The sequence below is a fragment of the Bos indicus genome, chromosome X, assembly GCF_029378745.1.
Source record: "Bos indicus isolate NIAB-ARS_2022 breed Sahiwal x Tharparkar chromosome X, NIAB-ARS_B.indTharparkar_mat_pri_1.0, whole genome shotgun sequence".
In the NCBI taxonomy this organism is placed as follows: Eukaryota; Metazoa; Chordata; class Mammalia; order Artiodactyla; family Bovidae; genus Bos; species Bos indicus.
The window spans coordinates 122,456,775-123,610,207 of record NC_091789.1 but is presented as its reverse complement, the minus strand read 5'-3'; the positions used below and the strand labels follow the sequence as shown (position 1 = coordinate 123,610,207).

Genomic DNA, 1,153,433 nt, shown 5'->3' with positions numbered 1-1,153,433 from the left:
TACTGCTGTCAATATCACATTCCATGAGGTCAAACCATAATTTGAGAATTGCTAAGTGGTGTCACTAAGTCTGAGTTTTTAATTCCTAGCAGAAATCATCTGGTCAGCTGCACTAGAGCCAGGTGTTCATCTCTTGTACCCATCAGCTGTGACTAGGGGTCTGGCTTATAGGGCATTCATTGTGTGGGTGGCAGTTCTCAGAGAAGAGGGCTGTAGGCTCACCAGAGACTGAATACAGTTCTAATTTCAGAGCTATTTTGGAATCTTTTACCTTTAAATTTGAGAATTTCTAAATGGTAATTGGAGTGAGAAAATCTTCAGATGACTGCTCATGAGCAATCCTTGACTGAGAAAAGGAAGACTTTTCCTTGATTACCAGCTAACCTCTGCATTTCATCATTAGCAAGGCTGGATGGTTTAGGTAACTTGAGTAAGGGCTCTTATTGGAGTGCAGGCAGTCCTGGTGCAAAGCCCTGAGCCTTTGGAGGTTTTCTCTTTCATAGACTGAAAATAAAAGCTGTTCTGTAGACACATTTTAATGACTTTGTTTCTGGAACAGAGTGTAGGTGCTGAACTATGTTAGTTTTCCTGCTTTCCCACTTCTGGAAAAGATTTTCTGTAATTTACATATAAATGACCAAGTATAATAGCCCAATTAAATTAAGGATAAAACAAGAGCCATCTAATGGAAAGAGAACATAGTTTTCCTGCAAAACCAAGGCTAAAGATGGTTACTCTAGCTGAATAAAAATTTAACCATGAGCTTTTTGGCAAACAGGGTAAAGAAGAAAATGTAATTAAACAGCTCATGATATATATAAAGATAAAAAAAGCATACTAGTCAGTTACAGAATATTTTTCTTAGCATTAAAGTTCAAAGTTTATTTACAGTTACTTATAAGAAAAAGAGAATGACAGTATTTAAAAAGCATCAGATGGCAGACACTTTTGCTATCATGGTCCGTAAAATTATTCTAGACTTTGTCCACTGCCCAATTCCAAAGCTTCAGATTGTTTGTTAAATCAGCATTCCACTCCCAGTTACCAAAACTAATAAACCTTGTATTTGTTTCCTGTTGCTGCTATAACTGAATGCCACAAACTTTGTGGCCCCAAACAGCATGTGTTTATCATCTTACAGGTCTTGAAATCCTAAATCCAAAAATAGGTCTCACTGGGATACAATCAAGTTATCAGAAGGCTGAGTTATTTGTGCAGGCTGTGAGGTGGGGGAAAATCTGTTTCCTTTTCTTTTATGGTTTTGAGAGTCTGCCTGGCTGAAAAATCAGCCTTGAGCTCCATATTCTGCTATCTTTAGTGGATCTTTACTGCTCCCTTTTCCCTTTTTTTTCGGACCCTTGCTATTACATTGGGGTGTCCTGGTGGTGCTAGTGGTTAAAAAACAAACAAACAAACACCCTCCTGCAGTGCAGGAGATGGGGAGATATGGGTTCAATTCCTGGGTTGGGCAGATTCGCTGGAGAAGACAATGGCTGCCCACTCCAGTATTCTTGCCTGGAGAATCCCATGGACAGAGGAGCCTGGTGGGCTATACAGTCCATGGTGTCACAAAAGATTTGGACATGACAGAAGCAACTCAGCATGTTTGCACTGCTATTAAACTGGACCCTCCTTCATAATCCAAGATAATATCCCTACATTAAGTTCAACTGTTTGGTAGTCTTAATTCCATCCGCAAACAATTCCCATTTGTCATGTTCAGCTCAGGTGAGTTCAGTTGATCAGTCATGTCCACTTCTTTGTTGACCCCATGGACTGCAGCATGCCAGGCTTCCCTGTCCTTCACCATCTCCCAGAGCTTCCTCAAACTCATGTACATTGAGTTGATGATGCCACCCAACCATCTCATCCTCTGTCATCCCCTCTCCTCCTGCCTTCAATCTTTCCCAGCATCAGGGTCTTTTCCAGTGAGTCAGTTATTTGCATCAGGTGGCCAAAGTATTGGACCTTCAGCATCAGTCCTTCCAATGAATATGCAGGATTGATCTCCTTTAGAATTGACTGGTTTGATTTCCTTGCAGTCCATGGGACTCACAAGAGTCTTCTCCCACACCACAGTTCAAAAGAATCAATTCTTCAGTGCTCAGCTTTCTTTATAATCCAACTCTCACATCCATACATGACTACTGTAAAAACCATAGCCTAAACTAGACAGACCTTTGTTGGCAAAGTAATGTCTCTGCTTTTTAATATGCTGTCTATGTTTGTCATAACTTTTCTTCCAAGGAGTAAGCATCTTTTAATTTCATGGGTGCAGTCATGATCTGCAGTGATTATGAAGCCCAAGAAAATAAAGTCTGTCATTGTTTGCATTTTTTCCCCATCTATTTGCCATGAATTGATGGGACTGGATGCCATGCTCTTCTTTTCTTGAATGTTGAGTTTTAAGCTAACTTTTTTACTCTCCTCTTTCACTTTCATCAAGAGGCTCTTTAGTTCCTCTTCATTTTCTGCCATTACCGTGGTATCATCTGCATATCAGAGGTTGTTGATATTTCTCCTGGCAATCTTGATTCCAGCCTGTGCTTCATCCAGCCTGGCATTTCGAAAGATGTACTCTGCATTTAAGTTAAATAAGTATAGTGACAATACACAGCCTTGATGTACTCCTTTCCCAATTTTTAACCAGTCCATTATTCCATGTCCATTTCTAACTGTTGCTTCTTCACCTGCATACATATTTCTCAGGAGGCAGGTCAGGTGGTCTGGTATTCCCATCTTCTGAAGAATTTTCCACAGTTTGTTGTGATCCACACAGTCAAAGGCTTTAGGATAGTCAGTAAAACAGAAGTAGATATTTTTCTGGAATTCTCTTGCTTTTTTGTGATCCAACAGATGTTGGCAATTTGATCTCTGGTTCCTCTGCCTTTTTTAAATCAAGCTAGAACATCTGGAAATTCACAGTTCACATACTGTTGAAGCCTGGCTTGGAGAATTTGGGACATTACTGTGCTGGCTTGTGAGATGAGTGCAACTGTGAGGTAGTTTGAACGTTCTTTGGCATTCCTCTTCTTTGGGATTGGAATGAAAACTGACCTTTTCCAGTCCCGTGGCCACTACTGAGTTCCAAATTTGCCGGCAAATTGAGCGCAGCACTTTCACAGCATCATCTTTTAGGATTTGAAACAACTCAGCTGGAATTCCATCAACTCCTTTAGCTTTGTTCATAGTGATGCTGAGGCAAACTAGACTTTGCACTCCAGGATGTCTGGCTCTAGGTGACTGATCACACCATCGTGGTTATCTGGGTCATGAAGATCTTTTTTGTACAGTTCTTCTGTGTATTCTTGCCACCTCTTCTTAATATCTTCTGCTTCTGCTAGCTCCATACTGTTTCTGTCCTTTACATTTTTTATGTAAACTAAGATATTCACAGGTTTCAGGGATTAGACCTGGGCTCATCTCTTTTATTGAGGTATTCACTGTTCTGCATATAATAAAGACCACTTATGATACTAAGCCTGATAAAATCTGTGAGCTTCCTACTCATTTCTGGTTGTGTAAGGTATTTTTGTTAGTATTAGTTAATAGAATCTAAGTATACAGCTTGTTTATAGTTTTACATAATATAAGAATTAACAGATTTTAGAGAAATGGATATTTACTTCTGGCCACTGTTTTGACTTGTAAATTTGTTATCTGTATTTGCCTTCTCTTATCTGATCACTTAAGACAAGATGGGAAATTTTAATTTAGAACCACTTAATCTATTTTAGAGGCTTCTAAGGTGGCGGAAGTGATTAAGATTCCGCCTGCCAATGCAGGAGATACAGGAGACTTGTATTGTCGAGAAGATCCCCTGGAGGAGGGCATGGCAAATCACTTAGTTTACCTCATCTATCTAGTCTCTGTCTGTTCTTCTGCTCTTTCTTTCTTATGAATGGAAACCAGTGTGTATGTATGTTTGTGCATGTGTGCTCAGTCGTGTCTGACTCTTTGTAACCCTATGGACTGCAGCCCGCCAGCCTCCTTTGTCCATGTGATTCTCCAGGCAAGAATACAGGAGTGGGTTACCATTTCCTTCTCCAAGGAAATCAGTAGTCTTTTAGTGAAAAGAATGAACAGCTACAAACTTATTGCAAGAATATTGACTTTTATACTACATAGTAAATGTTTCAGGTACCTTTCACAGTACAAGGAATAAGTTGTAGAGTGCCAATAAGCTTGCAAATAAATTTGCTAATCAATAGCTGCTAGGATTTATTCACTTTCACTCAGCAGCTATTGAGTATTTAATGATGGAGATGCAGTAGTGAGGCTTGGCTCATATGGTATCATGTGAAAATCAGCTTTTTGGGAGGAAACTAATATGAACCTTATTACCAAATATGCTCCTGAAATGATACAAGTTCGTAATAATGGATATTTTGCTTGAATCTTTTATCGACACAAAAATGTATTGTAAACTTGAAATGATAAAAATTTCATTTCTTCTTCTTTAAAAAATTTTTCTCCCCATTTCAGCAACTTTATTATAAAATGCCTCACACCCATAAGAGGCAAAAAAAAAAAAATAGTGCTAATCATGCTGGCAACAAATCCTGATATACCATGTAGTACATGTGAGGCCTACTTTATAGCTATAAAACTGAGACAATGAGAAACTTATCTAAACTCACACAGCTCAATAGTCTGGCAGTATGGCTTTGGATATTGTACTGGTAAACTCTGACTAAACTAGCTTTTTTACTTGATCAATAGTCAGTCAACTTACAACTGTGCTTTAGCAAAATTATAGTCTATTGGTATAAGAATGTACATACTGACATTTTGGGTGCATTCTAAATGCTAGATAAAATATTTTATGTTAATGCATTTAATATATATTTAATACTCTAGTTATTATTTTCTGATAAAAATTGATGTCAGGAGTCTGTGGGTATTAAGCTTTGTAAGTACTTTGATGTTCAGATATTATTTTGGTTTCATTAATGATTGATACTTTGGGTAGATCTTGAACTATGGGTACAAAGTCACTGATATTGCAGTGTTCTGTAGTCCTTCGCCAGTCTTCTGAGAACCAATACTAATGATAAGATATCTGACTCTTGTTCCATCACAGACTTTATTTTCCTCACTTGGCTCTTTTGAAAAGTTGCTCAGTATTCTTGATATTTTTTAGATATAAAAAACTTGTCTTGCAATTTTGAATTCCTCCTTAGTGTTTTCTTTTATTCTCCATCAAGCCAATCATTTGTTTGCAAGTTGTTGCTTTTCTTTATTGGGGAGTTTTAATGTTATTTTTCAAATGATTTTCTCTCCTGTGTTGCCTCTGTTGTTTGTTTCCCACAAAGTAACTATAGGATAAGGGATAGACCTCCTTTATTTATTTCCCGTGTCTCTTTACTTGCCTTTTCATATCTGTTGTCTTTTTTGCTTAAAGTTATAGAAACTTCTCAAAATTGTCAATCACATCACCCACTTGTCTTAGTCCACTCTATTATCCAATCTTCTTATTAAATTTTTTATTTTGTCAGTTGTACTCAAGGAAATGAATGCTGAAGGTGAGCTGAGATTCCAATAAATAATTTCAGTTGTTCAGAAACTAGAGGTAAAGGTATGTGAGAAAGTTGCAAGTTCTATTCGTCCCTGATTTTGAGAACATGTCTCTTCCATTTCTGGCTTTATGGGTTTACTTATACAACTTGCTGCTATATAAAAATCATTGGAACATAGTAATAAGACTGTAAATGCCCTTATTATAGGGTTTAAAAACTTAAAACTGATCCACCTGCAATATATGGAAGACCCTAAGTTACAAAGTAGAATGAAAATGTCAGATATATTGGTAAAATTAAAACAAAATATGAGTAAAATAATTGATTAGGGAATTTCCTGACGATCCAGAGGATGAGACTCTGGGCTTCTGTTGCAGGGGGATCCACGTTCAGGGAACAAAGATCCCAGTGATGCCTGGTGAACCGCCCCCCAACCCCCCAAAAATAATTGATTGGAAAGAAAAAAGAAGTTGTAGGTTCTGGGAGTACAATAAATTTTCACTGTTAATACAGTTTAAAGATACAAGGTGGGAGAAGTGGATGACAGAGGATGCAATGGTTGGATGGCATCACCCACTCAATGGATATGAGTTTGAGTAAACTCTGGGAGTTGATGATGGACAGGAAGGCCTGGGGTGCTGCAGTTCATGGGGTCGCGAAGAGCCGGACACGACTGAGTGACTGAACTGAACTGAAAGATACTGGTTATATTTTCAAACCAAGAAAAAAACCTCAACCATTGAGATAATAATTGATTTTTAAAAGAAGTGCTTATTTCTGAAGTGTGGGCAAAAGAGAGTGGGGGGAGAAACCTTTTCCCCTTTTATTTTAAATGTTTTTTTTTTAATAGGATATTTCTCTGATTTGCAGGTGAAACCATCAGAACTATTAACTTTGTAAAAAAAAAAAATCAGAAAAAATAGATCTCAAAGTTAATATATTTTGGTTTCACCTAACATCAATAGAAAAATTTCAGTTATTTGGCATAATTTCCTTAATTGATATTTTTCCTAGAAATTAAATTGGAAAGTAAATATTTTATTTAGTTTACTATGATTAATTAATTAAAAAATACTTGCAATTTTCCTTTCTGTTAAGGCCAAGTTGGGGTTTAAGCCTGGAGTTTGGCACATGATTTATTCAGAAACCATTTGAGTTGATCTCTCTATTTGGCAACGCCTTTAAATCTGAAGAATCTTTCCAGAAAGGAATTTGCCCATTCCCTATAGAAACTTAAAGGGAAAAGAGAAAGGATCCCTGTATCACATCATTGCCGGTTAAGTCTTCTATGAGAATCTGTTGCCTTGGAATTTGTGGGAAAAAAAAGAGAAAAAGAAACAGTCTTCTAAGATACTAACATTAGATGGCATATGAGATTGGAATTGGTTTCTAAGTGCATGAAAAGAGACTTAAACGAGAAAACTTAAATTGCATTGTTATTTCCCTTAATTTTTCTTCTGTCTACACAGCAGAAAAATTTGGTGTCTGTGTCCTTAAGTCTCCTGAACTTAGCACCAACCCAAACCTGTGAGAGTGTGTTCAACCTTGGATATCCTGTTAACATGACTTGACTTCTGAACTGGACTTTAATTTATTTAACTGTTGCTAATTTTGAGTGGTGCCATTGAAAATTGTCACAGTTTCAGTAGAAATTAATTACTTATAGTGAGTAACAACAGTGGAATCATGGTTTCTTGCAAACAAAGTTAAAAAAAAAACAAACGTGGGTTTATATGCCAGTCAGGACAGAGAGCCCTCTTTTAGGCACTATTTAACAAGTATCAACTAGTTTTATACCACAAAAGCAAAATTTTTAGGTGAAAATAAACAATACATTAATAACTAATAAAATTAAATTTAACTTTGCCATGTTTTACTGTTAGTATCTTTATGAGTTATCATGCAAAGTCCTGATGCAAATAGGATTAGTATAAAATAATTTAAATATTTAGTAGTTATTTTTGAGGAAATGTGTATTAAAGGGAAAAGCTTTTTTGCTTTTCAGTGTATTTTATCACCCTATTTAGACATTTAATTCTTTTTGCTTTGTTGCCTGTGTTACAAACTTTTTTTTGGTCTTAATTTCTGCTTTTCTTCAAGCCTTCCTAAATATTACCATTATCAAAGTCAAAGTCACTCAGTCATGTCCTGACTCTTTGCAACCCCATGGACTGTAGCCCAGAGGGCTCCTTTGTCCATGGGGATTCTCCAGTCAAGGATACTGGAGTAGGTAGCCTTTCCCTTCTCCAGGGGATCATCCCAACCCAGGGATCGAACCCAGGTCTCCCACATTGCAGGTGGATTCTTTACCAAATGAGCCACCATCTTTTTTAAAAAATAGCCTTTTTGTGAGTCTCCCTTGTCCAGCATCTGAAACTCTGATGATTGCAGTTTAGGGCTCTCTACGAAATGGCAACAGATAACTTTTCATTTCCACATCTTATATTACTAAATTCATGAATGTTTGAAGTATAATCCACTTACACAAATTCACCCTGTAAAATTTCACTTGGTTTTTATTGACAGAATTCCCCATAAATAGCATGACGATTTCCATCTCCACCTACTGAAATAAATACTGCTCAGCCTTTCATGCTTTTTTGTGAGACTTTCCAAGATGATTTCAGGTTTAAAGAATTTCCTTCATCTAATTCCTAAAGTACTTTGGGTTGCTGCTGCTGCTGCTAAGTCGCTTCAGTCGTGTCCGACTCTGTGCGACCCCATAGACGGCAGCCCACCAGGCTCCGCCATCCCTGGGATTCTCCAGGCAAGAACACTGGAGTGGGTTGCCATTTCCTTCTCCAACGCATGAAGTGAAGAGTGAAAGGGAAGTTGCTCAGTCATGTCTGACTCTTCAGGACCCCATGGACTGCAGCCTACCAGGCTCCTCCGTCCATGGGGTTTTCCAGGCAAGAGTACTGGAGTGGGGTGCCATTGCCTTCTCCGTACTTTGGGTTAGCTTATATATAAAACCCAGTTATAAACTATGACTCTACATAACCCCAACCGTGTACAGAATAACATTAAAAAAAAAAAAAAACTGCATCCACTGAATTTAAAGTATGTGTATATATAGATAGATAGATATGCTAGATTTCATAATGACATCTAGAAACCTCCGCAGAAATCCCAAGATCTACCCAAAGTTCGACATTCATGTCAGCCATAAAAATTCTCTCTCTGGCTTCCCCTCATCTGCATCTTTTTCTCCTTGACTAGATGGTAACAGCTAACCTTTATCCTTCATTTTATCACATCATGACGTTCTTTATTCTTGCTAGACCTGGTCATTGGGATTTCTGCTGCTTCCCACTTCCTAGAGAACTCAAATTCCATGCCTTGTCCTCAACCCAGGGGTTCCCCACAGAGAGAAATTCAAGAAACCTCCAGGTAATAGTAGTTCTTCCCTCATTCTGACTGATTTTTGTTGTGAGATATCCATGTGGAGACTTTCTAGTAAATAACAATTTCTACCACTGTCTTCTCTATATCGTTTTCAATAAGTATTTTATAAATTGGTAATAGTTCACGTTTCATCTACCTTTCAAGACTGAAAAAATTGAGGACAGGGAGAACTTTTATTACTCTTTTCTAAACCTCTAGCAATTCCCCACTATATTTATTTCATGAATGAAAAAAATATCTCAGTTATACATCATTTAGGAGAAATAACCACATAATGAGGTCAGCTTCAGTCACAAACTTACAATACAGATTGTCATTGACTCTTACCACCCGTCCTCAAAACTTTTATTCCTTTTGCATGAGGTGGTTAAGAAGGTCTAGAGAAAATTCCTTTCCTAAATGTGCATATCTTCCCTGCTCCTAAATATACATAGAAGTGGCTTAATCAAATAAAATAATTTATTTGCATGTTGTATAATAGATTATGGTATTGAAAATGGATAATCAAATCTCTTAATACTGCTATTTGTTATAAGCTACTTAAATGCATATATTATATGAGTAACATGTTCCTATAACACAGAGTCAGACACGACTGAGCGACTGATCTGATTTGATAAGGCATCAGTTCAGTTCAGTTCAGTCGCTCAGTCGTATCCGACACTTTGTGACCCCATGGACTGTAGCCCGCCGGGCTCCTCTGTCCATGGGATTCTCCAGGCAAGAATACTGGAGTGGGTTGCCATTTCCTTCTCCAGGGGATCTTCCCGACCCAGGGATTGAACCCAGGTCTCCCGCATTGCAGGCAGACGCTTTAACCTCTGAGCCACCAGGGAAGTCCCCTATAAGACATAAATATATGTATTTTAGAAATTACATTGATGTTTTAACATTATGTAAGTTTTATGCATATATTATATTTTTACTTCTGTATATACTTGGGCATTCTTATCAAAAAGAATTAGTTACTATCTTTCACTATACAGTTGATCCCATTGGCAACTTATTAAATGATAATTGTAATGTTGAATCTAAAATTATATCAATGATCTTTTCATACTCTGCTACAACAAAACCCATCAGTCTAAAAAAGTTACATCTCTGTGTTTCTTTGTTTATATTTAAATCATTATGAAGAAAGTTAAAATACAAATTAATGAATTAAAAAATCTTAAATGTATGTGTATATGTATATATTGTATGTGTATATGTATATATTTATATGTGTACATATATACACAGGTTTCCTTTCTCTTTGTAATAAAACAAACCTATAGTTATGTTTTTTCTATACAAAGTCCCATTGAAGATGTGCAGTATCATGCTTTACTAGCTTGCTATCATGACAAGCATCATCATAATCATAACATTGATAATAATAAGTAGTGTTTACTATGGTATTATTTTATACCAAACACTAAGTGATTTATAAAAATTAACTCATTTAATAATCATAAAAAATATGAAGTGAATTGAACACAGGTAAGCTCAAAGTCGAGTTCCCATGTGGCTCAGTGGGTAAAGAATCCCCTGCAGTGCAGGAGATGCAGGAGACACAGATTCGATCCCTGGGTCGGGGAGAACCCCTGGAGGATGGCATGGCAACTCACTCCAGTATTCTTGCTTGGAGAATCCCATGGACAGAGGAACCTGGCGGGCTATAGTCCATGGGGTCGCAAAGAGTCAGACACAACTGAAGCTACTGATCACACACACACAATCTGAAAGACACACTGGTTATTCAGTGGGTGAGGCAGTGAAAATAGCTTGAAAATTGGTCTGAATTTCCAGATAAAAGCTTCCAGAATTCTTACTTGGAGCAGTGTATCTATTAATAACATTTTGTGTGGCGCTTGGAACTACTGTTATTCGGCATAGACGAAGTTCTCACAGTGGGTGCTTATTTGAGTTTCAAGCATCAGAGTCTGTCCATGTCACTCAATGGGGAGTTGTGAATCTGACAGAGCATAGCTTTATAACTGGCACAATACAATCATCATTACCATAATCTTGATGTTACAAATGAAATTTAAATATCTATATAAATAGGTTACTTTTTGGATTTCTATATTCTTTGGTAAGTTACACCCCTTTGCTGTAGTTTCCTTGTTTATGAAATTGAGAATATTTGTTATTAATAAATACATAAGAATATGTGTAGCTCTACAATTCTACAAATGGGTGATTGCTCTTAATTAACATTTAATCATCAAACTCAGTGTGTTATTCTTTTGCATTAAATCCAGAAGATCTATACAAAAGTTACTAAGTCGTGACTCTTAGTGATCCATGTACTGTAGCCTGCCAGGCTCCTCTGTCCATGAAATTCTCCAGGCAAGAGTACTGGAGTCGGTTGCCAATTCCTTCTGCAGGGGATCTTCCTGACCCAGGGCTCAAACCCGGGTCTCCTGCATCGCAGGCAGATTCTTTACCATCTGACCATACAGGGAAGAGCATATAGAAAGAGGAAAATAAATATTAATATATAATAGTATATATTATATAAATATCAATATATCATATGTTTACATAAGTATATGTACATTATATATGATAGAGAGATAACTAATATTTTCCATAATATTTCAACATATATGTATACTTTCCAATCATACTTAATATTAGGCTGTTAATTAAAATCATGTATTGTAGGGTATTAAAGTTATTTCTAAGAAATGCAATAATTAAACAAATAGGGACTTTTATAGTATGTTTTCTTATGATTCTGTTTTGATTTGCTTTGAAGTATCCGTTCCTTCTTTGAAGTTTTTTTTCTTATATTGAGTTTTAGAGCGTGTCTCTCCCATTACAGTTTTCTTCCATAGTCTGAGACAATCACATTTGATTTTTACTGAAGTGTAATGTTTCAGTAGATCTTTAAAAATTCATTACAAAATACTGTTTTCTGTATATTATAATTATCCTCATTAATCTGTGATTTGAAAGTACTGTATATACTTGTATTTCTGCAAGTTTGTGGATCATATTATCTAGACAAGGATGAGGAAAAAAGGCTTCTAGTTAAATGAATATTTAGAAAGTCTCATAGAATTATTAATGTTTGCTGGGGATCTTCATCTCAGTGAGCTTCCAAATATATTACTTATGAAAAACATAAAGTATGTAAAATTTAAACAATTTTTTATGCCAGAAGATTTACCAGAGAACAGAACAAAATAAATTGCTGTATGATTCAGAAAAAAATTTTTAATTACTATAATTTGTACCTTTTTGAGATGATGGATGTTTACTAAACTTTATGTTGTATATAAATCAAATTATTGTGCTGTATACCTTAAACTTTTACAGTGCTCTGTATAAATATCTCAATAAAATTGTAATAAAAATAAAATGTAAAGTATCACAGTTTTTTTCTCTATATATAAATCATATGGAAGAAAAACTACCAAATGTTTAAAAATGATTTTCCTACAGTTGAGATGGGAGTGGAATGATAGATTCAGAATGGATTATTTTTGTATCTTATATACTTCTAATATAGAATATTTTGAATAAATTTGCACTTCTGTAATAACTACCAAAATGTATAATTATATTAAGAATATCTACAATTCATATACTAATATAGCACACATTGCATGCTATAGGTAAAAACAGTTGGAAATAGATAAAATGCTAGTAATTTCCCCAGCTAGCAGAATACTTTTAGGAAAATTAATATATTATGTTTAAAATATTTATATAGCCAATCTATTTAGATGAAGAATTTGATTTAAACCGATTAATAAAAAATGATGGCTTAGAATCTTTTGCTCTACATTTTTTATTCATTTCATGAATATCTGCCTGCTATAAAGCAAAAGACAAAGACAAAAAAGTCACACTATACTTTCAAGCTTACAGTCTAATCAGTATACAGTGCACATCTAATAGATCCACTGCAAAATTACATTAATTTTTATTTTGTTTGATAATCAGTGTTAGAGTTGTTGAAAGTAAAATTTGGAAAGAACCTAAAATGGAAAAGTTCACAGAGTGAGATGAATGTTATTTTTCCCTTGTTACAAATGTCATCCTTCATTCTAAAAATAGACTTGATACTTTGAGGAAAGTGTCATCCTGTTTCTCCCCATTAAGTATAATATTAGCTGCAGATTTTTTGTAGATATTCTTTATCATGTTGAGGAAGTGCCTGTCTATTCCAAATTTGCTCAGAGTTTTTAAACATGAAAGATAGTTGAATTTTGTCAAATGCTCTCTTTGTATCAACTCATTATGATCATGTGGTATTTAGCCTTTTTATGTGGTGGACTACATTGGTTTTCAAATATTGAATCAGTATTGCATACCTGGAATAAATCCCACTTCTTCATGGTATACTATTCTCTTTATTCTTTGTTGGGTTTGATTTTTAGTATTTCACTGAAGCTTTGGACATATATATTATGAGAGATATTGATGTATAATTTTTATTTATTTTAATGTCTATCTGGTTTGATGGAGGACAGAGGAGTTGAACACCAGTTAGCAAATGAACAACTGTCTGGTTTTGATATTAAGTTACCATTGGCCTCACAGAATGAGTTAGGAAGTGCTCCCTTTGTTTATGATACAGATTGGAGAATTGATACCATTTTTTTTTCCTTAAATGTTTGCTTTAGAATTCACTGGTGAAACATCAGAACCTTGTGCTTTTGTATAGAAAAGTCATTAATACTTATTCAGTTTTTAATAGGTATAGACTAGTTCAGATTATCTATCTATCCTTGTGTGAGCTTTGATGGTATATGTCTTTCAAGGAATTGATCCATTTCATAAAATTTATCAGATCTCAGGGCATCTAGTTGTTTATCATATTCCTTTATTACTATTTCATATCTGTGGGATTAGTAATTATGAACCCTGTTCCATTTTTGACACTGGTAATTTGTCTTCTCTTGATTTTTCTTGGTTAACTTGGTGAGTAGTTTATCAATTTCATTGATGTTTTCAAAGAAGTATCTTCTGGTATTGATTTTTTTTCCTTCTTCCAGTTTCATTGATTTCTGCTCTAAATTTTACTATTTCCTTTGTTCTACTTTCAGTTTCAATTACTGAAACCACTCCAGTATTCTTGCTTGGAGAATCCCCATGGATAGAGGAATCTGGCGGGCTACAGTCCACGGGGTCACAAAGAGTTGGACACAACTGAATGACTAAGCCCATATCTTACTAATTTTCTGCCTGCTTGATCTATTAATTATTGAAATGCAACCTTCAACTTTAATAGTGGGTTTATCTATTTCTCCTCCCAGCTCTGTTAGTTTTATGTTCTATATTAATTTTGACACTCTTGTTTGGTATATACACATTTAGGATTGCTATGACTTCTTGGGGAGAAGGCAGTGGCACCCCACTCCAGTACTCTTGCCTGGAAAATCCTATGGATGGAGGAGCCTGGTGGGCTGCAGTCCATGGGGTCGCACAGAGTCGGACACGACTGAGCGACTTCACTTTCACTTTTCACTTTCATGCATTGGAGAAGGAAATGGCTACCCACTCCAGTATTCTTGCCTGGAGAATCCCAGGGACAGAGGAGCCTAGTGGGCTGCTGTCTATGGGGTTGCACAGAGTTGGACATGACTAAAGTGACTTAGCAGCATGACTTCTTGGAGAATTTATTCTTTTATAATTATGTGGTGTCCTTCTTCATACCTGATAATTTTCTGTTCTGAAGTCTATTTTGCCTCAAATTTATTTTTTGTCTTCATATTTAAGGTGGGTTTATTGTAGATTACATATTTTTTTATCTACTTAGATAGTTTCTCTCTTCTAATTGGTACACTTAGATAATTCTTTTAAGTAGTTATGATATAGTTGGATTGATATCTATCATGTTGTAATTATTTTCCATTTATTGCATTTTTGCTTTGGGAAGTAAAGATGAAAGCCCCTAGGTATATTACTCATTGGAATATACATTAATGGCTCCAGGGAAGATGTACACAGTTCTCTCTAGGGGTTTCATTGGGCTTCTAATTTTCTTTTCTCAGAAACCCCCAAACATGCAAAAACATGAAAATACTTCAATGGCATAACTTCCTTATAGTTTTAGCCAATCTGTATCATTTCTGGAATCTTTAAACTTAAGAGGATTTGATTTAACCTCCCTTTTCCCCCCTATATGGACATTTTTAGTATATTAAACACTGTATTTAACTTCATTCAGAAATTTAACCAAACCTTTCAGGAAAATGGTGAATTTCTCTAAAACATTGTCACCAAACAATATTTATCTGAAATGATTAATGATATTCTTTTTACCTACCACTCACACTTATAATTTGTAAAATACAGTCTTTTATGTTTGGAGTTTAAAGGATTTCCATAAAATGTTTTGATGTATATTAGTAACAGATTTTTGTTTTCATGGAAGTTTTCTCTGGTTATAATAAAAACTGGTTCATTTCCGTTCACAAATTTGCATGCTCAACAAAGGCCGTCAATCTCTTTCTCCATAAATATGTGTCCAAACTTTGCTGTTGAATTCTCAAAATAAAAGTATAACTTGTGGAGGGAAACCTGTATCAACTCCATCTAGGTTTATTTTGTATACCTGTGTTTTTAAATTCTTCTCTACTCTCGTGACTACCAGGAAAATTTGGAGTATTGTATTTTAACTAGGCTAATATTATCAGTTTTACCAACTCTGCTGCTGCTGCTGCTGCTGTTGCTAAGTCACTTCAGTAGTGTCCGACTCTGCGACCCCATAGACAGCAACCCACCAGGCTCCCCGATTCCTGGGATTCTCCAGGGGCAAGAACACTGTTCTTGTTCTCCAGGCAAGAACGCTAGAGTGGGTTGCCAATTCCTTCTCCAATGCATGAAAGTGAAAAGTGAAAGTGAAGACATTCAGTTGTGTCCGACTCTTAGTGACCCCGTGGACTGCAGCCTACCAGGCTCCTCTGTCTATGGCATTTTCCAGGCAAGAGTACTGGAGTGGGGTGCCATTGCCTTTTCCGTCTACCAACTCTACATCAACCAAAAAGAAATGTGTTATTTAAAACAAATAAATAAACACCCCTGATCATCTTTTCACTCTGTGAAGTCTGAGGATGTATTCATGAGGAAAGACAATTTGGAATGCTATTATTTGAGCACAATTCTCTTGGCTCTCTGACCTGAAAAGAAGCTTTGCTCTTCAAAACTCAAGATCACCTCCTTCAAGGGATTTTCTTCTTTTGATGTGAGAATCACTGACACCCTTTGCATTTCCCAACCCAGTCTGAACATATATCCCTTAGTTGTTATGATTTCAAACAAAAAAACCTCATTTGATGTTAGTAATATATGGAATCTTTAGATCTGTTTCACTCCTCTTATTTTATAGGCCAATAAATATTTATTAAATTCTGCCTGCATATACAGAAAATGGAGCAGTGATATATATATATATACACACACACACACACACACACACACATACACATAAATACACTAAGGCTTTAAATACAGCATCACAGTGACAGGAGAGAAAAGGATTTTAAAAAGGCTTTAGAAATTATCATCACTGCTCAGTTCAGTGCTATTTTTTAAAAGCATTTAAAAAAGGAAGAAATGATTTTCATTTTTAAGTGAAAATGATTTAAAAACTGTACTACACTTGCCTTTGTAAAACTGCCTGATCCTGGATATTCTTAGATGAGTGAGGTTGCTGCTTAAGTGTGCTTATGTGTAACCCTAATTCATCACCATCCAGTGGTTAATAGATTTAGTGTGGCTACATTAAACAAACAAACAAACAAACAAAACACTTGCACTCTTTTATTTAAATCAGAATACTGTTTTGTTTTTGTTGTGTTGGCAATGGAAAATATAGTTTAATTTTGATAAATGTTGCAGAATTTATTGAGAAAAGGTATCTGATGGTATTCAAAATGTCTTCCTCACAGCAATGTCTGATGATATCAAAGTTACTTACTGATGCTCAGTCTCATGACACAGTCATACACCAACAGTTTCCTAAAGGTGATACAGAATGCTAATGGGTGATTATTTTTTTGACAAAGGAAATGCAAATGGATTCTGAATTGAATGAATGTCATCTAGTTATAAAATAGATGATGGATATTTGAAATGAAGTAGAAGTACCTTAGCAGAAGAATTTGATGAATCATTAATATTTCCACTATGGAACAATTTCATATTTTAGTTTAGTTGTTGTTCATTCGCTAAGTGTCTGACTTCGCACAGTGGCACATACTACCAAATCATCTTTTGCTCGTGTGGTTAAAAGTCATTTTTCTGGATCCTATTATACAGAGTGTAGTAAGCCAGAAAGAAGAACACCAGTACAGTATAATAACACATATATATGGAATTTAGAAAGATGGTAATGATAACCCTGTATGTGAGACAGCAAAAGACACAGATGTATAGAACAGTCTTTTGGACTCTGTGGGAGAGGGTGAGGGTGGGATGATTTGGGAGAATGGCATTGAAACATGTACAATATCATATGTGAAACGAATTGCCAGTCTAGGTTCGATGCAGGATACAGGGTGCTCGGGGCTGGTGCACTGGGATGACCCTGAAGGATGGGATGGGGAGGGACATGGGAGGAGGGTTCAGGATGGGGAACACATGTACACCCATGTTGGATTCATGTCAATGTATGGCAAAACCAATACAATATTGTCAAGTAATTAGCTTCCATTAAAATAAATAAATTTATATTAAAAAGTCATTTTCAGGAAAATATTTTACTTTATAAATAAGTTACTTTTTCTTGAAAATAATTGAGTCACATAGCAGTATCTTCAGTATGGTTAATAGTCCAGGTGAAAAGAAAATAGGCACAGATTTTGGGAGCAGAAAAACATGAATTTTGCATATATCTATACTTGAGTTGAAGCATAGGGTTTGTAGGTCCCACATGCTGTGCCCTTTTCTGTTAGAATTCTTCTTTCGCCCAAGTCCCCCTCTATTTTACTCATCTTTAAATTTTAGTTCAAATACCACTTCCACAGGGAAGCATTCCCAGACTCTCAGATAAGGTCAGGGCCTAAACTATATTTACTTCTACCTGCTACAGTCCGTGGGGTCGCAGAGTCGGACATGACTGAGCGACTTCACTTTCACTTTCACGTTCAATGACTAATTCCGAGAAGGCAATGACAACCCACTCCAGTGTTCTTGCCTGGAGAATCCCAGGGATGGGGGAGCCTGGTGGGCTGCCGACTATGGGGTCGCACAGAGTCGGACATGACTGAGGTGACTTAGCAGCAGCCGCAGCAGCAGCAGCAGTACTTGTCACATATAGAATTAAAGATTAATTATTTAAGACTGTTTATTATCAGTAGAAAGAAAGCTCTCCATAGGTACGGACTTTGAGGGTATTGTTCACAGTTGTATCCCTTTGGTCAAGATCAGTACTTTGAACACATTTCCCTTTGATTTAATGTGGAAGTGAATTATTCAAGATAATTTTAAGCCCTGGGATAGGGTGAATGGTAATAATATTACTCAAGAAAAGTAAAGTCAAGTCAAGAGGAAGAGCATGTTTGGAGAGGACTAACAACAGCAATAAAGATAGTAAGTTTTCCTATAATGAGATTTTGCTTTCTATATTAGACTGTAATAGACACTGCATATGTTCTTTCTAATCTGTGCAATAATTCAATATTGCTCTCATTTTAACCATTAGGGAAGATAAGGCTCTTAGAGGTTCAGAAACCCGCCCAAAATCTCACAGTGAGAAAGTATATATCAGGATTTGGATTTTGATTCTAGATTTTATGCTGACTCCATTTTGCTATATTAGAATAAGATGCTAAGATAGATACATGATAGATACCATTTATATACAATTAACATAGTAATACACTAATATGTATATGTATAAATTATATGTATGTTCATATGTGTAGGTATATGTTGCATATGAGAAGTTAAATTTATATATGGATATTTAACAGGTAGTTGGAATTTTGAAACAAGGTTGTCAAGTCATTTTGAAGTTTGAAATAGGAAATTGATTCCCATATCATGTTCTTATGTATAAAATAAGCCTGAATGTATATAAAAAACTTATCTTGCTAAAATTTAATTTTATTAGATTTATAATAGCTATAAGAAAATATGTGAAAGAAATTACAACCCTAACCTGAATTTTTATTTGTAAGTAAGTTTGGAAAGAATAAAAATCTTTAGTAAAAGACTATGGTTATATTATTACTCAGAATGTTTCCATTAAAAAGTTCTTATGCTTATTCACTTTATATTAAAAGTAAACTTTTCATATTATTTATGTTTTATGCATCTCATCAGATTCTTTTTGTGTGACAGATAACTTAAAGCCTTTAAAAATAACTGTTTATAAGATGCCAATTCTGATAGTGTGGGTTTCTTTCTCTTTTAATGGGAGGTCCTAATGAGCAATGTAATGATCCAGGAAGATGAGAAAAAAAAACTTAATAATTGAAAAGTGACTGTATGGATAGTTCTGTAGAAGTATATTAAAATCACAAATCATTGAATATTTTGGAGGTGATTATTTTACATTAGAATGGAGAAAATGAATGTACCAGAAGGGAACTTGGGCAATGATTTTGTCTATCCTTGTAAAATCTTGAACAGCAGCTCTAGAATGTAGGCTTTGACCAGTCTATGCTGAATAGTTCCATTTTTGAATTACATATAATTTTATGTTGTACCTCATTGACTCATGCTATATAGTGTGTTACCTTTGAAAGATATTTCCATTTCGGTGTGAGCACAGCTTATGTCTTCAAATGGACAACAAACGTCTCCTGTAGGACCTGAAAGCATTTTCTACAAATATTTATATCTGTACAGTGCCTAATGATAAGCTGAATACAGAACAAAAAAAATAATTCTTAGGCAGTTTGTTAAGGACAGCTACTCTAGTCACACAGAAGGATGGGGATATTTGTTCCTATCAAACAACTCCGGGAAAATCTGATGAAATAGCATAATCTAGGTGACATTCTGGTTAAGCCATATGACTTCAGTTTCTTTACTTATAAAATAGTTATAATTATTTGGCAAAACTAATACAATTATGTAAAGTTTAAAAATAAAATAAAATTAAAAAAATTAAAAAATAAAATAGTTATAATTAAACAATTTACCAGTTGTGTGTTAAGAGAGCATGAGTTTTAGATACTTTTGTGAGCAATTGGAAAATTGTTACTATTATAATTTTTCCTAATACTATAACATGATATATACCAAACAGAATTAGATAATACTACTTTGCATTTCTATATCCAGAAAACTGCAGAGGAGAAAAATAAATAGGAGGGTAATTTGAATGAGATAATTCTCAGTGATCCAGATTCTTCAAAAAAATTGTAGTGTTTTTACATTTTTTGATATGCTGAACAAATATCTTGGAATCCCAGTGAGATGACAGCAAATACCTATGCCCTGTGCTGGGTACACAAAGATGAGTGAGGTAAACATGGTCCCTAGGCTTACAGAACTTAGAGAATGGACATAGGCAAACAGAAAATACAGCACGAATACCAGGAAATATAGAGAGTGATATATATTTTGAAAAAAATCAAATCTTCATTATATAGCCATCTACCATTGAATACTTTTAGCTAATCTCAAGTCTCATTGCGAAGTCCTTTTATTTCCCAAACAACTTTTAATAATTCCACCAACTTTAGATCTTATTACTTGAAATGATTTCCTTCAGAATCTCACTATGTTAATTTCAAACTTTTAACTTCAACATTTGAGACTTCATGTCTTCATCTATTTAATAGGGATAAAAATATCACTATCACCTATACCAGTGTTGTTATTCAAGCAGTTGGAACTATAAAACGCTATGCAAAGACTGGGTGTTATTAACTCCAGCTAACCAAACAAGGTTAATATGATAATGTTTTCAATGTTGCTGCTGCTAGCAAAACATGCTTTAGTTCAGCAAGAGATATTCTCCATATATGTTGTGAAAATATTCAGATCATGTCCTTTTCATTAATTGAAATTAATAACAAAGAGACTGATTTTGTTTTATGGTGAGTTAGGGAAAATGTAGGTAATACAGTGTAACTGTAAGTCCTAATGTTCCACAACCCAAGAGAATTCCCTTTGCAGCCTGTCCCTGGGACTAATGAGGTTACCTAAGATGAGTAAATTAATACTAGTGTTTTTTAAATGTCTATAATATACCAAGAAGTTTTGTAAATACTTTACATATCTAAGTTATCATGTTTTCCTAGCAACACTAGAAGTAAATTGCCACTGTCGTCTTTATTTGATTGATGAGGTAACTCAGCTAATGAAAGGTGGAGACAAATTTTGACCCCAGCAGTGTTACCCAGGGCCTGTGCTCTTTGCCGCTATACCCTGCCACTCAGTTTTTCTTCCTCATCTATAAAAGCTTTTGACTCTAAGTCTGTGGGGATTAAACTAGACAGTGGGTGATGAATAAATAAATAGCAATTCAACAGCACCCTGTAAGCACTCATCAGTATGATTAGAGTGATATATTCCATATATCTTTTGGTCAGGATATTCATTTTTTAACTTAAGTAGTGATATTAAAACTAGCCTAAATTCTGAACAGTGCAAAAGAAAAAGATAATATGGATGGATTTTCATTTCAAGTAGTTAATAAAAAAGCTAAGTGAAATCAGTTATTTATTAGTAGAATTGAAAACAGAGAAATATCAATAACCTCAGATATGCAGATGACACCACCCTTATGGCAGAAAGTGAAGAGGAGCTAAAAAGCCTCTTGATGAACGTGAAAGAGGAGCGTGAAAAAGTTGGCTTAAAGCTCAACATTCAGAAAAGTAAGATCATGGCATCTGGTACCATCACTTCATGGGAAATAGATGGGGAAACAGTGGAAACAGTATCAGACTTTATTTTTTTGGGCTCCAAAATCACTGCAGATGGTGATTGCAGCCATGAAATTAAGACGCTTACTCCTTGGAAGGAAAGTTATGACCAACCTAGACAGCATATTCAAAAGCACAGACATTACTTTGCCAACAAAGGTCCGTCTAGTAAAGGCTATGGTTTTTCCAGTGGTCATGTATGGATGTGAGAGTTGGACTGTGAAGAAGGCTGAGCACCGAAGAATTGATGCTTTTGAACTGTGGTGTTGGAGAAGACTCTTCAGAGTCCCTTGGACTGCAAGGAGATCCAACCAGTCCATTCTAAAGACGATCACTCCTGGGTGTTCATTGGAAGGACTGATGCTAAATCAGAAACTCCAGTACTTTGGCCACCTCATGCGAAGAGTTGACTCATTGGAAAAGACTCTGATGCTGGGAGGGATTGGGGGCAGGAGGAGAAGGGGATGACGGAGGATGAGATGGCTGCATGGCATCGCTGACTTGATGGACGTGAGTTTGAGTGAACTCCGGGAGTTGGTGATGGACAGGGAGGCCTGGCGTGCTGCGATTCATGGGGTCACAAAGAGTCGGACATGACTGAACGACTGAATTGAATTGAACTGAACTGAAGTACAACTTTATAGGATTTCTGATGGGCTGATCGTCAGTGTGGAGACTACACTTCTTGCCCAGTAACATTCCCTGTTAAATTAGATGATGTTTCCAATTGTCGTCAGACAAGAACATAAAATCTAACCTAACCTAACCCAGAATATAAAATCTTGAATAGCCGCAGAGACCAGCTGCATATGGAGTATACACCTTGACCCTCGAGAGCAAATAGCTCCAAGAAATCCTTTCTCATCTTTCTTGGAGAGCTCACTTTTTGCTGAGCTACTGCCTTTTTATGATCAGGGCTTATGTCACCATTCAAGAAGGTATAAACTAGTGATGTATGAATGTGCATTTAAAGCGAATGGTAACAAGCTCTGTATTAGCCAGGGCCACATACCTGTTTGGGTTTGACATAATCAGGAACCCAATCTGGAGATCGAGACCACCTCCAGCCTAGGACAGCCCTTCCTTCTCAAGTTCTCACAGTCTGTAAATGAATGGAAATGTGTGGAAAGATCTGGAGAGTTCACTATGGTGACTGTTCTTCAGTCGGCTTGTGGTGGAGATTGAGCCATCTGAATTTCAACCAAATTATCAGAGATTTCCCATGTAGCTGAGCAGCAGACGATGTTTGGGATAGCAAGGTTTTGAAGATCAGATCATCTAGCTGAATGTTTTTAGATCTGCAAGGGATTTTAAGGATCGATCTTGTCTGATACTGAGAGCCAAATCACGATATTTTTAATATGTGGTGTTCTGTGTTTTCAGCTGTCATTAATATTTCAGGTATCTTTTATTAATTGTGATCCAGATTTGGAATAATTTTTCTTTACGTGGTTCCTCAGGTCCACCGACCACATTCATTATCATTGTTTGAAGCATAGAGCAGAGTCAGTAGAGTTTAGGATTTGTTTGCTTATTTTTCCTGCTGAAAAACTCCTTTTCTTGAGTCCTTTCTGATAAACACCATTATTATTGAATGATAGTACTTCAGTGTTGAAGTATGAGGCCAAGGTCATAACCCCATCAGAATGTACTTTAACTTGAACAAGACTGTCTTCACTGCCTGAGGAAGGATGCATTATTAGTGACATGTGCTTTGTTTCTTGATACAGAAAAGATGATGTAAAAGGTGTGTTTCTACTGTATCTTTAAAATAAACTCAGCTTCATGTGAACCAGCTTTCTTTAATGACAATGTGCCAAGGAAAATTGTTAACTCATCTACCATCTTTAAAAAAAAAATTTCAATGTAAATCATAATTTTGAAAATTTTCTTTTGGTTTATCTTGAAATCAAGTTAAATTCTTCATCTGTGATATGACATGTGATTTGTAATAATTTGAGGTCCACAATATTTTACGTTTTGAATTTTTATTTCAGTGCAGACCTGATGCCTACATAAAATTTACTGAGACCGAGTAACTCTTTGATTTCAATAATTGTGGGCTGTAATGATGGTTTAAGTACAGCGATTCTCAGTAGGGGTGAAAAGGAGACATAACCAAAGTTATCTCTGGAGATATTTTCAAAGGTTAAGACAGTACTTGTCATTCAAGCCCTCAGCAGCCTACATTTCTCATACACTGTGTCTGAGTTGGAAATCTCTGCCTATGTGTTTCCAGGTGGTTATGTGATAATAGTTACTTTAGCTAATAGTTTCCTAAACATTGTGATATGATGTACATAACTTAAAATTTACCATTTTTGCTCATTTAAAGTGTACAGTTCTGTGACCTAAAGTGCACTCATAATGTGAAAGCATCACCATACTCCATCTCTGGAACTTAACTATTTTTTAAGATATAGTTTTTCACTTCGGTTTTTCTTTTCTAGAGTTTCTTACTCATGTTTAATTAAATGTATACATATTTTAAATTTATGAGATTGCTTTTTAAATGTAAGAGTTGAATTCCATCTGTCTGAGGGCACTGAAAAAATTTGACTTTCAAAAATATGATTCCTGTTTTTCTGCTGTTGTTCCTTGAGACTTCCTTTTTATAGGAGTATTTTCTTTAAACATATTGACAGTCAACTTGACAAGCTGTCACTTACGGCAAATGGCACTTTTTCCAATGAGTAATTTCCATCTTTCAACAAACAGTATTAGTCACTATATCTTATTATAGTGCATATCTCCTTTTAATACTGATAATGTAAAATACTTTAATAATTCTTAGCAAAAAAAAATCATAGTGAATCAGAAGTTATAAGAATATTTTCTCAGAAAGGAACGCATTCTTTTTTCTTGATAATGGCAGTGACCATGCCATTTAAATAAATTTAAATTTAAACAAAATGAGTAAATTTTCACCTAAAATGGAGGCTACGAGTAAAACTGTGGGAATTTGCAGTAACAGACTCTGTACCCCCCCATGCAAATTAAGCTTTTTAAGATTTTATAGAGTAAAGAGATGAAAGTATTTGTTACTTTGTTGGAACAACTCTTTCAATGAGTTGTAAGCCTGGTCACATCCTCTTCTAACACTGAAGTTGATGTAGGCCCTGGAAAGACAAGGACAGGGTGCTATGAAAGTAAAAACACGGGTATTTAACCTTTTTGCAAGGTTTCCAGGGAATTGGCAACCCACTCCTATACTCTTGCCTGGAAAATCCCATGGACGGAGGAGCATGGTAGACTACAGTCCATGGGGTCGCAAAGGGTCAGACACGACTGAGCGACTTCACTTCACTCAATTCATACTTTATCACTGCAGAAGGAAATAGCAACCCACTCCAGTATTCTTGCCTGGAGAATCACATGGACAGAGGAGCCTGGCAGGCCATAGTCCATGGGGTCGCAGAGAGTCAGACATGACTAAAGTGAATGAGCACCAGGGAATTGATTATCAAGGATCAAGGAACCTTCTCTAAACTTTAGAACAGAGACCTGATGCTGAATGTTGTTCAGTCGCCCAGTCGTGTCCAAGTTTTTGCGACCCCATGGACTGCAGCACACCAGGCCTCTCTATCCCTCACCATCTCCCAAAATTTGCCCAAGTTCATGTCCATTGCATCAGTGATGCCATCCAGGCATCTTATCCTCTGATGCCCTCTTCTCCTTCTGCCTTCAATCTTTCCCAGCATCAGGGACTTTTCCAATGAGTCGGCTGTTTACATCAGATGACCAAAAATACTGGAGCTTCAGCTTCAGCATCAGTGCTTCCAGTGAATAATCAGGGTTGATCTCCCTTAATATTGACTGGTTTGATCTCCTTGCTGTGCAAGGGACTGTCAGGAGTCTTCTCCAGCATCACAGTTCAAAGGCATCAATTTTTGGTGCTCTGCCATCATTACGGTCCAACTCTGACAACCATACATGACCATTGGGAAGACCATAGGCTTGACTATACGGACCTTTGTCAGCAGAGTAATGTCTCTGCTATTCAACACACTGTCTAGGTTTGTCATCGCTTTCCTGCCAAGAAGCACATGTCTTCTGATTTCATGGCTGCAGTCACCGTCCACAGTGATTTTAGAGTTCAATAAGAGGAAATCTGTCACTACTTCCATCTTTTCCCACTCTTATTTGCCATCAAGTAATGGGACTGGGTTTTCCCGGTAGCTCAGATGATGCTGAATAGAAATTTGCTAAGGATGACACATTCCTGGTAAAGGGAAAGCCTAATCAAAAGCCCTGAGTCAAGGAAGGCAACAGAAGGGAAGTTACTAGGGCTGAAGTCTAGCTCAGGAAGGAGAAATTGGTCTGTATGTAGATTGTAGATCACACGAAACGCTGTAGAAGGCTTTAAACTTTCTGGTTCTCTAAGTGCCATGGGAAGCCCCTGTAATATTTTAGGCAGAAAATTAACATTTAAAATGTTTGTTTTTAGGAAAATAATTTTGCTACTAAATGGTGACTGTGAGGTGAGAATGTTTACAGGGAAGAAGTGAAGCCATTCTTACTGATGTCCAAGAATACTTATTTTGTCTCTTGGTCTACATGAGATGAAAGTAACTACGGGAGCACCACATGGCACGTGTGCTCGATAACTGAGGGAGTGGTGCGCTTGCCTGTGGGGACATGAACAAGACTTGAACAGCTGTTAATGTCTGTTGCCCTTAGGAAATTTATTTCATCAAGCATACAGTGTTTCAACCCTTATTAACTTATTTCACAAGGCATTATATATCTGACTGTGATCCCTTCCCTCAGTGCTACTTTGCTCTTTGCATGTGTGTGGGACACCCAACTGCTCTCTGTAGTCATTGTTTATAAAAGCACTATTAAAAACATTTCTCATATCTCTGAACTTGTCTCTTCAGTAAAATTATTATATTCTTGTCAAAGTATTGACTTTGGAATCAAACTTATGTGTAAATTCTGAATCTGCCACTTACCAGCATTTGAACTTGAGTAAGTTATTTATTCTTTCTGAATTTCAGTTTCCTCATCTAGAAATAGAGATAATAACATGTGCCTTGTAAAGCTGTTACTTATATAATGCCACCTATACAAAAGATTTAGGCTAGTGACTGACACATAGTAAGCATTAATAAAGGAAAGATACACAAATATTACAAATAAAAATGGATACTGTAGCTGACAAATTTGGTTAAAGTCTGCAATGCAAATTAAAATTTTAAACTGTATCTCAATGACCATATGAATATATTAGGGGCAAGGATACCTATTAGATTTTCAGACTCAAGAAAATGTGTTAGGCTTAAATATAGTTCTCTTTGCTTAATTAACTTTATGTATCTGCATGTATAATTATTTAAATTTGCCTTATTATATTACTGACTTGCCAAACAATAAATTGTGTTATCCAGACTTAAAATGTGAAAAGAAAAAATTATTTCATTCTAATGGCTGATCTTTTTGGAAAAGCAGTGCATAATACCAGAAAATTCTCCAGCCTTCTTTTCTTTTGTCCACCCAATAGCTTTGTCATTTCTTTTTGAATCAGTCTTTTCATAGAACTGTTTTTCTGATAAATCTCAACAGCACCACCAGCACCTATTTTTTAAAATGCAAATCACTCTTATATGAGATTAAAGTATAGTACTCTGTTAAGCTCTAAAACCAGCTGTTTTTTCTACACAGTTTTTAAATAACAAAAATTCAGCTAATAAATTTAAAGATCAAAATGGGCTTTATTAAATGAGTCATGAATCAGGCAGCATCTCATCTAGCGGATAGAAATGAGCTTTGTTGAGCTGTAGAAAAGGAAAGATTTTTAAAGATGGAAAGGAGGCAGAAAAAAGAAATTATGAACAAAGAATTCATTGGTTCAAGCAAGGTCACCCTCCTAAATGGAATGGAGGGAGTCTGTAGGGTAGATTATCTCACTAGTGCTGACCAAGTAATTCCAGGTTAAGTGGTTAAAGGTTACATTCCTGGTGGAGGTTGAAGCTTCAGGTTAGTTGGATATTAAGTCTTGCTTTGGTGACGTGGGCTTAGCACAAGTAACTCTATTTTGGGCCTTCTGTCACTCTCTCTCTCTCTTTTGAACACAATTGAGGGTTGCTGCATTGTGTCATTTGACCTATATTGCTCCTTCAAATCTTCTTAGGTTGCCCAGTGGATGACAGTTTAAATAATGTGGGTGTACAGTGGAATTGCTCCTAATATAGAAGTAAAAGTATTGTCTTTCAGACATCAATCAAGCTAAAAAGTACTATAAATGTCTATAAAAGCTGTTTTTTTTTTTTTTTTTTTTTGCAGTGTAGCATGGGGGAAAAAAAAAACAGTCCTACTAGACTTGCAGCTTTTATATTTTATATTTTTGGATATTGTGGTTTCCAGGCTAAGATTTAGGCATTCTTCCTTCACAGCTTACATACAAAGAGAGATAGCTAAATGGTGACCAGATCACTTGATTTATTAATTTCTGACAGTCATCCAGTACCTACCAGAATACAAGACTCTCTGTTTACCATAGCTGGATGGAGCGTCAACTCCTCTGCCTGGGCCTGAAATAAGGCTTTCTGCTGTCTGCCCATTAATTGATGGCAGATGGACTAGCAGTGGCTGATGATAAAGCACAAACATAGGCAGCTCTTATCCTTAGTAGCTTCATTTTTGGAAAAAAAAAAAAGCAAAACAAAACACAAAACCAGAGGCACTACCTTGTATGTGTTGGAGGTATAGGGATCCCTTGGCCTAGTTTTTACTTTGAGAGAAACTGACCAATCCAGAACTAAATTCTAGCTCCTCATGTGTCAAATTCTGATCAGTAAGAATAGGGATGCTGCCTTCTTGAGAGAGGGAGCTAAGAAGATGGAAGTGGAGGTGGAGCAACATGCCTTGCTTGAGGGTGGGACTGTGACTAGAATGTCAGGGAAGGAGCAGGAAGTTTCCTTGCTACACAACTAAGGGTTATCCGAATTCATCTAGGAACAGGCATAAGAACTTGAGCAGCAGAACTCTAGTTTCTGAAGTCCGTGAAATTGAGATGGATGGTAAAGATTAAATGTGAATACCTGCAGTTGTTTAATTTGATTGTACCATCATTTGTCATGGTATTTGAGAGAAATAACCATAATATTAGATGGTAGATATGAATTTCAAGATTTTCTGTTAAAATGAAAAAAAAAAAGGTGATTCTTACAATAAGGCCTTTCTAAGATAGTTCAAGTTTAAACCAAAATATTTCTAACATAACTGTAAAGTATGTGCCCTGTCTGGTGGGAACCACCTTCCCTCTTTCCTTTTTCTTTCTTCCTGTCCCACCCCAGCCTTTTCCCCTATTTTTTTTTCCCTAAAAACCACCTCCCTGTGGTCAGCTAGTTCAAAGAAACCACCTGCCCTAGGAACAAGCTAATATTAGATTCAAACTGCAGAGAAGCAGGTTGGAGTAAAAAGGAAGTGGGGGCTTTCAAGTTAAGTAAGAGCATTATCCTGCCTACTCTTGGCAGAGTGTTCTGCCAACAGCATATTTGGCTTCACATTGTGGTTTTAATTCTTTTCGTGTAATCCTTTGGTTGATTCTATAAAGTCAAAAATAAAGAAGTGCTGTTGGCACTGTCGAAGAGAGATAACTGATTTGCATGGAACCTGTGGGTATTTCAACCAGTAACTCGTGTATCAAATTGAGCTCAACTAATGTGTTAACAGTTTTCCTAAGGTAAGAAACTTGATTTGGAGTGAACAAGTCCTTATACTTGTGAGATTGTATTTTATAATCCTGTTAATTGATTTTCTGTGAAGAAAACTTGCTTTGGATTGTAATGTAATGGTTAGTGACTATGAAGAAATGAGGATTTGCTTTTTTTCCCCGCCATACTCACTTTTCCTCTGTTTCCGTGGTTCATGTGGTCAAGAAGGTAACATTAAGTGTAACAGCACTTTTGTTAAGAGAGTGGTATAGCCCAAGATATGTATAGTTTCAAAAAAGGAAACCAGTCTTGATCTACTATGTTTAAAGTAGCTTTAAAAAAAATTACTGTAATCATGATTAAAGATTCATTATTTTAAATGTGCCTAGACTTGCAAATATGGTCTATTTCCATCTTAACATTTCACTGGCTATAAATTGTGTTCAAATTTAAGTAGTACTAATACAGTCTGAAATCCCTAAATCATCAGTGAAGGCATTTAACCTTCATTCCTTTATACTTTTCCAATTTTTACATTTATATGTATTTCCTTGCATTCTTATATACGTTCATTTGACCCTACCTAAAATGTGGCCACTAAAATTTTTATATCCTGTTTTCTGCTTCGCACAATACTGTATAAGTGACAAATAGTCTGTACGTTTTAAATTTATAAGCAAAACTGTAAAACCTTACATATGGTATGGTGTCTGTTTGCAAGATGAGGGGCCCAACCAGCATTCTAGCATTGCAACAGAAGGAAAGCCTTCTCAGAAGTCAGCTGAGATTGGAAATGACTGTGTTGTTACCTGCAGAGGTAATCTGTTGAGTAACTTATATGCCCTTGTAACCTCAGTTTCTTGAACAAGTAGTTTGAAACCAGGTTGTCAAATTTCTTTCTACCCTGGTAGAATGCAGAGGATCAAAGCCAATAATGTAATTACACATTACAAAAAGCTAGTGCCAAATTTCCAGAGCAAATGGGCATAAGCCTCCAATCGTGACATACTGAGTACTTATCCTTTGGACAGTGCAGTCATTCAATAGGAAATGCATGTGTACATCCCTTCTTAAAAAGAAGCAAAATAAGAATCTTCCATCCCCATCATAGCAGATATACTTGGCAATGCAGAAAGTAAAGAACTCACAAAGGAGTTTTTTTTTTTTTTTTTTTGCTGGAATGTAAAATATTTGCCACTATTTCAATTACAAAACACGTCTTCCTTTGCCAGGTATGTCTCACTTGATTCAATTCAGAAATGGCTCATCTTTTTTATATTCCTTGAAGTATTTTAAAAAATAAATAGTTTGGCCAGGAATTGGTCGTTTCAAACCACTGTGGCCCTGCGTTCCCTATCAGTTGGAAACCCAGAGAAGACAGTTATCAAAGAATTAAAGTCCTTTCCTGAATGACTAAATTGGTACTATCTACCACTTATACAAAAAAAATTATATTCTTTATTAACCCTGAAATCTGCACTTAGTTTATTCTACATATTTTTCTAGAATTTAAATTCATGACATTTGAAAAATGCAAATTATAATTAAACATTGAGAGTGCTACTTGTGGTTATTATATATTTCTTAAGTGTTCCATGGTAAATATGACCTATACACCTATTAAATTAAATGGTTGAGAGTAAATTTGCTTTTACTTTCCATAGAAACATTTGGATTACCCCAGGAGTAAAAATAACAGATTGATAACATAATATTTATTTTCAACTTTCACTTTGATTTATATGCCATCCAAATGCCAGTGAATAAAAATCATACTAGATTGTTAGAATTCATGAAATGATGTTTGAGGCAGAGATATTGAACAATATCCTGCAAACTGAGAAGGAACTTTGAGACAGAAGAATGAAGCAGGTACCTCCATGAAATGAATTAGGAAGTTTGTTGTGGGTAAATTATATATAGTTGGGATTGGGCAGATGATCCAGAGGCATTCTAAGCTGCACTTTGCAACTTGGAAAGGGGTACAGGGGGACTTAAAGGGGCCAAAGATGAAAATAGAATAATGCCAAGTGAGAAGCAGGTTAGCCCCATTGGGAACTGGTGTTTTTTCCTCCCCCAAGAGGGCTCATGACCCTTAACCATCTACATCAGCAAAAGGCATTCTTCCTGTTTTCATATCAGATGAAGGCATGGGTAAAAGTTGATAGGGAACTTGCCTGACTTAGACACATTCCTAGTGTATGTGCCAAAGCTTGGTCATACAGAAAGGGAGGCAGGTCAGGACTGTGAGTCCGAGATGGAGCTGACAAAATGGAGTCAGTGCAGTTCAGCCACACAAATGATGCACATAAGATTTGTGCATTTGATTTTATGTGAAGTTGCCATTAAAAAAGCATGAATGTTGAAATAGTAATATGCATGCTGACGTGTTTAAGGGTGAAGAGTACCAATGTCTGCAACGTCACTGAAAATGAAATGTAGTGATGGGATGGATAAAGAGATGAATAGATGAATATATATGTCCTGTAGTTCACCCCAACACATCTTTATCCACGGTTTCACTCTCCTGGGTTTCAATTATCCAAGGTCAACTTCAGTATAAGAATATTAAATGGAAACTGCCAGAAGGAATTCATAAGTTTTATACTGCATGCCATTCTGAGTAGCCTGATGAAATCTCATGTTAGCCCTCTCTTTTCTACCTGGTATGCAAACCATCCCTTTGTTAAGCATACCCCACTCCTTTGTCAATTAGTAGCTGAATTGGTTACAGAACCAACCGTCTTGGTATCATAGTGCTTGTGTTCAAGTCACCATTATTATCCTTAATAGTGGCCCCAGAGCACCAGAGTAGTGATGCTGCAATTTGGATATGCCAAAGGGAAGTTGTGAAGGGCATGCTTTAAGTGAAAAGTTGCAATTCCTCTGCTTATGGAAAGGAAAAAAGTGTACACAGAGGTTACTAAAATCTATAGGAAGAAGAAATCTTCTATCCATGAAATTGTGAAGAAAGGAAAAGAAATTAATGCTAGTTTTGCTGTTGGTCTTCATCCTGCAAAAGTTATGGCCACAGTGTGTGATAATGACTTAAGAAGAAAAAAGCATTAAATGTATACCATAAGATATTTTGAGAGAGACCACTTCTACATAGTTTTTATTACAGTATATTCTTATAATTGTTTTATTTCATTATTAGTTATTATTGTTAATCTCTTTCTGTGCCTAATTTATAAATTAAACTTTATCATAGGTATGTTGTCATTTAGTTGCTAATTTCGTATATGACTCTTTAGTGATCCATGGACTATAGCCCGCCATGCTCCTCTGTCCATGGGATTTCCCAGGCAACAATACTGGAGTGGGTAGCCATTCCTTTCTCTAATCATAGGTATGTGCATATAGTTAAAACCATAGTATATATAGGATTTGGTACTACCTGTGATTTCAGGTATCCACTGGGAGTCTTAGAGCATGTCTCCCTTGAATAAGGGGAACTACTGCATATGTGATAAAACAAGAATAATAAAATGTTGATTGTACAGCATAGATTGTTGTTATATGGGTGTTTGCTGTAAAAATTATTCTGATTTTTCCATATGTTCAAAAATGTCCATAGTATAATTTGAGGAAAAAGCTTATAGCATGCTTCAGTAAAATTCTGTAAAGACTATTAAAATAAGTATGCTTCATCAAAGTTCCTTACATTCACAAAGGATATTGCAGTTTTTTTTTTTTTAATGTTTTCGGTCTGGAAAGCATATAATAATCATGTTTTTAATTGAGTAGGAAAAGTATATCTTTTGTTGTTCAAAATTTAAGATAGTGTTGCTGCTGCTGCTGTTGCTGCTGCTGCTGCTGTTGTTGCTGCTGCTGCTGCTGCTGCTGCTGCTAAGTTGCTTCAGTTGTGTCTGACTCTGTGTGACCAGACCAGGCTCCGCCACCCCTGGGATTCTCCAGGCAAGAACACTGGAGTGGGTTGCCATTTCCTTCTCCAATGCATGACAGTGAAAAGTGAAAGTGAAGTCACTCAGTCCTGTCCGACTCTTTGCGACCCCATGAACTGCAGCCTACCAGGCTCCTCCGTCCATGGGATTTTCCAGGCAAGAGTACTGGAGTGGGGTGCCATTGCCTTCTCCGTTAAGATAGTGTGCATTATGTTGCAATTTAAAGATGCTTTGTTCTTTAGTTCTGCTATTAATGGAGCCGTTGCCTTCTGCTTGTTACTAAACTTTACACATCCTGGGTAAATTTGATCATATTTTTTATTAGAATGCTAAAAAGAACCAGTTTTATCTTTATTTTTTTTTTTTTCGGTTTTATCTTTAAATTCATAAGGAAATTTCCCTTTGAATTCAGGAGATGATTAATCAGTGGAAAGGTCTTGTTAGTAAAATCTAGATTTACCTTTATCATTTGAACATAGAATCAATAGTTGGCTTAAACTTCTAAGTAGTTCTAGCTAGTAGAACCTTAGGCAGGGTAGTTTAAAGAGCTTTCAAAGTAGTCTAACAAGTGGAATTAACACTTGGCACTATGGTTCTTGTCATTGGTCTTTGGGGGTGGAGTCTCTAGTTGAACATCGTGTCTTCTTATGACAACTTATATGTGCAAGACTTCAATTCGTAGTTCCATCACTACAAATAACAACAAAAGAACAATAGCAACAACAAAACATAACTGTTTTCTTTAAAATTTTGGTAAATGTAGTTAGACTGCATGTTGTTGTACTTAGTCGCTCAGTCATGTCTGACTCTTTGTGACCCCATGAACTGTAGCCTGCCAGGCTCCTCTCTCCATGGGATTCTCCAGGCAACAATACTGGAGTGGGTTGCCATATCCTCCTCCAGGGGAGACTGCATGTTGGAATTGATCCTATTTGCTATGCCAACAGTTGAAAAGAAATCTGTTGAACATTGTTTGTTTTAAATGTTAGAACTCCATTTTAATAATAATTTTTTAAAAAGATTACATGTATTAATAGCTGAAATGTTAATAGCCATCAATGTAGAGAATCCATAAAGAAAACAATTCAGTACCTCTTACAACTCATTTGAACATCACTAATTACTCTCCTGATTAACACATATAATATAGAATATATTTGAACACAAGAACATGTAAACCATATTTTTATTCTATCTATGAATACTGAATGATGTATGGAATTGTGGGACTCATGAAGTTTTCCCAGAGGTACCTAGAGGCCCCAGGCTACTAGAGTGACAAAGAAAATTTTGGTGCTTTGCCTATAGAGGGACTTTTTCTAAACAATTACAAAGAATTCATGACCAAATATGCATCCTGGAAAATGAAAGAGATACTCTAAATTTATAAAGGTTCATATGGCTCTCTCATGAAACACCTTCTGGGAGGAGATGCTATAAATGTTGGGAATGCAACAGTTTGAACAAGAAAAACATGAAAATACAAGTGGAAAAGTAAATTTCATTTATACTATTGGAGTATCTAAATGAGAGAAATAGATTACTTTTAATTTCAAAGAAGCAAAGGTATATGAAGTTTCTTCCAGGTCATTTCATTTTTTTAATTTCCTTTATAATGATATTAGGTAGACTTTTGTTTATCACACCAAATGTTGCTACAGATTACTTTGACTGTTTTGACATTTAGTAGGCAACCTGTTGGCAGATTTGTCTTTTCACTGCGTATAGTATATTATGGAAAAATTAACATGATCAATGTGAACAAGAAAGATAGTTTGCAGGTCTATCAAATACATGAATTTTGGTTGCATTTCTAAGGGTTATTACAAGGTTTTAAAATTTCCATATGACTTAATAGCTGGGAGGACATATTAATATTTAAATATTAATTTTAATACCAAAGATAAAGCAGATTAATATATTTGAATGAATATTTTAAATTCCCTAATGAGAAGATAATTATATAAATTTAGTATATATTTATAATTTGTTAGGCTAAATCATTCATGGTATGTGACAGTACTATCTACCTGATTCATCTCTTTTTGTCAAATGTTTCTATATTAGTTCTTGCAGTCTATTATCAGTATGTATTACTTTATAGAATTGGGATGGTGAGAGAATGGAGAATCATTTTTTAGTGAGAATTTATAATGTGAAAATTTCTGATAGTTAAAATTACCATAGAAAATGTGAATCTCCTGCTTCAGAATTGTTTTTTGGATATGCAACTCCATACAGTAATTATGAAGCCTGTGAAGATTTTAAAACCACCAAGCTAAACTAAAGAACCAAAGAAATGTCTGTATTGCAGATCTTTGGATATTCAAACTCTTTGCTTTTCAAATAACTAGCAAATAGTGGTAGATGACAGATGGACCCATGATTCTGTAGCTTAGCTGTTCAGTAGGTAGCCATTAGCTACCTGGAGCTATTTAAATTTAATTATAAATAAAATAGAAAATGTGTTTCATCTGTCACATATGCCACGTTCAAGTGCTTAGTAACCCCATGTGCTTAGTGGCTAGTATATTGAACAACACAAAAATTTGCTTCTGTAATTACAGAAAGTTCTGTTGAACACCATTGTTCTTAAGTTAAGGAAAATAAAGTTATTCTCCCAGGATTTGCTCCATTTTGTTGAGATAAATTTCTGAAAACAACACATGCTTTTGAGAGTTTATAGAAGCTTTCTGGGATCTAAGTTATCTGTGGGAATAATCAGTGTTATATTTTAGATATTGTTTTTTTCTAAAAATATTCAGTTAATATGTAAAGACAAGTGCTCATGAATAAGAATTACTGGTGCAGATACTGCACATTCTTTGTCATTAAAATGATGTGGTCAGTGCAAGGAGAAAACCGCTGTTTAGTCTCATGTGAATCACTTGTGTTTTTTTTACCCTTAAATTACTCTGTAAATTTTGGTTTACAGCCTTGGTTATAACAGCTCATCTCAAAGCCTGCAAGCAAATGGCTAAGTAGCATTGATGGATCTCATTTTCAAGTCATAGTTACAGTTCTCAAATGAGTACTCAGTATTCCCAGGCATCCTGTTCAATTTCCCTTTCCTATTCTCCAGAATGATTTTATACCTTCTCCTCTCTCTTCAAACCTTCCTACCACAATAGTTCCTGCTTCCCACATGACTGAATTTATTTCTTACTCTTTGAGAAAATAGTTAACATACTCCAGTTCCTACATTCATCCACCTATAGAATCTTCTAACTCATCTGGTACCAAATGTACATTCTTGACCTGCTATGCTGTGTTACTGTGGTTGACAGTACACCTGCGTGGATGTCATTTATTCTCAACTTATTCATGCATTTTCTCCTGAAATTATACTTCTTTTCCTTCAGTATTAATTTCTGTGTATCTACAAATAGGTTCTGGTGTCCTCTAACTTTAAAAACATCAAAACAAAAATAAACTATTTTATCCTCTTTTTCAGATTTGCCTTATTTTTCTACTGTGCTTAACACACACACACACACACACACACACACACACACACACACACACACACACACACACACACACACACACACATACACCCCTACCTTATTAACTGTTTTAAAAGTAACATTTGTGAAATGGAGTACAGGATGCTGGATAATGAGCTATGTTTCAGTAACAGAGCAAAGGAAAATTGAAATAGTGCAGTTCATTACACATAGGTCCTGCAGGAAGTACATGGCACCCCCAAGGGGCCACATTGGGAGGACAAAGCAGGGTACAGACAGAGATCAGCAGACAAGACATAGGGCACAATACCTTTATTAGTGTCTATGGGTAGAGTGCTTTGGGGTTCCCAGGCTGGGACCCAGTTGGTCGATGTACACTAGAAGAGTGGAGTAAGCCCCAGGAGGCCTACCGAAGGGTACATAAGGAATACAGATGCTGGGGGGACAGGGGAGACTGTTGATCACAAGGGCTGTTGGGTACTTAAAATCAGGAACTTAATTTGCTTGTGCGTGTGCAGTCTGCTTGCTAGGGTATGCTCTTGCATGAGGGGCTGCTGTCAGTTGAAGGTAGAGCTCACTGCTTGATCAAACAGAATGAATGCTGGGGCAGCAATACCATGAAGTAGCTTAGCTCAACTCTTGACACAGAGATACACTAATTCAAAATCTTGAAGGAGCTATTTATAGTTTATGTTGTAATTATTTAAATAATATTTTCTCTTCAATTCAGTTCATTAGGCCTACCTTCTTCACAAAGGCTGGTTTTCTTCTTTTATTTTTTCTATGTTAAGGCCACGTGACCATTACATTGCCAAATCAATGGCCATGTCTCTTTTCTTCCTGTACTTTATCCCTAGGTGGAATTTGTCACAGTTGACCAATTGATCCTTCTGGAAAAACTCTTTTCTTTTGTCATGAACTACATAAACTTTTCCTAGGTTTCCCCTTCTCAATCTCCTTTTCTCATCATTTCTCCACCTCCAAATTTTGACATGTGGGTCCTGTCTTCCTAATTTTTCTAGGATAACTTATCCAATCTAATGGCTTTAAAAGCCAATTATATGCAAATAGCCCTCAGTATTGTCTATATTTCTAGTGTCTCTCTTGATCATGAAATGTGTTTTTCAAACAGCCTACTTGACCCACCCATTTGGGTGTAGAGCAGAGATGAATCTCAAGTTTAACAGAATCCAAATAGACCTCTTGATTTTCTCAAGCAGACCTCCCCAAATAAATACCAAGCAAATAAACCTGCCCAATCTGTTCCTTTTCCAAATTGCCCTACTCAATGTGGCACCATTATGACCTAATGCCTAATGTCAAATTCTAAGTGCTCTTATCAAGTTCATATATAATCTGTGACTCTTGTCACCTCTATGCATATCTGCTATAGCTCCACTTCTCTGTTTTCTTCATCATCACTGTTTTATATCTCCCATTGTTTCTTACCTAGATTATCACAGATATTTTTAATCTTTTTGCTTTTGTCACTCTATAAGTAAATCTCCCTTCTACAGATGAAATAGTCATTTAGTAGAACAAGTATTATTACTCTAATGACTTCCCATCGCCCGAAGACAGAGATCTGAATTCTGTAACCCATCTTCCAATTTTCATGGCCCAGCCCTTGCCTGACTCTTTATGTCACACTGTTTGTTTTTCTCCTGCTCTCTAGCCTCAGGTCACGCTGTCTTTTGCCTTAGTCTTTCTGCACTAGATGTCTCCCTGCATGCAATGCCCCTTCTCAGTATGCAGTGTGTGGGCTTTCCTTTGTTTCTCAGGTGTTAGCTGAAATGACACTTTCTCAGACATGACTTTGCTGACTGAAGTAGCTACCAATTACTCTCAATCATTTGAACCTATTATTATTGTTGATGGGAGGATTTACACTCTGTAAAATCGTTCTTATATTACTTATTTACTGATTTTTCTTTGTCTTCATCTGTAAGAATAACTGCCATTATATTTCCAGCATCTAGAGTTTGTCTGTCCTAGAATTAGAACTCTTTTAATGAATGATGTTCGAAGGATGAACTCAGCGGCACTGTTCATTTTCAAATGCCGTGCGGTATCTAACTATTTGAGACTGCTAGGCCATGAAAGATCCTCATTCTGGTTGACATTTCAATGGAACCAACATTGGTGATGAGAAAATTTTATATTAGGACTTAAATGTGGCTATTCCCAGTGTCTCACCTCCCTCTTCTCTTCATCATTTGCTGCAGTCACCATGGCAGTTGCGAATTGGCGGAATCAGACTTAGGACACATCCTGCTTGACTTCCCTGAGAAATATGTGTTGAAAGGCAGCCAGACAACATGATGATAATTTAGTGGTTGTCTTTCTTCACTGAACATCAGTGAATAATGCCTTTGCACCCTGCCACCAAAAAACATACAGAACCCTTTCAAAATTTCAGCTTCGGGGATGATTTTTGACTTTGCAGATACACAGATGTTTGCTTTTAAAGCTCCTCTGGTTTACGTAGTGATTTTTATCTATTTCCAAATGCATACTAGATCATTCTTGTGGGCAATAGGAAGCATTTGTAAAATGATCCCATTATTCTAATATTGCTCTATTGTTGGAAGAGGACTTCTCATACCTTAACTTCATAAGTTTTTTTTTTTTTTTTTCCTGTGTGTTTCAGTGCAACAAAATGGAAGTAACAAATATTCTGGTTGTGCATTTTCTAGGAGTGTTCATTCATCATGTTGTATCACCGCTTCATCAAAAGCTTAGATAACAAAGATGAGGGTCAGTATTCTGTGAATGCCTTAAGTCCATACCAGGCATTTTGTCCATCTTGCCATTTATTTTCCATATACTTTATAGATTCAGTATCTGGTGGCATTTTACCTTAAGCATTGCATCAGTACTGTAGTCTTTCCCCTTCTCCTGAATTCCATGTATAAGGCATATACTAGCTTTAACTCATGTCTAAGAAATTAATTTCTAAGTTTAAGAAAATATTGAAAAATCTTGAATTTAAGTTAGAGACTTGACAATGAATTTTTTCTGCAAATGGAAATTGAGGAAGGTAGTTGCAACTAACACTAGTTGAGTTTCCAGAGAAATAAGAGCTATAAGCTGTGCTATAGCATGATTGGATATTTTGGTGACATAAGTTTTTTGAAATATATGTGTAAATAAAAGAGAGCTACTGAACATTTATTGTATCTACTTAAATTAATTGTTTAAACTTGGTTGGTATAAAATGAATTAAGCAAATGCCCTGCATCTTTTCATCATTTCTATTTTTTTTTAATTGGACCATAGTTGCTTTACAATGTTGTATTTGTTCCTGCTATACCCCAAAGTGAATCAGCTATACAAATATACATGTATATATATATTATAATATATATATTATATACATGTATATATATATATATCCCCTTATTTTTGGATTTCCTTCCAATATAGGTCCCCACAGAGCACTGAATAGAGTTCCCTGGCTATACAGTGGGTTCTGATTAGTTATCGATTCAATATTTTATGCATAGTATCAATGATACATAGTGTTTCCTTTACAGTTAATTCTAAGCAGATTTCGGAACATTGGGTACTTTCTCTTGTCCTAGAGATTGAACCTTATTTTGTTAGAAAGTTTGAAAATTGAACTCTTTCAACTCTAAAGCAGTGGGAAGTCTTTTTAAGTTAAACTAGGCAGTAAGGCTATGCTTGAAAATATTTAGAATTTAAGTACTTCTATATACAGAGTAAAGCACTTATTTTTGGTTTATTATGAATACAACTCCTAGTATGTGTAAATTATTCACTTTTAAATTATTAAAATATTTTCTCTAAATCTCATTATTAATATTAATAAACATAAAACTTTTCAACAATATTTCATTAGCTGTCATTAAAAAGAATTTAACCACACTGTTTCAAATTAGTTATAATTAGCTGATGAAGAATAAGTTATTAAATTGAACTTGGAAATGTTATTGATGCATTATATAATTAATTGAAGATGATTGAAATATAATTGAATTGTTAGTATGTAATATTATATTGCTTATCAATATAAATAATGGCCACACAATTTAAAAATATTTTTATATTTAATATAAAGTTGGATTTCTATATGTGCATATGTACTCATGTTAAATAATCTGAAAATATTTACCACTTTTCCTTTACTCAGTTCAATTCAGTCGCTCAATTGTGTCTGACTCTTTATGACCCCATGGAATGCAACACACCAGGCTTCCCTGTCCATCACCAACTCCCAGAGCTTGCTCAAACTCACGTCCATCTAGTCGGTGATACCATCCAACCATCTCATCCTCTATCCTCCCCTTTTCCTCCTGCCTTCAATCTTTCTCAGCATCAGAGGCTTTTCCAATGAGTCAGTTCTTTGCATCAGGTGGCCAAAATATTGGAGTTTCAGCTTCAGCATGAGTCTTTCCAATGAATACAGATAGATTTCCTTCAGAATTGACTGGTTTGATCTCCTTGCAGTCCAAGGGACTCTCAAGAGTCTTGTCCAACTCCACAGTTCAAAAGCATCAATTCTTCAGTGCACAGCTTTCTTTATAATCCAACACTCACATCCATACATGACTACTGGAAAAACCGTAGCTCTGACTAGGCACTAGTTTGATTCCTGGGTCAGGAAGATCCACTGGAGAAGGGATACACTACCCTCTCCAGTGTTCTTGGGCTTCACTTGAGGCTAAGCTGGTAAAGAATCCTCCTGTAACGCAGGAGACCTGGGTTCGATCCCTGGGTTGGGAAGGTCCCCTGGAGAAGGGAAAGGCTACCCACTCCAGTATTCTGGCCTGGAGAATTACATGGACTGTGTAGTCTGTGGACTCACAAAGACTTGGATGCGACTGAGCAGGTTTCACTTTCCTTAAATAGTAATTTTTACAATGTATTTTTCACATAAGTAGAGGTCAAGTCCCATTTACACGCAGTGGGTATGTAAATTGAGAAAGGTGCTGATGAAATATATGATTTTCATACTTATTTGAAACACTCATTTTAAAAAAAATCTTTTAATTATTTTATTGAAGGATAATTGCTTTACAGAACTTTGTTCTTTTCTGTCAAACCTCAACATGAATCAGCCTTAGGTATACACATATCCCCTCCCTTTTGAATCTCCCTCCCATCTCCCACCCCATCCCACCCCTCTAGATTGATACAGAGCCCCTGTTTGCATTTCCTGAGCCATACAGCAAATTCCCATTGGCTATCTATTTTACATATGGTAATGTAAGTTTCCATGTCACTCTTTCCATACATCTCACCCTCTCCTTTTCTCTCCCCATGTCCATAAAACTATTCTCTATGTCTGTTTCTCCATTTCTGCCCTGTAAATAAATTCAATACTATTTTTCTAGATTCCGTATGTATTTGTTAGAATACAATATTTATCTTTCTCTTTCTGACTCACTTTACTCTGTATAATAGGTTCTAGGTTCATCATCTCCTCGGGTTCTAGGTTCATCCATCTCATCAGAACTGACTCAAATGTGTTCCTTTTTATGGCTGAGTAATATTCCATTGTGTATATGTACCACCCCTTTTTTATCCATTCATCTGTGGATGGACATCTAGGTTGCTTCCATGTTCTAGCTATTGTAAATAGTGCTGCAATGAACAATGGGATACATGTGTCTTTTTCAATTTTGGTTTCCTCAGGGTATATGCCTAGGAGTGGGATTCCTTGGTCATATGGTGGTTTTATTCCTAGTTTTTAAAGGAATCTCCATACTGTCTTCCATAATGGCTGTATCAATTTATATTCCCACCAACAGTGCAAGAGCATTCCCTTTTCTCCACACCCTTTCCAGCATTTATTGTTTGCAGACTCTTTGATGATGGCCATTCTGACCCATGTGCGGTGATGTCTCATTGTAGTTTTGATTTGCATTTCTCTAGTAATGAGTGATGTTGAGCATCTTTTCATGTGTTTGTCTTCTTTGGAGAAATGTCTGTTTAGGTCTTTTTTCCAATTTTTGATTGGGTTGTTTATTTTTCTGGCATTGAGTTGTATGAGCTTCTTGTATATTTTGGAAATTAATCCTTTGTCAGTTGTTTCATTTGCTATTATTGAACACTCATTTTAAAATCATTGTGTTTTGGCTTTATTTGCAAATATCTGCCTTCAAGGCTCTTTTGCATCTCAGTTCTAAAGAATCTCTTATCTCTAAAACAATTTCCTCTAAATTTAATATACAAAATTTTATAATTTAAGATTACTGCTTGCTATTCTACTGAAAGGAAATGTTTGCTTTTGTGTTTTTAATAATATGAATAAATACATCTTCAAATTCAAGTGCTAGTGTTTTGAAGAAGTGACATTTTGCTTTTTCTCTGTTTCCTCTTAAACATAGTAATAAAGAACGATTAACCCAAATATAAGGCAATGCAGTGAAGAGAAAATGTATTCATAGGTCCCTTGAGAAAGAGCTGTTTAGACTTTTTAATGTTTCTAATTTTTACCACTGAGTGTCTAACTTTACAATTTTCTTGAAATTCAGCCTATTTATAATGGTAACAGGTGAAATAGAAAAAAACAATCATTAAGAAAAACAGTGGAAAAAGTAAAAGGGGAAATTCAGCCCCAAATATTAGCATATATATATATGGATTGTTTTCTTATAATGTTTAAAATATTCCATACAAACCTTGTTATTTTCAAAAATGCCAAAGTTACCTCAAATTCTAAAGTGAATACTGCTAATCTCCAAGGACGCATTATATCATGTTCATGGTATGTTTTTCTCAGTAGTTAACAACTTCTAGCATATTATGTAATTTATTTATTGAATCTATCCTCCTTTTTTGGCTTCTCTGGTAGCTCAGCTGGTAAAGAATTCACCTGAAATGCAGGAGACCCTGGTTCGATTACTGGGTCAGGAAGATCCCCTGGAGAAGGGATAGGCTATCCACTCCAGTTTTCGTGGGCTCCCCTGGTGTCTCAGATGGTAAAGAATCCGTCTGAAATACAGGAGACCTGGGTTAGGAAAATCCCCTGGAGAAAGGCATGGCAAGCCACTGCAGTATTCTTGCCTGGAGAATCCTTATGCACAGAGGAGCCTGGCGGGCTATAGTCCATGGAGGTGCAAAGAGTTGGGCATGACTGAGCAACTGAGCACAGCACATCCTCCTCTTTTAGAATATAAGCTCTTTGAAGGCAGAGATATACCTATGTGTTTTGTACTACACCTAGAATATTGCCAGATACATTTTAGTTACTGAGTAATTTTTAATAGAAGATGATCAAATAAGTGATCCAGGATCTTAACCTACAAACATAAGTGCCTTAGAATAATATACAATCTTGACCTTGAAAAAAAAGTCTCAAAACTCTCTTATTTCTTTAATGACCTTGAAGATTCATGGATAAGTTAAAAATAAAATTCCTCTTCTGCATGACAGTTTGACCTGGAAAAATGGATTACTCTGAAACCTGATAAAGATAATATTCTAGTTATACTAGAATGCAAAATTGATTATAATAAAATTAATGAATGATTGATAAATTGTTTTAGGCCTGAGAAAACTTTAAATGACTTAAGGAAAGACAGAAACTTTACAGTTCTCTGAGTGCAGTGAATTTCAAAACTGGAAGCTTTGCCACAGAACTGTTGAGATATTAACTGTTATATTGCATGAGGCTATTGACTAAGAAGACTCCCACACCTGGACAGTATGGACATTGGGTTTCTTCTGAAGAGTCAGAGAGAATACTTCATGAATGGCTATATGGAATGCTGTGAAAGTGAAAGTTGCTCAGTCGTGTCCAGCTCTTTGTGACCCCATGGACTATGCAGTCTCCAGGCCAGAATACTGGAGTGGTTAGCCATTCCCTTCTCCAGGGGATCTTCCCGACCCAGAGTTTGAACCCAGGTCCCCTGCATTGCAGGCAGATTCTTTACCAGCTGAGCCACAAGGGAAGCCCTATATGGAATGCTGTATAGACTCCTTTTCAAAACGAATGGCTAATGCTGCCTTGCTGGCCTGCTTGCTCTTGTCTTAAAATCCTCTGAATGAATCTGATGCCAAGTATGGGCGGTGGTGGTCTTCTGTTACTGAATATTTGGTAGAGCCTAAGAATCAGGCTAAGATCCACTTCAAGGATCACAGCCTTTTTGTGGCAAAGGGGCTTGCTTAACTCAATGAAGCTATGAGCCATGACTTGCAGGGCCACCCATGATGCACAGGTCATGGTGGAGAGCTCTGATAAAACCAGGTCCACTGGAGAAGGGAATGGCAGTATTCTTGGTTTAAGAACCTCATGAACAGTATGAAAATGCAAAAAGATATAACATTGGAAGATGAGCCTCCCAGGTCAGAAGTGTCCAGTATGCTACTGGGAAAGAGCAGAGGACAGCTACTCGCAGCTCCAGAAAGAATGCAGTGGCTGGGCCTAAGCAGAAACAACACACAGTTGTGGCCGTATCTGGTGGTAAAAGTAAATTCTGATGCTGTAAAGAACAATGTTGCATAGGATCCTGGAATGTTAGGACCCTGAGTCAAGGTACATTGGACGTGGTCAAACAGGAGATGACAAGAGTGAACGTGGACATCTTAGGCATCCGTGAACTAAAATGGACGGGAATGGGTGAATTTAATTCAGATGACCATTGTATCTACTACTGTGGGTTAGAATCCGTTAGGAGAAATGGAGTAGTCTTCATAGTCAACAAAAGAGTCTGTAATGCATTACTTGGGTACAGTCTCAAAAATGACAGAATGATCTTAATTTGTTTCCAAAGCAAACCTTTCAGCATCACAGTAATCCAAGTCTGTGCCCCAAGCACTAATGCTGAAGAAGCTGAAATTGACTTGTTATATGAAGTCCTTGGAGAAGGCAATGGGAACCCACTCCAGTACTCTTGCTTGGAAAATCCCATGGATGAAGGAGCCTGGTAGGCTGCAGTCCATGGGATCGCGAAGAGTTGGACACGACTTCCCTTTCACTTTTCACTTTCATGCATTGGAGAAGGAAATGGCAACCCACTGCAGTGTTCTCACCTGGAGAATCCCAGGGACAGGGGAGCCTGGTGGGCTGCCATCTATGGGGTCGCACAGAGTCGGTCACGACTGAAGCGACTTAGCAGCAGCAGCAGCATGAAGATCTATAAGACATTCTAGAACTAACACCCCCCAAAATGTCCTTTTCACTGGAATGAAATGGAATGCAAAATTCACTGGAATGCAAAAGTAGGCAGTCAAGAGATACCTGGAGTAACAGGCAAGTGCAGCCTTGGAATATAAAATGAAACAGATCAAGGCTAACAGAGTTTTGTCAAAAGAACACACTGATCATAGCAAACACCCCCTTCCCACAACACAAGAGACAATTCTACACATGGACATCACCAGATGGTCAACACCAAAATCAGATTGATTACATTCTTTGCAACTTAAGATGGAGACGCTGTATACAGTCAGCAGAAACAAGACATGGAGTTGACTGTGTCTCAGATCATGAGTTCCTTATTGCAAAATCCAGGCTTAAATTGAAGAAAGTAGAGAAAACCACTAGCCCATTCAGGTATGACCTAAATCAAATCCCTTATGACTATACAGTGGAGGTGTTGACTAGATTCAAGGAATTAGATCTGTAGACAGAGTTCCTGGACAATGACAGATGGAGGTTTGTAACACTGTACAGGAGGCAATGACCAAAATCATCCCCAAGAAAAAGAAATGCAACAAGGCAAATTGGTTGTCTGAGGAGGCTTTACAAATAGCTGAGGAAAGAAGAGAAGCAAAAGGCAGGGGAGAAAGGGAAAGATATAACCAACTGAGTGCAATGTTCCAAAGAACAGCAAGGAGAGGTAAGAAAGCCTTCTTCAGTGAACAGTGCAAAGAAATAGAGGAAAACAATAGAATGGTAAAGACTAGAGATCTCTGAAAGAAAGTTGGAGATACCAAGGGGACATTTCAGGCAAGGATGGGCTCAATAAAGGACAGAAATGGCAAGGGCCTAACAGAAGGAGAAGAGATTAAGAAGAGGTTGCAAGAAAACACAGAAGAACTCTACAGAAAAGTCTTAAAGACCCAGATAACTGTAATGATGTGGTCACTCTCCTAGATTCAGACATCCTAGAGTGTGAAGTCAAGTGGTCCTTAGGAAGCATTACTATGAAAAAAGCTAGTTGAGGTGATGGAATTCCACCTGAGACATTTCAAATCCTAAAAAATGATGCTGTTAAAGTGTTGTAGTCAATACATCAGCAAATTTGGAAAACTCAGCAGTAGCCACAGGACCAGAAAAGGTCAGTTTTCTTTCTAATCCAAAATAAGGGGAATGCCAAAAAATGTTCAAACTACTGGACAGTTATACTCATTTCACATGCTAGTAAAGTTATACTCAAAATCTTTCAACCTGGGCTTCAGCAGTACATGAACTGAGGACTTCCCGATGTACAAGCTTGGTTAGATAAGGCAGAGGAACCAGAGATCAAATTGCCAACATCCACTGGATCATAGAGAAAAAAAGGGAATTCCAGAAAAAATGTGTGTGCTTCATTGACTTCACGGAAGCCTTTGTGTAGATCACAACAATCTGTGGAAAATTCTTCAAGAGATGGGAATACCAGACTACCTTACTTGTCTTCTGAGAAAGCTGTGTGCAGGTCAAGAAACAAAAAGAAATAATGGCTTGGTTCAAAATTGGGAAAGGAATACATCAAGGTTGTATATTGTCACCCTGCTTATTTAACTTCTGTGCAGAGTACATCATGTGAGATGCTGAGCTGGATGATTCACAAGGTGGAATCAAGGATGCTGGGAGAAATATCTACCACCTCAGATATGCAGATGATACCACTCTAATGAAACAAAGTGAAGAGGAACTAAAGAGCCTCTTGAGGAGGGTGAAAGAGGAGAATTAAAAAGCTGGCTTAAAATTCAACATTCAGAAAATTAAGATCATGGCATCCGGTCCCGTCACTTCATGGTAAATAAAAGGGGGAAAAATGGAAGCAGTGACAGATTTTATTTTCTTTGGCTCCAAAATCACTGCAGATGGTGACTGCAGCCATGAAATTAAAAGATACTTGCTCTTTGGAATGAAAGCTATTACAAAACTAGACAGCATATTCAAAAGCAGAGAAATCACTTTGCCAACAAAGTTCCATATAGTCAAAGCTATGGTTTTTCCAGTAGTCATGTTCAGATGTGCGTGAAAGTGTGTGTGAAGTCGCTCAGTCATGTCTGACTCTTTGTGACCCCGTGGACTGTAGCCTACCAGGCTCCTCCATCCATGGGATTCTCCAGGCAAGAATACTGGAGTGGGTTGCCATTTCCTTCTCCAGGGGATCTTCCTGACCCAGGGGTCAAACCCAGGTCTCCCGCATTGCAGGCAGATGCTTTAACCTCTGAGCCAGAGTTGGACCATAAAGAAGACTGAGAGCTGAAGAATTGAAAATTTTGTATTGTGGTGCTGGAGAAGACTCTTGAGAGTCCCTTGGTCTGCAAAGAGATCAAACCAATCAATCCTAAAGAAATTAACCCTGAATATTGATTGGAAGAACTGATGCTGAAGCCAAATCTCCAATATTTTTTTGGCCATGTGATGCAAAGTAATGACTCATTGGAAAAGACTCTGATGCTGGGAAAGATTGAAGGCAAAAGGAAAAGGGGGCAGCAGAGGATGAAATGATTAGATGGCATCACCTACTCAATGGACATAAACAGGAGCAAACTCCAGAAGATAGTGAAAGATAGGCAAGGCTGGAGTGCTGCAATCCATGGGTTTGCAAAGAGTTGGACACAACGTAGCAACTAAACAACAACAAGATGCAGACTGGGCTTGGTCCTACATGTAGAAACAAGGATGTAGGAGAGGTTGGCATTTGTCTGTAAGTAGGTGCATCTCTCACATATTTGCACAGAATGCTTGTAATTAGTGAAATGTAGGTCACCTGCAATGATTTACTTTGAACTAATTGAGTTGCCTTGAGCAAATCCCTTAACCATTGAGACACAGCCTCTTCAACTGGAAAAAATGAGAAAGTAACAATTGGTATTCTTGATGGTTTGTGCCTTATCAAGCATTCTGTGACTTCCATTAAATTGTTCACACCGTAGTTTGATACTGTCTTACATCCCTGAAAACATTAGGCATTTGAGATTATTTCCTCTATGGAAAATAATAGTTTAGAGAACTTTCTCAGGTCCACAGACCAAATTATAAGCCACTGTTTGATTGTCATAACAGTCACCATGAATACTGAAAACAACTGTTTTCTGTGTCATTGATTACAGTGTAAGAATATAATAACTATATGTATGTGCGCATATGTATATATGTCATATTAGGGTAATGCTTTTGAAAGATAAGGAAAACTTAACTAAAATTCAGTGGCTTTAATTTTGGCTGTGTGACTTTATATGTGAAAATAGATGATACACATTTTATTCCTTTGAACTTCAGTTTCCTCCTCTTCTTAATAAAGCGTTATAAATTCTGTTTCCTTTCAGTTGCTAAAATCATAGCAACTGATGATATAGTCCTCATATCAACACATGCTGCTTTGATTATTTAGGGCAAAAAAGGAAAAAAATGGTGATTTTAATAGGTATTTGCAGTGAATTCACCCTGGAGGAGGGCATGGCGATCCACTCCAGTATTCTTGTTTGGAGAATACCATGGACACAGGAGCCTGGCGGACTACAGTTCATAGGGTTGCAAAGAGTCAGACGTGACTGAAGCAACTTAGCATGCAGACATGCAGTGAATTCACCTAGTTAAAATTTTAAGACATTTCTTTTTAGAAGTTCTGCTTCTGCATAGTGTTCTTTTAGAGTTTTTTCCCACTTTTTTTTTGGATTCTAACACTATTAATCCTAGCCTCATTGTCTCACATTGTCATTTTTGTGGCATCCTTTATAAGTAGAATGAAAAAAAGCAGACAATATGAAATATATTGAGGATTTCTAGTGCTTTTCTATTCATTTATTATCATATTTTTGGAAATATACTTATATATATGCATAAAATTAAATTATCTGGAAAGGATAAAGAACATTTTGTCTTTTGTGTTGCTGCTTATGTTGAGTACTTACTCTGAGTCCCTCTCTCACCCCAGAGAACACAGAAACTTGTGCTGTATGCCAAGTACCTACAGATGTTGTTTGTCATGATGTACAGATATGCCAAATCTAGACATAAGGTAAAATCTAGTATTTCGCTTGGGTTCTTAGGCAGTGAAACTGACTGGATTTTACTTTCACCCCTATATGAATAAGGAAAAACCGGAAAGGTAGAAAATGAACTCATTGAAGAACACGATGAGTGGTGTGTAACTGCCACTTTGAACAGTACTGGTAGTCACTCTCCCAAAGACTTTAAAAATTAGTGACACAGGCAGGAAGTCGACGGAAAGCATCTCTTCATTCCTACAGTCTTTGTAATTGTCTATATGCTGTCCTGCAGTCTGGAATAAAATCATCATTACTACCATCATACAAGTTTCTCAGGCTAAAGAGGGCATGTAACATATTTCATAGATTCAAAGATACACTTTTGCCTTCACATTTTAACATCTTTGAAATTGGGAAATATCTTACCATTTTACAATAAATTAGCAGTGCTTTTCCTGCTTAGTTGAACATGAAAGAACATTGATTCTTAACCATCAGTATGTCTTGAATTCAGATAAATTTGCTGTGTTTAAAGGCAAATTTCTATTGGGAATGACAGAGCTCAAATTCTATACTATGTCACAGGCATACTCCGTATTCAGTACTGAATTCTGTACTATGTCACAGGCATACTCACTACTCAGAATTCTACTGTTTAATTAACCCATCGTAATTGAGGTTTGACTACACATATGTGCATTTTTACTGTGGTCCTTGTCTGTAAAGCAAGTGAAGCTGTTCCACATGTATTCAAGATGCATGGGAAAGTTGCTTTAAAAGAGAAGCTTTTGTATTTAATCTATGGATACAGAAGTAACAAGAAAAGATAAATATGCTCACCAAATGCAAAGAAAATTACATCCATATAAATACCTCTTATTACCTTCTCCAGAGTTCTGCAGAAAATATGAAACTGCTTGGAATGTTCATTTTATGTGGCTCTCAAGGTACTGTTCTCATAAGGATAAAATGAGGAACAGTAAGTTATTGTGAAGTTTAATAATAAAAGCAAAGGAGACATATATTTATGAGAGCAAAAATATTGAGTAACATTTGGCCAAAAGATCTCAAAACTCATTTGAATTGATTTCTTTTAACCAGTGTAAATAAAATTAATTTATTGATCAAAGCCTATTTCTAAGTATTTTTCCCCCTGTTTTTGCTGTTCTCTTAAGAAGTGTTCCTTTCTTATGAACAGTTTAGAATGCAGTCATCACTTAGATCTGTTGGCACCTTGCAATGTCAGAAATGTTCTGTTTTTTTTTTTTTTCCCCCACAAGTTTTAGAAGATGCCATTATGTATCATTCTCAACAAATAAGATGTGGTTGGCTTACATGTTTTAGGAATGTCCAAGGAAAGAAATAACCCACTGATTATATTACAACCTGGTTGGAGAAATGGAAAATCACAGCCAGGAAGTGAAAGTGAAAGTCGCTCAGTTGTGTCCAACTCTTTGTGACTCCGTGGGTTGTATGTAGCCCACCAGGCCCCTCTGTCCATGGAATTCTCCAGGCCAGAATACTGGGGTGGGTAGCCGTTCCCTTCTCCAGGGGATCTTCCCAATCCAGGGATAGAACCCAGGTATCCTGCATTTCAGACAGATTCTTTACCAGCTGAGCCACCAAGGATGCCTACAAATACTGGGATGGATAGCCTATCCCTTCTCCATTAGATCTTCCCAACCCAGGAATCAAACTGGGGTCTCCTGCATTGCAGGCGGATTCTTTACCAACTGAGCTATCAGGGAAGCCAATCACAGCCAAGATAATGCTATCTCTGCCAGTCCCATTTGATTGTGTGGCGTGCTCTCCCTTGGCCCTTGCTCTGCCATTTGGAGGAGTGGGTCGATATCAGGACTGGGTCAGATCAACCCTACCCTTTGCTTTTTGGATATATATGCTGGTGATGATCATGGCATGGTCAAATAGTATACCAGAGATTTTTGATAAATACCTTAATTCATGAATGGATAATTGATTAAAGCATAAGTGAGAACTGATAATCTTATTTGTACAACAAGGCAACTGTTTTTATACAAAGCACTTATACAAGTCAGCAGTTTTGACTTCTTTCTTTTGTTACAAACTCTGTGTAAGATTATTACTTAGATTTGGATTAAGCTGGCTGATTTAAGTAAATTTATGAGCTAGGAGACAATTTGCAATGTTCAGACATCACCTTTAGTAACAGTTTTTGGGGGCATTTCTAGGTAATTTAGTTCTGTCTCACTCAAGTGGGTTCCACTGACCATGGAAGAGTCTCTTGCTCTGTTTTGAGCAAATATACCTGACCTAAATATCAGCACTATTTAAGAAGGGGTAGAAAGGAGTAGAACAGTTATGAACACACATTACAAATTTTAAAGTTTTCCCATTTAAAGATGAAAGCTTATTAAAATTTATTTCTGCAGTCGTAATGACATTTGAGTCCTCTCAACCTTTGAGTTATATATCACATGCTTTCTCCTCATGCTTGAGAGTGTGATTAGATTATTTGCACAGAAGTCCTTTAATCTCTACTAGATTATAAATTCCTTAAGGGAAATATCGTGCTTTATAAACCTTTAATTTGTACAGAGTAACTGCCATATCAACTTTCATGCAATAGGTCTTTATCAAATCTAATAAAATAAGAATATACTGACTTCTATTCCTGGTTGTTCCAGATACTTGAGACTGAAAAATTTGAAGGAGTATTGCTTACTCCTTGGAAGGAAAGTTATGACCAACCTAGATAGCATATTCAAAAGCAGAAACATTACTTTGCCAACAAAGGTTCAGACGTCTAGTCAAGGCTATGGTTTTTCCTGTGGTCATGTATGGATGTGAGACTTGGACTGTGAAGAAGGCTGAGCGCCCAAGAATTGATGCTTTTGAACTGTGGTGTTGGAGAAGACTCTTGAGAGTCCCTTGGACTGCAAGGAGATCTAACCAGTCCATTCTGAAGGAGATCAGCCCTGGGATTTCTTTGGAAGGAATGATGCTAAAGCTCAAACTCCAGTACTTTGGCCACCTCATGAGAAGAGTTGACTCATTGGAAAAGACTCTGATGCTGGGAGGGATTGGGGGCAAGAGGAGAAGAGGACCACAGAGGATGAGATGGCTGGATGGCATCACTGACTTGATGGATTTGAGTCTGAGTGAACTCCGGGAGTTGGTGATGGACAGGGAGGCCTGGTGTGCTGCGATTCGTGGGGTCGCAAAGAGTTGGACACGACTGAGCGACTGATCTGATCTGTTTAAAAAGGAAACGCAAATATTTTAAAAACTTAAAAATGTGTTTAAAGAATGAAATAGGAATAGAGCATGAGGAAGGGGATAGGGTGACAGATGAGGATTTCTTACACTGAGATGAAATCTAGCATGCCTAGAGCCATAATGAATTGCCTTGGGAAGTATCATCCTGCTATACACTATCAGTGTTCAATCAGTGTGGAAAAGTATGTCAGCATTATTTCCTACCTCTGTTTTAAGAGAAAACTTAAATCATCTAATTTAAGCCTGGTATACTTGCTCTTTTATTTTCTTTACCCTTGATGCTTAATTATAAAGAAATGAAGTATAATAACATAATTTATATTGTACATTTATAAAGATGTTACACATGCTGCTGCTGCTGCTAAGTCACTTCAGTCGTGTCCGACTCTGTGCGACCCCACAGACGGCAGCCCACCAGGCTTCCCCGCCCTTGGGATTCTCCAGGCAAGAACACTGGAGTGGACTGCCATTTCCTTCTCCAGTGCATGAAAGTGAAAAGTGAAAGTGAAGTCAATCAGTCCTGTCCGACTCTTAGCGACCCCATGAATTGCAGCCTCCCAGGCTCCTCTGTCCATGGGATTTTCCAAGCAAGAGTACTGGAGTGGGGTGCCGTTGCCTTCTCCGGATGTTACACATATGTAAATATATAAAAAGAATAAACACACATATATGAAATATATTTAGCAGTCTATTCCAGGTCATTTTGTTCAAACCATTTTAACAGTTTTGAACCAAGAAGATCTTGACAATACACAAGTGTCACTGCAGTCCATTTTTACTTTCTCAGAAGCAGCCCTTAATTGCTATATGTGAAATAATAAGTCAGTATATAATTCTGTGTGGTTGTCTGTCTGAATAAACTAAAAATGTTAACCATAATAAAAGATACTGGGAACTGGGCCATACAGTCTATGGGACATTTGATAGTAAACACACTGCTAATTTAGAGAATAATTAAAGAGAATCAGGGAATTCCCTTGCAGTCCAGTAGTTAAGACTCCGCACTTTTAAAGTGGGGACATGGGTTTAAGATCCCACAAATCCAGCAGCCAAAAAAAAGAAGAAAAAAAGAAAAACAGCATAATAAGATTTTATGACTTGGAAGCATCAGATGAGAGAGAAAAATTGTTTTATGTGGGTTAAGAATTAGGAATAATGGGATCAAAGCTGAAACTTCAGGGCTATGTCGAATATAGGGAAGAATTAACATTTAAATTTCCTGAAAATGGATAATTTTGTCTCCTGTAGTTTCCCCTTACCAGTTTTATCAGTTCAGTTCAATTGCTCATTTGTGTCTGACTCTTTGCAACCCATGGACTGCAGCAGGCCAGGCTTCCCTGTCCATCAGCAACTCCCAGAGCTTACTCAAACTCATGTCCATTGAGTCAGTGATGCCATCCAACCATCTCATCCTCTATTGTCCCCTTCTCTGCCTGCTTTCAATCTATCCCAGCATCAAGGTCTTTTCCAATGGGTAAGTTCTTCACATCAAGTGGCCAAAGTATGGGAGTTTCAGCTTCAGCATCAGTCCTTCCAATGAATATTCTTCCTTAAGGATTGACTGGTTTGATCTCCTTGCAGTCCAAAGGACTCTCAAGAATCTTCTCCAACACAATAGTTCAAAACCGTCACTTCTTCGGCACTCACCTTTCGTTATAGTTCAGGTCTCACATTCTTTGACTAGAAGGTGGCAAAGTAATGTCTCTGCTTTTTAATATGCTGTCTAGATTGGTCATAGCTTTTCTTGCAAGGAGTAAGCGTCTTTTAATTTCATGGCTGCAGTCACCATCTCCAGTTATTTTGGAGCCCCCCAAAATAAAGTCTGTCACTGTTTCCATCGTTCCCAATCTATTTGCCATAACGTGATGGGACTGGATGCCATGATCTTAGATTTCTGAAAGTTGAGTTTTAAGCCAGGTTTTTCACTCTCTTTTTTCACTTTCATCAAGAGTCTCTTTAGTTCCTATTCGCTTTCTGCCATAAGTGTGGTGTCATCTGCATATCTGAGGTTATTGGTATTTCTCCCAGAAAACTTGATTCCAGCTTGTGCTTCATCCATCCTGGCATTTTGCATGATGTACTCTGCATATGAGTTAAATACGCAGAGTGACAATATACAACCTAATGTTCTCCTTTCCCAATTTGGAACCAGTCTGTTGTTCCATGTCAGGTTCTAACTGTTGCTTCCTGACCTACATACAGATTTCTCAGGAGAAATCATTCTCTTGAAGAATTTTCCACAGTTTGTTGTAATCCACACAAAGTCTTTGGCATAGTCAATAAAGCAGAAGTAGATGTTTTTCTGGAATTCTCTTGCTTTTTCTATGATCCAGTGGATGTTGGCAATTTGATCTATGGTTCCTCTGCCTTTTCTAAATCCAGCTTGAACATCTGGAACTTCATGGTTCACGTACTGTTGAAGCCTGGCTTGGAGAATTTTAAGTATTACTTTGCTAGTGTGTGAGATGAGTGCAATTGTACAGTAGTTTGAACATTCTTTGTAATTCCTTTTCTTTGGGATTGGAATGAAAACTGAACTTCTCAAGTCCTGTGGCCACTGCTGAGTTATTGAACATTTGCTGGCTTATTGAGTGCAGCACTCACAACATTATCTTTAAGATTGAAATAGCTCAATTGGAATCCCATCACCTCCACTAGCTTTGTTCATAGTGGTGTTTCATAAGGCCTGCTTGACTTCATATTCCAGAATGTCTGGCTCTAGGTGAGTGATCACACCATTGTGGTTGTCTGGGTCATAAAGATATTTTTTGTATGGTTCTTTGTGTATTCTTTCCACCTCTTTTTAATATCTTCTGCTTCTGTTAGGTCCATACCATTTCTGTCCTTTATTGTGCCCATCTTCGCATGAAATATTCCCTTGATGTCTCTAATTTTCTTGAAGAGATCTCTAGTCTTTCCCATTCTATTGTTTTCCTCTATTTCTTTGCATTGATCATTGAGGAAGGCTTTCATATCTCTCAGTGCTGTTCTTTGATACTCTGCATTCAAATAAGTATATCTTTGCTTTTCTCTTTTGCCTTTAGCTTGGAGGCATCAGATCAGAGGAAAAAAAAAATTGTTCTATGTGGGTTAAGAATTAGCAATAATGGGATAAAAGCTTAAAGAAGTACATGTTTATGTCATATATAGGGAAGAATTAACATTTAGGTTTCTTGAAAATGGATAGTTTTGCCTACTGTAGTTTCCCCTTACCAGTTTTTTCAAGCATAGAAGGAAAAAAAAAAAAAAAAAAACAGGTAACAAAGACATTATAGTACATATCCAAGGATCTGATGAGATATTAGCAAAAATGACCTCTAAGTTCCTGTGATGTTCTTGATATATTATATCAATATAATGTTAAATGAGCAGTGTATGCCACTTTAGAGAGCACAGGAGTGAGTTACACACTTAAAGAAGCTAATTTAATCTTTAAATTTTCCACTTTAAATATATAAACTTCTTAAACTTTGCTTCTGCAGAATACTGAAGTTTGTGATAGATCCACATACAGAAGATTTAACTGTGTATTTTATAGCATTGATTTAGGTTTTGATAAAGGAGGAATTGCCTTTTATTCTTAACATTTGAATCTGTATTTCTTTGATATACTACCTGATATATAATTGACAGTGAAAGGATTGATAGACCAGTTTTTTTTTTTTTTTAATTAATTGCATCAAACTGAATCTGTGTTAAAAGTTCAGTTGATTGGAACTGAGGCCTTGGAAGGGGAATAGGGAGACAAAAGTATTAATAGTGTTGGTTAAGCCAGTTAAAAAATAGAATGAATGTCAATTTGAAGAATTTGAATTTGGTAGTGAGCAATATTGTGAGCTATTGATCAGGACCTAAAGTTAAAAAGTAAGATTTAATCTATCAGTAATGTACAGCATCCATTAAGAGGACAGAGATAATCATGGAAGTAATTTTCAGCTCTAAGAAACCAGTGATATTTCCCTAACTAGAGACATCATGGAGGATGAACTGATTTAATGTCATGATTTACTACACTAAAAGGAAGAGAAAGGTTGAGAACCTGGAGGATGAGAGAGAGTTCTGTCTCTTATTGAAACTTGTCCAACCCCTCAGTGTTAAGTGTTAGTGTTAGTTGCTCAGTTGTGCCCGACTCTTTGCGACCCCATGGACTGCAGCTCACCAGGCTCATCTGTCCATGAGATTTCCCAGGCAATGATACTGGAGTGGGTTGCCATTTCCTTCTCCAGGGATCTTCCTGACCCAGGAACTGAACCCAAGTCTCCTGCACTGCAGGCAGATTCTTTACTGAGTGAGCTACAAGGAAAGCCCCTCAGTAGGATGTCCTATTAAGTTAAAACTTCTCATTACTACATATACTTGATTCTATAGAATTGTCAAGCATATTAGTAGGCACAGCAATTATTTTTATAAGGTTATAATGGAAAACAAGAATGAATTCACTGGCTATATCGATGTACCAGCCTAGAAAGAATCTATTCCAAGGGACCAGTGAAATGCATCTAGGACCTTATTTTGAATTCCATAGAACTGCTGAAAGATTGATTCCTCTTCCCTGCTCCCTTGGAACTCATTGGCCTTTATGATTATTTCCTTTATGTGTTTCATGAGTTTGATTCCCCATTCACTCAAAATAGACTGTTAATCACAGCACTTGAATGCAAGTTCTACAACTGCTACATTTGGAAAAGTCAGCTTGAATCCTCCTTAGTTTTTGTTAAGATAAAACAAAGCTAACTTATGTGAATGTATTTTGTAAATACAAATCAGTTTAGTTTTTATTTTTAAATACAATGGCTGAAGCTCAGAATTTTATTATTTTTAATTATCATGGATAAATTAATTTAACTTTAGGTATTGTGAGCAGAAGATCATAATATTTAAAAATAATCAAGGATAAAGCAAAAAAAAATCAAAGATTCTTCAGGTAAGTTTTGCTAAGTTCTCTGTAATTTATGATACTTTCTTAAACCTTGTATTTGGTGTAACAAGTAATGGGACATTAATTATTTGAAAATTCTGTTTTAAAACGATTTTTATTGGAGTATAAGTTGATTTACAGTGTTGTGTTAGTTTTGGTGATGGTGGTGGTGGTTTAGTTGCTGAGTCATGTCTGACTCTTGCGACCCCATGGACTGTAGCCAGCCAGGCTCCTCTGTCCATGGGATTCTCCAGGCAAGAATACTGGAGTGGGTTGCCATTTCCTTCTCCAGGGGATCTTCCCAACCCAGGAATCAAACCCGGGTCTCCTGCACTGCAGGCAGATTATTTACCAACCGACCTGTGAGAGAAGCTCAGTGTTAGTTTTAGGTCACAGCAAAGTGGATCAGTTGTACATAATCATAATCATATATCCTCTCTTTTTTTTTTTCCTGAAGATTCTTTTCCCATACAGGTCATTAGAGTTTTGAGGAGTGTTCCCTGCGCCATACATTCTTAGTTGTATATTTTATGTATAGTAGTGTGTATATGTCAGTCCCAATCTCCTGATTTATTCCTCCCCCATTCCAATCCCCTCGTGATAAGTTTTTTTCTACATTTGTGTTTCTACTTAGGTTTTGTAAATAAGTTCATTTGTACCCATTTTTAAGATTCCACATATAAGTGTTATCATATGGTATTTGTCTTTATTTCTCTGGCTGACTTCACATAGTATGATATCCCCTAAGTCCATCCACGTTGCTGCAGATGGCATTGTTTTGTTCTTTTTGGATGGTTGGGTAACATTCCATTGTATATATGTACTGCGTCTTTTTTTATCCACTCCTCTGTTCATGAACATGTAGTTTGCTTCCATGTCCTGGCTATTGTAAATAGTGGTGCAATGAACATTGGAGTGATTGTGGAAGTTCTCTTTTGATGTTTCATCTTTGGAATCTATTTCAAAGTTTCTAAGAAAATCTCCTTTTGCTTGCCCTCTCCACACCATTTTTATGAATATGCCTCATGGTCACTGATAATGCAGTTGAAGTTTAAAATGACTTAACAATATACTTACCTTTCTAGCTTTTAGTCATTACATTATGTGTCCAGATGACAAAAAGAAATCCTTTTGAATGTAATTAAAATGTTTTATGATGTCAGTTTATACAGTTGAAACTTCTGGAATTTCTTGGATTTTTTTTTTTGTTTCCAGTTGCGTCAAAAATAATTATTTTAACTAAAAGAGTCGATTTTCCAACATGAAAAATGTCTGTATCGAGCATTTAGCATGTATGGAATTTTACTTGAAGAATATAGATAAAGTAAAAACAAACTACATGGGATTTTTATTTAAAATCTTCAAATGGAAAAAAAAACTTAATGTTGGGATAGAAGGATTTAGGATTTAGTTTTTTAAGATGAGACAAAGCAGATCATTTTTTTATCTGACTACATTTTTTAATCTTGTTTAATCAATAAATGCACAACAGGTCATTTCATTATTATTAATTATCCAATCATATTCAAAGTCTGTGATTGGCATTTTCGGCAGCTCTGTACCTCGCATTGACGTTAACACAAAAAGGTACACATTTGTGTGTATAAGGATCCCTTGATTATCAGTGGCTTTTGACTGAATATAGTTAGCTGTTTATATAAGCTGTATTCCCACCAAAGTTGTAGATAAGTTTCTGGAAATATTGGATAACTAATTATAGCATATTGGAATGTGTGTGTGTATACACATAGATGTACATATATATACTATTTTTAAGTATTATATAATGGTATATATATACACATTAAAACAGTTTCCAGATATTTTAATGCATATATTTGTCTAGTAAGTATATTGAATTTAGAAAAATTGTATTGTCTAAAATACTTCTAAATGTTGAGTGCTTATGAATAACTGATACAATGTGATACAAACAGACAACATACTAATTAAGATTTGATAAAATATGAGATATATGGTTAAGTTAATCTACAAATGGTTTGTATAAGTACAAAATAGTAGATTAGAGTTAAGATCAAATCATTCATTCATATCTGTTGTAAAAAGATTAGTCAAATTTCTAAAGATTGATTTGACTAATGAAACTGTAACAATCAGTTGAGGCTATCCTTCCCCTATGTGTACACTGTTTCATAGTAGACCTTATTTAAGCATAATTAAATTTGTTTTTGTGAAAACGTTTAGAGTAGGGCAAAACTGTGCAGTGATTTAAAGCATGATTTCTGAAACCATGCCTTATTTGACATCCTGACCCAACCATTTTTATTGAAAATTATGTATCTTCTCATTTTTTTCATTTTTCTGCATCATTTTTTTCATTTGTTATTGTAAAAATTAAAATATGAGAAAATATTGTCATAATTTATATAAACCACTTTGCAGACTTCCTGGTACCTTGGAAGCATTTGGGTTAGCCATTATTTGGAAAAGAGTACACTTATCTTTCAGAATATGCTAATTTTGGAGCACTAGATATTTGACTTTCCCATTTCAACCCAAGCAATATTTATTGAGTCCCCATTATGTTTAAAGCACTGTGCTAGATTAGGGACATAAAAATGAGTAAAACAGGGTTTCTACTGTCTATTTCTTACAATTTAGTGTACTTTTTGAAGGCAATGCCCATATATTTTGATGAGCTACAGCATTTGATGTTAGAAAAGAGCAGGGCTATGGTTAACACTTAATAAAAAGCACCGTGCTTTCTTGCTTCTATTTATCATAATGTCTTTTTCCTCCCTAAGAGTTCAATGAGTATTTATCAGTGCCAATTCTATTATCCACTTAATAGTTTTGAACACTAAGAAACAAAGAAAAATAATGAATGCTAATTAGCACTCAGAGTTTTTAACAAAGTTATGTCTGAAACTACAGGCCAAGTAAGCATGAATCAGAACTAAGATGATTAACTCATTCTGTGCTTCATTTTACCATGCGATCTTGAATATACTTCTTTATATTGATATAAATGTCTCTTTTGGCCTGTTTGTTATGTCTGCCCCTAGCCTCTGAGAAAAATTCACTGTCCCTGGCCTGAGCTGGACTCAGAGTCCACCTACCCAATCCTCAGGAAACAGAGAGGATTGGATGCCATGCAGATAGACAGCAGCAAATTGTAATCGGGATACAGAATTGAACTCTGGCGCTTACTCACTGAGTGGCTTTGGTCATGGTACTGAAGTTTAATTTCCTTATTTATAAAAGGATGCAGAAATAATCAATCTACCTGAACTATTATCAGAACTTAAGGTAGTACATGTAAAGCAGCTATAACATTTAGCACCCTTGACAATAATTTGGTGACACTCAACACACAACTAAAGGGAAGTTGGTATTGTTATCATTACTACTAATACGTATTTGAATGAAATAATTAGTGTCTAATAGGCTTTGCTAAATGAATCTTTCTTGAGTACCAGAGTGGTTTGGGTTAGGAATGAACAAAATTAAACAACACTGACAGATGGTCTACAAAATGGCCTTTAAAAAACCATCAGGCCTACTTGGGCCATATTTTGTATACCTATGGAAACAGTGACAGATTTATTTTGGGGGGGCTCCAAAATCACTGCAGATGTTAATTGCAGCCATGAAATTAAAAGACGTTTATTTCTGCTCTAATTTTTAAGATTTCTTTCCTTCTACTAACCCTAGGGTTCTTCATTTCTTCCTTTTCTAGTTGCTTTAGGTGTAGAGTTAGGTTATTTATTTGACTTTTTTCTTGTTTCTTGAGGTGTGCCTGTATTGCTATGAACTTTCCCCTTAGGACTGCTTTTACCGTGTCCCACAGGTTTTGGGTTGTTGTGTTTTCATTTTCATTCGTTTCTATGCAAATTTTGATTTCTTTTTTGATTTCTTCTGTGATTTGTTGGTTATTCAGCAGCGTGTTGTTCAGCCTCCATATGTTGGCATTTTTAATAGTTTTTTCTCCTGTAATTGAGATCTAATCTTACTGCATTGTGGTCAGAAAAAATGCTTGGAATGATTTCTATTTTTTTGAATTTACCAAGGCTAGCTTTATGGCCCAGGATGTGATCTATCCTGGAGAAGGTTCCATGTGCGCTTGAGAAAAAGGTGAAATTCATTGTTTTGGGATGAAATGACCTATAGATATCAATTAGGTCTAACTGGTCTATTGTATCATTTAAAGTTTGTGTTTCCTTGTTAATTTTCTGTTTAGTTGATCTATCCATAGGTGTAAGTGGGGTATTAAAGTCTCCCACTATTATTGTGTTATTGTTAATTTCTCCTTTCATACTTGTTAGCATTTGTCTTACGTACTGTGGTGCTCCCGTGTTGGGTGCATATATATTTATAATTGTTATATCTTCTTCTTGGATTGATCCTTTGATCATTATGTAGTGACCTTCTTTGTCTCTTTTCACAGCCTTTGTTTTAAAGTCTATTTTATCTGATATGAGTATTGCTACTCCTGCTTTCTTTTGGTCCCTATTTGCATGGAAAATCTTTTTCCAGTCCTTCACTTTTAGTCTGTATGTGTCCCCTGTTTTGAGGTGGGTCTCTTGTAGACAACATATGTAGGGGTCTTGTTTTTGTATCCATTCAGCCAGTCTTTGTCTTTTGGTTGGGGCATTCAACCCATTTACGTTTAAGGTAATTACTGATAAGTATGTTCCCGTTGCCATTTACTTTATTGTTTTGGGTTCGAGTTTATACACCGTTTTTGTGTTTCCTGTCTAGAGAATATCCTTTAGTATTTGTTGGAGAGCTGGTTTGGTGGTGCAGAATTCTCTCAGCCTTTGCTTGTCTGAAAAGCTTTTGATTTCTCCTTCATACTTGAATGAGATCCTTGCTGGGTACAATAATCTGGGCTGTAGGTTATTTTCTTTCATCATTTTAAGTATGTCTTGCCATTCCCTCCTGGCTTGAAGAGTTTCTATTGAAAGATCAGCTGTTATCCTTATGGGAATTCCCTTGTGTGTTATTTGTTGTTTTTCCCTTGCTGCTTTTAATATTTGTTCTTTGTGTTTGATCTTTGTTAATTTGATTAATATGTGTCTTGGGGTGTTTCTCCTTGGGTTTATCCTGTTTGGTACTCTCTGGGTTTCTTGGACTTGGGTGATTATTTCCTTCCCCATTTTAGGGAAGTTTTCCACTATTATCTCCTCAAGTATTTTCTCATGGTCTTTCTTTTTGTCTTCTTCTTCTGGAACCCCTATGATTCGAAAAATTAGAGCAGAAATAAATGCAAAAGAAACAAAAGAGACCATAGCAAAAATCAACAAAACCAAAAGCTGGTTCTTTGAAAGGATAAATAAAATTGACAAACCATTAGCCAGACTCATCAAGAAACAAAGGGAGAAAAATCAAATCAACAAAATTAGAAACGAAAATGGAGAGATCACAACAGACAACACAGAAATACAAAGGATCATAAGAGACTACTATCAACAATTATATGCCAATAAAATGGACAACGTGGAAGAAATGGACAAATTCTTAGAAAAGTACAACTTTCCAAAACTGGACCAGGAAGAAATAGAAAATCTTAACAGACCCATCACAAGCATGGAAATTGAAACTGTAATCAAAAATCTTCCAGCAAACAAAAGCCCCGGTCCAGACGGCTTCACAGCTGAATTCTACCAAAAATTTAGAGAAGAGCTAACACCTATCCTGCTCAAACTCTTCCAGAAAATTGCAGAGGAAGGTAAACTTCCAAACTCATTCTATGAGGCCACCATCACCCTAATACCAAAACCTGACAAAGATCCCACAAAAAAAGAAAACTACAGGCCAATATCACTGATGAACATAGATGCAAAAATCCTTAACAAAATTCTAGCAATCAGAATCCAACAACACATTAAAAAGATCATACACCATGATCAAGTGGGCTTTATCCCAGGGATGCAAGGATTCTTCAATATCCGCAAATCAATCAATGTAATACACCACATTAACAAATTGAAAAATAAAAACCATATGATTATCTCAATAGATGCAGAGAAAGCCTTTGACAAAATTCAACATCCATTTATGATAAAAACTCTCCAGAAAGCAGGAATAGAAGGAACATACCTCAACATAATAAAAGCTATATATGACAAACCCACAGCAAACATTATCCTCAATGGTGAAAAGTTGAAAGCATTTCCTCTAAAGTCAGGAACAAGACAAGGGTGCCCACTTTCACCATTACTATTCAACATAGTTTTGGAAGTTTTAGCCACAGCAATCAGAGCAGAAAAAGAAATAAAAGGAATCCAAATTGGAAAAGAAGAAGTAAAACTCTCACTATTTGCAGATGACATGATCCTCTACATAGAAAACCCTAAAGAGTCCACCAGAAAATTACTAGAAATAATCAATGACTACAGTAAAGTTGCAGGATATAAAATCAACACACAGAAATCCCTTGCATTCCTATACACTAATAATGAGAAAACAGAAAGAGAAATTAAGGAAACAATTCCATTCACCATTGCAACGGAAAGAATAAAATACTTAGGAATATATCTACCTAAAGAAACTAAAGACCTATATATAGAAAACTATAAAACACTGGTGAAAGAAATCAAAGAGGACACTAATAGATGGAGAAATATACCATGTTCATGGATTGGAAGAATCAATATAGTGAAAATGAGTATACTACCCAAAGCAATTTATAGATTCAACGCAATCCCTATCAAGCTACCAACAGTATTCTTCACAGAGCTAGAACAAATAATTTCACAATTTGTATGGAAATACAAAAAACCTCGAATAGCCAAAGCGATCTTGAGAAAGAAGAATGGAACTGGAGGAATCAACCTACCTGACTTCAGGCTCTACTACAAAGCCACAGTTATCAAGACAGTATGGTACTGGCACAAAGACAGAAATATTGATCAATGGAATAAAATAGAAAGCCCAGAGATAAATCCACGCACATATGGACACCTTATCTTCGACAAAGGAGGCAAGAATATACAATGGATTAAAGACAATCTCTTTAACAAGTGGTGCTGGGAAATCTGGTCAACCACTTGTAAAAGAATGAAACTGGACCACTTTCTAACACCATACACAAAAATAAACTCAAAATGGATTAAAGATCTAAACGTAAGACCAGAAACTATAAAACTCCTAGAGGAGAACATAGGCAAAACACTCTCCGACATACATCACAGCAGGATCCTCTATGACCCACCTCCCAGAATATTGGAAATAAAAGCAAAAATAAACAAATGGGACCTAATTAACCTTAAAAGCTTCTGCACATCAAAGGAAACTATTAGCAAGGTGAAAAGACAGCCTTCAGAATGGGAGAAAATAATAGCAAATGAAGCAACCGACAAACAACTAATCTCAAAAATATACAAGCAACTCCTACAGCTCAACTCCAGAAAAATAAACGACCCAATCAAAAAATGGGCCAAAGAACTAAATAGACATTTCTCTAAAAAAGACATACAGATGGCTAACAAACACATGAAAAGATGCTCAACATCACTCATTATCAGAGAAATGCAAATCAAAACCACTATGAGGTACCATTTCACACCAGTCAGAATGGCTGCGATCCAAAAGTCTACAAATAATAAATGCTGGAGAGGGTGTGGAGAAAAGGGAACCCTTTTACACTGTTGGTGGGAATGCAAACTAGTACAGCCACTATGGAGAACAGTGTGGAGATTCCTTAAAAAACTGGAAATAGAACTGCCTTATGATCCAGCAATCCCACTGCTGGGCATACACACTGAGAAAACCAGAAGGGAAAGAGACACGTGTACCCCAATGTTCATCGCAGCACTGTTTATAATAGCCAAGACATGGAAGCAACCTAGATGTCCATCAGCGGATGAATGGATAGGAAAGCTGTGGTACATATACACAATGGAGTATTACTCAGCCATTAAAAAGAATACATTTGAATCAGTTCTAATGAGGTGGATGAAACTGGAGCCTATTGTACAGAGTGAAGTAAGCCAGAAGGAAAAACATAAATACAGTATACTAACGCATATATATGGAATTTAGAAAGATGGTAACAATAACCTGGTGTACGAGACAGCTAAAGAGACACTGATGTATAGAACAGTCTTATGGACTCTGTGGGAGAGGGAGAGGGTGGGAAGATTTGGGAGAATGGCAATGAAACATATAAAATATCATGTAGGAAACGAGTTGCCAGTCCAGGTTCGATGCATGATGCTGGATGCTTGGGGCTGGTGCACTGGGACGGCCCAGAGGGATGGTATGGGGAGGGAGGAGGGAGGAGGGTTCGGGATGGGGAGCGCATGTATACCTGTGGAGGATTCATTTTGATATTTGGCAAAACTAATACAATTATGTAAAGTTTAAAAATAAAATAAAATTGGAAGAAAAAAAAAATAAATAAAAGACGCTTACTCCTTGGAAGAAAAGTTATGACCAACTTAGACAGTATATTAAAAGGCAGAGACATTACTTTGCCAACAAAGGTGCATCTAGTCAAAGCTATGATTTTTCCAGTGGTCACATACGGGTGTGAGACTTAAACTATAAAGAATGCTCAGCGCCAAAGAATTGATGCTTTTGAATGTGGTGTTGGAGAAGACTCTTGAGACTCCCTTGGACTGCAAGGATATCCAACCAGTCCATCCTAAAGGAAATCAGTCCTGAATATTCATTGGAAAGACTGATGCTGAAGCTGAAACTCCAATATTTTGGCCACCTGATGTGAAGAACTGACTCATTGGAAAAGACCCTGATTCTGGGAAAGATTGAAGGCAAGAGGAGAAGGGGCCAACAGAGGATGAAATGGTTGGATGGCATTATCAACTCGATGAACATGAATTTGGGTAAGGTCTGGGGGTTGATGATGGACAGGGAAGCCTGGTATGCTGCAGTCCATGGGGTTGCAGAGACATGACTGAGCGACTGAACTGAACTGATCTGATGGATGTGAGAGTTGGACCATAAAGGAGGCTGAGCACAGAAGAATTAATGCTTTTGAACTGTGTTGTTGGAGAAGACTCTTGGAAGTCCCTTGGACTGCAAGGACATCAAAGCAGCCAATCCTAAAGGAAATCAACCCTGAGTATTCATTGGAAGGACTGATGCTGAAGCTGAAACTCCAATTTTTTGGCCACCTGATGTGAAGAACTGACTTATTGTAAAAGACCCTGATGCTGGGAAACATTGAAGACAGTAGGAGAAGGGGACAACAGAGGACAAGATGGCTGCATGGCATCACCAACTCAATGGACATGAATTTGAGCAAGCTTAAGTGGAGGACAGTGAAGCCTGGCGTGCTGCAGTCCATGAGGTCGCAAAGAGTTGGACATGACTTAGCAACTGAACAATAACAATGAAAGATTACATATAACATTCTTGCACATGCAACACAGCCATTTTTATATTGTGGTGTTTAACTCTTTACAAACTTTTCAGAAATAATTCACCATGTACTATTTGAACAATGCTTTTTAGTGTGTTTATATATCTCTCTTGAGACCTTCCCTTACACATAAAATTTCAAAACTATTTCAAATATATTTCTTATATTGTTATCAGTTCAGTTCAGTTCAGTCACTCAGTCATGTCTGACTCTTTGCCACCCCATGAACTGCACGCCAGGGCTTCCTGTCCATCACCAACTCTCGGAGCTCACATAAACCCATGTCCATTGAGTTGGTGATGCCATCCAACCATCTCATCCTCTGTCGTCCCCTTCTCCTCCTGCCCTCAATCTTTCCCAGCATGAGGGTCTTTCCCAATGAGTCAGCTCTTCGCATCAGGTGGCCAAAGTATTGGAGTTTCAGCTTCAGCATCAGTCCTTCCAATGAACATCCAGGACTGATCTCCCTTAGGATGGACTGGTTGGATCTCCTTGCAGTCCAAGGGACTTTCAAGAGTCTTCTCCAACACCACAGTTCAAAAGCATCAATTCTTCGGTGCTCAGCTTTCTTTATAGTCCAAGTCTTACATCCATACATGACCACTGGAAAAACCATAGCCTTGACTAGATGGACCTTTGTTGGCAAAGTAATGTCTCTGCTTTTGAATATGCTGTCTAGGTTGGTCATAACTTTCCTTCCAAGGAATAAGTGTCTCTTAATTCATGGCTGCAATCACCATCTGCAGTGATTTTGGAGCCCCCAAAAATAAAGTCAGCCACTGTTTCCACTCTTTCCCCATCTATCTGCCACAAAGTGATGGAACTGGATGCCATGATCTTAGTTTTCTGAATGTTGTGCTTTAAGCCAACTTTTTCACTCTCCTCTTTCACTTTCATGAAGAGACTCTAGTTCTTCTTCACTTTCTGCCATAAGGTTGGTATTATCTGCATATCTGAGATTACTGATATTTCTTCCGGCAATCTTGAGTCCAGCTTGTGCTTCCTCCAGCCCAGCGTTTCTCTTGATGTAACTCTGCATGTAAGTTAAATAAGCAGGGAGACAATATACAGCCTTAACGTACTCCTTTTCCGATTTGGAACCAGTCTGTTGTTCCATGTCCAGTTCTAACTGGTGCTTCTTGACCTGCATACAGTTTTCTCAGGAGTGGTCTGGTATTTCCATCTCTTGAAGAATTTTCCACAGTTTTTTTGTGATCCACACAGTCATTGGCTTTGGTGTAGTCAATAAAGCAGAAGTAGATGGTTTTCTGGAAGTCTCTTGCTTTTTCAATGATGCAGTGTATGTTGGCAGTTTGATCTCTGGTTCCTCTGCGTTTCTAAATTCAGCTTGAACATCTGGAAATTAAGATAGATAGTTTGAATTGTAGTAGTGCTAATTGCTCAGTCATGTCCAACTCTCTGGGACCCCATGGATTATATCCCTCCTGGCTTCTCTGTCCATGGATTTCTCCAGGCAATAATACTAGAGTGAGTTTTCATTCCCTTCTCCAGGGAATCTTTTCAACCCAGGGATTGAACCCGGGTCTCCTGCACTCCAAGCAGATTCTTTACCATCTGAGCCACCAGGGGTGCAGTTAGGAATAAGAGTTTAACAGGGTAGTGTTTTGACTTCCGCTTTGAGCCCAACCTTAGTTCTAACTTAAATCTTTTGGGGCTATTTAAAATCTACTCAAAGTAATTAAACCTTTTATTCCCTTCATACATTTGAGAATAGCCTAATAGATAATGGTGATAGAGATTAAAAAATATTTTTTATTTTATTTAATAAGTATAATTATTTTACTTTAGTGCTATAAATAAAATAATTAAAAGTGAGTTTTCTCTTCCCAAATTACATTAACCTTGCATTAATTCCTGTGTATGCACAAACACATACATATTTGTAGTAGTGATATAGACAATACTGAAATTATATGCATCTGTCTTAGATCCCGGTCATAGAACTTCAGCACTATGTGTATTTTGAGCTTGTAGTTGTTTGTTGTGGTGAGCAATCTGTGCATTGTAGAATGATATCAGAGTCCCTGGCATCCACCAACTAGATGCCAGCAACACCTTCCTCCCCATTTGTGACAGCCAAAAATGTCTCCATATATTGCCAAATTTCCCCTGGGAAGTAAAATTACCACCTTCAGAGAACCATTAATCTGGACAGATGTAATTTTAATTTTTCTGAGAAAATATTAGGAACATTTCTATTCTTTTAGGCATTTGTTTCATTCAAAGCATTAACTAGATTTTTTTTACATTATATTTTTAATATAAGGTGTTACTCTTATTTTAAGACAGCATAAATTGTCTAAACCTACATGCTAACATTTTAGCCCTCAATACAATACTTTTTAGCCCTCAGAAACATAAACTGTCCAAATCTACATGCTAACATTTAGCCCTCTCCTCCTTCAGGAAAAAGGAAGAGAGTTTTGAAATGGCATACTAAAGATATATTGTTTTTCTTTTGTAAAATTTAGGAGCATCAAATATTTTATTGTGATGACTGTGTTCTATAGGAAAAAATCAGTTTTGGTGTTGATAACCTAGTTCTGTATTGGAAAATGTAAGCATTGAAATAATTTTGCTTCATATTAACTCATCTCGTGATGTTTTGTTGTCTAATACACTTGCACATTACAAATAGAGTTCTTACTGTTGATGAAGGTGTTTTGGCTTTAACACAATATCTCTAGTTTTTCTTATTTTTATCTTGTCTTCCTGGCAGTACCTTTGCATTTTTACATAATTTTCCTTTCTCTTCAATCCCTCATTTCAAAGCTTTAGGTAGCAAAATTTGTCACTCAAGAGCCAGATTCCTGGTATTAATATTTTTTTCTCCCAAAAACTACATTTGATTTTAGTTTTATACATACTGTTTTTTGGCTTCATTAGCTGCCATCAGTTTTTCATAATGTGGCATTTCTTGATCCATAGTTATGATAACTCCCTCAGTTGTTTGGATTACTTTTTCTAGCATTTTGTTCAAGAAAAATACATGGGTAATATATTTTCTAAGATGCTGTGAGTCAGAACATATATTCCTCTTCTGTAATTTCTTGCCTGGAAATACTGTTATTGAATCACAACATTTCTCTCTGAAAAACTCTGCAGGCACTGCTCAACATTATTTGACTTTCAGTGTTGCAGAGGAAAATGAGGACAGTTTGGATTTTTATTCTTTTACATGTAACTTGTTGTTTTTCTTGCCTAGATGTGTTTTTGTTTTTGTTTGTTTTTTAAATATCTGGCAAGAATCTGTCAGTTCATGGTTGCCCCTCAGAAATATTGTCTAAAAAAGATCATCTTCAAATACTTTACATTATATGTCCCGAGTAGAGGTGTATAGATTTATGAATTATTTCCATGTTCTGCTCTTTTCATATATCTATAAATGGTATCAATAATACATATAAATTAATAAATGGATATTCAGGAAGATGAAACTGAAATGAATGAAAATAGAACCTCTAATATATTTTCCTATGCTGCAAGGGATCAATCAGTAACACCTCTAGGAATGTACTTGTCCACCTTGGGAGACCACTGATCTGGGTAATGGGGAAACCTTAAACATGTATCTTTGGATCCGTTTCTTTTCTGGAAATTTTCAGTAGTGTGTTGGTACATCATTCATCAGATTAGATCAGATCATTTGCTCAGTCGTGTCCGACTCTTTGCGACCCCATGAATCGCAGCACGCCAGGCCTCCCTGTCCATCACCAACTCCCGGAGTTCACTCAGACTCACGTCCATCGAGTCAGTAATGCCATCCAGCCATCTTATCCTCTGTCGTCCCCTTCTCCTACTGCCCCCAATCCCTTCCAGCATCAGAGTCTTTTCCAATGAGTCAACTCTTCGCATGAGGTGGCCAAAGTATTGGAGTTTCAGCCTCAGCATCATTCCTTCCAAAGAAATCCCAGGGCTAATCTCCTTCAGAATGGACTGGTTAGATCTCCTTGCAGTCCAAGGGACTCTCAAGAGTCTTCTCCAACACCACAGTTCAAAAGCATCAATTCTTTGTGCATCATTCATAAACATCTGTAATTCTTAACGTTGGTTGTTTTTCTGTGCACCCCTTCTTTTGCCTTATTTCTCCTTTCTTTCATTTTTAAAATTTTAATTGTGGTAAAATATACTTAATATAATATTTATCCTCTTAACCATTTTTAAGCATACAGTTCAGTAGTGTTAGGTATATTCACATTGTTGAATCTCTTATTTCTTTACATTGTTTGCTCTCTGCTTTAGAAGCTTAAATCATTCCTACATATTACTGCTGTCTTTAACATTATTTTACAAAATTTCACAAATAATGTAGGAATTCATGTCCTGTATAAATAAAATTTTCAAAATGAGGAGATATAGCAAAATAAACACAAGAGTCACACCTTACTTTACCTTGATCCACCCACCCTACACAACCTTATATCACAATCTTACTCCTTTCATAAATTTTGAAATGTAGAGTTCTGGAAAGTTTTCTGTATATATTTGTGCATATATTTGTGCACATATGTATTTTATGTAATTCTACTCTACATACAATTTTGTATTTTTTTTTAACTGTGACTTAGAAAGAAATCTGATCTTCCCTGGTGGCTCAGTTGGTTAAGAATCCACCTGCAAAGAGGGAGACTTGGGTTTGATCCCTGGGTTGTGAAGATCCCCTGGAGGAGAGCATGGCAACCCACTCCAGTATTCTTGCCTGGAGAATTCCCATGCACAGAGGACCTTGGTGGGCTACAGTCTATGGGCTCGCAGATTCAGACACCACTAAGTGACTAAGCACAGCACAGGAAAAGGAAATCTAGGAAAAATTTTTATGAGTGTACATTTAGATATAACATCATTTAAAGAAAACTTTGACTATATTTTTCATGTGCTAAGGCACTTCAGTTGTGTCGGACTCTTTGTGATCCTATGGACTGTAGCCCACCAGTCTACGCTGATATTTTTTATACTGTTTTCAGTGTTTAAAATAATGTTCATTGATTAAAAGATTCATTCATACAGAATGGTGTAAAGTAAGAAAAAGCCATCTGAAGCTTTTGCCACATCTGCTGCCACCATTTTTCTTCCCAGGAATAACAGATCAGACTTGCCTGTCTAGTCTTCCATAAATTATCTAGGCATATGCATATATATGTCCTTATCTATTTATACAACATTCCTTTCAACAACTTACTTCTTTTTCACATAAATATATAGATTCAATCTCTGCACATATAGATTTCCTTATTTTTCTCTATGTGCTGTGTACTGTTCTATACAATGGATGTATTTTCCATTTAATGCCTGTGTTATCCATTCATTTTCTCATGCAGGGTTAGATTGTATATAAATTTTGTTGTTAAAAAGAATGCCATGGTGTACATACATTTGCATACACTTTCTCATGTTTATGCAAGTGTAGCTATGGGATAAATTTCTAGTAGCCAACTGCCTTGGGTAAAGGGTATGTACCTATTTTGTTTCTAGATATTACCAAATTACTTTTCTAAAAGATTGTGCTGGTTTATGTGGTACTGATTCACTTGTTTGGTCTTTCTTTTTGATTTTAATTTTTCCATTTTATTTTTCTTTCTGGTTTTCTTTCTCATTTTAGCCTATCAGAAAGTTCCTCTTTCATAGGGCCTAGATTTCCCCTCATTTTCTATTAAGGTAGCCAAGCAGTTTTGAATTAAACCCTGGTTTTTTCCTAAGGTTTAGGGTGAGAGTCCCTTTCTACAATTTTGTAGTAGTTTATAGTGTGTGTGTTTTCCTTCTTACTATTCCTGCATTGTACATCTTGGCTTGGTGCTTGTCACATGGCAGCTTGCTTGTCTTATGCTGTGCACCGTTCACTTGTGTAGAATGATAAGAGAATGTTAATAAAAAAGATAAGTCATTAAAACTCAGGCAAGTATTCTCACACACTTTCTCAGAATTCAAAGTCTATTAAGAAATAGAAGAACTTGTCAGGCAATTCAGTGGTTAAGACTTCACTTACAAATGCCGGAGGTTCAATCCCTGGCCGTGGAACTAAGATCCACATGCCTCACAGCCAAAAACCAAAACAGAAAGCAAAAGCAGTATGTAACAAATAAATAGGCAAAGAAGTTGTAAGCAACACTTCGATTTCCATTCATACTTAGAAGGCTTTGATTGCTTCATCATAATTCAAGTTGAGAAAGAACTTCAAAGTTATTTTTTTAAAAACTCATTTAATCGAGTTTAAATTGATTTAGTGAGACAACTGTTAGTGTATATATCAGTATATCTTTTTTATGTATTTATTACCCTGACATCAACACCTGTATTTCACTCACCATAGAGAGTTTCAGGCAGGTTCTAGGTGGATGTTCTTGTGGAAGGAGAATGAACCTTTTTCTCTCTCAGAAGCCAGGCAAGAACATGAGGGTCTGAAAAAAAGTTCCTCTGGATAAAGCAATTTACTTAATTGAACAAACTTTTTCTCCCCTCAATTTCAGTTCCTCCTTTTACCTAGCAGGGCAGATAATCCTTAGGAATTAATTTACAGTCTCTAAGGACAGCTTCAAAACTTCACAAGTCATTGAACTGGCATAACACCAGAGAGGCTTGCACTTGATTTCATTTTAAATCCTCTAGTTCTTTGCCTATAGGATTCACATTGATTTCAGGGTAACTTTCATATGGGCCTCGGTAGCAATAGCTGTCTGTCAGGAATATGAGTGCTCACACAATAAAAATAATGAAGCAATCTATGTGCTCTTAGCATTTGTGTCCTTGGGAGATTTCATTTGCCTTTATACCATGAAGTTATTTAGTAAATCCATCTATCATAAAGAGTACTGTTTGAAATACAGTTTCCTCATGATGAATGATGAAAAATAACCTGTTTTCATAATAGTTTGTTCATTTGAAAAACATTTATTTTGTGCTTTTTATTCTTGAGGCACTGCAGTAGGCATGTACTAGAAAGACATTCATAACCATGCAATTCTTTGGAATAGAGTAGGTGTTGGGGCCATATAATGGCACAGATATTAAATATTATTAAAGTAAATATTAAAGTCATTAAGGTGAGTTATCTTGCTTTTACAAACATATATGCACAAAGATCCCAATTTACAGCAAAACCAGCTATTTTATAATTAGAATTCCAAAGAAACTTGTATTATTTGTTATAACAACCAGATCCTTAACATTTCAATTGGCAAGTTGTGTTTCTCCACTTTTCTGGAAAAAGAAATGATTATGCTTTGTTTTTTGAAGTGTAAATGAATGTCTTCTCTTAGTCATTTATAAACGGAAGTTGCTACTCTAGCTCTTATTTCTTCTTCTTCCAGTTAGCTGACAGAACCAGAATTATAAAGAGGGGAGAATACCTCGAGGTGTTCAGATGCCATGTACAGCTGGGCAGAAGAGTGCCTGAGAGAGTGCCAAACTTTGGTGCTGGGAGGCCGAGCACTGTTACTCTTTGAACAATTCATATTCATTCTAATAGCCAGTGCTTGGGCTTAGTTTGGTGGCCTTTCCACAACAGTGATTTTTTTCCCTGAGCTTAGTGATATTTTCTGTTAAGTATGACTTCTTTTTGCCCTACCTATAATCCCTTTAGGCATCATAACCAAAAGTTTTATAACTATCGTTGTACTTTCCTGAGGTATATACTTTTGTGTTTTTGCAGGAACTGGCCAACTCAGAACTGTTCAGTTTTTGTCAGCTTTATTTCAGTTGCAAATTTCATATCTTGGCCTATAGATTTATTGTTGCTATGATACAGCACAACCAGCAGTGGGTAATGCTGCTGCTGCTTCTGCTAAGTCGCTTCAGTCGTGTCCAAGTCTGTGCGACCCCATAGACGGCAGCCCACCATAAACTAGGCCAAAGCAGTGATCGATGATCATCTTTTGGCCAGTTTCATGAACACTTGTGTAGTGTATGAGTTCTACCGCTCAAAGTATGTGGAGAGTCCCTACCAAAAATGAAGCTCCTATGGCACACACATCACTTTGTAGCTTCTTCCCACCCAAGGTGCTCTATCCATACATCATTGAAGACATATAAAATACGCTCTGCAGCTTGATAGCATTAGTGGCTAGAATTAATTTCTTAACTCTTATATTTCTATTTCAGTCTCACAAATGGTCAGTATTAAATCTGGCATTTAGATTTATAACTAGTTTCCTTTTCTTCTTTGCCCCTGTATCTACCTACGAAGTCACAACTCTTTAACCTGATCCCAGTGGCCTATGAGAAAGATAAGCTATTTTTTGAAAAACCTTCTACTTCAAGTAGATAAATCCTTTCTTTCTTATGCCTTAAAGATAAATTTTATTCTTATCTCTAAAAAAGAACATTCTCCCAAGCCTCTCTTTTTAAATTCTTGTCTTTCTAGGCATACTGCATGGGCAATCGATCTATTTTCGTGTTTTCAACTATGACTTTCAGAACACCTAGCTCAAACCATTCCTGATTTCCACACGCCAATTTCTAATTCACTGGTGAACATTACCAGTTGTCTGGCTAGATACTGACATGTATAATTGAGAGTGCTACTGTGTAGGCATGGACAACCTAAATCTAATAAGCAGGAGATATACAATAAATCTGTATTGAAGTGAAGAAAATGTTTTCCACTTAAAACATTATTTCAATAAAACCCTAAGGGGAAAAAAACATCTTTACTTACATCTTAATTTTTAAAGAGGGAACAATAAATAAATATTAATGAGGCAGATAGAAATTGGGTGCCCGAGGGAGAATGTCAGGCACCTTTGGTTCCTGTGGTGTGTCTGCCCTTAGTTACTGTAAGTGGCTTCCCGCATTCTTTTCTCAGCTTTTGCTAAAGGCACTAGGGCCATATGGCGTGCTCTCTGCTTGTGGAGAAACAAAAGGGAATTTCTGTACCAGAATTATCTAAAATGTAATTTCGAATGTCTTTTAGGCAAAGATTTCATGTATAAAATCTAATATGTAATTGTTAACTGTTGGCCTTTTTCGAACCCTTAGATTATTTTGGATATACTTAGAATACCGACAACTATTAGTCAAGAATCATTAGTTCCATAAGTCATTAGTTAACTGTTACTATATAGAAATATTAGGTAATGATATGTAGTCTATTATTAATATGGGGAGTTCAAATATAAAATGATATCAGATAAAGCAAGTTTATGTAAGTTCAAAAATGCAAATCCTGTTGTTGTTGCTGCTGCTGCTGCTAAATCGATTCAGTCATGTCCAACTCTGTGCAACCCCATAGACGGCAGCCCGCTAGGCTCCTCTGTCCCTGGGATTCTCCAGGCAAGAATACTGGAGTGGGTTGCCATTTCCTTCTCCAATGCATGAAAGTGAAAAGTGAAAGTGAAGTTGCTCAGTCCTGCCCGACTCTTAGCGACCCCATGGACTGGAGCCTACCAAACTCCTCCGTCCATGGGATTTTCCAGGCAAGAGTACTGGAGTGGGGTGCCATTGCCTTCTCCGGCAAATCCTGTTACTTCATATCTCTTAGTCATCCTAAGGATGTTCTGATCCTGCCATTTTCTGACTCTGTGACCTTAGGTAGACACACATGTCCCAGAGCCTCTTTTTTCCTACATGCATAATAGGGATAATAAGGTCTGCCTCACAGGAACACCATGGGGATGAGATTACGAAATATGTTTGTAAGAAGTTCTATTTATAATCAAGGGAAATAATTATTAAATCACAAAACTTCCATAATACAACATATTAAGAGTTAATCATTATGTATGAGGGAAAGAGAGATGTTTGCAGAGGCAGGCAGTCAGTCAGTTCAGTCGCTCAGTCATGTCCAACTCTTGGCGACTCCATGAACAGCAGCACACCAGGCCTCCCTGTCCATCACCAACTCCTGGAGTCCACCCAAACCCATGTCCATCAAGTCGATGATGCCATCCAGCCATCTCATCCTCTGTCGTCCCCTTCTCCTCCTACCCTCAATCTTTCCCAGCATCAGGGTCTTTTCCAATGAGTCAGCTTTTCGCGTCAGGTGGCCAAAGTATTCAGCTTCAACCTCAGTCCTTCCAGTGAATACCTAGAACTGATCTCCCTTAGGATGGACTGGTTGGATCTCCTTGCAGTCCAAGGGACTCTCAAGAATCTTTTCCAACACCACAGTTCAAAAGCATCAATTCTTCGGTGCTCAGCTTTCTTTATAGTCCAACTGTCACATCCATACATGACTACTGGAAAAACCATAGCCTTGACTAGACGGACCTTTGATGGCAAAGTAATGTCTCTGCTTTTTAATAAGCTGTCTAGGTTGGTCATAACTTTCTTTCCAAGGAGTAAGCATCTTTTAATTTCAGGGCTGCATTCACCATCTGCAGTGATTTAGGAGCCCCCCAAAATAAAGTCAGCCACTGTTTCTACTGTTTTCCCATCTATTTGCCATGAAGTGATGGGACTGGATGCCATGATCTTAGTTTTCTGAATGTTGTGCTTTAAGCCAACTTTTTCACTCTCCTCTTTCACTTTCATCAAGAAGCTCTTTAGTTCTTCTTCACTTTCTGCCATAAGGGTGGTGTCATCTGCATATCTGAGGTTATTGATATTTCTCCCAGCAATCTTGATTCCAGCTTGTGCTTCCTCCAGCCCAGCGTTTCTCATGATGTATTCTGCATATAAGTTAAATAAGCAGGGAGACAATATACAGCCTTGACGTACTCTTTTTTCGATTCGGAACCAGTCTGTTGTTCCATGTCCAGTTCTAACTGGTGCTTCTTGACCTGCATACAGTTTTCTCAGGAGGTGGTCTGGTATTCCCATCTCTTGAAGAATTTTCCACAGTTTATTGTGATCCACACAGTCAATGTCTTTGGTGTAGTCATTAAAGCAGAAGTAGATATTTTTCTGGAACTCTCTTGCTTTTTCAATGATCCAGTGGATGTTGGCAGTTTGATCTCTGGTTCCCCTGCCTTTTCTAAATTCAGCTTGAACATCTGGAAATTAAACAGTTCACGTATTGCTGAACCAAACCAGTAACAATGGTGGAAATACATGGTTTTATTTTCTTCTTTATGTGTATCTTTAGATGGATTAGTTGTTAAACTGATTAGATATCATATATATATATATATATATATATATATATATAGGCTTTTATTGACCAATTTATTGGGAAAAAAAGTTATTTTTAAACAAGGAACACATGTATACCTGTGGCGGATTCATTTTGATATTTGGCAAAACTAATACAATTATGTAAAATTTAAAAATAAAATAAAATTAAAAAAAAAAAAAACAGTAGAGCAATTGAATTTTTTCTTGTAGTAAAAGCTGTCTATCTAACCATTTATCCATCCATCCAACATACTTTGGCTTTTGTATCAAGGCTGTATGTACCATATGACCAGCCAACTAGTTAAGAATAAATGATGCAGAAAGGAGAAAGTTTAAAACAAGTCCAATCTGCCTAGATCATGCTGGATTTGAAGCTGGTGTATTTTTAGACTTATGTATCCATTTAAAAAGATTTTCAAGCCTATGTTCCTGATACTTACCAAAACCCACAGAGAAAATGTGTGTTTAAAATTAATTTTGGTATTATAGCACTTTTCTTATGCCATTAAATTTTGCTTTTTCTTAACCGAGCTTCCTGAATTTTCTTAAAGTTACATGGTTTTAGTCTCAATCTCAAGAGACTTAGAGGTGTAAATTGAGTTATTCAGGCAAAATATTGAATTTCAAGGAATTGTTACAAGCCAGCTTGCCCTTATATAGAAACTCCTTTATTTGGTGTAGGCATTTTTGTCCAATTTTTAGAAGATTTAGAACATAATACTCCAATAGCCACATACTGATTTCTTAATCCCAGCCATTCATTCATGTACTTCAGTTCCTATGATGATGTTTGTTAGGTTTATAATCTTGACTGGCCTTGCTAAGGAAGATGAAAATATTATGGCTATTAGACTGTCATAGCGGTAGCATCAGTTGTTTTTCTGTCTAGTGTTAAGTTCTTTTTAGAACAGAGAAATTTTTTTCTCAGATGTTTAGGAGTTACATATTTTCTATGTTGTAATGTATATTTGGGACTTTGAATAGACATAGTTTTTGCTTATTTGCATTAATTTTTTAAAACGTGTGTTTTCCTCCCAACATAACATTCTAAACTATGTATGCACATTTTACTCCTTTATAAGAACTAAGAAATTAGCCATATTGGTGAATCAGGCTTAGGTAGGTAATTTATTCAGCAAACATTAAATCATTCAACAATAGTGATTTTGTACCATTTATCAGTTACCATGCCAATTACAAAAGTTCTGTTTTTGTTTACTGGTATTCTAACTAATCTTACCTTCTATGTTTCACAAGTTTATAACCCCTGAATGAATCTTTAAATAAATTTAATGATCATAATAACTAAAATATCATTTTGTTTGTGTAAGTTTATGGATGTGACATAAAAAGCAATGGTACATTGAAATATAAGCCCTTAATATTCTCAAAGTTATTCCTTTTAAAAATAACATACTTATTCTGCTATATTTTATCAGAACTACTTTTATATATCTGTATGTATGTATGTGTGTGTGTGTGTATATATATATATATATATATAAATAATTTTCATCTGTTCCAGCCACCCTATTTATTTTTCAGCCACATAACACCAGTCTAAAAAAGTACATGTAAAATATTTATACATGACATACATACTCAAGTTCCTTGCGTATCCATCCCATGAAAAACAAATCAAAAAGGAAAGAGAAATACAGAATTTTCAATAGAGTTAAGCCACACTGCTTTCCCTGATTTGCAAAAATTCCTCGAGACATGGATTTAACTTATTTTCTTGTTTGAAGTGATTGATTGCCTGTTTCACAACCATCTCAGTAACTAGCAAATGCCTAATGCAGAACTCTGTTTTTCTCCCAAGGCAAAACCATCATGGGAGGCCAGGATGCTGTCCTCCTGCCCCATCTTCACCTCTAATTTATAAAGTTTTCATAATGTTCCTAGAGATTGGAAAATTCTGAGTGATTTTTCTATAGTGTTAGAATGCATGAACAGAAAAGGATAAATGTTTTTGGTGAAACAATTTCAGACTTCTCAATGAAGCAATCCACTGGAGTCAAAGGGAATGTGCTGCCATTGCCACTCAGTGTTCTCCTTTGTAATCTCTAGCAGGTAATCTATAAATCCCGATGACCTACAAGCCCGAGACAAGGGCTGCTGGTGCTCTGGCAACATGATATCATTAGCAGTAGTCAATGCACTGATGTGTTTTCTCACTAAGACATGAGTAGAGTACCAAATTATTGAGCAATACCAGCTCTCTCTCATACTGAGCTCATTAGTCTTGGGAGAATTATTTAGTCATTTAAACTTCGAAGAAAAATGTTACCAAGGATATGGCAGAATGATCAAAGAGACATAAATAGAAAGGTGTATGTATATTTGAAGCGGGAGATTAGGAAAATTGCTAAGTTTTAGCATAGAAATTAATTGCACCTATCTGTATTTGAGAATGGAATGGGGTGAATTATATTATGGCTACAAACATATACATAATAAGAAGATAAAGAACTTATGTATCATATATATAATATATCTGTGTTCTGTAGCAGTTGAAAGTTTCCATTTTTTTCAGGAAACCATAATCAATATAACCAACTTTCTCACCTCACATGTAACTGGGCACCTTTTAATTCTATCATCAAATTAGAATCTCCCCAACACAGGAATGGAACCCAGGTCTCACACATTGCAGGCAGATTCTTTACTGTGTGAGCCACCAGGGAAGCCCCATATCTTGTCTACTCTGTTCTTTACAAACTTTGTGCTGCCATCTTGTTTCACAGCCACCTGTATTTTCACCTGAATTGTTCTGATAATGTGCTGATTGGCTGCTCTTTCATTTTCCTCAGTCTGTCATTTATACTGTGTCAGGGAGATCTTCCAAAAGCTGTTATTCCTTGCTTAAAAAGTAGTTCAGAACTCTCCATCACTGACCCAATGACATCCAACATTTTTAGCATAGATATGAAACACATAATAATTACTATTATCATTTGTTAAGAACCTTATATTTCTAGGTACATGACAATTATCTCTACTTCCCCAACCGGCCATGGGAGATGGGGTATTGTTATCTCCTGTTTTATAGGAAAGGAATTTGTTACATAGAGGCACTACATCTTTCCAAGTTCCATGATCAGGTGTAAGGAACAGAACTAGAATACAAAATATGTCCTGAAACTATAGAGTGGAGACATTTTCCATTACAATATAGTTCTATTTAAATTTGATTCAGCTCACTTTTATAGTTTCATCACCTGCTGTTTTCACCTTCTTGTACATCTTATTATACATATTCAGACCTACTACCCACCATAATTTAAATGTCACACTTTTCCCATTGGTCACGCCCTTCCCCCTGTTGGTGTTTCCTTTGTGTGTATTCATGTCTCATTTAGATTACATGGACTCATCCATGATGTTTCTGTTCATACATCTTTTTCTCTCTGAACTTTCTTTAGTCCTATTGAGTTTGTCCTCCAATGCTACAAAGGTTCTAGAGCACAGGTTTCATACTCCTATTGCTGACCCTATCTCATTGTATTATAGTTATTCACTTACCTGTTTATCAGTTACCATGACTTCCTGAGAACAGAGCACCTTTCTCATACTTTCTCTTTCACAGCACAATGGATGTCCCACTGTACCAGCTCAAATGTACTTGATGAATGAGTGAATTCTCTACCCACCTCAACTCAGTGCATTTTGACAATAGCATTAAAATACACACACCACTCTGGTTTGGAAATCACTTTAGAAAACTAAATCAAGAGTATTATCATGTTACTATTTTAATAGTGTAAATTTGCTTATACTGAAGTAGTTGAGAATTGGTTATTCCTAAGATTTCTTTCCTGCCTAAATACCACAGCTTCTTATTTAAATTTTTTCTGATATAACTTGTCAGCTTTGGGTGCAAAGCACACCTTAATTCTGGCCTTGGGTAGACCAGCTATGCTTGATTAGACTTTCTGTGATTGAGTAGGTAAAACAGTCTTAGGGCTGAACTTACAGTTCTTCATTAGTTCTCTTTTATTCTGCTCTGTTGGTACTAATTCTGTCTTTGGCTCAGTGTCTTAAAAAATAATATCCAACTTGAAAATTGAATGATTCTCTATAATTTTGCTGAGCTCATTTGCCCTGATTTCTTTCCACATGTTGGCTGTCATAATTATCAGTGTTTTTATAACTCATGAATCTGGATTATAGGTGGCCTCTGCTTTATTCATCCAGGAACTATTTTGTTTGTCTATTATATGCAAATTGCTTAGGTAAGGTGAATCAAATACTTTTCCTGGTTTTGAGAAACCCACAGTCCATTCTTTGGTTTATGGTCTGACCCAGGGTACAAAGAAGATGTGAATTTTAAAGATCTCTGTGGAGAAAATTTGTATTTCTTTTATGGTTAAGCTGTGGGGCTTCCCTGGTAGCTCAGCTGGTAAAGAATCCGCCTCGAATGTGGGAGACCTGGGTTTGATCCCTGGGTTGGGAAGATCCCCTGGAGAAGGGAATGGCTACCCACCCCAGTATTCTGACCTGGAGAATTCTATGACTGTGTGGTCCATGGGGTTGCAAAGACATGACTGAGTGACTTTCACTTCACTTATGCTGTGATCAGGGCATTAAGCTTATAGTTCCACTTAAACACAAAGCTCTTGAGGCCTAGTGTAGACTTAAAGAACAGGGTACATGTTTAGAAAAGTGTAGTGGTTACAGATGTTGGTACTAGAATAAGTCCTGGCTGTGACTTCTGGCTTTTACCAAACTTGCTGTGTGACACCTGAAGTTACTCAAACACTCTGAGCTTCCTTTTCTACATAACTAAAATGTAAATAGTAATAGTATTTATCACAAAGGGACTGTTTGATTACTAAATGAGACAATGAATGTAAGCATAGAATAGTATATGGTATTTGATAAGCATTACATTTTTGCTGTTGAATTATTAAGGGTAGTTTTCAATGACTATTTGTCAATTAATTAATGAAAAAAATAAACAAATTACTGTGATGCTTTTTGTGTATATCTATTGTCTAGAATTTTTGACACCGTTATAAAGACTGAGGGCTTCCCTGGTGGCTCAGTGGTAAAGAGTCAGCCTGCCAATGCAAGGAGACAGAGGTTCAATCTTTGGGTTGGGAAGATCCACAGGAGTAGGAAAATGGCAACCTACTCCAATATTCTTTTCTGGAAAATCCCATGGAGAGAGGAGCCTAGTGGGCTACAGTCCACAGGGTCACAAAAAGTCAGGCATGACTGAGTGAGCACACACGTATACACATGAAGATTGAACTCTACTTTGAGTTTTAGTTAACGAAAACTCTATCAAATACCGGGGTATGGAAATCCTGAATTAATATTTCCTTTATTACTACTACTATTACCATTCTATAGTATTCTATTTTAATAAAATTTGTCCATTATCTCATTTCATCCTTAAAGAAGTTCCTGTGAGGGCTGGTGTTATTTTCCTTGTTTTATACCAAGGAGCTATAACAAGACTAACACACAGAGGACTAAGAGACTTGAGCTATGCCATTTGGCTTGACTTCAAGCCAAGTCCTGAAATGCAGGGGTACTTACTTCTGTGCTTTCTGTCTCTGCTCCTTAAATGTGGGCCAGTTCAAAACTGGATAATGATCAGCTCCTTTATGTAATTAAGATAATATTTGCTAAGTCACTTCAGTCGTGTCTGACTCTGTGCGACCCCATAGACGGCAGCCCACCAGACTCCCCCGTCCCTGGGATTCTCCAGGCAAGAACACTGGAGTGGGTTGCCATTTCCTTCTCCAATGCATAAAAGTGAAAAGTGAAAGGGAAGTCGCTCAGTCGTGTCTGACCCTCAGCGACCCCATGGACTGCAGCCCACCAGGCTCCTCCATCCATGGGATTTTCCAGGCAAGAGTACTGGAGTGGGCTGCCATTGCCTTCTCCGAAGATATATGCTATATCAAGATAATATTGATATAGCATATTTATTTGGAGAGGAATAAAGGGAAATGTAGATGGAGTTACTGGTCTAAGTGTGTGTATAGATGTAAAGGTAGGTAAATAAACATGTGTACTCTGCCTATACATTTGAAATGCATGTAAAATGGAACCATTTTTTTTATATTGACAGTATTTTTAAAAATTAAACCATAAATGTCAAGTTAATTTTGCATTCAAGAAAATTATGTCCCCACCTGTTAAAATTTTAAGATAAGATCTTTTGTCATCTGGCTAGTACTCATCTGTTCGTTTTCATGTGCTGCCATTTTCTCCCCTTTGCAAACTCATGGTGTGACTCAGTGGTATGAAAATATTGTGCTTAGTACTTGTTTTATGTCTCTACTTCCTTTCTTGTGATACTTGTTTGGTTAGTACTCTTCTTCCACTTATGTCAACCCAGAATTTTCCTGGGAAATACTGGGTTATTGTTCAAGACAACAAGGGAGTTGCCCTCTGTTTTGGAGCCCTTTTTGAGTTCTCTATGTTGAACTCTCCCTGGACCTTGTAATACTTTAATTGTCCTTCTACATTAAATGATATTGATCTAAGTCATTTGGCATTCCTAAGTCACAGCACAAAACCTGGAACACTTGTGAGATCAATAAATATTTGAATTGAACTTAAAAGAACTTAGATACATGCATCTTTGTTACTGAAGGAAAAGTTGAAAAGCCAGAAGGAAAATTGAGAAACTTTCAGTTGATTGTTTTCTTTCAACTCCACGTGTTCATTCAGTCAGCATATATTCAAAAACACCTATTAAGTGTCTTCTTGTCACCAGGAATTCCTCAATAAATAAAATAAAAATGTAAAATCTGGTATGTCTTGCTTAGTGATGAATGCTTTGGTGAAAGATACAATAGGAAGGCAGGATATGGAATATGGTGAGGGGCTTGCAGTTTTAAGTAGGATGGACATGGAAGACTTCACTGAGTAGGAGGTATTTGAGAAAGGGTGGAAGAAGAGAAGAGATCCAGGCATAGGGAAATCTCAGAGAAGAGCATCCCAGGCACAAGTAAAAGCAATGGTAAGGCTCTGAGGAATGAACATGCCTGTTGTGTTCAAGAAAGAGCTAGGAGATCAGAGAGGCTGGGGCACAGTGAGGGATGGAGCAGCAATGGCTATAAGGTTAGAAAAATCATGTAAATTTGTTTAGGTTAAAAAGGTGTTAACTAATATGAATAAGGTAGGAAGTGAGTGGAAGTCTCTGAAAATGACATAATGTCATCTGACTTAGTATTTTAAAATGGTAACCCTGGCTTCTATATTGAAAATGAACTGAGAGTGAGTGGTGTTTAAGGAAAGGCTGAGGAGAGAGACAGCACAAAGCATAGGGAGACCAATTATGAATCCATTAAATAGTTTAGGCAAGAAATGATAATGGCTTGGTCCAGGGCTGCAGCAGTAGTGGTCATAAGAAGTGATTGGATTATGTGTATATTTTGAAGATAAAGAGGTCAGAATTTGCTGGGAGATTTTATGTATAGTATGAAAGAAGAGAAAGAGTCAAGGAAGAATCCAGAATTCTTGGCTTGAGCTTTTGGTCCGATAGAGTTGCTATTTACTGAGATGAGAAAAGCTCAGAGGAACAGGTGTTGGGGGAGCGGTCATTGGTAACATTCTTTTGCAAAGGACCAGATAGTAAATATTTTAGGTTTCACCAGCCAAAAGATCTCTTTTGCACCTACACAACTCTGTTCTTTTAGCAAAAAGCAACCATAGGTAACAGATAAAATGAATATGGCTGTGTTCCAATAAAACTATTTATAAGAAGAAGCCCTGGACTTGATTTAGCCCACAGACTGTAGTTTTCAGATCCATATTCAAAAAGCTAAATAAATCAATTATTTCAAAGAAAAAGAGTTTATTGATTGTATTAAAAGCTAATGATTTATCACAGAAGATGAGACCTAAGAATTGACCACTAGATTATCAACTCGGTAGCCTTTAATGACCTTGACAGCTGTACTTGTCAAGGAGCATAAAAGTAAGAGCATCATTGAAAGAAATGTTTGAGTCAAGGGAGAATTGAGTAGAAGAATTAGAGATAATGATAAAGTTTTTGTAAACAAGTTTCACTTTTAAGGGGAACAATGAAATGGGGCCTTATCTGTGAGTGGGGAATGGGGTCAAAGAAGCTGTTTTTAAGTTGGGAAAATAATAGCATGGAATACCCATGGGAATGATGCTAAAAAGTGGGAGAAGTTGGTGATGCAGGAGAGAGGGAGGCTAATAGCTGGATCCATGTCCTTGAGTAGGTGGGAGGGGATTGAATCTGGAGCACAGGAAACACGTCCTATAATAGGGACACACACCAGTAACCCACAGTATTGCGCACCAGTGCAGGCGTGTGGGCAGATGTGGTGACAGGAGGCTGGGGAGCAGTTCTCTACTGATTGCTTCAGTTTTCTCAGATAAATGAGAAGCAGTGTCATCAACTGAGAATGAGAAAGGAGATCTTGCATGTTTGAGGAAGAACAAAATAAAATCAATAGTCATCAAGAAGAATTCTTGAGCATCGCTTCACCTGAACATTTAAAAATTCCAGTGCCTAAGTTGCAACCATGACTAGTTAACTCAGAAACTTGGGATGATGCTTGACTTTAGCAATTTTTAAAAATCCCCCTATATGAAGGTAAATTTAAGAAGCATTGATCCAGGAGTACAGGAGAGATAGGGTAGGATTTCTGGGTCATGCTAAGCACCAGCTTGAAGTTAGTGGTCTCAAATTTAGGATGCCGCTAGTCACAACGAATGGATATTTTTTCCCGCAGAGGAATGAATAACATGAGAGTGAGCAAGGAATGATTGGAGAGCTGGCTGTAACTGGAGTTTGAGATTTCTCAAGTGAGCACCAGAAGTGAGAGGGGCAAAGGGATTTGAGGGTTTATGTAAGAAAGTCGTTATAATGGTAACCATGGAGTTTATGCTTGATAAGAAGAGAAGAGCAGGAAGGGTGTGAAGGATGGTAAAAAGCTAGTGGGATGAATGGATTGCTGGGTCTGGTGATATCAAATAATTCTTGGAATAGGGGATACTAGATGGAGTCCTCTGGAAGCTTAGAAACTGAAGATTTGAAAGTGAAATGCTTAAATCTGAGCTCATGTCAAAATCTAGGGTAAGACCATGGGACCAAGTGGTCAAGGCAGGGTGGAAGACATGATGATCTCTGGAGTCAAAGGGCTCAGTGAATGAGTAGGTCCAAGTGGTGAGAGAATTATTTTTCAATGGATACTTGAAGTACTATAAATGATGACAAGGGTCATACTGGAGAGAGTGACAGTAAGGTGAGAGCTAAAATCTTTGGGGCATGAGGGAACATTGCTCTCACTTGGTAGCCCTTTATTCTTCTTTCACAAACACCATTTCCTCTTTAGACAGTTAACAAGGCAACAATGTGAATTTTCTTGGACTTAATTCAGGACACTTTAATGTGTAACCAGATATTAGTGGTTTCCTTTTTGCCCTATTTTATGCTGGCTATTAGTGATTCACTAGTTTCTAAGGCTAATTGTGTCATCATTGCTTTTTCTACACTTGAAGATAGAATATCCAGTCATTGTTTGGGGAGAGGCCATTTTTCTTCTAGAAAGAATATACCTCTTAGCTACAAGATCGGTCCAGCGATGGTAATAGAATTACTCTCCGTGGAGAATACATTTTGTTTTTCTCCTGCTCTCACTTTTAACATTAGATTTAATCTGAAAGCAAAATCAGCAATCCTAAAGCAAAAGAAAATAATTATGTTTCTGAAAACAGAGAGTCAGAGAAATTACCAGCATGCTGAATATGTATTTCAATCTCCTGGGTAACAAGTTGGTTGTGGTGGTGGTTTGTTTTTTTGTTTTCCCCTTGGGTATGGCAATATGTTATAGGCAAAATGCAGCATGTTGATAAAAATCCTATTAAATATTTCAAAAGTTTAAAATACCCGAAGCCCTTAATCTATACTGCATCATATGGTAAATGATTTCCAGTGATAGAGTTCTCTGTCTTTCCAGTTCAGAGCTGACTGATGGATATTTTCAGACCATCCCTGCTAGTGTGTTTGAACAATGTGACTGCTTGAGGTGTGGGGTACAAGTGTTCATCTTTCTACGTCTGAGATAGCAGAGGCTTTGAGCTGAGACCCAGTATGATTTACTGCCTCGCTCCATATCAGTCACTAAACATGCAAATTGTCTTGATTCCAACGAGAGCCATGGCAGATTCATTGAGACCAAATGGCTCCCTGTCACTTGAAGGGAGTTCTCGTCTCCCACCTCCAATTCTTTACACAGGCTATTTCATGTGAGCAAACCAATTTCTCTGTTACCTCAGTTTTCTCAGCTCTTTAAATTGCTGTTGTCTCTTCCAGCTCATCTTTACAGAATAATTTAGAGCGGACTCCCACTCCACTACGTTTGACCAGTCCTAGGCACTCATATGTATATGTTAAGTTAAAACTTCATCAGCATGCGTGAAGTTTGTTTTATTCATTCTGTGTGTGTTCAGTCATGTCCAACTCTTTGTGACCCCATGGCCTGTAGCCTGCCAGGCTCCTCTGTCCATGGGATTCTCCAGGCAAGAATACTGGCGTAGGTTGCCATTTCCTCTTCCAGGGGATCTTCCCCACCTAGGGATGGAATTTGCATCTCCCACGTCTCCTATATTGGCATGTGGATTCTTCACTGCTGAGCCACCAGGAAAGCCCTTTATTCATTAGGTGCTATAAATATATTCTCTATTGAAATAATCCTACTTATATTCACAATCTCATTTCTGATACGACTTTCCCACAGCAGAGCTTCATGAAATAGCTGAAACCTGCCACATTGCTCATGTATGTGATGATAATTGGTTTGGAGATTTGACTAAATAAAATACTCCAGAGTAAGAGCTTTCTGTTAAAAGGGAGTTTCCAATTAGGTTGACAGTACATGCATATCTGAGTCACCTGGGTAGTTTGTTTCTTTGATTCCCTACCTCCCCCCACCTTCCTCTCCCTCTCTCTCTCTTTCTTTCTTTTTTTCCCTACAAGACACATACTCCTTATTTTCAGCTCACCCCATACAGTTATCTGAAATCTGATCAAATTCCATACTTAGCCCAGTGTTACAGGTAGAAAGAGGCCTAGTGCACTTTCTCAACCATCATGCATTGTCACTCAAAGGAGAACTCCTTATTGAGAGTGATGCTAAATAATTGATAATCATAATCATGGATTTTCAATTAAAATGTATGAAAAGAATCCTAAAATGATCTAATAGTCTGCATCTTTGTTTTGTTTTTGTTTTACAGACAAGAAAATTGAAGCAGTTCTATTTAAAGTCTCCAAACCAATACTTTTTCTCCTATACCATAATGCCTCTCAAACAATTAGTTGCTGATTAGTAGCTATATGCAAGAAAGTGTATTAAGGCATTTAAAACTTTTAAAGGTATAGCTTTTCCCTCAAGGCACTTAGCATCTAGTTGGCAAATTAATAACTCTTTTTGACGTGATGTCCATATTACATGATAGTCCACATTGAGGTTCCTTTCTTTCTCCTTCCAGTTTGTCTTCCTCTTTACTTCTTAAATATGAGGAAAACGTAGAGCTGCCCTTCTTCGTGGTGGAAGGGGCCTGCCCCACAGGTGGTTTTCACAGCAGTCAGGGAAGGACTGCAGGAAAGCCTGAACCATTTCCCTTTTGTGTGTGCTCGCAACTAGTCCTGGAGTATCCTAACTCAGCCCCTAGTTTTCTCCACATCGTGATACCTCTCTCGTGGTTTCAGCCCTGGCAGTAGTGTTGTCTCCTCCTTCTTTCCACTCTTGGCTGCCTCACTCCCCCAGGCCTTCTCCCTTGACTGCTCTTGGGTTTCCACCAAGCTCCCGTCCCTGTCCGATGTGTATGTATTAAACATTTATCGAAAGCTTTTCATACATTCAGGTGTGTGATAAGAACTGAAGGACAAAGCAGATACCCCTCTAATTTGAGGGCTCTTTCTTCTCCATTTTCCTTGATTAAATCTGATGTGGGTGCTATGGGGTATCTGGTTTCTTTTTCAGTGTCATTGTTCTAAATACAACAACAGGTTTTCCTTATGGGGCTGTGTATCCATTTGCCGGTTTGATTTGCAGTTGTTTCCCAGTAGTGCTCTTTGTCAGTATATATACTTTTCTTAGGTTCCCTGCGCACAGCCTACTATAATAATTTGTTAGGTTAGAAAGCTCTGTGGGAACAAACTCAGGAGCACTAGAATAAAAACTTTGCTTCTATCTTAGAATTTCCTCTATAATGGGATAATTATAGTACCTCCCTTATGGAGTTGTTGTAAGGATTAACAGAGTCATTACACGTTAAGCACTTAACACACAGGAAACACTCAGTAAATATTCTTATTCATATGACATTCTTCAGTAAACAAAATACACCACTACAGTTTGCATTCAGTAACTTACTTTTAGGAAAGTTGCTGATCAGAGTGTGCATTCCTCTTATTTTTAACATTTTGCTTTTATGGAGCTTGAACTATATTTCAGAGTTAAGCCAAGACAAATAGAGGTACCAGTACATTAAGAGAAGAAGGAAATGGCAACCCACTCCAGTATTCTTGCCTGGAGAATCCCAGGGTCAGAGGAACCTAGTGGGTTGCCGTCTATGGGGTTGCACAGAGTCGGACACGACTGAAGCGACTTAGCAGCAGCAGCAGCAGTACATTAAATTGTGTGCCTTGGATCATAAAGTCAGTAGTGAAGTACAAAGATTTGACCACAGGGTCAGAGTTTCTGCCACTAAACCTAGATGTCATTGACTTTCCTGTTTCTTGACTTAGTTACTCTTTTTCTAAGGTTTTAAACACATCAGCATCATTCTTATTTAGAGAACAATACAGGGTACCTCATTTAGTTGTGTTTCACTTTATTGCGCTTTGCAAATATTGTGTTTTTTACAAATTGAAGGTTTTTGGCAGTCCTACATTAAGTGAGTCAATATATTGGCACTATTTTTTCCAATGGCATTTGCTCACTTTGTGTCTCTGCATCACATTTTGGTGATTCTCACATTATTTCAAACTTTTAAAATTGTAATCGTATTTGTTAGCATAATCTGTGATCAGTGAAATTGATGTTATGTTATGGAGTGCCCTGACCCATATTCATATAAGACGATGAACTTAATTGATTAAATCTTATGTTTTCTGACTGCTCCACCAAAAAGCTAGTCCTATGGCTCTCCCCTTCTCCTCATTCCTCCCTATTCCCTGAGACATAGCAGTATTGAAATTAGGCCAGTTATTAACCCTAGAGTGGTCTCTAAGTGTTCAAGTGAAAGAAAAAGCCACACATCTTTCACTTTAAATCAAAAGCCAGAAACTGGGACTTCCCTGGTAGTCCAGTGGTTAAGAGTACTTTTTTCTAATGCAGGGAATGTAGGTTCAGTCCCTGGTCAGGTTCTAAGATCCCACATGCTGTGTGGTGCAGCCAAAATCCTTTTAAAGAAAGAAGAGGCATTATTTATTTATTTTTAAAATTTATTTATTTTATTAAAAAGCAAAACACAACAACAACAACAACAAAAAATACAAAGTCAGAAACTGTTAATTTTAGGGAGAAAGACACATTGAAAGCTGAGATAGCCTGAAAGTTAGCCAACTTGTGAATGCAAAGGAGAAGTTCTTGAAGGGAATGAGCAGTGCTACTCCAGTGAACACACAGATGATGAGAAAGCAACAAAGCCTTAATGCTGATGTGGAGAAAGTTTGAGTGGCCTTGATAGAAGATCAAACCACCTCAATATTCCCTTAAGCCAGAGCTGAAGAGCAAGACCCTCACTCTCTTTAATTCTGTGAAGGCTGAGAGAGGTGAGGAAGCTTCAGAAGGAAGATTTGAAGCTAGCAGAAGTTGGTTTATGAGGTTTAAGAAAAGAAGTCATCTCATACCATAAAAGTGCAAGATGAAGCAGCCAGTGATGATGTAGAAGCTGCAGCAAGTTATCCAGAAGATCTAGCTCATATAATTAATGAAGGTGGCTACACTAAACAGTGAATTCTCAGTGTAAACAAAACTGCCCTGTATTGGAAGAAAATGCCAGCTGAGTCTTTTCATAGCTAGAGAGGAGAAGTCAATACTGGCTTCAAAGCCTCAAATGGTATGCTGTCTGTCTTGGTAGGGGTTAACGCAGCTGGTGATTTTAAGTTGATGCCAATGTTCATTATCATTTCAAAAATCCTAGGGTCCTTAAGAATTGTGCTAAATCTACTCTGGCTGTGCTCTATAAATGGAAATAACAGGAAGAATATTCCTTTTTAAATTCTACTGCTCATTCACAATACACTTGATCACTCAAGAGCTCTGATGAAGATGCACAGTGAGATGACTATTTTCATGCCTGCTAACTAACACAGTATTCATTCTGCAGCCCAATGGTCAAGTAGTTTTGAATTTCAAGTCTTATTTTTTTCAAGAAATATATTTTATATGGCTATAGCTATCATAGATAGCAGTTCCTTTAATGGATCTTGGCAGAGTAAATTGAAAATCTCAGGAAAGGATTCACCATTCTAGATACCACTAAGAACACTTGTGACTTGTGAAAAGAGGTCAAAATATCAACATTAACAGAAGTTTGGAAGAAGTTGATTCCAACCATCCTGATAACTTTGAGGGGTTCAAGATTTCAGTGGAAGAAGTAATCGCAAATGTAACAAGAAATAGAATTAAAAGTTGAGCCTGAAGATGTGACTGAATTGCTGCAATCTAGAATTTTAACAGATGAGAAGTTGCTTCTTATGACTCCATGGTTTTTTAAGTGGAATCTACTGGTGAAGATGATGAAGATTGTTGAAACAATAGTAGAGGATTTAGAGTGTTACATAAATGTAGTTGATAAAGCAGCAACAGGGATTGAGAGTATTAACTCATTTTGAAAGAGTTTCTTCTGTGGATAAAATGCTATCAAACAGCATTGCATGTGACAGAGAAGTTGTTTGTGAAAGGAAGAGTCAGTCGATGTAGCAACCTTCATTGTTGTCTTATTTTAAGAAACTGCCACCACTATCTCAGCTTTCAGCAACCTCTACCCTGATCAGTCAGCAGCCATCAGCATTAAGGCAAGACCCTCCACCAGCGAAAAGAATATTGATAAAGGCTCAGATGATGGTTAGCATTTTTAGCAGGAAAGTATTCCTTAGTTAAGTTACATACATTGTTTTTTAGACACAATATTGTGCACTTAATAGACTATAATATAGTGAAAACATAACTTTATATGAACTAGGAAATAAAATTCATGTGATTCACTTTATTGTCATATTTGCTTTATTGCGCTGGTCTGGAACCAAACCCGGAATATCTCCAAGGTGTGCCTGTGCAGTTTAATTATAGAGAATCCTGCATTCAACTGTTATTACATATAAATGTGTTTCAGTATTTTAAGTAAATTCTCCATATATGAAATAAACATGCATACTATTTTGTTTACATTAATCCTTGACTATTGCTGACTTTGGTGAAGCTTCCATCTTCCTGCCTACCTTAGAATTATTTAAATTACAAAGACAGCCAAGTGGATCTCAAACTAACATATCTCTAGTTGTCTCTCTACTGCTACATGCTCATATGGAAATTGTCTTTTCTTTTGAACATGGGCAGCAGAGTGTTCTACTCCAAGGAGACCACGAGAATTTCAGTCTTTTCCCTTCCCAAGCCCTCTTGTCATTTGTGTAAAACAATACTAAAATTATCCAAATGTTCCTCACTGCCTCTTTCTACCATCTATATTCCTTTAGCAGTGGATTTACTCTAAAGCATATCTTCCTTGGGTTCTTGTTCCTGGTAGCTTATGATTTACTAGGGCTAAACATATGCATAGTACATCATGAGAAACGCTGGGCTGGAGGAAGCACAACTGGAACCAAGATTGCCAGGAGAAATATCAATAACCTCAGATATGCAGATGACACCACGCTTATGCAGAAAGTGAAGAGGAACTAAAGAGCCTCTTGATGAAAGTGAAAGAGGAGAGTGAAAAAGTTGGCTTAAAGCTCAACATTCAGAAAACTAAGATCATGGCATCTGGCCCCATCACTTCATGGCAGATAGATGGGGAAACAGTGGCTGACTTTATTTTGGGGGGCTCCAAAATCACTGCAGATGGTGACTACAACCATGAAATTAAGAGACGTTTACTCCTTGGAAGGAAAGTTATAACCAACCTAGATAGCATATTAAAAGCAGAGACATTACTTTGCCAACAAAGGTCTGTCTAATCAAGGCCATGGTCTTTCCAGTGGTCATGTATGGATGTGAGAATTGGACTATAAAGAAAGCTGAGCGCCGAAGAATTGACGCTTTTCAATTGTGGTGTTGAGAAGACTCTTGAGAGTCCCTTGGACTGCAAGGAGATCCAACCATTCCTCCTAAAGGAGATCAGTCCTGAGTGTTCACTGAAAGGACTGATGTTGAAGCTGAAACTCCAATACTTTGGCCACCTGATCCAAAGAGCTGACTCATTTGAAAAGACCCTGATGCTGGAAAAGATTGAAGGCAAGAGGAGAAGGGGATGACAGAGGATGAGATGGTTGGATGGCATCACTGCCACAGTGGACATGAGTTTGGGTAAACTCCGGGAGTTGGTGATGGACAGGGAGGCCTGGTGTGCTGAAGTCCATGGGGTTGCAAAGAGTCGAACACAATTGAGCAACTGAACTGAACTGCACATTAACCTAGGAACCGTGTACTTCCAATCCTGTCCCAGACATATCTAGATGTTTACAATTCACACTGACCTTGAGGTTCATTTTTTGAGGGCATTTTTGTTTATTTGTTTTTGTGTTAATTGGCAGTGCATTTTATCTCCATATTATAGTATTCTGTGTAAACAAAAAATCATGATACAAAATATAGGGTTTTTTTGATATTTATCTTATCCATTGAGTAGCTTTGATAATAAAAATTTTTAATAAAAAATAAAAATATAATCCTGATTAAAGTAGCCAAATAATGTAAGGAGGGAATGAGAGTATGTTGCAAAAATCTGTGTGTAAAAATTTCAACAACAGTATAGAAACAAGTTGGAGATATCTGGAAATTAGTATGTGGAAGACACAAAAATGCATTGTCACCATCAGTATTTTATATTAACTTCTTGAAGTAGAATAATGATGAAATATTCCTCTTAGAATATTTCATGCCACTAATAGGACCAAGGACATTTGAATAGCCCAAAGTTCTAGAACAGTGCTGTCCAATCAAATTTTCTGTTCTGATAGAAATTTCCTATATTTATACTATTCCCTGGTGGCTCAGAGGTTAAAGCGTCTGCGTCCAGTGCAGGAGACATGGGTTTGATCCCTGGGTCGGGAAGATCCCCTGGAGAAGGAAATGGTAACCCAGTCCAGTATTCTTGCCTGGAGAATCCCATGGACAGAGGAGCCTGGTAGAGTACAGTCCATGGGGTCGCAAAGAGTTGGCCACGACTGAGCGACTTCACTTTCACTTTTAAGAGATTTAAGAGACTTCCAAATTACCCTTAAGATTATCACCCATGCAAGGTTTCTAGGTCACTGTGTGATCATTCTCAGGCCAGTGCCATCCTACAAAGTAACACAAGTCCTATATCTAACAACAACCAACAAAACAAAACAACTCATCAACCAAAATCAAACACAAACAAAATTTAAAAAGAAATTTTTATTATTTTTTTAAATTTAAATTTATTTATTTTAATTGGAGGCTAATTACTTTACAATATTGTATTGGTTCCGTCACACATCAACATGAATCCGCCATGGGCGTACACATGTTCCCCATCCTGAATCCCCCTCCCACCTCCCTCCCTGTGCTATTTACTAATTATTTTTGGAAAAGTGACAAAAATACTTAAGGGTTCTGTTAACTCTTTGCTCTTCTTGAAGACCTCTCACCATGCTTTGGGATTCCCTCTTCCCACTTCCCTTCCAAACACTGTCCCCAACTGAACTTTTCATATCTTACGTCCCTCCACTGCTTTGGTCCCCTTATCTCACCTCTTCTCTAGACCTTTTCAGTTCTGCCTCTGTACCCATCATCACATCCAACACATCAACAGGCCCCTGACTAAGAACAGGAAACACAAAATCCTCATCCCCAGAGAGAGGGTGGGCAGTCTGTAATTGTGCTGTAGGAATAAATATTTGCAAGGTCTAACTTTGGGTTATATATTAGAATCATTTATAGATGTCACCCTTTTTCTACCCTCTAGGCAAGATTATTTCTAATCTGAATTTCATGAAGCCTCCAGAGTTTTACAACAAGCTAATGTTTACTGAATGCTTTGAGTAGTAGCAATACCCCAAGGCAAGAATAACATCTCAAGGTCTCTTCTGCCTCTTTGATCTGATGAAAAATTGAATAATAAATATGCACACTAGATATGATGCAAACCAATGAGCAAATGAGTTTGTAAGTGAAAGCAATTATCAGAGGCAAAAACAAAAAACAGATACCCTCCATTTTCTCTGAATTGTGAGCTTACCCTTTAGACTTTAGGGTATAATCATTTGGAATTCATCCAACAAGTATTTGTTGAGATGTGACTGTGTTAGGCACTGTTTTTAAGATAATTTATATGTATTTCTAATAAACAATAGAATGTAGTCTTTGCACATATAGAACCTACAAGCTATAAGGGAGGCAGTCAGAAAACAACTAAACTCATATCATAAATATAAAATTACCTTGGATGAATGAATGGGATGAAATGATAAAATATAGCAGGATAGGGATGCTATACTAATGCATGGCTTAGAAACTAAGACCTGCAAAAAATATAGAGTAAGACATATGCATAGGCATTCTTTCACGGTTTGTAGATTTGACTTTGCAATCTATTTTTTTACATATTAAACATTGATATCTGTAAAGGACCTTTGGTAAACCATAGTCTGACCTTTTGAATAGCAGATGTAATGACTTCCATGAAACTGCTAAATGGCAGGCAAAAGTTGAGTTTGAGTGACATTTCCCTTTTTGTGTAATGAGCACTAGGAATGCAGTTGTTTGCATTTTTGAAACTTGTCCATGTATTTTATGAAAATGAATAAAAATCAATAAATGAAATGCTGACATTGATAAGGATAGTCCCATGAAAATTATACATGTTGCATTAGCCTTAGGTGCATCTACCATTAGACATAAACTAATAGATAGTGGGCTCCAGTAAAGAAAAGTATCTCCATTAAAGAAAAATAACAAAATCAAAGAGAACATACAACATGCTAGCCCTGAAACATCCTCAGAGTTGTGCCCAAAAGTTAAGATCTAATTGAGTATTTTTAAAATGTATGCTAAGTCCTGGTGACTCAGATGGTAAGGAATCCACCTGCAACGTGGGAGACCTTGCTTCGATCACTGGGTTTGGAAGATCCCCTGGAGAATGGTTAGGCTACCCACTCCAGTATTCTTGCCTGCAGAATTTCACTGTCAGAGAAGCATGACTGGCTGCAGTCCATGGTGTAGCAAAAAGCTGGACACGACTGAGCAACTTTCACTTTCACTTTGGGCTTCCAGTGGTGGCTCAGACAGTAAAGAATCTGCCTGTAGTGAGGGAATCCCAGGTTCGATCCCTGGGTTGGGAAGAAGGAAATTTCTCCAGTTCCTTCCGTGGAGAAGGAAATAGCAACCCACTCCAGTATCCTTGCCTGAAAATTTCCATGGACAGAGGAGCCTGGTGGGCTACAGTCCATGGGGTCACAAAGAGTTGGACACGACTGAGCAATTAACACACACACACATGCAATAGGAACCTGTTTCCTGTCATATATGTTCACTCAACTTGTGCACATTTTAAACTTCATTTAAAATTCATTGTGTATACATTAATTGGAGTATTTCTTATATATTATATTTATTTCCAAGGTGTTATTTCTTTCTATTTATACCTGATAAAATGGATGTTAAGTAACTTGAGCAACATAATGTAGCTAGGAAATTGCATACATAGGATTCAAATTCAGTATGATCTAGCTTCAAAGCTTATGACATTTTTGTGGTGAATGACTTAGTTTAAACAGTATGTTTATCGTGGGTTTTAGTTGAATCATCACAAAACTGTTTTCTTCCTTCATTTATGTAGGCAGGAATAAAGAATGAAATTGCAGCAGATAAGGGAGTACTTTAAATATGCTCTTTTTTCCTGCTGTTGTCAAGGATGAGAACTTTGGATTCTGTTTTCTTTTTACAACCTCATTTACTTTCCTGCACAGAAAAGGCATCAATTTATTTTTAGAAATTTAGTACATTTTTGGGGGGCTAATCCAACAGGGAGGATTATTTCTTAGGATTAAGTGTAGTCAATTGGTATTAGGAAGATAGGAAGTAAAGTGAAAAATTCTATTAAAGACTTAGTGATTTGAATTTATCAAATGAAGAGCCATTCCCATTCTTTTAATGTATTTGTACTTTGATGTATATGCAAAGTTCTGTTTCAACTTCTAGACATAATTTTTGAATTTTCACCAATACCGTAAGAAACATTAACTTATTTATATTTTAGGATTTATCTTGTAATTGTCTTAGATCCACATATTATTGAAAGAATGTCTCCTTTGTGTGTTTAATTTTGAAATAATGCCTATAGTCAATTCCCCACCATTAGGGAAAGTGCAGGTTTTGCTAGAAGTCTGAAAGTCTACATAGGAATGTTGTTTTAGATAATATTCTGGAGATTATTTGGTTTAATGTAGTAGCAAAGTCAGTTTATATAGTAGTCTTCTTTGCAGAAACATGGACCTAGAGACTTGGTGCTCCAGTGTTGTGTGGGAAAATTATACTGGCTGATTTCAGGGGAAGTTACCGTGGGAACACATTTTATTTAGTATAGTTTTGCTGCTCAAGCCAGAAAGCTGGATGCTTTGTTCTTCCTGAAGTCCCAAAAGTAAAAATTCATGAAATCTGACATCCCACCTGCTCCCTATCTGGGCTAAATGCTGTGGCAAACTTTTCTTGAGGTTGAAATATTTGAAAAGAAAATCAGTAGGTAGATACATGCAGACACACACATACATATATATTAATTTCTTTACTTGAACAATGCTGTGGAATTCTAATTACTAAATTCATATGCTGCTTCTTCCCAGGGAATATAGAATATTATTGCTATCAAGATATTATGCCATACGTATCCACACTGGCTACCTTACCTCTCAGTTCTCCTTGGTGGTTGTTTGCATTAATATAGAGAAGCACAAGTCTTACATAGAAGGGATATGTTGACAGATGGTGGTTTTTGTCTTGAAAATTTTACCAAATGTATGAATTGACTTTGTCATTTATTGGAATATGTGTGTTGAATGCCCTCTGTGTGTCCATCAGGACAAGTGGTGTAATCAAGTTCAACTGTTCTGTGTCTATTTGGCTCGGCTTAATTAAAATTCAGCCCTGCTTTTGAGCAAGCCGCAGTGGTTTGGCAGACCTTCAAAGGGCTATACTGCAGCAGACAATAAAAGTGATAAAGGCACGCAATAACAATCAATACAATGTAAATACCCCTGTTACTTATAAATCAAGTAGAAAGTGGTTCCTTGAAGCAATCTCATCTGCTTTTGGTGATAAAATTAAAATTTTTGAAACACTTTATTTCTAAGTTTGCCTGCACTCTCCTTGTCAATGGGCTGCTTCCCACCCCCTTCCCCATTTTTGGCTACTAATGAAGGAAAAGAAAATGATAGTAAGATAAATCAGCACAGTGTAAGTCCTTTTAAAAATTTTACTCTTTATTTCATTTGTTCTACATGTGGATGAAAAACTGCATGAAGGGATTTTACCTGCATGAGAAAGAGAGCCCTAATTCATGCTTCCGTTCATTCGTGATCATTGGTGGGGGGTTATATTCTTGGTGACCATCCTTTTTTATTCAGTCCACTGTTTTTGGCTGACTGCCCTGGTCCCAGATTTTCACACAAACTGCCATCTGGCATTGTCACTGTCCCCCACATATAGCTCCTTCAGGACCTCCTGCAAGCAGACTGGAGAATTTCACAGCTTGGGGGCATAGGAGTATACATAAAGTTGCAGCCACTTCAGGATGGATTTCTCACCTACAACCTATATATCTGTCATTGCTATATGTTGAGTAGGAAGAGCTGCTTGTGTACTGGGATCTGGAGACCTGGGAGGAAGACCCAGAATACCTGTGGTTAGCTGTATATCTTCAAATCTGCATTTGAAGAATGGAGGTTGAAAAAGCCAGATAGATCTCTCTTCTTCACAGGTTCATCTTGGAGCGTTAGTGTGTAAAAATTCTATGGAAAATGCTTTTAAAAATTCAAAGGAGATTATTATTACTCTTACAGCAAAAGTTATTATAGGGTTTCAAATTTATCAGTGAGTGCTATCTTTCATTTGGGCAGCATATGTAAATATCACTTCATATTGTAACAGATATAAGATAAAGAAAGTTTCACAAGCTATTAAAAATGTATACACAGAGACATGATTTTTCAGGAAGTCTGAGAGTATTTTGTTATCGTTTTCACCCCACTGAAGCACTGTCTCATCTCTTTGTAGGCTTTAGGTTTGATGTTTAACTTCTGGGTTTTATTCAAGCAGTGAGATAATTCTTATAAAATATGTTTCACCATTGTCTTAGCTTTATCACTGACTTCTACAGCTGAAAAAGAGATGTGCTGGGATAGAGCCATCACAACTGTTCATAGGATTCTGGCCAGTGGAATTGCTGGTCTCAAGGCCAGGATTTTGTGAACTGTTTCTATGGCTCCGTCTCAGTACATCTCTTATCAGCTGTAATGGAAGCCATGTGCTTTTCCATTTCTCTTCTGTCCATTACCTACTCATTGCTCTCTTAAATTACCTAAAGGTTTCATTCTTTTGTTGTTCTGTTAAGACCACAAATGGAAAAAAGTAAATTTGAAAATGTTATTTGATTATTAATGTAAGAACAACTACCTTAACACTTTGAAAGAAATTAATTGCAAATTCAAGAAGCCAGCTCAGGTGTTAATTTGCATTGAAGATGCAATATTAAGATAAGTTAATAGTCTTCATAAAAGACTTATGCCCGTAGTGATATACTAATGCATGTACAAGAGTCAATGAAATTTCTGCTGTAGGATATTTACTATGACATTTCAGTTTTGTATCAAACAATTATATGGATTCTAAATGTCTATAAGACAAAGTTGCAAGCACAACTAATATCATTTCCGTTCTTAGGTAATTTAATCAGAATCTCCATGTGAACAGAAAATATAGAATAGTGAATGTTTATTCATTCTTGAAATTTCCATCATTTCTTTGTGTAGTCAATATTTTGGGGAAAATATATGCTTGTAAAAACTGAAATTTTCATAAAATGTCATGAGTATATTGCTGAACTTTAATATTGTTATGGTAGAAAAATTATTTATAGGTAGTTATGTTAAACAATTATGACACAAAACAATGACTGTCAGATAAAAGAAGTCAAGTATGCAATATATTCGGTAAAGACTGATTTGGTAAATTTTTGTATTTTAGCAAGCATACGTCTTCTCTGATAATGTTCCTTATGTTCTGAATTATAATGTGTTAAACCTGCATTAGAGGAACTAAACAAAGGTAAAAATCTCAGAGAGTCATTTTACAAAGTCTAACACAAATAAAAACTCAAATGGATCAGCAGCCACCAAGTTCGTCCTGCTATTCTCCACTTGATCGGTTTCATTCTTGAATGGATATATCCTTAATCTGCTTTGGGCAGTGTATTGAAACTTCATTAGTCTTTGTTTCAGTCTGTCCCTTTTCTGAGCCAAATCCTCCAGCTTCCCTTTGAGATCATATCTGGAATAAGCTTATATTGTTGTATTAGATCACAAAAGTTTCTTAAAGCTAAATCAAAGATCATATCATTGGTCAGTAAAGTTTCATAGGTCTGGAGAGGAGATATCTGCATCAAATGTGAATTAATCTAAAATCCTTTGACATACTAAATAGTTCTCTGTATCTGGGAAATAGACACGTATTCGCTCTTTCTTTTCTGACCCTTATCTCAAGCTTAAGTTTCCTAGTTTTCCCCCACTCTCTTGCTCACTTTTGACTTATGTGTAAGAGTGAGGCTAAAGATATATGCCATGAAGTTGCTAGAGGAGAAATAAGATATATGTGGGATCTGAGGCCAGCTGCCCTGCCAGTGAACAGAGTTCTCAAACTTTGAAGCTCTTGATAGAGCTCATGTTTTAGAGTCTATAGTTTTAACATTTTCTGAGGAAGCTAGGTAAAAAGTAAGAGTATTTTGTGCACGCTCTCACAGATAAACACATGCATACACATATAGCGGAAGATTCCATATGCAGAGTCCACCAACTACAAAGATATAGGAGACTGAGACAGACCTTTGGACATCTCCAAGTAAAGAATTGAAATATCAGATTTGAGCACTGTTGTGTGAGTCACCCAATAATATTGATGTGTATATGTATGATGGTTTTATTTTGGACTATTTTCCTGTCAAATCTGTGGGGGCTTTTTGAATAAGGATTTTTCTTCTGTGATTCCAAACACCTGAATGTCAATCAGGTATGAAACTCATAACTCCAACTTCTCTTACAAACTGTAATTTGAAAAAGAAATGGCTGAACGAGCGTGTATGGGCATATACACCCTCACATACAAATGTTTTGATAATGAATGCTCCCTCTTAGAAATCAGAAATGCATTCATATCAACTTACATTTGACTTTAATTCTGTTGTAAATGTAACTCTTAGGTCTCCTTTTTAATTTGTTATGGGAGTCTTATTTTTTACTATTTTTATTGAAGTATAGTTGATTTTCAATATTATATTAATTTCAAATGTACAGCATAGTGATTCAGTATTTTGATAGATTATACTCCATATATCTTTGTTGCGTATCTGTTTTATGCATAGTAGTTTGTATATCTTAATCCCTTATCATTATAGGAGTCTTTTAAAGAGATGAAATACAGCCAAAATAAAAACTAGATAGATTCTGCTGTGTGTGTGTTCATGTGTTTATCTGTGACAGCATGCACAAAATACTCTTACTTTTTTACCCAGCTTCTTCATAAAATGTTAAAACTGTAAACACTAAAACATTACTATCAAGATGAGCTTCAAAAGCTTTGAGAACTCTCTGCATATCAGATAAAATATGAAATGGTATTATAAAAATGTTTCTGGATCCCATTAAGATAGTTTAAAATTATGTCAAAGAAAGATACATAGTGTGACAGGGTTATTGTTCTTCTGACCTCATTCTTTATTAAAACTTAACCTTTGATTTCGTGATAAATAAATATAAAAATCCCATAACAGTAGATTTCTATCTTATTCTTGCTCTTTCAGAAAACATAGGTTGAATTATGCCTTTAATGTTGACTGACTGGATGATTTTGAAATTGAATGTTTTTAAAGAAGATTAACTTTTAAATAGAGTTTAAAACTTGGTGGACAGTAATGGAGCTGGGAAATGAGATCAAGCTTATTTCACCCTTAAGTTAATAAATTTTCCATTTTTCTAGATTAGATAATAAGTGTATAGGAGTGAATGAAAATTGCAGTTTTATAGAAATAATATAATTGTTATTCGATTTGGTTTAATATTTCTTGAAACTTCATTTATATAATCAAATATTTATTAAATACTATTTGGCAAGCATAGCTTGAAATCTTGGGGATATTGTCAGAAATATAAAAACAGATCCTACTTTGCTCAAATTCTAGTGTGGAAATGTAGACAATATAAAGATTTACATGGGAAAATATCAAGTTTTGAGAAGTACTATGGTGAAAATAAATCAGGGAAACTATTTTAGACTAGATCATCAGGAAGTTTTCCCAAATGGACCCGAATGACTAAAAGAGCCATCAATGCCAAGATGTGGGCAAGAATGTTTGAGACAGAGGGAAAAAAAAAAAGAAAAGAAAAGAAAAACTAATGCAGAAACCTGGAGATTGGAATGAGTTTGATGGTTCAAGTACCCGAGAAAAGTCAAATGTGACTAGTACAGTAGCTATCAAAGGGTCTTGTTAATGTCCTTGACTGGAAAACTATACTTTGATTACGTAAGACCTTAACTTTGGGAGACCTTACTCTTTGTCCTATATTTGAAACTTATTTGTAAAGTTTGAAAATATTTGCAAATGAAAGTCTAAAAATGTAACTAGAAGAACTGTAAAGGCAAAGTGAAGGATTTTAAACAGTGGAAGCAATGGAGTGCTGGGATCTAGTCTGTGTTTTAGGAAAAATATTCACGCTATGGTGTGGAAAATGGTTTGGAAGAGAGAACTAATGTTCCTGGAATGACCAACAGAGGGACTGTTAGCATTGTCCAGAGGAGAAATGGTGGTGTCAAGGTCAGGCATGATGGTGGTTGTGGTAAGAACTGTGAGCAAATCCATAATAGAAGACCTTGAAGTTCAAACTGACAAGGCTTGCAGATGGATTGGTTGTGTGAGATAGTGACAGCAATAGATCAAGTATGACTTAAGTTTCAGGCCTGAGCCATTGGATTGATGCCAATAGTAATTATTGAGAAGGCAAAGACTGAAGTAGGAGATTGACAAATAATGACATGTGATTAATTTTATAAGTAAATTGTTCAATCTAAACAAACAATTCACAATGCTTTTATGAGTAGTTGTGATTGGTAGCTTTAGTGACAAATTTAGCTTGATGGATGCCATATTGACCATAAATAAATGAACTCAACTTGGGTAGTCTCATAGTTATCCTGAGATTTTTAATTGAATGCATTTTTGAAACATGAAACTTAACTATATTAAAGGAAATAATTAATGATACTAATTGATATTCTTGATTAGGTCTTCTGAATTTTTATGTTTGTGTGTAATTTGTCAATTAATTCAACAAAAATTCGTGGAGTGACTGCTTGTACCAGGTGCTGCTCTGATCACTGGGGATACACCAGAGAACAAAACAGATCAAAATTTCTGCCCTGATAGAGTTTGCATTCTAATATATTCTAGTAGAGGTGACCCAAACAATTTAAGAGAAATAATTTAAATGTATGGCCTATGGGTAAAATAAATACTCTGGACTTAAGCAGAATGATTCTTAAGTCATATGGTATAGAGACAGAAAGCAGAGATGAATTGGTCAAGTGAGGGGAAGAAGAGACTGGAGTATGGAATGGATTTTATTTTAAAATAAAATTGATATGAATGATCTTGTAGATTGAGGGAGGGAGCTCTGAGGTGGATTACCCGGTGGCTTCGTGGTAAAGTATCCTCCTGCCAATGCAGGAGACACAGGAGATGTGAGTTTGATCCCTGGGTTGGGAAGATCCCCTGGAAGAGGAAGTAACAACTCACTCCAGTACTCTTGCCTAGAGAATCCCATGGACAGAGAAGCCTGGTGGGCTACAGTCCATAGGATCTCAAAGAGTCAAACATGACTGAGTGGCTGAGCAAGCTTGCACATTCTGAGGTTAACTGCTGAAAGAGCTTTCCAGACAGAAGAAAGGTTAAATGCAAAGTCCCATCTGTGGTGGGCAGGGTGAGCTATGTGCAGTCGTTAAGAGGTTAGATAAATGTGGGAACAGGCAGGTATAGAGGGCATTATATGCATCACTGTGAGGACTTTGCTTTATATTCTGCATGAGATGAAAAGTTTTGAGCACAAGGTGACATGATTTTCCTGGCCTAAAACTAACATTCTAGATCAGAGTGGGCCATAGACTGATGCAGAGACCAATTAGTTACAAGACTATTTTAATAATTTAAGTAAGAGAAAAGATTACCTAAACTTGGATGCTCTTCCTGGAGGATAGTGAGAATTTGCTGGTTTCTAGATATATTTTGAAAGTAGAGCTAGTAGGATTTACTGATGGGTTGGGCATAGGCTATAAATGAAAGAGAAATTTCAAAGATGACCTTAAATGATTGACCTGAACAACTGAACAGATGGCATTGCCACCTTTTGGTATGCAGAAAATGACAGGAAGGGTTGGTCTGAATTGTGGGCATGGTTAGAAAGTTACTTTGGAGCTGATAAGTTTGATATGCCCATTAGACTTCCAAGTGGAGATCTCAGTGGACAATAAGATGTAAGAAATCAGAAATCAAATGAGGAGACCAGATCTCTGAGTAGCAAATATCACTGCACTTATATTTTAAGTAGTTTTGTTTATGATGTTTTGCCAAGAATTGTAATGTATAAGAAGAGGGTCTTGTTAGGTTTAAATGCATTGAGGACTGATTTCCTCAATACTTATGAGAATTTGGTTCAGAATGATTTTATTTCAATAAAGAATCTGGAAGATCAATCACAGCTTAATTACATTACTATTATTAAAGGAATGGGACTTAAGCATGTGGTAAATTTAATTAAAATATTATTCTCTTATAGGAGAACGATCATAGTAGGGAGCTCTTCTTCTTTCTTAAAATAAATTGTATGTCTTCAGCAGCACTTAACTTTACAGAATGTGGAAGACTAAACATAAGATCACTTCTATCTACGTCATGTTATTATGGGATAGAGAAAGGAAGTACATGGAGCCATGCCATGCTAGCTTGGGTTATCTTTGAAGCCTTTGATTGGGATTGTTTACTAAATGCTATAAATGGAATATAAAAACTAAATTCTGCATGTGAGTATGACCTGACATAGCTGTGAAGCCATTGAGTGCCCTCTGTTTTCCTGTCAAATGCATGGAGGCAATCACACCAGCTGTTCGGTATTTATATTAAATAGTTTGAGAATTAAAACAATTAAAATATCTTCTTTTCTCAGGTCAATAGTAGGGAAAGTGTGTAGTGGCAGAGGAGAGAGACAGAAAGCTAACTTTGGGAAATATCAATACAGCAGATGCATCCCCCCAAAGCTTCCTTTGTGTTGATATAGGTTCCCACACACTTAGCAACATCTACCAACAAAAAAAAGTCTCACTGGAAGGTGAACTCTTAACCACTGGACCGCCAGAGAAGTGGAAAGAATAGGTAGACAAAAAGGTGGGAAATTCAGAGAAATTACTTCTCTGAAGTAGGGATTGTTTGACACTGAACAAATGATGAAAGATTTCTTCTCTGAGGTTTTCACTTATAATCCTTGAACTAATATTTGTATTATCGCTGCCAAGGTTTTTTGAGTTCCTAGTTATTAGTAGAGGGATTCAGAAAGAGAGGCAAACTCCTAAATAAACTGTTCCACCACTCCCAGTCTTTGATAATTGATGGATTTGAGACTCACCATATAGAACATCTCATTGCCAAGCAAATTATTCTGCAACTATCTGTCCCCTTAATGTACCTGGAAATTGTTAGTTAGGTCTAATGTTACCCACCAGTGAGGATTATTGTCTAGATTCATTAATTCATTAGAGGTTGCAAAATGATATTTAAATTCTATTATTCCTTTTTCATAGATTAGGTAGAATACTGTCTGTAATATGTCTCATCAACTGGTTATCTTCAAAGGCAGTTTGTATGGGAAAGAATGTTTGATTCTTTCCCCTTATTTACCAGTTTTAAAAATTATGAGCTGGTTTCTTAGAATCCTACAAAGATGAACAATAATTTTTATTCAATATTGTTATGAGCTTATGGATTTAAACATTTTTTATCTGGTTAGTCCATTGCATTTGATCTTCAAATTATGCCGTCTTTTCAAGTTGGCTCCTGAGCTCTTTTAACATGATTTTAATCAATGGATGTATTGTATATACTTTTTTCGGCCGTGCTTTGTCTTTGTTGCTTTGCGTGTGCTTTATCAGTGGGGCTACCCTCTAGTTGTTACTTGTGGGGTTAATTGCCCTGTGACATGTGGGATCTTCCTGCACCAGGGATCGAACTCGTGTCCCCTCTATTGCAAGGTGGATTCTTCCACACTGGATCACCAGGGTAGCTTCTGAATTGTTTCATTATTTAATCACCGATGTCATAGGGGATATTAGGTGGTATTTCATTGTGCTTTTGATTTTTATTTCTTTGGGAATGATTTTGAACATTCTTTCATTGGCCATTTGTCTTCTTACATGGAGAAATGTGTATTAAAACCTGTTGTAAATTTTAAAATTGAGTTATTTATCTTTTCATTTGTTGAGTTGTAAAAGTGAAAAGACTCACTATTAATATAACTATGAATATGTTAAGTGAGAAAAATTAATCACCCAATGCTATCACTTTAAATGTATTTGCCAGTGACCCTGGGCTTACCTAGTATGAATATATGACATCTTTATGACACTGGAACATTTAGGTTGGGTGACTATATGTCTGAGATAGTGTGGAAGAAATTGTCCATAAGGCAAACATTTTCACAGCTTTATCTCTGAGAACATCCATCTCTGAAAAAACACATGTGAAGAAATATGTTGAAAGACATGAGCATTTGTGATGTAAGAGCAGATTACAGGATATGAATTTGTTTTGTTATAAGCAACAAGAAAATGCTTTGAAGAGGATTTTTCTTGAAATAAATTCTTGAGGAAAGTATTAGATAAAAAGATATTCCAGATTTCTTCACATAAGTGTACTCATTAGCAAGATGTCTCTAATAGTTGATGTGCTGATGAGATTTGGTCTATATTTTTGAGAGCTGAATGGAACTTTGTGTTTCCACTGTTGAGATGGAATGTGGTTCAAAATGAGACTTAGGATAGCTGATGGACATTTTGCCCCCTTTTAGGTTCGTCATTTATTTTGATATGATTTCAGAAGGAGGAAATCATCTTATTGGCATACTGTCTTATATAATTTATACAGTGTACTCAGTATGTGATAATGCAGGACTGAGTCAAGTGAGAGAATGTGAGAGTTCATTTTATTTGCAAAGGGCTTCCCTCATAGCTCAGTCGGTAAAGAATCTGCCTGCAATGCAGGAGACCTGGGTTCGATTCTTGGGTTGGGAACATCCCCTGGAGAAGGAAATGACAACCCACTTTAGTATTCTTGCCTGGAAAATCTCATGGACAGAGGGGCCTGGTAGCAGTCCATGGGGTCACAAGAGTTGGACACAACTTAGTGAATAAACCACCACCAGGTAACTACAGACATGTACAGTTATTAAACTGAAAAGGAATTGATGACAAAGCCAAGATCTTGGTTATCCCATTTACAGTTTCTTAGTCTGCTTCTGAAAAAGTTGAGTGCCTTCCAAGATCCTAATGCTCTTCCCATCCCCAATCCTCCCGCCCCAACCAGATTTCTTCCAGGCAATAGTAAATACACCTGGTATGCAAGGGAAAATATTCACTTTTAAGCCAGTTTTGAAGGAGTCTCCAAGACATTGAAAGGCGCCAGATGGTGTGCAGACCATTCTATAAAGTTTACGATTACTTTGGTTAAAGCAGCTGGTCTCTGCAGTGAAAAAGTTGTCATGGCAGAAAAATCCCCTTTTCCCTCAGTGCGGCTGGGCTTGTCCAAGGAAGGCCTTTCCCAGGCTAGTGTTCCGTCTATGTTTCATGTTTGCAAGTCTGTTGTACTTCAAGAAGGTAAACCAGTTTTGTTGAACCAAGTTCACAGAAAAACACAAATGAGCTAGCATTAATTTTTTTTTTTTTTTTCCAGCTCAGTGTGGCTTAATTGCCTTTTCCCCTCAAGTTTTGCCTCTTTGCAGTCCTTTTCTGTCTGGCATCAGAAATAACAACTGAGACTATTGAGGAAAAAAAAAATGGCATTCTTCCAAAAAAGAAAGTGAACTTCAACACAATTCCTAGATTCAAAAGGATTGCAAAGGAGAATTATTTCTGCTAGCTTTGGTCATTTGACAGCTACAATTCTCCTTCTCAAAGATGTCATCTTAAATCTCCTTCAACATACTAATGAGAATCCTGCATTTAGTTCTTTCATGTTTGTGATGAGAGAGAGAGGAAGGGGGTGAGGGGAGGAGAGAAAGAACTTTTACTCTGTTTATGTGATAAGTTTAAATGTAAATAACTGTTGTTCTTTTGCCTTTGAAAATGTTATTATTGCATCCACAGCCTATGGATTTTAAATTGACGTTCAATGTGTTTGCAAAAAATGATTTTGCAGCGAATCTATATATGTAAAATAACAGATTTTATTGTAGCTAAAAGAATATTTATCAGAATAGAATCATAAGTGTTCCTGTAAAGAATGGATCTATTTTACTTTATCAGCAACTAAAACAAAAGTTAATGAGTATGATGTGTCTTTGCTGTTCTGTGTGAAACGTGCAGTGTTCTACGCTGTTGAGATTTATGGTGTGGAAGACAAAGCAGGTGCTATTCCAAGCCTTCTTTCACAACAGAGTGTAAACTTGGGCCAGAACTTATCTGGTCAAAAAGTAAGTTAAAAGAACTTGAGGGAAATCCTTGAATTTCACACTTTTCCACACCTTCCATTCTCTAGCTCAGGAATTTAGCCAGCGTGATTAATGATCACTGCTATTTGTGAGCTTTCCAAGTCCCTACAGACATAATGAACTTGACTCTTCAGCCACGTAGAAGAAAACAGGCTGTTAGAGGTGCACACCATGACACATTCGTGATTATGAGCTCTTTGTGCTTTGAAAGAGGAGGAAAGAGGAAATGTCATCCCTGCTCATTACATAAATATACCTTAAAACATTTTCAACACCCTCTCTTGTTTCTTCTCCCACCTTTCTGCCCCCCCAATACATACACACCCACATACATGCAGAATCTCTTCTCTGCTTTTTGATTATTCCCATGAAAGCCTGAGTCTTCTTAATCTTGCCTCTTTTTTGCCTTCATATGAAGTCAGTCAATCAAGCCTACTGATTACTTTGACAAAAATATCTTTCAGATTGTTTTTCCTCTGTTATATCTTACCTGCCCCTCATGTTGGTGTTATTCTAACCCCTTAATTATTTTATGCTCCAAACCCTCTCCCTGTCGTCTGGGGTCCTGTAGCCTCATCTCCTGTGTCCTTTGTTTTAACCCCAGTTGTTTCTTTTCTTGACACTCTTCTGACTCCACATCCGGGCTTGTACATTCCCTCTCTCCTTGTCCTCTCTAGTAGGCATATGTCTTTCTCACATTTACCACTTCCATCAATATGCAATTTACAATGCATGCTCTTTCATCATCCTCCTCAGGCCAGCCTCATATAGTAATCATATTCTTTACTTTTTTTGTGGACATGAGAATCCATTCTGCTCAACTGCATGCAAGGGTTTTACTCTGTAACATCAATTATGTCTTAGACTCTTTAAAGAAAAGACAACTTCTAGCTCGTTTTAATTCTTTCTAGTGGTAATTACTCTGCTGTCTATAGCGTTGGTAGTGATGATGCCTTATCAAATATGATTCAAACCGGGTCACTTTGCAACATGAAGAAGCACTGACTGTAAATTTCCAGCAATTCCACTGATTCCCCAGTTCCTCCAGAGCACTCTTAGAAACTATATTCCTTATAACCCATTGAAAAATTTATATCGCTTGGTAGAAGAAGATTTCAGAGATAAGTCTGCTGGTTTATCCTGGTGCTATAAACCTTGTGTTGAACAAAAAAAGAGAACATTTCCCGAATCTCCCTGAGATATGATCAAGAAGTGGGGGAAAATTAATTTCCATCCCCTACCAGTGTTTGTATAAGATGCTGCTTAGTGTCTGTCCCAGTTTGTAGTGTTCTTTTGACTAGAAGAAGGATTAGGCATCACCATGGGAGAAAGGCACAGTGTGATGAAGTTAATAGGGATTTTCACTCACATCCCATGTTTTCAGCTTGAACATGACAATTCTTTCTCTCTTGTTCCCACACCAGAAGCCCAACAGGTGAATGGCAATAATATGACACCATCTTGCTTTTTTATTGCTTGCTAATTCTCTTCTACTCAATTCCAAGATCCTTGAATATAGACCCTATGTCTTATTCACCTTTGTGTGCCTACAGTTAACTATCTCTGAGCCCTGTACACAACAGGTGTTCAATAACTGTTTGCTGAACAGAATTGTCATTTTCAAAAATTAGTCTATATAATTGACTTGGATGATTTCTGTTTATTCTACAAAAAGATTTTCTATCCTGATTGCCCTTAACAAGTATCATACCATTCACAATTCAGCATGCTCTTCCATCAGACCAGAAAATGTAGATGAACACAGCTGCTCAGGTATTCCTCATTTTTTTCTTTTGAACTAATTTTAAAGACATTGATTCTCTCTCTTATGGAAAGTAATTATCCCATTTTGTGGTAGATCCCATCTTACAAGTATGTCTTCCAGTAGACTGTGATTTTTTTTTTCAAAAAGGAGACAATTTCTCAGTATTCTCAGGACTTAGCAATGTGTTTGATAGTTGCTGATTGATTCATTTTTGTATAGGTTGATCTCCGTGTGGTCTTTTCATGCTTTTTCTGTCCTCTCTTCAGATTGTGTTTAGTTTGTCTTTGGATTTGTGTCATTGTCTCTTAGCCTCCTGCAGCCTTTCACCACCTCCATCTTTCTTTCTATTGATACATTTCTCAGGTGAGACATGTGATTATCTTTATTTATCCTAGAGAGCCTTCTCCTTAAGGACAATGTCACAATATGACATAGTATGCATTACCTGATCTGGAAAATAAGGCATAACACATGTGGGAATAGTTCCATAAATTTCACTGTAAACCAAAAGTATTTTTTTTGAAAAATCACACTTAAAATAATAAGTTTTCATTTCTCCCTGGTACCCAAGATGCCCTCACTTATTAATAATAAGGAAATAAATTGATTATTTGACTATAACATCTGGAAAGAGCCTTGGGAGACTACTTGGTATTTAATTAAGGTACAGAGAAGGTAAGAAGTTACTCTATATTCACACAAGTCGTCAGTGGCCGAGTGACTATATAGCCCAAGTCTTCTGGCATAATTATAAGGCCACATATCAATCATGGTGACTCATGGCTTTATTCACATTGATCTTGTCTTTTTTTTTTTTTAATTTTATTTTATTTTTAAACTTTACATAATTGTATTAGTTTTGCCAAATATCAAAATGAATCCATCACAGGTATACATGTGCTCCCCATCCTGAACCCTCCTCCCTCCTCCCTCCCCATACCATCCCTCTGGGTCGTCCCAGTGCACTAGCCCCAAGCATCCAGTATCGTGCATCGAACCTGGACTGGCATCTCGTTTCATACATGATATTTTACATGTTTTATTGCCATTCTCCCAAATCTTCCCACCCTCTCCCTCTCCCACAGAGTCCATAAGACTGTTCCATACATCAGCGTCACTTTTGCTGTCTCGTGCACAGGGTTATTGTTATCATCTTTCTAAATTCCATATATATATGCATTAGTATACTGTATTGGTGTTTTTCCTTCTGGCTTACTTCACTCTGTATAATAGGCTCCAGTTTCATCCACCTCATTAGAACTGATTCAAATGTATTCTTTTTAATGGCTGAGTAATACTCCATTGTGTATATGTACCACAGCTTTCTTATCCATTCATCTGCTGATGGACATCTAGGTTGCTTCCATGTCCTGGCTATTATAAACAGTGCTGCGATGAACATTGGGGTATATGTGTCTCTTTCCCTTCTGGTTTCCTCAGTGTGTATGCCCAGCAGTGGGATTGCTGGATCATAAGGCAGTTCTATTTCCAGTTTTTTAAGGAATCTCCACACTGTTCTCCATAGTGGCTGTACTACTTTGCATTCCCACCAACAGTGTAAGAGGGTTCCCTTTCCTCCACACCCTCTCCAACATTTATTATTTGTAGACTTTTGGATCGCAGCCATTCTGACTGGCGTGAAATGGTACCTCATAGTGGTCTTGATTTGCATTTCTCTGATAATGAGTGATGTTGAGCATCTTTTCATGTGTTTGTTAGCCATCTGTATGTCTTCTTTGGAGAAATGTCTATTTAGTTCTTTGGCCCATTTTTTGATTGGGTCATTTATTTTTCTGGAGTTGAGCTGTAGGAGTTGCTTGTATATTTTTGAGATTAGTTGTTTGTCAGTTGCTTCATTTGCTATTATTTTCTCCCATTCTGAAGGCTGTCTTTTCACCTTGCTGATAGTTTCCTTTGATGTGCAGAAGCTTTTAAGGTTAATTAGGTCCCATTTGTTTATTTTTGCTTTTATTTCTGATATTCTGGGAGGTGTGTCATAGAGGATCCTGCTGTGATGTATGTCAGAGAGTGTTTTGCCTATGTTCTCCTCTAGGAGTTTTATAGTTTCTGGTCTTATGTTTAGATCTTTAATCCATTTTGAGTTTATTTTTGTGTATGGTGTTAGAAAGTGTTCTAGTTTCATTCTTTTACAAGTGGTTGACCAGATTTCCCAGCACCACTTGTTAAAGAGATTGTCTTTAATCCATTGTATATTCTTGCCTCCTTTGATCTTGTCTTTAATTGTGTGAATTCCACAGAAAAAAAGATGGTAGCATCTTCACAGGTTAAATGAGTGAATACTTGGTGGTATGTACATTTAAATGTGACCTTAGTAGATTTGAAATTTTTAATTTTGTTTTTAGGGAAATATATTTAAATACACATGTTTAAGAAAACCTTTAAAAGTTAATCTAAAAGGCAAAAAACTTAAGTGAATTTATGGAAATTGAGCAAAGTTATTCAAAGTAACATTAAATGCAGTTTTTTTCTGAGATCATCAAATATTAAGATAATACATTTATCAGAATTATTTTTCATATTATAAAATTGAAGCGATTTCAATTGGAATGTTCTTGAACAGTAGAATGGTTAAGACATTGTGGTACATTTATACAATCGAGAAGGATTTGGAAATTATAGACCTTCAGTTATGTGCTATAGCATGGACGAAGCTTACAAACATAATCAAAAGAAATGAGACTCAGAGGAGTACTTACTATGTGATTCTATTTATATGAAGATATAAATTTCAATCTATCAGGTTAGAAATTAAGATAGTAGTTATTACTGAAAAGAGGGAAGTCATAGTGATTGGAAGGTGTTCAGCAGGGGCTTTTGAGTTCTGGTAATATTCTGTTTCCTGACCTGGTTGGTAGTTATACAGGCATGTTCATGCTGTGATAATTCATTAAGCTGGTGATGTATGTACTTTTTTGTATCTATGTTTTTATTTAATACAAATTTTAAAAAAAATCAGGAAAATTATTGAATACCATTGGCTTTTTTATGTTTTATAATTTTAATTTAAGAGTTTTAAAAAGAGTCCTATTTCTTTCTTCAGATTCTTTTTTCTATTTTAACTGAAATACCTTGTCTTGGTAAAAGACGACTTTTGAGGTTGCAAAATTGTTCGAAACTAGATGACAGTTTTTTTTTTTTTTTTTTTTTTCTGGTGAAAGCAACATTAAAAAAAATTGCCAACTTAATCTGCCCTTGCATAACATAAAATAATTAATTGAAGCTTAAGAAATTTAACTAGTTATACTGTGTGTCTGAACACACACATACACACATTTACAGTATCATAAAGTGAAGCATTCATTGTAACGATGGTTTTGTGTATATAGTGTCCAAAGAAATGTTTTAGGCAGAGGAGGCAAAAGGGGAAAAATGGAACCTTCCTGAGAGAAAATATTAAATTAAATCCTGTTATGGGATCTTGGGGGAGAAGTGAAGGCCCCTCATTTGAGATTGTTTATGTAAAATGTTGGGTGCCTAAAACTTTCAGGCAAATAAAGCAATGAGGAAAGGAACTCCCAGCATAAAGTACTCTGTGTAACAAACTTTGGAGGTGAAAGCATAGACTTCCACATAGTACCAAGTGGATACATGAGGGTGAATTTAGAGAGAGGTGAGGATCATGTCATGAAGCCTGATACATTGATGAGTTCAGTCTGTATTTAATCAGGAACTTGTAGATCCTCAGAGATTTGAATCAGGGGAGGTTTTTCAAACTGATAAGTACCTGAAAGCAGAAAGACAAGGGAAGGTTGATATGGTTACAGTGATCAGGGTACATCTGAAAGACTTTTCCACAATAAAATTGGTGGAACTTGTGTTTTGATAGGAAGTATGAATATTGGGAAGCCACTGTGGGTGATTTCTGAAGATTTATTTTCCAGGAACTGCTACACAGTATGTCACAGACATGATGGGGAAATGCTTTTAAAGGGATTTGGGTTCTTCTAAAATTTTACTCAGTAAGTTTGAATGAGGTCCAATATACATTGTGACTATAGATTTTTATTCAGTTATACAATCTCAGTACATGTTATTTACTTAAGTTACTTGAAAATGAAAATATACTTGACAGTAAGCTGATGAGATATATGCTAATTTTATAGCATGGTAGATCAGAAATCTTATAATACATGTTAAATGGGGAAATGAAGAAAAACAAAACTGTGTATTGTGAAAGAAGACCCTGTTATATATGTAAGTTATAATTGGTTTAATAAATGCATATGATTAATGTATATTATCGTCTTTGAAAACAAAGATGCATATGTTCATTACATATTTTAACAGATTTTTTATATGATAGCAGATCTTTGAAATCAAAGTCTTTATAGAAAATGTATTAGTTTTATGTATATACTCTTGTAAGTAGTAAGTGCTAGTCGCTCAGTTGTGCGCAACTCTTTGCGACCCCATAGACTGCAGCCCACTAGGCTCCTCTGTCCATGAGATTTTCCAGGCGAGGATACTGGAGTGGGATGCCATTTCCTTCTCCAGGGTATCTTCCCAACCCAGGGATCAAACCCGGGTCTCCTGCACTGCAGGCAGATTCTTTACCAACTGAGTTACAAGGGAAGCCCTAATAAAATAGAAAAAACTGATTTGGGCTATTTTGCAAATGCTAATAATTATCCAGAGTAGGTAAAGGACTTGATGTATAAAATATACCCAATATCTTACAATAAATTTATCTGGAGAAAACTACTTTTCTTAGGCAGTGAACACATAAGGAATTTGATCTAAGTCTTACCAAAGAGAAGATTAATAGAAAATAAATTATCTTCTTAAAGGGATAAAATAATCCATGAAGCATTACTAACAAATACAGATTCAATTTTAGTGAAAATCTTTGGAAAAATTCTTAGAAATCTCATAAGGTCTATACCCAACATAAAGAGAAAAAATTCTAGTCAGCTCCAACTGTGGCTACTCCTTGCGGTTGTAATAAGTACCGAGTTTTGCTGACCTTTTAAAAATTTAAGTGAGCCAAATCATATTGTTTAATGAGTTCCACCTGACATTTTGAACTTGTTTAGAGACATAGCAAATAGGGCTATTAATAGTGTGTTGAACTGTGAATTGATATGATCCATCTGAAGTCAATTGAGTTTTTGAACTGTGTCTATTAGAATGGAGAAAAGCAACTTAAAGATTTTGAATAGCATGGACTTAAGAAATTTGGTAGACTAAACTACCTTAGAACTAATTATGTAAAAATGAAGCGTTTGCTCAAGGATCTGTTTAACAGTGCTTACTGTTGCTGTTTTATAAGGTTTTTTTTTTAAGCATTGTAGTAAAAAAATTCCCTCACATTGCCAATAATTTGGAATATTATATAACAAATGTGATAAAACACTAAAATTAAAATGTGTGTGTATCTGCATACACACATGTATATTTTATATATATACACAAACACACTGTTTCTAAAAGTACAGCTAGGGTATGGAGATCAAGATGGTGGAATTAAAGGACATGGAGCTCACCCCCTCCCACAAATATATCAAAAATACATCTATGTGTCGAACAATTCTCACAGAATACCCACTGAACCCTGTCTGAACATCTAATACAGCCAAAGCTGCAGGAAAGATCACCATGTTACAGGGTAGGACAAAAGAAGAAAAAAGTTAATTGAGATGGAACTTGTGCTCCTGGGAGGGACCTGTGAAAGAGGAAAGGTTCCCTCACCCTGGGTCACTCCTTCACCAGCTAGGATCTCAGCTGGGACAGAGAGGGAACTTCAGAAACTTGGAGTAGAGTGCAGCAGCTGGCTTGGAGAGGGCAGGACAGGTGGTCCTTGCTACTTTGCTGCATTTACCAGCCCGAGATATCTACCTGCTGTTGTGTGTGGTGCCTGGGTGCTGAAACTCTGCCTTTAGTGGACAGACTCAGGAAAAGAACTTGGTTTGACTGCCTGGAGACAGCCTGAAGGGTCTGGTGTGTGGTCTGGACTTCAGGTAGTGGTTTGTACAGAACAGAGCACAGATCTGACATAGGAGTCATACCATTTCCCCTTGCAGTGAAAGTGTGGAGTCCTAACCACCCGATGACCGGGGAAGTTCCTACTGACATGTTATGATACTCCTAGTAGATCATCTGGATAAGGCAATGGCACCCCACTCCAGTACTCTTGCCTGGAAAATACCATGGATGGAGGAGCTTGGTGAGCTGCAGTCCATGGGGTCGCTAAGAGTCGGACACGATTGAGCAACTTCACTTTCACTTTTCACTTTCATGCATTGGAGAAGGAAATGGCAACCCACTCCAGTGTTCTTGCCTGGAGAATCCCAGGGACTGGGGAGCCTGGTGGGGTGCCATCTATGGGGTCGCACAGAGTTGGACACAACTGAAGTCACTTAGCAGCAGCAGCAGTAGATCATCTTTCCTGGACCAAGAAATTCACAAGAAATAGATATCTGAACAGACCAGTCACTAGAAGTGAAATAGAATCTGTAAAAAAAAAATAAATAAATAAAAATAAAAGTAAAAGGCTCGATGGCTTTGCTGGGGAATTCTACCAAACATGCAAAGAAGAACTTATACCCATCCTTCCCAAACTCTTCCAAAGGTTGAAGAGTCTCCAAAATCATTCTGTGAAGCCACTGTTACCAAAACCAAAGAGACTACCAAAAAAATGTATAGGCCAATATCTTTGATGATAAAGAAGTAGAGTGCTGAAGAATTGATGCTTTTGAACTGTAGTGCTGGAGAGGATTCTTGAGTCCCTTGAATGTCAAGGAGATGAAATCAGTCAATCCTAAAGGAAATCAACCCTGAATACTCCCTGGAAGGACTGATGCTGAAGCTGAAGCTCCAATAATTTGGCCATCTGATGCAAACAGCTGACTCATTGGAAAAGACCCTGATGCTGGAAAAGATTGAAAGCAGGAGGAGAAGAGGACGACAGAGGATGAGATGGCTGGATGGCATCACCGACTCAATAGACATGAATTTGAGCAAACTCCGGGAGATGGTGAAGGACAGGGGAACCTGACGTGCTGCAGTCCATGGGGTTGCAAAAAGTTGGGCATGACTTGGATACTGAACAACAACAATATCTTTGATGAACATAGATGCAAAAAGTCTCAAGAAAATATTAATGAACCAAATCTAAAAACACATAGAAAGGATCATAAGCCATGATTAAATTGGATTCATCCTAGGATCAAAAGCATGGTTCACAATATACAAATCAATGTGCTACACCATATCAACAAAAGACAAAAAAGACATTATCATCTCAATAGATGCAGAAAAGCATTTGATAAAATTCAACATTCATTCATCACATATACTCTCTCCAAACTGTGTATAGAAGAAAGAACATGTCTCAACACAATAAAAGCCATTTATAACAAATCTAAAACCAACATAATACTCCACAGTGAAAAGTTTAAAGCCTTAGCACTGACTTCTGGAACAAAATAATACTTATTTTTATTCCACCCTCATCCTTCTGTTGAACTCAGTTTTGGAAGTCTTAGCCATAGAAGTAAGACAAGAAAAAGAAATAAAAGGTAAATGTTAAGAAGTAAAGCTATTATTTTACCAGCAGGAGGAGAAGGGGATGACAATGGATGAGATGATTGGATGGCATCACCAACTCGATGGACATGAATTTGAACAAGCTCCGGGGGTTGGTGATGGACAGGGAGGCCTAGCGTGCTGCAGTCCATGGGATTGCAAAGAGCCGGACATGACTGAACTGAACTGAAAGTTATTACTATATACAGAAAACATGGTACTCTACATACAAAACCCCCAAAATGCCACACAAAAACTATTAGAACTATTAGAACTGATTAACAGATTCTGCAAGGTAGCAGAATACAAGATTAACAACAACAAAAAAATCTCTTTAATTTCTTTACCCTAACATTTAAATGGGAGAAGGCAATGGCACCCCACTCCAGTACTCTTGCCTGGAAAATCCCATGGACGGAGGAGCCTGGTAGGCTGCACTCCATGGGGTCGAGAAGAGTCAGACACGACTGAGCGACTTCACTTTCACTTTTCACTTTCATGCATTGGAGGAGGAAATGGAAACCCACTCCAGTGTTCTTGCCTGGAGAATCCCAGGGACAGGGGAGCCTGGTGGGCTGCCGTCTGTGAGGTCGCACAGAGTCGGACACGACTGAAGTGACTTAGCAGTAGCAGCAGCAACATTTAAATATCAGAAAGAGAAAGAAAAAAAATCACCTTTAAAAAATCACATGAAAAAAGCTACTTAAGAATAATCCTGATAAAAGGAGGTGAGAGACAGATAGACAAATATCACATGATATCACCTATTTGTATAATCTAGGAAAATTATAAAAATTAGCTTATTTACAAAATAGAAACAGATTCACAGATATAGAAAACAAACTTATGGTTACCAAAGGGGAAAGCATTGGGAAATGAAAAGTTGCAAGCTGGGAATTAACAGATACACACTGCTGCTGCTGCTAAGTCGCTTCAGTCGTGTCCGACTCTGTGCGGCCCCACAGACGGCAGCCCACCAGGCCCTGCCGTACCTGGGATTCTCCAGGCAAGAACACTGGAGTGGGTTGCCATTTCCTCCTCCAATGCATGAAAGTGAAAAGTGAAAGTGAAGTCGCTCAGTCGTGTCCGACTCTTAGGGACCCCATGGACTTCAGCCTACCAGGCTCCTCCGTCCATGGGATTTTCCAGGCAAGAGTACTGGAGTGGGTTGCCATTGCCTTCTCCGAGATACACACTACTATATATAAAACAGACAAACAATAGTGACCTACTGTATAGCACAAGGAACTCTATTCAGTATTGTGTAATGACTTATGGGGGAAAAGAGTCTGAAAGGAATATATGTTTACAACTGAATTACTTTGCCATATACCTGCAAGTAACACAATCTTGTAAATCAAGTGGAATTTTTTTTAAGTGATGCTAAATGTGTGCTATATATATTACTATACAATGTATGAGATTGGAATTAGGTGTTTTTTTTTCTCCCATTTGAAATTTTAGTACACTAATACTGGTGAAACTGAGTATATGTTCCTTTAAGGTCTTATAAAATGAGATTTTGGTGTCATATTTTATCTGTCCTTTTAAAAATAGTAAACTTTGCATACTGAGAATTCCATGAAAGCAATTGCAGAAAGCACTTATATAGCTCCAGAGTTTTCATTATGGATACAGAGTGGTAAAAATCAATTCATTCTTGTTGCAGCAAGAAAGATGTTTGAACATTATTTTAGCAACTATTACTTTTGAAAGCAAATTTTTAGGGGAAGACAGTCTGCATTTTTCTCCGTTTGGATTTGTCCATGTTTGTGAAAAAAGACATATATTAATTAAAATGTTTTAAATATACAACTAAGATAAATATGTGAAAGCCCCAATAAAGGACCATGCTTCATCATCATTGTAATTCCCCTTGTCATTGTAAATGTACATATTTACAACAAGGTTGAAATGTATAAACACTGAATTATATGTCTTGATGTTAGAACTTTGGAAAAATCTAGCTTACTAAAATAAAATCTTGTAAATGGACTGTGATTTAACATATATATATATATATATATGTATACACACATATACTTATAAATATTTCTGTGTTAAGAAAGGGATAGAAGTCATGTTTCAGCTATAAACTCAGAGGTAATATCTTGAATATCTCTGTTCCTTTTCCCCCACATCCATCTCTAGTCATCCCCGCTATTATGTGTACCTTTGGATTAATACCTATAAGGAATATGTCAGGGCTTCCCTATCCTGTCTCTTCCAGGTGGATGTGGTCAGTGAAGAACATCAGAAAGAGTTCATTGAGAGGGAGAATATTGAGTGCAGTATATTTGTTTTTCTGATTCTCTTTCTGCAAAGTAGTTTTTGAAGTGAACTGGTGGTCAGATCCATGGTCACAGCTCCTGTCAGAAAGCCCTCTCTTCTCAACTCACCCTCCATAACGGGGTTCTGATGTCTGTTCCATATCTTTGCTTTGTTTTGACAATATCGACAATACTGTTTTATTATTTTTTAATTTAAATTGATTTATTTTAATTAGAGACTAATTACTTTACAATACTGTTTTAAAAATTAGAGTCTCCTCAGATTTCTTGGTTCAGTGATGCTGTTTGTTTCCTAGAAACAATAAAATGTCTGGAATCCACTTCTTTTTTTTTAATTTTTATTTTTTTAAATTTAAATTTATTTATTATTTATTTATTTTAATTGGAGGCTAATTAGTGCTGAAAATCTTGCAGTGAGAGTGGGACTTAATTCCAAATACACTGAGATTTTAAATTTATATCATTTATACATTTATAAAATGTCTACATCAATTTATTTTTAATCATAATAAAATACATATCAAGTAGTTGAGTGGTTTAAAGGAAAACCATTCATTTTACTGATTTTTAAAATGTTATGTGTAGGTCATTTCAAAGTTTGGAATTTGTGAGTGGGAATGGGTATGAGCTTTACTAAAGAATTACAGTCTACTTTAGGTAAATATCAGCATTTTTGAGTTGTACACTCTTTAACACTGGCAATATTTCTAGTAGGACAAACATGTAAATTGTGAAAGTACTAACTGAAGAAATATAATTATTAATAAAAGCTAAGTGTCTGTTCAGAAATGCATTTTTAGAGACAACAGTTTTGGCTATTGGTCAGGTATGAAGGTCAGTGAACTCTTTCCCCCCAAAATGAATAATAAGGCTGGGCAGTATCAATTTAGCACTTTGCAAATTGACCCAAGTCATGTAGTCATCTGAGGGGTCGTTCATAGCTTTGTAGTATAAATTAAAATTGTTTAGTAACATATAGATGAGGGGAAGTAGTGTCATATTGTGATGAAGAGCTGCATCTCTGGGCTCAGGCGGCCAGGCTCAAAGCCTGACTCTGCCACTTGATTTTGTGATCATGGGCAACTTATTTATCTCTTCAGTTTTCTCATCCGTAAGATGGATTCAATTTTAGTACCTTTCTTCATAGGGTTATTATAAGTATGTATATAATATATATTAACTACTTCGAGACGTGAACATGGTAAGCACTGAGTAAATGTTAGGTGTTCTTACTTATTTTATTTATTTATTTATTTTTACTTTATTTATTTTAATTGGACTTCACCACAATCTCTTACTTGTGAGAAGGGAGGAAAAATCCAGTTTTATAATTGTTTAGAATAGTCAACTTATGTGTCAGTGCCAATAAATGGACTTCATCATATATAGTACACATTAAAGATTAGAAGGGATGCTTCTGTCTAGTAAATGTATGTATAGCCCTTGTGCTGTTAAGAGTACATGAACACAGAGCCTGTAGGAACCAACTGACCACAGGGATGTTAAACAGTATGGCCGTGTTAGAAAACAGTGTAAGCTTCTGAAAAAGTTAAAAATACATCTCTTGTATAACCTAGCCTTTCTACTCCTGGGTGTTTACTCATGAGAAATGAAAGCATATGTCCATGCAGAGTTGTCCATGAATGAACAAAGCAGCTTTATTTTGTAATAGTGAAAAACTGGAAACAGACCTGATGTTAATGAACAGATGATTTTTTCAAATGGTGGTTATTCCGTATGTGGAATCCAAGTCAGTAATAAAAAGGAATGAACTATAGACACACTTAAATACATGGATGAACCTCAAAATGATCATGCTGAGTGAAAGAAGCCATACATAAAAAGAGTACAAGTGGTATGATTCCATTTCTGTGACATTTTTGAAAATGCAAACTAATTTATAGTGAATAACTGCAGACGAATGGCTGTTTAAAGATAGTGGAGATGGGATGGAAAGGGCGAGATTACTAAGGAGCATGAGAAAACTTTTGGATGTGATATATATGTTCATTATTTTTATTGTGCTGATGGTTTCCTGGGTGTATACATAGGCTTCAGCTCAATTCAGTCGCTCAGTAGTGTCCAACTCTTTGCGACCCCATGGATTGCAGCACACCAGGCCTTCCTGTCCATCACCAACTCCCAGAGTTTACTCAAACTCATGTCCATTGAGTTTGTGATGCCATCCAACCATCTCATCCTCTGTTGTCCCCTTCTCCTCCCACCTTCAATCTTTCCCAGCATCAGGGTCTTTTCAAATGGGTCAGCTCTTCACATCAGATGGCCGAAGTATTGGAGTTTCAGCTTCAACATCAGTCCTTCCAGTGAACACTCAGGACTGATTTCCTTGAGGATGGACTAGTTGGATCTCCTTGCAGTCCAAGGGACTCTCAAGCATCTTCTTCAACACCACAGTTCAAAAGCATCAATTCTTTGGTGCTCAGCTTTCTTTATAGTCCATTTCTCAAATCCATACATGACTACTGGAAAAACCATAACCTTGACTAGATGGAAGCATATCAAATTCTACTCATTCAATATGAACAGCCTTTATATTTGTATGGCAATTATAGCTTAAGAAATCTTTTTTAAAAATATATTTCTTCCATAAGCTAAATGGATATAAAATTTTAACATTTTCTTGAGTTGTTTTATTGCTGGTTTTTAATAGTGAGCTCAATTGGAATTTTATCTTTAAAATTTAAACTTCAGTTTAGGTTCATTGTAACCTAAGATGTCCTGCATTCTGTACAAGATTATTTATGCAAAGTAATGAATTATAAACTAACAAAAGTGATATTTTATATGACAGTATTTCAGTTGAGTGTGTTTTCTCTGTTAGGTATGGATTTCAGCAAGTTCAGTTCATGGAAATATTTGTTTCAGTGCAGCTTCAATCCCACATGTGTATCTACACTGCAGTTCTTTGGAGAGGGGAGAAGGTTATTGAAAATACTACCCTAGAATGATTATTTTACATACAGTGATTGAGTTGTAAAAATTTATTTATGTGTATATTATAGGGAGACTTGATCATTCAAAGGGAGACATGTGCATACAGTTATAAGGAGCCATTTATTTTTTTATTTGTAAGTTTTTGGATAAAATTGGTTAATAATAAGCAAACTTTGGTAGGGTATTTTAACAGAATTCTGAATATTCCATATTTGAGTCTGCCAAATACTAAAGTTATCAGGAATGTAATACTTTGTCATTATCTTAGGTCATTTATGTAAAATAGGCTCCATTTATTCCAAAATGAGAATTACTTTGAAACTTCTAATACTTAGATATTTAAATGCTATGATTATGCTGTAATGAATATTTAAATCTTTGGAGTCAGACATAGTTGCTGCTAATGCCAATCAAACCTAGGATGACCAAAGAAACCCTGCTTTCATGAATAAGTAATCTTTCTCCCCATGAGTTTTCTGAATAGTCTGAGAACTCACGTGGGAATAGGGAAAACACTATTTGAATGACATTTTATCTAAAAAAGTGAAGCAACCACAGGAGCAGATGTAGTGTATTAGAGTCTGCTTGACCTGTTCACAAGGCTTTGTGAGTTTTGAACTCGAAATAAAATGCTTTCTTTGATTCTAAACTATAGCCAACAATATCAGATTGGTGTCTGAATATATAATGTCTTTATTATTCTTAGGAATTACATATTGGTAATCAAGTATGAATTCTCAAATAATTTAGTGGTTGCTATTTTAACTTTATGATGGTAATAATGTTCTTGTACAAATAAGCTTCCTAAATTTCAAAGGTCAGTATGACATTGCAGCTTTGCCTGTGAAATTTCGTAGTAGTCATGTTCAGTTCAGTTCAGTCGCTCAGTCGTGTCTGACTCTTTGCAACCCCATGAATCGCAGCACGCCAGGCCTCCCTGTCCATCACCAATTCCCGGAGTTCACTCAGACTCACATCCATCGAGTCAGTGATGCCATCTAGCCATCTCATCCTCTGTCGTCCCCTTCTCCTCCTGCCCCCAATCCCTCCCAGCATCAGAGTCTTTTCCAATGAGTCAACTCTTCGCATGAGTAGTCATGTTACTCTATTTTAAAACATTTTCTAAATATCACAGTGAACTGTATGAAATTGTTTAAAGTTTGAACTATATTATAGAAGTATTCTACTGGTGGTAGATGTCAAGATAGTTCAGTTGTAAGGTGTATTATTAAAAGAAAATTTCTCAAGAGGATAATTAAAAGTAAGTACTAAGAAAGACCTTATATTAGACTTAAATCTCTACTAATACCAGTGGACTTGTAGTCTCTTTGGGAATATTCCTGAGGTTTCAGGATAGAGCAGTATCCATTGTTTCTGTAAGGCCTCTCAAATCCATCACCCAAAGACAGGACAAGAAATATTATCTTCAGAAAGAAGCTCATCTTGGAAACTAAAGCCTTGTGTATCAAAAGTCTTATGCCTATGGAGGGCAAAATTTCTCCAGTGTAACTCAGAAGAAAATGCAGAAAAGGGAATAACTGTTACTGCCAAAAAAAAACCCCATTTAAACAGTGATAGGAAATTTTGTGATTTGTACTTTTATTACTCCTAAACTTTGCACATCTCTAATTAAATTGTAATATTTATTACATGTCTAAGTAGTGTGCCAGAGGAAAATATATCCAAATATTTATACATATAAAACAGACCTGCATTTTTTGATCATTTTATTATTCAGTGAATAGGGGAAGTGGTCATTAGACATGTATATAACTACTAATCATACACAGTACATTACAATAAGTGCTATGCATTTATTACCATTTATTAATTCAGTAACTATAGTCTGGCTCCATTGCTGGGAAGATCAAAATGCCTAAGGTGTGATTCTTGGTCTCAAAGAGCTCACAGTGTAATGTGGAAGATAAGCACACCAGTATAGAAGAAAAAATCGATAGTAGATGGTTCACAGGGAATGTAGGCATACAGCATTGGTATCCTGGTCTCTTCGGGAACAAATATTCTTGTGGAACTTCTTTCTAGAGGCTTTCACTGTTGTATAGGGTGTGTTTGCAAAATAGAGTGCAATAGAGGGAGTGATTCAAAATGTGCCACCTTTTTCCATTATTGTTGCTCTTTCAGAGAAACCTGTATAGATATTTAGCCCAATAGGATCAAATGGGTAAAAACACCATAAATAAATTTAATATATTTCATCTTGAATTTTGTAAACATTTGGAAATCTAGAACAGCATTTAGATACTGTTCAACATAATTAAAAGTGAAATATTTTAATGTCATCATAGGTTGAATTTCTATATAAGTAAGAGGCCTTATATTTATATCCATACAGAAAATAAGCAGAATGTACATTTCAGTGATTGTCCTTTCAGTGTGCCAATGTATCATTTTGTTGAGGTTTTTGCATACCAAGTAATCAAACATTGTATGTATATGTGTTATATAATATCAGTATAGTAGCTGTAATGCATTTCAAGCTTGAAGCCAGTTGTATGGACTTAATTGTGATATTTGAAAAATCTTTTTAAACAGAATAATATATAAACATATATGCACATACATATATTATATATATATTTCCAATAGATGTCTGAAAGTTCTATATCCTAGAGTCCTATGTTATTTCACAAGAACTGACAGTGAATTGCAAGTAAGAAAAAGTATTTTATTTTATTATTTTTAAAAATTGAGGTTTTGGATTATATTTAATAGTAAATCAGTGCTTCACTTTTTTTTTTTTACTTTGAACGTTTGTATTGAATGGATATAACTCTTTCCTATAAACTTTGACCGCATGTGATTCAGTGTGAAAATGTTAGAAGCGAATTGAATAATGAAAAAAGGTATAGAATTTCTCTTAAAATGTACTAGGACATTTTAAGAGAAAAGAAAACATGGAAGAAACATTCTGAATGAGTGGTGACTCACTCCCACACATTGCATATTGCCTCCATGAATTAATTGAAGGTGGATTTGTGTATCCATAGACTCCTTCTGTAGACTAAAAATGACAGTCAAGTCTCTACTTGCTTACAGTAAATGCTTCTCTCTCAAAAACCTTTAATCATATGAATATCACCAATGCAAAAATAGGATCCAGGTGAATCAAAGAGTTATTTCTTTGATGCTTTAAGAACTAGACATTACTATAGAAACAAGGGACTTTAGTCTATAAGGTTTTAATACCTCTGCTCTATTTACCATTGCAGATAAACAGAGGTTTACAAAAGGAGTCCTAAAGGCCTTGTTTGGATTTTCTAGAGCTTCAGCACAGTCATGGTGGATGTCAAAGCGAAGGAACCTTAAGTCCATGCAGGAGAAAAAACAATAAGCCAGACTTTAAATAGAATCTCTGATTCAGGATACAGGAAGCTTGGGGCTGGTGCAGTGGGATGACCCAGAGGGATGGTATGGGGAGGGAGGTGGGAGGGGAATTCAGGCTTGGGAACATGTGTACACCTGTAGTAGATTCATGTTGATGTATGGCCAAACCAATACAATATTGTAAAGTAAAAAAAAAAAAAAAAAAAATTAAAAAAAAACCCAGAGACATCACTTTACCAATAAAGATTCATATAGTCAAAAATAAATAAATAAATAAATAGAATCTCTGTTCATTGAGGATGACCATCACCACGTCCATGTAATGGACAGTTTTGGATGTTTCCAGAATATAATATTTATAGAGGGTTTCAGTTTTCTGTGACATAATATTATTTAGAAGATCTACCCCTATCATATCATCAGTGATGGTAGGTATGTAGCTTATTTTCAAAACAATTGATATGCCTTAAAAATATATTGACTCTCCTTTCTGCTAATTATGATCCTATTGATCATTCAAGTCACTAATTTTCCTTGAGCCTCATTACATTCCATTTTCTCAATGAAAAACTGTCTATATCTATATGGACATATCATTTATTATTGTTTTGTAATAAAATAATAAAATATTCATTTGTATGATCATGGAAATAATTAAATCTGACTCAGTTCTCAGTATAATTTTCCCCTTTCACCATCTCCAATTCATGATTATCAACCCTTGCATTGAAATTTTCTGATTAAAGGAAATTTACACTGCGCTAATTTCCAAATTTCAACTCTGATTCTCTCTCTCTTTTCCTGTAGCAGCTGATCTGTGTCTTCTGTTTTGTTGCTTTATGGATCAAACCAGTTTTGTATATGGTGTCTACTAATGTTTAAGTTAATTCAATTAATCACTACTCAGTAGGCTTACATATTAATCTATTGATGCACTATTTATTCATACATTCACAAATACATTTGGAAAGCCTACCATATTCAAAGAATTCTACAGAGAACTTAGAAACAGAAATGAATATTTGGTCTTGTCATCCCAAAGACTGCAAAGTGTAGAGAGGAGAGAAGATAAGCAGGTAATTATAAAATAATGTGATTGATGCAGTAATATGCTTCTTCATTGAATGTTATGGAAAAATTGGGGAAGAATATCTTATCCTGGGGTGTTAGAAGAAGCTTCATGAGTAATCAAAAGCTGACTCTTAAAAGACAAGCAAGTGTTGACCAGGTAAGAAGAACATTCTGAGATGAAGGGACTTGAGCAGACACAGTGGGGGAAGAGCAGCATCAAGCTTGCAGGGAATTATTAAAAATTTAGTAGTGGCCATCTTAAAGCATGAGGCATTTGATGTCAAGGGAGACTTAGAGTTAGGCAAGGGTCAAATCATGGAATAACTTTTAAATCATGTTCAAGAACTTGGACTTCACCTGTGGGTGATTGTTAACCACTGAGGAGTTTTAAGCAGGATAGTGATCTGGTCAGATTTATATTTTAGTTGAATCTACTGGCTCTATGTCACAAGGATATGTGGAATTGTCCAGAGAAACAGGGATGGCCATGAATACTTGGACTCTAGGAATTATTATGTGAAAACAGAACTAGATCAAGTACAAAGGACCATATGTTGCCCCAGATCCGTGATTCAGAAAGTAGATTGCCAGGTGCTAGGGAGAGTGTGGAATGGGGGATGACTACTAATTGGTGCAGGGATTCTTTGTGTGGTAATGAAAATATTCTGGAATTTGATGATTGTGAATATACTACAGGTTGTGAATATACTAAAGAGCAGTGATTGTACATTTCACAGGAGTGAATTTTATGGTGTGTGATTTATGTCTCAATAAGCTGGCATTAAAAAAGTCCTTAGTGGTGACTGAATGGAGAGAGATGGAAATACATAAGATGACTTACAAGTTTCTTGTTTTGGTGACCAGGTTGATGCTTGTGGTACCAATATAATAAAGGCTTCCAGATAAGGGGACATTATTGGATGGGAGTGATAATGAAATTGGGGGTAGGTGATGTTGATTTCAGATATAGAGAGTTTGAGGTCTGTTTAGCATTCTCTTGTACCTAAAATGGTGGTTGGTCTACTCCATAGATATAAATTTGGTAACACTTATCCTATGATTTCAGTGGCTCCCCCAATTTTTCTGCTTCTGTGTATTCCAGAAATGCAACAGAATTTCATGCATCCCTCTTGGCATGACAATGATTTCCATTTCGGAAATAAAATATATCAGAATTTACCATGTGAAGAATTATAGTTTAAACAGGTCTGCCTGTCAGAGATGTGTTCCATAGGGAATTTCTGGCCATGCTTCCCATGTCCCTCATTGGAAATTATTGATATCAATGATGGTCAAAACCATGAGGTTAGGTACCATTGCCTAGAGTTTTATGTTAAGTGAGGAGAACATTTAATGGTCAGAAAAGGAAGTGTAGTACAAAAATAGAGAATGAAAACCAACTGGAGGAAAAATACTTAGAAGATCTTGTTTTAAAATTTTTATTTATTTACTAAATGAATAAATAAGGAAATGAGTGCAATTTCCAGGAAACTAATGAAAGAATTTTAGGAGTGATAGAATGATCAAGTATTTTATAATTAAGAAATAAGTTCAGTAAGATAAAACTGAAGCATATCCATTGGATTTGATGATTAGGGAGGGATTCAGTTCAACTCAGTTCAGTTGCTCAGTCGTGTCCGACTCTTAAAGCTGAATTTCAGGGATGACTAGGACATAGCCAGGAGGAGGGGAAGACAATGGGTGTGGACTATACTCCTAGGAAATGTGGGTGGTAAAGGAGAGAGGGATTGAGAATTTAGGAGGGTTCTGAAAGAAGTTTTAATACAACTTTTTCAATATCAAGTAATTCTCATAAATAAGAATTCCTGTGATACTATTCAGGAATCATATTTAACCAATTTTTAACTCTTCTGTGATACCAGAATTAGACTGCCACCAAGTTTCTGATCATTTCTTTTCTTAATTAATGTAATGTAGAGGTCTTTAAGGGGCCATCCATTCAAAATGTCATCCATCTATGTATTCTATTTAACCCTGTACTTGGAGGTTAAATTCATGTATCGGTCTTTTTTTTTTTTTTTTTTTGTAGAATTGACTGATAAAACCTGGGACTTTAGTGATGTCATATCTGTAAGAGACGTGTCAGAAATTGATGACATTTCCATTGTTAGTAATTCTGTGATGTTCTGTTTTATTCTTCCCATTCGATTTTCTTGGTAAATCTCTGCTTTAAATCATAGAAATAAAAGTTCCACAGGTATTTGTTATACAAGCTGTACATATTAACATTTCAAAACATTTCATTATGCACTGTTGACGCACATATTTCTATCAATACCAGCATGTCTGTCATTGAGAGCTATCCCCTTTCCCTTTCCTATTTCGTACTCTCTTCTTCTTTAATTCTTCCCTGGATCCCCCCCCCCCTTTTTTTTTTTTTCTCTATCATTCAAAAATGTAAACCAGTTTTATTCAGTGTCATCCTTGCCTGTGACTGAAAGCAGGGGGTTGTCTTTCTGTTTTGTAGAACAACACCAACAAGTTTTATTTAAACATTTCGTTTTACTTTAAGAATGGAGAATTCTAGAATGAGGATCTATTGTTCCTACTTTTTTCAGTACCTGTATACTGACTCCTTCACCCATTGCCCACGACTGTTGATTAAACTGTGCTTCTGAAATGCAAAAATCCTTTTATTATCAGTCTAGTGGCATTTGATAGATCATTATGCCTGAAATACAGGCAGAAGTAGAGATGGTTAATCAGTCATTTTTCTCCTTCTTGGCCTCCTTTCTGGAATTTCTTCCCTGCATGATGTCCTGATTCTTTCTCTGCATTCCACTGTCACATTCACCTGCTCCTTCAGTGGTCCTTTTCATGCCTCACTGCCAGTGTTTGTGTAAACAACGCAGCTGCTTTTTGTGCTATTTTTTATCCCTGTTCACTCCCACCTTGCTCAAGACACTTATTACCCCCTCTGTGTCACCAATTTTGCAATGTAGATCACTCTCTAATCTTTGCCTCCTTCTAGACCCTGTCTGCTTTCTCTGACTTTGACCTGAATACTTATCTTTCCTACTGTAACTTTAAATTTGATATGTTTAAAGCTGTATTTGATAGATAAGTAGATTTCTTGCTCAGTAGAGAGGTAGCCTCAACACATGTCATAATATGCACCAAGAAAATATCATGTCAAATACAGAATTTAATTGATCAGGTTATAGAAAAGCCTCAGCTTGATGCTCTATGGTGACCTTGATGGGTGGGTTGGGGTTGGGTGGGAAGGAGATCCAAGATGAAGAGGATATATGTGTTCGTATGACTTACTCACTTTGTTGTACAGCAGAAGCTACACAACATTGTAAAGCAACTGTACCCCAATAAATTAAAAAAATGGTTTTGAAAAAAAAAGTGAACATTGAGAAAATAAAAATTCTTTTGAAATTTTCTTATGTCATTCCAAACATTGCCGAAAATGGTTTTGATGTGCACATCAGCCACAATGATATTAAGTGCTCATCATTGTGCATTTTGAGTTATCAGAGCCATTATAGTGGTAATTAGTCTAGAAATCCCATATTGAAATTAAAAAACAAACCTCCAAATTTCTTCTTTGAAAGGCTTATGCTTAAACCTGCCATTATTCTTCTCACCTAACACCCCAAACTGCACCTCATTTGATTATTTGTTTCCTGATTGAACAGTAATGTAACACACAATCTTGTTTAAACAAGTATTACAAGACAGAGTAGATTATACTTAACCATTTATCACAAACCTTTGGGCTTTATAGGAATAGCAAACTACTGTTGATTTTAATGTGTCATATTGTCATCATTCTTCTGATTTAAAAAGCAGATGGAATTTCCAATAAACCATTCACTGCAACCCACACTTGTTAGCATGATCAATTTATCACACTTGTTTTACAAAGTTGTAAGAAAACCCCACAGAAGGGTGTTACTAAAAATTACAGCTGATGTAAGCTTTTCACATTATGCCAAAGGAAGGGCAGTTGACACTACCAAGAAATAAACTCCACTGCGGCCTCCTTAATCATTTGTCAAGATATATTATGTCCTTGTCAATATCACGGGGTAAACACTGTCATTAATCTGCAAGTGAGGAAATAAGTAACCATGTCAGTGTTTGGATGCCTGGCTGTTAATGGAAATTCATCTTACTGCATCTTTCTTCCTTTTTAATTTTATCCTATTGTTCAGTTTCCATAAAATGTGCAGTTACATTGTAATGTTTGGAAAATATATATAATGCATTATTACCATGTTGGCCATTGTGAAATTTGCTGGGTGTGCTTAGTCAGACAGTCACTGACAATGCAGTAGTTAAGCTGAGCCAGCATAGATTAGTCTAAATGAGAACTCACCAGCCATAAATTTAACAAAGTGTTCATTTTCTGAAGTGATTGCTTTATGCATCTGCAAATAGAAAATAACAGAACATTCAACTGTGTTTTTTTCCTAGAAAAATGAAAACTTGGATCTCAAAAAGCTTTCTTTAGACCCTTTAAATAGTTATTTTAATTTTAGATGCTATCGCTGATGTGTTATGCAAAAGAGGGATATTACTTACAGTGGAAATGAGATGGAATTGCATTTAAAGCTCCTATTATTTGACTTAAATTGCCACTTATGTCTTGATACCTTCCAATGGAGAATCTATCAGTTATCTAAATTAATTAGATGAATATTAAATGAATGTAGTATATGATAATGTTTTATGTCCATCAGATTTTCCTATAAAATCCAATGGCATGATATTTCTCCTTTGTAGGATTTCTAGTTAAAACCAATATATTAGCAATGTATCCTGTTTATCTATCCATAGCAAATCAGTAACAGTTACCTTCAAAGAATTAACAAATGAGAAGCATAACCATGAAAACAGTTAAACTCCAGGAGATAACATTGGCTGATTGCCCCAATATAATAAAGAATAATAAAATACTATTTATTGGGTTTATATACAACCTACCTGCAATGTGGGAGACCTAGGTTCAATCCCTGGGTTGCAAAGATCCCCTGGAGGAGGGAAAGGCTACCCACTCCAGTTTTCTGGCCTGGAGAATTCCCATGGACTGTATAGTCCATGGGGTTGCAAAGAGTTGGACATGACTGAGTGACTTTCACCTGTGTCAGATACTGTGTGTTATCTCATGTAATCCGCTGAAGAACACTGTAAGATATGTATTATCATACTGATAAATTAAATGCCCTTCCTAGGACCACTCAGCTTAGTAAGTCATAAAATGTGAACTTGAACTCAAATATGCCTGGCTTGAAAATCTCAACTGTTATGGAGTGGGTTGTACTGCTTCTCAGAGGATTTGCTCAAGGAAAATATTCTTAGATTTTATTTGGAAAAATGTCAGATATGCTATGCCTAAGTCATTAAAGCACCTTAATTAGACATGAGGTATCTGCTTTCATGAAATCCTGTATTTACTTCTTAGAATTGTGATAGGCTATTCTTTCATACCGAATATGATAGGCTGAATCACATAGTGATCAACAGCACAGATTCTGGATGCCAGATGCCTGGGTTCAGATTATGGCAGTGATGTTTTGAGCATGTGTGACTGTAGGCATGTTACTGAACTGTTCTGTGCATCGGCTTAATGACTTGTAAAATAGGCCTAGTTTCATTGGGTTATTATGAATATTAAATGTGATGATAGATGTATAGCAATTGAAACAAGGCCTACAAAATAGTAACTGCGTAGTGAACAGCAGCTGTGACTTACAATTTTAAGAAGCAGTGTCTCCAGCTCATGTATTTCTTAACATGAATGAGAATATGTATTTCACTTAACTCTGAAGTGTCCTTAATACCAGTAATTACTGTACACATTTTCTACCCATTCCTACCTTGATTCATTCCCATTCATTCTCTTTCTCTACAGCTTTGATTGCAACATAAATCAAATAGCATCCAGTTCACCTATTTACAGGCCACAACTCAGTGGTTTAATATGTTCACAGGGTTGTGCAAACCTCACCACTATGTAATCTTAGAACAATTTGGTTCTCCCTAAAAGAGATACTATGGGCTTCCCAGGTGGCACAGTGGTAATGAATCCACCTGCCAATGCAGGAAACATAAGAGATGCCGTTTTGATCCCTGGGTCAGGAATATCCCTTGGAGTAGGAAGTGGCAACCCACTCTAACATTTTGCCTGGAAGATTCCATGGACAGAGGAGTCTGGTGAGCTACAGTCCGTGGGGTCACAAAGAGTTGGACATGGCTGAGTGACTGAGCACACACAAAAGAGATACTGTACTCATTAGGAGTCACACTGTATTCCCCCCCCTCCTCTCCCTGGACAATTGGATTGTGTGACATGAAGTCTTTTGTGCCTCAATTCTTGTACCTAGCATAATGTTTCAAAGTTCTTTCATGTGTAGCATGTGTTGATTCCTTTTCTTACTGAAAAGTATTACATTGTGTGACTATACCACATTTTATCTCTTCATCAGTTACATTCATTTGGGTTATTTCCAGTTTTTGACTATTATGGGTAATGCTGCTTTGAACATTCACATGTGAGCATGAACACAGTTTCGTTTTTCTTGGGTATGTACCTATGACTGAAATCGTATCAACAGCCTGATTGTATCTTGTGAGAATGATTGTGACCTACTTAGTCTTCCACCTTCTGGCCTAGTTCATTTGTGAGTGTTTTTGCACTGTTGCCAGGATGATCTTTATGAATTTCAAATGTGATCATGTTAATCTCACATTAATTGCCTTCAGTGGCTCTTCCGTTGTTTTGGAAATAAACTATGAACAACTAAGACAAAGATTTCTGCTTTAGTGTAGAGCACATTCTACTAGATGGATCTTTAAATTATATCCTAATTTTGCATGAACATTTTACTGTTTTCTCACTGACCGTCTTCATTCTAGCATATACCTGTGCCCTTTTTCCTACCTTCAGTTTGCTAACACCTGCATGTTTTTCAAAATTCAACTGAAACATTATCTTCTATGAGAAATCTTCTGAGACACAGGTCCCTTCCCCCAATCTTTATGGCCTTCAGATTAGATATATCTTCTCAACTGACTCATAACATGTTCTTCAAGGTTAGCAGACACATGGTTCTATCCAATGTCCATAAGACATTTGGTAAGCACCAAAAGATCCTTGATATCTCATCCAATCCAAAATGTCCATGAATGTATATAATCCATGATGAATGCTTTTGGACAGGACTAAACATCAAGAACCTTTTGGATTGGATTAAATAAGATAAAATATTAAAGAACTTTTGGTGTGGACCACCAAATGTCTTATGGACATTTGGGTGAAGACTAGATGTGCTGCAAGTGTTCTTCAAACACGTGTCTTAGCCTGTACCATATTCCATTATAATAGACAATTTATTTTTTTTGCCTTTGCCATTAAATTGTGAAGACCTACAGCAGAATCTTAACTCTCTTTATAGTTTTTGTTGCCGTCACAGTCAGTTCAGTTCAGTTCAGTCGCTCAGTCATGTCCGACTCTTTGCGACCCCATGAATCACAGCACACCAGGCCTCCCTGTCCATCACCAACTCCCGGAATTCACCCAGACTCATGTCCATCGAGTCAGTGATGCCATCCAGCCATCTCATCCTCTGTCATCCCCTTCTCCTCCTGTCCCTAATCCCTCCCAGCATCAGAGTCTTTTCCAATGAGTCAACTCTTCACATGAGGTGGCCAAAGTACTGGAGTTTCAGCTTTAGCATCATTCCTTCCGAAGAAATCCCAGGGCTGATCTCCTTCAGAATGGACTGGTTGGATCTCCTTGCAGTCCAAGGGACTCTCAAGAGTCTTCTCCAACACCACAGTTCAAAAGCATCAATTCTTCAGTGCTCAGCCTTCTTCACAGTCCAACTCTCACATCGCAAGAAGGTAATAATTCCTGGAAGAAAGAATTGGAAGAATAGTGTCTCTGCATGGATATACTGAACAATTATTAAGAGTACCACCATGTATCACCCTTGAAATCAGGGCCCATTAGAATAAATTACTACTAAAATCAAATAAATATTCTATAGGTGCTTTGATAATAAAAGAACATGTTACCATCTTTGCTTCTAGGCACCATGATGTATTTTTTACTACACCATGGTACCTAGGAGTAAAGATAAATATGAAAAGACATTACATGACTTTCTAAGTTAAATTGTTGGTAAGTGATTTTGATTCATGGAATAATAATAATGTGTCATGTTTTCATCATTCCATACAGAGATGTTTGTTTTATATGACGTTTCCACATCCTTTTGAAAGGCATGGCAAATTACTCATTTCTATATTACATAGTGAAGTGTAGTGACTCAATAGATAACCAAAAGCACAATACTTGTGAAACTGCTAAATGTCTGTTGAATTTAACTCCAAACTTATTTGAAAACCACTGAAATATTAACAAACTAATTTTTAATTTTTATCTTTATCAATGTAGAGAAATGTACGAAGTGGGTAAATGAAGGCTTAGAAAGCTCTATGATCATATTTGCACCTTAGATTCCTGATTACATTTTCATCCCCTCTCATCTTATTCAGTTTAGTTTGGTCATTCAGTCATGTCTGACTCTTTGCGTTCCCATGGATTGCAGCACACCAGGCTTCCCTGTCCATCACCAACACCCAGAGCTTGCTCAAACTCATGTCCATTGACTCAGTGATGCCATCCAACTATCTGATTCTCTGTCATCCCCTTCTCCTCCTGCCTTCGATCTTCCCCAGCATCAGAGGCTTTTCCAATGAGTTAACGCTTTGCATCAGATGGCCAAAGTATTGGAACTTTAGCTTCATCATCAGTCCTTCCAATGAATATTCAGGACTGATATCCTTTACGATGGACTGGTTGAATCTCCTTGCAGTCTAAGGGACTCTCAAGAGTTTTCTCCAACACCACAGTTCAAAAGCATCAATTCTTGGGCATTCAGCTCTCATTATGGTCCAACTCTCACATCCATACATGACTGCTGGAAAAACCATAGCTTTGACTGGATGGACTTTTGTTGGCAAAGTAATGTCTCTGCTTTTTAATATGTTGTCTAGGTTCATCATGGCTTTTCTTCCAAGGAGCAAACGTCTTTTAATTTCATGGCTGCATTCACCATCTGCAGTGATTTTGGAGCCCCCCAAAATAAAGTCTGTCATTGTTTCCATTGTTTCCCCATCTATTTGCTGTGAAGTGATAGGGCCAGATGCCATGATATTCGTTTTTTGAATGTTGAGTTTTAAGCCAGCTTTTTCACTCTCCTCTTTCACTTTCATCAAGGGGCTCTTTAGTACTTCTTCACTTTTTGCCGTAAAGGTGGTATCATCTGCATATCTGAAATTATCGATATTTCTCCATGCAACCTTGATTTCAGCTTATTCTGGCGTTTTGCATGATGTACTCTGCATAAAAGTTAAATAAGCAAGGTGACAGTATACAGCCTTGACATAGTTCATTTCACTTCAGTTCAGTCGCTCAGTCATGTCTGACTCTTTGCAACCCCATGAATTGCAGCACACCAGGCCTCTCTATCCATCACCAACACCCAGAGTTCACTCAGACTCACGTCCATCAAGCCAGTGATGCCATCCAGCCATCTCATCCTCTGTCGTCCCCTTCTCCTCCTGCCCCCAATCCCTCCCAGCATGAGTATCTTCCAATGAGTCAACTCTTCGCATGAGATGGCCAAAGTACTGGAGTTTCAGCTTTAGCATCATTCCTTCCAAAGAAATTCCAGGGCTGATCTCCTTCAGAATGGACTGGTTGGATCTCCTTGTAGTCCAAGGGACTCTCAAGAGTCTTCTCCAACACCACAGTTCAAAAGCATCAATTCTTCAGTGCTCAGCCTTCTTCACAGTCCAACTCTCACATCCATACAAGACCACAGGAAAAACCATAGCCTTGACTAGATGGAACTTTGTTGGCAAAGTAATGTCTCTGCTTTTGAATGTGCTATCTAGGTTGGTCATAACTTTCCTTCCAATGAGCAAGCGTCTTTTAATTTCATGGCTGCAGTCACCATCTGCAGTGATTTTGGAGCCCCCCAAAATAAAGTCTGACACTGTTTCCACTGTTTCCCCATCTATTTTCCATGAAGCAACGGGACCGGATACCATGATCTTCGTTTTCTGAATGTTGAGCTTTAAGCCAACTTTTTCACTCTCCTCTCTCACTTTCATCGAGAGGCTTTTGAGTTTTTCTTCACTTTCTGCCATAAGGGTGGTGTCATCTGCATATCTGAGGTTATTGATATTTCTCCCAGCAATCTTGATTCTAGCTTGTGTTTCTTCCAGCCCAGCGTTTCTCATGATGTACTCTGCATATAAATTAAATAAACAGGGTGACAATATACAGCCTTGACGTACTCCTTTTCCTATTTGGAACCAGTTTGTTGTTCCATGTCCAGTTCTAACTGTTGCTTCCTGACCTGCATACAGATTTCTCAAGAGGCAGGTCAGGTGATCTGGTATTCCCATCTCTTTCAGAATTTTCCATAATTTATTGTGATCCACATAGTCAAAGGCTTTGGCATAATCAATAAAGCAGAATCAGATGTTTTTCTGGAACTCTTGCTTTTTCCATGATCCAGCGGATGTTGGCAATTTGATCTCTGGTTCCTCTGCCTTTTCTAAAACCAGCTTGAACATCTGGAAGTTCACAGTTCACGTATTGCTGAAGCCTGGCTTGGAGAATTTTGAGCATTACATTACTAGCATGTGAGATGAGTGCAATTGTGCAGTAGTTTGAGCATTCTTTGGCATTGCCTTTCTTTGGGAATGGAATGAAAACTGACCTTTTCCAGTCCTGTGGCCACTGCTGAGTTTTCCCAATTTGCTGGCATATTGAGTGTAGCACTTTCACAGCATCATCTTTCAGGATTTCAAATAGCTCAACTGAAATTCCATCACCTCCACTAGCTTTGTTCGTAGTGATGCTTTCTAAGGCCCACTTGACTTCACATTCCAGGATGTCTGGCTCTAGATGAGTGATCACACCATTGTGATTGTCTGGGTCGTGAAGATCTTTTTTGTACAGTTCTTCTGTGTATTCTTGCCACCTCTTCTTAATATCTTCTGCTTCTTTTAGGTCCATACCATTTCTGTCCTTTATTGAGCCCATCTTTGCATGAAATGTTCCCTTGGTATCTCTAATTTTCTTGAAGAGATCTCTAGTCTTTCCCATTCTGTTGTTTTCCTCTATTTCTTTGCATTGATCACTGAGGAAGGCTTTCTTATCTCTTCTTGCTATTCTTTGGAACTCTGCATTCACATGCTTATATCTTTCCTTTTCTCCTTTGCTTTTCACTTCTCTTTTTTCACAGCTATTTGTAAGGCCTCCCCAGGCAGCCATTTTGCTTTTTTGCATTTCTTTTCCATGGGGATGGTCTTGATCCCTGTCTCCTGTACAATGTCACGAACCTCATTCCATAGTTCATCAGGCACTCTATCTATCAGATCTAGGCCCTTAAATCTATTTCTCACTTCCACTGTATAATCATAAGGGGTTTGATTTAGGTCTTACCTGAATGGTCTAGTGGTTTTACGTACTTTCTTCAATTTAAGTCTGAATTTGGTAATAAGGAGTTCATGATCTGAGCCACAGTCAGCTCCTGGTCTTGGTTTTGCTGACTGTATAGAGCTTCTCCATCTTTGGCTGCAAAGAATATAATCAATCTGATTTAAGTGTTGACCATCCGATGATGTCCATGTGTAGAGTCTTCTCTTGTGTTGTTGGAAGAGGGTGTTTGCTATGACCCGTGCATTTTCTTGGCAAAACTCTATTAGTCTTTGCCCTGCTTCATTCTGTATTCCAAGGCCAAATTTGCCTGTTACTCCAGGTGTTTCTTGACTTCCTACTTTTGCATTCCAGTCCCCTCTAATGAAAAGAGATCTTTTTTGGGTGTTAGTTCTAAAAGGTCTTGTATGTCTTCATAGAACCATTCAGCTTCTTCAGCGTTACTGGTTGGGGCATAGACTTGGATTACTGTGATACTGAATGGTTTGCCTTGCAAACGAACAGCCTTGACATAACCCTGTCCCAATTTGGAACTATTCCATGTTCCATGTCTAATTCTAACCGTTGCTTCTTGGCTTGCCTACATTGTTGATAGCTCTAGTACTTTAAATAAATTGAATTAAATGATAAGTAGTATGACTAATGAAATTATTTGATTATCAGAAAACATGATAAACTTTTTCTCTGTCAAATTATAAAAGACATTAATCTTCAGTAAGATGTATTTTTCAAATCTTATTGACAGAGTACAGTACTGTGGTTTTATTTGTGTTTATGTAATTAGAGCTTACATATTTCATCATATAGCTTTTATTTTATCTGAGTTATATGATCATATATGGATATTTGATTATATTCATGATGTATTTTAGGTGAGATAAGTTATATTTAAAATGGCCTTTTATAATTTGTTTTTTTTTCTCTTTTTTTATTGACTGAAATGTTCTTTACATTTTATAACACTTTGCAATTTTCAGATGTTTCACACATGTGATTTCATATAATCTTATTGTAATCCTACTTCCCCTCCCCTCACCCACTTTCCACTATGTTTCACACATGTGATTTCATATAATCTTATTGTAATCCTACTTCCCCTCCCCTCACCCACTTTCCACTGATAATTGCTAGTTTGTTTTCCGTATCTGTGAATCTCTTTCTTTTTTTGTGTTTTTCATTAGTTTGATGTATTTTTAAATTCCATATATAAATGATATCATACAGTGTTTGTCTTTCTCTGACTTATTTTACTTAGCATAACGTCTTCCACATCCAGCAGTATTGCTGCAAATGGCAAGTTTTCATTATTTTTTATTGTTGAGTAGTAGTCCAATGTTTATATGGACCACATCTTCTTTATCCAGTCTTCTGCTGATCGATACTTAGGTTGTCTCCATACCTTGGCAGTTGTCAATAATGCTGCTATGATGTATCTTTCCAAATTAGGTTTTCATGTTTTTTTTAAAATACATACCCAGGAGTGGAGTTGTTGGTTCATAAGGTATTTCTGTTTTTAGTTTTTTTAGAAGCCTCCATACTGTTTTATCAGAGAAGGCAATGGCACCCCACTCCAGTACTCTTGCCTGGAAAATCCCATGGACGGAGGAGCCTGGTGGGCTGCAGTCCATGGGGTCACTAAGAGTCGGACCGGACTGAGCGACTTCACTTTCACTTTTCACTTTCATGCATTGAAGAAGGAAATGGCAACCCACTCCAATGTTCTTGCCTGGAGAATCCCAGGGATGGGGGAGCCTCATGGGCTGCCATCTATGGAGTCGCACAGAGTCAGACACAACTGAAGCAACTTAGCAGCATACTGTTTTATACGGTTGCTGCACCAATTTATAATCCCACCAGTAGTGTATGAGGGTATGAGGTCACATTTCATTGTGTTTTTTAATTTATTTTTTATTTGGAGGATAATTGCTTTTTAGTGTTGTGTTTCTTTCTGCCATAAAACTCAAATCAGCCATAATTATTTATATTTATATATATATATACATATATATATATATCTCCTCCTTCATGAACCTCCCTTCCCCTCTGATCCCACTCCTCTAGGTAGTGACAAAGCATCAGGCTGCTCATTGTGGCTTCGATTTACATTTCCATGATGATTAGCATTGTTTAACATCTTTTCATCTGCCTGTTGGCCATCTGCATTTCGTCTTTGGAAAAATATCTGTTCAACTCTTCTACTCATTTTTTCATTGTCTTGTTTGTATTTTTTGATGTTGAGTTGCATGAAGTGTTTTTATAGTTCATTGGTTACTAACCTCTTGTCAGTCATATCATATGCAAATATCTTCTTCTATTGAGTAGGTCATCTTTACATTTCATCAATGATCTTTACTGTTCAAGAGCTTTTAAGTTTAATTATATCCCATTTGTTTACTTTTGTTTTTATTTCCATTACTCTAGGATATGGTTCCAAAATTTATTGCTATGATTTATGTCAAAGAATGTTCTGTGTTTTCCTCTAGGAGGTTTATAGTATCTGGTCTTACATTTAGGTCTTTGCTCCATTTTATTTTCATATATGGTATTAGAGAATGTTATAATTTCATTCTTTTATGTGTAGCTATCCAGTGTTCCCAGCACCACTTATTGAAGTGGCAGTCTTTTCTCCATTGTATATCCTTGCCTCCTTTGTCATAAATTGACATCAAGTGTGTGGGTTTATTTTTCTGCTCTCTATTCTGTTCCATTGACCTTTATGTTTTTTTTTTTTTATATACCACATTAATGAATTGAAGACTAAAAATCATATGATTATCTCAATAGATTAGATCATCTTTTGATAAAGTTCCACATCCATTAATGATAAAAAATGTACTTTTGCTCATTTTCTGCAGAAAATGAGCATAGAGAGAATATACCTTACCATAGTAAAGGCTGTACTTGACAAACCCACAGCTAACATCATACTCGGTAGTGAAAAGCTGAAGGCATTTCCTCTTAAGATTAGGAACAAGACAGGGATGTCCACTGTTATCACTTTTTTTTTTCAACACAACTGTAAGAAAAGAAAAAGAAATAAAAGAAATCCAAATTGGAAGGGAAGAAGTAAATCTGTTACTGTTTGTAGATGACATGATACTCTGCATAGAAAAATCATAAAAGTGCCACCAGAAAACTACTAGAGCTTATCAATGAATTTGGTAAAATTGCAGGATATAAAATTAGTACACAGAAATATGTTGCATTTCTGTATGCTAACAACAGCCTATTAGAAAGAGAAACTAAGGAAGCAATCTCATGATCACATCCAAAAGAATAAAATGCCTAGAGATAAAGCTACCTAAGGAGGTAAAAGACTCCAGTAAACTTTAAGACACTGATGAAAGAAATTGAAGACAACACAAACAGATGGAAAGATATACTGTGTTCTTAGATCGGAAGAGTTGATATTGTTAAAGTGACGATACTACCCAAGGCATTCTATAGATTCAGTGCAATCCCAATCAAAATATTAATACCGATGGTGTTTTTCACACAAGCAGAACAAATAATTTCAAAATTTGTATGGAAACAGAGAAGACCTCAAATAGCCAAAATATTCTTAGGCAGGAAGATCAGAACTGTAGGTGTTACCCTCCTTGACTTCAGGCTATACTACAAAGCTACAGAAATGAAAATAGTATGGTACTAGCACAAAATGGCCTTCTTAATTTTTAGAAATATAAAATGAAATAATTAGTGGATGAAAGATCTTTATATGGAGCTTGTATAAAAATAATATGATGGAAAGATGAATGAGAATAGAAAGAAAACAAGATTTTATGTAGATTATTTTTTGAAGCTCCGTAATAGATACATAGATACATGGCTATTCATTATACCCCTTTCTCTGTTTTTGTATATGTTTGACTTTTTACATAGTAATGTGTTAAAATATTTTGTAATTTTTTTCTTTTTGATTTTTTTTTTTGCAAAAATGGGGCAGAATGCCTAATAGAACACTGATATTTTGAATTTTCAATTCCAAAGCAGCTAGAAAAAAACTTGAATGTAAAAGCTTCATGTGGTAATTTGGTGGTAAAGAGCTGTGGTAAAGAGAGCAGATTAAGTGTAATGGTAATTCCATTAAGATCTTGAAATAATCTTATTTGAAGAATAAAAATGTCCTTTTGGGTTTTCAGAAGAAGAGTAAAGTTTGTGAGAAAGCCAAAAATAACTTTGATATTATATTAAAGTACCTATGAAATTGAAATTGATACTTGGGTCCTTCTGACTGATAGACTGTCTTAAATTATTTCTCAATTGTGCCATCATATTGTCTCCACTTTTCATCATCTTGTAAAACTTTTTTTGCTTAGTGCTAGCTTTTTAAATGATATGTTTAAAGCTGGTAATTAATTTACTTTGGCTTTGCAAGAATAATACTTCCTGGTATTCTACTTTGAGCTCACAGAGTATTTACATGTACTTTTTAATATCCTGGTTATTAATGGCTTACTTTAAGTGAAGGACTTCCTCAGTGGCTTAGCGGTAAAAAATCCACCTGCCAATGTAGGAGACATGGATTTGATCCCTAGGTTGGGATGATCCCCTGGAGAAGGAAATAGCAACCCACTCTAATATTCTTGCCTGGGGAATACCATTGACAGAGGAGCCTGGAAGACTACAGCCCATGGGACCACAAGAGTCAGACACAACTTAGTGACTAAGCAAAAACAACAACAAATTTTGAATGAAGGTAATAGCATATTCTTAATTAAAATCAGAAAACACTAAGAAGCTTGTGAAGCTAAAGCAGAACTAATTTTTTTTTTTTTTTGATACTGGTTCCTGGATATAAGAAATCAATTAGTCATTTTCCCTTGCCAATTTTACTAACCATTTTAGAGAAGCGATTCAGCACAACCATTGCCAATTTTACTCCAAATCAAGAAATCTTTTGAGTATCCTTAAAACCTACCAAAATAACCCCTTGGCAATGTATGTCTTTAGAAGATAATTTTCTTTTTCGGGTATTATATTCACTTAATTACATAAAGAATGAATGGAGGAGAAGGCAATATCTTCTCTGAGGAAGATGGAGAAGAGTGGTTACTGTGGATCAGCTAGATTTTTAGGAAAAATGAACATTTTAATTGCCTTGTGATTTTTTTTAAATTTTATTTTATTTTTTAATGTTTTTTTTTTAATATAAATTTATTTATTTTAATTGGAGGTTAATTACTTTACAATATTGTACTGGTTTTGATTCATGTTGATGTATGGCAAAACCAATACAATATCGTCTTGTGATTTTTAATGAAACCATTTGAACACTGTCCTGATTTACAAGTAGGGTCCTTTAAGGTTGCATCAAATGTACAGAGAACTTTCTTGTTATCCTTATCAAGGATTTGACAGAATAATGTACTCTAAAAGTTTGTGGGTTTAAAAAATGAAATGCTTATTTGATGACTTTCTTGGTCATTGCTGCAAGAGGATGATATATCCAGTGAGAGCATACTGTAATACATTATGGATACATACCTATGGATCCTTTCCCAGTTTGGAACAGATTTCTCAGGAGGCAGGTCAGGTGGCCTGGTATTGACATTGCCTTAAGAATTTTCTGCAGTTGTTGTGATCCACACAAAGATTTTGGCGTAGTCAATAAAACAGAAGTAGATGTTTTTCTGAAGCTCTCTTGCTTTCTGTATGATCCAGCAGATGTTGGAAATTTGATCTCTTGTTCCTCTGCCCCTTCTAAATCTAGCTTGAACTTCTGGAAGTTCACAGTTCACGTACTGTTGAAGCCTTTCTTGGAGAATTTTGAGCATTACTTTACTAGCTTGTGAGACGAATGCAATTGTGTGGTAGACTCAACATTCTTTAGCATTGCCTTTCTTTGGAATGGAATGAAGACTGACCTTTTCCAATCCTGTGGCCACTGCTGAATTTTCTAGATTTGGTGGCATATTGAGTGCAGCACTTTCACAACATCATCTAGGATTTGAAATAGCTCCACTGGAATCCCATCACCTCCACTAGCTTTGTTCATAGAGATGTTTCCTAAGGCCCACTTGACTTTGCATTCCAGGATGTCTGGCTCTAGGTGAGTAATCACACCATCATGGTTATCTGAGTCATGAAGATTTTTTTTGTACAGTTCTTCTGTGTATTCTTGCCACCTCTTCTTAATATCTTCCACCAGGCTTATAGCAAATGTTAGTTGCTTTACATATCAAATTGATGAAGGAATAATTTCTAATTGTGTAACTTGAAGAATGCTATTTAAATTCCCTGAATGTAAATTTCTTCATAGGTATAACAGAGATGATAATACCTAACTTCAAAAATGTTATTAAGATTGATATATAACTTCTATTAGCTATATCTGTCTTTCTTTCTGTCTTCTGTAGCGTTGCAAGTGGCAGATTGTGGGTACCAAGGACATGTTAGTCCTCTCTTCTCCCATCATACCATGAACTTTTAAGGAAATGTGATTAACATCTGTCCAGGTTGTGTACTGTACAACTTCATAGAGTGACAGTCAATGAACATATAATATGCATGGCATAATGAATGAAGGGATGTGACCTGAAAAACTGAGTATAATGACTCTGCCTTTTTTCTCTATGCTGGTGATTCTGAAAATGTCAAAAGGTAAACTCTTGCATCAGAATTAGCTAGAAGTGATTTCTAAAAATGCAGATTGGTGTGTCCCTCTCCAAATCTGCATAAGCAGAATTCCTTGAGGCAGAACACATAGCATTAGTTGCTCAGTTGTCTTCGACTCTTTGCGACCCAATGGACTATATATAGTCTGCTAGGCTCCTCTGTCCTTGAAATTCTCTAGGTAAGAATACTAGAATAGGTTGCCATTTTCTTCTCCAGGGTATCTTTCCAACTCAGGGATCAAACCCACATCTCTTACATCTCCTGCATTGGCAGGCAGGTTCTTTACCACTAGAGCCACCTGAGAAGGTAGATCTTTATTTTGAATGGCTCCTCAAATAATTATTTCAATAGTTGTATTGTGATATAATGCAGAAGCCATACAATTCATCTATTTTGCCGAAGTCTTTCTTAATACCCCTGAGTCGTTGCTGTCTTGAATCCCTGGTATAGTGCCCTTGTCAAAGGGGAAAAAAAAAAAAATGTCCCCAACCTTTTCTTTCTTTGTGAATCTTCCTGGCTTCAAAGTAGCAAATGTTTGTGCATATTTTCTTGTAATTGTTTCTTCTGGAATTTTCATCATGTCCCTTTATTCTTAGGGCTTTACATCTATCTTTACTTCTACTAGCTGGCATGTGCACATGGGCACACACACACACACACACACCCACACACACACAGACCTAGAGTCAAATTAGGTTTTAAATTGGGTGTGCCACTTTTAGTCAAGATGCACTCTCTTGGTTACCTGAAAAATGAGGCTACTAAATACCTAGTTCAGGTTGTATGAGAATAAAAGTGAATGGAATGTAAGGTGCTTAGTATATCATGTTGAAGTTAGTCATGTGCAACTCTCTGTGAGCCCATGGACTATAGCCTACTGGGCTCCTCCATCCATGGAATTTTCCAGGCAAGAGTACTGAAATGGGTTGCCAATTTCCTTCTCCAAGGTGATCTTCCTGACCTGGGGATCAAACCCAGGTCTCCCGCATTGCAGGCAGACGCTGTATCGTCTGAGCCACTAGGGAAGCCTCAACAAATGAGACTAATAATACCTATTTCATCAAGCTGTTTGAGAATAAAATGGAAGTTACTTAGCATATTGTGTGGAACATGCTGAACATCTGAAAATGATAGCTATAATTAAATTAGAGTAATATGTACCCCCTTATATTCCATAAATTTACTAATTTTAATAAATTAATCTAACATTTATTGATTACTTACTAAATACAAGATATTGTGTCTGTGGTGCAGTAGGGAACATAAGTATAAATATTTCATGAGCTCTGCCCTGAAGGACCTTACCATTTATACAGTACACAAATAACCACAAATAATAAATATTTTATAGTAGAATGATAGAATAAATGCTAGTGTGGATTTGCGAACAAATTTTTATCAGACAGAAAGGGGAAAGAATTTTAATTTCAGATGGGAATGAGGTGAGATTTCATGATGGAGGTTGGTAATATTTACTCTGGGACTTCTCAGATGGTGAAAATATGATTCTGGAGAATGGGAAGCCTAGTTTTACTGGGTAATAGATACAGAATAGAGAGTTTAGGGGGATATGGCTAAAAGGCGGTTTGAATCTTGATCTTAGAGGTCTAAAATGACAACCTAAAGCCTTCAAATGACATGCTGTAAGCAGTTGAGAACTAGTAAAGATTTTTGTGATCACTCACAGTCACCTAGAGCCAGACATCCTGGAATGTGAAGTCAAGTGGGCCTTAGGAAGAATCGCTACAAATGAGTTAGTGGAGGTGATGGAATTCCAGTTGAGCTATTTCAAATCCTAAAAGATGATGCTGTGAAAGTGCTGCACTCAAAATGTCAGCAAATTTGGAAAACTCAGCAGTGGCCAGAGGACTGGAAAATGACAGTTTTCATTCCAATCCCAAAGAAAGGAAATGCCAAAGAATGCTAAAACTACAATTGCACTCATCTCACACACTAGTAAAGTAATGCTTAAAATTCTCCAAGCCAGGCTTCAGCAATATGTGAACCGTGAAATTCCTGATGTTCAAGCTGGTTTTAGAAAAGGCAGAGGAACCAGAGATCAAATTGCCAATGTCCGCTGGATCATCAAAAAAGCAAGAGAGTTCCAGAAAAACATCTATTTCTGCTTTACTGACTATGCCAAAGCCTTTGACTGTGTGGATCACAATCAACTGTGGAAAATTCTGAAAGAGATGGGAATACCAGACCACCTGACCTGCCTCTTGAGAAACCTGTATGCAGGTCAGGAAGCAACAGTTAGAACTGGACATGGAACAATAGACTGGTTCCAAATTGGAAAAGGAGTACATCAGGGCTGTATATTGTCACCATGCTTATTTAACCTATATGCAGAGTACATCATGAGAAACACTGGGCTGGATGAAGCACAAGCTGGAATCAAGATTGTTGGGAGAAATATTAATAACCTCAGATATGCAGATGACACCACCCTTATGGCAGAAAGTGTAGAAGAACTAAAGAGCTTCTTGATGAAAGTGAAAGAGGAGAGTGAAAAAGTTGGCTTAAAGTTCAACATTCAGAAAACGAAGATCATGGCATCTGGTCCCATCACTTCATGGGAAATAGATGGGGAAACAGTGGGAACAGTGGCTGACTTTATTTTCGGGGGCTCTGATATCACTGCAGATGGTGACTGCAGCCATGAAATTAAAAGACTCTTACTCCTTGGAAGGAAAGTTATGAGCAACCTAGACAGCATATTTAAAAGCAGAGACATTACTTTGCCAACAAAGGTCTGTCTAGTCAAGGCTATGGTTTTTCCAGTGGTCATGTATGGATGTGAGAGTTGGACTATAAAAAAAGCTGAGCGCCAAAGAATTGATGCCTTTGAACTGTGGTGTTGAAGAAGATTCTTGAAAGTCCCTTGGACTGCAAGGAGATCCAACCAATCCATCCTAAAGGAGATCAGTCCTGGGTATTCACTGGAAGGACTGATATTGAAGTTGATAGAAACGCCAATACTTTGGCCACCTGATGCGAAGAGCTGACTCATTTGAAAAGACCCTGATGTTGGGAAAGATTGAGGGTAGGAGGAGTAGGGGACGACAGAGGATGAGATGGGTGGATGGCATCATCGACTCAATGGACATGGGTTTGGGTAGACTCTGGCAGTTGGTGATGGATAGGGAGGCCTGGCATGCTACGGTTCATGGGGTAGCAAAGAGTTGGACACGACTGAGTGACTGAACTGAACTGAAAGATTTTTGTTACATCAGCTTATCTGTATCTTAGAAAAGTTACATTAGCAGTGTGTAGAATATTTTCCTGGTGTAAGAGTTTTTAGGTAGTTATTCAGAATATTAGCAAGATTGTGAAATAGCTGTTGAGCATGGATGTGCAAAACTATCCTTTCAAACTCCGAACATAAGAGATGTGTCAAAGTCCCTACTGGTAAAGTCTTGTGGAAAAATTACACGATGAACTAGGGCAATGCCAGTGAGAATAGAGGGAAAAAAAGCAAAGAAAGGTAGGGGGAGGGGACACACACATACTCAAGAGATAACTGAATTAACTAATGGCTATATAACATAAAAAGAAATGAAAATATCTGCAAAAATAATGTAAATTTATTCTGAATAAATCAAGCAAGGCTATGTTGAAAACTACAGCAACCCTTTATATTGTTTTCTAAAACACGTTTTGGCAAAAATGACCACATATCAAAATATTGACTCTTTTCAGTTGAAAATTTTACCTGTTTTTCTATTGATGCATGCCATCTTTTGTGTCTCAAAGTATTTTGTTTTATTTGTGCATAAATTTTTAGGTATTTATGGATTTTTATATTTTGTTTACTTATGTTGATAGAAAGGAAATTTGTTGATTTACTTTTAATATTTTTTTGTAACCGAGTTCTTTAATTAGTCCTAATTATTTTTCAGATAGTATTTCCTATTTTTTCAGACCATCCTCTTTCCAAGATTTATGTTTCTTATTTTTCTTGACTCATATCATTAACTAGAACTTCTAAAGTAATATTAAATAGTGGCCATAATATCTGTCTACTGTTTCTCAACTTATTATTTTACTATTAAACAGGATTTTTGGCAATATAATTGACATACAACATTGTGTAAGTTTAGGGAGTACAAAGTGTTAATTTCATACAGCAAAGTGATTACCATCATAACTTTAGATAACACTTCTCTTACCCTATATTTTCTGTTTTTTAGTAGTAAGTATGTTCAAAGTGTACTCTCTTTGGAACATTCTGGAATATAATAGAGTATTATTAGCTATAGTTATTGTCCTGTACATTAGATCCCAGAAATTACTCATTTTTTACTTGGAAGTATGTGCTCTTTGATCAACATCTCTCCACTGTTAAATCCCTGATAACCACCATTCTAGTTTCTGTGTCTATAAGTTCAAAATTGTAGACATAATGGCCATTTGAATTAAATTCACCCATTTCCATCCATTTTAGTTCACCGAGATGTCAGTGTTCACCCTTGCTATCTCCTGCTTAACAACATTCAATTTACCTTGATTCATGGACCTAAACTTCCAGGTTCCCATGCAGGTTCTTTAGTGCATTGGACTTTACTTTCAGCAGCAGGTGCATCCACAACTGAGCATTGTTCCCACTTTGGCCCAGTTACTCCATTCTTTCTGGAACTATTTGTAATTGCCCTCCATTTTTCCCCAGTAGCATATTGGACACCTTCTGACCTGGGGCGGGGAGCTCGTCTTCCAGCATCGCATCTTTTTGCCTTTCCATACTGTTTATAAGTTTCTCCAGTTGAGCATTCATCCTTTTAGTGCTTTTTATTGATTTCATTGGCTTTGGAATCTTTTGATTTTGGAAAATTTCCCAGTGTTTACTGGTAAAACTATTGAAGCCTGGAACTTTATTAGAGAAACTTCTTCACCAGCGCCTCCAGTTTCCATGATGTAGTTAAAAAAATCCTAGAATAAGTCCATGCAAAATGTTCAATTTTTCTCAAGAATAAAATGATCAATTTTACATTCTAATATTAAAGTACATACTATAGTTCCAATAATTTTTGTAAAGGTACTATTACTGTAAGGACAGACAGACACATTAGATACAACTATGGAACAGAATATACAAACTAAAAAGATAAATACAAATGCAGCACTTTAAAATATTTATTTCAAATAATGGCGGAAATGTTTTTCAAATGACATTTGGTGAAGTATTATCATTTTAAAACAAAGAAATTAGATACTTACTGTGTAGTATACACTAAAGTTAACATTAGGTGGATTAAAAGTATAAATATAAAATTGAAATGTTAAAACTACTGAGAAATTTTAGGTGACTATTTATGTGACTCTGGGGTGGAAAATGCTTTTAATAATATAACCGTAAAGGAGGAAGGCCATACTGGAAAAAGGCAAATGGATTTAACTAAATCATAACCTTTAAAGGTTGTTATTAAATATTTGAACTACTAATATTAAATCCAAGAATGCCAACAGTCCATGGTGAAAATTCTAAACTTTACTGTAATATATTTGTCATATTTATGTGATAGGATTTTTGTTTGTTGGTTTTAACAATTGAAAATGCAGCATTTTTTTATCTGCCTCTGATTGCTTTCTGTAGAAATTCCCCCAGCTGCCAGGCCAAATTTCTCACCCAGACTCAGGGACTTGCGTTGCCTATCCAACAGGGCATTGATGCTGCCAAGTTGGCATCAACTCTCTTATTAGCTTCAAGAAGACTTGAGACAGAAGCTGTCAGCACTTCATCTTTGGCATCTAAGTGGCTGTGAAAGATGATCACAATTTAGTCAAAAGACATAATCTTGTCCAGTTATATTTGAAGAAAATCATGTTTAAGGAATGTGTACACTTTTCCTCTCCTGTTTTTACACAGTTTTACAAACAGTATGTTTCACAAACATAAAAATGATTTTTAACTTCTGATACTATTTCCCTTTTTATTTTTAAGAAGAAATCCTGCAGAAATTTAGAGATAAAAAAACACTGATTTTCTGAAATAACAAAATATTTATGAATCAGTAGCCAATAATATTTAATTCCCCAAAGCAGAGCAATTGAAGCCATTTCCAGTCATCAATACACAAATAGACTGCAAAATGTTATAATTATCTTATGTTTAAAGACAATAGTTATTTAAAACAATTTGTTCTTACCTCTAGATTTTCTTAAGTCTCTTCATTATTGCTAGAAAATATTGTCAAGGTCCTTTTAATCATATCTTAGCATATTAAATGTTGGTATCCATATAGGTAACAATCGTTTATTTTTTAATCTTTTAGTATGTCTTGGGAATTAATGATTCCCCTATTTTTTTTACCTGCAAAAAAAAAAAAATGTGAATTCTCTTGCCTGTTTCACCAAAGTTTGGTTCAATGTGAATTCTCTTGCCTGTTTCACCAGAGTTTGGTTTAAGACATATGCATAGCAGTGGAGCCAATGGTATCATAGTGTGTCAATTTTCTGTGAGATATTAATAAGTATTTGTTGATAAATAATTTTATGGTTGAACAACTTGGGAAAAAAACTGGTAGCAATATTTAATAAATGCTGGAAGGATTGCTCAGAACTTTTAATTTGCTAAAATGTATTTTGATGCCCTAAGGAACTTTCATAGAATCCAGTATATTTGAACATGGAATTCTTTTTGCATACAGTATATATTGATACCTTTTGAGAAAGTTGCACTAAATAGAGTATAATTTGGAAACTGCTACTGCAGAGCCGTATAGGATATCCAGTAAGAAAAACTGTACATCATGTTACAAGAGCTGTTGCTATTAATTCATCTAAATGATATTTATTGAGGACATTCCCTTGAAGAACCCACGCTGAATGGCTTTGTAACTAGAAATCTGTTCTACTTCCTCTGTTCTGTGGTTTAGATTGTGTTTAATGTATATACACAAATAAATATGACCAGATCAAGCAATTCCATTCATACAAAAGACTATTTCACACACACAAAAGAGAGATTATTTCAAGTTTGATTATTTAAATTAAAGGACAGCTCACTGGTTTTTCCTCCTTTAAAGCATTGAACGTATGGTCAATAAGTAAAGTATGAATGCCTTTCAATATTTTCATATTAATATATTTTTTATTATTGCCACTTTTAAAATTTGATATGGGAGTGGTTAGTCCCTAGACAAGGATTAACATGGGAGTTTTCTATTCCTTAACTTGTTTCTAATTTTTTACAAGCTGCTTTTCTGAGTTTTCCTGTACTAAAAATATAATCATATAAAATTTATATAATTCCCTTTCTCTATTTTGGGAATCAGTTTACCTTTGAATCAGATAGTAATTACTTCATAGAAGTCACTATGTTTTTTAAATTATATCTTGCTGCTGCTAAGTCACTTCAGTCGTATCTGACTCTGTGCAATCCCATAGACAGCAGCCCACCAGGCTCTGCCATCCCTGGGATTCTCCAGGCAAGAACACTGGAGTGGGTTGCCATTTCCTTCTCCAGTGCATGAAAGTGAAAAGTGAAAGTGAAGTCATTCAGTCGTGTTCGACTCTTGTATGCAGACCCCATGGACTGCAGCCCACCAGGCTCCTCCGCCCATGGGATTTTCCAGGCAAGACTACTGTAGTGGGGTGCCATATATGTGTTCAAAGTGAAGGATATAATTTGTGTTGCAATACTTTGGCACATTGACTATAAGGAATAGGAGTGTACATGTTAACTTTGATATGATACACTTTGAGAATTGTGGGTGGAAAGGCATAGTCTTTCCAAGACAAGAATGTACATCAGTTATTAGGGTGAACTGGAAATTACAGCTCTGTCTTATTGGGATGTAACATGAGCTCAAGTGACCACTGCTCTCATTGTTCATCTATTTCCTGCATTTCTCATTAAGAAGACACAGTTGGATTGCTATTCTGTGATCCAATATGGAATATTTCTGATAAACGGCGTTTCAAGTCAAGGTATCTTAGAAAGGCAGTTGGCCTCCTAGTGTCCTGACTGCCCTTTGGCTTGTGCGCAAGTTCAGACCAGGTTCAGTCAGTGGAGGGCAACCCCTAGTTTAGCTTCTCTCCGTCCACATTCCATAACATCCAGGCATATCCTGTACTCGTGTTTAGTCATTCTGACTCTTTGTGACCCCATGGACTGTAGACCTCCAAGCTCCTCTGTCCATGGAACTCTCCGGGCAGAATACTGGAGTGAGCTGCCATTTCCTTCTCCAGGGGATCTTCCCAACCCAGGGATGGAACCCAGGTCTCCCACATGGAAGACAGATTCTTTATCATCTGAGCTACCAGGGATCCAGGCAGAGCTGCTCTGCAAAAAAAGATTTTCACATGGTGCCTTTTTTTCCCTCAGAGGGGCAATGTTTTAGATACTTGGAGACTTCGTGGCCTGTCAGGTAGACAAATTTAAAGTAGTACAGATGAAAGGTTTTCTGACAATTTATGGAAAGTAATGTTTTAATCTAGAGCTCTGCATTTGTGAGAGCATGGGACCAAGTGTAGATTTAAACCTGTTTGCTTTTATATATACTCTTCATAGATTTTGTAATTTGCTGAGTGTGTCCTCATAAATATAGTTAAATAGCTGTAATTAGAAAATGTGTTCTGGATGCACATCATAACTAAGTGGTAAACTTCATATAAGGCTATTTAAGTTTGTTACAAATAGTAATAGAACATTACAAAATGCATACATGAAATAAGCATGTATCTCTATTTAATGATTCTCAATATTGTTTTATTCCTGAACACAGTACTCATGACCCAGCACATTTCCCGTAGCGATACTTTCTGTACACACTGGGCTTCTGGAATGAGGGCCATTGGCTCCAATCTTTTTGGTTAGAGGAGTTGTGAAGGTTGAGAACATGTTGAAGCTTTTTCTGAGTGAAGTTGACTTATCTGGCATAATCAAGACAGATGGTATTTAGGCTAAAGCAAGATATCATACAAATAGATTATATACTTGAAATAAACATTTTTAAAATAAAAATGCAAGTACATTCATTTATAATCTTTTCATGTAAGGCCAAGACCTCTCCCTTAAATATCAATTTCCTTATTGAAATTTGAGTCTTTGGCAAAAACTCTATTTTTAATCTATCATCTACAATTTCCAATTTCAGTTCTTTAAAATGGAATAAAACATAAATGCAATCCTGTACTTTTTATTTGCCCCCATCTTTGAGCTGACTCATCCACACCTAATTTAACAGGAGTTGGTTTTAGTGACCTTTTGTTTTTTTTTGTGGTCAGATTATGAGGGACATTTTTAATTATTTAAAAACTTTTTTATGGAGGCATGCTTGGTATGTTAAAAGATATAAGTAATTAACATATATATAATTTTTTGTTTGGAGTTATATACACACCCATGAGACCATCACTACCATCCAAGGCCAAGCCTCTTGAAGTTTCCTCCTGCCTTCATCATCGTTCTTTTTGTGTGTGGTAAAAACACTTAACATGAGATCTACCCTTTTAGTAATGTGATCCAGCAATCCCACTTGTGGGTATTTAACCAAAATTTTAATAAGAGTCTTGAACAGATAACCTGTACTCTCATGTTCCTTGCCAAAGTATTCACAATAGCCCAGACATGGAAAAAACCTAAATGTCCTTTGACATGAATAGATAAAGACAGTGTGGTACACACATACCATGGATTGTTACACCACCTTAAAAAAGAAGAAAATTCTACTATTTACAACAGCATGGATGGACATGCAGTACATTATGCTAAGTGAAATAAGCCAGACACAGAATGACAAAAATGACAAATACTGTGCAATTTCACTTACATGTAGAGACTCTCTTCAGTCTAGCCTTTCAAAAAGTTTCAACCTGGTTTTTATAGAAACAGTCTTTTTTGTTTGCACTCACATTTCATCCCTTTGCATAATTTGTAGTTGTATAATTACATTATGTAGCAAACTAGCACAATAGTTTCTAGGACAAACACAGTAGACTGTTGTTAAGTAGACAACTCTCTAGTCTAGGAAGCATACAGTGTGTTGAGGGAACAGAGACACCCTGTGATCCAAAAAGTCAATTATAAAAATATTTTTTGATCTCAAAACCTCCTTTCAAGAGTTTATAAATCCTTCCTAGTTCCCGGGCCTTTGCTCTACATTTCTATTCACGTGCTTCCTTGATTGAGGTCAATGCCATCTGTTAAATACAGTTTTTTTAAATCAGTCAATACTATCTGTTGAATACAGTTGACTCTTGAACAACACAGGTTTGAACTGTGTAGATCCACTTACGTGCAGACTTTTTTCAATAGTAAAAATGATGGTATAACAGGATATGAATTTGACTGAATTTGTGGGTATAGGGGCACCATGGGTAGGGAGGGCTATAAGTTATACTCGGATTTTGAGCTGCCCAGAGGGTCAGTGCCTCGAACTCCTGCATTGTTCAATGGTCAAGTGTACTGTCATTATCCTGAATGAGTTGATTAACCCTTCCTATAAAACTGGAATCTGTTGATATTTTTAGTCCCCTGATGTGTCTTATTTATTAAGGAAGAGGGTCCCTTCTTGATTATCCATGAATTTATGAGCGTGGCATGGCCCAGGCAAGAGCAGGGAAGAGACTCCATTCAGTCTTATTTCTCTGCTTTTACCTCTTTTCCTCCCTAGTTTTTCAACAGTGTAATTTGCCCCATCTATCACAGAATGTTTTCAGAAGCTGCCACGCAACTTAAGCAGGATGAATTGTGAGCATCAGCTTTAGAGGGCGCTCCCAAATTCATGAACCTTATAGAAAAAAATTATTGGGTGCAGTCCAACAGACACTGCCTCAAGACCTAATCAAGAGATTGAAGTTGCCAGGTTTGGCATCCCTCAGGAGGCACCCCTTTGCAGCACCCCACATATGAACAGCTAAAGAACAAAGCCATAAATCTTCATCTGAACTGTGCATCAAGATCAACTGTTGAGCTTTGAAAATACAGAAACCTGGGTCATCTCTCACAATCACCAAATTGGAATATTCCAGAGCAGGGGCCCAGATGAAGGAATTAGTTTTTAAAACATTACGGGGGAGTATAATCTTCAGCCAAGTTTGAAAAGTCGCTGGAATAAATAGATGAAACATAGTTGTATTTTTGGAAAAGTGAGTTTCTAAATGATAAATGTTTTCCTTCTTACATATGGATGTGCCTTTTAGTTTGGAATTGCTTCTACGACGACAAATGAAGTCATTGCAGAAACTGAAAAACACACCTTCTGATGTAAATCTGTCTGGGGAAAAAAAAAAAAAGAGGTTGGCTCAGTAAATAGGTACCAGGCAGACAGCCTGTCCTCCAAGGCTCTTTGCTATTCCCTGTGAATCCAAAGGGAGGCTCTTGCTTGAATCACCTACTTCTCAAAATATTAATGTGCCTAAGGATCTCCTGGAGTGGGTGGAGGAAGTTGTTAGATAAATCTAAGTGCTGTTTCGGTAGGTCTGAGATGGGGCCTGGATCATGCATTTCTGATGAACTCCTTGGTGCTGCTACTGGTCCAAGGGATCACATTGCATAGCTAGTTTAAGCCAGGGTTTAAACAACATTAATCCACCAGTTTTCAACAGCTGCATATTCTTGGCATTCAAAAATAGGTCTGCGTTCTCTGGTATTTGTTTTCCATTTACACCTGCTAAAAATTATTTTCTACCATCCATGAATTCTTTGTATAAGAAATAAAAGGAGAAGAAAAGAAATACAAACCTTTAATCACCTTACATGGAGAGATGAAGTATGGGATATATTCATGCTAGACCATTCATGATGTCAGCTTTTTGCTTGTGAATACAAGGAATGCTGTGTAATCAAGGAGATCAGATCAATTCCACTCCTAATAGAGCTGCTGTTGCTGCTGCTGCTAAGTCACGTCAGTCGTGTCCAACTCTGTGTGACCCCATAGATGGCGGCCCACCAGGCTCCCGTCCCTGGGATTCTCCAGGCAAGAATACTGGAGTGGGTTGCCATTTCCTTCCCCAATATGTGAAAGTGAAAAGTGAAAGTGAAGTCACTCAGTCGTGTCCGACTCTTAGCAACCCCATGGACTGTAGCCTACCAGGCTCCTCTGTCCATGGGATTTCCCATCTGGAGTGCGGTGCCATTGCCTTCTCCGCCTAATAGAGCTAGCCATATCCAATACATCTGCCCTCCAGGCTCAAGTCACTAAATGCCTTGTTTTTCTCCAGGGTTATTTATTAATTGTAGATGTTGTAGATAACTGATCAGTATGGCTTTCCAAAATTGATGTACATCATGGGGATGTTTGCCTTCCTTTCAATGTATTATCGTTGGTGCAGCATTTCTAGGATGATCGGAATTTTTTTTTCTTTTATAGTGAAGTGTGAATTTTTGGACTGAATTCTAACGCTGAGTATGTGAATCCTTCTTAGAGATAACTGTGTTCCTATGTTTCCTCAAAGAGCATAAATATTTTAGTGAATGTTGTCACTGTGTTTGTCTTCATGCAGCCCAGTGAATGTCTGCACCCTTGAGTATTGAGGAAAAACTCTCTTTTTCACATATAAAAAGGCCTGTATTGCATTGAAAATTGTAAACCTTTCTCAAATCCTAATCTACTTTCTCTGCAATCCCATGAGAAATATTCACTGGGGAGAAATTACTCTCATCTTTATTGCTTCTATCTGCTCTTCTTCGTTAGCATGTAGATGCCAGCCTTCATTTATCAACATTTGCTGGGACTCTACCCATGCTAAGCAGGGTGCTCTGCCCATGGATATAGCCTTAAAGGCCTGAGCTTTCAACCCTGCCCCTAAGGGGCTTGCCATCCATTTGGTCTCAATTTACACAAGAAGCTGAGCAGAAAATTATCAAGTTAAAAGATGATAATATGTTTAGATTTTAGAATACTTTCAAGATTCATTGTCACTTTTGTTTTCATGCACATTTTGGGGGAGAAAAAGAGAAGAAAGAAACAATCTAGGTTAGCAAGTAAGAGAGTATTCTGAAGGAGGAGATGAACTGTACTGGAATAGAGGTGCTGGGAATTCTAATAACCCACACCCTGAATCCGTGCTTCTTTTCTTCCACCAACGTTTACTGAACACATACTGCTGCTGCTGCTGCTAAGTCGCTTCAGTCGTGTCCGACTCTGTGCGACCCCATAGACGGAAGCCCACCAGGCTCCCCCGTCCCTGGGATTCTCCAGGCAAGAACACTGGAGTGGGTTGCCATTTCCTTCTCCAATGCATGAAAGTAAAAAGTTAAAGTGAAGTCGCTCAGTCGTGTCTGACTCTTCGAGACCCCATGGACTGCAGCCTACCAGGCTCCTCTGTCCATGGGATTTTCCAGGCAAGAGTACGGGAGTGGGGTGCCATTGCCTAGGTTCAACCAAAAAGACCATAATTTTATGACAATGGTATGTTCCAGATACAGTATCAAAATGTTGTCTCATAAGAGGTTTCTGCAAACACTGAAATCTGTTCCTTCATTTGTAAGAACAGATAATATTTTCTTCCCTGTCCAAAGGCAGTGAGCTGAAAAGTGGTTTCTGGTTTTCTGTCTATGAAATAACCTCTGAGAAGTAAGGAGGACAGAGATGGGGAAAACTATGAGATGGAGCTTAAAATGACTTTCTCAGATAGTCTCAAAAGTGAAACCCAGCTCAACTAACACAAAATTGTAAATCAACTATACTCCAATAAAAATTAATTTAAAAAAAGTGAAACCTGATTTGCAGTTTCTCTCATTGAATATCAGGTTCACGCCCCCCCACACACACACACAACACACACAACAGATATCAGTTTTCCTTTTACCAGTTAACCAGTAACAGCTGGAACTGAAACATAGACTCACAGGGCCATTTCCTCTATAAGCAATATATATATCTATAATATATATATATGAGCAATTATACACACACACACACACACACTATGCTAGTTACACACACACTATGCTAGTTAGATGTTTCTGCTTGTTCTTACTCCATAAAAACCAAGTAGGTTTGGGGTCTAAGACCATATACAACTTGGTGTCACAACACTGCCTCTGAAACATTCCTTCCACCAGATGCTACCAGAAGACAACTAGTAGTTAATGTGCATAAGATTTTGAACCATGACTAGGCTCTGTCCTCTAATTCCCACTGGAACTTCCAAGAATGACTCTTGTCATATTGACTCTGTGGCCAACACAAAAGTGTTCAGTGACTTTGTAACTTTAGGCAAGATCTATAAACTCTTTTCTCAGATTCTCATTTATAACATAGGAATAGAACTGTTTCAGGATTTAATGAGCTCATGTACGCATAGTGCCTAGTAAATAGAGCAGTGCATTTTCAGCCCTCATTACATTTGTAATTATGACATTATTGAGTTTTATTATAGGGAAAATTTTACTGACCTGGAGAACAACAGAAGAGACATAAGACCTCTATCCTTCATTATAGAAGACACATAAAAATAGATATTTCTCTGAAGATTTTCCTACTGTTAGGTATAAAAGTTAATAAATTAGAAAATTCATAACTACTTGAGCTTTCTGTGAAAACTTAGGGAATAATATACCTTAATTGGTGTTTTGATTCCAAGCAAAAGCAAAGCAAAACAAGAAAAGAAAACCAAAAAAAAAAAAAACAAAACCTCTTAGAAATAATTTAAAACTAAAATTTGCCTTTGGATACACTTCTTACCTGGCAGAAGTAGGCAAATTGATACAGATATTTCAATGGCTGTCACATGCCTGTCCTTGTCCCTAAAGCAAGTCAATCACAGGCATGATATTAAAAGAAAGTAGAGATGGTTACCAACTACATATAAAATCCTTGTTTTAGGGAACTACAGCCCTGTTGATGATGATGCATAAAGTACTTACTCTTCTCTTCTCATTGGCTGGCATGGTGCTTTATATCGACTTTGGGTCTTTTTACCCTTGTAACCTCTTTCTCTATAAAATCAATTTCCTTTGCCCACTACTGAAAATCCATTTCCTGGATTTTGTCTTCAAACTCCATCCATTCTTTCATCTGTTCAGGGTAATGTATGTTTGTTACCAAGTGTGTAGCCAGATACACTCTTTTTTTTCAGGTCCTTAAACCCAGCAAATAATGTCTTAAAAGGACAGTACATTATGTTGCCACGTATTATTTTTTCCTAGTCCACCTGTTCTCTTGGAACTTTCTGCTCATTTAAGAATGCATCCAAAGCTTACCTATCCAGAGTTCATCCCAGTGATGCCAGAGCTCACCACTATTTTTAAATATTTCCCTCCACGTGGCATCTCTCCCTTTGAGCATAAATCACAAACTCACCCCTCGTGTTCTCTACCTCATGAAAACATGACTGTGCCAGAAAGCCAATAGCCTTCATCAGCCTGGCTAATCTATGAATCTGAATTCTCTTGAAATTCATTAAAGTAAAACTAGCTAATTGAAAATGAATGTAAAGACACCCAATGGGATCTTAAAACCTCATCTTTCAAAGTGATGTGCTTTACTCTTAATAGGGCTTTTATTTATTTAATTCCAGGCTCCCCTTGGTTTTTGTGACAGGGTTTGCAGAGGAAACAAACCCAAACGTCTTGTAAACTGTCAAACTGGATGCTCATCTCAGGGGAGCTCAGAGGGTATCACGTTTTAAGTGTTATCTTTCTGGAGCTTGGGACGTGTCTGCTGACAGACGGCTCCCCTAGCAATGCAACGCTGGATAATTGCATAAGCTGAATTAGACAAAGTATTTTATTAAAATAACAACTGGATGGAACTTTGAAAGTACTTTCTTATGTTGTTGTTGTTTTTTTTTTATTTTTTCCTGAAGATTTAGATGTTAGGTTTTGTTACAGAAGTCATTTAAAAGATATTAATAGTGACTTTTCCTATTTCAAGTAGAAAAACTCAGAAAGAACTTGTGGCTCTTTTAACATTAATATGTGGCCAATAATAGAATCTTTCAGCCAAACCATGTTATATGCAAATTAGTACCATTCTTTTGTATTTGCAGATCTTATTTCTTCATAGTAATAGAAAATGCTGCCTGGCATTGTCTTATTAATCTTCATAATGAATGCTAAGGGGCTAGGTATGCAGTGTTTGGCATTATCCACATGTAATAGAGTTTTAAAAAGTGGGGCACAGGAAATAAAATAAGTCTAGCAACTTGTTACCATTCAAAGTGGAAGTTTAGCAGTGGAAATTAACTAATGTTACTAGAAAAGCTCTTACTGTCTGTTACTTTTCATAAAGACAAAATTGCCTATGCCATATTTGACACATGGTGGTTTTCCAGTTTGGATCAGACTATGTGTATGAATGTGTCTATGTGATGAATAAAATACGCAAGTATTTGATAGATTGGGACTATTTTGCCCTCTAGAGGCAGCTCAGTGGAAGAGGCAGAAACTATCATTCAGTGTTAAGGATTGAAAGATGGTAGGCCAATCTTTGGCAGGGCAATTTGAATGGTTCAAAGGCACCACCTCATTAGACTTCAGGTCTCACCGTGGACTAGATCACAATGGGACAGGTAGAGCTCAAAGCCCTTGCTATAGCCACATACAGTGGTTAATGATAACAGCAGAAGCTCAGGTTTTAACTTGGGTACTTCAACAGCCAGGGTGTCTGGGCCTGCCACCTAGTTCAGAATTCTGTACTAGAATTCACTTTTAGTTCACTGTAAGCTCTCAAAATATGCTAACTGAATGGATAAATGAAAATATTGCCAACTAATATAAGTTCTTTTGTTAGCAGAGTGTATGATAACCAAGTGAAAATATTTTTCTTTGTTGCATTCTTTTTACATGCACATGTACATATGAAAAAACAATTTTTTTCCTTTTTTTTTTTAAAGCTAGCTTTCAACTTGCTACTTATTACATATTGGTCTATCATGTTCCTAAAATCCAATTACTCCTCTGGTGGTTTTAAAAACTTGTTCCCAAGTGGCATGCCACTTGATTTGCTGTATTATCTTTGAAGTAACATATTGATGGAAAGAGGTGTGGACAAGGGTAAAGAACAGCAGCAGAGTGTACATATTTGCTAAATGCCCTTTCTATGTCAGACCAAGTACTTAGTACCTTGATTCTCACAACAAGAATACAATGAATTGTGCCATTCTATAGATGACAAATCCAAGTCTTTAAGAAGTTAAGTAACTTACCAGGATCACATAACCACAGAACTGAGATGTGAATTTGTGTGCTCTGATGACTGACTCAGATTATCTCATGACCCAGAACTACGGATTGGCCTCAGCTTTGCTCAGTACTGTTAGATATGGAAGCTGGTGTTGCCAGATTCTCTACCTCACCACCACTTTGGAGCCAGGCAGTGATCGCATCCTAGATTTTGATTGTCATAAGATAGAAGTATGCCTGCTGGTGGTGGACAGAAGACTTACATTCATTCACAGACTTGAATGTGTTAAATGGTCACAGGCATCATCCTGTCCTATGAATTGTTGCCATTTAGAAATAAGGGAGGGGGGCGGGAAGTACCTATTCCTTTACAGTTTATAAAACCCAGTGAAGTTAAGGGATCTCAAGGGGTGTACTCAAGCACACAGTACTTTTGTGTGGCAGAGTCTGAAATGGAATCCACACGCCTTGATGCTAACTGCAGTGTAATCCCCGCCCTTCTACATGGCCTGAACTTCTTGTAGTTGTTGCTTGGCTGATGATACCTTTGAATAGAAAGTAAAAACCGGTTGGATATTTTCCAGAATATCTTTCATTTCAGATACATTCTTAATCCATCAAATAAGACATTCTACATAAAGGCACATCTCTACATGATATGTTAATGAAGAATGGCAGGGAAAAATAAAATGAAACCCTATCGGTGAAGGTTTTTCAAGCCAAACTCCAGCTGTTTGAAGAATGACAATACGATATCACACAACTGCCACTACTCCTAATTAATTGACTTTGGAGGTTTTTAGATATTCACTGACATGCCTTTTACTTATGACTAAAAACGCTCACTAACGATCTAGAGCAGTGTTACAACACAGATAGCACATTGTCAAATGCTGCCATGGCTATAAACCTCTCATTTGCTCTCGATCTGTTAGGATGAACCACTTGAGAATTACAGATGCATTTATCCCGGCACTTTCCAAACGGCAAGGACATTTGTTGCTAACAGTCTCTGATGGGAAGGAGGAATTTGGGATTAAGGTTAAAGTTAGGTAACACACTTCTGGAACTAGAGAGGGTGTTGACTAGGGAACATCTGATATTACTTGTGACCATTGAGCCTGAATCATGTTTAATGAAGATGCCTTCTTTTACATTTAACCTTTTTCAATATAAATCCAACCTTTGTCCTAAAATTTCCTTCCTTCACTTAAGTGGACATCCCGTTTTATTTTTCCTCCTCTTATCTCTTATATAATGTGCCCTGCATCTTTGTACAGATTTGTCATATTCTTCTCTTGTATGGGAACTATTTATGTATCATATTTCCCTATTTACTCCTCTGTCCATTCTCTACCCTCTTCCTTAAGAAAACTGCATTTTCCGTGAAAGAAAGGCTCATGCAAATTTTGTGTGTGTGTGTCATCAGCCTCCAGCACTTATTACTGTTATATATTAATGGATCTGTCTTCTATTAGTGTCTCATTATATGAATGAAGAAATGAATTAATGGGGAGTGAATTAAATGAATTTAAATGAATGATACAAAGTAGGCCATCCCACCTTAAATTTTTCAGTTTGAATCAAAACCAACATCCTGCTAAAATATGTTTTTTTTTTTTTTTTGTATAAAGGTGGTAGAATTATTAGCCAAATGTTTTGTTAGCATCTCATGCCAAAACTTCCACTCGTCAATGATTTATTTCAACAATAATTACCCAAAATCTCCAAGTGTAGGTATCAGATGTTGAATATTAGTGTCCTGGTGCTTGGGGAGCTTTTCCCAGGATTTTACATATGCTTCTCAATGTGATTCCAGTTTCAGCATACAGATCTTTTATTTCCTATCAAGTCACTTAGCTGATTGGTTAAGCAAATAGAGTGTTCATAGCATTTCTTGAATATTCTACACATTATCTTAACAATTCCTACTTGGCTGCTCTATTAACATTCAGGTAGAGAGGAAAATTAGGGAAGGATGCCAATCCCACATGTAAAACCAAAGTAGAAGTCATTCACAAGTATAATCTGCATCAGTCGTTTTCTCCTGTGTGGTTCAGTATTAGTGCTAAATATAATAGTACCAACTTGCATATGAAAAACAAAGAATTAGTCACCATTTTTTTTTCAAATGTAATATGCCATCAATTTCACAACATCACTATTTTATGAACCATGGAGGAAGGAAAAACTGCTGCTAAATTAAACAATGTAGGTTATTTTAAGCTATATTTTGATTTTCAGTTCAGTTCAGTTGCTCAGTCGTGTCTGACTCTTTGTGACCCATGAATCGCAGCACGCCAGGCCTCCCTGTCCATCACCAACTCCCGGAGTTCACTCAGACTCACGTCCATCGAGTCAGTGATGCCATCCAGCCATCTCATCCTCTGTTGTCCCCTTTTCCTCCTGCCCCCAATCCCTCCCAGCATCAGAGTCTTTTCCAATGAGTCAACTCTTCGCATGAGGTGGCCAAAGTACTGGAGTTTCAGCTTTAGCATCATTCCTTCCAAAGAAATCCCAGGGCTGATCTCCTTCAGAATGGACTGGTTGGATCTCCTTGCAGTCCAAGGGACTCTCAAGAGTCTTCTCCAACACCACAGTTCAAAAGCATCAATTCTTCGGCGCTCAGCCTTCTTCACAGTCCAACTCTCACATCCATACATGACCACAGGAAAAACCATAGCCTTGACTAGACGAACCTTTGTTGGCAAAGTAATGTCTCTGCTTTTGAATATGCTATCTAGGTTGGTCATAACTTTCCTTCCAAGGAGTAAGCATCTTTTAATTTCATGGCTGCAGTCACCATCTGCAGTGATTTGGGAGCCCCAAAAAAATAAAGTCTGACACTGTTTCCACGGTTTCCCCATCTATTTCCCATGAAGTGATGGGACCGGATGCCATGATCTTCGTTTTCTGAATGTTGAGCTTTAAGCCAACTTTTTCACTCTCCTCTCTCACTGTCATCAAGAGGCTTTTGAGTTCCTCTTCACTTTCTGCCATAAGGGTGGTGTCATCTGCATATCTGAGGTTATTGCTATTTCTCCTGGCAATCTTGATTCCAGCTTGTGTTTCTTCCAGTCCAGCGTTTCTCATGATGTACTCTGCGTATAAGTTAAATAAGCAGGGTGACAATATACAGCCTTGATGTACTCCTTTTCCTATTTGGAACCAGTTTGTTGTTCCATGTCCAGTTCTAACTGTTGCTTCCTGACCTGCATACAGATTTCTCAAGAGGCAGGTCAGGCGGTCTGGTATTCCCATCTCTTTCAGAGTTTTCCACTGTTTATTGTGATCCACACAGTCAAAGGCTTTGGCATAGTCAATAAAGCAGACTTTCAATTAGCTACCAACAAAACATATTCCTTATATACCCTCTAAGTTGTAATGGTAGTCTAAGAGTATGAGTACAAATCTCAGCATACAATTATAATAACAAAGGTGAAGTAAGAAGGGTGTTGGAATAGGATGGTAAAGATGAGGGGACTTGGGCTTGCTGTTGTCTATTCCACACATAATTGACCTTCAGTCTTTCAACTGCAGGACAGCAAACTGACTGAGCCTACTCCTGTGATCCTTCATTATTTCTTCTCAGCTTTGTCTCCCATATTTATCTTCATTTCTGCTATGAATGCAATGGATAGTACATACTACCATTCCCACCGCTGCCATCACTACTACTGCTATGACCAAGTCATATATATTTAGCGTTGGTATGTGCCTGGCAGTACTATGTCACATATATATAACCCACTCCAGTGTTCTTGCCTGGAGAATCCCAGGGATGGGGGAGCCTGGTGGACTGCTGTCTATGGGGTCACACAGAGTCAGACATGACTGAAGTGACTTAGCAGCATGTATATATATATTCTGATTATATATATAATCAAGATATATATTCATGCATTTACTGAAATATAGAATATATTTCATTTACAATGCTTGTACTATACAGGAAAGTGATTCAATTATACATATATATATTCAGTTATACACATAATTATATGAATATATATATATATACCTTTTCAGATTCTTTTCTGTTATAGGTTATTATAAGATGCTGAATATAGTTCATGTATATTAATCAACTTAACTGATTTACTTTAAATAGCCTTTATATTTTCCTTTAAATTTAGCTTTACAGCAAAGTTGGAAATGTAGTACATGGAATTCTCATATACTCTTCATCCATTTCCTCCAGATGTTAACATCTTACACAACTGTGTTACATTTGTTGAGATTGATAAATGAATGTTGATTACTATTAACTAAATTCTAGACTGCATTTGGATTTCATAAGTTTATTCACTCATGTCATTTATCTGTTCCAAATTCCATTCCATGACACTATGTTGAATTTAGTCATTATGTCTCTCTAAGCTCCTCTGATCAATGACAATTTCTCAGTCTTTCCTTGTTTGGCATGACTTACTCTTTTAATGAGTACTCATTGGCTATTTTATAGAATGTCCCTCAATTTGGGTTGGCCTGCTGTTCTTTCTATGATTAGACTGGGATTATGGGTAACTCATTCACTTTTTCAACCTGTAAAATGACGCTTTTATGATTCTGTTTTACAGATGAGGTGACTGGGGCAGAGAATAGTTGAGTAATTTGAGGCCAAGGGTTTGAATGCACAAAGTCTTTTTGTAAACCCTGAACTCATAAATACTAGGTTATATTGAGTCAGGATTTATAAAGCAGAATCATTATGTCCTTCTTATTGTCTCTCTAATATGTGTTGGCTTCAGATTACTGTTAATCACAGATTAGCTGTGAAACAATAATAATTGTGCTTAACATGGTGCTGCTCAGCACAGTATTTTTTATTAAGTTTCCAGACCATGTTCGCTGTTAGCACAGCAATGATTTTTTTTAATGAAGTCGGCTCTATTTTTTTAGTTGCATAAACACAATTCTGTGAACCTGAAGGGGATATGAAATCGTAGGTTTTGGTTTTTTATTTCATAGGTTTTTTTTAATTTCACTTCTCGAAGGAAATGCACTGGCACTCTGTGTCCCTTATTTTTAGGGAGAAAAAACTCTGAATTCTGCAAAGCAATCCTTATGCAGAAGAGGAAAACAGGGCTGCTCTAATAGTCCCCACAAGTTTGGGAATTGATGAAAAAGATAAGGCCAGTTTCCAAATGAACTTTAAAATTTCTAGACAGCTCTCAGAGTTAGGCTGTAGAAAAAAAAAAAAAAAAAAGTAACATTGGAGAAAATTCCAAAAATGTGAGTTGAGCAGACTGTGTCTGTACATATGCTTATGCATGTTCTTTGGAAGCTCATCCTCTAGCATTTAGCTATACCAGAATTTCTATGCCAGTAACATTAAATGGAAATCCCTTCCTCTCAAACTGGAAACGGTCTTGTAGGTTAGCATGTGTATAAAAGTGCAAATGCCTTTCTTTGAATTTAAGACTTGAGGGAAGATAAAATACCTATGATATTTGTTCATTTACTGAGGAAAATATAAGAAATTACTCCAAAATGGTGTTACCAATTTAAATTAGCTATGTTTGTTTCTAATCTCACAGAGATTGAGTCCTTGCTGTGGGCAGGGCACTTTCCTTGGTGCTATGTCCTAGGTCACATGTTGCAGTTAGTACCGAATTTTCTGCTAAAAGGCTATAATGCTTGGAAAAGTATTTTTCAAATGTAGCAAAGGGAATAGCCTCTCTGAGGAGACTATCGATGGTCTTGAGCTAAAGTATTGAAAGGCAAACTTCACAAACCACAAGAAAATGCCCACATTGGAAATCAAAAGTAGTTTGGTCAAGGATCACACAGCAGATGTCCTCATTGGGTGGGATATGGATTTGGTGAGGGTTTGTGTGTGTGTGTGTGTGCTTTCCAATTCTAAAATCTTGAGATTTTTCTAATGTTAAGTTACCTGGTTGTAATCAGAAACCTCTGTCATCATTCAAAGATGTGGAAGTCAGACTCCCTGCTGGAAGTGTTAAAAAAATATACTTTGGAAGGATCAGTAAATAGCTTGACTCAGATTTTTCAGAAGTGCCACCTTCTCGGTGGCATGTGATGTTGCATCTGGGGCTGTAATGCCTGTGGCTGTGATTAGCTAACACTTGTCCAGCAGCTCATATTTTTAGGTTTCTCTCAGTAGTGCCAAGCAGTGGAAAACATTATTTGTTGGCCTAGTTTTCTCATTGCATGTGTATAAAATGATACTGAGATTCCATGTCTGTAAATGAATGAGACTCTGTAGCTACCTGCCCTGTGTTCCCGTCATATGAAAAGGAAGGAAATATATGTCTGGATTTAAATTGGATTCTAGTCCCTTTATTAAACTTTCACGAGGCTTTCATTCTGTGTTCTCAACGGGCTATATCACATCAAGCATGTTTATTTTTCTACTGTGTAAAATCAACCGAAACTCCTTATTTCTCTCTGCTAAACCTGTTTCTCCTCCAGTCGGCTCTGTGTCCCAGAAGGCTGTTCCATTTCCTTAGTTACTCAGAGCAAAAACCTCGGAGTTTATTCTTGACTCCTCTCTCCCTCATACAGCGTGTCCAAATCAGCAAATCCTGTTAGCTTTATCTTCAAAATATCAATATGTCTAGAATCCTATCACTTCTCATATCTCTGTTACTAGCATTCCGTTCCAAGCCAGCATCTTCTCTTTCTTGAATTATTTTAAGAACTTTCTCCCTAGCCTGCGTCCAGCTTTGCCAAACTGTGTTCTGTTGTTCTCTGAAAGTAGCCTCAGTGATTTTTTAAAAATGTATGTCAAGTCATCTCTCTCAACATCTCCCTCAGATCAAAATTCAAATTCCATGCCATACATAGAAAATCTATGTCCCTTTATCCACCTGACAACATCCATTCTGCTCTTTGTTTTCTCCACACCATCCACACCACACATTTTGCCGTGTTTGAACACACCATAACTCTCCCACTCAGAGCTTTTAAAGTCACTGTTTTTTTTTTTTTTTCCTAAAATGCTTCTCTCCAAGGTATCCATCCTCAAGGTTTGCTCTCTTAACTTTCTTCATGGCCTGTCTTCCTGATTCACTCATCAGAGAGGCCCTTCTTGATTACCTCAAACCAAGGCCACAACCTCCAACTCACTCCTCACTCTGTGTCATTACTATACTTTGATTGCATATCATTTACTACCACCTAACATATTATTTTATTTTCTGCCCCTCCCCATTAGAATATAAGCTCCATGAGAGCAGAAAGGCATCTGTTTGTTTGTTTGCCTTATCACCGAAGTGTAGAATGGCACATATAGGAGATCGGTAATTACTAATTGAATGAATATAGTTTAAAGACACACTTTCATTAAATTGTACTAGGCCAAGTACATGTATAGATCAACTTTCAGTGGTATATAGAGAATGGCTTATATTTACACATATTCAAATCTGGTCTTCTAATGTATTTCATATTCCAAAACTATAAATATTTACTGCTATGAGAAGGAATGATGTCAATTATTTTACTTATATGGCATTTGAGAAACTACATGGAAATTGTACTATTTGTCAATTTTATTTTTTCTCTAGATCTAACAGGCCTTTTTTTTTTTTTTTCCTTCTGGAACTTTCTCTTCAGTGCAGTTTTAAAAATTACTACAATTTTGAAAGCATTTTTGTTTATAAAGTCTAACTAGTCTAGATCAGGGCCTATAATACTGTCTATATAATTCAGTATCTTCCAGAATGTGTTTTTCTTTGTCAAAAACTGTGGTTCATTATCATGGATGTTGTGCATGCAGATTTAGAACTGAAACTGTTAGCTGTGTTCTTATTACTTGCTTCAATCATCATTGTCAAATGCATATCAATAGAAATTGCAAAAACATTTAATGGTATTGGATTGATACTAACATTCTTTCACAATGTAGTATTGACTGTGGTGCTAAAAATAGTAATTTCATTCAATAGAAAAAAAAAATAACATGGCCTAGATGAATGAAAAAAAGATGATATGCCTATTTTGAGTAGAAAAATATATTTTCCATGTTTTTTTCACTTTTCTCAAAGCAACTGAAATTTGTAAGAAGATGATTTTTTAAAGTTATGTCCATGACTAAAATTAGAAAAATAATAAAGCTGATAATGATACATATTTTAAACTTAAAGACTCATTTTTGTGTGCACCCAATATGTAGTTTAGAAATGATTGTGCTATTAGATTGAATTTTTAACGTACTGGAAATTGGTGTTCTAATTTAGATGCATGTGTATGACTCCCATGTCTATTTTAGGATAGATTTAATCATAAAATGATTTACCTTGGGCAAATTAGAATAAACTCACTTGAGTAATTAATTTAGGTGTTTCAGGGAGTTAATTTAGATCACATAAATAAGAACCTTGTCTCAAGGAATCCTTTACTGTTCTGTATTGCTATTTGACCTAGACCTGTTTTTTTTTTCCCATCCCAGAAGAAAATCTGTTGATAAGCTATGTGTCATAGCTTATGTTTAGTATTAATGTTTAGTATAGTTTCTTTATTATATTGAGTACTGTATTAGTGTCTATAGAAACTGATGCTTCAATATTAACATGAATTCATTAGAAATGAAATTTTGAAAAAAAAAAAAAAGAAATTTTGCTCAGTCCCTAGTTAGAATATTTGATTTCATATATATTTTTCAGGCTCACAGCTGAGAATAATTAATATTATTCTAGATTTGGGCCAATTTACACTCAGTCACAGACTGACAGAGAGGGAGACATCTTGTCAGTAATATGTGTGTTATGTATCACTATATATATATAGTTATCTATAGTTGTTTCAGAGAAGGCAATGGCACCCCACTCCAGTACTCTTGCCTGGAAAATCCCATGGACAGAGGAGCCTGGTAGGCTGCAGTCCATGGGGTCGCACAGAGTCGGACACGACTGAGCGACTTCACTTTCACTTTTCACTTTCATGCATTGGAGAAGGTAATGGCAACCCACTCCAGTGTTCTTGCCTGGAGAATCCCAGGGACGGAGGAGCCTGGTGGGCTGCCGTCTCGGGGGTCACACAGAGTCAGACACGACTGAAGCAACTTAGCAGATAGTTGTTTAGAATATTAACAAGAGAGATTTGTGCATTATCATGTGCATTTTTCTGTAGCTTGCAGTAGCTGCAACCCTTCAGGTCAGTAAAATCCTAGTGCTGATTAGGTTTAAATGTCTAATATAGATGTTCATAGTACGTTCCCTTGTGTAATGCTGGGCACCTATATTAACAGAAGAGTAACTATTTATATCACCTGTTAATAGAATGCACATTGCTTCCACTAAATAATTCTTCTTTTCTTCATTTGTGGCCTGTTATCCATTATCAGACATGGGGAAACATTAATCGTCATGACAGTTTAAGCATTTTGAAGCTTAAAAATAACTCAGTACTTGTTAGGCTGGGAAGGTATTTTAAAAATTCCAAACGCATGAGTAGGAAGTTTTATTTTTGCATTAAAAAATAAATTAGATGAAATTATCACATTAACTCTTTCAGACAAGTAGGATTCATTTACCTAAATGTTCATGTTAGTATAGGAATTGTTACCCTACCAATTTGAAGATGTTAATTGAAGCTCCAAAAATTATACCCAGGGGGTAATTTCTATCCTGGCAGCTATGTGCATATTAGGACAATTAAAGTGCCAAAGGATTCTCATTTTATTTCTTTGTTATTATGTCTAAGGATATTGATGGCACATTATTGAGGTTTGTTCAGGATCCAGTGATTAAAATAAAAATGATGATCTCATCATGTTATTCACATAGCACATTTATCCATTTCTCTTTTGATTTATAACTTATTTTTACCTAATGCAGTTTAGTCAAGTCTCCTGGGCTCATGTAGTTTTTTAGTCTTTGATAATCTATACTAATGGACTGCAAGGGTAGGACTATAATCTAATGATATGGCTAACCCAGAGTCTTGGGAATGGATTATGATAGTTTGAAGCAGATCATGTTGTTTAGTGTAATTTTATGACTGGTTCACATTTATTAAGCAGATTCTTGCTGGATGGGTAGTTCAGAGTGGCTGAGATTCAAATAGAGAGTTGGAGAGTATCAAAAGAGACAGTTTCTAGGAAGAGGAGTAGAAGTCCAAAAAAATATTTAAAATAAACACTGTGAATCAACATTTGGTGTTAACTGATAATTCTCAAAACTCTATTATCTAGTTAACTTTGATACAATTGCCTGTTAGTTAATCAGGATGACTGTGTATATGACCAGGACTTGTGAGTTTTATTTATTATTGTCTTCCTGAGTGTGACTGGCTAGTAAGGATGTTCTGTTCATGAAAAATGGCAGATCTAGTAATGCTAACATACAAAAGAAATGTACACTCACACCATTCCTAGGTAAAATATCACATCTGTAATTGAAATGTCTATTTGGATGAAAGCATTATGAACTGCAGCAGTTCTATGTATGCATTTCCAAATATAGCAACCTTAAAAAATAATTTTTTTCCTTTGTGTTTCATGTTTAGTACTAGGAGAAAGTGATTTGTGCCTATTTAACATTCAAGTAAAATTAACATTTATCCTAGGGCATTCTAAGTACTACAGCCTGTCCCATTCATTAGAACATTGTGTACTTATCTGCAGAACGACTATCCTCAGAAGAGAATCTGTTGAATTTCTGCATCTTATCCAGTATCAATCACTTTGATTAGGGTCTCACTCCATGATCCAGGCAGCTTCTCTCCACAGCAGCTCCATATGTCTCCTGCAGCTGTTCCACTTTCTAGGCGGAACGTGACTCCCTTTGACTCATAGTTTGTGTCCCTGTCAAAAAGATAGTTGATAGCTCCTTTATTATTTTGATTTGCCAAGTCTCTTAGGGCTTGGGATATTACCGGTGGCGAATCCTGAATCTGATAACTGTAGAATGAAAGACACTGTGTCCATGAATGTTTTGATGTGTGGAATATTTTTACATCAGTAATGATGCTAAAGAGCTGTTTGAAGAGCAAGTATAGGGCAGAAACTTTGCTTATGAAAAAATTGCTCCAGAGAAGTTTTCATTGTGCAACTCAGTGATGAAAGGCTACCATCTTTTGTGTTTTATGTTAATGAGGGTTAGATTGCCTTTTCTCTTTTCTATGGTTGGTTTACAGTCTGCAGATTTTATATTAGAAAATATTTTTTCACGTTAGCATACTTGTGTTATTATATTATATGATGGAAAGGCAGAACAACTATTTTACATTAACTTTAGAGCCAACAGAATTTTTCTGTGTATTTTAGAATCTCTGCAATAGCCAAAATGTTAGCTGCGATATTTTCACTGTAATGAAAACATGTAGAATAAATAAAATGGGAGAAAACAGATTCAGAATACAAGAAACTTTCATTTCTATAAATGGCAACCTGATTCATTCATATCTAAAAATGCAGAGTTTTTGTGGATCTTAATGTAAAAAGATAAAGCAAACATCTTTGAAGAAAAAGTACAGTATTACCTCCTGAAGCTTGTTGAACAAACATTTTTGGGGAATGATGATAAAAGTTTTGAGCTCAAACTTTTAGGATTGCAACTGAAATTTCAAACATCTAGAAACTTGATTATCTTGTTGAAAGAAAGATGTTGGGATATCTTAAACGTAATTTGGTAAGATTTTAGTATTGAGCTTCTGTCTTTAATCAGAATATCTACCAAAAGCAAAAGACACTAGTTTATATGCCATGCATCATCTAAATGAAACCTCAGTGCACCTGTGCATGGATTTGGGAGGGTTATATGAACATTTCCTATCACCAATAGCATGTATAGTCTTTAAAAGTAACAGGGAAAACAAAAGTGTTTGACTCTTGATTTTAGTATGTTATACCCTTGAGTTTCAAATGGCTCGTTTGGTAGCAACTTTCCTTGTTTGTGGAAACCTAGAAGTGGTCTAAATATTACTTGACGATGTTTTATCTGAAAGGCAAAAACATTAGATGACTTCAATTTCCCATACAGATTTATACATTCAAGCTAATGTCTGGTTGTTGAAATGGAAGAAGGAAGAGGCAGATGAAATAATGTAGGTACAGACTTGACAGGAGGTGCAAATGAATAAGCAATTGGCCATTTGAGTTGTTAAGAACCATTGCACATTTTATTATAGCTATAATTCTTTGAGTTTGTGATGCCATATTCAGGTAGGAATACACACACATATTTTAAATAAGTATAACCATCAAAAGTAAGTCATTCTGGGATAAAGAAGATTGGTGCATGCATACAATGGAATATTACTCAGACATAAAAAAGAACAAAATAATGTCATCTATCGCAACATGGATATATTAACACATGACCCATACACTTAAAAAGTTCTCAGCCTCAATAATCCTGGGAATATTTTAGTACTGTCTTTACCCTCAGTCTCTCTTATTTTCCCGACCATTGACCTATTCAGTTGGGCACCAAATCTTATTTTTCCATCTGTTAATTTGTTCACATAATTAATTTCATTTATTCACATGTCTGTCCATTGCCATGACTTCTTAATGAGTAACATTCCACGGTGGTGTCAGATATTAGCAGTTAAGTGTCTACTGAATTAATGAGCATCAATGCTTTGAAGAATGCAAAGTAAATATTGATTAATATAGAGTAAAGGAAGGAAATTTCTAGGTGGTGGTACCAAAGAAACCTTTGTGATTGCTATGAACTAAGTCTTTACCTCTTGAGTATTAGAAATTCTGAACATGAGAGTTGGGGCATATAGGTAACTTACATGCTGATATTATTTCTACTTTAAATGGTGAAATGAATATATTGAATATATGTTCAGATTTAAAGTTTCAATCTATTCTTTTCTTTTCTATACCCAAGAGATATTATTAATGGAAATTAAATTTTCTATTTAATTATTATTAAAAGGAAGAGTCCACTCCTAGAGGCACTGAAATATGTGTATCTTATTTCCCTCTCTCTGTCATCAACTATATCTCACCTATTGCTCTAACCACTTGCTTATATTTCTAAAATGTATCTAGAATATCTATTACTTTTATTTCTAATATTTCCCTCCCTTACCCTCCATTATCTTTCTTATTTCTATAGTACCTTATACACTGCTGCTGATGTCTCTTTTTAAAACACATAATCTGTTCATATAATTACTAATGCTTGAAAATTTTTCATGATTTCCCATTAAGGAAAGTTATGACCAACCTAGACAGCATATTAAAAAACAGAGACATTACTTTGTCAACAAAGGTCCGTCTAGTCAAGGCTATGGTTTTCCTAATGGTCAGGTATGGATGTGAGAGTTGGACTATAAAGAAAGCTGAGCACTGAAGAATTGATGCTTTGGAACTGTGGTGTTGGAGAAGACTCTTGAGAGTCCCTTGGACTGCAAGGAGATCCAACCAGTCCATTCTCAAGGAGATAAGCCCTGGGTGTTCATAGGAAGGAATGATGCTAAAGCTGAAACTGCAGGACTTTGGCCACCTCATGTGAAGAGTTGACTCATTGGAAAAGACTCTGATGCTGGGAGGGATTGGGGGCAGGAGGAGAAGGGGACGACAGAGGATGAGATGGCATCACTGATGCAATGGACATGGGTTTGGGTGGACTCCAGGAGTTGGTGATGGACAGGGAGGCCTGGCGTGCTGCGGTTCATGGGGTCACAAAGAGTCGGACACGACTGAGCGACTGAACTGAACTGAGAGCATATAAGCTTCTTAAAAAGGCATTCAAAATTGTGCAGTCTGTCCCACACATACATGTTCATCATTTTCTCTGTCACTCCTCTTCATAGCCTTTCCAATCTATGTAACCCACATAATCACCAGAGTTTAGGAAGCCCAATCCTTGAATGGTATCTAGTTCAAGGAAACAGTCTGACATCCAAAGACTAAATGAAATATTTCAATATTATTTTGTCTATCTCACAATGAAACATCAAGGTGTTGGGGGGAACTAATTCTAGTTCACAGTTAACATCTTGAATATTCTTGTCTACCATTTGTGTCTCCCCAGATCTTGATTGGAAGGGCAGTCTTTTATTCTCTCTTCCATAACAATTCTTCCCACTTTCTGAAACTCAGCAGTCATTGCTTTATTTTTCTATTCCACCTGCCTCAGCATTTTAGTTGTAAATAAATTTAGCCCATTTGTTTTCTTTTGTATTTTATCTTCTTCACTCATTACTCAGGTTTTTTTTTTTTTTTTTTTGGTTGGTTGTTTTTTTTTTTTAACAATTAGAGATAAAAGCTTATAAGATGATTCAATAAACAAAGCTCTTCTCTGTCAAAGTCAGGGAAATGGGAGAAAGTTTGAAATGCTCATTTTAAAATAACTTTTGTCCTCATTGCAAGCCTATATCACAGTTACTTATTGTATGCTACTGAGAAAATGTTTCTGCTTCCTTTTTCTCCCTTTTCTTTCTATATTCAAAATACAGTGTCTTTTCAGTTTAAATGCCCCAATTCCTCAAGTCAGAATTGTCTGTCCCCTTCTCTATGCACTTTCAGATTCTTTGCCTGTTCTTCTGGTGCACTGTTTGCCTTCCTGTCTGCTTCATCTCCTAGGCAGTGAAATAAGTGCTGACTTGGACAGTGGTCTTATTTGTGTTGTCCCCAGTACTAAGTAAAGTTCCTTTGACAAAGGGGAGGTTCTTATAGGTGTTTGTCAAATTGCTTTCTTTTGAAGGACTATTATTTCAGAGGTGGGTTTTGGTAAATTCACAGGCAGTTATACTTTAGCCTGTCAATAAAAACCATGTAGTTTTGAATCAGTAACTGTATGCATTGAATGAATGAATCACTTATAAACCTTTATCACAGATTTCAGTATGAAATGTAATCATATCACTGGCATGATGCATTCAAAGTTATGATCAATGTATTTGACCAAAATAATTGTCTTTTCATATTTACAATTTTGTTGGAAGTAGTTGGACCAACATTATAAAATCATGTCTTTAATTTGATCAGCTTTACCCACTGTGTACATTTTCCTTATAAATGTGATTATAGATAAATTGCCTATTTTTTTGTATAAATGATAAATGTCTGCACGACTGTTGTTACAATGATTCTAAATTTTTTAATGTCATGTATAATGCCAAGGAGAAGGCAATGGCACCCCAATCCAGTACTCTTGCCTGGAAAATCCCACGGATGGAGGAGCCTGGTAGGCTGCAGTCCATGGGGTCGCACAGAGTTGGACACGACTGAGCGACTTCACTTTCACTTTTCACTTTCATGCATTGGAGGAAGAAATGGCAACCCACTCCAGTGTTCTTGCCTGGAGAATCCCACGGACGGGGGAGCCTAGTGGGCTGCCGTCTATGGGGTCGCACAGAGTCAGACACGACTGAAGCAACTTAGCAGCAGCAGCATAATGCCAAGATGACCATTATGTCTAGTACTGTGGGCAGGAATCCCTTAGAAGAAATAGAGTAGCCATCATGGTCAACAAAAGAGTCCAAAATGCAGTACTTAGATGCAAGCTCAAAAACGACAGAATGATCTCTGTTCGTTTCAAAGGTAAACCATTCAATATCACAGGAATCCAAGCTTATGCCCCAGCCAGTAACGCTGAAGAAGCTGAAGTTGAACGGTTCTATGAAGACCTACAAGACCTTTTAGAACTAACACCCAAAAAGATGTCCTTTTCATTATAGGGGACTGGAATGCAAAAGTAGGAAGTTAAGAAACACCTGGGGTAACAGGCAAATTTGGCCTTGGAATACGGAATGAAGCAGGGCAAAGGCTAATAGAGTTTTGCCAAGAGAACACACTGGTCATAGCAAACACCCTCTTCCAACAACACAAGTGAAGACTCTACACATGGACATCACCAGATGGTCAACACCGAAATCAGATTCATTATATTCTTTGCAGCCAAAGATGGAGAAGCTCTATACAGTCAGCAAAAACAAGACTGAGAGTTGACTGTAGCTCAGATCATGAACTCCTTATTGCCAAATACAGACTTAAATTGAAGAAAGTAGGGAAAAGCACTAGACCATTCAGGTATGACCTAAATCAAATCCCTTCTGATTATACAGTGGAAGTGAGAAATAGATTTAAGGGACTAGATCTGATAGACAGAGTGCCTGATGAACTATGCACAGAGGTTCGTGACATCATACAGGAGACAGGGATCAAGACCATCCCCATGGAAAAGAAATGCAAAAAAGCAAAATGGCTTCCTGGGGAGGCCTTACAAATAGCTGTGAAAAGAAGAGAAGTGAAAACCAAAGGAGAAAAGGAAAGATATAAGCATCTGAATGCAGAGTTCCAAAGAATGGCAAAGAGAGATAAGAAAGCCTTCCTCAGCGATCAATGCAAAGAAATAGAGAAAAACAACAGAATGCGAAAGACTAGAGATCTCTTCAAGAAAATTAGAGATACCAGGGGAACATTTCATGCAAAGATGGGCTCGATAAAGGACAGAAATGGTATGGGCCTAACAGAAGCAGAAGATATTAAGAAGAGGTGGCAAGAATACACAGAAGAGCTGTACAAAAAAGATCTTCATGACCCAGATAATCACGATGGTGTGATCACTCACCTAGAGCCAGAAATCCTGGAATGTGAAGTCAAGTGGGCCTTAAAAAGCATCACTACGAACAAAGCTAGTGGAGGTGATAGAATTCCAGTTGAGCTATTCCAAATCCTGAAAGATGATGCTGTGAAAGTGCTGCACTCAATATGCCAGCAAATTTGGAAAACTCAGCAGTGGCCACAGGACTGGAAAAGGTCAGTTTTCATTCCAATCCCAAAGAAAGGCAATGCCAAAGAATGCTCAAACTACCACACAATTGCGCTCATCTCACACGCTAGTAAAGAATGCTCAAAATTCTCCAAGCCAGGCTTCAGCAATACGTGAACCGTGAACTTCCAGATGTTCAAGCTGGTTTTAGAAAAGGCAGAGGAACCAGAGATCAGATTGCCAACATCCACTGGATCAGCGAAAAAGCAAGAGTGTTCCAGAAAAGCATCCATATCTGCCTTATTGACTATGCCAAAGCCTTTGACTGTGTGGATCACAATAAACTGTGGGAAATTCTGAAAGAGATGGGCATACCACACCAGAGAAACCTATATGCAAGTCAGGAAGCAACACTTAGAACTGAACATGAAACAGCAGACTGATTCCAAATAGGAAAAGGAATATGTCAAGGCTGTATATTGTCACCCTGCTTATTTAACTTATATGCAGAATACATCATGAGAAATGCTGGGCTGGAAGAAGCACAAGCTGGAATCAAGATTGCCAGGAGAAATATTAATAACCACAGATGTGCAGATGACACCACCCGTATGGCAGAAAGTGAAGAGGAACTAAAAAGGCTCTTGATGAAAGTGAAAGTGGAGAGTGAAAATGTTGGCTTAAAGCTCAACATTCAGAAAATGAAGATCATGGCATCTGGTCCCATCATTTCATGGGAAATAGATGGGGAAACAGTGGAAACAGTGTCAGACTTTAATTTTTTGGGCTCCAAAATCACTGCAGATGGTGACTGCAGCCGTGAAATTAAAAGACACTTACTCCTTGGAAGGAAAGTTATGACTAACCTAGATAGCATATTCAAAAGCAGAGATATTACTTTGCCAACAAAGGTCTGTCTAATCAAGGCTATGGTTTTTCCTGTGGTCATGTATGGATGTGAGACTTGGACTGTGAAGAAAGCTGAGCACTGAAGAATTGATGCTTTTTGAACTGTGGTGTTGGAGAAGACTCTTGAGAGTCCCTTGGACTGCAAGGAAATCCAACCAGTCCATTCTAAAGGAGATCAGTCCTGGATGTTGATTTGAAGGACTGATGCTAAAGCTGAAACTCCAGTACTTTGGCCACCTCATGTGAAGAGTTGACTCATTGGAAAAGACTCTGATGCTGGAAGGGATTGGGGACAGGAGGAGAAGGGAATGACAGAGGATGAGATGGTTGGATGGCATCACCGACTCAATGGACATGGGTTTGGGTGGACTCCGGGAGTTGGTGATGAACAGGGAGGCTTGGCGTTCTGTGGTTCATGGCATCGCAAAGAGTCGGACATGACTGAGTGACTGAACTGAACTGAACTGATAATGCCAAGACAACCAGCAAAACTGTTTAAACATATTTTGAAAGTACTGAATTTGAAGTTTTGGATCTAAGTTATGAAAAAATTATATTAAAATTAGTTTTTTTTAAAGTAAAATACAATACAAAAACTTAAATAAAAGTTTTATTTAAAAATATTTTTGTCCATCTACTTTAGGGATTCTAACATCTGTATTATTATTGTACAGTAATTAGGCAAGGGAAGATGAAAGTGATATAAATATATTTTTAAATATCTTGACTAGTCTCTATGGAAACTGTCCTTTTTCTTCATGTGGAGATATCTTTTTAAAAATACCTACTCCTAGATATAATGTAAAATTCCAAATTTAATTAAATTTACAAACTGATATTGTAAATATATGATAACCTAGACAGTTAAAATTTGGAGACAAACTATATGATATATTTAGACAAGCTAAAATAGAATTAGATGTATAATTTTATATTAAGGAAAAAATAAGACTTTTATCAATTCTAAACTTAGGTAATTCTGTATGAACTTTTTGTCCCTTAATAAAATTAATTAAAATTACTTTGCCAAACTTGCTTAAAGAAGTAACACATGATTAACTCTTTGGACCCAACAGCATGAGTAACAAGATGGTGACGTATGAAAAGTTAAAGTCGATTTTTTATAAGTAGGGTATACTTAACAGTATTCAACTGATGAAACAGTGGTTGTTTATGGTACTTACCTTCTGAGACAGTTTGGTAATGGCACATGTATTATTCTTTCTTGTCCTCAAATGGCCTGGGAGCTGTGGTGTATTCACTGTCCTTTTGGTTTCTTTCCCACCAATGTGAAATAGCCCATTCTACTTTGAATTTCTTCACATCTCTTCTCTTCCTAGTTGCTGTGGTTTCCTAACCTCCTGGTGGTAGCCTTCATTCCTTAAAGCTTTGTTTTTTCTATATTTTCTTTGTCATTTGGACAACTACTGCAGAACACATTTTCTAAAATATTGCCCCTTTATTCCCATCACATGAACCTATCTGTGTAAACCCAAGTCAAATAGATTTATTTACTTGTCCAGGCCTATACTTGCAAAGCTGAATATTGGCACAGAAAAATCATACAGCCATGAAACATAGTGTCAATGTATATTGTAGTCACAACCTTCATCTGTGTCTTCCATACAGTCAGCCACTGTAGGCTTCATTGGCATTCTTCTGACTTTATCAGTATTTATCAATTAAATATGCAGTGTATTTTAATGTTAAAATGTTTGATAGTGCTTACTTATCAAATTAGGGCTTCCCTGTAGGCTCAGTGGTAAAGAATCTGCCTGCCTATGCAAGAGACGCAAGTTCTATCCCTCAGTCTAGAAGATCCCCTGGAGAAGGAAATGGCAACCCATTCCAGTATTCTTGCCTGGGAAATCCCATGGACAGAGGTTCCTGGTAGGCTGCAGTCCATGGGCTCACAGAGTCAGGCACGACTTAGCAACTAAACAGCAACAAGTTATAAAATTAACTATTTTTAATAGCTATTATATAAGGTTATTTTCACTTAGGATGAAATTTAAAAGACTGGCTTATTTCAGAGTGTGTTCCATAATTTTATAACTGCTCTCCTCGTTAGTATAGTGGTGAGTATCCCCGCCTGTCATGAGGGAGACCCGGGCTTTGATTCCCTGATGCGGAAGCAGCACCCCCTTTGGGCTTCCCTGGCTCAGTGGGTAAAGAGTCTGCCTGTGTTCGATCTCTGGCTTGGGAAGATCCCCTGGAGAAGGAAATGGCAAACCACTCCATATTCTTGCCTGGAGAATTCCATGGACAGAGGAGCCTGGCGGGTTACAGACCATGGAGTCACAAAGAGTCGGACATGACTGAGTGACAAACCCTTTCAAGAATGTCAAGTCCTTATATTGTATATATGAAAAGTTTTACTAGGGTGGTTCCTTTCAAATACATATAGGTTTAAATTAGTGTCTGAAGAAAGGTAATCCATGCTTTTAATTTTATTCATTAATACAGTACTTTATTGATTGTGTTAAATACTATATTCTAGCAATAAAAATACAGTATTTAACAAACACAATAGATAAATGTTTATTTAATACCAACTGAACCATTGAGCAATAATTCTGAAAGTGCTTTACAAACTATAAAACACTGTGCCAAACTATAAAGTGCTTTTACTAATCAATTTGGAAATCATAGCACCTGGTCTAATGAGCATGCTTGTTTTAAACTGAACAGATGCAGAGTGTGATGATATACCGCATTAAAGTTATGAGTGAATGGATTTCCTTGCAATTACAAGTCATATAGTGAAGGTAGTTAAGCTGTATATACTTCTGCCAATGAAGGAACTGTATAATTTCAGGTATTTTAAATTGTATTTATAAACTAGCCTTCAGAAAATGGACATGACACATAATGTATTTTGTTGATAGTATTGTGGTCGTTTTTCAGTTGTCATTTCAAACTCAAAGCTAAACTCTATACCAGAAAATAAAAATAAACCTAATCAAATTAATCTGTCCACAAAAATTCAGCATTATGGACCCAAGTACTAGAACTTTTTCAGTTTTAAAAAAGTTTAGAGATATAATAGGAGGAATTCTGAATATGAGTGATATATGATAAAAGGAAAAAAAATTATTCCCATTCCATAGCCTATAATGTATATGTTTTGTATGCAATTCTTACATGTACATACATACGTGTCTTGTATATAATTCTTGAATTAATATATTTTCAGACAAGAGAATGGTATTGCACTAGAGTTGGCTAACAGCAGTGATATGGAACTGAATTTCAAGTGTACAAGGAAACTTCAATTTATCTCATTGGTTATAGGTAATTTGAATATTCTTTACTATAACAGTACAAATACAAAGTCAAACACAGGTATATTCTCCTAGAAAATAAGCATTTCCTGAGTGGTGTTATGAATTGACACAGAATAGCCAGGCTTGCATTCTGTTTCCTGCAAAAGCCTTCTTTCCAAGTTGTATAATTTTTCTTAACACTGAAGAGTGCTATAATGAAATTTCTTCTGGAAAATTTATGTGTAATGATAAACACAAATCATTTAAAGAATGCTACAAGATAGAATATCATTAAATAGTACTGTCTCAGACCAGGTAAATGACTGCTTCTGTGATTCGGTGATGAGATGGTGTGATTCTAGAAGATGAATATTGCAATGTAAATCAAAAGCAAGATATGTAGAGACATTTTCTTAAAGTAATAATTAGCAGTACTTGGAGGTGGGCTTAATGTGAAGAAATAATAAAAGCAATAACATTTCAAACAATAAAAATTCATGCTGATTCGATTGTATGTTGCATAAATTCTCTTTACAACCCTATTATGTTTTCCCTTGTATCAGTTTCATTTAGGATTTTTACCGTCTTTTTGTTTTGTTTCTATGAGCTTCCCCTTAACTTTTTCTTCATTTTTGTCCTTTTATTATGATTTCTTTGACTCCAGATTCTTTTGTCATGTCCATGTATTTCAAGATGGCATCCGAATGTTTTCTAAAATACTCTTTAGTTTCTGTGGAAAAAAATTCAAAAGACCTGTTCACTTTCTAAGCTTCAGGATTAGCGTGTTAATATTAATTAGGAAAATTTCTATAGGCAATTTCTTGTACTGCTCCCTGAGCCTTACTATGAAGACCCAGTATGTAGGCCCAGTGTTTGGTAGCAGCTTGTATGATTTGACTTTCTTCTCTTCTCTGTCTTCATAAGTGGAGATTGATGTATACAGCCTAAACTAGTTTCTGGTGCCTATTCAGTCTTTACCCAGTACTGCTTTTGGATGCATGTGGAGTTTATCCAAATAAAACTACAATATCCTCTAACCATACTAGAAAGAAGCAGTCTGTATTTATAGACATTTTCAGTTCAGTTCAGTTGCTCAGTCGTGTCCTACTCTGCAACCGCATGAACCGCAGCATGCCAGACATTCTACCGTAAACCTTTCTTATGGCAGTTTTGAAATGTATATAAAATAGAGAATAACAAATGAAGGCTCATACTCATAAGAAAATCTTGGTAATTACAAGCACTCTACCACTTTTTGCACTTTCTGTACAGGCTTTTTACATGTAAATATTGATCCCCAATATGCACTGTTCTAGATTCTCCTCTCTACACCCACATACACTGCTTTTCTGGAAATATGTACCAGTCTGAGCATGCTGTATGATCAACTGTCCACTTTTTCCTCCCAACTGTATTTTGATCTGTGAGTTACAATACTGAATCTGTGAAGGAAGAGAGAAACTAATATGGAAAGGCCAAAGGGAAAAAAATATGACAGATTTTGGTAGTTCTAATGAACCAGGCAGTGCCTCTCTTACCTGCGATTTCACCTTTTCTGGTGTCTGTAACTCATGGTCAACTGTGGCATAAAAATATTAAATGGAAAATTCCACAAATAAATAATTCATAATTTTTAAGTCATGTGCTGTTCCGAGTAGGGTGATGAAATTTCATGTTGTCCCACTCCATCCATTGATGCCAAGGGCATCAATCTTGCTTTTGTCTGGAGTATCCTGCCCATTAGTCACTTAACAGCACTGCCTTGGTTATCAGGTGGACTGTCATGGTATCACAGCACTTGCATTCAAGTATCCCTTCTTTTTAATTAATAATGACCCCAGAAGGAAGAGGAGTAATGCTGGCAGTTTGGTTATGCCAAAGAGAAGCCATAACGTGAAAGTTCTGGACTTAATACAGAAAAGAAAATCAAACCACATGATGAGATTTCTAAGATACACAGATGGAATGAATCTTCTGTCTGTGAAACTGTGAAGAAGGAAAAAAAAAATCCATTCGAGTTTTGCTGTCACTACCTTAAACTACAATCACTGCATAGTATATGATAACTGGTGAGTTAAGATGGAAATGTTATTAAATTTGTATGATCTTTTGAGAGAGCAAAAGAGACCAGATTCACATAACTTTCATTAGAGTTTATTCTTATGATTGTTCAATTATATTATTATTGTTGATAATTTCTTACTGTGTCTAATTTATAAATTAAACTTTTTTATAAGTATGTATAGGAAAAATATTATTTGTAAGATTCAGTACTCTCTTTGGTTTCAGGCATCCTCTAGTGGTCTTGGGAAGTATCCTCCTACTGTAAATGCCTAACTTATAGTTAGTGTAAGTAAGTATCGGTCACTCAGTCATGTCTGACCCTTTCCAACCCCACTGACTGTAGCCCGCCAGGCTCCTCTGTCCATGGAATTCTCCAGGTAAGAATACTGGTAGCCATTCCTTTCTCCAGGGGATCTTCCTGATCCAAAGATCAAACCTGGATTTCCCACATTGCAGGCAGACTCTTTACCATCTGAGCCATCAGAAGCAATGCTGTATAACACAGTAATACAGCACCTTCTTGACAATGTCATGGTAGTTTCTGACCAGAGGGCAAACTATGCATAGTTCAGAATTGTATGCAGTCAATTTAACCCAGTACATATTTTAGACAATGTAATTTCCCCCCAAATTTGATATTTTGTCCATATTGTGTTTTTAAAACCTAGTTATTTTTTTTAATGTATATATAAGTAGGATAAGATAGGATTTCAGACATTGGTAACTTTTACAGTGTAAATGCCAGTTACTTTACAGGCCCATTTCCCTGTAATGTTGAAACTCCTGCCACAATCTGGCTTCCTACAGCCTACCCTACTGATTATTGAAATCTACTCAAAGAAAAATGAATGAATGGAGAAAGCATATACTCAGCCAGCTCCATGGACAATCATTACCCTACCCGCAACAATAGGGCAGGAAAAAGGCACATTTAATCATTTTTGAAAGATAATTTTTACTGGATATAAGATTTTTGATTTATGCTTTCTTTTTCCAGCACTTTGGATGTTTTCCCAGTGCCTTCTGGTCTTCATAGTTTCTACTGAGATGTGAATTGTTAATATATTGGAGTTCCTTTGTAAGTGATGAGTCATTTTCCTCTTGCTAGTTTCCAATTTTCTTTTTGTCTTTCAGCATTTTTATTATAATGTGTTTGGGTATGGATCTCTGTGTTTTTCATACTTGGAGTTTGTTGAGCTTCCCGGATGTGTGGATTGATTTTTTTTTTTTTTTAATACCAAATTTGAGAAGTTTCAGCTACTGCTTCTTCAAATATTTTTTTCTTCTCCTTTCTTTACTTCTGATATTTCCATTACATGTAGATGTTGTGTGCTTATTGGTGTCCCAACTTTCTCTAAGGTTATTAATTTTCTCTCATTCAATTTTCTCTCTGTTCTTCTGATTGCATGCTCTCTGTTGATCTACTTAAAGTTTACTGATTCTTTATTCTGCTAGTTCAAATCTACTATTGATTCACCCTAGCAAAATTTTAATTTCATTTATTGTAAGCTTTTAACTCCACAGTTTTCATTTGGTTGTTTATATTAATTTATTTGTCTTTATTGATATCTTTAATTGATGCAACATTGTCATCATTGCTTCCTCTACATTCCAAAATATATCAGTATTGTCCTTTATTGTTTTCAACATAGTTATAATGGCTGCTCTGAGTACTATGTTAAATCTGACATTTATTCCTTTCCAAAGGCAATTACTGTTGCCCTGCTTTGTTTTCTGTTTATAGGACACATTTTTCTGCTTTTCTGTGTGTCTCATAATTTTCTTGTTGAAAATTGGACGTTTTTGATAATGTAGCAACTCTGAATAGTGACATTCCCTCCACACTCTCACATATACACACAGAAACACACACTCTGGGGATCCTTGTTGCTATTTTATTGTTTATTTGTTTTGTGATTGGCTGGACTCTTTTAATGAAGTGTATTTCCCCCATAATATGAAGCTTCTGATACCACTTCTCAAGGGTGCAGCTTCAGACATGCACATAGGCACCCTGGATTGATAGAAGTTTCAGGAAGTCTCTGTTCATCTTTCTTTTTTCCTGATCTATTAAACTGTTTGTCTTTGCTGGTTTTAGACCCAGTTTTTAGGCTCCATTAATTGTCTGCTGATTGCTCTATTGTTTTGGAGGATACCTGGTGGTATAAATCACTCCACAGTCTTATTCCATTATACTCATGCTCCTGTGCAAGACAATTTTTAGGCACATCTTTGAATTATTGGGCTTCCCAGGTGGCTCAGTGGTAAAGAATCTGCCTGCCAATGAAGGAGACACAGGTTCGATCCCTGAGTAGGGATGATCCCCTGGAGTAGGAAATGGCAACCTGCTCCAGTATTCTTGCCTGGAAAATTTCATGGAGAGAGGAGCCTGGTTGGTTACAGTCCGTGGGGTCACAAAGAGTTGGACACGACTGAGTGACTGAGCACACATGCACTTTTAATGATTCCTCATCTCAGAGGGGCTTTTGGCTGTCGCTTTCCTTGATTCTGTCTGGTAAATTAGCTATCCCATGGTCTATCTAATTTTTCCTAATTGCCTCTCACCAGACTCTCCATTTATTTCAGGAGTACCCCTAGACTTGAACTCCCACATACTCTCATATAAAGTTTGTTCTAATAGAGAATGCTGGGTCTCTCTTACTGATTGATTTTTTCAATGGGCAAAATCTTTGCTTCCAAGTTGGGAACAGGGAAGTAGACTGATTGACTGGCACACCTGCTTTACAGGCAATATGCTGGATAGGTTCTGTAGCCTCTGTCTTCTTAGCTTACCTCTGCCCTATGAATGAGATGTGGTGAGGGTGTTTGGCCCCAGCTCTGGTATTCTCAGCTTGGCCCTATGCGTGGGAGTCAAGTACAGGAAGAGAAACCCTTGTTCTCTCAGTTACATTCATCAGGAATTTAGCCACTGCAACACGGACGTTCAGCGGATGAGAAATGCTGACGTCCTGCTCCTGTTGTGAAGATACTATAGCCTTTGACTCGGGACTGGGGAGAGAGGGAGCCCTACTTTTTTGGCCACACTTGCCCATATTTGAACTTTGATCACCCTGCTGAGATGTGAAAGGTGGAGGGAAGGAGGGGATAGATGATGATTCAAATATCACAGAGTGTTCCTGCTCTTATTGATATTTAGTGGAGTTTATTGAATAAATGTTCTTTTACTTGCTATATTCTCTTAGGATAATTTGCTCTGTGCCCTTAGGACAATTTAAATAGTTGTTTTGTGTGTGTGTGTGTGTGTGTGTATTTTAACAATTTCTTACCAGTTCTAGTTGTTTCCTGAGGAATGAGACTATGCAACTCCTCATATTGCCATTCTGAAAGTAGAAGTCCTCCATGATTCATTTTCAAGCTCTTCTAGGTTCCTTGTTGCTTAAATATTTAAAACACTGAAGTGTTAAATATTTCTTTGTATGTTTCATGCTACTTGTAGGAAAAATAAAGCAAGATTTTCCAAACATCTGTGACTCAGATTAAGAAATAGTACACACTTGAAACAAAGCATCAACGTCTTGGTGAAATGAGGCAAATGTTAGCTTCTCGATCATAAGTGGATGTGGGCTTGGTTGTTTAAGTGAAACAATATTTCTCTTTTTTGTGTGTGTGAATGGATCAGAGCAATTTGCTATTGCAAACTCATAGACAATTTCTCATTGTTAAGCTAGAACACTTTCATCATTGAAGTGTTCCACCAAACAGGTTATTTCATACCAGTTAAGAGCTTAGCTAGAATTCAAGATGAATGCAAATAACAATGTTTATAATGAAGATTGTGGGATGCTAGGAACAACAACTTATATAATTTTCTCTCCTCATCCACTCTCACTCACGTGGTGCTGGAATCAGACTACTTCGTTTTGAATCCTGGATTCACCACTATGTACTGAGGACTTTGAAACTGTTACCCCAAACTTTAGTTTCCCATTTAAAGAATTGAAGTGATAATAGAGCATCCTTTAGGGTTGTTATGAGGTTTATAAGCATTGATCATTCATATAAAGTAGTAAGCAATCCCTAATGTGTAATAATAATACACATATGCATTAACAATGCCTGATGTATAAGTTTAACATAGTAGTAGAAGTAAGAAATCATAAGTCCAATTTAGTGAAATATAATCCTCTTAGCAACTTGACATAATCAATAAAAATTGAAGTCTACAAGCCTTTTTATTTAATGAAGTATAGATTGTGTAATAGAGAAGAATTTTCTAACTGTTGTTATAATCACTGGTTTCATGTTATGAGATTTTCTTAAACATTATATATTTCTGTTAATACCTTCTCTATGAGAATATACAATATTTTTCTTAAATATTAGCCTAAAACACATAAAATTATTTTATCAATGTAGGCAAACTAAATAATGAAACTGGTGGTGACAGCCTTCTCTCCAGTCAGTCATATAATTTTTAAAGAACTCAAATTGTTTTGTGTACACCCACCATGTAGTACCCAATATGAAATGAATCTTCATGCGAGGCTTTCTTCTACATGTTATTCATTCAGTAGGCTTTACCCAATCTTCTATTGTACCAGGCGCTCCATTAGGCATTTGGAAGGCCGAATTGATTTCTTCAGCTGAAACAAAGAGATAGCCATGAAAGCAAACCACTAGGATAAATTTTGATAAGTACTTTAGAGTCATATTCCAACATGTTGTAGAAACACAGAAAACAAAGACCCCTTAGGGAATCTTCAAAGAGGACAAGAAAGATCATTCATCTAATGTTGTTTATGGATGCCAATAAAGACTTTTCCTGGTATGGTGAGATGCAGGAAGGCCATTTCTGGCACAGAGAACAACAGATGAAAGCATGAAATAATTAAAGTGCTTGTGTTGTTCAAAAGATTATGAAAAGTTCAGATATTTGGAGAATCCAGTGAATGGGAAGGATAATAAGATGGGAGAGCAGGGGCAAGTAGAAGCCAGGTTGTGAAGAATTTTTATGCTGTTGAAGAGTTTGGATTGCATACTATAGGCAGAGGGAAGCCAGAGAGAATTTTAACCAGAAGGAGTGGCATGGTCATTTAGGTCTTTAGAACAGTAAGTCTGCCTGCAGTGTGAATGATTGAAGGACATAGTGCTTAAGTTTCTATTGTAATGGTCTAGGTCAGGGTAGGTCAGAGCTGGATAAAAATAACTAAATCCAAGACTGCTTTTCTGTTCTGTGCAACAGAGTTTTTCCTCCCTAATCCCCCTTCTTCCCCAGAAAATGCATTCAGTCTTGTTATGAAACTGTTAAAAGTATTAAGTTTCAACCACCCAGGTTTTTGATTTTTTTTAATTTTTTTATTTTTATTTTTATTTTTTTGCTTAGCCTGCTCAGATAAATTGCTTTAATGATGTCCATGTTTTAAGGGAAGCGTATTCTAATTTGGGAAATATATATCAGATGCCTTTGAAATTATGCATTTTAGTGCAATGAAGAAATTGAAGTACATAGTGAAATGTTTTGAAATGTTGTTACTGGTGATATTATCTACTACCTACATAATATAATGTACATTTAGCAGAAATAAAATGACTTTTGTGTCTCTTCTGCCCTAATGATGAGAGACAAATGTTAAGTATTTGGGAGCTTAATCTAAAGTGTAGGTTGTTTTAAAGTGAGCTCTTTTCTTCCAAACAAAGAAATTAAATGAGAAAGTGATGTATACATATGATAAATTGTGTTAGCCAAAAAGTTCATTTGGAATTTTCCCAAACAGACTTTTTGGCCAACTCAACCTATACTTTTATAAATGATTTCCAGTGGCTAGTCCTAATTTATTCATTTGCTATCTTCAGCTTCAGATTGTTGCAAGGTCACTAAATGGCACTAAACACATTCACCCACTATGCTTTGCTTTCTTCAAATCTTTCTTACAGAACGCCCCCCCCCCCATACACACAGACACACACCTGTACACCTGTCTCCCTGACATTTTTTTTAGAGAAACCTATGATCTTCTATCATATAATTATATCAAGACATATTTTGTTACAGTAACTAATTTTTATTTTGAACCTTTGTTCCCATACTAAGGGGAGCTTTTAAAATTGCTCTCTTTTCCTGAGCATTAACAGTGAGAGATCCAGCAGCCATTACTGGTGTTGCTATCAAGTAAACACTTGGAGTGTGTAGATTTAATGGAATGTTATTAGAGATAATAGCTCTTAACTTTGCTCAAGAACAGATCACCCCATGACCATCTGGTCCCTTGTCAGTTCATTTCTCTTATAATTCAGAAATTAGTGTTTTTGGAGTACATGCGATGTGACCTGTGCCTAGAAGCTTTGCCACATATGGGGTTTTCTTGAAATTTGCTGATTCTTCTGTTATCTTTGGGACAAGTACTTTTCATGCCTAGTGGGATAAAATACATTTATAGTCTTTATATCCTCATGTTTCCTGAAGATGGTTAGAATAAAAAAATATTTTTCATCCTGAAATGCTACTTTTAATTGTTAAAAACACTGAAATGATGTAGATTCCTTCTAAACTGAGTAGACTATTATCTGGATTATATTTTGCTTCAAGAGCCGTAATTTTATCTTTATTCTGTGAGCCTTAGAATGTTTATAATTTTCATCAAAGCAGCAGATATCAGCACTCTAATTAACACCTTCTACCATTCCTCTTCTGATACTTGAGAAGTTGGCTGTACTACAAATGAAACAGAGGCTGAGACACTAAAATGGGCCTGACACAGATGGATATCACTTGTCTTGAATGACCTTGGGTAATTACAGATTTTTGTGTATGTAATTATTCCCCTGGATCCTGCTTCCTGTCTTCCGATGCCATGTTTTTGCATGTTCATTTTTCAAACCTGAGACATCATGAGCCAAAACTACCAAGTGGTCACGTAAGTCTGGCCCTCCTAACACATTTAATATGGGATGAGAATGAGATTGATGCAAGGAAATATGACAAGTTATGCGAACACTTCAGGGTTACTAATACTTTTGCTGTACACTTGGGACACTCTGGAAAATTAGTAGTTGATAATTTCTAAAGGTAGTGGAAAGTAAGCTATAAAAAAAGTAAAAATGTTGACTCATGAAGATAATAATAGCTTAATGTTAATCAGGACTTTTACTTGTGTCTTCCTTTACTTTTCTGACTATATTTCCCCAAAATTCAGAGTCCTAGAGTTTTATAAAAAAAGATTATTATTTATCTCAGATATGATTAGAAATCAGTATCAGTTCATAAAATATACTTTGTTACATAAACAACTGAAAATGTTAGAAGTCAAATCATGAACTGGTAAAGATTTGGGATACATGAAGACTGAGAATTAACTACTAAAACTTTTCAGGGCTTGAGAACTCCTATTAGAGAATCCTAGTGAAGTCTCCATCAAGTCCTCCTTTGCATTGGTAGCATTTATATTTGGACTGCAAGGAAGAGAATCTGGCTTGGCCTCCTATCTTAATACAGGAGAGCGAATATAACAGAAGGACATTGTGTCAGTCACAAGAGTTGTTTGTTGTACATCATAGGCCCTAAGGATGGACAGAAGGGCATTTCTAGACAGTGCAATATCAGAGTTTTATGAATAATCTCTGTAGAACCTTCTAACCAAGAGAAACCTGTTCTATTTTCCTTCTAAATTCCCAGTGGAGTGCCTGATTGGCTAAGCTTAGGTCTTATCCATACCCGTGGACTGATGTGTGGAAGCAGACACTGAGGCTGACGTGACTGCCAGGATCCCAGTCATTGAGAAAAGGCACTGCTTTTCTTTGCTTGCTAATTTGTTTTTCCTGCTGCTGAGCTACATGCCTGCCCAAGTCCTTTTATCCATTCCTGAAATGGAGCAGGATACAGAAATTCTTCCCTGCTGAAACGAACACTTTGTCATTTTGTATTTTTAGGAATTTTTACACTGAAGCAAAAGATCATCCATAAAAACAAGCAAATGATGCTAATATGCTTTGTCATCTCAATTCCTCTCTTTGTTTGCTTTGTGAATCCCACTGGAATTGTTAGTTTATATCCCAGGAATCTACTTTTATTTAGGTTAAGTTAATCTAAATAATTTACCTAGAGGTATATTTGGGTTGGTATCAATGTTGGAAATGATCAGATATTTGTTCTATTTCTAAATCCGGTTCCCAGCCATGTTTAAGAGTACCTTTTCATACACCCCCAAATTCCAGTTCTGGATCTGTGCAGTACTTCATTGAAGAAACATTTATTTAGGCCAGGCTTATCTGGTGGCTCAGTGGTAAAGAATCTGCCTGGCAATACAGGAGAAGTGGGTTTGATCCCTTGGTCAGAAAGATCCCCTGGAGAAGGAAATGGCGACCTTCTCCAGTATTCTTGCCTGAAAAATCCCATGGATATAGGAGTCCATTGGGTCACACAGGAGTCGGACATGACTTAGTGACTGAGCAACAAAAACATCAAGAATGTGTCAGTCCAAATATGGTAGATTTTGTTTTTAATCATATGTGCCAACTCCTGAATCAGTAGAGGCTTACAGTGTTCTTTCCTTTGTGAGCTTGGGGCTAGTGCACTGGGACAACCCAGAGGGATGGTATGGGGAGGGAGGAGGGAGGAGGGTTCAGGATGGGGAACACATGTATACCTGTGGCGGATTCATTTTGATATTTGGCAAAACTAATACAATTATGTAAAGTTTAAAAATTAAATAAAATTAGAAAAAAAAACTAAAAAAAAAAAAAAAGAATATATAAAACCATTCCCATCTCTACAAAAAAAAAAAAAAAAAAGAAAGGAAAGAAGTGGAAGAACACTGGAACCAATTAATAGCATCTGTTGAGACTCATGAAGGGGATCGTGGGTGCAGCTCCCACACACTTGCTTGTTCTGTTGTAGACACTGTAAGGGTTAAGATGACAAGTGTAATATGGTCATCCCTTCTGAAAATTATTATTATCTTGGTATCCCAGTTACTAAGTTCCCATAGTGTTCAAGGTGAGTGGAGATGAAGACTTAGATAGGACAGATACTCAAAAGGGAAGGAAATTGAAAAGTAAAGAAAGTGAAAGCTGCTCAGTCATGTCCAACTGTGACCCCATGAACTATACAGTCCATGGAACTCTCCAGGCCAGAATACTGGAGTGGGTAGCCTTTTCCTTCTCCAAGGGATCTTCCCAACCCAGGGATCGAACCCAGGTCTCCTGCATTGCAGGCGGATTCTTTACCAGCTGATCCACAAGGGAAGGCCAAGAATACTGGTGTGGGTAGCCTGTCCTTTCTCCAGGGGATCTTCCCGACCCAGGAATCAAAGCGGGGTCTGTTGCATTGCAGGCAGACTATTTACCAACTGAGCTATCAGGGAAGCCCTGACATGGATAAGTGTAATATTTTCGTTGTTACAGCTAAAGAGATGCTATAGATACCCTAGCACTCTAGGCACATTCTTTGGTCATTTCAACACTGAAGAATGGGAGCCACATCGTTTTGTTGTTTTGCTTGCTTGAAGTACTTTTTATCCTTAGTTTGTGCTCCTCTTTTCTTTCCATTATCTTCAGTGTAGTTTTACAAGATATGAATGCTGTGTCTCACCAGCTTGGGAATCTGTTTGTTAAAGTCTTTTCTTTGCTTCCACCTAACTTCTTTTTATTTTTATTTATTTATTTACTTTACAATATTGTATTGGTTTTGCCATACATTTACATGAATCTGCCATGGGTGTACATGTGGCTCCCACTCAGTAACCAGCTACAGGATAGATAGCTAATATATTATTGACAAAAAAAGGTAGAACTATACTTGGCTCAAAGGGCTTACCTTTCCCCACTTACATGAATTGTCTAACTCCTTATTAAAGAAAAAAAATTTTTTTCTGTAGACTCTTTACAGCATTAGTTCAGGATATCAGCATTCCTTAACCATAAAAGGAAAACAGTAGTTACAGTTTTGTGATGGAGTCTCAAATTATTGACACTTTGCTGATAAATGAGTAGGGTAACATAGAGTCCTTTATTTTCAGAAATTGTTCTGACCTCCATTCCTACTGGGTCAGAGATAAACTAATTTTTCTATTATCTGATCTAAACCCATTTTAATCTGTATAATTCAAGCAGTCTCTTTAGCTTTAACTCAGTCTAATTTGAAGATAGCTTTCTATTGGAGACTCCTGTACTTCTGCCTAAAATAGCATCTGAAGTATGGAGAAGTGGCTCTTGTAACACTGTGTTGAAGACAGGAAACTAAACTCTTCCCTTTAAGCTGGTTCTGGGGGGAATTAACGGCAGAAATCCATGTACTGGGTGCTCTGCTCGTAGGGGATGAATGAAATTGGCAGTTGATAAACTTCAGAATCCAAATTCTCTCAATTGATTAAGGTCTTACTAAAATCCTTGGCTTATTTAGCTACTGTAAACCCATCCCTAAAATTGTCTACCTTGTCTTCCATCTTTCTCCAGGTTCAGGCTGTTTCTCCATTGTAAGATTACCAGACCCTTGGGCTTAGTGGCTGGCATACAAAAACTGAGGAAGGCATGGGAGGGCAAATGGATTCACCTCTGTGCCTAATCGTGTCAGCCTGCTTCATAAGCTGAGTTATAGATTCCTGTGTTTCCACGGTTTCCTTGCACAACAACTTTCTCTTAGTGTTCAAAATGGAGATAGAAAGGCCCTTACTGCTTCTCACAATGTATGGAACATACTTCTTCCTCTTGACCAAAGCATAAGGAAGGGGAAGAACAGATATGCGTCTTTCTCACCTGTATCTCTTTTCTGTCCTCTTTCCAAAAGCCTCCACTAAAAAGAAAAAAATAAAACTTATATTCTTAGTTTTCAAAAGTCTTAATCATATTACATTATCATTCAATAATAAAAATTATAAAAATTTTATTGTTTTTCTTTGTGGTATCTTTCATCTTTATCTTTTATTCACCCTCACTAAGGCTTCATTCTGTTACATTTGATTTATTGCAATAATTTTTAACATCTCTTACCTCTTTTTCTCTTCCCCCTTCAAGCTATTTTCTATTCTGTTGACAGACTTTTCTACTGATCACTCTGCTTGGATTATACCATTTTTTCCCTTTAAGTTACTCTAAAATTATATGTTTTCATACCCAATATTTTCTTTAGGTCCTATCTCTGCTGAAACCTAAGACCCCTTTCTTCTTATTATAATTTCCTTAGGACTTATATCTAGATTGATTTCTTCCTCATGGCTCCTTTGTTTTGTCATAGTATCTCTTACTAATAAGATGTCCATACATTGTCTGTTTCTTAGCCTTAGACCCACATGAGTGAAACTGACTCCCTGTATAACTGCACTGGTGCAACAGGTTTGCTAGAGAATTGAGTCTATAGATCATATCTTGAAGTGACTTTGTAGGTTTTGTACTTACCTTTGCTCATAATTCAATTGTAAGCATCTTAAACAAAGAATCATGTTTTCAGGTTTTCAGTTTTCATAATCTCTAATAGGCAGTATTGAGCCTTAAATAGTTACTTTTTAAAACAAAATTGAGTAGGAATTTTAAAGTAAAAGTATATACAAAGACACACAAAAACATGGGTTTGGATCATCAAAATATTGCCTTTTTGTGCTGTTTTTTGGATTTATTTTTTGTGTTCTTGTTAATACACATGTATTATTCTTATAATTTAAAATTGTGAATTCAGTACTGTAATTTAATTACTCTGTGATATAAACAGACTGTGCAAAGTTTTCAGAAACACCAGTAAGTCTGCAGTTAATCTTAATGCAGTATTTCTTGAGCTCATTTCCAAACATTTTAATCTGTTATTAACTTAAAATATTTGTAACATGCTGTTTCTCAACTGTGACCATGATTATTCCCTCATATTTATATTTAATCATTGAGAAGAAGCTCTCAGTTTCTCATTATTCACTTTTAAACTAAATCAACCTAACATGAATCTGATAAAATTAGAGTTGTTTAGAACAGATGGTTCATCAGAGATTTGAACCCAGGCAAGGTTTGGTAGATTCTGTAGATAATTAAGGCTTTTAGTTTCAATTAACAACCATGTTCCACTTCTCTTACAAAGTTTTAAGGATTTAGACTTAACACTGCCTTTCAATTTATATATGAGAGAATTGGTTTGGCTGATGTCTTGATTCTTTCTAGTTGTTATGTTTTGTGCTTATATAGTCAGTTTGCAAGATCCCTTAGGGAAATTTGTATACTTGAGTTAGTAGGGACTTATAAAACTTAGGTTTTTCCGTAACATCCAGACATATTTAGGTATGGAAAACACTTGGACTCTTAGACAGTGAAGGTAATGAGTAATCTTTTTTTTGTATGTCAGAAGTTCTGTAAACTATTAAATAGAAATACCTCACGAACTAAAATGAAGAAAACAAGAGAAATATACCTATTTGATTGAAGGGAGTAATTACTGTACTCAGAAATTTCTTTGGTTAAAAAAAAAAAAAAAGCAATGATCCATTCCCTATGAAAGAATACATAATTGTCCACCCTTAGAATGAGATGTTCTTTAGCTCTAAACTGATGATTTTGAAGAAAATTCCAGAAAAAAAAAATAACAAACACTTCAGCAAATGTTGAAATAATGGTATAGGTTTACCATTTTCTCATCAAATTTAGACCAGCCTTGAGAGTACTGTAAGGATAATATTTTCTCAAGGATGAAATGTTCTGGTTCAATTTCTCTATAGAAAAGGGATATAAGTGAGCCTGTTATCTTAATATTTGGATACAGAGGTCATCTTCAAAATGTGTTTTACTATTTCTAAAAAGAAGAATATAAATGCACTTATCCTTGAGTTAGGCAGTACCCAGGGCTGATTCATAGAGGAAAAATTTGAGATCTGTCTATTTCAGGGCCCTTTCTCTCTTAGTGCACCTATAATAAAAAGGTCATGGTTCCTAATATCTTTTTAAAAACTATTCTTTCTAGAGTGTACTTGAAACTGTACATCTCAAATATTAATATTTTAGCAAATATCCCTAAATATACAGTTACTAAATAATTTCATCCATTAAAACATACTGCTTTTGCTTATATAAGAAATATTTCCTTCTCAAAAGAGCCTGCTGCTAAGTCACTTCAGTTGTGTCCGACTCTGTGCGACCCCATAGACAGCAGCCCACCAGGCTCCCCTGTCCCTGGGATTCTCCAGGCAAGAACACTGGAGTGGGTTGCCATTTCCTTCTCCAGTGCATGAAAGTGAAAAGTGAAAGTGAAGTTACTCAGTCGTGTCCGACTCTTCACAACCCCACGGATTGCAGCCCACCAGCTGCAAAATCCCCTGCCCATTGGATTTTCCAGGCAAGAGTACTGGAGTGGGGTGCCATTGCCTTCTCCACTCAAAAGAGCCTAATAAGGCCAAAGAGGTTAAATCAGTTAGAATGATTAATTTAAAATCATATTGAAGTATTTAAAAGTGTTACTCTTCCTTTCCTAATTTTCAAGGGAAAATACTTTATCTTTTTTCTTATTGTTTCCAGCTCTTTCTAACTTTGTTTTAATATTTGACATTAATACGGTATATTGTATATAAGTGTTTTCCTTATCTTTTTACTCTTCTATACAATTCACCTTTATTCAAAAAATTATCTACCAAGATACCACAGGATGAAAGGTCAGAAAGATAAAAGAGAATTTCAATGTATGCCTAACTCTGAACAACTATGACCACCATCAAGGCATAAAGCCATGTGATTTCTGTCACAAATTCAGTATTTTTCCTAAGGTACACTGTACTATATTCTTAAAGCTTAAGCAACTTTGCTTTATTTCTAATTACTGGGTAGAATTTTCTACCCGGACAACTTTCCTTCTATCCCTTGTGAAATTTCAGCTTTATATTTGGAGCTCTAACCCGGATTATTTTTCTGATGGATTTTCACTTCATTCATTCATTCACAGATATTGTTATTCACCTGTAGTAGGTCATAAGCTTTATAAGTCATGGAAAATAGTAAAATCCATAGCATTATCTTTCCCTTGAAGCATGTTTTCATGGGAGAGGTCAGAAATATTTATTTAAATTACATTGTGATAAATTAGATTGTTTAAATGTATGAAAGGGAAATGAAAAGCAAAAAAGGAGAGAGACCGCTTATATCTGAGTTGTAGATTTAGAAAGACTTCATGGATAAGGTGATCCTGAAGGAATCTATGAGTATTCCTCAGCTCGTGGTGGCAGGACAGACAGGGGCACAAAGCATTCAAACAATGTGAAAAGAATTTGCAAAGATATAACGTGTTCTGAGTGTAAAATGGCTTTCTAAAACATGTTGGCTCCTGAAAGAAGTGTTGAGATAAGTGAATAAAGCAGTAAATATAGAGATGATCATGAATGGCCTTGAAGGCCACATGCAGGAATTTGGACTGTATCCTAAAATATTATGGAGAGCTATTGGAAGATTCTGAGCAGCTGCACAATTAGGTTATTCTAGTGTAAGTGTGCAGAGTTGGCTGGGTGGGAAAAAAAAAAAAAAAACGAATGGAGAAAAAGACCAATTTGAAAGCTGTTGTAATAGTCCAGTGAGAAATGATAAGAATGCCTACCAAGTGAGTGGAGATAAAATGAAGAATGCTAAGCCAGCCAGGATGTATTGAGAGGCTCAGGTAGCCACTTTGACGGCTCATGGAGACAACAGACAGTATTGGAGCAATTACAAGAGAAGACAAATCTAGGGAGGAATTAGTCCTGTTTGGTTTGAGGTGTGCTGCATTTGAAGTGCATAAGTAGAGGAGTGTTGAATAATTAGGATGAGAGGGTAGTGGTCATAAATCTGAAAGTCACTGAGGTATAGACTCTTGCTTGGGACAGTCTGAATATTCATTGGAAGGACTAACATTGAAGCTGAAACTCCACTACTTTGGCCACCTAATGCAAAGAACTGACTCATTTGAAAAGACTCTGATGCTGGGAAAGATTGAAGGTGGGAGGAGATGGGGATGACAGAGGATGAGATGGTTGGATGGCATCACCGACTCAATGGACATGAGATTGAGTGAACTTTGGGAATTGGTGATGGACAGGGAGCCCTGGCATGCTGCAGTCCATGGGGTCACAAAGAGTCAGACATGATTGAGCAACTGAACTGAATTGGGACAGTCTGAGCTTGGGAGTAGGAGGAGAGTCATGCTGTTGGGCTACAGTCCAAGGGGTGGCAAAAAGTTGGACTTGATTGAGTGACTGAGCACATACACACAGCATGTAAACAAAGAAAAATCATTGCCAGATGAAAGTCAAAGTTGTTCAGTCATGTCTGACTCTTTGCAACCCAATGGTTGCCAGATGAGATCCTGCAGAATTTCAGCATAATGAACAGCATGCAAAGAGAGAGTTTTTTCAATCATGGTTTTTAAATAGTTAAGGTGACTGAGTATACATAACTCATATTTCAACCATTTGAAAGGGGCCCCATCTCTTCATATACTTGCAGATGGAATCCTAATCACATATGGTTATAACCAGATTGGTTTGGTTACCGATTTGGTTACCCAGAGAAAAATAAGGCCATGACATAGAATTGAAGGCCAAAAAAGTCACAAAGTCAATATCTCATAGATAAGCTATTTAGAAGCACATTTTGTTCTAGGAAGATTCAAAGTGTTATTTTACTCATGATAACGATTTCCTTCTTATCAAAATTCCATGGAGAGATAATACATCATTGTTTATTTTATATTGAATATAGACCATGAAGATTAAAAATAATTCATGAATAAGGAAAATAGAAACTCTATATATGAGATCAAGGAATTAAGGTAACAATTCCTTGATCTTGTGGTCTGTTACATAAATATATGTGATTATAATTTCAAAAGCTGTGTTATTTACTCAGTAGTTTAGCAGCTCCTTCATAAAACAGTCACTTTCAGAATGCAGGAGATGTATAACAATACTTGCTAAAAGAGTAAGGATGAATATATTCCAGTGAATTTAAAATGTATTTTTATGAGCCAGACTTAAGAATTTAAAGATATACTTGCACTATTTTTACTTCCATACAAAACAGTACTGCTGCAGTATCACTCATTATTACCCAAGATCATATATGGCATACATGAAGACTGTTGCAGTGAACGGTCAGAATGAATTGGTGGTATACTCATCGGTTTTTCTGGGCCAGACTTATTTTTTCCCCTGTTGTTCAAGTGCCAGTCATAGGAGGTACATGAGTGCTCTAACCAGAGATCTACAATTTCAGGAAGAAGGAAATTGTCATCCATCCATTCAGTCAATGAATATTTATTCAGGACCAAAAATGTGCTATTCATGGGGCTCACTTTTGAGTATCACAGAAATGAATGAAGCACGTGTCCTACCATTACATGTCACTCATCCGGTAGAGGAAGACAGATAAATAAGTGTGTGAATTAAGTCATAAGGGTCATTATATTGCACTGTTTCTGTGAAGTCATTGGCCATTGCTGTAAAATATTGAATGTTTTACAAGTGTTACAATAGAAATTTATATAGGGCACAATTTTATATAAGTGGTGGTGAAAAAGTTGCTTGGAATGAGCGAAGTTTTAATATGTTTGTTAGGCAATCAGTGATAGGTGAGTGTGTGTCTGGGGGCACACACACATGTGAACATGCATATGTGTGTGCATGCATGTAGAGGGTGCATCATTCTAGAAAGATAGAATGGTGTGAGAAAGGCTAAGAGGTTTGAATCTTAGCATAAAAGTAATTATTTATGTCTAGAATGCTGCAAAGGATAAGGCCAGGATAAAACACAAATGCCTAACCATGAGGAACATTTTGTACCATATCATTAAGTGTTTTGCTGTGCTTTTGTAAGTAGAGGGCTGTTTAAAGTGCACGAAGTAAGGTGACCTACTTCTTTATTTTAGAGAGATGATTCTAGCAATAATGTGAAGGAAATCACACCATCAGCATATGAATAATAAGTTAATAATAGCCAACATTTATTGGATATGTCTGTGTGTCATACATTCTTCTCATGCTTACAACAACCCTGTAAAGTAGGTATTACCACGTGCCTTAGACTGAAATCTATGATTGATTTTTATCATAAAGCAACAATTACAGTATCATAAGATGACTATTTGAAATGGAAAATCAAAGGGCAATGAACAATCTGAGAAAAATGAGAATTTTCCATTTCTTTCCAGTTTGCATCTTTAATGCAGTTATTCATTTCATATGAAGATAACAGACAATGAGAAACAAGATGGTTCCTAGCTTTTTGGCTTAGATGTATGGTGATGTTATTCACTGAGAAAATTGGGCAAGAGGAATGCATTTGGAGAGAAGATAATAATTTAAATTGGGATATTTGATTATGTATTGCCAGAGAATATTAACTGAAGATATTTCAGAGGAAGTTGGATACATGAATCTGAAGCTTAGAATAAAGATGTGGGTTGGACACATGGATTTTACAATTATCAGAACAGAGGCAGTAGTGAAATTATCTCCAGAGGATATGATTTGAAAAGGAAGTTAAGCAAAGACATCCAGTGGCATTCATATTGGTATTTCAGTGATCAGCAGAGGAGAAAGCACCGTAAGAAAACAATGAGAAGGAATAGATGAGGTAGAAAAGGAAAAAAGAAAAAGCATGTTTTATCTAAATGTAAAGAAGGTGAATTCAAGAAGGCCATTTTTAAAAAGGCCAAATGTTCCATAGAAGTCAAGTATGATGAAAAGTCCATTGGAATCAAGTCATGAGCAATTGTACTGAGAGCATGTTTAGAAAAGATTTGCAAACAGATGAAAGGCAACTTGAGGAGACGGTGCCTAGACCAGTCAATTATGACCAATTCTTCTAAGAACTCTCATAATGAAGGAAACAGGGGTGGTGTTCAGGGTCTTTTTTTTTTTTTTTTTAGGTTTTTTATTGTGTGGCTCAGGTTTTGTTTTCTGTTGTAAATATTTAAACATATTTATACACAGTAGTGGCTTCCCTGGTGACTCAGCAGTAAAGAACCCGCCTGCAATGCAGGAGATGCAGATTTGAACCCTGGGTCAGGAATTCCAGTCCCTTGGAGAAGGAAATGGAAACCCACTCCAGTATTCTTGCCTGGGAAATCCCATGGACAGGAGCCTGGTGGGCTGCAGTCTATGGGGTAGCAAAGAGTAGGACATGGCTTAGCTACTAAAGCACCACCACCATACACAGTAGAGGAAAGGGTGTTTATACACAGTAGAATTAGCAGGGAAAAAAAGAGAGGGGAATCAGATTAAGAATAAAGAAGTGGCTTTGATCCATGAATGAGATAACGAGTTCATCCTTGCGTGAAGCAGGAAGGAGGAAGGATGGATGGAATGGTAAATTCTGATATAAATGCAGGTAAATGGCACCCCACTCCAGTGTTCTTGCCTGGAAAATCCCATGGATGGAGGAGCCTGGTAGGCTGCAGTCCATGGGGTCGCTAAGAGTCGGACATGACTGAGCGACTTCACTTTCACTTTTCACTTTCATGCATTGGAGAAGGAAATGGCAACCCACTCCAGCATTCCAGAGTCCCAGGGACGGGGGAGCCTGTTGGGCTGCCGTCTGTGGGGTCGCACAGAGTCGGACATGACTGAAGCAACTTAGCAGCAGCAGAGAGTCCATAACCTAATTTTTCATGTCAAATCACAAACAAAGACATTTAAAACTGTCACTAAAAAACTTTAACATGTGCTTACATTGCACTAAAAAAATACTGTGTTTTGTGTTTCAGTTATCATTCTTGAGAGCAATACTTTCTGGCTTGAATGCCCTGCCTAATTAGAATTTGAGTTAATCTGTATTGTCGAAGGGACCAGCATGATTTTGCTTCCTAGGAAAGGACATTAAAACGTGTTAGTTATTTCTGACCAATATGGCTCACTTTTTAAGGAAGTTGTTCATTTCTTGAATGATTGCTTATCTTTGGGCTGTTTCAGAGAATGTATGATAGTGCAGCGATCAGAAATGACACACATATTGAAAAGATTATTGCTCTGATTTTAAATTGTTTAGTTCTGATTTTGGAAACTTCATCTGCCTATGAAAAACTTCAAACTTCTGTCTTACGCTTACCATATAGGAAGTGAATCTAGTATACCATTGAGGCCTTCTACTGGTAATGATTATGTCCTGACTGGCTTGAGGAATCCAAAGAGGAGGCAGAGAATCCGGTGTGGATATCCTAAGTACAGGCTACCTGTTCATAATAAACCCTTTCAGAAGCATTCCTTTGTATGAGCTCCCATAACAGATCTTTTTATAGGACAGGCTCTGAAATGGAATTTCTGTAGTTTCACCAAACTTTAAATTCTTGATTATTATGTTATCATCAATGTGTTCATAATAGAATATTACTAAAAAACCATTAACATGAATTTATGAAAACACATTGATTTGACAATGTCACACTCATATATAACATTTTGAATATGAGTCTTCCTATGAATCCATTGTTAGAAGTAGTTAATTGAAGTTTATTTGGAAATAATGGTATAATAATCCAGCTTTGATTTTTACTACAATATTTTGACTATTCATAACGTCCCCATACATAAAGGGTAACTGCATAATCTTTTTTTTCTGGTTCAGATATTATGCAGAAAATCCAAAATAACATTTTTATTATGTTTAAAAATATGAGGACATTTACAAAGAAGCTGCTGTAGGTTTTTCTGGGTTTAACCAAGTAAAATATGTGCCCAATAAACTTTTACAGAATAAAGTATACTCTGATAAAAAGTTACTTTGGGGCAAACTGACCATATTGGAATTGTTACCTATCACTCAGCTGAAACCAAATCATTGTCTGGCTTTGGGCAACCGTGCACCCTAAATTGAAAATTTTGTAATCCATTCATGGCTTACTGCTGAAGGGCTCTAGAGTCTGTCTAGGTCAAATCAAATCCCCAAAGAACATGAGATTTTGGTCAGTTTGCTTTTACCTACACCTGGAATCCTGTTCTGTCACGTGTAAAGACTGTGGCAGATGTCATGAGTCAGTACACAGCCGTATACATGGCTGTATGAAGGTCTACATGATAATGTTTTTATCATGATGTTTCTGTGTACTTATGGGAATAAATATCTGTCTGAATTCTCAAAGCCTCAGCATCTGGGACTAAATTAAACTGAAAGAGAATGTAATATGCTCTTTATTTTTATACTGTTGAATATATATATACATATATGTGTGTGTGTGTATACTGTTTATATATATGTATATGTGTGTGTGTATACTGTTTATATATATATGTGTGTGTGTGTGTGTGTGTGTGTGTGTGTGTGTGTGTGTGACAGTTATGTGTAAAGCTATCTCTGTGCACCTAACAGTGCTAAGTCTTCTATAGATATGGATGAAAATGGCTCTCATATAATCACTGCTCTTATATTTATAAATGCTCGTATGTAATTTTCTTTGGGAAGGTTTTAGGTTTGCATTTGTTTAGTAACATGAAAATCAATGAAAAGAAACTGGAAAGTACTTAGGGTGTGGCAACATTGGGAATGATAGAAATATTATCAGAAAAGCTTGTATTGATTTCTGTATGTACTAGTGATGCACGTATTCAAATTTAACCTCATGAGAATCCCAGGGAATAGAACTCTAAAGATCAGAGTATGCACAGCCTCTTGGAAAAATAGGGCTTCCCAGGTGGCGTTAGTGATAAAGAACCTGCCTGCCAATGCAGGAATCATAAGAGACATGGGTTCTATCCCTGGGTCGGGAAGATACCTGAGGGAGGGCATGACAATCCACTCCAGTATTCTTGAATGGAGATTCCCATGGACAGAGGATCCTGGTGGGCTACAGTCCATAGGGTCACACAGAATCAGACACAACTGAATCGACTTAGCACGCACACACTTGGACAAATAGGGCTTGCATTTGCAAGCTCTGATAATAAAAGAGGCAGCCTTCCCATCTTGGTTGTACAAACTGGAAACCAATTTAGCTTGCAGTTACAAGAGATCATGATGCTGTAATAAATCCCTAAACATATTCATTAAAATGAGGGGCTGCCCAAGTTAAATATAGAAGCATGTCCTTGGAGAGTCAGAATTTGATTGTTTGGCATGATTTTAGTCAGCACTCCCTGTGTGTGCAGTGGTGGCCAATGTGGTTTGCTTGAAAGTTGACCTGCCTTGCCACCAATCAGCTGAGAGAACTTGGGAAGACCTCTTAATCTCTCCTGGTACTACAGCAACCTATGAGAAGAGAGACTTAGAGTAAGTGATTTCCAGTGTTCTTAACGTGTAATGATTTGATTAGTTTAGTACTAGGAGAAAAGTAAAGAAAACGATAACGCTGTCCTGTGGTGGGTATATATAGGGAGTGATTCAGATGGAGATTACATATAGCAAACAGCCTAAGAATTTCTTTTTCATGAAATAACTGACAAAAATTATATGAAAGTAAAGAGTTACACGGATAAAACCTTCCAAGGTAGTGCTTATGTCTTCAGAGAGCAAAAGAGACCAGACAGACTTATATTGTTGAGAAACAGGTAGCCAAGCAACTGCCTGAAAAGCCACCAAAGGGAGCCTTCTTCAAAGGGATGGGCGCATTGCTGTGATAATCCCGGGTTTAGCCTTTGACAGGCTGCATCTCAGCGCTCGCTTCTGTTTGAGCTATTATGTGCTGACTTCAGCATGGGAGCACTGAAATTGGGGCATGACTGCACATTTCATTACCAACTCTGCTCTCCCAAAACCTGGGAAAACAATACTTAAAAAAAAAAAAAAACACCTATATCTGTCAATCCTATAAAAGGGGTATATACAATAGATAATCAACTTGTCTCATCAGATTATCCATTAATAGAAGAAAATCTAGGATGAAACAGTCTTTCAATCAGTAAATCTATGATTTTTATCAATGAAATAAAACTAACTGCTAAAACATTTTAACAACCAGTGAGCTTGTTAGGCTAAGTATAACCAAACAATCATATTTTATAAAAATGACTGAACCCAGGTTCCAAAATAAAGATATCTGCTTTGGAAAACATGCAATTAAAGGCAACAAAAGAATCAAGCCTTATTCAGCCTAAGACTTTTAAATCAATATAATGTTAGTTTATAATATTCATACATGAGAATTTGTACATTTGCATTAGCTTAATGAACACCTAGGGAGTCTGAACAGTTAAGTTATATAACTAAAGTTAGTACAGATAATGAAGGTTTATTTGTGTATTGTGCAGTATTATCTGGTGTTCTGATGAAAGTCAGAGATCATATACTTTTCAACAAGCATAGATTGAGATTCCACTTAATTAAAGGCATACATTGATAAATAAGGACCCTGCCCTTGACACACATAATTTTAGTTATAAAGTAATATAATTCTATTAGAATAGACTAATAGAATTATCAGATATCAGATCAGATCAGTTGCTCAGTCGTGTCTGACTCTTTGCGACCCCATGAATCGCAGCACGCCAGGCCTCCCTGTCCATCACCAACTCCCGGAGTTCACTCAGACTCACATCCATCGAGTCAGTGATGCCATCCAGCCATCTCATCCTCTGTCATCCCCTTCTCCTCTTGCCCCCAATCCCTCCCAGCATCAGAGTCTTTTCCAATGAGTCAATTCTTCACATGAGGTGGCCAAAGTACTGGAGTTTCAGCTTTAGCATCATTCCTTCCAAAGAAATCCCAGGGCTGATCTCCTTCAGAATGGACTGGTTGGATCTCCTTGCAGTCCAAGGGACTCTCAAGAGTCTTCTCCAACACCACAGTTCAAAAGCATCAATTCTTCGGTGCTCAGCCTTCTTCACAGTCCAACTCTCACATCCATATATGACCACAGGAAAAACCATACCCTTGACTAGACGGAACTTTGTTGGCAAAGTAATGTCTCTGCTTTTGAATATGCTATCTAGGTTGGTCATAAATTTCCTTCCAAGGAGTAAGCATCTTTTAATTTCATGGCTGCAGTTACCATCTGCAGTGATTTTGGAACCCAGAAAAATAAAGTCTGACACTGTTTCCACTGTTTCCCCATCTATTTCCCATGAAGTGATGGGACCGGATGCCATGATCTTCGTTTTCTGAATGTTGAGCTTTAAGCCAACTTTTTCACTCTTGACTTTCACTTTCATCAAGAGGCTTTTTAGTTCCTCTTCACTTTCTGCGATAAGAGTGGTGTCATCTGCATATCTGAGGTTATTGATATTTCTCCCGGCAATCTTGATTCCATCTTGTGTTTCTTCTAGTCGAGCGTTTCTCAGGATGTACTCTGCATATAAGTTAAATAAACAGGGTGACCATATACAGCCTTGACAAACTCCTTTTCCTATTTGGAACCAGTCTGTTGTTCCATGTCCAGTACTAAGTGTTGCTTCCTGACCTGCATACAGATTTCTCAAGAGGCAGATTCAGAATTTTCCACAGTTTATTGTGATTCACACAGTCAAAGGCTTTGGCATAGTCAATAAAGCAGAAATAGATGCTTTTCTGGAACACTCTTGCTTTTTCCATGATGCAGCGGATGTTGGCAATTTGATCTCTGGTTCCTCTGCCTTTTCTAAAACCAGCTTGAACATCAGGAAGTTCACAGTTCACATATTGCTGAAGCCTAGCTTGGAGAATTTTGAGCATTACTTTACTAGCGTGTGAGATGAGCACAATTGTGCGGTAGTTTGAGCATTCTTTGGCATTGCCTTTCTTTGGGATTGGAATGAAAACTGACCTTTTCCAGTCCTGTGGCCACTGCTGAGTTTTCCAAATTTGCTGGCATATTGAGTGTAGCACTTTCACAGCATCATCTTTCAGGATTTGAAATAGCTCCACTGGAATTCCATCACCTCCACTAGCTTTGTTCGTAGTGATGCTTTCTAAGGCCCACTTGACTTCACATTTCAGGATGTCGGCTCTAGGTGAGTGATCACACCATCGTGATTATCTGGGTCATGAAGATCTTTTTTGTACAGTTCTTCTGTGTATTCTTGCCATCTCTTCTTAATATCTTCTGCTTCTGTTAGGTCCATACCATTTCTGTCCTTTATCGAGCCCATCTTTGCATGAAATGTTCCTTTGGTATCTCTGATTTTCTTGAAGAGATCCCTAGTCTTTCCCATTCTGTTGTTTTCCTCTATTTCTTTGCATTGATCACTGAAGAAGGCTTTCTTATCTCTTCTTGCTATTCTTTGGAACTCTGCATTCAGATGTTTATATCTTTCCTTTTCTCCTTTGCTTTTCACTTCTCTTCTTTTCACAGCTATTTGTAAGGCCTCCCCAGACAGCCATTTTGCTTTTTTGCATTTCTTTTCCATGGGGATAGTCTTGATCCCTGTCTCCTGTACAATGTCACGAACCTCATTCCATAGCTCATCAGGCACTCTATCTATCAGATCTAGGCCCTTAAATCTATTTCTCACTTCCACCGTATAATCATAAGGGATTTGATTTAGGTCATACCTAAATGGTCTAGTGGTTTTCCCTACTTTCTTCAATTTAAGTCTGAATTTGGCAATAAAGAGTTCATGGTCTGAGCCACAGTCAGCTCCTGGTCTTGTTTTTGCTGACTGTATAGAGCTTCTCCATCTTTGGCTCCAAAGAATATAATGAATCTGATTTCGGTGTTGACCATCTGGTGATGTCCATGTATAGAGTCTTCTCTTATGTTGTTGGAAGAGGGTGTTTATTATGACCAGTGCATTTTCTTGGCAAAACTCTATTAGTCTTTGCCCTGCTTCATTCCGTATTCCAAGGCCAAATTTGCCTGTTAATCCAGGTGTTTCTTGACTTCCTACACTTGCATTCCAGTCCCCTATAATGAAAAGGACATCTTTTTTGGGTGTTAGTTCTAAAAGGTCTTGTAGGTCTTCATAGAACCGTTCAACTTCAGCTTCTTCAGCATTACTGGTTGGGGCATAGACTTGGATTACTGTGATATTGAATGGTTTGCCTTGGAAACGAACAGAGATCATTCTGTCGTTTTTGAGATTGCATCCAAGTACTGCATTTCAGACTCTTTTGTTGACCATGATGGCCACTCCATTTCTTCTGAGGGATTCCTGCCTGCAGTAGTAGATAGAATGGTCATCTGAGTTAAATTCACCCATTCCAGTCCATTTCAGTTCACTGATTCCTAGAATGTCAACATTCACTCTTGCCGTCTCTTATTTGACCACTTCCAATTTGCCTTGATTCATGGACCTGACATTCCAGGTTCCTATGCAATATTGCTCTTTACAGCATTGGACCTTGCTTCTATCACCAGTCACATCCACAGCTGGGTATTCTTTTTGCTTTGGCTCCATCCCTTCACTCTTTCTGGAGTTATTTCTCCACTGATCTCCAGTTGCATATTGGACACCTACTGACCTGGGGAGTTTCTCTTTCAGTATCCTATCATTTTGCCTTTTCATACTGTTCATGGGGTTCTCAAGGCAAGAATACTGAAGTGGTTTGCCATTCCCTTCTCCAGTGGACCACATTCTGTCAGATCTCTCCACCATTACCCGCCCATCTTGGGTTGCCCCAGGGGCATGGCTTACTTTCATTGAGTTAGACAAGGCTGTGGTCCTAGTGTGATTAGATTGACTAGTTTTCTGTGAGTATGATTTCAGTGTGTTTGCCCTCTGATGCTCTCTTGCAACACATACTGTCTTACTTGGGTTTCTCTTACCTTGGGCGTGAGGTATCTCTTCACAGCTGCTCCAGCAAAGTGCAGCCATTGCTCCTTACCTTGGATGACGGGTATCTCCTCACCACTGCCCTTCCTGACCTTCAACGTGGGATAGCTCCTCTAGGCCCTCCTGCAGCCACGCAGCCACGGCTCCTTGGACGTGGAATAGAAGTTGAAAATGAAAACTATTCATAGATATACTAAGGTCTAATATTGTATTCTATAGACTTGGAGGAATTTCAGAATCAATCTAGGTAAGCCAGATGTGATTTGGTCAGTTGAGTGAAAGGGTGGAATTACAAGTGGGCAGTCAGGAATCTTGCTTGTTAAAGAGCTTATAGCAGTAGTGGTGAGGATGATGATGGTGATAATGAGAAAAAATAGAAGAAGGAAGAGAAAAGAAGAATATTAACTCATAATACTATAGAGCTTACTGTGTGCTAGATTTTTTTTCTAAAAGTTTTGCATATATAAACTGAGTTAATCTGCACAATAATCTTTTGAAACACAGTTTAAGTTCAAATGCTTTCCTTCTGAGATTCTGGGATTTTGGTACATGTAGGCAAAGGGTGCCTATGCAGCCAGCACACAATAAAAACCATAGGTGCAGAGTCTCTATTGAGTTTCCTTGTCAATTTTTATGTGTGTGCAAAAACAAGATTTTTACATCTCGTTGCTGAGGGCTTGGGGGCATCCTGTGTGAGTCTACCGAGAGAGATCTCTTGTTACCTTACACTGGGATTCCCCTTGATTTTGTCCATGTTCCCTTTCCCTTTGCTGATTTTGCTTTGTGGCCTTCCACTCTAATAAACTGTATGACTTTTTAAAAAATCAAGAGAGACGTGCGTGTATGATTATTAGTCCAGTTTTCAGTTCAGTTCAGTCACTCAGTCATGTCCAACTCTTTGCGACCCCATGGACTGCAGCATGCCAGGCTTCCCTGTTCATCACCAAATCCCAGAGCTTACTCAAATTCATGTCCATAGAGTCAGTGATGCCATCTGACCATCTCATCCTCTGTCGTCCCCTTCTCCTCCCACCTTCAATCTTTCCCAGCAGTAGGGTCTTTTCAAATGAATCAGTTATACACAACAGGTGGCCAAAGTATTGGAGTTTCAGCTTCAGCATCAGACCTTCCAATGAATATTCAGGACTTATTTCCTTTGGGATGTACTGGTTGGATCTCCTTGCAGTCCAAGGGACTCTCAAGAGTCTTCTCCAACACCACAGTTCAAAAGCATCAATTCTTTGGCACTCAGCTTTCTTTATAGTCCAACTGTCACATCCATACGTGACTACTGGAAAAACCATAGCTTTGACTAAACAGAACTTTGTTGTCAAAGTAATGTCTCTGCTTTTTAATATGCTGTCCAGGTTGGTCATAGCTTTTCTTCAAAGGGGCAAGCATATTTTAACTTCATGGATGCAGTCACCATCTGCAGTAATTTTGGAGCCCAAGAAAATAAAGTTTGTCACTGTTTTCATTGTTTTGCGATCTGTTTGCCATGAAGTGATGGGACCAGATGCCACGGTCTTAATTTTCTGAATGTTGAGTTTTTAGCCAGGTTTTTCACTCTCCTCTCTCACTTTCATCAAGAGGCTCTTTAGTTCTTCTTCGCTTTCTGCCAGAAGGGTGGTATCATTTGCATATATGAGTTTATTGATATTCCTCATGGCAACCTTGATTCCAGCTTGTGGTTCCTCCAGCCCAGCATTTCTCATGATGTACTCTGCATATACGGTAAATAAGCATGGTGACAGTATACAGCCTTGATATGCTCCTTTCCCAATTTGGAACCAGTCTGTTGTTCCATGTCCAGTTCTAACTATTGCTTCTTGATCTGCATACAGATTTCTCAGGAGGCACGTCAGGTGGTCTGATATTCCCATCTCTTTAAGAATTTTCCATAATTTTTTGTAACTGTCCAGTTTGAGTTGACTCATTGGAAAAGACTCTGATGCTGGGAGGGACTGGGGGCAGGAGGAGAAGGGGACAACAGAGGATGAGATGGCTGGATGGCATCACTGACTCAATGGACGTGAGTTTGAGTGAACTCCAGGAAATGGTGATGGACAAGGAGTCCTGGCATGCTGCGATTCATGGGGTCGCAAAGAGTCTGACATGACTGAGCGACTGAACTGAACTGAACTGAGTTTTACAGTTAGGGAAATTCAGGGACTGAGGAGCTAGCCTGTCCCTGACCACCCAGGCAATAAGTGAGTTCAGTTCAGTTCAGTCACTCAGTCGTGTCCAACTCTTTGCGACCCCATAAATCACAGCACGCCAGGCCTGCCTGTCCATCACCAACTCCTGGGGTTCACCCAGACTCACGTCCATCATGTCAGTGATGCCATCCAGCCATCTCATCCTCTGTCGTCCCCTTCTCCTCCTGCCCCCAATCCCTCCCAGCATCAGAGTCTTTTCCAATGAGTCAACTCTTCTCATGAGGTGGCCAAAGTACTGGAGTTTCATCTTTAGCATCATTCCTTCCAAATAAGTGAGTGGTTGCTGTTAAAATCGGGGTTTGCCCATGGAACATGAACATGGATGTTCCAGAGAAGGACTGAGAAGCACTGGTGGTTTATTTTACTCCAGTATCTACAGTAGCCAGATAGAAATGTGGATGATTTGATCCATAAAAGGATGGGTAGACAGTGGGGCAATCTGGAGAGGATGGATGGTAAACTTGAGAACTTACAGCCCATCTGACTGTGGCCCTCTAGCAGTGCTGTCCCCATGTTATCAAATCATCCAAGTTTGTAGTCTCAAATCTGGATTCATAAGTGAAACCTCCAGAGTATTAAGTATTTGTAAAATGAAACCTCCCAATTATTAAATTTTTGGCAGTTAATTAAATTTTTTTTAAAGATAAAATGTTAGATGTGCTCCAGAGCACCATCAATCACAGAGTTCCCATGGGAGCCACCAGGGCACCGTTCCATCCTTATACAAAGCCATTGACTGACTTTCCCAACTTTCCAGTAGTCTAAACTCGGAACAAAATAAACAGTAGTTAAAAAGCACTTTCACTCAATATTAATAGTCCTAATTGCTTAGTGGGTTGATTTCAGTGCTAAAATATTTGTTTTCAGAACAAACACAGGAGCATGAAACATAAAAGTTCAGCTACATATTTTCAGTTTGGTGCCTTAGCTCTTATGCTCCATCATTGTGAGTATCCCTGGGTTTACTCTGATTAACTTCTCATGAGCTGTAGCTGTCTCAGTCCATGTATCTTATATAAGTTTATGAAGACCACTGGAAAAAAAGAAAAGTCTAATTTCCAAAGAATAAGTTAGAAAGCCCTGTTTGAAACCCATATGACAGCATTAAATCCTTTTATCTGACAATCTTGAAGTAGAATTTAGGCTCATATTTCTGACAGTATCAAATGTCATGAACTGTTTCAAAAGAGTTGACACATATACTGGTGTTTTCTTGCTTGCTCTACTGCTTGTGTTCTTGTTTGTTGCTTCATTCCTTCCTGTTTCCCTTTTGTCCCCATCCAGTTTACTTGTATTCTCTGTTTTCTGGATTCTTAATATTATCCTTGACCTCTGATGCAATCATAACTTGATTGTTTTGGCACTAGGTGCTACTTTACAACAAAAGGATTGAAATTATAAAAACATATGGACAAGATAAAACATGTCTTTGATAGAGTGATATAAATGGTGAAGAATGTCAGCCCCATGCCTCATGGGGAATATGTAAATAAATTATGAGAAAAAGAATATCTACAGGAAATAGGATAGCAGTTTTGAAATATTTAGAAGGTCAGCAATGAAAATCTAGTGTTTAGCTTGTTTGAAAGCTTATTCTAACTTGGAAAGTGTGGAAGTTATGGGAGGTAGATTTCAGTTTAATAAATAAAGTTATCTATCTGCAAAGATACCTAAAAGTATAGTAGACACCTTAGAAAATATTTAAGAATCTCATCAGGTTCCTGAATTGCCAGCAGAAGTAATTGACCTCTAAATGTGTGCTCAGCCTCAAGAAGTCAAAAGAAAATCTGTTAGTATAAAGCAATACCATTATTTAAGATGATTCCTATGATATAGAGAGGATACCATTTTATCTAATCTAACTATAAATATCAAAACAGATTACATCATAAGTTGACATTAATAGAAACTCAAAGTTTGTTGGTATTCAGGATGGGGAACACATGTAAACCTATGGCAGATTCATTTTGATATATGACAAAACCGATACAATATTGTAAAGTTAAATAAAATAAAATTTAAAGAAATCTTATAATAAATAAAAATAAATAAATAAAAATAAAAAGAACAAATCAAAGCAGAAAAAAAAATGTTACATTCTTCTGTCATATTGAGCCTATTTTCTCAATACATTGGTAAACAAATAATTGAGCAACAAAACTGGTGCATCTAGAAAAAAGTTAAGAAAACCTCAAAATGTTTCCAGAACTAGTCCCCTCTGCCATATATTTTCACGTTATAAGTTAAAGAGATGATGATCTTATTTTTAAGTTCAAAAAGTCTCTATAGCACTTTCTCATTGCTTGAGTTTTTCATAAAGCTATGAAAATATATGCATATTATATCGGCTTTTCAGCACTCTCTACTTAGTAATAGTTTCTTCAAAATATATTGGCCTCACTGTATTAACCAATCATGATCAAAAGATGGTGATGGTTTTCTAGGAAACTCAGAAAATTTAAGATTACTCCAGAAAAAAAAAAAGTTTTTAAGTTATATGGTTAATATTGAGTCATTTCTTCTCATTCACTCTACAGATCTGGCTTCAGGTGTAATACCAAGTGACTGGGAATTAAATGTTGATATTTAAGTGATTTTTATTGCATATTTATGTGAACACTAGGCTATTGTAGAAAATTCTAATAATGGTCTTCAGAAGAAGTAGATCTTAAATAACTCCCAGTTAACACATAATGCTTTACAAATGAAATGGAAATAAATCCCCAGTTATATTTAATGCAACAAAGGGTTACAGGATATCCTTATGAAGAAATAACATAGACTACATTGTAATCTTAGTCTGTGGCCCTGAAAATTTTAGTTGCTACTGTTATTCTCTACAGACTTCACTGTAGCATGCTTCACTGTTCACCAGTTGTCAGGGAAAAATATTTGTACCCTGGAGAAAATGAGACCAGTCTTACCTGTAAGCAAATTGATATTGATGCCTTTTGTCCTAGAAATGCACCTTCATTTTATTAATGTTCTGATTTGGATCACTTTGCTTTAACTGGTTATTTTTTTCTGGTTATTTTGCCTGGGGAGGGAGCAGAGAAGAAGAGAGCAGTGGGGTAAAGTAGAAACAAAATACTGTTGGATTTAGGGCCTGTAGACATAGCTTGAATCACTGGAAAGCAGATTTTCATTTAACGTTGAAATCTTTTCCTCTCGTTTCTTCATAGTCATTATTAATTTTTCTATTTGCAAGCAGATAAATGTGAGTGTACATATACATATAAAGGGCAGCTTCTTTCTACCTTTCTGCATTCCCTGTTTTGCCTTAAGTGGACAGTGAACTGCTCTGCTGGAAAAATGAGGGAAAGCTGACATGACTGAGGTTAGCATGCGCAAAACAAATGGTTTGGCTTTGTTTTTTGAGATCTTTTTCTTACTCATTTCATCCCAGGGAGATGGAAGCCTTTGCATGGCTTAAGTTTTGAGCCTAGATGTCAACCTGACTAGAGGGTATGACAAGTACAACTGTAATGAAGTGTTCTGCAAGTGATCTCAATTCTACTGCCTTCTGGAACATTCTGGGGTGTGTGTCTCAAGCTCCTTATTTTTCTTTTTCCCCCGCAATCTGTTTAAGCTCTTTTACTGTTTAGTAGTAATGCCTATTCAGAGAAGGCAATGGCACCCCACTCCAGTACTCTTGCCTGGAAAATCCCATGGATGGAGGAGCCTGGAAGGCTGCAGTCCATGGGGTCGCTAAGAGTCGGACACAACTGAGCGACTTCACTTTGACTTTTCACTTTCATGCATAGGAGAAGGAAATAGCAACCCACTCCAGTGTTCTTGCCTGGAGAATCCCAGGGATGGGGGAGCCTGGTGGGCTGCCGTCTATGGGGTCGCACAGAGTCGGACACGACTGAAGCGACTTAGCAGCAGCAGCAGTAATGCCTATTGATCAGGGAACAAGATGGTTTGAAATATGATTTTCTTAAAGCTGGTTTGAAAGCTTAGAAGAAATAGAAGTTTTGTTTAAAACATTGTTTTGAAATCCAGAAATTTTCTTAGTATTTCTTTGCCTGTCCCTCATTACCCTAGATTATAGAAAACTGCCCACCCCAAATTAAAATCATAGGAAGAAAACAGTTCAAGTGGGAGAAGTCTTTATATACTCTTTAATAAAGCTCAAACTGAGAGGAAAACTTTTACATTTAATTAATGAGACTTCAACCCTTTAAAAGTTCGATGACTTATGAAACTTCTATACTTATATAATCTGATTCCATCTCTAGGGATGAAAAAAAGACATTTTGCTTTCATTAAAGGAAAAATGACCGAAAACGTTGACCATACATTTGCTATTAAGGATAGCTATATTTAATTCAACAGAAATCGGTTTTTTACCAAGTCTAAATGACCTGCAGCATTATAGATTTGGCTGCCGTTCTTTCAGTCAGAAACCAGGCTGTGGAAAGCCAGAACGTTCCTGTACATCCTAGTACAAAGATTGTGCTTAGGGTTTAAATAAAATGAAAAGAATAAGGTGGAAAATTAGAATATGTTGAAGGTTGAAAGATTTATCCTGTGACTTTTACATAACTCAGGAAGGAAATAACCCAATTCCTCTTCACTTTTAGTGGAAAAGCAAGTCAAAACCATAGAGGCTGAGAACTTTCTCTACAAGGATTTTCAAACGATTTATATAAAGATGTTGGGGAAATTCACAAAGACCTGGATAATGTTGGAAAAACCTCATGTTTTGAAGGCAGGACAGAGCTACCTGATACAACAATGCCATCTATCGGCTTCCAAGGAATGGCACTGACCATAGCTTGGTTTGAATGTCTGAAAAGGGAAAAGTTGAGCAGTTTGGAACTTGTGAATAGAAGCTCATTAAAGGAACATGTGCTGTTTCTCATGTGCTTTGCTCTTGAATGAGAAACTATATATGATGTGTATACTCCACACATAAAAACATAATGCATATGAATATGCTTACATCCAGTAAACAGCTCTCTCCTCTATGCTAAATGATGAGTTTTTATCATCTTATTTTTAGAGTAGCTGGGCTTTGCCTACCTAGTGACTTGCAGATGTCATAAGGGAGGATTTGCTTTTATTTTAATGGACAGCACTCTCTCTTTTTTCAGTATGTTGCTTAAGTCTTAGTTTCCTACCCCCTGCCCATTTCCATAGTTGTGATTTGTAGGCTGACTTAGAAAAAGCATAGAGGACAGGACCATCTCTTGAACCAGATCAATTTTATATTGAGATATTATAACTAAGCATGTGAAAGAGAGTTTTTGACTACTTTGAGGAAAGAATAAAATATTTGATTGTGGGTGTTTTAGTTTATTTGCCTATAAAGTTCATTAAAACTTATGTCTTTTAAAATCAGTTGTAAAAACAGGTGATAATTTTGGAAGATAGCATCTCGATTATAAAATAAACACATGCCTGATGTTTACATGATTCACAAGTATACAGGGAGTATGCATATTATTTCAAATAATATTAATATTAAGGGGCTCAGTAGTACAATAACCTAATAAACACTGAGGATACCAAATTTGTCCATCTAAAATGTAGCTAGAATTTAATGAAGTAATTAATTCTCAATACTTTTTGTTCTTGAATAATATTGAGAAAGTGCCAAAGAATAAGGTTCTTGACATGCAGTAAATTAGATGTGATTTTCCTTCATTTCCTAAACAATAAGAAAATAATTGGTGCAAGGAATTCTTGTGTTATATTTAATTTTATGTCAATAGTTGTATATGCATAATAGAATTTTTGAACGATCATTGTAGATAAAAAAATCTGCACTGAAAAACTAACATTTTTATTTAAATAATTCGCTTCTCCTCATTTTCATCAATTTGATCACTTACTTTAGCTTTTGTGGGTTCTAGGTGGCACTTCAGCTGACTCCTACTGATTAGTAATTTGGCTAATTGATTGTCAAATTGTAATTATTGCTACGTAGCATAAGTGTTTACTTGAGGGTAGTAAAGACTATCTATGTCTTTCTCATTTAAAATAGTTACACTAATAAGACTCTATTCAAACAGACACATTTATTAGCATACTGTGGCTCATTTGAAAGAATAATTGAGTTATAAAATAGGAACCTATTGTATTGTTTCTACCAGCCCAAGTAAAAACACAAAATAGCATGTTACTTCTGAAACTTGAGTCCTGTAAACTGTAGCGTGTTTATGTTGGCCATGTCGATTACTAACTGTGCTTTACATACTTAATATCTTTCCTTAAATTGACTCTTTTTTACTAAAATATATTTTTAAAGGAAGTTTATTATAAAAACTAGAGTTCCTACGAAGAGTAGGTTAACAATTTAAAAAATGGGGAAAGTCATAATATTGTTGTGTTATTTAATATAGTAAGTAAACTGTTATTACATCTAATTAATTTACCAAAAGTGAAATAACTGTTTCAGGAAGAAAAATTCAGGTATTTTTCATCAGTCAGCAATAATGGAATATTTGGCTTAATTAATGATAGTGTCGGAAAAGGCAATGGCAACCCACTCTGGTACTCTTGCCTGGAATCTCCCATGGATGGAGGAGCCTGGTGGGCTGCAGACGGGGTCGCTAAGAGTTGGACATGACTGAGCGACTTCCCTTTCACTTTTCACTTTCATGCATTGGAGAAGGAAATGGCAACCCACTCCAGTGTTCTTGCCTGGAGAATCTCAGGGACAGGGGAGCCTAGTGGGCTGCCGTCTATGGGGTCGCACAGAGTTGGACACAACAGACACGACTTAGCAGCAGCAGCAGCATAATAAAGTATGGTTCTTGGGATCAACAGGAAGTTTCTATCTTTTAGTTCTTATGTTAACTAGTAGTGAGAATCACAGCTTGCATATGTGAGTTTTCGGGAAGGTAAACATCATTCAATTCGTTTTTCCTAAGCATGTTGTAAGTGACTTTGATTCAACAAATCTTTTTCTTTTGCATTAAGAATCCATTTGAAGAACAGGTCAATTGTACTTCAAAAACAAAACAAACAAAAAGAACCTATTTGAAAAACATCTGCTCTTAACAAAAGAATCTGGATTAGTGCTCATTGCTGCTATGTTGCTTAGAAAAGTACTTTAAAATTTTATATCAAAGTGTTTAACCATCTCTTCATACTTTACAGTATAGTTTCAGTAGCATCCTCAGATGATTCCATAACCAGGTCAATCAGGTTACCTTGGCTATCAATAATTGTTGGTGGATTGAACATATGAATATTAAGAAGACATGTTCTCAGTTTGCTGGCAGAGCTAATGCAGAGTGATCATCTTCTAGAAGGGAAGATTTATTATGTCAGGCACTATGCTAAATGTGTCATATTAGGTATTTAACCTCACTGCCACCTTCCTATGTGCGTGATAAGTCACTTCAGGTGTGTCTGACTCTGCGACCCCATGGACTGTAGCCTGCCAGCCTCCTCTGTCCATGCAATTCTCTAGGCAAGAGTACTGGTGTGGGTTGCCATGCCCTCCTCCAGAGGATCTTCCTGACCCAGGGACTGAACCCTCGTCTCTTATGTCTCCTGCATTGGCAAGTGGGTTCTTTACCAAAGCTACCTTTCTATGTGGGTACTATTGTTATTCCCATTTTGTAGCTAATAGGCTGAGGGCCAGACAGGTGACGTGATTTGACTAAAGTCTCCTAGTTATGACCATTTAAAATTGTGATAGCAATGAATTCTCTGAAAATGTTTAAGTATGTATTTCATTTCTGAAAACCACAGTGAATGCCTATCCATTAACTGTGGCATTATGGTCACTGGGGGTTTTCTTAGTTGGAACTTAGTAGACAGCTTCTTGGTTTTCTTATGCATGTCTAGGTTTTTAAAAATTCTATTTCAGAGAAATGTGTATTTCTTGAGAACTTTTAGAAAATACATATAAGATAAAATAAATAAAACAATTATTAATCTCATTGCCTAGAGATAATCACTTTTAAGATTCTTTTGTGTTTATGTCTTTCTTCTTTCCCATTGGTTTTAAATTTTGGTTAAATGAGAGCACCATTTCTTTTTTATAGGTTTTTCTTTGAGGGAGCAATTTCCTTTATCTTAGTCGAGAATTTCATATTCATTCCTCTTAAAGATCCTTATTTCTTGTGGGTCATGTTATTGTTTTTTATGTGTAGTATAGACAGAGTACTTTTGCTTCCCCAAGTAGCAAATTGTATATTCAACAACATGTGATGCTATTTTGCATGCAAAGAATGTAAATGTTTTATTTTTTCACCTTCGAAGACTTATCTTTTCTCTCCCCCTAAGTTTTAGGAGGATTCTGATTTTCCCTTTCTTTCCAGGTTGTTCTTGTTAACAGGTAGAGTCACAGTAGAGAAGGCTGTTTTCACATATCAGTCACTTGATGGTAGTCTTTGCAAATCCAGAGGTTCTGTCTTCAAAGTTTTGCATTGGTACAATTCAGTAGTTTTCAAAACTGGATAAATGAATCACTAAAAGGGTTAGCATTTTAGGGAATTCCCTGGTGGTCCCGTGGTCAGGACTCCACTCTCACTGATGAGAGCGTGGGTTCAAGACCTGATTGGGGAACTAAGATCTCTCAAACTGAGCAGTGAAGTCAAAATAAGGGTGGTGGTGGTATGGTTTAGCATCTTAAAGAGCAAATTTCCAAACCTCACCTAAGCCAGAGTCTAGAAGATATTCCGGATATTTCATGATTGAGCGCTTCCTGATTGAACGTACTCCTGCCCACATTCTATCATAGGACCTGGCACACAATAGGCTTGATAAATGTATGTTTAATTTATTTATTTTGGCTGTGCTGGATCTTCTACATGACACTTCTCTAGGTGGGGCAAACAGGCTCTAGAGAGCAGCTCGTGGGCTTAGTTGTGGCAGGTGGGATCTTAGTTTTGTGATCAAGGATCAAACATAGGTCCCCTGAATTGGGAGCATGGAGTCTTAGCCTTGGACCATCAGGGGAGTCCCAATATATATGTTTTAAATTAATAGAATTTTGACAAGATTTGCCATCACTTCATGGCAAATACAAGGGGAGAACGTGGAAGCACTGACAGATCTTATTTTTAGGGGGCTCCAAAATCACTGTGAACAATGACTGTAGCCTTGAAATTAAAAGATGCTTGCTCCTTGATAGAAAAGCTATGACAAACCTAGACAGTGTATTCAAAAACAGAGACATCACTTTGCCAACCAAGGTCTCCATAGTTAAAGCTACGGTTTTCCCAGTAGTCATGTATGCATGTGAAGGTTGGATCATAAAGAAGGCTGAGCACTGAAGAATTGATGCTTTCGAACTGGGGTGCTGAAGAATATTCTTGAGGGTCCCTTGGACAGCAAGGAGACCAAACCAGTCAACCCTAAAGGAAATCAACCCTGAATGTTCCTTGGAACGACTGATGCTGAAGCTGAAGCTCCAATACTTTGGCCATCTGATACGAAGAGCTGACTCATTGGAAAAGACCCTGATGCTAGGAAAGGTTGAAGGGAAAAGGAGACTGGTACAGCAGAGGATGAGATGGTTAGATAACATCACCGATTCAATAGCCTTCAACTTGAGCAAACTCTGGGAGACAGTGAAGGATGGGGGAGCCTGCTGTGCTGCAGTCCATGGGGTTGCAAAGATTCAGACACAACTTAGCAACTGAACAACAACAACAAATGATGAGTTGGAAGCATGTAGAGCATTATTATTGGTGACCCTAATCTTTTGTACAGAAATAAATTATATAATGTTCACAGTTTTATTAAAAAAGAATGAGCCCCTTGCAAAAGAAATGGTTTTATACGGTGAGCTTTGGGTATAATTTGAATTCATGGCAATACTGCATTTGCCATATCTTTTAGTATCTTTGGAGAAGGCCACCTAGAGATAAGAATTTAAGTGGAGTGCTTTGTATTTTTGTCAGTACCTTGAGATCAGTTTTTGTTTTGCTTTTAATGGCAATACAAATAGAGCCTCAAAATCCTAGACATGGCTGATAAATGATTTAGTGATTTGGCAAGTAAATACCTCAAGAACTTCATTTGTACCACTTTGAAATATGATTGATTGATTGATTGATTGATAAATGCGGACTTTAATTCTCTTACATTTAAAGAGGTAGCAATGCTCTTTGAATGTTTAATTTCCCTTGGTAATCACTCGATGAACCTTTGTAGAATTTACTGGAAAAGTATTTGTCTGTTTGAAACTAGAATGCTAGACAGTGCTTATTAGTATACTGTTTTGTGCAGTACTATACAAAAACATAGTCCGGTAGTTGCTTTATCTAATTTTCCTTTGGTAAGTTATTTTCATAAAAGTTGGAAAAAACACCAGAAAAATTTCAATGAAACACCTGTAAATACGGCCATTTTTCTTGCACTCCAACTGCTCATATGTCTTCTGCCTAAAGGGGAATATTGGTGAAGCCAAGATAGTTGTTAAACTAGTATATGTGTATTAATGACAATATTATTTCATTATAGACAGGCCTATCATTTGTTGTTCAGTTGCTAAGTTGTGTCCAACACTTTGCGACTCCATGGACTGCAACATGGCAGGATTCCCTGTCCTTCACCATCTTCTTGAATTTGCTCAAACATGAGTCCATCGCGTCAGTGACAACATCCAACCATCTCATCTTCTGTTGTCTCCTTCTCCTCTTGCTTTCCATTTTTCCCAGCATCAGGGTCTTTTCCAGTGAATTGGCTCTTCACATCAGGTGGCCAACATATTGGACCTTCAGCTTCAGTTCCTCCAATGAATATTCAGGCTTTAGGATTGACTTGTTTGGTCTCCTTGTTGTCCAAGAGATTTTTAAGAGTCTTCTCCAGCACCACAGTTTGAAAGCATCAATTCTTCAACATTAGCTTTCTTTATGTCTAACTCTCACAACCATACTCTTAAAGAATTTAATTTCTATAGATTTTTTTTCAAATACTGGCCAAGTCCTGAAGTATAATATACCTATATTATAAGGACAGATGCCAATTATAAAAATCATTGTTTAGATGGAAACCCAGAGTACTCACGCACAGTGATCATTACTTGTACTTATACATTGACATTCTGATCAAGTTGTTTCTTAATATGCAGCTTCCAGATGCTAATATTCAATTTAAAATATTTCTTAACTGAAAACAAAGATTTCTTTGAAGAAAGTAATTGATTTGAACAAGAAAAACATGTAAGAAATGTGTGCATATACATATATTTGGAGAGTAAACATATGTATATAATACAATATGTGTTTATACAATAAATATTGCAATAAAATACATTAAGATTTTCAAGGTGCTAGGTTGTTCAGTGTTAGGTCTTTACACATGCTGAAGGGTAAGATATTTCACTAATTTCAAAAGCATACACTTTGGTTAGCTTACAGTTGTTTGAGATCATTCAAAGATTATGCGGAAAAGTATACCATGGTGAGAAAGAGTCAACTTTAATATTTATTGTGAAAAAAAATAAAGGAAAAGATGGATATGGCATATCATTCCATGTCATGATTTCCATGTCAAGGGCATCAGTGCAACAGAAATATGAAACAAGTCATTTTGGCTATAAACTTAGTTAATAAGCCCATATTTAAGTGTAGCTTTGGTTAGTTTATTCAGTCATAGCATCAGTAGTTTATAACATCTACTGAGAACTGAGAAAATATTGTAACACCCACACTTTGAGTCTTCTTTAAGTAATTTCTATCAGTATGTCCTAGGAATCAGAGAGGAATGATGATAATCCCTTGCCTGCCACAGTCCATGTTGTTCTTTTGCTGTTTTCACATCCATTTTGAGTGTTCTTTCATAAGGTATCCTAAACCCACAGGAAGATTATTAAATGGACTCATAGAACTAAAAGGAAAGCTCTCATTCTTATAGTCCAGTGAATGTAGACACATTTGAATGCCTTAAATGCACACATAAGACAAAGTCTCTTTGTCAAAAGGGCAGAGCAAGTACTGAAGCTTTTCCACCTAGGAACAAGAGGAAAAAAATCTATTCTTAAGATCATTTGTTCATGTTCCCAAAGTGTTCGAGGAGTTAAACTTTCAGCTTTTCATACATTCAATCAAATATGAATATGAATTAGTGATTTCAATGGTTAAGACTAGTCATCCCCATTTCTTCCTTGCTTGTCTATATTTTGTTGGTTATTTAGGTCAGGAACTTTTCCTTTTACATTGAAAATCATTTGGTTAAAGTTAAGCATCGTATCCCACAGCACTCAGAAGCTGATTTCAACAGTTATTGTACAGCTTAACACACACACATTTAGCTCATCTCTCACGTTTGTGTTGTACAGGTTGAATGGGTTTTGAGCTTACAATTTGTGGGAAAAGTGTCAGCAAATGCACTTTCACCAAAAGAGTAGATATGTAGCATTTTTTTCCCATCACTTTCATTATTTTTAAAACTCCCTGATGACTGTGTACCCTCTCTTACATGAAATTGCCTTTGACCTGATCAGATGTAATGGACTTAATTATGTCCTTAAACCATCTCAAACCTGATCATAGGCACAGCAAACCTGCTCGGGGTGAATGGCCTAGATTTAAATGACCTCCTTGCCTTCTAAATCCTTCTTTTGGTCATGGGCAGAGTTGATAGTCTCTTGCTCTGGGATTTAACTATGTATGGATTTACACAAATTTGTAAAATGAAAGTTGTAACCTCTATATCTGTTTTACTAGAAAAGACACCCATCTTCTGGTTAATGATAGTTTGTTACACAAACTTGAATGATCTAATGACACTTCACAGTTGTCCAGCCAGTACTTAATCAGGAGAATGAAGAGCTTATCATCTACAGATGAAGTCAAGTCTACAGTTCTTCCATCCTTCTCTTCTGTTTCCCCTATGTTCTCTTTTCTTTTTCTTGCAAACTTCTGCTCTGTTCCCTTTGAATCCAGCTACACTTCCACACTCTCCACCACCACTACCTCTCAGCTTTTTCCTGATCTTCTTTTTCTTCTGTCTTGCATCTTCCATTGCTCCCAGTGTTCCCTCCAATTTTGTGTTGTTGTAGTTTAAAGATATATTCTCCCTGGTTTTCCTATTTACCTTTGGAATGAAACTATCAATTTTAAATTATTATAATGTATCATCACTTAAAATTTTCACTACCAAGTTGCATATTGGAGTCTTACTACTCAAACTATAATCCATGGAGCAGCAACTTGGACATCACTTGTGAACTTGTTAGAAATGCCAAACCTCAGGACCTTCCCCAGACCTTGAATCAGAATCTCCCATTCAACAAGATCTCCACATCATTGGAATACACCTGAAAGTGTAAGAAACACTGTATTAGAATACATTTTCTACATAATAAAGTAGCATTTTAAAAAAAGAGTTTACAAAACAATATTAGTTATTTCTTATTTAACGGGGAAAAATTGCTAAAATGGTGTTACCTTTTTTTCCTTTTACAACTAAAGCTTTGTGAGGACAGAGTTATTCTTCTTCTTATTCTTATTAAACACTTAAGAGTGTTTAATAATATTCTTGAAACTTTAAAATACTATGGTATTAGCTATTATTCTAGGAATAATTTTTTTATTTATTAATTTACTCACTAAGTATTGAAAACATTAAGATCTGTTTTACATATACAAACTAAGGGCCCAGGTAAAAACAAAGATTCAGATATATCCCTCAACATCTGCAGATCAAATTTTATTATGTTTATGTTTGGATCATATAACAGTATATTGAGTGTTAATAATCATTATTTTAGGTAGTGATTGTGGAAAGTTTATAATTATGCAAGTTAGCACTAAATATTTCAACAATATTACAATATTACTGGGTCACAAATCTGTAATTCTCATTCTCAGAAGAGGGGACTGAAGCCAAGTTTCATAAGCTTATCAGTGGCAGAACAGGGATATAAAGCCAAGTCCATTAGATGCTAGAACTTATATTTTTAAAATTTGTGTTATACTTCCCCTCTTAGTGTTTAGTGTACAATTAGGTTCATTAGATGAAGCAGCAATTAAAAAACCTTACATCATAATAGCAGATTCTCATCTAGGAGTTTGGGATGGACATGTACACACTGCTATATTTAAATGATGTATGGAACAGTCTTATGGACTCTGTGGGAGAGGGAGAGGGTGGGAAGATTTGGGAGAATGGCATTGAAACATGTAAAATATCATGTATGAAACGAGATGCCAGTCCAGGTTCAATGCACGATACTGGATGTTTGGGGCTAGTGCACTGGGACGACCCAGATGGATGGTATGGGGAGGGAGGAGGGAGGAGGGTTCAGGATGGGGAGCACATGTATACCTGTGATGGATTCATTTTGATATTTGGCAAAACTAATACAATCATGTAAAGTTTAAAAATAAAATAAAATTTAAAAAAATAAAATAGATAACCAAAGAGGACCTACTACACAGAACCGGGAACTCTGGTTAATACTGTATAATAACCTAAATGGGGAAAGAATTTGAACAATAGATACATGTATATGTATAACTGAATCACTTTGTTATATACCTAAAATTAACACAACATCATTAATCAACATTGTTATTTTATTGTATAAAATAAAAATTAAGAAGAATAGACATCTGTGAAGTTTTCACAATGAAAGATTGGTATTCTTTCAGTTATCACAGTGATATCAGTAATTTCCCTTTATTTTAATCTTTTAACATTAGACATGTTGTTGTTGTTCAGTCCCTCAGTTGTGTCAGACCCTTTGTGACTCAACATTCAAAAACTCTTTGCGACCCCATGGATTGCAGCATGCCAGGCTTCCCATCTTCCCATCCTTTACCATCTCCCAGAGCTTGCTCAAACTCATGTCCATTGAGTCAGTGATGCCATCCAACCATCTCGTCCTCTCTTATCCCGTTCTCCTCCTACCTTCAATCTTTCCCAGCATCAGGGTCTTTTCTAATGAGTGGGCTCTTGCATCAGATGGCCAAAGTATTGGAGTTTCAGATTTAGCATCAGTCCTTCCAATGAATATTCAGGACTGATTTCCTTTAGGATGGACTGGTTTGATCTCCTTGCAGTGCAAGGGACTCTCAAGAATCTTCTCCAACACCACAGTTCAAAAGCATCAATTCTTTGGCGCTCATCTTTCTTTACAGTCCAACTCTCACATCCATACATAGCTACTGGGAAACCCATAGCTTTGACTAGACAGACCTTTGTTAGCAAAATAATGTCTCCACTTTTTAATATGCTGTCTGGGTTGGTCATAGCTCTTCTTCCAAGGAGCAAGGGTCTTTTAATTGCATGGCTGAAGTCACCATCTGCAGTGATTTTGGAGCCCAAAAAACTAAAGTCTGTCAGTGTTTCTATTGTTTGCCGGTCTATTTGCCATGAAGTGATGGGACCAGATGCCATGATCTTAGTTTTCTGAATGTTGAGTTTTAAGCCAACTTTTTCACTCTCCTCTTTCACTTTCATGAAGAGCTCTTCAGTTCCTCTTCACTTCCTTTCATAAGGGTGGTGTCATCCACATATATGAGGTTATTGATATTTCTCTTGGCAATCTGGATTCTGGCTTTTGCTTCATCCAGCCCAGCATTTCTCATGGTGTACTCTGCATATAAGTTAAATAAGCAGGGTGACAATAAACAGCCTTGTCATACTCCTTTCCCATTTTGGAACCAGTCCGTTGTTCCATGTCCGGTTCTAACTGTTGCTTCTTGACCTGCATACATGTTTCTCAGGAGGCATGTAAGGTAGTCTGGTATGCCAATTTCTTGAAGAATTTTCCACAATTTGTTGTGATCCACATAGTCAAAGGCTTTAGCATAGTCAATGAAGCAGAAGTAGGTGTTTTTTCTGGAATTCTCTTGCTTTTTGTATGAGCCAATGGATGTTGGCAATTTTATCTCTGGTTTCTCTGCCTTTTCTAAATCCAGCCTGAACATCTAGAAGTTCATGGTTCACGTGCTGTTGAAGTCTACCATGGACAATTTTGAGCATTACATTAGACTTAATCCTTCTTTAATTTCTCAAAACCTCTAAACATTTCACTAATGTATTACCATGTATTAATATATTTTAAAATAGCTTTGTAATTATTTGTGTATTAGTTTTTCTTCCTCCTAGTATGACATTAGAGTTAGTCCCTTAGTTCTTGAATTCAGCTCTCTGGATTATCATCAGGGTTTCAGCATTTATAAGATATGTGACAAAAAATCCATATTAACCTCTACTTCAGTGATCACGTCTTTAAAATGGGAATATACAAGAGCATCTATCTCACAATTTTGCTTTGAGAATTATGTTGGATGATTTATGTAAATTGCTTAACATATTTCTGTACAAAAATAAGCACTTGTATCTATTAATATTATTAGATTTTAATGACTTGAGAATAAAGATTTTATCATATACATCCTTGTATATACCAGTTCTGGTATATGATGGTTATTTTGAGGACTGAGTTTGGCTGTAAGCATCAGAAAACCTGTCAGTAGCTTAAACTGATAAAGATATATTTTTCTCATATAAAAGGAGATCCAGAAGCATGCATTTGAGTACTGATGTGCTAATACACCACTAAGATTTCAAATTTTTTCTGTCTTTCTGAAGCACCATTTTTTAGTCTGTGCATTTTATCCTCACATGTTCACAGGACTGCTGCAGTAAGCCAGATACTGTGTTCATATTCCAAAAAAATGGGAGGTTTGGTGGGCAAGGAAGGGCAAAAAAAGAAACAAAAATGTAGGGTGGGGAATGTTTGCTGTATCTATCCATGGTAAAATCTTTCCTTATATTCCTAACACAGGATTTCTGCTTGCATCTTCTTGGCAAGAAATCAAGTTATCTAGCTACCTTTAGCTGCAGGAAAGCCTAGGAAGGTAAATATTTTAGATTTGTAGCTCCTAAGTAAAGAAAAACCATGGAGAAGAAGAGGCTGAACGCCTTCAGGGTAACTGATCCAAAAGATCTACTATAATATACATTGATCATTCAGTGTACCAAAGAAAAAAGTATGTAACCCTTTAAATAAAATGCATCAAGCCTTTTTACATAAAGTAATTCCACATATTTATTTAAATATGATGATTCCCTTTATCCAGTATTTTGCCACTAAAGTGTTTGAAGTAAGGAATGCAACTTTACATCGATAATTTACTTTGGCAGCATTGTCATGGTGACAGGGGAGGGGGGAGAATTGTCCCTAGAACAGACCCTGAAAAAAACTGCTCTTAGCAAATACTTAGAGGTGTTTCTGCTGCTACAGATAATCGTAGGCATTGCCAGAAATTAAAATGTGCAAAGGATAAATACAAATCTTTCCCCTTCTCTGCAGTGTTGGAGAGATTTCTTTTTTAACCTCCATAGTCTAGTTGTTTATAGCTTCTTTCTTTGCAGTGTCTGTGACAGCTCAGTTATCACTGTTTCCATCTGTGTAACCACTCAAACTTCTGTCAATTGTAGATGTGTGATTTCAGGAAATTGTTACCTGATCTCTTTGTCTTTAACCAGTCCTCCTTGAACTCATCCATTTATAAGGCTGCTGTATGCTTCTTATCCCAGCCTCAGTTATCTTCCATGGATTTTTTTTTTTTTTAATCGTGAAGGCCCTCCACAAGCTCTGCCCACTGTAAGTTGATTCAACTCTTCTTCTCCTTTCCATGCCTTAGTATGCTCACATTCATGAAAACTCTCACCTTTTTGTCTCCACAGAAAGTCTTTCAGCTTACAGCATAAAATTTTCCTTCCCCAATAGATTGTAATCTCCTTGAGAGCCCACTCTAAATTCTTTAATCCTATAAATCCTATGTTTAGCAAAAGGTCTGTGTATTTGTGCGTGTGTGCGTGTGAGCTGCTCAGTCGTGTCTGACTCTTTGCAACCCCATGGACTGTAGCTCACCAGGTTCCTCTGTCCATGACATTCTCTAGGCAAGAATACTGGGGTTGGTTGTCATTCCCTTCTCCAGTGGATCTTCCCAACCCAGGGATCGCACCCAGGTCTCCTGCATTGTGGGCAGATTCTTTACTGTCTGAGCCACCAGGGATGTTCCCAAAATATTTGCTAGTTCATCACTGAATGAATCAACCAATCAAGAAAGACATGTGGACAAGGAACTCAATTTTAGGGGGACTGTTTCACTTTTACTCCCTTGGGTGAAAACTGAATGCTCGTGATTTGTTCAAGTGAACATCTAGTTATTCAGGGGCATCCCTGGTAGCTCAGTCGGTAAAGAATCTGCCTGCGGTGCATGGGACCCAGGTTCAATCCCTGGGTTGGAAGATCTCCTGGAGAAGGAAATGGCAAACTACTCCAGTATCCTTGCCTGGAAAACCCCATGGACAGAGGAGCCTGGTGGGCTGTAGTCCGTGGGGTTGTGAAGAGTTGGGCAGGACTGAGCGACTAACATTTTCACTTTCTTTCTAGTGATTCAAGTTAACTCTGAATGAATTTGTTTTTCATCTTAATTAAGAGTAAGTTCCTTCCATAGTCAGGTAATCATTTTCAGTGATCTGTAGCATTTCCCAAAAAGTTAAAATCTTTGTGAGTGTTTGAATCTTAAATTATTGTTTGTTCTCTCTTGGCTCAAAGATCTCACTCTTTGGAATTACAAAACCCTTTCTCTTGTTGCTGAAAGCATTTAATGTATGCAAACTTACATTGGCTTGAAAGCATTTTTAAAAATAAACTTTTTCAAATTGGAATGTTCTTACTGAATTCAAGCTTTTATGATGCTGTTTGATTTGGCATATGTTGCTTGTGATATCTGCATTGAAAACACTTTGCATTTGAGAGACTTTCCCTGCCTTATTGGGACATTTCAACTCAATTTATAGTTATCAAGAGGAAAAGAAAGAAAACATTTCCATCCAAAAGAGATTTCAGTAGAATTTAGCAGTAAGTACTTTAGAACAGCATCAACCTTGAACCTTTGCCCACTTTTTAAAAACAAAGCAACATTACAAGATTATCTCTTCCTTTTTTAAGGATCCACAGAAGGAGGGTTCTTTCTAGCCTCCTTGAAAATTTAGTAGTCTTCTAGATTTTCAAGTCTTCTAGAAAAGTATTCAATAAATTTCTTTCTCTCTTACCTTATCCAGTTACACTCCGAATAAGACTAAATTTATTTCATGATGTTACCCTTAATTCTACAGTGTTGACCATTGGTTGTATTCTCAGATCCTTCACAGAGAACCTGTGTCTATCAGGATGCATTTGGCTTCACATAATAGTCAATTCTTAGAGGTTTAGACCATGAGGATAGTTACTATTTACTTACAGGGAGTTTGAGGGGTAGATATTCCCATAGTTAAAAACACATATCATGGTTAGAGGGCCCCCTGATTTTTCACAAATGGAAGACATCTGGAAAATTAGCATGTAACTTAGTGTTACCAAGTCCCCAGAAACTCCCTTTTTGCTCTCTTGTAATCATTAACCTGCAAAGGCACCCGCTGTTTAGGCTTCTGAAAATAGGTTATTTTTTCTCCTTTTTGTACCTTTTATAAATGATACCATACACGATGTACTCCTTAGTGTCTGACTAACTCCTTAGTGTCATGTCTTTTTCAACATGATGCTTGTGAGGTTGATCCCATGTTGTTGTATGTACCTGAAGATTGTAGTCATTACTGTGTACATATATTTTCAATTTTGTAAATATATTTTCCAATCAGGGGGGAAATATAAAGTGAAATGTGTGTGCAACTAATTGTATTCAGTTGTAAATAAGGATGTAAAAACCAGGAGAGGGAGAGTATATTTATACTAGGTCACAAAAGAACATTCAGAAAAGCAAACAAGTATACCTTGGGTGTATTGTGCTGTGTGCTAAGTCACTCAGTTGTGTCCAGATCTTTCCAACCCTATGGACTGTATGTAGCCTGCCTGGGTCCTCTGTTCATGGGGATTCTCCAGGCAAGAACACTGGAGCGGTTTGCCACGCCCTCGTCCATGGATCTTCCCAACCCAGGTATTGAACCCAGGTCTCCCACATTGCAGGCGTGTTCTTTACCGTCTGAACCACCAGGGAAGCCCATTGGGTGTATTAGAGAGTTAAAAAGGATAAATCCAGGTTTTTTAAAAGTGGCCTAGCCCCCCCAACCTCTTGTAAAGAATCATGTAAGTCATTGAGGGAAAAAAAAAAGAATACTTGTCATTTCAGAAAGCATGCCTGTTCTATTTTTTTTTTTGGTAGAAAGTAACATCCACATGAAAATTAAACTTGGAGCAGATCATGGGAGATAACTGCAGCCACCTAAACCCTGTTTTTCTTTTTTCCTTCTTTTTACATTTTTTTCTATATTATTGAAGTATTTATAGCTATATTCAAATTTCTTGTATTTCAATTTTTAATATTGAATTGTTTCAGGATATCTGATCTTGTTATAAGAAACATCAAAGATTTTGATGTAATTTTTAGTCAATTTTATACCTACCAATTCCATATTGTGTAGAGGAATGAAGTGGGGCTTTCTCTTGCTTATGATCCTTTCTGGGACTGTAGGAGATATTGACTTGAAGTCGAAAATGGTGGTTCATGTTTAAATTGATTTAGCTAAAATTTTTCAAAAACGAATCCTAGTTCAGTGGTATTCTTTCAGTTTATTTCTCACTGTCAAAAGTCTCCTTCAATGTCATTTCAAGTGAAAAAGTCACATGGTGTATTGAAACATTGGCTTGAAAAAACTGTAGCTGTTTGCTTTGATGAGAAGGGAAAATAATTTCCAATATTAGATTAGACCGAAAAGAAATATAAAAGAGAGGTTTACTGGAAGATCTCTGCCTTTTATCCTTTTAAGGTTTCATGCAACTGTTATAAGACTATTCTGTTTTGTCTAAGATGTTCCTTTAAGTGACTTTCTAAGCCTCAAGGCATTTATCTGGGGCTTTGTACTCTTGGGCTATATTGTCAGAAATCTTTGTTTAAAAAAGCCTTTAGTAAAATTCTTGAACTTTGAATTTAGGCCACAATAACAATAGCAACAAAATACTTAATATTGCTGCCTTTCTTTATGTAATAATCAACTCCTCTTCTGCTCTCCTTTATGTTGGTGAGCCATTTTCCTGAATCTTTTTTAAAATGAGGTTAAAGAATAATGTGAAATAAATCTTACATGTGTGCCCTGATTTTTAAAGCAGCTTCATTTTTACTTTTGTTGGTCTAAATATAGAAATGACCTCCTCCTACGCCCCTCTCCTCAATTAGCTGCCAATGGTCTGGAACCTAACGATTTTACCTCATGTGATTCTATTTGTTTATAATCCTATATTCAACATTGTACTGAAGTCTGTTAAACATTGATAAGCTGGTTTTTATGCAGCAGGTCCTCAGAGAGCATTGCACTAAAATGCTGTAAAGACTGGATTAGGTTTAGGTATTGTAAGGTGCTTTTGAGACATTTTCCTAGTGTCTGTTCTTCCAAAGGTGCCAACTCAACTTGGCCTTGATTTAATATTGTAAAATCGCAATGCTGAGCTGACTTGGAGCTTCACATACTTTAGAATGAGTCTTTCTAGCGGTGATTTCACAAATAGTTCTTTTTTTTTTTTTAAGTCCTGCGGAATGCAGTGCACACGTGGGAGATTATTGAGTGATTGCTGTGAAACATTGAGTTCTTTGCCAACATCTCAAGTTCCTTTCATTGCTATTCTAGTTATACCTTCTTCTTATCAGTTGCCAGGATTATCAGTTATCGGTTGCCAGGATTCTAACAGCCTCATCTGATACTGTTTTTATTTAGTAAGGAGAGTTATATTGTGCTTAATTTCTTCTGAGTTGTACATAATTAAAATCATCCCGCATTGTAGAGATAACCAATATTAACATCTGTGAGTATATCTTTCCCACATATTATGCTTTCTATACATAGACATCTATTTTGAAAATTAAAGCAGTATCATGCAGATCATTTATAACTCACTTTAAACACTGTTTTTGATATATAATATCTCATACACAGATCATAATATACATGCATATTGTATGTATATTATAATAATGTATATGTAAGGTATAAATAATAATAAACATACTCCATAACCATCACCTAACTTCCAGAATGATGCTGATACTTTGAAGTACCATGTATCCCTGTGAAACAGTAGTCTTCTCTCTAATGCAAGGATAATTAGTCTTTTTTAATTATGTATTTATCATCTTCTTAATTGAAAAAAGTTCCAGCATATGTACATGTGTACACACACACACACACACATATATATATACATGTTCATGTACACTGAGTAGTTTTTGTGTGGTTTTCAACTGTATATAAATACTGTAATGCATGTAATCTTTTCTGACTCATTTGTAATTCAACATTTTCTCTGAGGTTCCTCACATGGGCAAGCACAGCTGTAGTTCCATCCTTTTGACTGCTATTTATATAACACTTTGTAGTTATGCTCTTGCTGATGGGAAGTGGCTTTATCTCAGGGTTGTTCTAATAAACCGTACTCCTGAGAAAATTATTGTTTATGTCTCCTGGTTGAACATGAGCAAGAATGTCTTCAGTGCCAGTGACTAGGAATGTAATTGATGGGTCAACTTATATGGACACAAACTTCAAGATGATACAGTATTATTTTCTAAAATGTCTCACAAAAACCCTAAAACCATTAGTGTGTAGAAGCTCACATATTTGCACACTTTTACTAACTCTTAGTATTAAAGACTTGATAAAATGCTGTCTCATTTAATTTAGATTTCTCTGATTAATAGTGATGTTGAATAACATTTTACATTTATTGCTCCAGTCTTTTGTGTGAGGTAACTATCTAATCCCTCATATTCTGTATAATGATTTTTGTCAGCTTAGGGTTGATTATTAATCTTTTCTCTGTAGGTTGTATTTTCACCTTATTGGTATATTTTAAAAATCGGAAACTCTTACTTTTCATATAGTCATATTTGTTAATCTTTTCCTTATAGTTTGTCTTTGAGTTTCATTTAAAGAATTCTTCCCTACCATGAGATCACACAAATATTCTCTAGTATTTTCTTCAATCATTAAAAATGTTCTTTACCCCTTTAAATCTATAATCCATCATGAATTCAGTCCTTTAATGGTGTGAGAGAGTGATCTGAAGTTTTTTCCAGTACGAGTAATCATTTATCTGAACACTTTATCTTGAATAATATATTCTATCCACACTGAGTTGCAATAGTAATCTGTGTCCTATGTCAAATATTTTATAATAAAGTGTGAAAGTGTTAGTCACTCTGACATGTTCAAGTCTTTGCGACTTCATGGATGGTAGCCCACCAGACTCCTCTGTCTATGAAATTATCCTGGCAAGAATACTGGAGTGGGTTGCCATTCCCTTCTCCAGGAGATCTTCCCGACCGGGTTTCCTGCATTGCAGGCAGATTCTTTACCATCTGAGACACCATGGAAGCCCATAATAAAGTCAGTTGCTATGAAAAAAACTAGTCCCCCCAAAATTCAGATACCTCATACTATGCAACTGGCTTCAGTCAATATTCAAAACCCAAGCTCCTTCCCTCTTATGTCTCCACCATCCACTAGGACATTATGTAGTCTTCTGTATCCAGTTTAAAGATGGAGAAAGAACGGATTGAAAATGCATGCCAGCTTCTGAAACTACTTGGTCAGAAAATGATCATACTGCCACTTACGTCCCTCTCGCCAAAACTACTCATGTGGCCACTCGTAAATGAAAAGGGTGCAGAAACATATTGTTTGCTGGTGGACACTTCCCAGAGGCGTTGTTTCTTTATGGAAGAATGTGATCTCTGTAGTGCTCAGTTAGCTTTGTTGTTCTTCAGTCATTCAGTTATGTCTGACTCTTTGAGACCCCATGGACTGCTGCACGCCAAGCTTCCCTGTCCTTTACTGTCTCCTGGAGTTTGTTCAGAGTCATGCTGTATCAGGTTTCTTTTTGTGCATGTTACCTATGCTGTACATTGCATTCTTATAACTTAGTTATTTCATGCTTAGTGGTTTATACCTCTTAATCCCCTTCGTCTATTTTGCTCCTCCTCACCCCACTCACCCCGGCGACCACAGGTGTGTTCTCTATGTGAGTCTGTTTCTATTATTTTCATATTTGTTCATTTGTTTTATTTTATAGATTTCACATATAAGTGATAACATACAATATTTCAATGAGCACATTTCACTAAGCATAATGTCCAACTTCACAACCCAGGTAATCACAATGGTGTGATCACTCACCTAGAACCAGACATCCTGGAATGTGAAATCAAGTGGGCCTTAGGAAGCATCACTACGAACAAAGCTAGTGGAGGTGATGGAATTCCAGTGGAGCTATTTCACATCCTAAAAGATGATGCTGTGAAAGTGTTGCACTCAATATGTCAGCAAATTTGGAAAACTCAGCAGTGGCCACGGGACTGGAAAAGGCCAGTTTTCATTCCAATCCCAAAGAAAGGCAATGCCAAAGAATGCTCAAACTATCGCATAGTTGCCCTCATCTCACATGCTAGTAAAGTAATGCTCAAAATTCTCCAAGCCAGGCTTCAACAATACACAAACCCTGAACTTCCAGATGTTCAAGCTGGATTTAGAAAAGGCAGAAGAACCAGAGATCAAATTGCCAACATCTGCTGGATCATGGAAAAAGCAAGAGAGTTCCAGAAAAAATATCTATTTCTGCTTTATTGACTACGTCAAAGCCTTTGACTGTGTGGATCACAAGAAAGCAGACCACCTGACCTGCCTCTTGAGAAACCTGTATGCAGGTCAGGAAGCAACAGTTAGAACTGGAAATGGAACAATTGACTGGTTACAAATAGGAAAAGTAGTACATCAAGTCTGTATACTGTCACCCTGCTTATTTAACTTATATGCAGAGTACATCATGAGAAACGCTGAGCTGGATGAAGCACAAGCTGGGATCAAGATTGCCAGGAGAAATATCAATAACCTCAGATATGCAGATGACACCACCCTTATGGCAGAAAGTGAAGAACTAAAGAGCCTCTTGATGAAAGTGAAAGAGGAGAGTGAAAAAGTTGGCTTAAAGTTCAACATTCAGAAAACTAAGATCATGGCATCTGGTCCCATCCTTCATGGCAAATAGATGGGGAAACAGTGGCTGGCTTTATTTTTGGGGCTCCAAAATCCCTGCAAATGGTGATTGCAGCTGTGAAATTAAAAGACACTCCTTGGAAGAAAAGCTATGACCAATCTGGAGAGCATATTAAAAAGCAGAGACATTGCTTTGTCAACAAAGGTCCGTCTAGTCAAGGCTATGGTTTTTCCAGTAGTCATGTTACGGATGTTAAGATTTGGACTATAAAGAAAGCTGACTGCCGAAGAATTGATGCTTTTGAACTGTAGTGTTGGAGGTGACTCTTGAGAGTCCCTTGAACTGCAAGGAGATCCAACCAGTCCATCCGAAAGGAGGTCAGTCCTGAGTGTTCATTGAAAGGACTGATGTTGAAGCTGAAACTCCAATACTTTGGCCACCTGATTGAAGAACTGACTCATTGGAATAGTCCCTGATGCTGGGAAAAGTTGAGGGCAGGAGGAGAAGGGGACAACAGAGGATGAGATGGTTGGATGGTATCACTGACTCAATGGACATGAGTTTGGGTAAACTCCGTCAGCTGGTGATGGACAGGGAAGCCTGGTGTGCTGCGGTTCATGGGGTTGCAAAGAGTCAGACATGACTAAGTGACTGAACTGAACTGAATGTCCAACTATGATGTTGCAAATCACAAATTTTTTTTTTCCTTTTTGTGGCTGAGTAGTATTCAGTTATGTGTGTGTATATTTATATGTTATATCACATTATATTTAAAGCTCTATATAAAGATATATATATATATATATATAATGTCTTCTTTGTCCATTCATCTATTGATGGGCACTTAGATTGTCTCCATGTCTTGACAATTATATGTAATGCTGCCATGAATACTGGGGTGCATATATCTTTTTGAATTAGTGTTTTTGGTTTCTTCTGATAATTACTGGCTGTAAAATTGCTAGATCACATGTTAGTTCTGTTGTTGAGTATTTGCGGAACCATCATACAGTTGTTCTCCATAGTGGTTGTCCCAATTTACATTCCTATCATACCAGCAGTGCATGTGGATTCCTTTTTCTCTGCAATTTTTATCTCTTGTCTTTTTAATGGTATTCATTCTGACAGGTGTGAGGTGATAGCTCACTAAGATTTTGAATTGCATTTCCCTGGTGATTATTGATGTTGAATGTCTTTTTATGTGTCTGGCCATCTTGTGACTCAGCTGGTAAAGAAACTACCTGCAATGCAGAAGACCTGGGTTCAATCCCTGGGTTGGAAAGATCCCCTGGAGAAGGGAAAGGCTACCCACTCCAGTATTCTGGCCTGGAGAATTCCATGAACTGTATAGTCCATGGGGTCACAAAGAATTGGACACAACTGAGCAACTTTCACTTCACTTCACTTCACATCTTATATTCCTCCTTTGGAAAAATGGCTATTCAGATCCTCATCCCATTTTGTTCAATTGGGTTACATTTTTTTGTTTGTACATTGAGTTGTATTAATTCCTTATCTATTTCAGATATCAACCCCTTATTGGATATATCATTTGAAAATATCTTCTCCCATTTAGGAGGTTGCCTTTTCATTTTGCTGATGGTTTGTTTCTCTGTGTAAAAGTTTTAAGCTTTGCTACGTATATACATTAAACATATCTTTTAAAATCTCTTTTATGAATATATGCATTCCTCTTCCCTTTATTTTGTTATCTTTCCTTTTGTCCTGATCAGTTTTCCATGCAGGTTTAAAATTTTATTATTCTCTTCAAGTCTTGCCTATTTTGAGGTTCTCTGTTAGTTTCTGTTTCTATTTTTGTACTTTTTAAAAATTTATACTTTGATAGAATTTGTTTAGTTCTTTCTCTGACTGTTTTATGATCTATATTTAGGTTAATTTCTCTGTAAATATTAACAAAAATTCCTCCAAGTACCTTAAGTGTTTTGTTTATTTCCAAGTATATTTAATTTTCCATTATGATTTCTTCTTTGACCCTTAATTATTTATAATGTTTTAAAATTTCTAGATGTATTTTCTAATTTTCTTTTTGTTATTTATAACTTGATTGTGTTGTGTGATGTCAGATTTTTGAAATTTGTTGAGATTCTCTTTATTGAACAGTGCATGGCAACTTTTTGTAGCTGTTTTATATGAGCTTAAAAAGTATTTAGACACATATTTGGGAATATGGTTTTTACATGTTTATGTAATCAGGCTTATTAACTGGATTGATGGGAATTTCTGTGTGTGTGTTGAAATCTACCACTAAGCTTGTAGATATGAACATTTATCCTATAATTCTTTCAGGCCCCTTTACCCTTCCCATATATGGAGACAATTTTAAGAAAGTCAAAGTTTAGAGTAGTTTAATTCACCTTGATTTGACCCTTTTGCTATGTAGTAACTTTTTTTTTGCTGCTGCTGCTGCTGCTGCTGCTGCTGCTGCTGCTGCTAAGTCGCTTCAGTCGTGTCTGACTTTGTGCGACCCCATGGATGGCAGCCCACCAGGCTCCCCCGTCCCTGGGATTCTCCAGGCAAGAACACTGGAGTGGGTTGCCATTGCCTTCTCCATTGTGTGAAAGTGGACACGACTGAAGCGACTTAGTAGTAGTAGTATGTTTTATCATCAAACTTTTGTTCCACATGTACATTCAGATATGTCTCTTTCTGTCTCTTATAAATACTATATTGCCAGGTTAAAAGCTATGTGCATCTATCTAGATAGATATCCACTCTGATCACATTTGCCATTTAACTGGAGAGTTTATTTCACTCATATTTTATATATATTTCTCATAATTACTGTAATGCAATTGATTGTTGAAAAATGATGGGGTTAAGATAGGTACCCTCCCTGTAGTCAAAAATGTAAGTATAATGTATAGTCAGCCCTCCCCATCTGCTGCTGCGGCTGCTGCTAAGTCGCTTCAGTCCTGTCCGACTCTTAGCGACCCCATGGACTACAGCCTACCAGGCTCCTCTGTCCATGGGATTTTCCAGGCAAAAGTACTGGAGTGGGTCGCCACTGCCTTCCCCATCTGCAATTCCCCATATTCAGTTTCAACCCCACTGTGGGTAGTGTAGTACTATTTTACTGTTTTTTACTATTTTTTACTGTATTTTTTTATAGTAAAAATATTTTATAGTAAAAAATATTTTACTATATTTACTGTTGAAAAAAAAATCCAAATAGAAGTGAAGTTGCACAGTTTTAGCCTTTGTTATTCAAGGGTTAACTGTACTTGAATTTACATGTAATATAGTATTTTTTGCTATTTAGTTGCTTTGTCTTTGTTCCTTATTTCCCTTTCTTTACTGTATTCTTTTGGATTGTGTGAGCTTATATTCTTGTTCTAATTTTCCTTCTTGTATTTGGAATTTATGCACTCTTTTTTATTATTTTATTGGTTACCCTTAAAATTTTACTCTGGATTATTTTAGAAGCTGAAAAGTAATCATCTAGTTTTTCCTCCCAACCAAAGTAAGAACCTTTATGATCCATCACCTTCTTTTCATTTTACCTGCTCTCTTCATCTGGTATTTTGTTCTATTTCATACACTTTAATCTTCAATTTTAAATATTACAGATATGTTTATATGATTAGATTTACTCACATATTTACCATATTTTGTGTACCATTAATAGAAAGCTTAGATTGGAATGGAGATTTTATCCAGTAGAGAGGGGAAATTATGGACATATTTGATCTGAGGAAAGACGTGATCAAAGTGATATTTTAGGGAGATGAATGCCATGCAGTCAAGAAAAGAATGCAAGGAGGAAGAGATGAGAAATAGAAGCACAAATAAAAGATATTTCAACAGTTACAGCAGTTTGAAGGAACGATCTGTGCTAGTGGGATGGTTAAGGAGAACACATAGAATTAACAACTGGTTTGATGTGAAGTGGTGATGAAAAAAAGTGATAATACGGTTTTTGAATCCAGATTATTAAATGGTTGGCAGAAATATCAGCAAGTAGGAAAGTCACAAGGAATAGCTGCTTTGAGGAGATAGAAATAGCAATGCCCATAGCATATACCGATGATGCATATGTCCTCACAGAGTTCCACATACAACAGAGTACTTGGGAGATAATTACAACAGAGGAAACAGACATTATAGACATAAATGTATACATGCAGTAAATGGAGACAGATATATGAGTCAGTGAATGTGCCCAATCAAATGAAAGTGCTTTGTGTCAGACTTGTCATAGATTCACCCCAAAGATGTTCACATTTGGAAAACCCAAGAGTCAGCACTAGATATATAGAATTTGGTAATTGAGAATTCAGTCTTGTGAAGTATCATTTGCATATGATATTGAGATAGGTATTTCCTATCTATATTATCTCATGTAATAATCTAATGATGTGGTAGAGTCTCAGTGGAGAAAAAGGTTTTGAAAAGAACAATGTGTTCAGTGGTGTCAAATGATGCAGAAGTGATAAGAGGAGAATGAAAATTAAAGAAGAAGGATTGTGTCATTAGAATGTAATTGATAAATTGGGCAGAGAATCAGTTCAGATTAAAAGAGATGGAAGCACAACTGAAAGAACTTGATATAAGAATGAATCCTGTGCAAGGGAATCCAGAAATACAAACAAGATTTAATAATTCACTGGTGAAGAGTTGCAGCAAGGCTGCAAGAAGGTGCTTTTCATTTAACATAGTCGCAGATGAGCATCCTATCTATATATAATCACCACTTAACCAATGTATTTGGAAGGAAAAACTATATGTTCAAAGTTTGAAAAAATAGGATCCAGAGGGAAAGACAGAGACGCTATTGAAAGTTACTGAATTGATAAATTCTGTGATTTAAAGCTTCCAACAATATCTATAAGGAACACTGCCTCATGAAATTGCACAAATAAAGCATAAGCTTTGGATGTTTTTTGATTTTTTGTACATGTTTTTAAATGTACAGTATGTATAGGGAAATAAGACAAGCACTGATAAAGTATTACTTAAGAAATGGCAACTTGCTATCAATAACAATTGGCATTTAGTATTTAAAAGGCCCAAGAAAGAAGAATTTGGATACAAGATAGATTTTCACTTGAAAACATGAGTATGTAGGTACATAGAAGAGATATTCTTGATACAGAATTTTATAGTTTGTCTCAGATGTGAGTAGCCTTTTTATCTTTAGCTTTCAAAACATATCTTCCCCAATCATAATGCCAAACACTCCATGCAAATCTCACATGACTATTATTTTTGTTCACTTAAATGTGTATGTATCTACTGACTTTTAAGATCCCCAAAATGCTTTTCTCCAGGTTGATTACTCTCTGTATCTCAGCATTGCAGTAGTGCCTGGAAGAGATTTCACTAGCAAGATAAAAATTTGTTGACACATGTAAATAACTTTCCAACAAGGGATAGACTCAAATATCAACAATTGCAAAATGGTCTATCATGCCTTTTTTTTTTTTTTTTGCTTTTTTTTACACTTTAATCTGAAGTCTAAATGATTGTCTTAGTAGGACATATTTGCATGTGTATTGCTTTTCTGCATAAGTACTGAATGACTAAAACGTGATTTCTATATGTTTAAAGAAATGAAGTAGCTGTGAGGTATTGAGAATAATACTAGAAATATTTATTAATCACTTACTACATGCTAAGCTGTGATCAAAACACTGTATCAGTTCAGTTCAGTCACTCAGTCATGTAGACTCTTTGCGACCCCATGGACTATAGCATTCCAGGCCTCCCTGTCCATCACCAGCTCCTGGAGTTAACTCAAACTCATATCCATTCAGTCAGTGATGCCATATAACCATCTCATCCTCTGCCATCCCCTTCTCCTCCTGTCTTAAATCTTTCCCAGATTCAGGGTCTTTTCAAATGAGTCAGTTCTTCACATCAGGTAGCCAAAGTATTGGAGTTTCAGCTTCAACATCAGTCCTTCCAATGAATATTCAGGACTGATTTGCTTAAAGATGGGCTGGTTAGATCTTGCAGTGCAAGGGACTCTCAAGAGTCTTCTCCAACACCACAGTTCAAAAGCATCACTTCTTTCGTGCTCAGCTTTCTTTATAGTCCAACTCTCACATCCATACATGACTACTGAAAAACCATAGCCTTGACTAGATGGACCTCTGTTGGCAAAGTAATGGATCTGCTTTTTAATATGCTGACTAGGTTGGTCATAATTTTCCTTCCAAGAAGTAAGCATCTTTTAATTTCATGTCTTCAGTCAAAATCTGAAGTGATTTTGGAACCCCAAAAAATAAAATCTGCCACTGTTTCTCCAACTATTTCCCATGAAGTGATGGGACTAGATGCCATGATCTCAGTTTTCTGAATACTGAGCTTTAAGCCAACGTTTTCACTGTCCTCTCTTACTTTCATCAAGAGACTCTGTAGTTCTTCTTTGCTTTCTGCCATAAAGGTTACTGATATTTCTCACAGCAATCTTGATCCCAGTTTGTGGTTCATCCAGCCCAGCATGTTTCATGATGCACTCTGCATATAAGTTAAATAAGCAGGGTGACAATATACAGCCTTGATGTACTCCTTTTCCTATTTGGAACCAGTCTGTTCCATGACAGTTCTAACTATTGCTTCTTGACATGCATACAGATTTCTCAAGAGGCAGGTCAGGTGGTCTGGTATTCCCATTCCTTTCAGAATTTTCCACAGTTTCTTGTGATCCACACAGTCAAAGGCTTTGGCATAGTCAGTAAAGCAGAAATAGATATTTTTCTGGAACTCTCTTGCTTTTTTGATGATCCATTGGATGTTGACAGTTTAACCTCTGGTTTCTCTGCCTTTTCTAAAACCAGCTTAAACATCTGAAAGTTCAGTGTTCGTGTATTGTTGAAGCCTGGCTTGGAGAATTTTGAGCATTACTTTACTAACATGTGAGATGAGGGAAACTATGCAGTAGATTGAGCATTCTTTGGCATTGCCTTTCTTTGGGATTGTAATGAAAACTGGCCTTTTCCAGTCCCGTGGCCACTACTGAGTTTTTCCAAATTTGCTGACATATTGAGTGCAGAACTTTCACAGCATCATCTTTTAGGATTTGAAATAGCTCCACTGGAATTCCATCACCTCCACTAGCTTTGTTCATAGTGGTGCTTCCTAAGGCCCACTTGATTTCACATTCCAGGATGTCTGGCTCTAGGTGTGTGATCACATCATCATGATTATCTGGGTCATGAAGATCTTTTCTGTACAGTTCTTCTGTGTATCCTTGCCACCTCTTCTTAGTGTTTTCTGCTTCTGTTAGGTGCATACCATTTCTGTCCTTTATTGTGCCCATCTTTGCATGAAATGTTCCCTTGGTATCTCTAATTTTCTTGAAGAGATTTCTAGTCTTTCCCATTCTGTTGTTTTCCTCTATTTATTTGCACTGATCACTGAGGAGGGCTTTCTTATCTCTCCTTGCTATTCAGTATCATTATATAAAACACTTGGTTCATCCTATGGAAAAGATAGCATTATTCCTATTTTAGAATGGGAAGTCGCTGTCTGACTCTCTGTGACCCCATGGACTGTAGCCTACCAAGCTCCTCTGTCCATGGGATTTTCCAGGCAATAGTACTGGAGTGGATTGTCATTTCCTTCTCCAGGGGATCTTCCTGACCCAGGGATCAAACCCGGGTCTCCCGCATTGTAGACAGACGCTTTGCCATCTGAGCCACCAGGGAAGTCAGAAAGGAGGGTGATAAAAGAGGCACAGAGAAGTTCAAATAATTTGCTTATGATAACCAAGCCAGGAAGCTCTGAAGTTGAAATTCTAAGCCATGCATGCCCACCCCACCATATACATTCTAATCAACAGACTCTATTGTGATTTTATATTAGCTGAAATCCAGAGATGCAGAAGTTTTAAGAACGGTTCCTATGCCTACCCATTTCTATTTTTAAATAAAAATAAATCTATAAATTTCCTCTCCTATGATTATATCTTAACAAAATTTTCATGTAAGCCAAGTGTTCATGTAAGCCAAGTTTATCATGTTATACTAAGTTGTAAAAATAAGTTAAACTCTAGTGTATACATATGTATATAGTTTGGAATCATATACTTATTATGCTCAAATTGTAGGTAGCATTATTTAAGAAGTTATGATTTAAGTGGAATTTTTTAAAATGGATTAGTTTTGAAGAAAACTGTAAAATTGTCACATTTTTACATATGTTGACCTAGGCTTGCAACAAGCTTGGAATCAATATTGCAGGGAGAAATATCAAAAACCTCAGATATACAGATGACACCACCCTAATGGCAGAAAGTCCCACATAATTGCACTCATCTCTCACGCTAGTATAGTGATGCTTAAAATTCTCCAAGCCAGGCTTCAGCAATACATGAACTGTGAACTTCCTTATGTTCAAGCTGGTTTTAGAAAAGGCAGAGGAACCAGAGATCAAATTGCTAACATCTTCAGGATGATTGAACAAGCAAGAGAGTTCCAGAAAAAAACATCTATTTCTGTTTTATTGACTGTGCCAAAGCCTTTAACTGTGTGTATCACAAGAAACTGTGGAAAATTCTGAAAGAGATGGGCATACCAGACCACCTGACCTGTCTCTTGAGAAACCTGTATGCAGGTCAGGAAGCAACAGTTAGAACTGGACATGGAACAACAGATTGGTTCCAAATGGGGAAAGGAGTACATCAAGCCTGCTTATTTAACTTATATGCAGAGTACATTATGAGAAATGCTGGGCTGGAGGAAGCACCAGCTGGAATCAAGATTGCCGGGAGAAATATCAGTAACGTCAGATATGCAGATAATACCACCCTTATGGCAGAAAAGTGAAGAAGAACTAAAGAGCCTCTTGATGAAAGTGAAAGTGGAGAGTGAAAATGTTGGCTTAAAGCTCAACACTCAGAAAACTAAGACCATGGCATCTAGTCCCATCACTTCATAGCAAATAGATGGGGAAACAGTGGAAACAGTGGCTGCCTTTATTTTTCTGGGCTCCAAAATCACTGCAGATGGTGATTGCAGCCATGAAATTAAAAGACGCTTGCTTCTTGGAAGAAAAGCTATGACCAACCTAGACAGCATATTAAAAAGCAGAGCCATTACATTGCCAACAAAATTCTGACTAGTCCAAGCTATGGTTTTTCCAGTAGTCATGGATGTGAGAGTTGGACCATAATGAAAGCTGAGCACCAAAGAGGTGATGCTTTTGAACTGTGGTGTTGGAGAAGATTCTTGAGAGTCCCTTGACCTGCAAGGAGATCAAACCAGTCAGTCCTAATGGCAATCAATCCTGAATATTCATTGGAAGGACTGATGCTGAAGCTGAAGCTCCAATACTTGGCCACCTGATGGGGAGAACTGACTCTTTGGAAAGACCCTGATGCTAGGAAAGATTGAAGGTGTGAGGAGAAGGGGACAAGAGAGGATGAGATGGTTGGATGGCATCACTGACTCAATGGACATGAGTTTGAGCAAGCTTCGGGAGTTGGTGATGGACAGGAAAGCCTGGCATGCTGCAGTCCACGGGGCTGCAAAGAGTCAGACAGGACTTAGTGACTGAACTGAAATGATAATAAGTTCTTGTAACTTTGATTGTACACATGTATATTATATCATTGTGTGAATGAATTTGTATTTTCTAGTTAGTTCACAATAGATTCTTTAAAGTATATAGATCAAGAGTCAATAACCGTTATGTTTAGATATTAGAAGTATGTATGTTAATCCAAAAATAAGAAAATCATTTCTATAAGAAACAACCCAATTATGAGTCCTTGAGACCATTTAAAATAGTATTTTGTATTTAACCATAAATATAAGTAAATGTATTAAATATATACTAAATACAGTAAAAGTACACGTATATATAGAAAAAATATATATATAAGATGAATAAACATATGTTTCACATATTTAAATACTAAAAGAACACTGGGAAGAGATTATGGGTACATTTATTTCATTCTATATTCTTCAAATATCCAGAGGTGAGAGCCATCTTTTCATCAAGGTCCTTTATGGACCAAAATCCTCAGAATCAACAGACCATTTTATAGTCACACTGAAAAGAGACTTAGCCAACAGTTAGGTGGATTTCCAGTTTATGGAATTGCAAGAAAGGAGCTTAGTAGTCACTACTCAGTCATGACAACAAGTAGAAAGATCAACAAATTGGGGGAAAAAACCATGACTCTTTGTAGAAACCATTAGAAGAAGTGAAGTCACAGGGTAACGACATGCTTCCAAAGTTCGACAAATAGGCAGATATAGAGAATAAGAGCTTACCCAAGTAGACACCCACGAGAAGAAACCTCCATTGGAACCAGTGCTGCAGTAGGAAAATAAACTGCAATTAACAAATTATGGGAGACTCAATGTGGGCAAATCTGAGAGTTAAAAACTCCAGCAGGGCTCTGTCTTGGGGGCTCCCAAGCTTTTGTGACTTTTACCTCTAGGATCACTACCTCATGGTGAATATCAGAGAAAACCTCCCCCTGTGATTTTGGAAAGGGGAAGGGAAAACTATTTCAAAAGATTTCTGGACATTTTGTTATTCTTTTTTTTTTCTTTTTTGTTGTCTTTTGTTTGTTTGTTTGTTTGTTATTCTTAACAAAGCCTGCCCTCAGGAGCCAAACCTGCTGAGATGTTGTCTCAGTCTTTGAGGCAAAAGGAAATACGAAACTCTAGTCCCTTCTGGCCATGCAGTTCCACCTAGGGTGGGTTAGGGAGAGCGATCTGAGGTATACTGGTGAAGTTCACAGTGCAGAAGGTCACTGAAAGACTGAAATTTGTAAGAGTATAGAATAATTCTCTTTCATGATAACACTACATCTCTCATGTAACTACTACTCTTTCAGTAGTAATAGTAACAGTAACTACTGTTACTCAAAGATAATACTACTCTTTCATTTTAACACTACACTACTAAAGGCCCATTTACCACAGTTCCTTTCATTCCCTGTATCTCAATAAAAAAAAGTGCAAGGCTTACTGAAGGGCAAAATAAAAATACACATTTTAAGGAGACTGAACAAGCATCAGAACCAGAGACAAATGACAGGGATGTTGGAATTATTAGGCCAGTCTTAAAACACACACACACACACACACACAACAATTAATATGCTAAGGACTTTAATGGAAAAGTAACTTATAAGAACAGATAGGTAATGTGAGAAGAGAGATGGAAATTCTAATAAAGAATCCAAAAAATGTGCTAACACTAAAAAATACTTTTCATGGACTTACTAGTATACTGTACACAGATGAGAAAGGAATCTTTGAGCTTGAGGATGAGACAGAAGAAACTTTCAAAGATGAAAAGTGAAGAGAAAAAAGACTGGTGGGAAAAACAGAACAATATCCAAGAACTGTGTATAACTATCAAAGGTGTAGCATACTTGTAATGCAAATATCAAAAGGAGAAGAAAGAAAAGAAATGAAGAAGTAATAACTAGGAATCTCCTTTAAATTAATTCCAGACACCAAACCAAGATGAAGAAGTTCAAACGTCAACAGGCAGGATAAATGCCAACAAAATTACACCTAGTCATATTATTTTCAAACTTCACTAAATCAAGGATGAATAAAAATCAGGAAAGAAACCAGGGGAACTGATATTTTACCTAGAGAGGAACAAATATAAGGATGAATCCATCTTTGCCTCAGAAACTTTTCAAAAAATTGAAGAGAATGAAATACTCATTCTGTGAAGCCGGCATTACCTTGATACTAAAGCCAGACAGATACATTACAAGAAAAGAAAACTACAGATCAATATCACTTGCAAACATAGATGGAAAAAGCCTCAACAAAATATTAGCAACTTTAATCCAGCAATGTTATAAAAAGGATTATACATGGTCTCCAAGTGCCATTTATCCCAGGCATGAAAGGCTAGTTCAACATTTGAAAAATTTTTAATGTAATCCATCACATCAACAAGCTGATGAAGAAAAAGCACATGATGATATTAGTGGATGAAGAAAATTGATTTCACAACATTTAACATCCATTTATGATAAAACTAGGAATAGAGAGGCAGTTCCTCAACTTGATAAAGAGTATCTACAAATAACCTACAACTAATATCAAATTTAATGATAAGAAACTGAACAATTTCCTGCTAAGATCAAGAACAAGGCAAGGATGTCCTCTCTCACTACTGTTTTTTAACACCATACTCTAAGTATTAGCTAGTGTAATAAGACACAAAAGAAATAAAAGGTATTAGGGTTAGAAAGGAAGAAACAAAATTAACTGTTCATAGATTACATGGTTGTCTATGCATAGAAAAGCCAAAAAATTCAATACAAAAATACCTCCTGAAACTAATAAGTGATAATAGCAAGGTTGCAGGATATAAGGTTAATATACTAAAGTAATTTGCTTTCCTATATACCAGCGATTGATGAGTGGAATTTGAAATTAAAAATGTATTACCATTTAAATTGGTACTGTCAAAATGAAATTCTTTGGTATAAATTTTAAAAATATGTATGAGATCTATGTGAGGCAAATACAAAATTCTGACATCAAAGAACAGTTTAATAAATTCTTGTTTATAGATAGGAAGACTCAATATTGTCAACATGTCAGTTCTTTGCAACTTTGTATTTAGATTCAGTGCAGTTCCAATAAAATTTCAGTGAGGTATTTTGTGAATATCAACAAACTGATTCCAAAATGGAATATGGAAAGTCAAATATCCAGAATAGATAACTCAGTATAGAAGGGGAAAAACAAAGTCACAGAACTGACACTACCCAACTACAGGGATTACTGTAAAGCTACAGCAATCAAGACACTGTGATATTAGAGAAAGAATAGACACATTGATCAATGGAACAGAATAGAGAGCCTAGAAATGGACTGACATTAATATAGTCCACGAATCTTTTACCAAGGAGCAAAGTCAATCCGTGGACCAAAGATGTTATAACAAATGGTGCTGTAAAAACCTCACATCTACATGCCAAAAAAAGTGAGTCTAGACACATACCTAACACTCTCCACAAAATGCACTCCAAATGGAGTATGCTGCTGCTGCTGCTAAGTCGCTTCAGTCGTGTCTGACTCTGTGCAACCCCATAGATGGCAGCCTACCAGGCTCCCCCGTCCCTGGGATTCTCAAGGCAAGAACACTGGAGTGGGTTGCCATTTCCTTCTAAATTGGAGTATAGTGTGTTAGTTGCTCATATGTGCCCGACTCTTTGCGACCCCATGGACTGCAGCCCATCAGGCTCCTCTGTCCATGAGATTTTCCAGGCAAGGACACTGGAGTGAGTTGCCATTTCCTTCTCCAGGGGATCTTTCCAACCTAGGAATCGAACCCTGGTCTCCTGCACTGCAGGCAGATTCTTTACTGACTGAGCTATATAGACCTATGTAAATCACAGAACTATAAAACTGCTTTACATGACACAAAAGAAAACCTAGAATAGCTTGTGTATATCAGTGTCTTTTTAGATACAACTCCAGAGCCTTTACTACTGGAAAAAAAAAAAAATACTGTATCTATTTGGAGAAATGACTGACTCCAGGTATAGAACAGGAAATAATCAAGATAAAACCTAGGACATAAGCCATTCCAAAAAGCAGGAAACCTGTGAAAGGGGTTCACAACAGCCAGCTGTAGAAATAAAAATTTTAAAAGATGGATATCTTCAAAGAAATTACATATATAAAATAAGTTTAAATAAATTCCTAAGAGCACTTACCCCCCCAAAAAAAATATGGGAGTCTTTGGAAAATGCAAGAGAACCAAATTATCAGTCTTTCCACTAGTAAGTAAAGATGAGAATTAAAGTAATTATTGTTTCCTTCCAGTCCAGACAATACTTTAGGGTAAGCAAATAGGCTATGAAGAATAATTCTGAGCTTGTGGCCCTCTCCCCTATCTTCAAACCCAGTAAAGTCAAATATCTCTGACCCTTCTTTCTATTATCACATGTCCCTGTGATCCTAGGTGAGAAAGGGACTCCAGTTTAAAGACTTGTTATTAGGTTGGGCCAGCCTGGATAATCCAAGGTGATGTCCCCATCTCATCTCATCTCATCTCAATTTCTTAACCTTAATCACATCTGCAAAGTCCATTTTACCATGTAAAATTGTATATTCAGAGGTTTCCAGGATTAGGATATGAACATCTGCATACCACATCCATCCATCCAGTTACTTCTAGTTTGCTACTGCTAAGTCGCTTTAGTCGTGTCTGACTCTGTGCGACCCCATAGACGGCAGCCCACCAGCTCTCCCATCCCTGGGATTCTCCAGGCAAGAATGCTGCAATGGGTTGCCATTTCCTTCTCCAATGCATGAAAGTGAGAAGTGAAAGTGAAGTCGCTCAGTCGTGTCCAACCCTCAGCGACCCCATGGACTGCAGCCTTCCGGGCTCCTCCATCCATGGGATTTTCTAGGCAAGAATACTGGAGTGGGGTGCCATTGCCTTCTCTGTACTTCCAGTTTACAATCTAATTTATAGAGACTTGATGTTTGCCAGCATAGGTGATATTTACTACTTTAAAGTACCCTGTGAACTTTGTTATACTAACATTAAAGACATAGAGGGGAAAGTGCATTACCACAGGTTATTTAACTGAAGTAACTTATCTCTATTTCTGTACAATAATTCTCTACAAAGTACTTATTCAATAAGCAAGAACTATTCATTTTTTAAATTAGGGAACTATTGTTTCTTTAAGTTTTATTAGAAATATGACCCATTGTGAAGTGGACCATCATGATTTAAACTCTTACTAGTCAGCATTAATTTACATTTTATATGTATCTTTGTTAGTATAAGAAAATTTCCATTTCTGATTAGAAAGCAATATGTGTCTTTTATAATGTGAACTGTATTAACAGATTAGATTAAATACTGTCTTCTACTTGTTAGAGTTAATTGCCATGAATATTCCACAATAAATACTCTGAACAATTAATTCACTTGGGTTAAAATGTTTTTTGACTTTTAAACTGTCCCTTGCTTGGCTGTACATTGGGTGTTTTTCTACTCCATCATGAGCCTAAAGGGAAGTCGTTGTATGTTTCTGTTACCTAAGATTCCTAAAAAAAGCATCATGAAGTATTCATTTTCCAAAGTTTGGTGATACCTATGACTTTAAGATTAGCAAAGGCAAAAACAAAGGTAGCAATTAATAACAGTAGGGAGGTTAAATGGTGTCAGGATTAAGGAATAACACAAAGTAGAATCATTGCAAGAGACTATTGGTTGCAGAGCCTCCTGGTGTTTGATATTGCTCTGACTTGACGCTTGGAGCTTTACTCTGACATTATGCTGAAGGACATGCTCAGAAAGAGCTTTCTTTTCTTACTATCTAGCCATGCCCTTGGGCTAAGCACAAGAAATTTCTAAGGGGCAATGTAAAAATAGAAGAGCAGTTAGTATTGGGAGTATATATGTACTTTCACATTTCAGATTTACAAATGCAAATGGATCAGGTCAATTGTAGAATAGAACATTTTTAGAGTGGTTTTATGTTCAGGAAACAAAAAGAAAAGAAAGATCCTCGAAAATTTAATTAGATTAGAAGGAAACTTTGTAAACAGATTAAAATAAAATTTGGTATTAAGAGATTCAGATGATACATATGAAAATATTCAACTGTAAAACATGGTTAAGATGTCTCTGTGATAAATATCATTATGACATAGTCCATAGTAAATTGTGGGCAATGTGTATTGATGTGATTTTATGGGATATCTCATTTCTTTTGGCTATGTCTTTATAGCATTACTTTTACTTATAACATGCAAATGAAGAGCAACTATATCAAGAAAGGAAGAGAAAATGTGGTACTTTTATAGTGATATTGCTATAGATTTTAAAATCATTTAAGTTTTATTTTGGAGCTGGGCTGTCTAGCATAGCAGCCACTGGCCACATGTGGTTGTTAAACACTTGAGATATGTTTAGTCTGAACTGAAATGTGCTGTCAGTGTGAAACACATGCTGAATTTCAAAAACTTAATATGAAAAAGAAGTAAAATACTATATTTTAATAATGATTGCATTTTGAAATGGTAGTATTTTTGATGTATTGCATTAAATACATATATTCTGAAAATAAATTTCAGCTATTATTTTCCCTATTTGAATGTGACCATAGGAACATTTAAAAACTGTATATGTGGCTCACATTTGTGACTTGCATAGTATTTGTGATAGACAGTATTGTTCCAGACTTTCCTAATCACTGCACTTTTGGGGGATGGAATTTTAATTTACAAGTTGGTGATAAAACTACAGAAATATAAATAAATATACTCTATGGTAAAATATTAAAATACTAAAGTTATCATTTCAAACATTTTCTTGAATTTTATTTTTCAGTCAGGATGTGGGAGAGAATTGGCCCAAAAGATATTTATAAACTGTCCACCAATCAAAAGTGAGATATGTAAAAAATACTGGAGCTCTTATGTGTTAGAGCCTGCCCTGAAGCCTATATTACTCATAAAAATCTGTCACTAATAATTAATACTTCTCACATAGATTGTAGGACATCATTTGCTACAATAGACTCCCTCTGAGAAAGTAAATTGCATAGAAAAGATTTAACATGGAATAAATGATATACTTTGCTCATTTTTTTAGAGCATGTGAAAGAAAACTTACTGTAATCACCCTATGGCCCTAAAATAGGCTGTGTATCCAACCTATATAGTCTACATCTAACATGAAGACTTGCTGAGAAGGATTGGTAAAAGAACGGCACTTGCTGGGAAAGGTTTTGTAGGTTAACCCACAGATTGGCAATTGAAATTGTTAAAGTAATGATTGAAACTGGAACATCAATGTAATTGGCAAGCCACATGTCACCGTTTTTGCTGGGGATAAAACAAATAATTCCCATTAAAAAAAAAAAAGCAGAAAGCCTATAAAGAATAAGAAAGTAATGATAAAGTAAAACTAACTGTAAACTTAAATAGGCATTTATTATAAAAATTTGGTGTGTGTGCATGTGCTCAGTCATGTCCAACTCTTTGTGACCCCGGGGACTGTAGCCTGCCAGGCTCCTCTGTCCATGGAATTTTCCAGGCAAGGATCTGGAGTGGGTTGCCATTTTTTGTTCCAGGGGATCTTCCTGACCCAGGGATGGAACCTGTGTCTCCTGCATTGAAGGTGAATTCTTTACCACTGGGCCACCTGACTGAGTGATAATTAGGCCTAACAGATATATTGTTCACAAAAAGTACATTGAGACAGGAATAGTGTACCTTGTACTATTGTATCTCCAAAACCTATCCCAGGACTCAGCATTTTGTAGAAGGAAAATAATGAACCAATTACTAGTATTATATGTGTAGATAAAATATCAACAGACAAGATTGGGAATAGAGAAGACAGAGAAAAAGATTGTGATTCTAATGCTCCTCTAAAAATGATCAGGATTTATTCTTCATGTGTTTTAGCTTTTCCAACATGAATTCCTCTACCCTTTGCTTGCCTTCTTTAACCAACCTTCTTTTAAAGTGCCTTGGGTTGAGTAGCATATTTTTATAAAATGGCCCTCTGTGCCATTTCTGAGAATCATAGGTCAAATTAGTCAGACTGCTGTTCTAACAATGATAATTAGATTCACCCCCTACCAAAATCTGCAGTTAATTGGTGGAATTTCAAGCTTTGTGGGTTTCATTTGTTATAAGCATCATACGGAGAAAATACAAAGGCTGTCCTAAGTAAATGACTTTCAAAATTGACTATTAAAGGCTTTCCTTTAGTCGGAAAGAGTCATGGCCAGCTTAATGTACGTCCTTAAATGGATTGCTTATTGTGTTCATCATTATTATATTATACATTCCCCTAACTGCATATGATAAATGTACTCTTTGTGCTGAATATTATGCTAGTCTGCATTTTGAGTTTAGGAAACACCTTAGAATGAATGTGAACAAGAGATAAACGTGAATAGATTCAGGAAATGTCTCTGTAGTCGCTTATTCACCATTTGTTATTTGGCATGAGGTTTGGGCTGTGCAATACATGGTCATCTTACTCCACAGAACAGAACAGTAGGATTTCAGAGACTTGTGATTTGTTCTGTTCTCTCTGCCATCATTTTGCTGTGGATTTACCTGGTAAGGAATGGAAAGGCAAACAGGGTTTAGATCAGCAAAATGGTACTCAGTCAGAAATACCTTTCAGAAACATATATGGGCTTCCTTTTAAATAAATTTCTAAAATATTTTTTAAAAGAGTCAGGTTAGTTAATTAGCATTAATAGAGCAAGATGACTGAGAGTTTAGATTTGGGGAGTTGCAACATAACCATTTAGTTCTCAAATATACCATGTGTGCAATATGAATAATTCTACCTATGATTTGGTGTTGGAAGAAGAATTAAAGGTAATCCATATAATTAACTTAATGGAGTGCTTGGCAATATTTAATGCTCAGTTTGTTGTTAGAGTGGCTGCTTCTAGGAACAGGTATTAATAATTTTACAATATAATGACACAGACACAGACTGTCAAGAGCAAATGGAATGGTTTGTGATTCAGTTTTTTTTTCCACATACAGCTTTGTGAGTTGAGTGCCCATTTTAGTTGAAAATATGTTTTTTGCAGAGAGATAATTTCTAGAGGTGATTAAAAGTTTGATTATAACTACTCTTGGGTTTCATAATTTAAAAACATTTTCACAAAGTCTGTGATTAATTTTTCTCATTTAAAATTTTTATTCTCAATAATGTGTTGCATTAAATATAATTAGAATTTCATAAGGTATCTTGGGAGTTACACTTTCACATATTAAGCTGTGCAGGAAAAGTTAAATTTCATAGCTGGTCAAGAACTCAGAGCAAAATGAAAAAATAAGAAGATAGTGAAGCATGGTTCATGGTCCTTAAAAGACCTTTTAATGTGGTTAGTTATTTTCTAATGAGTACGAGTCACAAATTGAATGCCCACCTATGAACAGACCCTAAATTAACAATTTAGAAATGGAAAAGTGACATAAAATTAAATGAAACTTTTATCATCACCACTTTTCTTAGGGTCATTTGTTGATTAAATTATATCCTGTGCTTGCTGCTTGTCTTACTGCATCAATCACCCATGAATTTAAATTAGAGGCATTTTGAACATATAATTAGTAAGTGATTGCTTGTATCTATTGAGTAGTAAATTTATATTTTTATAGTACCTCAGCTATAGTGTGAACCATTGACTAATTCATTTCTCACATGAAATAGGCAAATTACAAATATCTAGCAAGTTGTAATTCTGGATAATGGTTCTTTAAAGGATGAGGAACAATAGCTAAGCTGTACCTTCAGTCATGCATGGCAATATGTAATTACTATCTGTGGTTCTTCAAGATCAACTTAATCTCTAATATGTAATTCAAACACCTGTTGAACTATACCATATAATACATGGATAATTCAAATGACTCATTTCATAACATGATGCTGTTTTTTACAGACACTGTTTTTAAAGCAATTTGAAAGTTAGGTTTATTATCCTACAGTTCGGTGGTTTTGTTTTCCTCTTCCTCTTTCTTCTTCTTCTTCATCATTAGCATCATCTAAACTTACTGCTGCTGCTAAGTCACTTCAGTCGTGTCCGACTCTGTGTGACCCCATGGACGGCAGCCCACCAGGCTCCCCCGTCCCTGGGACTCTCCAGGCAAGAACACTGGAGTGGGTTGCCATTTCCTTCTCCAATTCAAAACTTACTAGATATAGACAAAATACTTTCCCACACAGTGTCCACTTTAGTAGTCTTCAACCTCTAGAAGCATTAAAATCACCTGGATGGCTTGTCAAAACACATAATTCTGGGCATCACCCCCAGATTTTCTAATTCAGTAGATATGAAACCAGCCTTTAGAAATATTCAAGTGAGGCCAATGCTGGTAGTCCAGGGACCACATTTTAAGAAATACTGCTGTAGCAAATGCCTCTCTCTCCTTATCTGTCCCCTATCTTTTAAATATACAATATCACTGTTCTTAGCCTCACTGTATCCCAATCTCTGTGGACTTCCCAAAATAGATCACTAGCCTTGATCTTTTGAGTATCAATCCAATCTAGGAACTACTATTTTTCATCTCCACTTGGAATTCCTACAGGCTTCTTAAATTTAACCTGCCCAAATTGGAACTTGTAGGTCAATGTCCACCAAGAGTTTTTCACACAGTAATCATCAGGTTTTCATGAAGAGCTTATTTGCATGTTATCTTAGTCATTTCAGGCAACTGTAACAAAATATCACAGACTGTATGGATTAAATGACAAACGTCTATTTCTCACAAATCTGGAGTCTGAGAAATCCAAAATCAAGATGCTGGGAGATTTGGTGTATACCGAATTTGGTGTATTCCTCTCTGGTCTTGAAGATGTCCTCCTCACTGTGTCCTCACATGACAGAGAAAAAGAGCAACCTCTCTGGTCTCTTCTTTGGGCACTAATTCCATCATGAGGGCCCTACCACCTGAGTTTTTCTAAATCTAATTACCTCACCCCCAATAATAAAAATAATAAAGGCCTCACCCCCCATACAATCATTTTGAAGACTCAGGCTTAAACATGTGAATTTTGAGGGACACAATCTATAGCATATGGTCTTAAATAATCTCCCCACAAATTATTTATAGTTCCAAAGGGAAAATAATAACCATTTTATAGTAAATATACATTGGAGAAATTTAACAACACCTTGAATTTGGTGATAAAAAATACCATCACCAAGGAAGGCCAGTGAACACTGTGTGCTCACAGATGAGAGGTCCTCAGCCTACAACATTGCCTCATGGCCATGTGACCATAACTCATACCCATGGCCTAGCACATAAGGCCCCTGTTTAACTTTCTGGCCTCTCTTTTGTCCTCTTCCCGCCTCCCACTTAACAAACTCACAGTGAAGAACCTGCCAGGTTCTCTCTCGCTTTAGGTTTTTTTTTTTTTTTTTAATTGTTGTTACTTCCTTTTCTTGGCTCACCCTTCCTCCTCCCTAAGCACCTTTTGTCTCTTTACTTAGCTAAAATCAACTGGTCCTTCAAGACTGAAATTATATTACCTTCTGGGAAGGCTTCACTGCTGATTCCCCTTTCATGGATAGTTTAGCATCTCTATTCTACTTATGGCCCTCATAGCACTTATTACACTGTATTGTTATAATTTCCTGCTCACTTATTTATATCTTTTATTTGACAGTGAGTTCTTGAAGGGTGGGAACTCTAATTCATCTTTGTTTCCTCCATTTCCAGGACAGTATTAGTTAAGAAATAACTTCTTAATGAGAATGTTAAATAAATGAATAGATGGGGAAATTTTTTAATGCCCTACATGAATGATTAATTCTTCATTTTTATTTTGTGGAATACCAAGTCAAGAAAAGAACAATGATATTTAATTTTATATTTGGCACTCTGTACTGGAGAGAGAGAGGTGAATCCGTCCCATGTTCTTTATCTCATTTGCAGTTCAAAACCACTACTTCTGGGGCCCTTTTCTGCTCTGCTGTCTAAGGTGGTTTACAAATATTCAGGAAAATATAGTTTACTTTCATTAAGAATCTTCTTATATGAATGTTTTAGATATATATAACTAATTTGTTACTGAATTGATTTTATTTAAATAGCAGGCATAAATGTCCATACTCATGATTTTGTGTTTGTATATTTAGGGATAATTAATAGGGGATGACTAAAATTACATGTATAATAAAATTTTATATCTAGGTTGTGGAATTAATCTTCTCTTCCATCTTTCTAACTTTTCTATAGTTAATGTAAATTAGCTTCTATAAAGAAATAACTGAGGATTTTTAATAGTCAAGTTTACTGTTAATGTGATTGTCTAAATAAAAAAAAAACATGCTTCCTATTTTTCTGTGAAGGGGAAGATTTTCAGACTAACCATAATTACATCTGTAAAGTGGATTGATTCACAATTCTGATTCAGATGTAAAGTGGCTATAGGATGAATTGATTAAAAAAATCATCAGGACAAATTTACTAACCACTCCAAGCTCTGATATATTTACTAGAGAATGATAGAGGGAGACTGCCCTTCTGAGAGCTTCTTTTATTTGCAAGCATTAAGGAAGAAACAGTGGGTTTAAAAGTACCTCAACATAATAAAAACTATATATGACAAACCCACAGCAAACATTATCCTAAATGGTGAAAAATTAAGAGCATTTCCCCTAAAATCAGGAACAAGGCAAGGGTGCCCACTCTCACCACTACTATTCAACATAGTTTTGGAAGTTTTGGCCACAGCAATCAGAGCAAAAAAAGAAATAAAAGGAATCCAGATTGGAAAAGAAGAAGTAAAACTCTGTTTGCAGATGACATGATCCTCTACATAGAAAACCCTAAAGACGCTACCAGAATATTAGTAGAGCTAATCAATGAATATAGTAAAGTTGCAGGATATAAAATTAACACACAGAAATCCCTTGCATTCCTATACACTAGCAATGAGAAAGCAGAAAGAGAAATTAAGGAAACAATTCCATTCACCACTGCAATGAAAAGAATAAAATATGTAGGAATGTATGTACCTAAAGAAACAAAAGACCTACGTATAGAAAACTATAAAACACTGGTGAAAGAAATCAAAGAGGACACCAATAGATGGAGAAATATACCATGTTCATGGATTGGAATAATCAATATAGTGAAAATGAGTATACTACCCAAAGCAATCTATAGATTCAATGCAATCCCTATCAAGCAACCAACAGTATTTTTCACTGAACTAGAACAAATAATTTCACAATTTGTATGGAAATACAAGAAACCTTGAATAGCCAAAGCAATTTTGAGAAAGAAGAATGGAAATCAAGGAATCAACCTGCCTGACTTTAGGCTATAATACATAGCTACAGTCATCAAGACAGTATGGTACTGGCACAAAGACAGAAATATAGATCAATGGAACAAAATAGAAAGCCCAGAGATAAATCCACTCACCTATGGACACCTTGTCTTTGACAAAGGAGGCAAGAATGTACAATGGAGAAAAGACAATCTCTTTAACCAGTGGTGCTGGGAAAACTGGTCAACCACTTGTAAAAGAATGAAACTAGAACACTTTCTAACACCATACACAAAAATAAACTCAAAATGGATTAAAGATCTAAATGTAAGACCAGAAACTATAAAACTCCTAGAGGAAAACAGGCAAAACACTCTCCGACATAAATCACAGCAGGATGCTCTATGACCCACCTCCAAGAGTAATGGAAATAAAAGCAAAAATAAACAAATGGGACCTAATTAAACGTAAAAGCTTTTGCACAATGAAGGAAACTGTAAGCAAAGTGAAAATACAGCCTTCACAATGGGAGAAAATAATAGCAAAAAAAGCCACTGACAATTAATCTCACAAATATACAAGCAGCTCCTGCAGCTCAATTCCAGAAAAATAAACAACCCAATCAAAAAATGGGTCAAAGAACTACACAGACATTTCTCCAAAGAAGACATACAGATGGCTAACAAACACATGAAAAGATGCTCAGCATCACTCATTATCAGAGAAATGCAAACCAAAACCACAATTAGGTACTATTTCATACCAGTCAGAATGGCTGTGATCCAAAAGTCTACAAGCAATAAATGCTGGAGAGGGTGTGGAGAAAAGGGAACCCTCTTACACTTTTGGTGGGAATGCAAACTAGTATAGCCACTATGGAGAACAGTGTGGAGATTCCTTAAAAAACTGGAAATAGAATTGCCATATGACCCAGCAATCCCAATCCTGGGCATACACACTGAGGAAACCAGAACTGAAAGAGACACGTGTACCCCAGTGTTCATCGCAGCACTGTTTACAATAGCTAGGACATGGAAGCAACCTAGATGTCCATCAGCAGATGAATGGATAAGAAAGCTGTGGTACATATACATAATGGAGTATTACTCAGCCATTAAAAAGAATACGTTTGAATCAGTTCTAATGAGGTGGATGAAACTGGAGCCTATTATACAGAGTGAAGTAAGCCAGAAAGAAAAACACCAATACAGTATACTAATACATATATATGGAGTTTAGAAAGATGGTAACGATAACCCTCTATGCGAGACAGCAAAAGAGACACAGATGTATACAATAGTCTTTTGGAGCCTGTGGGAGAAGGCGAGGTGGGATGATCTGAGAGAATAGCATTGAAACATGTATATTATCATATGTGAAACAGATCACCAGTCTGGGTTCAATGCCTGAGACAGGGTGCTCAGGGCTGGTGCACTGGGATGACCCAGAGGGATGGGATAGGGAGAGAGGTGGGAGGGGGGTTCAGGATGGGGAACACATGTAAACCCATGTGTTTACATGGGTTTCATGTCAATGTATGGCAAAAACCAGTAATTAGACTCCAAATAAAATAAATAAATGAAAAAAATAAAATAAAAGTACTACTAATCCCAAACATAGCAGTGTGCTCTTTTGATTTGTATACTTAAATGCTGATAAATCATGAGAGGGATAAGTGTTGACTCATCCATTATTATTTCATTTGGAAGGTGATCTGTAGTTGGATTCTTTTTCTAATTCTTGAATACATTTGCCCTTTATCCTTACTTGTCTATGTCAATCCAGTGGCAAAATACTGTTAATGAGTTGAGGCACTGTTACTTATCAGCTGACTAAGAAAATAGCCAAATTATTATAAATTTCATATTTGATTTAAGTATGGAGGAGATCACTGTTTATCTAGCTAAACATTCTGCAGTTTCAGAACTCCAGGCTATTTGACTCTTCATATAATTAAACACTGCCCTTCTTTTAACCATGACACTTGATAGTGACATTCAGTCAATGTTCCAGCACCATGATTCAACCTCTGGGACTCAGGTATAGTTTCCAGATACATCTGGCATTCACCATCATATATGACCTATATCAACTGTACTTTTTCCTATTCACTAGAGAAAAGCAAAAGACCCATTATCTGTACAGCATTTAGAGGAATGCACTCTTCACAGGTACTGGATGGATGTTAATTTCCTTTCCCTTTCCCACTCTGCCCCCCTTTACCTGCCTTGCTTACTTAGATTCTTAAAAAAAATATTTACTTGGCTACCAGTGTTTTAAAACACATTTTATTCTGAAAATGTCAAAGCATTAACAACACAGATTTGTTAAGTCAAATTTACCCTATCTTGGCAGTAATTAAGGATTGAGGCTGTTAGTCGTATGTACCATTCCATTGGAGTCTGTGTTGATTAAGAGCAAGAGTTTGACTGTGGTTGTATCAGCCACTGCTGAGAAGAAAGCAGTGTTCTTTATGCATATTCAGGTGCTGAGTGATATGTTAGTGCATTTCACATTACATATATTTAGTTGCCCAGTGCCAACTTGGTGCAGTAAATCTCCGTGCAAAGCTCTTGCCATTTTTCATAGGAGCAGAAAAAAATATATGGTGTTTCATTTTATTGAATAAATTTGAATTCATGAAAGGCTTTGAATTGTGCACACTCTCTAGTTCATATGCCTATATACACTGGCTAAATGAATGCACTAACCATCCTGAGCAGACTAATCAAAGAATCTTGTCTAATAATTTGGAAATATGATTTCTGTCTCTTTACCTTGCTTTAGTGTAATACTTCCCCTAAAGTCTGAGGAGGGTCATTTTGGGCTCATGTCCATTAAAATTTCTCATTTTTTTTAAAGAAAGAAGGCAAACCTAACTGGTTGTAGTTTTAACCTTTCAAACTTTAAACTGGTGATGCAGCATTGTAAGAGTTCAGGAGTGGTTCCAGCTCTCAAATTTGGTGGCCATCAGTCACCTGGAGAACTGGGTAAGAATCCCAAAGGCTTAGAAACTATTCTACTCCAGGATGGGGAATTCTGGTCCATACTAGAATTTGAGAACCACTTCTCTGGGTATTCAAACAAAAAAGGTCTATTATTTGATCAAATAGAAGCTCAGGGAGCTTGAGTTATTCAGTGTGTCCACTGTCCTTGACTCCAGTGGCTGTGATAGAGCTTCATGAACTCCCCTGGGCTTTACTGGAGGAAGAGTGTGCAAGAAGCAGCGCTCCTAGTATCTGCAGTCCCCAAATCCCTAGCTGTCTCAAAATGATACTTTCTCTAAATCTGATACCAAAGTTCATTTGAGGGTAACTTGAGCTAAACATACTTATTCCCTGAAGTTTTAGTATTTATATGTTTAAGTGCAGAAATATTTGTATGTTTAAATCTAGGGTGCTTCCGTAGGGCATCCTGGGGACTTTTCAAAATATTTGGTATATACATACTGTATTAATTTCAAATATTCAAAAAGATTGTTTTTTCAACATATCTTGGTTCCAAAAGTTTCAGATAAAGATAACGCACAGTGTGCGTGTGTCTTGATAATAAATACTGTGCACCTTCTGAAGAACTGGCTTCTTTTTGTCCCATGGACTCTGCAAATGACTTTGCTAGCCATGATTCCCTGTAAGTGCAGGGGCCAGAGAGCTCTAAGCCCAACCACTGGTCTTCCATAATTAAGAGCTCTATAATGTTATTCCACCCTGATGTTGGGAAAGATCAAAGGCAGGAGGAGAAGGGGATGACAGAGGACTAGATGGTTGCATGGCATCACCGACTCAATGGACATGAGTTTGAGCAAGCTCCTGGAGCTGGTGATGGACAGGGGATCCTGGCGTGCTGTAGTCCATGGGTTTGAAAAGAGTCAGACATGACTGAGTGACTGAACAACAATGTTATTCTACATTCATTGCTAACTCTCTCTTTTTAAATTTATCTTGATATCACCATCCATCTTATTATTACTATTATTGCTGCTATTATCATCATCAATTATAATGATTTTGCTGAATGCATTTTGTAGTCTGACTTTTTAGGATTGGTTTGAATGTGCATGAATTAATTAGTTCTTCCTAAGATCCCCCGAAGAAGGTAATGGCAACCCACTCCAGTATTGTGGCCTGGAGAATTCCATGGACAGATGAGCCTTGTGAGCTATAGTCCATGGGGTTGCAAAGAGTCAGGTAAGGACTGAGTGACTAACACTTAGCTGGATAGATAGACTGGTAATGTAGACACATTCTCTGATTACTGGTCCTGGGACATTCTCTTTTGGAAAGATTGGGCATAACTGGCATCATTGCCTCTCTCTGTACCCCCATAATAAAATACCTTTAATTCTGAAAGTAAGTTTACTGGTGTAATAATGAACATCTTATTTCCTGCTAGATCAGACACCTGGTAGATGGCAGACCAAATGTTAGCAATCTCACACTCTGCTTACCTGAGTAAGTTTCCAAGAGCATCCACCTACAAAAACCACTTAAATCCCTCCAGTCTGGAGAACCACAGACTTTTACATTGTGCTTCTTGTGTGGCTCAGATGGTAAAGAATCTGCCTGCCAATGCAGGAGATGCAGGTTTGATCCCTGGGTTGGGAAGATCCCCTTGAGAAAGGCATGGCTATCCACTCCAGTATTATTGCCTGGAGAATTCCATGGGCAGAGGAGCCTGGCAGGCTATAGTCCTTGAGGTCACAAAGAATCAGACAGGACTGAGCAACTAACACTTTTCTAATTGGAACAGTTATTTCTGCACTGAGTGGTTATACGAAAAGTGACACACCCTCAAAAGCAATGTCAGCCCCTCTGGGGAATACAAGGATCCCAAAGACAGCCCGTACTCAGTGATATCTTCGTGTCCCAGATCACTAGCTTGGAGCATGAAGAGGAAGACAAGTGACAAATCACTGAGTTCTCCCTCAGGTCTTGACTTATCAGCCTGGAATGCAAATAATTCTGATTTCATATTTTAGAAGTTATGCTTTCCTTAAAAGAGTAATATATTTTTAGAGCAGTTTTGGGTCTACTGAAAAATTGGACAGTAAATGAAGAGGGTTCTTGTAGACATCCTTTCCCTCCACCCCCGGTTTCCCCATTAACATCTTGCATTAATATGGTGAATTTATCACAATATGAACTAATGTTGATGTGTTATTTTTAAATTTTTATTGAAGAATAGTTGATTTGTAATATATATATACTTGTGTATATGTGTATATATATATATATATATTTACAAATATATTGCATTTGTATATTTGTATATTTCAATGCCCTAAAAATCCTCTATGCTTTCCTCTTCTCTCGCCCAACCCACCCCAACCTCTGGTAACCACTGATCTTTTTATTGTCTCCATAGTTTTGCCTTTTCCAGTATGTCATATAGTTGGAATAGTACAGACAAGCATTTCAGACAAGCTGTTTCTCTCTATGCATTTACATTTCCTCAGTATCTTGTCATGGCTTAATTCTGTTTATCATTAAATAATATTACATTGCAAGGATGTACCACAGAGTAGTTATACATTCACATGTTGAAGGGCATCCTGGTTGCTTCCAATTTTTAGCAGTTATGACTAAAGCTGCTACAAGTATTTGCGTGCAGGTTGTTTGTGTACATAAATTTTCATTTTGGTAAATGCTTAGGAATGTGTTTTTGAATGGTAATGTTATGTTTTTCTTTGTAAGAAAATGTCAAACTATCTTCCAAAGTGACTGTACCATTTTACATTCCCACTAGCAATGAAAAAATTTCCTGTTACTCCACATCTTCACCAGCATTTGGTGTTATTACTTTGGGGGATTTTTTTTTTAACATGCATTTATTAAGTGCTTAGTCCCTGGGATTACAATAAGAAATACTTTACTGAGACATTAAGGAAATCAGAATGTTCTGTTCAAGGAATTAGACACACCTAAAATAATTGTACTAGAGGAAAAGTATTATACTACAAAACAGAATGAGTGAGGAGTGATTAACTGTGTGCTGGGAGATTATAATACTAACAATTATATAAAACAGCAATATATTAAAGTAAAACCACAAATTTTAAATACATCTTCTACCTTCTGTGAGCTTCCCAGGTGGCTCAGTGGTAAGGAATCCACTTGCCAATACAAGAGATGCAGGAGACCTGAGTTTGATCCCTGGGTGGGGAAGAACCCCTGGAGGAGAAAATGGCAGCCCACTTCAGTATTCTTGCCTGGACAATCCCATGGACAGGAACCTGGCTGTGTACAGTCCATGGGGTTGCAAAGAATTGAACATGACTGAGAATGCATATACCTTCTTTAATGCTGGTAATTATGCAAGATGAGTGAATAAAATGGAAATTCATGTGAATTTTGAATGGATTGTGTATGTGCCTACAAATTTCAGAGGTTGATGAAATTGCAGCTTTGTTTTTTTTTTAAATTTTATTTTATTTCACTTTACAATATTGTATTGGTTTTGCCACATATCAAAATGAATCTGCCACAGGTATACATGTGTTCTAATACAATGGAGTATTACTCAGCCATTAAAAAGAATACATTTGAATTAGTTCTAATGAGGTGGATGAAACTGCAGCTTTGTTTTGCCTTTAAAATTTTTACTAAATTTGTTTTGCCTTTTCCCCCCTTTTTGTGTGTGTGTATTGCTTTTTTTTTTTCTGGAGTATGATTGCTTTACAATATTGTGTTAGTTTCTGCTGTACAACCTGTGGGGAATTAAGCCAATCTAATAGATGTGCCATGATTCACTTTTGCATGTGTGCTCTGTCACTCAGTCGTGCTCCATTACTCAGTTGTGCCCAGTCACTCTTTGTGACCCCATGGACTGCAGCCCTGCACGCTCCTCTGTCCATGAGATTTTCTAGGCAAGAATACTAGAGTGAGTTGCCATTTCCTCCTCCAGAGGATCTTTCCGGCCCAGCGATTGAACCTGCGTCTCCCGCATTAGCAGGTGAATTCTTTACCAGTGTGCCACCTGGGAAGCCATGCTTCACTTTTGACATTCAACAAATAGCAATATTATGCTCACAACACACATTTCCACTATTTAACAAATTTATACCATCATGGTTATATAACATCATTGTCCTGCTTCTTTTTTCTACCCATCTTGGATCACTCCAGAGTTCACCGTTCTCTCTTCTCTCAACAAGTCTGTGGGTGACCATGCTTGTCTTGATAGTTCACTGTGCTCCCACATTCACTTAAAGTTCCTGTGTTGGCCTCTTTTGTGTCTAGCAAGATGGTGTTCCTTTCTCTCCACTCAGGACTCAAAGAGTGGCATCAAGAAGTCAATGAGTCCTACTCTAATTCCATTTTCCAACATGAGTCTCTTAACTTAGGTTTATTTGGTAATGCTTATCTAATTCTCTGGGTCTACTGCCTATGTTTTGTTGTTGTGGAGAATTTCAAACATGCAAAAAAATAAGTAAAGAATGATGTACCGATCACACATTTCAACAGTCACCAAAATCACTAACCTGTAGCCAGTCCTGCCCTGCCCTCTCCCCTGTTCAGTTTTCCTGCTGTTGTATTATTTTGTAGCAAATCCCAGACAGTGTCATATTATTTCATATATAGATATGTCTCTTTTTAACATAAAGTGATTATCTCACCTAAAATAATACAGCCAGTTATTTTTAAAACAATTATAGAAACAATTTTCAAATTTAAATTAGGATCCAATAAAGTCCATGAATCATGATTGGTTCAACTATATTTTGTCTTTTTTAATTGATAGGTTTCCGTTCCATCTTTTTGCCCCCTTGCAGATTTTTGGTGAGGAGTCAAAGAAATCTGTCCTATAAAATTAGCTATAATCTGATTTTTTACTGAGTACATCCCTGAAATGTAGTTTAATGTGCTTCTCTGTACTCTCTATTTCCTGTAAATCAGTAGAACATTTATACAAGTTTTATTTTGACATGGCTACTATAACTTAATTTTTGCTTTGTGTTAATGCCAGTGCTTTACTAGTTCTCTCCTAACCTACCCCTACAGGGCATAACAGCATATCCATTTGTGCTAATTCTGAAATCTTTAATAAAGTTTTAGATGAATTCTGTAAAGACTTTCACAGTGTTGGACATTCAGTTAATGAGATAGCTGGACTAGAACCCTGGACTCCAGACAGTTAAATCAAATTCTCCTTCCCTCTAAGCATTCTGTTAGCTTTGTGAAAGTAAATTTTAAATTTCCTACAGCAGCAAATTGAAGAGTCCATTTGCAGAATGTTCTCTTTTGCTGTGTAACATGGTTGTAGTAAAAAAAAAAAAAATACTTTAGTACTGTCACTACATAATCATATAGCTTGGTGATTAAAGTGTCTGGGCTCTTCACTTATAAATAGGCATGATGATTAAGGTACTTCCTGTGTGATCCGGAAGAAGTTTCCAAGCCTAATTTCTCTTCCTGTCAGGTGTGCTTTCTTTCAGTAAGGACCTTTTGGAATTGTTTCGATTATTCAGTAAAGATAATGTTGAAAAGATAATGTAGAAAATGCCTAGTACAATGTGTGGGGTGTAATAGTAAATGCTCAGTAATACTGGGGACTACAGGCAAGGAAGAATTGTTAGGAGAAAACTGAGGCAGAGATAGGGAGAGGAGATTGGCCTAATATGTAGCTGGAAAGTGCTGAATATATATTTGTAACATAATCAGAACTTGTATGTGAACTGACCCTGTTCAGCAGCCCTTAATTTGTGGAAGTAGGAACCTTATTAGATCTAGGCTGTGATGAGTTGAATCTCAAGTTGATGATCACACTCATATCGTCAATGGTACACAGCCATAAAGTCTGTTAGGCTGCTCCGGACTGCTTACTGCTAACCTTGGTTTCAGCCAGACAACGATTATTTGCTTTGTTTAAAAAAATTATACACACACACATGCATACACACATATATGCATATGCATCTGGGGGGAAGGGGTTCATCGCCAAAATATATCACATAGGTTTCTTTTTTTCTCCTCTGCACAAATGTCATAATGTTGATACATATAGTATGTTTAAGGCATAATTCTTTGGGGTAAAATTTAAGTAATGGAAATAACATGTACTACCATTTGGGTAAAAATTACAAAGGTGCTTCATACAGATTTTTTTTTCCCTTTCTGAACCACACTTATCAAGTGGTACCATAGCAGAATAAAGCTTAAAGTGTTCTAAAATTTTCCTGAGATTTTCTTCTTTCTTCATTTAATTTCACCTGAGTAGGCAGTGGATATATGAAGGTGCTAAAGCTGAAACTCCAGTACTTTGGCCACCTCATGCGAAGAGTTGACTCACTGGAAAAGACTCTGATGCTGGGAGGGATTGGGGGCAGGAGGAGAAGGGGACGACAGAGGATGAGATGGCTGGATGGCATCACTGACTCAATGGACGTGAGTCTGGGTGAACTCCGGGAGTTGGTGATGGACAGGGAGGCCTGGCGTGCTGCGATTCATGGGGTTGCAAAGAGTCGGACATGACTGAGCGACTGAACTGAACTGAACTGATATGTAATTCCTTTACTCTTCCTCTTACTTGAAGCTTCCCTTAGTACATCTTCTACTGTAAAGTGAGGATATTTCAACTTTAAATATCTGTTCTATTTAATGACTGTTTACTTTTTGTTAATTAACATATCTAAAATCCTAAATTGTTTGAAAAAGAAATAATTTCTCCTCTGTAACTTCTTAAATGTCGTATGTATGATTAGCAAACGCAGCAGCTGTTGGCTTGCCAGAACTCAAAGTTAAAATGTATGATAATGTTGATGTAATTTGTGACCTTTTATAAAGTCACTTTGCCCTTTGAAATTAAGTGTGCCAGAATCGACCTAGTATATTGAATAGCTTAACCTAGTGTTTTTGTTGACTTTTAACAAGAACTCTATAAAGCAAGTGTGCAGTGTTATTTATTTTAGCTTTTGGCACTTTCAATAAAAATCACTGAAGCAGTTTTAATTTGTACATGTAACTCTTCCTTAACATTTAAATACGTATTTTCCTTCATGTGCTTCCATTCCTTATGACTTCACATTTTCAAGTGCATACACGCAAGAAGCTGAATCCATAAACTCTCAGGTTTTCCTTGAGATAACCATCCCTTCAGCCAGACATTGTTACTTCCAAAGCTGATTCAGCCCTTTTCAAAGTAATCTTTGATTTTGCAATAAGAGAACTTGTCATCCTTCAGTGCATGATGTCAGAATGACAGTAGAGATTTCACTAGGAGAAATATGTCAGTGGTTAAATCTTGCTGGTCCACAAATAACTCTCCAGTTGCTAAATTGCATTTTACCATCACCTACAAGTATTTAATAGGAGAACTGACAGTTGAAAACTGAGTAAAACTGTATCAATTTCCTGAGGTAACTGGATAATGCCAGATTAACATTTAAGGACATTAACAAGAATATAGGAGAATTAACAAAAGTTGAAATGTCATCACTTAATCTTTAATATTTTAAACATTTTAACTTACTTTGGTGTTTAAATTATTAAGGCTGTGTTGAATAATAACAATGAGAATTTTTCCATCAGCATCATGTTGGAGCCTTTTAAGCACAATGTAAAACTGAGGAGAATCATTTCTCAGTCTGGCATTGGCTCCAGTCTCAACATAGTGTAGAGGAACTCTGGAAAGGGTGTTAAGTGTTTTCCAAGTGAGCCTGATCGCCCATGTCTTGCAGACAGCTACAGAAGGGCAGGCATCAATGGTAGAGTTCTGTGGTAAGCCATTTCCCCAGAGTCCATGAGCAGGATGAGGGAGAGGAAAACGGAGACATTGGAAAATCCTGGAGTCACAGGGGAAGTCCTTTTAAACTATCTTTTAGCCTTCAGAGAATGTTTTATGGAGCATGATAATAGCTGGGAGAGAAGAATGATAGGTGGAAAGGGAAGAGGAATTGTCTGAAGACTAACTAATGAGAAAAATAATAGAAAATGGTAGAACATTAGATCAGGCATAGTAAACAGAAGAATAAAATTATATTTTTAATAGAACTCAGTAATATGCAGCTCTGTATACTTTTTTTTTTCCTGGCTTTAGCTTATGCTTTCATATTTGCTGTTCATTTATCTTGATTTCCCTGGTCGTCTTCTTATGTTACTGAATATATTTTTGTTAGCCAGTTGTATTAGTAAGCTTCTGCATAAACAATGATAACATATAACTCCCAGATCTCAGTACCTTTTAGTGGCATTGCTTTACGTCTCTCTCATGTTACATGCCATGTAGCAGCTGTGGCAATGTTCTGTGTGTCTTCATTCTTGGGTCCATGATAAAGGAGTAACCACTGTACAGAACATGGCATTTACATGGCATAGGGAAAAGAACAGTGGTGAAAACATGAAATGGATTAAAAAATCTGTGCTTGGGCATGAGTTGAAAAAATAAAATAATCTACTAAAATCATTTCTGGAATAGGTGTAGTATATAACATTCAGTTCAGTTTAGTCGCTCAGTCGTGTCCGACTCTTTGCGACCCCATGAACTGCAGCACGCCAGGTCTCCCTATCCATCACCAACTCCCAGAGTCCCCCCCAAACCCATATCCCTCGAGTCGGTGATGCCATCCAACCATCTCATCCTCTGTCCTCCCCTTCTCCTGCTCTCAATCTTTCCTAGCATCAGAGTCTTTTCCAATGAGTCAGCTCTTCGCATCAGGTGGCCAAAGTATTGGAGTTTCAGCTTCAACATCAGTCCTTCCAATGAACACCCAGGACTGATCTCCTTTAGAATGGACTGATTGGATCTCCTTGCAGTCCAAGGGACTCTCAAGAGTCTTCTCCAACACCACAGTTCAAAAGCATCAACTTTTTGGTGCTCAGCTTTCTTCACAGTCCAACTCTCACATCCATACATGACCACTGAAAAAACCATAGCCTTGAGTAGACGGACCTTTGTTGGCAAAGTAATGTCTCTGCTTTTTAATATGCTGCCTAGGTTGGTCATAACTTTCCTTCCAAGGAGTAAGTGTCTTTTAATTTCATTGCTGCAATCACCATCTGCAGTGATTTTGGAGCCCAGAAAAATAAAGTCAGCCACTGTTTCCACCGTTTCCCCATCTATTTGCCATGAAGTGATGGGAATAGATGCCATGATCTTCGTTTTCTGAATGTTGAGCTTTAAGCCAACTTTTTCACTCTCCTCTTTCATTTTCATCAAGAGGCTCTTTAGTTCTTCTTAACTTTATGCCATAAGGGTGGTGTCATCTGAATATTAACTTTCAACTAATGTATGTAAAGGGATATTATTAAGGTGGAAACTTAGTAAACAGTGGTAAGGATGCTTTAATTCATTAAATTTTTACTGAGCATCTGTGATAAGAAGACACTAGAAAGAAGCAAAGGTTAATAAGTACCTGTAGGCTACATTTAGCATGCTCTGATTTAAATAAGGAATACAGTAAAATATATAAAACCAACATACATGTGTCCATGGATAAGTGCTTTCTTCAGGAGTTAAAGAAGTGCTATTTTACCGAAAGTGTGAGTTAGATAAATTGTCAACCACCGAATTCTGGAAATTTGGGGATAGTTTCTGTGTGAGAATCTGTTAAACGATGGTAGTAGTAAAGATGATAAAGTAACACATGGCTTTTGTTGAGCATTTACTATATATCAATACTTTAAAATCTTAATGTAGTTTCACAATAAATAGTTAACATGTACAATTATTATCATTTTACAGATAAGAATATGAAGACATAGACACATATTGAGAGACTATTATTTATAAGGCTTGCTGAGCATGGGGTGATTAAGTGAAACACAGTGATTCAGTTAGCTTAAAATTGTTATGACTAATATTTATGTGTGTGTGTTTAAAACTTAGAAAAGTTTCTGTGCTTGCTTTCTTGGAATACTATGAATGTTGCCATACTGTAAGCTCAAAAGAAATCTTCCAACAGATGTAATCAAAAGCTATTTGCAACACAATCTCAATAAAACTTAGAGTAGAATCAATTGATAAGTTGCTACATTTCTTTATAAGAATTGTTGCAGAAAAATCAACATCTGGACTATTACTGATGTGAAGAAAAATTTTGGTACCCTTTACTTTCATTCTTATCATTAAAGCAAAGTTTTCATTTTTTATTGAGTCTGTCTTCACTCTGCCTACAGCCTTTACATGAGTGAGGGGTATTATTTTGAAGGGAAAAAAATGTAAGGAGACAAAGATTTCTACAAAATGCTTTGTTAATGAGCAAAATTGGGGCATTGTATCTTCTACGTGAAAAATGTAATTGTCAGGAAAAACTGTGGTACAAATAATCAGTATTCACTTATGTATTTATTAACTTAGGTCTTTTTATAGGTATTCCATTGTTGTAAAGCAGTATATGCTTTTCTATTGTGTAAGTGTTAATATTGCTATTGTTTTAAAAGGGCTATTTCTATGTTTGGAACATATAATGAATTTGAAATGTGTGTACAGAAAGACAGCAGACAGTCATTACCTACTAAATTAACAAAACTATTAGAGGATATGCTATTGCACATACTGAAACAGTAGGGTGAAGAGACGTTATTTCTAGTAGCTTCTACAGATTTTTAGTTTTGCATTAAAATAGTAATCATAATAACATTTTTAAAACCCTTGTATGACTCCTGTTTCAGCCAGAACAAGAGACCTTAAAATAATGTTTTGATTTATATATTATTGCAGTTGCCTTTGAAAGAGTCTGAATGAACAGTATTTATTTATTATTTACTTTTTCACTGCTTAGCTGTTTGTTTTATTGACATGAAGAAAGAACCATTAGATGAATATTATTTAATTTGTCAGGTTTGATTTATACCATGTGAAAATCATTAAATTATTTGGGATAATTTATCTAGTAATCTTATCTTCTTTAAAATGTAATTTTTATTGAGATAATAATTAACTGAAAAATAGACAGGGTTGTCTTATACGAAGCACTCAAAAGGACACAGCATCACTTCTGTGATAATTTTGCCACCAGCTGGAATTTCAACCTAGTTATGAGAATACATCAGACAAATCCAAATTGAGGGATATACTACAAAATAACTGACCAGGATTTTGAAAAGTTTCAAGGTCAGGAAAGGCAAGGAAAACCCTGGAACTGTCACAGGTTGGAGGAGACTAAGATATGATATCTAGTACAATGCGGGATCAGTTGGACCATACATCAGAAAAGAACCTTAGTGGTTCTAAGTGAAATTTCTGGTGAAATTTGAATAAGATCTGCACATCAGTTCATCATACTATATGAACTATGATTTTCTGGTGTTAATCATTTTTTTGTGGTTATATAAAATATGAACAATAGGGGAAGCTGGATGAATCCTCTGTTCTACAGAGGAATGCGTATGGATGTTGTAACGGTATTTAACTAAAATATTAAATATCTGGGAGAGTCCTTGTAAGCATAATTATGTCCACAAACTTAGTGTCTACTATGTAAGGCATCCTACAATGCACGTGAGAGATAAAACTGGAGAAAACTTAATCTTTACTGTTTTTTTATGAAGACATTTTAACAAGTACCAATGATGTCATTTGCTAAACTGTAAAATTATGCAATATCTGAACACAAATGTTGAAAGACAAAAATATTCCCAGTGTCTGATAGGATGATCAAAGAGAGTATTTAAATCTGAGACTCGGTTACAGAATTTAGAAGATCTATAGAAACAACATCTTATTCTAGTTTGGGGGCTTGGGGGGAACAATGGTATATTGATATGATTCTGGAGACTAATAAGTCATACTTAGAGTTCTTAGGTATGAATATAGGGAAATAAGTCTGGAATTAATCCAATTATGGCAAAATTTAATGCCATATAAAGACATTTCATTTTCATTTTAGAGTCAGTCTTAATTGATCAAAGGATTTTGATTGAGTAAGCCTCGTGATTAGTTCTGTGCCTCAGAAAGTCAATGGTGGTATGAAGTGAAAATTAGAGTGAGGCAAGATGGGTAGCCAGGAAACTAGAGAGTAGAAAGTGGTGGTCATTCCAACCCACCAAATGCATGTGCCCAACTGCCTGCTGGACTCGCAATACGTATCTCAACCTCATCCTCATGTGTTGAAAACCAAGCTCTTAATCACTGTCCCCCAGCACCAAACCATCTATCACACCACTCCTTCCCCATATTGCTTAACTGCATAATTATTTTTCCTAGGAACTCAAGACAGACACTTTGATACCTTTCTTTTCCTCTCTCTCTCACCCACCATTTGATCCCTAAGAATTCCTACTCTCTTCCTTCAAAACATATTCTCACCAACTCCACCACAAGCATCTTGGTCCATCATATTTCACCAGGATGAATGCAAGAACCCTCTGACTTCTTTCTTCTACCTGGCTCTTGCTCATTTTATTCTAAACTCAGCTGGTGAAGAGAGCCTGTTAAAACAGATAAGTGCTTCCTATTTCTTTGCTCAAAAAAAAAAAAAAAAAAAAAAAACCTCCAAAGACCTGTGATCTGACTATGAGAAAAAGCCAAAATACCAAATTGCAGAGGTCGATAAGGCCCCACAAACTCTTGATCTGGGCTGATCTCCTCCCCTCCCATTCTCCCTCTTGTTTGCTCTCTTCAGCAACATTCACCTTCTTGCTCTTCCACAAACACTTCAGGAACGTCCTTGCCTCTGGGACTTGGCCCTCACTGCTTTCTCTAGCTGAACTCCTCTTCCAAAATTTTTTTTTTATATATTTCACTCCTTCAGGCCTTGAATCAAATCACTATAATTAAGGCATTTCCAGGCCACTCTAAAATTTGAAACCAACTCCCAGCCCCATTCTCCTTCCCTCATTTTCTCTTGAACAGTTATCAACATCACACTTTCTACAGTTTTTACTTACGTAAATTTTGTTTTTTCACTCTCATACACTTATCCATTTAGAATGCAAACTCCATTAAGGCAACAAGTTTTGCTTTTTTTTTAGTCAACTAAATACTGTATTATAAATCAGTATTTGTTGAATGAATTTAATAGAAAGTATGATCTAGAATCATCCTTGCTTTCCTTATCGATGTACTCATTTAACAAAATATTTTGAACACTGTTTATGTGCTTGGACTTGGGCCTAAGATTACATTGCTTTTTAGGATCTCTAGGTTCCTGGGAACAGTCATGAGAAAAATACATTTATAGTGCAGTGTTATAAGAGGAAAGGTACAATCTGGATTTTTGCTCTCTAGTTTTAGCAATAAAATATATCCTCTAATCTTTTATTCTGCTAGAACTATTCTGTAGAAGCAGCCAAGCAAATTTGTTACCTGGTTTTGTAGAAGTGACCCATAACTAACAAGAAAAAAAATCAAGGCTGTGATCTTTAGTTCTGCTTGAAATTTTAATTATAAACTCACCTATGTTTTTTTTTTTTTCCCCAGTTTAGATGGTTTTCTATAAGGGAGGTCACAATCCCCACCAAGCAGCCAGTGCAAGGAAGTTTGGCACAATTCTTTGTGGTTCTTCAGGCTGAAGTTCTAGCAGTTTCTTCCCATAAGAAGATTCTCCTAGAGTGTGGGAGACATAGAATAAGAATACGATGGCAGTGATTGTTCTCTTTTATTGTCTTCTGAATCAATCCACAGCCCAACGAATCTGAGAAGTAACAAAATTGAGTGTTATTGGTTGTGGTCACATTCCTATTGCAACATAAGCATTTGAAATTTCTTGAGCATTTTAAGGTAGAAATTTTATGTTTTATTTGCAGGTCAGAATTATTCTGATTTAAGTAAAAATGCTCACACACAAAATTTGTATACCAGTTAGAATTTATGTCTATATTAATAAGTAAATCTTTGGTTTAGGATTCTTGGTCACTGTTTTCTAGAGGATTGAGTTTGTGCGGCTGTAAGTATATTTCGTTGCCAAGATTGGGGTGATATTACCAGAATGACCAAAACTAAGGCGAATTTCCCATTTATAAGTATAATGGTTGTACCCTCTCCACCTCAGAGAGGAGAAATGCCTGGACAGATTCATCATTGCTATGCTTTCTTGCTATAATTTTTTCTCTTCTACTTTCTGCACAAGTTCTGTAGGCCCTGTGACTTCATCAATCATAAGTTGTTTTATTATTTCAGAATCATAAGACTGTAGATCATAGTTATACTCAAAAGGCTTTCATACTGCTCTACCACATACAGAGAATATTTCTTCAAAGAGGCCAATTAGTATTTTTGATTAATCTTACCAACATAGAAAAATAGATATTAAGTGTTACTGATGTATATTACAGCTCTGATAGAAGTCTCTAGAAGTCTGTGATCACTGCCAGTGGAGCAGAACTTTCCAGGGGCAATGCAGTACTGTTTTTATATTCAGTAATGATAAGTCAGACAACAAATGGGAGGTACCTTTTAATTAATTGCCCTATGCTAGAATTTTGTGAGAGATTTTTATAATGCTATTCAGTATTTCAGTTACCACTTTGTTTTAGAGTTCGTGTCAGAGAGTGTATACCCTCCACACATATAATCTGTATATACACACATGTACAGATTGACATGAATGTATGTAAATCTGTGTGATATACGAAATATGAATAGTGTTTATAAAGTGTACATAATGGGAGAAGGCAATGGCACCCCACTCCAGTACTCTTGCCTGGAAAATCCCATGGACAGAGGAGCCTGGTGGGCTGCAGTCCATGGGGTCGCTAAGAGTCGGACACGACTGAGCGACTTCCCTTTCACTTTTCACTTTCATGCATTGGAGGAGGAAATGGCAACCCACTCCAGTGTTCTTGCCTGGAGAATCCCAGGGACGGCGGGGCCTGGTGGGCTGCCGTCTATGGGGTCGCACAGAGTCGGACACAACTGAAGCGACTTAGCAGTAGCAGCAGCAATGTATGTATAACATAGATATGCTCATACATAAATACATATACACACATATATTCTATATGTAGTATTTATGTATTCTATATAATCTCTGGAAGTTATAAGGGCTCTCAAGATTTTCCAATTATTTTGTTTTGGTGACTGTTTGGGTTTTTTGTAGAATTATGAGTTTGTGGATAACTGATCATTCCTCTATTCTCATCAGATAAGGGAGCATTTCAGTGACACACAGTCAGCAGAGCATGCATAGTGTCACATGAGCTCACTGTTGCCACCTCAGTTGTCAAGGTAAAGACATCATCTCCTTAGAAAAGACAAAATCAAATCACTTCAGATCAGTTCAGTCACTCAGTCGTGTCCAACTCTTTGTGACCCCATGGACTGCAGCACGCCAAGCATCCCTGTCCATCACCAACTCCTGGAGCTTGCTCAAACTCATGTCCATTGAGTCGGTGATGCCATCCAACCATCTCATCCTCTGTCATCCCCTTCTCCTCACACCTTCAATCTTTCCCAGCATCAGGGTCTTTTCCAGTGAGTCAGTTCTTTGCATCAAGTGGCCAAGTCACTTCTGTGTAGTTAAAATAGACTTCAGTCATTAAGCAAAAATGTTTTACTCAATATCTAAATGGTTTAAACACTGGGTTTCTCATATGGTCCCTTCAGACTCAAAGAATTGTTCTTTGTTTTTGAAGAATATTATTCTTTAAATCAATAAAAACACTTTTACTCTCTTACCAGGACACCTCCCCTTAGCAACAGAAAGCAAAAAGTTTAAACTATCATATTCCCTTTTGTCTGTATGAGTCAAAAAAAATCTTTAGGGTTACTAACCTCTTCCAGCAACCTGAGATCAGTTGTACAGTGGATAAACACGAATGGGGTTACTCCAGGCTTATGACTTTCTGAAGCATTTGTGGTGGTTTTATTTATTATAAGTTTAGATCTAATTTTCTCATGGAAAAAAAAGCAGGCTGTATAGTTCCAGGTACCTGGATAATTCCAAATTTGTTTTGATGTAATCATTTAATTTCAGATGCTTACAGCTGTCTCATTCCTATCAATCCAGCACTCTAAAATTTTTCCCTGCTTGATAATCATTTGTCTCTGTGATTTCTTTACCACAGCTTTACTTAGGATCAGAACAAAGAATCCACTTAGATTAGAAGATACCAAACTATGATGGTAATTTTATGTGATAAAATATTTTGTAGACTCCTCCCAGGATAATTTGGAATAGGAAATGGCAACCCACTGCACTAGTCTTGCCTGGGAAATCCAATGGATACAGAAGTCTTGCAGGCTACAGTCCATGAGGTCAGAAAGAGTTGGACACAATTGAGCATGCACTCATGCATGCACAGGATAATTATGATACACGGAGTTGCTGCTGCTGCTGCTGCTAAGTTGCTTCTGTCGTGTCCGACTATGTGCAACCCCATAGATGGCAGCCCACCAGGCTCGCCTACCCCTGGGATTCTCCAGGCAAGAACACTGGAGTGGGTTGCCATTTCCTTCTCCAATGCATGAAAATGAAAAGTGAAAGTGAAGTCGCTCAGTCGTGTCCGACTCTTCACGACCCCATGGACTGCAGCTTTCCAGGCTCCTCCGTCCATGGGATTTTCCAGGCAAGAGTACTGGAGTGGGGTGCCATTGCCTTCTCCGGATACATGGAGTAGCCACTGGTAAAAATGTCATAGTGAAGGATCTAATATGCTTTATTACTGTATCATATACATATGTTTAGAAAATATGAATACATGTTATGTATCTAATCCATTTGGATTTTCTGAATCCTTTCAATAATTAGGATGCTATCTCAGAGGTCTCTTTCTTGAAGCATGAGAACCACTCATTTGAAATGACTGATATCAGATGGGTGACATATGATATCCCATGACCTACCCTTTTTGACATTTGGCATACTTACTGAAGAAATGTTATACAACATGAAAATGAAAAAGACCTGCTCTTATCACCAATTGTCGCATTACCTGTTTTCTCTCTGGACTCATAGTAGACCAAGAATTTTTGAAATAGGGAAATAAATGTGACCAATGGACATAGAATCATAAGAAAATTTCAGATTTGAAAGGGATCTGGGCAACTATGTAGCACATCTTTCCTTTTTCTTTTCTTTTAAAGCAACAGTCTAAAGCATTTACGTAACTTGTTACAGTCACACTAGTTGATGGCAAAGCAAGGCCTAAACCTCGTTTATACAAACTTTGAAAGCGTTTTGATGTATAGCAAGAACTATAGCAGTATCAGGTAATTTAGGTGCAAAATTGTCCAAAAGATGGAGATGCAGGTGGGCTCAGTCGTGTCTGACTCTGTGTGACCTTATGGATTACAGCCCACCAGAATCCTCTGTTCATGGAATTTTCTAGGCAAGAATACTGGAGTGGGTTTCCTCTTCCAGGGGATCTTCTTGACCCAGGGATCGAACCTATATCTCTTGCGTCTCCTGCATTGGAAGGTGGATTCTTTACCATTGAGCCACCAGGGGGGCAGGGGTGGAGTTGTAGAGGTTTAAATTGCCACACAAGCTGGGGAGTCATTGATTATAATGTATTTTTAAACATTCTTAGAGGCAAAAGCATGTGGTAGAAGCAGAAAGGAAAGTAAATTGTGGTGGAATGAATGCTGGATTTAGGGTCAGACTTGCTCTTTTAAGTCTCATTGCTACCAACAATTCGATATGTGGCCTGTGGCATATCCCTTAAATATCTCTGACCCCGCTATTCCTTTTCTGTAAAAATAGCAATAATAATGCATTCTCTGCCTAACACTTGAAGAGAATCAAAGTTGTTATTCAAATATACATCGTTAATCTGTATATGCTGCCCAGTCGCTTCAGTCATGTCCGACTCTGTGCGACCCCATGGACTGCAGCCTACCAGGCTTCTCCGTCCATGGGATTCTCCAGGCAAGAACACTGGAGTGGGTTGCCATTTCCTTCTCCAATGCATGAAAGTGGAAAGTGAAAGTGAAGTTGCTCAGTCGTGTCTGACTCTTAGCGACCCCACGGACTGCAGCCTACTAGGCTCCTCCGTCCATGGGATTTTCCAGGCAAGAGTACTGGAGTGGGGTGCCATTGCCTTCTCCGTAATAATGAACACTGTTGAGCATCTTTTCTTGTGTTAGCCATCTGTATGTCTTCTTTGGAGAAATGTCTGTTTAGGTCTTTTGCCCACTTTTTGATTGGGTTGTTTGTTTTTCTGGTACTGACTTATATAAGCTGCTTGTATATTTTGGAAATTAATCCTTTGTCAGTTGTTTCATTTGCTATCATTTTCTCCCATTCTGAGGGTTGACAGATTGAAGTGTAAAATCACCGCATGACCTGCCCAAATGGCACATGTAATAAGTGGAAAAGCAAGGATTTGCATCCGGAGCATTCTGCTTCCAAAGCCTTGGTTATCATAATGGTACCAGGCTCCTCCCACTACCTCTAGATGCTGACCAAATCTAGGATATGAAGTAGGAGCTTCAGTACTGAAAACAAATTAAACTGTCCTATTCAGCAGCATCTCACCAACTACTCTCCTTTCTGAGTCTGCCCTGCCTGTAGGATTTGAAATCCTACCTGGCTCATTGGGCTTAAAATCAAAGTTGAGTCATCATTATTTGTCACCCCATATGAAATATGTTGCAAATTCCTGTCTGTTTCAGCTTCACAGTTTTTTTAGTCCTGCTGCTTCTGTGTGGTTTCGTCCTGGCTAATTCTTCTTGTCGTTGTTGCCAAAGCTCCAAACTGGGAGCCCTGGGTGGATCCTTCACCTCCCGGATGCAGCTGTCTTAGTTTGGATCTTCCCAGGCACAGATCATGAGAGAACACATCAAGTGCCGGAGATTATTTGAAGCATGTTCCCCAGACCCACCAGTCAGAGAATGGGGTATGAGACAGGAAAGAGAAGTCAACCAATGAAGGGTGTGCTATCATGAAAGTCATCGCTGGGGAGGGTCCTAGCAGCCATTGTGCAACATCGGTCTCAGTGTTGTTTTATCTGAGGGTCACAGGAGCTTCATTCATTTGCCAACTTCCATCAGCCATCAACTTAGGGCTATTCCTGAGGAGCCTTAATTTTTCAGTTCTTTCTGCTTATAGGATGGGTGGAAAGAGCCATTCAGGCAACCAGGCAAAGCCCTAGGTCTGACAGTTGAAAGTCAGGCCAGAGTGCACAGAAAAGATACCAGCCAGAAGATGTCTGAGACCCTGAACCCATCTGCTCCCCCAGTCTACTTACTGTTCCTGAAGTACTCCTAGCATATGACTCTGCTATAGGAAGCCACATTAGGCTGCTCATAGAACACTTTGTGGGCTTCCTGGCAGCTCAGCTGGTAAAGAATCCACCTGCAATGTGGGAGACCTGGGTTCGATTCCTAGGTTGGGAAGATCCCCTGGAAAAGGGCATAGCTACCCACTCCAGCATTCTGGCCTGGAGAATTCCATGGACTGTATAGTCCATGGGGGTCACAAAAAGTCGGACATGACTGAGTAACTTTCACTTTCACATGAATTAATTTGCTAATTCCTATCTGTTTCACTTTCACAGTATTTTTAGTTTTGCTGCTTCTGCATGGCTTTCCCCTGGCTAATTCTTTTAGTCGTTGTTGTCAAAGCTCCAAACTGGCAGCCCTGGGTAGGGCATGCTGTAGGCATTTGTGATTATATACTATCTTACTTAATATCGTAGCTTCATATCATCTACTGGCACAGTGTCCTGTGTATAATAAAAGTTTAATCAATGTTTGTGGACTCATTGTTTGAATGCATACCAACTTGTGAACTTTTCTTTGTTTGTTGTTCAATCAAAACAGAAAACAGAAAAATTCTAAATAAGGAACTCCCTGAAATAACTGGATACAAAGTAGATTTATTTCTAGCAATTAATTCATAGTATCCACTTGAATAATAGAGATCAGTTTGGTTAATTACAGTATTTAGTACTTACAAGTAACTTTCCATTATGAGGGTATGATACCTTATATTTCTTAGAGTAAAATAATATTTCATCTTTGTTTAAGTTTCCTGTTGCTGCTATAACAAATGAACACTAACTTAAACAACACCAATATATTATATTCTCATTCTGCAAGTCATGTGTCCACAAGGCACCTTGCTGGGCTAAAATAAAAATATTCCTTTTTGGAGGCTCTAGAAGAAAATATGTTTTCTTGTCTTTTCTAGCTTCTAGAGGTTGCATCTATTCCTTGACCCTCAGTACTCTTCCGTCTTAAAAGTCAGCAATGACTTTGTTAAGTCTCTTGCAGTGTTTCACCCTGACATCCCTCTTTTTCTTCCCTGTCACATTTAAAACCCTTGTTAATTACATTGGGACCACCTTGATAATCTAGGCACATCTTCAGATTATCAACTTGGATGATTAGCACCCCTAATTCCATCTATTATCTTATTAATAATTCCTCTTTGTCATGTAAGGTAACATATTCACAAGTTGAGGGGATTGGGATATAGATGTCTTTGGGAGGCCATTATTTGCTCACCACATTTGGGATGTCTCACTTTTTCCCAGTAACTCAATAAAATAATCCTATTCATTTGAATTTATCAAGTAAAATATTTAAGATGTTATCCAAAGGCCCTTGATACGAGATATTGAATTATGATTTTAATAGATGTGCTTTCATGTATCACAAAGCAATATGGATATTTCATTTTTAAAGAAAGTTCATTTAGAAAATTAGAACTTCTGTGAGTGTATGCATAATAATGTTGCTACCTGAGGTACAGCTGTTGACCTACTTTTAGCATTTCCTAGATAAACTTGTCATTTTTTTCATTATCATAGCTAATTATAAAGTAAATTACACTGACCACATTGAACAAATTAAGTCCTTTAATTTACAGTGATCCATCATAGAGCATGGCTATTATATTTGTACATGATTTCAGGAGTTCCCTGGTGGCTTAGTGGTTAGGACTCTGGACTTTCACTGTAGTTGTCCAGGTCCAAGCATGGCCAAGAAAGGAAAACAAAACAAGTGTGCCTGATTTCATTGTTGGTTAAGGGACATTAGAAGGATAGGCTCCTCATTGTTGGATGGAGACCTTACACAGTAATTCAGAAATTGAATCATAGGGTAAGCATGTAATAACTGAACACAAGGAATTATACACTATAAAACAATTAGAGAGAAAACTTGAAAGAAATCCCCTAGAAACTCTGTTTTTTTTTTTTTTTTTTTCCTTTTCAGCAGAAATAGCATTTGTTAGGTCTTGCATACTCATTTATTCCAGGGGATTTACTTTCTATCATCTCTGTGCACTTCTCCCACCAAGGCTTTACACACATGCAGTTTCTATGGTGCCCACCTGGCTCTTCATCTTCCGATCTTTGCTCATGATTCGGATATTTCTAGTTCTCTCAACCAAGAAAGGGGAGTTGGTGACTTCTTAACCCAGTTTTTTTTTCCTTTTCATTTCTTGGAATCAAAATTCTTACTAGTTAATCTGGAAAATTAATCTGTGAAAAGTAATAAGAGTTTATCTTCTACATATGTGTCTTCTACAACAATACAAAGAATGCTTATTACCAGTTGCCTTCAGAGAAGTGTGGTTGTAAAATGATTAAGCTTAGCTTTTTAACCAAAGAAACTAGAACTTAAACAGTAATATTAGTGTGTTTTTGTTTTCAAAGCAGTCATTTTGAGAAGACAAGTTCTTATTCCAGTGGCCCTGACATTAATGAAATAGACTTCACCTGTTCACCTGCTCCTGCTAAGTCGCTTCAGTCGTGCCTGACTCTGTGCGACCCCATAGGTGGCAGCCCACCAGGCTCCCCTGTCCCTGGGATTCTCCAGGCAAGAACACTGGAGTGGGTTGCCATTTCCTTCTCCAATGCATGAAGGTGAAAAGAGAAAGTGAAGTCGCTCAGTCATGTCAGACTCTTAGCAACCCCATGGACTGCAGCCTACCAGGCTCCTCTGTCCATGGGAGTTTCCAGGCAAGAGTACTGGAGTGGGGTGCCATTGCCTTCTCCGACCTGTTCACTTAGTTGGTGCCAAAAGAGTTCTTCATTTTGTAAATTCTATCCATTTTTGCAACAATGTCAAATGCTTTCTGAGATGAGGTGTGCTATAAATACATGTATGTAAAATAAAATCCACTCTTAATTGGCCATGAGTTCAAAATTTTTATTAAGTCAAAATTAACTGAAGGAAGCATTGTTTGCTTTTAGACTTGGACCCTCTATAGTGAAAGTTCTGCTATTAAGTTCATTCTTCCATGACTGGCTAAAAGCGCAATTTAACAGGAGCCCTCAGGTACATTCATTGTCTTCCTTAACTGCCTTTGTTTGAAACACTATTCATATAACAATATGCCCACCAAAAAGAAGTAGATGATTTTACTGATGCTGATTTTTGAGTTATAAACATATTGTAGAGATTTCTTATTAAATTTGGCTTAGTCATATTTCTTACAGGACTTCCCTAGTGGCTCAGTGGTAAAGAACCTGCCTGCCAATACAGGAGATGCAGGTTCAATCCCGGGGTTGGGAAGATTCCCTGGAAAAGGAAATGGCAACCCACTCAAGTATTCTTGCCTGGAAAATTCCACGGACAGAGAAGCTTAGCAGGCTACAGTCCATGGGGTCACAAAGAGTTGGAGACAACTTAGTGACTCAGCAAGCATGCACGTATTTCTCATGAGCCTTTCTTTTAAATATGAAATTGCACATTAAATATGGTAATTTCAAATATGCATGCATTTGAGTGTATTGTGTTTCTTGCAAGCAAGGATTTTGTTATATTCTACCTTGACTCTAACATGACATTAGTAGTTACTATTTAGAGAATGTATTATATTTCTAGCTCCTTCTTAGTCATTATTTTATTTTTGCTTTTATTTTTCTAACATCTGTTAGCATAATGTGATGGACACACACAAAGAATTAATTGTAAATCAATATTTGATTAACATGTACATTAATATATAGATCCTCAGTAGCATCTGAGAGTGCTCCATTTTAACCATCTTATCCCCCAATTCGTTATACTGTGAAACTAGTTCCACACTGGACATTTACAGGAATCACCGAGGTTTGAAAGCCTTATTCCTTAGTAACCAATATCTCTCATATCATCTGCAGTTATAGCCTCTAGAACATGCCCAGTTAAAAGTCATCACATTTATGGACGTTCAGTGACATGCACATCAGGCATTTATACATTTTCTTGTATGGTTTCTTCTAATCTGCTTGAGATTTACCAATCAGGACTCATTTTTACCATGATCATGCAGCATTATAATGTATTTGATATGCTGCCTTTGTTTCTGGCAGATTAGAACAGGAAATTTAACCAAATATCACATTCTAATGCAGAAGGTCAAAAATGTTCTTTACATAAAATCCCTTTACCTAAAATCATTAAGATATGGGATCTTGAAGAGTAGATTTAGGGATTAATTTTGTTATTAAGATGACAAGATTTGATTATGACCTCAAGACTTGATAGTTAAGATGGGGTGAAGGTAAAGGTCCTTGGTGTTGAGCTGAAGAGAACTGAGAAGCCAGGGTGTGAGACTGAGGACCTTGGTGTATGTTGAAACAATCAAAACGTAGATGGGAGGATGGAACAGTGACTCAGGCTCTACAGTTCTTACTAAAGGAGAGGACATGCCAGGGAGGTCCACGTGGCTCTAGCTTTCAGGGAAGGTAAGTGATGGGGTCTGATGGCATCAACTTTAAAACACCTGAGTGTATCTGAGGACGAAGAGGGCAGTTAATTTGGAAGAAAGCACCTCTATCTCCACTTTCTACTCTTTATTGTCGTAATTCATTGAAATGTTCTGAAATATTTGAACAAATCTATTCAATGGTAAGACGGAAAACCAAACAATACAGTCAACACATGAATTTCTAAATGTTGTCATGTTTGTCTAGGTGTGTCCAATACCGTTTCTGTAGATCAGTGGTGAGTAAAACTAGGATTTGTAATAAATCAGGAACAAGAACAATGCTTGTGTTACTATAAGGAATAATAGAAGGGGTGTTAATAAGTCTTAATATAGAGAATGGCTAGGTGCAGTTTTTAGTGGATTATTATTGGCAGAATCTTTTTTGATAACAGCGGAAATAGATGTGAATTCTAAGTCTTACATTTTTTATTAGTTGCATGATCTTGGTCATATTCACTTACTTCACTATGCCTCAGATTTATCTCCTAAGACATTAGTACACCAATAACACCTACCTCTCAGGATTGTAGTCAGAGTTAAATTATATGATGCACATGAAGAGTTTAGTACAGTGCCTGGTATGGTAAATGCTTAATAAAGATTACCTGTCATTGTTTTTATTATAATTATATTAAATTGCATTTTAAGAAAAAAATTTGTTTTCCTAGTAGGTTAATATTGAAGAGTTAAAAGATTTAAGTCAAGAGGGTAACACATTCAGTTATTTTTTGAAATAAAGATATGCAATATTATAATAACCCAAGTCCCATGTGCTAGAAGAAAGAGAATAAATAAAGGATTAAAAGCAGAACATTTGTGCCCTTGACTTTAATTTTTTACTTTGGCCCTGATCCTTTGGTTATTTAGCATGATCCCAAGGAATTTTTCTTCTTATTTCATTTAAAAATGCTACACTTTTAAAAAGAATTTCTGTCCCCCTCACCTCACTCCCACTTTAAAAGACTCTTAGGTATTTCTTGCAAACACTTGAACTTTGTCTAATTTAGGATGACACAGGAAAGGATACCTTGTGTCCCAAACTCAGCTCTCTCAATCACTGGAAAATAATGCTGATTGCCGACTACTTAGGGTTATTTCATTTATCAGTTTTGATCCTTATGTAGAAAATATGCATGTTTAATTTGGTAATGATGTTTACCAATATTGCAATCTGTGGTGTCAATTTTTATTGAAAAAATTTCTCTAAATGGTCCTTAAGGGAACCTCATCACACTTGGCACACATCTTTTAGAAATCTCTGTTTTTCTGTTGCTCTTTCAACTCAAAAATACCTATTTCAGAGAATGAACACCATCTTCTCCTATCTGTGTGATCTCAAGTCACTTAATCCCTTACTTCATTTTCTGATCTGTAAGAAGAGAGTAAAAATGTGGGCTTCACAGATTTATCCTTGGGATTTTACCTGGATAATGCATTTTGAAATACTTCTAGAGTGCCTACCACAGAGAAAGTGACAATATAGTCCCTTCCAAAAGTATAACTCTATTAGTTACTTAACCACTAACATTATAATTAGAAGTTAATAAAATAAGTTGTGTAGCATTGTTTAAATGATGTGAACATTCCCAGTGTTCACTGGATGAGTTATGTCGCATATCTGTAGTTTATAATTCAATTTATGTGGAAATTCTTTTCTAGCTCTCCTCTACAAGTATTCAATCTACAGCTTGTGACACAGTGTACATGATTTTGGGTAGATGATGGCTAAGTGCATTATATAAAAGATGTATTATTTACCAGGTCAAAGGTCAATGTGTTCATAATTTAATATGCCAAGGGTCAGACAGTCCAGAAATGTCTGCGAATTTCTGAAGTGACGTACATTTCTGAAATAAAACTGCCATTTTATAATGGATAGCACTTCAACTGGGTAGCCAAGCATACTTATAAGATTTACGTGGCATAGCTCATCAGTGAGTCCCTCCATAAATCTACTCTGGGACAAATTTCCAGATTCCATTTATAAGTACCTCAACATTCTTTTCTCTTTAAATAAGTCTTTCTCAAGAAAATTATCACAGTATTGCTCTCGGGACTGAATGTCCTTATGTGGTAGACTATTACATTTTCTGAAAGATTGCTTATTAATTTGGTAAATGTAATGGAGTCATTTATCTATTTTAGTTTTCTTGGATATGTTCATAGCAAAATTACTGTCATCTTTATAGTGAGGTAGAGATGAAAGTAACTTTACTGTGATAGGGACACTGCATCTCATTTTTCTTAATGAACAATATATTATTGTTGTAAAATTTGTTCATTAGCTATGGCAGTTTTATTCTGTTTTAATCCTGAAGATGGTTTTTATGTTTTATTTTATAATATTGTGTTCCATTGAAATATTTTCTTTAAAGCATTGTCAATGGATTTCTTCATTTTACTGAAACTGATAGTAAGAATATATTGATGATAATACTAATAATAGCAGCTAGCATTTTCTTAATGTGTACCATGTCTAAGTACCAAGGCATGATTTACATACCTGATTTCATATAAAAAAAAATCCTGCGAAGTCAGTAGTATCTCATTTTACAGATATCCAATATTAAGGCCAAGCTGCTGCTACTGCTGCTAAGTCGCTTCAGTAGTGTCCAACTCTGTGCGGCCCCATAGACCGCAGCCCACTAGGCTCCCCCGTCCCTGGGATTCTCCAGGAAAGAACACTGCAGTGGGTTGCCATTTCCTTCTCCAATGCATGAAAGTGAAAAGTGAAAGTGAAGTCACTCAGTCATGTCTGACTCCTAGCAACCCCATGGACTGCAGCCTACCAGGCTCCTCTGTCCATGGGATTTTCCAGGCAAGAGTACTGGAGTGGGGTGCCATTGACTTCTCTGAAGGCTAAGCTAGGAGACCAAATTTCCATTAAAAATCTTGTAATGAATGTGTTCCTTGGTTCATTTATCTATGCAACAAATTTTATGGACTGCCTGCCATGTACCAAAGGCTTCCAAGGTGGGTCAGCGGTAAAGAATCCACCTGCAAATGTAGGAGATGTGGGTTCAATTCCTGTTTCAGGAAGGTCCCCTGGAGAAGGAAATGGAAACCCACTGGAGTATTCTTGCCTGAGAAATCCCATGGAGAGAGGAGCCTGGTGGGCTGCAGTCCATGGGGTCGCAAAGAGTCGGACACGACTGAACAACTAAGCAACAACCACCACCGTGTACCAGAGGACCTTGAATAGAGCATTTAATATTATAGGTGTAACCCCTGCCTCAGAGCACTTCTAGTCCTTGAGAAAATTTAGAAGTTAGCCAAGACCTTACAAAAAAGTGTGATAAGTATTTTGCTATAGCCAGTGGAAGTTTTTAAATGAATATCAAGGAGACCTAGCCTGGAAGGAGAGGGCAAGAGTAGCCTGTGCAGGAAAGAATTAGTCAGGTCAGTGGAGGTGCTAAGTGAAACTATGGAGTGGTTCAATAAGCTAGACATGATTCAGGGAAGAAGGTCTTGTATAGTGAATTCGCTAATCCATTGTAAGAAAATTAACTCATATTCTAAGAGCAGGCATAATTATAGAAAGGCTATGTTACTGGAACCATAATCCAGGAAATAATCTTAAATTGTAATTTCACATTGTTTGACGATTATTGAAGCCAGTGTATTTTGAATAAATGTTTCTTATTTCTGGGTTAATATGACTTCCCCAATTGACCTTTCACAAATATCATTAGGCTTACCTTTCATTCAATAAATAAATGAAAATGCTAACTTTTAGCACTTTGCAGCAGCTTTCTTCTAAATGTGAAAACTTTTGTCTGACTGATGAAATGAAAAAATCCCACTTGCCTCTCTACATGCTGTAGTGGAATCCGTTGTAAAGCTTTTAGGTTCAGTTCACAAAGAGCTGTTTAATTCCTGTAGAGCACCGTATACTTGATGTGTCAGGTAGTGGTCTGCAAACATTTTTGATCATGCAATCATATTGGTCAAAATATTTTGGGGCAAGCAGTATTTATCTATTAACAAGGAATTGCTATGCATAATTATATTAATTAGGGCTTCTCTTGTAGCTCAGCTGGTAAAGAATCCGCCTGAAATGTGGGAGACCTGGGTTTTATCCCTGGGTTTGGAAGATCCGCTGGAGTAGGGCATGGCAATCCACTCCAGTATTGTTGCCTGGAGAATCCCCATGGACAGAGGAGCCTGGTGGACTATAGTCCATGGGGTTGCAAAGAGTCAGACACGACTGAGTGACTAAGAACAGCACTATATTAATATATAATGCACATTATAATTCTAAATAACATAGAAAATTAAAAAGTGAAAGTGAAAGTGAAGTCACTCAGTCATGTCTGACTCTTTGCGACCCCATGGACTGTAGCCTACCAGGCTCCTCTGTCCATGAAATTTTCCAGGCAAGAATACTGGAGTAGGTTGCCATTTCCTTCTCCAGGGGATCTTCCCAACCCAGGAATCGAACCCAGGTCTCCTGCATTGTAGGCAGATGCTTTTGCCATCTGAGCCACTGGGGAATTAAAGAGTAGGATAAAAATAAATTGAAAATGAAGTTGCAGATTTTCTTCTCATGGCCAAGTTGAGCAAGTGTTGAGTATCACCCAGAGAATGGGAACTTGATTTGCTTATCATCACACTGAGAGAGACAGAGATGAACCATCTGTTAACGTCTACCTTCAAGGAAGTAGAAAATGATAATAAGACAAGTTCACCACAACAGAATGCTATGTTTTGTGGCATTTGAAATTGGAGCCTTTATGCAGTTCGAAGTCAGACTGGTGCTTTGGGGACTAATGTAGTTGTACAGTGGGGCTAAGGAAAGGGGCAATGGGCAAGAAAAACAGAAAGGCAGATTAGTGGTGCTTTGGAGCAGGGGTGCCCACCCTCCAGGATCTAATGCCTGATGACCTGAGGTGGGGCGCATGTAGTACTAATAGAATACTGTGCACAATAAATGTAATGCATGCACTTGAATCACACCCAAGCCATCCCACCCACCCTTTGTGGAAAAATTCTCTTCCACGAAACTGGTCCCTGGTACCACAGAAGTTGGGGATTGCTGCTTTAGAGCAGGACTTCTCAAAAGTTAAAAGTACCTGAATCAGAGAGCTGAGCCGAGGCCCGGGAATCTGCATTTCTAATAAACTCCAAGGTGATGCTGCCATTGCTGGTATGCAGACCACACTTTTGAATAGCCAGGCTTTAAAGGACTTTCATGTATCAGCTGAGAAGTTTTGTATTTAGTATGGGAGGCTGTTGGTGGCTTCTGAAGGTGTTCCAACTAGGGACAACATGATCAAGTTCAACTCCAGGTAAATTCATTTAGCAATAATTTATAGATTAGAAAGGAGCAGGGTGCAACCAGAGGTCTAGAGATAAGTCTGGAGGCAATTACAATAGTACAGGGTGAGAGGTACTCGCCTTTGAAGTAGGACACTTCCAGTGGAAACAGGAAGGAGAAGATAAAATTTGAAGGACAGAGTAGAAGTAGAAGCAACCTGAGAAGAGAGATAACGAACTAACACAGGTATAATATATAAAACAAATTAAACCAAGGGTATGAACTAACACAGGTATAATATATAAAACAAATTAAATCAAGGGTTAGAGAAACTAATAAGAAATCTAACCTCTTCTGTTCATTGAGTAATTTGGAAATTTGAATTTTCATAAATTTGAATACATACACATAAATTATGTGTTGAACTAACCACAGAAAGATGTCTAGTAGAAAAGATCACAAAATAAAATCAAAATGCTGGAAGTGGACAACTGGTTGGAATGTGTTTATCTTCTCTGATCTTTATTTCTGGAAGAAAATGCTTATCCTGGCAGTACATGTCCAAACAGGTTGAATAAATTTCAATGATTGTAAATAGTGCTTTATCCATCCTGAGCAAATGTTTCCTCTTCATTGGCCTCCAGATGAAAAACATGAGTGCCCACATAAAAATCCCTGAAGTTTTTGAAGCGTTAAAGAAGCCAGTGGCGGTGACAGGGAGAAATGTATTTTCTTTGTATGCTCTGAATTTCTGTAGCTGTTTTCTGCTGTTTGGCATGTCTTTCTTTGTGACCTGACTTTAATGCTGCACACACTGTCAGTCAGAGAGACCACTGCATTCATTTCCCTTGTATGTGTTTAGGTCTGGCTTCTACTGGATGATAAGTTCCTTGACAGCCAAGGCTGTGGCTTACTCATTTTGTATCCATGGATCCCAGCACAGATGTTGCATCAACTGTTTTGAGTGAATGAGTTATCCCAGAACCTGAAACAGAAGTGAGCACAGGGAAAATTTTCTTTAAAAATGAATGAATAAGTGGGTGAGTGAAACAGCAACTGTTGACTTAGTCCTTAGAGTGGCCATTTTCCAGATTTTGTTTTCTTTATTGTGAGATAAGTACACATCTTACACAGCCCAAAGTATGCAACCAATATTTCACTCATCCATGCACACATTCTTTAAGTAGATTTTGTTTATATGGTGACTTTGAAATCAGAAGGCTAAATCTAAATTTTATTTGGGTCAAAATTAATGTGCTTTGCCTTATACTATAGTTTAAATATGTTTTCTTTACATCAGATCAATTTGCCATTTTTCACCCCGACTTTTTCATCATTGTTTCAAGCCTCCCATTTTTCTTTTTAATAAATGGTTTCTTTATACTATTATTGTTGTGTATGTGTGTTAGGAAAAACACTAACTACATTGGTGGGCATTTTGTTACTAGCCTCAGTAGTGTGATGTGGAAATCTGTATTGGTGAGCATTAACATGGTCAGACAAAGGATTTTAGCTCTCAGTTCTTTCTGCACTGGGTATGTGAAGCCTCTTACTTGTATTGACTGTGGTTAGGTCAACAGGAGACAAATATTTTAAACTCACAATTGCCCCATAGTTTTTATTGAAAGGCACCTTACATTCAGGTTGGTTTTTGTATCTGAAACCTGAAAATGTTAGTTACTCATGCTGCTGTATTGTTTTCAAACTTTCTAGGATTCTAGCACATTTTTTAAAACTTAGTTTTCTCTATTTTTTAAATGGTTGCATTTTTGGTGATCATAGATAGGAGCAGAGCCTTGGAGACCATCCAGCTGAATCCTTCTGTGGTAGGGATGGTAAAATAAAAAGTTGATTAAGTCACTTTGCAAAGGACACATAGCTGGTTATTGACAAAAATGGAGTAAAACTGAAAAATCTCCAAATCCCAAGCACTGTGATTTTCTCTTATGCTGTACTACATCATTAAAGGATTTTATCATTTCTCTGTGGCCAACAGAGAAGTTATGTTTAATGTTCAAATCTGTTTCATAGTTAATATTCGTTGGATCTGTTGGAAACCTAGATATGATCAAAGCAAAAGACAAGCACTTCTTATAAGACAGGATATGTCTTTAATTTGGATTGGAATCTCTTGAAACCCTCCCAGTTTATTGGTGTCCCCAAAGACTTACCAAATTTCTAGATTCACTGTTCTAAGGTTTGCCAGTAAGAGCAGTATTTACTCTTGCGATATTTTAGTTCTAAATTGTTTCCCTATACACTTTCTGTGTATAACAATAACGTTGGATCTTCTTGGAAATGTTATTGTTCAGTTCAGCATGAGAGTTTGTTGATCTAAATACAAATTCTGAAAATTGGTTTATGATTTGTGCTATCATACATTTTTGCACTGAAGGGCAGTCACTGGTATGTAGAATGTAACTTCTGTAGAGGCTTATAGTCTACAGTATTTCTCAGGATAATGACAGATAATGCAAGGCTAGTGCACATGGTTTTTTTTTTAATGCCTTCATTCTTGGCAGTAACAGATTGAATGAGGCAACCTTTTACACAGCCTATTTCATTCCATTCTCAAAGGAGGCTATCATGCAATATGTCATTGACTTTAATTCTACCTACTTACTGTCATAGAGTAATCTTAATGGCTTTAAGAAGCCAGGGCCTCTTAAATCTCCTTCGAATCTATGCTTCTCTCCATTTCCACTACCAACAACCTATTTCAAACCATCACAACCTGAACAGTTGCAATTGCATCCACTTTTGCCCTGTTCAGCCCATTGTTTACTCAGCATTCAAGGTCATGTATAAAAATACAAATCTGATCCATTTATTCTCTGGCCTAAAACCAGTCAGTAACTTCCCATGGCTCCCTGATTCTTACTATGTCTAGAAGACAACTGCATGATGTTTTTCTTCTCCCCTCTTCCTCCTGTCCATCTCTCCTTTCCCTCTAGTTTCCTCAGCTTCTACCATCCATGAAAGCACATGCTTTGACTTTGTCACCTCTGACATGCTTTGGCCTTTGTGTATGCTGTTTATCCTCTCTGCAAAATATTTTTTGCCCATTTATTGGCAGTGCTTCAGCAAATTATCTCCTTTTCATGCATGAATTTTCAGATTCAATGTCATTTTTCTTAGGTAAGCTTTTTCTCACTTATGAAACTAGGTTAGAACTTATTATATATGTACCTTCTAATGCTGTGCAATTCAGCTTTGTAGCAATAGTCACAGATACATTTAATTTTCAGTAATTTATTATAAATTTGTATTATAATTTTTTTTATTTTTATGCTAAGTATGGCCAAATATCCTTTATTAACCATTGCATCACAAGATACTGGCATAACTATTTTAAATATGATGGGTTTTCAGTAATATTTCTTGAGTGATTGTTTATCAAAGCTCAGTTTCCTACTAGATTTGATGAACCTGATGTTGATAAGTATGTCGTGAGAGAGTGGTCTTCAACATGGTGTTTTGAATTTTAAGGGAACCCAAAAAAGTGTATTAGTAAGGAAATATTGGACCATAAAATTGTATTTTATCATTAAAATTTTTGGTGCCTATTTTATAGTTCACGTAAAGTCTTGAGTTTATATGGACTTCCCAGGTGGCGCTAGTGGTAAGGAATCCACCTGCCAATGCAAGGAGACACACGGATCAGTCCTTGGGTCGAGAAGATTCCCTGGAGGAAGAAACAGCAACCCACTCTGGTATTCTTGCTGGGAAAATAGCACGAATAGAGGAACCTGGTGGACTACAGTCCACGGGGTCACAAAGAATCAGACACAACTGAGCGCAGCACGGCACATCACAGCACACTGAGTTTATAAGTATACAATATGGAGATAAATGCAGAGAAATGTATATTCCCTGTTCCTTTTTTCTTTCCTTTCATTGTCTTTTCTTTCTTTCTTTCCTATTTTATTTTTTAAACTATTACATGATCAAAAATTCTGGAGGCTACTGATGTAGAAGAGCTTGATTTGTTTTTTACTTAATATATGTTTACCTTCTATTTAATAAGCAGAGATGGGCACATCTTTTAAATTGCATTTTCCTTGGCCTAAAATTCTACCCTATTATTTAAAAACTGCTCCATTATAATTTGCTTAAAAAAACATTTATTTTCCTTCCCAAATGAAGGGTAGTGGAAAAAAACAGTAAGAGTTTCATATTAATGAGTCAATATTTAAAACGTGATTTTGATACCATGTTACTCTTATTATTGCTCTGTTGTCTTACCTAATCTGTGCTTTATGTGCCAGCACCTGTAAGTGGCTTCATATAGGGTAAATAAGACATTTCAAATTAAATGTCAAATTCCCCACCTCGCCTACATTATCAAGAGTAGAGTAAAATGAAATAGACCAAGAAATGAACTTACTGGCAAATGCCCAAATGGATTATTAGATGTGATGGTACGAATTTATCTAAATATCACATTTACCTCTGATTTTTTAAATTGAAATCTCAATCAAAGGGTGTTTTTTTGGCTACTTTTATATTCCTGTGGCTGTTTTATTTCTTTTTAATTTTTTAATGGATTCTGTAGGCATTGTCTTAAGCTATAGTCATTGTCTCACTATAGAGGTTATTTTATTCTCATTTTGTGATGTCATTGTTTTAAACAACAACAACAAAAATCATTTCTAATGATAATATTATAGCAGCTTTTTTTTTTTTTTTTTGCCTTTCTTCTGTAAATTAGAGTTTGGGGAACCTCCTTAAATACAATTTAAGCCAAAATCTCATGGGAAATTGGAGACAGAAAAATTCATAAGAATAAAAATAGCAATAAATTTTGAATGGCTCTCCCTTGAAAGAATAGATGGTCATTTAGTTAAAAAAGCAATTTCAAACTACCTGGTAGAATTTAATTTAATTATTCTTACCAGATTTCTAAAAGAATATTCATTGTTGCCTCCCTTAAGTTTAATGAAAATAATTACCAAATCTCTCTGTTATCTAGAAATTGAGTAAATAAACTGGTTCATTAACTTGAAAACATTATCAGGATTCCAAAGTTTCACAAATGGAATTTTACATATTTAAATGAAGCAATAAAAGGGAAGAAAATACGTGATAAAATAGTTCTATTTAATGTCTGCATGTGGTCCATGGCAAAACCGAATGTCACTTTGAAACTTTATTCCTATAATAATACTGATTAAACTATAAATGAAACTAAATTACTCCTGGAAGTCCTTCTTATGAACTTTAGGTTTCAATTTAAACCATGTTTTTCCATGTCACCTGGAGCAGCTATCTGACTATAAAATAGAAATTCTGAATGGGGAACACATGTATACCTGTGGCGGATTCATTTTGATATTTGGCAAAACTAATACAATTATGTAAAGTTTAAAAATAAAATAAAATTAGAAAAAAAAATAAAATAAAATAGAAATTCCATAATGAATGTGCTAAATTTATACCCTAATATTAGAGCAAAATTCTGCAAAGATTACATACAATTCAATAAAGATAATGCTGATTCTTACATGGAAATAAAATATTTTACATTGTGGATATTCATATTTTATGTTATCCACAATGATCTTTTTCCTTTTTCAAGTCAACTTGTTACAGAATCCATCTTTCTAAAATATTTCTAAAATTCAATTCATATAGAAGTGACTTTCCCTAGAAATACGTGCCTATCTGAAAATAGCCAGTATTTCTTGGCATTTTCTCATGCAATGCTGTACAGGACCTTCCTTATCTGACAAGAAGAAAAAACTAGACATCAACTTTTCATCTTATTATTCATCAGAAAGACACAGAGTAGATATGTTTTCCAATTTGGCAAAGGCTAGATAGGAAGTTAGGAAGTTGAGGCTGGTATTGAAGTGACTTGCAACTCTGATTTTTCTTTTTCAGTTTAGAAGTTCTACATACCTATATAATTTTGGATTATACAAATATTCCCAGTGCTGCTTGATGAATTATTTGGAAGTGTTCTTTAGTAGGAAAATGGGAAATGTGGTTAGCAAATATGCAACATATATGTAGAATAGAAGTGATTGGTATACAATGTTTATAGCAATTTAGGAAAGTAAATAGAAAAATCACTGTACGTTATGAAGAAGTAATGCATAACATTCCAACCTCCTGATAGTATTTCTTGAAAGTCAGTATGATCATATAATTACTTCTGGTATTAGAGATACATATTTTAGTTTTATTTGAACTGAGATAACCTCAGGAAAATGTTATTAATAAGAATTACCCTTTCTCCCAGCCATTGTACTACATGCTTTAAGGACACAAAACTATGGGTGATTATTAAGTCATTGGTGAGAAATTACATTTAACAAAGTATGACTATGATTTGAATTTTCTATGGATCATGGTTTACTCATTTTTACTGAATGTTGTATCCATTATACTGAAGTCATAGGGTAAAATCGAAAGAGCATGTATGCTAGAATTAAAATTCAGGTCTGTGTGGATGATGTGAACTACTCTGGATCTTAATTTTTTTCACATGTCAAATGGGTATTAGACTTTCTGCTTTCCCAGCAAGTGGTAGGAATGGTATCATGATTGTCATAAAGTCAAAAAATTTAAATCATGTACCCACAGTATCTAGAGATTTCAAAATTCTAAGTTAAAATCAATTCAGTTGCCTTTATGTGAGTATGATAAAAAAGAAACATTTCATAAGGAAAATGATGAAATCAGAGTGAAGATAAAGTCTATAGGTATAAGTGAGCACTATCAGTAATTATGGAATGCATAAATAGAGGTAAAGTTAGTGAAAATTTGGGAAATAAAGTGTTCAATCAGTAATTTATTAGGCATGCAAAATTAAGACTGTAGACATACAAAAATAATTATCTGAGAGCAAACTAAATATCACATCTATGTTTCTAAATGTCAGTACAAATGGCAAATAGAGGAAGAGGGAAAAAAACATTTATTTTGCTTTCAGCATAGCACTGAATGCTTTTGAATGTTTATTGTGTGTGTGTTTTGTGGGTAAAATAGCATCTTCTTAACTGAGAAAATATAAATTTGTGTTCAAATAGTGCTTTTCAAGTTGTTTTAAATTTCTTACCAAATTCTAAATAATGATTCGTTTTGCCAATAATTACCTCAAGATGTGTTTAATAACTCAAGGTTTTTTTCAACCATTCAACTAGTTTGACTAAATTCAGCTTAATAGCACACATGTGGTTCCTTTTACATCAAGAAAATTACTACGTTTTCCTTTTCAAAAGGTTAAGTTTGCTGTATGACTGAAATTTTTCAAGTTTAAACTCTCTTTAATACTCTATAAGTACATCTAAAGCCTAGTTACAGAATTTGTTTCTAAAGGGAATTGTGTGATCTTAAACTATATCCATGGCTTTCAGTTCAGTACTTATAGCAGTGATTCTCAATGTGTAGTTCCTGGGCCAGAAACAATAGAATAATATGGGAACTTGTTGAAGATGTAAATTCTTGTTCTCTAGGTGGTTCTCATTTCTGGCACTTTAATGTCATAAAGTAGTGAGTGATGACAGCAGTGAAGTATAACATGTGAGGCGAAGCATCTTTTTAGAGAAGATCAATGAGCCTTATGTGATTGATTAACAACAAGCCCAAGGAGTTGAGGAATCATGTTAAGGATGATGGGCATCACTGGAAAACTATTGGATAACTGTCTTTAAGATCTCACTTAAAGGATGGAGAATCAGGACCAAGTAGGGAGGCAGTGAAAAAAGAACTAGTGAATTTGACACAAGAGTATTTATTTGGCCACAGATTGAAAAGGGAAATTGTTGTGTCACACACACACATATAGTCATATTTCTTGCAGAACACGGAGGTCATGAGTTTGCTGGTAAACCGACCCATGGCAACTGGCTTGAGGTACTTTTTAATCTCAAAAGAGTCTCATATTCCAGAGTATTTAGTAATCCCCTGAATAATTATTTCAATTGCAAATTCCTGAGCCACTTCCTCAGAGATTGTGACTTAAAAAGTCCAAGGACCACACTTAAAAAAACTGTGCTAAAGGGATTTGGGGGCTCCAAAATCACTGCAAATGGTGACTACAGCCATGAAATGAAAAGACACTTAATCCTTGGGAGGAAAGTTATGACCAACCTAGACAGCATATTAAAAAGCAGAGACATTACTTTGCCAACAAAGGTCCATCTAGTCAAGGCTATGGTTTTTCTAGTAGTCATGTATGGATGTGAGAGTTGGACTATAAACAAAGCTGAGCACTGAAGAATGGATGCTTTGGAACTGTGGTGTTGGAGAAGATTCTTGAGAGTCCCTTGGAGTGCAAGGAGATCCAACCAGTCCATCCTAAAGGAGATCAGTCCTGGGTATTCATTGGAAGGACTGATGCTGAAGCTGAAACTCCAATACTTTGGCCACTTGATGCAAAGAACTGACTCATTTGAAAAGACCCTGATGCTGGGAAAGATTGAAGGCATGAGGAGAAGGGGACAAGAGAGGATGAGATGGTTGGATGGCATCACCAACTCAATGGACATGAGTATGAGTAAACTCCGAGAGTTGGTGATGGACAGGGAGGCCTGGCGTGCTGCAGTCCATGGGGTCACAAAGAATAGGACACAACTGAGCAACTGAACTGAAAGTGTTTTGGGTAGACAAAGGGTTTTACTCAAATTCCCTATGGAAATCAGTATTATGCATTGTGGTAAAAAGTAACTATTCAAAATATAAATAAGAATTATAAATATTTAAATAAAAATATTCTGAAGAAAGCTTTCTATCTTAGCTCTGTATTCCATATGTGGGGAATTCCTCTTGTCACTTTCTAGTTTCATCCACTTAATGAATGAAACGGAATCAGTACCTAAGGACTTACTATATTGTTAAGAATAATGAATAAATAGCTCTCCCTGCATCGTTTTCTAGTGTTCTGTTTTATGAAAGAACAGAAAATTCCTACCTTATGTCTACTAACTCTAAGTGAAGTCTTTCCAGATTGACTGGTTTGATTTTTGATTGATCTAATTACATTTTCCTTATTATCACTAATGGTGATTACAAGGCCATTCTTTCCTTATTATTGATAATGATGATTACAAGGCCACTCTATTCTTATAAATTTGCTCAAGCAAGGTAGCTGAGGCTATTTCAATTATTTTCAAGCTATGAGAGTAAATCGATGGCTGAGAGATATACTGCAAATTTTAAACTATAATGACATATACTCTGTTTACAAAATGGTTTCAGTGTGTGTGACAATAACCAGTAGCCACATGTCACCTAGAGCCAAAGGGGAAATATATATGTTAAGAGGAAAAATGAAATATATGAAAGATATTTTAAAATGCATGTGATTTTTAGATTAAATTGATTATATATGAAGACATAGAAATTATAGTCATATCAAATGAAAACTTCTGAACTAAAGTAAGACATAATAACCATCTTTACATGGGAAGTTGGCAAACAGTAAATGACTTTGTTTAGTATTTTACTATCATTTAAAACTCACAAAGCTTCAGAAATACATTTATAGTAAGTGTGGTTTTAATGATATAGAATATTGGATATTTTACTCTGGTAAAGTACAGGAAACAACTTCTCTGTTGAAAATGCATGTAAGAGTTGATTTATTTAAATCGTGGTGGGTTTATTTACTAAATTCAGTTGACGAAGTTCTATACTATGTATAAGGAGGCATGAAAAAATCCAGGAATCTCAGCTTATGTACCAAGACTTCATGTTCAAAATTAATACAAGTTGTCATATTGTACTTAAAATGTTCTATGATAATTAATTTTTAAAGAAAAATGGTGATCCTTTTGTCATAGTGACAAGTCACTATACTTATTTATGTTTTGAATTTGGGTTTGTTTTTTCACTGCCTTATTACAAAACACAGTATGTCATATAAAATATATATCCAAGTGCTTTGGAAAGCCTACCAAGTGAGTTATGAGTGGGATGAGCTTAATCAGTTTATTATTTCTTAAGCTTTGTAGCTACAAGTAAAAGCAAAATGCAATTCAGTAATTGAAAATGCCACATATTGTACCCTGGAGTTTTCCATGCAGAAGGAGAAATAGAAAAATTATAGCTACTAGAATTTGGAAACTATATGTGAACAGCTTATTTTAATAAGATTCCAGTGTATGTTCCATGTAGAAATGAGAACATTAAATTTTTTTCTTGCAATAGTATATTGCCTCATATAATGCTTTTCTTTACTTTATCTTCATAGTTCTAAAACTTTAGCCTGCATCAGAATTCCCTGGAAGGCTAGAGAAACCCAATTTTCTGGGCCCCAGACCTGGAATTTCTGATTCTGTAGATCCCGGGTAGCATCTGATAATTTGCTTTTCTAACCAGTCCCCAAATGATGCTGATACTGCTGGTTCAGGGACCACACTTTGGAAACCATTGTCCTGCTGCTGCTGCTGCTAAGTTGCTTCAGTCGTGTCCGACTCTGTGCGACCCCATAGACTGCAGCTCACCAGGCTCCCCCGTCCCTGGGATTCTCCAGGCAAGAATACTGGAGTGGGTTGCCATTTCCTTCTCCAACCATCATCCTAGTCTTTCACAAATAAATGTGAAACCTCGAAAAACGGCAGCTTCAAAGGGATTCCTCAACCGTTATAAATATATTTATTATGAATCATTACCTTTAATTTTTAATGGAAAATCGTGAGCTTTTATGGTAGTTACTGAAAGAACTTCTGTTACATTTGATTTTTTTTTTCCTTCTCTGGCAATTTAACTAGGTAAATGATCCATGCTTACTTAAATCTGATGATCATATCAGGGCTTGCAGAGGCACTACAGATCTTTCTTTTCTATGTGATGAATAGGCATTAGTTTGAAAATGTGCACACTTTCTGCTGCATTGCTATTGTCCCCCTCTATCAAAGTCATCAATCTTTTGGCCAGTGTATGTCTTTAGATTTCTGTCATTGACAAGCAGAAGGAGGCTGGACAGTGATTCAAATGATGTTGAGGAAGTCCAGAAAGCATTCCATTGCAGAACTGCAGAATGATTCACCATTTTCTTGAGTTTGGATTTAATGGTTTTGATAGTTCCTGAGTCATCAGTCTTTTCAGCATCTTTACTCTCTTTACAATTAAATTGAAGGCTGGCACTAGAGGAAGTAGGGCTCTGTCAAGGAGAATGCATCTCCACTTGCCTGAAAAGAGAGATGACTGTACAGCCAAATAAGCTGAATTCTGCTTCAGTGGAGATGAAGAAAAAGAGGAAATGCAGTTCTACCAATTGGAGAACATTCCAAGATGCCTGGCATATTGCTCTCTATCTGGCTAAGGGGGGCTTTCTCTTTTCTTTTGGAAAGAACAAAGTTGTTTTGCCTTAAATCACTTGTTTTACTGACTCATTATGACGATTTATTGAATGGTCATTTCAGTACATTCAGAATTAAAATAGATTTAATTCTTTCTTTTTTTAGATTTAATTCTTAACAAATGATTTTTCCTTGCTACAGTTACACTGTACTTTTCTCACACATTCTAGTGGTGTCTCCAGTTGAATATACCTTTTTTGTTGTTGTTAACTGCAAAATTTTCACCAAATGATTATATTCTTTTACAGAGCAGAAGTGGTTAATTTTTTAATTTGAAATATATTTACTTTTCTTAAATATGGCAGTCAACTGTTCACACATAAAAACACATTCGCACAAAGCACATCATTTAAAAGAATTGCATTGTTTAACTGGAAAAAAAAAAAAAACCCTCTTCCTAAAAAGTCTGTTTTATATTTTTCAGTTCAGCTCATTTCAGTCACTCAGTCATGTCCGACTCTTTGCGACCCCATGAACTGCAGTGCGCCAGGCCTCCCAGTCCATCACCAACTCCCAGGGTCTACCCAAACCCATGTCCATTGAATCAATGATGCCATCCAACCACTTCATCATCTGTTGTCCCCATCTTCTCCTGCCCTCAATTTTCCCCAGCATCAGGGTCTTTTCCAATGAGTCAGCTCTTCGCATCAGGTGGCCAAAGTATTGGAGTTTCAGCTTCAACATCAGTCCTTCCAATGAACATCCTGGACTAATTTCCTTTAGGATGGACTGGTTGGACCTCCTTGCTGTCCAAGGGACTTTCAAGAGTCTTCTCCAACACCACAGTTCAAAAGCATCAATTCTGCGGTGCTCAGCTTTCTTTATAGTCCAACTCTCACATCCATACATGATCACTGGAAAAACCATAGCCTTGACTAGATGGACCTTTATTGGCAAAATAATGTCTCTGCTTTTGAATATGCTGTCTAGGTTGGTCATACCTTTTCTTCCAAGGAGTAAGCGTCTTTTAATTTCATGGCTGCAGTCACCATCTGCAGTGATTTTGGAGCCCCCCAAATAAAGTCTGACACTGTTTCCACTGTTTCCCCATGTATTTGCCATGAAGTGATGGGACCAGATGCCATGATCTTAGTTTTCTGAATATTGAGCTTTAAGCCAACTTTTTCACTCTCCTCTTTCACTTTCATCAAGAGGCTCTTTAGTTTATATTTTTGCATGTTCTAAAATAGTTAGTGTAGTAGTCACAATAATCATCCCTCAGAGATGTCAAATCCCCAGCACTGGAACTGTCTTACCTTACATGACCAAAGAGAGTTTGCAGATATGGTTAAGTTAAATATTTGAGATGGAGAGGTTACCCTGGATTATCTAGGAGAGCCTAATATTATCACAAGAGTCCTTGTAAGAGGCATGCAAGAAAGTCTGACACGGAGTCAGAGAAGGAGCTCTGTGTAAGTAAGGCTTCAGTAATTATTGTTATTGTTTAATGCATGCCAAATTGGAAGAGAATATGTTGTGACTTTCCCCTTCTTTTTTAGCAACATCAAACCATGAATGCAATTCTTTTCTTTGCTTTCAGTATGGAGTCTTTATTGACTTCCCAGGTGCCTCAGCGGTAAAGAATCCACCTGCAATGCAGGGATGCAGCAGGAGCCTTGAGTTCAATCCCGGGTCGGGAAGATCCCCTGGAGAAGGACATGACAACCCACTCCAGTATTCTTGCCTGGGAAATCCCATTGACAGAGGAGCCTGGCACAGTCCATGGGGTCGCAAAAGAGTTGGACATGACTAAGCGAATAAACAACAACAGAGGGTCTTTATTAGACTGAGTAAGAGAAGAATGATGTTTTTATATCACTGCTGAGTAGAAGAGTGGTTCTCAAATTTTATTTTGCCCCAGAATCACATGGAACACTAGCTAAAATGAAGAGTTTCTGATTCAATTAGGTCCAGGTGGGATCCACAAATTTGCATTTCTAACACATTCTCTGGCTGAGGCTGCTAAAGATCTGGGATACTTTGACATTTTTGAGATACTTCGAGAACTAATGGACTGTGTAATCCACTCATGAGCACTTGTGGTCCAGAATAGCACTTCATCTTTGCAGGTGATGAAAAAAACATGTCTCTTTTGGGCTTTGATCAAGTGAACAACAATAAAACAATTCATATTCATTTTTGCTCACTCTCTCTTGCTCTCTTACTCTCAAAAAATGTTTCTTAAAAATCTCATTCAATAGCACATATTACAATGGGGAACTTCACATAGAACAATGATTGTCAGTGCAATCAGAACTATTGTCTTTAAGAAAGGAAATAAAGTGAGCAACAAAGGGTAATGTTTTGCATGAAGAACCTCTGAAAACCTGCAGATATATCTAAGGTTTATTTTTACATATTTTAATCCTCTTGCATCTCTTTGAGATAGGTAAGATTTAAGTATTATTTATCCGTCCTTTTCAAGAAGAAAAGATTACGTTATTTTTATTTTTTGAGGGAGCAGTGGGACCTCAATTAGGCTGTTTTCCCTTGTTTCTAAATCTTGTGCTCTTTCATCTGATCCACTTTACCTACTACAAGCCTATTTCTTTTCCTGTATTTTGCTATATTGCTTAGAATTTAAATGTTACAGTGGAGTCTTAGAATCTTGTAACTTTATATGTGCATATGTACGTGTGTGTGTGTATCAAATTGTGTGAAGCAAAATAAGGGAAGCTTAATTCATTGTGTGTGTGTGTGTGTGTGTGTGTGTGTGTGTGTGTCTGTGTTTTCATTTTGTTTCCTTCTTTGGACAAACGTTATTACTAAACACAAACCAGAAAACCCCAAAACCTTCTATATTGCATTTCCACTGTGCGAGCTGCTTAAATTCTGTGGAGTAGGTTAAGTGAAAGTCATTCAGATGTGTCCAACTCTTTGCAACCCTGTGGACTTATACAGTCCGTGGAATTCTCCAGGCCAGAATACTGGAGTCGGTAGCCTTTTCCTTCTCCAGGGGATCTTCCGAACCCAGGGATCGAACCCAGGTCTCCCTCATTGCAGATGAGTTCTTTACCAGCTGTGCCAAAAGGGAAGCCCATGAAATAGGTTACATGGTGATTAAATACATGAGCTCTGCAAGCAGATGTGCTTTCAGAGCCTTGCTTTGTCACTTGCTAACATGTGAACTAAAGGAGGTTAATTAAGATCCTTTAGTCTCAATTTCCTCACCTGTAGTGAAAACTATACTAGTCCTATACTAGGGTTCTGATGAAGATTCAGTGAAATAAAATTAAGGCTCAGCATATCTCGTGTTTAAGAAAATTATTCATTGCTTTCTCAGCTGTTTAATACTATGTTCTCACTAGTATTTGTACAGTAGCACTGTTGTGGTTTATAGAAGCTCAAAATGCATCTTTTGACTCTGAGAATATTTTACTTCAGAATCTTGGCCAAAGATATTACATATTAGGTAATATAGCTCGGTAATACATCTAGGCAATACTGTCACTGTTGCACATAGATGTGGATGTTAAGCCCCTAACTCTTCATTTTGAAAGGTACTTTCTCTACTTGTATTTTGAACACCTTGATCATTAGGCTGAAGTTCACTGATGTGGCAAACTTTAGATAGAATTCGGTAGAATCGTTCATTGACTCAAGGAATAATAATGCAATGCCGATTTTGTACCACATATTCTTTTAGGGGGATTTAGCAATGAAACAAGCAAAGAAGAAAATTCTGCCCCTATGACACTTATATTCTAGTGGATTGACTGCTCTCAGATGTACATAAAATAAATAATTGCAATTGTATTTATTTAACTAAGTCAATTTTATCCTTTTCAGATTTTTGACAAAATGTTCCTTTTTAAATTTTCATAGTGTAAAGCAGTTGCAACTGAAGAAAAATTGCATTCATTTTTTGCAATTTATCTGGACTCTTCACCATTTTTAATGTTAACTGTAAGTGATTTTTGAAAGTTAAACTCTCAAACACAGATATTGAGTTTTTAATTGATGTTATCAACATCAACCATTTTTGTCTCAGCATCCATCATCTTGCTTTAAATAGGGCTCAGATTTTCCTCCTGGAATCCACCAGGGCCTTGACTTACCTGCATCAAGTATTCCTAGATCCTTGGATTGGCCATGAACCTTCAGACTTGAACCTAAGCTGCTCAATACGGTCATTCCCCAAGCCTCATTGATTAGTTTGGAGATGAACGTATATGTGCCTTAGATTGATCAGTGAGGATTGGTGTTTACCTCCCTGATTTTGTTTGAGTGATAGGAAATCCAGCTGGATTTGAAACTGACGGGCTGTGAAACTAGAATTTCTGGTATTTATATAATGTGAGAATGAAGTCACTCAGGAAGGAAAGCAGAACTGAGCCAAGCCCAGAGACAGTGAAACTGAATCTGGCACCTTGCTTTATGCCTCTTGATTTAAACTAGACCCACCCATGGGCTTTTCCATTATGTAACATTCAGAACAGAAAATTTTGTGTTGGTTGATTTGCAGACAGGTGTATAGCACTGGTAATTCCATTCCAGAAGTGGCAGAGCTAAGGTGATTGGATTTTCTAAAATGGTGAAGAGGCCTTTGTAAAATTGCAAATGAAGCCAGCATCTTTTTTTGAATTGCACATAGTTAAAAGAAAAATCAATATATATTAAACTTTGAAAACTATTTTGCATGTTTGTATTAAATGGATTTAGGCTCTAGGTTCATGTAACTAGAAACAATTCTTTTCACTTTTGTAAGTGCCCAGAGGAGCATTCTAAAGTCATGCAAATAGTGGGACGATGCTTTGTCATTTGGGAATGGTAAAGGGAATGGCTACCCACTCAAACATTCTTGCTGGAGAATTCCATGGACAGAGGAGCCTGGCAGGCTACAGTCCATGGGATTGCAAAGTGTAGAGCACGACCGAACTACTAACACTTCCACTTTCATATATTCCAAAGATGTCCATGTCCTGATGCTCAGAACCTGTGAATATATATGACAAAAGAGACCTTGCAGGCACTATTGAATTAATGATCTTATGATGGAGACGTTATCCTGGATTATCAGAGTGGGCCTGTTGCATTTACAGGGTTATCTTATATGAGGGAGGAAAAGAGGGTCAGAGTCAGAGATGTGGTGAAAGGAGAGAGATGTCAGAGTGATGCAGAACCATGAGACAAGGAATGTGGGAAACTTCTAGAAAGTGGCAAAGGCATAAAAACGGATTCTTTTCTATAGCCTCCAAAAGGAATACAGCCCTGCCTATCTGTTGAAGACTTCTGATCTCCAGAACGGTAAAATAATAAATCTGTGCTGTTTTAAGTCGCTAGGTTTATGGTTAGTTTTTACAACAGCAGTAGGAGGCTAATACATGTTTTAAATACTAAATGTCAGTATTGTCTTCCAGTCAGAGTCACAACAAAAAGAAATCAAATCTTTCTAAAATGTGTACTGTGGAAATATCTTGTTCTGGTTTCTCCCTCTTGTAAATTATCAGTTCACCCTGATCTGGGCTAATGTACACCTCTACCATTTTCCCATTCTTCACATCTCCATATTTCTGATCCAGCCTCCCAACTCTGGATTGCCAGTGTTATTTTCTTTCAAATCTACATCTCGTTCTGTAAGTCGTTTGCCTGAGCATTTTCATGGCCTCTGAGATATCTGTGGAATAAAGTACAAGCAGGATAATGCCTTTAACAAAGCTCTCCACGATCTACTTCTTCATTATCTTTCCAAATATTCCCCTCATCACACTTTTATCTCTTCTCACACCCCATAGTCCAAACTGTCATCCCCAGTACATGGGAGACTGTTTTCTAGTTTCTGTCTCTTTGCTTAAGCTTTTCCCACTGTCTGATATGCCTTCCTCCCTTCTCCTTAACCCCATTCCCGTTTAAAAAAAAAAAAAAAATCTTTTTTACCCCTCATTTCCAGACTCAAATTGTTTTCAAGATTTTCACTCAATGAAACTTTGTTATTCTTCTAGTTAGAACTGATCATGTTTTTTAGCCTCCCATTTCAGCCTGTATATACTTTTGTTATAAAATACACACCATCACCCTGGCTTGTTCGCACATCTAGTTCCCATTTCTAGACCATGAGTGCCTAAGCAGCAGCTATGGTATTTTAATAGTCTGTGTTTCAAGCAACTAATAAATTATTTCAGAGGGTAGTGCCTAATAAAGATTTGATGAATTAATTAAATTAACCAGTGTTCATAAGAGCCCATATGATGACATTTGACTGAAAGTTGATATTTAAATTATTATTAGGTTAAGGTTTGTTTTCTGCAAAGCACCACCTAACACACCCCTGTAGAATTAAATTGAGACATTTGAATTATGTGGTCTTCATAGGGACAGTGATCCTATTCTTTTCCAAGTTTTTTGATGAACGCTATATGAAAATGATGGAGAAGACAATAACACCCCACTCCAGTACTCTTGCCTGAAAAATCCCATGGATGGAAGAGCCTGGTAGGCTGCAGTCCATGGGGTCGCCAAGAGTCGGACACGACTGAGCAACTTCACTTTCACTTTCCACTTTCACGCATTGGAGAAGGAAATGGCAACCCACTCCAGTGTTCTTGCCTGGAGAATCCCAGAGACGGGGGAGCCCGGTGGGCTGCCGTCTATGGGGTCGCTAAGAGTCGGACACGACTGAGTGACTTCACTTTCACTTTTCACTTTCACGCATTGGAGAAGGAAATGGCAACCCACTCCAGTGTTCTTGCCTGGAGAATCCCAGAGACGGGGGAGCCCGGTGGGCTGCCGTCTATGGGGTCGCACAGAGTCGGACACGACTGAAGTGACTTAGCAGCATATGAAAATGATGGGCTTCCCTGGTGGCTCAGAGGTTAAAGCCTCTGCCTGGAATGCAGGAGACCCGGGTTCTATCCCTGGGTTGGGAAGATCCCCTGCAGAAGGAAATGGCAACCCAGTCCAGTACTCTTGCCTGGAGAATCCCACGTAGGGAGGAGCCTGGTAGGCTACAATCCATGGGGTTGCAAAGAGTCGGACACGACTGAGCGACTTCACTTTCATATGAAAATGCAAATAAAATAATGTTCTCATGTCAAAACGATTTATACAGATCACTTTCTATTATTCCACTGAACTTAATGCAGAAGAAAATTTTGTTAGGCTATATAACATGTATTATGGTGTTCCCAGAAGCATGATGATTTTTATTGTTCCATGAAGGTCTCAAAAAATATTCATGGAGTTAATCGTATACTGTTAGAAATCTGTCATTTTTACCACTTTTAATGATATTTTTTAAATGATCATGTGTAATTTGTGATTTAAAAAATATATTTTTAGGTGTCAAGGCAATAAGAGCTTTTTGTCAAGTGAGTCACTATGTAAACATTTGCATTTGTCATTCATATAATTACAGACTATTTAACAGACTGGAAATATTGCCTAGAGCTAAATAGGCATGATGGTAAATTTCTAATGTGTCTGTATTCTATTTTGCTTTCTGACAAAATCACTTAATGGCATGGACTCTTAATGTGACTTTATCCCTACCTTGCTGTATGATCTTGAGGGAAATTGCTTACCTGTGTTAGGTTTCCCTTTCTTTAACTCTAAAACTGAATAATGATATTGGTAATCTCAAAGGGTTGTTGTGAATATCAAATGAAAATTCAGGTAAAGCACTTAGCACAATGACTGACTCCAAGTAAATTCTCGATAAAGATTAGTGTAATTATCATTGTTAGCCCTGGCTCCCTATTGCTTTCTTGTTTCTAATTTAATACTCTTCACTTAGGATACATTCTATGAATAATGCTGACTCCTTACTACTGTAAGTCATAAAGCATAATTAAACTATAAACCTTCTTCTCAGGGTGATTTACAATGTAACAGAGGGAGATATTACTACGTCTATGACTGATTATAAGGAAGAATATGATTAATTGCTTGAGAAGGTAAAATGGGTGTGTAAGAAAGGAGAAACGACCTTCACCAGCTGGGCTCAGATATCAAGGTGGTGGTGGCAATGAAAGGCTCTATTTTATTTTTAAAGTATTTTTAAGTATTTTAAAATGGGTCTGATTTTGACTATGGCAATAAAGAGGTTATTCCAGGCAAGGAACAGGAAATGACTAACGAAGATGGAGAATGGGGGACTTAAATAAAATAAATAGGTCTAGTTTTAGTCCAAATGGTCACCCTACTGTTAGTTTTAGCATTTTTGCCACCTGAGTCTCTTAAAAAAAACCTCACTGTTAATAGGCTTTTTCTTATCAGACTGCAGTAAACTCTTAAAATTTATTTTCAAGTTGCTATGTGGAAATGTTTGTTTTCATTCACAAAAATTTATGACACATACAAAATATAATGATGCTATAAAAATGAATGATTAGCTTATCTGCTGTTTAAAAAACTAGGTACATGCAGCAGAGTTGAAAGACCATAACAAAAATAGTGGAATGAAATAATTATACATGTGGCCTCAAATGGCTTCTTTGCAACCAAGTTGGACAGGATGCCAGGCCAGTATGATTGGTTTTGCAGAAATGAAATATTAGGATGCCAGAAAACAGTCTGACTCCATGTGTCTAATCTTTTAGTCAAGTCTGTGACAAAGGCTAGGGACTCTACAAAGTGGCCCCTACAAAAAGGGAAAAACGGAGAGAATGTAAGGAAGAGGAGGGGGAATGACAATGATATTTGTCATCCCCTTCCCTGTTCCCATTGTTGTGGTATTATGTTACCATGGTAACCTGAAAAAGAAACTCTGTCTTCAAACTGACACATTCTAATAAGGTTTAATATTATCTTTAATATATATTTGTCTTATGACTAGTAAGTATAACAATAATAATAGTTGATCAATTGATGAATATATGACAGATACTATATTAGGTATTTGGATACATGATGTACACTGCTATGTAGATTTTTTTAAAATATTCATTTCATTAGGCAAGGAATTTGTTGTTGAGACAACAAATAAATGACAGAATTTGAAGGTTATACTGGATGACAGAAAAGCATTAGCCACTATTCTACACTGTGGGGCCTAGCATGGTGCTTGGCTTATATATTGAAGAGTGAATGAATATTGTATGAAAACATTTACTGATCTTTGCAACCCTCTCCTAAGAATTGTGACAGAGTCTGAGCAGACTGAGATTTGATCCTATTTATAGGCTAACGTGATGGCTTGCCATAGCTTTATGGTTACTGGCAGAAGACGTGGAGTCAGAGACTAAGGGCCTTTTTACTCATAGCGATAGCTTTTCGCCAAACCCCAGTTCCCTCGGTGTGGCGTGATGAGGGCCCACTGACACCTGCTTGCACAGCGAGTTCCATTACAGGAGGTGAACGCTGTATTAAGAAAAAACAAATATTTTACACTGAACAGTAAGCACATGTCTGCCCATTGCTCTGAAGGGAGACACTGTTTTTATCTTTTGAGGATATTGACTATACCAATATCTTTAAAAAGATAGTCTAAAAAAAGGACCTCTGTTCACAAGCTTTACAGAAATGTGAGGAACCCATGGAGAAGGTCTCTCAACACCTTTCATTTGCATAAATGCATTCTTAGGAACATGGTCATCTACGCCCCTAATTTTCTGTCCTCATACATTTTTTTCCCTGTCTTTTTAAAATAAATATTCATTTATTTATTTGACTGTTCCAGGTCTTAGTGGCAGGATGCAGGATCTAGTTCCCTGACCAGGAATTGAACAAGAGCCTCCCTGCATTGAGAACAGAATCTTAGCCACTGGACCACCAGGGAAGTCACAGGCCTCATCCTTTTTGGCTGACATGCCAGTTTGCTTCCTTATGGGAAACTCTAGCTGCAGTACTGGCATACTGACATTGGCCAGCCTGAAACCGGGAGGAAACCCTATATTGTACCGCACACAAGGGACCGTGGCCATTTCTGATGTGGTGATCTAACCTGCCCTCTAGAGCCCTGCTCTCTGGTGTAGTGTTAAACCAATTAGGTAAGTTCCCATACACATTCCTGTCTTTGTACACAGGAAGTCAGTGCAAAGGAAGGGGTGGATCCTCTAGCTTGGGTGGAAACTAGAGCACTTTTTCCAGGAGCCTGCACTGCTTACTGCCTCCCGGCGTGTGATTGGAATCATTCTTCTTCTATAGAATTCCCTCTATTTCTTTACAATAAACTTCCATTCCTTTAAACCATCTCTTAAAGTCTCCTCCTTTGTGACTCTGAGGAATTTGAATGGCAGGATAGTACTATATTTATCTTCCTAATTTTAAAAGCATTTAATTACTAATAATTACCGTCAATGTGTTTTTTCCCCCCCTAGTGCACATTAAAAACTTTGAATCCCATTTTCTATAATAATTTAAGTCAATCTGGAGGGACAGAGAGTAGTTAATTATCTATAATTTCTCAAAATAGAAATGCTGAAATTATTGAATTGAAACAGAAATCTAGTGGAGAATAAAACTGAAAAAAAAAATAGAATTGTGTGACAAAGAGGGGTATAGTAAAATTTAAATTTCCTTAAAAGTTGAAAAAGCTGTTTATTACTATAATTGAGTTTAAAAATACTCTAGTTGAATCAGTATTCCATGGCATGTTTCCTAAAGCACTGTTTTTCCACTGAAACTTAAAGAATATTGCTTGTGAAGTATTATTACTGTAATGGGTTTAATATGCAATTGTGAGCCACAAGAAGAGAACAATTGGGAAATGTGTTTTTTTTTTTTTCCCTTTTAGCTCCTTTCAGGACCAGTTGAGTTTAGATAGTCCGTGTATTTCACTTGTCAAACAAGTCTACCTTCTTTCTAATTTCTTTACAAAACAACTTCTTTGACATGAAGACAAAGCAAAATAGACCATGTGTATATACATTTTCCAATGAGCAATCATGTAAAGGGCATGGCTTTCTGCCTGTATGTTTGCATTTATTGAAGAGGATTAAATATATTTAGCTTCCCTGCTCATTTATATAACTAATTCTAGAGTACATTAGCTGTTAAGGTAATTATTTAATATTAGGTTGACCAAAAGTTTCATTCGAATTTTTCTGTAAAATCTTTCAACTTTTTGACCAACCCAATAGTTATAAGGATTAAATAAACAAGCACTTATACAATACAATCGAAACTCAACTTTTTTTTTTTTTATTTTATTTTTAAACTTTACATAATTGTATTAGTTTTGCCAAATATCAAAATGAATCCATCACAGGTATACATGTGCTCCCCATCCTGAACCCTCCTCCCTCCTCCCTCCCCATACCATCCCTCTGGGTCGTCCCAGTGCACTAGCCCCAAGCATCCAGTATCGTGCATCGAACCTGGACTGGCATCTCGTTTCATACATGATATTTTACATGTTTCAATGCCATTCTCCCAAATCTTCCCACCCTCTCCCTCTCCTACAGAGTCCATAAGACTGTTCTATACATCACTGTCTCTTTTGCTGTCTCGTTCACAGGGTTATTGTTATCATCTTTCTAAATTCCATATATATGCTTTAGTATACTGTATTGGTGTTTTTCCTTCTGGCTTACTTCACTCTGTATAATAGGCTCCAGTTTCATCCACCTCATTAGAACTGATTCAAATGTATTCTTTTTAATGGCTGAGTAATACTCCATTGTGTATATGTACCACAGCTTTCTTATCCATTCATCTGTTGATGGGCATCTAGGTTGCTTCCATGTCCTGGCTATTATAAACAGTGCTGCAATGAACATTGGGGTACATGTGTCTCTATCCCTTCTGGTTTCCTCAGTCCTCTATGACCCACCTCCCAGAATATTGGAAATAAAAGCAAAAATAAACAAATGGGACCTAATTAACCTTAAAAGATTCTGCACATCAAAGGAAACTATTAGCAAGGTGAAAAGACAGCCCTCAGAATGGGAGAAAATAATAGCAAATGAAGCAACTGACAAACAACTAATCTCAAAAATATACAAGCAACTCCTACAGCTCAACTCCAGAAAAATAAATGAGCCAATCAAAAAATGGGCCAAAGAACTAAAGAGACATTTCTCCAAAGAAGACATACAGATGGCTAACAAACACATGAAAAGATGCTCAACATCACTCATTATCAGAGAAATGCAAATCAAAACCACTATGAGGTACCATTTCACACCAGTCAGAATGGCTGCGATCCAAAAGTCTACAAATAATAAATGCTGGAGAGGGTGTGGAGAAAAGGGAACCCTCTTACACTGTTGGTGGGAATGCAAACTAGTACAGCCACTATGGAGAACAGTGTGGAGATTCCTTAAAAAACTGGAAATAGAACTGCCTTATGATCCAGCAATCCCACTGCTAGGCATACACACTGAGGAAATCCTACTTTTGTTTTAAGAGTATGGCGCTATTGTTCCTCAGTTTCTCCATGAAATGTAGTATACAGCTGATGACCCTTTGGATCACCTTCAGAAGGCAAAAGACCCTCCTCTAAGTAATTAATGTGTCCAATAATAATCTAAAACTCTAAATGTATTTAAAGTACTGTCTTCCTGATTCCTGGGTTGGGAAGACCCCCTGGAGAAGGAAATAGCAACCCACTCCAGTATTCTTGCCTGGAGAATCCCATGGACAGAGGAGCCTGGCAGGCTGTAGTCCATGGGGTCACAAAGAGTCAGACACAACTGAGCAACAAACACTTTCATACTTTCCTTCTCCATAGCTCCTCCATTCCCTAGTGTGTCCCAGTTACAAGCTGGAAGGTGTGCATTGTTTTCTTATTTCTCTGCCATGCATTTAAAAAAAATTATTAGCCTATGGTTGATTTACAATGTTGTGTTAGTTTCAGGTGTACAGTAAAGTGAATCAGTCACGCACACACATATGTTGTTGTTGTTCAGTCGCCCAGCCATGTCTGACTCTTTGCAACCCCATGAACTGCAGCACACCAGGCCTCCCTGTCCATCAGCAACTCCTGGAGTTTACTCAAACTCATGTCCATTGAGTCAGTGATGACATCCAACCATCTCATCCTCTGATGCCCTCTTCTCCATCTGCCCTCAATCTTTCCCAGCATCAGGGACTTTTCCAATGAGTCCTCTGTTCAGATGACTAAAATACTGGAGCCTCAGCTTCAACATCAGTCCTTCCAATGAGTATTCAAGGTTGATTTCCCTTAAGATTGACTGGTTTGATCTTGTAGTCCAAGGGACCACAGTGCAAAGGCATCAATTCTTTGATGTTCTGCCTTCTTTACGGTCCAGCTCTGACAACCATGTGTGACCACTGGGAAGACCATAGGCTTGACTATATAGCCCTTTGTCAGCAGAGTAATGTCTCTGCTTTTCAACACACTAGGTTTGTCATCGCTTTCCTGCCAAGAAGCAATCGTCTTCTGATTTCACGGCTGCAGTCACCATCTGCCCAAGAAGAGGAAATCTGTCACTCCTTCCACCTTTTCCCCTTCTATTTGCCATGCAGTAACAGGTCTGGATGTCATGATCTTAGGTTTTTTTTTTTTTTTTTTTTTTTTTTTAATATTTAGTTTAAGCCAGCTCTTTCACTCTCCTCCTTCACTCTCATCAAGAGTCTCTTTCTGCCATTACAGTGGTATCATCCACATATCTGAGGTTGTTGATGTTTCTCCCGCTGATCTTGATTCTAGCTTGTAACTCATCCAGCCTGGTGTTTCTCATGATGTGCTCAGCGTATAGGTTAAACAAACAGAGTGACAGCAAACAGCCCTATGTAATCCTTTCTCCATCTTGAACCAATCAGTTTTTTCATACAGGGTTCTAACTGTTGCTTCTTGACCTGCATACAGGTTTCTCAGGAGACAGGTAAGATGGTCTGATATTCCCATCTCCTTAAGAGTTTTCCACAGTTATGATCCACACAAAGGCTTTTAGCACAGTTAATGAAACAGAGGTAGATTTTTTTCTGGAATCCCCTTGTTTTCTCTTTGTATGCATATATCCACTCTTTTTTTGTTTTTAGACTATTTTCCTATATCAGCCATTAGGCGGTATTGAGTAGAGTTCCCTGGGCTGTACAGTAGATTCCTTTAGTTATTGCCATGTGCTTTTATATATTTTTCAATGTCTTGCCAACTTGGTTTTGGATTCCTCACAGTTAGCATGCAGGAAAGGAAAAGAGGTGAGTGGAGCAGTAGATGTTTACTTCTTGGGCATTGTGGTGATGGTCCACAGACTCCTTCAGAGAGCACTTACCTGCCCCTTTGTGCCACCTTGCACCTGTGGCTTCTATCACTGGGCAAAGTAGCTCCCTTTTAGCTTATTCCAGTCTTCTCTCCAGCCTTATGGCATTCAGTAGGTCTCCTCAAGTCTTCTTGCTGAGGTCTGTAGCCTTCCCAGAAATTTCTTGTTTAAGACCTAAGATGAAACTACACCATTTCTTTATCATGCACAGCCCACCTCTTTGCCATTTATGTTCCAATAAAATTTGGAATCAGTGCAAAGTCAGCTCTCTTTAACTTGACTGTATATCACCCTAGCTGACCAGTCTGCTCAGCTGTCAGTCAGTAATGTATTCTTTTATTGTTTTCCCCCACAAATTGTAGAGTGAAGGTTTTCTCTTGATTCAGGATAAAGATGAAAATATTTCCAGCCACTCCACAGGGGACAGGACTCCAAGGCATACAGATAGGTGATTTCTTTCTTCAACTTTTTATACCTTCACTCCCTCATATAAGTGAGTAGTTAAAAGACATAGCAGATGGAATATGTTTTGTTCTTCAACTGAAACTTAAAATTTAAATCCTATTGTATAATTCTTTAGGATTTATATATTATCTCTTAAAAGCATATACTTACTGAAACAAGGCATCTGAGTTTTATAACATGCATTTGGTGCACCAAAATTTCTTTCCAGTGAACTCATTTACTAGATGAAGTGATTTTCTAATGCATAAGCATTTACCTAAGACTTTGAATTCTTATTTACAAGTAACTAGTTGCTATCATTTCCTTTGTAATGTAGTATAAAGAACTATAAGCTAGAAAACAAAAGATTGCAGTTGATCCTTGAATGACACAAGTTTGAAGTTATAATTTTTATCATAAAGAGAAATGATTAGAAAACTGTACAGAAAGTTATCTAGACAAGATAAATAATATATTAAATACATGGAATATTAACAGCAATAACTATATAAATGTAAAATACTTAGCTTCAGAAATAGTCTTCATGCTAGTCAAAAATGATGATTATATTTGGGTGCATGGTCTATATTTATATGATAGAATCTGTGAAAGGTAGCATGCTGACAAACATTTCTCCTATAAAGCACAGCTATAAGGAAATTTGAGTGCCTGAAAAATAATTTTTTCGTTTTGTTTGTTTCTAGCTCACTTTGCTATAGCGATCCTTGCTACATGAATGTCATTGATAATCAGATTTTCCATTTCAAATTTTGTATGAGTTTTTTTTTTTCCAATTGTCAACAGTGTTAATATTGACAAGTAGAAACTTAAAGGTAAATTGAACTACTAAAATGCATTAGTATTTCCTACTAATTATTTGAATTGCTAGTGATTAAACTAAGTGTTGTTTTATTTAACACAAACTCTCAGAACTCCCGCACTGCCATCTTCTAAAATAAAACTTTCTGTTCTTTAATTTATAAAGCCATTTTCCTCAATAGAAAGTGTGACAGAAAATAGAGCATTAAATAACCATTTCATTTAAGATTTTAAAAGACAGCCTTGTAGGAAAAAAAAATACAGGGAAACATACATGTATCAGAAATCTAGGAAAACTTGTTCCTTTATGGAAAGACAAGCCAATTAAACTATAGAATTCTTTTATAAAATGCAGTGTATTAAAAGATAAGCATGGGCTGGAGGTATAGGACAAGGGATTTAGTTTGATATGGTAGAATAAAACAACCCATGTCTTGATTGTGGTGTGGTTTCATGAAGCTATGCATATAGTAAATTTGTATAGAATTACATACACAAACACACGCACATACGAATCAATATATGTAAAAATTTGCAAAACCTGAATAAAGTCTATAGATTATCCTAATGTCAATTTTATCGATATTATCCTAGAGTTATATCAGATGTTGCTATTGAGGAAATTGGGTGAAAAGTACAACGGACCTTTCCATATTATTTTACAAGTTCTTTTGAATTTGTAATTATTTAAAAATAAAAAGTTAAAAAGAATAACCTCTTGAATGTTTTAAAGTTTCCTGCACTTAAGCAAAGTCACAGTTTATTTCCCTTAATAGATCTGAGTGAGGATTGCTAAAATTAAATAATAACCTGAGATATTAGTTACAACTAATATCTAATACAACTAATATTATATTAGTATCAAATATACTAAAACTCATTGAAGGAGCATTTTTTAAAAAATCACTGAACCTGAATATTATGAATCAACTATGAAAGAGAAATACTACCATACACAAATAGGAAAAAGTTTATGATTATTTAAAAAATAAGTGCTTCATTTCTTCATGAACAATTTCATTTATATTTGTGTCATTGTTAGGAAAAATCTTTCTGTTTACAGAATCCAATTTAAAAAAAAGTCTTTAGCACAAAAGAACTTCTACAACTAATTAAAAGATCATCTTTATGTTTATGGGCTATCTAAAGCAAATAAGATCTTGAGATTCAAATTTATACATTTACAAATATCTAATATGTACCTGACATGTGCCAGTCACTATTATAGATGTTGGTGGTTTAGCATTTAGTGGGGGGAAATCATGTTCTTAGGAGTTTTCTTTCTATTCTGGGGAGATGGGAATATAAATATATATATTTCAAACAAAATATTTAAAATAAAGATATTTGATCTGTAAAATTTTCTTTAAAGGCATTACTATTTAATAAATATTGGTGAAGTGAAGTGAAGTGAAAGTCACTCAGTCATGTCTGACTCTTTGCAACCCCATGGACTTATACAGTCCATGGAATTCTCCAGGCCAGAAAACTGGAGTGGGTAGCCTTTCCCTTCTCCAGGGGATCTTCCCAACCCAGGGATCAAACCCAGGTCTCCTGCATTGCAGGTGGATTCTTTACCAGCTGAGCCACAAGGGAAGCCCAAATATGGGTGAGGAATTACTTAATAATGAAATTATAGTAATAACACTTAATATTACTTCTTCAGGAACTTTCCAGTTGGTTCAGTGCTAAAGAATCTGCCTTCCAATGCAGGGAATTCTGGTTCAATCCCTGGTCGGGGAGCTAAGATCCAACATACTATGGGAAACTAAGCCTGCGTGCCATAATTAAGGCCTTATGCCACCAAAAAAAAAAAATAATAATAATAATAACAAAATAGTAGTTCTTCAAAGTGAGTTTTACTTAATTGAGTTATTTAATTTATTTTCATTTTGTTAAATAAAATTGAAGAAAAAACTCATATTAGGTCAAGTCTGAAGGTTGCCTGAAAGTTCTTGATTTCTACTTAGAAATGTAGACATCATCTTCAAGGCAAGTGTCTTATTGTAACCAAGGCTTGGTTTAGAAAAAAAATGACCTAGAATTTTTTTCCAGTTTTTTTATGTGTCTGTTTCTCTTTGGGGACCTATCTAAGGTTTTCTAGGGGGGAAAAAAAAAAGAATTAGTATGTGTGACTTCATGCTGCTGCTGCTGCTAAGTCACTTCAGTCGTGTCTGACTCTGTGTGACCCCATAGACGGCAGCCCACCAGGCTCCCCCGTCCCTGGGATTCTCCAGGCAAGAACACTGGAATGGGTTGCCATTTCCTTCTCCAGTGCAGGAAAGTGAAAAGTGAAAGTGAAGTCGCTCAGTCGTGTCCGACTCTTTGAGACCCCATGGACGGCAGCCTACCAGGCTCCTCTGCCCATAGGATTTTCCAGGCAAGAGTACTGGAGTGGGGTGCCATTGCCTTGCCCAACTCCAAACCCCGTTGTCAGCCCACATTATCATGAAAGTCAGGTCTGGTTTTGTTGAATGCATCACTACCCAGTGGTACAAATGGCCCTCTAAAATCTTTGCACTCTCCACCTATGCCGATGCCTCCTCCCTTTTCAGCAACCATTCTTAGAAAAGTGCTGATCTTTGGAATATTTCCTGTAACCTGGATTATGAGTGACTTTCTAAGTTTCAAAATGGGCAATTTGGACCATCAGTAAATGCATGATATTACTGATTTTTGACTTTGTGCTTTCATAATTTTTAGAGAGATGTTCCCGTGGAAATTCCTCAGTATGGATAGATGATTTTTCAATAACTAAAAAAAAGAAAGAAGAAAAACTGCTTCACGTGACACCATGTAAATCCTTTGGAATTTAGATGCAGGCTTAGGGCAAATAAGACAGTGTCTCAAATTCAGGTGCCCAGTGAATATTCATTTAGCTGTAGAAAAATAATAATAAAGTTTTGACCTTTATAAGCTTGAGATTCTACCCACTGTAATTACTCTGGGGATGGCATGAAGGATGACTGCTACAGCTGCTTCTAAGTCACTTCAGTCGTGTCGGACTCTGTGCGACCCCATAGATGGCAGCTCACCAAGCTCCCCTGTCCGTGGGATTCTCCAGGCAAGAACACTGGAATGGGTTGCCATTTCCTTCTCCAATGCATGAAAGTGAAAAGTGAAAGTGAAGTCGCTCAGTCGTGTCCGACTCTTCGCGACCCCATGGACTGCAGCCCACCAGGCTCCTCCGTCCATGGGACTTTCCAGGCAAGAGTACTGGAGTGGGGTGCCATGAAGGATGACTAGGAGAAGATAAAATTGGAGCCAGAGACTGATAAAGAAGTCCTCAAATATTGCAGGTCAAAAACAGAGATGAATTACATTAAACAAAGTAGCTGGAGACAGATGTAACATTCTCAGTAGCTAGTTGGATGTAGCAAATGAGAAAGAGAGTTTAGAATAGGTTATTGGAATGGTTTATTAATCTCATTATAGAAGTAGGAGATTATTAGAAGTAGGAAAATTATGATAATAATGAGGAATAAAGGAGAAGGAACAAATATATTCACTTTGGGAAGTACTGAGTTTAAGATGCCTTAAGTACATGCAAGTAGAGAAGTTCAGGAGGAAGTCAAATGTAAGGATTTGGAGTTTAGGAGTTAAATCTCAACTGTAGTTACAGATTTGGGAATAATCAAGAGTATTAGGGACTTCCCTGGTGGTCCAGTGGTTAAGACTCCGTGCTTCCAAGGAAGGGAATTCGGGTTTGATTCCTGGACTGGAAACTAAGATCCCACATGCCTTGTGGCACACTCTACTCCCCAAAAGATGATGTATTAAATGGTTGAAACTTGAACATACAGAATACGTGCTAAGTCCCTTCACCTGTGTCCAACTTTGTGACACTATGGACTATAGCCTGCAAAGCTTCTCTGTCCATGAGATTCTCTAGGCAAGAATACTGGAGTGGGTTGCCATTCCCTTCTTCAGCAGATCTTCCCAATCCAGGGATTGAACCCAGGTCTCCTGCACTGCAGGCAGGTTCTTTACCACTAGCACCACCTGGGAAGCCCATAGAAGTACATAATATGATTTAAAAAAAAAAAAAAAAAAAAGGGCTGAGGACAGAAGCCCAGGGTCAGTAAATCCTGGGAGGGGGGTCCTGTGAAATATAAGAGGGTTCCAAGTAAGTGAAGCCAGAGATAGAAAAGACGTAATGAAAAAAATAGGATAGAAGAAAGTGAAAAAAAAAAAAAAAATAAGTGTCATAGCAAAATCCATAGGAAGAGCATTTCACAGACTACCGAGTGGACAACGGTAGGAGATGATCTGATAGCCCTTACCGGTCCACTGCTTTTTCCTCATGAAATGTTAATCAGGCAAGTCAATTGAGCTGTAACCTGACAGAAGAGTAACCTGACAGAAGTGGATATTTAACACATTTCTTGTGTATAAAGCAGCTTAGACGAGTAAAATTTGTAATGAGATACTATTTTGAGTGTTAGTATTTTTTCATGTTAAAGGATTTACTTATTTTAGAACTGAGACTTCACAGACACTGCATTTGTGTAGTTTATTGTATCAAAGAATGTAAACCAGGAATTTTAATAAAAGTTAAAAAAGATTTTTTGATCTGTATTCATTAGAGGTCAAATTATTATATCAAGAAGATTTTGCTATGTACATTAAACCGAAGTACATTATAGGAATACTGTTTTCATTTTAGTCTCCCTAGAAGTAAATAATGATGTCCAAAAGATGACAGTTTATTTATCTGAGATAAAAATAGTCTAGATGGAATGCTGGCATTTCTAAAACACAGTCATGATCATGCTTCTACTCTTTTCTTTTGGCTCTTGTGGTACAATATTTTGATGTGTGACTTGGATAAAGATAGAAGGCTTGTTTATTAAATTTATGGATTATGCAAAGCAAAGTAGCAGAATGAAGATTTATAAAATACCCTCAGACTAAAAGAAAGTGCCAGTGTAACAAGCTGAAAATTAATAAGGATACACAGAGTTCTCCATGCAGGCCACAGTAATGAGCTGCACAAATGAAGAATAAAGAAGATACAGCTGGATTTGGCAAACAAGACTTTAGGGAGTTTATGCACCAGTAAGCTCAGTGTAAGTTGACACTTTGATTTGACTGTTAAGAAGGCAATGACAATTGTTGGTCACCTTAACATAAATATATTACCTGGGTCAGTATTTTCAGAGTGTGGCCAATGGCATCAAAGGGACCTAGAAGTGTACATTCCAGGACCCAGCACGCTGTTCATGGAAACTGTTCACGGAAACGTAACCTCTAATGTTGGGGCCCAGAAATCTGCAGTAAAAAAACCTTCCTAGGCAGCTCTTATGTAAATTAAATTTTATCCATTGAAATAGACTGAGGGCAATTATGATACTATTCTGTTTTCTACTGTTTTATCATTCCAACATAATTGTATTCTATTACTGCTCTTATACTTTAATAAGAGAAATGTGAAATGTGCCCTGCATTCAGGAAAAAAGCAACTATTAGGAAAAGAGGGAGCTAAATCATGTCCAAGAGTAACGTATGGAGAGAACATCTTTGCTTATATAAGAGAAGGCTCCCAGGGGCCTTCATGAATTTGTTACATAATTGAACAATATGTGAATTAGAGTTATTTATTTGGCTGTTATTCATGAATATGCAATAAATATCCATTAGCAGTTAACAAATTGTTGTGAAGATCAAATAGAAACATGGCAAAATATTTGTTATATAGTAATATAAAAATTAAGCTATATTACTAATGTCAAAAACCAAGATGCCTCTTAAAGAATAACAGAGAAAATGCACCACAGTGATGAGTGATTTTGTTTGATAAATGTTGTTATAACCACTTTTATTTTTGCAAAATATTCTCTTTTTGTGAATATTCTCTCATATGGTTAAATTACTTTTCAGCATTAATTTTAAAAAACACGGAAATTACCCATTACATCAAAGAATAAACTATACTCTAGATGATGAAAAATATTATGATCTTTCCTAAAATAGGCAGATGCAACAAATGATCATATGAAAGGAGTTGGAAGTGCATTCAGCCTAGACTTAGGAAAATTATTTCTGGATCTCAACAGACTGTCATAAAATTCAATTGCTAAATCATATGTTCCAAGTTTTACTTTTAAAATATTGCTGAAGCAAGTGCGATTGATACTTTTTCACTCCATTTCCTTTCATTAAGCATCTACTGCTTGCTCAGGACATGCATATAGCTTCTTGCTGTATTAATCTAAGTTTCTAAGCCTATGCATTAAAGAAATAACATTCTAAGTTTTAAGTTGAAGGTTTAGAATATAGAACTGAGAGTAAAATGCTTATTTAAAAGAAACCAAACTCTAACAATTGAAGAAGCAACTCTGTATTATAATAAAGAAAACATTCCCTGAAAATTGTACTGCTTTACATTGCCCAGATTTTATCATTGCAATTGTGCTCCTGGGCAGAGCCATTCAAAGGCTCATTTTGGCTAAAACTATCCACTTGAGGGTGAGGGTGGTTCTCCTACTCTGGCCTAACCCCTGCTCAATTGCATTTGGTATCTCATACTCCGACTAGGGGCTTAGCATTTTCCAGTCAGAAAAAAAATGATGCAGCAATAAATTTCAGCTCTATGGAATGATCACTCTTCCTAATAATACATTATTTGGCATCTTTGAATATATGACTTGCAAATGGTTCATCTGAAATTTTAACAGGTTATTTTTCTCAATTCAAAATCATATTGAAAAGTAGAGAGAAAACTGCCACAGTTGAACATTTGTGGGTTCACCAGTGAAGCACTACTTTTTTCCCAATAAAATAATATTTTACCGTAAATTTGTGTGTGTTAACAGTGATACTTTATAGTGCATCTGAGCAAGATATAATATCTAAAGCTATGATAATTATTCTACTGTAAAAGCAAGTAAGCTCATATTAATACTTATATATTCATACTATTAAGCTCATATTAATATTACTATGTAATATGAGAGTTTGTGCTGGATGTATCATATACTGCATGTAGATTTTTCACTCTTTATTTTACCTAGTTTACAATGTATGGCATTTGATTAAGAGGAGCATGCAAAACAAGGAAAAATAAAAATAAATCTCTTTCCATTTGATAGTTTCCATTTGTAGAATCTATAATTCAGTCTTAAATCCTGTTTCATTTCACAGTATGAATCTTCTGATATTTATAAACCTTATATCTTATCAAGTACTTTGCAAATATAATTAACCATATCTTCAACTTAATACAGTTTTCATTAAATTTTTATTTATTTATTTGTTTTATATTTTCCATTGACCTTTCTCAGAATTGAATTTTTTAATTTCTAAAATGAAATATGTTTTGGTAACTGTCTTTTTCACTATAGCTGGTTCTGTACATGTTGGATAATTTTGACTATTTTTATAGTTGTTGTAACACTTCTGTAAAAATATAACAAGTCTGTAATTTATCTTAAGACAGTTTATGTTATCCATCTTTAAGAACTGATATTCTTTATCCCCAGGCAAGATTGATTGGGGGAAGGGACAGTTAAGGAGTTTGGGATGGACATGTACACACTGCTATATTTAAAATGGATACCAAAAAATAAATAAATAAATAAAATGGATACCAACAAAGACCTACTGTATGGCACAGGGAACTCTGCTCAGTGTTATGTTGCAGCCTAGATGGGAAGGGAGTGTGGGAGAGAATGGACACAGGTATATGTATGGCTGAGTTGCTTTGCTGTGCCCCTGAAACTATCACAACATTGTTAATTGGCTTACTCAAATATAAAATAAAAGGTTTAAAAAATGTAATATAAATAATCCCTCCCAGAAAGACCTCCATTTCAGTAACACAATTTAGAAAACAGTTGTGCATATGCAAATATCATGGCACCATTGTCAAACTAGCACTTTTATTTTTCTTTCTTTATTGGACATATTTATAGGCAGTTCAACTTGCAGCAAACTATTTTCACTTAGTTACAATTTCTTTTTCATTAATTTTTATAGTTTTCTATGATACAGTGTGATTATTAAAATTCCCCTCTTTCTGCAAAAGACAATTTTGCATGGGGCACTTGTTAAAAACAGCAAAACAGTAAACTTCCTCTAACGCAGTAGGAAAGAATAACTTCAGTATAAGGTGGAGTTCCTTTATATTAAATGGAAGAAAGTAGGGGAAACCACTAGACCATAAAGTTCCAGTTCAGTACAGTTCAGTCACTCAGTCGTGTCCAACTCTTTGTGACCCCATGGACTGTAGCACACAGGACTCCCTGTCCATCACCAACTCCTGGAGGTTACTCAAACTCATGTCCGTTGAGTCGGTGATGCCTTCCAACCATCTCATCCTCTGTTGTTCCCTTCTCTTCCTGCCTTCAATCTTTCCTGACATCAGGGTCTTTTCAAATGAGTCAGTTCTTTGCATCAGGTGGCCAAAGTATTGAAGTTTCAGCTTCAGCATCAGTCCTTCCAATGAGTATTCAGGACTGATTTCCTTTAGGATGGACTGGTTGGATCTCCTTGCAGTCCAAGGAACTCTCAAGAGTCTTCTCCAACACCACAGTTCAAAAGCATCAATTGGTATGACCTAAATCAAATCCCTTATGATTATACAGTGGAAGTGACAAATAGATTTAAGGGATTAGATCTGATAGAGTGCCCGAAGAACTATGGACAAGGTTCATAATATTGTACAGGAGGCAGGGATCAAGATCATCTCCAAGGAAAAGAAATGAAAAATGGCAAAATGGTTATCTGAGGAGGCCTTACAAATAGCTGTGGATAGAAGACAAGCAAAAGGCAAAAGAGAAAAGGAAAGATATACCCATTTGAATGCAGAGTTCCAAAGAATAGCAAGGAAGAATAAGAAAGCCTTCCTTAGTGATCAATGCAAAGAGGAAAACAACACAATGGGAAAGACTAGAGATGTCTTCAAGAAAACTAGAGATACCAAGGGAACATTTCATGCAAAGATGGGCACAATAAAGGACAGAAATGGTATGGACCTAAAAGAAGCAGAAGATATTAAGAAGAGGTGGCAAGAATACACAGAAGAACTATACAAAAAAAGATCTTCATGACCCAGATAATCATGATGGTATGAACACTCACGTAGAGCCAGATATCCTGGAGTCTGAAATCAAGTGGGCCTTAGGAAGCATCACTACAAACAAAGCTCATGGAGATGATGGAATTCCAGTTGAGCTATTTCAAATCCTAAAAGATGATGCTCTGAAAGTGCTGCACTCAATGTGCCAGCAAATTTGAAAAACTCAGCAGTGGCTACAGGACTGGAAAAGGTCAGTTTTCATTCCAATCCCAAAGAAAGGCAATTTCAAAGAATGCTCAAAGTACTGCACAATTGCACTCATCTCACATGCTAGTAAAGTAATGCTCAAAATTCTCCAAGCCAGGCTTCAACAATACGTGAACTGTGAACTTCCAGATGTTCAAGCTGGATTTAGAAAAGGCAGAGGAACCAGATATCAAGTTGCCAACATCTGTTGGATCATTAAAAAAAGCCAGAGAGTTCGAAAAAAACATCTACTTCTGCTTTATTGACAATGTCAAAGCCTTTGACTTTGTGGACCACCACAAACTGGAAAATTCTTAAAGAGATGGAATACCAGACCACCTGACCTGCCTTTTGAGAAATCTATATGCAGTTCAAGAAGCAATAGTTAGAACTGGATATGGAATAACAGACTGGTTCCAAATAGGGAAAGTAGTACATCAAGGCTGTATATTGTCACCCTGCTTATTTAACTTATATGCAGAGTACATCATGAGAAACACTGGGCTGGATGAAGCACAAGCTGGGATCAAGATTTCTGGGAGAAATATCAATAACCTCAGATATGCAGATAACACCACCCTTATGGCAGAAAGCGAAGAACTAAAGAGCCTCTTGATGAAAGTGTAAGAGGAGGGTGAAAAAGCTGGCTTAATACTCAATATTCAGAAAAATAAGATCATGGCATCTGGTCCCATCACTTCATGGCAAATAGATGGGGAAACAATGGATACAGTGACAGACAATTTTCTTGGCCTCCACAACCACTGCAGATGATTTTGTGACTGCAGCCATGCAATTAAAAGGAGCTTGCTCCTTGGAAGAAAAGCTATGATAAACCTAGACATCATATTAAAAAGCAGAAATGTTATTTTGCTGACAAAGGTCCATCTAATCAAAGCTATGATTTTTCCATTCTTCATGTGTGGATGTGAGAGTTGGACCATAAAGAAAGCTGAGCGCCAAAGAATTGATGCTTTTGAACTGTGGTGTTGGAGAAAACTCTTGGGAGTCCCTTGGACTGCAAGGAGATCCAACTAGTCCATCCTAAAGAAATCAGTCCTGAATATTCATTGGAAGGACTGATGCTCCTTCCAATGTTGTATTGTATTGCTCCTTTCAGTATTGTTCAAGCTCCAATACTTTGGCAACCTGATTCAAAGAACTGACTCACTGGAAAAGACCCTGATGCTGGGAAAGATTGAAGGCAGGAGGAGAAGGGGACAACAGAGGATGAGATGGTTAGATGGCATCACCAACTCGATAGACATGAGTTTGAGCAAGCTCCGGGATTTGGTAATGGAGAGGGAAGCCTGGTGTGCTGCAATCCATGGGGTCACAAAGAGTTGGGCACGACTGAGCAACTGAACTGAACTGAATTGGGTTGGCCAAAAAGTTTGTTTGGCTTTTTCTATAACATCTTGCAAAAAACCCCAAACAAACTTTTTGGCCAACCCAATAGAAGTCACCTCTCAAAGAGACAGGTAAAGGATTTACAACTGAAAGTTTTCTAAAGTAAGCACTCTAAGAAAAGGGAGGCTGGATACCTATAATCAAGTTTTGATTGGAGCAACAGTATTTTCTTTTGGCAGTGTTGATTTTTCTAGGGAGGAATTTAAGGGATGGTGATATCATCTTTGGGATTTGGCCTTGACCTGTTAGAAATTATGCTAAACCTTGTTTGACACTCTTAAAGTGGAGGGTAGATAAAATCATCTGTGCTGAAACTTGCAGTTTTTATAGGCTAACGTTGAGGGCTAATTGAGAGGATTACTCAGAGGAATTTGACGCAAGTTCAGTCCAGTGGAGAGTCTAACCCTTTCCCTGATCTGGGGAAAATCGTCCACAGGTATTGGCTTATACTTGTGAACATAACTTTAGTAAATGCTTTAGTTTCTGATACTTACCGTTGCAATTCAAACATCTGAATTGAAGGAATAAGAATTTAGACCAGAATATTTGATTTTATTTTGTGAGATTCTCCCCAAATGTAAGCAGTTACAATGCAAGTCCAGTCATAAACATTGATGTTACTTACAGCATTCTCAACTTCATTCTTCATGATAGATGCAATGGATTCTGTCTTCAGACTGTGTGGTCTTGAAAACTGACTCTGTCTCTTACCAGGTGTATGTCTTGTGAAGTTAAGTAAGCTGTCTAAATTTAATCTTCCTCACCAGTTTGATTCTTGAGTGGAAAAGCTTCCCACTCCAGTATTCTTGGGCTTCCCTGTGGCTCAGCTGGTAAAGAATCCGCCTGCAATGAGGTTAGATCCCTGGATTTGGAAGATCCCCTGGAGAAGGGAGAGGCTACTCACTCCAGTATTCTGGCCTGGAGAATACCATGGACTGTATGGTCCATGGGTAGCAAAGAGTCGGAAAGAACTGAGCGACTTTCACTTTCATTTTTCATCTATCCAATGGATGATATAATAAATAATTGCTATTACATAAGATTACTGTTGGAGAAGACAATGGCAACCCACTCCAGTACTCTTGCCTGGAAACTCCCATGGACGGGGAGCCTGGTGGGCTGCAGTCCATGGGGTCGCAGAGGGTCAGACATGACTGAGTGACTTCACTTTCACTTTTCACGTTCATGCACTGGAGAAGGAAATGGCAACCCACTCCAGTGTTCTTGCCTGGAGAATCCCAGGGACGGGGGAGCCTCATGGGCTGCTGTCTATGGGGTCTCATAGAGTCGGACACGACTGAAGTGACTTGGCAGCAGCAGCAGCAACAGCAAGATTACTGTGAAGATTGGATGAAACAAGAGCTTGGCACTATACCTGGCAGGGAAGAAGGACTCAATAAATATTAATTTCTGTAATTTATTAGATATCATTAGTGTCAAATAAGTACAACTGGAGATAGAGGTTACCTGATCCATACATATCATTAGTTTTGAAAAATGGTGGCAATAAAAGGTTTCAAATTTTTATTTTTATTTTTCTCTCGTTTGCTCTGTATACTTGCTATTGTTAGCTCATTTTCCTTTCTATGTTATTTCCTCAATGCAAAGGAGATTTGAAAATGTGTCATATTTAAAAGTCAGACATTCATCAGTTAAATATGAATGTTGTTTTCAACAACAGGTGAAAATCTTTTTCATTCTGATTCCTATCATGAGATCCTTGAAAAAAACATATGTTTACTAACATTTGCTGTGATTGATAATTCTACCTAATATCCTCCAAAGACCTCTCTCAACTTCCAGGGTTGTATTTATTTATTTTTTGCTAACAAGAACCATGCCAAGAAATACAGATTAATCACCTGAGAGAGTAGACCTTTGAAAATGTATTACCTACATATGGACTGACTTTTTTTTAAAATTATGATTGAACAGAGTTTAAGAAAACAAATACATTTGGCAGTGTTAATCTTGGGCTCAGAGCAGCTGGGTTGCATATAGTTCCAAACTCTTTGTCAAGTGCTGTTAGATTTGTGTTTAATACCCAACTATAATGATTTTATTCCATTTTTAGATAAATAATGTTGATAGTACTTGTGTTTCCTGTGAGTAAAATATATTTGGATGTAATTTTACATGGATTACCTTCTTGTGACAAAAGTCTTATGAAATAACTAGAAAATATTTTCTCCCAGAAGGAAAAAAATAATATGTACATAAACTTTTATGTTTGTTTTATTACCAAATGGATCACTTCCTTCAAGGATACAAATATATGGCTAAAAAGATGAAATATATATATATATATATATATATATATATGAAAATTGAAAGGAATAATATATAGAAAAATAAGATTAAGTAGTGGTGAATTATATACAAAGTAGAAGCTGTAAGATCCTGTAAACTTTATTCCATTTGGCCAATATGCGTTTAACCTAATAGACACATTATAAACATTATGTTATGTTATAAAAGATAAAACTATCTTTTATAAAATTTTTCCCCCAAATTGAGATTTCATCTAAACTGGGAAAATTCCTTGTGTTCCCTACATGTCATCCAGTGGGCTGGAGATGTATTTTTATGTAGTTTTGCTTGTTTTAGGTTTTGAAAGAAGGAATGGTACTGTATGGCTAAATTTCAAAATTTTGTTCTGAAAGTAGAAGTTTTAATGTATTCTACATTTTCTAAAATTCAAGAAACAAGAGGTGGTATACACTATTTCCTGAAATAAATTTAGAATTATAGAGATTGTTCTCAAGTCGCCCAAAATAAGATAAAATTAAATGTAACTGACTGAGTTTGAAGGGTCTGCAAAAAGAAGAAATTCACTTTTCATTTTGCCAAATCCTGGTTCATGAAGATAGAATAAATGTGTCCTTCAGGGTCTAAACTCTTTGAAAACTCTGCTCTTATTCAAAAATCTAGAATTTCAATGTGTTTGTCTGCTTTCTAACTCAAAGTAGAAAAAACAATGATTTTTTTTTTTAATTTTCTTGAACTGTGTAGAGTTCCATTACATCTGGCTACTGCTTTGTTGAAAAATGCTCCTTAATATTTCAGTGGATAAATATGTTATCCTAATAGCTTTCCTTCTTGTGATTTCTAGTCTGGTTTCTCAGGAGAACCTTTCTAGCCGTACTGACCTAACATAGAATATCTTGGCAGAATGGGTGTACTTACCTAAGAAAGTATGCTTTAATCATGTTTATCTTTATTTTACCACTTTGGTTTCAATCTAGTTACCTTACATAGATTGAAAAAACATGGATATATGAAGGCAACAGTTTGTACAAGAAAGAAGAGTGAACTACTAGCAACAGTTCAGTTCACTTCAGTCGCTCAGTCGTGTCCGACTCTTCGCAATCCCATGAACTGCAGCACTCCAGGCCTCCCTGTCCATCACCAACACCCGGAGTATACCCAAACCCATGTCCATCGAGTTGGTGATGCCACCCAACATTCTCATCCTCTGTCGTCCCCTTCTCCTCCTGCCCTCAATCTTTCCCAGCATCAGAGTCTTTTCAAATGAGTCAGCTCTTCACATCAGGTGCCCAAAGTATTGGAGTTTCAGCTTCAACATCAGTCCTTCCAATGAACACCCAGGACTGATCTCCTTTAGGATGGACTGGTTGGATCTCCTTGCAGTCCAAGGGACTCTCAAGAGTCTTCTCCAACACCACAGTTCAAAAGCATCAATTCTTCGGTGCTCAGCTTTCTTTATAGTCCAACTCTCACATCCATACATGACCACTGGAAAAACCATAGCCTTGACTAGATGGACCTTTGTTGGCAAAGTAATGTCTCTGCTTTTTAATATGCTGTCTAGGTTGGTCATAACTTTCCTTCCAGGAGTAAGCGTCTTTTAATTTCATGGCTGCAATCACCATCTGCAGTGATTTTGGAGCCCAGAAAAATAAAGTCAGCCTCTGCTTCCACTGTTTCCCCATCTATTTGCCATGAAGTGATGGGACCAGGTGCCATAATCTTAGTTTTCTGAATGTTGAGCTTTAAGCCAACTTTGTCACTCTCTCCTTTCACTTTCATCAAACAACTCTTTAGTTCTTCTTCACTTTCTGCCATAAGGATGGTGTCATCCGCATATCTGAGATTATTGATATTTCTCCCGGCAGTCTTGATCCCAGCTTGTGCTTCATCCAGGCCAGCCTTTCTTATGATGTACTCTACATATAAGTTAAATGAGCTGAGTGACAATATACAGCCTTGACATACTCCTTTTCCTATTTGGAACCAGTCTGTTGTTCCATGTCCAGTTCTAACTGTTGCTTCCTGACCTGCATACAGATTTCTCAGGAGGCAGGTCAGGTGGTCTGCTATTCCATCTCTTTAAGAATTTTCCACAGTTTCTTGTGTTCCACACAGTCAAAGGCTTTGGCATAGTCAATAAAGCAGAAATAGATGTTTTTTCTGGAATTCTGTTGCTTTTTCCATGATCCAGCAGATGTTGGCAATTTGATCTCTGGTTCCTCTGCCTTTTCTAAAACCAGCTTGAACATCTAGAAGTTCATGGTTCATGTATTGCTGAAGCCTGGCTTGGAGAATTTTAAGTATTACTTTACTAGCGTGTGAGATGAGTGCAATTTTGGGGTAGTTTGAGCACTCTTTGTCATTGCCCTTCTTTGGGATTGGAATGAAAACTGACCTTTTCCAGTCCTGTTGCCACTGCTTAGATTTCCAAATTTGCTGGCATATTGAGTGTAGTACTTTCACAGCATCATCTTTCAGGATTTGAAAGAGCTTAACTGGAATTCCATCACCTCCACGAGCTTTCTTCGTAGTGATGCTTCCTAAGGCCCATTTGACTTCATATTCCAGGATATCTGGCTCTAGGTGAGTGATCACACCATCGTGATTATCTGGGTCGTGAAGATCTTTTTTTGTATAGTTCTTCTGTGTATTCTTGCCACCTCTTAATATCTTCTGCTTCTGTTAGGTCCCTACCATTTATGTCCTTTATTCAGCCCATCTCTGCATGAAATGTTCCCTTGGTGTCTCTAATTTTCTTGAAGACATCTCTAGTCTTTCCCATTCTATTATTTTCCTCTATTTCTTTGCATTGATTGCCAAGGAAGGCTTTCTTATCTTTCCTTGCTATTCTTTGGAACTCTGCATTCAAATGGGTATATTCTTCCTTTTCCCCTTTGCTTTTCGCTTCTCTTCTTTTCACAGCTATTTGTATGGACTCTTCAAATAGCCATTTTGCTTTTTGCATTTCCTTTCCTTGGGGATGGTCTTGATTCCTGTCTCCTGTACAATATCACAAACCTCCATCCATAGTTCATCAGGCACTCTGTCTATCAGATCTAGTCCCTTAAATCTATTTCTCACTTCCACTGTATATTCATAAGGGATTTGATTTAGGTCATACCTGAATGGTCTGGTGGTTTCTCCACTTTTTTCAATTTACGTCTGAATTTGGCAATAATGAGTTCATGATCTGATCCACAGTCAGCTCCCCGTCTTGTTTTTGCTGACTGCCTGCTTCTCCATCTTTGGCTGCAAAGAACATAATCAATCTGATTTTGGTGTTGACCATGTGGTGATGTCCATGTGTAGTGTCTTCTCTTGTGTTATTGGAAGAGGGTGTTTGCTGTGACCAGTGCATTCTCTTGGTAGAACTCTATTAGCCTTTGCCCAGCTTCAACCTGTACTCTAAGGCCAAATTTGCTGTTACTCCAGGTGTTTCTTGACTTCCTACTTTTGCATTCCAGTCCCCTATGATGAAAAGGACATCTTTTTGTGGTGTTAGTTCTAGAAGGTCTTGTAGGTCTTCATAGAACTGTTCAACCTCAGCTTCTTCAGCATTACTGGTCAGGGCATAGACTTGGATTACCGTGATATTGAATGGTTTGCCTTGGAAACAAACAGAGGTCATTCTGTCGTTTTTGAGATTTCATCCAAGTACTGCATTTTGGACTCTTTTGTTGACTATGATGGCTACTCCATTTCTTCTAAGGGATTCCTGCCCACAGTAGTAGATATAATGGTCATCCGAGTTAAATTCGCCCATTCCAGTCCATCTTAGTTCTCTGATTCCTAGAATGTCGATGTTCACTCTTGTCATCTCCTGTTTGACCACTTGCAGTTTGCCTTGATTCATGGACCTAACATTCCAGGTTCCTATGCAATATTGCTCTTTACAACATCGAACCTTGTTTCTATCACCAGTCACATCCACAACTGGGTGTTGTTTTTGTTTAGGCTCCATCCCTTCATTCTTTCTGGAGTTATTTCTCCACTGATCTCCAGTAGGATATTGTGTATCTACTGACCTGGGGAGTTCATCTTTCAGTGTTCTATCTTTTTGCGTTTTCATACTGTTCATGGGGTTCTCATGGCAAGAATACTGCAGTGGTTTGCCATTCCCTTCTCCAGTGGACCACACAGAATGTGGTCTACTAGCATATTGTTACAAATGAGGGGAGATGTTAATATTAAAACAAAACTTCTGATCAACACATGAGCAATGTAATTCAAAAAACAGTTAAAACAACTTAAGAATATGAAACTTGATCTAGCTGGCTATTTTCAGCTGATTTGAAGTCACATTTGTTCCCTTTGGAGATGCAGGAGAGACATTTGTCTGCCTTTCTGTGGAAATACTCTTTTAACAGTCATATTGGCTTATATCTGGTGCAAAATAAATATATATCTAACATAAGCAATGCGATATGTTATGCAAGACTAGACAGGATATGAACAGAATCATGAAAACAAGAATCATGTTAGAAATCTTGTGCCTTGATTCTGGTTTGTCAGTAGTAGAAGAAACACAGTAAACAGGCTAATGGAGAGGTCCCCAAATCCCTCATGAGATAGCATCTCTCTGAATTTGTGATGAGAATTCAAACAGACTCAGTCAGTATCAGCCACCTTTAACCTCAAAACCCAAAATGAATTGATGACAAGGAACAGAGCCTTAGGAAAGAGTACTGAGCACAAAGAGCAAGAATCTATTGACTTGCAGTCATGTTTAGGTAGTTGGAGATTTTTAAATCTTGGCTAATCTTTCTCCATTTGTACTTCCCAAAGTAGAGGAGGAGTATATTACAAGGTCCAAGCAAGTGGGGTATAAGAGGTGGAGTGAAGTGTTAACAGTAGTCACATCACCTTAGACATCCAGACGTTTTCTGGCTTACTTCCTGCTTTAAGACAAAGAAGTTATCATCATTCCTATTTTTACAATGAAAAACATTGAGGTGCAGAAGTGGTAAATAATTTAAGAAGGTTTTGTATATAGGGAAAAAATAAATGAAACTACTAGTAGATCTTGATTCTCTTATCTTTTAATCAAGAATCTTTCACAGACACCATGCTGATAGCACTGTCTAAATGTATGTTTTTTGATGCTTTTGCCATTGGCTTGATACAAGGGATTATGTGGGCAGAGGTAACCATAATATCCATGATGCCATATCTGTATTAGTCTTGTCAGCGTCTTTAAGTGTGGGTGTACATATGCATTCCCTATTATCTCCATACCCGTATTTCATTTTCTCTTTTATATCGAGTACAATTATTGTGTTTAAGGTGTATCTTTTTTTTGAATGGTGTCCTCTCAAAATGTGAATTGTTTTCTGTTTGAGAATTATCATTTCTGTAAAATACATGCTGTTAATGTTTCATTGTTTATCTTTTTTCATAAGCTCTATTATGTGTTAGAATCGTTCATAGTGATGGGTAGTTAAGGTAGAAGCCTATCTTCTAGAGTTAGGTTGTGTACTTACTAAAGACCTTACGAGAATTAGGAGCAGCTAATTTCCCAGCTCTCCAGTGTCCTTGCCAGGGAACCCTTTGGCTAGATGTTCCTGTACGGGCACAAGTTACACATCTGTGCACATTTGCAGTGAGGGCTGTGATTTTGTATCTAGAACGTTTTACCTTTCTCTTTCATGTTGATGAATATCCTGTTTACTTCCAACTCACACCATTACGAATAACACTGTACTGAATAACCTGGCATATATGTCTTATGGACCTGTGTGAAAATTTCCCTGGGATAAATGCCAATTGTAGAATTGCTGTGTCAAAGGGTATGTATATACTTAATTTGACTAAGTAATAACAGATGGCTAGGCAGATTGCTGCTACCATTTACACTACCACCAGCAGAGCGCCAAAGCTCCTATGTCACCATATCCATGTGATTTCTCTTAAATTTTATGCATTCTTGCCTTGTCTCTACAGTAATGCTGGAGGAAGAAACTATGTCTCATACTTTTAAAATGGCCCAGATTACAAGTGCTAGGAATTATTTAACTCTAGTGATTATACTTTAATCCTGCAGGGAAAAATCAGTCACCATTCAAGCTGATTCCAATCGATCAGATGTCTTTTTAGGTACACTTGGTGTTTAGTTCATGTTTTTAGAGTTAAGCAGTGTTCTGCATCAGACCTAAATTAAGCTTGTTATAGCTTGATTTGATTTTATCTCTGGTTTGTTTCTTTATTCCATCCAGCTAAACGTAATGATTTAATTTTACCCATTATTTGGTTTTGTAACTAAGATACAACAAAAATGGTGAAAATAAATATGTTGTTTCTAAATCTGTTCCGTATGAATGCCATGGATCATGAGGATTTATTGTTGCAGTCTGGGAAGTTACTATAATAGAAATGGTGAGGCTCTTCTTAAAATATCTGTTGTCCCTCTGAGCTTAGAGGTCTGATTTTATGGCAAAGAGATACTGTCATTGATCTGATAATGTTTTAGATATTTCCTAATGAAGAGATCATTCAAATGTGTATCATTTAAATGTGCTTTTAGACATTTTGTTCTGTCAATTGAATTTATTGTTCCTAATAAAATAAATGATGATTATCTGACTTCAGACAGATGCAGAAAAGTACTTATTCAGTCATGTTATATTACTAGGGTTTCCCTTGTGGATCAGCTGGTAAAGAATCTGCCTGCAATGTGGGAGACATGGCTTCGGTCCCTGGGTTGGGAAAATCCCCTGGAGAAGGAAAAGGCTAATGTTCTCAAATGACACTGACTGGTCCACTCATTCTGTTGTTGGAATTGTCTTTCTTCTAAGCCTGGATAGTAAAATTTCATTCCAGGTGTGACTTCAGAGCTGTGCTTCCTTTGGTCCTTACAATAATTCTGGGTAAATAGCAGGAACTCAGTAAATACCAACTGACTAATTAAAAAAACAAAACAGAAAAAGAAATCTTCCATTGTTAGACTCTATGTAGAAACTGTTTTTCTTCAGCTCTTGGTGGAAACCAGATATTCACTGGATCTTTTACCTTGCACTTGTATGTGCGCTTACATTTATGTCATCATTTTCCTTGTCTGGGCTTCCCTGGTGGCTAAGAGAGTAAAGAATCTGCCTGCAGTGTAGGCGACCCAGATTCGACCCTTGGGTAGGAAAGATCCCCTGGAGAAGGAAATGGTAACACACGCCAGTATTCTTGCCTGGAGAATTCCATGGACAGAGGAGCCTGGTGGGCTAAAGTCCATGATGTCACAAAGATTCAGAAAAGACTGAGTGACTAAGACTTTTCCTTGTCTAGCTGTTTATATTAGCAAAGGATATAATCTAAGAGTGGTAGATTAGTCGTGTTCCATCTTATAATAATTTATCTATCTTTGATGCTTTGCCAAATATGCACACATGGACACATGAATCCTAAAGGAAATATTCTCTCACGTTATTCTCATATATATGTGTGTGTACATATGTGTGTGTGTATGTTTGTGTGTGTGTACATATATGTGTGTGAGTGTGTGTATAAAAAACTGATTTTAGTAGCTGTTTTTAGAATACACATGGGGACAGGGCTGAGGAAAAGAAAAAAAATTGAGCAAAACAACCCATAAGTCATTTGTTTAGAGTGAGCATCTCTTCCCAAAGTATTTGTTAAATGCTATTGATATAAACCTTTCTCTGTTCTAAAGAATTGACGGCTTATGCTTGATGATGAGTGTTCTTAAAAAGATCACCATAAAATTTATCAGGCATTCTGGGGCATTTTTTGGTCCTATTAATGATTTTGTTGACAACAGGGCTGAAACAAAACATATGCTGGTCCTGTCTGCAGGAAGCATCAATAAGAATGGGTTTTAAAGTCACTATCACCATGGTGACTAGAGAGATCAGAAAGCCACTATGCTTGATGCAAAAGCATCTGAAAAGTGGCCAAGGTGGTAATGAAAACCATATAACCAGAAGGAGTAAAGCCTATATGATGCTGAAGCGGGGAGTAAAATGATTCAAAGGTGGGGAGAGTGAACAGTAGAGATGAAATTGCTAATCTATCTGAGACTTGATCTCAATATGCAACAATTGAGAGTTTCAATATGAAATTTGAGAATAAATAAATCATTACAATAGTGATGGACATTGTTGTTACCTTTCTGGTTTCTCTAATCTCTATATGTTGGCAAGCTGTGGGCTTAATCTTTCGTGCCTCGGGTCTCTCTGCTCTTCTTTATGCTGACATTCTTGTATTCTCAGAAAATTTCCATGACCTTAAATAAAATAGCTATATGCTGATGACCCCCAAAATTGATATTTTTGCTCAATTCCAGACTCAGATTTGGATATCTAACTTCCTACTCAGCATCTCTAACTGATAGTCAGTGAACATCTCTACATCTCCAAACCTGATCTCCTGATTTTCTCTAGCCCAAAATCTGTGACTTGTAATTCTTATTAGATAGGAGCTTTATCATGTTCTTGCTCAGGCCAAATACTTTGGTGTAATCTTGACTTTTCTCCTCTTTTTATACCCCACCTCTAGTCATTCAGCCTCAACATTAAAATATACCTAGAACTAGACCACTTCGAATCTCCATGACTAATCTTCATTGTTAATGTTATTTCTTGTCTCAACTAATACACTGGCCTCCCAAGTTGTCTGAAGTTCTGTGCTCCCTGTCCATGCCTTAAACTGTCTGCTGCTAAGTCTCGTCAGTCATGTCCAATTCTGTGCGACCCCATAGATGGCAGCCCACCAGGCTCCCCCGTCCCTGGGATTCTCCAGGCAAGAACACTGTAGTGGGTTGCCATTTCCTTCTCCAATGCATGAATGTGAAAAGTGAAAGTGAAGTCGTCGCTCAGTCATGTCCGATTCTTAGCGACCCCATGGACTGTAGACTACCAGCCTCCTCCGTCCATGGGATTTTCCAGGCAAGAGTACTGGAGTGGGGTGCCATTGCCTTCTCCACTTAAACTGTCTAGTCTCCATGTATTAACTAGAATGTTCCTCTTAAAGCAAAAACCAAAAGGTGTCATTGCTCTGTAGCCAATTTTCCAATGGCTTCTGTTTTACTCAGAGGAAAAGGTCAACTTCATTGAGGCATTGACATTGCCTGCTTCCCCTTCTCCCAGATCACCCCAAATTACCTCATTCACCTTAAATCTTTCCTTGCATGTCTCCTTCTCAGTGGGCATGCAGCCCTTCTCAAAAATTCAGGCAGCCCTTCTTCCTACCATCACCAAAGCACTTACAGGCCTGCTATAATTTTCTTTGGTCCCTGTCATTTATTGTTCTCAAATATACTTTGCACTTGATTTCTTTTAATGTTTATATTACATTCTTCCAACAGGAATAGAAACTCCATAAGGACAGAGGTCTTTGTCATTTTTGCTTATAGATAATTCCCAAGTACCTTGAACAGTATCTACTAGATGCTGAATAAATAATTGCAGAATGAATAGATAAAGCAAAAAGCCTGGTGACATTTGAGTAAATGAATTACTTTCTTCACACCTCAAGTTGCAGAAACTGAAGGGATTAAATAAAATGGTCTCTACATGTCAACTCAGTGCAAATGTGTGCATCTTGTATTGATCAAGATGCAGAAATGAAAAAGTTAGAAAAAGCCCCTGATACAGAATATATTTGATCATGGTTTGATATTCATTGTTTTAAAAAAATTTTTGTTAGGGACTTCCCTGGTGGTCCAGTGGTTAGGACTTGGCACTTCCACTGTTAGGACCAGGATCAATCCCTGATCAGGGGACTAAGATCCCACAAGCCATGTGACATAGCCATTTATATATAATTAATATCAGTATGTGTAACAATTTTATTTTGGTAAAATTTTAAGGGCTTACCTGTTTGGGATGCAAAATAAAGTATTGATAAATGAATTGATAGGAGATCTAGGATTTTCTTTACAATGCTCCAGAAGAAAAATAAAAGGCATAGATCAAAAAATGGGCAAATTATTGATGTGAAGTGGTAGGTACCTGGGGCTTATTATACTGTTCTCTCTAGTTTTGTGTATATTTGCATTTTTCCATAGTAAAAGTTTAAAAGGTGTGGTTTCTAAAATCCCTCCCTACTCAGAATATCTTTTATTGGAGTCAGAATTTGGTAAGTAGATCACCTAATTCACCAGTGCTAAGAGACTCATTCATGTCCCCAAGACAAATAAAGGTCTTTCTTCAGTATAGCTCATCTCGACGAGCCAGCTCACTGGAAAAGACCCTGATGCTGGGAAGGATTGAGGGCAGGAGGAGAGGGGGCCGACAGAGGATGTGATGGTTGGATGGCATCACTGACTCAATGGACAGGAATTTGAGTGAACTCCAGGAGATAGTGAAAGACAGGGAAGCCTGGCATGTTACAGTCCATGGGGTTGCAAAGAGTTGGGCACAACTGAGCAACTGAACAACAGAAGTATAACTAAAACAGAAAAGAAGACATAAAGACAGAAAATCCAATATAACCTCATTTATAAACCAAGCTTAACTTTTCAATTATAAAAAATTTTTGTTCAAAATATGAGTCTATCTAAAGAATTTTAACCAAATTTCCATTCATTTTGAATAATTAATGCAGATAAATGAGTAAATGATGTTTGCACATTTAGCAATTGTATAAGTAGGTATCCTGCATTTCTATTAGCAAAATGGAGCATATTGTTTTCTAAATAAATTCTCACTAAGTCTATTTAATAGCAATAACTATACAATTTGAGCAATAAACTAACTCTTAAACTATGTATTATATGTATCATTGCACATGTAAATACTGAAGACTGTCAAGATATTTTAAAAGAAGGATTCTTATTATTTTTCTTCTGCATGTATGTACATGGATACATAGGTCTGGATATAAATTGTGTAATACATAATGTATAGATGCATAATTGTGTAATCAAGCAATGAAGCACCATTAGCTGAATAAGTTCTGAATCATGAGTCACTGTGTTGATAAAACATAGAGGAGAAAGCGGTGAGATCATGGATGTAATTTTTTTGACAATGGTCTCATCCCATAAAACATATAGAAGCACAGCACTATAAATAAGACAGGTGAAGACAAAATATTTGGGATTTGGCACAAGAGTAAAATATTATTTTTAGTCTTTAGAAATCTAAGGAAATTGATAAGGACAAGACACAGGTAATTGATTAGTTTAACCATTATTCCATGAAGCTGCTTCCTTTTGCTATGAGAAACTATCCTGAGATGGAGCACAAAATTAGTTCCAAAAAATCAGAAATGGTGAACACCTCCTTGTGTTTTATATTGTCATTTTTGTTTCATGGTCTCAAGTTGTTTAGTTGTTGCTATTTTTTAACTTTTATTAACTTTTATTTTTGCATATAATCTCGTGAACATTTCTGAAGCTTGGTCTTGTTCATCTCTCCCTAACCCTGCCCTCGGGACCACACCAAATGCTATCTCCTGGTCCCTTTTTTCAGTCTCAAAGATGGATTAAATCCCACATTCTCACCTGAGCTCAACTAGAAATGATCACTTCTCCATTAAACACAAATTCTCTCAAGCAATACTTTCTGCTTATTTCTTTGCATTTCAAAAGCAATGGTTTTCAAACTTTTTTTTGATACCTTGACACCTCCATAAGTGTTGGCCCCTGGAGTTGTGCAGTGCTTAACCTGTACATCCTTATACAATCCCTGTAATTCAAACACAAGTCTCCTGAGCCAGCACTTATTTTTACTCCATTTCAGGGAAGAACCCCAACCTGCTTGAGGATGTCAAGGAGTAGCAAGACTCCATAGGAGATGACTAAGCAAGTACCAGATTGCCGTGTTGCAATCCCATAGGTGCTCATAGTAGAGAGTGAGATTCCATGTGTCAGAGCATGACTGTTTTAATATTCACAGTACAGCAACTAGCAGGAACATCAGCTTAGTAGCACTGGTTTCTCTACCCCAAGCACCAGAGTAATACAATATGCTGAGACAGCGACTATACGCACAGTGGATTGCGCCACCACTGAAGAAACCAGGGCCAAGGACTCAGCACTTTTGTTGCAAACAACTAACAAGGTAGCCTCCCATCCCCCAATCTGCCCAAGCCCGAGGGATCAAGCAGCCTCATGGTAGTCATGCTTTGATCACTTTCACCTAACTAATTGCATGAAGTTCACACAGGGGATGTTATGAGATGCATTTCAGCACATTCAAAAAAGAACATGGAAGGATGGGTGTTGCCCATTGACAGACTACCCTTGCCAGAAATGATGTTGATTAATTCATCCCATTTTGAGAAAGTTCTGGTTAAGAGAAATAAATTGATTTCATGACCTATTAATAGATACAACTCACTGTTTGAAAATCACTGCCTCATGTACCTAGCAAACACCTTGCCCTTCTGGTTAAATGAACCATTATTAAACACCAAATATTTGCTGAATAGTGTGTGTTCCACGCTCAATATGCAGTGTGTTATAGCAAGTGGATTATGGTCTTTTTATCAGTGGTAGTTTAAGTTCCTGTTTTGCTACTTATTTTGCCATTTTGTAGTACTTTATTTTTTATTACCTTATTTTATTCTTGTGAAGCAAACACATGATATTCTAGGTAAGGTGCCTTGTAAAATGCCTGGTGGGTGTCAGGCATTAGTCTTAAATGGTCTTATCTCTGTGGATTCGTTTGCAGTGAAAAATTACACCCAAGAAGGAACTATTGGAAAGCTACTCTAAGAAACTGCATGAAAATTGAAATTATTGACCAAACCCTTGAACTTGGAAAACATGCATCATGTATACCCAGAATTATTTTTAAACACACATACACACACAAGTTTGTAATATGCACTAGTCAGTTAATGGAATATGAAATAGATTTGAAGCTCAGTGAGGCAAAAAAAAAAACAAAAAAAACAAAAAAAACAAAACCAAAGAGCTCTGAAATTTAAAAAAAAATTAATTTGTGTAGCCTTATATCCTATATGCAGCTTTGAAAATTTGCATGATTAACATTACTTAATTTTCACTGATTTTCCAGTTAAAATCTTTAAATACAAAGTCAGTCAAGTAGTGTATTTGCTTTTCTTTGTACTGAAATGAATCTCATTTGTCTCCCCTACCATTTGAGCACACTGCAAATGTGAAATAAATATTAGTTACTTTTATAATGTAGGGTCATGCTGGATAGTACATGAAACTATTGTCCAGTGAAAGTTCTTTGGTGTGGCACCTTTTTATGTGAATATCAGTCTGGACCCATCTGGCTATAATTTTTATTTTGCAATGTTTAGCTTTACTAGTACAGTATCTTTGTTATGACTTGCAAATGATTATGCTACCTTATTTCTGTAGTCTTTGGAAAAATACAGAAGCCTAAACTTTTTTTTTTAGAATAGCTATTTTATCATATCCTGGGTAAGGTATATCCAAAGCATGACAAAATAAAACCTTTCTTTATAGTAAATCTTGTTGACAAATATTTAAAGCACCCTGTAGTTACGCTATTTGGGGATTTCTATGTAACTCAAGATGAGCAATTAAGTCCTGTTGTTCTAATCAGTAGGTCTGTGGTCTTAACTTTTAAAAACCCAGAAACATGGGTTTTTGAAGGAGTCAAAAGTTGACTTTGAAGAAGTCAACCATATATATTGACTCCTTCCTAAAGATAAAGTGAAGATCATTATGAAAATAGTGTAGGCAAAAAGTTTGCATTATTTAAAAAAAAGCAATAATGTACATCTGTATATTCACTTTAAAAACTTGGGTTATTCATCTTTATTTGGGAAGCAGTGCTGATATCAAACAAGGCAAAGGATATTGAAGAATATTAAAGAAACATGCGATTCAGCATTAGTAGTCATGCTAATGGCATCAAACTATAACATTTTAATATTACTGCCCTTTAGTCAGGTAAAATTAAAATCATTTAATGAAAAAGGTACATATTTTAGCAATCTGGGTTTTTATATGGAAGAAATATTGATTTAACACTCCATCTGTATGTCACCTCACATACTTCTAATATATCTGAGTAGACATGAAATCATTTTGAACCTATTAAAATGGACATAGGTGACAAATAGTTGATTATATGAAATGCAGTCTTTGAATCAACCTATGCCAATTTATAATTGCCTGTGTGTGATACATTTTTAATAGAAACCAGTCCTATAGCATATTAGAGTCAGAACCTGTATTAGAAATAATTTAATCCATACCCCTTGATGATTTAAAAAACTGGGAGATAAATGAAATGACAGGCCTCCCAACTAGCTTTTGAGAAAGCAAAGACTTAAATCTAGGTAAAGCATGTATTCTACTGTACAAAGAAATATCATTTAAATCATTATGTTCATTCATATGAATATTTTGCAGATATTTTCAAATACCTACATTGTGCCACACCCTGGTCTAGGTTTTTGGGATAGAAATAGAAAAGACAAGGGTCTGCACCTAGAGAGATGTAGTTTAGCAAAGAAGAGAGCTAATATTAGGAGAAAGAAGAAACATTATGATGGTAAATGTGGTATTGGTCAAGCTGAAAGTCATCGAAGGGAATTGGGATTGTGCCTAGGATCTTTGGCTTGTGGGCAGGGTGGAGGGCTCACTTGAATTGCAGCTTTTCTTAACTTGACTGTTGTCTCTCTCTTTTTTTGGTTGCACTGGGTCTTCATTGTGGTGAGTGAGCTTTCTCGGTTGTGGCAGGTGGACTTTTTCTAGTTGTGGTAGGTAGGTTTTCTCTAGTTGTGGCATGGCTTCTCTTGTTGCAGAGCATGGGCTCAAGAGCATTCAAATTTAGTAGCTGTGGCACATAGGCTTTCTAGTTGTGGTTCAGGAGCTTAGTTGCCCCACAGGATCTTAGTTCCCTGAACAGGAATTGAACCTGTGTCCCCTGCATTGGAAGGCAGATTCTTAACTACTGGGCCACCAGGGAAGCACCCTTGTTGTCTCTTAAGTGATTTTTACACTTCCAGTTTGACCTTCCTCTAGATCTGTCCTCCACATTGCTGCCTGGGTGGTCTTTCTGAAATCTGATCAGAACTCTTGCCTGCGATGAGGGTCCAGGGCTTCAAATTCATTAAGTTCAAATTCATTATCTTAGCGTGAGACCTTTCATGATCTGACTGCAGTCAGTCATTCCAGCATTGTTTTCTGTTGCTCTTCCGGAAACATCCTTGCTTCAGCAGCATAGAACTACTTACTGTTACCTATCGGCATGGATGGATGAAGTTTAGAAACATTCTAGCCTGAAGGCCACCATTAACTCAGTGAAGTGGAAGCAAAGCCATCCTTAGAAATAAGAGGGGATGTGACAGTGTTGGTGGCCTGTGGGAAAAGTAAAAGTTGCAGGGGTAGGTACAGTTGGGGTTAAAAGTTCTTTCATTTCTCTGATCCTTAATGGGAAAACTGTTTCCCCTTGAAAACATGAAAGTTTCTGAATACAATAAATTGCTTACTCCTATCTGCTACTAGGTTTCTAGAGATTAAATTATTAAATTGGGTATAAAAAGGGGATATTCATATTATTTAAAACTCATTTTGACCAGTTCAATATTAATAGAATAAAAGGAAAACCAGATAGTCTGACGGAAAATTCAAAAGAAAGGATTATTTTGATTCTTGGCAGTTTCTTTTTCTGCTTTAGTTATGTGTGAAGGAAGTTTGAAACAGCATACTTTTAAAGAAGACTCTAGTTTATTTGATGATGGTTTTAATCTTTTGTAAGTTGACAACTAAGTTAATTGAAAAGTATGTTTGAAACTCACCTGCTCAGATGGTTGACAAATAAGCACTATTGAATCTTAAAGACAATTATTTTTTTCATTTGATATATTTTGCTATTCATGTCATTCCACTGGAATTTGACACAATAATTGTCTACAATTAAAAATCTGCCTGAAGTGAAAGATATTTACATGTCGGACATATCCAAATAGCTTAAAATTGCATTTAATGTTAGTAAATTTTTGGAGACTCTTTACCTTATCTTCTAAAAGATGGTAAGTGCAGATCAAACAGAATACAGGATACAGGTGAACACAGGATAGAAATTGAATAATTAGATTATAATTTTGAATAATGTGGAATCCTTTCTGATATAGAACTTTTAAAACTTGGCTTCATTACAGTAATGATCGTACTACTCTTGGTTGCAACAGAGAGTCTAGGCACGGATGGTGGCTATGTGGAAATTGTAAATGTCAGATCTCAGTTTAATTGTGGTGGAAATATGTGGTTGCTCATTCTGAGTATTAAACAGCTGTGCAAATATTGGCAGAGGAGAACATCTAACATAATATAGCTAATACTTAGATATTCTGAGAGTCTCAATTTTTTAAGCAGGAGCTAAAACCCTATGTAGGAAAAATAAAGGTTAGCATGCGATGTATAAATCATAGTTTGTCAACCCTGGCTCCACATTAGAAACACTTAGGGAGCTTTTAAAATAAACCAACGTGGGACCCCACTGGCAGGTATTCTGCATCAGTTAGTTTGAGATGATGCCTAGGCATTAGTTTTGTTTTTATAATAATATCTGCATCTAATTCTGCTGTGTATTTCCAGTGGAGAATCACTGGTGGACACAGGTGAACATAAAGTTCCACGGACTTCAGTTATAAAAATTAAGGTAGCTAATGTATCCTATCTTATCAGAATTTTTCATTCTACAACCATCATGCAGTGTGATATAGTTAACAAAAATTAAGTTGGCTACCTGCACTTTTATGTTTGAACTGGCCAAATGAATCTTCCGAAGATAAATGAAATAAAGCCCAAACCAGACAGAAGTGTAGATCACCCTGTCTTTTGTGATTTCACATTTACTTGACTAGAACTACTAATGCTCAGTAGAACGAATCATCCTGACAGTGCATTTTTATATACCTTGTGAAGGTCTCATAAATAAGACATGGCTGAAATCATATCAGAGGAGAATTTATGTTGAAAACCCAGAATCCCTAAAGCAAGGGATTATATATTACATATATTATAGCCATTATGCCAAAAGAGTAATAGATGCACATACACACATATACATATGCCATGCTTCTTCAGCTATCTGAACTATATAACATGTATTAACAAAAGCTGCACATGTATATATATTCACTAAGTATATGTACAATAATGCAGCACTGTTATCTTAAATAATCTTCTGCCATTTTCATATAGCTCTATTACTTACCATTCTCATTTGGTATGAGAAAACTAGACCTCTTTCCAAAAGAGAATTCACTTGCAAGGGTTTATTTTTTGCCACAATTAAGAATACATGAAAGAATATGTTCCCAAACACATGCCCACAAAAATAGTACTGAGTCTGTGATCATGAGACTTAATTCAAATCTTATTTCTGTCTAAATTTTATGAGCCTTAACAATTTCATTGATAAAATTGTGATACCATTAAATGCCTCAATGAATTCTTGGGAGGATTCAAAAAGGTAAGAGCAATGAAGGCAGGGGTTATGAATGTTTGGTTCCCTGATCCTTCCTCTAGAACAATGCTCATAATAGGCACAGAGTCAGTATTTTTCAATGAATGAAGGAAACCTTAGTATACACAGTTGACTGTCCCACATCTAGTGATGCAATATTGTGCACCTGTTGGGCACCCTTGGTGTTGTGTTCTTCTGTAATGGTGTAAAGGATTGGTTCATATGTGTCTTCTTGAAAGCATTCACTAACTTTGTTTTAATTGAAAACAACAATTTTCAATTTAAATTGAAATTGTATAAATAGAATTCAATTTCAATTTAAATTGTATAAATAGAACCTAGACTATCTCAGAATATAATCAGAAAGAAAACTCAGGTAAAGAAAAAACAAGATGGTCAGGTAGTTGAAATAGAAATGGTTTTTACTATAATGTTGAAATAGATGGTGGTTATCTAATATTTGCAGGTTTTTTATCATTTGTACCCATGCTGTATACCAGCAAAAAGTGATCAATGTTACAGTCTAGAGAAGCACTTCTCAACTATTTTTTGACACTGGGAATACTCGGGGATCTTATTAAAATGGTATTCTGATTAGCGGACGAGGCTAAGAATCTTATTTTCAAAATGCACCTGACCAGTTCAGTAGTCAAGGAAGACTTTTTTCAGGACTAATGCAATAGAGGAGAGACGTTAACTCAACTGCACCGAAACAAAAGGTGAGAGAATCTTAAATGCTGGGGTAAACTAGTGGGAACGTACTGGAAGACAGAGGGGCCAGGAGACTGGAGACAGGAGCCCTATTTTTTTTGATAGTTACATTTCCAAGGGATAATTCCCAGGTCTTTGAGAAACTCATTCCTGGGTTGTAGCAGATTTCAATCTCAAAGAGACAGAGAAAGGATTTACAGTTGCAAGTTTTCTAAAGTAAATACCCTAAGAAAAAGGAGGTTAGGATCCTATAGTCAGGAAGAACCCTGTCTCAAATGTAGTCAAGTTAAGGGGAGCGCTAAGGCAGTCTTGTTCAGTGTGCCTTTCTAGTAAGCTCCCAGGTCGTATTAATGCCACTGGTCGGCAAACTGCACTCAATGGCACAGGTGTACACTGTTGCATTGATAGGTAGGAGATATTCAATATTGGTGAACAGTGTTAACTTATTTTTTAGCTTCAAGAGTAGGTATAGAAGTGTGAATTTAAAGTGGTCAATACCATTGTCCTTCTAGTTGTTGTTCAGTCACCCAGTCATGTTTGACTCTTTGCAACCCCATGGACTGCAGCATGCCAGGTCTTTCTGTCCATCACCAACTCCCAAAGTTTGCCCAAGTTCATGTCCATTGCATCAGTGATGCCATCTAGCCATCTCATGCTCTGACACCCTCTTCTCTTTCTGCCCTCAATCTTTCCCAGCCTCAGAGACTTCCAATGAGTTGGCTGTTCACCTCAGGTGACTAAAATACTGGAGTTTCAGCTTCAGCATCAGTCCTTCCAAGAGTATTCAGGGTTGATTTCCCTTATGATTGACTGGTTTGATCTCCTTGCTGTCCAAGGGACTTTCAGGAGTCTTCAGCACCACAGTTCGAAGGCATCAATTCTTTGATGCTCCACCTTCTTTACAGTCCAACTCTCACAACCATACATGACCATTGAGAAGACCACAGCTTTGACTGTACAGACCTTTGTCAGCAGAGTTAAATCTCTGCTTTTCAACACACCGTCTCGGTTTGTCATTGCTTTCCTGCCGAGAACAAATGTCTTCTAATTTCATGGCTGCAACTATTAAAAATGCCCATGAGTCTTTCTTCATGAGATGAATTTTGGAATAAGGCAGGTCCCAGGGTCCAGAACATATTTGACATTGACCTCATTTCACTAAGAGTAAAAAGTGTTAAGTGAAGTTCCAGTGGTATATCTTAATTATTTTCTCTAACCCCCTAACAAATAGGTCACATCATCCATTTTTAACAGACAAAAAAAAAAAAAAAAAAAAAAAAAACCTGTAGTCAGTTTTGGTCAGTGAAAGTGCAAATAGCACAATTCAATTCTGCAAACAGTTATTACCTGATAAAGTCAACATCGTAAATAATTAGGTAAACTAGAGCGGATATGCCAAAACTGTAGAAAATTATTAAAAATAGAATAATAAAATACTGTGGGGACTTTTTAAAACATTGAATTCTCCAAAGGACATTACTATAAACTAATTTTCCTAATTGCATAAGAATGGAGGATTTTTTGAAAAATGTGAGTCAAAAGACTTATATGGCATTTGAATCACCTGTGTGGACACTGGCTTTTATTCTGTTAAATTTGATGTGGTAATTTAAAGAGTTCTTATTAGAATAATCAGCATTCTAAAATGCAATCATTAACATATCTTATATAAAAAAACAGTGAGGTCTGAAATGCACTCAATAAACAAGCTTTAAATTGCTAAAACTAAAAGTATGTAATGATAACCCAATCCAAAGGTCAAAAAAGCATAATTAATTAAAACTGAAGAAAATAAATCAGTGAATTAATAGGATTATGAAAGCTTTGCCTTCTTTTTATCAAAAGCTAAAAAGCCAAAACTGTTATTTTTAAAAGACTAGCTTTACATGAATGGATTTTTTAATCCACTGAAAACCTAATTCAAGTTTTAGGACTCAAACAAAAAGTTCCTAACATTTTAAGTTGCACTCATTGGAGGTTCAGTCAGACCAAAACATTTAATTTGGCAGCCTCGTTTTTAACAGATAGAGCCTCGTCTTTAGTTTGCCTTGGTTAATAAAATGGATGAGTTCCAATGATTTTGGATGCAAAGTAATAATCAAGTGAATTCTATGTTCCATTGATTTTCATTGTCAAATTGTACATTTTCTTTTCCATATATCAAACATCACTCTCTGAAATGAACTCTGGAAGTTGGAAATTGAAAAAAAAGAGAGAATTAGATGCAGAACATCTCTTAGACCATCATACATCCACCACAGTTAGCATCACTCCCCCCTAATCTCCTAGTTTGCTACTTCTGGTTGCTTCCTAGATGGAACCATTTCCTGTAATAAGAGCTAATATCCTCAAAATACTTTCTATCTGCCACATGGTGTTCTAGAACCTTTACATCTGTTCATGTTCACAATTACCCAGTGAAATGGGTACCGCTGGCATTATCAATATCCATATTATTAAACTGAGGACATACTACAGCCAAGGACACATAAGTAATCAGTGTCAAAATTTTGGCTTGAACAAGGTCATCTGACTCCAGAACCTTCATTTAAAAAACTGTGTATGCTCTGTGTTTTTATAAGAAAGACAAATACTGAAAATATTTGTAAAACAAACTTTTAGTTAATGAATGTCTAATTAGTTACTAATTAGAGCAGACACCAGGAGAAGGCAATGGCACCCCACTCCAGTACTCTTGCCTGGAAAATCCTATGGACAGAGGAGCCTGGTGGGCTGCAGTCCATGGGATCGCTAAGAGTCGGACATGACTGAGCGACTTCACGTTCACTTTTCATTTTCATGCACTGGAGAAGGAAATGGCAACCCACTCCAGTGTTCTTGCCTGGAGAATCCCAGGGACGGGGAGCCTGGTGGGCTGCCATCTATGGGGTCGCACAGAGTCAGACACGACTGAAGCGATTTAGCAGCAGCAGCAGCAGCAGAGCAGATACCAGTTTTGCTGTCCTCAAAGTTGGTAGAAGGTAGACTCTTGCCAACCACTCCTGAAACCTTCCACATGCCTCCTACTCACCAGCACCCTCAACACACAAATATACAAATGTAAACACTTGAATGTGACTTTTCTAGAATCGCGGCCTTGCTTTTCTTCTTAGTTTTAACGGTCAAATATACAGCTCTGAACACTAGTTGTCTAATGTTCAAAATCTTTTAAGTCTCTTCCAATAGGCAGGTTTTCCCCTTGTATGAGAGTTCTCCAGAGAAAGGGAACCAATAGACTATATAGAGAGATATATAGATATTGATATATAATAGATTTATTATAGCATTAGGCTCATGAGGTAATGGAGGCCAGAAAGAAAGTGAAGTCGCTTAGTCATGTCAAACTCTTTGTGACCCCATGGACTGTAGCCTACCAGGCTCCTCTGTCCATGGAATTTTCCAGGCAAGAGTACTGGAGTGGGTTGCCATTTCCTTCTCCAGGGGATCTTCCCTACTCAGTGATCAAACCCGGGTTTCCCACATTGCAGGCAGATGCTTTACCATCTTAGCCACCAGGGAAGCCTAATGGAGGCCAAGAAGTCTGATGATCTGCTGTCCTCAAACTGGACAACCAGGAAAGCTGGTGTTATAATTCACTTGTAGTCTGAAAGTCTGAGAACCAGGAGGCTGCCAGTTGTAAAATTAGGTCTCTAAAGACCCAAGATCTAGGAGCTCCAAAGTCCAAGGGCAGGAAAAGATGGATCACCCAGCTCAAGAAGAGAGTAAGAAGTCTCCCTTCATCTGCCTTTTTGCACAATTTGTGTCCTCCGTGGACTAGATGATGCCCTTCTCACCTTGACCCCCATTGTTGAGAGTAGATCCTTGCTGCATGGCTTGGGGTCAGTTCCCTGACCAGAGATTGAACCTGTGCCCCCTGCAGTGGGAGTGGGGAGTCCTATCCCTTCCCTGGACCACCAGGGAAGTCCCAGGGGTTGATTTTCTTTACTCAGTCTGCTGATTGAAATGTTAATCTCTTCCAGAAGCACCCTCCCAAACATACCCAGAAATGTTTTACCAGCTGTCTGGGCATCTCTTAAGCTAGTCAAATTGACACATAAAATTTACCATCATACCTCTCTGTCATTTTCAAAGGGTTCATTTGTTGAACAAGCAGGGCTGTTTGTTCTGTTTTCCATGGTATGGCTTTTGCTGCCTGTGCTTTTGTGATATAATTTCATTTGTCCCACCACCCTTTGTATTAATTCCTGTCCTTTGTGTTATCCTGTGTTTCCTGTAAGCTCTTCTTACCTGCCCTGCTCCTGTGGTACTCAGGGCCACTCTAAATGTGGGTGACAGCTAACAGGGTTCAGCTGGAATCTCTCGTTTCTCCCGTAGGAGCTGTGAGCCCACATGTATTTGGCTTTGGGCATTGGTTCCTAAATGCCCATCCAGGGTCAAGTTCCAGAGATGACAGAGTGCTATATGGGTTCAGGGTAGAATGAAAAAAATAAGGACTACCTTTTTCTTAAAGTTAAGTTTACCCTTTTTAAAAGAGTATTATTTATTGTGAAATTTCAGCTGTCCTGTTTTACTATCATCATTTTCCCTTTATTTATACTTTTATTTGAACGAAATAAAAATCCAGTGTTGGCCTTCATTCTTTTTTATTATGCTGTTTACAAAGTTCAAAAGTTTTGGAAATACTCCTTTAGTCTAACTGTCCTACCAACAATCACAGTTTTTATTTTCATAAAATAAATTATTGCTCTGAACCAATTCTGTTTGATTAAACTTTGAAAAAATTTCTCTCTAAAATCTGTCTTAAAGAAAAGTACCTGTGATTTGTGTAAGCTTTTGTCTGTGTGTGTAAGCTTTTGAATACAACTCAAATTCTATCACAAATGTAGTTCACCACTAAAGCTGCTATTCCCCTTTATGAAAAAGGAAAAAGGCACCATTTCTTTTTTGATACAAGAAAGTTAAAAGTTCATCTCATGGAGGGAAAGGTGGCTAGGTAATCCTCCTATGGGCATTTCAGGACCTGTTCCTCAGTCAAATTGCTGCCTTAACTCTGCCTGTTCCCTTGAAAGTCCATGCCTTGCCTGTAACGCCAACATCAATTCTTAGTACAGAATCAGTTTTGCTTCTTGATGGAGGTATACTGAATTTCAGAAATTATTTTAAAAAAATATCCACTTCTACCTATCCTTTGGAAAGCAAGGAGATCAAACCAGACAATCCTAAAGGAAATCAGTCCTGAATATTCACTGGAAGGACCGATGCTGAAGCTGAAACTCCAATACTTTAGCCACCTGATGTGCAGAAGTGACTCATTGGAAAAGACCCTGATGCTGGGAAAGATTGAAGGCAGGAGGAGAAGGGGATGACAGAGGATGAGATGGTTGGATGGCATCACCGACTCAAAGGACATAAGTTTGAGCAAGCTCCGGGAGTTGTTGATGGACAGGGAAGCCTGGCATGCTGCAGTCCATGGGGTCACAAAGAGTCGGACATGACTGAGCAACTGCACTAAACTGAACCTGTCCTCTCAGCATACATATTAAATAGAGTGATCTGGGTGATTTTGTATTTGTGGAAGAATGGCAATTCAAACTTAGCTTATTACGTCTTCAGTTCTTGCAGACTGTGCTGTGCACAATCAGTCACAGCATACTGCTATTCACTGAGTATCCATGGTCGCTGGCTGACATAGCATTGAATATAATGTGGCATTGTTGCTCCAGGTCTTTTTGCCCTCGTGGTAAATGACTCAACCCATCAGAAGAAATTTATAAATGGGCATGCAGCTCACCTATTTAGACGTCATGAGATTGATTTGTTATGAAGTTACTGGTTGTAATGTCTTTGGTAGGCCTTCATTTCAAATTAAGACAGCCTCGTCTAGGGATTTCAAAGCATATCTGTATATAGAAAGTCTGTATTAAGGAAATAGGATGAAGCCAGCTGTTAAAAGTGAGGAACTGTGTGAAAGGGATTGGGATTAACTGTGTTCTACAGAGGCAGTAGATTAGGAGCTTCAGAGTATATGGAAGGTTAATATTATTTGGAAGTTTACTCTGAATTCTATGGAAAAATCAGCACTCTTATTTAGATCATGGTATCTTCATGCATTTCCAAGGTGTGTGCTCCCCATATCAACCTCCCCTTCTTTCAAGCCCATTCCCTTTACTGTGGTCCCTCTAGGTACTCTATCATTATGTCCCTTAAAAAATATACGTATATGTATATCTTTTAGACAACCAGGAATTTTTGTCAGCCTACTTCCCCTCTACGCCTTCCTAGAGTCCTTTCCACCACAAGAAACTTGTAAAAACCTCATCCCATTCTCTTCTGGATGTCTAGGCCTGCCAAAATTTCTTTCCTAGTCTGCCACATGACCACAAGCTAATCTGATGAACTGATTCTTACTCAATTGTTAATGAGCAGTGTCCCACCAATAGGCAAGGCCAGTCTTCAACCACTCAGGTTCTAATTGTAACTTAGTAGTCATCCTCCACAGGCAAGTCTGGTAACTGGAACTGAAAGTTTAGAATTTTCTGAGATAACAGTCTGATGACAGATGGGACCCTAGGAGCCCGATGACTGATACATGAGACCTTTGGTAGCAGAAGGAATCTGAAAGCCTCTAACTCACGGCAGTCTGAAATAGACATAGGCAAAGCCTTGTAAAGTCCCAGTGACATTTTTAAGAGATGTGCTGTAAATAATCGAGTATTACCAGTTCAGTCTGTTTTGTGTTTATCAGGAAAAAAAATTCTGCTGCTGCAAGGTTTTAGAAATAATGGCATCTTAAGCAAAAGGCTTGAATTTTGCTGCCCGGCTTCTTCCCTTTGGAGATGGAATGGTTGAGAAACAGGATGGGGCAATTGAGGGGGTTGAGGGGATAGCCACTTTATGCAGTGGCTTTTGTTTATTTTCTAACTGACCTGGCACAGCGTAGGCGGAGGCGATGCATGTTTCCTGACATTGGGCCAGTGATATATGGCCTGACCTTCAAAATGAGGAACATCTTCTCTGTGGGTGAGAGGAGAGCCGTGCAAATGCTTTTATCCCATATTGCTCGGCAGTTTGCAACCAGTTCCGACAAAAAGTACCCACCCCGCTGAGTTTGCTGAAGCTTGTATATTGGTTTTAGTTGGAACATTTTGGCAAATTAAGGACTGAGTGAAACCATAAAATTGATTTTATTTACAACAAAGCCTTGTGGTGTCTGTCAGTTGCCCTCGCATCTCTTTGCTTCCATCTTTGAGATAATTTCTGTAGGTGATTTATCCAACTTTGTAATGAATTTGCATCTGTCTCAGTTCAAGGATAATACCTCCCCTGGGTGTCCCTTTAATTGATACTGGGCATGGTCTGCCTTCTTTCTAGTCTTTGTTTCATGTAAGCCCGGTGGATGCCTTTCTTCCACCTCTCTCATTCAATATCGAGTCACTGGCAAGTGCTTTGTGATGAACAGATTACATGTCTGTTATCTGCTCTGAACTGTTAAGGCTTCTGTTTAAATTCCATCCTCTAACATTTCAAAGAAAGGGTGATATAGCAACATGGTTTGGGGGTTGTTTTTTTTTTAGTTTTAATTTATTTATTTTAAATTGAAGGATAATTGCTTTACAGTATTGTGTTGGTTTCTACCAAACATCAACATGAATCAGTCATAGGTATACATACGTCCCCTCCCACTTGAACATCCCTCCCACCTCCCTCCCCGTCCCACCCCTCTAGGTTGTTACAGAGCCCCAGTTTGAATTTCCTGAATCATACAGCAAATTCCCATTGGCTATCTATCATATATATGGTAATGTATGTTTCCATGTTACTCTCTCCATATATCCCACCCTCTCCCTGCAAACCATGTCCATAAGTCTGTTCTCTAGCAACACAGTTTTTATAGTGTGATGGCCAATATATGCGATACCTTTAAAAATATTTGAATATGTTTTCTTTCTGAAAGTACTATTATCATATTTGGAGCACCTTTTAGGGCACAATCACTTCTGAATAAACAGGAATTGTGGGGAAAGGAATGGCCTGTGTGTCAGAGATCTGGAGTCTAGTCCTAACTTTGCCAAGAACTTGTATATTTTACAGGAAGACACCTAACTTATTTGTGACCATAGTTCTGTACATATGAAATGAGGAGCTTTTCCTGAATTGATGGTTCTCAATCCCAGTTGCAGATTAACATCACTGGGGGAGCTTTTTGAAATATACTAATAACCAGCCCCCATCACAGACTAATTATGAAAGGAAACTCTTGAGGTGAGATTAGGGCACTGACAGGTTTCAAAAGCTCCCCTAGTTATTAGAACGTGCAGCAGGGTTAAGAACCAATGGATTACATGATTTCTAAAGCCCTTTACAGTCCTAAGATTATATGATTCTAATCTCTTCCCAAATCTTTTGTTATAGTTTTTTTCTATCTCTGGAGCTAAAAATAAAAGTATTAATTGAATTAGACAAACATGTTGAATCAGTACATATAGTCTCCACAGGAATAGGCAAAACGAAATGTGTCTTAAAAAGTATATTTTTATACTGTCATTCTTGATCTTTGTACATAAATTGGATGACAGTACAGAATGCTGGTTCTCCCTCAACCCTGGTGATTCTGATCCAGTAGATACGATGTGAATACCCAAACTCCACATTGTCAGTAAGCACTGTGAGTGTCTTTCCCACATGAATCTATTGATCTTCTGTTTAGAAAAACTGTCTTATATGCTATCATCATTTTCTAACTCTTTGCTGAATAATAAAGGTGCACAAGACATGCCTCCTTTGGTTTACTGTAAGATGACTTGAGTTTCTCACTGTTTGGTGCAGTGGCGGGTATGGATGGCACTGGAAGAAGCTGCTAAGATTGGGCATAGTACATTTTGAATGAATTTTGAGTTTTCCTTAGAACAACAAGATTACAAGTTAGAATTGTAAGGGAGCCATCTAGTGGATAAGCATACGGACATGTGGCATCTTGTCCGAAGCTCTTTGCCTTATGGGCTTTCTCAGAATATAGATTTAAATATACGTACAATTAAGTATAGATATATGCATTAAATATATATGTTTATATATTTCTATTATATAAAAATATAAATATAAAAATCCATTACATTTTAATGATATTTTGCTTGAGAAATAATAATTTCTCATTATTTTATAAATAACATTCTATATTTTATGTAGTTTAACTCCTTGTATGAAACATGGATACAGAGAAGAGTAAGATGTGATTTTTTAATGAAATAAAGCATTCTAATTGTAAGGACATAAAAATAGTCAAGTAACTAAAGCGTGGTTTTATAATCCCCACTAAATGTTCCTTGGAATTGAATGTAAGAGGAATTTTAGGACTTAAAAATAGTTTATGCAATTAGAGGATACAGACATAGTGTGAAGGATTCACAGTCTAAGATTACTCTGAAGTTTTTAAGAGTCCATAACACATGCATCGAGCTGATTTGGGCATTGCCAAAAAATACACATCATGCTGCTGCTGCTGCTGCTGCTGCTGCTAAGTCGCTTCTGTCGTGTCCGACTCTGTGCGACCCCATAGACGGAAGCCCACCAGGCTCTCCCGTCCCTGGGATTCTCCAGGCAAGAACACTGGAGTGGGTTGCCATTTCCTTCTCCAATGCATGAGAGTGAAAAGTGAAAGGGAAGCCGCTCAGTCGTGTCCGACTCTTAGCGACCCCATGGACTGCAGCCTACCAGGCTGCTCCATCCATGGGATTTTCCAGGCAAGAGTACTGGAGTGGGGTGCAATTGCCTTCTGCAATACATCATACCACTTACCAAATTGTTTATAGCCGTTAGGTATTCGTTCCTCAAACAAATATCCTCCTGGTTTTGTGCATGTTACTTTTATAATGCAGTCATGATAAGTTAAAACATTTGAGTGACAGTGTTTGTCTTTTACCCATAAAGAAAAACAAATTTATAGGAGAACAAGATGCCCAAGACCTTCATTTTTGGAAGGCTTTATATTAATTTCAGTGTATTTTCACAAGAAGCATTTTAAAAGTTTACCATTTTAAATTAAATTGAAAATAGTCTATCACAGCTTACATTGTATCAAGTTCTTATGCTGAGTCATATCTCCCTCTCCTGTAGTCAGACTCCTGGAATCTCATTTATAGCTGACTCTGCTATTCAGGTAACTTCTAGGTTTCCCTTCCCCCTTCCCCCTTCCCCCTTCCCCCTTCAGGATGCAGGCTTCCAATGCCTCCTGGACATCCCGTCCTGATATTCTTACAGCACCTTGACGTCTCCACATCAAATTAGGAAATTTTGGATGACAGCTCTTCAGTTGTACATTTCAATGAAAAGTTTCTAAAGTCGACAAGAAGAAAAGATTCCAATCCTCTTTAATCCTCTTTCTAATCCTCTTCTCACTTTTTTCCTGTTATATTCTGTTAATAAAATCTACCTGGCGTCATTCATTTGGGATACACTGCAAAGTGGGGGCTGTGATCCCCCTGCAAGGTTCCCACTCCCCCCTGGTGGACAGGTTCACTGTATAATCTTCTCCTCTGTAGCATCAGAGAGGCTGTGACTATGATGGATACACTGTTCTCGTGACTCAGTGACACTGAACAGGCAAAAGTGAAAGGGAACTTACATACATATTTGAGGTGGCAAATCCATTAATTTTGAGCTAATCAAAATAGAGATGATTTTGAGTGGGCCTGACTTAATCAGTAGAAGAGCCTTCAAATAGGTACAGGGCCCTTTGCTGAGAGAAAAGTTCTCTGCTGGAAACAAAGTTCTCCTCGATGAAATCAACAGCCAGGTTGTGAGAGGGCCACTAGGAATGAGCTTCAAGTGACCTCTAGGAGCTGGGAGAACTCCCACCAAGGGAACAGAGACCTACAACCACCATGAACCAAATGTGTTCCTTTAACCCGCTTGTCTCCTCCTCTGTCATTAAAATCTTCCAAATATTACTACAGTTTTTATTGTTGCCAACAACCACACAAGCTTGGAAGAGGACCCAAGCTCCAGATAAGAATGCATCCTAGCCATCATGTTGACAGACCCAGAGCAGGGGTCCCAGTTCAACTATGCCTGGACTTCTGAACCACAGAACTGTGTGATCATAAATTGTATGTTGTTGTAAGCCATGTAATGCTTGGTTCTTTGCTATGCAGTGATAGGGAACTAATAGATTACCTTGTGTTTTGGATCATTGGGATGACCTTCAAACTAAGCTCTCTTATCTATATCCATCAATCCTATATACAGAGTCATCTTCTAAAACAGACTAAAATGTAATCTCAATGAGGTAGTTTTGTTAAAAATTGTATCTCTAGAAGAAAACTAGAATATTGTGTGAATCTTAGAAAAATACTTATTTATCTTAGAAGAATGCTAAAACATTGTATGCAGGTTATTGACTGATGAGTGAATGAATGCATATCATCCATCCACCTTGACACACACCCAAACCATTGCTGGTCCTCCATTACATGCAGAGAGACATCCTTCTGATACAAGAAGGCTATGTATAAAGTGCTCAAGTATATGGATTCTAGAGGCAAAATTCAAACTCTAACCCTTACTCTAATATGCCCCAACTCTGATACTTTCTAGCTTTGTGACTTCTTGGAATTTGTATGACCACACTAAACCTCAGTTATCTCATTTATAAAACATAATATATGATAATGATTTGCACTGATGATGGTTTTAAAGACTAACTACGACAGTTCCTGGCCTATGCAATAGATCAGTAAGTGCTGGTTGTGGTTGTAGCATGGAAGCCCCTCTACTGTCTATATTTTTCTCCTGTCAACTGGCCATATGAAGCAAGCACCTCTATATCTCCTGCATTTGTAGCATGATGTAGAGTAGAATGCATGAATACTGGTTCATTTTCAGGCTCTGAACTGGTCATCGGACCTTGAACAAGATTTTTCATAGCCTTAGTTTGTCTGTCTGTGGAATGGGACAAGTTGTAACATATAGCACAAGAATTAGTCTTCACTCTATCTCTACACAAAGCAGTCACATTGAACTACAGCTCAAACTGGCCAATGAGACATCTACTATAAGGATGATACGATGGGTGCTTTTTCATAACATGTTGAAGAACCACAGAAAACATTCTCATTTTATTAGAAGTAGTTGTGTTGCTCTGAGTCCACGTGTTTTTGTTTTCATCTGACCAGGCTTTCTTCTTCCAGCTGGCTGCTAACTGAAAAAATCCATACTCGCTTTAGTGGAAACCTGGCTCTGTATCTTTCTATTTCCCTTACCAATTTCTCATGTATGTTTTCCTGTTATATTTAGGTAATTTACCTTTAATTCATTCTTGAAAAAAGAAGTGAAAATAAATATATAAATGTCTTCCAGGGTTGTTACTTACATAGTAAGCACTGATATGCCATATTTCTAAGTGTGTGTATAAGCATCTTACTGGTAAGAATTAATAGATGATATCAGGAAAAAATCTGATACAGGGGAACAGACAAGAAAGCAAGTTTGGAAATCCTGTCCAGTGAGTCCCATTTCTTGCCATTGAATAGATCATAGATGCAATTCATAAAAAGGTAAATACAATGATTCTTACATTACTCACTTGGTTAAAATATCCTGATGGCTGTAGCATAAGGAAGTACGTGTGCTAGGCAGTCTATGGTTTAATGAACTGATGTTGATATTGAAACTGGTACTCTCTTCCCTCCTGGAGGTATGACTGAATCTATGTGTTAGCTAGACACTTTTCCACCAGATTTCTCTTTGAAAGTTAATTGTTGAATCATCCCAGATGCCTCATTGAACATAATATTGAGCAACAAGATTTTCTGTGGTCTGTGGATGTGTTTAAGTGGCACCAAACAACCAGACACATCAATGGAAATATTAGTCAGACCATGTCTCTATCGTTCTGCAGAAAAAACGGTTGACTGAAAACTTTCTGATTTTTCAGTTGTTTGGGTCGCTGTCTAATAAACGTAAGTATATCTCTATGGAGATATACTTAACATGTCACCATGGAAGCATAATCAGGAAGTTTGATTCAAATAACACTCCCATTTGTGGATGGAGTCGCTCTTTCAAGATATTTAATACAACTTCAGTTTGCAGACTTAAAAGGAAATAACTTTTCTCTACTTCACTGAGCAGAGATACGATAGTCAATGCTGTATGTTGGGTTGGGGAGATTAACCATGCTCTGAGATCCTTAACAAAATGATGAGCACTCTTCTGGTTAGCTTAGAATAGCTGTAATTTGTGCTTGCCATCACTGACTTGCACCTAAAAGATAAGTTATAAGTATAAGCAGCAAATGTCAAGGCCACTTAGGATTTTTATCCTTGTATTCCTTCTGTTTGTTAATATTTTTTCCCATTTTGAGGTCACAACGGTGACCTCATATAGCCAACATTAGAAATAAGGACATCTGTATTGCATTGATACTGTTAAATTGGTATTCAGTAAAATAAAACCATCCTTTGCAGTAATGGGTGAGAACTCGCCTTTCACCCAGAGCCAAGTTCATTGGAAATTCATGCTCACAGCCCAAAGAAAAACAGAGTTTTTATGAGGTTTCAACAAGTAATATATCTGCATGATGGGTTGTTCCAAGAAACTGAGCAAATGAAAATGTCAGTTTGCAGAAACTGTCAAAACCAGCATAACCTAATTTAGAATTGCTGCTTATTTAATAAACTACCAATAGCCCTACCAGATAGAGTCCTGTCAGTCTTGCATAAAAAGCACTCATTCCTTTTGCACTTGTTAGTTTTATTGACACCCTAGGATCTGCTAATGGGAAAAGAGCATTAACTAATTAGATACAACATCCAATCATTAAATAGCAGCAAGCATAGTTATTATAGTGTTCTTAGCTATGAAATGCCAGGAGCCTTGATCTGGGAATTCTATGGGAATTTGACCACTATGTCAAAGTGGGAGTCCAGTTTTTATGCAGTTATAAAACTGTGTGCCTTGCTCTGTGTTTTGCACATAGCACATCCTGAAAAAATACAAAATGATAACTAATTTTATTAATGTAATGTTTGATATGTGAGTTTGAGTGGCAAATATTTTCAATATGGAACTTCTAGAAGCAGTGACAGGCACTCATTTGTGTTTGCATCAAAGGGACTCAAATACTACTACCACATAATAACCACACCTTTACCAACATCATCTCTAGTTTCATGATTTGTGGTTTTTAGTTATCGTGAAACAAATGTGTTAGACTGGAAGTGGGTAACACTGCTTCCCTAGAGTAGATACATGAAGTGGATTCTAAACCAGTAATAGAGAAACTCTGAAGGGAGTGGGGCAGGGGATGACAAGGGTATGGAGTTAGGAGGGCTGTGTGGAGAGGTATTACCAAGGAAGAAAATATTCAGGCACTTTTTAATTGCATAGTATAATTTGATTGCAAGTTTCAAAGACAGACTGAAAAAGAATGTAATCAGTTCTCTGCATGTTGGCACAATAGAAATTTATGGGGAGACTGTGGTGGAAACAATATGAGAACAGCTGAATGAATTCAGTAGCTATGATGTGGAGCCTTCCTTACTGTTGAGAATGGAAAAGAATGTGAAAGCACAGCGCAACAGATTTGGCAGCAAGCTGTGTTTTCTCAATACAGTAGATCCCTATTGCTCATGAGCATTAGAGAAAGACCTACACACCTGCTTCTGTTATTCTCATGCTGAATGGTGATTACAGAGTTTATAAATAGCCTTTCTTTCCTTTCTGCTAATGTTTCCTTATATGTGGGAGAAGGTAGATCATCTGGCTAGCTAAATATCACCTGGAATTGTTACACCCTGCAGCATGTGTTCAAGAAATTAAAGCAGATGATGTTGGTTGAAAGTTTTAGATCACACAATATTTTCAACATCTATAATCATATCCTTCAGAGTTTCTATCTGTTCTTCCCTCACCACCTATGAAAAACTATCATTTTGATCCTAGAGGCCGGTTACCTGGAGGCATTTTGACATGTTTTTGTCATCATTGGCCACCGCTAGCCCAGTCACAACTGTGTAATTTTTCTTCGTATACCATTTCTTAAGGCCATCCTTGCTTTACTCTTTACTCAATCACTTGTGAATTTGTGAGTGATCTTCTTGCCCTACATGACAGCAGCCTCTCACATGGTTCTTTATCTCCTAGTTGTCTCTATTTCTAGCCATTAGAGATCCTCAAGACCCAGTTTGGTCATCCCTTGGGCTTGGGAGGGTAGAAACGTCATTGTATAGATACCTTCAGTGGCTCACATTGGTTCACTGTGAACCTGCCGTCATGTAGAATCATCAGCCTTAGAGGGTGTACATGGGCATGTGGAATCTGGAGACCAAATGCTGTTGAGGTCAGAGGCTGATGTGATTGTCTTCAAGAGTAGAGTTTTATTAGGGCATGGCCTTGAACTTAATTTCCAAAACAAAATGTGTGTATAATCCCCTCTTTTCCTTATCAATGACCTCTTAATATCCACTGAATTAGTACTGTGTATTATGATTTAAAGAATATTTTTAAAAACCTGAATTTAAACTGATTTTCATATTTCTCTATATGTTACAAAGCATTCATTCGAAAACATGACAGCCTTTAAGATTAAGATTTATGTACTATATATGCCTAGTAATCTAGAAAAATGAAAATATTGATAGGAAAATATTTTATGGTATTTATTAAAATACTATAGTGTAACTCATTTATTGCAACCTATTTAGAATTTATCTTTTATACTCTAATCTGTGTTGAAAAAGGATAGAGTAGTTGTTTTCCTCCTCATTAGTCCAGCTTTCTTATGTGATAGAGAATTGTTATTACTAAATTACATTAGTTTTGAAACATCAAAATTTGTACATAAAGGCCTTGGATATCACACCACATTCAACTTCCAGTTTTAAATGATATTAAAAAAAAATGAGTAGTGTGCATTTGATTTCCTTTGCTGCTGAAAACACTTTTCAAAAGTTTAGTGGCTTACCCAAACTTTTTGGCACCTGAGACCAGGTTCATGGAAGATAGTTTTTCTTCAAGATAGTTTTTCTTGAACCTGGGAAGGGGAGAATGGTTTGGGGATGGTTCAAAAACATTACATTTATTGTGCATCTTACTTCTATTATTATCACATCAGCTCCACCTCAGATCATCAGGCATTTGATTCCAGTGGTTGAGGATGCCTGCTTAAAATCACATAGTTTTATTATCTTACACTTCTGGAGTTAGAAATTTGACACAGGTCTTACTGATCAAGTTATTGGCAGAACTCTAGGGAAGAATTCATTTCCTTGCCTTTTCCTGCTTCTAGACGCTGTATGTGCCTCTTTCGCCATCTTCAAAGCTAGCGGTGTTTCATCTTTCTGACCATTGTTCAGTGGCCATATCTCCCTCTCTGCCTTTATTCTTTCGTCTTCCCCCTTCACTTTAGGGAAGTTACAATTATATTAAACCATCTGGAAAATGCGGTGTATTCTTCCTATTCTGGTCAGCTGATGAGTCATATTAATTCTATCTGAAACTATAATGCCCTTTTGCCAAGTTATCCAACCAATTCACAGCTTCCTGGGGTTAAGATATGGACCACCTGGAGGCGGGCATTATTCTGCCTACCACATAGTAGTATATGGTATGTAAATATATTGTCCCCAAAATTTGCCTATTAAAACAAACACCAGTGGAAAAGAGTAAATATTTTTTAGTTTGTTATTTAGCAGTAGAATTTTTACTTATAGGATGAAAGGAAATAAGCCCAGTGATACAGTATGTACTTTGAATCCAAAGACTGAAGTCACAGAATTGCTAACATTTCCAAACTTTTCCTTACAAGCCACTAAACATTACTGATATCTCTGTGATACTGTGTTCCACAAATGAAGACACCATTTCTTTTTCTTGTTCTGTCAAGTGGAACCATTTTCAAACCCAATTCTAAAGTCCTAAATTGAGGGATTAGGAGCAGACTCTCAGTTGCTCTCATCCAGAAATCATCTGGCATTGTTGCATAGAACAGGTACCCATGAAACTTTGTATGCACTGCAACAGTGTTTTGTGTTTGGAGATTAGGACCTGTGATAATTTGGAGGGTTCCTATGAAAATAGTAACTGGTAGGGTCATAAGGTACACTGCTATATTCTTGAAGGAGCCATACTATGTGATGACATCAACTGAGGTAAGGAATTGATTTAAGGAACTCCCTTTGGGGCTGAGCTAAGTAGTTCTTAACATAAAGATACCATGATATCATGGTAAAAATAGTGGATTAGGATATAGGAGACTTAGTTTCAGTTCTGGCTCCATCTCTAATTATCTGTATCCTTTTGAACATGTTAAAAGATAATCTTTTGGCCTCATTTCCTTCATTTTTTAAAATGAGTTGAGCTGGAATTATCGCTGAAGCCCTCTATCATTCAAAGCTTCTGTGATGTTGTGTTATAATCCCAGTTTTTACACGGCCACCATATGCTTCAGAGCATCTGTGGTGGCTCATGGAAGAAAGAGTTGGACTGAAAAAAAGTAATACAGCATTAGATGTGACATCACAAAGATATTGCAACTGCGAGTATAGAAAACAGAGCTCACTGAAATGCTAAAAGCTTAAAAGAGCTCTTTGGCACATCTTCTTGATACTTTACTGTTTTCTAAGTTCAATTCCAGTGGCACTGGTAAATGTGAAGGGGTCTTAAAAGAAATAGCATAAAGACGTTTTACTATAGGTTTGCCTTATTGTGTATGGAATAGACTTGATGCTAGAAAATTGATAGCAAAGTTAAATCCTCTGTATAGGATTTTTTTTTTTCCCCAACCGACTTCTTTTATAGAATTGAAGCTGCTCTCCTGCTGCTGCTGCTAAGTCGCTTCAGTTGTGTCTGACTCTGTGCGACCCCATAGACAGCAGTCCACCAGGCTCCCCCATCCCTGGGATTCTCCAGGCAAGAACACTGGAGTGGGTTGCCATTTCCTTCTCCAATGTATGAAAGTGAAAAGTGAAAGTGAAGTCGCTTAGTCGTGTCCGACTCTTAGCGACCCCATGGACTGCAGCCCACCAGGCTCCTCCGTCCATGGGATTTTCTAGGCAAGAGTACTGGAGTGGGGTGCCATTGCCTTCTCCAGAAGCTGCTCTCCTAGGGAAAGATAAATGATCCTCCATGATGCAACAAAAATCAGAGATTGTTACAGCAGTTGAGATAGGGGGGACCACAAACAATCTCTCTGATGCCCACATTTAATTGATAGGATGTGTAGACAGTCTTCATGGTTCATTCTGGATGATGAAGCCAGTTAGTTACAGAGTCAGGATTGAAACTGGAGCTATTCTTTCCCACAAGAGCTCTGTTCAACCTTTCATACTTAAATTGCATATGATAATGTATACTATTAAGGGGGGGCTAAATATTGATACTACTCAACATCAGTCACCAGTCATCCCATCTAGGTCATCACAGAGTGCCAAGCTCTCTGTGCTATACCAATTCAATATAAGATCAGACTGTTAAAAGTATATTTAGGAGTCCAGTGATGGAATGAATAGAAACAGATATGCAACTAACTTTCAACACGTGTGATTTTAACTTAAAAAAAAAAAGAATCATGACCTTTTCCCCTTTCCTGTTGCTCTTCTCATTTTTTTCCTCATCACTTCAATGTCGTTTCTCTTCTCTACCTCTGAAGACATACTCTTTGTAAGATCTGGAGCCTCCTCTGATTCGGGCACTCACATAGGAAGTGAACTGTCTCTCTCTCCTTTCTCCAAATAATGATGTGGTTTCAGCTTTTTATGCCTATTGAGTGACACTCTTGGAAAGAGGATTGCATCTCTACCTTTTATCTCTTTCTCCTTCTTGCCTCGCTCTTCCTCACAGAGCACTGTGTAAGTTTGTGTGTATCCCTGTTATCTATTAATATCTGTTTTTCAGTATTACAGTGACTTACTGCTTAGGAGTGTAACTGTATCTGTATTGTATTCAGATGGAGAATTGTTAAGACAAATATACAGTCTCCCTGACACTGATGCTTGCAGCCAACACTGGAATAGGAAGTTGAGAGCTGCATTAAAACTTTTGCAATTGGCTGCCATAGAAACCAGTACAAGAGTGGCTTTGCAATGAAATATGACATTGCAGGGATATGTCTGGTGAATCTTTGACACAGAAAGTGAACTAAATTAGAAAGCCATTTTATATAGACCCCTGGATCCTCAAAACCTGAGTCTCAAAACACTTGAACAAAGCAACTATGTAGAAAAAGACCTTGGTGATGAGCATTCTTAAATTAATTGAAAAGATTTTCTTTAGATGTCAATAGCATTTGACGGCAGAATTACTCTATCCAGAGCATTCAGCTCACCTGAGAAGTGAGTTAAAGATTTTATTTTATGCCTTTTAAAAAGTCAGCTTCTCATCTTCCATCCCTAAATCATTTGCAAAACTGTTAAATGATGATGATTTTCGCATTTGAAATGCAATTGCATTTGCATCATATATATTGAGGAATATGTTCTTTCATTCACTACATGTATGCAGCAATAAAGTTGGTGAATGAGTTACCTGTGTATTATGATTATTGAGGTTCCTCTAACCACTGGAACTTCGGTCTTCAATAGATGAACCAAACTTGGCAATCTTCAGATATTATAAAAGAACACCTTCATGTATATTCTAACCTCCATAGAATTCTTCAAACATGCACTTCCTGTCTTAATATACAAAGTATCTCAAACATAAATTTCCTTTACTCTCTTGGTGATTCCATATCTTATTTGTGCATCTTGGATATGGTGATCTGCTAGTGCTTGAGTGGAGGTACAAGTACAGGATAAGAATGGCTTAAAGCTCTTCTTCCCTTTTTTACAAATGTGGCTCTACAAGATGCCTTGAGCAATCAGTGCCTGAAGGACAACTGAGCCAGATGCAAACAGGCAATCAGCCTCCACCTTAGACCCCACACTTAGCACACGAAATCTCTGCCAGGTACAGTAGAGATGTCTTAGGCCTCCAGGTGCCACAGTGATGAGGTACAGGTCACTCCTTCCCCACGCTGCTCTTGACACTGACCTACCTCTCATCACCATCATGCAGCCTGGCCTTTGATGAGAGAGTTCTCATAACAGCCAGTGCAGCTTCTCTGAATCATTGCCATGGATTTGTTTCCTTTTGCCTCAGTTCCCCCATCCCCTTTTTCTTTATTCTGCTTTCTGTTGCTACTCCAAATTTTCTGTAAAAAGCTGGCTTGTGTCTAGATTACCAAACCATCAGAGAATATATATCCTTTCAAGTGGAAAGTCAAATAATCACAGCATGGTGGGCACTATTTTTATAGTTTTCTATGTTTTTGGTTTATTGCTTAGGTCCACAGAGAATGCTTCATTCTTCCTAAAGAGGAAAGGTTTGCAGTTCCTCCTTCTCTCACCCAAGTTGTCCTGCAGTCTAGAGCTATTCTCCAAGTGTGAGAGTTCTGAAAATCTGGCCTTAGGCAGGGAAGAGAGTAGTGTGTATCCATATGTGTGTACATACACACTCACTGTCTTGGTCATGGTTAAATTAATTGGACATGCTGCATGCTGTTTATTTTTAACATAAGGTGAAGCACAGAAATGAACCACTATCTCAAAGATGTTGTGTGTTTTTTTTTTTTTTTTTTTACACACTGGTACATTTAAAACAGATACCGAACAAGCACCTACTAGACAGCATAGGGAACTCTTCTCAATGTTATGTGGCAGCCTGGATGGGAGGGGAGTTTGGGGACAAGTGGATACATGTATATGTATGGCTGAGCCCCTTTCCTGTTCACTTGAAATTATCACAGCATGGTTAATTGGCTATATCCCAATACAAAGTAAAAAGTTTAAAAAGATAAAAATAAAAATGCCATACACACACAAAACAATTTTGCATCAAACATGAAAGAACCAATCAACAACCAATGATGCAATCATAACTCAATTAGGCTCATATATTTTGTTTTATCTGGGGCATACAAATTAGCTTTGTAAGGTTATCAGCTCTGCCTAGATATTCACTATAACCCACATTTTCCTAAAATCATATATGACTATTTAAAATTCATCAAAATTCTCTATCACAAAGTATATTAGATATTGGGGAAAAGAACTTATAAAACAAAGCACATATATTCATTAGTTTACTTATTTTAGTCTGAATAGATGGTGAAAGAAGAAAAAAAAATCAGTAGGATCCCATTATTTCAAGGACTATTACACAAATTAAACTACAACTCACCTGGCCCTAGGGACCTGTCACACGGGTATTAAAGACACCACAGTACCACACTCTAATAATACAAAGAGAGAAATAAAGGAACAAGAGATAAATACAAAACTGGGCCAATAGTAGTGCAAGGAAAGCACATTAAAAAACCAGAAGCTTTTGGAGAACAGAAAGTAAATGTCCTTTGTATAGTAAAGATGTGCAATTTAAGATGTCCTCTTTGGGATCTAATTTAGACATCATGAAAAGGAGGGGTTATTTGGTGGCAGGAATAACATGAAGAGATTAAAAAACAGGACATGTAAGACCAAGTGTGTTTTGGTGTGGCATTTTGAGCAGTTAGTGGAACCCGCCCAGGGTTCCCAACACTCTCTACTTTGGGAAGGTACTTCTATATTGCAGATAACTTTGTGGAGAGGTAGAGGAATAAGGGTGTGTTCTGAAGAGTTGACATAGTTCTGGATGCTTCAAATTTGCTGTAAATTAATAAAAGAAAAAAGCATGCACAAAAAAATAGAAAGTTGCATGCAATTCATACCACTGATGATCTAACAGGCATTAAAAAGGTTCTTACAAATCAATAACACCAACAACTCAAGACAAAAATGGACGTATTATATGACTAAACAGTTCCTAAGAAAGGATGTCAGCTAATTTTGAAATATGTGAAAATATTCAACCTCCTTCAAACTAAATAAATCTAAAGAAACAATGTCATCCATCAGGTTAACACAGTTAAAAAATGGCAAATGTGTAGACAGTTGGATGTTCATACATTGCTGATAGGAGTTTAATCAATGCAGCCTATGTTCAGAGCAATTTATCAGTATCTATTAAGACCCAAGGGCTTCCCTGATGGCTCAGATGGTTAAGAATCTGTCTGCAATGCAGGAGACCTGCGTTTGATCCCTGGGTTGGGAAGATCCCCTGGAGGAGGGCATGGCAACCCACTCCAGTATTCTTGCCTAGGAAATCTCATGGACAGAGGAGCCCAGTGGGCTACAGTCCATGGGATCACAAAGAGTCAGACATACTGAGTAAAGTACACACACACACACACACACACACTAAGACACGGATGGCACGTACTTTTTGACTCATCAATTTTCGAATTTATCCTGAAGTTACACTCATCCATGGCTACATTTCTGTTTATGTATAAGAGAGAGACTACATTCATTATCTTTTGCATTGCATAAGATTTGGAATTACTTAAATGTAAATCAACAGATGACTGGTCAAGAAAATTGTAGTTCCTCCACACAATGGACACCATTTAGGTATAAAGGAGAAAGACATTCCTGTATACACTTACATGGAAAGATCTTGAAAATGTATTATTAAATGAGAAAAATAGAGGGTGCAAAAATGGATATAAATATGCTACTGGTTTGGGAAAAATATGCTCAGATGCATGCACACATACACACACACACACACACACGTACACACTCTGATGAGCATAGGCTATCTCTGGCCTATTTATCATTCAAATTGGTTGAGGAGGTTACCTCCAGAAGATGAGACTGGTTGGTTGGGGAGATCGGACTGGGAAGAAGACTAAGTTTTTGATTCAGACACTTTTTCATACCTTTTATATTATATATCTTATTGTATCTCTCTCTACTAAAAATAATTAGAAATCAAAGCAATTAGGGGAAGATATGAGTTCTAAGATATATTGTGTCTGGGAGCAAATGTGTACAATGAACTTGAGCTACTTTCACTGTGTTAGGAATCTGGTAATAGTGAACATGAATCAGGAGGAAGAAAAACTTTCACAGATATTTTGACATCATACTGAGATCATCTGATAGTTTCTGCCTGGTTAATATGTCTTAAATGATTATGGAGAGGATGTTGTGACCCAGGACTGCGATAATTCATTATAGTATCTCAATGATATCCCATTAGCACTGACAGTACTCTGTTACCTTTAAAATTTTTCTGCATTGGAGTCTCAGTTATTTAACCATTTTCCAGTTATTAAGCAATATATGAATCAGACTCACATTCTGTATTCAGAACAGTGATCAAAATATGTATATCTTATAGCAGTTATAGATTATAACAGTAAAAATGGGTTTCAGAGTATGAAAAGAGTGGAGAACAAGTCAAAGTCTTATTTGAATGGGGGAGAACATTTTTTCTTATAATTAGAATGCCCCAATGGCCTAATTTTCCTCATTAATACTGAGTGATATTTTTGAAAAGTATGGAAATGTATGTATAACTTAGGATTCCAAATGCAAAAACAGTGAAATAAAGAAGAGATATAAGAAATAAAGACAAAGGAATCCCCATTTATTACCCAATTTACATCAAAATGTTATTTTAATTGGTAGCATAAAATGTATCAGAAATTTTTCACATCATTTTATATACCATCTCTTTCCTTGAGGTTTTGAAGGGATTATTTTAAGGTAAAAATTTAGCAAATCACGTACAAGTGACATAACTTAGATATGTATACTTTAGTTGTACATAGAATTGCTAATCCATTTTCTTCTCAATGTATCTCTCTAACTTACTGAGGAGAATATGACATTTTTTTTTCCTTTCATTCAACTTTGTTTCGTTACCACGCTTGACACTTGCATTTACCATGCTACTTAGGGATGGAAGTCCTAAAGAGGGTTAAAAAGAAAACCACAATTGAAAAATAGATACAACAACAAAAATATACCTAAATAATGAAAGAGATTTGGTAAGCATCCTGGTAATGTTCAGTTTAATGAATTCATTTGAGAGAAGGATGGGCATCACTCAATGTTTCTCACGTTTTGGAAATAACAAGAAAGCATGAAGCCAGTAAACTATTAAACTGTGGCTTGTGGATACAATTCCAGAGAGCCAGTTTAGCAAATGGTGGAAATGCTGCTCTTTTGAGGCCTCTCATTACCTTTCAGCATTTGGAATCCAAACTAGAGAAGGATTTCTCCTCAAATAACACCAGAGGCAAATTCATCATCATTTCAGTCTCTTCTGTAATATTGTTCTCTCATTTCTTCTGCTGCATCATATCTAAAATAGTGTGATTTATTTCTCTGCATTGTATCATTAAAAAGAAGAAGCTTTCCACAAGGAAAAAGAAAGGTGTTCAGCTAAGACCAGGGGCTTCCTTTGATACTTTTAAGTAAACTCCTGTTTGGTTCAGCAGTGGTACCTTGGCTGTGGTCCAGGAGTTTAATTGGCTCTCGTTTGCCTAATCTCCTATAACAGATAATGTTATTATGAAATCTCAGGACTCTAAAATCCCCCATCAGACAGAAGAAGCCTTTTAATGAAAATCCCTCATTTTACCTGGCTTTTGCCTTGGTCTGAGCCACTTAAATCCCTTCTCACTTGTGAGAAATGCATTACTTTTCTTAACAACCATGTAAATTCTAAACCAGGAAACATTTATTTTGGATCATTTCTTTTCTGGAATGACTCAAAGTTCAAGAAAGGAAAATTGAGAAGGAAGTTAAATTAGGCTGAAATAGCAAGGATACAAAATTAAATTGGATTTTATAACCTCTGTTTTGCAGCTAGGTTGATGTTAATTTGTATCTTCAAAGACAAAGCATTTGAACATTTGCTATTTTTGAGTTTACATTGTTTTCTTCTACACTAATAAATCAATGTATATAATTCATGTGTCTGGATTCTGTATTTTGTATTCATCCATTTAGTCATTCTTACATTCCACAAATATTTTGTGGGTACCTATTATGTTTAAGGCACTGCTAATAGAATACAGGGCTTCCCTGGTGGCTCAGCAGTAAGGAATTTGCCTGTGAATACAGGAGACATGGGTTCAATCCCTGAGTCAGGAAGATCCTCTGGAGAAGGAAATGGCTACCCACTCCAGTATTCTTGCCTGGGAAATCCCATGGATAGAGGAGCCTGGCAGGCTACAGTCCGTGGGGTTGCAAAGAGTGAGACACGAATTCAAGACTAAACAACAACAACAATAGAGCAAGGAAACCAACAAACACAAAAGAAAATCCTAACTCTAATGGAGCTTAAAAAAAATGGAGCTTATGGTTTCAGTTCAGTTCAGTTCAGTCACTCAGTCGTGTCCGACTCTTTGCGACCCCATGAACCGCAGCACGCCAGGCCTCCCTGTCCATCACCAACTCCCAGAGTTCACTCAGACTCACGTCCATTGAGTCAGTGATGCCATCCAGCCATCTCATCCTCTGTCATCCCCTTCTCCTCCTGCCCCCAATCCCTCCCAGCATCAGAGTCTTTTCCAATGAGTTTAGGTAGTGATAATTGTGCGAAGAAAAATAATGTATAGAGGACAACAGTACAGTATATATGTGGAGATGGGTTAAAAAAATTTTTATATTATATTGCATATAACATACCTATATCCATATCATATATGTCTTCATGGATACAGATTTTATGTTGTATTAAGGAAGTCAAGGGCTTCCCTCATAGCTCAGTTGGTAAAGAATCCGCCTGCAATGGAGGAGACTGCAGTTCGATTCCTGGGTCAGAAAGGTCCGCTGGAGAAGGGATAGGCTACCCACTCCAGTATTCTCGGGCTTCTCTTGTGGCACGGCTGGTAAAGAATCGCCTGCAATGTGGGAGACCTGGGTTTGATCCCTGGCTTGGGAAGATCCCCTGGAGAAGGGAAAGGCTATCCATTCCAGTATTCTGGCCTGGAGATTTCCAGGGACTATACAGCAGAGTTCCAAACAATAGCAAGGAGAGATAAGAAAGCCTTCCTCAGTGATCAGTGCAAAGAAAGAGAGGAAAACAATAGAATGGGAAAGACTAGAGATCTCTTCAAGAAAATTAGAGATACCAAGGGAACATTTCATGGAAAGATGGGCTCAATAAAGGACAAAATGGTATGGACCTAACAGAAGCTGAAGATATTAGGAAGAGGTGGCAAGGATACACAGAAAAACTGTACAAAAAAGATCTTCATGACCCAGATAATCACTATGGTGTGATCACTCAAAAAGAGCCAGACATCCTGGAATGTGAAGTCAAGTGGGCCTTAGGAAGCATCACTACAACCAAGGCTAGTGGAGGTAATGGAATTCCAGTTGAGCTATTTCAAATCCTAAAAGATGATGCTGTGAAAGTGCTGCACTCAATATGCCAGCAAATTAAGAAAACTCAGCAGTGGCTACAGGACTGGAAAAGGTCAGTTTTCATTCCAATCCCAAAGAAAGGCAATGCCAAAGAATGCTCAAACTACCACACAATTGCGCTGATCTCACATAGTAGCCCATTCTAGTACTCTTGCCTGGAAGATCCCATGGACGGAGGAGCCTGGTGGGCTGCCGTCTACGGGGTCGCACAGAGTCAGACACGACTGAAGCGACTTGGCAGCAGCAGCGGCAGCAGCACACTAGCAAACTAATGCTCAAAATTCTCCAAGAAAGGCTTCAACAATATGTGAACTATGAAATTCCAGATGTTCAAGCTGGTTTTAGAAAAGGCAGAGGAACCAGAGATCAAATTGCCAACATCCGCTGGATCATCGAAAAAGCAAGAGAGTTCCAGAAAACCATTTATTTCTGCTTTATTGACTATGCCAAAGCCTTTGACTGTGTGATTCACAATAAACTGGAAAATTCTGAAAGAGATGGGAATACCAGACCACCTGACCTGCCTCTTGAGAAACCTGTATGCAGGTCAGGAAGCAACAGTTAGAACTGGACATGGAATGACAGACTGGTTCCAAATCGGGAAAGGAGTACATCAAGGCTGTATATTGTCACCCTGCTCATTTAACTTATATGCAGAGTACATCATGAGAAACGCTGAGCTGGAGGAAGCACAAGCTGGAATCAAGATTGCCGGGAGAAATATCAATAACCTCAGATATGCAGATGACACCACCCTTATGGCAGAAAGTGAAGAACTAAAGAGTCTCTTGATGAAACTCAAAGAGAAGAGTGAAAAAGTGGCTTAAAGCTCAACATTCAGAAAACTAAGATCATGGCATCCGGTCCCATCACTTCATGGGAAATAGATGAGGAAACAGTGGAAACAGTGTCAGACTTTATTTTTTGGGCTCCAAAATCACTGCAGATGGTGACTGCAGCCATGAAATAAAAAGACGCTTACTCCTTGGAAGAAAAGTTATGACGAACCTAGACAGCATATTAAAAAGCAGAGACATTACTTTGCCAACAAAGGTCTGTCTAGTCAAGGCTATGGTTTTTCCAATAGTCATGTATGGATATGAGAGTTGGACTATAAAGAAAGCTGAGTGCCGAAGAATTGATACTTGTGAACTGTGGTGTTGGAGAAGACTCTTGAGAGTCCTTTGGACTGCAAGGAGATCCAACCAGTCCATCCTAACGGAGATCAGTCCTGGGTGTTCATTGGAAGGACTGATGTTGGAGCTGAAACTCCAATATTTGGCCACCTGATGAGGAGAACTGACTCATTGGAAAAGACCCTGATGTTGGGAAAGATTGAGGGCAGGAGGAGAAGGGAAGACAGAGGATGAGATGGTTGAATGGCATCACTGACTCAATGGACATGAGTTTGAGTAAACTCCGGGAGTTGGTGATGGACAGGGAAGCCTGGCGTGCTGCATTCCATGTGGTCAAAGACTCAGACAGGACTGAGCAACTTTTACTTTCACTTTCAATGATGTGAAAGATGATACCTGTCATAGGGTAACTTTTAAGAAAGTTTAAAGAAGTGAAGAGGAGTCATGTAGCTTTATGGAGCAAAGAGAATTGCAGGCAGAACACAGCAAATGCAAAGACCTGGGATGAAAGCATGTTTTATGTTTAAGGCAGAGAGTGATAGGAGTTGAGGGAAAATTGTAGGAAATGAGATGTTAGAGTCAGGGTGGTTGTGGAACAGGTCAAATAGGTCCTTGATGACTCTGGAATGATTTGAGAATGGCTTCTTTTAAATATTATGTACGTTCTTACTCACTCAGTCATGTCCGACTCTCCGACTCTTGAGACCCCATGGACTGTAGCCCGCCAGGCTCCTCTGTCCATGGGGATTCTCCAGGCAAGAATGCTGGAGTGGATTGCCATGCCCCCCTCCAGGGGATCTTCCCAACCCATGTATCAAACCCGGGTCTTCCGCATTGCAGGTGGATTCTTTACCGTCTGAGCCACCAGGGAAGCCCAATTTATACATGTAATATGTATACAATATGTGATATGTATCAATATGGTAATTAAAGTAGAAAACCATGGCCATGGTAAAAAGACTGAAGCATAAGTAGTGTATAAGAATGTTAATATGCTTTCTGTAGTTGAGCACCAGATCTCACTTTAAGTTTCTTAGTAGCCAGGACATAAAGTGAAATAAAAAAATTCATAGGTCTGATTAAATAAGTAAATAAGTGATCAAGAATACCAATTACTTATGGAAATTTTAACAAAATTACTCAAAAATTTTTGCTGTTGCTTGTTTTCTCTGTCAGCCAAACATGCTTTTGTCTTTAATTTTTATCATTTTGGTTCTTCATATTTTATTAAACAAATTTCCACACTGATTCACCTGATATGTATTTCCATCCAGTCTTTAAAAAGCTTGTAGATTATAAAATATCATGTCATTTTAAAATTATCTAGTACCATACTGAAGTTTTCATGATTTTGATATGATACGTTTTTATTTCAGTCCTAAGAGTCAAGTTGGCAACTGTAGTATGTTTTTTAAATAGAAATCACAATAAATTATTCATGTACCAAGAAGAAATTTACTTCATTGAGTATATAGATTATCTCTGTATATTCACTCTTTTATAAGTCATGTTGCAAACTCTTACATTGGGATTAATGTGTTGTTTCTTTTAATCTAGTAAACGCGTTCTTATGTCCTGTAATATTTCAGGTTAAAATACCCTGTAGTCAACTGAGATAAACTATATTTTATAGTCCAAAATCATAATTTAAGTAATTAAAAAATAATGTGCATAATTGTCTATCAAGCATGAGAGCTTACCTGTCTGAGAAGCAACAAGAAAGTGAGCCTAACATGTCTAAGACAGTTATTAGATACCTATTGTTTATAAAATTGAATAAACCCAATTACAGGAATATAGAGAAATGTGAATTATATGAAGAGACATAAAGGATAAGAGGAAAATATTGCCCTTACAATTAAAATCAATCATGTTAAATAATAGATAAAAAATCATGATAAAAAATGGATAAAATCATGATAAAAAATGGATGAGGAAAATATTGCCCTTACGATTAAAATCAATCATATTAAATAATGAGGTAGTGAGATCTCAAAAATGTTTTGGATATTCTATTCTAATATGGATAGTGATCTAAGCAAGCAGATTATAGTCTAATGCAATATAAATAGAAACATATTGTGTAGAAAGAGTTAAGATATGAATGACAAAAGACAGGAGATAGATGAAAGCGAAAGAAGGTACAGGCAGATGCTGAAAGATAAATTGTTTATGAAAACTTGCTCAGGAAGCCCCAAATAATAGTAAGAACATAATAATAGCAGCTAATACATATGGTAGTTACTGGGCAGCAGAAACCAGTGCAAGCATTTTATGCAAACTCTGCATTCAATCAGGACCACAACCCCATTTGGTATTGTTATTATTTTCATTTTACACATGATAAAACTGGGAGCAACAAAAGGATTGATTGGGTCCTAATACTCAAAGGCATTAGAATCTATAGTGTTAAGTAATTAAAGTATTTGATAAAGTTGGAGTTTATCACACAGTGTTTGGGCGCATCATTTCATGTCACTTACAGTAGTTGAGTTCAGTCAGGAGATCAGGAAAGGGACCTTTAATCAGGGTTGAAGAATGAAACTATGAATTTGGGGTAGGAGGTCGATTACTTAGGTAACATGAAAAATGGAAGGCAAATTGGTGTAGAGAGCCTATTGATTCTATGGTACAATGGAAATCACACTTGTTTCGGAATAAGGCATCTGGGCTTATTATAGCAAGCAATTTAAAAGGATAATGAAAATTTAGTTGACCATTGAACAATGGGAAGTGGGGTATTAGGAGTACTAGTCTTCTGAATGCAGTAAAAAATTGCATGTAATTTAGAGTTGGCCTTTCATAGCCAAGGTTTCTACATCCTGGGATTCAACCAACATGGATCACATAGGGTTGTAGTATTTACTTTTTAAAAAAATCTGCATATCAATATACCCACACAGGTCAACCGTGTTTTGTTCAAGGGTCAAATGTATCACTGCAGTTAGGCTGAATATAAAAGGGTGAAACAGGGAGGTAGACCCGTTAATATTTCTCCAGAGTTTACCATGAAACCAAAGACACTGTAGAAATGAAATTCAATAACTAAGAAAACCAAAACTGAAATGAATCTGAACAAAGAATAGCTGCCTATATTGGATATATTTCCTGGGAAAAGAGGCAGGAGTCCTCTCTGAAGCCAGGAGTAAATAAAAGAAATACCACCATCTTTCAAAATCTAACCTTTTCAAGGGACAATTTCAAATTTGTGATTTATATTTGTGGATATGATATTCTACTAAGAGACATAAGAAACAATTATCACAAACATTACAAAATGGAATATACATGTACAGATATTTTAGTGCTTGTGTGTGTGAGAGAGAGAGAGAGAGCAAAGTTTTAAATGTTTTACAGCTACAGGAGAGTTATGAGATTATATTAATGGTAAAAGGAAATGTTCCAATCTTAGGTGTATGCATTTATGCAGACTACTAGTATGATGAGGCTGGGGACAAGTCAAAGCACTTGAATGGAAGGCAGAAAATCATATATAAGACAGGTGAAGTATTCCAAAGTCACCTTGAAATAAATATAAAATTGATGTTGGCAGCTCAACAGTGACAGGAGTCAAGAGATTATGCTGCTGTGAAATCACAAAAGATGCAATTGATATTTTAATCGAAAATATCATGTCTGAGGGAACAGCCTGCAACTAGGAATTGTTCTTAAAAATAAAAGTGTATCTGTTGATATATATCTTACTTGACTGCTTTTCATTTTTTTTAACCCTCATACCAAGAATAATAATAAAAGTATTATAATTTTCTAGTTCAATCTATCTTTATTGTTTTTTTCTTAAATTGGGTGTCAGGTTTTAAAAAAGAAGACCCTAATTCCCTTTGAGGTTATGTCATTATATATATTAAAAACATATTGGAGATGTTTTTATTGTTAGAACACTACAATTCTTAAGATGTGAAGTGAACCTTTTCAGTTTTCAGTAACTAAGATTTGTGTGTGTGTGTGTTAAGGAACACTCATAATGTTTGTGCCTCTGTTTTCTTCAGTTCCAGTTTTCTCAGTTTGAAGCAGAATTTTATATTCCTTGTTGTGTGGGGGTGGAAAATAAAAGTATTTTGCATTTTTTCTCCCTCTTCTTCCTGACCCATTTAATCACCTAAGTGAATCATCCCCTCCTTTCCCTCCTTTCTTCACTAGACTTTTATTAAGCTCCCACAATGTTCCAAAAACTGATTCATCGCTTTTGAAGGGGCTCACATGACTCTCTGCCTACCAACTCTCATATCAACCTGCTGAAATTTCTTGAATAATCTTTTAATTATCTTCATGCTCTCTAATCTCTTCTCCTTTAAATGGTTTCTGCATTTTACTTTACAGGCCAGCATAACTTTCCTTCAAAAATATATTATTTGATTAAATAATTAATGTATTTTCCCCCTTTTCACAAATGATTTCTGGCTGTTCACATTAAAATTGCATATGATTAAATACTAGCAACAATAATATCAAGGGCAAAAATGATGCAAATAAATCAACTAAAAAGGGACAACAATTTTGTTGTGAGTGCTTCTCTAAGTATCATTTTAAAGTTCCTAGTAGTGAATATGAAGGGCAATACCCAGCCTCCTATGGAGGATTCAGCATTTGAGAGAAAGACATGTCAGTTGCTGGTTTCACTAAATTCCACCCAACCTTTTCATTCTAAAGCCTCAGTTTTTCCATCTGTACAATGAAGATAGTGCTAAAGTTCTAGCGCTATAATAAGTAATCTGATAGCTTGGTTTCCAACACTTTAGGTACCCAACCGTAACCTCTGTTAGATGGAGGTCAGTTCCATAAGGCCTTGTTTGATTGGATGATGATGATGGTGGTGATGATGTGATAATAGTTAACATTTATTGGCAACTTTTACAGTATGCTGGATATTATGCTAAGTATTATATTTGCCTGGTTTAACACCTTTAATCCTTAAACTAACCCTGTGAGATGGCTACTTTTTCAGTTCCCTTTTTGAGACCTTGGAGAGGTAGAATATCTTCATGTGCACATGTGTAATATAAATCTGCTCTACGCTTATATATGGAGTGTGTTCTCTTCATAATGATAAATATGGGAGAATTGCTCTGTTTCCTTACCTCTCACTAGTAGAAGTTATCACTTGAATGGAATAGGAGAGTAGTAAATCCAGAAGGTACAGAGTTATACTTTTGTAACACAAGAAACAATCTAAACATACAGAAATACTGTTAAAAAAAACAGAGAGCAAAATACCTTTAAAAAATATCTGTCTTTTTAGAAGAGTAAGCGTAGTATGTTTCTGAAAGTTTTATCAATTTATCTAGTTATATTGTTAACATCAGTGTATTTGGAAATGACTTTTTTTTTTTTTTTTTTAGCAAAGTCTGACCCAGTGCATGGCATCACTTGAGTCCATGGAAAGATATGAACAGTGATAAGAAATATTAGTAAAACTGATTTCAGTTCAACAGCCTGTACATTGAGGTTGCTGCATCTATCTATTTACATCTCTCTGTTCTGTACAAAAACAGCATCTTAAACGATGCAGATAAATAATAGTGACATTTTATCTCCCTTTCTAAAGTTGAATTCCAGAAGGTAGCAAAGATCCTTTCATGCTTACATTACCATGACAATCTGAAAGAGATAAATCCCTAACGGATGGGACAAGATATGGGAGTTAGGGGATTGATGCTTAGATGCTTCTCCCAATTTATTTCTCCTATTATATGTGTTAAAAATATATACCATATGTCATGCAGCATGTCTTAATCCCATCAAAATTTCTCACACAATTCCTCAGGGGATACCTTTTTTTTGCTGCCAAGTTTTCACTGCTAGAATGCTGACTTATTATTCCTTTGTAGAGAGCTTCATGGTTTGTTTTATGATAACATGTTGCTATAACTTCTCCAGCTGTAATTTTTATAAGGAAAATTAGTCCTGAGGGAATTTATTTTGAGAGCAGTATGCTAAATGGTGACGGAGAAGGATAGAAATATTTCCAGAAAGCAATGCATCCTTCAGTTGTTTTAATAGAACAGAAATTCCTTTGACAGCACTTGTGAAAGCCTTTCTTATACTCAGCATTTAAATTCAGCCCTTGAACTGGGGTTTTCCCAGATCATTTGAGGGTCAATTTTGGAATAGTTCTTGCATCCTATGTCACTTGTCAATGATAGCACTTTACACAGAAGAGCAAATTTAGGGGGGAAATTCTCTCTTGGCAATATTAAGTACACAGGACTTACAGCAAGTGACAGAAAAACTGCATATAATTGCCCTGAGAATTTTTCTGGCATCACATTTTTGTTTAAAGAAAAGTGTATACTTATAGTTGATTCATGTTGTTGTACAGAAGAAACTAACACAAAATTATAAAGCAATTATGCTCCAATTAAAAAGTTTAAAAAAGAAAACAGAAAACAGTCAATAAAAATGAATGCTGTTAGGTAAAGAAAGACAGCTTGAACTGATTTTCAAATGAAAACAGAGAAAAGGTTAAGACTTTACCTCAAGAATTAAGATCACATTTCCTTTTTGTTCCTCTGTGGTGGTGCTTTAGTTTTAAATCCCAATAATGCCCTTGAAGTTTTAATTCATTTTACAGACCATTGTTCAGCTAACTCACATAGGTTGGGGTCCACTCTGGTGCCCTGATATTTGATGTTTACTAATCAGGCATCACTATAAGCTTTATTTGACTTAAGTAATCAAACAAAATTGGAGTTATTTCCTTTTAAAAATTAAGTTGTTCCTAACTCTCTGTACCCTGTTTCCAATCAAATACTCTAATTATAATAACACCCCCCTACAGAGAAGCTATTAACATTTATGGGCTATTTTCAGAAGAAATAATAAATATATGTGGGAACAATTCTGGAGGTGCTCTTTGGGTTTCCTTCCTATTATAAGATATAGCATAAATGGATGACAGGTTTACAAGAGGCATATTTTTATTAGACTATGCCTGTCATGGTACAGATGCCATCTTAAAGTTCTTCCATGTGGCTTAATAAAGGCAGGGATGCAAACACAGGATTTACCTGATGACATAATACCATTTGCAATATACTGATGCTAAATGCCATTTGCAATATGCAGTGGAACTGACAAATAGATTCAAGGGATTAGATCTGATAGACAGAGTGCCTAAAGAACTATGGATGGAGGTTCTTGACATAGTACAGGAGGTGGTGATCAAGACCATCCTCAAGAAAAAGAAATGCAAAAAGGCAAAACCGTTGTCTGAGGAGGCCTTACAAATCACTGAGAAAAGAAGAGAAGCTAAAGTCAAAGGAGAAAAGGCAAAATATACCCATCTGAATGCAGAGTTCCAAAGGATAGCAAGGAAAGATAAGAAAGCCATCCTCAGTGATCAATGCAAAAAAATAGAGGAAAACAATAGAATGGGAAAGACTAGAGATCTCTTCAAGAAAATTAGAGATACCAAGGGAACATTTCATGCAAAGATGGGCACAATAAAGGACAGAAACAGTATGGAGCATAAAGAAGCAAAAGATATTAAGAAGAGGTGGCAAGAATACACAGAAGAACTTTACAAAATTATCTTCATGACCCAGATAACCATGATGGTGTGATCACTCACCTAGAGCTAGACATCCTGGAATGTGAAGTCAAGTGGGCCTTAGGAAGCATCACTACGAACAAAGCTAGTGGAGGTGATGGAATTCCAGCTGAGCTATTTCAAGTGCTAAAAGATGATGCTGTTAGAAGTGTTTTACTCAATATTCCAGCACATTTGGAAAACTCAACGCTGGCCACAGGACTGGAAAAGATCAGTTTTCATTCTAATCCCTAAGAAAGGCAGTGCCAAAGAATGTTCAAACTACCACACAATTGCACTTATCTCACATGCTAGCAAAGTAATGCTTAAAATTCTCCAAGTCAGGCTTCAACAGTACATGAACCGAGAACTTCCAGATGTTCAAGATGGATTTAGAAAAGGCAGAGGAACCAGAGATCAAATTGCCAACATCCGTTGGATCATCGAAAAAGCAAGAGAGTTCCAGAATACTTCTGCATTATTGACAATGCCAAAGCCTTTGACTGTGTGGATCACAACCACCTGTGGAAAATTCTGAAAGAGATGGGAATACCAGACCACCCTACCTGCCTCCTGAGAAGTCTATATGAAAGTTAAAAGGCCACAGAACTGGACATGGAGCAATGGACTGGTTCAACATTGGGAAAGGAGTGCGTCAAGGCTGTATATTGTTACCCTGTTTATTTAACTTATATGCAGAGTGCATCATGCAAAATGCCAGGCTGGATGAAGCACAGGCTGGAATCAAGATTGCTGGGAGAAATATAAATAACCTCAGATATGCAGATGGCACCAGCCGTATGACAGAAAATGAAGAGGAACTGAAGAGCCTCTTGATGAAAGTAGATGAGGAGAGTCCCTTGGAATGCAGGGAGATCCAACCAGTCCATCCTAAAGGAAATCAGTCCTGAATATTCATTGGAAGGACTGATGATGCTGAAGCTGACTATCCCAATACCTTGGCCACCTGATGTGAAAAAGTGACTCATTGGAAAAGATCCTGATGGTGGGAAAGATTGAAGGCAGGTAGAGAAGGAGACAACAGAGGATGAGATGGTTGGATGATGTCACCGACTTGATTTTGAGCAAACTGAGTTTGAGCAAACTCCAGGAGTTGGTGATGGACAGGGAAGCCTGGAGTGCTGCAGTCCATGGGGTCAGAAAGAAACAGGACTGTGTGACTGAACTGAACTGATGGTAAATACAAAATAATTTTGCTTCTTTCCTCCTTCATCTTCCATCCCATAAAGTTTGCACATATCAGACTTCAGCTTCTTTTGTCAGACTCAAATTGGATTTCCTTTTGCTTCAGCTCTAGGCTCAGACTTCTATGCCCCTAATTTGGCATCTCTTCAAAGGGTTTATGGTGTAAGCCTTTTCTCTTTCAACAAAAAGTAGAGCTCATATCCACCTTATAGTAGTGAATTCTGTTTGAAGTTTTGTTTTTCCAAATTATACCATACTTTCAGAGTTCATTTTAAAAATTATTTCTACTGTTTCTATATTGAATAATCAGTCAATTTTGAGTGAACATGAATTGGTTTGAATGAAAAGTGTACATTAAGATTTCTCATATCCTGAGTTTATAGTCAAATTTGGGGCAGACACAGTACAAAGTACTTGATTTACTATAAGGTAAATTTTAAAGCCAGAATTATTTATATCTTAGGTGCTAATTCTTCATTTAGGTATTTAGTATATATTCATGTTGGCACAGATTTTAAGAGAGAGAGTTTGAAGTTCTTAAGACATAGTTCTTGAGACATACATTTTATTGTTTTGGGTGAGAGCTGTAATTATTGCAATAACTTTTCTTACTTTTTTTACTCTCTGTCCCAGTTCATTCCACCTGGGATTTAAATTATGGGGTAATTTAGTTTATCAAATTGTAGACGAAACAGAAACGAAAAGCATGTAGATGAAACCGACTAAAGATTTAACTGAGGTTTCAAGATTTAACTGAGGTTTCAAGAGTTAACTGAGGATAAAACTAGAATTGGGCAGACTTCAGTGTCATACATAAGAGTGAGTGAACAACATCTTAACCTAATTTACCAGAGTGTAGCTAATAAAACATTGGGAGGGTAACACGGTTACCATTCCAGCTGTGCAGTATTTAGTCCTTCATCCATTTGCTACATTCCAAGACATAGACAATCAATTAAGAATTATAACTCCTGATTTTTCAACCCATTTGCCTATTGAAAGTTCAGTTCAGTTGCTCAGTTGTGTCTGACTCTTTGCAACCCCATGAATCGCAGCACTCCAGGCCTCCCTGTCCATCACCAACTCCCGGAGTTCACTCAGACTCACGTCCATCGAGTCAGTGATGCCATCCAGCCATCTCATCCTCTGTCGTCCCCTTCTCCTGCCCCCAATCCCTCCCAGCATCAGAGTCCTTACTCCTTGGAAGAAAAGTTATGACCAACCTAAATAGCATATTCAAAAGCAGAGACAGTACTTTGCCAACAAAGGTCTGTCAGTCAAGGCTATGGTTTTTCCAGTGGTCACGTATGGATGTGAGAGTTGGACTGTGAAGAAGGCTGAGCGCCGAAGAATTGATGCTTTTGAACTGTGGTGTTGGAGAAGACTCTTGAGAGTCCCTTGGACTGCAGGGAGATCCAACCAGTCCATTCTGAAGGAGATCAGCCCTGGGATTTCTTTGGAAGGAATGATGCTAAAGCTGAAACTCCAGTACTTTGGCCACCTCATGCGAAGAGTTGACTCATTGGAAAAGTTCAGTTACCCTTTGACTTAACAAGATTGCCACTAGAAGATGATAGTCTGAAGGAAGACCCAAAAATGTACTTAAATGGATCATGTTGACTCCAAAGAGAACACCCTGCAAGAGGATATGCATGTGTGTGTATGTGCATATGGGTGTGTGTACTTGTACACACACATACATGTAAGCACAATCACAGAATTAAAAGATTTTAGGTAAGATGAAAAATATCACACTCAATGTCCCATCATTCTAGTTTATATATGTATTAATACGTATGTATGTATGTATGTATGGTATGACTATCATTCTTACTCTATGTGTGCAGCTAATTTTTGTAGTTGGAATAAAAACAATACATAGGTGGTGCTAGTGGTAAGGAACCCATCTGTCAATACAGGTAGATGTAATGAGATGCAGGTTCAATCCCTGGGTCAGGAAGATCCCCTGGAGGAGGGCATGGCAACCCACTCCAGTAGCCTTGCCTGAAGAATCCCATGGATAGAGGAGCCCAGCGGGCTACAGTCCATAGCATCATAAAGAGTCACAGGACTGAAGTGACTTAGCAGGCACATACTTAATAAATACATATTCTGATATATAAATAAATCCTTTTTCATTAAAATACCCCCACTGTTTTCCAACTCAAAATGGGCCTTCCTAAGTATGGTTTTAGTGGCTGTAATAATGCATGTCACTCCATGATCCCCCACAGTTGCCTTTGGATTGCTTCAAGACTTTAACTACAAACATCCGTGTGCAGATAGCATCTTCAGTGTCTGAATTATTTATTGGGGATAAACTTTAGGCCAAAAGATAAACCCTTCAGCCTCTTAACACATGCTTGTTTCCAACTTTCCAATAGAATTGCAAGCAATTCCATGTTCTAAGCTGAATTCTTGATCTTCCTTGGCTTCAGGCCTCCTGAACTCAGTAAATGGTATCATTATCCACCTTGTTCAAATTAAAAACTTGGTTTATAGCTTTCCCCCTCTTCCCCACCCCATTTTCTTTCCTTTTAATCCATGATTGTTTTGTTTTGTTTTTACTTCGTTGCTGTGAGTTTCCTTAGAATAAAATCCACATTTTTTGATGCCATCTAAATACTTCCCACTCCTCTGTAACTCTCTAACACTCAGCCCTTCCAAACAAGCAAAGTGTCTAATATTAAATACCTGCTGTTTCATCTGTTTGGAAGGCTCTTCTTCCTGCCTTTCCATGTCTGGTTTCTTCTTATCCTTTGGCGGTAACTTTTAGCATTCCACTTTTAGAGAGGTCTTCCCCAACTCCCTGTCTAAACTTCTCCCACTTAGCACTGTTCCTGCCTTTGGTGCCCTTTTTGCAGTGCATAACATGACTGAATAAGCATTTGTTGGTTAAATTGATCAATTTCTCTCTTTACAACTATATATAACTCCAAGAAGGTCACTCCTGTGTCTGTTTTGCTTTTCTCTATGCCCTTCTAAACGTATTGCCTGGCACAGTGGGCTATATGTGTTTAGACTGTGTTCACGTCCTGGCACTGTCACGTATTAACTGCTGTCCTTGGATACAAGGGTAAAAGGGGCATGACAATAACACCTAACATATAGGGTTTCCCAAGAATTAAATGAAATTATTCACATATAGTTATTAGCCTACTGCTTGACTCAGCAGTGGCCACAGGACTGGAAAAGGTCAGTTTTCACTCCAATCCCAAAGAAAGGCAATGTCAAAGAATGCTCAAACTACTGCACAATTGCACTCAACTCACATGCTAGTAAAGTAATGCTCAAAATTCTCCAAGCCAGGCTTCAGCAATACGTGAACTGTGAACTTCCAGATGTTCAAGCTGGTTTTAGAAAAGGCAGAGGAACCAGGGATCAAATTGCCAACATCCGCTAGATCATCGAAAAAGCAAGAGAGTTCCAGAAAAACATCTCTTTCTGCTTTATTGACTATGCCTTTTTTAAGGCATTGACTGTGTGGATCACAATAAACTGTGGAAAGTTCTTAAAGAGATGGGAATACCAGACCACCTGACCTGCCTCTTGAGAAACCTGTATGCAGGTCAGGAAGCAACAGTTAGAACTGGACTTGGAACAACAGACTGGTTCCAAATAGGAAAAGGAGTATGTCAAGGCTGTATATTGTCACCCTGCTTATTTAACTTATATGCAGAGTACATCATGAGAAACGCTGGGCTGGAGGAAGCACAAGCTGGAATCAAGATTGCCGGGAGAAATATCAGTAACCTCAGATATGCAGATGACACCATGCTGGGAAAGATTGAGCACAGGAGGAGAAAGGGACAACAGAGGATGAGATGGTTGGATGGCATCACCAACTTGATGGACATGGATTTGGGTGAACTCCGGGAGTTGGTGATGGACAGGGAGGCCTGGCATGCTGCAGTTCATGGGGTCACAAAGGGTACGACACGACTGAGCAACTGAGCTGAACTGTCACAGTATAGGCTTTCGGCATATTAGTTACTATTGTTGCTGTTCTAATGGATATTCATTAAACATTTGTTGAGTGAGTGAAAGGATGAATTTGTTTTATGATATAAGTAAGTAGATAATTATCTCCTCAATGTATGGATGCTCCATTTTTATCTCTAGTTCATTGTGGTCATTCTTTTTTCAGTTACTAATAAGCAAAACCATCACCACCACCACCATCATCATCATTAGCAGCATCATCGTGATTTTCACTTCCTTACTATTGATTATTATAGGTAGAACCTTTTCCCATCTGCATGAGTACCTAGAAAACAACTCATGTTATTGTTCCCTCCATTAATACTTTAATTGTGGAGATAACTATTTCCAAACCTATTTGATGACGTGTCCAACAGGTTCAATAGAGCAGTCAGAAATATAAACCATATTCACCTTTTTTCCCCCAGATAACTGAATTACATACAGTCCAAGTTTTATGTTAATGTAAATGAAATGTCAGGTACCAAAAGATTGAATGGCTATTAAGAGAATCTTTTGCTGGCAAGTAATTTACTATCAATTTGAAGATTTTCATTTCTCTACCAAGTGCTTAATTAAGATTAGAGGTCAGTGGCCTTTGCTCTGTTATCAGTGATCCCCAAATATTCTGCTTATATCATTTCACTATTAGTAATAAATCATATTATATTACAGTTATTTGTTTATGTGTTTGTCCTTCCCACTAAAGAATGAGCTGCTCATTGAGGGCAGAAATTATATTTTATTCTTTATGCATCTGGAAGGAGGCATTGAATATTGTACATTTGTTACTAATACTATTAGCAGTATTATTTTCCCCCAAATAAATTGATTTTACTAAACATAGACTGTGAAAGCATCAGTATCAAGCTAGTCAATACTCAGTCACCATGAGGAGGGTTAAGCAGACGTGTTTGTGTCTCAGTTGTCTTGCATATAATTCTCAGCAAGGCTGGTGAAAATATTCTCTCATGATAATGAGGGAAGAATCCAGATTACAAAGCTTGATTAATCCTAAAATATTTGGCTGCTTTGACTCTGACCTTCAGTATATCCAGACATGCTGTGCAAAGTACAGAATTGAAATAAAATAATCCCTACTCAAATCAGAGGCTTATTTTACAGGGATAAGTAAAGTTTGTGGCTTCACCTGAAGTAAGAAGGCATTAAGTCTCCTTATCACATCCTACCATCACTATCAGATGAGACATAGAAAAGACACTAGAGGAAGAGGGAATAAGAGATAGTCCAGGAAGTATTTGGTTTCTGGTAAAATTACCCTGGAATTGGCTCACCAGTTAATCCCTTTTTATTTATAATCTTATTCATTATCCTTTCCATTCATTATCTTTCCTTCCCTCTCTCTGTCCTTCCCTCCCTCTCTCCCTCCTACCCTCCCTCCCTTTCCTCTCTCCCCAACCCTTTGCCAATAAAGCAAAGTTAAAACAGTTTGCTTTTCCTTTTAAAAGTTATAGCTCTCCAAATTAAACATGTTCTCATGTACTCGAGTCTCCCAATTATGGAAGAGTAACAAAATATGCTGTTTAGATTTCAAGTTTCTTTTAAAGTAATTCATAACATATAGGTTAGGTTTACATTAGATACACATAAACACATTCTATGGGCTTCTCTGGTGGCTCAGACCATAAAGAATCTGCCTGCAATGCAGAAGACCCGGGTTCAATCCCAGGGTCAGGAAGATCCTCTGGTGAAGGGAATGGCTACCCACTCCAGTATTCTTGCTTGGAGAATTCCATGGACAGAGGAGCCCGGCATGCCATAGTCCATGGGGTTGCAAAGAGTCAGACACGACTTGAGTGACTAACACACTAGCTCTATACTATGCTCATTCTATAATGAAAATGATAAAATTTATATGATACCAATTTTTATCCTTTGCTTATGGTATCTTAGTGCTTACAGTATATTATGCTATTTTTTGTTGATGCTCTTAAGACAAATTGGCCCCAAAATGGACTATATCTAAAGTGTGCTGAATTTTCCTAAGCTTAATATGATTTTAATAGAGACAAATATAATTTCCATCTTTGAAGAAGTTCTGGGCTGGGGGCATCATCTCCCCACAGTCTCTGGAATATATATGTTAGCATTTTTGTGTCCTTGAATGTTCTGTAAGTAATGTACCTTTTCAGTAGTGAAGCACTGGGGACCTCAAGCACTGGGGACAGTTTTATGAGGCTATTCTAAGTTGTGAAGCCATCTGTGGTTGCAGACTGAAGACTGAAATTGGTAACAGTTCCATCTTTAAGTGAGCATTCTCAGAAGCAGAAGCGGGAAAGATTTAGGGTGCCTTGTTTTGGCTCCCATAGATCCTTTGTAACAGAATGGTAAAAATAGTGTGAAAATAATTTTTATTTTTTGTGGATTATACATTTATACTTTCTGAATATAAATGTATTATGTGACATTGACCTAATCATTGAAAAAATATACTTTCTTCTCAGGCAGTAGATCTCAATCATTGTATGTGTAGCTGTTTATAAAATACACACCAGTCCTGATAATCATTACACTGAAGTTTTTATTAAACTCTGTTTCTTGATCTGTCTTTCTGTAGAATATTATCAAGTTTATTGATCTTTTCAAAGAACCAGCATTTGGCTTCATTGATTTTCTCTGTTGTCGAACTCTGTTCCTACCAATTGTTTAAAGTGTATTTAATGGAGTCTAAGCTGCATAGTTTCCACTTATTCAGAAAGATTTAAATAACCATGAATTAATATGTGTCTGTTCAAAGCTCTCTAATTAGAAGTGAACTAACATGCAATTTGCTGGATGTGACATATCTGTTAATGCTAATGTGCAAAGAATATCTTCTCTCAAAATCAGTCAATCTTAGTTGGATTGGCTCCAGAGTGTTGCATTTATTTGGGGTTGTTGATATTTTTATTTTCTGCTAACTTAATTTGACACTTGTTCATTTACATTTTATAATAATCAGTGAGTGAATGAGAACCATGGAGGTAGAATACAAGTGTTATTAAGGACTTTCTGCAATATAGAAGGGGAAAGGAGTATACAGTTATGCTTATATATCAGAGAAAATTATTTGGATATACATGATAATATTATCAAATATCTAGGCAGGTGCCCTAAAATGGGAATTTCACTGCATTCATTATATACTTAGAGAGAATCTGTATCATGGAACCAGTTTTGAAAGTGTGTAGTTTGTCTCTTTTAGGAGAAAGCACACCAAGTTTTCTTGGCAATATAATCAATATCGTTACTAATAGTTATCTTTGAAAAATATGATTTATCCCCACTTCTTTGCTTTTTATTTTATTTTTTTTAATTTTCAAATTTTATTTTTTCAACTTTACAATATTGTATTTGTTTTGCATATATCAACATGAATCCGCCACAGGTATACACATGTTCCCCATCCTGAACCCTCCTCCCTCCTCCCTCCCTGTACCATCCCTCTGTGTCGTCCCAGTGCACCAGCCCCAAGCATCCAGTATCGATGCACGATACTTCTTTGCTTTTTAAAAATATAGATTTATAGGAGGGTCAGTTCATAATTGCAGTAGAAAGTTTGCATATGTTTAAGTGAATGTGAAATTAATGAATCTAGGTGACTGTTCAGACTGAAAGGCATATCTAAGGTGTTTAGAACTAAACAGCCCATTAAATAACTATCTTCTTGTTCATACTTCACATAACTAAACATCAGTTTATTTAAAAGGTCGAGCCTTAAGATAGTGATTGTGAGAGTTGGACTGTGAAGAAAGCTGAGTGCCAGAGAATTGATGCTTTTGAACTGTGGTGTTGGAGAAGACTCTTGAGAGTCCTTTGGACTGCAAGAGCCAACCAGTCCATTCTAAATGAGATCGGTCCTGTGTGTTCATTGGAAGGACTGATGCTAAAGCTGAAACTCCAATACTTTGGCCACCTCATGTGAAGAGTTGACTCATTGGAAAAGACCTTGATGCTGGGAGGGATTGGGGGCAGGAGGAGAAGGGGACGACAGAAGATGAGATGGCTGGATGGCATCACTGACTCGATGGATGTGAGTCTGAGTGAACTCCGGGAGTTGGTGATGGACAGTGAGACCTGGCGTGCTGCAATTCATGGGGTCACAAAGAGTCGGACACGACTGAGTGACTGAACTGAACTGAACTAACTTATATTAATTAATGAATACTTTGCCATTATTGTAGGATGATAACGAGCTTTTCCTTTACCATGTTTTAAATAGAACTGATTTATGTTTTTTAGCATTCATCTTTTGGTTATATTTTCTACGTATCCATTAAATGAAAATGCTCAGGAAAAGGAACATCTGGGATCTTTTTAATTTTTTTATTCTGGTGTCAATGTGTAATCTTTAAGATTTAAAATTGTTTATCAGTATGTACTAATGTAAAATGATGGATGCAAAATATTTGCATTAGCAATAAAAGTTAATTGTATTAGAAGAGATCACCAGCGATGACCTGACAGGTTGAAGAGAGGCACACGGAGTATTGTAGCACCTGAATAAGCAAGCCCTCCTCCCATCAGCAACTGCTATAATAAGAACTCATTGCATTTTGGGCTTCCCAAGTTTAATAAATGCATGACGGTTTTGAAAGTCACCAAAAAAGAACACAGATAGATATGTAAATTCAGAGTCATCAGTGTATACCTGGAAATTGAAGGAAAAAAATGTACAAAAATACATACACTGCAGAAAATCTCATCAGGACCACTACTGATTGTGGATTTGTAAGCAGATGTGGCAAGACTAGAATGAGCACTAATGTAAAAGAATGCAGTGGTACAGAAATAAGCTCATATAGCTAGGATGGTGTGAAATAGATACTCACATACACTGCATACAGGAATATAAATTGACACAATCTCTACTGAAGCAATGTGGCAAAACATACAATATTTTTTGACCCAGTAATCTTGATTTAGATATTCAATCTCCAAGACAAAATCAGAAATTCAAACAAAACATGTATAAAATGATATTGATCATAGTACTGTATATGAAAATAAAAAGTAAAATAAATTAGATATATAACAATATGCATTTATAGAATGAACATATATGTAGCCACTAACGATAACCTTTAAAAATAATATTTAAAGAATGGTTCACATTATACACTATTAATGGATAAGGCAGAAAATGAAAGCTTGCTTTTTGTAGTGCAGTTCCAATTTCCAATGGAACTTTTCCAATGGAACTTTTTTCCAATTTCCAATGGAACTTTTCTAGGTGCAAAATTCAAAACTCTTTAAATAATTTTAAAATGTGCTTTATTATAAAGATGTATAGGATTTAGGTTCAAAACTTAAAAAAAAAAAAAAGGTCAAGAATTAAGTCAAGGGACTTTCTATGATCTCTGGTCCTTTCCTTAGTAGATCTCTTGGTCTCTGCTTTTTCTAAGCTTCTCCTCGTGCCTTGTCTCCCCCGTTATTTTTCTAGGAACGTGTGTGTTCTTAGTTGCTGAGTTGTGTCAAACTCTTTGTAACCCCATGGACTGTAGCCCACCAGGCACCTCTGTTCATGGGGATTCTCCAGGCAAGATTTTTGGAGTGAGTGGCCATGCCTTCCTCCAGGGGATCTTCCCAACCCAGGGACTGAACTGAAGTCTCTCACATTGCAGACGGATTCTTTACTGTCTGAGCCACCAACTATTTATTCATAGTCGCTTATTCTGTTTTAACTTTGAATTGCATGTGATCAATGCTTCCCTGGCCTATATTTGCCATAGAGAAGAAGAATCTGATTGAACCAGTTCATTGCTTTTCTCAAGAAAGCAAGGCATGGGTTATTTGCCTACTTAGAAATTGGCAGCCCTTGGTTAAAAGGTCAGGTTCGTACTAATCAGTCATGGCTGGTCTGGTCATGAGGACACATTCACCCTCCCTCTTCAACTGCTTCCTCCAACACTGCCTGCCTTGGGTCTGCAAACTCTATAGTGTAGCCAAACCAAACTTCTTTTCAAATAAACCCCATTATTTCATGACTCACATCGTTAGCCTGCCTTTTCTCACTTCTTAGAATTGCTGTCATTGAGTTTATGATAAATCTCAAAGCCCCATCTCTTGCATGCCCCAATGAAGTCCTTATCTGACTCCCCTAGAAAAAGAACTAACACTCTCATAGTGCACTTTTCATGACTGTATTAAAGAACTTGGGCACTGTACTTCCATTATGAGAGTGACAGACTTATTGACTAAAAGGGCATGCTTTTGACATCATTCTGTGGTGCAGTTTATGAAAGGAAACTGTGAGAGATAAGTTTATTAACATTGTAATACTGAATTTAGGGGGAAAAGTACCACACACACACACACCGCACTCCACCAATCTTAGTGTTCTAACATCCTTGCACATGGAAACTCTCAAAGTATTAGTTGCGTTGTTTTTCTCGAACATGAACCTTCATTCAAATGGTAGAAGTGATTTTAAAGCAAGGATGTCATCTTTTAAAACCCAGGAATAAAAATTTTCCATTTTCTGCATGAATCAGTTTTTTTCTGTGACTGTTGCAAGTAAATGAACAGTCACTGCATAAACTCCATGCTTTGTTTCAATGGTTTCCTTTGGGTGGTTTCACCCAAAGCCATGTATAAATTAGTCAGATAGCACATGAATTTAGATTTCAACCATCTTCCTGGAAACTTTGAAACTTATATTATTTCCCAGGACCCAGAAATTGAACTGAAGCTTGGTTCCAAAACCAGGTTGTAGCAATGGACCCAGGAGTCAGTAGCTCAATTTTCTACTTCTTTGTATCACATTTTCTCTTGAAAATGATGCATGCGATATTACAAAATGGCAGGGAGGAGCCTCTGTGAAGTGTTAGATATTTGGTTCACTGGGTCCTATCAGCAGGTAGGGCCTATAGGGAGCTTGTTTATCAGGCAGAACGATCTCATTATGAGGACAGTGAAGTAGAGTTTACTTCATACCCCGAAGCCATTCAAGGCAACAATGAATGAGTGATATTCATCCTGGGCCCTGTATTGTGCTATTATGACTTATGGTAACTGGCAGCATATTAGAATAGAGATCAGGGACTATGGCTCCTCCACTGAATGAAGTTCTGAAGTTTCAGAGCTGTTGAATTATTCAGTATTTTCCAATTTATAGAATAAAAGAATACGTGATTGACTATTTCATGATACTGTATGGAAATAAAGAAAGAGAATGCACAGGCTTGATGCATTTCACAATACGTATTTATTTCTCATAATTGCATGGTACCCAGTTGGGGCTCTGTATAGGCCAGCATGGCCCTTGCTGTCAAATCCAAAGATAAGAGCTTGACTTTAAAACCTAGGGAACAATGAAAGAAAAAAAAAAATTTTAAGCACATTAATGAATGATCACTACAAGGGGTCCACAACACTGCCTTGTTTAGCTTTGAAAATATCCATGAATACCAGATTGAAAAAATAAAGTAAGGTCTGAGACAAATATTCCTTCTTGCCCTTAACGGTCCAGTGGGAACAATGTAAGCTGTTTAGCATAAAGGAAGGGAACCCTGCTTAACGTGATATGCAATAAGATTACAAAATGCTTTCTTCCAGCCCCAGCAGTGCCCAAGGTAACAGGTTCTACATAAATATTTGTGTTTTTTTTCCTTCTTTTTTTAAAATTAATTTTATTTTATTTTTAAACTTTACATAATATTTGTTGAAATAAAGAATGAATCAGTGAATGCCTCCCTCCAGAGGTGACTCACACTAAATACTGTTAAATCATTCCTGCTGCTGCTGCTGCTAAGTAGCTTCAGTCATGTCCAACTCTGTGCGAAACCATAGACGGCAACCCACCAGGCTCCCCTATCCCTGGGATTCTCCAGGCAAGAATGCTGGAGTGGGTTGCCATTTCCTTCTCCAGTGCATGAAATTGAAAAGTGAAAGGGAAGTCACTCAGTCATGTCCGACCCTCAGCAACCCCATGGACTGCAGCCTTCCAGGCTCCTCCATCCATGGGATTTTCCAGGCAAGAGTACTGGAGTGGGGTGCCATTGCCTACCCCCTCCCAATTCAAATATTTCCTTTTTGAAATATATTAAAGGAATGGGTCATGGTGTGACTACTAAGGATGTAGTTTTGAACCTTTGAGAGGTACATCAAGGAACCTGGGTTTGGTACAGCAGCCAAAGTAGGGATGTTGAGCTGGATGAACCATGAAGCAATATACGCCATGCGTTCCTCTTTTAAAGTATTTACTAGTGAACTAAATAAAAAGCGAACTGCCATTCCCTGAGAATTTAAACTTTTATGTAAATAATAATAACTAACTGTGATGAACATTATAATGAAGTAACATCTGCTGGGTCAGAAGATTCCTCTAGCTTTGAGTTTAATCAGTATTAATAAAAAGATTATGAAGATAATCTCAGTTAAGCCAGCAGTTTGATCTTTTAATTGCAAAGTAAAACTGAAACCGCGTAAATTTGCTTTGAACTTAGTAGATGTCCATTTTAACAACTGCCCAGTATACTTTTTCACATAAGTGCTTCCTCTCAAATTTATCAGCCCTTAAAAAATGTATATAAATTTATTCTCATACCCAGAGACTACACTCTCAAAGACAGGGAAAACAAAACCCAAAACAACAAAATCTGAATCAATGTAATTTCCTACTATCTAAACTTGCTTTGATAATTTAAAGAGAAGCTGGGAGCATGCCAACAAAATCTCTGGAAAGCAGACTTTAAGGTTCAAAGAAACCTTCTATACTTGATATATTTTTTTTTTTCTTTCCTAGCTCTTTAAGTCAGAGAAGGCAATGGCAACCCACTCCAGTACTCTTGCCTGGAAAATCCTATGGACGGAGGGGCCTGGTGGGCTGCAGTCCATGGGGTCGCTAGGAGTTGGACACGACTGAGCGACTTCACTTTCACTTTTCACTTTCATGCATTGGAGAAGGAAATGGCAACCCACTCCAGCGTTCTTGCCTGGAGAATCCCAGGGACGGGGAGCCTGGTGGGCTGCCATCTATGGGGTCGCACAGAGTCGGATACGACTGAAGCGACTTAGCAGCAGCAGCAGCAGCAGCTCTTTAAGTATACATGAAAAAAAAAATCCCCCATTATTTTTTCTCTGAATTTATTACCACTTTTTTCTTGCTGCAGTCTGATAGTGTTTATGAAAATACTGTGTAAATGAAGGAATTCTGCACAAATAAAAAGGAACTGCTGTTTTTACACATGAAAAACAAAGATCACGCAGCAGGTACACAGATACTTGCTTATAATACCCTGGATAAAATATAGTCTGTCAATAGATTCCCTTCATGATAGATGTATAATTGCACATATAAATGCAGATGAATATCCAGATAGTTTTGTGTAAAGCTAATCTGTGTACAGCATATTATGTATTTTCATGAGACTTCTACAGTGATAAAAATAGACTCAGCATCACTAAAAAAAAAAAAAAAAAGGCTCTAACCTTTTATAAAATTCTGACTTAGAAATTCACTTGAAGGAGCAATATACAGACTGTGTGTGTTTAATTTTCCCCACAATCTCTGCAAGAAGTTAATCAAATAGACAATTAATCTCTGTGATATTATTCATATGAAAATAAATGCATATTAAAATGCACACTAGACTTCATTCCCATTTCTCTTGAATGTTTCTCTAACTCTAGGGGTATCTAATGCCCAGCAGACTTCACAATATGAAAGAGATACACAGAAGTGCTTTTGTGGCACAAACTAGACAATGCAAGCAATGCATTCTGCTGTATAAATACCTGTGATAAATGTTAAAAATGTGCTGGAAGAAACAAATGAGTCTTCTACCCCCACCCCACCACACTTGTCATCTGCTGACTTGAACCTGCTTCTACTCCTTGTTTCCTTTAATGATGTCACAATCATCTGAGGAATCCTGGGTTGAACTTCAAAGTCACCCTTGACTACTCCTTTCCTTCATCTGTCTTGTCTGATCAGTCCCCCCATCCTGTTGATTCCACCTCTACGATGTCCCCCACTTCTTTACTTCATCTCTATTTTCCCTGGTGTACACGGCTTTTCTGGTGGCTCAGATGGTAAAGAATCTGCCTGCAATGCAGGAGACCCATGTTCCATCCCTGGAAAGATCCCCTGGAGAAGGCAGTGGCAGCCCACTCCAGTGTTCTTGCCTGGAGAATCCCATGGACAGGGAAGCCTGGCCATCTACAGTCAAAGGATTGCAAAGAATCAGACACAACTGAGCAACTATCATTCACTCACTACTATTTTAAGAGCTTTCTAAATTACCTCCCTGTTTCTAGCTGTCTCCTTCCATCTATCCTTGATAGTGCCACTGGAGTTATCTTCCTAAAATGTAGATCAAACCACTTCACTCATGGATATTTTCCACTCTCTACATTGAATAGAGCTGTGATTGTCCAAAGTGTCATCACAGAAATATCATCCAGGACTTTTCAGAAATGTGAATTCTTAGTTACCAATCAACACCTTCTGAATCAAAGCCCTAATGGTAAAGCCAAATAATGTATCTTTTCAGAGAAAGATAAATATCATATGATATCTCTTTTATGCAGAATCTAAAAAGAAATGATACAAGTACATTTGTTTAAACAACAGTAAAAGATGCACAGACTTAGAGAATGAGCTTATGGTTGCTGCAGGCGGGGAGGGGATGGGGGAAGGGATAGTTAGGGAGTATGGGATGCACATGCACACCTGCTGTATTTAAAATGATAACCAACAAGGATCTACTTATAGCACAGGGAACTCTGCTCAGTGTTATGTGGCAGCCTGGATGGGAGGGGAGTTTGGGGGAGAATGGATACATGTATATGTATGCCTGAGTCCCTTCACTGTCCACCTGAACCTATCACAACATTGTTAATTGGCTTTACCTCAATAAATAACATTTTATTTATTGTTGTTGTTAAATTTTATTTATTGTTGTTAAAAAACAACAAAAATAATAATACAAAATTTTTAAAGACAAATCATCTTTTGATAATTCCTCCTGATGATGCTGATGCACACTGAAACTGGTCATCTACGGGATTCAGTATTAAGTTCAATTTCCTTTGTCCTTTCCTGGTATCTTGTTCATCCCACTTTTATGATCTTATTTTTACCTGGTTATGCCTTTCTGCCTACACCATCCCACTGTTTTAGAACCTCACCCTTTATTATCTGAGATATCTCATTGACTTGGCATCTTCTCTTCCCAGTTATCATTTTGAATTGAGGCACAGTTAAAATTCCTTCTCCTTCTTAAATTCTTTTTGATCTTCCCCACTATATACTTCTCCTCCATTAGTTTACTTGAAAAATAGAAACCAGTTCTGGGTTGAGATGGAACAAAACCTCTGACTCTGTGTTTCCTCAGTAATGTTGCTTTTACTTGTAGCATTTCTCCATTCTGCCTTGTGTTATATGTAGTTTGTGACACGTACTTCCCTATTAAAAGATGATTTCCTCAAGGTCAACCCTAGCCTCAATAATCTTTGCTGTAGGCAAAGATTGTACACTCATGTGTACAATGAGTCACATGTAGTAGGTGGCCAGTAACAAATGTGGAAACACACTAAAACAGGATTTGGACTCTAATACATGATTTTGTGTCTTCATTGCTTCAAACAATAGCTCATTTGGAATTGCTCTAAAATTTAAGGACTTTTATTACTTGCAAGAATAAAAAATAGAAGTCTAGTCAGCTATATCCTCTAAAACAAAATGAAAGTAAATATGTGCCTTAAGCCTTGTTACTCTCTTTTAAGGATCAAATTGCAACAGACATCAAGAGCAAACTTCTGGACACAAGGGGAAAGAGAGAGGAGGGATGAGTTGGGAGATTGGGATTGACATATATACACTATTGATACTATTTATAAAATAATAACTAATGAGAACTTACTGTGTAGCACAGGACCTCTACTTAATGCTCTGTGGTAACTTAAACAGGAAGGAAGTCCAAAAAAAGGGAATATATACACATATAGCTGATTCACTTTGCTGTACAGTAGAAACTAACACAACATTGTAAAGCAACTATGCTCCAATCAAAAATTTTAAGTATTGGTTTGCAGGGTGCCTGTCCTGCCACATCTTTCCTGGTAGGTGTCTCTAAGATGGGGAAGAGATAAAATTTGATCTCTGTTTGGTTTGCTGCTCATCATGTTGATATTTAATCCAGTGTCCAACAAATGTCACAAAGGTATAAAATTCCTGAGATTGGTAACACTTTTGGACCTATTTGTATGCACATACCCTTTTTTGACTAGACGGTTTTGTGGAGATACAAAAAGTGAAATTAACCAAGTCTTTCATTGAAAATTTATATAGAAGTGAATGGATAAAATTATAATGTTGAATAAAAATAATTTTAAATAGAGCAAACTGTGTATGATGAGTTAAATCAGAGGTTCATAGTGAAAGAAGAGAGTGAAAAAGTTGGCTTAAAGCTCAACATTCAGAAAACTAAGATCATGGCATCTGGTCCCATCACTTCATGGCAAATAGATGGAAAAACAGTGGAAACAGTGGCAGACTTTATTTTTGGGGGCTCCAAAATCACTGCAGATGGTGATTGCAGTCATGAAATTAAAAGACGCTTACTCCTTGGAAGGAAAGTTATGACCAACCTAGACAGCACATTAAAAAGCAGAGACGTTACTTTGCCAACAAAGGTCCGTCTAGACAAGGCTATGGTTTTTCCAGTCATCATGTATAGATGTGAGGGTTGGACTGTGAAGAAAGCTGAGTGCCACAGAATTGATTCTTTTGAACTGTGGTATTGAAGAAGACTCTTGAGAGTCCCTTGGACTGCAAGGAGATCCAACCAGTCCATCCTAAAGGAACTCAGTCCTGAATGTTCATTGGAAAGACTGATGTTGAAGCTGGAAACTCCAGTACTTTGGCCACCTGATGCGAAGAGCTGACTCATTGGAAAAGACCCTGATGCTGGGAAAGATTGAGGGCAGGAGGAGAAGGGGACGACAGAGGATGAGATGTTTGGATGCATCACCAACTCAGTGGACACGAGTTTGAGTAAATTCCGGGAGTTAGTGATGGACAGGGAGGCCTGGCGTGCTGCAATTCATGGGGTCTCAAGGAGTCAGACACAACTGAGTGACTGAATTGAACTGAACTCAGAGTTGATACATGATAGCTGTGACAGCATTGCCATTCAGTTATCAGATGAGTGATGTTTCTGATTACACTATATTTTTGTAAATAGAGACACAGAATTTTGCAAACTATACCTTGGTGCTCAGTTTAATAAATAGTGCATAGGAGTTAAAACAATCTTAGCACATAAAGTGATATATGCACTTATTTAGATCACTTTGGGCTTCCCTTGTGGCTCAGCTGGTAAAGAATCTGCCTACAATGCAGGACACCTAGGTTTGATCCCTGAGTTTGGAAGATCCCCTGGAGAAGGGCAAGGCTACCCACTCCAGTATTCTGGCCTGGAGAATTCCATGGACTCTATAGTCCATTTTGGTTGCAAAGATTTGGACACGGCTGAGTCACTTTCACTTTCTTTAGATGGCTATTATGAAAGGAGATTATGAAACAGTTTTTGAAAAATCTTAAAATTTCGTATAAAGCCTTTAAAAATGTATTATTTGATCCAGGAATTTTTCTTCAGGAATTATTTCATGAGGAAATTATACTTTTTTTGAGAGGAAGTTTGCAGCACACTGCATATTATATTATCGCATATTTAGAACAGTCAAAAATGGGGGGAAACTTTAAGTAGTCTAACAGCCAAAGAGCTAAGTAAGTTATATGTAACACGATTATGGGCTTTTATGTAGTTATTATAAAATATTCTGTAAAACATCATGATGTAACTTTTTATGGAATTATGATCTCAGCTGAGATAAGAAACTTATTAAACCAAAGGACAGGTTATGAAACTATGAAAATATTCCTGTAATTTCCTTTTTTTTCTTTTTATCATAAGAATACAAATAGTCTTAAGAATAAATTCTTACCAACTGTGTGTTATGCAATGCATGGGGTTTTGTATATTAGTGTCTAAAATACTTGCTAGAATGTGAAGGCTAAGGCATGACAGAGGGTTAACTATGCTGCTGCTAAGTCGCTTCAGTCGTATCCGACTCTGTGCGACCCCATAGATGGCAGCCCACCAGGCTCCCCGTCCCTGGGATTCTCCAGGCAAGAACGCTGGAGTGGGTTGCCATTTCCTTCTCCAATGCATGAAAGTGAAAAGTGAAAGTGAAGTCGCTCAGTCGTGTACAACTCCTAGCGACCCCATGGACTGCAGCCCAACAGGCCCCTCCGTCCATGGGATTTTCCAGGCAAGAGTACTGGAGTGGGGTGCCATTGCCTTCTCCGGTTAACTATGCTACCTGGATCCTATTTGCCTTGGCATCCATCACCTGTCTCCTGATAAAGAGGAGACCATATCTTAGAAGAAATTTGACAACACCTGACCAAGGGCCGCTCCCACCTGGAGATGACCTAACATTTAGAGTGTAGCAGATGATAGCTTCTAGGCTTTGGAAATTGGATTCCTGATAATTGACAGAGTCTCTTGAGTTAACCTCAGTTCTTAACACCCACACAAATCTCTCCAACATATGTGAATGAGCTCTTTCAAAAGTGTTACATTGTTTGTATATACACACACACACATACACACACAGATATATATATATATATATATCTGTGTGTATATATGTATATTTTTTTAAAGATAAGAATCTGGCAATATCCCATATCAGAGAAACATAATCCAAAAAGTAGAGATGAAAATAAAACCTTGTGTGAAACAACATACACTATAAAGGTTAATTTATGACATAATTTGCTGCAATCCTTGCTGCTGACAATTTTGGGGTCATCTCTGCTTCTTTCCTGGATGGATTGAAACATTGCCAGGTTTCAATTTATGAAGTTCATATCTGGAAAGAGTAGCAGCCAGTGCAGGTAAAGAGCAGAATTCTCATTAAAATCTAGCCTCAGCCTTTCTGTTCTTTGTATGTGCATGGCTGACACCCTGTAACTATGGTCATGTCTGAAGCTTGCCTTTTCCAAGGACACTAGATGTAGAGACAAGTGATACAAATATGTCAGGTATGTGGTTTTGATCATTAGAAGTTTTAAAAAGAATATACACACACACACATTTAGGTCTGTGAGTCATTTAAAAAGTCATTATGTTTTCATTGCCTGAAAATTTTAAATGAAGGCATTATAAAAAACATTTCACAGATACCGCCACTGGACAGGAATAGCCAATTTTCAGTCTCTGATGAAAGATATGAATTGCAGAGTAAACTAACATAATGCCTCTTCTTTGATGCTTTTATTCAGTCATTCACCTACTCCTGCCAACTTTACCTCCTAAATCTTCCTCGTATCCACCCCATTTCTCCTTCTTTACTACCACTGCCCAACTTCAGACCTTCAGTAACATCACTCTCCTGGCTAAAACCTTCTACTTTACATGCCTGCCTTAAATTTCAGCCAGCACAGCACATCTGAAAATATGGGATGGTCTCCAAGAGCCTGCCATACTTTTTGCATCTCATAAAAATACCTCCACCATCTGTCCTTGCCCACTTGCCCCCATCTCTTGCTGTTTCCTTCTTTAAACTTGTTTGTACACCATAGAGCCATTTGTATTTCCTGCAAAACTCTGCTATTTCTTATTTCTGTGCCTTTGCATTCATGTAAGTGTGTTAGTTGCTCAGTCATGTCCAAGTCTTTGTGACCCCATAGACTGTAGCTTACCAGGCTCCTCTGTCCATGGGGATTCTCCAGGAAAGAATACTGGAGTGGTTTGCCATTTCCTTCTTCAGGGGATCTTCCTGACCCAGGGATCTAACCCAGATCCCCTGCTTTGCAGGCAGATTCTTTACCATCTGAGCCATAGGGAAGATCCTTTGCGTTCATGTCCACCTCCAAATTAAATATCTTTCTGCCAGTTCTTTGTATGGCTCCCTTCTGACAAACCTCTCAAATATTTTCTCTTCATGGAACATATTCCTGAGTAGCTCTGTGCATCCTTTTATCATTGCATTTCCATTGTGCTTTCAGTTTCTGTCTGTGTCTTCTGTTACACTCTGAGCTCCTTGAAAACAAGGGCTATGCCTTGTAGGTCTTGATGTCTCCAGCCCCGAGGACAGAAACTGGAATGAAAATAGTTCTTGCTCCATGGATAAATCTGTGTTAGATTGGATTTCTTAGAACAGGGCCGAAGACAAGATTTTGAGGTACACAATTGACTAAGGGAGTGCTCTTCAGGGAAAGCCTGAAAGGGAGGGAGAGAGAGAGGAAAGCAGGGCAAAAAAGGGGAGAGAGCTGAGTGAGGAGGTCACAGTTAACCTCTAAGCTTGGCCTGATCCACACACAGAGAAGCTCTGGAGCATTAACTGCCCTGTACAGTTGTTCCTACTGGAGGTAAAGGAACAACCTTTTTTTCCTTAACACTCACATCAGTCAGTTATTGGCAATAGGCAGACCCAAGGAGATGTAAATTTCCCACCAAGGTGGCTCTTGTTAATCAAGGGTAATTTTTAAGAGAAGGAGACAACTATAAACTGCTAGCAGGCAATACTCAAAGTTACTGGAGGATGGATAGATAAGTTTAATAAAGGTCATAGTGAAAGTGAAAGTCACTCAGTCGTGTCTGACTCTTTGCGACCCCACGAACTTGTATAGTCCATGGAATTCTCCATGCCAGAATACTGGAATGCATAGCCTTTCCCTTCTCCAGGGGATCTTCCCAACCCAGGGATGGAACTCAGGTCTCCCACATTGCAGACGGATTCTTTACCAGTTGAGCCACAAAGGAAGCCCTAGAATACTGGAGTGGGTAGCCTATCCCTTCTCCAGCAGATCTTCCCAACTCAGGAATCAAATAGGGGTCTCCTGCATTGCAGGCGGATTCTTTTCCAATAAAGGTGATGGGGGACCTCTATTACATTATCACAGATGCCTTAATTATTGTTTCATTATTCCAGTGTACCTATCCAAGTGGATACTTGAAGAGTAACATAATTTACCTTTTTATATGTAAAGTCTTACTTTGTCTTATTGGGATACATTACAGATAAGGTCTACGATTAGACTTTTTATTTTAAAGAATGCAAATTGCAAATTTGTTGCCATGATATATTTTGAGCCCTTATATCTATAGTAATAGTGACAATTAAAAATGCATTCGTGAATATCATTTGAGTGTATTTACATTTATCTAATCTATGGAGCCTTTGTCTATGAAATAGTACATCAATATGAATTACTTGTAAGGAAATTAGTTCTGAATCTTAATTCCATCACTGTCTTCATATAAGCTCCTACAACATTACAGGTGGTAACAAAAATAAATGAATATCGTGCTTCCTACTCTCACTCCCTCAGTGCAACTTTTTGGCTTCAGAAATTCACATTGACACTGAAGGAGTATGTGCTGTATAAGAGACATTCAACTAGAGTATTTCCATGGAATCCTCCCACCAGGGAAAGAGAATACTAATATCTAACTTTCTGACAGAGGCTTATAGAAGGGTGTTTTATTCTGAAAGGCAGAAAAACTGATTAAATGTTATTTTCCTGAAGAATTACCCAATGATAATTTAAAAATAATAAAAGTTACCTGGTAACTGACATAATGGAATTAACAGTGTCTAGAAATATAAAAATATTATTGGCTTAGAATAACTGTTTCCAAGCCAACAGAGCTTGTGTACTGAAGTAAGGAAATAGTGAACCTATCAGTAGCAATTCTTGTCATCAAGAGTTAGGTTTTATGTTACCACATATTCCTTTAAGATTTGAGACATCCCGTAGGATGAGATTTAAAAAAAATTCTTTGTGGCTATATAAGAAAAAAATGTCTTTATTCAAAGGAGATGCATACTGAAGTATTTCAGCAGTGAAATGTCATTATTTTATTTTCAAATGATTTAGGAGAAAATTGTGATACATGCAGAGTGAGAATGTGTGCAAATGTGACATGTTAACAAAGGAAAAAATAGCACTCCTCACTGATTTCATTTAGTAAAATGTTTTAATTTTTGAAAAAAAATATATGTTCATTTATTTAAATGTTTATCAAAATATTTGAAGATATCTTGAATTGTTATTTATGTTATTTTCCACCTTTCCCCCAAATGTACTAACATGTTACTAAGTTTATAGTTTACTTTTGAACATCATGTATTTATAGTTTAATGGTATTAAAACTTCCTAAGCCGTAGAACCTATGCACTATTTCCCTATTAAAATGAACATAGGTGTCTCTGATACCTAAGGGGCTGTTATTTCTTCATTTCACCTCTGCCTTTTCCTTGGCGTGTGAATCAAAGCTGTTTGAAACTTTTTTCTGCCATAGATAAAGTACTAAATAACTCAATTTTCTGTAATATTTATGGTTTTCTTTCAACATTATTCTTAGTAAGCAGATTCTGAAAGTATGTATCAATGTCTCTATCTGTCCCCCAACTCAACTCTTCTCTGTTCTCTCAATTGTATTTGTTACTAACTTTTTAGAAGTTTCTAGGCTAAATATTTTTGCTTTTAGCTTCAGGCATTCTGCTTTACCTTACAAATCTTTGGAGAGTCTGAGTAATTTCATGTCACTGTCTATACTGCTACATTAAAGGTGTTTCAGCCTTTTGCCCTGGCAGCTGTCTCCTGTGTGACAGATGGCCTCAGTTACAGGAGTGTAATTCTAGAATTATACTGTAATTCATATCATAATAAAACAAGATAATTTCATGCTTATTGCCAGAATTAACTGTTTAAAGATCCCACCTAGGATGCATTTCATGCAATGGGACAAATGTACAAAATTGTGTTGATAAGTACTGCATGTAATTGTGTAACCTTGACATCTCTGTGTACAGTTCTGTCATCCTGTTTAGTGTGGTGAGCCCACTAAGCAGCAATCATTGATAGGAATGAGGTAATGACTTGGACATTGCTGATGTCCACCAAGCTTCCAGCACATCTACTCTAGATAGTACCTTAATACAGTGTTTTATTAGGAATCTTAGACCAAAATTTGGTAATTAAAGTAACTAAATAATGGTGTGAAATTTAAATTGCCTTTATTAGGAGACAATACTATGGTGGTAGAGAAAATGAATTCTAGGGTCAGATGAGCTAGATGAGAATACCAGAAGTTTCATGTATTAGCTGGTATTGAGTCTGTTTGTTGATGTTGACATTATTTTGTTTATTTACTCAAGAATTCATTCACTGACTCATTCACTCATTCATTTAGTCAGTGTGTGTTGAGCTGGTTAGCAGGCACAGTTCTAGGCACTGAGGTTGAAGAAGTGAACTAGAGGGACCAAGTCCTTGACCTCAGGAGGCTTACATTCTACTGGGGAGACAAAGCAAGCAAAAAGTGGGTACATGACATCAGAGAACAATAAGTCCTATGAAAAAAAATATGAAAGAACAATCTGGATCAAATGACTAGGAAGGTGGTTTTGCTGGCAGGGCAGTTAGGGAGTCTTGGAGGAGGTGACATGTGGAGGAAGGTAAGGAGGAATCCATGCAAGTTGGTTGGTGTGAAAAGTTCAGTGTAGAGGGAACAATGAGTTCCAAGCCTAAATGAATATTTATGAAAGATGAATGAAACTTTGTAAGCTCAGCATGTAGTTAAGTGCTCATCAGATATTAGATAATACTTTAAGAAATTTGGCTAATTCCATAATGTGTCACCTTTGCTCTAATATACATCTTCATTTTCATTTTGATCATTTTCCCTGTCTTGAATTCTCCATTATTTTTCCTGTCCTTAGATCCTTTAGCTTGCCCTTTTGTTAATCTCAAGTGAGTTAAACCCTGCTTGCAGTACTCACACGCTCTTGCTGTTAGAGGTCCTCTTTTCTTTTTTTTTTGCCATTTTACTCAGCATTTATATACTGTGAGCTATGGCAAATTGATTATCTTTCTAGATGTGGGGCAACTTCCCTCTCTAAGCTGGAATCCACAACTTCTCTATGATCATAATAATGGTGATGGACCTGTCGTAAGGTGACCTGTTGCTGTTGTGGGGATATAGTGGGGGAGAAGTGATAAAAATGGTACCAAGATATCATTTGAAAGATGGTGCTACAAGGAAACCCAAAAAACCCAATTAGTCCCCATGCCATCAGCTCCATGTCCCACCGTGGTTTTTACTTTACTCTGCCTGATACTCCCAGAAATCAGGGCAAAGTAATGATCTGCCTCTGTCTCTGGCTGTGAAACCACTACTAAATAAACATGACCCACTTTTGTTGTCTTACTTTCTGCCTTGTTTGGCTGTATAAGACTTACTCTTCACTTTATTAGTGTGTGTCCAGAGAGAAAAAAAATCATACACTAATTTGAATACAGAGAGTGTGTGTAGAGATTGTTCAGTGCAACAGGTTATTGGAGTACTGAAGGATTGGCTAGTAAGAAAGAAAGATGTATTAGTCTACTCGGGCTGCCATAACAAAATACCATAGACTGGGTAGCCTACACAACAGAAATGTGTTACAGTTCTGGAGGCTGAGAAGTTCAAGTTCAAAGTGCTGGCTGATTTGGTTTCTGGTGAGGGCCCTCTTTCCTGATTACTAATGGCCACCTCCTTGGTGTGTGCTCACGTGACATCTCTCTATAAGTACGTAAGAGGAGAGAGACTGCAAGCTCTGGTGTCTCTTCTTATAAGAGCACCACTCTCTTCCTAAGGCTTCTGCCCTCATGACTTCATATAAAGCTAATTACTTCCCCATGGTCCCTCCTCCATGTTCCATTACATTCTCGATTAAGGCTTCAAAATACGAGTCTAAAGAGAATGCATTCAGTCCATAGCAAAAGAAAACCATAAAGAATAGGGGAATGGTTGCCGTCACCCCTAGCTGAGAGAGAGCCTCCAAGAAGAAGCTCGTGTCCTCCATTCCCAGAGTGAAATCCAGACCTCACCGGGAAAAGGCAAGGCTTAAAGTCACTGAGATGACACCCTGGTAGAACCGGTTGGAAGCCTGCCCTCTGCAGTTAGACAGAGATGCCTTGCCCTCTAAGGTATCGGGGAAAAGCTGTCCATAAGATGTCTCACCCGAGGCTCTGCTAAAAGATTATCAATCTGCTGCAATGCACACTGCAAGAATCTTCCAAGCAAGCATGCTGGAGCTAGGGAGCAAAACCCTTTCCTTTGCAGTCTCTCCAACACCCTTTACTAAGAAAACATCAGTGCCAACTAGCAAAGGAAACTATTTCACAGGTCCAGACCTATTTTCAAAAAAACAGACAAACATTTGGATTTAGAGTGGGAATGCCATAAGCCAGTAGCTGTCACACTGATTAAAGTAAGAATAAATATCATCAGAAGCAAACTAAGTGTTGAATATATTGTTTGTTAGTAGGATAAATTACTTTCCAGTGCCCTTCGGAGTTTTATCCATCACTGCACCATTTGTGCCTAGGGAAAAATTGTCCAATAGAGATGCTCAATAAATATTGTTGAATGAATAAATGAATGAATAACCTAATTGCTCCCATTGTTTTCTCTAATGTTTTTTTCTCTTTCTCTTTTTTGACTATAGCTGATGGATGCACAGATTGGTCTGTCGATATCAAGAAATACCAAGTTTTGGTGGGAGAGCCTGTTCGCATCAAATGTGCACTCTTTTATGGTTATATCAGAGCCAATTACTCCCTAGCCCAAAGTGCTGGACTCAGTTTGATGTGGTACAAAAGCTCTGGTCCTGGAGACTTTGAAGAGCCAATAGCCTTTGATGGAAGTAGAATGAGCAAGGAAGAAGACTCCATTTGGTTCCGACCAACGTTACTGCAGGACAGTGGTCTTTATGCCTGTGTTATCAGGTATGCTTTTCATCTTGTTACTGTTGAATCAATGATATCACAGGTTGCTGTCTTATATACCTAGATTTTGTGGCTCTCTCTTTAACCTCAAGGTATTGTCTCAATATTTGTGTGTGTTGCTGCTTTCTAACATTTAGAATCTAAATCATAAAACGATGGGATTGGAATTTATATTGAGACATTATTTCTGGCTTATGGAGAAAAGAGATACCATCTGGGTATCTACTTATGTTGCCAGAAATTACTAAACACTATGAAATAAAATTTATAGAGGAGGTGAAATGTTGCAAATAAAATGTAAGCAAAGACTTGCAGAAAGGATGCATAGTTTATTGCTAAATGGGTTGTAACATTCTGTTATTGCCCTTCACAGATAGTGCACAGATACCTCTGGTTCACACACATCTGCAAAGATGATTTAAGAAACATGTATGTGCACAGAAAGAGGAAAGCAGCCTTGCCTTGTTAGAAGTACAGAGACTATGTTCCAGATCATTTTGTTAACTAAAAGTGCTGTGTGTGTGCGCCTATGCGCTCAGTCGTGTCTGACTCTTTGTGACCCCATGGACTGTAGCCCACCAGGCTCCTCTGTCCATGGGATTCTCCAGGCAAGAATACTGGAGTGGGTTGTCATTTCCTTCTCCAGGGGATCTTCCCAGCCCAGAGATCAAACCCACATATCCTGGTCTCTAGCAGACATGGGAAGCCATAAAAGTGCTGAGTTAATACAAAAATATTTTGGGTCTCCCCATGCCCTTACTCCACAAAGAAACTGATCACACATCTACATATCTTTGTCTGCTTTGGGAAGAGACGTATGTGCTTTGCTTAATGATAATGCATTGAGACAGTAGCCATGTATCATATTAGCAGTGAAAAATCTTAGTTTAAGCATTAGCCCCACATGGACTCTGAATCACACCCTGCATGAATGCTTGCAGATGTCATTAGACTATAAGAACGTTGGCATAGCAGGGTATAAGCATATAGAAAGAGGCTTTAAATCGATTCCTTTGTGTCCCTATTTCAACTTACTAAGAGAAAGCCAAATCTAAAGCAGTTGATTCTCAATTTGGAGAAACTCTCAGAATCATCTAGTATCTTTTTCAATTCAAAATTCGACTTTCACTTCTGAAATTCTCATTGGCAGCTATTATTCCTCTAGCCATAAGGATTGTGTCTCCCATTCACTGTCAACCTAAAAGAATTACCTTTATGAAGAGTCATGGCTGCAGGTATATTAGGTTGTCAAAATGGGGAAAGCCACATGAAGGTTAAATATAATTTTATCTTTTAAACACTGTCAACATATAAGTTAGAGTTAAGTTTGGAAAATAAAAGTGAATGCAAATAAAGTTCTGCTTGGGAAAAATGTCGAATGAATTATATTAATAAAATAACAAAGGCATTATTCCTTTGTCAGCTTTTGTTCTTTCCCTTAAAAAAGGGAATCCAACCCTTTTATGTTTCAACTTAATTATTAATAGAAGTAGTTTTTTTAGGTACAATGATAATTAATTGCCATACTGTGTTGGCAAAGAGCCGACCCATTGGAACAGACCCTGATGCTGGGAAAGATTGAGGGCAAGAGGAGAGGGGGGCAACAGAGAATGAGATGGTTGGATGGCATCACCAACTCAGAAGAAAGTTAAAGACAGGGAAGCCTGCTGTGCTGCAGTCCGTGGGGTCACAAAGAGTCGGGCATGACTGAGTGACTGAAAAACAATATAGTTGGAGAGTACTGTTTGTACTGGCTATTCCTGCTGCTGCTGCTGCTAAGTCGCTTCAGTCATGCCCGGCTCTGTGCGACCCCATAGACGGCAGCCCACCAGGCTCCCCCGTCCCTGGGATTCTCCAGGCAAGAACACTGGAGTGGGTTGCTATTTCCTTCTCCAATGCATGAAAGTGAAAAATGAAAGTGAAGTCGCTCAGTTGTTTCTGACTCTTAGCGACCCCATGGACTGCAGCCTACCAGGGTTCTCCATCCATGGGATTTTCCAGGCAGGAGTACTGGAGTGGGGTGCCACTGCCTTCTCCGACTGGCTATTCCTACTTGACTAATAATAATTTGATTTAATTTCGCATCTGCATTTCTATAAAAAAAACATGATTTCTGATTGTTTATGCATGTGTAGAGGTGATTCTTTAAGATAGACCAATTTATGTCCTCCTTTATCTGAGATTAGAATTGAACTGAATGTTCATAGTCTAACATTCCATTCTACTATTTATTATTGATGGGAAAATAGTGATGTGTTCAGATTAGTAACCTGAATTTCTAAAGCACTGAAGTTGCAATTCTTTGATGTATTTAAGTATACATATTGGTCCAATGCTCTGAGAAATTGCACTAAAATGTCTCTGAATTTGTAGTTGCAATAATGAATGAAGGTCACAAAATTTTGAAACCATGACATTTGTCATATGTTCATGTGTCTACATTTTAATGGAAGGTGAAGTAAAAGACAAACACCTTTAAGTTTTATATGCGTCAAGTGGGATTCTAGAGGAAGCAATGAACTGCAGGAAAAGATGCTTTTGTCCCTGGAATTCAAGTGTTCCAATTGATTTGAAGCTAGTGTTCATCTGACTCCCTTTTCCAATTTGGAAAGCAGCACTCAAAATCATTATAAACAGCAGTTTAAGTAGAATGACTTGCTGTTGATGTAAAGGGAGCCCAGGGCTGTTAGTTGAATCACTGACTTTGACACATTGTTAGCTCTCAGGCCACAAAGTTGTCACCATTAGGTTTTAAATAATTCACTTACAAAGAGTTTCAGAAGTTTGAAAATGTTAGCTGCTACTGCTAGGCTCTAGTCTTTTTGATAGGTGCTCTGTGTTATTAACTTATCAATGAAATGGTTTAACAAGTGTTTTCATGTACAGCATTTATACCTAAATGGTGGTCTTGGCCGAACCTTGCGACCCCATGGACTGTAGCCTGCCAGGCTCCTCAGTCCATGGGATTCTCCAGGCAAGAATACTGGAGTGGGTTGCCATTTCCTTCTCCATTACACCTGCTGCTGCTGCTAAGTCGCTTCAGTCGTGTCCGACTCTGTGCGACCCCATAGACGGCAGCCCACCAGGCTCCCCCGTCCCTGGGATTATCCAGGCAAGAACACTGGAGTGGGTTGCCATTTCCTTCTCCAGTGCGTGCAAGTGAAAAGTGAAAGTGAAGTCGCTCAGTCGTGTCCGACTCTTAGCAACCCCATGGACTGCAGCCTACCAGGCTCCTTCATCCATGGGATTTTCCAGGCAAGAGTACTGGAGTGGGGTGCCATTGCCTTCTCCTTCCATTACACCTAAATATGTACAATTAAATGATGTTAAAAATGCAAACACTTAAAATTACTCTCAGTAGAATGAATAAGAACTTTCCTACTCCTTTCTGTAAGTAGCCATTTTGGATAGAATAATACCACATCATTCTTTGTTCTGTAGTACCTGTCTCTTTACTCAATTTTCTCCTCCTTGAATGTTTATTTTTACATGGAAAAGTGAGTGGAGGAGAGATGTGTAATAATTTCTTTCCTTTTTCTTTTGTTGCCATTTAAAGAATAAGTTTACTTTTTAAAAGAAAAACATTTTTTCTTATCCTGTTGACTCCCAGTTTTTAAATATGCCTCTTCTGAGTTATACTCTTTTAACAGTTTCATATGCATATCTGGCTGGTGCTCATGTAAGCAATTTAATGCCCCCTGAATTTTAACAGACTAAGTTGTTTGTCACTCTATTTTTCGACTAAAATTTTATTTTGTAGATTCATATTCATTTGCAAGATATTATAGTATAGGGAGGTCCCATGAATCCTTTAGCCAGTTTCCATCAGCAGTGACAGTTTGCAAAACTATAGTACAAAATCATAATCAGAATATTGATAATGCTACATTCAAGATACAGAACAATGTCATCACCTCCAGGATCCCTTCTGTTGTCCATATTTACTTCCCTACCCCAGTCCCAAATCCCTGGCAAACACTAATCTGTTCTCCATGTCTACTTTTTGTAATTCAAGAATGTTTTATAAATGGAATCATAGAGGATGTCACCTTTTGGAATTGGGTTTTTCAGTCGACATAATTCCTTTGAAATTCATCCAGGTTGTTCAACGTAGTCTGTTCTTGTTTATTGTTAAGTAATGTTACATGATATGGACATTACCCCAGTGTTTATTCACTCATTGAAGGACATCTCTGTTGTTTCCTTTTTTGGCTATTGAAATAAATCTTCTGTGAATACCCATGTACATTTTTAGTGAATATATGTTTTCATTTATCTGCAATAGATGCTCTAGAGTGAACTTGAGTTGTATGATAGTTTCATGTTTAGTCATATAAAAATTGAAAGTCACTCAGTCATGTCCGACTCTTTGCAACCCCATGGACTGTATAGTCCATGGAATTCTCCAGGCCAGAATACTGGAGTGCATAGCCTTTCTGTTCTCCAGGGGATCTTCCCAACCCAGGGATCGAACCCAGGTCTCCCACATTGCAGGTGGATTCTTTACCAGCTGAGCCACAAGGGAAGCCTGAGAATACTGGAGTGTGTAGCCTGTCCCTTCTCCAGAGGATCTTCCCAACTCAGGGTCTCCTGCATTGCTGGCAGATTCTTTGCCAACTGAGCTATCAGGGAATCCCTGTCATATAAGAAACTGCTATATTATTTTCCAGAGTAGCTGTACTATTTTATTACATTCCCACCAGCAATATGCAAGTGATCTGGTTTATCCACATGCTTGCAGCATTTGGTATTGTCACTATATTTCATTGTAACCATCAGTATATCTTGATATCTTGTGATTTTAATTTTCATCTCCCTAATGGCTAATGGTGGGATTTTGTGTGCTGATTTGCCACATCTGTGCTCATCAGTGAAATATCTGTTTATGTCTTTTGTCCATTTTATAACTGAATTATTTGTGTTCTAACCATTTAGTTTTTTTTTTTTTAATTTTATTTAACTTTACAATATTGTATTTGTTTTGCCATATATCAAAATGAATCTGCCACAGGTATACATGTGTTCCCCATCCTGAACCCTCCTCCCTCCTCCCTCCCCATACCATCCCTCTGGGTCGTCCCAGTGCTCCAGTCCCAAGCATCCAGTATCGTGCATCGAACCTGGACTGGGGAGTCGTTTCATATATGATATTATACATATTTCAATGCCATTCTCCCAAATCATCCCACCCTCTCCCGCTCCCACAGAGTCCAAAAGACTGTTCTATACATCAGTGTCTCTTTTGCTGTCTCGTATACAGGGTTATTGTTACCATCTTTCTAAATTCTATATATATGTGTTAGTATACTGTATTGGTGTTTTTCTTTCTGGCTTACTTCACTGTGTATAATAGGCTCCAGTTTCATCCACCTCATTAGAACTGATTCAAATGTATTCTTTTTAATGACTGAGTAATACTCCATTGTGTATATGGACCACTGCTTTCTTATCCATTCATCTGCTGATGGACATCTAGGTTGCTTCCATGACCTGGCTATTATAAACAGTGCTGCGATGAACATTGGGGTACATGTGTCTCTTTCCCTTCTGGTTTCCTCAGTGTGTATACCCAGCAGTGGGATTGCTGGATCATAAGGCAGTTCTATTTCCAGTTTTTTAAGGAATCTCCACACTGTTCTCCATAGTGGCTGTACTAGTTTGCATTCACACCAACAGTGTAAGAGGGTTCCCTTTTCTCCACACCCTCTCCAGCATTTATTGCTTGTAGACTTTTGGATCCCAGCCATTCTGACTGGCGTGAAATGGTACCTCATAGTGGTTTTGATTTGCATTTCTCTGATAATGAGTGATGTTGAGCATCTTTTCATGTGTTTGTTAGCCATCTGTATGTCTTCTTTGGAGAAATGTCTATTTAGTTCTTTGGCCCATTTTTTGATTGGGTCATTTATTTTTGAGAATTCTTTATATATTCTAAGTAGTAATCCTCTTTTGGATATGTGGCTTGCAAATATTTTCTGTCGATCTGTAGTTTGTCTTTTCATCCTCTTAACAGGCTTTTTTGCAGGGCAAAATTTTTATTTTTTTCCTTTTATGTATTGTGCTTTTGGTACGAAATATAGGCACTCTTTCCATAGTCTATATCCTTAAACTTTTCTTTTTAAAATTATTGGAGCTTTTACCACTAGTTTTGTAGCTTTAAATTTTACTCTCTGCTCCATCTTGAATTAATATTTATATACGGTATAATGTTTATTTTGGTCAAGGTGTAGCTTTTTGAATAGATGTCCAGTTGCTCCAGCATTATTTGTTGAAAACGTCTAGCTTCCTCCATGGAATTGCTTTTGCACGTTTATACAAAATCAGTTGGGTGGATTTGTGTGGGCAGCAGAAGATGAGATGGTTAGATAGCATAACTGGCTCAATGGATATGAATTTAAGCAAACTTCCAGAGATAGTGGAGGACAGAAGAGCCTGGTGTACTACAGTCCATGGAGTTGCAAAGAGTTGGACATGACTTAGGAACTGAACAACAACAACCAGTATCTCAATTCAGTATTATATACCTTTGATCTATGTGCCTGTTCCTTGGCTAGTACCACTCTGTCTTGGTTAGTGTGCCTATAGCTGTATAGTAGGACTAGATACCTTTCTTTTCAAGATGCTTTTAGCTGTTGTAAGGCCTGTTCCTCTCCAGATAAAATTTAGCATAAGCTTATGTATGTCTACAAAAAAAAAAAAAAACATACTGGAATAATATTGATAGGAATGGAATTAAACCTATATAGCTCAATTTGAGGAAAATTGTTGTCTTTATGTTGGAACCCACAATCTATGAGTGTAGTAGGTCTCTGCATTTATTTAGGATTTCTTCTTCATTAGCACTTTGTATTTTTCATGATACAATCCTGTACACATTTTGTGAAATTTATACATAAGTGTTTCATTTTCTTTGGTGTATTTCTAAATGATAGTGCCTTTGAATTTCATTTTTAACATGTACATTGTTAGCATTGTTAGAAGTATGATTGATTTTTTTATTGGAGTAAGGCTGCTTTACACTGCTGTGTTAGTTTCTGCTGTAAAGCAAAGTGAATCAGACAGAAGGATGATTGATTTTTCTGTGTTAATTTCTTTCTAAAAGTGTACTTTTCAAAATTACATATATATAATGTATTTTATCTAGTATCTAGTTCCTTTGTCCAAGTCTTGATTTTCTCTTTAGAGACTAATTCTTCTTTCTCATCTATCAAAAGGTACTCAGTTAAATCCATTTACTCAGTCATCCATTTCAGAAACCTCAACTGATCACCAGGTGATATGCTAATGCTAGAATTACAAAGACTCTAAAAGAAACATTTTTTACCTTCAAATCATTTGCATGAGAGAAAATAAGTGTGCAATAAATTATTATAGATACTGTGTCACAGTTTAAAATAGAATGGGGTTCTGTCAAGATAAAGCAGCTGCATTCCTCACAGTCCTCCCCCTTAAAATTGAAAAGGCAGATATAACCCAGCAAAGAAACATAGCAGGTTGTGTGAAAGGTGGTAAGAAAGATTGACTAGGGACCTCAGGACTTGAGACATAACATGACCACAGTGCTTCAGTTAACCATCCAGATAATATTGGCAGGACCGCTTTGGTCCCTGTGCTGTGGTGTTGGAGAAGACTATTGAGAATCCCTCGGACAGCAAGGAGATCAAACCAACTAATCCTAAAGAAAATCAACCATGATTACGCATTAGAAGGACTGATGCTAGAGCTGATGAAAGTGAAAGAGGAGAGTGAAAAAGTTGGCTTAAAGCTCAACATTCAGAGAACTAAGACCATGGCATCCGGTCCCATCACTTCATAGCAAATAGATGGGGAAACAGTGGAAACAGTGGCATAATTTTTGGGGGGCTCCAAAAGCACTGCAGATGGTGACTGCAGCCATGAAATTAAAAGACAATTACTCCTTGGAAGAAAGTTATGACCAACTTAGACAACATATTCAAAAGCAGAGACATTATTTTGCCAACAAAGGTCCATCTAGACAAGGCTATGGTTTTTCCAGTGGTCATGTATGATATGAGTCAGTTTCAGTTTCAGTTCAGTCACTCAGTCATGTCTGACTCTTTGCGACCCCATGAACCACAGCACGCCAGGCCTCCCTGTCCATCACCAACTCCCGGAATCCACCCAAACCCATGGCCGTTGAGTCGGTGATGCCAACCATCTTATCCTCTGTTGTCCCCTTCTCCTCCTGCCCTCAATCTTTCCCAGCATCAGGGTCTTTTCCAGTGAGTCAGCTCTTCGCATCAGGTGGCCAAAGTATTGGAGTTTCAGGTTCAACATCAGTCCTTCCAATCAACAACCAGGACTGATCTCCCCCAGGATGGACTGGTTGGATCTCTTTGCAGTCCAAGGGACTCTCAAGAGTCTTCTCCAACACCACAGTTCAAAAGCATCAATTCTTCGGTGCTCAGCTTTCTTTATAGTCCAACTCTCACATCCATACATGACCACTGGAAAAACCATACCCTTGACTAGACAGATCTTTGTTGACAAAGTAATGTCTCTGCTTTTTAATATGCTGTCTAAGTTGGTCATAACTTTCTTCCAAGGAGTAAGCGTCTTTTAATTTCATGGCTGCAATCACCATCTGCAGTGATTTTGGAGCCCAGAAAAATAAAGTCAGCCACTGTTTCCCCATCTATTTGCCATTAAGTGATGGGACCAGATGCCATGGTCTTAGTTTTCTGAATGTTGAGCTTTAATATTTTTCACTCCAACTTTTTCACTCTCCTCTTTCACTTTCATCAAGAGGCTCTTTAGTTCTTCACTTTCTGTCATAAGGGTGGTGTGTGACAGTTGGATTATAAAGAAAGCTGAGCGCCGAAGAATTGATGCTTTTGAACTGTGGTGTTGGAGAAGACTTGGACTGCAAGGAGATCCAACCAGTCCATCCTAAAGGAAATCAGTCCTGGGTATTCATTGGAAGGACTGATGTTGAAGCTGAAACTCCAATACTTTGGCCACCTGATGCAAAGAGCTGACTCATTTGAAAAGACCCTGATGCTGGGAAAGATTGAGGGCAAGAGGAGAAGGGGATGACAGAGGTTGAGATGGTTGGACGGTATCACCGACTCAATGAACATGAGTTTGAAAAAACTCTGGGAGTTTGTGGTCAGGGAGGCCTGGCATGCTGCAGTCCATGGGTCACAAAGAGTCAGACATGACTGAGCCATTGAACTGAACTGAACTGAACTGATAATCCAATAAAATTAAAAAAAAAAAAAAAACTATTGGTGACTATGTACCATGTCAGATCTATTAAATACAGATGCCAGATGATCCTTTTTTTAACTAATTTATTTATTTTAATTGGAGGCTAATTACTTTGCAATATTATGGTAGTTTTGCCATACATTGACATGAATCCTCCACCGGTGTATATATGTTCCCCATCCTGAACCCCCCTCCCACCTCCTTCCCCATCCCATCCCTCAGGGTCATCCCAGCGCACCAGCCCTGAGCACCCTGTCTCATGCATCAAGCCTGAACTGTCAATCTATGTCACATATGATAATATACATGTTTCAATGCTATTCTCTCAAATCATACCACCCTTGCCTTCTCCCACAGAATCCAAAAGTCTGTTCTTTACATCTGTGTCTCTTTTGTTGTCTCGCATATAGGGTCATCACTGCCATCTTTCTAAATTCCATATATATGTGTCAGTAAACTGTATTGGTGTTTTTCTTTCTTACTTACTTCACTCTGTATAATAGGCTCCAGTTTCATCCACCTCATTAGAACTGATTCAAATGCATTCTTATTCAAATGCATTCTTCTTAATAGCTGAGTAATATTCCATTGTGTATATGTATCACAGCTTTCTTATCCATTTGTCTGCCGATGGGCATGTAGGTTGCTTCCATGCCCTGGCTATTGTAAACAGTACTGCAATGAACATTGGTGTACACGTGTCTCTTTCAGTTCTGGTTTCCTCAGTGTGTATGCCCAGCAGTGGGATTGCTGGGTCATGATGATTCTTTTATGCAGTCAGCTTATTAATCATTGCTCCCTGTTCTTATTATTCCAGTAGCTTCACTTAATAAGTATTTAATGACTCAAAAAATAATTCCAAACATTTTCACCAGCACTAGAAGTATATTTTCAGTTTCCTAACAGTCTCCTCTTTCTGTTTTCCCAAAAGACACATTGACGTCAACATGTACCAAAATGTATTTTGATACTTACTTCAACAAAGCTGTCTCCTCCTCAGATGTTTCCTTTTTTTAATGCATAGAATCACTGTTATTCCAGCAACACTATCTAGAAAATTATCACTTATCATTCTTTACCTTGTCTTAATTGCTATCAAGATCTGTCTGATCTACCCTTAGAAATGTCTTTTGGGTTTATTCTTTGTTGTTCATGCTGATTTCTACTCTGTCCTCTTAAATGAAGACACTGTGAGTGCACTGTCCTCTTGAATGGTTTCTCTGCCTCCAGATTTTTCCTGTTCATGTTACCATTCCTCACTGCTGTGGAATTACATGTCCACAACAGAGATCTTATTAAATTTCTCTACCTAAAAGTTCTTAATGGGCCCTGATACCCAATATGAAGTCTGAAGGCTTTGTTTGACATACATGTCCCTTTATAACCCAGCTACAACTTTTCCTTCTAGACTCATCTTTGGTGTTTGTCTCTGTGGATACTTTGTGCTATGTTCTCACCATCCTGCCTGCTGTTTGCAGATTAAAGTATAAATTTACCTTACTCTTTTACTTTTTGTTCCTTCATCTGAAATCCCATTTTTTTCACTGCTATCTGAAGAATATAGAGCTATTTCTTACAGAAGATCCAGTATGTGTTCATTGTCTTTCTACTTTTATCACACTGCTCCAAAGACAATTGATTCAGTTATCTATTATGTGGGGAAAACACTTCTAAACCAAGGGGTTAAAAAGAGCAATTATTTAATTTACATATGATTCTGCAATGTGAGCTGAACTTGACTGGGTGGGTCATCTGCTGATTTTGACCATAGTCACTTGAGGCTGGAATCAACTGGATACAGGATTTGCTCTGTCCGTAATCCTCAGGGCCTCCATGTGGTCTCTCCAGCTGTCTCTCCAGCAAGATAACCAGGCATTTTATAGGGCAACTCAGAAAGTATGGAGACTTATCAAGCATCTATTTGTATCATGCTTACTAATATATCCAATTAGTCGAGTCTAGAGCTCATAGGGAAGAAAACTTTACAAGAGGTTGAGTTGCACAAGATGTGGTTTTTTGGTCGGACCACCAAAATAACAGTACAGCAGAGTCTGCCCGTTAGCCTCTAGTAATCCATGCCCTAACACATACAAAATATACTCAACTTATTTCTAAGAGCCCTGGAATCTTATTATGACCTCAAGATAAGGCTAGAAGTCCAGGATCTCATTCTTGTCTTGTTCAGTCACTCATTCATGTCCAATTCTTTGCAACCCCAAGGACTGCAACATGGTAGGCTTCCTTGTCCTTCACCATCTCCAGGAGCTTGCTCAAACTCATGTCCATCGAGTCAGTGATGCCATCCAACCATCTCATCCTCTGTCATCCCCTTCTCTCCCACCTTCAATCTTTCCCAGCATCAGGGTCTTTCCCAATGAGTCAGTTCTTCATTTCAGGTGACCAAAGTATTAAAGCTTCAGCTTCAGCATCAGTCCTTCCAATGAATACAGGGTTGATTTCCTTTAGGATTGATTGGATCTCCTTTCAGTCCAAGGGACTCTCAAGATTCTTCTCCAACACCACAGATCAAAAGCATCAGTTCTTTGGCGTTCAGCTTTCTTTATGGTCCAACTCTCACATCCATACATGACTACTGGAAAACCCATAGCTTTGACTAGATGGACCTTTGTCATTAAAGTGATCTCTGTTTTTTAATATGCTGTCTAGGTTTGTCATAACTTTTCTTCCAAGAAGCAAATGTCTTTTAATTTCATGGCTGCAATCACCATCTGCAGTGATTTTGGAGCCCAAGAAAATAAAGTCTGTCACTATTTCCATTATTTCCCCTTCTAATTGCCATGCATGAAGTGATGGGACTGGATGCCATGATCTTAAAAACTGATGCCATGAGTTTTTTGAATGTTGAGTTTTAAGCCAGCTTTTTCACTGAATCTCATTACTTATGTGTGAATGAGGTTCTTCCTGCCTAATTCCTTAAGTACAGCTGTTCAGGACTTGCTCTTCCTGAGGTCTGTGAACTCGAAAGACTTGCTATCTAACCCTTATACACCCAACATTCTGTGGTCAGACAGGAATAAGGTAACTAAACTAAATAATCCTATTTAAAATGGGTGGAAGGTGGGGAGGGAGGTGGGAGGGGGTTTGGGATGGGGGGACACACGTACACCTGTGGCTGATTCATGTCAATGTATGGCAACTACCACAATACTGTAAAGTAATTAGCCTCCAATTAAAATAAATAAACTTTAAAAAAATTAAAAAATAAAATGGGTGGAAGGTACAGAGCAGTTGCTGTCCTATAGCCATTCTGAAATCCAGCTGGGCACACATCAGTAGTATTTTGGTTAGGGCCCAGTTCTGTTAGTGGGACTGGTTCTCTGTGGTTCTTGAGTCCATCCTCTGTTTTCCATGCAATGTTAAGGGGCCCAGCAGCTTCTTTTTAACTTAAACTTTACCAAAAAAGTAGTAAGATTCCTTAAAATGCTGTGCACCTTTTATGTATTTAATTATGTAGCTGTTCCATTTAACAGAGGCCACACCCACAACATTTGGGTTTGCCAAAAAGTTCCTTTCTTTGGGGTACATTTTTCAATAAAGGTCTTCATGAAAGTGAAAAATGTCTTGCATTTCTACCTAACCCTGAATGAGCTTTTGGGCCAAACCAATATATTTAAGACTAATGTCTCTCTACTTTCAAGTCAGGATGCTGGAAGACAGTACACCAAATTCTTAGACACCCCTTTGCTCAGCTAGTCCTAGTGTATGCCTCATATAACTTCACAGCTAAGTATCTTAGGATTTTCCTCCAAGACCCTTTAAGCAACCTTTTATGGAAGATAGAGTATGCATAGCATGCCAAACTTACTATCACTCATATGATTTCCCCTCAGAATCAATGTGAGATAGTGTTTGTCACTGAGAATGTACCCACAAAATAGTTACTGAATAAAATACTTCGTGATTGGAGCTAGTGTTCTTAGAATGCCTTGTAGAAAACACTGTCATAGCCAGAATTACACCATTCACTGATTCCTATCATTTTCCATGAAAAACGTAAAACAATTATGTTTCTTATGACATCTTCTCTGAAACTAACACCAGTTATGGACTGCTTTTGGTATTCCAGTTTTATTCTCTCCCTGTAATAGACCTTCACTGTTACCAGGTGGAAGTAAACAGTACTAATAAATTAGGCCTAAAAGACCAACAAGGAGGTCCAACCAGTCCATTCTGAAAGAGATCAGCCCTGGGATTTCTTTGGAAGGAATGATGCTAAAGCTGAAACTCCAGTACTTTGGCCACCTCATGCGAAGAGTTGACTCATTGGAAAAGACTCTGATGCTGGGAGGGATTGGGGGCAGGAGAAGGGGACGACAGAGGATGAGATGGCTGGATGCCATCACTGACTCGATGGACGTGAGTTTGAGTTAACTCCGGGAGTTGGTGATGGACAGGGAGGCCTGGCGTGCTGCGATTCATGGGGTCGCAAAGAGTCTGACACGACTGAGCGACTGAACTGACTGAAAAGACCAACAAAGAATGGCTTTTAGTAGAAATAACTTATCATTCATGTTAATCTGTATGATAGTATATAATTTTAGTATGTATTACTGTTTTATGTGATTGTTGCTTAAAAATCAAGTCACTTGGGATCAAAGGATAAATAATGTTGGCATCATTTTAGAAAGTCTTCAACATTAATGCCGCAAGGAGTCTTCATTTGTTCTAGAGCAATCAAAGTGCATATAAATGTTTTGTATCCTACCCAGAGATCTTAATGATCAGATGCATATGTGTCTCAAGGACCTGAAGTAGTTTCACTTTTTGGTCTCCTAATTGTTAAACTATCTCTTTTGATTGAAGCCACAGTATACCCTTGAGAATATCACCTACAATTTATAGGTTATAAAAAATACAGTTAAGTCCTACATAAGGTAGCCCTTTAAACAATCCATATACTATTGAAAGTCTTTAAAATAAGTTTTCAAGTCTGGATGTAGTGTCTTTTATGGATGATAAACTGAAATTGCAGAGCTGCACATCAGTTATTCTTTCTGTCATCTTTTGTTGGGAACCTATGTTTCTTGCCATCATAGGCCTCAAAGAGAATTTTCAGTTTTATAATTCTAATAATACTTGGAGATCATGCTGAGCTGGTAAATCAACCTAGATCCAATACTGAAGTTTACCCTTATTTCCATGCCTGAGACATGAAGATGTTTTCTAAAGGATCAAACTATATTTCAATAGGGCAATGATAAGCCAGATTGTTGTCTGAGTGCTTTCTTTTCAGAAACAACAAATCCAGTTGTTGCAAGTAAAAGCCTAAAGCTGTGTCAATTGCCTAGTCAGTTTATGGATTTTTTAAAGCATCCTGAAAATAAATGCACACCACAGCCATTTTTTTAATACTAAGAAGATGAAATAAATTCTGCTCAAGTGATGTTGGGGTAGTTTCTTAGGTCACTGGATTAAGAAAAGTGTTGTCTTATCTTTCCAAGCCTTAGAGAAAGTTTTGAGAACTATTTCAAATCAATGGTGTCAGGTTCAGGGAAGAGAGAGAGACTTATAAATTTTCTGCAAAAAGTATCAAACCAGTATGGAATTGTGGGCTATTGAAAAAAGTAACAATAACCTAATGACTGTAGAGAAGACAATAAAGAGACTGTTCATAGAAGGGCTCATGAAGAGCTTGTAATTTGAGCAGGACTTTGAAAAATAAACACATGGCTAGGGGAAGTATAATGGAGAAAATTTTCCTTGTCAGAAAGGTCTCATGACAGCACAGATGTAGAGAACAAATATATGGACACCAAGGGTGAAAGGGGGTGGGTAGAATAAATTGGGAGATTGGGATTGATGTATATACACTATTGATATTATGTATAAAATAGATAACTAATGAGGACCAACTGGATAGCACAGGGAACTCTACACAATGCTCTGTGGTGACCTAAATGGAAAGAAAATCCAAAAAAGAGGGGATATATGTATATGAATAGTTGATTCATTTTGCTGTACAGTGGAAACTAACACAACATTGTAAAACAACTATACTCCGATAAATTAAAAAAAAAAGACTAATGTAAGAAAAATTAAACAATGACCTAGAACAAGGGTTGGCAAACTATTTTCTGTAAGGGGCCAAATGGTATACATTTTAGCATTTACAGACAATATAGTCTCTGTTGCAGATATTCTGCTCTGCTGTTGCAGCAGGAAAGAGTCACAGACAATACATAAGTGAATGAGTGTGGCTATGCTCAAAAACACTTTCCAAAGTGATGGAAGTATTTAGCCTGCAGGCTAATGTTTGCTGATCTCTGGTCTAGAAAATGGTTTGCAACCTGCATATAGTTAAGCCAAGAGTAGAAACTTCTGTTGTTATACACAAAGGCAAAAAGAAAAACATAGTCTATTTGTAACAGAGTGATTAGATCAGTTTTTTTGGAAAATGGAGTTTTGGAGTTATGATGAAAGAGAAGACTTGTAAAGATGGGTGAAACGGATGCTAAGACCTAAATGGCAGATAAGTATAAAGCAAGGATTAGAAAGATAAACCAGTTTTTTCCAGAATTATGTTGCAGCAGGTATATGAATGTTTACAGAAATGGGAATGTGGAAAACAGGCACAGAGCTTTTGCAATAATTGGGTCGTGGAGTTATGGGGACTACGGTTAGAGTGTGAATGATAGGAATAACAAGGAAAAAATGGTTCATCACAGATAGTGCTTTACTGGATGTTGCTATGGGAAACAAATAAAAGGAAAAAAAAAAAAAACAAGAGCTACATCATACTAGTTTTCCAGTATAAACCTAAACTTTTTCACTGCAAAATCTGAGGGTCTTGATAAATAAAATTTATCAAGTGTTAAACCATTATTCTAGGGAAATCTTTGGAGAAGGCAATGGCACCCCACTCCAGTACTCTTGCCTGGAAAATCCCAATGGATGGAGGAGCCTGGTAGGCTGCAGTCCATGGAGTCATGAAGAGTCGGACACAACTGAGCAACTTCACTTTCACTTTTCACTTTCATGCTTTGGAGAAGGAAATGGCAACCCACTCCAGTGTTCTTGCCTGGAGAATCCCAGGGATGGGGGAGTCTGGTGGGCTGCCATCTATGGGGTCGCACAGAGTTGGGCACAACTGAAGAGACTTATTAGTATTAGTAGGGAAGTATTAAATAGAGTTCTCTACCATTGCTCCCTGACACATCACTTGAATAAAGAGATTTGGGGTCCTTTCTAGGTTCTGTGTGAGTCTACTTACTAGTTTTTTAAAAAATTAAAATCCATACTTCGTTCAGATCTCTTTTTTTTTAATTTTTTATTTTATTTTATTTAACTTTACAATATTGTATTGGTTTTGCCAAATATCAACACGAATCCACCACAGGTATACATGTGTTCCCCATCCTGAACCCTCCTCCCTCCTCCCTCCCCGTACCATCCCTCTGGGTTGTTCCAGTTTCTTTTTTAGACCATTAGCTCCATAAGGGCAGAAATTTAACATCTTGTTCATCTTTGCATCTCCGGTTATGTATATATGAGCACTGAGATCTGAGCAAAGAAAAATGTTTTGATCAGTTGTCAGGTTTGGGAACAGGCTATTTGTATATAACAAGAATTTAGAAGTAACAGTAGTTTAAGTATGAGGAACTTTCTGCTCAAAGGTTCCAGAATCAAAATTCCAGATATAGGCAGTTTGGAGCTTACATGATGTCTACTGTCTAGGCCTCAGGTTTGTTTACGATCTCCACTCTGTCCTCCCTGGGGTATGGTCCTCATCTTTGTTTTCCAAGATGAAGCTCTATCCATCATCTCCATGTTATTATAAGCAGCAGTATGTAATGAAAGGAACAAAGAATATGGCTCTTTCTGCTTTTAAGAACAAGACACAGAGGTTATCTGCTTAACTTCTCCTTACATCTCATTGGCTAGAACTCGTTCACATAATTATTAATACATCGAATGGTAGTGGTGGCTGGGATATGTAGTTTTATTAGTAGTACCCGTAGGCCTCCTAACAATATAGAAGTCTATTACTGGGGATCTTAAATTATTTCCCTAAAAAACAAAAGCCCAAGACAGGGATTCTTGGGCAAATGGTCTACTGAGGTGTATACTCAGCATTAAACCTACAAGGGGAAAAGCCAGGAAAAGAAGAGTTTTCAAAAGTCTAGACTCATCCTGATCCCACAGGGAGCTGTGAAACATAAACTGCACCACATAATTTATCCTTCCTTGAAGCAAAGGGGCAGGGCCAGGACTTTGCAGTCATCCCTATCCAGATGGCTCTTGTCATGCTACGGTGAGTCTCTAGAAAAGGATACAGGTGTGAGCTTTGTCCAGTCAACACTCACAGCGGCTGAGGTACGGGTACAACAGCTGCTGAAGCAATTCTGAGTGGAGCACCAAAAGTATCTGCTACACTGAGGAAGAAGGGGAAACAGATATTGAGGGGAAATTAGTAGCCGATTTTGGCACAGTGAAGAAGCATCCCTTCACGTATATGTGAAACTGTGAAAGTGTTAGTCGCTCAGTCGTGTCTGACTCTTTGTGACCCCATGGACTGTAGCCCATCAGGCTCCTCTGTCCATGGGATTCTCCAGGCAAGAATACCGGAGTGGGTAACCATGCCCTTTTTCCAGGGGATCTTCCTGAACCAGGGATCGAACCCGTGTCTGTTGCATTGCAGGCAGATTCTTTACCATCTGAGCCACCAGGAAATCCCCAATTTTGTGCCTTACATGTGGTAAACATTCTGTCAATGTTTGTTAAATGAATAATGAATATTCTTTTTAAAATTTTTATTTATTTATTTTAATTGGAGGATAATTGTTTTTCCTTTACAATATTGTGATGGTTTTTGCCATACATCAACATGAATTGGCTGTAGCTATACATATGTCTCCTCCATCCTGAACCCCCTCCTGCCTCCCTTTCCACACTATCCCCTCCACATTGTCACAGAACACTGGCTTTGGGTGCCGTGCTTCATGCATTGAACTCACACTGGTCATCCATTTTACATATGGTAATGTACATGTTTCGATGCTATTCTCTCACATCATCCCATCCTCTCCTTCTCTCACTAAATCCAAAAGTCTGTTCTTTAAGTCTGTGTCTCCTTTGCTGCCCTGCACATAGGATCATTGGTACCATCTTTCTAGATTCCATTACTACTACTACTAAGTCGCTTCAGTCGTGTCAGACTCTGTGCGACCCCATGGACTGCAGCCTACCAGGCTTCTCCGTCCATGGGATTCTCCAGGCAAGAACACTGGAGTGGGTTGCCATTTCCTTCTCCAATCTAGATTCCATATATATGCACTAATATATGGTTTTTGTCTTTCTCTTTCTGACTTACTGGACTCTGTATAATAGGCTTTAGGTTCATCCACCTCATTAGAACTGACTCAAACGCATTCCTCTTTATAGCAGAGTAATATTCCATTGTGTATGTACCACAACTTCTTTACCCATTCATCTGCCTATGGACATCTAGATTGCTTCCATGTCCTAGCTATTGTGTAAATAGTGCTAGTAATTAATGTTCTTGAGCAAACTTCTATTTTTTTTATTTGTGCAGCCTTCCTTCTTATCATTTCTGAAACAATTAAGCAGTATTAATACTCTGAATACTACCATACCTACCCCCAACATATGCATATGCATCATGCCTTCAGTACTCTCCATCTGTCCAGAATCACTCAGAACCAATTATGAATTACCTCATCAACATTCCTGAAGAAGCACTGGCTGGACAAATCCTTGTTCTCATAAATACTTCTAGTTCCGGTTCCAGGAAAACTTCTCATTCTCCAGGAAAGGAATAGACAACTAGCTTACTCTAATTAGCAAACACACACATTTCATGTAGTTATCATCTCTAAAGCTTAGGTGAAGAATCAGTAAGACCTTTGTCATCAGTTACCATGGCCTCAATTTCTGCAGGTTTTACAGTAGCATTTCTGGCTTTCAGGAGGGTCTCCATTTAGTAACTGCTTCATGATATAGAATCTAATGTTATAAAATGAAAACTTAAAAATTAATTGAATAAAGACTCAACTGATTGCTCTATATCTCACAGTTACAGATCCCCATTTTCTCCTATGAATGATATAAAAGATAGTTGTATAAAAGAGTCAGGCTTATAGAGTAAATGAGTAACATTTGCAATATGGTCCAGTGGTTTCAGGAAAATGTTTTGTATTGCCCTAAAGGCCAAAAAGAAAAAAAGGAAAAGAAATGAAAACATCACTTTAAATCAATATCACATCATTAGCTATAGTTCATATTATAGAAGGCTGACTTCAGTAAGATAGTTTATTCTTTCGTGTAAAGTAAATTTAAGCTATGCAACCTTGAACTTGTATGGTAGTTTCAGGGTTTGTCAAGCCCCAGATGCAGTGCCTAGCATGTGGTTTCCATTCACAAGGTCACTCCACAGTCCTAGTGCAGCCATAGACCTGAATTTTATTTTTTATTTTTTTTAAATTTTATTTTATTTTTAAACTTTACATAATTGTATTAGTTTTGCCAAATATCAAAATGAATCCGCCACTGGTATACACACATGTAGACCTGAATTTTAAATGTTATTTAATTTGAATAGCCACATGAGGCTCTTAGCCTTTGTTTTGAAATGGTGAAATCAAATCATTATTGGCTTTTTCCTATAATATGTTTATATTATATAGTTATATTTTGCCTAGAGTCCTGTAAGGTAGATGTGTAAAGGATATTAGACCACAAAGCTGTTATTTAGAAATACTGGAAATCAAACTGGTTCCTCTGTGTAATCACTGATGCTTATAAACATTCATTTAAAAATTATAATTAGGTGATGGATGTATTATTTTAATGTTGGTAGTCATTCCACAGTATATGTATGTATCAAACCATCACATAGTTCACTTTAAATGTGTACAGTTATATTCGTTAATTACCCCTCAATAAAGTTTTTTAAAAGATTTTATAATTTACTTATTTTCTTAATATTCCAAGGAGACTTTCCTTTCTTTGCCTCAAATAAGTAAGTTTATACACAATTATTATTTCATTCATTCTGATGGCATTATATTTGAAGAATGATTACAATAATCTAGCAACAAATTTTCAATCGATCTGTCCTAGTATTGAGAGCTAGGCTGTCTTTCTCGTCTTGACATTGTAAACCAATCCACTAATGGCAAACTAGTCAATAACGTACATAAAACAGGAATAGTATTTCTGTTACTGACAAAGCTCTCAAATAGGTTGCACTGAAGTTGATATGATTGATTTGGATAAGAATTTTTGATACTGTATTCATTCTGAATTGAATGAATTTTCTAGTAGATTATGAAGTGCCTACTCTATACCAGCTATTGGACTAGCTATTGAGAGCACAGTAGTGAATTAAGCAAGACAGTTCTTCCTAGACTAGGCTGGAAGTCTATTCTAGAAAAGAGTTTTTCACACAGTAATTGCTTGTGCCCTGGTTTTTAAGAAGGAAAAGATTAGGATGCCTTAAAATTAGCTAACAAGCCAACCTAGCCTACTTGGTGTACAAGCTTACCCTCAAAGTCTGCACTCTTCTAAATGAAATACAAATAAATCCAAATTTCTGGGGTTACACAAAGAATTGCCAAGGGATGTGCCACAAAGTTATTTTGAAGGGAATTCATCTCCAGAACATCACGTTCCATATGTATTCTTGCATAAAATTGCCTGATAATTCACAGTAGCACCTCTTTCACTTTATAGAGGGAAATTGCATTATGATGTATTGGATGCAACATGGACTTAGGTGCCAAACAAGGGCATAGTAGGAAATATTAGTTTGAAAAAATCAAGGCCACTTAAGCTCAGAGATCTTCTCCTGCCTGTCTTACAGTATTGCTGATAAGTTTGAAGCTTAATCCAAGTTCATATACTCTTAATTCAGAGCAGCCAACATATAGTATATGATAATATGCATATCAGATCAGATCAGATCAGTCGCTCAGTCATGTCCGACTCTTTGTGACCCCATGAATTGCAGCACGCCAGGCCTCCCTGTCCATCACCAACTCCTGGAGTTCACCCAGACTCACGTCCATCAAGTCAGTGATGTCATCCAGCCATCTCATCCTCTGTCATCCCCTTCTCCTCTTGCCCCCAATTCCTCCCAGCATCAGAATCTTTTCCAATGAGTCCACTCTTCACATGAGGTGGCCAAAGTACTGGAGTTTCAGCTTTAGCATCATTCCTTCCAAAGAAATCCCAGGGCTGGTCTCCTTCAGAATGGACTGGTTGGATCTCCTTGCAGTCCAAGGGACTCTCAAGAGTCTTCTCCAACACCACAGTTCAAAAACATCAATTCTTCGGCTCTCAGCCTTCTTCACAGTCCAACTCTCACATCCATACATGACCACAGGAAAAACCATAGCCTTGACTAGACGAACCTTTGTTGGCAAAGTAATGTCTCTGCTTTTGAATATGCTATCTAGTATACAACATATACACAACATATAGTAGTGATACAAAAATAAAAATGAAAGTGTTAGTCTGTTAGTCACTCAGTCACGTCTGACTCTTTGCAACCCCATGGCCTGTAGCCTGCCAAGCTCCTCTGTCCATGGAATTTTCCAGACAAGAATACTGGAGTGGGTTGCCATTCCATTCTCCAGGAGATCTTCCAGGGATAGAACCCAGATCTCCAAAATTGTAGGCAGATTCTTTACCATCTGAGCCACCAGGGAAACCCCATTAGTGATACAAATTAGATGTAATTGGAATGTTTTGCAGAACTGTCATGGGCTTCCCAGGTAGCGCTAGTGGTAAAGAACCCACCTGCCAATGCAGGAGATGTAAGAGATGTGGTTTCGATCCCTGGGTTGGGAAGATCTCCTGAAGGAGGAAATGGCAACCACTCCAGTATTTGTGCCTAGGAAATCCGTTGGTCAGAGGGGCCTTGCAGCTATAGCCCATAGGATCACAAAGCGTTGGACAGGACTGAAAAGACTTAGCATGAAGCATGTAAAACTATCGTATTTTGAAGATGCATTTGATAAAACCCAAGGGTAAATTTTTTTGTCTTTTTAATATATTTGATATACATGATTGCCTCCCCAAAGGAGTTTTCCTTTTTTATTACGGACCATTTTTAAAAGCCATATTGAATTTGTTACAATATTGCTTCTTTTTTGTTTTGTTTTTTTGGCTGCAAGGGATTGAACCCACAACCCCTGCATTGGAAGACAAAGTCTTAACCAATGAACCACCACAGCAGTCCTTATGAAAAAGAATATTTTCTTTCATCAAATGATGCCATAATTTATTCCAGTTATCCTATTTGATATTTATAATATCTACTATTTCTCCCTCCTATTAACAAATAAACTTCTTTAAACTTAGAAAAAATACATGTCAACTTAAATCACTCAGGATGTTTCTCTGGTCTTTTAAGGAAATTGTGACCAAAAAAAAAAAAAAAAATGATAACTACTACCCACTGTTTCTCAGGTTATGATCTGATAAATAATTCGATTTTAATAATCACCAGAGGGGCTAATTTAAAAATAAATTCCTGGATCCTACCACACACCTGTTTAATCAGAATTTCTAGGGGGAAAGGACTGGGAACCTTATGGTTCAATGTGCATCCAGTTCTTCATTATCCACATTGTTTGGCAATTGATATTCAGATAGTGATCTTTTTAAGGGACTTATACCCCATCCAAATTCAGGGACAACAAAGTGCTTTATAAAATCATAAGAATATAGAGTCTCTTGATAGAGAACACCCAGAGCCTGACATGGCACCCAGCATGTAATAGATTGAAAGTGATTGAATACAGGTCTATATTAATACCTCCTTATAAAATATTCAGTTCAGTTCAGTTCAGTCGCTCAGTCGTGTCCTGCTCTTTGTGACCCCATGAACTGCAGCATGCCAGGCCTCCCTGTCCATCACGAACTCCCGGAGTTCACCCAAACTCATGTCCATCGAGTCGGTGATGCCACCCAGCCATCTCATCTTCTCTCATCCCCTTCTCCTCCTGCCCCCAATCCCTTCCAGCATCAGAGTCTTTTCCAATGAGTCAACTCTTCGCATGAGGTGGCCCAAGTATTGGAGTTTCAGCTTTAGCATCAGTCCTTCCAAAGAACACCTAGGACTGATCTCCTTTAGAATGGACTGGTTGGATCTCCTTGCAGTCCAAGGGACTCTCAAGATTGTAAAGTTAAAAAATAAAATAAAAAAAAATAAAAGAATAAAATAACAAACAAACAAAAAAGAGTCTTCTCCAACACCACAGTTCAAAAGCATCAATTCTTCGGCACTCAGCCTTCTTCACAGTCCAATTTTCACATCCATACATGATCACTGTAAAAACCATAGCCTTGACTAGACGGACCTTTAGACGATTTAATATAAAATTTTAAAGATGTACTCCATGGTTAACTTCTTCCAAAGACTATTTACCTTTTCATCCGAATGTAATTTACAAATGGAATCATAGGTAGTAAAGACATAGCAGGGAGCCTTCCAGATTCCACTGCTGTGATCTTCAAATGAACGAGCCCTACGGATTATTACACCTTCTGAAAAGTTCTTAATTAAGGAAGCCAGGAGTGTGCAGAGTAACAGCCTATGTGTTAACCTTGTTGACATGGCGTAGAAATCCCATATAGATATCTCATACAAAAGAATGAAAATGTTGTTTTAGTTCCTAAATGGCAATTTCCAAGTAATTGTACTTCTAATGGAAATTGCCGCCATGGATGTCTGTTCAAAGGCTTTGGTTGACAAAGGAAAGATTTGAAAATCTCAGACTTTCTTGATCTCTGGTTGTTGCTTTCATTAATTAGGTGAATATGACAGCTCTCTTTTACCCTAATAGCCCCCCTGGAGGAAATAACATTTTTGTTTGTTTAAACAGTACTTAATGACTACTCTAAAATTAGAGTTTAAAACCTTTAATTCTGGAGTGCAAAAAGCTCTATGTCCTTGACTCTGATGTTTTTCATGAATATTAATTTCTAAGCCAAGTCATGACTTAAGGTATTTGGTCATTTCAGGTTTTAATCATTTCCTTTGGGATTATTTTCCTATTAGGTAAGATTTATTTCCACTGTTCCAGACCCTTTCTCTGTTGGTCACAGAAAAATATTGGTTTCCACAGGATAGCTATCATGTTCTTTAAAACTGATTCAGTGCTGATATCTAATCATCAAATATCAGGCCATAGATATTCAGATTGTTTATCATTATTTAACTTTTAAATTATTTAAACAGTATATACACAGCCATACACAGATGCTTAAACACATATACTTTTTAAAATAAATGCAGTTCAATTGGAACATTGTTCTCTTTTGTTTGTTTGAAAGTTCAACAAGATTTATTGAACACCTACTAAGCATCAGACCTACAGTTTTGTCTGATGATATAGAGAAAGAAAAATGGATAAGAACATATTTCCTGAAGATACCACAGTCAATCAAGGAAAATGAACTCATGAGGGATTATCTGTATACTAAATGGCAAATTCTGTTCAAGATCTGGTAACAAAGTGTTACTGCAATGGGGAAGTTTCAAGGATGGATCCACAAAGTGGTGCACTGAGGCAACAGGAAATGGCTTTTTATTGATAGATAAATAGAAAGGACATTTTATATCACACAGTGGAAGTAGCACAATGCCAGCCATGATGATTTGGGAAGAGGTGCTCTGAGAAGGGAAGAACAACAGATGTATGTAGCTGGAATGAGGAGTGCACGATGGTGCGTGGGCAGATACAGAAGAACCTAGAAAGGAAGCTTGTGGGCAGATACGAGAACTGTCTGTGAATGGAATACCAGGCTCAGGAGTTTCATTTTTTTCTTAAGAGATGAAGACAGTAATCCAGGATGGCCTATATGCCATGGAGAAAGTTTTTTCTGGATATTATATCATCCAGGCAATTATTTAACTGTTCTTTGAGAGCTCAACTCGGGTCAGATGATGGCTCAGAATCAAAGCCAAGTCTTTGTCCTCAAGAATTTTATAGTATTTTGAAGAATAAAATTAATTAAGTTAGCAAATTAATGTCTAATATGAGAAAAGTTATGGGAGAGGAAAGAACAGAGTGTAATGGGTATATAGATGAGGCATGTAATTTTGAATAAAAATCAGGAAAGTCTTAATGATTTAAGTGTTGAGTTCTGTGCTGTGCTGTGCTAAGTCACTTCAGTTGTGTCCAACTCTTTGTGACCCCATGGACTATAGCGTGCCAAGTTCCTCTGTCTATGGGATTCTCCAGGCAAGAATACTGGAGTGGGTTGCTATGCCCTCCTCCAGGGGAATCTTCCCAACCCAGGGATGGAGCCCACATCTCTTATGTCTCCTGCATTCGCAAGTGGATTCTTTACTGCCAGCGCCACCTGGAAAGCCTGTTGAGTTCTGATACAGGAATAAAATTTAGATAGATGAAAAGGAGGTTTTGGAGTGCGTGGGAAAATCATATAAAGCTAGAGTCATTATACATGCCTTCTGATTGTCTAGGACTATATAGCAAAGTGCCTATACTTTGTGTTGTTGTAAGATGCAACTATGAAAGATACCAGTTCATGGAAAAGTGAAAGTGAAAGTTGTTCAGTCATGTCCGACTCTTTGCAACCCCATGGACTACACAGTCCATGGAATTCTCCAGGCCAGAATACTGGAGTGGGTAGCCTTTTCCTTCTCCAGGGGACCTTCCCAACCCAGGGATCGAACCCAGGTCTCCTGCATTCCAGGTAGATTCTTTACCAGCTGGGCCACCAGGGAAGCCCAAGAATACTGGGGTAGGTTGCATATCCCTTCTCCATTGGATCTTCCTGACCCAGGAATCAAACGAGGGTCTCCTGCATTACAGGCAGATTCTTTACCAACTGAGCTATCAGTTCATGGACTTGGTGCAAAACTAAAGAGGTAAAAACATTTTACTAAAAGATGCAGGGACCCAGTGAAGGATTTTAAGCAGATGAATGACAATATCAGATTTGAGTTTTAGGGAGGTCATTTGACAACTATGTGCAAGGAAGTTAACTGGAGGGTTTAGAGCACCACCTAACTACAGGGTTGTCTTATATTGGGCATCCTAAAAAGTAGGCCCCAAGGAAGCATTACTAGAGAAATCGAGAGAAGGAAGTCAATAAAATTTTGTTATAAAGTTAGTTACTCTTTGAACAACTGGATGTTACATCCACTGGAAGACTCAAGAAAACACAGATTTGCCCTCAAGAGTTATCACTCACAAGGGAAGGGGAAGATGGGTTATTTATCCACCAGCTCTCTATCTGTTCCTTACTGAGGGCTTCTTCTAGAAGTTTTAGCTCTCTTGCATTGCTGGCTTGTCAGTCATGGAAACTTAGCTTGGTCCCAAGTCCACACAAAAGCCCTCAGATGGAAGGTTTCAAATGTGGATAGGAAGTAGCCTTTATATGGCTACTTATATGGCTATATATTTGGTCAGGGATCTGGCATCATGGGCTAGATGGGAAGTGTTGAGGACCTTCACTCATGATAGTGAGACTCCAGAGGAGATCAGGAGAGCTACTTGGCCATCACTTTCATATGATTTGACTGTGGATTTAATGTTAGGGATGAATCAGCAAGGATGATTTCCCAGAAAGTAGATAGATACTGAAGATGTTGTAAAATGTGTTTCTTTTTTAACAACCAAAAGGTTTTACTGTATGTGTGAAACCAATATTGAAGCTTCTTTATAATTGTATCTATTTCAAAAAAAGGATTATGTTATAGCACTATACACACTGACGAGGAACAAGAAGACATGGAGTAGTTATTGATGTTCAAAAATTTAAAGGTGAAGCTTGGATGATACTCTTAATATCTCAGAGTCTCTCGTGAAAAAAAAATGAGGTAAATATCAAAGCATCTTTTTATAGGCAACAAGAAACAAAGTGCATGTAAACCTCGTACAGAATTTTTGAGGGGACATATGTATACCTGTGGCTGATTCATGTTTATGTATGGCAGAAACCAACACAATATTGTTAAGCAATTAGCCTCCAAATAAAAATAAATTTTATAAATAAAATAGAAGTCACATCAAGTATTTTAGCCCTTGGACCTAGCAAGCTGTTTGTTTTTTAATTTTTTTATTGAAGTATAGTTGATTTACAACTTTGTGTTAGTTTCATGTGTATAGCAAAGTGATTCAGTTGTGTGTGTGTGTATCTATTCTCTTTCAGATTCTTTTCTGTTATATGTCACTGCAAGATATTGGTATAGGTCCCTGTTCTATAAATAGCTTTTGTTGTTTATTTTATATATAAGAGTATGTATCTGTTAATCCCAAACTCCTAATTTATCCCTCTTGCCTATGTCCTTTTGGTAACCGTAAAATTGTTTTCTATGTCTGTGAGACTTTCTGTTTTGTAAATAAATTCATCTGTATTATTTTTTAGATTCTTCAAATAAATGATATCATATGATATTTATCTTTCTCTGACTTACTTCACTTAGTATGATAGGACCATCCATGTTGCTACAGATCAAATTGTTCATTTTCAATGAATGAGTGACTCTAGTTAAAGAAGTTACATTTCTCCCATACCTGTATTTGAATGGTTGTCATTAAGTGATGTTGTGTTGTATAGTTATAGTTGCTATGTTGTGTTTGACTCTTTTGTGACCCCATGGACTGTAGCCCACCAGGCTCCTCTGTCCATGGGATTTTCCAGGCAAGAATACTGGAGTGGGTTGCCATTTCCTTCTCCAGGGGAATCTTCCTGACCCAGGAGTTGAACCCACTTCTGCATCTCTTTACCACTGAGCCACCAGGGAAGCCTGCCTTTAAGCAATAGTGCTTTGCTAAAATATCTGTACTTAGTATAAATTTCATATACTCTTTCTTTCTCTACCAAACAAGTGTCTCTTATAACCTTTCAGTCAAATAAATTAATGACTCTACATGCATATTTTAAGAAAAATAGACTTAGAGAGATAAAAGTATATTTTCACTTCTACCCCAGTAAACTTCCTCTTTATCTGTGCTAAAAAGAAATTTCCATAGGACATATTTATGAGACATTTGATTGTAACAAAATCCTCAGGTCATTGGAACTAAGTGTTGAGTTAGATCTCCACCTCCTCCAGTATGTGTATTAATTATCTAATGGGAAATAACCTTTATTCTTGACTTTTTCGAGGAAAGCCTTGAACCACATCTGGGAGTCAGGTTAGCGTTAGATCTCTTCCTCGTTCTCTCTACTTGAGAGGGGACTTATTTTTCTGGTTTTAAAGAAAAAAATTGTGATTCCTACAGAAATATACACAGGGCCAGCACTGCTGCTTTATCAGTCGAGATGAGGTTTCTCTTCCCACTTTCTCTTTCCTTTCTGGCTTTTGAAGTTCAAGCTTATATAAGAATTAATTTAAATGAATTTATTTCACAATATATTTCAATTACTTTAGCAAGCTTCTACCAGAGTATTGGGTTACTTTCTTTTTCAAAGAATTCAAGTTGTCTTTTCCAAAATGTGTGCTTAAAATTACTTTGAAAAAGAAGATAATTGGTGTTAGAAGTTTTCTTCAAAAGAATCTAGGTGGTGGTTCGGACATTGGGTAAGGATATAGATGAAATTAAATCAGCAACGTGTTGATAATTGTTGAAACTAGGTGATGGTATATGCAAGTTATTTAGATACCTTTATTTTTGCATATATTTGAAATTTTCCATAATTTTAAAAATTAAGAACACAAAAAATTTAAATGGTTGTCACAGTCTTGTTTACATAGCTATCATTCACCTCTTTTGTGTATCAGTGCTTCCCAGGTGGTGCTAGTGGTAAAGAACCTGCCTGCTGATGCAGGAGACATGAGAGATGAGGGTTCGATCCTTGGGTTGGGAAGATCCCCTGGAGGAGGGCATGACAACCCACTCTGGTATTCTTGACTGGAGAATCCCATGGACAGAGGAGTCTGCCAAGCTACAGTCCATGGGGTCATGAAGAGTCAGACATGACTGAAGTGACTTAGCACACATGCATGCCCTGATCATCTCCCCTTTGATCACCCATAAGCACTTTCCAGTCAATGACCAGGGTATTTTCCCTAAAACTCTCTTTTACTCCTCCCCCTATTTTCTTCCTCCCTGACTCCAGTCAATGTCATTACCATCCACTCATTCATCTCTTCATCCCTCTATCCATTATTAAATTGAATAAACATTTATTGAATACCCATTATGTGGCTAACACTGGGCTAATTATTGAAGAATCTAAGACCAGCAAAAACTGGTCCTTTGTCCTTAAAGGCTTTACAGAACACAGGCCAAGAAATATCAGTATAATCAGAACCTGTTATACAGAGTGAAGTAAGTCAGAGAAAAACAAATATCGTATATTAATGCATATACATGGAATCTAGGAAAATGGTACTGATGAACCTGTTTGCAAGGCAGGAATAGAGACTCAGACCTAGGGAACAAATTTATGGACCCAGCAGGGGCAGAAAAAGGTGAGATGAATTGAGAGAGTAGCCCTGAAATATGTATACTGCTGCTGCTGCTGCTGCTGCTAACTCTCTTCAGTTGTGTCCAACTCTGTGCGACCCCAGAGATGGCAGCCCACCAGGCTCCCCCGTCCCTGGGATTCTCCAGGCAAGAACACTGGAGTGGGTTGCCATTTCCTTCTCCAATGCATGAAAGTGAAAAGTGGAAGTGAAGTCACTCAGTCGTGTCCGACTCATGGCGACCCCATGGACTGCAGCCTACCAGGCTCCTCCATCCATGGGATTTTCCAGGCAAGAGTACGGGAGTGGGTCGCCACTGCCTTCTCCAGAAATATGTATATTACTATATGTAAAATAGATAGCTAGTCGGAAGTTGCTGTATAACACAGGGAGCTCAACCTGGTGTTCTGTGACAAGCTGGAGGGGTGGGATGGAGTGGGAGGTGGGAGGGAGATTCAAGAGGGAGGGGGCATATGTATACCTAGGCTTATTCATGTTGATATATAGCAGAAACCAATACAATATTGTAAACCAATTATCTTCCAACTGAAAATGATTTTTTTTAAAAAATCACATGAAATACATGTAAAATTATAATAATAACAGCTGTTGAAGGGGAAAGGTTATGGGAGAGTATAATCAGGTCTGAGTTTGTAATGATTAAACTGATTAGACCTGCAGACTGAGACAACATAACATAACCCTCAACCAACCCATGGCAGACATGTACCTTGAGTGAGTAATAAGCTTATTATTATTATTATGTCACTATAAGATTTGGGGCTCGTTGGTAGTCCAGCCTATCCTGATGAACATACATTGTGATGTGTCATCCTCCTATGTGTTGAAGACACCAAGGTTGATGACAGAGCTTGATGGGAACAGGAAACCTTGAAACCAGGTACCTAAGCCTCTTTTGAATGTGGCTAGAAAATGAGAGCAGAGAGGGCAAAAGGTTATAGAGCCAACTGGTTTAAATTTTTAAGGAGCAAGATTTTAGATGAGAGTTGTTACTAAGTTATTACTGAAAGTCATAACAGGAAGCAAGGACATCGGCAGCAACTCTTGTCTCTGAAGTGCAGACTGTGAGGAAATGAATAGGCACCACTTGAGGTGACTCCAGGGGGATTATATTCACAGAGGAGAGCCAGATTTTATTGGGTTAATGCCTGAAAGAGAAGGGAAGGCTGTGACTTTAAGGCAGTTATGTGATTATGGAAACATTATACCAGAGAGTATAGAGACTTTGATTTATGAGATAGGTGTAGGCACTGGATATGAATGAATGAATGAAATACAGAACATTACGGAGATGCATGTCTAATAAAGGTACCTGTGTCTTTGGGGAGGGATGCTAGCAGTTTTAACATCAATTTATGAAACTGAAGATGACAAACACGGTGAACTCAATCTGTCTCTTTGAGGACAGTGACTTACTTGATTAAGATGGAGGCACACCTGGAGGCCATTGGATCTGTTTTCTTTAAATATTGGGTTGCTGGTGAACCAGATATTCAGGTCCCCAGGGTCCATTACTACTCTTCAATCTCATCTCTCACTGTCACATGTTTAATTGCTTGTGTGTGTGTGTGTGTGTGTGTGTGTGTGTGTGTGTGTGTGAGCTAAGTCAGCTCAGTCGTGTCCAACTTCTTGCGACCCTATGGACTGTACTTGGCCAGGCTCCTCAGTCCATGAGGTTCTCCAGGCAAGAATACTGGAGTGGGTTGACATTTCCTCATCCAGGGGATCTTCCTGACGGAGGGATGGAACCCATGTCTCCTGCATTGCAGGCAGATTCTTTACCACTGAGCCACCTAGGAAACCCATTTAATTGCTTACAATCCAGCTATTGGAAAATTTTTTCCTCACCATTGATAAAGTAAGGTTTATAAATACAAATATAAACCTGAACTTGTTACTCCCTATCTTAAAATTCCTTCAGTGATGCCTCAACTTTTAAGGATAACACTTAAGACCTGTTAGAGCACAAAGGCTCTTTACCACGTCTCCTATAGCTTCTGCCCTAATAAACCCCCAAGCCACTTACCCCTACATCAGCCACTCAAAACTACAATGCTTTAAGTTTCTTATTTTTTATTTAATTTTTATTGGAGTGTGGCTGCTTTGCGATTATGTTAGTTTCTGCTGTAAGCAAAGTGAATCAGCTATATGTATACATATGTGTCCACTTTTTTGGGATTTCCTTCCCATTTAGGTCACCACAGAGTACTGAATAGAGTTTTTTGAGCTATACAGTATTTTCTCATTAGTTATCTATTTTATTTTTTTTAATTTTATTTTTAAGCTTTACAATATTGTATTGGTTCTGCCATATATCAAAATGAATCCACCACAGGTATACCTGTGTTCCCCATCCTGAACCCTCCTCCCCCCTCCCTCCCCATACCATCCCTCTGGGTCGTCCCAGTGCACCAGCCCCAAGCATCCAGTATTGTGCATCAAATCTGGACTGGCGACTCGTTTCATATATGATATTATACATATTTCAATGCCATTCTCCCAAATCCTGCCACCCTCTCCCTCTCCCACAGAGTCCATAAGACTGTTCTATACGTCAGTGTCTCTTCTGCTGTCTCGTATACAGGGTTATCGTTACCATCTTTCTAAATTCCATATATATGCATTAGTATACTGTAGTGGTGTTTTTCTTTCTGGCTTACTTCACTCTGTATAATAGGCTCCAGTTTCATCCACCTCATTAAAACTGATTCAAATGTATTCTTTTTAATGGCTGAGTAATACTCCATTGTGTATATGTACCATAGCTTTCTTATCCATTCATCTGCTGATGGACATCTAGGTTGCTTCCATGTCCTGGCTATTATAAACAGTGCTGCGATGAACATTGGGGTACACGTGTCTCTTTCAGTTCTGGTTTCCTCCGTGTGTATGCCCAGCAGTGGGATTGCTGGATCATAAGGCAGTTATCTATTTTAGACATAGAGTCAAGTGTGTAGATATGTCAGTCCCAATGTCCCAGTTTCTTAGATCTCATGTTGTTGTGCTAGTATCTGTGCTGTTAAAACTATCTACAGACTTTGTGCAATCCTTTTCATTGAGGTAACACTTCTGGCTATAGTCTGACATAATGACCCTTTGTATGTGTTTTTCTAATGGCCTTTGAAATTACTCAACTATCTGTAAATTTCAGAAACACCTTTCAGATACCGGTCAATCAGCTTATTTCAGTACTTTTCCCCTGAAATTTGGGAAGGCATGATTTTATTTCTTTTGGACTTTTTCAATATTTTATTTATGATCCCTGCTAACATAATCATGGTACATACAAACAGTTTTATGGATTTAAATACAATTAGATGAAATAGGGAGAAGAAGAAAACAAATAAGGATATATGAAAAGCCATTGCAGCAGAGAAAAATCTGTAGAAAACTTCAATGAAGATTTGGAACTAAGAGCTATACACAATCTAAAAGGGAAATATCAGAGTAAAATTTGAGTCATTACGTAGAATTGAAGTAACTGGACACATGGTTGCAGATGTTTATTTTGATAAGTGGAAAGCTTTGTCATCATTTCTACATTTTCTTCATAGTTAGTAACCTTCATAAGTTCTTTGCAAGCACTTATTTCAGTAAATGTAAGATGCCAAATATTGTAAGAGACACAATCAGTATCTGTGCCAATAAATTATGACACAATGCTTTCTATCACAGCGATTGTAAAAGATGTTCCAGTTTCAGAGATGATAAAATGTGAACAAAATGTACATCTTAGAATTGATGCAATCTAGAAATTGATGAAAATAGACAAGTCACTAAATGATTAAGTATGTGGCATTAGAGAACTTCCAGAGGAAATCAAGCCAGGCCATGAGAAATTTTTTAAAAAATAATTTAAAAAAAAATCAGTAAAATGGCTTGGCCAGTATTTGTTTGACAAGGTGTTTTTGAAACCTAAACATGTTAATTATTTCCAAACACATGATAAAGGTTATTATCTTGGACTCTGTGAAGTGAGATGTTAACTTGTAGAAAACTGATAAGTTGTAAATTATTTTTGTCTGGGAGAGATGCACATGAATTCTCTTCAAAAGAAAGTATAGTTTAGTTCAGTTGCTCAGCCGTGTCCGACTCTTTGTGACCCCATGGACTGCAGCATGCCAGGCTTCCCTGTCCATCACCAACTCCCGTGATGATGGGATCCATAAAACTGTTTGTATGTACCATGATTATGTTAGCAGGGATCATAAATAAAATATTGGAAAAGTCCAAAAGAAAGCTTACTCAAATTTATGTCCTTTCTTCTTTCTTCCAAAAGAAAGCTTACTCAAATTTATGTCCTTCGAGTTGGTGATGCCATCCAACCATCTCTTCCTCTGTCATCCCCTTCTCCTCCTGCCTTCAATCTTCCCCAGCATCAGGGTCTTTTCCAATGAGTCAGTTCTTTACATCTGGTGGCCAAAGTATTGGAGCTTCAGCTTCAATATCTGTCCTTCCAATGAATATTCAGGACTGATTTCCTTTAGGATTGACTGGTTTGATCTCCTTGCTGTCCAAGGGACTCGAAAGAGTCTTCTCCAACAAAACAGTTCAAAAGCATCAAATCTTTGGTGCTCAGCTTTCTTTATGGTCCAACACTCACATCCATACATGACTACTGGAAAATCATAGCTTTGACTAGATGACATTTGTCAGTAAAGTAATGTCTCTGCTTTTCAATATGCTGTCTAGGTTTGTCATATCTTTTCTTCCAAGGAGCAAAAATCTTTTAATTTCATGGCTGCACTCACCATCTGCAGTGATTTTGGAACCCAAGAAGATAAATCTGTCACTGTTTCCATTGTTTCCCCATCTATTTGCCATTAAGTGATGGGACCGGATGCCATGATTTGTCTTCTGAATGTTAAGTTTGTTTGTTTGTTTGTTTGTTTTTTTTTTGAATGTTAAGTTTTAAACCAGCATTTTCACTCTCCTCTTTCACTTTCATCAAGAGGACCTTTAGTTCCTCTTTGGTTTCTGGCATAAGGGTGGTGTCATCTACATGTCTGAAGTTATTGATACTTCTCCCGGCAATCTTGATTCCAGTTTCTGCTTCATCCAGTCCAGCATTTCACATGATGTACTCTGCATATAAGTTAAAAATCAAGGTGACAATGTACAGTCTTGATGTACTCCTTTCCCAATTTGGAACCAGTCCACTGTTCCATGTCTGGTTCTAACTGTTGCCTCTTGACCTTCTTATAGATTTCTCAGGAGGCATGTAAGGTGGGCTGGTATTCCCAACTCTTTAAGAATTGTCCACAGTTTGTTGTGATCCACACAGTCAAAGGTTTTGGCGTAGTCAGTAAAGCAGAAGTAGATGTTTTTCTGGAACTCTCTTGCTTTTTCAATGATTGAACGGATGCTGGCAATGGTCTCTGGTTCCTCTGCCTTTTCTAAATACAGCTTGAACATCTGGAAGTTCGCAGTTCACATACTGTTAAAACCTAGCTTGGAGAATTTTGAGCATTACTTTGCTAACATGTGTAAAGAGTGCAATTGTGTGGTATTTTGAACATTCTTTGGCATTGGCTTTCTTTGAGATCAGAATGCAAACTGACCTTTTCCAGTCCTGTGGCCACTGCTGAATTTTCCAAATTTGCTGGTGTATTGAGTGTAGCACTTTAACAGCTTCATCTTTTAGGATTTGAAACAGCTCAGCTGTAATTCCATCACCGCCACTAGCTTTGTTCATAATGGTGCTTCCTAAGGCCCACTTGACTTCACATTCCAGGATGTCTGGCTCTAGGTGAGTGATCACACCATCATGGTTATCTGGGTCGTGAAGATCTTTTTTGTACAATTCTTCTGTGTATTCTTGCCAAGTCTTCTTAATATCTTCTGCCTCTGTTAGGTCCATACCATTTCTGTCCTGTTGTGCTTATCTTTATATGAAATGTACCCTTGGTATCTCTGATTTTCTTGAGGAAATCTCTGGTCTTTCCCATTCTATTGTTTTCCTCTATTTCTTTGCATTGATTACTGAGGAAGGCTTTCTTATCTCTCCTTGCTATTCTTTGGAACTCTGCATTCAGATGGATGCATCTTTCCTTTTCTCCTTTGCCTTTACCTTCTCTTCTTTTCTCAGGTGTCTGTAAGGCCTCCTCAGACAACCTTTTTGCCTTTCTTCTTCTTGGGGGTGGTTTTGATCACTGCCTCTTGTACAATGTTACAAAACTCTGTCCGTGGTTCTTCAGGCACTCTATCAGATCTAATCCCTTGAATCTATCTGTCAGTTCCATGGCATAATCGTAAGGGGTCTGATTTAGGTCATACCTGAATGGTCTAGTGGTTTCCCCTACTTTCTTCAATTTGTCTGAATTTTTCAATTAGGAATTGATGATCTGAGCCACAATCAGCTCCTGGTCTTGTTTTTGCTGACTGTATAGAGCTTCTCCTTCTTTGGCTGCAAAGAATATAATCAATATGATTTTGGTATTGACCATCTGATGATATCCATGTTTAGAGACATCTCGTGTTCTTGGAAGAGGGTATTTGCTATGACCAGTGCGTTCTCTTGGCAAAACTGTTAGGCCTTTGCCTGCTTCATTTTGTACTCCAAGGCCAAACTTTCCTGTTTCTCCAAGTATCTCTTGACTTCCTACTTTTGCATCCCAGTCCCCTATGATGAAAAGGACATCTTTTGTAGGTGTTAGTTCTAGAAGGTCTTGTAGGTCTTCATAGAGCCATCCAACTACATCTTCTTCAGCATTAGTCATTGGGGCATAGAGTTGGATTACTGTGATGTTGAATTGTTTGCCTTGAAAACAAACAGAGATCATTCTGTTGTTTTTGAGATTGTATCCAAGTACTGCATTTTGGACTCTTTTGTTGACTCTGAGAGCTACTCCATTTTTTCTAAGGGATTCTTGCCCACAGTAGTAGATACAATGGTCATCTGAATTAAATTCACCCATTCCTGTCCATTTTAGTTCACTGATTCCTAGAATGTCGATGTTCACTCTTGCCATCTCCTGTTTGACCACTTCCAATTTACCTTGATTCATGGACCTAACATTCCAGTTCCCTATGCATTATTGTTCTTTACAGCATCGGACTTGACTTCCATCCCCAATCATATCCACAACTGGGCATTGTTTTTGTTGTTTTCCTTCTTCAGAAGAAAACCAAACCCCAAAGTTGCAGTTTATCACCCTGTAGTACATTAGCCAGTTTTGTATCTAATTTTGCAATCTTATTCCAGGACTTTTTCCTTTGTCAAAGAGATATTTCACCTGCCAGTTCTTACAAATGGCAAGAAGACTTCATTCAAGACTCACAGAGTAGGGACTAGAGATTGAACATAGTACATTTGTTTTTGTTTTGCTTTGCTTTTCTGGCTGCTTGGCTTGTGAGATCTTAATTCCCTGACCAGGGATTGAACTCATGCCCCCTGCAGTGGACGCCTGGGTTTTTAACCACAGGACCACGAAGGAAGTCCCATTGGGCATTTGTAAACAGCTCTCAGCTAGTGGAAATGTACTGGACAGCATTAAGGGAAGGCTGGTCAGCATGTTAGACCACCTGTGCTAACTGGTACTTATCAAAGTTATACTCCTACTTTTCCACAGAGACTGAGGGACAGGGGTGCTGTCCTTCTTGATGATTACATTTCAGAAGGATTCCTCCCAGGTGCTTGAGAAAGATATTCCTGGCTTGTAGAAGATTTACATCTCAAAAGACAGAACAAGAAGCTACAATTGCAAGGTTTCTCAAAAGCAAGTGTTCTGAGGAAAGGAACTTGGGCAGTGGGAGGTGATCTTCAGGGAAAAAAACCCATCTGATGTTTAGTCAAGCTGAGAGAAAGGTCAAGGCCATTTTCGTCATTTTCACAGATTGTATATCCCAGTCTCTGGTATTTGTTTAGAATGAAATTTGTTATCCTCTGGTTCTCTCCAAACCTTTCACATACGTTCATGGTGTATTTGTATGAGGTTAACGTTGTTTACATTTTTGAAAATTATACTGTGACTTCTTTTCCTCCTGTGATATAGTTGATAGAACAAGCAGAAATCAGACACTGAAATCATAAAAAAAAAGAAAACAAAATAAAAACAAAAATTCTCATTAAAACACGGATTTCGAAAGGGCCAAAAAAAAATCATTTCTGGAATCTGACTAATGAGACAGCATGGGGAAGGTTAATGGAGTAAGGAGAAGAATAAATGGAAATAATTGTGTTTGGAATGTGAACATTAACATAATGGAGAGCAATGAATAAGAAGCATGACAGTGTTAAGTATTTTATGTCATTGTCCCAAGAGATGCTCATTTGAGAGTTCACGCCAAAAAAAAAAAAAAAAAAAAAAAAAAAACCATTTCAAATCCTAGGAAGTGTATGTAATAACAAAATAATGAGGGGGCTCAGAAGAATCAGAGAATAAACAATTTATTACCACCTCTTAAGTAGCTTCCAATCCCCTTCCGAAATTTTCTTTGTAAATTCAAAAGTTAACTTGAATTCGGACTCAGACATAAATGAAGCTTGCAGCATTTCTTTCTTTATTGCCATGAGAAAGATTGATCTTGATCTGTTTAAATCCTTCTAGGCATTCCTATTTATTTAAATTTATAAATGTCCTTTTCTTTGATGTTGCTCTAAGTTTGTTTTTTTCATTGTCTGAGAAAATGAACTGAAAAATCTAATTTCCATTTCCTAAATTACTATTTTTCCCCATGAAATTTCTAGGACTCTCCAGCTGATTGGAGGAAAATAGAGTATGGCAAATTGCCTTCTAGAGGAATACTTCACAATTAGAAATTGCCAAAAATATAGATCAAAGCAGTATATGACAGCTTTAAAGCTAGCTCATGGATGATGATGCATAAAGATTTTTGCTTTAACAGTGTATATCTCATAATTATTTTTACCAAGTCACAATATAAAAGACATTTTGTACATAAAATGTATTCAATAAATGAAGGTTAAATTTTAAAAACAACTACCTGCTTTCTTTCCATTCTAAATGTAATCAGTATGCATCAAGCAGTAAAGAATATGGCAGAGCTATGTATCAGATTCCTGTAATAGTGACATCTCAGGAACAGGCTTCTCAAAGATTGTTTCCAGGACTGGTATTGTCTCTGGTTCAATGACATTAGCAATATCCAATATAACTTGAGAGTCCCTTGGACTGCAAGGAGATTCAACCAGTCCTTCCTAAAGGAGATCATTCCTGGTATTCATTGGAAGGACTGATGTTGAAGCTGAAACTCCAGTACTTTGACCACCTGATGCAAAGAGCTGACTCGTTTGAGAAGACCCTGATGCTGGGAAAAATTGAGGGCAGGAGGAGAAGGGGATGACAGAGGATAAGATGGTTGGATGGCATCACCAACTCAATGGACATGGATTTGAGTAGACTCCGGCAGTTGGTGATGGATAGGGAGGACTGGCGTGCTGCGGTACATAGGGTCGCAAAGAATTGGACACAACTGAGCAACTGAACTGAATATAACTTTGTATAAAAAGGAAAGCATTCTGTTATTTTTATTAATTCAGTAATTAACCAGTAACCACATGTGACTTTTAAACTCTTAAGATGTGACTTTGTTGTTCAGTCACTCAGTCGTATCTTACTCTTTTCGACCCCATGGACTGCAGCACTCCAGGCTTCCCTATCCTTCACCATCTCCTAGAGTTTGCTCAGATTCATGTCCATCGAGTCAATGTTTCCAACCAATCATCTCATCTTCTGACGTCCCCTTCTCCTCCTGCCCTCAATCTTTTCCATCATCAAGGTCTTTTCTAATGACTTGGCTCTTCGCATCAGGTAGCCAAAGTATTGGAGCTTCAGCATCAGTCCTTCCAGTGAATATTCAGGGTTGATTTCCTTTAGGACTGACTGATTTGATCTCTTTGCTGTCCAAGGGACTCTCAGGAGTCTTCTCCAGCACCACAATTTTAAAGTTTCAATTCTTTGGTGCTCAGCCTTTTTTAATGGTCCAGTTATCACATCTGTACATCACTATTGGAAAAACCGTAGCTTTAATTATATAGACCTCTGTCAGCAAAGTAATATCTCTGCTTTTTAATATGCTGTCTAGGTTCGTCATGGTTTTTCTTCCAAGGAGCAAGCATCTCTTAATTTCATGGCTGCAGTCACCATCCACAGTGATTTTGGAGCCCAAGATCAGACTTTGGGCTGATAAAGACAGACTTTAAGGTCTGTCATTGTTTCCACTGTTTCCCCATCTTTTGCCATGAAGTGATGGGACCAGATACCATGATCTTCGTTTTTTGAATGTTGAGCTTTAATCCAGCTTTTTCACTCTCCTCTTTCACCTTCATCAAGAGGCTTTTTAGTTCCTCTTCACTTTCTGCCATTGGTGTCATCTGCATATCTGAGATTACCAGCATTTCTCCTGGCAATCTTGATTCCAGCTTGTGCTTTATCCAGCCCAGCATTTGGCATGATGTACTTTGCATATAAGTTAAATAAGCAAGGTGACAGTATACAGCCTTGACATACTCCTTTCACAATTTGGAACCAGTCCATTATTCCATGTCTTCCCTGATAGCTCAGTTGGTAAAGAATCCACCTGCATTTAGGATGGGGAACACATGTACACACATGGCGGATTCATGTTGATGTATGGCAAAACCAATACAATATTGTAAAGTAAAAAAAATAATAATAATAAAATAAAAAGACTGGAAAAAATAAAAATAAATTTATATTAAAAAATAATCCACCTGCAGTGCAGGAAAACCTGGTTCAATTCCTGGCTCAGAAAGATCCAGTGGAGGAGGGATAGGCTAACCACTCCAGTATTCTTGGGCTTCCCTTGTGGCTAAGCTGGTAAAGATTCCACCTGCAATGCAGGAGACCTGCGTTTGATCCCTGGGTTGGGAAGATCCCCTGGAGAAGGGAAAGGCTACCCACTCCAGTATTCTGGCCTGGAGAATTCCATGGCCTCTATAGTCCATGGGGTCACAAAGAGTCAGACACGACTGAGAGACTTTCACTTTCATTGTTCCATGTCTGGTTTTGGCTGTTGCTTCTTGACCTGCATATAGGTTTCTCAGGAGACAAGAAAGGTGGTCTGGTATTCCCATCTCTTTAACAATTTTCCAGTTTGTTATGACCCACACAGCCAAAGGCTTTAACATAGTCAATGAAGCAGAAATAGATGTTTTTTTTTTTCCTGAAATTCTTTCTTTTTCTAGATGTGACTAGGAAAACAAAAACTAAAATTTTTATTTTATATCATATAAATTAGTCATATATTTCTGATAGCTACTGTACTGAAAAACACAACCTTGTTTGATATAGTCTTTAATAATAAAGAAAAATGTTAAATTTTTTTGTTTAAAAAACAAAATCTTTCTTAAACCCTGCTTCACCTAGTAGCTCCCAAATTTAGTTGAGCAAGGAATTCCTCTTTTACCTCTGAAAAGAACATTGAGACTCATTTCTTTTTAAATCAACAATAAAATGTGATAAAGTATTTAGAGCCATTTACACATTATTCCTTCTTTTATTTGCTCATTCATTTGTATCTTTACTCAGCTAGCATCTCTTGAGCTAGTTGTAATGTGCAGGATTGTGATACAGTCTCATTCTCATTAAACCATCAATAGATTTAAATGTGGGTGTATAATCTTCAGTGTTCTCAACTGAAAGTGAAATTTGCTCAGTCGTGTCTGACTCTTTGTGACCTCATGGACTGTAGCCTGCTAAGCTCCTCTGTCCATGGGATTCCCCAGACAAGAATATTGGAATGGGTTGACATTCCCTTCTTCAGGGGATCTTCCTGACCCACGGATCGAACCCGAATCTCCTACATTGCAGAGAGATCCTTTACTGTCTGACTCACCAGGAAAGTTCACTGCTCTCAAAGTAACTCTCAAATTTTTAACCTGAAAGCAGGAACAGGCCTCTCATCTTTTAGTCTCCAATAGAACAGGCTCCCATGCAGGCACACACACACATGCACACACATTCATACTCACATTCTCCATCTTTTCCCACTTCCAGCAACCTGCCAGCTGATTTCTCCCATGCCCTTCTTTCTTTTCCTAATCTGTTCTCAGAAAAGTAAGAGACATTCTAAAATGTAAATCTCATTAGGACCCTCCCTAGATCAAACTCTTCTAGAGTTATCTCAGTTTCTATCAAGATAAATTCCATAATCTTGGAGCAGTTTTAAATTCCTGTAGGATGTACTGTTGTCCATGTTTATTCCTGAACCCAGAGAACTAAGCATCAGAGAAAGGTGTCTGCGTGCATGCATGCAAAGTCGCTTCAGTCATATCCTACTCTTTGTGACTCACGCACTGTAGCCTGCCAAGCTCCTCTGTCCGTGGGATTCTCCAGGCAAGAATACTGGAGTGGGTTGCCATGCCCTCCTCCAGGGGACCCAGGTATTGAAACCGCATCTCTTATGTCTCCTATATTGGCAGACAGGTTCCTTACCGCTAGTGCCACCTGGGAAGCCCCAGAAAGGTACCTTGCACACAATAAACACACAATAAATGTGAGAATTTATTGTAGGAAATGGTTCTCTGTCCAGGAAGCCTAAAGAGGTGGCACAATATAAAAACAAAAAGTGCAGCAGATGTACCAAAAAGAAAAAAAAGCAAATCCTAGAAATGTGACTAAGAACTCACCATTCCTCACAACACTAATCTAGCCTTCTAACCCTGCCTTCAGCCTACATACTTTGTAGTTTCAAAGCATGAAGTTTCTCCATTCATATCAAAACCTTTCCCTTTTCAGTTCAGTTCAGTTCAGTCACTCAGTCGTGTCCAACTGTTTGCAACCCCATGAACTGCAGCACGCCAGGCCTCCCTGTCCATCACCAACTCCCGGAGTTCACTCAAACTCACGTCCATTGAGTCGGTGATGCCATCCAGCCATCTCATCCTCTGTTGTCCCCTTTTCCTCCTGCCCCCAATCCCTCCCAGCATGAGAGTCTTTTCCAATGAGTCAACTCTTCGCATGAGGTGGCCAAAGTACTGGAGTTTGTCAGGAATGTGTCAGGAAGAATTGATATCAATACTTGAGAAACAGGTCCTATAAAGTTGATTGAAATCTTACAAGCTAATTTTATTTTACTAACAGAGACAATGTAGGATAGTTACCTCAAACTCAAATTTAGTTAAGGGTTTTTTCTTGACTCTGGGAAGTGAGTGCCATGAATTAGTGGCAAATTCCCAAAATAACCACCACTTTGATTAAGCAAAGCTGAGTTGATTACCTGATGCAGTAAAGGAGACTAACATCTTGACAGGTTCTTAATAGATTCTCAGAAGATGGAGTTTGAGGGGAAATATGTATAGATTGGGGTGGGGGTTGGATTCAAGTAGTTTAAAGCAGGTCTTTGAATGCAGAGATCAGAATGAAATTGGGAGAAATCCAAGATATAATATACAAGGATTGGTGGTTGCAGTGAATCAAGAATTTTTAATGAATAAAGAGCACTTAATCAGTGAGAGGTTTCATCCAGTTGAACAGTCCATTGTCCAATAAAGAGTTTCCCCCCCCATAATAACTTATTGTCTTTAGACAAAGCTGGTTGATCACTCTATAGTACAGATAAATGTATTTTCAGGAATTTCCTGAAGCCACCCGTGAAGCTCTTTAGTAGTTTACAGCATTATTTCCTGGGAAAGGATTTCTTGGAACAAAGAGTAAAGTCCTAACATAGGGACATTGATGATTAAACTATCTGGGTAACAACCTCTTTGAGTTTCCTGAGTTGTAAAATGGGGATACCCGTGGTAAATTTTTCTTTTAATTGTTTTGAGAACTCAATGAAGTGACATGAATAAAATCTTTAGCAGGACACCTGTCACTTAACAGATGTACAGTGACTGTAAATTATCTTTTTTAAAATAAGTATTCTTAATGTACAGTTGGTTCATTTATTCACTCATTCTAAGCCAGGAAATTAAAAGATGCTTACTCCTTGGAAGGAAAGTTGTGGCCAACCTAGATAGCATATTCAAAAGCAGAGACATTACTTTGCCAACAAAGGTCTGTCTAGTCAAGGCTATGGTTTTTCCTGTGGTCATGTATGGGTGTGAGAGTTGGACTGTGAAGAAGGCTGAGCACCGAAGAATTGATGCTTTTGAACTGTGGTGTTGGAGAAGACTCTTGAGAGTCCTTTGCACTGCAAGGTGATCCAACCAGTCCATTCTGAAGATCAGTCCTGGGTGTTCTTTGGAAGGACTGATGCTAAAGCTGAAACTCCAATACTTTGGCCCCCTCATGCGAAGAGTTGACTCATTGGAAAAGACTCTGATGCTGGGAGGGATTGGGGGCAGGAGGAGAAGGGGATGACAGAAGATGAGATGGCTGGATGGCATCACCAACTCGATGGACATGAGTTTGAGTGAACTCCGGGAGTTGGTGATGGACAGGGAGGCCTGGCGTGCTGCAATTCATGGGGTCGCAAAGAGTCGGACACGACTGAGCGACTGAACTGAACTGAACTGAAAACATCCACCATGATCCATATGATATGTCCTTTGCTGCATGTTAGAGGCACAGAGATAAAAGGACTGTGTGCTCAAATAACCTTTATACTAATAGACATGTTACCCTGTGACATGGAGCGTGCTCTGGGAAAAATATCAATGACATACCAAGGCAACCCAGTAAATTTAGAAAAGGTAGAAAAACTGTTCTAGTGAAGTTGATGTTTGACCTGAGCCTTGAAGGATGAAGGGTCAAAAGATCATTCCAGGCTAAGGGAAAAGTATGTACAAAGAGTAGGAGTTATTAATTTCCATGCTGGGCTCCAGATATGAGGGGAAAGTGTGGTTCCAGATAATTGTCCAGACAGAGCAGCAGATGAGTCAAGATAATAATGGTATAATAATACAAATCAATATATAATTACAATAATCTGTGTTTTGAATACACATAAGTTGATTCCAACCAGAGGGTCAATTTATATATATATGTATATATTAGGATAAGGAATTGGGCTTCTGCTTACATACTCTAGTGGTTATCAAATAGATTTGTACACTAAGGTCATACAGAAAAACTTTTATAATTGTCCAAGTTGTGCCTAAAACATCCTAGAAATTCTGCTTTCAATGATCTGGAATAAAGCCTTGGAATGTGTTTTTGTGTTTTCTTTGTTTAAAGCTCCCCTAGTGATTCTAATGTCTAGGCAAGGCAGAAAAACTTCCTGCAGTAAGGAGTTAAGTCTGAGACCAATAGGGAAGCCTCATATGAGTCTTTGAAGCAGTAGCCTTATGGTCCATGTGAATAATTCTGTAAACAAGGCATTGAGATGTTTGCTAGTGGAACCATCCCATGATCACTCATTGTAGGAGGTAGTTCTAGCAGCAGAGAGAGAATGAATTGAAAGAGAGTGAGTTTTCAGTCATTCCTGCTTACCTGGATCTTGGTTTTAAAGAAGAAAAGGAAAGAGGTTCTCAGATCTTCCCAGCGATATTGGAATCATAGGCTAAGGTTGAGATGGTGTACATGAGATGAGATGCACTCAAAAGAAAAGAGTAAATGTTGGATTAAACCAAGATGTTGGGATAAAAAATAGAGAGGGAGCTCAGTCAAGGAAAAATCCAAGGGTTGTAGTTATTAGGGGCAGGAGTCGCAGGTATGGGCAAGGAGATAAAGATAGCAAATTCCGAAAGGTTGAGTGAAAGGGCTTCCAAACAAGTCATGAAGACTTCCTCAGGCATTCCTTCGTTCCAGACCCAGAATCCACTGTACAGTACCTTCTCTTCTGAACATCTTTACCAATCTGCTGTCTGTTCTCCTTTGTTGATAACCCCAGTGCCCTTTAGGATGTTCTTTGTGCTCTCTGTTCCAAAATATCTCCTCTACTCTTCTAAGTGTTGTTTTTTGGCTAGAACAGATCTTAGTTTATTTTTCAATCAAGAAATGAGTTATAATAAGCATCCCAGAATCAGAGAAAATGACAGGATTCCTGAACTGTCTCTGATGAACATGAAAAAAGTCAGATGTGGTCAGCTTCATAGGTGACCTCAGGGTCAAGCAAAACATTCCACCTGACCCATTGCCAAAGGTCCTGAGGCACATTATGAAAAATGAAAATTAAAGGCAAAGAGAAAGCTAAAGCATGTGTATTTTGAGTGAGAATAATAACTAGGCAGGATCAATGATGGTGTTATCTATAGGATTAAATCATAATTCTAGGACAAATTCTCTAATCCTTCCCAAATATTTTAGGATCTTGCATCATAATTGCTGAAACCCTAACTCTGGGTTTAGGGGAAGGATTAACATGGCTGCCAGCTTTTTATTGGTGTCAAGAAAAACGCTAGAAAATATGCAAAATGACTGTCAAGAGCAATGGTGTTAACATGACAACAAAAGCAAGTTTGTATTTTTTTTTAATCCCTCAAAGGTCAAGGGACTGTTGTCTTCTAGTAATTCATCTAAGAAATTAACCACCTTTGGCTTTTAAAATCAGACATATGTAGTTCATGAATACTCTCATTTTCTTTTCTTTTGAAGAATATTGTTCATAGGTGATTATTTGTTGGAAAATAGTTTTATACATAATGGTGTGTTTAGAATAGCATCTGCTGATGCACAATAGATAAAAACTGTTGTAGCTGTGACAGCAATTTCAATCAGAAAGGAATACCTTAAAGACTTCATAAAATTCACCACAATTTATGTTTCTGAGTCCATGCTATATATTTATTGATTTGTTTCATTACCTGAGGGATCAGTACTGCATATTTAAGTAAAAGAGGACATGATTGCACATTAAATATAATATGTCTTCTGGGAAGATAGAGAAATCTTTCCATTTTAACAGCATTCATGTTTGTGTGCCTGTATATGTGTGTGTATGTGTAAATTTATTCAATAGTAAAAATACCATCTTCCACTTGCATGATATTTTAAATATTTTTTCAATACATTTCTTACATATTCTCTCTTTTTAGTCCCTCAGTAATCCTGCTCAGTAACAATAATATATGCAATACTCTTAACAAAACCTTTAACATGCGACATATTATTTGAGATAACAAGCTCAGGAAGTAAGAAATGTTATCTTAATTTAAATAATGAGACAATCAGGCTCAAACAGGATAAGACAACTAGCAACCGGCAACAGGCTATTTGAGAAAGAACTTATACTTCAAACTAAGTTTTATTAGGCTTCCCTGGTGGCTCAGCGGTAAAGAATCCACCTGCAATTGTAGGAGACATGGGTTTGATACCTGGTTTGGGAAGATCCCCTGGAAAAGGAAATAGCAACCCACTCCAGTTTTCTTGCCTGGAGAATCTCATGGGCAGAGCCTGGCAGGCAACAGTCCATGGGGTCACAAAAAAGTCAGGAACAACTTAGCAACCAAACAACAGCAATGTCTTATTAACCTAGCACTGTGGTTGATTCAGAGAAAAATTTAATAAATACTTGAATTTTAATTTGTAATTTGTATAGAGATAGCATGTGAATACTGTTAGGAATTTTGGCTTCCTTTGGAAAATGTGGGTTATTATATTCCTGGGAGAGATTTTCTCTGTAGCCAAGTATCATCAGGAAGTTATTAGTTAACTGATTTGAACCATATAAACATTTCACTAATATGGGAAAGTACCCTATAATATAGGATTAAAGAGCCAAGAGACCTGCGTGGTGTGCATTATTTGGAAAGAAGCACAATATTTTAATACAAAATTACTCCTTACAAATTTGATGTGATATTTTCCCTTTGTTTCTGTCAGTATAAGTCAGCCTATCTTTAATCATTATTGGCAGACATAAAAAATAAAAGAGTTATTGAAAAATAATACTAATGGTCTAAGTATGCATAGAGTTCAGTGTTTGTTTTATTTCTCAGAAAGATACCTATAAAACTTGTATAACCAATTGACAGGCTAAAAGAATAACCTCATGTAAATGCAGAATGCAATTACCATTCTCACAAATGTGGTACATGTTGGAAATGTCACTTCAATCAGGGCTAATCATAATATGTCAGGAATAACTGTGATACCATAAGTGATAATGTTATGCTGCTCACTTTGTCTAAATTTGGTGGCAAAATATGCAAAGGAAAATTTTCAAAGAGCCAGTAAAATATGTTCAAGATTTTTCGTACTTTTTGAAAATATTTTCAGGGAAATATTCATCATTATAGAGCAACAATTATTTTGATAACTCAATTGGTCTTATACTAATCTCTTCTTAGAATTTTTGTCATCTGTTAAGTCAGGTTAAAAAGAACAAGTATCAGCTTTTAAGTGATAAGAAAATACTTTGTTGTATTTTTCTATACACATAAATTTAAATATTAGTTTTGAAAGTGTTGCTTATTTCATTTTTCTTTTTAGCAAGTGTGCTTCTTTACTCATTATTGATAACAAGTGAAGTACTTAAAACAACAAACTAAGGAGCTCAGCATGAAGCTCCATGGGTATGTCTCCCCTTCTGCTCTTAGCACAGCATCCTAAGGGTTACCTAGATTAGAAACAATGGAGTTGTTCTTGTTCCCCAACATTCTCAATTTCTTGTTCAGTCAGACACCAAGCTTTGCACATTTTGCCAACTAAGTCTTTTCTTTTTACCCCCCATATCCTCTCTTTCATCCCTAGCACCATACCCTGATTCAAATATTTATTTTTATTTCTTTTTTGGTCTCCTATGGCAGCACACAAAATTTCACATAATTGAACATGACACACACTCTCATTTACAAAAGGATGCCCTTTTTGGATTTGGAATCATGTCATACATTTTAAACCACCTATAAGATGAGTTTATTTCCTCATGAATTCTTACATAATCACACAAACAGTTCAACATCGCTGCTTTATACACATGTGGCCTGTGTAATATGCAATTAGTTTTCTACTGTTGTCATTGTTCAGTGGTATTTTAAATTGTGAAATGTTCTGGTAAAGACCAAGCTACTCTACATTTTTTTAACCCATGCAAAATTAAAGATCATAAATATGCCTTTATATACAAACCAATCACCATAAATAAAGATTAATTTTTTTGTCAGTTTAAAAAAACAGCTGCTATTGGCTTTAACATTTTTCTATTTAGCTTTGTATGGATCAGCTCATAAATATTTGTTGATTCTCCCCCCTCTTCACATAGCATTGAAAATTCCTCCAATTTGACAGATATTTAGGTTAACTTATTAATATTATTGTCACTATTCATATTTGTCTGAACATGGAACAACAGCCTGGTTCCAAATAGGAAAAAGGAGTACATCAAGGCTGTATATTGTCACCCTGCTTATTTAAATGATATGCAGAGTACATCATGAGAAACGCTGGGCTGGAAGAAGCACAAGCTGGAATTAAGATTGCCAGGAGAAATATCAATAACCTCAGATATGCAGATGACATCACCCTTATGGTAGAAAGTGAAGAGGAACTAAAAAGCCTCTTAATGAAAGTGAAAGAGCAGAGTGAAAAAGTTGGCTTAAAGCTCAACATTCAGAAAACTAAGATCATGGCATCTGGTCCCATCACTTCATGGGAAATAGATGGGGAAACAGTGGAAATAGTGATAGACTTTATTTTGGGGGCTCCAAAATCACTGCAGATGGTGACTGCAGCCATGAAATTAAAAGACGTTTACTCCTTGGAAGGAAAGTTATGACCAACCTAGATAGCATATGGAAAAGCAGAGACATTACTTTGCCAACAAAGGGCCATCTAGTCAAGGCTATGGTTTTTCCAGTGGTCATGTATGGATGTGAGAGTTGGACTGTGAAGAAAGCTGAGCACCTCAGAATTGATGCTTTTGAACTGTGGTGTTGGAGAAGACTCTTGGGAGTCCCTTGGACTGCAAGGTGATCCAACCAGTCCATTCTAAAGGAGATCAGTCCTGGGTATTCATTGGAAGGACTGATGCTAAAGCTGAAACTCCAGTGCTTTGGCCACCTCATGCGAAGAGTTGACTCACTGGAAAAGACTCTGATGCTGGGAGGGATTGGGGGCAGGAGGAGAAGGGGACGACAGAGGATGAGATGGCTGGATGGCATCACCGACTCGATGGACATGAGTTTGGGTGAACTCTTGGAGTTGGTGGTGGACAGGGAGGCCTGGCATGCTGCAATTCATGGGGTCGCAAAGAGTCAGACACGACTGAGCGACTGAACTGAACTGATTCATATCAGTCAAGTATTTTGATATACACAATTAAAAAAAATAAAGTATGAATATATATTTCAATCACTTCCCATTTTCAGGGGACGAATGTGCATCTATTAATCGTGTTTGTACTCAGAGTACTTAGAATGGGATCTGTCCCAAAGTAAGCAGTAGGTAAACATTTTTTTTTAATTAATTAAGCTGTCAAAGATCACCCAGAAATTAATTCTGTTGGACAGATGAAATTTTTCACATCTTCATGTTGATACTCCATATTCTTCCTTGTGCAGTTATTCAAAGTTAATTGACAAGAATTGCCACTGTCCTTTTTTCATACTTGTTTTGAATTCTAAGACTATTTTGCCATCTCTATTCTTTTCACTTATGTGAAAAAATAAATATAAAATCAGTTACTGTTTAAATTGGTTGATATATTTCACAAGGGACCATTTCAGCCATTATTTTCTTGATCATTTAAAGATCCATTTGTCTACTTATTTACATGTAAGAGTATTAGTATATATTTGAAAACCTTACATATGTTTCTGTGAAGAAACACCAAAACTGTTCTTTCTCTTTTATGTTATGGAGGTTAAGATAAGAGAAAGTGACACCTGGTTTCATTCAAAGTATTTGGTTAATTCACTGACACTTGCCTTTGAACAATGGATTCTGTATCTCCTTGTCTTATTTCTGATGAATTTGTTTGTGTATAAAGGCATATTTATGACCTTAGATATAGTCAATGATGATATCTCTCTAATATAATATCTCAGTTGTATGCCTTTTTAAGGATTCTCAATTTTTATCTAAAGAAAAAGTTTCCTGTTGAGTTTGAACTTTTACCAAATAGAGGCAAAGTGTTAGCAGCCACTGTACTTTCAGTGTAGGAAAAAGATTGTATATTTTGCACATTGTTTCATTTTTATACTTGCATCTATAATCATGTTATAAATGTATTTTTAATAATACTTGAAAGATTAGTACTATTGGGAATGCATAGTTCTAAAGGGCCATAGACTTCACTATCTCATTAAATGAATGGCCTATAAAAAAGAGTTAATTATTTAATTTGTTTCAACTCTAATACTAACTTATTTGAATAATAACATAGCCACCATTTGTTATACTTTAATAATATGCTTTTTCCTATTCTCACAATGACACTGCAAATAAATGAACTATGATTATTTCCATTGCCCAGCTGAAAATTCAAGGCTCATAGCATTTATATGACTCCCCACTGTTCTATCAGGGCTAGAATCTGTACCAGCTTTGTAGAACTTAAGAACTTATGCTCTTTCTTATATAGCAATCGTTTTTAGTATTTTTCTGCTTCCATATTTCCACATAGCAACACACCCCCATTATTTTACACAAAACTTCTGCAAAAAGAAAAAGTAAAGTTATGTGTATAACCTAAACCTGTTGTCTTTTATATCCTCCTCTCAAACTCTAAAAACCCTGGATGCTCATGAAAATTATGACAGTGTACAGTAGTGGTTGAATGCTCCCTCCAGATTAGAATCTCTAATATTCAGATTTAATTTTCCTGGGTACTAGGATGTTGGTATATTTACAAGTTTCCTTGGTGATTTTAATGGATAGCTGGAGTTGAGAATGAATGCTATATATGCCATCTTCTCAAGGTTTCTCTTCCATTGTATTAAAGTGAAAAAGGCAAATTAAAATTAAAGTTGATCTATATTGTTTACTAACAATGACAGAGGTCAAATAACAAATAGTTCTTAATAATTACATTGGCACTTCATCTTTGAAATATATATCCTTAATATATCCTTTGATTTCCAGTTTTTCACCTATTTCTTTTCGGTTCATTTCATGTAACTCTGGCCTTGGGCAGTTTTCTGTTAGAGGTCATTTCTATTTTTTCTAATTCTTAAACTTTTAACTATGTAACACTATTTATTAGTTACTGTTATGTATAAAATGACTCTTTACTAAAGTGTGGCCGGGGGTAGGAGGATAACTGCTTATGGGTTGGGATTTTTTTTAGAGGGATACATTCTTTATGGATAGAAAAGGAAATGGCAATGCACTCCAGCATTCTTGCTTGGAGAATCCCATGGACAGAGGAGCCTGGTGGGCTACAGTTCATAGGGTCACAAAAAGTCAGACACGGCTGAACCACTAAACAACAACATACTTTGTGGTGATGGTTGCACAACCCTATAAATATATATACTAAAAACCATTTAATTTGCCCTTGAAATGGATGAACGATATGTTGTATGAATTATATCTAAGTGCTGTGGCTTTAAGAATGTATAAGTACATTTGGGTACATATGGGTGAAAGGATTCAAAAAGTACAGATTTCTCCTTCTCTCTCCTTCCCTGTCTCCTCCCTGTTCTGTCCATCTCTCCTCCCCGATCCCCTGCAGTTTCCTTGACTCCAGTAGCGGCATCTCTATTCTGTGTGAAGAAGACAGGTGATTATGTCCTTTCCTGAAAATCTAGGCTTCACCTCCAGGTTCTTGCTACTGAGGTTCCTATATTCTTGTTAGATGTCCACTGGACAGAGCCCAAGTCAATGGCATGTTGATGCTCTCTTCTGTGTGTTCTAACATTGTGCTTGTGTGTGAAGTCACTTCAGTCATGTGTGACTCTTTGTCACGCCATGGACTGTAGCCCACCAGGCTCCTCTGTCCATAGGATTCTCCAGCCAAGAATACTGTAGTAGGTTACCGTGCCCTTCTCCAGGGGATCTTTCCGACCCTGGGATTGAACCTGCATCTCTTACCTCTCCTGCATTGGCAGGCAGGTTCTTTACCACCAGCACCACCTGGGAAGCCTTGTTCCAACATTAAGATGACTATATAATTTATCATCCAAACTGACATACTTTTCTGAATAAAAAGGGAGGCTATTAATAATTAGGGAGAAGGCAATGGCACCCCACTCCAGTACTCTTGCCTGGAAAATCCCATGGATTGAGGAGCCTGGTAGGCTGCAGTCCATGGGGTCGCTAGGAGTCGGACATGACTGAGCAACTTCACTTTCACTTTTCACTTTCATGCATTGGAGAAGGAAATGGCAACTCACTCCAGTGTTCTTGCCTGGAGAATCCCGGGGATGGCGGAGCCTGGTGCGCTGCCATCTATGGGGTCGCACAGAGTCGGACACAACTGAAGTGACTTAGCATCAGCAGCAGCATTAATAATTAAAATGGAATAACACACAGAGAATGGGGCTGTTTTGTGGAGATGTGTCTTATTGACACCCAAGGCATAGTAAAACACTCACATGCTTGTGGCCCCAAAGTTTTTAACACAAGCTCATTTTTCCTGCTGAGGCAACTGCTTTGCCTCACTTGGATATGAGGTAAACTTCCTCTTCCACGTCTCCCAGCTGCTTAGAATACATTCCATAGATTTGGAAGGGGTCCTTGTAAGACCCCTTCAGTTGGCTGGAGACGATGGGTCATAATCGCCAACTCTTCCCCCAGGAGACAGATGACAGCTCTTTCCCAAAAGTATCTGCACCAAATCCTACCTCTGCACTTTTGTAAACCATTTATAATCTGAAAGTCATCAAAGTTTTCCAGAGTGAGGAACAGATGCTTACCAATTTCCTTTAAAAAATCTCTAGTGATTTGTAATTCACACAACTATTTCACATCTGTTGCAAGCTATTGCCTAGTTTCAACTCCAGTGTTAACATCTTGTTTCATGTATATATATACATACATACATATATTTTTTTTGTCATCACAAATGTGAGAGTTATTTTTGAGTAGAATACTAAAAGAGGTTCTTGGCTTAACTGGTTAAGTGTGGCAGAGTCTTTGAAAGCAGAAAACCAAGATTATTAGATTTATGGCTTTAGGAAAATGACTTGGTTTCTTGAAGTCAGAAATTTGTTCCCAGTCAAATGAGGGTAATAACAGTACCTTCCTCTAGGGCTATTATCATGATCATAAGCAATCACATATATAAAGTATTACTATGAGTGATAATAAGATCTGTATTAAACCATTAGTAGAACAAAAAGTGAAAAAGAGTATGGAATGTCACAAGCTATTTTTCAAGATACCATTCTAATGTCTTCAAAAGCAGGAGATGCAATTGAGAATTCCTCAGAGCACAAAATCACAAAACTACCTACATAGATTTGATAGATACACTTGTTTCATAGAGATACTCAATTAATATTGAATGAATGACACTAATTCTTTACTTTATCTTGTAGGTAACTTTACAAAGTATGGTTCAAAAAGTATATGATAGCTACAGATTTTTTGCCTGTTTATAAAAAGATATCTGAATCATATCAGTTATTCTTTTTTAAATAAACTTGACCTTCATATTCAGTTACTTGTATTAAACATATGTATAACCTGTACCATTCTGATTTCTAGCTTTATCTGTAAATACCTTTGTTTCCTTTTGTTTTTAAAGACGTACACACAAATATAAATAGTGTAAAATGTAAAATGCTAACCTCAAATGTACACTTATAAAATGGCTTTGAACATTTTACTGCAATACCTTAATAGATAACTGAGAAGATTTGCCTAAGTTTAAAAGATGTATATGTAAATACTTATATGCATTTTTAATGTTTATCAGAATACTGCCTAGGATAGTTTTTGAAGTATGAAATTCAATTGAACCTTGTCAAGTCTTAAATTTTAAGCTGACTATGGATTATTTTATCTGAAAGCATTTTCAAAGGAGATAAAAGAGCATATCTGTATAAAATGACTTTCTTATTTATAGAGGAAAACAGATTAGTATTCTCTTTAAGTGAAAATCACAGCAGTAAAGGAATATATTACTGTACTGGCTAAAAGAGATGCTTTGCTGTTCATGATCCTTGAGTTCATGGTCATTTGTTTGTGACCTTGGAAAAGTATCTTGATCTCAATTAACTGCCATTTCCTAATCTGAAAAATGGGAGTTATAATAATGATACGTGCAGTATGTATCAAAGGATTTTTTCAGTATTAGATACTAGAAACAAAGTGCTTAAAATAAAAATTATTAACAGATACTAATTGTTATAATGATTATTCATTATATTAGAATTAGTTTTTAAAAACTTTTCTTGAAATACTCCTTTCTCTGGATTCAGCTTTCTAAGAACAAAGAGACCATATCTTGATTCTGTTTTTTGACTTCAGCAATTAGCACGGTTTCTATCGTTGAAGGCTTGAATAAATGACTCATTGAGTGAATGAATAAGTTGCTGGCTGAGTTAATTATAAAGTGCATGAGAGGCATATGAACTTAATTTCTTTAGGAGATGGTTACTTTTAGTATTATACGATAAATAGCATATATATGTATATATGTATATATCTGAGCCAAATGTATTTGAACAATGAATGCTGTATTTATAATGAGTCTAAAAGTGCTAAATTATAGGTTTTGATTCATTATAGTTTCAGGAAGGCTCTGTAGATATTATTAAAAGTTTGCTTCACTGGGTTGTTAAATATTTGCTTTTAATTTCAGACAACAATTGGCTTGAAAGAGAAGCCTGTATATTAGAAATACTGCTTTTTCATACACATCTTTTGTACTATAATTCCCTGAGGGATTAGTGACAGAACTACAACTCAAAATAGTTCAAAAGAATTATCTTGATTCAGTAACTGAATATACGGACGGTAGAACTTTCACTGCCACAAGTGTAGATATAACTGAATCTACAAGTTCAATTGATGTCATCAGTACTTGGTCCCTCTTCTTCTTCCTCCTCTCTTTTCCTGTCTCTGTTTCTCCATCTCTTAAATTATTGTTTCTTCTGTATCCCCAAGTTAGCTTCATTCTAAGTCAGTCTCTATCCTTCTGATGATTGAAATGGCCCCTGATAGCCTCAGGCTTATATGATCCCTGGCGTCCCTCATTTGAGAAAGCTCTGGATTTTTGTTCGCTCTGGTTTTGATTTTGTGCATTGATCATATTCCCATGCCTGAACCTACCCAAGTGGCCAAGGAGACATATAGTACTCTGATTGGCCACTCTTGGATCATACGCTCATCCCCAAGGCCAGGGATAGGCTTGACCCACCTGAGTCACGTGGACTGAGAAATGTGATCCTTTCTCCCAAGCATATACTGATAATATTGTATCTCGCTATGATAATGACCCTTTGAGGAACATTGGACCAGTCTCCTAGTCAGCTTATCATACTGGAAGGATATAGGAAGCAGAACAGTTTAACTCATTTCCATTTTGGCCATGCACTCTTACTCAATTTACAAAGCTTTCTGAGCATCCATTCCCTCACTCTCAACTAAAGATGATATATAAGACTGTGATGAAAACTAAATGATATATTACATCAAGATGAACCTAATCTAGTACTTATAGAGTAAGATAGCAATACACTGATATAGACTCCTTCTGAACATATGTAGAGTCACCCACTTCCAGGGAATAAACCCCTAAAGTCAAAAGCATCTATGTAGCCCTGACTAACAGGTGAGGTGCTTTGCATTACCTGCTGATATCCAGTTAGGAGAGAATGAAGTGTGATAATTTATGGAGTAAAGAAATATATTGATTCTTTTGTTAAAAATATATAGTAAATGAGTCCAGATATAGATGCCCCAAATACTTCATTAGTGTATTTAAAAAAAAAATTAAAAAGACTGCATAAGAGATAAGACAGGACATGTGCTTGAGTAAAATAGACGGAAGGGTAGTATATTGGAGCTGCAAAGAGAGATTAGAATAATGATGACTAAAGGTAAAGTTAAAAGAAATGGAACTGGAAGGACAATGAAAAGCCAGTAGTGGTTTTGAGAAGAAACATTTAGTTGGAACAAAATTAGGGGGGCGCAAAAGATTATTTTGGGAGGTGGAGAATTTTCAGTGACATGAATAAGATAAACTAATGACAGGACTGGAACATAGAATATGTTAATATTCCAATAAAAATAATGAATGCATTGAGAACAGTTTTAGGAGTGAAAAGAAGCTCAAAAATTATAAACGAACTGAAAGACTTTGTACCAATGCACTATGATTGCTATGACTTTTGTTTTTGTTTTTGTTTTAAGGCGGCTTCAGGATAAACTTTCTGGTATGAGGAAGTAGTAGGGGCTTAAACTAAGAAAACTAAGATCATGCCATCTGGTCCCATCATTTCATGGCAAATAGATGGGGAAACAGTGGAAACAGTGACAGACTATTTTTTTGGGCTCCAAAATCACTGCAGATGGTGCCTGCAGCCATGAAATTAAAAGACACTTGCTCCTTGGAAGAAAAGTTATGACCAACCTAGACAGCATAGTAAAAAGCAGAGACATTACTTTGCCAACAGAGGTCCATTTAGTCAAAAATATGGTTTTTCCAATAGTCATGTATGGATGTGAGAGTTGGACTATAAAGAAAGCTAAATGCCGAAGAATTGATGCTTTTGAACTGTGGTGTTGGAAAAGACTCTTGAGAGTCCCTGGACAGCAAGGAGATCCAAACAGTCTATCCTTAAGGAAATTAGTCCTGACTATTCATTGGAAGGACTGATGCTGAAGCTGAAACTCCAATACTTTGGCTACCTGATGTGAAGAACTGACTCATTGGAAAAGACCCTAATACTGGGAAAGACTGAAGGCGGGAGGAGAAGGGGACAACAGAGGATGAGATGGTTGGATGGCATCACTGACTCAATGGACATGAGTTTAAGTAAACTCTGGGAGTTGGTCATGGAGAGGGAGGCCTGGCGTGCTGCAGTCCATGGGGTCCAGAATAAGTCCTTCATTCAGATGCATTGAATGACAACATACTATGTTTCTGGACTCTGCTGGTTATCAGAGATTAAATTGTGAATTGAAAAAAATATGACTTTTGCCCTCATTAATCTTAGATGATAGTGGGATAAACAAGTGTATATTTGAACAGATAATAATAGTGCCGCATTTCCCCTAGTTTTAATTCCATGTAGCAGTAAGAATGCAGAATGAAATGAAGATAGGTGTGATTAGAAGGAGGTCAAGGATGTCACTTTTTTCTAGGGTGAATCATTCCACAAGTACATTTGCATCTGCCTATTAATGATGCATCTGGGCAACTTTCATCACTTCAAAAGTAGGTTATGACCAACCTAGACAGAGACAGAGACAGAGATATATTAAAAAGCAGAGACATTACTTTGCCAACAAAGGTCCATCTAGTCAAGGCTATGGTTTTTCCAGTGGTCACGTATGGATGTGAGAGCTGGACTGTAAAGAAAGATGAGCACTGAAGAATTGATGCTTTGAACTGTGGTGTTGGAGAAGACTCTTGAGAGTTCCTTGAACTTCAAGGAGATCCAACCAGTCTGTCCTAAAGGAAGTCAGTCCTGGGTGTTCATTGGAAGAACTGATGTTGAAGCTGAAACTCCAATACGTTGGCCACCTGATGAGAAGAGCTGATTCATTTCAAAAGACCCTGATGCTGGGAAAGATTGAGGGCAGGAGGAGAAGGGGACGACAGAGGATGAGATGATTGGATGGCATCACTGACGCGATGGACATGGGTTTGGGTGGACTCTGGGAGTTGGTGATGGACAGGGAGGCCTAGCATGCTGTGGTTCATGGGGTCACAAAGAGTCGGGCACAACTGAGCGACTGAACTGAACCGGGCAACTTTGCCTTCACCTTCCTCAGTCCCAACAAAAATGGACATCTGCAGAGGAAAGCTTAGAGAAAGGCAGAAATATATCCCAATATGAAGATTAATTTAGTCCAATGTTCTAATTAAATATCAGTGTTTAAATTGAAAACATGGCTTAATATGTAGACTAGTATCACCTGAATCATCTAATTATGCTATCATGCAGCATAAAATAATGATGGTAACACAAAATTTCTCTTTAAGTTCAAGTAAACATCATTAAAAGAAGCACAAAGCAAGTGGACTCTGTCATGTCAAAAAAGCAGTATAACAGGACATCACAGCTGGATCACAGGTCCCAATATTAACAGAGAATGAAGTCTGCTTTTGAGGGAATAGAATTTCAAAGATTAATGTTGAAAAAGTGCCCTTAGACAGCTCAATGTCATTACTTCTGGAGGTCTCTCTCTTAAGTGCCTGATGAAGAAGGCAGTTCCTAAACCATCTGCCAACAAGTGTTAATTACCTGGGTAATCAAAACAATATACATGTTGATTTCCCCTCTGTATTTGTCATTTAAAATGAAAATAGCTTTAACTTTTGCTGGCTGTTAAAAGATAATACAAGTTCATTGGGAAAATACAGAAAATAAATAGCCAAATGATTAATAATGGAAATGGATTTCAGGTAATTTTTGTTTTTGTCTACTTATTTTCCATATTTTGTTCCCATGAGTCTAACAGGGAGAAGCTGAGATGCAATGAGAGGAGACCAAATGGCTCATGGGAAATGGTGGTGGGACAAAGAAGTTATACAAAGTAAATGATTCCATTTTTTTACTGTACACTAGGAATCCCCCTTATCTTGGGTCTAAGATGAATATTTTTCTTTGCTCCCAAAGACCCATTCTAAAATGGGAGCTACACTCTACTCTTGTGCTTATTAACTGTTATTCCATAGAATCAATGACATAGAAACTCAAGAATCAAATACCTCATTGATTGTATTAAATGCCTAATTTTCTGAAGATATGAAGTAGCATTATCTGATAGATATACAGTGAAAAGCATTCCATGATGAATTTCAGGAGAATGAAACACACCATAAAGTATGAGCCAACCTCATGGTATTATATGAGAAAATATTGATTTTGTTTGGCTTTTAACATCAGAAAATCCATATTTGTATATGTGTCTCTGTGTGTATAATAATCATTTAGTTAAGGGCTTAAACTTTCCCAACAAACATACATGAGAAACCCTTTTTAATTAAGCTTCCATTCTTGCCCTTCATTAGTCTCTCTCTAACACACACACATGCAGGTAGGAGAGCAAGAGAGGAAATTCTGCATTAGGGACACTTCAAAAGTAGGTTAATGCAAATGAACAAGATGCCAAATGCAGTATGAAAATTGACATTTATTAGCATACTTTGCATGAATTGCAAATTTTTCAAAGCTTTGCTATACATATGAAAATATTCCATTTTATGCCCATGTTTTCATTATTCAGTAACATGTATTACTTTTTGTTGTTCCCAAATGTAAGTTGTAAATCTGCTCAAAAAGTTTCACTGATGTGGAATTTCACTTAGTCTTTTATGATTGACCTGATCATTTCATTTCAGCCAGAAGAGTAATTCAATGGAAATGAGTAAGAATAAATAGAAATAGAAGGTCATATATCTTTGAAATTAAAAAATAATAAAATTAATTATTCATTTTTACTGGCTTATTTTTGGCCACACTCAAGTCCATATTTTCAGCTCTGGAGTTAAATCTTATCCCCATAAATATGAAATATATTTTATGTGCACAGAAAAGGAAAAATTTAAAGCCCCATTCTCCTATTTACTCATCTAGGTATTCCTTTTACATAGACATCTGCCTTGATTCATTTTCCCTTTTTAAAAAGTATTTATAGGAAATTCCCTAGCGGTCCAGTGATTAGGACTCCATTCTTTCACTGCCGTCACTTGGGTTCAATCGCTGGTCGGGGAGCTAAGATCCTGGAAGCTTCACAGCATGGCCAAAAAAAAAAAAAACAGTATTTATAATTTCCATGTATTTTATGTAGACAAGTAAAACACAAATCCATTTCTACTGTAAAAAAAAAATATTTCTGCAAATCCATTTCTAATGTGTAAAAAAAATAAAATGAATTTAAAAAATAAAATACACATAGAATGTTATTAGTTTCCCTTTGCCAGTAATCATCTCTGTTCTCTAACATCTCCAGAACACAAGTCAGATTCTTTTTTTACTGAAAGTGTATGAATTATTTTGCAGATCATCTTTGTTTTGCTATGTCAATGCATATAAGTTTACCTCATTTGTTTTAAGTCATGAGGAATATTTCACAGTTAGAGCACACAAAAATTTTATTAAGTCATTTCCTGCTGGTAGATATTTAGGATTGTCCAAATGTTATACCATTACAAATAATACTTGAGTTATAATCTATGATTATGCTTGACTGTGTACAGATAATCAAGTATTTCTCTAGGTAGATACTAGGAAGTGGAACAGATAGTCATAGGGTACAAGCATCTTTTATATTAATAAATACTGCAAAATTGCCCTCTAAAAGTCAGTATCAATTTACTTTCCCACCAGCAGGTTGTAAGAGTTCATAGGCCCCTATCATTTAGAAGCAATGAAAAGAAAAAATACTATTGACGTTTTGTTTTAATATGCATTTCTGTGATTTCTGGTGAGTTCAGGTTTCCATATACTTAGCTGGCTCTTTTTCTCTTCTTTGAAATGCCTCTTTATAGCCTTGTTCTTTTAAATCCTTTGTATATTTTAGACATTGCAGATACTTTCTTAGAGTGTGTTGTTTTATCTTTTTTACTTTGCTTAGGTTGTTAACAATTTTTTAATTTTATAAGTGTTTAATTTATAATCAATCTTATTTTTCATGGTCTCCATCCACCCTCATTGTTGTGTGTTATTTAACAAAACTTTCCAGCCTTATCAATCCCAATATCAGTATCTAAACTCTGGTACATGTATACCTTTAAAAAAAAGCATTTTAATGTATAATTCAACTATGATTTATTATTGCGTGAATGGTGTACAGTAGAAACTGATGTATCTATGAATATGTGTCTGTCATAATGTATGAGAATTTCTTTGAAACATTAATTAATGTTAGGAATCAGAGTCCAAAAACTATGGAATATTAACTCAATTATGTGGATAATTGTTGTTGTTGTGTCACTAAATCCTGTCCAACTCTTTAAGACCTCATGGACTCCAGGCTCCTCTGTCCTCCACTAACTCCTGGAGTTTGCTCAGATTCGTGTCCATTGAGTCGGTGATACAATCCTCTGCTGCCTCCTTCTCCTTCTGCCCTCAGTCTTTTCCAGCATCAGGGTCTTTTCCAGTGAGTCAGCTCTTCAAATCAGATGGCTGAAGTATTGGAGCTTCAGCAACATCTTTCCAATGAATATTCAGGGTTGATTTCCTTTAGAATTAACTGGTTTGATCTCCTTGCAGTCCAAGGAATTCTCAAGAGTCTTCTCCAGCACCACAGTTCAGAAGTATCAATTCTTCAGAGTTCTTCTTTATGGTCCAACTCTTACATCCATATATAACTACTGGAAAAACAATAACTTTGACTATACAGACCTTTGTTGACAAAGTGATGGGTCTGCTTTTTAATATCCTGTCTAAATTTGTCATAGTTTTCCTTCCAAGGAGCAAGCGTCTTTTTATTTCATGGCTGCAGTCACCATTTCAGTGATTTTGGAGCCAAGAAAATAAAATGTGCCACTGCTTCCACTTTTCCACTTCTATGTGCTGTGCAGTGATGGAACTGAATGCCATGATCTTAGTTTTTTGAATGTTGAGTATCAAGCCAGCTTTTTCACTCTCCTTTTTCACCCTCATCAAGGGGCTCTTTAGTTTCTCTTCACTTTTTGCCATTAGACTGGTATAATCTGTATCTCTGAGGTTGTTGATATTTCTCCCAGCAATCTCGATTCCAGCTTTTGATTCATCCAGCCTGGCATAGCATTATGTACTTTGCATATAAGTTAAATAAGTAGGGTGACAATATACAGTCTTGTTGTACTCCTTTCCCAGTTTTAAACCAATCAGTTGTCCCATGTCCAGTTCTAACTGTTGCTTCTTGACCTGCATACAGGTTTCTCAGAGGCAGATTAGGTGGTCTGGTATTCCCATCTCTTTCAGAATTTTCCAATTTGTTGTGATCCACAAAGTCAAAGAATTTAGTATAGTCAATGAAGCAGAAGGAGATGTTTTTCTGAAACTCCATGGATAATTAGCAACTTTTGTATTTCTTTTCTCTGTGCTTTTAATGTTTCCTCTAAAATAAGAATGCTACTTCCTGGCTATTTAGGTTATCATCAAAATATATTCCTTCTTGTTTACTGAAGACAATTTAGTTATTCCATTTAAACCCCAAAAGGCTCCAGTGAAGAACAGATTCATTTCTTCTCTCTTCTGTAGGTGTCAGGATCCTTATCCAGTGTAGTAAGTATTAAAGTAACATCTACCTCTTTCCCTTATAAGGACCCTGGTGATTAGATTAGATCTACTTAGACAATTCTGGCTCATCTCATGATTCTTAATTTTATCACATTGGCAAAGTCCATTTTGCCATGTAAGGTAATATATTCACAAGTTCTGGAGATTCATATGTGGACATTTTTGGGGAACCCCTGCTCTGTTCTCTACAGTGCTCATCAATGTTCAACTCATTTGTAGGAATTTGTGGATGGGGAAGGGAGACAGTAATAGAGTTGCAGGAATTGGGAGGATGTTTAAGGTGCCTTCAGCTGAGCTTGAGTCTGTGCTCTCAGGGGCACAGGGCACTTTCACTTAAAAAGGTATGTGGCTAAGCAGGCAACATAAAAGATACCTTTAGCATCATTCCTCAATAGACAGGTTGAAGGAGTTAAGATAGGAAATTGCATGTTAAAATTAAATGAGTCATATTTCATAAAACAGAACAATGTGTGAGCAAAGTAAGCATTATAAATTGATGTAGAAATACATATAGATATAGTATATATATTGAATATGTACTATATAGTAAATAAAACTCAAAAAATGTTCACAAGGAAAGGAGTTTTAAGTACACAGTTGATTTGCAAATGTCATATATTCTTTTGACCAAAACAGCTGATAAGTTTTGTGAATTACTTTCCTTGGGATATATTAAACGCCCACTATTGACTGTCAGGAGAAAATATACCTTGCCAGGTTTTTCCACTGGTGGAGATGATTATGTATGTGTTATTCACTGTCAAATTTTTATGAGAATACCAAGTTAAAATCAAAAGTGAAATGTACATAGTAGAAAATGGCAGTATTAATTGGTCTATCTCATATTACTTATTGAACACTTACAATGTACCAGATTCTACAATTATGAGTTACAGTCCTTTTGCTTGAGGTTTTTGAAGTATAATAAGGTGAATTCTTCTGGATATGTAGATAATTATAATATAAAGTGGATTACATGGTAGCCTAAATAACATGTAAACAAAGAGCTGTAAAAGATTATGAAGGAGAGTAATTACAATGTAAAGATGTCTTAGAGTAAGTACTGTTTGAAATGAGTTTTTACTACAAAGGTGAAAAAGAGACAGGGACACTCCAGGCAAGGAATTAATGTTACCTAAGTTAGATAGAATATAAAGGATGTAAAATCAAAAGCTTTGGCAGAGATAGAGTCTGTTGCACCTATGATCACAGTGGGAGCAAGAATGGAAAGGTTCAGGGTAGCTTTTAGATCATATTCCAATTGTGAGGGTGTTGTACTTAATTCCGTAGGAGGTAATGAATTTTGAAGAGGGAGATGTGTCATCCAGCCTCCTTTTGAGAAAAATTGATTTGGCTGTCATGCATTAGATGAATGGAGGTAAGATCAGAGGGAGGGATAATAGTTAACAGCTCATTACCAAATGACTTAAGTGAGAGATAGTGGCAGCTTTGACTAGAATAGTGGGAAAGAACTGGAAACGAGGGGATGGATGGGAGAGACATTGTATAAAGCAGAATCCATATGATTTAGCAACTGATTTAGGAGGAAAAGGGAGGGGCCCATAATGACTGGTTGGTTGCCTGCTTGGATGACTAGGATAATGTGGTATCAGAAGCTGTTTAGTCATTCAGTTTTGTCCAACTCTTTGGGACCCTTTGAACTGTAGCCCACCAGGCTCCTAGGTCCATGGGATTTTCCAGGCAAGAATACTGGAGTGGGTTGCCATTTCCTCCTCCAGGGGATCTTCCAGACCCAGGGACTGAACCTGAGTCTTCTGTGTCTCCTTCATTGCAGGCATACTCTTCACTCACTGAGCCATTGCAAAAGGCCGAAAATGGGGCATATGATATATTCTGGTCTGTAACTGACTGGATATAAAATACTACAAGAAATTTGAGAATGACCATTTCAAACAAGTATTTGAAAATGAGGTTGGATGTTCAAGTGAGAGTTACAGACAAGAGATTTAGGAGTTTTAGTCTAAAATAATCTCAGGATGGCGGAGAAGGGACTTTGTAGCTCAGTTAGTCCTAGGAGCTCTTCTCACGTGCCTTTTCCCCATATCTGCCAAATGGCTGTCTATCCTATATTCAAACTTGGGGTCCATGACATCCTAAAACAGCATTTCTGTTTCCACCATTCAGTTAGAAATTCCTTCTTTACTGTGAGCTCTTCAAAGTCCCTTCTTTTTGAGCCAAGTTTTGTATCCTGAGACCCTACACTGGAGCCATTGCAGCTCTTCATTCAGTCTCACAAAAGTTCTTCTGCTATTTGAAGAAAGCTGTAACATCCCTGTTAAGGCTACTTTTCCAGTAAAGCAGGGCATGTGAATGATGCTCAGAGACAATGTAATATCTTTATGCCTTCTTTGGCTGTGATCCTTGCTAATTTTCCAAGATATCAATAAACTTAGGGAAAGCAGAAAACATAATTTGACTGGGTTCCAAACTCAATAAGTCTAACATTTAAAACTGAATTTTAAAAACCCCTAATGGGACACAAGGTGAAGGGGGAGGAAGGATGTAGAGGTGGGAGAAATGGAGAGAGTAAAATGGAAACACATACACTACTATATGTAAACTAGATAGTCAATGGGAATCTGCTGTATGACTCAGGGAACTCAAACTGGGGCTCTGTAACAACCTAGAGGGTTGGGATGGGATGGGAGGTAGGAGGGAGGTTCAAGAAGAAGGAGACATACATATACCTATGGCTGATTCATGTTGATGTATGGTAGAAACCAGAAATATTGTAAAGCAATTATCCTTCAGTTAAAAATAAATAAATAAATCCCTAATGGGAATCATTAGGGTTTCCCTATAGACAGATTCCTAGGGACACATGTATGCTTCTATTACATCTCCCACTACTTACATTCCTGTATTCTTATACTTCTTATATTCCTGTGAGAAGGAATATAAGGCTTCCCTGATAGCTCAGTTGGTAAAGAATCCACCTGCAATACAGGAGACCCTAGTTTGATTCCTGGGTTGGGAAGATCTGCAGGAGAAAGGGATAGACTGACTACCCACTCCAGTATTCTTGGGCTTCTCTTGTAGCTCAGCTGGTAAAGCATCTGCCTGCAATGCAGGAGACCTGGGTATGATCCCTGGGTTGGGAAGATCCCTTGGAGAAGGGAAAGGCTACGTACCCACTCCAGTATTCTGGCCTAGATAATTCCATGGACTATACAGTCCATGGGGTTGCAAAGATTCTGACACGACTGAGTGACTCATTCATTTATTCTTATACTTCTTATATTCCTATATAAGCTAAACAGTTCTAGTTCTCACAGTGATTCATATGAAGTAGTTTCCAATAACATCACTCTTCTTTGGTCTAACTACCATGGAGAAGACTAAGACTAGCCCCTCCCTCCATCTAAATATTGTTAATTAAAAAGAAATATTCGGGGAGGGAGGAGGGTTCAGGATGGGGAACACGTGGATACCTGTGGCGGATTCATGTTGATACATGGCAAAACCAATACAATATTGTAAAGTTAAAAAATAAAATAAAGGAAAAAAGATAAAAAAAGAAAAAGAAATATGTTGTTGAAATCAGTTTGGTTACATCCCCCAGCTGGCTTATAGTCAGCATGCTGCCACTGGTGCCTGTTCATCTCTGCAGCTGGCTGTGTAACCAAGTGGAGGCTCTTCCCTTAACTGATGATGCATTTTGCTTTGTTGTAGCTAATGTTGCTCTAACAGACATGATCCTTTAGACCCTAAATTGATCATATTTATCAGGTTTGCCTTTCGCAATGTGAAATGGTAAACAATGTATGTTTATTATAGAATCCTTTTACCTAGCGGAGTTCTTCCAGTTTGATAGTAAGTTGTCAAAGTCTGGGAGGGAATTTGGTGGTCGGGGCGGGGCGGGAGAGGGGCGCTGGGTTGGGGGGATGTCATTAAAGTAGTATAGATATAAAATGTGCTTTGTAACATGGTATTGACTGGAAACGTATATGGCCACAAGCGTTGATTCCTGAAAAAATTGCCCAGTCAGTAACATGTTAAAATAAGATGATACTGCTCTTTTAATCTGAATTTATTCTCATATAAAATAATACTATGTTTAGTTAAGAGCCTGAGCTCATAAATCAGCAGACCTGAGTTCAAATCCTGTTCTGTCATTTTCCATTTATTTCTCCTCTAAATCTATTTTCTTAAGTGTGAAAGGAGGATATGAATTTCTTCTTTCTAGGATATTGTGAAGGTTGAGGAGATGATGTGAATAAAATACTTAGAACCTTGTTTGGTACATAATAAGTGCTTATTATTTTTCTCTGCAAGTTTGATTATAGTAAAACAAAAATCAGTTTATGCTATTTACATTAAATTTCATATTGAAATAAAAGGTATAATACTTGGGTAGAAACATGTAACATATATGGTGAGCATCAGTTTTGTTTTTGACTTTTCCTAAAAGTAGATTTTGATTTGCTCTATCTTCTTCCTATGCTTTATATAAGCAGCAAAACATTCATTTTAAGGATGAGCAAGGCTAAGGATACAGTCTATAAATATGTGGCCTTGATGTCTTTACATCTGTGCTTTTACCAAAGCTGACCTAGCATCATCTGTGACCTTCGAGAACCTTCCTATTTATAAAGAGTATTCCATTACCCATTTGTCATGGCTAACCCTGAGTAAAGAACGACGTTGGGCAGATGGTGGGTACTCCCCTAATCCACTGACTGCCGACTGCCTCCCCTCTACCACTGTGTATGTTTCATTTCTGTCCTCTCATCAGCTGTATTTAATGTTATATTTAACCTACCCCTTGATATTTAAATTTTATTTAATATATTTTATTTATCTTTTAGAAGTTCTAGGAGTTGCCTTATTTCAAATTGATTAGGTAATTTTTATACAGATATAGATATTAGGTAATTTTTATACAGATATATATATAAGTATATATCCACCTATAGGCTTTATGCTTATCTTTCATTTCTTCGTTTTAAAATTGCTGGCTGGTAACTTTAAATCTGTAGTGTTTCACTACAGAGAGTAGAGAGAGAGCTGCTCTTTATTCTTTCTAATGAATAGAATAGAAAGGCTCTTTATTCCCTTTTGTGCTTAGTTGGTTTTTGTTTGTTCATGTTTTCAATGAGCTGATCATTTTCCTTGGAATATTATTTGTTGGGGGGGGGGATTCTTTGAGGCCTAGTATGAAGGGGAACTCTTCTGGAAAGGATTTCCATTTGCCTTCACAAGTGCCTAAAGTGTGATCCTGATCCCCCTGGGATCACTGTAAATTAAATGAAATTCATGGCTTGAGGTTTGGGGGGAACTATGTAAGTCATATAAATGTGTGCTATAAATCTACCTTAAGGATGTGTAACAGGTTGGAGAGGGTCAAGCTTAGTTATGTTTCATCATTTTTTTAAATGATGTAGCCCTTAGCTTTACTGGATGGAGGTTTTCTCCAGTTTGAGATTTGACCAAATCCCCTATCCCTATGCTTTCAGGCCTGTGCCACCGTTAAACCGATCCTATGGTGACTGAACTTCGTAGGTTTAGTAAAAGCCCTCAGGAAAATGTCTTCAGTGGGTCACTTAATTCTTTGAGCTCAGGTTTTACTTAGATTTGGCCTACAAATCTATTTCATTTTGAGAAAAAAAAATCAGTATTTTTCCTCATTTTCAGTGGAAGGATTGGTTCAGATGACCTAGTTTGTCATATTACTAGAAACAGAACTTACCCACTGTTTACTTATATAGGAATTTTCTCAACCAAATTGTATATTTAAAATTTCGGATTTCTTGGACATAATTCTTATTCTCTGACCTTCCTTCTCTACTGTCATCTTTACTTCTAATCTCCATTTTAGCTTAATTTTACCATTGGGACAATTTCTATCAACCTTAAGCACCTTGAAATAGTTACTCTCATTAACATGATAGGGATTTTACCAAAAAATGGATGTGAGAGTTGGACTATAAAGAAAGCTGAGCACTGAAGAATTGATGCTTTTAAACTGTGGTGTTGGAGAAGACTCTTTTTTTTAAACCATTTATCATTTATTTATTATTATTATTATTTTTTACTTTACAATATTGTATTGGTTTTGCCATACATGAAGAGTCCCTTGGACTGCAAGGAGATCCAACCAGTCCATCCTAAAGGAAATCGGTCCTGAATATTCATTGGAAGGACTGAGGCTGAAGCTGAAACTCCAATACTTTGGCCACCTGATGCAAAGAACTGACTCTTTGGAAAAGACCCTGATGCTGGGAAAGATTGAAGGCGGGAGGTAAAGGGGACGACAATGGTTGAGATGGTTGGATGACATCACTGACTCAATGGACATGAGTTTGAGTAAACTCCCAGAGTTGGTGATGGGCAGGGAAGCCTGGCGTGCTACAGTCCATGGGGTCACAAAGAGTTGGACACAACTGAGCAACTGAACTGAACTTACAAAAAAATACGATCTAAAAAAAAACCTTCTGGATGATTTGGTTGTGTGATTTAAGAATGACTGCATGACTTTGAAGAAAGAGTCAGGACTTGGAAAACTGGGTGAAATAAAATGATGTAGTGAGAAACTCATAGGTAGAAAGAGAGCACTATTGAGATGATTGACCATACTATTTAGATTGTCAGGGAATTAAATGAAGCCAGGGAGGTGTTACGGAATATAAACTGATTAAAAGAGGTAAGACAGGAAGGAATGATGGAGGAAGTAAAAGCACAGGAGCCCATGTTAATCTTGGAGAATTCTAACCTGTATTCAAATTTTTATAAACTCAATAAATGAATATATAACTGTTGACCACATAAATTAGGGCTATTAGGTAGTCTTTTCTTAGAACTAATTATCAGATATTATCCATAGTAAGGGATTTTTTTACCCCAAAAGAATATACTTGGTCATTTACTCATGTAACTAATACCTTGAGATGGTAGAAAAATAGAAAGTTTCTAAAATAGAAAGTGAAGTCAAACAGAGAAAGAAAAATATCATATGATATCATTTATATGGAAATTCTAAACTTAAAAAATGATGAAAATGGACTTATTTACAAAACAGAAATAGACTCACAGAGAATGAACTTTATAGTTACCAGGGGGGAGGATAGGGGAAGGGTAGTTAGGGAGTTTCGGAGAAGGCAATGGCACCCCACTCCAGTACTCTTGCCTGGAAAATCCCATGGACGGAGGGGCCTGGTAGGCTGCAGTCCATGGGGTCGCTAGGAGTCGGACACGACGGAGCAGCTTCACTTTCACTTTTCACTTTCATGCATTGGAGAAGGAAATGGCAACCCACTCCAGTGTTCTTGCCTGGAGAATCCCAGGGACGGGGGAGCCTGGTGGGCTGCCATCTATGGGGTCGCACAGAGTTGGACACGACCGAAGCGACTTAGAAGCAGCAGCAGCAGTTAGGGAGTTTGGGATTGACATGTACACACTGCAGTATTTTAAATGGATAACCAACAAGGATCTACTGTATGGCACATGGAACTCTGCTCAATATTCTGTAACAATCTAATTGGGAATATAACTTGAAAAAGAATAGATATATGTATATGTTAAAAGAAACAAAACAAGAAAGTAAGACATCTGATATTTTATGATTCTTTTTTCATCTGGAGATAATAGAAAGAATTGGAGAAAATCTGAGAATCTGAAAGTCTCACTGTGTTATTTTCCTACCAGATTTTATTCCCCTGCTATGCTTTCTCATTTGTAACAGTTTAATGTACTACAGTTGAAAGGAGAGTATAATATGTGATTATATTGTGGAGTATAATACATGAAAAAACATATATAGATAATACTTTATCTCTAAATTTTGAAGTGCTTAAATGTTTAAATTTGCTTGACTAAGCAACTTATTGAGCTGTTTCTGTCTCTGGCGCTATGCTGTTTTGCATGTATTTTCCTCTTGAATCCTCAGAAAATCCTAAGAGCTAGAAATTTCTATTGCTATTTTATAAGTGGAAATAAGACTCATAGAAAATTAGTAACATGTAACTTTATTGTTCATGAGATTCTTCCACTTATATTTAGTTTCATGTACATTTTAACTGTGATCCTCATATCAATCCTATGAGTTAGGTCAGATATTATTACTTACTTTATACAAGAGGACAAAAAGACTCAAAGGAGTGAGACTTGCCGAACCAAGCAGCACACTGATATAGATGGGCGCTCAGTCTCAGTGCTTCTAATTAACAATGTATTAACTGTGCCATGGTGCCAACACTTCTTTGACAGATAAGTGATGATGATGATAACTTTAATGATTGTACAGAGCTTGGGATTTAGAAAACCATTACTGATCAACAGTAACTTCATTTAATAATTTGTATATCTTATGTCTAATGCTATGAGAAGAACCCAAGGGAGTTGCACAATGTGTGAAGAATTCTAAGAAGACTGTAAGAAGTAGACAATATAATCATAAATAACAATCTATATCCCAACAATTTATTTAGCTTTGTCAGATATATGTTTTAAAAAGTATTCTTTGTTATGTGCTCCAATGATTACAACCAGGAAATATTTGTAACATAAAACTATCACTCCAAGATAATTTTTTATTTCTTTTCAGATGTCAAAAATATCATGTTTGTAAATGTAGATATGATGATCAAAATCAAAAGGAGTGTTCAAGATAATACCATTAAGCTAATTGGCTAGAATTGGTTTTGCTTTGTTTATTTTAGATTCTTACTGCAGGTATGTCATGGAGTCACAGAATCAGTGGGAAAAAACCATATCTGTTAGCTATTAATAATTCTGACATTAAAAGGTCATATCAATGTATTTCAACTCTGGAATTTTAAAAATGTTTATAGTATAATACATTAAAGAGTTTGAATGTGCTTAGTCGCTCAGTCTTGTCAGACTCTTTGGGACCCCATGGACTGTAGCCCACTGGGCTCCTTTGTCCATGGGGATTCTCCAGGCAAGAATACTGAAGTAGATTGCCATGCCCTCCTCCAGGGGCTCTTCCCAAGCCAAGGATCGAACCCAGGTCTCCCACGTTGCAGGCAGGTGCTTTAAATTTGAGCCACCAGGGAAGCCCAAGAATACTGGAGTGGGTAGCCTATTCCTCCATGGGATCTTCCCAACCCCAAAATCAAACCAGGGCCTCCTGCATTGCAGGCAGATTCTATACCAGCTGAGCTACCTGGGAAGCCCTAATAAATGTTAGAGATTGGACTTAAAGCCCATGAACCTTACCTTAGCGCTATACTGTAAACCCTTAAATACTCCCAACAGGAGATAAGTGTTTCCACAATTTAAGGTCGGGTAAATTGGCCAACTGCATGTCTTGGTATCATGCTAAAACTGCAAATTTTTAGAGTCACTTAAATGTTTCTTGGCCATATAAGTCTTGGGTTACAGATGGAGTAGTCAGGAAATAATTATAGGAGTGAAAATTAAGATAAAGCTTAAAAAAATTAAGATAAAGCTCAGATTAATTATAGCTCACATATTTCACCCTTTTATATTTTTGCTTCCTTTTGGGGCATAAATACAAATTTAATATTTTTAACATTTCTGTCAAAACATTTCATAATGCTCATTTTTATTTTTACATTAATTTTCATTGGGGTAGAGTTGCTTTATAATATTTTGTTAGTTTATACTGTACTAACTGAATTCATTAACTGATTCACTAAGTGAATCAGCTATAAGTATACATATATCCCCTCTTTTTTGAATTTTCTTCCCATTTATGTCACCACAGAGCAATGAGTAGAGTTCCCTGAACTATACAACAGATTCTCATTAGTTATCTATTTTATACATAGTATCAATAGTGTATATATTTCAATCTCCCAATTCATCCCACTGCCCCCTTTTATCTATACAGTTGTTCTCTATGTCTGTGTCTCCATTATGGTTTTGCAAATAAGATCATTTATACCATTTTTCTAGATTCCACATATATGCATTAATATATATTTATCTCTGACCTACTTCACAGTCTCTAGGTCCATCCACACCTCTACAAATGACCCAATTTCATTCCTTTTTATGACTAATATCCCATTGTATGTATGTACTACATCTTCTTTATCCATTCCTCTGTTGATAGACATTTAGGTTGATTCTGTGGCATGGCTACTGTAAATGGTGCTGCAATATTGTAAATAGTGCCCCTGCTTCATGACTTCTTACATCCCATTGGCCCAAGCAAGTCACATGGTAGACTCAGACTCAGTGGAGGTTACATGTCAAAGTATATGGGTACAGGCAGGAGTGAAGAACTGGGACTATTAAGAACTGGACATGCTTTACTAATTGAATCTAATAAAGTATATAACCTTCTGATTCTCTAATTAGAACTGAATCCTAAAAGACACACACATACACACACACTGTTCATTTTCTGCTTATCTTGTGCTTTTTGCTAATATGATTCATTAGCTAAAATATTCATTTCTGTAGAGTCTGAGGAAAAGAATAGCAGACTTTAAAATAGAAATATCACATAGTATGGACTGTGTACTCAGGATACAAGACAAATATCTACATGTTTATCAAGTAAAATTTGTGTGTATGGACGTTTACAAGCATACCTTGCAAGAAAAGCACATTTAAAAAATAAAAATAAAAATGAGCTGATCATTCTAAAAAACATTCCAGTTGCCTGTTATAATGAAATTGTGCTAAGTGTCACTCTTAAAGCAATGGAAATGGTATTTGCATATCAGTTTAATTGCTTTGGATTAAACATTGAAAGATGAGAGCCAAGAGAGCTTATTAAGCTGAAATGAGGGCAAGTGATAAAAAAGTGATATTATGTCAACACTACGTCTGGATGTCTTTTACTATTTCCAGTTTAAAACCTAATTTGCAGCGTTTCTTAAAATTATCACTGAATGCCATAGAGTCTTGAAATATAATATCAAAAATTAGAAAGTTAATGCATGAATTGTGCTTGATCAATACAATTTGAAAGCTAAGCTTGAGTTTTCTCTAGTTTATTTATATTTATTTGTTCTTAATGTACTAGACTGTAAGCATTTGAAAGAGATTGTCTCATTTATAGCTGCCTTTAGGGATTTTCAGAGAAGGCAATGGCATCTCACTCCAGTACTCTTGCCTGGAAAATCCCATGGATGGATGAGCCTGGTAGGCCACAGTCCATGGGGTCGCCAAAAGTCGGACACGACTAAGCGACTTCACTTTCACTTTCATGCATTGGAGAAGGAAATGGCAACCCACTCCAGTGTTCTCGCCTGAAGAACCCCAGGGACGGGGGAGCCTGGTGGGCTGCCATCTACGGGGTCACACAGAGTCAGACACGACTGAAGCAACTTAGCAGCAGCAGCTTAGGGCTTTTGGTCTATCTGGTTATAGGTGGTCAGTAAATATTTGTAAATGAATGAATGCGAAGTATGACATCCCCATCATAGTTACAGCTGTGAAGCATTTTAGGTGAAGGGTTGGGCACTGCTGGTTTCCACTGGTGCCTGCAGCTGTACCCACAGGCTCTCTTTCGCTCTGAAACAGTGTGTGTTCTCTGGCCAGCTCCCTCTTTGTATAAGGGAACCATCAGTCATTAAAGTCCTCATCCATCTACACTGAAGCAGGCTATGTGGAGTGGGGCATGTGTTAGACAACTTAATTTGCAATTTATAGGGTCTCCTGTAGCGATGTTTGGTTTGGGGCTTAGATAAGCAACTACCATTTGTTGGCTGTGTCCACAGCATCAGAAAATGATGTCACAGCATTTGATAAATCAACAATAATGCCGATCTCATTCATTTGCATTGGAGAATTAGTACCACTTCCAGGTGGCCCCCATTCCTCATCAGAGTGATTTCACATTTGCCAGATAGCCTATCTTGTTATATCATCTAAAACATATCCTCTGAATTTGTGAGAATAACTCCTCCATTTCAATCATTCTGGATAATTTACTTATGGAATATCTAAGGGTTAGTATTAGTTGTTCAGTTGTGTCTGACTCTTTGCAATGCCGTGGACTACCGGACTCCTCTGTCCATGGGATTCTCCAGGCAAGAATACTGGAGTGGGTTGTGATTCCCTTCTCCAGGGTATCTTCCCAACCCATGGATTGAACCTGGGTTTCCTGCATTGCAGGCAGATTCTTTACCACCTGAGCCACTGGGGAAGCCACGAGGTTCCCCTAAAGCCCCTGAAAATGAAGCATTTTATATGCCACAACTGTTGTATTGTTGTTGTTTTAAATTTTTATTCATGGCAAAAAAAAGCACACAAAACATTACATTTGCCATCTTAATCATTTTTAAGAATACAGTTCAGCAATATTAGGTATATTCACACAATTTCTGTAACATTTTCATCTTGCAAAACTGAAAGTCTACTCACTAAACCACTCCCCATTTTTCCCACCATATCTAAGTTCTATCATCCCAAACATAGCATTCCAATCTAATAACACTCCATCAGACTGTTATCACATGACAAAAACATGGAAACAAAGACAGGAGAACATTATCTTATTTGCATACATTGGTATATGCCTGGAATTTAAAACTTCTAATAAATGAGGTGGTTTGAAATAAAAAGGAGTATCTTACTGATCAGTCATCTTCTTGCTCCTTAGTAGCCTTGGAATTTTATAAAAAGAAACTTTTATGTTATGTATGTCAGAATGACCTAGGACTGAACTGTGAATTCAGGAATTTTTTGGTTCAAAGTGAAGAAAACAAACAAGAGCTGTATTTAATTTTCTTATTTCTCATCATTATATTAACCTCTGCTTAAAGTTAAATTACTTTTAAATAGAAATAATACTCATTTAGTATTCTTTTAATGTTTTAAAGACACTTGTGACATTAAACACAGAGTTAGAGAATATGTTTATAATTATATAAATAGTAAAATTTTAACCATTTAAGTAAAAACACTAATATTCTATAAATATAAATGCAAAAATCATAAAATCTATGTTTGAAACAATTAATATGGCACACTGGAAGCACCAGTAGTTAAGTACTGCCAAAACCACAGATGTGAATGGAGAAGTGGTGAGAGATGGGGAAGAGATACAGGACAAATCCAGGTTAAAAAAAGATTAGCCAAACAATATAGTCTGAATTTGATTCTACAGAATAAGCAGATAGAGGAAGTATATTAAGCAAAAGAGTGTGACATGGTCAGAAATGTCACAGATGAAAATATTTTATCATTAATTCATTTGCTAGTCCCAGGACTTAATGAGGGTGGGTGATTGTTCAGCTATTAAGAAGGAATCCTGAGAATTTCTCTAGGAATCCTTCAGAGTTAGAGTGGAAGGAGTTTGAGATGAGAAGGGTATGCAGATAGATTTTGTATTTTTTAAATTATTTTAAATTACTTGGTGATTAATTCAGTTACTTGGTGAATTATTCTAACACCAAATAGTAAAGACTATAATACCATCAACAAAAAGATGAATGTCACCATATTTGGACATGTTAAATGAAAGATGGTTACCAGTCATCTAAGGGAATGCTTCAAATAGCAAATATCATTACAATAAAATTAAGTCTTTCAACAAAAGTAACTATTTACAAAATATTTTTTCTGATATTTTCAAATATTTCATTCTTTTCCAGCAAACTTCAATTCCAGAAAATCAGGAAGATGACATTTTTGAGTGATATAAATCTTTACATTCACATATAAGATATTTTAAAAGTATTTTCCACATGAATGCATTTACTCAAGTTTTTTGGAGGGAGGACGTTTGAACTAGTCATTTAATTTCTTACATTGGTATCCTAAAATATATTGTTTAGGAGCTATAGAGATTTTTTTTTTTAAATTAGCTAGCATGTGTATTAAGAGATATCTTCATATTAAAATTATTCATTCTTACCCCGTTGTCATTTCCTTCAACAGCTCATCTAAACTTACCATTTTTTATTCACCCATCCCTTATAAGTCAAGAAACTTTTACCCTTTCTCTCTTGTGATCATTATCTTATCTGATAGGGACAAAATAATTGAGACAGAATAGAGGAGCAAGATGAATGGCAGATAGCAGGTGCATTTGTATATTATGAAGTGTTTGCAAAATAATAAGCACCACATGAATAATGCATTTGAAGAATATTGTCTGGCAAATGATATTGGGTCATATATCCAAATCGTCCTTCAATTACTGAAGAATGAAGTACAAATGCCTAATGCATCCAGTTTGATCAGACAGAGAAAGAATTCACCATGTGGTGCATCTACTTAGAGTAAAAATGCCACGGTTTTTTAAGACAGGACTAAAATCTTTGTATTTATATCGACAATTTGAAAATGTAAGCAGTATGTAATAATAAATATGTCTTGTGTTGTTCTTAAAAAGATTCTGAAGTAATGCAAGTCAGGACTTTGGAGGGGTTGGTGTGCTCTCCGTTTGACCTTTTGACTGGCTTGCTGTCTGCTCACCAGGTGGCTGTGGCTGAGCTGCTGGGGCCACTACTGTTGCCACAGCCACTGGGTGCTGCAAGATTCTGAACTGTACAGGCCGAGGCTGTGGGTGCAGCTGCAAGGTGGAGGCGAGCTGAACTCTGTGCTGAGGGAGGCTTGGCCGGGGGCCTCTCTGGGCAGAGCCCACCTGAGACAACACAACTGCCTGGGGCTGCAGAACCATGGCTTGCTGAGCAGATAAGGCCATTTGACTGCCTGAACCTTCTACAGGATCCTGTGGCACTGACTGTGGAGGATGTGAAGTTGTGGGCTGTTGAAGTTGTGGCTGTGGCATCAGCTGGTAGAGCCACTGCTGTGTCGGCTGCTGCAGCTGCTCCTGGGCCTGCTGGGGGTTCAAAATGAGTGAGCCTGGTGAAAGCTGGAGTAGAGTGAAGGGCATGAGACTGGGAGTATTTTTAACAAGTTGAACACCTCCTTGAGAAGAAACTGGTAGTGCGGTAGTCTGCACATTTGGTGGCTGAGCTCCTGCAGGCAGGGGGCCGGGCTTGATCCCTGTGGGCTGGCTATCTGGCTTGATCCTTGTTGGCAGGAGGCCGGGTGTGATCCCTGTGGGCTGGCTGTCCGGCTGGATCCCTGTGGGCAGGGTGCCTGGCTGGATTCCTGTGGGCAGGGTGTCTGGCTGGATCCCTGGGGATAGGACCCTGGGGCTGATCCCTGTGGGCAGAGTGTCTGGCTTGATCCCTGCAGGCAAGGGGCCAGGTGAGATCCCTGTAGGCAGGGGGCTGGGCAAGATCCCTGTGAGCAGGGTGTTCGGCTGGATCCCTGTAGACAGAAGCACAGGCTTGATCCCCATGGGCAGGAGCTTGGGCTTGATCTCCCTGGGCAGGAGCCTGGACTTGATCCCTGTGGTCAAGGGGCCGAGCTTGATCCCTGTGGTCAGGGGGTCGAGCTTGATTCCTGTGGGGAGGTGGCCAGGCTTGATCTCCATCGGCAGAGGGCTGGGCTTGATCCCTATGGGCTGGAGGCAAGGCTTGATCCCTGCTGGTTGGTGTTCAAGCTTGGTCCCTGTGGGCAGGGGGCGAGGCTTGATCTCTCTGAGCTGGGGGCCAGGCCTGATCTCTGTTGGTTGGTGGTCAGGCTTCATCCCTGTGGGCAGGGTTCCAGGCCTGATCCCTATGGGCAGGGGGCCAGGCTTGATCCCTATGGGCTGGGGGCCAGGCTTGATCCCTATGGGCTGGGGGCCAGGCCTGATCTTGGTTGGTTGGTGGTCAGGCTTCATCCCTGTGGGCAGGGTTCCAGGCTTGATCCCTATGGGCTGGGGGCCAGGCTTGATCCTTATGGGCTGGGTGCCAGGCCCAATCTCTGTTGGTTCGTGGTCAGGCTTCATCCCTGTGGGCAGAGTTCCAGGCTTGATCCGTATGAGCTGGGGGCCAGGCCTGATCCCTATGGGCTGCGGGCCAGGCCTAATCCCTATGGGCTGCGGGCCAGGCTTGATCCCTATGGGCCGGGGACCAGGCTTGATCCCTATGGGCCCGGTGCCAGGCTTGATCCCTATGGGCTGGGTGCCAGGCCCGATCTCTGTTGGTTGGTGGTCGGGCTTCATCCCTGTGGGCAGGGTTCCAGGCTTGATCCCTATGGTCAGGGGTCCAGGCTTGATCCCTTCAGGCTGGGGGCTAGGCCTGATCCGTATGGGCTGGAGGCCAGACTTGATCCCTGTTGTTTGGTAATCAAGCTTCATCCCTGTGGGCAGGGGGCCAGGCTTGATCCCTATGGGCTGGGGGCCAGGCCTGATCCCTGTTGGTTGGTAGTCAAGCTTCATCCCTGTGGGCAGGGTTCCAGGCTTGATCTCTATAGGCTGGGGGCCAGGCTTGATCCCTACAGGCTGGGGGCCAGGCCTGATCCGTATGGGCTGGAGGCCAGACTTGATCGCTGTGGTTTGGTAGTCAAGCTTCATCCCTGTGGGCAGGGTTCCAGGCTTGATCCCTATGGTCAGGGGGCCAGGCTTGAGCCCTATGGGCTGGGGATCAGGCCTGATCCCTATGGGCTGGAGGCCAGACTTGATCCCTGTTGTTTGGTAATCAAGCTTCATCCCTGTGGGCAGGGGGCCAGGCTTGATCCCTATGGGCTGGGGGCCAAGCTTGATCCCTGTTGGTTGGTAATCAAGCTTCATCCCTGTGGGCAGGGGGCCAGGCTTGATCTCTATGGGCTGGGGGCCAGGCTTCATCCCTGTGGGTTGGGGGCCAGGCCTGACCTCTATGGGCTGGGGGCCAGGCTTGACCCCTGTTGGTTGGTGGTCAAGCTTCATCCCTGTGGGCAGGGGACCAAGATTGATACCTGTGGGCAAGAGTCTGGACTTGTTGCCTATGGGCAGGGGATCCAGCTTGATCCCTGTGGGCAGGGGTCTAGGCTTGATCCTTCTGGGCTGGAGGCCAGTCTTGATCGTTATGGGCTGGAGACCAGGCTTGATCCTTATGGGCTGGGGGCCAGGCTTGATCCCTATGGGCTGAGGGCCAGACTTGATCCCTGTTGTTTGGTAGTCAAGCTTAATCCCTCTAGGCAGGAGTTCAGGCTTCATCCCTGTGGGCAGGGGGCCAGGCTTCATCCCTGTGGGCAGGGGGCCAGGCTTCATCCCTGTGGGCAGGGGGCCAGGCTTCATCCCTGTGGGCTGGGAGTCAGGCTGGATCCCTATGGGCAGGGGGCCAGGCTTGACCCCTGTTGGTTGGTGGTCAAGCTTCATCCCTGTGGCCAGGGGACCAAGACTGATACCTGTGGGCAGGAGGCTAAGCTTGATCCCTCTAGGAAAGGGGCCTACCGTGATTCCTGCAGGAGCTGTAGTAGAGTCCTGCACTGGCTTAGAGCTGCTCCCTAAGGCCAGGCCTCCTCCACCAGGCTGCACCTCTTTGGTGATATTCAGACCAGAGGATGTGGCTGACGCTTCAGTCCTTTGTGATGAGCCCACAGTGGACAGGGCCATGGCAGGAAATGAGCTAACTTGACTCACCTCCATAGAAGATTCCTGGGAAAGACTTGGTAGCTTAGGAGCAGAGGCAGGAGATGGAAATTTATGAGAGCTGCTTGCCTGCTGAGAAGTGAAACTGTCACCCCAGGAGCTCTTTCCTGGGTTCAAGGGAAGTCTGATGGGTGAAGGTGGATGTTTGGCTCCCTTGCCCAACACTGAAGACTGAACCGACCCGTTCTTAGGCTGTTCTGGTTCTTTCCCTGGAAAAGGCTGCCTGAAACTAGCTGAGTCATCAGAAGACTGAACTGACCCAATCTTAGGCTGTTCTAGTTCTTTCCCTGGAGGAGGTTGCCTAAGATCAGCTGAGTCACCAGAAGACTGAACCGACCCAGTCATAGGCTGTTCTAGTTCTTTCCCTGGAGAAGGTGGCCAGACATCAGCCAAGTAACCAGAGCTGTATGACATCTGCACTGGATATTGGGTGCTCTTCTGGGATGATTCCTCAGATGGACTGACCATCCTCACATCATCAGTCTCTGGCCCAGACAGGAAATTACAGGGATGGTCATCTGTGAAGGAATGGTAGGGAGACATCTGTCTCTCATATACGACTTTTCTTTTTTTTTTATGGGGCATGCTTTTTCCAGAGATAAGTGGATCATTAAGTGGATGCATGAGCATCTGCTTTGTTGCCGGGGAATGACTGCTGTCTTCATATCCAAATATAGAATCTTCTCCTACTTCATAAGTTGGCCAGACTGTTGGTTGTAAGTCATCATATTTGAAAGACTTAGTATGTTTCTCCACATCCACTTCAGAAGGCACAGCCAAATCACAGGGTCTCTGTTTCCACGTATCTACACACTTGCCTGCTTTCAAAGTTTTGAGGTCATACTGCTTATCTGTTTTACTTTCTTGACTTTTTGCTAAAGAAGGCAGGGCTGTTAGCTCAGGAGGAAGTGGGCTGGGAGGAAAATCCTGCTGCCGATTCAGAGAGGCTGTAGAAAATCTCTTCAAATTCCTTTTCATGGGACGAGTGTTCAGTTTTTGTTTGTTATAGAGCAGTCTGTTTTCAGTGCAAGCTACTGATACAAAAGGGTCTAAACACAGTGGTTCAGCTGTAGCTAAGATCAGTTGGCTCTCAAGCAAAAGTTTGTCCTCCTGAGTCCAGTTGTGGTGATCGCTGGCTATGGCCTCTACATCGCAGGCTAACGTCTGCATGGTGGGACGTAAGAGAATATGTCTGCTTTGGTAACTCGGAGGCTCCCCTTCACTGAACTGCCTGTAGTTCCGTATTTCCGCTATGACACACCCCTCATGAAAAACGTTAACCAGAGACTTCTCTAGGAGATTCATCAGAACAGGAGGTAATTCTTGAGCATCTAAGTATTCGAGCAATTCCCCTTCTTCATAAGGCAGTTGAATGCTCTCTGTAAATGATTCATTTTCCCCCTTGAGCATCAGCGAATAGCCCCGCTTTCCTGGGTACAGGTTAACCACCAAACAGGGCAACGATTCTCTCCTAAGGAGCTTCTCTAATAGGTTCACGTTGCTTCTTAATTCCTCCGCAACCTCAGGCTCTTTTTCACTTTCTTCTACATAAATGTCATAAAGTTTTTCATGGAGAGACATCTCCCCACTCGAGTTTTTTCTTTTCGGAGGTCTTTGTTGGGCACTTTCAATGACAGACTCTGCAAGATCCAAAGCTCTTTCTAGAGATTGTTCCATTGTAGTACAAGAGGGGGGCCGAAAGGAAGAGAAAATGGACGTGTCCTGACAAACAGGGTAAAAATCGTCTTTAATATCAATGTGTAGATCTGAAAACCACCCCTCCCGAACTTCACAGTGGGACCACCAGCCTAACTTTAGTACGCCAAGAAACTTGCCTCCACGGAAGTGTTACACAAAATTCTTGTGAGTTTCTGAAAATATTTCTATCTATAGGGGTTATGGCCTTTGTGCTAGGCCTGGCCTCACCTTTCCGTCATCTCCTCAGGCGCAGCCGGAAGTCCTTGATGTCAGGGACACAGGGACTTCCGGCGCTGACGTGCTCCTCAACAGCCTCTGCATTCGGCCCGCCTCCGTGGCGGCAGTGGGCTGGCTATTGAACTGCACTTCCGGTTCTCCTGCCTGTACTTCCGAGGCGAGTTGGGCCAGACTTCCCTATCCAGTCTGTGCGGCTTTTCAGTTCAGTTCAGTCGCTCAGTCGTGTCCGACTCTTTGCGACCCCTTGAATCGCAGCACGCCAGGCTTCCGTGTCCATCACCAACTCCTGGAGTTTACTCAAACTCATGTCCCTCGAGTCGGTGATGCCATCCAGCCATCACATCCTCTGTCGTCCCCTTCTCCTCCTGTCCCCAATCCCTCCCAGCATCAGAGTCTTTTCCAGTGAGTCAACTCTGCGCATGAGGTGGCCAAAGTATTGGAGTTTTAGCTTTAGCATCAGTCCTTCCATGAACACTCAGGACTGATCTCCTTTAGAATGGACTAGTTGGCTTTTTAAGGTGATAGCAAAAAAACTTTTTTTTTTAAGGAACTGAGGCAGTGTTATTCCTTTTTTAATGTGTAAAGTCATAGCTTTTATTTCAGCAAACTTATCTAGAATTATTTTCTTAGAATCTTTCTTCTGTTTCTTTGATTTGCTTTTTTCCCCTTTAAGGATTTCAGTTATAAGTACACTGGATAATCTCTTCCTGCCTTTTCTATCTTGTTCTTTCTAAAACTTTTTGTTTTATTTCCTTCTTTCTTTTCTATCCTTTAGATCTTTTAGGGTATCCTTGATGACCCTTTGTTAATTGTGGTTATACCTCTTCTCCCTAGGGAACTCCATATTGCTGCCATGACAAATTGCCATGAACTTGGTGGTTCATGCCATGAACACCCCTGTTTTGTTTGTTTGTTTCCTCATAGTTCTGCAAGTCAGAACACAGAGCAGTCTCAGTTTAGGGTCTTATAAGTCCAAAATCAAATTTTCCTGTGCTAGGCTCTTAACTGGAGGATCTGGGGAGGAAACCACTTACCTGTAAGCTCATTCAAGTAGTTGGCCACATTCAGATTTTTGTGGTTATAGGATTATGATTAAATTCCTTTTTTTTTTTTTTTCTGATTTCTGTCAGGATCCACTCCCAGCTCCTAAAAGTTGATCACATTCTTTGCAAGTGCCTTCCTCCATCCTCAAGCCAGTGATGACATGTTGAATCCTTTTTATGCTTCATGCACCTTTGACTTCCTCTTCTACCACCATCTGGAGAAAATTCTATGCTTTTAAGGGCCCATGTGTATAATCCAGGGTAATACTCCCTATTTTAAGTCATAGTGCCATATAATATACTATAATCACAGGAGTGTTAACTCATTATTTTCACATGTTCTGAGAATTCAAGTAGACCATCTTTCACTGGCCATTTTAGAAATTCTGCCTGTCATAGGTACTTTGTAATTCAATCTTTATTTATTCTGTTTCTACTAAGTTTGATTAGCTCCTGTTTCATAATTCATGTTGTTCTTTTGTCTTTAAAGTTTAAAAAAAAGTTTATGATTTCAATTCTGCAATGCTTATTTAAATATACGATTCCTGTTGGAGTGTCAAGTTAAAATTTTCCTCAGTTTTGTGCAAATGTGAATGTGTATGTTTGCATATGTGTTCTGCAGTGGTTTTATCTGCTGAATTAATTCTCATTGTTTACTTTTTTTTGTTCCTCCTGAACCAGGACTAGAAGATACTTTGAAGTGGGTAGGTTAGGGGATTGCATGGCTTATTTTGATTTCATATTTTAAGGTCACCTTTTTTTTCCTGTCATTATGACATATTGATTTTATTATTATTAACGTTGGTTGTTGTGGTGGTATTTTTCAACAAATTGTACATTTTTTATAAGTCTGATTTCTTCTGATTCTTAGTCACAGCCTTCATTCATTCATTAGAGTCCTTTATCTTCAGTCAGTTCCTTTTTTCCCCTCAGTCTTTGAAGGACATGTTTCCTCTTAAAGGTACCTCACTCTTCCTAAGAAGGGATGACCACCTCTGGTGCTATACTTTTTCTGTACTCCTTTCTTCTGATTTCCCAGTAACCAGCACTCTAATATACCTGGTCTCAAATCATATCTCAGTATTTCCCATCTCAGAGTTTGACCTCAGAAGTCTCCTACAAATTGATAAAAATAAGACCATTAATCCAGTAGAAAAAAAAATCAAGATGACAGTTCACAAAATAAGGGATACAAATGCTATTTAAGTATATGAAAAATATTCAACCTCAACAATTAATAAAATTGCAAGTTAAGACAAAAATAAATAAAAGACCATGTTTTAACCTATTAGATTACCAGAGATGAAAGCAATTCATAGCTTACCATGTTAGTTAATGGTATGAGAAAACTGGCACTCTCAAACATTGTTGTTGAGGGTGTTAATTGGTCCAATTCCTGTGGATAACAAAGAACCTAGTAACAGGATTTGCCCTGAGGATTGGCTTCAGGGTGTCTGGGGCTCATCAGTGGGGATTTTTTCACCATTGGCATGTACTTATTAAAAATTGACTTTTCAATTTTTTAAAAAAAGTGCAGCATTTACCCTATTACTTTGTATACCACTAACACATAACTGTGATCCATCAGTGGGGCAGCAATATTTCATCCTGAATATCACTCAACAACATGATAGTACTCAAGAGGAAATGAATAACAAGGACAAAAGCCCAGGGAAATTCTGTATTTAAGGGAAAATGAGAGAATGAACCAAGATACAAAAGGAAAACCAGGAAAATAATAAAAACTCAAGATAAATGGACATAAATAAAATTAAATTGTAATATGCTCCAGCCAGATAACAGTTGAAAGTCAGGTTACTGATAATCCTACTAACAGTATTTTCTGAGAAATATTGGTGAGAAAAATCAGACGATGGTAGGAAAAGAGATGAGCCTGGGTTGAGAAAGTGAGGAGAGTAGTTAACACTCCCACTGAAAGATTTTTATTGGTGAAGGGAAAGAGGTAAGTCATAGGTAGATATAGAGGACACACACAGGCACATGAATATACAATATCTCTCTGTAAAATCTCTCAGTATTGCACCAGTGGATCAAGTAAATATTACATGCATAATGATATTATCAATAATACTATTTTGGAATTTGGGGAAAGGATGTAAGCCCTCTTGTAGACTTTTATTCAACAAATGACAAACTAACATACCCAGAGCCACAATTCAAAGTAATAATTTGTTTATCTTGTGTGCTTTATACATTATTGACATGAAGTGAAATGAAGTTGCTCAGTTGTGTCTGACTCTTTGCAACCCCATGGACTGTAGCCTACCAGGCTCCTGCATCCATGGGATTTTCCAGGCAAGAATCCTGGAGTAGGTTGCCATTTGCTTTATACTTTATTGACATGATAAATGGTAAATAAAAACACCAGTAACTGCACAGTCAAATTATGCCACGATACTTTGTACAATTTGGACTCCAAATAAATCCATGTTAGTAAAGAATACAAGAAGCCAGAACTAATGTAATAACTTTTTAAATTAGTCACCAAGGTGGTCAATTACCATCGTATTTAATAGACTAGTGAACAGAAGGGTTTTGAGAGTGGGAATGATTACAATGCTGTTGCATAGATTGTAGCTTTGAGAAAGCACTCAAGGAAAAGATATTTGGTTAATCATTATGATACTCTTCATGTATGTATGAGAAATTATTTGGGAAAACCCTGCATCCTGATAAGGCTAAATATAACGTGGATGAATTCTTCCCTTCCATAAGAGTTCTCTCTCCCTTTGTTTTCTTGCTATTATCATAATGGACTTTTAAGGAAAGAAACTGATTTTGTGATTGGAAATCATGTATACAGTAGAGCTATTTTCAGTACTTTGTAATAGTTGTTTCATGCACGAAGAACATGAGAAATAATCTGAAAGTATTGATAGAAATGTATTGTGACAGCAGACTGTTACACGGTCTCTTTTGTAATTATTCCATCTCTCCTCTGGCTTGGGATAAATGTTTTTCATATACCCATACTGTTGAATACTGAATTTCAAAATGTCTGTTCTAAGTTAACATCCACAAATATTCAACTATCCAGTTCTAGAATCTCCTTGGTGACTCATCCATCTCAAACCAGGAGAGCACAGCTAATAAGAAGCCCTCATTCATGGTATTTTCTTCCTTCCTTCCTTTCTTTCTCTCCCTGATGCTACATCTAGGGTTGTCTTCACATCAACGGCAGTTCTTTCTGGCAATGATATGAGATGAGTTTAACTGAATTTCCAAATATATGAGACTTCACTCCTGGAAAGGGTGTTCTGTTTATATTGAGCCTTTCTATAAAAATGAAAAGTTGAATCTGAAGAACAGCAATGGTAGATGGTTATATATGCAGTAGGATAAGGAGATTAAATATAAAGAACTATATGATTTATCTCTTTTATGAAGTGCTGCTGAAAAAGAGATTAAGCTTTTAAAAGTGGTGACCTTGATATAAATTCCCTGTTTAACCAGTGGTGAGAATACTATGAATAATGAAGGGGATGTGGAACACCGCCAGGCCTATGCGTGAAGATTCAGAGATGCAGTAGGTTGACAATCTAAAAGGTTAAACCTTCAGAGCAGAAAATGGTAACAGCAATAAGACATACTATGTAATGGTTTGCTCATTACAAAGTGTTTTTATATCAGGATGTTGTTCACTTCTCACAACAACTCTATGAGTTTAAGTATCCTCACAATTTTATCATCAGTTAACTGAAGTTCAGGGAAGGACAAGTTATTTATCCATGATCACAACAGCTTGTTAGTGGATTTCTTTGCCCTCGCAAATGTCCTCTTCTTTAGTATTCATTATCACATTTTGATAAAGATGCAACCCACTTATATTTTGTTTTTAACACTTTTAATCATATCTCTAATATCACTCCATGACATTGCATTCTGCCAACCTGAGTGTATTTTATTCCTACCTTCTTTGTTGACAAGAATCCATAGTACAGTTGTCACAGTCTAACCATGTTTATATTTATAAGGAAATATAAATCATGAGCTCATTTTCTTTTCCCTGAAAATGGCCTATTTTCACCAAGTAAAGTTATTAGATTTCTGATATTTAAACCATTTGTTCTTTTAGGGAATTGTAGGTGATTCAGATTAATGGCTCTTCTTTCAGGTCAGAAAAATGTAAAAATTGCAGTTGACTGGAATTGATACTAAAATTGCCTTAAAAGTATTGAAAAGAAACCAACTGTGAAATGTGCATAAATTATACAGAGTAAAAAAGTCTCTTCTCAAAAACATCTAATTCTGCTTTTAAATTAAATTAACTCACAGTTTAATTCTCTCCCCCGCCCCTTTGTTTTAGATACACAAAGGAAAGGCTTTCCTCATAGATAGGAAAATGCAAAAGCACCCTTATTTATTAAATGGGCCATGTTTAGAGATGTTATATGTAATATTTGCAAATATGTAATTTGTTTACCTCTTTATTTTACCTCCTGGGTGACTTTTAGCAATTTATGTGTAATGTAGATTAAACAGTCATATATTTGTTTCCTAAACTACTATATTAGCCAAGATCTAGTCAGTTAAAGCAAGTTCATTCTAAGCAGTTCAGTAGGGATAATTTAATGTGGGAAATGGGTTATAAATATGTGAGAAGTGCTAAAATGGTGGGACATAGGCAATCCAGGGATTAGCAACCACCCCTATATATGAAGGGAAGAAGAGAGGAAGGAATCGGTGTTATCAGACCCAGAAGCTGAAACAACACATCCTTTCTTGAAAAAAATCCAACCTGAAAGTCAGTTGTCATGAGAGCCTGGGACATGGGGAACGTATTTATGGGACAAAGTGGTAAACAAGATGAATAAGACTCCCTTTCTTGTGGAAGAGAAAATAAAAATAAAGTCAGGAAAAATATAAATTAGTGATCATTGATAGGATAAATATAATACAGAGTGGTATACTAAAGAATTATAAGCCTTTATTGTTTTCATGGATTATTTTTGTATTAATTTGGTTTTATTCAATATTGCATTGAGGTAATATTTACCTTAATTTTTGAGTTTTTGGCACCCCTCACTTGCATCACAGGCTTCCCTGGTGGCTCAGTGGTAAAGAATCTGAAGAGACACAGGTTTGATCCATGAGTGGGAAAGGTCCCCTGGAGAAGGAAATGCCAACCCATCCAGTATTCTTGCCTGGAGAATCCCATGGAAAGAGGAGCCTGGAGGGCTACAGTCCGTGGGGTTGCAAAGAGTCAGATATGACTTAGTGACTAAACAGCAAAAACACTGACATCACACTAGTTCCATTGGGACAAAACTAACATTTCAAGGGATTTCTAGTTATTTTGCTTGAGCAACTAGATAAATGTTGTGTCTGTCAGTGATAGAGGGGAGACTACTGCTGCTGCTGCTAAGTCACTTCAGTCGTGTCCGACTCTGTGCGACCCCATACACGGCAGTCTACCAGGCTCCCCCGTCCCTGGGATTCTTCAGGCAAGAACACTGGAGCAGGTTGCCATTTCCTTCTCCAATGCATGAAAGTGAAAAGTGAAAGTGAAGTCGCTCAGTCGCATCCGACTCTTAGCAACCCCATGGACTGCAGCCTACCAGGCTCCTCCGTCCATGGGATTTTCCAGGCAAGAGTACTGGAGTGGGGTGCCATTGCCTTCTCCGAGAGGGGGGGGGGGGGACTAGGGTAAGAATAGATTTGAGGGTAGAAGTAAGGATTTATTTATGAGTCATATTAGATCTAAACTAATTTTTTGATTTCAGTTAAGTATGATAAACAACTAGGCATATAAATCTAAATTTCAGATAGAGGTCAGAGCTTTAACCTCTGAGCCACCAGGGAAGCCCAGAGATATGCATATAGGAGACAAAAACATAGAGGTGGTATCTGAAGTGAAAGGGATAAATGAGATTACGTCGAGGGAGATTAAATGAGATAATACATATAAAGATTTTTTTTTAAATAGTAGCTTTGTCGAGATGTAATTCATATATTATATTTTTCCCATACAAAGTATAAAATTTAAATTTTTATTGGGGTAAAATGCACTTAACATAAAATTTACCATTTTGACCATTGTTAGTTGTACAATTTAGTGACATTAATTACATTCATACTGTTGCTCAATCATCACCACTATTTCTAGATATTTTTCATCATCCCAAATAGAAACTCTGTACCCATTAAACAGTAATCCCCCATCCCTTCCTCTCTCCCCAGCCTTATCTCTAGCAGTTTGCCTATCCTGTGTACATTATGTAAGTGGAGTCATAGGATATTTGTCCTTTTGTGTCTTGACTTATTTCACTTAACATAATGTTTTCAAGCTTCATCCATGTTGTAACATGTATCAGAATTTCATTCTTTTACAGTCCAAATATCCTGTTGTATGTCTATACCATGCTTTGCTTATTCCTTCATCTTTTGGTGGACATTTACACTTCTGGGCTATCATGAATAATGCTGTTATGAACATTATTGTACAAGTATCTGTTTATGTTTCTGTTTTCAGTTCTTTTAGGTATATGACTAGGAGTGAAATTGCTGGATCGTATGGTAATTCTGTGTTTAACTTTTTGAAGAACTGCCAAGCTGGTTTTCCACAGCAGCTGCACCATTTTCCATTCCCACAAGCAATGCACAAGAGTTCCAACTTCTCCATATCTTCGCCAAACTTGTTTTCCTTTTTCTTTAAAAAAAAAAAAAAAGATATCTTAATGGGTGTGAATTAGTATTTCATAAAGTTTTTTGCCCTAGCATTTTCTCTCAGTAGAGTATAAGTGCCATAGGACCAAGCACTTGTTTATTCACTGCTTTATCCCCAGTTGGGCCAAGCACATAGTCTTCATTCAGTAAATATTGACTGACTGAATGAATTTGAAATGTTCAATGAATGATATTTAATTAGCTCCTGTAGCAAATGATAGTTAATATATTCATTCCTGTATTATGTGAGTGTCTCCTACTGGGCTTAATAGTTTTGTTTTGTTTCTATGAATTGGCCTGCCTTTGCTATGAAAAGTTTAAGAGGCAATATGCCAAAATTTACTTAGAATGAAACTATCTCAAACCATAACAAGAGAAAAGGAAGTAAAAGACTTGAGACATTAGAAAGTGACGAAAAAGCAAGCAAGACCTCACTTGTTATCTTCAAATTGGAGCTGTGAACAGGTAAATTCAGGGAGGTCCCTGCAATCCCTTCTTCAGAAAGTAATTGTAGTTCCATATCCATTTCCCCCAAGCTTTTCTTGAGTGAGGAGTAGTTTTCCCAGATACAGATACACTGTCTGTCTTCTTTGTGTATGCAGAAGTTGAGCCACTTTTAAATATGTTACGTTCCAAGTCACTCTTTACATGAAACTCTTGACTGTGCATTTTGGTAAACATTGTATCTTCAAAATAACACCAGTCTCCAGAGTCTGGAAATATGCACCTCTTGTCAATTTTATGGAATAGATTCAGTTTTTGTGTTTTACATGTAGTTAAATATATGATATAAATGCCCATTATAATTTAGTTTATCTACCATTTTCACAGTTAATTTTGCTTATCACTTGTATTTTTATCTTGAAGTCAAGGAAAGCCAAGCTATTGTTAGGAAATTTTGACCCGGAAAGTGAAAATAAATAAAGCATATGACCATTATTATATTCATAAAATACTTAGAGAAGTATTAGTAGGAAAAAAATCACTGATTATAGCAACTATTTGGTAACATTGTCCAGATTTGGTTTACATACAGTAGGGGGAAGGGAGAAGGCAATGGCACCCCATTCCAGTACTCCTGCCTGGAAAATCCCATGGACGGGGGAGCCTGGTAGGCTGCAGTCCATGGGGTCGCTAAGAGTCGGATGCGACTGAGCGACTTCACTTTCACTTTTCACTTTCATGCATTGAAGGAGGAAATGGCAACCCGCTCCAGTGTTCTTGCCTGGAGAATCCCAGGGACGGGGGAGCCTGGTGGGCTGCCATCTATGGGGTCTCACAGAGTCGGACACGACTGAAGCGACTTAGCAGCAGCAGCAGGGGGAAAGTATGGCTTTAAATTTCAAAACATTAGGCTAACTCTGAAAAATCTATTTGTACATGGGTAAAATTTCAGCAGACTCTGGTAGTTCTCTGTCTTCTTTAAAGATCAGTATAGATTTTGTTTTACTCTATTGAAATTTTCCCTGGAATTTTCATCATAAAATGAGGGGTGGGTTGCAGGATTAGCCGAGTGTGTGAATCCTAAATCACCTCTTTTCCACAGCAGTCTCGGAGCAAGATTTAATAGTACAAGAGTTATTAGAGTCACTTTAGAAAAACCTCCCTGTGTGATGGTTGGAGAGAAAAAAAGTGATTTGCAACTGACCCAAATGTGGCTCAAACATTTATGCTCCCCTTCTCTCATCTTTCCCTTATCTTTCAAATCAAGAAGTCTACTATGCTAAAAAGGTCTGTTGTAGGCATGGTGGGAGGAGATTAACCAGGTTAGGGTTCATTGCTAGGAAATCTTTACAGCTGTGTTGCAGTTTTTGCCTGGCTTGCAAGAGACATTTTCTTGGCACATCCACATTCTTGACATGTGCTATGTCAAAGAAGCATACAGAGAAAGGAAGTAAAAAGTATTGGGTTGGCAAAAAGTTCAATCACGTTTTTCTGTACCAGCTTATTCAAAAACCCAAATGAACTTTTTGGCCAGCCCAAAAGTATGGTGGGATATAGGTGAGGATTGTTTAGAGGGCTTAAGCAAAAAGCAGTGTAAATCAGATCTTTGTAGCCATGAACTAATAGTTCATTCATTCATTTAACAAATGTTTATTCAGAGTGCCTATTATATGCCTGGCACTGTACAAGACACTCAGGGATATCATTAGGTTTCTTAAGTCCTTATTCTAAATCAGCCATCACTGAACAAATTCCTATAATGTATTATTCTCCATATGTCAGGAGAAACTGGACTGTTTAGAAAAGTAGAAGAGTTTAAGAGATTTTTTTTTGAAAAGTCCCTGAATCATTTAAAACTTAAGCATAGAATAACCACAGGACTCAACATTTCTACTCCTAGATACACACACAAAAGTATTACAAGAAGTATGTAATGCATGTGTGCTAAGTTGAGTCCAACTCTTTGTGACCCCATGGACTGTAGCCCATCAGTGCATGGACTTTTCTAGGCAGGAATACTGGAGTGGGTTACCATGCCGTCCTCCAGGGAAACCTTTACCACCCAGGGATGGAATCTGAGTCTCTTGTGTTTTCTGCATTGGCAGGCAGATTCTTTACCACTGCACCACCTGGGAATCCCAAGACACATGCAAACAAATACTTGTAGATGAATGTTCATAGCAGCACTATTTTTAATAATCAAAATATGGAAGCAGGAAACTAAATATATCCATCCAATAGGCTATTGTTCAGACAAAAAGAAAAGGAATGAGTTACAAATACATATCACAATGTGAATGAACCTTGAACACATGATGCTAAGTGAAAAAGAAAAAGTCTCAGACACAAAAGTCCACATGTTATATGATTTCTTTTCTATGAAATATTCCAACTAAGCAAATCCATAAGGACAAAAATCTGATTAGTGGCTGTCGGGAGCTACGGGGCTGGAGAAATGGAGAGTGATTGCTAATGGGTCTGAGTTTCATTTTGGAGTGATGATAATGTCTTGGAACAAGATAGAGGTGATGGCCGCACAACATTATGAATGTGCTAAACGATGCTTCACTGTGCACTTGCAAATGGTTAATATTATGTTGTGTGAATTTTGAAAAAATATATGCCTTTAAGAATTCAGCCAGCATAGAGCTAACTCTCTTAATTTACCTATTACAAGAAGAATATCTATTAACAGAGGAGGCAGCAAAATAAGGGAAAACAGGTAATTATAAATTGTGATTGTTATGAAGAAAATAAACAGAGACAATCTGGATAGTGATAGAGAGGTCAGTCATAGCTTCTCTGAAGAAATTTGAAATTTACATGACCCTGAGCATACTTCCTGAGCCTCAGTTTCCTTTGGTGACATGTTTTGTATGTGTGTGTGTCTGTTTTAAATCTGTCTCTTTTTCTTCAGAAGAGGTCTAGAGGGAGACCTCAGGGTCTATAGTAATGAAGTTTCAAAGTTCTCCTGCCCCAGTAATAACTCAGGGGGAGAAATACTAGACTAGAATTTCATACAAGTCCTCTTCACATCTAGTATTCCAGGAATACCAGGCTAGAAAGATTAAAATGATAAGATTATGTTATTTGCTTTCCATCAAAAAAGAGGGAGATAATTGTTTTAAATGTATAGTTAGCAGAAGATTGTAGATGAAGTTCAACTTACCAGTTGCATTTAGGAAAAAGAATTTCAAACAAGAAGGTACTAAGCTGGTACTTTTAAGTGAAGTGAAGTCACTCAGTCGTGTCCGACTCTTTGCAACCCCATGGACAGTAGCCAACCAGGCTCCTCCGTCCATGGGATTTTCCAGGCGAGAATACTGGAGTGGGTTGCCATTTCCTTCTCCAGGGGATCTTCCCGACCCAGGGATCAAACCTGGGTCTCCCACATTGTAGGCAGACCCTTTATCATCTGAGCCACCAGGGAAGTCGCTTAAGCTGGTACTTTTAGGTCTTATCAATTGCTCCATGTTCTTATTCTTGTCCTTTTACAAGAGCTGATTTCAATCACAATTAAATCAATAGGTCCTCCAGAGCTCTTCTGAAAAGAAAACCTAATGCAAACAAATTTCACATTTTTCGTAAGTCACTGTAAGCATAGGGTGTGCTGAGAAAGATGAGATAGAGGGGCCACATGCATAGCTTCAGGCATCACTGTAAGGACTGATAAAAAGAAATACAGATAGAAAAATTATAAGGCTTTAAGATTAGAAATGAATTATCAATGTATATTTAAGCCTTAACAAACTGTAAGATGTTCCTGCCACAGTCTAACGCTGACGTTTTTGATTCCCAACATCCGTTTTCACAATAAGTGGTTAAACACTACAGTCGAATCTATAGTTTAAGAAGCCACCTTTGAAACAGTTGAGCTCTGCTCCATTCTGTAGTAACTGAACTTTCAGATTTTCCACACCTCTGTGCTGTTTTTCAGTCCCCAAACGTTTGTAGTGCTTCAAAAATACTCTCTGCTTTTGTTTTTACAAAAAAAAAAAAAAAAAATTATGTACCAAAGATTATGACTTGAAAAAGAAGAATGTTAAACCATATAAAACATAGAAGCCTAAAACAACTTAATCCTTTAAAAATATCGATCAAATCCCCATCTCTTTCAGCACTTCATAAAGTGGGAAGAGATTTCTGAACATTATGGAAATATTATTATTTCCCCTAGGGACCAGGAAATTAACATAATATACAGGTCAAGTGTTCAGTGACGCCTCCATAGAGGACATATTTAACAATCGTGTTGCTGGTAATTCTGTTGGAGTGGAGAGAGACACTGAATACCATACATTATCATGCATAGGGGGTGTGATTATAGAATAATTGAATCTGTGCTACCATTAGGTATGGAATAACATGACTTTTATTATACTCTATAGCTAATCAGGTAATATACAAAATTTCTCTTCCCACATATGTTTTTCTTTCTTACCTCCTGCCTGCACTACCCAGATTTTCACACCTCGATCTGTAGCTGTGTAATACTGTCATCCTTTGAAAGATAAATTTAAAAATCTCTGGTCTCTTCCTTGCACGCCAATTCAGACTCTTGCTATTTCAAAGTAGCACACTGCTAAGGAGCCTGTGGAGAAATTTAGTACATTGTACTGACTTCCAGTGACTGTACTTACAGAAAGTATTTTAATTCTATTTTCTGTGTCATAGATTTACTTCTTGATTATGTCCAGAAATGTTTGTTAATCCCTAGTACTTGCTCTGTATTTAGGCTAGCTTTCTTTTTCCCTTATAAACACCACCCTAAGTCAGTCCTATCCAAAGCTGTTCCTTTTACAAGTATGTATATACATGTAGAAAGTGTATAGTAGAAAGAGTTGATGAAACCATGATATTTATTTAATTCCTGCTGCTTGCACCCTTTTATTCCTTTTTAGATGTTTGAGAGTTTTAAGGACCTAACTTTTCAAAGAAACTCAAGTTAAAGCACCTTCTGCCTTTCTCCCATAGGCATCTATTCTAGAATGTAAAATAATATAAAATCGGGGCTAAAAGTAGGTAGTTTTCTTTTGTTTTAAACAGTGTATATATAGTTTATGTGCGCTAACCCAGCACTACTTATCTTCAGTAGTGTACAGAAGAGACCAATGAATTAGAAGTTAGGAGATATGAGTTCCAATCCCATTTCTGCCACCAGTTAGTAGAACTTGGACGAATCATTGACTTACTTGAAGTTTTGGGTTCCTTTGCTGTAACCTCAGGAGGTTGAAAGAAATAACTCTATCTGTGTTGTTTGTACAGTACGTTTTGTGCACTTGTGTATCCTGCAGGGTTGCCCTTGCTAGAACAAAGTAGGTTTTAAAAACATTTCACATTAATATTTCTTCACTGGAAATGATGAATATTAACTCTCAATTATGAACAACCATTTTGTCCACATACATGTAATATCCTGTCTCTCTACCCATTTGACAAACATTGGAACCAGCAGTCATGATTTAATTTTTGCCTACATTGCAGCTCATCTGATAAAACAATAGAAGCTGAGTTGATATGTGCTCATGATTTTTACTGTAAATCCTGGCTGAGCACTCTTTTCCCATTTACCCCCTTCCACCATATCTCCCTGAGTACAGTGACCCACAGTGCCATAGCAGTCATACTGCAGATTTAATGATGACGGATGGGACTCTTTACTTTGAGAGTGTGTCACTCCCCTCAGGGGGTCATATGTTTATTAATGTGTCACAAGTTGCTTGCTTCCTGTTAGCTCTTCTCAGTAAATAGGACTGTAGCATTCATTGGATGCTGCTTTATTTTTAGCTTTTAAAACCACCTGCTGATGAACAGAAACAGTAAACAAGTATTAAAACATCGCAAGTAATTTGAAAATAGTGCTATCCTGGGGAGTCTGGAATTTCAGACATTACCAGACGGTAGTAAATCAACAATCGCCTCACAAACCTGGGAATAAAAGACAGGAAAATAAGAATATCTAAGTTTGTTCATCTGGAGCCACATTGTGAAAATTAGGGTTCAGTTTCATTTATAAGAGAGCAAGACAGGGTGACTGAGGTGAGGAGTTTTATTTTTTATAAACTTTCCTCATTCTTGTCTAGCCCAAACACATATCCCAGAAGACAAAATAAGGACTTATCTGTATTCTTATGCTTCACACTAATTAAACACCGAGGAACTGAAGGTATCATCATGGTGATGCTGTCTATCTAACCTACCTTCTAAACAAACACTGTTTAGCCCTACTGCAAAATAGAAATATAAAGGAAGTAGGAAAAGGGAATCCAGTACAGATAATAAGCTCTAATACTCATTAAAAGACTGAAACTGTATTTTAAGGCTTCCCTGGTGGCTCAGACCATAAAGAATCGGCCTGCAATGCAGGAGACTCAGGTCCCATCCCTGGGTCAGGAAGATCCCCTGGAGAAGGAAATGGCTACCCACTCCAGTATCTTGCCTGGGAAATCCCATGGACAGAGGAGCCTGGCGGGCTACAGCCCATGGGGTCTCAAAGAGTCAGACATGACTGAACGACTGAGGCCCACACTGGCTTTATAACAAGACCATGTTTTAACATGCTTGATTCTCACAGCAGCCTATAAGGTCTTTTGTATTATTTTCTCCTTGTATAAATGATGAAATGGAAGCCTAAGGTGAAGTAACTTTCCCTGTTTTCAAAAGTAATGAGTGATTGGGCTGAAATCTGAACCTCTGCAGTTGGGCTTTAGTGATCTTACTGTTGACCCAATGGCCTTGTATTTGATACAAGGAGATGTGGGAAAACCGACAACAAAGTAAGTCTGAGGAGAAAGAAGACCTAAGACTCTTGAATTTAAAAGATTAATGTGGAAGGTTCAAAATCAGAATTCACTGATTTACTTCTTAGAAAAGTCTGTTCTTTAAGAATTCTACCATGTTCTACAAATATCAGTATGTTTCTAAGCCTCAAATGTTTTAAGACAGTTGAATGTATCCTAAAATAGTTAATAATTTAGTAAATTATTTTTTCTTAAAAAGAATTATCTTAAAAGGAGCCTGAGAAGAGCATGCTTTAGTCTGTACTGGAGTGAAATTAATAAATAATGCATGAGCAATATTGCTGGCAGACCCAAAGAGGATTTTTTTCCCTCTTGGGTGTGAAGCTCAAGCTAAAATTTAACATGCTTTCTTTGCTCTCAAAGCTTTTTCTTTTTCAATATCTTCCATGTTGAAAGATTGATGCTACCTTTCATATACTCATCTGAGAAAACTTCTTTATCATCTTATATGTCTCTCTTTCCCTTGCTCCTTCACTATCACATTGATTCTATATCTTAAATATATTTTAAACATGATCCCTCCTTTTTACCTCAATGGACATTGCCATTGTTGGAGTTGCCATTTTTTTTCCTGAGTAAATACAATTGCTTCCTAATTTGTGTCATGTACTTAGTCCTCCTTCCAATCCGGTTCAATTCATTTTTTCACTACAATCAGAAAAATCTTTCCAAAATCCAAATGTCACCATTTCCCAGCATAAAGTCCAAAGTCTTTATGGTGACTTTACAGGACTTTCAACCTGGCTTCTGCACACCTCTCCAGTTCCAATCCCTGCTATTCTTTATCACTACCTTATAATTCAGTCACACCAAATTATTTGCATTTCTTCAAACATGCCAAGTTGTTCCATGCCTTCAAGCCTTTGTGCATAATATTCCTTGAAATAGCCTTTCTTAAAATTACTAATACTTTAAAGTTATTCATACTTTAAGATAATCATATATGACAGTTTATCAAGTCTTCTTTCTTTCTTTGGCACTCCTGTGGTGGTACCTGCCACCTTTGTAGTATTTATCACGTTGAATTTCAGCTGTTTACTTGTGTATCACTTCTAGATTGTGAGGGATTGGGGCAGGGAATATGTCTCATCATTCTAGAAAAATCCCTGAGCACCTTCTCTGAGGACGTTTTTCAGGCTACTAATTGACTGTTTAATAGCTAATGGTTTCACGTATTAAGTATTGTAGATATACTTGTAGACTACATATTATATGAAGCTAGAGAAATCTAAATTCTATTTTTTTGTGGAAGTTTTCTCTGCTACCCGATATAAAGCTGAATAACTAACAGTAATGGTAAACTCTGTTTTGTTCCTTTACTCTCAAACTTCTCACACCAGATGCATGGGGTTTTTCCCACATGACATCATTCTTCAACCAGCTGGATGTCTTTTTACCATTCAGTTCAGTTCTGGCACTATCTTCCTGGACTTAGTGTCAGGCCTCACAGGTTAAGGGCTCAGTCCTGGGAGAGGCCAGTTGCAAGTCCACAAATTACCTACACTTCTGACTGACCAGCTGTCAATCAGAGGTTTGCAGAACGCACTCAGATTCTGTCATTTGCTAGAATGGGTCATAGAACTCAGAAAGTCAGTTTATTGCTATTGCTGATTTATTGCAAAGTGTATTTCAAAGGATACAAATGAACAGCCAGATGAAAGAGGTGTGTAGGGCAAGGCATGAGGGAAGAGGCACAGAGCTTGCACAAGCTCTCCAGGCCTGCCACTGACCCAGCCCTGCCTTGTGTTCACTGAAGCTGAAGCTCATCAAACCTTTTGCTTTAAGAGTTTTTAAAGCGCTCAGTCTCCAATGCCTATCCCCTTCCTGTCAGTGGGTGGGGCTGAAAGGCCTAACTCTGATCTCTTGGTCTGTCTTGCTCCACTCAAAGTCAGCTCTTAACACAAACCCAAATGTGATCAAAAGGGACCCCTTATAAATAATACTCAGGAAAAATCATTCAAGAAATTTAAGAGTTTTAGAAGATCTATGCCAGGAAAAATACCAAGTATGTTCTCTATTATACCACAGCAAATCTGGCTATCTTCTGGTCATTCTCAGTGTGTCATATTAGCATGAGAAGAAAAAAAAGCAGGAATCTAAATCAAGTTGCTGCTTAAACAACAAAGCATCTTGACTGAATAAGGAGGAGGACTTGGGGGCTGTGGTCCATGTACGTCAGTGCAAAGCAGAGAGGAATCAGCATCACTGAATACCTGTGTGTGTTAATCAGTCGTGCCCAACTCTTTGTGACCCCATGGACTTCCGCCAGGTACCTCTGTCCATGGAATTCTCCAAGCAAGAATACTGGAGTGGGTAGCCATTGCCTTCTCCTGATTGAACACCTAGGACAGGCCAAACAGGTTTTAATTTAGTATCACATTCAATACTTGGAAAAGTGTTGTCTCTGCACACCACTTGAGAGTTTCAGAGGTGTTTGGTGAGTTGCCTCAAGTTGTAAATATAACAGTAAGATTCAAGTCCAGGACTTTGATGGCCATATATATGCCATCAAGCACTTACCAAAAGAGTTCTCTTAAGAAAACCTTAAGTCTGATGTCTAATTCTTCTCTTTATTCTCACTGCCTGGCACAATGACTGACACGTTATTAGTGTTCATTGACTGTCCAGAAGCTAAATTAGCAAACAGAAATGGTGCAATTTACAAGAAAACTTCCTTTGGTCCGACTTTTTCAAAGAGATCTCTGAACACAATTTCTATTTTAATGCATTACATTATAAACCTAATCTCGGATCCAGCAAAGAATAAATTGATGTGCTGATTTAATCAACTGATTCTGTAGAATTTGTCTAACAGGATGGTGTTGTCCTTACATAATATATCAGTATGTTTCTCCCGTCTCACAACCTGGACTGCAGTCCAAGTGGGTATGAGTCTGTAAAGACAGATTGTAACAGAGCAATACTTTTATCCAAGACTGTTTACTGCCCATAGTCATTGAAAATGTCTCCTCTTAGCAGACAACCAGTAAGTACTTTATGACTTGAGCAGCCTTATTCCTGTCGTTCCATTATGATTAATAGACCAGTTACATTTTCCTATTTCTTTGTTCAGTTTACCAATCTTATTTTATTTTTAATTAATTTTTATTTAGGAAAATACATCCTCAAGGCATGCATGCCTTCAGGGCATGCCGACCCAAAAGACAGGAAGAGAAGAGAGGCCCCTGGCCCAATTTTGGCTTCTCTTTTTATGTTTTTTCTCCTCCCCCTGGGCCTGCCCTATGTAAATTGGGCTAGCCAGGACTGCTGTTTGTTCTACCTGAGGTCCTCACTCAGGTTCTCAGAGCTTCCTTTGTTCTATTTTCATGGGCTTTTCCCTTCCTTATCTTTTAGCCACCACCATTCTGGACTCCTTTTTCCTATTCTAACTACCTAACAAAATGAAAGTATAAAGTTCCTTGTAGATAAAGCAGGAAAAAGTGTGATTATGATAAAATATAAAGTGTATGTCTTTAAAACGTTTTTTTTCTGAAAAACTTAGGGTGATAGATGAATAAAAACAAAGTTACAAACAGTATGTGTTAGTTTCTTTTTATCATGAGGGTATGCAACTACATCTCATGCAGTGTAAATTATTTCCCTAATGACCAATGAATGCCTGACTCCCTGGTGGCTCAGCAGTAAAGAACCCAACTGCAAAGCAGGAGACTTGGGTTCTATCCCTGGGTGGGGAAGATCCCTTGGAGAAAGAAATGGCAGCCCACTCCAGTACTCTTGTCTGGAAAATCCCATGGACAGAGGAGCCTGGTGGCCTACAGTCCATAGAGTCTCAAAAGAGTTGGACATGACTGAGTGAATAACAACAATTTTTATTGGAATATAGTTGATTTACAGTGTTGTGTTAGTTCCTGCTATACAACAAAGTGAATCAGTTATACATATACATATATCCACTCTTTTTTAGATCCCTTTCTCATAAAGTCAGTACAGAGTATTGAGTAGAGTTCCTTGTGCTATATGGTAAGTCCTTATTAGTTATCTATTTTATATATCATAGTGTGAATATATGTTAATCCCAGTTTCCCAATTTATCCCTCTTTGGTAACCATAAGCTTGTTTTCTATAGCTGTGACTCTATTTCTGTTTTGTAAATAAGTTAATTTTTACTATTCTTTTTTATATTACACATATAAGCAATACCATATGGTATTTCTCTTTCTTTGTCTGACTTACTTTACCCAGTAGGACAATCTCTAGGTTCATCCATGTCGCTGCAAATGGCATTATTTCATGTGTATTTATGGCTGAGTATGAGTTTACTGATTTTAGCATAATTATACCCAAACTTGATTTCTTTCTTGACCTAAATATTTTTATTACTTTTATTTTTCTAGATAACAAAAATCTCTATTGAACATTTTTTCAAACCAAACCTGTATATATTATAAAACTTTCTTCCCAGCATATGAAAAATATATAAGTGGTTTAACAGAACCAAGCATTGTTTAGCTGACAGATAAGAGCCCTGTGGAATAAGCCATGATACCATACATTAATTAATCAATAGAGTTTTTATCCTTCTTTCCCTTTTTGACTGAAGTAAATGTACTCCCTTGGCATCGGTTGCTATTTGTTCACACCAGGCCACCATATTTATTCTGCTTTGTTACAGAAACTCCACTTACTGTATGAAAGTATCCATCTCACTGACAGTAGGCGAAAATGACACTGGACTCTGCTACAATTCCAAGATGAAGTACTTTGATAAAGCTGAACTTAGCAAAAGCAAGGAAATTGCCTGCCGTGACATAGAAGACTTTTTGCTACCAAGCAGAGAACCTGAAATCCTGTGGTATAAGGTATGGACTATGAATGATTTTATTGCTCATAAATAGATTCATGTGTATCTTATAGGGTAAGTTGGATAAAAAAAACTAATGGGTGTTCTGTAGTTCAGTTCTGCCTTTATAAAATACTACAGCAAGTTGTGCTGGTCATTGTAAGTTTTAAAACGAGTGACTTTGAAAATCCTAGTCAATGTTTATATGGTAGTCCACTGTAGTAAGCTATTGTGTGAATGTTTAGATATAATTTATGCTGATAATCACTTCAATTCTATTATAATCTGTGTTGATAATTTCAAGAACTGAAATATGTCAAGCATTCATTTTAAAGCACTCATATAAGCAGTCTAAAATATCCCCAAACAGCAGAGAAAGGATTGACTTGCTTCTGTGGTAAAATTGTATACCAGTTTACTGAAATATTCTGTTTAATGGAAGTACCTATGTGCATATTCTAATCCTTTTCATATAAAAGTATGCATATTTTTGAAAACCTGATGAAAATGTATAACATTATAAAAATAGTGTTAGATTAACTTTTTTTCCCCCAAAAACCAAAAGAAAATTTAGCCTTAAACAGAATAAGCAGACACTGTTCTTCCTGTCACATCATTGAGTGAACTTCAGGACTTGAACATATTCTTTAACTATTTATATCATAAAAGATAGTTTTGTTATTGAACATACTCAAGAAAATACAGTATACAGGCTGTGAACATTTGTCTGGAATATTTTATCCATGGTTTAAAGATTCCTAGTATAAACTTTGTTTTGTCCAACTAACTAGAAATAGGAATGTAGGAAGCTGGATCTTTTACTAACTAGATTCACAAATATCAGTATACAGAATGTGAGTCCTCAGGACTGATAGCTTTTGAATTCCAAACTTGTTAGAAATGAAACAGGAAATACATCTTTCAGTTCAGTTCAGTTCAGTCGCTCAGTCGTGTCTGACTTTTTTGCAACCCCATGAACCGCAGCACTCCAGGCCTCCCTGTCCATCACCAACTCCCGGAGCTTACCCAAACTCATGTCCATTGAGTCGGTGATGCCATCCAACCTTCTCATCCTCTGTCGTCCCCTTTTCCTGCCCTCAATCTTTCCCAGCACCAGGGTCTTTTCAAATGAGTCAGCTCTTCTCATCAGGTGGCCAAAGTATTGGAATTTCAGCTTCAGCTTCAGTCCTTCCAATGAACACCCAGGACTGATCTCCTTTAGGATGGACTGGTTGGATCTCCTTGCAGTCCAAGGGACTCTCAAGAGTCTTCTCCAACACCACAGATCAAAAGCATCAATTCTTTGGCGCTCAGCTTTCTTTATAGTCCAACTCTCACATCCATACATGACTATTGGAAAAACCATAGCCTTGACTAGACAGACCTTTGTTGACAAAGTAATGTCTCTGCTTTTTAATATGCTATCTGGGTTGGTCATAACTTTTCTTCCAATTTCATGGCTGCAATCACCATCTGCAGTGATTTTTGGAGCCCCCCAAAATAAAGTCAGCCCACTGTTTCCACTGTTTCCTCATCTATTTGCCATGAAGTGATGGGACCGGATGCCATGATCTTAGTTTTCTGAATGTTGAGCTTTAAACCAACTTTTCCACTCTCCTCTTTCACTTTAATCAAGAAGCTCTTTAGTTCCTCTTCACTTTCTGCCATAAGGGTGGTTTCATCTGCATATCTGAGGGTATTGATATTTCTCCTGGTAATCTTGATTCCAGCTTGTGCTTCTTCCAGCCCAGCGTTTCTCATGATGTACTCTGCATATAAGTTAAATAAGCAGGGTGACAATATACAGCCTTGACGTACTCCTTTTCCTATTTGGAACCAGTCTGTTGTTCCATGTCCAGTTCTAACTGTTGCTTCCTGACCTGCATACAGGTTTCTCAAGAGGCAGATCAGGTGGTCTGGTATTCCCATCTCTTTCAGATTTTCCACAGTTTATTGTGATCCACACAGTCAAAGGCTTTGGCATAGTCAATAAAGCAGAAATAGATGTTTTTCTGGAACTCTGTTGCTTTTTTGATGATCCAACGTTTTGGATGTTGGCAATTTGATCTCTTGTTCCTCTGCCTTTTCTAAAGCCAGCTTGAACATCTGGAAGTTCATGGTTCACATATTGCTGAAGCCTGACTTGGAGAATTTTGAGCATTACTTTACTAGCATGTGAGATGAGTGCAATTGTGTGGTAGTTTGAGCATTCTTTGGCATTGCCTTTCTTTGCGATTGGAATGAAAACTGATGCATGTTTAGTAATCTTTAAAGGATTTTCCAATATTAGCAATGCCCTTCTCCAAATGACTTACTTTCATTCTTGATTATAAACAATGGAGGATTCAGAACATCAAGGGAACTGTTGAAATAGTTTTTTACTTTTCCCTGGATTTCTGTCTTGGACAATGTTAAATAGCCTTAAAATTAGCCCCATTATTTTTGTTCCTGTGCACATGAGCTTTGTATTTTATGTCTTAATTGTATGAATATTTCTAATCCTGATTTTCTAAAATTTGCTTGCTTTCCGTTGGAAAATTCTAAGCAAGCCCTGATTATTTCCTCAAAAAAGAAGGGATATTAGGAGAGTTTGACCCAGGTCTTCAATTGCAAATATTTTTCATGTGTACATTCAACTCCTAGATACGCAATTCCTTTGTTGTTTGCTAAGACATTCATCCTGGAGCAGGAAATGGCAATCCACTCCAGTAGTCTTGCCTGGAAAATTCCATGGGCAGAAGAGCCTAGCAGACTACAGTCCATGGGGTTGCAAAGAGTCGGACACGACTGAGTACACACTTGCACGCACAAGAAGGTGATCTTAAGAGTTACACACTTTTTCTCATTTTTTGCAAATAGTAGCTCAGAATTTGCTGAAATATTAGAGACTACACACACGTGCACACACACTCCCCACACAGAGTCTTACACTCAATTTTTTAAATGACTAGCCTCATATAGGTCCTTTAGTTATGTTTCCACCATCTCCTCAGTCATTGTGACCTTAAGCTAGATAGACCATAACTAGTGAAGTGATGGGTGAAGATGCAGTATATCTGGAATTTTAAAAAGTCTTCAGATTATTTGTCCACAGTCAAGGGAACATATATGGCAAACATTTAGTGTATAATTCATGTAAACATAACCATTTATACAACTAATATGAAGATATTAAATGTGTAGTTTGCACTGAAATAGCCAGATAATTGTGCCCCAATTACACACAGGCATTGAGATACATACTCAAAATAATGATCTGTATAAATTTGTTTTGCCAATAAATTTTTTAAAAGATATGACTTCTGGATAATGTTAAAAGTTTTAAAGCTATTTTATCCTCATTCCGTTGATTTTTAATTTGGCTAGAGAAAATGAACTCGTGTTTCTCAAAAACAGAAATCTCCTGAGCCAACATCATTATAATCCAAAACTTGAAGCAGAGACCATAATTTGATATTAACAATGAAAATTGGTATTATGGAACTATAAAGATCTTACATAAAAATCATGGCCATTTCTTCCATGAATTGCAGAATATGTATGCTATGGAAAGATCAAATTATTTCTATATGTGGCATTAAAAGATTTAAAATATTGAATTAAAGCATTTTTCTCCATAGAGTTAGTTTTTTTTTTTACTTTCCACTAAAAAATTCATTTTATGTTTTATGTTATTAGTATCAAGGTAGTTAATTTCATAAAAATCAAACATAAAATATTTTCTTCTAAAAGTGATGTCAAAAGTAATCTTAATAAATGTTCCTTTTATTATATCTAATACATCAACATGTAACTATCTGATTTAGAGACACTAATCGTATGCATTAATAAAGTGAATCTTGAGTACTTTTTTCCAAATTGAGAACCTGATTTCCTGGAAATATGGAAAAGGTTTGAAAATCTTTAGCATTAATTCCAAACTCTTCAGCATTTTTAAAATATAACTTTAGAAGTTTTAGTTTAGTCATTTTAAATATTTTATTTTTAAGTCACTGTATGTACTATAAAAATTTTATATTCTTCATGTAGGAATGTAGGACAAAAACATGGAGGCCAAGTATAGTATTCAAAAGAGATACCCTGCTTATAAGAGAAGTCAGAGAAGATGACATTGGAAATTATACATGTGAGTTAAAATATGGAGGCTTTGTTGTGAGAAGAACTACTGAACTAACTGTTACAGGTAAGCTAGTCTTCAGTATTTCACTTGCAAATAATGAAACTAACATTTTAAGTTTCACTTTTGTGCTTCATATTGATTTTTTCAAATCTTTGCAGTGAAAGAACCACTTAACAAAATGCTAAGTGTATTCCTATAGGTGAAATTTATTCCTTCTTGTTTTCAAATCATATTGCCCTGAAATGCATTTGAAAGGTTAAAGAAAATAGGCTTAGGGGATTATAGAAATGTTAGGTTTTGAAAGTACTTGAAATAATGAGTATACAATTTCAGAAAATTATGCTTATATTTTGTAGTGGTGTCATTTTTGGAAACATTTCCTAGAGTGTTGAAATGGAATATATGAAATTTACCTTGATCTTCCTGTCTTGTTGCAAATTCGAAAAATTACTTTTTTACTCTGTGAACTTGACACATGTTCTCATGAACTTGAATATAACAAAATATCACGTGCAATGTTTGAATAATTCTGTGAGATGCATTGCATGGTCTCATTCCTGTATCTGGTTACTAAGGTGGAAAGGCATGAGGGCAAGATTCAGGACAGTGTGTAATCACAGACCTACAACTCACTAGTCACGTGAATATTTTAATCACTATAACCTTCAGAATATCAGTTTCCTCATGTATAAAATGGTGATGATAAAGTTTGCCTTGTTTATTTCATAGGATTTTTGCAAGAATTGAATGAGATAAGCTAATATGTATGAAATCAATTAGCAAGATACAGAATTACATATAAATATGCATCATTTTTGTCATTTTAAGTGATATATTCTTAAATAATTTATTCATCCCTCATTTTATGTTCTTGTGTACTTCTCTCAAAGTGGTTCCAACAGATAAAGTGGGGGGATCAAAATCAATCCTTCAGTCAGTTAAAAATTCATTATTCTTATCTTATTAAGAGAGATTCTTAATAAGTGGTATCTCTGCTTTTTAATATGCTGTCTGGGTTTGTCATGGCTTTCCTTCCAAGGAGCAAGCGTCTTTTTTATTTCATGGCAGCAGTCACCATCCACAGTGATTTTGTAGCCCAAGAAAATACTATCTGTCATTGCTTCCAGTTTTTTCCCTTCTGTTTGCCCTGAAGTAATGGGACCAGATGCCATGGTTGTAGTTTTTTGAATGTTGAGTTTTAACCCAACTTTTTCACTCTCGTCTTTCATCTTCATCAAGAAGCTCTTTAGTTCCTCTTTGCTTTCTGCTGTTTAGAGTGGAATTGTCTGCATATCTGCGGCTGTCAGTATTTCCCCCAGCAATCTTGATCCCAGCTTTTGATTCATCCAGGCCAGCGTTTCTCATGATGTACTCTGCATATAAGTTAAATAAGCAGGGTGACGATATACAGCCTTGACCTACTCCTTTCCCAATTTGGAACCACTCTGTTGTTCCATGTCTGATTCTAACTGTTGCTTCTTGACCTGCATACAGGTTTCTCAGGAGGCAAGTAAGATGGTCTAGTATTCCCATCTCTTTAAGAATTTTCCAGTTTGTTGTGATCCACACAGTCAAAGGCTTTGGCATAGTCAATGAAGCAGAAGTAAATGTTTTTCTGGAATTCCCTTTATTTCTCTGTGATCCAACGGATGTTGGCAATTTTGCTGTATGGTTCCTGTGCCTTTTCTGCACCCAGCTGTACATCTGGAAGTTCTTGGTTCACATACTGCTGAAGCCTAGCTTGGAGGATTTTAAGCATTACTTTGCTAGCATGTGAAATGAGCGCAAATGTGAAATAGTTCAAACATTCTTTGGTATTGCGCATCTTTGGGATTGAAATGAAAACTGACCTTTTCCAGTCCTGTGGCCACTGTTGAGTTTTCCAAATTTGCTGGCATATTGAATGCAGCACTTTCACTGCATCATCTTTTAGGATTTGAAATCGCTCAACTGGAATTCCATCACCTCCACTAGCTTTGTTTGTAGTGATGCTTCCTAAGGCCCACTTGACTTCACATTCCAGGATGTCTGGCTCTAGGTGAGTGACACACCATCATGGTTGTCTGGGTCATTAAGGCCTTTTTTGTATAGTTCTTCTGTGTTTTCTTGCCACCTCTTCTTAATCTCTTCTGCTTCTGATAGGTCCTTGTCATTTCTGTCCTTTATCATGTCCATCCTTGCATGAAATATTCCATTGACATCTCCAATTTTCTTGAAGAGATCTTTAGTCTCTCATTCTATTGTTTTCCTCTGTTTCTTTGCATTGTTTACTTAAGAATGTTTTCTTACCTTTCCTTGCTATTTTCTGGTACTCTGAATTCATTGGGGTATATCTTTCCCTTTCTCCCTTACCTTTCACTTCTTTCTTCTCTCAGTTATTTTTAAAGGCTCTTCAGACAACCTCTTTGCCTTTTTGCATTTCTTTTCCTTTAGGATAGTTTTGGTCATTGCCTCCTGTACAGTTATGAATCTCCATCCATACATAATTTTTCAGACATTCTGTCTACCAGGTCAAATCTCTTGAATCTATTAATTACCTCCACTATATAATCATAAGGGATTTGATTTAGGTCATACCTGAATAGCATAGTGGTTTCCCTACTTTCTTCAGTTTGAGCCTGAATTTTGCAATAAGAAGTTCATGATCTAAGCCACAGTTGGCTCCAGATCTTGTTTCTGCTGACTGTATAGAGCTTCTTCTTCGGCTCCAAAGAAAATATAATCAGTCTGATTTCAGTATTGACCGTCTGGTGATATACATGTATAGAGTCATCTCTTGTGTTGTTGGAAGAGGGTGTTTGCTATGACCAGTGTGTTCTGTTGACAAAACCTTGCTAACCTTTGTCCTGCTTCATTTTATACTCCGAGGCCAAACTTGCTGTTATTCCAGCTATCTCTTGACTTCCTACTTTTGCATTCCACTCCCCTGTGATGAAAAGACATCTTGTTTTGGTGTTAGTTCTAAAAAGTCTTATAGTCTTCCTCAAACTGTTCAACTTCAGCTTCTTCAGCATTAGTGGTTGGGGCATAGACTTGGATTACTTGATATTGAATGGTTTGCCTTGGAAATGAATCAAGATCATTCTGTCATTTTTGAGATTGCACACAAGTACTGCATTTTGTACTCTTTCACTGACTATGAGGGCTACTCCATTTCTTCTGAAGGATTCTTGCCCACAGTGGTAGATATAATGGTCATCTGAATTAAATTTGCCCATTCCCATCCATTTTACTTCACTGATTCCTAAGATTTTGATGTTCACACTTGTCATCTCCTGTTTGACCACATCCAATTTACCAGCCCTGGGATTTCTTTGGAAGGAATGATGCTAAAGCTGAAACTCCAGTACTTTGGCCACCTCATGTCAAGAGTTGACTCATTGGAGAAGACTCTGATGCTGGGAGGGATTGGGGGCAGGAGGAGAAGGGGACGACAGAGGATGAGAATGGCTGGATGGCATTGCTGACTCGATGGACGTGAGTCTGAGTGAACTCCGGGAGTTGGTGATGGACAGGGAAGCCTGGCATGCTGCGATTCATGGAGTCTCAAAGGGTCGGACATGACTGAGCGACTGAACTGAACTGACTGAACTCAATTTACCTTGATTCATGGACCTAACTTCCCAGGTTCCTGTGCAGTATTATTCTTAACAGCTTCAAACTTCCTGTATATGAAAAGTATTTTGTGGCAGTCACATTCATCTTATAATAATCTTTAAATCTTGAAATTTTGATTAGTTTAATTTAAAAACAAAATTTGATATCATGAAATTCATTTGATGGCTGTAAGTATTCTGAGTGAAAGGAAATTTAGTTAAATCATATACTCTTTGGTGATGCCTTTGAGAAATATTAGACCCAGAAGATAACTGACAGTAGCAATACATGTTATGTTTAAATAGTAACCACACATTTAATTGTGTAGTATGTACCTATGATGTACACACGTATGATTTGCACTCACTTGGTTTTCAGTTTTGTTGTGTTAATAGGCTTTTGTATAGAAAATTAAAATTTACCCCTTTATCACTTTACCTCCCTGTTTAATGGAACAGTGAAAAATACAGCTATCTATACTTGGATTTTCTCTACAATAAATATTGAATATATTATTTTTTCTTTTTTTTTTTTAATAGTTAAGGCTTTTATTTATTTATTTATTTTATATCTGAAATTAAAATGGTATTTTTTTTCTCTTTTTTTTTCTTTAATAGAAAATTATTTAATTAGTATACATGTGTTCCCCATCCTGAACCCTCCTCCCTCCTCCCTCCCCACACCATCCCTCTGGGTCATCCCAGTGCACCAGCCCCAAGCATCCAGCATCGTGCATTGAACCTGGACTGGCATCTCGTTTCATAATGTATACTGAAGTAGCTTTTCAAGGAGTTAAGTACTGAGACAAAGAAATCTAAAAGTATAATGAAAAATACCTATTCTGAAAAGAGAATAGAATGACTTTCTAGTCTTTATTCTTTGGGATGTGAAACTAATCTTCAGTAAACATATCTTTCCTCTTTCTAGAAACACTTGGTTACTGAAACACTGTCTAGTAAGAGGAGACTGGGAACAGTCTCCTAGAGATTGGAAACTGGATCCCAAAGAGTAAAATGATATAAATGAGTCTATTTTGTACGATTAATAATAGAATTATGAGGGGGGCTCAGGATGGGGAACACGTATACCCCATGGTGGATGCATGTTGATGTATGGCAAAACCAATACAATATTGTAAAGTAAAAAATAATAATAATAATAAAAAAAGAAAAAAAATAATAGAATTGTTTTCTCCTAAATGCTAACCAGGGCTATTATATTTTTGTGCATTCATTTTGCCAAAAATATATCCTTTTCTTCATGGAAAAAGGAGGAATAATTATTTCTTGATATCCAAGAGAAAGTTACAGCTTCAATGAAAATTTCCATCCAACTGATTATTATCATTACCTCTAACTTAGGTAGATCTACGTGTGAAATTGATTTGGGAAAATACAATATAAAGCAAAATTAAATTGTATATGAAATTTTGGTTGAATCTTAGAACTGCATATTCCAGAATCAAAGTAATATATTAAAATACATTTTAGAGTTTAATAAGAAGTCTATTGATAGGGTATACTTATCCATGACATTATTTCAAATAGTATTACTCTATAGCCCATTTAGGATTCCCTGGTGGCTCAGTGGTAAAGAATCTGCCTGCAATGCAGGAGACTCAGGTTCGATCCCTGGGTCAGGAAGATCCCCTGAAGAAGAGCATAGCTACCCACTCCAGTATTCTTGCCTGGAGAATTCCATGGACAGAAGAGCCTGGTGGGCTACAGTCTGTGGGTTGCAAGGAGTTGGACAAAACTGAGCAACTGTCACTTTTCACTTTATAGCTCATTTACTTTACCTGTGGCCAAATTGAAAAGTAATTCTTAGAACCCGGGTTAAACTCTCAATATAGTAACAAAGGTCAGCATTTCTCTGCATGATAATTAATCACTATTTTGTATCTTGGTTTTATGTACATCATGATCATATTTTAGTTAATGTAAATCTTACACAAAGCATGGTATCATTTAATTTTAGTGGATCTGCCTTAGATGATATCACGTATTTTGAAGTGTGTTAGAATGTTTCTTTAAAATAAAACCAAAGAGTCCTATATGTAAAGAGAAAAGGAAACATGGGGATAAGTAAAGTGGCATTGTACAGGTCATACTGTAAGCTTTTATGGGAGTTTTTTTTAATTGAAAGTATATGGGTCTACTAACTGAAGTAGTAGTTTAAGAGAACAGATCACAGTAAATGAAATGATAAACCTACTTGACACTTTTGGTATACTTTAAACATTTTTGAGAAATTAAATATAATATGTTTTGGCATCGTCTGTAGCCTCCAGCTGCTTCTCTATGCCTCAGCCACACTATTTCACTGTTCTCCTCCAGATATCCTCCTTCTGAACCCTTACTCCTGGAGTGCTCCTCGGGAAAGCCTTTTCTTCCATGTTGCCACAGAGCTGACACTTACTCTTTCTTTGAGGCACAGCTAAAACCTTCCCTCTGTTCTGAGGTGTAAAGTTCTTCATGACTCCATAGCATTTTTAGAATCGCTATTGCAGCTCTTACCACATTGCATTATAACTATTTGTTGACACTCCTCGATTTTCACAAGAACATGAGTTTTTCAGAGCCAAGGGCAATGTCTCTTTTTTCCTAAATGTTTTACTTTAGAATAGTTTTACATTTACAAAAAATAAAAATAAAAAATAGGGAGAAATCCCATACACCCCACACCCAGTTTTATCCTCCTATTAACATCTAACATAAGTATGGCACACTTGTTACAATTGATGAATTAATGTTTCTGTATGATTATTAAGTCTATATTTTATTCAGATTTCCTTAATTTTTACCTAATGTCCTTTTTCTGTCCCAGCATCCCATTTAGGATAGCACATCGCTTTTAGTTGTTTTGTCTCCTTAGGTTCTTTTTAGCTGTTACTATTTCTGACTTTCCTTGTTTTTATAATGTTGATCATTTTAATGAGCACTTATTTTATAAAATGTCCTTCAATTGTGATTTGCTTGATTTTTTATGTTTAAATTTGAGTTATATATTCCTGGAAGACCACAAATGTAAAATCACAATATATCATACCATCAACATGGCTTCATTGTTGATGTTGACATTCATTGATGTTGATGTTGACATTGGTAGCGTTAGTCACTTGCTGGTCAGACTTGGCCACTATAGACTTACTCTTTTTTCTCTGCTTTCACTACTCTACCCTTTGGAAGGAAGTAACTATCTGTAGTCTACACTTAAGGAGTTATGCACCTACCTCTTTGAAGTCAGAGTATATACTTCAATTATTTGAAATTCTTCAGGAGGCATATATCTATTTTCTGACATTTATCTACTTATTCCATCATTTTATATATCAGTATGGACTCATGGATGTTACTTTTATACTTTGGTTTGTATCCACCGTCACCATTGTTGCTCGAATTGTTCCAACTTTGGCCCTTTGGAGCTCTTTTAGTTGTGTGTGTGTGTGTGTGTGTGTGTATACACATTTTTGCTCTTGTGTGTGTTTGAGTATTTCTTTATTTTCGAATCCTACAAGATGCTCCAGGATCATCCTGGGCATTTCATGCCCCAGTCCTACAATCAACAATTTCTTCCAAAGAGCCCTTTTTCTTTCTCTTGGAGAATGGTACTAGAAACTAAGATCTGGGCAGTGGGAGTACTCTTTGCTAAAGGAGTATAGTTGCTTTTAAGACCTCTCAATTGATAGAGCAAGGACATAGGTGTATACTAACCCAGGCATAAACATACCTAGAAATAGTTCTATATGTAACCATCCATATCTATATTGAACTAAATATGAGTTCATACTTATGTCGCTAATCCATTACCACAGAGATCATTCTAGCCTCTTCTTTTGGTTTATCTGTAACCTCCCTGTCCAATAGTGAGAAATCTGGTTACCACCAACTGCTATCTGTTTACTTGTTTACTTACAATATAGGTGTGTGATGGGATTAAAATGGCTGACCTGTATTCCTGTTAGGAGCAACTTTATAGCTTCAAGTGCATTGCCTATATACAGTTTCTTTTCACTTTAGTCTTATGGACTCCACTCATTTCCCAAGTTACTTAGGTCAGCACCTTTCCCTCCCATCCCCTTCAGTGAGCTTATAATAGAGTTAGATTGTTTTATCACATTCTGCATTCCATCCTTGGATCTTCCATTCTCCTAAATAATGTCTTTAAAATTTTACAAACATTAAAGTTTGTAGGGGAGGAAGAAGAATTCTCTGTTTACTCTTCAGAGTTCTTGGCTGAGGTCCCCTATAATAAAAGGCAGGTTAACAAGAGAAAAACAAACATGTTTATTAAAATGTACATGTACCTGGAAGATACCTGGGAAACTTATTACCTTGCCAAGATGGCCAAAGCCACCTCCTCAAATATCATCTTTGGCTAAAGACAAAAGAAAGGTTTTTCAATTCAAAGGGGAGAAAGGCCAATTGTGGGAGGTTTACCAGGAAAAGCACAGCAAACCAGGGTGAGTCTAAATCTAAATGCCTTCTCCATTGGTAAGAGTTGCTGAAGATTTAGTCATTTTTCTCTTCCTGGTATAGAGAAGTCACCCTTACATAAATGAAGATTTTCTTTATAAGTGTAAATTCCTCTTACGATAGGATAACTCTTGTTTTGTTTTCAGAGCTTCTCTTATTTCTATAGTTTCTTAAAAAAAAAAAAAACTCAAAATAATCTTTATTCTAAAGGGGCATATTCTGGGGTGGCACTTTCTGCTCCCCTTTATTCCCATCTTTGAGACTTCCCCATTAAGTTTTACAATCTAGAAGCTGAGTTGGTAGATGGCCTCATATCTCAATGAATGATTCTTACTCCTAAGAATAGGTTATCTTAGTTAAAGAAATGTGTGTTATTTCAGGACACAGTTTTGCACATGAGCTCCCAAAGTTAAGTCTTTATGGTGCAAGCAATCAGGGGTTTATTAACAGGCATTTCTATGCAGGAGACAGGTTCGATCCCTGAGTCTCGATCCCCTGGGGCAAGAAACAGCAATCCATTCCAGTATTCTTGCCTGGAGAATCCCATGGACAGAGGAGCCTGGTGGGCTACAGTCCATAGGGTTGCAAGAAGTCAGACACAATTGAGTGACTGAGCACATAGACACATAGAAACATAAGAAAAAAAAAAAAAAAGTGATTCAAGCAGAATATAAGCCCAGTTTCTGAGTCATGAGGGCAGCTGGTTAAGAATATTTCTTGATATTAGGCTCGAAGAATCTTTTTTGTTTTATTTGTAAAATGTAACTAACAAAATTTACCATGTTAGCCATTTTTAGATATACATTTCACTGGCATTAAAGTGCATTAACATTGTGTGCAATGATCGCCACCATCAACCTTAGAACTTTTTCATCTTTCCAAACTGAAACTCTGTATCCTTTAAACAGTAACTCCATTAGTCCCTGGAAACCACCCCTCTATTTTCTGTGACCATAAATTAGACCATTTTAGGTACCTCAAATAAGTGGAATTATACAGTATTTGTCTTTTTGTGTATGTTTTATTTCACTTAGCATAGTGTCTTTAGGGTTCATTCACGATAGCTCATTTCTTTCTGTCACTGAGTAATATTCCATTGTGTGGCTGTACCATAGTTTTTCCATTCATGTTTTGAATGATGCATCTTGGATACTTTCAGTTTTTGAACATTATGAATAAAGCTACTATGTACGTTATTGTGGAGGTTTTTCTGTTGATGGGAGTTTCAAATTAGTTTAAAAAATACCCAGGGATATAATTTCTAGAGTATATGGTAAGATTATATTCAGCTTTGTGAGAAGTTGCCAAACTCTTCTAAAGTAGGTATACTGTTTTGCCTTTCCATCAACAATGAATGAAGAATTCTAGTGTTCTCCATCCATCTACCAATTTTGTTGCTTGGATTTTAGCATTCCAGTAGTTCTGTAGTGGTATCTCACTGTGTTTTAATTGCCAATTCCCTAATTATAAATTATTTTGACCGTCTTTTTATATGCTATTAGTGTTTTGTGTATCTTCTGTGATCTTATGTCTGTTCAGATATATAGCTCCCTTTTCAAATGGAATGTTTGCTTTTCCATTGCTCAGGTTTAAGAATTCTTTGCGTACTTTTGAATTCTTTGTATTCTTAAAGAATTTATGAATTCTTTATAGCTCTTTTATCAGATCTGTGTTTTCTAAGTTTTTTCTCCCATCCTGTAGCTTTTCTTTTGATTTTTCTTAACAATAACTTTCACAGAGCAGAGATTTAGGGGTTTTATTTTAAAGTTCTTTTTTTCCCCTAAGACTTAGACTTAATTCTATAAATTTCTTCTAAACATTGCTTTTGCTGTGTCCCACAAATTTGGTAAGTTGTGTTTTCATATGTTCAAACATTTTTAAATTGATTTACTTTTTAATTGAAGGTTAATTGCTTTATAGAATTAAATGAATCAGCCTCAACATGAATCTGGAGAAGGAAATGGCAATCCACTCCAGTGCTCTTGCCTGGAAAATCCCATGGACAGAGGAGCCTGGTAGGCTACAGTCCACGGGGTTGCAAAGAGTCAGACATGGCTAAGTGAGTTCACTTTCACTTTCTTTCAATATGAATCAGCCATAGGTATACATGTATATTTAAAATTTCTCTTGCAAAGTATTCTTTAACCAGTGTGTTAGAAATGTGTTAATTTCTAGACATTTGGTGATTTTCCCAGCTGCTTTTCTCTTACTGATTTCTAGTTTATTTTCAGGGCGATCTGAGTACATACTTTGTGTGATTTCTATTTTTTAAGAATTGCTAAAGTGTCTTTAATGACCCAGAATGTGATCTTTCATGGTGAATGTCCTATGAGAGCCTGAGAGAAATGTATATTTTGCTGTTATTAGATGGAGAATTCTACAAATGTCAATTAAATCAAGTTTACTTATTGTATTGCTCAAATCAACCGTATCCTTACTGATTTTCTGCTTGCTGGATATTTCAATTAGTGAAAATAAAGTGTTGAAATCTCCAAAAATAGTGGTCAATTTTTCCATTTATCCTTTCAATTCCATATGTTTTTGCCTCATAACTTGGATGTTCCTGTTGTTAGGTGCTTAGAGTTATTATGCTTGGGTGTTGTTAGATGCTTAGGTGTTTAGGGTTATTATGTCTTCTTAGAGAATTGATCTCTTTGTCATTATGTAATATCCCTCTTTATTCACATTTTCCTTGTTCTGAAGTCAGCTTTGTCTGAAATCAATATACCTAGCTTTCTTTTGATTAGTATTAGCATGATATATCTTTCTCTATCCCTTCACTTTTAACTCTTTAAAAAAATTTTTTTAAAGTGGGTTTCTTTTCTTTAAAATAGTTAGATCTTAATTTTTTATCCACTTTTACTTTCATTATATTTTAACTGATGTGGTTAGACCACTTATAGTAATTACTGAGGGCCTTCCCTGGTGGCCCAGTGCTTAGGACTCTGTACTTCCACTGCAGTGGCTCAGATTCTATCCCTGGTCAGGAAACTAAGATCCTACAAGCTGTGCAGCGCAGCAAAAAGTAGTAATAATAATTTTTTAAGTTTAAAAAAGTAATGATTGAATCATTAGACTAGTATGTCTGTCAATGTTTTCATTTGATTGAACTTATTCTTTGTTTTCCTCTCTTCTGCTTTCTCTGGTTGTATAGTTCCACTTTGCCTCTCCTTTCTTATTACAAATTTTACTTCTTTTTTAAAAAATTTGGTGTTTGTCCTGGATGTTTCAATACTTTTTAAAAACCAATCTCAGTTCTTCTCTCTCATTCCTTATGACATTGCTGTTATTCATTTCACTTATCTGTATGTTGTAATCATCCAATAAATTATTTTCTTTAATTTTTACATTAAAATTTTTTTTAGATTGTATTTATTTATTTTCAGACACAGTTTGTGAGATCCCCAACCAGGGATCAAACCCATGTCCCCTGCAGTGGAAGCACAGAATCATCCAATAAATATTAATTACTACTTTAGACAAGTAGTGGTCTTTTAGATCAATTTATAATAAGATAAATAAAATATTTTATTTTACCCTCATTTGCTTCTTCTCTAACACTCTTATCTTCTTTATGTTGATCCATGTTTCTGAATCACTTATACTGACATTTCTTGCAGTGAATTTCTGGTGGTGATAAATTCCCTGTTTTTGTTTGTTCAAGAATGCCTTTAGTTTTTACCAGTTTAAATGTTTCACTCCACTCTCTTCTTTCTTGTATGTTTTTTGACAAGAGCTTCGCTCTGATTCTTACCCTTGTTCCTCTATAGATATCATTTTTCCTGCTTTTCCCAGATATTCTATTTGTGGTTGCAGTTTGAATATTTCTAGATGTTGTGATTTTGTTATTTATCCTACTTGGTGTTTTCTGAGCTTCAACGGTTTTTTATTTGGTGTCTGTCATTAATTTTGGAAATTTCTTGGCCATTATTATTGCAGATATTTCTTTTAGTCTGTTTTTTCTTTCTTCTCGCTGTACTACTTCCTTCTCCTGCCTTTTGAAATTATCCCACAGTTCTTGTATGTTCTGTTTCATTTTTGTCATTCTTTGTTCTTTTTGCATTTTGGTTTATGAAATTTCTATTGTTCTGTCTTCAGGATAACTCAGTCTTTCTTTGGCTGTGTCCAATATACTTATAGGCCCATCAAAGACAGCCTTCATTTCTGTCAAGGTGTTTTAATTCCTAGCATGTCCTTTAGATTCCTGCTGAGAATTTCAATTTCTGTGCTTGAATTATCCATCTGTTTTTGCACATTATCTTTTTTCCATTAGAACACTTATGATATTAAACATAAATATTTTAAATTCTCTGTGGATAATGTCAGTATGTGTGTCATATCTAAGTTTGGTTCTGTTGGTTGCTGACAGAGTTTCTCACTCCAACGTCTTCTCCAAATAAACAGATCTCCACTGTGACTCTCTGTATTCACCCGTGTTTCCAAATTTTGGAGTGGTGGTTTGCCCTGAAACATCAGTCAGTTCTCTTAGAGGTCTAAGAAAAGCTTTTGGTTTTCAGGTTGTTCTTGTAACAGTGGGGATGGTGGCTTCTAAACCATTTACTCATGGAAGCTGAAACCAAAAGTAGGAGTGTTATTTCCATCTTGGGGTGAAAATCTAGCATGTCTGCCCCATAGTAGTCACTAAACAGATGTACATTCTTAAATATATCGATTGAGTATCTTGGACAGATTCCACGTTAAGTCAGTTGCTTTTAAATTGTGTATACAATTGAGCAACATGATTACCTTGTCACCCCAAAAGCGTAACAAATGGAGGCGTAACTCCCTCAATCTAGATCCCATGCTCCACTTTTGCTAACACTATGGGATATTACATCAACCTTTTTTATTACCTACATTATATTATTACTTTGTAGTGAGCTTTAAGTCAAATGACATTATATTCCATATATTAATTGTTAAGTGCTTACCTGTGGTTGAACTTATAGGTACAAATATAGAACTGAATTTTCCTATTAAGATTGCTTAATGTTCATTTTTAACATGTTTTCCAGTTTATCAAGTATTTTTCTATTCTAGATTCTTTATTCTACCAGAACAACTTCTGTTTCTGGACATGTGTGAAGAGATTTTTATCAGAAGATATCACTGTTTTGATTGAAATCATTGTTTAAAGTATTCTATGCAAGAAGTCCTATATAAAGCTGTGTAGCATTCTTTTACACTCCTCTTTTCTGTTTCTTCTTTCCCCATTAATGTATTATTCACCTCTCTTTAGGTACAGTTTGTTTTTTTTTAATACTACTAAGACAACCATGGGCTTCCCTGGTTGCTCACTGGTAAAGAATCTGCCTGCCAGTACACGAGATACAGGTTTGATCCCTGGATCAGCAAGATCCCTGGAATAGGAAATGGCTACCCACTCTAGTATTCTTGCCTAGGAAATCCCATGGAAAGAGGAACCTGGCGTGCTACAGTCCATGGGGTCACAAAGAGTTGGACATGCCTGAAGTGACTTAGCACACACACAAACAGGCAGAGTCCATTCCTCTTCCCCTTGAATCTGGACTGGCTTATTTTGGTAAATGTATTGCAACAGAACTCACAACATGTCAGTTCCTAGCCTAGGCCTCAGGAGACCTTGAGTATTCTTGCCTGCGAAATTCCATGGACAGAGGAGTCTGGTGGTCTATATTCCAGGGGGTTTCAAAAGAGTCAGACATGATAGTGACTAAACAGCAAGAAATCCATGACCCAGCCCATATTTCTTCACTTGTTTCTTTTCACTTAATAGTCAAATACAAAACAAAGTACATAAAATATAAATATGTAGTTGCTTAGCATATTATCACATGAACCCACCTAGGTGAAGAAATTGAACAGTACAGGCATCACAGAAGTTCTCTGCCTACCGTTCTGAATATAAATTCCTTCTCTGCTACTGATTATGTTAATACCATCAGGAATTTTATGTTATTTGCTTTCTTGTCTTTTTTTTTACGTTATGCTTACTGATAGTGTATACACAATAACTAAGCAATATAACTAGCATTTTTGCCTGTTTTTAAAACTTATAAGTTTGAACCCACACATTGTGTATTCTGTTGTGTCTGGCTTTTTCAGCTCCGGTATTTGCTTTTAAAATTCATTTATGTTATTCCACTTATCAGCAATTTGTTTATTACTTTTATCCTATAATATTCTATTATGTGGATATCTCACAGTTTGTTTTCAGACCATTTTAATTGTGTTGACTTTTTGCTAATGTGTGTAATATTGCCATTAACCATCTTGCAAGCACACACACAAACACATATTTTTCCTTGTACATACAGGTAGGAATTTCTGGAGGATTTTTACCTAGGAGTGGATTTGTTTATTCACAGTACGTGTATTTTCAAATTAGATATTGTTTCAGCTGCTTTGGGTCATGGGCCTTACCCCAACCAATTGGACTCAGATGAGGAGTAGTAATCCAAAGGAAATTTGAGGTACCAAGAGATGGTGAAAAATATTCTAGAGAATATAAACAACAGATACTCATTACTTCTAAACATGGTGATGTCTTGGAGATTATAAAATGTGTTTTGATATTCACAAAATTATGTTATGGATTATTTAACAATTTTCTGTACTTTATTTATTGCTAAATAACAATGTGAAAATTCAAGTTTGTATTGTTATACATTTTCATATCCTAGGGTTCCTTATACGAAACTCTAATTCACACTCTATATCCTTAACCCTAGCCCTCTGCCAGATTATTTGTGGGAGTATGGATATAGGGAAAACATATCTAGAGGTGGTCTGTAAAGGACCAAGTAATTCCAAAATGATTTAGATGAACTTGACTATACACTGTGACCCATGTAGACAAAAGTACAGACATTATTAGTTTATGGTACATGTTTTTGAATTTGTTTAGGTCTAAGAACAAAATACACCCTATATAAATTTTTCCAGAAGTAAAGATTAAATTATGTAATATTCCCTTTTATCTGTTAATACTTATTTTTCCTTCTGGTTGAAACATTTTTCTTTAGTTTTCAAAAGAAACATTCAAAACAAAATAATAATATTTCCATCATAAAATTTTGAATGAATCAGACAAGTTGAAAGCCATTTAATTTCTAGGGCTAGATCATAAAGTTATGAGAAGAAAGTGGATTGTGAAAATGTTATGTCAGGAAAATTTTTTTCTCAATACAATGTAAGAATCAGCAAGAATAGTAAGGAAGTGAGGAAAAGAAAATTGACTTGAAAAAAAAAAACAACAACAAAATGAGTGAGGTGATTGCTACAAGGATGTGATGATTTTAGTAGCATTTCTATAGTTAGTATGACATTTTTAACAGAGTTAATGTAGCAATATATTTAAAATACTTTCCAGTCAACCATAGGCTGAATTTATGTTCTCAAAAGGTACATCTTCCTCCTGTTTATATGGATGAGGAAGCTGAGGCAAAGAAAGGTTAAGTGGCTTTATCAAGGTCACAAAGCATCATGGTGACAAATTTAGGAATAAAATTTAATTTCCTGAACTTCAGTTTATGATTTACCACACTGGATAATTAATAGTAGGGCATCGTACTTTTCATATGAGCTCTACTGATCACTATGAAAGATTTATCTCTTAGGTTCAGCTGAAACACATTTTACTATGAGACCTTTAATTCTTCTGCCACTGATGTAATTACATGGTGTATTTGTGGTCTAGCCTGGGGGTGTCGTGATTACTTTTATTGTTTTTTCTATTTCTTTAAAAAATGGTGCCTTTCATCTCCCCTTTAAAAAACTATTTTTGTTGAAATATATCATAGACTTCAGTGTGCTTTGCTAACTGTAACTTAACAAGAATTGATGAAATTGATGCTAGGCACACGTTTCCAGACTTTGCGTGTTTGGTAGTGTGCTAGAATTAATGCCAATAACAACCATCATGTATATTATTTTTGATAAAATGGAGATATTACAGTCTTAGCTTAAGTAAATGTCATATTTTACAACTGAAAGATCATGTGTAAAATTGAAACTTTTGATAGTAAAGAGATTAAAGCTGATCAATATAGTAAAACTGAGTTTAATCATTTTGGCTGTCTAATCTTAATTTGGAGTTCAGTACCTAAAGTAAAAGATGTCTCTTATGAGTGATTTCTAATGTTAAATCTCCTGACACCAAATACCTTAAATTATTGTTTAATCTTTCAATATATTGAGTTATCTAAAACATATTAATCAAGCCATGTTTGATTAATGTCATTTAATGTCAAGATGTGATAACTTTGAATTAAAAGCATGATGGTTTTACTCTTAGACAAAAAAGTGTACATTTTAGATTATATCAATAGCAAAGTTGGGATGTGCCATTTCTAGCCATAGTGAAACAAAGCATTATTCATTTAGATGATTTCCATCAATATAAGCAATGATAATAAGTTTTAGTAATGACACTAGTTAATACTTACTATTGGTTCTGTGCCAGGATCTGTTCTAAGTTCTTATTTTAATGACTCATCTAATCCACACAACCCTTTAAAACACCTTTCAAGTACTTGTTAAAAAGTACCTGATTTTCTTCTGGATTTTGTAAATTGACCTTAAAAATAATCCACTTTTCATTGTCTACCTCATATGATGCTTTGAATTTAAAAAGTAACAGATAGCCATTTTGAAAATGTGGTTGACTGGGTACCCTCCTTCCCTGTTTGGAAACACCTAGAAATGCTGTATTAAATAGAATCAGTTCAGTTCAGTTCAGTTCAGTCGCTCAGTCGTGTCCGACTCTTTGCGACCCCATGAATCGCAGCACACCAGGCCTCCCTGTCCATCACCAACTCCCGGAGTTCACTCAGAGTCATGTCCATCGAGTCAGTGATGCCATCCAGCCGTCTCATCCTCTGTCGTCCCTTTCTCCTCCTGCCCCCAATCCCTCCCAGAATCAGAGTCTTTTCCAATGAGTCAACTCTTCGCACATGAGGTGGCCAAAGTACTGGAGTTTCAGCTTCAGCATCAGTCCTTCCAAAGGAATCCCAGGGCTGATCTCCTTCAGAATGGACTGGTTGGATCTTCTTGTAGTCCAAAGGACTCTAGAATAGATGGGCCTTTTAAATGATTAGCTGAGCTTGCAAGCAACTTTGTTGTTGTTATTGTTTTGTTTTAATCTCAGGGGCCAAAAGTAAAGAAGGAATTAAAACCTAGAGCAATTCAGTGAGCCTGAGTTTGAGGCCACCTTGGGGTTGGGGATGGTGGTGGTGGAAGCAGCTAAGTGTTGAGATTGTAATTATCAGCAACCAAGTGCTTTTGTTTTGTTAGTTGCATTAGGACTTGGACTTGGACCCTCAAAGGGCGAGGAGTTAGAACGGAAGTTCCCATCTAAACCAAGGTTTCTGAATGGGTTGCCATGAAACTGAAAAGGAAAATAAATACGACCACTGGCACAGGAAAAAGACAGCCAGTTTGCCTGTCCTGGTATTAGCTCTTCATTAATTTAAAACAAGCAAAAAAAATGTATCCTATTAACCCATAGCCTTGTGTGTTTGGGCATTTGAGTTTATACCACCTGCCTGGCCTGAAAGTCATTGATCAAAAAAATTTACATAAAATGGTGCCAGGCTGGTGCTATCCAAAACCAGTATAAAGCAGAGTATCTAGAGGGATAGAACCTCAACACACAGTACATAATATTCCCGTGGATGAAACCCCACTGAGGGTTGCAAGAAGAAAATGAACATGATTGGCCACAAAAAGTATCTGAGGACAAAATACAAAGTAGGCTGGGACCCCCATTTTATGAGATTTAAACATTCTGTTGATGACAAGACACAACACACTGAGTTGAGATAAAAGGCAAGAACTCTTTATTACTTACAGATCCAACTGAGAGAAGGCTGCTTGGCAGGAGCAAACAAGGTTGTACCCGGAGATGGGATAATAGCAAGCTCCAGCTGTGGGGAGTAGCCGATGTATGACAGACAGAGTGGGGCTAGCTAGATTTTGAGGGCTCCCTGCTGATTGGCTAATTTGATTAATTTCACCAACTCAGGGACATCGGTGCTGTCCCTAGTCCTGACTGTGTGCCTTCCAGGGTGAGAGCCAAATAAGGGAAGTGCTTGAAGTATTAATACATTAATCAAATGCTTGAGAAGGGGAACTGACTGATCTCCATCCAGGGCCTTAAGTGGGCCTGGGTCAACACAGCCAAAACTGTATTATGCCCCTAAGAATGTTAGGTACTAGAATCCATAGATACAGGCTATAAAATGCTTATGCTCAAAATGATGAGTGATATCCCTTTTTTAAATTTATTTTTAATTGAAGGATAGTTGCTTTATAATATTGTGTTAGTTTCTGCTGTAGAGCAACATGAATCAGCCATAAATATACACATATCCCTTCCCTCTTCCCATCCCCCCCTACCCAGTTCATCACAGAGCACCAAGCTGAGCTCCCTATGCTATACAGCAGCTTCCCACCAGCTATTTTACACATTGGTAGCACGTATATTTCAAGCTATGACGAGTGATATTTTAAAAATCTAAATGCATGCTGCTATTTTTCGTGCTGTGCAAACACATACATCTTAAGAAGAGCACTTGCTCAGCTCTACTCCTAACCTCAGACCTCTGTGCCTTTTTGATTCCATTAAATTTTCTGGCCTTGATTTTGGTATTACCTTGTTGTCTGACAGTTTATCAGCAAGACCTAGCCTTGAATTTCTTGTTGCTTTTGATAGCATTGGATTTCTCAGTGCTTTTAATGTTTCCATTGATAGTCCCACCACTGCAATCCCATGAACTGCTTCTTTCTTAGAAACGGTTCATTATCCCTATCACAAGTCATCTTCCTTTCCTGACCCAGGTGTTAGAGCTATATTGCTCCTAGTCTTGCAGACCACTAACCAGACTCATCCCTCCCTCCTTGTTAGAGAATAGCTACTTTTTCCAGTGACTGCTAGTTTTATGGCAGGCACTGTGCAAAATGATTTATAGGTGTTATTATCTACATTTTACCAAGGAGGAACCTCAAAGTACATTGTGAGCAGGAATTTATAATTCTCAGAATAAATCATCATCATCATTTCTAATGAAGTTCCATTCTTTTATTTGCACCCTACTGCTTCCAATTCTCTTACAATCATTCCAGCAAACTCAAATGTGAAAATGGAAGAGCTGTCCAATAAATACGGTTTGATAGAATGATTAGTTAATTAGAGAAATGGGTAAGTGTCTGTTAACCATGCTGTCCAGTACAGTAGACGTTAGCAACATGTGTCACTTGAAATGTGACTCGACTGGATTGAAATGTGCTGCAGTATAAAACATCAGCTAGATTTCAAAGATTCAATATCACAAAATAATGCAAAATGTCTCATAATTTTTTGTATTGAAGTGATGGTATTTGATAATATAAAATATATCACTCAATTAATTTTACCTACTTTTCACTTTTTAAAATGTAGCTACTAGAAAGTTTTTATATTTTGTATGTGATTTACATTATATTTTTATTTGGACAGTGCTTCTCTAGAAAATGACTGTGATCTCAGTCTTGAAAAGTGTAAGAGAAAGACACAGGACCCAGAGCCTTGGGTGTAGTTTGATGGGTGATTCTGTCATGCCTGTGCTAAAAGACTTTGTCCATGTCACCTGACTTGACTAGGTATTGTCTTAACATTGAGACTGTTTATACCCACTCACCATGCTCTAGTGAGGAGTACACTATCTCATGCACATGAAAACAGGCTATAGAAAAATGTACAAACGGAAGTGCACAGTGTGCACTGTCGTGATTTGGTCTGATCTGTGAATCTTTACCTTGGTTTGTTATTAATTAATGGAATGTTAATATTTCTAATATTAACCAAGTCTTTCAAAGGCCACTGATAATACAAATCATTGATTAATATTCATTGTTCACCAACGGTTTATATGTGGGAAGACATCTCAAAAAATCTTATCTCTAATGTAGTCTATTAACAAGTGAAGTCTAATGTTTAAAAGTGGTGTAAATAATGAATGAATGTATGCATTTCTGTTTTTGATCTGATTATATATACATGTTTATACATTTATATGCAAATATATATATATATATATATATATATAAAACTTGACTTTTTACCAGCACACTTTTTTTTTTTTTTTTTTTTTACAAAACCAGTTTTTCTTTATGGTCACATTTCAAAAACCTATTTGAGTATGTTTCTACTTACATGAGATATCAACAATAAGTAAATTCATAGAGACAGAGAGTAGAATAGTGATTCCCGTGTCTGGGAGAGGGCAGAAAGGTGAGGTATTGTTTAGGAGGTTCAGTTTGGGATAATGAAAACATAAATGCACAAAATGTCACCAAATTGCATACTTAAAAATGATTAAAATAATAAATTTTATATCCTGTGTAGTTTACTACAAAAAAGTCCAGTTTAATATACATGACTATCCTTAACATTTTGGAGTATATTCTAAGCTTAGCATATCACATATTTTTGTAAAAAAGAACATGCTTTCCCTACTTCATGTTGGCTCTGTTGTTTGACAAGCATTGATTTTTCCATAAAACTTATGAAACTCTAGCCATTATGTTGGCACTTTATATTAACTGCTTTTAGTTTCGATGTCATCAAAATTAATTGAGGACTCAACATTGCACCAGTTTCAGCGCAGAAGCTCTGGAATGGAAAGGTTAGTAGGATGAGCTTAAGGAAACCTCTGTTTCCCAACATCCTCCATCATCTCCATCTCATTAAATCTGAGACTGAAAATGAACTCTAGGATTAGGCTTCCCTGGTGAGGATAGATAACTGCCTACCTAACAGTAAAACTTTTAGGCATAAAATGTAACATAGTAGGATCTAGACTCTTGATGAATGATTCCAGCATATTTTATGGTAATTAAGTCTTTGAGCCCCATGAATAAAGATGACTGTAACCTCAGACCTAAATTGAATGTAGCACTTCACTTCATGCAAACTCTTTAAAACATGAAGATTAAACTTGAAATATAATGTCAACAGTAACACTTGCTTAAAACGTATGTGATATTGGATAAGATAAATAGTTCAGTAAATTAATTAGATATTTTAGTGTGATAACACCTATATTTTCATAAACACATGTATATACATATATATTTTTTATTTTGTGAGTTAGAGAATTATCAGACTTCTTTTATTTTATATATATTTTATATATGGCTCCTGTATTCCTAATTTTATTGTTGCTACTTAGTTGCAAGAAATTTATTACTTGGTATAAATAAAACCAAGTTGATTTGTTTAAGCAGTAGGTTACTACTGGACTTAATGATATTATATCATTCCAATATTAGTTTGAATAAATTCCTATTATCTTATTTTTCAAAATGAACAATAATACCTAAAGTCTACAGTTGAATCATTGCAAAAGCAGTATGATCATGCTGCTGCTTCACTATGGGGTTTTTTTTTTGTTAATAACTGAACTCTGTCAGCTTAATGTATTTAGGACTAAGGAAAAAATTAAAACCACAAGCCAATTTCCTATCGTACTCACTTTGTGTATTACTCTTAATTGAGTCCCATGTTTATTTATTTTATTTCCTAGACATTAAATTATGAAAGACAGTAAGAACTTGTAGAGAACTATGGGGGGGAGGACACTAATGATTAGAGATGGAGAAAATAGTAAAGGTTAAATGGACTGAGAATATTATTATAATTATTTGGATTTTAAAAAAACATATGATGTGATACAATACGATGCTAAGAACTGGGACAATTCAGAATAATAGAGAGACTAGCATTTAGTGCATTAAAAATATAAGTAAAGATTCCATCACGATTTAGAATATTTAAAAAAATTGTCTACTCTATACTTGGCAGTATGTTTACTTTCCCTGGATTTCATCTTCATCTCAAGGGAGGACATTAAATTTATAGCTCTATGAGGTTAATATTTGACACTGGTTCCTGAAAAATTCATTACTCAATACTGGGAGAGATTGCTGGTATTGTCCTCTTTGCTGGTTTCTAAAATATGATAGATCCCCACCTGAGATAGGATTAAGCATAGACAAGCTGGCAGAAGGTCACTGGGAGTCTAGTGATTTTGCATTATGTTAATTTTTTTACTCATATTTTTCAAAGATATTTTATAGTTGAAAAAACAGGAAGCAGTTAAGAAAATCAAAATATTAGGTTTTGATATGACATTTTCATAATTACATAATAAGATATGTAAATGATGGATGTTATTTTCAAAAGGTTTTGACTGCTTGAAAGAGCTTTTATTATTTTTGTACTATGACAAAACCCACTAAGTATGTTCTAGGGTTTTTGCTTGTCTTTCCTGTAGTGTTGAAGGCTCTTTCTTGATGATGAAATCAAAAGGTAACTCTTAACTTGCAATTGATGCAGATATTGTGTAATACATATTTAGAAGAATTTTTCAAACTATCTTTGAGAAAACTGCATGGAAATGGAGTCAGTTTTACTCGTGTCAAAATATATGGCTCCTACATCATAAGAGGATTTAATGTTTTCATTTCTTAAAATGCTTGACCAAAGCTTTTAGTCATTATGTTAGCATCTGTTGTTCCATCTGGAGGACTGAAAAACTCCAATGAATTGTAAATGGACAGTTCAACATGAATATGCAAATTGAAGCCATTTTCTGAAATCTACGTAAGATGTAAAGTAGTAGCTTACTCTGTGCCTTAACTTGAAGGTCTTACTATATATTTCTTAGTCATCTGTTAAATTTAGCAATGAGTTTCACTCTGATATATCAATCAGGACTTCCTGGAATATAAGCAGCATCCATGGTTCATGATGATTATTATAGACTTTATCTCATGTGATACAGTGTGATGTGTTTACCAGGGAAATTTTCTTAAGTGCAAACTAAACAGTTAAGAGGTATTTTAAATATGAAAGCATTGTCTGTAGTCACGGCTTTGTTCTGGTGTCAGCAAAAGAATCTTTGGAACTTTTAATGGGCAATTATTGTTAATGTTCCATTAGATAATTATGTTCTGTTTACATACTGCCATTTTTTGAAGAACACATTTCCTTTCTTCACTAAATCTAGAAACATACCCTAAATACAAACATAAATGCTTCTCTTTCTCTCCTATGACTAATTCTCAAAGTCTTTTCTGTAAGTCTCGTAATTTCTAATCTTTGTTCAAAATTTTTGGTTTTCAGTATTTCACTTATGATAACAAAGCACATGCTGAGCTTTTTTTAAAATTGAGGCTTGTTCTGTCAAATTAGGGATGAAAGAAAGATACTGAAACATATGTCATCTTTTTTAAAGGAAAAATACATTTTAAACTTTTTAAGGAAAATTATGGCTTCTGGATGTCATGAGCATGTCATGTTTCTTCTATGTATCAACTTTTATGAATCCCTGATTAAAAATATAATTTGAAGACAGAATGTATCTAATTAGATATTGTTGCTATGGTATTATTGAGCTAGTTAATGATACAGCCCTTTCAGAATAATGAAGTTGTTAACAGTTGTCAGCATCAAACTTGAAGAAAGGGGGTGAAGTAGCAGAGATGTGGAAAATATCACATACTATTAAAACAGTATGTTATGAGGGCAGCGAAAAGGTCATAAGCTATTTACTATTCACTCATTGGTTGTGACATTGCTAAAATTAGATTAAAGCAAAAAATCTGAGTACCAGTATAATGAAATAGTTCTGTTGATGTTTTCCATTTGGGGTACATAATCAGATCATTTTTTGTTGATCTAATTTCTCTCTGAGTTAAATAAACTCAATAGTGTTGACCTGCCTTTTCATGTGTTTATTTTTCTCATTCAACAAAATCATTCAGTAAACATTTTGTAAGAAATAGAATTATATACAGAACAACAATTGTATACTTAAGCAAGCTACTTACATAATTGTATAAATGAATGTGACTTATAGTTACAGGATCTGTCTTTATTGTTTCAGGTGGAGTTTAGTTATATACGCTTTCACATTTGTTCTGTACAAAGTATAGAGTGGAAGTAACATAACAAAGGGTTGTTAACTTTGATAATAGTTACGTCTTGATGGCAGACAACAAAGGACTGAAACCCAGGAAAGAGAGGGAGTTTCAAGAACAGGTAATAGGTATGAGATATATGTAGGAGGCAGGACAAAAGAATTAGATGATTCAGTGCATGTGAGCATTGATGGAGTGGGGCTGAATTCTTGTTTGGAAAATTTGAATTTTGAGAGATTTCAAGATGAGCCTGTTTAAGAAGAGTACATTAATTAAATTTTTTTTGTTTTTTTGACTGCAGGCAACGAATGACTTACCAAGGACATGTGTTATATTTTCTAACAAGAATTTAGAAGTAGGATAGGCCCAGGGTCGGTTATTCAGCATCTAAAATGATACTATCAGAGCCACTTTTTCTTTTATCTTCCCTCTCTGCCATTGTGAGCAAGTGACCTCTCAGACTAGCTTCCCAAGATGGCATCATATGAAAGCCCTGGTGTCTACAGACAGAAAGATCGCCCCTAGTTGTATCCCTTGGATAAGAGCAAGGACAACTTTCCCCAAAGCTCCAAAAGTAAATTTCTACCCACATCCAATTATCCAAAATTTCCCATGAATAGACCAATCGCTAGAAAGGGGGCCAAGATCACTCAAGTTGAACAATTTTAGGCCATTCAGGATTCAACCCTGGGGCTTAGAAGGATCTCCACTTCCCCCTGAGTCACATGAAAACTTGGAGTAGGGTGAACAGTATCAGGGTATCAAGGATAGCAAGGAAGCAGGAGTGAGGGGTAGATTTGGGATAGGCCACTGGATTGTGTACCCAAGAAGTGACAGTTAAAGTTTGGTAATGTTGAGTATGGGATGTCTGTGGGTTATCTATTAGAGAGTCCAGTAGACCATTGGAAATATGGGCGGCCTGGAAGATATTAAATATTTGGGATCTCTACACAGATGGTACTTGAATGGGATTATCCCAGGACAGTATTTAGAGTACAATGTGAAGTGTACAAAGGGCAAAATACTATAAGGATAATGAAGATATTAAGAGAAGGTGATTTTCCAAAGAGATGGAGTAAGAGCCAGAGACACTATTTATGTGTGTGTATGTGTATGTGAGAGAGAGAAAGAGAGAGATACAATTAAATTCTGAAATACAAATTTGTTATTGGCCAAATTTTCCTACCTCAGAGAAGTTCACCTTGGCCCCTGCATTTCTAATTGATAAGAATCCTCTTATCACAAATTGTTTCTTACTTTAGTTTAGAAACATATGTAATGATATATCTTTCTTATCATTCAAATAATCTCTAGGCTTTGATGCCAATTAATTAAATTCACTCCAAGAATGTGTTTTTGATCTATGCTACTTTTTTCCCCCCTAGTTATGGCATCTGGAATCCTAGAGCTTAATGACAGAGTATTTTAACAATGCCCCATGAATAGTGGTTAAGTCTTCCACATCACTGTAGCTGTTTGAGTCATAGTTATCAATACAGGTGAAGATCCCCAATGTAAACATACCAAGTGTACCCATTGGAGTCTAAGATGTTTTCATATGTGTTTCTGCACTTTGCCAAATGGTTCCCAAGTGGGTAGGTGTGGCTGAGAAGCACCTTCTTACCCAGGAATTGTATCTCCCAGCCCCTACTGCTTCTAGGCCATTGACTAGTTTTCACCAGTGAATACAAAGGAAAGGAAGAGGGGTCACTTCTGAGCCAGAATGGTGAGGCATTGAGTCCTCTTTCTTTCTGCCTTTTCTCCCTCATGAACTGCTGGATGCAGACAATGCCAAGGCCTCAGAGGAGGGAAGGAGCCCAGGTCTTTAAATCCCATCATGGGGGAAAGCTGATCCCTGACAGGAAAGACTCTCCTTGCATACTTTTGTGAGTGAGAAATGAGCATCAGTTAAGTTAAAACAATGCAGTCGTGAAGTTTACTCTTTCTGCAGCTAGCTTTACCTAGCCTTACTGCAAGCAGTGCACTTAGGCAGATTTTGCTAACACAGAGTAGAGAGATATTTATTGTCAAGTCACCAAAGACCTTAAAGGGAAACTACTGTGCTGCACACCTCCCAGCCTCCTGTCTGACTGCCTCTCTCTACGCTGTTTCTCTAAGCTACTATACACACCCACAGGACCTCTGCGTGTTCAAAGTCCACCTGTCTTTCAAAGGCCAGCTCACAAACTCATACCTCCAATCAACCAGTGCAGCCTCCTATATCAGGACAGCCTCTTCTTCCCTAGAGGTCAAGTTGCTTCCACATTTTGTTTCCTGGGTGTTGATCTGATTGTTTGAATATACGGACACTTTCACAGTGGCCTCCAAGTTACTTAAAATAAGACTTTGTCTTATTTATTTGGGTTTTATCAGTAATCTCACATTATTTAACACATAGTAGAAGATGGTTAATGAGCACTTTTTGAATTATTGAATACATAGAAGCTGAATTAGGTGTGTATTTTAGGAGTGTATTATATTGTAAATAGCTCAGCTAAATGTGCTTTTAGTCTTAATCAAAAACCCCTTAGATAAATAATGATTTCAGGGCTTTCAGCTTATTCACAAAATAATTTAGAATGTACATCTTTTGTTGAAAAGCCGTTGTATATTCATGATTCTCAGATTAATATGCAATAATCCTAATGAGCTATAACAGCTGTTATTTCTTCATGATGATTCTAATGATATGATTTTCTTTTAAAGTCATCACAAAATATTTTCTTCATAAAGGGTCAGCTGAAGTGTTTTTAGAAACATTGCGTAGTCTGACCATTCATAAAGCACATAGCAAAATATTTTAAAGTTAGAATATTCAAACAAGTACTATAATGTAAAAAATAAGTAAGAATAGCAAGGCACCTTGGAAAACTAATGCTAACACACAGAGGAAAAAAAAAGAGACATACAGAATGAATGAGCAAATGAATGAATAAAAGAACGAGGGTGGAACAGGAGGAGACGATGTGAAGGAGACAAATGAAAGGGAAAAAAAAATCCCTGGTCTTCTTGAGGAGGGTGTGTTTCCTAAGCATTGATCTGAGAGAGGGGGATGAGTGGTGGAGTGGCAATTGTCATCATGCCGTCCGTTTGCAGTATTATCTGTAACAGGACAGTGCTAGAAACAAGGCATATGTCAAAAAAATGATAAGAATTTTAAATTATAAATTATGTGAGGCAATAACATATAGTAGAAAGAATCTGGGTTAGACTGAGATGACTTCAGTTATGATCCTGTTTCCAACACTAGGGAACTCTATGGTTCCTTCCAGAGCTAAAACTTACTAATGCAATAAAATGTTTATAAGTTTACACTGTTCTGATTTTAGCAAGTTTCTTGAATGGCATATTTCTTCATAGTGTGGGGGAGAGCAGAAAGCTATTCTTGAGAGAGAAAAATCTCCAAAAGACATTAAACCAACATTCATTCTTTCAAGAAATGCTTACTAAATACCTGGATTCCAATCTAAACCAGGATTTTTCCCCCAAAAGAGTTCTATGGGCAAGTTAACCATTAGAGTTAATTTATGTTATACACATAAAATCGTGATGAGAGAGAAATTATTAATATATTTTGGCACCTTTTAGCATGTCACAGGCTTTCAATAAAAGCTTGTTTCCATCTTCTGGTATATAAAACAACAGCAAAATGCTAAATAAAAGCAGTGATAGGTTAGCTGCGTGTCTGTTCTGGTCCCAAAGGGTTATTTCACATCGCAATTTGTCAATCATTTTTCATTACTGTGATACAAACCATGGTAAAATTATATTTTTAAAAAAATTATAGGAGAGAAAAAAATAATGAATATGGTTAACTTTGACCGTAATGATTATATACATTGGGTGTTCTCCATTAAATGAGCATCTCTTTAATTCAGTGAGAAGAAAAGAGAATTTTGATGATGATGATAAGTAGCATTTACTGAATGCCTACTATATGTACCATTCTAAGAATTTTGCATATATTATCCAATTTAAATTGTATATTAAGCAACTAGGGAAAGAAAGAACAAGTAAAACACAAAGTTAGTAGAAGAAAAGAAATCATAAAGGTCAGAGCAAAAATAAATGAAATAGAAATGAATAAAACAGTAGCAAATATCAGTGACACTAAAAGCTGGTTCTTTAAGAAGTGACAAACCTTTAGCCAGACTTAATTAGAAAAAAAAAAAGGGAGAGGACTCAAATCAATAAAATTATTGATAGAAACAAGAAAGGAGAAATTACAACTGACACTGCAGAAATAGAAAGAAAGGATCATAAGAGACTACTGCAAGCAAATATATGCCAGATCCAGAAAGCCCAGAGAGTTCCAATGAGAGAGAGAATCCAAAAGACCTACCCTGAGATACGTAATTAAATTGTCAAAAGTTAAAGTCAGGTAAGAGAAAAACAACTTGATACATACAAAGGAATCCTCATAAGACTATCAACAGATTTTTTAGCAAAAACACTTCAGGACAGAAGGGAGTACCATGATATATTCAAAGAGCTGCAAGAGAAAAACTTCCAGCAAGGTTGTCCTTCAGAATTAAAGGCATGATCAAGAGTTTTCCATTAAAAGACAACCCACGGAATGGGAGAAAATATTTGCAACTGAAGGGACTAACAAGGGATTAATCTCCAAAATATACGGACAGCTCATGCAGCTCTATGTCAAAAAAACAAACAATGTAATCAAAAAGTGGGCAGAAGATAATAGATGTTTCTCCAAAGAAGACATCTAGATGGCAGAAAAGCACATGAAAAGATGCTCAACATCTAATTATAAGAGAAATGCAAATCAAAACTACAATGAGGTATTACCTCACCCTAGTCAGAATGGCGATCATCAAAGAGTCTATGAAAGATAAATGCTGGAGAGGGTGTGGTGAAAAAGGAACCCTCCTACACTGTTGATGGAAATGTAAATTTGTACAGCCACTATGGAGTACAGTATGGAGGGTCCTTAGAAGCTGAAACATATAATGCTACCATATGATCCAACAATCCCACTTCTGGGTGTATATCTGGAGAAAACAATACTTCAAAAAGATACATGCACCCCAGTGTTCATTGCAGCACTATTTACAATAGTCAAGACACGGAAGCAACCTAAATGTCCTTTGATTGAGAAATGAGTAAAGAAGATGCAGTACATACACACAATAGAATGTTACTCAAGCATAAAAAGGAATGAAATTGTGCCATTTGCAGAGTTGTGGATGGGCCTAGAGACTGTCATACAGAGTGAAGTAAATTAGAGAAAAACAAATATCAACTAATATCCCTTATATGTGGAATCTAGAAAAATGATACAGATGAACATATTTGCAAAGCAGAAATAGAGACGTAGATATTAAGAATGAATATATGGATATGGGGGTCGGGGGAAGGTGGTGGGATGAATTGGAAGATTGGGATTGACATATATACAGTACTAAGTATAAAATATATAACTAATGAGAACCCACTGTATAGCATTGGGATCTCCACTCAGTGCTCTGTAGTGGCCTAATTGGGAAGGAAATCCAAAAAGAGGGGATATATGTATATATATAGCTGATTCACTTTGCTGTACAGAAGAAACTAGCACAATATTGTAAAGTAACTGTACTCCAATGAAAAATTAATAAAAATAGCAAACAACATTGTAAATCAACTGTATTCCAATAAAATCAATTAAAAAAATTATATAATAGATGACATAATAGCTTAACGTGTCCTATTTATTGACCACATCTTACTACCTACTACAACTTGATAGACTCTATTGATGTACTAAATCCATTCTTTATTCACTTTACAAAAACTAAGTTCCATGTACTGTATACTATGTTAGGCACACTATGATAAACTGAAGAATGAATTAGTCAAAAATGTCCTGGCATAGTTATCATTAAGCAGAAGAGATAAATTATGCATGTAATCAGATGCAAAATGAGAAGTGCAACATAAAAGACAGTCGTAAAGGGTGGTGGGAATCTGGAATGGTCATGGAAGATTTCCTGCATAAGTGGAATTTTAAGTCCTTCTTCAAAGGGAGCAAGAATGTGGACATGGGGTGTCAAAGTTGAAAAAAAATGAGCTTGATAAAGCTTTTTTTGGATGGATTATTGCGAAGAGGGAGACTATTGCAATAGGAGGAGGGAGATTGTTTCTATAGGGATTATTCTGAATATAAGATCTACCAATCTCTCATAGGTTAAGCAAAAAGAGTTTTTCTTTTATAGTGAGGAGAAACAAGGCTGGAAAGAACAAGGCATGAGGAAATGGGATGAACAGGAGAGGTATCATGGGACTGTAGATTAGAGAATGTTTTACCCTGAATCAGTCTAGTCTGTGGACAGGCTATTGAGGAAGGGCTGCATGCTCACTCAAGCTGAGGGGAGGACAAAGCTTGGGGGCCTGATGGAAGGAGAGAATCTTAACCAAAGTATGCTTAGCAAGCACTGTGTTCTGGTTGATCAGTGGGTACAATAGTAGAGCTGATCATTTATGAGGCAAAGAGTGGGAATTGAGAGGTCTGACCTTATTATAGGTGATCAAAGGTGCATATGTGAGTCTTACCTAAGTCACATGGGAAAGAATGGTTTCTTGCAGTAGGCTGTTTTCTGGAACACAAAAGGACGGGGGATTTTTTTAACCTCTACTGTTTTCCAAGATCTTAGGATTTGGTAGAGTTCAACATTGTCAGGGGTGTGGGGAGAAAACATCAGTGAGAACCCCCTAATGAAGAGATGTGTATAGGAAAGGATTCCTTTAGCTAGGAGGTAAAGATTATGAAGGAGTGCCCTAATTAGTAATAATAGTTTTCTGAGTGCTAGGCACTGTTCCAAGTACCTTATGTCTGTCAATTCATTTAATTCTTACAACCACCTGATGATACAGGCACGATTATCCTCCTCTTTTATATCCAAAGAATTTGAATCCCCCAGAAGATAAGTAACTTGCTCACACCACTAGTAAGAAATACAGCTGGGACTCTAACTCATGAAGCCCATGTCTCCCAACAGCTGGTCCAACCTCTTTTAATTACTTAGAACTATTCCTTTAACCCAAAGCCAGATGGGATGAAACTGCTTGAACAAAGAGGACATGCATTGATTTTCCACCTTCCCAAAAGAAAAATGGACTCCAGCAAATACTTATGGAAGTAGTAGTATACAGAAAAAGGACAGAAAACCACACAATCTGACTTTGGATGTGGTGTACTGCTAATAGCAGCAGCCAGCAGGGGTTGCCAAAAGAGAATGATTATCAGCAGGAAAGGCTCTGGATGCAGGGAAAGAAAAAAAAAAAAAAAAAACCTAAACCAGTCAGGACAGAGGGCCCACTGGTTTTTCTGATTTTTGTTTATGTGTGAATGGAGGTAGGGGTGGAGATCAGGGTCAGCCTTAACACAGTCATCTTTGTAGGCCCAGGTTTCCAGGCTTTCTTTGGCTATGAGCAAGATTATGGCAGATCTGGAGGTTTGGGAGATAGGTGAAAAATGCCTGCTGTTTTAGTCCTTGGAAGCATCTCTCAGCTATACTGAAAGGCATCCCCCAGGTATAGTGGTTAAGACTCTGTGCTTCCAATATCCAGGGGAACAGATTCTATGCCTGGTCAGGGAATAAGATCCCACATACTGCTCAGTGTGGCCAAAAGACTTAAATAAATCAACAAACAAACAGGCCTTGGAGTTTTATACTCTGGTAAGTTTGTGGTTTGTAGATAAATCAAGTATAATTTAAAGATTTGCAACAGCAACTGTAGGACATTGTGAAAATTATACTGAAGACTAAAATCTTAAATACTTTAAATATAAAATATTAAACCAACTTCATCTAGAAGTTCCACTGTGTCTTCTATTATAGCTGTGACTTATGTCTGTTGCTGCCTGGAAGTTGAGGAGAAAAGATAAAACAGTGGCCTTTATCTCCAGCCCATAGTAAATGATCACACAAATGACTAGTGATATTTGCTTTGCTGGAGAACAGTGTCTTTCTATTCTAGAACATAAGATGATTAAAAACAATTTAAGACTGCTTAAGGACTATACTGGTTTCCTCAAACATACAGAGGAAATCAGTATAGTCCTGAAAGAACTATGATACCATTTATGCAACCTGAGACGTGAAGAAATTGGATCCTGTTTGCTGAGATTAGGGCATCTTTCTGCTGCCACCTTGCATGCCTCAAAACCATTCTCCATGTCCTGAAAACCAGATGCTCAAAAACCATCAGTGACTCACTCCATATTACTCAAAGGATAGTCTCAAATCCTTAGTTGTTTTGTCAAACTATCAGTCATTAGTCCCCACTCAGACTCCTTACCATCATCCATCTCTCTTTGCCTTATTACATTTTAACTTACCCAAACTGAACTTTGACGACCACATCCCATCTGCCCAGATCACTGTCCAACCTCATCATAAACATTTACTTGATTAACTCCATTGCATTCTTCAGATCTAATTTACTGCTACACAGTGAAGTCTCCTAAAGTGAAGTTGCTCAGTCATGTCCGACTCTTTGCCACCCCATGGACTGTAGCCCACTAAGCTCCTCTGTCCATGGGATTTTCCAGGTAAGAGTAGTGGAGTGGGTTGCCATTTCCTTCTCCAGGGGATCTTCCTGACCCAGGGATTGAACCTGGGTCTCCCACATTGCAGGCATGCTTTACCATCTGAGCCACCAGGGAAGTGTCTCCTTAGCCCTCAAATTAATGGCTTCTCCTTTTGTGCTTTCCTAGTGTCAAGGCACATCTATTTCATACACTTTTATACTCATATATTTCAAGCAGCCTTTCTCAAACCAGCGTGCGTAGGAATTACACAGAGATCTTGTGAAAAACCATAGCTGTGACTAGACAGACCCTTGTTGGCAAAATAATGCCCCTGCTTTTTAATATGCTGTCTAGCTTGGTCATAACTTTTCTTCCCAGGAGTAAGCGTCTTTCAATTTCATGGCTGCAATCACCATCTGCAGTGATTTTGGAGCCCAAAAAATAAAGTCTATCACTGTTTCCACTATTTCCCCATCTATTTGCCATGAAGTGATGGGACAAGATGCCATGATCTTAGTTTTCTGAATGTTAAGCTTTAAGCCAACTTTTTCACTCTCCTCTTTCACTTTCATCAAGAGGCTTTTTAGTTCCTCTTCACTTTCTGCCATAAGGGTGGTGTCATCTGCATATCTGAGATTATTGCTATTTCTCCCGGCAATCTTGATTCCAGCTTGTGCTTCTTCCAGCCCAGCGTTTCTCATGATGTACTCTGCATATAAGTTAAATAAGCAGGGTGACAATATACAGCCTTGACGTACTCCTTTTCCTATTTGGAACCAGTCTGTTGTTCCATGTCCAGTTCTAACTGTTGCTTCATGACCCACATACAGGTTTCTCAAGAGGCAGGTCAGGTGGTCTGGTATTCCCATCTCTTTCAGAATTTTCAAGAGTTTGTTGTGGTCCACACAATCAAAGGCTTTGGCATAGTCAATAAAGCAGAAGTAGATACAGAAAGCTATTATCTGGATGGTCCTCGGAAATGGAAATGAACATTGTATCAGTCTTTTGTTTCCACAGGTATTTGTCTTACAGTGTCTAAGAAGAGACTTGATCTTGTCTTTAGCCTATAAAAAAAAAAATATGTTTCAGTGAATACATGCCTAGGTACTAGGAGTAGAGAAGACACGTGACCCTTTTATTCCAAATGTTTATATTTGCATGGACAGTGAAAATGGAAATATGAAAATAACGCAAACTCCCTGTGGTCCCCTTTCTACCCATATTCACAGCCCTGTCTAAAATATTACAAGTAAACAGAATCTTAGAGAACAAGTGCTATAATAGAACAGTCACTGCATCCAAGGAGGAGATAGTAGAAACATTTCATCAAAGAATAATTTTGCTACTAGGTCAACAAGCTTTTAGTGTTAGAGGCAGTGCTCTTCTCCATTAGGCTTAACTGTATTTCTGAGCAGACAAAACATCAAGTAAAACTTTTTTGGGGGGAGAAAATGTGTCGTGAGAAACCTGTGGTTTTGAGAAATCACAGGGTGAATTTTATAACAAGCCTTTATTAGATTTCAAGTTTCTTTACCATCCAAAGGCACAATATAAACATATAAGGAAGAGGGTTATTTACTGTGGATTTCCATGTAAAATATGTTGTATGACTTAGCCTGCTCTATGTATGTATGTATAGATATAGTTGATTTATCATATATATGTATATATATGTATGTATAGATATAGTTGATATATCATATATATCAGATCAGATCAGTCGCTCAGTCATGTCCGACTCTTTGCGACCCCATGAATCGCAGCACGCCAGGCCTCCCTGTCCATCACCAACTCCCAGAGTTCACTCAGACTCACGTCCATCAAGTCAGTGATGCCATCCAGCCATTTCATCCTCTGTCGTCCCCTTCTCCTCCTGCCCCCAATCCCTCCCAGCATCAGAGTCTTTTCCAATAGTTGTATGTATGTATGTGTGTATATATATATATATATATATATATATATATATACACATACATATCAATAGAAAGAGGTATAGAGAGAGATAGACACAGAGAGAGAAGAGAGAGGGAGGGATAGAAAGGGATAGATGTGATGTGGTCTATATCTACATGACATGTAAAATGTGTGTTTATATATATATATATAGTATGTATTTTTATCCATATGTATGCCTTTCATGTATATGTGCATGGGTATGTGTTTGTGTATCAGTCTATATTTTCATTTTCTGGTGGCTAAGATGTTAAATCAAAAGAGAAAGTTTGTAATGTGTAGATCTATCTACTAACAAGATGTTAGATATACTATAAATTTCATACTAAAAGCACCTTCCCCACCCCTTCAGATAAGAGAATGGAGCAATTATACTAGGGTGTGAATTCTAGCAAATTAAAAGAAATATCTGCATGATCCGCATTTCTAATTATCTGACTGAATACTGTTAATAATGCTCTGGAAGCCATAAGCACAGCAGTAGCACTTAATTATAAGGCACTCTTACAATTTATAATGCAATGCATTTTTTCGCTGCCTTCAAGAACACATTGGCAGCAGAGCCTACCATAATGAACTGTCCTAAAGCCTCAAAATGCTGTTTTCAGCAATTTTGCATTTGAGTATTCACATTGTAACATGTGGGAAGTCTGACTTCAACGTGCTCCACCATAGTAATTCTTACTTCAAAATATTAACATGTTCCTTTTTTCGATGAAAGACCACAGAGTGTTGAAAACAAATAGCTATAGTGAGCTAGCAACTAGGTAGAACCCCAAGATTCTTCAGGATGTGCTGCTGATGATTTTGTCCAACAGATTTCTTTTTCCTGCAACACATATGTTAAAAGTACTACATCCTCCCTGCATGGTTCTCAGTGATGAACACACTAGCCCATAATTATTGGCACACAGTTATTCAGTTACCCACTTGAAATCAAGAAAATATATCACTTCTTTTCTTTTGATATTTTGGTTCATATCATTCAAGTATATAGAGCACTAATAAAGTTATAATTTACACATTTGATGATTAAATAGGAGAAAATCTCTTAAATACTCTCAAGTTCTCTGTGATTTTCTTCCCTTTACCAATATTACTCCCATTTTCCTTCTCCTTTTACCTTAATTCAAAAGAGTAGCAGAGGGTTTGGTAGATGAAAAAGTTAAGTCTTCCTAGTAAGGAATATTATGCTTAATACTACCGCAGTAAATCATCATTCAGTGGGAATCAGAAGGAGTCCTTAAATGTGCATACAGTGCTATTTTTTAAAGCTTTAAAGTATTTTACTCCAATTTTTAATTCACCAGTATATACCACATTGCTCTTTATAAATTATAGGAAATTTTTACAACTCATTTCTCTTTTAAATTTCAAAGGCGAGCTTAACTGCTCTTTTTTGGAGTCAATTGTTAGCCCTAGGATAACAATTAAAAAATAATTTTAGTAAACCATAAAATAACCTAGGGGTCTCATAAATGAAAGCAGTTTACAGAGTGCTTATTGACTAAGGCAGACTTAATGTTCCCTCAGTTCCACTAACTTGAGACATTTCTTCATGACTACAGGCCCCTGACGTCCAGGTTCTTAGAACACTCACTTTAGAAAACCTGAATTTGCACATTCTTTTGTACCTCTTTGAGATGTAAATCATTTTCCAGACTCTTGTCAGTTTTACATCTCAGAAATATCTTTCTCAAAGTCCTGAGAGCCATTACTTTGAAATGTAATCCTGGAAGACAGGGCTTCTCTCTCCCAGGCTCTGTGGGAGCATAGGAGACTAACTTAAAGAGAGAAGTTAGGATTAGCAGACACAGATGGCCTAATCACATGACCCACCCTTCCCTCAAGGTCCCCCAGTACTTTTTCACTAGCTCATGCTAGTGCTTAAGACTTCTTTGTCTTTTTTTAAAAAATCTATCGGAATATAGTTGATTTACAATGTTGCATTTCAGTTGTATAGCAAAATGAGTCAGTTATATATATATCTCCTTTTTTTTCCTTTAGATTCTCTTCCCATAGAGACCATTACCTTCCTTTTGTTTCCATGGAATTGCATTCTGTCTCTCTCCCCTTTTGCAATTGTCTTTCATAAAGTCTTCCTTGCCTTTATAATTCTGTTTGGTGCAATTTTTCTGTGACACTATTTAGACCTCAAGTTTAACTGTAAAGGAGTCTGAATCAATGTACATAGATTTTTAAAGGGTTTTCATGAACATTCTAAGGCATAGCAATGACTTATCTATCTGTAATCACTGTCTTAGCCTTTTAAGCCATGCCACATTTTTTTGTCTAGTTTTATCATTCATGATAGAAATTGTCCTAAAATGTAGTAAGAAGCCTTCTATTTTTCTCAGATAAAGAAAACTTTGCTTCTCAAACTGAAATAGTTGTGTGTGTTTTGTGTATGTGTGTGGGGAATGTTGGTGATTAAACAAAAGTGCACATATAGAAAAGTTAAACACCAAAAACCATAGATGAAAAGTGTCGTCTTACTGTTCTAAAAATCTAATAATCTATAATCTAATGCCCTCTAAGGAGCATTTTAAGATTTTCTTTCTTACTCACCCCACCCCCCACTATGAGGTTTCAATACCATGTGTCTGCTTATGTACTCTGACCCTTTGGAGTGCTATAAACTATTGTAATAACTAATACTTGTTTGCCCCTCAGTAACCAAATTTTACATCCATGGGACGATATTACACATTGAAAATGCATGGGTTAAAGCACGGAGTAAAAAATCACCTAATAGTCTACATCACTACTTATATTTAGACATAAATCTTTTCAGGTATCTTGCTAACAGTGTTTTATATTTTTCTTTCATCTGTTCTTATGCTTTAATATATCCATATTGATATAAATAGACATCAACCTTTTCAAGTGAAAGTGATAGCCACTCAATTGTCTCTGAGTCTTTGCAACCCTGTGGACTGTAGCCTTCCAGGCTCCTCTGTCCATGAGATTTTCCAAGCAAGAATAGTGGAGTAGGTAGCCATTTCATTCTCCAGGGAATTGTCCCAACCTGGGATCGAACCTGGGTCTCCTACATTGCAGGCAGATTCTTAAATCAATTTTCTGTGACATGCATTCTTTTTTCTTCTGTTTTGTATTTCTTATAATGCTATGGTGAATATCATATCTGTGCATTTGATATGATATTTTTAGAAATAATTTCTGGACAAAAAGCTATGTCAATTTTATTTAATAAAACCTTCACATTATTTTTATTTTTTTAATTTATTTATTTTAATTGGGAGCTAATTACTTTACAATATTGTATTGATTTTGCTTTACCAATTTAAATTTCTTCATATTCTGCATGAGGAATCCTATTTACAATACTCAGTATTATCTATTTTTTAAATCTTTGCTCAACTTATAGGCACAGAGTGAACCCTCAGTATTGTTTTAATTTTTTATTATTTAATAAGCATTTGGGTTGTATTTTTAAAAGAATATTAACTATTTGCATTTTCTACAAAGATTTCCTTGATCTTGAACTTTCAGCCATTTTCCTACTTTTTTCTTTTTTTGTTCCTCCTTGAACACATTCTTTAAAATATAATCATCATGTATAATAATTCACTCTATAGTACAGTGGTCCTTGTGGGAACTTTATATGACTCCATGCCCTTTCATATCACAAATTATTTTGCTTCCTTCTAAATTTATTCTATGTATAAATGAAGTTTCTGATAACTCTAGGTGTACTGGTGTGTGTGAGCCTACTATTCACATATGATTCTTAAAATAAAGTTCATAATAATTTTATGCAGACATATTTAGAAAAACTTTTAAGACAACTGCAGATCCTTCATTATCACAGGAAGACAATTCTCTTTTATAGTTAAGAATGCTCTCATTCTAATATAATTTTTCATACTGAAATTTTTAAACTTCTCAATTCCCTTCACTCCTCAACCACTTTTTCTCTATACAATTTGAACTGACATATTTAATCTCTTTTAATCTTCATTTCTTTTTTTAAAAGTGTCATTAGACTAAGAAAAGTATAGATTTTTTTTTTTTTTCTGTGAAGTACCACCTTAAAAAGAGATTTTTTTTTTTTTTTTTATTAAGCACCTTCTACCTAACAGTCACAGATGCTGGTATTAAGGCAGTAAAGGAAACAGGCCAAAATTTAAAAAAATAAAGTAGACTTTATAAATAATTTATTTATAAATTTTTATTTATAAATAAATAAAAAAGAGATTTTATGGAAATATAAATATCAAGAAGATAACAAGGAGACTCTGAACATATCAGATTAATGTATACATTGCTCTGGCTCCAGTTAGGCATATTCCAATTATTTTTAAGTGCTGATCATTTGAAGCAATACCTGTTTTCATAGTTGGCACATTATTTTATGTTGTCTATTGCTTATTTCTCCACATTTTAAAATAATGTTGTTTCATATATGATATTATACATGTTTCAATGCCATTCTCCCAAATCATCCAACCCTCTCCCTCTCCCACAGAGTCCAAAAGACTGTTCTACACATCTGTGTCTCTTTTGCTATCTCACATACAGGGTTATCGTTACCATCTTTCTAAATTCCATATATATGCGTTAATATACTGTATTGGTATATTTCTTTCTGGCTTACTTCACTCTGTATAATAGGCTCCAGTTTCATCCACCTTATTCGAACTGATTCAAGTGTATTCTTTTTGATGGCTGAGTAATACTCCATTGTGTATATGTACCACAGCTTTCTTATCCATTCATCTGCTGATGGACATCTAGATTGCTTCCATGTCCTGGCTATTGTAAACAGTGCTGCGATGAACATTGGGGTACATGTGTCTCTTTCAATTCTGGTTTCCTCGATACGAATCACCAGTCCAGGTTTGATGCAGGATACAGGATGCTTGGGGCTGGTGCACTGGGATAACCCAGAGGGATGGTATGGGGAGGGTGGTGGGAGGGGGGTTCAGGATGGGGAACACATGTACACCCATGGCAGATTCATGTTGATGTATGGCAAAACCAATACAATATTATAAAGTAATTAGCCTCCAATTAAAATAAATAAATTTATATTTAAAATAATGTTGTTTATTTATTTACTTTTGACTGTGCTGGGTCTTTGTTGCTGTGGGCTTTTCTCTAGTTGTGGCAGGTGGGAGCCACTCTCTAGTTGAGATGCACAGGCTTCTCACTGCAGTGGCTTCTCTTATGTGTGGAGCACAGTCTCTAGGGCTCACAAGCATCAGTAGCTGCAGCATATGGGCTGAATAGTTGGAGTTTCCAGGCTGCAGAGCAGAGGCTCAAGTTGCGGCTCATGGGCTTAGTTGCTCCTCAACATGTGGGATCTTACTGGATCAGGGATCAAACCTGTGTTTCCTGAACTGGCAGAATTCTTTACCACTGAGTCACCAGGGAACCCCCTCTCCTCTTTATTCATAAGAATTGTTATTGATACCGTTTAATGCTTTGCTCATGTAAATTCCAATGTTTCCTCCATATTTTTGTTTATAATAATCCATATCTTAAGATAAAATTGATGGCTAATAATTATGCTTTGGTTTTGATGACTTTTTAAAATAACCAGCTACGTAATTTTGGAGTATTTTGTTAAGTGCTAAAGAAATGGAATACTGTTACATTCTACAACACGGGAGAATCTTAAAAAAATTATACTAAGTAAAATAAGCAAGTCACAAAAGAAAATCTATTATATGATTCTATTTGTATGAAATATCCAGGACAGGCAGGTTCATAGAGACAGAAAGGAGGTTCCATGAAATAAGAGGGGGGTATTGGGAAGTACTCATTAACTAGTGTTTAAATATGTGTATTAGGTCCATAAATGCATTTTTACTGGATGATTTTATAGATTTTATTATCTTCACTGCTGCTGCTACTGCTGCTAAGTCGCTTCAGTCATGTCTGACCCTGTGCGACCCCATAGACGGCAGCCCACCAGGCTCCCCTGTCCCTGAGATTCTCCAGGCAAGAACACTGGAGTGGGTTGCCATTTCCTTCTCCAATGCAAGAAAGTGAAAAGTGAAAGTGAAGTCGCTTAGTCGTGTCCGACTCTTAGCGACTCCATGGACTGCAGCCCACCAGGCTCCTCCGTCCATGGGATTTTTCTAGGCAAGAGTACTGGAGTGGGGTGCCAATTATCTTCACAGTGCTGTGCAATCATCACCATTGTCTAATTTTAGAACATTTTTTTTAAGCCCATGCTTCTTAATTCCTTCCTCCCTCCATTTCATGGCAACTAGTAATCTGCTTTCTGTATCTATGGATTTGAGTGTTCTGGACATTTTATTCAAATAGAATCATACAACAGGTGGTCTTTTGTGACTGGCTTCTTTTCATTTAACATAATGATTTTAAGGTTCATCCATGTTGTAACATGTGAGAGTGCTCCATTTCTTTTTATGGCTAAATTATATTCCATTGCAAGAACTCCATTTTGTTATGGTGCATAATTATGTTTATATATTGCTGAATTATGTTAACTAATAATTTGTTAAAGATTTTTGTGTATCTGTTCATAAAGAATAGTTGGTATCCGATGACCCTACATGCAGGGCGGCAAAGGAGACACAGATATAAAGAACAGACTTTTGGACTAAGTGGGAGAAGATGAGGGTGGGATGATTTGAGAGAATAGCACTGAAACATGTACATTACCATATGTAAAACAGATGCAAGTTCCATGCATGAAGCAGGGCACCCAAAGCCAGTGCTCTGGGACCAGCCAGAGGGATGGAATGGGGAGGGAAGTGGGAGGGGTTTCAGGATGGGGGGGACACATGTACATCTGTGGCTGATTCATGTTGATGTATGGCAAAAACCATCACAGTATTATAAAGTAATTATCCTCCAATTTAAATTAATTGATTAATTTAAAAAAAGGATAGTTGGTATCATGTTAATACTAGCCACATGAAAGGAATGGAAAGCATTCTGCCTTCTATTTTTTGGAAGATATTGTGTTGAACTGGTACTAATGCTTCTTTAAATATTTGGTAGAATTCTCTAGTGAAATCATCTGGACATGGAGATTTCTTTTTTTAAGAGAATTTTAATTATGAATTCCATTTCCTTAATAGTTATAAGGCTATTCAACTGATCGATTTCTTATTAAGTTATTGTATCAGTTTGTGTTTTTTGAGAAATTGGTCTGTTTCATCTAAGTTGCCAAATTAATATGTATAGAATTGTTCATAGTGTTCCCTTATTATCCTTTTGATGTTCACACGGTCTTGGTGATAGTGATTGTTTCATTTTTGATATAATAACTTATGTTGTCTCTGTTTTTTTCTTCATCAGTCTTGCTAGAAGTTTGACAATCTGATGGAGCTTTTCACAGAACAAGTTCATTATTTCATTGACTTTTTCCTCTTACTTTTCTATTTCTATTTTAGTTTATTTATTGCCCTTGTCTTTTATTGTGTCCTTCATTCAGCTTGCCTCGAGTTCATTTTGATCCTCTTTTTTTGTACTCTTGAGGTGAAATCTTAATTATTGGTTTGAGATTTAACCTCTTTTCTAACTCATGCATTTAGTACTATCACATTTAATCTTAGCACTCAGTTCAGTTCAGTTCAGTTACTCAGTCATGTCCGACTCCCTGTGACCCAATGAATCCCAGCACGCCAGGCCTCCCTGTCCATCACCAACTCCCGGAGTTCACTCAGACTCAGGTCCATCAAGTTGGTGATGCCATCCAGCCATCTCATCCTCTGTCGTCCCCTTCTCCTCCTGCCCCCAATCCCTCCCAGCATCAGAGTCTTTTCCAATGAGTCAACTCTTCGCATGAGGTGGCCAAAGTACTGGAGTTTCAGCTTTAGCATCATTCCTTCCAGAGAAATCCCAGGGCTGATCTCCTTCAGAATGGACCAGTTGGATCTCCTTGCAGTCCAAGGGACTCTCAAGAGTCTTCTCCAACACCACAGTTCAAAAGCATCAATTTTTCAGGGCTCAGCTTTCTTCACAGTCCAACTCTCACATCCATACATGACCACTGGAAAAACCATAGCCTTGACTATGTTGGCAAAGTAATGTCTCTGCTTTTGAATATGCTATCTAGGTTGGTCATAACTTTCCTTCCAAGGAGTAAGTGTCTTTTAATTTCATGGCTGCAATCACCATCTGCAGTGATTTTAGAGCCCCATAAAATACAGTCTGACACTGTTTCCCCATCTATTTCCCATGAAGTGATGGGACCAGATGCCATGATCTTCATTTTCTGAATGTTGAGCTTTAAGCCAACTTTTTCACTCTCCTCTTTCACTTTCATCAAGAGGCTTTTTAGTCCCTCTTCACTTTCTGCCATAAGGGTGGTGTCATCTGCATATCTGAGGTTATTGATATTTTTCCTGAAAATCTTGATTCCAGCTTGTGCTTCTTCCAGCCCAGTGTTTCTCATGATGTACTCTGCATAGAAGTTAAATAAGCAGGGTGACAATATACAGCCTTGACGTACTCCTTTTCCTATTTGGAACCAGTCTGTTGTTCCATGTCCAGTTCTAACTGTTGCTTCCTGACCTGCATATATTATTATTAGATACTATTAACTGATGGTTTTATGTCAAGTCAGAAGATTTGGATGTCTTATTCCTGAAGAATCTAACCCCGTATATAATTGATGGTTAGTAGGAGTTTGTTGAGTTGCATAAACTTTTTATATCATTTTCCTCCTTTCTGCTACCTCATCAACCTTTCCTGTCATCTGCTAAAATTTCCAGGGGAAAAGCAAGCAGCTAACAATGTGACCCACCATGAGATCTGACTAGGTAGGGTACAGTGATAATGCTGCATAACAGACCACCCAAAAGCTCAGAGTTTGCAATGCTAACAATTTATTTCATGGTCAAGGGTGTACACTTTGGTCGTATTTTGACTGATCTTGTCTGTTCTTGCCTGAGCTTTACTGAACTATGCTGGACTTCAGGTTTAGGGTTAGATTCAAGTCTCTTCCACGTGGGTTTAATTTTTGAATCTATGCTGCAGGAGCAATAGCTGTCTGGAACATGTTCTTTTCGTGACAAAGGGTGGAAGCTCCCGGGGAACTGGCAGAAACATGGAATATTTCTTTAAAGCTCAGCTTGTAATATTCACAGTGTGACTTCCACTGCCCATTGTTCCTTTGGTCAAGGGAAGTCGTCCATTGTTCCACTGGTCAAAGGAAGTCATAACAATATCAAATGCTAATGTGTTGGAAATACACACTCTACCTTTTTCAGTGGCAGACACCTCAAAATCACATGGGTTTTGAGGCATAGAGGTAATTTTATTACAGTGAGGATTTGAAGAATTGAAACTAATGATCCAGTTCACCTCTGACTTACTTTCTGAATCTCTTCTACTTTGTACTCTACACAAGGGTCAGCAAAATGAAAATTAACCCTCCACATGAAAAAGATCCTTATTTGACTTAAAAACTGTAAAGGATATTTTCCTTAACATAAAATTAAGTTCTATGCATTATGGTTTGGAGAATTTGAAGAAATAACTAATGAGAAAGTGGTTTAGAATATACTTCATACTGCATCAACAACAGTGTATTTTTAAACCCAGCCTATTTCCTCTGACTCTTTTGGTCTTCAACTGTACGTAAGCATTTGATTGGGAGGATTGGGGTGGGGGGAATCCTTTGTAACCCTCCACAGCTAAGCTAAATAGACAGACTTAAAATAGGATTCAGTTGTATTAATTTGACATGGTATGTGAGTGTGTGTGTATGTGATTGTGTGTGTGTGTGACTGTGTGTGTATGTAAGTGTGTGTATGTGTGTGAGTGTGTGTGTGTGTTTGTGAGTGTATGGAAATGTTTGCACTTGCCATTTATTTTTATCAAACATTTTCTAGGAATCAGAAATCTATAGACTGATACCTCTCAGATAGCCGTCACCCAATCCTATAGGATGATAATTGTCCAGGATTTTTCAGGTCACTATTTGAATTTTATTTGAAGAGTCTCAATAGTCATGAAAAATACAACAACAACAAAACCCTGGAGAAAGAATTCTTATTTTAAATCCAGAACAGGCATGTACTACTGCGTATTTCATATACTCACAGGACAACAGAGAACTTTCCTTACCTGCAGAGAATAAAGGAAATGGTTCCTCAGAGTCAATTCAGAATAGTAATTGGTTACAGTTGAGGTAGTGGTTTTAATGACATGGACACTTGTTCCCCAAGAATTGATTTGGGACCACCAAGACATTAACACAGACTATTAAGCACAGAAAGAACCAGTGGTGACTTTCAATCACTTCTTGTCAGATTGATTTGAACTAAAACCACTAACCCGGAAGACAGGCACCACCTCATTATCAGTTTTCTTAGGTCAATATCAAGCAAAATAAAAATAAAGAGCCATATATGAAAAGTATTTGTGTTCATAGGCATTCATATGAATGACATTTGTAACACAATCATTAGAACAAAATAAAAGTAGCTGAATTAAAATTCAATTAGAACCTTTTTAATATTTGTCAAATAGAAAGGAGCAAACTTCACTGAAAAAATGGAGACAATGTAGAACATGTTTATTGCTATATGAATTTTGTCAGTTGGAGGGCAGGGAATATAGTAGAAGTATTGGCAGCAAATAAACTTTTAAGTTATTAGTTTTTTCTTCTAGTTTTCCCTTCCATAATTACTTCCAATTTCTTTTTTTTTAATATAAATTTATTTATTTTAATTGGAGGCTAATTACTTTACAATATTGTATTGGTTTTGCCATACATCAACATGAATCTGCCACGGGTATACACGTGTTCCCCATCCTGAACCCCCCTCCCACCTCCCTCCCCATCCCATCCCTCTGGGTCATCCCAGTGCACCAGCCCCAAGCATCCAGTATCATGCATAGAACTTGGACTGGCGATTCATTTCATATATGATATTATACATGTTTCAATGCCATTCTCCCAAATCATCCCACCCTCTCCCACAGAGTCCAAAAGACTGTTCAATACATCTGTGTCTCTTTTGCTCTCTCACATACAGGGTTATCATTACCATCTTTCTAAATTCCATATATATGTATTAGTATACTGTATTGGTGTTTTTCTTTCTGACTTACTTCACTCTGTATAATAGGCTCCAGTTTCATCCACCTCATTAGAACTGATTTAAATGTATTCTTTTTAATGGCTGAGTAATACTCCATTGTGTATATGTACCACACCTCATGTGAAGAGTTGACTCATTGGAAAAGACTCTGATGCTGGGAGGGATTGGGGGCAGGAGGAGAAGGGGATGACAGAGGATGAGATGGCTGGATGGCATCACTGACTCGATGGACGTGAGTCTGAGTGAACTCCGGGAGTTGGTGATGGACAGGGAGGCCTGGCATGCTGCGATTCATGGGGTCGCAAAGAGTCGGACACAACTGAGTGACTGAACTGAACTGAACTGAACCACAGCTTTCTTATCCATCCATCTGCTGATGGACATCTAGGTTGCTGCCATGTCCTGGCTATTATAAACAGTGCTGTGATGAACATTGGGGTACATGTGTCTCTTTCAATTCTGGTTTCCTTGGTGTGTGTGCCCAGCATTGGGATTGCTGGGTCATATGGCATTTCTATTTCCAGTTTTTTAAGGAATCTCCACACTGTTCTCCATAGGGGCTGTACTAGTTTGCATTCCCACCAACAGTGTAAGAGGGTTTCCTTTTCTCCACACCCTCTCCAGCATTTATTGCTTGTAGACTTTTGGATAGCAGCCATTCTGACTGGCATGAAATGGTACCTCATTGTGGTTTTGATTTGCATTTCTCTGATAATGAGTGATGGTGAGCATCTTTTCATGTGTTTGTTAGCCATCTGTATGTCTTCTTTGGAGAAATGTCTGTTTAGTTCTTTGGCCCATTTTTTGATTGGGTCATTTATTTTTCTGGAATTGAGCTGTAGGAGTTGCTTGTATATTTTTGAGATTAGTTGTTTGTCAGCTGCTTCATTTGCTATTATTTTCTCCCATTCTGAAGGCTCTCTTTTCACCTTGCTTATAGTTTCCTTTGTTGTGCAAAAGCTTTTATTTTAATTAGGTCCCATTTGTTTATTTTTGCTTTTATTTCCAGTATTCTGGGAGGTGGGTCATAGAGGATCCTGCTGTGATGTATGTCGGAGAGTGTTTTACCTATGTTCTCCTTTAAGAGTTTTATAGTTTCTGGTCTTACGTTTAGATCTTTAATCCATTTTGAGTTTATTTTTGTGTATGGTGTTAGAAAGTGTTCTAGTTTCATTCTTTTACAAGTGGTTGACCAGTTTTCCCAGCACCACTTGTTAAAGAGATTGTCTTTAATCCATTGTATATTCTTGCCTCCTTTGTCAAAGACAAGGTGTCCATAGGTGAGTGGATTTATCTCTGGGCTTTCTATTTTGTTCCATTGATCTATATTTCTGTCTTTGTGCCAGTACCATACTGTCTTGATGACTGTGGCTTTTAGTAGAGCCTGAAGTCAGGCAGGTTGATTCCTCCAGTTCCATTCTTCTTTCTCAAGATTGCTTTGGCTCTTCGAGGTTTTTTGTGTTTCCATACAAATCCAATTTCTTGTAATATTGCAATAAACAATATGTAAGTAGGTCAGCACTGTATATGTGTCTGCAGTTGCTACGGTTGATATATTCTTCTCCAGGGATGTCTCTGTCATGACTCTTCTCTTTTCCCATCTTCTATCATTGTTGATTTGTCTCCTTCCTTTTTTTCTTCCCTTATCTGCTTTTATAACTTTAACAGTGATGCTGCATATACTGCACCAGCCTCTCTTCCGAGGAACCCATTCCATATATCCAGCTACATCCTGGAAGTGTTCACTAGCACCTATATCCATGTTACCTCAACATCTCCTCTCCCTCTTTTCCCATCCTTTGTCTGCTCTCCGCTTCCTTCAAGTTAAACAAAAAAATTTAACTCATTATTTCTTAATTTACTAGTTAGCTAATTCTGCAACCTATGTCAATATCTCCATTATCTTAGATTCTTGCCTATTCTTTAACTCCACATCTCCTTTATTACTGGAAGACAAATTGGCATGTATTTCCAGATGTGCCTCTGGTTCTCAGTGTTAATGCTTTATTTGTTAATTATGTTAGTAGTCTTAATTCACATCTGCTTCATAGTTTCACTGATCTCACTTGCTTCAAATTCTTACTAACCAATGTCTAGGTCAAAAAATGGTAAGCACATGACACATGCTCCTTAGCAGGCATTTCATTTGACCCTGACATTCTTTCTTGTTATTCCAAGACATGGCTTCAAAATGCATGTATCAGAAAGTCAAAATCAGAACAGTATCACTGGCGCAGTAGGAAATCTCTCTGCAATCTTGACCTAAATTATTATATTACAATGTAAAACCCTCTTCTGCGGATATTTCTACTCTGAATATGTTGTACAAACTTCCTTCAGATAAATCTGCCTAAAGCGTACTTTTCGTTGTGTCATTTTACCATTCCACATGAATGTGATCATTGACTATGTACACTGGTAAGTGGAAATGTTTGAGAAGTCCTGATTAAGAAGTTTACGTGATTACTACTTCATAATTTTGTGTCTCTGAACTCATTGGTGCTAGTTTGGGAGGGTCTCCCGAGATCTACTGGGAGGAATAGCTCTTCAATGTACAGCAGAATCCACCTTCTCCTATTTGGGGTAGAAATTTTCTCAACTCTGGTTCCTCAGACAAATGATCCCACCTGCTCAATTGTATCAGCAAAATTCTCACATCTTCTAGTTAGCTGATGGCACTGATCATGTTAGTATGAAAAAGGAGACATTCTTTCCCTTATCCAATTTTTTATGTGAATTGGATTTCACTGAAAAAAAAATAAGATAAAAATGTGCTTAGTCTAGTCTTTTATATATTTTCAACACCTTTATTTTGAAATAATCGTAACTTAGAAAAATTTTCTGGAAACAGCACTTAAAGTTCCTGTGTATCCTTTGTCCACCTTCCCCCAATTTAACAACTTGTATAATCATAGTACAATGACTGAAATTATGAAATTATCATTGATCAATAGTATTAACTAATCTACAGATTTGTTTTGCAAAGTGTAATGTTTAAATATCAGTATGTTGGCTATATTTATCTAAATTCGTTTCACTTAAATACCGCACTTAGACATAGTGATTCATCTTAATATTGATAAGTAAAATAATAAAAGGTCTAAAATAATGTTTTCACTTGGTACCCATTTTCAAATTTTTTTATTACATGTTAAGTGAAAGTCACTCAGTCATGTCCAACTCTTTGTGACCCCACAGACTATACAGTCCATGGAATTCTCCAGGCCAGAATACTGGAGTGTGTAGGCTTTCCCTTCTCCAGGGGATCTTCCCAACCTAGGGATCAAACCCAGGTCTCCCGCATTGCAGGTAAATTCTTTACCAGCTGAACCACCAGAGAAGCCCAAGAATACTGGAGTGGGTAGCCTATCCCTTCTCTAGCAGATCTTCCCGACCCAGGAATCGGACTGGAGTTTCCTACATTGCAGGCAGATTCTTTACTAACTGAACTATCTTACATGTTAGCTTTTAGTTATATTATTAATATTTATCTTAGTTAACTATTTGGATTGCAAACAGCAACCTTCATGTTTGATATGGGCATGGGTCTTTGTTCTTTACAACCTAAACACTAAGAATCTTTAGCAGAATCTTATAGAGGTCTGTACACAGGAACTAGATTCTCAGTCAAAGTGGAACTGGGGACTAGAAATTAATTAGGAACCAAAATATGCACACGTTCTCTCTCTTGCTCGCTCTCCCTCTCCTTCTCCCACTCAGTGGTCACAAGTTGTCCTATTTAGTACTCAGTAGGATTTTTCAATCTTTTAGTATGTCATTGTGTTCTCTCTTGTTCAGACCTTTTTCTATTCTAACAAATGGCCCCATAATGGCCACTGTAGTCAAAGTGAATCATTTTTCAGCTCTGTTATTCACCATAGACTGGAAACTCCCTTTGTTGACTCTTTATTCAAATCCAAAAGAGGGCTTTGTTGAATCCAACTTGTTCCCGAAGCAGCAAGAGAGTCCATGCCCTGATACAAAAATAATAATCATTTCTGTTCTTGTGTCAGTTTTGCTGATGTCTCATTGACCAAAACAAATTACATGACCAAACCCAGATTCAAAGAATGGAGTAGATTTTACCTCATGTTAGAAGTTACAACAGCACATTGAAAAGAGATATCATGCAGAGATAGAAGAATGTATAACCTGTTTACCATACTAACATAAGAAATAGAAGTGTTTTCTATAGAATAGTAAGTATTAAGGGCTTTCCTGGTGGCTTCAGATAATAAAGAATTTGCCTGCAATGCAGGAGACTCGGGTTCAATCCCTGGGTTGGTAAGATCCCCCTGGAGAAGAGAATGCTACCAACTCTACTATTCTTTCCTGGAGAATTCCATGGACAGAGGAGCCTAATGGAATCCAGTCCATGGGGTCACAAAGAACTGGGCACAATTGAGGAACTAACACTTAACAATTAAGTACAGAAGGGGATGTGAGCAAATGTTTCCCCAGTCAGGTTTGTGAATGGGCAGCTCCAGAATATACTTCATACAGTGACGTCAGCAGGGTGCTGTACTTCATTTATATTGATGTGGTCCATTTTGCTCATAATTATAATATTCTCAATAACAGAGTCATGAAATAGTTTGAGGAAAGTATATTAGTGAAAAGTGCATATTGTGTGTACAGTCAATCCTTTGATTGTTATCTAAGATCAAATAGCAATGACTGGAAACCATGTCCCCTGATGGCTATTCTGTAGCATAGATAAGTTAAAGATGTGGTGCCCTTCCTGGTTTAAAAGAACCCACATTGGGAGGGGAAAAAAAAAACAAAAGAGGAAACCATTATCACAGTGAACACTAATTGGGAACAGTACTGGAAAAAAAAGAGAAGTTATTAAAACTTTCCTTTCATTATAGTGACCCTTAAGTGTTGAAGATAAATTACACTTATTGGTTTTGCTAGAATGTTGTACTGGTACTGCCTGTATTGTGTTTTTTCTGTGGGTAATAGAAGCAATAAATTCCCAACAGTTAATGTATTGCTGTGTAAATATAGACAGTTCATTTGTACCTAGTCCTGTGAACCTTTCTCTTCTGAAATACTCCTCAGATATAAATATTAGAATTGGACATATTCATGAAACAGAGTTAACTATGAGATCAACAGGATGCCATACTTCTTTCTGTGCACTAATAGACAAACATTGGTTCTGAAAGGCTTAATAGACTTTGAAAAAGTGACACTCCATTCTCCACTTTGCTTTAGAGTCACTCTTGTGGGAAGAAGGGAACCCATGAGTGAGCAGAAAATCAATTGCTGACTTTCTGGAACAGGTTTTACCTACCAGTAGGACACCATTATCTCTTTTGGAACCCTGCTGGCTTAGCCATTAGCTCCCTTTTCACCAAAAGGGTCAGCTCTTTGCTGCTTGTGAGTCAGAGGTTTTATACATTATACAGAAATGCCCTTGTTTTTAAAAATGGAATTGCATCTAGAAATGTGTTGGTATTCCTCAGAGGTAGCTATTATCCAAGAAAATCTACAGTGAAGTAGACTATTATTGACCTCTGCCTGGCCCATTATCCGGCTATATTCAGAGTTTCGTCTGTATAGAATTATTGCAGTACTGTCAAGTGCTAAAAATAGCTGTTTAAGTTCATTTGAATCAGATGCTTTAGTCCTTTAGTTATTCTCTGTCCTAGTTCAGACATATGGGCCCTGAAAACACGTGGCCTAAAGGTTTAGATTTCTGAGTTTAAAAGGAACAATGAGCCTTTGATTTAAAAAGGGAAAATGATTCTTTACCATGATATAATTCTTTTAATGAAGTTGCTGTTTTTCAAGTATCATTTATTAATTCCAAAATCAATTTGAAAACCGCTTAAATATCTTTTAATAATTTCAGTATACTAATAGAAAATTGTTTCAACTGAGAGAAAGTTGAGCTAGAAATAAATATCACTTGAGTGAATATTGCCTTGAGTTTGAAATAATAGTTGAAAGCACCATAGTTATCCAAAATTTATTACACAGTACCAAATGATTCTCAAGATCTTTTGCCTTGTATATCTTTTTAATTATAAAAATCTCTTTGAAATTTGTGACTCCTTAAAGCAAAGGCATATTGTGAAAAACAAAAAAAGCAATGTGGTTAAATATTTGAAGAATTGTGAAACATTAAAATCCTCCCTGTTGAGTGGGAACTTCATTTGATCACATCTGTGAAAGTTGTGTTATGTATTCTGAGGCCTAAATTGAGGTATATGAGACAATGCTTAGATTATTCTTCTTAAAAGCTAATAAAGACATTTTAGTGGGAAAAAGATTAACATATACTATATTAATTAATCACCTAAAGTGAGAGCCAGTTATAGTTCTTATATTTCCTAAATCGTGATTAACCCATATTATAGCCAATGTAGATGGAGGCTGGTAGGCTGCAGTCCATGGGGTCACGAAGAGTCGGACACGACTGAGGGATTTCACCTTGACTTTTCACTTTCATGAACTGGAGAAGGAAACGGCAACCCACTCCAGTGTTCTTGCCTGGAGAATCCCAGGGACGGCAGAGCCTGGTGGGCTGCCGTCTATGGGGTTGCACAGAGTCAGACATGACTGGGGCGACTTAGCAGCAGCAGCAGCCTGATAACTGAGGGACAATACATGCCTTAATTTCAGGTAGCTGTTTTCTTCCTGTAAGGTAATACTTAGAAGGAATGCTTCTTTGGAGTTAACGCACCTGACAATCCCCAGCAGTAAACATATTAATCATCATTTAGCAACATTCAAGTAGTCATACACATAGTACACCTGGGGAGAAACCAGTTATATTTTCAGAATACAGCCATCTTCACAAGTGAGAATGCTGTTTCATCTGGAATGGTCTCAGAACATTAAAACCAGTGTTAGGCTGAAGCCAACTTGTGCCTCACAAGGAACTGACTGACAAATTGTCCAAATCACCCCTTACATTGTGAAACTGTTGCTATACATGCACCAGCACACCACTGAATTTTCTAGGGTTTTTCCCAATGTTATTGAAAAATAATTGGTATACAAGCTTAAGCCTTATAGCATGGTGGTTCGAATCACGTATGTTGTGAAATGATTGCCACAGTAGTTTCAGCTACCATCCAACTTCTCACACAGATAGAATAACAAGAAAAGAGAAAAGAAACAAAAAAAAATCCTCACGGTGATGAGAAATCTTAGAATTTACTTTCGTAACTTTTTAATATGTCGTGCAGTGCTGTTAGCTATAGTCATATATATCGTTTTAAAATAAGTAGATTCTCTATATGATTTGGAATGAATATTCATCTTTTATTTTTCTTACTGTGGACTTTCAGTTTAAGTTAGCAGGATCAATGAAGCACTTAAAATAGTCTTTAAACTTGAAGACCATGATACATCTGTACTTATCATATTTGTTATTACATCAGACTGCCTGGCCTAGTCCTCATCTATGTTCATGAGGTTTGATTGCCTAGTGCATGTGAAAACCCTCTCAATTCCCCAAATAGATGCTTCATCTTGACTATAAAAGCCGAATTTCTACCTGATTAGTTTTCATTGTGAAGCTGCCTTTCACAGTTTCATATTGAGGCAATTATGTGAAACACATATTTTAAAAGGAATGTTTCATTAATTGCCTTCTGAAAGGAATCAAAATAATGTACTTCCTCAAAACAAGGACATGATTCTCAGTGTTTATGCATGAAGTTTATAATTGTATATATATATATTTTATAACTATCCTAGAAGCACTTTTCACAATAAGATGTTTTTGTAATTATCCATCTAGAGTAATTTGGCATTTGAAGCATTGATATTAAAGGCTGGACAATGACCATAGGTTACAGAGCTTTGCTTTAGCATTACTTGTTTTACTGCAGAATTCAATGAAAGGCAGGTATCTTGTCTCATGGACTTTACTACAGCAGTTATGAACAAGAGCTCTTATAACATTTTGTCACTTAAAATGTCCATACTTAGAATAGTTTAACACAGAAAAGCTCTTCCTTTAAGCTCCAATAATGCAATTCTGCAATTCGGTTATAGGAGGTATCATCTGGCGATAAAACTGTTGACTTTCTCATCTCTTACCTACTCAGTGATAGAAAGCATATATATATATATATATATATATATATCTCATTGTATATATTGTTATATTCTGGAGTCACTCAATATCCATTGCACAATAAATGAATGATGACTAAGAGCAAATGTTGGTGGTGTAAATAATAAGTCCATTCATTAATGAAAGACATTGATGGGACTTCCATGAGCACTGAGTTTATATATATAAAGTATAGCAGAGTGGTCTGGGCAGAAAAGACTTTATGAGCAAGGTTTCTGAGGTGTAACTAATGCATTTGAAGTTCAGTAGTGGGACAGGTTGGTTGAAGCCAAGGTTCACAGAAGTTAATTCTGGAGGTTGAGTGGAGAGTCGGAGTAAAACCAGGTCATGAGAAACATTGAGAGTTTATCCTGTTGGTTATGGGGAACCACTGAAATTTTGCTTAAACACTTAATTTTAGAAAGATTTCTCTGAAATAAACTGTGACAGGGGTGAAATTGAAGTCGGAGAAAAGTGAAAGCCTGAACTATTAAACTATTAGTGCCGTGAAATTCAATGTTATTTAAATGTGTTCCCATTCTCCCTGCAAAAATCTATAAATAATCTTAAGGCAAAATTATTCTCAAATATTAAATTGTTTTAGACCTTTTTCTAGGAAAACAATACTTCTAAATTCTATGTCCATATTATGGAGACTGAGTGTAGCAAAGATTCTCAGTTTTATCACCAGCCAGTACAAATCTATTGATTGGACTAGTCAAAAATGTGAAGAATTAGAGTCAAAATAATTTTAAATATATGTTAATATTTACTGAGACTCATGGACAAACAAAATACAGAAGCAAGAGTCATGGAAGCGAAAGCAAAAAAAAAGAAGAAAACTATGCAGTGGGTAGTTGAGAAATTAAAAATAATTAAATTATTATTTCACTTCTCAGAGGGAATTAGTTAACATTTGCCAAGCAGTACTATATACTAGGTATAGAATTTTTCATTTGCAGTTGTTTCAGCTCAGGCTGTTACAACTAATGTAGTATGTATATACCACTTCTTCTTTATCCATTTATCCATTGATGGACACAGAGTGTTTCTTTATCTTGGCTCTTATGAATACTGCAAAAAATATGAGAATGCAGATATCTTTTTGATTACCTGATACCTCCAACTTCTCACCAACACTTGCTGTCTATCTTCTTGATAACAGTCATTTTTAAAATTTTATTTTATTTTTAATTAGAGGATAGTTACTTTACAAAATTGTGATTGATTTTGTCATACATCAACATGGCATTGAGACAAATATATTACCATGTGGAAAATAAAGAATCAGTGGGAAGTTGCTGTATGGTGCAGGGTACTCAAGGCTAGTGCTCTGTGACAACCTAGAGAGATGGGATGGGGAGAGAGGTTCAAGAGGGAGGGATACGTATTGATGGTAGCCATTCTAACAGGAGATATATATGTGTGTGTGTGTATATCATGTACACATACACAATGGACTATTTATTCCCCCACAAGAAAAAGGAAATCTTGCAATTTGTGACAACATGGATAGACCTTGAGGGCATTATGCTTGTGAGGTAAGCCAGAGAAGGAAAAATATTGTAAAATACCACTTATATATGGAAATTAAACCTAACTGGCAGAAATAGAGAGTAGAATGTTCATTACCAGAGGCTAGGGGAATTAGGGAGATGTTCAAAGATACAAACTTGCAACTACAAGATGAATAATTTCTGGAGATTTAATATAGATATAATATGATATAATATAGTGATTATAGTCAACGATACTGTATTATATACCTGAAAGTTGCTAAGAGACTAGGTTTTAAATGTTCTAACTGCAAAAAAGAAGTAATAATTAAGTGATGTGTTAGAGATGTTAGCTAAAGCTATGGTGGTAATCATTGCAATATGTAAATATATCAACATATTGTGAACTTTAAACTTACATAGTACCATATGTAAATTTTAGCTAAGAAGAACTACAAATGAAAAATTCCATAGGAAGGGTGCTTTAAACAACAAACATTTATTTCTCATCATTCTGGAGTCTGGGATGTTCACCATCAAGGTGCTGGCAGATTTTGGTTCCTAGTGCAAAGCACCCACACTTCCTGACATGATGCGCCCTCACATGTCAGAGAGGGAGAACTCTGATGTTTCTTCCTCTTTTAATAAGGACCCTAATCTCATCGTGAGGGCCCTGTCTTCATGACTTCATCTAAACCTAATAATCTCCCAAAGGCTCCACCTCCAAATACCATCACATGATGGGTAAAGACTTCATCAGATGAACTTTGGGAAGTTGGGGACACAAACTGTATCTGGACAGTCAAAACACATCTTGCTAAATCTAAATTGGGCTCTGTGTGAGGTGCTAGTAGTAATGTGTCCCTTTCATCCCAGAATCTCTCCTTAATAGTGAAGAAACATTTTGCAGTGTCGACTAATAAACAAAGCTTGTTTTAAACAAGACTAATTTATGTGTACAACACACATGCACACATACAGAATATAAGGAATAAAGTAATCTTATCTCATAAGACACTGTAGTTATATACCAGTGTTCTTCCTACTGAAAATAAGAGCATATTTAGTTGACTCAAAGGAAAAAAAAGAGGAATGAAATAACAAGGAAATGAAAGGAGAAAAGAGCCGGTAGAAGAAAGCTATATTAAGGGAGTTCTCTTGACAGCTGGTATGCTTCTTAGCTTTCCAATTTCTACTTCCTTGACAATAGCAGCAATTTTATTATCATAACCTTAATGACTTGGGAAATGCAAACTGGTTAGAAAGTGTCAAGGTAGGAAGGAGATTTTCCAAATTTCAGGCTTTCTAATGAGGGCTTCACTTGACAAATCTAAGTCCTTTTAGCATAATGGGAAGATATGTTATCAATTAGGAACACTTAGCTAATGTTGGAGTAAAAAATTTCAATACTTTACCATCTAGTAAGTGCTGAAATGGCTGCAGTGTGTTTAGAGGATACGATGGGTTTTAAAGACACCAGGACAGGAGACACACACATATAAACATGCATGTATTTTCAAGTATCTATTATAATAGAGGGGTGGGCAAACTTTTTCTGCAAAAGGGTAGAGTAAATATTTTAAGCTTTGCAAGCCAAGTGGTCTCTGTCACAACTACTCATCTCTGCTGTTGAGACATGAAACCAACCACAGACAATATGTAATCAAATGATCATGGCTGTGTTCCAGTAAAGCTTAATTTATAAAAATAAGGAAGGAGCTAGATTTTTCCCATAAGCCAGTTTGCTGACCCTGATCTAAATTTTTTTATATATGAAATTTTATTAATTTTTGAAATTTATATGAAATTATAATGGATGTACATGTAACTTTAAGCCTCAAATAGCTAAATATATATCAAATTATTCAAATTTTTAAGAAATATTGAACATTTCTATATTTTATACTTTTTGCAGAAGTTATTTTATATTAATATTTAATTCAAGGGAAAATCATTAAAATGAAGTGGCATCTTCATTTTCAAAATCTCCTTAAATATATTCATGCTTGTCAGTGCCTTAAATAGAATCTGTGAACAATTCTCATAAAAGAGCTCCTAAATTATGTCAAATCAACTTGTAAAATAATCTCTGAATGTTTATTTACCACTTTTTATATAAGATTAAGGTTCCAATATTTGAGAATAATAGCAAATTACATGCTAATCGCTTGGTATTTTTCTTAAAAGAATCATAATGGCATTTGGTACACATGTATACGTGTGGTCAATTCATGTTGATATATGGCAAAAACCATCACAATATTGTAACATAATTATCCTCCAGTCAAAATAATTAATTGAAAAAAAGAAGAAACTCTAAAAAAAAAAAATAATCGGTAAGAAACAGTCAAGTTCAAAGGAGGTAAATGCAAAAAGATGGGGAAATTTTGTTTAGATATAAAATGGAAAACAGAGGAGCCTGAAAGGCCACAGTCCATGGGGTCGCAAAGAATCAGACACGACTGAGTGACTAACACTGGACTGGATGCCTAATAGGAAAAAAGAACTAGTAGACGTTTTTAAAATATTTTAATCATAGTTTTATAGTGATCTGGGATATAGAATGAATTAATGTCTAAGGAGTCATTTGTTCTTATTTAAGAATTTGAACTGATGTCTACCTCTGCTTAAGTCTGTCTGCCTGTCTCTCTGTCTAGAGAGACAGAGACAAAGGCAGAGACATTGCTGTTATGTATTTGTGAAAACAGTGCTCCCACATTTATATCAGTACTCATTTTGCTTGTCATTATTCAGAACAAAAGGGTATTTGGTGCCTGAACAGAAAAAGAAAATTAATTTAAAATTAGAGTGGAAAGTAAACTTAGTAAATATGATATTTTCCATCAGTTCTGTAATTTATTTTAATAAGGAAAGAATACAAGTTTCAATGCAGTATTGTTCTAAGGCTTACTATGCATATCAGGATATGGATTAATGTTTCTGAAAAGAGAAATACTTGTCATGGAAAAAGGTATGTAGTTAATGAAAGTCAAGGTGACAAAATAAGAACTATCAAGTAATTACAAATAACCTAGGTGTTTTGAAACCAGGATAACAAACTGATCTCATCAAGTGTCTGAAAACTCCATCTCTAAAAGAGTGAAGCTATCATATAAATAAAGTGTCATTACTTTTACTATTTTAAATCTTAAACTGTAGGAAACGTGTAATTTGCTTCACTTAAGAAGTTGTCTCTCTTCTCCAATTACATCTGTCGGTTTCAGATGAATTTTCCAGAGCTGATTCTTACTAAGGTTTAGGCAGTAAAATGTTGGGATAGAAAATGCGCCCCCTCCAGTGCAGTCACTCATGTGTAGGAAGTATACTACAACAAGCCACTGGGAAAACATCCCTCTGGAATGGCAGTTTCCTTGAAGCTAGTGCCAGGGGATATGCATGCATGCTCAGTTGTGTCTGACTCTGTGACCCCATGGACTGTAGCCCTCCAGGCTTCTCCGTCCATGGAATTTCCCAGGCAAGAATATTGGAGTGGGTTGCCATTTCCTTCTCCAGGGAATCTTCTGGACCCAAGGACCGAACCTGCATCTTCCTGCATTGGCATGCAGATTCTTTGCCGCTGAGCCACCTGGGAAGCCCACCAGGGATTGTACCTATCTTTTATTTAATTATCTCAAAGACAATTAATAGGGCTGGGCAAGATTTTTGTGACTTATCAAGCAATTCCAGAAATTTTAGTTAGCAATATCAAACATGGATAGTCTAGCTTTCTTAACATTTCGTTTGAAGATGCTTTAGGGTAGGGACCATTTTCTCCAAGGTCCATAAGGGATTTTTGTTTGTTTCATTCTCAGCTGTATCATAAGCTCCTACAACAGTCCTGAGCCCAGGATAGATGCTGGATAAATATTTTTGAAAGTAACAAGCTTTACATTGCCAGCAAAAACTTAGGATGAACCCATTCTAACAAGTGCCTATTAAATTAAGTGGAAATAACAATTACAAATAAAGAACTACCATGCCACTCCCCACAGTGGGTCTGCAAATTTACCCTTATAAAGCTGTGGAATTTGTCCCTTTGAGAGTTTACACAGATTCTTTTTTTCCCTACATAATGAGAAGCTGGATACAATATAAATGCTATAAGGGCTTCCCTGGTGGCTCAGAGGTTAAAGCATCTGCCTGGAATGTGGGAGACCCAGGTTCGATCCCTGGGTTGGGAAGATCCCCTGGAGAAGGAAATGGCAACCCACTCCAGTACTCTTGCTTGGAGAATCCCATGGAGGGAGGAGCTTGGTAGGCTACAGTCCATGGGGTCACAAAGATGAATGGATAAGAAAACCGTGGTATATATACACAATGGAGTATTACTCAGCCATCAAAAAGAATATATTTGAATCAGTTCGAATGAGGTGGATGAAACTGGAGCCTATTATACAGAGTGAAGTAAGTCCGACGCATATATATTGGAATTTAGAAAGATGGTAACAATAATCCTGTATATGAGACAGCAAAAGAGACACTGATGTATAGAACAGTCTTTTGGACTCTGTGGGAGAGGGAGAGGGTGGGATGATTTGGGAGAATGGCATTGAACCATGTATAATATCATATATGAAATGAGTCGCCAGTACAGGTTCGATGCATGATGCTGGATGCTTGGGGCTGGTGCACTGAGATGATCTAGAGGGATGGTACGGGGAGGGAGGAGGGAGGAGGGTTCAGGATGGGGAACACGTGTATACCTGTGGTGGATTCATGTTGATATATGGCAAAACCAATACAATATTGTAAAGTTAAAAAATAAAGACAAAAGAAATCAATAGAAAAATAAATCAATGAAACAAAACAAAAAAAGAATGGTTTACCCTGCCTGCATATAGTCTTTATTACTATTACTTTAAAGAGAGGAGATAAAAGATACTTTTAGTTCACATGCCTATATGTCAAGTAAAATATACTTTTGATTTACAGATATGTGACCTTTTGCTTATACTCTAAGAAGTCATTGATTAGGGGGAAAAAATCCAAGAAACATAAATAATTGGATTTTTAGGTTATCGTGTTTTGTAGTCTAGTTTCAACGTTAGTAGTTACCAAGGCAACAATTCTTATTAATTACGGCAGCCACAGAATTACATGGGGATAAATATTAGGATTGTTGACTTCAAAATGACTATAAGATCATCCTCAGTAGCAGATCACAATGCAGTAGTTCTCAGCCCTGACTGTAAGGGAGAATCACCTGGGGGAGCTTTTAGAAAATTTTATCCTCAGACCCAGATCCTAGCTTAAGAGAGTCCACAGTGGTACCTGAACACCTGTATTTTTTTAAAAAAAGCAGCTCACGTGATTCTTTTGTGCAGTTGTGGCTGAGAAGTTTTAGTGGTCTTCAAATTGTTTCTCTCAAATAACTCTAAAGGAATTTGGAAAAACTGTGTAATCTTTCACATTTTAAATATAAAACATTTCATCATGTACTTAAAGAGCTGCAAAGAACATAAGCTCCTTTGTATCATATATATGCTATAAATACATTCTTGTTGAAAGTTAGAAGCTGGATATCTTACTCATTTGATTTATGGAAAATGTCCTAAAATAAGATAATCTGAGATAGAGAACTTTTCCCAAAGTTTGTTTCTCAGATAAAATACGGGTCTATTCCTTTTAATATTTCTTTAAGAGATGCTCTTAATGAAATCTTTCAAAGGACCAATGCATTCTCTAATAATTCCTTTGTTTGATGTCCCAGAGGGTTTCTCTCCTTGGAGCAATACCCATTTTGAATTAATTTTTGTAAATGGTGTGTAAGATAGGGGTCAAGTTTCATTCCTTGGCATGAGAATATCCAATTTTCCCAACACAATTTATTGACGAGATTATCTTCCCCCACTGCGTATTCTTGGCTCCCTTGTCAAATATTAATCGACCATATCATAGCTCAGTTGGTAAAGAATCTGTCTGCAATGCAGGAGACTCGGGTATGATTCCTGGGTCGGGAAGATCCCCTGGAGAAGGAAATGGCAATACACTCCAGTACTTTTGCCTGGAGAATCCCATGGACAGAGGAGCCTGGTGGGCTACAGTCCATGGGGTTTCAAGAGTCAGACATGACTTAGCAACTAAACCACAACCATATATACATGGGTTTATTTCTGTGAACTTTCTGTTTTAAATTCAGAGGAGGATGATTAGGAAAGATGAAAGGCTGATCACAGGCATATTATCAGATCAATTTTAGATATATTCCAAAGGCAAAGATCTGGACATGGATTCCCTTAAATATATCTATGTTTGTGTACTTCCTGAAACCTTCACATTGTAGTATGTCTACCCAGGTTGGAAAGTAGCAGCATTAGAGATAGAGCTGGTAGTATGGTGAACATACTTTTGGATAGGCATGAGAATTAGCCTGTCCCTCACTGAATCTCACAGTTGGCCACCAAGTGGATTGGTAGTTGGGAATGGTGAGCATTTTTTAATTAGAACAGGGGTGTTTGGCACATGTCAGAAAAAGATAGGTTAAAACTGAACAGTTCAGTTCAGTTCAGTCGTTCAGTCGTGTCCAACTCTTTGCAACCCCATGAACCGCAGCACGCCAGGCCTCCCTTTCCATCACCAACTCCCGGAGTCTACCCAAACTCATGTCCATCGAGTCGGTGATGCCATCCAACTATCTCATCCTCTGTCGTCCCCTTCTCCTCCTGCCTCAATCTTTCCCAGCATCAGAGTCTTTTCAAATGAGTCAGCTCTTCACATCAAGTGGCCAAAGTATTGGAGTTTCAGCTTCAACATCAGTCCTTCCAATGAACACCCAGGACTGATCTCCTTTAGGATGGACTGGTTGGCTCGTTGTAGTCCAAGGGACTCTCAAGAATCTTCTCCAAAACTGAACAGACAGGCATCAAAGTATACATTCATACCAACAGAAGGATAATAAACCAGGAAAGTAACTAGGAAAAAATTCTGAAGTGTAGGAGAAAATAGGAGAATTAAGAGGTGAAGTTGTTCAGTAATCAGCAAAACCACGGGGAATGAAAGATTATGATAAACAGGGCTAGAAAATCATTGAAAGATGCCATCACCAAATTGGTGAGAATATGTAAGGCTCCCTTCTCTCTTACTCAACAATCTTTCATGTTTCCCCTTTAAAGCAACAATAACCTGTCATGCATAGTAAATGAATACCTGCAGGCAAAAGCAGGAAATGGATAATTCCATCTTTTTGGTGTGAAAGAGGAAGGCAGCAACAGAGAGGGAGATCCTGACATCTAAATTATGGTGAATGCTCAGAAAATTTACTTCTGTTCAATGAAAAGCCATAAAATCCAACTATAGATGGCATTGACCAGAGATACAGACCCACAGCTAATGACATTTTTTACATATCTCTTTTCTCTGCAATATTTTTAAATAAAAGATTTTATAGACTTTCCCTTTTTGATAAATTTTCTTGATTCCTGTTTTCATCCAAACAGAATCCCAACCGTTATCTCTTGAATGACTAAAAGTATTTCTTAAGCTTTGAGTGCTACTTAAATATTGCAGGAGAACATTTTTTTATCTCACATTATAATAAAGACTTCAATGATTTTTCTAAAAGGAAAAGAAGCAGAGTGATAATTTTTAATTATTTAAAAGTGTGGAGACAGAAGAACTTTTACCTTGAAAGACTTTACTCTTGAGCATCAGATAAATATAAAAGTCCCATGGTATTTGGAGGAGCATATTTAAAATTGACCCTACCCCAGAAATCTGGATAAGGGTTAATATAAATAAAATATAGCACAATATTAATTTACTTAAGTGTTTATGCAGTGTTATCACAAATGCAAAATGTGAGTTCACACTTGAGTCCCTTATATTTTCATATTGCACAGCATTTGTCTTTTTAATTAAGAAAAAAAACACATTTCTATTGCATTGCCATGGGGTTCTTCATTTAATTTCCTATTTAAAAGTAACTTCATTTCTCCTTTTAATTTAATTAAAAACGTGAAAATTATGAGAGAAAAAATGTTAAAGAAAATCCTGAGTCATCACTCTTTCCCTCTCTAATTATTCACGTCATTGATGACTGTGTGTCTAGAACAAAACACTGATACCCCTCACTGGGTGATAATGAGCCTTTGCAAAATTTTAGATCAGACATGAAATGAAATGTATTTAGCCCTTTAAAAGCATTGGAACACTGGAAATTGGAATTTACTTGTTTTGTGAAAATTAATAGAAAACATATGTATACTTATGGCAGATTCATGTTGATAAACAGCAGAAGCCATCTCAATATTGTAAAGTATTTATCTTCCAATTAAAAATAAAATTAAAAAAGAAAACAAACAACCAAGGTATTTCTTTCCTTTCTGACCAGTTTTTTAAAATTATGGAAACAAAATTTCCTATGTACAGAAGCCCACAGTTACCCTACCCCCAAAGGAAGAAAGAAAATGTTTTCTTATAAACCTGGAGTTAATATATGTTACAACATCTACTTTAAGTGGATTTTGGTCAAAATATTTTATTACAGTTTTTTGAAGTGGCACATCTTGCTTTTCAGAAGCTCAGCTTTAGGAAATGAAAGAGCTAAATGGTATTTGGTTTCTCATCATTGCCCAAGTCAGGGCAAATTTGCTGGGGCAGGAATGCAGGGAGACGGGGTGCTAGTAGTCATGGCTAATACCTAGAAAATTTATATTGATGCTATTCAGTTGGGTGGCGTGCGATTGAATATGCTCTAAGACTTTTGGTTAAAGGAAAGTTGTTTACTGGGAAGTGTTCCACCAGAAATTTGCCCAAGTCATAGAACAGAAAAATGGAGAAATGAATCATTCATTTGTTTAAAAAAATAAATATGTATTGAGCCACTACCAAATGCTGTCAGCTGTACTAGGTGTGGAGGATACAGTAGCAACAACAACCAAATACAGTCCAGTCATGGCAGCAGAGATTGCAAGGGGGCCTGTCTCTTACAGAAGTCTCCAATGTTTCTAAAGCTTTAATACCACCTACTTTTTATTGACCTTTTATTGTCTTGTTTTGATTAGTTAAGGAGAACGAAAGAACATTTACACATGTGCATATTTTGATCATTATTTACATAGAGTAAACTATTTTCTAATAACACTGGAAAGTACATTGAAAAAATTGATTTATGGAAGAATCTTGAGCCCAAATCATTCCATTAAAATAAAATTTTATTATGCAATTTATGCCAGTTTTTATATGCCTCTGTTCTGAAAAGTTCAGTCATGCGCCATAAATATTTTATTGTAGTAAGTTAAGTAACATATTTGAATAATTAATTCAACACCCTGAAGTATGGATTACTGCCAGATCAATAGAAGAATGTGTACAAAAGGGATTGTACTACTTGAGTAGTCAGATTACACACACATACATACACACTGTGTTCAAATGGATCCTTGGACCATATCAAATAACATTGAATTAAGCACTAGTTGGTGATTATATGATGGTGATATTATATTACAAAAATCTGTATTTTATATATTTTCTTTAATTAGGACAATTAGTTATAAAACATTGGTATTTCCCTGATCAACATCATCTAGATCCTGGGTCAGAAAACTTTTAATATGAAAGGCCACATAGTAAATGTGTTTGACTTTGTGAGCCATGCTGTCTCTATCAAAACTACTCAACTTCAAGCCACGGCAGCATGAAAGTTGATGCAGACAACAAGCAGGATGAGCAGGGCTGGATTCCAATAAGACACAATGAGACTGATTTGGCCTGTGGGCCACAGTTTGTTCACCACTGATCTAGACAGCAGAAAAGTTGAAAGGAGGAAAGTACGGTTTCCATTTCAGGAGACTGAAAAGTGTTTCATTGAAGAGGGAGCATTTGGGACAAGCTTGAAGGCTGGGAGGATTTTGGTGAGCTGAGATTGTGATTTCTAGTGGAAGGAATGTGCAGAGTATGAGACGCAGAATTGTCATGAATACCAAGTGGTCTATTACGGAAGAAATGTAGACTCTATATAAGGAATAACTCTATAGAGAAGTTCAAATGTAGATTCGCTCATTTTTGACAGTGTTCAGTGTTACTATGAGGAATTTATACCTAATTTGATATGCAGTAGCAAGTTATTAACTATTTTATATTACAAAGGGATCTTTATAGAAAACAAACTTGAAGATAGTCCATCTACAAATGGTATACAGAGTGCATTAGAGAAGTGAAGGACTGTGCACAAAAGGACACATTAGAAGACTATCATAATAGCTTCAAAGGGAGATAATGAGGGCCCTGCTTATTGGGGCAAGACAGTTTGGAAATAAGAGCTGTTAAAGTGAACTGTAACATTTTAATGATTAACAACTGGGAATTTAAATTACTCCCAAGCTTTAGTGCCACTATATGCAGCAGTCCTGTTTCTGCTCAGTTCCTATTTCTAGAAAAGTTCTCAATGAAACATCTGTCTTCTTTGAATCCTGTCCTCTGGCTAAGCCATCTCCTAGAGACAAAAACTTGCCTAGATTCCCGAGGTCCACTGTTTCCAGACCTTGTAGTCTTGTAAGTTGCCTCTATAAACTTTCAAGTTGGTCAAGTCAACTCCCCTGACATGAGTTTGTAACTCCCTACCCAGACCCTATTGCATCTCGGGCCTTGTAGATTTCTGTCTCAACTCTCGTTGTTGGTGGTGGTCGGTTGCTCAGCTGTGTCCGGCTCTTTGTGACTCCATGGACTGTAGCACACCAGGATTCCCTGACCTTCACTATCTCCCAAATCTCATTAGAAACATTCATATTTGGAGGGCAGTGTTGTAATGACCCATCATATGGATTCATGACCACCAAGCCTGTGGTTGGGCAAATTCTCCCCACGGCTACTGTGTCCCACTCTGTCAAATACATGCCATGTCCCATTTCTGTTTACTCTTTTCTCCTCTGAAAAATCACCCATACCACAGACCTGAATCCTGAGATATGCCATTCTTTAGCTCTTTTTTCTTAAACTAAAGAGTAAGAATTATAGACATTTGATGTATCCCCACCTATATATATACTAAATCAAGTGTGTGACTTATCAAAAACTATTACAGAGAATTAGAATTTATATTTAACATAATTTACAGCTGATACTGTCTGGTCACTGATCCATCAAACCAGTTGCCAGACATGAATAACTCTTTGCATACCAGCTAGAAATATCAGTCTTGCCTGTGAAAAATAGAATAAATCTTTATAAAAAATACTAGAGATAAGAGATGAAACTATAAATGTCTAGAAAAAAACATAGCAGATAATCTCTGTGACCTTGGGAGAGACCAAAAGTTCTTTTCATACTAAAAGCGTGAACATTATAATAAAATATTAATAAATTAAATTTCATGCACATTAAACTCTTTTGTTCTTCAAAAGATATCTTTAAGGCAATGAAAAACTAAGGTACAGACTTGAAAAAAGTATGTGCAAATTATATATAAGATAAATGACTTTTATCTCAGTTCAGTTCAGTTCAGTCACTCAGTCGTGTCCAACTCTTTGCAACCCCATGAATCGCAGCACACCAGGCCTCCCTGTACATCACCAACTCCCGGTGTTCACTCAGACTCACATCCATCGAGTCAGTGATGCCATCCAGCCATCTCATCCTCTGTCGTCCCCTTTTCCTCCTGCCCCCAATCCCTCCCAGCATCAGAGTCTTTTCCAATGAGTCAACTCTTCGCATGAGGTGGCCAAAGTACTGGAGTTTCAGCTTTAGCATCATTCCTTCCAAAGAAATCCCAGGGCTGATCTCCTTCAGAATGGACTGGTTGAATCTCCTTGCAGTCCAAGGGATTCTCAAGAGTCTTCTCCAACACCACAGTTCAAAAGCATCAATTCTTCAGGGCTCAGCTTTCTTCACAGTCCAACTCTCACATCCATACATGACCACTGGAAAAACCATAGCCTTGACTAGACGGACCTTTGTTGGCAAAGTAATGTCTCTGCTTTTGAATATGCTATCTAGGTTGGTCATAACTTTCCTTCCAAGGAGTAAGCATCTTTTAATTTCATGGCTGCAATCACCATCTGCAGTGATTTTGGAGCCCCCAAAAATAAAGTCTGACACTATTTCCACTGTTTCCCCATCTATCTGCCATGAAGTGATGGGACCAGACGCCATGATCTTCATTTTCTGAATGTTGAGCTTTAAGCCAACTTTTTCACTCTCCTCTTTCACTTTCATCAAGAGGCTTTTTAGTTCCTCTTCACTTTCTGCCATAAGGGTGGTGTCTTCTGCATATCTGAGGTTATTGCTATTTCTCCTGGCAATCTTGATTCCAGCTTGTGCTTCTTCCAGTCCAGCGTTTCTCATGATGTACTCGGCATATAAGTTAAACAAACAGGGTGACAATATACAGCCTTGACGTACTCCTTTCCCTATTTGGAACCAGTCTGTTGTTCCATGTCCAGTTCTAACTGTTGCTTCCTGACCTACATATAGGTTTCTCAAGAGGCAGGTCAGGTGGTCTGGTATTCCCATCTCTTTCAGAATTTTCCACAGTTTATTGTGATCCACACAGTCAAAGGCTTTGGCATATCAATAAAGCAGAAATAGATGTTTTTCTGGAACTCTCTTGCTTTTTCCATCATCCAGCGGATGTTGGCAATTTGATCTTTGGTTCCTCTGCCTTTTCTAAAACCAGCTTGAACACCCAGAAGTTCACGGTTCACATATTGCTGAAGCCTGGCTTGGAGAATTTTGAGCATTACTAGCATGTAAGATGAGTGCAATTGAACATAGAAAATGTATGCAGCTTGATAATAAGAATACACAACATAAAAATAGGCAAAATATCCGAACAGTCACTTCGCTAGTGAAGATCTACCAATGGCCAATAAGCACATGAAAAGATATTCAACAGCATTAGTCATTAGGGAAATACAAATTAAAATCATATTGAAATATCACATCACGCCCACTACAGTGGCTAGCATCCAAAACAGTGACAGCACTAAGTATGGGCAAATTGATAGAGAAGCTAATGTCCTCATACATTGCTGGCACAAATGTAAACCAGCAGGAGACATAAGAGATGCAGGTTCGATCCCTGGGTCGGGAAGACTGCCTGGAGGAGAGCATGACAAACCACTCCAATATTCTTGCCTGGAGAATCGTATGGACAGAGGAGCATGCTGGGCTACAGTCTATAGGGTCACACCGAGTCAGACATGACTGAATTGACTTAGCACACACCAGCACACACACATAGCCACTTTGAAATGTACATTTATTATAAAACTCAGCAGCTCCACACTTAGATATCCACTCAAGATACATGGAAACATGTCTATACGAACACTGGTACTTAATTGTTCAGACTTAAATTATTCAGAGCAGCCACAAACTGTAGATTCTTTATACTTTCATTAACTAGTGAGTGAATAAATGAAATACAGTATAAGTACACAATAGAATGATACTCCATAAAAAAGTATAAACTGCTGATACATGTCTTAACATAAATGAATCTTCAAGAAGATAATGCTGAGTTGAAATAATCCAGTCACAAAAGACTACATATTGTATAATTTTGTTTATATAAAATATTCAGAAAAGAAAAAACTAAAACAGCAGAGACCAACCAGATCAATGGGTGCCTCTGGCCCAGGGGTAGGAGCGGAGATTGGCTACAAGTGGGTATGAGGAAACTTTCTGGGGTGATGGAAGTGTTCTAAAATTGGGTTATGGTAATGGCTGCCTAGATGTATAACTTTACTAAAACTCATTGAACTGAACGCTTAAAATGGTGAATTTTACTGTATGTAAATCACACCTCAGAAATGCTGTCCAGAAGCTATAGACTGTTGTTATTGGAAGATATATTTTAGTTTAAAAGACAATTTTTGTATTAAAAAAAAAGCTGTTGATAAAACTTCATCACAAAGATTTTTAGAATATCTCAAATATAAAATAGTGCATGTAAGTGCATTATAAGAGAGTTAGTGCATATAAGTAAGGCATCTTTTTTGTAGGCGTGCATATTGCAAAATTGTATAGTTCTGTTTATGACCCACAAAATGAAACTTTTTATAGAGAAACTATATTCATAGTTTTGAAGGGAAAAACAGCTCAGTGAAATAAAATATTGCTTGGGGAATTCTTTCTTACTGCTTGTCACCAAGCATTCTCACTAGCTTATAAGTTATAATTGCTCTGTGATAAAGGCATGTGCATTTCCTTCTCTCTTATAAAAATTTTAATGAGAACTTGAAGTGAACTCTCACTGAACCTATTTTCATTCCAAAATCTGCCGATTTTAATCTTATGATCCTCCTGAGACCCAGCACTGTGGTCTGTGACAGCATGAGTACTTCATAATTATTCCTCCTGTTTGGAGAAAACACCATGAAGCATCCATCATTCCCTCTGTCTCTGCTGCCTCCAGGGAGCCACAGCCTCTAGCAAGGTCAGTAATTGCAGTTTGGGTTGACAGTTCCAGGCCAAGTGAAGCACACCCAACTGGTGAAGTCCAGCCACGATGGGTACTGACTGCCTTCCCTTCAGTTTCTATCCTCCCGGTTAGTTTGGCCTCAAAATTCTTCCTTAGCTATGTGATATATGGCCTTGAATCATCTCACAGGAGATTCCCCAGAACAGAGAAAATGAATTGTTTCTCTACAGCCATGTGTATGTGTGTCTGTTGGTATTTGGGGCACAATTGATCTAACAGTCCTAGGATAAATCAAAGGTCTTTCCCGTGAGTATCACGAGAAGATCGCGTTGGAGCTTGACATTTAATATTAAGTTTGGCATTTCACTTCATTGTAGATGACCTGCATAAAATAAAATATTCAGCCATGTGGATTAAGATGGTGTTTTGGAAATAGACGTGTTTCATTTTGGTAATGTTAAAAATTTTAACTACCATAGTGGCCTGTGCATAGAAAAATAGGTGTTTTAGAGGCAATTCAAATAATTAAAATGTATCTACCATTTTATTTCTTAACAAATGCATAGAGAGATTCACACAAGAAATAATAAAGGAATACCACATGCTTTATGAAAAGGAATATATTAGCAGCCATTTAGCCTTCATAATGCATACAATATTGGTTGATGTAGATTTAGGAAAAAGATAATTTTTTATGTGAAATACTGGTGAATTCCAGAAAAAAGGAACGCCTTTAAAAGTGATATAGTTGAACTTTCTAACTTCTCATTTTGTGCTTTACTCATTTGAGTACATATGAAAATACTTGCAGAAACAAACCCAATTAGGGACAGTCTATGGCTGCCTAGAGATCCTACAATATCTTTAGGTTTCAAATAAGTCAGGATTTGAAGTTTTTCTTTTTGGACCTCTGTTTCTGGGCTTAATTGGAGCTATAAAAATGGACTTGCTTGAGAATAACTTAACTACTCATTGTGGAGGAAATTTTAATTGAATTTAATGAAAGGCTTAAATTAAATATTAGTATAGTTATAATCATTACTCCAAAATTATTTGACATACCTTCCATCAAGATGTGGAGTCTGAGCAGGCTTGTGGTTGCTCTAATCAATAATAATAACACTATATAACTTCTAAGGCTACTTTATAAAAGGCTATTTAGTTTCTACCTGGTTCTCTTGGGATGTGTACTCTGGGGAAACCAATTACCATGTATAAAACTACCCTGAGACTACCATTTGGGGAGGCCACAAGTGGCCACTGCATTTCACAGCACCAGCCAACAGCCAGCACCAAGTACCAGTCCTGTGAGTGAGTCACCTTGGATATCCAGCCCAATCCAGCCCTTGAATAACTGCAACCCCACCTGGTGATTGACAGCAGTCCCATGAGACGAGAGGTGCTGAGGGACAGCTGCCCAGCCAATTTCTTCCCAAATTCTTGTCCCACGAAATGTTGATAATTTAATTTATTTGTAATGGTAAAACTGCTTTTACTCTCTAATTTTGATATTTTTTATATACTTATTTTCTATGTTCTTCATGCCTCATGTTCAAATAATAATTGAATTTATATTATGGACCCATGTTCAACCCATTTACCATGACACTTAAAAATGCCCCAATCATAGTCTTTGTCTTAGAAGAACTAAATTGTTAGTGGAGTAGATACAGGATCACCAAGTATCAAAATTCTGGCACATCCCATTCACATGATATTCTGTGTAAATGGTGCCTCCTTGGGTTGTGAACTGGGATGTTACTGGGAAGATAAGATAAAGAGCTATTTTAGCAGTAAGCATTATTTTATTGGTAATGTCTCAGGGATTGCTGCATAAGAGCGGCAAGGAATACTACAAAATTGTATGTTTTCAAACTTCTTTACTTTGTTGACAAAAAAGAATAAAAATCTAGTTAAAATATAAAAGTAACTAGGAATATATTTTTAATTTTGAAATTTAGAAAAATCAGAATTTTATATTCCCTGGTGGCTCAACAGTTAGGAATCTGCCTGCCAGTGCAGGAGACACAGGAGATGTACGTTCGATCCCTGGGTCAGGAAGATTCTCCTAGAGGAGGGCATGGCAACCCACTCCAATATTCTTGCCTGGAGAATCCCAGGGACTGAGGAACGTGGTGGGCTACAGTCCATAGGGTTGCAAAGAGTCAGACACGACTGAAATGACTGAGCACGCTCACACACACTATATGCAAAAATTTGTAAATGTTTATGATGCTCTTCTAATACTTCTAGACACTTCACTCTCATGAGAATATGCCAGGTTGACTGACTAAATATAAAAGTTCCATCCTTGACTGTACATCGGAATCACCTGGGGACTTTAACAACCAGTTAATGTCTGGGTTCTGTCCAGAAGGAATCAAATTTAATGGGCCTGGGGTGCACCCTGAACTTTGGGACTTTTAATAGTTGCCAGTCTATTCTAACAGGCAACCACAAATAAGAACCACTGATATGTTTCTTGTTTTAATTCAATAATTCTCATTCTTAACTGCTTATTATATCATCTGTGGAACTCTAAAACTATCAATACTTGGTCGCATTTCCAAATATTCTGGTTTGATTGTTCTGGGGTTGGGCCTGCTTTTTGTGTGATTGTGATTGAACTTCTACCAACATGTTCATCCTGGGCTTGTAGATGAATGTTTATCTCTCTATACACACATTTCTCAGACAGTTACCATCTCATTACTAATAGGGCACAGCTAGGATTGCCAGATTTTGCAAAGAAAAATACCAGGGTATTATGCCTGAATAAATGATTTAAGATAAATGATGAATACTGGTTTTAGTATGTCTGATGAAATATTTGGCAGACACTTGTAATAAAATAATATCCTCTTTAAAAAATCTAGAATTCAGTATTATCTGGGAACCTGTATTTTATATGGCAGCTGTAACACAGGTTTTAGGCAAGAGACAGAAGCAGACCCGAACAACACATTAGGTGATGTATGATCACATTGGATTTAATTCATTCTCAGGGACAGAGTTAGAATACTCTCACTGTCCCCTAACAGCCACGGTGTAATCATTCTATCCCATAATACTATTTCTAGTTATCATCATCTGTAGCCTGTTCTTTATTGAGCAGAAGCAATGGACAAATGTAGGAGAAAAAGGGGAAAGAACTAAAACCTCCTCCCGCCACGAGTATTAAGTCTATTGGCAGCAAAAACAGGATAAGGTGAAACGATGAGAATGCACTTTATGACTAAACCCCAAAACATACAAATAAACAGACTATACCTTGTGAGTTTCAATTGCTAGTACTTGGACAATTTCTGAAACATTTTTTTTTTAAATTATAGAAGATAGAAAAAGATTAGTGCCAAAATTCTGATCTCTGGCAGAACTTCAGAGCCTTGGAGGCCACTGTGAAGCTCAAAGATTCTCTGTCCCATTTACAATGACAGCATTTCCCTCAGAGTTACAGCACTTGCCGGCAAATACCGTCTCACATTTGCCAAGGGTTTGCATTTCCCATGCTCATTTTATCACTTGTTCTTCTCAGCAATGCTGCAAGGCAGGCAGGTCAATTATTATAACATCCACTCTATAAATAAGGAGAATATGACTCAGATTGCCTTGTCCTAGAGTAGTAGTGGGCTTCCCTGATGGCTTAGATGGTAAAGAATCTGCCTGCATTGCAGGAGATGCAGGTTGTATCCCTGGGTTGGGAAGATCCCCTGGAGAAGGGAATGGCTACCCACTCCAGTATTCTTGCCTGGAGAATTCCATGGACAGAAGAGCCTGGTGGGCTACAGTCCATGGGGTCGCAAAGAGTCAGACACGACTGAACAACTAACACCTTCACTTAATCCAGAGCTGTTTTCCTCCAAGTGTGGTCCCCAGACAAGCAACCTCTGCATCACCTGAGAACTTGTTAGAGATGCAGCTTCTCAGGTCTCACTCCAGACTTCCTGACTCAGAAACTCTGGGGTCCATCCAGCAATTTGTGTTTAACAAGCCTTCCAGGTGATTCTCTTCTACATTCAAGCTTCAGAACCTCTGCCCTGGAGGATGTAGTTAATAAGTGGGCTAGTAAGAAACAGAAAATTTCAATCCATATCCCTTGAGGATATTGGTAGTAGGATTTGCATGATTTTACATGGTCTCCAGGTTCAAGAGGGAGAGGATACACACACACACACACAAACACAGAGTTATGGCTGATTTGTGTTGTTGTACAGAAGAAGTTAATAAAACACTGTGAAGTAGTTATCCTCCAATTAAAAAAGAAAAAGAAATATATGAATTTAAGGAGGGCCGGATCTAAACCTAAATGTTTATAAGCACATTTATTTGATTATGTCCAAATTCATTGATTTATAGAAAGATTCCTAACAGCTTTTCATTTACTTCAGGATAAAGTTCAAATTTCACCTGAATAAAATTTCCTTCAACATTTAATATCTGCCTGCCCTTTATGCATTGGCCAAGATCCTAACTTGAAACATTACTGTTAAAATATTTACTTGTTGAATTTCTAGTTTCTCTTTCCCCACTGATTTTTAAAATCTATGAGGTCAACTGTGGTGTCACACTACCTGGGCACATCAAAGTAGGCAATAAATCTTTCAAATAAATTAATGAACACTAGAATGGAAGAATGTGTCCCACATGTGAGGGTTTCCATTGGCAAGACTTGCCTTACCAGAAGTATCCTATCCTAGAAAAGTCCATTGCTTGGGCACCATGGAAATGCTCATTCTCTGTTTGATAAGATCTCAGCCAATGGGAAGAAAAATGGTTGACTGCATCAATTTACCCAAAGGGATATATGTTAGTGTTTAAGTGTTTAAGAGGAAGATTTTATATTGTTTACAATAGGAAAAAACTGGAATTAAGGGTTTGATACTTTTGTAACATGGTAATTTTTAGATATATTAAGTGAAATTAGGTTCTGCATAAAAGTGTTTATGAAGTAATCTCTTCATTTATAAGATGGGAGCAATAATAAGTAAACACATCTCACAGAGTTGCAATAGCAAGTTAAGTAGACTTTCTTGTTAAGAGCCCAAGGACAATCCATGGCACAGTCAGATATACTTAAGATTATTAATGTTGTTGTTAACATCATTATCATATCTGGATGAAGAAATTACAAGCAGCCTCCTTGTTTTTTCCTAAATTATGACACTTTACCAAAAATATGTGTTGAGTTTGTTGTCAGATACAAACAGTTTAAAAAGGAAAGCTACTTGATTCAAAGAAAGTCCTAACCCTAGGAAATTTTTGAGGTTGTCCATTTTACTCGTTTTCTACTTCCTCACTTTTCAAAACTCCCAAGGTTGCCCTTGTCTGCCTCATTCTTGATGTGCCTACTTGACTGGCTGTGAACTAGCTCTTACTAAATCCTTTCCCAAAGATGAGGTTAGTTATCAGCTTTCTCAAGGATTATCATTTTCATAAGGATGCTCTAGGAAGAAGACATCCCAAGCAGCTGTTTATTACCTGGAAGGTACCATAGAGTCTCCTTAGTTCATTCCTCTCGTTGTTCACATGAAGAAGCTCAATTTGCAAAAGGTGAAATTTGTGCAATAAAATACTAGAAGTGTATGGACTAGAACTAGAATTTCTTAATTCCTTAGCCTTTCATACTCTTAAGAATAATTATGAGCAGTTTATGAAGAGTGTTTGAAATCTCATCATGGAAACTGTTCATCCTGCTGTCTCTATTTTGACTTATGGTGGAATTTTGTGTTTATGAGAGAAGTAATGTTTCAGAGACCTGTTTTCTGACCAAGGGAAAGTGTTGATTACTTTTCCCTTCAAAGTAGGAAAAAATAATATGCAAAAGTTTAAGGAAAAATGCAAACTGACCTCTTAGCCAAGTGTCTATATTAATGTGTTCAGTCAGGGGGTTAAGATACTTCTGTAATTCTCAAATATTAATTCATTGTTTATTCTACCAACAAAGATACAATACTGACTGCAGTATGTTTTAGGGAAAATATTTCTCATAGGCATGGCAGCCACTTCTTTACTCTGCTGTCTTGGCTCATCACAGTGACCTTTAATTCATTTTCTCTTGTCTGCTTTGCAGACATTATGAAACCACTATATGGTGTCTATTGAGCTAAAGTCAATTAATCACAGGGTGACTTTTAAAATCAAGATTAATAATAGGCTATTTCATAGCCAGAATACTTGATTAAGATGGGCACATTTGTGGTTCCCCTCAAGTTCAGAAATAATTTAGTCAAATTCCAATATCTCAGATAACTTTTTCTCTTGTATAATTTGCCTAACATGAACTGCTCAGATAAATGGACTTTCCTAAACTCCCACCAGGGGTTCCCAGAAATGTTTTACAAAATCGCTCCTCTTGGCTACTGGTTACCTCTAGATAGCAGCATCTTTGTAAGCCACAAAGCACTGGCATCTCCCCAAAAAAGGTGGGTGAAGGAAGAGAAAAATAAGAGAAAGTCTGTCTGAAAAGATAACAGCATCTGTCATCAACATTGTACACATCTCAGCCATGGCCTTGTGGTGGTGGGAGAAAAGTGGTTCTCTTTTTCTCTCTGTTTTTGGGCCAAATTTTCACTTCCTGTCCGCCTGAATCCGCTCATGTCCTTGGTGGGAGGGTGTTGGTTTATTAGTAGATCTAAAGCATTTCATATTCATATTCTGCTTAACAATATGATGCTACACCTTAGCAGTTTAGCAAAATGGCAATTCTGTTTGTTTAATAAGCCATATAATGTGCTGCATCATCAATTTGATTTTGCTGGGTAAACTAAGAGAGCCAGTCCGCACTGATGAAGTTGAATTTTACAGGTCATTGCACCATCCTGTATGAAAGAAATCCAGGACACCCCATGTACATATACATTGTAGCTAGGGGCTGAATACATTTCGTGCAACCTTTCATTTTCTGTTATAAGGGAAAAAATATGAAGCCCCGTACAGCTCCTATAGAAATCAGTGTTAAAATTCTGTTGCTACATTTCTATTGCTCGTATGGACCCTTTCCTAGCATTTCTACCCTAAACACAACTGCCTCTAAATTACCAATATATGCCTGAATAGATGACAATTTCCAAACTCGACTTGGAAAACACAGTGCTAATCCTGATGTAATAAAGTTGAAGTACAAGGAGTTGTTAATGGGGTCAAATATATTCTGCTCTCTACTCTCTTGAGAGCTTATGAGAACCACATCCTAATATCCTTGCTTTATTGAAGAGGACTATTTTATTTGCTACTAATCAGAAGATGGATGCCATATCTCAGCTCCCTGAATGATTGGTTTTTCTCAATCTAGTGAAAACATAGGGTAGATTTCTCCTATAACACTAATACAGTTAATGATAGGAAGACCACAGAATGAAGACTATAAAGCTAATTTTCACTGTAAGAAAATAGTTGACTTTAGCTCTTTAAGGCAAAATTGTTGCCTTGTTGCTGAGTTGGAATTAATATCTATTTTACCTCTCAAATGTGGTATCATCTGAGTTTCACTGAAGCATCTAAGAACATACTAGTTGGATGAGGTGCAGTCTTCCCAATTACACGTTTGTCCTGTGGGTCCCTCTCTTTGGGAAGATATACCCATGTAGGACTCTTTCCCATTCCTGCTTTAGTCATGTGAAAGAGAATACTTCTTGTTGCATGTTACTTCATCAGCATCTTGCTGAGATGTGTCTCACCCTCACAAGTCCCCAAGTTCATTTATTGGTTAGATTTCATACGCTGCTTTGAATTTTACATTAGTGATTCAGTAAAGGCTTTTTATTCCTACCTTATCAGAGCCCCTTCATGGTTGTAAATCATATAGTGATGTAAAAAAAAAAAAAGAATAATGGAAAAAAGAATTTTGATTCATATAACCTATTTTCCAACAATTATTGAAATGTGACAGGTGATACCTCAATAGCATATACCTCTCCAACCACAACCTAATATCTGTCATTTCCTTTATAACCAAACACCAGTCTTATAAAAACAGAGATATAATTCATATACCAGAAGCTATCATTTTAAAGTGTACAGTTGAGTGATTTTTAGTGTATTCATTATTGTGCAGATAATTACCCCTAATTCCAGAATATTTTATCACCCCAAAAGAAATCTTTTACCCATTAACAGTCATTTCCTATTCTCCTTCCTACCCAGCCCAAGGCAACCACTTATATTTCTGTTTCTGTGGATTTCCCGATTCTGAATATTTCATATAAGTGAGTTTATATAATATGTGGCTCTTAATGTCTGACTTTTTCCCTTTTATGACTGAATACTATTCTGTTGCATAGATATACCTCATTTCATTTATACATTCATCAATTGATGAAAACTTACATTGTTTCAGCCTGGAGGCTATTATGAATAAGGCTGCATAACCATCCATCTTGATAGACTTGTCTATATACACTGTCATCTTTTAATTTCCCAGTCATTCCTCCACCTGCTTCATTTGATTTTTCTCCAAGCACTCACCTAAAGACTCTCTCTCCGGTATCACTAGCAATGGCTATGCTAGCAAATCTCAACCACTTTTTAGTATAGCTTGTCCTGACTCACAGCTGCAGTTGACACTGTAGACAGTGTCTCTTCTACCTTTGACATTTGTGACACCACATTTTTATGCTTTTCCTACTCTGAGGACAGCTGTTTCATTTCTGTCTTTGAAAACTGAACTTCTCTTCTTGGCCATTAAAGTACGATTTGTTCAAGACTAGATCCTGGCCACCTTTTCTTTTCGTTCAAAAGTCTCTTCCTAGGCAAAGTGATCTCCACCTGTGCTTTGAACAGTCATCTGTGAACTTTCAACAGTCATCTATGAATCATCTACAAATCTGTGTGTAGAAGTTAAATTTCAGGGTAAGACATCTATGTGTTCACTGGTGTACTGGAGTATTTTAAAGATACCTTAATCTAGTCAAAGCTAAACTCATCTTCTTTAAACAAGAATCGTCTTTTCTTTTTTTTAATTTATTTTCTGAATGGAATGACTTTCCTTATCACCCAGCTTAGGAAAGCACAAAATAAAGTATCTTCCTGAAGGTTCATGTTGGAGTGGTTAACAGCTTTGGAGACTGACTGTCTGGGCTTAGTTTCAAGGTCTGTACATACTCCCTGTGTGAACTTGGAGATGTCACAACCATCCTGTGCATATTGCCTCCTTAGTAAGACGAGTAATCCTCAGAGTGGTTGAGATGATTACACTAGTTAAAATTTTAGTGAAGACTTTAGAACCATGCCTGACATGAAATCAGAACTTTAAATGTTCACTCTTTTCCCTCTGACTCATCTCCCATTTCTAGTACTTTATTTCCTAAGTAGTTCTCAAATTCCTCAGCTCACCTCTATTTCTACCACCTTGTAACAAACTCCTATTACGACTCAGATTCATTGATGTCGTCTAAACTGGTTACCACACTTTGGCTAAAATCACCTTTTTAAAGCCCACACTACTATATATAAAATAGATAACTAATAAGGACCTACTGTATAGGACAGGGAATTCTACAGAACACTCTGTAATGGCCTGTATGAGTAAAGTGAAGTCGCTCAGTCGTGTCCGACTCTTTGTGACCCCATGGACTATAGCCCACCAGGCTCCTCCATCCATGGAATTTTCTAGGGAAGAGTACTGGAGTGGGTTGCCACTTCCTTCTCCAGGGGATCTTCCCAACCCATGGATCGAACCCGGGTCTCTTGCACTGTGGGCAGATGCTTTACTGTCTGAGCCACCAGGGAATCATCTTTAAAAAAGAAAGTGTGGATACATATGTATAACTGATTCACTTCGCTGTACACCTGAAACTAACAAAGCATTGCCAATCAACTGTACTCCAATAAAAATTTTAATATATGAATTTGAGACTGGAGGGGGGCAAATCCACCCATAACATCTGATTGGTGCCCCACCAACCTCTCCAGGCACAAATATGCTTCATGTTCTCTAAGATTTTCTCCCTGTCACCCATAAATGAGCCTTACTTAAATGGGGCACAATATTCCCACCTTTCTAGAACTCTTTCTGGAAGAGTTTCCAGAAAGAAACTCAATTGGAAACGTAGTTCCTCAATTGGAAACATTCTTCATTCCATCTTCCCCATCCCCAAGCCATTTTTCCTGACTTATTCCTTTCATCATTCAGACTTGAAGTCAGTGAATTCCCTCATCTCCTAGGCTGGGTCACTTGGATATTGAATTTATCAAAGAATGCAACCTCTAAAGCATTTATATTGATTTTTAATGGTACATAAGTTTTGTGTCTTTTTTCCCCCCAGTCATGCCTATTTCACCCTGAATAGTTTGCTTTACCCTTTGTACTGTAAGTCCTTTTAAACATACAGTGGGAACTGAATCAGTATTTCTTAAATATAAACATAACTATAGTATTGTCATTTTAACAAATCAATATCCATGCTATTTATTACACACAGTCTCTTTTTACTCATTCCCTCTAATAACATTCCATGCACCTTGAAATCCTTTCACTTGACTGCATCTTTTGCTTGAGGAAGGATTTGAGAAAGGACACATTTTTATCAGATGCTCTATTCCCAACACAGAGAAGTTGATTGAAAGATTCTTCTTTGTTACATACTCGTAATATTTAACTGATTATTACATTAAAGGTGATTTCCAAAAATAACAAAGTCAAGCCCTTTGTTTCTATCCCTCAAATCTTAAAACAGATGGTTAATTGCTAGTATGTGTATATTTGTGTATACATTTTGACTTCCTCAGAGACATGTACAATGCAGTCTCTAATAATGCAATTGAATGTGAAATTTGAAACTGAAGTCGAAGCCAAAGTTGGAATCCCATCTCCTATACTACTCCAGCTGTGGAGCAGATTGCCTGTGAACTAAATAGCATTTACCTTGTAGCGTTATTGTAAAGATTAAATGAGCTAATACTTTTGTAATTATCATGTGGTAAGCACCAGATAAGTGTTACCTAGTAGAAGAATGAGGAGAGGATTAGTAGGAGTAGTAATATTTATAAAGTAGTGTCTCTTCCCCTAGAATGACGTGTTTTTCCCTTCTGTATCCTCACAAGAAAGAGATCTCTTTCAGTCATCTTTGCATCCTCAGGACTTGGCACAGAGTAGGTACTCAATAAAGAGTTAGTTCTATTATCTGGTTTTTAGTTGTGTATGCTTGTTATACCAGCGGCTGTCTGTACTTTACTGCAGGTCTGGAAAAGACATTACACTTTAATTGGGGTGTTGGTTTGTCATCAAGACAAATCCTTTGAATATATGCCTATTTGAGATAAGTAATGCAGGATGTTAATTAGTACTCCAATACAGTTGATGTATATTTTATAACCTGAGGTACTCCTGCTTTTTAGCATCTATGTGTGAATTAACATTTAGAGATATGAGTAATTGTTTTAATGAGAATTTCACCTCTACACCACTCCACTTTCACTTCATTGTGAATGCAGTTAGGTTTGCCATAGCCTTCTCCCTGTGAACCTGTAGATAAGGCATGGAAAAAATTATTACTTTTCCTATAATCCTTCTGCTGAAATATGATAGGAAAGCACCAATGAATTTAGGATCGTTAATGTTCTCTCTGAACTGGAACTCTTTAAATCATAAAATAGCACATAATATATTTTTATTAAAATGTTGACATTATTTCAAAATGTGTGTTTTAGAGCAAGTTTTATACAAGTTCTTACAACATATGGATATATTCTTCATTTCGTCTTTCAATTAATGTGATGACAAAGACTGTTTATTTCTGCTATGGATGTGTTGTTTTCCTGCCATTAGTTTTCCTGCATGTTGCCTGCAATAATTTATCACACATTCTGAAGTGGTGTTCTACATAAATATTTAAGTTTGTGCAAAAGTAATTGTGGTTTTGCATTGTTGAACTTTGCTATTTGATATCAGAATGCATTCTTAAGTAAATGTTGTTATACATCATTTTTAATGTACATTTCTTGCTTTATGTTATTTTGCTAATGACTTATTACTTGCTGTTTATTTTATATATGTTTTAGACTAGGGAAATGATGTTAGACAAAAAACAAATTAAAACAGTTTTCTTATTCAAGTTCAAAACGGGTCATAAAGCAGCGGAAACAACTCGCAACAGGAACAACACATTTAGCCCAGGAACTGCTAGTAAACGTACAGTGCAGTGATGGTTCAAGAAGTTTTGCAAAGGAGATGAGAGCCGTGAAGATGAGGCACTCAGTAGCCGGCCATCGGAATTTGATGACAAATTGAGATGAATCATCAAAACTGATCCTCTTACAGCTATACAAGAAGTTGCAAAAGAACATCAACATCAACCATTCTACCCTCATTTGGCATTTGAAGCAAATTGGAAAGGTAAAAAAGCTTGATTAGTGGGTGCCTCATGCATTGGAGAAGGAAATGGCAACCCACTCCAGTACTCTTGCCTGGAAAATCCCATGGATGGAGGAGCCTGGTAGGCTGCAGTCCATGGGGTCGCTAAGAGTCGGATTCGACTGAGCATCTTCACTTTCACTTTTCACTTTCATGCACTGGAGAGGGAATGGCAACCCACTCCAGTGTTCTTGCCTGGAGAATCCCAGGGACGGGGGAGCCTGGTGGGCTGCCGTCTATGGGGTCGCACAGAGTCGGACACGACTGAAGCGACTTAGCAGCAGCAGCATGAGCTGACCACAAATCAAAAAAAAAAAAAAAATCGTCATTTTGAAGTGTGGTCTTCTCTTATTCTATGTAACACCACCATTTCTCAGTCATATTGTGATGTGCTCTGAAGAGTGGATTTTATATGGCAACTGGCAATAACAGCTCAGTGGTTGGACTCCAAAGCACTTCCCAAAGCCAAACTTGCACCAAAAGAAGGTCATGGTCACTGTTTGGTGGTCTGCTGCCTGTCTGATCCACTACATCTTTCTGAATTCTGGTGAGACCATTACATCTGAGAAGTATGCTCAGCAGATTGATGAGATACACCTAAAACTGCAGTGCCTGCAGCCGCCATTGGTCAACAGAAAGGGCCCAATTCTTCTGCATGGCAACGCTCAACCACATGTCACACAACCAATGCTTCAAAAGTTGAATGCCTTGGGCTACAAAGTTTTGCCTCATCCACTATATGCCTGACCTCTCATCAAACAACTACCACTTCTTCAAGCCTCTCGACAACTTTTTTTGCAAGGAAACCGCTTCCACAACCAGCAGGAGGCAGAAAATGCTTTCCCAAAGTTCATCAAATCCTGAAGCACCGATTCTTACGCTAGAGGAATAAACAGTAAAAAAAAAAAAAAAAATTCTCACTGGCAAAAGAAATGTGTTGATTGTAATGATTCCTATTTTGATTAATAAAGATGTGATTAGCCTAGTTATAATGATTTAAGTTTCAGGGTCCAAAACTGCAATTACTTCATCACCAACTTAATAGTTTCCTTTAAGTTTTTCCTTCAATATACCTCTGATGATGTTTACCTACATATCAGAATTTTTCTTTTGGAAACTTAGCATGACTACATTTTAGTTTCTTTAGAATGAAAGAATATTAACAGATAGATTTAAAGAATAAATTTTTTAGAGTTTCTCTCCTCAAAAATTGGAGCTCTTTAGGGCTCATAATGGCATCTTTGTCTTGATGTAGCAGCCAAGGCAGAGCAGAACATAAAACCAACACTAAGGTCATTACCTGATCCAGATGGATGAACTATCTCTCTGACTGAAGATCAGAAACTAAACAAGATTTCTCAAGGCACCCACAAGTTCTGTGACTGTGTGACTTTTTGGCTATTGAGCATAACAGGACACAAGAGGACCATGTTGTTAGAAATCATATAGAAGGAAAAATTAGCTTACATAAAAGGCAAAAGCAGTATTTGGATCTGAAGTTCGATAGTTAGTGGTGATGGCTAAGGGTATCTTGTGAATAGCATCACCCCATCTTTGCTAAGATAATCCTAGGCATTTTCCTCTCTGTATTTCTATCATAAATTAGTGCTGCTATTAACACACTTACTATGTTATATTATTGCCACGTTTTTACATGAGTTTATTGTAGGTAATCATTCTTTATCTGTTCTATGCAGGACCTAGCAGAGTATCTGGTACCATGCATATCAATACTCATTAGATTAGTGAGCTAACAAATTAAGTGTCTTACCACATCAATAACAAACAATAAGCCCAGAACAATCATTTTGTTCAAAACATTTGATGTCTTAACATTAACTGATTTTTGTAGTCTATTGTAAGTTCCGAGAGGTCAAGGGCTATATTAAACCACATCTTTGAAATTAACTCTGTACTTGAACAGAGCAGGCACTCAAAACTACTTTTTGAAAGAAGCAAACTAATTCTTACAATAATAGCTTTCATTTATACAGCACCTACTATGTGCCACCCAATGTTCTAGGCACTCCATTAGTTTTTTTTGTTTGTTTGTTTGTTTTTAACTTATGCCTTTAAGTAATACACAATATGGATTCTACATGATATAGATCAGCTGTGCTTTCACAGAAGCTATGATTCATTCATAAAATGGAGAAAAAAGGACTGATCTCCTAGGATGTTTTGTGATGATTAAGTGAGGCAATGCTTGCAGCATACGTGACCTAGACTGGCAGAGCAGATTTGCTTAAGATATTTTAGCTATTATGACTATTATTGCTACAACTATCATCTCTTCCAACAGTGGATAAGTTAGGCTGTAAATTTAGAGGGCTTAAATAGAGAAATCTAATGAAGTCTGTGCAATCAGCAAGATGATAGGTGTACATTTTGGCCCCTCATTTCCACACCTTCTACTTCATAAGGAAGCACCATTTTCCAAGATTTCCTGTCAAATGGCACTTACCTAGCTCTTGGTATATGTATATACTGCAGATCTGAGTAGACTGAAAACAGCAAAAATGGTAATAGGTAACACTTCTTTTTAAAAATATTTATTCATTAATTTGGCTGTGCTGGGTCTTAGTTGTAGCATGCAGGAACTTTAGGTGCAACATGTGGGATCCAGTTCCACAGCCAGGGTTTAAACCTGGATGCCCTGCATTGGGAACGTGGAGTCTTAATAGCTAACACTCCTTTAGTGATTCTCTCTGCCTGGGACAGTATCTTCTGTCCACACCCTTCACTCTCTGTCTGCCCTCCCCTTAATTAGTTTCATGCTACCAGACATTCTAAATATTTAAGTGGTGAATTCCTTTATTCTCTGCTTCCTCCTCACCCCTTGTAGACTATAAAATCTGAGGACAGGAGATCATTTGATTTCCTCACTTAATGTATTCTCAGCATCAGCCCTTAGTGTAGAGTATCTTTTACATGAACAAAAGAATATGAGTATTCTTCATACTCATCACAAAGGATCAGTTCATTCATTCATCATAGCTGTTGAAAAATGTTTAAAACAGTAAACTTTCACAACCTTCTCAAAGGATTATATCAATGCAGTTCAGTTCAGTTCAGTTGCTCAGTCATGTCTAACTCTTTGCAACCCCATGGACTGCAACACGCCAGGCCTCCCTGTCCATCACCAACTCCCAGAGTTTACTCAAACTCATGTCCATTGAGTCAGTGATGCCATCCAACCATCTCATCCTCTGTCGTCCCCTTCTCCTCCCACCTTCAATCTTTCCCAGCATCAGGGTCTTTTCCAATGAGTCAGTTCTTTGCATCAAGTGGCCAAAGTATTGAAGTTTCAGCTTCAGCATCAGTCCTTCCAATGAATATTCAGGACTGATTTCCTTTAGGATGGACTGGCTGGATCTCCTTGCTGTCCAAAGGACTCTCAAGAGTCTTCTCCAACACCACACTTCCAAAGCATCAATTCTTCAGCACTCAGCTTACTTTATAGTCCAACTCTCACATCCATACATGACTAATGGAAAAACCATAGCTTTGACTAGGTGGGCCTTTTTTGGCAAGTAATGTCCCTGCTTTTTAATATGCTGACTAGGTTGATCATAACTTTCCTTCCAAGGAGTAAGGGTCTTTTAATTTCATGGCTGCAATCACCATCTGCTGAGAGAGTCATTTCCTAGGCAGGTTGATAAGGAGTCTAGGGGTCCCCAAAGAGAGAGGGGTCTGGAATTCTCAAGGAGGAAGAAAGGACAAACTTTTTTTCTTTCTCCACATTCCTTAGGATTATATAACAATAATGTATCCTGCCTGAGGACAGTCTCTGGATTAAGGACAGTCTTTGGATTAAACCTTCTGGCTAATTCTGTTATCTTAAAATGTAAATTATGGGAGTAGGTCTAATGAGGTCTTTACAACCTCCAGACATTCTTTGGATTCATTAGAGAGTATATAACTTCATTGTCAACACTAGCAAGCGGGTACTCTTTCTGCCCCCTTCTGATGCCTATGTCAGAAGCTTTCTCTATCTCCTTTATACTTTAATAAAACTTTACTACACAAAAGCTCTGAGCGATCAAGCCTCGTCTCTGGCCCCGGATTGAATTCTTCTCCTCCGGGGGCCAAGAATCCCGGTGTATTCGCGTGATTCAACAACAACCTTTCAGTCAGTGATGCCATCCAACCATCTCATCCTCTGTCGTCCCCTTCTCCTCCCACCTTCAATCTTTCCCAGCATCAGGGTCTTTTCCAATGAGTCAGTTCTTTGCATCAAGTGGCCAAAGTATTGAAGTTTCAGCTTCAGCATCAGTCCTTCCAATGAATATTCAGGACTGATTTCCTTTAGGATGGACTGGCTGGATCTCCTTGCTGTCCAAAGGACTCTCAAGAGTCTTCTCCAACACCACACTTCCAAAGCATCAATTCTTCAGCACTCAGCTTACTTTATAGTCCAACTCTCACATCCATACATGACTAATGGAAAAACCATAGCTTTGACTAGGTGGGCCTTTTTTGGCAAGTAATGTCCCTGCTTTTTAATATGCTGACTAGGTTGATCATAACTTTCCTTCCAAGGAGTAAGGGTCTTTTAATTTCATGGCTGCAATCACCATCTGCTGTGATTTTGGAGTCCTTCCCCCCCAAAAAAATAAAGTCTGTCACTATTTCCACTGTTTCCCCATCTATTTGCCATGAAGTGATGGGACCGGATGCCATGATCTTAGTTTTCTGAATGTTGAGCTTTAAGCCAACTTTTTCACTCTCCTCTTTCACTTTCATCAAGAGGCTCTTAGTTCTTCTTCACTTTCTGCCATAAGGGTGGGTTCATCTGCATATCTGAGGTTATTGATATTTCTCCTGGCAATCTTGATTCCAGCTTGTGTTTCTTCCAGCCCAGCGTTTCTCATGATGTAGTCTGCATATAAGTTAAATAAGCAGGGTGACAATGTACAGCCTTGACGTACTCCTTTTCCTATTTGGAACCAGTCTGTTGTTCCATGTTCAGTTCTAACTGTTGCTTCCTGACCTGCATACAGATTTCTCAAGAGGCAGGTCAGGTGGTCTGGTATTCCCATCTCTTTCAGAGTTTTCCACAGTTGTGATCCACACAGTCAAAGGCTTTGACATTTGACTAGAAGTAGATGTTTTTCTGGAACTCTCTTGCTTTTTTGATGATCCAGCGGATGTTGGCAATTTGATCTCTGATTCCTCTGCCTTTTCTAAATCCAGCTTGAACATCTGGAAGTTCACGGTTCATGTACTGTTGAAGCCTGGCTTGGAGAATTTTGAGCATTATTTTGCTAGCGTGTGAGATGAGTGCAATTGTGCCATAGTTTGAGCATTCTTTCTCATATCCTTTCTTTGGGATTAGAGTGACAACTGACCTTTTCCAGTCCTGTGGCCACTGTTGAGTTTTCTAGACTTGCTGGCATATTGAGTGCAGCACTTTCACAGCATCATCTTTCAGGATTTGAAATAGCTCAACTGGAATTCCATCATCTCCACTAGCTTTGTTCGTAGTGATGCTTCCTGAGGCCCACTTGACTTCACATTCCAGGATGTCTAGCTCTAGGTGTGTGATCAGACTATTGTGATTATCTGAGTTGTGAAGATCTGTTTTGTATAGTTCTTCTGTGTATTCTTGCCACCTCTTCTTAATATCTTCTGCTTCTGTGAGGTCCATACCATTTCTGTCCCAGGCACAGGGATTATATGGCTTATGACAATTTAAAATGCATATAAACTTTGATTTGATTTTTTCCAATTTCAAATCCAAAGGAAAAAAGCATAGAGAGTGGAAGATTAATGCACAATTTTAGTCATTCCAGCATTGTATTCAATGGATAAAATTGTCAACAATCTAGATTATGTTTAAAGAGTTAATGTTCATTTATTCTACAGAATATTATATATCAGTATTGGAAAGAATGGAGTAGGTCTCTGTATTTTTTAAAATTCCCATTCATAGGGGAAAGATAAACTGAATCCTAGATAGCATATTGAAAAGCAGAGACATTACTTTTCCAACAAAGGTTCGTCTAGTCAAGGCTATAGTTTTTCCTGTGGTCATGTATGGATGTGAGAGTTGGACTGTTAACAAGGCTGAGCGCTGAAGAATTGATGCTTTTGAACTGTGGTGTTGGAGAAGACTCTTGAGAGTCCCTTGGACTGCAAGGAGATCCAACCAGTCCATTCTGAAGGAGATCAGCCCTGGGATTTCTTTGGAAGGAATGATGCTAAAGCTGAAACTCCAGTACTTTGGCCACCTCATGCGAAGAGTTGACTCATTGGAAAAGACTCTGATGCTGGGAGGGATTGGGGGCAGGAGGAGAAGGGGACGACAGAGGATGAGATGGCTGGATGGCATCACTGACTTGATGAATGTGAGTCTGGGTGAACTCCAGGAGTTGGTGATGGATGGGGAGGCCTGGTGTGCTGCGATTCACGGGGTCGCAGAGAGTCGGACACGACTGAGCGACTGAACTGAACTGAACTGAAACTGAATCCATCCCTCCTTTTTTAAATTGGGGTATAGTTGCTTTACAGTGTTGTACAACCAAGTGAATTATCTATAATTCGTACATACATATCCCCTCCCACTTGAGCCTGCCTCCCACCCCACCCTCATCCCACCCATCTAAGTCAATGTAGAACACCAAGCTGAGCTTCCTGCACTAAACAGCAAGATTCTTACAATGGTTTGTTGTTGTTGTTAAAAATATAAGCTGAAAAAATATTGTGTATAGAATAATTCCTTCCCCTATAGGCTCATATTATTCTCTCTTCCCTGTTTTCACTTTTGCCGTATTATTTTCCTCACATCTAGTTTCAGGTGCTCGTGGGTGACCACTGTTGTCCATTCATCCCACTAGTCACAACTCCATTGCTCTTTCAGTTCATAAAGTAGTTTTATTTTCTGTTCTATAGGTTCTGTTTGACCCACCTCTTCCATCCCTCTTGTTTGGCTTCAAGCCAGCCACTTGGCAGAAGCCAATCTCTCTTTGCCCTCCCACTCTTCCCTGGTCACTAACAAATATTCAGGGACCTTTTCTTGTCCAGATCCAGTGGCTGCATTCTTTCTGACCTGGAAGGTCCATTTAGTACTGTGGGCCCCAATATTTACTTTTTGGGGAGTAATAAATTAGTTTGCTGAACTGACGGTTTATTGACTATATGTATCTGTGTATGCCTATGCATATATATATATATATATATGTGTGTGTGTGTGTATATATGTATGTAAATATGTATACATATGTATGTATATATGTATATACATATATGTGTATATATACATATATGTATATACATATACATGTATGCTGCTGCTTCTAAGTCGCTTCAGTCACGTCTGACTCTATGCGACCCCATAGACAGCAGCCCACCAGGCTCCCCCGTCCCTGGGATTCTCCAGGCAAGAACACTGGAGTGGGTTGCCATTTCCTCCTCCAGTGCATGAAAGTGAAAAGTGAAAATGAAGATGCTCCGTCGTGTCCGACTCTTCGCGACCCCATGGACTGCAGCCCACCAGGCTCCTCCATCCATGGGATTTTCGAGGCAAGAGTACTGGAGTGGGTTGCCATTACCTTCTAGAGTTACACTATTACAATCATTGATAATATATTGAACTATACATTTGATCAGCTGCTTCAATTCTAGTCATCATTTGCGTTGAAGGCTTAGTCATATACTTGTAATACAAGAAATAATAATCTTGTGTAACAAGCAAAATACAAATGGTATAGTTAATAACATTAGTGGAATTAAAAGTAAATATTTTAGTCATGAGCCTCCCACACCAGTTTTTTTTAAAGATTGTCAAGACTAGGGAATGGGTCACTTAGAGCAGAAATCTTAGTTTTCATGTGGTTCAAATGTGTGTGTGTGTATATATATATATGAATATATGTGCACAAATATAGTATATTATAATATATGGTATGTATATTACAAATAAAATCTCTGGGTCTGAAATATCATTTATTACCAAAGAAATGTGTCAGTCTAGCCTGACGTACTCCTTTTAATATTCTTCTATGTCTGTTCTCTTCATTAAAGGAATAAAATTATTTGAAAAGAAAGGTTAAATTTATCTCTTTATATCACTTAATGTAATATTTGTGTTGGCACTTTTGCCTTTGGTGGAGATAATTTCTAATATGCATAATTAAAATTTCAGCCTTTGCAGAACTATTTATTTTGGGGGAGGGGGTAAAATGTTTTAATAAAGGTAACCCCTATTTTGTGTGTGTAATAGTAAACATAAATAAGTAAATTACAAAAAATAAGTTAAGTCTTATCATTTTACCACAATACCAATGAATAGTTTGATATATATTGTTTTCCTTTATTCCTTCTATCCTCTAGTGGAATTTCAGTATTTTACTACTTGATGTTTTTTAACAGTACATAATAGCTACTGTAACAAACATAAGAGTTTGCTATTAAATATACTTCCATACTATCATTTTATGACTAAACAAAAACACCATCTTTATCTTAATGTTTTTACTTGTTCCAGTAGATTTCTTAGTTATATTTTCTTTATTGCAAAAGTAAATATTAATAACATCAGTCCTCCAAACAAATTATACTTAGTGATTCTATTTTATACATGATCTACTTTGAGATTTTGTTGATGCTGTATTTTTAGGTATTTGATGATATATAACACAGTATTCAGGAATCAGCCAATCATGTGACTTTCTTTTTTTACATTCTCTGCTTCTTTTGGCTAAAGTAAATACATCTTTAGCAACTAGATAAAATGATAGTCATTTGTCAGTTAATGCTGACCTTTGAAGTTTAGTATAGAAATTCTTTTGACAAATGGGATGTATATGCCAAAGCTTTTGCATTAGTTGCATCAGCATGATAAATTTAGTCAGTACACTTCTTTCAAAAATAACTCTTATAGGCCAACTAACCTTCAATCATTTCAGAAAAGCAGTAACATATTATAGTCCAAGGTACTAGCAATCCAAGCATCCATCCCTTATTCCAGTAACTGAGAGAGTGCGTCAAGAACTTCGGCAGCCACCCACATTTGAAGATCAAAGCCATAAGACATTCTAAGCTCAGAGAGCCAATAACAGTTGCCTGCTTAGCTCAAATAGAGGTGTCAGTCTGAAGAATCTGCTGTAGGCCCTATCAGTTCTGTGCAACCAGATTCCGGGAGGAAGACTGTGAGAGATTTGGGGGACTTTGGGTAGATGTGATGGTGATAAAGAGAGGCCATTCCATTTTCATCCCACTTTTCATGTGAGAAACTAAGCAGTGCTTTCTGAGCAGAGCAGTTAATTGGCTGGCTTGTTCCTGCTTCCTTGAAGTCAGCCATCATTTAAGAAGGGCTGTGTCCCTAATATGAGAAGCTCCAGCTACATGGTGAGTTCCTGGAAGAAGAGACATCATGGGGACAGAGACAGGCCAAGAAGCACCTAGGCCACAGACTTGTATGTAAAGTGGGCACCTTAGAGGGAATCCTTCTGGTGAGCTGCTCTAGCTAATACCACAGATAAGAGATGAATCACCCAGCAGAGAGCTTCCTAGATTCCAAACCCACAAAATTGTGAGCAAAATAAAATGAGTTGTTTTATGTCAGTAAATCTTGGATTACGTTTTCACATGAAAATGGATAGCTGAATTAAAACATACTTGTGAATCATTCTATCATGTCATCTAATATTGTCAGGCAGATTTTTCTCATAAAAGCCTTGAGCTTCTGGGACACAGAGCTTCTGGGACACAAGAGAAGGAGGAGGAACGGGTAGATATGTTTACCTGTATAGACTTCTTTTACAAAAAGTTAAACAGGAACTTGTCTAATATTTATATTTTTTAAATTTTTAAAAAAATTTTCCCTGTTATGAAAATAACATGATCAATATGGAAAACTTAGAAATAAACATGAACAAAAACTGAAATGAAAATTAGTTTTAAATTGCTACCTGTGTTTTCCATTCATTATTTACCACTGTTAATGTGGATTAAACCTTTAAGGCATTTTTTTTTTCAATATAGGTGACTATATCTGATTATACCTATGTGTTTAGCAGGGGCAATATCACATAACAGTTGAAGACCAAGGCTTTGGAACCAAATTGTTCAAACCCCAGTATCTTCTCCTCTACTATACCTTATTGGCTTTGTGACCTTGGCCAAATTTCTTAACGTCTCTGTGCCCTATTACATATTATACATATAGGTATGATACTAGTATCTACCAGTCACAGAGCTACCTCAATTATGAGGATGTTTCACCATTTAGATTTATACTTTCTAAAGAACTTGGAATATGCCTGGCATGTAGCATGTACAAAATTAGCATTTGAGAGTATAATAGTTACATTTGAAAAGAAAAACCAAATCATAGAATATATAGCATTTTGAAACATCCTTACTTCACTTAATAATATAGAATAAGTATTATTCACTAATAAATACATATTTTGTGGCATCAATTTTTAAAAGCTGTGTAAAATTTTATTATATAGACATAATTTAGTTCCCTATATTCAGACATTTATATCATTCCACTTTTGCTTAAAGTACATTTTAACTTTTATTATGTGAGTTTTTAAACAAAGGTAGGTCAACTTGTATAGTGAACCCTCATGTACCCATTCAGTTCAGTTCAGTTCAGTCGCTCAGTCTTGTCCGACTCTTTGTAACCCCATGAATCGCAGCACGCCAGGCCTCCCTGTCCATCACCAACTCCCAGAGTTTACCCAGACTCATGTCCATCGAGTCAGTGATGCCATCCAGACATCTCATCCTCTGTCATCTCCTTCTCCTCCTGCCCCCAATCCCTCCCAGCATCAGGGTCTCACATGAGGTGGCCAAAGTATTGGAGTTTCAGCTTCAGCATCAGTCCTTCCAGTGAACACCCAGAACTGATCTCTTACCCAGATACAATAATTAGCAACACATGGACATCCTTATAGTTCACTTTAAATACTCATTTTAAATCATCAACTCTGATAAAACTAAAATGATAGCTGTGTCCTAAGTATAGGAGCCTCCATATCTTAAGGAAATGCTATTAATTATTTGTGTTTACATTAGAAAGACACACTTAAGAGCCTCAAGATACTAGCTTTTATCTGATTCCAAACATAAAATGGTCAGTTCCCCTTATTCAGCTCCAGTGCACAGCCTTCATTATATCTTGTTTCCTCTGATATATCGAAGAAGAAAATGGAATAATTTAAAAGATGCCAGTGGGATAAAACACTATATTCCTAAATTTAGTGACATTTTCAGAGCTATTTTAACCAGTGTAATTGAAATCCTCTTGTTCTCCACTGACATATTTTAGAAGTTCATATGTTTAGAGTCTGAAATTTCATTCCAAAAATGATAGAAAGCCTCTTGAACTCAGTGGAGAGTTACTGAGCTGAATTATGATGGGCAAAGGCTTCAGTGAGCTTAGGGAAGCCTATATGCTCTTCCACATGGATTAATTTCACAATCTCTCCTAGACAGTATGGTGTGTAGGTAGCTAGTGTGAAAAATATCATGTCATCGACTTCCATGTGCTACCACATTACAGTTGAAGCCGTAAATTCTGAGATGCTATTTTCCAGGCAAATATGTTTCTTTGGAATTATAGTGGTATGTTCAGTAGCACACAGAAAGAAGTTAAAATTATGGGAGGGAAATAAGTTCCCCTAGTCATACTACAACTGTGAAGCTGTAATAAACGGTTATTAATGTAGAAATAGCTGGTATTTGTTTTTATAACACATAATATAAACATTTAATATTGTTGTGAGCATTACATGAAACCATTTACTAAAAATATTTTTTGAGCACCTATATTGTGATAGGCACTGTTCTAGCTGAGGATAAAAGAGGGACATCTCATTCCTCCAGAATCTTGCTTTCCATAGAGAAAGACAGATACACGATAAATAGGTGAACAAATAATCATATCAGTAAATCTACTTTCTACCCTAAAACACATTAAAAATTAACTTTTGCAGATCCCCAATGGTTCTTGTGATCAGTGAATGCTTTTACCAACTGCCACTAGAACCCTCCAGCATCGTGCAGTGTCTCTCTGATTCTGTTTCATCATCTAAAAATACATAAACAGAAAAACAATAGCTTTTTGTCAAAGAGACCCATTTCTCTCTTATGCCATCCAGAGTACTGAATCAAGAGCTGCTTGACTGGGAAGAGGGGGGTATGAAGAAGCTGGAAAATCAACACATAAGATCTTGGAAGGCATTAAAAGCATGAAGTTCCTACTAACTGTGTGGAAGATGACATCAAGATTACCTATGAACTACCAGGGACACCTTGCCCATAAATCCGCTCTGCTGGCTCGTGTATAACACATAATTCTGTATGCCTCACTCACATACATACCCCATCCTTTGGTCAGTTCTGGATGCACAGCCAGATGAAAAGCAGCAAGAACAAGGTTTAACAGACACTTAATGAGCATGCACAGAAAGCAGGGCCAAATGAGCCAGGGAGAAACAACAGGTTTGAAATTTACCACCATCTTTGGGAAAACAAAAAGAAGACCTGGCCTGCTGTGTTACAGGATCAGGAGAAGGCATATAAGATGAAGAATTCTGTCACAAGAGGGAGTAAGTAGCATGGAGCATATATATCCATTGGTGGTCTGAGAAAGCCTCAGAATCAGTAGGAGGGATGATGGGAAGATAGCAATGGAAAACTTCAAGTAAATGAAAAATCAAGGCAACATGACACCACCAAATGATCACAATAATCTTCTAGTACGTGTTCCCCAAGATATGGAGATCTAGGATTTACCTGGTAAAGAATTCAAAGGAAGATTTTAAGGAAACTTGGTGAGCTACAATAAAACACAGAAGGATAATTTAGCAAAATTAGGAGAACAATACATGAACAAAATGGGAACTTTAACAAAAACATAAAAATAATTTTAAAAGAACCAAACAGAAATGCTGACAGATAAATGACTGAAATTTAAAACATAATAATGAGCATCATAAGCAGAATGGATCAAGCAGAAGAAACAATCTACAAGTTAAAGACAGAAACTTTCAAATTATCCAGTCAGAGGAGAACTAGGAAAAAAGAATGAAAATGAGTGAAAGGAATCTACCTGATCTATTAGAATATGATCAAAAGAAACAATTTATATAGTATTGAAGTTCCAAGAGAAGAGAGGGAGAAGGGGGACACAAAACCTATGTAAAGGAGTGATGGATGGAGAACTTCCCAAATCTGGAGAGAGATTTAAATATCTAAGTTCATGAAGCTCATAGGTCACCAGACAGGTTCAACTTGAAGATATCTTCTCCAACACACTATAATAATAAACTGTCAAAAATCAAAGACAAAGAGAGAATCTTTTTTTTTAACCATTTATCATTTATTTATTATTATTATTTTTACTTTACAATATTGTATTGTTTTTGCCATACATCAACATGAATCCACCACGGGTGTACACATGTTCCACAACCTGAACCCCCCTCCCACCTCTTCCCCATACCTTCCCTCTGGGTCGTCCCAGTGCACCAGCCCCAAACATCCTGTATCCTGCATCGAACCTGGACTGGCAATTCGTTTCTTATATGATATTATACGTGATTCAATGCCATTCTCCCAAATCATCCCACCCTCTCCCGCTCCCACAGAGTCCAAAAGACTGTTCTATACATCTGTGTCTCTTTTGCTCTCTCGCATACAGAGTTATCGTTACCGCCTTTCTAAATTCCATATATATGCGTTCATATACTGTATTGGTGTTTTTCTTTCTGGCTTACTTCACTCTGTATAATAGGCTCCAGTTTCATCCACCTCATTATAATTGATTTAAATGTATTCTTTTTAATCACTGAGTAATACTCCATTGTGTATATGTACCACTGCTTTCTTATCCATTCATCTGCTGATGGACATCTAGGTTGCTTCCATGTCCTGGCTATTGTAAACAGTTCTGCAGTGAACATTGGGGTACACGTGTCTCTTTCAATTCTGGTTTCCTCGGTGTGTATGCCCAGCAGTGGGATTGCTGGGTCATATGGCAGTTCTATTTCCAGTTTTTTAAGAAATCCCCACACTTTTCTCCATAGTGGCTGTACTAGTTTGCATTCCCACCAACAGTGTAAGAAGGTTCCCTTTTCTCCACACCCTCTCCAGCATTTATTGCTTGTAGACTTTTGGATCACAGCCATTCTGACTGGCGTGAAATGGTACCTCATTGTGGTTTTGATTTGCATTTCTCTGATAATGAATGATGTTGAGCATCTTTTCATGTGTTTGTTAGCCATCTGTATGTCTTCTTTGGAGAAATGTCTATTTAGTTCTTTGGCCCATTTTTTGATTGGGTTGTTTATTTTTCTGGAATTGAGCTGCAGGAGTTAAAGCAGCAAAAGAGCTTGTAACTTACATGGGAACCTCCGTGAGACGATCAGTGGATTTCTCATTAGAAACCATCCAGGCCAGGAGAGATTGGGATGATATATTCAAAGTGCTGAAGAAAAAATAAAAATGCCAACCAAGAATATTCTTTTGAGCAATGTTATCCTTCAGAAATTAAGGAGATAAAAACTTTCCCAAACAAGAAAAGAGCTAAGAGGCTCCTTTACCACCACACTTGCCTCAAAAGAAATGCCAAAAGGGGGTTTTCAAGCTGTTTACTGCAGCATTATTCATAGTAGTCAAGATGTTATTAGTGGATAAGTAAGATGTGGGGTATGTGTATGTGTGTGTGCATGAAATTATTATTCCGTGAGAAAGAAGGAAATTCTGTCATTTTCAACAACAGAGATCTGAGAGCATTATGCTAAGTAAAGTAAGTCAGACAGAGAAAGACAAGTACTGTCTGATATCACTTTTGTGTAGAATTTTAAAAAACATAACTTGTAGAAACAGAATAGAATGGTGGTCTCTGGGGCTGGAGAGTGGAGGCAATTGAGAGATGCTGATCAAAGGGCACAAACATAAAGTGCGTACATTCTGGGGATCTGATGTACAGTATGATGATTGTAGTTTGCAATACTATATTATATATGGGGAAGTTGCTAAAAGGGTAGATTGTAAATATTCTCATCACACATGCAATATCAATTAAGTGAGGTGATGGAAATGTTCACTAACCTTATTGTAATCATTTTGTAATATAAGTACGTAAAATCAACATGTTGTATGCCTTAAGCTTACACAATCTGATATGCTAATTATATCTCTGTAAAGCTAGAAAAAAAGAAGAGCAAAGGATATCCTGTGTAACTTAGAAAAAGGAGCTTCTTTTCCTGGGAAGATGAATTTCATTGAGTGAGATATGACTGGATTTCCACTCCCATCACCCTTTGGCTAGATCTCTTGTGCAGAGCATGGCTTACCCACCTGATACTGAATGTGGTCTAGTCCATTTCATCTATCTAGTATCTTCTTTCTCTAATGGCATTTTACCCATTGTTCTCTAGCTTCTCTTTTTAAAACTGTTTATTTTTTCTTTCATATATAGTATTCCCAAGGGTTTCCTGGTTTATTTTCAAGGATGTATAGATAGAATCCAAGTCCTTAACTAGGTCTACATCTGTATTGCACAATTCAGTAGAGAAAGACACCACTGAATCACATAGCCCAACTCCATACCAGAGCATATGCTTTACTGATATAGGTACACATAGAAACAATGGCATCCAAAGCAGAATTAAGTTCTTACCAGTTTGCTTGGACAACTCTAACATGCTAACCAATGGAAAAAAGGGTTCTGAGAAATCTAAACTTAACAAAAATTTTAAAAATTTATTATTTTACCATTAACCCGTCTTTTAGTGCTCTTCTAAAATTACAAATATGGTGTTTATTTTATATTGACCCAGTGTACCAGTACTACAATCATTTTATCTTCTTTAAAGAGTAATTTACAAAAAAAATGTATAATTTTAATTTTCAATTCTCCTAATGACATCACTATCATTATATTTATAAGGGGATTTATCATCTATTATTTTAAAATATTCTGATAAATTTGTGGGTTTTATATCTGCTACTATAATTTCATAATTAGAATAGCACATGAGACAGTGGTTGTACAGATACTTATTAGAATAGGCTTAAGAGTATGCAAGAGAAGAGATGATTTCACTGGCCTTTGGTTTTCTCACAGAAAAGTTACTTCCTTGAAGATCTGTACAGCGAAGAGTAGAGCATTTGGCCGGATAATGCTATCCTCTTCAATGTCATTATCATTCAAGACCTTCCCTGGCCCCTAAGGTTAAAGAAGTTCAAAGATCACCTTATTTAATTCTCTGCATAGTACTCATTAATCTCTGATATTCTGGGGGTGATTTACTATTATTTAACTTTTTTTTTTTTTTTTTTTGCTATCTTAATTTCAAGAGAGTAAGAGACTTCTATTATTTGTTAATTGATGTATTTCAAATGTCTGAAAAAGTTCCAGGTATGTTATATAGAGTCACAGTAAAAATTTTGGACAAGAAACTAGTGTTGGCAAGAATATGGAGGAAAGGGAACCCTCGTGCACTGTTAGTGGGAATGTAAATTGGTGCAGCCACTATGGAAGACAGTATGGAGGCACCTCAAAAAAAAAAAAAAAAAAACACGACCATTGTTGTTCACTCACTCAGTCGTGTCCGACTCTTTGTGAGCCCGTGGACTGCAGCACGCCAGGCTTCCCTGTCCTTCACCATCTCCCAGAGCTTACTCAAACTTACGTCCATTGAGTCAGTGATGCCATCCAACCATCTCGTCCTCTGTCATCCCCTTCTCCTCCTGTCTTTTATCTTCCCCAGCATATGATCAAAGAACTACCATATGATCCAGCAATTCCATTAGTGGGTATTTATCCAAAGAAAACAAAAACACTAATTCTGAAAGATATATGTAAGCACTATGTCCATTATAGCATTATTTACAATAGACAAGATATGGAAGCAACCTAAGTGTGTATCCACATATTGATAAAGAAGGTGTGACATATAGATAGACACATATATACACATATACATACATACATACATAATACACATACACACATACATAAATATACAATGGAATATTACTTAGTCATAAAAAAGAATGAAATCTTTCCATTTGCAACAACGTGGACCTGGAGGGTACTATGCTAAGTGAAATTAGCCAGTCAGAGAAGAACAAATGCCATATGATTTCTCTTATACATGCAATCTAAAAAGCAAAATAAACAAACCAAACAAAATAGGAGCAGATTCTTAGGCACAGAAAGTAAACTAGTGGTTGCCATAGGGGATGGGGGTTGGGAGACAGATGAAGTAAGTAAAGGAGATTAAGAGGTACAGACTTCCAACTATCAGATAAGTAAGTCCAGAGGATATGATATACACATAGAGAATATAGTCAATAATATCATAACAACTTTGGTGAGGAGTGGTAACTGGTCTTACTGCAGTGTACATCTCATATTGTATAAAAATATTGAATCACTATCTTACACTTGAAACTAATAATATTTTATGTTAATTATACCTCAATTTATAATTGTTGAAAAAGTGAACAAATATATTTTTAAATGTCTTAAAAATAATATTTGAAAAAATGGAAGCAGCTCCACAAATATTTTGAGTAATGTAACTAGTTTGATTTTGTATTTCAAAATTTAATGTAAGCAAGACTTCGTTCTTTTTCTTTTCTAATATTTTCCTTTTGTTACTCTACAGCATGCCAAAATTTCCTTAGTAAAGGGAATTTTTTAACCTTTCATTCTTCCTAAAAGTAGTAAACATTTACCTACATACACACAGAGGTGTTTGTGAGTAACAGATTTCTACCCAGGTATGTGTGTATTATGTATTTTTTATAGCTATAGAAGGAATGATGCCAAAGCTGAAACTCCAGTACTTTGGCCACTTATGCGAAGAATTGACTCATTGGAAAAGACTCTGATGCTGGGAGGGATTGGGGGCTAGAGGAGAAGGGGACGACAGAGGATGAGATGGCTGGATGGCATCACTGACTCGATAGACATGAGTCTGAGTGAACTCCAGGAGTTGGTGATGGGCAGGGAGGCCTGGCGTGCTGCAATTCATGGGGTCGCAAAGAGTCGGACATGACTGAGCAACTGATCTGATCTGATAGTTGTTTATGAATGTGTTTCTCACCACTTATAGTCATTTTATGTCCTTATCATTATCGTCATTGTTTATAGATAAATATGTGGTAATTGTGTCTCCATCATTAAGTTGCAAATTCCTTTTGGGCAGCAAGCATCTTCTAATGAAGAAATTAAAGAAGTCAGAACCATTAAATTAAAAACGATGCTTTCAAGAACACTTTTGAATGTTCACCTCAGTGTTCTAATTAAATTATAATTTCAGTATACATATCTGCTTATCTGGACGCCTTTAGCAATTTGAAATGACTTACTGAGTATTCTAACTCATCCCATATTGAATGGAAGCATATAAAAATTGTCTGCTATTCAAATGTGCTTTCAGAAGCTATAAATAGAATACTGCTTGCTGCCAAAGGTGAATTAATTGTGATAAAGCTATTTTGATAAAAGTTATTCCTCACTTAAGTGAAACATGAAGTAGCTGATTTATTTCTACAGCAGCTATGTTAAAAGCTTAGTATTCAGTAACAAACTTCTACTTCAATATATGTCACCATAATTTTTTTTAGAAAAATAGAAAAGCCCTTGCATTTGATTAGCTTCAAATGATGCTTCATTGATGAGTGGAAATAATTCAACAAAAGAACCTAATTGTGTAGAACAAGTAAATATTATACATACAGTACTCATTTGCCTACAATTACACAGGTAATGTCTGTATTTAGTTTCTTAATTTCTCATTATAAGACAATTGCATCTCATCTAGCAGTGTTTAATTGCATTGTTTCTATTGCTAGAATAATAGCACATTCCTTTTTTTAAGATGTTGGATGACAAATAAATTTAGATTGTAATCACTTGTTATTCCTTCTCTAAGCAAAACCACTCAAAAGTTTCAGTTGCAATGAAAAAACTTATTTCCTACTAATGATGACCAAATGGGAGCACTCTAGAAAAGATTGTATCTTGTCTCACATCCCCTTCAATTACAGTCATAACCATTATCTTAATAAGTCTAGTTGGCTAATAACATTACTGTTTTCTAGAAGTGTCACTCTGGAACCTTATAGGGGCTTCTCTGATGGTTCAGATGGTAAAGAATCTGCCAGCAATGCAGGAGCCTCTGTTTTGCTCCCTGGGTCGGGAAGATCCCCTGGAGAAGGGGATGACTACCCACTTTTGCCTCGAGAATTCCACGAACAGAGGACCTCAGTGAGTTATAGCCTATGGGGTCACAAAGAGTCGGACATGGCTGAATAACTAACTCTTTGTAGGGCTTCTCTGGTGCCTCAGTTGGTAAAGAATATACCTGCAATGCAGGAGACCAGGGTTTGATCCCTGGGTCAGGAAGTTTTCCTGGAGAAGGAAATGGTAACCCACTCCAGTATTCTTGCCTGGAGAATCCCATGGATAGAGGAGCCTAGTGGGCTACAGTCCATGGGGTCTCAGAGTTGAACACAACTTAGTGACTAAACCAACAGAACTTTATAGTGTTTCATCTCACATCTGAAACCCCTATAATAATCTTTCTTTCTTTTCCCAACCTTATATGTCTGCATTGGTGAATGTTAGGAGTAACACATGTGTCTGATTCATAGTTTCTTACCCTAGTTCTCATTCAGACCTTAATATAAATTCTACTGAGACAAGAATGTTAGATAAGATGATCACATAGTTTCTGAGTTATCGTTTAACAGTAGATTAAGTCTTGCTGCTGCTGCTGCTAAGTCGCTTCAGTCGTGTCCGACTCTGTGCAACCCCATAGACGGCAGCCCACCAGGCTCCTCTGTCCCTGGGATTCTCCAGGCAAGAACACTGGAGTGGGTTGCCATTTCCTTCTCCAGTGCATGAAAGTGAAAGGGGAAAGTGAAGTCGCTCAGTCGTGCCCGACTCTTAGCGACCCCATGGACTGCAGCCTACCAGGCTCCTCCATCCGTGGGATTTTCCAGGCAAGAGTACTGGAGTGGGGTGCCATCGCCTTCTCCGAGATTAAGTCTTACTCACAGCTAATATTTACACGTGCTTTTCCCAATTTATTTCCTGAATAATTCACCTTCTCCTAATGTTTTGTGAGATGTCATTATTTTTATTACTGCCATAACAAATTACCACAAACTTAGTGGCTTAAGGAAGACAAATTTATTATCTTACAGTTCTGTGGGTCAGAATTATGACATGGGTCTTTATATGGTATGATCAAGATTTTGGGAAGGCTTCATTTTCTTCTGGTATCTCAGGGGAGAATGTTTTCTTACCTTTTCCAATTTTAAGAGACTGCCCAGATTCCTCGGCTTATGGCTTTTCTCTCCATATTTAAAGCCAGCAATGGTCAGTCACGTTCTTCTCACATCACATCACTTGACCCTTCTCCTATCATCACATTTCTCTCTGCTGCGAGAAAAGCTTCTTTACATTTAGGGTCTCATGTGATTACATTGGGCCCACCTAGGTAACCCAGGATAACCTTGCCTTCTTAAAGTCAGTAAACCTTAATCACATCTGAAAGTCTCGTTTACCATGTAAGGCAACACATTCACGGGTTTCAGGGATGAGTGCATGCATATCTGTGGATATTTTTGGAGGAGCTGATATTCTGCCCACTATATACAGTCTCTTACTAATCATTGTATCTAATGCAGCTGAGTGCTTCCTGTGGATGACATGCTGCATTTCATAAAATATGACATTTGGCTTATGAAGCCAAGCATTGCGATCATTACTAATTAATTCTGGAAAAAGTTTGAACACAGACTTCATTTTCAGCCCCAGCTTTCTCTTGTTCTTTTCTCATTTATTTATTTTTTTAATAAGAATGGATGATAGAGTAATTTTTTTTTTTCTTTTTGCAGTATTGCAATGCAACATTGAAGAAATTGCCAATTTTGTTGATGAGCAGAGAAAGGCTGAGAGTCCAGTTAAATTTGTATCCATTTAGGAGCAAGAGCTCAGCTTTTTCATACTGGGGGATTCTCCATTTTCAGCCCAAGAATTATGGGAGAATTGGTTTTATCTGGTGAGAAAGAAGTCCCAATCTCTATGCAGCTCTTGCTAACTAATATTGTAGATAACACTGATATTGCATAAGGGCACTTTTACAAATTTCTATCATTTGATTTGTTTAATAGTCATAGTAATTACGAATATTAATTCACATTTAATACTCACATGTTGCTTGGATAGATAATTAAAGTGTAAGTCGGGCTGATTTATTCTGGCATTCTTTAATGAATGACACCCTTAATAGCTGTACCTTTTAGGAATATCTCTACTTTATTTTGCAGTATTTTACCCACCTCTCACTTTCTTCATTGCTTTGTGCATTTGGTTAAATAAATCAGGATACAAAGTATGCAGTTTACTTTTTAACCATTTTGATAATTCGCTCAGAGGAAAAATTGGTCAGCGCTTGTTGAATAAACAGCGTTTGTATGTGAACTTATAAGTTAAAAATCAATTTCCAAAAATATAGCAAAATGTTGGATATTCCCTTATATTTTAGACAATCCATTTTGAAATGTGTGTTATTAGGTTCAATCAGTTCTCATATAGTTACCTTTGTCAAAAAAGACTGTGCCAAGTTGTACTGTTAAAATTAAGCATGTTATTTACCTTTTTTTTCCTAAAGCTGTTTTGTGCGACTATTTCTGTATAAGGTAAATGTAATGAGGTTCCTGAATTTGTTCCTCTCAACATCTAATCTAACTAGTGCCTTAAGGAGGGTAACTGCTTGTATTGTGTCTCTTTACTGAAATCCCTTTAGACAGGCTTAAGATAGGCATATGACTCTAAACCAACTAAATGCAGAAACTTTAACTTTACTTCTTTCATCCTTAGAAAAACGAGCGTCATTTTGTTGATTAACTTTCATTTAAATGCTTATTTTATACTGTATTTGGACTGTGCTTCATTAAGCCTCAATTTCCATTTAAGTTTGTTTGTGTCTTATTGCTTAAGTTCCTGTGTCTCAGTTCGCTAATGAAATGTTTTCTAACCTGTGACAATTCAAAAGAGCTCAAAGACCGATTTAAAAGTACATTTCAGGTTTCTAAAAGAAAAATTCAGGTCTTCTGGGGTTATGGTACACTGCCAACCATAAACACCATTCTTACCACAAGCTATAGTCTTTGAAGTCTTTTGATTTCCAGTTTCCATATGTTAGAACTACAGATATGATAATGACATCAATTGCAAGTGCCTTATTATTTCTCTTTGTATTCTGTTTCAGTGATTGTTCTTTGTGACTTGATCTCGAGACATCTCCAAATTCATTTTGAAAATATAACTAAGCTGTGCTTCCCTTGTAGCTCAGTCAGTAAATAATCTGCCTGCAAGGCCGGAGACCCAGGTTCAGTTCCTTGGTTGGGATGATCCCCTGGAGAAGGAAATGGCAACCCACTCCGGTATTCTTGCCTGGGAAATCCCATGGACAGAGGAGCCTGGCAGGCTACAGTCCATGGGTTCGCAAAAGTCAGACACAATTTAACAACTAAACCACAACCACCATTTGTAGAAAATGAATATTAAGTGGTATTATATACATATACACACATATTTAGGTAAAATAAGAGGAGAGTGCACAGGTACAGAAAAAATATTTATTGCTACTGCTGTTGTTATTTCAAAAGATATGTAGGTTCAGGTTATAGAGTAGTTTGGGGAAAAGACAGTAGAAATAAGGACACAGAAGACAGTAGAGTTTGTCAGTCTTGTGTCTCTATCTCCTACTCCCATATCTAGGTTCATGGGACTTTACATTGAATCACCTTTCCAGCTCAGGGTTCCAGTCCCAGCCAAAGTTACTTTCTCCACCACTTATGCCCAAATCTCTCTTACTTAAACTCTAAATAGAGATTGTAGTGCCTTAGAGGTGAGGTATTGCAAGCCAATAACTCAGTGGTCACTAGTCCCTATTTCTGCTACTTTTGCCTTGTTTATAGACTACAGTTCTTCTTAGTTCTGATCTAGAGCCCTACATTAGATGTCTCTTCTTGTGATATATTCTTATTTTTTTCCCTGCAGTCCCTATCTAGGTAGATCTGAAGATTGCCAACTGTCGAACATCTAAGTAAACTTAGCAACTGAACCGACCCCACCCTAATCTTTACTATATTTAACTTTTATAGATACTGTCTTTTAATATATCATATACATCATAGATAACAAGTTTCATTATATTTATTGCTAACATAAATAACAGTCCACTCAAAATTTCTGGATTTACCATTTACCTGTATATAAGGTACTTCCTACATGAGAATATTAAAATTTTCTGAACTAAAAAGTGTGTTTTTCTCATTACAATCTCCATAATTTGATAAAATTAAATCACATAGTTTAATTTAAGACTTAACACTCATTCATTTTAGTAGAAATATCTCCACTTTTATGCATTCATTCATGAAAATTTTGAGAAAAATGCCAAATGAGGTTTTCACTACTAACCATTGAAAGAAGGAAGCACTAGTATAAATTCCTCATCCTCCAAAAGCTTACAATTTGTTGGGTGAAACAGACTGGCCATAAACAGCATTCATGAATTCCCAGTGATTGGAAATACACATAATACTCCATTTGGAAGTGACATCTAGTTGTGAACTTCTCTGGGGGTAAAGTGGATAGGAGTCCGTCTGCCTGTGCAGGGGACATGGGTTCGATTCCTGGTCCAGGAAGATACCATATGCTCCAGAGCAGCTAAGCCCAGGCACCTGGAACCTGTGCGCCTAGAGCCTGTGCTCTGCAACAGGAGAAGCCACCACAGTGAGAAGCCTGTGCACTGCAAGGAAGAGTAGCTCCCACTCACCACTAGAGAAAGCCCATGCACAGCAGTGAAGACCCACCACAGCCAAAAAGAAAAGTAAAATCTGGTTGTAATAAGCTTTGGGAAATATTTATACTTTTAAACAGCAGAGCCTTCAATATTCCAGGTATGCAGACTCATGGGACATGAGAGACAACATAATACTGATAATGTGAGTCATTTTGATGAGTTCTCCATGTTTAAAGCTAAACTAAGTACATTTATAGTGAAGTCCTTAGTTTCAAGTTTTTTTTCATATGTTTTGGGAAAACCTTGGAGGCTTTTAAGTTATTTACAATTGATATGTCAGTTAAATGTAGAATTTCCTCTACTTTGATCACTGTTTAATGTAGGATTTTGTGTATGCAATAAAAGACCATTTAAACTGGATGTTTCTTAACATTTCTTATTAACAACAGATATTTTGTCATTTACTCTTTCAGAATTATGCGATTCTCACTCTTAGATTCCCTCATGCCTCTATTGACCTGTCACAGTAACATAATTCCCTATGCCCCATTTTTTAAGAGTTATCCATATGTTGAATAATATCTTTCCTCAAATATAGAATATTTTATTTTTCTACTTAGTCTTCATCTGGTTTCCCTTTGAAACCTGGTCTTTATCAAGACACAGGTTCCAATGAGTTGCTAACGCAATTTCTAAACTTGTTTTGTTTTAAACAATAACTCTACCTTTAGTTTTTAAAAACTTTGATTGGAGTATAGTTGATTTGCAATGTTGTGTCAGTTTCGGGTGCACAGCATATACACATTCTCTTTCAGATTCATTTCCTGTATAGGCCATTACACAATATTGAGTATAGTTGCCTGTGCTGTTCAGTCCTTGTGGGTTATCTATTTTATGTATAGTAGTGTGTGTATGTTAATCCCAAGCTCCTAATTTATCCATTCCCCACACTTTTCTCCTTTGGTAACTATAAGTTTGTTTTGGAATCTGTGAGTCTGTTTCTATTTTGTAAATAAGTTCACTTATCATATGATATCACTCATTATGGCATATATTTTTTAAAATGATATAAATGAACATATTTGCAATACTCTATTTTTGTTACCATAATTTTATTTTGTTGTACTCATGATTTCCAATATTCATTGATCACACATTGGAGTTTATAGTTTTCCCTTTCATAGATACTCTTTAATGTAATCTTGTATCTCATCAATTATTTCATACACCTTTCAGTGTCTTACTACTAGAAACCACAACTGAGCAATTTATTGAAGCATTTTTTTTCTTTTTCATATTCAGAATGTGAAGTTGTCTTTTTAAGCAATAACATCTTTCTATAGTTTTGGTAATGGCACTGAAGTGAATAGAAAACAATGTGGAAAGTATATTAAGAAATAGTTTAGGCATACATCATCAAATATAGACTAGTACTAGAATAACACCAACATTTGGCAAAGCATCTTTTGAGGTTCATATTGGCTTTTCCTGTTTGTCTACTTTTGTCTTGTTTAATTTTTTTTCACTCCTAAGTTTGTAGACATTTCTAGTTCAGCTCATGTTATATCCATTCAACAATTTCAACATCTTTAAAGCACCATTTAAGTTTATTTTGCTCATTAAGAGTTGCTACTTCCTTACACTTTATGAGACATTTGAGGGAATAATAGGTGTTGACAGTAATTAATATTCTTGCATGTAGCAGCTACATAGCAATTATTTATTTTTTAGAGAATTATTTTCACCATTAGTTTGTTAAAAATATTTCTTTCTGTGATTTTTTTTCAGGATTGTCAGTTTTCTAACATTAATATAGCTTTAATTCATGTGTAAGCTGAATTCATTTCAGTGTCTATTTATGCATCCTTTTGTTTTTCTTCATTTTGCTTATGTTACTTTCCATATGAAAAATACATAACTGTCTCTTTGACTAATTTCCTTCTGAATAAAAGCTGTGTCATTCTTTACCAACTCTGGGGGAAGATGTAATCACTTAAGAAAATACATTATGCCATTACTTGCATTGTATTTTAAAATCACTTTTATTTTTACGCTATCTTAAATGCTAATTGGTTCATCTTAAATTTGATGAGCCTCCATAGTTTAATAGTTGCCAGAACCAAATGTTTAATTAATCAAGAATACAGCTAACAACTGTCAGAGTTTTCTGACATGGGCTTTTTCTAAAACTTCTTAAAATAAGAAAGACAGACAGACAGACACTAAAATAGTTACTGAGAAGTCACTGGAAAATTTCTTACTAGCTACTTGGCAGGCAAATAAGGTTGCTCTTGCCAAAGGCACTAACCATGCTGACATGTTCAATCAAGAAACAGTCATTTGTATCAATAAAGATTGAGTTCCTCTCTTATTTCCCCTTTGACAGTCATGATTTTTCTGTCAGTCCATGTCTCCTTTACTTCAAAATATGAGGCTCCCTCAATCCCTTTTTCTGGCATACCCAAGTTCCATCCTGCTGTGCTCTGAGTGGCTGCAAACAGTGGGGGCGGGGGGTGCAATTCCTGTGACGGCTTTGCAGTTTACCTTGTCTATTACATTCACTAGCACTTAATTCACTTCTACTTCATTTATTTTGTTGTCCTCTCATTTTTCCCTTATTTTCCTTTCTTTCTTTACTTTCATCTTTATTTCATTTCTTTTTTTATGCCATTATTTAAACGTAGTCCACTCATTTTGTCATTCTTAATGAATTCACTCATTTTTTGTCCATTTCTTTAGTTTTGATCATTTAAAAAATTAGTCCAGGTGAAATATGCCATAGGTTAGACACAAAAATATTGAATACTTCACAAAATGCTATTTCTGTTGATTAACACTAAAGATCCTGTCCCATAAATTTTGGAATAATTATTCTATTACCTAGCCATATCATACTTCATTCTGGATATGTATAAGTTGCATATTTAGGCATTAAGAATATCATTCAATGACAGATATTATCTTGAGAAAACCTTTTTTGTTGAGAAGAAAAACTGTAAATTTTATGGAATATACATCAAAGAAATTATAATTAAACAGTTGAGAAGTGGTAAATTCAATGAGAATTCAAAAATTAGTAAGAATCAAATCACAAGTGTTCCTTATTGACTAAAGCAGCAAGTGATTTTAGGATACAAAAATATTAGTGCAGTAATTTTATTATTTTGTAAAGTGTTATTCTAAATAAGAATTACTAAAGATAACATCTGAGGTCCCCAAGATAGCAGGTTTGAAAATTATCACTGCTAGTTGAATTTTATGTGATATAAATGCGTAACTATATAAATGCTGCTGCTGCTGCTGCTAAGTCGCTTCAGTCGTGTCCGACTCTGTGCGACCCCATAGACGGTAGCCCACCAGGCTCCCCCGTCCCTGGGATTATCCAGGCAAGAACACTGGAGTGGGTTGCCATTTCCTTCTCCAATGCATGAAAGTGAGAAGTGAAAGTGAAGTCGCTCAGTCGTGTCTGACTCCTAGCAACCCCATGGACTGCAGCCCACCAGGCTCCTCCATCCATGGGATTTTCCAGGCAAGAGTACTGGAGTGGGGTGCCATTGCCTTCTCCGAACTATATAAATAGGGCATATTAAAAAGCAGAGACATTACTTTGCCAACAAAGGTCCATCTAGTCAAGGCTATGGTTTTTCCAGTGGTCATGTATGGAGTAAGAGTTGGACTGTGAAGAAAGCTGAGTGCCGAAGAACTGATGCTTTTGAACTGTGGTGTTGGAGAAGACTCTTGAGAGTTCCTTGGACTGCAAGGAGATCCAACAAGTCCATTCTAAAGGAGATCAGTCCTGGGTGTTCTTTGGAAGGACTGATGCTAAAGCTGAAAGTCCAATACTTTGGCCACCTCATGTGAAGAGTTGACTCTTTGGAAAAGACTCTGATGCTGGGAAGGATTGGGGGCAGGAGGAGAAGGGGACAACAGAGGATGAGATGGCTGGATGGCATCACCAACTCGATGGACATGAGTTTGGGTGAACTCTGGGAGTTGGTGATGGACAGGGAGACCTGGCGTGCTGCAATTCATGGAGTCACAAAGAGTCGGACACAACTGAGCGACTGACCTGAACTGAACTGATTGAATCTGGGAGAATTTGGTTTTGCCTTGTGTGTTGGCCAGTGTGATGGCATGTTTAATCAAGAAAAAGACATTTATATCAAAGAATTGTGCTTAGTAGTGAAAGCCACACCTTCATGGATCAGAGCCTTGTCATGGCAGAGGGACTTGTGTAACTCAATGAAGCTATGAGCCATACTGTGCAGGGCCACCTAAGACGAATGGATCCTAGTGAAGGGTTCTGACAAAACATAGTCCACTGGAGGAGAGAATGGCAAACCACTCCAGTATTCTTGCTATAAGAACCACATGAACAGGATGGAATGACAGAAAGATATGACACTGGAAGATGAGTGCCCCAGGTCAGAAGGTGTCCAATATGCTACTGGGGAAGAGTGGAGGGCAGTTACAAATAGCTCCAGAAAGAATGAAGCAGCTGGGCCAAAGTGGAAACAACAGAGTTGTGGATATGTCTGATGGTGAAAGTCCAATGCTGTAAAGAACAGTGTTGCATAGGAACCTGGAATCTTGGGTCCATAAGTCAAGGTAAATTGGATGTGATCACATAGGAGATGACGAGAGTAAACACTGACATCTTAGGAATCAGTGAACTAAAATGGACGGCAGTGGGTGAATTTAGTTCAGATGACCATTATCTCAACTACTATGGGCAAAAATCCCTTGGAAGAAATGGAGTAGTCCTCATAGTCAACAAAAGAGTCCCAAATGCAGTACTTAGGTGCAATCTCAAAAATGATAAAATGGTCCGGCTCGTTTCCAAGGCAAACAACATCACAGCAATCCAAGTCTATGCCCCCAACTACTAATGCCAAAGAAACTGAAGTTGACCTATGAAGATCTACAAAACCTTCCAGAACTAACACCAAAAAAAGATGTCCTTTTCATCATAGGGGATTGCAATGCAAAAATAGGAAATCAAAAGATATCTGGAGTAACAGGCCAGTTTGACTGTGGTGTACAAAATGAAGCAGAGCAAAGGCTAGCAGAGTTTTATCAAGAGAATACACTCATCATAGCAAACACCCCTTTCCACCAACAACATAAGACGACTCTACACATGGACATCACCAGATACTCAGTACCAAAATCAGATTGATTATATTCTTTGCAGCTTAAGATGGAAAATTCTATACAGAGCTAGTGAAGGTGATGGAATTCCAACTAAGCTATTTGAAATCCTAAAAGATAATGCTGTTAAAGTGTTGCATTCAATATGTCAGCAAATTTGGAAAACTCAACAGTGGCCACAGGACTGGAAAGGGTCAGTTTTCATTTCAATCCCAAAGAATGGCAGTGCCAAAGAATGTTCCAACACAGTTGAGTACAGTTGCATTCATTTCACATGCTAGTAAGGTTATACTCAAAATCCTTCAGGCTAGGCTTCAGCAGTGCATGAACCAAGAACTTCTACATGTACAAGCTGGGTTTAGAAAACACAGAGAAACCAAGGATCAAATGACCAACATATGCTGAATCATAGAGAAAGCAAGGGAATTCCAGAAAAATATCTACTTCTGCTTCACTGACTACATTAAAACCTTTTACTATGTGGATCACAGAAAACTGTAGAGAATTCTTAAAGAAATGGAAATATTAGACCACCTTACCTCTCTCCTGAGAAACCTGTATGCGGGTCAAGAAGCAACAGTTAGAACTGGACATGATACAGTGGACTGGTTCCAAACTGGGAAAGGAGTATGTCAAGACTGTATATGGTCACCCTGCTTATTTAATTTCTATGCAGAGTACATTATGTGAAATTCCAGACTGGATGAATCACAAGCAGGAATCAAGATTGCCAGGAGAAACATCAACAGTCTCAGATATGCAGATGATAAGATTCTAATGGCAGAAAGTGAAGAGGAATGGAAGAGCCTCTTGATGAACGTGAAAGAGAAGAATGAAAAAGCTAGCTTGGAATTTAACATTCAAAAAACTAAATTCATGGCATCTGGTCCCATCACTTCCTGGCAAATAGAAGGGAAAAAAGTGGAAACAGTAACAGATTTTATTTTTGTGAGCTCCAAAATCACTGCAGATGGTGACTGCAGCCATGAAATTAAGACGCTTGCTCCTTGGAAAGAAAACGATTACAAACCTAAACAGCATGTTAAAAAGCAAAGACATTGCTTTGCTGACAAAGGTCCCTCTAGTCAAAGCTATGGTTTTTCCAGTAGTTATGTACCGATGTGAGAGTTGGACCATAAAGATGGCTGTGCACTGAAGAATTGATGCTTTCAAGTAAGGGTGCAGGAGAAGACTCTCGAGAGTCCTTGGACGGCAAGGCGCTCAAACCAGTCAATCCTAAAGGAAGTCAACCCTGAATCTTCATTGGAAGGACTGATGCTGCAGCTGAAACTCCAGTACTTTGGCCACCTGATATGAAGAGCTGACTCACTGGAAAGACCCTGATGCTGGGAAAGATTGAAGGCAAAACAAGAATGGGGAGGCAGAGGATGAGATGGTTAGATAGCATCCTTGACTCTGTGGACATGAATTTGAGCAAACTCCACAAGATACTGAAGGACAGTGGAGCCTGGCATGCTGAGTCCATGGGATTGCAAAGAGTCACACACGACTTAGCGCCTGAGCAACAACAAGGTGAAGGCTAGTACAGTCATAGATTCAGTCAAAATATTCAAATGTTCATGGCATACTCTGGCTATTACAAGCTTTAAGGAGGCTTTGTTGCCACCCTTTTTAAAAATTATTCATGAAGTTAAAGTATGGCATGTATATCGGCCTTGTGAATTTGTTGAAAATACTATTTATGTTTTATTTATTTTGGATCCCCTCTTTGAACTATTATTTATTTTCTCTTCTATTACACACACACCAGACGAGATTCATTGTAGGATAAACAGATTTAGGCTGTAGGTCAAATATAAATATGTAGTACAAATAGAAATATATAGGTCAGTCCATTTATCATTCTCCTTTAGCAGTGGAAGCCTTAATGTAATCGATTCTACAATCCTAGTACAAATGTACCTCCAAATATTCTTGTGCTAGGTCTCTGTTTGCTTCCTCCAAGTTAATGTGAAGTGAAAGTGTTAGTTGCTCAGTCATCTCTGACTCTTTGTGACCCCATGACTGTAGTCCACCAGCCTCCTCTGTGCATGGGATTTTCCAGGCAAGAATACTGGAGTAGGTTGCCCATTTCCTTCTCGAGGGGATCTTCCTGAACCAGGAATAGAACCCAGGTCTCCTGCATTGGAGGCAGATTCTTTACAATCTGAGCTATAGGGAAGTAATGTAGCTAGCTTTAAACCCTACATTAAACAAACCAACAACAACTTTAATTCTGCTCTGCCTGTTGGATTATAATCTTGTCATATTTATTATTAAGACAACTACATGTGTTATAGTCATAGAAGGACTTAAAGTATATAACACCCTCAAAAGCTTCCATTCTGTGTAGCAACAATAGTGTGCTCAACAAACCAGGTTATCAGTTGTTAATTTCTCTACTGACAATTTTAAGCCAACGTTTATAGATATGGTATTTGACATAAAAGTAAGCTTTAACTGTGGCTGTTCTAATAATGATAACTGTTCTAATAAATGATAATTTATATTCTTTAAATTTTTATAGAAAAGTTTGTTGAGAATTGTATTATTTGGGAATTTCATTGATTTCTTTTAAGGCTTTGTTTCTGTGGCCAGGAACTATTTGGAGATTAGTCTGTATAAGATCAGTATAAACCTTACACCTTATACCTGGAGAATCTCCAACTTATTTCCTTAGAAATGCTGTAAGATTCAGGAACTCTAAGTATTGTCTTCCCATAGATAACAGTTTTGATGACATGAATCTTTATTCTGCAATCAGTCCCCTTCCTCCATTGTTTATTTTTTAACTTTTTTTTTTTTTTTTTTTTGGCTTTTAAAAAATTGTTATCTGGGTTCTTTCTCTGTCCAGCAGAAAGTGAAAGTGAAAGTGTTAGTTGCTCTGTCCTGTCTGACTCTTTGCAACCCCATAGACTGTAGCCCACCAGGCTCCTCTGTGCACGGAATTCTCCATGCAAGAATATTGGAGTGGGTAGCCATTCTTTTATCCAGGAGATCTTCCCGACCCAGGGGTTGAACCCAAGTCTCCTGCATTGCAGGCAGCTTCTTTACTGTCTGAGTCATATAATTGTTATCTAACACTGCACACGAGGCACATGTAAATAAATGAATTCCTGATCCCAACTCAGATGGACTGAATCCAAGTATCCAACACTATACCCCAGGATTGGGAATCCTTTTTGCAATTTGTGAATTTGAATCTTGCATCACCTACAAGGTTAGAATCATTATAACCTAAGCCATGTTATGGGCTTGCTATCTCTTCAAAGAAGGGTGTCTATTAAAAAGGCTAGCTTAATTCCAATGGTTATGAAATGAAAATATTTTTGTAATGTAATTTCTAAAAGGTGAATCAGTTCAGTTCAGTCCAGTCACTCAGTCATGTCCGGCTCTTTGCAACCCCATGAACCACAGCACACCAGGCTTCCCTGTCCATCACCAACTACCGGAGTCCACCCAAACCCATGTCCATTGAGTCGATGATGCCATCCAACCATCTCATCCTCTGTCGTCCCCTTCTCCTCCTGCACTCAATCTTTCCCAGCATCAGGGTCTTGTCCAGCGAGTCAGCTCTTTGCATCAGGTGGCCAAAGTATTGGAGTTTCAGCTTCAACATCAGTCTTTCCAATGAACACCCAGGACTGATCTCCTTTAGGATGGACTGGTTGGATCTCCTTGCAGTCCAAGGGACTCTCAAGAGTCTTTTCCAACACCACAGTTCAAAAGCATCAATTCTTTGGTGCTCAGCTTTCTTTATAGTCCAACTCTCACATCCATACATGACCACTGGAAAAACCATAGCCGTGACTAGACAGACCTTTGTTGACAAAGTAATGTGTCTGCTTTTTAATACGCTGTCTATGTTGGTCATAACTTTCTTTCCAAGGAGTAAGCATCTTTTAATTTCAGGGCTGCAATCACCATCTGCAGTGATTTTGGAGCCCCCCAAAATAAAGTCAGCCACTGTTTCCACTGTTTTCCCATCTATTTGCCATGAAGTGGTGGGACTGGATGCCATGATCTTAGTTTTCTGAATGTTGAGCTTTAAGCCAACTTTTTCACTCTCCTCTTTCACTTTCATCAAGAGACTCTTTAGTTCTTCTTCACTTTCTGCCATAAGGGTGGTGTCATCTGCATATCTGAGATTATTGATATTTCTCCCGGCAATCTTGATTCCAGCTTGTGCTTCCTCCAGCCCAGCATTTCTCATGATGTAAAGGTGATTGGTTTATATTTATTAGCTATATACAGTATTGCTAAAGCAAAAGCTTGCTGAAGCTAAATTAAGTTCCGTATTTGGTTCTGAGCCTCCTGATAATGAAAGGAAAAAAGGAAGTAGAGTTAATTGTAAATGCAGTATATCATCTATGTTGAATTTTTTAAGTCCTTTAGGACTGTTGACCTCTAATACACTCGAAAGGTCAAGACACCAGAGGTGAGTCCACTCTCATAAGTCCCTTAAAATCAACCAATATGGCATGGAAGAAGTCTTTCCAGAAGGAAAAACTAAAGTAGAATTGGTGGAGGACTGGAGATTTTTATATTAGTATTTCTAGGTACATTCATGTCTTTTGGTAAATTTGTTACATTAATCCCATTCTCTTTTAATATAGGAAACCTGACAACTGGTACCTATGAACTGAGAAAGTAACCTGTACTTCTTTATTTTTGTTAACACGTATTAAGTACTAGCCATTCTACATATACTTTATGCCAGTCACCAGGCTTATCATCCTCATAAAAATGCTGTGGTACAATCCCACTGCTGGGCATACACACTGAGGAAACCAGAAGGGAAAGAGACACGTGTACCCCAATGTTCATCGCAGCACTGTTTATAATAGCCAGGACATGGAAGCTACCTAGATGTCCATCAGCAGATGAATGGATAAGAAAGCTGTGGTACATATACACAATGGAGTATTACTCAGCCATTAAAAAGAATACATTTGAATCAGTTCTAATGAGGTGGATGAAACTGGAGCCTATTATACAGAGTGAAGTAACCCAGAAGGACAAACACCAATACAGTATACTAACGCATATATATGGAATTTAGAAAGATGGTAACGATAACCCTGAAAAAAAAAAAATGCTGTGGTAAGCAAAACAAAGCTGTAGGAAATATATATTAAGAATTTTTTTTTTTTTTAACAGGGAATTGGTTTGTGCAATTTGGAGACCTGGCAAATCTAAAATATATAGAGCAGGCAGTTAAGAAGGGCAGGCTGGAACTCTTGGACATGAACTGAAGCTATAGTACACAGAGAGTGCTATAGAGTAGAGACTCAGAGGAGCCTCAACTCTGCTCTTTAAGGCCTTTTACCTGATTGAATCATGTCCACTCAGATGTCCAGAATAATCTCTCTCAAAGTTAAATGTGGACTTTAATCACATCCACAAAATTCCTTCCAAGTAATACCTATAGGTATAGTGTAGCTACAGTGTCATACGAAACTAACCATCACAGGCGAGTACTTTTATTGTTGTAAATCCCAGATTCAGAAAAAAGACTTCAAAAAAGTTGAATTGCTACAAGTAGTAAGTGATGAAACGTGATTTAAACCCAAGCCTGTCTTAGAGCCTGTATTGTAAAACGCAGATGCTAAACAGGAAAATTGACATTTGACCATTTACCTGTTAAAGAAATGATTTCTACACACATACAGGGACACACATGTCCACACCCATCCATGGATGCTACCACCACCACCCTTCTACTACTATTCATGTAATAATGATAAAGAGAATATTTAGGACATCTGAATGCACTTTTTATTATTGTGGAGATTGGCTAGCATTTTCATTAAATCAGGTTAATTTTCTTTTTGGAAGTCAGGAAAAATGATCTGTTCATTGTGAATTAAAGAATCTTGGAAATAATTTGACAGTCAATCATCATTTCATAAAACTGAAATAAAATGTCAAGAGTAAACTCTTAAAGTCAATGGGCTCGCTCATAGTAATTACTGTCAGTTTAAACTGAAGAAAACAGAATGTGATTTCTATCATTATTGGAATTAGGTAGTAAGTGAACTACAAATATGAATCTATAAAGTATTGTGTTTAATTGATTGAATTTCTGCATATTGGCTTAATAGATGAGTGGCAGAAATTTGTACAACAGTCACTCTGACACCCTTAGCACATAGAGTAGGCAAAAGCAACTCAGAAAGTATTTATTATTTTATCATTACTGATTGAATTCATGATACATGTTATTCTTTTCTATGTATTCAGAAATGGTATTCTAATCTACTCTAGCTCTGAAATATGTATGTACTTTGAAAAACAGGAGAGGCTAAATGGAGGCCATTCACTCCCCACAGAGTGCTAAGATATAGAAAGACAGAAAGAGAACAAAAAAGAGTACAATCAACAAAAAAACCCTGTGAAATGTGACTTTTGTTCTGAAGTTTTGTGTTTTCCAGAGACACAGTATTTTAGCTTGCTCTAAATCATTTGTGCATACTTTGCTTCACAATTTTACCATTTTACTTTTGTTCAAATATCAGAAAAATTCCCAATTAGACCAGACATGTCTTCAAGTAGCATCCCTGCTTTGGTTGCCTTTTTTGAAAAGTCAGCCTTATATAAAAAGCAAGACATCCTTCCTACAAACGTTCATTTTTTTTTTCCACTAAGTCTTTGCTCAGCATGAGATAATGCCCATAGACTACAGGAAACTTTTCTTTCTAGACCCCAAATTACCATTCAACACTTATATCCTTTTACTTTCCAACACATCTTCTTGTCATACTGGACTATTCATCCTCATCACAATTCTACACATTCCTGGAGCCATACTTCCACTTCCACTGTTGGCTTAATAGTCTCTCTTTTCCACATCAGATATCTGTATCCTGTCCATTTCCAATTTCAAATCTTATGAAATTTCCTCTAGTCTGATCTCTCCTTTCACTAAGTTCAGATAGGAGACTAAATCTGAAAGGAACTTAACAGTAACTCTAGAGCTAGAAAAGAGAAGACTATAAGGCCAATATTTTTGTATTCCTTGAGTCTGTGAATGGCACCAACATGCACTCAGACATCTTGGTAGTCATCTGTAATTTCTTCTTCTTCCTAACTCCTGGGAACTCTTCAGACCCAGTGATAGAAGAGGATTTCCAGGATTGCAGTCTGTCTATTTGTTTTACCTGCTGAGACTCTATGTAATAATTTATTTCAATAAGGGTTTGCATAGTTAAAATAAATCTGAAAGGAGCTTGAAGATAACAGGTATCTGATTCTTGAATCCCTTATTTTATGGTCAAGTCAAATGATCTGTGTCCATGGAAATTATGCTTGAAAACTACTGTCAAAGGGGAACTCATTACTTTCCAATGAGGTACAGTCTTTGAACAATTTTGAAGGTTAGAAAGTTCTTGTATTAAGACTCGCCTCTGTGTAATCATTATCATTTTTCCTTTACTCTCCTATTCCCTGATACTAGTCTCTATAATTTGTGGAGAGCAAGGATAGGTTTTTATTCTCCAATTGCTAGCATGATATTGGCCATGTAAATAGATTTTAAAAATATTCTTAAATACAACCTGTGCTTGAGTTCTTTCACTCTCCTCCCCATTCTTCTCCTTATGAACCATGGTTTGTTTATATGCCCCAGGGGGAATACACAGGTATAGACTTATCTTTATAATCCCTGATGGAATATACTCACTATAACAAAATTATTGTATTTTCCAGAAAGGCAGCCCGTGTTCACATTTGCTAATATTTCATAGCTTCATCACCCTGCTGACAATAATCGTGCTTGTACTCAAAACTAAACTCTACTACTACTGCAGCTGCTACTATTTATTTTTTATCTTTATCCTGAATCATATCTTCCTTACCCTGTTTTTGTACCTTTTGTGTTCTGAGATCCGAATGTACAATATATTTTATTCTTGTTAAATTTATCCTATTATATTAGGTCTCACTCAATCCCCCTCATCAAGATCATTTTGGATTTTTATTCTGTTATCTTCTATTTGGTAATCCATCCAGATTCACATTACGTGGAAATTGCATATTTATTTATTGTATGACTTTATCCATGTCATTGACTTAAGATATTTTGAAGAGAATATGAGAAAGGCTTGAGACCTGCCATTAGAACTTTTTCTCTCTCTATCTCAAATAGATTCACTAGCCTATACTGTTTTACTATAATATTATATACTTATGCTGTATTTCTATATATTACATATATATATATATATATACTCTATTACTATATACTAGTGTATATAGGAATACATCCTTAACTGGTTCCTTTCATGTAAATAAACTGGTGGGGTGAGATTTGTGATAAGAATATAATGAAATGACAGGCCTTATTCAAAATAAAAGGATTGATAATATAAATATAGCACACTTAATACAATCATATAAGACTTTAGGGAGTACATAGCACATGCATATTGAAATGATTAGTTGTCTTTATTATGTATATTCTCTCCTTCTAATTGGTAATTATTTGACTATACTTCCTAAAGTCAAGCAAAAGATTTCAATGGAAATTTTCAAAAATATTATAATTTCATTATAGAATAAAATATATTCCCAAACATATCAGGAGTAGTGTAAAACAATTAATTTAATGCTAAACAATATTCTCAAGACATAAAATGATGTGTACTCTCTAAAATTTGTACGGTAAAACCCCTAAAACTCCTTAGGGATGTTTACTGTTGCTGAGGTTGTTTAATTATTTGTTTTGGAAAAGCTTAAAGATACTTAAACCAGTAAATTTCACAGACAATTATATAAGCTTGTCTATTCATGTTGTTAAATGATCACATAATGCTTAGAACTTGCCATTTGTCACTGATTGTCTCCCTGTGATCAGGTGTTCAGCATTGTCTATTCAAAAGAATAAATGACTCCACAGTTCATGGATCATGAAAATAACTACTCTTTAACTGTCAGAATATAGATAAGCACTCTATCTATAGTAGTAAAACCAAACATTTATGATATCTTTTCAAAACAATCCTTTACTCTTCAAATGATTTGCATCTATTGGAAATTCCATATTGTTTGTCTCACTTAATGACTCATGAAAATGTAACCTAAAAGTAAAAACATTAACATAATAAAATAAATAATGTCATTAAATTACTAGTGATATGGTCCATTTGTGTTAATGGTCTGGATTTCTAGACAAGTAATCATGCCCTCTTGTCTTAATTCTGTTTCAGTTACAAATCTTGCTCTCTAATTTAGCAGAAAATGTCAGTTTAAAAATATTTGTTGTTTTACTTACGACAAAGTAATTGTTTTCACTGAGGTAATTTGGAAAACATAGGAGAAGCATAAAAAGTAAGGAGGAGGACATCCCTGGTGGTCCAGTGGTTATGACTCTGCACTTACACTGCAGGGGGCGCAGGTTCAATCCCTGGTGGGGAACTAAGTAAGATCCCACATGCCCTGTGCCACACCCCCTCCTTCCTAAAAAAAAGGTAAGAGGGAAAATTTGTTACCATCCTATCACCTAAGACTGCTGCTGCTGCTGCTGCTGCTGCTAAGTTGCTTCAGTCGTGTCCAACTCTGTGAGACCCCATAGACGGCAGCCCACCAGGCTCCCCCATCCCTGGGATTCTCCAGGCAAGAACACTGGAGTGGGTTGCCATTTCCTTCTCCAATGCATGAAAGTGAAAAGTGAAAGTGAAGTCGCTCAGTCGTGTCCGACTCTTAGCGACCCCATGGACTGCAGCCCACCAGGCTCCTCAATCCATGGGATTTTCCAGGCAAGAGTACTGGAGTGGGGTGCCATTGCCTTCTCTGTAAGAATGCTCTATATCAGTGTAGTTTCTTTTATAAAATGTAGATTATAATCTTCATACTTCTAGGTAACATTCTTTTCTTTCTCTTAACAATGCATCTGAACACTTCTTTGGCTAGAGCAGAATTTGCTTACCAATCTCCTATTGATGGGTGCTTAAGTTAATTTTAAGCTATTGATAAAGCAAAAACTTGATGTTTCTAAAAATGCCTTTTTAAATGAACGGGTAAAACTCTGAGCCTGGTTCTGTACAAGAAGTATATATTTGTCTTATACACATTCAAAAGAGCCCATCATTTATTCTCCACTTAAAATTGTAGAATTATGTCAATGTTGTAATGAAACAAATAGTTAGCTAGAATAATTTTTAATGCATTCTGATGGAAACTTGGAGATGCCTCTATTAAAACCTAGATTTTGACTTTGAAATTACTGCAATAGTATTGAGTATGTCTAATATTCCTTAACATGCAAGTAGCTTTTTAAAAAAGGATCTAATTAGTTGGTTCATTTATAAAAGCACTGGGTACCTTACCAAAAGAGTCAAATGTCTATTAATATCCTCAATGTAAGAATATATTTTTACTAAATTTCATTAAAAAATAATCAAGTCTTATAAAAACAGTCAAGTTTACCATGGTTCTTTAGTTGAATAATTGTTCCTTAATTTCTGGAAACTTCTTTAAAATGCTACTGAGCTTAACCTGGTTTGACCTAACATTTAGTATATATGTATTTATTTTTCTATTTCTATGGATGTAGGTGATTTTCAGGGTTGTATTGGTCCATAATACTAACACAATTGTAAGCAAACAATTAATTACAAGTGAGAAAATGTTAATGTTCAATCATGTTTTCATTATATAGTAAGAAATATATGTCTGTATAATATTCGATAGGTTCAATTTTGTCATAAAATTATAAAATATAAACCGTCTACTCAAATATATAATATCTGTCCTAGATTTACCTGAATACCAGAAATTAAGTATACTAAAGTAAATAACTTTGGAATTTTTTTCACACATTTTTCATATTTTGTTTTAAATGAGACACATTTGTATCATACATATTTAACTGACAACACAATTATGTGCTGAGTTTTCATTTTTAAAATGTTTTTACCTAAGAAATAAGCATGAAGACACACAAGTTTCACTGCTAAATGCAGTTATATTTATCCAAATGAACATATTTAATAAAAGTACACTGTAACTGATTTTTTAAAATCAAAATTGACTTATAAAACCCAAAGAACTGTAGTGAAATGAGTCAAGTTGGTTGTACTTAACTGAATTTCTTAGTGTCAGGTCCTTGACATTCACTTTTTCTCTTAAAATGTAATACGCTCTTTTGCTTTCTTTATACAAATGCTGTGCATTGTAGTAAAAGCTGTCACCTCAATACAGATAAAGAATCAGTTGCATTTCTAATAATTACATTTTTCATTGAAATATATTGATCCACAGTAACTCTCAGTCAATTTTTCCTGGGTAAAGACATGTATCAAATGAAATAGTAGCAGTGAAATTATTTGGATATGTGTATTACTTTTTAATGAATATCTCTTTTTAAAAATAATTTTTATTGAAGTAAATAATTTTTATTGAAGTATAGTAGATTTGCAATATTGTATTAGTTTAAGGTATACAGCAAAATGAATCAATTATAGTAGATTTGCAATATTGTATTAGCTTAAGGTATACAGCAAAGTGAATCAATTATATATGTATACACTTATATACACTTTTTCAAAAAAACGAATTAATTTATTTTAATTGGAGGCTAATTACTTTACAGTATTGTAGTGGTTTTTGCCATACATTGACATGAATTTAAAATTATTTCCCATGTAGGTTATTACAGAGTATTGAGTAGAATTCCCTGTGGTATACAGTAGATCCTTGTTATCTATTTTATATATAGTAGTGTGCATATGTCAATCACAATATCACAATATCCCTTCCCGCTTCCCCCACCCCCCGGTAATTGTAAGTTTGTTTTTTTTTTTTTTCCTCCATCTGTGAATCTATTTCAGTTGTAAATAAATTCATCTGTACCATTTTGTTTAGATTCCATATATAAGTAATAGTATATGACACTTTTCTTTCTCTGTATTAATTACCTCACTCAGTTTAACAATCTCTAGGTCCATCCATGTTGCTGCAAATGGCATTTTTTTCATTATTTTTATGACTGAGTAGTATTCCATTGTGTACATGTACCACATCTTCTTTATCCATTCCTCTATTGATGGGCATTTAGATTGCTTTTATGTCTTGCCTACTAGTGTGACAATAAATGTTGGGGCACATGTATCTCTTCAAATTATGGTTTTCTCTGACTATGTGCCCAGGAGTGGGATTGCTGGATCATATAGTAGTTCTATTTTTAGGTACTTCCCTACTATTCTCCATAATGGTTATACCAGTTTACATTCCCACCACATGTATGAGGGTTCCCTTTTCTCCACACCCTCTCCAGCATTTATTATTTGCAGATTTTTTAATGATGACCATTCTGACTGATATGAGACAGTACCTCGTTATAGTTTTGATTTGCATTTCTCAAATAATCAGTAATGTTGAGCATCTTTTCATGTGCTTTTGGGGAAAATATGTCTTTCTTGGGGGAAATGAATGTCTTCTTGAATGTCTTCTTGGGGGAAATAAGTATTTAGATCTTATACCCATTTTTTGATTGAGTCATTTGTTTTTTTGACACTGAGCTGTTTTTGATATTGACTTGATACTGTTTTTTTGATATTGATCTCCAAAATATTGTATATTTTGTTGGTTATTGCATTTGCCAGTATTTTCTCCCATTCTATGGGTTGTCTTTTCATTTTGTTTATGGTTTGTTTTGTTTTGTTTTTTGCTGTTAAAAAGTTTAATTAGAATCCATTTGTTTCTTTTTGTTTTTATTTTCATTATTATAGGAGGTGGATCAAAGCTATCTCTGTGATTTATATCGAATAGTATTCTGCCTATGTTTTCCTTTGAGTTTTGTAGTATCTGGCCTTACATTTAGATCCTTAATCCATTTGAAGTTTATTTTTGTGTATGCGGTTAGAGAATGTTCTAATTTAATTCTTTTACATGTAGTTGTCCAGTTTTCCCAGCACCACTTATTGAAAAGACTGTGCTCCATTGTACATTCTTGCCATGGACATACATGTGTGAGTTTCTCTCTGGACTTTCTATACTATTCCATTGATCTGTATTTCTCTTTTTGTGCCAGTACCAAAATGTTTTGATTACTGTAGTATAGTCTGAAGTCAGAGTGTGTGATTCCTCCAGCTCCATTCTTTTTTCTCAAGATTGCTTTGGCTATTCAGGGTCTTTCTGTTTCTGAACAAATTGTAAAATTTTTTGTTCTAATTCTGTGAAAAATGCCCTTGGTAATTAGATATGGATTACATTGAACCTGTAGATTGTTCTGGGTTGTCAAGTCATTTTCACAATATTGATTCTTCCAATCAAAGAACATGATATATCTCTCCATCTTTTTGTATCCTCTGATGTCTTTCCGTTTTCTGAGTACAGATTGTTTGCCTCCTTAGGTAAATCTATTCCTAGGTATTTTATTATTTTTGATGTGATGGTAAAATGGAAGTTTCCTTAATTTTTCTTTCTGATCATTCATTGCTAGTGTATTAGAATGCAAGAGGTTTCTATATCTTAATTTTATATCCTGCAACATTACCAATTTTATGATGAGTTCTAGTAGTTTTCTGGTAACATCTTTAAGATTTTCTATGTCTAGAATCATGGCATCTGTATACAGTGATAGTTTTGCTTCTCCTTTTCCAAGTTGGTCTCTTTTTATTTCTTTTCCTTCTCTGATGACCATGACTAGAACTTCCAAAACTATATTGAATAAAAGTGGCAGAGTGGACATCCTTATCTTGTTCCTCATGTTAGGGGAAATGCTTTCAGTTTTTGAACGTCCATTGTTTTTGAAAAATGGTTTTGTATACTTGCAGACCTTTCCATTGTAAATTTAATAATCCTGTTGTAAACATAATACTAATTTTACTAATATTTAATATAAAATTTAAGTAATTTGGATAACATTTTGGTTAATAAAGTTTTACATTGTGCCACTCACAAGTAAAAGCAGAATGTTCAGTGACTTTGGGTATCATAATGATTGTTTTTGATGAAAAGAATTAGGACACTCATTTTGGCAGGAAATGATATGCAATTCCCTTTGCTCAGAAGTCTGTGTCCTTCTTAAAGTTAAATCACTTAAAAATTATATTCCCCATTTATTTTTATTAAGATATTTGTTTCAAACTAAAGTATAAATGTGTGTGTGTTTTTTTTTTTTTTTTTGATTTCTAAACTGATTGCTGCATAGGGTATTAAAACTCGTGCAGTTATTTTTTTAACATTTTCAGAAACCTTTCTGAAAAATATATTGAGCCAAACATGTGCACATGTATTTTCTTTGGATTCATGAAACAAATATCAAAGCATTTAGAACATAAAATGTAGTCTGAATTTCTGTGGAAATCTTTTTAATGAATTAAGAATTCCCAGGAAAGCTGGAGAATTTTTGTTGTTGTTCTGGTGAAAAACATAGGTTTGGCCTTTGTTACTATATAAAAACCACATACGTGACACAAACCAAGTGATCTTACTGTCTACCTGTAGGAATCTCGCTGTGTTGCTGAAGTACACTTTGAGTGGGTTTGCTTTGGTTTTTTGAAGTGATATCTTTGGCGAAGTTAGTTAAATGAGTTGCAGTCTCCTTCCTTGGCCCTGTCAAAATCAAGAGGGCTAATATGAACAAACCTATTTGAAGTGCCTCACTCCAGTGATCTCTTACTCAACTTCAACTTCCACAGCAAACTGTGGAGATGTTTACTGAATAGAATTTAAGTAAAACTTTTGAAGAGGTGGAGAGAATGAAGCTCTAATATAAAGATATGAAAAAAAAAAAGAGTAGCAAAATAAGCATATGCTTAAACACAGTAATGGCCTACAGAGAAAAAGATATCTTAAATGATGTCAAGGATATTTCATATTAAGGTACTGAGAAAAATTTCTCAATTCAAGGAAAGTCATAGAATTTCCAGCTCAAGAAATTTTCAAGTTATCTCGAAGATGAGTTTTAGGAATAGTTAAATGAATTAATTTAATTTCAGTGGTGCTGTGATTCCCTCACAGCCCTTCTGATTCTAGGAATTTATTAATTACTTCTAGTTGCTTCTGTCAATTTAATTCTACAGTAGGTACAGCAGAAAGTGTAATACAAATCTCCATCATGTACATGTCTAAATTGGACTGTAGGAAATACCTACACAGCTGTTTACATTGTATAAAAGAATGATTGGACTTCCCTGGTGGCTCAGCTGGTAAAGAATCTGCCTGCAATGCAGGAGACCCCAATGCAGGTTCAATTCTTGGGTTGGGAAGATCCCCTGGAGAAGGGGATGGCTACTCACTCCAGTATTCTGGCCTGGAGAATTCCATGGACTGTATAGTCCATGGGTTCATAAAGAGTCAGACACAACTTTCACTTTCAAAAGAATGGTTACTAGAAAATATAACGATATAATTTAACAAATTATGGAAAAATTATATGTTGATATACTGTAATGCCTTTTAATATACCTATTTATACTTTTAAAGAAATGTGAAATATGTTATAAATACAAAATAATGTATGTGCCACATTCAGAAAGTTTTAAAAATAACAAAAATGAACTCCTTTGTATCAGTCATCAGGTTTTGAGAATAGAGCAGTACAATGCCTCACTTGATAAACACCCTGGGGCATGACTGCCTCGATCTCAACTCCCATTTTCCCGTCCGACACAACTAACTTTATGTGTAACTACTGTCCTAAATTTTGTGTTACTCATTCCTTTCCTCTTTAGTTTTAAAATATTGTATATATTAACTAAAAATACGTAGTTTAATTTTCCTAGTTTTGTTATATAAATGTGTTCATTTGAATATATTCATTCTTCAGTGACCTATTTTTTATTTACTGTCTTTCAGATAATGCTATAATGGTGGCAGCATCAATATTTATTTGTTTCTATTGCTGTATAGTATTTAATTGCATCAGTATACCACAATTTAATTAACTGTTTTACTGTTGATGAGCATATGAGCTATTTCAAGGTTTTTTTTTGCTATTAATATTATTATTCATAACAATGCTGCTAAGACTATGTCTATATTTGTCTCTTGGTGTACATATGGAAATATGTCACCAGGGTATGAACTGCCGAGTCTGTGTGCATATTTTGAATTATGTTAGGTAACACTAAATTCTTCTCCATACGTGTTATAACACTTACATACCAGCAAGCATTTTCAGCCACATCTGTAACTGGGCCAATTGCCTTTGTTTGACCTTTTTACTTTGTTATTTTTCTTAAGCCTCTTGATTCAAAGGAGTATATTGCATATTCTGCATGCAATGCCTTTGCTAGTAATACTGCAAATATCTTCTCTTAGTTTGTGACTTATCTTTTTATTCTCTTTGTGTTACCTATAATCAAAATCAGTTTTTAATTTCATTCTACTAAAATTTATTATCCTTTTTCTTTCCAATTTGAACTTTGAAAATATTTTTAAATTTTGTTTCTACTAGAGTGTATAGCTTAAGTTTCATATCAGTAAAATATTTACCAGAATAAGACTATTTATCTAGAATTATAACCTGTACTTTTATAAAAATTGTTAGGGTACACACATATGTAAAATGTGAGATGGCTTCCCCAGTGGCTTGGTGGTAAAGAATCCACCTGCAATGCAGGAGTCGCAGAAGACACAGGTTCAATCCCTGGGTTGGGAAGATCCCCTGGAGGAGCGCTTGGCTACCCTCTCCAGTATTCTTGCCTGGAGAATCCCATGAACAAAGGAGCCTGGCAGGATATAGTCCCTGGGGTCACAAAGAGTCAGACATGACTGAAGTGACTTGGCACACACACACACACACACACACACTCATATAATCTCTCTCTATATATGTATATATGTATACATGTGTATATATGCACGTATATATGTATATATGTACATATATATGTGTATACACACACACACACACACACACACATATATACACACACTTATAAACATACACACACAGCTGACCTTGAATATCGTGGGGAAGGGGCAGTTAGAGTCACTGACCATCTCCAAAGCTTAAACCTTGAGTATAATTTATAGCTGGTCCTTCATGAACATGACTCCCCCACATTCATGGTTCTACATCAGTAGATTCAGCCACTGTGGATCATGTAGTACTATGTTATTTACTTTCAAAAAACTTTGCATATAAGTAGATCCACACACTTCACACCCATGTTGTTCAAGGGTCAACTATACACACACACATAGCAAAGTGTCTTTTAAGGTTTTCAGCTTACGTTTTCATTTATCTGCCTTATGCATGAACTGCCTTTTGCTAACTTTATTACTGTAGCCAGCTCCTGAAAACACTTCTACTTGGCAGAAGGGGTAGTAGCTGTGGATTTTCAATTGTTTGCGTTTTCTCTTTGATAGATACTGTGATTTTTTTCAGCATCATGAGAGAAACTGTGGGATTTCTAACTTTGTGAGATACCATCATGCTCATGATTTATTGTTCTTTGGACAATTGATTCCAACTCAAATGTCCCATGAAATAAAATAATACATTCAGTGCAATTTGTTTTAGTAATTATTGTGTGTAACAATCTTTTGACTGTGCCAATCAAGTTTTACTTTCTAAAAGCTCCTTCCATTAGTGCTAATGTGTTTGGCTCTTTTTTTTTTTTTAAATAAATCCAGTAATCATTGGGCAGTTGGTGAGGAGGAACAGATTAGAAGATTGTTCATTTGTATTTTCAGAGTGATGAAATAGGATGTGTGTCTTTTATAAACTTTTGTTGGTTGGTTTCTAGCAGAGTGTATTTTTGATTGTTAAAATGCTAAAGCACTGACTGTAATTCATCCAGAGAAACAAGGAAGGTTAATTGTGATTGGTTAAACACTCAGTATAGGTTAGACAGTGTTCTGGCCATCTTATCTCAGATTTTCTTTATTCATGCATGCATGCATTCATTCAGTCAACAAATATTTTTGAGCACTTTTCTATGTGTCAGGTTCTGTTATAGGAATTGGAATAAAGCAATGAATTAAAAAGAAAAATAATCTTATCCTCATGGAATTTAGGCAAAAAGTATAATAGATTATTGGCTTAAAGGTATGCAAAAGTTAACAAGTTCTATAAAAAAATAGCATATGGTCCTGCTTCTCATATTTTAATTTACATGTGAATCACCTGGAGATTTTGTTACAATGCAGATTATTACAGTTGTTTTTGAGTGGGAGCCTGAGATTCTGCATTTCTAGCAAGTTCCTGAGTGATGCCAGTGCTGCTAGTTTAGGAACACATTTTGAGTATCTAAGATTGTACAGCAAATGGTGGGTGGAGTGTGGGGATCAAGAGTAGAGAATGAAAGGAAGACTGGCTTCAATTTTATTTTCTTTTATTTTAATTTATTTTGGCCAGGCCACGCAGCACATGGGATCTTGGTTCCCTGACCAGAGATTGAACTTGCGACCCATGTATTGGAAGCACAGTCTTAACCACTAAACTGCCAGGGAAGTCTCTGGTTGCAATTGTAAATATAACGATTAGGATGAGTCTTACCGAAAAGGTGATGATTCAGGAAGGATATGAAGAAGGTGAGAGATTTTAGCCATACACTCAACATATGGAAGTATAGCCAGACAATACAGAGGCCTTAGATGGGAGCATGCTGGCAAAGGAGGCCAGTATGGATGGAACAGAATGAACATGTATAGAAGTGGTAGATCGGATTTGAGAGGCAGTGGATGGGGGCTGAACTTGCAGACCGCTTAGTTCTTTGCCTTTTACTTTGTAAGGAGGACCCATTCTGGAGTTCTGGGCAGGGGAGTGGCGTGTTGTAACTTTTGTCTAAAAGATCACTTTAGCTGCTATAGAGACAATAAGCTGTTGAAGGGCCAGAGTAGAAACAGTGAGACCAGTTAGGCTTCTTCAAAATGTATGCTGACTCAGACAAAGGTTGTAGCAGAAAAGATGATGGGAAGTGGTCATATTTGGAATCCACTTTTAAAGTAGAGGAAGTACTGAGAGGGATTCCCTGGTGGCTCAGATGGTAAAGAGTCTGCCTGCAATGTGGGAGACCTGGGTTCGATCCCTGGGTCAGGAAGATCCCCTGGAGAAGGAAATGGCAACCCACTCCAGTATTCTTGCCTGGAAAATCCCATGGAGGGAGGAGCCTAGCTGGCTGCAGTCCATGGGGTCACAAAGAGTCAGACACAACTCAGCAACTTCACTTTTACTTTTCACGTTCTTTGAAAGTAGAACCAAATGAACTTTTTGACATGCTAGATATAAGCTGTGGAAAAAGAGAAAAGAGTCAAGGATGATGACAAGGTTTGAGCCTAAGTTTTTCGAAGGATGGAGGTATTATCAACTGAAGTGGGACAAAGACTGTGTTTCTAGAAGCACATTAGAATTTCAGTCTGTGTCTCATTGTGTCATTTAGTCCTCCAAGTCGCTAGGTGGAGTCTGGAGGTTGAAATTTGCTGTCTCATAACATTCTCATAATCTTCTGCTGTTAATCCTTTATCCTCATTTTGGAGTTGGGAAAATATGATCAGAGAACTTAACTGACTTCACTGACAAATGGGGGAATGGAAACTCAAGAGCGTATCTGTTTAGATCCAAATGTAACACTCTTCCACGTGCTTTAATAGTAAACCAGTCAGAACTGGTCACTGCAACTGGTTATGCCTTAACTCAGAGCAAGTCGATAGTATTCTTAGGCCGGGAAATAGAGTTGGCTGTTCATCTTTTTAGCTGGCTTGTTTGCTTACTATAGACAGATTTCTTTAGGGCAATACTTGGCAGGTTTCCATGTGTTCTGGAGTGCCATGCTCATGTAAATGTGACTCATGTTTTCCTCTATCACTCTTTTCCTTTACAGCTTACTAGGGGAGAGAATAACATATGGTCTGTGATCTGGGGTTCATAGTGAAGAAATCTGTGCTTTCTCGGTTTTAGAAGGGTAGAGAAGCAGGTGGATAATATTGGAGCTTCCCTATCCTCCAGGGAGATGATTATGAAGAATGTTCTGCATGGTTTCTCTGAGGTCCGACAGCAGAACTGAGCCCCAGTTTCCCAGAGCAGCAACCCACTAATTAATATCATTTATTGACTTTCCTTGGGGCTTCCCTGGTAGCTCAGCTGGTAAAGAATCCACCTGCAATGCAGGAGATCCCGGGTTGATTCCTGGGTCGGGAAGTTCCCCTAGAGAAGGGATAGGCTACCCACTCCAGTTTTTTTGGGCTTCCCTTATGGCTCAGATGGTAAAGAATCTGCCTGCAATTCGGCAGATCTAGGTTCGATCTCTGGGTTGAGAAGACCCCCTGGAGGAGGGCATGGCAACCGACTCCAGTATTCTTGCCTGGAGAATCTCCATGGACAGAGGAGCCTGGTGGGCTACTGTCCGTGGGGTCTCAAAGAGCTTGACGCGACTGAGCGACTCATCACCCACACACATTGACTTTCCTTATATCTATCCCAACCTCATCGTTCCCATTCTTCACTTCTTCTTGGGATCACCTCCCAAATAGACTGTCTGTACCCAGGAACATGTCTCTGGCTAATGTAAGGCAAGTAACTGTGTAAAATGTGCTTAACTGATCTATCCAGAATAGTTATTTCTGATTTCTACTACAGCATCTGGCAAATAGTCTCAAAAAATATTTGCCAGTCACCAAATGGCTCCAACTTTCCTTAATGATCACTAAGCAATAATAGTAGTTGGTGTTATGGTTATTTTAGGCAAATCCATTTTTAATAGAATAAAAATAAATTCCCCTTTTTCACTCCTGCCAATGAGACTGCTGCCAGTCTCATTCTTTTACATATCTTCCCAGAAGCCTTTTTATCAGATTTATGATTTTTAGCTCTATCCATATTATATATTTTCCACATTCCAGTTGATAAAGTTTTCCTATCTTCCCCCCTCTACAGGGTTAGAAACTATTTAGTTCTATTTATTTTTCTAGTGATTTTCTGTAAATCTTTAAGGAACACATGAATATATATTTTTATATGTGACTACAAGTAATGAGCTAATATTTTAACAACGTTACCATTAACACACTTCTCTAGTCTCCCCAAAATATAAGCTATAGCTTACTTTTCCTCCTAGCTACTCTTGTCTACTTCCACGTTTCCTAAAATTTTTGTTTGAAATTGTTCTTAAGCAAAAGAACTCTTTATTATTATTTTCTTCATTGGTTCTTATTTAAATTAATGACTTTTCATTTCTTTCATTTTCTTATTGAATCCATTTCTTTCTTCAAATACATATTTTCTTGTTGGTAAAGTGTCTGCTTTAGTCAGTTGACTAATATAGTTAACCTAGGTCTTAACAGTAGGGTTTTGCCTTGAAGAGGAAAAAAAGGAGACTATGCAAGGCGATTGTGTCTGCATTTCCTTTGCATATGTTGAATGGTCTATGCATTACCCTCTGACAATGGCTTTATGTTGCTGTGATGTTTGCAATGCAATCAGTGGTATAGTATATATATATTTATTTTTATATATATATATATATTTATATTTTAAAAATTGTTGAGAAAATGTACAAACTGCATGTTAAGAGGTGACCCAAAAGAAAGTGTTATCTTAGGCAGTATATTTGGTTTGTTAAAATACACAAAGATTTGCTTGTAATTACTTCCCATATTTCTTATAGCCTCATCAAATATCAGCATAATCAAATACACTGAAATTAATGAAATTAGTTAAATTTTAAAACATAATTTCTTCATGTGTTTAGCTTCAGTGGGTAGATATTATGACTATAATCGTAAATTACTATAGATCGTAAAATTACTGTAAACATAATTTTCAATGTTTGTAGACTGTGGGTCATTTATTTTTCTGGTATTGAGCTGCATGAGCTGCTTGTGTATTTTTGAGATTAATTCTTTGTCAGTTACTTCGTTTTCTATTGTTTGCTCCCATTCTGAATGAAGGCTGTCTTTTCACCTTGCTTATAGTTTCCTTCATTGTGCAGAAGCTTTTAAGTTTAATTAGGTCCCATTTGTTTATTTTTGCTTTTATTTCCATTATCCTGGGAGGTGGGTCAAAGAGGATCTTTCTGTGATTTACGTCACGGAGTGTTTTGCCTATGTTTTCCTCTAGGAGTTTTATGTAACTTTTTATTTTATATTGGAGTAAAGCTGATTAACTGTGTTGTGATAGTTTCAGGTGGACAGCAAAGGGACTCAGCCATACATATACATGTACCCATTCTCCCTCGAACTCTCCTTCCATCGAAACTCATAGAGTCATTTTTAAGTGCTAGGCCAAACTCATTTTCTCCCTGCTCTCTTTGATGCTCATGTGATAGTATACCTAAATTAGTTCTCTAGTTATTAGTTTTATACATCACTTCTACTTCATTATTAATACCTCAGTCCTCCTGTTAGCATTCCTAACAAAGAGTTATTAGAAAATTTCAGTGACTACAATATATATAAAACATATATATATATATTCTTCACACTGCTAGAATTCCACTCTTACACTTTTCAGATCACCTTTACACTCCACTTTGATCCTGCCGCTTTACGTGAGGTCATCCTGGCTCTTAGCTTGTTGCAATTTGCATGGTAGATGAAACCTCTGGTACTTCTAAGACCCCAAAAGTTCAACCCAATTCATCAAATCATAGGCCATGTTTTGGCTCCCCATAACAGTTGAAATTCTCCTATATATTCCTCAAAGCCGAATAATGGGAAAGAAGGGACAATGTACTTTTTTTCTCTTCTCAAGACATCTTTAATCCTTTCTGGTTTCTCTTTCCAATTACCTCATTTACTTTTTTTCTGTGATCTTTCATGTGTTGTCTCTGTGTTATTCCCTCTTGGGGAAGGCAATGGCCAGGCTGGCGGTTTGTTAATATCACCTCTGTCTGATTATAGCTTTGTTACACATGTGCAACAGAACTGCATGTCCTTTAAGAGGCCACTGCAACATTTATCAGTCTTTGTGGATTTTAGACTAATTTGACCATTCATTTAGACTTGAAGTCCACGCCATGGGCAATCCAAAACCACCACCATGACAAATTAATGCTCTGTCACAGGCATTGCTGTTGTCTCTATATCCCAAGACCCTCAGAGCATTGTTAAAACATGGCAATGCTAAATGTTAATTTTTATTGCCCAATGGAGTTAATCACACATATCCATGAAGAGTCAATTTTCAATTAAAGTTCTCTATTCACTATTTATAATTCCTTAAGAGAAACCAGCCATACTGAAAAAGAATCAGAGCCTGTTATAATGCTTACTCTCAATTTTCAAGAGAACCTGTACTTATTGTATTGGATTTCTGGAATCTAGTGTTGTAGAAATATAAATTCCATTGTAAGTGCCATTAAGTCTCCCATCACCAAAATGAACAATGAAGTTTTAACTTCTCACGCACACATATTTAGTAGTTCTCAAAATTTAAGTTTATAGTGCAGGTTCTTGTATTGACAAAGTTTTAGAATCTGGTAAGCTTAGTTCAGAAAATGATGTTTTTTGGGTTTTTTTTTTTTTTTTTATATTGGAGGCTATTTTTAGCTAGTCATTAAAATACCTAATTCATACTAAAGCTTGTTAAAAACAGCCGCTTCTCATGTTTATACTATTATACTACTGGGGCTTCAAAGCCAGTTCTCTAATACACATTCCAATTACTGATTTTTATGTTATATTCTCATTCTATTTTCATCTGAAAGGAATTTATGACTTCATAATATTTTGTTCTGGCATCACGATTAAAACTTTAAGTCCTCTAAAAATTGCATTTTGAGTAACAGTAAAGAGATAATAGGGCTTCCCAGGTGGCTCAGCAGTAAAGAATCCACCTGCCAAGCAGGCAACTCAGGTTTGATCCCTGTATCAGGAAGATCCTCTGGAGGAGCAAATGGCAACCCACACCAGTTTTTTTGCCTGGGAAATTCCATGGACAGAGGAGCCTGGTGGGCTACAGTACATGGGGGTTGCAAAAGAGTCATTCACTACTTAGCGACTGGGCAACAACAACAAAAGAGAACTCATTGTGACCCCATGAACTGTAGCCCCCCAGGCTCCTCTGTCCATGGAATTCTCCAGGCAAGAATACTGGAGTGGGTAACCATTCCTTTCTCCAGGGGATCTTCCCAACCCATGGATTGAAACCAGGTCATCTGCACTGCTGGATGAAGCACAAGCTGCAATCAAGGTTGTGGGGAGAAATATAAATATCTTAAGGTATGCAGATGACACCACCCTTATGGCAGAAAGTGAAGAGCAACTAAGGAGCCTCTTGATGAAAGTGAAAGAGGAGAGTGAAAAAGTTGGCTTAAAGCTCAACATTCAGAAAACGAAGATCATGGCATCCGGTCCCATAACTTCATGGCAGATAGATGGGGAAACAGTGGAAACAGTGACTGGCTTTATTTTCCTGGGCTCCAAAATCACTGAAGATGGTGATTGCAGCCATGAAATTAAAAGACGCTTACTTCTTGGAAGGAAGGTTGTGATCAACCTAGATAGCATATTAAAAAGCAGAGATATTACATTGTCAACAAAGGTCCAGCTAGTCAAGGCTATGTTTTTCCGGTGGTCATGTATGGATGTGAGAGTTGGACTATAAAGAAAGCTGAGCACCAAAGAATGGATGCTTTGGAACTGTGGTGTTGGAGAAGACTCTTGAGAGTCCCTTGGACTGCAAGAAGATCAAACCAGCCAATCCTAAGGAAATAAGTCCTGAATACTCAATGGAAGGACTGAAGTTGAAGCTGAAACTCCAATACTTTGGCCACCTGATGCGAAGAACTTACTCATTTGAAAAAACCCTGATGCTGGGAAAGATTGAAGGCAGGAGGAAAAGGGGATGACAGATGATGAGATGGTTGGATGGCATCACCGACTCAATGGACATGAGTTTAAGCAAGCTCAGGGATTTGGTGATGGACAGGGAGGCCTGGCATGCTGCATTCCATGGGGTCGCAAAGAGTTGGATATGACTGAGTGCACTGAACTGAACTCCTGCACTGCAGGCAGATTCTTCATAGTCTGAGGCACCAAGGAAGCCAATATGGTATATAGTCTTCTGAAAACACAAGTTCAATAATTTCTTTCTTAATGAGACAAGGTTTTAGTAATTCAACATATGATATTTAAAGTTTTTTTCAAACTTTGTTTTACTATTGAATCTGTCTCTCAGTGTTAAATCTAACGAAGAAAATATCTTCCCATATTTCTTCTAGTTTCAAGAACACTATCCACTTTCCCAAGGATTTCATTGTATCTGAAAAAATGTGAGAAGGTATAAACAACTCTGAGGCAAAAGCATTTGAATTTGATTAATGTTCTCAAAATTTAAGAAATGATTCAGGCTAACTTTGAAAATTAAATTAATTTATAAATAGTAAAATGATAAATAAAGCAATTTATTATCACTGAGAATATTAGACCATCTATAATTATGCCTTTTATAAAAACATTAAATGTAGCTTTCATGGATCATACCACTTTTAAGGTGACACTGTCTCCTATGTGTTAGATAGTAAATAAAGATAATCTTGAGAAAGATTAAAGTGCAACAGAGTACATCATGTTTGAAACTAAGTTTTAAATTATGTGACCAACACTTTTATCTTTAGACTGGACCTGAATGTATTTTTCTCAACCATTAGTTAAGTTACATGTATTTCTAACATTCTACTTGTTTTCCTTTGACAGTTTAATTTACTAGCTTCTCTGTTTTGCTCCAACGGTGCATGTTGTAAAGAATAGTTATTCTTTATTTCTTTGGTAAATTTATTTCAAATCTACCTGTGGGAGGAAAATACTCCCTAACATGTCTCTGTTTCTTTCAGCATTTGTTCATATGCTATTTCACCCAGGAATATTGTTTTTTATTTATGTCTCTTATCTAGTTGAAAACAAAGATGAGTCTGCAAATCTAAGAGAACAAAGACACATAAACAATAATACCTTATAACCTATTTTGATGATGAAGTTGCCATTAAAATGTGTAGTTTCCTGAATGTTTCCAAATGTACATTTCAGGACAATGCTGTAAATATATTTTTCTCTCATTTAAGTTTAATTTTTGCATACTTGAAGTATCTGCTCTTATGTGTATTGTCTTTTTTAATTAGAGTATAATTGCTTTACAATGTTGTGTTAGTTTCTGCTGTACAGCAAAGTGACTCAACTCTATGTATACATATATGCCTCCCTCTTGAGCATCCCTCCCCACCCCTACAATGCCACCTGTTTGGGTCATGATAGAACTGCTGAGCTGAGCTCCCTGTGCTCTATAGCAGGTCTCTACTAGCTATTTTATACACAGTAGTGTATATATGTCAATGCTCCTGTTCCCAGTTCATCCCACCCTCTCCTTCCCACCCTGTATCCACAAGTCGAATATTCTTAAAAAATTTCCCAAGTCACACTTATGTAAGCTAAGCAAACCATGCAATAGATTAAAAAAATCATTATTTTACAAGCCCTCTTCATTATATAACAAAAGATGTATTTCTTTGTGTATTTGTGTGTGTGTATATGTATGTATGTTTGTATTTAAGTGTATGTATATGTGTCTGGGGGCTTGCCAGGTGGCTCCAAGGTAAAGATTCCACCTGCAACTCAGGAGATGCAAATGCAATCCCTGAGTCTGGAAGAAGAAGGAAATGACAACCCACTCCAATATTCTTGCCTAGGAAATCCTGTGGACAGAGGAGCCTGACAGGCTATAGTCGCAGAGAGTCAGGCATGACTTAACTAAACCACAATACGTATCTGTATATTTATTAGACACATATTTATGCAACGAGCTGACTCATTTGAAAAGACCCTGATGCTGGGAAAGATAAGGGCAGGAGGAAAAGGGGATGACAGAGGATGAGATGGTTGGATGGTGTCACCGACTCAATGGACATGGATTTGGGTGGACTCTGGGAGTTGGTGATGGACAGGGAGGCCTGGCATGCTGCAGTTCATGGGGTCGCAAAGAGTCAGACACGACTGAGCGACTGAACTGAACTGATTTATTAAATTTATAGAGACATATGTATAATGGATTTTAATCTTTGATATAAATTATATATAATTTCAGTGATACATACATCTGCATGTCAGCTTAAGTATTTTAATCACAAGATTTCTATGTGATTTGTTTCTAAAGTTCACTTTTTTCTGGCCATAGTAAATTTTCTATACTTTGACAAAAGCTTTTGTTTATTATCACTAGAAATACTTTTCTTGGAGTTGGTTGTTAATTAACTGTCATTTTTTTCCATGTTGTAAAAGAAAAATGAAAAGAAGAATACATGAGCAAACTGAATTTCACACACTATTGATTGCTATAGTGTCTTCAGATTTCAAAAATATGTATTGAAATTCTTATCCTATTTAATTTCATCAGAAGCACGACATTAATCTTTGGTTCATTACACTAGAGCACTGTATAGAAACTGTTTAATATTGGATGAGAATATATTAATATAGATTTTAAAGTGGTCATTAAAAGCAGATTTCTGCTTTTCAATTTGTGTATTTTCTATGAAGACTATCATTGTGATTGTAGCTGGCTTTGTGTACATTTACAAAGCTTCCATTTTAAATGTAGAAACAGAAAACTCTGAGAGCAGCAGTGTTTCACCTTTAGCCACTATTATAAATTGACAAATGACCTAATTGCCTTTAGATTTTTTTTAAATAAACAAAGCAAGTAGGACATATGCATTAAATCATTAGGGTCATCTCAAAGAAGCCACACTTCTTGATTTCAGTGATCCATTAGCCCAAATACAATACAATTTCCCCTTTTAAAATTGCTTTCACTGGCTAGTTTATGGACCAGAAAATAAAGATTCATTTCTTTATAGTTAAAACCTCATATCTGGCCAAAAGTTATATTGCCCAGCATACCACTTAAACTCTTATTGAATCTGATTCTCAATGAATTTTGTTTCTAAAGTTCAAAGCAGTTCTTAGAAGAGTGAAGACTTTCAACCACTGAGACTATTGAGAAGGCTGAGCTATAAGATTTAAAAATTCAATAATTACAAATGCCATCACTACTTTTTGTTTCCAAAGAAGGTGAGAGGTAGGCAGCTTTCATCAGAAATCCCCAGAGGTTCTAGGGAATGCACATCCTGTTCAAAAAGTCATTAGAACTAGAGGCAGAGTGCCATGACACAGATTGTGAAGTCCCTAAACTTTAAAACTTATTATAAGAACATAACAGCTCATTCGAACAGATAGATAAACTTTTTGCCTTGCAGGACAGAGGAAGCACTGCAATCCCAAGCTCCAAGCCCCAGCAGGTTTCTCAACTAAACACTGGCGCTTTAGAAATCCCCTGTTACTGTAAATGTGACTTGGGCCATTACGGTGAAACATGAAACTCCATAGGGAGCTTGGAGCTGGAGGAAAAATATAGGTAAAGGAAATGGGATGGAATGGTTGAAACAAGGGTCTGTTTAGACAGTTGGCTGGTGGCTTGTTTCACTGTTAGTCCAGACAGAAAGCCCTGACACCTTAGCTGAGGTTGGTCATTATTTCACTGCCAAGGATCAGCAGGGATGACATACTTTCATGTGCCAGATGTGTTAACATCATCTGTACCACAGATGGTGGAAGTCTGCAATCTGAGCAGGGAAGAGAGTTGAGAGTGTCCCTTTATAAAGCATGTAAGTGCTGCATGTAAAGAAATCTAATAAATAAGAGAAATACTAAAAATAGGTAACTAATGAGAACCTACAGTATAGCACATGAACTCTACTCAGTGGTCTGGGGCAACCTAAATTGAAAGGGAATCCAAAAACAGAGGGGATAGATGTATCATATAGCTGATTCACTTTGCTGTACAGCAGAAACTAATACAACATTGTAAAGAAACTATACTCCAGTAAAAATTAATTTTAAAAAGAAATTTAAAAAGAAATATCAAATAATCTTCACAGAGTGAGGTGAAAGAAAAAATGATATAAATGAGACCAGTGACAAGGGAAAAAAAAAGTTGAATTTGTTTATATATATGCATCATTGTTTGCAATTAAGAGTTCAGTGAACTCTCCATCAATATGTCTTTGTCATATCATTGAGGATTTAAAATATATCTAGAGATAATTCAAAATAAAATATAATTGAATAGACTCCAGTATCACATTTTGAAAATAATCCAATATGACCAAGTAGAATTGCAAGAATGTTTTAATATTGGAAAACCAATTATTATGACTCACCATAGTAATAGGTCCAAGAAAAAAATGTGCATTTACTCCACAGATGCCAAAGAGATAAATCAATTAGAGGCATATAATTTAGAAAAGAAGAAGTAAACTCCAATTTGCAGATGGCGTAATAGTATAGCTGCAAAATTATAGAGAATAAATGTTATTACTAACTCAATCAATAAAATTTTTCAACAAGTTGGCAATATGTAAAATTGACAAGTAAAAATTGATACTCACTATACGCAAAAAATAATAACTAAGAAGAGTTGAAAAATTTTTTAGACTGAACTGAGTTATAAAATCATATTACAAAAACAACAAAAAAGATAAAATAGGAATAAACTTAACAGAAATGTGTGATACCTATAGGAAACTATGGATTCCTTCTGAAAGTCTAGAAAGTAGACTTTAACAAAAAGACCATCCCTTGTTCTTTGACAGGATATCTCAACATCATTAACATGTGTTCTCCCTAAATTATTTTATAGATTTAGTGTTATCTCAATAAAAGTAACAATACTCTGTTCTATGAGCAACACAAATTCAAACTAAGCTTTATATGGAAAAATAGGTGAAAGAAATAGCTGGGAGAGCACTAAAGAGGAAAAGCTATGAGAAGGACTTGCCCTGCAAGGTATTAGAACATGTTATAGTGCCTCAGTAATTAAATTTAATGGCACATGAATAGACAGACCAATGGAACAAAATCAAAAGTCCAAAAATAGACCCAAATACATATGGAATTGTAATATATAATAAAGTTAGCATCTCAAATCACTGAGACAAAGGTGAATTTAATAGTAAATAGCATTCATAAAAAGAAGTAATTAGATTTCTTGCTTAATCCATGCATAAGAATAAACACTAAATAAATCAGGAAGCTAAATGTATAAAATAAATTTATACAAATACTAGAAGAAAATGTTGGAGAATTCCTTTGTATCCTGAGTGTAGGGAAAGACATTCTAATTTTGACTTAAAAAATTCAGATGCCACAAATTTAAACATTAATAAATTTTTGACTATACATGATAGAAAACTTTCACAAGGAAAAATCAAAAGACAAATGAAAATTGGGGAAAAATTATCTAATATATATCACATAGGTTTAGTATTCCTAATATTAAAGAACTTTTACATCTTAAATGGGAAACAAAAGTCCTATTAAAATGCATAAAACATTAACAATTTACCAAAAGTATTAAAATGATCCTTGAAGTGAAAGTCTCTCATTTGTGTCTGACTCTTTGCGACCCCATGGACTATACAGTCCATGAAATTCTCCAGGCCAAAATGCTGGAGTGGGTAGCCTTTCCCTTCTCCAGGGGATCTTCCCAACCCAGGGATCGAACCCAGGTCTCCTGGATTGCAGGCAGATTCTTTACCAGCTGAGCCACCAGGGAAGCCCCAAAATGATCCTCAATCATATGAAAATGATTGCTTTCAGTAACAGTAAGAAAAATGCAAATAAAAACTGTAATGAGGTATTGTTCTCAGCCATCAGATTTGCAAAAATTTGAAAGCTTGGCAATACACTCCGTTCAGGAAGTACTCTCGTACATTGTTGTTAGAATTGCAAAATTGTTCACAACAAAAAGAAGGGAAGTTGGCAATTTCTCATAAAAGTGGATACGTGATTAAACTTTGACTTAGCAGTCTCATTTCTAGGAATTAACCTGAAGATACACCTATAAAACAAACATACATATGCAAAGAGTTCTTCATTGCAGTATTACTTTAAACTGCAAAATATTGGAACCTCCCTAAATAGCCAAACACAGGATATTAGTTGAATAAATTATAGTGCATGCACACAATAAAGCTGTAGGCAGATATAAAATAATGAGGATATATTGATTGACTCTTGTATCAGTAATTTCTAAGGGAAAGAAAGTTTCTCCTGTATGCTGCTTTTGTGTAAAAAAGTAAAGAAGATGAGGAGAGACTGGACATTGCCTTATGCACATATTCCCTGTGTGGTACAATATATCCTTGTAGCTTATTTATTTTTTACCTAGTAGTTTGTACCCCTTAACTCTCTACCCCTATTTTGTCCCTCTTCCTTCCCTGTACCCATTGCTAACCACTAGTTTGTTTTCTGTATCTGTTTCCGTTTTGTTATATTCATTTGTTTTATTTCTTAGACTCCACATATGAGTGATAACATACATTAATTGTCTTTCTCTGACTTATTTCACTAAGCCTAGTAACCTCCAGATCCACCCATGTTTTTGCAGATGGCAAAATTTATTCTTTTTTATGGCTGAGTAGTTGAGAGAGAGATCACACACACACGTGTGTGTGTATGTATCACATCTTCTTTATCAGTTCATCTGTTGATGAACAGTTGAATTGCTTCCACATATTAATTGTCGTAAATAACGCTGCTATGAACATCGGGGTGCATGTATCTTTTCTAATTGCTGTTTTCAGTTTTTCTGAATGTATACCTATGAGTGGAATTGATGGACCATATGGTGGTTCTATTTTTAGTTTTTGAGGAACCTCCATACTGTTTTCCACACTAGCATTCTGACCAACAGTGCACCAGGGTTCTTTTTTCTCCACATTCTTGCCAACATTTATTATCTGTGGTCTTTTTGATCATGGCCATTCTGACAGGTGTGAGGTGGTATTCTCATTGTGTGATTTTTATTTTGCTTTTCTCTGATGATTAGTGGTGTTGAGCATCTTTTCATGTGCCTGTTGTCCATCTTCTTTGGAAAAATGTCTGTTTAGGTCTTCTGCCCATTTTTTTAATTGGATCAGTTGTTTATTGATGTTGAGTTGTATGTGCTATTTTTATATTTTGAGTATTAACCCTCTATCACTCATATGCAAATAATTTCTCCACTTCAACAGATTGTCCTTTTGTTTTATCAATGGCTTCCTTTGCTGTTAAAAAGCTTTTAAGTTTAATTAGATCCAATTTGTTTATTTTTGCATTTGTTTCCTTTGTCTTAGGAGACAGATCCAAAAAAAAATATTGCTACAATTTATGTCAAAGAGTGTTCTGCCTATGTTCTCTTCTAGGAGTTTTATGGTCTTACATTTAGACCTTTGATCCATTTTGAGTTTACTTCTGTTTATGGTATGAGAAAACATTCTAATTCTATTGTTTCATGTAGCTGTCCAGTTTTCCCAGCAACACTTATTGAAAAGACTGTCTTTTCTCCATTATATATTCTTTCCTCTTTTGTCATAAATTAACTGACCATAAGTTTATAGTTTTCTTTCTGCACCTTCTATCCTGTTCTATCGTTCAGTATGTCTATTTTTGTACCACTGTCTTGCTGTTTCAATGACTGTAGCTTTGTAGTGTTATCTGAAGTCAGAGATTGTGATGTCTCCAGCTCTATTCTTTGTTTTCAAGATTATTTTGGCTTTGGGGGTCTTTTGTGTTTACATATAAATTCTAATTTTTTTTGTGAGAAAGGCCATTAATATTTTGATAAGGTTTGCATTGAATCTGTAGATTGTATAGGCTAAGTGGTGACCAGAATTTCTTCTAATTTAGTGTCACTGAATTAATTGTTTGAATTTGGTCCCCCCATAAAAAGGCCCTAGATCCTGGGACAAAGATTCAAGAACAAGTAGTTTATTTGGGAAGGGATACTAGAAAATTAATAGATAAGGGCAGATGAGATAGGGAGGGTTTTGTTATTGTTGTTCAGTCGCTAAGTCATGTCCAACTCTTTGCGACCCCATGGACTGAAGTCCACCAGGCTCCTCTATCCATGGAAGTTCCCAGGAAAGAATACTGGATTGTCATTTCCTTCTCCAGGGGATCTTCCCAACCCATGAATTGAACCCACATCCCCTGCATTACAGGCAGATTCTTTACTACTAAGCCACCTTTGAAGTCCCAAGATAGGAAAGGGAAGGCATCTAATAGAGGGTGTGTTATTGACCAAGTTACCACTGGGGGACTTGAGCTTAATCCCTTTGGGAAACTCTGGACAACAATGTAATACACGTCTGAGAGTTATCCTGCCCAAGGAGGGAAGGGGATGAATTATCTATACCCTGACTCTCAGACTGATTGAAAGCTTCTGGAGCATGTGAATTAATTCTTGGTACTTTCAGACTGCCCCAGTACTCCACCAGATTCCCCTAAGCAACCAGTTACAAGAGCTGATATTTGGGACATAAGACTGCATGTGTGAAAAATGATGAACACCAGGGGGTTAATGGTGAGTGCCTCCGATGAAGTGGAAAGCTGCTGAATCAGTCCCCCTGGTATTTCAGCCAGCACTCCGAGTCACTGCAGCCATAATCATGATGAGGTCTTTACCTTAACTCTGTTTCCAGGGTCTGACAGATCGGAAGTAAATTATTATCTCTTCCATTTACTAGCTCAACAACCTTGGATAAATTATTTGTTCAAAACTTTGGTTTCCTCATCTGTAAAATAGGGACAATAATAGTAAATCATGATAGAATTTCTTTAGGTGTAGCAAAATCTTGCTTTTGAAAGCTTAGTCCTAGAAAATGATTGAAAGTATGACACTGAAACTCACTCAGTTGTGTCCGACTCTTTTGCAACCCCATGGACTATACAGTCCATGGAATTCTCCAGGGCAGAATACTGGAGTGGGTAGCCTTTCCCTTCTCCAGAGGATCTTCCAAACCCAGGGATCAAACCCAGGTTTCCTACATTGCAGGAGGATTCTTTACCAGCTGAGCCACAAGAGAAGTCAGAAAATGATTACTGACTATTAATTTTAATTATTATATTTGTATCCCTTACAGTTGTTATTACTTTTCATTTTTAGTCAGTCTATTAGAGATAATTGTTCTTATCTTGAAGTATAAGGTGCAGCCCAACCTGTTATTAATGTGTATCTTGGCTTCAACAAATGTGAAATTTTTATAACCATTGAAGACTCACGACTATAGGGACTCCTATTTGCCATCTATTCTTGAAAATGACAATCAGTTACTTAGGAAAGTGACATTGGAAAAAAATACAAAGGGAAGTCAGAGAGATTGGAACCAAATAATGAAGCTCAAACACCATCAAAAATATAAGTTGTGAGTGACACATAAAGGGAAGAAAAATAAACATTATGAGGCCTGGACTAGCCATGTGCATTATGCTTTGGATGTATTTATGGAATAGTCATAGTTTAACTGGTTAACTGCATGAGCTAGATTGGACTGGATATAGAAAACCATCTGTTCTTTCTTACACTGTACCTTCAAAACTGCCATCATGTGTTATCCTTTCCCCACCCATGAATGAAACCTCAGGACAATGCTAATCAGAGTGTATTAGTTTCCTAAGGCTGCCACGATGAAACACCCCCACAAGATAGGTGGCTTGCAAGAGTAGAATTTTGTTCTTTCATAGTTCTGGAACCTAGAAGTTCAAGATCAAGGTTTTGACAGACCTTTGTTTTCCCTAAAGTCTCTAGAAGATGATCCTTCCTTGCTTCTTCCTAACTTCTTATACCTACTTCACTATAATGTCTACTTTCATCTTCATATAGTGTTCTCTCTGTGCTTCTGTAGCTTCACAAGGCCATTGTTTAATTACATGTACTAGTCATATTGAGTTAGGGGCTCACCCACTCCATTATGACCTCATCTCAACTTAATTATATCTCAAAAAAACCCTATTTCCAAGTCAGGTCACACTCTGAGGTTGTGGAGGACTTCGCCATATCATTTTGGGGGGAGTATATTTCAACCCATAGCAAATAGATAGTTATAATCTAGCCTCATCAATAATCAAATCCCTATATCTCCTCCATTCTAAAAAGTTTCCCTTCCTATTCAGGACTTCGTTATGCCTGAAAGCCTACATATTGGGCTGAGCATGACCTGAATGGGGCTGACTTTCAAGATTTAATCAGGTAGATAGGGTAAATGTGCTGATGTTGGAAGGAGAGGAGAGAGGAAAGGATGAAGAAACCTCTTCTTTTGACTGGTAGGATTATTTTGGCTCTGGTGTCCCCTGAGGCAGCAGATTCCAAATTCTGATTCTTCTTCTTACTCTCATTAGATTGTTTTTATGCTTCTTCAGAAACTCACTTACCCTGAATTCTAGGTATCTCTCACTTAAAGATTAATTTATATGTACAGTGTCTCTATCACAAACAATCAAATCTTCAGTCCCTTGGTGTCTTATTCTATTTCTCGGTTGGGATCTCTGTACCCTCCAGGCAGTCATCTTGAGTGGAATCTCTCTTGAAATGAACTCAGCATCCTTCCCCAAGTTTGACAGTGGCCCCACAATAAATCTGTGAATCCTTGTCCCAAGAAGCTGGAACTATTTCCTCAGACATAAACTAGTAAAACTCCAGCCTCAGATACTTGCTTTGAATTTTTAAGAGTGAGTTAGATATTAGTCCCTACAGTCATCAGTCTCCAGAGGATATATTTTAAGCTCTCCAAATCAGTTTTCTCTTATGGGGGTTCTCTCACTAAGCTTGTAGTGAAGTGAAGCACCCCTCTTCCTTATACCTTTGGAAGGGGTGGGCAAAGAAAGAGAATGGATTTTCTGTCTTGCAGAATCACAGCATACTAACAATTCCCTCCAAAGAAAGCCACACTGCAGGACATTCTGACTTGCCCAAAGATTTCTTGTGTGTGTGCTAAGTCTCTTCAGATGTGTCCAACTCTTTGTGACCCTATGCACTGTAGCCCGCCAAGCTTCTCTGTCCATGGGATTCTCCAGGCAAGAATACTGGAGTGGGTTGCTGAGTTAAATAGCAGCCTACTCAAAACCTGGAAGAACGTGTTAGAATCTGTCTTTTAATACTTTCTAATATGTATTTTTCTAAAGTGTTCTACTGAAATACAGTTCACACAGCACACCTTTTACCCACTTAAAGTACACAATTCAATCTTTTTTAGTATATTCACAGTGTTTCACAAAGATCAGTTCAGTTCAGTTGCTCAGTCGTGTCCGACTCTGAGACCCCATGGACTGCAACACTCCAGGCTTCCCTGATTCACACAGCACACATTTTACTCACTTAAAGTATACAATTCAATCCTTTTTAGTATACTCAGAGTGTTTTGCAAAGATCACACAACCAAATTTTAGAATAAAAACCCTGTACCCATTAGTTATCATTACCCATTTCTCTCTCCTTCCAGCCCAAAGCAAACACTAGTCTATTTTCTGTCTCTGTAGATTTGCCTATTTGGGACATTTCACATAAATAGAATCAGATAATATGTGGTCTTTTCTGACTGGCTTCTTAGCACAATGTTTTTAATAGTCATACATTAATTTGTAGCATGTGTCAGTATTTTATTTCATTTCCAAATAATATCCCATTGCATGCATGTATCACATTTCATTGATGTGTTCATCAGTTGACAGGTATTTGAGTTGTTTCTACATTTTTACTATAAGTAATGCTGCTATGAAAGTTTGTGTACAGTTTTTATGTGAATACCTATTATCATTTCCTCCTAGGTATATACCTAGGAGTAGAATTTCTCCATTATATGGTAACTTTATGTTTAACACTTGAGGGACTACCAGGCTGTTTAAGTGATTATATCATTTTACATTTTTTTGACTGCCTCTCCATATTCTCACCAGCACTAGTTTTTGTCTGTCTTTTCTATTGTAGCTATTTTAGTGGCTGGGAAGTAATTGTTTCATATTATCTCAGCATATTTTTGTAGATGTTCTATTGCTCTTTCTTTAGGATGACTAAAGAGTTTGTACTTACTATATTTTTTTCTCAGAATTATTAGTCCTCTGCTAAATCTTTAAAATGACAAGAAAAATGGCAATATTTAGCACTCAGTTAAAATGTCAGTTTCCACAGCAATCAGATAAGAAAAAGAAATAAAAGGTCTCCAGCTTGGAAGGAGAGAAGTAAAGCTGTCACTACTTGTAGATAACATGATGCTTTACATAGAAAACTCTAAAGTCTCCACCCAAAAATTACTAAAACTAGTAAATGAATTCAGTGAGGTTATAGGATACAAGGTTAATATACAGAAATCTGTTGTTACTATACAATAATAATCAAATATCAGAAAGAAGAAGTAAAAAACCAATCTTGTGTAAAGTCACACCAAAAAGAATAAAATACCTAGTAATAAACTTGGTAAAAGACCTATACTCTGAAAACTATGAAACATTGATGAAAGAAATTGAAGGTGATGCAGAGAAATGGAAAGCTATCCTGTGTTCTTGGATTGGAAGACATGCTATTTTTTAAATGACCATACTACCCAAAGTAGCCTACAGATGTAATGCAATCCCTATCAAAATACCCATGAAATTTTTCATAAAACTAGAACAAATAATCTTAAAATTCATATGGAACTACAGAAGTCCCCAAAATGCCAAAGCAATTTTGAGGAAAAAAAGAAGCTGGAAAAAGAATCCTCCCAGACAGTATTATATGTCAAAGCTACAGTCATTAAAACAGCATGATACTGATTTGAAAACAGAAACATAGGTCAATGGAACAAAATAGAGTGCCCAGAAATAAAGTCACCCACTTATGGTCAGTTAATCTACAACAAAGGAGGCAAGAGTATATAATGAAGAAAAGATAGTCTATGTAATAAATGATGCTGGGAAAACTGGACAGCTCCGTGTGAAAGAATGAAATTAGAACATTTTCTCACACCATATGCAAAGATAAACTCAGAATGGGTTTATCATATGCAATGGTAAACTCAGAAACCATAAAATTCCTAGAAGAAAACATATATAGAACACTCATCAACATAAATTATAGCAATATTTATCTGGATTCAGCTCCTCAGGCAAAGGAAACAAAGCAAAATAAACAAAGGAGACCTAATTAAACCTAAAAGCTTTTGCACAGCAAAGGAAACTATTGACAAAATGGAAAGAAAGCCTACAGAAAGTATGGAAATATTTGCAAATGATGTGACCAACAAAGAATTGATCTCAAAAATATATAAATACTTCCTACAACTCTATCAGAAAAAAAAAAAAAAAACCCAATCAAAAAATTGGTAGAAGATCTGTGTAGACATTTCTCCAAAAAGACATACAAATGGCTAGTAGGCACATGAAAAAATGTTCAACATCACCAATTATCAGAGAAATAAAAATTAACACAACAGGGTATCACCTTACACCTGTCAGAATGACTGTCATGAAAAAGACTGCAAGTAACAAATGTTGGCAAGGATGTGGAGAAAAGGGAATCCTCTTACACTGTTAGTGAGAATGTAAATTGATGCAGCCACTGTGGAAAACAGTATGGAGGTTCCTCAAAAACCTAAAAGTAAAACCACCGTATTATCCAGCAGTTCCACTGCTGGGTATATATGCAGAAAAAAGCAAAAACACAAATTTGAAAGTACATGCTCCTTGAAGTTCATGGCAGTGTTTACCTAGCCAAGGCATGGAAGCAATTGAAGTGCCCTTAAACTGACAATTGGATTAAGACAATGTGGTATATTTATACAGTGGAATATTTCTTAGCATTAGAAAAGAATAAAATACTGTCATTTGTAGCAACGTGGGTTGGCATAGAAAATATTATGCTAAGTGAAATATGTCAGAGAAAGACATATACTGTATGATATCACTTATTTGTATAGTCTAAAAATTAATATAAATGAATATATATGTAAAACGGAAACGGACTCACAGATATAGAAAGTGAACTTCTGGTTTCCAAAGGAGAAAGGGATGTTTGTAACAAGCATTGTTCTACATATATTTTACATACATTAACTTCCTTGATTCCTATGAGAACATTACTAAATAGATATTATTATTCTCAGTTCTCAGATGAGCAAAAATCTGTAGATGACAAGATTAATCTCTCCTGTTCACAAGTAGGGGGAAGAGAAGATTGAGAGTATATTAAAAATAGCTGATGCATAAAAATCTGCAAAGGTTAAGAGCAATTATTTTGCTTATCTCTGCCCAGATCCTTTCAGGTCTGTTTTGAATATTTTTGTAGTCTGTCCTTTCCCCAGTTTCTGTGCTTTCATGCTCATTATCCAGTTCTTTTTCTAGGATTGTTCTCAGGCTACTACTGGAGTCTATCTCCTTACCTACTCCCAAGTGGGAGAGCTTAAAGACATGGAATTTTCCCTGAAGTTTTAGAAATTTCCTTAGTGATGAAACCCTTTCCTGTCCTGCTTTACTCACTGGCTTGCCCTGAAAGCGTTTATTAATTTTTTAAATGAATCACTTATACACAAATCCTCATCTCAGAGTTGGTTTCTTTGCATGGAGAGGTGTAGAAAAGGAGAATTTTAATGACATATTTGAATAGAACTTGTGTAAGGAAGAAAATTTGCCATCTCAAGCTAAAAAAAAGACAAGAACAATAGCAAATTCTCTTAAACCAGCAGGAATTTACATTAGAATTGTCATGATTTGAAAATGTTAAAATGGACTATTTACCCAGAAAAATCTGTGTACTTGCTTTCTGTGAAGACTTTAAATGTGTATAACCATTTGGGGGGAGTTGGTTTAGATATATTGAAATCCTTCTGGAATAAAATGACTAACTCAGTGTCTTCCAAGAGCCTCTTCAGCTCTGAAAATTGTATAAGAGCACAACATTATCATTAACCTAAGCAGTAAAACCTTTTTGATTATGCATTGTGCTAAGGGCTTTATCAGTTCAGTTCAGTCACTCAGTCGTGTCCATTTCTTTGCAAATCCATGAACTGCAGCACGGCCAGGCCTCCCTGTCCATCACCAACCCCCGAAGTCCACCCAAACCCATGTCCATCGAGTCGATGATACCACCCAACCAACTCATCCTCTGTCGTCCCCTTCTCCTCCTGCCCTCAATCTTTCCCAACATTAGGGTCTTTTCAAAAGAGCTCTTCACAGCAGGTGGCCAAAGTATTGGAGTTTCAGCTTCAACATCAGTCCTTCCAATGAACACCCAGGACTGGTCTCCTTTAGAATGGACTGGTTGGATCTCCTTGCAGTCCAAGGGACTCTCAAGAGTATTCTCCAACACCACAGTTCAAAAGCATCAAGTCTTCTGCACTCAGCTTTCTTTATAGTCCGACTCTCACATCCATACATGACCACTGGAAAAACCATAGCCTTGACTAGACGGACCTTTGTTGACAAAGTAATGTCTCTGCTTTTTAATATGCTATCTAGATTGGTCATAACTTTTATTCCAAGGAGTAAGCATCTTTTAATTTCATGGCTGCAGTCACCATCTGCAGTGATTTTGGAGCCCAGAAAAATAGTCAGCCACTGTTTCCACTGTTTGCCCATCTATCTGCCATGAAGTGATGGGACTGGATGCCATGATCTTAGTTTTCTGAATGTTGAGCTTTAAGCCAACTTTTTCACTCTCCTCTTTCACTTTCATCAAGAGGCTCTTTAGTTCTTCTTCACTTTCTGCCATAAGGGTGGTGTCATCTGTATATCTGAGGTGATTGATATTTTTCCCGGCAATCTTGATTCCAGCTTGTGCTTCCTCCAGCCCAGCGTTTCTCATGATGTACTCTGCATATAAGTTAAATAAGCAGGGTGACAATATACAGCCTTGATGTACTCCTTTTCCTATTTGGAACCAGTCTGTTGTAATGGTTAAATAAATTCAGATTCCATCTTTTAGGAACTTAAGAGAAAAAACTTTGAAAAAGAAATAAAATAAATCTACCATTTATTGTATACTACAAAGTAGCATTGAAATAAATGAGGGTGAAGATCACTTCAAGGGAACATTAATAAATTACAAACATCAGTATTTCAGAAAAGGAATATTTTGAAGTGATATCCATGTTGATTTTACAAGTGAGATATAGGCAAAAAATATATTCATCGCATGTCTACTCCAAATTGATCCATTTTTTAGGAAAAGTAGAAAGCTAAAGGAGAAAAACATTAATGAAAAAATAGCTTTATCATTATTTAATATTAGAGGAAAATATAAGGAAGTACATATGTCAGAAAAATGTGAAGATATGATGCATATATAGGAAGAAATTGTAGCTGTTTGGAAGAGAAGTTTCTGGGGAGTGATTTTATTTTATACTTTATAATTTGGAACAATGTAAGGAAACAATAAAGGCCAAAGATTAAAGGATAAAGAAAGATAATAAAGCTTAAAAGTTCTTCAGTTCAGTTCAGTCGCTCAGTCGTGTCTGACTCTTTGCGACCCCAGGAATCGCAGCACACTAGGCCTCCCTGTCCATCACCAACTCCTGGAGTTCACTCAGACTCACATCCATTGAGTCAGTGATGCCATCCAGCCATCTCCTCCTCTGTCCTCGGAGTAGTAGGACTACTAGATGATAAAGTTGAGGCAATCAAGATCAAACCACAACAAAATGAAATAAAACAACAGTAACAACAAAAAAAAAAAACTCAAATACTAAATATTTGGTAAAAGAATTGAAGAGTTTTCAATACAAATAAACATAAAATTGGAAATAAAAGACCAAATCATTTGTAGAATAGTATGTAAATGTTATAAATTTAGAGAAGTAAGTTAATTAAAAAATGAAACAAAAAGAGGGACAACAAGCTTATTTTCTTGTTTTTCCCACAGGAAAGCAGTCAGTCTGGCTTAAAATTAAAATACTTATTTTAAAATATAATTATACTGAAGCTGACCTTTTAATGTTAATTTTTTTTTTAAAATTCTAAAGCACTTGGATGGATAACTAACAAACTGATAATTATTTTGCTTCTGATTATTTCTTCATTTATTTGCAAATAAAATTGTATCAATTATATGTCATTCAAAATGTATGACCATGCTTAACATAATCCCATTTAATAAAATATTATCTATATATCAGCAAACTACAAGAAATTTCAGAAAAGCAGTTCAGTGTGTTCATGTATAAAAGTAACGAACAGAAAGAATATTTTACCAAAAAGATTGAAGCTCTGATAAAGAGCTGAACAGAAATTCTAGAACAGAATAACTCAATAAATGAGATGAAGGGTGCATTCAAAAGCATTGGAAATAGAGCAGACTCTATGGAAAAGAGAATTAGAGTTTAAAGATGGAAATCCCGAAAATTTCAGGTAAAGAGCACAAACTAAGATTTTTTTAAAAAATGAACAAACTTCACACAAAGTATTCATCTCCATTAGAAAAGGCAACATAGGAATAATGGGTAGCCAAGGAGGAGAAGAGCAGGAGAAGGGAATAGAGAACTTAATGAAATAATATCTGAGAACTTCCCAAATATGGAAAATGAACTGGATATATTAATACAAGTCCACAAAGCTAATAGAATGCCTAGTTATCTCAATGCAGAAAGACCTCTTCAAGACACACTATATTAAAATTGTCAGATGCCAATGGTAAAGAAAGAGTTTTAAAAGCAACCAGGGGGAAAAAAGACAGTATCTTACAAAAGTGCCTTATTAGTCTAACAGCAGATTTCCCAAAAGTAACTCTACAGGTCAGGAGAGAGTAAAATAACATTCTCAAAAAAAATTGAAATATAAAAATGGTCACTCAAGGATATTCTATCCAATAAAGTTATCCTTCATATATGAGGAGAAATATAGGTTTTCCCAGGCAAACAAAAGCTGTGGGAATTCATCACCACTACACCTGCCTTATAAGAAATGTTGAAAGTAGCTCTTATACCTGAAACAAAAAGGCTAAAGAAATTTTCAGTAAGGTGATAAATAGCCGGACAGAATCAGAAAATGACAACTCTATATCAGAATAGAAGGCTAAACACTTAATTATAGCATAAATATTAAAGGGGAAATGGCATTAAAATAACTATAGCTGTTTCAATTTGGTAATGAACTTAAACCGTAGAAAGGAATAATTTGGGAAAACAAAAACCCAAAAGGGTAAATGGAAAAGGATGGAACCTGTATGGCAAATGAAGTACTGCCAGCAGAAAAAAAGACCATTTATCTATGAGATACTTTATATAAACCTCATGATAACCACACACACTCACAGAAGCTGGAGTAGAAACATGAAACATAAAAAAAGAGGAAGCTGAGAAAAACATCATTGAAATCAGCAAAGTAAAATGGCAGATGGAAACACAAGTATAATACAAAGAAACAATAGAGATATAAGCAACCAGAATACAAAAGATGAAATGGCAGTACTACATCCTCATATATCAATAATTATCCTAGATGTAAATAGATTGAATTTACCAGTCAAAAGACACAAGTGGCTGGATGGATTAAAAACCAAGACTCAACTATAGATTGCCTCCAGTAGACTAAGCTCTAAAGAGCAACATAGACTCAAAGTGAAGGAATGGAAGATGATACATCAAATGGCAGCCAAAAGAAAGAGACTGTAGCCCTACTCCTAAGATAAAATAGACTCCAAGCCAAAAAAAGGTAACAAGAAACAAAGAAGGTCATTCTATAATGGTAAAGGGGACAATCCATAAAGAAGACATAACATTTATTAATATATTGGCATCTATAATGGGAGCACCAAAATATATAAAGCTATTACTAACAGATATAAAGTGAAAAAATGACTGCAACGCCCCACTTATATCAATGGATAGATCATCCAGATAGAAAATCAACAAGGAAACAGTCGCCTTAAATTAAACATTAGATCAGATTTACCTAACAGATATATATATGAACATTCCATCTAAAAGCAGCAGAATATCTGTTCTTTTGAAGTACATGTGGAGTATTCTAAAGGATACATCATGTGTTGGAACACAAAATAAGTCTTGTTATGTTCACAACTGTAAATTTGATAATATAGCAAAATATCCAGAGTATAACCTTAAAAGTTTTTTTTTTTTTCAAAATAATTCAGTAGCCTTCTAAATTATCACTATTCTTATACAAATATGTAGTCTTCACTCTATTTTCAACTGGAAAATAATTTTGCATTAGGGTATAATTGCTGACCAGAATCTTAGTAAGCCTATAGAACTGTAGCATAAGAGAATTTAGATTAAAAATACAAAATACATTATTGAAAAGATAATGGTCATAGTGGGGTGAAGTTCAACACAAATCACTACCTTTCTTTTGCAGTATACTTCAAATTTTGTGAACTCCTTTTGCCCTTCAAAGAATGTCTGGAAATTGAATATATTTGCTTTTACTTACAAATGGACAAAAACAAACAATAGTATCTGGTATAGTTTAGAGGCATAGAATATTTACTGGTTTGAATAAGAGCATACATTGGAAAGCATCAGTATCTAAGATAGGCAGGCCAAAAACACTAATTTACAACCATCTAGATGCTTTCATAACTGAATTTATTATAGAGAGAAAGCCTAACCTAGGTCAAATATTCTACATGCTTTTCATTTACCAGTGAAATTAATCCAAGACTGAAACCAAGGATATCATCGTTCGTCATCTGGCCCAAGCTTGCTCTGCTTCATTTGCTTCCACTTCTTGTTTCCCACCAGGTCACTGATTAGCAGACCATGCAGCCCATAATTATTACCTGGGTTGATGAGTATGAGTTTTTAATTTTTAATAGGCATCTACTTTGTAGCAAGCACTTCCAAGTTTATTATCTGAAATATGTATTTAAAAAACCTTATACTTGGACCAATGGGTTTGTGAAGTAACTTATATTCAGATATACTATAGTTTATATTAGTTTATATTAGTTATATTAGCTCTTGAAATGTTTATAAATATATTTTTGTTGATCTTCTCTGATCCATATTAGTTATCTGAGTAAGAGACTTGATAGCCATCCTTCTGTAGCCAGATTTCCATACTTCCTATAGTATTAGATATCCCATAACACTCACTATTTCCTACTAGCATCACAGGAAAATGTTGGATTGTAATTATTCTTGTATACTCATCTTACATTCAGATAAGTTTATGTTATTTCTCCATTGGTTCCTGTCCCAGGAATGCCATTTCTTCTTACCCTTTTCTATCCAGCCAAACTTCAGGATGTACAGTACATGAAGAACTTTCTTGTTCTCAGAATTCCTGTGGAGAGTAACATGCAGCTCAGCATTTCATCATTCTCTAAATGTTTCCTACAAGCTAATTTTATCTCCAAAACCAAATTGTACATTCCCTGAATGTGGTAACATTCCCAAATCTTATTTGTCTAGTACTGCCATAAGCAGTGTGGAGCATATTTGTTACCTGTTTAACAAATAGTTGTATGATTATTTGAGATTAAGACTTAGGCTAGTGATGCGGACCTGCTTTCAGTTAAAAATAAACACAAAGATAAATAAAACATGTAAAATATCATGTAGGAAACGAGTTGCCAGTCCAGGTTCGATGCACGATGCTGGATGCTTGGGGCTGGTGCACTGGGACGGCCCAGAGGGATGGTATGGGGAGGGAGGAGGGTTCGGGATGGGGAACACATGTATACCTGTGGCGGATTCATTTTGATATTTGGCAAAACTAATACAATTATGTAAAGTTTAAAAATAAAATAAAATTAGAAAAAAAAAAAGATAAATAAAACAAAACTTCCCATCTGTTATGCAACACTTCTAGGCTCCTCTCTTGGCTCCCCTGAATTACTTTCACATTTTTTATTTGAATGGCTCCAACCAGAATATACTTAAAAGGAAATCAAGTTGTTGTGCATGTCTATTAGAATGACTCAGGGTAAATAAAGAAATGATAACTCAGATGATAGACTGGAAACCAAGATTCAGGGTTCATATTTCCAAATACAGGTCTATGTACCTTCTGTGATCCAGATAAGTTAGCCACTGGTTAGTGGATCCTATTTGTTTGCCTATAATACCATGCATTTCTTTTTTAGCACTTTTCCCATTAGAGTATATACCTTTCCCTATCATAGCAAGCACCTCTTTTCTGGGCCTACGGGCCCATTATGTAGCCTGGCAACCATCTTCTCTTCACCATAGTATTATCAATGCTGAATCCAAGGCCTAACACTTAGCAGGTGTTTAAAATATGTGTTGGAAGAATGAATGTATGGACTGATGGATAGATGAGAGATGAAATTACTTACTGGGTAGCGAAATAAGATATCCTTTCCTGTGAAAATAAGTGCCCTTTTTTGTTGCATTGTCTGATGCTCTAAGATATTAAGAAAGCAAAAAGGACAGATTAGAGATTAAACCTAATCAAGACTCTCTCCCCATACAAATACACAAATTAGAACATGGAATATGAATAGCTGCTTTAATCATTTCAGGGTGACATTTAATAACTCCTTTAAGCAAAAGATGCCCTTGTAACTAAGATTCAATAGTCATTTAACCTTCTGTTTTTCAATGTTCTCCTGTCTAAAATGACCATAATTTTTTTTTTACCCATTTCATAACTGGATTAAAATGTAGATCTTACTGTATGACCATTTAGACAATAGCCATTCTATACCTTTCTGTGGATCCTGACATATGGTAGAGAGGTCAGGGAAAAGAAATTTATAGTGACAGAGTGGAGTGACAGCAATGGGACAGTAAAGGGAAGACTATGTGAAAAATTCATTCAGGAAATAGGGGCACGATTCTATAGACTCAATGCATATCTCAAAGGAGAGGGAAGTGTCAAAATGATTAATATTAGAATTCAAAATCTATACTGAAAACAGATTTTTAAAAATTGATTCTTTGTTTACATGTCACATATATGGTTATACAATATCATTTGAAAGAATTTTGAGTTTTAGGGTCACATAGGTATTTTGACCTAAATGTCTTCTATATAAGGGCTCAGGGACTTGGCTAATTTTATATTTTTTAACTTGTCACCCAGTCCTTTGTTTTCTCTCTCTGGATGTGCAGAAGGATTCTAAAATCTATTTATGCCAAACATTTCTCTTTCATGGGAATTTGGTTTAAACCAGCTCTGTTGCTATGGTACCTAGGTTTCAGTTAATGGAAAAATACAAAATCAAAATAATACTGAATGTGAAGTATATATGTGTGTGTGTGTGTGTGTATACCCAGTTACGTATTGCTTACATCACATCAATTAAATATGCAAGTGGTCAAAAGTTGCCAAGTATATTAAACAATGTACCTAATTTATTTAGAATTCACACAATAAATACATAATGATACTTATATCTTTCAAATATATATGTGTATCTGTGTCTGTGTGTGTATTTCGTAGAAGAGATGGCTTGATGTGATGGATACAGGGGAATCCCTGATATAATAGCATTTGGGGGTAAAGAGACCAGTGATTGAGTCCCAGTTTAGCCAACTAAAAGCTAGCAAAGCTTGAATAAGTTATTTAGTGCTCTGGATCTATTTTCCCACCAGAAGTGAGTGTTAATAATTAATTACTTATTTTAATTTTAATAAATAATTTAATTTTAATAAAATTCAACAGTGTTTTAATTGTGTAAACCAGTTGGTGGCACTGAGCAGGTTTGCATACTAGTATTTTTTAAATGTGAAGGTTTTATAGAATTTAGTCCAGTGTATATATTGGACTAAATTGTTTTCCCCCTCTTCCAAAACCACATGTTGAAGCCCTAAACACTAGTACCACAGAATGTGGCTGTATTTGGACATAAGGCCTTTCAATAGATAATTATCAATAAGTTAAAATGAGATCATTAGTGTGGGCTCTAAGCCAATCTGACTGATATCCGTACAAGAAGAGATGATTAAAACACAGAGAGGGACACCAGGGGCTCTCACACAGAGAGAAGTCCATGTAAAATCCCATGGAGAAGGCAACCAACTGGCAGCCAAGGAGAGGGGCCTCAGAAGAAACCAAGGCTGCTGACACCTTAATCTTATGTGTCTAGCTTCCAAAATTGTCTGGGGTACACATAGTCCCCAACTTACAATGGTTTGACTTAGAATTTTTTAACTTCAGAATAAGCAATACACATTCAGTAGAAACTGGACTTTGAATTTGGAATTGTGATCTTTTCCTGGACTAATGATAGGCAGCATGACCCCCTCTTGTGTAGCTGGGCAGCATCAGCAAGCACGGTTCTCAATCAGCTATGTGACCACAGGGGTCCACTGCCTGATACAAATGTTCTCTCCTGAGACAATGATTCTATTTTTTATCTTTAGCATGGTCACTCAAAAATTCCATGACATAGGCTTTGTGTTAGATGATTTTGCCCAAATGTAGGCTACTGAAAGTGTTCAGAGCACCTTGAAAGCAGGCTAGGCTCAGCTATCATGTTCAGTAGGTTTGGTATATTAAATGCATTTGTGACTTACCATATTTTCAGTTTATGAGGGGTTTATCAGGATGTATCCCCACCATAAGTCAGAAAAATATCTGTACTTTATTTGGCAGCCCTCACAAACTAATACTCTTTATTTATTAATATCTATCTAAAACAGGTCAAAAATGGTTGTAATAATATAAAAATGATAATAACATGCTGTGTTTTCCTGAGTCTTTTTCTTATTCATTCACTGCCTAAAGTATATAGATTTTTAGTTATTACTTACTTTTTATTGACTAATAACTTATTTGGTACAAAGAACCAGCCTACCAGGCTCCTCTGTCCATGAAATTCTCCAGGCAAGAATACTGGGTGGGTTGCTATTCCCTTCTCCAGAGGATCTTCCTGACCCAGAGATAGAAGCTGAAACCCCCACATTGCAGGTAGATTCTTTACCATCTGAGCCACCATGGAAGCCCCGGTATAAAGAGCACAAATCTTAAATGTATTGGGTTGGCCAAAAAGTTCATTTGGGTTTTGCTGTAACATCCGAACGAACTTTTAGGCCAACCCAATGTATACCGTTGAATTTGTGCGCATATACACATCCGTGTATTCATCACCCATCTAAAGACTTAGAACATTTTCAGTTCCCTAGAGATCTCAGTCATGTTCCTCCAAATCCCCAACCACTCCTCCCTGTCAAAGTAACCACATGTTACTTCTGGCATTGCATATATTTTGAACCTCATATAAATGGAATCACACATTGCTCTTTTGATTCTGCTTTCTTTCACATAACATTGTATGTGTGAAATCCATCCATGTTTCTATATGCTAAATAGTTCATGATTCCCTGTTTTTTTTAATTTATTTTTTATTTTTTTATTTTTTTCCCTGTTTTTAATATTATTCCATTGAGTGAATATATTCCAGTTTTTTTTTTTGTTTTTTTTTTTTAGTGTTGAGCATTTAGGTAGTTGCTTGTTTTTCATAATTACAAATGAAGTTGCTCTGGACATTCTTGTAGCTGTTTTTGGTGGGCCACTGGTTTCTCTTGGATAAGAAGTACATGACAATGCTATAAAATGTCTCCATTTTAATGTTAGTAGCACTATGAACTCAATATTTTTCTATATTTTGAGTACTTCCTTTTATTCTCCCCACTAGAATTTTCTAATATTTTCTGAACCAAGGATGGTTTTGCTCCCTAAGGAATATTTGGCAATATTTTGTCTGGAGATTTTTGGTTATCACAACTCCTGGCATCTAGTGGGTAGGGGCCAGGATTGCTACAATGGCCTACAACATACAAGATAAGTCCCGACAACAAATTGTCCTTTACCAAATGTTAGTAGTGCTTGTTGAGAAGCCCTGTATATTAGATCAATAACATTCAACTTTGTGTTTTCACCTTCTGGATATCAACACCAGTTTTTATTGCTTGACCAACCAGCCTATTCCTTATACTGGATTTTGTTAGGAATTCTAAAAGGTAGTTGTAAATGGAGCATCATCTTCCCCATTCTGTCTGCAGTATCAACTCTCAGCACCTATGTGGCCTGAGTCAAAGGAGCTCAGGCATCAAATGAGCTTGACTTTGACAATAAATATTTCTAGAAAAGAGAAATAGCATGTCTCCACTTTAAGCTTATAATACTGCATTCTATGCAAGAAAAAAATCATATATCTATCTTTATAAATGCCATCGATTGTTTCTACTTAGGCATCCATGCCATGGACTCTTATTCTGTTTCAAAATTTGTACAGAATATTCCTGAAGTCCCTCCTGTCAATATTCCCACTCTCTGGAACTGATCAGTCCATTCTGACCGCCACATGTCATTCATTGTTTTATCAGGCAGCCTCTTCTAACCTTCAGAGTAACTGAAAGTATATTATATTCACTAGCTATCAGAAATACTTAAAATAAAAAAATGAACATTTTCTGTTTCATATATCTGAGACCTCTTCTCCCATATTCCCACCCGTCCTTGCTTCTGGAAACTGAGCTTAAGGGCAGTACCTTAACTTACACTTTTTGCTGATTTTATATCATCTGTCTAGCTTCAGGTCTGACAGAGGGGATTACTTACCTCTCCAAATAGGCATAGAATTTCCACCTCATATGATTGCCTTCATTTATTTCAGTGACATTGAAATGGAAGAATGGTGTTTTGTTGGCTTTGGGCTTTAAACACACAATATGCAATATTTTTGGCTGACAACTCAGTAGTGCCTGACACTAAAAAACTGAAAAGTCATCATTTGCTCTCTTCTCTTTCAAAAATTGAAAACCACTGGTAACTAAGACTACTAAATGTGAATAGAACCCATTTAATACTCTATCACTGCCTCTTAAATTAAAAATTATTACAAATAATTCTGTCTGTGCAGCTCTAACATGTCAAGAGATTTTGGTGGGCGAGTGCTTTTATAACTTAAACTTTAGCTCTCTGGTTCCTTAATTTTAAAACTCATAGTTATTGATATTTAGTGCCTTGGCTCTGTGATGTTCACAGTCTTACTATTAAAGTGTCTCATAGAAAGAAAGACCATCTATTTTTAAGACATACTAATGACTTCCTTGGCAATCAGTAACATAAAAGAGGATAACAATTTTTCAAATGATCCTCAATCTGCAATTCTAGAATCACAGAAAAGCTATGGGACACACTAGATCTGCACTCAAACTCTTGAGAAATATTTTCTTTAAGCTATTAACCATTATTGTAGAGAAATTACTTCTTTGGTCTTTTTAAAGAAAAATATGTTTTTTTCCTTTCATCTTCAGCAGCATTAACTAAGCATTAACTGTGATATATCCTTGGAAAGAAAAGGGTTCTGTGGCTGTGATGGTAAATTTGATATGTCACCTTGACTGGGCTAAGGGTTGCATAGATAGCTGGTAGAACATTAATTCTGGGTGAGTCTGTGAGAGTATCTCTGGAACAGATTAGCATTTGAGTCTGTAGACTGAGGAAGAAAGGTCAGATGTGTAGACTGATGTGACTGAGCATCATCCAGTCCACTGAGGGCCTGAATAGAACAAAGGCAATGCTTGAGCTGAGACCTTCTTCTTCTCTTGCCCTTGGATATCAATGCTTCTGGTTCTCAGACTTTTAGACTTAGATCCAGACTTATATCATCAAACCCTGATTCTCAGCTCCTCAGATTCAGATCTATATCTTTGGTTTCCCAGTTTTCAGGCCTTTGGACTTATACTAACCACCAGATTTCCTGGTCATCCAGCTTGCAGACCACAAATCTTAGGACATCTAGGGCTCCAAAACTATTGGAGTTAATTCTTATAATGAATCTCTTCTTTTATGTGTATTAATATATCCTTTCGGTTCTGTCTATGGAAAGCCCTGACTGCTGCTATGGTGTAAAAAGTTAGTTAAATACTGCATAAAGTTTTCCTCCACCCCTATGATGCCTTAGTTGAACCATGTGGATTTGCATATTAAAAGCTTTCAGTTCAGTCATGTCCGACTCTTTGTGACCCCATGGACTGCGGCACACCTGGCCTCCCTGTCCATCACCAACTCCCGGAGCCTACCCATACTCATCTCCATTGAGATGGTGATGCCATCCAACCATCTCATCGTCTGTCGTCCCCTTCTCCTCCTGCCCTCAATCTTTCCCAGCATCAGGGTGTTTCAAATGAGTCAGTTCTTCACATCAGGTGGCCAAAGTATTGGAGTTTCAGCTTCAACATCAGTCCTTGCAGTGAACACCCAGGACTGATCTCGTTTAGGATGGACTGGTTGGATCTCCTTGCAGTCCAGGGGACTCTCAAGAGTCTTCTCCAACACCACAGTTCAAAAGCATCAATTCTTCAGTGCTCAGCTTTCTTTATAGTCCAACTCTCACATCCATACTTGACCACTGGAAAAATCATAGCCTTTATTAGACGGAAGAGTCATTTTAATCTTTTTTTTTTCTTTTCTCTTCCTTCCTTCTTTCTTTCTTACTATAGCAAAAACATTTAACGTAAGATTGACCCTCTTAACAAAATTTTAAGTGCATAATATAGTATTGTTAACTATAAAAGCACTATGTTGTATAACAGATCTCTAGAATTTATTCATTGTGAATAACTGAAACTTTATTATCATTGAACAGACACTCCTTACTTCCCTCCCTCTTCAGTCCCTGGCTGCCACCATTTTACTATCTGTTCCTATGAGTTTGACTATTTTAGGTAGCTTATATAAGTGGGGCAATGCAGTATGTGTCCTGTGACTGGCTTAGTTGGCTTACCTTGTGTCCTCCGCGTTCATCCATTTGTCACACAGATGTATAGACCAAAGGAAGAGAATAGAGGATCCACAGATAAGCTCAAGCACATTTGGTCACCTAATCTTTGACAGGAGTTCCAAGAATACACAATGGGAAAAGCATAGTTGTTGTTGTTATTGTTGTTGTTGTTTTTTACCACAAATGTGTGGGGAAACTTGGATATCCACATGCAAGGGAATGAAATTGGACCCTTATACTATACACAAAAACCAACTCAAAAAAGATTAATATAAGACCTGAAACTATAAAACTCCTAGAAGAAAAACACAAGGAAAAACCCTTATGACTTTGGTCTTGGAAATAATTTCTTGGTCATGACACCGAAAGGATGAGCAACTAAAACAAAAGTAGATGAGTGGGACTACCTCAAAGTAAAAAGTTTCTACATGGCAAAGGAAAAAACAGAATAAAAAGCAACCTATGGAATGGCAATAAATTTTTGTAAAACATCTGACAAGAGTTTAATATCCAAAATATGTTAGAAACTCATACAGCTCAGTAATAACAATAACTGCCTGATTAAAAATAGGGCCTGAATATACATTTCTCCAAAGAAGCCATACCAATGGCCAACAGATATCTGAAAAATCACAAGTCATTAGGGAAATGCAAATCAGAACCAACCGCAGTGGGATCTCACTTCACACCTTTTAGGATGGCTGTTATTAGAAAAATAAAAGAACAGGTTTTGGTATGGATGTGAAGAAATTGCAACACTTGGACACTGTTAGTAGGTAAAATGGTGCAGCCCCTATGGAAAATAGTGTGGCGGTCCTTAAAAAATTAAATATGCATTATTTTTTTAAGTGCATAAGATTACAGGCTACTTTTTTTCACCTAACATCTAATAATATCTCATGAACTAAATGTTCTATGAAAAACATTTTGAAAAATGACTGTGCAAAGTCAAAGTATCCAGTAATATTTCTCATTCCAGTCGAAATTTAAAAATAATATTCAAAGCCAGCATTTTTATTACATAGAATAAAAGAGTTTAGTGTTTCATAGTACCTTAAAAGATCCCCTAGTAAACCTGCCTCTTAAATCTATGGTTTTAATTATCTAACTGGTAAATCCAAACAGATTCTTCAACATTATCTTCTCTTTATTAAGACCACCCTTACGTTGCTATCTTAAGGATAATTTGCATTTCAACAAAGAACATAAAGTGAATCATTTCCTTAAATAAGACTCTGACAAAGCACACATAATGTGAAACCATAATAATCACTGTTGTGAACTGTGGTCAGTAATTTGGTAGAAAATATTTTTTTTCAACTCTAGAAAGAGGGTGTGATAGACAAGTTATTCTTAAACACAGAATCAAAATCAGTTCCATATTCACAGTCATTATGTGTGACATTCTTCTGAATAAAATTTCAAAATAAATGCTGCAAAATGTTCTGAAAAATAGAACATTATCATTAATCATATTCATGCTCATTTCCTTCTCCATTTTCTAACAAAGATTTTTTTCTGTTTTACCTTTTACAATCTTTGGCTATACTAGAGATACACTTGTTCCGTTTCAAGTCAAGCAACATGGTTAGTTAATTAGTGTTGTGACTTCGGAAAATAAGATCTGAAACAAAACACCTGACCTTCAACCCTAACTTGTTCCTGGCTTATGCAAATGAAGAGAGCAGTTTTACATGTCTTACTTCTCATAAGATGCTTTGAGGTTTATGCTGACAAGGGACATTTAATGTTTGTAAAACTAGTTTTCCTAATCTGATTTGGTTTTAGCTTTTTTTCTCATTGGACAGGTTGTCACTGCTGTCTTTTTCTCTTTGTCTGGAGAGCAGATGGAAGTTGCACAGGTTTAAACTTGCACATAAAAACCAGGTAGAGTTTAAGTTTAGGTGTCTGCATGATTTCAAGAACTAGATTAGAAATTCATCTGTTGACTTAGTCATTAAGTCGTGTCTGACTCTTGCGACCCCATGGACTGTAGCCCACCAGGCTCCTCTGTCCATGGGATTTTCCAGGCAAGAATTCTGAAGTAGGTTGCCATTTTCTTCTCCAGGAATCTTCCTGACCCAATATATCTATGAAATTTTACCCATATCTTAATGTTTGTTTTATGCATTATGACTGTCCCAATATGATATGTTACTATGTAAATATTTTCAAAACTAATATAAATTTTTGTTTAAAAATAGAAATTGCAATTGAGAGAGTAGCACTGACATATATACACTGCTGCTGCTGCTGCTAAGTCGCTTCAGTTGTGTCCGACTATGTGCGACCCCATAGACGGCAGCCCACCAGGCTCCCCCGTCCCTGGGATTCTCCAGGCAAGAACACTGGAGTGGGTTGCCATTTCCTTTTCCAATGCATGAAAGTGAAAAGTGAAAGTGAAGTCGCTCAGTCATGTCTGACACTTAGTGACCCCATGGACTGCAGCCTATCAGGCTCCTCCGTCCATGGGATTTTCCAGGCAAGAGTACTGGAGTGGGGTGCCAGTGCCTTCTCCGCGTATATACACTACCATGTGTAAAACAGATGGCTAGTGGAAAGCTGCTGTATAGCACAGTGCTGTATAGCACTGTATAGCTCAGCTCGGTGCTCTATGAAGACCTAGAGGGGTGTGATGCAGTGGGGTGAGGGGAAGGCTCAAGAGGGAGGGAATATATATATATATACTTACAGTTAATTCACCTTGTGAGAGAGTCAGTTCCTAGGCAGCTTGATAGGGAGTCTAGGGGTCCCCAAGGAGAGAGGGGTCTCGAATTCTCAAGGAGGAAGAAAGGACAAACTTTTTTTCTTTCTCCACATTCCTTAGGATTATATAACAATAACGTATCCTGCCTAAGGACAGTCTTTGGATTCAACCTTCTGTTATCTTAAAATGTTAATTATGGGAGTAGACCTGGTCTTTACAAGGATGTATCTTGCCTGAGGACAGTGTTATCTTAAAATGTAAATTATGGGAGTAGGTCTGATGAGGTCTTTACAACCTCCAGACATTCTTTGGATTATATAACCTCATTGTTAACACTAGCAAGCGGGTACTCTTTCTGCCCCCTTCTGAAGCCTATGTCAGAAGCTTTCTCTATCTCCTTTAAACTTTAATAAAACTTTATTACACAAAAGCTCTGAGCGATCAAGCCTCGTCTCTGGCCCTGGATTGAATTCTTCTCCTCCAGGGGCCAAGAATCCTGGTGTATTCCCGTAATTCAACAACAACCTTTCACTTGTTGTACAGCAGAAACCAAATTGTCAATTTGTAAAGCAATTATCCTCCAAATTTAAAAAAAAGTGCTTTCCTGGTAGCTCAGATGGTAAAGGAGTCACCTACAGTGTGGGAGACCTGGGTTCGATCCCTGAGTTGGGAAGATCCCCTGGAGGACAGCATGGCAACCCACTCAAGTATTCTTGCCTGGAGAATTCCATGGATGGAGGAGCCTAGCGGGCTACAGTCCAAGGGGTCTCAAAGAGTCCAGATGCGACTGAGTGATTAAGCACAGCACAGCATAGCACATGGGGGACAAAAAGAAAAATAAATAAATAGAAATTGTGAAACAAAAGCTTTTATATGAAATCTACTCATCAGCATGAAATGTTCAGTCATTTAGTACCCATTTAATAAATGTATTGATTTTAATGCTTGTATTTTCTCCATTAAATTTCTCGATAATAATCCCCTGTATACAAAATAAATCCACTCATATTATTTTAAGGAAAATAAAATAAAACTCCTTGGAATGAATTGTGTAGCTGAACTTTTGTGATGATTTATTTCAATAGGGATAGAAAAGATTATTACTATGCAGATATGGTGGCAAAGAAGTCCAATGAGAAATAAAGCCTATGGACATTGCTTGTAGTAAACTGGTGGCCCTCAGTCTTCAAGGGGTTTCCAAAATGTTATTTCTAAGTTCTTATTTTCAATAAATCACATCATAGATGAAACTTTTTTAAAATGAATAGGCGTTTATAGCCCTGAAAATCATCTATTGGAATTCTCGGCAGGAAAGTGAAACCAGTAAGTTATTTATTTGTAAGTTTTTCTATGTATATATTGTATAGAGAAATGGGAATATTCTTTTTGATTAGAAAAGTTTTGACGATGGGAAAGTTTTCCTGTAACAGTGGAAAACTCATTTTTGTTATGCATGTATCCTTCTAGGTGGAAATAATGCTTTTTAGGGAATTTAAAATATACTTGGATGAAGGTGCTTTAAAGTTTTTAAGCTCTTTTTATGTTTTAACTTTTGTAATGATGATTGTATAAAGTGAATAGCATTACAACTCTGTTGTTCAGCTAAAGAAAAGTCTTTAAAACTTCCAAGCCTAATGACTTTGAATCATTATTTCCAGAATTATATGTTATATGGTCATTCCTTCTGTCACCTCCAGATATTTCTCCTACCTTAAAGACATTCACTTCAAGCTATATTGTCACAACCTTTTTTAGGTAATATATATCGATGTCTAAAAATTCAAACTAGTAACAACAAATTTGACATATAAAATCCTTCTCAACATACAAAGTTATTATTTTACAACCTCTTTTAGTGCAATACATTTTAGTGCATAAAAAAGTCTCAAATTTAATGTTTAGAATTTTCCTCAATCCAAGTATGGTATATGTATTCCAGATCTCTGCCCAATTTTTTAAAATACTTTTATTTTTGGCTGCGCTGGGTGTGTGTTGCTGTGTGGGTTTTTTCAGTTGCAGCTAGTGAGGGCTACTCCCGAGTTGTGGTGTGCAGGCTTCTCACTGTGGTGGCTTCTCTTGTACAGTTCAGGCTCCAGAGCACATCGGTTTCCGTGGTTGCAGCACATGGGCTTGGTAGTTGTGGATCCCAGTCTCTAGAGCACAGGCTCAGTAATTGAGGTGCACAGGCTTAGTTCCTCCATAGCATGTGGAATCTTCCCAGATCAGGGATTGAACCTGTGTCTCCTGCATTGGCAGGTGGACTCCTCGCCACTGAGCCACCAGGGAAGCGCCTAGATCTCTGCCCTATTAAAAATGAAAAGCCTATTCTCAATACTTTTACTTATAGGCACAAAGCTTTATTTGAAAAATTCATAACTTGCTAATTCTCTAGACTTTCTTTTCTCTTAACTGAATAATACCGTTAAACGTTCTCTGGCATGGAAGTGTAGAATTGGTTGAAGTAGGTCTATATTGAGTGGAAGCCATCTCAACAATCCAGGCAAAAAATGATGATCATTTAGATTCGGAAGTTAGAAAAGGAGAAAAAGATAAGTGGGCAGATTTGAGATATATTTGTTAAATGCTATGGACTGTGTCAGAGAAGGCAATGGCACCCAACTCCAGTCCTCTTGGCTGGAAAATCCCATGGACAGAGGAGGCTGGTGGGCTGCAGTCCATGGGGTCACTAAGAGTCGGACAGGACTGAGCAACTTCACTTTCACTTTTCACTTTCATGCATTGGAGAAGGAAATGGCAACCCACTCCAGTGTTCTTGCCTGGAGAATCCCAGGGACAGAGGAGCCTGGTAGGAGGCCGTCTATGGGGTCATACAGAGTCGGACACGACTGAAGCGACTTAGCAGCAGCAGCATGGACTGTGTATGAAAGGTAATGAAGAAATTGTTATAAGAAAAAAAAAAAAAAAAAAAAAAAACACCTCTCCAAAAATATAGAATGCAATTTGAAAGAGTTTTTTTTTCTGAATGTCAAATGCTGATCTATTGAGAACATGACTAGTGTATAATAGCATCTCAATAAATTTACTTTTATAAATCAATCTATGGAAGGGATCTATAAGAACTGATGTAAATGTCTCTTAATCCCTGGATGTATTAATTTCACTGGCCTTACCTTGTTTCTCCAATTTCACATTTAATTTATTTTTCCAGGGATACACATTATCTTTTATTATATCTGAGTGTGTAGTTCTGGTGATGATTACACTAAATGGGACATCTGTGAATACCTGTGGTGTACATTTAGTTCAGTTGCTCAGTTGTGTCCGACTCTTTGCCACCCCATGGACTGCAGCACTCCAGGCTTCCCTGTCCATCACCATCTCCCCGAGTTCATCTTTCATTGTTCTAACTTTTTGTCTTTTCATGCTGTTCATGGGGTTCTCAAGGCAAGAATACTGAACTGGTTTGCCTTTTCCAGTGGACCACGTTTTGTCAGAATTCTCCACCATGACTCATCCGTCTTGGGTGGCCCTACATGGCATGGCTCATAGTTTTATTAGTTAGACAAGTCTGTGGTCCATGTGATCAGTTTTCTGATGATTGGTTTTCTATGATTGCAGGTTTCATTCTGTCTAGCTTTGATGGATAAGGATAAGAGGTTTATGGAAGCTTCCTGATAGGAGAGACTGACTGAGGGGGAATCTGGGTGGTGTACATGGTTTCACTCAGTTTTAAAAATTAAATTAACTTTTTTTTATTAATACCATGGTTAAATATAAATAACATAAAGTTTACCATTTTAACCATTTTAAGTGTACAATTTTGTGGCATTAAGTACATTCACATTGTCATGTAACAGTTTCACTCATTTTATAAAGTAGAAAATGTTTGCTTTACTGGCTAGTATTTATTAATTTCTTGTAAGGATTCTCTTTCCACTGATATTCAGTAGTGCTTTTAGATGTTTGAATCTGTACTTATTGTATAATTAAATCATTAGCAAACTATTTTAAACTTTAAATTCTGGTATACTAAGTTCATTCACTTAAAAAAATTTTTTTCCTCCTTCCATTTTAATTTGAAAAGTTTCTCTTGACAGAGTCAGTTGATTTTCCTTGGTTGTGTCAAGTCTACTGATGAGTCCATCAAAGACATTCTTCATTTCTGTTACAGTGGTTTGGATTTCTAACATTTCCTTTAAATTCTTTCTTGCAGTTTCTGCCTCTCTGCTTATATTACTCATATGTCATTGAATGTTGTCTACTTTTTCCATTAGAACCCTTAACATATTAATCATAGTTATTGTATATTCCCTCTCTAGTTCTTTCAACATGTGTCATATTTAAGTTTGGTTCTGATGTTTGTTTTGTCTCTTCAGACTATTGTGTCTCGTCTTTTAGCATGACAGACTTTTTACTGAAAGCAGTATGTTTTTGCTTTGGGTCAAAAGAATTGAGGTAACCGGTCTTTCAGTGTGAGGATTTATGTTAATATGACTAGGAGCTGGCCTGCCTCTAATGTTTGCTGACCTTTGTAGGCAAAGTGATGTCTGCTTTTCAGTAAGCTGTTGCCATTCAGCTTCCAGGGGTTCTCAAAATTACCCTTTGATAAGACCATTTAAGTATTAGCTGCTCCAGCAGCTTTATCAGTTCTCAGCTATGATGCTCTGGTCTTGCCTCTCTCTCCAGATTTCAGGGTGGAAGTTTGCTTTGGGATGTCATTTCTTCATGGATCTAAGAAAAATCATTGATTTTCAGTTTGTTCAGTTTGTTTCAAAGACACTTTCTCCTTGGAAGAAAAGCTGTGACCAACCTATACAGCATATTAAAAAGCAGAGACATTACTTTGCCGACCAACGTCTGTGTAGTCAAAGCTATGGTTTTTCCAGTAGTCGTGTGTGGATGTGAGAGTTGGACCATAAAGAAGCTGAGCGCCGAAGAATTGATGGTTTTGAACTGTGGTGTTGGAGAAGACTCTTGAGAGTCCGTTGGACTGCAAGAAGATCAAACCAGTCCATCCTAAAGGAAATCGGTCCTGAATATTCACTGGAAGGACTGATGCTAAACTGAAACTCCAATACTTTGGCCACCTGATTTGAAGAACTGACTCAATATAGAAGACCCTGATGCTGGGAAAGATTGAAGGGTGGAGGAGAAGGGGACAACAGGGAATGAGATGGTTGGATGGCATTGATGGACATGAGTTTGAGCAAGCTGCAAGAGTTGGTGATGGACAGGGAAACCTGGCGTGCTGCAGCCCATGCGATTGCAAAGAGTCAGACATGACTGAGCGACTAAACTGAACTGAACTGAGTTAGTTCAGCTTTGACTTGTAAAGATGGAAGTGTAACTTCTAAACTCTTCACATGTTGAAGCTCTTGGGTGGCCTTTTAAACTACTAATTAGTCCAGTGGGATGTAGTAAAGGTGAAAAAAGATCATCAGACAGCAGAGCCTGGACCACAAATTGGCCATCTAATTCAGCATGTGTGTGTGCTCACTGGTGTCTGACTCTTTGTGACCTCATGAACAGTAGCCCACCAGGCTCCTCTGCTCATTGGATTTTGCAGGCAAATACTGGAGTGGGTTGCCATTTCCTCCTACAGGGGATCTTCCCAACCCAGGGACTGAACCCATGTTTCTTGTGTCTCCTACATTGGCAGGTGGATTCTTTACCACTGGCGCCACCTGGGAATCCCCTAATTCAGAGTAGAGAACAAAAGATCAGTTATCCAAGTGCCTCTGTCACCAAAACAAATATGTCATTTCCTCTTGTAAACTTGGGGGTGAAAGGGTTCAAAATTATAATACATGATTTATATACAAATGAAGGGTCTTTGATTTGAGAGAGTTCAGTGGTCTGCCCCCTCAACATTCTTCATATGATGTCAATGCTGACACCTCTTTAGCTGATTTCTGTGGGGACCGAACCTGTTTTTTTAGTCAAGTAAACAGCCTTCTAAGGTCTTCATTAGAAAGATTATCTAGCCAGTGCCTTAATAACCCACAAGAGAGGTCATACTGTAATATATTCAATATACCCTCTCAGATGGTGGCTGTCTACTCACTCACTCCTTTTACAGTTTTAAGTTCTACCCTAGGATTTGTTTAAGTGTCCTCAAGGCCACAGTTTATAGCCTTATATTCGCTTTGTCCCTCCAACAGGAGTCCCCAACCTCTGGGATCTAATGCTTAATGATCTGAGGTGTTGCTAATGTAATAATAATACCAAAAAAGTGCGTAATAAATATGATGTGCTTGAATCATCATCCCAAAACCACCTCCACCCCCAGTCTGTAGAAAACTTATCTTCCACGAAACCAGGCCCTGGTGCCAGAAAGGGTAGGGACCACTGCACATATATGATGCACAGTGGTGTAGTACCTTGGGCTTTTTTCAAAGGCTGCCTCAAAAATCAATCATGTACATTAGAATTCTCTTTTTACTATAAAACTGAGGTCACTGAGAGCATACCATGTGTATACTTATGTATACAACCACACATACACATTCCTTGTTTAACTGTTCACTGACTCTGTCCATTGTTTTCCATAGTGTTTTTTTTTTCCTCCTCTCCTCTCAAACAGCAATTTTGAATGCTTTCTAAAATACCAGTTGAAATAACCCTTTGCTACAGATGTTAGGAAATCCAGGTGGCCTTGAAAGTCCACCCAGAGGTCACCCCCCTTGTGGCAGTGAGACTGAGAAACTCCCTAAAATGAGTTGCCAGACCACCTGTTACACTTGGATAATTCACAAATAGCTTTTCCCATTGATTCATGCCAGGCATGAACCAAATCCTAAATGAGGCATGTTATATAGCATTTGGATTAAAAATAATGCCATTATAACCATATGCCTGCATTTACAAATGTGCTCTCAGTGTTGTAGCATCATTCCACAGTTTTCACTGCCATATGTATTTGACCTGTAGTGCTCTATGAGCAGTTCTAAATGAGGGGTAAATGTTGTGAGGGAATCATTTCGTAAGTAGCTACAAACTGTGTACAAGTTTGAAGCACCCTGAACCTAAGGCTTCTGGCACCTCACTGGTACACCATTTCAAGCCAAAGAATTAGCTCCCTTCAGCCCAAATTTTGAAAAACAAAAAATGAGCAGAAAAGTTTCTTAGGTTTTGCCTCCATCCTTGTACATGCCCAGTGACATCCTTGTCACACTCTCCCGAAGTCTTGGAAAGATGGCTGGCCATCCCTTCTGTGATAGCTCAGATGTTTCCAAGCTTCAGTATAGTCTTTCTAACCCTTTAAGTTACCTGGGTGCATATGTGTCTTTTTCAGAGCCTTCAATGTCATGATAAGATATTGAGATCAGCTTTATAATGAGTTATTTCTGCATTCCTCGAAGCTCTGGCATTAAGCCTGGCACATAATTGGTATTTGGTGGGGTTATTCAATAAGTAATTGGATGGCCCATAGGTGTGTCACATTTCAGTTTTCCTTAAAGAATAACTATTTAAGAAGAATGAAGAGTGTACGTGTATGTGTGTTGGGGAAGTAACTTGGCCACGCTGACATCTGTAGCAGTGTGTACTGTATAATCAAGGTAAATAAGCCCAGTGCCTTCCGCCCTTCAATCAAAAACCTTGCTTTTCTAGAAAGAAGTAGCAGAACCCAGTGTCTGTATTTATTTCCATGATTTGTTCACCTTCTGCCTCAACCATGGCTTCTCCTCACCTGGTACTTCCTCGGACATTATCTTCCACCCTCATTCTGTGTAGTCATATGGGACAGACTGAAAGGCATAGATGGTTTTCTCTTTATCTCTATGCAGTAACTGTTGGCTAAAAACAAAACCAAAAAATAGTACTTGTGCATTTAATTATGTGTTAATTGCATCTGATGAACTCTTAAGGATCATATTTTAATATCAAAGCTGAAAGTATATTGTGGTTTGAGTGTGTGGTGTGGAAACTACTTGATGAAAGGTATACTTGGTTTAGAAAAAGGGCTGACTTCATTTTAAAAATATGTATTTTTACAAGGAAGTAAACATGGTGTCGCTTAAAGTAGTGCTTTTCAATTCAGTTTGTGCATCAGAATTGTTGAGAAGCTTTTAATTAATACAGACAGATACCTAAATCCAACTCCTAATTCAGGTTCTTTTGGTCTGAAGAAAGCTTAAGCTTTTTATACCACTGACCCTAGATTACCAAGTAATTCATAATCATTCTAAGGAAAACTATTTATCTTTTCAGCCCTTTCTTTTAAATACATAGATAGTAATTTTCCTCAAAGTGGAAAATACTCATGGAAAATCCAAAAGGGATGTGCTCTGCATTAGGGGAGCCTTCTTCATACAAACTAAGTTGGTAGCAAGTAAGTTGCTGGCTGTCTAACTTCTTTTTAGATCTTTGAAAAGATGTTTCTTTTATCAGAAAACCAACCAAATGACAACCAATGAGCAGTGTCTTGAAGAAAGTAAGGGAGCTTTCACCTTCTTTAAAGGCATGGTTTACAGTGCAGCTACTTCTGGGAAAATATCCCAGGGTAAAAGGTACCTATGAGTTTTTGGTTTTTTTCATTTCTTTTCTTTTCTTTTTGAAAGAAGGATTTGATTAAAGAAAGTCATAGATTATTCATTGGATGCCAGACTCCTAAGAAAATCATAGAATGACCTTTCTGGCAGGAAGGAGAGACACAAAAATGATGGGCATTTGGAGATGCTTAGCAGGTCTCTCATTTGAAGCAGAAAGTGATAAACTTGGAAAGAAGGGCAAAATAAAATCATGATCATGGTGAATTGTCAAGAATTAGGTCATTATTAATATATAAGCATTAGTGAAGTGAAGTCACTCAGTCGTGTCCAACTCTTTGCCATCCCATGGACTGTAGTCTACCAGGCTTCTCTGTCCATGGGATTTTCCAGGCAAGAGTACTGGAGTGGGTTGCCATTTCCTTCTCCAGGGGATCTTCCTGACCCAGGGATCAAACCCGGGTCTCCTGCATTGCAGGCAGCCGCTTTACCCTCTGAGCCACCAGGGAAGCCCCATATAAGCATTATTGGGATGCAAATTTAGATAATAAAAGACCAAAAGGTGAGTTTCAAGAGAGTAATTACTCATCCATGAATATTTATGTTTACGTGTTGGCAGAGCGTGTTTGCACCTGTTCATATTGCTGATTTGGGTATTAGAGAGTTAAAGTGCTTACTCCTTGTGGATATTGTTTCCCTTCCCCCCAAGATTGTTTCTATCACCAAACCTCCCAAAGTTTGTGTTACTCTATGAATCTCATTTTGATAGTTAATGGCAATCAGAAAAACAGATGGAAAGGCATTCTTATTGGGAGTGGCAAAGGTAAAGGAGTTGATACGTTTGGAAAGATGGAATAGACAGGCAGAACATGACCATCCCATCAACAGTGCACCACATGATGGGTGAAATGGTGTACGCATCAGGATGTGCTCGGTTACCATGCAGAAGTAAATAACCTTATTTTTAAAATTTTATTTATATTTTTCATAAAACTTTAGAAATATGACCTCATGATAAACATTTTTGGAAATACAGAACTACTTATATAAATCCAAAATAGTATAATTTTATATGTTACATATATACATATGTATATATAGTTTCATATATTACAGAGGTGCTTTCTAAATAAGAACCTACATGGACCTTTATATTTGGGTCATTCAAGTTCTTTCAATTCTGAATAAGTTAATTTTGGTCCCACTAGACTTTCAATAACAGAGTTAAATTAAAGCTGTTATTCAAAGATTTTTTAAAATTTATGTTAATAAAGAGCTCCTCAGAGATCTTATACCTAGTTTTCCAAAAATAGTTCCTATCTTCTTAGTAATCTACAAGTCAGATTTTAGGCAGCAGCTGGTAAGAAGTTTAAGACACTCATTTCCAATTTTTCAGATTGTAAGGTTCTAGTGCTGGTCACTGCAGTTAACATATCCATCACACAGCATTATTTTTTCAAATATAGCTTAGAGATTATCATTAAATGCTGACTTCTGAAAGTTCCTGTTAAATGAAACTTTTTTTGTTTTTGAGATCTCTGAGCAGGAAGAAGGACAGCTCCAAGCTTAACTCCTTATTTTCATCACTTTGCACACAACTCTTAAATTCAAACTGACTACCTTATTTTCAGTCATCAGCTTACTTGCCTGTAGTGCTGACATTGTTGATATAGTCAAAGTAGTGAAACTGGCAATGCTGTATCTAATGCTAAAGTCCTAGGAGCAAAAAAGGGAGGCTGAAATCAAATACTCATATACCTCAGTTTTTGTAAATCATAATATATTTTTTGTTTTGTCTTTTCTTTTACCTTGGAGAAGAGTTTCTTTACTGCTATAGACAATTATACTCATTCAGTATATAGAAAGGTCTTGACCTCTCTTAAATATTCAACTTTTCTTTAAAAAAATTAATCTTTATCTCATCAAGAGTCTATTTTAAACTGATGTGAGCTGATTCATTTAAACTGTGAGGAAAAGGTATTATATCTTTTGGGCCCAGTGGAAAAGTCAGTGTCCAAGAACTTACTGATCGCACCTTCAAAGTGATTCAGCTGACCAGTAAGTGTTGATTTCCACTTTGTGATTTTAAGAGTAAGTGACAATGAAAGGATATTTCAAGACCTCGGGGCAGTGAAAGTAGCAAATAAGCACGATGATCACAAAAGCTTACTAGATTGAGTAAAGAGAAATGCACTGATGTCAAAAAGTTGAAATGTATAATAGGCAAACCGTCTTCTATCACTCTTAATAGCAAAAAAAAAAAAAAAAGAAATTGAGGAAGATGCTATTAAAAGACTCAGAACCTGACTCGAGAAAGACCTGCAAAAACAAACAAAAAAAATTAAGTCCTTGGCTTTAGAGTCAAATAAATAAGTAATTGGATCCAACCTTTTGTGAACTTAAAATGAAAGGGAAAAAAAAAAAAAAAAAGAAAAACTAGGGCAGGGTTGTGTATTCAATGAGATGTTTTGGGCTCTTTGGAGTTCCAAGGAAGCACAGCCACACTTGGATTGATCGTGGTTGGCTTTAAAGACCTGTGGGAACCTGAAGGTGACAGGCAGTCATTTCAGCAACATCCTGGTGAGACTCTAGAAAGTAGCGTGAGTGCATGTATGGTAAAACTGGAGGTGTCACATCATCTCTTCTTAGGGGGCAGAATGCCTTGTTATTTATGTTTCTAGTAAACTCAGCCCACTTGCTCTCCTTCTAGTACCGGTGCCACCGCTGACTTAGTTTTCTCTTCTTTCCTCTCTACTTCACTACTTGCTTGTGAGGCTCGTGGCTTCAGCTTACTGACTGGGTATAGCATGCATTTTCTGCCCCTCAGCTATTTGCTAGCCCTTCTGTTTGCCTCATTTCAAGCTCTCCAAGAGAGATGATTTCCTTGGTCAGTTCAGTTAAGTTCAGTTCAGTTGCTCAGTCATGTCCGACTCTTTGCGACCCCATGGACTGCAGCACGCCAGGCCTCCCTGTCCATCACCGACTCCTGGAGTTCACTCAAACTCACGTCCATCGAGTCAGTGATGCCATCCAACCATCTCATCCTCTGTCATCCCCTTCTCCTCCTGCCTTCAATCTTTTCCAGGATCAGAGTCTTTTTAAATGAGTCAGCTCTTTACATCAGGTGGCCAAACTATTGGAGTTTCAGCTTCAACATCAGTCCTTCCAGTGAACATTCAGGACTGATCTCCTTTAGGATGGACTGACTGGTTGGATCTCTTTGCAGTCCAAGGGACTCTCAAGAGTTTTCTCCAACACCACAGTTAAAAGCATCAATTCTTTGGCACTCAGCTTTATAGTCCAACTCTCAAATCCATACATGGCTACTGGAAAAACCATAGCCTTTGTTGGCAAAGTGATGTCTCTGCTTTTTAATATGCTGTCTAGGTTGGTCATAACTTTCCTTGCAAGGAGTAAGTGTCTTTTAATTTCATGGATGCAGCCACCATCTGCAGTGGTTTTGGAGCCCCCAAAATAAAGGCTGCCACTGTTTCCACTGTTTCCCCATCTATCTGCCATTAAGTGATGAGACCGGATGCCATGATCTTAGTTTTCTGAATGTTGAGCTTTAAGCCAACTTTTTCACTCTCCTCTTTCACTTTCATCAAGAGGCTCTTTAGTTCTTCTTCACTTTCTGCCATAAGGGTGGTGTCATCTGCATACCTGAGGTCATTGATACTTCTCCTGGCAATCTTGATTCCAGCTTGTGCTTCCTCCAGCCCAGTGTTTCTCATGATGTACTCTGCATATATGTTAAATAAGCAGGGTGACAATATACAGCCTTGACGTACTCCTTTTCCTATTTGGAACCAGTCTGTTGTTCCATGTCCAGTTCTAACTGTTGTTTCCTGACCTGCATACAGATTTCTCAAAAGGCAGGTCCAGTGGTCTGGTATTCCATCTCTTTCAGAATGTTCCATGGTTTATTGTGATCCACATAGTCAAAGGCTTTGGCATAGTGTGCTGTTGCTGCTAAGCCGCTTCGGTCGTGTCTGACTCTGTGCGACTCCATAGATGGCAGCCCACTAGGCTCCTCTGTCCCTGGGATTCTCCAGGCAAGAATACTGGAGTGGGTTGCCATTTCCTTCTCCAATGCATTAAAGTGAAAAGTGAAAGTGAAGTCGCTCAGTCATGTCTGACACTTAGCGACCCCATGGACTGCAGCCTATCAGGCTCCTCCGTCCATGGGATTTTCCAGGCAAGAATACTGGAGTGGGTTGCCATTGCCTTCTCTGAGAGAACAGTATAGAGGTAACTTAAAAAACTAAAAATAGAGCTACCATGGTCTGTGCCCAACTCTTTGTGACCCCATGGGCTCCTCTGTCCATGGAATTTTCCAGGCAAGAACACTGGAGCAGGTTGCCTTTTCCTTCTCTTGGCATAGTCAATAAAGTCAGTAGATATTTTTCTGGAACTCTCTTGCTTTTTCAGTGATCCAGTGGATATTGGCAATTTGATCTCTGGTTCCCCTGCCTTTTCTAAATCCAGCTTGAACATCTGGAAATTCACGATTGACATAGTGTTGAAGCCTGGCTTGGAGAATTTTGAGCATTACTTCACTAGCATGTGAGATGAGTGCAATTGTGCAGTAGTTTGAGCATTCCTTGGCATTGCCTTTCTTTGGGATTGGAATGAAAACTAACCTTTTCCAGTCCTGTGGCCACTGCTGAGTTTTCCAAATTTGCTGGCATATTGAGTGCAGCCCTTTCACAGCGTCATCTTTCAGGATTTGAAATAGCTCAACTGGAATTCCATCACCTCCACTAGCTTTGTTCGTAGTGATGCTTCCTAAGGCCCACTTGACTTCACATTCCAGGATGTCTGGCCCTAGGTGAGTGATCACACCATCGTGATTATCTGGGTCATGAGGATCTTTTTTGTACAGTTCTTCCATGTATTCTTGCCACCTCTTCTTAATATCTCCTGCTTCTGTTAGGTCCATACCATTTCTGTCCTTTATTGAGCCCATCTTTGCATCTTTCCTTGGTCAGTTAATCACTATTCAGGACAGGTTATCCATCTTGAACTGGGCTATTATGCAAGACCAGATGTGATGGCCTTTGGCAAATACCCATCTGGAGTCAAATTGCAGTGACCACAGTTTGGGTAAGAAGCTTTCATTTGCTCGTTTAATGCGTATAAATCAAACTCCTCTTTTGTGCCAGGCTGAGTGCAAGATGCTGGGGTTACACCAGTCATCCAATAAGAATTATGAATCTTAATTATTAGTAAGAGAAGAACAACAACTCTGAAATAGATTAAACTAAAATGAACGCACATACAAAGAAACATAGATTTGAAAGGCGCCTCTCAGAATGAGGCTGTTGCCATGACAGTCTCGATGCAGCTCTCCTGGGGGGGAATTTGTAGTCCAGCAGGTGACTTTGTATGACCTGTTCAAGTAGTTTTGGCCAAGATAATTCACATATGTGGAATTTAAATGAGAAAGAAGAATTGAAAGCAAAAAGTGAAAAACATATGTAGTCCGTGTTATTTCCTTGTTGATACCATCAATCAAGTAATAGTTAAGTTGATACCATCAATCAAGTAATAGTTAAATGTCTTTTTGTTGCTGTTGTTCAGTCATTCAGTTGTGTCTGACTCTGCGACCCCATGGACTGCCACCTGCCAGGGTCTCCTGTCCTTCACTGTCTCTCAGTTTGTTCAGTTTCATGTCCACTGAGTTGGTCAGGCTATCTAACCATCTCATCCTCTGTCAACCCCTTCTTCTAATGCCTTCAATCTTTAAATGGCTTTAAGAATAAAGAACCAGAGGTCACTTTAGGTGACATGTTTCTTTATAGTTGATTATGTAGTTTGGGTAGGACCTTGAGAAACATTCCCTCATAAATTGGAAAGTCTTTCATAAGATTATGATGACAACCATAATCTTTTGTTTTTAAATTTTTTCTTGTTAAAGGGAGTGTTGTTGTTGTTGTTTTAACTAAGTTGAAAAAATATATAATGGTAATACATGAGAATGTAGAGAGCTTTCAGGTACTTTTGATTGGTTTATTTTATTACTGATCATTATCATTTATTTCTTTGAAGATATCAAGAGGTGATACTGGATATAAGGGGTACATTAGAGCCTATCAACCCTGTTCCCAGATTTTTTTTTTTTTGAATAGTACATAGAGTTTTTTTTATTATTTTTTATTTTTTTTGCATTGATTGATTTTATTTTTAAACTTTACATAATTGTATTAGTTTTGCCAAATATCAAAATGAATCCGTTGAAAAGTGGTATCCATGGATTCTTACAGTAATGCAGATTGTAGTGTACTGGATTAGTGATATTGTAATACTAACTACTTGATTTAGAATTCTGTTCTGCATATCCAATTTCCCTATAACACTTGGCCTGAAAAAGAAATGAGGACCTCTTTTCTGCTAAACAAGTTTTTTCACTTGGATATAGTTTTAAATATGTATTACATTTTATAAAAAGTTTCTTTTTTTTTTTTTTTGCAAACTTTTGAGATGGGAGCCATGTGGCTCGAATTCCTCCTTTAAAATTTTGTCTTTTATGGTCATTCCTGCATCTTGACCCCCTCTGAAATAATGACCACAGTAATCAGAATTGGCAAGATACTCTGGAAAGTATTTGGTTCAAGATGTTGCCACTTCTGCAAGTTCTGTATGTTTTCCTTATCCCAAAGTCTAAGAGGAGGGGAAAACTTTTGAAAGTTTGAGTGTGTGAAAGGGAGAAACAGAAATGAGAGGGGACAAATAGAGCAAGACAGGAAATGGCTAGAAATTATAAATGTATTCTTTGTTTGCTATTAGAATAGTAGGGCAGTCTCTGGCATTACTTTACAAAACTGTCTTCACCAACAAGTCAGTAAAATATTATCATTATTTTTCTAATAGTAATAATGAATAAAATATAAAAACAGATAAAAGACATATACCAACAAAGTAAACCTCTCTAGACCAAACACAAAAGGCAGAAACAAAATATGCACAGTTTGGCAGGCAGATCTAAGGGCATAGTGTGCTGGGATCAAAACCTGGAAGTAAGAAGTGATGTCCTGGAATTTATATCCTTTTGGTCTATGGAACTAACCGTGCCCCTTGTGAAGGATGTAACTAGGGCTGAGCTCACTGTGCAGACTGGTGAGTGGGATGGAAGCTGATTGACGAGATCTTCCTATTGGCAGAGTCTAACTCTTAGGAGGCTACAATGGAGCAAGCTATGTTTCCTATTATTGCTGTAATAAATTATTACAAACTTAGTGGCTTAAAACAACACAGATATATTATCTCGTATTTTGTAGGTCAGAAATCTAACATGGGTCTCACTGGGCTAGATCAAGGTACCAGTAAGGCTGCATCCCTTCTGGAGGCTTCAGGCGACAATCTGTTTCCTTGCCTTTTCCAGTTTCTAGAAACCACCTGCATTTCTTAGGGGCTTGACCCATGCTTTCATGTTCAAAGTAGTAGCATAGCACAATCATATGTTTTTCACCAACTCTCTGCCTCTGTCATGTCACCTCCTCTGCTCTGTTTCCTCTTACCCTCCTGCATTCCTCTTTTTATTTCTTAAAGAAACAATGGCAGTAATATGACTAAAAATGATACTTGATCATATTTTGTAAAATAATAATAACTTTATCCAAAATGACAACAAATTAAAAGTTTAAAAAGAAAACAGACAGTGAATTGACACTCAAGTTACACAGTTACTTCATATGGAAATGAAATAATGGGTAAATACTAAAATAATTATATTCAGATTGCCTAAGATATAAATGGATAGCAGTTATTCAAAAAGAAGAATTATTAAGAAAACAATAAGAGGCCCTATTAAGAAAACAATAAGAGGCCCTAAAAACACCTAAAAGAATGAACTTAGTGAATAAACTAAATTTTATTATTGGAGAAATTTTGTACAATATATAGAACAGGATCACTATTTTGAATATGCAAATATTTCCTACTTAACAGGAAATAACCTAATTCAACATAGTAAAAATATTTAAGCAGATAAAGAAACCAATAAGCACCGAGGTTTTCTCAGCTTCATTAGTAATCATGAAAATATCAATTAAACAACATACATGTACTGTACCATGTTCTACTGAAGAGACTTAAAATTTTGAATAGTCGTTTTTAAGGTTGATGGCACAGGTACACTTTTATATTGAGTAAATCTAAAACCTTATCACCCTCAAATTTGACCTTTTGGTGTTTCCCCTAGAGAGATACGCATGCACGTGTATCAAAAGACATGCACGATATTGTTTTTTTTTTCATTGATCTTTATAATAGAGAAAAATTGATGACAAAAATAGGCAAAAGCTAACAAAAGAGGAGTAAATAAACATGATGTGGCAAAACATATAATGAAATTAAATGAAATTCTCTAAATTTATCTGTTTCAGCATATGGGGGAATGTAAAATATATTACTGAATTTACATGGGTACGTATTCATATATGTTCATATATATGTGTGTGTTTTAAAAATTACTTGAAAGTTATAAACCAAAGTTTTAATAGTATTTACATCAGTATAGTGGAAGAATGGATCAGCAATGGAAGTGGTGATTGAAGAGAACTTGAGCTTTATGTGTGATCTATTTTGGTTAAAAATATACCTATTTTCATATTAGTTTTTAAAGCACACAAATGAGGGTAAGAGATGTTAATTATTAAATTGCAAAAGTGATTAAATCTGTCAGCTGGCATTATAGGTGCCTCTTATTTTTATTTATTTTTATGTGCTTTTGAAATGTATAAACATATTTTCAGGGTAATTTTACCAGAAGAAATTTTTTTTTTAAAGCTTAACATTAATTTTAGAAAGTACAGAGTCAATATGAAAATTAGTGAGCAGAGGAATTTATACCAAAAGCAGAATAAGGAGACAAAGAGATTCAAAATAGACACATAAGGGAATAATTAGGACACAAGGAACATAGCTTGTGAACTTTCAACATTATTTTATTGTTTTATATTCCTATTTTATAGGAAATGAATAAGAAAGTGGCAGAGGATCAATATTTGAAATGGTAATGTCAGAGAATTTTCCAGAACTGAAAAGTACAGGAGTCCGCTGTTTACGTGTGCACATCAAATGTCCAATAGGACCAAATCCATATCTAGAAACATCAAGTTTAATGAGAACATCTTATTAGCTGCCAGGAACCAAAGGCAGACTACCTACTAGAAACTAAAGGAAGGACAGTTAGAACAACAGCAAACTTGTCACAGCAAGAATTGATGCCAGAAAACAATAGAGGGATTTCATGAAAGCACCAGGGTTAAGATATGTCAGCCTCAAACTCTATGCCTAGCTAAACTATTATTAAGAAGGTAATATCTTCTGGCATTGAAGAACTGAGACCATGTTTTGCCCATAAATTCACCTGAAGGGTGGGAGGCTTCAAAAGCAAGAAGAAAAGTGAAGCCAAGTGACCAGAATGGATTTAAGTAGCAATGCAGGTTTTTGTTTTTTTTTTTTTTTCCTTTCCTCTTCTCTCAAAAAAGATAAAGCTTCTGTTTGAGTCCATCTGATTTCCAGTATTTTTCCTTTAGAATCCAAGTAAAAAAAACTTGTATTCTACTTCTGAAAGTTTATTCTTGATGCAACTTTATGAAAAGTTCAAAATAAGTCAACTGACTATAGTATGTCAATTATTTGATAAAATTGATGTAGTTCATGCCAGTATACAGAAATTGGCAGTCTTTGATTCTAAAGCAGACTGACAGGAAAAAATGTAAAATGACATGTAATGTTACTTTCATTACCAAAGAAGAGCTAGACATTTAAGTTAGTATACAGATACTCTGTTTGTATACAGGGTACTAAGATTTTCTTTCATTTGAAGTTCTTTTTGGCAAGTATCGTCCCTGTTAATAGAAGGCAGGAGAGCTGTGGCATTTTCAAAGGGACTTGTGAGGAAAAAGTAGTGCAGAAAACCAGCAACTGGCTACGTGAGGGTTGTCAATATTTTCATACAAATGCTTATGAAAAGGGAATGAAATCACCCCTAATTCCAACGTAATGTGTCAGATTACTAAAGGAAGTCTGTTGTGTAGTTCATAATAAGCACTAAGTGATTATATGTTGAGCTGTTAATAAAATATATCTATCTGTTCTGACCTATTAAACTTATTTTTAAGATCAAGAGTAATTTATTCATTATTATATTATTCATCTAATATACAATGATGGTGAAGGACAGGGAAGTCTGGTGTGTTGGGGTCCATGGGGTCGCAAACAGTCGGACATGACTGAGTACCTGAACAACAACAGAACAACAGATTCATATGATTATAAGTAAAATTAAATCAAATAAAAGAGAGCCATGCGTGAAAAATGTTATAAACTCAGGATTAAGAGTATACCAGTTGTGTACGCACTTTTTCAGGAACAGTGAACTTTATATTCTTTTGAGAACTTTCAGTTCAGTTCAGTTGCTCACTCGTGTCCCACTCTTTGCGACTCCATGAATTGCAGCATGCCAGGCCTCCCTGTGCATCACCAACTCCCAGAGTCCACCCAAACCCATGTCCATTGAGTCGGTGACACCATCCAACCATCTCATCCTCTGTCATCCCCTTCTCCTCCTGCCCTCAATCTTTCCCAGCATCATGGTCTTATCAAATGAGTCAGCTCTTCGCATCAGGTGGCCAAAGTATTGGAGTTTCAGCTTCAACATCAGTCTTTCCAATGAACATCCAGGACTGATCTCCTTTAGGATGGACTGGTTGGATCTCATATATAATACAGAAGGAGTTGTTAAAACAAATAGTATTTAGGACTAGGCCTCAGTAATGTTTTCAACTGGGATGATTTCATAAATTTAAAAAATAGGATTTGCCATAACTAAATACAGTATAATAGAGACCAAAAGTTTTCCATGCCTTGAGAAACAAGATCTCAATTCAATAGAAAAAGAAAAGAGAGCCAGGAAGGTCTTAAACAGAATATTTATTCAGCCCTGTATCACTTGGTTAAAAAAGAGATGTGGTGGTCCTTGGGAACGTCCATGAAGACAACTGCAGATGACTTTGAGAAACTATCCACTGTAGATTTTGTTGTCACTGAGCCTTGACAGCCACGTTAAATCTTTTCTGGTATACCAAACAGATGAACAATTCTGGTCATCAAAACTGAAAAGAATTGTTTACTATATAATATAGAAATATGCCTTATTTCTCCACTTTCTAGCAGTTTAATGCCTTATATTTTTTAGTTAGGTGATCCCAACCATTGAAGCTTTATCTTACAGAGTTGGGGATGGAGCCATGAATATGAGATATGGTATGTTTTAACAGTATTCAGGTTCTGACTAGAGTTTGACTGAAAAAAAGTACTGAGTTGGTATTTTCTTCTTTGTTGCCTACTCTCTCCATGCACCTCTTAATATGATTATGACTTCAACCTCAGAGAGTCTGAGGAACTTGTCCAAGACCACACGGCTAGAACATGACCCACCTGAGGTGTATAAACAAGGGTCATTTTTCGGGGTGAAAACAGGAAATACTTTACATTTTGAGCATGTTCATAAACAGTTAAAAAATAAAAATTACTATATAACTTCAAAGCCTAATTCTCGCATTTTATCATATTGTCCCATCACTATACCCTTAGTTCAGTGTAAAGAATATACGATGATTAATTTTCTTGTTACTTTGTCATGACCATAAGTACTATGCAAAATAATGACAGATGCCATATTTTTCTATTTTACATGTAATAATAAGAAAACAGATTGTCTAAGGAAAAATCTAGCTACCTTTTAATAACTTATAGTCATGTTAAAATGCCTATCAATATGAGATAAAGGCTTCCTAGGTGGCACTAGCGGTAAAGAACCCACCTGCAATGCAGAAGACACCAGACACAGTTTCCATCTCTGGGTGGGGAAGATCCCCTGGAGGAGGGCATGGCAACCCACTCCAGTATTCTTGCCTGAAGAATTCCATGGATAGGGGAGCCTGTGAACTACCATCCATAGGGTTGCACAGAGTCAGACAGGACTGAAGTGACTTAGCACGCATGCATAAGATAAATGAAAATATATTATTATTTGAATAGTAACATTTGCCTAATTCACATATTCCCAAGAATTTATCAAACTAATGCTTTGGGCTAGAAATTACACAACCAAACACAGGTTTATAATTTAGAACCTAGTGGTCTGGTAAACCCATGTGTGTTATGATGGATATAGGAGGGCATTTAAGTAATGTTTTAATATGATCCATCATATGGAAATGTGTGAAGGCAGTTCCAGTCTTTTGTGAGGACATAGCAATGTCACTGTCATATAGAACAGTGAAATGATTATTATTTTCTCCATCAGACAGACGCATTGCTAATAAAAGATAAACATATTGATATATTGGACCCTAAAACTAATATAGCTAATTATCCAAAACTGTGAGATTTATGTTTCAGAAAGATTTTATAGGTACCCAATTTACAAAATTTATTATCAAATGAATTTTTTAATCAAAGGGATCTACGTAGTGTGTGTGTATCTATCAATCTGTGTTCATGTTCCTTAATTCTAAGTTGGCTTCTAAAACAGGTATAACTAATCTAAATGACAAATGAAACAAAAACATGTCCAATGCATATGAGAAGAATTATTTAATATAGTGGACATTAGATGCTTTCTTAATAATATAGTGGACATTAGATGCTTTCTTAATAAAAGATATAAAGGTGAAAAGGCTCAACAGTTTGACCTTTGCTCTGCTATTACCAACTGGTTAAATACAATTACATTAGTGAGTTTACCTTGATATCTTTTCTGCTGATACATGACTACTAAAAGTAAGAGGGTGTTGAGAATTTGGACACAGTTGTTCAGATTGTTAAGACTTTTATGGTAGCGATACATGATTCCTTACTTCTAGCTCTCAGTTACAAAGAGGACATTAATAAGCATGAAAACATCTACAATTTCTGCTTTGTTCCCTAAATACTAGGCTGATTTAATACTAAGTCTGCCTAAGATCATAGCCTTGAAGCCTCCCCTGACAAATGGTACTGGGTACTAGATTGCACTGAATAAACTGCCCACAAGTAGTTGTGATAAGAGCTTCTAATCTTATACTCGGATTGCTTTATTGTACTTGTATAAATGAAAGCAGGAGAAAATATATGAAAAGGCTTGCATATCTTATTTGTCTTTCGTCCCAAAGATATCTGTAAAATCATTTGTCTAAGCAGTTACTCTTGAGCATACTTTTCGTATTGTGATGCTGATTCGAAGTCCCAAAATATTCCAGAGTTAGAATTTAAAAACTGTACCTGAAGACAGGTATTCTCAAACTAATAAATATATTGAAGCTTGTCACTAATGCCCTTTTATGTAGGCTAGAATACATGAAAATAAGATTAGTTCCTAGTAGTTACTATGTATCCATTAGATCCATCAAGAGACCTGAGAACATTTGATATCAAGGAAAATATAGCACTTTATTTCCAGTTAAATTGCAGTTTTCCTTGTTCTAATAGATGCCTTTCTAATATTGTTTCTTTAATCTGTAGCTGTTGTCTCCTCTTTTATCTTGTATATTTCCCCTTCCATATATAAAGTATATCATGTACAGACATGGGTATAGTGGCAACGTAGAACTCTCCTAATTGCATTTCAGTAGCTGTGTTGTGGCGTTCTGAGTTTCTGAGAGGGTGAGATAAAGAGAATGGATACAAAGAATGGGTTTTTCAGTGCTAAATGATCATAGTATTTATGTCCCTTCTTCCTGTGATGCCACTATATTCTGTAATTCTTGTCTCATAATTCAGAGCCCCTAGAGGTCTTGAAATTAAATGACGCTGCTTTTTGTTATTCAGTTTATTCAATGAATAATTATTCAGCAATATTCAGTATAACTGGGATGACCCAGAGGGATGGTACGGGGAGGGAGGTGGGAGGGGGGTTCAGGATGGGGAACACGTGTACACCCGTGGCGGATTCATGTTTATGTATGGCAAAACCAATACAATATTGTAAAGTAATTAGCCTCCAATTAAAATAAATTTATAATTTAAAAAATTAAAAAATATTCAGTATATATCAAGTACTGTTCTTAATTGTAAAATTTGGCAAGACTCTTTGTTCCTATTTCTCCCCAACTCCAATAAATTTACAAATAAATAATTGTTTTCTAATAGGTCTGTTATTGGAGAAGGCAATGGCACCCCACTCCAGTACTCTTGCCTGGAAAATCCCATGGATGGAGGAGCCTGATAGGCTGCAGTCCATGGGGTCGCTAAGAGTCAGACACGACTGAGCGACTTCACTTTCACTTTTCACTTTCATGCACTGGAGAAGGAAATGGCAACCCACTCCAGTGTTCTTGCCTGGAGAATCCCAGGGACGGGGGAGCCTGGTGGGCTGCCGTTTATGGGGTCGCACAGAGTCAGACACAACTGAAGTGACTTAGTAGTAGTAGTAGGTCTGTTATACTGGTCTGTTTCTTGAAAATTTGTTTTCCCTTATGAAATGAGGCTTCTCTTTGGTAAAATGAGAGAAAGGAAAGGTGAATATCCTGAGGCACTTTCTTGACCATATAGGAACTTGCATTGAGTTGTATGAAAGAGTTACCTGGTTTTAAAAAAAAAAAAAAAAGGAAAGTTTTTTTTTGTTTGTTTGTTTGTTTTTTGTACTTCATCATCCACAAATTCCTGGAACTTCTCTGTAACAGTGAGATGATACCAGCAATAACCATTTAGGTAGATCCATGTAAAAATATCACTTGGGGGATTGTGTTTATGATTGTGGTATTAACAAAACCATATTGCAAGAGAAACTGACTTATGGCTAACCACCTTGCTTTACTGTCCTAGCTTTACTATCTTAGAAACCTAGGTAAGATAGTATGCTATTTTAATAGGTTAAAATGCCTCCTAATGGGTTAAATGCACCTGGACTGGAAAAACCATACATATTTTTGCAGATTTTGAAGTTGTGGGCTTCCTTTGGCATAGGGGCTCTTGTTTTGTTTTGTTTTGTTGTACCACGTAACATGCTAGATCTTAGTTCCACAACCAGGGACCAAACTGCATGCCCCCTGCCGTGGAAGCATGGAGTCTTAACTGGGGAGGTCCCCTGTAGGGACTCTTGATATGGGGCATGCCCCTTGGAGGACTTTGGAAGCTATGCCAGTGGGATGTTTCAAGCAACTTTTGTATCTATGAGGAGTGAGACTTCCAATCTAGGGCAGTTACTCAACTGCCTGATGCATTAATAGAACTGTTTCCTTGAACCTGAACTGCGTCATCTGGGAAAGGCTCGCTCTCAGAGGGCTGTGTGAACTCTCATGTACATGAACTGCTGCAAGAATTCTGATGGAGAGGACCTCTATCCTCTGATTTCTGTCTTCTCAGTAGACTTGTGGCAAGTGTGACTGTCCCAATCTTGAGACTCTGAGTGTTTAGTTGACTGTAAGAAGAACCCCTGGGCATTACAGTGATCTATCTCTACTCTTCAAATATGCAACCTCATTCTCACCCTCTCTGTTATCCTTTATAAAATGAAAAGACTAGAGTAGGGTTTTTCTAAGTGTGGACTTCAGATAACCCTCAGCAGAATCTCCTGAACTCCAGATTCTTGGGTCCCACCTTAGAACAATGAAATCAGAATCTTTGGAAATGGTGCACTGAAGTCTACATTTTTAACCCCTCCTACCCTGGTGGCTCAATGGGTAAAAAGAAAAAAAAATCCACCTGCAATGCAGGAGATGTAAGAGACCCAGCTTCGATTCCTGGGTCGGGAAGATCCCCTGGAGGAGGGCATGGCAACCCACTCCAGTATTCTTGCCTGGAGGATCCCATGAATGGAGGAGCCTGGCGGGCTATGGTTCACAGGGTCACAGAGTCAGACGGGACTGAAGCAACTGAGCACGCACGCATCTATGATACATGAGTACACAGCTGAACATGACACTGTTTAGATTACGTTTTAATTCCAGCTCTCTATGACTGTATAATTCTAATCATTTATTCCCCTCATTCTACATTGTGTCTTAATGCAATTAAACTGTTCATTTCTTCAGAAGACTGTCAAGGAGTAAGTAACTGGGAGTTTCAGAGATGGCAATACTCTAAAAGAGATCTTTTTAGTTAATTCAGATCAGGGACTCTGGGACAGTTTCTTATCATTATCCACCTTTTTCAAAGTCCCCTTGGTCCTCTATGATCCTTATGATTATTCAGACATATAGGTTCTTAGTACCACATGATAATTCTTTTTGAACTGTTGATTTATTTCCCATCATGTTATCACTCTTGTCACTACTGCCTTGATTGTAAGATAGTGACTCTATCTAGAAGGTCGGAGATTATATTAGGTCTTACAAAACAAGTGAAAATCAATACTTTCACGCTCTTTAGCAGAATTAGTTTCAGATATACCTCAGATGAAAGAAAAAAAATCCCTTTGTTGTTCTGCTGAAGTTGTCAAGCCTTCCATTAGTCTAGGTTAAGTTTCTGGGGTTTTGAATTTAATTTTGGTTTCTAATATTGATTTATATTTCATAAAGATGTTGCTGGTTAAAAAAAAAAAAAAAAACCTTCAGTAAATTCTTCCACTCCTAGGGCACTGCTTTACTTCAAAATGAGAAGTGTTTGTCAGTGATTCAGTTTCCATTTTAGGAATTAAAATTATCAGTGAAATAGAAAAGTACTGTGAATTACAAAAGGCTATTAGACAGTAATTCAGGCCAGTCAAAGTTATGCATTTAATATAGGCTCTTGAATTTAAGAAAACTAAATGCTATTCAATCTTATTTTCTCTATTTTATCCCGATGTTATTAAAAGTTGTTTAAGATTTTAGACTCCAGGAGGGCATATATCTTTGACATCTTTGTATTTCCAGTAGTGTTTTCTTATACCACAGATACTTTGTGCGTATTTCATAAATGAGTGAACAAACACGTTATAAAGAAAAAGGAAACGTGCTGTTATCAGACTCTAGGTGGAAGTAAAAAGCAATACTTAGCACAGTCCTCCATATATTGGCTTAGCCAAAAAGTTTATTCAGGTTTTTCCATAAAACCCAAACTAACTTCTTGGCCAACTGAATACTACTATACCTCACCCTAGCCTGCAGGTTCTGTTCCTTACCTCCCCACTCTCACACACACTGTCAGAAGTTTCAGACTTCATTCCTCTGTTCCCTAGCAGAGCCACAACTCCCAAGAGTAGTGATCCACAATCCAAGAGCACGTTTCCCTTTCTCTAGTATTAGACTTCATAAACCCTCAGTACCCCAATCTAAACTTCTGACTGTTCCGAGGAGAGTGATCTGGCAACTGAAGAATCGTAGCTGTAAGAATTCCATGAGCAAGTGTGTCCTCTCTGGGGGTAAAGGAAAGTGTATTTGGACTTTAGAAAATCATGGTGGAAAAATACAGTGATATAAGCTTTAACACCTCCCAATGGTAAAATTTCAAGCAGTGCAGTGTATGAGAAAGGCATTTTTTGGGACAGGATCCTGAAAATGATGTCAGGAAGACTTTTCTGCCTCCTAGTACTCCTGGTTCTGCTATAACCTGACTTGATTTTTTGATTTACAAGGTCCTTTTTATAAGTACTTTTCTTCAGAAGAGCAGAGTGGCATAATAAATACTCTCTCATCACTATGTACCAGTTATTCTTTCTCATCCTTGGCTGTACATTAGAATCACCTGGGGAGCTTTTAAAAATCCTGATGTCCAGGCCATACTCCAAACCAATTAAATCTGATTCTCTGGGAGTGGAATACAGTCATTGGGGTATTTAAAGCTCCCAGAACCAGTGCTTTAAACAAGGATGAGGAATGCAGTAGATGTTAGATGCCTACAGAGGACCAATCTCGATAGTTACACATTAAGAAGCCATGCAAGAAAAATTGGAGATGATGGAGTCTGTGGGGACTGGAGAGTGAAGATTTTGGCTACTCAGCTCCAATCCAGTGTTGAAGGGAGGGAAACAGGTTGATTAAGAGGACCAAACAAATCCCCCAGATTAAAGCACTTTTCTGCCCTTTAGTATGTGAGCTTGAGCAAGATACTTCTTTATGCTTCACTTTTCTTATTAGTAAAATGAAGTTAATAATTATACCTGTTCCTTAAGATTGTTGTAAGGATTAAATGAAGTCATAAGCATAAAGTACTTAGCCTTATGTTGGGCCATAACAAACAGATATCCCATATTTGTGCTAATTATTATGGTAATGACCCCAGAAATACCAGAGTCCACTTTTCTTTTCAGTAGGTGGACCACACAAAAACTATGGAGATGGACATCAAAAATTTCTGAAAACGATCTTACTATATTTCTTATTTTTCAAGCACCTTATCCCCACTCTCAGCCTCCAAGTATTTCTTGCTCTTTGAGATTCTTATACCCACGGTTCCGTCCAACAGATTGGAAGTGTTATTTATACATGAGTAGATGAATTAGTAGATTATCAATTGAGAGTTTACTGTGTAGCACACTTCCTCAGAACAAACACTATTTTGTGGCTTAAAACAACTACTGATTTTGCCTCACTGTCCTTTGAGTTGGTGATTTGACCTGTGCTCTGCTGGGTGGTGCTCAATCCGTAAAGAATCTGCCTACAGTGCAGGAGATCCGGGTTCAATCCCTGGGTCAGGAAGATCCCCTGGAGAAGGAAATGGCAAACCACTCCAGTATTCTTGCCTGGAAAATCCCATGGACAGAGGAGCCTGGTGGTCCATGGGATCACGAGCCAGACACAACTTAGTGACTGAACCGCCACCACCACCTGCTGGGTGGTTGTGTTTCTGGACTCAAACGTGCATCTGTGTCAGCTGTTATTCATCCTGCCAGCTCTTTATTTTGGGGCTGTCTGGCTGCAGTTGGGGTGATAGGCAGGACTAAGCTATGGGTGTCTTGTTACCTAGCAAGTTAGCCTGGGTGTTTTCATGTGATGGTAACAGTTTATAGGAGTGGAGAAGTGGAAGCTCTTGTGGTCAAGGATCAAACTGACACCATATCATTTCTGTTACATTCTTTAGGTTAAAGAGGTCATGTAGCTAGCCCATGTCCAAGGGATAGGGAAAAGTACTCCACTTTTGATGGAAGTTGCTACAAAATATTGTGGCCATTTTTTGTCATCTTTCACAGTAGCTGTTGAAATAGGACTGATAGGAGGAATTGAGGTCAGAGTAAGGGTGACGGCTTGGGCATATAAAAGACATATTAGAGATAGGATTTGGCAGATAATCTGGTGTGAATGGCAAGGGACAGGCATATTTAAGTGGAAGCTGAGACCTCAGTTATTATGCAAACTGAACTTTGATTAACTGAAATAGGAAAGCAGAAGGCAGCAAATGAGCATGGGGTCTTATCTATGTATTCTCTTATAACAGACCCGGGACTGTATTTCCTTTCTAAAATTGCTTTCTTTTGATAACCATTTTTTTTTTCTCCAGGGGCAGGGCGTATTTTAAAACTCATTAATTAAGGACTCAAATGACCAATTAAATATTCTATTTCTTAGTTGACTCCTTCATAAACTTTTAGAATGCTAATAAAAGGTATAAATAATATATGTCATTTCTAGTTCAAAAGGAAATTCCTCTAATCTCAACTCCAACGCAGGTTATTCGGTTTCAGAACCAAAATATCTAACTCTGAGCCAGGACCAAAGTCTATGTAACATTCTAAGAGAACCTGAGAGAAATTTATGAGAATAAAAATGATACAGTGGCACTTAACCATTTTCTGTATTTGTTTATGGACTCTATATAGAATTCTTCTCCAAATTTTATAGACATTTTTGTTATAGATTTGCTCTCATGAATAGAATTTTAAATTGCTTTGCTCCTACGTAACCATTTTATATAGACCACTAGACTGTGAAATAAAATCAGACAAAGGTAGACATTATTTTTTTTTTCCTTTCTTGATTTAGTATTCAGTGATTTTGCTATAGCAAGATGGCCTCTCCTTTTCCTTTTGTGGTATTTTGCCCCAGAAAATCTTTCTTTACCTTTTGATGCATACTATTTCAAGTACTTTTAAAGGAACATCTTTTCATGAATTAAAATTCTTTAATATTAGCTTAGAAATATCCAATACCACTTCTACTAGTGCTTTTTATTGATTTTTTATTACTATTACTATTGATACTTATCTTCATGACTTAAAATGTGTTTCAAAGTAATTAAACTACTTTTTCCTCTTTTTCTCTTCTCCACTAAGCTTGGGCCCATGTTACCAGCCCTGACTGTATGTTTCTGTCTCCACGTGGAGAGCTCAGTCTGCAGGTGGGAAAGCCTGTGTTTCTGTCTCAGGAAGAAGAGCTATTTCTTTTTATTCCCCTATAGTCTTTCCTCGGAGAAGGCAATGGCACCCCACTCCAGTACTCTTGCCTGGAAAATCCCATGGATGGAAGAGCCTGGTGGGCTGCAGTCCATGGGGTCGCTAAGAGTCAGACATGACTGAGCGACTTCACTTTCACTTTTCACTTTCATGCATTGGAGAAGGAAATGGCAACCCACTCCAGTGTTCTTGCCTGGAGAATCCCAGGGATGGGGGAGCCTGGCAGGCTGCCGTCTATGGGGTCGAACAGAGTCGGACACGACTGAAGCGACTGCAGCAGCAGCAGCATAGTCTTTCCTTGATCTATTACTTAGGTACTTTCCCATTGTGTGTGCGTGGTAAGTTGCTTCAGTCGTGTCCAGCTCTTTGTGACCCTGTGGACTGTAGCCCACCAGACTCCTCTATCCATGGGGATATTCCAGGCAAGAATACTGGGGTGAGTTGCTATGCTCACCTCCAGGGGATCTTCCCAACCTTAGGATTGAACCCCTGTCTCTTACATCTCCTGCATTGGCAGGTGGGTTTTTCACCACTAGTGCCACCTACGAAGCCCCATTTCCCCATTAAGGCTGCGTAGTAAACCATCTGAAAATTTGGTGGCTTCAAACAGCAGTCCCTAATTCTCACTCATGCATCTGTGGATCTGCTGGTGGGGAAGGGCTCACCTAGTCTGGACTCAGCTGCATTAGACTCCAAGAGATGTAGGTTGGATCTAGGTCAGTGTCATGTGTCTGTTATTCTCCTGGGACCCATTGTAGGTTTTAGAGCTTGGTGTGGTTTTGGTAGGTGACTGACAGCAATTTTTCTATTTGAATGCAGACAACAATGTCTCAGTATATAAGATGTGAAGACAGGAAACAACATGCAAGGCTACCTTATTGACTTATACAAGATGACAAGCAATTCCATTTTCCTTTACTATTGCATCCTCCATTCTATTTGTGAACTTGAGCCTTCTTCATCAATTTATGAAATTCACATGTGACTCCTTTTGTCTTAATCTAAGTCTGAAATAACTTTACATTATGGAAATAAAACATCTTCCATCTCAATAGAGTCCAAAATAGGTTCAATGAGATGGTTTCCCCTGAGCAAGTGGAGTGGGTCTGCAGTATCACTTTCTCCACTCACGTTATGTCATGTATTCCGTTAGCATTTATATGAGCTGTGTACATCAAACAGATAGGCATACATAAAGGATAACAGAGCAAAGATGCTGTCACAATACACATTTTAAAACTGCTTTATCATTTTGAGATTTTGCTTGTGCTGATTTAAAAGGAAATCTACAAGTATGTGTGTGTGTGTGTGTGTGTGTGTGTGTGTGTGTGTATTTAATTCAAGTAAGGGATATGAACAAGAATTCTAAACTGTTAACACTACAAATGATGTTAGAGATCATGTATTATATACAACTTCCACATTTTTCAGGTTACAGAGTACAACTCAGATACATCTAATAGCTTCTCAGACATTGGATTATAAATTATTGAAAGAGTTAGAAATGAAATCCAGCTCTCCTGAATAACCAATGGGATTTTTCCATCTTACCACTATACCTCCCAGGCCCTTGTTGGGACGAAATGCCAACAGAGTTTGCAGAGGGGAAAATGAGACACAGTTGTGTCCTGAACTCTATTATTGTGGAGACTTTTTAAAAAGTGTTTTGATTCCTAAATTAGTCATGCAGCACCTCAAAGTCCTTCTGAAACTTCTCCTGGAATCCTGTGAGAAACATTGTTGACACTATTTCTCATCTTTGAATTCTTGTGGCACTTACACATTTTGTCATAAGGATAAAGTTCTTAAGGCTAGAAAATATATCTCTTTATCCTTTGTACCCTCTCTCAGAGTTAAGAGCATGTCTGGTTACTTAATGCTGTTGACTGGAAACTCCCCCAAACCACAACAGAATAACCTGTTGACTGAGCAAAAGCTAAGTTAATTAATCCTACTGCAGTGAAGGAAGAACACTGATTACTTGGAGTCTTGGGAGTGTGTTGAAAAGGGATATTTGGAGGCTTTCTAGCCCAGGCTGGATAATTTCATGGTGGTTCTTGGAAAGTGACAGAATGGTTGGGGTTGGACTGAGTTTATATCACAACTGCTTTGGATGAATAGACACATGATATGTGGAACTTTATATGATTGTTAGTGAGCATTAGTCTTTTTTAATGAAGTGTTTGATTGGTTCACAGTTATTCTGTTCAAGAGCAGTTATTTCTCGGAACATATGGATAAATTATACTTGTCTGATTCCAGCACTTTTAGAACAAAACCAGGAAAGTTTACATCCTCCTATAATTGCTTATCACCAAAAAATATGTTGGTATATGTCTTCAATATTTATTTGTTAATGAGTCATCATTGCATCATCCTAAAAATGAAACTCAGTCAACCCAAAGTTCCATGCAAGGGGCATTTCTCATGAACACCTTGGAATTTGAAACCATATAACTTAGACTGCAGATCCATTAGCCATGGACATTGCAAGGTCTTATGTGGAGCTGGCACCAGCGGGAGATGCCATTCGAATTTTAAGGAGCAAAAGAGGGGTTGGCTCAGTTATTCTTTCACATGTTATTGAAATCATATCTTGAGTTTCAGTCTCAAAACTAATGAAACAAAAGGAATGTGAAAGAATTCTTTCTAGACTCAGTCCCACCTTTCCTTCCTTCCTGAAAAAAAATGGTATTTGGCAAAATCATTTGATTTTTATACATGTGGTTCAAAAGATATAAGCCACTGGGCTGCTCCCTTTTTCTCTATTGCTCTTCCCTGAGAAAACTGCCATCAGAGGCAAGATAACATGCCCAGTGTTGCAAATGGGTAAATGATACCAATGGGCCTCTGATTAAAAATATCTACTGTCCATGTTCCGTCACTTGCTGTGGCACTCTTGAGTTCTGCCCATGCACACCATTGAATGCTAAATTATAGCTCCATTTCCCTTTGCTTTTTTCTATTCAAACTACTGCAGACCCTTCATTTGCACCTTTTGTTTTGTTTTTTTCCACCCAGTGGTACTGTTTGGCTCTGGTTCAGTCATAAGCACAGATACAACTCCAGCACTGAAGTCTTGTGACAATGCTTAATTATATGGTAACTAATAGTTTTGGATTATCTCCAAAGTGAAAATACAATACTTTAAAATTTCTCTTGTGAACTCTTAAAACTCAGTTTAACAAATACTGCCATTGAGGCCTACTGGCATTAACATGCTCTCTTTGAATATGCACACATTCATTCACTCAGTAAATATTTCCTGAGCACCTATAATATGGCAGCCCCTAAGTTTGGCATTAGAAATTTGGTGGTAAGCAACAATAGATAAGGCCTCTGCCCCTATGAATTTACTACATAATGGATAAGGCTTTCTTTGCATAAGCCAACATGAAAATGAGCAAGGTAATGAGGAACATGGTATTACTGATGTGTAGTATGGAGAACTGTAGTGCTGAGAATGAATGGAAGCTCTGAGTCATATTAACTTAGAGTGAAATATTTTAACTACTGAAACTGTCTAAAACCTGCCCATGAGACCTGAATTGTTTAACATCATCATCACCTTGTCATCATCCACCTTGTATGTGGACAGTGTGGTTAAAAGAGGGAAAATTATTTTGTAGCATGTGATTTCTTGGTAGAAACACGTTTTGAAGGTGGGCCACACTCTGAAGGAGAGTATAAAGGAATGGGAAAGAATAAGGAGAGAATCAGGAAGGCAATAAGGATACGCTTGGCCTCCATCACTTTTTTCCTAGTGCTAACTGCATGGAAATTAGAAAATAAAGAAAATTAGAGATACCAAGGAAACATTTTATGCAAAGATGGGCTCAATAAAGGACAGAAATGGTAGGGACCTAACAGAAGCAGAAGATATTAAGAAGAGGTGGCAAGAATAAACAGAAGAACTGTACAAAAAAGATCTTCATGACCCAGATAATCACAATGGTGTGATCACTCACCTAGAGCCAGACATCCTGGAATGTGAAGTCAAGTGGGCCTTAGAAAGCATCACTACGAACAAAGCTAGTGGAGGTGATGGAATTCTGGTGGAGCTCTCTCAAATCCTGAAAGACGATGCTGTGAATGTGCAGCACTCAATATGCCAGCAAATTGGGAAAACTCAGCAGTGGCCACAGGACTGGAAAAGGTCAGTTTTCATTCCAATCCCAAAGAAAGGCAATGCCAAAGAATGCTCAAACTACCCCACAGTTGCACTCATCTCACACACTATCAAAGTAATGCTCAAAATTCTCCAAGTCAATCTTCAGCAATACATGAACTGTGAACTTCCGGATGTTCAAGCTGGTTTTAGAAAAGGCAGAGGAACCAGAGATCAAATTGCCAACATCTGCTGGATCATCGAAAAAGCAAGAGTTCCAGAAAAACATCTATTTCTGTTTTATTGACTATGCCAAAGCCTTTCAGTGTGTGGATTGCAATAAACTGTGAAAAATTCTTCAAGAGATGGGCATACCAGACCACCTGACCTGCCTCTTGAGAAACCTATATGCAGGTCAGGAAGCAACAGTTAGAACTGGCCATGGAACAACAGGCTGGTTCCAAATATGGAAAGGAGTACATAAAGGCTGTATATTGTCACCCTGCTTATTTAACTTATATGCAGAGTACATCATGAGAAACGTTGGGCTGGAGGAAGCACAAGCTGGAATCAAGATTGCTGGGAGAAATATCAGTAACCTCAGATATGCAGATGACACCACCCTTATGGCAGAAAGTGAAGAGGAACTAAAAAGCCTCTTGATGAAAGTGAAAGAGGAGAGTGAAAAAGTTGGCTTAAAGCTCAAATTCAGAAAACGAAGATCATGGCGTCTGGTCCCATCACTTCATGGGAAATAGATGGGGAAGCAGTGGGAACAGTGTCAGACTTTATTTTTCTGGGCTCCAAAATCACTGCAGATGGTGATTGCAGCCATGAAATTAAAAGACGCTTATTCCTTGGAAGGAAAGTTATGACCAACCTAGATAGCATATTGAAAAGCAGAGACATTACTTTGCCAACAAAGGTCCATCTAATCAAGGCTATGGTTTTTCCTGTGGTCATGTATGGATGTGAGAGCTGGGCTGTGAAGAAAGCTGAGCACCGAAGAATTGATGCTTTTGAACTGTGGTGTTGGAGAAGACTCTTGAGAGTCCCTTGGACTGCAAGGAGATCCAACCAGTCCATCCTAAAGGAGATCAGTCCTGGATGTTCATTGGAAAGACTGATGTTGAAGCTGAAACTCCAATACTTTGGCCACCTGATGCGAAGAGCTGACTCATTTGATAAGACCATGATGCTGGGAAAGATTGAGGGCAGGAGGAGAAGGGGATGACAGAGGATGAGATGGTTGGATGGCATCACCGACTCAATGGAAGTGGGTTTGGGTGGACTCCGGGAGTTGGTGATGGACAGGGAGGCCTGGCGTGCTGCAGTTCATGGGATTGCAAAGAGTCGGACATGACTGAGTGACTGAACTGTACTAAACTGAAGTCCCTGGAGATCATCTAAATGAAGCTCTGGCAGATGGTCAGAAATTACTGATTTCTGGTGAATTATGTTAAAGGAAAACCAGGCACCAGCTGAGCTAAAGAATAAAGAATTCAGTAGAATGCTTATATAGGTTCATCAATGACATCAAGTCTGATTATTTATGCTACTTGCATTCAGTGTTGTTCTGAGCCAGCTAGTCTACCAGTGCTCCAGATCCTAAGAGAGAGATCCCCTGACAATCATTTATACCACCCAGGCGAGCTCATCCCTGCCACTCAAAGTATGGCCCTTGAATGAACAGTGTGGATATCTGCAGGACTTGGTCGGAATGCAGGATCTCAGGCTCTAACCATACCGAAACACAATCTGCATTAGAACAAGATCTCCAGGTAAATATTTGGAAGAATATTCAAGTTTGAGAAGTACTTGTCTAACACAAACTGATGTAGCTTTGGTGTTAATCACTGCTCTAGAAGCTGTGGATAGAGGAGTGACCCCAACAAGCCATGTAACTGATTTCACGAAGCTTTAGTGGAATGTTTTTTCCTTGGCAGTCTTATTTTCAGATACTCTCTTTGCTTTCAGACTATTGGTCCTGATTTTTGGCGTAAAAAGTTAACAATTATCTTCCCTCTCCTATTGTAATAAAACCAATTTTACTTCTCAGTTCAGTTCAGTCACTCAGTCATATCTGACTCTTTGAGACCCCATGAATCGCAGCACGCCAGGCCTCCCTGTCCATCACCATCTCCTGGAGTTCACTCAAATTCACATCCATCGAGTCGGTGATGCCATCCAGCCATCTCATCCTCTGTCGTCCCCTTCTCCTCCTGTCCCTAATCCCTCCCAGCATCAGAGTCTTTTCCAATGAGTCAACTCTTCGCATTAGGTGGCCAAAGTACTGGAGTTTCAGCTTTAGCATCATTCCTTCCAAAGAACACCCAGGACTGATCTCCTTTAGAATGGACTGGTTGGATCTCCTTGTAGTCCAAGGGACTCTCAAGAGTCTTCTCCAACACTGCAGTTCAAAAGCATCAATTCTTCGGCACTCAGCTTTCTTCACAGTCCAACTCTCACATCCATAAATGACTACTGGCAAAAAACAACACTCTCCGACATACATCACAGCAGGATCCTCTCTGACCCACCTCCCAGAATATTGGACATAGCCTTGACTAGACGGACCTTTGTTGGCAAAGTAATGTCTCTGCTTTTCAATATGCTATCTCGGATTTTACTTCTATTTACATAATAATTCCAATCCTTCTGATCAATATTCCAGTGTCTATCTTTGGATCCCTTTTTGGAACCATTTGTAACACCTACACATTCACTCATGGGTTAAATTAGAATCTTTGTAAACATGTGCTAATTTTATGTCTATATGAACACCATGACTTGATCCTGTTTGAAAATAATACTTTTTAACTGTTTTGGAAATTGCAACAAGATGTCCAATAAATCCACCTGACAGAGCCAGGTAAATTTCCATGACAGATATGTGTATGTCATATGCAGTTGAAGCCCACATGTGCTTTTTTTAGCTCTCCTTGGGTGAATCCAAAGCACCAAGAGAACATTGTTGACTCTGTTTTTCTGGTTTTAATTTTCCTCTCTAATAATTTTGTGTTTCTATTCTATTTTGATTCATTTACAGCCAGTAAGTTATTACCTGTTTTTGGCAGCAATGGTTGGGAACTTGATTTTAAGGTCTGACAATTTGGAGATCCCTCTAAATGGACTAATGGTTTCTAGAACTCTAATCTCTGTTGAATGAGTGACAACAGGGAATCTGGTTTGTTCATCTTTTTGTCTGTCTATTTTTGAGCTCAAATCAATAAAGAATGTTATGCTGTCCAGGAGAACAGCTCTTTCATCTGAACCAGGCAGTATTTCTGTTTCTTTGTTGGCTCTTGCCCTATAGCTGAAATTATAGAATTGAAGTTATAAGGTCTATTTTTCTGTGCCTGTATGTCTATATGTCTGTAATTCAGAAATACCTTCACCTCTTATTATGTTAGTGTTTATTTTCCTACCTCCAGGTGGTATTAATATATTAGCTTATAAAGTCTCTTAAACTAGAGAAACTCCATTCTGAGAGGCATATCAAAATACCTACTTATATAAGCAGAACTTTTCTAAAATTCCCTGAAAATAAGGAAGTTGAACTACTGATCCTTTAAATGTACTGGATTAAAAAATGTGTTCTCCAAAAATACAGCACAGAAGCATTGTAAGATTTCAAATTTATGTAATTTAGGTAAAGAGTTGGTAAGAAAAGGCACATTTAATCTTTAGTGTTTAATAAAATCAACCATATCTTCTGTGATTTGGCAGTGTTAAGTATCAAGTATCACACAAGCATAGTTTTGTTTTTTTTTTCTACATGGATATGTTTTTACTAATATATGCAGATCGACTGATCATAAAACCAACATTACTCCTAGTTATCATTTAACATTATGAAAAACATACATTTATGTTTGGCCAAACTGAATCATTATTCTGACAGTTTTGTTTTTTTTTTTTTTAACAATTTCCACAGTAAGTAAGTTTAGGAATATGTCAGTTTGAACAGAATTTCCAAGATATTCAGCTAACCCTTGAATAGATATTATATTGAAGTAATTGATGGACATCCATAGGATGCCTAGATCATTTCTATATGAGACATAATACCGAAGTACTGATTGTTAAGCATAACTTTAAGCTTTTAAAATTTTGCTTCTTATATATGCTACAGAGAGGGTATATCTTTGGGTTTGTCATTGAACATGTTGTAATCTGCCATGTTGAGAAACTGTCTAAAGGGATTGTACTGCTATAGAGAACTGAACTGTGTATATTCTGAGCTCTGCTAGTCCACCAAAATGACAGAGTATTCACAATTATCCATTGTTTAGTTTGCTCTGTGAAATGGAGGTAACTGTTGAAAAGTTGTAATTAATATGAATAAATGAGACTCTATTATAAGTTTCAATGTAATAATGCAAATTTTAGTTAGATTAAGGGGAAAAAGGAGAATGCTCCTTTCCTGAAGTGAAATGACTTTTGTTGCAGAATAAGAAAGAACATGGCGAAAGACAATACTGAGCATATGGATCAATCAAAAGAAGATTCACAGAAAGATAACCTGAAAAGGAGAACAAATTTTTGTTAATATTTTGCCAAGTAGGACTCAGTGGGTTTCATCATGAGATTTTTAAAAAGTAGTTTTTGTTCCTTTAGAATCAAATATTTCAGTGGGGCAAACCTAGAGTTTTATTTCCTCTCTGTGACAGAATTTCCTTAAAGTGTTCATTTGCTCTTTTTTTAAATTATAATTTTTATTGAGTTATAGCTGCTGTACAATCTTATATGTTACAGGTGTAAGAGTATTGTGGTTCACACTTTTTTAAAGTTTATACTCCATTTATAATTATCATAAACTCTTGGGTATATTCCCTGTTGTACAATATATCCTTGTAGCTTATTTTATACATAATAGTTGGTACCTCTTACTCCCGGACCCCTAGATTTCCCCTCCCCGCTTTCCTCTCCTCATTGGTCACCACTAGTTTGTCCTCTGTATCTGTGAATCTCTCTCTTTTTTATTATAATCACTGGAATCTTGTAACTGTTAGTTTCCACATGTAATATCCTACAGTATTTTGTCTCCGTCCTCTCTTAATAAGAGATTATAAAAGTTTGCTCTTTGCCTGAGAGGCTAGTTTTTCCCAAATAGCGAAGATTCTGTATCTCAGCAGAATGACATTCTACACTGTGTTTCTGACATTGTCGTGTCCTTGATTATTCTCCTCAAAATGAAAGAAACAACAAATTTTCTTCATCTCTGAAAACGTTGAGGATTTTTGTTTTTTAAATATCACAGTATCACAACCATTCATGTTCACAGGCATACACAATCCCATCTGAAGTGATCAAATCTGGCAATTTTTGATTTCTGCCTTCCTCAAACTGAATCCTTGCTGGAAAACGGAATAAAAAGCATGAAACTTTCACAGAATCTTTTCTTTCTAAATCTTTCTTTAAGATTCCCTAGAGGATCCCTGGAGAATCACAGAAATTTGTTCTTATGGAAATAACTATAAGTTTATCGGTTATGTTACTGTTGATGAGCTTCAGAATTGTCAAGCCAAAAGACTTGCTATTTAGTACTTTTAGAGACTGCTCTGTTTTTGTTGTTGTTGTTTCTCTCTTGAGTCCCTTCTATATATCCAGTTGAAGATCTGATACAATTTTAGCATCAAAGACAGTTTGTTTGTTTGTTTGTTTTTATACAGTAGGCCCTTGTTGGTTATCTATTTTAAATATAGCAGTGTATACATGTCCATCCCAAACTCCCAATCTCTTCTCCCCCACCCTTCCCCCCTGGTAACTATAAGTACATTCTAAAGGCTACTCTGTATTTACATCATATAATCATCATTTGTGAATGAATGACAAATAGTTATGGGTTTTGATAATTTATTGCAATAGTTAGAATCAAATTCAGATATAATAGTTAAAACTGTTTATGAAATCTGTTCTATATAGTTAGCATGATTTTTAAGAAATAAATATTTACAGAAATTTTATTTTTCCCAGAACTTTGGGAGTAAGGACCCCCAAATGAATGTCTTCAGCTGATAAGTGCTTGGTTAGCTGGACTTGAAGAACCACGATTGGTATTTCAAGCATGTTTTCCAACATGCAGATCTTTTTATTGAAATTTAATTAGTCAGTTTTCATTTTCCCTGAAGGCAACTAGTTATATTTCCAATGTAGTCAATTGTTATATTTTTGTACTTTATTCACAAAACTGACAAATATTTCGTAGAGGAAATTTTAACAATTTAGAGTTTGACTTCTGTTTCTCAGTTTTTAAATGTGCATATATGATCACTTGGGGCCCAAAATTACATAATAATGGAACCATTTGCAAACATGCCATTTTCAACATTTTCTCTCCAACAAACAGTAATTTTTTAAATTTACATTCTCATTCTTAAAGTGAATCCTCAACTTTGAGTAGACTGACTCTGTGCCATTTATTGATTGATTAAGTATCTTTTAAGAAATAGGTTACTGACAAGCAAGGTGGCAAGTTATGAACACCTACCTTTTTTACACTAAAAGAAACCTTAAAAAATTATATGTAAATCTGACAGCTCTTTTAAGTACTTTGCCATGAAATAACCAATAAACTTCAATGTGGACTGAGGGAGTTTCATAATCGCTTTTCATTTCATTGCAGAGTATTGAAAAGATTTTACTATTTAAGATGATGAAACCTATAAATCTCTTTACCTTGATAATATCTCAAAATATTCTGAAGATATAGAAATGAATGAGGGGGGCATTGTCAAACCCTTCCATGTTTGACTTGTTGTTCTCTCCATATAGCTGGTGTGGTGTGTCTTATAAGTGTCTGACACAGACAGAGGGAGGATCAAGGTCAATCTATATGAAGAAATGTTAGTAAAGCTTTGATTTTTAAAAAATAAGTGAATAAAAAGAAAATGAGTATAAAAAACAATATAAAATTTTTTTTTCTTGTACTCAGATAGTTTGGCTCGTGTACTTCCTTTTCAGAAGCCAGTCAAATAAACTGTTGCTTTGTATTCTCCCTCTTCACTTTATGGTGGTGGTGAATAACTAAGAGTTTCTGATGCAGGAGAAATGTGCAGCATTTAAATCATTTTTTAATATTCTAGCAACTTAAACACTCCAAACCATATATCCAAAATGAGAATGAAATGGAAATTGGCTTTTGATCACAAAGCTTCCGGTTAAAGATGCTGCTGGTTGCCTGTTATATTCCCCAGCTTTGACCTTCTTAACACAATCCTTATCTTGTTCATGATCTTTTCTGATTTGCCAGGTACTGTCAGAGTAAACTGACTCTTTTCCCCACCCAGGCCAACATGGTCTAAGCCAATCATGGCAGACTCATTCCCTGTGCCTCTGTTTCATTTTGGAAAGGGTACATGTTACACTCTGACCAGTGAGTTGAGAGGCATAGACTTTTAGTGGGAATGCTTCTCTGCAGAAATTCCTGAGTCTTGAAAAACGTACATGAACAGGGAAGAAAAAGTTCCCTTTTACTCTTTTGTATGTTAGGGCATGGTGCCTGAAGATGCTGTAGCCATCAATCACCTGAAAGACAAGCAACAAGTGAATAAGGCTGAAGATGGCAGACTAGACTTAATATTTATGTGTGTCAATAACGTCCTCTTTTTTTTAAGTAGTTGAGTTAGAGTTTTCTTTTTCTTGCAGTTTATAACCTAACATATACCTACCTATACTTTGATCATAGACTTTTGTATGTTAGAGTTTCATTCATTGTTACTATTATTCAGCAATAATTTTTTTTTTTAAACACGTTTCCTTGTCTAGTTTCCCTTCACATAGGGCTTTCGAACCAGGAAATCTTAAGATTAACATCAGGTAAGAGGCTGTAAAAAGCAACAGATGACAGTAGGAGATGTGAAAGCTGACAGGACCAAAATACACAAAATGGACATGAGTTTGAGCAAACTCCAGGAGATGGTGAAGGACGGGGAAGCCTGGCATGCTGCAGTCCTTGGGGTTGCAAAGAGTCGGACATGACTTAGCGACTGAACAAAAACACAGAATGGATGCTCATAATGATGACTTTGAGCCATAAAGAAAAAAGTTAAATTATCCTTTTATTAAAGACTGAGAAGTATATGTTTTACAAACACGTCCATCAAAAAATCTGAAAATGTGTTAAATGTGCAATGCTGTTTGAAGGAAAAAGTTAAGTAGAATGTTGATTGACAAGATATTTTTTACTTCCTAACACCTAGCACAGAGAAGGGCATGGAAGACATAATGAAAAGTTGGCTAAATGAATAAATAGGTGGATTTAGAGGATGGATGATATATGATTATAATCTAATTCCATTTTACGCAATGTCATAACTCATCTGACATAGAAATGATCACCTCTAAATACCTTTCTCCTATTAACTGTCCATGAAGTCTATCCCCCCAGTTTGTCTTTTTCAGGATATTTCAGAGAAAACACTGCAAAAGAGTTTTTATGGTTTTCCACTGTAAGTTATGCCTAGAAATGCATCAACAAAATTTTGAATTTCTCATTCAATTTCATTCATGTTGCAAGATGAAATTTCAGGTACAAAATGAAAGGCTACCAATGAAATCCAAGCGTTAAATCAATTTGTATCAGTGAAGCATGAGGTGGGAAGTAATAGAAAGCCATCCTCCTAATGAGTTGATAATGAGGCGGTGAAGTGTCTGTAGGATAACAGAAACAAACTTTGACTAGGACTTTGTTTTCCTTTTTTATTGTCACCATATACCACCAGTTCTAAACAATGTCTGTGATAAAATACTTCTTCCCCAAAAAATATTTTGTTGGCCTAATTTCTAAACAATTGATGTGGCTACTGCTGAGTTTAATATTTGTGTAAGTTTCAGAGTAACACATTTTTATTACTTATCCTTGAACAAACATTTAATTCAACTTAGCAGTTAACTTGAACCTCCTAATTATATGTTAGATCCTCAACATACATTCTCAGCTACAATGCATTTATTTCTAGAGTAAATTTGAAATAGCTTAGAACTGGCTTGAGCTGACTTTGAAAAATGTTGTTGTCTCCAGTCCAGTGGTACTTGATATTTTTTTATTTAAACAGGAGATTTGATTTAAACAATGGTGGAACAGTGTTTGTAAAGATGAACAAATAGAACTTGAATTGCTTCCATTTTGACATTATATATGACCCCTTAGGGTTTTTGTTTTTGTTTAAAATTTAAAAGATTGATGCAGAGTGTGAACTACAGGGAGTAATATTTTTGTTTGGAAAGAGTATATCTTTGATACATGAAATATGTTCCTGAAATTGAAAAATACCTTTATAATTGAAATCTCTTTTTTCATTTTTATTGTTCTGAAACTAAAGAATAGATTGGGAAATTGACTACTATTGAGTATTATATAGATTTTAATGAGACTAATTTTAGCAGATAGAAGAAGATAGTAAAATATGATCCACTTCAGTAGTCAAATTGAATACCCTTGTTACTCCACTAGATCATCGCTTCTATGTAATGTGCACAGTTTTATGGCATGAATTATTCTTAATTATCATGGAAGTCCTAATTATCATGGAAGCTTAAATGCTCGATAAGCCAGGGCAACAATTTTCCAGTCTCTGTGGATCAGTTCGGGAGCCAGCAAAGGGATCACGGTGAGCCTCCTGATATATAGGCAACCTTCCAATTCATGCCCTTGCAATTAAGTTAAAACTGTAGCTGCTTGTTCATTTTCTATCTTGAAATGATTATGTATGTGTGTGTTAGTCGCTCAGTCATGTCCGACTCTTTGCAACCCCATGGACTGTAGCCCACCAGGCTCCTTTGTCCGTGGGATTCTCCAGGCAAGAATACTGGAATGGGTTGCCATTTCCTTCTCCAATAATTATATTTGAATTCAAATATAAATAAGCATTTACTTGGTGGAAGATGAAATGGGTATGTCATGGATTGGTTAATGACATGACATCAAATATGTCTTCCTTGAGGAAATTAATTTTCCAGATAATGTTAATGATATTAAACCTCTTGGAGGCACTTTTCATTCTGTATGTAAACTGGAGCCTGTCATCATACTTCTTGGCAACATTCATAACAGAGGTTAGTGTTTCTCCTTCATGGGACCCTTCTCTGAGTCATAGTGATTCCACATTTTTTCTATTTTTCTTCTCTGTCTCATTTGTTGTTTCATTCCATATGAGCTGTACTTGTCTTCCCTTATGAGAGTTTGGCCTAGACTCCTTCCTCGTCTCATTTTATATTCTCCTCATAGATAATCTCATGAATATACTTGATTTCATTCATCATCTTTGAGTTAATGGCTTCAAAAATCTGTATTTCCAGTTTCTCTATGAGCTTCTATAGCTACTTACATCGGGAAATCTCTGCTTGTCTCAGAGACATCTCAAATTTACCTTTCTCTTTCAGTTTTCCCTTACTTCATAAATATAGTAGCTAAAACAATGAATGTCTATAATGTTTGAGAATTCTGTTCATTGCCTGGGTAGTTTTCCTGCCTCACTCGGTGTGGGTTCTAGGGTCATGTGGCTGCTTTCAGCTGGAGGCTTGGCTGAGCGAAAAGATCCAAGATGGCCCCAGTTTCCCCACAGTGTCTTTCCCTCTGAGACCCCTCCATGTGGCCTCTCTCTTCAGTAGGATAGCCCAAACTTCCTGATAGCATGGCAGCTGGGTTCCAAGAAAGCAAAGGTGGGAGCTGCCAGACCACTTAAGGGTTGATCCCAGAACTAACCGAGATCAGGGAAGCCTACTGCTTTAGCCAAAACTATATACCTGTAACAATATTCTTAAGTTTTAGGGGTAGAATAGCTATCAACACCCTCAAAGAAAGCTTCTAAAAATGGAAAGGAAAGGAGGAAGGAAGGAGAAGGAAGAAAGGTAGGAAGAATGGAAAGTTATCTTCAATTAACTTCCAAAAATAAAAGGGACAAATATTCAGCAGTATGAGTGGAGTCATTGTTACTCTATGGTGTATTTGCTTTCTTGGTATTTGAAGTGTGAGCTGCCTTTTAGCAATTCCCCCTTACACCTATCCAAAAAGGATATAGAAAAAATAAATTATATATACATTATAATTATAAAAATAGTTCCTTCCTTGGACTGCCAAGTTCTAAGTGTTATTGCTCTTCCATAATTTATGCTGATGAGCTTGGAGCTTGATGAGTTTGTTTGGTCTAACCCTTTCCCTTCCATATCAGTTCAGTCATTTATCAAATCTATGGAGTCCCTCTTTGTATGATTTCTCCCATCAAGTAGTCCATTTTCATTTTTATCACCACCATCCTGCTCCATTTCCTTTATACCTGGAATGTGAAATATTACGAAAATCTCATACCTGCCCATCTTTCATCCAGTCTTGCCCTGAGTCAAGTTATTTTACACATTAAAGTAGCTATACAGATTCTCTATTGACTGCACAGCACATCCCAAACATCTTAGCATGGCTTTGAGTGTCTTCTAACTGTTCAGCTTTATTCCTATCTCTCTCATATACAAACTCTCCCTAGTGGCCAATTGGATAAGTTTCCTCTATGTAATTGGTCAAGCTGTTCCCCACCTGAGTTTTTCTTTGCTCACATCAGTTTTCTCAAAATCTATCCCTTTTTGTGAGTTTCAGTGCATGTCACATCTTATATCTTTGTGAACTACCCCAGACCTCAATAATCCTCTCAGTCATTGGTGTACCTCTTGAACTCTTGAGCCATCAGTGAACCTCTTGAGCCAGTTAGCCTTCACTGTAAGTCAACTTACTATTTTTCAATATTTCACGTCTCAAATAAGATCACAAAGTCTTCCTAGGTAGATCAGTATTTTGAGCCCTCAATAGTTGATGGAGAATAGATATTCAATTCTTCTCTTTTTTACTTTTGAGGAATAAGTAAATGACTAGTCTCAGGTTATGTATCCACTTCATAAAGAGCCACAGTCTACCACTGAATTTATTGGAAATTAAAGAAGAAGCATAAGAATCTAATTACAGAAAGATTCAGAGACAGAATTCCTCTGGGCATCCAGTTACTAAGAACCTTCTAGGCTCCTCAGGGTCTGACCATCAGGATGAATGAAATCCCACCATTTCTCATTTTTTGATTACGTTCTGTTTATAACAGTGCAATCTGAAGAAAGAGTCTGATTGCCCAAGCTTGAGCACACATTCTCCTCAAAATATGTGTTGGGGATGGGTCTGAAGTGAACCTGATTGGCTTCACATTAAGACTCTCTCTACTGAGTGAGAAGTCATTTTCCAAAACAGACTTGGCAAGCTGTTATCAAAAAAGAGGGAAACAAAGACAGGGAAAGCATCTCATTCCTCCTTTGAATCAAATCCTATGATTTATCTGAATTTAATATATTTAGAGTCTAAGCAAGGAAGCTTAATGGCAGTAAGAAAAGAGATATTGATTTGGTTAGGGTGATTGGAGGTATGGGCAGAGGAACAATTTATGTTGGGATATTGTAAAGTAATTAGCCTCCAATTAAAAAAAAAACTAAAAAATAAATAAATTTTTCATCATGGCCAAAATTGATTCCAAAAATACTATATTTCCAGTAAACAGTACATAGATTGGCATTTTCAAACATGTTTATAACTGTTCAGTTATTTTTTACTTTTTAGATTATTTTACCATGTTTTAAAATGCTAGTTGGGCTATCTGAAATCTCTAAAGAAAGTTCTAGAAAGTCAGATCTCTTCAGTAAGGTGCAAAAAACAGAAAAAAGATTGAATGCTTTTCAACCAGAGGATAACTTTTCCTAATGTTGAAACCCAAGCAGGATGTACTTTTCACCCTGATCCTATTCAGTGTTGCAATAGAGCAGTGGCTTGGTAATATGTTTATTAAGTCACTGGCCCTATTTTGAAATACTGATACAACCATAGTATTCTCTCTCCAAAACATACATTTGCACAAATACAATTTTCCCACAGTTTTGGAGGATTCATATGTTCCTGAAGCCCATCTATCAATGCTAGATTTAGCACCTTTTTGAAAATAAAAACCTACAGTCAAAGGGCACAATACTTAGTTCTGTTTCTATGTTGTATGGTAGCAAATTTCATGAAAAAGGAACCAAGAGATCCCAGACTGTCACCCCTCCACTCATTCCCCTTCTGTGATATATGTAAAACAAAAGGAAGTCTCTAATAAGTTTCTGAAACTTGTTCCTAAGTTTCAGACTAATAGTGACCCTTAATTAGGGACTTCCCTGGTAGTTCAGACCCTTAATTATTACTGAAGAATTTCTTTTTGATTTAGAATTATGTAAGGATCTTAATACAGGGTTTTTGTAATGTTTCGGTGACAAAGTAACACTTTCTACTTATTTTATAATTCTAATTCGATTCATTATTCATGTATTTATTTACTGAGTACTTAATATGCACCAGAAACTATGCCAGGTGCTGAGAATATGCAGGCAGCTCAGTGGTAAAGAGTCTGCTTGCCAATGCAGGAGACGCAGAAGACACAGGTTCGATCTCTGGATTGGGAGGATCAATCCCCTGGAGAAGGAAATGGCAGCCCACTCCAGGAAACTTGGCTAGAGAATCCCATGGACAGAGGAGCCTGGCAGGCTACAGTCCATGGGGCCACAAGAGTCAGACATGACTTAGAGACTGAGCATGCATGCATGACACACTTGGCTCCTGCTCTCAGGGAATGTGTATCATTATTTATTGGCTTTTAAATTCAACATGTACCTCTGTTAATTTGACTATTTTAAATCTCTAGTTAACTGGCTTAAAATATCTTTTACCCATTCCTTCTGAAGTGGACCTTCTAAATCAGCACCATGGAATGGAATTATAATGTCAACCACAATATGTGATTTTAAATATGATAATAGTTTTATTAAAATAAAAGTAAAAAGAAACAGGTAAAATTAATTTTAATTATATATTTTATCTAACCAAATGTTTCTGAAATATCTAACCAAGCATTTCCAAAATTTTGTCATTACATGTAATCATCATAAAAAGTTATTGAGCAATTTTGCAGGGTTTTTTTGTACTAAGTCTTCAAAATCCAGCCATATTTCAAGTGCTCAATAGTGACATGTAGCTAATGACTACCCTTTTGGATAGATTAGGCCAAAATATTCAAATCCACATATTTGCTCCCTCAACATTTCTGTCTGTCTATCTACCTACCTACCTGTTTTATTGAAGTAAAGTTTGTTTTGGCGTGGTGGTAAAGAATCTGCCTGCCAAGGAAGAAGATGCTGGAGACACATGAGATGCAGAGTCAATCTCTGGGTCAGGAAGATTCCCTGGAGAAGGAAATAACAATCCACTCCAGTATTCTTGCCTGAAGAATCCCGTGGACAGAGGAGCCTAGCGGGCTATAGTCCATGGGGTCACAAAGAGTTAAACACGACTGAGTGACTAAGCAGACACACACACACAGTTTGTTTACAATACTGTATTAGTTTTAAGCGTTAAGCATAGTGATTTGGTATTTTTGCAGGGTATACTCCATTATAAGTTATTACAAGATAATGACTATAATTCCCTATGCTATACAACATATCCTTGTTGCTTATCTATTTTATTCATAGTAGTCTGTGTCTGTTAATCCCATAACCCCTGATTGTCCTTCCCCTCTTCCCTCATCAAATAGTGTCCTTGTTTGTAGCAGAAAACAAAAAGACAGAAAGACTGTTACCATGAACTATCTGCCTAGGAAGGCAAAGAAAAGTCATAAATGTAATAGCAACAACAAAATATTTTGCCAGGAATGGTAAGACTAAAAGGGATGAATGGGCTTATTAGCTCAGTGAAACTTTGGACATGGTAGCATGTGACAGGAGAGATCGATTTTTAAAATACTGTGTTACTAGGTTATCAAACACTTATCTGTCATCTTTTATACTCAAAACTAGGGCCAGGGATCTTCTGAGAGATGGAACTCACCTGGAATAATTATAGCAGCTGACAAATGCACACACGCTGCCCGTGGTCTACTTGCCTTATTTGCTCAAACTTTTGATTTTTAGGCAAACTGCCAGATTCTCATGGTAATATCTGTGTCCCAGAGGAGACTCTGGTGTGCACAAATCTTTATTGTGACAGCTCCCTTTGGTGCTTCTGTGGTTCAATGAAGTGAAAATAATGATGAGAGATTTCAAGATTTTGGAAAGTAGTTTTGACTATTTAAAAAGTGACTATTTTAGTTTCTATTTTATAGGATTTAGAGCTTAAAGTACTGAAAAAAAATTCTGGAAACTCTGACACCCTTAATTTTATTTTTTCAGATTCTGAATAGGAAATACTTCCTAATTGACCAAGTTAAAGAGAGACAGACATTGATGCACATTTTCTTTCAACAGTAAAAGAAAGAAAACACAAAATAGACTCACCTCCTTTTAATTACACATGAAGTTAGTATTAGTCTGAACAGCTAGGAAAGGAGCAAAAAAAGTGTGTTCATTCCTTCAAAAGCTGCCTGAACAAATACTTGATATTCTTCTTAACAAAGAATAATATCTATATATAGCTTTAAAAAACAGAATAGATTATGTCTATTATTTGTTGATGTGTAAAAGTGTGAAGTCACTCAGTCGTATCCGACTCTTTGCGACCCCATGGACTGTAGCCTACTAGGCTCCTCTGTCCATGGGATTTTCCAGGCAAAGGTACTGGAGTGGGTTGCCATTTCCTTCTCCAATTATTTGTTGATAGAAGTTTTTAAAATCATTTATTGTTGTTAATATTATTTGGCTATGCTGTGTCTTCATTGCTGCACGTGGGCTTTCTCTAGTTGAGGTGAGTGGGGGTACTCTCTACTTATGGGGTGCAGGCTTCTCATTGCAGTGGCTTCTCTTATTGTGGGGCATGGCCTCTAGGCTCCAGGGTTTGGTTGACCCATAGCATGTGGGATCTTCCTGGACAAGTGATCGAACCCATGTCCCCTGCAGTGGCAAGTGAACTCTTAACCACTGAACCACCAGGGAAACCCTTAAAAAAAAAAAAAAAAAAACCTTCTATAGAGGTCGATAGAAGGTTTTTTTTTAGGAAACAAAAGAAGTCTTCTCTCAAGAATTTATTGCATAATAATACCATTTTCAGAGTTCTCAGAATTCCGAAATACTTGTTGGAATATGCACACAGATGGACACATACACACAAAAGTGATCTACAGAGTTAATCACCACCTCCAAAATCTAAAGAGGAGGATTTTATGGTGTGGCTCATTTTGTTAGTGAATGGTGAAAATATAGGTGTGTTTACAAAAAGTACATATTATACAACTCTTCTAAATGTATCACCACATGGGAGAAAATAGGAAAAGCAATGTGGTTGTAAATCTAATTCTCCTGCCAGAGGAAAACAATATGTTGTGACTTTTCTAAAGCCTTACTCTGTGTGGTTTAACAGAACACCATTTCCACCAAAAACACATACTCTTTACAAACCTTAGAAACCGCAAAGTCTCTCGATCCAAATGTTCATTTCAGTTCAGTCGCTCAGTCATGTCCGACTCTTTGAGACCCCATGAACCACAGCACCCCAGGCCTCCCTGTCCATCACCAAATCTGGGAGTTCACCCAAACCCATGTCCATTGAGTCAGTGATGCCATCCAACCATCTCATCATCTGTCGTCCCCTTCTCCTCCTGCCCTCAATAGTTCCCAGCATCAGGGTCTTTTCCAATGAGTCAGTTCTTTGCATCAGGTGGCCAAAGTATTGGAGTTTCAGCGTAAACATCAGTCCTTCCATTGAACACCCAGGACTGATCTCCTTTAGGATGGACTGGGCGGATCTCCTTGCAGTCCAAGGGACTCTCAAGAGTCTTCTCCAACACCACAGTTCAAAAGCATCAATTCTTCGGTGCTCAGCTTTCTTTATAGTCCAACTCTCACATCCATACATGAGTGCTGGAAAAACCATAGCCTTGACTAGACAGCCCTTTGTTGGCAAAGTAATGTCTCTGCTTTTTAATATGCTGTCTAGGTTGGTCATAACTTCCCTTCCAAGGAGTAAGCGTCTTTTAATTTCGTTGCTGCATCGCTATCTGCAGTGATTTTGGAGACCAGAAAACTAAAGTCAGCCACTGTTTCCACTGTTTCCCCATCTATCTGCCATGAAGTGATGGGACCGGATGCCATGATCTTCGTTTTCAGAACGTTGAGCTTTAAGCCAACTTTTTCACTCTCCTCTTTCATTTTCATCAAGAGGCTTTTTAGTTCCTCTTCACTTTCTACCATAAGGGTGGTGTCATCTGCATATCTGAGGTTATTGATATTTCTCCCGGCAATCTTGATTCCAGCTTGTGCTTCCTCCACCCCGGCGTTTCTCATGATGTACTCTGCATATAAGTTAAAGAAGCAGGGTGACAATATACAGCCTTGACGTACTCCTTTCCGTATTTGGAACCAGCCTGTTGTTCCATGTCCAGTTCTAACTGTTGCTTCCTGACCTGCATATAGGTTTCTCAAGAGGCAGGTCAGGTGGTCTGGTATGCCCATCTCTTGAAGAATTTTCCACAGTTTATTATGATCCACACAGTCAAAGGCTTTGACATAGTCAATAAAGCAGAAATAGATGTTTTTCTGGAACTCTCTTGCTTTTTCAGTATCCTGCGGATGTTGGCAATTTGATCTCTGGTTCCTCTGCCTTTTCTAAAACCAGCTTGAACATCTGGAAGTTCATGGTTCGCATATTGGTGAAGCCTGGCTTGGAGAATTTTAAGCATAATTTTACTAGCATGTGAGATGAGTGCAATTGTGCAGTAGTTTGAGCATTCTTTGTCATTGCCTTTCTTTGGGATTGGAATGAAAACTGATCTTTTCCAGTCCTGTGGCCACTGCTGAGTTTTCCAAATGTGCTGGCATATTGAGCGCTGCACCTTCATAGCATCATCTTTCAGGATTTGAAATAGCTCAACTAGAATTCCATCACCTCCACTAGCTTTGTTCGTAGTGATGCTTTTTAAGGCCCAATTGACTTCACATTCTAGGATGTCTGGCTCTAGGTGAGTGATCACACCATCGTGATTATCTGAGTCGTGAAGATCTTTTTTGTACAGTTCTTCTGTGCATTCTTGCCACCTCTTCTTAATATCTTCTGCTTCTGTTAGTTCCTTAGCATTTCTGTCCTTTATTGAGCCCATCTTTGCATAAAATGTTCCCTTGGTATCTCTAATTTTCTTGAAGAGATCTCTAGTCTTTCCCATTCTGTTGTTTTCCTCTGTTTCTTTTCATTGATTGCTAAGGAAGGCTTTCTTATGTCTCCTTGTTATTCTTTGGAACTCTGCATTCAAATGGGTATATCTTTCCTTTTCTCCTTTGCTTTTCACTTCCCTTCTTTTCACAGCTATCTGTAAGGCCTCCCAGATAGCCATTTTGCTTTTTTGCATTTCTTTTTCTTGGGGATGGTCTTAATTCCGTGTCACGAACCTCCATCCATAGTTCATCAGGCACTCTGTCTATCAGATCTTGTCCCTTAAATCTATTTCTCACCTCCACTGTATAGTCATAAGGGATTTTATTTAGGTCATACCTGTATGGTCTAGTGGTTTTACCTACTTTCTTCAATTTAAATCTGAATTTGGCAGTAAGGAGTTCATGATCTGAGCCACAGTCAGCTCCCAGTCTTGTTTTTGCTGACTGTATAGAGCTTCTCCATCTTTGGCTGCAAAGAATATAATCAGCCTGATTTCAGTGTTGACCATCTGGTGATTTCCACGTGTAGAGTCTTCTCTTGTGTTGTTGGAAGAGGGTGTTTGCTATGACCAGTGTGTTCTCTTGGCAGAACTCTATTAGTCTTTCCCCTGGTTCATTCTGTACTCCAAGGCCAAATTTGCCTGTTACTCCAGGTGTTTCTTGACTTCCTATTTTGCATTCCAGTCCCCTATAATGAAAAGGACATCTTTTTTAGGTGTTAGTTCTAGAAGGTCTTGTAGGTCTTCATAGAACTGTTCAACTTCAACTTCTTCAGCGTTACCTGTCGGGTCCTAAACTTGGATTACCATGATATTGAATGGTTTGCCTTGGAAATGAACAGAGATCATTCTGTTGTTTTTGAGGTTGCATCCAAGTACTGCATTTTGGACCTTTTTGTTGACTATGATGGCTACTCCATTTCTTCTAAGGGATTCCTGCCCACAGTAGCAGATATAATGGTCATCTGAAGTTGAAGAAAAACAAAAGAGTAAGTATAAATATTGGGCTTCCCTAGTAACTCAAATGGTAAAGAATTTGTCTGCAATGCAGGAGACCCAGATTCAATCTCTGGGTCAAGAAGAAGCCCTGGAGAAGGGAATGGCAATCCACTCCAGTATTCTTGCCTGGAAAATTCCATGGACAGAGGAGCCTGGTGGGCTCCAGTCCATGGGGTTGCAAAGAGTCGGACATGACTGAGCGACTTGCACTCACTCACTCACTTAAGTATAAATAATCGGTTGGCCAAAAGGTTTGGCCATACTATCTTACAGAAAAAACAAACAAACTTTCTGGCCAACCCAATATTAATTACATATGCAAAATGTTATGTACCATAGCATTTTAATCATATAAAAATAGCATGTATCTACTTTTGTTTCTCATAGTGAAAGTACTACTCAGGGATGGAAATGTGGAGAGGGAGGTTCTGGAAGAGTTCTTGAAGTATAGTTGGTGGAAGAGATACTAGGATCCTATCTGTAAAAATGTATTCTGCCAGCATCCTGTCTCTGCTAGATTGTGGGCAGTGAGTGATGTGCCTTGAATGAATGAGGATTATGGGGCCCTCCAATGAGTGGGGGCTTCCCCAATTCCTCAGCAGGTAAAGAATCCACCTGCCAATGCAGGAGACCTGAGTTCAATCCCTGAGTCAGGAAGATACCCTGGAGAAGGGCATGGCAGCCCATTCCAGTGTTCTTGTCTGGAGAATCCCCATGGACAGAGGAGCCTGGTATGCTACAGTCCATGGGGGTTGCAAAGAGTCAGACATGATTGAGCATAAACCCACATTTTTTTTTCCAAATGATTAAGGCTCATTGGAGTTTTTGGAGATCATTAAATGCTAGAGATCATACATTCAAAAAGTTTCAGTAGAAACAGGAGACAGGGACGCTACAAAAGTATCACTGTGGATACTAGAATGGGTGAGAGGGCTTGTCTGTGCATGAGGGCAGTGATCAGAGTGTCATCATTGCTCTGAGATGGAGACTGGTTAGAAGTAAATTTTCTGAGATAGTTCTTTTGAGAGTCTATGAGATAGGCAAGAAGGCAAGTCTTCGAAATGTCTATTTTTATAATCATAGCTATCAGTTTAGTGGTACAATGTGTCCTGTTGCTGCTGCTGCTGCTGCTAAGTCACTTCAGTCATGTCCGACTCTGTGAGACCCTATAGATGGCAGCCCACCAGGCTCCCCCATCCCTGGGATTCTCCAGGCAAGAACACTGGAGTGGGTTGCCATTTCCTTCTCCAATGCATGAAAGTGAAAAGTGAAAGGGAAGTCGCTCAGTCGTGTCCGACTCTTCACAACCCCATGGACTGCAGCCCACCGGGCTCCTCCATGCATGGGATTTTCCAGGCAAGAGTACTGGAGTGGGGTGCCATCGCCTTCTCCAATGTGTCCTGTTATGTTATGCTAATTCAGAGTCATTAAAAGCCTATCAGAGACCTATTTTAGAGGAATGAAGTGAATGGGCACAACTGGAAGATCCAGGAAGGTTTCTTCAGGGAATCCAGGCAAGGGGAGTGTATGCATCAGGAAAATCCACTCCTGAGCCCCCGACAGGTGTGTTTTCCATTGGACACAATACTGGGGAACTCAGTTGAGGGTGACAAAGTCTAGATCAGGTATTGTCCATTATACTGGACTGTTATAAAGGCTTCTTTTCTGATTTCTCTATCATCCATCTCTACCTTTTCAACTCTGCCCTCTAAGCTTACTCATTCACTGGATACCCATTTATGGATCATCTAGATGTTAGACACTATTCTATATTCTCCTAATATCAAAATGAGTAAAAATCAAGCATCTGTCCTCATAGAGCTTCCAATCCAAGCAATCCCAGTGAAGTGGGTGAACTGGAGTTGGGTTTATAGGAGCATGTAGCAGTGACTTCCTAGTGTCTGATTATCACTTTTAGTGATGCCAAGATGGATGCTGCTGCTGCTAAGTCACTTCAGTCGTGTCCGACTCTGTGTGACCCCATAGATGGCAAGATGGATAAGCAGGTTCAAGTGACAACAGCCTGATCTCTGCATTGTCAAATTACCCATCAGCCTTAAGATTCCTAGAATGTAAAGATCCTGGAGAATAGTTTTGTCAGAAGACGCATTCAGAGTTTCCTTTCATTCAATCATAGAGCAAGCATTTATTCAGCTTATTCTAAATACTAGGCACTATGCTAGTGATGGAGATACAAAAAGAAATAAGCCAAAGATGCGGTGGAAGAGACAGATAAATGAATAACTTCAGTGCAGTAGGAAAAATGTGCAGGGCTGGATGCAGAGCCCTCTGGGAACATAGAGGAAGCAAGGTTCCTAATAATGGCAGTCTCCAGCAGTCAGTAGTGCAGTTCATTTAGATCAGGAGCTGATAGTTATCATGAGTTATCCAGCAGCTAACATCCAGCTAGGAAACTCAACTAGACACCTTGAATTTCCGTGTTTAAAATCCAGCCATCAAAGAAACTTTCAGAGGAAGCTTGATACAGCAGGGACTTCCCTGGCAGTCTAGTGGTTAAGACTCCACAGTTCCACTGCAGGGGGCCTAGATTCAGTCCCTGAGAACTAAGATCCCACATGCCATGTAGTGAGACAAGAAAGAAAAAGAATCTTGATTACATCAAACTTTCTGCGTTCATCCTGTTGGCTCCATCTTTTTTTTTTTTTTTTTACTTTAAAGGTCATGAGCTCCTCAGGTAGCACACTGGTAAAGAATGAGATATGAGTTTGATCCCTGGGTTGAGAAGATCCCCTGGAGGAGGAAATGTCAACCTACTCTAGTATTCTTGCCTGGGAAATCCCGTGGACAGAAGAGCCCAGCAGGCTACAGTCCATGGGGTAGCAAAGAGTCAAATGCTACTAAGCTACTCAATGCACACGCAAAGCTCACATGTGTGCATTGGGCAACCCTGCTTCATCCCCTTGAAAAACAGGCAAGGATGCTCTATGTTCCCTGGCTCCTACAGAGTGCCTAACGTTGTTCATGTCAGTAGTTCAAGGAAGAAGACTCTAGGTACTCTGTTTCACAGCCTGGGTCCCCACTCATACAATCTTTGCAGTTGAAGAACTGTTGTTTCTTGCCTGTTTTGTCACATCAAATGTTGAAGCTTGACCAAAGGAAATCAGCTTTCAAATAAGAATGGTATGGCCTCTTGGGGCTCAGATGCTCTGCAAATCATGGATTATGTAAATTACAAATAAGATCCAACCTTTCAGCCCAGAGAGGACGAAGAGGCCCTATTTTCCCACTGGGTCTTATATTCTAGAGTAGGCCTTTTACTTCATATCCCAGAGAATACTGAAAATGTAACCAAAAATACAATAAGAGAATGCTGCAAATATTATCTAAACTACAATAAGAAAAGCCAGAAAAATGTATAACGGCCCTGAAATTATCCTCTTAGGATTTTAGTATTAGATAAAAAATGCTTATTAGCCTGTAAGTTTTCAACCCCAACCTCAAGCAATCAGCAATTGATTTCCCTGCATTTTGGGTGTAAAATACCACAGACTAAATAGATTATAAATAATAGAAATTTATTTCTCAGAGTTTTGGAGGCCAGAAGTCCTAGTTCAAGGTCCCGCATTGTTGGGTGAGGGCCCTCTTCCCCATTGCAGACCTCTTGCTGTGTCCGAATGTGGTGGAAAGAACAAGGAAGTTCTCTGCTGCTAAGTTGCTTCAGTCGTGTCCAACTCTGTGTGACCCCATAGATGGCAGCCTACCAGGCTCCCCCGTCCCTGGGATCCTCCAGGCAAGAACACTGGAGTGGGTTGCCATTTGCTTCTCCAATGCATGAAAGTGAAAAGTGAAAGTGAAGTCGCTCAGTCGTGTCTGACTCTTAGCAACCCTGCAGCCTACCAGGCTCCTCCGTGCATGTGATTTTCCAGGCAAGAGTACTGGAGTGGGGTGCCATTGCCTTCTCCGAGGGAGTTCTCTAGGGCCTCTTTGTAAGGGCACTCATCTCATTCATGGGTGAAGGTGTTAGTTGCTCAGTCGTGTCCTACTCTTTACGATCCCATAGACTGTAGCCTGCCAGGCTCCTCTGTCCATGGTATTCTCCAGGCAAGAATACTGGAGTGGGTTGCCATTTCCTCCTCCAAGGGATCTTCCTGACCCAAGGATTGAACCTGGGTCTTCCTGCAATGCAGGCAGATTCTTTATCATCTGAGTCACCAGGGGCCTCTTCATTCATGAGGGTGCCACACACACACAAATTCATATATTGAAATCCTAGTGCCCAATATGATGTTATTAGGAGATGGGATATTTGGGTTCATTAGGAGATGGCATATTTGGGTTTATTCATGAGGGTAGAACCCAAATATCCCATCTCGTAATTCCATCATATTGGGCACTAGGATTTCAACATATGGATTTGTGTATGTGGGGTGCACAGACATTCAGATCATAACACTGGGCAAGTATCCTATGGTATATGATACTTTAAAATATTTTACTTCCAATGAAGATAAGTATTTTTTCATGTCATCTTAGGTAGACTCGTTTCTTGTGGCTGCTGTAACAACTTAGCACAAACTTGATGGCATAACACATTATACATCTATTCTCTTTAAATTCTGAAAGTCAGAAGTCCAGAATCAGTTCTACCAGAGCAAAGTCAAGGTGTTATAGGCTACACTTCCTCTGGAGGCTCTAGGGGAGGATCAGTTTCCTTGCCTTTTCAAGCTTCTAGAGCTCCATTTCTCACATTCCTTTATTCCTTCTTCCATCTTCAAAACTAGCAGTGTAGCATTTTGCATCAGTCATTCATTGATTTCTGTCTCTCTAGGCCAATCTCTCTGCCTCCTTTGCCAAAGGAGATTTGTGATTAAACTCATGGAACCCACCTGGATAATTCAGAATAATCACCATCTCACAACCCTTAACTTCACTGTATCTGCAGAGTTCCTTTTACCATATAAAGTGACATTCACAAGTTACAGTGATGAGGACCTAGCTGTCTTTGGGGGCCAATATTCAGTTTACCACAGCAAGTAATTAAGATAGTATTCTCAGCTGAAGTATCCATCTTCTCAAATAATGCAGCCCCTTTGGTCTAGTAAGGTTGTTTCAAACAATCTTTTTCTTCAAGTAATTTTAGCTGGCAAATTATAAATTATTATGGATGGAATCATTGTAAATTTGTAGTATACAGTCTGTTGAGCTAGACATAAATAGCTTTTTATCACTCTTTGGCATACACCATGGTCAAAGGAAGAATGTTTCAGTGAAAACATTATTGAATATTCAAAATGGCATCCGTTACATTGTTGAGTGTTCTGTAATGAAAAATTCCTGAGTTTTTAAAAAGTTGTGTCCCTTAGATTTAGAACTCAAATTTGTCTATCTTGATGAACTAATACACAATTGCATGCTTGCTAAATTGCTTCAGTCATGTCCAACTCTTTGTGATCCTATGGAATGTAGCCAGCCAGGCTCCTCTGTCCATGGGATTCTCCAGGCGAGAATTCTGGAGTGGGTTGCCATGCCCTCCTCCATGGGAACTTTCTGAGCCAGCGATTGAACCTGTACCTCTTACATCTCCTGCATTGGCAGGCAGATTCTTTACCACTAGCAACTCCTGGGAAGCCCCATATATTATTCATACTGATTTTTAAACATTTTTCTGGCTTCCAGGAAGTACAGGCTAAATTTAGTAGATACTTAAACTATTCTTAGCTAATATTTATTGTATAATTAAATGTTTCTCACCCCACCCCCAAATAACCGTTTCTTCTATTCCTTACTGTGATGCTTTTGATAATTTATCTTCCTGTTAACAAGCCTATTGCATGGACCTTTTATTACAATCTACCTCAAAATCCTTTTTGAAAGCAGCAGACATAAATAAAGCAAACAAATAAACAAATTTGGATGATATATAAACCCTATGAATTATGGCCCATCTGCATCTTTTTTGAGTGCCAAAAGCATAGATTTAGCAATGAATGCATTTTGTTACTACAAAAGCATTTTAAAATTGTGTTTCTGTGCATTATACAGCTTATTAGAATAGACAGATAGATAACCTTAGAAGTCAAGGATATGCAAATTAATGCCAAGATAGTCGGTAGTTTTCTTGATTTCATTCAGTATATTCCAATTTTAATAATTTACAACTAGTACCAATGTTGCTAAGAAAATTTTTAATGGAAATGTATGAGCTGGCTTTTGTTAATACCTTCTGCAGTAAAGAGACATAAACACAGTTTTGAAATCCTAAGTCTATTTTCCAAAAGATTTCCACAGGATAAGGGCTTCAGTTTGGAACTATTTTATATAGGCTCATTCTTCCACCACCTTCCATTCAATTTATTAGAACTTAATATAATATCTGTTATAAGTGATACATAAATGTGTTAAATAATTTGTATTCATCAGAGGCTAAGCATATTCACTATTGTAGAAGCATTGAAACCCTGTCCTAGTAGAGAAAAATAAGGAAAATATATCTATAAATGTGAGAGTCAAAAATCATTGGCCTTCTTTCTCATTTATTCTCTTAATCTAGTTTCTGATGGATACTCATCATGTCAGGATTTCTCATTACACTTCTAGAGTTAAAAATCTAAGAAACCTAAATGATGACTAATTTAAAAATGGTATATATTAAGCTTTAATTCAAATACAGCAAAATAAATATGTCTGAATGGGATTTAAGATTTAGAAAAACTTTGATTTATAAAGAGCAATTGAACTCAGAGAACTAAGCATTAAATTGTAATTCAGAGACTCTGAGTTCAGATTTCATGTTCACTGATTCATCTATCTATTTGAGATATAAATATTTTTAAAGATATATTTAACATTGGAAGTGATTAAACAGACCCAATTCTTTCTGTGATTTAAAAGTTAACATTGTCTTTAAAAATGTACTGATACTCTATTTTTGATTAATAATATATTTTTACAATTTAAACATGAAATGATTCGAACAGATAGAAGTGATACAAAATAATATAATGCAGTATCTTTAAAACATTTTTACCCAAAATTCATAGAAAAAAAAAAACTACTTTATATCACATTTACTTACATACATGCATATACAAGTAACTGAAGCAAACTATCCATATATCACTGCTTAGATGTACTGTAACGGACACTAATATTTCCTTTTTCTTCTTTTTTTTTTACTTTATTCTATTGTTTTTAAAAAGATAAGTTGCAGTCTTGCAAAGTGATTTCAGACCCACAATTTGGGTATCATCCGACAGTTTGAAAAATGTTGATATACTATTTACATTTATATATCTACCATTCATTCAGCTGCTTAAGATATTAATATTTTGCCGTATGTGCTTTAAATAAAAAGAAAATAAAACATTAGATAAATTCCAAGTTCTCAATATAGTCTTTCTTTTCCCTTTTCCTACTTTCACCACAGAAATAACTGCTATTTTAAACTTGCTGTTTGTTTTCATCCATGTTTAACGGTTTTCACTTCCTATAGATGTCTCCATAAAAATATAGAGTATAATTTTGAATATTTTAAAGTTTACATAAAGATATTATGCTTACCTACTCTTCTGAAATTCGTCTTTTTTTTAATGTATCATTATGTTGGGTTTTTTAAATTGAAGTATAGTTGATTTTCAATAATTTATTAGTTTTATGTGTACAACATACTGATTCAGTGTTTTTGAAAAGTATACTGCATTATAGTTTATTATAAGATAATGGCTGTAATTCTCTATGCTATAAATAATATCTCTATTGCTTATCTATTTTATACATAGTAGTGTTCTTGCCTGGAGAATCCCAGGGATGGGGGAGCCTGTTGGGCTGCCGCCTATGGGGTCACACAGAGTCGGACACGACTGAAGTGACTTAGCATAGCATAGCATAGTGTACCTATTATTCCCATATCCTTACACTGTCCCTCTTCCCTTACCTCTCCCTTTTGGTAACCACATGTTTGTTTTCTATATCTGAGTCTGTTTCTGTTTTGCATATATATTCATTTGTTTTATTTTTTATTTTCCATACAAGTGATATCATACGGTATTTAACTTTCTATCTCTGATTATTTCACTAAGCATAGTATTCTCTACGTCCAACCACGTTGCTGCAAATGGCAGTAATGCACTTCTATGGCTGTGTAATATCCCATTGCAGTTCCATTCTATTGTTTATCATTATGTCTATATATTTATCAAGTTGATACCTGTAGCTCATGTTTATACATTTTAACTGTTCCATAATAGCCCAATAAATAAATGTTACTCATTTTTATTAATCAATCTATTGTGGTTGCTAACTTAGATTTTCTTATTGTTGTGGCAATAACGAATAATACTATAATGAACATTCATACCTGCATCTTTCTGCTCAAGAATAAGTGTTTCCATAGGGCCTATAACTAGAAGTGGAAGCAAAGCAATAAGCCTTGTACATGCTTGACATATATTTCCAAACTGTTCTTGCAAATAGTTGTTCTGATTTGTATATACAGTAGTACTGTCTAAGAGTTTCTGTTTCTCCATATCCTTGCCAATTCGTGTCTGTCTCTTTGCAATCCCATGGACTATACAGTCCATGGAATTCTCCAGGCCAGAATACTGGAGTGGGTAGCCTTTCCCTTCTACAGGGGATCTTCCCAACCCAGGGATCTAACCCAGGTCTCCCGCTTTGCAGTCTGGTTCTTTACCAGCTGAGCTATGAGGGAAGCCCCCTGCCAGTTCTACACATGATTAAACAAATAATATGATGGAAATCCAAGGGAAGCCCAAGGATACTGGAGTGGATAGCCTATCCCTTCTCCAGTGGATTTTCCCAACACAGTAATCAAACCAGGGTCTCCTGCATTGCAGGTGGATTCTTTACCAACTGAGCTATGAGGGAAGCCCCCTGCCAGTTCTACACATGATTAAACAAATAGTATGATTGAAATCTTGTCTAATTTCAATTTGTATTTTATTGTATATTGTATAAAAATTTTTATACAATATTATACAATATTGTTTGTTGTATAAAATATTGTATATTGTATACAATTTATACAAATTTTAATTTGTATTTATCAACTCCACAATAGAGATGTTGAAATATTTCATAATTTTGTTGTCAAGTTCCCTCTTCTATACATTTTCACCATTTTCCTAATGGAATGTATTTTTTATGTGTGAATACTCTGGATATTTTTCCTTTTTCTATCTTTTACAGTAAGGCCAGGTCTGTAACATCAATATTATAGGAAAAAATAAAATAATTAACCAAATGAACATAAAAAAGTTCTCAGACTTGCTGTTCATGATTACAATCAACGTTTAGGAGTTTTTCTTGTTTCAGTTTTGATACTTGGTTCACTCGGCAAGAACAGCATTTAAAGCAGGGTTTGAGGCCAAAATTGACCTGAGTTAAGCTCATAACAATAGCTTTCCACTTGGGTAATATGTAGTACAGACCTAAATGTGTTCTTGTATTTCTCATTTTTCAAAATTGCAACAATGGAACTTCTTTGGCGGTCCAGTGGTTAGGACTCCACTCCCAATGCAGGGGGCATGGTTTAAATCCCTGATCTGGGAACTAAAACCCTGCATGCTGCATGATGCAGCAAAACAAACAATGCTGGAACAGTGGATCAAATATCTGTGGCTTGGATAATCTACCTCTGACAATTCAATGTTTCTGTATCTGTCCTCATTCCAGATTATTGAGAAAGTCAGGTACAGTGTGAATGAAGAAAGCATACATTTGATATAAACTTGCTATGTGCAGTAGTTGAGAGATGAATAGGTAGATGAATTGAGATATGAATATTATCATATCTCATTTCAACCAGAATATGATTTCATTAAGGTCCTAAAACCAATATACATAAATACAGAGACCATATACTAGGTTGGATCTGGATCTCAGGTTTTAGTTCCAGTCTCATTCCTTTATGACCATGCCACCTTAGCCGGCTACTTTCTCTGTGGCTTCTAAACACTTAGGTATCTCAAAACCATGTCTTCTTTCATTTTTTAGAATATAAAAAATGACATGCCAAGTCAGGGTTGCAAATTGATATTCATAATATTCCTATGTAATTTACTAACTTCTACCATAAGATGACATATCTTTTATTATTCAAAAGAATAATGATGAGATTAACTTTTTAAAATGTCAGTTCATCATACCAGCTGGTTGGTATAGACTTGTAATTTAACACAAATATAAAGAACATGAATTTTTTCCAGTTCTATCAATAGCTCTTTGAGTGAATATATAAATGCATTTGTAAATGATATTAGGTCTAAATTTGAATTCTTGAATCTAAGGCATGGGCCAAGGGCTCATTTGCCCCTCATCTTTCTCCAAATACCAGGGAACTGCCTCTGACCTCACCTCTGTTGACTTATTACTCTTAAGCTGTAAAATGATTTGTAAGATCCCATCCACATCTCACATATCATGGTTTTAAAGACATTCTCTTGGAAGTTATTTGTGATATTCCAAATGTGGGATAAATTTCTTTGATGAAAACAGTCTTATTTGATCTTGATGTACCATTTGGCAGGCTACTCTGGTGGCTCGGACAGTAAAGAATCCTCCTGCAATGAGGGAGACCTGGGTTCGATCCCTGGGTTGGGAAGATCCCCTGGAGAAGGGCATAGCAACCCACTCCAGTATTCTTGCCTGGAGAATCCCAATGGATAGAGGGGACTGGTGAGCTACAGTCCATGGGGTTGCTAAGAGTCAGACATAGACTGAGGGACTAAGCACAGCACAGTACCATTTTGGTATTTTTGGAAACAGAGCAACTCCTCTGCTATGTTGTTCCAGTGAAAAATTCCTGTATGATCCCAGGCTCTTCAATATAAGGCTATTGTGTGTGTGTGTGTGTGTGTGTGTGTACATGTGTGTGTGCGCGCATGAGCCTGTTAGTCGCTCCGTTTACTAGTAAATCAAGTGTTTGTTTTATCACAAAATCAGTTTCTGGCAATATAACATATATCATTTTAACTTCATGAAGAATTAAACATACTAATAGCCTTATAAGGGCTTCCCTGGTGGCTCAGAAAGTAAAGAACCCACCTGCAATGCAGGAGACCCGGGTTTGATCCCTGGGTTGGGAAGATTCCCCTGGAGAACGAAATAGCAACCCATTCCAGTATTCTTGCCTGGAGAATCCCATGGACAGAGGAACCTGGCAGGCTACAGTCCATGGGATCGCAAAGAGTTGGACACGACTTAGTGACTAACCCAGCACCACCATGGGCATGCTACAAACAGGACCTCACTAGAGAGGAATTCACGCATTTCACTGGAGCTGCAGCTCCCCCAAACTAAAATGACTCTGCTACTTAAGATCTCAGGATTTTAGTAAATATAAAGTGCAAGAAATTGTCAGTGCTTCAAAAGCAGAGATGATAACTTATCCTCTGTGTAGTCCCTATTATTACCTGGAGCTTGCCACGTAATAGGAAATTTAAGGATTGGAGTATAAAGTCATTGAATATAAAATCCTTTGAATAACAAAGCATTGTCTTCTGTTATTTCTAAAAAGGTGGCTATGTGGGCCATAGGTTTCTTACCTTTGCTTTCTATCCCTTTAGATCTATAACACAAACTAAAGCATTTTTAGAAAAAGGTACTCCTAAAATATTTTTGTTAATGTTTCAAATGTGCAGTTGTAGTCTGAAGATCATCGGGGCATAGGTAAGTGCCTGTGGCATCCATTTTTTATAGTGGCAGCCATTGTTTACAAGTTTCAAGTGCTGCCTGCAGGAGTTTTTTATTATATGAGGATTATAAGTAAATCAACATTTTAAAAAGTCTATAGGATCTAAAAAAATACAACAACCTAGTGAATATAACAAAAAAAGAAACAGGCTCATAGATAATAGAATGAATGAGTGGTTACCAGAGGCGAGAAGAGGAGGGAAAGGGGCAAAGTAAGGGTAGGGGATGAAAATAAACTATAAGGATATATTATGCAACACAGGGAATATAGCCAATATATTATAATAACTGTAATTGAACCATAACCTTTAAAAATTGTGACTCTCTATAGTTTACACCTATAACTTTTATAATACTGTGACTCAGAAGGTAGAGAATCTACTTGCAATGCAGGAGACCCAGGTTCAATCAACGTCCCCACTGTATCCCCACTGTAAGATGGCTGCCTGCCTTTCTTACCATATTCTAAAGAGATTAATCAATATTATGCCCAAGTGCCCCAAGTATCACCAGCCTTACTCCCATCTTAAATTTACCACAGATTCAACATAGTCATAAAGGGAATAATCAAAAATTCTTCTCACATCTTATCTCATTATACTATTGTGCATAAGGGAAAAATAGTTTTAAAGTTCAGAAAAGAATGAATTGGGCCATGCAGCTGCTTCCCAAGTGTTAAATTTCCTTCATTATTTTCTCCCTGAAATACAGAAATTGTTCATATTGAGATACAAGTAGTTTCCCCCAACCAAGTCTTCAATTCCTGTGGGTTTTGGTGTTTTTTCTTACATTATAATAAAAGTTAACCGTAAGGATGTCGATGCAAATGGCAGGCAAAGATCACCAAATTTTTTCTTCATACAACCCTCTGCAAGGTTTTGCTTTCCCAGCACGCCCATGTCTGTGGGAACTGGCTTTTCTTTCTCCCTCCTCCTTTTGACTGGTTACAGTGGAAGCAACCACTGTTTTTACAAAGTCACCCCACCTCATCTGTAGAGATGAAGCCAGAGGTTGGCCCTTGGATTTTAGTTAGAACTGGGAAGTGATGATGCAGTGAAACTTTCAGCTTTTAAATGGAAATGTTGCAAACTCATAAGCTGTTGACAGTAGATATTTTTCTGACATGTCCTCTAGAAATAGAACCAATTAATTTTTCTACCAGGATCGAGTCGGGGAGGGGCAGCATGGAGAGAGAGAGAGAATGAAATAAATATACAGAGAGACAGAGTTGAGATAGGAAGAGCAAATTCTAGTTTCTCTACAGTTTTTGGCTAAGGCTCCATTTCACATCACCCAGTTGAATCCCTGCCCTTGGGTTGTTTGAGATAGCCATATGTTCATTTAATAAATTACCTTTTGCTAAAACTAGTTCCAGTAAGTTTCCACAACGTAAAATCTAAAAAACTAATTGCAAGGTTTATTTCATACTATAAACATTCTATAAAATATAGACTATAAATATAATGTCTACAAAAATATTCTTTTATGGTGTTAAATTATTGAACAGATTTAATCACCCACAAGATACTCCCCAAAGAAAGAGACCACAAAATATGTATGTGTATATATTTTTTTTTTCAAAAAATAAGTTTTGAGTGCCTTCAGTGAACCGGGTCACAGTGGTAGGTAGGCATATGTGCTAAGTCGCTCAGTTGTGACTGACTCTTTGCTACCCTATGGACTGTAGCCTGCCACGTTCCTCTGTCCATGGGATTCCCCAGGCAAGAATACTGGAGTGGGTTGCCTTGCCCTCCTCCAGAGGATCTTCCCGATCTAGGGATTGAACCCACATCTCTTATGTCTCCTGCACTGGCAGGCAGGTTCTTTACCTCTAGTGCCACCTGAACAAATATAAGGTCTCTGCTGCATTGAGGGAGAGACTTATTAACACAATAATCACAAAAATAAGTAAATGATTAAAGACTGTGGATAATTCTATGGGATTTTGAAGAGGTTTTGGATAGGGAGCCGGGTAGAGAAAGTAGTATATGTGAAGGCCCTGTGGCTAATTTGAAGAATTCCAGTGTTGCTAATCCAGAGGATTTTTTTCACAAAGGCATCAGTTCTGCATTCTGATTACCATATTGATCTCTCATATAGGAAGAGCATTTTTGTTTGTGTTCTACATTTATTTCTCAAATAATCTGAAACCCCTATTTCCTTAATATTATCCAGGAAAGGAACATAGTGTATGTTATTTGCACCATCAGTTGGTTAAGCAAACTTTCTTTGTAGTGAGATAAAAAAAAAAATTCATCTCAGGTGTTTTCATGGTTTCCCCCATGGATCCATGAGCGGATTAATGGAATCGTCCTTAGAGCTGTGTGATTGTGGTGGTATTCCAGTCCATTATTCCAAGCCACCAGCTCCATCTCACTCAGGTAGGGTCTACCAAAGGCATGTGAACCCAGAGCCATGGGAATGTTTGGCTCCATTGAGAATTAATAGGAAAAGACAGTAACTTTAGTAAAATTTACTTAGGGAAGCAGCATTCAGTGCTTTCTTGGGTTAGCATCTCTTTGTTCTTAAACTGCAACCACTGCTGCTATAACATTTCAGTAGTAATCTAACAAAGGGTGTCAAGGATACAAGAGAAAATTACACTATATGATTTCTCCAAGTTTCTGAGCGATGCATGAACTATTTAACTGCATACACAAAGAACTGTACATTTAGTTGCCATGGCACTGCTTATGTGTTGTCTTTAGGGAGAATAAACTGGCATTTTAACTAGTATGACTCATCCCCCCCACCACGAGGTATAATTGATAAAGCTACTTTTCCTGACTTTGAACCAGAATCCTTCAGCAGGCAAAGACTTTTTGTTGCTTTTGTTATTGTTGCTGTTGTTAAAAGATACTTGTTCACAAACCTAGGCTTAACTCCATTCTCAACAGTTGCTAGCTTTAAGCAAAGATCACAGTTTACTGAATCTAACTGTGATAATTCACATATAATAGATGGATGACAAACCAAATGGCTATCAGGGAAAAGGCGTTTTCCCAACATGTGTTATCTTGAGTTACTACATCTAAGTTTTGACGGATGCTTACCAGTAATGACCCCTAGCATTAATAAAGAGGTTCTCATCAAAGATCTGATACATAGTCTGCTCTTGATAAGAAATATCGAGTGTTCCTTAACATACAATCAGGGAAGAGTCCAATGAGTATATGAATTTGAGAATTCCTCACTATGCACCTTAGTGATCAAAAGTATGGGTGATTCTTGGACAAATGTGAGAATCCAAGTGTATACTTGTAGGTATAAAACCCTTGCACGTTTATTAAGACTCTCCCCTGTGCTCCCATAATTCTGTGTCCATGCTTCCATTATGACACTTTTCACTCTGCTTCTTAATTACATTTCTTTCTATACCATTAATTACCAGCTTTTGAAGTAGATTAAGCCATTATTATTTTTGTTATTATTATTCTTGATTGCCAAGTGCCTAAGAAAAGGGGTCAATACATGCTTGCTATATTCTTCCCAAAGAATCTGCTTTGAGCAATCTGTGTTCATTATGTCTTAACATTCTGCAAGAGATACAAAGAGAAGAATGAATTAAGTCTGAGAACCGCTGGATTGCGCTTGCGTGCTCTGTCATGTTTGACTCTTTGCAACCCCATGGACTATAGCCCGCCAGGCTCCTCCAGGCAAGAATACAGAAGTGGGTTGCCATGTCCTCTTCCAGGGGATCTTCCCTACCCAGGGATCGAACCTGCATCTGCCAGCGTCTCCTGGATTGCAGGCAGATTCTATACCTACTGAGCCACCTGGGAAGCCTGGATATTTAAATCAACTCTATTCTCAGGAACTGCTCTGGGTTGAGTTTGGCTTAGTTATAATAACTCGAGGAGCTTAGGAGAAAACACCCCAGGACTGACAAACCACTCTTTCATTTTTATTACATAATTGATACCTTTGAGAAGGCTCTAGAACCTGCACTTTTGGAAGTCCTTAGGAGCAAAGACAAGTTATTTCCTGGACCCAGCATATATTTCAGAATGAAACAAATGAGACATCCTACATCCTAACAAATTTTCCTTTCCCCCCTTTTTTATTGAAATATAGTTGGATTTGCAATGTTGTATTAATTTCTGCTTCACAGCAAAGTGATTCAGTGATACATATATATACATTTTTTAAAAATTTCCATTATGTTTTATTACAGGATATTGAATATAGTTCTCCCTGTGCTATACAGTAGGACCTTTTTGTTTATCCATTCTATATATAAAAACTTACATCTACCAGCCCCGACCTCCTAATCCATCCCTCTCCTTCTTCCCCTCCCCTTTGGCAACCACAACTCTTTTCTCTATGTCCATGAGTCTGCTTCTGTTTCACAGATAGGTTCATTTGTGTCATATTTTAGATCCCACATATAAATTATATAGTATTTGTCATTCTCATTTCAGTTAGGATTATAATCTCTAGTTGTGTCCATGTTTCTATAAATGGCATTATTTCATCCCTTTGTACTATTGAGTAGTATTCCATTTATTCCATTGTATATGTGTACCACATCTTCTTTATCTCTTCCTCTGTTGATGGACATTTGGGTTGTTTCCATGTCTTGGATATTTTCAATAGTGCTGCTATGAGCATAGGAATGCATGTATCTTTTTGAATTATAGTTTTGTCTGGAAATATGCCCAGGAATGGAATTGCTGAATCATATGGTAATTCTATATTTAGGTGTTTTGTTTTGTTTGAGAAATCTCCATTCTGTTTTCCACAGTGCCTACACCAACTTACATTCCCACCAACAGTTACAGGAGGATTTCCTTTTCTCCATATGCTCTCCAGCATTTGTCATTTGTAGACTTTTTAATGATGTCTATTCTGACTGGTGTGAGATGGTACCTCACTGTAGTTTCGATTTGCATTTCCCTAATAATTAGTGATGTTGAAAATCTCTTCATGTTCCTATTGGCCATCTGTTTTTCTTTGGAGAGATGTCAATTTCAGTCTTCTGCCCATTTTTTGATTGGGCTGTTTGGGTTTTTGTTGTTGTTGTTTAGTTGTGTGAGCTATCTGTATATTTTGGAAATTAAGCCCTTGTTACTCACATTGTTTGCAAATATTTTCTCCCAGCCTGTAGGTTGCCTTTTCATTTTGTTTATAGTTTCCTTTCCTGTGTAAAAAGCTTGTAAGTTTGATTAGGTCCCATTTGTTTATTGCTATTATTGTTATTATTGTTGTTTTTATTTCTATTGCTTTGGGAGACTGACCTAAGAAAATATTAGTATAATTTATATTAGAGAATGTTTTGCCTATAATCTCTTCGAGAAGTTTTATGGTGTCATGTCTCATGTTTAAGTATTTAAGCCATTTTGAGTTTATTTTTGTGTATAGCATGAGAGTACATTCTAACTTCATTGATTTACATGTGGCTATCCAACTTTCCCAGCACCACTTGCTGAAGAGACTCTTTTTTCCATTTTATATTTTTACCTCGTTTGTCAAAATTAATTGACTATAGCTATGTCAGCTTATTTCTAGGCTCTTTATTCTGTTCCATTGATCCATATGTCTGTTTTTGTGCCAATATAACACTGTTTTGATTACTGTAGCTGTATAATATTATCCAAGGTCTAGGAGGGTTATGCCTCCTCCTTTGTTCTTTTTCTTCAGGATTTCTCTGAGAATTGTGATTCTTTTATGGTTCCATATAAATTTTAGGATTATTCATTCTAGTCCTGTGAAAAATGTCATGGGTAACTTGATAAAGGTTGCATTAAATCTGTGGATTGCTTTGGATAGTATGGCCATTTTAACAATAATTATTCTTCCAATCCAAGAGCATAGGCTATGTTTCAATTTCTTTTAATCGTATTCAGTTTCCTTTATTATAATATTTTATAGTTCTCAGCATGTAGATCTTTCACCTCTTTAGTCAGATTTATTCCTAAGTATTTTATTGGGGGGGGGGGCTGGTGATTTTAAAAGATACCCTAACAGATAGTCTTGAATCAGATAACTCCCTGGTAGTAATGAGGCAGAATTTTCATCACTAATTTTACCTTTTACAGTAAAATTCCTAAAGGAATAAGTTAATTAGGCAATGGTGAAACAAAAAATTCTGCCCCATCAATACTACAGACAGAAATGATACTGAAGTTAGTAAAATTGAGAAGTATACATCTTTCACCTTAGTAGTAATCTTTATATTAAAAACTCATAACCCAAACTTATTAAAGTTATGGTAGGTTATACCAAAGGTTTTATGAAATATCAATATGATAATGTCAAAGGGATTAAAATTTTATATTCTGTGAGATTTTACGATTGATTCTTCTTTATTGATACAGAAACAAGTATTGAAATCTCAAAGTTATTCCAGATAAGAATACTACAAATACAATAATGTATTATATTTAGAAAACTTGACTCAAAGTCACTACATACAAGTGTTATCTTTGTTTAGAAAAGTATTAGTATTTTGCATAGTTCAATGTGGCCTCCAAACAAATGCATTTAGTTCTTATTCTCCTATGATAGCCTCTATGTTGTCTAGTCTAATTCTTTGTGATCAAATGTTCTCTGTTTTAGTTTCTCTAACCATATGTAATTTTGATTTAATTAAAAAATCAGATCCCTCTCTGTGATAGTCTGTGAACCTGTTCCTAGCTTGGTGGCCATCCCAAAGTCTTCTCTGCATCTTCTATTCCCAAGTTGCCTAGAATATTCAACTGGAATCCATCATTCAACACTGTTTGCATTCAACAACACTCAGTATAGTGGGGAAATTTTCCATCTATTTAAAAATATCTAAATACAGTTAAATTATGGTAGAGTAAGACTCAATTAATTCAAGCTAACTGGGGAGAAGATGTTGCTATTCAGTCACCAAGTTATGTCCAACTCTTTGAGACCCCATGAACTGCAGCTGCCAGGCTTCCCTGTCCTTCACTATCTTGGGAGTTTGCTCAAACTCATGTCCATTGTGTCAATGATGCCATCCAACCATCTCATCCTCCGTCATCCCCTTCTCCTCCTGCTCTCAATCTATCCCAGCATCAGGGTCTTTTCTAATCAGGATCTTCACATCAGATGGCCAAAGTATTGGGGCTTCAGCTTCAGCATCAGTCCTTCCAATGAATATTCAGAGTTGATTTCCTTTAGGACTGACTGATCTCCTTGCTGTCCAAGGGACTCTCAAGAGTCTTCTCCAGAACCATTTAAAAGCATCTTGAATTTATTGGGAAGGAGTTTGTTGCTATAGTTGTATAATTTAACGTTAGTGTTTTTACTTGGAGTGAAATCTAAAGTCAAGACTTGTGGAATGGCTTTCTATTAGAGAGCCTTCTTGTTTACTAGGTAACATGGTATTTCAATGTAAAGAGAGACCTCTCATAGGTTGAAAAGTTTTTTATCCTTAGTAAGCCAAATAATCTCTGAAGTCTTATTTACATTGTCTAACAGCATAGTAAATCTATTAATAGGAAAAAACATACCATAAATAACCTCCCTACTTTTATGAGTAAATGCATTAATTTACTAACATGATCTTGTTTAAAAAAACTTCAAACAGGATAATGTGTGTGGGGAACATGTAAATTTATGCTATTTTACTCAGAACTCTTAAGAATCACCAGTATACCTAACTGTTGGCCTCTTATTTGAAATGAACTATTTAACAGTCCATAGAAAGTAGTTTCTCCAGATATTATCTAAATGTATATCAGGTTTAAATATTTAACTTTCATATATCTTTTGCCTTTTATTCAGTTTGAACATTGACTTTTTAAAATGTAAAGAGTGCATTGAAATTATACATTTTAGGTTTAAATAGCTGAATCATAGGTGGCCAACTATTAAAAATATGCTCCTATAATGAGACCGTGTGTAGTGACAGGAAAAATATCAGTGAATGGAAGAATTAGATTGTGACCTTTAACTAAACAAGCAGTTCTTATAATCATGATTGTCTTGGGGTTAATATATGTGGCTGTGACATTTGTTTCCACCATGATTTTGTACCTATTTTAAAAGACACGCCACATGTCACAGGTATTAATTTAAAATATTTCAGTGTAATTTCAGCTAATTAAATCATATACACAATCACACAACTCCATTCCAGAAATATTTGGTACAAATCTAAAAGGAGTAAAATTTAGTGTGAAGGGTCAGATAGCACTGCCCTTGATCTTCCTAAGAAACTCTAATCACTGTGAATTGAACTTCTAGATGTTAATTAATGTGACACAAAGGTTGAGCACTGTCTCACCTTTCTTTGACCAATTATGCATTTTTTTGAGTTTTAAGCTCCTTCCATTCAGTTTTAAAATGGTGCCTCCAGCTTATCAAGCCCCTCAGAAGATTAAGGATAAGGCAGATATAATTTTGATTACAATTTTAAGTAACTAATTTATTTCATTGAACTCAGTGCTGCTAAAAATAAGTATTCTTGGTTTTGTGGTATCTGGAAAACATATGTTTAAAATTAAAATTGTTCATGTTGATAGGATCATAAGACTGCTAATACTCAGGTGACAATGAGGTCAAATGGATTGAAATAGCAGTCTTCATGCTATGCTGATGATGTCTTGTGTGTTAGCATTGTCATCTGTGTACACAGGCAGGTGCCTCATTGTCACTTCAACAAATCTAAGCATTACCTGAGTAAGAGTTTTAGAAGTAGATAGGAATGATGTCATTCCTCAGCCTTTTCCAAACCTTTATAGTGATGCAATCTGGAATGTGCAAGACACTAATGATTTCATGTCAGTCAACACCATGCCACATTAGCTGTGCATGATGCCCATTCATAATAATGGCACCAGCAAGATACCTAAGCATTTCTGAGTAACCTCAAATACTGATAAGGGGATGTATTTTATCACAATCATTTTGTAAAATTGTTTACTGTGCGTGCTAAGTCGCTTCAGTCATGTCCAACTCTTTGCAACCCTATGGACTGTAGCCTGCCATGCTCCTCTGCCCATGGGATTCTCTAGGCAAGAATACTGGAGTGGGCTGCCATTTCCTCTTCTAGGGAATCTTCCCGACCCAAGGATCGAACTCATATCTCAGTCTCCTGACTTGGCAGGTGGGTTCTTTACCACTAGTCCCCCTTGGGAAGCCCCAAAATTGTTTATTAGCTAAACATCTACAAACTATCCTTTCCCTCCTAGGTCTAGATCCAACATATATACATACATAACATGTACAAGAATGTTTTTAGCAGCAGTATTTGTAGTTGCTATAATAAAAGCTACAAACAATATTTATAGTTTTCAAATTGAAAACTACCTAAAGGTCCATCACCAGTAGAAGGAGTAAATAAATTGTGGAATGGTTACCTAATAGAATATGTTGCATTGATAAAAATGAACTCTAATTGTATACAGTAATGTGAATGAATCCCATAAACATAGCATTATGTGAAAGAGGCCACACTGAAAGAGTATATATGATTTCATTTATGTAAAATGTAAAAATAACACAATTAAGTAATACTGTTGGAAATCAGGATAGTGATTACTTTTGCTGTAGGATAGGGGAGAAGTGATGGCAAGGGATCATGAATAGGACCTCTGGGATATTGATATAATACTCCATTTCTTCATCTGGTTGCTGCTTATATGGGTATTTTCAGTTTGTGATGATTCATCAAGATATAGACTTATGATTTGTGCATACACACACATGTACATATAGTCATACATAGATATATAAAATACTTCAACAAGAAAATAAAATTCTTGAGAAGTTCTGAGGTTAAATATGTTTAATTGAACCCCAGTGTTAGTATGTGCTTGTGTTAGTTTCCTTGAGCTACTATAGCAAATAACCACAAACTAGGTAGCTCAAAACAACAGTAATTTACCCTCTCACAGTGTAGAAAGCTAGAAGTCCCAAATCAAAGTATTATTGGTAAAGCTGTTATGCTTTGGTTTTTTGTTTTGTTTTGTTTTTTGGAGCATCTACAGGAGAATCCATGTGGCTCTCCTGGCTTCCGGTGGCTGTTGCCAATACTTGCCATTCCTTGACTTGTAGACATATCACTCCAATCTCTACTTCCTTCTTCACATGATTCCCGGCCCTGTATTTCTTCTCTGTCTGATATGAATACTGGTCCTTGGATTTAGGGTCCAGTAATTGAGATTGTTATCTTAATTACATCTACGAAGACCCTTTTTCCAAATAAGATGGCACTCACAGGTTGTAATAACAGTCTTTTAATACAGGGGTCCCCAACCTCCAGGATCTAATGCTTGATGATCTGAGGTAAAGCTGATATAATAATAGTAGAAATAAAGTGCACAATAAATAAAATGCACTTGAATCATCCCAAATACATCCCCCCTCCAAGTCTGTGGAAGAATTGTCTTCCATGAAACCAGTCCCTGGTACCCAAAAGGCTGGGGACCACTGGTTTAGTAGGACCACCATTCAATTTCCTGCCATATTCCATTCCCAATCTCCATGTAAATCATAGTAAAAATATATAAAAATATTACACAGACAAAAATTATGAGAAGAATGGAAAACACAAGAGATATTTTCAAGATTTTAGAAGATGAATAGTGAATATTGGTTGATTTAGCAGAATGCAAGAAATGAAAACTGGGTACCAATAGGAAATGACTACAACCAGGCACAGAATTTGGAGACACCAAGTACTTCTGGATGCAGGGATACGAAGTAAGGGAGAAAATAGGAAGTCTGTTTGAAAGACTGGACAAGGAAATTAAAGATATCTTCCCCAGGCCTAGGCATCCAAGTGACTAATTACTCCACACTAGGAAGACAAGAAATGAACAATCAATAAAAAAAAAGGAAGAATCAAAGTAGCCTTAAGTTTGTGGACCTGAGAAATCGCCAAGGTGGAGGGGCAGGCGCTGTACTAAAACAAAGAAATTAAAAAACAGTCTGTAATTTGAATGGTGCTGACACCTACCCCCCCCCCCGCCCCACCTTTCGGTGTTCTTCCAAGAGGACACTGGCAGTTAGGCTGCTAACCTAGTCAGGAGCTTAGAGGTTTCTTATCTGGGGAAAACTCTGCAGCCAAAGAGAAAAGACCTGCCCTTGACAGGGTTGCCTCCAAATGAAAGGACCAATACTTCCCTGATCACATGCACTAAAGTCCACTCTTCAGTCGCATCACCATACACACAGGACTTTCATTCAGCTTTTCAGTACCTCACTTTGACATGGCAATAGTCAGCCAAGAGTTCCTGTGTATTTGAGGAAAGCTAACATGTAAAGGACAGATTTCTTTTTTTAAAAGCATACAGATGAAAAGAACTGTGAAGAAACAAAGACTGTTCAGGGAGAGGAAAATTTCAGAAAAGGATCATGAATACTCCCAAGTAGATTAAGGAAGCAATTTATAACATCCAGGATACTATAAAAATGGACATTCAGGGAGCTCATAAGAACTCTTGAGAGATTAAAATATTATAGCACAAACCTTCCAGAATGTAGAGCAAATTATCAAAGAGAGAAGATATTTTTTCAAAAGGAAATCAGTACAGGAGGTCTATTTGGAATTTTAAAGAGCTGGGGAAAATGGAAAAAATTAGAGAAGAGGAAATTATAAAATGAGTCATGTAAGAAAGTTTTCCTTAATTGATAAACTGGATTTACCATATTTAAAAGGGTTCCATGGGTGATCAGCAGAAGGCATTTAAGATGATTTGTATCTAGGCGTATTAACCAGATGTTGTAGGACACCAAGAGTAAAGATTCTAAAAACTTTCCAGAAGTAGGTAGAGGACGGGAATCAGAATAAAATGGACTTCTCAAATGCAATGTTTGAAACCAAAAGTCAGCTAAGTAATGTCTTCCAAATTTTGACAAAAAAAATTACTGTTTATTTTCTACCTATAATTCTTTCTATAGCCAATTAATCAGTTAACCTACAAGTACAGATGTGCAGAGTTTTTCAGAAGTACATGGTCTCAAAAATATATCTTTAATATACCCTTTCACAAGAAGGTCCTAGTGGACATAGTCTGCCAAAATGAATGAATAAACCAACAAAAAGGGGTTAAGAATCAGAAAACAGAGTACACGTGGAGAGGAGAGGGGAGAGGAAGAGAAGAAAAAAGAAGTATATTGCTGGCAAGTAATAGAGAAAACAGAAAAATGAAAACATGAAAGAAAAATGATTTTCAGTGGAAGAAGCCAGTAGGAATTTAGATGATGTACGTATAAATGGAACACTGTCAGAAAAGCAAACCACTCAATATCTCTGAACACTTGCTATATGTTTCTACCTTTTCTGTTTCTTCTGTTTCTCCTTGACAGGCACTTTCTTCATCCTCATTGTTGATGCAACTAGACCTTAAAAGACCTAACTCAAGATGTAATTGTTGCCAAAATGTAGGGGAGTAGTTCTTAGTTAAGGGAAACTTTCTTAACATAGATATAAAATATAGCCATAAAAATACAAACTAAGATCTGACTGCATTATAATTTTCAACTCTTGCAAAGCAAAAAAAAAAAAAAAAATTCATCAATTTAGGAAGAAAGTGACAAAATGGAAAATTGTATTTCCACTGTTTATCATGAGAAAAACTTAGTACATAAGATATATTGGGTAACATCTTATGGAAAAACCCATATATTTTTGGCCAACCTAATATAAAGAATTCCAAGTCAATAAGAAAGTTGCACAATAAAATAACTTCATGCAAAAATGGAAAAGTTCTAACATATAATTCAGAGATGAAAAAATCCAAATATTAGAGGATGGGCAATTTCACTCTTATTAGTGCAAAACAAATTAAGACAATGATGAATTATCCTTTTTACCCATCAGATTAATTTTAAAAATATAATTAGAAAATCTGGTTATTAATTGTTTGGAAAAATTGTTAGGAAAAATGTGGGGAAAAAAATTATACTTTCAGATGCTGCTAGTGGAAGTATAAATTGGTGCAACCATTTTTGGGAACTATTTGGCAGTAGCCCATAGAATTATAAAACTGTATGCTAGGATGAATATATAATTTATTATTCAATCCAGTACTCCTTTGAACCTAAAACAGAGGACTATTAAAACTTCTTTCTCTGTGTTTTCTCTTGTGTACTGAGTTGTGTCTGACTCTTTGTGACCCCATGGACTGTAGCCCGCCAGGCTCCTCTGTCCATGGAATTCTCCAGGCAAGAATACTGGAGTGGGTTGCCATTTCCTTCCCCAGGGGCTCTTCCCAACCCAGGGATTGAACCCACATCTCCTGCATTGGCAGGTGGATTCTTTACCACCGAGCCATCTGGAAAGCCCTGTTAAAATTTATGCCGGAACAAATGGGTAAACTGGGATTTTCCCAGGCCATCTGGTTATAATGTCACCTTTGTATGACCCACTCTGTGCATAAACCCTAGATAACTTATTGTCCATATGTCCTATTGGTGTGTAAAGCTACTCTTTGTTGCATCGTTCATACCAGCAAAAACATTAGGAATAATATGTCAAACATATAATACAGAATATTAAACAGAAAGGGAAAGAGATAAACTAGATTTCCAGAACATAAACTTCAGCTATGAACAGAAAATTCCAGAAAACTATACAGGAAAATAGATTGATAGATTCATTGATTGGTTGATATTTATGTAATAGTAATTGATAAGTACAATTTAATACAGCTCAAAATTATAACGGTGGTTGCTTCTGGTAATTGAGAAAGGGAGTCCTGGTCATGGTTTAAGGGTAATTAAGCTATTTTAGTAATGTCTTATTTCTTGAGAAATAATTTTAATCAAGTATGACAAATGTTAAAGTGGATAGATCTAGATCGGGGCAAAGTATATGCATATTTTAAGAAATATTATTCTTTGTATTTTAGTGACTTATTTTTCTTAAAATAAAGATAAAATGCTACCACTTCCATGAAGCCTTCCTTGATCTCTAAGCCAAACGCCATCTCTATTACTCCTGTCTCTGTAGCTCTCTCTTACAAGAGTTATGCTATTCTGCTTATTGGATTTGTCTCTTCCATCGAATTGAAAAATTCCTAAATGAAAAAACTGGTGCCTTTGTCCCTTTTTGTATCCCTCTCCATAACACTTGTCCAGAGAGCTAATACAGTTCATAGCCTCTAAGATTTAATAAACAAAACACAGAAAGAATAGCGTGATCCACATAGAAATACTTGTCTCTCTTTAGGTGACTCTAGAAAAATTTTAAACTTTCAACTCCTTGTTTTTCTGTGCATAATGGACCTAGGTTTTGTGCCAGCTTTTATTCACGTACTTTTGGAATAGATTTCTAATAAAAGCAAATGATAGTGTTCTATGTCTATATGTTCCTTAGCATGCCGAAGGTTCTGCAGACAGTTATTACCGAAGCAAACCTAGGCTAGAATGGTGATTAAAAGCATCGACTTCAGTTTCTGCTTTCTCAAAAATACCTATTCTTTTTTCTAAGGCTGAGTTCTAGATTGTCGAATGGGCTGTGACATTTTTCTCAGTTACTCTTTTGTGTCACTTCAGCTCTGTTGGCCACTGTAGTAATGTTAACTTCTTCCTGTCAACACCAATTAACAATTTTTGTACATCTACTGGATCCACAGCAGAATTTCAGTTACCTGCTGTTCATTTAGAGTCTTCTTGTTAAGCAAAGCTTGAATACAATATGGCATTTGCTTTGCAGTTTTTTTATATATAATTTCTAGTTTCAAGGCTTCAGTTTTTCCACTCTCATAAATAAAACATAACGCTTTTATTTTTTTCAAAGTTATCAGAATTTGTTCAGTTGAACAATGCCCAACTTGCAAATGAATACTTTTGAAAATACATATGGTGAGTATATAAGTACATATGTGAATTCATTTGGCTCCAATGTGAATTTATTAAACGTGCTATGCCGAGTTATCTTTTATCAAAAGAACTGTTAGTAAGTGAAGATATCAAGTGTGCTTCCTCATACATACACAAAATGCTAAATTTAGGTTTTAATGCAGCTTTGAAAGTGACTTCTTTGCTTGCTACTTATACTAAAAGGATTCTTGAAAGTGAAATGCATTTTTAAAGAATACTTAACCTTATTTTTTTTTTCCGATTCTTTTTGTCATCGTTGTTTTCAGCTTTCTCTGCTGTTTCAGACTTACGACCAGATAATGCCCAACTGCAATGCCCCCCTCAACCATTATCTGGCTTTCCTTTGAGACAGGACTTTGCATAGAGTGAGTTTTCTTAGCTGGTTGATTCCTGTGATGGCTGGACTGTATGTACTATGTGATGTATCTCACAACTGGATCTGACTAGTGATCTTTATTTGAAAGTGTTATTTTCAGGTACCTTTTCACCCCTACACACAAAAGATGTGCTGATGATAGCACTGACTTTTCAGAGTGATCTTTTCATCATAATTAACATTAAAAAAAAAACAAACCTGAGTTGAAATCTACAATCCCGCGTGGCTTTGAAGCTTCTGTAGTTAAGAAGAGCAGGAACAGCCTTGGGGAACACATGCTGACTTGGCAGCATAAAGCAACTCTTTAGACGAGCAGACAAGCAAGCTGATTTCATTCATTTTACCCTCAATGTCTTACATGGACTGGCTGGTCCGTTTCTTACTCATGTTGTCAAAGCCGACCCTTAAAGACGATTAATCTGGTTAAGATTCAAATACCTTATACCCAGAGTATGGGATATGCTTCTGAGGTGGCTAGGGTTTTAAGACAGGAGCTGTATTATAAGTACCTCGCCTTTAGCAGGCTCTTGTGAGCACACTGTTAGGCAGTCAGGTATTAGAAGGGTTTTGGAAGTCCTGCTCAGCCTGTGGCATCACTTCAGCCCTCTCTAGATCTCTAGTCCAGCTGTTCAATTAAAAGAAATGAAGCTGAAGAGGCATCAGTGTGGCTCCAGCTGGTGCCATGGTGGTTGGCATTATGCTACCAGATCATGCACGCATTATTTTTACTCATGTGGAAGGCTGCCTTACTGTGTATTTCTCAGGCTGTCAGAAAGATGGATTCTCAAAATATTTTGTAAAAATGCTAAGTACTAGCTGCTTTGGGTATTTACCCAGGGGCATTGCAGCTGCCTGGCATTGCTGTGTGGCAGCTGAGCAGTAATCGCTGCTATTTCTTGGATTTGTTTGTATCTTTGTCAGCATTTGAGGAGGGGGAGGTTTAGACCCAGAGTGGAGCCCATGTCCCCAGTGATCTCATCCAGCCTGTGGCTTTCAATGCTCTGTGAGTTGCTGAAAGTGAACTGAAACCGTTAGTCACTCAGTCATGCTTGACTCTTTGCGACCCCATGGACTGTATAGCCCACCAGGCTCCTCTGTCCATGGAATTCTCTGGGCAAGAATACGGATGTGGTTGCCATTTCCTTCTCCATGGGATCTTCCCGACCCAGGGATTGAACCCAGGTGTCATGCACTGCAGGCAGACTCTTTACCATCTGAGCCATGACTCCCAAATTAATTTCTTTGGCCCTGACTCAGCCCTGCATCTCAGACGCATATATCCAGCTGTCTGCCAAATAGCTCAGATGTGGTGTTCAAGAGGTATCTCCACATTAAAATGGACAGAAGCAAGCTCCTGACCTGTCCACCCATATGCACCCCCAAATGCTCCTCCCACCGTCTTCCCGCAGCAATAAATGGCGACTCCTTTCTTGGAGTTACTCCAGCCAGAACCTTGCAATCAGCCTTGATTTTACCTCACCTTTACCCCATGGCCCACATTCCAAGGATCCATCTTGAAAGTATTAGGTTGGCCAAAATGTTTGTCTGGGTTTTTCTATAAGATGTCACAGAAAAACCTGAATGAACTTTTTGGCCAACCCAGGAGATTTGGTACCTGAATACTTCTCTGCCATCACTACTGCTGGTTTAATCCAAACCAACGAATTTCATCTGGACTCCTGTGACTGCCTCCTGACATGTCCACCTGCTTCCCCATTCCAATAGTGGATTTGCCCTGCAAAGTCAATTATAAAACACAAGTTGGATCATGTTATTCTCTGCTCAGAAATCACCAGTGACTTTCAGTCCCTAGGCCCTCACCAAACGACCAAAGCCAGTGTAAGGGATCTGACTCTGGGGTATTTCTCTAACTTTGTATCCTTCTGATCTTTCCTTAGCTCATTTCCTCAACTCATTTACCTGTTCTGACAATGGCCTCTTCACTACTTACATGCTCCAGGCATGGTTCCACCTGAGTGTTTTTGAAATTGCTCTTCTCTTTGCCTGGAATGCTCTTCTCCTGGATATTTCCATGGCCTGTATCCTCCCTTCCTTTGAGTTTCCACTCAGATGTCTCTTTATCCATAAGCTCTTCCCTCACCAGCCTTTATAAAACAGACTACTGTTCTCAATTCTCTTACTTTGCTCTATCTTATTTGCCTCTATAATTCCTGTGCATCTTTCCCCACTTTGTACAGGCTTTGTTTTATTTGCTGCCATTTCTCCAGAACTAAGAACAGCACCTGGCACACAGAGGTCTTCAGTGGGTATGTGTGCAGAGCACAGCCAGACAAATTCTTGGTTCTGCCTCTGTCACCACCAGCTGTAAAATATTCAGTAGTACTTAGAATACCTGGTTCTTTTTTATTTTTTTCCATGAGAATATTGTGTGATATCTTTAGCTCTTCAGTGGAAAAACCCATTAAAATCCAAGAACTTATGGAGTTCATTTCTCCATTTCTGACTTGACTAGTCCATGCTTCTGGAAACTGGGGCTGTGAAAAGCAGATCTTACTATATCTTGCATTCCTTGGATTGCCTAGTACTTAGTGCCAGAGTGATAATGCCTGGATAACAAAGGCTTTTCCTGTGACTTAAAATCATCATAAAGAAAAGACACTTTCTGTATTTTGGGAAGCAACTTGAACATTCACAAATGCTTCAGTGCTAAAAATTTCCTAGACAATTGACAATTTCCTAGTCAATTGCCATTGACTTCCATCCACTTTTCAAATAACCACGGTATCTGCAGTTCATCGTCTGTGTCCACAAGTAACTCACCTTTCCTCTTCCTCCTTGTCTTTTTGTTTTAATGAGAAAGAAGCCTTCCTACTCTTATTTTGTCTTGAAAATTTATCCCAAGATTTCAACATTCTGTTTTGTGATTTACATTGCCAGCAAGTTTGCTAGTTCTTTGTGATTGCAGGAACCATGAAATTCAATCCCAGGGTTTGTCATAGCATTTCACAAAAGCCTTCACCATCAGCAATATCTTTCAGCTTGGGTTTTAGCCTTTTTCAAACATCTTTGACATTCCGATCACCTATCATTTTAATTAGAAATACAAACCTGATTAGTAAGTATTTTTCAAGAGGACAAGACACTATACTTTTCTGATTGTGTGGGATTGGATACCATCAATTAAGGCACAGCTTTCTAGCTGATGTGCTGTGACACTTGACTGTACCCCAAATGGATTTCAGATCTGCTAAGATACCAGTTCCTCTGAGCTCTTTGAGGCAGCTGGAGCATCTAGACCAATCACTTCTCATCACGAAATTGTTTATCCCGGGGTACCCCACAAAAATAATTTCCAGGTAGGTCGTGGCATGAGAAAGGTAAAGCCTAACAGAACTTTCTGCAGTAATGGAAATGTCCCAGATCTGCCCATCTCATAAGGTAACCACATGACACATGTGATTATTGAGCTCCTGAAATGTGGCCAGTGTGACTCAGGTTAGGAGTTACCATAGTGGATAATGCACCTCAAATACAGACTCTCCACTATATAATCTGTTAGGAACCAAAGATGAAAAAGAAGCCCAATATAGCAGTTTATCAGGCTCAACAAATATTAATTTGAAGCGTTAAGAACTCATTGTGGGACCAGCAGGCACACATGAAATTAATAGTGTAGTGACTTGAGAATACAGGCATCAAAGCAGACATAATTTTTTAATGTGGCTAACATAGTTGGATATTTGCTGGCTGACACTGTTCTCTTGTTTTTTGTTGTTATTTGACGATATGGCAAACTACTGTCATTGCCTGAAAGTGGCTTCAAAGTCACACCTGCAGGCCTTACCTTACTGAGTTCAGGTCAGTTGTGGCATTTACATTGTTCTTCTGATGGCGCCTGGAGCAATCTAATAATTTGCCTTTAGGTCTTACAGACTGCGTGGTATTTACCATCCACTTCTCCATCTTAAATGATCTGACAGTCAGAGCTAGGTTAATCAGTATGGAATTAGCTATTGGTTGCAGCCATTGTCTTTGAAACATCATTTAATCCAAGCAAGAGCATTTTGGAGTATGTAGATTTATGAATCAGAATTCATAACCTCATTCCAATTTACAGTGAAGAAAATCAGGTTTAGATAATCTGTTGTTTATTTATACATTAATCCTAGGAGATTAATTTATCTGGCCTTTACTTCATGAGTCCTGTATTTGTTAATTCTAATAAAATGGTTTTGAAGATGCCTATTTGCCCATATTTCTCAAAATGCCTCTGATCCACTGCCTCGTTAACCTCTCAGCTTACATGATGTATCAAGTCCAGCTGTTTCTGTATTCATGCTAGTCCCTCTTCTTGGAATGACCTGTTCCTCCTCTCTTCTCAGTTACATTTTGTCCTTACTTCTGGAGGTCTTCAAATCCCTAATATCAGTGTTAGTGCACACTTAACATTTTTGAAGCACATTTTCTGTCCTAGGCCTAATACCTTTCTGTGCTAGGCCTACCCTTATGAAGCACTTCCTTTAAACTTCATGACAAACCTATAAAAGATTAATTTTTCAAGAAATATATTTGATATCTACTTTATAGATGAGGAGACTGAGTTTCAAACATGTGAAGGAACTTCCAGAAAACAATTTTGTACTGGAACAAAGCCAAGGTTTGAACTTAGGACTTCCTGGCTCTAAATAAAGCCTTTGACTTTTGCACTGCAAATATAAGAGACAAAGAGGTCTAATAAAGGAGTATGATAAAAGGGTTTATTAACTATTAACCTTGTATGCTTTTAGAACATACGTTATGTCTTCCTTGCTTGGCTTCTTGGTTTGCAATTCTTATTTACATTGTGTCATCTCATATCTTATGGTACATTCTCATACCAACAGAAAAGCAATTATTTGCCAAGTGTGTGAGAGGGATCATGGCGGACAGGGCAAGTTTTGGTCTTTTTGGGTAGTCTAGTTCAGGTACAGTTATCTACTCTACCTATTACATGTCCTTATCCGTGAATCTCTCTGGTTAATATCCTATCTTTTCTGTCTTTTAACTTAGAACTGTGGTATCACCCATAGCCAGAACTACATAGTTCAACTTTTTATTATATAGGCTCTTTCATTTGTTGTTGTGTTATTGGTCATGTATCTTCAACCAGAGTGTAAATTACTTGTGAATATCTTGTTCTGGACTTAACTGGCCTTGCCCTATGGCAACAACACAAATGCTAGGCTAATCACCGGCAGCTCTTACATACTATTGAGTGATTGATTATCTTCATCTTTACATTATAAGTAGACAAAAAGAGACGTAATAAAATTAAGATTGATTCCCCAGATATGAGAAACAGAAGAATGTACTGACTCCTGGTCATATATTGCTCAAGAAAGATGACATATTCTCATGTAACTATGCAAATAACTGGTAGTTATTTTTCAAAATGTATTAACAGTTATTTTTTGGAGTCATGTAGTGTATTTTCTAGATGAGTAAGTTTCCTAAACTAACTGAAGCCTGTCTCATTAGCCATCTAAAATGTATTTTTAATGAACAGTTTTCAATGTAAATCTTTAGGAAAAAAAAGAGCATGCAATTACTGCCTTTTAAAATGGAATGCATGAAATACACTTAAATTTTTCCTTGATGAGTCATTCTATAAAAATTTTTTTAACATCTACTATATTCTACCTTATATAGAAAAAAAACCTGAAAACATTAAGGTTATGGGGCTTCCCAGGTGGCTCAGTGATAAAGAATCCACCCGCCAATGTAGGAGATATGAGAGATGCAGGTTCAATCCTTGGGGCAGGAAGATCCCCTGGAGAAGGAAATGGCAACCCACTCCAGTATTCTTGTCTGGGAAATCCCATGGACAGAGGAGCCTGGTGGGCTACAGTCCATGGGGTTGCAAAAGAGTCAGACACGACCTTCTACAGAAAACACTGAAAACATTAGGAACATGCAGGTTAAAAAAGATTTTTTTTAAACCACGTTAATCCCTGTTCTCATGGAGTTTATACTTTCAAGAGTCAGTCAGATGTGTAGAAGGAAAAGTTATAACCCAGCCTCTTAAAGGCTGGATGGAGATAAGGAAGTTGTGTTTTGGGACCCCATCTGGAGGCAGGAAATTTTCACCTAAAAACTGATATCTGTGGTAGTTACGGAAGGTGCATTAGGATTGAAAAAGGAGCAGTATCACCTTTCAGAATGAGCACTAGAGGCACATTCCAGAAGAATCTAAGAGAATGGTGAACTGGGGAAATGGCAGAATGTTCAGTGTCCATGATGCAGAGCAGCCCGAGGCTAGTGCTAGGCTAAAGGAGCTTAAACATTTCACATAGGATCATGTTACTTCCCTCCTTACAAACCTCCATTGATCCCATATCAATTACTGAATAAAAGTCTCAGCTTGTGAAGACTTACATCCAAGAGATGTAAGCAAGCCCAGCCCAGGTGAGCAAAGCCACATGTTTGACTGAGAGTGGACCACAGATGCATGAGTGAGCTGGGCAAAGATCATTCCAGTGTGGGCCAAGATCCACTCTCCTCCCAGCTGTTTGGTAGACTCACAGAAAATAATAAATGGCCACTATTTTAAGCTACTAAGATTAAGGGTAATTCGTAATTCAATAATGTTGAACTGATAAATTGTATTAGTGCTTTTTTCCTAGAGTAAAATGCCTTTGCTATATTTATTATAAACAAAGAAATGTGAAGACGTATAGAAATAAATTTTGCTGAGCAAATAGAGCTGTGGTATTGCTTAGAGCTGGCATAGATGCAATTCAATTTCATTTCATTTCTTGTTATAAACTTGGCTCAAATTGGTAATTTATTCTTCACTATATGGACATATGTAGATATGTGCACATATTCATGCTATAAATAGCATTCAAAAATTTTAGCAACCCCTAAAGTTTTCACATAGTGATATTTTTAAAAAACTATTTTTATGTTGGATAATTTCAAGCATAATAGACACAAAAATAGAGTAGCAGAATGAAATTCCATGTACCCATCACTCAGTTACAGTAATTATCAACATCTTGTGGATGTTGTTGTTTGTAATTGGCTTTTGTTTTGGTTCTTATTTTCTTTTCTTTTGAGGATATGAGTGGTGTTCGATGCAACTAAGAACAAATTTGCAGTTTGTTCCTGCATTGCTGAAAGGAAAATTCTTAAAATGACTAACCCCCATTTGCTGCCAAGTAACTCTTGGCTATATACTGATAGCAAAAGTAATATAACAGCATTTGCAGCATAATTAGATTTGAATAGCAAGTTTTATTTAAAGAGTGCCTGATCTTATTGCTCATAGGCATGCTTTTCTTTCTTGGACTGTTTTTCGTGGTAATCACGTTTTTAATGACTTGTGATAGACTTTTCTTTTATGAAACAATAAAAAACTGCCAAAGGAGCTCTTGAGTAAGCGTTTAGACATTGTTGAAGCTGCTTCAAATCCTTTTAGGTAGGAGGTTATTATTTGATAAATTACCATTTTTTATAAAATGATCTCTGCGAAAAAGATCATTCCCAACAGTGTTACTTGAATGAATGATAACAATCTAAATAGGAAAAAATGGTGATTATGTAGGCAAGTAAGTTATAGCCGAATAAATGAATGAATGGAAATTTAGGTTTCTGTTTTTGCACTGTAACCAGCGAGAAAACAAAATGCTTTCCCTTCAGTCTGCCTTTCAGTTGGATTTCTTGGGAAAGAAGGAAATATGACATGAAAACAGGGAGGGAGGGAGAAGAAAAGGTAGAAAAGAAGGAAAGGAAGATGGGAGGGAAGGTAAATAGAAAGAAGGGAAGATGAAGGAAGAAAGGGAGGGAGAGAGGCTATTTATTTGTAGGCATATTTCTTTAACAGTCATGTCGTTAGCTGTCACAGTCAGCCTGTAACTTAGTATACAGTGTTTCTGTTACTATTATATTGGAATTGGGAGGTTCCAAGTGTATAGAAATTGGACTGGACTATCAGAGGAATCTGTGCTGTCTGCCAATGCAACCTTATCATTGACAGAGGTCAAGAAAATTAAAACCAGTGCAGAAGTTGCATATTCATGAATATTTGACAAATCTACTGTTATTGCCCCATAGGAAGCTGATCACCAATGAAATTTGATTCATCTACAAGAGTACAATTCAGTAATAGTAGAATCATTTATTTAATTTGTGTTTCCACATTTTATGCAAAAGTGATGTTATTTTTTACAGGATATGAGTGGTTATGAAATTTCACTCTAAAGGAAGTCTCTAATACTTATACAATTACTACAAAAAATTTAAGATTTTAGTTCATATTTATGGACCTTGGATTGTCCTGGAGAATGTACTTATTAAGGTTCATTTTCTCTTTGGTAGCAATTTTAGTAGGATTTCTAGAATGCTCCCCCCACTTTTTTTTTTTTTTTTGGTCCACTGTCATAATGAGAGCCTCAAATTGTATGTCATCCTCAAGTTCTGTAATCAATAAAGGGTTCTACTTAGAGAGCTAATGATAGATGTTAACCCTCCTTTCTAATCTTAAGAAATAAGTGTTAGGCTTATTTAAATTCTACAGTAAAAGCTTCATGATTGTGAAGTACAGTTTAGTTCTAAGACAGACCTTTCCCTCTCTCTGTTTCCAAAATATATCAAAATGTTTCCCCCAGTCTGCCCCACATCATCAGACTCTCCAGAAAAACAATAAGGTGTCTAATAGAAACTACATTAGAAATCACAAATGTTGGAAAGCAGACTACAGAAATGGAAAACATGTGACCATTAAAATCCGATGACATAGGTTCAGATCTTGGCATCTGTCCTCACTGGCTATTGGTTTGGGGGGAAGCTTCTAGACTTTTTCATAGTAGGAAATGGATGATCAAATTAAATAATGTAACTGCACACCCCAAAATACCATGTGTTAATTTTTCCTACACATATACTTATTTGCAATCTTAAATTTATGTTTTTGTGTCTTAAAGGCCTTAAATTTATGCTGAGAGTTCCAGCTTACATGTCAATTTAACAGGTTGTGAATAAAATTAAGTGAAGTATGCTCTGTTAATTTTTAGTGCTAAATTGAGATATTACATGGACTACATTTTTTTAATCCCTGGCTAACTCCTCCTTGCCACTTACAAAAAATTTCTAGAAATTCTTCTACATTGAAGTATAATATAACAAACCAACCTGAGATAATTGGGAAGGACATTAAATTACATTACACTATACTCTGGAAATGTGATGTCTTACTGTGAATAAATAAGCAGAGAATAAAATACTTTCTGACTTTCAGTAGTAACATGATGCCTTTTGTGTATTCCACAATTTCCCTTAATAAGCATTTCCAGACAGCCTGGGATTTATTATTTTCATTTCTTGAAGGCCTTTTATCTACTAATAGAAAAAGAAAAAAATGATATGCTATGATAATTTTGCTTTCTTTCTCATTGCTGGGGAAGAGATACTTTCACTTATAGGACATAATTTTTTGGAATTGACTATTGTCCCTAGAAGCTAATTGGTGACCATTAATTCTTTCCTTGCCTGTCAACAGAAGTGAAAACAGTAGTTGGCATGCTTACCTACTTGATTATAGCTATTATATCAATCAGCATTCTTTTCCTTGGGTTCATCATAATTTCCACAGATAATTATGTATTGTTTAATTTTTCTCACCATTTTTTTGCTTTAGTTTTGACTACACACAAATTTATTTAGGAGGATTGAAATTAGTCATGCATTCATTTAAAAATTAGCCTCACAACATTTATGTAAAAGTCAGCAGCAGTTGTTTTAAAAATAAAAATATTAAGCCACCTTTATTCTGCCTACCTATGTTCTCTTTTGTTTGCCCTCCATATTACTCTCAGCTCATTAGGTCAGAATCATGGTGTAGTGTAGTGGGTAACTGGACGAAGTTCTAGAATCAGCTATGAGTCTGGGTGCAGCAAGTGGGGCGGTCAATAATGGAATCTGGTAAGTTGGGGCTTAAGAGATAACTGTAGAAGGTGACAAATGAAGACAGAACCTGAGCCCTAACATTAGCTCCATGTTAGTTAACTTTTCCTATGATGTTCTTTAGTGATTCTATTTTAAAAATAATTATTGAATGAAGATAATCTTTCACTGTTTATGTTCCCTGGGAGCTTCAAGATAACGGAAAGTGATGAAATATAAATCCCATAACGTCTTTGTTAATACTTTGCAGTTTGTTGTTGTTATTATTCAGTTACGAAGTTATGTCTGACTCTTTGTAAGCCCGTGGACTGCAGCACTCCAGGCTTCCCAGTCCTTCACTATCTCCCGGAATTTGCTCAAATTCATAAATTCATGTCCATTGAGTCGGTGATGCTGTCTAACCATCTCAATCTCTGCCGCCCCTTCTGCTCTTGCCCTCAGTCTTTTCCAGCATCAGGGTCTTTTCCAATGAGTTGGTTCTTCACATCAGCTGGCCAAAGTATTGGAGCTTCAGCTTAAGCATCAATCCTTCCAATGAATATTCAGGGTTGATATTTTTAGGATTGATTTCTCCTTATTGTCTAAAGGACTCTCAAGAGTCTTCTCCAGCATCACAATTCAAAAGCATCAATTCTTTGGCTCTCAGCCTTCTTTATGGTCCAACTCTCACGCTCATACATGACTACTGGAAAAGCCATAGCTTTGACTATACAGACTTTTGACAGTAAAGTGATGTCTCTGCTTTTTAATATGCTGTCTAGGTTTGTCATAGTTTTCCTTCCAAGGAAAATGCATCTTTTAATTTAGTGGCTGCAGTCACCATCTGCAATGATTCTTGAGCCCCAAAAAATAAAATCTGTCACCATTTCCACTTTTTCTATTTGCCATGAAGTGATGGGACTGGATGCCATCATCTTCATTTTTTGAATGTTGAGTTTTAAGCCAGTTTTTTCAGTCTCCTCTTTCACCCTCATCAAGAGGCTCTTTAGTGCCTCTTCACTTACTAAATTATGTCTGATATTAAATTTTCTGATTAAATATGTGCCACATATTGAATCAGGGAAATACTAGAGAATTGTTCTTCATATCTTGGCTCAGCATGGTCCTGATTCTATTAGTCAAAAATGAATTTGCTGGTATATCATTTTTCATGAATGATGTTAAAGCAAGGGAAAATAGAGATTAGCCAAAGTTTATCTCATGATAAATGAATATGGCATCAGCCTGAAACATGGAACTTTTTAAGGTTATTTTCTCAATTCTCTGGGGGACCAGAAGGAGAAGATGAGTTGTCAGTCAGTGGCTTGCTTTTTCAAATATAAATCATTGATCAATAGGAAAGTTCTCTAGTCTCTTTGGATAATAGGCTGTGACTGAATTGATTTATAAGCTATGTCTCTTGATTCCTATCGCCTTCTTAAACTGCTACTCTTGTACTTCCCTCCATATCAGTAAATGACACTGCCCTTCATGTGTTTGCTCAAGCGCATATCTTGGGACCTCCCCCCACTTAATGCCTAGATTTTCATTTACATTTCGTATCAAATCCATCAGAAAATTTTAACTCTACCTACCAAATAGTTAAAGGAACAATACCCTACCATTTTTACCACCAACAGCAACGTATCATCACCAGTCATTGTATTGGTTCAAACTCCATCCTTCTAGACTTGAACACCAAGGTGCCAGAGTGATATTTCAGGCATAAAAATGCTGCCATTCACTCTTTCCAAAAATCTCGAATGCAGTCGCATTACATTTAGAATAGAACCCCCTTCTTTTCCATGTTCTACAAGGCCATGCCTGAATTGGTCTATGGCTGTCTCTGAACTTGTTGGCACTCTTTCCTTTTGTCAGGATAACTAGAATGATCTGTGCCTTCCCTCAAACATGCCAAGTGAATGTCCATTTCATGCCCTTTGCACTTGCTCTTCCCTCTGCCTGCCATAATTTTCCTCCAGGTCCTTTCCATGGCTTGTTTCCTCCTTTCACATAGATCTGCTTCAAATGATCTTCAAAACCAGCTTTCCTGACATTCCTCTACAATAGCACCTACATTAGTCTCTTTCCCTTTGTCTGCTTTATTTTTTATAGTACTTAGAACTACCTGATATTAGGTTATACATGCATTCATTTACATGTGTATTTTCCATCTCCCCCACTGCAATGCAGGCTCCATGAGAGCAGGAGTTGTGTCTGGCTGGTTCAGTCATATCCCCTTATAACTAGAGAACTTTCTGGCAAAGGGGAGATGCATTAAAAATATTTGTTGAATGAATGAATGAACGTGTTTTTAATTTGCATTATAAGCAACACTTATCAAACTATATGAATAAAATATCAAGTATCAAAGCTAGTCAAATTAACTTTTGATTTTCCTGAATACATGCATTCTAATAGATATAGTAAGAGTTCCACCTTGGGAGCATTTGCTTTATCACTTTGACATGACTCCAAGATCAAGGTTATCACGTATATGGTGTTAGTTTATTCATAAACTGCTCTCCCTGCACTCTCTGCTCCCTTGCTTTGTCACTTCCTGCTCTCTGAGGTTTTTGAGGCTCCATGGCACCCCTGGGAGCTAACATAATTGTTTGCAACAGAAAAGATACATTTTGCCAATCCTGATGCACTGGAGACAAGTGAGGAGTAGAGAACCTCTCTACCCCAAAATAGCTTCACCTAGTATACTTGGATATTCTCTCTGAGCCTTTCATTTTTATTCTCCCAAGGAACACGATACTTGCTATATTTCTCACAATGGCTGTGCTCCATTATTAAGAACTGCTGCTGCTAAGTCGCTTCAGTCGTGTCCGACTCTGTGTGACCCCATAGATGGCAGCCCACCAGGCTCCCCCGTTCCCGGATTCTCGAGGCAAGAACACTGGAGTGGGTTGCCATTTCCTTCTCCAATGCATGAAAGTGAAATGGGAAAGTGAAGTTGCTCAGTCATGTCCGACTTTTAGCAACCCCATGGACTGCAGCCCACCAGGCTCCTCTGTCCATGGGATTTTCCAGGCAAGAGTACTGGAGAACTAATAATCCTCAAATATTCCAGACCAAAGAAAGCAGAACTGAAATCCTATTTTGAGTCACTGAAGCTCTATGAGTAGTTTGTGTTCCCTTGACTTGCTAGGAAAATAGGCAGTTGTTTGTCAAGGCTTTAAGATAAAAAAGTACATGCAGACAACAAAACAAGCTGAAAAAAACCCACTGTAAAATGAAGCCTGTTGGTGGGTTTGCCACAGAGCATGTTTTATTGTCAGCTGAATAAATCTGTGAGTATTGTTTTGTGACCATATTTAGTTGGTAGGTTTAAATAGGTTCATAAAGTAATTATCTCTGAGTACAGCACTCATCACAGGGCTTCCCTTGTGGCTCAGCTGGTAAAGAATCTGCTTGCAATGCAGGAGACCTGGGTTTGATCCCTGGGTAGGGAAGATCATCTGGAAAAAGAAAAGTCTACCCACTCTAGTATTCTGGCCTGGAGAATTCCATGGACTGTATAGTCCATGGGGTCGCAAAGAGTCAGACACGACTGAGTGACTTTCACTTTCACTTCATAGGGCTCATCATGGGGTTTCCCTGGTGGCTAAGTGGTAAAGAATCTGCCTGCAATGTAGGAGACCAGGGTTCGATCCCTGGGTCAGGAAGATCCCCTGGAGGAGGGCATGGCAACCCACTGTAGTATTCTTGCCTAGAAAATCCCATGGACAAAGGAGCCTGGCGGGCTGCAGTACATGGGGTGGCAAAGAGTTGGACACAACTCAAGTGACTAAGCAGCGTGGCAGCATAGCGCTCATCACAATGCCTCATATAGGTGTTCTCGTTTCATACATTCTTATGTAGAACTCCATGCCTTATTGGTCTTTTTATATGTAGTACTTATTATTCGCAGATACTTGAAAAGGCACTTGATATTGATTTGTGGAGTTATGTTTTAATTATTTATCTAGGTTGTAAGCTCTGTAAGGGTTAAAAGCTGAATTTTATCTTTGAGTCGTTTACATTCCCAGTACATTGCTTGCACATCAAAGTCTTCCAAATGCTGTTGTTAAATTGTTTTTGAAGATGGAACAGTTGTTCTCCTCTTGTAACTAATGCAGGAAATATTCCTCATTCTTTTTCTTTTTTCGTGATTCTTATAGTCAGAATCTAAATGTCTTTTGAATTAGCTAATTCTCTACTTCATTATTTTACAGACAATAATATTTTTCTTCTCCAGCTACAAAGAATGCTAAATGCTACTGTCCCAAACCCAAACTTTGATGGGTATCATCATGTATTTTCCATCTAGCATATCAAAGCATTTAATCTGTTATCCTTTTTAATCCTCATACCAAGCCATAAGGGAAAATATCACATTTTATATATAAGGAGACTGAGACTCGGAGAGCTTAAATAAATTCTTTAACTTGCCAAGCCAACCAGGCAGAATCAGGAATTAGTAGACTCATGTCTCCCTGAAAACACTATGTGTATTATCTTTCTTACTCCACCGTAATGCTTCTAAGAAACAAAGTAGAGAAGGCACTACTTAAAATACATTTTGAAAAGTATCTGTGATTTTGAAAGAACAGATTTTTATAGTAGGACAATTTTAAGTATCCAAGAGGTATTGATTGTTCTCAATAGTATTTGAGGGACTAAAAACAAATTTTAGAGGGATGTCAAAACAAAGATCCACTCATTCTAAATATTTCATACTTCTCTTTAAGATTATTAGAAAAAATGGAGAATACTGGCCTCATTACCCTGGTCTCTTGTCACTTTTGCTTTGGAATATGGGATCCTATTTTTTTGTTATTCCATAACCCAAGTGTACATGGCACAGGGAAAAAAGAGAGAAACTTCATCTCTTCATAATTATTTGTGGAATGTTAACACAGCAATTATTCCTATATACAACTTTGTGTATACCAGCTTCTAGATGTTTCCCTAACTAGCAGCTGGTAAGCAGCACAAATGTTCTTTATAATTTCCCTTCTACTCTAAAGAATGATTTGTCAATTGGGACATATTAATAACTTTGTAAAAGATTTTTTATTCTAAAATAAAGATTTTAATTTTAAAATAAAGATAATTTTTATTTTAAAATAACTGTTATCTTTAATGTTGTCAATGGAGTGTTCTGAAAAATAAAATGAGAAAAATAAAATAAAATCTCTGAAAAATAAAATAAAATGAGAGACAGAAAATATATTTTTTGGTGGATGTGTATAAATATTTCAATGCAGAATTAGCCAGAGAAACATCTCTACTGTACTTGTTATATTTTTTTTCATAGAAAAATGTGATTAAGATTTAAAATCAACCTGTGGTTCCTATCACTACTGTCAGACTTGCATTATTTTTTCAATGATTTCACCTTTGTGTGTGTGTGTGTGTGTGTGTGTGAGAGAGAGAGAGAGAGAGAAAGAGAGAGACAGAGAAAGGAGAGAAAGAAAATGCCCCGAAAACCAAGTTGTTTTCTTGACAATAAAATGTCAGTTGGTCTAGTCATGGTCTAATGCTTATTCCTTTTTTTTTAATTGAGCTAGTTTGTTTGAGTTTCCTTTCAGTCCTACTTTTGCCCAAGCAGAAAATGAAGAGGGCTTTGTGTTTGTGTGCATGTGGTCATTTTGTTTGGTCATTACCATTCCTGCATTTGTTCTGTCACTTAGATTCAACTAATATTTATTAAACACTGTAAAGTGTCAGGAACATTCAAATAATGGGTAATTCAGCACATTTCTTTTCTTTGTGGCAGCACAATTGGTCACCCTCAAATGACTGTGGAGGTACATCTTAGCTTTAATGGTCCTCCCATTAATGGTCCCCAGTCATATGTCAGATCTGAGGTCAGTTGTTGTGCTCTCTGATAGATTCAGTTCACTTTTATCAAAGACAAGTGAATCATACAAGAAACATGCCTAAATGATATCCTCTTATAGCATAATATCAAAACATCGAGATGACAGATTGCACAATATGAGGGCTCTGCTGTAGTAGGTCACTTACTTGCATGTTTTTGCTCTCCTAACAGATTGCTCACACCTTGAGGGGAAACACTGAGCAGAGCTGTAGTAGTTGCTTGATAGAATTTTCAAGGATCAGGTGATAAAGAATTAAGAGGCAAAGTTCCAGCAAGGACTCTAGCTGGTCTTTCCTCTGTCACTTTTGGCACATTGCTTGTGCTTTTCACACCTCTGATCATTGTCTCTAAAACAAGAGAATTGACCCAGCTCAGAATTTTTCCACTATGGCTGTTTTTTTAACTTCTAATTACTATAAGAGGTAAAGGCAAAAACCAAAGCTATTCCAAAGCCCCTGTCACAATGCCTAGCACATAACAGTGCCCAATATACAGTACATCAGTTAAGTTGGATTGGACTTTTTTGGTTAAAATCTTGGACAAAATACTGATGTGTAAGATAAATAAAAGCAGGGATATTTTTGTCAAGAGAGGAATAGGTGGCACAACAAAGTATGAAGTCAACTCCCAGTCCACCCCTTATCTCTGTCTGCATTTCATCTGCCCAGAGGGATGCTATGGAAACCATAGGGCTTTAGGGAACACACTTTAAATATCAAACAACTTCATAAGCTTAGAATTTTCTCTGGCTTGAACATTATATGATTCTTCTGCTAACTTGGAGCTGTCCCATGAGGATAATATAAAAAGGTCTTAATGATGCAGTACTATGCCATGCGGTGGGTGGTGAATTGGAATGGAGAACCATACAACCATTTTATATTTCTGAACAAATGTCCTATGTGGGGATTTTATTATCTTTCTCTACAGATAAATTAGTCTAGAATGTGTTTGAACAGAGAATATTTTTCTCAGCTACTTACTATAACTGTTGAATTGTCTACTTGTAACTACACAATCACAAGCTTTTCTAAACTGAGTTAATTTACTGAATAAGCTGGTTATTTTGATGCCGTCAGTCGGTTCATTTCAGTTGCGTCTGACTCTTTGCGACCCCATGGACTGCAGCACACCAGGCTTACCTGCCATAGTTGCTTTCCAAGTTTACTGAAATTATTTGATAACCACGGTTTAGGACCTGTGGCTTTTTTAACCTATTAGTGGTGAACTGCTTTGCCGACATTCAGTGAATAATCGACTTATTTAGCTGATAGGGGAATAAAAAACTGTTAAGATCACTTTAGGCAAGGAATACAAGTGTTTAAGGTTAATCAGAGTGATGTCAAATTTTCGAGAAGAATTTCAAAGTGATTTATCTCATCCTATTACCCCAGCTTTCCTTCCCCCTTCCTTCCCAGCCTGGTGTTAAATATTAATGAAGATGAATAATGTATTCAATTAGTTATGAACAAAAGCTGTTGATCCTATGTGAGGTTGGTCTTTCAAACCAGGACTCTTAAAACTCATCCCTGTTTTTCTGAGTTAGGATGCATCTTCCATTTGCACTGACTGTGTTTTCTGTGAAAGAGAGAGAGTTGGTGAGCTGCCAAAGCAGACTGAATTCTTGAATCCTCTGGTGAGGAGGATATGTGGCTGACTCGGGGCACTGCTGTCTAGATCAACCTTCCAGTTACCAACCACACTGGCATGTCCTGGCAAGGAAGGAAGAAAGCCCTCGATGCAAAATCATTTAATTTTTCAGTCAATTTCAGCAACCCTTAATTGGTCATTTCTGTACTTCCTACAGAGTTGAAGTTGCAGTGGCAGATTTCACAGGGACCTGGCATGCTTCTTAGTCCAAGAGGGTGAGCAGGGAGTCTTTAACGAAGGATCACTGACTATTTGCCTAAAGTCCAGATTGTCTAGTTTAGCTCAGGATGAAGTATGGAGTGGGAAACCTATCTTCAAGATGCTTAATAGCCCACTCTTAGATCTGTGTGCTGATCATTGATAGACTGATAAGTGCACAGAGCAATAATGTGTAGAAGCTAAAAATCAGACAGTATATCGTGCAAATTAGCAATAAGTATTATAAAGTATCACAGATAATAGCAATAAAGTGTTCTGACTAAATGGAAATATTTTAAAATATAACTTGGTGAGTATTTATGTGCATGTTGGAGTATGCAGCTTGTACTTGTAGTAATGTAATGCCACATTGCTGTTTCATTTATAGGAGATGTATGTGAGAAATACTTAATATAATTACTAAATTAAAAGACGCTTACTCCTTGGAAGGAAAGTTATGACCAACCTAGATAGCATATTAAAAAGCAGGGATATTACTTTGCCAACAAAAGTCCGTCTAGTCAAGGCTATGGTTTTTCCAGTGCTCATGTATGGATGCGAGAGTTGGACTATAAAGAAAGCTGAGCGCCAAAGAATTGATGCTTTTGAACTGTGGTGTTGGAGAATACTCTTGAGAGTCCCTTGGACTGTAAAGTAATCCAACCAGTCCATCCTAAAGGAGATCAGTCCTGGGTGTTCATTGGAAGGACTGATGTTGAAGCTAAAATTCCAATACTTTGGCCACCTGATGCGAAGAGCTGACTCATTGGAAAAGACCCTGATGCTGGGAAAGATTGAGGGCAGAGGAGAAGGGGACGACAGAGGATGAGATGGTTGGATGGCATCATTGACTCAATGGACATGGGTTTGGGTGGATTTCAGGAGTTGGTGATGGACAGGGAGGCCTGGCGTGCTGTGGTTCATGGGGTCGCAAAGAGTCGGACACGACTGAGTGACTGAACTAAACTGAATTACTCAATTATGGATTTTGAGGCAATGTGATCCAGAGTAGGAAATCTAGGAATGGGATTAGGAAGAAATAGACAATATTATGCCCCCCAAAGTCATTGAAATGCATGATACAGTTATCATGTGTATCTTTAATTAACACAGAAAATGTAGGGTACCCTTTAAAAAGGAAAATACGATACCGATTAAAATATTTGGTAAAGTGCAATCATATATTCATAAGGTCTGAGCAATCTTAATTCTGTACTTCAGCAGTCTCCTGTGACTGTCAATTTGGTAGTGTTATATTTGACTCATGTATAATCTAATAGCTTTTCAGCTTGCCTGAAGGTACTACTTGCAATATGTAAGTCACTACCTGGTAATATGTTTTGACACACTACTCAGAGAATGAGAAATATTTATGAAAATAAACTGTGTTCTCTCCTTCAGTTTATGCAGCATAACTCTAAATCTGTATTATTATTGTTTTTCAGCCCCTCTGACAGATAAACCACCCAAGCTGTTGTATCCTATGGAAAGTAAACTGACGATTCAGGAGACCCAGCTGGGTGAGTAATGCCTTAATTCTTGTTAGTACACTTTTCTTGTTACATTCTGACCATTACTAAGCCTAGATTGTAGCCTGGTGTAATACTCCGAGCTAAGGCCATGTTTATTTAAAGGGAGCAAAATTAGAAAACACCAGCAAACATGGCATATTGCATCCTGCCATGCCTGCATTAGGATTAATTTGGACATATGGATGTCAAATCTCATGTGTTATTTAGATGGTTGTTGAGAAATTAAGTGGTTGTTGAGAAATTAGATGGGCAGAGAGTTTTGCTGATATTATCTTGTCATTTTATAAGGCTTGAATTGGTTTTACAACAAGTAATGTGGAACTATTTGACTTATAATACCCAGTAATACATTAAAGTACAGTTTTTAAAATTGGGGGAAAGGGTAGAGATTCATTAAAATGAATGACACTATTACAGTTATGGATAATGTATTTATAAAATGTGAGCAAGTGGCTTTTGATTAAAGGGCTGAAACAGTAGAATATGGACAGAATATGTTCTGGTGAAAATATCTAGTTGTCCACAAATCTGAATTTTAACGTATTTATCTTAGAGTTAAGTCTAGAGTTTCTTAGTCTGACTTATCTGTACTAAGTTATACCAAATTATGGGAAATTTCCCCTCTTGTTTATAAATACATACAGTACATTCAATTATATTTTTTATTTGAGATATAGTATGCATGTGTGTATATATCATAAACTTTAGCAGAAAATTATTTGCTTTTAGTGGTTTATTATGAAAGGTTATCAAAAATGTAATTCTAGCCATATATTCATGTTTTTTAAGGAATATTTTGTTACATTAACTGTTTGAAAGTAAAAATGCATTTAATGAATACAACTAAAAAAATTGATTGCCCATCGGTTATGTTATCAATGTTGTTATTGTTACTGGGGTGAGAATTTAGATCAAAATTGTAAATCTGTCTTCAAAATGAAGATTACAGATCTGATCATCTTACTAATAGCATATCCAAAGTTGTAGTGCAAAAAGGTAAGGTGATGGGTTTAGAGACTATAAAATAATTGTAGTCAACAAATTTCCAACACTGGAAATATTCACCAACTTTCAGGCATAAACATATGTAATTTTTATACAAGTCAGAGCAGTAATGTTTCTTTGCTGATAAGCCCAAGCCTTTGGATTAAATCCATCTTACATGCAAGTAGTATTGTAATTTCATTATTTTGAGGTAGGAGACCACAAGCAACATTAAAGCAATGCTATATATAAAACAAACATATTAAAATTGTATTGTGCTCTTTATTCATATTATGGTATATTGAGGTATATTAGATTTGGTATATTATTAGATTAGGTATAGTATTGCTACTTTGAAAAGAAATTTTGAAATATAGATTTTCATAAGTTACAATGTTCATATAGACCTTTCAGTAACCCCTAGGAAGATGTATTTCTAAGGAGTTATGCAAAACTATGAATATCTTGTACCAAGAAGGAGTGGTTTATTGTACTAGTTATCTGTAATGAACATTGCCAAAGTGATATTAATTGTATCTCTGAGAACATAATTCAAACAATTTTATGAAAAATGGCTGCTCGTTGAATTTCCTTATATTTTCCCTAAATTTTGAATATATCAGATTGTTTCCTGTCTTCAACTAAAATGTTCTACAAAATGGAATAAATAATTCTTAAAGCTCTATTTTTTAAAAAATCACTCTTCTTGAACAAAAATTACAAAAACTAATCAAATCACATTGAAATATGAAAAATTTTGTGCAAATTAGAAGGTGTGTCTGCATATTTGTTTGAGGAAAAATGGGCATGTCTGTTATCAAAATGCTCCAGAAAAATACTCTAATTAATTCCTTTATTGTCACTGTCTAAAGGAACATGAGCTCACTTTAAATTCCAAGTAAACCATAGACATCAACCTGGGACTTACATTCTTCTAGTCAACTTTTGTTTTATTTTCTGACTCCAGTTCTCCATGTGATAAATCATTTACTAGTTTGAGAAATGTAACCTTAATCCATGAATTTCTGAGCAACAGTTGATTTGAAATAACTACCCTTTAGTGTTTTAGCTTGTATAGTATTGAGGGAGATAAAGAAAGGACAAGTGAGAATAGGAAACAATGTTAAGGGCCAAAAAAAGGAAGGACTCGAGACGCCTAAAATATGTTCTCTACAAGGTGTACTTTGATTTTTCACCTCCCCTGGGGTTTGATTTTTGCCTTTTCCAGGTCTGAAAAAGCTATTACTTTCTATAGGCTCAAAATGCGTTATCAAATCCTAAGGAAGGGAACTGAGTGAAGAGTCATGGCGGCGGGAGATAGTAAGGAGGGTGACCAGGATCAGTGAAAGGGAACCTGTAAGTTATGCCAACTTTCATGAGAAGGTAAAAATCTTCAACAAAGTTCCATTGACCAAGAGCTCAGGGGTCTGACTCAACCTTGTCCTAAATTGAGGGTTAACCTCAGTGGTGAATAAAACTACCATGTGCATTAATTACAAGAGCAACTATTAGAAATTACACAAAACTGAGTTAAATACACGTCTGATGACCTAACACGAACATCTTGGCTAATTTAAACACATATCTAGCCAGCAAATCTCCAGTTTGTGTGTGAATATATAAAGCACATTCATAATGACTTAGACAAAAGCACGAAATGCATAGATTCGTCTTCATCTCCAAATTCTGCTTTCTCTGCTGTTTACTAGCCATGCCTGCCTTTCACTTTCCACATCCCTTGCGTCTTCTTTTCTTCTAATTCTTTCATCTTCTCAAAACTGGAAAGATTCTGATAGTGATCATTTAAACTGTTTCAGTACAGAAAGCAAAAGGCACCAAAAATTTCAAAATACTTGGGAAAAAACTAATATAATAGTAACTAAACTCATATAAAACATGTAAATTGGGTGGTTTTGAATTCCAATCAATATGGGGTTACAGCTAGTGATTATAAGTGGCATCTGTATGTTATTTCTAAATGTTAAAAAAAAAAAAAGACTCTGTCCCTTTTAAATAACTTTCAGGCATCAGCAAACATGTGGACAGAACTTTCTTGGGCAAAAGGCCCAGAAATCATAGTGTACAGTTCTGAAGGTCAATCCAGGGGGTGAGCCTGACTTATTCTTTTCAAGCAGCTATAGTCAAAGGAATCAAAGGACATACACCATTGTCTTGCTGAACTTGAGCCCTAAGGATGTCAATCAGAGATGTGGTCTTCTTATGGCCAGGAGCCCATTTTCAAAAACTTCTAGTACAGAGGATGTTATATTAATCATTACCAGACTTTCAAAGAGTAGAAATTCATTCCATCCTTGTCCTAGTGAGACACATTATAACTTAGAATTTACTGAAAATTATCATTAATTACTCATCTAGATATGAGAAGTACTTTATTTAAATTTTGCTTTTATTTTTGCTTTAAAAATATAGGTTAGTTTCATAGATTAATTACAGATAGACCTTTGGAGGAAATACAGAAAAGAATTGTGTTTTTTATACTTTATATTGTAGAAACATTCTGCTCCTATTAAATATTCTCAGAAAATACCCCTTTAATAGCTGTATGACATCCTTGTGAATGGTCCCATAACTTCATAGATATTGCTGGAAATTTGGGTTTTTCCAAGTTTAATTATCATAAATAATGACACAGTTATCTTTAGCCATACATTTTCTGACTTATTTCAACAAGACAGATTGCTAAAAGGAAAATTACTGGATAAAAGGAAATAATTTCTCCAAAGTTTCTTGATACGTAACTTTAGAATTCTTACCAGAGAAGTACAGACTCTCACTAGAAGTGAATTTAAGAACTTTTCATTTTTTTGATACATTGCATAAAGTATTATATCTTTATAACATAGGGCCCTTAAACAAAAAGCCACTTTCCTTAAGTATCAGAATCACTTATTCCTTCCCCATCTTAGTTCTTTCTTTTCACTTGCTGAATATGACTGTGGCCTCTTTTTTCAGGATTATCCACATTTAGAGGGTTTCAAATAAATCTAATCCATATTGTTGAAAAGTTTACAGTCTCTATCCATTTTTTCTCTTGCTTATCTTAATGCTCAACTGAAAACTTCTTCTAGAGTCTGTGTGTCTTAATATAAGTACACAGTAATTTTGTGATGTGCTTTGGGCATCAGTTCAGTTCAGTCGGTCAGCCGTGTCTGACTCTTTGCGACCCCATGAATTGCAGCACGCCAGGCCTCCCTGTCCATCACCAACTCCTGGAGTTCACTCAGACTCACGTCCATCGAGTTGGTGATGCCATCCATCCTCTGTCATCCCCTTCTCCTCCTGCCCCCAATCCCTCCCAGCATCAGGGTCTTTTCCAATGAGTCAACTCTTCACATGAGTTGGCCAAACTATTGGAGTTTCAGCTTTTAACATCATTCCTTCCAAAGAACACCCAGGACTGACATCCTTTAGGATGGACTGGTTGGATCTCCTTGCAGTCCAAGGGACTCTCAAGAGCCTTCTCCAACACCACAATTCAAAAGCATCAATTCTTTGGCGCTCAGCTTTCTTCACAGTCCGACTCTCACATCCATACATGACTACTGGAAAGACCATAGCCTTGACTAGACGGACCTTTGTTGGCAAAGTAATGTCTCTGCTTTTGAATATGCTATCTGGGTTGGTCATAACTTTCCTTCCAAGGAGTAAGTGTCTTTTAATTTCATGGCTGCAGTCACCATCTGCAGTGATTTTGGAGCCCAAAAGATTAAAGTCTGACACTGCTTCCACTGTTTCCCCATCTATTTCCCATGAAGTGATGGGACTAGATGCCATGATCTTAGTTTTCTGAATGTTAATAAATACTAATTGACAATAAGATATACATGTTACAAAGGATACACATCTCCAGATTTTCTGTTAAAAAAAATAATGAGACTGAACTGAATAAACTGTTCAACAGGGCTGTTGTTTTTCTTTAATATTCACTTCCTGTTGTTAAATTTGTTGAAAAGAAGCCTTGTGTATCAGAATGAGTTATAAGGATTCACCAGACATTGCCATCTTAAGGAAAGTGTTTGATGACAATGTTGAAACCTCAAATTTTTAAATGTCTGTCCTTGTAAAAGACACACTACACATGTGACTAGATCCAATTTAACTACAGGCTAATTAAAGTAAAATGTCACACTAGGACTTAACTAACACATCTTGCTCTGATACACCATATTATAGTTTTCAGAATTTTAAATTTCAAGCAGACTGAGGGAAAAATGTTCATGTATTATATAATAGATCCTGATTTATAATTTAATAGGAAAACTTTTTGTCATGAAAATTTTATGCTTCATTTTGTTGTTGTTCGGTCGCTAAGTCATGTCTGACTCTGCAGTCTCATGAACTGTAGCATGCCAGGCTTCCTTGTCCTTCACTTCTTCCTGAGTTTGCTCAAACTCATGTCCATTGAGTCAGTGATGCCATCCAACCATCTCATCCTTGTCACCCCCTTCTCCTTTTGCCCTCAATCTGTCCCAGCACCTTGGTCTTTTCCATTGAGTCAGCTCCTCACATCAGGTGGCCAAAGTCTTGGAGCTTCAGTTTCAGCATCAGTCCTTCCAATGAATATTCAGAGTTGATTTCCTGTAGGATTGACTGGTTTGATCTCCTTACAGTCTAAGTGACTCTCAAGAGTCTTCTCCAACACCACAGTTGGAAAGCGTCATTCTTTGGCACTCAGCTTTCTTTATGGTCCAACTCTCACATCCATACATGACTATGTTTCATTTACTATCTTGCTAAAGTGGTTATTGAAACATATTCTGCTTCAATCCTTTATATGTAGTAAAACTTATGTGTGTATATATATACATATAGTGCATGGAATTTGTTGTATTACATATCTTCTAGTCGAGTTTTTAATCCAAGAAAAGTATATAGGGAATTATTTTATGGAGTGAAAATTAGCTCTCTAACATTTACTGTCTAGGTCTATATTTTCATAGCTATTATTTTCTCGAAACAAAACACATACTATCTGAATAGTTACTTATTTAGGAAGACTGTTTCCTTTCTCAGGTAGGGAAGTTCTTAATGTCAGTATCCTAGAAACAAAATAATTCAGGTGTTAAATTTGCTACCTAATTCTGAAAGTGACACACATTACTGTTGATGCTAAAGAGTACTTTGTTGCTGAGTTATGCATCTGATTCAAATATGACCTTCCCTCCCAGAGATAAGAAAGCCAGATTTGACTGTTTGGGTTTTTCCATCTGTAAATACTCTTCTGGTTGTCATCAGCAAATGTAATGCTGTTGACTTTGGTTTTACTGCTCCATGGGGAATGTACAAACCATATTTTCACTGAAAAACTCTTATAAAGCACCATAAAACTTCCTTTTCACTCTGAATAAAAACGTTTGTATCTATGTCTTGATTTAAGATGACAAATGATGTACTTGTTGCCCACTTAAGAAAGACATGCAGATCAGCGGAGTTCTACTGCCTGAAATAAAACTTGCTAGACATAAATTAGAGCTTCTGGGAAAATAGACATCATGATTAAAGCGTGTAAAGGCAAATAGAGTAGTGTTATAATTATTTAAACTAATGGCATTCAGTTCTACTCAGTACAAATTTATTGCACCAGGATGAATGAAAGTAATAACTCTTGACAGCTGTTTTGGTCTGATATCTTATTTTTGAAACCAAAAAGACCTTAAGAATTGTGATTTTTAAGCTGAAGAGTGATATTTTCATATTAATATTTATTTAATATGTCATATCCTTATACAAATGGTAAATCAATAAATGCAAACCAGTATTAATGTTTTTAGATCATTAGATGGCCTAACATGTATGATATGAATATTGCAGATTCTCAAAATCAGAGTCCTTAGTGCTAGAGAGGAAGAATAGGTTGGGGGAAAATGCAGCTTTGCATGTTTGCTTTAAAAATTGCCAACTAAAAACCCAGAGATACAGAGAATAAACTAGTGATTACCATCAGAGAGAAAGGGGAAGGGGCCATATAGGAATGGGAAAGTGGGAGCTTCGAAGTATTGGGTGTAAGATAGACTTAAGGGTGTATTGTACAGCACAAGGAATATAGTCAAGGAATATAGTTTTGTAATAACTGTATATGGAAAGTAACCTTTAAAAATTGTATAAACTTGTTTTAAAAAAGCTCAAGACGAGCTGAGTGGCAACAATGAGAACAAACGTACACTATTTTAAAAATAACTTACTATTCTTAATATTAAGTGTCTTATTGCAGTTTCTCAGTCCAGAATAAAATCAAGCCAAAAAAAAAAAATGCTAGCTAAGCAGAAATCACACTTCCTTTTTAAGTATTATATGCTCAAGGCCTACTTCTAGGTCAGGCTTGAAACTCAAAGAAGATGGAGATGAAGGTTAAAACAACTCTTATGGGCCATTGATTTCTGAAAGTTTAGAAGTCAGTTGAAACATTTTTTAAAATGCTTTAAAAATGGAATAAACTGTAAGTGAGTCTGCTTGTTCTTACTTTGGGAAAAGGCCAAAAGAGAGAAAAGGAAGGAAGAAAAAAAAGGTTCAGGAAAGAATGTTGTCACAAAACCAATGCAGAGAGTCCTTGGAAATTTTCATCTCCTGGTGTAGTTCTGGTCTAGTTTGTTGAACACCAACATGAATCATATAGCTTGCTCTTTTGCTACAGCACTAAGAGTACAGTTTTGTTTGTTTGTGATCAACTGAGAAACTAGATATGTGAAACTCTTCACATTTCTAGATTTTGAAACTTTATGAAGTGGAGGGACTTTGATAGGTAGTGAGTCAAATTCTCCTTAAACTGATGAGAAAACAGAGACTAAAAATAGCTACATGTTTCTGTATCATAAAATTTGCAAAAACAAACTTATCGTCACCACCATCATTTTTTTTTCTTTTTGTTATTAATCATGATGATTATGTTATTATTTTGGTTACTTACACTAAAGAGGCAGCATATAGCAGTGGTTCCAAATTCAGGACAATCGAGCTCTACCATGTACTTCTGCTGAAATCTTTAACAAATAGCCCTCATTTTCCTAATCAGTAAAAAAGATACCATGATAATACCTAGCTCTGTAGAGTTAGTATGGGCATTTAATGAGGTAACACATGTAAAGATTAGTACACTGCCTGGTATATGTTTAGGTGGTCTATATGCTTGCTGCTGTAAGTTGAGCTATTTCAATGCTACACACACAAACACACACACACAGAATGCTGTATATATGAGATTTCTGAAATGCATTTGAATGCCAATGATTGTTTGATTTTGCTTATATTCTTTGATCTTGCTTATATTCAGTAAGCCTGTTACAGTATAGTATAGACAATATTTTAGAAAATTTCCACCTCTCATCTAAGAACAAAATATGCATACTATATTTTTCAACTTAAATGAAACTGTGTCTAAAAGAAATTATTGACTTTAAATTATTTAATTCTTCAACAAATCTATCCAACTGCATGGCCATAACAGAAGAAAATGATTGCCAGCGTCTAAACATTGACCATGTAATGGACACTATGCCACATGAATTTATCAGTAACCATCAAGAAGAAAGTAAGAGTGAAAAAAGTACTTTTTCAAGTAAAGAAATTCAGATATGATATTTCCTAAGACAAAAGACATGAGAAAAATTTAGAAAACAAAGCATCAACCATTATGCCTGTCAAGTTCCTCCTGAAGGTTTTGGAAATAGTCTTATTCATTTTATAGAAAAATACTGCTTTTCCTCTGACAAGTACTATTATCACCAAGCTTTCTGAGTCATTCCTAATGATTGAAGTTTACCAGCATAGAAAAATGTAGTGAGTATCCTATGTTAACATGAACTTCTGTATTTGCAAAATAAATGCCAATTTCTCAGAAGTAAACCTATCAAAGGACTTAATGGTGTAGAATATTCAGAATAAGAGTATGTACCACATGACTGATGTTCATTAAAGCAGAAACTATAAAAAGACCCACATCATTTTAAATTTTGAATATAAAGAGATGTTCATCCATAAATTTCCTTTTGAATTTTGGCTAAATAACTGAGCTTTCCTAATTATATGCAGACTTTTCATGAAAAATAACTCGTGCTTGAATATGATTATAAAAATAGGATGCCAGTAATTTATGGTCTAATGTTAACTCATTTAGCATTCCAATCATACCTTACTCTACCAACTTAGTATGTTCATACAGATTTGTGGGTAAATTGAATCATCATCATTTCAGAGAAGTATTCCCTCCATTTCTGATTGATCTTTCATTGGTAGTGGCTTAACATGTCAGTTTTAAGAGAGTCTGTCCCCCAGTCTCTTTTAAGCAGCTAAAGTTCAATGAAAGATTTATACGCACAAGGGAAGTTCTATAAAGTAACTCTGTGGTGAATTATTTTATATAAGATTCCTTTTGTAATTGAGTAATCGCCCCTAAAACATTTCTCTGTGTTAGTGAAGATTTTTACATTTTTGTAAGATGTGGTTCACTGATATAAAACTGGCAAGTGGTATTTCTAATTAACCCAAATAAAGGATCAGCCACCTATCACTTCAGTATGTCTTCCTCTTGTCTATCAGTGGAAAATGATATCCCCTTTCTGACTTTTGCCTCCTCTGAGGAAATACTAAATTTTTCCCCAGGTACAGAATCAGCAGTAATTAATTTTAATCTAATTCTCAAAAATTCATGTGGTAGGGTACATTGTTGGAGTAACAAGAATATCTCATGCTCAGTTATGACTAAACAGTTTATTTTCATAAGAGTTACATTGTGAAGGCCATCATACTGTCTTGTCTGCCTTGATTTAATTGAACAATATCCTAATGGAATGACTGCCCATGGTATCATTTGTTTTTCCATAGCTATAACTGTTATTTCCAATTTTAAAGAGAGCGTTCTGTATTTTGATGCTTCTGGAATTTATGTGGACCTTTTCATTACATCATTCTGTTGACCACTTCTTTTTTCCTTAATATATTCCTATGTATTTAATGATATTTTTCTCTTTAATATGAAAGTATATACAATGAAATTTGTTTTGTTAGTCCATGAATACCTAAACATTCAGATTTTAAGATGTAACAAAATATATGCTCCAAAACATGCCAGATAAGTCCAGTGCACAGAGTATCCAAAAGGTTTTAAAACCTGCACTTCACCACAAACTCTCAAGAAGAGACCTGTCTTACAGTTTACCACATACAAGCCCAATGTTACTTTCTCAGAGAAACTAAGGATTTTAAAAAGTTTTATAGTTAGGATATGTAAATTTTAATTATAGCATATATTATCTGATCAAATAATTAAGAAAAGAAAAAAACTTGATAAAGTTTTTACTTTCCATTGTTCTGGTCAGAAGACACCTTCCATTTCCACTTCTGGTCCACAGTGAGCATGAGAGAAAGACTTCAAGATCCTGAGGAGTCCAAGAAAGTCAATACTCCCCTCTCCCCTCCCACTTCCCTGCAGTGATCTTCTCCTCAAACTTACAGGCAGGCTACAGGCTTTCTCAGTCTTGGAGAGATTTTGTTTCAAGTTTAATAAAAGCAGGGCACTCACCTCAGACTTGCCTGACAAAGAACTGTGTTTATAGAAACTTGGCAGTTCTTTGAGTAGGAAGAGAGTAAAGGAAAGTCCATTGCTTTTCTAGAAAAATTAAATCGAATTCATTCTGTCACATCAAGCTATCACTAGGGATAGGGTACTCACATAACATGTTCTAGGAAAATTTGAGATTGTTACCACAAATGTTCAGTAAGAAACTATTATAGGAAATAGCTTAGGTAAAGTTCAATAAATATGTTTTTGTCCTCTTATCATAAGGAATCTTCTAGTGTTTCTGATAAATAGTTCTGATTTTATCAATTATCTTGGCGACTTTAGGACTTTTAATTTAGAGATTAAAATTTTAAAATATTTTCTGAGTAATATATCTAATTTTGGACAAAATTACTTGAAATGCAATTAGACTATTATTTTATACTCTGCTTATTATATACAGCCTCTTTATAAATGGTACAAATATTTGCTTCAGAATTATATATCACATATGATACATACATAAGGATAAATATACAAAGATAGTTTTCTTAGGTATAAATGGAATTTGTAGTGATTATTTTTTTGACAAAGAGCCCTTCTCTATTTCCCATGAATAATGCATTTTTGTTCCAATGCTGTTTATTAGAATTTGCTACTACTTAGAGAGGAGGAGTAACATTTTTATGTAATGGAGATAAATAAGTGAATCTTAGATTAGATGAATATAAGAACTGTTCACTTCAGGTGATATTAAGTGTCACAGAGAACATGTTGCTATATACTAAAGAAATTTAAACCAAGAGGGAATTCTTTTGACAAATTCCAGAGCATATAGGGCTTTATTTTCAGTCACTAATATACATGAAATAAAGTAGAGAATTAAGGCAAGTAGATAATTCAGAGGGAGAATAATCCCCAAAAGTTTAGTTTTCTTCTCAAATACATGGCTATTTCAAGCAAAAGTTAATTTGAGGAATTTGGAGGTACTGAGAATCAGCTTCCTGTGCCTAGACAATTTACACACGAGGGTCACGGATTCTGATATTGCATCATCAGGGCTCTGATCACAAACATCAAATCACTTAAAAGACAGGAGCAATGCTGGCTTCAAGGGTGATGGGAACAATGCTAGAATTTTCTCTGTCTTTCTTCTCTCCTTCTTTCTGTTGATCATCATTCCTTACAGAGGTGAAGTGTGGCAAGGGTGCTGGGGAAGCATACAGGGTAAGGACAGAGCTTTTCTCAGTTCTTCTAATCAGGAGGAGCCCTAGCTGGAATTGGAGATTGCCTAAGGAGGAATTCTGACTGGCATAGCTTCGGTGGTTGTTGTTTAGTTACTAAGTTGTATCAGACTCTTTTGTGACCCCACAGACTGTAGCCTGCCAGGATCCTCTGTCCCTGGGATTTCCCAGGCAAGAATTCTGAAGTGGGTTGCCATTTCCATCTCCAGGTATTTTCCTGACCCAGGAGTTGAACCCACATCCCCTGCATTGGCAGGCAGATTCCTTACCACTGAGCCACCAGGGAAGCCCATAGCTTTTGTTACAGATATAAATGTTGAACAGATGACTCTGGCATCAGGGTAAGGGGCATTGCCTCAGTGGCTATTGCATGCTCTGTTTCTCCTGTGGTGAGGAAGCCTGTATTTTGTGCAGGTACATGAATGGGTGAAATGGGGTTGTACCAGTTGAAGATATTATCTGAGAATCAAAGAGTTAAGAGCAACACAGTTATTTGTGGAAGGAAAATCACCCCATCAGGTAATATAGGAGTCATAGACATAATCAAATGGGCAAATTCTCTTTAGTGTTCTGGCCCTATAGAGAAATAATTATACCAACTTTATTTTCATAGACTTTTTAAGTTGATGAAAGTGGAAATATTTGTCAATTATCCCAGCAGATAGTTTTACTTCTCTCACTACAAAATTTTCCATGTATCTATGGTCCGAAGCATAAAAAGCAGAGACATTACTTTGCCAACAAAGGTCCGTCTAGTCAAGGCTATGGTTTTTCCAGTGGTCATATATGGATGTGAGAATTGGACTGTGAAGAAAGCTGAGTGCTGAAGAATTGATGCTTTGGAACTGTGGTGTTGGAGAAGACTCTTGAGAGTCCCTTGGACTGCAAGGAGATCCAACCAGTCCATTCTAAAGGAGATCAGTCCTGGGTGTTCTTTGGAAGGAATGATGCTAAAGCTGAAACTCCAGTACTTTGGCCACCTCATGCGAAGAGTTGACTCATTGGAAAAGACTCTGATGCTGGGAGGGATTGGGGGCAGGAGGAGAAGGGGACGGCAGAGGATGAGATGGCTGGATGGCATCACTGACTCAATGGACATGAGTCTGAGTGAACTCCGGGAGATGGTGATGGACAGGGAGGCCTGGCGTGCTGCAATTCATGGGGTCGCAAAGAGTCAGACACGACTGAGCAACTGAACTGAACTGAACTGAACTGGATGGTCCGAAGGCCCCATACCTGAAAGTGGGCATTGCCTAATTCACTTGCAAAGATGTACAAAGAAAGAATGAACTATGGGATCCATAATTATCTTTGCCTTGTTCATTGGAGTCTATACATAGTGCCTTTTGTGAGTTTAATGCAGTCATCATGTATAATTATCAGAGTGAAGATTTGGGGCAACAGAGAGTAGAAATCCTATAATGGGCATACCAAAAATTAAAACAGAGTTTGTCAGACTCTGGGCTTATTTTGTTAAGAAAATTATCTTTGTAAATTAAGATAAATGTTAGGTTTGCTGCTTAAAGATAATATATTTGCCTGTTGCCTCAAAGATAAAGGCCACTCTCTTCACCATCTGACCCAATTTTTTTCCACAGTTTCATTTACTCTCCTACTTAGGTCACAGCATTGGCCAGGCACTCATGCAGTGGCTGCCATCTGGAAGTCCCTTGTGCCTACTGCTGCTGCTAAGTCGCTTCAGTCGTGTCCGACTCTGTGTGACCCCATAGACGGCAGCCCACTAGGCTCCCCCATCCCTGGGATTCTCCAGGCAAGAACACTGGAGTGGGTTGCCATTTCCTTCTCCAATGCATGAAAGTGAAAAGTGAAAGTGAAGTCGCTTAGTCCTGTCCCACTCTTAGCGACTCCATGAACTGCAGCCTACCAGGCTCCTCTGCCCATGGGATTTTCCAGGCAAGAGTACTGGAGTGGGGTGCCATTGCCTTCCTCCTACTACTCAAATTTTAAGATGTATCTCAATGTCACTTTTATGAAGTCTTTCCTAACTCCATTCCTACTGGTCAGAATTAAGTAACACTTGTAAAATACTAACAAGTTTTTCACATTTTTATTAGAGTATTTCTCTCATCATTTGGTGTACATACCATTGTGTCAATTTCCCTTATTGCACTTGGAACTGTTAAAGAATGGACTACAGTGTTTTCATCATCACAAGCCTAAAATTTTGGTCAATACCTAATACGCAGAAATATATGAATGAGCAAATAGTGTAGCATTTACTCAGCTTTAATACTCATATATGAAAACCAATATTTATAATTTACCCTTTCAAGTAGCTGCAAACTACAAAGTGCCAGAATAAACCAAACTAAAACTGTTGGTTTTGATCTGATTGCCTGGTATGATTAAAGATCCTCCTTGATGGATGAGGGAGACAGATCAAGAAATGCCTAGGAATCTGAGCTATGAAGATATAACTGGGAAGCCCAGCAATAAATCAAATTCAAATCAGACAGAGGAGTAAAAATCAGATTGCTATTGAAGGGAAACAGAACAGTAGGTTGAGCTTGGAAAAATAAATAGAGGTTCAAAGAACAGTTGCATATCACAGTTCAGCAAATAAACTGTTAATGGTTAGAGAGTTAAGTGGCATCTTGAGTTTAGGGCAGATCTCTAAAGTTTAGTCTATTAGACTCCATAATGTTAGAGAGCCAGAATGAGAAATGGGTTCACTAGTTCCATTTACTACTGTCTTATTGTCTACTGGGCACAAGGTCTGCTAACAACTGCATATATAGGTATGTATAGGTAGGTAGATAGATAGAAATAGACATAGACACAGCATGTCTACAAAAACTTTATATTACAATTTTGATTAACCTCAGGAATGATCCTTGTTCCTCAAGAATAGGCCGATTTTCTGTCCTCGTTTATAACTTCAGCCATAAGTGAATGTCAGCTGTCATTATATGAGCTTTTTAATCAACTGGAAAGTCAGGACCCTGTGGGTTCAGCTTTCCTTGGTTAATGATCATAATCTCTCTTTGCTCTTAGAGTATCTTGCATTTGCAAGACATTTTCATATGTTGTCTCATTTCATCTTTTTAACAGTCTGTGATGTTTGTATTGTGCTTCCATTTTATAGACTGTGACAGAAGCTTATGTGCTATACTTCTTGGAACATTTCTATACACAACTGTATTGATTATTGTTTCTTTTTTCATTCCATTGTTAAATTCTAATTGTGAATAAATGCTCTCTTAAATCCATGACCCTTCTGCAATATTTAGAATGATTTCATATTATCCTTATGGACTACAGTATTTAGAATGGTCTCATCCTTATGGACTGTTTCATTTTATTTTATCCCACTGTTAACAGGTTCTGTGTCTCATCAAATAGAACATCTAGTAATAATGCAGTTGAATATGAACTTGTCCTTGAAATGTTTCTCAGGTTTTGTTTTGTTTTGTTTTCCCTAGTCACTTGCATGGCTTCTGGATCTGCTTCTGTTCATCTTTGCCTCCTATTTCCTCATTCCCATTTTTTTGTACTTCTGCTCTCTCAAGTATATTTTAACAGACACTTTTCTTCTTCTATTGATCTTCAAGCATGAAATTTCTTTTCAAGGCACTTAAGAAAATGGAAGTACTTAGAACATTCATGAACAGAATGTCCTGTGAGCTGCAAAAGTGAATGTGAAAAAAAGCAAATAGAAGAGCCTGTTAGTTCATCAGAGATTTTACTCTTTAAAGACAGCAAATTGTAGTCCTTTCTTAAAAACAAGCAAAAAGCAAGTGGTCTCATTTTACTTCTTAAAATAGACAAAATAAAACTAATAATTGACATGTCAATTTACTGTGACTATTAATTCCCTGTGCACAAAGTTGGCTTTTGTTAATTTAGGATTTGCATTTTCTTTCTGAATATAATTAACTGACTATACATAGATGAGTAATTGAAAGCCAACTCATGATTGCTTGAGCATTTAAAAACTATGCAGACATTGGTAAATTATCATTAAAAAAACCTGTAACAACTATATTAAAATTAATGTTAACCCAGGAGTTACATAGGACTTAGGATATTTTTATGACATTTACAAAACATCATGCACATGGCTTGTAAATATATGTTAACTTTAAAGAGCTTGGTGAGGTATTCATAAAAATGAAAATTCTTTTATAATGTAAATGTTTGCTGCATTAACATAACAAAGTAATTTGCAATTTTCCCTCTGGGCTGACATGTACTAGGTCAAGGCCCCATAAACAATGGTATCAAAATGTGAATTTCCACCAACTGTGAAACTGCTTATACAAATTAAAGTAGCATAGTAACTAAGTTAACATTCCATTTTAAACTTCAGTGACTAAAAGGACCTAAGCATTAATTTATTTTATTTTCACAATAGCAGAATATTGAAAACAAGATAAAGTTGACTTTATTCTGGCTTATGAGAACAGTTTCTCAATGGGGAAAAAAGACTAAGATTCTAAAAGGTTGTTGAAATAATAATAAATTCTCTTAAACACAGAGGAACATCTGATGTTCAGTTCAGTAATTTCGAACACATGTATTTCAATTATTTTAACATTATAAGTTAGCATTTTCACTTTTAATTTTTTTTCTCTTGATTAATAAGGTCCTTGGCATCATGGTATACTGACATGAGCCAATGGTCTAGTCTTGCCCCTGACTATTTGAAAATCTCAGTAGCCTGAAAATCTTCATCTCCAACTGTCTATTGCAATGATTTTTAACAAGGAATGAATGACATAAATACCTGTAGAGCAAAACACATACATCCAGTTTTTTATCTCACCTGACTCGCTTGTTTTTGAAAATTTATTAGATCTGTAGGCTGAGAATCACTGTTCTCTGTCCTGTTGGGACTTTTAAGTTCTGCAAACAGAAAATTCCTGTAGTAATGTCTCAATAGCTACATATATCTATGTCTGTATCTCTCTATATTTGTATCTCTTCTGATCTAGTGAATCTGATGTTTTCTTTGTCATAATCATGATATCTATACTTTCTGGAGCTCTTTGCTATGCATATGAGGGAGCTTAACAGATACAAAAACTTCTGATTATCTCATCAGTCAGGTTGTTATTGTCAAGAAAGACAGACTCTGTAAATCAGGCATGGGGGTACAAGTGACATCTGAATATCCTTCCAGGTGGAAACTATGTACTACACTACAGACTGAAAGTAGGGATGAAGTAGAAAAAGAGGGAACTTCTCAAAGCCTAGTGGAAATTCAGCAACAATTTGAGTCACTCACCTTTCTGAAGGTAAGAAGATATTAAGCAGAAGATATTAAGAAGAGCTGGCAAGAATACACCAAAGAACTGTACAAAAAAGATCTTAGGAACCCAGATAATCATGACAGTGTGATCACTTACCTAGAACCAGACACCCTGGAATGTGAAGTCAAGTGGACCTTAGGAATCATCACTACCAACAAAGCTAGTGGAGGTGATGGAATTCCAGTTGAGCTATTTCAAATCCTAAAAAAATGATGCTTTGAAAGTGCTGCACTCAATATGCCAGCACATTTGGGAAACTCAGCAGTGGCCACAGGACTGGAAAAGGTCACTTTTCATTCCAATCCCAGAGAAAAGCAATGCCAAAGAATGCTCAAACTACCACACAATTGCATCATCTCACACACTAGTAAAGCAATGTTCAAAATTCTGCAAGCCAGGCATCAACAGTATGTGAACCATGAACTTCCAGATGTTCAAGCTGGATTTAGAAAAGGCAGAAGAACCAGAGATCAAATTGCCAACATCTGTTGGATCATCAAAAATATAAGAGAGTTCCAGAAAAACATCTATTTCTGCTTTATTGACTATGCCAAAGCCTTTGACTGTGTGGATCACAATAAACTGTGGAAAATTCTGAAAGAGACGGGAATACCAGACCACCTGACCTGCCTCTTGAGAAATCTATATGCAGGTCAGGAAGCAACAGTTAGAATTGGACATGGAACAACAGACTGGTTCCAAATAGAAGAAGGAGTACATTAAGGCTATATATTGTCACTGTACTTATTTGACTTATATGCAGAGTACATCATGAGAAACGCTGAGCTGGAAGAAGCACAAGATGGAATCAAGATTGCTGGGAGAAATATCAATAACCTCAGATATGCAGATGACACCACCCTTATGGCAGAAATTGAAGTAGAAGTAAAGAGCCTCTTGATGAAAGTGAAAGAGGAGAGTGAAAAAGTTGGCTTAAAGCTCAACATTCAGAAAACTTAGATCATGGCATCTTGTCCCATCACTTCATGACAAATAGATGGAGAAACAGTGGAAATAGTGGCAGACTATATTTTTCTGGGCTCCAAAATCACTGCAGATGGTGACTGCAGCCATGAAATTAAAAGACGCTTACTCCTTGGGAGAAAGTTATGACCAACCTAGACAGTATAGTAAAAAGTAGAGACGTTACTTTGCCAACAAAAGTCCGTCTAGTCAGGGCTATGTTTTTTCCAGTAGTCATGTATGGATATGAGAGTTGGACTATAAAGAAAGCTGAGCACTGAAGAATTGATGCTTTTGAATTATGGTGTTGGAGAAGACGCTTGAGAGTCCCTTGGTCTGCAAGGAGATCCAACCAGTCCATCTTAAAGGAAATCAGTCCTGAATATTCATTGAAAGGACTGATATTGAAGCGGAAACTCTAATACTTTGGCCACCTGATGCGAAGAACTGACTCATTTGAAAAGTCCCTGATGCTGGGAAAGATTGAAGGTGGGAGAAGGGGATGACAGAGGATGAGATGGTTGGATAGCATCACTGACTCAACGGACATGAGTTTGAGTAAACTCCGTAAGTTGGTGATGGGCAGGGAGGCTTGGTGTGCTGCATCCGTGGGGTTGCAAAGAGTCAGACACGACTGAGTGTGAACTGAACTGAACCTTTCTGAAAACTTATCTCAATATCTTTATTAGTTTTCTGTGGCTGTTATAATGAAGTACCCAAACTTGGTGACTGAAATCGACAGAAATTTCTTCTCTCAACAGTTCTAGAGGGCAGAAGTCTGAAATCAAGGACTGCAATCCCTCTGCAGGCGCTAGGGAAAAATCTTTGACTCCCTTAATGAGTGTTGGGAGACAGTCAGCCCCATTGACTTGTGGTCACATCACTCCTGTCTCTGCTGTTAAGGTCATTCTTGTTCTCTTTTTCAGCTGTGAGTATACGTGTGTTTTGTCTTCCGGCTATCTCAAATCTCATTATCCTTTTCTTTTAGAAGACACTTGGAATAGAATTTAGGGCCCACATGGGAAATCAAGAGTGATCTCATCTCAAAAGCCTTTAATTACATCTGAAAAACCTCATTTTCCAGAGACAGGCACACCTTGGAAATATTGTGGGTTCATATGCAGACCACTGCAATAAAGTAAATATTGTAATAAAGTGAGTCACATGAATTGTTTGCTTTCCCAGTACATATAAAAGTTATATTTATTCTATATTATAGTCTATTAAGTGTGTAATAGTGTTATATCTTGAAGAAAAGCAATGCACAGACCTTAATTAAAAATACTTTATTGCTAAAATATGCTAACTTTCAGGGAGTGGTAGTGGTAGAATCAAAGATCACCATAACACATGTAATAATAATGAAAAAGTGAAATACTGTGAGAATTACCATGTGACACAGAGACACAAAGTGAGCAAATGCTGTGTGAAAATGATAGCAATAGAGTACCAAGGCAGGGTTGCTGCAAATCTTCAGTTTGCAAAGACAAAACAAACAAAAAAAAACACCATATCTGCAAAGCACAATAAAACAAGATATGCCTATAAAGTGATAATCATAGCTTCCAGAGATTAGGATCTAAGCATATCTTTTGGGGACCAGCATTCAAACTACTACAATATATATCACATGTTCTATTAATACTATATTCATAGAAGTGTGATATTGAGTAAAAGTTCACAAGATGAATGAACAGTGTAGTATTAACAAGAGCCCTCATTCAGTAATTATCAGGGTTTGCTCCTGTGTGTGTGTGCATGAGCATGTGTATTATGTGTATTATGCTGAAGAGTTATTTTTCCAGGTAGCCCTTGAGGTTAAATTGAGAAAGACATCATTACAAGTTGCCCATAACACAAGAGTTAAGTGCCTAATACAGGAAGCAAAGGGAACCCTTTCCCAAGGGGAGTGGGGAAAGACTGTCCTATAGTTCTGAGAGAACAAAAAGTTTGACCATAACTCTTCAGAGGTGAATTTGGCAATATTCAGTTGTCTTTTTACATTTGGCAAGAGTTGACCCACCTATATGTATTAGAAACAAATGTCTACTGATAAGTGGATTGATTATGTCTACTAAGAGAAAGTCATATATTGTTTCCAAACAAAACGTTCACAAATTAAATGTTAAAAATAATGTATCTCTCTCCATTAGTAGATATTCTGATATCTAGCCATAACAATTATAGGCATAACTTCTTCAAACTACAGAGATAATCACTTATATTGTGAAGTGTTCTAAGACTTATGATTCATAAGCAGAGTTATATTATATTAAAAATTGTCAAGGTACTAAGATATAACATGTTTAATCAAGCACTTGTTGAATGCTTGCCATATGACCAGTATTAGGCGTGTGCTAAGTAAAACCAAGAAGACTGTACTGTGTGAGTTTAAAGAAGGGATGTTTTCAAAAGCAGGGTCAAGCAAGGCTTCATTGTGAAAATGTTAGGTGAGCTATACCTTAGTTTAGAAGTAAGATTTAAGCAGACAGATATGAAGCATAACGGCATTGCTGAAAGACCACTTTAGGAAAGGCAGTGAAATGAAACATATGTTAGCTTTGGGAACTGGGCAGTATTACAGCCAACTGAAGCAGTTGAGCCAGCTGACCTGATGAAAAGGAGTAGTGCCAGAAAAATTATGAATTTAGATGCATTTTCTCTAAAGTGAAATCTTCACCCCACTGAAGGCTTAATTTTTTTCAAAAGAGGAAAGGAAGAGAGCCTAGTTGGTAAGGTGGTCTTGTAGTATACTGTAGAATGAATAAGAGAAAAAAAAAGCCAGTACCCTGGGAACCAATTGGGAAACTAATTACCTTGGTGAAAAGTAATAGACTAGCCTCTGAAAAAGGTCAGATTTCAGGGGTATCAGAGACAATCAGAGATATAAATGTTGTTAATGTATCAACTAATAGAAAGTAAACTTGACAGAGAGAGGAGTTAAGAAAATAAGTGTTAATTATGGCTGACTGGGAGGAAGGTAATGCCGGTAATAACAACAAGAATATCAAAAAGAGGAGCAGTACTTGATGGGAATATATTGACTCAAACTGTGGTTAGAAGACTGTGATACATTTCGGCAAGGCTTTTCCAAAATTGGAAATGCAGTCATAGCTTGACTAAGGTGTTTGAGCTGGACAGGCATTTGGGAGATCCTCCTGGAGATGAAGTGAGAAAATTATTGGTCTGAAAGATTACTTATTTTTCTCACCTTGTCTCAAATTATTATTATGATAAATAGTATACTAATTTAATTTTTTAATGCCTTATTTTCCTGTTGAGAATGAGAGATGTGTTTTATTTATCTCTGAGCAACCAGTGGGTGGATTTTGTTCAATAAGTTCTTGATGAATAACTGAAAGTTAGCTACAATGTTCTTGAGAGTATCTTGTTTTTCCAAGTATAATGGAAATTGTTTTGTATTTACTATTGTGTCCTTTCACAAGCATTTTTAGGAGTTTTGCTACAATCATATTACCATATCATTGTCTAATCTTTCAAATTTCAAAGTATTTTTAACTTATTTTATTTCAAAACATAATTATAAGGTATAACTAAGAAAACTGCTGATTATTTTAACAATTGAGTTGTAGACATTCAAAATCACTCATCCACAAGTACATATTATCAGATTAATACTCCAGTAGAGATACCATAAATTATGCCTTTTCTTTTTGCTACTGCTTAATTTTCTTCTTCTGTCCAGGGAAGAAAGGTACTATATATACATATTATTAAAATATTTAGTAACTGTATAATTTAGACATCATTAGGGATTTTTAAAAAAGATAATTGACTCAATTTTTTCCAACAATTTCTTTAAAATATACAGATACATATTTGAATGGTATTGACTTGGAACTGTGCTATATACATTTGAATTCCTGTGACCTGCTTACCACTTTAAGGTTTTATATTGTTTTACTCTTCCTTTGCCTATCCTTCCACGTTATATTGATTTCTAAGTGTTCAGGGACTTCCATTTTCCACCTCATTTAAGTGCATTTCATCCTACTGTGTTGGTCATCAGCAAGTCATGAAAATAGTACACAAATGGCCATATAATGCAATATGGTTTGAAACAGAGGAGAATTGCACCTGTCTACAAGCATGGGATTTTTATCCTGGGTTGTTCAGTGTAGTTAGAAAGTAAAGAGTTATTGGAATGTTTTTTCTTCATGAAAGGAATGAGAATTTTCAGTGCCATTTAGAGCAGCAGTTCCAAAACATATAGATTTCAGGAACCAGGTGAACTATATAGGAAGGGAGGAAGGAGGCTGGAAGGAAGAAGGCAGGAAGGAGACCATCACAAAGTTGTCAATTTATTTAGTTTGCCAAATTATATTACTAAGAAAATAAAGGAGTTAATGCTGACTTAAGAAATATTCACAACCTAAGAGTTGAGAGTTATGTTTTATTTGGTGGAGATTTTTAGGACTTCAAGCCCAGGAGGCAGCATCTCAAGTAACCCTGAGAACTGCTCTGAGGTGGAGAGGAGGGAACCAGGTTTTATAGAACTTTTGCAACAAAGGGAAGGTAGTTGGAATTCAAAAGATTGCTGTTAATTAAAGAAAGCCTGATATCCCAAGTTATGGAATTTAGTGCTTTTCTATGTAGGGGAAGATGCAAGAGTCTGGGCTGACAGAAGCCATTCTTTTGATATACACCTCAGCTGTCTGGGGCCAGTATCCTGTATTATCACACCCTGAGTTTCCTTGGGGCTCACCAGGAGCAGTGGCTGCAGTCTGATGGCTGCTAGATAGCAGTTCTTTCCTTTCGAGTGTGCTCAGGACTCACTCACTCACATTGGAGGATTGCAATTGCTGATGACTGTGTCATGTTTGTTTACTGATATGACCTGAAACATTGCGTTTCTCACTAACATCTGCAATTAGTGTAATTTGTAATTTCTTAAAAGGGTAATTTAAAATCCAAAACCATGAAAGTTTTTCAGAGGAATGACTAGTCATTTGAATTGAACAGGTCAAACTTTGTATCTATTTCTAAAACATACTATATTATCTTCTCTCTCTCCCAAAATTTTGCATCTAAGAATATCTCAAGACTGTTACTGATCATGCCCCGACTCCAGAAATGACTATAATTCTAATACTTCTGAATTATTCCACGCTGAAATAAAACATTTGACAGTGAAAGCTAATTAAAATGCACAATTGCATTTCTTCTGTGTTTTGTAGTGGAATATCTTCATTGATATATGTGTTTGTATATTTCACTTTCAATGCTATTTTTGTCATGGTTACATGTGCTTACACTTTGGAGTCATGTTGTGAAGGCCATATTATATAAAATATAAGCACCCCTTCTACACAACTGTGCATCTCCTGCTTACCCATCCTCCTATATAGTAATTATGATTTCATCACCATCTATGGCTTCCTTGTGATTATGGAAATGCTAGTGAAGTTGAGCAACTCAGCATAGTAATTTCCATCTCTTTCTCTTTTGCTTTACTTTCTGAGGCATTTCCTAAACTTTATCTTTCAACCCTCTTACTGATTCTTTTTCCTTTTCTGGTACATACTTTGAATTATTAAGTGTTTTTTCTTTGTTTTCTACATATGTCTTTTTCTACAGCAGCCTGTTCCTGTCATGTGGAAGCAATGGCATCTCTTCTCTCTCTGAGGGTATTTAAGTTAGATCTTTGGGATTTTTGTGGTCTGTTTTAGAAGCTTTACTTTTCTCTACATATTTTATCTTTATTCTCCCCCAAATTCCTATTGTCTATTTGCATGTTGGGTTCTCCCTCATGTGAAAGGCTTCCCTCACTTTTTTTGGTGGTCCTTGATTGTCTACTCATCAATAAATATATGGCAGCAAGGAGATGCTTGGTCACTCTTCACAGCCATTTGATTTGGGGCTTCATGATTTGTTTCTCTGGCTCATTGGGAAAACCCTGCCATCTGTATCTTTGCATCTTTTTGTACTGGTCAGATTCATAAAGAAGAATCCTTCAATATTCCACTTCTCTCTTTGCGCTTGATTCCATTGTTTCCCCACCTATTTGCCATGAAGTGATGGGACCAGATGCCATGATCTTAGTTTTCCAAATGTTGAGTTTTAAGCCAACTTTTTCACTCTCCTCTTTCACTTTCATCAAGATGCTCTTTAGTTCTTTTTTGCTTTCTGCCATAAGGGTGGTGTCATCTGCATATCTGAGGTTATTGATATTTCTCCCAGCAATCTCGGTTCCAGCTTGTGCTTCATTCATGGAAACAATGGAAACAGTGAGAGACTTTGTTTTTGAGCTCCAAAATCACTGCAGATGGTGACTGCACCCATGAAATTAAAAGATGCTTTCTCCCTGGAAGAAAATCTATGACCAACCTAGATATGACCAACTTAGCATATTAAAAAGCAGAGACATTACTTTGCCAACAAAAGTCTGTCTAATCAAAGCTATGGTTTTTCCAATAGTCATGTATGGATGTGAGAGTTGGACTATAAAGAAAGCTGAGCACCAAAGAACTGATAAACTCTGGTGTTGGAGAAGACTCTTCAGAGTCCCTTGGACTGCAAGGAGATCCAACCAGTCCATCCTAAAAGAAATCAACCCTGAATATTCGTTGGAAGGACTGATGCTGAAGCTGAAATTGCAATACTTTGGCCACCTAATGCAAAGAACTGACTCCTTGGAAAAGACCCTGATGCTAGGAAAGATGAAGGAGGGAGAAGAAGGGGATGACAGAGGATGAGATGGTTGGGTGGCATCACCAACTCAGTGGACATGAGTTTGAGGAAGCTTTGGGAGTTGGTGATGGACAGGGAAGCCTGGCGTGCTGCAGTCCATGGGGTCGCAAAGAGTCGGACCCGACTGAGCGACTAAACTGAACTCACTTGCGCTTGATAGACGAGTGGGAAAAGAATTTACATTCAGCAGAAAAGCATGCACTCAAGTGTGCAGAGAGTCTCTTTGACCCTTCCCACAAAATAAACTTCTTGTCTCTGTCATAGTGGAGAAAAAAAAAAAATGGTATCTAATTTTCTTTAAAATATTTTTGAGCAATTCTCTTTTTCTGCCCCATGCTCATCCTCCCTTCCATTGATATCTGGTATCATCTATTCCCTTTGGGGAATCTAACCCCCTTTGGGGGTTCTGCATTGACAATCATGTTGTTTCTTGGCATCAGCATATGTTAGGTTGGCATTCAGCTTTTTCAGGTCTTCTGAGTGAGTAACTACTTGTTCTCTGTCTAGCTTCTAAAATTCTGTTGCTGTGGCTCCCTCCCATCTTTCCTTTATGGGCTTGTGCCTAATTATAAAGCCCCTCATGTATATTTTTGTGTGTACTCAGGAGGGAAAAAAAACCTGTATTTCTGTGTTCATTCTACCATCATTACCTGATAGTCTGTAAGTAACTTTACGAAATTGGTTCTTGACATTTTATATGATGATGACATAAAAATAAACTGTCAACAAGTCTTCAAGGAGGATTTATGAGCTTGAGTAATAATTGTAATACTCTCTATTAGCTAATCTGACACAACTCTAAAGTGAACCCAGTCGTGTTTGCTATTGTTGATATGCTATGAACAATGTGAGTGACAGTCATTTTTAATTAGTCCATGGATAATTGCAGCCATGTACCTAAATCCCATTAGTGGCCACATTTTAACATCCGTAGCATGAAAATACTGAAACTGCTCTTCTTTTCTTCTTCTTTTTTTTTAATGTGGTGGAGAAGTTCAACCATGTTTTATGGGTTGGAATTATTGATAGGGTACTTTTCTTTGGCTTAGCATTTTCATATCTTTTTAGCTTAACTGTATCCTGTGAGACTAAGCTTATTACTGTCATGTAAGATTTGTTTAGCAACACTAGTCATATCTAAAATCTAGCATGTAGAATGATTTATCCTCATTTCAAAAAAAACACACCAGATAAAACAGGCAGCCATTCTTCTTTTTAACCTTTTAATATAAAATATATAGTATGGATAGTGGAATCCAAGCAGAATCTGCAGTGTCATCTCTTTAGAACCTAGGCACTTCGAACACTTGGAGGAAGTATACCCTGGAACCATCTATAAATGGATCCTGCTGAGTTCTGCTTTTCCTCCATCATTTCATCCTGTCAAACATGGGACTTTTCTCCTCTTCAGTTTCTCAGTGATAAAGATTTAATTTCAGCTTGTAAATTCGATTTTATCCTTTATTACTAGAACAAGATATTTCATAGTACTGATCCAGTTTTCACATTTACGTAGGGCCCTGTTTGCCTGCCATACAGATATCAATCAGGGAGCATGTCATTCCAGCCAGGAATATTGATGCTTGTGTGCGTGTGTATATATTAATGATGATACAGTGTGAAGGATGTGGATTGAAATCTTTAGGGTGTGTTATGGGGAAAGATCTTTAAGGACACCATAGATAGCAAGGCTGTGTCAGTTCACAGGAACTAGACAGGCTTCCTTCAGGGAGGTAGTGTTCATTTAGAGACTCAAAGGATGAGTTTAATTTTTCAAGACAGAGAAATGCACACTAGACACCCCCCAAAAAAACTCAGTATCATCGAATACTTATGGGTAGCAATAAATCTGAATGCCTATGATAAAGAAATGCCCTGGAATATAATGAAAACTCACCTTCACACCTAACTATAACAATAGCTAACAATGACTGAATATTTCTTATGTGTCAGATACCATGCTAAGATCTTTTCGTGAATGATCTAATTTAAAACACGAACTCTGTTATCAATCACATTTGAAAATGAGGAGCTTGAGGCACAGAGAGGCTTCCCAAGTTCACACAGTTACTATGAAAATGGGTCTTGAGCCAAAGAAGTCTGAGGCTAAGACTCATGGTATTCATCACTATGTTGACAACAACTACATAAACCCTTCCTTCTGTGAACTCTAACTGTTCTTTGGCCTCTAATTATATAATTTGGGAATATGGAGTACCCAAAGAGACACCACATGTGGAATTGTGGTTGACAATGGTGGTATAGATGCTTAAACTCTTGTTCCTCTTAGTGCTAAAAAATAACCACTCTATGTTTTAGTGGAAAGTTTTACTATAGATGGTAATGTTTATTTTCATAATAGAAAAAAATTTTCTTTTGGTAAATTTAAATACCTATGTGTCAGGTGGGTAATTTTTTTAATATGGAAATTTCTATTCATAAATTTGGAATATTTCTCAATTTATAGAGATATTATAAGGTCTTTTAACAAAACATTATAACATTTTTGGAATGCCTTATGGATAAAAATTTAAAGCAAGGTCAGGTCTTAAAATGTGTTTCTCACCCTTGACACTAATGATGTTTTGGGCGAAATAATTCTTTGTTGTGTGAGGAAGGGTGTGAACTGTAGGATATTTAGCATTCATGGCCTCTACCCACAAGATCCCAGTAGCAGTCACTCAGTTGCCTCTGCTGCTGCTGCTGCTAAGTCGCTTCAGCCATGTCCAACTCTGTGCGACCCCATAGATGGCAGCCCACCAGGCTCCCCCGTCCCTGGGATTCTCCAGGCAAGAACACTGGAGTGGGTTGCCATTTCCTTCTCTAGTGCATGAAGGTGAAAAGTGAAAGTGAAGCCGCTCAGTCATGTCTGATTCTTAGCAACCCCATGGACTGCAGCCTACCAGGCTCCTCCGTCCATGGGATTTTCCAGGCAAGAGTACTGGAGTGGGTTGTCATTGCCTTCTCCCAGTTGCCTCTAGACATTGCCAAATATCCCCTGTAGGGTAAAAAAAAAAAGCTCCCACCACTTAGGTTGAGAAACCTCTGCCTTACAAAATTCTAGTACGATTCCTCAACTTTACACAAGAAGGGAATTAAAGTGCTATAATGAAGGTCACACTGCTAAATAGTGGCAGAAATTTGATAGATCTCAGGTCTCTAATCCCAATTCCATATTTCACATACAACAAGCTGCCTACGGCAGTCTTCCATTTAAAGTGATACCTCCAGAATATATGGTTTTAAAAGAGCCCACACATTGTCTGTAGCAGGTCAATAAATAGGTTGGGAAAGTGGTATAAACCCAATTTTCTCAGAGAAAGAGCAAAACGAGGAAGGTTATGATTTATCCAAGATCACATATTTAGTGGAGAATAGAGACCGGACATGAGATTTCAGATGTCAACTCTATTGCTCTTTCCAAAATCTATACTTGCACCAGTGGGTGGTCATGGGCTTGATTTGAGGAAGGAGCAACAAAAAAATTATTGCAGAACATTTCCGCATTATGCTCTTGTTTCTAGCACTCTGATCCTGTATCTCTGGCAGGCAGAAAAATAGCAAATAGTCTTTTTAAAATTGGTAGAAAGAAGGGAGTCATAATACCTTCAAGGATGTATACTAGCTTGTATCTATACTTTTTCTTCTATCTGAATGATTAAAGAACGAAGGACTTCAAAACATAAAAAATAAAATTAGGTTATTTTATGTTATGTATGCCTCAACTATAGAAATCTAACTACTGATGACTTCCAAGGACTTATAGAGAGGTATGAATGAAGGCATTTTCTAAAACTTCTCCTGTCTTGGGTTTTGTTATAGGTCTCTATCATGTAGTGATATGAAATCTAAATATTTAACTACCCGCCCCTTTCTATTCATCATTGTGCTGCCAAAAGAGAGGCCTTTATGGAGATAAATGATCTCTCCTTGATCAAAAACCTAGCAGGTCACCATGGTAAAATCTCAGCCCTTTCTAAGAAGTGAAGAGTAAGCAGTTGTGAACAGGCTTCCCTCCTATTACTCTATGCATGTGAGTTGTTTCTCTGCATTAAAAAAAAAAAAAACTTAGTCTGAAAGTTTAAAGTCTATTTTGTTTGTTTAGTGGCTTACATAAAACTATAAACATGATTGAAAGAAAGTATGAAGAGCAATGTTTCCATATCTGCATAAAAAGGTTTTAAGTTTAAAAAATGGCCCTAGGCTAACACAAGACCTGTCCATTATGTTTTGAACTTATTGTTGCCATCTGTGGGCAAAATGTGTGTGTGTGTGTGTGTATTGTCTGTGAATGTTGTGTGTATTACCTAAAACTAAAATTGGTCTAATAAGATGAAATTAGCAGCTGTAAATATCTAGAATAAATTCAGTAATGTTCTGTATATACTCCAGAAATTTCTAAATAAAGGGATTTAAACAATTTTCTCTGCAGTTTATAGTTCTGTGGCTAGTAGAACAGAATGTATATCTGACCCCTTACATCTAATGAATCACCAAGTTCTGTTGACAGCGTTCCCTGAATACATCCCAAACCTTCCCATTTCTCTCCTTCGCAGCCAACAGGAACACATTAGCCAGTGTCTGCATCTCATTAGGAGCACTGCAGTTGCTTTTTAATTGTTCTTCCACATCTTCTTTTGCCCACTTCTAATTAATTTGGCCCAAAGCAACCAGAATGACCTTTCCAAAATGTAAAATGGGCCATGGCATCATCTTTCTTAAATCCCATCCATGGCTTTCCATCACACTTGGAATAAAATTCCAAAGTCTTTACACAGAACATAAGGGCTCGTATAATCTAGCTCTCCCCAGCCTCTTCTTTGGCCATTTTACCCCTTCCTCACTAATCTCTATGCACACCCCATCATGCATCAGGCTCTTCCCAATTGGAGCCTTTACATATGGTTTCTCTTACTAGAACATTCTTTTTCCATGCCTTCATTTGGCCAATTTTTATTCATTATTCATTTCCAAGCTTAAATATCATACCCTCTAGGAATCTTTCTATGATTTTCCCAGAGTATCCTGGATATTCATTGTTGGTACCTTGTAACAATAATAATTCACACTTTTTTCATTTAACAGTGCTCTCATGGAACTCTGAAATTATTTGTTAACTGTCTGTCTTTCCCAATAGATCCTAAGCCCCCAAACAACATGTTCTAAGTCTGCTTTGCTCATAGTGCATCACTAGTGGCTAGCACAGTGCCTATAGGTAGGCATGCCCTGAAAGAACTTTGGATGGATCAGGAAGAAGGAAGGACGGGTGGGAGGGAGGAAAGAAGGGAAGGAGGAAGTTAGGAGTGGAATAGCCCTACCTTTAGTAGTCTAAGCCTTTTGTTTAATTTTTATTACTTTCTCCATGTAGTAATCCTATATAGCACAATGAACATTCCTAATTTAATAACTGAAATTATTTTAGAAATAGGCCAACAGTTTTAAGTTTTGAATATAAAGTTACATATTTGTTTTATATTATGTGAACGTGTGTGTGTGTTAGTTGCTCAGTCATGTCAAACTCCTTGCAAGCCACCAGGGAGGCCCCATGTGTACATATAGAACCTATAAAAGTAGCCATCTTATTATTAAGTATAGAATTTCTGGTTTTATTTTATTGTTTAGAATTTAATTCATCTTCTTGAGTATATAACTTTTGCTAGACCATAATTCAAAAGTTATGGAAAGACATACAATGAAAAGTTTATGTCTCAATTCCAGCCACACAGTTCTTTCTTTTCCCTGCATGCCAAATGCATGCCAAAATTTGATTTTGATTTAATGATTACTGAATTGGTTTACCATTTGGTTTCCTTTTGTTTTGCTTTGTTGTTCTCAGCCTTGACATTTGTCAGCATTGAAATTGTTACCTTAAATGGTAACAATTTACCTTACTATTATATAATTCACATTGCTATAACCTGTATGGATTACAAATATCTTCTAGTGTGCTTGATTCTATAATAGTTATTTCATTTTCAAATATTTCTGACTTGTAAAATAGTCATTTATCAAATGGCCTTGATTTTATAGTAATTGAACTTCAAAAACATTATTACCATGATTCCTCAGGTTCTTTGCAAAAAAAAATTCAAAGCTTTATTCCAAAGACCCTATGCTTTTAAGAAACTCCAGTCAGAGATCTGAGTTCATAAGTCACAACAACTTAGACCTTAACTTTCTCTTCTCTGTAAAAAGTGACTAGCTCTCTAATCAGAACTTTTTGATCATGCTTTGATTGGTCTCTCATTTCCAAGTTGACTAAATGTTAGTGGTTTTTTGAAATAGCTTTCAGCAGATTCCTTGTGATTGGCCACATCTAGACTGGCCCAAAATGAAAAGATGAGTTCACCCAAACATTTATGAAAGGAGAATATGAGGACAGTCAGCCTTTTTCTTCATAAGTTGAATTTTTAGAATACAAATATGATGGTGACAATACTGAAAGTCAGTCATTTTCTTCATAAGTCAAATTTTTAGAATAGGAATACAGTAGCACAACTTTCTGTGTGGTTTCTATCTCCTGGGGGCTGTGGGCATGGTGAAGAAACCTTCAAGATGGAGGAATCAAGAAACAGTCTTCTTGACCTTACTTGGCATTTCTCTGTGTGATCTTGTATTAGCTGGTTGACTACTTGATACTTCTATTTTCTCTTCTTTAAAAGAAGAGGCATGGGAAAAAAAAAAAAAAAAAAAAAAGCAGAGGCATGGATTATCTCTGGGAAACTCCCAGGCCTAAAATTCTTTATTGAATGAAAAAGGAAATGAATGAAATAAATCCAAAAAATTGAATGAATTTGAGGCCAAAGACTGGTTTGCTTTTTTGTTGTTTGATATAAAATTCACATCACACAATGTATACTTTGATCTCCACTAGGGTCTATTAGAAATCACAGTATCACATCATGTAAAACATAAAATCCTAGTTCTACATTAATTCAGAAATTATAGAACATTTTGAATATTTATACATGTGAGTGACATGCTTAATACTTTACATCAGAAGTCACTTATCTACATGAATGGGGTTCAAATTATAGATTCAATTTTCAACCCCCAAATTTCTCACATTAAAACCTCCTTGCTTCAGTTCTTTTTGAAGATACTAAATATATTTTCCTGACATTATTAATCTCCTGTTTTCTCCCTCTGTCTTATTATATGATCAATTGATGTGGAAAATGAAAATGTCATGGAATTTCACAATCTTTGAGTAATCTTTAAAAGTATTAACTGTTATTTCCTTGAAGAAGTTTTTCACAGATATTTTACTTAAATGCTATTTACTTTTTTGTCTCATCAGAGTAATAGTATTACAGTTTTACAAGAAGTTTATGTTGAAAGAGAAATGACATAAATTCTCACATAGTGTATATGTAAAGGAAGAATATGTTGACAGTTTTTCTTTCTGTGACAGATCAGAAGTTATGAGGGAATTGAGCCATATGCAATTACTGTTTGACTACATGAAATTACCATTTGAAAAGTATTCATTTAAAAAAAATCAAAGAAAATCAGTTTGTAGACTTGTATAAGAAGACATTATCAGTTCAGTTCAGTTGAGTTGCTCAGTCGTGTCCGACTCTTTGCGACCCCATGGACTGCAGCACACCAGGCCTCCCTGTCCATCACCAACTCCCAGAGTCCACCCAAACCCATGTCTATCGAGTTGGTGATGCCATCCAACCATCTCATCCTCTGTTGTCCCCTTCGCCTCCTGCCTTCAATGTTTCCCAGCATCAAGGTCTTTTCAAATGAGTCAGCTCTTCTCATCAGGTGGCCAAAGTATTGGAGTTTCAGCTTCTAAAAAATAGCTGAACTTTTAGCAAAGCAGCAAGTTCCATAATTTGCCATAAATGTAAATTTATCTATGAAGAGTAGTGACATTATGATATAGGCAAAAACTCACTAGAAAACATTGAATCAAACAACCTTTAGGAATATTGATTATAAAGAATATCCAAGAAAGGAGAACTGAAATTTCATGTTATAAAATTGTTCTGCCGACACATTTAACCCACTGTTAGAGTTAAATCAAACATAGAGTCATTGTATAGCATATTATATTTAAAAGAAAACAGCCATTTCTTGTTTACCTAGAGGCCTGTTCATCAAAATGGTTTAAAAGATGGCCTCTGAAGCCAGACCACCTAGTTTCAAAATCTGGTCTTAAGAAAATTACTTAACACCCTGCTGGGATTCAATTCATCCATCTTGAAAATGTTGGTAGCATGCATGGTTAGTTCAAAGGCTTGTTGAGAGAATTAAATAGGCTAATATGAATAAGGACAGAAAAACCATGAGGAGAACAAAGCAACATCTCAAGACATTTTAGTTGTTGTTTTTGCTGTTTATTGTTCTTACTAGTAATATTTAATAGGATGTGAAAATTGAAGTTTTGCCCAAAGTGCCAATATATAATAATTATCAGATACCCAGCTGAGTGTGAGACAGAATACCCTGGAGGAATCTTCAAAGTGGATAGATCAGAAGAGAGTCTGTGACTGTTTAAACTTTCACCCATTTTGAGAATATAAAAGAGTCTAGAACAGAGGGACAGAGAGGAGCTGGCAAAGTTTTTAGAGAGGTACTAAGGGGTCTTCTCTCTGTCTGGTGGGGTGAGCAGTCCCTGAAATTCCGAAGGGTGAAATTTTTAGAGTAGCCACTAAGAGAAGTTAATGGATGTTTCCTGGAGTTAGGAGATGGCTGTATGCTCATGCCTCATTCACACCGGTGAAAGGTAAAGCGTGTGTGCTGGTGGGTGGATTGGGAGGGAGAGAGGAGAAGGAGAGGGGTGGAGAAAGAAAGGAGAGAGAATAAAGGAACAGAAAACGATACTCCTGCAGGGAGTGGGGCAGGAGAAGAAGGGTTAAGAAAGCACAAATGTTTCCCATGGGAGCAGATTTGGTCCACATGGAAGAGAAAGCCTATTTGGAGAGGTGGTAAGTCCTGCCCAGGAAGAGATGAGTCCGCAGAGATGCTTGATCTAAGGGAACAGTGGCCAACCAAAGGGGAGGCTCTTACCATCTGAGAAGCTTAGTCCAAGCTGGAGACCAATGACAAACTCACATCTGTACCCTTAAGTGAAAGATTCAGCTTCACATATTTGCCAGTCACCAGCCAAATAAAAATGGTTCTGTCCTTATGTCTCTATATTCCTCTGTACCCCTTTGTACCTGAGTGTGAATATGACAAGAAAGACAGGTAAGCTGGTCACATCGTTCACCATGTATAAGGCATGTCCAGGAGGATGGGAGAGGAGAGTGCTTTAGCTTTTGTGATCTTAGACCATACACTAAGGTCAGACTCATAACTTAGAGTGATTGTATGACCAAACCTTTCCTAAGAGCATGGAATCATGGGAAGTTCTGAGTTTTCATTCAGTAGCAGGAGAAATTATCCTAATAAAAATAGTCCTTAGAAGAAGAGAAACATTCCCCAAATTTTGAAATGCTTATACTGTTCTGCTGGATTGTTACAATAAAGGAGAAAGGAACTCTGAACTATCATTACAGAGGACATGAATACATAGGAAGGGTCATGGCTTAATACAACACTGATAAACTACATACTTATATGGTTCAGTACCTAGGCTACCACATGAATTTAAAACGACCTTAGGTAATGAATTAGTTTCCAATATGAATAGTGCAAAGTAAGAAAATAAACCTTAACATCTTCTTATCTTAAATGAATACAGAAGAGATCAATAAGATATGGTATTGTTTCCAGATGATTCGAATGTGTTGAAAATATACTGCATCAATTGTAAGTGGTCATAATTTGCAACCTTTCTACTAGGTTTTGCATAAATGCACTGTATTAAACAGTTTAATTGCTCTCTCTCCACTTTTTGAAAGGTAGATCCCCAAATGGGGTATACTGATTTCAATAAGACCTAGTGAAAAATATGTATCGATTGATGATGCATAACACAGAGTCTTGCACATGGAAAATGTATTTTAATACCAAGTTTTATTTGTTTTACCTTGATTTTAAGTTCAGCAGAAATACAGAATTCATATACTTACTTATGGATAAAAGATTTTTCACTTCAAAAGCATGAAACAAAGTGTACTATATTTTCCTTTGGGATAATTCAAGTGTTGAACTTACAAGCCTAAATCTTGAAAGTCATAAATATTTTTGTTGTGAAAAAAAATTACCTGCAGGAATAATTCTGAATATCAGACTTTTTAAAATGTCACTATACTAGTTTTCATATCAGATTTTATATTTTTAATTGTAATTGTTGATATCATAAAGGTTTCCTCTTACATTTTAGTAAAATGTATTATTTATTATATATACTGGAAGCATATGATATTGATATAATCTATTGGAAAATCTACTAACATGATAAAAAATCCAAACAAAATACCTGCTTTAAAACTATAGAAATTTCAACTAGATTGAACTAAATTAGGCTTACTTTTCCTCTGTGTGCTCTAAGAGAAATTGGACGTCAGAAATGTTGTTCAAAAATATTAAATTTTGTTTTATTATATGTTATATTGTCTAAAAATAATATCTGCTTGGATCCAACTCTTATAACTATAATTTCAATTTAACCTTATTGCAACTCAGTGAGCAAAATATTCTACTCTTCAAGTATTAAAGTAATAGTTCAATTTCAATAAATTTACTATGAGATTGTAAATCAATATTAGAAGCATCAATCTTAGAAGATCCAATAGTAATGAGTGATAAAATAGTAAAGTAATAAAAATGAGCACCTGTGCTTTAATATCCTAGGCTATGTATGTGGGCTTTATGAGTTGCAAATGTCATATTCCACTCTTTGCCTTTGTCATACTTAGATTCTGGTTTCTTATGCTATCATTAATATTAATGCAATCAAACTCATCTGTGTTTTTAGTTGATGCTGTTTTTTTCTTTAAAGTGCTTTCATTCCTTAGAATTAAAAATATCCTCACATATATTCATTTTCAAACTAAATGTTTTTTCTTTTACTCTGAGCGTTTTTAATCTAATATTTATTTTAGTATCTAGTGTGAAGTTAGGAATATACTTTTATATTTTTCATGAAGATAGTTAAATGTCTCAGAATTTTTTATTGAATAGTTCTTCTTATTTTTTGTAACAACTTTATTGTTTAATAGGTTTCCATCTAAGTGTGGATCTCATCCTGCGTTATCTATTTTATTTGTCCATTCCTTTGTGCAAGCCTCACAACCTTAATTAGCATAACTTCATCTAAAAAGTCTAAGTAAATCTTGATATCCAATAGATATTGAAAGAGTTACTCTCTACTAGTCTTAATGTCTTTCACTTTGCTATCAAATGTGATTGATTTATTTATTTATCTATTTGTTCATTTTGCTGAAGTATGAAAGTGTTAGCTACTCAGTTGTGTCCAACTCTCTGCAACCCTATGGACTGTAGCCTGCCAGACTTCTCTGTCCATGGAATTCACCAGGCAAGAATACTGGAGTGGGTAGCCATTTCCTTCTCCAGGGGATCTTCCCAACCCAGGGATAGAACCCAGGTCTCCTGCATTGCAGGTGGATTCTTTGCCATCTGAGCCACCAGGGTAACTATACCTACTGAATTATAGTTGTTCTAATTTTATATTAGTTTCAGGTGTACAATGTATTAATTCAAAATATTTATACATGCATTCCATTTTAAAATATTGATATTTCTTATGCCATAAAATATATCCTTGTAGTTTTTTTTTTTTTTAATTTATACATGACAGTTTATACCTCTTAATCTCCTACGCCTATCTTTCCCCCTGTCCCCTCCCCATTGGAAACCACTAGTTTGTTCTCTATATCTGTGAGTCTATTTCTGTTTTGTATTATTCATTTATTTATTTTTTAGATTCCACATGTAAGTGATAACATACAATATTTGCCTTTCTCTGAGTTGTTTCACTATGCATAATATCCTTCAGGTCCGTCCATGTCATTGCAAATGGCAAAATTTTGTTCTTTTTTATAGTTAAGTCGTATTTCATTGTATATATGTACCACATATGTATGTATGTTTTATATATAGAGAAGCCTGGTAGACTACAGTCCATGGGATTGCAAAGAGTCAGACACGACTGAGCGACTTCACTATACTATACTGTATAAATATATACATATACATATAAGGTTGCTTCTATATCTTGGCAGTTGCAAATAATACTGCTGTGAACACTGGAGTGCATGTATCTCTTCGAGTTAGTGTTTTTTGTTTGTTTGTTTTTTCAGATATGTACCCAGGAATGGAATTGTTGGGTCATATAGTAGCTCTATTTTTAGTTTTTTGTGGACTATCCACCAACAGTTCCCTTTTCTCCACATCCTTGACCATCATTTGTTATTTGTGGTCTCTTTGGTGCTAGCCATTCTAACAGATGTGAGGTGACATCTCATTATGGTTTTGATTTGCATTTCTCCAATAATTAGCAGTGTTGAGCATCTTTTCACATGCCTCTTAGCCATCTATGTGTCTTCTTTGTAAAAATGTTTGGTCAAGTCTTCTGCCCATTTTTTAAAAATTGTCTTTATTGACTGTTTTTTTGCCTGTGATGGGTCTTCACTGCTGTGCAGGCTACTCTCTAGCTGCAGTGCTCAGGCTTCTCACTGCAGTGGGTTCTCCTGTTATGGAGCACAGGCTCTAGAGCATGCACAGGCTTCAGTAGTTGACCTCCCAGGCTCCATAGCACAGGATCAAAAGTTGTGGCATACAGGCTTAGTTGCTCTTCTGCCCATTTGTTAATCACGCTTTTTTCGTTTTTGATATTGAGTTGTATGAGCTGTTAATATATTTTGGATATTAACCCCTTATTGATCATATCATTTGCAAATATTTTTTCCCATTTACTGGGTTGTCCTTTCAGTTTTTCCTTTGCTGTGCAAAAGCCTTTAAATACAGTTAAGATCTGTATTTACAGATCTTACAAATAAGATTTGTTTATTTTTGTTTCCTTTGGCTTAGGAGACACATCCAAAAAATATTGCTACAGTTCATATAAAAGTGTTCAATCTATGTTTTCTTCTAGGAGTTTTATGGTTTCCAGTGAAAAATTTATGTCTTTAATCCATTTTGAGTTTATTTTTGTACGTGGTGTGAGAAAATGTTCTCTAATTTCATTATTTTACATGCTGTCAATTAAATATGAATTTTAAGACCAGTTTGTTAAATTCCATGAAAATTCCTACTGAAATTTGTTATTGAATCCAATTTATATATTGATTTGGAGAATCTCTAACTTTACAGTTTTGAGTCTTATGACACCCTTCCCATATTATGTGTATGTAATAGATATAGATGAATTCTGTAATTTATGCCTTTGGTATACCATTGGTGTACAGTATAGATGTACAAACTGGATTTAGAAAAGGCAGAGGAACCAGATATCAAATTGTATGGTTCCAAGGAATGAAGCCATACACAGATAACATACTATAATAAATGCTTTTAAAATAGCACCTCACACATTGTTACCTCATACATAAATTACCTCATACATTGGAGAGTGATATTAAGATACAACAATCTTTTAATAGATAAAAATAAGGAGTTACATCTATTAAAGGAGTGATCTATCTATGTGTGGATCACAACAAATTGGAAAATTCTTAAAGAGATGGGAACAGCAGACCACCTTACCTGTCTACTGAGAAACTTGTATGCAGATCAAGAATTTGAAGTTAGAACTGAACATGGAACAATGGACTTGTTCAAAACTGGGAAAGGAGTACATCGAGGCTGTATACTGACACCCTGCTTATTTAACCTCTGTGCAGAGTACATCATGCAAAATGCCAGGCAAGATGAATCACAAGCTGGAATCAAGATTGCTGGGAGAAATATCAACAACCTCAGATATGCAGATCATGCCACTCTAATGACAGAAAGTGAAGAGGAACTGAGAAGCCTCTTGATGAGGGTGAAAGAGGAGAGTGAAAGAGATGACTTAAAACTCAACATTCAAAAACATATGATCATGGCATTCAGTCCCATCATTTCATAGCAGATAGATGGGGAAAAAGTGGGAACAGTGACAGATTTTATCTTCTTGGGCTCCAAAATCACTGCAGACTGTGACTGAAGCTTGCTTCTTGGAAGAAAGCTATGACAAACCTAGACAGCATATTAAAAAACAGAGACATCACTTTGCTGACAAAGGTCCATATAGTCAAAGCTATGGCTTTCCCAGTAGTTATGTATGGATGTAAGAGTTGAACCTTAAAGAAGCCTGAACACCAAAGAATTGATGCTTCTGCATTGTGGTGCTGAAGAAGACTCCAAGAGTCCCTTGAACTGCACGGAGACCAAACCAGTCAATCCTAAAGGAAATCAACCCTGAATATTCATTGGAAGGACTGAGGCTGAAGCTGAAGCTCCAAAACTTTGGCCACCTGATGCGAAGAGCTGACTCATTGGAAAAGACCCTCATGCTGGGAGAGATTGAAGGCAGGCAGAGAAGCAGGCAACAGAAGATGAGATGGTTCGATGGCATCACCAACTCAATGGACATAAGTTAGAGCAAGCTCCAGGGGACAGTGAAGGACAGGGAAGCCTGGCGGGCTAAAATCCATGGGGTCTCAAAGAGTCAGACACAACTTAGCAACTGAACAACAACAATAACTTTGGTAAAACTATTTGTTTAGAAGAAATTTAGATGTGTTTTGTTCACTTCCTCAGGTCCAAGGTTTCTCATTTGTAAATTGAAGATAATTATTTTTTCCTACCTACTATTCCAGGGCTAATATGAAGCAAAAAATGAAATGATACCTATGAAATAAATGCATAAAGAAGATTTTGGTTATTATTATTTTGAGCCAGAGGTATGGGTATATGCTTAATGATACTCCATGATTTTCTAGGATTCTATTTAATTAATCTCTTTCCTCCTAGTGTAAAACTTTGGATCTTATAATTATTTAAGTAAAATCATTGTTCTATTTAATGATTTCTACAATGCTCTGTGAACCATAACTTTTATTAATTCTGTGCAGTCTTTGATTAATGAGGAGTGTAAAAGTTCATTTCCTCAAGTATTTATTATATCACATACTGTGTTGCTAGCACTGAATCAGTTTTGAGATAATTATTTTTAATTTTAGGGAACAAAATAAAAAACAATAAGGAGTTTTAGTGTCCTGCTGCTGCTGCTGCTAAGTCGCTTCAGTCGTGTCTGTCTCTGTGCGACCCCAGAGACGGCAGCCCACCAGGCTCCCCCGTACCCGGGATTCTCCAGGCAAGAACACTGGAGTGGGTTGCCATTTCCTTCTCCAATGCATGAAAGTGAAAAGTGAAAGTGAACTCGCTCAGGTGGGTCCGACTCTAGCGACCCCATGGACTGCAGTCTACCAGGCTCCTCTGTCCATGGGATTTTCTAGGCAAAAGTACTGGAGTGGGGTGCCATTGCCTTCTCCGTTTAGTGTCCTGTTACCCATCAATTTTTTAAATAGTTATCAGCCTAGAATCTCTAGTAAACATAGAAGTTTTAGGTATTATTTTTATTATTGTTACTTTTAGGAGAAACAGTTCCAACATTTTAAGTTTTTCTTTCGTAATGAAAGTGAAGTGAAATATACAATTTATTTTTCTACTGTCTTCTTTTAATTAATCATTTCAGTAACGTGTATTATCTAGACTTGCCAAATCAACTATATGATCACTTCTAATTTTATCAGTGCATTATCTGAAATCTAAGGTAGTATCAGGTAATACCCACTTGAATGAATAAAGATGAATATATATATATATATATTTTTTTTTCTTTTTTTTATTTTTTAGAACATGTTTATTTTATAGCATCAGTAATATATATATATTTTCTAATCAGATAACTCATAAAGAAAATGTGAGATTCCAAGGAATGAAGCCCTACAACAGATAACATACTATAATAAATGCCTTTAAAATAGCACAAGTTACCTCATACATTGGAGAATGATATCAGGACACAACAATCTTTTAATAGGTTAAAGTAAGGAGTTACATCTATTAAAGGAGTGATCTATCAAGTCCAACTGTGAAATTCTTCACTCAGGTTCAACAACTCTGTCAGATAAATGCAGACTTAAGTGTACTAATATTGTTAGGAGTTAGTTGATGATGACCATATGTACATGTGCTATGTGGATTTAAACATTTTCTGGATACTTAGCTCATTTGAAGAGAAGACATTCAATCAAAGGGCAGGGCATTTTGATATTAGCCGTTCTGGTGAGGGTGAAGTGATAGCTCACTGTGGCTTTGATTTCGCATTTCCTTGATGATTAGTGACATTGAACGTTTTTCATGTGCTTATTGGTCATTTGTATGTCTTTGGAAGAATGTCTGTTCAGGTCCTCTGCCCCCTTTTTAAATGCATTGCTTTTTTGTTGTTGTTCAGTCGTTCAGTCGTGTCCAACTCTTTGCAACCCCATGGAGTGCAGCACGCCAGGCTTCCCTGTCCATCACCAACTTCCGGAGCTTGCTCAAACTCATGTCCGTTGAGTCGGTGATGCCATCCAACCATCTTTTCCTCTGTCATCCCCTTTTCCTTCTGCCTTCTATATTTCCCAGCATCAGGGTTTTTTCCAATGAATCAGCCCTTCGGATCAGCTGGCCAGAATATTGGAGCTTCAGCTTCAGCATCAGTCCTTCCAATGAATATTTAGGACTGATTTCCTTTAGGATTGACTGGTTTGCTTTTTTATACTGAGTCAAATGTGTTCTTTATGTATTCTGTGTATTATGTATTAACCCCTTATAAATGTGTGATTTGCAGATTTTTTTTTCCATTCAGTAGCTTGTCTTTTCATCTTGTTGATGGTTTCCTTCAGTGTGCAAAAGCTTTCTGGTTTGGTGTAGTCCCATTTGTTTATTTTTGCTTTTGTTTCCCTTGCCTGAGGAGACATATCCAAAAAAAAATAATAATAATATTGCTAAGACCAAAATCAAAGAGTGTACTGCTTCTGCTTTCTTGTAGGAGTGTTACAGTTTCAAGCCTTATATTCAGTCTTTAATCCATTTTCAGCTTATTTTTTGTACATGATACTAAGTCACTTTTTGTAATGCGTGCTAAGACACTTCAGTTGTGTCCGACTCTTTGCAGCCCCATGGACTGTAGCCTGCCAGGCTCCTCTGTCCATGAGATTCTCCAGGCAAGAATACTGGAGTGAGTTGCCATAATGGTGAAATAGGTGAGTGGGATTAAGGGAGAGAAACTTCTAGTTATAAGATAGATTAAGGCATGGGGATGTAATATACAAAATAGGGAATATAGTCAATAATATTATAATAAATGTAAATGGTGACAGATGGTAACTAGACTCATTGTAGTCATCATCTCATAATGTGAAGTGTCCAATCACTATGTTGTACACCTAAAACAAAGATAACATTGTATATTGATTATACTTCAATAAAGTAGACTAACAACAATAACAAAAAACCAAATAGTGCATCATGCATCAGCATGCTGTGTTAAAAGAACCAGTTTTTAAGAGGGTTATTGCAAAATTAAACAATATTCTCATATAAGTAACTAAGTTGATGAAAAAGACCTGAAAACTCTTCCATAGGAATGGGTTAGAGGTCTAGAGAATATTATACTGAGAAGGGAAGACTTGTGTGTGGACACACGAGATAAAATATTTTAATAGCTGTTACATGGAACTAGATAAAATTTAATTTACTACATAAGTCAAAACCATTAAACCTTTTAAAATTAATTTATTTATTATAATTGGAAGCTCATTACTTTACAATATTGTGGTGCTTTTTGCCATACATTGACATGAATCTGTCATGGTTGTACACGTGTCCCTCCCCCAATCCTGAACCCCCTCCTACCTCCTTCCCCATTCCATCCCTCTGGGTTGTCCCAATGCACCAGCTTTAAGTGCCCTATTTCATGCATTGAACTTGGACTGGTCATCTATATCACATATGGTAATATATATGTTTCAATGCTGTTCTTTCAAATCATCCCACCCTCGCCTTCTCCCACAGAGTCCAAAAGTCTGTTCTTTATATCTGTGTCTCTTTTGCTGTCTTGCATATAGGGGTCGTCGTTATCATCTTTCTAAATTCAACATATGTGTGTTAATATACTGTATTGGTGTTTTTTTTCTCTGACTTACTTCACTTTGTATAATAGGCTCCATCCACCTCATTAGAACTGACTCAAATGTGTTATTTTTAATACCTGAGTAATATTCCATTGTGTATATGTACCACAGCTTTCTTATCCATTTGTCTGCCAATGGACATCTAGGTTGCTTCCATGTCCTAGCTATTGTAAACAGTGCTGCAATGAACACTGGGGTACATGTGTCTCTTTCAATTCTGGTTTCCTCAGTATGTATGCCCAGCAGTGGGATTGCTGAGTTGTATGGCAGTTCTCCTTCCAGTTTTTTAAGGAATCTCCACACTAGAACCATCAAAATTTTAAAGGTCAGCTTCAGCTCAACCAAAAGTTATTTTTAGACAATTAAGTTATCTAAACATGATAAGGCCTTCCCTGGTAGCTCAGCTGGTAAAGAATCTACCTGCAATGCAGGACACCCCAGTTCAATTCCTAGGTCGGGAAGATCTGCTGGAGAAGGGATAGGCTACCAACTCCAATATTCTTGGACTTCCCTGGTAGCTCAGATGGTAAAGAATCCACCTGCAATGCAGGAGACCTAGGTTTGATCCCTGGGTTGGGAAAATCCCCTGGAGAAGGGAACAGCCACCCACTCCAGTATTCTGACCTGGAGAATTCCATGGACAGAGGATCCTGGTAAGCTACAGTCCATGGGGTCACAAAGAGTCAGACACAACTGAGCAAATTTCACTAAACATGATAAAGCCTCAATTATAATTGGTGGAAGGAAGAACTTCCTAATTTTAGTGGAAGACTGAACTGCATCACTCCATCACCCATGTGTTAAAAAATATGCATAAAGTACCTACAATGTGCTAGGTGTTGAAATTTTTTTAAGAAATCACTGATCATTAATAATATATGATTCTAGATTTTAATCTATAATGTTTCCGATAGACATTTTAACACTTCAAAATTTGATAATGAACTTGTGATACTTATTACATATATTACATCATGTTGAGTGCTTACTAAGTCTACAGTTCTGCACCCAGTAGGGTGAGTAATCTGAAAACACTGACACGAAAAGACAGCACTTGATTAAATTTTAGGAATGGATTCGATGGTTGTATTAATTTGTCTAGAACAGGAGAAGAAATGATACAGGTGACCTAATAAAGTGGCAGTTAAAGAGAAACAAAGAATGGAATAGAAGAAGGGTCCCCAAGCATAGCACATGGACCAGCAGCGTAAGCATCACCTGGGAACTTGTTAAAAATGCAGATTCCTTGATCCCCCGCTAGACCTGCTAAATCAGAAACTCCTTGGGTGAGGCCCCACGGGCTATGATTGAACAAGCCTTCCAGGTGATTGTACAGTAATTCATTTTCAATTTGAGAACCACTGATGTGGGCTGCTGGTGTGAAGTAGAGTCTTGATATGATTTGGAAGCCAATTCATCATCACTGCACATCAGTGGAAATAAAGGATGCAGTGACACCATAGTTTATAGAAGCCATGTGACTGAGTGGCTAACTTAGGTAGGCATAACCCAGAGAGCACTTAAAATAGCCAGTGTTGGAACTCTTGCTTTGAAAAAAAATGACAGAGGTTTTTGTCTTTTTTTTCAATGTTACATCTACCATTTTAAATGATAGAGCTAGGTATTGTTGTCTGCCAGAACCAAGGCCTATATATTTTGTTTCACACATAATGAATTCTTTCTTCTTCTAAAATAGTGTTGGGTAATGTTCCAAAAAAGTAATTACAGGCCAGTTAGTAAATACATGCTGAGACAGTGGAGTGCCAGATAGCAATAGCTATGTCTGCCACTGCTGATTAATCAGCTAGAGAACAGACCTATTTTTTGACTTAATATGGAATAGGGACTCCATTAAGGACAGCATCTGTATCTCAGGTACTAAACATATTCCCCCACTGTTTTCATCTCAAACGCATATATTTTCTTTTCTTTTGTTGTCTAATAGAAGGACAATCAGGGCTGCACACTTTTTTACAAATTGCTCCTTCACCTCCTGTTTCTTTCTTTTATTTAATCAGCTTGTCAAGCTGAAAGAGATTATGAAAGTTTGGGGAGTTAGAAATCATAGCCAGTTCAATCTCATTTTCATAGAAACCAAATAGTACATTATTATATTGTAACAGCTTATCATTTTGGATCTAAATTACAGCAAAGTAGTTTGTAAATCCCATAACAGAGATAGAATAGTCCATTTATGTAGACATGTTACTTACAGTTTGCTATAACTTTCAGCTTTAACACATACACTCATGATCTACTGGACTTTCTGATTTTCTCTCTAATGTTAATTGCTGAAGTGAGTTAGAGACTCTTTTTAAGTTCTGGAAATGGCAACCCACTCCAGGGTTCTTGCCTGGAGAATCCCAGGGACGGGGGAGCCTGGTGGGCTGCCGTCTATGGGGTCAAACAGAGTCAGACACGCCTGAAGTAACTTAGCAGCAGCAGCAGCTTCATATTCTAGGATTATTCCTGTTTTATGTCCTAGGAAATATAGTAAGTGCTATGTCTGTAAGTGGAAGTGGCCACTGAGTCAGCCATGCTCCTTTGTCCATTTCTTGTGTCATACTTCTCTGTCTGATAATTTGATTCTTGCCATGTTACTTATGATCATACCTTTTTCTCACACTCAGCAACTGCTCTACATTAATTCTCAGCCCTGTCCTCTCTTTGTTTAAAAAGTATTAGGGAAATCTTGCCAGAATCTGCAATCTCACTTCCTCCCAACTGCTGACTATATGTCCACTCAAACAGGTATTAGAGCATTTTGAGTACCCCCGTTTGATTTGCACACTTTTTGAGCCATCCTGCTTTTTGGCCTTAAAGATTTATATGAGTATGGTCTTTTGTTGCTTCAGAAAATTCTTTGATCATCACCTAGAGTGGATGCTGTTGGTACCATACCTAGATGCTCTTAATCTTCAAGTGCACTCATTCTACATCTACTGAGAGTATTGAGTTATAACTCACAGTTATAAGAACATCACCATCTTATTTTATATATAGTAGTGCGTAACACGGAGAAGGCAATGGCACCCCACTCCAGTACTCTTGCCTGGAAAATCCCATGGGCAGAGGAGCCTGGTAGGCTGCAGTCCATGGGGTCGCTAAGAGTCGGACACAACTGAGCGACTTCACTTTCACTTTTCACTTTCATGCATTGGAGGAGGAAACGGACTCCAGTGTTCTTGCCTGGAGAATCCCAGGGACGGGGGAGCCTGGTGGGCTGCCATCTATGGGGTCGCACAAAGTCAGACATGACTGAAGCGACTTAGCAGCAGCAGCAGCAGCAGTGTGTAACAAGCACCTACTCAATATCTTGTAATAACCTATAATGGAAGAGAATGTATAAAAAGAATATATATATATATATATATATATATATATATATATATATATATATGCTGGTAAAGAATCCACCTGCAATGCAGGAGACCCTGCTTTGATTCCTGAGTTGGGAAGATCCCCTGGAGAAGAGATAGGCTATCCATGCCAGTATTCTTGGGCTTCCCTGGTGGCTGAGACAATAAAGAACCTGCCTGCAATGTGGGAAACCTGGGTTCAATGGCTGAGTTGGGAAGATCCTATGGAGGAGGGCATGGCAACCCACTCTAGTCCATGGGGTCGCAAAGAGTCAGACACGACTGAGCGACTAAGCACAGTACAGCATATATATATATATATAGTGTTATATATAGTGTTTCCTAGGTGGTGCAGTGGTAAAGAATCTGCCTGCCAACTAAGGAAACGCAAGAGATGAGGGTTCAGTTCCTGGGTTGGGAAGATTCCTTGGAGTAGGAAATGGCAACCCACTCCAGTATTCTTACCTGGAGAATTCCATGGACAGAGGAGCCTGGTGGGCTACAGTCCATGGAGTTGCGGAGTCAGACACAACTGAGCACCACCACCATATACACCTAAAACTAACACAACATTGTAAAATCAACTATATTTCAATAAAAATGTTACAAAACAAAACAAGAAGAAACCCACCACTATCCTTCTGTGGAGAATTGCCTTTTAGATCAGGGATTTTCAAGCTTTAGGTTGCCTCTGAATCACATAGAAAGTGAAAGTGAAAGTGAAAGTCGCTCAGTTGTGTCCGACTCTTTGCTACCCCATGGACTATACAGTTCATGGAATTCTCCAGGCCAGAATACTGAAGTGAGTAGCCTTTTCCCTTCTCCAGGGGATCTTCCCAACTCAAGGATCAAACCCAGGTCTCCCACATTGTCGGCTGATTCTTTACCAGATGAGCCATAAGAGAAGGCTTGTTAAAACAGGTCAGTGGGCTCGGGTCCCATTTGCTGATTCAGTACATCCAGGGCAGAGCCTAAGAATCTGTATTTCCATTCCCAAGGATGCTGATGCTATTGGTGTGAATAACAAACTTTGAGGACAACTGGTCTAATCTAAACGGGAATGTCTCTGTCCCTGGAGGCTGTGTTTTCCATCTCCTCTCCTCAGGACACACCATGATCAGTTACAGGTTGCCACCAGTTTTAAAGGGCTCTCCTGGATCCAGGTAGTATTACCTCTGTGTTTCATTCATGCTCCAGAGCTGCGTGGTGAGATCAGAATTAAATAGTCACCATGAGAAACCATATTGTGGCTTAGCTTTTTACCCTTATTCTACCCTATTTCTTTACTCTCCTTTTGAAGACTTTCTGTCAGTAAATTGCCTGAACAAAATCTCCATCATAGACCATGCTTCTGGGAAGCACGACCAGAGACTTGTACCTGTGGATTTCTGGTTTCCAGTCTCTTTGGTTCAATTCATTCAACAAACTTCTATTGAATGCCTTTGAATACCCCAGGCAGTATATGGTATATGGGAAGAAGTTAAGACCCAGTCTCTTTTTCCCAGTCTCTCTCTCAAACAGCCCACCACTTTGTCAAAGACTGTTTAAATAAATATACAGTGTAAACACAGTGTGGCCAATGCTATGCTCCCTGGTGGCTCAGATAGTAAAGAATCTGCCTACAGTGTGGGAGATCTGGGTTCAGTCCCTGGGTCGGAAAGATCCCATGGAGAAGGAAATGGTACCCACTCCAGTATTCTTGTCTGGAGAATACCAAGTACAGAGGAGCCTGGCAGGCTACAGTCCATGGAGTCGCAAAGAGTCGAACACATCTGAACTAACACTTCCACTTTTCTCTTAAGACCCAGTCTCTTTCTCCTCGTCTCTCTCTGAAACAGCCCACCACTTCGTCAAAGACTATCAATAAATATAAAGTAAAAGCACATTGTGGCTGTTGCTATGCTAGACTAGTGCTAAGAATTTGAAACTATGAAAACTTTTATCTGAACCTTGGAGGGTGTCATAAACCATGGGAAAGAGACTCTGAGTTGGAGGTTTGCGGGTAGGAGGTTTACTGGGGCATATTTTGGGAAACACCAGTGATAAAGTAAAGGAAGCATAATTGTACAGATGGAGAGGTTGGCTGAGGCCTCAGGCAAGCCCATGGGGGAACTGTGAAGATGTCCAGGTGCCAACTGCCTACTAATAGGGACCTAACACTGGGAGAAGCAACTTTTTGGCTAAAGGATGCTCAAAAGGGATGCTCAACTGTAAGGTACCATTAGCCAGTTCTTGCAGCTGCTGGAGAAGTAGATGTCTCAGACCTGTAGCAAGAATCTGGGTAGAGAACCCCAGAATCCAGTACAGGGGCAGATGGATACAAGGAATGATCAGTCTTCAGCCATGTCATCCCAGGACCATAAAAAGTAGGTTGGACCTCGTGAGAAAAACGTTGGAGGAACCAGCTTGAAGAATATACACTCACAGGCGCACATACACACAGAGACACACACAGCGATACACACACACAGACATGCACACATTGGTTCCTAGATACCTGTCCTTGTGATCATCTCAGTTAATATATACTGGCTTCAAGCCAAGCAGCCAATAGTCCTAGTCCACCCAGTGGGAATTTTCATTGAGTCTATTCTTGAGCATTACATTTCTCAAATAGCATAGATGCTAAATGCAAGATAAACCTGAAATTTCCCAAAAATATATCCTATAGAAGGACCTGAAAGTGTTCCAAACCTTGTTGCAGTGACTCTGAGGAGCAGTGCAGCAGGTAACAAATCTGCCGACAAGCAGCAATCTTCTGAATAAACATATGTGGGCCCAGAGTTCAGAGGCTAAAGTCAATTTAATGAGAAAGCTGTCGCTGTTCTTTTTTATGTGAATTAAATGTATTCCAAGTAGCCAAAGTCACAGCCTAACGGTAAATAGTCTGGCTGCAGAGCTGAGCATTTGTTTTATGCGGTTCTCAGGGTCACCTAAAGATGAATGTGAGTTACCTGGATTGAATAGTGTTCCATCCGGCATGTCGTAAATGTGTGGTGATAAAATTGGAGAACCTAATTAAAGAGGACGAATTTGAATGTAAAATTGTTTGTTTTGCAGCTCCTCTATGGCAAACATTGAAAATTTCCATTGAGATAATAATAGCACATAATTTGTAAAGCAGAATAGAAAGTCTTTGTGCATAAAGGGCAGGCTATTAATAGGTCCCTATAAAGTTAATTACACAATATTAAGACAACAGAAGGAAGATTCCAGTAACCTATCCAGAGTAAACGTCATAAAAGTTCACAAATTTTCTTTTCCATATTTAGTGCCAGAAATCCAACCCATGCAGACATCCACAAAAGAATGAAATAGGTCCGCATCTCTCCCTGCAGTAGCTGAAGTCTGTCCTGATGGAATGGCCTCTGGCAATATTATGAATCAGCATGAAAGCATAGCAAACCTGGTCTCTAGAAACCATCTCCCCACTGAAATGCGTGTTTAAATTACCTTGTGCAAGGCCAGTGACATTCAAGGATTGAGAATGAGGTTAGAAAAATGGAAATGTTTCTCGACTTTAGGGAAGGTCTTTTGCCTGATCAACATTATGTAAACATTTTTGCCGAAGAAAGAGTTGTACCAAAGTTTTGCAGCCAAATGATTATAGAACAGCAAACCACTTTTATGCTCCCTATGCTCTGGTCCAAGGGTTGGCAAACTGGCCTTGGGCCACATCCAACCTGCCACTCATTCTTGTAAATACAGTGTTATTGGAATACAGCTATGCTCATTTGTTTATGTACTGTCTATGGCTGTTTTGGGGCTGCAGTGGCAGAGTGGAGTAGTGTGAAATAGACCATATGGCCCACAGAGCTTAAAATATTTACTATCTAGCCATTTACAGAAAAAGTTTGCTGACCCCCTGCTTTGGTCTCTTCTAGTTCAGTGTATCCCAGATTTACTAATGATAAAAATTGCTTGGAGTCCTTGTTAAACCCATAGCCCCTCAGCCCCTCCTTTGGAGATCCTGATTTAGTGAGCCTGCATGAAACACAGAAATGTGGGTTTTTAGCAAGTACTGGGATTTTTAAGAAACGGTCTAGTTCTTTGACTCCCCAGTTCTTCAGCATACCTTTTAATGGGCATCAAGTTCACATTCTTTTCTTCAGATTCTCCTTCCTCTCCCCACATAAATGTGAAGTACAGGCCCATGTCTTGGGTGACATTGTCATGAGTGGGGTTTGCTAGAAGCAGAGGGTATGTTGGGTGTGTGTTATTTGTGGAGGGAGCATGCTTAGGAGCAAGGAAGTTATGGATGCAAGATGCAGTGGGAGAAGCAAGCTAAGCAAGGTCATGGTCTCCACTAGAGAGGTACTTTGGCCTGATCCCATGAATACCTCTGTAGCATGAGATGTGCTACAGATTGTTTCCACCTTGAGGCAAGAGGTCTGGCCTTTTGTACACCCACCCCTACCCTGCTCATGTCATCATTGGATGTAGGATGCCCTTGAACAGGGGACAGCTGAGAGCCATTAACAGCAATAACTAAGGCACACAGGCACCTGCCATAAAGGAGGATGGGGGGAGATGTTCAGTATCCAGCACAAGAAGGAAACCCCCAAATGAATAATATTTATATAGACTTCACATGTGCCCTTCAGAAAGTCATATCTGCAATATTCTTTAAAAGGTAATTGGAAATGTATTTCTAAATTAGTCTTTGGGAGTAATTGATGTATTTGCTAGAATTGAGACCTTCCACTGTCCACCATCTTTGAAAAGCAAGAGGAAAACATGTCAGAGAGAAGTGACTTTTCCAGTTAATAATCATTGTTTTGTTGACCAGTGGCTTTAACCAGATACTTAGTAAGATTTCTCAGTTATTATTATCTCTGTTAGGATGAAATGGGGTTCTAATGTATTTAAATGCATGCAGCCATTAAGAGGCCACTTGGAATAGGCCTCTTATCCTAGAACATATTTTTCCAGTCTCCAACATCTCTTAGTAGATCCACTAGCATCTTAGAAAAGGTACATTATGGAAATGTAAAGTGAAGTTCATCTATCCATATTATGATTTACTTTCCAAAGAATGATAATAGCTACCACTACTAGCAAGTAGCAAATTAGCTATTAGTATTAGCAATTAGCAAATCCTCCCAGCCAGCAAGGGAGGCATCATTTTCCCCATCGTCGTCCTAAGTCACACAGCTAGTCAATGGTCGAGTTGAATGTTCTGTAGAAAGTGTTCCACAAATCTTATTTTTAAAGTTATCCTGCTTATTTCCCCCAAGTTGTTTGAATAAAATTAGAACTTACAAGCCTAGAGCAAAGACTTTCAGACATTTCCAAATTATGAATTCTTGGATTTTTCAAATAAATATCCTTTAAGCTCTCAGGAGAAGTTGATAGGAGAAGGAAAGGGGAAATGTAAAATGATGGAAGTAACACTTTTTACTATTCTCTGACCAGTTCTCACTTTCATACTGAACTTGCTGAAAGATGAGCAGTAAAAAAAAAAAAAAAATCTGTGAACACCCCTCGAAGGATCCTTACTGTGAATACAGTGGGAGCAACTCCAGCAGTAAAGGTGGAGAGTATTATTACTGTTTTATAAACTTGGGAGAATCAAGTTAAAAAGAGCACCTAGAATCTTATCTCACTCTATTCTGTTTTCTGTCTCCTTGAGGCAAAGTTGGCTTAACCTCTTCTGGAAGAAAACACTGTGTGAAATAGGAATTGTTTTCCCCAAACAACTTAAGGATATTTTCAACAACTTTTAAACACAAAAACAGCTAACAAGATATGGCTGCTCAGAGGAAATGTGTTTTTGTAAAGTTGGTGGCAAAAATATAACTTTGATTTTATCTCATGTATTTTGAGGAAAGAGAGTCAAAGGCATCATGTCATGGTGAGTGGAAAAAAAGAGAATTGGCAGGGTCCCAGATTTTCCCATGATTCTACTGTGAGCTTGGGATTCCAAGCCACATCCAGCTAATTTCAAAGCCAGTGTTCTTTCTAATCTGCTGTGCCCATCTATTACAGTTCTCCTTAGACTAGGGCCAAGGAGTAGCATCCAGGAAACTGACCCTGACCAAGGGAGGGCTGAATATGGGAACCAGTGAACCACTTCAGGGAGTGAAACCAGCACACAAGGGTCAGCATGAACTCCTGGCTCATTTCATCCCTGAAGCCTTTCCTTCTCTCTTTGGATAGACTTTGGTGAATCTTTCCTTTCCTTATATCTGTAGTACTTGTGCTGCATTCCTCTGGTTTAGAACCTAACACACGGTTGTATCTTCTTTTTAACAATATTTTCAGATTAAGAGGTTAAGAGATTAGATTGAGCCCACCAATATCAGGTTTAGTATTCTGTCCAATCTGGTGTGCTGTGCTCCGTGAACTCAGTCACTTATTCAAAACTCATTTATTGAGTGCCTGTAGGTATTGTTTTCAGTGCAATAGTGAGACAGACAGACCAAAATTCTTGCCTTTAAAGAGCTTTCAATTTAGTGATGGAGATTACATATTGTATATTCTGTACAGATGACTCCTGAGGTCTAAAACGTAGGCTAGAAGTTGACTTGAGTGTTTGGGGAGGGTTGACATTTTAGACAGGATAAGGGAAAACCTCACAGAGAAGGTGACATTTGATTAAACACTTAAGGAAATGAATGAAGTAGTGTACAGATATTTGGAGGAAGAGAAGTCCAAGGAGGATAAAGCATGCCCAGTATGTTCAGGTAACAGCAAGGAGGCTTTTTAGGTCTGGAGTAGTGGCCACAAGGGGAAAAGTAACAAGAGGAGAGGTCAGAAAGGAAAGAAAAAGGTAGGGACGGAGATCACAGATGGCCTTGGGAGGCACAATGATAACTTTGTCTCCTTCTTTGAATGTTATTAGAAGCCACTGAAGGCTTTTGAGCAAAAGAGCTATATGAACTTTCAGTCTTAATAGGATCATACTCATGCTGAAACAATTAATGAATTAACTAAGTTACATGTATATTCAAGAAGTACACAGAAAAAAAAAAGTACACAGAGATGCCAGAGATAGGGTTGAATTGGAGCAGTGGATCAGATCAAGCCTAAGCACACATTCCTAGCACTTGAGGGTTCAAGATGACACCATGAGTCTTATCAAGTAGGAAAGGAGAAGACAGCCACAAAGAGTGAAATAATGCAAAATAAGACCATTTGGCTGCAGTCCACGGGGTCACTAGGAGTCGGACACGACTGAGCGACTTCACTTTATTTTTTCACTTTCACGCGTTGGAGAAGGAAATGGCAACCCACTCCAGTGTTCTTGCCTGGAGAATCCCAGGGACGGGGGAGCCTGGTGGGCTGTCGTGTACGGGGTCGCACAGAGTCGGACACGACTGAAGCGACTTAGCAGCAGCAGCAGCCCTGACAGTCTTGTATAACTCCTACTTCTACCTACATGTGCAATAATTTTCTGGGGCACAGTTAACTGAGGTTAGGGAATGTGAACAATTCCTGAGTAACAATAAGCTAGGTAAGGAAAATTGTAGTCAGAAGATACATATCCCACATACCTCTCAGTACCCAAGACTGGGCCCCTGTATCCCCACATATATTAAAAGGTCTGACCATTTGGGTACTTTAAACATACTTAATGATATGTTGAGTCCTCTTTTCTTTAAATCATTGTGGAATATTTACCTGGCCACTGTATAAAACCCTTTAGTACACACTCAAAAAACAGAATAAGCTCCCAGAAATGTTCAGTCAGAAAGAATTAAACAATGAAAAAAAAAAGAAAGAATGACAGCAGTAGACACACACCCCCAGGACCACCACCATGGGAGATGTTCAGGTTGAAGGAGTCTCAGTAAATTAGGAGATGAAGCCAGTTTTAACTCTTATTTTATGTCTGGTTTCACTCTTGTCACAAGGCTAATATCTTTAGTAGAAAATGTTGATTATGACAGAAACAACAGTGTCTTATAAGCATACATTTCCAGGATGATGAAAGATAATCAGGAACAATTTTACTTTGAGAGTATATGAGATTTGAAGAATGTTAAGACAGTTTACTTCACACACACAAAAGCTTAAAGTGTGTAATTAAAAATAGCTTTGTAATAGTAATACTTAAATTCCATAATTGGAATTCTTGGACCGCTTATCCAGGATTTTTTATAATCAGTCTCTGTTTTAAACACAACTTCCCATTTCTTGGAATGACCATCTTTAGTTTTTTATTTTGTTCGTTTTTAAAGTCTGGGTCATTCCCCATTTTGTATGTATCTGTAACTGAATCACCTTCACCTATTTTGCCCACCCTCCAACCCATCATCTCTAGCAACCATCAATCTGTTCTTAGTGTCTATTAGCTCATTTTTCTTGTTGTTTTTCAGATGCTACATCTAAGTGAGACCATACAGTATTTGTCTTTCTCCATCTGACTTATTTTAGTTAGCTTAATGCTCTCAAAGTCCATCTACCTTGTCACAAATGGTAGAATTTCCTTCTTTTTATGGCTGAATAATATTCCTCTGTGTGTGTATACCACATTTCATATATCCATTTATCTGTCATTGGACACTTGGGTTCTTTCCATGTTCTGACTGTTGTGAATAATACTGCTGTTGTGCAGATACCTTTCTGAGATAGTGATTTTGTTTCCTTTGGATAAAAATTTTGGTTTTCCATAGGTTATGTTGATGAATATGAATGTTTAATTGTATTTCATTTGTAAATTGCCTGTTGCTATCTTTTTGCCCACTTTTCTCTTGGCACAATCATTATTTTCTTATTGATTTTTGTAAATATTTTATATTTCAGTAGTATCAGAAATGCATTACTTTTTTGTCTTTTGCCTTGAAAGCTTACTTTAAAAATTAAATCTATATTTTTTTAGATAAATTCTGCTCTTTAGTATCTGTTTAGAAAGCTTGTTTTTACCTTAAGATAAAACAAATAAACATCTACATTTTCTTCCAGTGCTTTCCAAATTGTCATTTATCTGAATATTTTTGTATCTGGATTATCTTCTTTTTCTTTATTTTTTTCCCAAATGAGTTAACACATCAGAGTGATAAGTCCCCATTGATGTGAGTTGTTATCTCACATCAATGGGGATGTGTTTCAATAAGTGATTACATATGCTTGGCCTATTTCTGTACCTTTCTCTTGTACTTGATACCTCTGTTCTTGCACCAACAGTACATCAGGAAAGTTCTTTTAATTATTATAACTTTCACTGACATTTTGAAGTCTGCCACTTCAAGCCAATTAAAACTTTCTTGACTATTCTTGCATTTAATTTGTCCAGACTTTAGACAAGAATTTTAAAATGCCGTTGGGATTTTTGTTGAGATTACATTCAAATATTTTGATTAATTTAGAAATAATAGGCAATTTCACCATATTAACTTTCCATCGAAAGCATATGCTTTCTCTTTCTCTGTTTTTCTGTGTCCTAAAACAATTTCTCACTGTGAATTGTTATAGTTTTCTTAATGTAGATCTTGCACATTTCTTATTAAATTTATTCTTATTTATTTTATAACTTTGTTACTGCTGCAAATGGAACTTTTGAAACCATATTTCTAACTTTTATTGCTGGATATGTAAGGAAATGATAGGTTTATATATATATATATATATATATATATATATATATATATATGTAAATATTTCAACAGATTGGATGGAATGAGGATCTTGCTGATTTCATGTGGCTATAAATAGAACATTAGCACACTTGTATATTCTTCTACATTCCCAAGGATTTTAAAACAGTATTTCCTTTGATAATGAGTTATTCCTGAGACCTTTACACAGCACTCTGCATTCCTTTTTATGAATATTTTACCTCCTATCTGTAACTGATAGAACAAAGGAACAATGAAAAGCAACGTGATTAATGCTAGAATTGACCATCAGTTTTTACAAAGCTGCTGCTGCTGCTGTTAAGTCGCTTCAGTCGTGTCCGACTCTGTGCGACCCCATAGACGGCAGCCCACCAGGCTCCCCCGTCCCTGGGATTCTCCAGGCAAGAACACTGGAGTGGGTTGCCATTTCCTTCTCCAATGCATGACAGTGAAAAAATAAAGTGAAGTCGCTCAGTCATGTCCGACTCCTAGCGACCCCATGGACTGCAGCCCACCAGGCCCCTCCGTCCATGGGATTTTCCAGGCAAGAGTACTTTACAAAGCTATCCCTTCCCAATGAGATAACGCACGTGTTCTGGATAATTTAGCAATCAACAAGAAAGAAGTAGTGAAGTAAATAAACTTCATTTTCATTATGTTGGTATTTTAAGTTTTCTAAGTCAAGCAAGTGGTGTAATATGTGTCTACTATTAATTAATATGAAGATATTGATATGCTTGAATGACACCTTCCTGGAGTTGATGTAAGAGTTACAAATCCAACATGGCCCCATTTATTTCCCTATTCTCTTCACTGTATCATTGCTCAGATTTTCGACGACAGATATCTGAGGGCCATTGACCACTCCCTCAGGAAATCTCTGGAGCTATATAAACACCAGAGATCGATAGAAATAAATTGCAAGCTATACTTTCAGCTCTCTAATTAGACTTTCCAGTCTAATTGCAGGAAATGAAATAGAGGGAGATCAAATTTACCCAGATGACAGACTTTAGACTCGTTACAAAGAATCACATTGACAAGTACAAAGCTAGCATGCTCCTGGGAATAAAAGCCACCCGTCCTCTGCCTCATCAAAGTATCAGATGGGAATGAAACTATCTTGTCTCCCTAATTCACATGCTTGGCCACCTGATTGTAAAAAAGAAAATGCAAATAAACATGCTTCAAGGCAGTGCATGTAATATTTAATTATTTTGACTCTAGAGTTAGATCTTTATTCAAATCCTGACTCTACCACTCTAAACAGCTCATGGATGAACAATTTCTTTAACTCCTTAAGCCCTTTTTTTTTGTCAGAAAAATTAGGATAATTATAGAATCTATTGGATATGGGTGTTTTGATGATAAATGAGATTTATCTTTATACAGGTTTTATCCTATCATGTGATACATAGAAAACATTCCATAATATCACATATTGTTATTTTTATCTTTGCTAATTTCCCAATTGTTTTAAAGATTAAAAAATATTATTCAGTTTTAAAGAGTATAGACAATTATTCAGGTAGGAGTGAAATTCTAAAGAACTATTTTCCTGGACATTTATTTTGAAAAGAATCTTAATGAAAATCTTGTATTTAGAGTGAGGAAGAGAGTCAGTTGTAAAGGTATCTATATATATTTATGTACCTTTACATCTGCAAAAATATATACATCTATCTATTTATCTACCTATATTTATTTACCTAGCTATCTCTCTCCCTGGTGGCTCAGATGGTTAAAAAAAAAAAAAATCTGCCTGCAGTGTGGGAGGTCCGGGTTCAATCTCTGGGTTGGGAAGATCCTCTGAAGAAAGAAATGGCAACTAACTCCAGTATTCTTGCCCAGAGAATTTCATGGACAGAGGAGCCTGGTGGGCTATAGTCCATGAAGCCGCAAAGAATCAGACACAACTGAGTGATTAACACTACTACTAACTCTCTATCTATAGTATATACTAGAACCACAATTCATTCTTATGATATAAGAAGTGCTGAGAAAAATATTACTCCTTTATCTTAAACGGATTTGGTCTCCTTCAGGAGTCCTCATCCATTATGTAGTAGAAGACTAATAAATTCTCACTCGGGTTTAAGCTTTCTATTTAGGGTATAATCTTTCATAGATAGGAAGATCCAGTCTCTCATTCAGCTTTCTTCTACCTCTGCTTATTGCCAATAAGATGTTGCTCATACGTATGAGGTAAAAGGGAGGCTTCCGAGGCCCTCACATCTGCTAGGAAGAATCCATGCCCTTGGGCATAACATTCCCTGTTTTCTGAGATAATATCCCTTCTCCTCTAGCCATTGATGAACTTGTCAGTTAGTGGAATGCATAGTGAGTCTCCTAACTGGATTAATTAGTGTCCAACATCACTTTGTGTTTTGCCGGGATTCCCTTTATATTGGAGTGACTCCAGACCCCCATATCTCTGCTCTGTTTTCTGTAGAGCCTTCTGGCCTCTGGTCCATTGGGCCAACTCATTCTGCCACTGTAAGCCTGCAACAAGCTCCTTGGCAGCATCCAACTAGAATTGTGTCTATAGATGTGCATGTGTGTATATGTGTGCATATATGTGCAACAGTGTCTATCTCCATCTTTACCCAGATATGTATCTATACACTAGACTGTCTCACAAAATTTATATGGCAAATTTTGTTCCACCCCAGCTAGGGTAGATTCTGAAATGTCCCAAAGTAGACACTGTGGCTCATTCATTTGTGGTTCACCAGCACCTCCCCCAATATTTGGAACAAATATAAATAATTCATGTGTATTGTCTTCATGACTGGCAAAAATTCTCCATTCTTAGTGATGGTGGGTTTGTGACCACTAAACATGCACCCAGTTTTGAATGTATAAAATATTGATACAATAGCACAAATGGAAAAGAAAGCATTGAGGGTCATGCTGGGATAATAATAGATTTTTTGGAAGGGTTCTATAGATTCCATTTGATCCAACTTCTGAATTTATAATGTAAAACTTGCATTTATACTCCATCAGTTCCTCTAGTCTGAAGAGTTATTGTGGTGATTCTGGACCCAAATGCAAGAATATAGTGAGACTAGCACAGTCTCCTCTTTTTGCTTTAGTGATTTTTATGTAGCATTAAACATATAAATGGTGCTTTACAAAGTACCAGAAAGCTATCAAGACCCTGATCTCAAATACTTACATGAAGAGGCTTTACAGATTTTTTTTAAGATTTCCTTTAAGAAAAGAAAGAAACACCTCCCTTGAGAAAGGGGCATGTGGGGGAAAAAAAAAGAAAACAATAAGAAATAATTCAGAGGTGGGTTGACATTTTGAGGTTAAACTAAAATGATGCCTTCATTGCAGTGAGAGCCTTTGACGTGTGTTGAAGGTGGTACACAGTCATTGATGATGACTGCATTCTCTCTGACTTGGGTTCACAGTGCTTTGCAGTGCTGTGTTATTCAGAACTAAATAACTGTTGTCACTGCTCTATAATTTGGCCATGAGATATCTGGTTACTTTCAGACAAAAGAAAATGTCTCATAATAATGGGATTTTGTATGAGTTTGCTCTTTCTTCAAGAAAAAAAAAAAAAAAGCATATTTGAGGATTTATCTCTGTTCGCATTGAGGAAGAAAATAAGCTTTAAAAAAGTTTTACTCCTCCCTCCCTATAGCAATTCTCATCTGTCTTTCCATCGGGAAGAAGTGTTACCTTCAGCATATTCTGTGTATGAAATAGACAGTGCCAGATGCTTCAAATGGTCATAATTGTGAAGGATATGAAAAAGGAGACATCTTCCTACTGTGTTTCATTTCAATGTGGAGGGAAAAAGCCCTTTGGGTAAATTAGCACTCGGAGGATTTAGCAAAAGTGAATTAACTATGACAGAATCCCCTAACACATCTATGTGATGATCTTGCAAGTCTTATTCCCGGTTACCTGGGATACTCCACTGCTTTGGGATGCCACAAGGTCATTAAAATGTGAGACAGATTCTCTAAAAGAGAAAAACCAGATGAATCTTGACTTGCAGACAGGATGTCTTGCTAAACAGCATTTCCTTTGACCAGCCCTACCTTTCCCTCGTGCTGAATTTCTCTCTCATATATTCATCTGAAAAAACAAAGAGCTGACTGAATTTCAGCTGCCAAAGCCAAAAGACCGTTGGGAAGACTTTTTCCAAGCAGTTAGCAAGTGTGTCATAAAAAAATGAATATACAGATGATTTTTAAAATTTATAAATTGGTATGAAAAGCTAGCCTCTATTATGTTATAAAAATAGGGAAAAGAGAAATGAAGGCAGAAGCATGTGATAACTACCTTTTGAAAAATATATAAATATGAGTCTGAAGTGAAGTGAAGTCGCTCAGTCGTGTCCAACTCTTTGTGACCCCATGGACTGCAGCATACCAGGCTCCTCCCTCCATGGGATTCTCCAGGCAAGAGTACTGGAGTGGGTTGCCATTTCCTTCTCCAGGGGATCTTCCCGACCCAGGGATCAAACCCTGGTCTCCCGCATTCCAGGCAGATGCTTTAACCTCTGAGCCACCAGGGAACCCCTATGCAATTCCTTGTACATGATCAAAAATAGCTAGGGGTGCAAATTCCTTGGTGGTCCAGTAGGCTAAGACTCTGTGCTCCCAATGTAGGGGGCCTGTGTTCCATCCCTCATTAGGGAACTAGATCCCACATGTCCCAACTAAAGATCCCACACGCCACAACTAAGACCTGGCACAGCCAAATAAATAAATATTTTTAAAAAGTTATCTAGACTTTACAAGATAGCTAGAGAAAATTCAGTGTTTTTGTGGTAGCTCATTCAGCCTAACTTGGATGAATTTGGCGGCTAAGTCTTACCTGATCTACTGTGAATTAAGTGGGTGGGTAGAAAGAATTCTCTTCTCTCTTCATACTGCTCTTACCTCATTGAGCCTGACTTCATCCCATGTTTAAAACCCCCACCTCAATAAGGAGAGAATTTGGAAATAACAAGGAAGACTTAATGTGAGGAAGAGACAGGAGGAAAGAAGAAAGGCATACATTCTGGAACATTCCAACTACAGTGAGCACCCTTATTCCTCCCTCTACTGCCCCTCTACCCCTAAACTCTAATGTATTCTATACTCTAATGTATTCCTTCTACTAAAGTATAACACATTTCATGTTGATTCTTGTCAATATTTGCTCCAGCTCCTAGCACAGTGACTGGCATACATTAGTTCCCATTTATGTGGCAAAAATTGGGGAATAAAGCTCTGAAGACCAGTGGATATGCTTCCCAGACATCTCACTTAGGACCTGTCTGTACCCTCTATCCAACCAGAAAGTAGGGGAAAAAATAGCCGAGGCATGCTTGTTAGCTGACAAAGTTTTAGTTTGCACTGTAATGAGATGTTGAGTTGTTATCACCTTTGTGAGTTAAGCTTCAGAGTCTGACCAACTTGGAGACAAATAAAGGGAGCCTTGAGGATTGAGGTTCCATCCTGATTTATGGAGGCATTATCACAGTGCTGTTTAGAAGGAGAGTTGATACACTTTAGGTCTCTTCAGGGAAAATCACAGCTTCACTGGGATTTCACTAACTGGCAGTCATGATTTTGAACTCTATTCCCATTTGGCCAAACTTATCACATGTGTCAAAATGACACGGTTCTTCCAGGGGGCTTTTGGGAGCGAGACCCACAGCAGGCAGCTGTGCTGAACAGTACGACTGAAAACAGCGCTATGTTAGTCGTTAGTTAGTCTTCCTTAGAGACATCTGGCATTTGCTTTCCATCTCCTTTCTCTCCCCAGCCTCACCTCCTGAGTTCTGAAACAGAAGCAGCCTTCCTTGGCATCTTCACCTACCCTCCCAATTAGTACACAACTTACTTGATGTTTCTTAAACAAACTCCATGGTTTCCTGATTCCTCCCAGGTTTTCTTGTCGAATGAAAACTACTGATGGCTCCTTCCTACAAACACAAGTGTAACTGCCTGGAACATTACTGAATTTCAAGTCATTAGCATAGGGGCATGTAACAAGTATGGCTTTATAGGGCTTACCCCTCTTGTTTGAGTGAAGATGCTGCAGTGGCCAAAAATACCTTCTAAGAGAGAATACTGGCCCTCAGGGCCAATTTTTTAAGCTCATTGGTCATGGTTGCCATGATACACACACCAAGAGAGGATTTGTTGCCTTCCCAGTGGTGGAATTGTTACAGATCAACATGGGAGGGCTTTGGGGGTCTCCTCATCCAATTGCCTCATTTTACCTGTTAGGGCTTCCTGGGTGGTGCTACTGGTAAAGAACCCATCTGCCAATGCAGAAGACATAAGAGATATGGATTCTATCCCTGGGTCAGGAAGATCCCCTGGAGGAGGGCATGGCAACCCACTCCAGTATTCTTGCCTGGAGAATCCCATGGACAGAGGAGTCTAGTATGCTACAGTCCATGGGGTCACAAAGAGTCGGACACGTCTGAAGTGACTTAGCATGCACCTGTTAGGAAATTGGAACCCAGGTAGGCAAAGCCATATTCCCATGTATCTGCAATGACACATTTGAAGCTCTAAACCAACCCTCCTGGCTCCAGCTAGTTCAGTGACCATTCCACAATGCTGCATTCAATTCAGAATTTCTGCCTTTGTCCATCATCATATCCTGAGTGTTGTAGTCTATACTATACTTCCACAACCCCTGGGATTTATACTCTTATCACCTCAAAGCTATTTTTAATTTTCTAGATCTCCCTTAATGGGTGCGTGCATTGGCCATGAGAGTTTTCCTTGTTCTCATTCATTTTCTTCCAACATGTGTTCTGTACTTGTGGAGCAGGTGAGCCTATGTTGGCAGGGAAACTGGCATGTCTCTTGGCTAAAAGATTAAAGGGAAGAGAATAAGATAAATCTGCAGGTCATAATATAACCTTCCCTTCAGTCTCACCATGCCTGGCTGGTAGAAGAGATTTGTCCCCTCAGCAGAGATTATAACTCCAACAAATAGTGGGCTGTGTTCCCCATTCTACACTAGCTCATGAGGAAACACATCCAATGGGGAAAAGTCCCTAAGTACAGTGTAGCCATCTTCAGAATCTGTGACAGAATCCCATAAATTAGGGCATGTGTCAAAGACATCTGAGGAGGAGATCTAGTCCTCATTCAGTATCTGAGAGACAGTGACTCTGGTCCAGGTATCTCCATGGTGATCTCAGTGAGGGAGCACCCAGGAAGCAAAAACAGTGCAGGGTGAAAGTGGGATGCTCCTGCCTTTGACATTTCAGATAATCTAATAAACTTACCTTTCTCAGGAAAAGAAGTTGGAACTGACCTTTTGTTTTCGGCAACTGGGTTCTGACAGTGGGCAGCTGGCTATGTGCTCTGACAGCAAAACTAGGGTTTCATCCCTCAGCTGGGAGCTGGAGTAGAAGCCTATCTTCCACAAATCCTTAGCATGTTTGAGAAACATTAAGTTGAACACTGGAGCCCGATTTTCCTGCAGCTCTTTTAGAGAACAAGAGCTGAGGAAGAAACGTTGTCAGAAAGGAATTTCCTCCAAAGGTCTTAAAGCAGAACCTGGAAACTCGAGAACTGGGACATAAATTCTTTTTTTTTCAGCAAAGAAAGCTCATGTTTTTAGTCAATAGGGAGCCCTTCACTTCCTTCAGACAGCTAATGAACTACAAAACCAACTATATTTAGTATTGACTCTTTTTATAAAAGAATCAACTATATTTTATAAAAGGAAAATTTTATATTCCTTATGCTATTAAATTTGAGTTGCATAGTCTCCTTTTAAAGGGATATATACTGTACTCAAAATGACTGGCAAACTTAGACAAAGAGCAAGAAATGGCCCAAGGGACTTACTTCCCTGGTGGTCCAGTGGCTAAGACTCTGTGCTCCAAGGCAGGGGGTATGGGTTTGATCCCTGGTCAAGAAAGTAAGATCCCACATGCTGCACAGTGCAAAGTTATTTTTAAAAAAATTTTAAGTCTATTATTTTTATAATTAATGTATTTATCCTGGAGAAGGAAATAGCAACCCACTCCAATATTTGGCCTGGAAAATCCCATGGACGGAGGAGCCTGGTGGGCTATAGTCCATGGGGTCACAAAGAGTCGGACACAACTGAGCAACTAACACTATTACTATTTATTTTAATTGGAGGATAATTACTTTACAATATTGTGATGGTTTTTACCATACATCAGCATGAATCAGCCACAGGTATACATGTGTCCCCCCAATCCTGAGCCTCCTTCCCCCGCTCCAAAATCTATTCATTAAAAAAAGAAAAGAAATGGCCCGAAAATGCTTAAAATAACATATTCCACTAATGAAGTGTTATTGTGTGATGAAAAGACATGAGGAGTTAGTCTTCCTCAGAAGTAATGTGTAACAGGATTTTGTTAATTGTCATAGCTTTTTCTCCACTCACCATCCCCTCCAAACAACTGTAAGTAACTCTTTTGGTAGCTAGAACCAGGCAATATGGGATTAAATTTATCTGGTCATAATTTGACTGGTTTTCAGTAAAGTTATTTGCCTAATTTGCTTATCTTAAAATTTGCTACAGGTATAAAGGTCAGGCATCATTTGTCCATTCAGACCTGTCACCATGTCACCTCCATCTTTCTCTCAGGCATAAACTCGTGGAATTGGGTTGGCCAAAAAGTTCCCTCATGTTTTTCTGTGTTTGGCCAACCCAGTACTTCCCTTTGATTTACCCCTTTTCTGCCCTAACTCTCCTAAACTAAATGCTCTGAACTTTCAGTAAACACATGCTCCTTCCTTTAGTGGAATATGCATTTCCTTTGCTTCTATCTGATAAACCATTACTGTTCCTGGAAGTTCCATCTGACTTATTTCTCCTTCTACCAGACTCTTGTTATAGACTGTATCATATTCTTCTGCCACATCTTTCTGAATCTACCTTAGAAAATGTCTCCTTCAGCTGATCTCAGACTCAGAGCAGTTTTCCTCCACTGAAACAATGGGTTTCTATTTGTGTGATCAGTACTAAATAGTGACAGCCACCCAGTACTCCTTTTTAACAATGGTTTCCAGAACTTTCCAAGCCAAAATTGTAGCCTATCTACATTTAATATGAATTTTTCAAGTACATTCCTGACTATATATATATGTATGTATAGGTATATATGTGCGTGTGTGTGTATATATATATGTTGTTGTATGTATATGTGTATGTGTGTGTGTGTGTGTATGTTGTTTGGTCACACTGCTCGGCATAGGCATATGGGATCTTAGTTTCCTGACCAGGGATTGAACCTCCACCCCCTTCATTGGAAACATGGAGTCTTAACCCCTAGACCGCCAGGGAGGTCCTCCTGCCTATATTGTGTAAGCTGAACTTTCCTTTTCTTTTACTCTTAAATTTGGTATTTTGTCTGTAATGCATCATTTTATGGAACTCCTTTCTGGAACAAGGTAGCTAGGGATGCAAGGGAGGGAAAGGAAGGGGAGGCAGGGGATCGGGGAAAGAATCTAGACACAAAAGCTAGTTTACTTATGATTCTTTAACCTGGAAAAGTTAATAATTTTCCCTCTGAGCTCTCCTAGCACTTTGAAGAAGCCTTTATTATAGCATATATATAACTGCATGTCAATTCTTTATTTTCTTGGGTTTTTTTCTCCTACTTGACTGCAGATTTGTTAAAAACAATGATTACTCCTTACTTTTCTTGGTATTCCCAACTTCTGGCTCAGTTCCTGGCTCAAGTAACTGCTCAATATATGTTTATTGAGTGAGCAATAGCTGAAAAGTAGCTCCAGAGATTTAATCCAATCACATAAATTGATTTAACTAATTGGAGTTCTGTTCAAGATTTAGATTCATTCTCTGAATCAGGCTTCTGACCTTCAGAACTTTATATGTGACGAGTCACAGTCATATTTTTCATTGTACTTGTCTCCAACTGACTTTTAGCAAATAACCTGCAGGTTTATTTAATACAAATCAGATCATATTAAATATAATTAAAAATTCTCTCCATGAAATAGGATAAGATCCCATTGGGGCACCGCAGAACACAATTATACCTTCATGGCATATGCTCTTTTTAAGTAAATCTGTTCGTGAATATTAAAGTCTGAAAATGTTTTCTCAAAGTTTGTATCATTCTATAAATAGCACCACACATCAAAGGAGAATTAGAAAGTCATTGTATTATCTATATCCTGGATTATTTCTCTAAGCAGAATCATCAACATTGAAACACACCAGGGCTTTACTTAAATTTAATGGTAAATTAGTTACATTAGAATAACAGATAATTATATTCATTCTCTTTAATAGATGATGAAATTCTACAATATGTATATCCCAGTAAGCACCAGGCAGGTACAAACTTCCTTTATTTGCAAGCTGAAACAGGTTTGACCACTAAAACATTTATTCATTTGAATCTCCAAGGTCATTGCTAGGGCAATCGCTTGAAATGTCATTTGAAACATTAAAATAGAAACAAAATAGTTGAAAGAAATTATTATTGATTTTGTCTTTCTCTCTGTTATTTGGAGAAGTCACAGGCATGGGAAGAGAGTGTTGTTAGCTGGAGAACCTTACACACTGTTTATCAGGTCGGGAGAATGGAAGGATTTGACAGCTTCTTCAAACAGTCATGGACACACTGTCATTTAAATAACGGGACAAGTGAAAGAAAGTGAATGAACCGTTAACACAGATGCGTGTTACATGTACATAGCTTCACATGCATAAGCACATGTGGGTCAGAGCTGCCTCTGGGTAAGTTAAAATGCTTTCACCATAGTCACCAACAGTGAGCAGAAACCAGAGCAGAGCATATGACCTCAGAAGCTAGCTCTAGCTCCCCACCTTGCTGACATGCCGCCTTGCTGAATTTCAGTCAAAGAACAGGAAAATTAATCAATATCTGCAGCAGATGGTGTCTGGAAATTTACTTCCTAATCTAGTCAATAACTGTAGTTCTTTCAAAGATGCATCGTTTCCTTGACAAGGTATCTCATCAGTGACTTAACAATTTGGAAACATCTCCTTTTAGTTTAGTGTTCAGCGTTCTTAAAATACCAGCTGTTTCAGCCAGAAAAGGGCAAGTCACCATGTCTTTATATTTTCCTTCTTCCTCAGTCTCAGCACCAATTATAAACTGGAGGGCAGGGTACAGATTATAATGTAAGGAGGGGAAACCCAAGGTTGTGAAATAAATATGACCATTTTTGCCCCCCCGATTCCTAGGGGAAAGCACCTATTTTACACTGTTCATCAGGAGTTTCCTTTAGATTGCATCCTGGTTTTCTTTTCTTGTTTTCAAGTCCTAAAAGAGGATGAGATGATTGGATGACATCACCAACTTGATGTACATGAGTTTGAGCAAGCTCCAGGAGTTGGTGATGGACAGGGAAGCCTGGCATGCTGCAATCCATGGGGTTGCAAAGAATCTGAGATGACTGAGCAACTAAATTGAACTGAACTGAATAATTAAATCATCCTTCTAAAGTGAATATTAGTTTTCTATTACTGCTAGAACAGTTACCCCAACCTTCAGTTCGGTTCAGTCACTCAGTCGTGTCCGACTCTTTGCGACCCCGTGGATTGCAGCACACCAGGCCTCCCTGTCCATCACCAACTCCCGGAGTTCACTCAGACTCACATCCATGGAGTCGGTGATGCCATCCAGCCATCTCATCCTCTGTCGTCCCCTTCTCCTCCTGCCCCCAATCCCTCCCAGCATCAGAGTCTTTTCCGATGAGTCAACTCTTCGTATGAGGTGGCCAAAGTACTGGAGTTTCAGCTTTAGCATCATTCCTTCCAAAGAACACCCAGGACTGATCTCCTTTAGAATGGACTGGTTGGATCTCCTTGCAGTCCAAGGGACTCTCAAGAGTCTTCTCCAACACCACAGTTCAAAAGCATCAATTCTTCAGTGCTCAGCTTTCTTCACAGTCCAACTCTCACATCCATACATGACTACTGGAAAAACCATGGCCTTGACTAGACAAACCTTTGTTGGCAAAGTAATGTCTCTGCTTTTCAATATGCTATCTAGGTTGGTCATAACTTTCCTTCCAAGGAGTAAGTGTCTTTTAATTTCATGGTTGCAGTCACCATCTGCAGTGATTTTGGAGCCCCCCAAAAATAAAGTCTGACACTGTTTCCACTGTTTCCCCATCTATTTCCCATGAAGTGATGGGACTGGACGCCATGATCTTCGTTTTCTGAACGTTGAGCTTTAAGCCAACTTTTTCACTCTCCTTGTTCACTTTCATCAAGAGGCTTTTTAGTTACTCTTCACTTTCTGGCATATGGGTGGTGTCATCTGCATATCTGAGGTTATTGATAGTTCTCCCGGCAATCTTGATTCCAGCTTGTGCTTCATCTAGCCTGGCATTTCTCATGATGTACTCTGCATATAAGTTGAATAAGCAGGGTGACAATATACAGCCTTGATGTACTCCTTTTCCTATTTGGAACCAGTCTGTTGTTCCATGTCCAGTTCTAACTGTTGCTTCCTGACCTGCATACAGGTTTCTCAAGAGGCAGGTCAGGTGGTATCATACCAACTTATTTCACAGTTGTGAAGGTTGGAAGTCTGGAGTAGATCTCACTAGGTTCAAATCAAGGTGTCGACGTGGCCACATTTCTTTCTATAGGGTCTAGCAAGTGTTGGTTTACTTGTATTTGTCAGCTTCCAGAGGCGGCCCATGTTCCTTGGCTCATGGCTCATCTTCCAAGCCAGCAACGGCCAGTTGAGTCTTTCTCATGCTGCATCCCTCTCTCACTTACTCTCCTCCTTCCTCCTTCTTCATATAAAGACCCTTATAATTACATTGAGCTCACTCAGATAATTTAGGATAATTTCCCTCTTTTAAGGTCAGCCAACTTGCACCCACAAATCCATCTGCTACTTTAATCCATCCTTACCATGTAACATAATATATTCACAGGTTCAAGAGATTAGGACATGGACATTTTTAGACTCTACCTAAAGCAGCATCTTTCTGGAAGCCTTACCTTCTACTCAGAGAGACAGACCTCAATCTAGGGGCCACTTCCTCCCATTTGTGAATTTTTTTTTGATTGGAGTCCTTCATTTGTTCAGTATGGCATGGGAGTAGGCAGTGGCATTTCAGGAGGGTGAGATATTTTTGCCATTCTGAGCTCTGCAGAGGTAGAGCTGGCAAGGGGCACTAGGCTTGTGATCTTTGTCTCTTCAAGCCTAAGAATTTACACAGGGATCTCATTTATAAAAGTTCCACCAGCAGGTCTTCATTTTCTTGGAATTTTTTGGTATCTATTGGAATCATTGTCAGTTGCATATTTGCACCCACTGGAAAATGAGTTCTCAAAACAGAGACCGCAAACAGCCAGCTACCAGATAAGGTACATTGTTTTAAAATAAAGGGGAATAAAGCAATACATATAAGACTACAAAGGTATAGCAGATGGTACACCAACTAGTCCAGGGCTAGTTCTGGACATAAGGCTAATTGGTAGGTATTTGGCAACTGTGCTTCAAAACCAGGGAAACTGTTGTAGTCAGCCAGATCATAAGGAGAAAGGAAGCCTGGAAGAACACTGATGCTTGACTCTGCTTCCACAAAGAGTTGATTCTAAATTGGAGGATATGCATCCCCAAGGTTGCTCAGTCCAACCCACTGGAGCCTGGGAAGACCATGTAAGCATTTTTTTTTATCCCCATCTCTATTTTTAAAAAGAACTTGAGGTTTACTGATACTTAAAATCCAAATTGATACTCTCATGATCATTTGGTTTGTACCTTGTGCTGTGCTATGCTTAGTCACTCTGTGTCCGACTCTTTGCGACTCCATGGACTGCAGCCCGTGAGGCTCCTCTGTCCATGGAGATTCTCCAGGCAAGAATACTGGAGTAGGTTGCCATTTCCTCCTCCTAGCCTTGGGGATTCTCCATGGGGATTCTCCAGGCAAGAATAATGAAGTGGATTGCCATGCCCTCCTCATTATTTACTTGTTTTAAGTAAGTTAACCTTCAAAACATGTGGTTTAAAAATAGTTAACCGTTTAAAGATTCCTATAAGAAACTATGGGCTTCCCTGGTGGCTCAGATGGTAAAGAATCTGCCTGCAATGCAGGAGACCTGGATTCGATCCTTGGGTTGGGAAGATCCTCCTGGAGAAGGGAATGGCAACCCACTCCAGTATTCTTGCCAGGAGAATTCCATGGACAAAGGAGCCTGGTGGGCTGCAGTCCATGGGGTTGCAAAGAGTCAAACATGACTGAGAGACTAACACTACTATAAGAAACTGTGTATGAAGATAATACTAACAAGGTGAACATGGATGAGTACCAAGCAAATAGAAGAAATGTGTCTCTGACCTCCAGCACTCTCTGCATCAGTTACCAAAAATCCCAGTCGGGTCAGATCTGACTCATTCCATTTTGAGCAGAAATTATTTTTGGATTTTACATGAATACAGTAAGTAAAAATGAGTGTAATGAATAAAATTTACAAAATTAAATCATTTTGCACTAATACTTATTCCATCTTCTGTTTCCATTTCTGTTTAGTGCATATTTTGTTTGTAATATATTAGTAAATTAGTCCACCATGTCTGTCTGTACTTTATAAATAAATATGTACACATATTCCGAGGATATGTTTTAACATTTGTTTTATGGATAAGTGTACATTATCAAGTTGTTTGTAGGCTGCTGCTCTACAGGACAGCTCCTTTTGGAAGAGGGAAGTGAATACCCCCCCAAAAAATGGTTCAACATGGAAGAAAGTTTAAAAGGGCATTAAAAGCAGCTGTGTGAGGGAGTTCCAGTGCAGGTCACAGGACATGTTTACACTAAGTTGTGAGTTTATCCCAGTCTGACACTACCAGGAACCTGAGTCTTAAACTGACCTTTGGGGGGTACTTCTGTCCTTTTAATAGGGTCCATGATGTATTCAATAAAGAAAATAAGTCAGGACTGCCTTGGCAGTCCAGTGGTTAAGACTTTACCTTCCAACGCAGGGAGTGTGGGTTCCATCCCTGGTGAGGAAGCTAAGATCGATCCCACATGCCTTGTGGCCAAAAAAAACACAAAACGCAAAACAGAAGCAATATGGTGACAAATTCAAAAAAGACTTTAAAAATGGCCCACATTAAAAAAAAAAAAACTTAAAAAAAAAGAGGTCCTAAAGCTCTCAGTGAGATCCTTAAACTTTTAAATATCCTCTTTGCTTAGAAAATGAACTGCTGCTAAGGTTACAGCAAAATAAGTCTTTCCCTATTACTCTGATCCTTGAAGCATCTCAGAAATATATTCATTTGAACATTAAAATATCAATCAAATTTTCTACAAAGTGGATTTAATTGGCAACTTAGCTGCAGCTACCATACAATGAGTCCTAATAATCACTAGTTCCTGTTTCTAGACACAGGGATCTTACATTCAGATATTTTATTGACTTAACAAGTATGCAACAATATGCATTTTATATTAAATGACTAAAGAATTTCAGCTACAAAGTGTTCCATCCTATGATGGTTGATGATTTCATGGGTTAGGAGATTTTCATAACTTCTGTTCCAACATAACACAGAAACATCCTTTAGATTGCTGTCTTTAAGATCACAGAAGCTAAGAGATTTAAATTTCAAAGTGAATATTATCCATTTTCTATTCATTCTTAGCACTCCCAGGCAAGCTCTCTCATGCCCTCAATGTTTGTTTAATGTATTCCATTCTTCCAACTTCTTTGGGAATCAATTGCAGATCACAAAGGAGAAAAATCCTTTTTCCTTCCTCCAGCCCCAAGCTCACCTTCCCAGACAAGATTTTTATCTGCATTAAATAGATTCACTGACCCATTGACTAGCAACCTACCCATAGCAGCAGCTTCTGTGGTGCTCAGTGGAGCATGGGAAGGGCTCATAATGCTTGATTAAAGCCATCAGGGAAGCCTGAGATCATTTTAAAGGATTCTGGGGCAGAATGGCCCTACAAGCCATTCTTGAAAGTCCGTGTCATTTTATTGCCATTAATATGATCCTCCAGCTCTCAGTCCTAATGCGGAGAATCATGGGAATTTGAACAGAGTCCACATTAAGAGTCGTACATCCTGTGTTCTGGGCTAGAAAGATAAACTCTTCTTCCCTGGTAAGATGCCCTGCCAGAGGTTCCTGCAGGGGTTTCCCCAAGGTGGTATCACATCAGTACTTGCTTTAGAGATAATGTTTTGGATTGCACCAAACAGCTAAGTATAATCTCACAGGGATGATAACAGCTGACCTGAACATTGAGGCAGTTCCTCCACGTTATCACATTTCATCCTCACAGATCAGAGAAACCCAGTTAGGTTGTATTCATAGACCAGAAAGGAAATTTCTGAGAGGTTAATTGGTGTGCTGAAGGACATATAGTAAAATGCCAGGCCCACTCCAAATTCCTTTCTAGTTCTTCTTTTTTTTTTTTATTCAACACATTAATATTAAATGAAATTTATGTTTCAGGGGAATAGAGCTCACATGACTAGTTCTTCTACATTATGCTACTCATTCTGAAGGGATTATTAGGTTGATCATGCTACTGTTATTAATTCTGCCCAAATGGTGGATAACAGACAGATCATACATTTAGGATATTGGCACTTATGTCAGTTTTATTACCATCGATATTTCAAACTTTTTTATCCTAATAGTTTTGGAAAAACATAACTTTTCCTTATATATCATTTCTTCGGTATTTTTCCTGTTAAGTATTTCCCACCTTTGTCTATGACAATCCTTACAATTGATTCTCTCTACTGAAGTTGTTAACTCTCTTTTAAGCAGCAGTCACCATGGAAACACTTGTGCTACATGTCATGCTTCTTTAAATGCAATTACTCACAAGATGCAATCAATATATGAAGTGTATTTATTTGAATATTTAATTGTTAAAGTCACATAGCTGTGTTTGCTGTTAAGTCATCTCCTCATACCTCTGTGGTCATAGCTACATAAGGTGCCAACCTTTCTTGCATCCTGGTATTAAAAATGACATGTTTCAAATTTAGAGCACCTTCCTCTGAGCTAGTTGTAAATATTCATTCCATAGTAAAATCTTTTCAGCCAGTTGGTATGCTGCTGCTGCTAAGTCACTTCAGTCGTGTCTGACTCTGTGCGACCCCATAGATGGCAGCCAACCAGGCTCCCCTGTCTCTGGGATTCTCCAGGCAAGAACACTGGAGTGGGTTGCCATTTCCTTCTCCAATGCATGAAAGGGAAAACTGAAAGTAAAGTCGCTCAGTCGTGTCCGACTCTTAGCGACCCCATGGACTGCAGCCCACCAGGCTCCTCCATGCATGGGATTTTCCAGGCAAGAGTACTGGAGTGGGGTGCCATTGCCTTCTCCTCAGTCGATATGCACCATGCATCAAATTATACCCCTTGTCCCAATTCACATAACACATTAAACATCTAATGTGATATAGTAAGTGCTTTCTCCTTTGAAGATCTGATATAATCTCAGAATTTACTCTTTCACCTGTATAAATTTACTTTTTTAAATTAATTTTTACTGGAGTATGGTTACTTTACAATGTTATGTTAGTTTCTGCTGTACAGCAAAGTGAATCAGCTGTACATATACATATGTCGCCTCTTATTTGGATTTCCTTCCCATTTATCACCCGTATAGATTTACTCTTAAATCAGATTCTATGGCCGAGACAAGTGTCCTGAACTTTAGTTCATCATCTCTACTTTCCTAGGAGAAATAGCCAACTAGATGTCCCACTGTCAATTCAACTGGTCTAAAATCAAAATCGTTACCTTTCCCCCAAAGTTAAAGTTCTTTCAAAACTCCTTTCAGTATTCAATCTGATCATTCTCTTAGTTACTCAGACTTGAACTTTTGTCAGGCTGCAGTCTCTTTTGCTCTTTTTCTCTCATGTCCTATGTCCTATAAATTATTCTGCTTATAACAGCCCTTCCATTTCCATTGCCTCCCTCTTTACCTTGCTGGGACTACACTATAGTGACTTCACCAGTCTCCCTTCCCCTCCTTCTATCTGCCTTCCAAGCCACTCAATGGTTATGTTGAAATCAACATTTCACCTGTACCCCTCATCTCCCCCAAACCACCACTCCAACATCTACATCACTCCCCAACATGGCAAGAGCTGATGGAGATAGTATGGAGAAAGAAAAAGAGACATTCTTTTTTATGTAGACCATTTTTAAGGTCTTTATTGAATTTGTTACAGTGTTGCTTCTGTTTTATGTTTTGACTTTTTGGCTGTGAGGTATGTGGGATCTTAGCTCCCTGACCACCCCCTGCATTGGAAGGTGAAGTCTTAACCACTGGACCACCAGGGAAGTCCCCCCAAAAAGACATGCTCTAAACATTTGCCTTCTTATATCTGTGTTATGCCATTACTGAGTCAGCTTTTGCTTGAAATAAGAAAGCAAAGATTTATATATTAGTTTAATTTATAAAATTTGATAATTTCAAACAATTCATTTACATCATTTTGATTTTTCTTCTGGAGTCTGGGTAGTTTTCAAAAGAAAAACTAACATTCCATGTTTTTCCATAGAGGAAACTTTTTGGTAGTGTTCAGGTCAACAATTATTAGAAAAATTTTAATTTGGGAATTAAGAAAGATCCAACTAATGTCAGTTCAGTCAACAGCCCGCTTGAGGACACAGCTAGACTTATGTCCATCATTTTAAGCAATGATTTGTAGGCTTATTTAAATATGGTTTTCCTCCACCTGTTATAAAAATGAAGCAGAGACCTAGGGTCTAGCATGTTAATCTTGCAAGTAAGGGATTCTTAACTGAGACTGACTCTCCACATCTTTGGGACATTTTTGCAGTCAGAAGTCCAAGGAAAAAAGTCCATGTCTCTTTGCTGACCACATACAAGTTTTTAATTAGCACAATTTTGTTGCATTTCAGCCATCTCACAAAACAGCATTTCTGTTCTGAAATCATTTTGTCTTTCCCAGAGAGACTGATAGAGGAAACAGTTTCCTGAGTTCATATCCTGGTGCTTGCATAATATTAGGAAGCTGGTAGGAAAAATATTCTCATACAAGAGCTATAAACATTATTTGAGAAAGAGAAAAATCATGTGTGTACTAAGATGAAATGGTGCCTTCGACACTTCTATATGATGTTTTTAAGCCTAAAGTATAATGAAAAGTCAGGTAAATGAATTTGTAGTGACTAGAGAAAATGAAACAGGAATATAGGTGAACAAGTATTGAATTTCTTTTCAGGTCATTTACTTTTATACTCTTTTTTTAAACTTTTAATTTTGTAACAATGTTGTGATTGTTCAGGTGAACAATGAAAGGACTCAGCCATATATATGCATGTATCCATTCTTCTGCAAACTCCCCTCCCATCCAGACTGCCACGTAACACTGAGCACAGTCCCCTGTGCTATACAATAGGTCCTTGTTAGTTATCCATTTTAAATATAGTAGTGTGTACACGTCCATCCCAAACACCCTAACTATCCCTTCCCCTCATCACAGACTTAGAGAATTAACTTACTTCTAGACTCTTAAAGAACATAGTAGTTACTAGAATTGGTGGCCAAACTATGCTGCAAATGGAGCTAAGGTCAGAGTTAAATTCTATTTGGACCTGAAGAAAAACCTGGCTATGGCTGTAGTTGGCGCTCCTAAGACCAATCCACCAACTCCGCTGTGTTACAAAGTATACAATGAAAAGAAAAGACTGATTATATTTTTAAAGCCTTAAATATCAGAACACATGTCTTACAGCGGTTAGGTTTATTGCAACAACTTCTATGAAACAAAGCAGAATGGGAAAAAAATCAAAATCATACATTGAACCAGTGAAACATACAGATTGGTATTGCAAACAGAAGTCATCTTCACAAAATACCCATCATTTTTAGTTTGTTGATGATCAATAATCATAAACATTGCCATCACATTTAGAATATGAATATTCAGTCTGAGTTAGTAATACATAAAATCACTCTGTATCTTTCAAGTATTTTTTTCTGGATTTACCAAGAGAAGAGGTTGCGGCATGGAAAAAGACCAGAGATGTTAAAGAAACTCAGATTTAGGTTCCAGTTCTGCCCTTTCTTAGCTGTGTGACCTTGATCACATCAACTAAGCTCTCTGAATCCTATCCCTTTACCTGAAAGTAGAAAATTAATATTTTATAAATGATCATTTTATCTAGATATATATATGGGACATATATAGAATATATATATGACATGTATAAATAATACATATGCAATATAATACTAAAATAAACTACTAACATATTCTATATTAATATGATATATTAATATAAATAATGCAATATAATACTAAAATAAACTACTTACATATTCTATATTAATATGATATATTAATATAAATACATGTATATTAAATATATATTATATAATATTATTATATATATGCATGCATGCTAAGTTGCTTCAGTCATGTCCAACCCTGCAACCTCATGGACTGTAGCCCGCCAGGCTCCTCTGTCCATGGGCTTTCCCAGGCAAGAATACTGGAGTGTATTACCATGCCTTCCTTCTGGGGATCTTTCCAACTCTGAGATGGAACCTGCATCTCTTACATCTCCTGCATTGGCAGGCGAGTTCTTTACCACTAAAGACACCTGGGAAGTTCCAATATTATATATATATTAATACAATTTCAGTATTCTCCTGTAACCACATATAGATGACAAAGCATGTATGTATATAATATGCTAAGATACTTCAGTCGTGTCTGACTCTTTTTGACCCTATGGATTGTAGCCCGCCAGGCTCCTCTGTCCATGGGATTCTCCAGGCAAGAATACTGGAGTGGATTGCCATTTCCTACTCCAATGTATGTAATATATGTACATGCATATATATGTAAATCTGTACATAACTATGTAATGTGTGTAAGAAGAAACTACATTAATTATTATGTACATCAAGAACTTTACAGTCAAAAGATTTTAAGTCAATGTTATTAGACTATAGGCAAATTTAATGCAGTTGGCTTATAAAGTAATTTACTTTAGAAGAAGCCATTGATAAGATGATCTATTTTCAACATTGTTTTCAATACCTGGCTTGGCTTTTATGCTATTATATTAGGTAAGCATTAATTTTCCACTGAAACAGATTGCAGTCAAGCACATACATAGACATAGTGCAGTGAGGAGAATGGAACCAGTGGTAAAGTTCTTTTTCTGAAAGGTAATACAGCTTTTCTTATTACTGCAAGTGCATGAATGAATGAACAACATTGTAAGCATAGGCATTCCATACATTCTGTCACCAAACAGCCCCATCACTTCCTCAGTACTTTTTTCTGTTCAGCGTTATTGATTTTTCCAACAATTGAGCTTGTTTGCAATAAGCTGAACCAGAGCATAGCCTTCCATTAATTAGAAAAAAACATGTATGGGTGTTAACTTGAGGAAGCGATAGCACTCCTTGTGTGTTTTCTAGTGCAAACTCACAGTTTGTTTGATTGCTGTTGTTTTTTCCCTTGTGACAGTGTTGTTAAGTGTGATGCAAAACAAATCTGAAAACCTTTTAAGTAGTTTGTGTTCATTGCAGAGAGAAAATGACCTACCAAGTTTAGCTCTGAATAGATGTGAAACTAGCATCTTAGAATACAAATCTGTGCCATTACCCCACATACTTCTAAGCCTTTTTCATCAGTTTACAATTGTTTTTACACTCTAGTCTACATTGAAAATAAACATCTTAATTGTCTTCTTTGTTTTAACTACAGAATTTTGCATGTATTCCTTGATTCATATTTATATTCCCTTGATAATTATCACTAGGAAGTCATACTGAAATAAGAAGCTAGGTTTATATGTGATTTGCTGTTGAGTTTTTCACCATTTCTGGTCTGGTTGATTGAATTAGCCAATGCAGATTTCTTAAACTCAGCAAAGCTTAATCATGTAAGTAATTTAATTACATAATAAATAAAAGTCACTTTACCTCAGCATATTCACAGTGATCTATTTTTGCTGCACAGTGATTAAAAATGACTCGTTTTTCTTAAATTTGGAAATCTGACAGTATTACTTGAATGAAATAATTTATAGTAGAAATAAATTGAAAATGAAGACAGCAAGGGTCACTGAGGTGCAACCAGATGAAGGTAAAATGCAGCTTGGAGTTATTGACCAGAAATCAAGGTGCCTATACAAATGAATCAGAAGTTCTTAGGGAAATCTCTAGTAGGAAAAAGAAGGCACAAATTATCCCATTTGCATTACCATGAGATGTCATTCTATTTCTTTAATGTAACGGGAAAAGAATCTGCCTACAATGCAAAAGATGTAGGAGATGCAAGTTCAATCCCTGGTTTGGGAAGATCCCCCTGGAGGAGGAAATGGCAACCCACCCAATATTCTTGCCTGAAAAACCTCATGGAGGGGGTCGCAAAGAGTCAGACATGACTGAGCAACTAAACAGAACAGAAGAGCATCATAACTCCTCCGTTTATATGAAGGAGACTAAACAGGTAATGGTCTTGAAACCATCTTTTGAAAAACTTAATAGCATAAGGTAGGTATTTGGTAATGCATTCTTGCCTGAACAAAACTCCTCATGATCAATAGGGCACTATTGCTGACTTTAAAAGAAAAAATGCAGAACGTGAGAGTAGCTAGTTAAGTTTTATTTGGAGCAAAGTGAGGACTGTGGCCCGGGAGAAAGCACCTCAGATAGCTCTGAGAAACCGCTCTGAGGAGGTAGAGTGGAAGGACAGTATACATGTGATTTTGGTGAAGGGGGAGTACATGCAATGAAGCACATATTTTTTTTTTTTTTTACAGAAGAATGATGCTAGTCATAAGGAACAGACTTCACCACGAAGAAATTTAGTGCTTCTCTAGATCTGAGGAGATGCAAGAATTAGGCTCATAAAATCAGCTCTGTAAAATATCTAACTCTCTGAAGACCTGTTCTGCCAGCTTTCCCCAAGCACAGAGTACCTCATTCCTAATGTCCACCTTGCACTCCTTTCAGGAGGTGGTGGAGGTGAGCAGCTGCAGCAGCACCTGGTTTAATCCTTGTAGAAGTAGATGACAAGTGCCCACAGCAAGTGCTGATTTGTAGTTGATGCTGTCATTAAACAACAAAATGCTGAATGCTAAGAATAAGTTAATTCCCCTAAGTTCCATTCCCTCATTACGGAAGATCATTCTCATAAATGGGATTCCATGTGTGATGTCTGAGAGCAAGCATGTTATTGGTTGGACTATCAGTGGCTCTGTGAGCATGAGTAGGAGGGGAAAATGATCCTTCTCTGCCTTCTCTGAGTTTCCAATAGCTTTGGTCCTCACTAGGGTTACTATAGGGACATACTTAAGTTGACCGCTGATGAGGAGTATAAATCCTATTAATATTTAAAATATATGCACAAAGAGAAGGTCTCTGCCATGCCAAGACAGGTTTTGGTCACCATCAGTTGCTTCAGTTACTTTGGTTCTCAAGGAGTAAATCTACCATATTCCCCATGATTTCTACCTATTGATACCTGAGCATTACTAAGAAGCACATTATTTGGGGACATCAAAATTCAATTTCTAGTCTGTATTTTATGTCGAATTAGCACAAAGGACAGATGTATGCTTCTTGATTTACTTTTCTTCTTTTTGCAATGTGCGTTTCCTACATAAAAAATAATAGTAGCATATTTTGGCACTTGTGGAACCAACTAGCAATATGTAAATTCCCAAATAGCGTATTGTTAAAATGCTTAAATGCTTCTATTCTTCAAATCCTAATAAATTTCTAAGAAATTATAGTAATACATTTTTGAGGAATTTTTGCTCAGTGCACAGAAAACTGTGAAATAGTAATACTTTAGGAAAACATATCACTTAGAGAAATAATTTTATTATAAGAAAAGTTAAAAATTTGATAATAAGCACAATTTAATGAATAATTTTCTGTGGTGAGTCATCACTTCTTTGTAATAAAAAGAATTTTTCTCTCTATGTATGCACAGAGCAAGTTTCTGCTAAAAGAATCCAAAACTTCAGAGGAAAAGAAGCTAAGGGATTACCAAAAACTATTTCTAGCATCTTCCAGGTATTATATGATATTTGATAATACATTAAATGCCTCTTTGTGAAATATTTAATAAAAGAGAGTGGAGGAAGAAGGTTATTAATCATGGCATTACTTTTTAAAGTAAATAACAGTATGTCATTAGGTTGGTTTTGTTCACTGATATAGCCAAAGCACCATAACATGGCATGGAACATAATAAGACCTCAATAAATAATTATTGAAAAAGCTATCTGATTAGTCCCCATACACAAAGGCTGAAGTGAATTGATGGATAAAAGCTACTGGATAATCAAGCACATAATGCTGGCCTTAATTATGTGGCTGTTCCAGAGTTCAAAGGGGATGTCGGGACTCAAACCTCTTTATGCTTTGGCCACTGGGCTACTTGGGTGGCCATGGGCTTTTTACTCTTACTCCATTGTGGATTTTTGGAGCAGAGACAGTCTCATTAGATATGGAGCAGATACTACAAGTATATGGTGAGTGCCAATGTTTCATAGAGTGATAATATTTCATACCAATTAACAGTAAATTCCAAATACCATGCCAGTAAAATTTAAAGTAACATTATCCCATTGGCTTGTCTATGAAGGCAATAATGTATATTTATTTCTTTACCTACAGAATTCTTATTGAACAACTGAGCTTTCTATCACTTATCTCCTTTGCACACTGTGCCAGCTCATTAGAAATAGTCCACAAAATAACAATGGAGTACTGTTAAATGACCTCAACACAAATTCTGTGCAAAAAGATTTCTGGTAAACAATCTCTCTTTATGGAGTTTAAATTGTCTTTTAGGAACTGGAAACTAATGGATAAAATGTACAGGAACACTCTGGTTTTCTAAATAATTTCTCCATCACTTCTAATTTTTTAAAAAGGGAAATGATGGCTTTAAGAAAGTAAAATAATAATTATCAAGCCATTGTGTATGGTTTAGGAGACACTTAAAGGATAAACGTGTCTAGGTATCTTATTGTTACCATTTATCTCCATATTTGACTTCACTGGCAAATGTGACACCTTAAAAAAGAAATCAGGCCATTTCAGAATTTATTGCTAAAGAGCTTGCTTTTTCCTCCCAGTCTTAAGAGACTTCATGAATATTGTAATGTCAGAGTTCACAATTTAACATATCAAGACTTGATTGCTAAAGACTGATAATCCTTGTCTATGCTACCTCCCCGATTTCATTACTGTCATGCACACTTGGGACACTTCTAAAGCCAGAATCAACAACTGTAATAGAGTGTGGAGGACTAGATGCCTTTAGTTTCACTGCTCATAATATCAAGTACATTTCAGAGTATTTGTTGAAGAGCAGCATGAAAGTATCCTTCATGAAAGTATCCTTTCATGATATTCTTTATGAAGTATCCTTTTACTTTTATTTTGCTTTAAATGATATTGTTCATGGCTACTAATGTAATGAACAGATCATTCAGTAAGTAAACACATTTGATTACCAAATATATTCCAGGCTCCAAAAAAACTTTCTGGGCACACACAGCGGAGTTTAAATCTCACAAGAGGGCCAGACATGAACATATCCAACTATGATCCAATAAAATATACAATAATAGAACTATGCAATTAGTGCTTTGGAACAGTTGATGATGCCATTAATTTTCCTTTGGGAAGTAATAAATATAACAGCTAATATTAACTGAGTGATTACTGTGGGTCACATTCTCTTTTAAGTGCTTTATATACGCTACCAGAAGTAAGAATGAATGGATATTATCTCCATATTTTTAGACTCTAAATGATGATGCATTTTTCCCAAGGCCATAAAGCTAATAGACAATGTGGCTTGGATTTGAACTCAGGAAATGTGGGTCCAAAGCCAAGACTCTTGATTCCCAAACCACGCTGCCTCTCTGTTTTCCTTTGAAGTCACAAGGGAAATGGTCAGACACAAGTTCATATTTGAGTTAAACACCAAAATTGAATGATGGGTGTGTGTGCTCGGTCATGTCCGACTCTTTGCAGCTCCATGGACTGTAGCCCTCCAGGCTCCTCTGTCCATGGGATTTCCCAGGCAAAACTACTGGAGCGGGTTGCCATTTCCTTCTCCAGGGGATCTTCCCAACCAGGGGTTGAAACTGTGTCTCCTGATCTCTTGCATTGGCAGGTGGATTCTTTACCACTGTGCCACCTGGGAAGCCCCATAGAATGATGAATTTATCAGTTAGAGAAGGAAAAGAGAATTTTTAGCAAAGGAAATATAGTGAGCAAGGTCAGGAAGAAATGAGAGAGATAAGATACAAGTGGAAAATTACCCAAAGTCTGAGTTGCTCTTTTGGACAGCACCATTGGAGACAGTGAGGGGAATGAGATTATAAAGGTAGCAGCCTTGAGTTGGAGTGGCCTGGTAGGCCATAAAATAGGATTTGGCCTTATTCTGTGGGATCCTCTAGGAGATATTATTATACTTACTCTAAAGATTATACTGACTTCCGAACCAGGTCCAAGTACAATTTAAGCTGTCAATGAAAATTACAGGCTTTAACTTTTGTCACCATTTTTAAAGTGCAGTATGGTATTGAATCAATCAGCTACATTCTATAGACAAAAGAAAACATTTTACTCTAAATAGTCTTAAGCAATTTGAATAATGAGTGGTCTAAATGTATTCCTTTCACATAATTTATATAAACTCTCTTTGAAATGAGGTATTAAGTAATTTTAGGTTAAAAATTTAAATACTTAAAAAAATGTTCTTGCTGAAGCCCCACGTCCTATGTGCAGTATGTAGTCTTTTGTATTGGAGATGCTCGTGATAAAGGAAAACAAACAAGATATCATAACCACCACTACCATCCCCACCAACAAGAAAATCTGACTTGGCTTAAGACTTTATGTAGCTTTCAAATAGCTAGATTTTGTTTAAAACATGTAGTAGAATGTGTAGAAAGTGTGATGGTAAACAGAAAACACCATCAACTAATATGAAGTTAGAAGATTCCATGTAGGGACCAAGACATTCTCACGTTCCAGTCTCTTGGAAGCTTATTTATCACGAACAGTGCTCCATCTAACTCCCTCATCATCCATATGGCAGTACGTGCAATCCCCCTGTCTCCAAAGCCACAGGTCTTCTGTCCTCATGCTTATGGCCAGATATCCTATAATATGGCCTGTTTGCTTGATTTTGGAGTCCTGGGCTTTCTACTTTCTGTCCTTCACTTTGTGTGGTTTTGTTTAGTTTGGGGGGAACTGCACCTTTTCTTGAGCACATCCGGAATCTTGTCAGAGAAGCAATCAGTGCACTCTTCCCTCGTGGCGCTTCAGTGTTCCATCCCTTCACTCTGATTGAAGCATCCTTTCTCCAGGGACGTGTAAGGAACAACAAAAAGCCTCCTTTAAGTGTCACTTTCCTTTCAGAATTATCTTTTTATTCTCAGAAAACTTGTAGCTACTCTCCATCCAAGGTGAAAAGCCTCTTATCCACGTTTCTATTTTAAGAAAAGCTGGGTAACTTAAGAATATGACACATCAAGCAGCAGACGGGCAAGCTGTTAATGTGTTTTTCCTATTTGCATCCTATGTCCCATTCCCCACTTTTTTTTTCAGAAAGCAAGTCCATGGCTTTGAACTCAGATGTTTAAGAAACAAATAATTGATTATAATTAATAATAATAATAGATTGTATCTCAAAATACATTTGAATTTTATGTGTTAACATACAGATGGCTATGGTGCAATTTTGAGGAAAATTAACATTATCAGTTTTTAGTCATTATAAATAATTGCCAGTGGTCACACTAAGAGGTAAAAGATTATGAGCTTCGTAAAGGATCCATTGTTTTGAACTATTAAAGGATGGCACCATATTTTACTAGATCACCTGTCTTTCTCTCATTAGATATTAATATGTCTATATCTGTAATGAAAGGTGACACTTAGAATTCATTACAGATAATTGAAGTTTGTTTTTGTAAACCATTTAATTTCTTTTTTAACCAAACAGAATCTTTTAAAAATTATTCCTATAATTACATTGCCCTAACATGTTTTCAGTCTGATATGTGTCATTTTTCATAAGGAAGAGAGATGGAATTGGAGCCACACACTAGCTTATCTAGTAGGCCATGAAATTGAAGCATATGTGCATGTCATTCATCTCATGGGACTCAGTGGAAAAAAGGACGACAAAACTGTCCAGAATAGGTCACTGAGCATGATAGATATGCTTAGAGTCAGTTCTCAAACTCCGACTTTGGATCAGTAGAAGCCCACTGTTGGTTGAAAGCTGTACATGGAGAGGTAAAGTAATTGAACTCAACTCTTTTCTCTGCTTATTGCTATATGCAAAGTCAAGCCCTTCCTTCATTCTAGAAAGCATAGTTTTATACATGTGTATATATATTTTTAAGAAATATAACATGGGTATGTGGATTATATCACAGTGAGAATTGAAAACTAGATTCTAGTTAATATTTTGAGAAATATTAATTAAAAACCTACTATGTGGTCACAAACTATTGATACACATATAATCAAATTGGACATAATCCCTTCTCAAGTATTCTGTGTACAATGGAGATTGAAAGTGTTAGTCACTCAGTTGTGTCCGACTCTTTGTCACCCTGTGGACTGTAGCCCTCCAGGCTTCTCTGTCCATGGAATTCTTCAGGCAAGAAGACTGAAGTTCATAGTCATTCCCTTCTCCAGGGGACCTTCCTGATGTAGGGATCGAGCACAGGTCTTCTGCATTGCAGGCAGGTTCTTAACCGTCAGAGCTACCAAGGAAGACCCACAATAGAGGTTGGCTTTAAATAAATTATCATGCACTCACCAAAATAAAGAGATGATTATCATTATTGAATCTCTGATGTTCTTGCAAAAACAATTTGGAGAAAAATTATAAGAATAGAGACTTCCCTAGTGGTTCAGTGGTTAAGACTTCACTTTCCAATGCATGGGGTGCAAGTTTGATCCCTGAACTGGGAGCTAAGACTCCACATGGCTCAGGGTCAAAAAAAACCAGAACATAAAAAGCAGAAGGAATATTGTAATAAATTCAGTAAAGACTTTAGAAATGGTCTACATAAAAAAATCTTTAAAAAATGCAGAAAGCTATAAAGATAAGTATGTTTCAGAATATGGTAGGGTATTTACCCCCTAAAATGAAATCTGCCATAATTACTGAGAATGAAAGTATGTTTTTAAATAACATAAAATAATACGTGTTTTGAGATAAATATGAAACTTTTTAACAAGTGATTTTATTTTTGATGGTGCAATTTCAAAAATATGGAAAAATGTGAATCTGAATCTATGTATGTAAACTTGTTCCATAGACCAAAAATATTTTTGAATGCTTTTATTTTAAATAAGTATTACAGGAATCGGATATAAAAAAATATTGTGATACTAAGATTTGCCAATTATTAGGTTTACTAAGGGAAATAATCAAATCTATTCCTTTAATTAAGATTCTCATTCACTAGGACTCATTCCTCTGGAAATAATTGAAGACAAGGGAGGGGATGTTCATGTTTTCTTCAACCCTTCTCTAATTGTGGCTCTATGGTTCCTTCACACTTTATTTTTTTTTTATAAATTTATTTATTTTAGTTGGATGCTAATTACTTTACAATATTGTAGTGGTTTTGCCATACATTGACATGAATCCACCATGGCTGTACATGTGTTCCCCATCCTGAATCCCCCTCCCACCTCCCTCCCCATCCCATCCCTCTGGGTCATCCCAGTGCACCAGCCCTGAGCATCCTGTCTCGTGCATCAAACCTGGACTGGCGATCCATTTCACATATGATAATATACTTTAGTTTGTTTTACATCTTCAGGTATTTTACAGTAATTGCAATCTCTCCACCAACTGGTTTAGAAATAATAGAGGACAGATAATAAAGGTAACCAGTGTTAATATGAGTCATTTTGATATTATCTTTTATCTGTTTCTAAGAGAAAAAGAACTGAAAATCAAACAGCTTTACAGAGTGACCTCATACCAATCAGTTAATGTACACAATGAAATCTATAACAGATTCAATATATTTTCCCTTAGCATCTTTAATCAAGTGCCTATACATATGGTTGGGCCTTCATAAAATGAGATGTTATAAAGAGAGGGATACCCTAAAAGAGAAAGTAAATTAAAATATGTGCTTTGTGACATAGTTGAACAGATGGATAGTTAACTTACAATCAGGTGATTTTGGATAAAATGAAAATCTGCTGAAAACATGGTAGTCATTTAAAAACAAGTGGTAAGTAAAATAATGGAAATCACAAAAGTTATTTTATTTATCAGTCACAAACACATAGAATAATTTGATACCATTAATACTTCATTCAAGCAGGTGTTTCTCAGAGGCACGCACTTCACTGTTTATTTTTCATCACTCCTAATAAACATGTACTTGAGTTTATGTCATCTGAAAATAATTGGCATGCCCTACGGAGACATGGAAAACTGATGTAGTCTTACGCCTACCCAACATTTAATGACCTTAATCTATCTTAATGACTTGCCTTTCTATTCAAATAACCAGTTTGGGATGTAATTTACTAAAATCAACTTTTGTAGTATTATTTCAACAAAGGACAGCCTTTTGTGTGACAAGCTATAATATTTAGCTATTGAAAGGCCTACCATATTTCTCTCCCACTGAGAACTATTTGTTATCTAATGTCACTTATAGACTGCATGTAAATCAAATTATTATTTCCGGCTCTGCATGGTGCAATGCTGATTAAAAACTTGTCAAGCTATCAGAAGAATAAGGCCATTTCCCAGCATGGAATGATGTTATTTATTCTAGGCCCAATGATTGGTAACAGAACCAATGCCTAATAATAATATCTGTGACCGAGGGGAGAAATCATTTTAAATGATCTCTCTTATCACAATCCTAAGGCATTTGAAATTTTGACAATGCTGAAATAATTGTGTAGCTTTGAGGACATGTTCAAGAAGGTAGGTAAACTCTCACTGAACTCACTGAAGTCAGCAGAAACGTTGCCGTTCTCATCACTTAAGGCTTCACAAAAATATTTAACACTATTGGCCACTGTCCTCTTGATATACTCCTGCCTCCCACACTCTCTCACGTTCTCCAGCTTTTTCTCTACTACTTTTCAATCTCCCTGGCTGGCCCTCTGTATTCTGTTCCTCTATTAAATGTTGTTAATTCCATGATTTGTCTTGTGTTCTCTTCTTTTTTCATTTGATTGCTTCCCCTGAAAATTGTATGTCTTCATGCATGTTCACTGCTACCCAGATATTCTCCAAGCACAATCTTTTTCTTGACCTCCAGGCCCATACATTCCATGAGACATCTCCCACAGATAACTGAAATTCAACCTGTGTAATTTCATTATCTTCCACCCTAAGCTGGCTTTTCCTAATCTGTGGCTCCAGAATTCATGCAATCATGTGGCAAAATTCCCAAGAATCATCCTAGACCATGTTGTCCTCACTCACATTCCCGTTCATTAAAACCTGGGGAGTCAACCTCTTGAACACTCCTCAACCCTATTCAGTGTCTTCCCTCCCCACCGCTCATGTTTGTGTTCCCTTCAGCTATGCATCATCACTGTCCCCAAAGGCTACCTGCCTACATGCTTTCACATTTCTATTCCTGGCATCCAGAGAGTGGCCCCTCCCAAACCTGAACTACTTATGTTATTTCCAGCCCTTCAATAATGCCACACTGCCTGAGGTCCACGCTCATCAGCATGGCGTGAGTAGCCTTCGTGGTTACAGCTTGGTTTGCTTTTCCACTCAGTCCTTAGCCTGAACGCCTTTATGCTCTAAGTTTCAACAAGTGTAACAGAGTACTGGGGCACAGAAAGATGTTCCACACTGTCTCTCTCTCTCTCTCTCTCTCTCTGTTGTGTGTTTTACACAGTTCTTTCTGCTTATAAAGTCTACTGTATTAATTATCTATTGTTATACCAAATATTACCATAAACTTGGACTTAAAACAACAAACATTTATTATCTCACGATTCCTGTAGATTAGGAATCCAGGGGAAATCCTGTTGGGTCCTCTACTTCAAGATGCCTTAAAAGCTATAATCAAGGTGTCAGGACTAGGATCCCAGCTGAAGGCTCAGCTGAGGAAGGATCTATTTCCAAGTTCATTCAGTAGTTGTAATAGTTTAATTCCTTGAGCTTCAAATTCCACCTGGCTGTTGCCTGGAGACTTTCCTTGGTTCCTTGCCTCATAGGCTTGCTCATAGGCCACTCCTTTACAAATATGGCAGCTGTTCCATCAAAGCCAACAGGACAAGAGTCAGAATCTAAGGCGACCTTATCATACAGGTGACATCGCATCACCTTACTATATTGGGTAGAATCAAATCAGTAGATTCAGCCCACACTGGAGGTGAGGAGATGACACAAAGATACAAATACCAGGAAGTGGGATTATTGGGAGCCATTTCAGAAGCTGCCTGCCACATCCTCCAACCCGAACTTCCTTCACCCATATCCGCCTCACAAGACTTGTGCAATTTTTGAAGACTCATCTCAATTATCAATACATCAATTCATCACTGAAGATTTCCCCAACCAATCCACCCCAAAGTTGATTACTCTGTCTCTCTTTTTTTTAACTCCCACTGTACACCTAACATTATTTTAAAATTATTTGTTCAGCTTGCTTTTTCTTTCATCAGGACCTGGAGAGCAGAATTGCAGTTTACTTTTCCATTGTCTGGTAGGTTGTCATCATTCCAGAAGAAAGTACTCATTAAGTGTAAAATAATAAATGTTTAAAAATAAATGATACTGTAAATATTATGCATTAATACATGGAATTATCTGGAAACATAGTATCCCCAGGGGGATACTAACATCAAATAATCTAAGGTCTGAGCATTGCATTTACTTTAGCTAAGGTACAAAAGGCAATCTTCTTTAAGTCACATCACAAAGTGACAGATTTGTCTCTGTTATTTTAAAGTCCCTTCAAATGAAAGACTAAAATGAAATGCCATGTGGCTAATATGAAGGAAGGGTTAAGAGCATCAGTTCAGTTCAGTCATTCAGTTGTGTCTGACTGTTTGCGACCCCATGAACTGTAGCACGCCAGGCTTCCCTGTCCATCACCAACTCCTGGAGCTTGCTCAAACTCATGTCCATCGAGTTGGTGTTAGTATCAAACCATAAGATGGAAACACAAGTCTTCCACATACTATCTATGTAGTCTTTGGCAAATTATTTAACCTCCTGTGCCTTGGCTTACTCATCTACAAAATGGGAACAGTAATCAGACCTACATCATAGGGCTGTTGCAAAAATATTAAATAAAATGATTCATAGAAAGCAATTAAAATAAACCTGTTTATATTGGACTCTCAGTGAATATCAGTCATTATTATTTCCTACTGTGGAAATAATAACATGGAAAGATGTCCATGATATGAAAAAAAAGAAAGGCAACTTGGAGAACTCTATTTATAACCTCTATTACCTTTTGCAAAAAAAAAAAATACATATACTTAGTTCATCTGTATGTTTATATGTTGGGAAAATTTGGAATTATACACGTTAGACTTTAACAGTGATTATTTCCAGAGATTGGGGAAGCAGGGGAGGATGGAGGTGTTATCTTTATTTGTTATTTTGCAGACATTTGTATTGCTTGAGATGTTATTGAGTTGACCCAAAAGTTTGTTAGGGTTTTTCCCTACCATCTTATAGAAAAATCAAAAGAACTTCTGGGCCAACCCAATAAATAAGTATATGTTGCTTTTATAACTTGTTAAGAGTGGTAGAGAATCCGTCTGCCAATGCAAGAGACTCAGGTTTGATCTCTGGGTTGAGAAGATCTTCTGGAAAAGGAAATAGCAACCAACTCCAATATTCTTGCCTGGGAAATCCCATGGACAGAAGAGCCTGTTTGGCTACAGTCCATATGGTCGCCAAAGAGTCAGACATGACTTAGTGACTGAGCATGCACACGAGGGCTGCATTATTTCTTCTAAAATAACATGTTAAGCTCCTAACCCTCAGTACTTCAAAAATGTGACCTTATTCGGAAATAGGGTCATTGCAGATGTAATCATGAGGTTACATTGGAGTAGAATGGGCCTTTAATCTGCTAAGACTGTTGTCCTTTTAAGAAGAGAAAAGACACACAGACACACAAAGAGAATGCTGTGTGATGATGGAGACAGAAATTGAATTTGTGCAGGTACCAGCCAAGGAATGCCAAGGACTGCTGGCGAAACACCAAATGCTAGGCAGAAGTCAGCAAGGACTCCCCTATTTGATGGTAAAGAGGTGATTGTTTTCCAAACTCCATTTTTTCGTCATGATACTTGCTGGAATTTAGGAGTTTTTATTTTTATAACAAACTGACCTAATTTTCTGAATGGGTTTCTCCTCTGTACCAAAATTATTATGCTTTGATTTTGGACTTCTAGCCTCTGTAACTGAGACAATACACTACTTCTTCTTCTTCTTTTTTTTTTTTAATACACTTCTGTTGTAAACCGCTCAGTGTTTGGCACTTTGTTAGAAAAGCCCTGGGAGAGTACTATATAACAAAAATAAAATAATTAGTAGTTTTAAAAGTATAAGTAAAATGCTGAAAGACAGGCAGTTACATAGCTGGTAAGATTATAATTTTTGGTGAAGTTTAAGCTACAGGGTCAGTTTGACTGTAACCCTCTCCAGCCTTGGCAATAAAATTATTCTTCTTAGAAATGGCAACGAAATCTTTTTTAAGTGGTTCATAAACTCGTGAGAGGTAGTAAGAGATCTGAGGGCTCTTTCTTTACATTTTGTCCCTTCATGCAGTTTCTTCTATTTGATTTCCAATTATGTAAGTCATATCAACAAGATAGATGGTCCAAGGACTAAGTAATAGTTGATTGGCTACTGGGAAAGTATATACCAAATACTAAAGAGGAATATCAAGTAATTTTTCTGTATTATGTGATTCAAATGATACATGTTTCAGAAAAATAATTTTAAACAAACATTCAATTAGTTTCCAGCTGGTCTTTCAACTGTTTAAAATATAGTGGTAAAATGAACCTCTTTTTCAGAGGTTTATTTTCCTAATGACATCAAAGCTATTAAAATGGAGAGTCAGTTATAAATATATATACACAACAATATACATCCATAGTTTTAAAATGTTAAAATGCATATCAAATGGACAAATTGTTCAAATATTTGTAGGTAAAGATGTGCTGTGTGTGCTAAGCTGCTCAGTCGTGTCTGACTATTTGCCACCCCATGTACTGTAGCCCGCCAGGCTCCTCTGTCCATGGAATTGTCTAGGAAAGAATACTGGAGTTGCCATGCCGTCCTCCAGAAGATCTTCCCTACCTAAGGATCGAACCTGCATCCCTTAAGTCTCTTGCATTAGCAAGGGGTTCTTTACCATTAGCACCACCTGTAGGTATAGTTAGAGCTCTTAAATGTTTTGTTTAGTGGTGAAGCTTTCCAATTTTAACTTTGTTTTTTTGTATTGTAGCTGAAATTCAGCCTCTATACTCCGGGACTGAATTGAGTCTCAGAGAGAGAGTTTGGAGTGAAGTAGAAAAGAATGACTTTATTGCTTTGCCAGGCAAAGGGGACTACAGTGGGCTAGTGTTCTCAAAACCGTGTACCCCATCCCAGAGGAGGATCAGGGTGCCTGTAGGGCCTGCATTCCTGCAATCCAAGGATCGTCCTTGAGATGGGCTTCTATTGTTCTCAAGGTCTCAGGGAAGAGTGCTTCAAGTAGTTAACATCTTCTATTTGGAAGGAGTTTTAATTCTGCAGCAGAGCCCAAAGATATTGTTATGTATATGTCTTGAGGGGGAACCAGGACCCTCCCCCAAGGCTGCACTATCGTTTCTTGACTGCTCCTCCCTTGTCGTTTGGAGAAGGAAACCCTTCTTTGGCCAGAGTGGCCAAAGACTTCCCTGTTCTTCCCAATAGACTCTAGTATTCTTGCCTAGGAAATCCCATAGACAGAGGAGCTTAGTGGACTGCAGTCCATGTAGTCACAAAAGAGTCAGACATGACTGAGTGACTAAACAACAACCCTTGTCTCTGCATCATCTCCCTTCCTGCTCAGCAGCTATTTGTAACCTGCCGTTTGGAACTCAGGGAAGGTCAGGAAGGCTGAATGAAGCCTGTTTCCTGCAAACTAGAGACGGAGGACCCAGAATGACTTGTATCTAGGAGCACCACAGGGGTTTCTGGGGGCTTCCCTGGTAGTTCAGCTGGTAAAGAATCCACCTGCAATGCAGAAATCACGGTTCGATTCCTGGGTCGGGAAGATCCCCTGGAGAAGGGAATGGCTACCCACTCCAGTACTCTGACCTGGAGAATGCCATGGACAAAGGAACCTGGCAGGCTACAGTCCATGGGGTCGCAAGAGTTGGACACGACTTAGCGACTAAAGAGAGAGAGAGTATAGTCCATGGGGTCGCAAAGAGTCAGACACGACTGAGCAACTTTCATAAAAAAAAAAAAGAAGAAGCCCCACAGGGTCCTGCTTCGTTTCAGTATTAGAAAGAATAAGATCAGAAATTAAGAGCTTTTTCTTTTTTCAATGTGTGTAACCATGGAAGATAGCAGAAGGAGCAGAAGAGAGTGAGGAAAAATGTAATCATTTTGATTAATAAAATAAATGGAAGAAGGGAAAGAACCAATAACCCCAAATAGTGCAGCATATATTATTATTTCTTTTCTTTGCCTCTTTCTCAAATATCTAGCTTATTCATCAAGTAGACTTTCCCTCCAAGGATTACAAAATTGCTTACGATTTAAATTTATCACAGTTTTATTATTTTTTCACAGGATTACATGTTTCTTTTAAGACTCTTCCAAATTAATGAAAACTGTTTAAGGTTGATGCTCTCCAAAGACTTCCCTGTCCTCCAATTTAAGAGATTGTAAGGAATATATGAAAATTATGTTACAAAATATGGCAAGAAAAATAGGGAAAAGAAAAGGAAGGAGATAGGGGAGGAGAGAAAGAGGAGGGAAAGAGGAAGGAAGGAAAGAAACTGAAAATGGAAATACAAATCTCTCTATTATCCATTAATACAAATCTCTCTATTATCCATGATCAGTATTATTTGCCATTATCAGTACAGAAAACAAAACAAAAAGGTATGTGTCATATTGTCCTTGTCGTTACTGTTACTTATTAAGAGAGCAAACCAACAGTGTTTTCCTCTGGTACTAAAGCAAAGGTTAAACAGCCTGAGAATTACCAGTGCCATGGAAATGTACTCTGGGGTTAATAGGCACAAAGTGTCCATCTTTGAGCTATTTTAACAACTACCTAGAGACCAAAGATAAACCAAAGGCCTGTAAGGAAATATAATTACATTGGACACGAATGTCATGAAGAGTTAATTAGGCTTCAATGGATCGTAACTTATTTTGAGGATGTGGAATTTCAGAAAACCACCTAGCTCTCTTCATATTACCTTCAGACACTAAAGGTGTAATTGTTGTCATTATTGTTTTAATCGGTGCTGCAGTTTAATGGTTATATATGTGGTGGTTATAAAGTCTTTTAAGCTATTAAGGATTTCAGTATTTGACAGGTTACCTGAAAAAATAATTATGGCATTTCAAAGATTAAATATTGCTCTTCTCAGTTGATAATAATATTGCATTTTTGAAATGATTATTATTGATAGAACACATGCTCAAATACCTTGCATGGCTGCCTTGTACTGCACCTCATTTATTTTCCTTGGAAGTCACTAGGATTATCTCTTATAGACCAACACTGCTGCCCTTTTTACTCAGTATATACTGTATGGTAGGCATATTGCAAAATACTAAAAGGAAGGAAAAAGATACTTGCAATAGCTTATACTGGAAAAACATTATAATTACTACAAAAGATAGCAGGGATAATATTTTATTAACAGTAGTTCTTGATTTTCTTGATTGCAAATGCTAGGTACCATATTAGGCACACAGCTTGAAATATATGTAGCACAATGAATAGAAAAGCTTACTCCCCTAAAATATAAAAGGAATGAAGAATAGGTTTTCGATGATCCCATTTAAATATTTTCAAAAAGGATTATTTTCTACCCAGCAGTAGAATAATTGATATATAATTACAAAAGAGGCTATGCCAGAATTATTGCTAAACCCTTTATATTGAGCACAATGGTCTTTATATAGTGTTTGATGGGTACTCTATCATTTCCCTTGGGGTAATGGCCAGTTCTTTTACCACTGTAACAGCTTAAATGCCTCTGTTGCTAGATTTTCTGTTAGCCACACTTGAATCTTGAAAATGGGCAAAGACAAAATATTTCTAAGACAAAGACTTAATGGACTGCCTTCACTTAGTTCCTAGGCTGACTCTCAGCTTCCAAGCCTGGCTTCTGCTCTGTAACTAGCCCGGAAAGCCCTGAGTATCATAGTACAGCAGTGGTTCTTACTCTGGCTTCATATTAGAGTCACTGGGGCTTTGGGTAGTGGGGTGCTCACTGACCCTCATCAATTCTGAATTAAATGGCCCGGATCTGGGTCCTGGGTTTTTTTTTTTTTTTTTTTTATAATGCTCTCTGATGTTCAGCCAGTACATCAGTGATTATTAGATCAGTCGTCGAAATAAGTTTGCTTCACATGTGTGAGTTGTATAGTGTTAATATTCCTGGTTATGTTATTACACTATGGTTTTGTAAGAAGTTCCTATTGAGAAAAACTAGGTACATGGAATGGGATTTCTCTATACTGTCTCTTACAACTGCATGAATCTACAGTCATTTCAAAGAAAAAGTTTAAATTAATTATTAAAATTGTCTACCCATGAATTCTGTCTAACTCATCTGGGACTCTTAAGACAAAAACTGGATCCCAACTGATCAAATTATCTGCAAGTGGGTCCTGGAACCTTCATTTTCAAAAAGCTCTCCAGGTAATTTCACTGAAATTGCAGACATTGATTTAGGTCCTTACATGTTTAGATTTTGAGGAATACTGAGCACCTGGCCAGTCTTAGGTAAGGGAGAATTAGACAAACTGACATTCTCGGATCACTCTCCTGTTCAGTATTCCCCTGTGATTCCCACTTCACTTGTCCAAAAAAAGAGGTGGGGGATGGGTAGGAATTGTAAAGTGAGGAGCTATGATCATTCAGTCATTCATTCCACCAAAGCAGTAAAAAATAACCTTTGTAAACCAATCAGCTCAGGCATTGTGACAAACTATACACAGATTTCTTATTTCATACTCAAAACCACCCTGAGATAGAAGTTTCTTTATTTTTCCCACTTTGTAGAAGAAAACACTGAAACTTAGAGAAACTATGCTACTTATATATACATTGCTAATGAGTTTTGGATCTAGAATTAGAACTCAGACTCTGAAATCAGAGGCTGTTTTTTGTGGTAAAATACACGTAACATTGGGCTTCCCCAGTGGCTCAGCGGTATCCACCTGCAATATAGGAGATGCAGGTTCGATCCCTGGTTCGGGAAGATCCCCTGGAGGGGGGCATGACAACCGATTCCTGTATTCTTGCCTGGAGAATCCCAGAGACAGAGGGGCCTGGTGGGCTACAGTCTATAGCATCACAAAGAGTCAGAAAATTTTTACCATTTGAACCATTTGAAAGGGTACAGTTCAGGAGCATTAAATACATTTACATTGCTGTGCGACTATCACCACCATCCATCTTCAAAACTTCATCAACATCCCAACTGAAACTCTGCCCATTAAATGATATCAGAGGATATTTCTATTAATATTAGGCAGTATTCCCTAATCCCAGTCCTTTCTCCCTAAAAAAAAAAAAAAAAAACTTTGAAGGTAGAATTTCAGGCAAAAAGTAGTAAAGAAAACAATTTGAGAGACAAACCTCTTGCCAGAATTCCCCAAATCACACCATGTAGACACAGCTCTGTGTCTAATGCTAGTCTTGATTTGGCTGCATTTTTATTGAATCTAAAAGAAGTAGCTGTCAGCACTATCGTATATTGATCAAAAACCCAGCTGTAAAACCAGGCTGCCCAGTTTGAAAGCCAAGGTGGCCACTCGTTAGATGAGTAACTCTGGTTAATAATTTAACCTATTTGTGCTCCACTACTTGTCATCTGTGAAACAGACATATTAATGATGCTGAAACAAAGTTTCACTCTGAGGATTAAATGATTAATGCACCTGAAATCCTTAGAACCTTGCCTGGCACCACCTCAGTTTCCCTGCCAAAAATTAGCTATTACTATTTCCCCGGTTGTCAATTTTATGTATTTAACTTCATGTACTTAATTTTCTCACATCTGTTTCACTGTTAATCTTGTAATTTAATAGTAAACACAATATCTAGCAGCCTACATTTATTTTGAGTATAAGTATTTTTTAAAAATTACAGTAATACATCCTCAAATTTAGGTCTCAAGCAATTTGACTTGGAAAGATTTTCAGGCACTGAACCCAGTCTTGAGAAAATAGTAGTATCACCCAGTCTATAATCTTTGAACACAAGAGAAATTGCTTTCATGAGTGCTTGTTTCTGTTTTTCTTCCACTTGATTAGAAAATGCACTGTTGATGGTCAATCCTTGAGCAATCTAAATATATAATTGATTAGAGGGACAAATTAAAATTGACCAGATCTGCTCAGATTTCTCAGAGTTTTGAAAAAACTACTTTTCAAATGGTTAGAACAATTACTTAGAATTGAGGTATGCATTTAAATGCAAGTCAGTGTGCAGTGGAGATACAAAAGAAAAACCAGGCTCTCATTATAAGTACTAAACCTTGCTTCTTAAAACAAACCGAAGTCTCTTTCTATTGTCAGTGGCTGTCTTCTAGGACAGATAGTTTGGTATTTTATAAAGGAAAAAAAAAACTTACCAAAAACATTTCTATGCAATGTATCTCTTTTGAAAAATTACTCCTTGAATTTGAGTAAAAGAATTCATCGAAGCTAAACTACGGAGACATTTCATCTGCACAAAAGAAAAAATACTATTTAAGAAGCACATTTGAAGATGTGTCATTGAAAATCAAAGAGGATTTTAAAAATGAACTTCAAATGGGAAAAAAGGGAGAGAAATCGATGATTACAGTCATTGGTGATTTAAGTTTAGAAATTAGTGTCCATTTGTTACTTGATTATATTGCAATATAGTGGTAAACAAAATAAGCAAGAATTTGGGTTTTCTACTCTAGGAAATTGAAGCATGTATGAAGCTTCACAACTGATACAAATTTTGCTTCAATGGTAATTATGAAACAGAGTGAGCAGGGGTTTCACTTCTAGATAAAGATGGACAATGTAGGTCAATTTCTGACTTGCCTTTTTGGATATTCAGTAGCAGCATGATTTAATTGGGATCAGATAATTGCTCAGAAGGCTACATTGAATGCATTAACATCCCTCAGTGTCACTCCTGCACAGCTAGTTAGCCTGACGTTGTTTGTCAAAAACTGTCACAAGGGAATGCGTCTCCCTGAGAAAAATAACCTGCATGTCATTGCTCAGAGTTTCAAGACCAAACCCTAAAGTGATGAAAAAAAGAATTTTTTTCAGCAAAACTACCTTTTTTCTAAACTGATTAAATCAGCCCATATGGTAATGTGAGAACATATTAATATAAATTACTTAGGAGGAGGTTCATTATCTTTGTTCTTCTAGCTTTAGTGTGATAGTTTCAAATGTCCCTCTTACTCACTCTTAGCTTTGAAGAATATTATATCAGTCTTGAATATCTTCTGCACAATATTCTGAATTATGCAAATAAAATATGTAAATATTGTTTTAAGGACTAGTATGGGGGATTTAATTTTTATTGCAAATAATCTATCTTTTCTGTGATTTTCTGATTCTTGAAATAGAAGCAAAACCTCAGAAATTCATTGTGGCAGTATTTATCCTTTTTATTATGAATGATGACTATGAGCTCAGGAAAAGTCTAATATCATAAAAATAAAAACACCTAAGAAGGGTATAACATAATATATAATATGTATAAAAGAAATTCATGTTATTTATAATAATTGTAACATTTTAATGTTGTTTGAATTGACATTCTTAAGTTTTAATACCCACCTGTGACTTCTGACTTCTATCTACTGATGTGAAGACTAAAAAGACAATAATAAGTATAAGATTTCTAGTCTGTTAAACCTAGGCAATGAACGAAACAAATAAATAATTTGTGGTACATTTCTATCTGTCTCAGGACAGGGTATCAAGATAATTTCTACTTTTATAAAATGAAAGCAGTGACAAAGAAGCCACCAATTTTATTTCTTCAGAGTAATAGTACATAATACTATGCACTATAAGTTTTACACAAATACTGGAATGAAAAAGGAGAACTATTACAAATAAGTTGACCACTGTATATATATATAGATAGATAGATATACATAATAGCATTAATTCTCAAAGGAAATATACACATTTAACATGTATTTGTAGTGAATACATGAGAAAAGGAAATAAAAAACTGTAATATCTCTGCAATTAACATGATTAAATTATATAAATGACTTTTAATTTATAAAGGCCCTCAGAGCATGTTATAAATGAGACAGAAAACAAAATCAAATTTAAACTTCTCTAGTATTAAAGTTATTTGCATGATTCTTTTCCCTATTGAAAGTGCATGGTTTCTCATTGACATACAAACTTTGAAGAAAAACTTGTTACCAGCGTGTCATGAGACAGATATACAAAACCAAGGCCACTTTTCAGAGGGCTTCATGTCTTCAAGTGTTGCTTGCATTTTTATATGTGGAGAAGACAAGGTATAGGTGTAGCTATGAGAAAGAATTGTATATAGAGACAATTGCTTTTTCTCTTTGCCTTTGAGTAGTGGGCACTCAGGCCTTCCCTGGTGGCTCACTGGTAAAGAACCTGCCTGCAATGCAGGAGACCTGGAGTCAATCCCTGGGTCAGGAAGATGCCCTGGAGAATGGAATGGCAACCCACTCCAGTATTCTTGCCTGGGAAATCGCATGGACAGAGGAGCCTGGCGGGCTACAGTCCACGGGGTCGCAAAGAGTCAGGCAGGACTGAGCGACTAAACAACAACAACGATGGGCACCCTAGTGGTTTTAAGCGAGATGAACCCTTGCACTGGCTCACATGACTCTGATGAGATGCCATCTTTCTTAGTTTGAATTATTGATAGTGAGTCCTTTTTAAGGATCAATAAGGCAGAGGATTTAACGTTGATACTTCTTTTTTTCCTTTAATAATTTTGCCTGGTTTAAAAAAAAGCATTTCCTTTGTCCAACTCATATGGTGTTTGCACATTTAGCTGTAGTATTAAAATAGGGGAAAAAAATGCCATGTGTGTTGGCAAGTAGGCCCCTCTTCTGGGCTGCCCCCAATGGTAGGAACATACTTTTTAATCATTCAGAAGCCTGTCACAGTAAGGGAGTCCGTTTTACAGTCTTTGTGCATCAAGAAGTGGATTCGTTCTCCCTAGCCAAGTCAGCTCATGGCTGTGAACAGAGCTCACCAGCCTGCTAGAGGACAAGATACTCAACAAGGACAAGAGTATCAGCTGGAAACTAATTAAAATTGCTATTACAATGAATGAACCCTCTACTCACTGAAATGACAGCAAAGTGAAAAAAAAAATCATCCTTTGCATTTCCTTTGTTTCGTACAGTGGGTTATGTGGTCCATTCATTATAGGCTTTATTCTCAAGTGGAACAAAACAGGCAAGTGAAAGAAGGCATTTTATTCTTGGGCTTCAAAGAGGTTTTCCTTTTTTTTCAAACAGGTACAACTCAGCTCTCAATTGCTTTAGGTTGAAGTTAATGGCAGTGGTTCTCTGCTTTTTTTTTTTTTTTTTTAATCAGTGGCTCCTCAGTTGTCATCCCTGGTTCTTTACATGTGAATGTAGAGGCTGTATTCTCTCAGCTCTTAGACTGCCAGGACATTGCCACTGGTATAATTTATAACATGACTAATTAAAATGAATTTGCCTGCAGTAACATTCCACACGCTATTTGTGGGAAAGAAGTTATTAAAATATTCAGTACAGCAACAGTAAACTTGAATGCAAAGTAATAATAATCATACATTTTTAATTACACGTTTAATACCCATTTGGCTAATATAGAAGTATTCTGAAAATTGCTTAGGCTCAGCATAATGTTTTTGTGCTTAGTGGTATTCAAAGACATCCTTGTGAATGGGCTTAGCATATACCTTGTCATTGAGATACGGCTGTTTAAAATCAGACACACATTGTCTTCCTATGATACTTTGCATAAGAGTAGCTATAATCAATATGAGTTTATTTTGCTTATTGCAGGCATATTGAACGATCCCCATTTGTCCAGAGATTTTTTTTTGAAAAGTTTCAAACCTGCAAAAATTGCAAGACTAAAACAATGAACAACCATATACCATTCACCCAGAATCAATTGCTAACATTTGAAACCTGTTTGTATCTGTCTGTCTGTCTCTTTCTATATATATATATATATATATGTGCTCAGTTATGTCTTACTCTTTGCAACCCCATAGACTATGGCCACCAGGTTCCTCTGTCCATGATATGTCCCAGGCAAGAATACTGGAGTATGTTGCCATTTCCTTCTCTAGGGCATCTTCCTGACACAGGGATCAAACTTACATCTCCTGCATTGGCAGGCAGATTCTTTACCACTGAGCCACCAAGGAAACCCCTATATATATACATGTGTGTATATGTATAAATGTATATATGTGTGTGTATATATATATACATATGTATAAAATGTAAAAATTATTAATACTTATATAATTTCTCTGGAGCCATTTTAGAGTTAACTTTGATATGTCATTTGATACTTTACTTCTAAATGCTGTTAACCCTTGAACAACAGGGACGTTAGGGGCACTGGCCCTCTGTGAAGTCTGAAATCCTGCTGTAACATAGTCAACCCTCCTTAACTTTGGTTCCTCCACAACCTTGGTTCCTCCATTGTCAAATCCTTTGTTCTTTTAACCTGGCAAGATGTTTCCCTTCACTCATCTGGAAGATGTTTCAATTTGTGTGTGGCAAGCTACTCTCTTATCTTGATGCTATTGATTAAAATATCTTAATATGAAGAAAAGTATTGTTACTATTATTGCCAAGGAAATTATAGTCTAAATGCTGAAAGGAAAAGGAAACATGGGGGAAATCAATATAACAATTGAATAAGGTTTAAAGTAAAGATACAGTATATGTTATGAGGCAGTTTAGCATTAATTGCTAACTGAATGGTATAGGAAATGTCTATATTGTCTGAAATGTATAAAATTATTGATTTTTATAATGCAATACCAATTGTGCAAAGTGGGCAAGAGTTAATGTTGGCTCTAGTAATAATCATTTACAAAACAGTGCATGTGATTTCAAGGAAAATAAGGTAATGATGGCTCATAAATATGAAAATTATTCATTGATCAAAACTGTGCCACAAACTTCTGGTGTCTGATCTTTTAAACTGTTGCACTATGCTAAAGTAATTAAGAAGAAAATTGAGGCAAATAAGGCTGCTTTTAAAACATATCTTTGCACAGTGCTTCATATTGAATTAGATCATTACAAATGTGACAAATCTCTCTGCTAAGTTTACTATTTAAGAATTCTAAATTAAAAAAAATTTCCTCTATTATATTTATCAAGACTTCCAAGCTTTATTCACTATTTAAAAAAATTTTGATTTTCTACTTCCTGACCCCAGGCAAATAGTATAAAATGTTTAACTCTAACTCTTTAAAAATTATACTGATTCTTTATATTATTATGACAAGTGTTATGATGGATCTTCTTTTGGAATTCAATAACCTAGGGATGAAAAACTATTTTAGATTCAGTGATTCTAACTTCATAAATCTTCTGATTAATAAGCTTTCTCAAACGCATTTTAAGCTGCAAGAAAATCGCTGAATATAAACTAAAACTGCTCAGAGAAACGCTTTTTATTTGGCCTTTTCAAACAGAAATGAATGTACAATGAGCCCAGTTTTCTCTTTAGCACTCAGTGCATAGCTCAGGGCTACAGTGTTAGTCCAATGCCCTCCACTTTCTAGTTCCCATTTAGTATCGATTGACTGAAGGATTGCACACTTGACATCGACGATCACTGAGATACACCAACCCATGTGCAGAGCTGGCCAGGCCATTGTGTGTGCCTAGTGTTTTTTTTTTTTTTTTTAATTTTTTTTATTTTTATCATTATTATTATTATTATTTACTTTACAATATTGTATTGGTTTTGCCATACATCAACATGCATCCACCATGGGTGTACACGTGTTCCCCATCCTGAACCCCCCTCCCCCCTCCCTCCCCATATCATCCCTCTGGGTCATCCCAGTGCACCAGCCCCAAGCTTCCTGTATCCTGCATCGAACCTGGACTGGCGATTCATTTCTTATATGATAGTATACATGTTTTAATGCCATTCTCCCAAATCATCCCCCCCTCTAGTGTTTTACTGGAGTTCAATAACAAAACTGGAGATCAGTTTCAATCAATCATATGTAGAGTACGGAAAATGCTCTGTCTTCCTATGACTGCTGACTTTTGCTTAGTGATTGTATTTTCTAGTGGTGAATGTTAATTTTATATTACAAGTAAAAGTTATATTATATTTCATTTTCCCTCATCTTCTAAACTTTAAGAGTCTGTTCTTTTTATTTGTATTATTTAGCATGCTCGAGGCACTGCTATGAGGGCTTTAGAAATATTAGTTAATGTGAAAGACAACACAAACAAGCTCTCATATACATTTCTCTTGTGAATTCAGTGTTACTGTGAATTTTAGTGGAAGATGTTTCTGTTTATAGACAGGTCACAGAACGACTGCTACTCAGGTGCCCATCATCTGTTTAATATGGAATCCAATACAGCCTCCTTGCAATCTGTCTGCCAACACGCTGGAAAGAACCCATGTCCCTTACCAGTCACTCCCCAATCCCTCATCCCCCAGCCCCTTGCAACCTGCAATCTGCTTTCAGTATCTGTGACTTTGCCACTCTGGATATTTCATATCAGTAGAATCCTACAGTATGTGACCTTTTGTGTTTGGCCTCTTTTTTTTTTTTTTAAAGATAATGTCTCCAGGGTTCTTCCATACATGTGGCAGCCTGTGTCAGTAATTTACTCCTTTCTGTTGCTGAACGATATTCCTTTGTGTGGCTATTCCACATTTTCTTGATCTCGCTGATAGAGATTTAGCTTTTTTCTTCCTTTTGGCTACTATGAATAATGCTGCCATGAACATTCATGTATACATTTTTGTGTGGCCCTGTGGTCTCCATTTTCTTGGTTATATACTGTGAGTGGAATTGCTGAGTCCTGTTTTTGAGAAACTGCAAAACTGTTTTTCTAAGTGGTTACACATTTTACTTTCCCAGTAAGTATGCCTCTATATTTCAACTGACTGATAAAAATGGAAACACACAAAGCATATAAAGAGATTTTCACTTCAGGTTACATCTGAGATATTTGGCTATCTTTGAAAGTAGATATTCAGTATTTAACAATAAAACCTAATAACATGCCTGTTTATGTGCCTGACATTATCATGCTGGATGGCAGCAACACAATCACAGGGGAAGCACAGGCTGAGGGATTACAGAAATAAAATTGGAGGCATGTGGCCATTTAGCCTTCCAAAGCCCAACATGAAGCCAAATAGATTTGGGTCCAGTACTGAGGTGGAAGCTGAAATTCGGTACACCTCCCTTTCTATCTTCTTCCATTCCCATATCAAAAGAAAAGAAAATTCTTCCTTACAATTTATTTTTCAGTGTGAGGAGCAAATGGTATCATGAGAAAGCTAAAGTGCATACCAGTAAGGAAACCTGATAAGAGGCAGTTTGTCAAGTATGAAACTGGTAGGACGTGACTTGTATTGAATGCTCGCTGTATGCAGACACTATTGTACGTTCTTTACATGATTAATATAAGCCTGGGAGGTAGGTGCTACTGCTCTCCATATTGTGCAGATGAGGACACGAAAGCTCAAAAGGAGTAAGTGCCCCTGCTGCTGCTGTCACTTCAGTCCTGTCCGACTCTGTGCGACCCCATAGACGGCAGCCCACCAGGCTCCTCCATCCCTGGGATTCTCCAGGCAACAACACTGGAGTGGGTTGCCATTTCCTTGTTCAATGCATGCATGCATGCTAAGTCGCTTCAGTCGTGTCCGACTCTGTGCGACCCTATGGACAGCAGCCCACCAGGCTCCTCTGTCCACGGGATTCCCTCGGCAAGAATACTGGAGTGGATCACCATTTCCTTCTCCATAAGCACTTTGTGTAAAACAGATGGCTAGTGGGAAGCTGCTGTATAGCACATGGAGCTCAGCTCAGTGCTCTGTGATGACCTAGAGGGGTGGGATGGGGGAGGTTGGGAAGGAGGCTCAAGAAGGAGGGGATCTATGTATACTTATAGCTGATTCATGTTGCACAGCAGAAACTAACACGGTATTGTAAAGCAATTATCCTCCAATAAAACAAAAAAGAGTAAGTATCAGAGCTAGCAGTACAGAGCTAGAATTCAGATCTAGACAGGCTGGCTAGAGAGCATATACATTTTTTTTTAATTAGTGAATTAAATTATTTTACTTGGCTGCATTGGGTCTTAGTTGTGGCATGTGGGATCTTCATTGCTACATGCAGGCTCTCTGGTTGCAGCACTCGGCCTTAGTTGCTCTGCAACATGTGGGGTCTTGGTTCCCCAACCAGGAATTGAACCTGTGTCCTCTGCATTGCAAGGCAGAGTCGTCACCACTGGAACACCAGGGAAGTCCTGAGAGTGTGTACTTTTTAACTACTGCTCTATCTTGCTAAATGGTACCTATTACCGCCATTATCTTATTAGGAACTTTAAATGTGTTTTGTGTAATACTCGGCAACTTCACACACTATAGCATTTTGTATGCAAAGTTAAGTAAGTATGTGTCTCCAATATCTAACTTTCTGATTCAGATTTGCAGATCTACTCTGGATATCTGAAGGGCATGTCCATCCACTAACAAACTGTTGACATATCTTGTTTTGTGAGAGAGTACAATTCAGTGAGAATTTCCACAGAATGAAAGCATGATGGAGGACTCTCGTTGTTGTTGTTGTTGTTCAGTCACTCAGTCACGTCCGACTCTTTGTGACCCCATGGACTGCAGCACGCCAGGCTTCCCTGTCCTTCACCATCTCTGAGTTTGCTCAAACTCATGTCCATTGAGTCGGAGATGCCATCCAACCATCTCATCCACAGAAATGGTAATTCCACTTCAATATTCATAGTTCAAACAAATGATTGTTTCCTGAGACTATTCTCCAGACTGTTATTGTGTGTGCCTGACATGTCTTTTCCCTGAAAAAGAATGCTGACCTTATATAGTACAGATTTTATGCTACTATGAGTGTCACCTCCAAGTTAAAATATCTGAAGCAGGAGAGTGTGTGAATTCTCAGAGACAAAATTGTGTCCAAAAAATATATGTCCACCTTTGATGAGCATGACTGTGTATCATAGATCATAGTTTTGGGGTCACTCCATTTCCTTCCAACAATGTTCCATGTTTTTCAAAAGAAAGTGTTGTTATACCATTTCAGATAAAGAAGGTTGCACTGCATGAGTTTTCTCTAAATGAAAGGGAGGAAAAAGTAATTCTTCCATGCTTTGAGGTTTAAACCCTGTCATTGATAGTATATCTGCACATGAAATCAGTCAAGGCTTTGCAGTAGATAATATATTTGGTAGGGCTTCTCTGTTGTTTGAATTCCCATTACAGAAAGGAAAGTGTAAGAAAAAAAAATGAAACAAATGTCTGTTTTCTTACTTGCTCTTCAATAGCTTAGGATCACTGTTTGGGAAATCATAAGAAACCGTAATGGCTTGAGTAAATAGTACAGAGCAAATGATTTTAACCTGTGCTGGTTATCCATTTGCTTTTCCCATCAATTTCAGCTCCAGTTTTAAGAGAAAAAATGCAACACAATATTTCTGACTTAGACCACATTGAAGTAGTGCTTTTTCCCACCCTTGAAGAGGAATTTCACCCTTGCCTTCTAAAATGTGAAGTTAATTCATTGTCAGTGGAATTGTATAGTTATTATAATGAGATAGTTATGAGGTGACAGAATCTTCTCAGACAGTATCTATTCATCCATAAAGGGAGTATATATTTATATCATATATTAATGACTGTATTACCCTTAAGAACCATTTATGAGTGTTCTTTGTGTGTACATCTATACTTATGTGTATGTGTTTGTGTGTGCACCAAGCTTTGTGAAGGATGCTGATGTTCTCTAAATGTCCTTCTTCTAATCTTTTATTTGAAGTTCTGAGGTCTGTGATCAGAGTCAGTGTCAAAGAAACCACTCAACTTCATGACTGGGCTTTATGCTAAATTCCAGCAGTACTGGCTTGTTTATTTCACTTCAAGTTTAGATTTTACATGTTTTTGTTCAATAGAGTGGGTAGGAGTTAATTACTATGGTCTATTGGAGGCGGGGAAGGGGGTTAACAGTGAACTAAGTGCTGATTAGTTTCTTCTCCTCTTGCTTTGGGCTTCCCTGGTGGCTCAGACGGTAAAGAATCTGTCTGCAATACAGGAGACCCAGTTTCAATCCCTGGGTCAGGAAGATTCCCCTGGAGAAGGAAATGGCAACTCACTCCAGTATTCTTGCCTAGGCAATCCCATGGACAGAGGTGCCTGGTGGGCTACAGTCCATGGGGTCACAAAGAGTTGGACATGACTGAGCAACTAACACTATCCAAAACTATCCTCTTGCTTTAGTCCTTGATAAGTAGGCACCTTCCACTTTCATTCCCAAAACTGTTATAGAGAGATGGCAGTACAGTAAGTCTCCTACACATACAAACCTTCAAGTTGGGAGGGTTCACATAAAGATGTGAACTTGCATTCATATCTCCTATCACATGTTAGTTCATGTGTCTGGTGTACATTGCCACGTGAATGCATCCTCTGCAAGTGGTTGTGCTTTCGTGTACTTGACTGCACAGTAGTGTATAGAGTACAGTAGTACAGCATCTTTATTTCAAGTCCAGTATGTCTAGAAGCAAGTGTAAAGGCAGCAGTGATGTAGCTGGTGCTGCTAAGAAGCACCAAGTGGTAACGATGGAAAGAAAAGTGAAAGTAATTGAGAGAGTGGAGTGAGGCAAAAAGAGACACAGCTGTTGTGCAGCACAGTACTACTGTGCTTTTTAAGGTGCTATACTGCAAGATCAAAAACTCTTCTTCATTTTTTGTGTTTGTTTTTCAATGTATTATTTGTGCATGAAAAGTTTTATAAACCTATGATAGTACAGTACTATATAGCCAGTTGTGTTAGTTGGATACCTAGGCTAACTTTGTCGGACTTACAAACGAACTGGACTTGTGAATGCACTCCTGGAACAGAACTCATTCGCATGTAGAGGGACTTACTGTGCTCTTCTCCATTTGTCAGAAATTCCTGTGGATCATTCTTATTATCATCTCCTCAAGAATTCCTTTAAAGGATCCTGCTGCTGCGGCTGCTGCTAAGTCGCTTCAGTCGTGTCCAACTCTGTGCGACCCCATAGACAGCAGCCCACCAGGCTCCCCCGTCCCTGGGATTCTCCAGGCAAGAACACTGGAGTGGGTTGCCATTTCCTTCTCCAATGCATGAAAGTGAAAAGTGAAAGTGAAGTTGCTCAATCGTGCCCAACTCTTAGCGACCCCATGGACTGCCGCCTACAAGGGTCCTCCGTCCATGGGATTTTCCAGGCAAGAGTACTGGAGTGGGGTGCCATTGCCTTCTCTGAAGGATCCTGCAATGATACTATAATCAAGCTTTACCCCTTGCTACCTATTCAGTGTCATTTCCAGTGTTTTGTTGCTGTTAAATCACATGGAAGAGAGAGTTGATAATACTACAAGGGGAAAACTTTTTTGTCTGCTCAAAATGTGAGAATTTGAAGTTATGCTAGTGGGTGGAGGCAAATACAAGTAAATATACAATGAGCTCTTACCACACAACTTGACTGAAATTGTGACGGAATATTCTAAGGCTAGTAAGGCAAAGAGTTTCATTCCCAATGTTTGTCCCTAAGTAATTGTTGCTTGTCTACATGCAGCTAGAGATGGCATTGAGGATAAAAACTTTTTAACCTTGTCCTCACTACTTTTTTCTGCTAATTTCCAGCAGTGGAATGAGTTTCCATTACTTATTCAAGAACTGGATGTATTGAACTACCATTGCTTCTCTCTCTGCACGCACAGGTTTCCATAGCTCAGACATTTGCCTTTGAGTTTATATAGTGAGGATTTTTTATCTGTCCCTGTGTACTACCTTTAGCATAATTGCATTTAGATTTAGAAATTAAAGCTTATAACTTAATTAGGAATCCAACTACATAAGGAAGAGTTAAATTTAAATTTATTATTTTTGTACCAGTGCAGCTCAATTCATATGTATTCTTATTAAATTGTCTCTCATTGAATTCATCTTTGTCATCACCTTGGACATCAGTACTTTTTCAGAGTTTCTGGCTGTAGCAACATAACAGTACAGCCCTGACTTGGGTGTGGACTAATCTTTAGATAGGATATAGGCTAATAAGCATCTTTAGAGTTCATCTGGGTTAGTAAATGCTTTGGGATGTGTGTGTGTGTGTGTGTGTGTGTGTGTGTGTGTCTGCATGCACACATGCACATGTACACATATGTGTATCTTGCTATGCTAGGGCCTGGACAAAGAACATGATTAAAAATATACCTACAGGGACTTCCCTGGCAGTCCAATGGTTAAGACTCCAAAAAAAAAAAAAAAAAAGACTCCAAACTACTGGGGTTCAATCTCTGGTCAGGGAACTTGATACCACAGGTCACAACTAAAGATCCTGTGTGCCACAACTAAGACCTCTATGATGCCAAATAAATACTTTAATTTAAAAAGTAAAACAAAAAAATGCATGCAAGACCTGACCTAAAACAATAAAGCCTTGTAGATGATGTTTACAATGATGTACATTTGTGGTCTCCTAATTTTGTGCTTTATGAACTACAACATTATGTACATATGTATGGAACTCTATACGCACAGCACACACGTATATGTAGATGGTACTTGTAACAGCAGGGTAGTGATAAGTATTCAGGTATGAGAAGCCACAACTTATAGACACCCTTCAGTACTCTCTCCATCTCTTGCTCTCCTCCTCCTTCCCTCCTTCCTTCCTGTCCTTCTTGCTACTTCCCTTATCCCTTTCTTTGTTACCAAAGAAGAATGGCTTAGTCAGGTAAATAACTTCTAAAGTATTCCTTTTTAGAAAAAGAAAATGGAGGACTTTGTGAAGGTGTTTTGTTCTAAGAAATAACTGTTCTTGCAGGACCAATCTGTGCATATCAGGCATTTTATTATCAATGGAAATCTTCCATTTGTCCTTAGGTTCACAACAATATCAGAAGTAGGAACATATACAGTATCTCAAAGGAAAGTGTGGGGCAAAGAAGTGATTAAAACATATTGCAGTATGTGAGTATGTCAGATCAACAGTCTATACACCTTAAACTCATACAATAATATGTCAATTATATCTCAGAAAGCTGGGGAGAACAGTGAGCAGTAGTGAGAGACTTGAATAAGTCCCTTTAGGAAACAACGTTAAAGCAATAATAAGAATTTAAAAATCTACGTGAGTATCATGCTAAGGTAGTAACTGCTTATTTTTCTCTCCATCTAGTTAAAATCCTAATTTATAAGGTTTTAGTGGATATAATTCTTTATATATAAACACACTGCTATATTTAAAATGGATAACCAACAAGGACCTACGGTGTAGCACAGGAAACTGCTCAATGTTATGTGAAAGCCTGGATGGGAGGGGAGTTTAGGGGGAGAATGGATACACGTATATGTATGTATGGCCGAGCTCCTTCACTGTTCACCTGAACTCTCACAACATTGTTAATTGGCTGTACTCCAATACAAAATTAAAAGATTCTTTTTAATCCACCACTTTGCAAATCTACTATACAAAGAATTGTTGTACATTTTGGTTTCAGAAATTTTGAACTAGAGATGTGTCCGTGTAGAAATAACGTAGTTCAAACTTCTTCACCAGGCATTAGTGAGGTGCTTGTGTTGGGAAAACATGGATGCTATGGTGGGGATCTGTCAACAGCTTGACTTCACACCAAGTAGCTCCACTTCAGTGTGTTTTTAAACTGTATCTTCTGGCTTCTCTCCAGAAACTAACCCTGAAGGCACCTTGATGTTGGGCTTCCAGTCTCTAGAACTATGAGAAAATAAATTCCTTTCGTTTAAAAAAAAAAAGAAAAAAGAGTGGAATGCTGGTTGTCAGGGACTGAAGGGAGGAGAAAATGGGTAGTCTCTAATCAGAGGACATAAATTTTCAGTTAAGCAAGATGAATGAGTTCTCTAGATATGCTGTACAACATTGTACCTATAGTCAACAATATTGTACACAGAGTAGATCTCATATTAAATGTACTTACCACTATAAAATTAAAAAAATTTAAGTGAAATGAATGAACTAGAAAAAAAGGAAAGAATAAAAAGAGTGCCATAAAATGAGGGTAATTGAAACCTAAACAAAATCACTGAGTAGGATTTTTATTTTGTACTTTGAGCATGATGCTTAAGGAGAGCAGATGGAATTAGGGGAGGACAGGAGGCAGATGAAGTCTTTGGTAGAAATTGTAAACAGAGAATTAGGGCATTTTCAAAGGCCTTGAGCTTGAGAGAGTCATTCTATCCTAATTCACTTTCCATTTCCTAGTTGTTACTTTCATTACTCCTACACTTATTCATCATCAGGGTTGTTCGGAAGGTTACAAGTGAGTTAAAGAGCTAAGAGAGAGAGAAATCTCCTGTGATGATTAGACAAGCAAAGAGGGAAAAGAAGTTGGGAGAAATGGTGTGCTTTTGTGTGATGTGCTTGGGAAATAGTTACCCTGTGAGAAGCAAAAGGGAGACACAGACAGGTCATCTGTCATTGCTAACCCCATTGACAAAGAAACTCATCAGGTATTTGTTAACTTACTTAATACTTACTGAACAAGTTTATATGAATACTGTGTCCTCAGTGAAGGGCATTCACTGATGAACAAGACCTGCCTCGAGCTTTCAGTCTACTGGGATAACAGGCATAGAATAAAGAAGCAAGTATCCTAAGTGCTAAAAAGAAGTAGAGCGGAAAATGAGAACCTATGATAAGGCATCTATTACTGTCTCAGTGTTGAGGGAAGATTTCTCCGAGGATGAAATGTTTTAGTTGAGACCTGAATGATGAGCACAAGTTAGATTGTGTGTTGAGGGATGGGAACAGTGTTCCTGATGGAGGGAATAGCAAGTATTAAGCTGAGGAATGGATGTTGTGTTTTATATATGTATATATATAATCTAAGACATACTCTTTCTGTGGTCTTCCCTGAATGATGTGATGAAGTCAGCGTCCTTCCGGTTACAAAGCCAAAGACTTAGAGTGATTTTGGAGCCTACTTTCTTTGCCACTCCAGCATCTTCTTTACTCTTATTAATCACCATATCCATTTGATCAATTCTTTCCTTTCCTATCTCCAGATCTCTCTCAATCCCTCCTCCTGTACTTCCTCCTCAAATTTATTTGGATATTTCTCACTTCTACCAGAATTAAGTATTATAAATATTTGATCATGACATCCTCACCACAAACTTACTGAATGACATAGCCCTGCCTACAGAGTAAGTGCGTCATTTCTATATCGTCTCTCTCTCTCTTTTTTTTTTTTTAATAAAGACAGTTTTGTTTTTTTTTCAAACTATGTATTTATTTGGCCACATGGCATGTGAGATCTTGGTTCCCCCACCAGGGATCCAACCCATGCCCCCTGCAGTGGAAGCATGGCGTCCTCAAAATTGAACCACCAAGGAAGTCCGTATATGGTCTCTTGAAAGAATCTAGATCTCCTCTCATCTCCTGCCCCTTTCTTCACCTTCTGGCCATGTGCATCTCCTTGCTATTTCCTAAGACAATAGCAGGCACTCAGGGCCTTTAAAGATGCCAGGATGGCCATCCTCCCTAATTGCCAGTCACAGTTCTTCCATCCAGCCTGTTGATTTCCTGGTCACCATACTCACAATTAATCCTGCCTGCCTCCCTGTACTCCTATCACTTTTGCCTGCCTCTCCCACTCTCCAGCATTTGCTTCACTCTGCTTATATTGTAATGTGTCATTCATCATCTCTCCAAACTAGATTTTAAATTCCATGAAATCAAGTAATTTGTCTTATTCACTTTTGTATTCCTTTGATGCCTTCTTTTTATAAATTTCCATAGTTGGAAATATAAGTTGATACTCTGGACTTTTGCAATTTCCTACAACTGAGGAGAGGGGCCTGGGGAAGAAATGATAGTTAAAAGATGCTTGAAGAAAGTAATTTAGACTATTTGATGGTTTATATTCTCTTTCTGATCATCTGGGGGTACCCTCAGAATCTTGGTTGTTGATAATGACCTAACATGAATCATCCAATAAAAGAGACTCAGGCTTTGTCTCTATGAGGCGAAACACTCACCTTTTTCCAAATGAACATTTTTAGCAGCCACGGTAAAGCTCCTTAATAATATCTGGATGTCTGGTGCTAGAGCAGACAGCTTTAAATGCTTGCTTTCAAAGACTTGCATTAGAAAAACTAAAGATTTATGATCTCAGACAAGATGTTATTGAATATAATTTATTCATTCAACAAATACTGATTGATTACTCACTGAGGATCAGGTACAATAAAACCCGAAAGTCCTTCTCAGCTTTGGTCATGCTTGCTTTACTTTATTGCTAATTGAGTCTTAAGGCTCTCACCCAGTCTAAAAATTACCTGACCTCTATCATTGGCTCCTTCCCTAACCCTGACTCTAATCACAGGCAGACTCTGAGGTAGAGAGCTGCCACATTCTCACCCTTTATGTTAGAGATCTTATTTTTCCCTTAACCAGTTTCTTGTAGAAACCAAGAGACATGCGGACAGAATAACAAATGAAAATCCCTTTCAGCCAACAATAAAATATTTCTGTAAAAATGGAAGTGCACAAGATGGCAGCCATCTGTTGTTTAAAAACAAGAGAACTATATTTAAACCTAATTACTGTGAAAGGTCTGTGCCTTGAAAGCAAGGGCAAAATTGTTTACATTCATCCAAACAGGAGGAGCTTTTGTGTTCTACTCTGTCTTTGTTCCTCTGTGCTGGTATCAGATTGGGTAACTACTGACTGAATACAGTTACTTGTATTTAATTATAGGCAAGAATGGTTGAAAAAATTGCCCTTTTGTTATTCATGAGTCACGTGGACATATCAAATTGGATGATTCTGATGTTTTTTTCCACTTTGAGTGGCTTGAAATCCAGATGTATTGGCTTAGCAAATCCATAAGAAATCAGTGACAATAGAAATCACTAACAGAGCCTGAGCTTTTTCTCATTTTCTTCCCCTGAAACTTTTAAACATATAAATCATGATATTAATAAAAATAACAAGTAGCAATACAACACTAATGATATTAATAGAAACATGAAATAACGCTTTCAGTGAAGTACATACTAATGTGAGTTAGAGCCTTACTAAAACATATTCTTCCAGATAGTCCACAGAAGTGATCCTGTTAAATTATATTGTTGATCTTGTTTACTTATTAAAATTGACTTCTATTAAAATCTTCTACATTATTCCAGCTCTTGGTATATTTTCAATGTTTATTAGAGGAATTGCATAAGTTAATCATGTAAAAGGTTTTCATCTGTCCCATTATGCTTTATATAAAGGAAACATGTGTGAGATATACATTCTTTGAAAAAGATGTTAATACCACTAATATAGCAGATTGTTTACAGAGGCTAATAAGCTATGTCCAGCAAGCACATGCTCCTCATATATGTTTTTTTATTCAATCTGCATTGTAATCTGAAAGCATGTGAATTGTTGCCAGTATTTTGCCAACATGAAAATCCAGATTCTTTTCTTCCTTTATAAAGTATAGGGCACAAACACTGCACATCTTAGCTAGGAGGTAGGGTGTATGTCTGTGTTAGTTGCTCAGTCATGTCTGACTCTGTGCAACCCTGTGGACTGTAGCCCACCAGGCTTCTCAGTCCATGGGATTCTCCAGGCAAGAATACTGGAGGGGATTGCCATGCCCTCCTCCACGGGATCTTCCTGACCCAGGGATTGAAGCCAGGTCTCCTGCATTGCATGTGGACTCTTTACTATCTGAGCCACGAAGGAAGCCTCCAGGATGCAGGGGACAATCTCAAAACAATCTCAAAATACCTAAAATTAAATGCCAGTGCAGGATGTGAAGGGGAGGAATGTATTGCTCTTTTAAGAGGACTGTGCTCTCTGAAGCCATGATTGAAAATGAAAAACATTTCTACCTGAATGAGACAACTTATGAGGTTACATTTCAAACTTGAAATCTCCTTCACTAGAGTACAAATTCCATAAGGGCAGAGATTAGGCGCTGCTGTGTCCTCTAATCTACCAGAGTGTTAAATGAACAAATGAATGAACACACTTTCTTTCTTTCACCCTCATCTCATGCTTGTCTATCCTACAATATTCCTCTGCCACTTAAAGTTAGGTCCTGGGCTTCCCCGGTGACTCAGTGGTAAAGAATCCACCTGCCAGTGCAGGAGACGTGGGTTCAATCCCTGGTCAAGGAAGATCCCACATATCACAGAGCCCCTGGAGGTGATGGTTTAGTTGCTAAGTCATGTTTAACTCTTTTTCCACCCCATGGACTGTAGCCTGCTAGAGTCCTGTTCCATGGGATTTCACAGGCCAGAGTACTGGAGTGAGTTATCATTTCCTGCTCCAGGGGATCTTCCCGACCCAGGGATCAAATCTGGGTCTCCTGCATTGCAGGCCATCTCCTGGCGGTCACTCATGGTTACCATATTATTTGATGCCAGAAAGCCCTCTGACGAGAGTACTCTCTTCCCTTCACTTTTATATGTATAGTACTAGCATGAAAGGGAGAAGGCAATGGCACCCCACTCCAGTACTCTGGCCTGGGAAATCCCATGGACGGAGGAGCCTGGTAGGCTACAGTCCATGGCGTCGCAAAGAGTCAGACTCGACTGAGCGACTTCACTTTCACTTTTCACTTTCATGCACTGGAGAAGAAAATGGCAACCCACTCCAGTATTGTTGCCTGGAGAATCCCAGGGACAGGAGCCTGGTGGACTGCCGTCTATGGGGTCGCACAGAGTCGGACACAACTGACGTGACTTAGCAGTAGCAGCATGCAAAGCCCCAGATGCTGGGAAAGATTGAAGACAGTAGGAGAAGGGGACGACAGAGGATGAGATACTTGTATGGCATCACTCAATCAACGAGTTTGAGCAAGCTCTGGGAGTTGGTGATGGACAGAAAAGCCTGGCATGCCACAGTCCACGGGGTTGCAAAGAGTCAGACATGACTGAGTGACTGAACTGAACCAAACTAGCATCAAAGGAGCCCAAAATCCATACATTGAGCTGTGGTTTAGTCAGACATATTTCAAATTTAAGAGTGAGTGTATTAACTGCCTTTGAAATTGACATGAAATGTTTTTTCTCTATGGCTTATCCCTCCATGTAACTGCAGGGCAAATTCCAAATCACAGATATGGGAGTATCCTATAGGAAACAGCATAGGCAGTCCAGTCAACATTTGTCAAAGCATGGAATGAATTTTGCTTTAACCCCTATTCTAATTTAAACAAACAACAACTGAAAACCCACCCTAAAGAGACTTTGACCACAATTAATTAAAAGTGTTCCTTTCCTTTGGCTCTGCTTTAATTCCTTATCTTAATTTACCTCTTAGGTTGAGCACAGGTATTTAATATAATGAAAGGGAAGACCACCTTTACCAGAAAAATGAACAAATTCATTTCAAGTTCTAACTTTCATTCCTGAGCTGCTATGTTCTCTGGTCACCTACAATGAATATTCTTAAATGAGAATTTCTGAAGTGTTAAATATTTATGACTGCATTCTCCATTTTTAACTCTTGGTGTAGTACTAAAGGTTGTGACTATCATATTCTAGCACAAAATATGGATTCACTTGCAGTCTGAAAGTTTGAAAGTTAATGTACTGGTTTTGCCAGTTGTGTCAGATGATGATATTTGAAAATCTGCCAGAACTAAAGCTGATACCAAAATTAAAAAGTGAGTGTATTAAGCCAAATGTATCTCTCATAATAAAATATAAACTATACACTGATATTAAAAGTTTCAAATTGTACATGAGAAAAAACTGGGGAGAACGAGTCTAGTAAGTACTAAGCCGTGTGTCTCAAACTTTTGTGAATCGTGTGGAGATCTTGTTAAAATACAAATTCTTACTGGGTAGATCTGGAGTGGATACCGAGAATCTGCATTTATAATAAGCTCTTAGGTGATACTGGTCCATGGACCACACATTGAGTAAGAAGATATTAATCAACTGATTAAATTATTCCTTGGAAAACAATCATGCTTTGAAGCTGTATGTGATAAAATTCATTATCTAACCACTGGAAAAAAGTAGATTGCTGAAAATGGCCAAATGAGACACATACTTGGAGTAAGAACTGTATAGAAACAGGCTGCAAAGAACCTGAGATGTAATCTGTTGCCTCGTATTGCACTATGCGACTCTGAAGCCCAGAGATAGTTAGTAACTTATAGAGAGCACACAAACCACTCTGATGTGGCACCCAATTGAAACGCAGGTTTTCTTATTCCCAGATCTACCCTCTTTAAAATAGAGCATACTTCCTCTTAGATATTAAAATTATAGTAGTATTCCTTAAATAAAACATTAAAATGTTATTGAACTTTCAAATATACTTAATCTCACTCACTATTAAGTGCTTCACTAAAGTCAGTCAAAATGAAAGGAAATGGTGCATTTGTTTCCTACTAATTTTCATTTCTTATGTGCAACATTTATTAAATTTTCAGTTATTTCTCTCTACTAAATATTGAAAATAACACTGCAAAACTTTAGAATGCCTTTATCAAGCATTACTGAATATTAGATGATGAATGACATCAGTAGACTAGTTTGTTTTTTCCTTAAGAGAAAATTTAGTTTTATGACCAAAAACATAAAAACTTAGAAAAAGAAAGCAACAAAAACAACAAAAATTAATTTTACTGCTTTTACTAGTGCAAGATATGTTTTTAATTAAGTTGAATGTTTTTTGGTTGTTTTTAATATGTAAATATTTCAGTACATATTTTTTTAAAAATTGTTATTTTTTATTGGAGTATAGTTGTGATAGTTTCAAGTACACAGCAAACTGATTCAGTTATGCATATACTTAAATCTATTCTATTTCAAGTTCTTTCCCCATTTAGGTTGTTAAAAAATCTTGAGCAGAGTTCTCCGTGTTATACAGTAGGTCCTTGTTGCTTATCTGTTTTAAATATAGCAGTGTGTACATGTCCATCCCAAATTCCCTATCCCTCCCTTCCTGCTCTTCCCACCTAGTAACAATTCATTCTTAAGTGAGTCTGTTTCTGTTTTGTAAATGAGTTCTTTTGTATCACTTTTTTTAGATTCCACATTTAAGCAATATATGATATTTCTTTCTTTGACTTACTACACTCAGTATGACAATCTCTAAGTCCATCCCTGTTGATGGAAATGGAATTATTTCATCCTTTTTAATGGCTGAGTAGTATCCAATTGTATATATGTATCACATCTTCTTTATCCATTCCTCTGTTGATGGACATTTAGGTGGCTTCCATGTCCTACTTATTGTAAATAGTGCTGCAATGAACATAATTTTTGGAAATCTTCAGAGAGTCCCCCTCAACTCCAATGTCAAAAAGGTTTATACTTTATCCTATAGTCTTTCACATCTAATCAAAACCACCTTATTTTTACTGTATATGTGTATAAATGCAAGTGTTACAAATTCTTAAAAGAGAATTATTTTTACCCCAGTCTGCTATCAAATAACTTGAAAAGTGAAATGATCTAATGTGCTTAGACACTTAACATTTCATTTACAGTCTTGTCAAACTTGAAACAATTAGTTGAACTCAAGATTTAATCAGATTATATCACCAACTCTGAGATTATATATCCTTGGGATCTTCCCTGGTGGCTCAGACGGTAAAGCATCTGCCTGCAATGTGGGAGACCAGGGTTCGATCCCTGAGTCAGGAAGATCCCCTGGAGAAAGCAATGGCAACCCACTCCAGTACTCTTGCCTGGAAAATTCCATGGACAGAGGAGCCTTGTAGGCTACAGTCCATGGGATGGCAAAGAGTTGCACATGACTGAGTGACTCCGCTTCACTTGGGATCTTAATGGAACATCTTGGGTTTTCATGGGGAGAAGATGTTTTCATGTGGAGTATAAGAAGCCATCATCAGCTCCTCTCCTCTGTTCTATCTTTAGCCTTCTATTTCCCTGATCCATGTTAACATTATAAGAGCAACAAATGGAAGCTTCTTCTGACACAGGTTGTAAGAGCACATTGCTATGATGTGGAGAGCATAGAGGGAAATTCAGGCAACGTAATTACTGTGCTAATTAGGTTCAGGCCATCAAAGATCTTACAACATTTGTCTTGTTGTTGTTGTTGCTGCTAATATCACCTAAATATGGTCTCACAGATCATAAACCACTTCCTCATATGTTATTTTCATGTCGCAGATTATGAAATGCTAGCATAATAGAGCATCATGGTATTAAAAATATTATTTTAATAGCGTATGAATCCTTGATTTTCAGTAAAGCCATTTTGTTTCCATAGTGACTGTGAGTAACTAATTGTTATAGATTCTCAATCAGTGTTTTGAGAGTTGACAACAGATGCTGGCATTTGAACAAAAAATAAATTAAATAATCTATGGCATGATCAGATAATTGAAGTGGTGACTAGGAATTTTTAAAAATCATAATGATGCCTGGGTGATGCCTAGAATTTTCTGCTACATAAAAATTCTTTGGTGGAATCTTAAGAAGCTTTACTGCTCATAAAAAAAAGTATCAAAACAAATACTCTACAGTGGAGGTCAGTTGGGCAACTCTTTTTTACTCACATGATAGCTTTGCCCTTATTTAGATGATAGAACTTGTAGAATTTTTTAAAAGTTCATTTCTTGTAGATTTTATTTTAATTCTATGTATAATTTTTAAAACGAAGGAATGATCTCTGTTCACTTCCAAGGCAAACCATTCAATATCACAGTTAATCCATGTCTATGCCCCAACCAGTAACGCTGAAGAAGCTGAACGGTTCTATGAAGACCTACAAGAACTTTTAGAACTAACACACAAAAAAGATGTCCTTTTCATTATAGGGGACTGGAATGCAAAAGTAGGAAGTCAAGAAACACCTGGAGTAACAGGCAAATTTGGCCTTGGAATATAGGATGAAGCAGGGCAAAGACTAATAGAGTTTTGCCAAGAGAAAGCACTGGTCATAGCAAACACCCTCTTCCAACAAAACAAGAGAAGACTCTACACATGGACATCACCAGATGGTCAACACTGAAATCATATTGACTATATTCTTTGCAGCCGAAATTGTAGAAGCTTTATACAGTAAACAAAAACAAGACCAGGAGATGACTGTGGCTCAGATCATGAACTCCTTATTGCCAAATTCAGACTTAAATTGAAGAAAGCAGGGAAAACCACTAGACCATTCAGGTATGACCTAAATCAAATCCCTTATGATTATACAGTGGAAGTGAGAAATAGATTTAAGGCCTAGATCTGATAGATAGAGTGCCTGATGAACAGGGATCAAGACCATCCCCGTGGAAAAGAAATGCAAAAAAGCAAAATGGCTGTCTGGAGAGGTCTTACAAATAGCTGTGAAAAGAAGAGAAGCGAAAAGCAAAGGAGAAAAGGAAAGATATAAGCATCTGAATGCAGAGTTCCAAAGAATAGCAAGAAGACATAAGAAAGCCTTCCTCAGCGATCAATGCAAAGAAATAGAGGGAAACAACAGAATGGGAAAGACTAGAGATCTCTTCAAGAAAATTAGAGATACCAAGGGAACATTTCATGCAAAGATGCGCTTGATAAAGGACAGAAATGGTATGGACCTAACAGAAGCAGAAGATATTAAGAAGAGGTGGCAAGAATACACAGAACAACTGTACAAAAAAGATCTTCATGACCAAGATAATCACGATGGTGTGGTCACTGACCTAGAGCCAGACATCCTGGAATGTGAAGTCAAGTGGGCCTTAGAAGGCCTCACTACGAACAAAGCTAGTGGAGGTGATGGAATTCCAATTGAGCTATTTCAAATCCTGAAAGATGATGCTGTGAAAGTGCTGCACTCAATATGCCAGCAAATTTAGAAAACTCAGCAGTGGCCACAGGACTGGAAAAGGTCACTTTTCATTCCAATCCCAAAGAAAGGCAATGCCAAAGAATGCTCAAACTACCTCACAATTGCACTCATCTCACACGCTAGTAAAGTAATGCTCAAAATTCTCCAACCCAAGCTTCAGTAGTACGTGAACTTGAACTTCCAGATGTTCAAGCTGGTTTTAGAAAAGGCAGAGGAACCAGAGATCAAATTGCCAACATCCACTGGATCATCGAAAAAGCAAGAGAGTTCCAGAAGCATCCATTTCTGCCTTATTGACTATGCCAAAGCCTTTATCTGTGTAGACCACAATAAACTGTGGACAAATCCTTCAAGAGATGGGCATACCAGACCACCTGACCTGCCTCTTGAGAAACCTTTATGCAGGTCAGGAAGCAACAGTTAGAACTGGACATGGAACAACAGACTGGTTCCAAATAGGAAAAGGAGTACGTCAAGGCTGTATATTGTCACCCTGCTTATTTAACTCATATGCAGAGTACATCATGAGTAACGCTGGGCTGGAGGAAGCACAAGCTGGAATCAAAATTGCGGGAAGAAATATCGATAACCTCAGATATGCAGATGACACCACCCTTATGGCAGAAAGTGAAGAGGAATTAAAAAGCCTCTTGATGAAAGTGAATGAGGAGAGTGAAAAATTTGGCTTAAAGCTCAACATTCAGAAAACGAAGATCATGGCATCTGGTCCCATCACTTCATGGCAGATAGATGGGGAAACAGTGGAAACAGTGTCAGACTTTATCTTTTTGGGCTCCAAAATCACTGCAGATGGTGACTGCAGTCATGAAATTAAAAGACGCTTACTCCTTAGAAGGAAAGTTATGACCAACCTAGATAACATATTCAAAAGCAGAGACATCACTTTGCCAACAAATGTCCATCTAGTCAAGGCTATGGTTTTTTCAGTGGTCATGTATGGATGTGAGAGTTGGACTGTGAAGAAAGCTGAGCGCTGAAGAGTTGATGCTTTTGGACTGTGGTGTTGGAGAAGACTCTTGAGAGTCCCTTGGACTGCAAGGAGATCCAACCAGTCCATTCTAAAGGAGATCAGCCCTGGGATTTCTTTGGAAGGAATGATGCTAAAGCTGAAACTCCAGTACTTTGGCCACCTCATGCGAAGAGTTGACTCATTGGAAAAGACTCTGATGCTGGTATTTTTATACCTCTTGTCAAATGTACTTCAAAACAAAATAGCTCTTGTAATAGAGTGTGCCACTGACTTCAAGTCTGTCTTACCAAGTGACTCTTGAAAGTGAAATTGAAGTCACTCAGTTTTGTCCAACTCTTTGGGACCCCATGGACTGTAGCCCAATAGGCTCCTCCGTCCATGGAATTTTCCAGGCAAGAGTACTGGAGTGGGTTGCCATTTCCTTTTCCAGGGGATCTTCCTGACCCAGGGATTGAACTCCTTGCATTGCAGGCAGACGCTTTACCGTCTGAGCCACCAGGGAATCCAATTTTGAACTTCTTCAGCATCCTTAAAAGGAGTTGACAACTGTCTCCTGCTGGTCCGTGTGGCTTGAAGGTATATTTTGTTTAGGTCATATACTGTTTCTATTTCTGTGTCAAGTGGCTGCTCACATTTAAAGCTTGAGAGTTCTCCCGAACACATTCATTTTTCCTCTTGAAAAACTGAAGATCTAGCCATATCAGACTCATGCTGAAGCTGAGTATCCCTCTCTCCTTTGGAAGGACCCTCCCCTGTCCAGTTTTCCAAGTCCTGGCAAACCTGCTTCTCTCTGTGGACACAACTGTTGTGACACCTATTGGCTTTCAATGCAGAAATGGCATTCCTAAAATTTGACCAATGCAGTGATTGATTAATTATTTTATAGAGTTGAATGAAACATTTTCAATTTTATTATTGCTCTGTTATACACATTGAATATATAAACTGTGGTGGAAGTTAGACTTTTAAATTGGCCAGTTAACCATCATACAATTTTAATGCCTACATTGAAACAAAAGATAATTTTGAACATGTTTTTCCATTGAAAGCTACATGTCTTGCAGGTGTCAACATGGAAGGAAAACAAGAAATAGACCTTTGTATATCCTGCTAGTCCTAAGTGTGTAAATATCACATGTTGAAGTAAAGAATTATTCATCAAGATTCTATGCTGTGCTAGAAATGCACAGTTCCTCTTCTCTCAATCATGCTCGAGATGAATAGAACGTGCTCCCTAGTTCTGTCTCCATTGCAAAGCCTGATGGATATGAAACTAAAATATAGTAATAATTAAGATAGAATGTGCTTAAAGCTGTAGTACAGGCAGGTACACACCATATGGAAAAACTGGGCAGAACTTATTCTGCCTGAGATAGTCTACGAAAGTCCCATAGAAGTGTTCATGGAACATATTCTAGGCAAATAAGTGGAGTTTTATCTGACAAAGAAAATAGGAAAAGACATTCTAAGGTGGAAATGGCCTAAGCAAAGATGTAAACATGTGAAAGTTGATTTTATATTTATTAAAATTTCTGACTGGGGGCTTCACTGGAGGACCAGTGGTTGAGACTTCCTACCAGTGTGTGGGGTGCAGGTTCGATCCCTTACTGGGAAGCTAAGATCCCATATGCCTCTTGGCTAACAAACAAAAACATAAAACAGAAGCAAAATTGTAACAAATCCAATAAAGACTAAAAATGGTCCACATTTAAAAAAAAAAAAAAACACCTTTAAAAATGTCTGTTGGAATTTTTGAATATGTTGGAAATGAGGGATAATCAAGGAAGATGTGGAAGATAGAATAGGTGGATAGTGAGATTTGAAAAGGCCTTTTATTGTTTCTCAGAGAGCTGGAACTTTTCATGATGGGCAATAAGGAGTAGTAAATGCTTGAGGGGTGGATATGAGTGATTGGAAAGGCAACTCTGGCAACAATGCATAGTTCTGATGAGCAGTGGGGAACAAGTGAAGTCAAGAGGCTCTTTAGGAAGCTTTAGGGATTGGCAGGTAGAGAAGCTATGAGTAAGAACAGAGGTAATTGGCAATAGAGGGGAATCATAAGAGCAATAACTGAAAGCTATCCTTGAAAGTGTTCCCGATTGGTTGGGGGTGCTGAGAGCACTCAGTGAGTTTGAGGTGTGTAACTTGAGAAAGAGTGAAGAAATCATACCAAAATCAAAATCATGATATCTAGGAAGGGAAGTAGCTTCCATTACCCTTCCCATCTTATAATTTTCTATTGCAGTAGATTGAGTGTTGTTTGATGCTTACTTGACTTGCATTGGTTGTTCACACACAGGCATGTATCTTATATTCAAAATACAATAGTGGTTATTGTTATTAAAAACATACTACATCAGGGGTCTTTCTATCATAGGATTAGCCACACACAAAAAAAAGATTGTCCTTTTGAAGAATACATGGGACTATGAAAGATCCTGAGTAGCTGTTCTACTTTGTCAAATTCAGAATTAAAATAGGATTTAAGTGATTAAAAATAGAGGCATTTTAAGTTTATGGACTTTCTTATTATCTTAAAAAAAAAAAGCGATAGTAGGGTTTCCAGCTGAGAGGAATGGTTGTGAAAAACATTTTGTTCCAGTTAGTTAATTTTTCCCTACATGTGCTATATTCATCGTATCCATTTTAAAAGCAAATGAGCCGTCTCTATCTCCTCTCGCATTTGTGGCAAACTCTTGCTGTGCCAATTTCAGATTACATGTGTCTTAGGGAGAATAAGATGTTCTAATCTTGATTATAATTTTAAATTAAAAGAATGAAAATAGTTCAATATAAGAGTACTGCTAGATTGTGCTAGTCAGACTGCCTTTGTTTCTTTAAAAAAAAAAAAATTAAAACATGCCTGTATACTCGATGGTAGGTTCCTGTATTAAAATACATAATAAAATTCATGATACTATCAATGCTGCTAGATTTCAACTCAATCAAGTAATCAGTTCATCAAAGCTAAAATTTGTTGATAAGCATGCTGTATACTTGAGAGTTCAGCCATTTTGCAAATAATTGCAGTGAACTTTCAATGAAATTATTTTCATTATAAAAACAGATACTTCCCCAATGAAGATATTAGTATAAGAATGGATAATAAGAACATTGAAAGATACTCAGCATGATTAGTCATCAAGGAAATGTAAATTATAAGCACAAGGAGATATGATTATGTACCTATTGTTGTTTAGTCACTAAGTCATGTCCGACTCTTTTTGAGAACCCATGGACTGTAGCCTGCCAGGCTTTTCTGTCCATGGGATTCTCCAGGCAAGAATACTGCAGTGGATTGCCATTTTGTTCTCCAGGGGATCTTCCTGACCCAGGGATCAAACCCTTGACAGGCAGATTCTTTACCACTGAGCCACTAGGGAAGCTACACATCTATTAGCATGGCTAACAAATGGGATGTGGAGGAATGAATGAATTGGAAAAACCCAGATGATCCATCAGTCTTTGTTTGAGCTTTGTGCTATTTACAGAGCTATAAAATCTGGATGTCAAGGCAGGACATCAGTGTGAGAAAGTCAATGTGTCTAATCAGAGGTTTAGCAGGAAGGATGGCATTCTTGCATCCTTCCTGAAGGAAGGATGGCATACAGGTAAGATGAAGAGACAGACTGTTTCCAAAGAAGTAGAAAATGGGTAAAAACAGTAAGGAAAGTATTGTACCCTGGGGTTAGTACTGATAGGGAATCGCTACTATCCCTAGGGCTTCCCAGGTGGCATTAGTGGTAAAGAACTCACCTGGCAGTGCAGCAGACATAAGAGACAAGGGTTCGATCCCTGGGTTGGGAAGATCCCCTGGAGGAGGGCACGGCAACCCACTCCAGTATTCTTGCCTGGAGAAATACATGAACAGAGGAGCCTGGCGGGCTACAGTCCATGGGGTGGCAAAGAGTCAGATATGACTGAAGCAACTTAGCACACACACACAGGGTATAACAAGTAAGGGGGACAAGTTAGCATGGTTTTATGGAGAGATCTCCAAATAGGAGGTGAGGTCCTCAGTAGAGGAATCCAGCAGACCCATAGAAACCTGGTGGGAAGGGCCTCTGTTCTTTTTCTTGTGGCTGGAGTACATTCTCATGGGCCATACCCAACCTGGACCTGGAGGGATGGGAGGTCATAGGGGATCATGGGATCTAGGAGATGGGAGATGGTGTTGACAGTCACTCAGTCCTCAGAGCATGGAGAGTGGATCTGGAAGGGCATACACACCAAGATACCTGGTATCATGTCCATATGCTGAATTCTATATCATTTCCAAGTCCATTAAACTTTCTCAACCCATCTTAAGTGACAGCCAACATATTTTGCAACAATGTAGACATTTTTATTGCTAAGAATTTTAACTTGGAAGGTTGTTTTAGTTATGTATTCTTGTTTTAATACTGATTGGAGAACATTTTTCCATGTGATCAGTTTTTGCTTAGTTTTCTGTGATTGTGGTTTTTATTCTGTCTGTGGTCTGATGGATGAGAAAAAGAGGCTTGTGGAAGCTTCCTGATGGGAGGGACTGGCTGTGGGGAGAACTGGGTCTTGCTCTGGTGGGCAAGGCCAAGCTCAGTAAATCTTTAATCCAATTTTCTGCTAATGGGTTGGGCTATGCTCCCTGCCTGTAGTTTGGCCTGAGGCGGCCCAGTCCTGGGGTTTGTAGTCTCTATGGAAGGGCTTTAGTCTCTATGGTAGGTGTAATGGCAACCTCCTTTGGAGGACTTACGTCAATACTCCACACCTCCCAGGACTGCAGCTGCCAGTGTCCTTGACCCTGCGGCAGGCCACTGTCGATCCATACCTCCAGAGACTCCTGGACACTCACGGGCAAGTCTGGCTCAGTCTCTTGTAGGGTCACTGCTCCTTTCTCCTGGGTCCTGGTGCACACAAGGTTTTGTTTGTGCCCTTCAAGTGTCTCTGGCGGGTATGAGTTTGATTTTAAATGCGATTGCACCCCTCTTGTTGTGGCTTCTCCTTTGTCCTTGGAAGGTGGATATCTTTTTTTGATGGGTTCCAACATCCTCCCATTGTTGGCTGTCCAGCAGCTAGTTGCAATTTTGGTGTTCTCGCAGGAGAAGATAAATGCACGTCCTTTTACTCTACCATCTTAGGAAAAAAGTTTTCCCACTTACCTTGTATAAAATCAGTCATTAATTAAAGAAGAAAAAAAGTATATGAAGGATTATGGGGTGCTCAAAAACTGTAGACAACTTTAGCACTAAAGAGGCTCTTGAGAATACTAGACAGATGGAACTTAAGAATGCACACATTACTTTACCGTTAAGACCTTGCTTAGGTGTTTGTGACATTTGGAGCTGGGATAAGGAAATCAGGTTTTATTCCATATGCTCAAAGGCTGTATTATGCTTGTGAATCTTACTTAATCTTTTTGGCTATCATATTTAATTCCATTTCTACATTTTGCTGCAATTGTCTGACAAAGACAGCATCTTTACATTCTATAATACAATCTATGCAATGGTCACATTGGCTACTATACTCTGTTTGGAAAGTTTGTTTAAGAAGCTCTCTGGGTGTCCCTCACTGTGGAGAAACTTTTCATCTTTAACCTAGATGTTTTATCAGAAGGTACTATTTTTAAACGCACTGATATCAATTTTTAATGGTATCCTCATTTAAAACAAATATTTAGTATTTGTCCTATATGTGTTGCTCTGCATTATTTTAATTCTGTAATCATGCACGGATTGATTACCAACAGATAATAAAGGCATTAGAAGTAATGATTTAAATTCTGTGTATGTATGCATGTATATGTACAAATTATTCCAAGAGATAATGGCTTTGAATTTATTCAGAACTAAAGAACATGTGACAGAATGATCTCCGTTCATTTCCAAGGCAAACCATTCAATATCACAGTAATCTAAGTCTGTGCCCCAACCAGTAATGCTGAAGAAGCTGAAGTTGAATGGTTCTATGAAGACCTACAAGACCTTTTAGAACTAACACCCAAAAAAGATGTCCTTTTCATTATAGGGGACCAGAATGCAAAAGTAGGAAGTCAAGAAACACCTGGAGTAACAGGCAAATTTGGCCTTGGAATATGGAATGAAGCAGGGCAAAGACTAATAGAGTTTTGCCAAGAAAATGCACTGGTCATAACAAACACCCTCTTCCAACAACACAAGAGAAGACTCTACACATGGACATCACCAGATGGTCAACACCGAAATAAAATTGATTATATTCTTTGCAGCCAAAGATGGAGAAGCTCTATACAGTCAGCAAAAACAAGACCAGGAGCTGACTGTGGCTCAGATCATGAACTCCTTATTGCCAAATTCAGATTTAAATAGAAGAAAGTAGGGAAAACCACTAGACCATACAGGTATGACCTAAATCAAATCCCTTATGATTATACAGGGGAAGTGAGAAATAGATTTAAGGGCCTAGATCTGATAGATAGAGTGCCTGATGAACTATGGAATGAGGTTCGTGATATTGTACAGGAGACAGGAATCAAGAACATCCCCGTGGAAAAGAAATGCAAAAAAGCAAAATGGCTGTCTGGGGAGGCCTTACAAATAGTTGTTAAAAGAAGAGAAGCAAAAAGCAAAGGAGCAAAGGAAAGATATAAGCATCTGAATGCAGAGTTCCAAAGAATAGCAAGAAGACATAAGAAAGCCTTCTTCAGTGATCAATGCAAAGAAATAGAGGGAAACAACAGAATGGGAAAGACTAGAGGTCTCTTCAAGAAAATTAGAGATACCAAGGGAACATTTCATGTGAAGATGGGCTCAATAAAGGACAGAAATGGTATGGACCTAACAGAAGCAGAAGATATTAAGAAGAGGTGGCAAGAATACACAGAACAACTGTACAAAAAAGATCTTCAAGACCCAGATAATCACAATGGTGTGATCACTGACCTAGAGCCAGACATCCTGGAATGTGAAGTCAAGTGGGCCTTAGAAAGCATCACTACGAACAAAGCTAGTGGAGGTGATGGAATTCCAGTTGAGCTCTTTCAAATCCTGAAATATGATGCTGTGAAAGTGCTGCACTCAATATGCCAGCAAATTTGGAAAACTCAGCAGTGGCCACAGGACTGGAAAAGGTTGTTTTCATTCCAATCCCAAAGAAAGGCAATGCCAAAGAATGCTCAAACTACTGCACAAATGCACTCATCTCACACGCTAGTAAAGTAATGCTCAAAATTCTCCAAGCCAGGCTTCAGCAATACATGAACCGTGAACTTCCTGATGTTCAAGCTGGTTTTAGAAAAGGTAGAGGAACCAGAGATCAAATTGCCAACATCTGCTGGATCATGGAAAAAGCAAGAGAGTTCCAGAAAAAACATCTATTTCTGCTTTATTGACTATGCCAAAGCCTTTGACTGTGTAGACCACAATAAACTGTGGAAAATTCTGAAAGAGATGGGAATACCAGACCACCTGATCTGCCTTTTGAGAAATCTATATGCAGGTCAGGAAGCAACAGTTAGAACTGGACATGGAACAACAGACTGGTTCCAAATAGGAAAAGGAGTACATCAAGGCTGTATATTGTCACCCTGCTTATTTAACTTATATGCAGAGTACATTGTGAGAAATGCTGGGCTGGAAGAAGCACAAGCTGGAATCAAGATTGCCGGGAGAAATACCAATAACCTCAGATATGCAGATGACACCACCCTTATGGCAGAAAATGAAGAGGAACTAAAAAGCCTCTTGATGAAAGTGAAAGTGGAGAGTGAAAAAGTTGGCTTAAAGCTCAACATTCAGAAAATGAAGATCATGGCATCTGGTCCCATCACTTCATGGCAAATAGATGGGGAAACAGTGGATACAGTGTCAGACTTTATTTTGGGGGGCTCCAAAATCACTGCAGATGGTGACTGCAGCCATGAAATTAAAAGACACTTACTCCTTGGAAAGAAAGTTATGACCAACCTTGATAGCATATTCAAAAGCAGAGACATTACTTTGCCAACAAGGGTCCATCTAGTCAAGGCTATGGTTTTTCCTGTGGTCGTGTATGGATGTGAGAGTTGGACTGTGAAGAAGGCTGAGCGCTGAAGAGTTGATGCTTTTGAACTGTGGTGTTGGAGAAGACTCTTGAGGGTCCCTTGGACTGCAAGGAGATCAAACCAGTCCATCCTGAAGGAGATCAGCCCTGGGATTTCTTTGGAAGGAATGATGCTAAAGCTGAAACTCCAGTACTTTGGCCACCTCATGAGAAGAGTTGACTCATTGGAAAAGACCCTGATGCTGGGAGGGATTGGGGGCAGGAGGAGAAGGGGAGGACAGAGGATGAGATGGCTGCATGGCATCACTGACTCCATGGATGTGAGTCTGAGTGAACTCCGGGAGTTGGTGATGGACAGGGAGCCCTGGCGTGCTGCGATTCATGGGCTCGCAAAGAATCAGACACGACTGAGTGACTGAACTGAACTGAAAGAACGTGCATTGATGCCACAAATATTTATTGAGTGCCTACTATGTGCCAGACACTCTTCTCGTCCCCTGGGCTACATTAGGGAACAGAATAGTTCCAGATTCCTTTTTCTGTGGATTTGATATTCTAGTGAGGGACCATAGACTATGAATAACACGTGTAATAAAAAATAAGTGCCCTAGTATGTTAGAAGGTGATACATTTATGGGAGAAAATAGAGAATGTAGAAAATACAGCAGTTTTCATCAGGGTCATGAAGCAACCTTAATCCTACTCTAATCTTATCTCCTTGAATTTGAAATTGAAGCTTTTGCAGTTTTTGTAGACATCAATTCTTAAACGGTCAAGCCAAGATCTTTATCAGAAATCTCTGATACATTCATGCTTAGTCTGTTGATGCTTTGAATCACTGAATAAATGTAAAACAATAGACTAGTCTTTCCATTTTAATTAATAACTTGCCATAATTAACTATGTTTATGCAAAGGAAGAGAAACAATAATACTTTAGGTAACTTCATTTAATAATCAATCAATTCAGGTTGTGTTTATTGTAGCTTTTTTTGGTGCATCATTTGTCTCATTATTTTTGCATAGGCTTAAAGCAGTGAATCTGGAACATCAAATGTTATGCTTTGTTTTTTGAGGAATTCTATTCACATGAATTTTAATCCACATGGATATCTCTTTCTAGTGTTGAATACAAAGGAAAAATGTTCTGTTGTGTATATGTGGGTGTTGGTTTTGAAGAGATTATATTCACATGTGGCTTAATCCACCTTAAAGTTTTCTTTTTATTAAAGCTTATGGGAAATTACTGAAGTAAAATTTCATGATAGCAAGTCACTCAGTAACATTCCCCAAAAATAACAGTTAGAAGTTATTTTGTTAACTGTCAGGAGAATGAACCGAGGGCAATCATCTCTTTAGGCAGTGGGCAAACAGCCCAGTTATGAACCCTGAATTCATTCAGCTAAGAAATCTATATATGATACTGTTGTCTATTAAACTTGACTTCCTTTTAACCAGCTTTTGTGCTAGGTTTGGATTCTCACTTTTTATTGCAAGGTACACTGGAAAAATTGAAGAAAAGGATAATCTTGTTCTGGATGATTGGTAACTTTGGAAAAATTAAATTTCTTGGGTATCTTTCTGGCAATAGTTAGAAGTGAAACAACTTTTTTTTCCCCAACAGATTGAAACAACTTATTTCCTCCAGAGTAATAGAGTTTGCATTTGACATCAGATAAGTGATTCTTCTAATTTGTCTAGGCTTTCAGCAAACTATTGAAAAAAATCCTTTCATTTATTTTCCATCTTTCTTCTTGAGATTCTTTTTATAGCTCAAGGTGTTCTTGGAGATTGGGGGTTGGCAATCCAGCTCGTAATAGGAATTTCAGAAAAAAACTTACTATTAAGCGTTCAAGCTTCTCAAATGAAACTCAGTATTTAACAGCAAAATAATATTATGCAGAGTTTTCTGATTATAAAAAGACAGATAGTGACTTTGGGAGAATGATTGTATCTGTAAGCCATTGAATGAACATTTATAAGCCTAATACTCCTTGATGAATTTCCTTCTGTCTCATATTATTCTTGGGTATTTAGCTCATGAGGCTAAAGGAGAAGCTAATCAGCATAAACATTTTATCACTGACATATATTTGGTGCCTTTCTGTTTCTTTAAAGAAATAAAGTTGCTCTTTAATGTTTTGGTGAATTTATATGATTTCTTTGGGAAAGTTACCACTAGGATTCACCATAAATTACAGCAGTATACTTAGTGCTATTCAGAAAACATTTCATCCCTTTCCCTGTTTCTGTGAAGGTTTATTTCCTTTTAATGTCTCTTTAATTCCCCTAATTTAAAGCCTAAGTCTCAAACATTCATGGCTCTTATTACAGCCTATAAAATATGTGCTTAATGCCATTATCCTTTCTAAAAATTTTCTTCAATCCTTACAGTTTAATCACATATCTTGCTTGTAACTAAACTCAACAATATACGTAAATTGTTAGAACTTGGGTAAAACAAAATGATGAAAAATATTATATGGTGTTGTGACTTTTTAGCAGTGGTTACATCACTTGTTTTATAAAATTATTTTATTTAACTTTTAAAGTTATATTTACACATCATCTGTATCTAATAAAATCAAACCAACGTTTAGGTAGAGTATTTTTAAAACCAAGAACCTTGGTGCCATTCTTGGTTTTTCCTTCTTTCTCACCTCTGACATCTAATCCATCAGGCCCTATTGGTTGTGTCTCAAATTTGGCCCTGCACCTGTCCATAACTCTTCTATCACCATCTTATTCCAAGCTTCCTCACTCTTCTCTATAATCCATTCTCCACACAGCAGTGAAAGCCACTTCTGAAAAGTTAATTGGGTTGAACCACTTTCATACTTAAAACTGCTCAATTACTTCCTGGAATCAAGTATAGACTAGTTGCTACATCAACAGGCCCCCCCTCCTTCCTTCTCTGATCTCATCTCCTGTCACATCCCTTTCTGGTCACATACCAAGCTCTACTAGAGTTTTGGCTCTTGTTGTTCCTTCAAATGCCACAAACCTCTTTCTCTGCTTCATGAGTTCTGCCTTCTCATCCCTCAGGTCTAAGCTCAGATATCATCACTCCAAAGAAGTCTTCTGACCACCCAGCCCAAAGTAGCCCAAAGTCTATCACTATTATAGGTCCCAACTCTGTTTATTTCATTTTGGTTAGCTACATCTGAAATTACTTGTTTATTTATTTGTTTCCTTGTTATTCCATCTCCCCCTCCCCACAACCCCCTTATAATTTCCAAGAGCCTACGGTCCTTATCTTAGTACAATATTTGAAATCCTAGGTCATGATCTAACACATAGTTAATACTGTACATAGATTGCTGAATGGATAGTATATTAATGTGTCAAAATTCAGGGCATGTATTGAACAAGTTTTTTTTTTTTTTTTTTGAAGCATTGATTCTTAAACATTTTTATCTCATGAACTGTCAAGTTATCTTACTCTGAAGAGTAGTAAAAACTACTCTTAGGTTTTAAGTCAGTTTAAAGTTTTTAAGTTTTTAAGTCAGTTTAAAACTGACAGTGTTAGCAGGCTTTTCTGTTCATTAGAAACACATTTCCTACCAGTGGAATTTAATTTTGGCAAAGCATTGAACAGATCTTTAGTTACAGAAATCATGCTCAAGTTGTCTTTCATCCTCACTTATTCCAGAAATCCCATGTTTAGAGTTGGGTTTTTTTTTAGTTTACATTTTGATTCATATTAAGATAGAAATATTCCTGGAAGGATTAGCACTTTAAACTAGTTCAACCATTTGAGTATAAGGTCTGAGGCTCTAAGAGGATGTTTTGAGAAGGAAGAAGGGCAAACATGAGAATACCAGGAAGCTGAGACTTAGGCAGAAGGGAAACACCCACAGGGCAGGAGCCACTCAGAAATTATCTTCTTGTAGGGCAGGCAGAGGTGTATCTTCCTGGCTCTGTCACTAAATGTGTAAATTTAGACATGTTATTCTGTCTTTATGTGAAAAATTAAGAGATTCAGCTGGTGTTCTCTAAATAATTCCAGGTTGGTGATTCTATGCTCAGTCATTTTTACCCATGATCAACACTACTTCTCATGTATAATGGGGAATATAAAAGAGCTGATGTAATTAAAAACCAATATGGTTTCTGTAAATGCAATAATACAGGAAAAACAGCAAAAGACCTTGAATTCAATTTTTAGCGTATTATTTCATTCCACATGTATTCATCATGTTTCATTATGCATGTGTTCAGACATGAATGTCTATGCATGTGCACATTCACAAGCACATTGCCTCCTTCACTGAGAAATTACAGCACTGTTATCCATCCAGAGGCACTGACTCTGAGAAGTGAAACAGAAGACACTTTTCTCTTATGCAGGAGCTTATAAGCCACTCCAATTTCTGATTTTCTTCGTTATATTGCATTGTATTTTAGCAGTATTAGTTTGAGCCACAATGTGCACAACCATAAGAAGTTGAGAAGATTAACAAGAGATCATCTATTTCTTCCTTCAATTCAACTTCCTTTCAGACAACTCATTCTTGGTGATTCTCTTTTTTTAAATTACTTTCCTTCCTTTCAGCTAGCTACTCCCATGATTCATCTATTAGTACATGGTCCATTGTAACTGACAATGTGATTGTTAACGTGTAGTTGGTAATATGATTGTTGTTGTTGCTGTTGTTCAGTTTCTCAGTCATGTAAGACTCTTTGTGACCCCATGGACTGTAGCCTGCCAGGCTCCTCTGTCCATGAGATATTCCAGGCAAGAATACTGGAGTGGGTTGACATTTTCTTCTCCAGGAGATCTTCCCAACCCAGGGATCAAACCTGCATCTCCTGCATTAAAAGTGGATATTTTATCCCCTGAGCCTCCAGGCAATGTGATAACCATGAGCAATTACTGTTGCAGTAATATTTTAATATTAAACTTAATATTTTGTGAGTATTTTTATTCTCAGTCAGGGTCACAATTACCCTTATTATATTATTATACGTAATACACTTATTGCTTATTGTATTTACAATAATCATCATGATCAAAAGTTATCCACTGATTCTTTCAGGAAACACTCAATACATAGTTGGGGAGTGAGTGAATAAAGGTAATGTTGGAATTAAAATGCTTTCTAAACATTTCCACAAAACACTTCATTAAAAACATGGGGCTGGGAGGAGCACAGGGTTGGAAGCTATGTACCAGAACAGTTCTATCTTTTTTCCATAGCATGAGATCCTATCCTCATTAAAATACATATAATATGTAGCTATTGCTCCAAGAGGACCTGCTGTGTCCTGTTGAAATTACCCTTGCTAGTCTGTGGATTAACTAGCAGTAGGGGAGAAGAGAGCTTATGTTTGTTTGTACCTGTGTTTAAATGACTGAAAAACATAAGTAGTAATGATTAACATTCTGCTTTTAAAAGTATAATTATAAATTTGACAAAGGAGCAGCTTTATTTTTAGTGTACTTCATCTGTTTGTTATGAATGGTATGTTCAGGTCATGCTTTTTTTTTGCATTCATTTTCCATTTTTGTGGAATTGGAGCAAACTCATCCAATGTGTCAGTGAAATTTAAAACTGTACTTGAAAATGAAAGAAGGCATTATTTTTAAGGAGTGAGTATAAATAAATCATCAAAACTTTAATACTTTTCCAAAAATAGTCTAAAAACATACTTACCTCAATCTGTTGTTTCCCCCAAGTAGATGCTTTAAATTTCAATTAGAAAAACTAACCAGACCAATGTGTCCATTCAGCAATTTTCAGGTTCGTAGAGCTAACTTTGTTAGAATCCTACATTTAGAGACAGGTGGGAGATCCTTGGGTCTTCCCTGGTGGCTTAGATGGTAAAGAATCTGCCTGCAATGCAGAAGACCTGGGTTCAATCCATTGCAACGTGCCAGGTTAACCAAATTATGTCAAATGTACCAACACTTAGTCGCAAATAAGCACAAAAACTGTTGCTGAGCTTAGGCCTTTAAGTCTTCACTCACAATCTGTAGGAACTTCTAGTCACCATGATAAATGAGAGACATTCATCATGAGGACAATCAGCCAACCTTCCATTTAGATCAGAGAACAGAATCTTCCATGAAATAGAATAGAGGGCAGACCAAAGAGAGTTTAGATCTAGACCTAGTGCACTTATCTGAAGGTATTAGGCTCCTGGTATTGCCAAGGACTTGTGCCTTATTCATGGTAAGGCCCATAAAATCCCCCTAGCTATCTGAACCTCTTGAACACCACTTATTTCATCAATGAATAATTATTTTGAGCATGTCTTTTTTGAATTCATGAAACCTCTAGTGTAGCTTTTGTTAATGATACTTGAAATTCTTATATAACCATTTTTAAAGTGTGAATTTTTATTAGGGAACCAAAAATGCTCTCCACCTTAGATAAGAATCAAAGTTAATTTACAGATACATAATTCACAAGGAAGTGAATTTTTTTATTAGTGTAGTGTTTAAATTTTCTTTAATTGGAGAATAATTGCTTTACAATATTGTGCTGATTTCTGCTGTACAACAGAGTGAATCAGCTTGCTGTGTGCTGTGCTTAGTCGCTCAGTTGTGTTCAACTCTTTGCGACCCCATGGACTGTAGCCCGCCAGGCTTCTCTGTCCATGGGAATTCTTCAGGCAAGAATACTGGAGTGGGTTGCCATTCCCTCCTCCAGGGGATCTTCCCATCCCAGGGATCAAACCCAGGTCTCCCACATTATAGGCAGATTCTTTAGCATCTGAGCCATCAGGGAAGTGAATCAGCTATATGTATACATATATCCCCTCCCTCTTTAGTCCCCGTACAACCCCCTATCCCATCCTTCTAGGTCACCACAGAGTACCCAGCTGAGCTCCCTGTGCTATACAGCAGCTTCCCACTAGCTATCTATGTTACACGTGGTAAGTATGTCAATTTTTACCATGTCATTGCTACTCTCTCAGTTCATCCCACCTTCTGTTTCTCCCGTGTGAGAGAGAGTGTGTGACTTGTGTCCACAAGTCAATCCTCTATGTGTGCATCTTTATTCCTGCCCTGTAAATAGGTTCCTCAGTTCCATCTTTCTAGATTCTGGAAAGCTCTGCCCTCTGATATTCACATATGGTTCTTCGATATCCAAACCTCAAGTCATATGTCACACTGCTTTGAGACCTTCTCTACCACCTTCCCTCAGATATCTCAGCAACACTCCTAGCCAGGCACTCTTTACCTCCATACCTGCCTTCTATTCTCCAGAGTACTTTTCACCAACTAGAAGTTTCTTATTTGTGTTGGTTGCTTTTTGTCCTTGTACTGTGAGTATAATATAAATTCAGTAAAATCAAGAATCTTGCCTCTTTTCTGCTCTATTTTATATACTTTGGCACATAGTAGGAGTCCAATTTGTTGAATAAAGGAATGAGGACTCCCACCTGGCAAAGTTCTTCTTTTAAGAAAGGGAGAAACGATGTGACTTTTTCTTTTCTTTTTCTTGAAGGAGCAAAGGTGTTTTATTCAACATAGTGTGGGTATATTCAATGTGACTTTTTCCAGTGTGGTTGAGGTCCTTGGTAATAGGCTGACTTGCGAGAGCTATTCTGAGAGACCCAGAAAATGGTCCACCACACTTACGTCCAATTCTGACTGTAGTAACTGCTCAAGGAGCCACCAGGGCACCAATAGTATCACTCTGAGTGTTTCCCACTCCCTCAGCCCACCCTCCTCAACCTTCTGTTTGATAAATCACTACAAGAGGAAGAAGCTGCTGCTGCTAAGTCGCTTCAGTCGTGACTGACTCTGTGCGACCCTGTAGACGGCAGCTCACCAGGCTCCCCCGTCCCTGGGATTCTCCAGGCAAGAACACTGGAGTAGGTTGCCATTTCCCTCTCTAATGCATAAAAGTGAAAAGTGAAAGTGAAGTCTCTCAATCGTGTCTGACTCGTAGCAACCCCATGGACTGTAGCCTACCAGGCTCCTCCGTCCATGGGATTTTCCAGGCAAGAGTACTGGAGTGAGTTGCCATTGCCTTCTCTGCAAGAGGAAGAAGAGTGGTATCATATTCAATGACAAGGATGGCCAGTGATCACTTGCATATTTCCAAAGAGAAACCAAAGCCACTGACTCAATCTCAGAGCCCTGGAGCAGTGGTTCTTAAAGTGTGGTCCCTGAACCAGCAGCATCACCACCACCTGGGAACTTGTTAGAGATGCTCATTCTCAGGACATGCAGAATCTGAAACTTTAATTCTGTTTGAGCAAGCCCTCTGCTAAAATACGAGATCTTTTGTGCTAGGGCAGTACTGCCCAACCTCTGTTGCACTTTATAATCACCTCAGTTCAGTTCAGTTGCTCAGTTGTGTCCAACTCTTTGCGACTCCATGGACTGCAGCACACCAGGCTTCCCTGTCCTTTACCAACTCCCAGAGTTTACTCAAACTCATGTCCATTGATTTGGTGATGCCATCCAACCATCTCATCCTGTGTCATCCCCTTCTCCTCCCGCCTTTATTTCCCAGCATCAGTGTCATTTCAAATAAGTCAGTTCTTCGCATCAGGTGGCCAAAGTATTGGAGTTTCACCTTCAGCATCAGACCTTCCAATGAATATTCAGGACTGATTTCCTTTAGAATGGACTGGTTGGAACTCCTTGCAGTCCAAGGGACTCTCAAGAGTCATCTCCAACACCACAGTTCAAAAGCATCAATTCTTTGGCGCACAGCTTTCTTTATAGTCCAACTCTCACATCCATACATGACTACTGGAAAAACCATACCTTTCACTAGATGGACCTTTGTTGGCAAAGTAATGTCTCTGCTTTTTAATATGCTGTCTAGGTTGGTTATAACTTTTCTTCCAAGGAGCAAGTGTCTTTTAATTTCATGACTGCAGTCACCATCTGCAGTGATTTTGGAGCCCAAAAATAGTCTGTCACTGTTTCCACTGTTTCCCCATCTATTTGCCATGAAGTGATGGGACCAGATGCCATGATCTTAGTTTTCTGAATGTTGAGTTTTAAGCCAACTTTTTCACTCTCCTCTTTTAGTTTCATCAAGAGGCTCCTACCAAGAGCCACCTACCAAGCTTTAAAATTTCTCATTCCTGAGCCTCTCTGCTAGAGGTTCTGATTTAGTTGGTCTGTCATGGGCCAGGGCTCTGTTTTATTTTTAAGTTCTCCTAGGTGATGACGATAGATCTCCCAAGTTTAGAACACTCCCCTAGTGTGGGAGCAGGGTAATTTCTAAGGGTTTATCTTAAGTACTTGGCAGAGGTTCTTCCTGGAAAGGAATATAATTTGGGATTCAAAAATTGTTTGCCTCACAGTTTTACAGTAGGGGAGAGGGGAAATGACTTGGCCTAAAACACAGCATAAGGTTATAAATGCTAGTATTATATAGCCTCATCCAAAGCATCAATTCATAGGGAAGCATATTAAAGCAATGTAATGTTCAAAACCAAGTTCCGTAGTAAGCATCCGCTGTAATAGAATGACTTATTCCAGAAGGGAAGTTTCATTTCAGGGAGCATATCATGATATCAAATATGTTTTGAGTTAATGAAAACGCAGGAAGCACAAAGTTAATAGGGCAATTTTAAACCATAAAACCTAATTTAACTGCACTAAGAATGACAATGCTCCACACAAAGGAAGTTTCACAACTTGATTGATCAAATGGAGAATTACTAGGATGCTTTGTGGCATTTCTTTTGAAGAAGAGAAGTTGGCTGGGAGAGGCAGGCTTCTTTAGAATATGGTTATTTACTTCTTAATTAAACACAGAATGATTAAAAAGAGATTTCACTTTAGAAGGCCACAGAACTGCTTGTTTGGTAAAATTGTTGTATGCCTTGAGACTCATTTTCATTTCAATTCCTTATGTTTGTTTCAAAAATATTTAAATAGAGGTTCTTCCAGTTCAGTTTATACATTGGGTTTTTTAGTTGTTGTTAGAAGTAAGAAAACATTTGAATGACGGGAGAAAATGTGTTCATTCTCATTTAAAAAAAACCCTTATTTTGTATAATACTGAAACTTTCCCTTTTGATATACATAACTATATTTTAGCTGCTTAATTTAAAATTGAATTATTTAGTTGAAAAATTAAAAGTCAATACTAATGAAACTGAGCTACTTGTTTCTCTCATTTTATGGATATTTTATAAAACATAAAACCAGCTGTTTCATTATAATTTTCCTGAATTGAATCTCCTTAAGGGCTCTGCTGAAATTATATTTGATCAATAGCTCTTTTAAAACTTCTCCTATAAAATTTTCTTCCTAGTAGTATTCTCTTTACATATAAAAACTGATACTACTGTTGTGTGTTAAGACCTTATGTTAGGTCTTCTTAGTTCATTAGAATGCCATATTATGGTTTCCAGAACCAATTAGGCCAATTACTAAACAGAGTATAAAAAATGTGCTACATGCAACAAGCAGTGTGCTACAAGTGGTTCACTTTTCTAATTTTGTAATTAGTTTTGGAGCATAATATATTTAGAAAGTGTGAGTAGTTGAATTTAGAGTTAAAATAGTTTAAAGGAAATATTACAAATTTAGTTCCTCAGTCACACTAGGTACATTCCCAGTGTTCAATTGCCATATGTGACTAGTGGTTACTGTATTGGACAAAATATGGAACACTTCCATCATCACTGAGTTCTACTGAGCAGTGTAGGATAGGCCTGATTGTTAGAAATATTTTTTAAAAAGCATTGCTTTCTGGAATGTAATAGAATAATTGTAAGAATTCTTAAATAGAATCTTAGATAAGGAAATATTATGCCACATATGGACTATTTCTTAAAACAATTGACCCTCTAGAAGAAGAGCCCTGAGTGCATTGCACGCACCATTTCCTATCAGAGTTGGTTGCCTGGAGCTGTTGGACATCTCAGCTCTGTAACTAGGTCATAAGGGTTTTGAAGGCCACATCTTTTAGCCAGTGTCCTCACGGCGCTAGCACCCAGAAAGAGTGTTGTACATAAAGGGGGCACTCAACGAATTATTACTAAAAGCACCTGGATGGCATCACTGACTCGATGGAAGTGAGTCTGAGTGAACTCCGGGAGTTGGTGATGGACAGGGAGGCCTGGTGTGCTGTGATTCATGGCGTCACAAAGAGTTGGACACGACTGAGCGACTGAACTGAACTGAACTGAATGTGAAGCAAGGAGAGACTCCATAAATACTGACTGTGTACTTGAACAGTAGTTTGTGCCTCCTGACCCAATCCAGCACTCCACTGTATGGTCATGCTGAACATTACTAAGTCATGTCCTCCCTCTGAGTCAGATGCTTCACGGTACAGTCAAAAAAGCAATGTTCTCTCAACCACTCCCTGAACTAGAAGTTACCTACACTAATACAGAACTCCTATTCCCCATCATAACCTCCTTACACTCAGTCTAGAACCAGCCACTGAACATACACTGGCTCTCCCTGTTTCTCATGATTTAATTATTCACCTTAAATTGCAATATGGCTACCTCCAAAAAGTTTACCCATCTTTAATAGTCTCTACTGCTTTCCTTATTATGGGTGATTGATACTCCAAATACACACACACACACACACACACACACACACTCTCTCACATATACGTAAAAGCAGTGATGAACTCTCTCCCAAACTCAGTAATATCATTTTATTTCAAAATATTTGCAATGTGTAAATTTCACAAGATACTGACCTTTCATTAAAAATTTAATTTAAGAAAGATTCTTCAGAAAAAAGTAATCTTTGAATGTTAGTTTAAAACTTTCAGAAGCACACACAAACAGCTTCATTTCTAGATTCAAGCAAGGCAAATATTTCCAAGTATTTTCTAATCTTTTTATGATTATTTAACTCAGAATAGCATATCTCTTTTCCCACTAGACTGTATGTATTGAAAAGGTACTGAGATTATTGCAAAAGAAGGTAGGATTGGAAATATTGACATGATTGTGGTCTGAAAATCTTCCCTTAATACATTGCATGTGTTTTTGAGACAGATGTTTGGAGGACATGTTTTTTAGGGCGGAACCAGCAGAAGTGTAAAGCTATGGCTGGACACTTGTTAAGCCCTTCCATGCCATCTGCTTACAGGAATGTACACATGACCTTAAAATGGCTGCTACTTTTGGAGGTCATTTACTAGGGTTGAGACTATACCTCCCACAACCATGAGACTTAAAAAGAGATTTATCTCAGAAGGCAATGTTGTCTCTAAGCATGAGCTTCATTTTATGATCTGAGCTCAAAGTCCCTGACATTTAGAAACAACAGTGTGTCAGTGTGAGGTTCTTTTGAATAATCCTTCTTGGTTTTATCAGCTTTGTAAAATGTTACTAAGTGCAGTATTCAGTTTATGAAATGTTTTAACTGTTGAGAATGTGATGTTGACCAGAAAGGATAGAGTCTTTAGCTAAGATTGATCAAAGATAGTTCAGAGAGTAACTGTTTTAAAAGTGGGATGGTGGTGGTGATGTTTGATGGTTTTGAAGAGAGATAAAAGGATTCCCTAGTTGTTGTTTTAAAATAAATGTTCAATTTTATGTCTTTTAAAAGGTTTTATATCATAACATTTTATGTTTGGAATTACAATGAATCAAGGAAATGTTTTTAAAAATATTCATTATTCATAGTTAAGGGAAATATAATTCTGCTATCTAAAAAGGAATTTAATGACTTCCAATACATCTTAATGTTAAACACTTATATGATTTTGGAATTGTTCTTGGAAATTTTATGAATGAATATCCCAAGAATGTGCATGTTTCTGTGTGTACAGATATGTTTGTCTGTGTTTGATTTAATGGAAGCCATGGACAAGTTACTATCCCATTTATTTGAATAACTTGCTCAGTGTAAGAATCACTGAAAGAAAATAGGCATAGAAATGTTTAATAACTAGCTTCTAGTAGACTCATCAGAGAAAAATTGTGATAGAGGAACTGAGACTTAAAAAAGCAAGCTTGGTAATATCCTAGATTGGTTTATATGAGAAAGAAAAAATTAATTTAACTTTTAAAATTATAATAACATTAACAGCAATAAAACACACCAATGATTCTGAAACTACCTGAGGTTAAGTACCAGGGTTTTTTGTTTTGTTTTGCTTTCATTTCCAGTTCCTTAAGGACCAATACTTCAGTAAAAAAATCATAAAAATCAATAACTAGAAATGGTAATTTTTTTAAGAAAACAAAGCCATACAAAAGTAGCCAAGGATTTTTATTGTTTCATTCAGAAGATGTTATCAGATTGCTATAAAAGTTATTAAATGCTTACCCTCACTTTATATACTTCTTTTATGGAAGAACAATAAAAACAATTTGTAGACTAGCTCTGGTCTGTGGCCACATTTTAAATAGAATTGCTCTACAGCACCATGTATTAAACTGAGGACGTGAGTATATTCTCAGGGAGTTAGGAAATATCTGCAGAAAAATAGTATATATTTATATATTAGGTATATCATATTTTATTTTGATGATAATATTAAAAATAGGATAAGTGCATTTTTTGTTATCTGTCTGACCAGAAAGTACCAATGCATGATATAAGTGTCCAGATCTGTGTTTGTGTTTTCAATCAAGTCGGCCACAAGTAATATTCTAAATGTCAAGGTCTGATGAATAAAGACAAGAGGATAAATAAAGAATGTGATATTTTGGAGAGTCACTTTTGTTAAATGGGAAAGCTGGGCCTTGAATCAAAATATTTTAATTCCAACTTTAATGTGCTTTGTTTTAGTTTTAATACAAATGCATACCATAAATGAATTGATTTATGGGAATCTTCCATTTTGAAGCAGATTTTATCACTTCATACCATATGAGAAAGTAATAAAACCAGACCCTTAATTCCACTCTTTTTCTATCACAACTTACATAATATTTTCCTCTGTACTGCTTTTATTTGTATAATTGCACATTTTAATGCAAAAGTAGAAGCCAATAATCAAATATTTGTGAAATCCACCTTTGACTCAATGAGGAAGCACATTAAATGTAAATATTAGAGTCATGATCCATATTCTCGAGGTTTTTAATTTTCCTTCTTTTGGGGGGGTATGTGGGCAAAGAAGAGTTACAAGCATGTAAATGCAGAATAATATCTTATGTATTAATATTTCATAACTAAATATACAAGGAATTCAGAGAAAAGCAGGCTCAAGCTCAATTTGAGCTGGCTTCATCAATGGTAGCCTCACCAAGGAGCCTGACCAAACTTCAGTATTAATTGTGTTTGCCTCCTTTAAAAAAAAAAATAGATGTACAGTTGACCTTTACACAGCACAGGTTTGAACTGCACAGATCCACTTACACACAGATTTTTTTCAATAAATATGTATGACAGTGCTACATGGTCTGTGGTTGGTTGAATCTATGGATGAAGAACCATGGACATGTAGAATCCACTGTAAAGTTTTATGTGAATTATTGACTCTGTGAAGGGTCACCCTTCACCCCTAACCCCTGCCTTGTTCACAGGTCAACTGTATATTATGGCTGCTTGAATCATTTTATAACACTGAACATCTGAACATTAATTGTGATGTAAAAAATAAACTAAAAACTTTTGTAGGTCCCACTAATTTAGTAGTAAAGACTCTGGCAATTAGTTATTTTCCTTAATCATTGCAGAAAACTGATTAGTTAAATTACAAATCTTTTATTTGTAGATGAGTTTTCAGTATTTCTACTTTTTGTATAATGTCATCTCTCAATGACAAAACATTACTTAGTGAAGGATTTGGGAACGTATTAAAGTTATTTAGCATTCATTGCAATGGTACATGGTGAAATATGCACTTCCATTTGTGCAATATGTCAATCATCATTCCACCTTGACAAAGGGAACAGCAGTAAACATTTTATCAATGAAGAATTCCCAGGGTCACATTGTAGCAGATGAGTTGGGACTGATATAGCTTCCCCAAAGATCCCATTAAAATAGCTACACATAAACATGTGCTGGTGTGCAATGTGATGTGCTTGTGTAAATGTTTCCATTTAGGGAACTGTCCAGCATTAGTACCAAAAATACTCCACTTACTTTGTGCATATGCCAGGGCTGAGTAAATCGTTTTTCATCGGAAAAAGGGTCTGTACCTAACTTTTTCTAAATAGTATCTATTAAAATTGTTCTAGATTGTAAGAGAAAGGAAAGATTTTCCTGAAGGTTCAAAGTAGCAACATTTTTCTGACAGTGTGTTCCCACTAAAAGAGGTGAAAAATTTAGAAGATATCTTGGTGTCCTCAAAAAGAAGTAAGAATACACGATCACTATTAATTAAAAAAACTGGGAACTCTAGGGAGAAAATTTAATGATGAAGGGCAGAGGTGCAAAAGAACTTGTTAAAACAAGAAAGGCATGAGAGGAAAATCAAATGCAATGAGGAATCTAAAAGCTGCATTTAAAGGTATTATAATATGAAATGACAGAGAAAGCTGAACAAATTATATCAGTCAATGAAGCAATGTCTCCAGAATACAAAGTAAAATAAAAATATATAAGAGAATGAATGAGTTGTAGGGGGCAGAAAATATATATCTAACCTCATAAACACATATGATTTAAATGAAGAAACCATAAAATCAAAAAGTGGTCAGTATATTTGCAACAAATAATTACAAAGACACGATAATGGTAGTGATGTAGTCCAGGAACATGGCCGCAGTTCCTGAAGCAGTCTTATGACCTAACTTCAATGCTGCTCTTCCATAATCAGAGGCATACTTGCCCCTCCAGGGACCCACCCAATGGGCTAGGCAGAAGTCAGGCCTATGGGCACCCCTGGTATTAGGTCCCAAGACACTGAAACAGACTTGAAGATGCAGAAGAAAACTCAGTGACCCCAAAGACAAGCCATTTGAAATTATCCAGTTGGTAAAAAAGAGTGAAAAAGAATGAAAAAAACCTACATGATTTATCGACCATCATCAGGATAACCAGTATATGCATTAAGGGAGCACAAGAAGGAACAGAGAATGAGAAAGGGTCAGAAAGCTCATTTAAAGAAACAATGAGGAACATCTTCCAAAATCTGGAGAAGGAAATGAACATTCAGATCCATGATGTTCAGAGAACCTCTAGTAGGCTGAACTCAAGACAACTTCAGTGAGACACTGAGACACATTATATTGTCAACAATCTAAGACAGACTTCCAGTTTCTGATTCCACACATAAGGAACTTGGAGGATGCTTCTCCATCCTCACAGTAACTAAAAAGCTGAACGGACTGAAAAACCAACAGCTCTTCATGGGTCCACAAGAGAGATGAATAAAAAATAAAGACACAGACAAGGACATACAAAAGAGTCATGGCTCACCAGAGCGGAAACTCATGAATAGTAACTGCTACAGAAAACGGTGCTGGGTACGAAAACCTGAACTATAACTCACAAAAAGTTATCTTTTCTGACCACAGTCGTATGAAACTAGAAGTTAATAACAGGAGGAAAGATGGGAAATTCACAATTATGTGGAAAGTAAACAACACACTCCTGAAAAACCAATGGAGCGAAACAGAGAAGTGAAAGTAGACAATACTCGAGATGATTAATCATACACTGAAGAGATATGTGCACTCCCATGTCCATTGCAGCATTAGTCATAATAACCAAGATATGACAACAACCTAAGTGTCCATCGGTGAGATGAGTGGATAAAGAAAATTATACACATACACACTGGATTATTATTCAGGTGTAATAAAGAAATCCTGCTAACTGCAACAAATGGATGAACCTGGAGAACACCATGCTAAGTGAAATAATCCAAAGAAAGACAAATACTGTATGAACTTACTGCATGATCTCATTATGTGGAATCTAAAAAAGTCAGATTCACAGAAGCAAATAGTAGAATGGTGGTTTCCAGAGCTGGGGGGTGGGGAAAATGAGGAGGTATTGGTCAAAGACTGCTGCTGCTGCTGCTAAGTCACTTAAGTTGTGTCCGACTCTGTGTGACCCTGTAGTCGGCAGCCCACCAGGCACCGCTGTCCCTGGGATTCTCCAAGCAAGAACACTGGAGTGGGTTGCCATTTCCTTCTCCAATGCATGAAAGTGAAAAGTGAAAGTGAAGTCGCTCAGTCGTGTCCGACTCTTCACGACCCCATGGACTGCAGCCTACCAGGCTCCTCCGTCCATGGGATTTTCCAGGCAAGAGTACTGGAGTGGGGTGCCATTGCCTTCTCTGGGTCAAAGACTACAAAATTTCAATTATGCAGGATCAATAAATCTTGTTGTTCAGGTCGTTCAGTCGTGTCTGACATTTTGTGACCCCATATACTAAAGCACACCAGGCTTCCCTGTCCTTCACTATCTCCCAGAGCTTACTCAAACTCACGTCCATTGAGTCGGTGATGCCATCCAACCATCTCATCCTCTGTCATCCCCTTCTTCTTCTTGTCTGACAAAATGTGGTCCACTGGAGAAGGGAATGGCAAGCCACTTCAGGATTCTTGCCTTGAGAACCCCACGAACAATATGAATAAATCCTGGAGAAGTATTATATACATCATGATGACTATAGTTAATAATATTCTATTGTGTACTTGAAATTTGCTAAGATAGTGTATCTTAAGTGTTCAGTTCAGTTGCTCAGTCGTGTCCAACTCTTTGCGACCCCATGAACCACAGCACGCCAGGCCTCCCTGTCCATCACCAACTACCAGAGTCCACCCAAACCCATGTCCACTGAGTCGGTGATGCCATCCAACCATCTCATCCTCTGTCATCCCCTTCTCCTCCCGCCTTTATTTCCCAGCATCAAGGTCTTTTCAAATGAGTCAGCTCTTTGCATCAGGTGGCCAAGGTTTTGGAGTTTCAGCTTCAACATCAGTCCTTCCAATGAACACCCAGGACTGGCCTCCTTTAGGATGGACTGGTTGGATCTCCTCACAGTCCAAGGGACTCTCAAGAATCTTCTCCAACACTTCAAAAGCATCAGTTCTTTGGCACTCAGCTTTCTTTATAGTCCAACTCTCACATCTAGCTCAAAAAAAAAAAAAAAAAGGTAACTATGCAAGGTGATTTATGTTAATTAGCTTGATAGTGGTAATCATTTCACAGTATATATGTTTATCAAAACATCATGGGAACGTTCCTGGAGGTCCAATGGCTAAGACTTTGCCTTCCAATGCAGGGGAGGCAGGTTCGATCCCTGGTCTGGGAGCTAAGATCCCACATGCCTCATAGTCAAAAAACTAAAACATAAAACAGAAACAATATTATAACAAATACAATAAAGGATTTAAAAATGGTCCACATTAAAAAAAAAAAACCTTAAAGAATAGTGTTGTACACATGATGTACATACAAGTTTTATTTATCAATTATGTCACAATAAAGATGGGGGAAAAATATGGGTCTAACTTATCTTAAGATGAGCAGACAAGTCAATGGATAGGACAAATGACCCTGAATTAAATAAATTAAAAATATAAGTATTCATATATACACAGACACACATATATATAGGCATACATATATGTGTATATTTTTATGTAATAATTTAGGGAGCTTATATGAAAAATGAAACCATAAGACATGTGGAAAAGTTACTGGTTAATGAATCCCAAGATAGATAACAATTTTCCATGATTTTTTTTTTTATTAAAAAAGAAGAGAGATGGTCCTCACAAGAGAAAAGATTCTGACTACATTAAAAAGAACAAAATCAAAAGATAAAAAACTTAATGACTAACTAACTAGGTTAAGTATATTCAACAGGCATGAAGAGATTGAATTTCTAATACAAAAATTGTTCTGTAAATCCACTTTTTAAAAGCAGCAAAGCTGTGCTCGCTTCAGCAGCACATATACTAAAATTGGAATGATACAGAGATTAGCATGGCCTGCAAGGATGACATGCAAATTAATGAACTGTTCCATATTTTTATGAGAGAGAAACACCTATAACCCAGATTACTGTACCCAGCAAGGATCTCATTCAAATATGAAGGAGAAATCAAAAGCTTTACAGACAAGCAAAAGCTGAGAGAATTCAGCACCACCGAACCAGCTGTTCAACAAATGCTAAAGGATCTTCTCTAGACAGGAAACACAGAAACGGTTTATAAAGTTAAACCCAAAACAACAAAGTAAATGCAAACGGGATCATACTTATCAATAATTACCTTAAATGTAAATGGGTTGAATGCCCCAACCAAAAGACAAAGACTGGCTGAATGGATACAAAAATAAGACCCCTATATATGCTGTCTACAAGAGGCCCACCTCAAAACAAGGGACATATACAGACTGAAAGTGAAGAGCTTGAAAAAGATATTTCATGCAAATGGAGACCAAAAGAAAGCAGGAGTAGCAATACTCATATCAGATAAAATAGACTTTGAAATAATGGCTGTGAAAAAAGACAAAGAAGGACACTACATAATGATTAAAGGATCAAGAAGAAGGTATAACAATTATATATGCACCCAACATAGGAGTACTGTAATATGTAAGGCAAATGCTAACAAGTATGAAAGGGGAAATTAACAGTAACACAGAAATAGTGGGAGACTTTAATACCCCACTTACACCTATGGACAGATCAACTAAAAAGAAAATTAGCAAGGAAACACAAACTTTAAATGATACAATGGACCAGTTAGACTTAATTGATATCTATAGGACATTTCATCCTAAAACAATGAATTTCACCTGTTTCTCAAGTGCACACGGAACCTTCTCCAGGATAGATCACATCCTGGGCCATAAATCTAGCCTTGGTAAATTCAAAAAAAATTGAAATCATCTCAAGCATCTTTTCTGACCACAATGCAGTGAGATTAGATGTCAACTACAGGAAAAAACTATTAAAAATACAAACATATGGAAGCCAAACAACACACTTCTGAATAACCAACAAATCACAGAAGAAATCAGAAAATAAATCAAAATATGCATAGAAATGAATGAAAATTAAAACAAAACAACCCAAAACCTATGGGATTCAGTAAAAGCAGTGTTAAGGGGAAGGTTCATAGCAATACAAGACTACCTAAAGAAACAGGAGAGAAATCAAATAAATAACCTAACTCTACACCTAAAGCAACTAGAAAAAGAAGAAATGAAGCACCCCCAGGGTTAGTAGAAGGCAAGAAATCATAAAAGTTAAGGCAGAAATAAATGCAAAATAGACAAATGAGACCATAGCCAAAATCAACAAAGCTAAAAGCTGGTTCTTTGAGAAGATAAATAAAATAGACAAACCATTAGCCAGATTCCTCAAGAAAAAAAGGGAGAAGAAGCAAATCAACAAAATTAAAAATTAAAATGGAGACATCACAACAGACAACACAGAAATACAAGGGATCATAAAAGACTACTGTCAGCAACTATATGCCAATAAAATGGACAACTTGGAAGAAATGGACAAATTCTTAGAAAAGTATAACTTTCCAAAACTGAACCAGGAAGAAATAGAAAATCTTAACAGACCCATCACAAGCACAGAAATCGAAACTGTAATCAGAAATCTTCCAACAAACAAAAGCCCAGGACCAGACGGCTTCACAGCTGATTCTACCAAAAATGTAGAGAAGAGCTAACACCTATCCTGCTCAAACTCTTCCAGAAAAGTGCAGAGGAAGTAAACTTCCAAACTCATTCTATGAGGCCACCATCACCCTAATACCAAAACCAGACAAAGATGCCACAAAAAAAGTGGCGTGGCTGATTCATGTCAATGTATGGCAAAAACCACCACAATATTGTAAAGTAATTAGCCTCCAATTAAATTTTTTAAAAAAAGAAAAGCAGCAAAGCACATGATTGAACAGGTTAAAAAATGATAAGAATAAATAAAATGGTCAAGAAATTTATGGACTGTTTTCAACATCATGAATAATTTGGTAATCAAAGATATGCTAATCAAAATGATAAGATTATAATTTTTTCCTGATAGTATTATCAAAAGATTTGTAAAATAGACACCTTCATATCCTGCTGCTCAGAGTAAGATTAGTAAAACTTTTGTGCAACACCTACAGGGAATTTTAGGTCAAAAGGTTTACAACATGATCTAACATTTCAAATACTAGGAATATACCCTTAAGAAAGTAATTAGACTCTTACAAAGACTTACATAATAGGAGCTTTGTCCCAGTGGTATTTATAGTAGCAAAAAATTTAAATTACCCAAATCACAAGCAATAGAGTAATTATGCCATGATCATTCAATGAAAATTTAAAATGCCTTAATAGTATGCAGCATGATAATTTACTTTTTTCCAATAAGTGAACTGTCCCTTTTTTTTGGATTAGGATTTTTTTTAAAAATATGATCTCACGTATAATTTTACCTTGCAGATAAAAGCAACATTGTATTAGGGTAAATTTATTTAATGATTTCTAATCTTTTAAAATTTATAGAGTTGCAGTAAGGCTCATCATATTATTTTCTGTAATGCTCCATGTGTGTTTGAAAAGCTTTTATGTTCTGAAATTGTTGGATACATTAGCTCAAGCTAGTTGGTTGCATTTCTCAAATTTTATATATTGTGCTAATTTTTCTTTTTTGTTTTTGCCTGCTGTATCTATCAATTGGTAGGAGGAATTTTGAAAACATTTACTCACCTGGCCTATTTGTGTATTTGTCTTCACAATCTGTCAAGTTTTAAAACATTATATATTTTGACAATGTATTTTGAGATGCATAATTTTATAGTCTCAGTATGTATTCTAGATCTGTCTTTCTGATAAGGTGAAATTCTTACTATTATATGGTGGCCTTCTTTATATCTAACAATACCTTTTCTTTAAAATCTATTTCATGTATTATTAATGTTGGCAGGCCAGCTTCATTTTATTTATATTTGCTATATATGAATATTTTATATACTATTTTGTGCACTTTTAATTTAGATGTGCCATTTATGAAGACATTTAGTTGGATTTGATCTTTCTGTTCCTGTCTGAAAATCCTTGTTAACTAGAATTTTTAGTTCATTTTTAATTGGTATTTACTGGAAGAAATGAACAGATTCTTAGAAAAGTTCAATCTTCCAAGACTAAACCAGAAGAAATAGAAATTATGAACAACCCAATTACAAGTACTGAAACTGAAGCTGTGATCAAAAATCTCCCAAAAAACAAAAGTCCAGGACCAGATGGCTTCACAGGAGAATTCTATCAAACATTTAGAGAAGAGCTAATGCCTTCTCCTTCTAAACTCTTTCAAAAAATTGCAAAGGAAGGAACACTTCCAAACTCATTCTACAAGGCCACCATCACCCTGATACCAAAAACCAGACAAAGGCAACACACAAAAAAGAAAACTACAGGCCAATATCGCTGATGAACATAGATTCAAAAATCCTCAACAAAGTTTTAGCAAACAGAATTCAGCAACACATCAAAAAGCTCACACACCATGATCAAGTTGGGTTTATTCCAGGAATGCAAGGATTCTTCAGTATAGGCAAATCAATCAATGTGATATACCATATTAACAAATTGAAAGATAAAAACCATATGATAATCTCAATAGGTGCAGAAAAAGCCTTTGACAAAATTCAGCGCCCAGTTATGATTAAAACTCTTCAAAAAATGGGCATAAAAGGAACCTATCTCAACATAGTAAAGGCCATATATGATAAGCCTACAGCAAACATTTTTAATTGGTATTTGGAATCATCTCTACCATATTTTGTGCTTTCTATTTACCTGACATTTTTTATGTGTCATTTTCTCTGACTTTTTTCCTTCTTTCATACTGACTGAGTTTAGAAGTTTTATACTTTATCTCTGTTCTTTCCATTATATCCTAGAAAATTTGCATATACACTTAATTTAGGGAAGTTTACTTTTAGCTATATTTTTATTCTCCATCAGAAAAAAAAAAAGTAAAAACTTTGGAAGACTTTATTTCTGCTGCTTTTCTCAACTTTTCTTATTGCTGCTCAGTATCTTAGACTTTTTTAAATTCATGAAAGGTGCATTGTTATTGCTTTATCCAGCCAATATTTGTTTAGGTAGGCACTAGACTATACTTCAAGTACTTAAAACAAGGCCTACCACATAGTCATTACTCATAAATAATTATTGAATCTGTTGATTGAATATACTCAAGTATTTAACACTTTTTTTCACATCATACCTTCCTGCATCTCTCTGTAATCATTTTATTAGTGCCTGAAGATTAATTCTTTATACTTTCCTTTAGTGAGGGTTAACTGCTACCAAATTCAGTCTGTCTGTTGTCTAAAATGTTTGTATTTTTCATTCATGAAAGGTACATGTAGTTCTAATTTCTTTTCAGCACAATGAAATATTATTCCACAGGCTTTTGACTTCCTTTGCTGACTCTGATAATTTGTTTGTAAGGTTTGATGTAAGTACTCTTGAAGGTGCTGTCTCTTCTCTATTTTAAAAGTTTTCTCTTTGTATTTAATTTCATATAATTTCATTATACATACCCTTCAGAGGATTTCTTTTTATTTATCCTTTCTGAGAGTCATTAATGTTCATCAATCTTGAAATTGGTATCTTTCATCTGTTATGAAAATTCTCAGATGTTATCACTTCAGATATATGTCAGTCCCATTCTTTCATTCTTTTTCTCTTATGGAACTCTGCTTAGAATAAGACATATCTTCTTACTTTATTCTCCATATCTCCAGCCCTATTTTATATTTTCCATGTTTTTGTTTTTCTTCTGCATTGTAGAATATATCTTCAAATCTAACTTTCAAATCACCAATTATTTCTTTAGATGTTTGTAATCAGCCATTAACCTAAACATTCAATTATTCAATCATTTTTATATTCAATGATATTTTTATTTCTGAAAGTTATAGTATTTTCATTTCCAAATCTGCTTTGTCATTTTCCATAGTCTCTTGCCTCTTATTCAGATACTCACCCCTTCCTTTTTTTTCATAGCTTGTTAAACATACTTTATACTCAGTCTTTAATGATTCAAATATCCCAGTAATTTGTTAAAAGTTGCTGTTTATATTTTCTTCTGGTTCTCAATATGCTGCCTGGGGAGAGCTTCATGATGGAATGTTGAGTAAGCAAAATAATACACAACCTAATTGTTCACCCTATGGTAACAATTTTATAAACATTCAAAGACAAAGAAGACAAACCAAAATATTTACAATTGTTAGTTACCTTAGGAAAGTGGAATTGCAGGTAATTTTTATTTTCTGTTTTATGCTTTTATTCATAGTCTGTATTCTCTACCATGAATATGTATTCACTTCTCTCATAAAAAATATTTTAGAAAATGACTCAAAGGAATTTTCCCAAATAATTCCTTTTATCTTTCAATAAGATGGCTTTTTAAAGAATCCTCTCATAGAGGATTTCAAGCAGGTCAAGAAAATTGTTCCAAGCTGCTGAGAGTCTTATGGTGAATGTGACAAGGTTATATTCCAACTTTTGACATGTTCATCATTAACATTTCACTGGTCCCTGGCCTGTCTGAATGAAGAGATGAATTCATTAGAGATGGGTAAATAAAAAAGTGATTTTCTCTCTAAATTAATATAATGACACACTTTCATGATGAATTTTCTAAATCATTTCAGGTTATACCTTCCTCTCTGTGAGTTCAATTATCTTTGTCATAAAAAGCTTTTTTTTCCATAGACAACCTTTACCCATTTTTCATAGCCTAATTTAACTGTAAAGCTGTTAACATCCCATTTTAAAGCTGATGATAAATTGCCTTTTAACCTATTTGAAATTTTTGAAATTAGGTGGTATAATATTCATAGATATAACCTTACCAATTATGAGGAGAAAAAAATGAAAATATAAATATGGCTTTAACCTTGAAACCTGACAGGCGTTTGGATAAGAAAGAGATGAGCTTTTTCATGTATTTAAATTTGTCTAGACTCATAGCCCTGTGTGTCCCTGTTATGATTAGACCTTCTTAACATTTGTCTCCTACTAAATGTGTGGGAAACATATGTTTCCTATTGTTGGTGACTCAATAAAAAACATTGCATAATCTAACAAAGTTCCAACAGTAAAGAAAATTAACATTAGCATTTCCTGGTTATTTGTATATATGCTTCACACCTTTTTCTTTGTAAGTAATCAAAATAGTGTGAAAATTCAGACTGAGGCTTAGAACAACAGTGTCTCTTACCCTAAGTCTCTTAGAAAAGGTCCCTAAAATTAATCACAGTGAGCACCGTATCTTATATTTTAAGTGAATACCTTCTAACACCTTTTTAAATTATACCATGCCATCTACTAACCAAATCCATTACTCTGACATAAAATAGTAAGCAACTTGTAAAACCATAAGAAGAATATCTTTTTAAAAATTAATTTGTTTGGGGCTTTTATTTTTATGAGCCATTATTTTCTAGCATTTTAACAATTCATGTGTATTCCAACTATCAATGATGCATGTTCATATACTATTTTTTAAAAAGGGCTTTTAATGTGTCTCTTTTTTCCTCCTTTTTCTGACATTTGCTTCTACCCCATGGTTTTTGTTGTATTTAACATTAAGCAGGTGTCTTAGGAAGTAATCCAATATCATTTTGTAAATGAAGTTCTGCAGTACCCTGTATGATAATATCATTTATCCTTCTGTCTTGTTACCAAGAACTTAGTGTGAGGGGTTTTATTATAGTCATTTATTCTCTCTCTGTCTTTCTCTCTCTCTCTATGGCACATTTGAGAACATTAAAGCCCCAATCAGGTATTTCAATTTCTACATGCCATCTCAACTAGAGTTTGGGAACAGTGGGAGCATAGGACACATTTTCCATTTCTTCCTCTTTGCTTTTTGCACAATATCTTTTGGCTTGAATGGAGTCTTCTTCTATTTCCTGCACAATTAGCCTAACATTCACTTCAGTTTCAGGGATCCCTTAGCCTGCTTTGGTAGTACCAGCCTGTTGGCCTCATAGATTACAATGCATCTCACAGTACATATTTCTTGGTTGTCCCTGTATAATGTGGCTGGTGAAGTTACACTCACTTACCGATTTTGTAGAAATACTTCCCAGTTGATCTGCACTGTACCTGTGGCTTATTTCCCTGGGTTGGAAAAACCCTTAACTGGAAGGAGTTTGAGATATAATGCATTTTCTTAGCACATTCTTGGTAGCAAGTTGGCTCTAAATGTGCTGATGCATATAGTGTATTTCTACATTGATGTCTCTATGGGAAATCCCATTTAATTTGAGTTACAAGCAGCAAAATAACAGTAATGGCATAAATGCAAACTTCTCAGAACTTTTAGAGGACAAAAATTTCAGATGATTCATAAGAATTAAGGTATTTTTGGCTACAAGTAACAGAAATTGATTCGAACTGACTAAAAAAATAAAGAACAAAAGATCTTACTTGACTGGAAGGAAGTTCAGTGGTGGAGTGGGCTTCAGGGCAGAGGGATTCAGCAATGTCATCAAGGGCCCCAGTGCTTTCTATCTCTCTGCTCATAATTCCAAGTGTGGCTTTATCCTCTGTGTAGCAGGATGACTGCAGCGGTCCTCAGCATCATATCTACATCCGGTAATATCCAGGGGACATTCCTATGGCTATCTCATAGGGGCAAGGAATTTTCCTTTTCTCACTGAAAGAATTCCCATTCAGGTCAAAATGGGAACATATGCTTATTCCAGGACCAATCATAGGCAAGATTACTCTTGAAAGAATCCCTTCCTAAAATTGGGGTGAGTTCACTTTCCCTTGAGACCTATGGCTACATGGAATTAAGGATATATCTAATTGAAATTGAGTTTCTAAGATACAAAAAAGTGGATAAATGAATGCTAAATAGGCCAAAATAGTCTCTACTACCTGGTTGTATCATTAACATTGGACCCTGAAAAAATACAGAGGGAAATGAGAGTCACTGTGGCCAACTTGCTATGATCAGCATGTATTTTCTGAAGCATAGATTGGCAAAAAGAAAAGGACAATGAGATTGCCTATCTTTTAGCCTGAAGCTCAAATAATTAATATAATTTTTTAGTGAGCAGATACTATATAGCTTGGCTCACTCAACATCCTTTCTATCCCCCTTTTCCTGTTCTTTAGTGATTGTAAAGTACTGTCCTTGATTTCACAGCCTCTCAAACAGCTTGGGTTGGCCATGAGCAGGTTATGACCAATAAAGTTTAAGAAGTCACTGGAACAGGCTGCCTTTCCAGGAAATAAATGTTACATTTGAGTATGGTGTTCAGAAGTGCAGTGTCTGCCTTGAAACCAGGAAAATAAAAGTCACATATTAAAGATGGTGAAATAAGAAGGAGCCTAGGGTCTCAATGGCATCAATGAGCTGCTTGATGATGAGCAGCCCTGAACTATCTACTCTCAAACTGTGTGTTATATGAGGAGATACCACAGTAGTAGCTGAAAGTGATAGTAGAAAATATAGATTATCCATATCACTTCTATACATGTATTCAAATTTTATCTCACTTAATTTAGCCTTTTGTTGTTTCCCAAAGGCCAAATTAGAGAAATTCCTTAAATAGCATGTATCATAAATATCTTGACTAGAATAAACCCAGGAAACCAACTAATCATGCTCTTGGTGCCTAAGCAGAGATGATGGCTATTTATATGAATAAAGCTTTGCAGGCACAACTGCCACGTGAACCATCACAAGCTTCACAAATCAGCAGTCCAGTTTGAGCCCACGTCAGGCTTACTGAAACACTGACTGCAACTTAAGCGAGCAAACAACAGTTAATTATATTTTATCATGTAAACTGATCCTGAGATAGGTCTGAAAACATTAACATGCACGAACGGGGTTGTATGGCATCAAGGAAATGAAGATTTGTTTAAGGATACTTTGTTTAACAATAATATTTGAGCTCCATAACAGTCAAATAGTAAGCAGACGGTCTTCTTTTACTTGGTTAAAAGCACATTGCTTAGAAAATAGAACTTTTGACTACATGCAACCAGATGATAAAAGATGTTAGCTGGAGGGAAATTTGTTGTCTACCAATACATAAAAAGTACCTTTAAAATACACCATTATGGCACAGAGAAACTATTTTTAGTTTAGTATTACAAACTCCTCAACTACTTTTATACCACAGTTTCATTCCATTTGCCTCTCAACTCTTCCTACTGGGGTTTCTGCAGTCTGTTGAGGGTTTCCATTACCTTTGAAAAACAAAACGAGCAATTGTTTTTCAAAAGACATTAATGTTGTCAGTATATAATTATTTCTGATATTAAGCATTCAATATGTTACTGAATGTAATGCACACACAGACTACCTCCTCAGTGGGATAAACTAACATTCCCACAATGGTAAAAAAAGCTATTAAAAGAAAGACTTTTAAAAAGTTCTCCAGTATAAATATGATCTTAGGTAAAGTTGGGACAAAGAGGTCCCTGTGAGACATTTTACCAAAATAGTTCTGCTAAAGGTAAGATTCTGCTATATTTGGAATCTGATTTCCATCAAAATAGCTCATAATTGTCTAATTTCCTACAGGTAAAACAGAAATGAAAGGATGAATCTAGATAAACATGCAGGGGCTTTTGTCCATGCTCATTTACAAAGTTGGGCTTCCCTGGTGGCTCAGATGGTAAAGAATTCAGCTGCCAGTGCAGGAGACCCAGGTTTGATCCCTGGGTCCGGAAGATCCCCTGGGAAGGAAATGACAACCCACTCCGGTATTCTTACCTGAGAAATCCCATGGACAGGGGAGCCTGGCAGCAAAAGTCCATGGGGTTGTAAAAGAGTCGGACATGACTGAAACAAGTACACAACAAACAAATTCATAATGTTAAAAGTGCTAATATAAGCTGCTTCATTGTACATGGATAGTTTATTCTCCTCAGGAATGCCAACCATTAACATCCTATATCACAAGAGAAAGACGAAGTGTTCAGGATCAATAATATACTGGGGAATTTGTCACTAATAGATGTATGTAAAATTCAAAGACAGTGACTTTAAAATGTTTATATTACTATTTTTAGCAGTGTAATCCTTTCTTGAAACCAGAGCTACAGAGAAGCCAGTGCAGAATACAGATAAAAACAGAGCTTATTGTAAAGCAGAGCTGGCATTTAAAGTCTGGCCTTCTTAGCTCACACATCCCCTGAGCAGGCTCCTGAGGCACCTCTGGAGAAGTATTAGAATCCATCATAAGGTCCCAAAGACATTTGAGACACTAATGTTTTCTCCTCTATCCCTAATCATTGTACCTATTTTAGCTTCCCCGTGGGGATGATTAACGTGGCCAAGAACTGGGCAGAAGGATCCCTCTCCTGGGAAACAGGAAGAGTCCTGATTTCTAAACTGCACTTCCTATTGTCTCTCTAGTCCTCTTAAGATATCTGATTAGTGGTATACAGGGAGTGTCTTAGGGTTCTTTGGAATTTCCTAATTGGAAGTTTTCATAGCTGTGTAAAGTTGATACTGCTATCAGATGACTACACAATAGAGATCTTTTTGAAAATATTGATTTACTTATTTGGATGTGCCAGATCTTAGTTGAGACCTGCAAATTCTTAGTTGCAGCATGTGGCATCTAGTTCCCTGACCAGGGATGGAACCCAGGCCCCTTGCATTGGGAGCATGGAGTCTTAGCCACTGGTCCACCAGCGAAGTCACCCCAAAATGGAGATCTTTTTGCCTTCTTTTTTTCCCCTGTTACTTTTTCTCATGTATCATATAGCACTGGATACTCTTGTAGTCAGTGTGTACGTTGTACACATACATGTGTGTTTCCTGACTTGAAGTTTAAAACCCTCCAGTTAGCTTTGGGCCAATTCTGAGAAGTCCACAGAGCTAATATTAGTATTGCTTTAAAACCTTGCTGTTGAAACCTGTAAAAACAGAGTGAACTTTAGAAATGGAGTGACTGTGCTATTTTGTTCTGTTGCCCGAAGTCCTTTAAGCAGAGAGACTGGCCTCTGTGGGAAACATAAGGAACCACATGAGATGTGACACTGTCACAGATGCTGTTTTCCTGTAAACTGCCTGAAAACCACTTCTTATATTTCAAGCCACCTGGAGTCCCCGTTTATGCCTTTACTTCAGATTGAATACACATCTTCATTTTTTCTAGTTAACACTTGGGCTTCTCTTGGATACATTAGGCTTTTTGTACCATACCAACAGTATACACGTAGACTCTCATGTATTGGGGTGTATTCAGTTAGAGTTAGGTGGCAAACAATGCGATTGTGTGGAGAGAGAACATGATATGGCTGCAAGGGGGAGTGGGGATCTGCCCAACTTGACCTGTGACTTTTGATAAAGGGACACAACCAAAGAATGCTCAGCAGAGAGCTGGGAAAATAAATGCCTTGACCCCATTCTGTCCCACTCTTCTGCTGGCGCTGCCCATTGGTCATACCCAAACTAAAGCTGAAGTCATCTTCTGGGGCAGGTAAAGAAAGTTTGAAAAGCAGAGTAGTAAACGGGGGTGGGGGGGAGGGAAAAACTAGCATTCTTGTAAATGCCTTTTCTGTCTAAACCTTCTTATCTGGAAATGTGTGTGTGTGTGTGTGTGTGCAGGCTCAGTCGTGTCCAACTCTTTGCGACCCCATTGACTGTAATCTGCCAGGTTCCTCTGTCCATGGGATTCTCCAGAAAAGAAAACTTGAGTGGGTCGCCATTTCCTCCTCCAGGGGATCTTCCCAACCCGGGGATCAAACCCATGTTTCCCGTGCCTCCTGCTTTGGCAGGTGGATTCTTTATCACTGAGCCATCTGAGCTTCCCTAATATCAATAACAAAAGCTATTATTTATCTCAAATTTGCCATATTCCAGTTTCTATAGTAAGTATTCTATAGGCACTATTTAAAATCTGAGTACTATTTTTCTTCTCATTTTACCTACAAAGAGTGTGTAAATTACAGAGTTTTTCAAGAACTTAAATACAAGTAAATATGAGTCAGGTCTTGAACCTAAGTAGGACTCTAAAACTCATGCTTTTCATTAATTTTTATGTAGTCTCTGATTGGTACCCCAGTTGCATTCTCAGTCAGCTGAGAATGGTTTTCTCAGTTGGAATTCTTGAAATCTTAGACTGCATTGGACAATCCCTTCCTTTATTTTTTTATTTTTATTAAGTTTTATTGAAGTATAATTGATGAACAATCTTTTTAACATATAAGTTTGAAACTGTAGAGCTCCATATTGTCACTTAATTGTGACAACATTAATAAGAAAACCTTAAAGCTTTTCTCTTTTGTAGGAGGATGATATAACATACAGAAGTTTGGGGAGAAGACTAAATAAATCCAGTAGTATCCATAGATCTAAGCACTTAGCAGTTAAAAAGATGAATGGGTGACCATCCAGAAATTGAAAAATCCTTACCTCTTATTCATGCAGGCAAATAGTAATGTAACCAACCTGATATTGCCCCATTAGTAATCAATTATTTCTCTCTGAGTCAGGTACCATAGACAATGAATTTCAAAGTCACATCCTTACTTAGAACATTAGTTTATTTTCCCCAGGTTACTTACAAAACACCACTTATTTATGACAAATTTTGATCATGACACAACCCACGTCATTAGCATGACATTTAAGAGTCTAGTTTAAAGCTCTTTCTATTCAAATGGCTAGGACTAGAGCTATATAAAAAATTAATTTAACTTTTTAATATGTGAAATTATTTTCTGCAGCAATAATGGCTTTCTTTTCAAAAGGGGAAGTTTTGTTATCTAAAGACACTCATTTTTCTGAACTAGAATGGACATAATCCTATATGTTAGACATTTTATTGTTAGCACTCTAGCTTTCTATTGAATTAGACTGAAAGATAGGTTGGCTCTCAATGGGACTTCATTTTCTGGTGAGAGCAAGTTGACATTGATCTGAATTATCTTGTATGCTTGTTGAATACGCCATCTAAGCTTCCAGCAATGTGTGTGCACGTAACATATAAATATCAGAGTGAGGGGAAATTTGCCTTAGTTGTCTTCCAAATCCTAGCTTACAATCATTCATATAGAAGCCAAAAAATGAAGCCTAAGATTTCAGTTTTCTTATATTTATTATTCTTATATTTAACATCATTTAAAATAACAATCTGGATACTTACTCTCCTGTCTTACTTATCAGTTTGTTTGAAATCATGTAAATATGATTGTCAAGAAAATGCATTTAATTATTACTGTCTCTAAATAAATTCAGATTAAAACACATGTGGTCAGTATTTGCAGAAAATTATTGCATGTAGCAAGCATGTAAATATTGTAATGTTAAAGAACTAATAGAATTAATTAACAGGGAAGGTTTATCCTGTGTAAATCAAAGAATATCAAGAAATTATTGACAGTAGAGAAATGTATATATCTGTAATTTATATAAAAGACTTGAAATTTTTCAAACTTCTTTTGTCTTCATGTTTAAAATATATTTTTTTCTTTTTATGTCTGCATAGTATCATTTAGATATTCTGAAGGTTAATCTGGAAAAAAATCTTCTTCCTGAATAGAATTTCCTGTTAATTTATTGTGTTATAAATCAGAACTTACATTATTGAAAATGAGATGGACTACTCATTATTTATTCCACATATATTTTTTCAGTACCGACAATGTGCCTGACATTGTACTGGACAGTGGGAAGACAAAGATTAGATTTTATTCAACTTGGCAGCTTCCATAGTGTCTAAAACATTGTTTTAAAAGCTACTGGTATTCTGTAAATATTTGTTGAAAGAATGAAGACAAGGTCCTTGACTCTGGGGAATTACACACGCAGATAATGACAATGGTGTACTAGAGAAGAAGGATAGTTCTGATACTTGCAGAGCTCAGAACTTCTGGTTGGAAGCAAGGGGAAATTTCCATGAAGGGGAGATATTATGACTTGACATTTAAAAGATGGGTAGGAATTTGTTATGTGGATATGGTCATAGGAGATAGTGTGGTCAAAGGCACAGCTTCAGAAAAGAATCAAGTATGCATTTTTAATATTTATTTATTTGACTGCACTGGGCCTTAGTGCAGCATGTGGGATCTGGTTCCCTGACCAGGGGTGGAATCCGGGCTCCCTGCATTGGGAGTATGGAGTCTTAGCCACTGGACCAACAGGGAAATGCTTAAGTAAGCATTTTTGAAAAAAGAAGTGCAGACAAGTTTGGCTGGACAAAGTCCCATGATGAAGGCAACACGTTTGGAAAGGTTGTTGATGTTTTCAGATGCAAGCTGAGAAGGTTGAACTTTATTTGGGAGTCACTGGAGGCTTTCGAGCATAAGCATGGGAAGACTGAACCAGCCGTCATGAAGATGAATCTAGCTGCAGTGTACAGGATGAGTTGTCGCAACAGGAGATGAAAATGAGGAAATCCACTATGAGATGAATGTCCTTGTTCAGGTGGAAAGTAATAATAGTCTGAGTGGCCAAACAGTGTTCCTACATTTGAGAATGATTTTGTTTCTCCAAAGTGCTTCAGACTTTTTCGAAGAGATTTCAAAAAGTTTCAAGTGTGAAGCCACCTGTGTTACTCTAAAATAGAAACATACTGTGTAAAGCTACTTCATTTACTCACTTCTTTAGGATATCAGGCATTCTAAAATGTGCAAAACACTGGAACACAGTTATAAATCTGAACTTTTTGAGAGTCTCCATTGGAGACTATCTTAGACCTTCACCAAGCATCTATTTAAATTTCTAAATACAATTTAATGAACCATATTACATTGATTACTATAATATATGAGATTAGAATAAACTAATCAGAAGGTGGCTGTAAGCTATCAAGAAGCATAGACCATTCTGTGTGGGCAGAGAAACACCTGAATAAATTCTGATGCTATTAGTGTTCAGTTTCAGTTCAGTTCATTCTCCTTCCCTGGTGGCTCAGGTGGTAAAGCGTCTGCCTACAATGTGGGAGACCCTGGTTCAATCCCTGGGTCGGGAAGATCTCCTGGAGAAGGAAATGGAGACCCACTCCAGTATTCTTGAATGAAAAATCCCATGGACAGACAAACCTGGTAGGCTACAGTCCATGGGGTCGCAAAGAGTCAGACATGACTGAGTGACTTCACTTCACTTCAGTCTCTCAGTTGTGTCCGACTCTTTGTGACCCCATGGACTGCAGCACGACAGGCCTTCCTGTCCATCACCAACTCCTTAAGCTTGCTCAAACTCATGTCCATCGAGTCAGTGATGCCATCCAACCATTTCATCCTCTGTTGTCCCCTTCTCACACCTTCAATCTTTCCCAGCATCAGGGTCTTTTCAAATGAGTCAGTTCGTCACATCAGGTGGCCAAAGTATTGGAGTTTCAGCTTCAACATCAGTCCTTTCAGTGAATATTCAGGACTGATTTCCTTTAGGATGGACTGGTTTGATCTCCTTGCTGTCCAAGGGACTCTCAAGAGTCTTCTCCAACACCACAGTTCAAAAGCATCAATTCTTCTGCGCTCAGCTTTCTTCACAGTCCAGCTCTCACATTCATACATGACTACTGGAAAAACCATAGCTTTGACTAGGTGGATCTTTGTTGGCAAAGTAATGTCTCTGCTTTTTAATATGCTGTCTAGGTTGGTCACAGCTTTTCTTCCAAGGAGCAAGCGTCTTTTAATTTCATGGCTGCAGTCACCATCTGCAGTGATTTTGGAGCCCAAAAAAATAAAGTCTCTCACTGTTTCCATTGTTTCCCTATCTATTTGTCATGAAGTGATGGGACCAGATGCCATGATTTTAGTTTTCTGAATGTTGAATTTTAAGCCAACTTTTTCACTCTCCTCTTTCACTTTCATCAAGAGGCTCTTTAGTTCTTCTTCGCTTTCTGCCATAAGGGTGGTGTCATCTGCGTATCTGAGGTTGTTGATATTTTTCCCAGCAATCTTGATTCCAGCTTGTATTAGTGTACTTTGGTAAATAATATTCAGAGTGATAGTAGTTATCACAAAGTACTTTTAAAATGTTTATCACAAGTTCTTTTTAAGAAAGCTAGAATATTCTCTTTGAGGGAACTGAAGTTGTATATCTTGTTTTCACTTCATAACCAAGACCAATGTCTTGAAGAGTGAAAATTGAAGTTGGAGAGGCAAATAAGACTGTCTATAAAATCATCACTTTTTAAAAGGTCTGAGTCTTAAAAATATATTCCAGCCTCCTGGAAAACATATTTCCAACATAGAACTTAAAACAATGATGGATATTGAGGTGTCATGACTCCATATTCATGGAAGCATTGTTTCTCCATGCAAATGCCTTAATGTATCATTTGAAATTTAAAAATTCAGGAATTTGATTTCATTCACTGTCATTTAAGTTCTCTTATTTGATTTTTTCTTCCCTCTGAAGAACAGCTGCTCTAAAGTACAGTCAATATTTCTCTCATGGTGATAGCTGCATGCATGCATGCTAAGTCACTTCAATTGTGTCTGACTCTTTGGGACTCTATGGCCCATAGCCTGCCAGGCTCCTCTGTCCATAGGATTCTTCAGGCAAGAATATTGGAGTGGGTTGCCATGCCCTTCTCCAGGGGATCTTCCCGACTCAGGGATCGAACCCAGGTCTCTTAAGTCTCTTGTATTAGCAGGCAGGGGTTCTTTAACACTAGCGCCACCTAGTCCTACTCAAAAATTTGAAATTGGTAAAATTTGTTGTGGAAGGGTGTGTGAGTGTGTGTATGTGTGTGTGTGTGTGTGTACTCAGCCTTCCTTCTTTTTCTCACTTCCGCAGATAACCAATATCCTTATGACTTTCATCAGTTCTCAAACCTTAAAATACATACGTATCACCAGAAGCAATTCTGAAAAATATGTATTCCTGGTCCTACACTCCCTGGAGATTCAGAATCCATAATGTGGGAAACCTGAGACTGCATTTTTTTTAAATGCAGCTCTGTTTTTATTAATTTATTTTTTACCGTATTGGATCTTCATTGCTGCATGGGCTTTTCTCTAGTTGCTGCGAGTAGCAGCTACTCTAGTTGCGATGTGCAGGCATTTCATTGTGGTGCCTTCTCTTGTTGCAGAGCACTGTCTATGGAGATCACAGGCTTCAGTAGTTGCGGCTCCCCAGCTCTAGAGCTCAGGCTCAATAGTTGTGGTGGCTTAGTTGCTCCACGGCATGTGGGATCTTCCCAGATAAAGGATAGAACCTGTGCCTCCTGCATTGGCAAGTGGATTCTTTACCACTAAGCCACCAGGGAAGCCTGGGGATGCTACATTTTGAATACCCCACTAGGTAATTCTGAGGCAGGGGCAACTTAAGTTTTCTGTAAGTGGCTACAACTTAAGCCCTCTGTCTCTTTTCTTTTGTTGGGTGTCATTGTCCTGATTTTCAATAGCTACTATCAATTGCTTAGGACTTCCCTGGTGGCTCAGTGGTAGAGAACCTGCCTGCTAATGCAGGAGACGCCAGTTCAATCCCTGGGTTGGGAAGCTCCCCTGGAGAAGAAAATCACAACCCGCTCCAGTATCCTTACCTGGAGAATCCCATGGACTGAGGACCCTCGTGAGCTACAGTCCACGGGATTGCAAGAGTCGGAGACAACTGGGCGACTAAGCACATCAATTATTTAAATCAATTAATGAGTAAAGTCAAGCACTGTAGATAGCCAGGAAATCTCTACTGAGTCAGAAAAATGATGTTCCCATATAGAGTCCGATCATTATTAGCATCACCCACCTTGAGAACTGCAGTTTTACATTGTCAATCCCTAGATGTTTTATAGTAAGTTAAATGATCTGATTTATACTAGGTGCTGAGATGTTTCCAAAGAGACATCACTTGCAAGGGTAGTTCCTTTTATGCATTTAATTACATTTGGGTTCCAATCCATTCAAAATCATGTCTACAAAGGTTGGCATTTAGTCAGCTAAACACTTGAACGCTTCTTTGTTCCTGAGGAAGAAAGTACAAGACTAATTTCTGTTCAGGTAATTGCAGGTGCAGGTTATGTTTGCAGTCTTGAAAAAGGAAGTGTCTCAGTGAAGGGAAATTAAATGAGAGGGTTAAGTGCATGACCTGGAAAGGATATTTGAATCAGTTGTGATTTTCTGTCCTGGTTTAGAACTCATCTTTCCTTTGAGGTGGGACCACATTACCAGCTGTGTTCCACTTAACAGGAGCAAGTTGGATACTGGAGGAAGACAAAAGATAGAAAAAACTAGCCAATTACAGTTGGCTTTTAAAGATCTATGCAATAAAGGGATAAATAAAAACACATTATGAAAAAAATAATGGAATGCTTCCCCATCCACTAAAGACAATGACACTCTTTTGTTACACAATAGATTCTAATTAGTTATCTATTTTATATATACCACTATAATAACATAGTATATTAAAGTAGTTCAAATAGTGCATAGTGTATAGTATTATATGTGTGGTAGATTCACTGTGAGGATAATAAAGCTAAAAGTTTAGTTCCCTCACTCATATGTACCTCTTCTGAGGCCCTCTATTGAATTTTGTATATGAAATGTCATATTCTTTCTTTTTAAAAAATACCCTAAAATGTATGAGCCCCAGACCTTACATAACGTGAACCTAGCCCTGATCTTAGCTACCACTTGCTTATCTCTGGGATAAATGATTCCAAAGGCAACAAGATGTTGCAAAGGCCCAGAGGCCAGAAGAAGACATTGTAACTGGAGGAAAGTCCATGAGAGGCAAAGAGACTGAGTGCAGAGGTGAGTCAGAGGTGACCAAGGGTAGATCATGAACTGAGGGATATGGGAAAACACTGGAAGTTTTGAGAATAGGGGAGATATGAATTGATTCATGTTTTAATAGGCCACTCTGACTAATGTTTAGAAAATAGATCATTGGGTGGGATAGGATTAGAAGCTGAAGTCCCATGAAGAGGCAACAAATTAGGAAGGAGATAATGGTGCCCAAGGCTAAGGTGAAAGTGGTAGGTGTTGATAATTTCTGAATATATTTTGATAATGGAACAAACAGGATTTGCTGACAGAATGTGTATGTGAGAGAGCTGTTACTGAAGATTGGCAAGTTTGGATCTGATTATGTGACTGAGAATCAGGATTGGACATGTATGTGAAATGGAAATCAGGTGTTTGTTGTGAGATGCCCATTTTATCTGTAAGATTATGGCTTTTTCATTCCAGGCTATATATATATATATATATATATATATCTATATATATATATATATATATATCTTGATGGACATTTTTCAGAATCACTATAATTAAATTACTTTATAGTCATATGCATGTTATAAAATTCTATCCAGTATGCACCATATAGGCTCTTTGGAGCTATAACACAGATGATATTATGGCAAATTAATTTTTGAAATAGGATAGAAGTAGCTTTCTTCTAATAAAGCCTATATTACATATATCATTACCTGTTGACTTTTTAGGAGCATCTAAAACATTCTTTATTGCTTTTCCATCTAACACAGTGTTTGAAGTCCATCTTACCAGCTTCAAAACATTCTATTTTGTTTGAATTTAGTTCTTCCACCTTGCACAGGCTTTAAGTTTTGCCATGGGCATGGGATTTTTAAAGATACTATGTCTGAAAGAGCTAAGTTTATTTTTATTTAAGAAAATACTTATTAAACGATACGGTCATTGATCCCAGAGTTCCAAGCATTAGCTGTTCTCTACACAGAGAAATATCCATTGAGTTTTTTTTTTCTTTTTCTTTAATTAAAAATACTAAATATGTCAAACTTGTAAAAGATAAAAAGAAGGATTTAAAGAATAGGCTTATATCTTCTCATTTCTTGTGGCCTTTATCAATTTACCCTCCATAGCACTATCATGAGTCCTTCCCTTTTATGTCCCATGATATGGAAGATTTCAATTTAAAATATCTTATCTACCTAGATAATACTATCCATATTATTAAAAGTATTTTATTCTGTTAGACTCTAAGGCCCTGGGGAGAAGGTTCATGTTCACTCATCTTCCGTAATCTACTGCCTGCCTCTGTGCTTGATCGCTGTGCTGTGCTGTGCTTACTTGCTCACTCATGTCCAACTCTGCCACCCCACACCTTCTTGACCACAGTAGGTGCTAAAGATGTTACATGAATAAAATTTTTAATTATTTGTATTGAGAATGAGCTCTTTGTAGCATTTTATTTTTGTCTAAAGGAGACCTCGTATCCATAAGGCAGTGACTACCAAACAGCTTAAGAATGGATGGTGTGTTAAAGGCATGTGACTTCAAATTCCAAGTCTACCCATTTTTGGTTTTATTAATTTGTCTGAACTTTATTTCTGAAATGGAATTAATAGTATTTGTCCTACTTCACAGTGTTGTAGTCAGAATTGAGTAAAATACTATATAGAAAAACATGATCTAGAAAGTACCAAAGATTGTATCTGGACCGATCTAATCTGGAAGAATTTTTATTGACAGTGTCTAATCCTTATTCTGAGAATAATGTACTTTGCTATAGTTCCCAAACATTGTGCATAGCAGTGGCAAAATGGACTTTCAAAAACTGCATTTTCCTTAATATAATTTACAAAGGTTCAGTTATTTAACTTCAATTCCCATTACAATATAAGAGTCTTTTTAGGCTAAATTAGCTGTCTTTTGAGATTCATATGTGGAAAATAATCCAGTACAGGAAGGCTTACTGAAAAAGTCCTCTGACATTTGATTTTGAATTTGACATTTCAATTCAATTATTCTGAATTTAGGGTTTGTTAAACCAATGAATAAATTTGAGGGATAAAATATCCCTGTACCTTTGCATATCATTCATAATCTCTTAGACATTAGCCAGAATTAGAAAAAGAAATAATCATCTACCCTGCCTTAAACTGAAATAGAATAGTTGACACATTTAAACAATAATGATGAGAATAAGTGACACTGATAAAAGTTTCACTGAGTCATTATGAAGCCCACCATAGTTCTATTGGGTGATCATATGCAAATTTCCATATAATTCAACACTTTATCCTAATTATGGGCTTCCCAGTTGACTCAGTAGTAAAGCATCCACCTGCCAATGCAGGAGACTCAAGAGATATGGGTTCAATCCCTGAGTCAGGAAGATCCCCTGGAGGAGGAAATGGCAACCCACTGCAGTAGTCTTGCCTGGGAAATCCCATGGACAGAGGAGCCTGGCAGCTACAGTCCATATGGGGTCTCAAGGAGTCAGACACAACTTAGCGACTAAACAACATCCTAATTATACTAATATTTCAAATAATATTTATTCTTTACATGTACTTTCTTATTTTCCCATCCTTCAACAAGTATTGATTCACCACTAACCAACTCTCAGACTCTTTGAAGAGACAGTTGAATGGGGTTGACCCAGTGAATACAGATTCTAAAGAGCAGAAGCTGGGAGCTCCTTATGTCCATACCTCTACTTCTCAAGTAGCAGAGAGACTAAATCATATTCAGAAGAATTTCAGGCTACAAGGCTAGAAACGTCCTTTAGCCATTTGCATTCTCAAAGCAAGGACAATATGAATCAGGCTTTAGGAGATGGGTTTTGGAAGTGGGCCTGAGAGCCAGTGAAGAATGGAATAAGATATAATGCTTCTAAATTAGAATTCATGAGAAAAATTAGAGACAATGTCTCTGGAGACTGAGGACCCTGTTGCTCTTATTCACTATTGTAATTTCCATGGGTAGTACATGGAACATAAATATTTATTGGCTTGCAAAATGCTGTTGTTCAATTGCGTTTGTACATGCTCCTGCTAAGATGTCATGTGAGCAAACCAGATACAATGAGTAGACTAAGGAAAGGAAGAACAAACTGCTAAAAACAAAAAGGTGAATAAGGTGTAATTCTTGCCCTCCAATTCTAGGGAATTAATCTCCCATGGAGCTCAGCTTAGAGAAGCAGTACTTCTCTAAGAATGTAAGAAGCAGCACTTACATTTTCTGAAAGAGAAGGGTCTCAAAGGATAAATAGAAACTGCTGCTGCTGCCAAGTCGCTTCAGTCGTGTCCGACTCTGTGCCACCCCATAGACGGCAGCCAACCAGGCTCCGCTGTCCCTGGGATTCTCTAGGCAAGAACACTGGAGTGGGTTGCCATTTCCTTCTCCAGTGCATGAAAGTGAAAAGTGAAAGTGAAGTCGCTCAGTCGTGTCTGACTCTACCAGAAGACAAAAAAAAAAAAAAAGGAATGAAATCCCAGGAAGAAGCAAAAGGATGTGCAAAATCTTTGGGCTGTACAAAATGGCAGGTTATTTGGAAGATGTCTTACAATTTAATATGAACGTGATGACAAATGACAGTAGGAAAATAGACACGAACCAGATTATGAGGCATCTTCAATACTGTGCGAAGGAATTTGGAGTTTGTTAAGACTAAGCCTCAAATAGTTCTAGTTTAGGTATGACCCAAATATTTTACTCTTTTTAGAGGGAAATTTAGTTTTGTAGTAAAAGTATTAAACTGACCTAAAGGAGCATACTTTTAAGTCATGAAAGTGGAGAGCCTTTAGTTCTAAGGAAGAAAGAAAGTATATACTTTGTCAGAAACAGTGATAAAACAGTCACCTTTCCCCTCCCTTTCCAACATTATCTACTTAAAAATCTTTTATCTCAGCCTCCAGGGATATTATGTTCCAATATGTGTGCCCTCTAGTTTTATTTTATGAGTATTAATAACCTCGTGTGTATTTCTGATTATGATTAATATACATAAAGGATTAAATTTATGGTAGTTCACAGTTTTAGTCATTGTTCATATAGATATTTTTTCTTTTTTGTCATGTTGTCAATCTGTAGAACCACTGATGACATTATCAGGAACCAGCATCACAACTACGAGGGTATGTGAATCTAAAATAGCAGAAGAAATAAGACATGGTCATGAGACAAAAAGAAATGATTCTGTTTCTCTTAGATTGTTTGAAAAGACTGAGAAAACATCGTACTCTAGGTATATTTGGTAGGAATGATTTAATGTGTGCCATTGAGAAGAATGGGATTATAAAGGATGAAATGAAAGCCATACTCTATCTGCCTTACAAATAAAATACCTATATTATCTCTGCACTCGAGAATATCTAGCATCCTTATATAAAGGAAAACAGTTAACAAGTAATTATTTCTTTCCTGCCCATCATATCCAAGCCATCAAATACAAGCCCTGTTTTCAGTTTGAAGAAAGAAGGAATAGTCACCTACAAAACACTGGGCTGGAAGAAGCACAAGCAATAATCAAGATTGCTGGGAGAAATATCAATAACCTCAGATATGCAGATGACACCACCCTTATGGCAGAAAGTGAAGAGGAACTAAAAAGCCTCTTGATGAAAGTGAAAGAGGAGAGCAGAAAAGGTTGGCTTAAAGCTCAACATTCAGAAAATGAAGACCATGGCATCCAGTCCCATCACTTCATGGGAAATAGATGGGGAAACAGTGGAAACAGTGTCAGACTTTATTTTTTTGGGTTCCAAAATCACTACAGATGGTGATTGCAGCCATGAAATTAAAAGATGCTTACTCCTTGGAAGGAAACTTATGACCAACCTAGACAGCATATTAAAAAGCAGAGACATTACTTTGCCAACAAAGGTCTGTCTAGTCAAGGCTATGGTGTTTCCGGTAGTCATGTATGGATGTGAGAGCTGGACTGTGAAGAAAGCTGAGTGCCGAAGAATTGATGCTTTTGAACTGTGGTGTTGGAGAAGACTCTTGAGAGTCCTTTGGACTGCAAGGAGATCCAACCAGTCCATCCTAAAGGAGATCAGTCCTGGGTGTTCATTGGAAGGACTGATGCTAAAGCTGGAAGTCCAGTACTGTGGCCACCTCATGGGAAGAGTTAACTCATTGGAAAAGACTCTGATGCTGGGAGGGATTGGGGGCAGGAGAAGAAGGGGACGACAGAGGATGAGATGGCTGGATGGCATTGCCGGCTCGATGGACCTGGGTTTGGGTGGACTCCGGGAGTTGGTGATGGACAGGGAGGCCTGGCGTGCTGCAATTCATGGGGTTGCAAAGAGTCGGAGATGACTGAACTGAACTGAACTGAAACTTGAGGATGTGAGTAGCCAACTAGAGGTAAAAAAGGAGAGTTGGAAAGAGAAAGCTTTATGAACATCCCTGACTTTCTACTACAAAGGAAATTGAACATTTCATGTATAAAACTAAATATCTCTTGTTAGGCAGCATATGATCAAATCAAAGGAGTAGCAAATATCACCTGCCACTGACTGACTGGTAAAAGGAAAATGTGCTCATATAGTTCAGGACTCACTTCTCAATGCCTCACAAGCTCTCCCACCCTGCTCTTATTTCTTCAGCAAATACCCACTGTCACTTTTTTGGCAAGCAAGTGTGCACACATATGTGCTTACACAGGCACATTGTTACATATCACTTTTCCTTCTATATCTGTTCATTGTTTAAAGTCCTGCCCGGATTCTTCCTTAATGAGTATCTGTTGGCTTTGATGTTCACTGTCGGGGATAAAGGATTTTTACAAATGTTTGATGCATGCTGCTCAAACCTGTGACATTGAACAAGATGTTATTCATTAATAAATGGTGGGGGAGAAGCTCAAACATTAAAAATGCTGTCATGGTTGCTGATGGAATAGGATACACACACACACACAAATACCCCCATTGCCCTCTTGCTAGTTTAAAGTACAAATATCAAGAAAAAAATAAAATGTATATTTAAGGTACTAGGTCTAATAAAAATATCTTCAGATATAAAGTAATGATTCTATTGGTATAGACTAAAAAAATTCAACCCCATAAATTCTCCCAGAATTATCTTATATGATAAGATAAAAATATAAAGTTCAGAGTATATAGGTGCATATATGCATATGTGCCCACATACATGCACATATATGTGATAAAATGGATGATAAATAGATATAAATGGATGATAAATAGGTATGATAGTCTTCATTCTTCCTTGCTGAATTAAAGAGGCAGAAAATGAAAACTAATTGTATTTGTACAGTGATCAGATTTTCATCATATGTAGTAGGGGGCATGAGAAACCCTGGGCTGGATGAAGCACAAGCTGGAATCAAGATTGCCGGGAGAAATATCAATAACCTCAGATATGCAGATGACACCACCCTTATGGCAGAAAGTGAAGAGGAACTAGAAAGCCTCTTGATGAAAGTGAAAGAGGAAAGCGAAAAAGTTGGCTTAAAGCTCAACATTCAGAAAATGAAGACCATGGCATCTTGTCCCATCACTTCATGGGAAATAGATGGGGAAACAGTGGAAACAGTGTTAGACTTTATTTTGGGGGGCTCCAAAATCACTACAGATGGTGATTGCAGCCATGAAATTAAAAGACGCTTACTCCTTGGAAGGAAACTTATGACCAACCTAGACAGCATATTAAAAAGCAGAGACATTACTTTGTCCACAAAGGTCCATCTATTCAAGGCTATGTTTTTCCAGTGGTTATGTATGGATGTGAGAGTTGGACTATAGAGAAAGCTGAGCAGCAAAGAATTGATGCTTTTGAACTGTGGTGTTGGAGAAGACTCTTGAGAGTCCCTTGGACTGCAAGGAGATCCAACCAATCCATCCTAAAGGAGATCAGTCCTGGGTGTTCACTGGAAGGACTGATGTTGAAGCTGAAACTCCCAATATTTTGGCCACCTAATGCAAAGAGCGGATTCATTTGAAAAGACCCTGATGTTGGGAAAGATTGAAGGCAGTAGGAGAAGGAGACGACAAAGAATGAGATGATTGGATGGCATCACCGACTCAATGGATATGAGTCTGGATAAACTCTGGGAGTTTGTGATGGACAGGGAGGCCTGGAGTGCTGCAATTCATGGGATCGCAAAGAGTTGGATACGACTGAACGACTGAACTGAACTGAACTGATCTATTTTTATTTTTAGATCCTGGTTATTCTGACCCACACTTAGGTTCTCAGCTGTGGAGCTGAAGGTTGCCTAAGTGGTCTTGCAGTATCACACCTTCTTATATGAATCACCTATAGTGCACTTTCCCAGAATGTCCTCAAACACTTCCCAGAGATTTTAGGGACAATGTTCTACTTTGAACACTTTTAAATTTAGCAACTTAAATAAAATCTGCCTCTGGGTCAATTGTGTTTATTCTACTTGGAGCTCACCTCAGGAATTGTGCTTATTTCTGAGATGACAAATATAAATTTTGTCTCTTGAGAAAAGTCCCACTAGGAATAGCTGGCTGGAGTGTTAGGAACAATTCTAAGGTATTTCTCATCAGGGAGAACCGCTGTGATCTATTAGTGATGCCCGCCTGCCATGGGCAGGGTATAGGACTGGCTAGGTTTGGATTCGGAGAAGGCAATGACACCCCACTCCAGTACTTTTGCCTAGAAAATCTCATGGACAGAGTAGCCTGGTAGGCTGCAATCCATGGGTTCGCTAGAGTCAGACACAACTGAGCGACTTCACTTTCACTTTTCACTTTCATGCATTGGAGAAGGAAATGGCAACCCACTTCAGTGTTCTTGCCTGGAGAATCCCAGGGACGGGGAAGCCTGGTGGACTGCCGTCTATGGGGTTGCACAGAGTCCGACACGACTGAAGCGACTTAGCAGCAGCAGCAGCAGGTTTGGATTGAGTCTAATGCTTCTTCCTCACAAAATTCCTTCAATTATGTGGCTAGAGCAGTCATTCTTTTTTAAGGAATATCTTTTACCTACATCTGAAATCTAGCTGCCTCACAATACATGGTGCACATCCTTTCTAGCTTCCCAACATGGTAAAACTACTTCTATGACTGGCCTTCTAATTAGATTGGTGCAAACATAATTGCAGCTTTGTACCATGAATTTTAAATCATTATAATTAGGCTCAAACACATCTTTATTAATCAAACTAGGAACCATTACAATCAACACATTTTTGCCAATGAGAAATAAGGTGGTTTATTCCTGTAGTGTACAAATCCATGCTTTGGGATTCAGTGAACTCTTGGAAAGCATTTTCTGCCTCCTGCTGGCTATGGAAGCATTTTCGCTGCAAAAAGTTGTCGAGATGCTTGAAGAAGTGGTAGTCAGTTGGTGAGAGGTCAGGTGAATATAGTGGATGAGGCAAAACTTCACATTCCAATTTGTTCAACTTTTGAAGCATTCATTATGTGACATGTGGTGGGGCATTGTTGTAGAGAAGAATTGGGCCCTTTGTTGACCAATGCCAGCTGCAGGCATTACAGTTTTCAGTGCATCTCATCGATTTGCTGAGCATATTTCCTAGAGGTAATGGTTTCACTGGGATTCAGAAAGCTGTAATGGATCAGACCAGCAACAGACCACCTAACAGTGACCATGACCTTTTTTCTGGTGCAAGTTTGGCTTTGGGAGCGATTTGGAGTTTCTTCTCAGTCCCACCACTGAGCTGGTCATCACCAGTTGTTGCATAAAATCCACTTTTCGAGGCTCGACACAATCCAATCCAGAAAGTGTTCATTGTTGTCATGTAGAATAAGAGAAGATGACAGTTCAAAACGATGGCTTTTTTGATTTTCAGTCAGCTCATGAGGCACCCACTTATCAAGGTCTTTCACCTTTCCAGTTAGTTTCAAATGCCAAATGACCATAGAATGGTCAACATTGAGTTCTTCAGCAGCTTCTCATGTAATTATAAGAGGACCAGCTTCGATGATCCTCTTAGTTGGTCATTGTCAACTTCCCATGGCCGGCCACTACACTCCTCATGTTCAAGACTCTCATCTCCTTTGTAAAACTTCTTGAACGACCACTGCACTGTATGTTCATTAGCAGTTCCTGGGCCAAATGCGTTGTTGATGTTGCAAGTTGTTTCCACTGCTTTGCAACACATTTTGAACTCGAATAAGAAAATTGCTCCAATTTGCTTTTTGTCTAACATCATTTCCATAGCCTCCAATACAATAAACAGCAAGTAATGTCACTAGCAAAAAATAAAAAGCATAAAGCAAGAAATGTGCATTAAAATGATGTATGACATAACCACATTTATTTAAGAAGGTATTCCAATATCAAACAGCAAAGTTCAACAGTGCAAAACCGCAATTACTTTTGCACCAACCTAATAGTCATTCCCCTCACCCGTAAAGCACAGAGCTGTTTCTCTACTTGCAGAAGTTCCTCAGGAAAACCTTTCTTTCAGGGTCGCAAGTGAAGCTTGAACACTTCTTAAAAGTTCCTCTGAGTTCATATCTATATGCAATTCAGTGTGCTAAAAACAAAATATCATCTTGTCATTTGACTACTAAGATAGCTTGCCATAACCATGAAAAATGTGCTTAAAATTGCATTTTTCTTTTTTACTCTTTTAAAGGGCATTGCTGATCAGTTACATATTCTGTTTCTACCTTGAAGATTTTGTATCCTTATATGTCTGTATGGACATAGCTAAGGGTATATTGATGACTCTAGTAGTGAGTTTAAAAGCACAGTTGACACAAAAACTGCTTACACGTGTTAAATCCAGCTCTGGAAATATCACAGCACAGCCCCTCACCCCTACTCCCTGCCAAGAGGGTGGGAAACCAGCATGAATTTTTTGTTTGTCATTCTATTGGGATGATGCTCTTTTAAGAACTAGTGAGACAAGGTGGAATGTTATCACCTTTAGTTCTACTCAAGTCTGGAGTCCAGATGACCTCGTGGAATGGACTTCTGGAATAGCCCTGCATCAACCAATAAAAGATCAAATGACATACTTTGAATTGCAAACCTATCAGTGCAAAATGATCCAGTTGCAAATATCTTCTATTCATGCTGCATTACTGGTTAAGTAAAACCATGTTGACGTTATGATGGACTTCCATTCATATTTTATTTTTGATGTACTGGTATGTTTAGGATTTTATCTTTCCATTGTATATGCTGGGTTATCTTACATCAGCAACATACATAAAACTGTTCACGTTTCCTGTTGTGACAGCTGTACAAAGTCCATGTCTTCAAGCTGTATATCAAAGCGGCAAACAATAACGAAACACAGATCTGTTTTGACACTAATATGGATTTCATGCTTGTTCACAGCCCCTTGGCCAAACATTCAAAAACATTGTAGTACCCAGTAAGTAACAATCCAGAAGCAAAATCCAGAGACTGTATCTATTATTTCAGATCAAAAATTATGAGATACAAGAATGTACAATACAAGATACAGTCATTTTCTACATTTTGCACTTTATTCTGTATCCTGTTTTTAGGATTAAAGTACTTTGCTCCCCAAATTAAAAATGTGACAAAGGTGTGATCAGAGGCTTCTATAGAGGGTTCTCTTACATTTAAAACAAAAACACTGCCGTTTTGCCACCAGTCCTCTTGATTTCTTGTCAGCTCACTATGCTAGGCACATTTTCCTGCATTTTTATAAGACCTAGGTTGTGTAAGTCTTAAGAATGACCCTATTAGGTAGATTATACTATTGCTCCATGTCACAGGTGAAAATAAAGAGGCTCAGAGGGGTTTAGTGACATGCTGGAGATTCCAAAATAGTAGTAGTATGGTCAGGATTTGAATCTGGAAAGTATGGCTCCACAACCCACAGTTACCAACATATCAGGCAATCTGGTATGTACAATATAAGGAACTTGAAGGGTTGAGTAAGGTATTTAAGTTTGTTGAGTCTCTACTTTATACCAAGAATTATGACAGTCAACATCAATTATCTTAATCCTCACAACAGCCCCTGTTAGGAACCAGCATTGCTTTCTTTTGTAAGTACAACTGGAAAGATGAACCAAATAGGCAATAAAATTAGAAAAGTGAAAATGACCTTAGTCATGCATCTGGTAAGGGAAAAAAGCTGGATGTAAACTCCTATCCACTTATATCTGAACGAAACAGTTCTTTCAGCTTTCACATCACCTCTATTCTAAAATGAAGTTTCACCTTAATAAAGTTATCGACTATGTTTTCTTATCTCTTTTCTCATCTTCATTATCTTTCTATATTGAAGTCCAAGAAACTGAATGAACTTGGATGAAATAGAACCTACCCCTGTGTTTAAATATCTCCAAGCCACATCAAAGTCATTTTAGAGTCATCTCATGTTAATTTTTTCTTGGAAATGGAGTGACATTGTTAGTGTTTTGAAAGGTGGCAAATATAACTGCATATTATATCATAAGAATAGACAATTATAAAAAATATAAGATGAAGTACCTTTACACGAGCTGTAATTGCAGCTGGTAATTAAACTGAAGTGTTTCATTTTCCCAGTCAGCTCATCAGTGACACCAGAAAATAAACAATTTGAAAGTGAAACCTTAGGGGCAAACAATTGTAATTAATTGCATTTTCCAAGGGAAAAAAGCATTACTAAAGCCCGTTTGGGGTGACCTCTTGAGCAACATACACAGTGATTTACGCTGTGAGCAGGAGTGTGGGGTTCAGAACCAGACCTGATTTAATTTGAATATTCATGAAGTCTCCAGCATGATTTATACTTCAAATCTATCTCCATTGTCAAATTTATTGTCCCCTAGGTGCAAAAAGAAAGCAGATTTATATTCTGAATAATTCACATTGCACAATGAGATTATCAGCATGGAAAGACTTTACCATGGTGAAAATGCATAAAGTGAGGCTGCTATTCATTTGTTCCAACATGGAATCCCCTCAAGTATCAAGAGTATTTTCTTTGAGATGCTTGGGAGCCGAAACAAAAATATTTATGCATATAAATGTAGGTCCGTATCTCATAGCCCAATTGGATTAGAATCATAAAATTCAGGCAGTCTGGTGTCATTTGTACAGAAAGCGACATTTGGGATTTGAGCACATCTTTTTGGCCATTCAGATCACAGGGAACAAATTACTGTGACTTTAACTCTGATTTGTGCTGCTTGCTTTGGGACCTGACCTGGGCTTTCTTCAGTATAATTTCACATAATTTAATCAAGAGCTCTAGCACCTCACTTCTCTTATTTATGTTGTGAACATGGCCTTTCAGACACAGAAAGGCATGGATACAGAGCTCAGCTCACTGAATCAGTTAGCTTTTCCCATGTAACAAAGAACCCTACAACTTAGTGGCTTAAAATAGTAGCTATTTATTTAGCTCATAATTCTGTAGGAAGGCAATTGGGGCTGGGTTCTACTAGGTGGTTCTTCTGGTCTAGGCCAAACCCACCTGATCTGAGCTAGGGTTCACGTATGTGTCTGGAAGGAGCTGTAAGGTTGGGTGGGGTACGGTGGCCTAGGGAGACTCTTGCTGGTATCGCCTATCTCTGCTCCATGTGGTCTTCTACTTTTTAGCAGGCTGACCTGAACTTTGTCAGATAGTGGTGTGGCCAGGTTCCCTAGATCGTTAAAGGAGGCTGAGTCCAAAAACACATGCATTTTTCAAGTCTCTGCTGTTGTCCCATTGGTCTCATTGCCAAGCCCACAGACAGAGTGAAGATTGCTACCAAAAACTAAGTATACCGAGAGGCATGGACAGATTGGAAGCTATTACTACAACAGCTTGACTACATACCAATATAAGAAACATGGGCTAGTTTCTTAATCCTTCATTCCCAATTTCAGCATCATCTCATAGGGTTGCTGGGGGGATTAAAATGAACAAATATAAGTAAATTTGATGGGTAGACTGCCTGGTGCATGGAAGGTACTTAATAAAAGAAGGATGCTTTTCCCTTTAAGAAATCAATATAGTCTCATTTATTAGTTACACAAAGCAAGTATTTTAAATATGAGAGCAAACTCTTAGTGACATGCCATACCACTCACCTCTGTTTAATATTTAGTTGAGAGGCTAGCATCTCCTTCTTCCTTGACAATCTCATGTCAATCTCTACTGAAGCTATGCATTAAATTGGAAGATAAACTTCTGCAAAGCAGTGTATTCCGGAACCTAATGTATAGCACAGGGAACTCTACTTAACGCTCTGTGGTGACCTAAATGGAAAGGAAATCCAAAAAAGAGAGGATGTATGTATACGAATAGCTGATTCACTTTGCTGTACCATAGAAACTAACACAACATTGTAAAGCGATTATACTCCAATAAAAATTAGCTTAAAAAAACAAGGTTGGAAATTATTAATACTAGTGTATAATAAACTCCAAGCTTGTTATACACTGTAAATAAAGGAAAAGACTCAAAAATAAAGAAGTATATTCATAAAATAGTATGTGATTGCATACATGGATATAAACTGTATTTCCATAAAAACTGAACATTTATGAGCCATTTATTTAGCTTCTCTCTCTTTTTTTTTGGCAACCTACCAATCAGGCAAAATTAAGCCAACACAATCCATGCCTTGCATTGGGAGTCATGGGGTAGAAGAGGCAGACCATAAAGGTTCAAAGTTTTCAATGTGTTGACCATGGCCATTGGAGCTGTTAATGCATTTTAAAGTTAGCTTGACACTGTAAGCAAATAATCAAAAGAGCCCTTAAATTGAACTCAACTTTGGCCTGATTGTCTTTAAAACCTGGCTCTGATATTAATGCACGGATGTTCACATCTTTAATTTGGAACTAGGCCACCAACACAATAGAGTAGATGAGCTTCTTTAATTTTCAAGTGCACCCATCCTTTTTCCCATTGATCTGTGGATAATAGATCATTCTATTGGCATCACTGCAGCATTCAAATATAGTCTGCATAATTCAGAACTGATCAGTACCTTGAACTGATTCAGAACTGAAGTACCTTGACCTGAAGATAAAATAAATGAAAATCATTAAAAAAATTCAAAATAGTTCACTGTACTTGTCATATTTACTCTCTGAAATACAAAAGTTGTTTATTTGACAAAAATACACTTCTCATACATCTATTATTTTCTAGGTCATTGACATAGTGCAGAGCATATCAGGTTTATTTCAGTGTGCAAAGCCATCTTATCTGTATCTCTTGGATCTTTTAGGATTGATGGAACCTCTCTGATCTTTGCTGACTTTTTAAACAAAAAGTAAAAGAGCATTTGGTCAGCATGAGCTGAGGCAAAGAGCTGTGTTTATATACTTGACAGTGCTTTGCTATTGACTGTTTTGACCATAGGAGAGTGAAATAATTTGAAGACTTCTTTGGGATCATATGTTTATAGGGGAAAAACCAAAGAACTACTTTTTAAAATATAATATTGTGCATGTCTAAATATCCTTTTCTATTAGTACAATAATAATTTAACATATATATATATATATATATATATATATTCAGTGCAGTTCACTTCAGTTCATTTCAGTTCAGTCACTCAGTCGTGTCTGACTCTTTGCGACACCATGAATCAGAGCATGCCAGGCCTCCCTGTCCATCACCAACTCCCGGAGTTCACTCAAACTCAAGTCCATCGAATCGGTGATGCCATCCAGCCATCTCATCCTCTGTCGTCCCCTTCTCTTCCTGCCCCCAATCCCTCCCAGCATCAGAGTCTTTTCCAATGAGTCAACTCTTCACATGAGGTGGCCAAAGTATTGGAGTTTCAGCTTCAGCATCAGTCTTTCCAGTGAACACCCAGGACTGATCTTCTTTAGAATGGACTGGTTGGATCTCCTTGCAGTCCAAGGGACTCTCAAGAGTCTTCTCCAACACCACAGTTCAAAAGCATCAATTCTTCAGCTCTCATCTTTCATCACAGTCCAACTCTCACATCCATACATGACCACTGGTAAAACCATAGCCTTGACTAGACGGACCTTTGTTGGCAAAGTAATGTCTCTGCTTTTGAATATGCTATCTAGGTTGGTCATAACTTTCCTTCCAAGGAGTAAGCATCTTTTAATTTCATGGCTGCAATCACCATCTGCAGTGATTTTGGAGCCCCCCCCAAAATAAAGTCAGCCACTGTTTCCACTGTTTCCGCATCTATTTCCCATGAAATGATGGGACTAGATGCCATGATCTTAGTTTTCTGAATGTTGAGCTTTAAGCCAACTTTTTCACTCTCCTCATTCACTTTCATCAAGAGGCTCTTTAGTTCTTCTTCGCTTTCTGCCATAAGGGTGGTGTCATCTGCATATCTGAGGTTATTGATATTTCTCCCGGCAATCTTGATTCCAGCTAGTGCTTCTTCCAGCCCAGCATTTCTCATGATGTACTCTGCATAGAAGTTCAATAAGTAGGGTGACAATATACAGCCTTGATGTACTCCTTTTCCTATTTACAACCAGTCTGTTGTTCCATGTCCAGTTCTAACTGTTGCTTCCTGACCTACATATAGGTTTCTCAAGAGGCAGGTCAGGTGGTCTGCTATTCCCATCTCTTTCAGAATTTTCTACAGTCTGTTGTGATCCACACAGTCAAAGGCTTTGGCATAGTCAATAAAGCAGAAATAGATGTTTTTCTGGAACTCTCTTGCTTTTTCCATCATCCATATATATATGCTATGCTAAGTCACTTCAGTTGTGTCCGACTCTGTGCAACCCCATAGACAGCAGCCCACCAGGTTCCCCTGTCCCTGGGATTCTCCAGGCAAGAACACTGGAATGGGTTGCCATTTCCTTCTCCAATGCATGAAAGTGAAAAGTGAAAGTGAAGTCACTCAGTCATGTCCGACTCTTAGCGACCCCATGGATTGCAGCCTAACAGGCTCCTCCGTCCATGGGATTTTCCAGGCAAGAGTACTGGAGTGGGGTGCCATTGCCTTATATATATGTATAATTTTTTGATTAATCTGTTTCACTGAGTCAGTGCTAGAAACCAAAGTGATTGGATCTCTCATCTCAGAGCTTTCTGAGATGAAAAGATTTTATTTTTTTAATATAAATTTATTTATTTTAATTGGAGGTTAATTACTTTACAATATTGTATTGGTTTTGCCATACATCAACATGAATCTTGGAGAAGGCAATGGCATCCCACTCCAGTACTCTTGCCTGGAAAATCCCATGGATGGAGGAGCCTGGTAGGCTGCAGTCCATGTGGTCACGAAGAGTCAGACACGACTGAGCGACTTCACTTTCACTTTTCACTTTCCTGCATTGGAGAAGGAAATGGCAACCCACTCCAGTGTTCTTGCCTGGAGAATCCCAGGGATGGGGGAGTCTGGTGGCTGCCGTCTATGGGATCACACAGATTCGGACACGACTGAAGTGACTTAGCAGCAGTAGCAGCAGCAACATGAATCCGCCACAGGTATACATGTGTTCCCCATCCTGAACCCTGCTCCCTCTTCCCTCCCCGTACCATCCCTCTGGGTCGTCCCAGTGCACCAGCCCCAATCAACCAGTATCATGCATCGAATTTGGACTGGCGATTCGTTTCACGTATGATTATTATACATGTTTCAATGCCATTCTCCCAAATCATCCCACCCTCTTCCTCTCCCACAGAGTCCAAAAGACTGTTATGTACATCTGTGTCTCTTTTGCTGTCTCGTATACAGGATTATCTTACCATCTTTCTAAATTCCATATGTATGCGTTAGTATACTGTATTGGTGTTTTTTTTTTTTTTTTTTTCTGGCTTACTTCACTCTGTATAATAGGCTCCAGTTTCATCCACCTCATTAGAACTGATTCAAATGTATTCTTTTTAATGGCTGAGTAATACTCCATTGTGTATATGTACCACAGCTTTCTTATTCATTCATCTGCTGATGGACATCTAGGTTGCTTCCATGTCCTGGCTATTATAAACAGTGCTGAGATGAACATTGGGGTACACGTGTCTCTTTCAATTCTGGTTTCCTCGATGTGTATACCCAGCAGTGGGATTGCTGGGTCATAAGGCAGTTCTATTTCCAGTTTTTTAAGGAATCTCCACACTGTTCTCCAGAGTGGCTGTACTAGTTTGCATTCCCACCAACAGTGTAAGAGGGTTCCCTTTTCTGCACACCCTCTCCAGCATTTATTGCTTGTAGACTTTTGGATCACAGCCATTCTGACTGGCGTGAAATGGTACCTCATTGTGGTTTTGATTTGCATTTCTGAAAAGATTTTAATTTTATTTTTGTAGTTGAATGAATCACTTCTAACCAGATACAGGATTCCAGGTAGTAACTACCTGTATTTCTTATTAAAACCTGATTGACTCAAAGGAATGAAAAATCTGTGGAAAATGACCATTTGTAGAATCTGTTCAAGGGGCTTAACAGAAACATTAATAGGGTAATTGCTGATTTGTCAACATTTTTTAAGAAGCGAAGTTTTAAGACAGAACTATTCATGAATTGGCTGAGATTCTATCTTAAAATACTACATACATGAACACCACAAGATTTTCTGAGTTGTTTCCTATATTAGTTTGATTATTGATGACTTCGGTCACCATCTCTATGGCAAAGCAGTCTTTCTCGAAACATACAGTGATTTAAAAGTAATCAATTTAAGGGAAAATGTAGAATGGCAGTGCTTTGCAAAGTGTGCACATCTAATCAGAGAAGATCAAGCATATGAAATAAAATGGCAGTTATTTTTATTTGCTTGTTACAAATCATGACAAATGCCATTCTGAAAATAAAATTCAAAATTTAGATCTTTTTGTGTGGACAGTATATGTGCTTTATTATATTGTCATGTTTTGCTTTATAATCAAAAGTCTGTTTATATGCTAAATAGTTGGCTTATGCAAAAATATCTTTAGTTATCAAGAAAAACTAAGAATATAAGGATGCCAAAATTTGTGCTTTTGGTTTTATTCCTGTGATTGTATTTGACCCTCTTCTTACAAGTTGCACCTCTGATGACCATTCCACTGAACTAGTATTTATTGAGCAATTATTTAGTTTATAGTCTCTGTGCTAGAACACAGCGATACAAAGATGAATAAAGCATGATTCCTGTCCTTACAGGAAATGGAAACAGCAACTGTAATATGTCCTTTAAAAGCCATGCAAGCAGTATAAATTGGATTATTCAAAACAGTCGAGGGTGTGATTCTTTCAGGGTGGGAGAAATGGGAGAAGGTGACATTTGAGCTGAGAATACAGGGAAGTGTGTCAAGGGTCCCCAAGGCCATCCCTCTATGGTTCACTAGACAGATTCACAGGACTTCGCATATAGTTGTTTCCACGGCTGTGATTTATTATGGTGAGAGGATACAAAACACGAACAGCAAAGCGAAAGGGGGCATGGGGTGAATCCCAGAGGAAAGCGGGCACAATGTTCCAAGAGTCCTCTCCCAGGCGAGTCACACAGGATACACATAATTCTTCCAGCCAGGAATTGTGACAACACAGGTGAAATGTTGTCTGTCAGGGAAGCTCATTAGAGACACACCGTCCAGGGACTGTATGGAGGGTTGGTCACATAAGCACCCTCTGCCTGGCACATCAAAATGCCAGACTCCCAAAAGGAAGGCATGCTCAGATGCTCAGCAGGAAGCATATTGTTTGCGCAAACCATTTAGGCACAGTGAGCCATACTTATCAGGGAATGATGGGAGCTCTCCCAAAATCTATGTTCCCACAGGCGGGTGGAGAGCTAACCTTGAAATCCAGCCTTTCTAAAGGAAAGCAGGCTCAGTCCTGGTAGGTTAACTCTTTTCTGCACAGGTGAACAGGACCTGTCCAGACAGAGTTGGTGGAGAAATGATTTCAGGCTGAGGAAACATCAAGAAAGGACTCAGAGGTATGAAAAATGATTCAGAATATTTCCTTCAGCAAGATGTTAAAGCCTAAATACAATTGGAGCTGCTCAGAATGTAAAATCCACACTCCTCAGGCCCTGAGGTGATCCCAGCGTCCCTAAACAGGCATCATCTTATAGAGAGGAATAAAGCAGTGATTGTGTTCATTCAAAACATTTTGCCTCCTTTGTCTATGTCATTCATATAGGGATGTATTTCTAGTTTGGAATATCTAGCTATTTGTCTTGGTTCAGTGTTTTGTTTTTTCTCACAGTGTGTAGAGTTTCTGACAATCACACATTTGAACTTTTTTAGTTCAAAGATCTCTCTCACAGTACAAGGGAGAGTGTAATGTTGTCCTGGGTGAGGAATATGTACTATCAGAGATGACACTTCAGAACAGAGTACATTTATAAAAGTGATCGAAGCAAAATGTTATTTTTATCACTAGTACTTACTGCATTAACTATAAACTGTGGAATTGTGCTCTGTCTTTTTCCCAGCCAGATGAAGACATGCTTCAGTGTCTATCAGATCCTATACTTGTACAATCAAAAGCTGAACCATCCCTCTATTTCACTGAGAAATGAAAACTGTTAAGCTCATAAATATTTCGCTACAGATTGCTATGTATTAGCTGCTCACTGTTGAATGCAGCTGCTGTGAAATGCAGATAATTCTCTACTGAGGGCTTGAGGACAACCTCTATTTCAATAAATATTATGACTCGTACTGATTTATGAGTTCCATGCTTTCTCTGACAGGCAAAATGGAATATGTTAGCCTTATTAATGCAATTGGTATAATGTACTCAAAGAACTAGGCCTCAATTTTAGAGATTTAGCTGCTTGGGTATGTTACCATTAACAACATGCATGGACCTTAGTGGTATAGAAATGTATATCTTATAAAACGCTGTACAAATAATATCTCTGCTTTAGTTCAGAAATATATTAGAAAATATATATTGGTTATCTTTCATTTTGTTAAATTTAGGAAATTTTGAAGGAATTCCAAAACTTAAAAAAAGGCATAAAAACAAAGGTTTCTTATCTTTTTTATTCTCTTCTTTATGGAAGATAAATTAGGACTCTGAAAGAAATGTGTGTGTGTACTATTGCTGGTTTAACAAATTACCACAAATTTAGTAGTTTAAGGACTTCCCAGGTGGTGCTAGTCGTAAAGAACCTGCCTGCCAATGCAGGAGACATAAGAGACACAGGTTTGATCCCTGGGTCAGGAAGATCCCCTGGAGGAGGGCATGGCAACCCACTCCAGTATTCTTACCTGGAGAATCCCATGGACAGAGGAGCCTGGCAGCAACCCAAATATATTATCTTACAGTTGGGGCGTCAGAAGTCCAAAATGGGCTTTACAGGGCTACAACCAAGGTATGGGCATGGCTATGTTCCTTTCTGGAATCTTGAAGGAAAAATCTGTTTCCCTGCCTTTCTCAGCTTCTAGAGGCTACCTGCATTCCTTGACTTGTGACCCCGTTCTCCATCTTCAAAGCCAGCAGCATAGCACCTCCAAATTTCTCTCACTCTCACCTTTGACTCCATTGTCACATCTTTTTTAACTCTGATACTCTAAGAAAGATCCTTATCATCAACAATGGGCCCACCTAGAGAAACCAAGGTTATCTCCCCATCTCAAGATCCCTAATTTAATCACATCAGCAAATTCCATTTTGCCATGTAAGGTGTCATAGTCCCAGGTTCTGGAGATTAAGATGTGGACATTTGGGGACTTCTCTGGAGGTCCAGTGGTTAAGACTCTGTTCTTCTAATACAGGGGATGCAGTTTTGATCCCTGGCTGGGGAACTATAGTCCCACATGCTGCGTGATGTGGCCCAAAAGAAAAAAAAAAATGTGGACATTTTGGGGAAGTGCTTATTCTGTCCATAGCAACCCCCATATCTCTATTTTGTATAATCATAAACACTATAACAGTGATAGTGAAAGTGAAGTCACTCAGTCATGTCTGACTCTTTACGACCTCTTGGACTGTAGCCTACCAGGCTCCTCTGTTGGATTTTCCAGGCAAGGGTACTGGAGTGGGTTGTCATTTCCTTCTCCAGGGGATCTTCCCAACCCAGGGTTCAAACTTGGGTCTCCTGCAATGCAGGCAGATGCTTGACCATCTGAGCCACCCGGGAAGCCAAGCACTATAAATTATTCAAAGCCAATTAATGGTATTCAACCAAATTTGAGCCATTTAGTAAGTATTGACTGAATACCTCCTACTTGGCTTGTAATATTCTAGATGCTGAGGAAACAGCAGGTAGCCAAATAAAATGTATTCTCATGGAGATTACATTCTAGAAGGAGAAATAGATAAATTGATATTTGAAATACTCTGAATAGTTGGTACTATGAAGAAAAGTAATTCAGAGTTAGATGGGAGAGTGTGATAGTATATGTATTATAACTACTGCTCATTTACCATCGAATGTGGTCAGTGATGACCTCTCTGAAGGTGCAACCTAATAAGTTCAACAGTGGCCCCCCCAAAAGATATAGTGTGTTAGTCACTCAGTCGTGTCCAACTCTTTGTGACCCCATGGACTGTAGCCTACCTTGCCCTTCTCCAGGGGATCTTCCTGACCCCAGGATCAGACCTGAATCTCCTGCACTGCAGGTAGAGCCTTCACCATAGAGCCACCAGGGAAGCTCCCCAAAGGACATATCCAACCCAAACCCCTGGTATTTGTGAATGTGACCTTATGTGGAAATAGTTTCTTAGCCGATATAATTAAGGATCTTGAGATCATTCTGGTTTCAGAGTGGGCCTCAATTCCAGTGATGGGTATGCTTAAAAGAGACAGAACAGGAGATGACACAATGATGAGGGTCATTTAAAGACAGGGGCAGAGACTGGAGTGACCCATCTACAAGCCACGCATCACCAAGGATTCTTGGCACTGCCAGAAGCTAGGAGAGAGGCAGGGAAGGCATTCTCCCACTCAGCCTCCAAAAGAAACTAACCCTGCCGACCTCGATTCTAGACTTCTGGCCTCCAGAATTGTGAGAGAATACATTTCTGTAGTTCTAAGCCACTCAGTTTGTGATCATTTCTTACAGTAGCCTTAGGAAACTAAGACTGTCAGCGCTTGAACTTAGACCTGTTTGGAATGAGAAAACAAGTCGTACAGATGTTTGAAAGAAAAGCAATATAGACAGAGTACACAGATGTGGGAGCAACTTTGTACTATCCAAATAACCAGTAGGGGGGACAATATGAGTGGAACCCAGAAAGGAAGGGGGCAGAAAATGTTGAAGATGATTTCCAAACTCCTCTACAGACCAGATCTGGCAGGGAGTACCTTGTGAGCTATAGTAAGGACTTAGGATTTTACTCTGTTCTGTACTTTAGTATGGGCTTCCCTGGTGGCACAGATGGTAAAGAATCTGCCTGCAATGGGGGAGACCCAGGTTCATTCCCTGTGTCGGGAAGATCTCCTAGAGAAGGGAATGGCAACCTACTCCAGTATTCTTGCCTGGAGAATCCCATGGACAGAGGAGCCTGGCAGACTAAGTATAGTTGTGACCTAGCAATAGGTAGAATTCTATATTTAATTCTTTACCTTTTTTCTGGTACATGACAGTTTTTAATAGCCAGAGGAAGTAATTGTGACATAATTCACTAATCACAAAATCAGATTATATTCTGATAGGCTCCAGCAAATTCCAGTAACTTAACTATCAAATTTCTAAGTAATATTGGCTTTGGCCTGAACTAAGATTGATTGGTCCCTCCACCTCCAACACACAAGCATGCCTTTCCTTTTGTGTCTGCTTATAGAAAAATCTGTTCAGCTTCTTAAGCAGCACTATTCTGTATACAGTAGTACTGCTGATACACTCTGATATTCACACAAGATAACCCTGCCTATCAGCAAAACCAGGGGTCACAGACTGTACAGTGAGAATTCCACACAAAATGTAAAAACTTTACTTGCTCATCGAAGTGTCAAACTGGTAGCAAAATGAATGAATCTGTTTCACCCTCCCCTGCTGGTCTCCACTAATGCTGACTCAAGAATCCAGAAAACGTTATCAAGAGGTGGCTGAAGAAATAGACTCAAAATGAATGAATGGCTTATTAAAATTTGCAATGTGTTATCATAGTTGCTAAGAAAATTATAATGAGATAGGAAGTTATATTTCTAACGACGTCTCTAGGTTAAGAAATAAAGGTCAAGTCTTAGAAAATGAAAGATAATGTTCTAATGGCTTTCAGTCAGTTCAGTCACTCAGTCCTGTCCGACTTTTTGCAACCCCATGAATCGCAGCATGCCAGGCCTCCGTGTCCATCACCAACTCCCAGAGTTCATTCAGACTCACGTCCAATGGCTTTAAAACTGTGTAATTTGGTAGGGTCATCTCAAGGAAATAAGTAATGCAAAGAAACATTATCAATGTGAGTTTGCTAAGAGATGCTTTACTTCTGTAATACTTGTGCCTCCCTCTACTGTGTACAGTGTAAAGATTTGCATTGTGTATCCATCAATGAAACTAAAATCAACCATCCTCCAACTTCTGTCTCCATATCTGTATATATACTTTGTATACATATATAGACAGTGAGTCCTGTGGCAGGAAAAAGAACAAAAGATGCATGTAAGATTGTATCTCTGCTCATTTTCCAATGCTCTTTCATTTTGCTTTTTATCTCATATTAAAATGTTTAAAAGAAAATTTCAGTTGTGTGAAATTAAACATCAAAAGAAGACTGAGTCTTGATTTTAGAATCTTAACTGTTACTTAGAACATTTCACACCCTTTTCTAAGGGAGCACCTGCTAAGTTCATTTGATTCCAGTGAGGAAATCTCTGTAGCACTTTGAGTAGATAAGGATAATCTAGAAGTGTGAACTTGAGCAGAGGAATGATGACAGGTCTGTGCCTACAAAAAACTTTGCTTTAATAAGAGCTATTATAATCCAGTGAAAGTCACTCAGCCATGTCCGACTCTTTGTGACCCCATGGACTGTATAGTCCATGAATTCTCCAGACCAGAATACTGCAGTAAGTAGCCTTTGAAGGAGTCTATCCGTATAGCCCACTAAGTTATCCTCAGAGAGATTGTCACCATACAGTGATGCATTTATATTGAGTGCCAGGGTTAGCATTGCAAACCCAGGGTTCTAGTTCTGCCTTTTTATTAGCGGAATGAGTGACCTCATGCAGGTCACTTAACCTCACTGTAATTCTGGTTCCTTAAACTTAAACTGAGCTGTGTGTGGGGGCGGGGGGGTGGGGGTGGGAGGGTTGGGGGAGAGAACAGGAAAAAAACCCACATTGTCATTTTAGGCTCTATAAAATATGGAAAAAGTTTCATTTTAAAACATCACCGATGTTATCAAAACCATATATCTAGATACCTACAAGTGATCTAAGTACAACTTATTCATATAGATGGTGTATCTAGACTGCATATACTACTTACGTGTCCTTTTTAATGTGAAGGTGTTAGCCAAAGATGTAAATTCTGTCACTGAGGAAAGTTAGATACCTTGAAGGAAAATATAAATCAGTCTTTTCAGTTTTAATTTTCTATCTCAATCTGTGCTATCTTTGGTTTGACATAGTTAAGTATTTTATCCTATGCACAAAAGTGGAAACCTTATGATCTGAAGCCATTTTTAGTTACTTCTCCCATGCTTTTTCATTCTGTTTATAGTTTAATATGCAAATAAAATGTTTTAGAAACATTATTGCCAAATTTATATATTTTGAAGCTTTATTTCATAAATATGATCCATTCTGTTCAACCATTACATATTTTATTTAAAATAATCTGACATGAAGAAAAGTAGATGCATGTTCCTGCCCAGTAGACACAGACACAATTCTTCAATATAATTCAACCCTTTATGAGTGAGCAGAAGTATATTTCACTGAAAAATGTGAAACTGATCATAAATTTTCAAATGATGACAACTAACAGTAAAGAAAAGAAAAGCTATGAAGAAGAAGAAAAGCTATGACCAACCTAGACAGCATATTAAAAAGCAGAGACATTACTTTGCCAACAAAGGTCCATCTAGTCACAGCTATGGTTTTTCCAGTAGTCGTATATGAATGTGAGAGTTGGACTATAAAGAAAGCTGAGTTCCAAAGAATCGATGCTTTTGAACTGTGGTGTTGGAGAAGACTCTTGAGAGTCCCTTGAACTGCATGGAGGTCAAACCAGTCCATCCTAAAGGAAAGCAGTCCTGAATATTCATTGGAAGGATTGATGCTGAAGCTGAAACTCCAATACTTTGGCCAATGCAAAGAACTGACTCATTGGAAAAGACCTTGATGGTGGGCAAGATTGAAGGCAGGAGGAGAGGGGACAACAGAGGATGAGATGGTTGGATGGCATCACAGGCTTGATGGACATGAGTTTGAGCAAGCTCTGGGAGTTGGTGATGAACAGGGAAGCCTGCTGTACTGCAGTCCACGGGGTTGCAAAGAGTCTGACATGACTGAGCAACTGAACTGAACAGTAACCAAGACTCTTGCAGAAGAATGTACCTGTTAGGTTGTAGGAGAATGAACACCTATTATCATGCATGTAAATGAAAATTGTTGACTCAGCCTCATAATCTATATGACCTGTGTAGAGTATTTTCCTCCACTTTGGGTTATCCCCAGTTTAATTATTTTTGGTCATACCTTTTCATTGGAACTAATATTTACTTCTGGTTCCTTCCTAATCTTCTGTGGCTAAAGCTTGCTAGATGCTATGTGGAAAACTAAAATCAAGTCAACACATCTGTGAGTTGAAGCTTTTTTTTTTCTTTTCTCTAAAAGAGCAAGAGTCTATTTTATTATTTTATCCCCAAAGGAATAGCCCTTTTGACATATGTGTAGACCCTCTCACCTCAGGGGTTTTAAGTAGTAGCACATAGGACGTTGGTGATACAGACTTTATATAAAAGGCAAAAGCAACTTTTGTTTGTATTTATGCTTTTGTTTGTATTTAATATTATTTTTGTTTGGGATACTTGAGCCATGTTTTTCATGGAAGCAATAAAGTTCAATAGAAGTTGGACCAAACAGAGACTGGACCAATGCCAAGAAAGTTGTGCTCTGGTCTGGACTATACCACTGACTTATCATGTACCTCCAGTTTACCTGTCCTTAAATAAGAACATCAAAACTTGCTTTTGTCATCCTCATGAGGATAACTGCAAGAAAAACTATAGTAAGCTGCTAGAAAATCTTTTATTTTTAAGAAGAAGTACAATTTGGTCTTTGTTGCTATATTATGAAATTCTCACTCATGTTTCGATCTATATTAAACTTTTAAAATGTACCTGAATATTGCTAGCCTGCCTCGAGGCCTGTCTCTGATACCAGAAACTTGAAGACTAGTCCCAGTTATACAATCTGTATTTTCTGAGATGTAGTATAAGGCAGAAACTTGTCTAGGTGCTGGAATGCCTGATGACCAAGAAAAAACAGTTCCCCTAACAGTTTGTATTTCATAGAGTAGACAGAACTCTGTACTCTATATAATGAACCATTTTTTTCTCGGGTATTGATAAGTACTCTGAAGAGAAGAATGCTGTATATTGAATAGGAAGTGTCAGGAGAAGGGGATACTTCAGTATAGAGAGATAAGTGGAGATCTTTCTGAGATATGTGACCTGAGAGTTGAGACCTGACAATTGAGAACTACTGAGCAATCCAAAGGTCTTAGAGACAAACATTCCAGGAAAAGGAACAAAAGGGCCTAAGACTCCTGAGACCTGAAGGAGCTTGGCAAGATGGAGGAACCTGAGGCTTACTGGACTGGACAGAAATGAAGTGGGCCAAGAGTATTGGATCAGGTTGGAGAGACAGCCAGAGGCCAGATCAGATGAGACTTTGCCAGCCAGGACAAGGTGTTTGCATTTTATTCTTAGTCCAAAGGAAAGCCATTGGGGAAATCCGCAGATTGTTAAAACGAATTTCCTCAACATGACAGAACTGGGGCGGGGAGTGTTTACTCAGCATATTATCTAGAAAACTTCACCTCAGTTCCTCTACAGCTTTCTCTGTCTCTTTCCCAACAAGAGTGAAACTGTTCCATTTCCTTCCCCGCCACCCGCCCCCCCCAAACACATTCCTCTTTGGCATTGGTGTACCTATTCTCAGCCCCCCTGGCTGAGGATAGTCCATTGGGAATATTGTTTCTCTTCTCAACTCTTCTTCTTACAATGAGAATCCTCATACTTTTCAAAATGAGAAAAGTTCAGGTGAGTAAAATTCTTCCATTCTACATACCATCTACCTACTTAAGCCTTTGCTCAAGGGCACAGTATTTATTTGTACATTCAAGAGTACTTCCTGTTCCTGGCCTTGTGGAACTCTTCCTTTGGATTTTTCTCAAGGGCCTTTGGAGATGCTTCCCGGTTAGGCATGACCATGTATTTCAAAATTTGGTCCATCAGTTCTTGGACCTCGCACATGTGCCAACCATGTGCCAACTCTCTGTGCCAAATCTCATTCGGGTTTAATCAGGACCCCACCAAGGCCTTTCCAAGGAACAAGAAGATGTGATTACCTTATGGAAAGACTCAAGGTATTGGGTTGGCCAAAAAAAGTTTGTTTGGGTTTTTCCATAAGCTGTTGGCCAAACATTTTTGGCAAACCACTACAAGATCACAAGTGAACTGGTGTGGATCATCCTCTCCCTTGCTGGAATTCACAAGGTGGTCTGGGGTGGGTGGCAACTGTGGAGGGCAGGACAAGAATATAGTAACCTTCCAGAGGGCCCATAGTTTCATTGAGTTAGACAAGGCTGTGGTCCATGTGATCAGTTTGGTTAGTTTTCTGTGATTGTGGTTTTCATTCTGTCTGCCCTCTGATGGATAAGGATAAGAGGCTTATGGAAGCTTCCAGATGGGAGAGACTGACTGAGGAGGAAACTGGGTCTTATTCTGATGGGTGGGGTCATGCTCAGTAAATCTTTAATCCAATTTTCTCTGTTTCCCTCCCTGTTGTTTGACCTGAGGCCAAACTATGGTGGAGGTAATGAAGATAATGGCAACCACCTTCAAAAGGTCCCATGTACTCACTGCTGCATTCAGTGCCCCCAACCCTGCAGCAGACAACTGTCAACCCATGCCTCCACAGGAGACTCCTGGACACTCACGGGCAAGTCTGGGTCAGTCTCTTCTGGGGTCACTGCTCCTTTATCCTGAGTCCTGGTGTGCACAAGGTTCTGTTTGTGCCCTCCAAGACTCTGTTTCTCCAGTCCTGTGTAAGTTCTGGTGGCTCTATGGTGGGGTTAATGGTGATCTTCTCCAAGAGGGCTTACGCCACACCCAGGTCTTCTGCACCCAGAGTCTCTGCCCCTGTGGCAGGCCACTGCTGACTCGTACCTTTGCAGGAGACACTCAAACACAGTTCTGGCCCAGTTTCTGTGGAGTCTCTGGGTCCTGGTGAACACAAGGTTTGTTTGAGCCCTCTGACTGTCTCTGGTAGGTAAGGTGTTTGATTCTAAACATGATTTTGTCCCTCCTACCATCTTGCTGGGGCTTCTCCTTTGCCTTGGACATGGGGTATCTTTTTTTGGTGGGATCCAACATTCTCCAGTCGAAGGTTGTTCAGTAGCGAGTTGTAGGTTTGGAGTTCTCACAGGAGAAGATGAGCACATGTCCTTCTACTCCACCATCTTAAAAGTCACTGTACACATGTCTATCACCAGATGGTCAATACCAAAATCAGATTAATTATATTCTTTGCAGCCAAAGATGGAGAAGCTCTATACAGTCATCAGAAACAAGACCAGGAGCTGACTGTGTCTCAGATCATGAACTCCTTATTGCCAAATTCAGACTTAAATTGAAGAAAGTAGGGAAAACCACTAGACTATTCAGGTATGACCTAAATCAGATCCCTTATGATTATACAGTGGAAGTGACAAATAGATTCAAGGAATTAGATCTGATAAACAGAGTGCCTGGAGAACTATGGACAGAGGTTCATGACATTGTACAGAAGGCAGTGATCAAGACCATCTCCAAGAAAAAGAAATGCAAAAAGGGAAAATGGTTGTCTGAGGAGGCCTTACAAATAGCTGAGAAAAGAAGAGACGCTAAAGGCAAAGGAGAAAAGGAAAGATATACCCATTTGAATGCAGATTTCCAAAGAATAGCAAGGAGAGATAAGAAAACCTTCCTCAGTATTCAATGCAAAAAAATAGAGGAATATAATAGAACGGGAAAGACTAGAGACCTCTTCAAGAAAACTAGAGATACCAAGGAAATATTTCATGCAAAGATGGGCTCAATAAAGGACAGAAATGGTATGGACCTAACAGAAGCAAAAGATTTTAAGAAGAGGTGGCAAGAATACACAGAAGAACTGTACAAAAAACACCTTCACGACCCAGATAATCATGATGGTGTGATCACTCACCTAGAGCCAGACATCCTGGAATGTGAAGTCAAGTGGGCCTTATGAAGTATCTCTATGAACAAAGCTAGTGGAGGTGATGGAATTCCAGCTGAGCTATTTCAAATCCTGGAAGATGATGCTGTGAAAGTGCTGCACTCAATGTGCCAGCAAATTTGGAAAACTCAGCAGTGGCCACAGGACTGGAAAAGGTCAGTTTTCATTCCAATCCCAAAGAAAGGCAATGCCAAAGAATGTTCAACCTGCCACGCAATTGTACTCATCTCACACACAAGCAAAGTAATGTTCAAAATTCTCTAAGCCAGGCTTCAGCAGTACGTGAACCATGAACTTCCAGATGTTCAAGCTGGTTTTAGGAAAGGCAGAGGAACCCAAGATCAAATTACCAACATCTATTGGATCATCTCGGAGAAGGCAATGGCAACCCACTCCAGTACTCTTGCCTGGAGAATCCCAGGGACGGCGGAGCCTGGTAGGCTGCTGTCTATGGGGTCACACAGAGTCGGACACGACTGAAGCGACTTAGCAGCAGCAGCAGCAGCAGCATTGGATCATCCAAAAAGCAAGAGAGTTCCAGAAAAACATCTACTTCTGCTTTATTGACTACACCAAAGCCTTTGACTGTGAGGATCACAGCAAACTGTGGAAAATTCTTAAAGAGATGAGAATATCAGATCACCTGACCTGCCTCCTGAGAAATCTGTATGCAGGTCAAGAAGCAATGGTTAGAACTGGACATGGAACAACAGACTGGTTCCAAATAGGGAAAGGAGCAGGTCAAGGCTCTATACTGTCACCCTGCTTATTTAACTTATATGCAGAGTACATCATGCAAAATGCTGGGCTGGATGAAGCACAAGCTGGAATCAAGTTTGCCAGGAGAAATATCAGTAACCTCAGATATGCAGATGACACCACCCTTATGGCAGAAAGTGAAGAAGAACTAAAGAGCCTCTTGATGAAAGTTAAAGAGGAGAGTGAAAAAGTTGGCTTAAAACTCAACATTCAGAAAACGAAGATCATGGCATCTGATCCCATCACTTCATGGGAAATAGATGGGGAAACAGTGAGAAACTTTATTTTGGGGGGCTCCAAAATCACTGCAGATGGTGACTTCAGCCATGAAATTAAAAGACGCTTGCCCCTTGGAAGAAAAGCTATGACCAACCTAGACAGCATATTCAAAAGCAGAGACATTACTTTGCCAACGAAGGTCCTTCTTCTCAAAGCTATGGATTTACCAGTAGTCATGTACTGATGTGAGAGTTGGACCATAAAGAAAGCTGAGCGCCGAAGAATTGATGCTTTTGAACTGTGGTGTTGGAGAAGACTCTTGAGAGTCCCTTGGACTGCAAGGAGATCCAATCAGCCCATCCTAAAGGAAATCTGCCCTGAATATTCATTGGAAGAACTGATGCTGAAGCTGAAACTCCAATACTTTGGCCACCTGTTGTGAAGAACTGACTCATTTGAAAAGACCCTGATGCTGGGAAAGATTGAAGGTGTGAGGAGAAGGGGACGACAGAAGATGAGATGGTTGGATGGCATCACCGACTCAATGGACATGAGTTTGAGTAAGCTCCAAAAGTTGGTGATAGACAGGGAGGCCTGGCATGCTGCAGTCCATGGGGTTGCAAAGAGTCTGACATGACTGAGTGACTGCACTGAACTGAATTCCAGAGGAGACTTACATCATCACTGCTCACAGAAGCCATGCTGATTTGGGGTCCTGTGGCTTCAAGCAGCTAGGGCACAGCTTCATCCCTATAGAGTTTTCAGTTGGCTTTGCACACCTTTCTCTTCTTCAGACTTGAGCAGCTTTGCAGACAGTGCAAATATTGCCTATGTTCTTTCATTCAATGAAGTCTAAGATTACTCAATAATACTTGACTATTCATCATTCCCGTAATAAGTGGAACTTCCCACCTTCCAAACTCAGTCTACTGTGACCTCCTGGGTAGCCCTTCACAGGCATTCTCCCATTTCTTTACATGTAGAATAGAACTGCCCCCTTCTTTTTCTTCTCTCTGAGATAAAATTAGGGATTTGACATCTGAGTCCTAATATCTGTCCACATCACTATGCTACCTTGCTTTAAGTCAGTAAGAAAATATGCCACCAAAGTTGTAGTTTTTATTAGTCTCTTTGGGGACACTGAGGAGATTGCAAAAAAAAAAAAAATCTAGATGATCTTTCACATAGGCATTTCTCAGTATTTCTAACTTTAAAATCATCTTGACCCAGATTTCTATATAGCTCTGGTTGTGTTTTCAAGACCATCATTGCTCCTGCCTCATATATCATTCCACTTTCTACCTAAGTTCTTGGGATAAGTCCGTCATGATGAAAATACACAATTAGCTTAGCATTTTATCTAACTTGTCACTAGGTACCTTTGGTCAACCCTGAGAAAGTAGCCCTAAGTATCATTTGATTATGTAGTTGTGTTGTGTTGTGTTGTGTTGTGTTACTCGCTCAGTAGTGTCTGGCTCTTTGCAATCCCATGGACTGTAGCCCTCCAGGCTCCTCTGTTCATGATATTTCCCAGGCAAGAATACTGGAGTGGGTTGCCATTTCCTTCTCCAGGGGATCTTCCCAACCCTGGGATTGAACCCACATCTCCTGCATTGCAGGCAGATTCTTTACCATATGAACTACCAGGGAAAATATAGTAAATATGTAGAAAATATAGTACTGCCCCTAAAAGGCCTATTGATCCACCCATAAAAACAAAAAGCTAGATTCAATTCCAGATTCCTAAAAAATAGATTCTATGGAGGGCTTTTTTTCTTATTTTTTTAGTTTTCTGCCCCATATTAAATTTCACAAATATCCAACTAAGGAGGGTTTTAATCAGTGCATCATACTGAAATGGTCTTAAGAATCCTTCTTTAGGTATTTATGACTCCCTCTGAAGTTCCCTCTTCAAATCAGCCCCTCAAATTTCCCTCCCTCTCTGTTATCTGGACCCCTCCAAGGTCACCTCCATTGTCTGTGCACAGTTCTGCTCAGTTAAGCCTTGATCTGCACACAGGTTATGCTCTGACATGCATCTCCTCATGGGAGTTTTGGGTCCTTTTCTGTTCTGACTGATTTTCTTGTGAGCCATTTCTTTTTTTTTAATACTTAGTTATTTATATGGCTGTATCAGGTCTTAGTTGCAGCATGAGAACTCTTAGTTGTGGCATGTGGGAATCTAGTTCCCTGACCAGGGATTGAACCCAGGCCTCCTGCGTTGGGAATACAGAGTCTTAGCCACTGGACCACCAGGGAAGTCCCATAAGCTGTTTCCTTTCCCTCTTCCCATCCTCACCTCCACAACTCTGGTAAAGAAAAAGTTAAAATAATAATAAAACTAAGAAGCCTTTCTTGGCTCTTGCTTATTGCTAGCACAAGTTTCTGTTTAATTCAACAAATATGTATGGACTGCCTAATGAATATTATGGATGGCAATAATCAGAATTACAAGGTATTCTTAAAACATTGTTAAGCTCTTCAAATATTTTAGCATGAGCTGTTTGCTTCAATTCATATTCACACAGAGGCTGCTCTTGAAAAATTTCCCACAAGCCCAGGGACCACTTCTCAGATTTACAGCAATGAAAACATAAATGAAGCCACTCACTTAGGGGCGACCAAGCTGTGGAGAAGTGATGAATGCCAAGCCAGGTTGCCAGAAACTGATTTATAAACCAGAATGCTGATTCATCAAATGAAATAGGAAATGAATCTGGTAAGATAACTGGCATCAATCATTTGAACAGGGCACACTCCCTGTTAATGAATAAGTCCATTGAAGAGACTAAATTGCAGATCTGAAGGCTTCTTGAGACAAGTAATTAGAAAGAAGAGGAAGGAATGTTAAGGGGCATTCTTTTAAACTCAGGTTGCTCAGACACTGTGTTCCTCCCAATCCTGAGGGTTTTATGATCTGAAAAGTCTGGCAGCTGATACTGCCAGTTCTTACCTTTCAGGTGGTTTTTGTCCTTTCTTCATTCAGGCCACCACCCTTGTCTTGAGACAACAAAGTCCCAATACTGTTAGAAAGATTTAGGTTAGAGCTTACTTTGCATTCATGATACTTAGTCTCTTCTGCTTTTAGGAGACAAACTAGAGAATTCAGTGCAAATATCTGGGGAGCACCTTAAACTCATCTTCCACCTTTTAAAAAAATCTATTTTATTGAAGTATAGTTGATTTCCATTGTTGTGTCAGTTTCTGGCATACATAAAAGTGATTTGTTATATGTAACAGTTTGCATCTACTAATCCCAGAGTCCCACTGCATCCTTCTTCCAAGCCCCCTCACATTTGGCAAACATGAGTCTGTTCTCTAGGTCTGTGATTCTGTTTCTGTTTCATAGATAGGTTCGTTTGTGTCATATTTTAGATTCCACATGTAAGTGATATAGTATGCTATGTCTTTCTCTGTCTGACTTGCTTCACTTAGTATGATCATCTCTAGGTCCATCCATGTTGCTGCAAAAGGCATTCAATCAGTCAGTTCAGTCATTCAGTCATGTCCGACTCTTTGTGACCCTATGGACTGCACACACGCCAGACGTCCCTGTCCATCACCAACTCCCAGAGCTTGCTCAAACTCATGTCCATCGAGTCGGTGATGCCATCCAACCATCTCATCCTCTGTTGTCCCCTTCTCCTCTGCCCTCAGTCTTTCCCAGCATCAGGGTCTTTTCCAATGAGTCAGCTCTTCGCATCAGGTGGCCAAAGTATTGGAGCTTCAGCTTCAGCATCAGTCCTTCCAATGAATATTCAGGCAAATGTCTTTATTTCCTTCTTTTTATGGCTGAATAATATTCCATTTCATTTATGTATCACATCTTCTTTATCCATTCATATGTTCATAGACATTTAGGTTGCTTCCATTTCTTGGCTACTGTAAATGGTGCTTCAGTGAACATTGGGGTGCATATATGTTTTCAAAGTATGGTTTTCTCCAGATAGAGACCCAGGAGTTGGATTGCTGGATAATATGATAGCTCTATTTTTATTTTTTTAAGGAACCTCCATACTATTTTCCATAGTGGCTGTACCAATTTATATTCTCAACAACAGTATAGGAGGATTCCTTTTTCTCACACCCTCTGCAGCATTTATTATTTGTAGACTGTTTAATGATGGCCCTTCTGACTGGTGTGAGTTGATACCTCATTGTACTTTTGCTTTGCATTTCTCTAATAATTAGCAATGTAGAGCATCTTATCATGTGCCTATTCATCAGCTGCTTTTTATGTAGACCATTTTTATAGTGAGTTATTTCAACAAATGGATAACCATGTCTGTTTCATCTTAATGCTTATTAGCTTTAATTTTCAAAAAGTGGCCGTTTTCCCCATTCAGTTTAGCAACTACTTAATAAGGTCCTTGAGAGCAAGAAAACTCTTGGGAGGAAACAGAAATAAGCAAGACAGTCCTCTACAGAAATTTACAGGAAGGTTCAAGCAATAACAACAGTGAAACAAGTTGGGAATAATTATTGTACAGAATTAAGAAAACACATAAGATAGTCTTTTCCAGAAAATGAGATCATCACACATCTGAGTATGAGAATGGGGTGAGTTTTGAGCTGGACCTTCTAAGGCATATAGTTTTTTGCCAAGAGGAATAGGAAAGAGGCTGCTCTGCACAGTCGAAGAGATCTTGGTAAGCCACATTCTAGAATGAGAACAGCCCCCGTCACATCCAGAGACAAGTGATGGCACGGACCATATTTGAAGACTGTAAGGAGGACACATGTTGGGTTGGCCAAAATAAACCCAAACTTTTTGGCCAACCCAATATAAGAACTGCCCTGCCAATTCTATTATGGCTATCAAAAGTCTAAACAAACAAAAAACACCCCCCAAAACACTAACCCTAATTGTAACCACAAGTAAGTTAGCTTGTATATTTTTTACTTTTCTGGGTAACACCTAAATTTGAAAAGCCAGGACAATTAAAAGATAAGTATTAAGGCAATAGCAAAACATTTAGTGATTAAATAAATATGTTGGGAGCGACTTGATTATAACCAGTCATCAAATGCTGACCCATATTTAACCATTGTTCCTCAAAAGTCTATTCTCAGTAAAATGAAACATGCAAAATTAGTATAAAGCCTTTAATTTCTGAACTTCTGGCAGTCCTGTTCAGCTCCAGAGTGCCTGGTCATATGTCATTTTCTATTGTGTAATTTCACTCAGAGGTGCTGTATTTTTTGGTATTTTAATTGGTGAGAAATCGATAGTTAATCAGAAGAGAGTTGGAACTGTTAATTGGCAAGATTATTTTTAATTCATTTGTTTTAACTAATTAAAATGAATAACTTATTTTCTTTGTGTCATATAAACGATGGAAAAGAATCTCACTATATCTAACTTAGGACTTTTTTTTTCTGAGTCTTGTCTCATCCTCCTTCCAAATTTCTGAGGTATAAAAAATGACTTTCTGCCTTCACATAAATTGCCCCTGAAATGTCTCTATAGTTTAGTGACAGCCATCTTCCACTTCCTTCCAGGAGAAAGACTCTATTCACGCACTGTTCAGGCTCTTTCACTGGCTTGAGCAGCTTGCAACAGGGAAAAGAATGTGACATTATCAAAGACTTTCTTGTGGCTTTTACTGTCTGCTGTCTTCCAATAACACATACTCATACCTGAGTGCTGAGGGGTGAGAAGATGGAGTGAAGAGACCAGAATGAATTGACCTCATGGAGACAGGGGCTTTCTAAGATGAAGTAGGAAAGATGTTGATGAGGTAGGAGCCAATTTAAGAATAAATGTTTCATATGATATATATTTTTTATTTTAATTCATTCTCGATTCAGCTCAAAGTAAAAAATATATATATATATTGGAAGAACGTTATTCTACATGGTCATTAGAATTGGCAAGCCACCCCAGGGCAGGATTGTGGGCTGATCAGATTCTGAAATGCAGTGGCCTCACTTGCCTCCCAAATTTCTATTCTTACTGTGACTTGAGCCAGTGATTTACTTCTCTACCATTAGATCAATTTTCTAACTTATCTAATAGAACTATACATTCTTCATATTATAGTAATGATTAAAGTACTGCCATGTATAAAACATTAGCACAATGCCTGGAACAGAGTAATCAGGCAATCCAATATCATGGATTGATAAGAGATATCAATCTCTTAAGAGATGATAAGAGATAAGAGATGATAAAATAGATGTTGTTTCTTTATAGCACCTATTTCTTTGCTGTAGGTGGTTGTATACCTCTTTTATAAAAAGTATGTCTTCATAGACTATAGGGAACCCATGGCTGTTTCTGGGACACAATGTAAGTAGATCCATCATCATGCACAGTGGAGAAATAGAAGACTTTGGGAACTGGCATCCAAACCATTGAATCATGAAGACATTATTAGTATAGGAATTTGCAGCTAGCAAATTTCTCTCTCTGAGAAGGATGTCCTTTCATGTCAGTACAGGAGGAGATTACCCATTAATTTTTTAGAGACAAACAGTAAGCATCCACTGGAATTCACCTACCACCAAGTATAGACAGTATGTCCATGTATGTGTACACACAAGTACAGCACCTACCATGTAGGCTCATATAACATGGGATGGGAGAGGGATTTGTTGATGAATTCTTATATCTTTAAACACACTTGAAAGCTCTTGAGAGAGTTATCTATTAATTAGTTATTTTAAAAGTTATCACCACAAAAATGATAATTATGTGAGGGGATGCAGGTGTTAACTAACATCATATTGGTGATCATTTTACAATATATTCATGTATCAAATCATTTGTCTACCTTAAACTTACACAATGTTATATGTCAACAATACATCAATAAAGCTAGAAAAATAAAAACAACTATATATATATATATATATATATATATATATATATATATATATATGTTCAAGTCCCCTAGGTTTGATTTTAGAAAATACTAGTCAGCACACTTAAGCTGCTGCTGCTGCTAAGTTGCTTCAGTCGTGTCCGACTCTGTGCGACCCCATAGACGGCAGCCCATCAGGCTCCCCCATCCCTGGGATTCTCCAGGCAAGAACACTGGAGTGGGTTGCCACTTCCTTCTCCAATGCATGAAAGTGAAAAGTGAAAGTGAAGTCGCTCAGTCGCATCTGACTCTTAATGACCCCATGGACTGCAGCCTACCAGGCTCCTCCGTCCATGGATTTTCCAGGCAAGAGTACTGGAGTGGGTTCCCATTGCCTTCTCCGACACTTAAGCTACTCGCTTGAATTCTTTCTCTTGAATCTTGAGATCAAGCTCAGAGTCGCTAATGTGCTGATAATTCTTCAGACTTCCTAAAAGTACTTCACAGTGGAAAAGGGGCAATGTTGAAGTCGATCAGCTTCTCCTGAGGGTCGTGGACAAGTTGTGGTTCAGAAGTCAAAATTATTAGAATGCAGTAAAATAATAGGTTGTATCTGTATCATGTATGACATTCCATCCTAAGAGAACTCAGGGGCAGAACCCCATAATCAGAGTACTATTTCTGCAGCAAAACATGAATATTCACACTAAGTATAATTTTTAAAAAGATCGTAAATAGTCTTAAGCAGTTTCAAGGACACTTCTGCCACCAAATGATTTATCTTACTAAAAAGCACTTTCAGTTTTTAGACCTTCTAGGAATTCTGAATTACAAGTAAGGAATTGCAGATCCATAGGTGAATTCAACTATCCAGGGAATCAGTATAAGACTCGCATTCCTCTCTGTTTTTCCACAGCCCCTAAAAGATTGGAAATTACTTCTAGAATAGCCCTATATCTTACAGTTTAATCAAGATGGAGAATTTGTGAATTATGTAATCACAGACATGCATGCGTGCTCAGTCCCTCAGTCGTGTCTGACTCTTTTGCTACCCTATGGACTGTAGCCTGCCAGGCTCCTCTATCCATGAGATTTCCCAGGCAAGAATACTGGAGTGGGTTGCCATGCCCTCCTCCAGGGGATCTTCCCAACCCAGGGATCGAACCTGCATCTCCTGCAGATCCTAATTTGGCAGGCAGATTCTTTACCACTGAGCCACCTAGGAAGGCCCAGTCACACACATAAGCACCTAAAAATTCATATACATATTGCATTATATTTATTGTCCTGTATAATTCTTCTTTTAGCAGCATTTACCAATGCATCCCAGTAGCCCCACTTGAACTAATATAAATTGCTTGCCTGGCCCAATGCAAACATCTAAATCATTGAAAAAAGACTTGGAAACCACAGCTGGAAATTAGACACCTATCTCTGCAACGAGATATTATTATGCAAAGAGAAAATGAGTTGAATACTTGAATCTGGAGCCCCTCTCAGCTTCACTTGAAATAATTCTGCCTGAAAATTGCATAACATGAGTTCACTGATAAGAAAAGCAATGGGTTTTAATAAAATAAGTATGTCTAAATTTAAACTACCTTTCAGATTTCAAATGGTGTAAGGGAAAAAGTCCCTCAAAGGTTTAAAACCTACTGAAAACAAGAAGAGAAATGCAGAATAAGAATAAAGCAAGCCAAATCAAAGCATCTATATCCTGATTTATATTTAACAATCCATCTATCTATTTATCTAGCTAGGTAGCTCTCATATTTTATTCAAGCCACTGTTAAAATGCAGTGTTATTAATGGAAAGCTAAAGACAATTGCTCCCTTTCAAGTAAAATCTAACTTTTATGTATGGAGAACACCGTCTTATGCCTCCTGCATCTTCTGTCTATCAAAAAAACATTATATACCTACTGATGCTCCAAATGTGGCTTTGTAAAGCTTTGAATCTAGGAGGGGCAGCAGAAATCCCATTCTACTAAAAGAACTTGCAATCTAGTTAGAAAAGATGCTACTAGGGCCATGTGGATTGAAAGGGCACACAATATGCCATAAAGTGTTATGCCCATGATAAGAGTTGCTTGATTATCAAGCATTCACATTCACAGCTAGTACCTCAGAACCCTTATTCTCCTATTTGGACTCTGTTCAGATCCAGAGACCACATGTGCCTTGGTGGAGAAAAAAAGATTTATTACATTGACCATGAAATGACTGCTCTGTAGGTCTGAAACACAGGCAGTTCCATATGGTGCACTGACAGAGGATGAGATGGCTGGATGGCATCACTGACTCGATGGACGTGAGTCTGAGCAGACTCCAGGAGTTGGTGATGGACAGGGAGGCCTGGCGTGCTGCGATTCATGGGGTTGCAAAGAGTTGGACACCACTGAGCGACTGAACTGAACCTAAGATGACTTGATCTGTAATCTGTTGCCCTAGGTCAGTTCCTCTTTTGTGCCTCTTCTAACCTTGATCCTGGACATTTTGTCCTGGGGCAACAGCCACTCTCTACCATGAGTTAGTCCCTAAAATCTTTGTGCTTCCAGATCTCCCGAATGCTACCTGCTTAACCTGGAGTTTGGCCATTGCCTGGGCATCTGGCCAATGGGCTTTTATCTGCCAACTCTTCTCTCCAGACTTTGCAGGACCCTGAGAGTGAGTGCTTTCTTAAATCTTCTTCCCTAGGCACCTTGTTGGACTCAGCCTAGTTCCAGCCCTGCATGACATCACACTTGATCATCAATCCAGAGCTGTCTGAATTCAACCATCAGAATTCAATTGAAAAGGTCTCGCTCCTAGGGAGATATTTTCACCCTAATCACATTACCTCCTCTGCTGCATTTGACCCTGTGAGTCACTCTCCTTCCCGAGAGTCTTTTCTTTTACAAGTTATCATGAAGTCGGAGAAGGCAATGGCACCCCTCTCCAGTACTCTTGCCTGGAAAATCCCATGGACAGAGGCGCCTGGTAGGCTGTAGTCCATGGGGTCGCTAGGAGTCAGACACGACTAAGTGACTTCACTTTCACTTTTCACTTTCATGCATTGGAGAAGGAAATGGCAACCCACTCCAGTGGTCTTGCCTGGAGAAACCCAGGGATGGGGGAGCCTGATGGGCTGCTGTCTATGGGGTCGCACAGAGTCGGACACGACTGGAGTGACTTAGCAGTAGCAGCAGCAGCAGCTGCCTTTGTTCTTTGTTTTTGGTCCTTTGTTCTTTTGTTACTCTAACCAAACAATTGCCGCTCACCTCTTGGAGCTCCCAAAGCTTGGTCTCCTGTCCTCTCCCCTTTTCAAACTCTCTCTGGACAGTGACACCCCAGAATGGCTTTGACTATCAACTATGTGCTAATGGATCTCTTAACTCCAGACATCTACTCTCCATTGCCATCTAGACCTGGAGATGTCACAAGGGTCACAGATTCAACTCTTCCTCCTCTTCCAGTGCTTACTTTCTTTAAAAAAAAAAAAAATAGATTTATTTATTTGTCCATGCCTGGTCTTAGTTTGGGCAAGTAGGATCAAACTCAGGCCTCTTGTATTGGAAGTACAGAGTCTTAGCCACTGGACCATCAGGCAAATCCCCTCTTCTAGTGATTTCTTTTCCAGTTGGTGACACTATGCATGCATGTGTGCTAAGTCACTTCAGTCATGTCTGACTCTTTGAGACCCCATGGACTGTAGCCCACCAGACTCCTCTGTCCATGGAATTCTCCAGGCAAGAATACTGGAGTGAGTTGCCATACCATCCTCCAGGGGATCTTCCCAACCCAGGGATCGATCCTGCGTCTCTTCTGTCTCCTGAATTGGCAGGTGGATTCTCTACCACTAGTGCCTCCTGGGAAGCCCAGGTGATGATATACAGTCACCTAAATTAGGACTTTGGTATTCATCTCTGATCCCTCTCTCTTGCTTCCCCATGGACCAATCCACTACCAAGTCTTTTCTTTCTCTTTTAGTTAAGGATTTCTTAAAACTGTTTCTTCCTCCCCATCTTTTCTAAAATGGAGTGTCTTTTTTTTTTTTTTTTGTAATGAAGTCCACTATAGTTTACCCAAAGTCCTTCTCCTATAAGACCTCTGAATGTGATATTTGCCCTTTCCTCTGACAACAGCATCAGAAACATCTAGAAACTGATGTCATGATAGCATCAATGATTTTCATACCCCCTTGTATAAACATAATTTCCACGTAAGAAAAGATTTTCCACACTGATTCTTATTACACGTGTTAAAAAATGAGATAAAATACTTATGCTTTTAAAACAATTTTCAACAGTGTTTCTATAAGAGGTAAAGATACACCATATGTAGTGAGTCCAATTGCCATTTGTTTTTACTATAAAACTCTATTAAATCTAAATCTCTAGGGATAGAACCCAGGCATCTGCAATTTAATAAATGCCCAAAGCACTTCTAACATATAGTCACAGTGGATAGCCATGCCCCAACAGATTTGAAGAGAAATGGCAGGGAAGACTTTAACGAAGAATTTGAGAGGAAGTAGATATGTCATCAGGCTTCCATGGTGGCTCAGATGGTAAAGAATCTACCTGCATTGCAGGAGACACCGGTTCGATCTTTGGGTCAGGAAGATCCACTGGAGAAGGAAATGGCAACCCACTCCAGTATTGTTGCCTGGAGAATTCCATGGACAGAGGAGCCTGGAGGGCCACAGTTCATGGGGTCGCAAAGAGTCAGACACGACTGAGTGACTAACACAGACTCAGATATATCACCTTCAGCTCATGTTACCTATCCAGCCAATCCTGTTAAAATTGGTAGGAATATAGCAGCCAGTATTATCAAGGAGGCCCTCATATCTTTACCAGAAAAAATGAGAGGGTTGCTTTGTATGATCTCAAAAATTCTCAGTAGCATTCTGAACTGAGTAAAACTGAAGAGTTATATATAGTAAGGGTGGAAAACTTTTCCTAGCTCTTAGATACTTGATGTGTTATTTCTTCTAGCCTGCATCTAAAATGCTTGGTTCACTAATAAGCGTACACTCACCGTAACACACATTAAATGATCTAAGCATCCAGGAAGATGATAATATGGAAAGTCAGCTGCAAGGCTGCTTTGTGGATGGGTGATTTCAAAAGCTCTTAGCTCTTGATATCGGTAAATGTATTATATTTTTCCTTCCTTATAAAATTCATGTACTGTTTATTGCTTCTATAGTCCTTCTGAGTGTGTAAAGGCACCTCTCACTCATTCTCATTCTTAAAATGCGCCAGTTCCTTGGTGTATAAGAAGGAAAGCTACAGTTGGTTATAAAAACGTGATGGATGATTTAGGTGGCTGTATTCAGCTGTAAGCAATAAACGCTGAGCTTGGCAGAAAATACTATAGGCAAAACGCAAATGATTTACTAGCTATCTAAAGCACATGAGATTTGTAATGCATGAGGCCCTCAGGCCCATCACTTCTCTTCAGTAATGGGAAACAATATTTTGGTGAAAAATGACACGTTTAATTTCAACTCTGTGTTGTAAAACAAAAAGGCAGTCTAATTTTCATTTTATTATTTTTTTCTTTCATAAAGCATCTTTGCATCTTATTGAAAGTACAAATGGTTTCTTAAGGAGCAGAAACAGTAGAGCATGTTAGGAAAAATATCTACAGTAGACATTTATTATTGGCTGCATGTTTGCACATGGCTGGTGAGATCAAAATGAGAAACTCAGAGTGCTGTGACGGATCCATGGTATTCTGAGACTCTCTGGAGAACTGATTCTAATAGCTTAGCTCTTTGAGGCAGATGTGTGTGTATCCAGGTGATTGCCATGGTTACATATGGATACTGAATACAGTTTTGGCATTCTCCCAAAAAATTAAAAAAAGGAAAAAGGCAGAGCAAAAACATAGTAAGAGAAGTAATGTTAACTGAGGGTAAAGCAATGTGGTTACAAAGGACCATGAACTCAGATCCCACCTCTATTAATGATATATAGTGTGAATGCCATAAACTTTCTGCATCTCATTGTATCAGCCTGTGAAATACAGATCTATTTTGCAATTTTAGTGTGAGAGATAAATAAAACCTCTTCCAAGGCACTTTGAAAATAGAGTCTGCATTTCAGAATAAATGTTAAACAATAATATGATGATGAAATAGCTGACACAATGCAAAGTTTAAATAGAGCAGAGTAACTTTCTAATTATGGGCTACATTTTATTCTTTGTAACTGTAATTAGAAAGCGACCATGTTCCCTTAATTAGAAAGTTAATTAGATTGTGACCTCTTTTCCTATCTTATTGTCTTGGACTGTAGGCCAGAAGTAAATTACAAATTCCACTACCTATATGCCTAACCTCCCCCCAACCCCGCCCCCCCCCCCAGTAAGACTGTTAAATATGATTACAAGGAATAAATTAGGACTTACAAGTCAGATTGGCTATAGAATAGATCTCCCATTAGAGAAAAGTTGATCTGGATAAATGAAGAAGATATTTTTGAGGTCAGGTGTACAAAGTAAGATCCCTAAATTTGTTATTTAGGATGCTGGTTCTCATATTTTTAGTATGCATGCATGATGGTCACCTGAAGGACTTGTTAAAACACAGATTTATGGGCTCCACACATGGAGGTTCTAATTCTGTGAATCTGGAATGAGTGGGACTTAAGAGTTCCCATTACTAACAAGTTTCTAGGTGCTGCTGATGCTACTTCTCTAGAGGGCATACCTTGAGAGCTATTGCCTTAAAATATTAATAGTGTTAAGCTTCACTGTTGTTGTGTTATCAAATACGTTCGAGAGTTTTTAAGAGTTGAACAAAGCTAAGCAAAGCTCCCTACTGTGTGAGATTGCAGAACCTTTTATAGGTTATTATCAAGAGTCCAAGAGTCAGACACAATTGAGTGACTGAACACACACACACACACACACACACACGCTTTGGGACTCTTAAAGAAGGATCAAGTGTGCATGCATGCTCAGTCGTGTCCGACTCTTTGTGACCCTATGGACCATAGCCAGGCTTCTCTGTTCATGGAATTCTCCAGGCAAAAACACTGGAGTGAATTGGTATTTCCTCCTCCAAGGGGCTCTTTCTGACCCAGGGATCAAACCCACCTAGTGTCTCTTGTGTCTCCTGCATTGGCAGCCAGATTCTTTACCACTGCACACCACCTGGTAAGTCCTTAAATAAAGCATGTGTTGCTCCTCGAATAGTCAAAGCTATGGTTTTTCCAGTAGTCAGGTACAGATGTGAGATTTGGACCACAAAGATTCTGAGTGGTGAAGAATTGATGCTTTTCTGATTGTGGTGCTGGAGAAGACTCTTGAAAGTCCTTTGGATGGTAAGGAGATCAAAGTAGTTAATCCTAAAGGAAATCAATTCTGATTATTGATTGGAAGGACTGTTGCTGAAGCTGAAGCTCCAATAATTGGCCACCTAATGCAAAACCTTGACTCACTGGAAAAGACCCTGTTTCTGGGAAAGATTGAGAGCAGGAGGAGAAGTGGGTGGCAGAGGATGAGATGGTTAGATTGCATCATCGACTCAATAGACATGAATTTGAGCAAACTCTGGGAGATAGTGAAGGACAGAGGAGCCTGGCATGCTGCAGTCCATGGGGTCACAGAGTCAGACATGACTTAGCGACTGAACAACAACCTGTTACGATGTCTATGCAGTAAGTCCCCTATATACAAAACTTCAAGTTGTAAACTTTCAAAGATGTGAATGAGTGTTCACATGTCCAATCACGTCTGGAGTACACTGTCACATTTGTGCATCCTCTACAAATGGTTTTGTTTTGTGTGATTTACTGCACAGTAATGTATAGAGTAAAGTAGTACAGTATCTTTCTTTATTTCAAGCCCAGGGTGTCTGAAAACAAGCATAAAAGAGCAGTATATAGCAATTGTGTTAGATACCTTGGCTAACTTTGCTGGACTTACAAACATAATCTTGGAACAAAACTCATTCGTATATAAGGGACTTACTGCAATTTTCTTTAAAATATGTCAGCATTGACAGTATGACAGGCCATCTGTATTACTCTTAGTTTATGCTGAACTCTAGAGGTTGTGAGTTTCCCTTATAGTGATAATTTCCAAAGGAAATACAAGCGCTTTGGCTCTTTCCTCAGAACTCCACCAGAGGATTTGCTGTGAGAAAGGGCTGTTAGAATGATTGGTTAATTAGCATTAACAGCAGAATATTAAGAGTTTTCATTGGTGTCATTAGTGATTTTCCCATGTTTGTACTGGTTCAAATATTATAGAGACACTCCCTACCCTTATATGAACAGAATATACAAATCTACTAATGTGAGAAATAGTGTTCATAATTTGATTCCTAATTCTAGAAGCTTCTTGAGTGACTACTAGCCTAATTAACTGAATTCTTTCCCTCTAATATTATATTTGCCTCGGGTGAAATTTTTATGCAAAATGATGTTGGATCACTTTAAAACAGATTTGTGACTCCACAGTATAGACTAGATGTTTTGTGATTGCTTCTTAACAAATGTCTAAAGGAGAATTTGCTTTGCCATTTGCCCACATTACAGTTTAGGAGTAAGCTCCTAGAGGAAGAGGCTAACCCTTCTCCCACCTCTAGCCAGTAGCAGTTATGGATATCTACAAGAAAAGGACGTAATAGTTGCCCCAGATGGCATTGCCTTAAGTCAGATCAAAACACCGCCCCTGCTCCCCATTCCTATTCTTGGTGGAGTCTTTGTGAAGCATTTCCTAAAACCAGCGCTCTTGAGAAACACTTGAGGAAATGCTATGTAATTATTTTCAACCTATTAGAACAAAGGAGGCCTATGTCACAGGAAACCAAATAGCATTAGTAAACTGTTCTGTAGCATCTCTGTTGTGGTCTATGTGAAAATTCCATGCAAAGCAAAATAGAAGCACAAGAATCACACAGAAGCAGACAAGTGGAGGAGGGGCAAAGATTTCATGTTTATGTACGTGGTAGCAGTTACCTAGGGAAATAATAACTTGGGAGAAATCATCAGCTTGCCTTACTTGGTGGTATAAATTGCATTTTGTCTTGAAAAAAAGTGCTCTAGAGTAGTGGTGTTTGGCAAAAAAAAAATTGTGCACATAAATCATACTTGGAAATTCAGAGATATTCTTCTGGTCTGCTCTTGTTTTGCTTCATTGAAAGCGAGATGCTCCCTTGTATGTAATCTCAATATTGAGTGAAATGCAGAAATCTCATATCTAATATGATGTTACATACAAAATAGATGCTCGGTAGATGTCTGTATTTGCTTTGGGAATCACTGCTGTTCATACACTGTTGTCATTTCAATTTCAACTTACATGAGCTTAGATTCTGTTTTTAAAGACAGGTATTTTGATGGTACAATGATCCTGATCTAGGATGTTGAATGAGTGCTAGTTTAGGCCAGAATTAATGGAGAACACTCTGTTTTGGAGTTAGACTTTAGTCTAATTGTTGCCCATATCATTTACCAGCCCCAGAATACTCTGGAAATTACTTGAGTTTCAGTTTGACACTCCCAAAATATGACTAATAGAACCTTACCTCATAGGATGACTCATTCATTCACTCAACATCTGTTGACTATCCACATGTGACAGGCACTGCTCCAGGACTTGGTGGGGGGAGGGTACAGCACTGAACAAGCATAGTAACTATTGTCATGGAGCCCCTGTCTAGTTGAAGACAAGAAGGACCACCACCAAATATGTTGTATCATATCTGAGGATGATGAGCATCATGAAAAAAAAGAAGTCGGGATAAAGGGGCAAGAGAGAATTATAAAGCTGCTCTTTTTATTAGGAATCAAACACAGCCTTTGTGATAAATGGACATTGAACAGACATGAAGGAAGTGAAGTCTTCTGTGCTTCAAGAATAAAATCAGGTAGAACGTAAAATACATTGTAAAATATCTGACCCAAGATAGGCATGCAGCATATGGTATATATTCCATTTTATTACGATTATCTTTATCCACATGACCAGGGATGTTGATACATGTTCATAATCTCATGCCATTGTTCAGTAGACAAACCTGAGGAAGGAATTCCTAATAAACAAAAGACCCTCATAAATGAACTATCACTTAAGGAAAGCACCAGACTTCTTGACATCACTGCAACAGGAGTTTGAGCTCTGACACTGCTTGAAATCAGAGCCTTTTATGATCAGCAAAATAGCTTGTGCTTCCAGGATTATTGGTAGGGAAAATGTGTGGGATAGTAGCTATTAAAAATATTATCAGGGACTTTCCTGGCAGTCTAGTAGTTCAGACTCCATGCTTCCAATGCTTAGGCCATGGGTTCGATCCCTGCTTGGGGAACTAAGATCTCACATGCCACGCAGCATGGCCAAAGGAAAAAAAAAAGTAAAAAATAATATCAGCCACCACCATCAATTACTTTTTATGCATCATGCAATGTGCTAAGTGCTTTATGTTCACTGTTGCTCTGAATTCTCCCAGCAATCCCGTAAGGTAGATATTGTGAGCATGTAACTTGCTCAGGATCACCCTGAAAGTATCATGCCTAAGATTGGAGCCTGGAGAGATGTGAAAACAATGTCCATGTCCTTAGTCACTACATTCACAATGCAGAATGTAATGGCAAAAAAGAAAATTATAAAATTGTATGTGTTGAAATTGTATATATTCTAGTTAACATTATGGAATAAATAACTAACCTTTTGCTCCTGACTTTGGAACCCAGATTTCTACATGTTTTTGGTTGGTTTTTTTTTTTTTTGCTTGTTTTTAAATGATAAGCGTATTTTTGATGGGACTTCCCTGGTGGCTCAGTCGTAAAGAATTGCCTGCCAATGCAGGAGATGTGGATTCAATCCCTGGGTCACGAAGATGCCCTGGAGAAGGAAATGGCAACCCACTTCAGTGTTCTTGCTTGGGAATCCCATGGACAGAGGAGCCTGGCGAGCTACAGTCCATGGGGTCACAAAAGAGTCAGACACTACTTAGGGACTAAGCAACAGCATTTTTTTTTCATCATAAAATAACAACAATTTTTGATACTATATAACAAACATGAAAATTAACTTTTGGAGAACATATTTGTTCAACCAGAACTTCCTAGAGATGATAATTCTTGGAATTCTAAGCACTGAGAATAAACACTGTGCTTTGGCTTTCTAAAATCAGGCAGCCTCCCCTCAAATTTATATTAATCTGCCATCTCCCTCCATTGTTGTAAGTCACAAACTCTTGAATAGAATCATTCATACCACTGTAAATCATCACTAAGACCTATGTAAGACATGGCTATTTTATAATTTAGGTGTTGTTTGAGAAACTGAATACCTAACTAAGACAGTTCATTCAATTTTTGAACTTTATTTAGTGGAATGATCTCTAGTAGCACAAATAATATAAACTGGTTTTGAATTATTATTCAGGGTAGCTTGTGGCTGGCTATGAATAGACAGACAGGTAGTGAATTTATTACAAAGTAAATCCCTAGTGACCTACTGTTTTTCTTTTCTAGTGAAGTTTCTCCAAGCATAATCCTATCACTTTTGACTTGAATGAACTAGTCACTGTCTCCAGATGTGAATTATAGCACCGCATAGAGGTTTAATTTTCTTTTTGTTTAATTTGACCTTGAGCAATCATAAAAAGGCAATATGAGCTCCAGTTCTAAACTTTATGCATCTTGTAACTACTCCACCCAGAATGATTCCCAAGAGACCTTGTGAAGTAAAAGAAAAAAAATTGGCCAAATTTTCCTCCTCTACTTTTATTACCCCAGATATTTTGGCATCTCTTTCTTCCTATCAGTCAGTGCCTCTCACACTCTAGTGCACAACCTAGATGGACAACCCTATGCATGGGGAGAAACTTACAATAATAAATCCCAACATCATCTTCTGGCTGGATTCCCTGCTCTAATGCTTACCACAATGCCTGGCACATAGTTGACAGTCATGTGGTATTGGTTGTTTAAACTACTAACTCAATGAATTAATGAACAGAACTGCCACCCAAAAGAAAAACAGAGTGCACCTTCCACTGTCATTTGTTTGGAGTTCAATTCAGGGCCAGAAGACAGCTGGGAAAAGTATGGTAGATACTGACAGTTTCTACGGTAAAGAATCTGCCTGCAATGCAGGAGACCCGGGTTTGATCCCTGGGTCAGGGAGATCCCCTGGAGGAGGGCATGGCAACTCACTTCAGTATTCTTGCCTGGAGAATTCCATGGACAGAGGAGACTGACAGGCTACAGTCCATGGGGTCGCAAAGAGCCGGACACAACTGAGCGACTAACACACACATCATAGATATAGTAGCAAATGATTAATGATTGACATTTTCTGGAAACATATCTTACTCCGACTTTCTGTAAATATCAAATTAAAGTAATGCTTAATTGTAAACTTCAGTTCTCACTGGCAAAATCAAGAGGGAGGCAGTGTGGAGAGGTGACTGTGTGCTTTTTTTTTTTTTTTTTTGGCCTCTTTTTACATCCTAAAGCATAAAGTGTGAGTTAGATTTCCACTCAGTCAGTGGGAATTTCAGGTTTCCCAAACTGTATCCTGTCTATTTCCTCTTTATACTTTCATCTGCAGATAGAGAGTTCACTGAAAATAAAAGTGAAAGTCGCTTGGTTATGTCCAACTCTTTGCAACCCCATGGACTATACAGTCCATGGAATTCTCCAGGCCAGAATACTGGAGTGGGTAGCCTATCCCGTCTCCAGTGGATCTTCCTGACCCAGGAATCAAACCTGGTCTCCTGCATTACAGGCAGATTCTTTACCAACTATAGAGCATAAAATGAACACCACCTTAGGTAGACAATGGACAGGACAAGGGAAACTGCTAAGAGCCTTCTTTTGATATAATAATTTCTTAGTGTATGCACCAACACCCAAGAGTTTACCTATCCTAGAATTTCAAAGTGGTGATTATAGTGACAAAGCAATAGTAAGTAATTAAATGCATTTCAGAGCTTTGAAGCACACTTCAAAATACATCCATGCCCATTATTTGATCATTATGAGATTAACATGCATCCAAAAATATCCTTGGCATTTGAGTGTTGTGGAGTGTCAAATAGTTTTTTCAGGTTAAAACACCAGAAGATATAGCTGATTCACAGTATTGTACAGCAGAAAGTAACACAACATTTAAAGCAATTATACTCCAAGAATAAATTTTTTTAACAAAAATTTTTTAAGACATCAGTAGTCCCATATCCTGATGGGATACTACAAGAAGGGGAGCCACTGTCCTGCAGCTTCTCAGTAGGGCTGGTGATGGTTAGTGCTGTCGATGAGCAGCTAAATGGAGGTCACCAAATGTACCTCCATAAGCTGGGGTGGAACCCAGAGCACTGGGCCAAGCCTTGTGAGCCATGGGCTTCAGCAGAAGCTGAGTCTCATTGTAGAAGTCTTACATAAAGTCAGACTATTTTGAGCAAGAATTAGGGTAGTGACATGAGCTTCTTGCTTTAGTCCCCTCCCAGTTGTAAAATTTGTTTGATTTCAGAGAGAGGTACAGCAATACTGTTTATTCTGTGGACCACCAGGGTGAGCACTCCACATTATCTGTCAATTACCATGAACTATTTGAGAATTGTTGAGTTACTTGTTCTTGAGAATTAGAACAAAAGGCCTTCCTTTGGTTAGTTGGAGGATGCTGCACAGGGAAGAAATGGAAAATTGGAATGGGAAGACTTCCCTAAGTATGATAGAGTGCTCACAGAAGAGTTGGAGCATTTTTATAAATACGGACACAGTAGATCAGTATGCCTTCTTTGGCTTCATTATGGAAATGTGATAGAAAACTACTGTGGGAGTGAAAGATAGTAGTGACATAAAGCAGATGTTACTGACAAGATGACAAGCAACTCAAAGAGGCTGCCTTAGAGGATGGCCAGTCAGGCTCAATTCTGAAAGAGGACAGGTGGCAGATATTCAGCATGCTGAATGGACATGGCTTGGTGGCACACTGGCTAATGAGAGCAGAAGATAGGATGGTGTAAAACATCATTCAAAGTCAAGGAATCTGCCTCTTGTCAGTTACACAGAGAGACGAAGAGGGAAAGTGTGAAAAGGAGGAAAAGAAGAAGAAATTTTCAATGATTATTTTCAGTTTCTTCATTATTTCTTCTACTTCTAGTTGTAGTTCTTTTTCTTCTAGTTCCCCACAGCTGGGAGGAAAGAGATGGTCCCACTGAGAGGACCCTGACTGAGGCAGAGGGTAGCGAGGCTGTTCTGGCCCCTCGCAGTTGGTGGGAGGTTTAGCGTTACTTAGGGAATATGGGATGCTGATGCTGAACTGCTAAATCTACTGCCTCTCCCTCAGGCCTCCCTACTCACAGCTCCAATAGACTGTGTGTTCCACTTCCCAGGAACCTCTTCCAGCCTCCTTCCTAGTTATTCCGGCTTGCCTTCATCAGAATTGCACAAAGCAAGCGCCCCTCCTTCTTGTGTGATGGTTGTGCTTTGTGAATTGCTCTCCTCATGGTGACCCTCATTTAAGATTCTAACCACTGACCAGTGCCAAGCATAGGAACAAATCGTGGCTTGAAAAGGGTGTGATTTTCAGAAACTGTCTTGCCTTATGGCTATATGTCTCCAATTCTGTCTTGGTCACCTGGTCATTTTCTCCAGCTTCTGCCTCATCCTAGAAAGCTGCTGTGGTCTGTAATAGTTAACAACCTACTATGGATGACAATAGATGGAAGACTCCCTGATAGGTACCCTGCATATGTTATCTCAGTGGATCTTAAACTGGGTATTCTGAAAAGTAGATCTCATGACTTTTGCAGATGACAAAAACTGCACCTCCCAAATATTAAATAAAATAACATAAGGCAGAAAACAACAGAACCAGAACTTCAAGTGGAGTCTGTTTGAGACTTGCCTTTTGTCCAGGGCATTACAGCAAAAAATTGATGGGGAAAGCTGTTAGGAGATAGCTTCCTGCCTGTTACCACCTGTTTTGTTTGCCAGAACTAACCATGAGACCTCATATCTCAGAGTCAGTATGATTGTAATTCAAAAATTACTAAGGGATATATTTAAAGCTTGATATTCTGTAATTAAGAAGAAAGTGAGAAAAGAGTAGGTACAACCAGAATACTAGAAACATGGATTGGAAATTTGTCTATATGCAGATTATGTTAGATATCTATTGCTTCTGTAACAAATGACCACAGGCTTAGTGGCTTAAAGCAACACAGATTTGTTATCTTATGGTTTAGTATGTCAGAAGTGTGACATGGGTCTCATTGTGATAAAATCTTGAGGTCCACAGGGCTGAATCCCTTTCAGGAAACTCCAGGAGAAACTTAGTTTCCTTACCTTTTCCAGCTTTAGAGGCTGCCCACATTCCTTGGCTTATGGGCCCCCTTCTCTGTCTTCAAAATCAGCAATATCTCATCTCCCTTCTCCCTTCATGGTATCTATTTCTGACTACAGCAAAAAAGATTCTTTGCTTTTAAGAACTCATGTGATTAGAATGGGCCCACCAGGATAATCTCCCATCTTAAGTCCATAACCTTCATCACATCTGCAAAGACTCTTTTCCCATATGAGGTAACACAGTCAAAGGATCTATGGGTTAAGATGTATATGCATCTTTGGGTGGCCATCATCTGCTTTCCACAAAGATGTTTTCTGAACCAATGAGAATGTGTGAGAGTCTCATATCCAGTATCAACATGAGCCATTTTGATACACAACACAGCCACCCAAATGACAAAGCTATCCTCTGAGGCTGTGTAGACAGTGATACTCCATCTTTAATACTACTGAACTATAACTTTTACCTCTATGGGAACATGGTGTCTTGCCTCAAAGTGATGGTGACTTGCATACCTTGCTAGATAATACCACACACCTCAGTTTAGCCCATCTAGCCATTAGAAGGCAAACTTTTTTGTTTAACTAAATGAATCAAAGAGATTTCTGTCATTTTCTGTTGTTCTTCCCATAGTTATCTGATTTTATGGTCATTGGAAATCTAGACCTTTTCCTAAGTTACTAAAGTTGACATATTTCCTTCCTTGCCAATTTCTCCCCATCTGGGTAACCATAGGCTAGGAGAAGAACACATATGATGCCTTGAATCTTCTACCAGTTGAGTCTGTAGGAGAATGAGTATTAGTAGTGTCTTCTAACCTCTTCTCAGATTCATGGGTTATCTATTTGACCTGGTAATTCATGATAGAGATTCAATTCATCCTAAATATCATGAGAGGAGAGCATTACTCAGAAGGAATGTTATGTCAGGTAGCTTTTCAGCTATCTATAAATATAAAGCCTATAAATTATCCTACCTTATATAAGAAGGAATTTTGTAGCAAGTGCTGGATTATCTATCATCAGCAAGCACCTAGCATGTCTTGTCTGCAAATGATCCTTCACCATTTCTTTTTCTAACTAACTGTCAGATTCCGCTAACAAGTCCTCCCTTTTGCCTTGATGAACTGCTTTTCCACGATTGACCCCCATGTGCCTACACAGAGCACAGCCCAGCATTATTTCAGACATTCAAACTAGGTCAGAATGGATTCAGGGCCTTCATCACAAAACACTCATCTCAGCTGGATGTCACTATCAAAAGCACAATTCCAGGTCTCCCCCATATTGGCCGAGAGAACAGAGTTTCTAATTTAAAAGGTGAAAGAATGGAAGAGTAACAATAGGGGACATAAGCAACATGTATACTTCTTTCTGCTTCCTTTCTTTTTTCTCACTAATTAAGACAGGAAAAAGAGCCCTTTGGTCATGACCACCCACCTTTTCAGGAGGTCGCCTTTGAGGGTGCAGTATCGATGGTCAATGGTGGAAACGAGAGCAGTGATGAGCTGGAAGACTAGGAAGGCAAAAGAATCTCAAACAATGTGAATGAACCTTAGTAGCAACCCTGCTCCATGCCATAACTAACATCACTTACCAAAGAATGCCTGTTAGATAGACAGTCTTTTTTATACAGTATGTAATTAAATACCAGGTGATTCTACTTTAGCATCTGTGATCACCAGCAAGTGTGAACTGCCTTTTCATTGATATGGTTCGCTTGGTCCTGTGGTGGTGTGCCTGAGTATCTGCCATTGGTGGGCTCCAGTGGTCATGTTTCTAGAACCTGGGTTGTTTTCCTGTCACTTTAACATTAATCAGGATAGCAGTGTTTGTCTCTGCTGTGGTACAGTCCCTTTTTTACAAATCAATATGGATAAAGGTAGAAGTAGATGTTGACAGGTACCAGTTAGTGCCTTTCTAGTCTACCCTTTATGTTATGCAGTTTTTATGTTAGGGCCATCTTCCCATATACTATGAACCACCCATCTCATAAAAGCACAATACAAATTCTAGCCCCCAGAGGTCATTGCTCTGAACTGCTATTTCCCTCCACCCATGAATTTGCTTGCAATTGAATGTATTTTGAATCATCTGCATATCCCAGGTTCCTGGCACTCATATTCCTCTTTGGACTTCCTCAGTTAAATCGATTCTTTGGGATTACCCTTTGGCTAGTAAACCCTTGGGTTATCCCTGTCTGAGTGTCTTATTCCCTAGGTGACAATTACCTGTTCTAAACCCTTACCCAAGTGGAATTCCACTCCTATCCAGGGTATATACCTACCCTCTCCCTGCCATTTTCAACAAAACAATTAGGTGTTTCATGTTTACTGTTTTGTGGAAAAAGATATGTTCTAAGATGGTTTAAATCTCCTCCTCAAAATAAGAAATGTGAGGTATATAGATTGATATGTTAGCCTCCCAATCATGTCTGACTCTCTGCGACCCCATGGACTTTAGGCTGCCAGTCCCTTCTGTCCATGGGATTTCCCATGCAAGAACACTGGAGTGGGTAGCTATTCCCTTCTCCAGGGGATCTTCCCAACCCAGGGATCAAACCTGCATCTCCTGCATTGCAGGAGGCTTCCCTAGTGGCTCAGAGGTTAAAGCATCTGCCTGGAATGCGGGAGACCTGGGTTAGATCCCTGGGTTGGGAAGATCCCCTGAAGAAGGAAATGGCAACCCACTCTAGTACTCTTGCCTGGAGAATCCCGTGGAGGGAGGAGCCTGGTAGGCTACAGTCCATGGGGTCACAAAGAGTCAGACACGACTGAAAGACTTCACTTTCACTTTCACTTTCTTTACTCTCTGAGCCACCAGGGAAGCCCATAGATTGATTTAGATATTTAGATATAGATATCCATCCAAAGACATTGCTCTGCCCACTTTCTTCTCTTTACCAAACATGATAATGTGGAACTTTTATATTTTCTTCCACAAGTTCATGCTTTGTTATTCCATTCTCAGGACCATATCAGATTATATTGTCATTTCTGGGATCCTTGAAGTGAGATCTTTGAGCAATTACAGTACCAACAGAAATTATAAAATAAAGGTACTTACTGAAGAGGAGTGATCACATGCCAAGCATTTGTGGATTCACATCGAAAATTTTACCTCTCAGTTTTACTGAACAGTAGGTTCCATTGTTTCAGTCACAATATACAATTGTACACTTTGGGAAAAGCATTTTGCAAAGACTCTTTCAGCAACATGAACAGTGAAAGAGATCCTGAAATAGGTGCTGGGAGTATCTTATGAATACAAAAATCTTACACTAGCACTTAGCTTTGACTTAGGGTGGTCAACTTGAAATATAACTGGCTCTTTTAGTAAAATAGATTTCTTTCATTTTTTTTTTCTTCTTCTTAAAGAAAATACCACTTTAAGGACTTTGTCTCTTTTTGTAAAATCGGTGTACTGGCCACAATACTACCACCGCTGTTTCCCCAATACACACACACACACACACACACACACACACACAGCTTTTAAATTCACAGTTCTTAAAAACAGTCTCTCTTCAAAATGCTTATTTACGTGGTGTGAATGCTTTGTACACACTGCCTCCTGGTGGTGTGCATCAGTTCTTTTCCAACTATCTTTTATTGTCCCCTCAAAGTGAATTCTAGAAATCCATCTAGGATAGAATCATTATTTAGTAATGATTAAATATTCAGAAAACTGGTCGTTTCAGAAATGTGGGGAAATTGCCTTGTAAAAGCAGACACTGGAAGCAGCTGTATAGATTTTAATCGTAAGATGTTCTGAGGAACCTTCTTTATCAGCTCCCCCTGAGATTCTTGCTACCAAAGTTCATTTCCAGGCCTCTTGCATACATACCAAACAAATGCCTTCCAGAAGGAGGCCAAGAAGGGGAGTCTTCTTTGGTGATTTTCATGCACACTAAAATTGGAGAACCATTGTCCCTCAGAGCCGTTAGAAATCCAATTTGGGACAGCCTGGAATTCTTTATAAAGCATTCACCACAAGGCATCTGAAAAAACCCCATATTGATAATCCTCAACCCAAATCTGTAAATTTCAGTTGTTTAGTTCCTCCTAAATCCCTTATCCCCAGAATAGAGACAGGAAGGGATAGTGGGAAAAACACTAAGCAAACATGTGGCAATCAGGTAGCATGAGTATGATCTTTCACTATTTTTGTTCCTTTTTTTTTTTCCTTTGGCCACACCAGTGTGGGATCTTAATTCCCAGACCAGGGGTTGAACCAGCACCCCCTGCAGTAAAACCATGCAGTCTTAACCACTGTACAGACAAGGAATTACTGATCTGATGCTTTTATTAGCTCAAGGGAGAGGTGAATGATAGAGAAAGCAGATCCTGAACAACTTCAGCTCAGAGTTGGTTCTGCCCTCTTTGACTATGTGACTGTGACTCAGACAAGTGAAATGATGTGGATGGTCAAAATGTGAATGGTAATATATGTCATCATATTGTTGGGAATGTTAATGACAGTAGTAGACAGGTAGTACGCCTCCACACATTAGTTACGTTTCTTCTTGTTTGCTATTACTTCTAGTCAAAAGAGAGACTTTAAAGCTTTGAGGGAGATATAATGGCAGAGTCTAAAGTTCGTTTATTTATTTATTTGGCTGCAGCGAGTTTTATGTGGTTACAGCACTCAAACTCTTAGTTGCAGCATGGGGTTGTAGTTCACTGACCAGGGATCGAACCTGGACCCTCTGCTTTGGGAGCCTGGAGACTTAGCCACTGAACCACCCAGGAAAGTCCCTTGATTTTGTTGACTGCATGAGTTCTTATGTGAGAACCTTACAGAATATATTCCTAAAAAATTCATTTCACTTCTATATACTAGTGGTAGAAATAGAAATAAATATTTTTTAAAAATAAAGTTCCTTTGCTGCTGCTGCTGCTGCTAAGTTGCTTCAGTCATGTCTGACTCTGTGTGACCCCATAGACAGCAGCCCACCAGGCTCCCCCGTCCCTGGGATTCTCCAGGCAAGAACACTGGAATGGGTTGCCATTTCCTTCTCCAATGCAGGAAAATGAAAAGTGAAAGTGAAGTCACTCAGTCGTGTCTGACTCTTCGGGACCCCATGGACTGCAGCCTACCAGGCTCCTCTGTCCATGGGATTTTTCCAGGCAAGAGTACTGGAGTGGGTTGCCATTGCCTTCTCCAAAAGTTTCTTTAAGCTGTGCCTGTAGGCAATAAAGAGATATAGTTTGTTTGCCAAAAAGTGTAGTCTTCTGTACAATTCAGGAAATGAGTAGCACTATGCTTTATCCACTAACAGCAACAGTATTCTAGTATTGTTGCCGACCTCTGGGTGAGGCTCCTTTGAAACCTTCCCAAGGGTACATCTCATAAATGAAAAAAGACTAGACCTACAGGTTAAGCTGCACAGAGGAAAGTCTCAAAGGAGGAGAAATAGCATTGTAGTCTCCAAGACTCTGATGCTGGGAGGGATTGGGGGCAAGAGGAGAAGGGGACGACAGAGGATGAGATGGCTGGATGGCATCACTGACTCGATGGACGTGAGTCTGAGTGAACTCCGGGAGTTGGTGATGGACAGGGAGGCCTGGTGTGCTGCGATTCATGGGGTCGCAAAGAGTCGGACACAACTGAGCGACTGATCTGATCTGATCTGATGGTCCTTACTTTCACTTTCTGAAAAGAGAAACTAATAGGAGAGAGAAGAGTGAACCACCCTGGAAAATGGCAGCCCAAAAGAGTAAATAGGATAAAACAGACTAATAAAGTGAATAGAGTGTAGAGAACCTAAAGTAGGCTGACAACTCATGATAAATGATCTTCATATTTTGACTCCTGGTTCCTAAATCAGAATCCTCCACTAACAAACTGCTAAATAGATCAGCCCAAATATGCTTTAGCACCCTCTGCACGGTACAGTGTACTCGACAGAAGGACCCAGAAATAAACAAGACCCACCCTTGCCTTGTAGTATTTTGCCAAATAGCTGGAAACCTCAACCAGTTTGGCACAGGAAATAGGTAGCTAATCAGAAAAACTTAAGCTTCTATCAATGTACTTAAGCTAAGAAGAAAACGTCCCATACTTCTTGTTAAGAATAAATGTGGTTTAATTGCTGAAAGAGATCCCAGTCCACAGATTATCACAGTAAATAATTGCACACCCATCTCTTTTGCAAATCACAGAGCAGCCTGCTCCGTGCACCTCACATGCCTTTCCAAATCACCACAGAGGGAGGCTTTTAATCATTTTGACAATCAGAGCCCCAACTTTGTTCTCGAATAACGCTGGAAGGTTTCTAACATCTCTGCTATCTGTAACACTATACTTTTTTGGCTTTACATAGGCAGGATTTCATTTAGTTTGTTTGTTGTTTTGTTGGCATTATCATAGTCCACAAACAAAACAGGCCTGCAAATCAGTGCCTCAGATACAACTATGCATATATATTCTCCTCTTCAAATTTCTGTTTGCTTAACTAGGACTACATAGTGGCTAGAGGTATTGCCTGCATCTGCCTTTCCTCCTTAATTTGGGCAAAATGAGTGGAAATGGACTCTTATACATGCTTTTTTAAATTGAGGATCTGAAATTAGCCCTGGCTATACAGGTCGCAGTGTGAAACTACTTGGTGAGCAGCATTGCTGAAGAGCCAGCATCTCATCTTGTTTATCCTTAGGAAAGAGGACAAATTATGGACAAATTAGCATCAATATGAACTATTCTGTAGAAGAGTCAGAATACAAATACAATACAAAAACCACAGAAGTGAATCTTTTTAATCACTACAGTTTCAATAACATTCTACTGAAAAGAGTAATTAACAAATGACATTAACCTAGAAATAGGACATAGTCACTATATAATCACTAAAACATTAGATACTAATAAACATGTGTTTGCATGTCCACACATACATATATTCTTATCTCAGGAATCAGATTCATTAACCCATAAAATGAGTAAGATATTAGCTAACTGGTGAATTCTTGCAGTGATAAATGCCTAATGTGAGTCCAAGTTAGCTCTGATTTTCAAAATTAGTTAAACAGAAGTCAAAACTGTTTTAATAATTTATGAGTACATTTCTACACCTTAGAGTTTGGTTTAAGGCTTAGACCAGAACCATCATGGAAATACACAAATGTCTAGTACTAAGTCACTTTGACTTATATGAGAAACTCAGATCCAGGAAGACAGGTATTTTTGTCTATTTTCGATCACCACTTTATCCACAGTGCCTCAAAGAATACCTGGAATATTGTGAGCTATTAGTGAATTTTCATGAAATGGACAGCACTTAAACATTTCATTCCAGCTTCTCTGTCAGAATTACTATCATCAGTCAAGCCAGATAATAGGCACAGAAATTTTTATTGGGAACTAATAACCATAGGACAACATGGTCCTGAAAGCTAATTCAAGGAAGGTGTGGATCAAGGTGTCTCATGGCTGTCCCATGTCATAATGAGCTCTGTGCAACCCTAAACCCAAACTTACTAGACAATTAGGACAGCCATTTCTCTGTCATATCTCTGGCAGCTTCCAGACTCTGTTTCCATCTAGACACAACTCAGGGAGCTCACCTTCCCATTTTTTCCCCCCTTGGTTTCTTTATTAAGAGCTATTTACCTTTCAATTCTCCTCTATTATGTTTATAAGCATTTAGGAGGATGATGTGTGTTGTCCTTATAAGTTCATTTTTGCGATGATACAAAAACAATTTAAAGCAATTGAGATGAACAAAAAGGCAGCAAATTGCCTGAATCCACCCTTTATTTCCCAGCCCATTCTTAACCTTAACTACATCATGAGGATGTGGGAAAAGTTCAGGAGACATTGTTACCGTAAAGAGAACTTTGAAATAACTAACGATGCTTTTGTGTTATCTACAATCATAATCCTTCTTGTTACCTAAGTAATGAGGGGAAAGATTTTTGTTTCTAAATGAAAGGCAACTGTGTTATTTTTCTGAAACTTTTTAGAATTTCACATCTCAGAAATGGCATGAAGATATATCCATTACAGAGGAGGACTTTTGTCTGTCTTTTTCGTATTATATCAGTGAAAGTGAAGTTTGCTCAGTGGTATCCGACTCTTTGTGACCACATGGACTATACGGTCCATGGAATTCTCCAGGCTAGAATACTAGAATGGGTGACCTTTCCCTTCTCCAGGGGATCTTTTCAACCCAGGGATCGAACCCAGGTCTCCCACATTGCACTAGGAAATCCCAAGAATACTAGATGGGTAGCCTATCCCTTCTCCAGCAGATCTTTCTGACCCAGGAATCGAACCTGGTCTCCTGCATTGCACGCAGAATCTTCTTTTTTTATATATATTTTATTTTTTAAAATCTATTTTAATTGGAGGCTGATTACTTTACAATATTGTGGTGGGTTTTGCCATACATTCACATGAATCAGCCATGGGTGTACATGTGATCCCCGTCCTGAACCTCCCTCCCACCTCCCTCCCCATCCCATCCCTCAGGGTCATCCCAGTGCACCAGCCCTGAGCACCTTGTCTCATGCATCAAACCTGGACTGGCGATCTGTTTCACATATGGTAATATACATGTTTCAATGCTATTCTCTCAAATCATCCCACCCTCGCCTTCTCCCACAGAGTCCAAAAGTCTGTTCTTTACATCTGTGTCTCTTCTGCTGTCTTGCATATAGGGTCATCGTTACCATCTTTCTAAATTCCATATATATGCGTTAATATACTGTATTGGTGTTTTTCTTTCTGACTTACTTGGCTCTGTATAATAGGCTCCAGTTTCATCTACATCATTAGAACTGATTCAAATGCATTCTTTTTAATGGCTGAGTAATACTCCATTGTGTTTATGTGCCACAGCTTTCTTATCCATTCATCTGCTGATGGACATCTAGATTGCTTCCATGTCCTGGCTATTGTAAACAGTGCTGTGATGAACATTGGGGTAAACATGTCTCTTTCAATTCTGGTTTCCTCAGTGTGTATGCCCGGCAGTGGGATTCCTGTGTCGTGTGGCAGTTCTAGTTGCAGTTTTTTTAATGAATCTCCACACTGTTCTCCATAGTGGCTGTACTAGTTTGTATTCCCACCAACAGTGTAAGAGGGTTCCCTTTTCTCCACACTGTCTCCAGCATTTATTGTTTGTAGACTTTTGGATCGCAGCCATTCTGACTGGAGTGAGATGGTACTTCATTGTGGTTTTGATTTGCAGTTCTCTGATAATGAGTGATGTTGAGCATCTTTTCATGTGTTTGTTAGCCATCTGTATGTCTTCTTTGGAGAAGTGTCTGTTTAGTTCTTTGGCCCATTTTTTGATTGGGTAGTTTATTTTTCTGGAATTGAGCTGCAGGAGTTGCTTGTATATTTTTGAGATTAACTCTTTGTCAGTTGCTTCGTTTGCTATTATTTTCTCCCATTCTGAAGGCTGTCTTTTCACCTTGCTTATAGTTTCCTTCTTTGTGCAAAAGCTTTTAAGTTTAATTAGGTCCCATTTGTTTATTTTTGCTTTTATTTCCACTACTCTGGGAGGTGGGTCATAGAGGATCCTGCTATGATTTATGTTACAGAGTGTTTTGCCTATGTTTTCCTCTAGGAGTTTTATAGTGTCTGGTCTTACATTTAGATCTTTAATCCATTTTGAGTTTATTTTTGTGAATGGTGTTAGAAAGTGTTCTAGTTTCATTCTTTTACAAGTGGTTGAGCAGTTTTCCCAGCACCACTTGTTAAAGAGATTGTCTTTTCTCCATTGTATATTCTCGCCTTCTTTGTTGAAGATAAGGTGTCCATAGGTGCATGGATTTATCTCTGGGCTTCCTATTTTGTTCCATTGATCTATGTTTCTGTCTTTGTCAGGCAGATTCTTAATACCAACTGAGCTATGAGGGAACCCCACTGTATCAGTGCTTTGATTTGATGTTTCAAATATCATATTGTGTCTTGTAAACGGTTAAACATACACATACCATTTGACCCAGCATTCTCACTCCAGAATACTTACCATAGAAAAATGAAAACTTATGTTTATGCAAAAACCTGTGCACAAACATTTGTAGCAGCGTTATTCATGATAGAGCCAAACCAGAAATAGCCTAAATTGCCTCATTTGGGTGATTGGATAGATCAACAGTAGTACATCCGTGTAACAGGATAGTATACAACTCTTAAAAAAAATAAGAAAGAAAGAAAAAGAACGAACTACTGATGTGAAAAATAGCTTGGATAGATATCAAATACATTATAATGAGTGAAAGAATCCAGTCTCAAAAGATCATATACTGTATGCTTTCATTTATGACATTCTAGAACAGAACAGAGTGGTTGCCTGGGATTAGGAGTAGAGGAGGAGTGGCATTCTAAAAGGATAGCACAAGGGAGATTTGGGGGTGATGGAACTGTTCTGTAACCTGATTATGGTGATGGTTATATGTATCTGCATATGCATTAATACATTTAGAATTGTTGTTGTTTAGTTGCTAAGTCATGTCCAACTGTTTTGTGACATCATGGACTGTAGCCCACCAGGCTCCTCTGTCTATAGAATTTTCCAGGCAAGAATACTGGAGTGGGTTGCCATTTCCTTCTCCAGGGGATATTCCCAACCCAGGGATCAAACCCATGTCTCCTGCATTGGCAGGCACATTCTTTACTGGATTGTACACCAAAAGAAAACAAGTCAGTTTAGCTGTATGAAAATTTTAAAGGTAAAATTTTAAAGGTTAAAGACATCATAATGTTCCTTATGAATCTATACACACAGAGGGATACCTAGAAGGGTATTCACCAAAATGTTATGATGTGTATGAAGAGACTTCAGAAAAAGAATATATTTCTTTTGTTATTTGAAAATAGCTATTTCTATTTTTTAAACGTATAGTAGGTTTATTTTTATTTAGAAATGGTCAAGATGCTTTTTCCATTTAAGTCATTCTCATAGCTTTTGATTAATACAAAGACCCAAATCACTAATAATTATTTTTATACAGTATTTTTCTGGTAACACTAATACTATTTGTATATGGTAAGTGTTATATTACTTCCTGCCAAGCTTGGAAACCAAGATGACAAGTGTCATTAAGTGTTAGAAATATATAAAATTAATAGATTCGTGCCTAAGTGCCTCTCTGCACATGAGATTAGTACACCATTCTTAGTTTCATTTTGTAGTATAATTTGCCTCTTCAAAGAGCTCACTTTATTCCATTCAGTTGTAAAGCTGGAATGATTGCTATGCCTGTAATAAATTTAGAAAATTAAGTTATTACTACAGTGAAGTTTTCAAAATTCCATCCACTCACAAGTATTTAGCCATACTTTTCATTAGAGAGTGAATAGAAAAACAGGTACTATTCATATTTCTTTCTTTCCCAAACTCATCCTCTAATGCCCTAAAAATGAGAGCATGATATGACACACCACATATGAAAAACATGTGTGTGCATATGAAAGAAAGATAAGCAATTAACATACCTTTGTAGTCATATCTTTTTGCTCTATACTTTAATTTCTAAATATAGCAACCTTTTCTTATGTTAGAATTTTTACCAAAGAAAATTAAATACCCTATATAATTAATGCTTCCTTTTTATCCCAGAGTAGCTTTCTTCCTGTGTTTTGCATATACTATAACACAAGTTTGTCAGGGGTTTTTTTCATTGACTTACATTAAAATAAATCTTTAAAATGATCATGAAGCATGGTCTCTAGAACTATATACATATGCATCTGATGCTAAACAAGAATAATTAAATGAGGTATTCAAGTGGATACTGAGAGGTGAATGAATTGTTATGTTTATTTTATGACAGCAGTTAAATTTTTCATGTTTCCGTTTTATGTCACAAGTTAATCTTTAACTGGAAAAAAATTTCCTTTCTTGTAAACTCAGTTGATTTAGTAGTTTTATGCATGAATTGAAGCTTTCAATCAACATGTTTTTCTGTCAAATTTCCCTTTTTATGGGAATTTCTGCGCCTGGTTCCTTTTCCTTTAAACATCATTGAAAAGAATAATAAAAGAGCACCAAATGTCTCTTTTGGTTGAAAGAGTTTTTAAAGAGACACCACAATAACCCTGTATGTTCTTGTTTGGAAGTTGCCTTTATGAAAAGGGTAATTTTATACTGGAATCTACTATTAAAATTATATGACTAATGGTTCACTGTGAATCAAGGTCACAAAAAGGGTCGTTGTATATGGCACTGTTTAAGGGTGCTTGTCAACAACCATTCAAAAATAAATATTTGAATGAGTTTTTGGTTGCGTTTCCCCTATTTTCACGTGAAAAATCCCCCTCATTTGTTTCTTCTCAAAGCATCCCCTTTCACCTACCCTTGGTCCTCCTCCCATCTGAGCTCTCCTTTTCCAACAGACTGTCATCCGCTCTGCAGTCCATGGCCTGTGAATCTGGGGGCATTCCTGAGGCACTTTCAAAGTTCGATTCCTTTATTGAGTCTTTATGACAGCCCACAGCCTAAAGCAAAACAAAAGTGAGGGTTAATTGATCATGAACAGGGCTGAGACCACCCAGAGGAGCTGTCAGGGGCCAGGCTACTGAGTGGATTAAATTTCCAAAGTCATAGAGGATGTGTGTAGCCAGAGGGAGACTGCTTTACTTTGCAGTCATGAGCTGAGGGCTAAGGAAAAGAATATTCTGTGGCTTTTAGAAGAAAATGGTAACTTCCCTCATAGTTCAGTTGGTAAAGAATCCACCTGCAATGCAGGAGACTCCACTTCGATTTCTGGGTCAGGAATCGAATACAGGAATACTCCAGTATTCTTGGGGTTCCCTCGTGGTTCAGCTGGTAAAGAATCCGCCTGCAATGTGGAAGACCTGGGTTCCATCCCTGGGTTGGGAAGATCCCCTGGAGAAGGGAAAGGCTACTCACTCCAGTATTCTGGCCTAGAGAATTCCATGGACTGCATAGTCCATGGGGTCGCAAAGAGTCAGACATGACTGAGTGACTTTCACTCAGAAGAAAATAAGAATGTTGGTTTTCCCATAACAAGACTTTCGGCGGTTACTTTTGCCTTTTGCTAAACTTCTTGCTATTCTGCCTTTTCTTTGATTTTGTTCTGTTCTTTTTTTTTTTTTAATCTTACTTATTTGGCTGCACCGGGTCTTGGTTGCAGCATGTGAGATCTTCAGTTGTGGCATGTTGGATCTAGTTCCCTGACCAGGGATAGAACCTGGGCCCCCTACATTGGGAGCATGGAGTCTTAGCCACTGGACTGCTAGGGAAACCCTCCATTCTCAGTCTTGATTTTCAGAAATCCCTGGTCCATATTACTAGAGACTTAGTAATATTTATTGATCCGAATATAACATTTGAATAATTTATTCTTTTTTAATACATGCAAAGCAGTGATTAACTAGGAAGAGATCTATGTTCAAATATTTACTCTGGCACCAGCTACTTGGTGACTCAATCAAGTAATCCAGACCTGGTATCCCAGCTCTGAAATACCTACATACTCTACTGCGAGAGATAAGTGATTTCATAGATGGGAACTTTTGCAAAAGTTATTTGTTTTCTACTAATATATCTGTATGTAGTGGGACTGGTAGTAGATTGTTTCATTTATATAGCATTGATTACAGTTTGACTGGGGCTTCCTAGTTGATGCAATGGTAAAGAATCTGCCTGCCAATGCAGGAGACACTGTTGATGCAGGTTGGGAAGATCCCCTGGAGAAGGGAATGGCAATCCACTCCAGTATTCTTGCCTCGGAAATCCCATGGACAGAGGAGCCTGGCAGGCTACAGTCTATGGGGTCACAAAGAGTCAGACACAACCTATCGACTAAGCGGGTAGGCATGCAGTTCAGTTCAGTTCAGTTGCTCAGTCATGTCCGACTCTTGGCGACCCCATGAATCGCAGCACGCCAGGCCTCCCTGTCCATCACCAACTCCCGGAGTTCACTCAGACTCACGTCCATCGAGTCAGTGATGCCATCCAGCCATCTCATCCTCTGTCGTCCCCTTCTCCTCCTGCCCCCAGCCCCTCCCAGCATCAGAGTCTTTTCCAATGAGTCAACTCTTCGCATGAGGTGGCCAAACTACCAGAGTTTCAGCTTTAGCATCATTCCTTCCAAAGAAATCCCAGGGCTGATCCCCTTCAGAATGGACTGGTTGCATCTCCGAGTTGGACTTAAATTTTTCCCTCTAAGCAGTTGGAGTTGCCTGCCAAGTAATAGTCTGTCTATATTCATCACGTTTCTTTGAAACTGAATAATAAAATGTTGCTAAGTATATCTAGGGTCATCCTGTTATTTTGAACACAACTTTTCTCTGCACTGTGATGCTCGTATTACTTCTGCATATATGATGATCTTCAGACATTTGGGGGAGGTATTGCACGTGGTAATTAGATCCAAAGTTTGGAAACTAGTCTTAGATTCAAATTTTGGGTCTATTATTTTCTAGCTTGTGATATTAGGCCATTTATTTAACTCCTCTGAGGTTCAATTACCCTTCTTCCATAATCTTGGATAATATTAGTATTTACATCAGGGGTCAACAGATGTTTTCTGTAACAGACCAGACAGCAAATATTTTAGGCTTTACAGACTATATCATATACTGTCTTTCACAGCTACTCAACTCTGTCTTTGTGGTGCAAAAGCAGACCTCAACAGTATATAAAAGAGTGGGCATGGCTCCAATAAATCTCTATTTACAACAAACAGGCAACAAGCCAGATTTAGCCCACTGACCCTAGATTTCTAACCACTGATCTGCATTAATGCTTGGCACAGTTCTAAACATTAATTTTAATGAATGTAAATGTAAATTATATTAATTCTGTGACATAAAGGTAAACTTTTACCATTATTCAAGACTGTGTCACAATCATATGGGGATATGAATACTGTATTAATCACAGGCTATATTACATCAAAAATGAAAACTAGATCCTAAAGGAAAATACTGTGGTTTGAAGATTTACGTTTGGGCAGAATTCTGCAGTAGAATCTGCTGGTCTGATGAAAGGGAAATAATAATCATTGAACATTCTGCCATGCTTTCTAATCAACTAAATAGACAGGGAATGCTAGAATATTAAACAAAAGCCTGTTAGATGAAATTTTCAGTAAGCCAGGATCACACATTTATTCATTCTTCAAAGTGTTTATCCTTTGACTGTCATGTCCTTCCTAAATGTTGCTAAACATATGCACCTAGTGGAAGCCTAATGTGCTGAACTTGTACCATTAGAGTCCTGTTCCTTGTCTTCATAATATAATGAAGCTGATTATATTCCTTGTTTTATAATGTTCATCCTATTAGGATAAAGAAATTCATTGACTACTGAGCACAGCCTTATGTTCACGTTCTTATCATTAGCACTGTTCCGGCTATGGGCCTGTCAGCATTTTCAGCCTAAATGCTGCTTTCAGGGCTTTGCAACTCAGTCATAAAAATTAGCTGCAGGCAGAAACTTGACATATAAAGTCCAGACCCAAGAGAAAAAATTTATTACATTTTTAACAGGAAGAGGGAAGTACATTTGGCTATTATAAAAAGCATAAAAATCATTGTGGTGGACTTGCACTGGATCCTTTGCTGTCCTGGCATAGTTTAAGTTTGCATTTGTAGTCTGCCTCCTCCATTTTCCATATATCCATGCAGGAACCCTACGGACTTCCCATTTTCGAGGACTTTACAACAAGTTCCCTTAAGGCTACTGTCCTATTTAAGATTGAACCAAAGCAGCTTTTTGAGTACCATTTGTCAATGGGAAAAGGAAATTTCAACCTCTTACCATAGCCTTCTATGAATTCAAAACTGGAATCACTCTCCCACCATAATACAGCACAGGGTATGACCTGCCTCAGAATTCATATACTTGAGTTTTAGAAATGGCTTGTGTGTACAGAGACATTTCTTTGATGCAAGATTGAATTAAGGAAGCTTAATTAACATTTTCTAATTAAATACTGCATGGTGAACTCAATCACATTGTACTCTGCAACTTTGATGAGATCACTCTGTCTTTAAATAAACAAGATGGGATCTAGCTTTGAGAGCATGGATGATAACCATTCCATCCCTTCTTTGGCTGTCACCTCTGTTTTTCAGAAACATTTTTAGCCATTCATCTAATTTTAGGAATTGGTAGAAATGCATTTCTCAGAAGTGCTCAAGGATATTTAAAATGATGCCTTACCTAGGAATTGACAGGAATCATATTCAACCCATTTAATACCTAATTTATAGTTAACCTATTCATTGGCAATTAAGTCTATTTTTCTTCCCTCTAAGCTTATATTCAGTATGAAATATATGATATATAATATCTATCATATAATACATAAGATGTGATTTCCAGTGACCCCCATGGTGTTCTGTTTAATGGCCAATGTACCAGCCTCATGTCACATGGTCTGAGAATAGCACCCCTGCGTGAAATGCCTTTGCCACTGGCTTCCAGGACACCACAGTCTCTGGATTTCTCTCCTGCCTTTCTCGTCTCTTTCTCTCTCACTTTCCTTTGATGGTTAGTCCTGTTCCTCCCAGGTGGCTTAGTGGTAAAGAATCTGCCTGCCAGTGCAGGAGATGAAAGAGACCTGGGTTCGATCCCTGGGTTGGGAAGATCCCCTGGAGGAGGAAATGACATCCCACTCCAGTATTCTTGCCTGGAGAATCTCATAGACAGAGAACCCTGGCGGGCCACAGTTCATGGGGTTGCAAAGAGTCAGACACAACTGAGTGACTGAGTACTCATGCACCTGTTCCTCTGGCCTCCTCATCTTGCAAAGCCCAGGTCTCCTCCATAATCTCATTCTATCCATATGCCAGTGACTTCAAAGTGTATATCCTCAGCCCTGATATTTCTTTAAAGTTGCATCTCTAACCATCTACCCATCCCCACTGGAATAGATAGATACCCCCCAATACCACGTCTCCAAAAACGAGCTCCTGGTCTTTCCTTCTGGACCTGCATCACCCATAGCCTCCTCTGTCTCAAGGACAGAAACTCCAGTCCTCAGTCTCTCAGGCCAAAATCTTTAGAATCATCCTTGACCTCTCTTTCCCTCACTCTTCACATTCAACCTGTCAGGAAATTCTGATGGCTCTAACTTTACAATTATCCAGAGTCAGATGACTTCACTTCCTCAACTGTTACTGCCCTGGTCTGGGGCACTTCTCATTACTCATCTGCTCAAAAGCTCCCATTTCACGTTGTGAGCAACAATCCTTACAGTGGCTTACAGCAGCAGTCCTCAACCTTTTTGGCACCAGAGACTGGTTTTGTGGAAGATAATTTATCCATAGACTGAGGTAGGGGGATGGTTTCAGGATGTTTCAAACACATTGCATCTTTTGTGTACTTGATTTCTATTACTGGGCTTCCCTGGTGGCTCAGGCAGTAAGGAGTCTGCCTGCAATGCAAGAGACCTGGGTTCGATCCCTGGGTCAGGAAGATCCCCTGAAGAAGAGAATGGCAGCCCACTCCAGTATTCTTACCTGGAGAATCCCATGGACAGAGGAGCCTGGCAGACTATAGTCCATGGGGGTCGCAGAGTCGGAGATGTCTGAGCAACTAACACTTTCACTTTTAACTTTTATTTCTATTATTATTACATCAGCTCCACCTCAGATCATCAGGCATTAGATCCCAGAGGTTGGGAACCCCTGGTTTACAAGGCCCTACCCAGGTGAACTCTCCACCCTCTGTATGACACCATCTCTACCCTCTCTGTCTTCCTTATTCCACACCAGCCCATTGGCCTCCTTCCTGGTTGTCTAATGTGCTAGACACTTGTCCTTCTTAGGGCTTTGAGCAGTATGCTGTTTGTCTTCCTGTAATGCTCCTCCATGGCATATCCACCCAACTAACTCCTTCACCTCCTTCAAGTCTTTTCTCAAATTTCAATATTTCAGTACATCCTGTTTTGATCCCCTGTTTAACATTGTAGACTTACCCTTGCCTGCATTCCTGGGTCCTACTTTTTCTCCTTTTCCCATATATCTGATCACCTTTGAACATGCTATATTGTTTTTGTCCATTCCCTGTCATCCCACACCAGGATACAAGTCCTGTGGGGGCTAAAAGTGTTGCTTTGTTCTTTTACATTGCCCAAGCACCAAGAGTAATGTCTCACGCTGAGAAGTAACTCAATAAATATCTAAACTGCTAAATGCATGCATAATTATTTTAAAAAATCATAATATATAGCCATAAAAATTCAAGCATTCGTAACAGATAGTAACAATGCCAAATGATTTGTTAAAGATTTTTAATTTAGGGGATTTATTTTATTTACAAATAATATTTGTTTTAAATTATTCTTATTAGCATTTTAAAAGATGGATTTTTTATATAATTAAAGATGGATGGTGACAGTCTATATCAAGCAAATTTCAAAGAAATAGTAGTCACATTGTCTTAGGGTTCTAAAGAAAATTGTCACATGGAGAATTAAGCATGTAAAGCAATTGCATCTTCATGATTTAGTTAATAAAATGTCCGATAGAGATAAGCTCAGTTGTAGATCTAATTGCCTCACCACATGAGCCATTTTTTACATTGACAGCAAAAGCAAGAACTTTAGAAGATTTTTCTCCAAATTTTTTGATGTTGTTATTTCTTCCTAAAGTACAATAATTTATTTAGCTATACACGCTTACCAGAAGCAAGCAACGAGGAGTCCCTTTCATCTTTCATTTCTAGAATCTCCTGCTCTATGGGTATGTTTTGTCTCATGTTCTTCTTTCTCCACTCCAGAGGTTTTGATCATATCAAATTTCTCTTAATGAAGATGATTAGAGGGTAAAAACCAATAAAAATTAGCTGGGGGGAGGGGAGTAGAAGGTTCCTTCAGGCATTGAATTCTAACCAAGTTAGTTAAAGCTATTATTGATACTCAGAATATCATATTAAAGCACTGCAAATCTTTAAGAATGAAGATTGTGGAGTCACTGCTAATAACATAATGGCAAAAGAATGTGTTAAGTGCTAAAAAATAATGAAATAGGCCTAGATGGCAACTCCTGACTCAAATAACTATAATAGTTTTTTGATAATCACCATTCTCAGAATACAATTTAGGAAAGAAATAAAAGCAAGAGTTAGATGCAATATGGAGTAGACTTAATAGGACCTAGAAACCAGAGTTAAGTTGAAAATTATAGCCTAATGTAATTGTGTTGCAGAAGCCTTTCAAGAAAAATATAAACTATGAAATAAAATTTGTATGGAATCCTTACTGAAACCTCATCTTTATACACTCACTATTTTGATGATTTACACTTCTAATTTTACATCTTTTGTTGAGTGTGCCCTAGCAAAATTATGAAAACATGTTTCTCATTAGAATACTTGGAATCCCCTGCATATAACTTGTCCCAATCAATGAATAGGAATTTCCTTTCTGTAATGAATATTGCTACTATCCCATAATCTATATTGTACTTGGAGGAATTATTAATCCTTTAGTTATTAAAATAGCCTAATCAAGTCTCACAACTCTCGCTCATAAAAACACAAAAATGATCAGAGTAAAATCACTAAAGATTATCTCTTCAAATTACAAGAACAAGAAAATTGTACATTTTCAGCCAAATATGCTTTTAGTATCATTCAACTGTTTTGCATAAAGCACTTAATGTTAAGAAAAAACTGTACTCTGAACAGTTTGCATAATAACTTACCATGTTTGAAATATGTGATAGCTGTGTTTCTTCAGCTTTCTACACCAGCAGACCTGACAGTGGAGCCAATTTGGGCCTTTTATGCTTATTTCCACATTAAAACTTTTAAAAATAATCTACCATTGTAAGCTTATTTTTGCACTGGTTAATGAGTGAGATCCAATTATATTGAATCTCTCAATTTAAAAAAAACTGCGCTGACACTCATTTCAGGACTTCTCTGATGGGGTGTCACAATATTTTATTCAAAAGACTTATATTATTACATTATGAGGATACAAATAGCAAGAGATTGTTTTTGTTTTTAAATCTTTTGATCTTGGTCAGAAAAATTTCTAAACATAGTTACCCAAAATAATGTTAAGAGGTGGAAAAGAGCTACTTTTTCAGGCTATGGGTAGATATTTTAATGTCTACCTTAAGGTTTCTTAATAGGTGAACTCACCCAGAGTCCAATTCAGTTCAGTTCAGTCGCTCAGTCATGTCCAGCTCTTTGCAACCCCATGAACCACAGCATGCCAGGCCTCCCTGTCCATCACCAACTCCCGGAGTTAACCCAAACTCATTTCCATCGAGTCAGTGATGCCATCCAGCCATCTCATCCTCTGTTGTCCCCTTCTCCTCCTGCCCCCAATCCCTCCCAGCATCAGGGTCTTTTCCAAGGAGTCAACTCTTCGCATGAGGTGGCCAAAGCATTGGAGTTTCAGCTTCAGCATCAGACCTTCCAATGAACACCCAGGACTGATCTCCTTTAGAATGGATTGGTTGGATCTCCTTGCAGTCTAAGGAATTCTCAAGAGTCTTCTCCAACACCACAGTTCAAAAGCATCAGTTCTTTGGCACTCAGCTTTCTTTATAGTCCAACACTCACATCCATACATGACCACTGGAAAAACCATAGCCTTGACTAGATGGACCTTTATTGGCAAAGTAATGTCTCTGCTTTTTAATATGCTGTCTAGGTTGGGCATAACTTTCCTTCCAAGGAGTAAGCATCTTAATTTCATGGCTGCAGTCACCATCTGCAGTGATTTTGGAGCCCAGAAAAATAAAGTCTGCCACTGTTTCCACTGTTTCCCCATCTATCTGCCATTAAGTGATGGGACCAGATGCCATGATCTTAGTTTTCTGAATGTTGAGCTTTAAGCCAGCTTTGTCACTCTCCTCTTTCACTTTCATCAAGAGGCTCTTTAGTTCTTCTTCACTTTTTTTCATAAGGGTGGTATCATCTGCATATCTGAGGTTATTGATATTTCTCCCAGCAATCTTGAGTCCAGCTTGTGCTTCCTCCAGCCCAGCGTTTCTCCTGATGTACTCTGCATATAAATTAAATAAGCAGGGTGACAATATACAGCCTTGATGTACTCCTTTTCCTATTTGGAACCCGTCTGTTCCATGTCCAGTTCTGACTGTTGCTTCCTGACCTGCATACAGGTTTCTCAAGAGGCAGGTCAGGTGGTCTGGTATGCCCATCTCTTTCAGAATTTTCCACAGTTTACTGTGGAAATAAACACACAGAGTTTAATAATCCACACAGTCAAAGGCTTTGGCATTGTCGATAAAGCAGAAGTAGATGTTTCTCTGGAACTCTCTTGCTTTTTCCATGATCCAGAAGATTGTAGCAATTTGATCTCTGGTTCCTCTGCCTTTTCTAAAACTACCTTGAACATCTGGAAGTTCACGGTTCACGTATTGCTGAAGCCTGGCTTGGAGACTTTTAAGCATTACTTTACTAGTGTGTGAGATGAGTGCAATTGTGTGGTAGTTAGAGCATTCTTTGGCATTGCCTTTCTTTGGGATTGGAATGAAAACTGACCTTTTCCAGTCCTCTGGCCACTGCTGAGTTTTCCTAATTTGCTGGCATATTGAGTTTTGCACTTGCACAGCATCATCTTTTGGGATTTGAAATAGCTCAACTGGAATTCCATCACCTCCACTAGCTTTTTTTGTAGTGATGCTTCCTAAGGCCACTTGACTTCACATTCCAGGATGTCTGGCTCTAGGTGAGTGATCACACCATCATGATTATCTGGGTTGTGAAGATCATTTTTGTACAGTTCTTCTGTGTATTCTTGCCACCTCTTCTTAATATCTTCTGCTTCTGTTAGGTCCCTACTGTTTCTGTCCTTTATTGAGCCCATCTTTGCATGAAATGTTCCCTTGGTATCTCTAATATTTTCTTGAAGAGCTCTCTAGTCTTTCCCATTCTGTTGTTTTCCTCTATTTCTTTGTATTGATCACTGAGGAAGGCTTCCTTATCTCTCCTTGCTATCTATTCTTTGGAACTCTGCATTCAAATGGGTATATCTTTCCTTTTCTCCTTTGCTTTTCTCTTCCCATCTTTTTACAGCTATTTGTAAGGCTTCCTCAGACAGCCATTTTGCTTTTTGGCATTTCTTTTTCTTGGGGATGATCTTGATTCCTGTCTCCCGTACAATGATGGATGTAAATGGTCTATGATATACTGGCTAGTCTTCCTTATTGCCTCAGGGAGAAATTAAAAGGCTTCATCATTAAGAAAACAATGACAGTTGGAGTTCCATTTTTAGGACTTATGGTATAATTTTGAATTTGTCAATCAAATAAGAATCGTAAACTACTCATAATCCTCATGAACTCTTCACCCAACACTCAATATTCACTTTCACTGTAGTGAATTTATCATGAGTAATAAAAATATTCATAGCTTTGTTTACAGTTGTTAATGATGGGGGCTCAGTTTGAGGGGAAAGTCTTATCTTGGTTTCTACTCTTCCTTACTGTATCACTTAAGATAATGATAACTGTTCTAATGCAGGAATACAGAGCAATTCACTGGAGCTTAATATATTACAAGTTATTCTTGGATCACAAGAAACAAAGTCCACTGGGGCAGGGACTGTTGGTAGAGTGCTCTGTTCCACACCATCATTTAGAGACCCAGGAACATAGAGACTCTGTTACACTCAACACCCGGCTTCCAAATTCACCTTGGGTGTTGAAATCCTGGATGGATATTAGAGAAATGAGTGAGTTTTGCAGGGAGGAGGAATAGAATGAATAGGTCAAGCCTGGAAGTTTCATTGAGAACTTCTGCCCATATTCCATTAGCCAGAACTCAGTCATATGGCTACACTTGACTGCAAGGAAGGCTGGTAATGTTATGTGGCTGTCTGCCTAGAAGGAAAGGTATACAAGGCTGGTGAATGGCTAACCAGTCTCTGCCACAGTCGTGTTTTATTTGTTTGTTGTCTCCATAAAGATAATTAACAGTTATGCATAGAGTCTGAAAATTCTTCCCTGTGCCATATATCACACATATGTGCAATAAATGGGCTTTTAAGGTTACTTCACATTATGATAGCAGTATGTCTAAAGGATGGAAATTTCAACCACAGTTTATGCAATTTATTATTTTTACCACTGGGTTGAGCTCCGTGAAAGAATAAGATGGTGAGTTCTTTGAGATGGTGTCTTTTGTGAACAATACAGTAGCTGAGAAATTTGGGGTAAAAAATAGCTCCAATGATGGATACCATACTTTACCTCTATCTTTTTTGATGTGACTCTTTCAGTGTACATATCCTTCTAGTTACTTTTCCAATTTCCTGCTCACTAAAAAAATATATACCTTGCTGAAAAACTTCTCAGCAACTATTTTCCATCAGTTCTTCACAAATCTTCATAGGAATCATCATTCTGGATATTGGAAATCAAAGACTTCATCAAACATCAAATCATCTAGAGATTCAGTACAGCCCTTTTGTAGCCTGTAATAAAACTATAAGAAATGATAGAAGCAATCTGAATCTAGCAGGCAATTGTTCTACACTGATTTTGAGTACTTTAAAAGATGTCCCTTCTTAGTATTAAAAAACAAGGGCATGTATTTTTTTTTCAGCTAGGCTACCTCCTTTTGTCTCCGAATAGATTCTAGCATCTTTACAATCCAAGTTTTCAACCAAATTTTTGACAATATTGTAAAGTAATTAACCTCCAATTACAATAAATAAATTTATATTAAAAAAAATAAATAAAATTTTAAAAAAAGAAATTCACTTCCAAAAATGATACTTCCAAGATGAATTTTATATTCTCTCTCTTTTTTATCCACCCCACAAAGCTTGTGGAATCTTAGTTCCCCAACCAAGAATTGAACCTGGGACCTCCACAGTAAGAGTGCAGAGTCCTAACCACTGAACCACCAGGGAATTCCCAAGATTTATTTATTTGCTTTTTTTCAATAGCACAAATTGTCTTTTTAAACGGTTAAAAAAATGTTTTTTTTTTTTAATGTGTGTGATTGATTTTAAAATGTCAGTGAATAGTGATGGTTTCATGGAACATAGCTTCATGTTTTGTTTTGGTTTGGTTTTTTTATGTGCCAGATGCTAAAATGGAGGCTCATTTACATCACCATGTTAAAAATCCTATTTGAAATAAGAAACTAGATTCACTGCTGTTTATTACTGATTGAAAGTGTGGGTATGAAATTTCTTGACTGTCATAACCTTTCATCATTTCAGATTGTTATTCCTCATTTATCTTGCGTATGTTCACCAGTTTCAAATTTATTCTTCAAACTTCCTATATTTATCCATGACCCATTTAAAAATATATGCTATACTTTACTGTAAAGATATCTATTCAAAGAGGTTGAGTACAGCCCTTTTGATAATAATAAGTACCAAAAGTTACATTAAAATATTCATGAATATGAATTGGTGAAATAAGCTCTGATTCACATACTAGAATACTCTGTAGCTGTTGGAATGATAAAACTCTCCAAGCCAGGCTTCAGCAATACGTGAACCGTGAACTTTCACATGTTCAAGCTGGTTTTAGAAAAGGCAGAGGAACCAGAGACCAAATTACCAACATCCGCTGGATCATGGAAAAAGCAAGAAAGTTCCAGAAACACATCTATTTCTGCTTTATTGACTATGCCAAAGCCTTTGACTGTGTGGATTACAATAAACTTGGGAAAATTCTGAAAGAGATGAGCATACCAGACCACCTGACCTGCCTCCTGAGAAATCGGTATGCAGGTCAGGAAGCAACAGTTAGAACTGGATGTGGAACAACAGACTGGTTCCAAATTGGGAGTACGTCGAGGCTGTATATTGTCACCCTGCTTATTTAACTTATATGCAGAGTACATCATGAGAAACGCTGGGCTGGATGAAGCACAAGCTGGAATCAAGATTGCCGGGAGAAATATCAATAACTTCAGATATGCAGATGACACCACACTTATGGCAAAAAGTGAAGAGAACTAAGGAGCCTCTTGATGAAGGTGAAAGAGGAAAGTGACAAAGCTGGCTTAAAGCTCAACATTCAGAAAACAAAGATCATGGCATCTGGTCCCATCACTTCATGGCAAATGGATGGAAAAACAGTTGAAACAGTGGCAGACTTTATTTTTTTGGGCTCCAAAATCACTGCAGATGGTGACTTCAGTCATAAAATTAAAAGACGCTTCCCCCTTGGAAGAAAAGCTATCACCAACCTAGACAGCATATTCAAAAGCAGAGACATTACTTTGCCAACAAAGGTCTGTCTAGTCAAGACTATGGTTTTTCCAGTAGTCATGTATTGATATGAGAGTTGGACTATAAAGAAAGCTGAGTTCCACAGAATTGATGCTTTTGAACTGTGGTGTTAGAGAAGACTCTTGAGAGTCCCTGGAGCAAGGAGATCCAACCAGTCCATCTTAAAGGAAATCAGTCCTGAATATTTATTGGAAGGACTGATGCTGAAGCTGAAACTCCAATAGTTCGGCCACCTGATGCAAAGAGCTGACTCATTTGAAAAGACCCTGATGCTGGGAAAGATTGAGGGCAGGAGGAGAACGGGACAACAGAGGATGAAATGGTTGGATGGCATCACCGACTCAATGGGCATGAATTTGAGTAACCTCTGGGAGTTGATGATGGACAGGAAGGCCTGGCGTGCTGCAGTCCATGGGGTCACAAAGAGTCAGACACGACTGAGCAACTGAACTGAACTGAACAGTTGTTATTTAGTTGCTCAGTCGTGTCTGACTCTTTGTGACCCCCGGGATTGTAGCCCTCCCTGCTCCTCTGTCTGTGGGTTTCCCAGAGAAAAATACTGGAGGGGTTGCTATTTCCTTCTCCAGAGGATCTTCCCAACCCAGGGATGAAACCCGTGTCTCTTATATTGGCAGGTGGATTCTTTACCACTGAACCACCAGGGAAGCCCTCCACCAAATTCATTCTGCCCCCAGAAAAAGATGATGATTTGATCCTAATCATGCTAACTACATTTCAATAGTCTCCAGAGAAAATGTCTGCTTTCCAAAATGCAGATCATTAGACTTTATTGTACTATTTAGCAACTCCTACCACTGAGAAATCAAGGCTTATCCACTTATCCCAACTTTACCTGATTTTAGCCACCCCAGGGTTCCAGTCTACAGTTTTCTCATAAATTCTGCCCACCCTTTAATCAGATCTACCTGCTAGTCTTGGAGGCTCTCCTTGAACACCATTTCTAGGCATGTGAATCTTCAAACCTTCGTGATTACTCTGATCCACTCAAGACAACTCAGGTTCCAGCTGGGAATTACACTGTGGCATATGCAATTGCTGGGCATTGCGCACACTCTGAAGGCCCCATCCACTGCCTCTAGTATTTCAGGTTCATTCATTTCTGTCAAGGCAGATAAAAACCCAGAGGTTCCAGAACCTGCTATGCACCTGAGTCATCATGAAAGCTTATTAAATAAATAGTTCATTGGTTTCTGGGCTACAGTGATACACAGCCGGGTTTGAAATCTCTTCTCTTGATTCACTGCCCCTGAGTCCTGTGTACTGGAGCACCATGAGGGCTGCATCAGTGCTAGCCTCCTCCTCTTGGTAAAGGGGTTCCTATGTTCCATTGTTGGAGAAGGCAATGGCACCCCACTCCAGTACTCTTGCCTGGCAAATCCCATGGATGGAGGAGCCTGGTAGGCTGCAGTCCATGGGGTCGCTAAGAGTCGGACACAACTGAGCAACTTCACTTTCACTTTTCACTTTCATGCATTGGAGAAGGAAATGGCAACCCACTCCAGTGTTCTTGCCTGGAGAATCCCAGGGATGGGGGAGCCTGGTGGGCTGCCATCTATGGGGTCGCACAGAGTCGGACACAACTGAAGTGACTTAGCAGTAGCAGCATGTTCCATTGTGTATAACCATCCTTTTATACATAAGCTGCTTTCTCTTTCTTTCACTCTCAGTTTCTTTTTTATGAACTATTCAAATCAACTCATTAAAAATAGTATAAAAGATGCTAGTACCAATAGGAAAACCCCTGGAGAAGAGAATGTCAACACACTCCAACCTGGAGAATCCCATGGACAGAGGAGCCTGCTAGAGGAGCCTGGCAGGCTATAGTCCATAGGGCCACAAAGAGTGAGATACCGCTGAGCGACAAACACTTTTACTTTACACCAGTAGAATAACAGTCAAGTCTTTGCTTTGGGTCAGATTTCCCTCTGTTCCTCTGCCCCTGAGGAAGGTCTAAGCTTCCATAGTCTCTTGATTCAGGATAAGAGTCCTATTGATACTTTCCCAAATGACCATGAACAGAAACTGAGAAGCTGTCGCCATTAATATCCACTAAAAGTCTTTTTAGTCCAAACTAAACTTTAGTCCTCACAAGCTGTGAGTCTCAGGATCCTTTGAACCTCCTCTAAGAAGTCTCATTTAAATGGATGTGTTGGAGATGTTATTGATGGACATTGTTATATTCGTGTAGATTTTAAGAAGGAGGCTTCTATTCCCTATGACTTACCCAAAAGATTAAGATACACACTCTTAGGAATGAATAGGAAGCCAATGTTTACACGAAAATCTTCACTTAAGAGGGATGAGTGTGATGGTTTGATTTATATGTGAGTTGCAACACCTATGAAAATCTTCCTCAGTTTACATAGAAGGATATTATTTTTTTTTAAGCAGAAAGGAGATGAATCAAATACCAATGTAATGTATCTTAAAAAAAAAAAAACTTTATCTTGTAGCCAGTGAAGATTTGGAAATTTTTTCATTAATTTTAAGTAAGTAAATGTTAGTCACTCAGTTGTGCCCAACTCTTTGTGACCCCATGGACTGCAGCCCACCAGGCTCCTCTGTCCATGAGATTTTCCAGGCAAGGATACTGGAGTGGGTTGCCATTTCCTTCTCCAGGGAATCTTCCCAACCCAGGGATCGAACCTGGGTCTCCTGCACTGCAGGCGGATTCTTTACCAACTGAGCTACAAGGGAAGCCTTCGTTAATTTTATGTGATTATTAATACTATTTCGATGAGTTTGCTAAACATAGAAAGTCTTTAGTAAGTAATTTTACACATACCTCATGGGCCTTCCCAAGTGGCGGTAGTGGTAAGAACCCATCTGCCAATACAGGAGACTCAAAGACACAGGTTCAATCCCTGGGTCAGGAAGATCCCCTTGAGTAGGCCACTCTAGTATTCCTGCCTGGAGAATCCCATGGACAGATGATACAGTCTGTAGTGTCAAAAAGAGTCAGACACGACTGAGCGACTGACACTTCTCTTCCCTTCATAGTCATTGGAAGTCCTTTATTTTGTTTGCAGCATGCACACATGCATGCCTACCTCATTCATACTCATTCAATTTCATACAGATTTGAAACATAATGCAGGAGAAGGCAATGGCACCCCACTCCAGTACTCTTCCCTGGAAAATCCCATGGACGGAACTAGCCTGGAAGGCTGCAGTCCATGGGGTCGCTGAGGGTCAGACACAACTGAGCGACTTCACTTTCACTTTTCACTTTCATGCATTGGAGGAAATGGCAACCCACTCCAGTGTTCTTGCCTGGAGAATCCCAGGGATGGGGGAGCCTGGTGGGCTGCTGTCTATGGGGTCGCACAGAGCTGAAGTGACTTAGCAGCAGCAGGGAAATAGTCCATTGGGCAGTTATGAGTCTTTGCACTAATCTAGGTATAGTTGCTCATAGGTTCTGAAAGTGTTAAATATAATATCATGGCGTTGATTACATATCACATTTTATTTTCTCACTCAAGTGTGATTTGATATAGTTGCCTAGATTTAGCTTCTAATTTACCTACCTTAGACTCTCACTTAAGTATACAGTTACTTTTTCAGTATTGACAAGAATGTGTTACTGTAAGTAGTTCCTAAGAATAGGACAGCATTTTCTAGTTCTCTGGCATTGAAGACTTTTTGTTTGTTATCTTGTTTGCTTATTTGTTTGTGAATCCTCATAGGACAAGGAAAAAGCTCTTGTGTTTCCTTATGGATTTAATCTCTGAAACTTTTACACTGTCACTAATGATGTCCCCGGAGTCCTTGGAGCTCAAATAAGAGGGTGTACAGTTCATAAATTTTTATTTAAATGCAACTCTTGCTTTTATATAAGTTTACAATCTGGTAAAGAGACAAGGAGATAAAAAAAGATGTAAAAGAAAAGCCCTAGCCAAAGACTTAAATTTAGAGATCAGTAAAATTGTGGGTGGTAAAGACATCTAGCTTATTGATCTATATGATCCCATCCATGAATGCAAAGCATGTGAAGAGGGTTAAAGGGAGAAACAGCCAACATAGAAAATGTATACATACATGTATATGTTTATACAAGCTTCTCTGGTGGCTCAGCAGGAAAGAACACCTGCCAATGCAGGAGACAGGTTCAATACCTGGATTGGGAAGATCCCCTGGAGAAGGAAATGGCAACCCACTCCAGTATTCTTGCCTGGGAAATCCCACGGACAGAGGAGCCTGGCAAGTTACAGTCCATGGGTTTGCAAAAGAGTCTGACATGACTTAGCAACTAAAACAACATGTTTATACATATAAATTTACTTCTGTGCAGGGGAGGTTAACTAAGCAGTCTTCACATGGCTGTCTCTGCATCTCATGCTGAAGCCTGAAGTTCACAGGCAGGAAGTCAGGAAGAGTCAGATAATAAGTGAGATAGAACCCAATGAGCACAAGCTGGAATTGCAGTCCACAGGGCAAGCCATCAAGTGGGGAGAGAATGAGCAGGCTTGAATTCTCCTTGGACGGACTGAAACCCATGTCAAGTTCTTGTTGCCTCTAAGCTTACCAAAGAGAATGATCCAGGGCCCTTTATCATAGAGCTAAACACACACCACTGGTGCCGGAGTCAGAGACACTGGCAGAAGACCCAGGGGAAAAGAGCAATTTCAGGCCCAACTGCTACTTCATGTCAGTGAGGCACGTCAGCTCATCAGTAACAACGTACACATGGTCAGACACACATACAAACTCACACTCCAAAATGGCTGCTCCCTCTTTTCCATCCTTCCATTAGTGTGAGAGAATCTCTCTTGTAGCCTACCCTAACTGGGCACATACAAAACAATGGAATTCTGGGAAATGCAGTTCAGCCTAGTCAAGTCAGACAATTCATTACAAAGCTGTCCTGGAAAGTCCCATGGATGGAGGAGCCTGGTGGGCTGCAGTCCATGGGGTCACTAAGAGTCTGACACGACTGAGCGAGTTCACTTTCACTTTTCACTTTCATGCGTTGGAAAAGAAAATGGCAACCCACTCCGGTGTTCTTCCCTGGAGAATCCCAGGGACAGGGGAGCCTGGTGGGCTGCCACCTATGGGGTCGCACAGAGTTGGACACGACTGACTCGACTTAGCAGCAGCAGCAGCACAATATGCAGTCTCAAAGGTGGCAGGCCATGGTGGGTGCCAGGGTGAGGGGTCTGGTAATCATTGTATTTCATGAACATACTGGCACTCAGAGGATCAGTGAAGGAAGTAATGTAGAAATTAGAGGATGGGATAAAAAAAAAATCAGCTTATTTATCATCACAACTGATCCAAGGGCACGGCTTACCTGTATGTATGCAAATATTCATTTTACCTTTCTCTCTCTCCCATCCCAAAAAACCATTCCTAATATTGAAAGGAAATATGTCTACTTTCCACTTTTTTTCAGGCCGTATTTTTCTAAGATGAATAGTCTTGATTGTTACAGTCAGAGTAGAGGCTCTCTGAAAATTTTAAGAAAGTAATTGAACAAAGGGAAGTGACAGTGCTTGCCTTAGTAAAATAGAAAGCATAAATACTGTTCACACCTCTTGTTTGGCTCTCTAAGAAGAACAAGTGTTGCTACAGGTTATAACCTTATTTATTGCTGGGGGGGGAAAAAAGCTCTTAAGTGGAAGGGTTTCATTCATACTGTACCAAACCCCTGTTTTTGGAGTAAGATGATGAAAAGAGGAAAGCTAGCCTAAAAATGAACACACTTTCAACAAGGCTGATTTTAAAATTTTACCTGTGTTGGAAAAACCCATAGTCCCTAACTATGGATGAGAAAGATGTCTCCTCTATTAATTAATGAATTTAGTTTTAGCTGCACTGTGTCTTCATTGCTGTGCGGGCTTTCCCTCCCTAGTTGTGGTGAGCAGGGGCTACTCTTCATTGTGGTATACAGGCTTCTCGTGGTGGTGGTTTCACTTGTTTCAGAGCACGGGCTCTAAGCATGTGGGCTTCAGGAGCTGGGACTCTGGCTTAGTTGTTCCCCAGCAGGTGGGATCTTTTCAGACCAGGGATTGAGCCTGTGTCCCCTACATTGGTAGATGGATTCTTAACCACTGGACCACCAGGGAAGCCTGAAAGGTGTCTTCTCTAATACATATGTTAATGCTGTGATTCCAAGGAGTATCACTAATCTGTAGTCTTTACAGCTGTACTTTTCTCAGCATATTTCGAGTCACAGAGCAGATCTAGATTGAGGGAGAGGTGTTTCTTCAAGAGCCTTCTATGACTGTAAACTGTTGGAGAAAAGAGTTAGAAGAAGAAGATGGTGCATGGTCTGCTCTGCTACCTTGAAGTAGAATGTATTATGACATGTTAATGCTGTTGTTAATTTTTTTCCTAAATTATAAAAGCGTTATTTCTACATTATATAAATTTTGAAAAATAAAGGCAAAGAAGACAAGAAAGAAATAACCAAGATATGTCAAAATGCTTTAAAGCTTCCTCTGTGGAATCTTAAGCATCTTTCTCTTACTTCAAATGAATAACTCAAGGAGCGTATCTTTGGGCTAAGTAGTGCCAGAAAAAAGTACTAATTAAGTAATGTTTAACACTGCAATTTTCTACTCACAAGAATCTGGTTGGGTTTAATAGCTTTATTAATTTTGTCTTAATTTTTGCTATAGTTATGTTGTTTTACTGTGTGATGGGCATGGTCATGGCAAATTAAAGTATCAGATTGATCAAGTTAATCAGATCAATGAGTATTTTGATTAACTCAAGATGCTGTTGATTCAGAAGGTACATCCTATTAACTAAACTTGCCATTAACTTCTCAATACAGCATATTCCAACAGCTAGCACCAAGGACTTACTGTTATAAAATATCATCCAGATATGAACAAATGACTTTATTTTTGTCCTCTATCTTGGGCTGTGTAAAAGTAACCAGGGTTTCCTGGAAAACATTTAGAAGTAATTGCTCTATTTTACCTATATCGATTAGGGGTATTTAAGGGCATTCTGCTTGAGACTCAAGTGTTAGGGGATAAAAAAAAACAGCTTATTAATGTAACTACAGGTAGAACAACAGAAATAGGTGGAGGAAGCATTCATCTGTCTTCAATGATACAAGTGGTCATTTTTCTAAAGACAAGAAGATTCCGTTATTTTCATTTACTTCTATAACTTTCCACCTAGGGAGTTGCCAATATTAGGACATACATTAAAAATCACGGAATAATAGTAATGGGCACAAAAATAGACTTCAGAAAATCATATACCTTCTGTAGGTAAGAAAGTTTAAAGATATTCTCAAGCGATAACCTTTATTAGATGCTGGCAAGTCTCAGATGCTACATTGTAGTCTCTTTTATTGAAGACATCTTGACGGTTATAAAACTTCTGGATCAGCATCTCATAAGCCTTGCATAAGGCAGTTGTGATTAAAAATCACATAGAAAATCTCTCAATAGCTTACAGAAAAGCAACCAGTCTGGTCTGGTATTGGGGTATGTATGAGTTTTAATAAGATGTTGGTTTTTGCTAAAAGGGCCAAAAGTAAAGATAACCCCATGAGGGAGAATTGAGTTATAGAAAGTGAGATTGGGAACCCCAAAAGGAAGGAAAAAGTTAATAATAACACCATAGCTTCAGAAGAAATTGCAGGTTGAGAGACAATAAAAATACTTTTAAGCATGGGGGGGAAATATCTCCTTGAACCTGAAGTTCTGAGATCAGGAAAGAGGCATGAAAGTGAGAACAGCAGGGTTGCTTTCAACTGATTTTGAAGACACCAGTGGTAGAATAGACTGAGAAGGGAGACACAGGTTCCAAAGAGAATGACATGTCTTTTTCAAGAATGAAAAGAACTGAAAGAAATAGCTGTTTTGCAGGCTGGAAATGAAAATAACAGTGAATTTCTTTAAAGTACTGAAAATATGAATGCTATCAACTTCTGAAACTTTTCCTGATTAACTCAGCACAAAAACTTCAAACTGCTATCATTTCTCCTTCAATCAAATGTGGACCAAGAAACCAAGCTTCATAGTATAGTTTAGGCTCAGAAGCTGTCAGAAGCATTTTACTAAACCACTGTGGAGGAGAGACAAGCACACAAAGCATTATATGAAACACCAGCAGTTACACTGAGTACTTTTAACATAACGCTGACCAACAATAGCCCTTCTAGGCAGGAACCAAGAAAACACAAAACTGTGAGTTCACTGAATGTTCATTTACATTTTAAATAAACATCATGCCTGAGCTATCATTATGTCCTACACTAGCCATGTTTTAAAAGCTTATAAAACTTCCTGCAGAATATTTCGTTAACCTTGAAAGCCACATAAACCTAAGGATTAAGGCTTACATTTTTTAAAAGATAAGAAAAGCAGGATTTATGCCTATCCAAATTATCTCTTAAGACCCTGAGTGTTAGGAAACTTAGAGAAGGGTGTTTCATTAAAATGCAGCTATAGCAAAATGTAATTGGAATTGGACCTTTTATTTCAGTACAGTCAGTCCATTTAAGAAGCAATGAAACAAAACACCCTTTTTAAATCACAAGGTATTATATGTGTTTTAGAGCAAATGCTATTGGGACTTCCCTGGCAGTCCAGTGGTTAAGACTCTGCACTTCCACTACGAGGGTTGTGGGTTTGATCCTGATCAGGAAACTAAGATCCCACATGCTGTGTGGCCCCTCAAAAAAACCCAAACCAAAAGAAACAACAACAGCAAAAATAGAACAGATGCTATTGACTGTATTACTGTTGTTGTTTAGTCACTCAGTCATGTCCAACTCTTTTGCGACCCCATGGACTGTACCCTGCCAGGCTCCTCTATCCATGTAATTCTCCAGGCAAGAATACTGGAGTGGGTTACCATGCCTTCCTCCAGGGATCTTTCCGTCCCGGGGATCAAACCTGCATCTCCTGCACTGGCAGGCGGATCCTTTATCAGTGAGCCACCAGGGAAGCCAATTGACTATATTACCCTTAAGTAAACCAAAACCTAAGTAAACTCCTTATAGATTTCCTCCAGTTAAAGCCACATTCTTTCTTAAAAAGAGACTCATTTCTAATGCCATACTTTCTTCCTCAAAGAGGGCATTTGTAGTTTTCTGTTTCTGTATTTTGTATATAGGTATTGTGGGAAATTACTAGAGGATTCAGATCAGATCAGATCAGTCACTCAGTCGTGTCCGACTCTTCACGACCCCATGAATCGCAGCACGCCAGGCCTCCCTGTCCATCACCAACTCCCGGAGTTCACTCAGACTCACGTCCATCGAGTCAGTGATGCCATCCAGCCATCTCATCCTCTATCGTCCCCTTCTCTTCTTGCTCCCAATCCCTCCCAGCCTCAGAGTCTTTTCCAATGAGTCAACTCTTCGCATGAGGTGGCCAAAGTACTGGAGTTTCAGCTTTAGCATCATTCCTTCCAAAGAAATCCCAGGGCTGATCCCCTTCAGAATGAACTGGTTGGATCTCCTTGCAGTCCAAGGGACTCTCAAGAGTCTTCTCCAACACCACAGTTCAAAAGCATCAATTCTTCGGCGCTCAGCCTTCTTCACAGTCCAACTCTCACATCCATACATGACCACAGGAAAAACCATAGCCTTGACTAGACGAACCTTTGTTGGCAAAGTAATGTCTCTGCTTTTGAATATGCTATCTAGGTTGGTCATAACTTTCCTTCCAAGGAGTAAGTGTCTTTTAATTTCATGGCTGCAGTCACCATCTACAGTGATTTTGGAGCCCAGAAAAATAAAGTCTGTTACTGTTTCCACTGTTTCCCCATCTATTTCCCATGAAGTAATGGGACCAGATGCCATGATCTTCGTTTTCTGAATGTTGAGCTCTAAGCCAACTTTTTCACTCTCCTTGTTCACTTTCATCAAGAGGCTTTTTAGTTCCTCTTCACTTTCTGCCATAAGGGTGGTGTCATCTGCATATCTGAGGTTATTGATATTTCTCCCAACAATCTTGATTCTAGCTTGTGTTTCAGGAGGTAAATGTGGTTCTTCTCTATATCACTAAGTAGATTAAATTATTTGGTATAGTGGCATGAATATTATCCTGCCACACTGCAGCCTGAGACAGAAGATTTTTTTAAAAATCCTTTCTAGAGGTATCGGATAACAAGGTACCCCAAAATACAATGTCTTTAGCAAACTAAATGTGTGTTTCTCTCACCAAATAGACCAATATAGAGAAGTTCAAAGTGGTGGATGATTCTGTTTCATGATGTCATTCAGGGACCCAGGTCCATTACATCTTATTGCTCTACCATTTTTGTCTTCATCTATATGACAGAAACCAGTTCACTGGCACATCTGCTTTCCAGCCTACAGGAAAATAGGGAGAAAGTCCAGGGCTGAGGCTTCATCATAAAGGAGATGAATGCGAAATTGTATACATCACTTCTTCACATTATCTCATTGGCCTCATCTCTGTTGTTTGGCCACATCTACCTGCAAAGGAAACTAGGAAATATCGTCTGTAGCTTGGTAGCTGTGTGTCCAACTAAAATTTGGGGGGTTATATTACTCAAAGGAAGAAGGATAATAGACACTGAGAGGCATTTATTGATCTCTGCCTCAATAGATATCAGTCAGGGTTTGGAGAAGACAGACTAAGCACAAAAAAGTTGGCAGTATTCTTCACTCAAGAACATGGCAAACTCAGTGTAACACTTACACTTGCATAAGCTGTTGGGGACAATGCTCTTCATCACCACCACTAATATACCTTCCTTTCCTCCTCGTTTCATTTTCCTTTTCTTCTCATTCCTCCTCTTCCTATTCCTATTTTTCCTCTACCTCTGTTATTTTCTTTCTTGCTTCAGTTGCTTTTGAAACTAAGGTCTACCGAATTTGCTGGCCACAGACAAATGCTTTCTCTATGTATGTTAATGACTGATTTAAATATCCCTGGAGGCTGAAAATGGAATAATTTGTTTTAAAAATGTGAATCTCCGGAAGGATGAGAAAGCACCACAAGAGTTAAAAATAAATCGATGAGAGATTTAGTACCACAGCTATGTAATTAATGGAGCAAAAATAAAGGAGATGTCTTCTCAAGATGCAATCACAGAGAGTTGAGATTAGTTAAGGCCTTAACAACAAAAAACCTAAAAATGCCTGCATTACCAAAAAAAGTCTATTTTGTGGATGACTCAAAACAATTTTAGAAATGAATACAATTATAAGTGGTTCTGATGTCTTTGGCAGAAAGCAAACCACAAGTCTCTTTTCCCATCTACTTTTTTCAACTAATGAGCAAAAATGGCCCTACTTCCCTGTTGCATTTAAAAATGGCTAGGCTGGTGAATTTTACATGTATGTTGACTCAAAAAAATTCCCCCAAATTGTTCTTCCCGTACATCATCACCAAGAGTTTCTGAATAACCTTTTGGAGCAAATCCATTCTTTGGCAATTAAATGTTTTCCATTGAGCACTTATCAGTTTCCTACTTCTGTTATATAATACCCATTTTCAGGACTTCCCTGGAGGTCCACTGGTTAAGACTCTGCACTTCCACTGCAGAGGGCATAGGTTCCATCCCTGGTCAGAGAACTAAGATCCCACATGCTATATAATCAAAATAATAATCATAATTCCCATTTTCTCAACACTCAGGTACAACATCATACCTCCCAAGGATGAAGGACTCAGGTGGCACCAGATATTTGCTGATTCCTAATGTGTCCCTCCTCTTCAGCTTGGTGTCCATTAATTGTTCTAGATGCTTCTAGGAAGGGAGAAATTGCCTTCTACCCTTTTAGTTTCTTCTGGTTGGTCTAAGAATTAAATTGACATGAGACAATTCAGCAGGAGAAAATCAAACAAAAGTATAATGACATGTATATTCGGGAGAGACCCAAGAAAACTGAGTAACTCACCAAAATGGACAAAACCGTCGCCTTAAATACCATCTTCAGCTAAAGACAAAAGAGGATATTGGAGGTAGTGGTTTGGGACTTGAAAGAGGAAGACGGCAATTCACATGGAAATAGAAAAAGAAAGGTTTCATAAACAAATGTTTGCTGCTCCAGGCAGAGACCATGGAATGCAGAGTGGAAGCATCTCTGCTTTAGGAAAGCAGAGAAAGCATCTCACCACCACACCTGGCCCATTGCAGATATCTCTGGTGATAGCTCTATTCCAGGAACAAGCCCTCTATCTAAATTCTTTTACACAGTTAGGGGGGAAGTCAGGGTTTCTTGCTGAGTCTTTCAGGCCTTGATTTCAGCTTGAGATAATCCACAGGCCAAAGAGACATTTGGGGATGACAAATGTGGCTCCCCTATCATGCAAGAAACTTTTAGATCATTCATCTAGAAAGCAGCCCTCATGAGCTAGCATACAAGTCCTTGCAAGAATCTTTGAGCTATCTAAAAACAGTACAGTAATAATGTTACCATTTTGTTCACCCTTTCCTCTCAAATGCCTGAGATTTCCTCTCCATTCTGGAGAGGCTCTGCCACTTCCTGCCTTTCTCTAGTTGATGTGGGAAAAATTCCAATAATTCATTCAAATTCCACTATGCAACCCCCAGGCTCCTGAAGGGCATGCTGCTTCTGCTACTGCTACTAAGTCGCTTCACTCATGTCCGACTCTGTACGACCCCATAGACGGCAGCCCACCAGGCTCCCCCTGTCCCTGGGATTCTCCAGGCAAGAACACTGGAGTGGGTTGCCATTTCCTTCTCCATAGTTTGGCCTAATTCAATGCTTGAACTGTAAGTCATCACTTACAGAAAAGTTTAAGTCACAGTGTAATGATAGCAGTAGTAATAGTAATAATTGCTAACAACTTGTGAGCACTCACTCACCAGGGGTACTGTGTATGTTCAGTTCAGTCTCTCAGTCATGTCCAAATTTTTGCAACTGCAGCACGCCAGGCCTCCCTGTCCACCCCCAACTCCTGGCATTTACTCAAATTCATGTCCATTGAGTAGGTGATGCCATCCAACCATCTCATCCTCTGTCATCCCCTTCTCCTCCTGCCCTCAATCTTTTCCAGCATCAGGGTCTTTTCAAATGAGTCAGTTCTTCTCATCAGGTGGCGAAAATATTGGAGTTTCAGCTTCAGCATCAGTCCTTCCAATGAATATCAGGGTAGATTTCCTTTAGGATGGACTGGTTGGATCTCCTTGCAGTCCAAGGGACTCTCAAGAGTCTTCTCCAGCACCATAGTTCAAAAGCATCAATTCTTCAGCGCTCAGCTTTCTTTATAGTCCATCTCTCACATCCATACATGACTACTGGAAAAACCATAGTTTTCACTAGACAGACCTTTCTTGACAAAGTAATGTCTCTGCTTTTTAATATGCTGTCTAGGTTGGTGATAGCTTTTCTTCCAAGGAGCAAGCGTCTTTTAATTACATGGCTGCAGTCACCATCTGCAGTGATGCTGGAGCCAAAAAAAATAAAATCTCTCATTGTTTCCCCGTCTATTTGCCATGAAGTGATGGGACCAGATGCCATGATCTTCGTTTTCTGAATGTTGGGTTTTAAGCCAACTTTTTCACTCTCCTCTTTCACTTTCATCATGAGGCTCTTTAGTTCTTCTTTGCTTTCTGCCATAAGGGTAGTGTCATCTGCATATCTGAGATTATTGATATTTCTCCCAGCAATCTTGATTCCAGCTTGCACTTCATCCTGCCCAGCATTTCTCATGATGTGTGTGTGTTAGTCACTCAGTCGTGTCTGACTCTTTGCAACCCCATGGACTGTACCCACCAGGCTCCTTTGTCCATGGGATTCTCCCGGCAAGAATACTGGAGTGGGTTGCCATTTCCTTCTCCATGTGTATTCTGCATATAAGTTAAATAAACACGGTGATGATATACAGCCTTGATGTACTCCTTTCCCTATTCGGAACCAGTCTGTTGTTCTATGTCCAGTTCTAACTGTTGCTTCCTGACCTGCATACAGATTTCTCAGGAGGCAGGTCAGGTGGTCTGGTATTCCCATCTCTTGAAGAATTTTCCATTTTGTTGTGATCCACACAGTCAAAGGCTTTGGCGTAGTCAATGAAGCAGAAGTAGATGTTTTTCTGGAACTCTCTTGCTTTTTTGATAATCCAACAGATGTTGGCAATTTGATCTCTGGTTCCTCTGCCTTTTCTAAATGCAGCTTGAACATCTGGAAGTTCATGGTTCTTGTACTGTTGAAGCCTGGCTTGGAGAATTTTGAACATTACTGTGTATGTACATGAACTCATTTACCTCCAGGTTATTTGTGGTTGCTTAAATCCCCTTGCAATTTACTGACCAGCCAAATAACTTGTTTTGTTCTTCAAATAGACAGAAATATGTTGTAAGATAGTATAAAATGCATTTTCGTAAGGAAATCTGACACTACAGCAGAATTATGGTTAGCAAATTTAAAAGTGCATGTCTTGTTTTTCTGTAATTTTTTTCCCTTGAAATTTGAGCAGACGTTGTTACATCCTGCAGGAATAACATCCTCAACTCTGAGCTTAATATAACCTATCTCTTTCATTTCTTTCTTCTCTTTTGGGATTCTTAGCTAAATCTCTGATTTTCAAATAACTCTCTGTGGTTAGATCCTGGCAACTGTTACGTGCCATAGGTCCTAATACTTATTTGGGTAAAATGTCTTGAGCAATTTCCAAGGATACTTTGTGTGTGTGTGTGTGTGAGAGAGAGAGAGAAACAAAGACAGAGATTCTTCATTTCAGAATAAAGCTTTCTAGAAGAAGAGCCATTCTGTATACCAATGACACAAGATAAATATGTTTTGTAAACCACTTTGCTTTTATCTTAAATGGACGATGGAAATGGAAATGCTTTTACTTAAAATTAAAGTAATTTTAATATCCATGATTAATGGTGCAAATGAAATTAAACCCCCCACTACTATTCACCATCTTATTTAAGAACAAAATGCTCACTGTTTCTTAATTCCAACTAGTAAGATCTCTGGATGCTGATGCTTTTAATTAGGGAAGAAATTTCCTTTTAATTGAAAAAAAAAGTTTGTTTTTTTTTTTTCAATAAGTTAGAGAGTGTCCTCTAGTGGAGAGAGAATCTCTGTTGTCAGCGGTTTTAGAAATGGCCAAATTATATCTAATTAGAAAAAGGTCGCACTAAATAACAAGCGTCCCTAGTGCCGATTGGAGTCTGTGGGTTCAAGAGAAAATGTATTATTTTTCCTCTAAGGCCCCCTCACATTGTAGCCTACTTGAAAGCCTGCCCTATGACAAGCATTGTTCTCATTTTTGATAGCAAATGATTTTTTATGATCAGTTTTAGAGTGCTTCCTTCGGAACCTGGTAAGATTGAGCTAAAGCATTTAGTGCAATTTACTGAAGCTTTTACAGATATCAACTTGAGACAGCAAGAATACCATTATCTTCAGGGCTTCAACCCTGGATGACTGATATATTTGATGTGTGTGACTCCCGAGGTGATAGCTTAAATTTTTCTGTTATTATTTGAAGGAAAACAAAAAAAATCAAGGAGGAAATTAAATTAATGTGACTCTTTTCTATAACCTGTGAAATTCTAATGCTAATTTCCTGTATTTCAGATTAAGTAGGGTAAATAGTATTAACGTTATCACTTGGGTATCTCAGATCAGACTGGAGGTTTTTTTTTTTTTTTTTTTTTTTTAACTTAGAAGAGGATAAGGGAGAGCTTTGGTGCTTGACTCTCTAAATCTCACGCTAGGCTTGCCTTATCAGAAATTGCATGTTATAGCAAATTAGAGAGCAAAAGATAGAAAAGATGGATAGTTTCTCTTGATAACAAGTTAAATAGTTTGGACTTAGAGTAAAGATAAAATTACATTGCTTATACTTCTATTTGAAAAAAGAAAGGAATAAGGAGAGTGTTTTTAAATCTTTCAGTAGTTATACAGATGTCAGAGACATACTGTGAACATATGAATATCATGTGTGTGGCTTGTATGAATGGTAATAATCAGCAGTGAGTTGAATATTGTATTCCTATTAACATCATTTTCAGAAAAAAATGTACAATTGTGACTTTCGTATAGATATTGAAATGAATACATGTTAAACTGTAAAAAAATTTTTTTGCTCATATGATAGGAAGGGAACAGACAGATGTTATGATCAATTCAAAGTAAAGTCAAAATAGTTTATAAAACAGAAGAAAGGAATGCTGAGATAAATTCCAAGTAGAGACAAAATTGATTTTTCCCTGAGTTGAGGTGGAGAGCAAGGCTAGGGGAGCAGATGGGAAATTAAGTCAAATGGCTACCAGATATGACGGAATGTTTTTCAATCTTGTTGCTTTTCTCAGCCCCGACTCCAATTTAAAGAGTCCAAGATAAAAAGAAATTGTTCCAGACGGTTAACTGTAACCACTTGCATGAAAAGCACCTGGGAGTGCTTGTTAAAAATTAAAATCCCTGGAACCTTCCACACTTGCTGAGTCAAAATCTGGTTTGGGGGGAGTAGGAGTAAGTCTTTTTTTTTTTTTTTTTTGACAATGAGTTCAACACTCAATGGATTAAGTAAAGAAATATATAATATCTGAAGCCATATTCATCTAAACTAAATGATATTGTAGAAGATATGAGTGTATAAAATAACCTCTGACCTGAAAGTTAGTGGAAGTTTGCTAAAAGGAACAAGGTTAATGGTAGCATTAGGAGTTGCAATAGTAATAACCTTTCCTCTGTTCTCTGTCATGTCAGACTTTTGGCAACCCCGTGGACTGTAGCCTGCCAGGCTCCTCTATCCATGGAATTTTCCAGGCAAGAACACTGGAGTAGGTTGCCAGTTCCTTCAGGGAATCTTCCCAATCCAGGGAATGAACCTGCATCTCCTGTGTGTCTCCTGCATTGGCAGGCGGATTCTTTACCACTGAGCCACCAGGGAAGCAAACCTGTTCCAAGAGGAAAAGGGGAGAAAAGACAGAGTTGACTGACGATTCCTAGAAAAGCCAAGTCAGTCTTTTGTAAGAGGTGCTATTTTAAATAGAACTTAATGGAGGAGAAGGAATTTGCTACGTGGAAGTGAGGAGAGTTTAAATCAAAGAATATAATATTAAAAAGTGTGAAAATGTGGAGGGAGGCTCAAGAGGGAGGAGATATATGTATATGTACAGCTGATTCACATTGTTGTACAGCAGAAACTAGCACAACTTTGTAAAGCTATTATACTCCAATAATTTTTTAATAATAATAAATATGTTGTTTAAAAAGAACTCTAAACCATTAATCACAATTTTATAAAAAGCATGAGAATGTGAAATAGATCATGGATGAACTACTCATAAAATTCAGATGCTAAAATCCTATTATGTAACTGCATATACTGCTTCATCAGCCCAAGGTACAAACACAGTCATATTATTTTTATTTTCCTAATTCCTCTTTCATAATTGCCTAATTAGCTTTCTAAACAAAATTTGCTAATTATATTTTCCTAATTTTCCTAGTTATACTTATGAATTCCTATCTACCCTTATTGAGTAGAAGTGCATCATCTCTCCCTGGGCCCCACCCTGCCCCATGATATTCTATTCACTCCTGTTTTTCTTTAACCCGAGGGGAAGGATTTATAGTCATTTATTTCTGCTTTCAAACACAGGTAGTACACACTTGGGGTCTGAGGTCACAGCTCCTAACAGATGCTCATGTGATTAGCCACCATTTCCCAAATGAAAAGTATTGGGTTGGCCCAAAAGTTCATTTGGGTTTCCCTTAAGCTATTAAAAAAAAAAACAAACAAACAAATGAAATTTTTGCCCAACCAAGTACTAGATGGATTCAGCTTTCCTCACCAACACTTTAGCGGTTGGTGAGTCTCAGGTGAGCCTGATGTCACCTGGCCTTCTCTCAAGATTGACTCCACTGGGCTTCTAGTGTCCTCTCTTGAGAAACAGAGCTTTGCATAAGAATGGGAGTAGTAACTTCTGTTCAGACACACAAATAGGTATCATTAAGAGAAACAATTTTAAAAATCCCTTCAAGAAAATTAGAGACACCAAGGGAGCATTTCATGTAAAGATGAGCACAATAAAGAACAGAAACAGTATGAAACTAACAGCAGTCCATGGGGTCACAAAGAGTCAGACATGACTGAGCAACTGAACTGTACCAAACTGAACAGAAACAGAAGATATTAAGAAGAGGTGGCAAAGATACACAGAAGAATTGTACAAAAATGGTCTTAATAACCCGGATAACCATGATGATGTGATCACTCACCTAGAGCCATACATTCTGTAGTGTGAAGTCAAGTGGGCCTTAGGAAGCATTACTACGAACAAAGCTAATGGAGGTGATGGAATTCCAGCTGAGCTATTTCAAATCCTAAAAGATGATGCTGTCAAAGTGCTGCACTCAATATGCCAGCACATTTGGAAAACTCAGCAGTGGCCACAGGACTGGAAAAGGTCAGTTTTCATTCCAATCCCAAAGAAGGGCAATGCCAAAGAATGTTCAAACTACCGCACAATTGCACTCATTTCACATGCTTGCAAGGTAATGCTCAAAATCCTTCAAGGTAGGCTTCAAGAGTAAGTGAACTGAGAACTTCCAGATGTTCAAGCTGGATTTAGAAAAGGCAGAGGAACCAGAGATCAAATTGCCAACATCTTGTTGGATCATCAAAAAAACAAGAGAATTCCAGAAAAACATCTACTTCTGCTTCATTGACTACACTAAAGCCTCTGACTGTGTGGATCACAACAAACTGTGGAAAATGCTGAAAGAGATGGGAATACCAGACCACCTTACCTGCCTCCTGAGAAACCTGTATGCACATCAAGAAGCAACAGTTAGAACTGGACATGGAACAACAGACTGGTTCAAAATTGGGAAAGGAATACATCAAGGGTGTATATTGTCACCTGGCTTATTTAACTCACATGCAGAGTACATCATGAAAGATGCCAGGCTGGACAAAGCTCAAGCTGGAATCAAGATTGCCAGGAGAAATTTCAGTAACCTCAAATATACAGATGACACCACCCTTATGGCAGAAAGCAAAGAGGAACTAAAGAGCCTCTTGAGGAGAGTGAAAAGCTGACTTAAAACTCAACCTGCAAAAAACTAAGTTCACGACATCTGGTCCCATCACTTCATGGCAAATAGATGGGGAAAAAATGGAAACAGTGACAGACAATTTTTTTTTGAGTTCCAAAATCACTGTGGACAGTGACTGCAGCCATGTAATTAAAAGACACTTGCTCCTTGAAAGAAAAGCTATGACAAACCTAGACAGCATTTTAAAAAGCAGAGGCATCACTTTGCTGACAAAGGTCCGTATAGTTAAAGCTATGGTTTTTCCAGTAGTCATGTATGCATGTGAGAGTTGAATCAGAAAGAAGGCTGAGCACCGAAGAATTGTTCCTTTCAAACTGTAGTGGTGGAGAAGACTCTTGAGAGTCCCTTGGACAACAAGGAGATCCAACCAATCAATCCTAAAGGAAATCAACCCTGAATATTCATTAGAAGGACTGATGCTGAAGCTAAAGCTTTAATACTTTGCTCACCTGATGTGAAGAGCTGACTCTTTGGAAAAGACCCTGATGCTGAGAAAGATTGAGGGCAGGATGAGAAGTGGGTGACAGATGTGGTTGGATGACATCATCAACCCAATGGACATGAGCTTGAGCAAACTTGGGGAGATAGTGAAGGACAGGGAGACCTGGCATTCTGCAGTCCATGGAGTCGCAAGGAGTCTGACATGACTGAGCAACTGAACAACAACAACTTCACAGAACAGACCTCTACTCAAGTTGACTTTCTCTCCTGATTGTTTTTTTTTGTTTGTTTGTTTTGTTTTTTGTTTTTTGCTTTTCCAATTAGAGTATATTCATGATGGCCTTGTACAACTGAGTGAGCACCCCAAAGTGGACGGGAAGGCAGGAGGTACGGTCCTGGGTGGTCGGATTGCACGTGAGCCACGACAGAGCGTTGTACTGCTCCAAAACAAACCTTAAAACATCAGACGTGGTTTTGGAGTCAAGAGAATGTGGAACCCGCTGAGAATTCCTGGCGGGGAGAAGTTTGTCCGTCTGTGCTACAGAAATGTGGTGATGCAGCGAAGCCTTTAGGAAGAGGGGACACTGGTTCTGAGCCTGGGGACATGATGACCAAAACCACTGGGGGAGATTCTCGGCTTTGGCGGTTGACACAAAATACCCAAGGGCTAGAGGCTGCTGTTTCAGCTCCTCGGGTGCTTCCCTAGAAAGAAGACACTCACCCTGGCTCCGACTGTGCTGAAAGTGAGAGCCCACGCCGATTCCAGAAGGAGAGCCTGGGGAGGGGACTGGGGAGGAGTTGGGAGAGGAATGGAGATTCCCAGTCATTAATATGCCAATATCACTGTCCATATCATCTGGGAATGGAAGGTCAACAAACATGTCATCATTGTTTCTCCTGATTGTTTTGAGAAGCAGCTGGAAACCGTTTAATCTGTCTGTCTCTCTCTCCTACACACACACACAGTGATGCAGGTAAATTATAAAAATAAAAAATGTATTTTCTACCTTATCAGGCTTCCTTGTAATCTGTGCTTTGAGAGGCTTCCTACGATCACATTGATAAAAAGCACAGTGGTCTGTCATCAGTGCTATAACCTGTACTTTGTCCTTTTAAGAAACTATGCAGAGGGACTTCCCTGGTGGTCCAGTGGTTAAGACTCTGAGCTTTCAATTCAGGGGGCTGGGGTTCGATTCCTGGTTGGGGAACGAAGATCCCACATGCCAAGTGGTGTGGCCCAAAAACAAGTAAGAAAGGAAGGAAGAAATGATGTGGAAATAATCCTCTCTTTGCAGTGATGGTCCCTTATATGGTCCTGAAGTATCATAAAATTCTCAATCTTTCTCACTTCTCTTGGAACTCTCTCCAATCCCAGTTTGGCAAATACAAAAAGAGTGATTTCTTTAGACTGCAAGTGTGCCCATGTCAATCTCCTACCTGAAACCTTTCCCCAACTTAGAATTGCCCTTAAATGGAATTCCCACATCTTAAACATGGCCTTCATGGGAGATCAGGGCTGCCACTGCTCTGGCCTCATGATTTTCCCCCAAATCCTCACCCCAACTCTACCCACTACATGTAGTTTAGCTTCAACGACTCTGGAGTTACTGACTTCCTCCAAAGTTCCCTGACATTCTGTCACTCAGGTTCTTTCCTCTCTACCTGGAGTGCTTTTCTATTTTTCCCTCCACCTTCTTTTATTCCTTGCATGAATTCCACTCTCTAACCCACAGTAAGCCCAACCCAGGTCTGAGTAGAGGCCCTCCGGGTGCCCCCATAGCACTTGGGATACCCCCAGTACTGGAGCTCAAGGCATGATAAGTAGTCAAAAGAAGAGGTGAGCAAAGATGATTGAAAAAGTCAATCGTTTCTTACATGGGTGCAGGAGCCATTTACTAGGTGTGGCGGCACAAAGCCAATAGTTGAGAAAAAGGAGGAATTAGATAATAGCAAATCAGTTGATCTGGGAAGGTAGGAGGGTGACAAGAGAGAAAAATTCAGTTCCCAGCGAGGGATTCAATTGACTTCTCTGCTAAAGAATGTCAGGCTGAGTTGCTAGTGACATGATCATTATTTATGATCCCCCAAATTTAGTAAAACTGTAATGGAAAATGAGATAATTTCTGGAGATTTCTATTTATGAGTTTCAGTCATTAACTCCTACCTAAAAGCTAAATCTTGTTCCCTTAAAACACAGATTGTGTAAATTATTGACATGTAAATTTTTGAACTCTGTAATATATACTGATTCTCTTGGCATATGATATTAATCATCACACTATATAGTATTTTGAGATTTACTGTTGAATTTATGACTACCTTGACACTGTAACAGGTAGTTGAGTTACATAAAAGCCAGTGCTCTTAGAAAAATGTAAAAGCAAAGAATACTGGATTTAAAAATTGTTCTGAACCATTGGGTTGACATTTCCCATAGAAATCTGTGGTTTCCAATCAGTAAGATTGACATTCAATTATCCATTGTGTAAGGTAAATTATTCTCTCAGGGAGGGGGTTGCATATTAAAATATTAACAAAATATTTATGTATCAAAATTAATAATGAAGGAGATTATTTAAAGCTCCATTTGCCTCATAAAATTTGCAGACATTTTCTGAACTTATCTGGTCACTAATAATGATTATTGCATATAGAATCAAAGTCTCTAAAGAATCACTTACTTGGAGGACATTCAGATGTAAAGAAAGATAAGATAAAAGGAAAGGCTGTATCATGCTATCTTAAAAATATTAGAGGAGCAAGAATTCAGTTATGAACTAGTCTTATGCACGGAGAAGGCAATGGCACCCCACTCCAGTACTCTTGCCTAGAATATCCCGTGGATGGAGGAGCCTAGTAGGCTGTAGTCCATGGGGTCGCTAATAGTTGGACACGACTGAGCGACTTCACTTTCACTTTTCACTTCCATGCATTGGAGAAGGAAATGGCAACCCACTCCAGTGTTCTTGCCTGGAGAATCCCAGGGACGGGGGAGCCTGGTGGGCTTCCGTCTATGGGGTCACACTGAGTCGGACACGACTGAAGCAACTTAGCAGCAGCAGCAGCAGTCTTATGCAATGGACATAAGATAATATGAATTTTATCCAATAAAAATTTTCTTGTAGAACTTGGAGAATAAAGTTTATATACAGGTTGACCCATACCAGGACTTACAAAGAGTGCATCTGTAAGTGAATTATGGTTTTCTCTAGGTTTATATGGTAGAATCACTGATAAGCCCAGTTTCAGGCAATGTTCACTATTAACTCATAGCTTAGCTTTTAGACTTTAGGAACCTCCTTCTCTTCACCTTAAAGTCACATATTTGTCAAAGTCCTCTAGAATATTCTCAGGAATTTAAGAAATGAATAAATTTGCCTTACTTAAGGTATCCTTAAGAGTTCCCCTGCTCCAGTCCATTCTGGAGTAGGTCCCTATAGGTCTCTTTGCCATCCCACATTTTCTAGCTCTACTTGGAGGCAGCAAGATCTTAAAACTATAATAGTACTGGAATATTTCAGTTCTCTAATGCTGCCTGAGGCTTGAGGAAATCAGGTGTTTGCAAAATCACGTTACTTGTCCAGAAATATGCCTTAGTTTCTGTTGGCATTAAATTCACTCCCACTTTTCAGTCAGGGACTTCCACTTACCTTATTAAGTAATTAATCTGTATTCATCATTACAGTGGCCTCTCTTGAGTAGTGCACTGGAAGAAACTCATCTCCACAGTAGTATTATTGATTTTATGTTTTATAAACAGCCCAAATATTTATTCTCAGGTGTTGTCCATTTGTATTTTAATAATGTGTTTTTTTACCTGAATGTGTGCTGGTTTCCCTAATTAAAATACTATTCCTCACATAGTACAAATATTTTAGTAACATTTGTAAGGAATCCTGTATTTTGCAGTTCCATTTCTTTCCCACTGAAACATTTGGTTCTCTTTCTTTCCCACATTCAGGACTGAGAAACATCTTCTAACTGCTTTATAAAATCTCATATTATCAACATTATGTTCTTGTCTGATATCGCAGTAGTAAAAAACCTACCTGCCAATGCAGACCCAGGTTCAATCCCTGGGTCGGGAAGATCCCCTGGAGAAGGGCATGGCAACCCACTCCAGTATTCTTGCCTGGAGAATCCTATGGACAGAGGTGCCTGGTGGGCTACAGTCAGCAGGGTGGCAAAGAGTCGGACATGACTGAAGCAAGTGAGCATGTGCTTTGAGAAGTGCACATCACCTCTGAAGTACCCTTCCTAATAATTCATAACCTCAATCTATTCATATGGAAACATCAGGCAAACTTAAATGAAAGTAAAGTTCTGTAGAATAACTGACCAGTGTTCTTCATAATCTGATAAGTAATTCACATTCCATTAAGCAAGCTGCCAAAAGTACACATTCTGTTAATTTGACAGAAAATATGTGAAAAATATTGATTTAGAGAGATGTTTCATTAAATCAATGAAGTGATTTAAGTTTTATGTGCCAGTTTGCCTAAAATAAGAGTGTATCAACAGTTTTACAACACATTTCTATCGCTTCTCTCCACAGGTGATTCAGCTAATCTCACCTGCAGAGCTTTCTTTGGGTACAGTGGAGATGTCAGTCCTTTAATTTACTGGATGAAAGGAGAGAAGTTTATTGAAGATCTGGATGAAAATCGAGTTTGGGAAAGTGACATTAGGTAAAGTAATTTGTCTCTTTTAACTTGTACAGTCAAGATTCACATTTGCTGTGTTAGTGAATAGAAAGTGAGCTAAAAAAGAAGGGGGTTGAGGGTGTTTTACTATCATACTAAAAATGTTACAACATTTAATGGCAAGGAGGAAAAATATCCTTGAGGGAGTGACTATGAAATTGTAAAACCTGAGTGCCATTTGCAAAGAATTTAAGAGAAATAAAAAGGAATTTTCCACTAAGGAATAAACTGAATGTGAGTTTACCAAAATAGCATCAAATATGGAAAATGTGATATTGTACTTTTGGTTGATAAGAGCTCTTTTTTTTTAATTGCTGAGAGGAAATATTGGGTGGCCAAAAAGTTTGTTTGGGTTTTTCTATACCATTTTCTGGATAAACACAAAGGAACTTTTTGGCCAACCCAGTGTTAACAGGCTTTTAGAATTCAACATCATGTTTTTAGGATTCAAACATCGTCTCTGTCACTTCCTTTTATATGTTGCTACATATTTGAGGCATCGTGTAGACTATAAAACACTTGATAGGAATGGTAATACAAAAATGCTTTTATTACCTTTTTTAGGCTGACTTTAAGGTCTAAATATTAATATAGTGGAATAATAGCAAATAATCATAAAAATACACTTATTTTGAGGGCATAATGCTTATGCATCTTCTTTTTTGAAAAATAATTAACATATTTGTTTGCTTACTTTTAAATATTGAGGTATTCAGTTATGACTAAAAGTACACTTATATACGGGTACTCATTTTTATTCATAATGTAAATAAGCAAATATATTAATTAATAAATTATAAGTGAATCAAAATGCAGATCATTTGTAAACATTCTCCAATCTAAAGATCACCTCTTTGGGGTATATTTGAGCATTTTAACCAAATTCTTCTTCTTAAATGTGAAGACTTTTAAAACTTTAGGAAAGGTATAAGAGAAAAAGGTTTTCAATAGAAAATAAAAACCTATAAAACTGTCACAGAGGGTTATTTCTACTGGAATTTTCTTCCTGGCAACAAATACCCAGGAATATAACATTGCAGTCAGGTTCTGAAATGCCCAGATGAGCAATTCTTCAATACATACTAAAATGCTCCTCTGCCATTTTTCATGTTTAAAACTTCACTATTATCTTATACTCATATACTCTGAAATGCTAAGGTTATAGGACAATAACCAATAAACCTCCTAACTTTCCCCTTCTCTACTTTTGTGAGTGCTCAGGGAATGTTCTAGAAAGGTATTTTTTTCTTTGATTCTTCATGAGGAAGTATTGTGCAAGCATGAGTTACCAAGGGGGTGGGAGAGTAAAGGTGGAAACTTGGTGAGCATGGCAAGGGAGCCCTACTTTGAAGTTTTCCATTTGTTCTAAAAAGATTGTTAAAATCCTTGACAGTGAGGTTAGTGAGCATCTACTGTGAATTTTAAATGTCAGAATTAAATGCTTCATCAGAACATTTAGTCTATAGTTTTGTAATTTCATATTTCTTTAAAAATAGGAATTGATTTGTACCTTTTAAAACAATGCCAGACTAGAGGTTTCAACTGAAATGTCAAAATAGCTCAGAAATTTTCTATCCTTCCTTTCTTTAAAATTAACCTGATAGATAATTAGTCCTCCAGCCTAAGACATTAGAATTTCTTATCCCACCCTTACATCATATTTCTTCTTAAAGGGAAAGCAATTTGTAAACTTTTCTTCAAGGTCTCTCTCACCTCTTTATTATGACAGTGTGATTGTCCTGCTAAGAGAGATAATTAACTGCAACTTCATTAGCATCCACAAAGACAAGCTTCCTTATTAGAAGTGAAAAAGAAAAGGGCATGATATAATTTAATTAAGATAGCATCAATCCATGACCAAATTTGAAGCACAGATGCTGTAGGTTTTTTCATATCAGATTCACCTAAAATTTTTTCTTTCATGTGTGTGTATGTTTGTGTGGGGGTTTTTTGTTTCATTTTGCTTTATATTTTAGAATCCTCAAGGAGCATCTTGGGGAACAGGAAGTTTCCATCTCATTAATTGTGGACTCTGTAGAAGAAGGTGACTTGGGAAATTACTCCTGTTATGTTGAAAATGGAAATGGACGTCGGCATGCCAGTGTTCTCCTTCACAAACGGGGTGAGTGTAACCTTCTAAGTTTGAGTAGTTGACTTAACCTTTAATGAAAGTGAAATAATTGGAAGGTAAAAAAAAATTGTGTTTTTTTTTAACATAAATTTATTCCAAATAAAACAATTACGTTAACAGTAAGGCCATCAAAGCAGATAGCACAGTGGATGGGTGACTAGCTCAGGCACTGGAGTCAAATTTAGATATTCAGATTCCTTTTTCTTCCCCTCCCTCAAGCTGTGCCATTAGGTATGCAGGATCTTAGTTCCCCAACCAGGGATCAAACCTGTGCCCCCTACAATCAAAGTGGGGAGTCTTAACCACTTGATCATCAGGGAAGTCCCCCTTTCTCTGTTTTAATACCAGCTATATAATCTTGGGAATGATATCTAACTTCCTTAAGCTTCAGTTCCCTGATAATATGGAATGGGAAAAATAATATTATCAACTCTTAGTGGATTTTACAGATGAAAAAAAAACACTAAGTGTGAAGAGCTTGGGACAGAGCCTATGCACAGGAAGTATTTAGTTAAATGCTATTGATAATATTAGAAGTAAGCAAACCAATTAAAAATAACCAAGAGAGTTTTAAGTCAAAGATTAGGCTCTTAATTGAAAGGTTGTTCCTTGAGTGTACAAATTACATCCAATTGAGTCCCCATTTTACTTCATTATTATTTTTTTCTGCCTTAGATAATTTTTACATGTGTAATATCCTCCCATGATTAATAATAATTCACTAGTGAATTATTTTTCAATTATTATTCATCATTAGCAATTTAAGTAAGGTATGTTTTGGTTGAGTATAACATCGGCTACAATAAATCTGATTCCACAGCAACCCCAATACCTTACACACAGGGTTAAAATATATATATAAATATATATTGAATTGTTTGAAATTATAGACGATTGTAAAATTTGAGCCATGCCTTTTTGTTGGTGAAATTTTTTCATGTACGTTACAAGAGAAAAAAAATTTTTTTCTACATTATGCTAAATGAAAACATTCTCTTACTCAGCGAATTTACAGTGATTTTAATTTCAAAGCACATGTTTCATCCTAAACTCTTTGAGGTTGGAAGAGAAAGAGAATGCCAAAGACTTTATTGGAAAATAGATTCCCTTTGAATAATGTTACTGAAAGCTATTAAAATAGACACCTCTGTTGTCAAGGTGACTGTAATATTCAAATAGTTTACTTTTGGGGAGATGTTAATGGAGGGAAAAGATAAGCAGCAGCTAGTAAGCAGTCTGATTGTTTGTCAGTCAATGAAGGGACTTAAAGTAGAAATATTACACATATAAAAGGACAAAAATATTCCCAGGGTTGGAAGTAGCCTAGATGTATAATTGAACTATTCATCAACATCTTCCCTAGTGATCTGTCAGCTTATACTGGATCACGTTCCTCCTCCAGGAAGCCAGTTCTATCTTTGGAAAAATGTAACAATTAGAAAACATTCCTATTTCACTATCTACCCCATGATCCCGTTTTTAATCTCTCTTTCCCAAAATAGCCCTTCAAAAGTTTGATGACAGTCCCCATAATCCTTCTGGGCCTTCACTTCCATAGATTCAGCTTTAGTTCCTTTTATTCATTCTTCTTTTATGTGGATAAAATACTTTCACCATTCTGATCACTCTTTTGAATTGAAGAGTCTAATTACAGAGTCTGAATTATTCTTCAAGAAGGAAGGTAATAGAGAAAAGATAGAGGGCTCATCTAAAAATCTGTTGGCTTTAATGATGTTTATTTCTTTTTAGGATAAAGTGGGAGTGACAGTTAAGTAGAGATCATAGGAAGAAGGAAGGAAGCTGGATCATTTCCAAGGAGGATGCAGCTATTACAGCTCTTATCTAGCAGACAGGCACTCAAGGGTCAGGAAGGGTCAAGCACCGCCAGGCTATTTTTAGCATGTGTGGCTTAAGGTTAAGTTGCCCATAGCTAAGAAAGCTTCCGGTACTACAAACATAAATGACTGAGGAATCAAGGAGATCGTTTGAAAAGACTTTTCCAATACTGCCTGATTTCCTAAACATGAAGAAGAAAGTGGTGGGCAGTGTTAGAGCACTCTTCAATACTTACATCTTCCACAGTGTTTCTCAAATATGTATTTATGCCACCAGCATTTTATCTTCCGTAAAATAAAAGCTAAAGCCAGAAAGTATCCTTCAAGGTCATGTACTCCAAAAGCCCCTATTAAAGTTAGTGTTCACCTTCCTTTTAAGGGAGCTGCAGCAAATGAGTCATCAATTCACAATGGTAGTCAGACATCTCCTGCCCTGGAGAGGCTTATCAGCATGTGGAATGATCTATCCCAACCATCTGTGGGAAAAAACAATGGACTCTGGTTAACAGATGCCATAACTACAAGTTCCCCAGTCCTGAAAGGTTCAGAAGCTCAAGGAAGGCACAGCACATGGGAGCTGATAGTTTTGGTCACAGGGTCCCTGCGAGAGTCAAATTGTTGTCATTCTAGCAATTGTGTAATGACCAAGATGACTGACTGTATTGCTCAGAAGCCTAAAGCTCAGAGAAGAGCTGGAAGCTGTTACTGTGAATCATATTCTTCTGCTGTTGACTTATAAATCCCTTAACTATCTTACAGGCCTTCAAAGTCTTTCTTCTTAAAACTTGCATAGAGAGATATGTTAAAGCATTTGATGAATACAGATCTCATAAATCAGTAATTATCCATTCTTCTGACAAGTAAACTTGCCAGGACGTACCTTTGCCAAAATAACTTAAGTTTTTTTTCCCCCTCCACTGTTACCTTTAGTTCAGTATTGTTAACATAATAAAAATGATGTCAGAACCCTCCAATGGGTGTTGCGGATTCTTTGAGCTATCACCTCCTGTTATCAGCTGAGTTGTCCTTAATGCCAAGACAATACTATAAATAGTATAGCTAGGATTGAGCTAGGCTAGATTCTGGGCCAGCCTTTTCTCTTTAAAAAAATCTAATTTCCACAAAAACTGGCTGAAAATTTACTAGGAAATTTGACTTTTGCTTGAGAATATTCAGGGTTGTTGATTCCTACAGCCAGGGAAGGTACTGGGACAGTTAGGGTCATGTCACATGCTCTACAGAGAACTAGGTCATAGAATAAAACAATGGCCAATGGGCCACATTAGTGTATGACTGCCTTGCGCCCTATTCCTCACTCTAGTCCCTGGCCTGAGAAGCTTGAGAGTTAGATCCTTGTCCCAAAAAGAACCGAAGCAAAGAGTAGATACATTTCCTTCTGTGTTATCTCTTGTCTCCACCATTGCCTGTTGAATTGAACTCCCTATGTAAGTCTCTGAACCTTTTACCCAGATGCCTTTGCTTAGGTTCCTAATCACTGCTCCCCAATTTGACCATGCATCCAACACTGACTTTCAGCTTCCCTCCAAAACCCCAATCTTTTATTTGCCCATCATTTGTATGTTTTCCATGTCTCTAGCACAAGCAATTCTCCAGACAGATATCCAGCATCATTGTGCTCTGACTTTGGCCTAGTCACTCTTGCACTCACCAGGCCATCCTAAGTTTCTTTTTCATTCTCTGAGTTCCTTGTCCACACTGTAATTCTGGATGACTTCACAGTGTGGACGTGTTTACTCTCTGGAGCAAAGCAGTTTAATATTTAAGGGTGTGGACTCTGGAGTAAGGCTGTCTGTGCAAAACCCACTCTTTGCATACTAGCTGTGCTATCTTGGACAAATCCCATACTCTCTGTGAGCCTCAAATTTCTCTTGTATAAAATGGGGAATAATGATAGTACTTTCCATATAGAGCAGCTACGAGGAATAAACTTAGTGTGTATCAATATGTATCACAGTGTCTGACATATTTATCACCATGTTAGCAGCTATTACATGATTTTTCTACTCCAACTATGTGATAATCTGGATAATTTAGGATGCAGCAATAACATGTCTCATTAAAAATTCCCTCACATCTAATTTATCTTTCATTAAAATGGTCAGCTTTAGCACTGGCAATTTTGCTCTGTTGATTCTATATTTTTCCTTATAATAGATTTACTTTAGTTTGAATGTGCTGTCCTACAGGAGATCTTCATTAATTTATTCATGCATTTAATGGCAATTGTTAAAAACCTACTATGTGCCTGGCACTCATAAAATTAAACGATCAGGAAATCAGAACCAATATAATTTGAAATGCCATCATCTGCTTTTTAAACTACTTTGATATTAAGCATTTCTAATGTAGAATTGTGCTTCTAGGGGACGTTTGGCTTTGAAACTGTCACATAAAGGGAATGTTCATTAACAGTCCTGTAGTGAATTGTTTAGATATCTTGATTACAATAATATGGCAATTCATTCATCATGAAGTAGTTTGGAAACTGGCAAAGTATCTGTCTCAGAGACTAGCACTAGTTAATAATGATAAACATCTAGTTTTCTTCTATTCCTCCTCAAACCCATTTTAACTCTTGGATGCGAAATCTCCCTCCCTTTCCCTTTCTCCGTCCCTCCGAAGAGTGTGTGTGTTAAATCACTTCAGTCCTGTCCCACTCTTTGTGACCCTATGGACTGTAGCCCACCAGGCTCCTCTGTCCATGGGATTTCCCAGGCAAGAATACTGGAGTGGGTTGTCATTTCCTCCTCCAGGGGATCTTCCTGACCCAGGGATCAAACCCACATTTTCTGCATTGACAGGCAGTGTCTTTACCACTGAGCCACCTAGGAAGCTCAAATTTTAGCTCCTTACTACAGGAAATACTTGTTTTTAGAAGGTATGTGTATGTTAGTCGCTCAGTCAGTCATGGCCAAATCTTTGCGACCCCATGGACTGTACCTCCAGGCTCCTCTGTCAGTGGAATTCTCCAGATAAGAATATTGGAGTGGGTAGCCATTCCCTTCTCCAGGGGATCTTCCCGACTCAAGGATCGAACCCAGGTCTCGTGCATTGTAGGCAGATTCTTTACCATCTCAGCTACCAGGGAAGCCCCCCAAAGAGTGAAATCCATGGGAATTAGACTTGCTCTCTAACTCCCTAGTCCTTGGAATATCTTCAGTAACATAATTAACATGCATATCATTTAGGATACATTGTTTTAAAGCCAGATGAATTTAGACCCAGTGGACTCCTTATCCCTTCATATAATGGATCACTTTTGTAATATGTGCCACCATCCTTGTTAGTATTTACCTCGTGCATTTATTTGCTGCAAGATACAGGGAGACAATAGAACTGTATCAAGCTCTTTTGGGGCTCATCCTTTAACATCTTTGACCACTGATTTCAAAATATTGAAAAGCCAAACTTTGCCCAGACATCAAAACCTCCTACTTCTCTATACGGCTGCATCTTCCTAAAAAGACCATTAAAAACTGAGTTGTTGTTCAGTCACTAATTTGTATCTAATTCTTTGTGACCCCATGGACTGCAGCACACCAGGCTTCCCAGTCCTTCACTAGGCATACACAGAAGAGTCATTTTTTTGAGTTGTTGCTGTTTGGAAGGAAAAATAATTTTCCCTCTACCCTTCTTAATTGCTTCCCTGGTGGCTCAGAGGTTAAAGCGTCTGCCTGCAATGCGGGAGACCTTGGTTCAATCCCTGGGTCGGGAATATCCCCTGGAGAAGGAAATGGCAACCCACTCCAATATTCTTGCCTGGAGAATCCCATGGACGGAGGAGCCTGGTGGGCTACAGTCCATGGGGTCACAAAGAGTGGGTTCTTGGCTATATAAGATAGATTAATGGGAGAAAAGCAAACATAAATTTACTAACATATCTTCCTCCTAAATACATGTGGAATAGCCAGGAAAACTGAGTAACCCCCTGAAATGGCCCAAGCCAGCACCTTCAATACCATCTCCAGGAAAGACAAAAGAAGAGTTGGGGAGCCTGGGAGGCCAGTTATGGGAGGTGACCAAGAAAAGCACAGTAATGATGGGCGTGGTTGTTATGCAGACTTAAGCCTCTGCCTTCTCCATTGATGAGTTTCTGGAGATTGAAAGTCATCCTCTTCCTGGTACAGGAAGGGAAACACCCTTACAAGGGAAGATTTCTTTTATAACTGTAAAGATCTCTTACAAAGAGTAACTTCTACTGGAGTTTTAGAGCTTCTCCTGTGTCTGCTGTTTCTTAAAAATGATCAGCCTTAAATTATCTTTATACCAAAGAGACATATTTTGAGAGGTCATATGTTATCCCTCTTCTTTGCTTATGCAATACCAAAACATTAAAGAACTTTAGTTATGTCACTGCAGCATCTCCAAATGAGAGCCATCAGGTTTAACAGATTCTCTTTGGATAAGATCTGGCAGTCAAAGTTTTATTCTATCCTGTAACATTTTTCTTGCTTCTTTGCTCCTCAATTACATAAGACATGTAAGCTGACCCCAGTTCTTTTTTTTTCTTCTTCTTGATAACTAACACCAAAGCAAAGAAACAAACAAAAACTACATTGGAGCCTATTATGAATGCCAGGAGCCCAAATTGTCTAGTATTAGTGATTTTTGTGCTGATGAATTTCTTGATATGGACATCCCAATGAGGTTATTTGACAGCCACCAAAATTACAGGCATGAAAACTAAACTTCTGAGCTATTTCCTCAAATACAGAATATATTATTTAAGTAAAGTTAACTCCAAGTTATTTTTGCCTCAGCTGTGAAATATCTTTTCAAAGGTCTGTCGATCCCAGTTTTTCCTGACCAGCTACAGCATGGATATTTGTTATATACTATAGTTTTGCCTTTCCGTTATTTTGGTTATTCAGTTTTCCTAAATGTGAATTGGAATATCCAAGCAGCATCTTTGTTAGGAAAGAAAGGACCACTCTTAGCTGATGATTAGCATATTTCTCAAGTAATGAATAAAAAGGGAATGATCCTGAATAAAACCAGTCCTTCCATTTTTATTATTCCTGTTGAATTAATTATGTGGTTCAAAGCTCTTAGTATTTAATTTATATATGGACGCAGTCATTGGAGGGCTTCCCTAGTGACTTAGACAGTAAAGAATAGGCCTGCAACACAGGAGACCCAGGTTCGATCCCTGGATTGGGAAGATTCCCAGGAGAAGGGAATGACTACCCACTCTTGTATTCTTGCCTGGAGAATTCCCATGGACAGAAGAGCCTCCAGGCTATAGTCCATGGGGTCAGAAAGAGTTGGACACGACTGAGCAACTAACACTTCACTTCCCTTCATAGTCATTGGAAGCCTTTATTTTGTTTGTTTTCCTAACTATACATTAAATTCTGAATAAAGATCTTTAACTGTACTTCTCTCTTGTATCTTTAACTTGTACATCATCACAGAAATGTGATGAATGGAATGGTTACCTTTCAGTAAGGAATCTCCAGATTGAACTTTTAAATGTTCTCTCGAGGTGAGGAAGCCCAGCAAAAGACTTGCCATCATGCTTGCCTGTAATACCTATAGTTTTGGGTGAATTGCTCTCTTTTTGAGGTCCCCAAAATATCCTAAAGTTTCTCCACCTGCAGGAAATGACCTTCTTTACTCACATGGTAAGGCTGATGGGAACACTGTGAGCAAGGTGCCTAGCTGTTTTTCCAAGGGCTTTGTCAGCTCCACAAAGTCAACCTTAGTTCCTTAAAGCTGTCTGGTCATATCTGAGTCTATACTTGTATATCTCAAGTACGACATTCCAGTCAAAACTTTAGTAATATAACAAGTTTCCAGTTGCATCCTCTTCTAAGAAGAAATTCTTATTTAACTCATATAAATATAACTATAATGGGCTTCCCTGGTTCTTAGGTGGTAGAGAATACGCCTGCCAATGCAGGAAACATGGATTCAATCCCTGGGTTGGGAAGATCCCCTGGAGAAGGGAATGGAAACCCACTCCAGTATTCTGCCTGGAAAATCCCATGGACAGAGGAGCCTGTTGGGCTACAGTACATGGCATTGCAAAGAGTCAGACATGACTTAGCAACTAAACAAGAACAAAATATAACTATAATGCCCTGAAAATAAGAGTATTCACCATGAGTTTCTGAATTCTGGAGGGATCAGGCAGGGAGAAAAATATAAATGTTTCAGTTCTGCTTATAATGATATAATTTACTGAATTACTGTAAGTCATGGTATAAGATCAAAGGTTTTCTTATATCTGGAAAACAAAGATTAAAAAGGCAGTAATATTTCAGACAAAAGAGTCATAAAATTATAATCATATTCATCAGTTCATTCAGTCCCATGTGATTAACTCTTGTTGATCTTGTCTTCTGTTAGCAGTTTTGTAAAGCCATTAGTTTTTCCATTAGAGTTCTATTTTTTCTTACCCAGTTCAGTGGTATCATCTGAAAATTATCAGAAACCTATGTTTGTCAAAAAGTCCTAAGGAACTTCTTTACCAACTGAGCTAAAGAAGATCTTTAGAAAGGATCATTGCCCAGTCATTGATGTGACTGGTGATATAAGTACAGTCCAATGCTGTGAAGAACAATATTGCATAGGAAGCTGGAATGTTAGGTTCATGAATCAAGGTAAATTGGAAGTGGTCAAACAAGAGATGGCAAGAGTGAACATCAACATTTTAGGAATCAGCGAAGTAAAATGGACTGGAATGGGCGAATTTAACTCAGATAACCGTTATATCTACTACTGTGGACAAGAATCCCTTAGAAGAATGAAATAGCCCTCATAGTCCAAAAAGAGTCCAAAATGCAGTTCTTCGGTACAATCTCAAAAATGACAGAATGATCTCTGTTCGTTTCCAAAGCAAACCATTCAATATCACAGTAATCCAAGTCTATGCTCCATACTGAAGAAGCTGAAGTTGAACAGTTCTATGAAGACCTACAAGACATTCTAGAACTAACACCCAAAAAAGATGTCCTTTTCATCATAGGGAACAGAGATGAACAAGTAGGAAGTCAAGAGATACCTGGAGTAACAGGCAACTTTGGCCTTGGGGTACAAAATGAAGCAGGGCAAAGGCTAACAGAGTTTTACCAAGAGAACGCATTGGTCATAGTAAACACCCTCTTCCAACAACACAAGAGAAGACTCTGCATATGAACATCACCAGATGCTCAATACAAAATCAGATTGATTATATTCTTTGCAGCCAGAGATGGAGAAGCTCTATACAGTCAGCAAAAACAAGACAGGGAGCTGACTGTGGCTCAGATCATGAACTCCTTATTGCCAAATTCAGACTTAAATTGAAGAAAGTAGGGAAAACCACTAGACCATTCAGGTATGACCTAAATCAAATCCCTTACTATTATACACTGTAAGTGACAAATAGATTCAAAGGATTAGATCTGATAGAGTGTCTGATGAACTATGGACAGAGGTTCGTGACATTGTACGGGAGGCAGGGATCAAGGCCATCCCCAAGAAAAAGAAGTGCAAAAAGGCAAAATGCTTGTCTGAGGAGGCCTTACAAATAGCTGAGAAAAGAAGAGAAGCTAAAGGCAAAGGAGAAAAGGAAAGATGTACCCATTTGAATGCAGAATTCCAAAGAAAGCAAGGAGAGATAAGAAAGCCTTCCTCAGCGATCAATGCAAAGAAATAGAGGAAAACAATAGAATGGAAAAGACTAGAGAGCTCTTCAAGAAACTTAGAGATACCAAGGGAACATTTCAAGCAAAGATGGGCACAGTAAAGGACAGAAATGGTATGGACCTAACAGTAACAGAAGATATTAAGAAGAGGTGGCAAGAATGCACAGAAGAACTATACAAAAAAGATCTACATGACCCAGATAACCACAATGGTGTGATCACTCACCTAGAGTCAGACATCCTGGAATTCGAAGTCAAGTTGGCCTTAGGAAGCACCACTACGAACAAAGCTGGTGGAGGTGGTAGAATTCCAACTGAGCTATTTCAAATCCTAAAAGATGACACTGTGTAAATGGTGCACTCAATATGCCAGCAAATATGGAAAACTCAGCAGTGGCCACAAGACTGGAAAAGCTCAGTTTTCATTCCAATCCCAAAGAAAGGCAATGCCAAAGAATGTTCAAACTACCACACAATTGCACTCATCTCACACACTAGCGAAGTAATGCTCAAAATTCTCCAAGCCAGGCTTCAACAGCACATGAACTATGAACTTCCAGATGTTCAAGCTGGATTTAGAAAAGGCAGAGGAACCAGAGATCAAATTGCCAACATTTGTTGGATCATAAAAAATGCAAGAGATCCAGAAAAACATCTACTTCTGCTTTATTGACTATGCCAAACCCTTTGACTGTGTGGATCACAAAAAACTGTGGGAAATTTTTCAAAAGATGGGAATACCAGACCACCTGGCCTGCCTCCTGAGAAAACCTGTATGCAGGTCAAAAAGCAACAGTTAGAACTGGACATGAAACAACAGACTGGTTCCAAATAGGAAAAGGAGTACATGAAGGCTGTATATTTTCACCCGGCTTATTTAACTTTTATGCAGAGTACATCATGCAAAATGCTGGGCTAGATGAAGCACAAGCTGGAATCAAGATTGCCAGGAGAAATATCAATAACCTCAGATATGCAGATGACACCACCTTTATGGCAGAAAGCAAAGAGGAACTGAAGAGCCTCTTGATGAAAGTGAAAGAGGAGAGTGAAAAGTTGGCTTAAAACTCAACATTCGGAAAACTAAGATCATAGAATCCGGTCCCATCACTCCTGGCAAATATCTGGGGAAACAGTGGAAACAGTGAGAAACTATTTTTTTGGGCTCCAAAATCACTGCAGATGATGACTGCAGCCATGAAATTAAAAGATGCTTGCTCCTTGGAAGAAAAGCTATCACCAACCTAGACAGCATATTGAAAAGCAGAGACATTACTTTGCCAACAAAGGTCTGTCTAGTCAAAGCTATGGTTTTTCTAGTAGTCATGTATGGATGTGAGAGTTGGACCATAAAGGAAGTTGAGCACCGAAGAATTGATGCTTTTGAACTGTGGTGTTGGAGAAGACTTTTGAGAGTCCCTTGGACTGCAAGGAGATCCAACCTGTCCATCCTAAAGGAAATTAGTCCTGAATATTCATTGGAAGGACTGATGCTGAAGCTGAATCTCCAGTATTTGTTCACCTGATGCAAAGAACTGACTCCTTGGAAAAGACCCTGATGCTGGGAAAGATTGAAGGCCGGAGAAGAAGGGGACGACAGAGGATGATGTGGTTTGATGGCATCACCGACTTGATGGACATGAGTTTGAGCAAGCTCTGGGAGTTAGTAATGGACAGGGAAGCCTGGCATGCTGCAGTCCATGGGGTCGCAAAGAGTCAGACACGACTGAGCGCCTGAACTGGACCGTAGGATCTTCTTGCAGTTGAAGTTGAAGTTTTGCTTTGTTTGCAAAAGCATCAGAGTAACACTATAATTTCCTGTAAATGACAAAAGATTTAAAATGGCATGGTTAAAGATCTGAGTCATTATAATGCAATTGAAGAGGAAATTTGGTTATTTCTGTAACACATAAAATTTTAAAATAATAACTAGAATTATGACTAATAACATTGTACAAGGACATATCTGAATTTTAAAAATTTTATAAATTTCTAGAGCACTTATAATAACGTTTCCCCAAAGAACATTTAGCAGAGACATTACTTTGCCAAAAAGGTCCGTCTAGTCAAGGCTATGGTTTTTCCTGTGGTCATGTATGGATGTGAGAGTTGGACTGTGAAGAAAGCTGAGTGCGGAAGAATTGATGCTTTTGAACTACGGTGTTGGAGAAGACTCAAGAGTCCCTTGGACTGCAAGGAGATCCAATCAGTCCATTCTGAAGGAGATCAGCCCTGGGATTTCTTTGGAAGGAATGATTCTAAAGCTGAAACTCCAGTACTTTGGCCACCTCATGTGAAGAGTTGACTCATTGGAAAAGACTCTGATGCTGGGAGGGATTGGGGGCAGGAGGAGAAGGGGACGATAGAGGATGAGATGGCTGGATGGCATCACTGACTTGATGGACGAGAGTCTGAGTGAACTCCAGGAGTTGGTGATGGACAGGGAGGCCTGGCGTGCTGCGATTCATGGGGTTGCAAAGAATCGGACACGACTGAGTGACTGAATTGAACTGAACTGAAGAACATTTATCTCACTTATTTGACAATGCTTCCCATGAAATTTAGCCTACTCAATAAGCCTAATTATTTTCATATCTGTCTTTTATTAGAAGAGAAAGTGAATATTTTGCTGTATTCCAGGGGCTTTTGGAAAGCCCCCAAATTATTTCCAGGTCAATAAGATTTCATTTGAATTTGATTTGAGGGAACTTCGTCAAAAATTTCAAAAGATTTTAAAACACTTTTTCAAACAGGGTCACAGGTCACTGTGACGCTATAGTTAGTTATCTATTTAATCAAAATGACAAAGACTTCACAGGCAAATACAGAAAGTTAGTTAGCTCTTATAAATATTGAACAATCTCAGTTTTTTTCCTAAATAGTCAAAGATCTGATGAAGATAAAAGATTGGATTTTTATTTTTATAGACAGATGGCATGAATGACAAAGAAAACCTTTGTTTACCACTGCTTATTAAAAGCAAAAGGAGAAGGGGGCAGCAGAGCATGAGATGGTTAGATAGCATCACTGACTCAGTGGACATGAATTTGAGCAAACTCTGGGAGATAATGGAGGACAGAGGAGACTGGTGTGCTGCAGTCCATGGGGTCGCAAAGAGTCAGACGTGACTTAGCAACTAGACAACAAGAACATAGGTAGGCAGTGTACTTTGATGCTGAAATTCATTCACATGATTAACTTTATTCCAATCTTAGCCAGGTTGATCACACATACAATTTTTTTCCCAAGATCCTTTCTTCAGAAAAATTCTACAAATTTCTATGTCCAGTTTAGTCTGTCCCTTAATCTCTTTTCTATTTTGAAATAATCAACTGTTGGACAAAAATTGCTTTTATTTCTCCAACAAAAATGCACCTCCATACCTCATGCCTTTTCTTACCCAAAAATACATTTTCATGTCCTTGCACACATCATTTCCCTTATTATCTCTGGCACCCTTAATCATATCAACCATATATTAATTAGAAACCTTAATTTCTAGTGGAAATAAACAATTGTGAACTACATTAGGATTTTGTGGTGTAAAGAATTTATAAATACCTTTTATAATCTCTAGACATATGTGCCCTTTTAAGTAGTGCAGTCTTTCAGTGTGGAATGAGATCTAGTGACTAAAAAACTGAAATTCATCTTTAGTCTCTCTGTATTAGCAAGTCAGAAGTAGATGAAACAATGTATTAATATTTTATTGTTTTATCTTATTCAGAAATGATCTAGATATTTAATGAATTTCCCTCATTCAATTTGAGATAGCAAAACCCTAAGGGTTTAATTTCCCAAAAAGATTTGGGAAACTATTTAACCATCATAAAACAATCATGTTTTGAAAGTTTACCTAAAAGAGTTTATCTCATTTGCATCTCTTTAATACATTTGTCTTTAATAATCACACTTAGATTACCCCTGAAGGTTTTATGAGACATTAAAGCAGTTAACTCTTTTAAGTTATTTTTCTTGTTGACAAATTTTATAACAGAGATAGAATGAACTTATTTGACTTTTAGTAAACCTAGATAGAATAAAAGTATTACACTGAATGCTGACAACTCTAAAGATATACCTGTTTTAATTAAACCAGTAATTTTAAATTTGCTTTTATTGACTAAAGATGAATCTTAGATCACATGAACTTGAGAAACATTTGAGTTAATTCCTATTATATTTAGAAATAATTTCTATAAGTGCTTACTTTAAACTAAGTAAATAGAGCTTTTTTACAAATTGATTATGGTATTGCCATCTAGAGGTATAAAAATACCCTATCTATAATGTACATGAAAGTGAAGTCGCTCAGTCGTGTCCGACTCTTTGCAACCCCATGGACTGTAGCCTGCCAAGCTCCTCTGTCCATGGGATTTTCTAGGCAATAGTACTGGAGTGGATTGCCCTTTCCTTCTCCAGGCAACCTTCCCGACCCAGGGATCAAACCCGGGTCTCCCGCAATGTAGACATACGCTTTACCATCTGAGCCACCAGGGAAGTCCTCAGTTGTTTAGTGGTTAAGTCACGTCCAATTCTCTTGTGACCGCATGGACTATAGCCTGCCAAGCTCCTCTGTCCATGGGATTTCCTAGACAAGAATACTGGAGCTTGTTGCCATTTCCTTCTCCCAGGGATCTTCCAGACCCAGGAATTGAACCTGCATCTCTTGAATTGGCAGGTGGATTCTTTACCACTGAGCCACCAGGGAGGCTCCATAATGTACATATCAGGGAGAATATCCCCACTGGTCAAAAAGTCAAGCTCTCAGGACATAGAACAAATGACACAATAGACGAGGCAAAAAACAGGTTACCATCTTTAGGAGGAAAAGGATCAATAAAGCCAAGAACACTCTGTTGAATTTACCAGAGTTTCTAAGAAACTAACTCCACAAATATTTTCTCTTGCTAAGCTAATTTTATAAAAGAGAAAAAGAACTCTTGCTGCTGCTGCTAAGTCGCTTCAGTCGTGTCCGACTCTGTGCGACCCATAGACGGCAGCTCACCAGGCTCCCCCGTCCCTGGGATTCTCCAGGCAAGAACACTGGAGTGGGTTGCCATTTCCTTCTCCAATGCATGAAAGTGAAAAGTGAAAGTGAAGTCGCTCAGTTGTGTCCGACTCTTAGGGACCCCATGGACTGCAGCCTACCAGGCTCCTCCGTCCACGGGACTTTCCAGGCAAGAGTACTGGAGTGGGTTGCCATCACCTTCTCCGAAAGAACTCTTACCACTCTCATTTCCAACAGACCCACAGGCAGAGATCTGGGAGACCAAATGACATGGTATAAACTCTTACCTTTGGCCAGTTTTGGTCAATTATTGAAGAATCTCTTAGCTACAGTATCCTCGGACTTAGTAGTGTCCAGCTAGTCAAGTTGAATCCTGCCTGTGCTACACTGACTGTCAGGGAGGAAGAATTTTTTTCTGTACCTATATAAGTTCTTTTATCTGAGTTAAACTGACATGAGACAGATCAATGGGAGAAAATTTAAGCAAAAGTTTAATAACATGTATGGGCTTCCCTGGTGGCTAGATGGTAAAGAATCTGCCTGCAGTGCAGGAGATATGGGTTCAATCCCTGAGTCAGGAAGATCCCCTGGGGAAGGGAATGGCTACCCACTCCAGTATTCTTGCCTGGAGAATTTCATGAACGGAGGAGCCTGGGGGACTACAGTCCTTGGGGTCACAAAGAGTCGGACACAACTGAGCAACTAACACTTTCACTTTTTTTCACTTCATACATCAGAGAAACCCAGGAGAACTGAGTAACTCACCAAAATGACTGAAATCCTCACTTAAATACCATCTTCAGCTAAAGATAAACAAGAATATTGGGGGTAGTGGTTTGGAACCTAAAAGAATAGGAAGGCAATTCATGTGGAATTGGAAAGGCAAATGTTTGCTGGGCCAGACAGAGACCATGGGACACAGAGTGGACTCTGATCTCTAGGCCCTGCTAGGTTCCCCTCGCCATACCTGGCCCTTGTTCTTTACAGACGTCTCTGCTGATAGCTCTATTCTGGGAATAGGCCCTTTACCGAAATTATTGGGTTACCCAAAAAGTTTGTTCAAGTTTGTCCATAAGATGGCACAGAACACCTGAACAAACTTTTTGGCCACCCCAGTATTTTGGGCAACTAAGCTGGAGGAAACAAGAAAAACTTCCTGAGTTTCTTTTTCTTTAAAATAATCAGACTAAGTTAATCGTCACACCAAAGAGACTGGGGTAGCAAAATTTGCTCCCCTATACCACTCTGGGAGAGCTAACTAGAAGTCCCTAGAGCAATGCTTTACAATCTTCTGCTGTTGTTGTTATCACAATCTTTACAGTTCATAGAAATCACCTAGGAAGTTTGTTTAAAAGTGATTTTTCATGTTCTTATTATTTCCTTAGTCTAAGGTGAACTCAAGATTTGAATTTTGAATAGGTTTCTTATTGGTGCTAATGCTGCTGGTCTGTGGATCGCATTTGGCATGCCAAGGTCTTTGCCTAGACATTAGGTCCTCTAACAAACTTGGTAGAATCTAATAGGTGAAAAGCAACTAACTCTCTTGAGTTCACTGTTTCCATGACAGAGGAATGAAAAAGGGGTAGAGCCAGTCAGTGGGATGAATTCTAATTGCCCCATTCTTTTTATATGATCAACACCTTTGAACCTAGTTGAACATTGGTACATTGTCCTCACATCCCCTCTTAATGAGGTTGCTTGCCTCATGTATTCAATGAAATTGTGCTTTATAGAACACATTTGCTACTCAGGGCAATATCTGAGAGAACACTCTTCAACTATTAAATAATTACCCTCTTACAGGAAGAGGGCCTTCATTCTTGGACACAGTTCCTACATATCCCTTTTGAAAATGGAAATCCACTTAAGAATGTCTCAACAACCTATATATGGGTATATACATGTATTTCAGCCTATGCAAATAGGCTAGATACAGAGTTCAGTCTGTGAAAATAGCAATTACCAAGGAGAAACAAGCCCTATGATGGGCAGTAAATACTGCTGATTTCCTGTTTTAAACACTTGCTCAGCTGAATCTCAACTGTGTGTTGTAAGGAAGGGCAGACAGTATGAAAACTGAACCTCCATGGTCAATGATATGATTACAAAACAGGCAAAGAAGAAATAACCCAGTAACAGAATCTGGATAAACAGGCCTGCATGTTTGGAAGTTCAAATCATTTTTTATAGGCATCTGTCTAGCATCTAAAGAGGTTATAAAAACACAGACCTACAGTGAGAGCAGAGGGAATCCACTGGAACTGGGATCTTTGTCTTGGAAAGCAACACATAAGCAGTTTCAACAATATTAATTCAGTTTAAGATATTTGCAAGAAGCCACAGATATCATGAGGCACACACATTGCCCAATTTCACATATGTGATCGGAGATCACAAACAGAATACCAGCTCTGTGACCACTACCCACTGACACACCACTCCCTTCACTTCTCAGAACTTCTTTCATGTTCTCATCATTTCTAGGTCAAAACAACCTAGTAACTGACAATTTCTCATATCCTGCTCAAAATCTCACTTTACTGCTAAAAATAATTCATATATTCATATAATGCTATTGCATGAGAAAGCAATAAATCATTCCCATTCACTAAATATGTACTAAGTGCCAGCTCTGGGCAAGGCACTGGGTTAGTTATCCTTAGTAGTTGAGTCACTGCTGCAGAAAGAAGGTCAATCACCATCCTGGGCATTAAAACAGCATTGTTGGGGAGAGGGAGATGGCTGTACCTTTTTATGGCTGTGAATTCTTGCGCTCAGTTGAGAAATGGCACAACTGGGTCAAAAATGCAAGGTATAACTTTTAATAAGCAGTTCCCTGTATATCGAACTTTGACAACCAGGTCAGTAAAGTGAGAAATTAGACTTGACACATTAAAAAATGCTAACTGTTCTCTCAGGTCATATAGTAGGAAAAGAATGTGTTGATTTCCAATAAATTACCATGGTAACTTGTATTAGATTTTAGTGTTGATAATTGCATTTGCCATCTGTAAGAAATATGTTAGCTATTTGTCTCTACTTTTAGGGCACATATGCTATTCTTAGCATGTGTTCTGTGAGGAATGATATATCCAGAGGTTGATTTCTCTAAATTACAATTGGACATTTAAATACTATTAAAATAGATTTTGTTTGTACTTGACCAAAAGAAATCCAGTGGTATACTTAATGAAATACAGAATGGTCATTTTAAAGATCACCCAAAAGTCATTACGATGAATTAGAGTTTGATATGAATGAAAATTGACTGAAAAATTGTGAACTGTGATGGAAAAACAGTTACTTGAGAGTGTTTTGTTTTTGACTCTTGTGTGTGAGCTAGAGCAAGTGTCTTTAAGTCATTGTTCTTCATTTTTATCATTTACCTAATTGTCTTTAAACCACAATGCAGTAATCTTGTAAGAACATATTAAACCCTGGGTGACTAATAGTGTATATAAACGCATTCATCAGATTTTGCAGGTTCTCAGAGTTTTGTATCATTGTACCTCAGTTTTCAAATCTTGAAAGTGGAATGGAACAGTTGCTCTTCCCAGGACTTTGGTTACATTTTTAACTGTTTGTAAAGTTGATTCACATCTTTAGATGACAAGTTTCTCTAATGGCAGAATAGAAATTAGAATTCCTTAAGATATGTGACTAGTAACGGTGACCAAATTCACGGAAACTAAAATGGAGGAGGCCATTATCAAAGCCTGAAGAATGATACTTAAATTACTTGACTTAAATCAGTTTGGAATTCTAATTCTAGTATGAAATATAAGATGAATATGACTTGAAAACTCATTTATACTTTCACCATTTCCAGATAATGACTTACAACTGCTCGGGTGCATTTCTAATTCTCCCCAAGTGAACAAGTGTGTCTATATTATCTAAATATATCACTATTGAAAGTAGCTAAAAGGAATACATTAAAGATGTCACAACAAAATTCCATACTGGCTGTCTTCCTGGGCAAACTAATGTCGGTGGCAACTCAATAGTACCATAAAAGTTGACAATATTAGAATATATTTTCAATTTGCCATGTGGCATTCGGGATCTTCCTCCTTCAACCAGAGAGCAAACCCACATCTCCTGCAGCGGAAGTACAGAGTCTTAACCACTGGACCACCAGGGAAGTCCCTCAAGTTTTAACTATTTACAAACCAGGTTAGTTTGCTTTTTGGTAAAACAATGCAACTCGTTTTTAAATGTAACTTGAAATCCATATTTTCTCTAAAATTGGATTATGTTTTAATCTACTTTTTCAAGGAATATTTGTAAACTGTTGCCAAAAAATGATTATTTTGTATACAGAAAAAAGCTCCATGGTAGAGTTAAATAATTCCTGCTTGACTTGCCTTCCTGAATCAAGCATCTATAAATAATGATTGGGTAGATAGGTGAATGAAAAATTAATTAGGATAAAGAGTTTACCATGAGGACCCTCGGCAAAACACAGATTATAAACCACCGTGGACAACTCTATTCCAAAAGTGTCCAGAGTAAAAGACAAAATATAAGCTTTTCTGAAGTATTAGCATTTAAAGCTATAGGTCACTTGCCTCTGTTACGTTCGCTCGACATCTAACACATTAGAAAGAGATTCATTAAACAATTGTAACTGGAGTAGTAATAGTGGTTATCCCAGGGTGGTCTGATTCCATGTGACCTTTAATTTCTTTTTCTTATTGTTATATGATTTTCAAAATTTTTACAATAAGCGCATTTTATAGTCAGGAAACAAGGAGAGAAAAAAATCTATTGCTACAGTCTGGAGTATTCAAAATGCTTATAGGAAACCTACCATTAATCTGTTTTCTATAATATCAAATTATTTCCACATTTTGGAAGTATATTAAAGTCTGTTTCCTTGAATGTACTCTTGCTTCTCCTTTGTATCTGTCTATATTAGAAAACTTTGCATACTGGGGGACACCTTGACTTCTGCATTTTCTCAAACCGCTGCTAATTTTCATACACCAAAAACCAGTACATAGAGTGAGACAATAAGATAAGGCCTTAGTCCGTGTGAGGCAGGGCAGTGTTATTGCTGTTTTGGTAAAAGAGAATTCATTATGGAAAATGGGCTCTTCATATATCCGGACAACACAGGCCAGTAAAAGATATAAGAAACCCACCTTATTCTCAACTTTGTCGTTGCTTAAGGACTCTTAGGAGGAATCAAGGAATGGTAGGTCCTGCTATTGGTAGTTCCCAAGGCATGTCTATTTCTTCATAGAGTGTTGATGGAAGGAAAAAAAATACTTAAATGTTGATAAATTCTTGATTAGTATCTATTTTCAAAATGAGAAAGGGAAAGCAAACTTACCACTATTTTCTTCAGCATTTTTATGTTTTCAGAAATCAGAGTAGTCAAAAAAGATTCAACAGGGATAAGAAATGGATTTTTCTGTTACTTCCATTGAGGGAAATGACCCAGCATGTGGTTTGATTATTATTTTTACCTTAATAGTCTCTAGCTCTGTTGAATCACCAAGATTTTGAATGAAACTTGTCTTGTGAGAGAGATAGCTTTTGCCAAACACTTTTTATTGTAATGCTCTCAATAATTAAGAAATATGTTAAAAATCCTAAGAAAGAAATCCTAAAGGGAAAAAGTTGTAATAACAACATAGAATTCTGAAGTTTATCAAAACATCCCATTTTGTCTATTGCAGTGCAATTCGTTTCTACATGTGTAATATATTTTATAAATCTATTCTTAACAACTCAATATACTGAATATACTGCAAATCATCATACAGGTTTTTTTTTAAGAAGTGTTCAGTGTTTCTGTCAAAAACATGGTTCCTTCTATTGGTTATCTAAGCAGTCCAGATGTTCTGGGTTCTTTGGCCAGAAGCAATCCCAGTGGAAGACCAAATTCTTCTAAATGTGACAATATATCCTCTGGTGGAGGGTTGCGTCCAGGATAAACACTGCAGCCCTTAACACAAAGGAGTTAAATGGCAACGCCACCTTCACTCTGACAGTTTTCTCTCCAGAGATGTTTTGTAACACTCCATCTGTGACTGTCTATTTGTATGACATGTTGAAAGGAAATGCATAGTAGAGATAAAGTAAATACTTTTTCTTCTCAGAGATTTTCTTTTAGGCATCAGTGAAGTTTGACACCTTGATGTACAATGGCTGTGTCTTTTCTAAGCTGGTCACCTGAGGCCCATTTTGTTGTTCAATATAGTTCTTTTGTCTGGTTTCTCCCCATCACGCTAAGTCCTACACAATCTAAAGTGAAGGGGGCCCCATCGAATATTTGGTATGTTTCTGTGTGTGCAAATACACGGTAGTCTGTGCACAGCCCACCTTATGGTCTCTGGATTTTGACCTGTTGCAAACAGTGCTTTTAGAATCCAAAGGGGAAATGTTTTCAGCGATAAAGCTCTGTCTGTTAGTAAGACCACATGGTACATTTTGAAAATATATGTCAATTTTCCACTGGGGAGAATCTTTGCCCTATTTTCTCTGACCTAATTTTAAGAAACCTGACTTAATTGACACCATGAATCCTTCAAACAAATATTTATTTTCAAGGTACATGCTAGTTGCTTGGAAAAGGAAAAAAAAAAAAAAAAGATAAACGATATATACCAGCTGAGAAATCAGAGCATAAATTTGCTTACCATCACTCATCATACCATATACTTGCTTTCCCTGTTCTTCACACTCAACCTTGCCAAATTCGTTTGCAGCCTCTGTCCAGCAGTGTGCCATACAGCATCTGATCTCTGTCTCTAAAATCCCCCAACAGAAACACAACACGCATACACAAAGCACCCTGAGTGAGATGCTCATCTGGTCCTTGATTATTATTCTTACAGTAGAGCATTTCTTACCCCTATATAAAAGGCCTAGCAGAGTGACACTTAGGTGCACAATAAAGACTAGCTTTTTAATTTTTTTAATATTTTTTTTTTAAATATTTCCTTGCATGCCTGACTTTGCAACTACACATCAGTTCCTTCAAGGCAAGGAGTATATTCCATCCATCATTTGATCACTAGAACTCAACACACTATACCTAGTACATTTAAAGCACTTAAAGAACAAAAAGAAAGTGAATGAAGGAGTGAGTGAAAAGACAAAAATGAGTAATAAATAATATAATAATATCAAAGATGTAAAACAATACAAGATTGATTCCTAAATGCCAAGTGAAAACAAACTCTCCTAGTTCCTTAATTCTACAAAGACTATGTATGTTATCATCGGGTTTATAGATGGAAGAATCGTTTTAAATCTGTACTATGAAGTTAACCATTTTTTTTATAAAATGAAGTTTTATCAAGTTAATAGACTGTGTATTAATAATTATACATCAGTTGCTTGAACCTCATGACACCATTGTCTGGAAAAATGGCTCACAGAGATATTATTCTAATTTTAGAGTGGAATACAAAAAAAGCATAACTTTTCATTAGAAAATTGTACTTTTTCTTAGTCATTCAGTCATCCACTTATTCAACAAATATTCACTGAGTTTCTTCTATGTGCCAGGTAGATTTCAAGGCACTTGAGATAGTATCAGTAAAAAAAAAATATGGACAAAATAGACAAAGAAAACCTTTCCCTGATGGAATTTAAATTCCAATGGGAGGAGATAGACAATAGATAATAAATATAGTAATTAGAAAATTAAATATTATATCCTATAATGATAAATGCTATAGTGAAAATCTTTTAGTTTGAAAAAGAAACCTGCAGACATTCCAGAAGAGATGTAAGAATAATACAATAAACTTATAATACAATAATAATACAAAATACAATAATACAATAAACAATATAGCCTCTTCAACTAGATTCACCTATTATTAACATGTTGCCACACTTGCCTTATATCTCTTCATCTAGACAGGTTAGATAAGATAAATCTACAGAATGTATATAAACACATATTTCTGAATCACATGAGAGTAAATTGCAGACACCATGACTAAATTATTCAATGTGAATCTTCTAAAAACAAGGAAATTTTCTTACAACATCAGAGTATATTTATCAAATCTAGGAAAATTGAAAATTGATAGACTGCTATTATCTAATATATAGTCTATATTCACATTTCAAAGGGTATTCCCATAATATTCTTGTACCACCTTTTCCATCCAGAATTATGCAGCTCATTTAGTTGTCAAGTCTTTTTAGTCTCTTTTAATCTGGGATTGTTCCTCAACTTTTATTTGCCTTTTATGCCTTTGACTTTTTCAAAGAATAGAAACCAGATGTTATTTTTTATACCGTGTCCCTCAGTTTGAGTTTGTAATTTCCTCCTTGGGCAGATATTTTCTTACATGTGGCTGGAATACTGCATAAATGTTGTTATGCCTTCTTAATGCATTACGTCAGGAGGTACACGGTGTCATGTCCCATTAGTGGTGATGCTCATTTGGGTCACTTCCTTAAGATGGTGTCTGTTTCTCCCTTAATCATTAGTAAATAATCAGTAAGGAGGTGCTTTAAGATAGTATGAATGTTCTGCCTCATCAGTCTTTTATCCATTAACTTTAGGCTCTGTTGATAATTCTTTCCTGAGTCATTTATTATTAGGATGGTAGAAAGTGGTGATTTCCAGCTCTATTATTCCTTCTATATTTGCCAATTGGCATTCTGCTGTAAAGGAGAGCATTCCTTTTTATTAATTTGCTTATAATTAATATAAACTCATGGATTCATGTTTTACTTGATTTCTGTCATTACTCATTGTAAACTGTCTTTTAATACATACCATTTATGAACATTCCCCTACTTCACAGAAAAAAAAAAATACAAAATGAAACTTAGCACCCTTCCTGTCTGGTTGGAGAAAGAAAAAGGACTTTCTGAGGGTAACTATATAAAAAACAATGCATTTCTTCTGTCTAGTCTTTCATTTAATTCTTCATTTTAATAGTTTATGAATGTATAACATTTCCAATCCAAGGGCTTGTGGGAGCTTAGTCTAACTAGGCCTTAATCATGGGTCTCCGCCAAGACCCTATTTGTATTCTCAATTGACACTAAAATTTACTTTGATACTTTGGCTGAAAACCTCTTTCCAAAATGGCAAAATACACTACTTTGAAGGTCATCTTTTGCCCAAATGTTTGGCTGCACAGATCAAGTTGTTAAATTCAGAGACCATTTTCATTCAGTATTATTACTATTACTATTATTATATCTATTCTTCTTTCTTCCAAAAAGCACTTTTTCAAGAGCTAAACTACTCTTTACATACCAGTTTATACCTTCTGAAAACATTTTCTTGCTATTATGTGAATAGCAATTCAGTTTCTTAATGTGTCATCAAAAAAAATTATAACTGCTTCTAAATTGCATTGATGTATTATAGAATTGAGTTGAATATCTTTGTAGGCTGAGTATAATTATCCTCCTGCCAGGAACAAATAAGTTATACTGCTCCAGAGAAATAAATATGCATATGAATTTATGTGGATGGATAAATCCTTATAAAGTTTAGCTCTTTATAACACAATGAGAGAAAAAGAAATGTACTTGGTGAGGCTAATGAATAAACTAAGATCATTATATCGTCTATCAGACATTTCCCCCACGAACTTACATTTTACTGCATATAAATCAGGGCAGAACATTTGAAAGGACTTTATATAGTGAACTATATAAGTCACCTAAAATCTTCAGCTATACTTTAAACAAGATGATATGTATAAATAGAGAGAAGAAAATGGATACTCCAAGGGAAGAGTTCAAAATTATAAACTGTGATTTAACTCTGTTAACATCCTTACCTCTTCAAAGATACCTAGCAGAAAAAATTTGCAAAAATAACACCAGGTACAGGCCAATAAAAAAAAAAAAAAATAGGATTCCAGACTACACTAGGTAATTGCAGCAAGATTAGTGTAAACCAAATGCATTTATTATTTGCAATGTAATCCAATATACTAGCGGATGGCATGCGCTTTATTTTAATTAGCTGTTTCTTTTAAAGGTTTGCTTGGTCCAACTGTCTTGATAAGAAAAAATTGTAGTCATTGCTCAAAATGCTTGTAGCAAATCTAGTTTTAAATTGAAGCAATTTATTCTGAAAGCAGTCTACTACTGCAGCAATAATCAATGTGTTTTCCCTTAGCCCATACTTGAGCTTTCCATGGACTATTGTTAATTGCCTGTAACTAAATGACTGCTGGTGCCCTTAAACGTAACTCTTTGGCACTTGTTCATTTGTTGTGTTTAACCAAATGCCTGTTTCCCTTAGGTTTTGCCTAGCGATTTTGCTTTACAATTTACCGTATTCCATCTCAGTCCCTTAAAGGGGGCAGAGTCTATCATTTTAACAACATAACACAGAGGCTAAACAGAGTTTTAAAGGTTTGCATTTTCTTTTTCCATCCTCTAATGTTGAATTGTGCTGAAATGGAATCTTTTTATTTTTTAAATGCTGCCACTCTAGGCAGCTTGAACTTGAGCTGAAAAGTAGATCCCATTTCAAAAGGAAATGACATTTGCTAGGGCAACACCATTCACATTGTAATGTAAAGATAAAATACAGCAGTGGGTTCCCATCATTTCTTTTAACTGTAACAGAATTTAACCCCTAGTAATTTTGTCCTCACCTAATGTGTAAGCAATATTGGCTGGCACTCATATTAATGAATATGTCCAGCTTAGAGCAAAAAAAGAATGTGGAACTGAATCTAATATATCATTTTCTTTGGGAAAATTTACACGTGCTATGTAAACCAACATAAAAAACCTAAATGGAAAATTTTTTAAGCTGCATACATTTATACTACCTAAGCCATGTTTATTAGTCTTGCATAAAAATAATGTAGTCATTGAGGTAGCAGGCATTAAACTGGGGAAAGACATTTCTTTTCCAACTTGCAAGTTTGTTATAAGACACTGTGCTTCTCCGTGTAGTACTATAGTTTCTGAGGAAAATCTGAGATACTGTCATGATCTCAAGATAACTTGTTGTTATTCAGACACTAAGTTGTGTCCAACTCTTTGCAACCCCATGGACTGCAGCACACCAGGCTTCCCTGTCCTTCACTATCTCCTGGAGTTTGCTCAAATTCCTATCCATTGAGTCAGTGATGCTATCTAACCATCTCTCTGTCATCCTCTTCTCTTGCCCTCAGTCTTTCCCAGCATGAGGGTCTTTTCCAATGAGTCAGCTCTTTGCATCAGTTAGATAAAGTATTGGAGCTTCAGCTTCAGCATCAGTCCTTCCAATGAATATTCAGGGTTGATCTCCTTTAGGATTGACTGGTTTGATTCAAGATAAGTTAGCTTTTTGCAAACACTGTTTCTTGGACTAATTTTTGGTATCCTTATTATTAAGTAAATGATTGCCATATGGCTCAGAAGATTTTTCTTGCTTTGTTGCTCATACTCTAGGCATATACAACTTTTCATGTTTGTACCTTAAAGGAGGGATTCATGAGACACAAGAGCATTTCTGTAATTGCTAAGCCTCACCTACCCTGCTCTCTTTTTCTCATTATATTTTAGACAGTATTATTGGTTAGCCTAGTAAGCAGCGTATTTAGTTAGTATATGCAATTTTTGAGGGACTCATGACATCTACCAGTGGGAATAATTCAGATTTGGGCAACTACTTCCCTAAAAATAAGAAGAGCTTACTTTCTTAACATTTTTCTCTTACATGTACTTAATTTTTAGGAGTTATAAAAAATGTGTGTAGAGACCACTGTTATAAATACTATCTGAGGGAAAAGAATTCTGCTTATTGAATTAATAAAATTACATTTCAGGCATAGTTTTTGATTGTTACATAAGCTATTCAGTGAGATATGAGTATGTAAGGCATGGTTCCAGAATCAAAGGATATGCTTAAGGGCACCACGGAAGAACCATTCCCTGCCTGGGCACTTGTCTACAGCAAAGCAGCTGTCTTGACTCCCTTCTTTCCTTAAAGCTTCTTCACCCATATCCCTTGGATTAGAACTTATAATGACTCTTTTTAAAAATATCAATATTTTAAAGAGTTGAAGTGCAATTAACCTAAGGTAAAACATAAAAATTTTAAGTGTCTAGCTCAGTGAGTTTTGACAAATGTATATACTTGTATTTATACCTGAAAAAGATAGAGTTTTTGTTTTTTGTTTTTAACCCCATAATGTTCCCTCTTTCCCCTTTCCAATAAATCTTCCTGTCACTCATCCACAAAGCATCCATTTTGTGATCTTTATCACTAAGGTTTAATTTGGCCTGCTCCTGGACTTTATTTAAATATATATACTGAAGGTATTTCTTTGTGTCTGGCGTTCTTCAGCGAACATCATTTTGTGAAATTCACAAAGGCTGCATGTTATCAGCAGTGTATTCTTTGTACTGCTGAGTGTATTGTATCCTATTGACACACAATAGTTTGTTCATTATACCCTGTTAATGAGCATTTGGGTTGCTTCCAGTTGTGATTACTATGAATAAGACTACTCTGAACATCCTGTACAAGTCTTCTTGTAGACATTGGCTTATTTTTCCTTTGAGTAAGCACTCTTGCCTGGAAAATCCCATGGACTGAGGAGCCTGGTGGGCCGCAGTCCATGGGGTCGCTAAGAGTCAGACAAGACTCAGCGACTTCACTTTCACTTTCATGCATTGGAGAAGGAAATGGCAACCCACTCCAGTGTTCTTGCCTGGAGAATCCCAGGGACGGGGGAGTCTCGTGGGCTGCCGTCTATGGGGTCGCACAGAGTCAGACACGACTGAAGCGACTTAGCAGTAGCAGCAGCAAGAACTTAGGAGTAGATCATATTTAGGGTAGATTCATATTTAACTTTATTAGCAACTACTCAAACTTTTCTAATATAGTAGTATCATTGGCCATTTCCAGTAACAGTGCTTGGGAGTAGAGGCTACACATTCTCCATTATTTTTTTTAATTTCTTTTCTCACACAAGTTTTAGAGTGATGAATTCCAAGTATGAAATGCGTTATATTAGAAAAAAGAAGCAATATGAAAAGAAGCCATAGCCCAAATGCTTATCTCTCCCATTATATCCAGTATAATTGAAATCAGATTTTCTGGTATGTAAATTAGCCTATGGGCCTAAGTTAGAGTTTTATGCAGGTGTCTATGTGTGGTGGAGTTTAACTGATATCCTGAGAAAACAAGACCCAAAGTACCACACAGAATTATATACACACTAATCCTTTCTGTTCACATAGTAGTAGGAAAATAGTATACTGAAGCATGTTTTGTATTTCATTCCTGGTACTTTTGTAGACTATCTTGCATAGTCCCTCACAAGATTCAGCAGATAAAGCTGTCTGATATTTATAAATACAAACTATATAAATTTCCTTGAGATACTTCTTAGTAATTCACACTTCATGTTAACTTAGACTCTTAAAGGTTTAATAACTCACTTTATTTTTTCTTTCTTAAATTCATAAATTCCAATCACTTTTTGTAAGTTTTTCTTCTGCGTCCTATTTAATTTTAATAAGAGCAGAAAGCTACACTTGATTAAACACTAGTTATATGTATCTTTTTATTCAACTGTTGAATTAGAAATTAATAACTAGATAAGAAGAAATATGGCTGAGGTTTTGTTTTTTTTTTCCTGTAATCGTCACAGATAAGTGACATCACATGCAAACATACACACAAATAAAAAAATGTCCTTGTGAGAAAATTATGGCCATACTTTTCAGATTATTTATCACTGATACTGCATTGCACCCATGATGATTTCACCCCATTAGTAAGATTTCAAGAGTGATCTTGGAAGCCAAGAGTAGTTGTCACTGCAAAACCATAGATTCTTTTAAAATTCTCAATCTAAGACTACATTGACTATTACAGAGTTAGATAACCCTTTGGTGAATTGTAAATTACAGAATTGAAAATACCATTACTTTAGGGCCGTAATTTCAGGAATAGTTATCTTTAGTGGTAATTAAGGAAACTAGTACTTTTCAAGGTAGCTGTCAACTGCAAGGAACAATAACAACCCATCAGTAATATTTGGACTATGATGATAAAGGTCACAATACATACACAGGCAGTTTAACTAGCATTTCACTAAAGTGGACTTCAAAATCTGTGCATTGTGGCCTAATGTTTAAATACCAGTATCATTGAATTTGTTACATTGTGCATGAGCTCTGAAGGAGAAAAAAGAAGTGAATGTTTTATCTCTAAAATTGTCTGATCATTTTTTATGTTGTATAGACATTCTATAGGAATAGGAGAACTTGTATACAGAGGCAAGAAAATTACTTGTAATCAGTGGCAAGAAAGTTACTCTTTTGGATAGAATGTAGTAACATACCAAGTCAAAGGGGAAAGAAAGGATAAGAAAAAAATATTTAGCTCTGTTGCTGCTGTTTAGTCGCTAAGTCGTGACTGACTCTTTTGTGACCCCATGGACTGTAGCCCACCAGGTTCCTCTGTCCATGGGATTTCCCAGGCAAGAACACTGGAGTGGGTTGCCATTTCCTTCTCCAGTGAATCTTCCTGACCCTGGGACCAAACCAGCATCTCCTGCACTGGGCAGGCCAATTATTTACAACTGAACCACCTGGGAAGCCCATTTAAGAGCTTAGTGAAAGGAAAATATGACCATATAGTCCAGTGTGACATCCACTAGGGAGCCTAGTTCTTAATCCCAAGTTAGCACTCAGCCTCCAAGACTGCGGTCAGCCATATTGGCACCACTCTGTTGAGAAAGACAAGTATTAGTGCTTCTGGCAGAAGCCAGCAGACAGTATTCATTAGATGGTCCACTCAAACTATGCGACACTCCACACTGCCCTTCAGGAACTGTGCTGTTCACCCCTCATTTTTCCTCAGCCCCAACCTCCAGGTGACAGCTGAAGTGGGAAAGATTAAGATTCAGATTGGGTAAGTTCAGAAACCATCCTGGCTTAAAAGCTTCGTCTCCAGAGGAACCAGTATTTCTTTTATCAACTCCAGCATACCTTGCAGGATTCCCACAAGAATAGGTTTATGTGTAAGAGTCACTTTCACTCTAGCAAGCCCCAAATTATAGTTTCCAATCAGGTATTTACAAATCAGCCCAAATGCAATCTACCAATGTAGGTTCATTCTTACCATAAGCAATGTTGCTTAGCAACACAGTAACACATACCACCTTATCAGGTTACCAAGGAAACAGCTAGAAAGTTATCAAGAGGTCACATTCTACTGCAGAAAGGAAAGGGGTTGTGTCAATCCATTACCCACATCTGATCTCATCCACAAAAGTGTGAAATCAAGTTGAATTTATGATTTTGTATGTGAATATAATTCCCTCTGGTAATTTTTTTTTTCTAGAGCTGATGTATACAGTTGAACTTGCTGGAGGGCTTGGTGCTATCCTTCTGCTGCTTGTTTGTTTGGTGACCATCTACAAATGTTACAAGATAGAAATCATGCTCTTCTACAGGAATCATTTTGGGGCTGAGGAGCTAGATGGAGGTAAGCTGAGTCCCTTCTTGTAATGTTCTTTCTATTCATATTTGTTTCCTGCTTTTGTTTTGTTGAAGGAAAGAAAAGTTACCTGAATAACCATTTGCAGCATCTCTTAGAGTCTTTCAATGTTCAGTTTGTAAATTCATCTTTTATATGGAACGCTATGTGTGATGCTTTGGAGCCAATAGGTATTATCCTCTGAAAATTGGAAAGCAACACCTACCGTTTTTAGAATGGTATTCCAAAGAGCACTTCTGAATTACAAACACTGACTACAGTGTTATCAGATTGTTCATTTCTCTCACCTTGTCATCAGTACTGAAAGTCCAGCTTTACTCCTGTATAGGGAAGGAGTGTCTCTTTTAATCATGCTCCATAGCTCAGTGGTTTGAAGTGAATCTTAATTTGTCTCTTGTTTAGCCTGATCAGTTATAATAAACAGTACTGAGTATTTTAAAATTCATCCAGCAGTCTTTCAACCCTGTTTATTTAGCTTTATTTGGACAGGCTAATTTTTATTCCAAGTGGGGACCCACAGAGAGGGAAGTGCACAAACACGTTGTTTTCATAATAATAAATCTAATACTTGTTCTCCAACTGGGTAAGTAAATATTGTTTTCATAGAATCATTATTATTATTTGCCTCTGGTCAGTCATAAATATGTTTACAATCTAAGAAGAATTTGGAGCCGTTAAAATTGAGCTCCATAAACTGCCCATTAGTGGACTAAAGTTTTGTGTTTTTTTTTCCTTTTTTGGTCATTTGAAAGTGATTCATATATAACATTAATTTGCAACATAGGAAGCATATGTGAAGTGACAATAAACAGTACATACGATCAGGATTTCTTGATCATTTTCATAATCTCTTTTTATTGACTATCCATTTTTCACTTACCATTACAAAGGAAAATGAAACAATTTCCCGTGTTACCACATTTCCACAGGCCTCTGGAATAAGTCACAGGTAGAGTGTAGGCTGTCAGACTTGTGAAGAGGAGCAATTTATTCAGCATCCCTAACACTCCTCTCGGAGAAGGCAGTGGCACCCCATTCCAGTACTCCTGCCTGGAAAATCCCATGGACGGAGGAGCCTGGCAGGCTGCAGTCCATGGGGTCGCTAAGAGTCAGACACGACTGAGTGACTTCACTTTCACTTTTCACTTTCATGTATTGGAGAAGGAAATGGCAATCCACTCCAGTGTTCTTGCCTGGAGAATCCCAGGGACGGGGGAGCCTGGTGGGCTGCCGTCTATGGGGTCGCACAGGGTCGGACACGACTGAAGCGACTTAGCAGCAGCAGCAGCAACACTCCTCTCTGTAGCCTTCTCCCCTTTCCATTACAGTGAAGTCTGTGCTACAGCAAGACTGCTTTTTTCTCATTTTAAAGTACTGATTAGCCTATTTATTCTTTGTTTCTAATTTTCTTGTCCATTCATACAGATTATTAAGTTTTTTGCTACTGCTTCAAAGAGATATGAGAAAATTGCCAATGTCAGAGTACTTGTTGAATGAGAATCAAGCTGAGTACTAGGCCTTCTTAAAGTCATTTTTGGTAAACCTCAGAAAAACTCAGGTCAATAGTATAATCTCTCTTTTACTGATAAAGCAACTGAGGCTCCCAGAGTTAAATAACTTACTAAAGAAGATACCACTAATATTATTGTAAGTGGCCAAGATGGGATTTGAATATAGGTCTATTTTCAAAGCATTTATTTGATTGAACACTGAGCCCTTGTTATTTTTAGCCTTTTAAAAATTTGATATGTTCAGCATAACTTCAAGACCTGCTGTTATTTGCACAATTAACACAGTAGAAGTTATTTGAAAAGATATTACCTAAACAAGTCTCATTTTATCTATTAACCTTATTTTGGACATAGTTTTTGTTCTGAATGATATGAAGGATTTCACACAAATGATAAATTCCCGGTATAATTTTTTGTCACATTCTGAATGGTAGAAAATTCTAAAGTTTCAGTTCAGTGCAGTATCTCAGTCATGTCCGCCTCTTTGTGAGCTCATGGTCTACGACATGCCAGGCTTCCCTGTCCATCACCAACTTCCAGAGCTTACTGAAACTCATGTCCATAAAGTCCATGATACCATTCAAACTACTCATCCTCTGTCATCCCCTTCTCCTCCCACATTCAATCTTTCCCACCATCAGGGTCTTTTCAAATGAGTCAGTTCTTCACATCAGTTGGCCACAGAATTGGAGTTTCAGCTTAAACATCAGTCCTTCCAATGAATATTCAGGACTAATTTCCTTTAGGATGGACTGGATGAATCTCCTTGCTGCCCAAGGGACTCTCAAGAGTCTTCTCCAACACCACAGTTCAAAAGCATCAATTCCTTGGCGCTCAGGTTTCTTTACAGTCCAACTCTCACATCCATACATAACTACTGGAAAAACCATAGCTTTCACTAGACAGATCTTTGTTGGAAAAGTAATGTCTCTTCTTTTTAATATACTGTCTAGGTTGGTCATAGCTTTTCTTCCAATGAGCAAGCATAATTTAATTTCATGGCTGCAGTCACCATCTGCAGTGATTTTGGAGCCCAAAAAAATAGTCTCTCACTGTTTCCATTGTTCTCCATCTATTTGCCATGAAGTGATGGGACCGGATGCCATGATCTTTGTTTTTCTGAATGTTGAGCTTTAAGCCAACTTTTTCACTCTCCTCTTTCACTTTCATCAAGAGGCTCTTTAGTTCTTCTTCACTTTCTGCCATAAGGATGATGTCACTGGCGCTTCTGAGGTTATTGATATTTCTCCCAGAAATCTTGATTCCAGCTTGTGCTTGATCCTGCCCAGTGTTTCTCATGATGTACTCTGCATATAAGTTAAATAAGCAGGGTGACAATATACAGCCTTGATGTACTCCTTTCCCAATTTGGAACCAGTCTTTTGTTCCATGTCCAGTGCTAGCTGTTGCTTCTTGACCTGCATACAGGTTTCTCAGGAGGCAGGTAAGGTGGTCTGGTATTCCCATCTCTTTCAGAATTTTCCATAGTTTGTTGTGATCCACACAGTCAAAGGCTTTGGCATAGTCAATAAAACAGAAGTAGATGTTTTTATTGGAACTCTCTTGCTTTTTCAATGATCCAGCAGATGTTGGCAATTTGATCTCTGGTTCCTCTGCCTTTTCTAAATCCAGTTTGCACATCCAGAAGTTCACACTTCATGTACTGTTGAAGCCTGGCTTGGAGCATTTTGAGCATTACTTTGCTAGCATGTGAGATGAGTGCAATTGTGTGGTAGTTTGAGCATTCTTTGGCATTGCCTTTCTTTGCGATTGGAATGAAAACTGAGCTTTTCCAGTACTGTGGCTGCTGCTGAGTTTTCCAAATTTGCTGACATATTGAGGGCAGCACTTTCACAGCATCATCTTTTAGGATTTGAAATAGCTCAGCTGGAATTCCATCACCTCCACTAGCTTTGTTCATAGTGATGCTTCCTAAGGCCCACTTGACTTCACATTACAGGATGTCTGGCTATAGGTGAGTGATCACACCATCGTGGTTATCTGGGTCATGAAGATATTTTTTGTACAGTTCTTCTGTGCATTCTTGCCACCTCTTCTTAATATCTTCTGCTTCTGTTAGGTCCATACCAGTTCTGTCCTTTATTGTGCCCATCTTTGCATGAAATGTTCCCTTGGTATCTCTAAGTTTCTTGAAGAGCTCTCTAGTCTTTTCCATTCTATTATTTTCCTCTATTTCTTTGCACTGACCATTGAGGAAGACTTTCTTATCTCTCCTTTCTATTCTTTGAAACTCTGCATTCAAATGGGTACATTTTTCCTTTTCTCCTTTGCCTTTAGTTTCTCTTCTTTTCTCAGCTATTTGTAAGGCCTCCTCAGACAACCATTTTGCCTTTTTGCATTTGTTTTTCTTGGGGATGGTCTTAATCACTGCCTCTTGTACAAAGTCGTGAACCTCTGTCCATAGTTCCTCAGGCACTCTGTCTATGAGATCTAATCCCTTGAATCTATTTGTCACTTACACTGTATAATCGTAAGGGATTTAAGTTTAGATGTTTAGAGTTTAGATGTTACTGAACTTTAGTTGCATCTCCTTGGATTCTTCTACACATTGTTATAACTGAATAAATATCTACTATTGCACTGTTGATGGAGAAGGCAATGGCACCCCACTCCAGTACTCTTACCTGGAAAATCCCATGGATGGAGGAGCCTGGTGGGCTGCCGTCTATGGGGTTGCACAGAGTCCGACACGACTGAGCGAGTTCACTTTCACTTTTCACTTTCATGCATTGGAGAAGGAAATGGCAACCCATTCCAGTGTTCTTGCCTGGAGAATCCCAGGGACAGGGGAGCCTGGTGGGCTGCCATCTATGGGGTCGCACAGAGCTGGACACGACTGAAGTGACTTAGCAGCAGTAGGAGCAGCAGTATTACAGTGATTGTTAATAACAGATTCACTGACCATTTCTTAAGTATGTATTAAATGACAAGTGTTGTGTTGACTATTTTATTGATACTCAGAGAATCATACAACCAGAAAGACAGAATTGAAACCCCGTCTCAATCCCCAAACTTTCCTAATATCCATCACTGTATCAGACTGGGAGATGGACTGTTTGGCATCTGGACACATTCAGTCAGTTCCTTTCAAGTCTTTACAATAGGCATTATCTGACTATCAGTTTTGTATCAGAAAGATTCTATTTTTCTAAGATGAAACATATTGATGCTTTGCTCTCTTGGTTTGTTCACATCAGTCTTTGTACCCTTCTACACAACCTTACATTGTAATGTTTTCCCTAGACACGGGCCTTAGCATTTCTCTTTTAATTCTGCAGCACCACCTTTTTGGGTAATATGTACAACCCTGTCTACAGCTGCATTTGTGTACGAATGTACAAATTACTCTTAAATGTCTTTCTCCAAGTTCTCTTGTTTTATTATCGTTTTCTCATAACCTTTTGGTTTTGTTACACTATGATAGGAACCAAGGCCAGCTTTTGCATCACCCATCCCCCACACTCATTCCTTACCTTTTCCGTTTTACATCTCAATTCTCTGTATCATTCTTTACTTCATTTGCTTCACTTCCTCTCCATCTGCCATTTCCAATTAGTTATCATGATCAGCTAACACATTATTAACAAGAGACATATTAACACATCTTTTGTTACCCCAGCATTATTGACCAGAGATATATCAATATATTTTTATACAGAGTGATACAATTAACATGACTGTGCATAGTTTTTAGAGCTTTAAGTTAATCAAGGGTTCATTATACAACTTACGACTATTGTTATCATTCATATTTTGCTCTGTTCAGTTTTTATCCCAACCTTCTGTGTATTATAAATGCAAGTTTATTACCATAAAACTTTCAAAAATGCCACATCACAAAATTTTGAGTAAAGGACTTTTCAGTGAATTTTATGCAGATACTTTCTCTGATCATCTGGATGACATATATAATAGTGTCTTAGAAGATGATAGTTCTTCAGAATATAGTGAACATTCAGTTCAGTCACTCAGTCATGTCCGACTCTTTGTGACCCCATGAACCACAGCACGCCAGCCCTCCCTATCCATCACCATCTCCTGGAGTCCACCCAAACCCATGTCCATTGAGTCGGTGATGCCATCCAACCATCTCATCCTTTGTGGTCCCCTTCTCCTCCCACCTTCAATCTTTCCCAGCATCAGGGTCTTTTCAAATGAGTCAGTTCTTCACATCAGGTGGCCAAAGTATTGGAGTTTCAGCTTCAACATCAGTCCTTCCAATGAATATTCAGGATTAATTTCCTTTAGGATGGACTGGTTGGATCTCCTTGCAGTCCAAGGGACTCTCAAGAGCCTTCTCCAACACCACAGTTCAAAAGCATCAATTCTTCGGTGCTCAGCTTTCTTTATAGCCCAACTCACATCCATACATGACTACTGGAAAAACCATAGCTTTCATTAGACGGACCTTCATTGCCAAAGTAATGTCTCTTCTTTTTAATATGCTGTGTAGGTTGGTCATAACTTTTCTTCCAAGGAGCAAGTGTCTTTTAATTTCATGGCTGCAGTCACCATCTGCAGTGATTTTGGAGCCCCCAAAATAAAGTCTGTCACTGTTTCCACTGTTTCCCCATCTATTTGCCATGAAGTGATGGGAACAGATGCCATACTCTTCGTTTTCTGAATGTTGAGTTTAAAGCCAACTTTTTCACTCTCCTCTTTCACTTTCATCAAGAGGCTCTTTAGTTCTTCGCTTTCTGCCATAAGGGTGGTGTCATCTGCATATCTGAGATTATTGATACTTCTCCTGGTTATGATTATTGGTATTTCTTCCTGCCAGAGCAGAAAGCTTTCTTAGTTCAGAAAACACCTACTGTAACAGGGTAAGCCAACTAAACATGTGTAGCCTTGCCAACCCCATAGAATCTGATCATACATAGTTCCCAGTTAGAATGAGATGCTGGTCTTTAGACAAACACAGCTATTGAGAATGGGCCCAAGACAATGCAGTTCCCCATAATTCTCAGGTCCCTTTGGTAAATGAGCTAACTCTAATGGTTAGGGGTAGGAGAAGATTAATTACTACTCTACCACCTTGATTCCATAAAATATTGAAAGAAAATTTGGACAAATTCTGCTGCATATACATTTCTTAATAAACAAATATTTAACCTATCCTATCAACTTGAAGAAGTTCCAACTCTGTGTCACATGAATGTTTGTGAGAGTTCCCAAAAAAACCTTGCCCCTGAGGCACATGTGACAATCCCAGTGTCAGGATTAGGCTAACCATCTATTGATGTCTAAGAATATTCCTCATCAACTGGGAACTACATATGATACAGAAAACTGTCATGGTATTCAATGAAAAGCAGAATATAAAAAGATTTGTATACTATGATGATCAGCTTTGAAGAGAGCTATGTGTCCATGTTGATAAGAACTGAAAGGTACTATTCAGACATGAAAACAACATTGTAGGGCATTATAATTTGAGATGTTATATCTATATTTTTTCAAAAATTTCCCTAATATTTACTGTCTTTTCTATTACATATAACTTTTAAAATTCTTTCTGAAATAAATTTGGATGTATGAGAAACCCAAAAGGAATATTCTTCATTAGGACACAGGACCATTTAGAATCAAGTCTGAAACACTTTCCCTAAGCGGAAAGGTCTCTGGCCCCACTAGACATCTGAGGAGTGGGATGTGTCTCTAAATGATGTTAAGTTACTCATGTCTTTTTTTGTTGAAGTATAGTTGATTTACAATGTTGTGTTACTTTCAGGTGTATGGCAAAGTGATTCAGTTTTATATGGGGCTTCTCTGGTGGCGCAGAGGTTAAAGGGTCTGCCTGCAATGTGGGAGACCTGAGTTTGATCCCTGGGTCGGGAAGATCCCCTGGAGAAGGAAATGGCAACCCACTCCAGTATTCTTGCCTGGAGAATCCCATGGACAGAGGAGCTTGGTAGGCTACAGTCCACTGGTCGCAAAGAGTTGGACACAACTGAGCGAATTCACTTTCACTTTCTACTTTCATGTGTATATGTATATACACACATAAATATATTTATTCTCTTTCAGATTTTTTTTCCCATATAGGTTCTTCCAAAATATTCATTATAGTTCCCTATCAGTTCAGTTCAGTCGCTCAGTCGTGTCTGACTTGTCGCGACCCCATGAATCGCAGCACGCCAGGCTTCCCTGTCCATTACCATCTCCCGGAGTTCACTCAAACTCACGTCCATCGAGTCGGTGATGCCATCCAGCCATCTCATCCTCTGTCTGTGGGGAGCGAGCGCCGCCCGTGGCAAAGGTCATGAGGAAGGAGGCTTGACATACGCAAAGGCGGGATCAAGCCTCAGGAGTCTCCCTGGAAATTCTCGAGCAATCTACCCCAAAACCAGAGTCTGCCTACTCTCTGCTTTGTGCTCTTACCTACACCTCTGACTTTACGGGGGGCTGTCCCCCACCACCTCTTTCGGAGAAGGAGTTAACCTAGAGCTCCAGTTAATAATAATTCCTGGGTGTGACAAGAGTGTTTTAACCTACAAACTCCTCTGAAGGTTCTCTAGCCTGCCTGACAGGCTCGTCCAGCCACATGTGATTGCTCACAGCCTCCCAACCTTGAGAGGCACGAGATGCTTTAAACCCTCTAAAAACAGGTTCTTTAGAGAAGTTAGAAAACTATTAGTATAAGTATAATGGGCTAATTAGAAATTGTGTTGGTGAAGGGTTTTTCATTTGTTGAGCCAATGTTTGTTGCTAAGTCTCCATATCCCCTGCCCTTATACACATTAATGAATATATAGAATTAACCTTTGATATTAATCACGTTAGACCTTAGGCTAAGTAAATTCTTTCCTTAACTAAAACCCACTACACCCTCACCCTGTAGGAGTGTAACTTTACTTGGGTGGCGTCTGTTTTGAGACTAATCAGCCCTGGAGAAATAAGTGTCCTGACTGACTGACCGCTGTCACAAGGAGAGGGTCGTAAATTGTCAGCAGACCCCCCTGGCCAGAAGATGATGTAACACCCCTAAAGACCTCTGTATACATTTGTATGAAGCACCTGACTTTGATAAAAGTCAGGACTGCTGTCCCCACGTGACTTTTGTATAACATCGCAGTGTATAAAAACAGACTCTGGAAAATAAAGAATTGGGATCAGTTTCTCGAAATACTGGTCTCCCCATGTCGCTCTCTCTCTCACTCTGGCTGAGTCTCCATCTGGAGCGCGGAACCCACCATGCTTACTAATTATGCCTGGGCTTCTAAGATCCGACCGGGGAGGCCTCAGTGTCTCCTCTCCTTCGGGAGAACGGAAGGATGCCTGCGGCCTACGTAAGTGGTGCAAACTTCTTGTCTTGAAGTTTTATTGGTCTCCCGCGTAAACCAAGCTACTCAGCCTCTTTTCTCCACTGAATTTTCCTACTGAGCTATCCTCATTCTATTACTCTTTATATCCTTAATTAACGTTTAATTAAGCAATTGTTTCCTGATCCTCGCCGACGCCGTCCCCGCTTCGAATACCCTGGATCCACCGGGGCTGGTCCCTGTTCGGGCGCCACCTGCCGGGGTCCAGCCCCGGCTGATCCAGGGTATTCGAAGCGGGGACGGCGTCGGCGACCTATTTATTTAAATATTTTATCAAAGATAAAAAGAGTAATAGGATGAGGATAGCTCAGTAGGAAAATTCAGTGGAGAAAAGAGGCTGAGTAGCTTGGTTTACGCGGGGGACCAATAAAACTTCAAGACAAGAAGCTTGCACCACTTACGTAGGCCGCAGGCGTCCTTCCGTTCTCCCAAAGGAGAGGAGACACTGAGGCCTCCCCGGTCGGATCTTAGAAGCCCAGGCATAATTAGTAAGCATGGTGGGTTCCGCGCTCCAGATGGAGACTCAGCCAGAGTGAGAGAGAGAGCGACATGGGGAGACCAGTATTTCGAGAAACTGATCCCAATTCTTTATTTTCCAGAGTCTGTTTTTATACACTGCGATGTTATACAAAAGTCACGTGGGGACAGCAGTCCTGACTTTTATCAAAGTCAGGTGCTTCATACAAATGTATACAGAGGTCTTTAGGGGTGTTACATCATCTTCTGGCCAGGGGGGTCTGCTGACAATTTACGACCCTCTCCTTGTGACAGCGGTCAGTCAGTCAGGACACTTATTTCTCCAGGGCTGATTAGTCTCAAAACAGACGCCACCCAAGTAAAGTTACACTCCTACAGGGTGAGGGTGTAGTGGGTTTTAGTTAAGGAAAGAATTTACTTAGCCTAAGGTCTAACGTGATTAATATCAAAGGTTAATTCTATATATTCATTAATGTGTATAAGGGCAGGGGATATGGAGACTTAGCAACAAACATTGGCTCAACAAATGAAAAACCCTTCACCAACACAATTTCTAATTAGCCCATTATACTTATACTAATAGTTTTCTAACTTCTCTAAAGAACCTGTTTTTAGAGGGTTTAAAGCATCTCGTGCCTCTCAAGGTTGGGAGGCTGTGAGCAATCACATGTGGCTGGACGAGCCTGTCAGGCAGGCTAGAGAACCTTCAGAGGAGTTTGTAGGTTAAAACACTCTTGTCACACCCAGGAATTATTATTAACTGGAGCTCTAGGTTAACTCCTTCTCCGAAAGAGGTGGTGGGGGACAGCCCCCCGTAAAGTCAGAGGTGTAGGTAAGAGCACAAAGCAGAGAGTAGGCAGACTCTGGTTTTGGGGTAGATTGCTCGAGAATTTCCAGGGAGACTCCTGAGGCTTGATCCCGCCTTTGCGTATGTCAAGCCTCCTTCCTCATGACCTTTGCCACGGGCGGCGCTCGCTCCCCACATCTGTCGTCCCCTTCTCCTCCTGCCTCCAATCCCTCCCAGCATCAGTCTTTTCCAATGAGTCAACTCTTCTCATGAGGTGGCCAAAGTACTTGAGTTTCAGCTTTAGCTTCATTCCTTCCAAGGAACACCCAGGGCTGTTCTCCTTTAGAATGGACTGGTTGGATCTCCTTGCAGTCCAAGGGACTCTCAAGAGTCTTCTCCAACACCACAGTTCAAAAGCATCAATTCTTCGGCACTCAGCTTCCTTCACAGTCCAACTCTCACACCCATACCTGACCACTGGAAAAACCATAGCCTTGACTAGACAGACCTTTGTTGGCAAAGTAATGTCTCTGCTTTTTAATATGCTATCTAGGTTGGTCATAACTTTTCTTCCAAGGAGTGTCTTTTAATTTCATGGCTGCAGTTACCATCTGCAGTGATTTTGGAGCCCCAAAAAATAAAGTCTAACACTGTTTCCACTGTTTCCCCATCTATTTCCCATGAAGTGATGGGACCAGATGCCATAATCTTCATTTTCTGAATGTTGAGCTTTAAGCCAACTTTTTTCACTCTCATCAAGAGGCTTTTGAGTTCCTCTTCACTTTCTGCCATAAGGGTGGTGTCATCTGCATATCTGAGGTTGTTGATATTTCTCCCGGCAATCTTGATTCCAGTTTGTGCTTCTTCCAGCCCAGCGTTTCTCATGATGTACTCTGCATATAAGTTAAATAAGCAGGGTGACAATATACAGTCTTGACGTACTCCCTTTATGCTATACAGTAAATCCTTATTTGTCTATTTTATATATAGTAGAGCATGTATGTTAATTGCAAACTCTTAATTTATCCTTCCCCCACTTTCACATAACCCTAAGTTTGTTTTCTATCTCTGGATCTATTCCTGTTCTGTAAATAACTTCATCTGTATTCTTTTTAGATTCCACACATAAGTGATATCGTATGGTATTTGTATTTTTCTGTCTGGCTTACTTCATTTAGTATGATAATCTCTAGATCCATCCATGTTGCTGCAAATGGTATTACTTCACCCTTTTTATGGCTGAGTAATATTCCATTGTATGCATGTATGTGTATGTGGACATATTCCTTGTCCATTTATCTGTCGATGGACATTTAGTTTACTTCCATGTCTTGGCTATTGTCAGTAGTACTGCAGTGAACTCTGGTGTGCATGTATCTTTTTGAATGAGAGTTTTCTCTGGATATATACCCAGGAGTGGGAATGCTGGATCATATGGTAATTCTGTTTTCAGTTTTTTAAGGAGCCTCCGTACTGTTCTCCACAGTAGCTGTACCACATTCCCCACAACAGTGTAGGAGGGTTACTGTTTTCCACACTCTCTCCAGCATTGGTTATTTGTAGATTTTTTTAAATGATGGCCATTCTGACAGGTGAGAGGTGGTACCTCTTTGTAGTTTTGGTTTGCATTTTTCTAGTAATTACTAATGTTGAGAATTTTTTCATGTACCTGTTAACCATCTGTATGTCTTCTTTGGAGAAATATCCATTAAGTCTTCTGCCCATTTTATGATTGAATTGTTCATTGTTTGTTTGTTTGTTTTTTATTGAGCTCTATGAACTCTTTGGATATTTTGGAAGTTAATCCCTTGTCAATTGCATCATTTGCAAATATTTTATCCCATTCTATTAGCTGTCTTTTCATTTTGTTTATGATTTCTTGGGCATATGTCTTAAGTAGCACTGATTTCAACATTGAGGGTCCATTTCCAAAATCCACTATACTTAGTAAAAAAGTCACTAATTTTAGCAGTGAAACTTGATTTCTAATATCCATTGTGCTAATTTATGAAGCATCTACTTTTGATCAGAAATAATGATAGGTGAAGTGTTTGTAGTGGCTCTAGAGTGTTCCTTATTCTAATTAAATGCTAGCTGACCATCCTGATAAAGGCAACCTACTGTCTCTAGAGCTGAATATACACTAATATGATGTCTCACCATATTTGCCAGCATATTTACAAAGAAAATACTGTTATCCCAATAACATCAGACTAATTTGCCCCTACATGCCTCTGACTGGGATTTCCCTTCCACTCTGTTTAAATGTTTGTGTAAAGATAGACCATCCTTCTTTCTTTCCTTCCTTCTTTTCTCTTCTCCCTCCCTTCTCTTTTCCTCTTTCATATACAGCTAATGGTTCTCCCTAACTTACAGAGATTCCCCTCATGATCCCAAGATGTAGTCATTTTCTCCTTCATCTATACTAAAATGGCACTTCAGGCACATCATTTTTATAGCTCTTTCACTTTGAATGATGAGCACTTACTAGTAAATACTTACTACTTGTACAGCATTATGAATTCAAGATTCCATACCACATTTGTTTATTTATGGGAACAAAAGGCTAAAAGTCATGAATAAAAGAATTGTTCCAAAAATCTTTCAAGGATGTCTAGATTTTAGAATTGATTCTACAAATAAAAAAATATAACAGATATTTAAAGAAAAACAAGATTATATTGTTATAGTCTATGAATAAAAGAAAACAGCAAAGAGTAAGCTGTCTTACACTGATGATTGTTTTGGTAGATGTCAGTAAGGTACTATGTAAGATTTCATTAAGGTATAACTTATGGGAACAAGCTTAAGACTTCATTTGGGGGGGTGGATCTTGTGCTAGACAGGGTGAATCTACTTTTTGTTTGTTTTTCTCAGATTATAAAGTGCTTTCTTTAGCTTTTATCTCCTGTGTATGGGATTTGAGGGATGTGCTTATTCATAATGATGGCAGGGCTTGGCAGGGCAAGCTTATGCAAAGACTATAATAACTAATATGATTCCTATTTTAAAGATAAAGAAAGAGATCTCTTCTAGTTCTACTTTAAGAATTATTACAGATATTGGACAAAGTGAGTCAGAGCAATCTTTCATAATCTCTACCCACTGACCCTGGAAAATATGAAGAACTGCTCCATTTAAAGCATTTGAAATAAATTGGTATCTATACAGTCTTATGTCATAGAATTTATTTTTCATTCTTCTTCAATTATAAGGTTACTATTAAGTGTTTCTGGAGAAGGCAATGGCACCCCACTCCAGTACTCTTGCTTGGAAAACCCATGGACAGAGGAGCCTGTTAGGCTGCAATCCATGGGGTCGCTAAGAGTCGGACACGACTGAGCGACTTCACTTTCACTTTTCACTTTCATGCATTGGAGAAGGAAATGGCAACCCACTCCAGTGTTCTTGCCTGGAGAATCCCAGGGACGGGGGAGCCTGGTGGGCTGCCGTCTATGGGGTCGCACAGAGTCGGACACGACTGAAGTGACTTAGCATAGCATAGCATTAAGTGTTTCAGGAATCATTGTCCTCATGATGAAACACTGTCTTCTGTGACACACAGTACTTCCGTAAAATCATTTAGAAACACCCTTGGGTTTTTTGTTTGTTTGGGGGTATTTTTTGCTGATGGTAATTAGATAATTTGCCTACACGTAAACGATCTAGACTGTGTTTTTGAGTTTCAGAAGGAGAAACCAATATAGCTGATTTTGGTGTATACCTTACTCAAAATCATAAGCTAAGTGATAGGAATCAAGCCTTTTTACTCCAAATCCCATGTTCTCTAGAGTATGCTGCCAACTCTTACCCTCTTTTTTTCTTTTTTCCCCTAGTTTTATTGAGAAATAATTGACATACATCATTTTGCAAGTTCAAGGCATATAACCTAATGGTTTGAATTACATGTATTGTGAAAAAAGTACCATAATAGGCTCAGCTAATATCCATCTTCTCATATAGATACAATAAAAATAAAAGAAAGAAAAAAGGACAAAAATTCTCCTTGTGATGACAACTCATAGGATTTACTCTCTGTTAACAACTTTCCTGTATATTAAACAGCAGTGTTAGGTATAGTCATGCTGTACATTATATCCATAGTACTTACTTATTTTATAACTAGAAATTTGTAACTTTCCCTCTTCTACCTTCCACCTCTGATAACTATAAGTTTGGTCTTTTTTCCATGAGTTTAAGTTTCAAAACTACAAAGCATTGATGAAAGAAATTGCAGAAGACACAAACAAGTGGAAAGGTATCCTGTGTTCATGGATTGAAAAAATTAATTCTGTTAAAATGGCAATTCTAGCAAAAGCCTTCTGTAGATGCAGTGCAATCCCTATCAAGGGTCCAGATGCAGTTTTTACAGAAGTAGAAAATACACTACTAAAATTAATATGGAAGCATGAAAGACCCTAAAGAGCCAAAGAAATCCTGAGAAAGAATAAAGCAGGAGTTATCACACTTCATGCTCAGATGGTAAAACATCTGTCTACAATGAGGGAGACCTGGGTTGGATCCCTGGGTCCGGAAGATCCTCTGGAGAAGGAAATGGCAACCCACTCCAGTACTCTTGCCTGGAAAATCCCAGGGAAAGAGGAGCCTGGTTAGCTACAGTCCATGGGGTCACAAAGAGTCAGACACGACTGAGTGACTTTACTTTACTATCGCACTTCAAAACAGTGTGTGTATGTGTGTGTGTATGTGTGTGTGTGTATATATATATATATATATACTGGCATAAAAAGACAAGTAGACCAATGGGATAGAATGAGAACACAGAAATAAACCCAAGCAAATATGGTGTTACCCTCCTAATTAAGACTTTTACCATCTACGCTGCCCACTGTCCTCTTAAAGATTCAAAGGAAAGAAACTAGTATCTACTGAATACTTGCTTTGGGCCAAGCATTTCACTGTATGGTGGAGACTCATTTAATCCTAGACATATTCTTTCAGTTCAGTTCAGTTCAGTCGCTCAGTCGTGTCCGATTCTTTGCGACCCCATGAATCACAGCACGCCAGGCCTCCCTGTGCAACACCAACTCCCAGAGTTCACTCAAACTCACGTCCATCGAGTCAGTGATGCCATCCAGCCATCTCATCCTCTGTCGTCCCCTTCTTCTCCTGCCCCCAATCCCTCCCAGCATCAGAGTCTTTTCCAATGAGTCAACTCTTTGCATGAGGTGGCCAAAGTATTGGAGTTTCAGCTTCAGCATCAGTCCTTCCAATGAACACCCAGGAGTGATCTCCTTTAGAATGGACTGGTTGGATCTCCTTGCAGTCCAAGGGACTCTCAAGAGTCTTCTCCAACACCACAGTTCAAAAGTATAAATTCTTCAGTGCTCCGCTTTCTTCACAGACATATTCTTTAGGGAGCTGCAGTTTTATAGATCTGGAAATGAAGTCACAAATGAGTAAAATAAAATTAATGGCAGTCTGAATTTAAGCTCAGCTGCTGTTTTTTTCCTTCAGTGTATCATATCATAAATATTTTAATTAGTGACACATTTCAGTATTCAAGGTCCTATGGAATCAAATAGTCCAGAAGAGTACCAAGTAATCAAACATGTAAACTAGAACAATATTGTTAAATTTTCAAACTGTAAAAATCAAGCAGATTCATTTTAGAATATAATGGTCAGAGGCTGCCCTGGCTGAATTGACATGAAATGTGGAATTTATTAAAACAATGCCATTCAGTAATCACAAAATCAAAATATTAATATGTGCATAATGTTTTTTATTCAAAGATCTATTTCTACAGATGTTTTAAATGAAAAATTATTAGTTGGAAATGTAACAAAACATATGAAGGTCAAGTCTGAAATACAAGAAAGAAATGACTTAATTTTTAAAAATCTCTTATTTATTCAAATTATATCAATGCTAGTTGTTAATGATCACATAATTCTCTGCTAATGTACTACATGCAAATGTAGAAAATCATCTTTAAAATGAAATACACAGTTTATCATGGAACCCTACCCCAGTCTCATTTTGGTAATCCATTTGTTGAATAATAGCCTCTGTCACTAGTCAGTTTCACATATGTGACTTATAAATATTTGAAAATAAATTTTAAAAAGAAATGGCCACCTGCCAATAACATCTGACAACTATTCAATAGGTTTTTAAAGGTTAAAAACTCCCAAAGACCTGAATGTCAATCTCAAGCCATTTATATTATCAGTAAATCTCTTTCCTAGTGCACATTCAATATAGCCACCACCTTCATCTTGATAAGGGAGTCTTCATTCTACATTTTCTTAAAAGCTCTATTGTTCTAAAAAAAAAAAAAAAACAATCCATGGATTCTTTGGCTTCTCAGTCCTTCTAAAGAGAATTGACTAATATCCTCTCACATGTCAAAAAAAAAAAATGTTTATCATTTTTATAAACCACTTTTTTTTATTCCTGATACACAGTTCTATATTTTCCTTCTCTCATCAAAATTTCTTAATAATGTTTTTAATTTGTATTTTTATTTCTTCACTCTCCAGTGTCCAAGCTTTTTTCTCCTCAAATATATCTTTTTATAAAACATAGTAGTTGATTCAGTAAATTGAAGGAGAAAATTCTACTGGACTAGTTGTTTGACTTAAAGTAACAAAGCAGCTAGTTAATTGATTAGGTTTGGTATTTTTTGTTTCTCTTTTTACCCCCAGCCTTATTGAGATATAATTGACATATAACATTGTATACATTCAAGATGTACAATGTGACAATTTGACACATATATACATTGTGAAATGATTGCCACAATAACATTATCTAACATATCCATCACCACACATAAATATTTCTTTTTGTAGTGAGAACATTTAAGATCTACTCTCTGCCACACTCAAGTATATAATACAGTATTGTTAACCAAAGTTTCTATGTATCCCTAGAGATTATTCTTCTTATAGCTGGAAGTTTATTTATTTTGACTAGCATGTCCCCACTCCCAGCCCCTGACAACCACCATTCTACTCTCTTTTTCCATTAGTTCAGCTTTTGCAATTCCACATTGCAAGTGAGATCATTCAATATTTGTCTTTCTCTGTCTGACTTGTTTCGCTTAAGCATAATGCCCTCAAGGCCCACCCAAATAAAATAGATTTCCTTCATTTTTATGGCTGAATAATATTTTACAAAACAATATTCTACTGTCTTCATATTTTATGTTCATATTTTTTTGGCCACACCATGTGTCATGTGGGATCTTTGGTTCCCTGGCCAGGGATCAAACCTGTGCCCCCTGCATTAGGAGCACAGAGTCTTAACCACTGGACTTCCAGGGAAGTCCCCTAGCCTTTATTATGTTGAAGCATTTTCTTTCTCTACCCAACTTTTTGAGAGCTTTTATAATGAAATTATAAACTGTTTTGTCACATCCTTTTTTCTGAATCTATTGACAGGATCATATGATTTTTATTCCTCATTTTATTAATGTGGTATACCACATTTATTGATTTGCACATGTTGATCCATCCTTGCATCCCAGGAATAAATCCCACTTGATCATGTTATATTATCTGTTTAAGGTACAGTTGAATTTGGTTTGCTAGTATTTTGTTGAGAATTTCTGTATCTGTATTCATTAGGGATATTGACTTGTAGTTTTCTTGTAGTATTCTTAACTGGTTTTTGTATCAGGATAATGCTGGCATCATAAAATTCATTTGGATATGTTCCCTTCTCTTTTATTTTTTCCTTGGAAGAGTTTGCAAAGGATTGTGTTAATTCTTCTTTAAATATTTGGTAGAATTCACCAGCCAAAGTGGTTACTAGCTTGAGAATTTCTGTCTGGTTCTTTTTTATGGTTTCTGTTTCTTTATTAAATGGAAGATCCCCTGGAGAAGGGAACAACTACCCACTCCAGTATTCTGGCCTGGAGAATTCCATGGACTGCATAGTCCATGGGATCATAAAGAGTTGGACACAACTTCATGACTTTCACGTTTTATTCATGCATTATTTTCCTGACTTTGTTAAACTGTCTGTATTTATTTTCACTGATTTTCTTTAAGATGATTATTTTTACTTTTTTATCTCACAAGTTGTAGACCTCCATTTCTTAGGTGTTGGTTACTGGCACATTATTACTTTCCTTCAGTTCAGTTCAGTTCATTTGCTCAGTCGTGTCTGACTCTTTGCGACCCCATGAATCGCAGCACGCCAGGCCTCCCCGTCCATCACCAACTCCCGGAGTTCACTCAGACTCACGTCCATCAAGTCAGTGATGCCATCCAGCCATCTCCTTAGGTGACACCATATTTGCCTGATTCTTTGTGATCCATGTATCCTTGCATTGGTGTCTGTACATTTGAAAGAGCAAATATCTCTTCTAATATTTAAAGACTGACTTTAGCAGGTAAAGTTCTTCTGTCTGTTCCCCAGGCCAGTGCGATTACTTCCAGAAACCTAATCATACTGGGTTGGAGCTCAGGTTCACATGGGTCCTATCTGTTCTCTGGGTGGATAGGAATACCTCTAGAACCTTGTTCAGTAGTATAGCACTTGGACGGTTTTCACTTCAGGATCCACAGTTGTGTCTTCAGTCGGTGGACTCACTATCAGGAGTGTGGATGGGTATGGCTCCCACCAGGTCACTGGGAGGGCTAATACCTGGTCATTGGATGGGTCCTTGGGTGGACAGGACTGGCTCTGTGCTGCAGAAGAGAGGATACATGCAAATGATATCTTATTTGACCATCTTGATGACTTCATTCCTATTTTTCTTTTTTTGTGGGACATTACAGTGAGAATCTCTTGAAAATCATGGAAAGAGTAAACCAATGACTATATTAGAACCTATAAATATTATTAGAAAAGGTGTGTATGTCAACTGCTTTCCATCTCTGCAGTCAACAGAATTATACTTGAGGGTTTAAATTACAGAAAATAAAATTTACAGAATAAAGTTCAGAATAAGATATAGATTGTGGTACTATCCTTCTATGACATTTAATTCATTTTCAGCTATTTATAAACTTAAGTTGAATTTGAAAGATCACAGTCCTATCATTTAAAAATCTTAGCATAATTTTGTTTTTTTCTATGATTATAAAAATCTCACATTTTCAATTTCTTATACACATTAAGATTAGTCAATATGCATTCTTACAGACATAAAAAATATCTAAGAGATATTTCCCATGACTCTGACTCAGCAGGTAACTGAGAAAAAAGCAGAAACCTTAGAATCCAAATGTTATTGCATTTAGCATGAAATATGACATGGTATTTTCAGTTTGAAAATTTTCAAATCAGGAGTTTGCTTCTGTTGGCAAATAAATGCCTAGCCCAGTACTGCACTGACATAGACTCTGGGGAGAGAAATTAGATATCAATCAAGTGTCCATTGATTTGAGAAAGGATGCTGCTGTAGCTGCTTGCAAGGGGCCTTTTAGTTCTATTTCTTACCAGAATAACCTCCATGTGAACATCTCCTTTTTACCTGGGGGATGTTAGCTTAAATCTTGCAAACTCATCCAGATGACATAAAGAGATAGAAAACTGACTGAGACCACAGTACCTATTCCTGGGGTTCATTTAATCTTAATATGGTTACTGACTATATCAGTCTAGGTACGAATTTATCCCCTTTTTGATGAAAGTGTGGATTTTCATGGATTTTCATCTCATTTCTAGATAAAATAGAGTACATATCTTGTAAGTATCAAGTCCCCTTATCATGAAGCTGAGGCTGCAGTGTGTAGGCTTTGTGATACTTTTGATCAGTTACCTGGCAGCTGACTGCACTTCTTTGATACCTTTGAGACCTTGGAGTACCTATGAAAGTGAAAGTGTTGGTCACTCAGTCATATCCGACTCTTTGCAACCCCATGGACTGTAGCCCACCAGGCTCCTCTGTCCATGGAATTCTCCAGGCAAGAATACTGGAGTGGGTTGCCATTCCCTTCTCCAGGGTATCTTCACAACCCAGGGATTGAACCCAGGTCTCCTGCATCACAGGCAGATTCTTTACCATTTGAGCTACCTGGGAAGCTCCAATACCTATGCCTGGAGTACCTATACTCTGTTGTAAAGCAAAGTTTCTCAAAGTGTTGTCCCTGGGCTGGCATCAATTATCACTTGAGAGTTTTCTATAAATTTCAATTCTAAGGACCTATTCTAGATATTCTGAATGGAAAACTCCAGAGGTGGGGCCTATCAGTCTGTATTTTAGGAAGTCTTCCAAATTGTTGCCATTCATGCTTAAGTATGAAAACCACTTTTTCAGAGACGCTTACAAGGACTCTGAGCCTTCAATGAGTCACAATAAGAAAGTACAGTTCAAGATTATTCCAAAGAAACTTTGCTAAACTTTGACCCTGTCACTCCTAGTAATTGCTTGAGGAATCCAGGCAACTTGGAGTATGTATCACCAAAGCCACCTCTCCTAGGAAATGGCCCAAATCTTGAGAAAATCTCTCCATTAGCCATAGATATATGTCATGTGATACCCAAACTAGAGGCCATTCATTCATTTAATCAACAGATATGTTTGAACATCTACTAATCCCTAGTCATATATCTGAATCAAGGATCTTGTGGTCAAAGAAAGAAGATAAGATGTGAGCACAATAATATAATATGTGGTAAAAGAGATCACCTTCAACTCAAAGATATCAGACTCAAATTGAAAGGAAACCAACTGCAGAGATAGCTGCTGGCTTTTTGACAATGGGTAGCCATAAGTATTTTTCAAGCTACCATAAATGTAATCAGTTGTGAGGTTTGAAAAAATAAATTTTCTGATTCTATGTGGAATGGGCCAGAAGAATAAGGAAACAGAGAGGAAAGACCCAATAAAATATAATTATAGCAGCTGAGGAGAGAGTAGGACCTCACCCTATATGGAAACAATCCAAAGGATTTTTACCAGTGAATGGCTGTGAGATTATTGATAATGAGAAGAGATAAATGGAATATGCATCTGACATTTAGAGACTATAGACGTGAGATTCTTATGTTACTAAAATTTAAGTGAAATAAAACATGAACAAAGCTTGAGGTGGAAAGTTTGTTTGGTTGTGAACATGTTGAATGTCCAGGTTACAGGTTCATGAGAAAGAAGACAAGATTGGACATCTAAGTTAGGGAGACATCTACATAGACGTGGTTGTTGATGTAATGGGAGAAAAAGATTTTTAAGGGAACATAGGCTGAGAGACAAATGAAACAGGCCACAGGAAACATCTTAAGAAATGATAGCATTTATGAATTGGAAGAGAGATGTCCATGGATGAGGCAGGAGAACCAGAAACAGTGTCATGTAAGCAAAAGTGACATCCATCTGGAACTTACTAGTATTGGTGGACCAGTTGTTTACATGTGGTCATAAGTGCACTATTCTCTTTGGTGTTTGTATTGATCTGGTTTTCAAATGCTTTTGAGCCTATACAAGACAAAAGGTGAAAAATGAGGATCTAGTCATTACCCATCCCAGATTGGGGCAAACTTCAGTACTTTATAGTACGTTGTAAAAAATTAGAAGAGAAATAATCCCAGAAAAAGAATAGTATATGCATGAAATCATTCTGCAATCTTCAATCTGGCTTAAAGAGTCCTCCCATTGGCCCATGACGCTTGTACTATTCTTTGCAACATATTTATCCTCTGGAAATAGATTGTGGACTTGTCTACATCTTCTACTAGACTGGAAGTTACTGACCCATATTGTGAAGGAAGATTTTATCTCATAGATATGGCATGTGATTATCTAATAAATGGACATTTTAATTAAATATTAACTGGTATTATATTGTAGCTTTATTGTGTGCTATTTTCTATTATTTCTTAGTCAAGTATTTACATCAACAGAGTGGTACCACTATAGACCACTGGCATATCTGCATATATATGGTATAAAAAATATAATTATCATTTTTGTGAAAATTGAATTACTGTGTACAACTATATCTTGTTGTAAAGAAAATGACAAATACCCAAATATGACATGATTGGGATGATTACTTTTTTTTTATTACCTGAAAGTTGCTCTTAAAAAGTTTTCCATAGCTTAAGGTTTTTTTATTTCCCCAGGGATCCTATAGTAGAGTTGCTAGTTTCTTATATGCCTGTGTTAACCTTAAGTGAAGTAAACAGTTCTCTGAGTTTTCCATAACAAGCTATAGAATGACTTCTAGGTAGCTCAGGATTATCAGACTACTAAATGAACATACATATGTACCTTCAGAAGTGAGTTTTAGTGTCTTTGAAGTCAAAAGGAGTGTCCCAGAGCCACCCAGAGCAAGTCATGGATGCCCCTCTATCTTTGATATTTTATATCCCAAATATTTAAAATTTTCTATACCAAATGCCAAGATCTTTTTGTTCTGAAATATAGGAATGTTTCAACTCAACTTGATCTAATAATCAAATAATACAATGACAATCATCAAGGAAGCACAAAAGAGACCTAAGCATATTGATATTGATAGACACAGCCTACTGATAGTATTTAGAATTGAGGTGAATTATGAATCCTGATATCACACTCTGAAAAGGAAATTGACAGATGAGATTCTGCAGAAGAAGATCAATGACTTCTTGTTCTAAGAAAAAACAAATGAGAATTTTGGGATGTTTACACTAAGATAAAGATAATGCACAATAGTAGTCATCAAATATTTGAAGGGTTCTCATGTAAAAATGGAGAAGAATGAGGAAAGAAGTCAAATTTTAGAACTGTTTAATTCATTTGTATTATAATTTTTGATTCTTTCAGTCAAACTGATTAACATAATGAAATAAAATTAGGCAGTAATTTACATGTAAGATAAGTGAAGATCAGGAAAACAATATGTTTTTCTATAATAATTCAGCGTATTAATAGTCTTAATACTGAACTCCAAGAACCAGCTCCCAAAGAAAAATTAATTATTCCAAGTTTTATCTTTTCCCCAAAAGAAAATCAGCACAATGCACACAACCTAAAAACCACTCCTCAAGCCAGCCAAGCCAATTTCAATTTTCTTTCTTTTTTTTCAACAGGGTAAAATCATCAAAGGAAGGATTAGGTGAAATGTACAATTATGTAGAATAAGAACATATTATCTAAATATGTGGCTATTATAAGCTGTCAAAATTGTCTATGATCTGTGCATCAAAAATGTTTAATGTTAACATTTCATAGCTGTTTTCATTAATTTTTCTCCTACTGTCTTAATAACAACAAAATATAACTCCTTTATACCCCCAAATTCATTCCATGATACTTGGCATTATTGAATTATTAATGAAAATTAATAAAAACTTCTTCCTCTGGTCTCCGAGAAATGGGACATTTGGAGATACTTATGAAATAAGGTGATTGTTCTCATGTCCTATTGATTTCTTTGTAGAGTAGTGACTTCAGCTTTACTCTGTAATGTTCTTGACAGATAATAAAGATTACGATGCATACTTATCATATACCAAAGTGGATCCTGACCAGTGGAATCAAGAGACTGGGGAAGAAGAACGCTTTGCTCTTGAAATCCTTCCTGATATGCTTGAAAAGCATTATGGATATAAGTTGTTTATACCAGATAGAGATTTAATCCCAACTGGAAGTAAGTTCATGTTTTCATTTAAGAGTGTGTGTGTCCTTGTATCTGTCTGTGTAGTCATCATTTTTAGACAAAATTTTAACTTTTGCTTCTTCTACATCTGTCAGTTTCTCAAGAAAGAAATGGCATGATATGTTCAAATGAAAAATAAGTTTTGATACCCCTGAGGAAACCACTTCCACTATTCTATAAAGCGTCTCATATTATGAGCCTTGACATTTAAAAAAACCAAATGAGAGATTTGTACCTGGGAAAATATTTCAATCACTGAGAGAAGCAAAAGCCCCATCCTCTATTCTAAGTGATCATTGGCTATTTTCATCTTCTCAAGGGTTTACCTAACAACCAACAATTCTCATTTTCCTGTGTGAAAGAGAATCCACTGGGGCTTTCTGGACCAAATGTTCAATTTACTTATTCTGATAAACCCTTTTCTCTGTTGTAGCATACATTGAAGATGTGGCAAGGTGTGTAGATCAGAGCAAGCGGCTGATTATTGTCATGACCCCAAATTACGTAGTCAGAAGAGGCTGGAGCATCTTTGAGCTGGAGACCAGACTTCGAAACATGCTTGTGACTGGAGAAATTAAAGTGATACTCATCGAGTGCAGTGAACTACGAGGAATTATGAACTACCAGGAGGTGGAGGCCCTCAAGCACACCATCAAGCTCCTGACCGTTATTAAGTGGCATGGACCAAAATGCAACAAGTTGAACTCTAAGTTCTGGAAACGTTTACAATACGAAATGCCTTTTAAGAGGATAGAACCCATTACACATGAGCAGGCTTTAGATGTTAGTGAGCAGGGGCCTTTTGGGGAGCTGCAGACTGTCTCAGCCATCTCCATGGCTGCCGCCACCTCCACAGCTCTAGCCACTGCCCATCCAGATCTCCGATCCACCTTTCACAACACTTACCATTCACAAATGCGTCAGAAACACTACTACCGAAGCTACGAGTATGACGTACCTCCTACTGGCACCCTGCCTCTTACCTCCATAGGCAATCAGCATACCTATTGTAACATCCCTATGACACTCATCAACGGGCAGCGGCCACAGACAAAATCGAGCAGGGAGCAGAATCCAGACGAGGCCCACACAAACAGTGCCATCCTGCCGCTGTTGCCACGGGAGACCAGTATATCCAGTGTGATCTGGTGACAGAAAAGCAAGGGACACCCCGTCCCTGGGAGTTTGAGTAGAGTCTGCAGTCCAGTGCCTGGAACTAAATCCTCGACTGCTGCTGTTTAAAAAACAAAAACAAAAACATGCATTACAATCTCTAGAACATGAGGAAAAACAGGGTCTTGTACATATGTTTTTTGCAATTTCTTTGTAGCATCAGTGTCTTCCTGTTTTACCATGTCTCTTACCATTACATTTTTTGACTTTGTTTTATATGTCATTGGAATTTGTAAATTTACCTTTTTTTAAAGAAGAGACTTATGTATAGATAGAAAACCCTTTTTTGCTTCATTAGTTTAGTTTTAGAATGGGTTTTTATTTCCTTTCCTTGATTTTTGTTTTGCTTTTAACATTTCCTTGGGGTGCTTGGACAAATCTATCCAATGGGACAAGGAGCACCGGATCCTCTTTTGGGTTCTACCTAGGATCAGCAGGGCCATGTGGGCCTTCAGAAAGCAGTGCAACGAATGCCAGCATTGCCACTCCGGAAAAAAAATGAGAACACTTGCTCATAGGAGGGCCCCACCAATCAGAGCCCTGAATCTCTTCCTTGTCCCACCTCATTCCCCACCTCTACCCTTCTAATGGCGGCATGACGTGTAAACTCTGAGAAGGGGTAGGGGGGTGGGGTCTAACTGTCTTAACATTTAATTCACTGCTCGTCAGAATACACTCCAGACCCAAAAGTGTGCTAGTCACTTGACAGTGACCACTACAGAGTGCTAAGAAGAGAAGATCAAGGGCATGAAAATGGGGGAGAGTGTGTTGTTTCTGTTTTTTAAATGAGTTGATGTACCCTTATATAAATATATATATATATATATATATAAACACAGAACAAAACAAAAGAAACAAAAACAAAAAAAAACAAAAACAAAAAAAAACAACAAACAAAAAACAAACAAAAAAATCAAGCCCTATATTTGATCACTTCCTGGAAAGGCATGAATGTGTTTGTGGCTGTTTTTGTTTACTATTCTACTTCCTCTTTTCCCTCTATGATTTTCTGCAAATGAGATTATGTGCAAATGCCAGGCAAGTTAACTCAAAAGGGTGAATCAACACAAGTCAAAATGAAATTTACATTGAAGGCTTCCAAACCAAAGGGAAGGACAGGATGTGTCATCAAAATATGTTTTGTCACCTTGTATTATAGAAATGTTATTTTCTAAAGAGTCAGTGCAAATCTGTGAAACTTATTATGGGGTCCCCTTGTATTTAAATGTTACTTCACTGTATTTAATTTTCAGTGCTATAATCAGAATCAAGTGTTTGGTTTCAGTTTGTGAACATAAGCAACACTTATTAATCTCAAAGTGTTTATATAAGAACTCAGGAGGTCAAACATATGAATACCAACAGAAATCAGTATTTTCAAAATAAACATTATTTACACAAAATAGTTTTTAAATTAGATGAGAAAGTATTTAAAATAATTTTACTGTATAAAGAATTAGTTTTATTTTAATTGTATAATTCTGTCAGAAACAGAAAGCTGATGCTCCCAGGAAATTCATCTCTTACCATTTAGCTTTATGTTTGAAATCAATGACATAAGTAGCTAATACATATTCATGTTGAAAATGATACAAAATCTATCCTAAGGGAACTTGCAGAGGGCAAAATTGCTAAAGGGAAATATTACCTAAGTAGCTTTTAGTTTTTAAAAAAAATCGATGTGATGAAAACACTGATAATAGAACTTATGCATTACTTTAGTGATTCAGTGTAGGAACTTCCATTCCAGCCATTGTCCGTGGGCTTGTGTAGTGACTACTATATGTTTGGTTTATTCCTACCACCATATAATGAGAAAACAATTCTACAGTTTTGGTCACAATACTAAGGTATGAGTTGGCCACACACAAAAAAATGTAACCTTCAGTAGAGTTCATTGGTGAGGGGAAAATTGAATTGCAAATGTATGAGAGATGATTATAAGAATTTTGTAAAGCTGCGAATATCTCATGTTTGTGTGACAAGGTAAAGGAGCTTTAGGATGTGCATTGGTTTTTATTTGCTAAAACAAAATGCTTATTTCCCTGACAACTTGCCTGGGTCCTTGTCCACGATCTGTTCTTTTTATTCCCGTGCTCCCCTTGGACCTGTGTCATGTTTTCACAAACCAGAACTGAGGCTGCAAGGACACATAAACTTTAAGGTCAGCTTTGCACATTGGGTTATTTTCAGAATTCAAGAAGGCCATTGTTTATAATATGGACACCTGTCAGGGACTGGTAGCAGTGACCTCACTGGACTGGATTCCAGATTACCCCAGTGCTCAGAAAACTGTAAACATGACAATGGCCTGGTTTATTTCTTTGTTTGTTTTTGTTTTTGTTTTTAATTTTTTTAAATGCACGATGGAAGTGTGGAATAAATGTAGAGGAAGTATTCAGACCACAGTCATATTTTAGGCATCCATAGGTGTTAATTTAGCTGCATTGGGAGTACATTTTTGTTCTATTTTTAGTGTAGATTTAAGCACTTTGAATAGCATGATTCAGGGGTTGATGGGTAATATTTGATATTCTCACAACTTAAAAATGCTTTTCTTTTTCCTCTAATGCTTTGTCATATTTCTAGAAAATCAATGGAAGAAGAAGTTCTCTATGGCTTTAGAAACATTCCTCCCGAGTATTCCTCTATCAGCTACATGTGAGAACAAATGAAGGAAACTGTCATATGTTCACGTGCTCTATGTTTAACAAAAGTTATGTTAGAATTCACAATAAAGAGAGAAAAAAATGTATTTTCCCTAGTGCTTAGGTTTCATCCTTCTCTTTTTTCTCTGGGGGCTGTGGGGGATAAGAATATTCTAGTTGTAAAAACACAGTTGGAAGTGTGAATTTGTTAGCCAAGCTGAGGGAGATAATGGACATCTGGACTTGGATATGTATGATGTTTGGTATTGCTTGTTTTTCATCATTTGCTACTCAGACTGCAAGTGACATGTTACGGATTCCTAAGTCCACCTGGTTTTTTAATGTAACCTCTACTTGCTGCCTATGAGCGTCCTACCCTTTATACTGGTGCTCAAATCTTTGATTATTTAATTTGTAATCCGTTCCTTAGGTCTTCTGTGGGCAGAGAAGGATTTTGTGTCTCACGCAGCCAGCTGATTTAAGATCAAGTATATGAAATAAATCCGAGACACAATAACCTAAGATACCTGAACCTACTCTATTTCTATAGCTAAACCCCTGATTGTTTCAGTCAACTATTTTGTGTTGATTACTTTTTTCATAGTATATGCATTTGAACCCTATGGACTTAAATACCTAAATACTTCTTCTTTATTTCATTACTATTTAGCATTTTATAACAAGAACAGATGTTAACTGAGAGCTGACCCTAAATGCCAAGTAAGTTTTGTTTATCCTAGAATAGTCATTAACTTTGACAGGTACCACTTAAGTAAATTAAGATCAGCACTTCTAAGAAAACATTCATTCGTATATTTGTCAATTATTTTCAGGTTCTGGATGCCCTAGTTCTCCTTTTTGTAAGAAGTATTTTTCATCTTGTGCTTAGTTTCTTTCTTGTTTTAATTTAGTTTATATCATTAGTCCCAGAAGAAAGCTTATTGAAATTCAAAGATCACTGATACCATGCAAGTAAAATGACAGACTGGAACTAAGAGAACATAGAGACACAGAAGCAGAAAATTCCTTACTGTTTCTGATCTGAACTTACTTGATCATTATTCCCATTATTAAATGGGTTAGAAATTATATCTATAGACACATATTCCCTATTACTAAAGAATTTTTTTAACAACATATACAGTTATTACAAAGAGATGATGATGCAACTGAGTTCCCTAAAAGGAGCAGCTTGTCAATGGAAGCAGAGCTACTCCTTGCCTTATCACTAACCCTTCCCACTTTATTATTCTGAACAAAGAAAGCAACCAACAGTCAAATTTGCATTATCCTTAACAATAGACCTTAAAGGTGGGTTTAAGGACACCTTAAGTATGTAAGACTGATTAAAGGAAATAAGGAAACACTTGAAATTCCAGACAGAATTGTGAAAGTGTACAAAATTGTGTTTCTGGGATGTAAGTCTCAAAGACATCCATCACCTAAAAAGCTATGATATTTGGATATAAAGCATGTTCTCAGAAACTGACATTGAGATAAACCACGTATCTTGCAGGCACTGTTATGGCTACTATTTCTTACCTTCATTCATGAAAATTCAGGGAATGATTATTGTTCTTTTAACAGAGGCAATTGCTCCAACATGACCCAACTTTGTGGGAGACTTGGTTTATAGTGAGGCAAAACTTAGATGACCAAGTAATTCACATCCAAATAAATGAGAGTTGATAGTTTATTCATTTCTTAATTTACTCAAAAGATAACCGAGGGGTAGGGAATGTGAAATCATGCAATTTGGCATGATGCCTTATGTCATTAAACTTTTTTCTGGGTTGATTTGTTTTCCTACAACAAAATTAAGAAGAAATAACTTAGTGCAGGAGTAGAACAAACAACCATTTGACATGTTTTTCCAAAGGGACCTGGTTTTCTTATGCCAAGATTTAGAGTTGGTTATATACTTGGTTTTCAGCAACTGAGTTTATGCCAGTTTCAGGATTTATGATATAACTTTGGGGCAATATGAAGAATTTTGAGAATGAACTGACATGGTAGTTATTTCAAGTTTTACTTTTTGCTCCTGGTGGGCAGCAAGATGAAAGTTGGTGCTATGTTAATTAAGATACTGTCACAAGGAACTGTAAGACCTGACTCAGTGTGAGTAAAGAGAAGGAGGTCGATGATGGTGATGATGATGATGATGATGACTTAATCCTAATCTTCTCTGTTCTGTCATCATCAAACTTCAGTCACATGTATAGAAAATGCCCAGACTGAAAAGAAAGAACTCAGCTCTGATTTTTCCATCAAGTATTTCTTCCTTCCAGGCTCAGAACACAAAACATCTCTACAAATAAGAGACATAAAAAGAAAAATTTCCTTCTGCCCTTTAGGAAGTGCCCCTCTAAAGTCTCTGAGCCCACTGACAAACACGTTTCTGAATTGTTCACTGAAATAAGTTAAGTAAGGCACTGTTGGTTTTCTACCATTCACTACCTTCACTACCTTCACAATACATCCCCCAGCGCCCACAGCCTGGAAAATCTTCTCTTTCTAACAAAGACAAGTCATTACACTGTATTTCCTCCACTACTAAATGAGTAGAAATCGAAGAACTGCACATGAACTTGAGACTCTTACATGTAATATTGATGTTGTGTAAATTTCAGTCTTCATAGTCCAGATAACCTTAAGTTTCAAAGGGCATGCTGGTCATTAAAAAAAAAAAGATTTAATGTAAAATGACATATTACATAGTGCATGAACATGTGGCAAAGTAATTTGGATCTATCCTTACTAGTCAATGAGAGTCTAAATTTGGGGAGATTGGATGTGAGTGTTTTAGGTTAATTCTAAACTGGGATGAAGACATCTTTCTGTTAGTAAACGTGGACAGTTGTCCATATTCCTCGCAACATATGCTCCTGGTAGCTAGAATCCTTAGTGTGTTTTTTCCACTGAAGTAGTGGAGATATGTTCATATAATCTGCTATTAAATTGTAAAAACTTTTACATTTTCAGAGTTTGAGAGAACCCAAATAGGAAAATGAATTTGGTCATTTTCCTCTGCTGGTGTTCAAATCAAATTTTAAACTCAGACGCTTTCAAATATGTTCAACAGTCAGTAAAAAGTGCATTTTTCATAGTGTTTCCCTTTAGTTTTGCCTACCCTCTTTGATTTTGTACAATCTAGAATGTATGTAACATGCGTAGGTGATGGAGGCGCTCTTTTTTTTCTTAGAATACTTACAATTATATATTTGGTTTTGCTTTGACTAGCAATAGGACAATAGACAAATACAAGTGTAAAAATGAGAAATTTTAAACTTGAATTATAATTTGTGTTTTATAGTCGTTTCATAAGTCTGTTGCTCTCTATGAGTATGCTCTCTATATATCCTGTAAAAATAAATTTATATGTTACATAGAAATTCAAGAAATTAAATTATTTATTAAGCTACATATGTTTCTTCTGGTTTCTACCTGATCATAGATGAAAATAAATTAAATAATGTGTTGTTGGAACCTATGTAAGTACCTTCGTTAATTTGACAACTCTTGTTATATTTCTCTTTCCCTCTCTGTTTATGTCTGTATATGCTTATAATTCTTAGACAAAATTCATATTAAGATTATGGAGAAAGGGACTTAAGAAATGGCCAACTGGCTGAACAAAAAGAAAAACTTTGTTTAAAACTCAAGTTCACTTACAATCCTTCTTTATTTTCTTCACTTCTCAATTTTTGAGAAATTTGAGTCACAAATTCAATCTCTTAAAAGTTATTATCATGTTAATGATCTTTTCAAGGTTAAATTCTGCATTTTCCTTTCATCTATTTCATACAATCCTTTGAGGAACAGAAATGAAAGGGATGATAACATGTAAATCTTCTTTGCTGCTTCTTTTCCTTACTTCTTGATCCCCAGGTATTTTATTCCTTTCTTTTTAAGGTACCACTCACATAAGGACGGGCTTCCCAGGTGGCTCAGTGGTAAAGAACCTGCCTGCCAAAGCAGGAGACATGGAAGTCACAGGTTCGATCCCTGGGTCAGGAAAATCCCCTGGAGGAGGAAATGGCAACCCACTCCAGTATTCTTGCCTAGAAAAATCACATGGACAGAAAAGCCTGGTGGGCTACAGTCCATGGGATCACAGAGAGTCAGAGACGACTTAGCGACTGAGCATGTGTGCACATAAGGACCTTGAAATAAAGTCCCCTCAGGTAATATTTTAAAATGATCAGCATCTTTAATCAGTGTTTCTTTTCTTTTTTTTCACCTCGATTTCCACCTAGTTTTCGTGCATACTTACTCCTAAAAGGAAATATTTTTGCCCTTTTCATTTTATGTTAAAGATAAATAAAATTGTTATTTATTTATTTGGGGGAGGGGAAAAGTGGTAAATCTTTCCATCACAAGGATAACAAGTGAATAACCATAAACCTTTTAGAATAAATGGGCTGTTTCAGCAAAATTCATATCTTAGCACAGACTTTTAAGAAGCACTTATTAAACATGAAGCAGAGATAAATTATTATGAAAAATGGAAAGTATTATTTTTTAAAACTTAAGATTATTTCACATTGAATGTCAAAGTAATTGATAAATTTAAAATTTCATAAAGTCATTTCTACCTCAATAGGGTTTTTCAGTGTGAAAAAAATAACTTCTACTGAGAAAGTAAAATGTTGTATGAGTTATGACTCAGTGTATATTTTATATATTATATTTTAAATTGGGAGTCATAGGACCTGACCTATTATTAAAAATACCAGGAGAGAACTCTATAGTTGAAGAACATTTGGGACTATGTGTGTGCATCACACACACACACATACACACATAAATTATCAGAAACTTTGAATTACACTCATATTATTAACAACTGGTTAAAAGACTGATACTCATGAAACATCTTTCTTATTTCTAGAAGACTCCTAATTGATATCAGATCCTCATTTACTGGAATAGAAACATACAATAAGGCAAATATTCAGAAAATTAAAATAGTAGTAACCCAATCACTTACTGCTGTGGGATTTTTATCATGTATGTATGCCTGTAGAGTAATGCAAGCAAATTCGTTGATTAAGTGATACTGATGTGTATGGAGGAGGGTGGGGTGAAATTCTGAAGGATAAAGAACATCTAAATTTGATGAATACTTTAGCCAATTGTTTGCCCAAATTAGGGATTTTTATTCCAGTGATATGTTGGTTTGAGATGGTACACAGAGGGAAGTTTTCGTTTGAATAGTTATGTATTTGATTTAAAATGTGTTAAAATTAAAAAAAAAAACTTAAGTAGTAGATCAAACAACTTTGTGGATACTGTTTCAGATAGAATAATATATAGTAAATGATTAAACAAAAACATAGGTAAATAATAGCCTAGGAAAGGTGATATATGGCAAAAGTCATCAAAATGGTTTATGAATGACTGGATTATGGAAAAACTGCTAAGGCAGTCCAATTTCCAACTTCTGGGAAATAAAAAAGAACATCCTCAAAATCAGAGAGCAGAATAACATGTCAAAAACCCATGTATATGACAAACAGAACTATAAAACTATGAAAATCAGTAGCTGGTTTACATTAAACAATGAAGTTCTTCAATTGTCTTTGGCAAATAAAGAACTGTTTACACAACTATGAACTTCAAAGGAAGACCAAGCACGGAATGAAAATCCTTCCTTCAGTGGCCTCAGCATGCTTTTCCTCAATAAAATGGGAAAATTATTGCTAAATGTTCTAATGTATTAGATTAGGATTTTGGCATGCTTGATACTGTGATATAAAGGTTTGGTGAGGAGTGGAATGGTTCTTTCATAGCATCCTTCTAATGGGCCTGCTAGTAATAATTCTAAGACCTCGGTGCACCAGGGAAATTTGAAACGTCCCAAAGTCCCAGAGATTTTGGATGAAACTAGTCCAGTTTGTCCCTATTGTTAGTCCATTGCTTTGTTTGTTTAATACCCTCCAGGTGATTCTATAAGATAACCAACAGTTGAAAACTATAGGAGCCAAACAGATGAGTCTCAAATTTTAGACTTCAGAACAGTTGCTTGGGAAGTTAGTTAAAAATGGAAATTCAGATTGAATGCCTATGGTAGGAGAGTGGAGTTCAGAATCTATTACTTAAGCTCCACAGGTAACTCTAACGTGGTAGCCCAAGGACCTCCCCTCTTTGAGAAACACAGGGTATAGGGTTTATTGTTTCTATCATTACAACTGGTGTTACTCTTTCGAATACAAAATTAAAGTTTGCAGTGGATGAATGTCACCATAAACTGGGTCTTTCTTTTAATAATTCCTCCCAGTTTGTTCACCAGAACTCACCAATGAAGCCCTGAGAAAAGCTGAACTATATAGAAGAACAGTTTATGTGAGAATTTCTCAAAAAGAAGGACACACACACAAGAACTAGTCAAGACAAGCAACTTTGTCATGAAATATATGACTTCAAAAAAGTAATTATACCATTGTAGGGAGGAGGGTTTAGGATGGGGAACACATGTATACCTGTGGCGGATTCATTTTGATATTTGGCAAAACTAATACAATTATGTAAAGTTTAAAAATAAAGTTTAAAAAAAATTAATTAATAGGTAAGCATTAAATAAAAACACCTTCCTTCTAAAAAAAACACATCTATTGTTACTTCTCTTTCTGTTAAGGAAGAAAAAAATAGCATTATACAGGGATACCAAAGATGTTGGTTGTGAAAATAAATACATCAATATAAAATGTGCTAAATTTTTTAGACTTAATTAAAAATTATTTTCCTCACATTAACAATGAATTCATAGAAAGATAAGCTCTGATGAAGACTTTCCCAAATGTCCTTTAACATAAGAATTGCTTGTAGCATTTCTTAAAAGCATAGATTATTGGCTCACACTACAAAACAATTAAATTCCAGGAAATGTTTATGAGCATGTAATTTGGGGAACCCTATTTCAGTGAATGACATACAGTTCAAGACTATATTGGTTTGGTGACAATAAATTTAGTTAATTCTATGTGAGATGATCCATCAAATGCATCATCTCTCATCATTTCAGAAAAATGACAACCTACACAACAATGACAAACCAGTTGGTTCTGTATTTCACACCTCAATCACTTATTCTAACAATATATTTCTAGCCACATAGATTTATCTCACTAGGCTAGCATTGGTCTTTATGTTCTGTGTTATGCCAGGAACGAGTATTAGTGATGAGTTTGCCAGTTTCTGTTTCTTAAGAAGAAATGTCCTATTTGATATCTGAGTCTCACAAACAAATCACATCACTCATCCTAAGTGCAAATTTCAAGGACACGGCTCCTGTTAGTTAAAAGAAAATATGCTTATATATTCTTTGTAGAGTGGCCACATCAAAGAGTTCCTAGAGAATTGGTTTCAGTTTTCCCACTTTTCATGTGTTAGTGACTTACACAGCCACTATAGGCCCACTTAACATCTTTTATAACACTAGAACATCCAAAAAAATCATATTCAACAGTAGAATTTTATTGAGCGCAATATAGCCTTTTTTATTTCTACACTGAACTGAAAGAGATAATATACCAATTAAGCTGGATTTCTTTTTAGAAAGCATTCTGGACAACAGTAGTTCAAAACAGTCGACTTGGACAACATGAAGTATTTAGTGTGTGTGCGTGTGTAAGGTATGTGCAATCTAATCAAAAATGCACACTGGCATTACATTTAAATAACCTTAATCAATATATGGGCTACATTAGATAAAGACTTATAAGAATTACCAAGATAATGCACTCCATCAGGAAATGACCCAATGAATCATTTTGGCACAGGCTAAAAATAAATACTCACATTTCTGTTCAACTCACTTTTCTCCGAGAAGATGCATTTTATCTTAAAGGAGAGGGTCAGCTCATTCTTGTTTTCCCATAAAAATTCTGTGATTGTTTCCATTTCTTACTTTTTCCATTACATTGTAGCCCGGAATTATTTATTTAAAAAACAAGGAAAGGCATTGCACTCAGCAACTATGGTAAGAAAAGTCTATGAAAGCCCCAAAGTTATTACCATGAGTTTCCTATCTTTTAGTCAATTTTATTTTTCCAGGGCTGTGAAATAACTTATTTTTTCAGATTCCATTTAAATTATGTCCTGAGCAAATAACATGTCCTCAGCAAAACCTAACTTTAGAGATACAGTTACTGGTAAGTTTCTTTCTTTCTTTTTTTTTTAGTTTTCTCTTACTTTACAGAATCCAGGCCATCACTGAAGTGAAATAGAAACACAATAGAATTAAGTGAACTTACAACCGAGGATTTTATGAGTACTGCACCTTAAGTATTCTTTGCCTCGAGGTGACCTTGTAGTCATAGTCATCTTCAAAATGGGCATCTGAATAACTTGCTGCGTATTTTCATGAGAAAACTGGACATGCAACAACAAATTACAGAAAGGGGATAGCAGATTGCTGCTGGTATAGCATTTGTGTTGATATCTTAAAAGATCTTTAAAGAAGTATACTTTTGTGTTATCTCTAAAGACTTAATTACTTAATAGGTAAGACTACATAATCGGCTCTAGTAAGTATAACCTACTTAGCATTTTGTACTTTCATTTTAACAAAGGAAGGAGATCACTCACTCACTATGAATGCTGCATATGTTAGCAATAGATATAGTGATTTTGTAATTTTGATTGCACTTGCCTTAAAATTTTTTCCAAAAAGAAATTATATATAACAAATATAGATGAGGATGGTTAAAGAACATTGTTTAAAAATAGGCAAGTTCTGCACTGATTATACTTTTTTACATAATTTAATGGATAATGGCAGAGTATATTTGCCAGATCCATGTAAAGAGTATATGAGCACATGATAACAGCAGTTTATATAAGCACAAGGTGTTCTATGTTTAGATTAAAAGTTAACAATGATAACTTTTGGTGTGACTGCTTTAAATTTCAAAAAAGTTGGATGTTTAAAGATACATTTATTACTTGCATAAGAATATTTTTGTATAATATTGGGAAAAGTTTAAAAAATGGACTTGCTTTATGGAGTGCATTTTTCAGAGAAAATAAACAGGGTATGTGTCTAGTTTGTAAAATGTTTTCTTTCAAGATGACTCTTTCACTTGGTTAAATGCAAGGATATGATGACTTGAAGTACCTTTTTTTGTGTGAACTGAACAATACCAACAACAACAACAGAAATAAAGCAATGTAAATAAGTTGCGTATGCAAACTTCTTTTAATCAACGCCAGTAGATCTTAAAAACCATAGCAAGATCCATTTTTGTGAGTATAATGCTAAAAATAATTATCTAAATGTGGTTTGGCATTTGATGCAAGAATATATATCTATTATAAGAAAAATATAAAGAGTGTTTTGATTTTAGGAAAACTTTTATTCTTCATTCTTCAAAGTTATATTTATTTCTAAAATTAAGAACAATAAGACAATTTAATAGCACGCCATGCTTCTTATTACATGTTTATGACATCAAAGCTAATACATAAAGAAAATTCTTACATTTATAAAAAGTTCTCTATGTACTTGGCTATTAGGTAATGTATGTCTTGGGCTAAAAAAGTTATAAGGTTTATTAGAAAGAACATATTTACAAAAAATGGAAATGGCGTACTGATATTTACACACACATAAACTTACATTCTCAGAATATATATATATATATATATATATACACACACATACATACATAAACATACATATATATCTCCTTATCATGTACCTGTATTTAGTTAAATGCCCTGCTTTGAAATCTATACATGTGATTGTGAGGTGGTTTGGAAACCAAGAAGTATTTCCAAAGCTGAAATGTCTCTTGAAGATTAAAATAGGAGGCTGGATCATTAAAGAAGACAATAATCCTAGATGTGTAGATTTTCATACATGCTCTTATAAGTATTATCCAGTAAGTGGTTTTCAGAAACTTCTATAAACTTTTTTAGGAGTTAAATAATGAATTTATTTTTTAATGTTTTTTAATTAAGTTTTATTTGAGTATACTTGATTTTGTTGAGTTAATTTCTACTGTACAGCAGAGTGAATCAGCTATATGTAATACACATATCCCCTCTTTTTGGATTCCTTCCCATTTAGGTCACCACAGAGCACTGAGTAGAGTTCCCTGAGCTACATAGTAGTCTATAAACTTTTGATTAAGAAAAAATGTGGGAACTGAAAATAAACCTTCTTTGCTTGGGAAAAGACTTGTGACAAGAAAACCAGAAAAACAATCACATTTTTTGGACATGAGATTTCATGCCTACAGCACTATGGGAGGTGGGAAAATTGCTGAAGTAATGCAGAATTTTTTTTTTTTTTTAATTTGTAAAACATTTCCTTTTCAAGAGGCCAAGGGCATTAAAATGAAAACCTAATTTCGGGTGTATCACAGACGTTCCTATACCAATGGTAAGTATTGCTACTTCTTAATGATGCATAGTTATTCTATATTTTTAGCATCTGTATAAAACTGTGCAGTTATTACTGTATTAGGTCACACCCAGGAGGGAAGTGTCCAAATCAAGAGTGGGTGGATGCAGTCACTCCAAAAACTGTTACAGACATTTTTGTGTAAAAGAAAAAGAGCATCTAAACTAATGAAAATAACAATGAAACCTTAACCTATAGAAGTTGACCCTTAATGTCTTACTCTTCCCCACCCCCAACAATTGTCCTACTGACTCAAATATATTAACACACCCTACTTTTTTCTTATGATTCGTCTAAGAATTTGGCTAAATTAACAACATAGAGTCCTCCTTTTCATCCCATCTCTCTGATCTCAGTCTTTAAAGAAAAAGGAAGACAAAAATGAACTTTAACTGCTCCATTCCACACACACCCAGAGGGCATAAGTGATTTTCTTTTTCCTCTAATATTCTAAGCATCTCTGTTCCAGTGCTGGTGGATGATCATGTATATACAAGTTCCAACTTTTCTATGATAGTGTCAACACATTCAGGGAGTCAGCTTAGGGCAGGACCCCTGGGACAGCACTTCAATGGGCCTTCATGTCTAAGGGTCTGAAAATATGATCTCCCGTTGTCTAAGTCAAGATCTGTTAACAGACCTATGAAAGATCCTGCTCTCATGTACAGACTCATGCTAATCGGGTGTTTAAGACACTGTCTTCAATGCAAATGACAATTACTAATAGTGGACAGACTGTTCTTATCACCTTGTAGGAAAGTCAAATCATAACTAAAATTGGTTTGCCCAATGTGGAATCATAAAGAGGAAAATTAGTAGAAAGAACTTAATGTCTTGATACACCTGTCTCCACCTCTGAGATACAGCTGTTAGGCAAAGTCTCTATCCTGGCCATTTTCTTCCTTACACAGAACTAGACAGATAAATTCTGACTACTGACTTTTCCCTTTTCTGGACTTTCAGATGCCCCTTAGCCTCCTGTTACATCGTCCGCTTTAAGGAAGATAAGACAGCCATGCCTTGTTCTGGCTCTCTGGAATACTAGTGTTAACAGAACTCAGCCATCCATTTGTCAATATCTGCTTTGGGCAGCTGATCTCGTTAAGCTCTCTGTCTACATTCAGTCTCAGAAGACAACCTTATTTTTCAACTCTTGGTCACATGTTATTTTTGGTTAAATAAGATCATTACACCACTAAGACCTATTGATTTGAGCTGATGATGTTTAATAATTTAATTAAACCTTAAAGACCTCATTTACCTCTTAAAATGTATAGGAAAAATGCACCAGAGAAATGTTCTAGGGCCTGTTTTGAGATTCTAGCAGCGGAGAACGACTGTTTACTCTGCTCGGGTCATCTGTTCTGGTCTTTTCTAGACCCCCTTTAAGACAGAGTTGTTTATTTGCTAACCTTACCACCTGGAAGCCCTGGAGGGGACAGCAGGATAGGCTGAAGAACAGACAAATCATTTACTTTAAGTTGAGAGACCTTGAGCGTGTTATGTGACCTCTTTTACCCCTGAATTCCACATCTGAAATACAAGTGGACAATAATACCTTTTCTGAAGGTGAGTTGTGAAAGTTCCTTCTTCCTTGCTTCATTTACTCATTAATGTCAGACATCTTTCTAGTTGCTGGGGACATAATAAAAAATCAGAGAGACAGTATTCTTGACCCATGGGTCTTACTCTGTTTGAAGGTGACATATACAGCAAGTTTTCGAATCAATGAGAAAATTTCAGACAGTAATATCATGCAATGACAATATAAACTAAGGGGATGTGATAGGAAGTGACTACTTGAGGAGGTTAATTTATAGAGTGGCTATGAAAGGCTACTTGGAAGAAATAAAATTATGGCTGAACCTAGAATCAAGAGAAGGGGATAACCAGGAAAAGACCTGGCATTAACAGCAGTTGAGTCCAAAGGACAGACTAATACAAAGCCGTGGAGGCAGGAATGAGCTTGGTGTGTTGAGGAAGAAAAGGGAGACCATGTAGCTGGGTCTTTGTGAATACAGGTTAGAAGTAATATATAGAAGGCATAGTACATAGTAGGTGATAAATAAAGGGTAGCTAGTATTATTGAAAGCAAGTTGGAGATTACATTTTAAAATTCAGGTTGTCTTAATGTAAAATGAAAATATATGTAGTCACTTTTCATTCCACCTTTTTTATTGTTCAAAACATCTTTGACTTGTAGTTTATCACTGTGGTCCAGGAAGGACTTCAATAGGTTGTATTTAAGAGCATTTATTCTTTAATCTCTAAGTATGTCACCAAATCAGCTAATAAGAAAAACTAAAACATTCTCGCAGCTTATGTACTTGATGTGCTATATCTGGCTACTCAGAGTCTATATGGTTCTTGGGGGTGTGGGCAGCAGAAGGCCAAAGAAGGATATGTAATGTCCACAAGCTGGAGTACGAACCAGTGCAATAGTCTCTCACCTCTCACCTTACCATGATGTGCAAGGAAAGAAGTGGAAATGAGAGGCTTGGGGAAAGAGACCTAAGAGAAGTGCATTGATTTAGCTCTCTATTGCTACCGTAACAAACTACCCCAAAAGCCAGTCATTGGAAACAATAAACTTTCTGCTATCATTCTTGTGAATTGACCAGGATCAGCTGGGGAGTTCTTCTGCTGAGCTCATTTAGGAACTCAAGCAGTTGTGGTTATAAGACCAATGGAAATGGACATGTTAGGCCTGACAGTATCTAAACAAAACTGTCTAATCTCGGATGGTCACGAATACCATTAAATTTAAATGTAACAAAATGTACAGGAGGAAAATCTCTTCCTTCTCCTCTCCCAGCCCATAAGGGTTCTTTCTTAGTCAAAACTCACTCTGCTTACAGGAGAACAGGCAGCTAGCTAGGGGAGGCCATATATTAAGGTTTCATTTTACTAGTAATGAACTAAGGCCAAACCTCTATCAGCAAAGTCCCCAGGGATAGTCCTGCCACAGATAAATAAAAATTCTATAGTCTGGCCACTCAGGATAGCTGTTCTCTTGCTATCTGTCTACCCACCTCCCGACAAATGCCTGTTTCACCTGTATCTTATGCACAGGGCTGACCTTCCTCCATATTTGCCCCAGGCCCCAGCTGGCCATTGTTCTCATCAAAGGGGCGGTGAGGGGCATGCCCTCTTCTGGTTTCCCTGGTAACTGATGAGCCCACCTGAGGTCAATTGCCCTCTAACTGGCTCTATCCCCTTCCCTTGGGGAATGAAGACTGCCACGATGCTGTCTGCTGCATACTCTGGGGTGTCCTCCAGGACCTTGCTTCAGCCATGTAAGCTCCCCCATCCATTAGACTATTGATGTCTGTGTTGCTGACTCTGGGCTCTTTCTTCTGCCTTAAAGCTAAGCAAGTGCAGGCCTTGTAGCCTACGGGGCACAGCCCAACAAATGTCAGGAGAGGGAGGAAACTCCTATGAGCGCCGAGATGTCGGGAAATACTGAGCGGGGAATAGAAAGTTGCGGGTATAATCCTGGGGTGGCCTACCACTAACTCGTGGGGCCCCAAAGCTGTAGGGGTGATCCCACAAGTTAGAGGAAATCCCAGGGTGGCTGTCTGCTGGTCTGTGGGGCCCCCTGGTGATTGGAGCTTGCTGGAGGGCTCGAAACAGGTCTGGAGAACAAAGACCTCTAATGGCTCTGCTGTTGTTTCAAAGTGCGCCTTTTGTAATTGGTTAAGCTAGCTTTCTAGAAGGAATTGGTACTTCTCTTGTGCCTTTGAGATGTAAATTGTCTACCTGGGCTCTCTGGAATTTGAATCTTCCATGATCTCTGAGAGTAAAGGAGAAAAAAAAGAACTTTTAGGTAAACTCTATAGAAATAATTACCTTTTGTGAATGTTTAACACAGTCTGTCCAGATTTTGGTAACTTGAAACTAAACTGGGTTTTTTTAGCTTTTAAAATTTTTTATTTTATTTACTCATTTATGCCTGCACTGGGCCTTCAGTGCTGCACGAGCTTTCTCTAGTTGAGGTGCACCGGCTCCTCTTGTGCTGGCTGCTCTTTTGCAGAGCTTGCCCCGTGGGAAGTGGGATCTTTCCAGACCCGGGATCGAACCACTGTCCCCTGCATTGCAAGGTGGATTCTTGACCACTGGACCACCAGAGAAGTCCCTAAACTAAATTAAATGAAAAGAATTCATTGACGACATAGATCATTTCAAATAGAATAAAATATTAGAACATTAGTTGCTGAGCAGGTCTCAGTTTACCTACTTTTGCATGCTTAGGAAAGGAAAACTAAAGCATTAAGTTTTCCAGTCAGGAAATGCTTGGACTGACTGTATTTGGTAGAGATGAAGGTAATTTTAGAGAGAACAATATTATGCTTCAGTGGATGTTAAATTCTAGTTCTGTTTGTTGAGGTCTGTATTTATGAAGTTGTGTTAGGAGTACTTTTGCCCTGATGTTCTGGATGGAAAGATTACCTAGTGAAATTGTCACAGAGTATGACTACTCATGAAGTATAACACTGCTTGCTTTAAGTCGGCTGCTAAAAGCCCATATACAATGCTTGTGTGACAGTGGGTATAAGTGATAAAATGCATAGCCTGTAAAGTATGTCCCCATTAACATACCTCTGAGCCTATTCAGGAGATCTGATTAATTTTCCCCCAACATGAATGACCAGGGAAACACAAAGGAGACTTAGTATTAAGGGACATGATCTGAACCTGGGGTAGGAGCCAGCAGGCCAGCATCAAAGGATGTATATTTTGATCATCAGTGCTTTCTATTGGAAGATTTGCAATCAAAAGGGGAATTGATGGGAAAATCTGCATGTACTGAGGTATGGGGAAATCATTCAGGCTTATATGTGGTTTTACTTAAATTTTATTGACCAGAGCAGTCTGTTTCATGGCCTTTCAAACATGTACCGTATATCTGCTTTGGCCACTGAGGAAGGGAATGCATTTGAAAGTCAAAATGGAGTAGCTATGGTTCAAACATCCAAAGTAGAACTAGTCATTGGTCATTGTAGATGTGATTTTAGATATGTTCTTATTAAAAAGTTGAGTTTCCTGAACTGTGTTGCAGACTAGGACAAAAACCAGAGGCAGGTGTGGTATTATCTCAGAATGTGGTTACTGCTTGTATTTTGCTTAATGGTCATCATCTCCCCTGTGTTGTGCCTGTTATATTTCTTACATTTCATCCCTTGTCTGAGGGAGGAAGTCTGTTTGTGGCAACACTGGCCTCACAGAGAGATGCTGCTGTCATGTTGCTCTATAGTTCCATGAAAAATCGACCCGCCTAATGTGACTATGTGGGGATTGCTGACAATGGGGAAAAAAGACTCACCATCTTCTGGTCTCATATGCCAGTACGTCAGAAGGACCCTCTCAGTAAGCGTTACTGTACAACTGACAGCCCATGAGTCCCCCCGCTGCCCTGCCCCCCGCCCCGGGCTATGTATGTTGTGTGGAGTGGAATAGGCTGGCTTCTATCCAGAAGTGCATGGGATTAACTGGTTTTTGTTTGAAAGGACCTACTGGGTTCACCCTTAATGGCCCTCAACATAACATGAGGTGACACATCTATACGGTGTCTGCTGAGTCCTGGTTTGGCCACCAGACTGTTTCTTTTAAAGTTGGGCTTTCCCTTCCCCATGGGGGTGGCTGTGGGTTTGTGAAAACCAGGCGTGGCCTTACCTTCCTTTTAACTAAACAGGGCACTGCTGCTGTTGACTCCCTTTCCATTGACCCTATATGCGCTTGGCTCCAAAATTTGGCCACATCCTGTCAAATGACTATTCTGAGCATGCGAGGTCTCTTACTCTTATACTCTTTGGCTGCTGCTGTCTGTGTTGTATTTGTGGTATCTGGTTACAGTGCCCCCTACCTACCTAACTCCAGACATATTGTCAAAGAAGGGCAGACCAAGATTGTAAGGGTCATGCATGATATTCAGGGGGTGGAGTGTATGGTCAGGCCACTCAAGATGGCTATTGTCTTGCTCTCTGTCCACCTCCTGCCTGACCAGTGCTGCTTCACCTGTATCTTAAGCACGTGACTGACTTTCCTACATACTTGCCCCAGCTGGTGATTGTTCCCATCAAAAAAGCTGTGAGGAATGTAGCCTCTACTGATTTCCCTGGTAACTAATGAGTCCACTTTGAGGTCAGTTCCTTAAAATTCCCTCCCCCTTCCCCCAATGAAGACTGCTGCCTTGTCCTGCCTGCCAGCTGTCTTACACACTGGGGTATTGCTCCAGGACCTTGCTTCAGATATGTAGGTTTCCCCATCCATTAGACCACTGATGTCTCTGTTCCTGAGGCTCCTTCTTCTGTTTTGAAGTTGAGCAAGAAAAGGGCATGTAGGTCTGTTGGTGTAGCCTAACATGAGGAGAGTCTTCACATTAAGGTTTCCATTTACCAATCACTGAACTAAGGCCAAACCTCCATCAGTGAACTCCCCAGGGATCATTCTGTAGCTAAAGATTCTAAAACACATAGAGTTCCTACATGATGTCCCCAGAACTGAGAACAAACCACAGAGAGTTCTCTAGCCAAGAGGCCATGCTAACACTTTGAACAGGAATGGAAAAGTTGAAGCTATATTAAATTCTCATTAGCATTTTTTGATCAAATGTATATTTTCCTTCTTTCCACAACTTTTTTTTTCAAATGCAAATATGTGCTTAAACATTAGCCACTAAGCTACAACTGGGAGAGCATCCAAAGCATATTTAAATATGCAAATGAGCACCTTAGATAGGAAAAGATGAACCTTCCCTACTTGGCTCTTCTGTACACAGCAGCAAGCAATGGAAAGTACAATTAAATAGTCTGATGAACCTCTCCATCAGAAAGTATGTACTATCAACTGCACTATATGTGGCTGGGCTGCCAAAAGTCTTAGCAAAATGCCACCTGTGTCCCAAAGAGATTCCAAATGGAATACAATTGCAGTTAAATTGAATCACTATTGAGGAAAGTAGCCCAAAGCCATGTTCATACACATCAAATACAAAGTTTTGTTTGAAATTGGCCTCAGTCATTTCACTCTGTGGATTAGGATTTTCAAAGTAAATATGGATTAAGAATAGAGAAGGATGAGGGCAAAGGCCTATGGGAATAATCCACGCATGCTGGGAGGAAACTGTCCAGGTTAATAAAGAGCAACATTTACTAAAATTGTGAGATTTTTTCAAAAATATGAACAAATTCTAATAAAATCATACAGATGCTAATTAGGTGATGCACCAAGTGTTGCTGAGGTCATCAGGAGATGAGGTAATGGGTGTGCTTATTTACTGTGGGTTTATTTACTATGGGTTAAAGAGTAAGTTGGCACAGTGATTTCTTCAGAGCCAAAAGACAGCATCAACTTTTGTCTACCTGGAACTTTTCTTTCTCTTCTTCTTCTTTTTTTTTTTTTTATTGAAATATAGTTGCTTTACAATGTTGTGTTAGTTTATCCTGTACAACATCTTGAATCAGCCATAAGTATACATATATCCCTTTCCTCTTAAGCCTCCCTCCCACCCACCCCCATCCTACCCCCTAGGTCATCACAGAGCACCAAGCTGAGCTCCCTGTGCTATACAGCAGCTTCCTACTAGCTATCTATTTTACACATGGTGGTGTATATATGTCAGTGCTGCACTCTCAGTTCATAACCCTCTTTCTTTTCATTTTCAAGTCTGTTTAATAATCTATAGTCTACAGAACGTTCCACTGAGAGCCTTATTCAAGGTTTCTAGAATACCATCCTAACGGAGGTATATATTTTACATTGGCATCCTCATGCATAGAACCCCCCTCCTTTGAACTCTACTCTGCTTCTCCTAATTCTATGTCTCCCCATCCCCTCTTCTTTCTTCTCCTAGCATGATATAAAGAAAATGGCATGAGTTTTTTATTTGGAGAAACATAATTTTCAGTCCTAGCTTCTCAGCTTTTTCATGGACCTTTGTCAAATTAGATTTAATCCATTTGAGCCTCCATTTTTTTCATCTGTAAAGCAGAGCTAATAACACATAATGTTTTGTGAACATTAAAGTTATATGCATTGGTATGACACACAGACCGTATCTAGCTGGGTTCTGTAATGCCAGGTACTACAACAATTTACAATATCCAGGTGCCGAACTCACTCAAATTTTATTGCGGTAGGAGTTTCTGGTTAACTGAGACCCAATCCTAACTGTTGGAATTTTTCCACTGTGTAGCTCTACCTTCCCCTAGGTCTTAGACAAGCTATGGAGTATCCAGGAGCCTGTCCCCACCTCACTTCTAAAAGTTCTATCACTCCCACTCACGGTCCATGAAGTCAAAACTAGGCAGTTGTTGACTCCTGATCTGAGTGGGCCAGAAAAGTATAGACTGCTATTGGATTGTCCTTCTCAAGCCATAGCTCCATGTTACAGACATCCCCATTTGTGGTGGTGGAGTGCTAGAATCTTTGTAATGTTGCTTGCCAGTGTTTCAGAATTTCCATAAACCAGTGACCTCTCTGTTCCTTATTCTTCTTTTTCCAGATGTATTTTTTTAAATTATGTCTTTCTATCCTTACTCACTGTATCCTGGAGATAAGGAAAGGGCATAGCATTTATATTTTAATCCACAGATCAGGGCCAGAAATTGGGCACTGGTGCTATTCCACAGAAGTCCTCAGCTGACACCCGTTCGGAACTGTGAAGCTGAGATGGTTCTTTAGAGTTGTCCCATGTTTATGACAAGATTGCCAGTCTTCTGTACTCTGGTATAGCTTCTCAGATTCTTGGGTTCAAAATGAACAAAATAAGGATGATAATGCCTACTTCAAAGGCTTGTCACTGGAGATTAACTGAGAATGGTTTTAGAGGTAGGATTATGAGTAATTTTTCTCCTCTGCATGCTTGCCAATGCCTTAATATTTTTCTAAGATCAGGTGTGCAGTTACATTTTTTTCAAACCTGTGAAAACACCATTTAGGGTATATTAGATGTTCCAGTTAATATAAGGTTACCTTATTTAGTTCTATACCTGGACAACTAAATGTAAAGTATCTTTGAGCTATGGATTTGATGAGGCCTTAGTTTTCTTTTATTTAGAAGTTAATCACTGCAAAATAATCATTACATAGTGATTAACTTCTAAATAAAGGAGAAAGAAGAGAGCAAATTCATAGCTCAATGCTGTATGCAGATTGGGAATCAGCCGCATCAATGTTCAGTATACAAGAAGCTGATAATTATATTGGGTGGATGAGACCTGCTTTATCATGTACAAGATTCTTGCTACCACATAAGAGAAGAAATCTGAATACTCTAAATGCAGGCAATTTATCATTGTTTTGATTCACAGCAACCTAGGAACTCTTATCTAATTTCCTATTTAATATTTGCTAAACAAACACTTAGAAGGCTCTGTATTGTTGCCCTGCACTATTTTCTCTATTGTTTCCCTTCTGATACAAAGAATGACAGTGTTTTTTTTTTTTTTATAACAGTCTTTCTTTTAAATGCATTTTAAGCTCATTCATTCCACAAACATTTAATGAGTTTTTAATATAACCAAAGCATTTTGAAAATTCAATCTTAAAAAAAAAAATGTACTCACTGACCTTTAAAAATCTTAGGATCTATGAGAAAAATTATATGTTCATTAACAAGATGAATACTGTGAAAATGATCAATTTAAACCAGTGTTAGCAACAAAAGACAACATTAAGTGCCATTTGACAGGGGACTAGAGGCCAACATTTGAGATGTGTGTGGGGAATCACAGACAGTGGGTCAAAATATAATTTTCAAAATGTCAAAAACATGACCTTCATACAAATGCAGAATGAGTGTGTATCAAAAATTTAAATCATTAGTGAGAGAACCAGCAGAATGGTAAAAATGGTTCAAAAGGGAGTTAAAAAAACTGAGATTTATATAGACAGTAAGTCCAAGGCACCATGGAATTTCCTGGTAGATGAAAAATTAATATCCTACAGAGTAATAAAACTGTATCTTTTGAAGTAGCCTTTCCTCCTAAATAGATATTTATAAGTTAACATGTAACTTCAGAATCTGAGCCCTGATGATCAGTAGTAAACAGTGAGTCAAACAAAGGTACATCCTCTAGAAAATGAAATAATCATTGGGTAGGGCTGTCAGGCAATGCTTCACTCTGACATCAAAATGACATGCACTCATTCTTTTTTCTTATTTCTGCATTTTGTATAATTTTCCTTAACAAGGATAAATAGCGTGTAGATGGCCACAGAGGTATATTTTCAGAGAACAGCACACATAAAGGGGTTAGCAGACTTTTTCTGTTGACAGCCAGATAGTAAATATTTGGGGCTTTGAGGGGGCCATATGATCTCTGCTATAGCTACTCATCTCTATGATTTTCTTAAAAAAATATTGATTTATTTATTTGGCTGTGTCAGGTCTTATTTGCAGCATGTAGGATCATAGTTCCCTAACCAGATATGAAACCCAGGCCCCCTGCATTGGAAGTGCAGAATCTTAGCCACACTGGACCACCAGGGAAGTCCCTCATCTCTGTCACTGAAGCATACAACAGCCATACATAATAAGTAAACAAGTGAGTATGACTGTGTTACCATAAAACTTATTTTATGAATGCCGAATTTCCTACAACTTGTACATGGCACAAAATATTCTGTTTTTTGGATATTTTTTTCTAACCACTTAGTAACGTAAAAGCCTCTCTGGGCCACAGGAAAACAGGTGGTGGGTTAGATTTGCTCTGCGTGTCATAGTTTGCTGACTACGTGAGACAATGACTAGCTATTTTACATCAGTGGCAAATAAGACAGCAAAGTGGTTGGGGTCAGAAAATGCATGCTCTTAATTCCTCTTCTCAGACACAGAAACAGATAAGATATCAATCTGAGCCTTGGTGGAAGTGAAAGTATTAGTCGTGTCTGACTCTTTGTGACCCCGCCAGGCTTCTCTGTCCATGGGATTTCCCAGGCAAGAATACTGGAGTGAGCTGTCATTCCCTTTTCCAGGGGATATTCCTGATCCAGGGATCAAACCCCAGTCTCCTGCATTGCAGGCAGATTCTTTACTGTCAGAGCCAGCAGGGTTTGCTAAATGATACTGCAATGTTTTCATCAGGTTAATATGCAAGAAATGCTTTAGATGAGGTGCAGGAGGCAGAAACCAGAGATAGAAAAACGAGGTAGGAATTTTTCACTGGTTCATCTTGAGTAGATAATCATATGGTTCAGAGTCTGGCCAAAGAAAAATTTCTTGACACATCAGATATATGGGGTGGGAGAGGGCAACTATTAAAAGCTTATGCAGAAGATTCAAACCAGAGACACTGGGGAGTGACGATTTCCTTGTCAGAAAAGGAGCACAGTGACTATGTTAGCTGTAAATCAGCTGTGCTGGACGTAGCCATGGAATTTCAGCTGTAGAAATCAACCAGAGAGTTGGAAAGGCTCAAATGAATTTGGAGAGACAGTACTTGCCCACAAGTGAAAATTTGTGGGAAAGTTTTTCATGGAAGTGAGAGTGAGGGGACAAGTGAATGGCTGGAGTGTCCAAAAAAATACATAGCCAGAAAATCCAACTAAAGACAGAAGCTGATGTATGCGGTCGGGGAATGGGAGTGGCTTAATGGAATTCAGGAAGAAAACCCTATTCAAAGGTAAAAAAATATAAAATCTATAAAAAAAATAAAATCTGGAAAATTAGGATTATTAGAATTTCAGAAGTCAGATTCTTCTTTCATTCTGAGGGAAAATGATACCTAAGAGACTAAAGTTCACAGACTATCATTTATGGATGCTTGTTGATTTTGCTTTTGTTTGTTTTAATTTTTTCCGTAATTAGAGATGGAAATTTAGCAAATAAATTTCTAAATTGGCAGAATATCAAATACAAGCTAATAGAGACTTTAGGAAGAGCCTTCTGTGGTGTCTCTGAAAGTGGCATTAAAGCATGGAAAGAAATAAAGGGCCTGAGTTATAATTCTGACTGGTTCTCTAATTGTGTAAACTTTCCAATAGTGTTCAACAGCTTAGGACCTTAGTCTCTGTGTGTGCATTATGAGCTATCTCTAAAATTCCTTGCAGGTATAAAATTCAGTGATTCTCTTTTACGCCTCTTATATATAAAAATAGTCCTGTATAATCCTGAAAGGAGACAGTTAAAAACTGCATAACAACTCTGGATCCCAAATGCTGAATCCCCAAGGAGTTATGTGGAAATAGTAATGGAGATTTTGAGTTTTTTTTTTTTTTTTAATATTCTAATGGACTTCACTATTTTAAAATCTAAAAAAATAAAATAGTACCTGTTTTCACAAGACAGTTTGAAAGACTAATGGAAACAGTAATATGCTTTGTTTGGTCCTGAAATCTTATTAATTTGGGGGTGGAATATTTTCCTGTGGATCAGAAGCTCCGTCTAACAATGAGTCTTTAAACTCATTGACATACATGAACCATGAACTTCCAGATGTTCAAGCTGGATTTAGGAAAGGCAGACGAATCAGAGATCAAATTGCCAACATCTGCTGGATCATCAAAAAAGCAAGAGAGTTCCAAAAAACATCTATTTTTGCTTTATTAACTACGCCAAAGCCTTTGACTATGTGGATCACAACAAACTGGAAAATTCTTAAAGGGATGGGAATACCAGACCACCTGACCTGCCTCCTAAGAAATCTGTATGCAAGTCAAGAAGCAACAGTTAGAATTGGACATGGAGTAACAGACTGGTTCCAAATTGGGAAAGGAGTACGTCAGGCTGTACATTGTCACCCTGCTTATTTAACTTATATGCAGAGCGCATCATGTGAAATGCCAGGCTGGATGAAGCACAAGCTGAAATCAAGATTGCTGGGAGAAATATCAATAACCTCAGATATGCAGATGACACCACCCTTATGGCAGAAAGTGAAGAGGAACTAAAGAGCTTCTTAATGAAGGTGAAAGAGGAGAGTGAAAAAGTTGGCTTAAAGCTCAACATTCAGAAAACTAAGATTATGGCATCCAGTCCCATCACTTCATGGCAAATAGATGGGGAAACAATGGAAACAGTGAGAGACTTTCTTTTGGGGGGCTCCAAAATCACTGCAGCCACGAAATTAAAAGATGCTTGCTCCTTGGAAGAAAGGCTATGACCAGCCTGGACAGCATGTTGAAAAGCAGAGACATTACTTTATCAGCAAAGGTCTGTCTAGTCAAGGCTATGGTTCTTCCAGTAGTCATGTGTAGATATGAGAGTTGGACTATAAAGAAAGCTGAGTGCTGAAGAATTGATGCTTTTGAACTGTGGTGTTGGAGAAGACTCTTGAGAGTCCCTTGGACTGCAAGGAGATCCAACCAGTTCATTCTAAAGGAAATCAGTCCTGAATATTCATTGGAAGGACTGATGCTGAACCTGAAACTCCAATAGTTTGGCCACATGATGCAAAGAACCAACTCATTGGAAAAGACCCTGATGCTGGGAAAGATTGAAGGCAGGAGGAGAAGGGACAACAGAGTATGAAATGTTTGGATGGCATCACTGACTCAATGGACATGAGTTTGAGTGAACTCTGGGAGTTGGTGATGGACAGGGAAGCCTAGCGTGCTGCAGTCCATGGGGTCGCAAAGATTCGGACATTACTGAGCGACTGAACTGAACTGAACATCCAAAAATAATTTTAAAGGGGGCCTTTGTGAAAATTATGGAAATGACTGGTCAAAATGGATCCAGATGTAATTACTGTAACAATACTGATGCCTACTGATCAGGTTGACACAGCCTGATATTGGCAACAATTCACAGCCTGATGTTGACAACAATTCCAACCTCAGGTAAAATGTCATTGACTCTTAGAAGATGGGGGAACTCCACAGCTGTGGTTTGCTTCTGCTGAGAGTCATACTCACACACACAGTTTGCCACCTGTCAGATAAGAGAGGGGGTTTCCCAGGTGGCGCTAATGGTAAAGAACCCACCTGCCAATGCAGGAGGCATAAGAGACATGGGTTCGATCCCTGGGTCAGGAAGATCCCCTGGAGGAGGGCATGGAAACCCACTCTAGCATTCTTGCCTAGAGAATCCCATGGACAGAGGAGCCTGGAGAGCTATAGTCCATGGGGTCACAAAGAGTCAGATGCACTGAAGTGATTTAGCACACACATACACACACACACACAGATGAGAGAGAGCACAATGTCCTGGATGTGCACAAGGTATTAAGACAAGTTTCTGATCATCACTAGATACAAAGGGAGATAGGACGACATGGTGGTGGCTCTATAATAAAAGTCATAATAAAGTTAATTTGGAGCACATTTTTTCTTTTTGCAAAGAATTTCCACATGTATTATGTTGTTTAATTCAGTTTAACCAACAATAAGTTGATGAAGCAAAAAGGGAAGATATTCTATTTTTATAAGCTGAGGCTCAACAAGGTAAAGGGTTTGCTTAAGATATCACAAGTGGTAATCTTGAAGCTAGAATGTGTTAGCATTCTTATGTGATGTCAGTGCTGTGTAACAAATACCACAGAACTGTAGCAGCATGCAAAAATGGGTATTTATTGCTCATGCATCTGGGCTATCAGTTAGGCATCTCTGTTGGTCTTGGCTGGATTCACTCTCTCGCTTAGGGTTTGACTCTTCGGTCTCTGATCTACGATGGCCTTGGCTTGAATGACTGAAGAGACTTCACTCTATGCCAGCATCCTCCATCTACCAGCTCATAAGCCTGGGCATGCCCTCTGGGCAACGGCAGAACATGACCATGAGCAGAGACACACAAGTGCTTTCCCAAGCCTCTGACATCATCTCACTGTCCAAAGCATATCACGTGTTCAGAGAAAAAAATCAGAATCAAAAGGAAGGCAGGGATGAATATGTGCACCCACTAATATTTACCACTTGGAATATAAACCTATGGTTTTCTGCTTCAATTGTGTTCTGTTCTGTTCTACTCTTTTCTAATCATGGAGTCTCTTTTTCCTTTTCTAATGTATATATCACTTCTAAACTGAAGCACAATTTCAAGGGAAATAGCTGGGCCTTAATGAATGAATGTGATTTCTACTCAGATATATTGGGCTTCCCTGGTGGCTCAGATGGTAAAGAATCTGCCTGCAATACAGGAGACCTGAGTTCAATCCCTGGGTCAGGAAGATTCCCTGGAGAAGGGAATGACAACCCACTGTAGTATTCTTACCCAGAGAATCCCATGGACAGAGGAACCTGGTGAGCTACAGTCCAGGGGGTCACAAAGAGTCAGACGAGACCAAGTACTCATTATACTCTCATTCACTTACAAATATTTATTGCCTACTGTATGCTAGTTACTATACTGAGAAGCTTGTCATTTATAAGTGAAGAGTAAAGTCACCTCGACATTCTTTTTGAAGATTTTTTTGATATGGACCATTTTTAAAGTATTGAATTTGTTACAGTATTGCTTCTGTTTTATATTTTGTTTTGTTTTTTTTTTTGACCACAAGGCATGTGGGATCTTAGCTCCCCAACCAGGGATTGAACCCGCGCTCCCTGCTCTGAAAGATGAAGTCTCAACCACTGGACTGCCAAGGAAGTCAAATCATATTAGTATAAAATGTTTTCTATTTAAGCTCCCCTTTCTATTTAAATCTCCCATACAGATACCAGCACCTGAGAAACAAAGGGGAAAGCAGGTTGCAGTGCAGTGCAGCAGTTCTGCTCAAGTATCTCACACAGCTCCTGTAGTAGCTGCTGCATTCTTCACAGTCTTACACACCAAATGCACCTTCAATTCCTTTCTCTCTCCTCCCAGACCTGACCCTACTCATGAAGAGTCAGCAGTTCTTTACCTACGGTAGCACACCTGCAACTGCCTCAAATTTCAAAATTCAGTTCAGTTCAGTTGCTCAGTCGTGTCCGACTCTTTGCGACCCCATGGACTGCAGCAGGCCAGGCTCCCCTGTCCATCACCAACTCCCAGAGCTTGCTAAAACTCATGTCCATTGGGTCGGTGATGCCATCCAACTATCTCATATTGAACAGGTAGAAAAAGCAGGGCCATTTCTCCCCAGGCTCTCAGATAGGATGCCATATGTATTGACGTTTTAGAGCTGGAAGTGACAAAGGATCTTTTAGTTCAGCCATCTTCAAAATCCTTATTTTTATTTATTGGGTTGGCCCCAAAAGTATTTTCATTAGAAAGCAATGGAATTCCCTCTTCAAATTTCCCAAGGAAATCTTGGGTAAGGCCCATGACTCCAAAGAGATGGAAGCAGATTTTTCTGGTTAAATACAGAGTAGAATATTCAGAGTCCCACCAACTCAGCTTGGACCAAGCTAAAACTAATGGAAACATTGTGAAAGAAAGCAAAATGTCCTTACATAAACTGTGCCCATTTTGAAGATCGAGTTCTTTTTTCCTTCTGTAGCACCAATATGTGCTAATTTATGGCATGTATGTTGCCACCCCACTTCCTGTCCCTGTGCAGGCATGACTAATAAAGTATAGCACTCTTTCCTACTAAACCTGAATTTCACATCAGAGTTCTTATAAGAACTCCAAAATGTCACTATTTATCAGTATACTTTTGAGTTTGCACTGAAGATGAAACCTATTTACAGTTCCTGTGAGACCTTCTATTTACAGACACACACACACGCACACACACACACAAGTATATCTTCTTTATGCACACGTTACTTGCCCTATCTTTAGTACTGATGTTCCCTGGCTATCCACTCATGTGAACAAGCTATGAACTCTGTAGAGTTGAACTACATAGTTACAGCCAGCTCTTAGAATCTCAACTGCCTCCCTCACCCACGCGGAATAAGTCTTAAGCAAATAGCCTGTCCACCCTCCTGCAACTGTGATGAAACAAATACTGGTAGATGTGTGGGTGTTTGAAGAGTCCCCCAAAACCAGACCCTGGAGAGACCTTCATTAGTTTATAATATTCAGAGGCTGATTGATGGGACATTATTCCCTCTATTAGGGCACAAGCCATTTTTTAAAGTGAGAAATGACATTTATATTGGGTTAGCCAAAAAGATTGTTTGTATTTTTCCATAGCAGCATATGGAAAAACACAAGCAAACCTTTTTGGCCAGCCTGGTATATCTAAACAGTTTACTACTTTCCACCAATCCAAAACGTGTTTATACCCATCCTTCACTAAACTAGTCTGGCCTGAAAGAGTTAGAAAAGGTGAGCAGCATCTTAGTGGACTTAAGGTCTGGATGTTACCTTTAAGAGATCTTTGTTTTCATGAATCAGTTTTCCCCCACCTTGCCTGCTTAGTCTTTGGAGTGAGTTAGATCAGGGTCTACCTCTCAGCTCTGTCTCTTGCTTGCTATGGGATCAAACATAGTTTCTTATTTGGAATATCTCAAAGTTCTGTTAGCCCAAAGTTACTGTAAAGAAGACATACCAGTGTGATGTTTCAATGTCCCTAAAGTCAAGAACCTGAGGTTCCAGTAGCTGCCCTGTGCTTTAAAGATCCCTGTGAATTTCAGTGTCTTCATTTGTCCAAGACAATTAGGTTTGTATTCTGTGAGGCAGCCATTGCAGATGCACCAGTCAGATTTTCCATCAAGAGAAATCTTTTCATTCAGCTACAAACCGTGCAAATCTTCCTGTTTGCCTTCTTTTGATCTGAGGCCAGCAATTCCTGAGAAGCCTAAGCCAGGGACTGTGCATAGCAGGGGCACAAAATTTCTTCTTTAATGGGCAACCTTGGTTCCAGAGCTCCCAGCTGGATTGGCTGAGACTTAGAGCTGCGCCGTGGTCACATGGTCATGATTGTGACCAATGCTGTTCTTTTCTTTTCACAAGTGTCAGATCTGACAGACAATTAGAAAGCTTTCCTTGTCCATTCTGTCTTCCCTGCTCCTTCATCATTCACTGGTATTATCCTCTTTCTCCCTTCAAGAAACCACTTGCACTCCTAAATCCATGTCAATGCCTGATCCTTGATTGACCCAAGCAGCACACACATTGAGATCTATTAATGTTTTAACAAATAAGATCATGTTTAAAATGATTCTGTTTTCTCTTTCCTTTACCACGTTAGCTTTAGACTTGGGTAGGGTGAATGGGATGCTTAGGAGATCATATGTGTTGGTTTGACTGAAACAGTGCCAACCGATCCCTTTTGTCCAGATGTCCCTTCTGACCTAATATTTGCTACTATAAAACCTGTTTGGGAGACCATGCATTGTGGTCTCCCTAGTGATACATCTTTCATTCCTTCCATTTCTAAAATTTTAAATGCTCCTATATATTTCCAAAAGAGCTCAATATATCCATCAATTTGATGATGTTCTATCCATTCATATAGTCATTTAATTCTAGAAATATTTACTGAATTTAATTCAGTACAATATTATAGACTGTAAGACTTGGGTAAAAGACAGTAAATACTTGAGTAACATTTTAGATCAAGTTGTTGTATTTTATTGGCCAAAAGACTAATTTGAAAGATCAATTTTTCCTTGATTTTCTATTTCACAAAGAGCATTTGTAATGGCTAGTCTACCATGACAGATCCTTCCTCCACTGGGGAAATAACATGCTTCCCTTGGGGAAACTTCTCTGGGCAGCTGCGACCATAGTGCAGGTTGCTGACTTCAGCTAGATCATATTCGACAGATTGAAAGCTCACAGGTGCCTGAAGTAAACCAGAAAACATTTGTCTTTCTTAGTAGGAGAATTGGAAGGATTTTAGTCGGCTGTGTTGTTTTTTTCACTTATACATGTTTTAATGGTACAGTTCCGTACTACAGAAGTTACATTGCCAGGTGATGGGCTGCTATGTGTTAAAGCATTAAAGATTCTTCACATTATTCATAATTTTGGTGCAAATTCATTAAATATCTTTCCTAGAATATTCACTTCTTTATATAAGTCGAGAGACACTCTTGGGATTTTTCAATGTTTCTAGTGGTTTAAAAAAGCCTCCTTGTGTCCACTCCTCCACAAATCCCTGTTTGCCCTTCCCATGGCAAAATCTGGGCTTTTCTGGTGGCTCAGAGAGTAAAGAATCTGCCTGCAATGCGGGTAGACATGAGTTCATTCCCTGGGTCAGAAAGATCCCCTGGAGAAGGGAATGGTTACCCGCTCCAGTATCTTTGCCTGGAGAATTGCTTGGACAGAGGAGCCTGGCAGGTTACAGTCCATGGGGTCGCAAAGTGTCAGACACGTTTGAGTGACTAACACTTTCACTTTGGCAAAATCTAATAAGCAGGCTTCAAGTGGGATATCACAGAGTATACTCATTTTTTATTGAAGTATAGTTTATGTACAATATTATGTTAGTTTTAGGTATATAGCATAGTGATTTGACATTTAAATAAATTAAAAAATAGTCACAACGATAAGTCTAGTAACCATCTGTCACCATAGAAAGTTATGACAGTATTCTTGACTACATTCCTTATGCTGTATATTACATCCCTATGACTTAATTTTCCTAAAACAACAGAATGGGAAAGACTAGAGATCTCTTCAAGAAAATCAGAGATACCAAAGGAACATTTCATGCAAAGATGAGCTCGATAAAGGACAGAAATGGTATGGACCTAACAGAAGCAGAAGATATTAAGAAGAGATGACAAGAATACACAGAAGAACTGTACAAAAAAGATCTTCACGACCCAGATAATCACGATGGCGTGATCACTGACCTAGAGCCAGACATCCTGGAATGTGAAGTCAAGTGGGCCTTAGAAAGCATCACTACGAACAAAGCTAGTGGAGGTGATGGAATTCCAGTTGAGCTATTCCAAATCCTGAAAGATGATGCTGTGAAAGTGCTGCACTCAATATGCCAGCAAATTTGGAAAACTGAGCAGTGGCCACAGGACTGGAAAAGGTCAGTTTTCATTCCAATCCCAAAGAAAGGCAATGCCAAAGAACGCTCAAACTACCGCACAATTGCACTCATCTCACACACTAGTAAAGTAATGCTCAAAATTCTCCAAGCCAGGCTTCAGCAATATGTGAACCATGAACTTCCTGATGTTCAAGCTGGTTTTAGAAAAGGCGGAGGAACCAGAGATCAAATTGCCAACATCCTCTGCATCATGGGAAAAGCAAGAGAGTTCCAGAAAAACATCTATTTCTGCTTTATTGACTATGCCAAAGCCTTTGACTGTGTGGATCACAATAAACTGTGGAAAATTCTGAAAGAGATGGGAATACCAGACCACCTGACCTGCCTCTTGAGAAATTTGTATGCAGGTCAGGAAGCAACAGTTAGAACTGGACATGGAACAACAGACTGGTTCCAAATAGGAAAAGGAGTTCATCAAGGCTGTATATTGTCACCCTGTTTATTTAACTTATATGCAGAGTACATCATGAGAAACACTGGACTGGAAGAAACACAAACTGGAATCAAGATTGCTGGGAGAAATATCAATAACCTCAGATATGCAGATGACACCACCCTTATGGCAGAAAGTGAAGAGGAACTAAAAAGCCTCTTGATGAAAGTGAAAGTGGAGAGTGAAAAAGTTGACTTAAAGCTCAACATTCAGAAAATGAAGATCATGGCATCCGGTCTCACCACTTCATGGGAAATAGATGGGGAAACAGTGGAAACAGTGTCAGACTTTATTTTTCTAGGCTCCAAAATCACTACAGATGGTGACTGCAGCCATGAAATTAAAAGACGCTTACTCCTTGGAAGGAAAGTTATGACCAACCTAGATAGCATATTCAAAAGCAGAGACATTACTTTGCCAACAAAGGTCTGTCTAGTCAAGGCTATGGTTTTTCCTGTGGTCATGTATGGATGTGAGAGTTGGACTGTGAAGAAGGCTGAGCGCCGAAGAATTGATGGTTTTGAACTGTGGTATTGAAGACGACTCTTGAGAGTCCCTTGGACTGCAAGGAGATCCAACCAGTCCATTCTGAAGGAGATCAGCCCTGGGATTTCTTTGGAAGGAATGATTTCAGCTAAATTTGAATGATTTCAGCTAAAGCTGAAACTCTGGTACTTTGGCCACCTCATGCAAAGAGTTGACTCATTGGAAAAGACTCTGATGCTGGGAGGGATTGGGGGCAAGAGGAGAAGGGGAGGACAGAGGATGAGATGGCTGGATGGCATCACAGACTCGATGGACATGAGTCTGAGTGAACTCCGGGAGATGGTGATGGACAGGGAGGCCTGGCGTGCTGCGATTCATGGGGTCGCAAAGAGTCGGATATGACTGAGCGACTGATCTGATCTGGTCTGATCTGATGACTTAATTTATTTTTATAACTGGAAGTCTGTAGTCTTAATCCACTTCACCTAAGGGAATACTCATTTTGAACACAATGGAACAATTGTTTCTGAAGTCAGCATCTACTTTGCATTCTAAGAGCTAGCTAGGCTAGATTCTACCTCAGCTGAAAGACTGGAAAAAAATGATACATGTCACGAATAACCTAAAGATTGGTTATTCCAGAGACTAATTACATCTCTAACTATTCCCTACATTTAAATTCTCTCTTTAAATCAGGAAATGCTTGAAACTAGCATAGTTATATACTCAATTCTGTTTTGTTGTTGTTTATGCTATTCATTGGCCTCAGACTGTTCTGAATTTCTACTTAGGGCACAAAACTTAGGTCTTAATGTTTATTGTATGAAGGAAGACATTTTAAAAGATTTTTAATATTACAAGGTGCCGTGGTAGATTATCGCTTAAGTCTTTCAAGTGGTTGCCTTAAACTTTGTACAAATATCACTTTGATTATGGAGAAAGTATGAATTGTTCCACAGCATATGAGGTAAGAATAAGGTTACAGTTAATCATTTTCCCCAAGTTAACTAAAATCAGCTCCAACCCCTACCTATAAGTCCTGCATCACTCTTTTGGGAGGACATCTCTTCACCTCCTCTACAAAGTCATTATTCAAGTCAGGAAAGTGGAAATCACTGTAGATGTTTCTAGCCAGAAGACATTGTTTAAAAAGATTTTTTTGATGTGGACCAGTCTTTCAGAAGTCTTTACTGAATTTGCTACAATATTGCTTCTCTTTTATGTTTTGTTATTTTGACCAAGAGGCATTTGAATCTTAGCTCACAGACCAGGGATCGAACTCACACCCCCTGCATTGGAAGGTGAAATCTTAACCAGTGGACCATCAGGGAAGTCCCCAGAAGGGATTTTTGATACAGGGAGACAGAGGCTTCCACAGACTTTGTACTGCTACTGAAATGAACAAAGCAGAAAATGCAGGGATCAGAGGGAACTGTTACTCATCACCTCAAGCATCTGTAGGAGCCATGTGACTCCCAGAGATGCTTGGAAGAGGCTGAGAAGCATCAAAACCCGTCTGTTTCAGCCCAGCCCTTGCCTACAACTTCTATAGGAGAGGGAATGGATTTTTCTTTTATTATGTTTTCCAAATTTCACACAAGATCCTTTCCATGGTATCTTCTAAGCTAAAGACTTGTTCTCAAGGGGATCCTGAATATATACTTCTGGGATTTCTGTTTCTGGGGTGACATAGAAGAGCAAAAAGGATACAGATTCAGGGGATACAACATCTGACATCATATTGCCACCTTGGAAGGCACACATAGCCCCAGTAAGACAGCCTCCCATGTTTCTCGTCACAATAGCCCATGGTTCTTAGTGCATGACCATTTCCACTGCTCTTATGTTTTGCTGTGACTTGTAGCTACAGACAAGCAATCCCATTTACATGCTCATTTTTCTTTTCTTGGACACCTTGGTCCAAGTCCCTTTGCAAGTGAACAAGATCATCCCAATGAGGCTCTCTCTTTATAAAGAGTTCTCCCCTGGCTAAACTCAGCATTGGCCTACCTTGCAGGCTCCCTGGGCTGTGGAGTTAGGCTCCACCCTACTAACCGAGTCCTACCATCACCTGCTGCACCATCGCACTCCATCCCCACCATCCACTACCCAGAACACTCCACGGTTTTCCCTCTGTCCCAATTGTGGAGTTACATCTAATATAGTTTATAAAAAATTTTAAGCACAAAGATTGTTCTGACTGTTTTCAATAGTAATGCTTAATAGCATCCATGGGCCTTTCTATGCCCTCTCAACAGAAAACTCTGTTATAAGGTAGACTTCTGTTGCCACCCACATGAAAATATCTCCTTCAGAGCCCTGAAACCCAAAACCTGATTAGCCTCCAGTAGAGGAAAGGGAACCCCAAACCTTAGGGACAGAAACATCCGAATGGCTTCCTAGTGGGGTAAAAATCACTTTTCATTCTTTCCCAGTGAATATTCATCAGGGAGAGCTTGGTGCTGTTTCTCTTTAGGTCACCCCGTCACATCAAATTTGCAATAAATCAACCTGCCACGCTTGCTAGAGGATTGTCTTTTCCCATAGATGCTGAAGTGAAAAGCTCTCCTCTAGAGAAATCATTGTGGATCTAGGGCTGTGTCTGTCTTAACTTAACTTAACTGCTGTTAGATGAGGATGGATTCTTACTCTATGCTCGTCTCTTCAAGGAGAAATAAAAGCTCAGGGATCCCCAATATATGACCTTTTGAGGAAACCTAGTGATGTTCTTAGATGGAAGTATGGGGGGTAGTCACACTAGGTTTGGAGGATGGGAAAGAGCAGGAATTCTTAGAGCTCTTGCACAAGGGATGTGGTAAGTGGCTCATTGGAGGGACCACTGAGGGAGAGAGTAAGGGAGTGAGTGAGCAAGCCACAGGGAGTTGATGGGCATGGAAGACAAAATGCTTAAGGCAGCTGAGCTGAGTAAGAGGCTGCAGAGCATCCATGTATGAAGAATTAGAATCCTGAAAGGTACATATTCATACCTGACCAACAGGGAGAGACGGAAAAGAAGAATTCAGGATCTGAAAATTGATTGATTTGTAAAAGTGGAGCAGGTACAAAGTCTTGAGATGAAGCCCAGACTTGAAGCTAAGCAGGTGGAATTCAGAGGGTCTAATACCAACCTACGGAGAAGGCAATGGCACCCCACTCCAGTACTCCTGCCTGGAAAATCCCATGGACAGAGGAGCCTGGTAGGCTGCAGTTCATGGGGTCGCTAAGGGTTGGACACAACTGAGCGACTTCACTTTCACTTTTCACTTTCATGCATTGGAGAAGGAAATGGCAACCCACTCCAGTGTTCTTGCCTGGAGAATCCCAGGGACGGGAGAGCCTGGTGGGCTGTTGTCTATGGGGTCGCACAGAGTCGGACATGACTGAAGCGACTTAGCAGCAGCAGCAATGCCAACCTATGGGATATCCTTATGGATAAACGCTATAGTGGAAAATCACAGAACAGGCCAAGTGCAGAAATATACAAAAGTAAGTAGGTTAACACCCATCCAGAAAGTCCACCAGTAGAAAAGGGGACTCCTTTGGGATTTCCCTGGAGGTCCAGTGGTTAAGACTTTGTGCTTTAAAAAAAAAAAAAAGACTCCATACTTCCACTGTAGGAGGGATGGTTTGATCCCTAGTCAAGAAACTAAGATTCCAGATGCCATGGCACAACCAAAAAGAAAAAGAAAGTAGGACTCCAACTGCTTGGTTGGGGTTCAGATGGATATCATAATCTCTGAGAAGACAGGGCAGGCATAACCAAGACAGAAAACCATGCCTAGATGATTATGGTATAGGGCAGATTACTGGTTCAAAGACTCCTGTCATAATTTATTCACTACTAGAAGAGTACAAAGTGTCCTAAAAATAAAAAAGTGTTTCAGTTGTGAGAGTCAGGAATAAAGCCATAATTGAAATGACAAAATTAATAATACAATAACTAGTTATTATATAATAACTAATAATATAGTAATATGATAATAATATAATAACTGTAGACATATTACCATGTTCCAAGAACTCTGCTTTATCTTTTTCATATTATTTCCTTTAATCATTATAACTACGAGTGACGTAGGTGTTTTTATCTGATTTAAGATTGAAGAAATCAAGTTCCAGGGAGTTAAATTATCAAAATCATACACCTTGTAAGGGGCAGAGCCATGAATTGAACTCAAGGCTCTCTTATTTCAATTATGATTAAATGTGAAGCACAGAATTGAGCTTGATTTCCCTCAGTCACTGTAGTGCACAAGAATATTTTCCAAAGATGGCTGCAGCATGGTTTTCTGCAATGTCGCTTTACCCCTCCCCCATTAAAAAGAGTCCATTTCTCCACTCCCTTGACCTGGGCATAGAATATGGCAGAAGTGATGCTGTCCCACTTTAGGATTCAGTTCTTAACTGGCCTAGCAATTTCCACTTACAGCCTCTTGGAATGTGTACTCCTGGGAATGCTCCATCACAGAACACAACCACTGTGCTGCAGGAAGCCTAGGCACATGGGAAAAGTCACATGTAGCCCAACTGACAGCTCTAGCTAGGTCCTTGCTGACATCTAGAATCAACTGTCAGGATTTATAGTGGGCTGTTGTGGCCATCCAGTCTAACTGAGCCTTTCGATGACTCTAGCCTCAGCTGCCATTTGTATGACTGAACTGCATGAGAACTGTCCAGATGAGCCCAGAATCATGTGACTTAACAATATATTATTCTTTCTGGCCACTAAGGTTTGGCATAATTTGTTATGTAGTAGTGTGATCCTAGCTATTGAGAATGAGCCTGGATGTGAGGGTTAGATGTTGGGGGTGGGGGTGGGGGTGGAGGATAGGGGAGACTGTAAAGCAACTACATGATACCTCGGTTACTTTTAAGTTTGGAGTAGAAGATGAGTAAGGTAATTAACATGCATTTTGTACCCGTTACTTTGCTTCATTGTGATAGTTGTTTTCTATGTTAGTTTTCTATGCACATAAAAAATTACTATGAACTTAGTCACTTAAAACACATATAATCTCACAGTTTCCATGCGTCAGGAATCTGGACAGAATGTAACTGGATCCTTTACTCAGAGTCTTGCAAGCCTACAATCAAGGTGTTGGCCAGACTGTGTTCTCATCTGGAGCTTGGGAGCCTCTTCCTGGCTCACCTGGTTGTTGGCAGAATTCAATTCCATGTGACTGTAGGGCTGTGGTTCTTAGTTTCTAGAGGCCACCTGCAGTGCCCTGCCACATGGCACTCTCCAGGAACTCACTTCTTCAAACCCAGTGGGAGGGTATCTCTAGTGCATGCTAGCAGCAGAGATAGATGGATGGATGGCTAGATAAGATAGATGGGAAGAAAATGTTTATATAAAAATAATATAACCACAGAAGTGACACCCTTTACCTTTGCCATATTTCATTTTCTTTTGGCCATGCCACACGGCTTCTAGGATCTAAATTCCACAACCAGAGATTGAACCCGTGCCCCCTGCAGTGGAATTTTAATCACTAGTCTGCCAGGGAAGTCTTCACCTTTGCCATATTCTATTTATTAGCAGCAACTTAAAGGGTCTGGGTCTGCCTACACTCAAGGGAGGAGATTACTCATACCAACACTGGGATCACTTGAGGATCTGTCCCCAACAGTTTCTCTTCCTTAATATATTCAGCACTCAATATCCATTCATCTACTGATCCATCCATTCATTCATTCGTTCTCTAGACATGCTCCCTTAGAACCTTGGCATTTACTTTTCCCTCTATCTGGAACACTTCCCCAGAAATTTACACACCTCCTTCTTTCTTCAGGTTTTTGTTCAACTGCCACCTCATTTGTGAAGGATTTCCTAGACCAGCCTGTCCACAACAGCTGATCTTGGGCCCTCTTATCCTGCTTTATTTTTCTCAATAACTCTTACAAAAATTTGATACATACATATTTACAGCTTTGTTTCTCCCACCATAGTTTATTCACTACTGAAATCCCCAAACCTGAAACTATGCCTAGCCATAGCTGGAACTCAATAAATATTTGCTAAACGAATGAGTGAATGAATGAACAAACAAGTGACTGTTTATAAAACACCTACATATGTGAAAGATGGCACTAACTGCTTTAGGGACCTGAATAGTTTGAGCTATGAAAGAAAGAGTTTGCTAGGAGAGAACAAAAACTTGAGCCTGAGAATGAAGATTTTGGAACAAAAGGGCATTTAAAAATCAAAACCAATCTGGAGCAACTTAAAGGAGGCATCAGAAATTTCTGAAATTCCCAGAGAAAGCACAAATTAAAACTGAGGCAGCTGGAATTAGTGTTTGACTGAAGACAGGCTCTCAGAAAATTACAACTGTCTCAAAACAAAAATGGAAAACAAATCATTTCAACAGCAGTGGTTTCAAGATTCACTGTTCTCAGAGGCTGAGTTATTAAGAAGACCACTAATTTTGGCAGTATTAAGAAGTGCTTTACCTGAGGGCTGGTATGCGAGTTTTAATTGTTCCAGTGGATAAAGTAGCTTCTTGTAGATGCCACTTGACAGGCCCTGGATCATCTTGAGATGTTTTCTAGAGCTGTGTATTATGTTGCAGGTGTGAGTATTGTTCCAATGAGAAGACATTGAAAAGATTGATTTTCAGATGTGGATCCGTGTTGAAAAGAATATGAAGGTATTGCTTAGAAGCAAATTTTGGAGCTTACAGTAGCTAAAATGAAGAATATTCCTGGGAAATAAAAGAGTGTGCAGGGACAAAAATTTAGCCCTTTAAAGCTGTTCTTGGCAATGAGGAGTGAGGATGCAAGTGACAAGATGGTATAGTTCAGTGATAAATCATAAATAAAAAACAGTCCACAAGAGGAGAGGACATGGGCCAGTTCCCTTATGTTTCCAGTCATTTTTTGATGGTGGGGATCACGCCCAAAATGTCAGAATCCTCATGGATTGTCAGAGCAGCCAGAGTAGGACTGAGTGGCCCACAGCACTTCCCTCCTTAGCAAAAGAAAAGCATAATTCCAGTTTGCAAGTGTGAAATCAGCTTGCACTTTGGCTTTCAGCTAACTGCCTAGCTTCCACTATCCCTTGCCATTGACAAGAAGAGCAGGGGACAGCTGATTGAAACAACAGTGCAAGAATTATGAGTGGGTGATGGTAGGGAAGTAAAATTAATTTCACTGTGAACACTGCATATATTGCCAAAGCACAGTGGGAACTACCTGTGCACTGCCTGGTGCCAGCCAGACACAGCATCTATCTGCAGAGAAATGCAGTAACTAAAAGGATTGGTGGCCAAGGAAGCACACCCAGCTCTATGACATCTGGGTGCCAAAGCCTTGTATGTTGCAATCAGCTGTTAAGCGATCATAGACTGGGAGTAATTGGTATCTCCGCAAAATATAATATGTTTGCAATTTGGCAGTGCCAAATTTTAAAGCACCAGTGTCAGTGAAAGTGATATTTGGCAATGTTGGGATCTCTGAATGGAAAAAAGAAAGATGGCTCACTGAAAGTGTTTTTGTCACATAGACGATACGTGTATGTCAGATTTGCCAAAGGAACATTTAAGTTACGTTTAAGTTATCTCTGTCTCCTGGAGATCATGGATCAATAGGTCCAAGATTCAGAATCTGTATAGTTTTTTAATTCCAAGTGATTCTGATGGGCATTTTGGAGAACCTTGAAAACAAATGACCTGAAGGAAGTTTACATGTCCTTGTGTAAATAAAAGATTGAAAGATGTTTTAGAAACAAATGAATGTTATAATCTAGGGGTATATAATACTTTGGCCTCAAATGACAGAAGGCCACTGAATTGAAGATCTTAGAGGGCAGATTCTGGTTCAATACAAAGAGGAACCCTCTCAAAATTCGAGCCAGTAAAAAACCATGATCAAAAATTAATAAATAAATAAGAACCATGATCAAGGGGGTTGATAAAAGTAGGGACCAGACTTCTGTCACATATACAATTGCACTCATCTCACACACTAGTAAAGTAATGCTTAAAATTCTCCAAGCCAGGCTTCAGCAATACGTGAACCGTGAACTTCCAGATGTTCAAGCTGGCTTTAGAAAAGGCAGAGGAACCAGAGATCAAATTGCCAACATCTGCTGGATCATGGAAAAAGGAAGAGAGTTCCAGAAAAACATCTATTTCTGCTTTATTGACTATGCCAAAGCCTTTGACTGTGTGGATCACAATAAACTGTGGAAAATTGTGAAAGAGATGGGAATACCAGACCACCTGACCTGCCTCTTGAGAAACCTGTATGCAGGTCAGGAAGCAACAGTTAGAACTGGACATGGACCAACAGACTGGTTCCAAATAGTAAAAGGAGTATGTCAAGGCTGTATATTGTCACCCTGCTTATTTAACTTCTATGCAGAGTACATCATGAGAAACGCTGGGCTGGATGAAGCACAAGCTGGAATCAAGATTGCTGGGAAAAATATCAATAACCTCAGATGTGCAAATGCTGCTGCTGCTGCTGCTAAGTTGCTTCAGTCGTGTCCGACTCTGTGCGACCCCATAGACGGCAGCCCACCAGGTTCCCCTGTCCCTGGGGTTCTCCAGGCAAGAATACTGGAGTGGTTTGCCATTTCCTTCTCCAATGCCTTTCTCTGATTTATTTCACTAAGCATAATATTCTCAATGTCCATCCACATTGCTGCGAAAGGGAGAATTTCATGACTGTAACTGAGTAATACTCCATTATGTATTCACAACGGAGTATGAATAGCTTCATTACCTATCTGTTCATCTGTTTTTTTGTTTTTATTGGGGTATAGTTGCTTTACAGTGCTGTGTTAGTTTCTGCTGTACAGCAAAGTGAATCAGTCATATGTATACATGTATCCCCTCTTTTGGGGATTCCCTTCCTATTTAAGTGACCATTTAGAGCACTGAGTAGAGTTCCCTGGGCTATATTCATCTTTCCTTCTTCCCGAACCTTTTGGCAACCACAGATCTTTTTACTCCCTATTTAGGTTCTCCCCAACCCTGTCTCCCTCCCCATCTACAAACACACTTATTCTCCAGGCACAATCACAAGGACTAATCCCTCCAAACACAGGCTTTGAAGAAAGATAAACCTGGCCCTATAATTTCCCTCTTCCTCATAGAATTTTAGAGCTCTGAGGCATCTTTGTTATTGTCGCTGAGTCTTTGAGTCATGTCTGACTCTTTTGCAACCCCATGTACTGTAACCTGACAGGCTCCTCTGTCCATGGGATTCTCCAGGCAAGAATACTGGAGTAGGTTGCCATTTCTTCCTACCGGGGATCTTCTCTACCCAGGGATCAAAACTGCGTCTCCTGGCAGGTGGATTCTTTACCACTGAACCACCAGGGAAGCCCCTTAAGCAATCTTTCTGCTGCTAAGTCACTTCAGTCGTGTCCGACTCTGTGCGACCCCAGAGACGGCAGCCCACCAGGCTCCTCCGTCCCTGGGATTCTCCAGGCAAGAACACTGGAGTGGGTTGCCATTTCCTTCTCCAGTGCATGAAAGTGAAAAGTGAAGGTGAAGTCGCTCAGTTGTGTCCGACCCTCAGCGACCCCATGGACTGCAGCCTTCCAGGCTCCTGCGTCCATGGGATTTTCCAGGCAAGAGTATTGGAGTGGGGTGCCATTGCCTCCTCCTTAAGCAATCTTAGAGGCTATTTAATCCAATTTCTTTGTCCTTCACTATCTTTTGTACTATTTATCATTCTGTTTTGGAGAATGGAGCTGGAAGGAGGTATGAGAAGGAAGCAACATGGCATTTTAATTTGTATAATAGGTACAAAAAGTGAGCAGAATTATAAAATACAGAGCTGGAGACCCAGGGCATCTTATTATAGTCCTGTCAATCCAATCAAGCCTGCTTAGACCAGTGGCATGTTGGCCTGTGATTTCACATCCCCAGGTCTGTACAGAAGAAGAGTTAGAGGGCAAAGGCCCAGGTAAATATTACCTGGTGTGATGTTTAATTTTATGTGTCAACATGATTGGGACACAGTACCCAGATATTTGATCAAACATTATTCTAGATATTTCCATGAAGGTGATTTTTTTCCCAGATGAGATTAACATTTAAATTAACATTTAAATGGACTTTGAGAAAAATATTTTACTCATCCTAATGTGGATGGGTCTCATGCAATCAGTTGA

General features: G+C 37.4%; 2 protein-coding genes, 2 non-coding genes and 1 pseudogene across 4 annotated transcripts; 3 read left to right on the top strand and 2 right to left on the bottom strand.

Moving 5' to 3' along the window:
* Positions 1-413,889: 413,889 nt before the first annotated feature.
* On the top strand, positions 413,890-1,115,551 carry IL1RAPL1 (interleukin 1 receptor accessory protein like 1). The gene is made up of 10 exons (XM_070785085.1): positions 413,890-413,989; positions 414,312-414,591; positions 516,348-516,534; positions 520,545-520,698; positions 784,393-784,467; positions 1,052,420-1,052,552; positions 1,054,544-1,054,689; positions 1,084,498-1,084,641; positions 1,108,154-1,108,324; positions 1,108,767-1,115,551. The coding sequence occupies exons 1-10, from the start codon at positions 413,890-413,892 to the stop codon at positions 1,109,483-1,109,485; spliced, it is 2,109 nt and encodes a 702-aa protein (XP_070641186.1). The 3' UTR covers positions 1,109,486-1,115,551.
* LOC139181196 (transcription factor SPT20 homolog-like 1) lies at positions 491,263-496,647 on the bottom strand. Its single transcript, XM_070784101.1, has one exon. The coding sequence runs from the start codon at positions 496,480-496,482 to the stop codon at positions 491,749-491,751; it is 4,734 nt and encodes a 1,577-aa protein (XP_070640202.1). The 5' UTR covers positions 496,483-496,647; the 3' UTR covers positions 491,263-491,748.
* TRNAS-GGA (transfer RNA serine (anticodon GGA)) lies at positions 579,869-579,940 on the top strand. The gene has a single exon. It is a non-coding gene; the product is annotated as a tRNA-Ser (tRNA).
* Positions 932,183-932,282, top strand: LOC139181771 (U6 spliceosomal RNA; annotated as a pseudogene).
* On the bottom strand, positions 1,026,998-1,027,070 carry TRNAK-CUU (transfer RNA lysine (anticodon CUU)). The gene has a single exon. It is a non-coding gene; the product is annotated as a tRNA-Lys (tRNA).
* Positions 1,115,552-1,153,433: the final 37,882 nt, after the last annotated feature.

Coding starts and splice junctions, on each gene's coding strand:
- IL1RAPL1 (XM_070785085.1), top strand. CDS start 413,890: ATGCTGGAGCTAGGGAGCAAAACCCTTTCCTTTGCAGTCTCTCCAACA. Junction 413,990..414,311: donor CAAAGGAAACTATTTCACAG/GTCCAGACCTAT, acceptor TTTTGACTATAG/CTGATGGATGCACAGATTGG. Junction 1,054,690..1,084,497: donor TGTTCTCCTTCACAAACGGG/GTGAGTGTAACC, acceptor TTTTTTTTCTAG/AGCTGATGTATACAGTTGAA.
- LOC139181196 (XM_070784101.1), bottom strand. CDS start 496,482: ATGGAACAATCTCTAGAAAGAGCTTTGGATCTTGCAGAGTCTGTCATT.